At 39.3% G+C, this 1,081,086-nt stretch overlaps 4 protein-coding genes across 15 annotated transcripts; 2 read left to right on the forward strand and 2 right to left on the reverse strand.

Moving 5' to 3' along the window:
* Positions 1-135,911: 135,911 nt before the first annotated feature.
* MAGI2 (membrane associated guanylate kinase, WW and PDZ domain containing 2) lies at positions 135,912-897,827 on the forward strand. Of its 6 annotated transcripts, XM_080391914.1 has the most exons (24): positions 135,912-136,881; positions 367,385-367,501; positions 585,262-585,381; positions 634,598-634,813; positions 644,740-644,953; positions 657,686-657,765; positions 732,633-732,690; positions 740,155-740,276; positions 740,904-741,029; positions 741,732-741,914; positions 770,926-771,561; positions 798,110-798,141; positions 803,023-803,212; positions 813,835-813,876; positions 819,375-819,466; positions 825,227-825,419; positions 826,426-826,512; positions 828,535-828,783; positions 840,828-841,013; positions 844,928-845,102; positions 848,077-848,317; positions 849,928-850,071; positions 868,721-868,859; positions 889,581-897,827. In XM_080391914.1, the coding sequence occupies exons 1-24, from the start codon at positions 136,581-136,583 to the stop codon at positions 890,381-890,383; spliced, it is 4,746 nt and encodes a 1,581-aa protein (XP_080248040.1). In that variant the 5' UTR covers positions 135,912-136,580; the 3' UTR covers positions 890,384-897,827. The 6 variants fall into 6 exon arrangements, with proteins under 6 accessions (XP_080248040.1, XP_080248041.1, XP_080248036.1 ...); XM_080391915.1 differs by lacking the exons at positions 740,904-741,029; positions 826,426-826,512; XM_080391910.1 differs by lacking the exons at positions 740,904-741,029; positions 813,835-813,876 and having other exon boundaries at positions 844,913-845,102.
* Positions 897,828-919,117: 21,290 nt separating this feature from the next.
* On the reverse strand, positions 919,118-992,857 carry PHTF2 (putative homeodomain transcription factor 2). Of its 5 annotated transcripts, none has more exons than XM_080391946.1 (18): positions 992,320-992,857; positions 976,862-976,938; positions 964,183-964,239; positions 960,315-960,384; positions 957,438-957,596; positions 952,098-952,263; positions 951,255-951,419; positions 945,911-946,112; positions 943,674-943,832; positions 940,356-940,574; positions 938,172-938,300; positions 936,690-936,962; positions 935,562-935,693; positions 932,995-933,081; positions 931,884-932,039; positions 926,952-927,047; positions 923,065-923,190; positions 919,118-921,933 (listed from the first exon to the last, which is right to left on the reverse strand). In XM_080391946.1, the coding sequence occupies exons 2-18, from the start codon at positions 976,904-976,906 to the stop codon at positions 921,913-921,915; spliced, it is 2,262 nt and encodes a 753-aa protein (XP_080248072.1). In that variant the 5' UTR covers positions 976,907-976,938; positions 992,320-992,857; the 3' UTR covers positions 919,118-921,912. The 5 variants fall into 5 exon arrangements, with proteins under 5 accessions (XP_080248072.1, XP_080248073.1, XP_080248074.1 ...); XM_080391947.1 differs by having other exon boundaries at positions 992,315-992,857; XM_080391948.1 differs by lacking the exon at positions 992,320-992,857 and adding an exon at positions 984,437-992,237.
* A 108-nt stretch (positions 992,858-992,965) lies between these two features.
* TMEM60 (transmembrane protein 60) lies at positions 992,966-997,691 on the forward strand. 2 transcript variants are annotated; one of them, XM_080392016.1, is made up of 2 exons: positions 992,966-993,118; positions 997,027-997,691. In XM_080392016.1, exon 2 carries the CDS (start codon positions 997,069-997,071, stop codon positions 997,471-997,473), a length of 405 nt encoding a protein of 134 aa, XP_080248142.1. In that variant the 5' UTR covers positions 992,966-993,118; positions 997,027-997,068; the 3' UTR covers positions 997,474-997,691. The 2 variants fall into 2 exon arrangements, with proteins under 2 accessions (XP_080248142.1, XP_080248143.1); XM_080392017.1 differs by lacking the exon at positions 992,966-993,118 and adding an exon at positions 993,215-995,972.
* Positions 997,692-1,002,295: 4,604 nt separating this feature from the next.
* On the reverse strand, positions 1,002,296-1,057,685 carry RSBN1L (round spermatid basic protein 1 like). 2 transcript variants are annotated; one of them, XM_080391920.1, is made up of 9 exons: positions 1,056,906-1,057,685; positions 1,042,817-1,042,930; positions 1,028,745-1,029,005; positions 1,028,362-1,028,426; positions 1,016,663-1,016,800; positions 1,016,330-1,016,472; positions 1,012,932-1,013,099; positions 1,007,885-1,007,993; positions 1,002,296-1,007,794 (listed from the first exon to the last, which is right to left on the reverse strand). In XM_080391920.1, exons 1-9 carry the CDS (start codon positions 1,057,534-1,057,536, stop codon positions 1,007,138-1,007,140), a joined length of 2,286 nt encoding a protein of 761 aa, XP_080248046.1. In that variant the 5' UTR covers positions 1,057,537-1,057,685; the 3' UTR covers positions 1,002,296-1,007,137. The 2 variants fall into 2 exon arrangements, with proteins under 2 accessions (XP_080248046.1, XP_080248045.1); XM_080391919.1 differs by having other exon boundaries at positions 1,028,362-1,029,005; positions 1,056,906-1,057,684.
* Positions 1,057,686-1,081,086: the final 23,401 nt, after the last annotated feature.

Here is a 1,081,086-nt window from a genome sequence, read left to right on the forward strand (position 1 = left end):
CTTTTTTTAATAGAGGAAGGAAGTGTAGGAAATTAGAAGGGTAGGAAATGTAGGAAGCAACAGTGTATTTATTTGAGCTCCTGAATTGCTGAGCTTACCGGTAAGAGAGTACATTGAGCTGAACTTTTGCTATGTTTTGGTATTCATTTTTCTGTGGTTTTAGCAATATCTTGGTTTTTTATATAAGTATGTGAATTAAATAAAATCCAATGAAATCTTTATGTTCATATTATTTTCAACTATCTGGTTTATGCAAGTTTTGCCAGCTAACATACAGCATGAAGCACATGAGTAAAGGATAGTAACATTTTTCTTTCCATCCATTTTATAACGTACAAATGTATATTTTTATTTCTTGAGATATATTTGCAGTCATGCTGCGATTAACACACAGTCCTGAGGAGGCAGAAGAGTATTCATATATATTTAGCAGGCCCCATTTAAGTTAATATAAAATCACTGTTCCTTGAGATTACATTGGAAAGAAGTTTTACTGCAAATGTAAAGGAATGAAGGCACTACTGTGATGGGCAGAAAGCAGCATAGATAGTTATTTCTAGGTAAGCAGATAGCTTTCCAATATATAATCTCATTAAAATATAAAAACAAGTCCATTGAGGCTCCTGAGAAGTAACATTGTGATTCCAATCAAAATGCACAGAAAAATCACCACATCACTTTGCCAGTGAAGCTCCTTTCCAAGCAGAATGGTGTGGCACTACCATGCCAAATGGTATTACTGGTGGGGTTTGGCCTTCCTGGACTTCACCCGTACAGATACAGGTTTCTGCTACAGATACCATATCTCTATGTGCAGTTAAATTACATCTTCCATTTTTAATTATATGCAATACCATTCTGGACTATTTAAAAGATGCTTTGTGCTGTGTATGCTTTTCAGCTTCACTGTGCCTGCATGTTTTATTGGAACATTAACTCAGCTTACTTGAGAATTACTGGGTGGCAAATGGACTAGCGAGGGAATTTAGATGTGGTGGGGGTTTAAATTATTTTTCAAATAATGACCCATGTTGCAACTTATTATTATTTTGTATAATTACTCCTGTTTGAAGGCCATTAGTCATACTTTGCTAGAGATTAACCACATGGATTTGAAGCACTTATAAAAATAAACCTGTGGTTTCAGAAAGGGAGCACACACCTTCAGTTATGCATGTGCTGCATGGTAGAAATTATTTTCATACATTCTCTGCTCTGGTTTTATTTCTGGATATTGATTTGAATAGATTTTTCCTTAAAGCTGAGGTCTCAGTTGTAATGAGTCATATTTGTCATTTGTTCTTGTGCCACAATGGTCTTCTGTTAATATTCCAGCTATATCCAGGACTTAAGTTGCTGCAGCTGTTCACTGGTCACAACTTTTCTGATTTCACAGTAGCTCTCATCATTTGGAATGTGTTTTCTTGAGGAACACTCCAGTCTTAAAAAAAAAAAATCTTAGTTAAAACTCATGACTTAGGGGTTTTGCCAGGTTCAGATCTTCGGGGATACTAAGCCACATACCTGTTGCTAATGCAGTAGCACATGAACTCCGTAATGTTCAAATTACTGTCTACAGATGTATAAGCGACAAGTATTTGGTCCAAAAGACTGATTCATTGCATCTACCTTAAATACTCAGGATCCCTACCCAAACATGAGGAGCTACTTCTCAGAAGGAAATTCCCAGAAGCTTTCAGATGGCACACATCTCTCTGGCTATATAAAGCTTGTCTTTCCTAACAGGGCAGTTCAGCTTCCCACACATCCATCAGGGAGCTGCCTAGAACCAGTGCAAAAGGGAGCCCAGGAAGGCAACGGTCTGAATCGTACCCAGACGCAGCCCTGCACAGGGCAACCCAAAGTTCAGGCTTATAATGCCAGACCATTAATTTAAATTGGTTTTCTCCAAATGTGAGAGACAGAGGTAGCAATGCTTACCCATAAAGGGCGATCTGGTCTTCGGCGCGTTTTCAGCTGATGAGGGCTGAAAGCAAGCATGCTGGTGCTTACAGATCAGTAACAAGTAACAGTTCTCCCTTATTCCCATGAAATTAATTGCATACAGATTTTCTAATCTCACTTTAGTTGATCTGAAAAACTAGTCTGATTATGGATCTAAGTTATTTAAACACTTTGGAAATCATTGCCATATGTCTACATGTATGTACAAGCGCTGATTTTGAACACATTTTCTTTCTTCCTAAAAGCACCTAAATGCTTTTTCTTTCCCATTCTCTGAGCAGACTGGGAGCTGTTTGCCACAAAATCCCATACTTTATTACATGAGACTGCAGCTAATTCAGGGACCATCTGTGTGTACTTATAACTTAAATCACTCCTTTCAGTGCGCATTATATTGCACTTGTCAAAGTTCAATTTCATCTCCAGTGGTGTTGCCTGTTTACCTAGTTTTGCTCTTTCCCAATAGAGCTCATTGCATTCCTCCTGAGTTTGCACATAAATAATCTTGAGACAGCTGCATATTTTACAAGTTTTCTGCATTTTGGTGAACGACACAGAAAGGACAGTTTCTGTGCAGCTGCAATGCAGAGGATGGAGCTGCCGCCTGTGCTCCCACATGGACTTCTCTCAGGGCTGCACACTGCTGCCCCATGAAGCGTACAACAGCCAGGTGGGATTTCCATCCTAAAGACAGGGGGAGAAGGGCCCCCCTGAGGCCGACGGATCCTAGTTCTGGTCAGTGAGGAGGAGCAGGTGTCTGGTAGAACAGCGAGTGGCATTTTGAATAGTCCACTGAAGATTCATGTGACATAGCGAGCATCTTCTGATGGATGACTTCTTTCAGCTGGAGTGTGACTATAGCACGGAGAGAGGGAATTAGCTCTAAGTCGATCAATGCTAAATGTAGTCCAAACCAGAACTGGAGACAACTTAGGCAGACAGCACATGCTGTGGTTGCTGTCAGCTGCTAAACTGCAGGGATGTCCATGCCTTCTCATGCTGAATCCTGGTCTCCTCTGAGAAGAGGTGCTGTAGGATTCACCAGCACCACAGGAGCCTGCAACTAGAGAAAGGAGGAAACAAAATGTAATAAAAAGTGGAGGCAAAATGGTTTCATGTCGGATGTGAAAGCTAAAAAAAGGAGCAAAAGGGAAAACAGCAAATCAGCAGGCACCCTGAGACGTGGATGGATGTAAGCAGTGGATGAACGTGGTCACAAGGATAGGAAACCATGAGGGGGGAGTGCAGAAAAGGGTGGGTAAGTCCCTGCCTTTTAGGCAGAACCATCAGCGTGCCAGTTTCCATCTGACTTTCCTCTCCCACTGAGTTGTGCCGAACAGATGGTGATCTGAGGTGAAGGAAAGCAAAATACCTGTAAACATCTGTCCAGGGACATTTTGCCCTTGGAGAGAAGGAACAGTCAGGAGAAAACCTTTGGGAGAAGGAAGGAAATATCGACAAGGGTTTGCCTGGAGTGTCACTTCTCTCTCTCATCTGTTTAGACTGCACATATGTTTCAGCAGAATCTGTGCCTCTCTATGCACAATGCTTAGCGTATTTCAGGACCTGCAGTCGAAGAAAAGAAGGGAAACACAGTAAGATAAGGAAAACAGAAAGCATATTTTGTTCATGTATCCAAGAAACTCAAGACAATCGTACTGAATGATGATTTATTTGTATTTAAGGGGTTTGGGGGTTTGTTTTTCCAATATGTTTGCTGGGCATCTTCAGCTGTCTTGAAACTTGAAAAGGAATTTAACAAACACAGATTTTTAGGTTTATTTTTTTTAAAAAAAGTGTATTATAGGCATGTAAATGTGTGATGAATGCCACACCAGCGCTCTATTTCATTTAAAACTCATTAATTCTCTGTTGTGCTGATTTTCTTTCCCGGTTACTGGGAAGAACCATACGGAGGCAAGCCATGTAAGGCAGAAGGAATGTGCAGGGAACAAATACTCTGAGAAAGGACAGAAAAAAAAGACAAACAGAAAATTAGACACAGAAAAGAGAGAAAAAGGGGGTAAAATGTAAAGGAAAGGAAAGGAAGACCAAGCCCAACAAGCCCTATTTACCTACATACAGGGAAGCGTATGAGTAATCATTTTTTTCTGAGAAACAGTAATTTTACAAAATAAATTGCACAATATTTTTGTGCATAAAATATATCTTGCTATTGCACTATTCTGCCAGAGGGCTATATAAGCCTGCTAACACTTTCTCTTCTGTGCAAATATTTTCTTAAATATTATTTTACCTTATCTCAGTAATGAGTGCAAAAATTTAGCAAAATGTGAGGTGTATTACTTAATGCATCTTCTTCCAGCATGTAAAAACTGTATTTGTATAATTTATTGGGTACTGCTGAGGCTGTGAACCAGTGTTTTGTCATTAAAAGAAAACTAGAAATGTCTGTAGCAGTTGCTGATATGTGGTAAAATACATTTGTTGACATAAATACTGTTTCTAAGAACCCAGAGTCAGCATGTAAATCTGCTGTTTTCTGGTATTTCTGATTGCCAAACATGGCACTCCTGCCAGATAGAGCCTTTATTTCTGCAACCACAGGGATCTGTAGGACTCCTAAAGCTTCCCAGGCTCCCTAAAAATTTTAAAGCATCATAAGATCTTCCCAGATAAGTATATGCTTATTAAAGGCATGATAATCTGCATGAAATCAGAGGTTATTGCAGTGCTTTCACTAGGGTGGTGCAATCCTCGCTAGAGGGACTTTTAACTCAGATTTCATGCATTTTTCAGCAGTAGGAAACAATGAGGGAAATTTATTTATCAGCTGTAAGTTGTAAGAGGCGCTTAGAATACTCGGAGTTGTCTGACACCACCTGATTACAAGGTAAATGCTAATAACCTACAATGCACTCCAAATGCCACAGCGTTACTCTGCTTGTTCATGTGAGGTGATGATAGCAAATGGGGGAGGTTTTCAGGTGAAAGGGTTGTCCAGTTCATCTCCTTTTAGTGCACAGCTATAATTTTAAAGCCCATGTGTTGTGGTTTTATCTCATTAGATAAATTAGTAATAAATCAATCAATCAATCACTGACTTAGGTTGTAACCTTCAGAAAGTTCTGTTGCCTTTACTTTTCTTCTCATTTTTTATCTGCCTTATCAATCTCATCTGATCTCTAAGGCAGGGATTATGTCTATGACATATTTTGTTCTCAGCTGTCATTCAATGTAAAAGATTTTGATCCCATGAAAGTCTGCTTACTACTGTAATGTAAAGAAATGTTAATAATGAGTTCAGAATAGTAGTATCTCTATCACTGTCATTGGAGACTATTCTATAGGCTGATACTTCTCAAGGGAGTTTTCCTTTTTCGTGTTTTCTCACACCCCTTCTCTGCACAGCTCTGTTTTCAGCTGTTTTGCGGAGCACTGTTGTGAACACTCCTTTACCTCAAAAGTCCACTTATCAAAGATTTATAAATTAGATTAATGTTTCATCACCTCTTAAGTTAAATACACAGATTTTCCTTTCTAAATCCTTCTTTAAATCCCCCTTCCAGCCCCTTGATTTCCTTTTGTGGTTCACCTTTGGCCGTCCAGTGTTTCATGCCACGGTACCCTTTTTCCTACAGACAGCACAAACAAAATACCACCAAGGTAATTGATAGCCCTAAAATATTGCTTCACAAAGAACTGAAATAGCAAAGCATTCTTATTTATCCTGAACATACCCTGCTATAGGAGAGTAACATGGTTCCCCAGTGACAGACTATAAGCCATGCGTCTACCAGTTTTAATACCTTCCTCAGAACAGCTTCCACGTTTAAAGATTAAAATAAATGTTTGATATTTAAAGCAGAAGGATTCCTTTTGCCCTTCAGATGCTTAGCCAGTTGTGAGGCACAACAGGAGCTCCTTTGCTAGCACTGACATCCGGCTCTCGTGCTGCTGGTGCCACAACCGATTACACTTTACAGAAATATGAGAACTGCTAGCAGCAGGTCCAGGAAGGCTCAGCCTTCCCCCACCTTTTCAAGACTTTGATTTGATTCAAAATGTGATTTACAGCTCCTAGGTGTTTTTTCCCATGTGGATATGCATTTGAAACACCATGGCAAGCAGAAACTCTTTTCTTTTCTTTTCTTTTTCTTTTTTTTTTTTTTTTTTTTTTTTGGGGGGGGGAGGGGGGGGGAGGGTATGAATACAGCACTTTTTTTTTTAATAAAATGCCCCAGAACACTGTATTCAGTGATGGACATTTTTTTTTTTTTACACAAAGCTATTTTCTCAAGGTCAAATCTTGTTCCAAATTAAATCCAGAGGAGATTCACAACTGTTTGCAGTGGCATCAGGATATTGCATTTAAGGCCAGGTTCTCTCCTTAGAGCTTAGCTTTTGTGTATACAACAAAACAAGTGGTTCACCACAAGCATTGCGTATGTGACCATTTGCAAATTTTCTTATGGCTCCTAGTATTATTTGTAACTCCAAGTTAGAGCTGAAAGAACAGGAACAGTCTCTAGCAGAATCCATCTACCTAAAATAATTAACGAACAACAATCACAACCCATCTAAAAAGCATAACAAGAGGAAAAGCAGCTTCATTTTCCTGTAGAGTCATTTGAGCAATTTTTAGTCAGTTTTGCTTCCAGTCTGTTTTCCTTTCAATCCTTCCTTCTCACTCCACCTCCTCCATTCTCTCTCTCCCCCTCCTCCTCCCATTTCTCCCACCTTAATCCTTACATAAGAAGATAAGTAGCCTACTGCCCTTAAGGAGATACAAGGGTATCTTTTGTTTTCCAAAGCACATTTCTGCTGAATAATATGGTACGTTCTGATCTAGGTCAGTAATAGCTTTTCATAGATGTTCTCTATGAGATGTTTAAAGACTCCAGCTCTGAACAGTTTCACCTGGACAGCTTCTATGCCCATGATAACACTGGTGACTGGGAAGGTTATAAAAGCAGACTAGCCACTGTCAGTGGTCTTGACCTAAACATAAGCGTCTGAGGATGAGATACCCTGGGGTATCTGAGACACTCACACAGCGGTGGCAGACATTACAGAGGAACCCAGCACCCTTCTGCCTGTATTTGGACAACAGAATCAAGCCTTAGGTACCACTGTCCATGGAAGATGAACTGCTGTATGAGTTCTGTTCCCAGAACTGAGTCGGTCTCTAATACTTATTTACATAAGGAATCTTAGATGCCGTAGCTGTCATATAGACACCTACATATAAATGCTTAGATTTAAATGTCTTGGTTTAGAGCTGAATTTCATTTATACGGTTTTGATTGGCACAAGTGACACTATGATCATTGTCATATAACACTATTCCCTAAGGGTTTCTTATTACTTGGTAACAATTTTGATGCCAAAGCAACATAGGCTTTTAAGAATATTAAAAAACCCAACAACCAAAACTCACAACAAAACAACCAAAACCCGACAGCCTGCTGTTTAACAACCACTTCTAAAGGAAAGGAGTGTCTATGGTTAGTTTATAGATACACAACCAAAATCATACCATACCAGGTAAGGTATGGCGATGTGCTAATATCTTCAGTCTGACATGCTGATATCTATGAAGAGGATGATCTTTATTTAGAACAGCAGTGAAGCCTCTCTGTTGTGGTACAGCATGAACTGTAATTCAGAAGACTTCTTAGTATTAAGAGAGATAACCTGGTGCTAGAATAAAGTCATTACTATTAATCTTGTGCTCAATATGTGGAGGCTGCAACATATATGAGATTATTGCCTTACTGAGTATGAGAATGAGCATAGTCTTTTAAAAAATAAACTTTCATTGTTGCAGTTCAGAAAAAACTGACTGGCTTTAATGAACTCTAATCCAAAGATTTTGGTTCCATACACCAATTAGAGCACAGCAGAGCTTGTTTGGAAGCATTGTGCTTTATCAATACAACAGTGCTAGATGAAAATCAATACTATAACTGATGTTGTTTTTCAAGAGGAGAGGGACATGTTTATCTGTTACATACTGGAGATCAGCAAGCTACAGACCTTAATAACAACAAGACCAGAAGTCCTTGACACGCACCAAAAGCAACTCATGATTCAATCTCATGCTGCTATAGAAGATCCAAAGGACTGCAGATTCCAGAAGAGTCTTGAGACAGAAAAACCTTCCACGGTGTCTTACATTATGGCCGTTTCTGACTGTTCATGACAGTCAGCTCTGATGCTCTGTGTTCTTGATCCTACACAGTCCTGAGAAATGGGAAATAATGTTTAATCTAAGGCAGCCAGAAGCATTTAGAATTTCCTCTGCTTTTGATTTACCTGCACAGTGTGTTGGAAGAAAGTCCAGGCTATAAAATGTTGGCCATGTTGATGCATGAGCAATGTCTTCTTCAGGGAAGTAGAAACCTGGCATTTATATGCAACAGGAAGAAAAACTCTTCCGATGATTTCAGCCACAGCTTCTAATGTTTTACAAAAACAGTTACTTTTCTTCAACCCACTAAATCCCTCGAGACTGGAGTTATAAAATGTATGCAGTCTAGAGCAGAGCAAGACAACTTAAAGGTTCAGAATCTGGGATTTGTAGAATAGCAATGGATTTCTACCTTCCCTTATGTCAGCCATTTTCAGCATCATTTATAATTTTACTTAAACAGCTTAGGACCACATCAGTAAGTAAAAGTAATATGCTCATGATTTGGAGCACAATCAGGGACAGTACATTTAGGAAGAAAATACTTCCAAGAGTATGTGATCTTGATTGTGTTTTCAGTATCTGAAGAGGAACGTTTCAAGAAGGCACCAAAAGGAAATGTATAATGAGCGATGTCCTGAAAATTTCATGAAATGTGTTTTCTGATGGAGAAATCCAGTTTATTTGTGCCTCCGTCTGATCTGACACCACATGTCTAAAACCATTTTAATGCAATCAGTGAAGCTTTCAACTGTGCAAAGCTAACACAATCTTAAAACTGAACCCATTTGCATAAATCATCTTTAAAATCAGCTTTAATTTATTGTATCTATCTCTACAGTGCTTTTTGAGTCTTAATTTCATCAATAAATTAGCACCAATCATAAGTCTATCTTGATTAAAAACAGAAACACATTTAGACACCAAAACTATGTGAGATGACACCAGGTACAGATCCTATTAATGGAAGCCAGTGCTGCTGAACCCTTAGCTAAGACAACAATTAAAGCATTTTAGGCTTTCATACAATGGAATTTGTTACCAGCGCTCCTTCAGTTTTATCAGGTAATTTACAGGGGAAAAAAAGGTAATTGAGAAACAGAGTACAGAGAATTAGATCATGAATACAGAGCAGTGAAGAGTTTTGAAACCAGTTTCTGTAAAAACTCCTAATCACAGCATCACTTTTGATCTCAACAGGCTTTCAAGTGCACTGAGGTTTCAAACAATAGTCTCACCACCCAAGGAAAAGTGAAGGTAGGGTAGCCCAGTTGCTCATTTATTTATCATGGCTACGGGGGCCATACAGCAAGCCTAGGATGCAGCATCTCTATGAAGTCTACATTCAATAAAATCGTATATTCTGTTCCATTTCCTTGATGTGGGTCAGGCCTCAGCCAATGTCTATGCAAGAAGTGGGCAGGAATGAAAGAGCTGGCTCAAACTCAGCTGCGTATATTGGAGAAGCAGAGAAAACAGTGGTGCAACTCCAGCCTCTTTGACTTAAAGCTTGTGGCCCTTCTTAGGCAAAGGAGGATGCATACCAAGGATAGCTTTGGACGCTGTCCCTAGGCACATGCTGTTCGTTCATCTGGGTAGAGTCCATTTGGCTATTTTGACACAGGTAACGGGCAAGTGCTCATTTTAGATGTGACCTTGCTATCTTTATCTCAGCCAAGGACACCTTCAAATCAGACTACCAAAACACAAGGCTCCACCACAATACCATGATGCTGTAAAATCTGCATTGAGGCTTACAAAGAGAGTCCAGCCCATGCTAGCTGCCTCATGGTCTTCCAGCTGTTTTCAAGGGAAGCAGCTGAGTGCCAAGCATTTCCTGACAGCACAGAACACACCTGTCTGAAGATCACTTCATTTCCTTTGGATGTACTTACAGGGGTGATATTAGCTGCCTGACTGATCAAACTGATCGCCTTTTCTTTTAAGGGAAAGGACATCATCAGAAGGGCATTTTCCATGAAGCGCAGAACCACCGTTGCAGAGCTGCTATGAGATCTTCTCATGCATACAGAAGTTATTGATCTGACAGCTCTGGGGAAAGCTTACAGTTTGGGTCATAAGGAGAGGCAAAGCAGAGTTTCTCCTGTTGCTTGGCTGGGTGACTGAAGCCTTTACTTATACTTGAGGGTTTTTTGTTTGAGTCTGTGTAAATATCATGCAACTACATGTCTATTAAATTAAAGTCCATAGAGGGTTTGTATTGATATTTTTATTGTAATTTAAGTTTTAAAAACCTGCAAGTCTATGTAATTTTCTTAACTACAGTTAGGTGTGAAATCCAAAGTTCCAATAACAGATCTTTTTTTTTACTTTCTGTAATGAAGTGGGAGTACTGGGGTGAGAATCAGAGGAACAATGCAGATAGCAGTGCTGAAGGTATGGGGGGGGGTTCTTTTACAAAAATCAGAGATTAATTAAAAGCTTCAAAGATGGAATTCTTGATTAATCTTAGATTTCAGCACATATGTAATAAACAGGAATATGAAAACCTATTTCTACAAGGCCAAAGATGCACATTATAGTGGATGCCCTTGTTGATAGAAAAGCACATCAGGTTGTTTATTAAATGTAGTCTCACCCTTCATGCCTCCTCAACCATGAACCTAATTATCACAGATTTCAGGAAAAAGTATGGATTTATTTGTCCTGATGCGTATCAGATTCAGAAAGTTATCATTGATTCTACGAGGGATTCCTGTGCTCTAAACTTTTAGCATCCCAAATATTTTCAGTGGAGGGAAAAGGGATGTTACATGTTGATTAAATATGAGTATCTAGTCTTTCACCATAACATTGATCAGATTGTGGTTTCTATAGCTCATATTTTCCTGTCTCTGTGTTTCGCATTTTCCTCTGTTGTGACAGGTGAGCTTTGAATTTCAAATGGGAGCTGATAATGTGCTAGTCACATCATCCCATTTGGTTAGTTATTTCATAAAACTATTTTGATGACTAATCACTTTTACTGTGTCAAAATGAATCCTACTCAGTTTGAAAGGTACCATGCAGGCATAGTAGTAAAGGATTAAAATTAGATGTGGATAACAACTTTAAAATTTATAAAATATAGAAAGAAATATCGGTGTTCTACACAGTTTGTAAACCACACATATGCCTATGCATAACAATAAGGCAACATAAGCCTGGCTCCTGAAGTCCAGTTGTTAATAACATACATTGTATTATTCTTTTCGTAAAGCAATACAGTTCTGTCTTAGAGTCGATTAGGTTTTATAGCCTTACTCTTCTAATTGGAAGTCTGTTCCAGAATTTTGTTTCTCTCATGGTTAAAAATCTCCTCATATCCAGCCTAATTGCATTCATAGCTAGTTTATATGCGTTTATTCTTGTGTCAGCACTGTCCTTTACCATAAATAGTTTTTCCCTTCCTGATGCTTACCCATCAAGGATCTTTATAGAGCAGTCATATCCTCTCTGAGACTTCATCTGACAGACTAAACAAGCAAAGCTTTTTTAGTGACATTTTATAAAAAGGCTCTCCATTCTACTGATCATCCCAGTAGCTGTTATGTTTCTGATCTGGATTTTGATTCAACTTTTTTAAAAAAATAACCAGAAAAATCTGTAATATTTTAGATGGTTTTTCTCCAGCATCTTGAACAACCGCTAGTTCTTCTATGATCTGTTACATCTCACCATTGCATTTAACTTCTTTTTTATTGCTACTTATCATGTTTTATGTATTGATTGGCACACACCAGTCTCTACTGTTCCCAAGACTCCCTCCACCTAGTAGTTTGTATGTGTACACCTGTGTATTTCCTAAAATCACTAGTACTTTTGCTGTAATTAATCACAAAAATAAATGCAAAGTATCAGTAACTCTGCAGAGTGTCCCTTTCTGCACCTGATTTATAGATAATTCAACTCTGTGCTAATCTGAACGATAAGAGCCGAAAGCAACATTATTTCATGGTTTTGTTCCAGAGATTCCATGTTCAAAGTTCCTGAACTTCCCCAAGAAGACTTCACAGTCTATTAGCAATAATTAAGCCCACATCCAAGCTTCTGAAACAAGTCTTAAAGACCTTATCATTATGGGTACTGCAGTTAAAGATAGGACTACTGACCCTGTAGATGAACTCTAGCAAACTCAGGTAGGTCACATACCATGGGAGCACGGAGTTCAAACTGCAAAATTCACCTGGTATCTTGGGTAAAGCAGGCAGACATTGCTGAGTGACATAACGAGGCAACAACATTCCTCTCTGTCCTGGAGAGAATAAATTTTAAAAAATGTCATGTAAAGGGGAAGCAACGTAGAAATACTCTTAGGCATCACATTTCCATTAAAATTTCATGGTGTGCATCTGGCCACCATAGATACATGTAAAAATTCCAGTATCAAAGTTTATGCAGATGGACTGAGTATAAAGGATAGGTCAGAAAGATAAAATAATTTACAGTTTGTTTACATATTTTTGCTCACATTTTAGAAGAATACTTCAACTGGACAAAGAATTTTGCCAGGAAATGTTCTGGCTGAAAAACTGGGATAGACCTGAAACACCTTTGCAGCCTAAACTGTAATGTGCCCTTGATTTAAGAAAATCTGACTCAGTGCAAAACAAAATCATGAGCCACTGAAATTCTTACAATTAAAAGTGATTGCTTTTGCAGTGAATCTCTTCACCACTGTGTAAGCAGGCAGTTACTTCAAGAGCTTTGTCAATTTGAATGAGTTTGCAAGCAGCTGTCACATATCTTTAGCCATTTTTTCCTTGTCACATACAAAAAGCTCTGTCACCAGCACTGGAATGACTGTCATTAGCAGTTATGCAGACCACATGGATTTCTTGTAATGTTTTTAAGTGAAATTTCTGCCATATTTCTTGAACTTATGCAGGATGGCAGCCTGGCTTTGTGGGATAGTCTGCCAATACTCAGGACAGGTACAGCACGGATGCATTTTCCTACACAGCCTTGCAAAGCAGCGCAGCTGTGCTTTATTGTTGTGTGAGAACCTCTGGGAGGAGGGATGGGCGAGGGGTGTACTTCTGTACACCCTCTGTGTGACCATGGTCAAAACCAGTCTGTCAAGCAGAGATGAAGGGGTGGTGATACTTCAGCTCCGGGGTGGATACACTTTAATGAATGATGCTGGGATGTTTGCAGGGGGCTCATACAGGGAAAGCTTTGCTCGTGCCTAGATGCAAATCAGCTCTGATACAGAAGGCATTTAGCCATGGTGAAAGAGGAAGGTATCTTGGGATACTGACACGCTAATATAGCTCTTTGGCTTCAAGAATGGAGACTGCTTGACAACTCAGACAACTCAGAACACAAGCAATGAAGTTTATAACTGTCCAAACCTCTCCATCAGGTAGAAAGCCACACACCTAAGAAAACATGTTCAGAGGTATTTCTGCCCTCACTTGCTTTATAGGTCTGATTAATAACATTTGGGGGGGTTGAATTTTTCTGATGTATTTAAAAAAGTAAAACTGGCTTCCAGTTTAGATAGTTATACCAAAACAAAAGTATAGCCTTTTATCCTTAGATGAAACGCTACTGCTAAAAACACCTTATGGTAGTGTAAGAATGTCTACGCTAACTCTTTCACTGGAATAGTGATGTTTTAAATATTATACCTTCTACTCTGTTGTCATAATGGTAAGGCTTTATACACAGGTACCGCAGACCACTCGCTTTCACACTGATTTCCCATGGAAGCGTTCTGATGGGCAAAAGAAGTGAACATCTAGAAAGTAAATCGGAACCATTCTCCTACAGAGTAATGAACTTCCATCAGACAGAAGTAACTTTCAGTGATAGCTGTTCTCTAATACTGGTATTTTCAAACACATACTAAGACACTCAACTCCCATTGGTTGTAGAGAGGAACTGGGCAGGAAAATCAGTCTAACCCTCTGTCACCTCACGACCTCTCTTGTTTCTCTGTGTTGTAAAAAAGGATTCCCTGAAGGGGATATTCTCCTCCACTTTCCTTTCTAAAACACCACTTTCCTAAAGTAGCAAGTTAGGGGTAGAACAACTGAAGAAGTAAATAGATATCAGCATATCTAGTGGATGTGTACAATGGACTGACGGCGTCAGTGGACAAGGGATGAGCTATGGTTGTCTTCTGCCTGGCCTTCTCTAAAGACTTTGATATGGCTCTCCCACAACATTCTTGCTACTAAATTGGAGAGATATGAGTTTCACAGGTGGACTGTCAGATGGATAAGGAATTAGCTGGATGGTCGTGTCCAAAGAGTCACTGGCTCAATGTCCAAGTGGAAACCAATAATGAGTGGTGTCACTCAAGAGTCTGCAGTGGGACCAAATCTGTTTACTATCTTCATCAATGACACTGTGGGATCAGGTGCACCCTCAGATGTTTGCAGATGACACCCAGCTGAGTGATTTGCTTCAGGGAAAGAATGCCACCTAGAGGGACTTTGGCAGGCTTGAGGAGTGGCTCCATACGAACCGCATGAAGTTCAACAAGGCCAAGTGCAAGGTCCTGCATTGTGGGTCAGGGCAATCTTCAATATCAACACACACTGGGTGATGAACAGATTGAGAGCCACCCTGTAGAGAAGGACTTGGGAATACTGGTGTATGAAAAACTGGATACAAGCCAGCAATGTGCACTCACAGCCCAGAAAGCCAACCATATCCTGGGCTGTGTAAAAAGAAGTGTGGCCAGCAGGTCAAGTGAGGTGGTTCTGCCCCTCTGCTCTACTCTGGTGAGACCCCACCTGCTGTATTGCAGCCAGCTCTGGGGTCCTCAGAACAGGAGAGACATGGACCTGTTGGAATGGGTTCAGAAGAGGACCACAAATATAATCAGAGGGCTGGAACACCTCTCAGAGAGCTGGGGTTGTTCAGCCTAGGGAACACCCATGTTGAAGGGAAGGCTCTGGGGACACTTTATTGCAGTCTTTCAATGTATAAAGGGGGCTTATAAGAAAGATGGAGAGAGACTTTCACCAAGGCCTGTAGTGACAGGACAAGGGGGAGTCGTTTTAAACTGAAAAAGTTGGATTTAGATTGGATGTAAGGAAAACATATTTTACACTGAAGGTGGTGAGATATTAGAACAGGTTTCCCAGAGCAGCTGTGGATGCCCAGTCCCTAGAAGTGTTCAAGGCCAGGTTGGACAGGGCTTGGAGCAACCTGGTCCAGTAAAAGATATCCCTGCCCATGGCAGGGGGATTGGATTAGATGGTTTTTAAAGGTCCTTTCCAACCCAAACCGTTCCATAATTCCATGATTTCAAAGCTTGTTCTGTTCTGCTTCTGGAAACATAAATGATGTATTTTTTGAGTACCATAATATGTGTACAGATGATGCAATTTCAGCAGGATAGACTACAATTCAAAATCAGATTGATCTTTGGCAAATTGTTTTTCTTGGCACTGTCACAAAGTTCAGCCTTGAAGCAAGGTAAAGCTCTAGGAATCAGTTTATTTAGGGCAAATATTTCTTTTGTGCTGTAATTAAAAACTAGTAATTAGGCTTATGATATATCATTATTTGTGCCTTGAATCTTGATCACAGCAACACACTATTCACTGATGTTTTGATCTTTTCTTTCCCTATTGTAAGCAATACTAACTCCAATAGGCAGGGGATAAAATCTCCCTATCCTACAAATCAAAAACTCTGTGAGAGACCCCACATAGCTTATCAGAGGAAGTAAAAACAGGAAGAAAACTGGGATTCTACTCCTGGGTCTCTGTCCAAGCTGACCACGCTGCCCCACAACAAAGAGCAGAAGAGACACGCTGAAGCACCTGGTGCCCATTCGTTCGTGTGGCAGAAGCAAACCTGTGGCACAGGTCTTTAGTCCAGAAGTACCTATTTCTTTTGCACAAAGGAGTAAGAAAGAAGCTACGCTAATACACTAGTGATGTGTGAGGTACCATCCTTACAGCTGTGGAGTAGCAGGTGCCAGCTGCTGATGGAGTTAAGCCACCTGGTTAAATCCTGCCTGTTGCTGTTATTAGTCTGTTACGGTAGGACAGTCACTTCACCACTTGGTCTCACTTTGTCTTTAGGTTATTAAGTCCCATGCTGTAAAAATTCTTACCTTATAATGTGCTATCACTCAAGTACAGGAGGTGTATTTGAACTGTATATTTCACTGAACTTTTTTTTTAACAAATTGAAATTAACTTAGCCTCACCCTACCTCTTTTTTCAGATGCTTGGCTGAGGTGGCTGAACAGGTTAAGCATGTGGATTCCTTTGATGTTCAAATAGGACCTAACACCTATTTGCTGGTAAGATCTGTGAAAATCTCAGTCTTAATCATGGCTGTTAATCTATTACATTTTTTGGGTTATATATCAGATAGTTTACATGACTATATTGTTATCAAGGAGTAATGATCCTCCAAAAGTTTGAGCTGAAGGTCATGCCAAAATCCATCATTTTTTCTGTGTGCTTTCCCCAGTGAACTCCCACCATGCCAGCTTCTACAGAGGCAAAGAGAGCTTGGTCTCTGGCGTGCAAGTTACAATCCTGAGCTGAGTCCACAATGTGCCTACATGCTCAGTTAAGCTTGCATCTGAGCCCATCCCAAGCATCATCCTGACTATGCATTCCAGGGTTGGAATCACTCTCAAGTCCTGTGCTCCTAATGATGCACTATGGACAGATAAGACACAGGCAGGTTCATCCATGAGAAAGCACCTGAAACTGCTTATAGGTAAGCATATTATAGATCTTTTTTTCATAAGCTACAGAGATCATAAAATATTTTCTCTGAGAAATCCAGCTAAAATAGAGAGAACATAATTACGGCTTTGCAAGAGCTGATTCTGTAACACTTTTTGCTCTTGCCAGTCTCTTAAGTGGAATTGAAATCCATGCCACCCATATCAAACCAAGAAATGACCAAAATAGAACCAGGGGAAGTGCCCCTCTCATTAAAGTATCAGGTCACAGAGTGCAATTCAAGTCATGGTCTGTCTCCTTCCAGGGCTTAGAGGGGTGGATAGTTGAAGGGATCTGAAACTGAACATCCTTTTGCTCAGACTCACAAGATCTCTCTACCTCATTGCTGACCTAATCATAAATTCATGACTGCTGTAAAGAACTCAGGCTGTTAGCTGTATTGACCCAAGCATGACACCCAGCAATTCAGGAGGGAGCAATCTAAACATCTCATTTCAATTTCTTTCATGAAGCCAAGAGCCCATATCACTTTCAAGTTCATTTCAGCTTTCTTGTCTGCTTCAGCAGAAAACAACCCCCCCATGTACACTTTTGGTACACTAAAATTATATGAAATCTGTCTATGCTGAATTTCACAGAGTTTCTAAGGGCAACATCATATCGTTTGCCATACAGAGAAATGCATCATGCTAAGGAAAAAGAGTGAAATTTATAGACGTAAACATGTAATGCCTGAGTTATTGTATCCTTTAAATAGGAATAGCCATTAGAAAGGGCAAAGAACTGCACAGAGCTTCTCAGAGGCTAGCTCGTTTTAAATTGCAGGGATTTAGCAGGTACCCTTTCTTCCTGTCTGCTTGTGTGACATTATGGCGAGTGAAACAAGATAAAAAGCTTAAGATACACAAAATCAGGCTAAAACAAAAGGAATGGAAGGACAGGGGTTGGAACAGGAGTTTCTAAATATATATATATGACTTGGAATTTCCTTTCTTTTATTTGGAAAATCCCATAGATGTTCTTTCACTTGGGAATTCTGTTAGTAAATCAATCTTACTGGAAACATATTGTTTCCAAGAACTAAATGTACATTTCTTTTATGATTGAAGCACCAAAAATTCAACTAAGAAGGTCTTTCACTGGATATAGTAAAGTCATCTTGTACCTATGAAAAATATTACCTTTAAGCCACAGTTTGTTGACTCGCAGACACTCTAAAAGTTAATGTGAATTCGGGTTGAACATTGGTTAGTTAAATGACATTAAACCCATGTGAGATGTTTAACTCACTTTCAAACTGAAACAAGTGAAAACAAATGGTGCCCACCTGAATTCTGAACAAGGATGCCCAATCAAGTATTCAATACCATTCATCTCCTTTAAGCTTGTATTTTTAATTTGGATTAATGGACCTGAGAGTCCTCACACAAAAAAATCCTGAGTTCAGATTTTCCAAAGTGGGAAGCTGTGGTAAGTGGACAGAAGTGTTTGTAAAATGTGATATTAACAACCTCTTGACTATTTCTCATATGCATATATTGAACATGCAGCTAGAGTATCAGATGAGGCTCGTTTTAGCAGACAATAATAAGTAACAGTAGCTGAACTTATCCAGAGCTTTGTCTGCTGAAGAATCGTACAATCAAGTCAATAAATTTTGATGCACATGTTAGGAGAGTCACCTTCAAGTAAGGAACAGGGAAAACTCAGGAAGATCCTGGTAACAGAGGACAAATAGATTTTGGGGGTATGATTGCTTTTCAATCAGCTATATAGGAGAAACAGCAATGCATTCATTTCCCACTGGTTTTGCTCCAACTGCAGTGATGTTCTTGCTAGAAAAAGCTTCTTATTAAAGGTCGTGTAAGAAATTGAGAAACTTCCTTTGTGTTCCCATGCAGTTTAGGATTTCCACAGCAAACGAGCAGCAGATACTGCCCCAAAATCGTTGCCACATTTTCTGTCAGTGACAGAGTCCACACATGGGCACTTAGGCCCCTGCCTACTCTCGAAGCTCCCCCCACCCTGCCCACAGCCCAGGATCCCATTCCAGCCCCTGGGGCCACCAGTGCCTGCCCCAGAGAGGCTGTAGGATGCTGTCCCCAGCCCTGCCACAGCCCTGGGTTATGCTGAGTCAGGGCAACCCATAGCTAACGTCCATCCCCATGCCCAGATGCCCGATGCCCAGGACTGGGGCTGCCCTGGTGCCCCCCAGCCTGCTCTGCTCCTGCCTGGGAGCTTCTGCCCCTCAGCCCCAGCACAACAGCATGCAGAGAGGATGGGTGGGATCCTGGCATCCGTGAGCAACAAGCCAGCAGCCAGAGAGGAGTAAATCACCGTCTTTCAGGAGATTCAACAACTTGCCGAGCAAAAGGGTAACAGGGGTTCTCCCAGATTGCTAATAGGACAGAACAGTTAGAAGTTCTCCTTTATTTGGAGAACAGCACAAAATGTTAAATCTCGCACTGACCTACAGTACTTTCTATTACAATTACTGTGTCTCTACCTGGAGAGTTATGTTCTCCATACAATATGTTCAGCTTATCAAAGTGATGCATGCACAGAAGCCTACATACTCATGCTGACTTCCAGGAATATATGTGTGTGTATATATATATATATATAGAGAGAGAGAGAGAGAGAGAGAGAAATGGATTCTTGAAAGTATATAAATATATATACATTTAGATAGGACAAAAATCTCCATGAGATATTTGCATATGAAGTCAGATTGTCTTTTAAGCATACAGTACAAGCTTGGTAATTGCTCACACAAATGCTGCCTAGAATGTGGCAGGAGTTTTAGCAAAGACGTGGATGTCCAGAAAATTCAGATCTATGCATGTACAGTATATTTGTACTGTGCACAGGGAAATATTTCCTTCTGGAGATTTAAAGTAATAGGTTGGAAAGGTATCAATCAATCTTTAGGCAAGGAAGCTGAATGTGAAAAGTCATTCTTACTTCACGCCATTCTCTCTCTCTCTCTCTCTCTCTGAGAAAAAGAATACTTAAAATAATGAGATAAAAAATAGTATCAGATTATAAATAACATTTTTCTGATGGGAACTTTCAAAAAATATTTTAGGTAAAATTCTTGATGTTTTCAGATCCATAAATGCTCCTAGGAAAAAACATTGGCCATATGTGTATTTGTTTGCAGTCAATGACTGCAATATTTCTAAGTCTCAAAGAATCGAACATCATGATTTGACTCATAACAGGGATTTTAATCACTGCTCCGCAGCCAGCTCTGGAGCAAAGTGCTACCACAGTGTTTCACAGATCTCTCTGTGCTCCCTAGCAGAACAAAGGCAAGCGTACCCTTGATGACTTTTCATATGCCAGGGATCTGTACTTTTTTCTTTCTTTGGCTGCCCTACATATCTTGCTTTGCCAAACAAAGCCTGAACTGAAAAGAACTCACCATCAAGTTGACAGAGCGTCACATTTCTGACTTGACTTTGCATGGTCACGTTAAATTCATCTCTCTCACCAAAAGGATTGGGACCATTGTTTTATAGGAAAATGTGTCTAACTGATCAATAAGCTAGTCTCATCAGGCCATGAAAAGTACTCGCTCTCAGTGAATGCCAAAATTCTCTGTCTAATTCAATAGGCTAGCAAATGAGGACACATTAAATTGCTTTCCTACATGTATATGTCTATTGACAAGAGATTTCAAGCTAATCTCCTTTATACCACAGAACTATTTTAATGGGTGAATGCTTCAGCCTTTGGCTCTGCTGGGTAGCAGAGGTAATCGTGCTCTCTTTTCCATAATTTTTCTCTCCTGCCTGCACGTGTACACAGAATATTTTCTCTGTAAGTTTAATGGAACAACTTTAAAATTTTTAAGGAAATACATTTATTAATAATAAACACAAAGCTCTGTAAAGCTGGTGCTCAGGTCTAGAATTCTGCATTTCTTCGAGCACTGTCACATACTTTCTGTGATGCCAAGACATAGTTTCAATAGTTTGCACATCCACCAGTCCTAATCTAAGGTATGATTACTTGGTACAAGACCTTGTTAGAGATTCGCCAGGTTTTATCTACGTGACAGAGGGTTAGAGGCATTATTCTGACAGCTATCTGATCCAGGCTGTCAACATTTTCAACAGCTGTATGTATATCACATCAGGCGTTCAGAAGCAAATAGGGACCTGAAGTTAATCCTTCTCCCAGACATCACAGTCTCTCAGATGTCAGCGTAGAGCTGGGTCATACAGTGGTTCACTACCCTCCCAGACCAAACAGATTGTATATGCAGCAAATTATCCAAGACACACGTGATTTCACTGGCACAGAAACATGTTCCAGTAAGTCCTATCCACCATGCCAGTTCATAGACACCACCTTCATTACAAATTTGGCCAACATTTCATGAGGTTGATGTATAAGGTAAATCAGGCAGGACTATCTGTGAAGGATATACCTATAATATTATCAGCTACAATCGTGGCACAGATTTTACAAACATAATATAAAATCTGATTTTTCAAATTCAGGGATGTGTAACTAAATTAAAAAACAAACAAACAAACAAACAAAAACCAAACAAATAAACAAATAAAAAAACCCCACAAAACCAACACCAAACCAAAAACAAAACCCACATCTCATCGAATATATCATAGGGTAGAGTTAACATTAGGTCTACGTTCATCAACCACATTATCATGTAATTCATGATGATATTCTACCAGAAAATAGAGCAATATTTTTTTGCCACCCAAAAATAATACTTGCTGCAGTATCAAGCCAGGCTCAGATGAAATATTTTCAGTGCCTTTAACTGTTTGGTTTCTGTTTACTTTCTCATGTTAAGAATAATAATGTACTTTTACAATCAGAAGTATTACTAACTTTATGTTAAAAGGCTTGATAAGGTGGATATGCTGTTTTTTTTAAAAAAGGAATACCTCATGGCTTTTGAAAGACAGCCCTGCAATTTTTCAAGTAATGTAATTCAGGCAATGTCTCTCTGTGGTACCATGGCTGTGTACAGGTTCCTATCCACATCATGTGTGCTGATAAGATAGTCAAATACTACAGGTCTGTGATTTGTAAATATCTGTATCAAGAGCACTGCTATATTCCCTGATCGTTCATGCAGTAGAGTGCAGCAAAATGGAACAAAAAAGCTCTTTGGAGCCCTGACTTCAATGCCCAGAGTTTAATAAATTAGCTGAATTTGTGGGAAGGTTAAAAGAAGCAAGCTGATTTGATTCAAGTTATAATTACTTTGCTTGTATAATTTCTGGCATCCTCAAACTTGTTTATGCCCTAGAAAGGCATGTACTCCTTCCAGCTTCATGCAAATTATTACTGTATGCATGACCTTGTCAGGCAGCCGCACTGAGCATTTCATTGTCTTTGGAAAAGCTCTGTTTTAATTCATCCAAATAATTGTCACAAAAGTAGTGCAGTGAAAAAATAAAATAAAATCCCTGGGTCTGACGCTGCATTACCATTATTTTTTAGTGATTTGCAGGACATACAAAGTGGATGTAAGATAGTCTTAAATTAAAATAGTAGTGATTTCCACTCAAATAATTGATAAAACAAAAGCTCAAGGCACCAGGGCCATACACTTTTGTAATTTAATGGTAAGACTGTGTTCTGCATCTCTAAAGGGACATCTGAACTGCCACCAAAGACATGGCTGGAGTTCTTTTTACCATGTTGTGCTGATACGGAATTTGCCACCATCTTCCCACTTCTGAACACTTGCCTGAAATGTGCAGAATCATGCATATCAAGAAAAGCTTTATATCCTCTCTCTTCATTTGACAGTTGTCTTTTCCATTGTGATAGGAAGTGATACCCAAGGATTCCCAAATTCTCTCCAATATTTAGCACAAACGTAATGATGCATTCACTTTAGAATGTTAGGTAAACTTTAAGGGCAAAAAAAGTTTTTCTTAACAAGCCAGAAGTTTCTTCTCTTCATTACAAAATGGAAACTTAAAAGAAATCATTGCTCCTTGGAGAGCAATTCAGTTAACTGAACATTAGTACCTGACAATGAGGAGGCTGGTATGTGTTTTTCTTTTTCTTTTTTTTTTTTTTTTTAAGAAAAGAATCCATAAATGATATTTAATCTAACACATGAGATACAGGTCAAATCCTTTCTTTCTCTGTACACATAAACACCCATAATTTGCAGAATCTTTGTACTGCACACGCCTGAGCTGTGTTTCACTTCGTACGTTCAGGTGAATAATGTAGCTACAGAATAGGGCTCAGGGTGCCTGCCAGGTCCTGGACTCTGGGTCATTACTGACCAGCTTAGCTCTACACGGCTGGAGATATACCACCATTAACACCAAAGGTGATTAAAAGTAATGCCTGTAGGTCTACCTGACTGGCTGTGACACCTTCGGACTGCAGAGCGATGTCCTATTAGAACATGAAGCCACCATGAGAAGAGATTACAGCTACACAACCCCTTCACCAGTGCACCCAGTACTTCAAGGTGTGCAAAAACATTCTTGGGGCCCTGTTCACCCTGGACAGCTCTTAGCACTGAAGAACCCCCCTCTTTGCCCTCCAGAACCATGGGTTTCATACTACTTAAAAAGTAGCACAGAAGAGGCAACTTTCCTCCCTGAAATAACAGTCCTGTCTTCAGAATTCTAGGTTTACCAGAGTAAATTATGTGGGGTAGAAAAAATACTGTAATCAATGTTCATTTTAAGTTCATTTAATTTTAATTTTTTATTTCTGGGTTTCAAAATTGGATGAATAATCTTCTTTATGAACATTTATATTGCACTGTAAATCTGATAGCGTGTATCTTTACAGAAGTGCTAAATGTACGATATTTAATTTGATTCTGCTGGTTTAGGACAAAATTTATATTCTTGCATACAGCTTGTCTAGCCTAGGTTTTGATATATATTTCAGTCATTTACTCTGTCTGGTTTTAGGAAAAAAAATAAAAAGAGTGTGATTTTCCATTGGTCCTAAATCATTAGTGTTAAGCAGCAAAATTTTCTTTGAAAATAAAGTAAATTCTGAAGTTACATTTCTTCCCTTACAGTTTTAAGCCCTGGTAGGAAAGATAAGTGAGATGTGAGGAAGAACCTGTTAATTAAGTATTCCTCAAAGTACTGATTGACTTTTTAAGATCCCAGCATACTTACTGATTGAAAAGTCTCCCAAAGCCAGACACTTCAAGAAAGCAAAAACTCAAATGGTATCTTTTAAATCCTACAGCCACATATCCCCAGTGTTTTCATGTGCTCAAATCTGTTTTTCTTGTAAACCAACAAGGTCATCCTTTGTTTGGTTAAGTAAACATAAATAAAATTAACAATTGTGTCATACCTATCCATACTCACATGAGAGATTTTGTGGCTTTTAAAACCATAAAATTAAGTCTCAAACAATGTTGTTGCTGGCTAGAATTTCAACACAGAAATGTTTTGCATTACCATGTGCCTGAGCCTTTTCTCTCATTTAATACCCTCAGTTTGAGTGAGCCTGTTTCAAGGGCTGCACGCTGGCAGCTTTACATGAGAAACACCAGGAAGGCTCATTGTCCTGCCATGAAAAAACAAAGCAAAACATAGGCTTTATCCCCGCCCCCAAAGAGTTGTCCTATCTGAAAAATGTTAAAATATGAAATTATAACTCCCCGTCTAAATAACAATATGCTATAAAAGGACCCGAGGGTTTTACTGGAAACACAATAAAATACAAGTTAGCAATCAGATCTACTTACAAAAGGACATCTCACACTTTGTAATAATTGATCAGGAATACATATTGTTGTGTTTTGCACTGATGAGTGCAGTTTGGATTCTGCGTCTAGCTCACCACCTACATTTTAAGAAAAATATTAATCATTTGGAGAAAGACTAGAAGAAGGCAACAAAGAAAATATTTATAGAATATAAAAAATATTGTATGCAGATAAAATGATAGTGAAAACATTCTGCATAAAAGGGTTGATTTAGGGTCCAAGAAAGTTTGCTTCACAGTTTGTGGTCCTCAGATGTGCAAGGGTTTGTGTACACGTTCTCACAGGTCAAAAGGCAGCTTAGAAAAATATAACCTGCCAAAATCAGTGTTCAAGGTAGAGTTCAAGCATTCAAGGGTCAGTACATTCACTGGAAAAATCTTCAGGAGCTGTAAACTGAAAAAGGCTGAAAAGCACCTGGAAAGGAAAGACTGAAAGGAGAGATGGTAACAGCTTTACAGTACACAGCAGAGGTTAGAAACTGAGAGGTGATCCATCATCTGTTCTCTTTGGCCACTGGGAAGATGCCAAGAACAAATCAGCTTAACTTGCAACAAATGGTCTTTTTGACCACGTGACCAACAAATGGTCATCCAGGTGGAATATTAAGAAAAAACTTTCAAGCCACAAGAATAGCAAAGCAGGTTCCTCAGCAACTCCAGATATGCACTAAAATCAGCTGCAATGCATGGAGGCAGTACCTTTGTAGCATATCCCATATGTATCAGAAGTACTGAGGTATTTGTACATCACAGGACCCAGACTGCAATTGGGAGGCTCAACATAGTTTGCTCCCTTCCCTAAGAATGGGGAAGACAACTGATCCCATGGAAAAATCATCATGTACTTCTGTAGACAGAATTTTAATTCTGAAGTGAAATCATGAGTTTTCCAGTTGCATTCTGCCTCCAAGTCAGCTTCAAGTTGAAATGGTCGCAGACTGTCCTTCACAACGGAAAGATGATAATATTATATCTGGCTTATCTTCTTTTAGCTTCTTTCATCATTTTCTGCTTCTTTCTTCCTTTTCCTCACTCAGTTAAAATACAGCTTGTTATAGGAACAATGGGAATCACAAGAACAGAATCAGCAAGGCACCACTATAGGAGGATAACGATATGTTCTCCAGCACCTACCAGAAAATAAAAAAAGTAATCATAGTGCCATTTTGGAGGACACCCAGCAGAGCATTAAGGCTTGTGTACTGTCTCACTGCTGACTAAGCAGCACAGAAAACACCTGGTACTGAAGCTCACTCACAGGCTCAAAAGAAACCTCACTCTCATTAATAAGGACACAGAAAAAAATAATATCTGAAAAGATAGTAAAAATGTTTGTGGGGAGAGAATCAAGAATCATGTTTGTGAGCATGATGTATTCTTGTGAACTAAGCCACAAAGTGAAATGAAAATGGAAGTGCAGATCTCAGCAGTCCTGTGGCTCTGTTAAATCTCCAGGAATGCCAAATCTAATCTAATTCTTTTTGAAGAGACAAACCTCTTTCAGAAGACAGGTTTCACCTCCCAGGTCTTCAATAAACCTGTTCTCCAAGAAACTCCTGCCTCCCAGTGAATCCCTGAGTTTCCATTTTCCACCTGAATTAAATCCCTTTCTCAACACTCATTATTTGCCAAACCATAACATAATCGTGTTATCAACTCATCATCCAGGGAAAATCAGTCAGAAAAACACAGGCTGAGCAGATTTCCAGACTGAAAGAATTAAAGAATTTATGTTTTTCCACATTAATTTGTGCCTTTGAGAGCTTGGGTTAAAACTACTAAGTCATCTCTTGCCAATGCAGATTGTACTTTTAAAGTAAAAACAAGCTGAAAAGTTCATTTACAGTGATTGTAAGACCAGGTATTTAATTTTTAAAATTTCTTTCTGCAAAGGAAATGTCAGAGTTTTGAAACCCTTGGGAAATGTAGAACAGGGAATGAGTAACGTGGCTGGAAATGTTACGGAATCAGAGGAAAGGCTGCAGGACAATTGCTTCTTTCTGTGGTTTGACTTCTTCAGCATAGTTTTGGTGGTGAACACCGGGATAGGTGTGACTCCCAGCTGCATAAGGTTGGATCATGCCTTCATTATGTCACCTATTTGCTGCTCTGCTGTGTATATTTCTTATACTAGTGCAGTTATGTTCTTCCTGACTGCTTGGCACTGCTCTAAAGAGCAATTTGTGCTACAGTTTTCAGGCCAGATTCCTTGGTCATCTAATTGTGCCATGGTTTTGAAGGAAACTTGGTAGATTCCAGAATTTCTCATAGCACCTATGCTGGAGGGGAAATCCTAGGGCTGTTGCCATGCACGTTACCACATTAGATGTTCTGGATTTCCTAGCATGAGGTCCTACACCTGTGTGAAGACCTGAGTTCCACCATTGTGCATCCCACAGCCGCACGTTCTCACACCGAGCTCAGTGCTGCTGCAGCCCATCAGACCCCAGCAAAGACCCATGAGAGTGCAAGTGCAGGATGACCACAGAGATCCTGGAGAGCACAGGAACAGGGTGATACCAGGGACACTCAGGATATAAACAGAAATGATAGGCAGGTGGTTGGCCTCTGGTCCCTAAAGAAATGTTTCCTGAGGGGTTTGGATGGAACCATTTTTAGAGCAGAGCAAAGAGAATGCAGAACATATTTCCAAGAGGAAATACATCCCATACTGGGTGAAGAAACAAAGGTGGTAACGGGATGATATAAACCACTCATGCCTCCTGCCAGATGATATCAGGGTAAGCACAGAAACAGATGAAGTGCTGCAGCCCTGCCTTGCTTGAATAAAGGTGCTGCACCTGATCAGTGCTGCTGCAAACCTGCAGTGGTTCCTCTGTCACGTCCAGCAGAGCAGGAGCTCTGCTGTTTGATTTGCCACATTCTGTCAGGGCAGCTCAGTGAAGTGTTATCTCAGGCTACATCACTGGGTTAAGGAAATCGGTATTTTGAAGAGCAATGACTGTGTGTGTCTGTTTTCCCGTCCAGCCTTCCCACATGACAAGATTGATATCAAATTGATACCAAAGCACAGAGGAAGGGTGAAGGTGCAACAGTGTATTGGACAAATGTCCCCAAAGCCAGCAGAGCATTTAGCCTTCTCACTTACTAACCTACTAGTCTGACATAAAAGTGACGGGTAGAAAGAACCGAGGACTAGGAAAAGACTACAGACACAGGCTCTTCCATAGACAGGGTCCACCTCACCTTCTTAGTTATGAAGGTGGAATTAGAGAGGTTGCCTGGCACAGAGCAGCACCCGCGCATCCCTTGTCTCTGCTTTCCGGCAGCCAGATGCCACACGCTGCCACCCCCACAAAGCACACCTGCATGGCCTTTTTGGCACTGCTGGCCAGCCAGCACAGCCCACACAGCACCTGACCAGCGCCTTTGGGCATCCCTGCTGCTCTGAATGCATTCAGCATCAGAGGAACCCCGAGCGATTCTGAAGTGCAGTGGGTTTGGCTAGGATACAGTTAATTTTCTTCATAGTAGCTTGTACGGTTCTATGTTCTGAATTTGTAATGAAAACAGTGTTGATAAACACAGGGATGTTTTAGTTACCGCTGAGTAAGCGCTTACACAGCATCAGGGCCTTTTCTGCTCTCACCCCACCAGCGAGGAGGCTGGGGGGGCACAGTAGCTGGGGAGGAGGCACGGCCAGGACAACTGACCACAACTGACTAGAGCAATGTCCCGTACCATAAAAGCTGGGGAAAGAAGGAGAAAGTGGGGAGGCATTCAGAGTTACGGCATTTATTTTCCCAACTAGCCATTACACGTGATGAAGCCCTGCTCTCCTGGAAATGGCCAAACACTTGCCTGCCCATGGGAAGGGGTGAATGAATTCTTTATTTTACCTGGCTTGCACATGCAGTTTTTGCTTTGCCTATTAACTGTCTATTTCAACCCACGAGTTTTGTCACTTCTGCCCTTTGATTCTTTCCCTCATCCCACTGTGGGCGAGTGAGCAAGTGGCTTGTCTGTGGCTGAGATGCCTGCTGGAGTGAAACTGTGACAAGGGATTAATTCTGCAATAATCCTATATTTAATCCCATTGTTTAGCCTGAATCTGTAAAGCATTGTAACACTGAAAGGGAACACAGTGTTTCTTATGGGTCATATCCTTTAACACTTACTGGATTTCTGGACACATTTGCACCTCCTAGCTTAGTAAGTGCTTGTGAAGTGGACTCAAAGGTCAGAACCCTTCAAATTCTGTGATATTTGTGCAGTTCCACAGATCAAGAGAATATCAACCAGCTTTCAGCCAAAAACTTCCATTTCATTTGGATGAAAAGATGCAGAGTTTTACTTAGTGGATGTCAGAACAGAACTCAGAACATTTGGTTATTCAGTTTCTGCCTAGGCGTGCTTTTCTGAAACTCCATAAGGATTATAGAGTATAAGAGATAAAGGGCCTGTTAAAACATCACAGTTCTTGTAAGTTCTTATCTTGTCAATTTGTCAATTTTTCAGCTAGAAGGGATGATACAAGCATGAAAAAGCATTCTAGCAGAGTACAGCGACCATCAGTGCCCTTAAAAGAGATGTGAGCCTTGTAGTCATTCAGTATTGTTTTCTTTGAAGGATGGATAAGAAAGAGCTGGAGGTTGCAATGTGCAATGAAGATTAAAAGCACTTTTCCTGTGGAGAGGAGCACATCTGACATCCATTTAAAGCTAATGATAGCAGTCTATTAAAGGCAGGTGAAACAAAGGGACAAGGGAAAATGTGTCTAAATAAAAAATAATGGTCATGAAGCCTAAAGGACTTAAAAATAAACACACATCAGGTCACTAACTGGTAAATAATAAAATCTTAAGTGCCATTTATCACAGAACTGAACGGATATACATAAAAAGAACTATGTTCTTCACCTCAAATGGTAAATCAAAAGTATGCTTCTAAGCAGGAACAGCCCAACAGAGGGTAACAGAGAAATTCTCTTGATTCACTCTTGATATTACAGAGATAAGGGCATCACCTCTCAAGACAGTGAAGGCTAAGCCTGAAGTCCCTTCTTAGGGCCTTTTTGATTTAATTAAAAATAAAAGTAATTGAAAGGAAGATAGGGGGTTTGGAAAGTAACTTGTGCTTTAGGCAGGGGGCGGTGACGACTCCATCCAGCTGAACTGGTATGTCTTAAATGATCTCTAGAATTATAAAAGCCTATAAAACTCCAACAGTGTTCCCAACCAATCCAGTCACCACAAAGTATAACTCGTTTCATGAGTTTTTTAATTTTCCCTCATTCAGGCTGTGCTAAGAAGATAAGAAGATACAAATACAGATTTCTGCCAGACCGCAATTCACAGAACAGATTCTCAGCTTTTATACATGGTTGCATCTTGTTAAACTCCGCAGAGACATGCAGATTCAGAGAAGCTGAGTATCTTGTCCATCACGCAACTAATGCTGCTGTATTTGTGGAAAGGAACAGTTTATTTTAGGACTAGAGAAGGAAATTATTTTATGCAAGATCGCATTAGCCTTGCAGAGTTTGGTTTGCAACAAAATTTGCGCACATGAAGTGGATTTGGTTCACCTACTTGAAACTCGTAAATAAGATCTTCCTCAACAGATACGACCAAATTTGCTCAGCAAGTCATAGGAGAACTTTTCTGGCTCAAATATCTTCCAGAGTCTTTAAAGCTGCTGGCACAGAAACCACTTATATGTGTTGGATAGACACTTCATACCAGGAAAATGTAGAACCTCAAGCTCTTTCTTTTCAGGCTAAAGGAAAACGATTATTTGCTTGATCTTTGATTTAAATGTAGGTAGTTTTGATGCCGCCCTGCAGACAGCAGTGGTATGCACACACAGCCACATGTACAAGCATGTGTGCACGCGCATGCATGCATTCGTGCATGCCAGCAACCCATTACAGTGCTTTTGAATAACAGTTTGTGTGTGAACCTCCTAAAATCCAACATGTCTACTTTGGATGTAACCCACTTGGAAAATTCAAATGAAAAGCAGAAAATGAATGTTTGAGCTGGTATTCTAACAGGCTTGGATTACTGAAACACACACTGCCAGTAAAACTGCTCAAGATCTCTCGTGAGAACTTAATATACAATTTCAGTATCTTTACTTGTCTGGTAATGTCTCTGGAAAGGTAGTCATACTCATCATCTTAATTAAAAGATGTCCAAAATTAGACTGACAGGACCATCAGCCTAAGTCTGTCTTCTGTCAGACGCACTGCAATATGTTCTGAAGCTATCCTATATCCCACATACTACCTTGCTAGTTGCTATGCGGCTGGTATGGAAGAATGTTTATCTTTGCATTAGGGAGCACCAGAGAAGAAATTTTATACATAGTAAATGCTACTTAGAGAGGTATATTTTTCAACCCTCCGTGTTTAAAAAAAAAAAAGATTTCTAAACAGGTAATATATGTAAACCACTTAATGGAACTAGTCACAGTAATTCTTGTTTTGGTGTCGATTCCATTACTTTGATCAGTGCCCCTTCAAGGTGGAAAATAGCTTGTGGAGAACAGTTTAAAATGCTTTATCCAGAAAAACAAATACTTAAGAGACTTTGTGACTTTTGCTCCACAAAAATCACAGCTGTATTTGACTGAAAGGCTGAAATGAATTCAGAAATAAGAATGAAGAAGAAAAGGTTAATGCCCTTTTTTAAAATTTTCATTCTGTAAATCAGAACAAAATCCACTGAAGCTGAAAATAATTCACGGCTAAAAAAAATGATGCAAATAAGATTTGACTCAGGACTCCCTCTGTGTTACCTGTTTGTTTGACTTCAGACTGTGATGATTTAGTGTTGCTCCTATCGCCATTGCATTCAAGCATTTCATGTTAAATAGCACATAGGACAAATCGTTATGTTGGTTCTTAGGTTCTTCTTGCTTCTTTATCTACCCAGGACAGACCAGTGCAATCCTAGCCAATGTTGCTGTTATCAGTATCTCTTCTGAAAAAAAGACTTTACTGAAGGCTTTTAAACTTGTCTGCAGCACACACTGATCTCTAGAAATTTATTGCACAGGTGGCCCTGAGCAGAAAATATTCTATTTCCCATGGCAGTCTAGATATACCAAAGTGGAATACACATGTCTTGGTGACTCATGGATGTGTGCATCAATGTAATAAGTCTCCAGTTCACCAGGTTCCCAAAAGCACAGGGTCCCCATCCTCCCTCCTTCCCTTTCCTCAGGGGAAGGTGAAAAATATCATGGGGGAAAGCTGGGAACAGAGCAGAGGATTTGGCAGAAGGAGTAAGCTTTTTTTGCATGCTCCCAAAAAATCAACCACTACTATCCCACCTCCTTCCCCCACTGAAGGAGGCGTAGACTTCAAAGATGCCTGTGGAAAAGCATGGGAAGAGAAAGGGGAGCACAGGAAAAGACTTTGAAAATCAGTGTATCTTGGGTCATGCTGCTCAGGGACTAAACCCAGGACCCTAGACCTCCTGAATCATAGATCAAATGTATTTCCTACTTGCAGACCACTGAACTGTGTCACAGCCTCTGTTTTGTTGAGAGTGGTATGGTATTCCTTACAAAAATAAATTGCTGTAGCCCAGGACAAATTAATTCTGTGTCTAGCTAAAATACTGTTCACAGAAATAGGTGAGGAGTAGAAAAAATATTAATACTCTGTAAAATAATAGCAAATGTTTATTCTGATGTTCCTAATGCACCCATCCATGCTCTAGAAGGATGACTCGTGTCCTTTCAGCCAGTTCTTCTGGGTGTACAGGGGACCTAAGTCACTCAGGCTTCAAAACCATTTTGGTACTTTTGCAAAGGTTTCCCATTATAAACCGAGTCAGATTTTTTCCTGAACTTTATGAGGTCCTCTGAAATGGATGAACATTGAAATGCCTTTGATATTATCATTGCCTCTCAGAGTAATAATTATAATTAGTTCTTTTCTAATATCCTCTTTTGGCTTTAGTACAGCTAAGGCTATAAAAGAGACTTGAAATTTATCCCAGGCACTATTGGGAACTCTTTTGTATTTTAAGTCAATACCTAAATATAATCAGCTTTCTTAATGTGAATGAAAAGTCTCTATGAAGTCAAAGGACTTTTATGATGTTCTACAAAGATATTAGACTCTTATTCCTGTGAAATAACCTTGACTAGATGCCTAGGCACTCTGGTGAGGTAAAATGTTTCCTCTTTTTCTTTTTTACTTGCCCCATTTCATCCCTTTGTCCCTCTCTTACTCCTTTCCATCTACACAGAATCTTCCTTTAAAGGTGACCTGAGCCTCTTCCCCATTCCTGCCTCCCCAAAAACTTACTCCTTTTACTCCTTTACAGTTCTAAATACTTAATATGCATCATTTACCGTATTTCCTTCTGCAGTCAGAAACCCTTTTCAAAGACATCTGCCTATGGACACCTAATAAAAAAGCTCATATCAAATTGTCTGACGCTTCCAAAAAAAGCAAGTATTCCATCTCCCCCACTCCTTGGTGAGGACTGTCTTCTTCTATTTTTGAACTGTTGCTTTCTTTCAGCTTTTAGGATTTGGCCTTTTGTTGGTCATCCAGGTGCCTACAGGTGTCCCAGAGGGTCCAGTCATTGTCTGCTGCTCTTTCCCTTCTACATACTGTCACTGAGCAACATAGTTCAGAACATCTTTATTCTGAGGAGTCTCTATTTTTCTTCTGTGTGGAGCTTTCACCTCTGATACAGATGTAAACCTCATCTTGTGTTTCTGCCATATTCTATCATATCACAGGACCATATGAAAACTTAGATGGGAGGACATCAGGAGGACTCTAGCTCAACCTTCTTCTCAAAGCAGGGTCATCTCAGAAGTCAGATCAGGCTGCCCAGGGCTTTAACCAGATACATCTTAAAAACCTTCAAGGAAGGAGACTGTGCAACCTCTCTGGGAAGCCTGATCTAGCACTGGACTGTTCTTGTGAATCTCAGTCTCAATGTCCTGAAGACTACTCAGACAGAGTCCTGCTTTTCTTTACTATTGACTTACTATGAAAATTGTCTATTTTCTTTCTTGTCAAGTTACATCACCTGGTATTGGTGTTGCGCAGACACTCAGAGACAGAATTCTTCGTGTAGAAATTAATTTGTTCAGATTGCGGCACAGGTTCATGCACAGGGCACAGGGGATTGCGGCTCTCTGGTGGCAAGAGGAGTCTCTGTTGCAAGGGCGCTCACAGCAACATCTTCAGCTGGGTAGAGTGAGACTCCCTGGTATGCTGCCCTGCTCATTTCACATAATCTAGCGGGCCTGTGGTTGTATGCGACCACTTCAGCACATGTGTAATAAGTCGTTATCGACTGTCTCAACTATATGCAAAACATCTCTGAAATACCTTACCAAACAGCTTCCCTATGTGACCATTTCTGCATCTGTAGGAACATTTTCTGTTGTCTATTTACACATTTTTTCCACATACAATTTCACTGATCCTGCAGCAAGAATCTCTGTGACACTCCACGACACCAATCAATAGATTTAAGGAAATAAATTGGACTGGACAGAGCAGGAGCAGCCCAGTGGAATCTCCAGGGATATCTGAAATTCCCACCTGGAAAGCTCTTGCAACGATAAATAAAATACTTAATTTTCAAGGTGGCTGGAGTTTCAGACAATCACCTAGTATTTTTAATTCTGTGTTGGAAAGTGATGATGACAGTGAGCCCAATTCCTAACTTTCATGAGATAAGGGAGTAATAAAGTCCTGGGAGTCTTTTGCTGTCACTGGTACGTATCTCAGTCATTTCAATAAAGCATGTACTTGTCCAGGCACTAAGTGGAAGTCTCCAGCTGGGATTCAAATTAGCAAATTTGTTTACTATATTTCCATCATGTTGACACAAGCATAGAAATAGATTTTTTTTTGGTATTTTTTGGTTACTGTATTTAATTATACATAAGGAAGAAGGACAGCTTGTACATATTTGTTGTTAATGCAATTTTGCTTCTTGTTCCAGGTGTATTTGTTCTATTTCATTCAACTCTGACAAGCCAGGGTTGGTGCCTGATGTTGTTGTTGTTATTAGGGAAAAAAACCCCAACAACAAACTAAAAAACTCTTTCCCTTTTGTGTCTTATTTTGTATCAATATCTTATTCTTGGAATAAAAGACTGAACAAAAATGTTCTGACTACCTCATTAATGCAGATTCAGGGCCAACACATGTCTAAGTCCTACTTTCAGTTAGCCTGGTATGACACAGCAAGGCTATCCATTTCATCAAGTTCAGAATACATGTAAAACTCAGAATTTATAAATTTGAGATTGTGAAGAGAGGGAGGATGTGTGGCCCAAATAATCTATTAGAAAACTTTTACATAAGTAAGTTCTCTGAAGCTTGGATATCTGAGATGAAATTACAATGAGGGAAAGAAATTACAACGAACATAATTTTCTTTACATGTTTACATGTTACTTTAACCTTTTCCTTGAAAACCACTGAAAAGTCTTGGCATGGTACTTGCTTGAAAGCTGCATAGGAAAAAGTTCATAGAACTAAATTTCCAAGTCATTCAATCACTATTTGGTCAAACAGTTCAGAAAAACTGTTCATAATGCTATACATTAATTTTTTTCTATTTTGTATGTGTGTGTGATTTTTACTGAAGACAGTCCTTACACATTGGAAAACTGAAGTATTCATAAATACATTTGACCTGCCCAACTGGAAACTTCACTTTGACTTCAATCTGAAGACCATAGTCAAGTCTGAGAACAAATACACAAATGCACACAGAAACTCAGATGCTCCAACCCACACAATATTTGCATTAATTCTATTTTTACAACACAAAGCAACTTGAAAATGCCTGTTGTTAGCTTTGCTGTATGCTTTGAGTAAGGAAAATGTCCACCAGCAGAAAGCTTACAGAAGAACCCCAGTAAAATCATAATGGCAAGTGGATATGTTCTATATAAGGACATATATGTGTGCTATAAGGTAAGAACAAAAGTCCACCCAGCCTGGTATCCTGTGGCTGATGGCAGCCAAAACAAAAGCCCTGGGCATATGGGAGAGGCATAAGCACATAATGATTTTCCCAAAATATTTTTCCACCTTCCCACTATTGGAAATTCAGAGATATCTTGGAAGAAATGTGATGTTTTTATATTTAAGAGAACTGAGGCAGATAGATCACCAGTTGTACCAGCAGTACTCCATTCCCTGATAGAAAAAAAAAAAAGGGACAAGCAGGTAAAAATCAGCTGATGAGCAATGCTGAGGGGGAAAAATCATATTTGTTTTTTTCCTTTCCTGGCAATTCATGAGATACTATCAGCACAAACCTTGCCTGTGTAGCCCTGTTGATTCTAACAGTAGGTAGGAAAACAGCAGATTTGGAGTTCGGGAATTAATATCTTGGCCATATGGCTTTTGGATGTATTTCATGCTTTTGTGTCAACATTCACACGTGTTTGGCAGGGGATGCATGAAGATGTTTGAGGCAGCAAACATTCACAGCCCTTTTCCAACAGAACACAGCTTGCCAGTGGCAAGTTACTCTGGTTTAAAAACCTGACTTGGACTAGAATAGGTATGCACATTACTTTCAAAATATCTTTAAATTTTCTGGAATGCAAAAAATTGCGTCGATCATTTCAATATTTCCTGAGGTAGAGGCTCTGCTGATACCCCCCTGGGGTGTGATCCTAACTGTCTTGCATCCATAACAGTGTTTCCATTACCTGAAGAGAACTTGAGATTTTCTTCCTCCTTCCTTTTCCTTTTCTTTAACCAGTACAGCTAACAAAATCTGATCTGTTTATCCAATTTAATTAAATAAGTGTGATCTTTTTGTGTGAAAATTATTGTTTGGGATTAATTTAATCTAGTTTAAATATTCTGAATCAATTTATACCAAAAAGAAATAAAATCAGTATTGGACTGGAATACTTGCTCACATACAGATTTCAGGGTTCCCCATTTAATTCTACAGCTTAGATTAAGCTAGTGTAATTTTGGACCTTGGATTGTGTATAATGACATTCCACAGAACATCAGATTTTTGAGTCAGTGTTTTCTGGGGTTGCATTGACTTCATCATCTATTTATTCTTAAAAATTCAGCACTGAGCAGACGCATTTGTAAAAAAAAAAAAAAAAGAGCTAGAAAACTATTTTCATGATTAGCAACAGCAGAAACCATGCATGGAGTCTACAAATGTTCAGATTCAGAAGCTGGTGAAATTGGTGAGAAAATGCTTATTGACATTAAAATTCTGGATCCCATCCAGCAGACCAAATCTTCAGAATTGATAACAAGTTTCATGGTGACTAACAATTTCCAACTTTAAGTTTTTCTCATATTTGAAAGATTAAAAAGAACAGTTCTTTTAGGCTATTTTACAGAGCTAAACATCAAAAGGGTCTATAATAGCCAAATTTAAGCTATTAAAAGGGAAATTTTTGAGGCAATTAATGGGTTATTTTACAAGCCAGTGTCTTGTAATCCTCCATTTGGGACAGTTTTATGATGCTTTAGTAAAGAAGCTTCTTTACACACAGAATGTCAAAGGAAGCTTCTTCTCTTAAAAACATTGTGTGTTTCAGCTCAGTGAAATTCTTGCTAGATGGAAAATACTGGCACAATCTTTACAATCATTTCCCCCCCCCCCCCCCCCCCCCCATTGGGAAATTCCTAGTCTTTAATTAAAGATATGTGTCAGTGTTGTCCACCCATACACTGCTTTATAAGGGACTCTTAGAAACTTTATTGAGATATAACACAGAGCTGGTGACTGCAAAAGATACTTGTACCTAAATGTCAGGGGCACTCAGGCCTTTTACATGTACAGAACTGCATAAAGTGTCTTTGAGAGCAAATGAGATGTGTGCCTTTTGCCACTGGCTTTAAAAGGAGCAGGGCTGGGTCCTGAGGAAGTGAGAGGGAGATGGCAGCAGGCTCCTATTCCTCCTGCATTAAGTGATGGAAACCAAGAAAAGAACTGTGTGGGCAGCCTGGTCCATACCAGCAAGGCCAGTGCCAGGGGAACGATGCACCTCATTGCTCTCTACAGCTTCCTGAGGAGGGGAAGTGGAGAGGGAGGTGCTGATCTGTTCTCCCTGGGATCCAGCGACGGGATGCATAGGAATGGTCCAAAGCTGCCGGGGGGGTGGGGGGTGGGGGTGTTAAACTTGACATTGGGAAGTATTTCTTTACAGAGAGAGTGGTCAAACACAGGAACAGGTTTCCTAGAGAAGTGGACGATGCCCCAAGCCTGTCAGCATTTAATATTTAGACAATGCTCTTAGCAAAATGCTTTAACTTTTGGTCGGCCTGAAGTGGTCAGGGAGTTAACTGGATGATCACTATAGGTCTCTCCCAACTGAAATAGTTATTCTATTCTATTCTGTTCTGTTCTGTTCCGTTCTGTTTTGTTTTGTTCTGTTCTGTTCTATTCTAGTTCTGTTCTGTTCTGTTATTCTATTCTATTCTATTCTATTCTATTCTATTCTATTCTATTCTATTCTATTCTATTCTATTCTATTCTATTCCATTCTATTCCATTCTACTTTATTACCATTTCCATTCCTATTCCTATTCCTATCCTATTCCTATTCCTATTCCTATTCCTGTTCCTGTTCCTATTCCTATCCTACCCTATCCTGTCCTATCTCCTCACAGGCATTCTTCTCTTGCAATTCTTTTTTTCTCTTCCTCACAGCATGGGGAGTGATCCAGAAGATACTAGGGAGAAAGTAAGGGAGGATATTCTTTGTCACCAAACTGTTTACCTATCACCAAAATATCAAAATCTGTTCCTTGGTGTGTAATAGATTCCTATTTATACAGTGAATCCTTAACATTTGATGAAAGAGATTATATTGTTAGAAACAAGATAAATCCTCACCCTTAAAATCCAGGAAAAAGGGTAAAAAGTGTCATCTTGGATTCAGTCAGGAATTCAGCAAATTCACTTTAAAAAATAAAGTAAGATTTCTTTCTGGAATATCACTTATTATGTGAGCTCTTCCAGGAATAGGGATAACTGTAGTTCAGCAGGTAAAAATAAATTATTCTCTCATTCTGTGATTAGTTTTCAACCAGATAAGTCACTTGACTTCCCTGGTAGTCATGTTCTGAAGCCTCTTTACAAAGTTTTCCTAGCTCTCACCTTGTGTGCATTAGACCCAGGTCCAAGTTGAACAGCCGAATTGAGAGAATATTGCATGTATTCAGATACCTCATATTCTTGTTCCAAAAATTACTGTCTCACCAGGCAAGCCTAGGTGCTCATTAATGTGAAGCCTGATTCTCAGCTGTCAGCTTGATACCACTGAGTCCATGGAGTTACTCCAGAGCAAAACTGGTGTAACAGAATGAAGAGAAAATCTGTTCTCATAGTCCACATACTGTCTCTTTTAATAAAAAAATACACATTTCTTCTGTATTCCTGTAAGAAGTTTATATTTGCTAGGAACGAGATGGGTTTAAAATATGACTGCATTATTATTCTTTCTCCTGCTTGTTTTTTTCCTAACCAAAGTTAAGCTGAAATTGAATAGTGAACTGTTATGTTTCAGTTGCAGAAGTGTGCTCTACCTTTCATGTTTGATGCTTGCTGGGAAGGGGTCCCAGGATCACGATCCTCTCCCAGCATTAGTGGAGGGAGTCCAGAGCCGTTTTTGCAAACTGTGACAGTGGCATCCTTTTCTGGGCATTCAGACCATTTTATGTCAGCGCCTGTAATAGTCCTGCTCCCACTAGGCAGTGGTCAAGTGGTGTATAACTGGGTTTAAACAGAATGCAATTTTGTTGCTGGCACAGACAAGGTCTGGAAGCAGGATGCATTTCTTCCCAAGGGGATCTCGGAAATCTCCTTACGTCTCGTTCCACACTAGAGTCAGTTTGGTTGCATTTGTGTGCAGATACGAAAGCAGTCTCGGAGAAAGAAGTAGTCTGTGGTCTCAGTGCTTGCCTTTGCTCAGTTCTCTGGAGTATCTGCTGGCAAGAAATGGTAAAACATGGAGATCCCTTGGTTTTATTTATTGTCAATGTTTATGTTAACTCAGTTGTTCTAGCAGATTGCAATATCTGTGAAACCCCACCACAGAGATGTTCCTGGAATAATTATCTCCTGCTGCAGCCTAATCAGAGTAGAGAATGTGACTGGGTCAACACTTTGGAGTTTGTTGAGATCATGCAATGATAAATAATGTATGTGTCTAATGTGTTGCCACAAGATGTAAAAGAAAATTAATTCCAGAGGCAGTTTTTATTATTCTCAAGTCTGTAACCTGTTGTCTTCGCTTAGAGTCAAATGCCAAATTACAGCTCAAATCCTGTTCTGCAAATGAAATCCTTTAGTCATGCTAATTTTAATTTTAAATTTAATTGTTTGCATTTTACAACTCTTACTATTAGCCTGGAAGCCAGTTCTACTGCTTAATTTTTAAGACACACAAAAAGCTGTTCTATTCCAGTACTGCAGATGCAAATGATGATGCCACAGCTTATCTCAAGTGCTTGTCAGGAAGGCCAAGAGTAATGAACTGAAGAGGAAACTGGAGTTATTGGGAAGGCCTGTAGGAAGCAGAGGTCTGGGGGCAGGAAGGATCTAGAGACATTTGGTCGAGAGAGTATGCTAGGCTACAAAGCCATGGAAAACTAGGTTTCATCAGTTCTACTGGAACAGTTTGTTTCTACAGGAAAATATATCCATGTAAATAAGCAATAAAGCCCAACTATTGCTCAGGATCAACAGGCCATCAGTGGAGACTTATGCTGCTTTGAACTGGAAGCATGCACAGTTACTGTCCCTGAGACCTGGGGACAGTAACCTCCTGCCAGCGTTAACGCTATCTAGCTCAAGTGCTCCTCTTACACCTCCACATTTGGATCTGGTCCTGAGCTCCTAATGCTTCAAAATGACTTCAGGGCACTTCACTGGCCAAAAACAGTAAAAGATTCACTTTCCCCTTAAAGAAATTACTTTGGAGTGAAATATGACTTTTTTTCACAGCATGAATCAATTCTAAACAATGTTCTATTAGAGGAAATGAAACATACTAGGTGGAGCTGCAATGGGAATCTTAAATTGGCAAAATTAATCAAACTCCAGATTTGACATGTCAGTAGAGTTAATATAAGTAGACTTTCTGAAAGTGCCCACTAGTGAATATTGTGCAAGACTGTTGCTTTCCAAATGGGAGGAAAAAACCCAAGCCTTTTAGGTACTATTTGCTACATGCTATATCCTCTTGTACCCAAAGAGGTTACAGCAGTGCATTCTATAACAAGAAACCGGTCATGTACAGACGGCATAGGTTAATCTTTTGCTCTAAAAATTCACTAGCTCCAGGCAGACCTCTGTCTGGAGCAACTGCAAAAGTGGGTTTAGATGACCTTGACGCATATACCAGCAAGTACAGAGATAATCATCTGAGAATATATATCTAAATCTAAAGTACTAAAGCTAAGTGCTAGAGCTCTGTGTTCAGCTGAAATTTTGTGAACATATTTGCAAACCAGCTTGGCTAATATCTAATTTTAACAGCAGAAGTTCTGCTCATTAGTTCAGTATTCAGCAACTCGGCTTTCAGTCACCCTTTTCCCATTGACACAGATACAAGATGCATAGACCAGCTTACGAGAAGGCAAGTTATCTGGAGAGGGAAAAATAACTGGTATCACAGCACACAGCACAACTATTGATCTGGCAGATGATCATCTTGAATCTCTAACAGGACATTTCTAATAACCTAAAAAGCAACAGCTGAAAATACTTATCGGAGAGATGGAAAGAGAGGGAGAGAAGACAAGGACAATATTCACTGAATCATTCAAAACCTGAAATGAATGAAAAACTAAGACTGCACACAAAGTTAAATGGGAGAGATAATAGGAACCTTTTATTGAGGTGAATGTAAGAGGTTTTTCTATATTTACTGTACAGTATTTTTTTGAGATAAATCCCAACTTTCTAACTGACATTAGGTTGTTCTGGGATTCAGTAGTTTCTAAACTGATAAAATGAGCAGTACAAAGCACTTCTTTAAAAAACCCAGTCTCTTGGTTTGGGACATTCCTATCACAGAAGCAGCAAAGGAGATTGTACCATTTATTCATGCATGCCATTCTGTAAGTACAGCATCCTTATTTTCACTCGGGGCCAACTGTGGTTGTAAAAACACATGCAAGATCTTGAGTTCCTGGACTGGAGAATTCACTCAAAGCTGGGCAGGATGGAGATGTCTAAATCAAAACCTCTGGTTGTAGGAAATCTTCCATGTTGACCACCCACTATGGAGGCACTTAACACGTAAGTGTCCATCTTACTCTGAAGGTTCCCAGGCACCTGAATTTCTGGTTTTATGCATGTCCATGGTCAAATCAGTGCCAGAATCCAGGTGCCAACCTCACACCCAGCTGGGAGCAGGACTGGAGGCTCAATGGAGCATTACCCAAGTTCCCCATGGGACTCTACACTTTGTATCTCTAAAATTGTACCTCCAGATGCTTCCTTTTAAAACAGACCTGGAAGAGGCATTTGCCTTTAGAGCTCTGTTTTGGAAATGGAGTACCAGGGTCTGCACTCAGGGCTGGGAGTGTTCCCCACTCTTCCTGATGATGCTGTTCATCAAGCAATTCAAAACATTTGGCTATAGTTGGAGGCACAAGGAACATAACTGTAACACAGCAATTAGTACAGTCCCATGGGATAACAGAAATTACAGAATTGATATAATTACCTAGCAGGCTTTCCCTAGGTCCAAATGGATTTAGAGGATCCCATGTTTCCAGCCACAGGTCTTCCTTATTCTTCATAAATGGCCTAACATTGCTTGAAGAAACATCACCAGGGGCCAGCGTGCTCAGGTGCCAGATATTTCATCAAGGACTACCATGTATCTGGAAATCCACACATGTCCACAGCTCATATGTAGTGTTGTGAGCAAAATGTGTTTTGTGGAAATCATCTGGGTCACTAATCCTCTGGTACAAGTCACAATGTCCAACGGGTCTGACATTGTGCAGGGACTCTGCATCCACTGCATAGTAGCCCCAAAGGGTTATTGTTTAATACGTTTATGTATTTGCTCAGATGTGTGTCTTCATTTTGACAGTGTGAATACTTCCCTGTGTCTCCAACTTTGCATATGGAAAAGTCTCACAAAGCAAGAACTATTTTTGGTGCTTTGGGTAAAATAATATGCATATCTCAAGAGAACTGAGATGCTGGTTGCTGTAATCACAAAATAATAAAAAAATTAATATAGCCTAATATTCAAACTTATTTGAGGGTGATAAACAGGCATACATTTCTCTCACAGATTGTTTTACCTATATTTGCACTGTATGCATTTCCTGAAGAGTGTAAGATCTTAAAAAGACAATGTAGACTACAAGCAGAAAAAAAAGTAGAAGAAACCTGTGTGTTGCTGTGTTCCACAATGTAATTCTATACCTGTGAATTCCTTAAAAAATAAATTGCAACAAAACCTCCTGCTTTTCACACTGTAGCTTGCATATGCAGTAAACTGTATACGAGTCATAAAATAGTTCTTGATTCAATGGCCTAATGTTTTGGTATTTGGAAGGGGACATTTTCTGGGAGCAATGTTGCAGTACATTGCTACGCTAAAATATGAACCACTTTTATGAGGTTATACTACAGTTCATTTGGATCTTTTTGTAAAACCTCTCCTGGCAAATGCTTCCTATCATATTGATTTTTGAAGAATACTTGAGATTCTCATGCTCTCATCATGGATTATTAACATACAGTAATTCAAAAAATACATCTATTTTTGGACATTTTTTCCTATCAATATTAATTAACTCTTGATTATGCTAGAATGACTGAGACAGAAGACAGTCTTATTTTGCCTTTTGCTGGGAATCTTGCTCACAAACATTGTGCTACATATGTGTGTTTTCATGAAGAGAAAAAGAAGTCAAAATTGTTCTGTATTTCTAGGCTCAAAACACCAGAAGAAAACCAAAGGTGTGTAATTCATATTTTCAGAAGCAGAGGTGGGAAAGGATGGCAGAAAAATCATCTATGTACGTAAATATTGTCAATCATTCTTATGTGCATCTAAAAAGAGTACAAAGAGGCAAGGTGAAAGGAAGACTGGGAAAAAGGAGATTTTACTGACCACTTGTGAACAGGGAGCTCATTCCTTTCCGTGCCCTTAAATACTCTTCTTTGCAAGACACTGTAACACTCGGTCCTCATTACAAATCCATTGTCAGCAGCAGCCTAAAGATATGATATAGCCAGCCCCCTCACGTTTCACAGTTTGGAACGTACTAGATGCATACAACTCTTAACAGCCAACACAGGAAAATGGTAAATTTCTTAAAGAATTCACTTGTGAACAGTATATTCACTGATCACAACTGCTACACTCACAATGAAGGAAAGACTCTTCTAAAGAATAATCTGGAAATGAAGGTTTAGAGAGAAAATGTAAAAAGAGCCACTGGAGATGATCTAATGCAGTACCTTGTGGTGCTCATGAATGAGTCTTTGTTTGATATGTTTTTAAAAACCTGTAAAGAGATTTTGCAGCCTTCTTCTATGACTTTAAATAGATCACTTTCACAATGATTACAAAGTGTTTCCTAATATTTAATGTAAAATCTTCCATGCCAAAAGTTAATTCACTTTCCTACTTACTATAGGCACCTACAAAAATAGCTTATTCTCTTCTATTATAACCTCTGACAAACCACAATACTATTATTATGATTTCTCCTTTATATCTCTTTCTTAGACCAAACAGAACTAATCCCTTTATGAGTTTGGTTTTGATAGTTCTAATGTTACTTTAATTACTACTCTGGATAATAATGAGTTTCCTTATCAAATGCTATCATTAGCAATGGTGAGACTTATTTTTGTCTCACTTAAATTCCCTTTAATAATACTTGGAAGATAAAACTTTATTTGATGTCTAAATGTTGAAAGCAGAGTGTTCCAGATGGCCAGAACAAAACTGTTCAACTACCAAAAAACAAATATTTCTAATTTCTATTACAGTTTTAGTAGGATTGCTGGTTATTGTCATGGATTTGTAAGTAGTGTCTTGGCATCTCCATCTATGGTCTTAACATCTGAAAATGTTTTGGTTTACAGATACCTGCAGCTCTGGTGACGTGTTGGCATGCCGTGCTTAGAAAAAGATTTTGTTTCTCTTATGGCATGGAAAGTAAAGCATTCATCCATCGGTATTGCCCTCAAAAATAACATGGATTTCTTATAATTTTTGTAACTCTGCTGCAAACTAAATATTTAATAAAGGTCCTTAGAATTAGACATATCCAACATCAAAAAGCTGTTGATTCTACTGCCAAGGTCAAGCCCTTCCAGGAGACACACAGCCTAAACTACCTCATCCTTCATTAAAACATGGCATTACCGCAAAAAACCCTGGAAAAGACTCTTGCATACTACATCCTGCAAGGTAATAATAATAAAAAAGATAAAACCCCAACTCAAAACAAAATAAAACAGAAGATTTGCCTATAACTGCTTATTTTGTCTTAACAAGCATGTCAACCTACCCTCTACAGTGGCGACCAGACTTGATCATAGGACCAGATCACCTTGTTATCCATTGCTTACAATGGCACCCTACATACTGCCGTCATGAATTTGTGCTAATGGACACTTGTGTGCTGCTGTTGCTTCTGGTCTCATTAATGTCTTAAAAGCAATATAATGGATTTAAATTCAGAGTGGGTTAAAAAAAATCTGCCGGTGGGTCACCATTTAAAATTGTCTACTAACATTTAAATGTCTACTGAGCTTTAAAAATAAAGACAAATTTGACAGAGAAAAGAAGCAGATCAAACCGCAAAGTTTCTATGGACAGTGTCACTCATGAGTTGAGAGTTTTGCCATCAGCTGATTTGTAGATCACCAGTCCCTTGGATTTTTCACAGGGAATGAAAAGTTCTCATATCACTCTGAGGACAGTGGCTCTTTGGACTGTATGTTCAAACATACAGTGCCTGATCCTAAAAGTAATATGATTAATTGGAAAATTAAGGGTAAGAGGATGAAAATATTTGCATTCTTAGATTGAATTAGCTCTGTCCAGAATAACCTGCCGGGAGAAATGATCTCCTGATAAGGGAAGGGACAGTTTATTGATTCAGTCTTATTGTCATGCCTTGTATTGAAGGAGCTTTCAATGAAACACTTTCTAATACTTAGAGAGGCCCAGGGAGAGTTCATGTGTAATTGTTTACTGCTACTATTCATGGGATTCTCACCTTTAAAAAAAAAATAAAAATAATGAGAGATTCAGGTCCAAAGTGGAGCAGAAACACTATGATGTTGCCAGTGGATTAAATTGTCACAGTCAGTTCAGCATTGGAGAGATTCTCAGAGGTGGACATAAACCAAACACAAAGCACTCTCCAGAGGTGGCAGCCAGAGTTAGGGGAAGAGAAAAGATATTGTGTCTAGTATATTAAGCAATGGTGGGACTTGTGTTCATGTATGGAAATGGTGAAACCTACCAACCACCCACCCCAGACAAATAAAGCCAATTCCATGGCCCAGAGAGAAGTTAGCTTCATCTTGCCAATACAGCATAGTTAGCAATAAAATTGCATATATGTGAAAAATAACATTATTCTAGTTAATAATTTTAAGTTATTTTAAAATAGTATACAAATTTAAAATGGAAGAGAAAAGTATTTTATATTAATTCATACGTATCAGTCACCACTAGAAGAAACCTTATGATCATGCAAAAAAGATACTTACAAATGCTTCCATTTTGCCACTTAAAAGTAGATCTGTGAACATCTTATGGATTTTTGTATTTAATAGATATCATAGAAGTGTCTTCCATTAGGTTATAAAGAAAAAAGGACTTCTTCCTTCAGGGTTTATACCGCCATTTGCTGTATATTCCCTACTTTGAATGAGCATTTTCTATCACATTAATCAGACAACGTAGTTCAGTCTTTTCAATCTCTCTAATGGCACTCAGAATCCCAACAAACTTAAAAGACAAAACAATATACAGCCTCCAGGGAAAATATGTTTACTCTATATGCCTTGTATATATGCTTTTATATGCCAGCTTCTTTACTATGACTTAGCCTGAAGAAATTTTGCCCCTCGTCTCATACAGCAGGAGGTGGAAGGATGATCTTTTAAAAGGCTGTGAGATGTGTATTAGGGCCAAATTGCCTTTAAACATTTTTCCAGGAGTCCCAAAGGATTGTACTGATTGTACTGATCAAATCAATTGGTTGACAGATCCATGTAAAGGGCCTTTCAAGCACAAGTTACTGGGCTTCTGGTAAGAATTACTATGAGAAATTTTGTGCATTGTGTGTAACAGAAGAAATCAGACTACATGATCATTATGGTGTAATCTGTACATGAAATATAAGAATCTGTGAGTGTACCCCAAAGGTATGCTTCAGAGAAATTAAAATAAATATGTGGGCTAAAGCAAGGCAAAAATTCATAAAGCAAATATGTATTAGGTTTGGATTTCCTTCTGGAAAATACTACTTCCTTCTTTCTCCAGAAACAATTATTTGTGGTTCGCTTAAAATAAGTAACTCCCCTATCCTTTGTTGGTTAAACTTCAGGCTTTTCACTACTTGCTGGAAAGAAAGTGGAAAAACTGAAAATACATGACCAAGCAAAAGTCAAAAGGTCCCTTGAAATTAATTGCCAGTGTGATGACAATAAAAAAAGAAAAATAAATTACAGTGTCATGAAAGATAAATGGGACAAGAAGCACTGACATGGATTTTCACTTCAGCTTGAAAACTAACAACAAAATTATTCAAAAATTGACTTGAGAGAAATTTGAACAAAATAATGGGGAAATGTACTAAATAGTGGAATTCAGTAGACAAATCTGGTAAATTTGAAACCATGAAGTGTTCAGGTATCAGCCTATGAATACTTTTGAGGTGGCAAAGACTGAATTAATGATGGCACAGAGAGGAACCATTAAATCTAAAGGTCATAATTCGGGGTCGTAAGAGAGATGTTGTAGAATCTACTCTAAATTTGTGTGCAGAAATATTTCCTAGTAGGCATCATGTAAAAATACAATACAGACTTACTACAAATTAATTCAGAGCTGGTCATATGGCCAACCTGGAATGAACTGTGCAAATCCAGCTGGAGTGATGCAGAAGAAGAGTCAGTTAATACCAAATCTTTACATCACCTGAATTAACTGAAAAGATGTTGCACTGTAAAAACAAAGGGACAAATTGGAAAAAGAAGTGCATTGGGCTTAAGGATCCAAATTACTTCCATGGACTGCAATTATATACTGAAGCATAGCTATAAAACTTACTGCATTTGGTTGGATGGATGCAAACAGAAATTTCCTGTAATATACAAAAGGCCTTGATTCAGCATGGTGCTTTAGAAACAAATGATCCCCAAAAGGTTGGGCAAAACCTGGAATACAGACCCTCAAAAGGGGTGCAAAGGTCTAGCAATATAAGTACAATGCCTAAACTTGACTTCAGCATTAATAGGTCTTTTGAGACAGTGACAGTTTTGCTACCGTGTTGTGCTTTAAAATCACACTAAACTTCCCTGTGAGAAAATTGCTACACAAATGAGCCTATAGCTGAAAGGCAATCACTTCAAAAATGTCAGGCAAAGCAAAAGGAGGGAGACTGGAAATGAATGTACAGCTGATCAAGGTATTAAAAAAAAATAATAGTAAAAGAAATCATATTTTCTATTTGTCACTACATTTTCTAGAAATCATCAGTGGTGTTAGGTAGCATCAAAAAATGCAAGAAACAATCTTCACAGGGTGCAGATGACAGCAAGTAATTTTTGCAAATATAGATTTGCACGCATAATAATCAACTTATATTAACTAGTCTGTAAGGCAATGGATGGCCTATATGCTTTGCTTTATCTGCTGTGTGCTCTCATCTTTAAGGTGGTGTTTACTCTTTTTCAGGGGTTCTCCCAAGTATGACTCTTTGTTTTACTTGAATCAACGGATCCTGTGATGCTGTGAAAAAAGACTCTTAGCTAACTCTGTAGTGGAAAACAGAGTAAAGTGTAAGCAATTGTAGTTCCATGAAAAAAAAAGGTTTTGATGTCAAAGTTAAATGAAAAAAAAAAAAAAAAAAGAATAAATAAAACCAAAAAACTAGTCAGAAAGAATGAATTCAGATCATTCAGCCTGGAATGGCTCAAAGTCAGAAGTGCTAAGACTATCCAAGGCAGTAATTCTGTAGGAAAGGATTCACATCTAACAGAGCCTACAAAAATAGAAAAACATGTTATTGAAACAAATGATTGACAGAGTAGTTTTCAATGGTTCACTCTGAAAATGAAAGGGTTTGTTGCATGGGGTTCTAAAAAAGTCTATTGTGGATTGATACTAATTGATATTTTCAAGAATGGCTTGAATGATGGCAGTAAGCATATTTCTTACATTCATTAATGACACCATCCTGGATGGAACAGCAAGTACGTTCACCCAGAATTCAGACAGTCTTGATAATTCAAGAGATTACTTGAAGAAGACAGCATAAGGATGTCCTACAAAACAGGAACAAGAGCAAGGTACTGAATACAGGGCAGGAGTAATCAGCTACAAAAATACAGAAAGAGGACAACTGATCAGGGAGTAGTTCTGCAGGGGTATATGGCTTAAAGAGGATTACAACCAACCTGGATCAATCAAGCATCATTCAAAAAAAGCCAAATACCATTTAGGACATGCAAGCAGGAACAGAGTTTCCAAAGTACCTGAAGCAACATCCTAGAAACCTCAGCTGATGGGTGTTCTTGGGCTCAAGCATAGTAAGAATCAGTTAGACAAAGTCTAGAGAAGAATAATGAGGCAAATTTGTAGTCACGCACACAAGTTCACCCTGGGGTAAAATGAGACTGGCTGGCCAGAGGAAGAGACAGCTGAGTGGCACTTCAATAATTGCTAAAAATTGTGAAAGGTTGTTGCAAAGAGGAAGGAAACAATCTATTCTTCTTGATACAGGCGAAAAAATGCAAGGAGTAATCAGCTTAAATTCAAACAAGAATCGTTACAATTAAACAGCAGAAAATATTTTGATAGAAATGATAGTGAAATACTGGATTTGAGGAAGCAGGATCACCTCTGTAACTGGAGATCTTTAAGAACAGGTTAGACAAACCTGTCACAGTGGTGGTTTGGGACAGGAAGATGAACTAAATGACCTCTCGGGGTCCGTTTCAGTGCTGTGGTTCTATATTTAAGGTGTTAGAAATAAAGTGATACTGCGATAAAGTGAGATTTGTCTAAGGGAATGTTCAGTGAAATCTTGAAAAGGATTGTGGGAAATACGAACTAGCAGAAAAAACAGAATTGGTTTTATCCATATAAACATAAAGAGACAGAGGAAATAAGAAATAGGGTGTAGTGCAAGAGAAAGAAATTGATTTTTAAAATAATACTGAACTAGAACAGATCCATCAAATAAATGCTGAAATTTATCAAAAATCTAAGTAAGAGCAGGATGGCAAATTTTTCATCTGAGGTGGAAGTAAAAAAGTTTAGCATTTAAGGAGGACTGTGCAACCTTCACTGGACAATAAATAAATACAATCAGGGCAAAATTAATGATAAAGTGTAAGTATTTTTTAGGAAATATAAATGCCAGAAGTTCACCTTTATGAATACTGAAAATAGAAACCATATGACACAGGAAAAAAGAGACATCAATAGCTAGAAAATCACTTTTTCTGACCTTAATATTATGCAAGAATTTAAAACAAACTTTGGGGGAAAAAAATAATTGAAAACATGCAGATAAACCAAACATCAGATAAAATATAATGTGCATTAACCAAATAACAGGTTGTCCCAGGCTTGCCCGATATCTCAGTAAGAAACTATTTTTATAGGTAAATTTAAGTATAGTAGGGTTTTTTCTATCTGGTCTTCAAATATGGTGCTTTATGGAAAACAGTTGGTAAAGCCTGAGTGTGTGGGAATTAGCAAATGAATTCTGATGGGAAAAGGAAATGTCTTATGGAAAATGACAGTGGTCACGCTTGAGGGGGAAATACCAATCTGCTTAGAGGTTACCATTCTTTACCATTGATCTTTCAAAATGTTTTTCGACAACCGAACACTAAGGATGGTGGCATGCTGCTGAACTGGGACATGGCCAGCACAGAGAAGGACTGGAATATCATACGGGAAGAGCAAGACAGACATGGTGCATGAATAGTAGAAACAGGATGAAATTCAAGAGTACAACATACAGCACAATGCATTTAGGGACAATAAGCATAAATGTTTGCTGTCAATTAGTAAAGAATGAGATAGAGAACATCAGCCTTGTAGATGACAAAAACAGATTCTCCCACCCCTCTTTCCCCTTCCCCACCCCCACCCCACCCCACCCCCCCATCCTCTGTCAGACTGATTCTGTCCTCTTAGTTCGTAAGTCCTACTCAGAACTGACACTTGGTTTTCCTTTTTTTAGGAAGTCTAGCAAAAAGCCTCACACTGGCACATCACTGGCCAAGCAGCTGGAGGAACTCAACTCAGAGGCTGCAGAAGGCCCTAGGACACAGAATACTGGCTCCTGTTGAATTTGAGATACCAGCTATGGCACAGAATTACATACCAGTGCCTTGGGTATGCAGCTCTCATGCCTTTCTCATGCCCTAAGGTTTCTAACATGTATCTCTTCTGATTACTACACACATAGTTTGCAAAAGCTCAAGCCTAAGCACCCTAGTTTGGTTACTGGTAACCTGTTCCTCCTAACTCCTCCTGGCACTTGGTACGTTAATTTTATCACTGCCTGTACAGCTTCCTTGTGGATGTTGACATAATCATTTGCACTGCCTCACCTGTCTGTCTTTACATCTTAACATCTGATGTGGGTATTCAGTTGTGTCTAATACAATGAAGAGAAGGATCTGGCTAGTCCAACCAATTTTGGGAACACTCTGCTTTGTGACCACAAGAGTGGTCCCAGTCCTGGGACATAAATGCTGTCTCTTGGGGTAAAATAATAAAACCCTTGTGCCATTGTAAGGTACAAAAGACATTAAGTGAAATCCTGTATCTAGTTCTCATCGCCCATATTCAAGAAAGACCAGGTGCAGAGACAGGCTATTAAGCTTATTTGTTTTTATGGTGCTAGTGTGTCTGCATTAGCATTTAGTTCAGATCAGGAGTGCACTTTAGCTAATCTCATCACTCTCATTTACTGTTCTTGGGTTTGCTTCACAGAGGCTCTCAGAGCACACAAGAACATTTTCAAAGTGAGCAATACCCATCTAGTGGGTGTTCAGTCCATGGGATCAAAGCAAAGGTCACTTCACTTGAGACATGAAGCAAAGCCAGAGGAACAAACAGGTGCACACACTGGTACTCTGACAGGAGCGTTATGGAGCGGACGTACCCCCCTGCGTACATGCTGTTTTGCCTCTGAAGGGCCGTGTTGGTGCTGGCAACGGTGAGAAGTTGCCTTGCAGCTTGGGCTCAGTGGCACAGAGATGGAGGGGGGCATCTCCCTGGGGCATGACCTGCAGGCAGGGGAGTGTTAGGGTCGCAGGCAGGCGACTGGGACGCAGGCTAGGTGCTGGCCTGAGGTTAAGTGAACTGAACAGGGTGTGAGAAACTGGTGGGCAAGACATAAGAAAAACACTGGGTTTTAACAAATCAGGATGTGAGAAGATGACAAAAGTAACAGCACTTTGAGGAATATCTGAAATTTTTAAAGGGATAAGGAGGAGGTATGTGAGAAACGGACAGACTTCACAGATAATTGGTGGGGGAATAAGGGGGACCTGTAGGAAGCAGAGACTCGCAAGACCACCACTGCTCAAGAAACAGAGTAATACTATGTAAGGTTGTGACCTCATTACCTGGGTAACTATCAAAATACTCCATATGGGTACAGATGCAGCAAAAGTGGGAGCAACAGGGAAGAAGAAACTAGGGGCAGTTTTATGTTGGAAGGCATAAGGGTGCTAAATGGGAAGAATAGTGAGGCAAAAAGGGACAAGAATAGATAGAAAATGCTGACAGAACATAAAAATTTAGATTTTTTTTCTTCTAAAGAAACAGAAGGAGATTTGTTGACTTCTTTCTGACAGAAGAGGCAAAATTTTGAATTTGCAAAAAATTGATGCTGTCCTTTCATGACCCTGGGTGAAATCTATCTGTGTAGTTCTGGTGCAACGTTCTGACATAAACATTAGAAAAGGGAAAGGCTGACCCATTGAGAATAAGTGGCAGAAGGAACCTTAGAAATGAGAGTAAATAAAAGAAAATTGCTTTCACTTCCCAAAGGATCCCAACAGCCCCGAAGCTATGCAAATCAGTGTCTTCCTAACCTCAAGTAATCTAAAGCAGTCCTGCACCTGCCCTTGCTTAAATTGTAAAACCAATACAACCTTGCAAGAAAGCACTGCATGCTGTAATAAGCAAGAACATTCAACTGCAGCCTAGTAGCTGAAGTAATTAAAGACTTATGTATTCAAAAAAGAGCTGTGTGCCAACTTAATCAGATTTGGGAGAAAAGTATGATCTGGATGAGCCTCACCTTTATACACATTACAGACAACTTGTCTCTCAGATTTAGGAACAGCTAATATATTTTCGCTAAGCCTGACAAGAGCTCAGCAGTACTGGTGATTTACAGTGGCTAATCAGAAAGAGGAAAAGTGTTACTGATACATCTCCTTGCTCTTTTGAAGTACCTATTAAGGACAGAGCTCATATCAGGGCAGGTTCCTAATCCAAGTGGATCCATTTCTCACCAGATTCACTCAACCTTAACCGTCCAAATGGACACCAAGGTAAGAAATTAAATTGTATTCTGATACTCTTATATCAATAATATTGATTACCGCATTTTCCATCATAGGAGGACCTGAAATTCTCAAATGATCTGCAGTAACATTTACATTTTAAATGCATAAATTGTGGCCACTGAACAATTTCCAGTTATTCTGGAGCCATCTGTTCAAGAGAAAACCAAGCTCAACAGTCTAGCAGAGGAAACACTTAGGGGAAAAGAAAAAAAAAAAATCTTTTGTTTCTTATTTTAGCATTTAATCATTTCCAGATTAAGGCGTTCACAAATGATGGTGGTGGGGACAGAGTATAGTAGAGTAGGGCAGGGTAGGGTAGAACAGAATAGAGCAGAGTGGAACAGAACAGAAAGAGCACATGCCCTTGTCAAAATATTCAGGTTGCACAAATGAAGCCAATTAGGAATTCAACTGAAAAGATCTCTTTTCCCAGGCAGGGGGAATTCTTTCTACACATACAGCTTTATGTTTTCAACAGCTAGAGAAAATGAATATACGTTTCTAAAGAAAGTAATAGCAATGATTATAGCTAAGTATGAAAGGTCTCTTGTTTTGTGAATCATCCATATTTTTAAGTGCTCACAATTATATGTTGAAAAATCCCATTTTCTGAAATTGTGCCCTAATTTGCTCTCAACCTGAAGAGAAGTGTTTTTAGACCCTCAAGCAAAATTGGTTGAGCTTACTATAAACATTTTGAATATGTAGGCACAGCTTGCTGATGTAATTCAGTAGAATGGTCTCCACAGTAAGAAAAAAAACTTGAACGTAAAGTTTAAGTCTTGGCTTTTCTGTAGCTTTTACTGAGATATATGAAAAAAGGGTAGCAACAACTTGAAAAGTTACTGATTTTTAAACATGCGATTCCATACAGGCTTTCTAGACTGCTGAAAAGAATATATGGATGATAGACTAATTATGTCCTTGTGTATCAAAAAGTAGGTATATACACGTCAGGGGTTTGCCATAGGTTGTGAAGCCATCAACATTAGTAGTAACTCCCGGTTACCAAATATGAAGCATACCAATATTTGGAGCAATTCGTACATACTATTTGTTTAAAACTGATTGTGATATTTGAAGCACCACTGATACAGCTGCAATGCACAAAAAGAGAGTCATGAGCCAGTACTGTTAAAAGATATGAAAAGAATCTAGGATGAATTTCTGTATCTACTGAAGTCAATGGTAAAACTTGTATTCACTTTAGTGGCGCAAACCCATGCACTTATTTTTGCCTGCAGTTCTCTCCTCAATCTGCCTCACCGGAGTCATGAAGGTTTGGAAGACAATTATGATTCACTGATATTCTGCAAAAAGGAGGAAGTGTTACACCTTCTGCAGTACACCCTAGGCAAATTTGCTTCTAAGGAGGTGAGTACAAGAGGCAGAATTACTTGATCTTCCATTGCTCACCCAAAACATGGGAACTGTGAATGTGAGTACTCAGTCGGATATTGAGAATAGTCATACAACTGATGTTATGCAGCAAGAACACTGAATAATGATGTTGCAGATACCTTTATATAAAAACCTCTGCATTAACAAGGATGAGAATAAATGTAGCCTCACTTACAGCCAGTGCTCTGTTCTTTAGCAGCAGAGGGGATGACAGACCACTTCACATGACATAGCATAGGAATGAGCTGTGCAAGTGTACCAATGTTTGCCTGTAACCTGTACAACTTGTAAATATCTTGTGACATTTTTCATAAGTAGATCTTATATCTTGCATAGTAAGCCCCCTACTTAACATAATTTTCAGATTAATATTGTCATTGACACAAACAGGATCTCCAAGATGTTCTAGAGTGTGCACAAAGCAGTTACAAACTCAAACAGAAAAGTCATGCTGAAGTAGAATATTTGCAACAAATCCATGAAATCAAAAAACAAGGAGGTCTTTCTCATGTGGTAGGCATACCACAGAGGAAGGGTCCTGCTCAAGAGTTAGGAAAATGGAATTGCCTAGAAAAGTTGGGTAATGATAGGAAAAACGGTGAAGACAGCGGAGAAATAGACCTAAGAAGTAAGCTTGCCTTTGAAATCAAGAGTTATTACATTTTAGTAGCTGCTGGACACTTTCACTCCTTTTGAATTTGGTAGGGGTTTAGGATGGTTTGCTTTACTGATAGCTAGATCTTTGAGTAATTTGCACCAGATTCCTGAATTGCATGTGAAGTCACTGGCAATGACTAATGAGGTGGATGATATAGCCTCTATTTCTAGTACAGCATGAGAGGAGCAAGAAGTGCTTTAAATATGCTTGGGTCAGCAAGGTGAATCTCGACGAGATGAGGGCTGTGATGGATGCGCTAAGATGAAGGTTTCAGCAGAGGAGGTATCAGGAAACAGCACTCATGGATAATGCCATGGTGTTCATAGTAGGATGATCAGCAGACTCAGGCAGGCAATAGGCTTCAGCATATAGCTGACAACACTAGAATAAAATTTGCAGCAATCCTCCCCCATCAGAGACATACATCTGGCTCAACTAAGAACGTCGGAGTGCAGCTGCCTTCTCGGTGGCTGTTAGTGCTGCTCAGTTGCCCAGAGACTCCAGACTAATACAAGGGCCTCCAGCCACACATTTGTCACCAAAGTTGTTCCACGAGTCTAAATGCCCAAACAGTCTCAACCAGAGTCCCTAAACACAGGTAGTATCATTTATCAGGGAGAACGGAACCTCACCAGTTGCTCATGCAGGAAATTTGAGGGTCTCTCCTCAGTCTCTGTGCAGCATAACAAATATAGGTGACGAGTCCCTGGTAGCCGTACAGGGAGAACCGCTCTTGAGCTTTTGTGTCTCAGTGTACATGTTAATTTGATAATTTAAATGGTCAAATTACTGGCTCTTTTAAATACTGAGGACCTCATTTTATTACCACTGTGGTTATTTTTTTTCATAGGTAGATCAGTGGATTTCAACCCTGTTTTCATTTAACTGCAGGAAGAATTGGACTACGGTAGGCAGAAAGCAGGATAAAATCTCACTGCAGTGCTGCTTTCCCCTGCAGAATTACAGTCTCAGAGTAAAAGACGTATCCCTGGCAGGGAAAAAGCAGTCCACAATGAACATAGATTCATGAATTTGAAGGCCAAAAAAAGATTATTATTATCATTTATGCCTTCCTGCATAGTTCAGGTTACAGAATTTCCCACAAGTAATTCCAGTGTCAAATCCAATAATTTACAGCTGAACTAGAGTACATACCCTGAGAATGATGGGAGTTTTCCATAATGATGATGCAGTGTAGCCCAGTGTGCTCCATAATGCTGTACAGCAGCTCCCTTGCTAGAAAAGCATTGAGAAAATGCAAATAACCTCAGACTTTTAAAAACTTTGGGTTTTTTTTTCTTTTTAAAATCTTTGGAGTTTGTGTTTCAGCATTCTTCCACATCTTATTTTGAATATAGTTAGACTGAACTTGTTTTTCAAAAGCAATTACATTGTTACACTATTCACTGAGCTCTGCTACAGGAGATATTATTTGACTATTTGTGCAAGTATCACCTCTGACAAATAGGAGACCTAACGCGTAGCCGGCCACAAATGCGCTTCTGAAGTGAGGCTCTATTTGTAATGAACAGTCTATGTGACTGATCCCTTCTTTAGCTTCTGCTCTGTCTCACCCTTTTGTCAGATACAGTTACTCTGGACTCGTGATTGCTGCGCATCTAGGTACAGGAATATTTGAACACACAAGGGAAATCAGAGGCAGTTTTCTGTGGGTGTTCAGTATTTCTTCCTTTAGCTGTGTCAGGGTTAGTGTGGCATCTGAGAAACTATTAGCTTGGTGCAAGGAGCTTGCAACAATTCAGCTAACACTCTTATTAACAGATTGGCTCAAATGGAGGCTGCAAAAGACACTTCATCTTCATGTTATTCAAGGCAATGAGTCTTAGTCCTCAGCTGATGCAAAATTGGTTTAATTTACTAAAGTCAAGGAAGCTGCGAGAAAATCCATTGTAACCAGAGAGGGATAAAGTCATCTTCAAAAACTCCTGCAATGCAATGCTACCTGGAAGCTTCTGTGGCAAGAGAATTTCTCATGTGAGCTGCAAGCTGCTTCCATACCATCAGTGCACCCATCAACATGCAGCCACCATGCAAAGCGTGCAGAGGAAGGGAACCCATGGACTCGGTAGTGTCTCTTCTGCCCTAGAATATCCTCACAGCAATTAGAAGTCCAGTCCTAGCTCAGTGCATAACTATTGTTATATTTCTTTTGGAAATTACTAACTTTTATCAGCCTTGATAGCTCCTCCCATGGAAAAGGTCAGTGTCTCCCCAGGGAGATGCTGCTCACAGCCTGTGAGAGATTGCCTGGGAGTCATACCCTTTGTCAGCTGACCTTTAAATACAATAATGTCAGTTTCTTAACAAGAAAGTTTCATTTGTTAAAGTCCTTGGTGTTAGTCTGACATGACTTGCCATTTAAAACAGTTATCCAATTTTTTCCTACCCTGTGATCCCGTGATAATGCTATAGTGTTAATCTTTGAGGTCACGTACTAGGCAGATTCCCTTTCTAGCCCATATTTGCAAGCTTAATATAAGTACTTTCCTCTGTCGTTAAACTACTTCCAAGGAAGCTCAGACATAAGTTCAAAGAAATATCATACAATTTCCAAAAGCTTTTAAACCGGGAGCTAGGAATGCTGCCTCTGGTTCTCTCTGTCCCTGACTGGTAATTTTGGGAAACTTAGGGAAAGGTTTTGATTGATTTCATGGGTCTCATTAAATCAGAGCTGTGTTCTCCAAAATGAATACTATACTGACCCTCTCTGTACTAAAGGGGCAAATAGCGGGCATTCAATTAAAAACAACAAGAGTGCAAAACTGTTTTCCAGCTGAGAGTTTAGCTAGAGTACCGTTGGGTGAATGTGAATCATCAACATTGCAACATAAATTCAGACATGGTTCCCTGAACTCCTAGGCTTCTGCTGGTGCTGCCAGTATTCAGAATTACAGGCATCATATTAGGCTTTTTGATGAGAACATATATTAGTGGAAGAAAGTAAAGAATTTTCTGTAGGACTGCTTGGGGACATCATTTTACTTGTCACACTCTTACACAAACAGGTCAGGCTCTTATGGATCCTCTCCTAGGAGTTACTCAAGTGGTTTACAGACTACAGGTAGCAGGCTAAATGTAAATCTTCCCTAGAAACTAGCTGAGTGCCTGCTGCACAGCCCTTCTTCCCAGGTTACCTATATAGACAATCTATCAAAATGCACGCTGCCTTTCTGCCTACCTAACAGGTTTGCTTCCAAAGAAAACTGAGGAAAATGTTTACGCTGGTAACCACCACATGGGGACTAAAGCTATGGGACATGATGGGCACACCGGCCTTCAGCATGGCCACATCCATGAAGACAAGAAGAAACAATGAGGCCATGAGGCTGACTGCCTACTGTCACTTGAAACTCAGCTTTATACAGACACTATGTGTTGGGTTGTAAGATCCCAGCCCCTCAGTCCTGCAAATAAGAACAAGGGGAGAAGAAAAGAGCGACGTACCATCAGAGTCTGAGAGCTCTTTAGAGTCAGAACACTGAGCAGAAGAAATACAACTGAATATCCCTTACCTCACACTGCAAAAGCCAAATTTAGGAATTAAAAAAAAAAGGGGGGGAGAAGGGGAGAGAAAAAGAAAAAAAAATTCCAAGCCACAGCCCAAACTAACCTGTCCAACCCAAGGGAACATGTTCTTCCAAACTCTGATAATCACCTTGATCATGAATGTGTGATTGCTTGACACTCACAGCACATCTAAGGACATGGATTCCCCAAAACTTGCTAAAGCACTGACAGAGCTGTGCTGATGATCTGCCTCCAGCTGTGCCTCACAAGCAATGCTTCAGGCGAAGACGCACACACACAAACCTCAGAATGTTTTCCTACCTCTGCTTGATAGATCTTCCCCTCAATGTAATTCTGAAGTTCACATTATTCCTTTTAGTCACTGCAGACAGCTCGTGTTAAGGTAATTATCTGTGATGACCCTGAAGTCCTTCTTGGAGTCTAATGTACCTATCATGCTCATTACCATAATATCTTAATCTCCATAGCATCAAGGCATCTGAGTCAGTCATGTCAATCTGCAGAGCACAGCCTGGAGAACAGCAGAAAAAAAAAAAAAAAGCAGATGAAGATTCAAGAGCAAAAGCATGGGATTTTTAATTTTAGAAGATATTTAGGAGATCAAAAGGGGAATGTAAATTTTTAGTAATAAAACAAAGTATTAGTGACAAGGTTTCATTGGAAATACTAGCACAAAAATCACCTCATAAAACACAGCACAAAGCTGCACTGCAGGAACTGACAGAAAATCTTTTTTACTAAGAACAAACAGAATAGAAGCAAACTCCAGTAGAAGACTAATGTCACTGTCATATACACTGCCTAAACCAGGAGTAATTTCACTGAAAACCACGCAGTTACATGTGTGTAAGAGTGCTATAACAGCAGAATAAAACTCAAAGTAAGAGAAATTCAGCTCTATTAGTATTGCTGCGTTGCAGTGGACAGTCATGTAAAAATAATGCACATTACCCAGCCTGATTTCCATCAAATTATATATTCACTATACTCTTACAGATCTTTCCTTGGCTATTTGTTTCTTGCTGGTTAGTCATTAACTGACCTCCTCTAACAAATGACACATGCTTCCTAACATCTGTAGCTTTGCACTAATAGAGGAAATATCAATCACACATTTTCTCTGTTGAATTACGCATCTCCTATTTGTGACTATTGTGGGAAGAGCCATGCTGGAACAACAGTGCCTCAGGGTGGGATTTATTTCACCTCACTTTATGTGTCTACATCTAAGGCAGACAAAAGCAACTTTTCTTGCAGCTAATTACAGGCATTTCTGTATTAGGGCATAAATGGCATCTACTTTAAGCATAGGTCAGTTATGATCTAAACGTGCCTATTTATCTTTATTGGCTACAAAGGGAGGCAGGAGTGACTAGATCAAATATAGCCTTCTACAATAGGCAGCTATGCAGAGTCAGCTGAGCATCACCCCCACAGTTTATAATTTTGACAAATCACACACACGTTTTAAACCCAATTTGTTCAGTGAAGCATTCTTCTAACAGAGCTTTTGGCAACTACCATGCGTTCTGGAAAACAGGTCTTTCTGTACAAACCTTCCCTGCCAACAGGCATGCAGGGACGTCTGTGCCACTGTGTCGGACCCTCTCTCACGTAGACAAGCACTTTGCCGCTTCCCAAAGGACAGCAGTACAAAATTGTATAGCTGCCTCCTAATTCCGTATTAGTCCTCTGTGGCCTGGCCGACAGTAAAGCACTTTAATGAAGAGATGAAAACTAAAATTTTTCATCAGTACTGTTTGGAAATCAGACAGTTCCTGCTACAGATGTCAGGTTATTCCAGAAAGCCCGCGTGCTCTGTGGGATGTGTTGTCATATATTGCCTAATACTCATGCAGTTAAGTGGTGTCCTCATTCGCCTTGTGCTCTTTTCTTCCAGTTGCCACTGCAGTTACTCAACCATACGTGATGAGCTAAAGGCAGAGCAGCGCAGACGCCGAGTTGCATACCTGCCTAAAGACAAGCTAGTACAAGGTAGTTCTGGTCTGCAAGCCATTAATCAGTGTAGGGCATGAAGGGCAGTGGCTAGGACCCCTTCTCTCTTTCATTTTCATTCCCATCATTAACAGTAATATGCTGACACCTCAACAGATATGCTTTGCTTACAAAAAAAATGAAAATAAATTTATATCAAGAAACAACTCTAGGCAGAAAACTCCAGGTAGTTACTCCAGGTAGAACAGGTCACCTAGAGAGATTGTGGAGTCTCCCCCCTCGGAGATATTCAAAAGCTGTCTAGACAAGGTCCTGGGCAGCTGGCTCTAGGTGGCCCTGCTGGAGCAGGGGTTTGGACAAGATGACTCCCAGAGGCCCCTTCCAACCTCAGCCATTCTGTGAGTCTGTGAAAAGTTCCACACACCAGCTGTCAGAAAGGCTGCTCACAGGAGACGGGGTTGATGCATTTGTACCTGCGCCTGCAACAGCAACGTGGGGAACAATCTTTAAATCTGCAGTGAAGAAGGGTATCGCTGCTGCTGCTGCTGCTATTAGAGATTCTTGTTCATGTACCCAGGTAAAACCAGAGCTGTAGATTTAATCTCTGTCATATGAAGTAATTGGAATGTCACATGTCCATTTCTATTTGTGGCTCCCTTCAGTAGCTGCTTCACAGCAAGGCACCAATTTCCACCGTACAGATTCAGATGCAAGAGAGCTATCCATGTTACTGCATAATGGCAGCATTCATTTTTATTAAGATGATTTTTACATAGCAGATGTTGGAGTTACTCTTAATTCAGTCTGCTCATAAACAGTTGTAGGAAACCACAGAGTTGTTTGCAAATTACCCAGTCTAGAAAAAAATCATGTGCAATAAAAAAATCATATGATGTCAGCACAGAGCAGGGCAGTATTTTCAAGGTGCTGAAACTGCACAAAAAACAGATAACTTTTTCTTTTTTTTTTTTTTTTCAAATATTATACATTTAACCTAAATTGACTCTTCACATGAAACATTTAAAAAATGTATACCTCACAATGTTTTGGATATTTGTCCATATTTCAGCTTGGCTTAGACTTCAAAATCAAGATCTGCCAAATTAAAAAATAAGATCTGAATGCCAAGGAAGGCACCTTGATGAACATTGTTTTTACAATTTCAATTATTTTGCAAATAGGAGCACCGAGACTCACTTGTGATTTAGTCCTCATCTTACGACTTTAGCCTACAGTCCTACAACTCTGCAGTTGGACCATTTAGACCACCTTACACTGATCATGTCTTGTACCTTCTAGAAGTGCTGTAGTTTCAGTATTGAACACCATCTTGTACCCTTGGTAGTATATTTTAATATTCCCATTCACTGTCTTAGGAAGGACAATCTGCAAATGCAGAGTTTTCAAGATACTCTTATCTTCCTTTGGTATTTTGTCAATTGTTACAAGTTGAGAAACACTGAAGGAATTTATGTTTAATGATACTCCCAGAGAATGACATACAGAACAGCCTCATTCTATTTTTTGCATACAGACTGACTAGAATATTTTTTAAAATCTTTCTTTTGGGGGGAATACATATGGAAAGTTCTTATGAGACACTGAATTTTCTTGGAATTTTAAGAATTTATCTGAGATGAGAAGTTGCCCTTCTAAAATATTTTGGGTTTTTTTCCAGAAATTGATTTTAAGGACATCTTTTAAAATTCAGATGATGTAAGATGTGATTTTTTTTCCCCATCCCCAAAAGGGCCTAAATATCATTTTAACCATTAAAGAAAAGCGTATCAAGCCAAATAAATTTTCACAGTTGATACTTTATAAACATAAACCTCATATATTTACTACAGCAGTTACTGTTACAATATTTGTTCATGCTTTGTAGCTTTTGTATTAAGGAAATTCAGTAGCAAGTGGGGTGAATTAGATCATGTGGACATACAGAACAGATTTGGAAGTCACCTTTGCATTCATAGAGAGAAGAAATGAAGGGGAAGCTAAGCCAAAAGGGAAACAGTTTCCCAGTTTACCCTATGACATGTCAAATGATGAGCACCTTCCCTGTGGGAAAGTGGCACACAGCAATGGTTATCTGCAATGTGATAGCTTCAGTGTGAGAATTCAAGCCCATGAGACTTGGAAGGTTGAATTAGAGGAGCTGGGAGAGACAGGAAAATTCATCAACAGCACTTTCAGGGACGCATTGGAGCCATCTAATCTTCACACATGCATAAGTCCTACTTAAAAGGCATACTGAGAGGTGGAGCTGTTCATTAAGGAGAAGTTCAGAAACACCAGAGAAGCTGGAAAAAGTGATAGAACATCTCAGTGGCAGGTTTTCTCCATTAGATAACATCAATCTAGCATCCAGCACTAAGGATACACCTCTGAAATCAAGAATCCAAACTGGAAGGAGGGGAAAGTTTGGAAGGAGTAAAAGATGTAATCATCAGGAAAAAAGATAGATGTGTTTGCTACCTCGTAGATGATTATATAATGGCTGTCTTTTTGCTCATCACAAGTGCGGTAGACATCATAATGAACCTGAATCACCTACAACCCCAACAGGACAAGGCAAAGGGGAGGAAAATGCTTGGTGAGATGATGACAGAAAGAGGAAATTACTCCAGGTCCATTGTGAAGTTAGGCAGTCTGAACAGGAGAGATGAACCATAAGGGAACAAACCAGCTGGCATTTAAAATCAAGAAGGTTGTGAGGGAACTTTTAAAATATAATGGTAGGGGAGTTCCATTGTTTGGGATGATACTTAAAGAAGAAACCTGCTGGGTCCCAAGTATAAAGGAGAGCTCAGGGAAGAAGGGTCCATTAAAGAAGGCAGATGAATGCTTGGCATGAGCATTCACTTTAGAAGAACTGGGGCATTCATGCATGAAAGTCTTTTCTTGGGGCAAGGAGAAAAGGGGCAAGGATGTCCACAGAGAATCTGCTTGAAACCAAAATAACAGTGGAAAATACTGTGGTATGACCACAAATAAAAGATGTATTAGTGGAACTGTGGATAAATACTGTCTGATTAAAAAGTCAATGTTGCTTCTTTGAGGGGAAGTCCTACTTTACAAGTGTCTTAGAGGGTTCTGAAGGGGTCAACAATTATGTGAATAGTAATTATTTGACTGATTTAATCTATCCTGATTTCCAAAGAGTTTTTAAAGGAAAATGAGAAGCAATGGGTTAAGAGAGAAGGTCCCGGCATGTATAAAATATTCAATAAAATACAGAAAACTGAGAATAAGAGTAAATAAATAGTTCTTACAGATCAGGGGTGTCAGTAGTGGATACTGTAAGGACCTGTTCTTATGCTGATTAATATATTTGTAAATGACCTAGAAAAAAAGAGTAATCAGTGATAAGGTTTGCTGATGAGACAAAGTTATTAAAGGTAGTAAGATGAGAGCCAGCTGTGAAGTGTTGCAGCAGAACTAACAAGACTGACTGGGCAGTAAAATGCCAGATGAAATATAAAGTGATACCCACATGGAAACCAAGTTATAGCTTCAGACAAAAGACAAATTCTGAGCTGGCTTTTATTTCTTAGGAGTGAGAACTTGGGGTTTGACAGACAGTTTTACAAAGATACCAGCTATGTACTCAGCAGGGGTTAAAAAAAAAAATTAAAAACCAATTAAGTGCATGTTAGGAACATGTTGGACAAGCATCAGCAAACAAGAAAAGCACTTCTTTACTGCTGTATCAATTCACAATTCACCATGCTGTGCCCTTCGGTTTGAAAGATATATGATATGAGTGATATGATAGAAATCATGTTGACATTGGAGAAGAAGGAGAGGGAGGGACTGCTCAACAATAATTCAATCAATAAAAAATATTCAGTCTTCATCAATGCTCAACATCAATAACAGAACTAGAGGTCATAAAATGAAGTTAGAGGCATTTTAAAAACAAGAGGAGGTGGTTCTTTACAAAATGGACAGTGGAGCTGTATTACTACTTGCCAAAGGCTGTTCTGCATGCAGAATGTTTAGATGTCCAAGGGGAGACTGGATGAAATTCTGGAAGAGACATCCCATGCAGGGTTAGCAAACAGAACAACTTTAACAGGCTCAGTCTGTCCACTGAGAGGAAAGCGTTAGGAAGAACCTTGTCCTTATACAGCTGATTCTTTCCTTACTTTTCCCCAGAGGTTTCTTTACGGCCACTGTTGGAATCAATGCTTTAGAAGGACCATTTGTCCAGGACAGAAGTGATAGGACCTATGTTTTTTATGAGCTTATGGTTTGCCAAAGACAGTGCCTACTTTGTTATCAATGAGATCCCAACACCATCCATGACAGAATAAAGCTGTTTGGTCCAATTGCAAGTATTTATCTAGAACATTCCATAAACTGTATAAGAAATATATACAGTTCCACAAAAACCTGCTTCCATGTTAACAGTCTGCACTTCTAGATTGCAAAACATTACACAACTATCTGCAACGCCTGGAGACAAGGTCGTTCCATTTGTCAGTGAGTAAATAAATTATTATTCCAAGTACAAAAAAAAAAAAAGAAGTCAAGTTAAGGTGGAAAGATAAGATGGTTCTGTGCAAAGAATATAGTGGGATTCTAGAATCCAAAAGGAACACACTTGGACCTGTGTTGTAGCAAGGGGGCAACCAGTAAGAAGATGTTTTTAAAGTTGTGTAACTGAAATTAAGCACCTCAGAATTCAGCAGGCATTGAAGACACCCTTCAGTACAATAGTACTTCACATGTGCCACAGAGGTTTAAACGATACGAGGGACTGGACACTTTAGCCAAATAGATTTTGGAATCAATCCTGGGCCAGCTGGAAGTCTTATCAACAGGATATGAGATACATTTTGGTTAATTTCAGATATTTACGCTGTGTCTATACCGAGTTAGTTGTCTGGACTTCTTTTGCAGTCAACAGAAAAATATTTTCACCATGCTACACGGATGATCGTTGTAGACATGTACAAGACGGGTTGTAATCAAAGTGCCTGGTTGCTTCCAGTGACCATAGAAGGAGTCTAGAGAGTTATTTGAGATACAGAAAGCTACACTGTAGTCATCTCAAATTTAGGTGAGATATCTCCTACCACAGGTGACCACATGTTGAACAGAAGAACTATTTCCTCATGTGAACATACCTATAATTTTGCAATACTCTCACATACTTGATTGATTCCACAGATGAAGCCCACTGTCTTTCATCCTTCTAACCCCCTTCTAACCCTTCTAAGCCATCTCCTTTCATTCTTCTAACCCCCTATGTACATGTTCCCTTTCTACTACTTCCCATTGCTGTTCCTTTTGTTCCCTTTGTGTATTTCTATTTATTTTCCTAACTACAGCTCTATCCCCCATGACTGCCCACCCGTCCACGAATAAGTAGCTGTCTCACCCGCTCCTTTACAACTGGTCTCCTCCCTTGCTTTCCATGCCTAGATAAGGTGCTACTCCTGCATCTTCATGTCCCATCAGTCACCTTAGATCTTCTTTAGAGCAAGGTCTCACATTCCCTTTCCAATGGCTTCTGTGGGACAAGGCAGGCTATACAGCATAAAATGAGCATCACAGGTTTTCTTTGATTGTCTGGCATTCTGGCAAAATTCCTAAAATATTGTCAGCTAGTTATGTAAATCCAGTGAAAAAGCTGCTTTTCAAGGAACATAGTAGCTTTGGAATAGAATAACTTTGAAATTGTATCATAAAAGCATAAATACCAGTGATTATTTACACAGGTACATATACACACAGTACATACCCGTGTTTGTATATTAGATCACTACAGATAAAGAGTCATTCTATAGGATACATATTCTCAAATGTAAATGAAATATTTTTTCCTTTAAAAGAAAACATAATTTACATTCTGACTCTTGAATGGCCCTTTAACATCATTTACATTCAGTTGAGCACTGCAAGTTGTCCATCACAGTTTAAACAAAATCACAGCATGAAGAGCTAGGATTACTTGGTTAAAAAACCAAAGCCATAGTCTACTGAAGTTGCTAAGCTAATTTTTGACAACAGTTGTTTTTCATGAAGATGCACAAGAGTATTTTTCAACTTAGTTTGATTAATTTAGTTTAATACTGAGCTGAAGTAAATCTGTCAGATCCAGAGTACACTGAAAAAGGAGGAATACTTGTTTTCCAGTTTCAGTTTGTAAGTAATGATGAGGTGTGAAATGATGAGACTTACCCATTTGAAAAACTTGAAGAACATGGTAGCCCAAAATAATCAATTGAATAATGATGGCCAACACTTTCTTTATTTAATATGTTAATCAATTCTGCATTAAAGCTTCGTTTGAGGAGCCTTTTTTCACAATTTTTATAGTTTTATTTCCCCAATAAACAGTATAAAAATACTGGTTTGATTCATTTTTACATGAGTGTCGATTAAACTGAATTTCCATTCAAATGTAACCTTAAACAAAAATTAAAATGATAAATTATCCACTAAATAAACAATTCTTTATTCATTGATTTCCAGTTTAATAAAACTGTAAGTACCAAGAAACACAATGAATGCATGTAGTTTTATAACAGCTTAGACAAATATGTAGCAGACAAGCATCTTTCACTGAGCAAATAGCTTCATTAAATTTATCAAATTATATCAGTTAATTAGACTTTATTTTGCAGAATAGCTTAGGAAAAAGTATAAATATTTAAATCAATGTGTGTTGATCTAAATGATACTTAAAATCATCACAATTTAAATCATGCATCTAGGTGCATATATTGTGTATATGCTCTGTTTTTATATGCAGGAAATGACATCTCATTTGGAAAAGCTTGAAATCTACTGCAGTTCCATTGTTAGCTGTTGAAGATTTACATTTAAAGTCTGATATTATTCTGTCATCTGCGTTTTGGAGATGTCTCTTCTAAATTAATGGAAATTACAAGCATTGCCAGCTTAATCCGCTGGTGAAAGATCTTTGTTAAGAAATCTGAGTACAAACAGTATTTCCACAGTTGTCATAGATGTGGCTATGGCATCTAGATAGGAGACACACACAGCAGTGAGTACATCTGCATTTTTGAACATTTGCAAGTGCCGGTGTGATTTGCAAATAATGTGAAAAGAGAGGTTTCATAGTATGGCTACAGGATGTAAAATGGTGGAAAATGATGAACTACTGAACTACAATGCTCAGCTGGAGAAACTTAACGCTTCACATGACTGTGCAGTGCTTCCAAACTCTTCATGATTGTCACCTAGGATAAATCAAGATCTACGATGCTGAATTTTAACACATGGGAGAAAGCCAAGGCTAATTTCTAAAAGGCATTTACATGAAGAAATAGCACACTTGAAAATTCAGAAAATAAAGCAGAAAAGCTCACAATATAAAGCCTATTAAAAATGGAGTTGGCAATGATTTATTGAAAGAATTGTATTTAGAAAAACTCTGTAGATCTAATTTACCTTAGCCTCAGTAATCAGTACTTGTGGAGCTGGCTACAATAGTGAAATGCAAATTTGTACAGAGTAAGCAGCCAGTTTATGCTGCATCAGAGGATGCTGGAGTGAGGGAGACTAATGTAGCAATCAAAAATACTGCACTACCTGCCAAGGAAATCCAAAGAAGATATGCCACTAACAAAGCAACAAACACAAGCCAAATAATTTCCCCCTGCCTGTTCGTATTTGTCACAGGGAAAATATTTTTTTCTGAAATACTTAAATTCAAACGCAAATACCCACATCATACTTGGCAGGTAGCATAACTGTAGAACAGACTAATTTGAGGATATGAAAAAGAATGGTCACATCTAAGGTTAGCTTTTCAGAGGGCACGATTTGTTATAACCTTTTGAGAGCCACAAGAGAGCATAGCAGTTGCTTTTAAAGCTAGATCATGAAGAATATGTACGGCAAATTATATACAAAATTGCACATTACATTGGAATAACACATAAAATTAGAAGAATGTAGATGATTCAAAGAAGAGTAAAACTTCCATGGTTTCTCTGCTCTGGCTCTTATAAAAAAATAATTAATTTTTAACAGACATAACGAAAATATTTTTTCAAGGAAATCAGAATACAAGTCAGACTAAGAAAAACACTACAGAATATTTAGCTGACATAGATGTATTCAGTTCACCCTTGGACAATGAAGGAAATAGACAAAAAAAGCTCTGATTACTATCTTTAAGAACTCGTGACAGAGTTACAACATCTTGAGGGCTGGAAAACGACTACCAAATTCTCTGCCTCCAAACTAATGGAGAGAAAAGAGGACTCAGTGAAATACAAATCTAATCAGCCTAGTTTCAGATCTTGAAATATACTGGAAAACTTATTAAAGGTTCAATTTGTGGGTGTCCAAAAGATAATTAGATGATAAACAACAATCAACGTGATTTTGTCAAGAAAATTAATATGAAACCACTCTAGTTTCATTAAATAGTTTATTAGATAAGATGAAAAGAAAAATATGTGATATAGCTTGATTTTAATAAGGTTTCTGAAGTTATCCAGCCTGATGTTCCTTAATGTAACGAAATAAGAAGTAATAGTTCCAAGATGAGTGAATAATAGGTTAAACATTGGATTTCAGATTGGCTTTTACCTACAGTCAGCTCTAAAAATATTATGCATAGTCCCAAACAAGTCTGATTTGGGTTTCATTCTACTCAGAAATGCGTATTTTAAAAGGAGGCTGGGCATGTAATATGCTGTTTAACTGGCTTAGAGATTTCAAACATTCTGCTGAAATCCCAGCAGATGAGATACACTGTATTTTTCCTTTCTAGAAAATCAGGCACCTCTCAGATGATGTATGGCAAATTAGTTTGGACTGATCTGACTTCATAAACCAATATTGCATTTAATCCCATTTTCCATTTCTCCCCATGTCTTAATTATTCTTCTCTTCCAAATTTGTTCAAAAGCTTTTCATTATACTATGGTCAAACTGGCAGATCTCTAGTTTTCAAGATTACATTTTTCCTTCTCTCGGATATCATTACTGTAATTCTGTTCTCACTGCTGTACTGTCCCCAGTTTGACAGAGTCAATAAAATTTCTTCTGCTGACTTTGAAACTTTATGTACTAGTTCTTTCCAGTATTAAGCAATGCCCATTACTCTTTCCCTCCAGACTGAGCACAGGAACTTTGCTTCTACCTAAAATGGACAGGCACATTCATCACTCATTTTCTAAAAACTACAGGGGAGATGACGGATGCTGGTGCCAACCTTCCCTTCCAGACCATGCTTCTCCTACCAGCCTGTTCTCTAACTCCTCCAGACATTGAGCTCAGCCCACGCTGAGCGATAACCAGGTTTCCTTTTATTCAACCAGTTTGTCAAGAACCACGTCAATGGCTTCTTGCAGGCTGAACAACCGCTGACATGCAGCTCCCCAGAAAGATGAAGTACAGCTGGAAGCTGTGCCTCTAGCTCCACCTGCAACTGAGCATCTATGAGTATGCTCAGATTGTTAACACTTTGACTGCTTTGATTAATCTGGCCTCTCATTACTATCCAGTTGAGTCCAGTTTCCCATATCTGAGAAACAATTCCCATATGAGAAACAATCCTTCGCTGATCTTATAGGTTGCCATAAGTTACTACAGTAACAGTCACAGTTAGCTAAAGCCAAACCTACACCTGGTATTCCTCTCTCTTCTACAGAAATTTTATCTTAGTGGATCCTGTCCTGGAGACCTACTGCAGACCCTTAGTTTTGCTGTCCCCAAAACAATGTGAACCAGAGAAATTCTGTTTCACCTGTGTTATCATTTATCCTTCCAGTTTGTTTTATGATTAATATGCAAAACAACCTATCATGTGTATCTTTATTCCTACCTTTCCCAAACAGTTCTTTCCCTGTTTCTTAGTCAAACTTCTTTTCTGGTATATTTCTGACACCCCTGTATTATCTCATTTCACTTCATTCACCAGTACTGTTCTGTTTTGTTGCATTGCATTAGTGTGTGTCAGGGTCTTTTCTCTGTACGTGTCCAGTCTGGTAGCTAGACAAACAACTTTTCACTGTTTATATTCCTCACAGAACTCAAGAACAGTGCTTTTGTTTTTGTTTTCTGTTATTTACTTTCCCTTCTTGTAGTACTTTTTTTCTTCACTTCTTCAGCTCTGTCTGATCCCGGTCTCTCCTTGATTCATGAAAATTCTTCACTTCTATTTTTTTCTTTCTTCATCTGTTCCATGTTTCTGGGTTTCATTTGTACCCATCCTCCTTCTTGGGTTAGTCTCCACTCCAAGATGTACCCACTTAGCACCTATTCTAGGTGATGTTCATCTGATCAGCACTCATGGACAACACAGCCTGTGTGTTTTTTCATGCGTTTGTCCTTCTTCTTTCCTCTCTCTGAATCATCTTCATTCATAAGATTACATTACTGCACTCGTATCTCTTTTAACATTTCCAAAGTATTTTTCCTTCCTTCATTTAAAATACAACTTATGGAAGATTTCCTGCCAAAATGTGGTTCATACATAATATTGAGAGTATTGTCTCTTCTAAAACTTCTGTTAACATCTTGGAAGAAGTTTTTCTTCAAGAAAAATCATGCTGATTGTGCAATACGTTGTCCTCTGCTGCTTGAGCCCTGCAATCCTAGAATTAACTTTTTCTATCATTCCCAGCATCTTGTTTAAACATGCACAAATTTTATTCCACTGAATACAGAAAGTTGAAATTTTCAGCTACTGATGTGCCTGATTTACTATTATTTGCATCTCCATGCATATTAGATCATGGGTTGTACTTCTAATTCTAATGCCTAACTATAATACAGCATACCACTAGTAATTTTTGCATGTAATTCTACAGCACTGGTAGCATATATTTGTCATTGCTGTCAGAACTATACAGATTTTTAATCCCCTTGCATATTTTTAACAGAAATTTATTGAAAAGTTGAAATAATATTGCTTTGTAAATATAGGTATAATAGTTATGTTATTGTTTGTTTTCAAAGCAGCAGTCTCAGAAAGTAATAGATCCTGTTTTCAAAGATGATCTGTGCTTTTAGGGCTGGGGACCAAAATCCCATTTGACTTATACCAAAGACCCAGTAATTTTCTGTGAAGCTTTAACAGCCAGAGTCTTGCCCCCACAATAGATGTAGGTGCTGAACATGGATTTAGATAGGATTTAAGAGCACAGCTTCAAATCCCTGGTTTTAAGAATTCTGCACTTAAATGCTGCCTGACTCTGCAATGGTCAAAGCTCCATAACGCATTAAGGTTTTAATTTTTAAGTTTTCAAGCATATTATGCTCTGCCACTGCTCATTCTCAGGATGACATTTTTCTTGACTAATTTGACTTCTTCACTGCCTAATTGTCATGGTTTACCCCCCGCCGGCAGCCCAGCCCCAGGCAGCTGCTCACTCACTGCCCCACAGTGGGATGGAGAGAGGGTTGGAAGAGTAAAAGTGAGAAAACTCGTGGGCTGAGATAAAGACAATTTAATAGGTAAAGCAAAAGCCACGCTCACAAGCAAAGCAAAGCAAGGAATTCATTCACCACTGCCCATGGGCAGGCAGGTTCAGCCATCCCCAGGGAAGCCGGGCTCCGTCACTGGTAATGGTTACTTAGGAAGACAAATGCCACAATGTCAAATGCCTTCCCCTTCCTTCTTCTTCCCCCAGTTTACATATTGAGCATGACGTGCTATGGTATGGAACATCCCTTTGGCTGGTTCGGGCAGCTGTCCTGGCTGTGTCCCCTCCCAGTGTCCCGTGCCCCCCCAGCCCTCTCGCTGGCCGGGCCCCAGAAACTGAAAAGTCCTTGGCTTGGTACAGACACCACCCAGCAACAACCAAACCATCCGTGTGCCACCAACGGTGTCCTCACACCACATCCAAAGCACCAGCTGCACCAGCTGCTAAGGAGGAAATTAACTCCATCCCAGCCGGTACCAGGACATGAATATGTGCCAGTACACCAGGTGGAGCACAAGACTGGTAATACCTACTGGTCTCTCTTTGCGATCTCTATACTAAAAAGGAGAAGATGACTTTCTCCAACAACATACAGATAAAAAGGCCAGATTATCACAGCACACTGCATCTCAATTGATGGGTGCACACCCTTGGAATCTCTATTACAGATGGCCATTTCCTAATCCAGAGCCCGTTACATCCCCTCTGTAGAAGAATCCTATGTTGGACTTTCTTTTGGCAGAGAGAAATAATTTAACTTCAAGTTAAAAAACTGCAGAAACAGGGCATGGTTCTGTTGTATTTTGCACAAACCACTGAAATCTGACCAAGTTACCTGGGCTAACATAAGCATTAAAAAATTACTCTGGTAGGCGAAATAAAATTTTACCAAAATTTAAATCTCTATGTACCTCACCAGGCTGCTTACACTGAGCCAGGATACCCTGTTCTGTTGAAACTAGGATGTTGCACAGCTAGGAATAAATGTAGAGAAGGCTTTCTTTATGAATGATAGCTAGGGCTTTCACCTGGAAAGGTGGAAACCTATGAATCCACTCCACAGACCTTCTCTAATTTTTAATCCAGTGAATGTGTGATGTCAAGCATGAACAGTCCAAGCAGTAGATCCTAGGTCAGGTCTGAAATAACTCATATTGGGAAATCCAGAACGATTGCACTAGATAATATATAATACAGCACCATGAGCCAAAATGAAGCAAAAAACCCTATCTTCAAAATGGAAAATGCAAGCCTTCTATAGCCTCTTCAGACGTATCTGCCTGTCCTTTTATTTCAAACCCAAGGCCAAGCTCATTAGCAGTGGAAGGCACCAGAATGAAGCAGCTAGTACCTGATCCCAGTCATATGCCATGGCTGGATAGTCATATGCCATGGCATTAAAAACTGACTTGTCCCCAAAGCAGAAGGGCATACCAAAGCAATCTGTCCGGATTTCAACACAGCAGTTTTAGGCCCAGAAAATAGAAATGCTAATGGATTTCAGATAATTACAAAATATGTTACTCCTACTCTGCATTTGAGTGTTGAGGTCTATTTATTCCACATTGGCCTGGAAGAGTGGAAGGGAATATAGCAGGTAGTAACTCCTGTTGCTACCCTACGGGAGACATTTGAGAAGATAAAGATTTATATTCATCTCTTGTTTTTCAAATAGTCAAGAGAAGTGTAGAAATGAAGTCTAGAGATAGTCATGCTTACTGTTGCCTGGAATGTCTTAGGCAACCTGCAGTCTGCAGTGCATAAAGGGATCAAAGGGAAGGTGTATAATCTCTCTGTGTGAGTCTATGAAGTGGCACATATAGAACTCCTGTCCAACTGCCTTGATTTCTTTCTCCCTTCTCTCCTCCTTTCTCTAATTTCTCTCCCCTTTTTTCTCTTCTTCCAGATACCACACTTTGAAACAAAGTTTTAAAGATAATAGCACTTGTATAGGGTGGGCTGGCTCTTCAGGAATTCTCCAGTTTGGACGTGGTTCACGGGGTGCTGTTGCGCTCTCAGAGAAGGCAAAGAACATGTTGCAGGGGCAGAAAATATTGCATCTTTCTGGCCCTACAGCAAGTTAGACAGGAGCAATCATTGTTAACTGACTATCTGATCACCTTTAAGGGTGCACCGAGTGAAAAGACTAATGTGATTCTCTGATATAAAAGGAGAAAATACTGGGTTTGTGTAGAGGCATTATATCAGTTGTATAGCAGCCGTACTGCTGTTACTAGAATATTATGTCTATTCCTGCCATATAGGATTGAAGAACTAAAGAATGGAGGGGGTTCAAGATGATTGAAAGATTGGGAAATATTGCCTGCAATGAAATCTTCAAAGGCCTGAATCCATTTAGCTTAAAAGAAATGGTGATTTGATTATGGGCTGTAAATTCTAATTTGGGTAACAATCTGATTGTAGCTGGCTCATCAACGTTGTAGATAAAGATAAAAGAAGAATCAGTGGCTGCAAATTGAAGCAAGGAAAGTTCAGGTACAGAAATAAAAGAAGGTGAAAATTTTAAGAAAAGGGATAATTAGCCACTGAGATAACCTAACAAGATTATTGTCAGGTATATTGTTAGGTTGTTGGGGTTTGTTTGCTTCTTTTAATTTCTTTTATAAAAGGAATAATTAATTCAAGAAAATTTATTCAGGTAAGCGTTATGGCATGTATTATTCAAGAGTTTAGAATGGATGATGGTGATGATGATAATAATAATACGGAGCTAACATCTATTCTGAGTGGAAGCCCAAGCTCATTTAATCCACCAGTATTTTGCCAGTGGCTTTATTTCATTGTTGCTTTTGATTTTATTAAAAATCCTTTCACCACACCAAATTTACTGGTAAAATAAGCATACACTATCCCTAGCAGAAGCAAAATATGTTATTTCTGAAATAATTAAAAGTAAAGGAAGAAGCATTTGCTGAATATGATTGAAATCCTACCATTGGTTAGTCCATTTTCAGAACAGTGTAGCACAACTGTGCCAGGGCAACCGGCCCAAGCTCCTGAAAGGGATGCAGTCAAAGACAGCACTTTAAAAATAAAAGGCTTGTTGGGGTTTCTTTAAGCCCAGTTTCCATGCACCTGTCTACAGTACACCACCACAAATAGTTAAATTGGCACAACACAAAACACAGCTGATTGTGCCAGGACAGCATGATAAATAGTCAAATCTGGCTTTGACTGAGGCGAATGGGAACTTTCAAAGCCAGCTTCACCACCGAAGCGTGTATCTCATGTAACTAGCTCATAAAGCGGGATACCAGACAGAAGAGGGCCATACTGGTATATTGACCCTTCATTGCCAAGGTTGTTAAGACAGTAGGGGTTTTTTAACACAGTATATTTGAAATGTGCTCCTTGTATTTGTTAATGAAAGAGAGCTGGAGTGCTTTTACCACAGAGCAGCTTTGATGCAAACCACAGTCCCACATTACATTTGCTAATAGCAATACTTCACATTTCCAGTCTCTAAAGGAAATAATACACAGTCTTAATGGCACTCTTCTTTTTGAAGTTCAGCCTCTCCCATGAGCTGTACATTACACCCAGCAGTCATCACGGAGGGAGAACGGGACTGTGTTTTTCTTAGTGTTTAGGGCTCAGTGAGCTGCTGACTCAGAATCACCTTGCTCGGAGATGTGCCTTCCTCACACATTAGTCCTTTGCCTAGACCGCTAGAGCCATTTAAAGAATATTTGATTCTCTACATGGCAGCATGAGTTTTGAGTAATATTCCCACAGCACTTACACTGTGGTTCAAAATAGCATCTATATACAATTACTCTTACAAGATGATTTATTTTTAGCATACAGCCCAGAGCATTTTTTAATGCCCACATTTCATATTGCATTTGTCTTTGATTTGTGCTGTGGAGAAACCCTAGTTAATGCAAAGTTCATCCAACAATATTTTTTTAGCATTTTTGAACTGACATGCTATTTTGAGACAAGATTAGTTATTCCCTCATCTAGCTACTGTATTTTCATCTGCTGCTAACAGGCCTCGAGCCAGCTTTAATATGTCATGTCCTGACAAAAAGAGGAGAGAAACAGTGGAAAGGAGACAGAGCTGTGTATTTATATCTGCACAACACATACAGGGTAAAGGAACTCAGCTAAAAATGCCCATAAGCTGCCAGTTAGATAGTGTGGTAGCCAAAAAAACATCCTTGATAGCTTCTTGTTAAGCTTTAGGTGGAGTGCCACAGCAGTTTAAGAACCTGTCAGAACAAGCAGTCTCACCATTGCCCCTGACCCTGGTGAATTATTCCAACTGCTTCGTCTGTGATCACCCAAACTTTTGTAACCAGGCTGGAAAAAAGGTTAAGGACTCGATTCAATTGAGTCCCTCACCTTGGTGGCATCAGCTGGATTAGGTCCCTGCTGTTGTTGGCTGGGCAACTGCCAGTGCTGTCACAAGAGAAAGTGGGAACATGCATCTCAAAAAGAGCTTTGAGTGAAGCCACTCGAGCTGCCTGGCCAGTGAATTCATACCTTTTCCATGTGTATTAAATGTTTTGCTACTAGAAATTAGGACATATTCAGTCTGTATGAGTTGATTCAGGATCACTAACACCTGCATTATTACAGAGCATCTAGTAGGTTTTATAACAGATGGATATAAAAGCAAGGTGGTTTTTATAGTCTTAGATTTAAAACCAAACTGCCATGGAAATTTTCTCTTACACAGAGCTGGCTCCATCAGCCCCTAACCCAGCAGCTTCTCCATTCACTCCCTCCTCACGACAGTGGCCCCGTAGCCCTGCAAGACCGTATTGCCATCACCAAATTAGAGGCCACAAGGACTGAGGCTTGCCAGGTCTGCTCTGCCTGAACTTTTCTTGATCTGCCTGCAGATCTAAGGTGTCTATGGCTAATTCATTCTACTTTTGTTTATCTTTGTGTGGTACAACCACGGCTTTATACAGAGAGCTGTAATGAGCAGTTATTCTGTGTAGAATGAGATATTTGCAACTCTAACACAATGACGTCATGTAAAGAAATACAAGCCTGCTACAACAGCAGAGACCTTGAGAAGCAGAGAGGCGGGATACGGCACAGAGGAGTGTAAATCTGGGCTGATAAGAGATGGGGCACAGGCGGCACTGGCGTGCCCACAGCTATTAACGCTCACCAGCAGGCAAAGCAATGCAGACCTGAACAAAGCTGGTTTTAACAGTAACAAAAAGAAAACAGTAGTATCTAACATAAAGAGCACTGTGGACAGTGGGATGTAACACGGAGCGCAGAACAACGAACAAAGAGAAAGGTGCCAATGTGTGATAGTAAATGTATAAAAATGGGTAGAGTAAAGAGGAAGAAACCAGGAACACCAACACTGGATTGTTCCCAGTGAAGGAGTCCAGAGGCTGATGGCTTATGGCCTCATCCTCTCCAGCAGTACAAAGCCTCTGACTATCAGTTCAGAGGAGAAATGCAAGGGTGAGCATTCCCCAAGAAAAGCACAGAAAATTAAGAACTGTGTGTTGACATTTGAATTATATTATTACTATTCTTGAGACTTTTCCTGTATAGACGTAGTCTAATTGCATTATTACTCACTTTTTAACGTAATAAATAGATCCAGAGTAATAATGATACTTGAATTAGACTGTTAAGATTTCCATTACACTAAAAATAAATTTGTGGCTTTACAAATATGTAGTCTTCTTCCTCTTTGCCCATAAACAAAATTTTGTGTACCACCTCCTCCTCAGTTGCACTTGTTTACCAGTTTGTGAACAGCAACTACTCTGTGAACTATTGGTGATGAACTAGAGCCATGGTCAAAATAACTCTGAAAGAAAACCAGCAATCACCTAACCAGAACCACTTGTTTGTTCCTGGTTATCAGGTCCTGGTCTGGTCTACCACATGCTCCACAAAATTAAAGCTGCCATAACGAATGGTGGTACAAGAACAGGGCAAGCAGAGATGGGCACTGCTTAAACCAACTGCTGCCAATGGAACTGCAGCCAAAGACGATGCTCTGGCTTCCAAAAAGAGCTAAGAAGATTTAGCAGTCCCAGCTGCTCCAGCAAAAGGATGAAGTCAAGATGTATGCAATTTAGTTATGTTATTTGTGAAATAATGTCATTGTATCTCTTTTAAATGAGAGACTAACCGTAACATAAACCAAAATAATTCAGTTAGTTTTTGCATATGTTAAACAACCACAAGTGACAAAGATCAGTCCTGGAGGCACAAATATTGGAGACATCTATAAACCCACATAATCAGCTTTCAAATCAGCATGCATATATTAAGCAATTAAACAGCTAACAATGACTAATTCAAGATTTCTATCCAGCTTTATTTTCTATCACAGACAGCTCTCAGTTTGATATTACCTATGCAACACCACAGGGGCCATGGAAAGTTGTGGTCTCTCAGAATGAGGGGAGATCACTGTCCCATGAAAGAAATCATGTTGCATAGCTGAAACAGGGACGTGATTTAGAGATGTAAGGGTTATTAAAGGTTTTACATATCTGGGAAGGGGAAGACGCTTAAATTGCTTTGATATGGAATAACCTCTTGTTATACGAGCAGCATTTTCAACAGGTAAAACATCATCAGTAAAAACTGTGGTTTCTAATGAACTTCAGATTTCCATCTTTTTATAAAATAAAGACTAACAAAATTAGAAAATTTTGCTTTATTTTCTGTTGAGCCAGAGTTTTTCAATTGTTTAGAGAAATCACTTTTGTAATTTTTTAAGATTAAAAAAAATTGTGAAATTGTGTATCCTCTATTTTATTATATTTCTACAATAAATATTCATGACATTTTTAAATACCTTCTCTCTGGTAAACATCCCAGAATTAGCTTTTTCAGGAGAGAAAGAACAGAGCTTTATGAACTGTATGAGCTCTCTGAACAGCTTGATTAAGTCTATTGTGACTGAAATGAGTAAATCATTATTTTACAAATTGATGTTTATTGGTTCTGAAATATCCATAAATTTGCCTCAATTAAAAATAAATAAATTTCTTTGTCAAGTTCATATAATTCCTTCCAGACTAATTTGCACCATTTTCTCTTTGGATTTCAGGACTTTGGCTTTTGTATCTGTTGTTCAAATCCTCCTTGACTAGTAGAAAATATTTCTTATGCTTCATTATGTTATTGATTGCAAAGTATTCTTGACTCCAGCTCAACTTGGTAATTAAAAAAAATCTCAGTTTAAACATGTGAAGTGTCTCGTTGAACACAATTCTTCAGTGTTGATCAGTACTTAAAAACCTGAGTGAATCTGGCCTTAGAGAATGTTTCTTCTCTCACAGCACCTCACACAATACTTCTCCCTCAAGTAAATTATGTCCTCGTCACTCATTAATCTGCTTCTGGTCCCCTTTGAAGAGGTGAGTGTTACCTTGTGATTTGGAACTAGATCTTAGTCCTTGGACTTCAAAACCTGCTCATTTGAAAAAGTAATTAATGCCTATGTCATGAAACAGGATATTTATTATCAGGTTTAAGATGTTTCATTAGGGGTACAGCTTGTTCCAAGGAAAAATAAAATAAAACAGTCACTGTAGCACTGAGCACAGTAATGTCCTAATGTTTATGTTCTTTGGCTCCTTACCCTCTGAGAAATTCAAAGTGGTGCCAACAATAAGAATTATGTCAGCACAGAGCCAGCAAAACATAATAGGACCCACAGGAGATAGGGGTATCTCATAAATCCCATCTGTCCCTAGTGTACCTTACGCGTTCCTTACTTGGATAGCTAACTCAGCTCCTACCTGCGCTACTCTCTACTTAGAGTAACAGACACGTGCCAGCAGTCCCCTTTAGTACAGAGTCGATGAAACACCCAAATCAAAAATCCCTACACTTGAGAGAGCATGTGCTGTCCTAGTTCTGATGCATATCCAAGAAATTAAGAACTGTCCGGTGCTGCACACACTGCACTGGGCCACGAGAGCTGAGCTGGTACAGCCATTCCTCCTTCTTTTAAAGCACGAAGGGCAGAAGTGGCTTCCCATGTTTTGCCCTTCTGAACAGGGCCGTGCCACTCTTCCCCCCACCACAGCCACATGTTCCTTCTGCAACCCTGTGCCTGGGAAAACATTCATTTGTGTGCACTGAGCCCTGCAACTAGGAGATAACCCAGGAAAAATAAAGATTCTATTTCGCATATGTGGGTTTATGACTGGATAAGAGCCAGGACCAGTTCCATTCACACCATGAGAGGACTCACGTCTGCAAGCCCTGTCTCTTATGAGAACAACCAGAATTCAAGACTGCAATTAGTCTGAGGCGAGGAACAAATTCTGCTCTACCTGTTGAAACAGTAACAGATTATGTCCTTTCATTTGTGAGATTTACCAACTCTAATTTGACTTTCAGAGACAAGGAAAGGGCAGGTTTCTCCCAGGATCAAATCTATCACATCAGTGAATTCCATTCAGCAGGAGCACATTAGTAAAGGATTGATGGGAGACCCACACATCAGCTCAAGTGTCTCCTCTTCAGTACCCTTCTCTGCTGCTCTCTTGCTTCTTCAACCCCACCTTCACTTTGTAGGGTAATCCTTTCAGGGTCTCAGACTGCAATAAAGTCTTAAACCTCCATGTGTATCATCTAGCTATGCATCTGCCCCAGAAGTAAATTTTGTCTTTTCTTCTGGAAGGAATGGACATTAGTGGTTGGACTCAAAACCAATTACTTTTCTGAATGTATCTATTTATCTATCTGAAGCTGCAGCCTATAGATCCCCTTATTCCTTTCCTTAAATGTTGACCCATCCTATCTTCAGAAGATGTGACATTTGGTAGCATCCTTGCCATGTAACATGGCACGTAACCATTTCTTCATTTTAGATGATCATTTTAGCATTCTTAAAGCCAGTAAACACAATCAGAAACAGAAACTTTACAAATTCAAAATTCCCCTCAAGCAGAACTTTGCCATTTGGGGAAAAAATGTTGTAGTATATTTAAGGTTTCATAACTGTACAGCTGATATATTGATTAAAATGTGACTTTTAAGTACACAATTATCGATTTGGCATCCTTGGATAATAAAAAAAGTAGAACAAGTCCTACCCTGGGACATTGTATTTAAATTTTGTACAGAGTCAGATGGCATATAGGTCTGGAAGTAGCACATATTAAAATGATTAATGAGATATTTACACATTACATGTGTACCACTTGGATAAGAATATTGATTTCCTTTTTGCACTGAACACTAATAAACTGCAATGATTCTAACAAAGTTTCTAAACATTTTCAATGATCACACATGAACACTGTTAACTGTGGTTTCTCTTTCAGTGAAAGGATAGTCTTACTTCTAAAAGCTTTAAGGCAAGATTATGAGCCACAAGTAGCTATCTATGAATTAGCATTTGAAGATCTACCTCCTTTAATCTGCTCAACATAATTAATATATTTCCAATGCTACTGAAAATAGTTTCAGAAACTTTAAACCCAGGCTCTGATAATGATCATTTTATATCACCACTAAAATATGGTTTTAGCATGGTACATTCTTCACAAGCCAAAACCTTCATTCAAGTACTTGCATCAGTTCTCTAATTGCTATGGATGGCCACTAATACTTAAGACTGTCATTAAAACCAATAGTTTTAATGATACAGCTTATAGGCTATAAATTAAGCTCTTCCTCAAGTGTTTAATAAAACTGAATCCTAAAAAAGGAGCTGGATCTGTATTTCCTGAATTCCTTTAATATTATGAGAACATAATTTGAAACAATTATGATATCAAATACTATTTTGCACTTCAGTAATTCCTTGTATACAAACACTGCAGTGCACTGCATAAAAAAAAATTTACACTTAAAAATAACCCATTATTGCCCATTATTACTTATCATTATTGGAGAAAATATAGGTTATAAGATCAAATGTGTCTGTCTGAAATTAGATGCATGAAGTATAATTTTCAAATGCTATTTCTAACTCCACGTAAGGGTGAGGTTTGTTTCTCCAGGTTGCTGAACAACCCTAGATTAAGTTATACCCTTTTCAATGTCTCTGAAAAATCAAGGTGAAAAGTGTGAACATTTTCACTAAAGTGACATCCTGAAAATCAGGAAATGTAATGGCATTGATAGTACAAACCAGATCTTCCCAACTCCATTTCTGCCATCAGCTGTCATGAACTTTGGTAAGTACTGCATTCATTTTTTTCATGTTATTTTTTTCAGAATATATTTTCATGCTGTTTAGGGCTTCCCATCCAAGAATATTTCTGATATGGAATCAGATTTTTTTTTATCAATTTATCAATTTATTTCCTTGGTAACTACCCTTTTAGCATAGAAAAGATAACTGATATTAACATTAAATCACTCACCCTTCAGCACTGCATTTAAAAGCCATAAAAACCCCATATTGGTAACTTCATGTTCTGATCATTAACATCAATTAGTGTTCTACAGACTACAGAAAATAAGGATCTTAATACAGCCTCATGCAGAAGATTCATAAAAAGCCTCTCTCAACATATTATTCATAGGTGAAGTGTCTATTTTTATGATGATCCCTGGAATATGATGCAATCACAGACAAAGAATGGACCATTGACTACAACAGTAACACTTCCTATATCATGATGCTCTTCACAAATTTGCCACCAAGGGTAAATAGACTGGGACAGATTTCATTTACAACAGCAGCAGATGTGCTGTGCTTTGACTTTTGAGCTGTACACAAGCAATGGAATAAGAGCTACATTTTGCTGGTTTTGAGCAGCTTCTAGGTTGTGTGGATGAATTGGTGCTATTTTTTTCACCTGACGTTTCTTCTTTGCACAGTGCAGAACGAAATCCAAAGCCCACGGGAGACATTTTTTTCTATAATTTCCCATTATCAGTAGTGAATATTAACAAATCTTGTCTGGCTTATTCAAAAGAAAGTGGGGAGCTACATAACCATGGAAACACAACTTCTAAGTCCCTCAAGCACATGACTGCTCCAAGCCATGACAGGTGAAGCCCTGGCAGCAGGAGGGCCTGATCCAATGGATCTGCTGATGATCTAGGCATTAAATCTTGTTTGAACTTATATTCAGTGGAGAGTTCATCATGGAATTTGGCTTTGCCATGGAAAACCCAAACACCTAAAAGGTCAAAGCAGTTTTTCCATTACCTTGAATGAGTTTTATGTGGGTTTACTGCCGCTGTTAATTTGTGTGCCATGCTAGCTTCCCAGGACCTATCTGACCACCGACCTGTTCTGTTTTAGGTATTTTCACAAACACACAGTGAGAGGCAGTTCCAGTCCTGAGGAGCTTACATGGCTTACAAATAAAATAGACAAAGTACGTGGGCAGAAAAAAGGTCTTTGTTTGACCAAGTCTTTAAACACATACTATCAATCACATCATCAGGAAATCAAGTCAATGCCTAACTGATCCTAAGGATACACAGAAAATCTGCAATGGAGTCAAAAGTTGAATCTACATTTCCCATGTACCACTGTTGCCTCAGCAACAAAACCTTACAATCTTCCTAAAAGAGATGTGCATCTCCTGTTCTGCTGATCAGGTGCTTTTCAGAAGAACAGATTTCACTACAAATTTTAAAGCTGCCACTATCACACTCTTCTCACTCCTCCACAAAGGAAGACTACAACCAAAGATCTTCACAAATGCCTCAGAAACAGTTGTTATCTTCTCATGCCAGGTACTCAGGGTGGTAACACAGAAGGTGTTGAAACACTGTGTTATTTCAACACTTCCTCTGTTGTTAAACCTGCCATTTTGCTCCTTGGGAAGTTCAGCTTTCAACAGGCATTATTATTCCTGACAGACCACCCTGTGAAAGGCTGTTTCCAGAATGCAGGCACTTTCCATACCTAAAACTAGAGAGAGAATCTTGTTTAGAAATATATTCAAAGTTTTTAGCTTCTGTTGAAGCCATTCCAAATGTAGTCAACATAGCAAAACTAACCTGGCGTTCGAAGAGCTGCCTAGTCCTAGCACATTCCAGACTTTGGGAGGGACTGTGCCATATAGCCCTGATGCTGGGGACACTGATGGGAGCTGCCCAGTACATGCTTACTGCTTGGGAATGGGAAGGCAGGACATCCAGAGGCAAGCTCAGACCACTGCACCACCATTCAATGACACTATCAGAAACCCTGCTCATTTTTTTTTCTTCTGAACATACCTCTAGCATTGTTTCCAAGCACAGATTGCACAGTATGCATAGTATCTATTAAATAACCTTCAAAGACATGTGCAAAGTTGGGGGGGAAAAAGAACTGCACGTGATGGTACATTATCATGTTGTTTACAGCTCTTTAAAAAGGCTTTAGTAGTAGAGTGGTGACTGCTATATGCAAACCGGAGCAGAATATTAACACTGTTGTGTTAAACAGAAATACCCCAGCAGTATCCAGCCACTCCTGCACAAGTGCTCTTCTCAGCAAGCTTCAGCAGAGGAGGTGATTTTGAGGACTGGGAGATGCCATTTCCCGAGTCCTATCTGCTTTCTGTGCTATCAGGGGAGAAACACAGAGATCCAATTTGGTGGCTACATGACTGTCTCATCATCAGGGTCCCATAAGGGGATGTCCTCTTTGCTTCCTGGGATGTACACATACGTATGAGCTTGCTGGTCACATCTCTTCCAAGCAGAATCCTGTTTGCTCACAGAGAAGTTCCTAAGATAAGCATTATCTTACCAAAATGATAAACACTTGGCTCTGGGGGAAGCCCGTGATGCCCAAAATATCTGCCTCAGATTTCTGTGCCCTAACTAGAGCTGCTGAAAACCGGCAGAGGGGAAGTAATTTGGCCTAAAGTGGAGTGCCCTAGCAGAGTACAAGAAATCAGTAAGAAATACCAAAAAGTTGTTCATCCACTTGTTAACCAGACTACTCAGCCTTTATCTAAGGACAAGAACCTAATTGATCAGGACTGCTGCTCTGAGTCCTTTGCACTTTAGTCCAGTAATTAAAGCAGTGACCCCAAAAAAGTGAAAATCCGGTATCCACAGCACTGAATGTTATTCCTGGAGCACAGGTAGTCTCTTGCATCAGCTCCATTTATCCCCCTCCTGTTAAAGCCAAACCACTGCCAGTCAAGAAAGCAGGACCTAAATGACTAGAAGGAGACTAGGCAACTGGGTAGCTGCTTTTTCTGTACAGGAATTCTGTTTATACAACAAAATCTGAACTCAGCCCCATAAGTATAATGGAAGTCTTGTATCATAAATGACAACTCTGTGGCAGATCTAATGCTGCATGAGTTGTTCAGCTCACAAGTAACTGTGAGCTTCCCGACTGCTGCAGACAGGCTTGCTCTGGTGTCAGCACTAGCAGAGCACACCGTTCCCATGTCAGCCAGCTGAAGAAATGCCCTGGACACACCATGCTGCCAGTTGGAGTGCAAGAATGCTTTCCTCTCCTAAAATTAAAATGTAAACAGATATAGTCATAGCGTTGTTAGGAATCTTGTCCAAAATGAGCAGATGTAATTACATCCACCTGCAAGAATACCGTGCCAGCCAGGTACGGAAAGTTTCTGCTCACCACCGTTACTAAGCATGTGAGTGTAATGAGAGGGAGAAGAGCAGAAGCATTGTGATCCCAGGTGTTACGCATCAGGCACTAGACACACGGCCTCAGATGCGCAAGGGCAATTTCATTAAGTGCCACCACGTCTGGTAAATGTAACACGTTCAGTGCTTTTTTTTAAACTCCATCACCTGACTGATGCCATTTTAGCCATCGCTTGTTGCTCTACCTCACCTTAAAATGTCTGCTGGATCCTCACACACTACATTTATTGAACTATTTAGAGGTCGATAAAGGAAACTTGTCCTCCCTATCCTTCAAAGCAGTCACCTTTCTTTTTCTTTACCATGCTGGAAAAGCCTTTTACATCTGTTGACTATTAACGATAAGCCAGGTAAGCACCCATTCTTTGATTAAATTAATCCCAGCAAACAGTCACAGAAAGCTGTCAGAGTTATTATAAGAATACTGTATTTTTGCACAACAGAAATGAAACATGAGATACCCTGTAATGTAAGTTCAAGGGTCCATGAAGCATGGGCACAGAACCCAAGCTCTTGGCATACAACTTTTAATTACTAAATTATTGCAAAAAAATAATAAGGCAGGGGGAGTGGGGGGGTGGTCATTACTAGTTGCAGTACTGCCCATTTTAACGTTGGCGCATTGTCTGGGAATTTTCCAGAGATGGGTGCCTATCTGGCTACAAAGTGCCCTCAGGCAGGGTATGGGAGCTCACCTCACTCCTACTACTCCATGCAACTGAACAACTACACTTAGGCATTCCGGGAACATCTTGGCTAAACAGAAGAGCATGTTATGATTATGAGCACCTACAGGGGCAATATTCTTGGAGAATAGATGGACTAGGTTGCTGTTGACTCTTTCAGGGATTTTACATCTCCTTAATCTAAATTTAGCCATTATTTAGGTATGGTAAATTTCATTAAATCTAAGGTTTAAAGGAGAAAAAACATTATAAAGATTATTTCCTTTATACTCAAAGTCCTGTTGACTGGATAGGAAAAATAGATACCAACGAATTTATCTTTGAAAAAAAGAACTGCAGGAAAACCTGTCCCTCAGTCATGCTCCTTTAGCCCCACAGCCATAGTAAGTACATTTTCACTTGTGAACTCTTACTACCAGTGTATTTTGGCATGATCCCTGAAATACCCTATTTTATTTGTTAGACCTTGCATTTACATCACTTCAACACTAACAACATCATTAGGGTCACAGTGCTGATAGAGCTCAACTTGGCCAGTATCATTATATGTTTGGCATCAACACAGTGTGAACTCAGAAATGCCATATATCTCAAAAGTATTTTTGCATGCATGCATACACATATGTCCATCATACTAATTAACTAAGCTAGACATCTCAGAAGACTAATTGATTTCTATTTATAAAAGCAACATTTATGTGTCTTAACACATGTATTAGCTTATCTATATATAACAAAATCTTTGTTTCTTCTTGAACCCGCCTGTTGCCACCTGTTTAGCTGTTTTTATCTTCATACTCTGCTAACTCATGAAGCTGGTGCAAAAGCCATAAAAGGACTAATGTTTTTCTACTGTGTAGAAGTTACTAATATGTAGTAATGTGTCAGGTATCTGACCATCACACAGGCTCCAGAAAGATCATTCCTTCTCCATTTTTGTTCCCTGTCCATCACAGGACTACATAAGAAAGGGGTTGAAAGAAAGAGTGCCAAACAGCAGGAAACATGCGTGTGCCCAGATGCAAACAGAGGCAGTCATTGCCATCCTCTGTTTCTGTACAGGGCAAATGATGTTCCTGTTACTCCCAATGGGAGTGTGGGTTTCTGTTTTTCATTAGAGATGAGTCTGTCAGTGCCACACAGAGCAGCCCTCCAGAAGAACCAAGCAGACCTCACTGGGGTCTTGCTGGTCACAGCGATGTACCCAAGCCTCCACCAGTCTCACAGTGGGCATGGCTATGTTTACAGCATGTTAAAAGCAGCCTAACTGAGAGACATCTCCAAGAAGCAGAAGTTTAAATGAACTTCCATTGATTAGCAGAAATTGGAAAGTATATAATACATCCCTTTTATTCAAGTAATTAGTTACAAAGGTGTCTCCATCATTCCCACAGAGAGTCTCAGTGTCAAAGAGGAGGAAGAAAATGCAATAATGGTTATGAAGGAGAAAATGAAATGCTGGGTGTGAAGAATTATCTCTGTATTACAATCCAGTGCTCCTCCACTTCTGAAGGTAGCTGGGCAGGTGACTTGCTATAGCCATCTCATAGAAATTCAGCACAGCTGAAGTGCACTTCATGAGCCAGGAGATCATAGTTCCTGGTTACAAGCATAGGAATAGCGAGAGCTGTCAGCTCAGATCCCACTTCTTTCTCTGTAGCTAGATCATGCCACACCAGGAGACACTGTGGTATCTACAGATGTGGATCAATGCCCTTAGTTTGCCCGGTATGTGATGAATATGCAAAGATTAAAACCAAACCAAAACCCTCTCAGAATGTGCATATGCTTAACAGATTTCCAAGCAGATAGGCAAATGAAGTACTTGTCCTCCCTTGAAATACTGGTTATGTACTCATTTAATTACCATGTAATAATTTTTAATTGGAATTAGAAATTTGGTTTTGTTCCTAATTCACTGAAATAATTTCTGCTACTACTGATCTAAACAAATATAAGAAAGAAAAGAACCAACCCCAAACATGTACTGCGATTGGTGTCTACTTTTTATCACTTTTTATACCAAAACACAACCAGTGGTTCCATATAAAAAAAATGTTATGACTATGACATAATTTTTTTCATCACTGCATCAGGTTTTTACTATGACATTCATCATAACATTTAGTAACAAATACTCAATTATCAGCCCTCAAAGGCTTTTACGGTATCTCCTGCCAATAACAATTAAGTTGATAGTGACTTCTGAATAAGTGAATATCCAGATCTATTGACCCAGGAGTTAAATATTAACTGAGGAGATGACAAGGTCAATATACTCCTAGACCAACAATAAATCCTGATGTTCTTCACAAGATCACAAGGATGCACCTAATACCACTTGTACGGAAATCTGTTGCTCAGATCCCCATTCTCTCGGCTAGGCAAATAAAGGATGTTCATGACAGAGGGAAATATTTGTTATAGGTGAGAATAAAGATGGAAAGGTACAGTCAGCCAGCCCAGAGCCCATTTTCCATTATGTTCTTTAAAGTAAACTGTCTGTTCTAAAACGTGCCAGGAAAGGTTTCAGTCTGTAACAAGGACAACATGGAAAGAAAAGCTGAGTGCTTGCCTCAGCTGCAGAGGTTACTCTTCCAGATTCACATGCTCTGACTATGACTTTTCATCCCAGTTTTGGTAAAGCCACAGAGACAATCCAATTTCTGTCTTATACCAGTGAGCTGGGTAACCCATCTCGGCCTTATTTGGGGATCATCTGAAATGTTGGAAATTTCCTGTTATGAGCTTTTATAAGAATATATGAACATATGTGAGAATAGCTGAAAATGGAATTAGATAAAAGAAATCTTTTAAGCAAAGATTTTCCATTTCTTTTTAATTCACAAAAAAAGAATAGTAACAGTTTCAAAGAATTCACTAACCAATAAAAATTCAATTTTCATACCTAATCCATTATTGCATTTGCTTTGCAGTTAGTCAGAAAATGTTAAAGCTGACCTAAGTGAGATACTAGCATTTATATGTCAAGCATCTGAATTATCTGCATGTGTAGTCTCTGTAGGGGTTTATTATTCCCCAGCTGTGGCATTTTTGGACTTAGTAGGATTTATTGTGTGGTGAGCCAACATTCAAATCAGCAATGAGAGATACAGTTTAGCACCTGAGTGGCTCGCAGTCACTTAGCATATCAGAAGGCAGGGCAGGAACCACATCAACATGATTTCCAGTCTAATAGATGGAATATTTACACACCAAACTGTTTAAGGTAAAGGTTAAAAATAATCTCTGAAATTATAAGGTGTCCAGTAAAAGACTTCAGTATACATTGAGTTTAACTCACTCAAGGTCAGAATTAGAAGGCAAAACAAAATTTCATTTTAAGTCAGAACAGCACTAAAGCAGCTGCTTGTTTAGTTACTGTTATGAGATCAAAGTGAACAACACAATTCCACTGCGAGAAGCAGTCATTAACATGTCCTTATTTGATGGATTAAACATGTTAAATGGATAATTCAGCAAAAACTGATTGTAACATGTTAAGCATCAGGCTCTAAGAGAGTGGCCAAATGATCCTACACATAACTTATGCTCGAGGAGCAAACAATCTGCAGAAAATCCTGACCTGATTAACTTTAGTGCATGGACTGAAAGCTCTGCATTTTGTACAGGCACAAGGATGAATAATGTAAGGACGGAAGGATAAATAGGGCAAGTGAGAACATTAGGGTGGGAAATCCCATTCTAAGAATTGGAAATATACATTCAAAAAGCTCTGTGTACATACTTTATCTAAGAATTTTATGAGCTGTTATGTAGGCCTAATATGACACAATGCCAATTCTTCTAATTTTTCACATACATACAGCTTGAACAACACGTGGTAGTATTCAACCTTGCATTAAGAAAGTAAGTGTGTGTGTATGTGTGTGTGTTTTCATTAATCCATTACTTCTCTGTACAATTTATTTGGAATAAGGGCTATGGAAAAAAATCCAATTAACAGACTTCTGACTAAGGGGAGTTCACAACTTATACATCAAAGTGCATGAACCAACATCAGTTAAAGGAATTTTCAAATATATTTTTGTACTGCTGCATTTTCTCCTGTGTATGTACAATACTAAGAATCCATCTCACCATTTATTTTTGGCACTAACCATGGGGAAAAAAAGTGAGGATTTTTTTTTTTATTTGCTCACTCTAGCTTCTGATATTTAAATGCAAATCACCTACGGTTAGCAGGATTGTTATTCTTATCTCCCTGAACCTTGTCTTTCTTGTCTCTCTCATTTGTTCTGCTTTAATATATGTGAACTGTCTTTTTTAATTCCTACAAGGAAGTTCCCACAGGTCTGTTCTAAGAGGCAGCACAGTGGTAAATGTTCTCTTCTTTCAGCTGGGAGAGCCACTCATTTACATTTCAATTCTCATGCTGCTGGAAACTGTGAAAAATAATCAGAAGATTTGTTTATATATCACTGTTTCTCTAAAGTTCAAACCATTATAAGACGAAAATCCTATCCAGTATTCATAGCCAAAAAAAGTCAAACAGAAAATACAGACAAATTAGGTATTCAGGTGACTGAATGTCAAACAATGCTTTACTAAAGGAAGGGGATAAAAGCAATTTTGTTGTTAAATTTTTCAGATAATTTAGAAAACGAACAGCAGGCAAAGGTCTTTTATTCCTTATTCACAGCCCTCTTTTTTTTTTTTTTTTTTTCTGCTAAACCCCAAAATTGTAAGACTGTGACTGCATGGAGAGATAGTGCACTGAAAATTGGTTGGTTCACTTTTTGACTTAGAAGTGTATGCCATAACTGAATTCCAATTTCCACTCAAGAAGATTTTATTGAAAACTGACATTTCTGAACATTTTCAAGACGGAAAATAAACTAGCAATAACACGCACAAGAGAATGAGCCTGATGGTCAATTCTTATGAGTATGCCCAGATTGCTTTATAAAAAGTTTAAGAAAACTGTAGAGAAAACTAAGAGTGTGATTCCTCTTATTACAGACAACACAAATTTAAGGATTAAATACTGGTCTTTAATTATTTGTTGCTGATTTTGTTCCTTTAATTGAATTTAGTCTTTGGGGAAAATGATAAATCTGCAGATTTTTTCTACACCCATAAAAATGAAAAATGCCATAAAGCAGCTTTTAATGCACAGCCCCATGAATGCCTTTCTGCTGTGACCTAAGAGAACTACCCCAACAGACATTCCTGCTCAGGTTTTGGGCAGTGTGATGTGGCTTTCCGCAGGGTAGCCCCACTAGAGCAGGACTGTTGGTCCAAGTGACTTCCAGAGGTCTCCTCCAACTGTGAAGGAGGCTAAATGTGTTGGTAACTTTCTGAAAAGGGTACCTGTCCACTGTGAACTTCTCTGATCCTATTAAGCTTTGTTCTTACGGATCACAAAGCTGTCAAGAGAGAGTAACAAATTTCACTCCCTCATTATGTGTCAGCTTCAGACCTCAGTACGGGGATGTCATTTAAGCACATGAGTAGCTTCAATATATAAGCAATGCCATTGAATCAAGCTTACAAGGTTTTTACTTATTTCTTTAATAGGTATATCTATATGCTTAAAATGATGTATCTGCATTTGTGTTTTTCCCCAGGCCTCATCCTTATCCTGAGTTTCCTTCAAGACGACCCCCAACCACAGCAGAAGCTGCTGCAGTTCCACATAGGCACTGGCCACTCAGGTGTCAGTCAAGAACCAGGGCTGAGTGCCCCTCACTTCTTCCAATTATATTTTTAGGCTGTTTCCTTTCTTTTGATTTTTATCATTGCTTAAACTGCAAAACTAAGCAGGTATTCCCTTCATTGTAATGCTGCAATTCCCCTCCACAGAGCTTTGTTCTCCACTGCTACTCCAGTCTTACAGCAGGTAAAGCCCCGCAACTAAGCAGAGTGGTGACCTCTGGATGCTGAACCCTTTTTTTTTTTTTTTTAATCAGCACCTTGTATGGGGTTAGTCTTTGTAAAGCTAACGTTTCTGCCTCTAGCCAGGATAAATCCTCAAATGCCATTTAAAATCCTTCCATCAGCTTCTTTCTCTTATAGTTTCAGGGATAAACATTTCAGCCTCATTCTTCCAACGAATAAGGTATTTTGTTTAAATGTGAAAAAGGAAATCTGAGAGTGTATTACCACTTCATCTTTGTGTAGGGATTAATAATTCATAACTAACTAAGATTAACTAGAGAGTTATATATAAGGGATATGTCACCTTCTCCCCCACAGGAGTACCCCATCCTCACTGAGCATCTCCCTGTGGCACAGGGCCCCTTCTGCACACAGCCTGGCGTGATTCAGCCTGGGAAAAATAGTCCAGGAACAGACTGTGATTCTTAGACCTTAATTGTGCCTCCTATGTCAGTAGTAAGACCTGGAAGTTCCTTTTTAGTCTGGAAGTGTTGATATAAGCCTGGTCCTCTGGGGCCAGGTTTTTCCTCAACTTTTTTGCTGTTTTAAATCTAGAATATCTTCACTGACTCCTGTAACATTACATCTGACTTGCAAATGAAATAACTCAGAAAAAATAGTCCTTTCAGTCACACTGGAAGAATTGACAGTTAATTCCTTTTTCACAGAATGAAGTTATATTTTAGACCTTAGTTTTGCTCTCAGATAAACAAGTATGCTTTGAAAAAATAAATACTAAACAACCTAAAATCTAATATTTTCCAGTCATTGACCAATTGCTAATTTATTCTTTACATAATGTGCCGGCGAGCAGAGAAATGAGTATTTCACCATTTCTCTAAGGAAAAATGGCTTAGGAAGCACACTGGAGCATTCTTTAGCTAGGAAAGAAGTTCTCAGCTGGGCTTGGATAAAACCAGAATCTGACAATCAAAAGACAATGCTTCTTAAAACTACTACAATAATTTTTTTCCACAGAAAAATACTTAAAAGGAAGTTATAACCTTCCCTTTCCTAAATTGCCCCAAATCCAACTGCACAAAAAATTATTTATACAGTGAAGTAGGCAAAATCCAGAAACTTAACATCTCCATGATAGGTTTTGTTTTAGTACCAATCTGTTTTCCCAGGTATTTGTCAGACATCAGAGCAATTGGCAACGTTACAAAACACGTAAATGGACAGGCTGGAGTCCTTATCGGCTATTTTCAGGTTCTAGATGACCTTTTCTCAGTGCCAATGATGTCGACTTTAATCCTATTAGATATTTCTGTTGTGCTGCAGTGGTAATAGGTCACTGCTGAACTGTATGGACAGCTTGTGTGGGAGAAAGGTTTCCCGTCTGTTTTCATTATATTTATTATAGATAGATGGGCAGTGACTTTGTACAGATCAGATTTAAGTTGCAGATGAGGCTTCAAAGTTTAGACCTGAGTTATATAGGTTTGGCTTTGATGATGGTCAAATTCTGCAGGCCTATGTTGTAAGATCTCTGCTGTCCTAAATTGGTTAAATTTTGTTCTCATCATGTTCTTCCGACATCTAAAGTAGAACCAGAAGAATCAGGATTTGGGTTTGGACTTGTCCTAAGCGTGACTTCCTAGCAGCAGATGGAAATTTGAATATATACATTTCATGCTTCTGGGAATTAAAACATCACTTTTTGTTTTTCAACATCTTTAAAGCCTAAACATTTGTTGTCCATTTCCAGTTTCTTCCTGGGCCACATGAATGTATTTTTTGGAGCCATTATCATTCAAGCACTTCACATTTACTTGTTTTCTTCACTGATCTAAAATATGGATTAGATTTCCATTCATATGTTAATATTGTGCCAGTTTCTTTGAAGATCAGCTCTAATCTTTCATCCATTTCTGTCCTTATGTGAGCTTTCTACGAGAAAATAAATGCCTGGCTAGTCAAGTACATATTAAAATACAACGCTAATAAAAGCAAACTATTGAACTGAAATATGTAACTTTCCAATGTTGTCTTCTTTTCATTTCTTTTCTCTGCAGCACCCTTCCCTGGTCACACACCATCAGTTTAGCTGGTATTCTCTACTGTTAGGTTCACTGACTGTCTGTTACAAAAGAGCTATTTTTAAGGACACAAATGTACAAGTCAATTTGGTCAAAAAGCAAGGAAGATTAGTGCCTGCCTTCTGAAAACTGGGTTAAGACCATAACTTCATTTAGATAGAAAAAACCCACAGTATATTGCTCTAAAGACAAATGTTTTTACAGCATTTTAATGCATGACAAGTTTAAAGTTACTAACATATCATGTCCTTTTTTATGGAAACAATGCTTTTTGAGATCTCCAAAAAGGAGGATGACTTAAATTAATATTTTGTGACTTCTGTTATTTCTATGAATGCATGAAAAGATAAAGTGTAGCGCTAGTCTAAAGAAATACTACTAGAGAGTTTATTGGGATCAAACCTCTTTATTGGAATCAATACTAGCAAAGTTACCAGTATTTTTACCTATATATTGGAGTGATGCAGAGTATTGCTGTAGCAGCAGAGCACGTATTTTATGGCCACTGTATTTTACAGAAACCTGCCAACAGTTTAAAGAAGAGAGGACATAACAGCAGCTCATTTCTAAAAGCAAACTCTGTTGAGGAAGCAATGCCTACATAGGAAATACAGGATTTAATGAAAACAAGAAAGACTGATCAAAGTCCTGTTTTGTTATGCTTTAAGCTTTAACTAGAAGCCCAGACGCCCAGAGACACTTTTACTACATCTTAACTAATTCCTGTCAAGAATATTCACAAATCAGCTACTTCAAAATGAAGGATTCGTTGTTTCAATGCCTCTCTCACTTTACTTTGTGCTAACTGCTTCACAGAATCTTGGCTATTATTTCATGATATTCCGAAAATGTTACACTGTAACCTTGACACGGTCAGGTGAAAGGAAAATCAGAACTTTATGTCACAAATCTATAATTTTTAAAGTTCCATATAAAAGCAAAATAATCCATTGTGACAAATCTGGGTTTGCTTGCCTTTGATATTTTTCATTTTTTCTTTTAGTCTTCTTCCAAAAGGAAATAGAAATCAGAAAGAAATGAAGAATGATAGTATGTTGAAGTAGTAATCTTATTAAGTTTTGTCAGTCAGAGCTCATTTTTTCTTAACTTTCCGTAATGCCATTCATCTGAATTAATCAACTCACATACAGAATGTGGTTCGTGTTTTTAAAAGGGCTTTTTTCCCCCATGAGATACAGCTGAGAAACTGGCAATTGAAAACAGATACAGAATGTCTTAGTGGGATAAAGTCAGCTGCCTCAACAAGCAAGTCAGATTGACACAACAATTAGGTAAGACTCTCAAAGCAGTTGGTATATCAGATACTTCCCTTATCAACCAAATTGCAACATTTGATTTACATAATTAAATGTAATTCTTCTTGCCACCTGCATAACTTGAGAAACAACTGACAATGATTCTTAAAAAGCTTTAGAAATACATTACCCTGAAGTGACGGCTCTCCAGACTAACACAGGTCAAGATCCCCTAAGCTGAGGTAAAATACTGAAGGATCTTCTAGGTAAGCAGAAATTGGCAGGTGATTCTGTTTGGCTTTATATGCATTCCTTCCACTATTTGTTGTATAAAACACCACAGGGATCATCCAGATTCTATACAAGCTTTTGTCAGTAGTTTTCTATATATTTTTTGTAACTATAGAAAACACTTATTTTTTTGCCTGCTACAATACACATCTCTGCTGAGAAATTTAGCTGCAGAACCTAATTGCTATATTATGTTCTCCATCACTCCTATGATACTCCAGGGAAGAAAGAATGAGTAACTTATATCGCAAAAGGAATCTTTTCACCCCTTTGGGCAGCTATGTCTTGAAATGGTTTTAAATGGAACTTCAAGCATTATTACTTTAGCAGTCATATTTTTTCTAACCACATCTGGTACTCACTCATCACTTGCCAGTCCATCCAAGAACAGTTTAGTTTCACTTTAAAACAATGTAAAATGAAAGAGTTAAGAGTGGTATCATTAGGTCATCTCAGAGTTAATGATTCACAATGATACCGAGCTAAGTGGAAACATTTTATTTCTGTCAGATCCATGAGACCTGGGTTTGATCTCCTACCAAAATACATCTGAATTAATTGGGGTGAACTCCGCGAGTCCATTGACTCCAATTGTGTTAGCAACTCAGGAACCTGGTGTTGTGTTTCTCAAGACAGTTCCAAACTGAGTTTCATTTTCTGTGAACTACCATCATGCCACAGTTCTCCCTGGACTGGCTTTTCATGCAAATGATAGACTCACTCTGGTTCTCAAGCCTTACAGGTAGTTAGAACAAAACAAAAAATATTTCCAGTTCAGCACTTGTGAGACCATTAACACAGTGACTCAAAAAGAGAATGGGATAAATGCTAACTAATGAGCAGAGAAGAACTCTTTGTTTCACGGTACTGTAATTCTTTTGTGCTTGTTTGGTTCAAATATTTGCCACAGGAAAATCACTTCCTAAATACAGAATATGCATTCTGTCCTTGAATTCATGACATCTTAATTCTATTTGTTGGACTCCACAGACTCCCTGAGCACACCCACTCCCCAGCATATTGTCCAGCACTCTTCAGCAAGCCTTTCAAAAAACCTACAGATCACCTCAGGCTGCAAAGAGACACTGATATGTATTTCCACTAGTTCTGATCATTTTGCTACCTCATCATTCCAGATGATTTGCGTTGCCCATTTGACTCTTCAGCTCAATTCATCTCACCTATTTTTATACACCTAATGTAAGTGAAAGCACTTGTTGTCAGTTCCTGTAAAAGCAATGGAGAAAGACAAGCAATTCCCATAAGCTATTCACAGCTTGGGTAGGCTGAGTGCTCCTCAGAGGTGTCCATCCTTCTCCTCTGGATGAAGAAGGATGCTACAACCACCGTACGTCTCATGGAGGCTCCCGAGTGAGGTGTGTGAAGTTAGCTGCAACTGCTCCAGACATGCAGTCTCACACCCTTAGCTGACTTCAGTTTGTATGAGGACAATAAAATAGGGCCCTGGTCTTTGAGAGGGGTTTGGTATTATTCTAACACTATTTGTGCTTGCTCCTTTTGGCGTATTTTTCTGCATGCCATTTTGCCATTACCTCCAGCATGTGGATTGTAAGACAAGTGAAACCAATGTGCAACATTATATAATGAAATCAGTGACTAGTCCCAGGAAAGCAGATGTGATTCTTATCTTTTTTTTTTTTTTTTTTTCCTTCACAAGCCTTTTACTTCGGTTTTCATATCCGCACTTTCACAAAGTTTTAAGATCTGTTTTCTAATGGCTTCTTAGTGGAGCAAGGATTATAGTCTAATAGATTGAGCTCTTTCCCATTCAACCTGCAAAGCAATTAAAATGGCCATATTAAAATTTCTAATATGAACTCTCTGTGAGGTGAGGAATAGCTTGAAATAAGGAAGCTATGCACTATGCATTGTCAGCAAAAATTTTTTTCTCTCAGCCCTCCCAGAATTGACAAGGAGTTAGTATGTTAGTGTATGCTGATGTATGTAACAAGTATGTTAATGGTAGCCAACCAACCTGTATGTCCAGAATTGTGCTAGTACCCGAGTCTGGGAAGCAAGGATGAGAGTATAGGAGGAAATTCCCACACCACAGAGCAGTGCTCGTGCAGTTTTGAAGCCTGAAGGAAACGAAAAAATTGTTCCATATCCCCCAGAACCACCAGCTCCTCCATCCCCCAGACGAGCTGAGGTGGAGAATGTAGGGCATGAATTCATACCAGAAATGGATGTTATTGTAATCAGATCAAATAGAGACCAATCTCCTGGAACTGATATTTAACCCACGCATTCAAACCCTGGAAGTCCATCACAAGAGTAGCAGCACTGACTTCAGGTGAGACCCAATTCCTTTTTAATCCACACATTTTAAATTTTCTGGACAGTCTTTCTCTCCCCCTTCCCATTCCTGTAGTGGTTTGAGTGTACTTAGCTAAATATATCTGTTCTTTCTGTCATTATCATTTGGAAAGATTCATTTTAATTATCTTTCACTTGACATCATTGTACCCCTGATCAAAAATCCCACCTACATACATTCTGTGAAGCCTCGCAATGCCTTCAGACACCAATCCTGTTTACACACACTGCATCTTTTCTCTCGTACTTAATCAAGTGCTGTCACCCAACAGGTTTTTGTATCCCATCTGGCATGAACATAACACATTAACTACTTAACCTGAGTCTGTTGATAACAGCTATTTTTCAGAATTATTTAGAACATGATTTAACATTGTGCTTTATACTAATATTGAGTGGTAAGACACTCCTGGCAATACCTCATGGGGTAATACAACCTCTGGGGCTGGGACTGAGGAGTGAAACAAGAGGCCAAAGGACTGAATATTCTGAGTGCTCCTGGTGCATTAGAAACACTGAGGTGAGCATGTCATACTGTGAGCCAGGAATGAAAGGCAAATAATAAGATGGAAAGGCTCTGCATTAATAATGCTAGGGGTATAACCTCCCTGACAACAAAGCAAACAGATTCTTGCTTAACATTACATTTCCATAATAATAATTATTGTTACTATTAGCAAGTTAATTAGCTCTCCACTGTACATAGTAGGTTGCGGTCAGAATATGATTTTGAAATTATATCTGTGGAGGTTTCTCACAGTGGGAACTGCTTACCCAGTTTTGAATCCATAACATTCTGATGCTATAAGGTACTCTTGTGCCCTGCTGATGTTTGTCATTTCCACAGGCCATCTTCAGGTAGTGTCCACAGACAATAAGCTATGCTTTTACAATACCATAAGGGAAGAACTGCACATAGGGGTGGGTTTAGGTAGGTAATTGAGCCCCTTAAGATGCTGAGAAGTACCTACTCATTGTGATTTAGAGAAGCATCTAAGCACAGCAGTCTTATCTAGACAGTAGTCTTTGCCAGCCAAACCCAGCAGTGTTCCCAACGTTTCTTTGACACATGAGTGAAACTAGTTGTGTCCACACTGCTTGCAAGGGCAAAGTGTTAATTTAAACATGCCCCGCTGCATTTCTGGAGGGTTCTTTCTCACTGAGCCTGAAAGTCTCACTCAGAGGAAGGCTGGGTGATGGGCAGATTCTGCCTTGAATGTGAGTGTCTGCTCAGTTTTGTCCTAGCCAGACAGCACACCTGCCACCTGGGGCACCTGACATCCCGTGATTTTACTCTGGCCCAAAGAGAGAAATTACACAAATGGGCATTGTAGGTAAATGTGGAATTACAACTGAAATGTTTGGGACTCTGGAAGTGTGCCAGGAAGACCATTTTTCACTATGCAAAAATCTGTGGTAAGTACCTATAAAGTTTCCACAGTTCGTGTTAAAAAGAATGAGGAAAGTGATTTCAGATGTAGTTTCAAAAATTAAAGACAGAGTTCCCATTGTTAACTTCTCTCTCATACATGTGAACATAGACATGGACATTAATCTAAGCATTTTATGCTCCCATCCTAAATTTGTCTCACTTGATTTGCCAAATAGCACAAATTCAGTGTGTGCCTATGAGGAAATAATTTTCTCCCTTGTGCCTTAACTTCCCTTTTCTATCAGTGGAAGCTGCTAATCTAATAATTTAAAAATTCTCATGCAGTAAAATGTTTTCAGGCTTAGTATATTAAGACAAATAAATTGTGCAAAGATGTTTGAAAAAGAACAATGCATAAATACTGAAAGATTCATCATGAAGAACAATTACAGCAAACACATTTTGAGTATTAAGTCTAAAATGTTTATAAGTATATAAATCTTCAGAGAAAATCCTTTGAGCAAAGCTGTTCCTTTCACAAGAAAGTGCTATGCAAGAAAAATAAGATTAAATATTGTTTATGTATACACCACTACATAATAATGTAGCTGCATTGGCTAAAAGCACTAATAACATCACATTAATTACTTTAAAGAGCTAAATTATCTTCCACTACAAGCACCAAAGGTCTCTTAGCTGTAGCTGAGCTAAGACGATTCCTCATCCATATAAAACCTGTTCTTTTATGATACACTCTTTGCACAATATATATCACATTCATATGTGCGTTAAATAAAAACTAAGAGGAGCAGACATTGTAACTATTTCTAAACAGCTGAGGTGTATAAATATCAAGGAGGGAGATGTGTCACAAAGTAATAAGAAGATACACAGAGAGCAGTTCAAGCTGAATATGAGAAAAAAAAAGTCATAATAATGATAAGGTCTATTGGACTGTGGAACAGTCTTTAAAGGGAAATAATAGAAACCACATTTCTAGGAATAGGTATAAACACACTGGGGAAAATATGAATTAAAGCATTGCAAGAAACAATCCTGATGTGACTTGAGATGAAGCAGATTATTGTAATTTTTTTCTGTTCATTTTAATATCTTGTGATTCATGGTGGGCAAAGACAAAAAGAAAACACACCTCACAAGCATTCAAAACTTGCAGTGACAGAATCAGTTAGAGTAACATTTGGAAGACAGTTTTGCAGACCTATCAGTCACTCTGTGAAAACATTTATTAGTCAGAATATATATTGATTAGAACAGATTATTTGTATTTAAGTTTTCAAGTCTCTATTCCTTCCCTCATTTCCTCTGTCTGAGCTTCATTTAAGAAAAAACACAGTAAACAAAACAATGGAGTCTCTGATATTTATCTCTATAGATCTTGTCAGGGCATGATCACTGTGGAAATCATACTGTCAATGAAGTCCAATTTGCCTTACACTTCAGTATTTATTGCCATGGATACGTTCATCCTAATAAACACTAACATACAGAATTGATAGAATAATGTGTTTTGTGATATTATGACTTGTGGAAAAAAATACTGAAATTGTAGTCTTCCTCTAAATTGAGGCCCTTGAGGTGAAGGAATACAGCAGTATTTTCCATTGGCAGAAGAGGACATTCAACCCTAGGACAATGAAAAATCCATGGGTGTCCAGACTGAGGCCAGCAGCCATAAATTTAGTGTCTAGGAATGTTAAGGTCACAGATGCTAGAAGGATTTTAGTTCAAAGAGTTTCTTCTAGTTTCTTTCCCAAATCTGTATTCTAGTTATAAGACAAACTGATTCAGAGAGGTACCTCTGAGGATTCCTTCACTTTTTAAGTCTGCAGCCACTTCAACAGTCAAGGACTTAAAAGAACAAGGGATTGACCTTGAGAAACTTGCAAGCTTTTGTTCTAGAAAGAAGATGGCAAAGCACAACACAGCATAGTGTATCTTCAGGACAGCATCCATGCCAGAGATCTTGTGACACCCGGAAGACCATAGTATCTCCTGACAGTTTCCCATCAAAGCCTATGGCTCCAGCATAGAATCATATGAAGTATTTCAGCTAAGCTGGCTACTGTCCAGAATAGGAACTGCACATATGATTGTGCGTATCATTTTGTCTTATTGTTGAATAACTATATACGCACTTATCCTCTCCAGGAATACAAAATCGGACCCATATCTGAAGTTGTGGCAAATAAGATGTCATGGCTCTCAGTGATGAGGTTCCTTTGATACAAAAGGGATAACCACTCAAACATGAGGTTTGAGAGCTCTTAACCTGTCTTCTATAAAACTAAAATACATGGCAGAGGCAAGCCAGTCTTTTCTGCCTTCTGCAGCTGAACTCTTGATCATGCCTGTAGCATAATGTTATCTACTTTTATTTATACTCTGCTGCCATAGCAATTTAGTTCCACATTCTGATTCCCTTGAAAATGGTAAAGATAAACAGAATAGAGACTTCTCAAATAAAAATTCTCAGCTCACTTCTCTACTTAATACAATACATTGCCCTTTAGTATGTAATACATATTTTCACCTCTGATTCCTGGTTCTCAGTTGTATGATATCATGTACTCGTGCACACCCTCCATCACAACTTCAAGCACATAAGAACCAACAGTTTGTTATTTCTGGCTGCTCTATTTCTCATATTCACTAGCAAGAGAGGAACAATATGTGAGCCATAGAGGGCTTGTTCTTGTAGGTATGTCACATGCCCCTTTTTCTCTGAACAAGTACATTGTATTGCAAGTTCCCAGGCAGCATCCCTAATGACTTTTCAGGGTAGGTGGTAGCACACACGTAGTCTGCCTCTGAGTTTGGGACACACAGATTGACAGCCATGCATGCTGATCAACCAACTTGCGGGCATATTTGCCTTTCCCATAGGAGAAGGTAGTAATTCACTCCTCCTCTACTTGGCTGCAAATTTTAATGGCAAGTTGGTTCACTATGGGGTTAGATGGAAACAGACAGATGGGAGAAGAAGGAGAAGAAAATCCACTATCACTGTCGCAGTTGTTACCAATTGTATGTGGAGAATACAACTTCAGTCTCTTAGTAAATTGAAAATGGCTCATAATGGTATCTAAAGATTTCTGAAACTATAAAATGACAAATTATTTCACTTTCTATAGTCAGCTATGTTTTCTAAATATCATATGCTATAGACACCCAAGGTAATAAAGAGAAAGGTTTGTTCATTTGCTGGTACTTCCAATTATCATGTAGGATTTAGAGTCATTATAACTTGCTCATACGTGGAGGATAAAAAAATCATCCAAAATCCGGTAAGATCTTTTTTTCAGGGGAATTCTGGAAAGCACCTGAAAACCAGAATAACAAGCCATGTAAACCCACTGCTTTGGCTAAAGCTTTAGAGAATTCAAATAATATTATAATTTGCAGACATCGAGCTTTATGACAGCATGTAGCTAAAACCCTAAGCCAGAGCTACCTTTAGAGAAAAGTAAAAGCACCTAGGAAAAATGGATAATCCTGATGAATTATCTTTCTCTCTTGAGTTTGAAGAGAACTGACTCAAGCCATTAGAAATATTGTCTTTAAGATTCCCAAATAGTATGTTTAGTCATCTAAAGTTAGGTATCCAGCCTAAGCTGATCATCTAGATTCATTTTGTATGTAGAGAAAAGTCATCATTCATGTCATCCTCCATTGTCTGAAAGGTACAAATTAGTCCTTCAAGGCACCTATCGCTTTCCACAGGTAGTTTAGAACCAACAGCTAATTGTTAAGTTTCTGAAGTTGACTAGATGGCTCCTAACCAGGTTGAGAGGGTTGCTATGCACAACAAAAGATTTGCAGCCAACTAGAATGAGGCATAAAAATCAGGTGAACCACAGGCACTTTTTGTTATTGAGAGGTCACCATGTGCTATTAGGAGGGAAAAGGAACCAAGGTGTAGAGCCAGTGAAGGGCTTGGCCACCTCAGCCCAGCAAAGGCAAAAATGCAGGTATTGAATGCAAAACAATGTAAATTTGAAAGCAACAGAAGAGCTGAATGCAGTCCAGGAGACACCTACATTTCCGGCTTGCCTCATTATTCTACATTATTCAATGTTTCTCTAGACACTGGTTTACTTTGGGCTTATTTTGAACTACCACTAGTGTGCTGAGCACCTCAGCACGTGGCTTCCAGCGTATCACACTGTGACTGAAAGATAGGAGCTTCTTTGTTTTATTCCCTGGGAAATTTGAACACAAAAATCTTCTCAGGCCACACCAACACACAACAGCAGGTTGTCCTCTTCAAAAGAAAAAGAAAAATGCCACAAACTTCCAATACCTTTTCACCTTTCTCCACATCCCCATTTATTTATTAGTCTAACAGACAAACCGCTCACCTATGAAAGCAGCAAATAAAAGTTCATTTTCTCCTCCTAATTGAGAAAAGTCTTGAGTGGCAAAACATGTGTTTTGCTAGTCATCTGTGCAGACACAGATTTTTATCAAGCTATTTTAAACCATCTATAAGTAAGTATATATATTTTTTTAAAGTAGCGTTAAATTAATTCCATCTTCATAATCATAATTGCATCCATACGGTCCTAGTGCACCATATTTTCTCACTGGGTGTGTAACTTGGGTGTGTAACTTGTCCTTTGGTTCTATAACAGAACTTTGAAGGGTCTGATTTCTACTTGCACTTGGATTTACCATGAAGGTTTCTAAAAAGTAAATTCAGAATACTTGTGAAATGTTGCTGAATCTCAACACGTGTTATACACACTGTATAAGATGACACTGATGCAAAATACAGGACAATGCAGAATCTTACGTCCTCAGACCTCAGTGTTCATTTCTTAGTCTGTGCATTAACATTTCTCCCATAGGTTTTAAGTTTTCAGAAACCAGTAGTATTTTAGATCTGCAGGAGGCTGTGAATAATAATGTGCATTAATAAGGTAGCAGAAGACACAAGTTGCTGCCAATTGCAGATCCAAGATTGTTGTTAATGACTATATTACTTGCTAAAAAAAAATAAACAAATTCCTATTTGGAGAGATCCACGATATGCCAGTTGCCTAGCTGCTGAAGAATACTAACATTTCAGCAAAGAAATGCTCAACTGTGTTCTCATTTTCAATGGATGAATTTCACAAGTAATGTTTTTTTGCAAAGGATGTAAAAAACATTTGAAAGTATGACACATTTTCAAAGGAAGTCTAAGGATTTTATTCCCTTCATTGTCCACACTATTATGGTCCTTAGCATCAAATGCAACATTAAAATGGCCAAGTAATGAAGCAAACCTTCAGATATAAAATACAAATTGTATTTACTAAACTAAATTTCACCTTTTAGTACTGCAATTGAAAGCGCCCACATTTCTCTAACCAAAAGTTTACTTTCATAATCTTATGTGCCTGGTTAGAATTAGAATTCATCTCGTATCCTTGAGATGGATCCACATACTTCCAACTGATGCCAACAGGCTGAGTCCTTCCCACTGACTTCAGCTGAGCTTTTCCCATGAGGCTGGATTGTAAAGGATTAGGCTGCTTCCATGAAGATTCTTATTTCGGTATATGAGCCAAGTTCAGCGCTGAAGGAGTTTATATTTGGAACATGGGAAATGTAAGTAGACTGTTGCATTAATAGTTTTATAGATAGTTCTGCAACATACAGCAATGCATTTCATGTTTAGCTTTCTAGGTAAATAAAAAGCTATAGAATTCTGGGATCCACCTAACAAAACTCGACTTACAATTTTGTTTAGGAAATGTCTTATTACTACTTATACAATATACAGCTTCCTGAGCTGCATTGAAGACCAAGCGCAGGCTCCAACTGTAGACACATAAATACAATTCAGTGTTGTCTGAGTTGTTCACAGAAGCCAAAAAAGGGCATCCAAATGAGAATTAGGTTCCTCTTCCCAACAAAAAATAAGAAGCAACAAGTTGTGGGCTATTCCAATAAACAATTTCTTAAGGGACTGGCGGAGTGAGGTACCCAGTCAAGAAGTGTCTGGCTGCTATATGACTCATCAAGAAAGTTGAGGTAACAGTTTCTCACAGGCTGAGTCTTTTCTGACCAGGGATGCCAACTGCCATAGCTATTACAGTGAAATAAGCTGCTCTGTGACAACTATTGTAGAGTAGCTTCTCTATGTGAACATACATTTCCAGACCTTCCTCTTTCGGAATAATGTTTGCAATGCTAAATTGCTTCAAAACAAATTAAACCATGGATGATATTCCAGAATACTTTCACTTGTCAGTTCACTCTGTAGTGACAAGGCTGGAGAAGACAACGGAAGAGCCCTGAAGTACCACACTATGTCCTGGGCCTGTATACAGGACCTTTTTCTGACGATTATTTTCCTTCTGGCTAATTATGGTGGGTTGACCCTGGCTACACATCAGGTGCCCCACCACAGCCGCTCTGTCGCTCCCCTCCTCAGCTGGGCAGGGGAGAGGAAACACAACGAAAGGCCCGTGGGGGGGTAAGGGCAGGGAGATCGCTCAGCAGTTACCACACGGGAGGGCGGGCCCCACTCGGGGAAAGTGTTTTATTACCAATAGAATGAGTAGGATAAAGAAAAAAAACCCCAAATCTTACAACACCTCCCGCCAGCCCTCCCTTCTCCCCGGGCCGAAGCCTCCCCCCTGCGGGGGCGGTGCAGGGCCGGGGCCGGGGCCGCGGCCGGTCCCTCCCCCGCCGCCTCTGCCGCCCCGGCCCCCTCCGGGGGAGGCTCCTCACACGCCGCCCGGCTCCAGCCCGGGTCCTCCCGCGGGAGACGCTGCTCCAGGCCCTTCTCCAGCGGGAGCCCTTCCCGCGGGGGGGCTGCAGCTCTGCCCGGGCCGCTCCTGCGCGGGGCCCTCCCGCGGGGCGCAGCCCCTCGGGCACAGGCTGCTCCAGCCCGGGCCCCCCGCCCCCGGGGGCACCGGCCCTGCCCGCAGCCCGGCCCCGGCCGGGGCTCCGCTCCCCGCTGCCGGGAGCTGCTCCGGCGCGGCGCGGCGCGGGCTGCCCTCCCCCGGGGGTACGGCCCCCTCCGGGCACCCCCTGCCCCGGCCCGGGGTCCCCCCCTCTGCGATCTGTCCCCCCGGGGGCGCCGCCGCCGTGGCTGAGGGCTCGGCCTTGCCCAGCGGCGGGGCCGCCTTGGAGCCGGCTGGCACGGGCTGGCGGGCGGGGGGGGCTGCGGGCACCTGCGCACAGCGGCCGCCCCGCCGCCGCCGCACACGCCCGGCGCCCCAACGCCGTACAGTGAGACAGGTTCTAGGACAAGGACCTGCCCAGGCTCGGACACCACGGCCAAAGCTAACAGCTCATCCACACACAGGCACCAGATCTGCAGCGATAAAAGTTGGCAGAGCTGGGAGCAGGCCCATGCTATTGGGTAACGTGCCATATTTCTGCATGCAACAAAAATTAGGAATGCCCGTTTTAAGCATTAGTATTGTAAAATACAGATGGCAAAGCCTAGGTTGGGTGTAAGACATCTTCAGCCGTTGTTCATTTTCTCCATCTGATCACCAGTACTTGAAAAACACGCAGTACACCGTCATTATTTACTTGTATTTTACCACACCTGCCAGTCGCAGTACACCGTCATTATTTACTTGTATTTTACCACACCTGCCAGTTTATAAAGTGCTAATGCGATTTCTACTTATACAGTAAGCAACATGATCTAGCATTTGTTTAGACCATATAGTTAAATTTTACTTTGAACGTGGATGATTTTACTTTGCATAATTGAAAACAATGAGGGACAAAACAAGTAGTGTGTAAAAACGGTGAGCACCATGCAAATTAGAGAATTCTAGAAATGCCAGTGCAGCGTGTGTGCATAATAAAGGGAGCTGTTCCTCAAGCTGTTCCCATTGCTTTTGTCAGAACAGCAGTGTCTGTAATGCATGCAGAAAGTTGTTCTTGCGCTTGATGTTGCTAACACCCATGCGTTTGTCAAAACATCACAACATTTGGCATTTTTCCTAAATCCTCAGGAAATGTTGAGGGGGTTTTCTTTTTTTTTTTTTTTTTTAATGGAAATTTCCTAATCCTTACAATGTTACTAGAAAGTTTGGAAATGTATGGGCCCAGAAAAGAGACTCTGAAATCCCCCAAACTATCATTATTTTTAATACCCAGCTTTTTGACGTGTAGCCTATTTGTAGATTTGTGGTACTGGCTTTTCTTGTAAACTGTAGAAATTTATTATATATACAGTTATGTTTTCATATTTGGCTACCTATGGTATTGCACAATTTTCATCCTACTTAAGGACAAAAAAGCCTGATTTTTTTTTAAAAAAAAAAACAACAGAGTAATTCTGGGTAAAAATTAAGTTTCCAGTTTGCAGACTTATTTTTCCAAAAATGTTTTGTTTTGAATCAAATGAGGCAGCAAATCAGTGCAAATTTTACGTCAAACCAGCAGATCCCTGGACATGGCAGCTGGTCAGAGAAACCAATTCCCTCATTAACTTTGCTGTGAAGAGAAAGAACAGCAGTTTTGCTGCTGAGAGGTTGGTGGGGGCTCTCCTCCTCCCTGGCACAAAGGAAGACCTTCCATTGGATTCCCCTGGGGACAGCCTCCATGGTCCCCTAGACACCTCCTAGGAATTTTTTTTTTATAATTTGACAAAGCACTCAATATCATGTAACATACAGGTTTTGACAATGGCTGGACCAGATTAGACACAAACTTCTGGGAAACTGACTTTTAAAATTCTTTCTTATTAATGATATTGTTGTATTCATCTTCATGGCAGTAATGGTAAAAGTCAATGTATTTCTAGTACGGTGACAGCCTGTAACTGCAAAGTGATCCTCTGGACAGAAACAAAGTAAAGTATGCATTAACAGTTGGACATGATGATCTCAAAGGTCTTTTCCAACCTAAATGATTCTAGGATTCTCTGTTCTGGAATCTGATAATATAGCAAAGTTTTGGGGATGTCATCTATACACAGGTATGAAAGTAGAGGTCTCTCTTGTCAATATTCTTTCTCAGCACAGCAAATGAATATTAGTGTCAGATGAGCAGATTGAAAATGTGAGCTTTGCAAAACCAGCACTGGTTTAATCTTCAGCACCAATATTGGACTGTCCATAAAGAGAGGACAACGTCTTTAATCGGCAAGATGAGTCACAAGAGAGAGATATCGAAGTCATTTCTTCCAGGGATCAGCTTATGTATTTCTTTCCTTATCTGACATTTCACACTGCCCTTCCTCTAAAATATTCTCCTTTTGAGGAGTTGCTGTGGGTACAGTTTCCCAGAGCTAATTAGCACATTGCTGGGTGTCCCTGCTGCTATACTGGGATACTGCCCTTAGTAGACTTCCCTGGAAACCTGCAGAGGGAAGGATGGAAGTGGGTCCAGCTGAGAGGTCTGCCTCAGGCTAGGAGAGCTGGATTTGCTCTGTTGGGTGGTAACACCTGTATGTGACTGGCAGTTAGCAACTGGCATTGGAAAGTATATAATGGGCATGCAGAGCCAGGTGGAGCTGAATACCTCCTGTTTGGAAAGGGAAATAAAGCATGTGGAAGCTGGAACATAGACGCAGTAATAAAAACTTGTCTGTGCTAATTGTTCCATAAATAGTGCCATGATTAACAAAATAATAGTTTTAGATTTTTTACAAAATGCAGCTTCAAGCAATACAGCTTGAAGGGAGGGATCCTACTCTGCTCCCAGTCCTTGGGCAGTCACTGAGCCTGACTAGCAGGATGGGAAGGATAATGGCTGAGAAAACCCTGGCAGTGCATAAAGCAAGCAAACCAAGGAGGCTTTTCAATGCCTCTCATATTTATTTATCTGTTCTGACTGTTGCTTATAGCATAGCACAGAATAAGCGACCCTGAAATTAAGGTTATACTTCTTAACGTGGGTCATTTTTCATGGTGGGCTCTGCAATGAACTAGCATGCGGCTCATGGAAGACATGTACATTAAAATGAATGAATAAATGCGATGTGCTTGGATGAACAGGGAGAACCAGTGGTCCATTGGTGCCGTAAGTATGGAGGAATGCCATCTTCAAGAAACAAGGCAAACTCTGTAGTAAGGCACTAGATTGGGAAATAGTAGATGTGGTTTCCTTTCCTGTCTCTGCCTTACTCCTGCCTGAATTTGAATAAGTCTCTTAAGTCTTTCTCTGCCTCAGTCTGCAATGAAGTAGTAATATTTTTCTGCCTCACTGTGGGACACTGTTATCCAGATATTGTGCTGATGGGTACAATTGAACAACCTACCATATATTAAAAAGAAAATATGTTCAGATGGATGGTGACTTTATCACTGAAAAATGTCAAGCGAATGAGGTACACTCATTTTTTTATAGGTTCTTTGTATGTGGTTTGGTATAATAAGAAATAAACCACCACTGTGGGGACCTGAGTCATCTTTGCCCTTATTCTAATTTTTTGCCAGTGTTTTTCCTTGAATGCAATATAGATAAATCAGTATAAAAATGGAGTAATACCATGGTGAATCAGAGCTTTTGTTTTTCTCCCTGGAAGTTGCACTAACCCTGCAGTCCAAAGCAATTATTACCATGTAATTTATTTTCACTTTATTATGTTTCTCTGAAATCAGAATTGGAGTTTGCTGGTTATGCAACAGCCCCCCATATTCATTTCCCTACACAGTGAAACTTCAGCTGGGAATACATACAAATTAAGGATTCAAATCTTTCTAAGAAGTTTTGCAAAACTTCCTTTATAGCTAGCTTCTATCAAATCCCATTTGGTTTTATAAGCTGCTGAAAACCCTAATCAGAAAAGTCTGTGTTTATGGGGTCAAAACAGAGTATCATGCATATCTTACCTTACTTCCCTGCAAGCATCCCTGAATAACATCAGAATGGCATGCCTTTCCTAATTCAAACGTTTGGCAAAACAGTGTTATAATAAATGATGTAACAAGGGAGATCCTAATAAGGAACATGTGTATGGATTGCTGAAGGCAAGCTCAAAATATGTCAGAGTCTAAGAATTTACCACAAGGAAAAATTACTGACAAAAATATGTAAAAAATGTTTATGTTCAATGTTGCTTGAAGTGCAACATGAACAAAATGTGTAACAATACCACACAAGTAGACCTCAGCCCTTTTTTCATATTTCCAAAGTTATCAAAGGGTTGGCACAGGGAAGTGAAAATGCTCTCCCTGACTAGCAGCTGCTTAGAAATGCATTTATTGTCTGTAGGCACAGGTCTTTCCATGGCGCTTCAAACTCAGTGCAGCTGAGCCTCATTTCGCACAAATAAGCACATTCAGCCTTAGTCCACTTGTGCAGGATAGAGAAGAAACTATCATCTCTCCCTTTTTGATTGGAAAATTCAGGTACAGAGAGGTCAAGTCAAAATTGCTCCTCTAATGTGAATGTAATAAAACTTGTGCAATTTAATTTACCTGTTACTTCATCAAAAAGTGCTGTGTGTCTGAATCTTCTATCTCTTTCAGCTAAAGAAAACAGCATATGGCCTCCTTGGACACCATGTCCATGATTTCTCAAGTTGGACACCTCCAAAATGAGTACATGAACTTGAAGGGCATTCAGAGCATCAGGAATTTGCCTAAGGACCCTCCTACACTGACCATCCTAATTACCCTGTGTTTCAACACAATACTTTTTTTTTCCCTTTCTTACAGGATTTTTTCTTCTTCCATCTGTACCAATCCAAAATGAGTAAGAAAACCAAAGAAAAACACGCTGCTGACACACGCAGTGTCCTTGAAAGCTGTACCAGGCCCTCACCAGCAGGTAGGGAAGGCAGACACCAGGACTGTAAGCAGGGATATAAAGAAAAGCGCTGCCTAAATGTCATGCCTTTAGGCTCCAGAAGGAACAAGCAATGAAAGAAAAATAACAAGGAGATGATTGGACATATTCTGGAGAATGGATAAGAAAGTTGGACAGCACCCTGTCAGCCTCCTGCTAACGAAAGACTGGCTTCTACAGGAACTGATGCCCTATGCCTGGAGTCCAAGAGGCAAAGGTGCTGAGAGCCTTCAAGGTCTTATACTTTCTTAAGGGCTTGGTCAGGTCTAGAATTATGTAGTATTGAGTGGGGATGTCTCTGCCGTACCAGATACCTGATGACGAGAGCTCAGGGACTACTTGACAGTGTATGTCACTGATACTCAAACTGAAATATTTGCTCCATGCTTGGCTAGTAACTGGATTTTTATTTTTTGACATTGCTCGGAGCTTTTCAAAGAGTGTTTTAAAAGCTGTAAAGAAACTGTTTAAAGGTTTGAGTTGATAATTGTTTCTCTATGCATGAGGCTATGTAGTTTGAAGGAGAGCTGAGGAAGGCTTTTTAATAACAAACTCTCTTACTCAGAAGTATGTAAAATATTTTTGTGTTCTACAAAAATAATGCTGATTCTGTTCAAATAAACTCACTGCTGAGATGCTGCAGTGAGCTTCAGTATTTTTAGACCATTTGGGCCCCAGGCAATCCGAAGTAAATATATTTATTTTAGCTTATCCCTGGTGCAAAGAGAGAAAACCTGAACATCAGGGTAAAGGTCATACTCCCATGGGCAACATCTGCTCTCTTGAATTTTGAGGAATAGTTCTGACTGGATGTGCAATAAAGCTCAACAGCTCTGCACTAGATCTAAATCTTCTCACACCCCTCCAAGTCTCCCAGTCCCCAAATGTTGGAACCTTTGAATTTCACCTCATGCACCAGACAGGAGTGGGTCAGCTATAAGTGCTGGACAAACTTCAAACTGTGAGTCAGTCTTAGAGTGTCCAAGCTTAAGTTAAAATCTCCAACAAGCTTTCATTGCCTCTTGTCATCCTTGTCATCACTCTTTAAATCAAGAAGCCAAAAACTCTACAGATGAAGCTATCTATTTTCATCTTATTTTTGCGCAATCTGGACTTATTTTATTATATATTTTATATATATATATATATATTATATAATCTGGACTTATAATATTATATATTAAAGAAAAGTTGATGTTTTTCATTTAGTTAAAACACTGCAGACAGAACAAATAGGATCTTTATGCAACATTTTGCCACACAGATATATGCATTTAAAAGCTTATACAGTTTGTCTTAACTTGTTTTCCTTTTATTGTGCTAGAAAGTGAGGAATGGCGTTTATTGATTGTTTTACTCATGATTTCGTGCTTTGGCAGGAATCAGAATCCATTTCAAAATGCCAGACATCTCAGTTATGCAAAATTATTATTTATGCAAAATTATTTCATATGTTCTGAACAAAGAAGAAAAAATCATGTATCAAAAGCATTTATTATTGAAAAGTGACTCAAACGTAAAAAGTAGTTATTGTTTCATCCCTCAAGATTTTAGATCTAAGCAGATCACAATCTCTCAGATGTCTGGGGTATTCAAAAGTAACACTACTGCAGGTCCATCTCTGTTTTTCTCAGTGTTCACACTGCTTGTATTAATGGAGTGCCTCTCTTGTGTACCTGAAGTTGTAATTTATAAATAACAGTTCATAACGAACTGTTCCTGCATTCTTCTGCTTACAAGAACTGAAATATGTAGAAAACATAAGTTCTTCAGGAATATTATGCACTGGGCTTGTATCTAGTGAGACTATTTCCAAATCTAACTTAATGAAACAGTTAGGTTTAAACCCCAGTAAATTTAACTTTATTTATAGGAAAGCAGCTGTACTAGTTCAAGGCATTTTGTTTTTCCAAGTAAGCTTTTGCATAATGGTCTGTCTTTCTTGTTCAAATTATGAAGAGGAAAAAAAAAATAATTGGCAATGTATGAAAGGAAGAAAGCAGACATAAGAAACACATTCCTAACATGGATCCACAGTGACACAATGAAGACCGTAGTCTGAGAGCTACCAAAGTCTGGACATATTTGGAAGAAAAAGAGGAAGTCATTTGGAAAGCTCTCTCCGAAAATCAGATATTTCCAGATGAGCTGTGTATCTCCTTGAAATGTCATGCATCAGACCAACTCCTTACTGCAGATCCAGGCTCTGGTGCTTAGAGGGTGCAGCCTCTCCTGAGCTATAGTCTTTTACCATTATAACTGAGCTACATCATCTTTTGTTATCTGAACAAGCTGAAGTCATGCCTTTACTTCTACAAACCAGTGAAATTACAGAGACACCTGAACATTGCTTTGCGCCAGTGTGCATAAGAAGTTCCATTTTGCATTAAATTAGATAGTAAATGATGGTAAGCCATTATTTATAATGCTACACAGAAAGGCTCTATAGGAAGAGCATGTCTGTTTCGTGACTGCTGATCATTTGATTTCTGAAGCTGTGTGATGCATGAACACTAGGCAATTATTAGGTTATTTAAGATGTAGGCAGATTTAGACCCACTATGGATATATCTTCCATATATTTCACATTATTTATACAGATGACAAAGGGTCACATCCTGAGGATGTTGGCAATTTATGAGATCTCAGGATCTGGCCTAAAGAATCATACGCAGCTTTTGTATTTATCCGAGGTTCCCTGCCAGTTGGCCATGGACTCCCAGACCATCCAAAGCAAAGGACCATGCCCAGTTCCAACTCTCCATATCACTGAGCATTTTCTTTGCCTCGCAGGTGCCAGTGGTTCACACATCACAGCTCGGCAAGCACTGTACTAAATTACACTTCAGTTCCTGAAATTATATGGCAGCTTAACTAACACTGGAAGAGATGACATGGGTCACTGAGTCCTGCATAATCTCAGGAAAGTGTCTTGTCACTAAGGCCAGAAGGGTGCATAAGGGTGTCCCCTCTATCTTTTGTACCACTATGCACTAAACACTCCACTGTATTTGACTTAAGACCTTTCACTTTAAGGAACAAAAAAAAACCTAAAAAAAAATTGCCATGTGCAATGACAGGAGATATTGACACTCTCACCTATGGAGTGGGCCCCTGCAATGTCCAGAAAACTGCTGGCACTAAATGTCATATGACCTATATTTACGCTACCCTAAAGAGAAAGAGTTCTTCCTCTTTTCTGCAAAGTAAAAACAAAGGACAGGCATTTAAATAATAACAGGCTTACACAGCTTAAAAACAATGAATGGTCAGTACCACAAGAGATTTTACTGGTCCCTCCAAGTACTGTTAACATCTTAGCAGTAAACCTGAACTACAATTAAGAGGCTGAAATAAAATAGAAAAGATAGGCTCAAGGCAGAAAGACTTACAGACCTTAGAAATGGATTTCTAAATCTCTAAACACAATTTTTCTGAATTACAGTGATAACCTTTTATGGGAAGCTGTCTTGTGCCACTTTCATATTTTATCGTCGCAGCACCAACGCAAGTGGACTTTGGATATATATGGTCATGGATTCATGCCTGATGTGTGTGTTTGACCCAGCCTTTGCAAGAGAAACTCAGTATCACCCAAGTGCCTGGATGTTTTTTTCCCCACCAAGGAAAAGCTTGCCCACTTTGCAAAGCCCAAAACCAGCAGTGGTACTAGGGCATGCCGCTACGATATTAAAACGGTGATGAGATTAACTTAATCAGTAACCTAATTTACGACTGATAACTTCCATACTGCCTCTCACAGAACATCACCATGATGCATGCCTGACACTGACACCATGAGCCACCCACCAAGCCAGCATCTGATATTTATGCTGTATGAATAAGCATGGAGAAGTAGAGCAGGACAGTCTGCATCCCTGGGCGGTGGCTGGGACTGAGAGAGCCTGACCAGGGTCCTGCATTCACAGGAGTCCACCTGAATGCGATTTTCTACTAAGGTCCATGCACAGCAACTCTTTTCCTCCTCCCGTCGTTGCCTCATAGGAGCTGGATATATCGCAATATGTAAATTGTGTGCCTGCTACCTGGCCCACGACATGAATCTCCCATGTCGGTTTAATCAGAAAAGCAGATGGTCTGAATGTGCCTCTGCGTATTTTCCCAGGCAAATGCCTGTTAAAAGAGTACCCCCCAGCTAGGAAGATGAGCTCATTCAGACCCAAAACCTCCATGTGAACAACAACAGAGTAACACCAGGCACATTTGTTTCATTAAGAAGTGGTTTTATGCTGAGAGTTTCAAAGCTGTCCAGTGCAAATATCAAGCTTGTCAGGTCTCTCCGCAGATATATCCACAAAGAAGAACTGAATATGACAGTACTCTAGGGACAATATAATAAATAAGTAAATAAAAATGAATTAATAAATAAATTAAATAAACAAAAAACCTCCCTGAAACAACAATAAAACTAAACACCCTCCCTTCCCCAAGCTGCATCAGGCATAGGTTGCCACCTGCCATATTTTCTTCTTTGCTCATATTACCACAACCCCAACTTTTCCCATGTAGCAATGGATTTGTCAGTATGTCTATGGTATAATATAGCTGAAAATGTGAAATTATATATATTTCACATGCTTCAGTAGATGTTTAAATATTTTGTTCTTATTTTCCCCTTTGATCTATTTAGGATATAACCAGTCTCTTTTTTAGTGTTATGTATATTTTAGGTCTTCAGACAAAATATTATAAGCTACAGGTCAAGAACATATTTTCCATAATATTGGTCTGGTTTTAAGGCACTGTGACTTTAAGGTAAATTAGCAAATATATTTAGGTAAATTAGCAAATATATTTACTACCATAAAATTAAAGTAGCACAGAGAAGAATTGGCCCATGGGTTGATTCAATTCAGGAGAACAAGAATCAACACAAACCAAAGTCTGTACTTAACGGATTAGGTAACTGCACAAATAAGACTCAAAGATAATTTGCCCCATGGTGACAGCCACAGTGAAATAGAGAACCCACCTCACATGTGCACATTTCAGCTCTTTTCACAGCCACAGCAAGAGGAACAAGAGTGTTTCCAGGAGCTAAATGCATGCAGCCCCACCTTGCTGTTGCCAGCTCTGGAGAAGTGATCACAAGTCCTCCCAACCAGGGAGATCACGAGATGATGAGCATGATCTGCAAGAAGCCTACAGAGCTACTAGTCACTCCTGCTCTGACTATTACAGAGCTGTGTGGGATAGCTTTCTATCCAGTCTCCAAATGACCAAATAATATAGAAAATCCATTTTAGGGAAGTACTTACCTCTTGCCTAAATTTTCACACAGTTTCACTCATTAGAAATATAAAAGGTGTAATCATAATATAACCAGCCAGCTCTCCGGGCATCATCCATGATTTCTGTGGGGGCCACAAATGCCTGATGTGAGGCTCAAACCCATTTGATACCAGTCTCATTTCAGCATCAAAAGTAATGAAGATGGAAAACCCCAAGAGAAACCACTGCATTTTTCTGAGGAAGGCACATAGCATTGAACCAAAGAACAAATTCCAATGCCCTCTCCTGCTTCTGTTCCAAGCCAGCACATAAGAGGGTGAAGAATCATGAACATCTTTTAATTCTGAAACACATAGCATTATGTGTTTTAAAGCAGATGGGAAAGAAACCCAAACCCAAATGCAATTCTGATCCTGAATTAAAAGTATTCTGAAGCTTTTGGAGGAAAATCAACTCTTAATTCCATATTCCTAATGAATACAGAAAAGCTGATTCTTCACAGCTGGCAGGTCAGTGTGAACAACATAACAGGAATGTGTAGCTGTTCTAGCTCTGGAGTTAGAACCAGGGTGTCCTGGTTTCAGCTGGGATAGAGTTAATTTTCTTCTTAGTAGGGTCCTGTGTTTTGGCTGTGATGTAAGAACAATGCTGATAAGATACTGATGTTTTTAGTTCATGCTGGGTGATGTTTATACCCAGTTGTACAGGAATGAAGGCAGTGGGTTGATTGGCATTGATAATATGCAGCTGTGGCCTTGCCTCAGAGGCAGTGGGTTGATTGACATGGATGATGTGCAGGTGTAGCTCGTTCTTGCTAAGTGGTTAAATAGCCCTGAGGAGTGTGGCTCTGATGGGGGAGTAGCAGTGTGATGTGACTTATGGGGGATGGAGATACAGCACAGACAGTAGAATCTGATCAATGGTAAAGCCTTGTTGCAGTCTACTAGTTTGATTGTGCTGCAACACCCAGTCAAGCACTTCTCGATTCCTTGGGTCCTCCCAGCCAGAGGGCTGGCGGAGCATGGGCAGTTGGGAGGGGACACAGCCAGGACAGGTGACCCAAAGTAGCCAAAGAGATATTCTATACCATATGAATCATGTTGAGTATATAAACTGGGGGAAGAAGAAGAAGGAATGGGGGTGTAGAGGAATTACTGAGGAAAGAAGGCAGGTTAATTAACATTGATAATACTCAGCTGTGGGCTGGCTTCAGGGGCGGTGGGTTGGCTGAGGCGGATAAGGTGCAGCCGTGGCTGGTTCCTGCTAAGTGGTTAAATAGCTCTAAGGGGTATGGAAGAGGAGCATGGGATGAAGAGTGCACTGGGAGAAGCAGAGGGAGGAGAGAGAGTGCCCTGGCTGTAGGAGAGGCCCTGGGAGAAGAAGGGGGCCTGGGTGAGGAGAGGCTGGCTGGAAGAGGAGCCGGGACATGGAAGGAATCCAGACACAGCAGAGGCAAGAAGCAGGGTGGGCTGGCCTGAAGAGGCTGGAGAAACAGCACGGACAGTAGATGAACTGTGGAAACCTTGTGTGGGATGGGTGGCTGTGCTGGGGCAAGGTGCGGGAGCTACTTATTGAAGTTAACCTGGTATGGGGTGGTAAAAGCCTTGTTGCAGGGGGCTAGTTTGGAGAGTGCTGTGACAGGGGGGGACATTTGACATTATAGCACTTGTTTTCCTAAGTAACTGTTACCAGTGACGGAGCCCTGCTTCCCTGGGGATGGTCGAACACCTGCCTGCCCATGGGAAGTGGTGAATGAATTCCTTGCTTTGCCTATTAAATTGATCTTATCTCAACCCTTGAGTTTTACATTCCTTTCTGATTCTACTCCCCACCCCTCTGGGTGAGGGGGAATGAGCAAGAGGCTGTGTGGTGTTTGGTTGCTGGGCAGGGTTAAACCATGACATGGGGCTATCAGAACTGAATGATGGACAGTAAGAGGTGTTTTCCAATACCTGCTCACATTATGCATGTTGGTGCCTTTCCTTGCCATGTGCTGGGAGAGCAGCAGATCCCAATGCTCCCCCATGATCATCGTCAGCTTCAGGGAGTGCAGGTAGGACTGACAGCTCCATGCTGGCTTACAAACGGCCTTTATGAGAGGGGAATCGGGTCCAGATGTTATGGAACAGCTGCATTAGAAGAGGGTTAGCTGTTTCCATAGAAATGGAAAGGAAATGTAGATTGAATTCCTTTAATTCTGAGCTAGGAACAAAGCGGGAGAAACAGTACTGTTTGTAAACGGGTTGTGTCGAACAGAAACGTCTGGTAGAAGTGCAGGCTTGCAGCGCTTACAACGCTTGCGTGAGCTGGGGTTTGTAAAGCTGCTCCGGGCAAAGGGAAGGACCGGGCATCGCCGCTCGGGCCCGCGGTCACGGTGCTCGCCCAGCCCCCGCCCGCAGCGCGCCGGCCGCACGCCCTGCGCCTGCCAGCAGAGGGCGCTCCAGAGCCGGCAGGGCTGGGCCCTGAGCGGCCGGCAGTGCGGGGGGGCAGGGCCGGGGGGCTGCGGGGCTGGGCGCTGCGCGGCTGGCAGGACGGGGGCGCGGGGCAGGGCGCTGCGCGGCTGGTCGTGCCGCCGGGCAGGGGGCTGGGGGCCGCGGCGCCCCCTCGGCGGGTCCCTGTCGCTCCCCGTGCTGCCAGCGGGGCGGGGGTCCTGCCCCCCTTCCCGCGCTGGGCGCCTCGCAGCGGCACCGTCCCGGGCTGCGCTCCGCGGGGCTCGGCGTGCCCGGGGAGCCACGAGCCGGTGCGCGAACCCCAGCGAGCCGCCCCAGCAGGAACGGGAAGGAAAATCAAGGCACGAGTGAAGGGAATAAGCAGCGAGTTGTCAGCGCTGGGGAGCCCGGGCCAGCCGTTCCCCTCAGGAAGGCCGGAGGCGGGGCGCTGTGGCGGGGAGATGCTCGGGCGCGCAGCGGGGAGCCGCGGCTGCCTTCCTGCGCCGTACGTAACGGCAATCAGCGAGCAGACGCTTCCCTTGCGCGCTGAATCCCGACTTGGGGTTTTTCATTAGCTAGGGAGAGGGCTGGCGACTCCCACAGCAGCACGAATTTCCCGACTGCTTTCGGAAAGGCCGCTCGCTGCACGCCCCCGGGCGATGCCGTGCGTTGGTGCCGCATCCACGCGCACACGCACGGGCGACATTTTCTGAGCGCCCTTCGCAGCGCTGACGGCGGGCGCTCCTCCGCTTGCCCTTATCGCCAAGCATGAACTTCGACTTTGCTGCCATCAGTACTTTTTAAAGGCTTCCCCACCGTAAACCCCCACCCCACCCCCACCGCCCCCCAATAAAATGAAAAAAGGATAAACGCAGAGAGTAAAACCTAGCTAAAATAACTGGTTTTGACACTTCCTGGGGAATTTTATGAAGTATTTTGCACTAGGCTTTCTTCTTAATTTCCAGTATAACCTCTTGTCCACCATGGTTTCATATAGTCTTTTAATTATCTTTGTTCATAATGGCAGGTTCTGGACCCTTATTCCCTGTTATTCCCAGCATTTTCTCCTCCATGTCAGCTCACTATGCTTGCAACTGAGTAGCAGATGTTTGTGTTCTTGGTCAGGAATTTACTGTATGCCTTTGTTCTTTATGAGGAATGGCTGCTTTGGCTAGGCTGAAGCAATTGATGGCAATAACAAAAACATGGGGAAAATTCTGACATATTCCAAATACTAATTTCACTATTCTAAGAGCAAAAACCTGTTCTTCCACTGCATTTCTTGGCTGATTAGGATGCTCCAGGTTGGTGTTCAATCCTTCAAAATGGTACTGTAGTCTCCTTTCAGCTCAGTCAGTCACTATAACAACGGCCTAAATCATCATTAGACTTGGAGACATTGGTTCAGTAAATTAGTAACTTTTGCTTAAATATTTCTGTATTGAGGTAAATAGAGATACAGAGCTAAAGATCTCCAAATACTATGTGGATGTGTTCCTTGCAGAGAGCTCTAGGAAGTCATGAAACAGCTGAACATTTTACACTCACAGTTTCAGCACTGTGTTTTGCAAAGCAGTAAGTTGGTTACTATGTCATAAATACCTTATGATTCCTACTGACTTTCACAGATAAAAAAACAGGGAAGTAAATCCTCTTTCTGAACCATGAACAGAAAAATATGTGGCTACATCAATGCTTTAAAAAAGAATTACTTGAAAAGCCTAAAGCATTTTTAAACTAAACGATTAATTCTTAAAAATTCTCGTACATGTAGATACAGACGTAAAAAGCAGAAAAAGTACAGAAAACCCTAATCTCCCTGATTATGTTTCCTTTAAGCAGCTGCTCATTAAAATGATTTCACGCATGTCCTCCTATCAAGAGTGAAAATTAGACTGTGTTCTAAAAAAAAAAAAATAAATATGGAGTTTTCTGTCTAGTTGCAAAACAAGGTTGAAAAATGTACATAATTTCCCCTCCCCACTCATAGCCACCCACACCAGTTTTGTTCCGTGAGGATTTCTTTTTTTCCATTCCTACGCCTTTAGCCCTCCTCCAGGTCTTCCTTCAAACAGTGCCCTGATCTGTCTGCCTGTGTACGCGCTATGCGAAACTAGCTCGAAAGGACTTGCAGCTACTGCTAAACGTGATTAGATCTCAACTGCTAGCCTAACTATGAACAACTTTAGGCAGGGTATACTCCTTCCTTCTTGCGGTCCCCTACCCAGCACCATGTCTAACCCTTGCTGAAAGTTCTATACTAGGTTTTCCATCACCTTTTTCCTACAAGGAGCTTTAATAGCAAAGCAAAGCATAATCACCTTTCCATCCCCAGAAGTAAGAGCTGATAGAAACTGCTCCCTCTTACCTAGCAGCTAGTAGAGTGTTAGTGTGATGAACAAGAAAAAAGTCTTTTTTTCTGTTCACGGAGCTTTGAACCTGCCACAAGGTTTCCACATTAATGCTTTTAAACACCAGGTTATTGGAACTTCTCAGTCCTTCAAACTGTTCCACTGTGCATGACATACAGAAATAGCTGCTTGACGAAACCAAAGACAGAGGTTATGTGTGATATGATATATAATTTACAAACATACAGGCGATCAGTACCTGCTGGGAAGTACATAAATTTCAGCCCTTGCTCCAAGTACTGTTTAATACAGACAATACAAAACTTAATGCGTGCTGTCTACCCAGAGCTAGGACTCTAACTGGGGGGGGCAAAATGTCATGCCTCCTCTCCCTTGAATGCTAATAGTTATTTACTCTTTGTGAAAGCAAAAAGCTGCATCATGAGAAATTGAGAAAGGCATATACCATGTCATCAGGCTGTCAAAGGGAGTTGATCCCACTTACTGAATGAAGACTAACCATTAGGTGTTGGAAAAATGAAATGCAGAAGATGGCTTGTGCAGATAAACGTCCTTTCTTACAATTTTAACAGTATATGGGCATAAGAATGTCAAAACAATTTTAATGTTCATGCCGAAGACATTAGCTAATCTATTTCTTGGGCACCTAATTCTTCTTATATACCACACAGACATCCAATTAATAATGTATAATTTATACATATCTGGACATATAGCTCCAAGAGTCCCCTGACTGCTTGTAGTTGACTTCTGCAACACTATAATGCTGCAAGACTCAAGTCCTTCTGGAGTCCTGCATCTGAAATAAGTGTAATGTATCTTTGAAAGATGCTACCCAGGTCTAGTACCCATCAGTCAATTATTCTCTTCTGCAGGATTTTTTAGAAATCAAGGTGGTTATTTATAATCCTGACTGGGGACTTTGGACCCCACCTGTTTAGTCCTTCTTGGAAAGTATCACCACAGCCATGTTATCTGCTATCTGCAGGATCTGGATTCATTACAATATTTTACGAAGTATATGGAATTAAATATTTTTTTCCCAAGTAAGTTTTCATAATTCCATGAAAACCAGGTTTCCAAATGTACTTTAAATGAACAATAGTTGATTTCAGTAGCTGCTCTACAGAAATACAGCATTTGGAATCTTGCCCACAGTACAGCAGAGTTTTATGGGTATTAAGAAAAGTAGAATTTATATTTATAAAGAGTTATGTATATGCTTCTTGCAGTTACTAATGCTAATTTCTCTGAACATAACCTGTTACAGACATCAATTTTAAGGTTCTGATTTCCCACACAAACAAGGAGACAAATATATACCCATACTTGACCCGCATATATCCATCTATGCAGGAATATAGCACAATAACAAAGGAATAATATCTAGGAAGTTTAATTTTCAAAGCATTTTACAACTTCTAACGAAACCTGGCTGAGCCCTGACTCACTGTTGCTCTTTGCATATCGCTCCTGGGAGCTCTTGCATTGCTGTAGTTGTTCCCCGAGCAGACACCCTTTTCCCTTTTCCCACTGCAGGTCTCCATCCAGCTCCTGCAGACCGGAGAGTTTCTGCTTCCCCACGGTGGTCCTGAGACAGCCTTGGCTGAGCTGTGTGATTGAGGGTGCTGGTAGGACCACCCAGTTTGAGACCTACTGAGCAGGGGAAGACCTCACCTCTCTGATGCAACACCACATGTTCAGAAGGGACTTAAAACCCTATAGCCAAGTGATTCCACCCACCTTTTTTCTGTTGACAGCTGTTATTTCTCTGAGCCTTGCCAAAGGTGCTTGAAAGGAATCTGGATAGGGTGGACTTTGCTGAGTAGGTGCAGGTTTTTAGTTGGTTATCAAAGAAAGCTTCAGACACCAAAACTGAATTTAATACCTATTCATTTAAGCAGGAAGAAAGGACACCAGCACTTTACAGACACGGTCCTGAATCTTACATCCAACACTTTAGAGAAGAGAGGAGGCACACAGTAAGGAAAACAAGTCCACTTCCTAATAATATTATCACGTATCAATAGGCATCTCTTTCAGTCACCTAGTTATCATGTTGCATTAAAAAACATTGCACCGTATGTCACAGTACAGATTTGATCATGTTTCCATGTTAACAGATTTTGGAAATAATCATAGATGATTGAAGTATTATACTAACTTGTATTTGGACACAGTAGTAATTTTTTTTTTCTAAATAATAAGTACATTGTTATTTTCTTTGTGTATATAGGTAACTAAAGTGCCCCGCCTTGAGAAACAGGATAATTTCTAATTTACTATCAAAATCTTTTTAGTATGACAGGTATATTAATATTCTAAGTAAGAAAAAAGTCAAACATGACTGTCATTCAAAGCCAATTTTAAAGTAATTCCCTGCTCAAATCAAGGCTTGGCTAGGTTTACGTTAATTTCTTCAAACAAGGGATATCTAAAGATGCAGGTATCTTCAGGCTGATGGATCTGATTAAATACCCCATGTACAGAGAAGAAACAGAAGATATTAGGACAAGGAGAAAAACAGGGAAAATTACACTTTCCATGACCTTTCTGTTAGGTTTCTAACTAAATACTGTCTAACAGAGAGAGCAGTTTAGCTTCTGTTTACTACTCCGCAAGTTATTTTTCTGTCCTGTTATATAAACATCCTGGCTGAGTGCAAACATGTATTAAAAGGATAATAAACAAACGTAATAGAGGATGGTATTTTGCAAAGGGCAGTGCATGGGGACAGCATTCTGTTTAGCTGATTCTTTCCCAAGTGTGTGGCCTGTAGGTTCAGAAGTATTTCATTTGTTTAAGTTTAAACACTTTGGCATTGGACATTCATTACTGTGCTAATAAAATGGAATAATGGATTCATAAGGCACTGTACTAGTTGAAAATTCATATGTACTTGTAAAATTTGTGAGGTAAGGTGAGCCCAAGAATAATGCTAGGAAAAGTAAGTAACAATTATTTTAGAGTTCATCTGCAGAAAATGAAGGAAAGCCTAAGAAAGGTTTGTGTACTCTGTAGATAAAGTATCTTTTAATTCATTTTGTACACTTGAAACATAATTTCAAATTCTCTCCCCTTTGGCTTCTTAAAGGCCATATCAACATCATTTTCTATATCAATGTAAGTATTTAGGGCACCAATCTTCGAAACACCTGCAGGAATTCTGTACTTCTTTAATGAGTTACCCCCCTAAGTAAAGAAACCGCTTGTTTAGAGTTCAGTGCATATCTAAAGATGCATGCATTCCGAGTCTAAAACCATTTGTATTGTTTTACATTGCCATAAATGACACTTTTACAACAGGCTGAAGTAACTGTTAAATCTTTGGGGAAAAAACATCCAAAACCCAAATGAGAAACAATGAAACATACTTGGAAAAAATGCAGGTTATTTTCAAGAGTATTGACTACACCTTTTTTTTTTTTTTTTTTTTTACCTGAAGAATAGCTCATTGATTAATTGAGAAGTTTAAGTTAACTGTTAATAGTTGCAAGACTCTTATTTTAACTAAAAAGGCTCAATTAAATTAAATTTGCCAACACCAAGATATAGTGATGATAAATGGCTAAATTTTTTTACTAATTTATTCTGGTGTATTAGATACACCAATGCCTTTTTTAAATTTTTATTTGGTAACCTAAAAAGGACACTTAAGGAGGTTTATTCCTATTACAAGAGAAGTGAGCTGCATGGTCAGGGATGGAGGCACAATACAGTCCTATAGTTTGTTAAATTTTGATGGTCAGAAGGCAAGACTGCAGAGTACAGTATTTGCCCTTTAGTCTTAAAGGCACAGATAATTTTAGTGCACTCTTTATGTTAAGTCATCTAGAAGCATAGAATAGAAAAGAATCCAAGTCCCCAAAAGAGTTTACAAATCTGGATTATAGCCAGACACAACTGAGTGAAGTAAGCAGATGGAGGAATAAGGGCTAGGATAAGGAGCAAGTTTTTCCTGGTAAGTAGTAGTCACAGCGTAACACCTGCCTACTGCCGTCCTCTGATCACTGCAGAAAGCCAAGTGCTGGTAGTAGCAAATACTGTCAAGTGCCATGGTTTTGCAAGAAGGAGTGAGCTCATAAAGAGTAAGCACTCATAACACTTAAAATTGCTGCTTGAATCATAAATTCTAGAACCTTAAAGAAAAAAATCTGCCATTCAGAATAAAAAATAAAAATGTAAGCAGTTACATTTTTTGTCAGACGAAAGTAAAAAATTCATTGCCTTCTACATCTCCAGCAATTATCCAACAAAATCACCCACTTTTCAAGTGACAAACTAATCTCATAACTAACTACTCAAAGACAACACATAAATGTCAAACTAAAGGTAAACGGAGGGAGGTATGCAAATATAGTATAAAACTGAAGTTCAGAATAAATCATTAAAATTAGAAATTCAAGTTTAATCTTAAACTCTTTTCCCCACTATGATTAAAGTGAATCTGTTAATATTAACACAGACTTTGTTTTGATAATTAATTATAACATACATGCTATATAAATCAATTCAATGGAGTTAAATACCATCATGTTTAGACCAAGAAGGAGGAGTGTAAATGACTTGACTTGCTCTTTATGGCTAGAATAGACTTGCTGATTCCAAATCACAACATTTATATATTTTTCTTGAATGTATAAAACCCAAATCAAACTTGAAAGGGTCTAACTTTGACCTATTTCTTATCACTTTGGTTGCTGCTGTCTAAGAAACATGGTGACTTCTTATTCTTTTGCAATGACTGAAAATGTGTTCTTCGGGAAGTCTTTCTGCAATAGAAACACCATGAAAAATCTAGTCTAATTCTTTGTTTGCTTTGGATTTTTTTATTAAAAACTAACTGGCTAACTTCAGAAGATATTAGTTTAAAAATTAAAGTATTTCAAATTTTGCAGTAGTACAATCCAAAACCAGTAACTTTCCATATTTTTTAATACACAAAAAGGATTTTAAAAAAATATCTGACTAACTTTACTTATTTTTAAGACAATGTTACGACTGATGGACCTTAGTAGCAGCCAAGGTACAACAGTGTTCAGGTCTGCTTTAGAAAGATCAGTGGATACATAAAACCTGCAGGTCAAAACCTGTGTGTTTTCTGAAATAAGAGCATCCTGAGGTTACTAAATACCAAAAATCAAGGAGCAATATCAGGAAGACACTGAAGTACTTGAGAAAACAGTATTGTTTATTGAGTAGGTCACACTTTTTCTCATACCAGTAGTGCAGGAAAACAGCTGCCAGCTGCCAGTACAGCACCCATTTTTCAAGTGCAAGCAGCAACGGCAGTAGATTTTTTTTTCCATTGACATGTAAAAATGCATACATGACATTTAAGTCAGACATTAAATGGAGCAGTATGTGGGTCCCACTGAAAATCTGGTTTCACCTACTGAGACCTGCTGTAAAGAAGTAAAAAATTAATTCATTAATCTGTGTAGGATGATGCAACATTTTAGTCTATTTCCAGTACTCCTTTCTGAAGTGTATCCCACAAGACAGAAAATCCTGTCACATGAATTACCATGCCTCTTGTCACTGGGAAAGATCAGTTGCGATCTGAGACCAGCTGAGACCAGTTGCACCCATTTATTACTCTAGGAATGCCAATATATGAACCCAGTTAATATATTTATTAACTCATTCAGGGCTCCTAGGTCTGAAAATTAAGAGGGAATTAATCTGGGTTTGGAAGAAGTGTCTTAATAGTGCCAATTAATTTTTAAATTGAATTGCATATTAACAGCTTAACCTTCAGGTCAAGTGGTGCTCAGAGGTCAATTTAATACCCAAGTCAATGGGACAGTTGGTATAAAGAAGTACTACTCAATCTAATAACCACAGAACTCGTCTCCATCCATAACAATATTGGTTTTGTACAACTTTATGGCTAAGATGATGTGGTTCAATGAACTGTTATGCCATAAGAGACTTGGGTCTGGTTGACTCTGCCCCTAACATTATCACACAGAATCACTGAATTGCTGAGGTTGGTTGGACAAAACCTCCGGAGATCATCTAGTCCATGCTCAGAGCAGGGTCAAGTAGAGCAGGTGGCTCAGGGCTGAGTCCTGTCAGGTTTTAAGTACTTGCAAAGATGGAGACTTCACTGCCTCTCTGCACAACCTGTTGTGTTCATACACCCTCAACACCTGTTGTATGCCTAGAAAGTAATCCTGGAGCTGTGATCCTGCCTGCTTTTACCCATATTACTTATGAAATCTGGATTATAACCTGTTCAGAGCATAAATCATCTCTTAAGATATAATTGCATAGCACAAAGCCCATGGTGATAGTAGGAGTCCTTTGATAAATGCAAGTAACAGTATCTGCCTAGACCATTCAATTTGAAGGCTAAAGTGAAAACAAGACACATCCTAAATCAATCTACATCACAATGACTTAGGGAAGTAATTTGATTCTTTTTAAACTTCTTTCTAATGACAGTAGTTATTTCCCTATTCCTCTCGACCCTATTAAAAAAACTAATTTTAAAATCTCAGCATACGTGTTAGTCTTTTTATTTACCTGATGATATGTTCATGCTTATTCCGCTACCTCATTATTAATTTTGGGGTGAAAAACGGTCGAGGGAAGGACATTGTGTTGCAGCAGCAGAACTGTGGATTGGAGGCACCAATTCATACATCATTAGTTGAAAAGGACAAAAGAACAAGTGTTACTGTCTTCTGATACAGCAACCCAGACCTTGGCTATGACAAGAAAGAACAAGACTGGCAAATAAAGAATCCTTATGAGAACAAAATACCATCATGGTATGAAGGTTATAAAAGCTCCAACATTACTTAGGTAGAAAGCAAGCAACATGCTTGTCCTCGATTGAAGTATCTCAGCTTAATTAAGTAATCTGCAGAAAAATTCCAAAATAATCTAATTGTTCATGCAGTGTTTCTTTTTTATGTGTGCTTCTAACTACACAGTTAGTAAGAACCTTTTTCTCTTTGAATAGTGATAAAAAATTCAACACCTATGCCAGTCTAATAAACACAGTATTTCTTTCATTTCCATCTATCATAAAACAAGGCAAAAGTATCTTTTCCTCCCAGCACAAGCAAATACATTTCCAAAGACAAAATCAGAATGCTTGACTTTTCAAACTTGTAAGATCTATTTTCATATTGTATGTGTTCAACACAAATCTCTCAGTTGAATGTAGTAAGAACTAAATTGCGCCTATCTTGCTTCATGAGGCTGGGGCACACTTTTTTCTTCAAATTCAGTGTGAGTGCCTATCTTGAGAATTTTCCCCAGAATAAGCTGGGGTTCTGTGATTGAGCTTCAAATGTTCCTGGAGACTGGACTTGACCTATAATTTACAGGAGCAAAAAACTTTATTTGAAATCTTGATTCTGTCTTCAAATCATTAGCTTTAGGTCATTGTATCAGCTGAAGCTTCTCTTTTCTGAAAAAGTCATCCGAGAACAGACCTTCAGCATTGGTGACCTGGCAATACAGTGCAGTCCTATTCTGTGAGCTTGATGGAGGCACCTGTGCAGAAATGTTCTTACCGAGCCTCATGTACAACCATCAGCATGACTGAGCATGAAGCCATATTCTGACAATAATGCCAAAATTGCACAATAACATAATTCATCATCCTTGAATGCACTTTTGTTTACCATCCTAATTCCAAAGCAAAGCTCGTTACCTGCTTTTAAGCATGCGTGCAGCAATTCCATAAACAAAATTTAATAAAACGTCAGTGATGAGGTTTTATAAAGATGCTATGCATATGCATGGTGGCACAAACACCTTTATGTCACATCATCTGGAGCACACACACTGGGTGTAGAGCAGAAGAGGTTACTAGCCTCTAAGTTTATCCTAGTATACAAGTTTTTGGTGTATTTATGTATCACTCTGGAATGAAGCCCTGGTAATTCAAAAACACTTGCCACTAACCTCAGCGTGGTGATATTTTTACTTAAACATTCATCCGTCACTAGGTAATCTTCGAATACAACCAGCTTTTGGAAGCATTCTGGATGTTTTTGGAGTTGTGAAAAGCATCCACAGCAGGGAGTCCAGACTAGCTGGATCCTGGTCCTCAGCACCCTCTGACCAGGCCCTGTCCCTCCAGCTGTCATGGGGCAGGACAAGTCAGCAACTCTGCAGAATTTAAAAACTTGGTAGAGCAATGGAAATAAGACATCAGCCTCACCCAACTAAGTTCTTTAAAGCTTCAGGCTTACTAAGGTAAGAAAGCTGAGAATTTGGCCAGTTCAGTGCCTTGGCACCGCTCGCACTGAAGCGCTAAACTGAGGTATAAGTCTTTCGTACAATTTTTGCTCATGCTTGGCCTCTAGGCAGTGACAAGTACTGCGTGAGCTTGTGCAGGTTTTATTTTAGAGCCATTTTCTCTAATCTCGTCACTGCACCATGCTTTAATATTTATGGAAATGTATCTACAAAACATGTAACCTTTTATAAATTTCCATGATGATGTCTGTGTGAAAATATGCTACCTCTAACTTCAGGGGTATTTGTTAATTTTCATGGCAAAAAAGTCTTTCCAATCACATTAAGGGCAAGAATTTTGACATGGAAAGGTAGTTCCTCTCAAAGAGATGAGAGAGGTGTGCAAATAAGGTTCTGAATGGACATGCTGTCACAATTGTATGTGGAACATGAACAATACATCCCTAGAATAATATGATTTCATTTTATCTTTTATAAGTTCATAAAATATTAATCTTCTTTCCCTGCTATGCTTTGAGATCAATCTCAGTGGCACTGTTAGTTCATATGACACATAAAATGAAACTGATTATAGACATGAAAGAGGAAAGTCTTATTTCAGTCTAATCCAAGGGAAATTAAAATGCAACAAGGAAAAAAGAATTGAGAGAATGCATCTTTTGTAGTTTGTTAATCTAAGGTATCATCATATAAGAGCAGTACCTAAATTTTTATAGATATCTTGATGGTGAGATAAATCACTGAATACTAAATATAATGGGAAATGAAGATACTAGATATTTAAATCCAATGAAAGATACTACAGTGCAGTGATATCCCAGTGCTATCCAGTGAGGCTTACCGGATAATTTCAGGTAGTGAGTGCACACACCAGTGCCAATGCAGTGGAGAAGTCATCGTTGCAAACCCAGGCAGCTATCTGGCTGCTTCATTTAATGTTTTTCAGAATCCCAGCCACCACGGCCCCGTGTGCTGCGAGGACCTCAGCAGCACTGTGCAAGCCTCACACTTCTCTTTCCATTTGCAGTAACAGATATTTGTAGGTTTGCTATCTTTCTAGTGTCAGGCCAAATTTAAAGGATTATTTTCCAATAGGGTATTCTGTGCAGTTTTGTTTCTGTCTTATTCCGTCTCCTAGTATGGGTATTTACTGGGGCACAATTTAAACTTCCATTTCCGTGGAAAGAGGCCATAATTTGTTTATTTTAATGGCTCTTACCAAATTTATTTTGACAGCCCGTCTCCCAGAACTTTGTCCCTGGGGAAGTTTTTGACCTCTAGCAAGTTTCCTATATCTCACCTTAATCAATTTGTGAGCAGCCAGCAAGAGCAGCACAGGAAGTATATAATACCGAGCTTTGATAAGATAAGAGAGAAAGGAAACTGGAAAAGATTACATTTAAATCAAACACCAATACAGAGATGATCAGGAGAAAACAAAATGTGTCCTGCAATCTTACAAACTCATTGTAAAAGATAGTATTTAGATTAATTCCTCTCTAATTTTTCCTTCACTCCCAAAGACTGTGTTTGTTTTTCTGTATAGGCACGAAGACTATTTTCTTCACATACAGAAGTGATCAGATTTGCCCTCTGCAAGAGCTATTGCCACAACAGAAATCCTCTAATGGGTAGAGAAGGCTCAGTATTTCCCATTACTTTCCATTCTAACTAGACAGACATTTTTCAAAGTTTTGAAGTCTACAATTAAGTAAAAGATTATTTTGAAGCACTGATGGCCAAAACGATGGAAGGTTTTGGTCTAAGACTTTAAAAAAAAAAAAAAAAAAGAAAAACCACACAAAAATTCTTCTTTGGCTTTGTAGTACAATAAAACATGTATTTTTTTTATTAAAACTTTCAGAATGTGGAGGACTTTGGAAAAGACATTTTAGATAAATAGCCTGAGGTTTAAGCCTTTCTGAAGCAAAAGTTCTCAAAATCTGAAGCCAGGAAATTGGAAAAGATTATATTAGTAATAACACTAGGTTCATACTAGTAAAACTAGACTCATAGAAGTCATGAGTGGCAGCAGTGAATGTTCTAACAAACTTTTAGTGACCTTTTGGTGAAATATGCAACTGCAAAGGCTAGGAATTTGCAATTTTTATCCAAAGAAAGAAAGGACTTAGAATCTTCTCAGAATCCCAAGGAAAGCATTTAAAACTCCAAGTAGAAGGCAGTGGAATCAGCTAAGACAATCTGGAGCACCACTGGTGAGAAGATTAGCTATTACAACCTTCTCAGGCAACTGAGGGCATAGGCAAAATATTTGTGAATTTGGATTTAAACATCTGAATTGTGCCCAAGTCCTAGATGAGCATATGTCCTGTGGTGCAGCGAGGCTGTAGTGTTGAGAAGCCTCATGCAGGAGTTAAGACTTTCGGGTAGCTGACCTGCTAAATAGAAAACTATGAGAGAAAATGGAAATTATGCCCATACTAAAATGGAAAAAATAAAGAGATGGCATTGTCATGTAGTTAGCATCTAGTCACATAGGATGCATGTGCCAAAGAAGGAGGAAATTTAGTCTTCTGAGTTCAAGTCCAATGTTACAAACACAATTACAAGGTAAAGAACTCAATTCCTGCATAAATAATTGCAGGTAATGGGTGTATTTTTCCCCTTTGACGCAAGTGATACATCAGTTTCTATTTGACAAATTCACTTATCCAAAAAAGTGCCATACTGAAAACACAAATGGAATTCAGTTACTTTTTTACTGAATCTGTAGTGTTACAGTAGGAAGAATTACTTTCCAGCAACAAAATACATTTATTTACTGAAGTCTCAGACTTCATCTTACTCATGTGCTCAACTTTACTCCCAAAAGCACAGTGACTCACTGGTTCTTCTGTTTACAGGCTCAGATTTAAAGGAATAAGAAAAGACATTTGTGTTGTATTTGTTAAACGTGTTTCATTATGTGCTGTTGTTACTTCTACGCACAGGAAATCCCTTGTGTTAGATACCCTTACATTCACACTGAGGATCAGTTCATGCCCTCCTGGAATGAAACCCAACAGAAGGGACTAACAGAAAGATCTTGGCAAGTCACAAAGTCCTTTTCAGGCTCTTCAGGGGTCAGGCAGAAACTGCAGACTCGCCACCCCCACCCCCACCCCCCAGCCACATGCTGGGACACTTGCTCTGTCAGAGACAAGGATAACCTTATTTTACAGCTATCCCTCTATTACTGTATAAACAAAACAAAGTTATCTGAAAGAGCGTAGCTGCTGCAAAAGGACCTTAGATGAGGTTTAATTTCCTCAAGATATATTTTCAAATAGAACACCAAAGCAAACTATGCATTTCCATTAGTGGCATTACTGCTCTAGAACCCAAGAAGATAAACCAGTGACAATACAATGGCAAGACTTTATCCATACACAGCCAACCCAAAACTCTAAAAACTTATGCCCCCTGTAAGAGAACGTTGCAGAGAAAAACTGTATCCCTCAGCCACCCTTTTATTACAACGTCCTTTACTCTATCCTGATCTTAACAGGTATGACCTGCCGTTCTGCTCACCAACTTTTGTTCATCTCTAAACCTGAAAATTGCCATACTTTCCTAGTACAAATATCAACTAACATGCAGCTCTGTTCTGGGAAAACTGCTAAGGCTCCTTCCATCTGCCCCCCACCTCTCTGCCAAATTGCGGATGCCTGCGCTGGGGTCTGGCTCACACTGCTGCCCACCTTCAGAAAGCAAAGTTAACACCACTTCCACCAGCCCCACATGGTATTATTTTAGATGAATACAACTATCTAAAACAGTTAGAAATTAAGAGTTCATTCAGCTTGATTTGTTCACAACACATGTTAAATCAGAAATGCTTTGACTGCAGGCCCTTTAAAATGGGAGTCTGCACCACCACTTATTTAGCAAGGCATCTATGTATTACCTAGTGATAATGTCGTATGACTTGAAATGGTAATGAGCACTTCAAAAATGCGAATCAATAAATTATCAGAGACTCCTAAGAAATACGTAAATAACACCCACAGGATTCCATTCTCCCATCTCCTAGAAATATTTCAAATATTTCCTGACATGTTTCTTAAAAGCTGTGTTTTTGGCAGATGCCCTAGTGCTGTACAGATATCATCGTGAACATGGGAGTTATTTAGAAATTTACTTTTAATTATCAGAGGAATCAACAACTGCAATACTATACTAGAAGCATGACTATAAACTCTAAATTAAGAAATGATGACCACCCTACTAGAATGGGCTGTAGTAGAACAGAGAGCTCAGCAAAGAGGCAACCGTGGAAACGTTTGGGAAACTGAAGGGTAACAAGATGTTGTGCCTTGTAATTCCTGGGTTTAGTTATTCGCTTCCTACCCCACTTCTGAACTAAAAAGCAAAACTCTCTTGCTGTCTTTCCAAGTGTCTTAGCCCATTTCTGCCCAGACCAGAGACCCTGCTGCTAGTGGCAGCAGGACACTACTGCTGATGGTCTATGGAAAAGGAGACTGTTACTGTAATTCTTGCCCCACCAGTGAAAACTTCTTAGTACCTTCCAAAGTAGGTTTCCAATTCCTCTCCCATCTTCAGGCATCTGTGCTTGTGGATCTCTTATTTCCAGTTTTGTGGGGTATTGGTTTAGTGGTTTTTTTATTGTTCAATCCCACCTTTGAGAAGCTCCTCACAAAGCTTTGCAGCACTGGCCAGGCCCACGTAGAGTAGCAGGTGAAATGACTTGCAGGATACAGACTTTAGTAAATTTCTCATTGCTTTCTCCCCCCCTGCATGTGTCTATTGCACCTCTGAGCCCACGAAGATGTTAAACAAGTAATTCTGGGAGGACATGAACTGAAGAACTTTGGTTTCCCACAGACTTATACTGAGGCTGATAATGAGCTGTAATTGAAACTTTTCTCATTACCAAGACATTTATATGGTCTCTCAACCATGTGAATCACCGTTTAATAAGAGGCAAGTTCATGTTACAGCCTTTGGGACATTTACAGGATCTCTCAGCCCTACCCAGCTGCCTATTTTCATGAAATAACTTAATTATATTTGAGATAGATTTGGGTGAAACTGCCCAACAGCTTCAAAAGTTATTGGAGAAGTAAAGGAGACACAGCCAAGCATGATCACATAAAGGCCTGTTTCCATAGGAACCTAGAGGGAAAACAGCAATACAATTTGTGAAAAATTTCATTGCAGAGTCACTTTTATTGAAATTTTAAAAATATCTGAGCAGCTTTAAATCACGTGCTGTAACACACAGGAAATCTCTCCCGCCTTCCCCCATCCAGCACCCTGTCTGCAGACCCTGGCCTTCGCACAGCCCACTCCCCCATATCCCTCAGGCACAAAAGCGATGCCTCTTGAAGTCCGGAGGTTGCTCTGCCTGCATTTTGTCAAGCTCCCCTTCAGACGGAAACTATTTTTTTAGGCAAGGCAGGCTTCTGAGGAAGGCATGCCAACTGCTACACTCCGCTGCTCACACACGTTAGGCACACGACAGGAGGAATCACAGGGCTGGCCCCCAGGAGGGGCAGGTCACAGTGTCACCCGCTGAGCCAGGGACCCCACAGCCCAGCCCACGCGGGGCACCGGGGCCTGCAGGCATTGCGCTTTGGCCATGACAGTCATCTGGGGTTTAAGGCCAAGGAGCAGCCAGCAACCGAGTGAGCATCGAGCAGGTGATGATAAGTAGGTTTTCTAGAAAAACCTGCCAGCCCTGCCCTGTTACACCCCCTCAGGTGCAGCGCCCGCCTGAGCCATCTGCCCGAGGTGGCTGCAGCAACCAGCACGGAGAGCTGCGCCCCTGCCCCGCGCAATGAACTGCAGCGGGCGACCTCCGAACGGGGCACCGCGCTGCCAGCGCCCATCACGCGGAGATCCTCCCTCGCAATCAGCGGCTGTCGCTTGTTCTCCTGGCCGCAACTCGAAGCTCGCCAGCCGCTGGGGCCTTCCCTGCCGTGGGCAGAACTACTGGGCCACCGCATCCCCCCTCCTCTTCACCTCGGCCGGCCTGCGGAGCTCCAGCAGCAGGACACCGAGGGCTGCAGCCGGCGTGCGCCCGGGGGCTGCGGTGGGGCAGGGGGCTCAGCGGCCCGGAGCAGGGGGAGGCCGGCCGCCGAGCGCCTGAGGCAGCCGGGGAGCCGGCGCCGGACGGCCGGGGCTGCCCGCGCCATCTTGCTCCCAGGCGCCCCCTCTCGGCCGGGGCCGGGCCGGGGGTCGCGGGTGTCCTCGGCTGCCCGCCGGGCGCCTCCACCGCCCCCTCCGCCCCGGCCCGGGCCGCTCTCCGCCTTCTGCCGGCCGTGCCAGGCAGCCTCTCTCTCGGCCTTCACTACCGGGTCAGGCGAGGCGGGAGCGGCGAGGCAGCGCCCGCCTCGCTCCGGCACCGACAGCGACAGCCCTCCTCCTCCTCGCCATCCTCCTCCTCCTCCTCCTCCCCCTCCTCCCCCCGCCGCGGCCGTCCCTCCCTCCCTCCCTCCCGCCCGCCCTCCCCGCTGCCAGTTTCTCTACAACTAGTACATCCAGGCACAGGCAGGGTCCCGGCCGCTGCGGCTGCCATGGATATCAGCTAAAGCCGGCCGGAGAGGGCAGAGAGAGGCGCTCCCCGACCCAGCTGCCGAGCCCCGCGGGGCCGCCGCGCCCTCCCTCCCGCCGGCCGGCAGCAGCCGCCGCCGCTCCCCGCCCGCCCCCAGCCTGCCCCGGAGGAGCCCGGCTGCCCCGGGGAGGAGGGGGGAAGAGAGGGAGGGAGGGAAGAAGCACGGCGTACTGGGAGGGAGTCGGGCAGAGCATCCCCACGGCAATGTCCAAGGGCTTGAAGAAGAAAAGCCACTGGACGAGCCGAGTCCACGAGATTGTGATCGTGAGGAACCCGGAGGGGCAGCTGGGCTTCGAGCTGAAGGGGGGCGCCGAGAACGGGCAGTTCCCCTACCTGGGGGAGGTGAAGCCCGGCAAGGTGGCCTATGAGGGCGGCAGCAAGTTAGTGCCGGAGGAGCTCCTGCTGGAGGTGAACGAGACCCCCGTGGCCGGGCTTACCATCAGGGATGTGCTGGCCGTGATCAAGCACTGCAAGGACCCCATCCGGCTCAAGTGCGTCAAGCAAGGTAAGGCGGGGACGGGCGCCCCCCCCCCCCCCCCCCGGGGGGCTGGGGCCTGTGTTGGGGGAGTGGGGGGCAGCAACTTTGTTGCTGCAGTTTGACTTTCCCCCCCTCCCCGCCGGAGCCGCCCCCTGCCCGCCGGCGGGGGGAGGATGCGAGCGGCGCTGCGCGGTACCCGCAGCCGGGCGAATTAAATGTGCGTCAGTGACAGCGCTTCGCCATGCGGCGGGAGGGGCGGGGGGGGCCGCGCCGCCGGGCAGCACCCCCGGCATCCCCGGCACCCCCCGGCCGCCTCCCGCCGCGCCGGCCCCGGCCGCCTCTCCGGCGGCTGCTGCTGTCGCTGCCGGGGGACCGGGGGGGCGGCCGGGCACGGCTGCGGAGCGGGGCTTGCCCTTGGTTGTGCTTCGCTCCGGGCGCCGCGGCTTGGGGACGGGGGCTTGCCGCTGCGCGCCCGGCCCCCGCGGGCGGTGAGGGCGGCTGTAGCAGCGCGTAAGTGTCATTAGCGGAAAAGTCATTCATTTGATCCCTGCTGACAACGATCGCTAATCCTAGGGAAACGGGGAGCTGAGGAGAAGCGGGAGGGAGAGGCAGGAAGAAACTTTTGGGAGAGGACGGGCTACTTTTGCCTCTCCTCTGTTCCTCGTGTGTTTTTCCAGCACCGTAATAGGTACAGTGCGTTTCCAGGAAAGCCAGCGGAGACGCCACGGATGCCGTTTACATGTCTGTGTCCTCTGTAAACTGCTGAGCTGGGCTGCCTGCAGCAGAAAGGCTTTCTGCTACCCTCCTCCCCCCCCTCCTCCCCCTCCCCCTCCCCCCAGCCTTTCTGAAGCGAGGAGCGGTGGGCTGCGCCGGGGAGCCGGGCCCCGGGTGCCCCTCGGGCACGGAGGTGCCGGGCGCCCAGGGCTGAAGCACGGCTCCCCGCCGGGCAGCATCGGCCCCGGGAAACCTGGGCATTTCTGCCCGGGGAGGGTGTTAGGTGCCGTGCATCAGCGGTGCTTCTGCTCTGGAACTACAGCCGGCAGCTCAGAGGGCACGGAGGAGAGTTCCTCTGGCATTTGGTATAATTGTGTAATTGACCTGCCTGATTGTAACTGGCGGCTTACTGTTTCAAGTGTCATTCGTGCTGCTTCTGGATGCTCGAAGGGTATTGCCAGTTGTTAGTTTATCCTGACACGCGAGAATCAGTAGACAGAGTTTGACTTTCACACAGGCCTTCAGAATGTACTTTACGATGCTGTCAGTTATCTACATGAGGTCAAACCTCGAAATGCTGATATGATCGGGGATTTTTCTATTTGTCCTTTTGGGTAAGTTGTGCAATATGTTGTAGATTGAATCTGGATAGCCAGGCAATGCAGGGAGACACAATACTTTGTGATAAGTGAAGATTAGAAAGGAGTATAATGGATTCTGTCTTGCAGTATAGTGTCATCTCTGGGCGGCCAAACTCCAGGAAACCTGCTCTGTAGTTTCTTTTTTTATTCATAATTCTAGTGTGAGTGGTCTTACTGTGACAGGATTCAAAAAGAAGCAGCAGTGGAAGCGTCAAGAAGATAAGGGTTTGTTAAGTTATTTAAATTTTTATTTATTTTTTCCCCCCAGAAATCCTATAGATGCTTTACAGTAATGCCAGTTTCAGGTTATGTTCATTTACTATGTGAGACAGTCTCTGTCCCACCTCGGCAATGTTTTTCTAATGTATCTCTTTAAGTCAAAGCAATCACCGGTGATTCATTAATGTGTGCGCCCTTAATAAAGATATCTGTCATATGTGAATTAGGGACATTAGTCAGGCTTTTAGTCTGTGGATTACTGCAGGTTTCTTGAATGAGACAGAGAGGATGAATTCTAAATTCTGCCTAGTTTATATCTCTCTGAGGTGTTTCACTTCAGTATGTTAACACACTACACTTTTGATGCTCAAAAGATCCTCAAAGCACTGGTCAGATGACTGCTTTTTTGGAAGGGACAGTTCTGCATAGATTCTTGGACTCAGAGAGCCTTTCTGGCTGGAATGATCTTTCTTGTGCTGTGGCATCCTTTACTTCTCCAAAGGGAGAGGCCACCTACATCCAATTTCCCTTTTTTACAAAAAAGTCAATGGTTTGTGTATTTTATCACCTGACTAATCCTTCAGTGTAATTCAGTCTAATCTCTGCACCCCTTGGTTACAAAGCACAGACAGCAGGCATCTACGTTACAGTAACAGATTACTATTCCCTAACAGTACTTTGCAGCAGTGTGTAGGAGAGAAAAAGCTGGGCAATAAAATCTTTCTATGTTTTTGTAACTTTTGTTCTCTTTTTAATTGTAAAACACCTTTAGTGGGCTGGAACAAGGTTAATGACTCCATTATCATTGTTTCCGCATAATTTATCAATGATAACTCTGTAAATTAGAATAGCATGACCTTGAATGCACCATGTGACTGTAGTTGCTTCTTCAGTGCTGCCTAGGAATGAAGTCAGAGAGATTTGTGGAGGTAGGACACGACTATTTATAATTTGATGCTGAAGAGACTCTGAGTATTTCTCTTGTTTGAAAGTTTTGATAACTCAGCAGTGAAAATTCACTTGTAGATTAAATCAGGGAATGGCTGATTCAGTTTACAGGAATTAGCTTAGCTTTTTTGAAGTACAGAAAATAAAGGTGCTTTCATGATTTTCCGTTACATTGTGCTTGATTAAACACCCTCCTCTTTGCAATAATGAAATACTTCGTCTTTTATCATTTTGCAAGGTAAAATATTTATTTTAAAAAAAGTCCAATGGAATATTGCTGTTTTATGTGAGCTGAACGTCTTAAGCTAAAAATACTAACTTTGAAAAAAAATAATCATACAATGTGGGAGTTGCTGTATATTATCAGGAGGAGTAATCATGAGAATCTAATTAGCAGTTCCATGATATGATCTGACGTAGAACTGTCCTAAGTATGACACCCAATAAATGAGGATTTCATGCAGGAAATTATTGCCTGGTTTTGCATGGGGAGAAAAGATTGTAAGAAGCTATTATTATTACTACTACTACTATTATTATGTTGATCTGAATTGTAAGAGTTCACAGAGAATGGAGACTGTTTCCTGTTTGGTTTTTTTTTTTGTTAGGGTTTTTTTTGGGTTTTTTTGGTTGTTTGTTGTTTTTTTTTTTTGTGAGTCACTTAACTGTGCTACTGTTGGCAGAATCCGAGAGATTCTCTTGAAACACATAGGATGAAATCTTGGCCCAGATGAAGTCAATGGCAAAGCTGGCCTTGACATCAAATGAAGAAGGCAGGATTTCCTCTGTAAAGTCCTATGCTTTTTTGAATATATACCCTTTCCATGGGAGAACTTTGTAAAGCAAGGTACTTGGGCATATTTGTATAATGTTATGCATTGTGACCTTCACTCTGGTGAAGAAAGAAGCCTGACTGTTTCTGAGAGAAATACTTGTAAATTTCACATGTGATTGTTTTTACATGCAGAACAGTTTAGATTAAGTACTATCATCTTCCCACAGATGCACAGATGCGTAGTTGTAAAAAGTAGCGATGTGTTAAGGAAAGGCATCCTAATTTGGATAAGCAGTCACACGGGGAAGAGTCATGTGAGGAGCAATGTTGTCTGCAGTTCCACTCTCTGTTCATCACTGCTGTCTCAGATCCACACTATCTTTCTGCAGTAATTCCCATCAGTAGGTGATGATGTGCAGGGCCATGATGTGCACAGACTCCAGTACAGCTTTGCTTTTAGTTTGAAGGGTTGCAGGAACATCCCACTCAGTCATACTGCATGAACCAGGATCTTTATTCTTTTCATAGAGTTATAAACTTCCACAGATGCCCTCTGCAGAATCCCAATGAACAGTATGAAAACATGGATTTCAGAACTCGGGAGCGCTGCAGCGGATTTTGTCCTGCTGCCTGACACACTCCTTCCTCCAGGAAAATGATTTGGACATACTAAGTAACCAGGTCATCTGATTAACTGAGCAATTTAATTTACTTTTGGAAGTATTTAGTGGTATGACCATATGAAATATGAATAACATTGATACTTTATATTGACACTTTCTAATGTCACTGATTGGACTTTAAGTCATCTGACTTTGAACTTCAACCCACGATGCTTTAGTTCCTTATGCAAAAAGGCAATTAGTACATGTAAGGAGAGACTTAAAACCAGATTTACTTTCTGAGTCTAATCATTTAGTGGACAGTAAGCATACGCTATAATGTTTTGCCGACTATAGATGGACTTGGGCATATCTGCAAGTGCTTTCCCAGTCAGGAGAAGATTTGGACCCTTGTTAGGATGGATACAAGAGTCACCAAGTATGGGCAGACTGCAGGCCTGCATCCTCTACATCCTATTCCTGGTAGTGGAGACAGTGGTTTCCCAGCCAAGAGTAAAAGGGCAGGACAGGCCTGTCCTGGCACCCAGTGATTTGTGGCTCAGGGTTTTAGTAGCCTTCTAGTGGGTTTGTTGTTGGTTTTTTTTTTTTCCTTAATGAGTTCATCCATGAAATTTGCAATTAAAACCTAGCTTGCCGTTAACTTTTTTTCTTTAAAAATCTGTGACAAGCCTTTCAACAGAGAAGTACAGGAATGTGTTGGTTTTCCACAGTTTTTCCCTGCACATGTAAATACCATGTCAGCTAGTTAAAATGTTACCATTTTCATATGGACTTTTTCATACACATATTCTTATGTATAGTTATATTTTAAGAAATTTCTTTGGTTATTTAAGTTCATCAATAATTCTCTTCTACGTTCAGTAAAATACACTGTGCACAGATGTCTTTTTGTGGTTTTTCTTCCTGGGTATCATTATATACTATCTTCCAAGATGTGGATGTTGGATAAAATTTTCTTCACCAATATAAAGAACAATATTTTACAGTAGGAAGCTGCATGATTTTCCTGAACAAAAAAAATGTTACAAGGGCCTTGCAAAAACCAAACCCAAAGAATTATGAAAACCTGCATGGTTGCACTTGTGGTTGCACTTGTGGTATGTAATGAAAAGATGGTCTTTGACAATCAATTGTACTTCAGACCTACTCCTTTTTCCTAACTTGTGCTCCTTAGAATCTTACCAACTCTAGAAATTAAATTCAGAGTTCTCTTTTTTGCCATTACTTTATGTCATTCATATGCTTGTCCATCTTAATTTAAAGACCATTGAAGCTGACTTCTGACTCATGTAGCTGGTGATTTATTCTTCAGCTCTTCCAGAGAGATTGTGATGTTTCACGTCAGGAACTCTGTGTGTTCACTGGCAGTAGAATTATATTCATCAGTCTTATTCCTTCTCTGGGAATTACAAATGTGCCATTAAAGGACGAGGCCATGACTTTGTTAGTGCATCATTTCCTTGAAGAAATGAAATAATTGAGTGCTCTGCTTAGTTCTGTTGAATTGCATATGGTAAAGTTCATCTCACACTAACACTTGCCCATCTGTTGATACTGTTGACATCAAAGGAAGGTACTGGTATGAGGTCTGCGTCTGACTTACTGTATGCATCTTGTAACCTCACCTGCATTAATTCAGCATTTCATGAAATACATGGATTCTGAGCTTTTGCTTTCAGTGTTCATGATCTTCTCCTTGCTCCTTATAGATGAGAAGCTCCTTTTATGACATGAAAGAATTGATAAATTATTCATCTACATTTTTTTTGTGTACAAGAAGTGGTGTATGCATGGAAAATGTGCTCCTTCAGAAGGGATTTATGTGAGGAGGTGGTCATAACTGTGATTTAGAAAGGGTGATGGAGAGGAAAGTGCTGCAGTAGTTGTAGAAGCAGATGTTTCTTGTTCTTCTCCTCATAGTGGTATAAACAAAAAAAGGGAAACTTTGTGCTGGAGAGCATCAAGCCAAGGGTCAAAGGACATAGTGCTATTGCTTGAGTATGTTAATGTTCTGGAAGTATTTTTTTTTTCTTCCATACATACAATACATCTTTATGAATACATGAGTATACATAGACATCTATTTTTTTTGAGTTATGTGTAGGACTTTTTACATTGAGAGTGTGTAAGACTGTGTAATATTGCTATGCAATAATATATAGTGATATGTATGGGCTACAGTACTAACCTAGAATATTTTTCATACGAGTTTTGATGCATATGTATATGTATCTGATAGTTACAATGAACCTTTTCACTCTGGTGGCCAAGCAATGTGCAGTATGGCACAGTATTCTGCAGCGGGAAGTAAAATGATGGTAAACTTTAGAATGTTTGCCTGCCCAAGCAGGCGTAGTCTGTAGCACAGAGTTTGAAGGTATTGATTTCTTTTGTTGCTGAATGTCATTGCAATGCTGGCTTTAACTGAATTTTCTAAAATCAGGGGGGCTGTGATCCCGACAGCCTCTCTTCAGCACACCTAATTTGTTACAAACCAGCTTTCTTTCAGCCTTATGGAAATCTATCCAGTAAAAAGGAGTAATAGTTTTGCTGGCCATTTCTATAGCTTTCTGACTGTAGGCTGAAGCTACCATAATGGAAAATACGATGGCAGATCAAAGGAAGAGAAAAGAAAGGGAGTGAAAGTCTTTACTAAAAATGAATATTATTTAGTGTTCCTAAACTGGACAGAAATCCTTATTGGTAATTGATAATCTCTAAAACAGTTCTTACGATTTGAATGTTCTTTTAACATTAGCCTAAAATGTCTTATTTATTAAAACCTATCCATAATTTGGAAACTTCACTAGAATCTCAGTTGACAAAAGGCTGTTTGTGTGTATCTGCCCTGTATTTACCCTTTTTACAGTGTGTAAATGAACCACAAACGCATTATTTCTGAACTCTTGGTCAGCGCGTGCAGAGTGCTAGGATCCAGAGAGTTTAATCAAAAGGTATGTTGCTGTCAACACAGCACTTCCAGGTGTCTTCTCATTCATATATTGTTATGATTAGCGATATATGAATAATGCTGTTTCACTCTGCTTATCAGCTTCAGACGTTTCTCCTGCACGTCTTTGATTATTTCCACAATGCAGGAAGTCCAGAAAAAGGAAAGTAAGACAAGGAACAAAACAGAGATAGTAAAATGTGGGAAAGAAAGCCCCAGGAAAAAAAATCAGACACTAATAAACAAAATCATTAATAAACTAAAATATTACCAGTTTTAGTAATCACATGTTGTGTCATACTCAAGAGAGACTGTACAGCTCTGGGGAGATTCTCCAGTGGAGCCAAAAGTCAGCACGGGGAATATGCATTTCTTAGGTCTGTCTTAGTTCCTCAAAATATGTAGAAATCATAGAATCATTTAGGTTGGAAAAGACCTTTAAGATCATCAGGTCCAACCGTTAACCCAGGACTGCCAAGCCTACCACTAAACCATGTCCTGAAGTGCCACATCTACATGTCTTTTAAACACCTCCAGGGATGGTGACAACCACCTTCCTGGGCAGCCTGTTCCAATGGTTGACAGCCCTTTCAGGGAAGAAGTTTTTCTTGATATCCAATCTTAACCTCCCCTGGTGCAACTTGAGGCCATTGCCTCTTGTCCAGTTTCTTGTTACCTGGGAGAAGAGACCGACCCCCACCTGCCTACAGCCTCCTGTCAGGGAGCTGCAGAGAGCAGTAAGGTCCCCCCTGAGCCCCCTCCTCTCCAGGCTGAACAGCCCCAGGTCCCCCAGCTGCTCCTCACCAGACTTGTGCCCCAGACCCTTCACCAGCTGCGTTGCCCCTCTCTGGACACGCTCCAGCCCCTCAACGTCCCTCCTGAAGTGAGGGGCCCAAAGCTGAACCCCGTGTCCGAGGTGCGGCCTCACCAGTGCCCAGTGCAGGGGGACGGTCACTGCCCTGGCCCTGCTGGCCACACTGTTTCAGATACCAGCCAGGACGCTGCTGGCCTTCTGCCCCCCCGGGCACACGGCTGGCTCCTGCCCAGGGCTGTCACCCAGCCCCCCCAGGCCCTTTCCCCAGGCAGTTCCCAGCCCCCTGCCCCAGCCCGTCACACTGCATGGGGCTGGTGTGACCCAGGGGCAGGACCCGGCACTGAGCCCTGTTGAACCTCCTACAAGTGGCCTCGGCCCATCGGCCCGGCCTGCCCAGCCCCCTCTGCAGAGCCCCCTGCCCTCCCGCAGGTCAGCACTGCCCCCAGCTCGGTGTCACCTGCAAACCGACCGAGGGTGCACTCGGTCCCCTCGTCCAGACCGTTGATGAAGACATTAAACAGGGCTGGCCCCAGCACGGAGCCCTGAACAGCACCTGTGACCGGCCGCCAGCAGGATGTAACCCCGTTCCCCACCGCCCTGGGCTCGGCCATCCAGCCGGCTTCTGACCCAGCGCAGAGTGCACCCGCCTGAGCCATGAGCAGCCAGATTCTCCAGGAGAATGCTGGGCTGCAGCTGGCTCTCTGCAATACCCACAGTTGTCTTACTGCCATGAAGAAACCAGAATTTCTTCTTTAGCTGAAATCACAAGTTCTTAATGTATCTGTTTCTGTCCCAAGTTCTCATCAAAGTAGGGCGAAATAATGGTGCCCCCTGAGAAGTGGGGGAGAAACACATATTTGTGTTGGCTGACACCTGTTTGTGTAGGATGACTTCCGTATGTGTGTGACAGTCCTAGAGAAGCGGAGATTTACCAGGTAGTGTTTAGTTACCATCACCCCAGAACTGCATTCAGGGTCCCTTGCTGCTGAGGAGGCACCTTGTCCTCCCTGGCTCCCTTTCTGCACCCTCGTTCTCTGGTACCAAAACAGCTGTGGTGTCACTGACCCTAGGAAGTAGTGTTGGCCTACAAACGCCATGTAACTTCTGTGCCTTTCCTTTCCGACCTCTGATCTTGAGAAACAAGGGTTACAGTTCAGGTGTTCAAGACCATGTGAAAATGGAATTAAAAACCGAGCACGCATGTGTTTTATGGTTTGCAGACAAAACAGGATGGCTATGTCCACTACCAGGAAAAATCCATAGGTGAAATAATGCCTTTTTACATTTCTGTATCACATTTTTTTCTGACTCTCCTGACTCATCCTTGGTTCAGATCAGTGTACTTCAAGGAGTTCCCCCTGTACCTTTTCTTCCTTACAGACCATGGAGCCCTACCTGCTGCCAGTGTCCTTTCTCACCCGATCTGCAGCTTTTCTGCTATTTGAGCATCTTTGTTCAGGGCTTCCCATGACCATGAAATTCACCTTGACCCTTTCAAGTAGTGCATCTTTCAGGTCTGACATTAGTACCAACTAGTTTATTCTGCCACTGAGGTATTTCTACCCTCTATGCTTGAATTTACTTCAGAAAGTGTGCAGAAACTTGTTTTGGCCCAGAATTTTGGCATTCCATGATTCCAGATCATTTCTGTTCTGATGGGAGCAAGCCTGGTATAACAGTCTCCCATTGTCCCTGGTCTGGGAGATATGTGACACAGCCTTGACAACATATGGTAGACTCTATAGCCAGTGATGGCAGTCATTTCATTGAATATCCAGAATTATTGAATTGTTCACAGAGTCCCCAGATTATTACACTGGGGGCCAGGATTTTACTTTGGAAGTCTGTTAGGTCAGGCTCAGAGGAAAAAATTGAGATCACTCACGCTGCAGAGTTATAGAGTGTTTGTTTTTTTAAAAAAACTCAGATTAGATGAAATACTCCGTCCTCAGTATGCAGAAAAGAAGGAAAAAAATCAAAGTATTTTTTACAGTTTTAGTAGTGCTGATAGATTCGCTATAAATAGCAGAACCAACTGGAAAATAATAGTAGGAACATAATGAGAAAAATTTTCTACAATGTATACTAGGAAGTAAATTGTCTAGCTGTGTTAATGTAACATTGTTATTCCAGAGTGGAAATCCTTCCTGGAAACAGGTAACAGTTGCCTTTTATTACTTATCTATTTAATCTTAGTATCTTCAAATCTCACATTGCCTTTGCCTTTATCGGAATGAAATGTGGCATATGATTTGTTAAATTGCACATTTTATGGTGTTTTTTTTTAATAAAAATATTCTTCCAGCTTTGTTTTCTTCATGGCAATCATTAATTAATCTGCATGTTTCTGCTAAAATATATTTATTTCATAAAACTACACCTAACTTGTGCTACAGAAGCTGAAAGGAAACAAAATTAGGGCATCAGTGTCATTCCAGGACATCCATTTCACATGTAAGTTCTTACAACACACACATTTTTTGTTTGCTTGGTTTTAAACTCAGATTGAAAACTGAGGGATGGTACTATTTTTACAGTGTATGAGTTACACTGCTTAGTTTCTAATGTGTTGCATTCACAGTGGCTTGTTCTTTGACTGGTATGAAATGAAATGGCTGGTTTAGTTTCTGTTGTTTACTTGCTAAGTCCTTCTTTGTGCTAAACCTGCATTAATAAATGTCACGTAAGCCTTTCTTACGCTTCCAGAATGGTATGTTAGTATAAACAAGGATTGATCCCATTATATTTTAATTCTCTGCCCTTACATTTTTATAAGAACAGCATTTTATATTTAAAATAGTTGTAGAAGGCTGTTGCAAACATAAGGTGCTCCCAGCACTGAAGTGCTGTCCGGGGGGAGTGGGAAAGGCAGCTCAGCTCTTGTAGCAGATTGAGGCAGGAGGTGAACACTTCAATTTAAACTATAGTGCACTTTGGTTAGGTAAAGTGTAATTATCCCCTCAAACTACCTGCACAGCCACTATGCCATTCTTCGGTAAAACTCTCCTTGCAGCTCAGATCCGCTGAGATGCCTGCTCTGCACTTGACAGTACTGGGTGGTGAGCTCATTATATTGACAGTGATTGTTTTTGCTGGTATGTCTGATTTCTCTTTCCATGTGGGTTTCTTAGGTCTGCCTGTTGTCTGATGCATAAAGTCTGAAACCTTTTGGTGAGAGAAACTGCCTTTTTGTTATAGCAACTAGCATGACAATTGCAAGTTGGGAGTCTTTGTTTTCTATGGCAACGTAAGGAAGTATTCACATTAAGTTCAGAGTTAGCCATAATGACTTTCTTGGTAATAGTTATTGAAAGTATTGTGTATCATAGCATAGGATCTGTAACTCAAATTGACAATATTTCAGTCTTGGTGATAGAGCTGTAAAGTGGATACTTGAGCAAGATGATTTAAGAGAAACTACCAAGTTACGACGAACGTGGAGCTTCTGGTGTTGGTAGCCCTGGTCTGTTCTCTCGGGGTCTTTCCATTACAGCTGCTGTCAGAGAAGCCTGTTCAGAAATCCTTAGCTATTCCGTCTACAGAGAATAAATTTCCCAAGTAATTTAGTTTTTCTTTTCATCTGCTCCATTTACTTGTGGAAGAACATTTTCCCCCTATAAACTTCTAGAAGAATTACTGGAATTTCTGATAAGCCAGTAAAAAGAGTTTTTTTCAACAGTCACTCTATTTGGTAATTTTCCAGTAAAAATAGCATAAAAGATTTCAGGAAAAGGATGCATCACAGGACTGGAGGTTTTGTTGGGAAAATAAAGTAAAATCAAGATGTTGGGTTTTCTTAATTAAAATTAAAAGTCACTGAGATATTAATTAAAAGGTCTGGATTCATATTTATGCTGTTTTGATGTCATGCCTGTGGTACTTATGTACTGAAATACTCTTCAGAACAGATGAACCCATAAAATTTAAAAATGTCTCCCTTAAATATGTGTGAAATATTGTAGGGTTTTGTGTACAGCTAATCTGACTTGCAGAAGTATAACAGCTGCTTTGCCTTGATAAGGATTAATGCCAGTGTATGTGTTTTAAGGGTAGTAAAATTAATGTTTCTGAATGTAAAAGTTGGGGAAACTGAAGATTTTTTTTTGCATACCTGAGAAAGTACCTCTTAGGAAATTTAGCAGGTCCAGTTGGGATCCAATAGTGTTCTTTCAGGTCAATGTTAAGTAGATTTCCAGTAAGCAGTAAGAAACTTTCTCACCGATTGCTGCAGGAATTGGTTGCAGTCAGCTGCAGAATTCCTCCCTCCGTATCTGCAGGATGCTGCTGGGAAAGAGATTTGCAGCTGAGACATTAAAACAGAAGTCTTCACAGGTATCCCTCTAGACATTAATATTACTGTTGTTATTAAACTATCTGAATAGCTTCCAGATTGTAAAAATCCTTTACAAAAACAGCTTATTCAGACTTCTCCAACAGGGTATTACCTTTGGTGTCCTCACTAACCTTTGTGAATTTCAGTATGGGGAGGGAAACTGAGGCTGTGCAAAAACTTCCTCACATCTCTGGTGTCTTGATCTAGGCTATGAGATCCTGTTCTTAAAAACTCTTGGGAAATTGCAGTTTCACAGTTGCAGTGAAATTTTCACTGTGCAATGTATTTTCATCGTGTGTGCTGTCTTTTTATGTTGTTGGGTTTTTTTTGTTGTGTGTGGTTTTTTTTTTAAGTTATTTGAAGCCTTTCTAGCTTTTTAAGGGGATCTGTCAAAATATGGATGGTTTACCAATAGAACTGGCACTGTATTTCTCTAATGTGATTGCTTAGTTTCTACTTTTTATTCTTTAAAAAATTAAGCTCTTAAAACATGTATGTTATTATTAGTCTATCATGACAACTAAAATCAGATCCCATGGAGACAGGTACTACAAGCTGGCAGTGAGAAACAGTCACTGCCCCAGAGGGTTTATAAAGGCTAATTAGAGACAGTGGATGGGTAGGAAGAGACAGAACCGCACAGTGGTGAAATGACTTGCCAAAAAATCTCAGATCAGTCAATAACAGGTGAAGAACCCTGCAATGTAATTTAAAAGTCTGTGCAAGCAGTACTGCGTCCAAGTACAGGCACACAAACTGCAAAAAAAACCCCTCTCCTGTTCAGTGAGGGTTTCTATTGATTGCTTGAGTAAAATATTTTTATAGGTATTTATTTTAAATCACATGACAAATCCCGTGTAAAGCAGAAGCTTTGTCAATAACAAAGAAGCACAAGCATGCCAAGGTCTGTACAGAGGAGAGAGAGTGATGGAGTGTTGTCTCCTAACATAAAATGCGTTTCAGAGATATATTGGAAGCGGTAAAGTGTAGGAAACCAAAGTAACATGCATTTATATATCTTAATGTGATATTTATGTTTGTTTGCAGTGCTAATTGAACATGTAGGTACGTCAACCACACTGTATGAGACATTAAAATTCTTCTGGCCTGTTAAAGCTACTGCCTGATGAGTGGCAAATCATAAATAATTTTTTGGGGGGGTTTCTGGGGTGTTTATTCCACCCCCCCCCCTCCCCCCTTTTCTTTGTGTTTTAAAAAACTTCCTCATTTGTTTTGGAAATATGAGAAGTCCTAAAAAATGTTACCGCAGGCCAAGTTTGGTTTGCCAAGTGACACATACAAAATAGTAATGAAAAAAACAGTAGGAGCATCTCACAGTGCTGAGGGAGTTAGCTCGGCTTCTCCGGGTGGTGGCTTCTTTCAGAGTCCTGATGGTGCCGGGTTTTTACCCAGACTGAGTGGGGCTGTTGGCAGAATCCTAGATTTAGCCCAACTTGCAAAAAGTCAGGGCTAGGGTTCAGAGTTGTCAGGTGACATCTCTCCAAATTCGTGAGGAATCGCGGAGAAGTGAGGCTGCCCTGATGTTACGAGGATATCTGGCACTCCTAGGCAGGGCTCTGTGGAGGCTGTTTGAATCGCAGTGACACCAAGGGTTACACTTTCTGGTTCTGTGCTTTTGTCCCTCCGCGGAGAGCTGTTGGTCCCTTTCTGTGCTTCTGCATCCTTCTCTTTGGCATCGATTTCTCATTTCTCACTGGAAACTCTTCCCTCCCGCTCCCCTTGGAGAGGCTGGCAGAAAGGAAAGGGTGGGGTGACTCCCTAGCACTTACCCAGTGTGAGGAATCTCTGCCTGAGCTGCTGGAGTACGTTTCACTGTGAGGACCCCCTAGAAGGTCTTCGTGCCCTCCTCTTCCAGTGCCTAGGGCTTGTGCAGAGTTGAAGAGATGACCAGTGAGGGGTCAGAGTTGGATTTTGCCTTGTACAAGCAATAAGTCTTAGATGTTGCCAAATCCACCCTCCTTTTTCAGGAGAAAGGTGCTGTGTAACATGAAGGATGACATCCAGCTGAGGTTCTGCAACCCTATTTTTACTCCCTTTTAAAGTACCACAGAATATCTAAGTCCTTTAAATAAAACTGGCACAAGCCAGTGCAGCACATTATGGACACCTGAGCTGGTGAAAAAGGAAGTCATGTGTTTGCCGCACAGCACCCTTCATTGTGTAGTTAGCCTGATAGGACTTTGGTCCTGAAGTTGACCATAAGCACACGGTTGCGCTGCATTTGCATTATTAATTTTTCGAGGTGTTTTACAGGTGAAGTCATTTATAGGGCTAAGGACGAAGGAAACCTTGAAAAGCTGACCTCTCTGGTCAGGAAAAGGGCAGCTGGTTTGCAGTGCCTGGTGATACTGTGCAACAATTTGCTGCAGATGTGTGTGATATTCAGTGCAGCCAGTATCACCAGGGAGTAGGTGAGATGAGCTGGATTTTGGCTGGGGTACCAAAGTTAACAGTCCATACTCCTGCAAAGAAAAGGTCCAAGCTGTACTTGATGGAATAGCGCTGAGATCATTCTTCTTCCAGGACCATGACCAGCTCTTCAGTGTCCTGAATTCAGCCAATGATGGGGTGTTCAGGCATGCCGAGCGTCCTCATATCAGGAGAGGAAAATACCTCTGTTTGAAGGGTGCTGGGGTCACCCTGCACTGGAGAACACTTGAGTTTTTTCTTCTGCATGTGTGTGTCTCCCACTGTCATCAGAAGGACGGCATAGCTGAACCTGCACAGAGTGCTGGACCCAGCCACATCCCAAAACAGATGAGTGAGTAATGGATAGTTATCTGGGTGTTAGGGGACCTGAGCTTTCCCTCTGTGAATGTCATATGGGGCACCACAAAGGTGTCCTTGAAGGTGCCTTGCAAGCAGGTAACCTGAATGGGCTCCTCATCAGGCTTGGAGGCCGTCCCATGGAGCAGGTCTGTAATCTCCAGTGACCCTCAGTGTGGGACCTATGCTTGGGTAGGAATTCCTCAACTAATATTTGAAAAATTTCCTTCTTTATCCAGTTTTATTTTTTAAAAGCAGAAAATGAAACCAAATACCAACCTTAAGGGTTTTTGGTTTTTTTTTTTTTTAAGCAGAATCCTTGTTTTCTGACCAGTCTTTCTCAGCTCGGTTGTATCTGTCTTAACTCGAGAGCAAGTGCTCCCTGCCAAATTGCTTGGACACAGGCTATGCAAAGGAGTGCCATCTACTCCATCACCAACTAGTTGCAGCTTTTAAGTTCTTGTTTGGAAGCCTTCCTAGCAGGAGCCAACTACATCACATCATGTTTATCTTCTAAGATCAGATGGATCACAGAACTAGTGCAGCATTGCACAGAGTCAAAAGTTTATGCACATGTTTATTCATGTTTTGCTCGAAAACAGTGTTGTGTGTTAGTGCTGAGAGGCAAGTTCTGATCAAATCCAGGGACAGCCTAGCCTCTGTATCTCTATAGCATTTCTTAATATTTTTTTTTTTTGTCCCCTTAGGCTGGCAGTCACAGATACTGCTGTCTCCTGAAAACAGCCTGCAGTTAGGCAGGGTGGACCTGCAATGTGTGTTTTACACAGGAGTTGTTCAGAGGGGCAGCAGAAAAGAGAGAGAAAAAAAACCCAACTGAGTTGATTCACCCAGATCTGCAAGTCAGGAGTCCCTCTTTACATTTTAGATTCCGGGTTTTGTTTTTTTTTCATATTTTTCCTGTTGTGAAGAGTATATCTGTTAAATTTGCAATAATTCTTTTCTAAATCAAATGGCTACATCTTATTATAAAGAATAGGTGACCTTACAAGTATCAGACTTTTTTCTCACCCTTTTTTCCCCCCTTGCGGCTCTAACCTGTGCACTGCAAGGGCTGTTTCACTGTTTGGAACATTTTGAATTTTATGTAAAACATATCTTCAAAAGGAAAAAGGACCTGTAGCAGAGAGGCTCCATCTTTAGGACCTGAAGGTGTTTCACACATCTGGGGCTTTGTATAAGCAGCAAAGAAAACCCCTACGTTTTGAAAATGAAATAATAAATTTGATTAACAATTATTAATATAATTTGAATAACAATATTATATGTCAGATAACTTGAGAATTTGGCTTTGAGGGGCTAGAAACTGCAGATTTCTCAGAGAGCATAAATTGCAGGTGTTCTGTAGCTTTCAGGGTGACACACATTTTTGTACGTCTGAGCCAACTGGAGCTGCCAGTGCTGAGCAGCCCAGCAGCTGGCCCAGCTGGAAGCGGCTGTCATCCCCAGAAATGCTTCACGAGCCTGCTGGAGCCTGCTCCTAGTTCCCCTCGGAGCAGCCTGCTTCCAGTGCCATCCTAACATAACACAGTATCTTCTGACTGTTCCTTCGGCTTATTTTCCTTTGAAAAAAAGTTTGTCTGTGAACTATCAGCTGGGTGTCATGTTTGCTTGCAAAACACCTGCAACAACACATAATTTTTGCTTCGCTTATGTCAAACAAGACAGCCAAGAATTACATGCCCATGCTGACTTACGCTGTACAGGTTGGAATTACATTGGAAATGCATGAATTTCACGTCTTGCTGAGCTTTGCTTTATTTTCATGTGCCAATATCAACTACTTGGGGCAATTTTCTATCAGTATTATCAAGTTCACAGTACAGCGTGGAATATTTTGTGTTTCTCTTGTAGGAGAATTGCCATTCTCTTGTAGGAGGATTGCCAATCAACTGTTTGTAGATCTTGCATTTCCATGTTTTAGAGCTATGTTTTAAAGGTTTATAATTGAGTTTTGCTTACTAAAGCTGTCTGCAAGCAATGCCTGTAATTTGTTTTTGTCTTAGAACTGTTTAGGAAACAAGGAAATTTTGAATTGTCTTGGGTTTTTCAGAAAGGTTTGCAAACTATTTCTGTAATTGCTTATTATAAATGCAAAGAATAATCTGGCCGGCAAAGAAAAGTAAGGAAAGAGGGGAAAAAAAGAGGTAGAGGTGGAAGACAGTGCTAAATAATTCCATCCAGTTGCTTAACAGGCTACAGAGATTTGTTGGCCTGCAGTGCTGGTGCTACTGCCTGAGAATTTCCATCTTTTCAGATTACATACCCCAGCACAGGACTCTTCAGGGTGGGTTTTTTTTTGTTTTTTTAAAAAAAGGACAGTATCTAATGTAAGAGCTGTGAATTCTCAGTGGGAACCGGAGATGCCCTGCCTTCGGAGCCCTGGCTCCAATGCACGGGAAGAGCTGGTGCTACAGCCCAGCCCAAGAAATGGGAGAGACCTGGAGCTGCTGCCCTAGCGTTGGGTACAGGAGGGGAGAAGGGAGGGAGGCGGCTCTCCCCAGGGAGACAATTCCAGCCCCTTGTGCTCATGCAAACCTTGGGAGATGGAGGGGAGTTGTGCTCTTAGCCCTGGGACAGCTGCCTCCCCACCATTCTTGCTGCCCATCTCCAGAGAGGAGCTTTGCTTCCCTCCCCTCTCCCCTTTCCTCAACATCCCTTTCAGCAGGGTTGGCACCTAGAGGGGGAGAATCTGCCACAGGCTTCATGCTGCATTGCCAAGAAGTGCTGCCCTGCCCTGGCTGTGCCGCCTGCACCCACCCGGCGTCGGAGCCTGGCTCCAAGGCTTTGGCTTTGCTTGGAGCCAGCCACCTTGCTGACCCCGAGGGCTCGCCCACCACCGGGCTCCTCGCTGTGCCTGCCTCTGCCAGGCAGCGTGTCCCAGGGACTTGGGTGGCACGGCAGAAGCCAGTGCTCTTGGCAGGCTCCTCCATGGCACCTTGGGAGCAAAAGTTGACACCCAGGTATTAATGGAAGAGGCTCATCTTAACAGCTCATTAAAGCTGTGTGTTGTCCTTCATCATGCTATATAATTCAGCCTGGTCTAAAAAAAAATTTATGTGCCTCCTGAGTTTTGTGACCCTGTGTCACAGCACTCTCCAAACTAGCCCCCTGCAACAAGGCTTTTACCACCCCATACCAGGTTAACTTCAATAAGTAGCTCCCGCACCTTGCCCCAGCACAGCCACCCATCCCACACAAGGTTTCCACAGTTCATCTACTGTCCGTGCTGTTTCTCCAGCCTCTTCAGGCCAGCCCACCCTGCTTCTTGCCTCTGCTGTGTCTGGATTCCTTCCATGTCCCGGCTCCTCTTCCAGCCAGCCTCTCCTCACCCAGGCCCCCTTCTTCTCCCAGGGCCTCTCCTACAGCCAGGGCACTCTCTCTCCTCCCTCTGCTTCTCCCAGTGCACTCTTCATCCCATGCTCCTCTTCCATACCCCTTAGAGCTATTTAACCACTTAGCAGGAACCAGCCACGGCTGCACCTTATCCGCCTCAGCCAACCCACCGCCCCTGAAGCCAGCCCACAGCTGTGTATTATCAATGTTAATTAACCTGCCTTCTTTCCTCAGTAATTCCTTTACAATTCCTCTACAAATCTGTGTAACAAAAACTTTTAGAGAAACTCTGTTTAATGCATAAGTTGTTAAGTTAAAGTAACATTAAGAATTTTACTTAAACCAACAGAATCAAGAATTTCCAAATAAAACCCAAAATTTGTCTTTTCATCCAAATTTTGTTAAGCATGTTATCCATGTAAAATCTCCACTTTTTCTGATTGTTTTCAGATGTAGGACATGCTTTCTTCACTTTATTAGTGGAAGAGGTTCAGTTTTTCTGTACTAAGTCAAAATGGACCCGGAGCAACCCGCCAGTGCTGTGTTTTTGGGTCCTTACTGGCACGTTGGAGTATGTTCAGCATCGACCAGATAAACACTTCTGCATCACCATTTTTGGTCCTGTGATTTGAAAGGAATTGTGTGCGTAATCTCACTGTGTTTCAAAGATGTTGGAGCTCTTGGCTCTTTTCACACTTCTGGCCGGTGTTTTAAATAATGTTTATTCTATAGCTCAACTGCCAGAACACTCAATATATGAAGTATTGTGTTGTTGCTATCCATGGTGTTTAATGACTGTAGCTCCTGAAGAGCTCAGTGTTGATAAAGATACTGTCTCCAGGAGTAAAGATGTAAACACAACCCTCCAAAAAAAAACCAAAACAAAAAAAGCCACCCACAAGCAAGAAAACCTATGAGAAAAAAAGAACAAACAGAAGGTGAAAATAAAAACGTACAGCATTCAGACGAGGGTTGGGAGACTCCATAATTTAAACCCATGATTAATCCATTGCAGGTGATGTGATGCTTTAAAAACCTGATGGCAGTATTTAAATTGCAGCAGGGGATGTCTCTGCTGCAGCTCATCAGCCATGTGAAGGGTGAAGCAGGTGGAGGGACCCAGGGTGCCTCTGCTGAGGGAGGGCAGTGCCCGTGCGGCTGGGGGCTTCGGTGGTGGCGGTGGCGGCTGGGCGAGTGGGGGAAGGCTTGGAGGTAGGCTGCATAACCACTCCCTCTTGTACTAGGACTTTTTGAAAGCTCACTTTTGTAGTTATTTATATGCAGCTGCATATGTCAAGGGGTCTGTGTGTTATGACAGAAGAACAGCGCTTTATGATGTATCTCATTCAATACAGCGCTAAGATAATGTCGGTATTGCGGTGGTTACCTGTCTTAAAGTGACAAATCTATGGGTAGTTTCAGTGTTTTCAATGAGGTTTTTGAAATGTGTGGTGAGGTAGAGTTCAAGGTATTCAAATAGATTAGGCGATGGGCAAGCAGTCAGGCTATCTGGGCTCGCTCTGGTTCTCTAGAAACCTTAACTAAATTGCTCAGTCTCTCTGACTTAGTTCCCAAATGATAATAAAATCATATAGAGTATTAAACTAATAATAGGTTTGTTGCTCAGAAAGATGTTCTGAGGGTAACTCAATTAATAACTGTGGTGCATTTGCCTGCAATAATAGTAAGGGTAGCATATTTAATATGACTTAGAGACGTGTAATTGCGAATTATGCAATATTGACCTGATCCTTGAAAACTGTACTCTGAAAGCTGAACCAGATCTTATGTAAATATGAGATAAATGATAATGTTTTTTTCAGTTTCAGGGTGTATCTGTCTTTGTTCATTTTCTGTACATATAATGCACTGGCTCAAGATATTTCCTGTATCAGTTTTGAGACAACACTCTGATCAAGTCAGTGATCTTTTTTTACTGTGTCTTTTATTATTATTATTGTTATTATTTTATTTAGCTGCACGGCAACTATGGGCTTTTCCCTTAGCTGAGAAGTGTCATTTTTGCTGTTATTACTTTTCCAGAGGGTTAGTTTTTCTGTGCTAGCAGGGAGAGGTGTGGAGGATGCTCACTGAATGCATTACCCTTCTCCTTTCACCAGGGTAACATGTGTGCTGAAGGTTTTATTTAAACATTTATTTGATACCTATGGCCAAATGTTTGGACTCTGGGGCAGTTCCAGACAATTTAATTCGTTACTTCCCAACAGAACTGTAGTATTAGAAGTTAATGTTGTTTGTGATTATTATCTTTGCACTAGTTTTTTCTCCTGAGGGTATGCAAACACTTTGGAAGTTATCTGACCAAAAATACATTTCTGTGTTGCTTTGTTACACTTCTTCTACATTTTTATCATTCTGTGATTTGTCTGTTTTATTCCTTTATATAAGTAATCTACTTTCTGCATTGTATTTCTTGGCTTTTTTGAGCTTTTACACTTCATTTACATCTGAATTCATACTTGTGGACATTCTTCTGTTTGTTGTAGAGGCAGCACTGAAAGTGAAGAGAGTTATAGAAATCATCATCTCAGAGTCAGTGCTAAAAGTAACTAGATTTAACTTTTGATCCATGTTTGCTGGATTTTAATTGCCCCGATCCTACAGGCTGGTTGCAATATTTCAGTAAAATTCAGGAGCACTGAGTGTATAAAGGCAAGGAAAAGACAAGACCCTACTTCACAACCAGGTTTTAAACTTGATTCCAAATGAAGGTAGTTTTGAAAAGAAAAAAACTCTAAGTTACTCCTTTGATTTTTGTGTTTTATGTTAAAGAGATTGAATTTGCATTTTTCTGATGATACTGATTCTTTTATGCATTTTCAAACTGTTAGCATTTGTTAAGTAGCTTGTTAAGTATTCTGGATTCCAGAGCTGAAGTGGTTTATTGTTCTCAGATGTCAGGTGAGACAGGATATCATCTTTTCTTTTGCCTCAAAGTGATTTTACAAAACTATGGTTAGTTTATTTGGATAGTCTTGAAAGAACAATTCTTTTAAAGGAAACTAGTCCATCTCCCTGAACAAATACAAGATGTAAAAAGGCTGACATAGATTATTTCTATTTGGAGATTTTTACTTACAGTTTGGGGATAAAATCTCTTGTCAGCTAAGACACTGTAAACCCTGATTAAATCTGCTGTGGAATTGCTCTGGATTCATGAATGAAACTTATAACACATATATTATTAGTGTATATATATATATACACTATATATACACAATATATATGATAGTATGTATATTACATATATAATATATAAACAAATTTTCTTTGTTCGTATCTATTATAATTATCTATTATAATACAATAACACTATTGACGTGCGGAATTAGACTCTATAACTCGAAAGTTATAAAGTAGGTATGTTTATTGCGCGCAGATGCACGGGGGATCGCTCCTCCACAAGCGTGCATACCCGAAGTGACGAACCATCCCACATTTATACAATGAAACAAATGAATATTCAGTTAGCGCCTATACATATTTGTTACCTAAACCCCGCTTCGTATGTTAATTAGCTTATCAGTCCGTTTCCCGGAATGTGGTGGTCTTGCAGGTTTGTAGGTGATTCATGTTCTTGTGACCATCTAATCTTCTTCAGCAAGGAAAGGTGATTCATGTCCTTGTGACCATCCAATCTTCTCCAGCAAGGAGACTTAGCACTCCCTCCCTCTAGATAGCATTTGAATGTCTCTCATCTTCTCTCATTCTCTTTTAAATAGCCCCTTTTGTTAGAGAAAGAAGGGCAGGCGTCTCCCCTTTGTTAGAGGAAGAGGGGCAGGCGTCTCCTCAAAAACTGTAGTTGTCTCCTCAGAGCTGTGTGCCTATGTGACCAGACACCGCACCCATGACTAGTCACCATACCCACATTTCTGAGTAGACATATACAATCACAGTCGGTGTTAAGCGTCCCCATTTCACACTATTTCTCCATATCACTATGTTCTTTATAATTTAAGGTACTAGAGGCTCTCATTACTTCTTTTACAGGAGCAATATCTGAGTTGAGTGAAGACAGGTGTTTTCTAGATTTTTTTCCGAGATTTTTATTTATCCCCATAAGTTAGGTTGAACTCCCTACATTGAGTAAAAAGAACCAAAATGTTTGGCTTTGATGGACAGCAAACTATCATCCACCAGAATATTAATTTTCAGGCACTCCATCTTTCTGCTTTGTATTTCTGGGTTTTTATTTATCATAATGTTCAGTATGAGGAGTTCTGGGAGAAAGATTTGATTCTTCTGGAGCATGGAAAGCTGAACTCTGGCTTGGAGTGATCTTTGATTCCATCTTTCTACACAACTACAAATTTCTTAACCTATTAAATATTCATGTCATTCACATATAAACCAAGAGCCAGTATTGTAAGTTTTCATTATCCTTAGTTTTGTGTAATCTGCTGCCCACAAAGCAATTGAGATGAACGACGCTGTGAAGTCCAGTTGCACTTCCTCAGCTCAAGCTCTTATCCAACACATAAATTATAGAAAAGTATTTATTTTTTTTAACACTATACGGTAAATTACTGTGGCAAACCTGTGTTCAAAAGGGATCTGTACAGCACCACAGCTGACTTAAGAACTGGAAATAAAGTTAGGTGGCTGCATCACAGTGGCTGAAAAAGCAGTTTGTAGGTGAAGCATTTGCTTTTAAGGTTGATATAATGATCACATTATCTGGGAACAAAGCAGTAATGTGCCATTTTTTTGCATTCTGAGCAAAATTCAAACTCTTCTCAGAATTTGGGTTTTAGGAATCCCCCATCCACTGCCATGCAAGTAAATAAGCAGATTTTGCCAAGCAACTGTATGTGTCTTGAGAGCATTTTTATAATTTAATTACAAATTTCTCAGATGAGAGATTTCCAGTGTTCTAATATAAACCCTGAAGTTCAGCAGCAATAAGAAGCTCTACTACAGGTTAATTCGTAGGGTAGTTAAAATTAGTATCAGGTTTACCTAGAATGAAATACAAAATTTTTCTATATATAATAAATGAAAGAGTAAAGTATGTGAAAAGTAAGACTTTAACGTAATCAAATTTATCAAAGGCCACTCAAAACTTAAAATCTTTTTGGACAATCCTACCTAAGATTCACCTGAGAAATTGGGAGTATTTTGGATTCTTTAAAAAATTGGTTTAATCATTTGTTTTTATTAAATGTTGAGCAGTTCTAGCTTTTATTGATGCTAGGTTTATGGGTGCTTGATGTTTTTGGATAGTAAGCTCTGTTGTCAAACATCTAAATCCATTTGTTAAAGGGAGTGCTGAAGCTGAGGTGAAATGGAGCTGGTTTCATAGCTTCTCTGAATCGTCATTAATCTCACCAGGAAACACGGACATCTAATGTTTTTTTTAAAACCATATTACATTTTTGGGCAGCTCACACCTTAGAACATTGGAAAATCATAGGTTTTGACGTAGAATATTCACTACTGGGGTACTACAGTGTGTAGACCTAGAGAAAGGCATGCCCAGACGGGGATTTCAAAAGGACAGGAGGGGACAGGGAATCGCTGGAATACAGTAGTCCTTTTGAAACTTCTATGGAGAGACGAAGGTTTCAGTGCTTGGTTAGCACAGTGTTGGTTTCCTCAAATGCTTTTATGAACTGGGGGACCCTGGGAGAGCTGTGGGACTGTCAAGCAGTGGTGATTGCTAGGGACTGAGGCCAAAGCTTGTCACGTATTGACAATAAATGCAACTTGAGCTCAGTCAACATCACAACTGTCTCTTGTTCTCCAGGGTTCCAGTATGCGATCTAAAAATGGTAGGGTTATTAGCAATTCTGATTTTCACCATAGTGCCTGATTTACTTCACCAATTTATTAATTTACAAGAGTCATTTGACCTTTTTACCAGTTCATTGCATTTGGTGCTGTGTAATTCTACTCAGTAATATATGGGTCTTCATTTCTGCAGAGTACCTGATTCAGGGGGAGGAAACATTTGATCTTATTTCTTCGTTGTATACACATACAAAACAAGAATCAGTGTTTACAGAAGGGGAAAAGGAAGTGGCCATACATCTTAAGGACACTAACAGATTGCTTTTTATCTTTGTCGAAGAGACAACTGGATAATGTGAGGAGGAAGTGAGAATGTGTGGCTTTTTTTTTTTAAATATGAGTGTCGTACATTCACCATAAATAATTGAGTGACCATGGTGTATTCAAGTCTTTTTGCTCTTGGTAAAGCACAACGATTTTTCTGTGGGGAAATGCACTTGAGAAGTGTTGGACAGTACCTGTCATGCTGCACTTATGGAGCAGCAGAGCATATTTCTTCTACCATGAACAGAGAACCTCACCTCTGGCTGAGAAGGTCACCTGGTGGCTTTTGCAGTGTGAATGCTGCTTTGTGGGCATTTGGAATGAAACAGAAAAATAATTTTCACATAGGTTACTACCTATAATATATATATATATAAAATAGCTATATGTATTACTATGGGTAGGTATGTCAGATGTGCAGAGTGCCCAGGGTGGCAGGTCTGAGGAGACCTGGGCTGCAGGTGCTGAGTATGCATGGAGAGAATGGTGTCGCTGAGGTGTATCTGGTGTGCCCTAGAGTGACTCTTAGTAGCTTTTGGAACACGTTATGGTCAGGTTGTTCTGTCTATCTCCTGCAGCCATTAATGTAAAATTTCTGCATGTCCCAGTAACCATAAGAATTAAAAAACTTTGTGGTTCCCTTGTACAAGAGCAGATTACTGGTAAATATGGTGGAGTTGGGAGGTATCGATGGCAGTTATCTAATTTTACTGCCATTTCCAGTATCTTGTACTCGCTGCTACTCTAGGATATATTTGACCACCTGATATGCAAAGATAAGTTGTTTTTTTAAAATACATTAAAAGACCTAGATTATATTTCTGGAATGACCAGGAATAGTCTGTGAAAATGAAATATGTAAAAGTTGCTATCACAACCCAAATAGTAGTTTTGTGTTTCAGTGTCTGCATCCTTTTCTAGGAGGGGAAAAAAAAGAGATGAATTTAAATTAGATAAATCTGTTTTTAATAAATATTTGGGGGAGGAAGACCAAAATTTAGATCCTTCAGTAGCATAATAAGATGACCCAATGGATTGGTGTCTCCGTGTTGTTCAATACTGTTTTATTTTATTGGCGTGATTCAGGCTCTAAGATTCTTTCTTTTGTTTGGTCATAGATGACTCCTCATGAGCTTTAGATGCATTAGTAGTGGAGGAGAAAAGTAAAATTACCCTGTTAACTGCAATAAACAAACAGCCAGATTTTAATGCATAAGAATAAAATAGGGAACTATTGCCAAAGGCCTGTCAGAGTCCAAATTATTATCTACATTTATAACTCCTTGGTTTAATTTTGCAAGAAATTCAAACTTCATCTGCAGAGTTGTTACCCAGAAGAGTTCTCTTTAACTTTAACAATCTTAAAATTACTTGAGTTTAAAAAATCTAAATCCATTTTAAAGGGCATTTTTTAGAAAGTGTAGTTCCAGTGAGTTGCAATTAAGAGAACACAGAAGCAGAGACTGAATTTATGTCTTGGTTTTGATGTTTTTTTGGTTTTTTTTTTAAAAAAAACAACAGTGGTGGTAAAAGAATAAATTAATCTCCCCTTCTGTATACTCCTGTCTGACCACTGAGGATAAAGTGTACCTCATTTACATGTGGTATTGATTCACATGTTGTGAAAATGTTTTGCACAGAGGAAAAGCAGATTTGGGCTCTTATTTGTGATGTGCTCAGAACCATGTGACTTAATCACTTTGGGTAGCAACTGGAACAGATAATCCTCTTGGAGCTTAAGGAAGTACTCCAAAATCAGGGTATGATCTTGCAATCCTTGATTACTTGACCAAGGACCATCAGCCCTATTTTTCAAGATTGGCGCTGAAAGGTGTAAAAGCAGCTAGTGGGATTTTCAGGTGGTTTAGGCACTTTGGAAAACTTCACTTGCCAGCTGCATCTTTATGTACTCACAGACTTTTCCAGACATACCCCAGTGTGTGTTAATATGGGATTACGAATGGGAAGCCTTTATTTTATTCTAACCTAAATATGTAAGAATGTGGATCAAGCAGTTCTAATTCCTAAATGGATTAAAGAAAAGTGGAGTGGAGCTCCTTTTTGAAAAGCAGAGGGGATCTCTTCTTCAGTGGTTTGACTGGGTGTCCTTTCTTCAGCTTGTTTGCTGAGGATGTATGGATGCAGAAGAGAGGAAAAAGTTGTTACCCAGCTGGCTTCCAGCTTTTTGATGAGTTGGTTGGAACAGCACTACCCCCTAATGATGACTGATGAGGGGTTTACTTACACTGGAAAACTTTTGTTACCTTTGCAGAAATGAGGAAATGGGTGGAAGTACATTCTTAAGCTTGGGAACAAGTTGTGTAGAATAATTCTTAGCTGAGATCAAAAGCACAGGCTATTGAAGAGAGTGGAGTTTCATGGCTATTGAGCCTCTGTAAGGAAGAAAGTTTTATGGTGGCAGGTAGTTGGGGATTTTTTTCTAGCATCTACAGGTAAACTGCATTTTAGTTTTGTTTTCTTATCATTTGTGGTAGGAGTATCTGGAACTGTTTGGAGATACCTCCTAATCTAATTATTGCAGAATCCAAATACCTGAACACAAATAAGAAAAGCTACACGGGACTTTTCTTTGCTTAGACTGCTTAACAGCTTATGTTTGAAAAATGATTTCAGCATCTCAGGTCTAGAATGGAATACCAATAACCAGTTCAGACTGAAGAATGATGCTTTCACTGTCTTAGTGAATAGCAGCAGCCTGAAAAATCAAAGCATACTGCCCAAACTGGGTGAACAATTTTTTAAGTTGCCTTCATACATATTTATATGAGTGAATGAATTATTAGACTGTCTTGCTTCTCTTTACACTTCATAGTTGAAATTTATGCCTATATGATCAGGTATCCATTACACTCTGACATTTCACTGCTCAGCCACTTTCCCAGAGGATAATTTATTTATTCTTTTTATCTGCTTGTTTATAAAACTAGTATAGAAAGGAGTTTTACATAAGGGAAAATGAGGGTTTGGCTGCAGGGAGGAAATACGGAGCATAAGAGAATAGCTAGAAACCCTGCAGGCTAAGAGGATGCTCTGTTTCATGGTGTTGTTACATCCTTCAGTGGTACATCAATACTATATTATGTCGGAAGCAACCCCTGCAGTTTCCCAGCCACACTGTCTTGTGAAGTCTCTGAGTCAGCAGATAATGGAGACAGATTTGGGATTTGAGAGAGTCCTTAAAAGAGACTTTATTCTTTTTTATTTTTTTAAATTGACATAAAAAAATCAACAAAGGTTCCTCAAAACACTTTCTTGGTCTTTCTATATTTAATTCCTTTTGTTCTTATTCAAGTGTGATTTTCATAACACTTTGTTTCAGTCTGCTCTGTTTAGCTTTGTATATCATTCTCATCACTATTGTTTCTGAGTGGATTTGAATCGTATATAAGATGCCATGACAAACATCTGTCACATGTTGCTCTTTCATCTTCTCCCCAGGGAAGAATCATGCCTGCAGCGCTGTATTTTTGTAAGACTTTTGTGTTTGGTTTTGGTTTTTGGTTTGGGTTTCTTTTAAGCTATATACATGTTGCTGTACGTTTATGTTAGAGCAGGGTGGCTCAAAAGAGAATCCTTTGTACTTGGAAGAGAAGGAGTTGAAGGTTTTCAGTTACTACCTGAATGTCTCCCCCATAAATACGGGAAAGAGCGGCAATACTCAGCCACTTGCTCTCTACTTTTGAAACCTGCTGATACTTTTGTGGGGTTTTCTGAGGCGTGCTAAGGGGTTATTGTGTAAAGCTAAAACAAAGGACTTGGGTTTACCTTCGGTTCAGCATACGGTAACGTCAGCAGTCGTTCTGGTTTGTGTTGGTGATCCACTTCCAGCTTCTGCAAGACTTCATCTCTTGGACCAAACCTTTCCCCTCGCCAGTGGCAGGCAGGTGCAGTCTGCAGATACAGTCAGACATCCTGAGCATCGTATCGAAGTATGAGCCTTCACTGTGGTCGTGGTGTGTTTTACGGGAATGTCTAGTCAAGGACAGGGAGATAATCATGACCTTCTGCATACTGTGTGGAATGGGGTATGGCATTATGTCAGGCAGCAGATTGAGACAAATATTCTCACAGTCAGAGCTGCCTGGATGTCTCTGTTACAGTGATCAGTTTGATGGGAACCTAAGGCTGCAAAGTAACATTAATTGGCAGAGGTGTCATTGCAGCCTATGCTCTTAAGGCAGCTGGCTGCAAAACCTGCTTGTTCAGTTCTAGCCAACTGCTCTTGATTGCCGTGGAAGTCACAAAAATATTTGCTTGAGTCTGGGATGAAGAAACTACAAGAGTGGGCGATTCTTCCTTCCCACACACCCACCCCCTCAAAAAAAAAGTAGTACAGAAAATGTATGGTCCACCTTTAACAGAAACAGCTTTTATTTTTCTGACAAATTATATAACTTTAGAGCTACATTTAAATGACTTCCTCGTTTTCTTTGCCTTTTTTTTTCCAGAACTGTATAGTAGGTACTATAACAATACTCATTTTTGTGTGAAGGTTCCTTCTGCTCGGTAACGTGTTATGTGATGGTGCAATACCACTCCCAGAGCCGCAGAGGCATTGATTCTGCACGTGGGGGTTTATCAGTGTGAAGTTCAGCTGAGTCTGGCCTTTCTTGGGTTACATCTTGTAGCATGTCTCACGTTGGGATTCATAGCTTTTTAGCTTAGGCAGGTCTATTACAGTCACACCATTGACTCCACTTCATACTTACCATGTAATTTTAATAGATGGGTTTTTTCCCGTGAAGGTTGTGAGTTTGGGGGGCTTTGTGTGGTGGTGTTTTTTTTTTTTTTTTTTTTTTTTTTTTAGCTCAAGCTTATCTTTTAGAAATATGTACCATCTTGATTTGAAGGGATGAGAAATTCATGATAAGTGAAGTGTTCCACAGTTAATTATTCAAACTGTTAAAAAACCTTCCTTATGTCTAGTGTATATTTCTAGCTTCAGCTTCCAGTTGTTGAACTTTGTTAGGCATTTGAAGGAAAATTAAGGAAAAGAACTGTCTAGTACCAAAAATACCCTCGTACTTACATCTGGAGAGGACGACTAAATTGCTTCTTAACCTCCTATGTGCAAACTACACACCTGAACTTTATTCAGGAATATCCATTTTCCAGATCTCAAGTTGTTTATGTATCTCTTTTTGAACTCTTTTCTAATTTTTCAACATCTGCTTAGAATACAGACACCACAGTTGAGCCCAGTATTCCACTAATGATCTTATGAAGCCAGAATGTGATGCTAATGACAATTCTGAGCACTGTTTGAATATTCACCTTGTTATCCATTCAGTGATGATCTTCACACTGGATCACTGTTTCTTATCCACCATTTAATATAACTATACAGCTTCTTATTCTAAGACACAAAGAACGATAGGATTTATGCCCAATTAGGCAATAAATCTGCCTGAATGGAGCTGTGAATTGTGAAACCACACCTTGTCCCCTTACTTGCATGCTCCAGAATGTGTATGTTTATCATGCATAGTTACGTTTACAGTTGGAAGTATGGCATGTAAAAGTAACCATTCTGACCATTGCAGTGGGAAAAAAAGTGGAAGTCAAATATCTAACATTTCTTAGCAGACAAAAAAAAAAATAATCCCTTACTAGCAGGCATCTGTCCCCATCCAAAAACTTAGAAAACAGAATTACATCATTATGAAGTGATGCCCTTTATTAGTAACCCAGTCATTAGTGGTGACTTAAGCCGCTCTTAGGCATAGGCATTTTTGTGAGTTATGGTACGAAAAGAAGACAAAATTATGTTAGGAGGGAAAGTAATTGATGAGTCAGTGAGCTTAGGCTTCTAATTACAGTTTCCCTGTCCAGGTTTTGAGAGGGTAGTGAAGCAGTTAGTTTGCCATATTCCACTCGAATGCCATGACTTGTAGAGAGATATTGGAGGAAAAAAAAAAAAAAAAAAAAAAAGTCCATCTTCTTCCCAAGAGGACAGGGTTGGTCTGGCCATAACCACTCATCCAAGCGAAGGCAATACAGCTGTCAGACCGCTTTGGAAATCCATACTGTCATTCTTGGACTAGGCTGGTGATGTCTTGGACTTCAGCCTCAGCAGGTGAAGCTTGATCTTAGCTGGATAGTGTAGGATGCTTTGAGCTGCCCTGTTCCCTAAGATACATCAATAGCTCGTGTCCGATCACTTAGGGCAGCTTTGCACAATGTACAAGGACATGGCAGGTTATTTAGCTAACCTGAGAGACAGTATGTGAGATCTGACCTGATAGCTTGGCATAGATACACCTTCTGGCTGGCCAGCTCGGTGGTCAGCCATGCAGAGAGGAGGTCCAGATTACCTTCCCATGGCCAAGCACATCAAGATCAAATAATATAGGAGGCACGAGGGAGGATAGGACTTCAGTGGGTCTGCCACTCATGGGGAGTAAGAATGGGCAGGCAAGAGGCATTAAGGTAGGACTGAAGAGAAGAAGAAGAGAAAATGTGGTTAAACAAGAGTAGTACTCTGAAGAATACAGGAGGGAGACTGGGTGGTGTGGAGAGAGATGTTAAGGATAGCAGGGATTTGCAGAGGGTATCCCAGAGAGAGAGGTGGGAAGGGGGTTGATCAGATAAAGGGTGTAGTGGCAGGAGATGGGAGCGGGAACGTCAGTGTTGCTAAACTGGAATAGCTGATGACCTGCTCCTTCATTTGATATGCACACCACTCCCCTCTGGCTTCATTTTCATGGCTGACATACCGAAAGGGTGTGATTTGCTGGGGAAAGATATTTAATCTATAAAAAGCAATTTAAGAAGCAGACTATCAAGAAGGTGCTCAGGGCAAGAAGAATGATATGGCAGATAGGAATACAGTGGCTTAGAATCATAGATGAGAGAAATTCAGCAGCATTATTTCCATTTGTAAAGTTTTTACTACAGTGCATGTCAGTGTAACAAGTAGTGTTTTTATATCTTATCACTGTAGTACTCTGCACATTTATTCTACTGAGCAAAGAGTAAACATAAACTATGAATAACTAGGGCTTCGGGTAGTGTGGGTTTCCCCCCCCCACCCCCCTTTTTGATAAGATGCAAAGTTGCCTCAGCATAGCCCTGCTGGAAAGTGGCTGATGGTTCTTATTTCCCTATTTCTCCTTCTGCAAGGAGTGTGGCAGCATTCTGTTTTGTTGTCTGGGGTCTGCCAGTCCTTGAGAATGGTGTTCACAGCCTTAAATTTACCATCTGCACTGTGAAGGGACACTTACAAACCTGAGAGAAGGATCCACAACACCCTGTGTGGTGCAGGGTGGGAGGTGCCTCTGTTACCCTCAGTGTGTCCTCCTGCATACCCTCTCCTGGAGGGATGATGCAAGGGGACCATCACGAGGCAGGAGTCACTTCTTTGCGTAGCTGTTTGGGATACAGGTGGTACACTCTGTTTTTTAAAAGCTACCTCAAGAAGGGTGGCATTTACATATATATGTATGTGTTTGTGTATGCATATATAGGCTGCATTATTTATATCTAATAGCCTAATGACTAGATCCCTTGCCCGGGAAGAGGGAGGCTGAAGTTGCAAGTGCTGTTCTCCCTTGAGATCTAAAACCTCATTTGCTACCTTCTAGGCAGATGCCCTCACCCCAGATGCCAGGCTCACTTATAGGGGGAGAAAACGCTCTCCACAGGACTTCTGAAATTGTATGACTGTGAAGAACTGAATATAGGCTGGTCTGCTTTCTCATTGTGTACTTTTTTTTAATTTTGCCTTTAAAGAGTGAAGTCTTTGGAGTTAAAATTGTCTCCTACAGTTGTTTATCATGTACAATGGAGGCATCATCCCAGTTGAGCCCTTTTAATTCTGAATCATTCTTTTCAGGCAGTTAAATAATTTGTTCGGTGTATGAACTTATCAAAAGCCTAAAAAATGTTTAAGACCATCCAACCCACTGTTCTATATATAAATTAACATAAGAAGAGTATTTTACTGAATTGTGCGTGGTAGGTGGTTGCTCTTTTGAGATCTGGGGATGGGTCAGAATTTGCTGAACCTAATTTGTCATGGCTTATGCAGACAGAATTAACATAATATCTGTGGGAAACCTAAACCTGCGGTTCCTGTCTCTATTTTATTAATATGTTTTAGCATATCACCAGTGAAGTATCTTGCTGTAGTATGTTTAAGATGAAGCCTTTTTTAGTGTTAGCAAGGATTGCAAAATGTAATTCTGATGAGTGAATATTTTTTGCCTTACGCCACTGCAGTTAAAACATGCAACAGCCCTTTTTCAATTGCAGTGAAAACATTCAACAACCCTTTTTCTTTTGAGAAATGTCAGAATTAGTCAGCTCCGTTCCTCTTCTTCTGTGACTATCATGTGAACTGAGGTCGCTCCACTTTTCGCTGTGGTGACTTGCTCTCTGATTTGAAGGTCAGATGAAGAGTTATGCAGAACCATGGTCACCGGTGGCCAATTGTATTAGTGATCTTTCAAATTCCTCTGCTCTTACATGGAGAGTTGTTACTGAAAGAAGCTATGATGAACCTCAGTCTTTTGACGTCTGATGTGGTCTGATAGGAACACTAGGGAAGTGGCCAGAGTGGTGAATTAGTCTTGATCTGAGCTTTTATTATCTGAATTACCGAGAACTGTTATCTCCTGAATTTGGTAAATAATCAGCCTGGGGCCAGCACATGAGTCCTATTAGCATTCCTTACCTGGATTAAGATTTACAGTAAGTGTGCTGAGCATGCTGTACATTTGCCATGGTTGGGTTTTTATGTAAACAAAGCTCTGGAAGTGGCACAAAAGCCACTCTCCATAGGGGTGGGGAAATCACTGCTGTATTTCAGCACGCAGTCTCACAGTTTACCAGGCATGCCATGCTTATATAAATAGTAAAGTTATAGCAAGTAATTAAGTTCTTACTCCAAAGTTGCAATGACTGTTTAAGCACCAAATTACTCCCATGTGGCACAAAGAATTATGGATATGAGCACTTCTGATTTTTCTTAATTTTCAGCAGCTGCGAGTTCTTTTGTAAGTCTGCCCTGTACTGCTTAGTGCACAGGCTTGCATTAGGTCAGATTTTGGAATATAGTGTCTTTCACTGCAGGAAAGAAGTAGCTTAGAAGGAACTTACAATTTCAGGAAAAATAAAGCTTGCAGGGCAAAAGTAATGTTTTATAGTGTGTACTGCAAACTGAAAGAAGCATGTGAATAAATGACTGGATGCTGAGATTCAGGTCCAGTTTCATGCCCACATCTTTTTTGTGGGTAATGTAGCTTTTTTTTTAAAAAAAACCCAAACTTGGGCTTAAACACTGTACAGAGTGAGTTGACACCATACTGATTATAGTCTGTCTGCTTAGATGGTAAGCTCCTTAAGATACAGGCTTTTTTTCACACAGCAGCTATCATTACGGCGCCTTGATCTCGGGGAGTTTTTGTGCAAGCAGTGTGGTCCAGTGCATAGTGATGTCTGAGTAGTGGGACTGCTTAGTAAAACTCTTTCCTTCCATGACACCATAAAATACTTTTTGCTGGAATTCTTCTATACATAGAACTGTGAAGTTTTTAAAAATGAGCTCAGATTCTGCCCTGTGCGAGTGTGGAGTGTCCCCATTTATTTCATTTTCAACTGGCATGCACCTGGTTGCTTTAGCCCTGGTTGCTTTAGGCTTTTTTTCCTGTGATTGAATCTTCATTTCATAACATATATTCATTTTGGAAAGTTAATATAACTGTTTAATTACAGTTTGTAATTCAGTAGTTTATTCTTGACTATATATCAGAAGTTACAGAGATGATAACAGTGGTAGGATGCTAAAAGGGATGGCTAATTATCTACGCTATTTCTAAAATGCAGTTTTCTAAATGGCTAATTTATTAGCAGCACTTCAAAGCATTCCTCTTGAAAGAAAAAATAAATCTTCTCATGAAGGCTGTCTCCAGCTGAAAATGCCTATCAAATTTAAATTTGTTATGTCAGTGAATCAAAAGAACATACTCCTAGTCTGAACACCCAGCATTTTAGGAAAGTCACAGGAGTGAAGGGTGCATATAATATTTGAGAACTGGCCCTTAATTAGCAGCTTTTATATCCAAAGCTTCATTTTTGGGTAGACTGCATTTCTGTGAAAGTTCACTGATGTTTGGTTTTCAACACATGGCAACTTATTCGTGTACAATCCTTATCTTAGTCTAATATATTGAAAATAATTGAAAAGTAAGGAGGACTGTATTCTTTTAAGTCTGTTGATGTTGTTTTAGATACAAAAATAGTGAGGCAGATGAAGTTAATCTGTTTCTACTTAGGCACCCTCTGTGGTTTCTCTTTCAATCGATGCCTCACATTTTTTAATCCATGTTCAAACAGTCACAGCTGCACAGTTCACCTACACAGAGTAAAAAGTTGTATTAACGTTCTGCTCTATAGCAGGTATCTCTCACCTCTGGGTCACTGGCAAGTGATATCTAGTTTTGGGGCAACGTGGGAAATTTGGTCCAGATAAAAAATTATTCTCACTTTTCTTATCTGTAGGGATCTTTCCTGGTCCCATCAAAATGAAGAGGAGTCACTCACCTAACTTCAGGCACAGGCTGTTCCTAGCTTTTAGTTGATAGTTGATTTTTTTGTTTGTTTGTTTGTTTTGGAGAGTAGCAAACAAACTTTAGAAACAGTAATCACAAAAAATAACCAACCCAAAACCCACACCACTCACATTTTTAAATTCTTCTGAACGTTAGTTATGTTTTTCTATCTGCCAGGTTAAAAAATTGAAATACATTGGTAGACTTAATGGATAAATTTGATATGTCAAGAAATAATTCAGATTACCTAAAAATTAATGGGCAGCATTGTACTGGTGCCTCTGAGGGGAAGGAGGCACTAATGGTGAAAAAATTGGCAGACACTTTTTCTATAAAAGGAAAAAAACTACCTTTTGTAGTAGTAGAATTGTAGTTTGTGATTATACAAGAGGCAGGATTTTTTAGGGGAGAGATTGTCAGAAAACTGCTATACCAACACAAAAATAGAAAGTTTGTTAGCCATGCTTTGGGCACACAGATTCTTCCTCAGGTCTGGTTTCTTTTTGCATTTTTTAATCTTTTTGAGCATTGCAAGTAAAATAGTGGAGTCTGACTGTATATATTGAACTTTTCAGTTTCTTCTTTCTGTCATCGTGTGCAACAAGAACCTCATGCTCACTAAAAGGAAAGGAAGCCAGTGCGTGAAGAAAAATGCCCACCCCTTTCTGTCTGAGATTCACATCCCAGAGGGTCCTGATAGTTCTTGGCTTCTCAGAGCTGTGTAAGGCTTGGCAGCTTTCAGTCTCATATAGTGAAACTAACTCATCGCAGTATGAAGTCACCCAAAAAGGCATTGTGCTTGCATTTCAAGAAACAGGGGTTTATATGGTGTAAAATATGAGGAAAATACTTAGCAGTTCAAGGTAATGAAAGAGCAGCCCATTAGTTACTGTGTAAGCTGACAGTGTGGATGGCACCTGGACAGAATTCCCACTGCTCTCTCTGCACCTGCATTGCAGTGGTACCTAGACATACATTTTTAAATTGCTTTCCTCTAAAAGTCCCCTTTGGTTACTACTGAAAGCAGGATTCCAAGTGATACAGGCAATTGATATAACTTGATATGATAGGTGTTTTATTCATAGGTAAATATAAGTAGTGGAAATATATGACAAAATGAATGACACAATGAAGCAAACAAAAACATTTCCCCAAAATACACTAACTTAACGTAGCATGTGACCAGTCAAATCTAGACAAGAAAGAATCCAGCTGTACAAAACAGAAGTGTCCCTTGTGATGAGAGATGAACAATGCGTATTGGGTGTGCTACTGATTCTGAGAACAACCATTCTATTTTTGGATTGTTGTGAGCAGCTATGGCACAATACCTCTTAGGGAAGGCTACTACAGTACTACCCATTCTTTCAGCTATACTTAATATTCTACCAGCATTTGCATGATAAATCTATTTCTAAAGGCTACAACGAGGCAGTAAATGTTCATACAGCAACAAAGACAGCTGCGATAAGCCATTAAAAATAAAATTTAGAAGTAGAAGCAGAAGTTCACAAAGATTCTGGCACTTGTGTACCAGAATTCAAAAGGTGTGCAAGCACTGCAGGGATGGGGCATGGCGTGGGTTTGTACAGAACGTAGAGCAATGGCTGTGTCTACCCTGTTCTGCAAGAAAGCTGCAGAGTTGTCTGTAAGACCCCAAACCTCTGATTATCCATACTCTGTGAGCCATTAGAAGCCTCAGCTGGAGTGCCACAAGTGGTCCCTAAGGACCAAGGAGGAGGTTTGCTTTTTTTGTCTTGGAAGAGCTTGATTTCTATGAGGCAGAAAGGCTGATGCCATCACACTCCCTTCCATGTTTTTACATTCTCTTGTTGGTCTTCTCCAAGAGCTCGCTTGGCACAGGTGACCCAGTGCCAACTGGTCCCAGAGGACACCTGTGTCTGTTCTTCACATGGGAAGAATGCACCTGTCACAACAGCTTTGCCAAAGCCTCACTTGTGTAATGAACCCATCGCCTGGGAGTATTCCAGCAGATCGGTCACCAGTGCTACATTAGGGCAGAAAAGCCGGAGGAGGTTACAGAATGGTGAAGTACAGCTGCCCTTGCTCGTGGATGATACCTGCTTCTGCACTGAGTGTAAGGTTTTATAGAGCTCACTAGTTTTGCCATTCGGTTCATGCTTTCTCCAGAAGCATTGTCAGATCTTTCTTGGCGTGATCCTCACCCTGAAACAGGCACCACTTATGCCTGAGACACTCCAACTGTAGCGTTTGCATTGGGACAGCCAGTCCTCCTCTTCCTCCTTCTGCCAGCAGGCCCCAGCTCACAGGCAGGACTCAACTGTTCATCTTCAGGCCATCACCACCTGACAGTTGGCTATGAGCCCTCTGACTGAATCATATACATCTGCCAGCTGATGTGGAGGAGGGCTTGTTCCAGGCACCCAGCCCAGATCCTGCAGAAGAAAGTTCTTCCTTCCTTCTACTGGACAAAAGCAGGATTTGGACATTGGTGAGTCGTCTCGTGTTTGGGAGAGGGAGGATAAGTTGATAAGTACCTTTAGGTAATTTTAAAGGGAGCAGCTCAGGGGCTGTAGGCACATCAAGCAAGGCAGGGACAAGGACAAGCTGGGCTCAGAGAACTGCGTCTTCTTCATGATCTGGACCTAGCACCGTACAAATTTTTCTTCTCAGAGGAAGAGCAGGTTGTTCAGGGTGTCTAGAAGAAAAATGTACCTGCTCAGCTACTGCCTGTGCAAGAGTCTGACTCATCTCTGGTCAGAACAGTCAGGAGTGACAGCTTTCTTCAGAGCCATCAGGCAAAGTGGCTCAGTGTGATGGCTTTTCCTGCATCCCACTCCCTCTCCAGCAGAAGTCCAGGCTGCAGAGGGCACACCAACCATGTAACGCACCAGATCTCCCAGCTCCAGTAAACCTGTAAGATTGCCACCAGGCCATAACAAAGTTTGCCAGGAGGGTTGATAAGCAGGAAGCATAGCTGCAGCAGGACCATGCAGAGTGGAGGATTGCTGCAGCTGGGAGCCCTTGAGGTAGAAGAACCTGGTGGGGCATGAGGAGTTCCTGGCACTGCTCACTCCAGATATGAGAGCTTGACTCTCAGTTTCCTGGGAAACTCAATAACCACCTATCATGTGCAAACAGCCAGGCATCCCACACCATTTCCAAGCAGAGAAAGTGTTTATGGTGCCCAGTCTGCTGGCTCACTGGTGAGCTTTCGTATTCTCAAGTCTAGGAAGTCAACTCAAATAGCTGTGTGGATGGGTGATACAGCTCTGGAGGGGACACCTACAAACTCATTGATGCCGGTAGTGGAATGTTCATAGCCATGGGACTGAAGGTCACAGTATTTGCTTTTTTAAGTGTTTTTGTTGTCATCGTCATTGCCTTTTGGCAACATGGCATTTGGAGGAGATACCCTGTCACAGACTGGTATTTCTACTTAAAGTTGCAGACATTCTAAACTACCGAGGAAGCAGACAGACTCATAGACCATTATTATAGGGCAGAGAAGACTAGAAATCTTCATATTTTGAGTGCATTTCAACAGACATATGCTGGTGCTATAGGTATATGTTTTTGTCAGATTACCCTTAAGAACATGGAATGCTTTTGTTCTCTTTGTCATCAGCCAGAGGGATAAAGCCCAAAGAGAGCCCCTTGGTGCACATAATTTGTCTGAACTTAAGGCCCTAGTGAACAAAGGTAGCCTGTATGAAAATGTATGTGTGGGGCAGTTCTTGTGGACTCTGAGTGTACTGGCTTCAGCAAGAGCAGCTGTCCCATTCTGAAATGTCTTCTCTTTTTTGCTTATCAGTGTCCCATTGTGGTAGGTAATCCACAGAGTTAACTAGTGGTTGGCTTTCAGGTCTGCTCCTTGCCAGCAGCTCTTCTATATAAGGTTGATACAGTTGCCTTGCACTTGTCAAACAGGAAAACAAATGTGATAAAGTGGGGGGTTTTGCACTGTACAGTATGTGAGTGTTCTCTGTATTCCGTGTCTTTTGGGAAGACTCTTAGCTTTATGACTTTAAATGCCACTTGTCCCAGGGTTGGTGGACAGTTTTGGGATGAACTCTTAGTTTCTTAAGAGACAAATGAGGAATTTGGCATTTGCTGAGGGGACCTGATGCCTCAGTAAAGCTGCTGTTACTGAGGAAAGAAGTGAATGCTGGCAAACGTGTGACTGGTATTTTCTGGGCAAATCTGTGGACTTGGCAGGCAGCTGGGACATTTGCTGCTGCTCCTTATGTTGATTGCTGAGCAATTCTGTAGTTTCCCACAACCCCTGGGATAGATCAAGCTTCCCTAAGTTGTGGCTACAGAGTTCAAACAAGAATTTTCCTACTTTAAAAAAAAATGCTTTGGATGCACAGACATAGGCAACTGTCATTGGTTAACATTTAACAAAGCTCGTGTCCATTTTCATGGCAGTTAGAGGAAGAACAGTCTGTTGTCTCCAGGTCTTCTTGAGACAGTGATAGTCTGTATCTGGCTGTACCAGAAAAAGAAATGTGAAGAAAACAGGGCAAGAACTGTTCAAAAGACCAAAACAAGAGTTTGAAAGGATTGGAAAAAACAGGTGAGCCTGAAGCTGCAAAATAAAGCTGGTGCACCATGCTAGCATAGGGGGGTCTTGGTGGTGGACAGGAGTCTTTGCAGATCACCCTTGCTTGCAGGTGCTGCGCTACCAGGACTATGTCCAGTACCTCACCCTGAGACAGCCCCAGCAGGATTTTTAAGGGCTTCCCATTGTCTTGCAAATACTTGCCTCAAGACCAGCTCTCAGGCAATGCCATTCAGCGGAAGCTGATGAATGGTTGGAACTCCTGGGCACTGTGGTCACTGGAAAGGATCATACGTTCTGCTGGTGGCATTGGAGAATAGGTAGCTTTGCCAGTGATGAAAACGAGTACTTCCACTCTCACCTGGTGGCAGTTTCTGTTCTGTGATGGGAACAAGGAACCACTGTGTCCCAGAAAGTACCTGCTGGAACTCTGAACATGTGTGAGAAGTACATGGTTTTACCAGTGGAGTTTGTACATCATCATGGAGATTTCTGAAGGCTGTGTGATGGGTTTATATCTCTTATCATCATAATGAGCATATATTTCCTCCAGTAGCTTTGAAGGGGGAAATATATCACATTTGGACCCTTGCTCATTACTGCTTCTCTTGGCTTTGCACATCTTCAATAGGGAGTCACAATCAGTACAGCAATGGCCTGTACAAAAGCCTGACAGGTCTGCTGACAATGTAAGAGTTCGGAACCCCTTAAAATAAACCCAGTGCCTGTCACTGCAACACTGATGATTGCACTCTTCTGTTTGCCCGGCCCTTCGTGGAGCCTTTAGCTCCCTCCTGCTTTTACTGAACCTTGCAAGTACTACCAGCAAGACAAGAACCTGTCATAGCATGGTAGTGCAGCAAGCGTGGAGGCAGGAGGGCACGGACAAACCAAGCCTTTCGTGGTGGATAACGTGGTTACCTGTGAAACGGGCAGGTGCCAAGAGAGCTGGGTGGAGCACGCTGCACTGTGCACTATCTGCGGTTCCTGGAAGTCTCCCCTCTTTGGTGTCATACTGAGAAGCAGAATGCGAGGTCAGTGATGTAGACACAAGTGGGCCGGTGTAACCCGCAGCAATCCCTGAAAGTCCCTGAGAGGTTGTACCTGCCAGTGCAGGTCCAGGCAGTTCACCCTGGTGTTTGATTGGACTCTTTAGTTAAACTCAGGTTTAGTAAGGGTGTTGGAAATTTTAGAGAATTGGGTAGATCGTAGGTTTCGTTACCTTTTCTGTGGCAAATTACTTAAGACAAAGTGACAGTTTACAGTCATGAGTTTTGTAAGTTTTGGGAATAATCACGAGCCCAAAGAGCTTCAGCCAGGATGGTGTGGGGGATGTCCGCTTAATGTTCTCAAGGTGTTCAATTAGTCCCTGCTCTTCCAGTTTCTGGTTGAATGCCTTAAACGTTACTTTACGTTCAATATTTCATACTTGCCTATGCATTAAAGATGGGTAGTGGCCAAGTCTTTTCTTCCTTGGGAAGAAAGGGACTCTGTCCTTTCAACTGGACTGAACATGCTACTTTTGGGGCATAGCAGGTAACCTTGGAGCAAGCTAACAAATTACACCCCCAGGGGGATGCAAGCACGTGTGTCTGAATCACCACCAGCACAGGCAGCTGTTCTCCTGAGGCAGCATGGTGGCGACTTCAGATGTGTGCAGTCTAGAGACCTCTAGGTGCTGTTTTGGTTTCCTGGCGTAAAGTAAGATGCCTGTGAGATCTCAGGAGGCTGTGCAATGAAGTAGGGTTTCTGTGTCTTGTTTTCTTGGATTTATTAAATCGCCTATCTGTAGAGTGGGTAGTAGGACTCCTGTACTTGACAAAGGGAGTTTTGAGGGCAAACTGTAACTGTTGAGTGTTTAAGTAAAGCCTTCCTTATTGATTTTTTTCTTAAATGTAAGAGTGTCCCAATACTTGCTGGGTTTTATAGATGATTATAAAAATGTTGTTACAGAAAACATTGGTAGCAGGCCAACTTTGGGAAACTTGTGTAGTGTGGCTGTAATATCAGACCAATTGTTGGTTTCTTTTTTTCAGAAGAGAAGGAAAAAATTCTAGCCAAATTTGTCCAAGATAATTACTATGAAAATACCAACTAATCTTGGGCCTAAACATAGTGATAGTGATATTTTACAGAGCTAGTGACTGGTTTTTAATGACTTTTTTTACAGCTCATTTTTCTAATTGAAATCTAGACTCAGAAGGGGAAAAACAAGGACAAAACCCAGTCCTGGACACTGGTACATGCAAACCGAATAATAACTTGCAGGTTACAATTCCTACAGTCTCATTGTACTCAGTAATACAGTGGTCTGGATCTACTGTTTTTCCCTGGGTTTGTAGGTACCTTTTAGAAAGTACCTAAATATGGTTCAGAAAATTTACCTCAACAGTTCTGATAATTTGCTAGGCAGATATTCTGTGTCTGGAAATTTACGTACAAGGTAGTTCAGCTGCAGCCATGAGGAATTAGGGAGCAAGGGGTTTATACCTCTAGTCTGTGAGAAGTTTATGAACTATAATAGAATCTTAATCAGACTCTGTAAATCAGATTGCTTAAAAGTGAGAAAGATTTTCCCTTCTTTTAGATGCCCCAACTAAACCCACCTCGGACAGCCTCAAGGCACAGCATGAAATAGGAGCTGCCTCAGGTGCTGGGTTACTTTTAAAACACATCCATAAAGAGTGCTATAGAAGATCCTTCATTTGTGCTAAAAAGGAAAAGCTGTACAAAAGGGAGGCTCTGCAGGAGATCTTACCTAGGGTACACTCAGAGACAAAACTTCCATCTCAGTTCTCTATGACCCTGATGCTGTCAGGTGCTGAGTACCTTCAAATGCCTTTGCTGTCAGTGGGAAAAGACTTACACCTCTCAAGGTCAGGCCTTTGGTCTTCAGTATTTGTACATTCATGCCGTCACTATATACGCAGTGGGATGGGTGCTTATGTTGGTGCCAAAAGACTGGCAAGGTGTCCTGGAAATACTTGTGATAGAGGCTGACAGAGCTTTTGCTTTGCTTACAGGGTAGGAAAAGCTTTAGAGCTTCTCTGGTATTTCCTTTTGAGAGGTCATACTCATAATTATGGCTTTCTGTTTCTTTCCGTGCTTAACATTTTCTAGCTTGCAGCTGAGTCACTCACTCTCTTGGAGACTGGAAACTCCTCCTCCCATCTCTTCTTCTCCCAAAGAAGAGAATTCATAGTACCGGTGCCCAGAAAGGGGGCTAGAGGGGCTGCTCATGGTATTGAGTCAAGGTTCCTTGCACTGATCTGCTCAAGGTTTCTAAAGTATTTTCCTCTTCAAAAGGCTGATCAGTTAGTATGGCAGTTCCTATTACTAATTCAGTAACTTTAAACAAATACTAGGCAAGTACTGAGATTTTTTCTCAAGGGAGAGTGTGCTGAAAAAGATAAATGGTGTCTTCTTTTTTTTCCCCTGCAGTTTGTTCTTTGCTGAGTATACCTGTGCATTTATATAATCACAGAGCCAGCACTAAATGTATTTTTGTTGAATTTTGAGATGTTTTCTTTTTTTAACCCATTACAAATTCTGTTACTGGAAACAAGAAGTACATCTGCACTGTAACTGGCACGATCATAGTTTTATTGGTTAAGTGTGGACATCTATATACAGTGTTTTCATGTGCCTTGAACTTAAACAAGACTGTTACATGCATTAGTGCATGTATTTCATGGCCTTTCAGAGTTAAATGAAGACAGCCTTTCAGGAAGCCTTTAATGCCTTTCCATATGGAGGCAGTGCCTTGTTGTGCACATGATGTGTGATTGCTTTTCAGTTACCAAATCTCTTACGTTCTGGTATATGTTCCTTTATTCTTTTATATATAAAGGGGCAGAATTAAGCTTATTATATAAAGGGCACAGCTCTTTAACTCATAGCTGTGTAAAACTCCCTGCACAAAGGTCTTTTTCTTTTTTTCCTTTTTTTTTTTCTCTGAGCAGTAGAACTTGATGTATTTATAATGCTGGAACTTTTCTTGTTCAGTGGGAGAAGTTGTAAATGTAATTATTTTGTAACAGGAGAACAGATTGCTATATGAAATTGGAAAGATTTGCTGGAAGGCTTATTTCTGTCCTTAGAATAATAATACAGAACTATAGATTGGTACAGTATAAGAATTGCAGAATATGAAACAGTATAATACTGTCAGAAATACTTTTTTGTGTGTGTGTGCTGGGTGTGATCAGCTAGACCTTTTCTGGTCTAGAAATTAAATTAGAATTAATAAACACAAATGGAGTTGTCTGAACTGCAAGGTTAAATTGAAAAACTCATCTTAGGTTCACTAAATCTTAATTTGATTGAGGTCATCCTTTCCCTCTGTCAGGGGATTTGATTTCCTCAACCTTAAAAGAACTGGCTGGGGTTGAGATGCTGGGACCCAAAATAAAATCCAGTGCACTAAAATCCTTAGAGGCTAAAAACCCACCAACCCAGACAGCAATCCAGCAAATTTACTTTCCAGGACTGCACAGCCCGGTAAGCATCTCCTTTCCTAGCCTGAAAGCTTTCTGGATTCCTGTTATGCGGAGATAAGCACTCACCTCCTGCCCAGACTATATTTGCAATTGGATTTAAGGAGGGAATCATTTATACCACAGCTGGGTCCCTAGAGCAGCCCCAGACAGTCAAGTATTTAAATGACTGTTTCAGGCTGAATGCCTGTGCATCTCTCCATGCTCCCTAAACAGCACTCAAAACACTCAGCTCCTGTGACATGTGAGGGTGAGGACCTTATCAAGGCTGATGCCATGATAGATTGGCATTTCTTCTAGTATGTCCCTAAATATAGCTCTTGGTGGAGTGATACTAGCCACCAAGGGACTCCCTCGCCCTCCGCGCTGCTGTTCATGGAGGCGGTTTCACCAGATGTGAAATGAGGACAGACAGCATTGCCGGAGTTGGGATCGACATTCAGGTACAGGTGTTGATCCTTTGGGTTTGAATTATCCTGTTGGTGGAGGGGGCAATGTGGAGCAGAGCCATTTTTGCCTTTCTGCTGTTATTCAGCAGTATCCTTTAGCATCCGTGCAAAATCAGAGCATGAACAAACCAGTGGGGTCAATACTGTATTCCCTGTAGCTCTCAGCCCGTGATGCACCACACCCTTTGCCCACAGGGTTCATCGTGTGATGAAGCTTCCAAAAGAGCTCTGTGCCAAGCGTCTTTTCCTATTTGTTGTTGGCAGTATTGTTCTTGATGATTAATCCCTGCGTACAGCATACCACAATCCCCTCATAATTCAGCTGAATTTTGTTTTCCTAGTACTTCATCTCCTGTAGTATTGAGTATTCAATTGTTGGCATGACTGTAAGCATTGAACCAGTTCCTGGAAATAGGCTACGGTGCCTCTGCAATTCAGCACTAGGAGTTGTGCTTCATCTGTAGTGCCCATATTAATTAAAAATATCCCATCTGTAAATTAGCAACATAAAGCCTTTTAATTTATATTTAACGTAAGAGTGTTTTCATATATGTATCTCCTACAAGAGATGGAGAAGAAGATCTTGCTTTCATCAATCTGCTTCCAAATGTTCTTAATAAAACTCAGTGACTCCAGCTTTGAGTCTGGTGGCACATACATGCATTGTTAACAAAACCAGCCAGGGATCCAGACTCTTTATTTTTACTGTAGTATAAAATTAGAAAGGTTTGATCTAGCTGAGCAATGTTCTCAATGTGCTGAGCACCCTTAGCTTCGAGGAACTTTAATGGAATCGAAAGCACTGAATTAACTGGGTTGACCTGGCATGAATTAATCAAGACAACCCATAAACCATTTAGCAGAGTAAAAGTGAGCAGTGTTTCAGTGGTCAGATATCACTGTATAAGATAGTGCTCTAAATCTCAATGGGAAAGTTATGTATCTGGGGTAGTACACGATGGTTTCTTGCTTGATGGATGAGTAACCTGTAGGATGATGGGAAGTGGTGACAAGGGCTTTAATTTGAGTCACTTTTAGAAAACTTATATTTTTTTTATGAACAACATGCATTATTTAGTTTAATTGCTGTTTCATTCCTTTTTATGGATACTAATTATGGTAGTTTGAAAAGTGTGTTGGGAAGAAGTATATATCCTGTTCATCATTGTCATGCGCACTCTAGCAAAGGAAGATGGGGACAAATAGACCTTTTTAGGTCAGAAGCTACTGTGAGAATTCTGGAGCTGTTGAAAGGAGACGATTTCTTTCTGAGAAAACAATGATCTGTACTCACCGAGTCAATGAGCACTGACTCATGATTATGTAGCAAATAGCTGCTGCACTTTAAGGTACGATCAGCCCTGTAATAGAAATGGCAGATGAATTACATATGCCCACACTTTCAGTCACACCAGTAAAAAACTGCCATTGTAGCTCAAACCCATTATTGTGAATGTGCTGCAGGTACTTGGAGAGAGAAATTGTGTTATAGTGGGGTTGAATCAGTCGAGATGGGGTAGGAGGAGGGCTAGGGTATCTTCTGCAATAGATCTCAGGCTTTGGAACTCCATCCCAGAAGAGGTCACAAAGCCCATCTGAATTCAGGAACAGGATACACATTTTTAACATAACTATACTCCTCTATGTGTTTGACAGTACATATACATGTACAGCCCAAAACAATAGGATTTTTTTTTCCTCTTGTGGAAGTCATATTGCTTTATAATAGTGTTCATCGTTTATGTACCGGCTTCATCACTGGAGATGCAGGTTAGCATTTGGGTGAGTCAAGCTTTTCACTTAGATGTAAACACAGGCATCTATAGCGGCCTGTGCCAGCTCTGTGTGTCAGAGCATCTCAGACTCCTGCCTGCCAGGTGGGTAACAGAGCATGTGGCCAGATGGGCTTGAAGCACAAGGTTGGTAATGGTTCCTTCCAAGACATTCAGGAGTTAACAGGCAGGAGCCACCCTTTGTGACTGCTTGTTTGCAGCTGTATAGGCATAGGCAGGGGCTTTAAGAAGGAACGCCTATTTTTTGGATTGGTTCCGTGGATTTTCCATCAGTTCCTAAGGAGTTAGAACCGTTTCTGCAACAGGCAAAGCAATTTCTCTCTTCAAAAGCACTGCTGAGCCACATAGCAGAGTAATCTCTGACATAAGTTTGTTGAGCTGTTTTTTTATGGGCAAATAGATTATAAGTTCTTATTAAAAGTAGAATCATGTAAAAATGGACATTACATTGGAGATCATATGTCCAAAATTCTGCATGCTCAACAGTGATAAATTATACCATCTAACCTATCTGAACCTTAGTGAAGCTATATTTTAAGAGGATGCCTACCACTAGTAAGTGCTATAAGGCATGTAGAAACTGGAGTGTAAAACTCAAGGAAAAAAGGAATATATTTTTAAAGAAAAATGAGAGGATATAGGGTGGCTTATGTATTTAGTCCATGCTTTCCCCCATGAGACAAGTATTTATGTGAGTGGACAGGAAAATTATCTGATTATGTCTAATTCCATAATTAATTTGAAATGTATAAATCATAAAATATGTCAATAGGAGATGCATTGCACCTATTGCTTCTCATGTTGGCAGAACTGGAAAGGAGACTGTATTTCACATACTGAGGAATGCCATTTCTGAGATATTGAGTCTCCTGACTTTTCACACACTAGAAAAGAGAGCAGCAACTACTGGTAGTGTTTCCTCACATACTTTGTGGTTTTGTTGTTAAAAAGCCTATGGCAGAAATCATGCTAGTTATGAAAAAGTGGTGACATGGACTTAACTCTTTGCATCAGAACCAGTTGTTCCTGACATTTCTTGTCATCTGCACCAGATGTGCCTTCACCAGGTATTAAAAACTAGCCTAATCCTGCAGCTGAGTCTCCTGGGAGTTTATATGCCTTTGGGACTTCTGCAGTGGCAAAGGAAAACTTAAAAACTTGGAAAACAACAACAAGCAACCAGCCTTGACAGAGCAAGTGGTTTCTCTTCCTCCAAGACTAGGGGAAACTTTTCAGTTTGCTTTATTATCAGGATTGAAAGCAAAGTCCTTGCAATAGCAGCTCGCAGTTCAGGCTGTTGCTCTGAAGGCTGCGCTTTGTCTTCATCAAAATTCTCTCAGTGAACATGAAACTCCAAAAGTCTGTCCTGCCCTCCAGACTCTGCAGGTTGGGGCTCCTTACCTTTTACACCTTTCCCCAGAACTCCTCAGACCAGCAGGGACTCTTTACACCTTTTCCAGCATCTGGTCTGTGTGATGATCATGAATCTGGCTTCTTGCTTCTGAAGCTTTGTCTACCAAGACAAAATTTCGCTGTCACCACTATGCCATTGGCAGTTCACAATGTGCCTTATAATACAACCCTGTTATTACAAACCCAGTAGCTACAGAAATTTTCTAGAAACAGTTTAGTGACTTTTCTTATGGCCAGGGACTGCCGTTCTCTCCTCCACTGTCACCGCAGCAGTTGCTGCAGTAGCCATGGTGTCACCGCAGCAGCAGCGCTGAACAAAGGTACCACACAGACAAAAAGATGCTGTGGATCTTCCCAGTGCAGTCATCTGTCATTGATGGCTTATCTCCAAAGCAGCACGTGCGGTGCCTGAACAGCATCTTATCCCATTCCCACCACCCTTTGCAGACCTCAGCTGTGGTGTTACGTGTCTAGTCTCAGCTCCGATGCTTCATTCATCAGCCTTTCTTCCTAGGCTCAACAGAGAGATACAGAGACAGTGGAATAGTACCAAAAGAGGCAGGGTTTAGTTGCGGTTTTCTTTCCTCTTGGGAAATTCATCTGAAAAATTCAAAAGGAGACAGCAGAACCCACAGTGAACACGCACAGGCAAAGAACCCTCCACATCCTAGCTGTTTTTATGAAGTTCAGCTGTTGCCAGTGAACATCTACCCCACTTGTGAGATCTGAAAATGGATCACAGATCTGAGATGAGAGAAGATAGATGAGAAAAAACCTCAGTATTAGCTATTGGATGCAAATAAAGGAAGCTGTCTCAGAACTCTGCTTTTTCTCGTTTTCACCTTTATTTTTTCAGGCATATTACTTACCTAAGGGGATAATGGGTGAAGACAACCAGCCTGGGTCAGGATATGAAGGCACTCAGAGTGATGTTCTCCTTTGGACCTGGGCCTCGGCAGAGCCTTTCTGTAAATGCTAGAAGAAACCGAAGAAATAAATAAAACAGTTAAGATAGAAAACACGGTTAAATTCCTCAAGAAAATGAGATTGTAAGAGTTTAACAGTGACAATGATAGAAAGTAGGACAAAAAGAAAGGAATTAACTTTTTCGATTTTTCCCTACATTTACAATTCATTAAGCTCTGACAAAAGCCCTCCAGGTAACAGGGCACTCGCTTCCTCACCAGTAGCCTGCAGGAATTGTTCCCTGTGTTGTTCAAACAGTTCAACAATAACAGCACTTGAGTCAGATGCCAGTTGGTACAGAGCTCCTCCTGTTTCGGGATTAGGAACTGAAGGTCTGGAATTGGTTTTGCAGCCTTCACACATCAGGTTTTCTTTCAAGTATTTTTCTTGGCTTGTCTTTTTAATTTTAGTCTTATTTTATAAGGCTGAGAGGCACTTTTTTCAGCTTTTAAAATATTTTTTTTAACAGAAAGCTACTAAGCAATATCTAACCACGTTTCAGCCTTGAGTTCAGCCTATGAAGTGTACATAGGCAAGTATTAATTGGCACACATCCCTATGGAAGTTTTCTTGCTTTATGTAAATAAAGCACATCAGTTTTATACAATTAGTCTAAAACCTATTAATGTCAGATTAATAGCATTCTTTTCATACGAGCTTAGGCATGTATTTTTCTCTTTTCCCCCTGTAGCATAGTTGCTCTCCTATCTTAATTTTCCTGTTAGTTATTGCTTGAGTCTTATCCACAGTTTGTAAGAACAGAATGGTTCAGCAGGTCAGTTGTACACCAGATCTGGACTCAGGCTGGTATCATAAATACCATCATCTTTGCTTTTGTAACCTCAGTACACTCCCGGATCCCAAGATCCTTGTCCTTCTGTATTGAGAATGTCCATCGTTGTAAGAATGATGACTGCATTAGTGTAATACATTTCAACTCAAAGTACTTCACAAGCCACAGAGCTTTAGAAGTGTAGAAATGTAAGGCTCACAAGGATAAAGAAAAATCAGTGGTTGTATTACAGCACCGTGCACAGCAGTGGGGAGAATACACATGTACAGAAATTTTTTACAATCCAAAAAAACATATGGATAGGAGGTATGCTTTGTGGTCCCTTTGCCATTTAATATCCTGCTTCTAATTTGCTCCCATGTAAAAAAAAACAAATTCCAAAAATGCCTCTTCCAGATTTGCCCTCATTTACAGCAAAATTTATCCCCTCATTGACTCCTTGTTTTATTTATCTTTAACAGTGGTTTTCTTCAATCCAGAATTTACTATTCTCGTTTTGAAGTTGCATGAGGTTTTCAGTTGCTAAACTGCTGGTACGGGTTTACATTAATGGAAATCTGGTCCTGTGTACTTAAAGTATATAAAATCCTTGTAATATTTTTTTTTGACGCTTTGATCTCTCAAAGCCCCATGAGAAGTCTTGCCTGTAGTTCTGATGCTTTCCTACTGTGACACTGAAAAACCACAAGAGTGTACTGAACTTCAGGAGTTTTCACCTTTTATACTTTGCTAATCATGTTTGATGTACTTAAGAAATGAAGTGGTAGACTCCTGCCTTGATTTTGTGGGATTTGTGCAGAGAAATACAAATATACTCTTAAATTTTGCTGGGAATGACTATCTGGAACACGTAGAAAATAGAGCACCTGGCAGAATATAAATGCAAACAACCATAGGTGACCTAAGTCTTTTTCATTTTTGATGCTTACCTTACATTATGGGATTTAACCTGACCTGACATAGTATCTTGTTATGTACATGATATGACATATACAATTAAAATTGGTTCCATTTTGCATTTTGAACAACCGATAATAGTTTCTTTGGAAAATGAAATTTGAAAACAAAGTAGCACAGCCTGTTCGTGAAAAAGGTAGAAATTTTTTATGATTAAAAACCTTTAAATTATGTTTGTTTTCATCTTTTATTTTATGAAACTCAAGAATGAAAACAATTTGCAGTCCTAAATAGGATTTTTAAAGGCTGTTTCAATATGTACATTATTTTCTAATTTGATAATAGGTGTTTTGATTTGTAATCTCAAAGACCTTCGTTGACTTGAAGGAATTTTGGATTGAACACCTTATGAAATTGTTGCCATTAGAAATTTTACACATAATTTAAATCTGTATGAAAAAACACAGGATCATCAGAATGTAGCAATGGAATGTGGCCAACTAGATTGTGCCTGTCTCATCTTGTATTCTAAATCTCAACCTTTTCAGCTCCGTGACCTCTATTCAAAGTAAGGAATTTTCACACTTCTATTTTTTGGTGTTAAAATTGGAACAAAAAAGGGAGAAATAATAACACTGATAAATCTGTTTAATTTATAGTTTGTCTATGTTTTGAAAAGCTAATGCATAATATTCATCCTTGAAGGGTAAAAGCTTTTTGGAATAAACTTTTTCATTCCTTAAGTTGGATTTTAATATCTAGCACCTTGCAGTCTCTCTTAATTACCTTTGTGAATCCATAAGGACTCCAGAAAACCTCTGAAGTTCATGCATTGCAACTGTCCAGTATTTGTAAAAATAATGTACCACATAGATGGAAGAATGAAATGTTCAGATGGCTGAGTTACATCTTTGCAACAGTCTGCATAAAGGGATGCAGAAACAACCTGAGACCTAGGCCGATATCCAAAAAGAAGTCAATAAATTGCTCCCCAGAAGTGCATCTGAATAAGGATAACTCAATGGAAAGCAGAACTTTCTGGTTTATGAGCACATTGTGAAGAAATTGTCCTTTTTATCAAAACTCAAAAAAATGTAACCCAAGAGTTTAACCAGTGACTGGGAGAAATTGTGAAACGCCAGATTTTACACAAATCCAGCCTAAGACTTGCTAAGATTGTCTGGATGCTGAAAGCTGAACATGGACTTCAGCTTTGGTGTGGTCCTCCCAGAGCGATTACCACCTTGCGTGACTGAGTAGCATAACGTATGGCCAATAAACTGACGAAGAATAATGACTTTAATAATAATGTCAATAATGACAAAGAATAAGGTGAATAATTAGTTGGGACAATGCAAGGTCAGCTGATAGCACCAGAAAGCATACTGTCGAGAATTCAAATAAAATAATGAAGTCCTGGTACAACGTAGCCCCAGTTGTCTTTGTGTGATTAAGTATCAGTGGAGAGACGAGAAGGGTGAGAAACAGTGGAAATGGTGATGGAGCAAGGGAGAGGAAGGAGAGATTTTGTCAGTAGGTTTTCTTCAAATTGTTCCTAAGAGGCTGTATTGCTCTTGCCTCTGCAGATGGGAAAATTATTCAAGATCCAGAGGTGTTTCACCATGGATCATGCACCACAGCTGCCTGTGCCACATGGTCAGTGTTGGGCTTCAGTTTATTTCCATATTCATGCCATTTAAAATACAGGAGCTGTGACTCCAAGGCTGCAAAAAGATTTGCACATATAACAGTTTGCACATTTTTTATGGGTTTTTTAGAAAGTTTTAGACCAGTAGAAGAATTATCTTCCAAGTCCATGTTTCCATCTTTCACTTTTCTGTGACCTTGATGTGGTCTCTCTTGGTGGTGTGAGAAAGGAGCACAGGACTGCAGAGACAATTGCATTTTCTCTGTGCAGTGACACTATACATGGAGAATCCTTCAAATACAGGTGGAAATTATTCCTTCTCCCTTCCAAGCATGCTTACATGAGCTGTATAGATTGTAAAATATGCAGATCATTGATAAAGCACATTTCCAGCACTAGATTTGAACTTTTATTCACCAGTGGATAATCAGAAGAGAGAAATATTTCCTTACCTCACTGCAGTACAAGACAAAGGCAGCTAACATTACACAAAATGAGGGCAAAGACAAGAAACTTTGCCATTTTATGTGGCTGCTCAAATCACTAAAAGGCAAAAACTCTCCAAAATAAATGTATTTTTTCTAGTTTAAGGTCAATAAATATGACCAAAAGAGCCACTTTTCAAGTGATATATCTCTAGAGCTTAGCATAAAACCTCAAAAAAGGCAATTTATACTGTTGGCTTCAACCGTAATTTTCTTTCTTTATGTGCAAATCAGTCTAAGAAGTTTAATACATAATTCATGTACGTGAGTATATTTTTTTATTTTGATGGCATGGAACGATATTGTCTAAATAGGAAAGGATGTGAAAGCACAGCTACTCGGTAGGATCATAAGATAGGATTCATTATCTTTAATGCATTCTGCATGTTGTCAGTGGATGATTTAATATAATGCAGCTCCAGCGCCAGTGTTCTTTATGCCACACAAGCGTTAAAAAGCTATAGGACAGGGATGGCTTATTTAGATCTCTACTTACTATCTAACCTCTGAAAGTGAAGGGAGAAAAAGCCCACAAACTTTAAGGTTTTTTTATGTTAAAAGAAGATATTTAAGGCCATTAATTTGAAGTGGAGAAACCTGACATTGGTCATGGGATGTTGAGATGACATATAAAGGGAACAACTTCGTAATTTAGATTCCTACTGTTATTATTTTGCCAGCAATATTTTCAGCCTACTTCATTTAAATTCCTGTATTCCTTATTCACAGTAGTCTAATACGTGTGTCAGAAATACAAGCAAGTCAAAGGCAGATAATCTAGATAGAAAAAGGTAGTGTTATATATCCTAAAAAAACCCACCTTTTAAAAAACCAGCAGTCCAAGGAAGTGTTCAGTGGATGTCACACCAACACCAGACAATCAGTGATTCAGTCTTTATCCATTCCTAGGGCTGCAATCCCTGCAGTCATCCTACAGACCCTGAGAGCTCAGACCTCCCAGCCCATGCTGGGTGATTGATGTGGTGGAGAGGGTCTGAATGAACATTGTACAAAACACCTTGTGTTTGATGCACAGGAAATGGTTTTCAAAGTGTTCCCAATTTCTCATTACTTGGAGTGATATACTGATAGTCTTATCCACATAAGTCGTTGCAGAAAAACGTGTACTGATGGTTCAAGTCAATTGGCACAGGACAAGAAAGTCTTTGGATACCAGGTGAGAAAAAGGAGGATTGCAGGGGGATGCTGTTTACTGAAGCCTAGAGGAGGTACAATTTCTTTGAAGACTCTTGTAGAAGAATTATACAAGCGGGCAAATATCAGGTCAGCCACATTTTATGATAATACTTGGCACGATTACATAAATGTAAATGCTTCCCTAAAATTGTTGCTAACTTTTTGTTTGATTGGTTGTCCTGTATGAAACATCTTGTATGAGGTATATGCGTTGTAATTTCACGGATTATAAGAAGAAAGGCGGTTCATTTATAGGGCTATGATTTTTGTAACGGTCTTATAGTTTTGAGGTATTTTGTGCAGAATTTGGCTAAGTGGTGTTATTTGAGGTTTTTTTATTGAAGAAGTTGTTGGACCATGAAAGATGCGGTGTCCTGAAACAGGTCTATTTCTTGCTCAGTGCCAATTCATTGTATCCAGAAGCTGATGTCTGAGCTGAAAATACAGAAGTCAACATTATTTAAGGCTGTTTTGATCTCCGTGACATTGTTGGCTGTAACTTCTTATCCCAGTAGTATTGTCATTGAGGGTACAGGAATGACCTGCTGGAGAAATTCCAAATAGATGTGTGCTTGTGATTCATTATTCATTAAAGGAGACAATCTATACGGTGTTTTCAGGGTAGTCTAGTGTGATGTGCTGCTTTATTCCTCATCCCTTGTTCTCTTTTCTGCTGACTGGAAACAAAGACTTGAGTTTCCTGGGATAGAAGAGCAGCTTGCCTAAAACAAAAGGCAAGAATAGGTCTTAAGAAAAGGAGAAGCCCTGTTTTACAGTGAGAAATTAAGTGTTACGTAGAATGAGCTTGTGACAGAACACAAGCTGAGAGCCATGTCCTCAGCATGCAGATGCTGACTGCTACTCGCTCCACCTCAGCACCAAGGCGGTAGCCAGAGGTCGTCCTGGAATGGCATTTCTCATTGTCCTTGGATGAAGGGCAGAGTGCAGGAGGTGATGCTGGTTTCCCCAGGGGAAGAAATCCAGGTGACTCTGAGTTGGCAAAGACAGAGGACATGCCTTTTGGACAAATCTTCTGATAAAATAAGCTGGCTTATTTATGATGATGATGATTGTGATGTGAAAAGAATGAGTAGCAAAAAAATATTAATGAATTATTAAAGGAAGTTGAAATGATAAAGTGAAAGAGCTGAAGATGTATTTTGTGCAGTTACTGATGTTGTTCTGATGTCTCTGTTTTGTACTTGAATATCCCTACAACAGACATTTTAGAAACTCGCTAAAGAAGGCCATTCCATCTCTCATACTAAGCATCTCTCAGACAAATAACTGTAATGAGTGATGGAAGTCAGCACTCTGTGTACTGTCCAAAATTTAAGAAAGCAGGATATTCAGTTTAATTGTGATTAATCGTGTACCCCAGTTGAGATTGATAAATGCATAATTTTCACAGAAATATTACAGGTTTGTGCCCTACAAGTAGTGAATGATGCTGCTGAATGCTGAATTTTGAATAATACATATCTTTTCTGAAGTGTAGGGCATCTGCAACTTTTAGCAAAGGCTTTTATTTCTCCCTTGCAAAGACTGTAGTTCAGCAAGTTACTTATGCATGTGCATAGTTTTATGTGTGTGTGTATAATTATGTGATACTTTTATTGATTTCAGCTTAAACTTTTAAGCTTTAAAGCTTTAATTTGTTTAATTACATCACTGAATTAAGGCCAGAGTTGTTAAAAAAAATAATCTTGAATTGAGTTCTTGGGGATGCTATAATGTTCAATTAAAATTTGTAAATCACTTACTATGGCATCAGTCACTACCCATTGTTAGTTTGTACTTTATTTACTGGCAAGCAGAGGATAAAAGCATTTGTACCGGAAGTGGAACATGCTTTGTTTTGCCATGATTCCACTATGTACCAGCCAAGGAGGAAATGAAGATTTGGGGCATTTTTCTCTCCAGCATTCTCCACCGTCACTAGGACACAAGGCTGTCTTACAACCACAATGTTGAGAGGGAGGTATAGGCTATAAAATGAGGGAGAAAGCATTCCCAGACTGATGGGAGAGTAAAACAAAGTTGTAGAAGTGGGACATGACACGATTTTCTTAGTTGGATTTTATTTTCTTCGGCAAAAAAGCTCCCTTAACATTGTTTTATCTGTACTTGTAAATAAACTGTGTATGGGAGAGAAGTAACTCTCAGGTCTATAACTAGTCAGAGCTTATTTAAGTCACAGTAGTTACAAAAGAGCTTTGGCACATAGAGGTTTAGTTAGACAGAAATGTCTCTTCGACAGAAAGCAAAAAAACCCCAACAAACCAAACCGCAGAACTTGAAAGATATTGTGCCCTTTGAGGGTCAGTATTTAAAATGAATTTCAGTATTGGTAATGTGACTGCACTTGGTTCCGCACCAGATTCCTGGTTCAGTGAACAAAACTTAAAGAGTCTGTGTCACTTTGAAGATAAAATAGTCTCTCCCAGGACATACTGTCAAAACTCTGATGCGATGAAGTGCTGAAGCTTTGACTGGTTCTTTAGTTGTGCTTTGACTTCAGAGTCCTTTGGGTTATTCTTTATTAATCTAAAGAAATCACACCTTCTGGCTATTTCACACTGTTTGAATTGCTAAACAAACCTGGCTGCTAGATTTCTAATTCCAAAGGAGTCCTCTAGATCATATGAATGACCTCAGGCAGTACTGCTAATACCTGAAAACGTTCTCCAGATTTAGTTACTAGAGGTGTAGCCAGCATTACACAGGCTTATTGTGGGAATTTCTTTGGATGCAGAAAGGTCACAATAGCAGTGCTTGACTTTTGGGGCTTGATTCTCAGTTCTGGGCTTAATCTTCAGTTCTCCACGCTCTTGATCCTCTACTAGCAAGGTACTGACACTAATGACTGTTTCAAATTAGCTATAGTTGCTAGGTAGGTTTCTTGGTATTGAGGTATCATTCCATAGTCACTGCATGGAGACTATGAAGGTTCCACCTTCCCACATGAGATCCTTACTTGATCTCAGTTGCTATCCCAAAATACCAAGCAAATAATAATAATAGTAATAGCTAATGATTTATGGGGTCTGGAGAATCATCGTGGGATTATTAGGGAGTTTTGTATTTACATCTCTGTGTCAACTAAAAGCTGCCAGAGCCAAGCATGAAGACTCTTTCTACTGTAATTGGTCGGGCTTTTTCATTTGTGTTATTTCACTGATGTGCTTATTGAATGTTGAAGTTACTTAATGCTTTCGGAAGCAATGTATTTTCTCTAGATCTACTGATCCCAGAAGGCAGAGGTTTCAATTTCCTTCTTTTTACGCTACTCAGTGCAGAGTGAAAGCAGACTGGGGAAGAACTGAAGAGACTGACAGTACATATTCTCTTGAGATTAATTGTTGTCTCAGGTTGGAGACATTTGGCTCAGATTCCCTTATTTTAAAGTCCTTTTACTGTTGGGTTTTGGTTTTTTGGGTTTGTTTTTTGGTTGGTTTTTTTGGTGGTTTTTTTTTTTTTTTTTTGTATTTAAATTATACTGAGTAATTCCACTCTGATAATAGCTTCTCTGAAAATAGATGTTATTTCTTCCCACTTTATTAGCAGTGATTCCTGATGTAAAACATCGTGGAGGATGAGAGATTTGCCGCACAGTAGGTTATTCATTAGCTGTTCCAGTAGAGGAGCTTGGCATCAAACTGTTCCAATCTACTGATTATTTTATGTTTTAGGTAAAAGTAGTTTAATACTCTCGATAAATCCCTAGTTGATCTGAACATTTTTTATCCATCTGAAAAGGATTTCTTAGGAGCATCTTCTTTAAAGGTGATATTTGCAAGATCTGGAAAGAGCCTTCCATTCTCTCCATCCCTGCTCTGTAGCTTTGTTTCCCTAAAGCCACTGTCCCCACCTTGTATCCTCCTGGTCCTTGATTTCACTCTGGTGGACTCTCATCCACTGGTTTGTCCTTTTGCTTTCTCACATCTGAAAAATCTCATAGCTCAAACTTTTCTTGTTTCACTAAGCGCTTCTTACTCAGTTCTCCTGCTGGTCCTAAAGGCTCCAGTCCTCCTGATGAAGGCTGCTAAGAAGGAGTTTAGGTCAGTCAGCAGGATGCAAAGAAATGGTACAGCTTTTCAAGCTCTTAGAAATCTGGAGCAAATCACTGAAGTCTAACTGCAAACCAAAATGTAGTCACAGTGTAGAGCCTCACCTGTCCTACAGAAGTAAATCCTAAATTAGTATGGATATTTCTGGCAACGCAAACCTTGATGCGTTGGGGCCACCATGACACACAGTATTTCAGATGGGTTTAATAGTCTGCACTGAATTGCACGGTCCCACAGCTGTTACTGGTACCTAAGCTGACGTAAAGTTTATAGGTGTACCGTCTTCATAGGCAAGGTAGTAGAATACATATATCATGAGGATGGCAACAGTTTTCTGTAAGGACCATCAGAAAATTCTGGGGAAATGCTGTTTAAGGGAAAGCTCTGTTTTCTGTGACAAAAAGTCAATATTTTTCATTGAAAAATCTAATGAAAATGAAACCTTGTATTCTGGGAAAAGATCTTCAGGGCAAAAAATTTCTAATATACTTCCTGAGTTTTATTAAAATATTTATTGGCTTCTCTTGCTTCTATTTCTACTCATTTCTTTCCCTTCTCTCCTCTTGCCTACTGTGTCACTTATGACCCTCACTATTCCCTTATCATATTTTTTCCTTTGGTTTATTTGTTAGCTCCTGTGACTGTACCAGATGCTTCTTAGCTGTTTTTATCACTCTGCTTTTACATGTTATCTCCTGCCACAAAACAAAATCCCCTATTAATGAAAGATTTACACCATCTCCTATTTTCTTAGTTGTTTCTTAATAATCACTTTTTGCTTAAGATCTTCAGACTTGCACCTTTGGCAATAAACACTATTCATTCCTTCATTTATTAGATGCTTGCTGTCCCACGGGGTAATCCTGCTCTTTACCTTTGCTTTGCATTGTAAATTCCTTTTGTATTGGTTCTCCAATAGTTCACGGTTCATCTGTTGTGCTCTGTTGCTCTGACTCTGTGCCTGGCTTGCTGTTAATGATATTTGAGCTGATTTGTTTAAAGGTATGGCAGTGAACAACTGGATGACCTTCAGGCATGCTTTGAAATTGTGGAATAAACTTTCTGGTTGGTAACAGTTTTCACTGGAATCATCAGAAAATTATATCATTTGTTGTGTAAGGGAGGAATATGTTTGTGTTGTTGAACTATGAGTTTTGGACATGAATCTTGGTCAAGAAGAAGTTAATTCCAGTGTAATGTCACATTTGTGACCATTCCCCTGCTAAATCAAAGGCTGTTGGTATTGTTCTCAAGAGGAAATACTGCTTATGTAGAGTCACTTTTTTATGAGTGTGAAAGGCCACAAATATTTCCAGAATGCTAAATGACATTTAACACTAGTTATTGTGTTGCATCATACACTGCGCTGTTATTTTTTGTCTTCTTACATTCCTCGCTTTTTCTTTCTTCAGATCAATAGAAAATAAAATTAATAAATTTTAAAGCTTGGATGTTTGTCTTGTCAGAGTTGAACCAGAGCCTAGACAGGAGAGAACATCCCCTGACTGAATGATATTCTGTAACTAAGGTGTTGGGAGTAATTTTTTAAAATTGTGCTAAAACAAACATACAACGCCCCTCTACATTTCTTTTATGGTTAAAATATTTCATGAAGCATAAAGCATACACTGCAGTGGCAAAAAAAGAGTGATCTCTGAGGAAGACATGGCTGTGGCTTATTTCATTTGTTCGGTGGCACTTTGGTACCTTCCAGGCATGGTTTTGAGAGCTCCGCTTCTTTTCCACTATGAAAGGTTTACTCTAAGTCCACAAAGATGTCTTATATATTACAATCACATATTTTCATTTACTAATAGCAGAATTTTCTGCATTCTATTACCGCTCCTGATTTTTCAGAAGTTAGTATGCAATGAAACAAATATTTCACCAGATCTTAGAAATGGTTATGATAAATCCTAAAATAATATATTGGGCCTAATGCAATTATTTCGATGGAATTACACCACAAGCAGAGAACGTACCCTGTCATTACTCCTGCCAGTTTGTATATCACAGAAATGACCAGTAAGGGAAATGATGCCATCTAACTTAAACCAGTGGTACCCTTATTAATGCAGACTTGTTCTATGGAACTTACCAGTGTGATCAATGACTCCAAATTTTGGGGCTTACAGAGTGTTGTCAACCCTCTTAACTTCTCCATCTGTACTCTCAGCATTAGGAAATACAATTGCACGGCTCAGCTGCAATCCTCTTGTCACAGAACTGGGGGCTGTTGGTGGTTGGGAGAGCACAGTTTAGAAATCAGAGGCCCAAACAGAATCTCTTAGGAGCCTGCTGCCATCGTTGTGCTAATCAAAGCATTCTTCACCTCAGGCAACAGTTTGGGTCCCCACATCCTGCATCGATTTATGGAAAACCACCTGTGGAACAGAACTTTAATCATTAACATAGAACATATTTACCAACCCTCCAGTGCAACATATGATTTCTTATAGACAAATAAGTTATTTTGTAGCAAGTTGGTGCATTACCAAAGTTGGCAAAATACAGTTCCGATACTAACTGCTTGTCTGGTAACAACATTAAGGGCATTTTTTTTCCCACTCACATCTTAGAAGTGAAACTTGAAAATTGGAGTCATTAAATAAAACAACATCATTTCTCTAGTGTTAGAAGCACGGTGAATGACCCATATGCCTAGCGGTGAAGGCCTAATGTTATTAGAGATGCTGGAGGGTATCCACAGTGGTTTCTCAGGGCTGACGGACATCATCCAAGATCTTCAGGAGTCTTTTTAGGCTGAAAGCTGGAGGTAGGAAGACTATCCAGGAAGATGGCATGAAATATCTGTGTTTATCTTGTGGTGGGGTTCTGTCTGGAGGTTAAAACAGGTGACTCTACGTGTTGCATGAACTGTATGCATTGCCTCCCATTATAGCAATTGGAGGTCTGGTCAGTAAGGCTTGATTCAGATGCCTACATCTAAGTGCAGAACGCAGCTGGAAATTACATAGAATATAGTGTATGGCTTCCAGTTGCTACCCAGAAGCATGCAAGCACCCCATACAGTCACATCTGCCAGGCAGGATGTCTTTAAAAGCATTTAGAGCTGACGCTTAAGCAAGCAAGTCCCATCCAGTGAAGCCTACAGACTACTCAGCTCTCTAGGAAGAGTCCGTCTAGCTCTCCATTGACTATTCTGATTAGATCACTTGACTATGACAGCACTGTAACCACATAGAACTTGATTCATTTGACCACACATAGGTAGCTAGAGCCATTGAGTTTGCCTTAGGATATCTGAGACATCCAGGATACCTGCGTGGGCTCACGGATATGGCCCATGCCTTCCAGAGTGGTAGCTGAAGGCCAGGTGGACTTATTTTTGAACATGTAAGTGACACCAGACACCTACGTGTAAACTATGGCCTTAGTTCACATGTAGATGTCTCAGTTTAGATGTGTTCTGTGAGCTGAATTCAGCCCCTACTGTGCATCTCACTGAAACAGAGAACTGTTTTTTAAATACCATGTATTTTATGTTGCATTTTTCTTTAAAAGGTAATTAAATAACTGACTAATGTTAGTTGTGCTGCTAGAAATATTTTCTGTAATAGTAACTATGACTAAGAATATTTATGCCTGCTCTTCTTCATCCAGGACAAGTGCCTTCCCTTCAGTGAATGAAAGGGCACCTCTGTCACAGGTGAGAAAGTCAGCACAAACTGCTTTGGTTGCAAACAAACGTCAGAGAAGCTGAATGCCCCAGCTCCACAGCATAACTACAACTTATTTTTCCTCATATGGTATACAAAACTTTATCAAACATTTCCTCTGAACATTATGCTGAAGATTTTTTTTTTTTCTCCAGAATTGTGCAGACAATCCTCTTATAGTTTGGTAACAAATACCAAGTTTTTAATGTGACCTTTTGAATTTTTGTGGTTTTAATAGTATTTGAGATCACAAGGATATTATAAACCTTAACCACTTCACTGAGAAGGTTTTGATGTTCTGTCAAGTGTCTGCATGAAGCTGTAGACACAAATAAGAGAATGGAGTCCCTGTCTGGTGTGTGTAAACTCTCTCATGGTGCTGCTTAATAACCGCTGGTGTGGTTCTTCAGAGGACAATACATTTCAGAGACACTTTGATTTTGTATTTGTGCATCTGAGCTACCATTGGAAACTGAAGTCCAAAAGGATTTTTTTTCCCCTGACCTTGTCTCTAAAATCTAAAAAATTAAGGAATGGTTTGTAAATCTATTCTTATAGACCTGCCTGTCCACAAAGTTGTCTTTGGCTCATTCTTCATCATTACTAGCTGTCACTTAGATTATACTTCTCTTTTTTCAGTGCTGAAATGAATGGGGGTAACAATCTCCCTCACAAAGGCATTGGGAGTATCAATTAGTTCATGCAGCTCTGGAGCAGCTCTTGCAGCTCTTAATGGTACCTTTATAAATAGTAAACATGATTGTTCTCAGTGACTTATTTAAGGATATACAATGATATTTCATCCAGATCATTTTCTTAACTATAAGAACTTCATACATTGGGAGCCATTTAGATGCCTTAGTTAAAATCCTGCCTTCGGCTGAGTCAGTTGGAGTTCTCTAAACAACATTGATGCCTGGATCTCATAAATTCCCCTGCAAGTCAGGTGCAAAGCTAATGTCTGTCTGTACCAATGTATGGAGAGCACTGCAGTGAGACTGCAGTGGTGTTGATAACTCTGAGCTGGGTAATGGAATGGTATTGGGTAATAAGAAAGTATCTGAAAAATACTGCAGAGACTTTAGGAGCACGGGCAGGTATAGGTGAGGAAATCCTCCTCTTGTTAACGTCTAGTGGAGACTCTGGTGGAGACGTACCCAGCGTGAATAAAGATTTGAATTCATTTTGGCAGACGCAGTGTGCCGTGTGATGGTGTTCTTTTGACTCACAGGCAGCTGAAATAGAAATAAGTGACAGTTTTAATTGCTCAACACTGCAAGTGATAATTTAAATATTGAGGTCTGTTGTAATAGTTTTTAAAGATGTGCTACTCTCTGACTGCTACTCTCTGCTTTGGTTTTTAGCTGTGTGCAGTGTAGTAGATTAATTCTCTCTCAAGGATAAAAAAAAGATCGTCAGACTTCTGAGACTTTTAAATGTTGGCAACTCTCTAATAACTGTGATTGTGATGTTCATTTATGTAACACCACAACTCAGATCTGAGGTTTTAATCATTTTAATTGAAGGTAGTATTTCAACCTTAACACAAATAAGGATATAATTGGGAAGTACAGTGTTTTCTTTGACATAACGTTACTACTGAGTTTGCCTTCCTATATGCCATTTACTATGCAGAAAAAAAATTTGCTATTGATGGAGTTTTGTTTGTCTTTTTTAAACCCAAGGAAGTTGTAGGTTGGCTGTGTAAGGTGTTCCCTGTGAGTGTGCTGGGTGGCAACATGAGCACTTTCTGTGTCTGCAAGGGCAAACTGTGTTTAGGTAAGTGATGCTACTTACAGAGAGGCTGCAGTTTCCACTAACATTGTTTTCATTTGGTAAGAAACTGGGACTTTATAGTGCCTTTTCATAGCTCTTCTGCTTTCTTAACCTGTTTCCTCTGTCAGCTTTCACACAGGTTACTACTTCTTTCCAGTTAGCAATCATTTTAGTTATTGTGCTGTTTGAGAAAATAAGCTGGTTCTGTGTGACCATCATAAATAGCCTGCTCTAGGAATGAGGTCTTTCAGGTTGGTGGCCTAGTAGTCCTTTGTGGTTTTTCCTAGTGCACGCTGCTTTTTGCTTCTGCCCAACACATCTTTCATTTGGTGGAATGGACACCTACTGATCCATCCCTGCCATTCTTACACATACTCCTGCCTCTCCTGGATCAGGCCTGCTGGTTGGTTCAGCTTATGTTACTTGTTCCTGATCCTTAGAGCCTATCTGATGGCACAGCCTGGTTGCTTGCCTATCCTATTCAGTTATTTTCCATTCCTGCTCCAGGAGCATTCAACACCTGGAACGCTTTTTATGACCATGTCCCATCGAAGTTCAGACTGTTCACTTTGCCGTTCACTCTATACTTACTTGGTGGTTGGATGTGGATGCATACCTCTTGCTGTTAACGGTTTCCTGCTTTGCTTGTCATTCTCCGACTGCTGATGTGTCATCTCATCTCTGTGTGGGGCAACAGTCCATCATAAGAGGCGGTCCCGGTGCTCTAGCTCAGCCACCTTGCTGGTTACAGAAGGAAAAGTGCGGACAGGGTCAGATTTTGCTTGAAAAGGCATAGAAAACTTCCCTAGGAGATTTAAGAGAAGACACATTGTCCAAATGGATGGATGCTTTGCATCTTAGGAAATATGCTTGAGAGAAGTTGAGAATGTTATACTAACAGTGATAAGAGGTTCGGAGCTAATGTGGGCCATTTAATCATGTTGTATGACCTGCTGTACATCACAAACCAATTGCATATTTTCTGGATTTTCCTGTCTTAATCCTCGTTTAAAAAGTAGATTTCCAAATGTTATATGATTTCATATATCTTTCTACTGCAATCTCCAGCTAGACTGATTTCCAGAAGTAGGAACTAGAAAGGATATTAAAAATAAGGTCTTTTTCATAGTTCATCTCTGTACACATCTGTGTTTTCTGGAGAAATGAGGTAAATCTTGTCAGTGTTGCCTACACAAGCTTTCAAAAAAGATGCTTGGTGTTGAGCACTGAGCTGAAGAAGAATCTATCCAACTGTTTCATAGCCTGCTGTAGCTGTCTTTCTGTAAACAGATATAAATCATAACTGGAGGACTTTTAAGGTAAACAAAAGTAAACAGCCCAACTCTTGGATGCTCATAATATTTTGAATTTTCTGCCTTGATAGTGGTACTGGGTGTCTGCTAGCATTTGCAACCTAAATTCAAACAAACTTGCTGTTGTTTATAACTGCATCGTTTGGTATCCTGAAATTTGGAGAGGTCTTTTTTACAGAATTTTCTACTCTGTGCTACATCAATTCCCAAACCATATAAAATTTTCTGTTATGTCATATCTGATTTAATTTTATTTTCAAGCTTAAAATTTTAATACTTTTATTTTCCTGCCCTGTCAAAACATTTTTATCATGAAATCTCATGATATCCTCAGTACTTGGTGACTACAGCATATTGCAAATATATTTGCTATATGCCTATTGCTTATTTATGAAACATATGCCCAGTGTTTGTCCAATACTCTGGCACACTTCACAGGAGGTAACATGTGGCACCTGTTCTTAGTTAAGGAAAACATTGCTGATTCAATCAGAGACCTATTAAGGATCCCTTTGCTTCACACCCAAAACTCCACTGCCTGAGGGAAGAAAAGAAATAAACAGAGCAACTTTTACTGAAAGCACTGTTTCCTTGACTAAGGTCTGCCTAGCTGCTGTGTTGTCCCCATTCAAATACTTCTCGGTATTTCCCGGCACGCTGCCGTGCATCCACAGAGCTAAGCAGCTGCTAGCATCTATTAGCTGCTTATGAAGCTTGTCGTAACTTTCTCCTCCTGTACTCTTTCCACAAGGTTTTGTGGTTTCCATTAATTATTTCCTATTACATAGTTAATACGGTTGTAAAATCATGGTTTTTAATGTTTTTTCCTATATGAGTCTACAGTATTTCATATGTATAGGTGGTGCATCCATAATTGAAGTAAATAACTTTTAATAAATTTCCAGCTTGCTGCAATAGTGTTTAATCAGTTCCATTGGAGAGCTGCTGATTTCATTCATGGCAAATACTTACCTATCCATCCCCTCAGGCTACGCAGGAGATAGACTATTTTTCTCTGCCTTGAGATGACACACAGGTTGTTGTCTGCCTGAAGAATTCCCATGGACTTGTGCAATTGGGACTTGCTGTCTCTCTAGTTTTATTTAGGATCCTCTGCTGGTTTTATGGCCTCACTATCACTTCTGTACCAGTAGATAAAACAATCTGCCCTTTGTTTTTCAGTTCGCATTTTTTAAATGTGTATGATACTCCTAAGATTCTTCAAAGAAATGAAAACTGTTCTTAATATCGGTGTTTTCACTACTAAATTTGTAGAGAAATGGAGCTTTATTTAGAAAGAAGAATGTTTGCATGCAAAAAAATATTTACCAGTTAATTGTGGAACCAGCATGGTATTATGTCTGAGGAGCATAGAGCACAATGAAAGTTAATGTAAGAAATGTTTAGGCTAAGCTGAAACTTGTGTTGCTTTCTCTACTGCATTAACCATCATTGTTGAGAATGAGGTTAGGGATTTTTAGAGGGCCTTTTGTTTTTTATTGTGCATTCTTTCTTAACATTTGGGGTGAAATATTTTTTAGCTTAAGGTTTCTTTCTTGCCTAAATCCTTTCCTACCAATATTTTCCTTACGACAAAGTTAAATAGGCTGCTGTCAGTCTGATCCCACAGTACCCCTTACCCCCATCTGAATTTTCCATATAGAACAATTTAAAGATAAGGCTTTAAATATTAAATCCACAATAGTATTTTTCATTATTGCCTCTAAGTGTTGTTGAGTTAAAGGCAAAGAGCAAAGCTGAAGAAGCAGCTGAGAAAAAAACTGTTCCAAAAGTCAAAGAATATAATGTACAAATCTGAAGGACAGAGAGTGTGCATTAACCAGGTCTGCCAGGAAGAGATCCTAAGACTAAAATGAGTAGCCAATTAGGGCAGTTTGTTCTCACATAAAGACTAAATGCCATATTATACCATTGATCTGCACCTTAAACACTCATTGATTTTTACAAGGTGTTTAATCTGTAAAAGGGTGGTAAAAGATAAAGCTTTTAATGAAAATTCATTTGAAGAGGATAAATGAAGGTATAACTGTACTATTTTGAACCGCTGAAGAGGATCTGCCTTTTGGGAACAAATATGTGACAGTGGCACGTGCTGTGTCCATAGCTGGGCTGCCTGGTACAAGGACACAAACTGGCTACAGCAGGTCTAGGGAAGGGCCACTGAAACACAGGTGGGCTGGGAGGATCTCTTCTGTGAGGAGAGGCTGAGGGAGCTGGGGCTGTGCCACCTGGAGAGGAGAATGGCCAGGTGGACCTCAGCAATGCATGAAGGGGGGGTGTGGAGAAGACAGAGCCAGGCTCTTCCCAGTGGAGCCCAGTGACAGGACAAGAAGCAGTAGGCACCTGCTGAAACAGGAAAGTCCATTTAAACATCAGAAAAAACCCCTCTGATGGTCAGGTAGACAAATAGCAGGACAGGTTGCCCAGGGAGGCTGTGGAGTACCCATCCCTGGAGATACACAAAACCCACCGGGGTACTCACCTCTGAGCAGGGGCTTGAGGAGATGGTCTCCAGAGGTGTGTGCCAACCTTATCCGTGCTCTGATTGTGTTATTCTGTCACATTGGACAGTATTCTTATTGCCATAATATGCTTTCTAGGAGCTCAGATTTCTTCAGTTTCTGCAAGGCAAGAATGATTTTATAGATCTTTCAGATTTGCATGTACTGCTAGGAGAATCACCTTTTTCATGGTCAGATCTATAGATTTTGTGCAAAGAAGAATGTCCATGTTTTTCCATAGGCTAAGTGGTTCTGGAGCATCATAAAATATTTGTAAAGAAGAAAATACTTTTCAAAGGGCAGAAAACACCCAAGAGTTCAATTTGGAAAAGAGAGGTGCTCATAAAAGGCTGTGTAACCTTAGTTCAGGTTAAACATCTGCAGAATGATAACCTGCATTATTCTGTCTGAGTATTTATTCAAAATTTTGTGCAAATATATCCAAAACCTTTTAAAAAAGTGGGGGGTTTTGTAATTAATTTTTTAATATTTATTTTACAATTGAGTAAACTGAGCCATAGGGGGTATAAGGAAAGAGTGCAGCAAAGTAGTGGCATACACAGAAATAGAATCCTATCTAGATGGTCTAATTTCTAGACTCTGACATAAGGTTCCATTGCATTAATTGTAATATATATTGTGTTATATAATGTTTCATAATAAGGAAATGTACTAAGGATGATTATATTAAATCCATCAGAAGTTAAAATTAATAACTTGCAGATCAAGTGACATTGTAGAGGCGAACAGGTTTGCTCTTGTTCTGTAAAACAACAGGTTTTGAAGGGATCTAAGACGGTGAAATCACATCTACGATTAAAATTCAATGACAACCAAGATCCTGGCTCTCACTACTGCTTTCGAAAAGTGTGCTTTCTACATCTAACAACACCTGTAAACTAATGGAAGAGTAGCTGGAAAACAGTGTGAAGAAAATGTTTGCATACATATGAAGTTGGCCACAGCTTTTCTAAGAAACCATGAAGCTAAAATAGCATAGGAAATGGAAGCAAGGAATTCTTTTATGTTTAAAATATGAGTCTACATGAGAAGAGATTAATGAGAATAGTTGTGAAAATGAACTCATTTAAATATGAGCTATTTCCTTTTTTGGACCCAGTAAGTTATGGTTTCATGAATATTTGTCAGAGTTAATGTTGTGAAGCTGAGCTGTTGCTTTTTCTTGGCAAATAAAACTTGTTGTCTTCCTTCATATTACATATTCTCTTTTAAAAAATGAAGAGAATGCCATGATTAATACATATACTTCTAAACTCTCAAAAGCTTGGTTCAGCTATGGAACAAGAACATTTTGCTTCTTGTGAAAAAGTAATGAACTGTATAAATATAGGAATCAAAGCTTAAAGCTGGCTGAAAATGATGAACGGCTCTTCTCTTTGGGAACTTAATCTTTGTTCAGTTTCTTGACTTCTAGATAAGAAGGGCCATCAGGCTTTTCCATGCTTGCTCATGCAGTATCACATCCATTATGGTGCATATGGTCTTAGGGGAAGAACAATGCCTTGTCCGGTTATGAGGTGATGCACTTGGAAATAATACAGCTGCTACTACAGATTTAAACCAAAGAAACAAACAAAAAAGCCCTCATGGTTTCCCACATTGAAACAACAAAGTGAAACTTTTGTTGAAGACAGTTTGCATATGTATAAAAAATTATGATGATAAGTTTCTAATATCTGTTTGCACAAAAAGCCTCAGATACATGCTTAATCTTGACTTTTTAAGAAGACAGTATAATCATGCATTATTTAAACTTGCAAGCCTATTTTTTCTGAGAGGTGTTTTCTTCTTGGCAGGATATTATTTTAAATTAACGTTCTGCTTTTGGGCAGACTAATAGCAGATTTCCAGGAAAGGATAATTTGCCTTTCCATAAAGAGTTTTCAAACCCAGAAGAAAGTCTATAGTCATCTTTAGATTGTTCTCAACTTTCTCTGTCATTTGTTAAGTAGAACACAAGGCACTGAAAATACAATTCATAAAAAAATTGTACAAAACTGAAGACTTGAGAGATGGATCAATGTCTTTCCACAAGTTGCTCGTAACTTGTAAGCACTTTGGCCTTATTTGATTTGTACATTATAGAGAATTTGGACCAGAAATTAGATCGCAATGGTGTAATTTATTATGCACTATTAATTTATTTGATTAAAGGATTTATTAAAATGTGGATGAATTAACCAGACTTTTAATGCAGTAATGAAGTTCCAAGTAAAACAGTACGAAACTTAGTGAGTACACACTAGTATTCTAGTTCAAATCGGTAGGTATTTGGATATACGATAAACATTATCTCTGAATACTTGAGTGACACCCATGCTGTAGTTTGGTGAAATCACACAGGTTGTAGGAATTGTAACATCTTAAAATTATATCTAGAAAGGCAAGAAATTGTTAATATATGTTAGCCCTGTATTTTCAGCAGAGCATAGCTCTGTTTGATTTTGTTGATACATTAGCTCTTACAAACACAGGAAAGAAAATGTTCTCGACAACTACCTATACCAAAAAGTGCCCGTGGCTGTTTCAGCATAACTTCCGTGGGGTCAGTGGAGTTCCTCTGCCTGTGGTAAGTGAAGGTGGCACTGTTCTAAAGCACAGCTGCTTCCCTGGGCATACTGCTGAATGGTCAAAGTTATAAATGTATGTGCTGACACCCTTCAGCATTCAAACACAAAGAACTGCATTATTTTCAGAGTGTTAGGACTTCAAAATGATGTTTTCTAGGTAGACTTAGGCCAGTTTCATAGGACATATACCTCAATATGGCGTAAAATCTCAATGTATCTTTGTAATGTGGGACTTTAAACACTGACAAAAAAACCCACCTAGTGTTGTTTAACTCAAAGGAAATTTTTCTGTTGGCTTTAATGTATCCATTTTTTTGCTGTACATTGGTTTCACCTTGAAAACTTACTTTTATTGTTGTTTATTACTGTTTTTTTTTTTTTCTGAGGCAGGAATGTACTGGCCTGTGGAGATGCTTTTGAAAGTTACAATTAGTGCTTCTCCCATTTCTGATCTTATTAAGGAGAAATTCTTCTTTATGTCTTGAAATTCTATCTTGAGTACTCAAAAATTTGCCTACATGCATTATCCTAGCACCATGCCAGATGTAGTGTAGTCTGTGGCACGGAACATCCAGAAGAGTAGGATGGCAGAACACAGGGTGATGTACAGGAAGGATATCCAAAATATCCAAGTGTTGCTGGAAATCCTTTAGACAAATAAACTCAGGGCCCAGGTTGTATGCAGGTACATAAATCTAGATTCTTACTCTGTATCTGAATCTCCACCTCATGCCTTTATTCATTTAGCATAAAGGAACTACGCAAAATAACATAATAGCGTCTTCTAACCATATACCCTGCTTGAAATGTATGTGTGTGTATATATATATTTAACTGTAAACAAATGAATAATCCCACGTGGTGCATTGATATATGCACATAATCTTTTGAGAGATCCTCTCAAAATATCTTTTGAGATCTCTCTCATCCTTGGAGATATTGAAAAGCCATCTGGACATAGTCCTGGGCAATCTGCTGTAGGTGACCCTGCTTGAGCCACTGCTTGAGCCTCCAGAGGTCCCTTTCAACCACAACCCTTCTGTGATAGTGTGAGGTCTGTTTACAAGCAAATTGTGAGCTAATAGGGAATATGCCAGTAGATGGTGCTCATGATGGTGTAACTTTGTTCTCACATCGGTAACAGTGTTTTGGTTCTGAATGTTACCAGGCTTCCAGCATATATGTGTCTTCTTTAACAGTTCCATAATTAAAGTTCAGCACATATATAATTATTTGCAAAACATGAGCCTAAATGACATCTTAAGGTTGTAGATGAAACTGATCCTTCACTAAATCCCTCAGGTGCCTTTGTGTTAGCATGAGTCCTCCAAAACCAAATTATTTCTGCCCTGTTTGAATTCCCCTCTACAGAATGACATTGTTCTTTGGCTCTGGAACTATCCAAAATCAAAGAATTTTAAGCATGTCAGGGAATTCTGAACATGAATTGCTGCCCTCAGCGTTTTATCACTGCTAAATTAGGATAATAACATTTTCTGTTTTCTCAGGCTGCAGGAACTGACCTCAGTACTGTATTGCACTTTGTTGAACAGATGTTGTAATGAGATGATAAAAAATCTAATTTGTTCCATAGAGGAAAGGAATAGAAAAGTATTTTATTTACATGAAGGGCATAACCACATTAAAACAATTTGATGAAAACATTATATGTTTCTGAAAGTTGTTACTGAACAGAGTTAGAGCTAAGGCTTATAAGAGACACATCCACAAGGTAGCGTGTCGGTGGCTGCTATGGACGTAATGTCCCACTAAAAATGCTGCAGTGAGAACTGGCTGCTTAAGCTCCAGGAAACAGAATGGGGAAAACTGGAAGCTCAAAAAGGCAACTGGAGAACCTGAGGCTGAGTGAGAAGTCACCACAAATTAGCTGTCAGAGACTGTACAAGAAGAGTATCTGCACTCCTACCCCATGGCAAGAGCTAATCTCTGTCACTTGATCCGGCAGTGGTATGCCTCCAGCCATGGAGAGAGCAGAGTCTGGAGTTCAGCTTCTTCCAGATATTTATTTATGTGAAACAACTGAGGGTTAAAATACAGAAACTATCCTGAGACCTGGCACCATGGACCAAGACTACTCCTTTCTAGGTGATTTCCCTCTTCCTCCATTCCTTACCTTCCTGTCTCCCCACAGCACCTGGCTCCTGCCAATGCAATGCCTCTGTTTCCACATCCACAAGGATGTTTCTCCACCTAGGCTGCCCTGCAGCCTGCCAGTTCACACCCTGTCTTGGCAAACGTGACTTCCATTCGCCTCAGGCTAAGGAGGCAGTACAGTCCAAAGTCATCTTTTTTTTCCCAGGAGAGGGTTCTCTTGCGTAGACCAGAGGCTACCAGGGTTTTTTTCTCAGCTGGGGAAATAATTTCCGTGCCCATTTCCAGACTTGTGACCCCTGACAGAGATTGTGATGCTCTGTGATTTGGGAGATTTCTTACATTGCCTGAATCCAGCACTGAAGAGTGTTCTTGCAGAGGTCTTACAGGGAACTTCAGCATCCCTGTTCAGCTCAGAATCCGGTGCGGTGTGAGGGGAAGAGCATCTGCCAGGTCAACCAGGTGGCTCTGGGCACAGGCAGGGCGCAGCCCAGCAGGGACTTGCAGAGGGAGCGGCAGCTAGGGATGGAGCAAACCAGTATGGATCGCAGCTCTTGTCTTTACCCCTTTCTGGATCTGACCCATACTTGAAATCCTGTCATTATTTAGTAGCTTCTGTGAGTAATTCATACTACTAAATAAGAGGTAAATGGTGTTTTACAAATTTTACACCAAAAAACATACACCGCCCTTATGTTAGAGCAGCATATGGCAACAGCTGAATTACTGGATTCACATACCATTTACATTTTAGACATACTATTTTGTCGGTCCTTAAATACAAAAATATCATTATAAATATTTTAGATGTTTTTTACTTCTAAGTTCTTTTCTCACAGCTGGTGGTCTGCTTTGCCAATCTGGTTTACAGGAACATCATCAGTTGGAAATTAATCCATTTTAAAACCAGAGTTGGAAGGACAATACAACACCTGCTAATAATCCCCTTGCTAGTTTTCCTATTTCTGAGATGTTTTCCCCCCTTTTCTCTCTCGCTGTGCCAGGGTTGGATCATTCACTTGTGGAAGGCAGCGTTGCCATCGCCCTGGTGGGGTGCAGGCTGCAGTGGGCTGTGGGGAGCTGCAGGGCTATAACCATGTCTCACGGTGGGCTGCATGGAACTACCATGGGGCCTGCCCCCATACATCTGCATTACATACCAGCACTGCAGAGACCGCTCTCAGTAGGTGCTGCATTATCTTCAAATCAGCTGGTTCCATCTCTCCAGGGCAGAGCAAAAGTCGGGGTGGGCTGTTTCGAGGTGCTCCTGCCCTTGGAGAGCCCGGTGAGCAGCTGAAGGAACTGCCTGCAGAGAGAAACTGCTGTGCCCAAAGGACCAAAGTATGCACAAAGCCTTAAATTAAAAGGAGAGGAGGAATAGAAATACTCATGAATAAACTGTTAGGGTTTTTTTGTGTGCTTATAAAATTCATTTTGTAGCACCTGGACTCCTGAGTATGTCATCTTCCACGAGGTACCTAGAAAACTTGTGAAAGCACCGCTAGCCAATGGAAAGCTGCTACATTCACCTTACACAGAGCTCCTTGTCAGTCTGAGTCGCCCACCCACCTGGTCCATTCTGCCAGCGAGGTCAGACTGAACAGGTGCTTTGCTTACTAAGGGAAAAGACTTACAGGTGCCTTGTACCAAGCAATTGCTGTTCCCATAGGGGCACATGGCACAGCACGCCCTCCCCTGCAGACCTTCAGGGCCCTTGGACCGTCTTTCCCTGCTCTGCTCCCTTCTCAGCTGGTCTGTCCTAGGATGCCTGAAGTAAATGAGGCCAGCAGTAATGACAAACTATCCAGGCAACTGGGCAGAATCGGATAAAATCAGCAGATTTCTTTATCATTAGTATAATGATTTTCCACTCTTACCTATCAGAATACCTCTTCTTCATCCTTCCCTCTCTCTTCACACACGTGTACACTTAACCTTTTGGTAGCCAGACCTCCCTCCTGTTTAGCATTTTGGAGGCAGGACAGTGGCTGAAACCGCCTGACACAGCTCCAGGATCGACAAGCGCTGCCACAGTGCATCAGCTCAGCCATTCATCTCAGTCAACATTTTGCAACAACCCCTTCCAAATGCTTAACGAAAACATGTTACGTTCCCTCAGTATGCAAGTTATACAACTACAAGCCTTAGAGAAGAAATTTCTTTTTAACCCAGGCATCATAGTATCTAACCTGTCCTTTAGACTTTTTTTTCCCCCTAGACCAGAAGGGGATTTTTTGTTTGTCACATGCATACCTTTTCCTGTTTCATTAATACAGAGGTCTTGATAAAATGATTTCCATTTTTTTTTTCTTGATTGTCTCAGGCAGGAAACGTTTTCTGTCTTCTCTGACAATTAATCAGTAAAACCCTGTTCCTGTGATGCATTAAAAAGAAAACCACCTTCACCACTAAAGTAATGACTAATTTATGCAATGTTTGAATGATTTTCGTCAGTTAGCAGATGCAATGATTTGCTTTTCCTGTATAATGGTTTCATCTTGAGTATCTCACTTGCCAAAAGAGCCTGACAAATCTGATGTCAATACTATCTTTTATTATAGTAAATCACTTCATATTTTTTACATTTTGATACTTGCTTACCTTAAGAGATAATTCAAAATAATTGGAATTTATTTTCATCTGGAAGCTTTGTTCTTTTAAATGAGTCATTGCTGAACCTGTTCATTCCCTAATGCAATTCAGAATCCAGTCTGCGATTTTAAATAACCAGCTGCTTCCCAAGGAGCAGAAATGCTTGTTGTAGGGAGCAGTTCAGCCTGCCCACCATCACTGTGTTTTTTCCCCTGTGCATTCAACAGAGGTACTTCTGAAGATCTACAGGATCCAGCCTGCCTCATTTAAATACTTATTACTCTCCTTTGACTGCATGGGGTTTTTCAGCACCTTGAGAGACTTATTCAATCAGATTAAGTGCCAACCACCTTCGCTGAAAATAGAGGGAAACAACAGCACACGTTAGAGAAATGCATTTGGCACCCAGTCTGCCCAGCCCTTTTCAGCAGCGGCTAGCAGAGTGCCAGAAACCATCTTGTGCATTTTAACAAGGATGCTTTTCAAACCATGGGGACCTATGGGCTTGCAAGGAACCCATGAAAAGTAACAAGGAAAAGACAACTAATTGTCAGTAATCTTAAAATCACAGTGCAGAGCGCCGCACTTCTGTGCGAATTAAGGTCATAGTCATCGCACCCTGGAACTTCAGCGTGTTTTACGTTACGTTATTGTTGTATGAAAACCTCAAGCTAGTCCAAGAAGCAAAGCATGGATCTGTCTCCCCCTTCTCACGGGGCTAAAGCCAGGCTCCCTCCCGGGTGCTTTCCCCGAGGGCTGCATCGCTCACCTCGGGCTGCCTGGGGCAGCTGCCCGGCTTCACCGCTCCCTCAGGGTGGACCGGGAGCAGCTACTCGGGGAATATGTGGCAGCATAAAATGCTGTACCAGTTTGCAGATACAGGAACGCCGGTATCATCAAATCATCACACACTTGGGTGATTAAATTTAAGCATACAAGGAATTTTCAGACTAACTGGGGAATTACCTAATGAATTCAGGTGTTTCTGGAAAGCAGTGGATCACTATCTAGAAATTCAAGTACACTTTATAGGCTCATCTCCTTGCTCAGATGAAAACCCCTGCTTGGTTTTCCCAAATAGATTTTTACAAATAGCAGTGTAAGTTTAAATCTGGCCTTCTGAACTTGGCATAAAGGAAGGCCAAAAGATAGCTGAAAGCAAATTTGGGGTAAGATATTGATAGCGTTTGCAGCCTACCTACCTTCTTTAACACTTTAATTGGGTCGTAAAGCACCTGGCTGATGGCTGGCCTTTCTATTACCATGCTTGCAGGGCGGGAGGCAGTCAATATGCACAAAGGTGTAAATAGGCAAGTAACTACTCCGCCCTGTGTTAGAGGCTAAATAGCTCATTCCTTTATCTGCTTTATTGCTGGGTAGTCTTTCTGATCCTGCATCTCTCCTGCCCTGTGTTGAAGCTGGAGAAGGTAAAGTGCTTTTTAAATTTTTTAGGTAAAGAGGGTCTGTCCTGGGGCATGTGGGGGTGGGTGTCTCTGTGAAGGAGCAGAGGCTGTGGAGTGCATTTTTGTGGGGCTGATAGTGGTGGAGTTAATTTGTGAGTAGTGGAGCTCCAGGAGGAACTTAAGGCTGTAGTGTGTGGAACCAATTAACTTGTATTTTTGGGTGGAGGGAGAAAGGCGATGCAAAACTTGTGCCAGGAGGCACAGTGTTTTGGAAAGATATGTAACTTCATGCAAACTGAAAAAAAAATATTTTTTGTTTTAGTCTACTGGCAGATGAGGTTGCTGGCACTTACGACAGTGCAATTACATTTACGTTGCTTGTGGGGTAGAATCAAATGCTCAAGTAGCTACCCAGCTATATTTGATGAAATGCATGTAAAAGTTGCCAAGAGTGTCTGAGCATTGCTCTGTTTAGGGGAGTATTAATTGGAATGGGTAAGGTCATAAAAGTTGTCCTTGCTGAGTTAAAAATATTATAAATATTGAAACAAAAAAGTCAGAAACATGTTGAAGCTTAGTCAAAAAAGGAATATTCTCTTCTAAGTTACTGTTGTCTTTCATGAAGAGAAAGTGTTGTTCTTTTTTCCATGGTAGTAGAGGGGCTTGTTGTTTTGGAGACATGCAGTCTACACCAAGAAGAAATTAAGCCTTGAATAGTTTGTAAGTCAGTTATTCCTAGTTGAACTATGAATAAATCCAAGTTTAATTGTTTTAAGGGCATAATTGCAAGTAAATTCATCTTCTGTTTTTAACAAAATGTACAAAGTCAATACTGAGGCGTAAGTGTTGTGGTCATTGCCTCTCTTCTCTCTGAGGGGCAGAAAATTTCTCCTCTAATAATAAAATAATGAGAGGGTTTGATCTGTAGATGTGCATATTAATATTACAGACTCAGCTAGAGTCGGTACCTCAAATTCTTCACTCAGTATCTCATTTTGGAAACTATGTTTGTAGAGACTAGTTACAGAAGTAAGTAAAGGTCTGACTGTAGTCAAAGGGTCATGACTTTGATTTATAGGTTACATGGCGTTTAATTAGATCCCATTCAGGAATGGTATACTTATGAAAAGCTCTGTTCTGAGGGTTTTTCTGCTTATGTTTCTTTTATACCTACCTGCTGCAAGCTGCTTTTTAATTATTCACCTAAGATCATAATACATATACTGTTGGCTTAGTTTGGACTCTTCTTTACCAGGTAACTCCACAGGAGTGGTTCTGATCACTCATGATTCTCTTGATGCATCACAGCCAGGGAAATGCCTGCCATTCTCTGTTGAGTTGCAGTAGCAGTCCTAGAGCATAAGGGAAGCAGACAGGTCTCTGCCAATCTTCAAATAAGTAAATTTGGTTCTTAATTATATAGAGCGTGTACATCTTGGAGGTGCTTAGTGTCAGAAGAATATTCAAAGAGTACTTTGTCTGATCTGGTCTGTGGTGGGGAAGCAGCAGATTGGTATCTCACTTGGAAGCGCTGCTATCAACTTGGAGACAAATGTGATTATGCATCTGTAATATTCAAACCCTGCGCATCACTCAGTTTCCAAGGAGAGGATTAGATAGTTGTCATTAGTTTAAGTTTGGTTGTTTTTTTTTCCCCTGTGTTCAGCCTGTACTGCAAGAACTGGAATTTAATTAAAAGCATTTGAAAGAACTAAGCATTATATCTTCTTATACTTTTTTTTTTGAGGTTGCTGTTTCTTTTTTTAATAAACTGAGTGTAGTGTAAAGACTTGATTGGTGAAAAGGCTTCTAAATCATTCCTTTTGTGTGTTGAAGGATGGGCTAGAAAACTCTACAGCTAGTTAAAGCTCGAGTCACATTCAAGCCACTTGAGCAGTTGAAATGTATTCTGTGTTATATAATGCCGACCATGAAAAGCCCATGAATTCTTAAATATGTACTTTGATACTGCCTGATAGATTGATTTACTCCACAGACTCCTTCACATTCAAACACCCATCTCTCTATACTGGAACTCTGAATGGAAAGGAAATTGTCCTGCTAAAGTCAATGCCAGGAGAATCAGGCTTCTGAAATGAATCTATATTTTACTAATTCCCTTTTTGTTGAGACTTAAGTGTTGGTGTCTCTTGATTTTATTTTTTCTCCCCCCTTTTTTCTTTCTTTGAGACATTGTATTTTTAATTACCTGCAACTTCGCTTACAGATGCAGAAGATAGTTCTGCTACTGCGGTACATATGGTGGAATCCATCTTGTTTCATAGGTTTTTCTTGTAATGTGTACTGACAAATTTGTTGTGCTTAAGGAGCACAGAAATTTTTCCTTTAATCACTGTCCTTAAATGTTCTTATCAATCTTTGTTCAGTTCAAATAAAAATTCTTCAGAGCAGGAAATTACCTTGTAAGAAAGTCTTGTACTTTGTGTCCTGATCTTCCTAAGGACAGTATCATGCCACAAATAAAGAAAAAAGATTCTTAATTGCATTGCTTTTCCTGCAAAACCTGTTCAGTAAAGTACCTGTTCACTCTTAAATCTGTTGTTGTGTGACATCTCATAAAGAATGGAGTATGTTCTTGGGTACATCTTATAAATTATTGCTGTCCTCGTTGAATATATAATACTCCTTGGCTGAGAAACTTAGATTATGAAATACTGTTTATTTTCTTCCCACAATACATCAGCACTTGAAGAGCAGCATAAACTTCGACATTGCTAAATACCATGTGGCAGTTTAATCCAGTGCTTTTGCTTACTTCAGTACAGTTTACATAGAATACAGCATGATTAAAGAAAAATTTCTAATGTTTGAAATTTTGTTCTACTGCAGTTGGAGATTTTGGTGTTTCTCAAGCCACAGTTGCATCTCTTGCTGCTGCTGTGCTGCTTCTACATTCTCCATCTTCTGATACGCAATGTTTGAAATAGAGTTCAGAATCAGTAATACAAACTACTGAAACAGATACTTAAAAATGGTGAAGATGACCAAAGTACATTATAAGCAGAATACTTTTGACTTATTTTGAGCCTTTATTGATGGATATTTTTGAATATAAAGCAATACGTACATTCAGTAACTTGAGAATATAAATAAGATAAAATTCAACTGCGCTTGGAGAAGCCTACTGAAAAGCTGAAACTAATGATCAGTTGTTAATGAATAAGCATGCATATGAAAAGATAGAAGTTGTTAAATATTAATAAAGCAATAGTATTTCTGACTGACTGCATCATACCCGTATAAACATAATTTGTGTTAAATAGAGGCCTTCTCAAAGCCTGAAGGTAAACTGTTCACAAAAGTTTGGAGTGCTTGCATTGGCTGCAATGCTTCTTTCATAGTCCTTTTATCTTGCAGAAACAAATTGGTGTAACTTGCGTACACAGAAGATGATTGTCCAATGCAGGTTCTTCTGATTGTTTTGACATCTTTGGTGGAGCTCCAAGAACATTTGTCCAGTAGTATAATCTTGAAATTCTAGAGGAATGTTTGTTTGGTTTTTTTTGTTTCAGCACTAGTCAAAGTGAAGAATGTGGCTAGGGGCTGAAATTAAATTGTGTGGCAGGATTCCTCAGTGTTGTTAAGAAGTGTTCTCGCCAACACCAGGCTGCTGCTGTAGTGGCAGTGTCGCAGGTCTGGCTCTGAGACTTTAAGCTGTGGATTATATCTATGTAAAGCGCACACACAGTCATCTGCAAGTAGTTATTTTACCTTCCAATTGCAATGATGTAAATCTGTAAGTTCTACTTGCCCAGTGTTTATCCACTGGAATTGGCAGCTGGATTTCTGCATGTGTGTCCTGGTGCTGCTACCAGTATCCTGGAATCAATGTCCTTGTCGCCAGAAAGGTAGTTATTGATTATTTTAGTTATTTGGTCACCTTATGGTAAGTAGCACATGCTTAACGTGCACAAAGCACTTACAGGAAGCTACGTTTTTGGTAGGTGGCAGGAATGTTCTGGGATTGAGCTGTTGCATACTGTGCATCCCATAATACGGGATCTGAGGAGACTTCCTTTGAAAGCTGCTATGTTGGTACTCCATCAGCCAACAGAACAGTGAAAGAAAGAGGCAAAGATTAATGATTTCCTAGCCTTCTTCCATGAACCCCTCTCCTTTCTGTGCTGTCACTGTGGTTCTTGAGTCAAACTTAAGTCTCTTTCTAAGCCAAAACTATCGGCTCCTGGGAGTTGCTGCTGTGTGTAATGTGGAGTAGCATATGCAGCTGACAAACAGAAATTGAATGTTTGATCACGGAGCATTCAGCTGGTTTATTTCTATTGTGAATATTTTATAATCCAGAAAGTACTGATTTAAAATTTTCAAGGATTTCAAGGATCTTCCTTACATCTCAGTGTTTGAGTGTGTAAAATAGCCCAGCTGTTGACTCTGAAATACTGATTTTAAATGAAGCTGGTCTGTTTGAGAAACATACTTCCTTCAGAGGCATGAGTATTGTTCATTCGAGGAACTGAGTTTGTCTCGTGAACTCTTTCATTGCGTGTTTTAGCAATAACTGCAGAAGCTTCTTGTGTACCTGAGAGCTACGGCAACCAGGTCATACTGGCTATTTCTAATTTATTTTTACTTTTGTATAGAACATGCTGGTAAAGTGTTACAATTTTTAATTAAAATATCTACAACCCCCCACTGTAATTAATCTTGTTGGTTGGTTTGGGGTTTGTTTGTATTCACTGAATACATGTATCATTATAATTGTGGAAAGGTAAATAATGTTCTATTGCTGCTAAGGAATGCCATCTTATTATTCTGTTTTAAGTTGTGCCAGATGACAAACAACACTGCCGTGTAGTGCTCATAACACTACAGCAAATGAGACTTTTAAGGATAAATAAAAGGCTTCTGTGGAATATGTCAAACTGAATTTACTCCAGTCCTTTAGGAATAACAAACTTGTCCATGATCCTTTAAATGAAGAACTGGAAAAGAGAAATGCAAACAAATAGGAATGGAATTTATGCTGTGGAAGTAATAGGGTTAGTCTGCTCACAAATCAGTTTGAATACATTCTTCATTTTTCCCCCCCCCATAACAGAAAGTTTATAGAAATGTTAAGAAAATAGACTGCATGTATGGCTACCAGAAACAAAAAAAAAAAGATCCTTGTGGATCTCTGTACTGAAGCAGTGATCTTATAACTGGAAAAGATTGACTGAATCTTCCACGCAAACATTGCTATATATATCTAATAAATAATTCAACTTTAAGTCTTCTAAATATATTTATCTCTTTTGGTACCATTAGACTGGAACACATGTTGTTTATAAAGTACCATGTATATTTCAGCCCTAAGACTTTCAATAGTAATTGGGTCAATAAAATTGCCATTTAAAATCACTTCGTTATGGATGTGACAGATCAACCCTCTGAAGAAACCAAACTTATCAGACTTCAAAGAAAGTCTCTGAAATTGATCAGTAATAGACCCTAATAGGCAGCATTGAAACTATGCACAGATTGTATTATCAAATAAATCTCTGTACTGTAACTTTACTCAAAATAATCTAGACATTGGTACTTATACTTTCTATACATTGTCTTCAATCTTAAATTGTTATTTTTCTTGGTTGGACTTGCTCTCATGTGTGGAGTTGCCCTATCCCATGTGAAATGGTTTATCTGTTCTCCACAGCTGTTCTTCAATAATATAAATTGTGCTTAGCTCTCTGTGATACACTTATGCATTATTGTCTATAAGAAAAAAGTCTTTTTTTGCATGTGTTACTGAAAAGCTTCTTTCTCCTGAAAAGCCTGTTGTGAAGCCAATTGGTTCACTTGCATCTCCCAGAACTTTTCTAAAGAAATATTGCATGTTGTGTGGCTAAGCATTGCCTTCCTCGGCGCTGTCATTGCTGCTCTCAGGGTGTTAACTCGGTGCTGTACCCCATGCAGGTCTTTCTCCTTAATATTTCTCTTGCAAAGCTGTCCTTTCAAGTGTTCTTCCAATTTGAATTCAGTCTTCACCATTATGGAAAGTATTTACTTTTCCAGACAGGCTGAGAAAAGAAAAACAGCATTTTTTTTTCTTCTCTGTAAGCTGGCCACAGGCTTTCTCCTGAGGTCATGAGGGTCACAAGCATGTTGTATGTTCACAGTGCTCAGCTAGGTGATTTCTACAGTAAAAATCTGCGGCTGTGTTCCCTTGTCAGCGCTTTCATGCTGTCGGCTGTGATACTGCTACTAGTATTAGTATGCAGTATCCATTGAGAGGCAGTTTGATTGTTGTTGGATATGCTTCTTGTTTTCTGAGCTCATCTCGTTTTGCTTGCCTTTTTTTCTTCCCACTGAAATATGCATGTACAATCATGGTTTTCTTCTTGAGGAATTGCTGTTCCTTTTAAGGGTCTTAATATTTGCGTCTGGGAAAGGATTCCCATCTAACTTCTGCTTTGTCACCTTTGGCAATTGGCAGAGAGCATTATCTGTTCTTGCTTTTTGTTGTCTCTTTCTCTGTATTTGTATATCTTAATTTGCTTTCCAAGTTGCATTTGTGTATGTTGAAGATCTGCTTTTATTTGAGAGGCTTCAAGAATGTTCACCAAACTTCAATTATTTGATTTACCTGGGGGGGGGGGGGGGGGGGGAGAGGGCGGAGGGCTGTGGATATTGTAACATCGCTTTTGATTCTTCTTTGAAAATGCTATGGTCCTGCAACTTTAGCTTGGATGTAAATATTTCACAGGTTATGGTGACAAGGAGTACATAAATTCATGTGCATAAACTAACATAATGTATTTTTGCCCCATGCTTTGTGTATGAATATAAGGACTTGTGGGATTTTTCATTAATGTCTGTTTGTCACTTTCTATTCACTGGATTCTTTCCCCACTCTGTTTATAAATTTGGTTTTATTCTTAATGTAGAAAATCAAAATATTCTAGGATAGTAACAAATTTGTCTTTCACTTCATCCTGGAAACAATACTGAGTTGGCTGTAGAAATACTTCAAACACTACAATGAGGTTACTTTTATACCAGCTTTTACTTAATGTTTTTGTCATAATCAATCCTGATTAAGATGGGTAACTTCTATCTGAATGTGAGAATATTCTAGACTGAAAGGGGTTGGAGGGATACCTTTTCAGGGTGAGGGAGATGTATCAGTGGTGCTGTGAGGCTGGGTGGTTCTGCAATAAAAGTAGTTCCCTGAGCGGGGTGAAGACCAGCGCTTGAGGCATGGAGAACAAATTGGGAGCAGAGCTAAGAGCTCAGGCCAGGAGTGCAGAGCTTTAGAGTCACTGTGATAAGAGAGCCTATGGATCACGAAGGTGTGGTGGCTTGCACTGTTGTAAAGCTTCATTTGGAAGTGTGGGGTGCCCCAGTCCTCCTCCCATTCCATGTACTTGCTGTGTACGTACTTTAGTGAACGTGCTTTGAAACCATCACACTTGGCTGACTCAAACTGCAGTAACGTGACAGCCTGTACACTCCCGCAGCTGCTTTACATATGTGGGTTGATTAAGTGGACACAAAGAAATTTTTGCTTTTGTTCATTAACATGGTTTTTAAATGAGGTCCGAGCATGTTATTAAGAAGTGTACATGCTGCAGCAGCTTAATTCCAGTTGCTTTATTTTGTTGTCACAATTGGGTAATATTCACGTGATTTTTATGATTTGAAATGTTGTATACTTTGGGTAATTGGAGGGAAAGAGAGGAATAGAGAGGCTGAAATGAAGTTCTTTGCAACTGAAACTTTCAGATAAATTACTGCTCTGTCAGACTGACAGGCAGGCAACCTTAGAAAGAAGCCCACCTCTCTGTGTATCTGGGGGAAGCTTTCTCTATGCCTTTTAAAAATAAAATTATTTTTAGAGGCTTGAGACTTCAGAATATATTGAGTGTACCCCTGCCTTGCTGCCTGACTCAGGTGTGCCCAAAGATTTGCTAAAGTCTGCTTTAAAGTCCCTTACCCTTGCTTGCAGTATTTGCAGGGAGACTGTTGTCATAATTGTCAGTCCTAGCCTCTGTCAAGTCAAAACACAGTGCCGGCAATCTGCTTTGCAACCTGTCAGCTCTCCGAGGTTGTCTCTGCTCCTGCTGCTTGAACAGATTTTTTTGAGCCACTGTTTTTGGGTGGGTTTTTTAATTATTATTTATTTTTATTTGGGAGTAGTGTTCCCCCTGATTTCTGCTTTTGCCTTCTTGCTTTTTTTTTTTTTTAGTTACCCAATGGAAATGCACAAAATTGAAATCTGTGGGTCTGATTTCATGTTATTCGAGTTCTGGGAAGCCTGAGAGGATTTGTAGTCAGCCTCCATTTCACAAAGGATTGAGATGCGTATGTTTTTCATCTTACAAGTATCATGGTACTTTTGTTATGAAGAGAATACTCGTGATCAAAAACGTGAGTCTTTGGGAGACTGGAGGAGAAGATCTGTTTCACTGAGACGAACACTTCAGTGCACTTGGAAAGGATTCTTCTCAAAGCTGCCTTTGGACCAAGTCCTAAACTGACATGGTAGTAGAGCTGGGGCTGTCACTGAGCCTTCAAAAAGCTTAAAATGCTATTGTTACGATGGAATTAAATAGGAAAAGATGGAAGCATGTTAATTGAAATTATTTACCTCTTTTTAGATGAGTTTTGTTTGCTTTGTTCTCTAAAAATTTTCATGATATTGCAGAGACTTGATGTTCAGGTTTATGTCCCTTAGCATTAGTCATGGTGCAGGACTTCTCAGAGGCTTGTGGCAGGCTGTACACCTGTGACACTTGTTAATTCCAAAAAATTAGTGCTAGACAAACTCTGATTTTTTTTTTTTTTATTTTTATTCCTCAGTTAACCTAAAAGGTACTGAAAGCTACATGTAACCTAACGTGTTTTCTCCTCTTGAAAATGACACAATGCTTGCGTGGTAAGCCCTGGCCATTGGTGTGAACCACTGGTGCTGTGAAGCAGAGTACGTGATGGGCACAGCACCAGGTGGTAGAGGGAAGGGTGGGAGCTCCTTGGCTGAGTGTTAATTTGCTTTGAGTTCTAATTAAAGTTGGAAAACTTCTGTGCAGTGTCCCTAGGAGGCTTTCATTGTATGAAATATCTGTGTAGATGGATCACTATTAAAATCTGTGAACTAATGAAAAGAAAGAGGAGCACTTTTTTTAGTCCTGGGTCAGTGAAGATTTCTGGATTTGACTGGCTCTGCACTCAGAATTTCAGTGTAACCTTGAAGCCCTGTGCTCACAAGGCATTTGCTATCCAAGGTGCTGGGAAGTACTGGGATACCTATGACCTTGATATCTTCACAACTAGTGTCCTGAACTTCACCCTCTGACACAAATTTTGCAAGACTGTTCCTTGTTTGTTGGGATCTGATTCAACAAAGAATAGTCAATAGTTATCTTCAATGACAACAGGCCTTTTTCTGAAGAATGTAATAAAAGTTTATTATAACTTGTTTTGCAGAAATGTTGTGGAGCAGTGCTAACTAGGTATCAGGTTTAGTTTCTAAATATTTTTACTACAAGAATTATTTAGTGCCTGGCTGGTTATTATATAACCTCAGTTTGCAATACCTGTTAATCTACAGCAATACACATTTGACTATATTTAAGCAGGAGATACCTTCTTGTTTTGCTGTCGTCTCTTTAACAGTAGAATGTTGTATTTAAAAGCCAGTCCAGATACATGTAAAGATCTAGTCTAGATAGTAGCTGAAATGGTTTCTCTTTAAAACTGCTATAATACTAAACTGTCAGATTTCATATAAGGATGCAACCAACAGCTGATGAAACCCTACAGATACAGCCATTCCAGAGCAAGAAAACAGCTACATGAATGATGTGTAAAGATACCTATATAGGAATGTGACAATTACATTTCTGTAACTACAAAGATCTGAATCTTCACGCTTCTTCCATTGCTATTCACAGGAGAGGTGCCTCAACTTCCCATTAGGAATGGTCATGAATCCCGAGTAACGAACATGTTATCTGACAGCCCTTGTTCAATATAGGCTCTTGGAGATCTCCACCAAATTGGTTTTGACTGAAGGGTACGTGGAGAGTATGGCTTTGTTTTATAACACAGCTGATCTTCTTATCTCTCACTTTCACGTAGTGATTCAAGGATCAGAACACTTTGGTACTCGTATTTCAGGTGGAGGCAATTCAAATACCTACTTGATTGTAAAGTAGACAGTGGGTTAAGAAGGTGGAGGGACACTTCTACTGTGTTTTGTTCAATGGGATTAACTTGTCAGACTTGTGGAAAAATCAAAGTGAAACAGAAAAAGAGCAATTAAGAGAGCAGATACGTTAGTCACACGTGACTGGAGAGTCTTAGAGTCCAGTTCTGTTTCCTACTTTTGATTTTTAGTTACTGGTGCATCAAACAGCCCTTAAGGAGACTGCAGACCCAACCTTCCCATTTTCATCCAAGTATCCTATGGCCATGGACTCATGCCTAAGCTTGCTGCTTTCTTCTTGGTTCAGCGGTTCAAAGCATGTCGGCTCTGAAGGAGCACTTGCAACTGAGGGAGTTCCTGGACTAGGCTTCTGTATACCACAAGACTTGGGGAATGCCTGTAAAAGAGGGATTTGGGTCCCTTGAAGTGAGTAAGTTACTACATTTGAAGTTAGCTGTAGTATTTGTCCACATAATGCTCTGAGAAGCTGCTGGATAAAAGTTTGCTGGGGCAACTGGCTGTAACTTAAAATGAAATTATGACTCCTGGACTTCCAAGAAGGGAGATTGAGTGTCTGGTTTTAGAGCAGGTGCTGATGTATTAACCTGAGTATAGAAGAAAATACCTGAGGCTTTCTGAAGAGTAATACAAAAGGTACACCTCTATCCTCTCCCTGTTAATACAAACTGAATTAGGTGCCTCCCAGATCAACCTGTTTTCTTTGGGCTTTTTTGTGTGGGTTTTTTATCCCCCTCCTCAGCCCCTGAACATGCTAAGGTAAGAAGTTAATGCAGACCTAATAGATTAACCCTTCAGAAGTGCCGTATTATCTCCACTGATGAGTAGGTGAACTCAGAGAGACCACCTTCAATTTACATACCTGAATTTTGCTTTCTAAACTTGAAAAAGATAGATCTCATCCTTTTGTTGCTAAAAGGAACCCATTTTGGTTAAATGTCTCACGGTAAACAAATGGTCTCATTTTACTTGTACAAGTCACAGTATTTTTAACATTTTCAAGGTCTTGTGTGAACCCTGCATTATGCTAGTTTGAATAAAATTAATCGAACTATTAACTTCTGCTTTTCAGGACGTGGCTGGCCAGAACAATCAATGGCTGTCTAATAGTATTGTTGAATACCATCATTCTGAATGTGCTTTAGGCCATATAATTTTTTTGTTGATACTTTTCCTACTTTTTGACTTTTTTTTATAGCTTCTGGGTCAGGTAATAATAATTGTACATCTTACTCCTAGTTTAACTAGAGAATAAGGAATTGGCCAGTGTTTCTGGTGGATGACCTTGTGTTATATAGCTAATAGTAACAAGTGGTTTTCTTGGAAGGGTTTGATCGACAGAATTCTCCTGGATTTATGATGGTATTGTCTTTGCATCCTTATGAAGTAATGCTTGCTTTTCTTGTAGGCTTGACTGGCGTTTGATTTATCAGGTGATGTTTATTGCTTTGCCCTATTGAGATTATCACTGTAATGCTCTGAGACTTCTAGGACACCACTGTAAGATAAAAATCTGTTTGTTCTTGGCAATCAGTATAATGAAGTTTTATGTGGTTTTGCTTTTTTACATTGTGATGTACTTCATGGGTCGGTTACCATTCTTAGAAACAGTTGCAGAAAGGAGCAGATTCGGCTTTGTGGCATTGGGGTAGACTAACTGTAGATAAAAGAAGGGAGGATGTGTGGGGCAAATCATAGAATCGTTTAGGTTGGAAAAGACCTTTAAGATCATAAAGTCCAACCATTAACCCAGGACTGCCAAGTCCACCACTAAGCCATGTCCCTAAGCAACCGCATCTACATGGTTCTTAAAAACCTCCAGGGGTGGTGACTCAAGTGCTTCCTTGGGTTCAAGCCTGTTCCAATGCTTGACAACCCTTTTCAGTGAATAAATTTTTCCTAATATCCAATCTAAATCTCCTGTGGTGCAACTTGAGGCCATTGCCTCTTGTCCAATTTCTTCTTATCTGGGAGAAGAGACCGACCGCCACCTGCCTACAGCCTCCTGTCAGGGAGCTGCAGAGAGCAGTAAGGTCCCCCCTGAGCCCCCTCCTCTCCAGGCTGAACAGCCCCAGGTCCCCCAGCTGCTCCTCACCAGACCTGTGCCCCAGACCCTTCACCAGCTGCGTTGCCCCTCTCTGGACACGCTCCAGCCCCTCAACGTCCCTCCTGAAGTGAGGGGCCCAAAGCTGAACCCCGTGTCCGAGGTGCGGCCTCACCAGTGCCCAGTGCAGGGGGACGGTCACTGCCCTGGCCCTGCTGGCCACACTGTTTCAGATACCAGCCAGGACGCTGCTGGCCTTCTGCCCCCCCGGGCACACGGCTGGCTCCTGCCCAGGGCTGTCACCCAGCCCCCCAGGCCCTTCCCCCCAGGCAGTTCCCAGCCACAATGCATGAGGATGTAGAAGTCTAGTGTAGCATTTCCAGCTTCTTTGGGGTTAAACATAGCTGCTCCTGCAGTCTCCTCCAATAAATTTCCCAAAATGTCATTGCAGAGGATGATAATAAAAGCTCTGATAAGAGGCATGCAAAGAGGTCCTTCAATAAAAGAAAGAATTTGCTCGGAGGAACTGCTTTGAGAGGCCCAGCAGCCATCTCTGGTGTCCAAGGCAGGGTAGATGTGCACTCAAGGTAAGCTCCAAGAGAAAGCAGTTCTTGGTGGAGGTCTTACTGTGCCTTCTAAACTCTCAGAGACTACAAAATAGCGAAGGAAGAACCTTGTTGATAAATGCTCGGTAGTAGCAACTTTGTTCATCTCACGATCTTCTGTTCCACCTCTTGTTTCCATCATCAGAACAGAATGTTTAGTTATAAATTTATCATGTTATTTTATGACTTGGCTTTCACTGTTGGCTCTGGGAATGACAAATCAATACACAGAATTACAAACTTGGACTGCCTTTCACCCCAAGTGAGCTGTGCCCAGCCTCTGCAAAATCTCACACACTCTATCCTGTGGCTCAGAGGGGTTGCTTGAGCACCAGTTGCCCAAAAGCAACTCTAAAGAGTAGGTTTATGTTGAAGCTATAACCTTTGTTCCTTTGGCTAAGTGACTAGGAAAATACATTTCCCTCTTCAGTGACCTAGTCACTTGTTTGTGCCTGTCAGCTGACCAAAAGGCACTTTGCTCCTAATTGATTTCAATCTCAGCGCTAACTGGTGATGTTTTTTAGTAATTATTTTAAATTCTTGCCATGTTTTAGGTCAGGCAAAGGATTTACTTCAAATAACTTGTGTAAAAGTGCTCTGAGAGAAATCTAGCCTACCAAAAAAAACCTCTTAAAGGGAGCAAAGATCATTTTGTAGACAGATGAAGATTAAGGTTTGCCTGTTTTGTTATCTAACAACATAGTTCTGTAGCTAGATATAATCAAATATGTCAAAACAGTTAATGCCAGAAAATATACCTGCCATCACAGTAATCTTGTAGCTCTGGACCAAAAAAAAAATAAAAAAAATGCTGAGAGTTCACTTCAAATGAAATTAACTGGCACAGTGGCACTTCATTTTAATTTTTCTAGTCTGGTATCAGGACTTTATAGAATAAAGCCTGATTTCTCATAAATGCCGGTCATAAACAGGTTAATATATTAAACAATTCATGCGGAGCTCTTTTGTGGGAGTTAGAGGAGTAGAGGAATTAATATTTATTGGTACAATGTACTAGGAATGCAGCCAGATATCCTCTGTGCGCAGCCTGCATCAGTAGTGGTGAATATAAGATTAGCAGCACATGGAGCGAAAGACTGGCGAAGACGGGACTCTTAATCCGTAAACGGAGAAGTTGGCTTTGTGCATTAAAATTGTTCAACGCTGTACAGAAGGCAGCACTAGAGAGGGCGATTGCCCTGGGTTTACCCCTACTTAACTACTGCTCCCTACCTAGCTGCTGCTGTTAACAGTTATAAACCTTGGTGTAAATGCCTCCAGTTTTCACTGAAATTGATCATAATAAATCTTTTGCCATCAAAGCTCAAACAGTGGTTTACTAACAATTATGCTCACTGGTCTCTCTCCTAAGTTTGGCATATCTTTAACTTAATGTTACTCTGCAGAGACCTGAGCGTGTCCAAATTAATTCTATAAACCTTGCTTGTCCTTTTTCCAGAAACATTTTTCAGATCTGCTGCTTTTACCTGGGAAGTATTAAAGATCAGATAAATATATTCCATAAGCTTGAAAAACTTTTTTTTTTTTTTTTTTTTTTTAAGAAAAAAAGACAATTCAACCCGGAGGGGCCTTTGGAAGTACAATAATGACCAAGATGGAATTTATGCTCTCAATAGCTAGGAAAAAATTGAAGACAAATGGCTGTGGTCTTGGCTAGTAGCTGTAGAAACTGCATATATGAAAAATGGAGTGATGTGGATTTTTGGCTGTCCCACCTTACAGGAAAGAGGAGCTTCAGTGAGGGGTGATGCTTAGGAAGGATGCCTGCTGCTTGCAAAGTTATAGGCTTGCTTTGCATCTGTACAAGCATTTTGCTCAGTAAAGATTTCTTTAACAGGAAGGTATAAATCATTTGGATTGTCCAATTAGAAACAATAAAACCAACAAGATAGTCTTATTTATACAGTGGGCCTGTTTGATCTTTAACATGGTTGGTGTGTCTGCATTATTGTCCAAATGGCACCTTGTTCCATTATCGTACTTGAGCTTGTTCTTTTGATCCAGGGATTGTGCTACACAACACCACTCGTGCTAAAGAGATGGACCTCACATAAGGAGTTGTCCTTTATGGTAGACATTTCTTTTATTAATGGGGCCACTACGCAGCAAAGACTTGGATCTGTCACTTACACATCAGCAAGTCTTGATGCTTTAAAGAATTCCATTCCTCTTCTAGAGCCTGTTTCTTCTCCAAACGATGAATTTCAGTAGGATTCATTAATAAGTAGCAGTAGCTTTTAGAAGGACAACTTTCAGAAATATTCATGTGGTAGTTGTATATGGGGTTACCCAGCCAAGGAGGGTGCACAGCCTTTGTGACCACTGTTATCCAAAGGAGATTGTGCTCTCGCTGTAGCGTTTGTGGCTGCTTTTAAGCATGAAATGCTGAAGTCATACCTCATTGCGGCTGTATTGCCTGTCTCATCAAATGTCTATGACTACTCTTTCACTTCTTTAGTTTTGTTTTACATACTGTATATTTTGGCAAAGTTATTTGATACTACAGTATTCGTGCCACACTGTGGCTGTGCTGTGTCTTAAATTTCCTTTGGTCCTCTGAACTAACATACCTGTGTCATGGATCATGTGGGGAAACTTTAAAACACCTTCTTTTAGTGTCTAGCAAGGCATTCCAAAACATCCAACTATTGTAATCTATCCTGAAGGCCTTGTTATGATGTTATTGCTTTCCCTCTTGAACTTCATTTGCTCTACAGCTTTTATTCAGTCTCCAAATTTTAGTATTCACTATATGGGGGTAAATAAGTACCTTCAAGTTATATATATTTTTGGCCCACCAGAGCACCCTCACAAGATAGTATGGAGCAACCACCTTTGTTTTGTTTCATGTGTTATGAGTATTTTTTAATTAAAGCCCCAGTTCTATGAAACAGATGTGTACTGGGAGAACTTCAGGTGTGATGTAGAAGTTGTTAGTCCTCACAATGGTGGGGAAAACACTTGATAATGTGACAATAATGTACACTAACGGGTGAAATAGAGGAGATAAAATCCTAGGCCTCTCTTAAATCCAGCTGTGTAAATTTTAGGCTACCGGATGATGTGATGGACCTGGTGAGGTTCCTGTTTGGCATTAAGATGTATTGTAACTTTGCTTCTTCAGAGGTAAAAGAAATTGCAAAGCCTTTTACAGTACCTTGAATAGAGAGTTTCATGTTTATGGCGAAGGGTTGTAAAGGTGTCTTACTCTGGGTTTGGAGCTTATTTTTATATTAATACTTGCAACTCTTATGTTGTCAGTTTACAGTTTGGGTGGAACTGGCAAACTTTCAGTGAATATCTTTGCAGTATCAGAATTCTTTCTGGAGGGACATGAAGTTTACAGCATGGATATGCTTCTTTACTATGTCTGCAAAAATCCACCCACATTTGGCAAAGTTAAACATTTGAAAAAATTGCATTTCACACAGTCTTGGTCAAGTCTTACTAGATGTTCTAGCAGCTACATTTCCAAAAGATTACGTATGTACTGGATGTTTGCCTCCTTCAGAATAGGACTTTCCTTGAAATTGCTGCTGAGTTGGACAGGTCAGACCAGTACAACCAGACGAACGGAGATCAAGGGATTTGCCTGTCCTGTTTTGTAGTGAGCATCCTGTTAAGATCAGTTAGTACATCAATGTGAATTAAATATTGAGGATTAAGCTTCAGAAGAGAGGAATTGGGCAGGTGGGTGAGAGCTGTTGTTTAAGTGGTAAGTTGTGTTTGTCTGCATGGATAACCAAGAGTGGGAGCAGGGCTGAGATTAGATGAGGATCGTAGAAGGAAGTTCTGGGTGAGCAAAGGATGGGGGCTGAACTAGTGATCTTGAAGGAAGGCCATGATGAAGTGAAATCCAGTGAGGAGCTGGATTGCATGAGGAGACTATACTGCAGCTGGAGAAAAACATGAGAGGGTAGAGAGACTGGGTGGGATGGCCTTGATGTGGTAAAGGAGAGAGACAGCCTGGGTGTTCTGGATGCAGTCTCCTATGTGACTTCAGCCTGAGTTCTATGAGGAGATAAAGTATGTCAAGGGTGCTTGAGTACAAACCACGTGACACAGGATATAGATGCAAGACAAACTTTTTTTCCTGTAAAATGAATGCCTTCAGTGCATTAAAATTGCTAATGTAGATGCATCCAGTGTCCCTCAGCAATATTTGCATGTGCTGAGGCAGAGCTTCTCAGTCATTTGGTTATGTTGGATACCCCTGAAAGCCAAGATTCTTGTGATAGCTGCTATTAGTTTTGGGCTAGACCACCTTCCCATTTGTTTTGCACCGTGGAAAATACTTGCATTGATTAAACCAAGATCTATTAAAATGCTTTCCTGAAATTGTTTTTCTATAACTTCTAACTGAACTTACCAGCTGCAATTAGAGAGGAGCTAGCAGGTTGTCGTTGGTGTCAGTGGAGAAACTTGGAGCTTTTTGCAACCCAATTTATGAGTTTCCAAGGTCTGAAAAAGAAGAGAGGAGTTGTGTGTCTACTCTGTTCTCTTAGGAGGTCCAGCATTATGCATACTGTAAGTGGATGCTATGCATCTGCCTGCCTTATTTTGCCTGCAGTCCAAGGTATGGGAACCTCCAGTATCTCCAGACTTATTTGGAACGCTGCTGCAGTTGCTCAGTGCTTTCTTGGCCTAGTAGCCTCCATAAGACAAGAACTACTTTCACATAAATTTAGCATTCCTTCCATAGTCACCTAGCGAGGACAAATTGTAATCTCCCTCCCCTCTGCCTTTTTTTTTTTTTTTTTGTCTGTCTGAAAGTACATGGGTTATTCCTGTGATTTCCCTTCCCCCCCCTCCATGTCATTACTACCCTACATCTTCATACTCTACATCTGTTCCTGTATGCAAACATTTTGGCTTGCTGTGATTTAGAAACACCTTCATAGACGTTAATAAGTTTATGACATTTTTCTTTTTAATATAAACTAGACAGGACATGAATTGGCCTTTTATTTGTTCTCTTCTTGCAAATATCCTTTGCGTAAAGGAAAAGGTAGTTCTCCGGCAAAAGTGAAAATCAGATGGTGTGTCAGTGGAACCTGAACCTGCTGAAATTAACTTCCGTGCCCTGACCCACTGGGTCAGAGCTGATTGACACAGCTTGTCGTGGTTGTTTGAAGTGAAAACATAGGGAAGCCAAGTGAGCATTTAACATACAGCTCCTTTGTGACTCATCTGTTAGCTTAGGAAATAAAGCTTTTTGTGACTTTAGGAAGTATGCTTTTCCCTTCGTGCATCAACATCATTGTACTTTGGCCCAGTTGAGTAGGTCACCAGTCATTAGGTAGCTTCTCTAGCTCAAGGCAGAAGTTATCTTCCTTTCCCTGCTGTTCTGTTCAGGTTCACCTGTACCTTGCGTAGAAGTTCAGGTCTGAAGCAAGAAACGTCTGTCTTTTGACTTACATTCCTTATGAATGTCAGCTGAACAATACCGTTCTGGAAGGCAGAATAGCAGAAGTACAGCAATGCCTGATTTCCGCGCTAAGCAATGGCTCCTAGGCTTCAACAGAAATTTTCTAAAGAAAAATAAGATGCCATTACAGCACTGTAGCAAAAACTATGATAGTGAATTATGGTTGGTTTGGGTTTTGTTTGGGGTTTGTGGTCATCCCGTGTCCTCCTCCCCCCCCCCCCCCCCCCCCCCCCCCCCTTCTAATAGCATTCTTTTATTTGCTTCAAAGCAAAGGGGGGAGAAAGAGCCATAACTTGCTTAACTTGCGTACAGGTTTTGACCGGGATAAGTAAATAAAGTAAACATTCAAAACTATACAGCTTTCTATAGGCTTAGGTTTTTTCTGATTAGAATGTGTTCTTTATTTTTCTTAAGAAAAGCGGTTTCTTATAACTGTACAGCTGTAACCTTTCAAGATGAACAGAGTGTAAAAACCGGTTAATGCCCAGCAGAAAGGAGACTCAGGGTAGAATTACTAGGCTTCTCCCTGGGCACATGATGAAAGTTTGACCTTGTGTTTAAAAAGAGTAGCTTAGATCCACTCCAGATTGCATTGAATTGAGTGGAGAGAGTCACTGTACTTCTAATGGAAAAACTCGAGGCCTTTATTATAGCTTTAATATGGTACTGTCTCAAGAGGTTGCATTCTACTGCATTTTATGTTTAAATATGACTGCCTTGCTGCAAATGAGCCGGCTAGTGTGACTTCAGCAGTAGCAATTTCTCGAACAGATTACCATTACGAGTAATGGCATGGAGGGAGAAAAGTTTATTGCCCGCTTGAATTTTTTTGTGGGTGAGGAGCTAGAAACACAAAAGTTCAAAGAGGAGATGCATTCCTTAGTTTTAATGCACACAACTATGTTCCAGAAAAAGTGAGAGTTAAGGGGGAAAATATATGTGGGTATGGAAAGTGTGTTATCAAATAGCTGTTTCACTTGCAGTTGAAATGGTGCTACAAAAGGTCCCAAGAAGGTAGTTATGAAACCTTGGTATCGGGCATTTTCTGGAGGAAGTGGAGCAGAACTTTCCTCCTAGTAGGAGAAAGTACTGTCATTTTACTGTCCTAGTACTGTCTCTTCGCTTTTTCCATGAATGATGCACCTAAATGCTACAGTGCAGCGCAGGGACAGTAGCTCCAAAGCTGGAGGCAAAGTAGTGGTGGCAATGCTGGGCTGTGACAGAACTAATTTATGCTGGTGGACCCATCTGAGCTCTGGACGTGGCTTGCTTTGCAGGACACCTAACAACAGTAAATAAGTTGCCTACAAACTGTTGGGAAGGTTAGCTTTTTGTTCTGCCCCTGCCAGCCCACCCCCAGGAAAGACACATGGACCTTGCTAGACTCAGCCAGCCCAGCTTTCCTCCTGACGTGTTAGAGTAAATTGGGAATTTGAGATAATTGGAATAAAAATTCGTGACTTCAGATGTGGATTCCCACATGCCCCAGCATAAATGTATGCAGGCTCTCACCGGAGTGGCTTTTATAATTCAAGCCTAGAGGTGGCTTGTTTGGAGACGGATTTTATGTATCTGGATGATGCTGTATTGCCAATTTGAGGTAATGCCTTTCTGATGCTTACGTGTTTTCTTTGGTTACTTGAAGATTAGTGTTTTTCTGGATTATTTTTCTTTTAAGGACTGTATTTTGCATTTCTATACTGAAGTAAATCGGCAAACACATTAAAAAGTTATCTAAATCATTCCTAGACGGTATTTTGACAATTTTATTGCCATGTATGTAGCAGTGGAAATACAGCATTGATTAGAAAATCAGGAGAGATTGGTTCTTATTTCTTAAAACAGATCTAAAATCTACTTCAAATTTTACTTTTTGTGCCACTTCATTCATATTTTAGAATATGCAGGCATAGTATTTTGAAGTGCTAAAATGATAGAAAATTTGCATTTCTCTTCTGATTTCAGTGCTGAGGTGGCTCTGAAGTGAGGTAGAATACAAGTCTCTTAAAATTGTTCAAGTGTCATCTTCTAAATACCAAAGAAAACAGATAATTTCACAAAGACAGTATTTTAAAATAATGTTCCCATAAGTGTACTTTAAAACTTGCTTTTCAAATGAAAATATAGTAGAGCATTATTGTTTAGAGTGTGCAATTAACTAGCCATGAAGCAAAGTACTTCTAAAACTTTAGTTTTGCCACAGAGGTTTAACTCTCCTCCTAAATGTTTGAAGGAGACTATTGGAATATTGATTCTAAAAAGCTTTGGAATAAGAGTTAACGTGTCAGAACTGGTTTTGGTTGCTTGGGATCAGAAAAACTTTGTCTATTAGAGGAAACAATTGCAGATGCCCTAGGAGACTGGCCATGTGTTGGCCGTCCTGTGCACCCAGAAAGGGGTGTTGTGAGGACTTCACATCTTGGGGGCCTGCTCACGTGTGCTTTTGGTAAACACTTGTGTGCTCTTTTGTTGTCAAATATAAATGTTTATATAAACTCAAAGATGACCTTTAGCATTAAAGGGTTTAAATGTTGACATTGATATACTTTAATCTAGACCAACAAGCTAATGAGCTAGTAATTAAAAGAAAAATAAAACTACACCAAAAAACTATAAAAATCTACTCATTCTATCGCCCAATGCTCATATACTTTCTTAGGGCAAACAAAATGTGTTCTCTATTGGGAACCTGTGATAGTATCACCATACACCCAGGTTTCTTGAATGCCTTTGTGTATCATGACTTTTCAAAGGAGTTGACCTATCTTCCTTTATGCAAAGAAAATTTTTGAAAGGAGGATAGAATGTAAATAAGGATGTGGAAGAGGGCTGTGTTCTAGTGTAGTGCTTTCTTATTATGAGGTTTCAGAAATGCTTGTGACCTAGCTGTTTTATATTGTGACCATTCCCAGCTCTATAGCTACTCATCTGCCTTTATGAAGGTCTAACACTGTGGGAGCTTAATCAGTTCTGTCCAGATCTCAGTTGGTGCCACACCAGGACCTTGTCTGATATCCCACAAAGTACTTGAAGGTTGGGCATAGAAGGATAAGAGATGCAGACTGCAAAATGGCTAGTTTAGCATCAGTCCAAACCAGTAAAGGATCTGCCAGGGCTTTAGTCGTGAGAGGAGACAGCTGCTGCCTTTTTTCTGTTTGAGCATTTACTGGTGCCTCCATTGGCAGGGTGAAAGGGAGCATTTCTTGGCCCTGTCACCAAATGTTTTGTGTCCCTAATTTTCCTAGCAGTTTGCATGAGCTTAAATACTTACATATATGCATTTACAAATTAGTCACTTGAGTGTTGTTCAACTCCAAATTTTACTTCAGAGATGTGTAATTTCTGATTTCATTTGCTCACTCTTAACGATATGCATTAGCGAATACCACCCTTATTGCTTATGCAGAACACGTGTTTCTTTACAAAACAACGCCAGTAAACCTGCTCATCACCAGCTATCCTAATGCTTCATTTCCGAGCAGTTTATTCTTCCAAGCCAAAATGTATGTTACTTTAGCTTCCAGATAATCATAGACCAGAGTCTAGACTGACTTTCTGACTTTGTTTCCCTTGCAAGGGTTTGTATCTAACGGTTCCAGAACAGAGAACGAATGTTCACATGCAGTGATTTTGCTGCAGTATAGAGTATAAAAGGAGCTAAAATAATTTAGCATTGATGTTTCCATTAAATACAAAATATGAAAACTCTCTGTAGGAAGCAACATTAAATTAGTACAGTTATGTATCATTCTAATCACAGCAAACAGCATTATTAGTAGTATTTCTACTAACTGCTATGGGCATGAAGTAATTTAAAAAAAAATAAAAAAATAGTGGGAACATGCACACTTTTTCCTGAAACAAGTTAGCGAATGGGGAGTCAGTAAGAGCAGAAGCCTTCTAAGAAAAAGACTTTTCTTAGGTGGTTTTTTTTTTTCCCTTCAGTTATCTGAAGACCTGTTTTCTTCCAGGCCCTGATGGTCTAGGAGGAACACTGGGATTTTGGGGTGGGTTTTTTTGATTGTGTCGTGGTTTGGTTTTGTGTGTGGTGTTTTTTTTAAATACAGTAACTAAGCCAATATTTGCTATAATACCCCTGCCACTTCTGTGACAAAACAAGGCACACAGGAGACCTAGGGGAAAAGCCTTTTCTTTCATCATGTTATTAGCTTCATCTGTCCAGGTCAGCACTTCTTGTGCTTATATATGCCAGATATTCCAGATTATTTGTATGGCCACAGAGCAGTGCTGCGTGGCTTTGTTAACGCTTTGGTCAGTCACTTTTAGTGTCTCCTTTTGATTGTCTTTTCTGATGCTCTTTTGTGTCATGCCAAGTGGTTGCTACTTTCTTTCAATTAAAAATAACCCTTTTCCACTGATGAAATATTTCACTTGCTACCCTGTTCCATGTATGTAGCATTAAAGATTTGTTTCTATTTCTAATATTTTTTTTCCTTTGGGAGTGGGTTTCAAAGCAACATATTAAAAGTTTTTTCTTTGTTTCATATTGTTCCATTTAAAGTAGCCTGAATTAAAAAGAAGAGGCACAACAGAATCAATTAGCTGGAATATTTAAAGTTGAGAATATGTACTTTGTAAACGTATAAATATCTTGTGAGATGGTATCCAAAATCTTATATAAACTGAGCAATTAGAATTTTTGCTTGGGAAGAAATTTACTTAAATTCTTTTTCCATTAGAAACATGACCAGAGAGAGCTTTAAGTATAAAACTATTTAAATCACGTTATTCCTTACGAAAATTATTTTCTTACCTAGTTTCTCAAAATTAGTGATCATTCTTTTGCAGCTTATTTTAAATTTGGGTGATGGTTTCCATTTACTGAAGAAATAATAAATTGTTTAAGTGAAAAATACAAGTTGATGAACAAGCGCTCTTTATTGCAGGTTAAAGGTCTAGTATGTACTATAGAATCTAGTACAGCTCATGGCTGTAAAGGCACCCGTGTTACATCTTGTGGACATTCCTGTAGCCCCTTCCCATTATTGCATTATTACTGAAGTGTAGGTATTTTTTCCAAATTAAGCAGCCTTTGGCCTTTAGGCTGCTATGCAAGAGTAATCAATAGCATCTTCCTAAGTCGCATTGAACCTAGAGAATACAGAATAGCCTTCAGTCTTTCCAGAACTGAAGCAAATAATAACTGTACAAATAGATGGGTATATAGAAAGTTCATGAATGATAGTTTTGTAGCTTATCCTACCTACAGTCATCTACTCGTGTGCTGACAGTGGGGAAAAAAAGAAATGCTGATTAGGCTAAGGAGAAAATCTGAGGGTTTTAGATACATGTAGGTTACATTAATTGTATTTTCTACCTATCCTTCCGTCAAAGGAGAAATTGTGACTTTTGCTTAATGATGTGCTCAGACACCTTGCTGAAATGGAATTTTTGTTCTGTACCTATTTTTTTCTCGAAACAATGTGATGGAGTCAGTATTGGTAGAATATCCAGCATAGATTTTCAAAGAATCTAATAATATTAATCTTCAGCAAATTCAGATGTTTTAAAATTTTAGGTTTGATTTTGACCTCTCTTAGGTTTCAAAATATGCATACGTTTATGCTATGTACACTACCAGGTAGATGCTTTATTCCATTCCTTTTTAAACAGATTAAATTGAGGAAAAGGACTTAGTGATGCATAGCTCAATCACTCGACTCTTTCTTGATTATTCTGAACTGTGATTCTTAAATGCATAAAAAACTTCCCATCATTGGGCCAGATGGGGGTAACTTTATCACTTAACAGAATCCAATTTGACTTGAGCATATCTTTCTCCTACTTATTTTAATGTATTTCATTTCATGTCTGCAAATGTTTTCATTTTTACCCTACTCTGTGGGTCAGTTACAAAATTCACATGCTATAAACCTGCCTCTCCCCACCTCTACCAGAACGAGCAATCATATTTTATTCCTTATTCTCCCAAGTGGGTTGCTTCTGCCAGACTTGTGTTTGTTTTGTTCGCCTGCCAAACTCCAGCAAATGTCTTGTTTTAAGGATGACGGGCCAGTCTGTGCATGGATTCAGATGGTTCGGAGGTTTTTTCTTTTCTTTTTGAGCTGCCTTTATTTCTTACTTGCAGGGTTTTTTAGTCTGTGAAACATGGCAGCTAAAATGCTCTTCAGCTAAAGAGTGAATTTTGTTCTCTTCTTCCAGAATGGTAAATGTTAAAATTCACTTTAAAGCAATCAGGAATTCAGAGTACTACATGGTGAGGTCTTTCACTCATTTACAGAAGAACTATCAGCTGTCCAGGAATTTGTGGTTTAAACACAGTATTTACAGCTAGTACACTCTGACAGCTGTTCATTGTATTTATGTGACCTCTTAAGGGCAGAACTTAGGCTCGCTCCTGTTCTGCCACAATCGGTGCAATCCTCAAACCTTCCATGGAAGTTCGATTTCAGTAGTTCACTGATAACATTTTTATGAAACTCCTCTGGGAAGTGGATTTTTTTCACCCCTGTGGGTAATGGCTATGTAAATTTGTCTAGAGAATAAACATGCAAGGCTAAAATGATTATTACTTTTTCTTTTCTTCCCCTGAACTATCTATCAATTCTATTCCATTCCACAAAATGATAATGATGTGGCTGTTATCTGAGTATTAGAGTGTGAGTTGGATATTTTTCATCATGTTGAGACCTCGGCCAAAATAAACAGTTGTGAAAACTAGTTGGAAATATTTTTTGGTTTGCTTTTTTAGTTAGTTTTTTTTTTTTTTAAGATTTCAAACCCTTATGTTCCATGGTGCGGGCTATTAGCTGCCCGTATAGGAGGAACGGAGGGATGCTGCTGATCTTATTCTAGTTGTCAACAAATAGGTTGCACTTTCTTTTAAAAATCTGCTGTTGCACTTTGTAAGATTCTGTGGTAAATGCAAATGGTTGTGGGGATTGAAGATGGGGTGGGATAGAGGATAACCTCTTAAGCATAGTGTGGATAACAAGAAGTGATCATGGAGAGCTCCCATGTTTAGATGTGATGCAGGTTTGAGGTGATGTAGAGATGAAGGGAAGCGGAAGATGAGAAGCAGTTATAAAATAGTGCCTATTTTCAGCTTTGTGAGAGACCTTAATTTTGGAAGGGGTTCCACTGCAAGAGGGTGAGTAGAGAGGAAGGCCGGAGAAAGTGGAGTACATAAGGAAAAAGACAATTCCAGGTATAGAAGGATGCAAAAAAAATAGGCAGAAATAGTAATTGAGAGGGAATGATGCAGAAGAAATGATTAATGTGAGTTTTTCTCCTGAAGTCCTTAAAAAAAAAAAAAAAAAAAAGACATGACCAGAGAAAAAGTGTTAGATATGACTGACGGTAGCTTATGTGAAACAGTTCAGTTTATAGGCCTTTAAATTTGTTGTCCTGTACGTGTGCTGGTATTGAGCTCAGTGAAGAGAGTGTTGTTCATCTGATGGCAGAATGGATGGAAGTGTCATAGTCCCAGGAAGGTCATACCCTTACCAGACCCTGGAGGATGGATCCATGTGGGGCTGGACCAGTTACAAGTTTTGAGAGATGGTGAAGGTTGTGTGGCAGCCCCTCTCCTGAGGTGCCACTGTTATTTGTGCTATTTTAGGGAAAGGCTTTGGGTGGATTCTGAAGAATAATGGAAACTTCAGAATGTGCACTGGTGTCAGTAGTAGTTTCCTCATGGGCTGGTGAGGCCAGCCCATAGGTGAGAGGGAACTCGATGCACAGAATATATTTGGGGCTTCTGCTCTGCTGGTAGAGGTGTCTGGGAAGGACTATGAAAAGTGTCATGTCCAGCGTTGAGCCCATTTAATAACTAATATACTCTATTTTTCCAAAACTGAGACAGAGTGAGTCCCTTCTCCTACCACTCCCTTTATCTTAGATTTTTACCTACTTTCTCCATAGTAAATTCAAGGAGAAAACCGTTGCTCTTAATCCCAGGCAATAAACACATGCAGACAAATGGAAAAAATGAGTAACCTCCACCAGTTTTCCTGGTCCTGTCCTGTGAAGTCTGGCATCAAATCTAGTTATCAAGAATGGCATAGGAGGGAGAAAAGACACAGAAAATAATTTCCTTATTATGCAATTTTACAGCCTTGTAGTGAAGTAAAAAGAGATTTGTCATTTATGAATTACCCATGGAATTAGTGCTTTCATGTTGCCTTTATTTTGGAAGCATTTATCCAGATTGAGTCTGCTGTCATGCTGTTACTCAAGTAAAATCATCCGGAAGAGAAAAACTTTGTGGATGACCTTATAAGGTGGGTTTGTGAACCTTTTGATCCCAAAGGAACTGGTACTTTTCCACCTTGAACTTTGTGCAGTCATTTTACAGCCATGGAAAGAGATTGGATCGTTGTGGTATCATTTTTCTTCAAATATGTATAAATCATCTGTAGGATAGTAGGTAGGGGAATACTTGATCTGCTCCTCTTGTACAGGGAGTAATGATAATTTAAGCTTAGCAGTATTAGAAATGGCTATTTAGCGTGTACTAAGTACACAAAATCACTTGCGTTTGAGAAGACCTTTAAGATCATAGAGTCCAACCATGGATTTGAAGTTGATGATTTGAAGTTTGCATGTGTTGCACTTCAATGAATGGATTAAGAGCCCACTGCTCTTTGCTGTGTTGTGTGTTCGTTTTTTTGGGGTGGGGCAGGGTTCCCCTTGGTTCTTTTTTTGTTTATTATAAAAGAAGGAACAACATAATGATATAAAAGGGATGTGCAGCAAATGTAAACAAAGGAGGGTTGTTAACCTTGAGGAAGGTCAGTGAGATTTTTAGTTTGTTCTCAGCAAACCCTAGATAGCTTGAATTAGAATATTTTCATCAAGTACCCAATTTTAGTATTTTGATAAATATTTTTAAATAAGACTCCTGATAGATCTTTTTGGCTCCCCACTGTTTTTTTAATAGCATTTATTAATCATTGTCTTTGAGGTGTCCTTTCCAGAGACTTAAATTTTGGGCTGTGAGTCAGTTTTGTGTTTAGCAGTGTATGGAGGGTGCTTTGTGGAAATGTTACTTTATGGTGAGTATTCCTTGAGTATTTGCACCAGGGACAAAGCCAAAAAACTACAAATCTCAAGCTTTTCTGACACAAGACATTCAGAGGCCAGAATTTTAACACCATTTGAAGTTAAGAATGTAATAGAGAAAGTGATGATGCCTTCTGTTACCACTAGTAGACCATTCAAGTTGAAGAAACAAAATGCAAGAGATGGAGAAGGAGAGGGATGGGAATCAGACCTCTGCGTACTGTAACTTGACTAGGAGATTCTGTAAAGTCAGTGAGGAGAGGAAAAAGTCACCAAGTTCTGAGATGCAAAATATGTTTTCACTGCTATTTTCTTCATGGTGTAGGTAACTGGAGACTCGGAGATGATTTTACCATCCTCTGTTCCCAAAGAATGGATTAGAAAAGGAGTACAACAGATAGAGCCCTGATCCTTCAGGGCTTTTCTGGGCTTTGCTCTGTGCTGATAGCTCATGGCAATGTTTGCCCAATTCCAATGAGTTGTTTGAAGAGACTTTAAACTAGGTGTAACATTAGACCAAGAGATCAAATAAGCATCTTTCCCCTTCCTAAGGTACACTGGAGTGTGATGAAACTGTGGATTTGGAGCACTGTTATAATAGCAGACAATGAGTGAAGTTAGCTCTAAAGACACCCCTTAAACAGGACTAGGATTTAAGTGAACTACTGCAGAAACAAATAAGTAATCTGTGATTTTGTTTGGCTGCATGGTGCATGACAGAGATGCTACAAATGGTGTTGTTTATGATGAGGGTGATAATCGAGGCTATTTTTAAGTGCATCTGCTGAGCCTGCTACACAAAATGTATAACTGAATAGTACTCCTTAATTTGTACGTACCCTATAGGAAGCTGTAACAATATTGCAGATTTTTAATCTAGAAGAAAAATTAGCAATGAGGAAAGGGTAAAGTGTACCTTGCAACCTCTTTAGCTATTTTCACTTTTACCAAGATGAGCTTTCCCAGGATAAAGATACCAAGACTTGTCCAAAGAATAAATTTTGAGCTCACCAGCAAGTAAATCATTACCTGAGGAGAACGTGTTTGTGTGTGTTAAGAAAAAGCCAACTTGCTTCCAGACTTGTAAAGAGAGGATGCCAGATTCATGCAGTTGGGCTTCAGGACAGGGAAAGAACAATCGGAGGTCACTGAATTACATGTCTGAGGCAGACTTCTGCAGGTGTGCACGGCGTTTGGGTCTCTATGCCAACCCTCCCATTCTCACAGCAGGAGACTGCTGCAGAACTTGGGCTGTAGCTGTCAACGTACATTGTCCTGCTGAAGTGCCTGGAATAGGGCCTTTTCTAGGACATGTGATGTCATATAGAAAAAGCCTTATTTTGGTGCACATTTGTGTCAACACACATATATGCCGTACAGATACAATTCTAGTATATTTAGTTTAAGGATGTCCCATTTGACAAGACAAATGCAGGAAACATTACGGCATTAAATGCACAGCAGGAGAGAACAGAGAAAAACAAAACCAAACCCGCTTCTGTAGTAACAAATACTTTCTGGAGTGTTCCTGAAGGTGATGGATTGATTTTTAAACTCTGTAATTCTTGACAGTGCAATTTTCTTTCATCTGTCTTGCTTTTTCCTTTTTCCAAAAGGAAAAGCAAATTATTTTTTTTTACTTGCTTACTGACTAATACCTCATGGTACAGGACATTAGAATCACTGCTACTTCTATCCATTGATGGTGGGTGTAAGCTGACTACCCCAATAACAATGGGAAAATGTCAAATTTGTAAGAAACTGTCACTTCAGTGAGCCCTTATCTGTAAAGGCTGGATTTATTGCTAGGCCTATTTCTGTACTATTCTATAACTGGGTTGGAATAGTTGTCACTGAAGCTTTAATAGACGCACACATCAGACAAGCAGAAGGAAGAGAAGAGCGGCAAAAGCTTTTTAATACTTCATTGAAATTTTATTTCTTTGCTTTTAATAAAACATAGTTAGGGAAATATATATTTATAGGACTTCTGGTATATTTCTGGATCCTGTAACACTTTTCCTATAAAAGGAAAAGTCCCCCACACTTGCATAGCTCTAAACCAAAATGTTGTTGTTCAGACACTTTTTTTTTTTTTTTTTCCTTCCTCTGTTTTGGGGAACATCTTACTGAATGAAGAACAAATAGCATCGAACTCCTACAGTCTATCGCTCCGTACTGCAGTCTCTTCTGTGCCACACTGGATCAAGCCAATAGTTTTGGCTTTTCCAAAATCCACTTTGCACTTGCGTGGAGCTGTTGATCCTTCCCTGGCATTTGTGTTGGCTTTGCAGGGCTGTTTCCCCTGATCCTTGCTGTCTGAGCACATCGGGGCATGCGTATCCAAGTACCTGGCTGCCGATTTGTTAGGTCTGTCAGAATTGTACTGCTTTGCCCTTGTCTTATCCTCTCTCTTGGCTGGAGTGAGTATAGGAGTACGATGTGTTGACAGAGGTCTCTATCTGACATTTCCAGGTGTCCCGGTCAGGCAGAGAGCTGCTGCTCTTTTGCTTCCCACGCTTGTCTGCTTGCTGATTGCTAGTGCCGGCCCTAATCCGCTGGATGTGTGCTCAGCTGTTCCCACTGAAACACACGTACAGAATATTATGGGCAAGATGTGAAGCACTGAACATCTTTGATGTCGTTGTTCCATCTCTGTAGCTCCTGGACTCCGCCGAGGCAGCGAGCTTGGCCCCACGTAGCAGAGCCCTCTGGAGCAGGGCTGCACCCGTGGCTGGGGCACTGACGTTCAGCAGGCTGGTTCTTCCCCTCAGCCCTGTGTCTGGTTCACCAAAAGCTGCAATGGTGCTGCTGAGCTCTTCTTTTTGCATGAGTTAAGGTCTACTAATATATAACCCCAAGCTGTTTCAAAGAAGTCTGCATATATACATAGAATTAATTTCTTTTAAAAATACTTCTTCGTGGAAAATTTGAAAGTGCTCTGTTCCAAATGAGAGATTGCTTTATAGTTGCCATGTCTAACAAGAAATGATGAAGAATAAACCAGTTCTATGGGGGTAACTGTGAAGTTGTAATATTAGTTAACAGTTTACATTTTGCTTGCTGAGAAAAGCATAAATAAGCACATTTGGGGGCGGCGTGTTTCCTACTTCATGCTAATGCTTTTTAAAGTTAGTAAAATAGTTCATTATCTGACTGCCCAGTACTTCAAAGAAAGCAAGCACTGAATCCTGTGAACTTTTGATTGACTCGTGTATTTGCTTATAATAAGTTTTAAAAGGCCCAGACTGCTTTCCAAAATGAAAATCTGCATGTGAGCTTTGTAATGAAATGAAGGTGTCGGTCTGACAGTGTTATTGTCTCTGCAGTTGCAATCCTGACCTTCCTCAAGTAGGTTTGGTTGGGAGACATTAAATATAAAACAAGGCAGGCTGGAGGAGCACAACTGCTTTCAGGAAGAATGTGTGTGCTTTTTTTTTTTTTTGTTATTGAAGCGCTTCATAATGGAATATTCGTGTTTCATTTTATTAGAATTGTAATTAGGCCACATGCTTCTGGAAGGGGAGACTGCCAGGCATGACTGAGCTGTTGGATCTTCCTCAGTGTTGGTCCATCTTTGTTTTACAGATTTAATTGATTCCAGATTCGCTTTGCACACTGAATACAAACGTATTGTTAAAATCTTGGAGTCCAAATCAGACATGGCTCCCACAGATGTGATGGGAAATCATTCCTGAGTAAAAGTTGTAGGACTGAACCAGCTGAATCTGTCATGCTTCAGGGAAGCAAAAGCAGTATTATCTGCTTTCATGCCAGAATACTTAGGAAAACATCAATCTCTGTTAAGCAGCATCAGCTCTTCAAGTTTTGGCTCTAGTTTTGCTTCCTTTGTAGTTGCACAAAAATCCTATGGGTGGGGGTGGAGTAAAGCTCTGTGAAAACTGAGTTTGAGCTTTTTCAGGTTCTTCTCCATATTCCCCAAATCCTTCACATATACATGCCTTATTTTTGTTTTATCATTTTCTTTTGGGTTGTCATCCCAAGGAAGCCAGGCTGGAGCCAGGGAAGTATATTTAGCATGCCAAGCATTTTATGTGGCTCGTGGGAAGACGCAGTAGTGGACTGTCATGAGCACGGATCCCAACTGCACCCAGCATGGGTGGCAGCATGCTCTGAACCTGTTACACAGTGGGAGGCTCAACCTGCCTGCCATGTCAGCCAGGTTAGTCAGAACATGTAATGTTCATAACTGAGAGATCCCATGTGTTGATCTGGAAATTAGAAAGTGACTTATGCAAAGCAGAAGGTTTGTAAGCTGGCTTATTCCTTTCTACAAGCCTGCAGAACCACAATGAATGAATGAATGAGTGGCGGCTGGATGCAATGGAAATTGCTGAGAATGATGAAATGAACATCTTCACTGATGTCAAATACAGCTACAGCCTCTCACTGCAAAGATTTCCCTGAAATTTGGCAAAAATATGACAGCATATTGAAGATATTTCAGGGTTGCATTACTTGTGTTTTTGTCATCACAGTACTAGAGCCTAATTAAAATTCTTATGTAAAACCTATTAAGTTTTCATAACTACTTGTTATAATAAGCTTGTCACCTGGAAGTTTCTTTTAAATATAATACCCAGTAAAGACCTGAAACAGATTCCTCAGTTGGAGTAGCTTTGACTTAAGGTATGCTTTTATCTTGTGAGCAAAGGTGGTGTAGTAAATAAGAATATTTTAGAGCTGTAGTAATTGATGGGATGCGCAGTGGGTGGTGTTTTTGATTTCTGTTAAGTTTTAGTAATTTCACTGAAGAATTAATTGTGTCAGAACTAACGCTGCATGTAACGTGTGTTACAAGAGGATGAGAAGAACCGCTGCTGTTGCCATCATAGCTTCAGCCAGTTTCTCTAGATTGTTTGTGTAAGGCAGAAAAAGCTTCAGCCGGACTGTATGAATTCAGTTGTGGGTGAGAGCTGGGAAGAATTAGCTGGGGTCAGGTAGTTACAGTAAAACCTTTGCTGAAAGGGCCAGGTCTAGAAGGACAATTCTTAGAAGATCTCAGGTCTTGAAGAGGAGGAAACTGGAAGCAGAAGTGCCTTCTCCAGCTCCAGGGTAACTTGCTACTACACATCTCTTATGCCATATTCAGTTTGCAAGAAAAGTAGAAGAGTACACTTCACGAGCTTACTTCCATGTGTCATATTAAACTGAAACAAGAAACCATGTCCCTTGAGGTAAAAGGGAAATTAAAGGATTAACTGGTGAGGAGACTAATCCCTCTCTCCCCCCATTAAAGAAAAGATTTTTGGCTGTGGAATGGTAATCTGACTGCATCTAAGCAGTTTTGGTGATTGGCTCCAATATACACCTGGCTTGGACAGATGAATGTAAACATTTCTGTGAAATTTGATTTTTTTTTTTTTTTTTAAGAAGTCTCCAAATTCCTCTGAAATCTGGCACAGCTGTGGCTCTTTCTCCTTTTTTAGAGGAGAGGAAGGGGAATAAAGATTGTAAAGTTATCACAACTGTGTAGTTTGGGAAATAGGGTGTAAATGTTTTGCTTAAAAAAACCCAAACCAACCAAACCAAAACTGCTTAAAATCAGAGAAGGGGGGGCAGGGAGGAATGTTGGGAAGGGTCCAAATCCACAAGCCCTGCAGACATTCCACATCAGTAAATGTCTTTTGTTCTTGGGTGATGTTTTTGACAATGCTCTAAATTATATATTGGGAGTAGAAATGGCAGATTTTTCTACATAGCTGCAGATGACAGCTGTATGATAAAAAGGAAATGTGTTAATGAAGTGATACTGTTTACTCCTGCAGAGGGAGGGAGATGAAGGCCTAGGGTAGTGCCAGGTGACCAAAGATTAAATAGTTTAAATGTGTAAATAATTGAAGAATTTCATTCCTTAGCCTTACAGTTTTGCTGTAGACAGAGGAAGAAGATACTGATAAGCTCTCAAGCATACCTCATGGAGGTTGTGATCCACCGGGACTCTTGTGTGTATTCCTAACTTCTGTAAACACAAGCAGTATTTACTTAATGGGGCTTTTCAGAGGCTTAAACTTCCTAATGCACTGTAATGTCAAATGCAGATGCTCTATTTCTATTCAAATTGGTGATAAGGTAAAGAGCACTAGGGAGAAACCAGCAATGTGTGTACCCCCACAAAAAAAGTCAGTGCAAGGACTAATACTTAGTAAATAGCAGCATCTCTGTTAGGAGTGAAACTCTAAACCATGTAGTTGTATGAGCGCGTGTGCACATGTATGTTTTTGGCAAAGAAATAGACAATGCTGTTCTCTGATGAATATTAGATCATTCAAGCTACAAAGCTCTGGTCTGTTAGGTAAAATTAACTGTAAAATGAGATCTCTTGCTAGCTTTTTGCCATTAAAGACAACTGTTATGTCAATGTCAAAGATCAAATCAATCATATTTTATTCTAATTGCTATAATACAAGCCAAAATTAAGTAGATATCTTCTAAAAATAGTATTTATGACTTAAAAAGTTAACTGAAAAAATATTGTAGAAAAACTAATTAGAAGTTTATTGGGGGTTTGAGGTCTTCTTTTCTGGGGGGGGGGGGGGGCAAAAAAAAAAAATTGGTGACATTTGAATTCTTCAGTGAGAGCATACCAGAAGTTTCTGCTAAAATAACTAGAAATGGGAAAGAGTTTACACTAGCGTTGCAGTACTTAATAAAAACTTAAAGATGTCTCTGTTGCCTAGAGTAAGGAGAGCATTGTCTGGGAACTTGAGAGTTCATCTAGCGCCCCTCCTATCTGGAGGCAGGATCAACTATACCTAGGTACTTCCAGATAAACATCTGTTAGGCTCTTTCTTAAAAGATTTTGCAGTAGTGGAAAAGCCACAGTCTTTGTAGCCAGGCAGTCCTTTCTGGTGCCCCTCTTATACCAAAACCGGGTGTTTTTTCCAGCTCTCTAACCTGAGACTGCATTACTGCAGTTCAAGGTCATTTTGTACAAGAGGATAAGAGATTTTTTTATTATTATTTGTAGCAGCAGCTTCATTTAAAGTTACTTCTGTTGGTTAAATGCTGTTCATTCTTCACTTAATGTTTAACCCAGGATTATACTGAAATCTAGAAAGTGTAGTTTAGGGGATATATCAACACTTAGGGTGAGATAGATTTGAAGTACTTTAATTAAAGCTCTTAATTATAGCTGCTTATAGCAGATACTTGTGATGTCACTGATTGTCATGCCAGAATCGGAAGAATAGAAAATGTCTAGAATATTAAGAGCTTTTAACCATGTAAAGGTTGTGATTGTGCCGTTCTATAACATGGTATTGCTGTACTATTCCAAGTACACATTATACACTTGTTCTGTTTCATGTATGGTAACATTAAAACAAAATACAGATTGCAATGTTCTGTATTAATTTGGGTGATATTTTTATAGAAAGTGTGAGATGTGGGAAATCTTTTTGGTGTACATATAGAATTATAAGGAACCTGTTAAGATATTGAAGGGGATTTGATTTAAAGATTGCAGCAAACATTAAAATCAATTTGTAATGACTTGCAAGTATTAGACCTTTCCAGCTTTCACTGATCTTGATTTCTTTTTGTAATGTTGGAGTTCTAAAAGCAGGAAAATTTCATGTTCCCTTTTTTAAATTGAGAGGAAATTTCAGCTTGGTGTTAGATGTACTCTGAATTACACTGAATGCATCAAATTTGCATTTGTGCTTGGCTTCTTGATTGGTTTTGTTTTCTTTTTGTTTCTGTCTGGGAATAAAAGCAGAATGATCCTAAAAATGTGTATTATTGAAATAAGGGACTACAGATAAGGTATAAGATGGAAGCAGAAAGATCTCAGACAATACTGTTTTGCAGAGTATCCCAGGAGGGGTTTTAACAATAGAGACTTGATTAGCTTGAAAGTCCGTTTATATTAAAAACAAACCCAAAACAAAACAACAACAAAAAACCACACTAGCCTGTTCCAAATGGGAAATGTAAAAATGCCAACACACTTGTGATCTACCAAATGCAGGGCTAGGAGTAGCCGTGATCTGAACAGAAAAGAGGGGGTGAGGGGGCAGGGGGTTGCCCGTGCCACCCTCCAGTGGGCAGTGCAGGATGTGCTCAGCCTGTTCCGACAGCCCGGCTGGGGCAGATTGCTGTCACCCAAAGCCATCCATCCCTCTTGCCCAGTCAACACCTATAACACCAGTAACGTATAGACTATACAGTAATACCTCTGGTTTTGTGGTTGTGGTTTTTTTTTTTTTTTTTGAGTCACTACTAATCTCTCAATGTTTAAAAAAGTCTTTTCCCAAATGTAAGATGGATTTCTATTAACTTATTTCTAACAGCAGTACAGACACGTGTGACTTCAGTGGGTTCTCCTGACTTTAAGGTCAGCATGTCAGAGTGGAATGAAATCCAAATTCAGAGATACTCATCAGTAAGATCCAATAACTTGTTACATGGTGTCCCTGCACTGCCCTTATTCTTAATGTTCTAAAATAAAACATCAATTATTTTTCTATGGCTTCCTTTGCCCAGAAGGCATAGGCCAGTAACAAGCATAAAAAATCTGTAACTTCTGTTCTATGCCAACTTTGAAACCCTCACGAGCTTCAGAGCTGTGGCATTCAGCTTCCTTTTATCTATTTCCTTATCATAGTTATTTTTGTGGTATCTCAGTGGCTATGACTGTTTGCAAACATCCTTTTTCTCTTCTCTGGGGGGGTGGCAGGTTTTTTACATGAAGACCTGGACCTGGATCATTCTTGCAGGAGCAGGAACTTGGGGATCGTTAGTTCGGGGTGGGAGTGAGGATGAACATTAACTTTGTATGCGTGTCTGGTGGTGTGGATTGTAGGGAAAGGAACCCCATTGGTCCAAGCGCTGTAAGTGCCTGTGGTATGCATCCTTGAGATGCAGGAAGCAGATTGATCGCTAACTCAATGGGTGAGCAATCTATACGGAGTGTAGGTCATGAGAGACAGTCTTCCCTTTTAGATTAGTGATGCTTTTACCCAATGCACTGGAATATTTTATCATAGCGATTCTGAAGAATCGCGTCCTTTCAACCTTTCCTGTTTATGGCCATTACCTTGGGGTCACTTGCAATTTATGTTGGAATGTATATATGTATGTAGTAACCCAAGTTACAATTTTGTTTCAGTAAAATTAAAGTATTTGCAAAATTAATAATATATTTTTTAATAGTATGAAATAAAAGGTGGAATTAATCTGACCAAATGTAGTAAACTAAAATGCATCCTAAAAGTGTCTGCATATCCCCACAGAATATGAAGGGAACATGTAGTGATCAGCTAAATACATGTATCTGCAATGGAGACTTTAAGGTTGGTTTGTTTTTGAGTGTCTTTTGGGGGGTAGTAGTGGTGGGGGTTGAATTTGAGAAACAAGAGAATGTGTCGTACACTGGCAATCAGAACTTAATTCTTGGTGCAATTGTATTCTTGTGCAGAAGTGTGTGCATGTGTGTATTTTTGTGTGTGCTCATATATATATGTACACATACTAAAAATCTGCTGCAACTGTGGTTGTATAATTAAGCTTATATGCAAATAGCACAAAAAGTATGAACCTATAGATAAGTATAAGGGTAAAATAAAGCATTGGCCTAAATGCCAGCAGAGCTACTACTGTAGACAAATAGTTTCTGTGTTTTAAATACATCCTGAGCTAAGATGGTTGTGAATCATTTTAAATTATGTGGTGAAAATATTTTTTTTCTCTGGAAACAAGAATATTGCTAGCAGGAATCCAAGTTGCAAGTATTGAATTAATGCAATTTCAGTGAAGTAATTAAAGTTAAAGCAGAAGATTACTATTTTGGTGCTTTATCGAGCTATAGTTCTAGGAAATATTATCCCAAACGCATGAATAACTAGCAGATACTTAAATGAAGCACATGCCGATAAATTAAGAGACTTCCACAAGCGGAATTTTGTAATGGTGATATATTATAGAGAGCCATAGAATGTAGTCAGGAAGATATAACCATGGACGTGAAAGCAACAACAAACCCCCTTGGTATTATAATGAATATAGAAATTACTGGTGCCATCTACTGTTGGCAAAATAAAGGTGACAGAAAGCTGCAAGCAGGGTGGTGGAAACGAGCATTAGAAAAGAGAAGTCAAATAATTCCGTTCCTTAATATCAAACTGAAGAAAAATATGATGGGAAGATTGGATTACTTTATCGTGTTTGAGTTCTTACCAATAACAAAAATTGGAAACAGCTGAGAGAGTGTTTGGAAGCAGTTTAGGCTGTTTTAAATCCCTCAAACCCTGTGATTGTTCAGAGAAGGAAGCCAGGGCCGGATATGTGTAATTCAGCTATTTTGGGACTGGAGTTTGTCTTTAACTTTATCCTGTTTTTCTTTAGCTTTTAAATCTAATGGGATCAGTTCTTCAGCTTGTACAAACAGGTGTTGTTCAATTAATGTTAGTGTTGAAATCCCATACTAAAGCATGACTGTGAGGAATGCTTTTTTTTTTTTTTTTTTTTTTTTACTTGGCAGGAACAAATTTCCCTCTTTGGCTTCTAAGAAAGCAGGTAAATGTTGGAGTAGTTTGAACAGCAGCAGCAAAAATAACACAGAGATCAAAAGGATGGCTGCAATAGAAATAATCCAAGTTTTTAAGGAAAAAACCAACTACTATAAAGAATAAAATCTCTTAGCATAAGAAAACATTTTAGGAATTTAAGAAATTCAACTGCTTGTGGTGTTCAAGTGAGCTTGAAGCAGTGATGGAGGCAAGCACAGAATGTTTTTGTCTGCCTGTGTGCTGAGAACTTGGAGGGCTCTCCAGCTGGAGATCTAATCTCATTCATTATGGTCTGGGTTGGGTGTTTTTTTTCTACTTTTAAGGCTACGCCCTGGTTTTGTTGAAATGATTGTTGAAATCTTGATTACTTCAGCTGTGGTAGAGTTTCACCCACCCGTTACTTTCAAATAGGAAGCTTGCTTCCAGGTCCATCTCCTGGGCAGAACCATGCTCCGGAGCATAAAGCTGTGGTTCCCTTCCAGTATACTTGTGTAACCTTTTAGATTACTTTAAATTAAATCCTAGTCACATTAATAAAGTTCAAGGTCAGGGAGGTGACCGTTCTGTCAGCAGCCAGGTTGAAATGTAAATTCAAAGTTCCAATCCTGTTTCTTCGTGCTGCTGGAAGCTTGTCTGTAAAACTCAACAGGACATTAAACATCACTAATGAAAAAAAATGTACCATATAGAAACACACAGGTGATGCATCAGGTTTATTTTAGGAGGACCTTAAATACTTTGCTTGACTTGGGGAGCCAGGGGCAAGCAAAAAACAAAACTTGGGCTCCCATAGTTCATACATTACTGAAATTCAGGACGGCTCCCCAGTAAAGCACAATCCCAAATGTGGGCTGTTTCCCAGGCTTCCTTGGTGATCCTGGGGGAGAATGAAGCAGCTGTGGTTGCGGATCTGGAAAGCTGTGACCAGAGCTAAGGAAACACTTGGTATGTTGTGTTAGCTGGCTCCCAGGCCTGAGGGAGGGTTTGAAATCCCTGCCAGTCTCCAAAGTGGATTTCAGGAGATCACTGCGGGCTGCAGAGCTCCAGATCCACTCCTTGAGGCAGACATGATGAACATGGTTAGAAATGGTATGGATGAGTGGATGATGGTATGGATGAGGTACTGGTATCCTTCACTGTTTGCAGCTGTTTTAGGATCAAAACTTCCCGCATAAAGGGATTCAAACCAGTGTTTCAGACTGCAGAGCCATCTGTTACCTTGTCCAGGCGAGAAGCATCACTCTCCTATCTCCAGCTGTCTGTTGAAGCTGGCTGCTATGCAGTATGCAGCTCAGGGTGTGAGGTCATGGCATTTGGGTGGGGAAGGGGGCACGTGTCCTGAAGTATCCCAGGACTTCATTATGCATGTCATATTATACAGCCAGGTCATTACCAACGCGGCCTCTGCTTTGGAGCAGTGAGTAAAGCCCCTTCGGTGCTGCTGGCCATCAGGCTGCACCCGGTGGTCTTGTGTTGTTTCATGGGGGTGTGAATCCGGGGTTCCTGGCTGCAGGGTGACCTGGTGTCAAGGTGGTGGTGGTGACCCATTGAGCTGTGCTTGCCTACCAGCAGAAGCCAGGGTATATGTAGATGTTGGTACACTTGCAACAAAACCTTTGTGATAGTCTGCTTACTTTTAATATATGCAGGAAGGAATTAATCTTCTCCTCCTGCCTGACATGCCAAACAAGTGAGTTTGCCCACTTGCTGTTTGCTCTGACACCAGTAGATGCATCAGTGAACAGGGTAGGGGGATTTAGGCAGAAGGGTTCCTGCATACAGGGAGAGAAGGAAACTGGGGAACAGGACGGTTACAGCCCAGGAAGTGCAATATTGTTGGAGAACTTTTTTGAAATAGAGAACAATGAGATTCAGGCTTCCTGTGATTCACTGTGGATGACATCTATAACTCTGCTTCATTTGATGCAGAAACTAGAAGATACTGACTGAATCGAGCAAGAAGGTAGGAAGTGAAGGGACTGTCCTGTGTGTTAAGAAGTTCAGTGCTGCTCTGAAGGGCTGGATCAGGGGTCCTCAAACTACAGCCCCCCAGGGTCCTCAATCCGGCCCCTGGTATTTACAGACCCCCCGCTGCTGGGGTTTGGGGGGGGGGAACCAAGCAGCTGCAGATGGCTGCCTGCCACTGCATCCGTGCGCCGGCCCTCTGGTTAAAAAGTTTGAGGACACCTGCTGGATTATAGCAATGACTGTGTCACAGAACTCCTATATTGTATTAACTTATTTAAATCTGAATTTTCACAGAAAGGAGGAGCTGGAATCTGTTATAGGCCTGCTGAGCGTTCAAAACTGACAGAAGTTGAGTGCTTTGGATACGTAAAGCCCAAGTAACATGAAGAGTTCTAGGAAAATATCTATTTTCCTTACTTAACTGGTCACCAAATCACTAAATATATGCTATTTTAAGTTCTTCCTGTCTTGCATTTCTTCATATGAAAAGTGCAGATAATATAATTCCCATCCTATAAGGAGTCTGTGAAAATGAACTAGTACTTATGACCGTTAGATACTGTATGAAGAACACTAGAAGAATTCCACTAGCAAATTAATCATTCTGTTTGCAGGGTATGTTTGAATGGAACATGCTAAACTAAAGCATATGGTCACAGTGAACACTGAGGAGCCAAACTTTAAGTATCTGTTCATAATAAGTGTTCAGAATAAGTGTTGCCATCCATGTCTTACATTAAAATGGGAAAAGGTCTTGCAGAAGACCTGTTTGTATATGGTCTATATGTATATACATGTATATAGTTAATATTCTTAACTATATAATTCTTAACTATATATATAGTTAAGAATGACAGCCTAGCACGTACACATGGAAAGCTATTATTTCATTATGACATTATATAAGTTTTTGAGTGTGTATTAAGATATAGCTGAAGTTGCTACTGTGCTTTTTTAATGTATTCTGCCCTCTTCCTTTTACAGCCCCATACCCATTTAGTCTGTATACGTTCTATGTTGCAGCTCTGCTCCAGTGTTCTGTTAAACTGATGATTCAAGAGTGAATCAGTACGTATCAATGTATATAGACTGTGAAATTGTGCTTTAAAATTACTCAAGACAAACCTAAAAAAAAATTAAATTATATATAATCTTATTCTAGATATGTTTTTCTTACCCATGTAACTGATGATCAGAGATAGTTGAGTCTGTGCCAGAAGTACAAATCACTGCATAGACAGTTCTCAACTGTGAATTTGGTCAGCCCATCCAAGGTCTACGCTGCTTAAAATACTGAAATATTTTGAAATATTGAAAAATACATTTTTACCTGCATGTAAAATCTGAATAGGAGTTGTGTTATCTTCCTGCTGCTTTTCAAGGTTTTTCATAGACTGATTGATTCCCGCTTAGGACTTGGTAATGCAGATGAAACTACTGGATTTATCTTTGTTGTGTATGCTTTAGTGTACATGGCGACAAAAGCTTTTCTGTGCTGGACACTTATGGGGTTTGTTTGAACGTTGTTAGCATTAGCTGTTGTTTGTTGCATTAGATTAATGCAGCAGCACTGTTGTGAAGCTGTGGTGGTGCAAAGGCACAGCACTGATCTGTGTGGTGCAGGGATGCGCTTCTGCTTTGGTTGCTTTTTTGGTGGGTGTTTTTTGGGTTTGGGTTTTTTGGTTGTTTTTTCGTTGTTGGAAGGTTTTTTTTGTGCATGTGGGGTGGTGGTGATTTTTTTGTGTGTGTTAATACTTCACTGTTAATCTACTGTGTGCTGCAGGAGTACTTGTCTGTCCTTGGGGAGATGAGAGGAATTTTAGGATGGGTATTGTACAGACAACTGAACGCTAGTGATTTGTGCCAGTATCTTTCCTTCAAGGTGAATGGCTCCCAGCCTTGATTGAACTGAAAAGTGATTTCTGACATGACTCAATGATTTGATAACATCTCTAAAGCTGGATGGGTCAGGAGGAGGAGAAGCCTCTGTGAAGGTTAAAACTGTGGCATGAATCCAGGTTAAAGTCTTCAGTGAAGTACTGTTAAATAAGTAGTATAGCTGAAGGTGCAACTCGCTAGCTGTTAAGCTAATAGTACTGCTTTGCCTCTGAGCAAAGTTCAGGTTTACCCTTTTATTTTTTTAAACATTTTGAATTGCTTAGTGGTTTAGGATTTAACCACTCCTTGCTGGTAATGAAAAGCCTCCTACCGTGCCATATTACCAGACTTGCCTTTCAGTACGTTTCAGTGCAAACTTCTGCTCTTGATTTTTGTAACACAGTGTAAGCCAGATGGGTAGAACTGGAAACACACAGTCTTTTTTTGATGATGTTGACAGTACTTTGCCAACAGGTACGCTAACCAAGTATATTGCAGTAATGTATGAGTTTGCATCAGTCTGTGCATCTAAATTATAGCTTTATTAGATTGGAACACTGGTAGAAATCTATTCTGGATCCAGCTCATCTAAATAACAATACTGTAAATTTTACCTCCCTTCTCCCCCTGTGCTATGACAGTTTCTTAGCAGTCTTGGTGACTGCGTCTGGCTACACCTTTTGAATAGCAGGCATTTGTCTGAAGTGTGAGAAATTCCTGGAAACTGTCAATTTTAAGTTATTATAGTAGATATGCATATTTAAAACTTCGGAATTGAGTTAGCAGCTGAAGCAGATGCATGTGTTTTTTCAATGTAGCTTTCTCAAATTATTTCTATTCTGGTCTAACTTGAGTGGAATAATTTTAAATCAAAATGTCTAGGTTTGGTGTTTAATTTTAATATATCCAGTATATATTTTTAAGGCTCTGCATTTGAGTTTCAGATCCCACCAGAGGATAAAACTTGATAACATTTCTGGACTTTTGATTTGGGGAGTCTTTTGTTCTAGAATGCTTTCTTGCTTTCTGTTACGCTTTTTTTTCTTTCTCAATCGATCGAAATCATTTGTGCTCATGGGGCAGGGGAAGAAAAAGATTAATCTAAACTTTAAAATTTTTTTTGTTGGTTTTAGTTCAGAGCAAAGTGATTTTAGACTATATTGTACAGACCCATGGTGAATGAGCTGTTTGTTGCAGTGACCGCTTTCCTGTGACCTGGCTTTTAGTGTGTTTTCTAGCAGTGAGGTGACATTGCCATGAGAAGGTTTGCCAGGTTTGGCAGTAATTAGCATCTCTGGGAGACGCTTAGCAGAAAGTTCAAGTTCAAACTGTTCCTTTCAACTTTTTTCCTTTCCTAGGGAGGTGATCCTTGCAAAGAGGGGTTGAGGCGTTCCTGGGGTTAAATGGAGGAGGATAGATTTTTGTGCTTTCCTAGGTAATTAAAGGCCTTTAGTCTCCAAAGTCCTTATCCTGTAGCTTTCATGAGCATTGATTTTTTTTTTTTATTTATTTTTTTTTTTTTTCCCCTCTTCCCAACTGCAAAAAAATCCGGGGGGGTGGGGTGGAGAAGAGAGAAAGTAGAACAGACTCCAATATGCTTCATTCATGAGAACTTGAGTTAAATCCCCAACTTATCAAGATAAAATGTGCTCAGTGGGCCTGGTGTTTTTGAAGTGCTTTTTTCCTCAGATGACCAGCCTTCTACTGGGTGGCTTTTAGCAATGCCCAGTCAGCAGGGTCCCTGCCACAAAACAGCAATGACCTTGCCATTGCAGCGATATTCCCTGAGCACTATTTGAGGACTCCTGTTCAGATCTTTCACTCTCTCTCATTGTGTCCATGTCAGTGATTCTTATTTTTTTTTTTTTTTTTTAACCTATCCCCCGGCCCTGTTTTGGACACATCATTTTGGAACACTAAATGCAAAGAGTGAAATGCAGCGTGTTAATCTTTTCTTAGACTCCTGATTTCCTCACTCTTCACCACCAGAGTAATAGCGGAGCTGTTCCCACCGTAACTGCTTGCATGGTGTGTAAAAGGAGGTGGTGATATTCAGCGTAATTGTTTTAGTCTGGAAAACGTTTTATTCAAATATGATTAAAACACCTTTAGGATTTAAATAACTCAGTAAGACTTGTCATTCTATGATATCAACTACCATCTTCATTTAAAACCTTTCTTTTACGAGTAGCTGTTTCTGAAGGCATCTTGATAAAGATTCTGGGCAGTTTGTGTTTCACTGGTGAGCTCTCATGAATGTTGTTTTTAGTACATGTTGCAAGATTTATTTTTTTTAAATGTATTGATGAAAAATAATCAGTTTCTGGATTCCACTCTCCCCCGCCCCCCTTCCCTAGTAGAATGCTATACTAAAACAGTAAAATACAGGTAGCATGGGGATTGCTTATTGGTGAAGTGACCAGAGGAAAGGTCAAATAATCAGTCGGTGTCTTATCTACAAGATTCAACTGTTAAATTTGGCAGATGGTTTGGAGTATTCTCGCTTGTTGGCAAATAGAAGTGTTTGGAGGCAGGTCAGGCCATTGCCCATGCTCTTTTTGGCTGGTAGGAAGCTGTTGCCATTTCTTTTTTGCCCATGGGGGAACTGAAGAAGAGAAGAATCAGATAGTCTCTGGTTTAGATGTGGGCTTGTGGTTCTGGGCTCCTGTGTTCAAACATGATGTTCTTCACGTGTAGATTACTTATGTCCTTTCAAAATGTAGTATATGGAAAAACTGCAGCATTTGCTGTCAGGGGGGTTCCCTGTGGCCAGGGGTCTGGGGGCTGTGGGTAGGGGTCAGAATCAGGCCAGTGAGGGAGTCTGGGGTCAGACCCAGCCCAGGGTGCATGGGCAAGGCTGTGGGGAGAGGGGTGGGCCAGCCAGCACAGGGGTGCCTGGCTTGGTGCGGCCCGTGTCTGGCATGGCTGGAGATGATGATGTGCAGCCTCACTGGGGCAGGCACTGATGGCCCGGGGGCTGGAATGGGGTCCAGTGCCACGGGCATGGTGGGGCAGCCCTTGGGGCAAGCAGGGATATTGGGGCCTTTAAGGCCCCTGGGGGCACTCAAGTGCTAGGTTTGCAAACAGACATCTTGCATTTCTGTTAGCACTGGCAGAAATTAACATAACGGGCAGTTTTACCGCTGGAAAAAACAGAGCCATTAGCTGTGCATTGCAAAAGCTTAAGAGGAGTTTTAGGAACTGAGGCCAACTCTGTGCAACATCATTTTATCTGTTATGGAAATTATTGACAGTAAATGTGCCCATTGGCTTACAAATAAGCAGTCTTGTAACTGTCTCTCTTCTCTGAAACAATTATAGACTCTGATAATGTTGTACAGTAACGTTTCAGAGAAAAGCAGGCTTTAGAAGACATCTAAGTGAGCCATCCTGTGTAGATATATGGCTGTAGTCCCTTTGGTGGCTCTGGCAACAACTGTGCTCTAGATGGACTAGGGATTTTCTTTTTTTTTTTTTCTTTTTTTTTTTTTTTTCGTTCCTCGAATAACAGAGCATGCAGCTGGATTCCAGCTGTGCTGAGTTTGGATAGAAGTGGTGTATGTGCTCTTGCTGTCTCGGAGCTGAGTGCTAAGTCTATTCACTTCAGTTTGTATTGCAAGTTGAAGAATGTGTTATGGTCTTTTCCCAGGTATGAATGTTTATTTCAAAAGGCTTAATTGCAACTTCGTGATCATTTCTGCTAGTTCCTTAAACTGTGTATTTGTCTTAATAGCATCATTTTAGTCTGTACACATGACTAATTTCTAAACATAGAAACAGTGACTAAAGCAATGGGGGAGAGTAAAAAAACCTTAATCTAGCCATTTTAAATTAGTACCTGTTCCTATTATGAGCTCCGTAGTCTCCTAAAACTGAAGACAGGGAATTATTGGAGGTGTTCTGTCGCACTTTATTGAACTCTGTGATTAATCTCAGACTCAAAGAGCTTGTATTATGAAAAGCCCTGGTTGTTCTCTTCCATAATATTACTGTGCGTAAGTAGAATGGTGTCTCGTCCAGCCTTTATCACACAGAAAGGACATCAGAGACACTCTATGCTTCTTCCTGAGCAACAGGAAAACAAAGTATCTGAAGAGTTGACTGGCCTCAGTGGCTTCCAAGGCAGAAAGTGGCTGGGGGAGTTTGATCAGAGAGGGCGTGCTCTGAAGAGCAGAGGCATCCTTGCTTTTACTGGCAGTCTGCTTTTTGTATCTCAGGTAGTCTAACAAAAAGTCCGTAAAACACATCATTATGTAAAATGAGTAGTGAAAATCTATTAGACTACATAACTTACTGTTTTTTTAATCTAAGTTCTAATATAATAATGTCAACAGCTGGTTTAAAAAGATATCAAAACTGACCTTTCCAGTTTGAAGTGTATTTCAAATATATTTCATCACTGGTTTGGTTTGCAAAGAGAATACCTTTGTTGTTGTTGTTGTTGAAATTCTTCTCATCACTGGAGAGATCTGCATCTTCATTCAGTGCTCTCCAGATTATTCTGGGTGTCACTCTACGATGTGTCCCCTTTGATCTATTTATTCCTTTATCCCATCTCACTCCACTGTATTGTGGCCCTAAACTGTGTGTGTAATAGTAAAGTTTGGCTCTTGATTTATTCCTCGTTACCTCCTTGCTGGCACACTGAACCGATTGGCATGATCTCCTTTTGAATCCCACTGGGAATGGAGTTAAAGAACTGCATTGTTTGGCTAAAATATTCTAATTACAGAAAGGCTGTCAGTTAGAGATCTGGCCCTGTGCAGCCCTCTTGCACTGGTAGCTCTGAACAGGGGGGCTGTCCTGCTGATTACAAGTTCCTTCAGTCTCGTGTGTGTTCAGACATCATTCAGTTAATTTTTCTGTTCTTAAAGGAAACCGTATCAGATTATAAAACCTCATGAAGAGGTCAGATGGTGGGATGAGGGGAAGGTAGCATTAATCTGCTTGCTCCGACTAGTCTGCTTCTTTTTCCAAGGGCTTTTTGCCCCTGCAGCATCTCTGTCAGCCCTCGGGATGGGTTTTCTTCTGCTGTACTGAGACCACTATCTGCTTTGTTGCCCAAGAGTAGAGCCATGTAGAAGCTGTGTAACATGGCCATTATGGGAGCTATGGGCAGTGCTTTTTCCAGAGGAGTGTGTACCATGAGCAGGTTGATAAACTCTTACACCTCCAGTCTTTGGTGCTGATATTAGGATGAGGGTTTCCAGCATGGCAGTGAATGGATCTTAATTTGTGCACACAACTCTTCTGTTTTTTTCATCGCTCTAGTTTTATCAGCCTTCGTTGTTGTAACACATGGCAGCTCTTGGGAAAGAGGTAAGTTATTTGTTCCAAGCTTGGGTAATGTAAAATTTGTTATTCTGATTTTCTTTTTATGAGTTGGTAGATAAAATTGCATCGATCTTACCTATTTTTGTTTTGGCTCTGGAAATGTGATACGTGCAAGATCTCTTTAAAAATTTAACATGTTGATATAATTATGCTAGGTAGTAATATGCTGTTCATGTCTTTTGCCTTACAAAGATGAGGAATACTGAGGAACGTAATGACAAAGCATTTGTGGTGCTCCAGAAAGCCTGATAGAAGTCTTCTGTAAATTGACTCCTATTTACTAAGAGATTTACTTATGACAGGATGCCGTGGGTATTAATTTGCAAGGGTTAAAAGGGTTATGACCTGTGGGTCAGGAATTCCCTCAGCTGCAAACTATTTTGAAACAGAGTATGCTAGACAGGTATAGTGTTACACTATTTTCACACTGTTTCTGTATCCAGTTTTGCTGCCTGTTGGAAACAGGATCTCGGGCTAGACAGACCTTTGTGAGAATGACTGTCCTGAGCCAGAGCACTTTAAGTTACCTCTTCTCTGAATATCATAAATATGTATGCAATAGGCAAAATAATATTCCCAATTCTGAATATGTTAGTTTTCAATAGAATTCTCACTTCACTGCAAGATTATTTTTTCTTATGATACCTGAATTTGTTAAAGGTGAATAGTATAGTGCTTGTGGAAGCTTAGAGGGTGTTCAAGTAATACAGAAGCAGGGGACCTTTTGGCCTCAGAGCCATTGGAGAGATAATTACTGTAATTGAATGCAGTGGTTTCTTTCAGCGCAGCTTGATGCATATAGTGTATATTTTGCGTAATATATAAAACTTGTAATCTTAAGTAACATGTGCTGTTCTTTGGACAAAAGTTTACGGTCTGTTTAAAAGTTATGATTTGACATCATGGTTGGAGTGATACAGTGTGAGCAGTGACAGCAAAGAAGGAAGATGGATCAGGACCATCAATCACTACCATTATGAAAGTGTTGACGAAGGCTTTCCCCGTGCTTTTTAAATGCACACTGGATCAGCTCCAAAACCTTCTCACTTAACAACTTTTGACTAATAATTTAGAACAGTCACCCAAGTCTAGCTCTTGCTTTCTACAGAGTCTTTCTCACTTGATGCTGGCAACAGTGGTTTTGAATGGAAGAGAAAGCCAGAAGGAAAAACAGAGATACCTGCCTACTCCAGTCATTCTTACTTGTGTTGCTGAGTAGCTTTTCATGCCACACAGAGTTGCTTTGGTCAGGAGAGGAAGTACACAGTGATGTAGCTGTTGGTCCAAGTGTGAAAGGTTCCCTGCTTCCTTTCCCTATACCGATTACTGCCAGTGGGGCAGTGAAGAGACACCCATGTCCTGACGGCTGTCTTGGGAGTCATTCATCTTGTTGAAATACTCAACTTCTTGAGCATGCAGCCACAGTTCAGGGTGGCCTTCCTGCTCCATGCCAGGCTTCTCAGGAGATCTGTCCTAACATCTCAGTTCCTCAGAGGCAATGCTGATCAGAGGGTTTGGGTCTTGATTTTGAACGATTTCCTGACCTTCAGGTGTATCATAGGTTGTTCAGAGGAAAATGAAAGGAGTCCTGTTTGTTGGAAAGCTGACACACCTGTAGACTCCTAGAAATGAGTGGAGTTTTGCTCATTTTTCCACAAGAGAACCATAGGGACATATTCCCCAAAGTATATAAAGAGGGCGTGTGCTCTGAAAGATTATACCTTGGCACGGGTTTTCCTTACTTTTGCATACCTGTAGGGAGGGCTAATCTTTTTCAGTTCCCATTCTGCCCTCCCAATGAATGATGGAGACTGAAGGAGAAAGAACAAGGCGTAGATCTAAGCTGATTATCAGAGAGGTATGTACTCAGGGATGTGTGGTTTGGTTTTTTGGTTTGGTGTTTTTTTTACTGCCTCATGGAGAAAAGCCACCTGTCTGAATTGGGAGATTAAATAGCAGCATTTATGAGGTAGTTATTCTTCTGGGTGGAATTTCAAGACTATGAATATATACTTAAGAGGACTATGAGTATAGCTGCCCCAGAAAAGCTATAGCCACTTATGTTTTTCAGGTTGCTTGGGAAGCTGGAACTGAAGGAAAAAGGCTTTCTTGCCACTCATGAAAAACTAAGTTAGTATCTGGCTGTTTCCACAAAGTACCAGTGCCACTGTGAGTTTCTGTGCCTTTATACCTGTATCAGTAGCACAGCTGCTGCAGATTAGTTTTTTTATTTCTGCTCTTCTCGTCCTGTGACTAAAAGGAGAAGACCTGATACAGGAATAGTGTAGTCTTGCTTACAACATATTTACTAGCCTAACCTCCTCTCTGCTGTATCTCCCAAACACACACAGTCTTCCCTATATTTTGTGAGGCTTTGGAACTTATCAGTCCTAGTATCTGTACTCATGATGTAGATGACTATCTGAAAAGGGTTTCTTCCTTGTTTTTAACTTGGAGGTGTTTGTCCTTTTGCATCTTAACCCTTCCCAGACTGCAAATCAAAGATAAACTTCAGCTTCCATATCTGTACACTTGAAAAAAAAACCCCAACAAAACCTCAACAAACCTCAAAACAAAATGTTTGGCATCAGCCTAATACCAATGAAGATAAAAGTCTGAAATGTCATGTAACATTGTCTCCTTGCTTTCACAAGTGAGCACCACTCAACTTATTTCTACTAGTTCTAAATAAAAACCAAAACCACTTTACTAAAGGTGAGATGCAGCTGTGTCAGTGTGTTGTGGATAGTCTCCCACATCCCCTCTTCCATTGCAGAGGTTTATTTTTGAATGTGATATATAGGCACTGAAATTAGATGCTCTGGCAAATCTCAGCTTAGTGCTGGAGCAGAACATTTCGCAGAAAGCATGAGGTTAACCAGAATCAGTCACGTTTGTGAGCCCTCGCTCTGCCCCTTTTGTCAGAATCCACACAAGGGAATGTGTGTTGAGTGGCAAGTCTGAGGCAGTCCCCAAAGCAATCTAAGAGGGAGTATCGCTTTGCAAGCAGTATCTGGAATAACTCCAGACTTTAGAGCAAGTTGTATGGCTCCCAACCCACCCTTCCTGGAGATGATCCTTGCAGCTAGTCAGGAACTTTCAGTCTGGGAACAGGCAGCTGACGACAGCTTCAGCCAAAAGGAGGGAATCAAGCACTGTTCAGAGGCGGAAACTTGTGGAACTATACAATAATCTTCCTACAAATATGCCAGTGGAGTAGAAGCCATGCAACGTGGACATTGGATAATAAGGACGTAGGATCTTTGAGTGTGCTGCTGTTAAATGCTCACTCACTGTCCATATGTCCTGCAGTACGCATGTGATGTTATTAGTTTGGGCAAAGAAAAGCCAACGCCCTAATGTAAATGATTTTCATTTGATCAGAAAAAATATTTCTGAATAGGCAAAAGTCTCATCAAGTTATAGAAGTATTAAAATCAGTGTTTAAAAACCCAGAAGATGGAAACATGTTCTGCTGATCATTGTTCCCTCCAGAGCCAGAAAAATAACAATATGTTCTTTTATGCAATATCATTATTTGTGATAAAAACCGGACCTAGTGTGGTAAGGGCTATCCTAGGAAGCCTGGATGGAATATGCAGCCTGTTTTAGTAGAAGCTGATCTTGGAAGGATGTTAATTGAAGATAGTCATTAAAGATCTGTCTGTGTCAGAAACAAAACTACAGCTCTTAGGGAAACCGTCTGGGAATCATAATTTCATTTACAAATATGCTTCAGTGAACTGGTATTCATGTTAATCCTCTCCAGTAATTCCTTCTTACTGCATTGTATTACCCTACTGGCAGAAGTCAAGATCCTAAATTTCATCTGTTTTCAGAGATTCACCTATTTAGCTGAAAAATGATCCTTAACCATGTGTTACTGGAGTAGTGAAATGAAATAATTTGGGAACTGGGTATCTAATGGAGAAGGTGTAATGTCCCCTGAACCTCAAAAGGCCATTGTCATCTGTCATGAGTAACTGTTTTGTTCCTGCTATGACAGCTAGTGTGCCTGGCAGGCTTTGCATGAAGAAGTTGGAAGATATGTAATAGCCCATTGCAGCTGAAAAAAAAGTCTGCATCTTTCTTGGACTAGGTAGTAGTACCAAGGAGAAAACTCACACCAAGGCTTACAGGTCCAATAGCGTAGAGAAAAGCCTGTCCCCAGAATATCCTCGTGCATTGTAAGTCAACTTGATAACTTGATGTCCTCTTTCTTTTTTTTTTTTTTTTTTTTTTTTTTAATGTACTGGTACCAGTTATAAAACACCTTGTGGTCTCTTCAAGTGTCGGAACTCATCTGAACAGGTGATAAATGGTGTCTCACAGATTGGAAAGGTTGCTGCTATATATCTTCGCATAGCTCTCCAGAGCCAGGAAAAATACGTGAAGAACGCAGCAGCAGTAATACCCATGCCTTTTTGCTGAAAAGGCTCTGGCTTGCAGTGCTGATTAGGATGAGAGTAGGATTTCCAGCATCCTTCTTTCTTCATTAGGGAGTTTTAAGTTATCAAATTCAACTCTCAGTTCATAGCAACTCAAAATAGATAACTGCATGAAACTATCGTCACTTTAATGAACTTTATAGTGAAGCTAACAAACCCCTCTTATTTTGCCGTTGGAGTCAAAGCAGTAATGTGAATATATTGTGTCTAGTATCTTAGTACTTGGATGTCTTGGTTGTATTGCTGCATTAAATGCATATTTTTTTTTGACACATTATCAACACGGTCACTTTAAATAGATGTATGTTTAGCCTACTAAGGGAAGAGAATCTGCTGAAGAGGTTAGTGTATCCCATTGGAAACCTTTCTGGCAGTGTTACCTATATGGATTTATAGTTGATGCATACTTTTTTTGGTCCTGAAGTAAAGCATTGATTATTATGATTACTTGTAGTGTTGGAAGCCTTCTTGGATGAGACCCAGAATGATACTTGCACTTTGGAAAAGTCCTCCTAATAGCTGTAACCACAAATTTCCTCACTGAATGTGATAAATATTTATTTTTCCTTTCAAGCATAAACATTAAGATCATCAGTACACTTAAAGGAAAGTGGGGAAATCATATGTTCTATAACGAGATCTGTTTGTTAAAATACCACGGTGACTGTAAACATTAATATGTGCATTTGCCGTATTATTTATAACGGTCACTTGGTGACAAGTTTGAGCAGGTGTCTTTTTTTTTTTTTTTTCCAAAGGCCAGAGGTAAATAATCCTTAATTCTGAGCTGTCCATATTTAAAGAGTAACTGTATTTAACATACTGAAGTTGATGATGCCATGAAAATCCTCTTTTGATAACTTTTCTTGTATCATTATGATAAAGAATAACCAAACTCTAGTTATTTAAAATTATCTTTTTCTTTTCTTGATAGATTAAAAAAAAAAAAGCTTGCTTGGTCAACAGAGTATTTCCCAGTTTATAAATGTAATTTTCTATCAGAAGTTGTCATTGTATTAAACTGGAGACCAGTTATGCCTGTGATCTGTGATGAGATGCTAAGGAGAAAAACACCAAGTAGGCATAACTCCTCTAATTTAGGAAAGCAGAGTGGAGTTATGGCTGTACAAGTTGTATCAGTGGATTAACTTCTAGGGATGTTTGATATTAGCAGGAGAATGTGACAATTATTGTTGTGATGGAAAGCTGCCATCCATTTAAATGGATCTGCAAACATTACTAAAGGACATAAAACCAGTAAAAGTGTATGTAGTTTACAGCTGTGGTAGGGTAGGAGTCTTACTCTGTTATTTTGTAAAGTTACAACTGCTGACAGACTTCCAAGCAGAAAGTATGTAATGCTGTGGATTTGCCAAAGTGATTTGCATGAGAAAAAAGTATGCTTTCCCTGCAGGGCATGAGAGGTTTTCTGAAAATTTGGCATTTTTTGTGCTAAAATGTTAATGAGCAATAGTAGCTCATTTCCATTCATCTCCCCTGGCGAAATGAGACTTTTGCAGTCATGCTGCTGTCTCTGAACACAGGTAGCGGGATGCAGGCGAGGTGATAACTTCAAAAGTGGTTGTCCAACTTAAGCCAGGTTTGACAGAAAGATGAGTTTCCTGTGACTGATTTTGCAGGACAGACAGTTTTAGTTTGGACGCAATGATATTAGACATGGAGAATTCACTTGGGAAAGAAATGGTGTAAATGCCCCATGCTGGATTGGTGCATATACTAACACTTTTCCTGTTCTAATCTTTGCAAAGAAAAGGTTAGCAAATACAGGTCAAACCAATCTCATCAACTTCTCCTGTCTTGTTTCTGTGTCTGGTCTGGTTCTAGGAAGATTCACATGTGCATAGGGAGCCAGCAATAGAGCTGCGAGCAGTGTGGTGTTCTGTGTGGCTTCTTTTGGAGCATAACTCTTTCAAATATTACTTTTGAAGTTTGTAAATATTAATCCTATTGTCTGTAGATTTTTTTAAAGAGAAAAATATGAAAGCTTATTTTTAAACTCTTATTTGACTTCTCAATGCACGTGAGAAAGCACCTTTTACTTTCATGTTATCTTTAAAAGTTCTTAAAAAGGTATGTCTGCAGCATCTTGGGAGTCTTGTTCCAGCCTGCCAGTAGGTTCATTCCACAGTATACCCTGGTCCCCACAGACGGCACTGCCCCATCCTCCATGCCTCTCAGTTCCTTTCGACAGGGAAGAAATTCACAGGCAAATTCCACCACAGGAACATTCCTGGATTTCACAGCTCCGACATAGCCTGTGAATGCTGTCCCTTGAGTTCACCTTCTTCATCATAAGAAAAAAGATGATCCCTCTACCGGTATTTGTCTCAATTCAGATGTCTTCTGTAGTGGCTTACGAATGTATGAAACCATTTCTTCTTCTTGCAGCTACTACCATATTCATATCTGTACCTCCCTTAATTTGTGTTGGATGCAGAAATGTCTCTTAATAGAATGAGCACTGCTTTTTTCAGTGTCACTGCAGTCTCATCCATCAAGAACTTTATCCATCATCTAGCGTATTAACCTTGAGTGATTTCAATAGTTCAGCAGAACGCACGCAAAAAAAGAGCCTTTACCAGTTCTGTCTCTAGTCTTTAAACACAGACGCAGCTCAGATATATAGGCAAATAAGCGTAGAGCTAGCCAGTCATATATTGCTACCTAGAGTAGTTTTATTGGATTTCAATATTGATTTTTGTTTCATTAGACCAAGTTTGAGGATGGGCAACAAAAATATTTGTTCTTCTGGGACTGCTGCTGACCTCAAGCTGGAACGTATTTTCAGAATCCATCACAATACTCATGCTAATGACATTAAAGGTACTAAACAAGGTAACTTTTGTAGCATATATTTCATTGACAACATATGAGGCTAGTTAAGTCCATGCAGGAAGCAGTACAGTCTCTACCAGCTTCACTTTCACTTTCAGTGCATTTCTGAGGTTAAAATCAATGCTACTTCCAGCTCCAGATTCCACTTGGCTGCTTCAGATTTACAAGGAATTTAGAAGAAAAGGTCATGACACCTGCTGGATGTAAGATGAATCAGTGACTCTTCATTGCATAAAAGACAGAAAGGCATTACTTGGGGCACAGATTTGGAGGAAAGAATCAAAATTTTATAAAGATCTGTGAGAGAGGCAGTGGTGATGGTGTCTGCCTTATGATCCCAGAAGTATGTTGCCTTATGGCAAAAGTCATTGTAGTCTAGTTTTGAAACTAATCATTCAAAAAAATCTATTCCTTTGAAAGACATGTTGTATTTTTAGATTTTCCTGAACACTGCTTTTTGAAGAACTTGTTTTTTTAAAAAAATAAGCAAATAATTTACAGGCCTTTTAGAGCCTTAGGAGCTCTATTTAAAGGCTTTAGTTCCTATTTTTACCCAGTTTTGATGTAATTATATCTGCAAAAATGTTATACTGAGTTCCTAGCTTCGCTGAACATGAGCAAGATTTCTTCTTCCACTGTTCTGGTTACAACAAACAAACCGATGTAATTCAGGTGTGGCCTGCAAATCCATCAAGAATGGTGTAATATGTGATTATCACACAATACTGTAGCATACAGAAAGTAGTGAATGAACAATTCCCTTCTCACACATGTAAGCGTACCACCACTTGTGTCACAGCTCAAGACCGCTTAGTTCCTGGGGTTACAGCAGGAAAATGTTTTGCTATTTCTGCCATAGTGTAATTGCTGCTGCTTGTTAGGTACAATGGGCAAGGACAACAGTAAAAACTCAGGTCTGGTATAAGTGCTTGGATCTTGTACAAAGATGCTTTTAAGTAATCTGTAATAGTTGTTGTCTGGTTTTATTCCAGACATTTTAAACGCTTACAGTGTTTTCTTTGCAACATACCCATTCTGTATCTTCTACCTTTGGCTTTGCTGGAGAAGATGGGTTTTATGCCAAATGTTTTTCATTTCTTATTTGCAGCTAGTGTTAAGAAAGTAGAACCTGGTATTTGCCATTTAGATAAAGGCACTGAACTGTATAAATAATTGAATTAAAACTAGAGGGTTATCTAGGCATCAAATTTGTTTAGTAATTTGTCTTTGCAGTGCCACTGTGTTTGTATTTCTTTTCTGCATGACAGCTGGTTAATCTGTTTCGACAGCTACTTAATTTTAAGAGCAAAGATGCAGGGCTGAGCATCTATTAGTATTTCTTGTGAGGCACTTGCCTGAGGCTAGTTTCTTACTTAAATGAAGAGCACTCTAAAGCACAGCAGCTAAGGAAATGTACCTGGCTGTGTTTGAAGTACACCTGTCCCTGTTTCTCATTGGAGAATGGCATAGAGATGAGACTGAAATCAGTGTTATATGGGATTCTTGTTTTCCTCAGTTCTCTTTTGAAGAGAAACAAACTAGTCTTTGTTCTTTTCTCCTCTTATTATACTTTTTCTATTAGGATGCTATTATTTTAGCTACCTGCATATGTATTAGAAATGTCAAATACGCATAATGTGCTATAATTTTAAAAGTTGTAACATTTATGCTATTCTGGCTGATAGAAGATGGGCTGTTGAGTTTTTCTGGTTGAGCATTTGAAAGAAAGAGGAACCAGCAGCTTCTCCTTTCATTGCGTTTATCCTAAGCAGGGAAATTAGATATAAATTATTTTAAATTAAAGTAGGGATCAAGTATGCAGATGTTGAAGGACAGCCCTGTGGCACACTCGGTCCAACTCTTGGTTGCCTGTTGCATCCAGCCAGGGCCAACCAAGCTTCTCAGCATCTCTCTGTAACAGATACAACTAAGGCTCTTAAAATAGGAGGAGTGGCTCCATGTGCCAGGGAGAGAGTAAATGATTTTGTGTTCTGTTGATGTTCTAACCTCCTGCTGTTGCAAGCACTTTTTTATTTTATTTTTAATTTTTTAACTATTTTTAATGCTCAAAAGGTGCCAGAAATGTGTTGATACTATTCTGGAGGAGAAAAAACCTCCAAAAAATTGGACTGTTTTTTGCTTGTCATCTGTATTACATTCTCAGGTACCCACAATGATTGCGAGACAACAAAACATCTGGTGGATTAAGAGATAATGTTGAACAGCTGAGTAGGTGAGAAAAATGTGCAATACCTCTGGATTCTATGTTTATGAATGATTAATGACAAAATTTTTAGAGAAAAAAAACCTGTGTTTTGAAGAAGCATGAGTTTTTCTATGAGTACTTCCCAAGTTTATATAAAAATAAAAAATGTGTGTGGTGGAAAGATGGAATGGGTGAAGGGAAACTTCTGTTCATAACTTATCTGCTAGAAGTAAAAAGATAACCATTTTTAAAAAAAATATCCTTGGTAGCTGACCTCTAAGCCTATTTTTACTCTATTTTTATTCATTTTTATTCTCTTTGACAGGTGACAGTTAAAAAGCCATCTTATTTCCTACTGAAATGTTTTATTCCCGTTCAATTTGCTTTCTTGGAGCCTTAAAATGAGAAAGCTATTCTGCTCATGTCCTTGTGGCATTTAAACAAAATTGAATAAAATGTGTATACTAGCTGAACAGAAGCTACAAGAAAGGACAGCCATAAGGAGAAGTGTGTGTGTGTGTAAAATTGTTTGAGCTATGATATCGCTTTGCGTTACACAACCAAATGTCAACATTGTCTCTAAAGAAAAATGCTAAAGGGAGCCATGCAGACTGGAGAATAACTGAAAAATGAAAGGGTAGATGGAGGGCGGGGGGGAAACACAGCAGAGAATCTAAAAGATGGGTTCTGGTAGGGCATGTAAGACGATGATGATGAAAACAGAGCAGTATGTGCAGGAGAGGACAAGAAAAGAGAAAGTAATAGAGATTAAGGGAACAACAGAAAAACTGGAATAAAAAAGCAATAGAAAGGAGAAGGAAAAAAACAACACATAAGGTGTGAAAGAAGAGGAAATTGAGCTTTAAGAGGCTAAATGGGAAATTAAAGCAATAAGAAAATAAAACCCCGAGTTGCAGTAAACTAGTTTCTTTGGTGGTTAATGCTGAAGAAATGCTGAACACTGTATGTAGGTTTTCTCAAATATAGTGTTAATCTGGTGGCACTAATATCACCTAACCTCATAAAAATTGTTGCTTTTGGGGAAGGCACCACGAAAGTAACTTCCTGGACAACCCTAGCTATTTTGAGTTTTAATAAATGAAAGACTAAAAGAAATTAATAGAAATGCTCTGTTAAGTAGTTGCTGGTAAAAATTCCTCTTAAAATGCTGTTTCTAGGATTATGTCCTCTGTAGTTTTTTAATATCTCAGAACTGGTAGAGTTCCCACAACTTCCCTCAAGCAATTATTTCACAGTTTAAGAAAGTTTTGAAGTTAACTTCTGAGCTCAGCTTCAGTCTTTGTCTTTTACTCAGCTAATTGCACATCTGTGGGCTAATGGAAACAGTTTTATAAGGGACAAAAGCCAATACTGAAAGAGTTGCTTTACAAGTCCCTTCATGAGCTGTTATTTAGCTGAATTTTGTGCATGTATTTAAACCAATCAGTTCAGCTATTTATTTCACTTCCCATGTCATCTTGTGGCTCTCCTGTGGTTCTTTTGACCTCTCCGCAGTTTTTCCTCCTTTCTTCCACACTACACAAAATTGAGAGCCTTGTTTTTATGTGGATGCCGCAGTGTATTACTGCAATAGAAAGAATTACTGTTATATCTTTATCTGTGTTGTCTCTAACTTGTGATATTTAATGCAAAGGTCAGAATTAAGCATGGCTAATCAATGTGTGATCTGATCTGGGGATTTTTTGTTTGTGGGGTTTTGGTTGTGAGTCTTTTGTTTTGTTTTCTAGTCTCTGGCACAATGGAAGTATTGCTTTTGGGGAAGGCACCATGAAAGTAACTTCATGGACAACCCCAGCAATTTCAAGTTTTAAGAAATAAAAGACTAAAAGAAATTAATATAAATGCTCTATTAAGTAACTGCTGGTAAAAATTCCTTTTAATTTTTTAACCCCCACTCCCCCAGATACACGCTTGCATGCTCCTTTATGGCAGCACTGCCGAGATGGAAGACAGTCTGCAGATTTATCCACATACATCTGCAACACTTCCAGCCAGATGGATGGGCTGGCAGGCTTTCGTAGCAAGCCCTGCACTGTTCCAGTGCTTCCACTAGCTTGGACGTGAGCAGTGGTGGCGTTGCAGCCTGCCAGTGGATGTTTTAAACATTCCCACGTGGAATATGCTCAGGCAGCGGTGTCAGCAAGCCCTGGAGCTGGTTGCGCACAGGGCCCTGGCAGACTGCAGAGGGGAGGACATGTGGGTCCCAGAGCACTGATCCCCTGGGATCCAGCAGCTCCTCAGCCCCCTGCTTCCAGGCTAGAGCATAGAGGTAGGGAAGGCCCAAAGAGGCAGGAACGAAGCAGAAGGCAAGGGCGGATCAAACATCAAAGTAAATTAGTATTTTCAATTTTTATTTTTTGTGACTTGCATCTCATACAGTTAAAGGTCTGAGATTTCCTCCATGTCCCAAGCTAGATGCAGTTTGCCATGCTGAACTGTTACTGTTTAATCACAGGCATGTCCGCCATGTGTATCCAAGTAAGATGCTGCAGTCTTCATCTGTGGAAAAGAAGTTGGCAGGTAGTTGAAATCAATTCACCATAAATAAATGGGGATTGTTGGACAGCAATCCTCAGTTGTGGACAGCTATTGAATATTCTACTGAGAACAGTGCAATGACTTAAACCTTAGCTACTGCAGGCATTCAATTTTATTCAGTAGGATTTTTGTACCTTGTCAAGAGTCCTGCACTGGACAGTGTTGCATGGCTTCCCATGGTGATTTTTGGTTTTGGTTTGTATGACCATGCCAGTCTCCCCTAATTCCAGTTCTTCAGTATTCCAGCTGCAGAAATGCTGCTTGTTCTTTTCCATGCAAATCCTGCTCCAGTCTTGTTGTGGTCTAAAAAGAGACTGAATTACCACATCTGTTGAACAAGGATCACCAGTAGGTCATTCCTACCCGAGTAACCTGGCTTTGGCTGTACTAAGCCCAGACCTAAGATCCGTCCCTGTCCTCTGCAGTGGCTGCCACAGGTGTTTAAGAAGGCCTCTGAGGACAGGATAGTCACGTTGTGATACTTCTCCAGGATGCTTTGATGGCTTACAGCACATTGCAACTCACAGATTTCATAAATTATTGGAGATGAGTTGGTATTCAATAGCTGTCAATAGATTTTTTTTTTTTTTTTTTTCTTCCATGAACTTTTGCAGTCATTTTGTGAACTGAGGTAAGCGTTAGAAGTCATTTGGGAGGGAATAACATAGCTTAACAGCAAGATGTGTGGAGAAGTAGCTTCTGTTCAAACCTGCCATATGATACCATCTTCTAATGCCCCTTAATCCTTGTATAGGAAGGCAGTGAACAAGCATTAACTTCATTCATTGTTCCAGATTTGTTAGATTTCTTTCCTGTCACATTCCAGTTTCATCTTTTCTAGGTTCAGGAGTCCCAGTGTGTACAGTCTGTGTCCTGTTCTGTAGTATCTGCTGTTCTGCATCATTTCTGCATACATGTTCTGCATACAAACCTAATGGGTTTGGTATTAAGTTTCCCCCGTACTACTTAACAGTTGATGTGTATGTGTTTTCTTTGAAACTCTAACCTTGAGATCTCATTCCTCAGTGGTGATAACTATTTCAGAGCCAGCCACAGCGTACGTTATTATTTTTTCTCACATGTGTCACTTCACTTTCATTTATATTTGATTTTGCCTGTCTTACTACTTAATGTCTTGATTCTACAACATATCAAGTTGGCCTTTGTCTTTACTCTGTGTAATAGTTTATATTCTCCACTGCCATAATTACTGTAATTTCATTCTCTCATCCGGATAGAACTTGCCCCTGTGGCTTGGTTTGGTTTATTGGTTGTGTGTGGTTTCTTCCCTTTTTTTTTTTTTTTTTTTTGCTGGTCTAGCTGTAAATATGCAAGAGAAAATAAAATTAACGTCTCAGTCTTGAACAGACATCCTGAAGCATCATGCAAATTTGACTCAAGCCTGTGGCTAAACATTGACAGCTCTGAGATACCACTTTTACCTTCTCTTATCACTGACAGGCTATTCTACCTGCCCACCAAAGAAATTATCTGCCTAAACAAGACACAAAGACGAGAGGAGATACTGCAAAGGCAATTAGCAGGAGAGGTATTAATATCAGAAAGCAGAGAAGATGCAGATGCTGCAAGCTTACTGGCAGAGATAGAGGGGAATGGGGAAATGGCAGCCAGGGTGACAGCAGATCGGTCAGCCATGGTTTTTCCTCCACCTTTCGCTGAGCCAACAGTGACATCAGTTTTTATGATATGGCTTTGCTGAGGTATTGTTTTAGGAAGTCAGAGGCTGCAGATGCAGAGGCTTTTTCTTCTATGATAGCAATAGTTACATTACAAGGAATAGCAAGTATTTCTAACAAGCTACTTCATCTGAACTGATAGTTTATAGATTGTCTGTAAACTTGTTGCCTAGTCCCTGGTACTTTTAGAGTAAACTGTTACAGGTGTAGTAAATAGCTTAAATTTGATCCTTTAAACCCCCTTGAAAGATACAACTAATGCATCATTTAACAACATTTTATGTCACGGTGTTTACTCAACTTTTTTCCCCACTTTCAGGCACTAGGTACAGGTCATCAAACAACTGTGGCAATGCACTTCTTAAATATTCTGTCATTTAAGATGCATCCCCCTAGTATTAAATTAGTGCTCACATCCTACAGGTTTTGTTTTCTTTATTAATGAAATAGTCAAACATGCTTTTCAAGGCAACATTACAAGGAGCTCTGCTGGTTACAGCTTGCTCACCAAATGGGTGTTGTGAAATGGGAGGAATGATTTCAAAAAGAAACAATCAGTTTCACTGGAATCGGAAACTTTCATAGACTTGTTTCCCATTCACAAAAAGCAACTGAATACTTCTAGCCCAGACATTTTTTTTATGTAGGTTACTTTTCTAAAGGATGAGCAGGAAGATTATTTCTACTGCAGTAAAATAACCATTTAAAGCATTTTTTTTTTTTACTTTTACAGTTATTGTACTGTTTAATCATTGAACACGTCATTGTTTACTTTCAGGGTCAGAAGAAGTCCTGTTTTTTCCAAAAATAACCATTCATCTGCAACCTGCTTTAATAACTTATTGTAGAGCCTGTGTTTATCTATAGAATTTTGGATAACTTGGGTTATATTTGGCAAAAAAAATGATTTATACATTGGTAAAGACCCCATCACTATATCCTAAAGGAAGCCAAACTCTGTGCTAACTTGGAATATGCAAAGTGTAGTGTATTGACTTAGTTGACAATTTAAGAAGGATCTGTCATCACGTATAGCAGCTGTATCATTGAAAGTTTCGTTATCATGGGAAAACAATGTAGATAATATTACATCTTCACTCAAGGTCTATTTTTTTGTAAGCTTAAATGTTTTGTGGTTAGGGAGTTTTTTGTTTCTTTGTTTTATTTTTCCCTAAGGTACTCCAAAGCAATTTAACCTGAAAAAGAATGCTTCGTAAGTTTTAAATAATAAAAAAAAATTTCCAGGGTTTCATTTTGGTGAAGACAGCCCATACTTGTGTGTCACAAAGCCTTAGGGTCTAGCAGGTCAGGATCCTTTGTTGCTCAAACTATTCTGGTAATCCTTTCTGTAAAATCCAGGTGGTTCTGTTTAACATTTTTGCTTTCTTCTGTTAGAATCTGAGCATCCCTAATCCCTCAGACTCTGCCAGTTACTTTTTTACCATTAGCAATAATCCTAGGAACACATAATGACAAGATTGGTTACACAAGTTTAATAACCTAAGAAAACTTCAGCAAAGCTTTTAAAATAAAATCCATTAATTAATCATATGTGCCTGAATAGATGTTAAGAATATTTGAGTTCCTTGACTAGGGCAGTAGTTTAGCCACAGTGGAGTATTTAATAACATTTGCCAGATTTTCTATACTCTTCAGTGTTTAGTCATTCTTCAAAATGAATTGTATCTTATTCAGTGATGCCTTTAAAATTAGTAAGTTCAGTGGTACTACTTATATCTTCAGCTTTTAAGGGTCAAAATACTGCCTTGGTTGCAGCTATGCCTTCTAAAACCAGGAGAGAACAAATATTCAGTTTACTTAACAAAGACTCCTAACATGCCTTTGCTAGGAGATGCTGGCAGCGGCCAAGTGTATTACCAGAATGTGCTGTTAAGACTTTGCACCAGGTGTCAGGAACTGGCTGCGGGGAGCTAAGTGCTACCTGTAGGATTTGGTACTTTAACTGCCCAACAGTGCTGTTTTGTGTGTCAACCATAAAATGTGTGTTGTCTTTCTGAAGCCTGACTAAGCAGCTTTGGATATTACAAAGGCTTCGCTGCGTGTTTTAATTTGCATAGATTAGTCTTTCTCCTTTTTATTGTGTAGACTAATCAGAGAATTTCTTAGCCCAGACATGCTTATAACCTTGTATGGTCATGTTTGGCTACATAGATAAAATATCCTCTCATTTGCTTGATTATTGCATGAAAACAGTACTCTTGGAAAGCTAAACCACTAATTGAATGATCCTTCCCTACTTCTCTACTTCCCCTATTTCTTCTGAGAACCCAGCTATCCAAATCCTCACCTCTTTCTGCTTCTTCACTTTGAAACCTTTTGAATGGTACAGGGCTGCTTGGCTCGGTTCCTAGGCCTAAAACCAAGAGCAAATACTGAGTGGGCGTTTGGCAGGGATGGGGTTTGCTGTGGCTGGAGATGACAGTGGCTGGCAGTTGCCCCTTCCCCATGTTGTGCCTGGGGAACCAGGGCAATCCAGGCAAGGAGAAGCAGATGAAGCCACTGAGGGAACAGGGAAATGGAAAGAGAGCAGTAGTTCACTGTGGAGAAAGTCTTGGGAAGACTGAGGATGTTTTTTTAGGTGTCTGAAGGCTCACCGTAGAGTGGCTTTTGTGCCTGGCTGGTCTCTGCAGCTTCTTCCCAGGCTACGTGCTGGCAGGCAGGAGGGACACCCTGACACTGAACTGCTTCTCCATGCTCAAAACATTCACTGCCCTAAGCAGAAAAATAACTGATTCCACATAAAATTGAGTAAAACAATAGGTTCATGTCTTTTCTTATTTCAGGAACCAATGTTATGTCAAAGTGTTACCAAATCTGCAGAAATGTAGCTGTTGTAGTTGGTAAAGTGAATGAATGCCTGATAAAGTCTCAAAGAAACTGCTGGCCTCTCAATTTCTCTAACGGATGGATAAAAGAACGTAGAGCACAAATTGGGGCCTGAATACTCATTCTGCGTTTTCACTGAAATCTGTATTAGCAGATTTAGGCTTCGATATTTCATATTGGGTGTTTGATACCTCTGTAATGAAAATGGAAAACATTGACTTAGGTTCTGATGATAAGTGAAGCTTAGAAATTGGTTATCAGTCAAAAGAAAGGCAAACTTAAGGGTGAGCCACATAAACCAAACCAGCGTCTTAGTTTCGAAAGATTTTCATAAAGCATAATGGATAAACTTCCAACAGTGACTACTGATACAGTTTTGATAGATGAGGAAATGCCATTTGAAAATGTGTGATGTTTTTCATCTTGTTTGGGAAATGCAATTATTTTTTTCCTAAATTGATTTTTGTGGAAATGGAAATCATCTGTGAGTTTAACTGAGCTCAATAAATAATTAAGATGAAATTCTTTGGAAAAATGTCAACTTTTAAAATGAGGAAATTTATATATCTACGTGAATAGACAAGAATTTTTCAACACGGTGATAAAAAGGATTTAATCTAAATGCATCTTAGGTGCAGTACTTCACTTGCAACTTTCTTTATTCTGTTATTTCCCCAGAAAATGTAAAAGACACCCGTCTCCCTAATGAGCAGTGTACTTAGAGCAACTGCCTGAGCAACTAGAAAGAGCAACAGTGACTCAATTAAGTATGCTGGGGACACACGTCTGTCACAGCCTCAGCTTATTAGATCTAACCCCATTACAAATCAGCATTGGCTGCGTGTGCCCAGTGCCACTGTAAACAATTCACTTAGCTTCTTACACAGTTGTCTAAACATTGGTCCGAGTAGAGAAAACAGAGTGAACTGTCTTCATAGATGGATGAAAGTGCACTCTGATTTATTCTATTGATTCTGCCAAGCCAGCTGTTTGAATTAAAACAAGGACCGTGAACTACAGGCCAAGTGGCCATTGGAGAGCAAGGGAGAATGGCTGATAACTTCAGAGAGAGACAGGTAAATTGTCCTTGTACTTACTCTGTCACAGAACCAACAGATGGTCAACATGAAGTGTTTTCCTACTCATGTATGTTCTTGGCTTTTGCATGGGGTTGCTACATTTTTTTTTTTTGGTTCCCTCTGTCAACCTGTTACCACTTCATTTGATACATTCATGCCCCCTAAATTAAATTATAGGGTCATGGTACCCTGATTTTTTTAAAAACCATCTATTTGGCATAACTGCAGTGCACTGTGGAAGGGTTAATTGCAGAACTAAGTATTTTTTTTTTTTTTTTTTTGGGGGGGGGGGGGGGGCAGGTTCTGCTTTTCCCTGTCTTGTCTTTTAATACGGGGTTAGAGAGCTGATTTGGAACAAAATGCACATCTTACTAGCCTAACATCTTTTACTTTGTACACTTATTACCTGTTGCAGTGGCTTTTCAATTCTAAGTAGGGCATCTCTGCAATGCCGAAGTACAAATGCTCCCATACATATTCTAGATGGGTGGGAAAGTGTATTGCTGTACCATACCAGAGCACCACTTAATAGCACTGTTAAAAATGGTTTCCTGAAAATGTTTCCTGATAGCTAAAAAGATCCATTCTTTACCCTTAGTTTCACCTACAATCACATTTTTTTGTTAGGACTTGTATGGTATAGTGTCTGACACTATTATTAATACTTAATCAAAAGATGGTGTTATGAGAAGCCAAATGTATAATTTTGTATTCATGGCTTTTAAGAAAACTAGCCTATTATTCTGATCTTACTTTCTTTGCCTCGTATTGCACAAATCATCTGAGCTTGTCTGGAAAACTAAGTTTGTGTTACTACTTGGTCAGAATAGTAAGTTCTAATTTGGGCTTGGTATGCATGAACTGTAGTTTTCATTAATTCTTGTTAATGCATTTTTCAGGAGGTACAGTTGTGGTTTGTGTCTAGATTTGGCTTGTTTTGTGTTTCCTTAGGGAACTGTGAAGAACTCTAGAAAAATCCTATCACGTCCCAACTATTATATTATTACTATATTTAAATGATGGAAATGAGAACAGCAGTTCAAGAGTGGGTAAATTGCCCACCCTGTGCTGACAATCTGCTGTATTCCAATTCAGACCCATATTACGAAGATAGTTTTTTGGAAATTTAGTCTCTTGACTGTCAGTTTCTGCTAAGAAATAAGTTTGAGCACATGTACAGTTTTGCCATTGACCAATCTCTGTGTATCATCATAAAGTTGAGTCTTTACCAAGTGAGCTTACCCAGGCTTGGAAAGCTTTTTCCACATGCTGATTCCTGCAAATAATTCCATTTAAATCACATGTATAACTTGCGCAGTGCATCTCTGAGTTTTCTGTTTCACCTTTATTGCTTTAAGTTATAAGCTGTATACTGTGACGAGTAAATCAGAATATCTAAGGCAACACCTCTTAGGGTTGTCTTATTGTTGCTTATATTTCTGTTGTTTTGCATACATCTGGCTTGCTTACTACTTACTCAGCATAAAATAATGTTTGTATGCCTAGAAGAAAACTGAGGACTGTGGGAGGTATTGAACAGTTGTTGAGTAGTGAATGGCTTTTCAGAAGTTACTGGTTTTAAATTGGAGAACTTTGACGTTTCATTAGACTCCACTCCTTTAAGTGTGGAGTACACACACTAGCAAATCACACTAGCAAAAATGTGATAGTCAAGGCTGCGATGACACAGCTATGCTAGTCTTAGAAAATACATTGTTAAGCATTCTGTATGATACCTTTCCTTACATTCATATTGAAAATTAATTTACAGCTGTCAAAATAAATGATACAATCATCCAAATAAATGAGTTATGTCAAAGGTACTTCAGTGAACTGCATTCCCACATGTTTTCATTTCAGTCCCTCTGTTTCTGCAACGTGTAAGAGAGATGGTTGCTACCTTCCGCGTGGCTAGAAGCAACATCTGATGAGTCTTGTTTCCTCAGTAGTGCCTTGAATACTTGCAGATCTTTTACTTCCCTCCTGCTTTTGGCTAACTGTATGCAGAAGATGTTGTGACTGAAGTCTTGCCGATGGTCTTTGGGTTTTGTCCCTTTAGTGAGTGGAATTTTGCAAGTCTGTATTGTGCGAGTATTCTTTTTTCTGGTTTTGTCATAAAATTTAATCATGGCTCTTTAATAATTAAGAGCAGGATGTCAGACTAGATTTCCATTTAAAAGGTGTGCCCAGTAATCGTGCTGATCTCAGATGATAAAAAAGATTAATTACTGTACTCATCCTGGCTACTGTTGGAGATTCTGCTAGAAAGAACAGCAAAAATAAGTGGAGAGCAATTAATTGCTCTGTATATGTTCCACTTCTAGCTGTCTTGCTCCTTTTAATACTTTGGAGTGTTATTATCTTTTTCTGAAGCTTTTATGAACTCCTGTATTTAAGCACTTCTGAAAAAAATACAGAACAAATATAATCTATGGCAGTCAAATCCATTACAGATTGTGTGAGACTACTAAGCCACATAGGAAAGAAAATAAAATGGCTATCAGTCTTTTTTTTTTTTTTTTTTTTTTTTTTTTTTTTTTTCTTTCTCCACAGCAGATGTGGTATTTTATATGTGGTGGCGGTTGCGTACAGTTTTACCTGGGAATTTAAATCCGTAAGCAAACATTTAATATTGAGAACATGTGCAGTGATTTACCTACCACTTTGTGGAGAGTAAAATGAGTGCAAAACATGCCCAGGATTTTGTACAAGACTAATTTTATTTGATTAGATTTACCTCCTTTACATTAAACCCAAAACCAACCGTGCCACACGCAGATTCTTCACAGTGCCCATAGGCTACAAATGATCAGTGCATTTGAAAATAACGTTTCATTCTTTCAAGTGCACCTTTGAGAAACAAGGGTATTTGGTTTTAGTAGCAACCACTTTAAAATGGCGTAGGAAATGGAAGAAGCACCAACCAGTGGTGCAGGTTGTGGTTCAAGGCTGCATCAGCCTGTGCAGAAGCACCGATCTGAATTGTTGCTGCTGCCCCAGTGGTGGTGGTGGGGCCACAGGGTTTGGTGTGGACAGGGTGATGGTTAATTGAGTGCGTACGCTCCTCAGCAGTACAGTCGCTCCTTCATTGCATGGCGAGACCCTGCCTCTCTGCTGGCAATGACAGTGGGAAGACACTGATGTCTCTTAGATAGATAGTGAGAGAGATCTTAGTGACCTGACCAAAATTCTCAGCATTTGTGGTTGGTAGTTCTTAGCACTGCCTTCTCTCGTCCTTGGGCTGGTACTCGTGCTTCTTGCATTTCTCAGTATTAACGTGACACCCTTTTAACTTGGTTTCTTAAATAATGCAGTGGAGCCCTTTGGTCTTCATCCAGGTATTTTTATTCATGAAGATAGATTACTATTGTGTATTAATTGTTGTAGTATGGCAGATAAGCCCTAACTAAAATTATCACCCCATTATACTAGGCAGTGATTCAGCACAAACCCAAAATGTTGTTCTGCCAAATAGTTTTATAGTTTTATTTTTCTGTTTTATAGAAGGGAGTTAAAGGCAGGGCATGAAGATATATCTTTTCCAATGTCACACAGTAAGACTGTGACAGAATTTGGAACTTAAGACCTTATTAATCTTAGTCCACTGCCTTAACGGCAACAGCATTTTCTTTCCTTGCAGTAGTTAGTATTATTGACTTAGTATAGCTCGGCTTTCTCCCTCAGTTGGTAAGAAACGCTATTAAACTATGGTATAATAATGCCATAAATTTAAAACAATTAACAGTATATTCACCAGGGCAAAGACTTTGTGGTTTTAATATTAGAGGATATAAAGACTGTTAACTCTTGTTTTAGATCAAAAATATGCGTGCACGTTATCTACAAATATTGTATTTGCTTGTGTTTTGCTTTTCCCCTAAGGGAATGAACCAATTATTTATCTCAAACAGAGCATGACATACTGAAGTAAATGTTAAGAAAAAAAACTAGATGAAGTTAAAATCAGTAGTTATGGTAAAAACAAAACAAAAACCCTCTGAATTCAAGAAAGTTGAAGTTAAGACTGTGACATGTTAAGAAAAAAATTACAATAGAAATTTTCTGTCTTATAAATTATGCTGCTCTGCAAGCAAGGATCATGTAGATCTTTCTACTTGATTAGGATTCATTCACCTTTCAGATTATGGGATTCCCTAAAATCCAAATGTGGATATACCCTTACGTAGGTGTCTGAAAAACAACACTGTGGAGGTGCAGGGGGAGAGGAAGAAATCTAAGCAAAATCAATATTGATTTTTATTACTTGTTATTTACTTGTAGGGGAGTAGGAAGAGGAGACAAATGCTGTTTCTTAGGCCTTGTATTTACTGTGCTCTGTGAGCATCTGTTTTGCAGAGACCCAAGCCATATAAACGTGACATATATGTGTCTCGGCAATTCAAACCCTGCACTTGCCTCTGTAAGGTGGTGGTGGGTTCTCCGCTCCAGCGGTGCTGTGTGGCCCAGCTCGTGACCTGGGCTCATGTTGCAGGGCTTTGCTACTAGAAGAGGGATCCTCCTAGTCAGGGCTGGAAGAGGGTTATAATCCTTCTCAGCAGGTTGTGGGCTTGGAAGTGCTGAGTTGCGAAAAGTTCATGCTGCGTAAATGGGTTTAGAGTCTAGTTTTTGTAGCTTTGGTGTGAAGACTCTTGCCAGTGGCCCACTGGTATGACAGCTGGAGTCCAGTTCCCCCTAAATCTCCCTCATCCACCTCTCATCTCTTCACTACCACACATTTATTCCAGAATTTGTAACATATTTGATGTTTCCAAGTATTATTTTGTGTCATACTTGATGTCTTGAAGTCTTTGTGCTTCTATAGAGGTGTTTGTAGCAAACTAATAACAATTATTCCGTAGCTGTTAAGTCAAAAAAAGTAGTCCTGTGTGCTGTGGACTACATTATAAGAAATGACCTCTGTTTAATAAATCTTGGATTTTAGCTGGTATTAATGGATGTTAATAAGGAAGCTATATCTTCTAAATTGCAAAGTTAACTAAGCAGTTAATTGCTTAGCTGCAAATACCAGCTAAATATTAGCAACCCCACAGAACAGTGGGGAGAAGGCGTGAACTTGACAAACTTGTAATTGTGTCTGTGAGTAGTGTCTGAAGAGTCACGAATAGTTTGTGTCGGAAGGGTCCTTTAAGGGTCATCTAGTCCAGCCTGCTGCAATGAGCTGAGACATCTTCAACCAGGTCAGGTTGCTGCGAGCCCTGTCCAACCTTATCCTGAATGTTTGTAAGAGTTTGGAGTCTGTGCAGTTCATCATATCCCAAACTTTACTACCTTTATCAAGTTTTCATATCAAAAAGGTCTGGTATTTAGATTAAAAACTAGGACTCCATTTAAGGGTGAGCCATAAAAGTATTTAAACAAAGCTGTCAGAGTTGTGATTTGAGACAAAAATACCACATCTCCAGGAAAATCTGTTTCGGAACATTTTTTATGTGCCTGCTAAACTTTGCCTGGGTTCTATTTCCATGTTGTTTTTTTCCTACTGCCACAGGAAGGGCTGTTAGGTACAGGGATCTCCAGTATGAACACCCTTCTGAGGAAACTGAGTAAATGAAGAGCTCACTGCTTGCTTTTGGAAAAGAAGTGTTTGCAGACAAGTGCTATCAGGCTAGAAGAACTGGAGGGGTGAACGGCCATGGCTGGAAAGGGCTTGGGGTGTGGGAAAGGAATACAAGTCACCACCACAATGTCCCTGTGGCTCTGAATGTGTCAGAGGGACTTCTCAACAGAGGATATTCATGTTCATCTGGGAGCACTTTGTGAATCAAGAGCAACTTACATAGTCAGAGGTAATATATGTGCTTTTTGGCCCACAACTTTACCAACAGTCTAGGAACAGATATTACCTCTCCCTGAAAACTTGGCTCTTGTCTCAAATGTAGTATCTTGAGACCACCTTGACGACAAGTGTGATGTATTTCACTATATCTGCACGTTTATGGGTAGAAATACCTTCTAGCTCTTTGATTCTCTGTAAACATTCTCAAAAAACCACCCTGGTTTCATCTTTCTGCCTTTAGTGTTTTCAGCCTGTTTTCAGTTCCATTTTTTCTCCATCTCTGCTTGTCCCTGTGCTGACAGCTGGATCCCTGTGCCATAGAGGTATACCTGCCCTTGCAGGGAGCAACCACAAAGGTGCCCTGAGACCACCTTGTTGTAGCAAACCAAGGCACCAGGAATACCTCTCTTGGAACAGAAGCTTGGGAAAGGAAAATCTGAAGCTTTAAGAAAGAAATTGCTCAGTTCCTACTTCTTGATACAAGTTTTTGACATCTTTTGAGTGGGTCGTAGCCAGAAGCCTTTGATTTTAAAACAGAGGATAAGAAAAACCTTTTACTTAATCTCATTGACTGGAGTGGGCATGCATCAAAAGTGCGTTATGTACCAAGGATTTTAGAGCTTCCTGTTTATGCCTGCCTTTTAACCTGGGAAAAAGAATTAAATGCGAGGAGGGCACTCCTAACTGTCTGTGTAAATGAAGACAGAATGCAAAGTACAGTTTTCACTTGTATTTAGAGGTGAAATTAAGCATTAATCAAAACTGCCTTTGGGGGAGATATGAAGAGAGTTAATATATTGTAGGTAATGCAAATAAAACAAAATATGCATTCCAGAAGAGGTTTTCCAGAGCAGTGGTATAGAGTCCTCTGTATCAAGCTCTGATGACTTCTTGGGGGAACTCTTCCTGAATAGTCTGAAATTGCCCACTAATTCTGTGGTCTAAACTGAAGAGGAAAGGCAGTCGGTGATGGCAGAGGCTTTTCTGGAAGGAAGGTCTAACAGTATCCTAAGCAAAAAAGATTCTCGGGCAGAACATGAAGATCTTTGAGAGCCATACTGCTCTGATTTGTAGAGGAGTCTTTTCTTGCCTACAGTTTAACAAAGAGATGATTAAACAGGTAAGGTACGGTAGAGTTTTACAGAAGAATAAATGGCTAGAGAGGAAAATGACTGCCTCATAAAAATTCCTAGAGTCACAGTTTAAAATTTTCAGGTATTTATTAAAAGAAAACAAAGTACTGCATGAAATACTTAATGTAGAACTTGAATATTGAAGTTCTGTAGAACTGTAGAACTTGCTACCATGGGATGTTCTACATGTTGAGTAGAAATAAGCTGCAATGTGATTTGTTACTTTTTAGTGAACCTGTCCAAAAAGAGACCTATTGCCATCTCTCAAATGCAATTTCCAGTTTACAAAGTCTCGAAGCAGTGAGTTGCCACACTCTGAAAGGTACATCATGGCAGTATGGCTTTATACTCACCCTGTTCGTAATTGCCACTGTCAGATAAAAGATGCTTCCCCAGTAAAGATGTGTTAGTCTACATCTTCTGACTGCCTTTGTTGCATGTATGTATTTTTGAAATTAATCCTAAAAACCTAAATCTCTAAAGTAACCCTCTCCACAAAGATCCAGATGTATAAGAAGTAATTTTAAGGATGCCTTTGGTGGTGTTACAGACTCTTGGTTCTGTGATCTTTTCAGCTTAGGTTCTGTGCTGGTTGCAGTTAAGGTGACCAAAATACTTGGGCAGTACCAGCAAATGTAATACACCTTTGATTTTGTAGGATAAAAGGCAGCGAAAATAAGCAGCACATCAGAAGAGGTGAAAGTAGCCAATTAGTGGCATATCTGTTCTCATTTCATTTTGGGTTATTCATGAGACAAAGTTGAATCTTTCTTCAGGAAAGACATTAAAAATGTTCCTTTGAAAACTCTTATTTCTTTGGGAATTCCACAATGCAAAAACCAAGCAGCGAGGGGCACACTGTCGTGCAGATGCTGTTGCCTTTCCAGCAGCAGTCTCTTCCACCAGGTCAGACTAGTTGTTCCAGTAGACCATGGCTGATAAGACCCAATCTGTCTTTTGCCACATCCAGGCAACCCCTTGACCTGTATCTTCACCAGCATCAAACGGAGCATCCTGTTCTACATTTTCAGACCACAGCACCTTGTGCTTTGATAGCGTGTTTTCTTAAAGTTCCAACTGGTTCTTCCTTAGACTGAAACCAAGAGTACTCTCAGGTTAGTTTGTGATGCAGACCCTTAGCTCTCTGGGATCCTGCTGATGAGCTTTTGAATTAACTCGGCCTGTCAGGGGTCCTGGTGGCTAAGCAGGGATGGATGATTGAGGGACAAATAAGGGATAACTGAAAGAAAGTGGCTGACCTACGTGCAAGAAATCAGAAGCCTTTGTAACTACAGCTTGCAGTGTGTGATCATAGAGCGAGGCAGAAACGGGGCTGAAAGTTATCTGAATGTATTTGGATGTAAAAATTTATCACAGGAGAAGCGAACTTTTATAGGCTGAGAAAGTTTATAATGAAGCTGTTCTTACTGGGTCTTCCTAAGGTTCCTTTCTTGTTTGAGCCTTTTTTTTAAATGCTTTGTTTGTGCTGTATATATTTTCATTCTCTTTTTTTTTTTTTTTTTTTTTTTTTTTTGTTTGGTGTGTGTAACTCCAGTTCAGATTCCCTTGGCAGAAATTTTAGTGTAATTAAGGTTCCTAAATTAGACCATTGAAAAACAGAGTAAGGCAGGTGTTTAGGTTTTTGTGGGGTGGCCTTTTTTTTTTTTTTTTTTTTTTTTTTTTTTTTGGTATGGGCTTGGGTTTTTTGAAAGCATGAGATCCTGGCAGTTTGGAAAACTAAGTAAGTTATTTGGCCGGTTTTGCTATTTTTCATATTGAAAACCCTAGCTTTTTGTTTATTTTGGAAAACACTGGCTTTCATTGAACCTGTTGAAATGGAAGAAGACCTATATTGATTGTAGGAGACTTCTTCCATGAAACATCCAAAATAAACATTTAAAGTAGTTTTGAAGCAGGTCACAGCTTGTCTAGGAAATACATCTTTTTGGCAAAATTAAACCAGAGTTTCTTTCCTGTTATTCATCAGTGAATATGAGAACGTATTACAGAAACACCATTATTTGTGGAGATAGATATACATAAACACTTCACATGATTATTTGACAGTGACATCTAGTAAAAAAGAGAAAATCATTTTATTGAAGGCCTGTGAGGTAAGGAGCATATGCGATCATGTTTATGATATGCTTTAACTGTGAAACATTAAGGTTTAGATTCAAATTTTGATGCAGGCTTTAAGGACAGTTACAGAAAACTGATTGCAAACCAAGCTGTCTAACTTCCCAACAGCTTTTATCAAGTTGTAAAATTTTCCTCTCCCTGATAGTTTCACAAAGAATACTGATACCAAACTTCCATTATTATTTTTGTCCTCAGTGTTGAGTCACTTTCTTTGACTATGTTAGAGTGGAGAAAATGCAGACAATGAGAAGTAGAGTTTACATGATATAATTTGTAACCAAAGAATGACTTGGAATGTTCTGTTGCATTTTTCTATTATGAAGTAAGATGCTTGCAGTTCATAGCAATATTTTTTTAAAATATTAATAAAAACAAAAATAGTTCCAGGTATAAAACCAATGTGATAGAAAACTTGTTGGTTTGTTGATAACCCTTACGAAGAAACATCTTTTGGAAATACTCTTATAAGCAGTTAGAACATATATAGCCAGTTATTTTGAACAAAGCCAGTTGATGCTGTGTTTATGCCTGGATGAGCTGTTTGGATAGATTCCACATGGAAAAATGTTGTAGTGAAGCACTGTAACATTCATAAAAGTGTAATTTTTTATTTATTTATTTTTTTTTTTTTTTAGAAAACAGACATGGGGCTGAGCTCCTACGAATCCAACTTATGCTCTATTTCTGCTTTTCAGATGTTTGAGTCAGTAGATATACCTTCATGATTGCAAAATCATCTGGAAAGCTGAACTGAAATACCTTGGTCAAAATCCAGTACATATTGCTGCATCTTTTATATAAAAGACCGATACAGATCCTTTTAATAATCATGTGCTCAGCTTCAGCAGTCTAACTGCCTTAAACAGTTGCTTTTCTCCCAGAAAAACTTCCATACTTTCATTTATAAACAGTTTAGACATGTAATAAAGTTTTTGACAGGAGACCATACCTCTTAAATAAGAAGCCAGTACCTCAATAATATTTTCATATTTAATAAAACAATTACATAAACTAAATGCTCTGGGGAAAAATAGAATTTTAAATGTTGCTTCCCTATTGATAGGCTGACAAAACTTAACAGAAGACAGGGAAAGATTTTTCTGGGGAAAAATAAACCAATGAAACAGCAAAACCCAAAAAACCCCTTTATTCTGCTGGTTACCATGGGACATTATAATCTTTTTTAAAAAAATTACTTTCCACCCCTGAAAATGAAGTTATTCTCCACATAAGAAAGAAATGAAGTGTAATAAACTTTAAATGCTAGAGCTAGAGAATAGGTGTGTAGTTCAAATTCAGTGTTATAACTGAATGTAATTATTTTTAGCACCTATTTCAATTAATAAAGCCTAGATTAAATGGCTATAGTACTTACAACTGTGAGCATGGAGAACCAGGAGTCCTACAAATAAGCCAGGGATGTTTGTTCCTGAAAAATTTTGGATATTTTTATGTACAGCTCAACTGTTTTATGTACAATTTTTAAAATGAAAAGTTTAGTTCTATAACACCCAAACTTGCAATCTTTGCTTAGATTTCACTAGTAGTTTTAGCTATCGCCAAAGTTAGTGCAAGTTTTCATCTGGATACGGGCTGTAGGTTTCAGTTCATACTTATTAATGTATTCTAAAATGACTGTCATTATAGCTTCGTTATGGAAAGACTGTACGTGCCTCTGATTCCAGCCTGAAGATAGGGTAAATTAGGCATGAGGTCAGTGAAGTTGCAGGTATGTAAAATATGGGAGCACGAAGCTTGTCCTACCATCTTTGAGCTGGGGATAACCTAGAAATGATCCTTCTCATGACTCAGCTGTGGTGGTACATTTTATGCAAAAATGAAAGGAAAGCATTCATGATCAAGGCCTAATGTCACTTTGATCTTGATTCATAGTCCGCTGTCAGGTCTACAGCTTAGCTTAGGCCACCAGCTGCACAGCTGTTCTATTAGTGAATTAAATCCTTGGAGAAGAAGAATGCACACACAGCATCACGATAATTTTTCCAGCTATGTCTTTGCACTCTGGAAGTTGGAGATAAATGTTTAAATTTCAAAGCCCCCTAAAGCATGTAGGCTGAAAATGAATGGATGAAATTCTGTTGATTCCCTGGGCCAATTTAGAAACATCAGCCAGGGTTTCTGTGGGAGCTGGTGCTCATTCAGCAGAGCAGTGGGTGTAATGCATGTAAGTACATCTGCTGAAACCTGAAAGATTTCAGCATTCTAAAGTTACGTGTAAGCTGATATACAGAGGAAAGACTAACAACATTCATTGTTTTTAAAGGGGAAAAAAAGTTAAAAGTGCAGTACCTCTTTGATCATGCTTTTAAAATAAACATGCTTATCATAGATACACACACAAATAAACATTAATGTCCTGCCTTATTTCCAGAACATTAATAGGTACAAGGAATGTGTATTTAATAAATTACGAAGCGGTAAGCTTTTCTTCTGCAGTTGCTTCATTGTGCAGTCTTATCCCTCATCAAGTTAAAATATGCTCCAACTTGTACAGTCAAATACCTGACTACTTCTGTACTAAGATGATCAACACTTGTTCTGTGACAGCAGGTGGCAAATTAGTCTTTAACAATCTTGCCTGCTGAAAAAGTAATTAGTTCTATGCCTTCTTTAAAGGTTTTGTTTTAAGCAGTTACTTTTTATGCTGCCTTTGTTACTTTCCAAACTTAATACTACTTTAGTTAACTGTAATCCATGATTGCCAGACTGCAGGCAGCCACTTGTTTGGACAACTGCAATGTGGTGTTTCTCAAGTAGATATCCATTAAAAGGGATTTGTCTATCCAAATTTTGTTCTTCATAAGACAAAAATAGACATTAGAGTTGAGCTAAAGGAGAATGCTTGTTGTTCATAACAATCTCAGTTTATTTTAAAACTATATTTTTCTTCAGAGGTATTTAAAAATTAAAAAAAAATCCTTAAATATGTGTCAGAGTTCAGGTGCATATCCAAGATCTTATCCATAAGAAACAGTCACACCTGATGGAAATTGAGATGAAGAATAAAGGTGTGTTGAATTTTAATTTTTTAAAAATAATCTAATTTATGATACTGGTATGATCAAGATTAAAATATTATTATTAAAATATAGATAAATACATACCTTTACCAAAGTAGTAAAAAACCAAGTATCTCTGGTCTGAAAACATAACTTCCTAAAGAAAAGGAGATGGAAGTCTGGGTTGTCTGAGTTACTAACTATTCCAGTCCAAGCCCTCTTGCTGTGAATGTCTCAGATATGCAACTACTTATTTAACCCTTATATGGCCAGTATCCAAGGGGTATCACAATACAAAAGCTTTGCAAATTAGAGTTAGCAAACCTTGAAGCTGCGCTATGTGTATTGTAAAGTGAAAAAATACTGATGGTTTTCAAAATAGGAAAATAATTTTCATTATATAAAATGCTTATTTTTTGGCAGAAAAAATTGTGCCAAATATCCGTTAAGATTTTTTTTTTTAATGACTGTGGATAAGTGTGGTTGACATGGTTGCTGTTAAAAAGATCTTTCTGTTATGTACTGCTGACCTCTGTTGGCTTATTTCCACTATATGCACTGCTGTTCTTGCCCCCGCCCCGGGAATTACAAGCCTATCTTTGTTTTAACTCGGGGAGTTTTGTATCAGGGTGACAAACTTGAGCATATATGTTACTTGTCACACACAAGTACACCCATTAAATTACTTTCCAGTCTAATATAAGTCAATGGAAAAGCAATTGTGTTAAAATAGTGATTTGGTAGGGGCTTCTCATGTCTATGAATTTACAAATATGCTTAAATGGCTTTACTGCAGTGCAGCCCTAGGTATACTACACTATAAAAATGAAAATAAATGCTGCAGTTGCAGTTTTCCTTTGCATCTGTTGGTCAAAACCTACTTTTGTTTTCAAAAGGATAATTTGGCAAATCATCAGACTGTAACATAGCCTAATTGGTTTTGAAGCTGCAACATAAAATTTAAATTGGAGAAGATATTTAACTGTACAAAATACTCTATTGATTCTCTCATAGAAGTCAATGCCATAATGTTATTTTTTTGAGCATTTGCTCTGATCAGTTTTGAAGTCTATACCCAATACCTGACACCTATTTTTCTGATGTTTGTACACAGATGGATAGCTTAATTTACATTTGTAGTAACACTGGCTTTGAAGAATTCCTAGCCTAAAGCCACCTGCACTGGCAAATGCAAGTATTAAGGGGTTCTAGCTGATACTGACCCTCCAAACAACAATTTTATTAAGGCTACTCTGCTGATGCCTTTTGGTCTTTGAGAAGTGGAGACTGTAATGGAGATTTATGTTCCAAGTTTGCTTTATTAGAGAGAGGTTCTGTAGTTAGCTCTAGAACTATTAACACAGCCCTAGGGAGTGCATGCAGTAGGTACGTGATGCTCAGCGTGCACTTTTTAGATGAAGTCTTGGTTTGGAGTTATTTTTAAAAGGAATAGTTGCTTTAAAAATTAATTTTTGAAAGCATCTGTAGGATTTTGCTTGTTAGAGTACTGCACTGAAATTTCAGATCTTAATGACCTCACTAGCTTGAGAAGACAGTTCAAGGAAATAAATGTCTAAGAAGTAGGTTTTACATCATGGCAGTGTGAACCTTCTGTAATCACTTGTGCCAGTGGGAGCAGATGTAAGAAGTGGGCTTCAATGGCTATGTTAAGCTCAAAATTCAGAGAATCAGGTCCAAAATAGTCTAAAATTTTCTTCTTTAATTCTCTCCAGGGAAACATAGAAAATAACATTGAGAGGACAAGTAATAAGGCTTAGGAAGTGCTTAGAGAATGCTGTATTCCTCTGTGTGAATTACATGACACGTACAAAAAGGAGATAATTTTTCCTATTCTTATAGCTGCCAGCGAAAGACCAGGAAGTTTCTAAACCATTGGGATTCCTTCAGATCTAAAACTACCCCGTTGTCATGTAGTCCTAAAACAAGCAGGGCTATTTTTTTGAAAAATATACAGGAAACTGCTGTTCTGGCTGTTCCCTACTGAAACTTCTGTTTGGAAGGAACGTTTCAAAGGTCAGTTCCTTTAAAGCCAGCACTTCTTAGACGCCAAGTCTGTTTCTAGAGAAATGTTTCATAGTTCTTGTCTCTCCAAGCAATCGTAACCTTGCTAGTATTTACTAAGTAAAAAAAAATACCCCGTTGCATCAAGCTGGATTTAATTCTATCAAAATTCTTTACAGACTGTGCTTATTAATGCTCTTGCTATAATACTGAAGGCTTTTTGAACCAAGTACTCTTAGCCAGCCAAACCCAAATGATTGGGCTATTTACAGTTAAACCTGAGCTTTAGGCTTTGGGCGCATACCGAGGATAAGGATGTAGCAGGTATCAGCAAGGCTTGCTGAAGGTGAGCTGTGCAGAGCCAAGGGTCAGGCAAACAAAACATCCCTGCAGCCAGTGGAGTCCAGCAGGAAGAGGAGGGACAGCGTCAAACACGGCAGAGAACTGTGCTGAAAGAGACCCAGACACGAGATCCAGATTTGCATGAGCATTGGGAGTAGAAACCGAGCAGTGCTGACTCGGTGCTGAGCTGGCTGCCTCCGCTCTGGAAAAGCTCCCCTGGTGAAGGGTGGTACCTAAGTCTCCAGCCATCACTGTGAGCACTGTGTAGCCTGGAAGTAAGTCTGGAGTAAGAATGACCCCAGATCAATGGAGATGGTGGTGTAACAGCCTCCCCGAGCACAGCCCGCTGTAGCTGTGTTAGAGTGAGTGGAGAAGTGCCACCCGAGAGGCAAGTCCGGCCGCCTTTTTTTAATGGGCTGCATCCTTGGTAACTGGCATTTGGTGACTGAAATTTCCCCGTTCTTCAGATGGTCTGTTAAACTTTGCATTGATGGCTAGTAATCTCCCTTCACAAAATCTTTTCACGGATGCTTATCATTGTGATAAGGAGTTTCAGTGTGTCCTGTTTAATCTTACCTCATAATGTATTCAGTGGCTGTGCTAGGCATGTGCTAAGGATTTGAACACCATCTTTCCTGAGTTTTTTTTTTTTTTTTTCAGAGGGAGCTTTATATTATTACAGTTATTATTTTCTAAAAGATGTATTTAAAAAAATGGTGGGAGAATTGAGTATTTACCCCTCGAAACATTATAAAATTAAAGCAAGAAAAAACACTTCCATTTCCTTTTCTTGTTTGAGTAATCAGCCTTGAAAAGCTTAAAATTAATAGAAAATGAGTCTGAAAGACTGTATTTTCAACTCGGACTGGTTTATCTGATTCCCAAACAAATTTTACAAATTAGATTTCTCTGTGTGCCTCTGTGAGTATACAGTTTCAGAATGAGGATACGAGCACTCTTGTGTTGGCTTCAAAATAAAATCAAACTCAGTACTGAAAAGCATCCGATAGTCTAGTACAGCTCACCCTGCAGTTAGGGAGAAATAATTTTTTAAAAAGCTGTACCTATTTCTTAGTGGTTTTTTTTATGGAAAGGCAGTGAGGATGAGGCACCAGAGAACAGTATGGTGCTGTTAGGGTACAGTTTTAGAAAGCTCTAATTGTAGTTTTCCTTCAAGTTTAACTTTCTTGTTTGGTGATATTCCAGAAGTTTAGAAGAGCTATTGTGCCTTGAGTCTGTGTTAAGTCTTTGGCAGGAGTGTTTGATATTTTAATCTTGCAGGCAGCAGTGAGTAAATTGTTTATTAGCACTATGGCTACCCTGCCTCCATGGTATCAATTATATTTCTTAATAAAAATGCCTTTTATAAGGTATCTTTTCTACGTTTAATGTGTAAATTTATCCTCTTGAAATATTCATAATAGAGGGATTGTTTAAGTACTCTATTTGAGATGGGTTTGTAAAAAGGACGGAGCCCTGTGGTATGTGCAGTGAGTAATTAGCCCACTGGTGAGAGGGGCAGAAAGCTCTTTGTGTTTTCCTGTACAACTGCCAGGAGCAACGTGGTTCAGAGGAAAGGCAGCCTGAAGAAAAGTCCGCCGAATCCTGCAGGATTCGGTCTCATGCATTGGATTAAGTTTTAAGAGTCTGTTTCATATCAATAGACTTGTGTGAGGTTAAGAATTGAGAAATTCTGTCCCTCAGAAACCAAAGAAAAATCCAAGTGTCAAGTAGTAAGTCAGCCCTGCCCCAAGATCAGTACCATCCCTCAGCAAAGCACTAAACCATTTTAACACCTGTGTGGCAGGAGATATGTTACTCCATGTTTTCTTTTTCAGATGGACTTGTAGTCAAAGAGGCTTCCTGCCAGCATTGCTCATTGCACTGAGGGCACGCAGGCCCTATGAAAAATTCCAGCGCTCTGTGCGTTTGCACTTTGTGGCTATAGGCACCACTTTCCTAGTGTTACTGCAGAAGGCTACAAGAGCCCGAGTTTTTCTTGAAAAAGCACTATTGTTCTAGAAATAGATTTAATAGCCATTTGTTCTCACCACCTTCAGAGTGCACGTGCACTCTGACAATTCAGACAATTCCTCCTTCCTCCTCCTTCATCTGGTCATGGGTTATTAAGTGATGACTGGGGAGCAGTGGGTGACACATACAGAAAGCAGTTAATTATCATTAAAAGCGCTTTTGTCAGAAGAATACCCAGCTGACTGGGTAAGAGCATGTCCAAATTCAGTTTGTTCTATTTGTCAGTGCCACCACACTGAATTTGTGCAAGTGAAATAGTTGATTGATAACACTTAGCCCAGTGGCCTGCTCTGTATTAGAAAAGCATAGTTTCCTATGACTGAAACTTTACTATATTAGCAATACTTGGAGCCTTAAAGAAGAGATGTTACAGCCACAGACAGTTTAAATGTCATGTGAATTAGAACCCCTGAGGGTGTTTGCTTATGTCCATTGACCACAGCATTTTTTTTTTCGTTGGGTCCCTATTGGATGACAGCAGAGGTGGGAGCAAGGCTGAGATGCTCATCCTGTCTTATTCTATACTGAAAACAAACAGCTAACTGCCTTAACACTGTATTGTTTACTCGTGTATTTCTACCATTGTTAATACCCTTATGAAGGAAGGAATTCACATTTTCCATCCTAAACCATTGACTTTAGGTAAATAAATAAATTGTAATTTTTAAGATTGTGATTTACACAGTACATAACATAATCCAAAAGAGTCACAATTTTGAATGTTGGTGATAAGACTTGGCAATGACTTGTAAAAGCCAGAAATCAAGAATAATTTCTTGTGTGAATTAAATACAAAATCTACAACTAAACAAAAAGCAGCTGGAAAATAGCATGTTTGGGTGTCATCTTCCCTGGCTAGGAGGAGAATACTGAATGTGATAGTGAATTGTCTACTTAAGGTCTTTTCTTGGTCATGTTTTTCTCTTCCATACTCCCTTCTGTTAAAAAAACTTCCTGCTTGAAAAGCATGTTCTTTTACAGACCTGGTAAAAAACAAAATCAAAACCCAAACAAACAAAACCCCCAAACCAAAACAAAACCCCACAAACAAAAAAACCTACCAAACGAAAAAACAAACAAACAAACAAAAAAAACCAACAAAAACCATGACTGCAGGAGGCTGTGTTTTGACAGAAGCAGGTAACAATAAGCCATGCTGCTGATTCCTGTAAGGGTGGTGAACATCTTGAATTAATTTTTCTTTAGAAATCTTTCCTTGTTTTAACACAAATGAAGGTACTAGCTACTACTGCTTAAGTAGCTGTAGGTAATAACGGCAGACAGTTCTGTTAGCTGCCGCTTTTACTCTGTTATAAGAAATTCTCAGTTTTTTATTGTGTCACATTTTCATTCTTCTTATTGTTAAATCTGACCAGAACTTCTGTAGGAGATATTCTATACTGTAAAATTGTTTTGAGATAGTGAAGTGTTTTGTATGAGTATGTTTGATATTTAAAGGGGAAACAGAGCATCCTTGCTTGTTGAGGTTGAAATATTTTTATTGGAAGAAAAAATAAATCAAATGGGCTTTGAGTGAGCTTGAGTAAGGTGGTGTTGTGGCAAAAATAATTGTGGTAGGCTATCTTATAATAACAATGCATCTGTGTTATAAAACATAGACAGTCTTTTCAGCCTTATTGAAAAGTGCAGCTTCAGAAAGACCTTTTCTGTATTTTCAAATAAAATTTTCACTCCTATGACAATGTTTGAATGTTGTAGTAATGGAAAATTACTTTCCTGTTTCCTCATATTCTCTCAGGGATTCTAGGTCCTCTACTGAGTCAGTGTGTGATCAAGTGTATACCCTAATTTTTCCAAAACAGGAATGAAATTTTAGGATTTTATTGGGATAGTTGCTGCCCAGTAACAATTAATACATCTCATAAAAATGGGAAATTCACTCTGTTGCAACACAATAGAGAGCTTTTTATGTATAGGTGCTTATTCTCCTTAATTTGCCCCTTAAAGATAAAAGGGCTTTGTGTGTCTTAGTGCTGTGCTTTATTTTTGTTACAACTGCAGTAGAATCGTTAAAAAAAAAAAACAAAACCAAAAAACCAACAAAAACCTTGAGAAGATCAATAGTATTGTGAGTTCTTGATCACTTCTCCCATTAAGGTCCCTTGTTATAATACTGGGCTGCAGTGTTCAAGTTTCAGGTGCCACCCTGCCTAGCTTCAGGTTAACAAAAGGAGCACCGCTGCAAATACTCATAAAAAAGTTAAAACTCCTCTTTCAGCTAAAGAAGAAAATAAGCTATGAATTAATCACGGAATCTACAAGTAACAACAGTACCTCACTTGTCAGTACAGCAAAGCAGTGATTTTATTCCTGTTGGGGGTTGTCCTTGCCCCCAGCTCCATCAGCGGGTGTCCAGGTGCGCCTTGTTGTTCTGTACGCTGTGTAGCATCTCTAGAAGTATTCTGCTGTTGCTGTCTCCCACTAGCAGTGGGAGGCAGAATTATAGATCCTGAGGTAACACGGTCAAGGCTGGTTATGCCTGAGTTGGGAAGAGAAATCGGATCATGTGCTGTCCCTCATATAATACTGGTTCTCACCATGTAGAGGATTTAGCCTAGCAAACAGTCTGACAGAAACTTTCCATAGGCCTTCTGGGTCCGCTTGGTGGTCGGTTCTACATGGCAATAAATCTCTCTGGTGCAGTCAAATACTCACCAATACTATGACAGTACTTGCAATGGAAACGGCAGGTGTACTTAGAAGTATGGGAAATGTTTTCTTCTGTCCAGGAACTGTCTGAGACTTAGGAAACAGGAAGGAAAAAATGTATTAAGTTGCCATTTGATCCCTTCAATAGTTATTTACATCCAGTTTGAGTTGTAGAAGAGTGGCTGTTTCCTTGGCAGTTTTCACAAAGACTAGAACAGTTGCAATGAAAGGCTGTCTATAAAGTGCTTATTCCTACAGGGTTTCAGACTTCTATGTTAAGTTTTAAGATAAGAATAGTTTTGCATATTTGCTTCAACAGTCCTTTCATCTGTAACAATAATAATACTTAGCACTTTGCAGCTTCAAAGTGCCTTACAAATGATAATTCCACAACACCCCCATGATACAGTAAGTATTTTATTTGCCCAAGGCAATGAAGGGAGTCACTGTCAGCACTAGGATTAAAGTAAAAAGGAGAAGGGTATGTATGGAGAAGAATATTTTCAGGAAAGCTTTACAACTGTCCTTTATTTCACACCAGCTCCTCTTTTTTTCCTTTGCCTTTTCCAAAACTACTGAAATGCTGAGCACTAGAACAGAACCAAGAGATCTCAAGTTTGGATTTGTTCATGGACTTCCCACCTTCTGCAGCTCAATGCCCACACAGATTTGATGTTCTTCTGACTTCAGTGTCACTCTTAAACAGACTTAGGTAAATGTGGCTTTTGGGGAGGGGAGGGTGAAATACAGTGCTTGAGAGTAATTGTTTTCAGTATGTTAAATAATATTGCATGCCCTTGAGTAAGTCGGGGTGTAAAACTTCGGAAATGCGGTTGAACTGGCAGTGTCCCGAATTTTCAGTTTCTGCTTGCATCTACAGAGGGCAGCAAAGAGCTTCAGTTTAAAACCTCTGCAGCAGGTAACCTGAGACGATCTGCTTTGTCTTTAATAACAGTTTTAAAATAACATTTCAGAGCGTTCCTCAGTTTTCTGACTCCAAGTGTAATGACGTGTTTTTTAGGGGTAGCTTTCAGTTATGAGACAGGATGGTCAGAATTAACAGCTTGACCACGGGCAAACGATGTTAGCAAATCAAGATGAAGTCTCATAATTGCAACCTCAGCTCAGTTTATCAGCCTCAGTGCCTCCAGGTAATTTGGGATATTAGAAACAGCATTTTTATTAAACCTCTGGAAACCTATTAAATGTCAAATCCATTGCCCTGAAAGAGCAGGCTGGATGTGCACCCCAGACAGACTTTGCGGACGTTAAACTGAAATTCACTCCTTTCATTAGTCTTCAAAAGGGAATCCCGCTCCCTCGTGTGCAGGTATTGCGGGAGGCTGATACACTGCCGACAGAGGTGAGGAGTCTGGCAAAGTGAAGGAAGGGATGTGGTCTGTAGGATTTTGGAGGGCAAATCTATGAATGTGCTGACATTAAAGAAAGAGGAGAAAGCAGATTGGTACCAGTCCACTGTCCAGTGGATTCAGCAGAGCTGACTCCTTTAGAGCAGAGACGTACAAACAACGGGACATTACGCAGCGGTCCAGACTCTTACAACATCTGAACTCTTTCCCTCATACTTTTCATTATTCCCAGCTGCCTGGCTTAAGTCAAATGCGATGTTAGTGGGACTTTTTCCACCAATTTCCACTAAGACTAGCATTTGAGATTAGCAGAAGCACCCTTACTGGATTTCCTGTGTGCTCATCTACAGCACTGCTGCAGTGTATCAGCCACCTCTGATTGCCAGCTTGTACGTTGTGTGATGTGTACCTGTGCCTGTCAGACTCAGTGAACTGCAAGTTTGTACCAGTTGTATTTTTCTCATGTTCTGGGGCCTAAAAAGGGCTTTATTTTTACTGTAGTGTGCAACTTGTACTTTTGATTCTTTAGCATAGATGGAACAGGCTAAGTGCTGTCTCTAACCTCATGCATTGACGAGAATTGATTTCTATAACATCTCTCTTGAAAGCAGGAATTTGTATCCTATTCTTAGTAGAAATTCACTGAGAGGGGGATCAGCTGGATGTTATCTGTATATGTGAATATTTGATGGGGGACTAAAGAAGGCAGAGTCAGACTCTACTCAGTGACAGGGAAAGAGGCAATAGACATGAACTAAAATGTAGGAAAATCCATTCATACATAAGAAAGAAATAACTTTATTTGTTATTGTTTAAACTGTTGGAGTGGATGAACGCTTGACACAAGTAGCTGGGACAGCTTGTGGAATCACCATTCTTGGAGATACTCAAAAGCTGGACCAGAGCAAGGTGCCCTAGGTGACCCTGCTTTGAGCAGGGGGTTGGAAGGGTGGATATCTGGAGGTCCCTGCCAACACCAGCCATTCTGTGATTCCCCACTCAGGTCTTCTTATCATAGTCTGTTTGAAAAAACCCAACAGTTATGCAAATCCAGTAAAAGCTGTATGAAATGTTTATTTAAATATAAAAATTGACACTTGTTTTAAATTAGATTTTTCCCTAATAGTCTCAACAAATTAATAAAGTATTAAAAAAACCCCATAGTACAGTATCTGTTTAAAAGATGATCTCCTTCTCCTGCTGTCTGATTTGCCTAAAGAAGATTTTTTTTCTAATGTCTGTAATACTGTAAAAATTCTCTTTAAATATTTCATTTGATAATCTTCCTTCCGTTATAAGGATTTTTGACTTCAAATGTCATTTGAAAGTCCTGAGCACAAATAAAACATGAATCATGGTAGAAATCTGTCAAAGATATAAAGGAAATAGGCATGCTTTTTCGTACTCCGTTTGTTTTATAAATGTTGTGACATTTCAACTAAGAAATAAAATACAGCTTTTACCAAACAGTGGAAAAGTAATGACTGAATTTTTGGTAGTCTTAACTGGACGTTCCTGAAAGTCAACATGTGAAGTTCTTACATTGCTTTTGCAGTCTTAGTGCTGTTGTGTGAGAGTTTCCATAGTCATGAAACAATACCAAAAGTAATAACTAAAAACCAACCAAACAAAACAATCCTGTTGAACATTCAAAGAGTGTCTGGCAGAGGGGAACAAAACCAAATCAGAAACAGTTACACCATGCTGTTCGGCTTGTGTCAGAGGAAATTTTCAAGTGAGCTCTTTAGTAATCTCATTTCTTAATAATTATTCTTAGATGGTAGGTCTATCACTTGCTAATAATCTCTAGTAAACATTACTTTCTTACTCTTGGTAGCAGCCTTTGAGTAATTGGAGACTTCACAATCTGTCTCTTCATTAGTTATTTTACTTGTAGACTAAACTATCCTGATTGATTGTTGGTTTGGGGTTCACTCCCTGCCCCCTTCTGTTTATTGCTGCCATGTGGACTCTGTCCAGTGGTTAACATCTGCCTTGATGTATGGACATAGTCGTACTTTCTGCCAGCCAGCAGAGACTGCTACAACAATTTGGAGTTGCAGTTTTGAAACGGATGCAGATTTTTCAAAACAGGGCTTTCCTAAAGGCTGCTCCTTATCTGAGTCGTCTTAACTGTGAAGCTTTTCAAGTCTTTAAGCTGGAAATCAGAGCTTGGCCCTCGAGATGCACGAGATGCACACGTGTGTTTGGTAGGGAGGAAAAGCCACTCTTCTCAGTACCTAAGGAGTTAACATACTGTGTGGGATACTGACTAATGCTGAACTACAGCACAGTTGTGACAGTTTACCTGGGTTGAATGGACTGAAAGGAAAGATGCCTGATGCTCTCTTCCTAGTAGCATGTTTGCCCTTTCTACAACAGCCTGAGATGGTTTTCGACCAGTGGATGGTGGTACCATTGGAATCCATGGGTCCTTTTCTACTATTGAGCTGTTTGTTTCTTATCCTTAAGAAAATATATAAGGAACTCTGATCCTTCTTACAGTTCATTTTTCCGCTTAGTCCCCTGTCCCCTCTGATCCACTTGAGTAGCAGCATTTATTTTAAGTGTATTTCCAAGTTGTCAAGATTTAATCGTGTTCTTAAGAGTACTGGTGGTTCCTTCTAGCTTGGTACCTTCTGAAAATTTACTTTGTTCTGCTACTCAGGTCCTTGCTGCTTTTGATGACTGCTGGTTTTAAGTAAGGAAGAGGAGAAATGCTGAATGAAGAATATACACCTATCCATAATTTTGTGTGGGGAATGTGATAGTGATAGAAACCCTCTGTTTGTGTAGTCCTTACTTCTTCATCCACGCTTCTGTCTTAAATACATGATTAGTATCACTGTGAGCCTTTTATTTACATTAAAATCTTTTACTGGAAGTGGAAGTTTCTAATTTGCAAGATGGGTAGGTCTGCCATGAGATGATATGAAAGTGTTTACGTGTGTTGTCTTCATCTGTAGAGCCACAGAAGTGCCTACATTGTTGTTGCTTGCTAGGAGAAGAGAAGGCAGGAGAGAATTGCCAGTGAGTGACCCCCTGGGGCGCCTGCAATGGTGTGTCAGTGTTCTGCAGGGGAAAGGTGTAGGAGAGGGAGCAAATCTGCTGCCTCCCTGGGCAGCCAGGTTAGCCTGCTCTCGTTAGCTCTGGTCCTGAGATAGAAGAACAAAGAAATTAGATAGTAAAGAGAGGAAAGTAGGTGAAGGATAATCAACCTTAAAAGGAAACGTTTAAACACCAACCCTGGGAGAAAAATTCAAGCTCTGCGGAGTTATGTTGTTAATCTGAAAACAGAAAACAAGTCAAGAAATGAGTCTGTTAGGTTTGCTGATATCAGTGGTTTTGTTTATTTTGAAAATGATGTTTAAATTTTAGCTATTCACAGTTCCCTATGTTTGTTTTAGTCTGAAAATAGCTCAGTTTTAATGAATTGGAACACCTGAAATATGCCTAAAGGAAATCATTGTGAGGTAAAATATTAACAATACCAAACCAAACCTTCCTGTGTGCTTGTTCTTATGATGCAGAGTAAAACTGAAGATGAAGGGTCCCAGAAGAAAGAAACTCAGAGGTCTTAGATAACTTTGTATGCTCTGTGTTTTGAATGAGTGTTATTTTTCATCTGACCTCCAGAGTTCCTCAAAAAAAAATTGCTTTGACCCTTGTGATGATCAAGAGGGAAAGAGTATGACCAAGAAACAGTGAAAGAACCACAGGGGAAGAGAGACATTAATGAAATAAGCATTTCTTCAATCTCAGATTAAACCTTTTTTATTTTTTACACCGCCTTATTTAATGCTGCGAAAAGTACCATTAAATCTCCCTCTAGGCTTTAGGAGTCCTACTTTGTAGGTGATGGATCTCAGGCATTGGTAGGTAGTCAAGGACTGGTGAAAATGAACGTTGTAGGAAAGTTCAGAGGAGAGAATATGCCCTGAGAACAAAAGAAAAAGCCAGTCTTTGTCTGAGTTTACTACCTACAGATTTGGAGCTGGCTGTCTTTTCTTGGCCTTCAAATACATCCCTAGTACCACTGTTTGCCAGCACTGTACTCTGGATGATTCTGCAGACAGCTGTTTCCTGCAATGTCTTAATTATGTTTTTTTTCCTCCTTGATAGGATTCCACAGAAGTCACAAGCATGCATTTTAAAATGTAATATTAAAAGTAAAGACGACGGTCACCAAAGCATTCTCAGTGACTAATGTTCTGTAAATACTGTTGTGGTACTGCTGGAGTTATTTTTAATTATTAGACCAGCCTGGGGGAGTGCTGTCAGAGCAGTGATAGCCTGTCCATTGCTCATTTGAGCATAAAAAAGGGCTTGACTTGGAGTGAGTTGCAGTGCAGATAAAGTATTGTCTGAGTTTATTCTGCCTTTCTTGTTCTCAAGGAGCAGAAATGTAATCTAGAGCTGCAATGGAATTTAATACTATGGTAGATCCCTGTGGAGTAGTAACTCGACTGTACATTTCTCAAATTAACCTCAGTCTTCCATTTTATTGTTTTGATATGATTTCCTAACTGGTCAAAACCATAATACTGCTTTTTCAGAGGTTGCTTTCATTGGTTTAGTCTCTTCTTTACTTCATATTTTACTTCTATCAGAGGGGTTTTTCTTCTGAGAAGTGTCTTATTATATTAAAACCAGCATTGGTCTAAATAAAATCTTGGGATTTTTTTACCTGTATGGACTTGTTCACATTTTATTGTTTTAGGTTTTCAAGGGGATTTACACATATGGAAATACTGTTAAAACAGAACTGCAATAAGCTGAGTGGGAATAAATAACTTAAAAAAATACAAAAAAGTCTTATTGTATTGTCTTGCATACAATATGTTGTCTTTTCTTACTCTCTACAATAGTTGTGTTTTATAAACCCACTGTTCAGTCTGACTCAGTGTTGCTGCTTTTCAGAAGTAGATGTGCGCTAAGATGCTGGTTATTTTATTTCAGAGTTGAGACAGATTTCTGCAATTATAAAAGGAGTTTATTTGTTTGAAGGAAATGACACACAGGAGTAGCTTACATTGAGATAGATGGATATTTGGGGAGAGGAGTTAACCTGAATAATTCTGCAAACTAAAAGATCAGTAAATAGCCAGGATGTAACATCTGAGGTAGGACTCCATTGCCTGAATGTGGACACCTGATGGCACTTTAGAAGTTCCGAGCTATATGAGGCAGCTGCAAAGAGTACATTGATGTGGCACAGGTGCTAATGGAGACCTGTGCTGTTCTGGATGGGTAGCTTGGTGGCCAGGTGTCCAAGAACCACCTAAAAGAGCCCCAGATGTCATCTTTTTGGAAGGCACGATAGGCCTCTGCACCCTAAGTTAGCCCAACAGTCTCGCAGAGAGAGGTGGATCTCAGATGTTTTGCTGTCTTTATTCCATCTCATTACGCCTGCATCATACTACCCCTTTTTGGGTGAGTTTTGTTTGCCTGTTTGGTGGGGTTTTGTTTGGTGTGTGGTGGTTTTGTTTTTGGGTGTGGGTTGGTTTTTTTTTTTTTTTTTTTTTTTCTGCAAAAGTACTGACCCTCTGGAAGCTATTTAGAAGGGAATAGTTGTGGAACATGTGAAATTTCGGCTAGTTTTATGTATGTTTATCTATCAGTTATAAAAGTTTTAGGAACCTAGATATGGACTCTTAAATCCCCACCTTGACTCTTGTACCCACAGCCTTCCTGCAGAGGTGGTGGTGCCGCTTTATGCAGGTGTGTTCAGCACATCAAACGTAGTGGTGCGCAGCAGCAGCTGGTGGTGCCGCGATACCGGGAGAGCCAAACTCATCTTGAGCTCATTGAATGCGGAGGATTACTGTGGCATAAGCTGTATTTAGTGTTTAAAGGAGCTATGCTGTGTTTCATTCCAATCTCTGTCAGATGAAATCTTCTCAAACAGGCTTAAGTACATACATTTCAACAGTTTTGGTTGAACAATAACCCCCCCCAAAATAATCCAGAACTCTTATTCAGGGTCTAGATGAGGAATGAATGTCATGAAAACTGCACTGCATGATGTCAATTTTCTGTCTTTTATACTAGAAAGAAGTCATGGAAATGCTCGTGTCTAGTTTGGTGCCAACAGATAGTGTGTAGTATCTGGGTGGCAGAACTGTTTTGTGTGGATGGGAAAAGATTGCAAACACAGAGGAGACAGATATGCAGAATTATTTTAACTGTACTTCTTGAACCAATTTGGAAAGTCCTGGGGATTCTGGATGGGAATGTAACAAATATTGGCACTTACTCCTTGCAGGGTGCCAGGATATTCTCACAGTGCGAAGGAGATCCCTATGCAGCTGTTGAAATATTAGAAGTTAAAATATTCATTTGTTAATTTGTAGGAAATTCAAATAAGGTTGAAAACATCACGTACAACTTATTTTTCATTATTTTTAGGCAGAACTATGCAACTCATCATTGCAGCTGTTTCAGTGCGTGTCAGCTCTAATCCCCTTGAGTGAAGGCAGTTCTCATTTTATAGAGGAATAGAGTGGCAGAAAGGATAAAAAATATTGTTCAGAGGATTGGGTGAGAAGAATCTGTTATTTGAGGCTCTGTATATGTATAATAAGAGTATGTTCATAAAATGACAATGATCAAGGTACCTTCTCCCTCATCTGAGAACGCCTCACCTGAGAAACTGTTCTGCATGTACTCTTGTCACCTGGAAGTAAGTAGTAAGACACACTAGCTAATCTGTTTTCATGGCTAAAGGAAGATACAGTATGTTAGATTAAACTTTAGTGAAACCTCCCGTTCATGGTTGGCTATAAACACGTGTGGTGGCTTGAGCTGACAGACAATAGCTTGGTTAATCTTGAAGCCTGTGGGAGAGCCTGAAGTGCAATCCCTGGTTCACTGCCAAGTCTTTATCCACCAAAGATTTCTCGTCATCTTCACAATCTGAAAAATGACTTAAAGCTTCAGTAAAGATTTCGGTTTTCAGTGTTAGCAATGGAAATGCCTGGATGTGTTTTTGATGAACTCTAGAACTCAAAAGGTCTTGCAGTAAACACAGAGAAATGTAATGGAAATTAAAATATATTCTCTAATAAAACTAATAGTGTGGTCTTAAAGTCAGTTTTTATTATCCCTTAAACTTCCTTCCCTTTATATCTCATATAGAAGATGATTAAATCTATTTGCATGAGCTATCTGATGCTGCTCAAGTATTGAGAATTGGGAATTACACAAGTAAATATTTTCTCATCTGTGAGAGAGATGAAATTAGGCTATATATTCTGGAGTTTGTTCCTGTGATGCAGTTGCATTTTCTGTGAAGATATTGTCACAGTCTTTCTGCCCAGAAAGTTGTAGAGGATTGTCATAGCTTTTGAGAACCTTATTTTTTTTCAGAGACCTTTTTTGCATAACAGATTAAAATTATAAAGACAGTTCCATGCAAAAAGGGTGCGTGTGCCCTAATGCTGACAGTTAGCTTTTTCCTCACACACACACTTAGACTTACTTCATTCAGTACTTTAGTCAAGCACCTTTTAAGAAGCCTAGTATTTTGTGATTTCTGTTTGGTTGAGAAAGTAGTATAAGCATTTGCAGTAGCTAGCATTTTTTTGTTGTTGTTTTTTACATTGCAGTTGTAATACTAGAAAGTTGGCATCTATCCACAGGATTTTATCTACAGCTATCTACAAGTTTCCTTCTATTCATAAAAGTGTTGGGAAAAATGCAAAGAGAATATTCACAGAAATTTGCTGAAATGAAGGTAGAGCATGTTATTTGACCTCAGCCATGCCTTTATTGTGAGGTTACCACATAAATGTTCCCGTGCAGAAGTTAAACATGAAATGTGCCTTCACTCAAGTTCCAGTCTTTAGAATTATTAATTCTCCAGGAAAATTACCTAGCCTGGACTCTCGTTACTAATTCTATTACCTAATCTAATGCAGAAGATGTGAACCTTGCTAGTTAACCTGCACTGCGTTACATGCCAGGAGCAGCCCATGATTCATCAGGTTTGAAGCATGTTCCCAACATGGAACTTAAGCAGGGACTTCCACACTTACTCTTGTTTGCATGTAAACTGTAAGGGACATAGAAATCATAGACAAAATCTGTATTTGGCATCACTTGTATAGGTGCATCAAGATGCATTATAAGAATATTGTCTTTTCTAGCTCCTGCTGAAGATTTTGCTGCTTATTGAGTGTTCAGCAAAATTCTTAAAGAGTTTGCAGACATGTTAGTGGAGCTGATTGTGGACATGGTTAATCTGTTATCTTTAAATACTAAGTAAATCAGCTGATACATTCTGTAATTTTTTTAAAAAGATCTTTGCTATTCTTCACGACATAGTCAGATATCAGTGCTTCTGGCTGTGGAAAAGGACTGCAGAAAACAGAGCAAAATTCTTGCCTGCTTACCTTGAAATTAATTCCAAATTAATTATATGCACAAATTAAGTGCCCAAAGTCTCAGTTTCTCCCTTTCTTTCTCTTTCAACATTATTTTTATCATTATATTGCACCTCCCTTAGCTCTTTAATCCCCTGAAATGTTTCACAGTCCTCATTTTCACATTTCAGCTCTACATTTTTTTCTGTGCTCAAGTCAGCTTTGCGTTCTTCATTATCGTTCCTGCTTTCATGCAAGTTTTTATCTCTCCACATCCCCTTATCTATTCCCTCTTAAATCTCCTTATCCTAGACCCAGAATATACACTAACCTTGCTCATGCTCCAGTCTTCCCCTTGCTTTGATGATGCATATGTCTTTCAGTTGCCCAGCCCTACGTATATGTCAGATTGCTTTTTCTCTGCTACAGCTGTTTCTGCCTGGCTTTGGTGTAGTATGATCAGAACAGTTTGAGCTAGTTAATACCTACTATCAATGTGGAAATCCATTTTTTGTCACTTCCTTCTCATTGATCAAATATGCTGTAAATCATTGCAGGAAGCTGAAGACTAAAGCTTGCAGTAAGAAACCTGCATTAGTCCTGTTTCGAACCTGGATCCATAAAACCTATGAAAAATTCCCATTACCTTTATGGTAGGAGTTGCATCATGTATGTGGTTATTGATGCCTTCGTTAACTAGCTGTAGACTGTGGAAGTTCCTAAAGACACTAAAAGAACATAGGTCTTCTGAGCTTAATCCATTAAGTTGCCTGAAAATCTGACTTTCAGTACTAGGAGTAGTATTCTTTTTTTATGTACAGCACACTAGTTACAGGTTTATGTGGAGCGGCCCCATCAAGAGCTTCAACTAAGGATCTTCCAGCCTGCTCCCACAGCTTGGAAATGTGACTTTGCCTGGTGCTGAAGTAGTTGTTGCCTCTTACACTCCATGAGTTCATAGACATAAGTGACTATTTAACACGCTTGTATGTGCCCTAGGCTTTTTGCTGATTTCTTGCTTTGCTGTACTATGTTGAGTCTGGTCTTCTCCAGTTTTGAAGGAGAGTTATTTTTGGGGAGTTGTGCTAAAACTGTACCTTACTTGAAAGAAGGATGGTGGTGTTGAACTGAGATAGTCAGTTGGTACAGAGAGTGCTCTGCCATAGTTGAGGAAGGGTATGCTGAGTTTATCAAATTTGAGCTTACGTTGAAATAAATTGACATAGGAAAGCAGCAGGGTCTTTCAGGTGAGACTGGATCCTGTCCCATGTTCTGGCAGTCAGGAGCAGATAGAAGTGGAGCATGTAGCTGAAACGTGCTGAGCCATTGCCTTTTCCTCCTCACACTTCTGTGATCAGCCTTCTCAACAGAGAAGTGACACTGGCTGAGTACAGTGACAAGGAAAGGGAGTCTGACTTCTTCTGATGCTTGTGAGAATGTTTTTTCTAGCTTCTTAATAGGAGTCTCTGTTCTCTTGGAGATGAACAGTTTAATGCACATGAGCAAGCTTTGCACTTCTGGTTAATATAATACTGTTTAGGTGCTGGGTAGCATGCCCATTGAATTCAGAGGCTTTACTGGTATAGATACACAAATATCCCGTGTCCTGGGGTGCCTTTGTAAATGAATTCTACTTCTTTTTTTTTAATCCTCAGCTGCTGATACGTGTTATTCAGCATCTGTTGCCTTTTATCACTGTGAATTTAAGTAATAGGCAGAGTGATTCCCTTCAGTTTTAGTGAAGTTATGGAAGGAGCAGGACTGAAATACTGTACAAATACTGTAAAAAAAAGAAACAAAAAAAAACCAAAAAAAAAACCAAAAAAACCCAAAAAAAAACCCCCAAAAAACCAAAAAACCCACCAAAACCCAACAACAACAAAACACAAAACCAAACCACAAAACCAAAACAAACCCCCAAAAAAACCATCAAAAAACCACCACCAACCAACCAAACTACACTACTGCTGTGGGTAACTATGAATGAAATATGTTGACTTTGTGTTTCTTCATCTGACTTGGTTTGATTTGAGGGGTGATTATTCTGAAGAATGTTATTATAAATCCTAATATTTATGGAATTGTAAATGATAAAAATAAGTAATTTGATTTATAAACTACTCATGATTTTTCACAGAGGATCAGGACTGCATTGAATTTAATCAGCTTTAGGAAAAAAAAAGGTGAATTTTCTAGAGAAAAGACCAAACACGATGTGAGGGTGTCACATGTCAAGTGGATGGTTTAGACCTCCTTCATTCTTGTGAAAAGCTGAAGAGCTTTCTTTTGGATCACCAAGATTCAGTGGGTGATTAGTGAAAGCTTTACCTAAGAGCTTCTGGAAAGTTACTAGCAGGAATACAATCAGGTTTTGGTAAGCCGAAGAGTGCTGCAGGACTTCCTTTTGATTTTTTTAGACAGAAACTTTTTTTTTTTAACATTCAAGAAAACTGAAATTTTACATTAAGACTTAAGAGGTCCCAAAAGGATCAACTAGTTAACCTGACTTGTACTAAATAATTATTTCATTAGTATAAAAAGGCTTATGACTTGTAGTATACATGAGGAAGAAAAAGTACACAGGGAAGAGAAGTGCAAAGCCTATGCTTGTCTTGTGCAAGGCTATTTGGAATATGCCATTAAAATGAACTTCCAAGGTCTTCAGAGAAAATGTAAATGGGGAGGAGGTACAGGATACAGCCTTTGTATTCTAGAGGCCTTATTCTGTAAAAGTTAAAGGGGTAGTCAAGGATGGTAAGACTAATGGGGTAGTTAAGGGAATTCTTTTTTATTTTATAGCCGCCTTCACTTGGAAGGAGCCTAGGGAGGTTGTTAATGCTGGAACTGTTCCTTACAGAAGTAGAGAATCTGCCTCAAGTCAAGGTGGCAGGCAGTAGGCAAGGTTATAGAAGAGTAAGATAAGAGAATAAGATTAGAGAGAACATGTTTGCATTGGTTAAAAGCAGTCAGGAAACAGGATAAGAATGATGATTTTTATATTAGAGGGTATTAATTGATAGAGTTTTAAAAGAATTTGTGTTTTTCAACCTGGTCATGAATCATCTGGAAGATGGTGGTAAAACTTGCTGATGATAGTAATTTAGTCTATATAGCAAAGACACAAAGGCCAACTTGAAGAACCACACCGAGTAACTGGGGCTCCAGTGGCAGATGACAGGATGTTCAGTATAGAAAAACGAAAAATTATGCAAATAATGAGAAACATTCCCCACTTGGTTCAGTAGTGAGCACTAGGATGGCATTGCTCTGGTTTCTATGCCTTGTAAAACATCTGGGATGCTTCGTTCTTCTTCTTTTTTTTTTTCTTTTTTAAAAAATAATTTGGGAGCTGAAGTTACTAGCTGGTGGTTTTCCCTAAAAATAGTTTTAGTATGAGTATAGTAGGTGCATCTCCTTTCAACTGTTTGGTTTTTTTTTTTTAAGTTACATTACTAAGGATATAGAATAGCCATCATTTTATTCTTGGATACTAGAACTACAGAAAAAGATGAATGGGGCACATATTATATGGACAGCTTTCCTTTTGTTCCTTTGGGTAACCATATAGTTAAGTGAATATGTTCCTGGAGATTGAGTCTATGAAGCAATAAATGGCTTTTATAGTTGATTAAATGCTGAAGTGTAGCTGGAGCTACAAAAGCCATCTCAAGAAGTAAGTATGTTATTACCATTATGGAAAGATAAAAGGGGAACATAATGGGAATAAGAATCTTTAAAATTTTGAGGTAGGGGGAAGAACAGAAAGGATAATATTTTCATTAAAAGTATTTGCAGGGTAGATGGGAACCAATACTGTTAGTTTATAACATTTTCAAACAAATCCATAATATGTCACTGAACACTTTTAACATAAAGTAAAACTTTCAAGCTATGGATGTGGTGACGCTTAAATTCTGAGCCGGCTTGGATCTGACTTGGCTTGCTCATTTCTCAAAAGAAGCCTTGACAAGGAAGACCAGTGGGTTTTGCAGCAAGAGTGCTTTTGTACAATTTTTCTAAACCAATGCTAGTTCCAAATTACATCGGGCTTGGAAGCTAGCCTGTTAATTTTTTCTTCATAAGCTCTGGCCTCTTAAGACATCTCCCTCCCTCTGGCAAATCTCTTTTATCTCTACAGGAGGTTTGGGAGGCAAGGAACTGTGGAAGGAACAGGACTCAGGACTTCCTGACTCTGCTTCTAGTTAAGCAGACTGAAGTCCTGCAGCAACTGAATGTATCCATTCCTGGCTCAAACCCACTGTGGAAGTGAGGTTGCAGCTCCTTTTCCCACGGAATGGATACCAGACTCGATCAGGCCAGGACTGAAGTGAACAGAGGCTTCTGGTGTTGATGCTGTGACTAGGACCCTGGTGATCAAGCTGTGCAATCTTGGGCTTCTGGGGAAAAAAATAATGATGGATCATGTCAAAAAATTAATGTAATGAAGCAGTGTGCTTTACCTTAAATATCTGAAATGATTCATTTTCTTGCTCTCTGGCCCAGTGAAAGATACAAGAATACTTGTATGACACAAAACAATACATAATTGTGTTGAAAATTAGCAGAACTGCTCAAAGCATATGAAACAAATCTTCACAGATAATGACCTGAAAATCATATCCTCGCTTTTTGAACCAGCTTTCCAGGGCTGGGCAGGCAAATGTATCGGCACCTAAGTGCATGAGCCAAATGATGAGCACGCTTTCTTTGTCCCAGACCATTTCAGTCACTGGCATTACTTTTATCCAGAAAAGGACCTGGGTGAACACTGGAGTACTATGAGTTTGAGACTGCAGGCATGGGCGGGTAGCACCTGGAAGACCGATTTTACATCAAATTTAGCCAACTATGTCATGATCTCAGACCTTGTAATCAGAGCCAAACCTCCAGCAACTACTGTCCAGTGTAGTATCCTTGAATTCAAGACCTAAAGATGAGTCAACAAACACAATGTGCTGAGCAGAGCTGCTGCTTCATGGCTTCTGCACTACTTGAGATGCTTGGTGATCTCCAGGGCTACAGCTCCTGAAACATACATTTAATTTAACAGATGTGTCTCTTCTCCACATATTTCAAGATTCATGAAAAATGGTTCAGTCATGAGGACCCAATCTGTTCCCATTAAGTCTACAAAACTTTTCTCAGTGACTTAAATGGAAGCAGACCCGAGTCCAATACAAAAACATCCTGTCACTGGAAAAGCAAACTGAAAAAGCTTAATTTAACCAGGCTTGCCTTGAGAATTGTACTGTTTAGACCGAAGCAAATGTTTCTTGTTGCTACCAAAGCTTTAGCTTTAACTAGTTATTGGACTTGAAATATATTTATTATAAGAAAACATTGGAAAGCAGCTATTTTTATCTTGCATATAGATCTGTAATGCATCATGTGATGATAGGGACACAGTCGTTCATGACAGCTATTTTTCTGTAATGTGATCGCAATGAACAAAACCTCCCAGGGACTGAATGCCAATCTTTATTCTGAACTACTTTGTTGTGCATCTCTCTTTTTTCAGCCATTTGTCTAAATCCTTGCCTTGTTTCTTTAAGAAAAAAATAATGTCTCTGAGGGGAAAAGTCTTTATACCACATTACTTTTTTATACATAAGAAAATACATGTAATTTTATTTTACTTTTGTTAAAGGCACGAGAGAAAAAACTTTACCTGCACTCTTCTCACGTAAGAGTATTCTTTCGGTTAGCCTTTGACCAGCTTACAGTTCTTAACTGAAAACTTTTAACTTCATGAGGTAATTATAGCAGCATATTCACCCAGGTGGGAGGGATCTCAGGAGGCCATCTGCTCAAAGCAGAAGCAACACTGAATTGTTGAACACAGCACAGGGCTTTGTCCAAATGGGCCTTGGAAACCTCTAAGGATGGAGATCCCACAGCTTCTGGGGAAACCTGTTCCAGTGCTTAATTATCCTCACAGTGATTCTATTATTTTTTCTTATACCCAGTAGGATACCTCTGATTCAAGTTATGCACATCGTCTCTCTTTTTTTCTGCGCTTCAGTAGAAAGCCTGGGTCTTACTCTTAGTAATCCTTTTGTTAGGTATTGGCAGACTGCGGTAGCTACCCCTGAAGCCTTCTCTCTGAGCTAAAAAATCCTGGTCCCTCAGACTGCCTTCATAGGCATCTGCTTATGGAGTTATATATGTTCTGCTACACCTATAGTGTCTTGAGCTGCAAAGCACACAATCAATGACATATTTTGCAGTGTTTTTCCTGAGGTAAGATCATTTCTAATATTCATTACAAATTTGCATGTTTTTTCAAAGTGGTAACTAAGCAAACTGCTTATAGCTGTTACAGATTAGTCATAGACAATGTCTGTCTGAAATTATTTGAATGCATAATTGCATTTTCAGTCAATACAGTACACTATGATTGTGTGTTTACATCAAAAACCTGATGCATAACTTTATACTGCATGTGCTTTAATCCTTAAACATCACTTCATACCTCAGTCTAGGCAAGTGTTAGGTTACTACAGGCTGCTTTCATGTAGACATATTAATGGAGGGCAGATACAAATGCATACTTTATGGAGCAAGACAAGAGCTGAACATCTGCCTTTCGATACACACACCAGGGATCTTTTCCTGCTTCAGTTGAATATTCTGCCAATTCTGTGGCCATCTTCAGAGGCAGAAAATCTGCTGATGACCTGCAAAGATAGTCCACAAAAGACATTGTGCTTTTATTAATTCATAAATACATACTTCACCCAAATAAGGCACAAAAGATCTTTCATTACTACATTAGTAACATAAATCTCAAGAGAAAGTCCTGCAGATTTTAGTGTTCAAATAAACTGAGTGTGGTAGCAAGTCAGTGCTTCAACATGCATGAGTAAAGACTGCTCAGAGATTTCTCAGCAGACCTTGTTCCTCTAGCATCTCTCTAAGCTGATGGGAGCTGATGAAGCAGTCAAGCTCATGCTGTGGGACCCGTATCTGAGACTAAATCATATCCCTTCTTTCTCATTTGCCAATATGTGGATGGGTATTCATAGCTGGTGTATGACTGTGGTACCTGTCCACAAGACTTCCTTGTTCAGTTAAAGAAAGCGTAAACACAGCCATTTCTTTCTTTCCTGCTTCTGCAACTAGTAATCAAAGCAAGGTGATGTTTTTAGTTTTCAGCAAATTGCATAGACATCCATTGCTGAAATTTCAGCAAGTTACATTAAACGTTCCTGTCCTAACCCATATGGCACACGTTACTACGGTTTGCTGGATTTCAAATTACAGTCTTTACCTTTTTTTTTTTTAGATAACTATATAAAGAAAAAAAAAAAGAGCAAATACCCAAGCAAAACAAATGATCGTGCTTATTTTCTACCAAGGTTGACATCTGACTCCTGGAAAATAGGATATTTTTTTTGTTTTGTGTTTCACCCACAGAGGTGACTGTTAGGTGGGTGAGGTTGCTGTAGGTGAAAGAGAAGCTACGTAAGGTAAATGGGATTTCATAAACCACTGCATTTGAAAGAATAGAATCTTTCAGATTCCTGGGAACTGGAGGAGCTCAATAGGCATATGAACAAGATATTCCTAGTTTCACAAAGTATATATAGACATCCTACTATATGTAGGACATGTGATTGAAATGATACAAGCCCTGTACAGTTCTAACATGCAGGTTATATGTTTCTGGTGAAATACATGAATTTTGCATTTCTGTAAGGAAGGGAAATGCCTGTGAGGTGTGTATTTGTAGCATTTAATGATGTAACTGGTAACAGAGTACCATGCAACTGCTTGCTCACTCCCCTGCCCTGAAGGGGGATGGAGAGGGAGAATGGGGAAGAGTCGAAGGATGACCTTTGGTAATGCAGTTTATACGGCAAATAATTTTCTGATGAGGCATGCATGAATCTTTTTCTCCTTTATTTTACCCATTGGTCATATCGTTGGTCACTGTCATTAGGTGGTGTCTTGTAAACACAGATGTGTTTAGTGGTAGGTTAGTGGCAGCGAGAAATGAGCAATGTCTTACCTGCTCTTACCAGTATAATTATTACTAAATTTTTACGGCCCCCAAAAGTGTGCTAGGCACTTGGAGGAACTCTTAGAGCACTTTAATGCTTCTTGTAATACTGCAACAACCAAGGATTTTTTTTTTTTTTTTTTACACATATAGTTACCTTTACGTAGATAACTTCACAAGATGTACTGCAAGAAATCACCTAACAGCTCCCTGTGTCACCACTGTGTGTGATGTGTAGGGCCCTGCTGATATTTGACCTGCTTTCTTGTTGCTTCCATGTCAAGGAGGCTGTGATTTTTGGCTTGTGTTGTCACGGGGCTTTGTGATAGTGGGTTTGCATTAATTACAATGTAATCTTCTATTCTGCTCGCTCTTAGTCATGCTTGTATGTATGAAACTTAGGGATGTACCTAGCTGATGTCCACAGATGTTCTTAGGAATCTGTGCTTGCTTGCTCGAGATGCACCTTGAGGGAAAGTTTGTTTTAAAGGAAAATGATGGTGCCTACTTCTTTTTGCACAGTTAGCTCTGGCTCTTTTATAGCCGAATCGCTGTATGTGCACTCAACGTTTGGAGCTATTGCCAGGTTACTGCAAGGACTTGCAACCTGAAAAAGCTCTGTTGTGTCATGCCTTGGCACCTCTGGTTCCTGTGCGTGGCAGCTCAATGTTGTAGGCACGGTCTAGGTTAGCACTTGTGCTTAGCACATCTGTGTGCCTATCTGGTGGCATAACCACGCGTTATTGCCTACAACACAGCTCAGGATTCAATGGTCCTGTATGATGTGATTTCATGCACTTGGCTTTACCACCCAGATGAATGTTTCGGTGAAATTTTTATTTTATATATAATAATTATATGTTTATGTATCTTATATATTTAATTTTGGTTTGTACGGCGTTGGGGCGCCGGCGGCGGGGCGGCCGCTGTGCGCAGGTGCCCGCAGCCCCCCCCGCCCGCCAGCCCGTGCCAGCCGGCTCCAAGGCGGCCCCGCCGCTGGGCAAGGCCGAACCCTCAGCCACGGCGGCGGCGCCCCCGGGGGGGACAGATCGCAGCGGGGGGGACCCCGGGCCGGGGCAGGGGGTGCCCGGAGGGGGCCGTGCCCCCGGGGGCGGGCAGCCCGCGCCGCGCCGGAGCAGCTCCCGGCAGCGGGGAGCGGAGCCCCGGCCGGGGCCGGGCTGCGGGCAGGGCCGGTGCCCCCGGGGGCGGGGGGCCCGGGCTGGAGCAGCCTGTGCCCGAGGGGCTGCGCCCCGCGGGAGGGCCCCGCGCAGGAGCGGCCCGGGCAGAGCTGCAGCCCCCCCGCGGGAAGGGCTCCCGCTGGAGAAGGGCCTGGAGCAGCGTCTCCCGCGGGAGGGCGCGGGCTGGAGCCGGGCGGCGTGTGAGGAGCCTCCCCCGGAGGGGGCCGGGGCGGCAGAGGCGGCGGGGGAGGGACCGGCCGCGGCCCCGGCCCCGGCCCCCAGAGCGATCTCCCTGCCCGGACCCCCGCGGGCCTGGCTGGGGGGCACGGACACCGCCGGGGCCAACCCACCACATCTCTGTATGACTTTCTCCTTGGAACAATCTCTTGAACGTTTTTTCCACATAATCTGTGATAAAGCTTCATCATCATGTTGTTAAATGCGGATGCTTTTACATATAATATTAAATCATGAAAGTTTTAGTCTGTAGCCGTCAAGAATGTAGAAAACAAATGGACTGTGACCCCCTCTTGCTATTCTTACGCAAACCTAAATCACATTATCTTAATTAAATTTTAACTTTTTCTTTCATTTGCATTGACTGTGGATGAACTGGAATGAAGAGCAAATGCTGCTAGGTTTAATAAGAATAGAAGTTATATTGAACATCCAAGTGGAGTGCTGGAAGCACAGTTTGTTAATCAGATTGGGAGTATTGTATTTGACATTGTAAATGGGTGCGGTAGCAAAAGGCCATTAACTTTAAGTGCTGTTTGGAATAGAAGTGTACTATTTCTATTTGTATGAGTTTTTGGAAGCATATATATACTATGAGCAAACAAATTTAAACTGCAAAGAATGTGCTTCTGTATTTAAAGGGTAGATGGAATTCATAAGCTATTGAAACCAGCCTATTAATTTAAGACAGTTACATTATCTAAAAAAAAAAAAAAAAAAAAAAAAAAGACGGAGAAAATAGGAACTCGGTGAAGTGTAATTGATTCCATTTATGTGCTGAAATAAAATCACAGTGGTAGAGATTTGTTCAAACAGCAGCTCAGGACAGATTGAAAGTTGTTCTAGAAAGAAGTGTGTGGGGTTTACTGCAGGTGTTTAATGGTAGAAGTGCCATATTAATATTTTTCATATGAAGTAGAGAAAGACGGTGGTTTGTGAATGCATGCATCCTCTTGGCACTCAACAGTATTTCCCTGGAGTGGGGATTACAGCAGTTTGTTTAAAAGATACTGTTTTGCGAGTATGAAGAGTTTGAGTATCTTTTTATAATAATGAAGGTATCTTATAGTACACATTCCAGAGAGCTCTGCAGGTTGAAACACAGATGTGCATACCTGCAGGTATTTGTTGCAGCCACCTGCCGACTTGCAGGTGAAATAGAAAACGCTTACTAGTGCTTTGTCACAGCATGCACCTGCATCAGAGAAGAAAAGGGAAATTTCTTTTAAGGTTATCTGCCCATCTTAAGGTTTGCTCAATTATTATTTTAATATCTAGGTTTTCCTCAGGTCTGTCAGACTGGTGTAAAATATCAGGGGGTGGTTTTAATACCTAGATGTCCTACGTGTTATCACATGCTCTTCCATCGTCCGGCTTATTGGAGATTGTGTTTGAACCACATACACACACACATAAGCTCTTTCAGTGTAGGCTCCTTCTTGTGAGCTCAGCTCAGAGAGTTAAGTGCAGTGATTGGTGTCAGAAAATGACCCAGGCAGGCATGACTGAATTAACGTAGTAAATTCAAAAACTTCTTTGGCCAGTAGTTAATAGATCTGTCCGTAAAACTCTTCCTATGGAAATGGGGAGAGCTTTGACACTGGCATTAAGGAGCTGTGTAGCTGTGGCAAATGCCTAAGAGCTGTTAGCTCCAGGGCTGCAGTGATCCAGCTGAACGCCGAGCCCCATGCCAGTGGCACCAAGCATCACCACTGCCTTTGCAGTCGGGCAAGGTATCGTTTCCCAGAATTAATAATGGCTATAGGAATGTTCTGTCTCTGGAGGGCAGAGATATTTCCGTAATGAAACATCATTAGCCTTCAGACAAAATGCCTAGTTTTTTGTGGCCATTTTGTATCTGTCAGAAATAGACAAAAAACCCCTGTTGAAATCCATTAAATTTAAACCTTGAATTCAAAAGGTCCTGAGATTAATTTGGTTATTGAAGCTTGCAGAATATCCTCATTCAGGGATTTTTATGCCCTATTCGAATTGCTGTGGCTTAGGAATTGTTTGCACTTTCAAGTGTAAAGATTGCCCTGAGTGATTTGAAGCTTCAGAAATAAATTACTACATATTTATTGCTATAAAGATAATCTTCCAAACATGAATTGATGTTCTGATTTCCTGAGGGTTCATCACTTCTACTGTAGAAAACCTTCCCAATGAACAAGAGAGGGAAACTGCCAATACTTTGATAGGATTTGTTATGGCTACCTGGGAACCTGAAGGACGAAGATGATGTGATCTGTGAGCATACGTACTCAAATATTCATGGGGGAAAAAAAATCACATGCATATTTTGTGGCTAGGAAGTGCTTCAGAGCATTCTGAGCAAAAATAGTTTTTAATTTTAAAACTATGCCTGACATCTTTTTCACTAAAGCAGTTCCTCTACACCTTCAGTAGATCTAATAGTTGGAGTTCCTCAACTGAGATACTAACTGCGCTCTGACATTTTTTCAAGTTAATTTCACAAAATAAATTAAAAAATGGATTGCTGAACTGAGGAAGATTTTTTTACTATGAATCTACCACTCCACCCACTTAAAATTTTCTTTTGCCCCTGCTCCCTTGAAGATTCCTTGTAAATAGGGATGGCACAAATTGTGGAAGATAAGATAATCCTTTCTCATAAAAATAATTCCTGCCTTTCTGTTGTCCAAGTCTCCAGGAGAGAAGATGGGATTAAGCAACTGTTATATGTAATACATATTTTATATTTTTTCTTTAAACAACAATGGCAATGAAGAGTTAAAAGTATTAGGAATTTTAGAGACCATGAGTGCTTAGTGGAAAGATCTGGAGATTGAATGCAAGTAAAAAATGTCTGCAAAATGAATCCCTAAAGGAACAGGATTAGGATGCACTGGTCGAGATTGACAGTTTGTTTCACCTTACCTTTTGTAGAGGTCTTATGGGGCTTGTGAGGGCAGAGGTAGAGATAATGGATATGTTTGGAGGAAAATTTTGGGAAAAGTGAATCAAATCATTAAGTAGCAAAAATTTTTTTTTGGAAAAAAAAAAGGCAGCAGATCTATCTTACAATTTCTTTTTGCTTTTTAAGGAGAAAAAAATATAGCAGGATTAGACTAGATTACAATCCCTTAATGTTTTTTATTAGATGAATAAATTATCTTTGAGAAAATGGACGCATTGTTGATGTGCTAGGCAAAGATTTATGCACATCAAGATTGTTACTGATGGACTAATCTTCAGAATAAAGGTGCCACTGTTTAGAATAGTACGCAACACATTTTTGTTAACGCTTTCATGACTGAAATCACTGCCTTTGGAAACAGAAAAAAACCCCACCATGTTTCCTGTGAATACAAATGTACAGCATGTTCTTTCCCTTTGTAGGAGCTCACCTTTGCCTTATGTTGCAGGTCTTTTCTATGGCTATGCTGAACTCAGTCACAGTTGATGTGGCTATCACATTTGTTACATATGGAACAAACCCAAAGCTATATTTAAAAATGAGGGGTTCGCTTTTTTCAAGACAGTCTAAACGCTTTGAGAGAAATACAAGATACATGTCTTTCAAACCTGTAATTACATGTTATTGTCTATTCAGTGTCTCTGTTAATTCTGAAAAATAATAATTTCATTCTGTTAAGGATGTGATCCACTGCTACTGAAGTAAATGGTGAGAGTCTGTTAGATTTTAATGGGCTTGGGGTTCCATTGGCAGTGAGAAAGGATATGCAGGAATTTATGGCCTTGTTGCCTCTTGGCTATTTCCATTTAAACTTTGGAATCAGAAAAGATGAATCACATAAAACCCATTTGTAATCAGAAGTTGTATTTCGCTGCAGTTATTCAGCACAACAGAAGTACATACCACAATTTCATCTCTCCCATTAAGACAAGCTGTTCAGTACTGAATAATTTACAGAAGTGAATAATCCACCAGCTTCTTTTCTTTTGTGAGTTCTGTAATCCACTCGAATCCATTTTAAAGATGTGATAGCGCTGATATGTGCACTCCATGGAACTCCTTGGGATCAGTCATCTTTCCTACTGCTAGACAGTATCTAATTATCTAATAAAATCAGGAATTTAACATAAACTATTCATACTTTTTGTTAGATCAGATAGCATCATTGGGTCTAAATGACATATTTTGAGGTTTCTTTGCAGTGTCTTTGTATGTTTTGTGCACATATTTTGTACTGTGCAAAATCTTGTCAGAAAAGCAACTGAGTCACTGCCAAGTTGGGACTGAAGTGAAAGAATTAGAAACATCAGGTGATTTGATTGTACTGAGATTACTTCTTTTCAGTACTTTTACCACTTTATAAAAAATATCTGATACTGCCTAGCTGTGAGGATCAAAGAAAGGAGAAGCTAGTATGAAATGTAATCCACGGGACATCCTAATACTCCCTACCTTAAGAGTAAATTATTGATTTTATGGGGCATATTTGGATTGTATCTACAATAATGGCATCCAGGGCTAAAGCTGTAGAAACCTCCTTTGCTGTTAATCAAGTTCTTTGGCAAAGCCGTGTCCCTAATAGCATTGAACCGTCTTCTTCTCAGTAGAATAGAAACAATTCCAATTGATTAATGGATTACAAGTTGAAGAAATCCTACATGACATTTAGAGGGTGAAGCTCAAAGACTATTTCTATTCTACATAATAACATAAAGTAAAGTCTGTTCTCTGGCCCCTGGAGCAGGTGGCATGGTCTCGCTCACATCCCTAGTGCTATAACCTTCCAGTCAGACAGTGGTGGTAGCTGTACTTCTGGAAACTTGATTATCCTATCCCTTACACTTTGTCCACTGAAAAAATCTCTTCACTTTAGAGATGTTTTTCATAAATTACATCCTTATTTTGAGGCTTCAAAGATTTTCAAGTTGGTCATCTACACCTTCTAAGTATTATGTTTGCGGGCAGCTTTAAGAGCGGTTTATACAATTCCCTGTGAGAATTTTCAGTTAAATTTCCATTCTGGTTTACTTTGTAATCCACTTTGTTCCCAAGATGTTAGCCTGCTATTTAAGGATCAGAGCTGTGCATGTTTTTCTAAATGTCAGCATGAGCTGCATCTACTATTTTTTTTTATGGATACCCTTCATCTCTGAGTATGTTCTACTGTGTGAAGACCCCAAATAGTTAAACCAAATAAGCTTGGTGCAGGAACTGTTGTTGGGCGTGGTCTGGTTTTCTGGTTATAAATGAATGGCATAAGAAGGCAACAGTGGGAACAAACATACAAGGAGTTGTAGCGGTCAGTGAGGTCTTCAAGGTGAGAATGACATGCTGGAATTTGGTATTGTGCTAGAGAAGGTGATAGGGTTTATGACTTTGGCTCCATTCCAGCAAGGTACTTAAAGCCAAAGCACAGACCCATTATGTATATCTATTTATAGAGGTAGATAATTCCCTTTTTAATAAATGCATGCAACTCATTATCATTAATAGAATTTATGAGTTGGCAGTAAGCATAAAAAGTATCCATTAGTTTTAACAACAATTTCTTTTTTTGTTTGTAATAAAATCTGACCTTTGCCCACTAGAAAAAAATGTTAGGCTTATTCACAGGATATTTCTGAGAGATAGTTTTGGCACACAGAAAAGAATGGGATTTCTGTCACATTCATGATTCGAGCTGCAGCTTTTGATATCTAGCTTATATAAAAAACCTCAGAATTTTAAGTTAAACAATAATTGATTAACAAGAAAACTTAAAGCAGCAGCTGCAAGTATGTCTATTGTGCAAGAATGGAAACCCAGTGATATTCTCCCTCCCACAGCGTATTTTAAGAAAGTATTCTCAAAAACTTTAAGTCACTGTTACGTCATTTGTTACATGATCCTGCAAGTATTGGTGAAAGTTCAGAAGATTGTCTAGAGGCTCAAATAAGCATATAAGATACTTATTCAACAAGCTCTGTTGAGTAAAGGGGAGTAATGGGACTATTTGACATGGAGAGAAGTTTAGACAATACCTAATTTTTAATTACCTTAGAAATTGAGTAAGAAGCTGTGAAATATTAGTTGACTTTACTTTGGGTTCAGGTGCATATGGGTCTGGTTTGGCCTAGTATTGCCTATTGCAGAACTGCTTTTTGTTGCTGAACCTTAATATTTTCAGACTTGAACCATTTGGGAGCTCTGAGTCTGTGGGGAAAGTGTAGTCAGGGTTAGGTGTGCAGCAGTGAAGGCAGGAGCAGATGCGGCAGAAGATCCAATGGAAAATGGAAGAACTTCTGCAAGACAGGATGAAAGGAAAGGTTCAGCAGAGGTGGAAAAGAAAAGCAGGAGCCAAAACAGAGTAACTGCTGAAGTGAAACTGGAGTAAGGCTGGAAGACTCACCAACTTGGAGTAAGGGATGCAGGGGGCAAGGAAAAGCCAGGGATGGTACGGCAAAATTCTGCACCACTGATAGGGCAGGCTCGCTGCCAGCCCTGAAGGCTGTATCTGTTATTTCCCAGCACTGCTTTGTAATGAAAAATGTGCATCATCAGAACCAGCTCGGTGCTGCTTGGGGGTTTACACGAAACAGAGTATTTTTTCCCTATGTAAAAGAAAAAAAAAATTGCACGCTCTGGCTGCTGTGGTGTGAGGCAGGAGTGGGAACACCTCCATCTGTTTCCACCATCCTCTCCCACACACTCAGGCCATGTTGATGGCAGTAATAGCAAAGCCATCGCCTCAGGACCATGCCGTTGAGGAGAGCTGGCAGCATGGACACCTCTTACTAGGACAGTCTGCCACTGTGGAGATCTGCTTGTTTTGTCTCTGCCCTAAGTTGGCTCAGCGTTCCTCTCTGAGTAGAAAGTCCACATAGAAGGAATGTCCTCTTACTGCCAGCCACGGCTTTCTGCATGAGGAAACTATCTTAGTCTGAGTCATGTCCCAGAATAGCACCGTTAGAAATTTTCTTTTCATTTTTTTTTTGATACAGAAAATTGCTTACAGTTTGCTGCCTCCTCATTTCTTCCTCAGTACCCCTCCAAACCCTTGTTTTCTCCACAAAATTCTTGTCTCCGTCAGAGCATGGAATAAGTGGTGATCACTGAATCAGTAACTACTCAATATTTCTTTTTAACATCAGCCATATGGTAAGTCTGTGATCATTGCCTAACTCGGTCAGGGGCTTAGAGATGTAAAGCTTCTTATGCCTTTGTTAGGCCAGCTGTTCCTATTGGGATGCTGAAGATCAAGCATCCTTACTGCTGAATTTATCTAAAAAAACTTACTGTATAAATCTCAAAAGGGGAGGATTTTTTTAAAAAAATCTGACTCCAGTATGTGCTGGGAATTCTTACCTACTATCCAAGACCAGTCAGAAAGTGACATTCCTTCTTGCTGGTTTTGTCCAGTTTTTAGTCACAATATCAACCATCCATTTCTTTTACTCTTTAACCAATTTCAGCAATATGACAGAAGGGAAAACAAAAATATTTCATTTCGAGTTTTATTTTAAGTAAAGTTTCCAGAGCAGCTGGTACTAATGTGAGAAACATTTTCCGTCGTGCTAGTTTAAAATAAACTTTCCAGCACTATCACAAAAGCAGTAGCATTATGATTGAAACAATTGTATATGACACTGCAATTACATGACACATTTCTGGTAGCTTCTCACTTTGCTGCAGATTATAATCAGATGTGCTTTAAAAGCATCTTATCAAATTACACTGTCCTTAAAGCTGTTCAGGACATGGATAAACTTCCTGGTGGTGTAGTTGCTGAGAGTGGGGAGGAAAAGGGGTATTACTGAGAAAAATAAGAAAAAAAGCATATGTGTTTGCAATATATATAACAGCTTCACACTGAGAATAGCACTGGCTGCTGAATTGACTATGTGTGTGTGCAGTGGTCCTAACCAGAGCCCACTGGCTCTTGCCTTTGGCTTGCCCCAAAGCTGTCCCATGAGCCCAGGCACTGGTATTGCTGATCCCATTCTCCCAGGTGTGTCTTCTGCAATTGTTTGTTGAAACAATTGGACAGGCAGAAATTTGGCTCATCTTTCGAAGCCTTACACTTGAAAGGGGTAGAGAACTTGGCTGAGAGGATCTGAAATCATGTCCTGGGGGTTGGACTACGTCTTTAAAGGCCCCTTCCAACCTAAATCAGTGTGTGATTAAATGGGTGAAACACTTCCACATCTGCAAAAGAGTGGTTGCTTCTGCCTCTCCTCCCCAGCTTAGGAACTGTGGTAGACACAGGAGAATTTGTCAATCAAAAAGTCCTGTTGAATGCAAAACCACAATTGGGAGTTCTGAAATGGATCCTTCCGGATCAGCGTTGCAGAACCATTACGGCTACAGAGCCTGCACAGAGGAAAAAAGTGTTTTGTGCCTCCATGAACAGGAGAAAGAGGAGTTGCAATTCAATAAATGCAGCCACGGTATCTGAATGAAAGCAGCTACTCCTTATTCTGTCTTTCCACAAGGTCTTGCAACATATGCTTCGATAACTGCTGCCAGTTGTTGAATTTGGGAACGCTAATCTCACTGTCAACTTGTTCAGGGTACCAGCGAGTTGCTATTATAGTGTGTCAATGATTGTAGTTACTGCCCTTTCCGTTTCTGCTTGTAGGTTAAGAGGTATTTTCCTGTGCTTTGTAATTACCAGTCAAACACCAAAGAATTAACATTGTCCATCTGACAGATTCTGTGATAATGTTTCATTGCTCCCACTGAAGCAATAACCATTCGTTGACCTACTAGATCTTGCAGAAGCCTTGTTTTATAGTTCCTTTCAAACACACTGAAGAAAAGAATCTGAGGAGAGATACTATGGACTGATATAAGTAAAGCTAAGATATTGTAGCTTACACACAGACATTTTCAGAGCTTTAATTTCAGACAGCAAATGGCACAGTCATCGAGGCAATCAATTTAGAATGACAGAAAGCATTTAGATAAATACAAAACCATCTATTGCATAAATACAGGTGTGGGGGGGAAGATTATGTTTGCTAATGGAAGGAAACTTAAAAGCCTGCCTAAAGAAGAAAACTTAAATGAGTAATGGAGAGGTTCTCACCAAGTATCTGTTTATAATATGCAGTCATTTAATTTTAGCACCGCGAGGAATGAAAAGTATATGCCAGGCATTTTCAGCATTGAGGACTTCAGGCCAGATCCAGTCTGCTGATTGTCAGCAAATGGTGAAAACACTGCCAATTAGCTAAAATTGTTCTCTATCCTCTCAAACAAAAACAGTGATAATATGTCCTTTAATTGCCTGGCAGCATTAGGGTGAGAGAGGGCAGTCCTACTGATTGGAAAAGGCGTATGCAAGTAAGAAACCCCTGTGTTTGGTTTGGAGGGGCTCATGAGTGGAGCTCCAGCCATGGCTTGGTAGGCTCTGAGGGGAGCAGCCTGAGCCTGGGGTCTGGAAAATGGAGGGGAAAACTTAATTTTCTGGCTTACTGGTATCGCTGGACGATGCAGCTAAGTTATCCTGTCTGCTGAAGGAATAAGGAAAAGGAAGCAGTGGATCCCAGGTAAAGATGAATGATTTTTCATTACATGTTTAACATTTCAGGTAGGTATATGCCATCTGCATCTTGGTTCTGAGAAACAAAGGAGACTGAGACATTAAGAAAACCAGATCCAGTATCAAAGTGTTGCCAAGAATTGTTTAGGAACCATAGATGCAGAAGTACAGGGTTTTTTTTTTGTTTGTTTAGGAAAATTGCTTCATAGGCATTGAAGTAAAATCTGATCTTGATTATATCGCTATAAACCACTAACTTCAGTAGTAAGCATAGCTGAGAGCAGAAATTGATCTATAAAACTTAGCCGTAAAACAGAAAATATAGAGTTATTAGGAGTTTGTTAATGTGGAAAGGGTATGAACAGACCGTGTGAGAGCCAAACCCCTTATCTGGAGATTAAAATGTGGTTCTACTCATCACAAAGTTGAGATCCTACAGTTGAGATCCTTACAAGACATTAGACTGTACAAGTACAAAGATAAACCAAAGACTTGAAAACCCTGGTCACCTTTTGCTTTAAATTGCGGTAAATGGGAAGCAATTTTTCACAATCTTGTTCTCTGAAGTTTTCAGTTTGTTGAGTTCAACAATAAAAAATGACATCAGCAGCATAAAGTTTAAAGTAGTGAATTGATTTTTAAGGTCGGACAGCCAAAGGCGAAGTCCTTAATAACATAGAAATGTTAAGCCATGGTTTCTGAGTCTGAATGCTACCATAGATCAATTCCACTTGTAGTGCAATGTGTATAGGACAAATGCAGATCTTGGTAAATGTCTTGCTTTAAATTCCTCTACCACAAAATACATTAAAATCATTCATAGGCACTTAGAGCAGCAGCATCTGAGTGAAAGGTCTGAATGTAATGAATTTTCTGCATCTGTATAGGTCATAGTGAAAATTCCTTATGACTAAAAGTGAAAACAGTTGCTAATAGACATTCAACAGTGAACTATCACAGAATGGTTGGGGTTGGAAGGGGCCTCTGGAGATCATCTAGTCCAACCCCTGCTAAAGCAGGTTCTCCCAGAGCAGGTTGCACAGAGTTGCTTCCAGGCAGGTTTTGAATGTCTCCAGAGAAGAAGACCCACAGCCTCTCTGAGCGGCCTGTGCCAGTGCTCTGTCACCCTCACAGTAAAGATGCTTTTCCTCACATTCACATGGAACTCCCTGTGCTGCAGTTTGTGCCCGTTGCCCCTTGTCCTGTCGCTGGGCATCACCGAAAAGAGCCTGGCCCCGTCCTCTTGGCACTCGCCATTAAGGCATTTGTATGCATGGATAGGATCCCCTCTCGGTCTGCTCTTCTCCAGGCTAAACAGGTCCAGCTCCCTCAGCCTTTCCTCATCAAGGAGATGCTCCAGGCCCTTTGTCCTCTTCACAGCCCTGCGCTGGCCCCTCCCCAGTAGCTCCCTGTCTCTCTGTAACTGGGATGCCCAGCACCAGACACAGCACTCCAGGTGCAGCCTCACCAGGGCAGAGCAGAGGGGCAGGATCACCTCCCTCGCCCTGCTGGCCACGCTCCTCCTGATGCCCCCCAGGACCTGTTGGCCACCAGGGCACACCGCTGGCCCATGGGCAACTTGTTGCCCACCAGAACTCTCAGGTCCTTCTCCACAGAGCTGCCTCCCAGCAGGTCAGCCTCTAGCCCTGTGGCACAGGGTTATTCCTCCCCAGGTGCAGGACCCTGCACCTGCCTTTGCGTAACTTCATTAGGTCCCTTTCCGCCCAACTGTCTTCTGGTTTACTTTGTATTCTGATACAATGAAAGTCTGGCTGAATGGCAGCGCAGCCTTTGGTGCATCAGCTGCTCCTCCCAGTTTGGTATCACCAGCAAACTCGCTGAGGGTGCCTCTGTCCCTTCATCCAGGTCACTGATGAGCAAGTTGAACAGGACTGGACCCAGCACTGACCCCCGGGGAACATCATGAGCTACAGGCCCGCAGCCAGACTCTGCGCGTTGACCTCAGCCCCCTGAGCTCTGCCGTTCAGCCAGTTCTCAACCCATCTCAGTGCCCACTCGTCCAACCCGCACTGCCTGAGCTCCCCTCCGAGGGTCTTGTGGGAGACAGTGTCAAAAGCCTTGCTGAGGCTGAGGGAGGCAGCATCCACCACTCTCCTGTCATCTACCCAGCCAGTCATTCCATCATAAAAGACTATTAGATTGTTGAAGCATGAATTCCTTTTGGTGAATCCACGTTGACTGTCCAAATATGTGATGCTGTCCGAAGTCAGGGCATGGCTTGTAAATATCAGTACTGCTGTCCCATGGTCACATCTTTGGACAGATTCTTCTTTCAAATTTAAGGTTCTGTGTTGCTCATTTCACCGTTTTTCTGTCCTCCTTGCAGTTTTGGCAAGGTTCTCAGCTTTTCAGAGCTAAATCTTTTTTCTGATGCAGGCATCCTACACTACATAGCATAAAACTGTACACTTGCTACAGTTGTTGGTACTGCAGTAGTAGAGAATAATAATGCAGGTTGCATCTGCCTATTCAGTGCATTTGGAGCTTAATATAAAAACCAAAATACTTTCTTATTTGGAAATTGGAAAGACAGTACTCACTCTTAATTCAATTTGAGTTCATAACAAAGCCTGAAATCACTGCTGATATTAAGAACGGTGTGGCATATGTTTGTTTGCATTTTTCCTCTGTGATTCCATTGATAATTTCAGGCTGCTAGGCAACGTTTATTAAATAGCTCTTAATATTCCTGGGCGCCAATTTGTGTGTGTGTGTGATTAGAATAGCAATCCTTTCGCACATTTGTGGACGTTCATATAGAATGAAAGATTTCAAGGGAATAGATGTGCACCTCAAACAGGAGGTGGTTTGTAGAATGCATTGTACAATGTGCATCTCTTTGATTTAACCTCAGGATGTGTTCTTCCTGCTGTTGCCAATGAAATTGGGGAGAGTTGGTGATGCTGATGATGCACTTATTCCGCGTTTGTACTGGATGGTGACATTTTGAGCTTCCCTCTTTCAAAACCTAGAAGCTCCTGTCTCTGCCATCAGCCTTTATTGTATATCAACACATGATGGCTGCCAATTGCAAGGTGTAATGATTTACAAGGTTATTGTGATTTAATGTTTCTTCGATACTGAAGAGTAAAACAGCACAGGAGGTGGTCTCATCTGTGTTGATATTCTGGTGGCAAAAGTAGAATTTTTTTTTCCTACGTCTGGTATTTTTTGCAATTTCAATGGGGGAGTTGGGTCAGTGTTTCAGCAATTGTCATTCATGTAATTACAAATTCTCATAAAACTGCCTGAGCTTTTTATAGGGATGGTGGAAGTGAATGTGCTTCTCTGTGCCTCCCAGGCTGTCTTATCCCAGACTTGCTTTTAACATTACAGTTTTATTTCACTGTGTAGGCAAACCTACAAGGCCCTTCTTGAGATAGTAAGGTGTGAGAAGTCTAGTATGATAATTTGTAATAAGCTAAAGAAATGTTAAGCAGTTGGAGAAAAAATTAATGTAAAAATTACAACTAGTTCTATTAGAGGATAGTGAAATTAAGGACTTTTAAAATTCACGCATTACTTCCCTGTTGAGCATGTGTGATGCAGGTAAATAGTTCCAAAGCAAAATGTTGCCATATACCATACTATCCTTTTGTCTCTATTTTTAATTTGCACAATCTAAACACAGCCGCTGCACAGGAACAGAGATAGTTCCGTATGACAGTTATTCAGTTGGAAGAAACATTAATTTTTAAGTACCAGATTGTTCAATTTGTATTCTGTTACGGATTATTTAGTGGTTTTCATGTACTGTAGCTCAAAGTGTTTTACAAGCAATGAACTATAGTAGAGATGTGCCGTGAATACAGAATTCACCAGAGCTACAGATACAACTGCATTAGAGTTATTTTTTCTGTCTGAATGCTGTCACTTGCACCTATACAAATGATGGATAGGGATGAGTCCTGTGCAAAATAGATGTTTGCTTTTATGGACTAACCAGAAAATGTGAATCCAAGAGTGGTATTTGCAAACATGAAAGCCTTCTTTGAGATGAAGTTTTTTTGCCACCCCGTGAAAACACAATAGAATATGTGTGAAAAACGCAGGCAGGAAAAATAGTAAATATGAAGCAGTATTCTACTTTTGTTTGTTTGTTTGTTTTTTGTTTCACCATCAGCTAGAATTCTGCAGATTAAGCAGGCACGATATTTTCCCATGCATTTCAAAAGTGCATGGTGGGAGACAGTTCTTGCAGAAGACCTTGCAGTCTGGACAGGTGAGACAAGAAAAAGTTGGTGGTGGCAACTCAGACATGAGGATTGATGTTTGAAAGCAAGTGAGTTACAGTTGTATAACAAATAAATGCTGAGCAGCTGTAGAACAATGCATGTATTTTTAGACTGCTCAGTCATGAGGTTATATTCATTTGCTTCATCACCCTTCACTGGAAAGGCAGGGAGAGTCCTTGCAAATGATGACAGTCCTTGGCTGCTCAGAGATGATTTTATTCCCTACTGTGACTTGACCTTGTTTGATCATTTGCCTACATCCTCAATCACGTAGAGATTGGAGTGGTTTGCGCCACCTTTGATGTTGAATCTTGATGTTTTTAGTCCTCTTTCCAGTATCTTAAATCCTCTTATCTTCTATGGAAGTCCCCTGTCTTTTACTGTATTTAATGAGGCTTATAAGAAGATCAGAATGAAATTTGAAAAGATCAGAGAATATTACATCTATTGTGCTGGTTTTCAAAGGTGTTGGCTTTAAGTCTCATCCTTCTGTAGCACAACAGTGTGAAAGTAGCAATCAATAACTCTGGGAATAAAAAAAGAAAGGTGTCTTGAAAATGAAGAATTACAATACAGTGAGTATCTTCTGTCACTTGGTATAATGTTACAGCATTTCTTAATGGATCCCTTGGGCAAAGTATCTTCACCACTTACTGCTCTTACTGGTTATCACAGAAAGGAAATGATCTGAAAATTGTTTCAAATAAGAGGAATACCACTACACTGAAGCAACTGCAGTAGCTTTTTTTTCCCTGTCTCTTCCAGTTCTTCCTCTTACCCCTATTCAGATGAGTTAGGAGGTTCACCAGAATCAAGTTTTAACGATTTCCAGCACTGTTTTTTCTTATTCTAGAATAGAGCAGAAACCCTATTTTGCTCTGTATCTCGTGATGATGTATACGGTATTGTACAAAAAGCACAATTTGATAAATGTAATAATTGGCCTGATACGACGTCAGCAGCAGCAAAAAACAACATTGCCTTTTGGAGAAGATGGATTATGGTCTAGGTAGCCCACTTCCCGAGTATCAATTCTTCACGTTCTGCTACATGTAACAGTCCAGTGCCTTATCCTTTGGACTGGAATGCTCAGATTTACTTTTTGAAGACAGTTTTATTTTGTTTTGTCATATTTTTACATCTATGCAGAAAGGTTGTGGGGTACATCTCCAAGCACTGGGTAAAGTTTGATTTTTCTGTGACTATTAGAGTGTTATTCACAGTCTGTCTACCCATGACTGTTGAGTTTGAAGCCTGACATAAACAAACATTGAAGTGTTTTTTTCAATTAATCTTTATATTCTAAGTAATGGATAATCTAGTTAGGTGTGCTCCGAAACTTTGGAGTACATGCTCCAAGCAGATCAAACAGATCAGACCCATTTTTTTCAAAATCTTTCCCGTGTTATTCTCTGCCACCAAGGGAGGTCAGCTCTGGTGTCCTATGTAATCTTCATGGAAAGTCATTAAATACAAATATGATTTTCTCTGTGCTTATGTCCTTTTTGCTGTGTGGGTTTGGTAGCCTCTGTTCTTTGTTATCAATTGGTTGGTTCTTGCTACAAGCACAGCAGTACATTATTATTAAAGAAAAAAAAATCAGTGGACTGTTAACATGAGGTCCTGTTTCAGTGTAACAGGGCTTTTTTTTATACTGGAAGATTGGCCATGGGTTAAAATAACAAGACCTGTGTTCTGTCTTCTCTCACTCTCTAACAGCTTATCCACTGCCCCTGAGCAAGTCACTCACTTAAACTCTAATTTCCTTCTCTGAAAGTTATGGATAATAATGAATACTTTGGTATCTCATAGGGTGCTGGAAAACAGTACTTCTAAAGGATAATCCACAAAGAGAAGGTAGTGTAACAAAAGAAAGATCTATTGTTAGTCATATTTTAAAAATAGCATCAAGATGGTATGTGTTTCAGGGAAATGCACCTGAGTAGCTAATAATGAACAACATCTATTATATGCCATTGGGAAAGGAGAAGGAAAATGTCAGATGTGCTATGCTTTGTCACAGTTCTTGATTGCACCCCTTGTGTGCTCCAGCTCTCAGATCACTTTGGTGTCCCTCGCTGGACCTGTTCCAATATATGGATGTCAGTCTCATGCTGGGGAGCCAAGCCAGCATGTACTGCAGGGCTCCAGCTGTAGCCTCACCAGTGCCAAAGTGGGGTGGGAATTGCTTCCCATGGGAAAGTCACATGTAGTGCAGAAAGAGCTACTGTCTCCCCCATTTAAGCCCTTCTACAGCTTTGCACATGATTTGCCTATTTAAAAGATCCTACTGAAGAGGTCTCAAAAACTTCTAGGATTGGAGCCATACTAATTTAACAGTCTTTTGCCCTAAGGATCCTGCAATGTGAGGAGGAATCCTTAGTATTTTCTGTGTAGAAGACCCAGGACTGAATTCTTCACTGTTAATTGTTATGGAGTAGTCTCTCTGTGGAACAATTTTATCCATGTTCTTGCCATTGGTGTTCAGTGCGCCTGATATATTAGTTGCCACAGAAGCAAAAATGTCTGATTCTTCTCTTGCATAACCTTTACTGTCAAGATTAAAAGCTTGCTAGCAGAGACAAGACTGCTGCCTGGCATGGCAGGAGGGACAAGTGCTATCCAGCTCCACCTAGCACTTGTATGGGAAAAAGGCTTTGAGAGAAGTTACCTGTAAAACAAATGAAATTGCTTGGCACTGATAAATACTGACAATTATGTGCAGTGATAATAAATGGGAAAATGTGGAAGTTCATTTACTGAAATGCGAAAGTATTTTCACCAAAAGAGTGATTAAGTCCCTGTTTGTCATTACTGTAATACATCTCAGCTCATGGTACAAAACAGCAGGGCAATATTCCAGTATTTGATGTGCCGCGTGCAGCATAATGAAATAAAGTCTATTCCTTTACAACTTGTCAAATAGATGTCTAAAACATGAAACTATTCTAACAGGTTATGTTTTCTTTCCAGTTGTCCAGCATGACTGATTTTTAAAACTGCACATTTATATAAATAAGGCTTTAGTCACCTTAAAATAATAACTATACAGCTAAAATTCTTATTTCTCTGGTTGTGGTGTGGTTTGGTGACAAACAGTTTTCATGAGAGGGGCAGCAATCAGTTCTTAAAGTACATAAGCAATCTCTTATACCTGACTAACATTTAAAGCTGTCTTCTGGAATCTGGTTCTTGCCTTGCTCTTAGCCATTTGAACTTTCTTGTTGTCAGTAAAATTTATAAAAAATGACAAGGGGATTCTGGTTTATATGCAAGTGAAATCTGAGCTCTTCTAAGACAGTGGTCACAAGCAAAATCTAAACATTTCTGAATTTTTATTATTATTTATTATTAATTTTAGAAGGCAGCAATGTCTGACTGTTAAGTGCACTTGGTGTTCTTCTCATCCAGTAAATTCCAAATAAGCATTCCTGCAGTACTGCGAAAACTACCCTCAAGTAACTGGTGTCTAGTATGGGAGATAGGCTTCCTAAGTGTCATACCTCGGTGAATTTTGGACAGTGTATTTTGAATAGGTCAGTTGTAGCTACTGTTTGGCATTGCCCTATAAGCAAACATGTCCAGTGCTTCTGTGGTCTTAAGCTATGGAGACTGCTAAAATATTCCAGTAGGAAAAAACATAAGTGAGTCATGGCTTCAGCACTGAACCACAGCAAGATGTTTTCCCTTAGTCAATCGAATACTGAAGTCTGAATAAACTATTGCTTGATTTGTGTTTATTTGCATTGATCTATAATGCATTAGCTGTATTTCTGTATCATTTAAATTTTATGCATGTTTTGAAAATGACTTAGAATAGTAGGGGTTTTTCTATGTTTTCATTGCATTTATTTCCTTAGGTAAATAGCAGCCAAGGTATCCGTCCAGGAAGCAAGTATTCTGCAAATGCCTAAATGAGTATTGCATTAAGGTTTTAGGTCAAATTCTAGACTTTATTAAAGAATTACTTTTAAATTGCGTGTGACATATCCTTTAATTCTCAATAGTTTAGGAGGTGGCATCCAGTATGAAATACATTGAGAGACCTCAGGTGCTAGATTTATAACAAAACTGATTTTCTGATTCCATGGCATGCTTTATAAAAGCTATACGAAAAGGCAGATGTCAGGTTTTCCTATTCTTTAAAGACTGTCTTTCGGTATTTGGAATTTCTTTTATATAAATGATCATCTGTGCAAATAATTTTTATTAGGTAGACTGTAGCTTTCACTGAGATGACTCAAGGTACTGTTTAAATGGGTAAAAATAAAAGCGGTTTCTTAGGCATTCTGTATTGTATGTATAAATTTTCAATATGTATAAACAGCACTACTATGCTTAAGCCAAAATGTAATTTAAGACTAAAATAATATCTTTACATACATTCATCACATATTATACCATGAATTATATTTTTATATAAATATAATTAAAAATAGAAAATGTAAGGTAATTCTCGGATGCGTTCAGCTGATGTTAAAGTCGCTGTTGCGTTCAGCATGCCAGGATTTCACAATCAGCCTGGCTGAGCCTCAGAAATATGTTCCTTTCTGGCAATGTTATCTGAGGATGCGGTTAGCCCGGTGTCACTTCGAGTGCTCCCTGAATGCTGCTAACAGGCGCTGGCAGTGTACTTGCAAGATGTGGTGCCTTCTGCCTTCACACCTAGGCAAGTACCACCAGCGTTTTGTGTAGTCTGCTGAAGCATGCTGTGAAAGAAAACCCTTCAAATAACAGATCTTTCAAAATCCTTTCACCTGTGTAATATTGTTTGTCCTTCAAAACATACCTGCTGCATGGTCTTAGGGCTTCTTGGAGTCTAACCTTACTCATCTGTGTAAAGGGCTCCAAAGATGTGAAAGCTGATGGATGTTTGACAAGTAGGTTGATATCTTTACTATAGGAGATATGCCAGCAGCAGGAAGCATGTAAGGATGCCTTAATGAAATTTGGAAAATCTAACAGTGTTTTATTGGAAGGAAAAATAGCAGAGATCTTGCTCGATTATAATTTGCGTTTGTCACCAGTCACTTAACAAATGGCCAACCAGAATAAAACCAAGAAACCACCCTTCAAACAGATAAAGGAATTTCTCTTTTAATTTGTTTTGTATTAATAAATATACTTTTAAGATTTTGTATTCGTGATGAAGAAATAAAAATCCATGAGCGAAATATTGCCACTTACAGCTCCTTTTGTTCAAAACCATGTTTAATTTTCTTGTTGGTCATGGTACTCACTAGGACTCTTACATTCCTTACAACTGTTATGCATAATTTTCATTTTCTGTCTAAAAGAGTTTGTTTCTTGTTCCACAGCAAAATTAGGCAGTCACTTCTGAAAAACATAAGCAATACAATCAAGTAGAAAAAACCTTAAATCTTTCAAACAGCTGTGTTGGTCCCCATGGAAAGTTGTGCAACACAGACACCTGTGAAATAGTAAGGCAGGGAGAGAGAGATAATACAAAAAGAAGAATTTGTTAAAGCAGAGTTGCTGCAGGATAATGAAAAAGAAAGATTTAAGATTATTTTGAGAGAAAAATAATTTAAATCTTAATCCCAATGTAGAGATGTAAAGAGGAAGCCAAACTTTGTTGAGGTATCACTCTGCCTCGTTAATTAAATATATAAAATCTTAAAAGACTTGATATTCTTGCTGTTGCGAGCACTGTATCTAATTTCAAATACAGTAGTTTAGCAGGACCCCCTCCCACCCAGATCAGGTAGGTCAGGGTGTGCGGTCTCTTGTTCAGGCGTGGGTGCAGCGTGGTGTATGGGAAATTGTTGGATCTGAACAATAAACACAACAGTTTTGCTGTTGACCTCTTTGAATTTGAAAATAGATGTATACTTGTGCTGCTGCCGCTGTTCGTTGTAACGCTGCTTGGACCGTGCAGCAGGAGCCTTTGGTCAAGAGCAGCAAGGGCTGGTTAGGCTGTTACACAGCTGGAAAGCTTTTCAGCTTGAATAGGTGGCAGGCTTTAACAAAGGTCAGCAAGGGTATCTGCGGGTCTATAGATCCCGTTTGTTTACAGATGTTACCTGATAACCCTTGTTGTCAGCTCCAGCTCAAGACGATGTGCAGGTTGTTACTGACCAAATTGCCGAAGCACTGAGAAAGAGCAAAACACAATTACCCTGACAAAGCAGATCCAGTCCAGCAAACCTCAGGCTAAAGCCAGTTACTCTTAGGGACAAAAATTACACCATATAGTACCCAGTAGTTTGTTGAACAGTGACTTCTTTATAGATTTTGCAGTGTTCTTTAATCTCAGATATGTCAGCTTTGCTTTTTCACAGTTGTGTTTCCGAGTACATACATAAACCCCAGTTTAAATGCATGTGGACAATATAAAATATCAAAATAATGGAGCTGAACTGAGCTAAAGGAACAGCCAAAGTCCTCTGTTAAAAAGCCACGTTGTGAATTTGTCTTTATTTCTGTGGTCACAGCTATAATAATAAAGCAGTTCAGGTCCTCCAAACTGCATTATTAAAAGTTTTTATGGCTGTGCTCAGACAATTTGTACTGAATATGATGAAAAAATTTATTGAGCAAGACAGAACACTGTAACTATGATAAGCAATATTCCATATCCTCACTAATTAAGAAATGCAGCAAGAAAATATTTCACTTACTTTTCTGTAGTAACAAGAGTAAGATAATTTTTCTAATGAAAAAAAACCTTAAGGAAATGACAGTGAAACAATCCACTTCCTTTACACCTCAGAAATACTTTTTTATTAAAAAAAATAACTGTTGCTTTAGAAGTAAAACAAATTGTTAAACAAATAGATACTTTGCCACAATCGCAGTATCAGAAATATATTTGGAATATGTAATTTGATAACAAAACAATTATCATGCTTCTTTGCAAAGGCAAAAAGAGTATGTAATGATAAATGTGTAGAAAAGGTCTACTTAGAAAAGCAACAGAAGAATACAAACTAAAAATAACATTTTCTTGTTTTCTTTCTCTTTTGTTTTTAATTGAAGTATGAGTTGCAGCATCTTTTGCTAGGTCTACTTTTGAAATACTTCTGCATTTAATATAATTTGTATGGTTTTATATCATCTACCCCAAATCCACCCCAAAATGGCGTCGTTCATAGGCAAGTAAAGACCTCTGCATCACCTACAACTGACAGCAAACCAAACAAAATCAGAACAAATAAAAGAATGGATAACAGTCTAAGAAAATTGACTCAGTGCTGATCACCTCCTCTCAAAAAGAGTGCAACTAAACAAGAGGGATTTCATAGAAAAGTAATGTAGATGATCAGAGACCTTGAGGAGGAAATTCTTATATTTAAAAAGCATGAAAAACTCTTGAGGTATTTTTTTTTACTTTTTTTTTTTTACAATGGGAATTAATTATGAAAATGTATGTTGGAATTGATGACCTAATAATGTAAAAAAATATGTATTGGTCTTCAGAATATTGAATCATAATTAATTTCAACATTTTTTAAAGGCTGTGAAGGTACACATCTCAGGGTTTATATTAATCTCAACTGTTAGAAATAGATATTGATCAAACATAGATTACAACACATATGTATGATAGGGGATTCTTGCATCTTTTTCTGAAGCACCTGTTACTGTAGGAGCAAGATATAGAGCCAACTAGAATTTCATGCAGAAACAACCTTGAATTTCCTTCTGGTATTGATAGCTCACATCAGTCAGTGGCTCACTGCTGTGTCCAAACCAAAACTTATCAGTCTGTGAGCAGTTTTCAGCATCTACAGGTTTGCGTCCCCTGTTCTTAAGAAGAGATCTGTTCAGTTGGATAATTTTAGTTTCAGGCTTCCTAATTCATCTCCAAGGAATTAATCTTGCTGTTCTGGAGCCTTACATTCCAAAGGATCTCATTAGAAATGAGCTGAAATTTTTCGTTTAGTAGCTCAACATGAAATGTAGCAATGGCCATGAGTATTTCGAAGACTTTATTACTCTTGATGTTAAGTTCCTCAGCAGTGGTATCCGTGGGTGTTCTGTTTTTAAGTTGCATTGTAAAATGCCTCATGTGCTTTGTATTACACTAGGAAATAATACTAGTGTATTGTTGTCCTCTAGGAAAGAAAAAAAATGAAATTGTCAGCTTTTTGCATTTTGAAGTTGCCATTTTACCTTTGCTCACATGTTGGGAACTACATTGGCGAAGGAGGGAGACAGTTAAGGTCCACTTATTGTCTGCTTGACAGGCCTGGGCAGAAAACTGACTTTTGAGGCTTCCCTACCCTTGGAGGCTCACAGCTCCTTTGATTGCACCCGCTGACGGGTGTTTTGGAAGAGCATTAGCTCCCCACTACGGCAGTGGAAACAGAGAGGGACAATTCCAGATGAAAATTCAGACCTCATTGACTTTCCTGATGAAATTCTTATTTCTTTTGTTGACTGTAGAGGCAGTTTATGGTAATTATGGTGTGATTAGGTTCACCTAATTTTAGATATCTGCAGGCATTTGTAGAGCGTGGTTTGTGTGGCATATACTAAGCAGCTGCCTTAGGATGGCAATGGCTTATGTTTAAAAATGCTCATTTCTCCCCATTTACTGTAAGGTAAGTCTGTATAACTACCTCATAAGTAAATGTCTCCGTTTTCTGTGTAGGAGAATAATTAGGCCATCAACAACGCTGTGATGAGGGATTTATTCTGAATTCCTTTCGTAAGGGCTGCTCGCCTTGGCCTAAACGATTAAGATCCACTAGCTAAAAAGAAATAACATTAATGAATGTTAACATAAAAAAGGAGAAGAATGTGGTTGTCATAGTTAATTAGCTGTACCAGTGAGAAGCACAAGTTCTGGTTTCAGGAAATGCTGAATGAATAGGTACAGCAAGGGTGGAACCCAGAACTACCATCACATATAAATGCCCTAAAACTAAGCCTTGTGTGGAATCTGTCTTTTATCCAGCAAATAGTTATGCAAAATGGAAACCAGGAATGATTTAAAGTTGCCTGCAGCTCCCCCCCAAGAATACCATACGGGCTTGCGCTTGGCATACCATGTTAGTTGGGCTGAACCCAAGTGTGTTTGAATCACCTTCTGCAGAAGAGGGAGTTGAACGCAGGCCTCCTAACACATTTCTGAGCACATTTCTTAAAAAATGAAGGGCTGAGAAGTACCACTGGAACAGCAGTCATAGTTTCCTTCAGCCATGTTTTGAAGGACAGAATTCATTTCTGCATGGCTCCTGAAAGACGGGGCTCCTATGTAACTGCAAAGGTTGGGCCAGGTGCCTCCGTGCCTGGGCAAGGTTCCTGTACATTGCAGAGCACGGCTGGAGTTTGAGATTGGGGTTTCCTATTCCTTACCTTATGTAATTTCACGCGCAGCATATCTGTTGCAAATTCCTCTTTCTTTTGTAGCATCTGACTCTTCTCAGCATTGTCCATACCATCAGCCTCACTTGGTACTGTAGATTCTAAGTGGTAGAAGAGAGAAATCTGTGTGTTCCTTCATTCCTTTAGTCCTGAACTCTTCCAGCCTTTTCCTATATGACCAGACCTCTTGAACCACAGAGCACATACCTTCTGTCAGCTCAGGGAAGTGTTTCAATCTCAGTTGAGAGTCTGAAGGTTATTAAAATAAATGGAAATAGAATATACAGATGTGCAAATTATTTTTTCAAGAAGCAAAAGACAGTTTAGCATCTGCTCCTTCCTTATATTCTTTTCATTGCTTGCTTTGCTACCTGTGTGTGATCCGATTCATCTCTCAGGGATATAGTCTACCCTCAAAGTAAATGAGAAAGGACAGTATATTTTGTACAATAGTGCTGATGCTGTATCTTGGAAAAAAAAAAAAAAACCAAAAATAAACCCAGGCACTTCCAAGGCACCTTGACCAAAGAATAGCATCATTTTACTGAATTCAGTCTAGAATATGCTTGGCAATAAGATCTTACAATTACATAGAACTTTTTATTTTTGTGCTCTGTGAAGAAACAACGAGTTCGTGTGCCACCTGAGAACAAGCAGCTGAGCAACAGTGATTGATGCTACACAGGAGAACAGGATGAGAGTAGGAATCGCCTGACCAAAACCAGAATGTTGCCAGACACTGGAAACAGTGCCTTGCTTATTACTTCTTGCTGATTTACAACCTCTTATTTAATCTGAATGAATGGATTAATGAAGTAGCTCATCAGATTTAAATGCTGTCACTGTTCTTTTTTTATTAGCCAGTTTGCCATGTAAATGTACTTTCATAAGCAGACATTACCATTGAATTTTTTATTGCTAATATTTATCATAATAAAAATGTGCATGTTATTGTCACACAAGTGTTAAATTAGATACTTTCATTTAAGGGTGGAATGAACCAAACAATAGTAAGGGAACCCAGGTAGGATCAAGGGTAGCACTGAAGATGAAGTTAGAGCTTTCAGTTTCTTCAGTAATTGAATAATGTAAGCTCTGAGCTGTGTATTTTTTTTAAATTAACAAGTTTCGTTTTGGTTAAACATGCAGCATTATCCTGCTAATTTTTATGTATTTTCAAAAGTAATTGCAACCTATCATAGTTCAGCATGTGAAGTATGCAATTACCAGTTAGGATGCAACTTTGCAATTCAGACAGACATAAAGTCAGGTAATCTCATAATATCTATGCTGCCTTTATTGTACTTTTCTTCAAAGCGTTGAGATTAGCTACACCCAGTTCAATGGACTAAGTGGACCCTAAAAGCAACCCCATCTTTTATTTTTGTTAAATATGAGCTGCAATAATATATACACCATAAGAAGAAAAATAGCATTTTTTAGAGTGCCTTGGTGGAGCTTCTATATAGTTGCTATGTAGCCTCCACACCAAAAAAAAAAAAAAAAAAAAAAAAAGGCAGGCTCTGCCTAGAAGCATTTGTAGTTTGTGATTATCTCTTTTTTTCTCAGAAATCGTTGTAGTTATGTAGTCATTTGTAACATCTCAATGTATCAACTTTTTTATTTCTTGTTAAATTGGTCATAAGATGTGCTTTGTCCCAAGAAAGCATCTTTACTGGTTTCCTGTTAAATAACCAAAGGCCAAACCAGACCCACAGGTCTCAGCAGTAGGTAGGTCTGAATGGCGTGTGTGGGAAAGCTGCATGCTCCCCACTGTGTGCGCTGGTGGCTCTGCAAGGGCTGTTCTGCCTTCAGCATGAGGCTTCCCAACTTTGCCACGCAACATCAGCACACAGCACGTGCGGGGCTTTATCTTCCTGAAGCTCAAGCATCTTGCTTTGTGTGATAAGAGCACGGAAAAATAGGTCTTCATTAGTTGGCACTAATTTCAGGCTGCACAGATCCTTGTAAGCATAGTTTACAACAAACCATCATGTTTTGCTAGTGACTGTTATGAAGCTGTACAGAAAAAAAGGCAATTTTTCTTACTGCTCTGGGACCTATTAGTGCAAACATTTTAGTATTCATAACACAAACCATATAAGTTACTGAGCCATACTGAGAGACACCACTGGCTGTCCAGTGGGTTTGAACTATGTTAAGCTTTATTGCCTTCTGGAAAAGTACTTTCTAAGACTCCCACTTCTGCACTGAAGAAAAATGACTCTTTTTCACACTAAACATACTCTATTCCAATTGCAATTTAGAAAATATGAAGCTGATTAAATTTAACTCTAAATAACATATATATATATATAGTTAAGACCTGAACGTTTGCTGTGTGCAAATATTTTTTCTGTCTAAAGAACAATGAAAAAATGTTGACCTGTGACTCCGGTGAGGGGACATGTGTCAACAGCATGCCATGAGAATATCCAGTTGTCAAACCAAATTTGTCATTTTTGTTAGCAGACTTGTTAAAGTGGTAATAATTATTTCACAATGGACATCAGAGAATTAGGTCAAAACTTTATTTAGAAAACAGGGAAAATATAAGCTGCTATACTATATTATTATAACATTAGTTCCCATAATACTGTTTTGGTCTTTACCTGAACTTCTTTCTTGGCAAGAGACACTGCTGTTTTCTAAATTAATCTATGAGTAAAGAAGAAATTACCAGATTCTTAGGCAAGCATGTAGTTGTATAATGTGGAAAGTATAAATATTCCTGTTGAGAATTATGAGAGTTTGTTCATGTACATAAATACACAAACATGTTTCTCAGTTTTGGTGGACCCACTTACTAGCAGATGTGTATGTAGTGGTGTTCAGACATTTCAAAGTGAGTATATCCTTTTTCTCAGGGAAGTATGCCTCTATAAAATATCTCTTGGAACTTCAAAATACATCAAAATTCAGATACAGCAAAATCTTGCATGAATGTTCTTATGATTCCTGAAACCAAGCCAATACATTTGAAAAAAACCCAAGCCATAACACAACAAAACCAAAACCCAACAATAGAGAATTTTTTAAATAGGTGGAACACAGTTTTGCACTGGGAGCAACTGCAATTGGTGGCATATGGAATGTTACTTCACCATTTGATTGTGGTTGTTCCTAGTATAGATCCAGATGCAAATCCTGTTTGTTTCTAGGAAGACAGCAAAGAGCTGTTCCTGTGGGTCAAACCTCTTCCTCTGCAATTTCTTCCTCTCTGTCACAGGTTTTGTGCCTGTGCAGGGTGCACAGGGCAGGCAGTGCCCTAGAGTGAGAGGCATGGCCCCTGGCAGATGCTGGGGAAGAAGGAGAAATGAGTTGGTCTTTGCAACATCCAAATTGACTCCAGTTTATTAGCTCTAGTAAAGAGCTCTTTAATAGAGAATTGGCTCTTACACCTACCTCAGAAGTCTTTTGACTCAGATATGCAGATAAAACTGAAACCATCTCTTGAGAAAAGCTAAAGGACTGCCTTCCAGAACTGTGAGTAAACTGCTCAGCCAGTATTAGCTGTTTAGCTTTTCTGAGCAGCTGCGTAGATCTTCGGTAATTATGTACAAGAGGCTGTGGCTTCAGTGTGTTGTAAGGTGGAAGCTCAGTTCATTTGTTCAGTACATTTATCCTCAGTAGCTATTCCACAGCTGAGGTACTAAGCTATCCCTTCTCTTTGTGTCTCTGATTAATATATAATTATGGTTTCTTAATAGCATTTTAATAGCACCTGGTTTTGAATTCTACATGCTCCCTCTAGGTACACTCTTATTCATGCACAAGGTGAACAAATATTTTTATTCTAACATTTTGCAAATAGGTAATTTTGCTTTTTAGTTACAAAAGTTATTTAAATTGTTGAAAAAATGCCTAGATCGGACTTCTCTCTGTGTTTCAGCGTTGTCATTAAAAATACCCAATTCAGAAGAAAAAACGTGGCAAATTCCTACTTTTAGATGGCGACTCATCTGGTGATTAGAAATCATGATTAGAAATCTCAGCTTTAAAGTTACCTGCTTCTGCACAACTTACCGCTACCAAGAAAATTTACAGAAAGTTTCTTAAATCTTATAAAATTGCTACAGTCAATGCTGACTTGGTTTCTTGTGATAGTGTCTGGGAAAAAAGTCCTCCTCTTAAGGTCTTCATGCTGTGTTTCCTGGTCATGTTACCTGTTTGGAAGTAGCTCACGGTACCCGTCTTTTTCTGTTTGAAAGGTACAGACTCTTAGGCATTACCCATATTTGCCATGTCTTCTTGCTTACGTATACAGCATTTGTGCAGTTTGGTTGAAATATTTTTGATCGAGTGGACAAAGTGGCTATCCTGGAAGCAGACAGCCCGTTGTGCGAATTCCATGGCTCTTGGTGCAAGAACTCAAACAAGACCTCTCCAGCTCTGCGCAAACTGTTGAAAATAAAATAGCGTGAGCAGAATTTCCTCTGGGAGGAGTGAGGAATCCTATGAAGTGGACCTTCCTTCCACAAAAAAAATGATTGGTAGAAATTTAAACAAGTAGCAGAACTAGGAACTTGCTGCTTCTTAATGGTAGGGTGATGGTGAGGAATGTCTGTAGCTTTGTGTTGGGAGGCCATTAGTTGTGAAAATGAAACACTGGAGTAAAATTAGCCTGTTGGTAATGTGTTGGGGACAGGAGGAAGGGGTGTCGTTCATAAACAGGTGGTTGAAGTAGAAGGACTTACAGACGTAACATGAGAAGTTACCAAAAAAATCTCAGTAGACTCTTCCTCTTGCAAAATGAAGTTTGATTAGACTTGTTTAGAATCAGATTCATTAAAGGATTTCAGTACTTGCAGGTTAAGAACAGTAGTTGTCACATTTTAAGCCCATAATCCCAAGAGGAGAATCTAAAGACAGAGTTGAGCAACCAAATTGTCTCCGTGAAGTAGAAGGAGGGAGAACTACTTCAAGCAGACATAATTTTAATGTTCAAAATGTGAAAGAAGGAGTATATTCAGTACACCTAAGGAAGGGATTTTTATTCTCATCTAATTTCTATATCCAGATGCAGTTTGTTTAGGTCTCCGCTCCTTCTGCTCAGCCCTAGCCACAGAGGTTGTGAACCAAGTGTTTGTGCCTGAGGAATTTTCAAACCATGAAGCAAATGCTGCTTTGCTGTGGGATTCTCATTTGTTTTTTTTTTTTTTTTGTATGTAAAGTACAACACAGTGAGTTATGTTAAATCTTTTTCTTTTTGTTGGGCTCAAAGCACATAATATGCAGTTACAAAGCAAAAAAGGACCTCTAAACAGTTTATCATAGTTCTTCAATAGCGTCAGATAGATATGGTCTCCTTCTGGTACCACCAATTAGAAAAAAGGGACACCAGGAGAAAGGTCAAATGATGTTAACATGAATTGGTCAGATGTGGAATTGATATGTTTTAACTTCATCCACAAGAGCTTGTGTTTTGTGCATTAATGCTTCCTCTCACATATTTCTGTCTGATTTGGAAATTCTTGGCATGTAGTTACTCCTTTTGGGGCAATTTGAGGGAGGTGTTCCTTTTATCAGTATTTTGTGTTGTGCTTGTGCTTTAGAAATCAAGATTTTTTTATGAGGCATTCAGTTTAAGATGTTTCCCATGGTAAGTACGTGCAAAAAGTAAGGATTGTAATGTTTTTAAAGTACTGGACAGGTCATGCTGTGTGGCCATAAATGGTTCAAATCGAAGGATAAGGCTGTTGCGGGTGTTTGACTATTCAGAAAGTAGAAAATAACAAATCAGCCAAGGGTTTTAGTAAGTCGTCTTACTAAAAGTTATTTTCTCTGTGCTGATCTGTACAGTTATCTTAATAGGTCTTCCTGGTGCAACGGACCATGAACTGAAGTTTATAATATTAACTTGTACTGTGTCATCTAAATCACCATACTCCTGCCAGAAGCACACTACAAAAATAGTTTTGCAGTAAAAGACAAAGAATGATGGTGAAGTCATATGTGGGTCACTACAGAAGCATTTCAAAAAAGCGTTACCGACTGATGGTTGCAGTGCAGAACACCTTGATTTAAAAGTCAGTCTTTCTGCCAGAAACTTCTGTAGAAAAATAACAGAGTTTAAGGTTTTCAGAAGAGGTTAGAAGTTAAGGAACTGGAAAGATGACTTTGTAGAACTCATACATATTTTATTTGTTTTAATACCTCTCTTTCCACCCCTCCAAAAGAGCTTCTAATGGATTCTCAAGTCACCCTTGGGTCCCTACTCTAGAGGCGATTTTTAACATTGCTTTTTGATAGGGTAAAGTGCATCCATATGTCTGCCTTATTGAATGTTCATAACGCTCTCTGGAAAATAGCACTTCTGTTGACACCAATACTGTTTTGATTTCAGTTTCTTCAATTAAACCTCTTGGATGAGTAATCCATACAGATTTAGGACCAAATTCAGGTATCAGTCACACTGTTGTGTAGTGTGGTGTAAGCAGGTTTAACATTTCTGTAGATGCCTGAAAAGAATGAATGAAAAGTTCCCAGTTTCTATGTCACTTCATCCCTGTTGTGTCCTGTCAGGTAAGGAATCAAGGTGGTATTCTCAGTAAAACACAAGAATAACTTTCAACACTTCCCATATGGTATTCTAATAAGAAATTGAAAATGAAGCTTGATGGACACTTTGGAAAATTTTTGATGGATAGTTTGGCAAGGAAACTGACTGTCCCACAATGCAGTTTAATTAGGAATGATGCTGAAGTGCTGGGGGTGGGAAGAGGTGCGTTTGAAGGGTTGGGGAGGCTGTTGGTAGTGGGGAGAACAAAAATTTCATTGTGGGCGGTTTTATGAGACGCTTTGATTTCTGAATGCTAGCGTCACATTTTCCTGCGTTAGCCTAGGATAAAATCTTTTCTCTTTCTCGTTGCTAATCCCACTTTGCTTTTATTCTGTTGAAAGGCGTGTCTGAAAGCCAGGCCTTGTAACTCACCCTGCATAGCTGCAGTTAGCTTAGCCCAGGCAGTGGAAGTAATCTGTCACTGTCACAGCACTGTGTAGTGCCTGAGCAGATCAGCCTTGCTGGGAAGCAGGATTTGCAACGTGGGCGCAACTTCGTGCTGCTGCAGCTGCATTGAGCACTGGTCTCCTTGTGCACTGCTGAGGTGCTGCGTGGGGTATCTCCTCTCTGTTTAAGCATGTAAAAGTTGGGCATATAAATCTCAGACCCTCCACTGGCATTGGAAAGACACAGTCTGTCCAAAACAGTCATCCTCTATTTCAATATTGGGGAGATGGTACCCATCTCGCTGTGTTAACTACAGAGGGAGAGCAAATGACTAGGTCAGACTGGATGGCTGACTTTTAGATAGCTTAAAGATGAATCATATTTGTTCTGTGTTACTATTTCATTTATCCCCAGTAAGCAAGGAATGGAAGATGAGTGGGGCTGTGAGAGTCATGAATCCTTCAGCTTCAGTGGTTTGAGTTGTTTTCAGTTTTAATTTTCCTTTTCCAATATCTGTAGCATTAATTCCCTGATGATTCAAAACTACATCAGGGAGGCCTTTAAGAAATTAAAAGCTGAAAGAGGCTGAAAGCAAGTAGTATACAACAGGGAAAACAGGATGAGGAACAAGGACCTCTGCAAGAATTGCAAATAGCCCGGGTGATGCCCTGTGGTCCCAGAGAGCAGCCAGGCATCAGCCATCAGGCCTCTGTGGCCTGTTTGGAGTTTATAACTTCAGAATATTAGACATGGGTATCTTCTTTTGCATCAAAAAAATATGTGCCTTCAGTTTTGTGACTAACTGTTCTAAAGGGATTTTGAGGGGCATCTGAAATATATACCCTCACAGATAACAAGCCACGTAGAGTTCTGGGGTGGTTTTTTTGCTGTAAATACAGAAGTGAAAGATGAGAAATTCAGAAGTGGGGACAAACCCAAATGGATAACAAGTAGAATAAAAACAATTCAGTTTAGTCATGTAATACCTTTTCTCTGTAACTGTCATTCCCCTGTTTTATAAATGCGGTATTTTTATTCAGGATTACTCAGTGTAAGAGCTACAATGCTGTTTTACGTTGGGAGAAAAGAGTATGGGGAGAAGCAAACCAATTGAGGAGAATAAGTGCTAGCAGCCTAATACCTCTACTTCTGTACAGTTGAATCTATGAGATTGTAGAGTGCTTGCTTTGAAGAAAACTAAAGATAGTATTTCTGTAGGTATGGTAAAAATCCTATTGGGAGGAATTCTCAGGACTTTTCTGAGACTCGTCAAAGTATTTCTGTTAACAATGCAACAATTTTCTTTTTGTTAAAGTGTAGCATGCTACAGCTGAAACCTACCGATGTGAAAACACCATTGAGATATCTGTCTGAAAGATGGTCATGTGCAAATCACATGTTATTAAGCAGAGCAGCAGATTATCTGTGAAACTTGATCTTGCTCATTTTCTGTAGGTATGTGTAGAATTAGAATTTCCAAACACAGTAAATTTAGCGGTTGCCTTGTCCAGAATGCAACTTCGTAAACATGCTGGTTTTACAAATTGGTTTTAGATAGTGGCTTCAAATGCAGAGGCTGGTGAATGATCTTCTCAGAGAGCACCTCAGCAGGAACTTATTAGACAGCCCAGGAGGTGCATACTTAAACTGATTCCATTCCATGGACGGGAGGACAGCATCATTCTAATTGACCTTCAGCACATAAATGCAAGTAGTTTTTTGACCCACCTAATATACAACAGAAAGAGAACAAGATTTTTTTTCGAAAGAGTAAATACTTTGCTGGATACTTCAGCTTTCTGATGCATCTAACATTTTTAAGGTAGCCGTAATATCAAATAAATAGCTATATTGGTCTTTTTATAGGCTTTTATCACTTGTTAGTTGTTCATTCTTGCAGAGAAAGGTCATCCGTACTACTCTGAGGTAAGGAGACGTCCACTGATTTTTCAGCATGTCTCTTCTACCTCTAATGCATTCACCAGCGGTGGACATGGTGCCTGTAACAAATCTGGCTCCTTTCCAGGAATTCCTGTTTAAACAGTTGTTTTCAAAGCCTGTCACCAGCTACAGCACTGCAGTGTGTGCAATCCTATTTTTAAGAATCTGGTTACACATTTCACTGATGCTCTATATCTTGTAATGAAAATATGGTGTAAAGGAATGTTTTGGGTCAAGAAAAACGTCTTCCAAAATATTTTTTTAAGGAATGTATTAAATTGTAATCAATGGAAGATTGTTACTGAAAAATAATACCATTTACATCCAAACTTAGATTGCTTTTAAAATAAAACCTGTAAAAACTTTAAGTAATTAAAGCAAGCAAGCCATATTTACTGCTTTCCTTCTTAAGACTTTTAAATAAAACAGGCGGAAGTTAAATTTGGTGCTTCCTTTCTTAATTATACCAGCATTGGAAACAAACAAAGAAAAAATCCTGGTTGTGAAACAGGCTTAAATGTAAAAAAGCCTCTCTCTCTGATACCATTTTCCTAAGGGAATGATAGGTCATATTTATTGGAGAAAGAACCAACCAAAGTGCCTTTCTTTAAAACACAGAAAATTATTTGCAGCAAATAGCATTTGGTGTCTTAACTGGTTTGGAACGTAAAAATGAGCATACCCGTCAGAAAGGATCCTACCTGTTTATGGAGGCCAAGGCAAAATCAATTAATTTTAAAAGCAGTGAGACTTCTGGATGCTGAAGGAAAGCATCTTAATGCCTTGAGTGATGAAAACTTTTAATTGCAGTGCTTACAAACAAGATAAAAAACATAGTTATAGCAAAAATCTGCTGAGGCTGGAGTATCATTAATTTTATGTGACCTGTTATGCCATAGGAGCAATTCAGAAAAACAGCACTTCAGTTGACCAAGACAGCAGTCTTTCAGGTGCGGGAAGGCACTGGAGGACCCATTGCTCCTAGAAAAGCTTGGTTATGGAAAAGGTCTTGGTTACAGAAAAGGTGGGAGTGCTGGACCATACCCATCATTATAGGCATGTGCCGTAATTTAGAGTATGGTCTAAGAAAAGCAAATAAAAAAATTTTCTTACTGTAGGCTGAGAGAAATTTATTAAAACCTAAGAATTATGGTATTGGGTAATCAATGATCTGGTGCTTGGGATGCTGACTGCTATACCTTCCTTTTTTGAGGACATAGATCTTGAGAAAAAGCAGATATGAAGATGAAATCGTACATTATTTAGAAGAATCACATGTTAAGTAGAATGTTTAATGTAATCTTGTTAAGCAAAGTGGTGTCCTGTCTTCTGTGGTGTGCCAAAATGAGCTTGTACATTTCAAGATTTAGCTTGTGTTTGTTAGAATAATTGTCTCATTTTCTCCTATTCATCAGCAACACATATACTCCTCTGTAAGTGTAGCAGCTATTGAACTAATCTACAGAATGGTGTGGGGGGAACCATCCTAGCTGCAGTAACGTTTGCCCTAGCAAAAAAGGACATCCCTAGAGTGTAAGAAGGATGTTAACGTTAGACAATTAAGCCTTCAGAAGCAGTGAAATGCTAGTTAAGGTTGAATGAATAGTTAACTCTGTCCCTTGTGCGCATATATATTCTGATATTCCTTAATGATGTGATTGCTTACAGTTTATCACTTAATATTGTATAAAGTCATATATTTTTCTTCTGTGGCCTCAGATCTGTCTCTAATGTAACATATGGCTAATAATAGCAGAACTATTAAAAATGAAAAGGAGCTGATTTTCTATTGGCCTTCCCACTATGTGTACAATTTAAGTGAGTAAGATTTAAAATATTTTTAAATTTGTGTGAATATCTGCTAGAAAAGAAACCAAGGGGTGGGGGATCTCAGTGATTAGCGCATCCCAAAACACCAATTTTCTCATCAAATGGTGGTTTCTTATTATTTTTTAGCTTTAAAAGATTTAAATAAATACTTTCTCAAGAATAATGAGAAATGTGATTCCATCATAGTATCTTTGCGCTGTAAAATACAGAGTTTGTTTTGCATCATAAGCAACTTGAAAATTATGGAATTATGTGAGTAAATGGAAACTAGAGTTTTTAGATATAATCGTGCAGAAATGTGCAAGTCTAGTTTTCGTAGAGGAAATAACATTTAAGACTTTATTCTTACTTCTTGCAACCATTCTTGTTTTAACTTACTCCACCTTTTCTCCCTCCTTTTTATCTTGTCATGCTGAAGTTTCCTAGGCTCAGATCAGAAAAAAATAGTATAGAGATCCACCTCCTATTTTAGTGCCTGACTTTGAAATCCCAGTGAATATCTTTGTCTTTTCAAATAATGCCTTAGGGCATGTTTCTTACTGGTCACCTGTGCTATAGAACAGCATGATTGACGGTGTTAGTAAAATATTTCCAACCTTGTATTTTAACTTTCCAACATTTTACCTTCCCTAAATAGTTGCTTTGCACCTTCTCTTTTTCCGAGTCCTGTAACTGCCAGTTGGAAGAGCATTACCGTAAAGAGCTTTCTGATACTGAAATACACTTAAATATACAGCATTCTAAGGCAGTGTGGAAAAACAGGTGGCTTGTTAGAAGAGCTAAGTTCATTTCAGTTGGCCCCTATAAAGAGGCATTAAACTCCCTGCAGTTTCAGTGGTGACACAGTCATGGGTGCTCTGCAGCTCTTGGTGGGTCAGTGTGTGTGTGCAGCTCTGCTCTTTTCTTCAGGTGTGATGTAGACAAATTAGAAATCAGCTGCTGGGAAAAACATCAAAGGGATGTAAAATGAAAGAAATTCAGTCCCTTGGTTTGTTCAGCTCAACAATAACAGGGAGAAAAAAGAAAAAAGAAAAAAATGAAACAAAGGAAAAGAAAGTGGTTTTATTTAAAACTTTTTTTTTTTTTTCATGAAGCAGCTCCAGGTATTTAATTGTTGCAGGGAAGGAGAGGTACTCTAGCCAAGGACTGGAAATAGAAATCAGAGATGTTTAAAATAAAATTAAGGCATGTGTTTTTAAGAGTAAGGTCAACAAAACTACTAATGAAAGTGGGGAGGATCTCCATCTTCTCTTATGTTCAAGCCTGCAAACCTTTCTGGAAAGTACTATAACAGCATAAATTAATAGGCTTAATACAGGGGTCACTGGCTGAAATAGCACTTCCTGCAGCATGTGGAAGGTCAGACTAACGTTTTTTTTCTGACCTTGAACATCAAGCATTAATATGTGTAATCTTGAAATATCACCACATGCCTTTGCCCATCTTTGGAGCAGTTTTTGATCCTTCCAAATCTGCAACCATCAAATGATTGATCTAACGTCTCTGTGACACTTTTGATTTCTCCACATGTGATGCAGAAATTACAGAAAATTTGATTTGCCTTAAAACATATTTTTTTTTAAAGAAAAAGTAATACTGAGCTCGTCTTGTGCTTCGTTCTATATTTACAGACATACAAATTACTCTGTGACATTTTTTACCCCACTTTTTGTTTCAGTAGCCTTTGGCAGCCTGGCTACTTTGAATCTGAAACTCTGAATAAATCATTTACAATACCCAGTATTTCTCAGTAAGATTTTCTTATATGTAGTATAGTAGTTGGCTGCCATCCCAAAATAGAACCTTCTTCACCTTGCGGTATTCTATTTTGGGCACAAATTAATACATGGCTTGTTGTTGTTATTGCTACTACTAACAACAACAACGACAGACAGTAGCAATAGTATTGAGTATCTCTTCAGGTACTTGTTAGGGCAACAGATAAGCTTTATGTGTTGCCTGTAGAATAGAAGGAAACACAAGAGGCATAGCATAAGTTTGTATAGCATGAAAAGAAAGAGTTTGTAGCAGGAGAAATCTACTTGCAATGAGAAATTATTTTTATATTATTACCAGAACAATTCTAATTTAGTAACGGATAGTCATTTATTTCCAGCAAAAATTTATCAAATTTATATAATGATCATAATCTAAATTACTCTGAACTGTTACTGAAAAAGGTTATAATATAATCAAAACCTGCTTTGGTCACTGCTTTTGTTCAAACACTCAGTGGAATGTGAGTGTTCTACATCTCCACAGGTGCCAGATGAAGAGATGAAATCTAAAGTCATTGCATTGTTCTTCAAAGCTCAGTGTACTTGCAATAAGCAAGAAAGCAAGTGTGGCTGCATATGCATTTGCATTTCCGTTTGGATCAGGAATGTTCTTTGGAACTAAATATCCTGCCGGTCCCTACTTTGTTGTGTTTCATCCTGCAGATCAGTCTCACAGGATACTGACTGGGTTCGTTTTGGTTGAAGATAAACCAGGAAGTGACGAGCTATGAGTGGTCACTAAGTCCAAGAGATTAGACTAGAACAAGTACTAAGTAACCCCCATAAAGCACATAAAGTCTGGACATTAGGTCGTCAACCAAGTTGCTCTACCAGTCTGCTGCCACTGAACTGCACTATTCGGGAATCATAGAATCACTTAGGTTGGAAAAGACCTTTCAGATCATTAAGTACAACCGTTAACCCAGGACTGCCGAGTCCACCACTAAACTCTGTCCCTTAAGCGCTGGAACTACACTTTTTTTTAAACACTTCAAGGGATATAGATACATCCTCTCTTTGGCCATTCACAAAAGCATGCAGTATTGATTATTTTTAGGAGATGCTACAGTGCTGGTAGTGTCCTCGGTTGTTAACTTTCCTCTTGGTTTTCCTTGATGTACAGCATTGCCTTTATTGTTGAAATATCTCCAACCAAAAAAGCTGATAACTCCATACACTGACAATTCCCTTTCTGAATTAGGGCATCTGCTAGCTCTTCCTTGACAACTGGTGAATTAGTACATCTTTTATCTGTTCCTTCAGAACAAAAACCAGATCCTTTTTTCCTGGTGTCTTTGGTCTTTTGCTGATTGGAAGGATGTCTGCAGACTGCAGTACAGGAGAGAGTGCTCTACTCAGTTTTGTTTGAGCTGTCTCTCCTCCATTTGTTTAATCAAAACACCAAAAATCAGAAGCCTTTGTGGAATACCTGTGAATTTACCTCATGAGTAAGAGCATAGCTTCAACTGAAGTCTGTCTTGAAACAGCCAGCCAGTCTTTCTAATGATTTGCTCCAAGCTTCAACCAACATTACACATTTAAATACTTCTTGATATGTTTTGACTTTTTTCTTTTTTGCTGGGGAAAACATGATTTTTGCTTCCCTCACCTTCTCAGTTAAAATAAGAGTTCCTCAGCTCGAAGTATTCCCTCTCAGGAGTTCACTATTTTGATGCAAAAAGCTAGTACTGTATCAGAGTTAAACTGGCATGCTAACACTATTGCAACTTGCTGTAGGTATTTCTGCAAAAAAAAATTGGTCGTCAACAGAGGCTCTAAATGATATTTCATTTATAATGTTCTTGAATTGCAAGGTAAGGCATTTTTTTTCACGTCGATGATACAATCTGAATATCCTTAAGCCTGTTGGCTTGTACTATACTGATACAGACACGTATAGAACTTTCCTTTTTTATAAGGCATTTCTTGAGCTCTGACATCTATTGCATGAAACAGGTATAAGGATGTAGATGCATTGGATTCATGCAGATATATACAGACCTTTCTAATACTTCCACATGCTTGCTTGTTTGGGACATCAAGAGCGTTGGCCCTTCAGAGGTGACTCAGTATGACTGGCATGGCTGGTGCTCGTGCCAGCACTCACCACCTTATGGCAGGCTTGTCCTGTCATGCTAGAAAGCCAACAGGTACGGTGAGCATCAAAACCAGGGAGGACATGTGGGGAAGGCAAAATGAGAGTGTAATGGGAAGAAAAAGGGAAGAAGAGACTAGAAGGAAACAAGAGTTCAAGGTAAAGGGAAAAGTTAAAGAGCAAAAGGAAGAAAAAGAAAGCCATTCTAGGCAGGGTCTTGTTACACATTTCATTCCCTTAAGCAGTGAGCTGCATTTTTGTGAACTGAAGTCTCAAATATTTAAATTACTCTAGCTAGCGCACTGAGCTAATTAATAGTAGTGTCGATACAAATTTTTGTGCAGGATTCTTCATGTATTAATATGTCCAATGCGTTTCAGGCCAAGCATAACAAACTCCTTATCAGAACTGCTAATATATGGAAGGTCAACAGGTAGGATATTCAGTGATCCCCAAGCCACATCATTTTTTCAGATACCCTTGCAGTTTTTGAGAACTTTAAATAGACTAAGTCTGATGCAGTCTTTCAGTTCTTTTGTCCTATAAACTAACATGATTTTGGGGGATCATTTGGCAGTTCAAGAAGCCTTCAGAAAGCAACCTCAACATTGAAATCAAATGCTTACCACATTTTGGTCTGAAGGAACTCCTGGAACAAAAGCATTCCTTCCTAATGTACGGGGAATGATACAGTTTATTTATTGCATGAAATATGCATAGAGAAGTAGTTTTTTTCTTCCTGTGTTATCATCCTTTGTCTGTCTTCCTAAAGCAACCAAGAGGCTTGCGGATTCCCTAAATATAACCTTCTGGGTGCATCTCTGTTTTCTCTGCTTTGACATCTTATACCCCAAAATCTGAATGCGGACCCATTCTGGCATAAGCATTATTTGAGCTTATTAGTACACGGTGAGTAAACAACTCAGCTTGCACACTAGTAGTGTTCTGCATATGAGACCCAGTCCATCAGTATATGTCCTAGAAGGCCTCACAGTAGTGTTTTAAAACAGGTATAGGTAAAATAATTAAAGCCAGCTGCTGAAGTTCGTGTTTCTTTTCAGTCGTGTATAGAATAGAATCCATGAGATGAATAGAAGTTTTTTCTTTACCATAGCTGCATAAGGATCCAAGAATCTGGCCCTTTATTGTTTTAATTTCCTTTTTTTATTTCAGTCTTATAGAAAGATAAATTTTTATTAGCTTTCTGATTTAAAACATAAATCTCTCCATTATCTTTGCATGCTAGATTAATATCAAGCTGGGGGGGGGTGGGGGGGTGAAGGAGGGGCAGGGAGCTGCTGGCATTTCTTATACGGTGTAAAGCTTACTTGTATATTGGGTCTGTAGCACTAGAAGAAGGAAATGGCATTGGGAAAGTACGAATCTAGTATTTTGTGAGATGTGTATCAAAGTATCAACAGAGAAAGGCAGGTGAAATTACAGACACATCCTCCTTGACAATATTTGTATCTGAGGCACTTTTAATGGCTTTTTGCCATATGCCCACTGATACTGACCTCAACATGCACAGATAAAGCTGGAAATGTGTAGCTATTAATCCACACCTCAGTGGCTTGCCAAATTCTTTGTTGTCCCATGGTTTTAGCCCACTAGTTTTCTCTTTTAATTAAGTAACAACTGTGAAAATGTAATAAATTCTGTATGAAACAACTAAGCATACTTCTGAGCTCCAGACTATATTGATTTCAGTCCAGTAGATCATAGCCATGGGGGCAATGTGCCTGGAGGGTAACAAAGTGAACCTAGAACTCTGTCATCTCATTTTTGTCCCCTGTTGTGACACCTTCCTGCTTCTGGGAATACAGAGTGAGCAATTGTAGTGCAGCTGTAATCCTGCGTTTTGTTCTGTGGATCAGCAAACTAGGGTATTACAGAAGTGCAGCAGCAGTCTCTTCCCCAGAGGTTGAGGGCATCACATCTCTGCAGGCGAAGTGCATGATCTTGCTGGAGTACCCACCATCTGCCTGCCCAGAGCTCCTGGGAACAAGAGCATTTTATTTCTTTGTTGAAACAAATTATGTAAGCACACATATTTTGTACAGTGTAATTTTTGCACAACACACAGTGTCTCTTTTGGTCATTTACATTTTCCAGCAGTGCTAATTAAATCAACACAAGGGGACTCAGCTAACCAGCTGAGACTGTCCCAGAATATAACAGCTTCTTCGTGCTCTGAGCAGCTGGTTCGGTGCTCCATGACCAAGTGCTGCCTTTCATGCTCAAGTACTGTACTACACAAAAGGTACCTTTGATTGCCTAAAAACATTGTTTTATTGGCTGGACGTAGCAGCGCAGGGGAATTTGAAAGTGCTTATTGAGTGATATTATAAAGAATTTCTTTCTTTTATTTAAAAAATCAAACCTGTTTCTGAGAGCAAGCTTATTTGATACTACCTGTCTTTGTGTGCTGGGGATGTGTTACGGGTGACTGATACAGAGATGTGAGTACATACAGTCTGTGTCCCTGCCTAGAAGTGAAAAACCATATTGTTGCTGCATAGAAAACACTGTCAGCAGTAAGTACGTGGAAGTAATTTTCTTGGTCACCTACAGATCTCTGTTGTATTTGGTATTTAGTTGCTTGTTTGCTTGAATTTTATCCTGCTGATTTCTCATTGAAAAAAGTAGGAAGGTTTTCATATATGGAAAAAAGAGGGACTGTAGGAACTGTACCCTCAGTGAGAGTGGTCCAGAGGCAGAATTGGAGAGGATGGCTGCCCTGCCACATTGCAGCAGCTGGAGCATCCAGGCTCTGATGGGCACTTTGGTTCTTGTTCTTCCTTTGCCTTAGCAAAATGCTTACCAGAGACAGACTACTAAGTGTAATGGCCCAGAGCTTTGACCCACAGCAGTAGTTCTGATCTGAAATGTCCTGATACCTGTAGCTGAGTGATTTTATAACAAACATTGCTGGATTTAATTGGTAGATTTGCATAAGTAGGGGCAAAACATCAGAGTTGTTCTGGAGATGTTCTGTAGCCAAACCCAATGTGTGGTTCCGCACAGGGCTATTGAGGCCTCAACAACTTCATCTTCATTTTTCATATTGAAAAATATGACTGAATCTTTTACCAAAATTTAGACTGCTTTGATTGTATTTTTACTGTACATCTTCAAAGCTTGCCTAGAGTGATGGATGGTGCCAGAAAATACTCTGAATGGGTTTTATATGAAGGTAACAGTTATTATCTGTCATTCTGTTGCACTGCGACAGGTTTGTCACGATATAAGGTGTTTCACTGACAAATTAATGCTGCTTTCAACCTGACATCAAAACCAAGCAACCCCCTTGCCTTATTAATACCTTCACTTTTCTTTCCCAAACTAAAATTTATTCTTTATACGTCTTTTACTTCTTAATGTTAATTACAAATTATTAATTATTCTTGTAAGATTATTAATTGCTCTATAAGACTGCACAAACTAAGGATGATGAAGTTTTGGATGTCTTTAAAAAAGAAAATAGGATTACTTATGCGTTGTTATGGAGTCATTTTAAACAGTAAATCCTTTCTTATAGAGATTTTTCTAGGTATAGTTAGCTTTTTTAAGAAAATAGTTTTATAGTGAATTTGTGTATTATTTCTGACTTTTATATACATTTTAACAGATTTTTTTTTTTCTAGCAGTCACCTATATAATATTTAGCCATCTTGGATGCCTTAGAGAGAATGCACCCCCTGCCCCAGGCTGGAAAGAAAACTTTTTAACTAAAGGCTCTAATTTCCAAGCCAGATCAAAATGAAAACCTAGATAATATATAGCCTTAGAAATATGCCTGCTATACTTTCAATGGGATTAACAGTGCAGTCTTCTTGTAAAGCTCTAATTATGTCCACTGCTAGTCTACTTACTTTCTGATTGATGTAAGTCTAATAATGACCTGTTCAATTAGTACTGTAACTGCCATTCCAGAAATTTCCAAATACTCCACTGACTTAATCTGCTCTTCTGTCTTGACTGAAATGCAGGTTTCTTAGCATGTAGCATGTATCAACACTTCAACACTATCCTACAAGAACTGAATAGTGCATCCACTGGTCCTGTGAGCCCCACATGCGGAGGCGTTTGCCCACACTTGGCTTAGAAAAAGCATCACTTGCTCAGTTTCTAGCATGACTTTCATTTAGGTTCATGTGCTGAGAATTTTTCTGTTCTGTTAGTGGCTGGGCACAACCCTGGTTAACTTGGGTGACATGTGTAAGGTGGTATCACTGTGGACTTCAGGCTGAAAGTAATATCATGCAGGGATGAAACAGAGAAGACCATGCCACTTATTTATGCTGAGTACTGTGTTGTGTATCAAGCCAGAGAACATCTTTTTGACCTCAGGCTTATTTGCATGTTTTGTGTTGTCTTAATTTTCCATTACCGAAAATAGCTGTTAAGTACCTCCCGATTTAATTTTTTCTCAGCATTTTCCTTTTGCTTTGACTTCATATGAATGCCATGACACTTGAATCAGGAAAATAGTTTTTGGGTGAAGGTTATACGTTTGATAATGTATATGCAATTCAGTCTCAGAGATTAGTAATAACTTTGTGAACTCTGCTTTCAAAGTTCAGTTTATATATTGCTAGTCGAGTTTGCTGAGAAGTTTCGTGAGTATAAAGTCTGCAAAATGGTGTTCTGCTATTTATGCAGCAAGCTATTAGGAAAGCCAGAAAGTAATGTATTATGGTAGTGATTTTTCACGGTACATTATGGGTTCAGACTGAGATGCTGCAAAGACTAAAAAACTGGGCTCCCATGATTCAGATACCAACCTAAATCATATTTTGTAACTATTATTAGAACTTACACAATGGTAGCTTCTGTCAGCTTGCTTCCCTCATAAATTGTGTGTTACTGGGATTTTTTTACCCGGATTAATCTTTCTCTTTTTACAAAATGTCAGCACACAATTCACAGCCTATTAATATGGCAATATTTTTTCCAGAAGTAAGGAAAGTAAGTCTCTGTCTCAAGCAATTAAAATTGTGCAGCTATGATTTCAGTAAAATACCTTTGAAATAATTCAAGTCTGGTAAAACTGTGCTACTATTTCAATCTAGTCTTTCATATTTTATTCAAATACATGTCAAACTCAAAGTTCTATCACAGTTGTCTTCCACAAAGAAGATAAAATTAAGAGTATTAGAGAAAAATATCATTTCCGTCCCTAGAAGATGAACAATTGTATTGCTGTATTCATAGAAAAAGAGTATGAAACAGAACAGTAACTTTTCCATTAAAGGTGAGGAGCAATTGCTGTCTACTTTTAGGAGGAGTTTGTTTTGCCCATTGCAAAGCAATGACAGGAGAGTGTTTGTTCACAGTAAGACAATTTTGAACATAGTCTTGTAAGTTCTACTTTTGGTTGAATAATAAAACCTGCAACAGATTCTTCCTGAAGACCAACAATCTTTCTGTGTAGCTCTTGACACAGAGTTTCAGGAGCAGGCAGCTCAGAGGCGAGCACAGAGAGGGCTCTAGAGGCTCTGGATGTGGAAAGCAGGGGCGGCTTTGGGTACAGGTGAGATGTGTGTGGTTGGTTCCTGACGTATACTGTCTGAACGTGCCCTTCTTGTAGGTGTTCTGAGCGTTAAAGTTGCTGTTCCACCAGATGACCCCAAGAGAGGTTGCAGGGTTTCAGTGTTAGGTGACTCACCCTTGCAGCACAGAGAATTAAACTGACACAGTGATTGATGCTTAATTTGTACCCAGGCAGAATGAATGAGCCCCACATTATCACCGTTATTATGTATCAGAGATTAATGTTGCATTTGAGCTTTTTCAGAGAAGTTGATTTGTAATCGTGTTTTTTTCTAATGAGCATGTCGGTAGGCAGCACACAGAATAGAAGCGTGGGGTATTCTTTTCCAAGTATATACACACAAAAATATTTACTGTAGTTCAGTTAAAAAATAGAACCTTACATCTTTATGCCTTTTTCCCCCCTTAAGTCAACTTGGCTATTGGACATTTGTGGGTGATGCGGATTTTCCTAGAATTCAAAACAGCTTCCTGGCAATTTATGCAGCCTAAATAACAATATAAATGTTTTTCTGAAGCCAAATCCAGCCTTATTAGTTCTGTTCAAATGTTTTCAGTATGCTACAGTTGTTCTCTTACTAACCTTATTCTATGGGTTTTCGTCTTTGTGCCATCAATTTTCAAAGAGGTTTTGCCTTTAGAAGAATACCAATAAGCTGCTTTATTTCCATTTCCAACCGTTCTTGCTGAAGTCAGTTGGGACCTTTCTGTCATGACAAACATGGGCCTTAACAAGTTTCAAGCTCTGTTGTGGTACCCTTTGACCAAATCAAAGGAGATTTCTGTGAGTGGGAACATGTGAGTGCCAGGTAGTATTTGAAGTAAGCCTTCTGTAAATACATTCACATTTCAAGAGCAGAAGTCTGTCCTTGCAGACTTGCTGGGCTACATGGGACTGCGCAGGCTGAGTGTCATTTTTTACATTCTCACTTTGGAAGTAAATGTATAATCCCTTACAATTTAGTGTTTGTCAAAAACATCTGTAAAGGTAAGACTTGTAGGAGCAGTCACAGCCTTTTGAATATCTCAGTAGCAATCATTAATGTTTGTGTGTAAATTATCAATCAAATCAGTATTATACCAGAGGCACCTACAAACAACTGTTTCATAATTAGCTTTAGTAAATTTCAAAACCAGAGTAAAAGGCAGTTCATTATCAGACAGGCTTTGTAGAGAAGCAGGCAGTATTCAAACATAATTTTTTATTTCATTTATGCACTCACTAACTAGAACACCAAATAAAAAATAAGTATTCTCAAAGCAAAGAGCCCCAAACTTTCCTCTTTTTACCAATCACAGTATTTCCCAGAAACTCCAGCCAAGAGCTGTGCTGGGTGAGAACAAAACCACGTACCTCTAAATAACAAAGCTACGCAATGCTTTTACTAGTTAAATGGCAGTTTTTTGAGGTTGACTTGGGAGTGCCTATCTCAAAGTCAATGTTGCATGCTGCCAGCAGGCTCTGGAAGATGCTGCAACTGGCGTCACAATGGAAGGCTGTTTTTCCAGCCACAAGGACTGGAGATCTACTATTGCCATAAGAACTGAAGTTCAGTAGTCTGAGATACGGTACAGAGCGCAGATGAGTTTGGCTCAGCTGCTGATATAGTCTCCCTGTATCATTACAAACCACATTTTTGCTTCTGGCATGGTGCACACTTGGGTCTCGTATTTCAAACAGAGGTTTAAGGTTAGCCCCAATCCAAGAAAATAAATCCAGGGCATGATATGCTTTCACAGTATTCCAAAGATCAGTCTACGCCTGGTGTTGCTGGTCTCATCGCTGCTTCAGGGTGTCCTGTTGATCTGATCCTTACTCGGACTGCCACGGTAGAAGGTACTGCAGGGACAAGTGTAACCCAACGGTGAACTGAACCCAGGTTGTCCTTAGGCAGTGAGGTTTCCTCCCTTCCCAGCAAAAGAGAAAATGGAAACTTTTTCCACTGTGAAGATCAAAGAGTATGCAAACTTCAGCCTGTCTCCACGTCTGAGGAGAGCTGGTGAAATACATTGCCTGTAGAGATTAGGGAATTACATATTTGTACAGAGACATACATCCAAATATGAATTCTCATCATGGAGAAAATTATTCATTGTTTGGCTAGATTTTGCTGGGCTTTTTAAATACAATCTATAGTCTGTATATAGTACCATCCCTATGGAATTTATCCTGTAAGCACTACACTCCTGTATTTGAAAACTTTGAATTTAAAATGGTAGGAGGGAGAAATCAAAGGGTATATCTAAGGATCAAAGTGTAAATGTGCGATAAATATAATACACATGTATATGATACATGATATAAAAGATCAATAAGCAAAGAGGCTAGTAATATAATCCATGAACAAAGAAAAAAAATAGGCTATAAAAGAGAAGGCCATTTCCCCGTCAGTATACTGTATCTTAAATTGTTTTTCGTCATATAAGGCACGTATAAGAACTCAAAGATGTACATTTTTCCAAAGCCTTTGCTCTTGCAATTTGTTTAGATCTTCAGTAAAAGATCATGAAATAGAATTTATTGGAGTAGTCCCAAGTAAGAAAGAAATTAATTTTCTTCTTGAGGAGTCTTAATTTTCTTGCATAATTCCCTCTTGGTTTTCCATCACACTTCATCTTGCCACACGTTCCACAATGATGATAGCTCAAACCTGATGGTTTGAGACTTTGCGGATAAGTCTGATGGCAGACTTGGCTGAAGGTAGTGGTGGAAGGAAGGCAGAAGTTCAAAAAGACCCACACACTTTAATTTAGGGATAGGAAGGCTTTAAAAATAAAATGTGTAGTCGTCAGCTAATGACTGGAATGTAATACATGTTCCTTATAATTTACTAAAACTTTTTAGTACTGCTTTCAGGTTGCTGTTACAGTGCGTTCATATTTTACATGGAAACCTGAAGGAAATTCCAGGGTTGAATATGCCCAATGTACGATGGTTAGTGAAATGCTAACACTCACCTTTATACTCCTCTGAGAACTGGATAGGTTTGTTGAGAATAATTTCCCTTAAATAATAGGCTTAGCTGCAGGCTGTATTTTAATAACAAAGGCTTAGAAAATCCAACTGAGATTTTTGATACTGGAATTTTCATATTCTTACTTAAAAGTGATTTTTCTGGTTACTTTTGCCAGTTGAAGAAATTATTAAAGCAGACCATCTCCTACTGGTTCAGAAATGTTAAATGTATGACATCTTTATTGATCCAGTACTAAGATAAGACATACTTAATTTATTTTAAAAGTATTGTTTGTGCTACAAACACTTTTGCAATTCATATGAGTAATGATAATCATCAATTCATCATTAATGAATGCTTTCTTAAGGTTTTTTTTTGAAGTTAATGCAATAAAATATCACTGGACCTATGGAAGAAAAAAAGTCTGATGTTCTTCTCCTGAGAGAACCATGTGGAGAAACTTTGAGAGAAGAGAAGATGTGGCAGTTAATATTTTTTTATGTTTAAAATCTTTTCAGTTACTTTTAGGAAGCTCACAGTGAGAAATTTGTATTGGCCAGTGTGTTGTGGAGCCCTGGCTGGCACAGGCTCTCTCACAGCTGGCTAGTGCCAGACCCTCGCTGCTGCTCAAGCCTGCATTGCTGATTTTTGTGCACACACCAGCCTAGAGCTGTGTGGGTCTGGAGAGCAAGGCTGGAGGAGGGGAATTACAGGTCACCTCGGGTTAGGTTGTATATACCGGAATGAAAATTCATCGAATTTTTTATGGATAAGCGGCCATGGTGTCACTGAATTGATGGGGATGACTGAAAGGGGTTGTATATGATAATTACAGATATTCTGAATTCTTAGGGAGCCATTAAAAAAAATAGTCGGAAATGATCAATTAAACCATGTACGCAGCTTTTTATTTACGATGGCTATGATCTTCTTGCTATATCCTGGACAGAGTCACCCAAAAAATTTTTCTTACGTCCAGTTTCATGGGAAAAAGCCTCTCTTATATTATCACTAGAGAAAAGAACTAATAGAGCAGATATTCCTAGTATCTGGTTTAAATAATTCAGGTGGTCAGTTAGATCATCTGTGAATGATGAAAGATAAGTTAGTCTAGCATGCACTGAACTATGTATCTTCTACTGGTGCAGAAGAAACCTGAGATACTGTCATATGCCCACGGAGGCATACCACGGTATTAAGGCAAAGTTTCAGGTAGCACCTCAGTAAATATTTGGGGTGAGACTCTCCAGTACAATAGTCCTACTGAAGCTGGTGAAAACCTGGTCCACCAAGGCATTTGAGTTTGCCAAATACATGTCTTATTGTTACAGTCAGGAGTGGGAGCTTGGTGAAAACAAGGGGAGACAGGCTGATGCAAGCAGGGCAACAGAAGAAGGGAGGCAGCTTGTACTAAAAGTTTATAAGCTTGTCTTTTCATAGGGTACAGGTCCTGAGATATTTCCTTTATTTTCCTCAGACACAGGTTGTGTACAGATGCAAATCTAGATGTGAGTCTTACTTATAGATATTTCTAATCAGGAATATTTATAGAACCCAGGGAAACAGGAATCTTTTAAATTTTAATCCCAGCAAATAAAATATCTAAGGCAAATTATTCTTGGCTGAGATGCAATTGATTATACTGTTGAAAAACAAATAATTTACCACATCAGGTTTTGGAAAGTCAATTTGCTGAAAGGTTATGATACAAGATGAGAAAATAGTAATTGGTGAATACTCAGAAATGTTTGTTGAGAAGTTATAACCGCAAAAATTGTGTTAAGGGTAGGAAATAAATTATTTAGAGCTAACATGGTAAGAACAAGAGGGACATTTGTGTTTACAAGTAGCCTTTCACTGAAAAATGAAATACAAGAGTGGGCTCCAGGTGCAGCATCAGCGAGTTACTGAATAGAAAGTTACAGAAAAGCAGTTACAACGTTTAGGACTAGAGAAAATTATAAACCTTTATCCCTGTCATTTTCTCGGAAATGGCAATTATCTTCTTCAGTTTTGAATCTTTTAACGAGCTACACACTATTCAATACCATTTTGTATGTGTGTTCTTTCTTTTCTGACTGGACTTTGCTACTTCATTTTATAAAGGGAAGGAAACTTGATAGAAATACATTAAAACACTGTAAAAAGATATACTTTGCTCATTAAATTCTTAAGTATAACATGCAAACAGAGCATTTTTTAGTTCATCCAAGTGTATCTAATTTTATAACCTCTGGAATCAAATTCAGTCACGGTTATGAGTTTGCCATCATGATTGGTAGCTGTACCTAAACCAGGCATACATTATGCAAGAGATTATTACTGGAAGTATTTAACTCACATCCTATATTTCCAAGCTATCAAAGCAATGGGATTCATTGGAGTGAAATGAAACTGAAACGGAGTATAGGCTTCAAGCCAGGGGGAAGAAAAAAAAAAAAGAAAAAAGCCCTGCATGGCTACAAGCCAGGGCATACTCTGTGGTGCAGTTGTCAGCCTCCTCCCATGGCAGCGGCCAACAAACGTTTTAAATTATGGTCTCTGGGTCTGGGTTTCTAAAGCTTGTGCTGTATAATACCTCGGACACGCAACAGCTCTTCCTTTTCATGCCGTGCACAGCGAGCAGGATGTGGCCTTCGTGAGCTGGTTCTCCCTGAGCTCCCCTTCGTGAGCCGCTGCGTGGCTGTGGTGGGGTTGGTGGTACCAAGCGACAGGTGCTGGCAGCCCCTCAGCATCGTTTTGAGCTCCTCACTGTGTGCTGGCTGGGAATAATAGAAAACTAAGGGCTTAGGTTCATGTCAGGGATTTTCCAGCATGTAAATGGTTTTCAGTGTACTGCAAAAAAGCAAAATAAAGGAAAGTTGAATTTTATAGAAACCAAGTCAGTCACATGTCTACTGGATTGGATTTGAACCACTAAATAGTGGAGTATTGTTACTGCCTGTAAAAACAGTTTATTTCTGCCTCTTTTTCTATGAACTTATTGACAGTGTCACTAAGTTTCTTTTTTCCCTCCAGAGTAAATCAAATGATAACATTTTCTGCCTGTTATTTCTGCCTTTTGGAAGACGTAGTCCTGTTGTTATTACTCATGTTAGTCTATAATACAAGATCTAATTCAGTGCTGCTAAATCAAGGCTGGTTTACATACTTGCGACTCACTATAGATTCTTGCAGAAAGTCTTATGGCCCCATACTAGCAGTCAAGATGTTGTTATGCTTGTAATTTAAAAGGATCTGGCTGCTGAAAAGCTCAGGTACTACAGATACCTGGAAAACACATTTGGAGTGAAGTATGCTTTTGACAAGCATCAGGTAAAACAACAGAGCTTTTTAGGGATGAAAAGCAGAAGAATGACAATTGGAAGGATGAATTAAAAAGATTCTATTTGCTTTTCAGGATTCTCAAACTACTTTATTTTTTACACTTGCCAGGATGTAAAATTCATTGCTTTACCAGATTCTAAAAAAAAAGGCTGCTTGTGCCCTAAGATTTGAAAAACGTTGGGTCAGAAAACAGAATGACTCAAAGAAGAATATTTGGTAATAGTACATGTGCTGTCTGTAGTTCATCTGACTGCTCTTTAAACTAGCTTTGCTAATGTTGCAGTATATACTCAGATATTAAGAAAAAAATAATGTTTCCCTTTTGCTTGGAAGCTGGTAAGTTTTTTTCCTCTGCACTGTGTACAGGTTTTATTTCTGTTGCAAACTTTTGCTTTTGAATCTGTATGTAACAAATAGAAGGCTATAGGTATCTCTTCTTGTAAATATATATATTTTATGCTCTAGTTTGGAATATGCAATTTGCAAAAAATATCAGGTTACTCTTTTTATTAAGTGCTTAGGAGGTTTTAGTGCATTCATTAACACATGGTGAAGTAAATGGCTGTGCTCGAAGCAAAAAGCTGTAAATAAAAAATGCACTTTGAGGGGTCAGAAATCTGTGTAGGTTCCTAAACTTACTTATGTCGTAAGTTGAATGATTCAGGTTTTTGTCAGCGGGCAGGCTACAGCTGTTGTTCTCGAGCTGGCATTTTCTGAGGCTGCCAGAAAGCATCTGCATCACTGGGCATGTCCTGTATATCAGAGTGAGGAGAGCAAGAGCTGCAGGACCTTTACTCTCTGCAGCCAGTCAGAAAGGACAGCTGATCCTGATCAGGAGCAGAGCATCTCTCTGCAGCCTCCTCTAGCCCTCTAGCCCTCACCTCCTCTGAAATCTCATAAGAAATTGGCAGGAGTGAGGACGTTCTGGTCTGCAAACAGAGCCCATTGCTAGAAACAATGTTAGTGGTACCAAAGTAGTAGACTAAGTGGCTCAGCTGGGATCCTGGAAGACTGGAGATCTGCATGGAAGTTCTCAGCCTCTGGGAACTGGGTACACAGGTATTTCTTTGTGTCTGTTATGAGTTGGGTTTTTTTTTTTTTCTTCTTTTGATTATGAGAGTCTGCTGTGGTTTTGCCTTTAGCTAAACATGAGAATAATTATTTATGAGCTTCTTAAAAACCTGGAACAAAAGGTTTTGAAGTTATTGACAGAAAGCAGCAATAATAAGATTATGGACTTGTAATTGGCAGATTGATAGGAATAGCTGTAAGGAGAAATGTTTTAATTTACAGCTATTTATGCTCTGCGGTGATTTTCAAATAATTAGGTAGGGATGTTATTTGTGCCTTTTTACAGGAAAATCTTTATGCAGTCTGTCAATAAGGCTTCTTGCAAAGGTTTCAATAGCAAAAGCCGTTTGAAAAAATGTTTTAAGTTCGAATGTGTGAAGCAACAAGTTAGGGATCTATCTGCCTGCAATTTTTCTTGCTGAGAATATATGCCCAAACTCAGTGTAGTAATGATTTTCTATATTTTTTCCTTATGTCAGAATTTCAGAGAATGAAGAAATGGAGTTATTTATAGACTTTTTTCCGTAATTATAAAAATGATCCATACTCAAGGTTAAAAGAAATGTAAAAGTTTAAAGAAATGGAGAGGAACTATATCAGGACATTTTTATTAATCATGTTGGATTAGATTGATATTTAATAGTGGAACCTGGGACAATGGGCAGTGGCTAAACAATATTTTAAGATGTTTCATCCTAAACTTGTAATGAAAGTGGCAAATAGAGGATTTTAAACTGTTTTCCCCCCATTTTTGCAGTGTTATGCTAAGGTGTTATATTAATAATGACTCTTTTCAGTAGTAGAAATAAGATGTGTACCCTTGCTTGCTATAGTACCTTTTTCAGATATGAGTACTATTAGAAATAAATAACACAAAAGATTATGTCGTATTTTATGATTTTATGATCATTAAGTACAGCTACATTTCATTCTGGTTACACTTGGACTGAAAACACCGAATGTTTCAAAGACATTTTGAACCAAGATTTTTTGTTTTAATAAGCATGTGGGAAATCGGTACAAGGTCATGGGGAACATAATATGTAATAATGTGTTATTTGGATATATGTGTAGGTATAATAACGACATGTTCCAGTTTTGTACAGAAAAAAATTGATCCTACTGACTATAATCCTGTATGTATTTTCTGAACTGTACAGATTTGGCCACTTAGTTGTCATTAACTGTTTTTAACCTTGACAGTTACCAATATTAAATAACATTATACCTACTGCATGCCTTAACCAGAAAGCTCTTTGTGCTTCTGTCATCCATTGTGACAGAAACATGAAGGAAAATGAGCCACTGAGACTTTACAAGTGATTCATTGCTTCCGTCAAAGCAATATATTTTAAAATCATGCTTTCATTTGTCTTTTCCTTGACAGGAGGCATTGTTGATAAGGACCTTCGTCACTACCTCAATTTACGGTTCCAGAAGGGTTCGGTAGACCATGAGCTCCAGCAGATCATAAGAGACAATCTCTACCTCCGCACAGTGCCATGTGAGTAGGGTGGGGATGAACAAACCTATTTTCTTAGTGGCAACAGATTATTTGAATTAATGCTGCTGAGGTCATTTGTAATGTGTGAAGAGGTGGACTCTAGATGAAGCAGTCCTCCTGTAAATAGGTCTGTGGCTTGGTTCATGTGTTCTGCGTTGTTGCTGAGAAAACAAACTGTGTAATGCTGAATTAATTTCTGAAAATGCATGGTGTTTCTGAAGTTGCAGTCTTACAAGCTGTGGCTCTAGAGTAATAATATTTTTAATTCTGCAGTTTCAGAAAGCACACATTTGAAGGAAAAGAAACCCTGAGGTTTATGGGCTGGTTAAATTGATATCAGACAGAGAGTTTGATCTGCCTTGTGTTTAACAGTTTTATACCTTACATAATAATACTTTGGGGTTTAGAATACAGTAGGGCAACAGAGGAAACATGTAAACTAGGAAATTTTGTTGTTTAGGTCCAGCAGGCATGGCAATCAAAGTTCATATTATCTTGCACACATGTTCTTTTGTTGTTACATAAGTCAATGGTGTCTGTTTCTGAAATGTTCTGAAACTTCTAAAATAATTTTTATAGCTATTGACATTAGCCACCTATTTCTGCAGTAGACGTGGAATTAAGCAGAGTAACGTAAGCCTTGTCTGACTGTCAGGGCTGTGTCTTTCACGGCAGATCTACTTGGTTGACAGACAATATATAATTTAAAGTGGGTAAGTTCCATTATTCTTCCCTTATGAAATAATCACTTGGTAGACAAAAAGTGGACCTTCTAGATTAGGCAAAAAAAGAGTGCACCTTTGAACTTGCAGGCTTGACACTGGAATGATGGGCAGAGGAAGGTACACTGGGTAAATGATTGTGCTACTTACATGATAATGAGTGAAAGCTGTGGTGTTGTGAGTGCTGGTGTACATTTTTTCTTTCATTACTTTAAAGAATGAAGCTTTGAACAGCTCCACCAAAAAAAGATGCTCAGGCATTTCCTTTTTCCTTTGGAAGGTGAAGATAAATAAAGTCTTTAATTTCATAAGTTACATTAATCCCTTGATTAGAAAGGAAGGTGGAGAAAAACATTTTAAAAATATTACCTGTATGCAGAAATCAAAACCATTACGTTTATGTGAGATTTATGATGGATTAGGTTTGTCTGAAAGTGCTGAGAAACAATCACAGCTGAAGTGCAAATGCAAGTGCAAATATGCTTTTGAGATTAAATCCCACTTCTTAGGATGTCTGAGAGAGTCATTAGCATAGGAGTATACTTACTATAGCCCCAGCATACACTTGTTAATGACAGAGATCTAGACCGAAAAGAAGGAAAACCCAACAGTGTTACGACTGCTGCACACATGTAACAGATACTGTTTATTGGCAGTATGGGCATGATGCATATTTTTCAGGTTTGTTTTGTTTTTAATCAAGGCAATAATAAACTGTTTTCATTTGTCAAGTAAAACACAGGACTTAAAGAAGCAAATTTATTGTTCAAAAAGTAGCACCGCAACCATGAAGATCCCAATTTGGAACATATAAACACTGCTTTAACTTATCCATCTTCTGTGTCACTTTACATGGCTAGATTCTTAGGTTGTTATCATATTACATATTGAGCATCTTTAAGTGAGAACCAGATTTTAAAAAATAGCGTAGTGCATATGACAGCAGCTGAATTGCTGGGTAAGCAGGCATATTCTTGGATAAAGTAGAAGGCTCTTCAATAATGGTGGTAGAAAAAAAAGAAAAAAATATAGTGCCTATGTGGTATATTTTCCTTGAAATTTTCTTGAAAATCCTATGAAAGTAGCTCTTCTGAAATGTGGGAATTAATTTATTTAAAATAAAGAAACTAAGAAATGCAGAGAGGGTGATATGTGGTTAGCTAAAGAAGCTTCCATAACCATGTGAATGAAAAGGACACTGTTGCATATATTGCCACCCAGATATCCCCTCAATCGTAACGGCAGTTAATATTTTCTAATGAAATTTTATTCTATCTCCATCATTCATGTTTAGGAGGGAAAATGTTCTCAATATTTTCTTTTTTTCATATAACTTAACTAGTTTTTGAATCGTGAACTTTTCAAGGGTGCTGGTATTCAGTTTCCTACTTTGTATGGTCCTTTTTTTTTAATTTAAGTTCTGTCTGTACGCTAAGAGTAATTGTTGCAATGGTTAGCCATCAAAACACTATACTTTACAACAGGTAGAGAGATTTCTTTAGTATGCAGCAGTAATATTTAACTGACTATAGCCCTTGCCCACAAACTCATATAATGAGTACAGACTAACCATGTGCTTATTACAAATCTTGCAACAGATGCCAAAAGAGCAAAAGCAGCACTCTATTTGCTCAAATTCTTGTGCAGAAAAATATATCGAGAAAGCCAACTGCAGGCAACGTATTTTATTTCCAGTGACAAGGTTGTAACACAATGTCGTGGTTTAACCCCCGCCGGCAACCCAGCCCCAGGCAGCCGCTCGCTCACTGCCCCACAGTGGGATGGGGAGAGGGTTGGAAGAGTAAAAATGGGAAAACTCGTGGGCTGAGATAAAGACAGTTTAATAGGTAAAGCAAAAGCTGCACACAGACAAAGCAAAGCAAGGAATTCATTCACCCCTGCCCATGGGCAGGTGGGTGTTGAGCCACCTCCAGGGGAGCAGGGCTTCATCACATGTAACAGTTACTCAGGAAGACAAACGCCATAATGCTGAATGCGCCCCCCTCCTCCTCCTTTCCCCAGTTAATACACTGAGCATGATGTGCTATGGTATGGAACATCCCTTTGGCTGGTTCGGGCAGCTGTCCTGGCTGTGTCCCCTTCCAGTGTCCCGTGCCCCCCCAGCCCTCTCGCTGGCCGGGCCCCAGAAACTGAAAAGTCCTTGGCTTGGTACAGACACCACCCAGCAACAACCAAACCATCCGTGTGCCACCAACGGTGTCCTCACACCACATCCAAAGCACCAGCTGCACCAGCTGCTAAGGAGGAAATTAACTCCATCCCAGCCAAAACCAGGACACATAAAGAGGAAAAGAATCTGAAAACTTGGTGGCAAACTTTTCTCTTTAAAAATGCACCTACAATTTTTCCTCAGTTATAGAAGTATAATTGCAAGTGAAACTAAGAGAACCTTTATAAAAAAGTCTTTGACCTTGAGTTTTACTGTTCTTTGCGTGTTGTTCAGGCTGACAGCACTGGCCCTAGCAGCACAGTGGGCATAGCTACTGGTTTCTCAGCCTTCTCGGTTAGACTAAGACATCTTTCACTTACATTAAATGAGTGAGTATCCTCTGTGAAACTAGGAAGCAGAGAACTAAATTCACACCTGTTTCAAATCAGGATAAGCCAAATGTAGTTAGGACAGGGAAACCAGTGCTTTACTGGATAAGAATTTGGATTGTACTTGATACCAGTGTACGTCCCTGTGTGCAACAAAGAATGGATGAGCCAAAAACACATGAAATGAGGATAATGGATCAATTCTGCCCTTGGAAATTGTGGCCAGTGTGGATGGGATGAATCAGTTGGGTTTTTGATCCTTACATTTCTCTATTTTTACTAATGCAGTGCCACTTTCTACCAAATTAGAAATGACCATGTAACCCTAAAAGTCAAATGCTACCTTCCATAAGCGGTTGCAGTTCTTGGTGCCATATGAAATTGATTTTCCTTGTGTTGTCAATAGAAATTACACGCATATATCCCAGGGCTGAATGTGCGATTGTATTTGGAGCAGTCGGGATGCAACCGTTAACTAGCTCTGTCCCTAGAGCTGTGTGCCAGCAGTAATGAAACTGATACATAAACAAGAAAATGAAGAAAAAGTTCAGTTAATTTGAAACTGAGTTAGAAAAGCAATAAAGCTTCCAGCAGACAAGGTCAAGAAAATGGAAGTTTTTTGAAGATACAGTATATAATATAATATAGATAGAAATAATATAAAAGAAAATGTGCACTTAAGAAGGAAGGCTGGACAGTGGTTTTCTGTCAGGGCACAGCTCTTGCTTTAAAGCAAGCAGGAGGACTGGACTTCAAGTGTTGGGAAACAAAAAAGTAACACAGATGAGAAATATGCTGAGCATCTCAGGGGAAAATGAAAAATTACAAAAGAGGGAAAGAAAGGTGCAGAGTTTTCCAGGTTCAGAAGACCTGACTGAAGTTTGTCTCATGCATTTTCTTCCCTGTTTTCTGTTGTGTGGGTTTTTAGCATAGTTTGCGCACCTTAAAACTTATTCCTGAAGTTATCTAGGAGCACTGACCATTGAAGTTCTCCAACAGTACAGAAATATAGCCATAAGAAGTGGCAGTTGTTAAACACAGGTAAGCAGTATCTGACACCCTCTGCCCAAGTCCAGGGATCTGGAGAAGGGCCAAGAAACGTATGTAAGACTCTGAATGCCAGAGGCAGACAGCAACTTAGTCATGCTGCACCTTCTACTTGGTAATGCTCTTGGCGAACTGCAGTTGCCATGTGGACAACCAGCTTTCCATTCTTCACTGACGTGAGGAGGGATAGCAATAACTTTGTGTCATTGCAGGAATAAAGCTTTAGGGGAGTACATGACAGGAAAGCAGTTTTGGTAGTGACAGTCATGGTCAGACCTGTCTCCTTTGATACGTCCTTCCAAGCAATTGCAAATTACATTTCTTTAAGAGCTGGCAAAATAGTGGAGCTGTGGTTGAAAATAGAGTCTGCATGCTTCCTTTGAGACCAGGAATATGAAATGATAGTGGAAGACATTGACTTCTTACAGTGCTGTTTAATCACAATGACAAGCTGATTCAGAAAAGTAAAACATCATCTATTAATCTGAAGAGATCCTCTGGGATATAACCTCAGATTGACAGTAGCTGAGGCGAATGACTCTATTCCACTACACCGATTTACTCCAGTGGAGGATGTAGCCCTGAAATGCATCCTCCACAGTGATAATGTGAAAGAATTAAAAAAAAAGGGGGTAGAAAAGTTATGGGGATGAGGAAGTTTCTTTCTTAGCCTTTGTGTTCAGATAAAAATAACGGTGAAAGAATGGAGAGAACTGGGTGTGTGGCTGAGGCTTACTGCAGTGGATAATGTAGTATTACTATTAACACAGAAGTCTTGGAGGAGGGATGGTTTATTGAAGACATTTGTCAGCAATGCAGGAAAAAAAGGTTCTGTTTGTGACTCAGCCTGTGCTATACGTGAGTGACCACAGGCAAGAAATGCAGTCATTCTGTGCTGCAGTTCCCCACATACCAAATAGTGATAATAATTACTTCTTTTACTTAGTTTGTCTATTGACGTTATGATTCCTCTGTGTTAGGTGAATATAGTTAATGCACTGAACTGGAAATATGAAACTTTTGAACACTTAATATCCTTCCTTTCTGCTGTGACTTCTTATTTTTATTCATCTTCCATGAATAATTAGACTCTGGGGTCATTCAGAGTGGCTTTAAGAGCCTCATTTTCAAATATGATTTTGTTCTATTTTAGTATAATCAGATCTATGTATAAACAAATTTAACCTACATGCTGCACTATTGTCTGTGTGCTGTTGAAGTGTTCTATGTTACAGCATGCTTCTTTTTATTGTCTGGTTCTCTTGCCAGAAGAGAAAGTATATGCAGTGGTTATTATTTTTTTTCTGGGCTTTTGTTTGTCATGTATGGCAAAGCTAGTTCCATACCATAGTGAGATAATGAAGTTGATAAAATGTGTTTCTACTTGAAGTATAAAGTGTGGCAGGGTGGCGAGGCACTTAGAGAATTCACTCCACACTTTCAGTCCTGGAGAAATTTCCATCTACAAAAGGAGCAAGGTCTTTCCCTCTGGCAGAGAAATGTATTATATTAGGGAACCACAGTCATTCATGGTCATCTTCATGGGTACTAATCAGAAGTAAGAAACTTCTGGATGCGTGTATTGTGGTTTGATGAAGCTTTCCTCCCTGGGTTTAGAGCTAGTAGGTGTATCATAGCTTGTGTTAGTTCTAATACCTTTCATATTGGTCACTATAACAAGAGAGTGACAATGATGAGTAAATACTGAAGGATATCACAGTTACATACCCAGATTTTCATCTCAGGTTTCTGAGTTTCAAGCTGAGGAAAGACTTGCAGAAGTGGGCAATAACTGTGTATTGGTGAGGGTGCACCCAACTCTCTGTGTGTGTAGTTCTGCCACTCTGAATAAGGATGCAAGATATATTTGACTGATCTATAAGTGGACAAATATGAGGCCTTTCAAGTTTTGTTTGTAAAATACTTCCTTCCTCCTCTAAAAAGTATATAGCCAAGAGCATTCAAAGGGAAATGTGTGAAACAGACTTGCCAGTGGTTTCATATATTTTTCTTATAAGTTTCTTCAGTGTCAAAAGTTTCTTTAAAGGGTGGAAATTCAGCGCACAGTGTTGTTCTTAAAATAAAGCAAATCAGGAAGTCCAGATACTGTCAGTTAAAAGATCTGCCAGTTTGACATCATATGGTACTAATGTTAGGATAAAACAACCTGTGCTTAGCACACCATACTGTCAAGAAATGTCTACATCACTGGAAATAACAGTACCTAACTTTAATGACTACTTTATTCTTTCAGACAGTCTTAGTTATTGCTTAGACTTGTCTTTGACGGCTCAGAATAGAACAATGCAGAGCTCTGGGGAAATGTTCTTGTTGTGTATCTAACGGAGCACACCTTCAAGATGTATTTAAAATGGAAACATTGGCATGCATATTCAGCCTTTTTTGTACCTCAAGCAAAATTAAACAAAATCAGGTAATTACATGAGATGAGGGCCCTGCTGTGCTATATGCAGCACATCCACGTGTACCAGAAGATGATGATGAGGTCACTGCTTCAAATAACTGACAGCCTAAATAAGAGGCAAAGAACAGTTGACAAATAAACCCACTGCACAGGCAGTGCCTGGGTTGACTTGCATGAGGTGTAGTGATTCACCCGGTGCCCACAGACCTTGGTTTCTTCTTCACTACATTTAGGATTCCTAATTACCTCCTAGAAGTGTACACCGTACACTGACCTGTTTCTCTGCAGACACGGGGAATGTCTGGTTAAAAGAGATTGGCTTATGTGTCTTTGTATTGACTTTTCTGTTGTGGTTTTATGGGGCTTTTTATCTGTTTCAGAGCAAGGTGGTAAAGGTTACAGTTGGTACTGTGCTGTCCCTCAGTCAGGGGCAAAAAGTATTGCTGAGGGTCAGAGCGTGTGTGGGCTGCGGGCACTGCACTGCCATCGGTGGGAAGCAGCGGATGAAAAGAAAACCAAAGAAAAAAACAGGTTTGGGGTATTTATTTATTTATCAACGTGAATTATGATATTTAATTAAGATCTAGGATAAACGGATGCCTGAACTATAAATAGCAATGCTCCTAGAAAATACAGTACTGTTAGTCCTGAGAGAGAAAACATTTAATTTCTGTCACCTTTTCTCAGAAATTTCTCAGCTCTACATACTGAGGACATCAACTCTCAGCTATTCTGTGACTAATATATCTGGTTTAAATACTTTAAAATAAAAGGTATCCAAAGAAAATAAATACCGTTCAAGGCAAAGGGGAGATGGAATGTGTCTGATGTGGTGTAATTGCAGTATGAAGTGAGAAGACATAACAAAACAAAGAGCAGGAGTTGTGTGCCACTTAAGATATTACAGCTTGAGTGTCCCATAAAAGGTTGTATGAAGGCATTAGGATATCTTCATTGGCTATACAGTTAGAACAGCTTGTGTTTCTCTGAGATTCTTGCACCCAAATCACATCTGTAAGAAACTGAGACTGCTAATTCTGTCCCCAACTCCCATTCTTCCCACTCTTTCATTCCCTCCTTTCTGCTCCCTTAAACACTGTGCTTTTCTCTCCCATTTTCAAAATCAAATCATCCAAAATCAGTAAATCAGTAATTTTTTTTAATATATATATATATATACACTGCAGCACCAATGTAAGTTATTCTATAACAGGTAATCTGATGCGCTGCCAGAGGGAACATTGATACAATACCACTAAAGTCACCAGAAGTTTTGAAGTTTTTACGGGGGGGGGGGGGGGGGGGCGGTGGCTGGGAGATAAGGCAGGAAAAAGTTACGGCATTGCAAATTTGACCTTTTTAAAGCAGTTTTTCTACAAAAGTATATCACATGTCTCAAGTTAACTGGCATGTGATATAAAAAATAATGGCTGGTAAGAAGCTTCGGTTGCTAATCATATCTATCTGTAATTATTTATGTGTGATATAACACATGCATAATGCCAGATGAGAAGTTCGGTTGTGATATTAGTGATAATTGCCCCCAAGAATCGATCCATTTTCTTTAAACTTTGAGGAGGCTTTCTAGTATTGCAAAATGAGTTCTCTAATTCACATAACTAAAGGATAGTGGCAGTTGTAAATGAATTTTGATGATAGCACTATTCTTATTGATTACTTGAGAACTAGCAGGAAACTGGAGGGTCAGTAGCATAAATCTGATAAAGTACCTTGTCTCTGCAGAACAAGAACAGCAAATAATAGAGGAGGCCACAATTACCTTATTTTACAGGTACAAGTCATAGCTCTGGACTCGCATAAAGCAGCTATAAGTCTGGGTAGGGACTAGATCACCCTATGACAGTAGGCTTTTCCAGCCTCAAGGTCTTAAATGACCTTAGATTGACCTTTTTCCTGAAATAACAAAATTGTCTTTGAAATTATGATACTTACAGATATGATTAACAGAAGGTCCAGCATTATTGAATGTAAGTATTCCTATGATTTCCAAACCATTTTTTATTTACTACATGATCTTTCTGAACTGTCTTCTTGATATTAAAAGATTTTAAAATATATCCTGTAGATAAATTTAGCTTCTATCTGCAGTCAAATAGGTCAAAAAATTAATTTTTTTTTTTTTTCTTGAGGGAAGCTGAGGTACTTTACATAAAGGCAGAAGCTCATGCCAGATTGTACAAGTTTTGTGATAAAGCATGGATAATGCAATTCACCTGGGAACATTAGAACTGCTTAGACTGAAGTTGCCTCAAAAAGCTTCTTCATTTTGGAACTTTTCATGCCTTTGGATGACCTTTGCATTTATTGCCTTTCTTAGTATCATGTAAAGCTTTTTTTTTTTTTTTCCCTTGATCCTCATTGTCTTCTCTCGGTCTCATTCTGTAGAAGACAAACTGTCAGACAAACAGGTAATCTTTACTTGGTGACTTTCATCTGAAGAACAATGGGACAGTGAACATGGAGCACCAACAGCTGATCCTAGAAATTCAGAACAATAGCAACAAAACTAAAAGAACAGGACTAGAAGAACAGAAGTTAAGTAAAACAGTCAATATTCAGAACTGGGTCACCAAATTAAGCTACTAAATCCATATTTGCATCATTGAATAAAAAGGTCCAGCATGAATTTTGGCAGGGTGTTCTTTTGTTTTTCTCTTCTGGGGCTTTCATCTACAATCACACAAAAGAAAATCAGCGATAGTGAGGATGGGCTTCCTGGTGAATAGATCATCCGGTGCATAATGAGCAATGCATGTGGATTGTTAAGCAGTTGGCCAAGTTTGGGTTCACCAAATGACCAGCTTGCTCACATCTGTGTCTCTGAAGTGTGCCTGCCATTCAGTAGCCTCCTTACACCGACTGGAGCCCAGGTCTTTGCTGATTTGTTTGGACTCCATGCTGTATGCCACAATTACACAACTGAGGCTACTGTAAAGGTTTTTTCAGGCTTTGAGATTTTTGTCATGTCCCTACCTTTAGAGAACAAGGTACCCCTTGTTCATATCTTCTGTGTCTTATGAAAAAAGAATTTCAAAACTTCTGTGCATGTTAGACCAAGGTCAAAGGACTAGTGCCTCTGGTGGCACCGTGGTTTTAGATTCAAAAGTAGCCTGGCTATAATACATAATTTTGAGGAAAAAAGTAAAATAGAGAATGAAGATTAAAGATGTGCTTTTTAACATCTGATAGTGAATAAAACTTTGGTTTCACCACTTAGGGGTGAGATTAAATTATAATTTACTGGTGGAAAACTGTTTTGAGGACAACTCTTTTCTGCAAGTCCTTTCCTTTTTATTTCCCTTCATCTTGTGGGTACTGCTGCCCTGTTTATGTCCCATGACAGTTTGTCACAACTTTATAATACTCCTGTATCTCGAGGTTTTGATTCTACCCAATGAACTTTTCTTTTCCCAATTTATTACTGTTATTAAAACATCAACCTCTTGACTAGCTATCAATCTAATATGGATTATTCCAATCATTCTGTCAAATTTATTTCAATTATTCTGAATAGGCAAATGTTATTACTGTGGAGACAGCAGAAATATATTTTGGTTTAAAAAAATAGTTATAATAATGCAGAAGTTCCAGATTGTATTTCAAATGAAAGCAGTGATCTGGATTTAAATGCAGAACACTGTTGTAATTTCAGTTTTAAAATTCTTGGGTTTGAATTTTAAAAGGTTGGCATGGACCACATATAAAAGGGCCTGGGAGACAACAACATGCTTCCCAGTTAAGAGATTAGTATCAGATTTCGTAGTAATAAATTATATGTGCCATTATTTTATCAATGTATTTCCTTTGTATCTCTGTTGAAAATAATCAGTAATACATGCGACGTGTTGCTAAGATACTTTCGCATTGTTCACAAGACGGGTGGATCGTTTTCTAAGTAGGCAAGAATGAAATTCGCTGCAGGCTGCTGATGGTGCAGGCACTACGTGCGTTCTAGTGGTCTTTAGCTAATGACAGAACGCACACCACCACTCATTTCAAGTCATTTGTATTTTCTGATCACCATTTTTGGTTTTGACAGACTAATAAGCTTTCTTTTTCAACTCATCTTGATACGATGTGAGTTCTTCAACTTGTATTGGTACCGACTTGACTGGATGCTTGACCTGTCATTCTGTTTGGCATTTGTTAATCTTAAAGAAAAATAGAAATGTTGGGGTTCCCCCAGGCTCCCACAAGCTTTAAATTGAAAATACACTAGCCTTTCTTGCAAAAATAGAATTTTTTAATTTTTTTTATTCTCTGATGAATTTGTGGAGCACTTTGTGGAAAGTTTGATCACAGGTGTGTCAGGAGTCATGCAGTAAAGCTCTGTCCTGCTATAATTCCCTCATTTCACAGAAAAATTCAATTGGCAAATACATGGTGCACTCCTTCTTGAAAAGCTCTTAGAATCCGGAGAATAGCCAGTCATCCTGTGACCTAGAATTTTTGGAACGTGTAAACTATGGTAGCATTCAAAATGGTGATTTGGCAAGATTTCCTTTCAGAAGCTGTTTTTACATAAGATTTCCTGGTAGAAGTAGCAGCAGCAGCATCTGTTAAAAAAAAGAAAAAAAGAATCTTGTTAGTTTGGAGATGTTCTGCATTGTCTTACACTAACAAGTTGAGTGATTCTGAGCCTCTGCAGGTTCTGTTTGCTTGTGGCGTTATCAGCACTACCTACATTTGCTGACGGGGCTTGCGTTGCTGGTGTAGCAGCTCTTTTCCCTCCACATGCATGAAGAGCTGGGCTACTACCTTTTCATTCTACTTATGCAAAACCTCCCTGTAGCTGTTCTGTTCTGTGCAGTCTCATATAATAAAAAGGCTTTCCCTTTTTTGCCCTGCCGGAGGGAGCAATTGGGAAAAAGAGGATATTGGGAACGCATCTCTGTACAGTGCTATTACACAGTTGTTGACATTTTCAGTTAATAGTTGCAATATACACAAGTTAGCACAACTTGGTGCAAAGCCCCTCAGTCATTGTGCTGCTTCTCCTGGTTGCTCTGTGCTTTGCTCAACTGCACTCATGAGGCCCAGCTAACTGCATACTCTTTCTATTCTTCATGTCTGAATAGAAACTATGTGCGAAAGATGGCAAAATCATTCCATGTGCATGAGTGCAGGTAATCTAAAGCATCATGGGCAGACTGAGGCTCTTCCAGTTGTTTTACAGCTTTTTGCAAGGAATTAATCTTGCACTAATAGAAATACTTGGTTATACCATATCTGTGGAGTGCACATTTTATCATTCATCATTAAGCCCATGTACCTATATATTGCCAACATCAGTACCTGGCCATTCTTATTTTCTTATGAATACCTCTGATATAAGAAGCGTAAAGCAGAAGATAATACTCTGCATGTTAATTCCATCTTGTACTGTTATCTAATCAGAATAACATAGAATAATATGGGTTGCAATTGCATTTTTCAGATGAAAATTAAAAAAAAAAATTGAAGTAGAGGCAACAAAGAGAATCTTCAATTAAAGAAGATGATGCTAATACAGTACTAAAATTTGGGAGGTGCTAGGGTATATTAAAAATAGGTTAAAAGCATTCAGATTCTTCAATTGTGTCTGAATTGGCCTATCACATGCACTTAGTGGCCAACACTACCAGAATCCTGCTGTGAAGAAGCTGGTATTGTTGCAGCTAAAACAACATCTTGGTAGTATATACAGCTTACAGTTCAATGTTTCCATGTGTCTGAACAGAATGAAATAAGGATGTATTTGATTGTACGTCAAAAACTGCCATAGTTGCCTGAAGCCATCATTCTTATTCATACTCCAGTTACTTTATATTTCCATAGAAATGTAACGGACCTCTGGGTTAGAACCACAGACAGATACAGGTAGGTTTAGGTAGGCTTGTGGGTCTTGTCTGTATCTGTGGTCATCAAAATCCATGTGCTTTTGTCATCTAGTCTTACAGAGAAATGAAATTCTTAGTTGCTTAAGTTTTCATCAGTACAAGTACTTAAGCACATATAACACTGATCTGCAGAGTCACGTGAATGTCCTAGCTCATGTCAGGATTGATTCTATTAAGGCAAACATTCAGGTCCCCCAAGGAGCATGTTTTCTAAATGTTCATGTAAAATAAAGCAGGAACCGTACAAAGCACAGAAGTAGTAATTAATTTTGTTTGAAAAAAATGCTGGTGGAGGGAAGAGAGAAACACCCTATCTTGTTGACTCAATATTACTAAAACCCTGGCTGACTCCCTGCTCAGCAAGCTGGTGGTTTGGTGTCTGACTCCAAGACTTCAGCAACTAGGCAGGGAAAAGATGCTTATGACTGGAGGTTGAAGGTGTTACATAGGTGAGAGAAGGTGGTTTGCACTAAAGCTAATGCCCAGGTGATAGAACTTTTGTAAGTCTAGTCCATACAATTACCAAGGCTCTTTCCCAAATACACCTCAAGGTTTATGTCCTGTAGATAATCTAGTACAGCTACCTTCTCAAGGATAGGATAAAAATCAGGCTGGTTTCATATCTCTCTGTTTCTCTTCTTTCCTTCTAAGTCCTGTAAGGAGATGGTGAAACGTACAGCTGAGTCATTTTACTATTCAGGGTTTAATTCAAGGAATATGTCAAATAACGTAGAGTTCCCTATTGATTACCAAAAGCTATGGGGCAGGGGTTTTTTTCCCTTGTTCATCATATAGAAAGGGGATAGCTATATGTTTGCTAATCTGTATCTTTGTGTCCTTCAAAAATAAATTCAATTTCCTATAGTGCTTCAAAACTTGCCATGAGATCCTCGCTCACTTTTATCTATAATGCAAATGCATCTGTACCTTCATCAGGGTTTGTGCACCAACTCACTACTATTTAAATACACAGTTAAAATTGTACTGACTCAGAAACATGGCAATTTGAGCCAGAAACAATTTAACTGGTCTGGATTTTAAAGCTGTTGGAGAATAGCTGTCATTCTGGTTTTGTACTTTATGTTCTGGAAAAGAGAGATGAATTTTGGAGAAAGTCCTTCCTTTCATCATCTTCACAAGAAGAGTGTTTAATTACTCCTGTTCTTTCCTGTCATTATCTTCAATTTGCATCTCCTAACTCTGATATGTCTGGTCGGCTTTTGTAGAGACTTTTAATTTTCAGACTCTTCTGAGTAAGGTGCAAGATTATTTATGGCCTGGATCAGAGCTGTTCATTCTGAACCGCAGAAAAGAAGTGGAAGAAAGGCCAGGATATCTGAGGGATTCAGTGGTGCCCATGCTTCCACTAGCTTCTGTTTTTTCCCCAAAATATTTGAAGTCCATGAGGCACTGTGTTGCTAAGAGCTTTTTTGCCTAGTAAGTTGAGGAAGATATACAAGCCCTACACTTTAAAGAATTTATTTCTGTTAAGTAGTTCCTATTTTATTAAAATTCTTTTAGAAGTTCTGAAAAAGCCATATAGTCTAAAAGAAAAGAGAAGGCTTCTGCAAGATGCAATTATACTGTCTCTCTTTGTCCCTCTTTTATTAAACGTAGAAGACTTTGGCAACAATAATAAACATAAGAAAATGTTAGTTATTGTGTAATCCTCCATTAGCATCATAAAAGAGAATTCTGAATAAAGATTAAAGTTGTTTTTTTTTTAAAAAACCCTGTTACAGATTGAAGTTCTCCCTTCTACAAAAGAAGGAACCTTTAAAGGAGATAAGCATAAAGGAAAATAGAAAAGAAAAAGTAGAAGGGTTTGTTATAAAAACAAAATGCTTCTTGTACCTGGTATTTTTTGTCCATCAGACAGTGGAATGGCCTGAAATGCAGATACATCGTGGAGGAAACTCAAGTGCAGCTTTGTCCTTTAACTCAGTACAGACCTTGGAAGTGATGTTGTCATTTTTCAGTAAGGGTTTCATGCGGTGAGCAGCTTGCCTGTATACCGATGTTTCCATAATACTGTGGCAATGATATATTTATTTTGGTAACCTTAGGTCAAGTGAACCTAATGATGACTTCAAAATTTAGATATTCTAACTGAAATTCTAGAAATAAGGTTGTAATGTTTTGTACTGAAGGAGCAACCCTTATAGAGTTGCCTTCAAGGTCATGGGGAAAGCATAGTAAAAAGACATTAAACACTTATGTGCTATGTATATCACTTTCATTTTCAAAAAGCAAAACTCCCCTTATAAATTCCATACAGCTCATTAGTCACTACAACTTCCTAATGGTAAATTTCACTGAGTTTGGAAACGTGGAGGGGCTGCTGAGGGTGTGTTTAAATACATTACGGCCAGAGGCCAGATCATGCTTTTGTAGAAGGGCAGAAGTTTTTCTGACTTGGGCAGGTGCTTTCTGAGGCTCACAGCATTGCTGTTATCATTGAAGACGCGTTATAGCATGGTCTACAATGTAAAGTACAGTAACTGGTTTTTTGCTCTGCTTTGGAAGTGTCTGTGCTCACAAACAGTTACCAAAGACTTAGATGAAAGCTGACTTTTAAGAGGATAATTATGGTTTTGGAGAGACAGCAAACCCTGAGCAAAAAAATGTACCTCTTACACTCCCACGGAGTGATGTCCCAGGTCTCAGGGTACGTGGCTGTCATGGTCCAACCCTGACCAGCATCCAAGCCCCAGGCAGCCGCTCGCTCACTGCCCCACAGTGGGATGGGGAGAGAATCAGAAGTGTAAACGTGAAAAAACTCGTGGGCTGAGATAAAGACAGTGTAATAGGTAAAGCAAAAGCTGCACACAGACAAAGCAAAGCAAGGAATTCATTCACCCCTGCCCATGGGCAGGTGGGTGTTGAGCCACCTCCAGGGGAGCAGGGCTTCATCACATGTAACAGTTACTCAGGAAGACAAACGCCATAATGCTGAATGCGCCCCCCTCCTCCTCCTTTCCCCAGTTAATACACTGAGCATGATGTGCTATGGTATGGAACATCCCTTTGGCTGGTTCGGGCAGCTGTCCTGGCTGTGTCCCCTCCCAGTGTCCCGTGCCCCCACAGCCCTCTCGCTGGCCGGGCCCCAGAAACTGAAAAGTCCTTGGCTTGGTACAGACACCACCCAGCAACAACCAAACCATCCGTGTGCCACCAACGGTGTCCTCACACCACATCCAAAGCACCAGCTGCACCAGCTGCTAAGGAGGAAATTAACTCCATCCCAGCTGAAACCAGGGCAGTGACACAGAATTAGACCATGTGGCAGTTTTCTGTGAAGCTGTTTGGGTGGTGGACGGAATGCATGGGTGACTTCAGAAGATAAATTTATAAAGGATTCTGTGACACATTTAAATTTTTCTACAGTTTTCTGAATTTTTTAGAAACTCAGTCTGAAACCACACCATTGTTTTAGACTGAAAATCACGTTAAATACAGTTAAAAAAATAAGGCAGAACACTGTGTTTCATTTCTTGAAGCCTTTTCTGAAGTGATTACTCTTTATTTCCCCATTTCTGCTGTGACTGATCTTAAGAGGAGCAAGAACACTACCACCTTCGCCTGGCTTAGGCACTGGAAAAAAGCCCGTAAGTCATTTGAGGTATGACTTTAACCTACTAGATAAGAGCGTAAGCAAAGTTAGATATTACTGTGTCTCTGTACAGTTTCAAAGTTGGAGTGCAATTTTTACTGCTCAAGTGAACTATCATCACAAACTTTCATTGAGTTGAAGTGAGAATTAATTTAGTTGTCTATGTCCCTGGTAGAATTTTGTTAAATTACTGCAGGCATTAACTTTCTGCATCTTGTAAAATAATGCACTGCATCCCCAGACAATACAGCGATGTTTATAGGAGCTGAATTTTCTTTCATTATGTGATTCCATATAGCACCTATAAAGATGTGATCTGCACCCCACTAACCATCCTTCCAAGTTAAAGCTTAAACAGATTGATATCATCAGGTCCATTAAATTCAAAGTACAAAGCACGCTGCTGGCCAGAAGGATTAGTAACGGTGTAGGTTACATGGAAAGAAGAAAACCATGAGTCATTACAGAAACTAGACTCTCAGCCTGTTTATTCCAGAAGTCACGCACAGGAGGCTCTGCAGTGCTCTGCTACTGCATTCTTCCGGTCCACTTCTGGTGCAGGATCATGGCACAAGGTTGAAAATGTGTTTTATTCCTGTGAGGTGCTCCATCAGAGGTGTTAAGTAATCCCTGATAGAAACTGCTTCTAATTTAGTGGCATAACAACACAGAAGGAGGTGAAAATGGGGATTTGCTGGAGAGAGAGGAAGGTTTGAAATGGGTTGATCTGTGGTTTTGTTCATACCACGTATGCAGGTCGTTGTGCAGAGCTGCTCTGTTCCCCCCAGGCTGTGTGCTGTCTCCGTGCAGACAGTATTGCACAGAAGTGCAGTGTGTAGCAGGTAGAGGAACGTGTCCCTGTACAGGACTCTTTACAGCGCTTCAGTCTCCCGTCATACACCTGTTCTCCTTTTGTACCCCAAAGACGGACCACAGAAAACGTGGGAGCATTTAAAGAACAATTTCCTTGGCCAGTTATGGGGTGGCAACAACACACAGTTCCAGCCTATTCAAGGTGATGGCTGTGTTTGGTGCTAGGAACACCACATTGAGATGAATGGAAAATAGTGACCCTGCAGATGGATGGGGATTTCTTTCCCTTCACCTCCACTTATAAAAACATATGACATAATTAAATGTTCCATTAGATTTGTCTCCACTGCTCTGTGAATCTCTCACTGAAGTGTACTTCCAAGCTTATTTTCCAATGACACGTGCTGCCAAGTTTGAGATGAGAAAACTGATTATGAATGATACAGCCCAATTTTCACTTCTGGGAGCTGAAGAATATCACATCATCTTGGCAAATATTATTCTGCAGCTATTACATCAAAGCAACTATAGAACTTATAAAATGTATCCCTTAGCACACATCTAGGGTTTTTTTTTAGTTTTTTTTTTGTTGTTGTTGTTGGTTTTTTTTGTTTTTTTTTTTTTTTGTTTTCTTGTTCTGTGTAGGATTATTTAACAGATTGGGAGGCAGAGTTTGGGTTATGCTGCCATTGTCCTTGGTTAGATTCATGATTCTGGCCAGCTGCTTTGTTATATCTGGCCTATGTACTACTCTTTCTGTGCTACTAAAAAGCTTGAGCAGAGGAAAAACCAGCCACAGTCCTATAGCATGGGAGAGACTAGCACTAAGGAGAATTTAACCTCACCTTGCCATCGCTCTCCATCTCCACAAGTGAGTTCTGCGATAGCACAGAGAAGAGATGAGTATAGATAATCAGAGTCCAGTGTAACTACATGGGTTCACTCGCTAAGCCATCGATACATCAGCGCATCAATAAATGAGCAGAACTTGTCTGTTCAGTCTCTGCAGGTGGCGTGAGCACCACTATCACTGTTAAGAATTTGGGCTTGTTTGCCATCCACAGAGGCAAGGATTTGATTCTGTATTTCTCTATCCATGAGTACAGCAGTGCTGCAATAAAGCTGTTGATTTGATATAATGCTGCTATTGTGTATTGTTCATACAGAACACTTGAATGGGTCAGGAATCTGCAAGATCTCTCAGATAAGGAAGGCCATGAAAATAAAAATTGCTATTAGAGTTGTTTGGTGATTTGAGGAAACAGCCTGTTTTACATAAATGCAATGAAAAGGAGTTGGCAACCAAATAAACCACTTCTTAATTTACTTTTCTGTTTCATTTTTTTCTTCTTTATTGTATTATTCAAATGAAAATCTAATGCATGACAACTAAAGCATGCGTCCCAATTCTATTTCATTCTAAAAAGGCTGAATTCTCTATTTATCCACTGGTGTTTGAATCTATGTAAATGTTTTATTAATGATGATTATATGTTGTTTGCCTGTTCATACTGCCTGCAGTATTCATATATGTAGAAAGAATGCAATGCCTACATGGACTGTAGATGTGAAGGGATCCATACGTCCTTGGTGAGCCTCACACAGCATCCTATGAGGTCAAGGTCTAAAGTACTCACAAGGACTTTGGTGGAACAGGGGACTTGGAGCGTGTCAAAAGCTGTACCTTACTGATTTAATAGCTGAATTAGTTGTGCAGCTTGAATTCTTCTCATCCTCTTTTAGAACTTATTCTGTACTATGAATTTTAAGTTTGTATTCTCTAAGAGTTTCCATTAGTGTGAACGTATAGCAGCAAACAATTCCCCGCCGATGTCAATCAGTATAACTTCGTTACTGTTGGGGAGTTTGGGAGTTTAACACTGTCTCAGGCTTTAACCTTGTTATGATAGCTGGGAAACATCAAGTTCAATTTCCAAATCGTTACTGAATGCTAACAGCTCTTTTGATTTTACTGATATAGATTGGCACAAATAGCTGTGATCACTGCTGAGCTGAATATGTTCCTGAAATATTAAAATAATTAAATTGGTAGTTTTGCAGCATTTTTCTACAGAGACTTGTAAATTGCTTTGTTCTCCAGAATTACAAAAGAAATTGGGTAAAAGTATAATTATAGAACTGTAAAAGGTTGCAAATGTGAAAAACATGGGCTTTATTGTTTTCTTTAAATAATGCTGTTATTGTCAATTCAATAGTTAAAAAAAATCCACAAAGAAAAAAGCTCACCCTCAAGTTCAAATTAAGAAAACAGGGTGGGGCCTTTTGGTTGGGTTTTTTGTTTGGTTGTTTTTTTTTTAAAGAATTCACTTTTAAAGGGTAATTTTGCAGCACAGTGAAGTCTGATTGCCATAATTGCTGCCTGGGAAGGGATACCTTTGATAAGGTAGTTTCTGTTACTTCCCCTCATTTTCTTCCTTAATCTTGACCTCTGAAAATAATTGTCCTGTTTCTCTCAGACACTGTTATAAGCAATAGCATGCCTGAATGGATGTGTAATTGAGGTTCTACCTACTCTTCCTTTTACAAAATTGGTGCAGGCTTCGCTGCTAAACCCAGGTGCACTGATCTCAGTTAAAGGCATTACGAAAAACTGCAATTCTCTGTGGCCACATTTTCATAGATACTATTTTGATTGGGGCTATTTTAGCACACGTGTGCCTCTGTGAACAGAGGCAGAGTGGTAAGGCCATGGGCTAGGGCTGTTCATATAGGCAAAACGTTGTTCCTTGAAAGAAAGAACAGGAGATGTTGGAGGGGGACAGTATATTTTTACGACAAGAGAAAGGTTCCTGTTTTATCTTGACCATTCTGCTGAATAAATTGGTAATAAACCAGAGGTTTTGAGGGGAAAATGTAAGTCACAGGATTCAATTACTTCAGTGATGATTTTTGGACTAAGACTGACTTTTGCAAAGAAGAAATCAGAGCTGTTTCAGGGATTTTCACCACAGGACAAGCACTGTCTAAAGAAACAGGTGAGAGTGATCCAGGACAAGAGTTTAGTAAAGAAGATGTAATCAGGGACAGAGGCGGGAGGGGAAAAGAATGAAAGAAATAGAAAGTTGGCAGTGATGAATGAAGATGGAGAGGTGATGGAGAAGAGATGCAACCGTTGAGGTCTGACCTGCTTCTGGAAAGTCAGAAGCCATGTAAATGTGGAAAGGTTGAATTATACCTTTTAGATGAAAAAGGACATGAGAGAGAGAAAATATGTTGTAGCGTGGCTGTTGGAGTCAGCAGGATGAATGTGACTGGTTGAGAAGCACAGAAAGGAGAACCGAGAGGAGCAGTCCAGGAGGGTGGCTAATGGAGTTGGTTTATGGCTTGGCTGTAGGTGGCAGCAATAAACAAATAGGCCGAAGTGATAACATTGAACAGTCTGAAGGAGTAGGGCAGCTACAGGAGAAAGGCTTCAAAACAGAAAGAGAGGAGAAGGTGACAGACATCCGCAGCTTGGACCAATTCAGGATAGGCGTTGTAGGAAACTTAGGAGCCTTGTTGAGAGGTGGCAGCTGCCCAAACGGTGCTGGACGTGCAGGTGTGTTGATAAGACATGAGCATCCTCAGGAAGTACTGGCTGATTGTGAGCTACTGGGATGGTCTGGGGGGACGCAGCACTAGCGTAGGCATCAGCCAGGGGTAGTACAGCCCTCAGCTGGTGTGTGGTATGGTGCCTCGAACTAACATTGCTCTCCAGATTCCCACCCAGACTGCTGGCAGGTTGAGCTTGTGTTCGCTCATGCTCATTTGCGTTGATGTTCTGCAGGAGAACGATGAATCATAAGAGAGCAAGAGGAGGCTGCGGGGTCGTGTGACCGGGGTTCAGAGGCGGCAGGAGGGCAGATGGAGGAGGTGGGCGTGAGGTTCTCTAAGGTAAATGGGGAAAAAAAAGGTATAAATTTCACAAGACTGAATGAAATGACAAGCCTGAGGGGAAAACCCTGTGCACAGGATCATTAAAGATTGTGATATAATAGAAGTCCAAAAGGAGATTAATGAAGACAACTGCTATACTATGATATTTTCTAATTTTTCAGTGCTATAGTTTACAAGTGTAATAATGTTCTTGTGCTATAAGTTACAGAGTAGAGATAGTCATTCTTTTTTTTTTTTTTTTTTCTTTCTTAGAGGAAACAACAGCATTTTGGGAGAGGAGGGAAAGAAATTTTAGATTTTTATCTTTGTTCCTGCTTATAGTACTGGCAACGCTAAACAGTGCTCTGGAAAGAAAATATTTTAAAACTCATTTTAATGTAAAGTAACTACAGCTCTCAGTAAATGTAAATGTTGAAACAATTTCTTAGTAGAAGACCCAATATCACTTGAAATATTAAAAGAAAGATTTTAGTTGGCCTTATCAGGGAGACTTTCTACACATAGATTTATACTCTTTTTATATGTCTAATTAATTTTATGCAATCATTCTGGCATTGTTGGAGGAAAGAGCAATATAAAAATATGTGTTGGCAATTGCAGCTAACAGTCTGGAGTGATACAGAAAACAAAGATAGATTCTGAAAAATTAGAAGCTTGCTTAGAGCATGTCTAGCCCAGTGTTCATAAAACAGAGATTATGTCGTTTGTTTACAGTAGTTGTGTAAAGCTTTTGTGAGCCATGAAATAATAAAATCTGAGAGAACTAGTTCATGATCTTTGTGCCAAGCAGGCATTCATATACCAGCTGGGGAAGCCAGAGCATCTTGAGAAAAGTACAATGAAGCTATGGTAAAGGAAAAGAACAATAATTAATATTTTTTTATTGTCGGTTAATGTGGATTATGCTCTTTTAATCTCAAACATTTCTCCAGGATTTCTGGTAAAATCAGGAGCACTTGAAATGCATTGTGGGTTCTGGGGAAGCTCAGAAATACATTGCAATTTTACGCAGGTTGAGTTGAGAAATGTTTTTGTCTAAATGGTAGTGTGAGCTGAGCTTTCAAGGAGTTTTCTCCACACAGTGGTGCTACGAGGTGTTCCTTATCAAGAAATGTCCATGGACTGTCTCACCATCAGAGGTGCTCAGACATGTCCTGGTCCCATACACCTCTTGTGAGGAATCAGGAATGACTCCAAGGTCTGCAGGAGGGAATGGAGTGGGAAATAAGATGTTCCTTATGAGAGATGAGATGGTTTTGACCAAACTTTTGCAGTCAAGGTGAAACTTACACACTATTGCTACAGAGAAAAAGTCTGTATTTAGTTTATTTTATCTTTGGAGAGTTAAAGCTTTCTAGAGTAGCTGAATATTTACAAAAAATATCAGTGTTGAATCTTATTACTCAGCATTCACCTTTGACTTTGTTCTGTGTGTCTGTATTTTTCTTGCTGCAATATATTAGCATCTGAGCAAAATAAAAGTGTGTACCTGTGAATAGTTTCTTGGTTAATTATTGAGAATTTCTTTTCAATGAGGAATTTTTGATCTGTCACATGTCAGAAGGCCCAATAGAAGAATGTTTTTTAAAAGGTATTTTTATGTGCATTTTAGTCATAGAATAGCCCTACTGTACCAAGGGTATGCACATTAATGGCTAGTGAAAAGATTTAACCATATTTAATTTAAACATGTTTGAATAAGTGATCATGAATCTGATGGTTTCTGTTACGGGCAAGATGCAGACATCAGTTTACTTGCAAGAATGATAGTTAAAACAGGAGCAGACTGAGATATGTTGCTCTCAAATACCCAATATGAAATACAAACCTGACAAGGCTTCACAGGATTTTATGCTGGATCTGGCTGTATGTGCTGTAAGAAATTAACAGCAACTTCTGGTTAGAGGTGAAAGTTATTTAGGGTGAAAAAAAGTTTTACTTCATTTTAGGAGGTCTCTTGCTTCCTTTGTGACCTTAATAAGGTCACCAAACTTTTGCTGCAAATTCATTTTATTCATATACAAAGCAAGACAAATAATACCCTTTGTAGGTTTCTTATAAACACAGATTAATGAAGATTCATAACATGGTTTTGTATCACCAAATGTAATGTAAAGTGGAACATGCCATCAAATTAAATGTATTTAGTTAGTAATGTCAAAATCAAGCTAAAAAATAACTCAGACCAGGAAAAAAATTCCCCAGGTATATTTCAGATAATGACATGCTGCTACACACAGTCCTTTTAGGCTTTGTTTCCACCCTTTCTGTTTAATAATTCCTCATCATGTGTTTTAGTATAAGTCACAATAGGTATGCATTGGAATCATTGAGCAGGGTGTTTTTGTTAAATCATAAATTTCTAAGACTGCTTAGTATTGTGGAAGGACTGGATTTTTATTTTTTTCTTTTTCATCCAAGAACATGTTTTTTATTTTCATGGTTATGGTTATTAAACAAGTGATTTCATACCTTTCAAGAGGGAGAACGTTTACTGAGAAAAATGCTAAAACATTCTTCAGGTGAGTAATCTCTTTAACTTCATGGTACCCTTAAGTTGTGAAGGCTTAGACTTAGTCATAGAGGAAAAGGTATTTTAGGCCTGTACTAGTGCATCGATTTTGATTATTTTTCATCTAAGTATGATGCAAAAAAGAGAAAAGAGAAATAAATCAAAAATTTTAGACTTGCTCTCCAAATATCAGACTTTAAAGATGGATCTAAGTGCAGGAATGATCTATAGCTCAATATTTGTTTAAGCTAATAGAATTTCTAGTTAAATGGGAACTCTGCACTACCTTTGACTGAGGTAAAGTCCAGTTCTTAGCTCTTACTCAATTCTGAGTTAAAGATTTGCAATTAAATTTGCTGATTGTGAGTTCATTATAGGTCTTTAGCACATTTCTGCTACAGTTAAGAGTATCTCTGATTTTTGTTCACTAAATTTCATATTCATAATTCTAAATATTTAAATAGAGGATGATAAAGCTGTTAGAAGTGCTATGACCTGTTTTGTTCATCACCCTGAGAACTGTTTCATTAAGTATACCGTTATTGCCACTTGCACATTGAAACACAGCTTCTGTGGACAAGAATCAGTCCTGTTTCTTTTTTGTAATCCATGTTAAAAAATAATGCTTATTCTATAGATAAAAACATCTCCAGTTGGACTATTGCACAGAAAGCGTTATAGCTAACACAGTGACTTAGATTATGAAGGCCCTCAATTACACATTTATACCATAGACATTTTTATAGGAGAAAGTAACAACTAAGAAAAATATGATGTATCATTTCAATGATGTACCACATACGTGTGAATTAAGCTCCAAACTTCCATTGATGGATGATGCATCATAACTTTCCACTGAGTAAACACTCTGTGTTTTGATCAATGAGGTAAGAAAAATGTCATTCACTAACACAAAGAAAGTCTGTCTTTCACTTTTTCCAATTTATTTTATCCTATGGTAGTAAAAGACTAGAGTGTATGACTCAGCTGAACATCAATAAAGCAAAACCAGGTTGAAGGGTACTTTGACAAATAAGCATGAAAACAAGTACATGTATGTTCACATATTAAAGTGTATACTCTAATTATTTATACATTTTCTTCAAAGATGTTCTTTCTGGAAATTAAGGAGCTGTACTGTGAGTTCATTCGGGAAATTTCATGGCCAGGGGGTTGGTTGGAGCTTCTGTAAGATGAGTATGTAAAACCATCCAAATTTTTCTTCAGGCAAAAGCAAATCAGAGAAAGATTTAATCTTTAACTACCCTAAAACATTTATAGAAGTGAAGAGTATACAAGGAACAGAGAAGACATTTATCAGCCAAGAAGGTAAGCTCTGTTCTAGAGGTTGGAAAGTAAGGTTGAGAAAAATAAAGATTAATTAGACCTTCCAGAGAACTAAACAAAACAGTAAATTCTTTGACCACATAAACAGAAATTGAATAAGGAAAGACAGGGGTTTCATTAGCAGGGGGAGGCAAGCATTTGATATAGTCCAGACAAAAAAAAAATGTTCGATAAGTATCATTCAGAAACTAGATGTGGAGGAAGAATGACTAATGAGGAAGGGTGTAAATTTATGGGGTTTGGGTGGTTTGGAGATTTTTTTCTTTTTTCTTTCTCTCTCTTTTTTTTTTTTTTTTTTTTGGTAAGCAATTTATTTCGTCTGAGAGAGAAGCAAACCCAAGTACTTGACTTGGGATGTAGGGGAGCAGATTGCCTACATGTCAGAGTAACTGAAGAGTTTAAATATGAAATTAAAAGTTTGACATCTGGGATGTTTAGCACATTTATAGCATCACAAGTAATGCGACGAGTAGCAAATATAGCTCATTTTAGGAGAAAAACACCTTTTAGGAAACTATGTATTTATTTATTCAAATCTATACAAAGTAAAACTTTAAAATAATTTCGAAGTGTTGACAAAGTAGTCATAGAGATGAATGGAAAATGAGATAAAATACACAACTTTCTTAAAGGGTTAAAATGTCAAGACTAATCTGACTGTTCTTTGATGGAATTATTGATTTTTATCAGCTGAGGAAGTGCACTATGGAATTAATCTGCTTGCAATTTGTTGTCATGTTGGTATGGAGAGATGAGGAGTAAAGCTTCTATACAAGAGACTGGTGAAACCTCATCTGAAATTCTTTTTAATATTTTGTGTGCTTGTGCTCAAAAAAGATGTAAATTGGCAGAAGTGCTCAGAAGACATATGAAGCTGTTCAGCAAAGTACCTGTCTTACTGAAATAGCTTAATTGCTTTAGTAAAGTAAAGATCACTATGTAAGAGGGGTTTTGTTCACCTTCTATATGCAGGTTCAGGAATGAATACAAAAGTGAAAAAAAAAAAAGACAGAAGAGGTTAAAGAAATAGGTAAAAGCTGAATATAAATCTATTAAGGCTGTATATTAATGGCACTTTTCAATGTCTGATGGGTTTTGGTTTAAAGGGAGCAAAAATAAACTAATTTTAAATTTATGAGAGGCTACTTTATATTTTCCCTGTAACTGTAGACTGAACTTGATGACAGGAGGAATTTCTTTCTAGCTCTGTGTTCCTATACCACATGTGGTACAGCCATTTATCTTCAATTATGTGTGTGTGCGCCATAGCCCCATTGACAGGACTGGGATTCTTCTTGATAGGAGTTTTAGTCCAGATCAGCAAAAGACTTCAGTGTATGTTTTAAGTCCCAGTGAAGTCATGAGTTATTGAATTTAATTACTAAAACATACATTTTTGTGTCAGAAATACTTAAAGAAAGGAAATATGTCATTCTTTTGTTTAAACCTGGATATAGATCATTCCATTGATATTTTAACCCTGTAAAGATAGGACTTTACCTATACAGCCTCTGAGGGACAGTGGAAGGTATCTCAGCCCTTCAAAAAAAGCTTTTCCTCGGATCTGATTCACAGTTTTGTGATTGTCATCTGTTTGTACCAGACAACACAACAGTGCTTATGTTAATCCATTATCTGAAGCCATTATTAACATATCAGAAGCGTAAGCTGCTCTCTAACTTGGCTGTTTATATGCTGAGATGGTATGTATAGAGAATTACGGTCAATTATTTGAAATGTAGTCACTACTGTAATTTTGTGTGTATGTGCCATACGTGAGAAACAGAGGAAGCAATAGACAGATGTACATGCGTTTGTGTTTTGGCAGCTTCTATTAAAACCAGGTACCTCTTCAGATTGGGATAATTGGTGGGATACTGGTGTAGTGAGAAGGAAAAGGATAAATGTGACTTTGTTTTCACTGAAGCTAGACGAAAGCTAGGGAAAAAAGTGATAATGTCTTGCAGGTAAGGCAACAACATAAAAAATGTTATAATGGCAGCTAATTTCGTTCATTCCACTTAACACATTTCAGAACATGGTGACTTCTTTTTTCTATCTATTAGATTTTTATTTGTTTATTTAATCATAGCATAAAGGATCTAATGTACAAAATGCCATGCAACCAGTTAAAGACAGTTGTTATTAAAGTATCTTAAATAAAAATGTTATAAATCTAGTGAGTGGAGTGTAAGGCAGATTGAGGGAGTATTCATAAGCAAAAACACCTTTTATTTCCCCCATCAGCTGTGTCTAGTGAAGAAGGGCCTTTAAAGATGAAGATTAAAATGTGTCAATCCAAAATTGAAGGGTAGTTTGTATAGTACAGTTTCGTACAAAGAAGAAAAAAAAAAAAAAGACTGGTATGTTAAACTTTCCCTGATACCAGAGGAATATTTTTATCCTATTCCCTTCCCATTCCCTCGTGTGTGTGTGTGTAAATCAATTAAAACTTAACTGTACAAATTAAAAATTGTACAAGTTAATTGTTAATTAAATAACTTTTCATTAGAAATGAGCTTGAGAAAGCAGGTAAAACACAACACTTCTACTCTTTAATGTTATCTCATCAGTACAGAAGTGCAGATGGTCACCCACACAATGCACCAAGTCTCCTGGAGGAAAAAAGCATTTTTGTAAAATAGAAGTAGCTTCAAATACAGATTCCGTTAAAACAAATCATGTACAGTAGAAGGAATATGGCTGCAGTCATCAAAGAAATTGCATAAATATGCTCAGACCTCCAAAAGGTTGTTTGCACAGACTGTCATTGCCAAAACCAAAGAAAAATAGCTCTTTCTGGATCATTAAATTGATATAAGTGCCATGATAGGTAATAGCACAAAGCTTTTGTTATTTTGAATAGCAACCTTTTTACCCAGAACTCAAGAAAAATAAAGAATATTTCATTGGCAATAGTAATTTAGGTATTTACTTCTAGAGTTCCAGATACAAAAGTCTCAACATAGAATTTATAGTAGTGATTCTCTTTAGGAGTTACTGATAGGGTGACTAGCCCAGGTGATAGCCTTATTTTAAGGCTCTTTAGCTCATTGAGCAGCAGTCATCCATGGAGTGTATATAATCCAACATAATTACTTTTGTTGACTACAGGGAATGGTTGCTAGTAAAACTTGTTCATTTCCATCTGTATCACTCTGGTTTTGTTATTGAAAATTAGAAACCTTGCTTATTATATCTATAAAAAAATTATTTATCAGTTACGGTTTTGACTGTATTTATATACACTTCTGCCATCAAACACACTAATTTGTCATTAGTACTTTTGGGAAGACCTTACATTGACATAAAGTGGTTGTTAACTGCACACACACCCACAACCCCCCGTCAAGTGCAAAAAAGCAGCCCCACCAAGAAAGGGGCTTGACTGCAGAATCTTTTCACAGGAAATTTGACATTCTCTCTTATGGCAGGGTGGCAGCATTGCTTGTGAGTTTCAATTGTGGACATTAAACCCTTCTGCTAAATTTCTGTATCTTTGAATGGTAAGTTTTTAAAATATAATTATTCCATTGCATCATGGTTTTTTACTAGGAAAATCAGTCTAGAAAATCAGCAATGCCATATCTATTTATGCATTTATCCTCATTTTAACTTTCTTATTGACTGGCTTCTTATGTGTTTGTCTGACTTGAGAATTGCTCAGTGATTACAGAACATTCTCAATAATAAAAATAATGTCTTGATTTATGAAAGTCTTTCAAAGGGAAACATTCAAAAATACTTAAAAAGCTCTTCAGGGAGCCTTTTAATGGGCTTTAAACTGTGTGTCTTTCATATAGATTCAGAAATCTACTTAATGAGTTAGGAGGAATTTCCAGTCTAGTTGGCTCTGTTACCACCCATCAATGGTAGTGACAGTTGCTATCATTGCAGATCTACATTTTTTCACAGAAAGAGAAGTGTAGTTTCCCTTCTCAGTTTTCAAGCTGGAACCTACATACTGTTATCTTTTTTTTTTTGCCTTATGCTCTTCTCCCTCTCCCTCAGAGGCCTCCCCTCACTCCTGGAGGAGCCCAAAGTCATCCCTTCATCACTTTGAGGAGCATCCAGTCTAAGCCATGGTGTAATCATCTCGGTGCAGGCAGAGCTAAAAGCTGTTGTATTTTCCACCTAGTACAAGCATGCCACATTGATCTGATGGCTACACCTCACCTGAGGAGCTAGTCTTTTTAGGTGATAAAAATTTTGTTCCAGACCCCCCAACTAAAATGATGCAGACATCTAATAAGCAGATTTCCTTACAAGAATCTCTCTTCTATGTATATGTTCATATATGTGAAGTTTATTTATTACCAGCTTTGAACTTGGCATGAAAAAATGCCATTTTCACAGCCTGTCGTCTTAGTGCCAATAGCTTTAAATATCAGCAACTTCTAGGTATGTTTTTATATTTTACTTACTACTGCCATAATCCTTTCCCCAAAACATCATTTTGGTATTCCAAATCGATCAGTGAACACTTCTTCCTTCAGTACCAAAATATTTCTTTGGTCACATCCCATTAAGGAGTTATGGGAACACTAATGTTGCCTTGGCCTCAACTGAGGCGACAAGGCAGCACCACTGTACAGTGATGGTTTGGTTTGGTTTGGTTTCTGAGCATATTCCAAACAATGCATCTGATCTGTTCTGACATCTGCCTTGGGAAAAAGTGCTCATTTCTTTTCAACAACTATACACATAGGCTAAGTAAGCGTCTTAGACACGGATGTCTAGGTACAATGAAGTTCAAGGGGATGAATTCCCCATTGTGTCACTAGTCTGTTAATTTCCCCCTTGTATTCACGATGCTCATTTCGCTTTTGCTTAGTAATTTTTTCATCTTTTCCTTCAGCAGGTATTTTAAATTCTTTGGCTGTCAAAAAGCTCTTTGACAAAGGTAGTTTTTTTCAATAGCCAAAATCTTTTATACACCAGATTATCAAGAAAACTTAATTCACTTTGAAGTATAGATGAAGGAAACTGCGTTACAATTGATTCTTCTTCAGGACTTTTTTCTCTAAGGTGAGCTTGGACATGGAAAAGAAACCCTGCAGCAATGGGTTCCCAGCAATGCCTCACTTGTAGTGGTTTTTGCATCCGATATTTATAGAAAATCATTTGTATATATTATGTAAGTGATCTTCAACCGGTTCTAAGTTAATTCCAAAGGAGGATAATGTAAAACCTTTGGAAAATGCACAGAACTTATTTTAAAAAATGAACAAGTACTGAACTGCATTCAGTACTGCCAAAAGCAGCCAGAGAGCAGATGGAGCTGTTTTGTGGCTGACTCCTCAGCAGGTGAACTACTCACCAACACCCCCCTGCCCCCCAAAAACCTGGAAAATGCTATCATCAGTAGTGCTGTTTTCATTGACTCTTGTTCCATGGGAAGTGAAATTCTTTCTGCAGTAGGAATTAATGGAGTTTATTTGCTGTGATGCACATCTGTTCAAACTCTGTGGATCGTACTTATCCCCTTAACTTATTTTACGTTTCTTCATAGCTCCCAAAATGTGGTAAAGTTACAAAGCTATGAAACACAGTGTAAACTTGCCCTGTAAGTCTGCCTTTTCTGAGGTGTGCTCTTTGCAGGCATCCGTTTTGGATCTCAGAAAACACCCTATAGCTAAACAGACATTGCCAAAATCTATGTGTCATATGAGAGTAAAAAACAGTTTTCATCTATTTACCAGGAGGTAGAAAAGAACAGGGGAAAAAGCTGAGGTAAATGAAATATTGTATTGTATGCTAATGAGAGCTTGAGATTGCAAATATTTTTGTTACGACTAAGACATTTTTTCTTTTCCTAGTGAAGAGGTCAGGGTTCTATCAAACTAATTCTGGCCAACTGAATCTTTTTTGTGTCCATACAGGACTTGTGACTGAACACTGAGACCTCTCAGTGCTTCAGAAATACCACTGTATACAGCTGATGATAAAAATAACACTGGTGAAAAATGTAATGGATATAATCTTAATTTAGTTCATGTGCATTCTCTGACTTACTGCTGCCATTTTCTTTAAGTCAAATGAAAGGAGAACACCTGATATAATTTAAAGAAATCTAAAGTCATGTACAGCTGCTTTTTATTAAGTGTTTGCCAGACTGAATAATGACATGCTTTCTTTGGCATGTCATAATAATGCTGTGGTAGAATGTATACATTATGATTACATGAGTGAGTTACCAAGGAAACAAAATGGGTATTGTACCAGTGTCCTCTAGGACATGTATAATTAAGGGGCTGTCAGGTTTTCTGAAAAATATCTCCAGTGTCTGGGGATTTAACAACATCCTTGTAAAATTCTGACATACAGACTGAAATGTAAGAGATGAGAGAGCAGGTACTGCATCAACTGTTACACACTTGTCTTCATCTATGAAGGTGTTCGTCAGCAACCTATACATACAGGTTTTATATTTGTCAGTTCCATTTTTTGATGTCTTATCAGTTGCTCACTGGAAGCAAATACCTCAAAAATAAAGTCTTCATGTAAGATTCAAGCCTTCTGTGACACTCAAATCAGTAGCTGTTGAAGGTATGAGGCAACTTCCAGCTGGATAAAATTGTAGAATTGGCTATTTTAGAGGTTATAGTTTTCTGCATTAAGACCTTCATTCATCTCACTTAAGCTTAGGTGAAAACTCAGTCTGCTTTCATGGGTACCTAACTTGAATCTCAGTCATATGGGTACCTAGTCAAGCCATAAGACAAAGGTATCTCATACAGATAAACTTATGTTGTGCATATCTTTGAAGACCCTCAGAGAATCATACCCATTTGATTACCTGCCCCTAAATTAGTCGGGAAGAGCTTTAAAGCTGTCTGCCTCTTTCTATTCACTACATAGCTCAATATGGTACTTGAGAAACCTGGTTCACTAAGTGCTTACAATTTAGACAAAGTTGAGAGGCAGATGAGATCCCATACATGCCTGTCACAAGGAAAACTTTGTCAGTTCACATAGTTCAAACCAAGTCAGGATCAAAGCAGTTTATTTTTTAGCAGCATGCAATTTTCTGTCGGTCAGCAAACTGTGCAGGATCAAGCAGTGGCCACCCCCACAAGGTCCCAGGTGCTGCCCCACAGTCACTTCTCTAGTGGGGTGCTTGTTTGCCCCAGCACGACTTGGGGAGGCAGTTCATGATGCTGTGGGGCAACCGCTGGCAGTGATGGACCCAATTTTGGCTGCTGCTGTCCCCGCTCCCAGGTCTCTCCCCAGTGTTACAAGTTTCCATGTTTCTTTTAGACTTCTTTACAGCTGATGCCTTCTTTGTTTTGAAAGTCTCCTTATAAGTCCCCATTACTGTTTAATCCAGCTAATGATCATCTTCTCTTAATTTTTGGAAGACATCTGCTCAGATGTTCTTAACAGCCCTGGTTACCCAGGCCATTTTGTCAAGGGTTGGCCGTGAAAGGCCCCCACAGATGCCTATTTGTTCCCCTATGTTTACAGGGGACAGGTGCTGTGTAGGGAATGGGACAGATTCTAAGTGGTCTGAATAAATTTGGAAACTGACCTTTGGTGGACAAGAAAACCTTTGGCATTTCAATATTTGGGTTCTAATTTTGAAGAGAACCAGAGTTAATTTCTATGTGGTTTCCCAATCCTTTGCATATCATGTACTTCGTTCATCTTTTTGATTTTGGATGCAAGCCAGAAACATACATACGATTTGCAAATTTTTTGTAGGAAGTCTTAAAAATCGTGTGTCGCAGCAGCTGCTGCTATTTTTAAACATGCAGTTTTAAAGTATTGATGTCTTAGTTTTATGGACTCTTGTAGTCTGATTTTTTCTTTCTTTTTTTTTTTTTTTGTGTGTGTGTGTGTCTCATACAACAAGAGCTCTATACTGACAGTATAGTTAAAATAATGAGTTAACACTTCCCTCAAATCAAGATGCTGAAGCTTGACAGCTTCATAATATTTCTGATAATTTTAAAAGAGCATGTACTGTAACTCAGAATTAGTTTGGTGTGAGCCACAAATAAAATACTGATGAAATACTCTCATAATAAAAAATAATGAATGTAATTTTTCCCTGATTGTCAAACATGGTGATACCCCGTTAATCTGTCTCACTGGGTAGAGTCGGTAGTAAAAAAAGGTTTGGGTAGTATGCAAAACTTCTCTTGGACTAAGGAGTAAGTTATCTGATATCTCATCCATTTATCCAATGCGCACGTGCAAAAGAAGACTTCAGGGAACAGAAAAACAAAGTACAGCTTTATCTCACGGTGCTTATTTGTTTAGACAACAACTAACTCTCCTTACTTTTCCTAATATTTTCAATGATTTAAAATGGCATCCTGGTATAAACTGGATCATGTAATTATTAAATGAACAAAGCACCCAAAGTCTAGGTCACTGAGTTATAGATCACTTTCTGAGGTGTGTGGAACACCCCCTCCTCTTGCATGAGTGCGAGGCAGGATGCCCACAGAGTTTGCGGCAAGTAAGTTTATGTGATTTCTTCAAAAACTTTAGTTAAAGAAGAATTTTTGTGGAGACACAAGGCAAATGTATGTATCATTTGTCCCTTGAAATACTGAAAACAAATACAGTGGTCCAGTTGCTTCTGTTGCCGCATATGAAAATTGTTCATACTTTTCACAGGTGAGAGGTTCCATGCCTTTGGGACTTTTAGTCAACTTGCATTTGAATACAGTATTGTTTTCTAGAAAAGAAACCATTCGGTTTTGAGGGCATTTAGGCAACTGGGTCAGCTAGGAACTTTGTACTACTGGCTAACTGGCCGTGATGCGGATTACACATCTGAAATCAAAGGCTATAGAGCAGAATCAAGGTCACTTCTAGCATGCAGCAGAGACCAGCACAAAAAGGGATGATTGTTATTGCCACAAACTATACCATAAAGACGCAGGCACTTGAATATTTTCCTTACAGCATGCTCCACATTTGCATGAAAATAATATGGCATAGCACAAAAATTGTATCGTAAAATGGTTCTGAAACCTCCTCCAAGCTGTTGTCATGGCAAAGGAATCTATTGAGAATGCTTTTAATTCAACAATGTTTCAGCAGGTCTTAAAAAATGTGAGTTAGAGCCAGCTAAAAACTGTTCACGAGTGAATTACAACCTGGTGTCATATTGTTTCTGTCTTGTCTCTGTGTATTTTAGGTTTTGTTTTTCATCATAACCTCCGTACTAGGAGTATGGAAGGGTGTGATCTTTCTGCTTTGTGCATTTGTCAGAGATAATTGCTTGACAAGTTGCAGTGTAATAACGGTGAGGAAGGAATCACTCCATTGTTATGCCCATTCTTCATATAGCTTGTGGAAAATGTCACCACACTGGGATGCCCATTCTTTAGATCTCTGAACCTGAAAGATGTAAAATTACCCCTGTTTGGAATCTTCTATAGCAGAACTAAAGCCATCTCAAATTACTTCTGCTTATGATTTCAATTTAGGAGTAATTTCAAAATAATCTCTTTGGAAAAAACTTAACAACAATCACTTTCCTCGGTCATTTTCACCATTTCCAAGGAAGAAAATAAAAAGATGATTGGTCATTCATCTGTTCAGTGTGGTGGCTGGCATCTGTGTGCCACTGAATAGAGTTAGAGAACAGATTTATTATACGAGCATTTCAGAATCAGTAATAACACTAATTCATTTTCTCTTTTCCTGGAGAGAAACCTGAGTAGCCTATCTTTGTGTCTGTGGCAAAAAATAGTTCAAGATCCAACTGCTGGAAACAGAAATTTGAAATATTCAGATTGGAAATAAAATGCTACCTCCTAACAATGAGGGCAGTTTGCCACTGAAGATTTGTTCTTGGAACAACTGATCAGAGAAAATGAGAAATTAATCTTTCTTTTCAGTCAGTAATTGCAGAATCACAGAATGGTGGAGGTTAGAAGTGACCTGCAGAGGTTGCTCGGTCCAAAGCCCCTGCTTAGTCAGGGCCCCACCTAGAACCAATTGCCCAGGACCACATCTGGATGATTATTTTTTTTTTAATATCTTGAAGGATGGAGACTCCACAGCCTCTCTGGGCAGCCTGTACCAGTGCTCGGTCACGCCCACAGTAAGTGTTTCCTGATGTGCAGATGGCACCTCCTGTGTTTCAGCCTGTGCCCGTTGCCTCTGGTCCCGTCACCAGGCGCCACTGGAAAGAGCCTGGCTCTGTCCTCTCCGCACCCTCCCTGCAGGTATTTGCATACATTGGTCAGATCCCCCTGAGCCTTCTCCTCTCCAGGCTGAACAGTCCCGGCTCCCTCAGCCTCCTCTCACAGGAGAGACATCCCAGCCCCTTCATCTTCATGGCCCTTCAGTGGACTCTTCCCAATGTGTCCACATCTCTCTTGTACTGGTGAGCACAGCACTGGACACGGTTCTCCAGATAAGGCCTCACCAGGGCTAAGTAGCGGGGAAGGCTCACCTCCCTCGACCTGCTGGCAGTACTTTGCCTAGCGCAGCGCAGGACACCGTTCACCTTTTTCGCAACAAGAGCACATTGCACATGTTCAACTTGGTGTGCATCAGGACCTCCATGTCCTTTTCTGCCAAGCTGCCTTCTGGCTGGGCGTCCCCCGGCATGTATTGGTGTGTGGGGTTGTTCCTCTGTGCTTCTCCTTGTCAAGCTAGCCATCCACATAAGCTGGAAAGAATTTTAATTTCTTCAGTTATAAAATTATGTTTAATTTTGTAATTGGAAACAGTAGTTCTTTTTTCTTTAAATTGAATTATTTGCTGGGGCTGCATTGTATAGGTTTGTCTATATGATGAGATTAACTGTTCTGGCCTAATACTGTGCCAAAAAAATGTGAGATACCTAACACACATCAGCAAGAGTGGCTTGGGTTTCAGAAATACAACTGCATTTTAGTACTTTTCTACTTTATTTTTCATTCATGTTCAAAAAACAGATGAAGGCATTGCCAGCTAACCAAATCTGTAAATTTAGTTCATCATTTCATGTCATGAAGTTCAGAACAGAACAATAATGGCCAGATATTTAAGTATTGCCATGGTTTAAGTAGTGGTAAGGTATTAATTGTTTTATTGCTATAAACAAAGTGCTTATAGCAAAAAAAAAATAGTATCAAAAATTTAAAGAAGGTTGCAATTTTTCATTATTTGAATTAGTTCTCACAAAATAAATAAGTACTATTATAGTTGACTCAGTTTTCTATTTTTAATTGCAACTTTAAAATGTTACCATCAGTCAGAAATGAGAGATGTGCTACCTGGTTAATGTCTTTTCAGGACACTGGAAGAGTGAAAGGCAGTAAGCAGCAGCTTTCATTCTAAAAGCAAAAGTTGATGATAGCCACCTAGTTTAGAAGTAGTAGGTGTCTTCTGAGTTTTAATATGTAAGAACATGTAATCCACCCCAAGCAGAAGGATGTCAGATTTCCCTGTTTTTATAAAACCAGAAATGGTTAGAAACATTCTAGATGCTAATTGCAGGTGACCCCATTACTGACCTCGAAAGTAATTGCAAGAAAAGTAGTATTTACTTTCTGCTTTGAGCCTTCGCTGAAATGGAAGAGCTCCTGGTGGAGGAAATTGGCAATTACTTGAAGGAGGAGCTGGATTTTGAGAACAAATGTGGCTTTTCCAGGTCAGAGAAAGATGTCTACTAGACACGTAAGAAGGATAATCTTGTCACCAGGGAAGTGAAAAATAAATATGAACTGAATGGGCAGCAGGACAGTTTGAATGCATGCTCAGTAAAAGCAATGAGAGGGTAGGTAAAAGCTGAAGAAAAGGCAGCTAGCATGCAAAGTTAAGGTAATCTACTTGAGAGAGAAAGCTATGTAGAAGTGTGATTTTGCCATTATCTGAGATAACTGCATGTCAAACTGTTCTCGCAGTCCTCGCGATACAATGGTACATCATTTTTCCTGGCTTTCCATTAGTGTGTCACCAAGGCTTGAAACAAAGGATGTGAGCTAAAATGGGTGCACTGGAAATGAGCACACGATGGAAAGGAGCGTTCCTGCACTGGGTGTAGTGAGCAGCCTGCGGGTCTGACATATCCTTTGACTACAGAGTGAACAGCAGGAATGGATTAAATTTTCAAAGAGCAGTACTAAGCTAAGAGGCTCTTTGTTGTAAATAAATAAAACTTAGTGCGGATGCCTATGTAGCTGTGCCTATGTGTGTAAAAATCCCAAATCAGCAGGGTAAGTGCTACCTAGTACCCCAGTTGCAAGCTAATCAGGGGGAGGGTATCGAGGGTGCCATGGTGCAGGGCAACAGAAAGGTGATGGAGCTGAATCATGAACGGTTTCAGTTCTCTGTGTCAGAGCAGTCCCAAGGTAAAAAAGCAATTCTGTCATGCCTTAAGTGACTTAGAACACCTGATTGCCAGAGTACACCGGCAAAAAAAGTTAGTATTGACTTAGCCCTAATGAAATTGCAGGCCTTGGCCTATTAAATAACAACAATTGAGTGTCAGGAATAGTATCCATAAAATAATTAACTTCTCTTTATGATGAATCACAAGGAAAACTTCCTTCCTGTCACCTCATTTTTAAAAACAGGGATGCCAAAGAAATGGTGGAAGAATTGAAAAATATGCTAGAAATGAGAACTCAGCTTAGAGTTTAGTTAATCGTAGTGATAGAGATGTCACAAGTGAGCATCCTAAACAGTCAGGAAGGCAAAACCAAATACACCCATGTGGAAGGGAAGACATTGTTTTGGGTGGTGGCTTTTTTTACTTTTTCTTAATTTGAGGGAACTTAAATAAGCTCTAAACATCGCTATACTGTCATTTATAATTTTGAATTGCTGCCCTTAGAAAAATGTTGAACAACATGGTTGACAATTTTGAGATGTTAAAATGTCATCTGACATGTTGACATCATGTTTTATTCTTGCATTTCTGTGAAGTTATAGCCTACTTGAACAAAATGTATGGTGAAGCCTTTTATTTGTAATTCCCAGTGTTTTCAGTAGTGGGGCATGGAATTTTACCATCTTTTCAAGGCTTCCTGATCCTTTTTGTCTTCCTCAGCTCACAAGTATTACCAAGCTGTATGCTGATTACTAAAGGGAATCTTCTCCTTCATCAAAAATAGCATGAAGCTTTATTTCAAGGAAATGAAGTCCCAGAAGCGGTGATATTATCAGGGGAGAAGAAAATCAGGAGCAGTGGATATGGGCAGTCTGTGGTGTTCTAGGTAGGGATTCTTTCCAAAAATACAGGGACCCACTTTTTGGTGTGCCCTCAGCCCTACCATGAAGGGAGGTTGCAGCCTTTGTGTCCTCTCCAGGTGCACTCCTGCAATATTAGATACTTTTTCCCCACAGAAAAACATGGTACCCCTCAGGGAACACTTTTTCTTTTTTTTGTTGTACCTATGACATTTCTAGAGACCTTTTAACAGCTTGAATTCTGCTTTCAGCTGTCTCTGAGAAAGCCCTATTCAGAGGTGCAATTACCTGTGTGGCAACTGGCTCTTCTCAGTAATTCTAAAATAGCCTGCATAACAAAACCTAAAAGTGCATACAATCATCATTTATTCCAACATTATTTTTATTAAAATTGTATTTAAAGCCACTATTTTCTAGAAATTTCTGGAGTAGAGTATGGAATTATACAATGTAACACTTCTTATATTTTTCCTTTTTAAATGTCTCTTGAGTTAAAGGTTTCAGTTGCAGGAGTGCTCCCTTTTTACCTGGGTCAGACTTAACTAGAGAGATGTGAGATGAACAGTTGCTCCATAGTTAAAGTGAATAGCAGTGCCTTGCCCTTTTCTGGCTGAAACATGACAGAATACTGGTGCCAGCAGACAGTTTGCACGTCTCCGGCTTTTTGTACCCAAATATTAAAGTAAGTTATGCAGGCTGGTGCCTACCATTTTTAGGAAAACACGAGATCCAATACTACCGTAACCACTGTGCATAAAGTAATGCAGAGAAAAACAAGTGGTAAAGAGAAGAATAAAACTTATGAGCAATTGGGAAAAAAAACGAAACCAAACAGATTTATACCAACAATGCCTTCATTAAAGCCAATGGAATAAATATGAAGCTTTTTTGAATGAAAAATTAATGGATATTCTTAATTCCTGAACTGAAGCCTTCAATAATGTTGCTTTTATTTGTTTTTAAACTGAATGTGTTTTTAATAGGCTCCACTAGAAGATTAAATGAACTGTTCCATTAAAAATGTTCTCTTATTAAATGTTTATTTTGGGGTTAGACTGCAGTCTGTTAAAAAGAGCAACCCTTCCAAAACTGTCAGAGTAGATCATGTAGGAATTTGAAAGATGTAGAATATTTACTTAAGAGGAAATGGCCTAAGGAATTATTGCTAATTTTAATTAAGTTTTTTGCATACCCAATTGGCCTGCTGTATCTGGACATCCTTAGAACTATTTGTTTCCTGTAGAACACATTAATTCATGACTACCACAGTACCTTCTGATAATTCATTCACAAAGAGTGCTTGTCATTTATCTTTATTAATGCAGAAGAGTAAAGAACAATGTTATTTATAGTATGATTTAAAAATATTTGCTGAAAAAATAATGTGGGATAGTGTCTTCAGAGTACTTATTGCATTCATCATTCCTTTTGCTTTTCATTGTGTGTACTGAATGAAGTATTCTAAAAATTTCTTAGTGGTGTCTAATTGTTTTCTTGTACAAGCTAATACATTGGCCATTTGAGATGCCAGCTGAGATTGTTGAATCACAGAAATTTTACTTCAAAGTGACCTGCATCACCCAAGCTGCACTCAAAGCCAATTTGCTACCTGACCCATGAAGTTTATGCAGAACGTGAACTTGCTTTACATACCACCTAATAACCACTAATGGTCTTCTCAGGGTAGCTATAGGCTTTCTGATCTTCTCCATCTCTTCTCTTGCATCTAGAACAACTTTCTATACTGGCCATTTTTAGAAAATTGCTAAGACCTAAGGAAGGGTTCAGTATTCCTGTAAAAAAGTGAAAAAAAACCCAATTCTAACAAAACAACAACAAAAGGAACCAAACCAAAACCCAAAACGGAAAGAAGCCAAAACCAAACAAACCAAACCCCCTCTTCTACAGCTATATTTCAGTCAAAGTAATAATACCATAGAAACAGATCAAGCTGGGCTTTTTTTGGGTGTTGGGTTTTTTATTTTTCTTGGGTTTTGGTTTTGGTTTTTTTTTTCTGTACATGTGCCTAGTCTGTACAGTAAAAATCCCTAATCCAAAGAGCTTCAAAACCACAGGAGCAAGGAGATTGTGAAAAGGGTCTGGGTAATTACCTGAGGCACTGGTTTTGGATTTTCCTATTATCTTTGCTCAATGGCTATTACTAGACTGCTTATTTTACAAGAAACTTTTAAAAGAGCTTCCCATTCCATCTTATATGGCAGGTACCCAGTTTATCTCGACAGATTGCTAATTACCTCCGGTGAATTGAAGGGAAGTGACTTCATGAAACTACCACCATTTTCTGACCAGGGAACTGCTGTAATTGTACATAGATGAGGCGTTTAGGGATAAAATTTTTAAAAAAGCCTTAAAATACAACAGCTACAAATGACTTCTCCTGCTGGAGAGGAGCCCTTCCTGGAAGCCAGGAACTTTCAAGGTATCTTATAGTTCCTCAGTGTGATGACAAGGAGCTTATTGCCATGGCAATTGCCACTTCTTCTTCCCAAGTGAGATGCTGGTTTGTCATACTCCGGTACAGGCAGGCAGTGAAGGTCACTTTAGAAAATAAACTGGGGCTTCTTGCATAGTTCTTTGGGTATACTGCCTTTGATATAATGTCTGTACTCAGGGCTTTTACCTTCCTTCTTTGCCACCTTAGGTGAGAAAACTGTTTCTTTGAAAGAAATGGGTTTATCTGTGTGTCCAGAGCTTGCACTGGATTATTTTTATTTGGAAAGTATTTGATTGATAAGAAATAGCAGCACACAGTGGGAGGCCTTTACATCAGAAGAAAACCAATCAGCACAAGATTTTTTTGAGGTAGAGAGCATGATTCCATGGATGTGTTTGTTGCGCTCTAAGTTAGCTTTCACAGTGTCGGTGACAGTATTGCTTTTTGCGTTTTTGTGTTTATAGGAATCTGCCTGAAAGACTTTGAAAAGGCCAATCTCCACTTGACTGAATAACTCGACCTGCAAATGCCAGTCTTCCACAGGAGGTTTTACTTTGCGTAAAACAGCTGTGGATTTTGGCACACACAGCCGTGAGTCTACTGCAAATGAGTCAGAATAACCACAGATGTCAGCTTCATTGAAGCTGATGCACCAGCATTCCACCTCAGGAAAATGAAAATCCTGTAGTAATAACAGCTCATTAAAAATTCCCTTCCACGGAAGGCTGTTGGTGTTGAGTCTCACAGCCATTCTGAACCCTACCGCAGGGTTGTCGTGGGCACGCACTTGTCACCAAACAACTCAGCACCACGAGCAGGAGTTTGGCTCTCAATGCTCAGAAAGTGCCTTTGTGGGTAGAACAGCCTTTTCAGCATCCTCTCTGCTTTCAAGAAAACTAGTCACAGCAGAGTATCTCTACAGGCGGGTCTTTTCATTTGGAGCAACAGCAGTTTCAGTAATGAACATTTTTTATCCTGATGCAAAGCTAGGTGACATTGATAGAGACCCGATAACACTGAAATACAAGCTTGGCCTTTAAAGCAGAAGTAAATGCAGAACCAATACAAAGAGAGGGTGGATCTGTGCGTACGAACTTTGTTTCCACCTGTCCCATGGATAACAGATTGGTTAAAAATATGCTAATGTGCATAGTGCTTGCACACTGTAACAGAGGGTGTATGTCTTTAATCAGTCCTTAACCACTTTAGATATGTTTTACAGTTTCAAAGAGTTGAAGTACTTGGAAGCAGGTAGTTTAAAGGACCAACTTCCTCTCATCCAGCTCTTTCTCCACTGCTATCCTACCTAACGCATGCTGTGCATCCAAGCATAATTTCAATTAGCGTGATATGCAAAAATAATTAAAAATTAATAGGGAAATATTGTCCACAGATCTTGGTTTTTTCTTAGAGCACTTGTTACATATTCTCCTTAAGGATGAATCCCAATCCATTTTTCTATGGTAATAAGAAATCATGGAATGAGTTGTGAGATCAGTCCAAACAAGGCGTGCAAGAGCTGGGGAGTAACATTTTGTCCCAGCAGAGTGAATGTCATGAGAAGGGGGCTTTGGATAATACCTTTTGTCTGCTCTTTCTCTCTGGTTACACGCAGACACACAGACACATGCACACTCTCACACTCATTCAGCATCCCGCCACCACTACCAAGAAGATGAAGGAGTTTATTCCCTTTTAAAAACAAAAATAAGTTTATGAGTGGCACTCAGATTTTGTCTGGACGAGTGGGCTGGTGTCAATTGCGGCATTCCTAAATGCAGATAGGAACCTAGTCATGTCAAAATGCCACAATAGGGTAGGGCCCAGGCAAGCACTTATCCCTCCCCCAGCTTGTTTGGGGGTTTTGAGGAGGTTCGGGTTTTTTGTTATTTTTACTTCTATTTTTTTGTGGAAAGGAGACCTAAGAGCTTAACCTAGAAAGGAACTGGTGATCTCCAGTCTGGAGACACCAAGACACCAGGGCTGACGGTGGTGTGCATCTAGCTTTCTACCTGTGTGTAGGCAATCTGCCTGCTTCCCAATCTGCGCTTTCCTTCATGGGATGTGTTAGATGGCAAGTCTTCTTCCAGTTTACCCTTGCTTCTGTGAGGGCTTCTTTCATCTTCTTGAGCTTAGTAATGTGGGATTAAAAGTATCTGAGAAAAAATAAGGTCAGCTGAAAATGGCATTTTATGACTGTACTTCTAGGTTGTATGAAACCTTAAATCAAGCATCTGACTTGGCAAGAGAGCTCAGTACCACTAAAATTAACATGTGAAAAAAGTATTTGTGTTTCCTAAGCAGTGAAAGGAGCAGTTGTAGTTTCTTTCCTTTTAGATCTAGGTAAAAAATGTCAGTATTTATCAAAGAGGTGCAACATGGAAAAGAAAAAGAAAAAAAGTAGAAAGGAAAAGGAAACCACTACAGAGCATGTGAATACATCCGGGGAGACTATCTCTATCAGTCTTAAGCAGGAGAGAGGTTCTACCATCCACAATATGCAGGGTATGAGCATAAGTCATGGAAAAAGTTCTTTTAAAAAAAACAGTAGAGAGAAAATGCAGAGGTAAATTTTACTATCCAACCAGAAATTGAATGTAACGTAATATTTCATTCTTTTTTCTTTCTTGAGAGCAACCAGTTCAAGTTCTTCATTCCAAACAATGGAATAAAACCAGCTTTTATCCAAAGATAATTACTCATTATCATAATCTTCACAAGAACCTCCTCAGATGGACGTGAGTGTACCTGGGGATCTTTAATCAGGCTGAATGGGTATTTTCTTCTTGCTAATGAAAGCTAGGAAGTTTGGTGTGAAACAAATTAGCAAAACCTGATTCTATGAAATTATGACACAGCACTTCATTAGCATATCTCTGTCTAATTGAAACCAAGTAGATGATGCATCATAATGCCTCTCTAGAAATGCATATTGAAAATAATACTTTTCTGAGAACTGTGAAGTATTATTTTTAATTTAGGAGGTGGAAAGTCATGCTGTTACCGCAGAAAGCCATATATCTCCACCTGTTTTGAATGGATCTCAAAAATATTCACGTTTCATACAACGCTAAGAATTCCATTAAATTATTTTTACTTATTGTGGTTATACTCAATGTAGATATGCCAGGAGAGAGAGGGATTTCAAAACAGATCCCTTCTCCCACAGCCATTGGCATCAAAGGCAATGCACGTACAGGATGCCAAATATTTTGGGGCTGTCTTCACTGCAGGTCAGGAGCAACTGCAATGAAGGTGGGTGTTTGGTGCAGCCATTCAGTTTCAAATTTCTTCCACTTTTCCACGACTTAAATGTTTAAACTAACATATCTGAACCCACATATATGAAAACTCAGCTTACACGTGCCTCTTCTTTTTCTCTGCTCCTTTTTTTGCCATTATCACATAAAGCAAACATTAGCTTTAGGCAATAGTTTCATTTGAGAAACCTAAGCTTCAAGATGAATTAGGCATAAGACATTTTTGTTTTAATGTTAAAAAGATCGTTTCCTTAGAGGGCTGTGTGAATTTAAATCCACCTGGAAGGATAGGCATATCTGAACAAAATTAATTCAGCAGATATGATTAACATTGAGTTGTTTAATTCATATCATGCTGTACTACCGTTAAGGTCAACCAAAACCAGACTTCTTGTCTTTTTTTAGTACTACTGTAAAAGCTTTTCTGCCCTTCATTCTGCATGCTTTCGTGTATGGTCTTCCTACCACTATCCTTAATGGTACAATGCATGTAGCCCCTTTTTGTTTTTACCACTGTCCTGTTATTGGAGGCCCAGGTCAGCAGTTTCACAGCACAGAGAGTTGTTTGATGCTGTCATCTGGCTGCCTGTCTTCCCACTGTTTCTGCTTGTCTAGCTAAACCCTTGCATTTTTTACATTCACAGTTGACAAGGAGCAGGAATCCAAGGGTGCAGAATTCTATTGTGTGAGAAGGTACGCTGACCTCCTAATGGCAAAAATATTCTGTTATCTTTAAACCTGCTTCAGGAACTATCTGAAATACAAGTGAGTTTAAGAGGGGCAGGCAAGTTATTCTACACATTTTTTCATTTTTTTTTAATTACCAGAAAATCTCAATTACTTCAGTTTTTGAGGCGAAAACAAGAAGTTTAACTAACACGTAGGCCATTCCATTCTTCTAGGTTATGCATTTTCTTTACGGATCATCTGGTTCATTTGGTGTCATCTTGTATGCAGAATGAGTGCTTTGTAGATGGATTTGCTAAACTGGGCCCTGGCCTGGCTCCTATCCTTCCAACCTCTTATTTTCTTTTTGCTTTACTCTTTCTTACCTCTATCCCATGATAGGTTCCAAACACTCCATCTAGCTATCTCTATGTTCTGTCACCTCAGCTCATGAAGGACCACACGCTCATAACACAGGCCAGTCAGCCTAATTTTAATGCGTGTGGTGACAGTGAATAGTCTGTTTGTCTTTGCAGCTATTTAAAAAGAGATAATACATGAAACTGCCTGCTTACTTTTAAGTATGATTTAACCTTCGGCAAGTTTACTGAACTGACACCATCAAAATACATCAGTCCTTAAAAAAACAGTTAAGACCCTGATGTACCAGAAGCAGTTGAATGACAATTTAGTTTAAATCTGTGAGTTGTCCTATTAACATCAGTGAAACCACATACAGGTACCTGGAGAATATTCTTAAATGGTTTTCAAGGATAAAATTTTAAGAGAATTATCTTGTAAAAAAATGTCTGGTCACGTGTAAGGTATACAGCCACCACGCTATCAACAAGGATTGAATTTAAGATCTTAAAAATGCAAAGCCCTACATAGTATCTTCATTAATTATTCTTAGGATAGGGACATTCACCCGTGACATGACAGGAGAGAATGACTCAGTTGCAGGTGTCAGCATAGTGTCTTACATTGGCACTGTTTGAACATATGACAGTGGATTTGGGAATCTGTTGCAGCATGTAATTTAACTTTATAAAATCCAGTTAATACTTTATCTTTGCTAAAACTTTAAACGTGAGGTGTTTTCTTTTAAAAGCAAATTCATTCTGGGGCAAAATCTGAATATGTGCAACTCTAGTAATCTATCCTTTCTTCATTAAGACTGTAGGAAGCACACAGCCTCATTAATGCTGCGCAACTCTTTCCTAGCTGATCTGTAATTTGTATGCAGTTCCTTCTCACCTCTGCTCCTCCACACAGATACTTGACATTCAAACTGTGTGAATGTCCTCGTACAGAGGATTTGGACATGAAAGTACATAAAGCTCTAAAATTAAGCAATGATATTCAAGCTCCCAAAGACAAGGCAGTAGATCTCAACTGGTATACGAGATAGAAGTTGAGCCTGGGTTAGACTTCATTGTGGATTTCAATGCTGTATGATAAGTTAGCAACAGAATAAAATTAGAAAGAACCTTACGACTGCTTGGCATTTTACAGTTTTCCAATAGTTAATATTCTAAGCAGGATATTTCCTTTGTCACAGTTTAGTAAGTGGATTTTTCCTGCTGGTGTGGCAGTGGTTCCCATATGCCTTTGAATATTGTAAGCATGTTCGTGTATTTCTGTGCTGTGAACATTCAGGTACCAGGTGAAATTCCAACAATTTTAGTAACTCATCCACCATCTTCAGGCGTAGTCAGCTGTGACTGAGTAAGTGATGAAACCTGCAAAGCTTGTGAGTGGCACCTGGCTTACTCTTTATTTTGAGTTCCAGAAAAACAATTGGCACAAAATATGTTCTGGAAGTGTCAAATTGCTACTAAAGATGAAAGAGATGAGTGGTAGCAGAGGACCTGAAACTTTAAACAGTAGCTGTGAAGTACCACGGCCAAGAAATTGCTGCTTTTATTAGAATGCAGTAGAAGTCTGGATTAGGCCTAGTTAAAATTGCAGAGTTCTTTAAGGAAGTCAGATTTTTGGATCCTCCTTCACCCCAATGAGTTCTTGTGCAATGACTAAAACCAATATAACTTTCTAAATTGTTGACTAAGCAAGTATCTGCATATTCAACCTGTATATCATTGACATTGGAGATACTATTTCCATTTCAAATCCTCACACCTTCCTGAGGCATTCAGTTTATGGAATTTTCCTAAGCTTCCGTTGTGGAATAAATACATTCCCCGGTCAGTACTTCTTACATTGAACACCGCATTATTGGTGAACCGAACAATATATTCCTTCTAAGAAAAATGACCGGGAAAATCTGCTGCTGTCTATCTGTGGGTTGTTCTTCTGGTTCAGTATGTCATCAAGGGAAGGTTTTAATGTTTCAGTGTAAGAAGTTCAAGTCAGTAAACACAGTGAGTAAAAGTACAGTAAAACTTTGGAAATTCTCAAGAAACAGCTTCAGTAACTCAGCCAGTAGAGGGAACTCTAATACAGTACATGGCAGGTGACCTGGGGCTGCAGAATAGAGTAACATCGCAAAGACAAGACAAAGTGTAAAACGTATTCATGTCATATATCGTGTGTAAAGCAAAGTATCTACCTCATATGTCCCATGTATTATTTAGTGATTTTATACCTGCTGGCTTATTTCCTTTCCTTTTGTTTTCCTTGCATCCTGTGGTAACAGTTTACATACATTTGCCAAATTTAAGGAAGGGATTGCCAATGACGGTAAAACAGTTTTAATAGTTCATAAGTATTACAGATCGTATTCCATTTAGTTGACATTTGGCCAGAATAAAAAGTTAGAATTTTGTGATTTTTTTAATTATTATTATTTTGTAAGATGTCACAATTATGTGACATAATGGAAGATAGTAGTCTCTCTTAGAATGACTGGCACATGTCCTTTGGAGGCGAGAGGAACAGTTTACAACTGTAAGACATAGTAGTCATCAAAACCCCCAGCATTATATGAAGATGCCTTTTATGGAAGGTCCCCAAAACGAACTCACTTTTTTCTTTTTTTTTTTCTTTTTTTCCTTTTCTTTTTTCCTTTTCCTTTTTTTTTCTATTTCTTCTTTTTCCTTTTTTCCTTTTTCCTTTTTCCTTCTTCCTTTTTGACCTTTAGTCACCTGAACATACTTTCAGTTAGTGTATCACCGTTTCATTGTTTTTAAGGCTTGATGCCTTCACTCAGTCACCATTCTGTCATTTACTGCCTTTTTTTTTTTTTTTTTTTTTTTCCTTTAGGGATAAAATGTCACCATGCGGTTTGATCACTAAATAGGTTTCTTAGAGAAAAAAATTCTTGTTTCTTCTGAACTGTCAAAAGTCAGCAAGTGCATGAAATAGATGTAACATTTCTCTGTTGCAACCTGAACTTCAGATCCTTCCCAGGCCTGTCTTCATCAAATAGCCTTACTTCTCCTCCTACACTACATTGAGTCGATTTGGTTTTTCTACCCATTGAGGTATTCTGTGGGCTTCTATAAAAGATAAAGAAACATTTAAAAAATGCAAAACTCACTGACATCACTGAAGATATTTTTTTTTTCTTTTCAAAATATGCACACATAGGTTGAGGCATTCAGTATCAGGATCTCACATGAGAATTGGTTGAGTAAAATGGTTTTAAGGAGTATTTATTCTCACAGAAAGGACAAATATCCCTGCACATATGATGTGTTAATATTTCCAGTAGCAGCATTTCAGACCCCTTGCACAGCTGTGAAACAGCACAAGTCAAACCCAGCATCCACTGTGGACGTGGCAAGTGCCTCAGCCATGCCCGCTGAAGCACAATACAGTTCCCTCTGCTCTGCTTCTATGCATTTCTGGAATTAAAGTTGCAGAAGGATTGGCATAGTAGCTAGCTAATCCTCCTTTTTCGTGAAGTGCGATGCAGTACTGTTTGTTGTTTTTTTCAGATGAAACTCAGCTTAGCTTTCCATTCTAATTAGGTAGTAACTTTTTTGGAAAGGAAGTCATTATGGGTCGTCTAGAAATTGTTGTTAATAAAGGAAGTTTCAGGGAACTGGGTTTATTTTGGTTGCATCCTTATGTAAAGTCTGATCTTTAATGCCATTAAAGTCAATGCAAAGCTGTTCTTCAGCATCTGCAGAACCAAGAGGCAAAAAGGTGCAGGTATTCATGTCATTTTTAAATTATTTAAAATTTTTAAAATTTAAATTATTTAAATTTAATTTTAAATTAAAATTAAAATATTTAAAAATACTTTGTAATTGCAGTGGAGTAGAACTTCTGAAGAACATTTGAACCAAATAAGGTATAGAAATGTCGTCTTTCTCTGTACTCAAATAATGTACCGAGTTCGGATGAAGCAGATCCTGCTTCACTAGGAATTAGTCTAAAATGCTAGTTCTATGATGTAGCACAAAACCTAGGAGAAAATGAAGTCATGCATTCCAGAGGTCAATTCAGGATGTCCTGAGAACGCTGTAGCTAAACCTGCCAAAAATAAGGAGGAATGAACTTCATGTTTACCCTTTACTTCATGGGCACTCAGAATATGCATTGATTTCCAGATACAGAAGTGAGATCCGCAGTATTACTGTGGTAGTAATAACCATGTTGTTAACCATTCCTGTTAAGTGCCCTGCTATTCTGAATTGTAACCAGAAAAGGATATCCCAGGGGCACCAGACTGCATGCCTGTTGATAAGTTCCCTGTGCTTAGTGTTTTGTATTAGCTTCCTGTGGAGCATCCTTCTATTAGATACATCCTGCAATAAATGTATTAAATGCCTTAAATCCTCTTTTAAATGTGTCTACAATCAAGAGGGAAAAATAGATGCCTCAGCGAGGTTGGACTTGTTGGTGAGAGTGCTGCAGTGGTGTCAGTCTCAAAAACATCACTTAGGCTCCCTGAATGATTACATTAATGCCAGATATTTCATTTTATGTGTTAGGCATAAAGTGGACAGTCAGCATATGACCCTTCTTCAGCAGACTTGTGCTGTGATAATGTTACTCTCAGGCTGGGTTTTCTATTCGCTGGCCATTCAGGATGGCAAAGCAGGATAACTTGCTTTATTTAGAAAAAACAATTTCAGAAATAGGAAACTGTATATGCATATTTATCCACCTAAATAATTTGAAAGCACCAGGCTTGACAGATATCTCTAGCTGCTGAAGTACAAATGCTAAATGATAATAGTTGTAGAGCCTTGACATACCACGTCTTGTGTGTATGTACTTTTGTTGTTTGTTTCAGGATAATTTTTGCTGATTTTTTTTCGCTTGTTGCTTTCTGATCTATGTCTAGAGGCAATTAATGAGCACCAAACGTTCCCATAGCATCTTTTTGATCAAATAAGCAGGTTCGTTCTGCAAGAAAAGTACTTCATCTAGTATTGAATTCAGTGTCTCCTCCAAAGTGTCAATTCTAATTGGTATTGACAGAGATAAGAACGCAGTATGTAGTGAGCAGGATGACGGGGGGGGGGGAAAGATGGGAAAATGTGTAAGGACTTATTTTCATGAATTGTTCATAAATGGATTGTTCTTTGTAGGAGGAGTGCTGTAATGATACAAGATTGCTTGTGTGGCACTTGCATTTTCTAGAGAACATTTCCCTTTTGTTGCCTTCTACCAATTGCGTAGGAAGCCTTTACTACTTCAGTGGTAAACCCTTTTCTGTAGATGCAGTGCATGGTCAATCTGTGCAGATAGATTGCCAGTTTACGTTCTAGTATTCCTGCTACTGCTATGATCTGAAATTATTTCCCATTTACCATGTTAGAAATTGATTTGGATTGTTACTGTGTTACTCTAAGTGATGGAATGGATAATAATTTCCTAAAGTAAATGCAGGGCACATCATACAATATTAAAGGAAATGTGTAGAGGGCCACATGTACACGAGGAAGGTAATCTGATCTCTGTTAAATTATTTAAAGCACATTTCCATTTAAATAGGAACTAATGATAAGCAACCAGGTGAAGCTCTGTACATTGATTTATGGATTTGTATTAAAGATTTCACATGGTTGCTTACAGTTCAGCAAGCTTGCAGAGTCTCTCTTGTATATGGAGCATTTTATATTCTGCATGTTGAAATGAGCGTTAGTATTTATGTTTCCAATGAAAATGTGTGCAATAGGACAGATGTAAAAGGACAAACACTGAAATAATAGATTTTTTTTTTTTTTGGTTATGACTTCTGTGATATACGGTGCTAGCATTGGATCTCAGGAATGATAGATTTCCTTAATGAATTTTGTCAGTACGTCAATATTGCTATATTTGAAGAAAACATGGAGATGTTTTTAAAACTATTACTATCTTGAGTTGCTTGAAATGTTACTAATTAATAGATTATACTATACCCTATACGCAGTTGATGCCAATGATACAGACGGTGGCATGGCTGAATCTGTTTTACTGGAAAATATGCAACAGGCTTTTTTAAAGCTACTGCTCTTAGCAAGTGATTTGATTTGTCACTGAAGCTGAGACTAAATCCAATGTATTAAACAACATTATAGTTTTATATTAAATACATGATTACTAACTCGAAGGGGTTTTGTCTTCTACATTTATATTTGTAACATAATATTTATTGAATGTTCTGCATCAGAAGGTAACTGACATGCTGAACAAATAGGAGGTCTGCAATTCTTGTCTTTCTGAAGTGCAAAATAAGATAAAACCCAAGCGCTTGTCTGGCATGGCATGTAAACCTTGGTGACTGTGGTACAGAAATGTGACTGAGGTTATTTCCTGATTAAGTAACAGTTTGGCCTGTCATTTGCTGACCTCACATAGAGAGTTTAGACTGGATGTTCCAAGCAGTAGCTCAGAAGCAGCTCTTGGCATTTGGCATCCATTCCCAGCCATGCTTAATCTTCACTTCCTCCTGTGAATACTGCCCTCTGCAATCTGAGCCAGTAAGATGCACTCAAACCGCAAGATAATTTTGTAGTGCTTATTATGCCTTAAGCAATGTACCTGCTCAAGTACAAAATCCAGAATGCATATCTGTTTCCTACAAACCCTTAAATAAATAAAATTGATAGAGCCACCATAGCCCCATGGATCAGTGGGTCTAAGGCTCTTGCAAGTACCACTGACGGGGAATGCATGATGTTCTAGAAGCTTCAGTTAAGTGTATTTCTTTAACCATTAGTGTAATATTTCTTTTTTCCCATGTGAAATAGGATTGCTCTTTTGAATAGCAGACAAGAAAGAATTCAGTAATCCTTAACCTCTAACTGATTTAACCAAGCAGAATGAAGAGGTGTATGAATTTCCTATATATAAAATAGGAAGAAGAAAATCAGCATTTGATGAATGAATTGTGAAGGTCACAAAAGCATTTGGAAAAATAGCTATTATTCCATTCACTTTATCTGTTTGCCAGTCTGCATGTTCCCCAAATGTTTGCTTGGTGAAAAATGACAAATAGTGAATTTTCTAAATAATGTATGTGCAAACCATATTGGGGACACTCATGCCTTGGCAGAAAGCAAAAATATGAATATAAAGGATTTAAAATTCTCATTTCTGACCATAGCTTTTTATTATGTTCAGCCTTAGCATAATGACATAATACAAGTAATTTATTTCATTCAATTTTAAGGCCATTCAGCACCTTTACAAGATCATATACAGGTACTGCTGTATACAAAAGCTCTCCCAGGTGCTTATATGGTCCCATTATCACGTTATCTGGGTACTTCACTATTTTTATTGTATAAATTTACAGCACCTTTGCAAGAAAGAAAATGTAATTTGGTCCATTATTCAATTAGGAACTTAGGCACACCATTAGGAAATGGTTAAGGAAATAATAGTGGGTCTAGCATGTTTCAGAGTTTTTTGGATTTTTTTTTCAGTTTTCTGTATGTTTTGAAGTGACTTTTAAGTTTTGCTTTCAAATTCAGATAGAATAGAAGCTCTTTTATATCTGGTATGTCTGGTCTAGCCAGATCTGTAACAGAGAATGAGATACCTCTCACCTACCTTGTTACATTTATAATGCAAGTTTTACATTTGAACTAGTTGCTAGACTCCTGTTGTAGCCCTCAGAGAAATGGGTGTTGAGGGCATGAGTCTTCTCGGCCTGTTAATCACACAGGGAGTCTGGATAACTAGCTGAGATGTCTATGGAGAAGATGATTAATTAAGCCAGATCTCTCTCAAAGCAATTAGATAACTTGGCCAAGACCAAACCAGAGCAAAACGGGAAGTTGAAGTGGTGTCTTCCCATTCCTGGGTCTGCATCCTAAACACTGAAGTGCCCTGTCCATCCATGACATCAATTACATTCTTAACTAATGATCTTAATACCTGTCACAGTACAGATCTACATTATAGAGTGAAATTCATCTCATTGAACTTCCAGCACCTGTGATGTGGCCATGAACACAAGCACTAGTCACTTTAGGCTCTGCTTATTAAAAATCTATTGTAGAGATAATTATTCCATTGACTGTTAGTGGAGATTGGAGGATTATCTCAAAAGCGAACGTTGACATGGTCTCATTGACAAATAGTGCAAGCTTTTGTAACCATGAGGAATTCATTTAAGACAGCTCAGGTGAAGACAACTGAGAAACCAGATATTTGGAAAAAGTGCCCACTATCTGACATTTCCAAGATACAGAAAAAGAAAAAAAGAACAGGAAACTCTTGCTATGATTTTTTTTTTCCCCAGTATTTTATTGGTGATGCTGCTGTTTGTGACTTGGTCACATTCTTTATTCCTGAGAACAGTAGCTGCTATGAGGAAGCATTTGTGTCCACTCTGCAAAGATGATGAGGGGACTGGAGCACCTCCCTGCTGAGGAAAGGGCGAGGGAGCTGGGACTGTTTCACCTGGAGAAGGGAAGGCCTGGAGTGGATCATAGCAATGTCTACAAAGACCTTAAAGGCAAATGCCCAGAGGATGGGGCCAGGCTCTTTTCAGGGGTGCTCAGTGACACAACAAGGGGCAACAGGCACAAACTGCAGCATGGGAAGTTCCATCTCAGTATGGGGAGAAACTTTTTTTACCCTGAGTTTGATGGAGCACTGGCACAGGCCGCTCAGAGAGGCTGTGGGGTCTCCTTCTCTGGAGATACTCAAAACCTGCCTGGACGTGACTGTGCAGCCTGCTCTGGGAGAACCTGCTTTAGCAGGGGTTGGACTAGGTGATCTCCAGAGGTCCCTTCCAACCACAACCACCCTGTGATTCATTATGGATGTTATACACAATATGCATTCTAACTGCGTTCTCTTTACTATAAATTTCTTAGATGTCACAAGCTCAAGTCTTTCTCTGTAATTCAGGCATTGTGTTGGAGCAGTTGACAACTGGACCTGTATTCCTGATGTAATTTTGAAAGAAGTAGAGCTTTGTATACTATTGAGAAGATTATCCTAATTTATCCAATAAGAGTAGAATCTGTAGCACACAGAGTGTTTTCTGCTTTCTGGAGTTAGAAGGTTTGGGGTTTTTGTTTGGGGGTTTTTTTGGTTGTTTTTTTTTTGTGTGTGTGTGTGTCGTGTTGTTTGAAGTTAAAAGCTATGTAACCATGATAGGCAGGTAGATTTATTTTTTTCATGCTTCTGTCTAGTTAGGGAATCTGCTGAAGGTGATGCCAACTTTCTTTTTGTAGTTCTATAAATGATATGTGAAGTCTTGAGACAGGAGATTTTATCGTATTCCATAAGGGCCCTTAAGTCAACTAAGGTGATGAATCGTGATCGAGAATATCTCTGAGAAGCCTCTGGTTTGCCAAGATTTGCAGTATAGTCAAGGCTAGTCTTGTACAGGGACTTGAAGAACATGTGAATCGATTTAGAGATTTTGATTAGAGTATCCTTTTCATTCATTTGAGCCCTAAAAAGAGCAGAATTCCTTTCCTGCATCCCATTTCCATCCCTGCGTCTCAGTACAGATTCTGAGGCTTAGAATTGTTGAGATATGACCTGCTGTTTTTTATTTCAGACTGTCCTCCCTGCTCTGTAAAGAGCGTCACAAAGACAGCTCATAAGTTTAGGAATTTTTTAAAATGCATAAAAGGGGACAAGGCAGAAAATAGAGATAAGTGGAGTGATTTTCTGCACCTGGGGTTTGTGTTGAGTACTTATTAATCACTAGTACTCTCTCTTTGCCCTTTGAAGTCAATTAAACCAGTCAGCTGAATAATAGTGTAAACTTTCAGAAAAACAGATCCTAACAGGACAGACATTATAATGAATTCAGGTAATTTATAGTACCAGTGAGTAGGAATGAATGAGTATGGATTGCAAGCAATACACTAAACTAAAATACAAGCAAAACTAAAGGGAGAATGATACTAAAACCAGCAGAAGAGTTAAGACGGAAAAGTATGTGATCAGGAATGATGATCCATTAGAACATTTTGAGAAAAAGCTTAGGTCTCATTATCAAAACAGCTATTTTATGAAAATCAAAGGAAAAATATGGAATTTGAAAACTGCACTGTAGTATTCCATATTCAAAGACCCTACATCTTTTCTTTGTGCTGTTTCACATCACTTGCTGATGAAGACACAGAGTACCTGTGTTTCTAATGAATGTTACTGTCGGATTATGGTATAGTTGTGCAAATAATTTATGTCTGTGTTATGAAACAAGATACACACATGTTGAATGCATATAAGGGCAGGGCAGAATCTAGAGCTTTGGGCTCGGGTAGAAGCAGCTAAATAAGGAGTTGATAGTGTAAATATATGGCCATTAAAAAAAAAAAAAAGTTTTACTAATTTCTAAATACCATAGTTATCAGGGACTTGAATTAAGGACTTGAGTCAGTCCTGTAGTCTTAGAAATCACTACGTGAAACAAGTGTTGAGGATTCAAAGGAGTTAAAGTGTTCAGAGTTTGCTGTGCTGCAATACTAGTGAAGATGCAGCAAACAGAAATTAATATTTCATGTGTATAGTATGGGCAGAGAAAGGAAAAAGAAAAGGAAAAGTAAACCGTGATATAAAAATGACTTCCTTCTATTTAGGTCAGCTTCTATATGATATGGTAACCTGATTGTTTTGACACTTGGGTTTTTTGTGCTGAATGTTGGCATTATTGAATAATTTTATTACTTGGCCAAAGAAATAATGTGAAAGGGCCCAGTTCTGATTAAAGTGCAATGATATTAAAACTTTTGTTGGAGCCAAAAGCTGTAATACGGTGATGGGGTAATAAGAGTGTAATTATGAAATATAAAATTTGTAGCTTACATCCCAATAAACATAGGAGTAGGAAGATCAGTTTATGATTCAAATGAAAGTTAAGAGAATGAGACTTGATCTGGGCAAGTCCTGGTGTCGCATCCCCTCCACGGAGGGCATGGTGTGGGATCCTTACGCTTTTCCTAAGAAGACAAACCGGCCTCACACTAGTGGAAACAGGAACAGCTCCAGGTTTTTTGTTGTTTCTATGGAAACGAACTCCCACTTTGTTTACAAGGCAGAGGAAATGCCTTATAATGCATGAATTAAGGGGACAAAGCATTGTAAAGAACAGGTGAGCCTCAAAACATCCTGGGAGTCAAGACCTGCAAGCTCAGCCACTGCAAAACCAGGGCTTACCAAAAGCTCATCTGAGCACTTTGCTAGTTAAATGGAGGAGAAAACTAAAACATCAGTTGCTGCTTTAGGGAGGATAGATCGCTGCTATTATGCCAACGAGTGTTTCAGAGGTTCCTAAATTGTCTTCTGTCTCACACTCAAAACTGCCACATTTGAACACTGAAAAATATTGTTTCACTTCCAGCTAAATGCACTTTAATGGCTTCTAGACAGCCATAAAGCTGTGCAGCAGGCATAATTCTTCAAACAGGATATAACATCTAGTGTTTCTTGATTATCCAACTCAATCTGATTCTCTACAGATTTCCAGTGCCTCACACTTTTGTATAAGATATATTTCTAATAGAATGCATTCATTTACCAGCTTGGATATCTTTATGTTATACTGTGAGGATTTATCAGTCCCCATCAGTCTGTATTTCATCAACCTACCCTTTAAGTTTTCCTAACAAGAAATTATTTTATTTCATGATCCCTCTTAAGTTAGAGGTCATATTTGGTTTTCTCCAACACTTTTTCAACCCAGCAACTTCAGGAGGTTGGGCTGCAGGTCAGTGATTTGGTCTAAAATGTTAGGCCCAGGTAAAAGGCATTGTGATGAAAATTACAGGGTGTATAAACATTCTGTAGTAAGTATTTTCTTTATTTGAATGATTAGAAAAAGACTCAGCAAACCTGTGCATCCACCAGTCACAGAATCTTCATATACCTGATATCCCATGTATACATAATTTTACCTCCAGTGGTCCTCAAAAATCTGTACTGATAAATTAGGATATCATAGAATATCTCAAGCTGGAAGGGACCCGTAAGGATCATGGCAATTCTAGGTATTTGGTATTTTACTTTACTCGTTACATCTCTGTAGTAAATTAGTATTTTGGAATTATATTAGGATAAATACTTTAAAGTAGTATCTTCTTCAAAGTCATTGCACAGAAATATTTGCATGTATGTGCTTCTACTTACTAATATTGGAGCTATTAATTCTGAGACTACTGTGCTACCTGCTGCCCTGCAAGCTTCAGTCACTGGAACTTTCTGGTGGCTTGGCTTTCATTCATGTTGCTTATTCCTGCATCTTAAGTGAATTGATAAACCTCAGTGATTTTAGAGGCTTTCATGAGTGTGGTTGGATGGGTTTATTTTCTGCAGTAACTTGGAAGAACATGGGGTTTGTAATGTCTCGTGAGGCTCATGCATATAACAGCAAATATGAAAGGCAGGAGATGGACAAGTATCCAAAAGAATGAGGTTAGGATTAACACTGAGGGGTTTTGTTTGATTCATTCGATCAAAGACGTTTGTAAGAATCTCTCATGAGAGTTCTTTCTCAAAGTTACCCAGTAATCCCAAAGGTAATGACATTTTTGTTAGGTTCCAATACAGTTATATTGCTCTCCATTCTAGATCTCTGATATTTTGATAGTTAAATAGAAGAAACCTATAATCTTAGCCATCATCCTAGGGTCATGCAATTTTGAGAAAACAAGATTGGATAAAAAATAGGTAGTACTTCTACACATTTTTGTTTCTCTCAGCTTTCCACTTCAATTGACAGGTCTTCCTGATGTGTGGTGAATACTCATTCAAAAACAAAATGAGGATTAATTTACTGTGGTGACAGAGAAATGTATTAATGCTGGCTGTTACAAAAGGCAAAAAGTTTTACAATAAAAGATGAAAAAGGAGAAAAAAACCTGGACAACGTATACTGTTGTCTGATTGCTCTGAAATTTCATCATGTTATTTGGTACTGCATGTTATTCACTGGCAATTAAATCTTACTAGTTTGCTTTTCTCATTATTGTTTTTTGAACAGCATTTAGTGCTAGGAAAGCTGTTGAATGTTGCAAGGTGGAAAAATATATTGGCTACATTTTACTCTCATATATAGCTAGAAAATCATTAGTGTGAAGGGGATCTTACAGATGGAAGTAAAAACAGAGTTTATGCCTTCAGTTACTTTGTTAAATTACACAGCTACCCTTGGAGTTTTCCTTTCTGATGATGCTGTCTTCATTTCGAACTGCTGTTTTGACATTTGTAAAGTTTTAGCAAATGCTTCAGGAAAAGGTCAGTTTACAGTGACATTTTCCCTTTTCAAAAACCTGTGGAGAGGACACTGAATACAGGTTTACATGATAAGCCATTGTGGATTTAAAACCAAGGCTTTTCTTACTGTGTTTTAGAACACTTGTTTTTCACAGTCATCTTCTGTTTTGAAACCATTTACTAGAAAGTTCTTTTCATATAACTCAGTTCTGAATATCTTCTTTGTGCAATGTTAACGGCAAAAATATTTCGTGGCTTGGGAGTTTTTGATACAAGAACAGAATATTTAGAAAACGGAGGGCTAGGGTATTATGATTACTGACATAGATCCAAATACACTGAAATAGCTCCTGTGAAAGCCTCCCCGCGTACCTGTGTTGTCGTGCAGTATTTGCTCCTGATCAGCTGTGCTTGGGGCCGTATGTGCAAACATTATTTTTTTCCCCATCCTACTACTGGGTCATTTCCATCTGTCACTCCGTTGTGTTACGGTTTGAGACACGCCAAATTAATTAGAAATTGTCCAGTAACATGCATTAATACTTGCTAACACAGTCAGAGCTTCTGTCAGTGATGCCATAGAGTAATTTACTTTTGGGGGATAAAGGGCCATTTATGCGCAAAAATAAGTAACCAACCTTTTTTTCGTGTTTTCAAACTGAGAAAATGCCATTGCTTTTTTTCTGACATATTTTATGACAAAAATTATGGTTCTTCAAATAAGTTTTCTGAATACTAAAGAAGAAATACTGCTCTTTTGTGAAAGTATAGATTTATAGAATGATAAAATATATTGGGATATGGTTTTTTTTCTGGATATCAGTATATTCTCTGTCCCTCAGAATTCTGTGCCTTCAGCTCTCCAGGAATTATACTGCTGCCCTAGTGAACACAAAATCTGTTTCTATCAAAGCAAGGCCTATTAACTTTCAATAATAAGCACTTAGAGGAAAATTTTTCAGTTTTTCTATTGACAAGGTGGTTCTTAGGAAATAAATGCCATAGAAAAATGTCCATAAATAAATTTTTTTTTTTGACTGTGGAATTTGTAATGCCACAGGTGCTATATGTTTAATGACTGAAGGAACTGGCCTTTAGTCATTACATACTATACACTTCTTGCACAGCAATGTGACAGAATATGTAAACTGACCTTTTATTCGAATGAATTAGAATGGAAATTCTACTGAATTTTCAGGACTGTGTGTATATAACTCATTAGAGCTGTCAAATTACCTGTGCCCACTGACCTGATAGGATAATACAATAGCAATACTTTATGTGGCCAGATGATAGAAGTCCCATGAGCAAAACGTCTCTGTTCAACTTAGACAAAAATACTAGTCAGGACATCTCAATGACATACATTTAATCAAACATTATATAGCCACTCTACCATCAGAAAGCAGAGAGATCTGATTAGGCATACTTGGTGAATTTGACAGACGAGGAGGATGAAAGTGCCCGCAGCAACATTCTTCGTTTCTTGAGAGCCAGCATCCATTCATGTGGATGTTTGGGTTTTCTCAGCTTTCTGGTTTTTGACTTTCATAGTTTAAGAGGGGATTTGTTTTCAGCATCTACGTAGCATGTCCTTATTGGTACACTCATAGGAAATACATTTGGTTCCAATATTTTACAAATTGTTTACCTCTGTTTTGGCTGACCTACTCTATCAGAAGAGTGTCACCAACTAAATTCTATGTTCATGTGTAGATAACGCGAGGCATTTAGTTATTAAACTGATGTGTTATAACTAGGCCAGTGAGAATATACGTACCATATAGTCTTCTGAACTGCTGCTGCAATATTATTTTTGATGGCTTCATTTAGAAAGTGGTGATATTCATGGCAGAACATTTCACCATATCCTAAGCAGAAATAGCATAGATATTCCATTAATTGAGGCTTTTCTTAAAAGGAAGTATGTATTTGCAAGTTGTTTATAACTTGGTGCCTTTTAGTTTTCAGTTGCAAAGTCTGGGATTGAAAATTGCAAGAAAACAGAAATGCAACAGGTACGCAGTATAGCATTATTTCCAATCATGAATTTTGCATTTCTTCTTCTAAGAAAAAAGAAAAAATCAACCAACTCTCAAGAATGTAAAAGAGCTTTCTTTGAAATACTGGTGACATTTACAAAAAGCATGATTTATAAGATTTGTACTATTTTGACCTAACTTGAGTTAATATTGTTTCTCTTGGTAACCTCTTCAACTGCTAGAATTTATTACCTTTCATGCTTTTGTGTTTGAGCCAAATGAACAGACTGCATGAATTATTTCTTTTCCATACTAACTAAATAATTCCATTAGATATTTGAGAGGGTTTTGTTTTTTTTTTTTTCCCATTTCAGCAGTGAAACTCTCTAATTTTTACATCTTAAGTTCTATCAATGAAAATCTCTCTTCTATCTCCCTTTTTTTCTGTCCTTCTTTTTATCCTGCCTTGTTTCTTCGTGAAAATTCAGTAGTGGTGAGAAACCTGCCAGCAGAGCAATCACCCATCTGACCTAGTTCACTCAATCTGAGCAGCAGTCCGTCCTGTTTGTACTTGACTGGTGATTATTTGGGGAATATAAAGCCCCTATCTTTTATTGACAGGGCTAATTGAAATTTTTTAGCCTAAATTTCCAGTGCCAGAGGGTTTTAGGATAGACCCAACACTCCTAAACGTATATGTAAGCAATGAGATACTAAATACTGAGAATGCAGTTGAGTTTTGATCTAATTTTGCTGTGATGGTTCTTAAACTACATCCTTATACTAGGTTTGTGTACTGCTGAGGTTAGGGCATGAGTGGTCCTTTTGAAATCATTGAAATTAACTATATGCATAAATTTAAAGATGAACTTTTTCTTTCTCAGTCTATGCCTTTCATATGAAAAGGAAAATCAATTTAAGTGAGGTTTGTAAGCTACTGAAACAAAACAGATTTAACTGTGCATTTTTATGCCGCTGCATTTTTAAAGCCTATGATAGTTCTCAGCTGGAGTTACTTGGAAAGCATCATTTAGAGTGTTCAATAGTCTATGAGAAAAGAAGTTTTGTGACAGAAGTAGAAGTTATATTCCGTTCAGTAAAACCTGCATATTTATGAAGTATTCGGAAAATAACAGTAAGACTGATTCTAATTCTAGAAAACCTGCCATAAACCCAAAAGAATCTGAACATATATAGTATAGCAAAAGAGAAAAGAAGAGATGACTTGATCATGCAAGTAAGTACTTAAGGAAGAAGTACTTAGGGAAACAGTGGTTTCTGAGAGCAGAAGCTTTTTTACTTTAAAAGCCAAAGACAGAACAAAAGCTGTAGCTGGGGTCCAGATGTAGGCAGATCCAAAGGAAAACAAAGGAGAGTAGATAGCTCTGTAGCTCACTCTGAGGAAGGGCAGCAGTAGATTGTTCAGTTGCTTGTTAAGACTGTAGAAGTCTTTTATTGTGTTGAATCGATTTCTGATGAATGTAACAGTAATTAAAATAGCTAGCTTAAGTGTAGACACCTGTGTTCAGGTTTAAAAATCTCAAAGCAAATGGTTCCCTTCATGTTTTTCTAAGGAAAGTTCTCTAAGTCAAGGAGACATACGATTGATACAGGATTTACTGTATGAAATCCTGTATGGGCCATGCTATTGAAAAGGTCAGATTAATCTGTCATACCGTCGGGTGAAAGGCATGTATTTCCTTACAGCCTGGAGCTTTTATTAATCAGTAGCCGTGCCTACGTCAGTAGTAGGAATAATAAAAGATTTTCTTGACACTTTGTCCAGTGTATCAGCTGAGCTTTCAGGTTGTTCTGTGTATGTCTGGGTGTTTTTGCTAACAACCATACATTTTTTGCACTTAAGTTAAAGAAATGGAAGTCATGGTTTACCCTGTAGATAAGTACTGAGCCTTGCACTTGATTCAGATGGCTCCAAGTGAGCGTGGAGGCAGGTGTGCTTGTGTCCGCAGGAGTGAGAATGTACTGGGCAACTTTCAGGACTACCTGGAGCTCCTGAGTACCGATGCATCAAGTGAGAATGTGTAAAAGCCATATGCTGCTCTGGTGTCCCGTTCACATTGTGAATTCACATGTGAATGATGGGGGCCAAGTCAACATTAAGAGCCTGTAAGCCCATCAGGAGTGTTCAAGATTGCTTCCATGTTAGGGGCTAGCATCTAGGATACTTCTAAATTAAGACAAATGAAGAGTTATTAAGAGACTTTGGTGTGAAATACATACCTTATAATTCATATGTACTGTTTTAACTAGAAAAACATTTTAAGAAGGATAAAAAAGTAATAAAATAAAAAATAATAAAGAAACCATTGTATTTATATATTTTTGCACTATAAAAACGTTGAAGTTCTATGTGAAAAATGCAATGCATTGGTTCGTTTCAATATACCAAGTAATCACAGATTTACATACCTAAATATTCCATTCCATAGTACTTTAGAAATAATGCTGCATATTCTTTCACTTTAATGCAGTCCTATGCCATTTTCACGATCTCTGGATTAAACACAATATTCTTTTATTCTAGCTGATGTGAAGCAAATCTCAAAATTTTTGAATTTTCAGTTTCAATTGTTATTCCTCTTTGGTCATCCCAGTGTCCACTTACATTCTTTGCTGTGTTGAAAAATTAAGATTTCTTCCCTTTCAGTCACTAAAATAAAATGTATTGTATTCTGTAAAAATTACGGATTATTCTGAAAGGTCAAATTAGGGAAAAATATGTATTAAATATGTTTTCTGCAAGGCTTTAAAATATGTCAGAGGGTGAATGAATGCTAAATTTTAGTTGATTAAGAAGTTCACCTCTCTTCTTTTTAAAGTTCTGAATCATCTGTCTCTGACATTTGTAATCACTTCCAATGAAGCACCAAAGGTTGGTAGTCTGTTGGAACAGTGGTGGATTTTTTCTGCTAACTGCTTGCTTGATCAGCTTTTGATTTATTACTATGTAAAGTGCTTTGAAATACCTTTGGTAGGAAAGGAAAGTCAAAAAAAAAAAAAAAATATATTCTGTTCTGTGCAGTTCTCTGTGCACATTTCCTAGGATGGAAAATTTGTTGAAAAGATTATAGAGGAGGTCAGACAGACTAGCTGATCACAGTGGTTCCCTTGGGCCACACAAAAGTCTATGACTAAATAACTAGTAGCAGTTTCTGTGAAGAAGTGAAAAGATAAGGTCTATTTTAGTACTGGGGAAGTATTGCATGTTTTTTTTATTTCTAATAAAGTTAGAGAAATTGCAGCTGTTATTTCACTTATACATATAATATGTATTAATTTCTTTGAATTTTGTTTATCGTGTTCTTGGAGAGTGAGTGAATCATTTCATCAGTTTTGTGTTACTTCAGTATGTTCATTCTCATTTATAAAGAAAATAGAACTATTGTAATGCTCTCTAATCATTTACATAACATGTTTTTACAACAGGAAGAAAAACATCCTCAAGCAATAACCTCTGTTGACTACTGTGAAATTGCTAGTATTTATTTAGTGTATGAAGTCTGAAAAATATAGTCAAAATTCTTATCACAAGACATTACAGAGATTATCAAAGGATGATGTAAATTTAACTGGATTAAGAATTTTGAACTGGGAGGCCTATTACTTAGCTGAAGAAGTGTTCAACCCTCCTCTCTGAGTAGATGTGCATGCTCAAGGGCCAAGGCCAGCAGTTTAACTTTACAAGAAGGGAGATGGATATATATATATATTTTAAATGCTACTTCACAGTGTTGGTTTTATTGGTCCATTTTGTTATCAAGAAGCTTCTAGGAGTGTTGGTTTAAAATAGATACCGTGATTAAAACCGAAGTTGTCAACACTTCCCCCCATTACAGCAGTACTAGGTCTGTGTACGTTTTAAAAAGGTTAAAGTACATAACTTTTTCAGCTGTCTAAAATACGCAGAAACCCTGCGGTTTCTTTGGCATTCTTTGTGTTTTATACAACAGAAAACATGTGAAGCTCAACGGAAAGCTAAGAGCTTTTAATGGTATTGGCAGTACTACCGCTGCCCTTCTGAAGAAAGGTAAAAGAAATCTAAGACCCTGTAAATCATTTTACTGCAGTACAAAAAAGTAGTGGTGACTCAAGGCAGAACTGTAATTTATTGAAATGTCTTTAGGTTTGCTTTGCCCCACCAGTCCTTCAGCACAGGTTCTTGCAAGCCCAGGACAGGCAAATCTTCCCTTTCAGGGATCTCAGTCCAACCTGACTCTCTTGACTGAGTTTCTTCCTAATGAACTCACTGGAGCTAGAAGACCAAGGCAACGAGCGATCACCTTTGATGCTTGCAACAGCTCCCTCCACTACAGTTTTGTGCACATCAGTGAAGATGGGGAACTTTTCCCCGTAGTTGAGCAGAACTATTAGGCCAGGAAGAATAACTAAACAGATTAAACGCAGTAACTTTTATGACTCATATGACGGAACCATGCAGTGACACTCACAATGGAATATGATGGCAGTGTTAGATCTTTTAACCCACAGCACACCCAGGAATCATTTCATGTGCTCTCGCAGTATGACATAAGGCAGTTTACTAGAGCGTAGAAATACTATAAAGCCATTTGGAACAGGGATAAAGGCTACCCTAATCATGTAAAATTCTAAACAGAATTTTGCTGTAGATTAGAACCTTATGCAGAAAAGACCACCACTTCATGATAGTCAGAAATAAAAATTAAAATAGAAGAGGAAAATCCATGTCATTACAGTAAATATTTAAGAATTTTACGTATCAACCAAACTGGTGTTGCTTACTATCATTTTCATGCGTGTCAGGGTATTCAGTCTGTGTTTCCTGTTTGAGACAGCTTGTAACGCGATGGAAATGAAAGAAAAAGAGATAACAGAAATGTTCCATCAGCTCAGTTAGTAAACCTATCTTTTACTGACGGAATTTTATCTCAAAAAAGTGACATCTGTCCCTTTAATTCTGGGGAGATATGAATTAAAGAATCCTCTTTCTGAGTTTTTCTGTATATGAAAAACTACATTGCCGACAAAAAGAGTTCTTTGTGCATGTAGCTGCACAGCTTGCAAAAGGTAAGTTTGTGGTCGCTAACTCCAAAACTGCAAATGTCTGCAGAGCGGATCAGACCTATCTGAAATGATATCTGAAATATGAAAAGCATATCTGAAAATACTTTTAACTGATTTTAAATGACCATACATGGGATTTCATATAGTATTAGGGAGGGGTTAGAAGACACATTTGTATATACTGCAATTTTGAAAAGTCTTGTTCTAAATATAATGTTGTTTGGATACTGACAGGACCTGGCAAACAGTAGTAAAAGCTCAGCTACAATGTATGATTCTTCCCATAGTCCTGGTCGTTCCTCAGGGTGGCTTTGAAGACTCATAAACCCATCCTCCCTTAGCCAAACATAACAAGTTAACTTGTTTTAAAAACAACTATCTTTCATGCTTTTTACCTTTCTTGTGCTGCACCCAGATTATCTTGCAGGCTGGTTTTTACACTAATAAAACCCAGTGGAAGGCATGATTGGGGACCATTAACCTTTAGAACACGAAAAGCTTAAACTCAAAGAATATTTCTGAGCTGCCTCATAGTGCTTTGAAGCCACTGCCTCCATCCTTCATCTAAATTGCCTGAATTCATTTTCAGGGCTGATAAACTGTCAAGTGAATTATGAGACATAGGCCTTGGGTTAATTTATAGAAATGCTCCTTCGCCAGCGCTGTGTAAATCCACCTTTCTTTGTGGAGTATACTTGCTTCAACTTCCAGAACTATCTTATTTTGCCCCATTAGAAGCCCTACATTTCAAATTATTCTTCTTTCTTCATTTGTAGAAAACTAACTTACTAAACAGATTATAATGAGGGACATTTTTCTATCAAGTGTTCAAACTCCTTCAGATACAGTAGCAGCAATACAATACGTAAAAAGATGGTCAAGTCAGCTTATTAATATTTTTTTTAATAAGATGAGAAAGTCTGTCTCACAATACTGCCAGCACTTTACCTGTCAAAGATGAGTTCAAAGGAATAATTCATCTTTTATCTCCCCATATTCAATGGCTAGACAGACTGCAATCTATTCTTATCTGGCTAGCTGAAACCGGAGGGAATAACAAGAAAATTCTGTACTAGCCGGTTACCTTTCACTTTTACGTTCTGGCTCACTATTTCCATGTATGTTTGGTGTATGTAATATGGAACTGGAAATAGCTTGGCTGTCCCTTTCTAATTAGTTATTTTGCATATTTTATAAACAAGGGAGACAAGTATCTCAAGCTGAAATTTTTAGATTGTATTCCCATGAAAATTGCGAACAAAAAACCAATTAATCACTGCCATGTTATGTTTGCCTTTTGGTAGCTCTCAGATTGACATTAATGTTCATTTATATATATTTTATGATTGGACATTCAAATGTATGATGATAACTAAAGTATAGGTTGTCTTACTAAGAGAAAACATGTGAACATATTTCTTTGAAAAAATAGGTGTAAGTAAACTTTTACACTTTTTTTTTTCTTTTGGTTTGCATATATCACTGTAGTCTCAGCACTTCAACTTGGGTAAAATCTACTTACACTTCAATCTTTATAGTATATGCATGATTAGTTCTCAAATCCTGTATCAACAAGGTCCTTTTCATGGTAATGGTTGTAAAGACCTCGCATGTATAGCAATTATAGCATAATGTGCCCCTGGAGAATGCTTAGATTTCTTAATACTGTGTAAGCATCTGAAAATCTGGAAGTCTTTCAGGATGAACAGTTTCCCAGGCAGTCACAAACTGCAAAAGGGACTGATAGTATTTCTTGCTCAGAGAAGGGGTGCTATACCTATCACCGCATAACTAATAGTTGCCAGCTCCATTATGGCCACTTCATTACCCAGAAATCTCCGTTATCTGTGCACCATCACAATTGGTTTCAGGAATGAAATAAGGCTCAGTAAATATGCATCCTGTTTACTTCTGCATGTCTTACTGAAAAAGCACCGCATAGCTATGACGTACTGCAAACATTTAATATTTGAAAGCAAAATACAAAATGTGTAGAATGGTAATGTAAACCCAACAGATACAGCTGCAGCGGTCTTTAAACTTTGTTATATATTTGGCACAAAGAACTGTGAAGTTCTGTGAGGAGAATTAATTTTTTTTTTGAAGCAAGTTACTTTTTCACTCTGAGTTTTTTCTGACCTGAATAATTAGAATGGTAATGTGTTTGTACTTCAGAAGTGTATACTGAAACTTAATTCACTCGGCACCATAGACAATTAGTATTGAAATGGTAAGCATTATTTACTGAGGTCCTGATCTTTACAAAGAGAACCATGTGAGGAAAACTTGGAAAGAAAAAACACTGCATGCAGAGGAGGGATGTGGAAGGAGATGGAGGAGGTGAAAGAGATTGTGGTTGCTCGGCACCACTTACGCCCCTACCATGGACATGTCTGTAGTCTTAGGAAGTTCCCACTCCTTGCGTTTTCTGCACAGGGCTAGCTGGCAATCCGGCATTTCTTCACTTTTCTTCCTAATAATCATCTGAACACCATTCCGCCCAAATGCAGATGCCTTCAGACATTATAGGGCCTTGATAGCCCCACGGTAGGGATGTTCTCCACAGTCACAAGACAGAGCACTAATTCACAAAATTATCCAAGGAAGATACACATGCATGTAGCAGACCCATCCAGTGCAAACCATTGTTGCTTTGCATAGTCATGGTCACATCCTCAGTGAAAGGACTGCTTCTTCTTTAGGTCTTACGTTGCTCTCGCCGTATTGTCCAAACTTAGTAAACAAAACTTAGTAAGATTGACCAAATATAAGAGAACTAGGGCTGATGAACCATGCTTATTGTAGCAATGCATTTATTTTGTATTAGTTACCTATGGAAGGTGTATTGGAGTTATAAAGACTAAATTGATTGTGTTTTCTAATTAAGGAGAAAATTAGGAAAGAGGCTGAATATGTATTCCAGAATTGCAGTGTACAGTATTTAAAATGCATGACAAGCTACAGTCTTGCTTCCTAATTACTTAGTCCCTGTCACTTCTCATTAACATGTAAATCATGTTATAAACGTAGTAAAGGTGGAGTAAAATATGTCCTGAGGGGAGGGGGCACACTGGAAAATTGCTTTGGGCAGTGTGGTGATGAGGGTGTTTCATTTGCAGCTCATCTGTATTCCACTCCCATGGGAAGCTGCATATATGAGATTTAAAGCAATCATATTTTCTTTGTCATAGGCTAGAGTGGTTGTTGCACTTTAAACAAATCGATCTGCAGGTTTTGAATTATCTACCAGAAAATTAGCATACAAAACCTGTCTATCAAAAAGATTGAGAATTCATTTATGGGGTAATTATATTCTTCTTTAAAAAGAAAGAAAAAATTGTTTATGATCTTAAGTGATGATCCTGGAAACAAGAACATTGTTAATAAGACGGTTTGATTCAGTCCACTAGCAAAAGCCCCTGGGCACCTTAAGATATAAAAATGGATTATACAAAAATAAGACAAAATTCAGAACATGCAGAATTAATTATGTTAATTACTGAAGTTATTTGAAAACTGGAGATATGACTTCCATAAACTGACTGACTTTTTAGTATATAATCTTCAATATTTGTAAGCATAATTGTTTCACAACTAATTCATGCAATAAAATTAACATTTTTTACTTACTTCAAGGACTCACATGCTGAAAAGGCATCAAGGCCTATAATTTAGTGAGAAAATCAGTTTACAGGTATGACTTTGCTCTTAATTTACTTACCTGCCACTGACTGACTGACTGATGAATAGGGTAGAACTCGAAGGTTTCCTTATAAAACACTACACTCAAAGCTGAGTAAAAAATCATACTTTTAAAAAATTAATTGTGGTGCTCTTTTCTCTGTTGACAATTACTTTATCTGGACCAGAAAATGGAATTTGAAAATGTCACCCTCTTCTTGTAGTCAGTGTTTCATGAATAAAAATATTTGGATTAAATATTATATAGGAATGACTCGCTTATATGTATTTAGCATTTAGTGTAGTTAGTTATCTGATTTAGTTTAAATTTCACTCATCTGGTGAAATATAGAAAAAATGGTAATAAAGAAAAGGAAGACAGGTGAGCCTTCAGTTGTTTCATTATAAGTTAGCCTGCAGCACATAATTATATGTTTTATGTATATATCATATTATACAGTACTTTATAGCACTTTCCATATGAGTATGGTGGCGTATGTAAAAAAGAGATATTGGAAGTGATTAGTAGACAGCTGGGACTTTTGGCATGAAGGATGTCTATTTCACACGTCTAGAGGTTACTGAAGCATTTAATATTTGAGGAAAGGATGAGTTTTCTATCCCATCTTGAGGAAGTGGAAACAATTTTCTTTATTCTGGGGAGAAGGATTGTCTCATTCCCCAGCTTCTGAGGATTTTGACGGCAGCTGGTTTTCCTAGGTCGTGCCCCATTATCTGCCATTACATCCACTTAGAAGGAATCAATTGTATCGTTCCACTACAGTGATGTACGTGCTACAGTTAGTAATAGCGGAAGTAAAAGTATCAGTTTTGAACTAAGTTTTCACTGAGATGGTTGGGATGGTTTGCTTGCCCCTGAGTCCTTCTGTTTCACAAAGCTGGTGCTTTTAGGAAGACATTGTGTTCACATATTTAGTTTACCTTCACAGAGAAAAGATCTGGAGATACATAATTAAATTAAAGTTGAAATTTAAATTCATTAAAGTTGAAATTTTAGAACTTGCTTTGCAGCATGGTTTTTAATTAGATGGCAATTACTGCTCCCGTAGCTCACTGTGTGGTTTACTGGACATAAGGGGCTCTCAAATAAAAAACACAGTGAACGTTAAGTGAACCTTAAACTTCATGAGTAAAGAAAAGATTGAAGAGATTTGAGCAGATGAGAATGATGAGAGATTTGACGACTGAAGATAGAAAAGGGATGGTCCTCAGTATTGTTGTATGCAGGGGTATGCACTAAAATAAATTTAGTTGTTGTCACTTTCTTGGTAGAAGCCAGTGTTAAAAAATGCCATTGATTATTACAAGAATGACTGAAGTTGAATGTAAGAAAGGTAATTTATCTTTAGCTAAAAGTGCTTGCCTCCGCATACCAGGAGGTGAGTTAAAGTAGGGTTATTCATTGCACTGTGATGTTATTCCCTAGAAAGAGGGAATTTAGCCCATACCTGAAGCGGGATTCTGGATGAAGGGTCAGAGTCTGTAAGTTAGCAACAACCTGATGACAGTATGGGTTTAAATACACTGGTAAACTTGTGTGCTTGAGTCACATAGGAGGAAATGTCTTTGCTCACAGTGATGGGAAGAGGGAGGGGATGGGAAGTGACAAGTTCAGGTTTCTCAGTGGTTATATAAGGCAGCATCAAGGGTGACAGGCATCTCAGCTGCATTCTCAGCCCAGGCAGGTCAGCAAACCTCCCACGGGGCTGACAGGGAAGGTGGCCGTTGCTCTGCCCATCTGCAAGGGCAGCTGAGTGGCCAACACTGGAAAAGCTGCAAGTCAGCTGCTTTCTGAGCCTCCTGGGGGGATAGAAAAGATGCTTTTTAGCAAGGGCTGGTTAGCGGAGAAAGGGTCTCAGAGGAGCTTTAGGCTTGCCCTCTGCATGGCCATCCGTGAATCACTCAGCGGCACTTCAGCCAGCAGGCAGTTCCCAAATCCCTCAAGCTGCAAGGCTGTGTTGATCACCCATTTCCTTACCCCAACAGGTATTTACCTGCCATCATAACAGCACTTCTCCCTGCCGCCTTCGTAGGTCACAGAAGAGCCTGACTCTAGGAACAGGCACTTCCCGCCTTCCCTTTGGCCCATTGCCACCCCAGTTGCCTGAGAGCACTTTAGCTTCCCAGAGTGTTATTCCCTGACCACCAGCCTTGCAGAGCTAATCTCAAGCATTTGCTTAGTTGCGTATTCTTTGCAAGTGTACAGACTCACTCACAGGTTTTGCACAGAGCGTTGTGCATGCACAGGGCCAGCAGGAATCTGGGGCCTGTTGGGAAGTACCAGGAGGGAACTGAAAAGGTGAAAACTTCCTTTGAAATAGAAAAGAAAATCTGGAGGGGTTAGCACAGAGGTACCAGATCCTAAAAAGCATCATGAGCTGAACAGGAAAATGTAGAGGGGAAAAAAAAGATTAGCACCAAACGCAACCTTTGGGGAACTGCAGTAAATAAAGGGTGGGAAGAGACATGATTGCGGGGTGTGGGTGGGCGTTACAGTGAATAGATACTTGGTGTTGTTCTACAAACACTAATTATTTCTGCCTCTGTACTTCTGTTGTCTGGGGCGGGTTCAGAGGGTTAATTTAAAAAATAATGAAAAGAAAAAGTTGTGTAAGGAATGTCAATAAAAACTGTTAGTTTCAGTTAATGAGAACAAGAAAGGATGAGTGAAGGAAATCAGAAAATAGGTAGTTAAGAATGGTTTCCTGGTAACCAAAAAATTATGTTATGTAGAGAGCAGAAAATGAAAATTGAAGTAGAAGGTGGGGAGAAGCTACGCACCTGTTAAATTTTTGCATTTGAATTCTGACCTGTTATTAAAATTTTCTGAGCCAGACAGAAAATTGAAGGCAGCCTGGGAACAGTGCTCAATGACAGTGACATTTCCTGACAGAGCAATTCTTTGCATATCAGTTGTACTAATTGTATTCAAACTGACAGCGACAGTTTAACCCATTCACCAGAGGAATTGTCTTGCTGCAAGACCAGTGATCTATGTTTTCATTTAGTTGTCAGTCTAGCCTTGTGCTGTACATTTTGAAGGTACAGTTGCCCTTAAATGATTAATACAAATACGATAAACATCATCTCCCCTTGAAATGTTGCACAACAGAATCTTACAAAAGCAGCTTTTTTTTCTCCTGCAGAAAAACTTAGAAAACTAAGGGGGTTTGCCCTTTTCAAAGCCAGGTTGAATGAAATCACTTCTTGCCTAAAGCAGTTTTCTTTATTCGACCATAAATGAAAATTATTTTGAGCATCAGAAAGTTTTTTTGCCTCCACAAATACCCAGAGTGCATTGTACAGTTTGAACAAGTGAAATCCAACTGCCTGTGCCATTTTCTTCCAGTCTGAGTGGGTTTACATTTTTTACATGAGAGGCAGGAGACCCTATCTGGCTGGAAAACAGGAACATCAGATGAAAATCAGTTAAATACATCCATTCATTGTAGAAATTATTCTGCCCATAAAAACTTAATCGTGGGTGGAAATGGAGAGAGATGAAAATCCCGTATGACTGGCCAAGCTCATATGGTTGGAAGCTGCTTTAGATGTGTATTTGGTTGTCCTTTGGAAATTGTCAAGCCGTATAAATGCTTCCTGGGCCTGTTTCTTTGCTTTTGCTGCACTGCTAGCTGCTGCAGAAAATATCACCAGAATAAATCCTCTGAAATTACACCCTGCCATTGGGTTGTACCAAAGATGATGTGTGCCTGAATAGACTTTTGATACACAGCTTAAGTAGTCACTAAGTACGGTTATGGTGTGGAAATCTCCCAGGCACAGGATAGTTAGTCTATTAATATAAGGTAAGAGTTAATTATGAAAAAGGAGAGAAGAGGCGAGCTGGGAAGGGCATTGTAGGTAACCTCCAGGACCTGAAAAGCTGTGGCTTTTAATGTATGACTGGCTTCTGCCCGGTGCTGTTGTCTTAGGTAGTGAATAGGTTATATACTGTGTAAAGAAATATGGGAATGACCCACTGTTAGAAAAGACTGGGCAAAGAGAACAAGCAGAAAGTCTGAAGACAATTCCAGAAAAAAATGTGATTAAATGTAAAAGAAAGAAGAAAAAATTAAGGAGAAATTACAGAAAGAATGAAGAGATAGATGGAGAAAAATAATGAAGAGAGTTTGGGGTTTGCAGAAATCAATATAGAAATGTTAGCTTAAAAAACTATCGAATAAATTGTTTGACATAGCACAGGAAAGTACGGTACCTGACATCTGTCAATGTATTTGGGTTTTATGACCACTTTTGTGGAGCCGTGCTATGAAGACAATATTCACCTGGTAGCCCAGAGTCAATTACTGTGCCATGGATTTTTCTTTAGACAGAGTTTGATCTCTCTTCCCATAGGCCCTGGAGAAATAAAGGCTGTAGAGCACTCTTAAAGCTTTTAGTGGAGAGACTTCAAAATTTTCCTTGCTGAGAGATGAGGAAAAACTTACAGTAGGTGAATAACTGGTATGTTGGGGAATTAATATTTAATTGAAAGTAATGGACTTTGATCCAATGAAAAGTTCTTTTAATAGACCTTGTGTGCAGGTTCAGCATTAACTTAATGTATTTAACGCAGGTAAGGAATCTGCACATTATTGTGTACGGTGCAATGAGGTATTGCATTAATGTTTAACTGTCTAAAAATCCTTACATATATAAAACCACATACAGTATTAAATACACGTATTCCCATTGGCATAAGGATGCCAATTCTTAAATGAAAGACAGATCATTTGAACAGGTTGAATTTTATGTAACTTTAGTCCTCTTAAAGTAAGTTGTCTAATTTCATGCTAGTCACACAGGCTGCCTTTCCAGTAAATGGAATAAATAGGCATAGCTGAAAGATAAATAATCTGGCCTACTTTAGAAGCTATTTTAGGATGAAACGTATTATCTTCTGGAGGTGCTTGTTTCTCTTTGACAACAATGAAGAGAACCTACAGTGACTGGCTCAGAGTAAGAGATTTAACTTTTGAACCCCTGAATTATGGCAAATCAGTTTCATCCTTTGTTACATGAAGAAGGGTCAAAGTGGCAAAACACTGTTCTGCCAACAAGTAGTGTTTTCATTTTTTTCAGAAGACATGTTGTTGCCTGATAGTAATTCAGACGTGGAGTAATTCAAGAGTCATCTTCTTTGTTCTGCCTTTGTTTTCTCGCTGTTCTCTACACCTCTTGATGGTCTACGTTTCAAAGGCTAATTAGCAGAAGTTTATGAAGATTCTTAATATGAGGTATTATTTTTGAAGTACAGGAATATTTTGTGGAGGCTTTATATATCCATATTTTATATACTCCACTGAATAGCATAGTAAAGTTAAAAATATCTTTTTTATATCTTCCAGTATGAATTTTGTAACAAATAAAAACTCTTCAGATGTTTTTGAAAAATTCATAAAAATAGAAGAAAAAAAATAAAACGTAGAATGGCACATAGGAATGCAGCTTATTTGGATAAATGACTACAGATTACATATTCTTTGCTTTCACCAGATGACTGGTTTTGAGTATGTTAGCTGCAGTTCCCAAAAGCTTTCGTATCCATTTCCAAGTTGTGTACTTCGCACAGTACCACGCTATAGGTGGTGGTGTGCTCATCTTCTGGACATTCTCCTGGTGTTATGTGGGAGAGTTCTTGTACATGGATCAAAATACGGTATTTCCATAAAATATACACAATTATCTATTTTCCTTCAAATGTTTGGACCTTGCTATTGTGAAATGCTTATTATCATCAGCCCAGTTGCTTTAAGTAAATATTTGTGGTTCCGGCTGAGCAGATCTCTTCCCATGTGGCAAATGGCCTTGTTACAGACTGCCAGTAAGATGCAGCGCGCGTCATATACAGTTGTGGTTCTGTAGAAATTAAAGACCTGCTTTTGTCATTTGCATCTCATCAGTTGGTCTTATGATATTAATCTCATTTTGTACTATTTTGAAATCACAGATTCCTGCTAAGTAGACTATTTGCTTTTTTATTCTTCAGGTTTTTATTTTACTTTTTACTAGAAGGGCGTTAAAAATAGCCACTCTTAGCAGAGCTACTGTAGTGTATCGTCGTGATGTTAAAGCTGTCAAGGACAAGAAATAGCATGATAACATTTGACTGAGTACAAGTGACTGCGCTGTAGTTTTGAGATTGTGGTTCGCAAGCCGAGTGTCAGTAGGGGTAACTCGCTAGCTACATGGCTCTCCGTAAAACGCTGGGCGGTGGATTGGCAGCCGCATCATGTTTAGCTATAGCCTCACAAGCCGTGTTTCTTGCAGAACATCGCTTCTCAAAAGGTTTGCTTCTAGGTAAGCCATCATGTTTATTTGGGGTCCCCAGACTCCAAGTCTCTTCCTTATCAAAACACCACCACCAAAGTAAGACTCTTACCTTTTCCAAAGCAGGTTAAACTTTCCCGAAGCAGGCTAGGTTGTGAGGTAAGCCATCTTCTTGGGGAAACGTTCATATTTTCAAGTATCCTGGGACCTGCTGGCCTCTTGCACCAGACCCGGTGTAAGAAGAGCACCGGATTTAGATGAGCTGTGTTGAGAACCAGACTGATGGGTAAAACTGCTGTGCCGTATACACAGGAATCTCCAAAGGTAACGGGAATCGTGAGTGGCTGGTGTGGAGGCAGGGAGTTCCAGTGTGTGTGTACTGGCACAAGCTAAACAACAAGTTGGTGCAGTGAAAGCAGTAAGTATCAAAGATCAAGAGGCTGATTTCAAAGGGTGATATATGTCTGTGAATTTGTCCAAGCCAGGTCAGATTCCCCATTTCCATTTTAGGTGAGGGTAGGAGATGAGGAATGGCTGCTTCTCTGTCCTAACAGTAAAAAAAACAAAAAGACAAAAAAACAAAAAAAAACCAAAAAACAACCCCAAACAAACAACAACCAAACCCTAAGAAGAATTCACAGTTACTTATCAGAGAACAGTACAATAGTATATGGACGGGTTTACTCTGAAGGCAGTCATAGCTGGTGTAGAACACCTGATATTACAGCTGTTTTTGAACTAATGTTTTTAACATTTTTGGTTTAAACATGATTTCAGATGTTTTCTTTTGAAGTTGAACCTGACCTGTATTTAAAATAGATATGTAAATGGCACATCTCACAGAAGAGATGTGTTAATAAAGAACACATGAGCAACCTGTTTTCTGCAGTCATTAAGAGCACCGTTTAAGAGTGTATCTTCTCAGCCTCTCATTGAACTTTGTGTGTCAGTCATCTGGGGAAAAGTTAATAGTGTCAAAAAAGCGGCAGTCAGAAAGTTTCTTGAGAAGTTTTGATGGCTGAAAAGTGGATTTTTTTCTGCAAGTCACCATCAATTATATATAACACGTATTCTAGCTTCTATATTCCATGGTGAAAGCAACTGTGATTTCTTTCTTTCTAAGCAGTGAGTTTATATCAGGTATTTCCATGTATTTTAATGATGAGAAACGAAAATGTGATATTTTTGTTCATCAAGTGAAAGGATTTTGCTTGAATCACTACAAGCTTCCTCCAGACTTGACTGGAGTTTGGGCAGTCTTAGCAACTTATTTGAGCGAGGAAAGGAGTGTCAATAGAAAAATTTGAAATTCAGGGTAGAGTATTCTTATGTATATTGCGTGATACAGATGTTTAACTATTACCAGAGCAATTGGAAGATGAAGAAGCTATCTCAATTGCATTTCAGTCATAGAAGATGGAGAAGAGGGTTGAAGATCCTTTTTAGAAATACATCGGTGTGTTTGAGAAGAAGATGCCACTAAGGCCATGAAAACTTTACCCATTTAGATCTGTTCAAATCAAATAACAATTTGAGACAGCCGATTAACTTTTGGAGGTTTTTTAAATGTTCTTAATAAATAAATCATTTTTTTAAAAACCAAGATACAAAAAGGATAATAATATTTTCCCCTATAATGTCAAACTATTGTTTATTAGTCTTAAGGACATCTAGGAAAAAAATATCCTGTGATTTCTAACTTATTTTGTGTATTGAGATTATAATTTTGTTCCTGAATAGACACCATTGAAGATTTTAAGTCATGCCCATGCTTTTTAAACAAATCAAATGTGGCTCTGAAAGTCAGACATTACAATAAGAAAACTGAGTCTTGGAACACTAACAGCTACACCACGGAAGCCTAGATCTTGGCATGATATTACATGTGGTAGGTGTCATGTGTCTAAAATCTTAGCTGATGATATGAGTGAAGGATTGAACACACCAAACATGAAAAGATGTGCCTCTGTGAGCCACCCTTTGTATTGGTCTACTAAGGGTGTGAGACTATGGGAGGCAGAACACTTCCTGGCATTTTTTTCTCCATCACGCTGAACAATAGCTTTGAATGTGGATGTTAAAGGAATATTGCTTGCTTGCACAGGAATAATTGTCATTCGTTGTCAGGAAGCCTCTAGTAATCTTTAAAGCCAGATTGTCCGTTCAGTTGGGTTGGTGTTGGATTTGTGATTGACTACAGTAAAGGCATTGTCATTGCATGGCTACAAAAGAGGTACCTTTCATATCAGCGTAAGAGGGAAAAATGCCTTTGCAGTGTTTTGATTAACATACTTGGTATTGCAGCTAGGAAAATAATGAAATGAGTTTATCATATCTGATTTTGTACTGAGAAATTATTTTTGGACAATTTGACATATTTATAGGACTCAATATAAAAGGTAGGATACCGTTACCAATAGTGCAAGGCAGTAGAGAGGTTAAGATGTTGGCAATATACTGTTTTAATCAGTACCTCTGAATATGAGTTCAAAGATAATGCAAATTACACTGTAGGGAGACCAAATGGCCAAATATAAGCTTTGGGTAATGTCTTTTATTGCTGGAATATCAATGAAAATATATTGTCAATATTTACAGTATTTCATAGAAGGACAAGTTGTGTACACTACGTACATAACAAGCAATAATATGTTAACAGTGTGTGTATATATATAGAGAGAGTATAAATCAAAAGTAATCAAAACTCCAGCAAACTGTGTTTTGACAATTGAGGTATGTTGCAGGGTTTTTTGTATTGGTTTGTTTTGGTTTGTTTTGAATAGAAGCACTGGAAAAATCTACTGCAAACTATTAGCTCTGCTGGAAAAAGAGGGAGAAAAAATATTTCCAAGATGCTTTAAGGTATAATATATCCAAGTAAAATTAAATATTAATGGTCTAGATGTCTACTGGTATCACACAGTCACACAAACATGCATCAAAGGGTTTCCTAAGTTACAAAAGAGCTATCCTTGTGATTGTGGAAATTGAGATTACATCTGGAAGAAAAGGCGTTCTGAATTGATTCGAAAAAAGCTTAAATTCTCTGAGAATGCGCTAACAGGAGAGCCCTATGCAAGTAACTGTATAATCAGCAAGGATGTAAAATAGATTCTGTATTTAAAATAATTCACAAAATTACAGTGTGAGCTAATTAAAGACGACCAGAGGGAGTTTTATTGCTTGGGGTGTTAAAAATTAGAGTGGATAAGACACTAGGGGGCCTGTTCAAAAACCTTTGAAAACTTTTGAAGTCATCAGAAGCCTATCCCTTGGATTTCAGCAGTTTTTGAGTCAGACATAGTTGTGCTATAAGAATTATGCTCCATTGTTAGGATATGCAAGTACTTGGCCTGAAAGTGTTTTCCATTTTCTGACATACACATTTCTAAGTGAACAAGAGTATGAAAACTTACATTTTTTTATCTCCCAGAATGACAATAGTTGCAATATGAAGATAAATGAAAATAGATTTCCCACTTATATGATATAAGGTTATATATTTCCATATTTCTTAGTATTAATAAAGGATATAAACTCTGTTCTTTGCTAAAATTCAAGGTCTCTTGCTAGCCAAGATACACAGAAAGCAGTACATTTTCCGAGCAGAAAATTACTGCTGAAGAAAATTTAGGAACTGAATTGGGAGTCAATAAGAAATGTAATTTATCATCATCATTACTAATTAATTAGGTTGTGAAGAAGTGTAGATTCAAATATGGAACCAAACAGGAAGGAACCATCTATTTCCCATAACTTTTTCATTAGGTAATTCCGACATTTTAGAATAAATTTTTTAAAACACTTTAAAATGGATGAGTACATTCCATTAGACCTGCGTATTCATAACTCAGTTTTTCTTTCAATAAAGACTAGAAAAGTTCATGTAAGTGCAACTTCTACTCCTGTAAGTCTTTTAAAACTATAATATATATAAGATTAACTGTATTCAAAAGTCATAATTTTCCTTGAAGGATTAGACTCCATGGGGCTGTTTGTGCCGATATTTCCATATATTTATATTTGCATATGCAGATGTATGCCTGTGCTCCCTAAAAAGCCAGCTGAGTGAAATTACTTTTCCATTCATTAATGTGACACCAGAACTTGATGAAGGTGTTAGCTGTGGGTTTGGGAGATGTCACTGAAATCAGTATCGTTTCTGATGCTGAGCTATGCCATACTGAGTAACAAAAACTGGAGGAGAGAAAAACCACTGACCAAACACCAGCATCTCTACCTGTGTTAGTGGCCGAGGGGATCTGTCTGCAGGAGCTTGCTCTGTGGAGCCATGGCCATGTGAAATAATAGCAAAATGAATATTGCTGGTAACTGCTCACTCAAAATCTCTTCTGAAGTAGATCTGCCACTGGCCTCCTAACTATTCCACTTCTGTCTAAACTGTAATTCATTTATCTTTCTATATAACCAAATTTCATATCACCTAGTGATCTAAGAAATTAAAGTAGCATATACATTTTTAAGGTAATTATAAAGATGGCAGCTTGGGATGACTTGTATATAACGTAAAGATCCGATCTAAATTTGTAGCTTTTTAATATAAATATATAGTCATAACTATCCACTCTGTATACTTGCAGCTTCATCACACTAGTTTTTGCTTAGCTGAAAATTCTATTGGTCGAGCACCATTCATCTGTATCTTCTTTAATTAAATCAGCTGTTCACAGAAAAATCCCCAGTATGCCTGGGTAACATCACTTGGTGTAGAAGGAGAGACAACTTTTTAAAGTAACTTTCAAAGTAACTTTCAGATTAAGGTGGCACTCTAAAAATGTACATGTGAGAAGAAAACAAAGGCCCTTAAAATAGTCCAAGATCTGTTGTATACAATCAAAATCTTTTCCCCCCAGAGTTATAAGGAAAAAGACTTTTTAGTTACTGAAGCTTGAGTACACATTTAAAAATACCAAGAAAATTGCACTTAAAAAAAAGCCCAAGTTGATCCATTGAAATTTACAATTTCTATTCATCCCTGAAGTGATGAATTTGTGTCTCTAATACTTGAATAATTATTCAGTGTCTTCTACTGAAGCAAAACCAGGTAAACAAAGAAGTGGAGCAGAGAAGCCAAAACAATGATGTTTTAAAAATATTTGTACACAAGATTAAATTGTAACGGTAGAGTTTTTACTGTTTGCGTTTTCTTATATCCCTGTTTCTCAGTGGGGAGTAAACTTTATCTTTTTTTCAATGATTAATGACGTTCTACCCAGTGGTTTGATCTGTTTAATTAGCGTGTTCCACAAACAAGGTATGCAAAGAGAAAATACTCCCCAAAACCTCTCTCTTCAGTCTCTCTTATAATTTAATTATTCTGTAATGTATTCCTTGGCATAAGAGGATGTTACAAATTAACAAGAAATGATGTAAATTGATGCAACATCACTTCAGTACTATGAAGTACAAACTTGAAGCTAGAAAAAAACCCAAATTTCTGGCTTTCTATCATGACTAAATACAGAATTAAAAATACTTGCAGGTGTATCATTTGAAATGAACTGAAATGTGGAGCAATATAAATTTGTTGTTAGTGGGTCCCATATTAAAATATCTGTTTATGTTTGTAGTATGAAGAATGACATTAAAACGCCAGTGCTGTTCATACTTTTTGGAAAGAAATCTCTATGGCAAGTCTTTTGGAATGATAATAACATGCAAAAGTGGTAGTGAACCCACCATAACTCTGTAAGGGAGGCCAGCCACTCAGTCCTGACAAAACTGGTTGAAAGTCATTCTGATCTTTTGGCTATAAACCATCCCTAGTCAATAGAGTTTGACATCAACTTTTGTCAGTGACTTGGTTTATGTAACGAAACCATTACAGACTGGACAGAAATGGCACGCTTTACTCAGGAAAAGCTTAGGAAAAAAGGTACTATAAGCATTGCATAATTGCTCTGCAGATAAATTACGCGAAGGATGGGCTTCATATAGTATGTAACTCTTGCAAAACCCTCAAGACCAAGGGTCCATGGAATGGCAGCATTCAGGCAGAGTTTAGACAACTGCATAACTGAGTACTGATATCAAAGAGGATATGGGAAATATCATCCTCTCTTTGATGGTAATAGAAAAGATGCCATGATGAACAAGTTTGGTTTGATAAAAGATTCTTATGTCAGAACAAAGTAGTAACCAACAATTTTTGCTAGAGTGCAAAGCATCACTGCAGTGTTTTCTATAATGGGAAAAATACACCACATCACAGAATACTATTGTATGTTTTGCCTGAATACCGTTTAATTCATTTTTCTTTTGCTATCTATTCATAAGAAGGCTAGAATGAATCTTCAAATAATGTGATATACTTATTGTTTATTATTTCTGAGGTTTCCTTCCAGTATGTTTCAGTTCCCTAAAAACTACTGTTCTATTGAAAATACAAAACACCAAACTGCTATGGGAACAAAAATAGCAAAAATTCGTAGCCATTCTTAGTATCAGAAGTTTTTACTTTTACCCAATTGTTTTATCATCTCTACAGATAAGGCGTAAATAATATTTTTTTAGTATGTATAGAATGTTTTCTTCTGCAGAAATCAAAATACTGTGAAAAGCTGTAAATCAGGATGTCTTTGTGCAGATGTGAACCTGATAATGTAATAAGTCACATAAAGTTGCTGATATCCCATTGAAAGGTAGCGGAAGACTTAGGAATAGACCAGGCGTTTTGCTCATAATTTAAAACCCCTTGCCCCCTAAAAGTGATTTTAAATTTATTACATGTAGGATTTCCTGTGCATACGGGAAAAAAAATGTTCAATGCAATGTATGACTTTCCAGAGGTCTCATGCTTTTTCTTTATTAGAAGTGAAGATTTTTACCACATCATTGAAAGGCTTAGATGTTCTAAGGTCAAGGATAAAATAGTTTGCATGTGCCTCTGCTAGAAGTTTAAAAGAATCTAAACATTAGACAAGGCTTTCTATGCTTCATGGACTGACAAATTTTAGGTTTTATTTTTGATAATGCAGGTAGTGGCAGAAGAAGTGTTAATAACTGGACATTTGAAGAGTGATATTTTTTTTCAAAGTTCCAGTAAGATTTAAAGATCTGTTTTGCTGTTTACTATCCAAGCCTAGAGAATTCCTAACCTGAAAAGCTAATTTCAAATAAGACATACAATAAAATGAAAGTAGTGACTTAGAATATGACATCCAAACAAATAAATGTAGAGCTGAGTTGTGTATCAGATTTCCTCCAGTACCCTCATCTATGAACATGGAAACTTGCTAATGCAAGCTGAATGATTAGGTTGTGTAACTCCCCAAGTTATTTCAAAATTTATTTTCTGTGAGGAAATGCTATTTATGTATGAAACAAGTAAGATGGTAAGTTTCCACCTTTGTTCGTAAGAATTTTATTGACAATATCAAACTTATATTTAATTATGTTACTCTTTATCCATTCTAAAATCTAAAAAACCTGCAAAGATAAGCATGTTTTTATTGCACCAAAAGTTATAAATCAATTTTCTCAATCAAGTTAAACATAGATTCCAATTTAACTCTGCAGAAATGTCTGTGAGATGTAGGGGAGGAAGAAATGGAAAATAGTGAGACATGCAATACATCTCCATCATCTAACATTGCTTGATGATGCTACTAGCAGTTTTAGGAATTCTTTTCATATGAGATTTACTCATAGGTTAATAAAAATTTCTGATTATATTAACCATTTATTTCTGTAATATTCATTTACAGTGGTCTGTTGCCATTCACACTTCAATGTATAATTGCTTCAATGAAGGAATTTCTGTATTAACGGAGAGATAACTGAGTATTTTGTGAGACTGCAGAAATTATTAGTTCCAGCTGACTATAATAATAAACAGTTTTAATAAATAGAGTGAGTGAAATTTAGAAAATTAACTCCACTAAACAAGGCTGTCTTGGAGCACATGTAATTGGTCGGAGGCTTCTAACATTCTCCCTCAGCCATGTAGTGTTATGTGCACAAAGATATTCCTCTAGCATTAAACATTATCTCTGAAAATTAGTAGCTGATAAATTAGGTGCTGATGGGGAACCAACAGAGTGCAGTCAACTGTGAGTGTGAAGACAGCACTATTTGCATTCCTTATTATTCATAAAGAATTACAGGACGCCCACACATCTGACATGATTAGAACGCATGAACAGTAGATTGAAAATCATACTGTATTAAATATACAAAATGAAGTGGAAATGAAAATACATTTTGGCCATTATAAGAAAGTAATGTTTGTTCAGTATTTCCTAACTGCTCTCTGAATTTCTGTGCCAGCTGTCTTTTCAAGAAAAAGAAAGCTTTACCCTTCTCCTAGAAGTTCTCTGCCTTTAGATTTCAATAGACCTTACTGCTTAGGAATTACAGCAGAAACTCTTTTGAAAACCCTAAGTCACACTGGAGCTGGCAACTCAAAAGTGATATATTTTTCTGGTTTGTTTCTCCTTTTTTTTCTGTGGTAAATTTAAGTAGTCATAATGTGAATTTCTGATATTGAAAGGTTTTTGAAGTTAATGTATCGGTCTTAAAGGGTGGTAGAATGTACTTGCATCCTTACATTCTGCTGAGAAAATGTAAACATACCTGTCTGGAAATAAATACAGACAGTAATGTATGCTCAGTGTTGCAAAAGTATGACAAAAGATGAGAAATGTAATGTGCTTGGAAAGATACGTGCCTGCAAGTTGGTGTAAAACTCACAGGAGTCACAGGCAGACTGTTCACAACATCAGTGAATTTTGCATCAGCCCCATGCTCCTGAAATCACAATATATATCCAGAAGTGTGTTACTGCTTTCATGTAACCTGCAGTTTTCATGAGCCTTCAGTTTCTCCTTTCTGTGAGGACTTCCAAGCCAAAAGACATTTTCTGACAGAAATCCGATTCAAACTAATATATGTTACTATTTTTTTAATCAGAAAGTACAAGCATACAAACAGGTGCTTAAATTCTACTAGGCACTGACCCTGATACTTACATCAGTATAGTCTAAATGAGAAAACCACTAAAATCACACTGATTTGGGTATCTTTGCATGAGTAGACACAGTAAATAATCTGTTTGCTCCAGCCATGATCCTGACCACTCTTCAGCTGTGGTCCACTTGGCAGGCAGCAATGGTAGGGTGCTGAGCCTGAGGTTATACACCTGTCTCAAAACCACACAGCTTCTGGATCAGGAGGTTATAGAAGCAGTGATTTTGTTTGATTTGAGAATTCTTTTGTTTGATTTGGCAATGTCTGGCATACTCTTTGAGCAGTATTTTTTCAAAACTCTCCAGGAAAGGTGAACAGCAGCAGAGTAAAGGGGTTTACAAATTAAATCACAGTAGTTAAGGGTTAGGCATACTTAGCTCCTGAGAACCTTCATTATATAATTAGCATAATAGCAGAAGAAATTTGAAGATGGCAAATGCAAAAGAAGGAATATTAAAATATATACTTGAATTATCCGTATACCTCACTGGACCTAAAGATACTGGAATTGTTCCTGTTGACGAACAAGGTTCCATTTCAGGGAATTTTTGAATAATGTTTAAGTGCAGAGGAGCGTTCAAGTAGACAGTGATGTTAAAGAGATAAAGAATGTAGTAGAAATTAATAGGAGAATATTCAATATCATCTTATAAGTTGAAATTTAATGTTCTAAATTTTAATCACCTCATTTAGGAAAAAATGAAATAATTTGGAGACCAAAATAAATAGGAGCAGAATAGACTTTGAAAGGCATGAAGTGAGCTTGAGAGGTCTGAAGCTAACTTGTATACAAGACAAGTAAGATGTAATAGTAAGATGTAATACTTATTTACATAAGTAAGAAATACTGGTAATGTAATCATTGCCCCAATTGTATATTTTATCTTTATACCAAACAAAAGGAATAGTCACTAAAATTGAAAATAGTGACTAATATTGAGTGACAGCATGCTTAATTATTTTTGATTGCCCTTTCCTTTGCATAATATTCAATTTGTGAATAAATTGAGACTCAGTGTTTGAAAGTATTTAAAAAAACACACCAAGATATACATGTGACTACGAAGAATACCCATAGTCATATCAGCTAAAGCATGTCATTTTTAGAAAGGATACAAACCCATAGATTTCTGAGTTTAGGGCAAACTTTAATGGCATTTTTTTGCCTATGGGCTGCTTGCTTCATAGTTGTCAACCAAAGAGTTACTTTCACCTTCATTTGAAGTGTGGGGTGGTGGCCTCTGTCAAAGATAGGATAGTGGATTAGATGGATAATTGGTCTGATTCCTTATGACAGCTTAAATAATATTGTATAAAATTAAAGTAAAGGGGAAGAAAATCAAGCTCATACATTTTGCTGAAGATGAAAGTAATTGTATAGTGGGGTGAGTCTTTTTTTTTTGGCGGGAGGCTAATTCTTGCAAGCATTTCTGCTACACCTAAATGATCCTGAAGCGAGGATTTCTGGAAATTGTGCCAAAATGCTCTTCATTGTAGAAACAGTTGTGCTAATTTGCATACTGGAAAAGGTCTAAAGCTGTCTGAGTGTGGCCTTTTGCCTGTACTAATACACTCGGCTATGCTGCAAGTCTTGTTCACCCAGGCAAAATGCACCAGTAGGTATGGTGATCTTCATTTTGATATCTGAGCCAGTTTATAATTGCCCAGTTAAATATATGTGTGTGATACCATATTCTGCTGTATGTACTTATCCTTGTGGAACAAACATCCCGTAGTGAGTGTGTCAGCCACTAAGACTGGTTAGAGACATTTGAATATAAAAAATAGATGTAGCTACCGTTCAACATCTACATGATTACCAGATCTGTATAATGAAGTAATCAGTTCATTAGAGAAATGGCAGGAGCAGCCCTTTTAATTCTGAAGGGTGCTTGAGAGAAAGAAGAGTCCTTTCCTTCCTTCTTGGCTTGCTTTTGGCTTTCAAGGGGAATATGCATGAACAGCCCTGGGTTATATTTAACGAATGCAACAATAAACTTTTCTTCTGTGCAATCTCTACTGCCTAACAAGTACATCAGGACACAGAGAACATTCTGTTTTTCATCCATGTTCTGTTGCTTTTTTGTGTCTGGTTTTTGCACTGTTTTGGACAGCTGTGATCACTGGAAGGACAAAATGCTGATCGCAAGATGAAGGGAAGCTCAGAGACCAAAAAAGAGACAATGTTTCTGGGAGGAAAAAGGCTATATGGATAAAAAAGGAAAATGCCAAGATTCATTTATTGTCAGAGCAATGTATCTCTCATCTTTTCTGTAGTGGCTAATATTGTGTGGATCTAGCATCAGGGAGCTATGCACTCCTGTAGAATTAGCTTTCGGTAGGAGGTGATTACCTACTTTAGACCACTTATCAAATTCCCAGTATAATTCTGTTAGTAAAACCCTGTTGTGGGAAAAAACAGAGAAACAATTTTTTATTTTTTATTTTTTTTGGATAGACTGCTTGTCAAGTGGCAAAAGGAGAGGAGTGAAAGTTTAGCAATATGAGGTCAAATGGTCTTGCCCACCCTGGATTTACAGCAGTAGCATTTAGAGCAGCACTTAGTTCCTACTCTCTAATGCCAGACACGTAGAGAGACCTTGAGCAAGTCGTAAATTTCTTGTGTGCATTTCTATAGATTGCTGTAGAACGGCCCTTCCAACCCTATGCTTCTTGGGGCCACGGGGGCACCTGGAGCATCCTGAAACCTCATCTAGACCATAGAAGTCTTCCAGGCTGTCAGATAGGGACCACTGAATCAGTATTTTGTTGATCAGGTAGCCAGTAACAGTCCTTATTGGGCAACCAGTGAAATCAGAAATACATTAGATGAATTCTCTCATACAGAATGAATAGCCTAAGTCTGAGAATGTAATGTCTGCTATTTTTTGTTATCCTAGCACTTTGCTTAGTTCTTTGTGATATCTTTATCTAGATAGTGTACCTACAAAGCATAAAATAGTAATGAGTCCTCTAAGCAAGAAGATGTAGAGCTTAGAAAGAGCACGGAGTGCTGCTTTGCCTGGCTTAAGATGTAGCTTCTCTGGAATAATTTTCCTGTACCCAAAGTACAGCCAGTTCCAAGGAGAAATACATGTACTGATATATACAGAATAGACCAGTACCTCTCTACAGACAGGTATTTTGGAGAGGAAAGGACAGTGCTTTAGCCAGATGTCAAGATGACTTTTTTTTAGACTTATCGTGGGCTTGCTTAATGCACTCATTTGTCAATGCCTTTATTTTTCATATTATCTGACATCAGAGGCCTAGTGACAGAAAGCAAACCTCCCACTGGCTTGCCCATATTCTTCCACTAGTGCCTGGATTTTTCTGGGAAGCTCTGACAAGAATTGCAATGGTATGTGAGGCTGCTCAGCTCGTGCAGTTGAAAGTGGCATATTCAAATGTCAAGCACTGAGTGAACAACTGATTTCCACAGTTCAATAATTAAGTCCTTTCTCATGCATTTATAGTTCAGCACTCCAGCCTTTTCTCATTTTGTGGTCCCAGGTGTGAGAAGCAGCTGGTTGGCTGATCTCACATGGGTGGCCAGCTGTGCCTGGCACATATTCATGGAAGAGAAGATTGCAATGCAAAGATGCACTACTTAAGGGAATGTACTGTGTCCACAGGTTAGTGTCACAGCCTGCCCCATGCAGCAGCCAGATGAGCCTCTACTTTTTGTACGAATGAATATGACGTGTAGTAGTTCCACAGACTCCTCTGCTTGTCCTAGTGCAGAGGTGGTGCAAACATCAGATAAGACCCGTTGGAGAGCTCGAGATTACATTTCACGCATGGACTGAATTGCATACCTATTTTACAGATAATTCTGTACACCCATTTTGTCTAAGTCATGCAAGTTGAGATCCATATGTAAACGTTAAAAAAGTTTGCATTCGCAAACAGAAATTGTTTGACGTGTGACAGAATGCTGCTCTAGAATGCACTGAGATAAGAAAGTCTTAATGTGACAAGATTTAGATTAATCCTAAACAAATGAACTGTATTTAATCTTGCAAATGTTAATGTGGTGGTAGTGGGAGAAAGCGCATTTGTGTCAATGTGGTTATTTTTTTTGTTTGAAGGTTACAACATATTTCTTGCCATTTTAGGAAAAGGTACAATTATGGTAAATGCCAGATTCTGTATTTTTCGTTATTCTGGGTTACAAATGCCAATATTAAGATTGATTCACACTGCATGAATGATGCTTTACACTACAGACCAAAACATGAAGTAAAGAGTTTCATGTGGCAGACAGGAATGAGTAATCCTGGACAAGTGCAGGCTTACCAGTAATACGGCCTTCAGGCTATGCAGTTTTGTGTTCTCTCTTTATTAGGCATTTTCTAAAAGAAAAAATCATTCTCAATGATTAAATGCCTCAGTCACACAACACCTGCACGGACTGGATAAGGAGGCTGGAGAGTATACCTGCTTCCAATGTATCTCTCCATAATCTGAGTTTTTAGGCTTAACTAATGTATGCGTGCAAAGCATTTGAACATAGTTCTTCAATTACCTGCAACAAAAATGGCCTAAAATGTTATTTTTTGTTTTGTTTGTGGTCTTGCTTCACGAGATTACAAGAGTTTTAGCAGTGTTTTACTTTTAGAAGGCTCAAGAGAGGCAATTTGAATGTGGAAGAAAAGTTATAGTAGAGGATAATGGAGTAAAGGTTGTGTTGTATTAGATGGACAAAGAAACCCAAGCTGCTAAAGGAGAAAATGGGAAAAAATTAATTTGGAAGTAGTAAACAAGTAATGGACACTGACAGATCTTGGGCTTACAAAGTACTGAGCAGATAAACGTGGAGAAGATAAATGATTCTGAAGGAGACCAAATGCATCCAATGAGACACAGTTAAAGAAACAAAGCAGATGATGACAGGGTTGAGAGAGTGGTAAATGGAAGAGTTGATCCATGACTGAAACTCAGACCTGGAGGTAGTGCTAAGGAGTCAAAGGGGATGTCGTTGCAGCTGCACCAGTTACCCAGGATGAAAAAAAGAGGCTTGAGTAGAGGAAGAGCTCAGTCATCATTATTTTTCTCTTTATTTTTTTCCGTCTGTGTAAGCTTTGAACTATTACATGTATTCTATGTATATTAGTATTTTTTTTTAGTGTCTGAAATTTGGCCATGTCCATAATGTAATAGATTTTTATCTATTAGGATAAAAATCTAATAGGAATTGTTTGATTCATAACTCTTTTACTTTCTTCGATTATTCACATGTATGAGTTTAGATTTATATATCTAGATATATATTTAAGGAGATTGAAGCCAATAGGATAAGTCAGTAAACTGCCAGCAGTTTTCTCTGCTTATATTAAACATGAACATACTGAATGCTAAAGCCATCATTATCAAACAATCAAAGCTGAGGCACCATTGTGGAGCTGTAAGCTGAGGAGCTAATCTTTTCAAGGGCTTAAAGAAATTAGATGAATAAATCTCATCCTGGAAGAAAGTACCTTTTTTATGTGGATGGATGCGATTTATTCACTGTAGGCAGCCTTCTTCCCATAAGATGAATATAGAGGCAAGATTGATTTGGCTTCTGATCGTAAAGAAAATGTCCCTATCTGAAACATGGAGGAAATCATATTAACAAGGTTTGTCCACATGTAATCTGGCCACAAGAAAAGACAAACTGACTTGAAAGCATCTGTCTCCTGGGACTCTACTTCAGAGACTGTTTTTGGAGATGGCTATAAAGGTGAATTGGCATCTTTCGCAGAGTTTCAGTAGTTCTTACTTACTCTAGTTTTTTCCATTATTTCTCTTTTTCAGTGTTCCTAGATGATAGAGGGAGTATATTATTTAAACAATTTCATTTCCAGTGGGCAATTAGCATACCAGTATAATTGGCCCTATGGTTTTCTTCCAGACAGAGACAGAATGGAGCACTTTACTTAATATTACCTGGTGAGCTCCATAGTTAGTATCCTAAAAATGAGCCTGATGGAAATGTCTTGCTAAAACCCACCACTCTGAGACAGCTTCTGCACCCACTTTTCTATGCCACAGCTGTGACAGACCTCCACAAAGTCCCATCACACATTGACGCGAGCTTTAGCTGCTTTTAATTTTATAAGTAGGAAAAAGAAAGAGATTCAACAAAGCAAGTTACTAAAGGCAAAATTTTAAAATACACAACAGTTTATTCTGCAATGAAAGCCACTGCCTGACAAATAAAATTACAGCAGCAATAAAAGAGAAGTGTCCCAGTCTACAAAGCTAATGATATCTTTGGTAATTAAGATACAAAACTAATGTAAGCGCTGCAGTTTCTAATGTATAGCAGAGCTGGTGGAGTACTTTTGTCTGTTCCATTTTCTTTCTGAGTGAACAGATAATAGGACCACGGTTTAAGTTGAGAATAAACTGTATTACAACATTAAGTCCTTAATTATTTGACCATTTGGAGTACAATTAAAGATCTTTAAAAAGTGGTTGGTAGTTTAGTTAGCATTCCCGACTTTTAAATGAAAAACTGAATGATATTTTAAATCTAATTTAGTTAAACAGCCAAAACAAATCTTGCTGTGAGCACTTACCAAAGTTAATCTCCACTTGTGCTTTTTATAAATTGGGAAAACCAGCTGGTTTCAGTCTCAATCTTTTAAACCTGTGTTTCTTTCACTTGTAGTGATCAGACATCTTGTTCAGTAAGTATTATCTTGAACTACAGGAAATTTCATTCAAAAGTGTGCTTGGTGTCATATTATTTAAAGGAAGTGTAAAAACCTACCTAGAGCTTTGAGAGAACAGAAGATAAGGCAGTAATCTTGTATTTAGTTTGTTCTTTCTGCAAATAGTTGTGCAGACTTTTCAGCTGGAGATTTGAATGATCAGTAGTTGTTTTCATTAATTAGCTCTTGTATTTAAACAGTGAGGCCATCTCTTTTTCACCCAGTTTCTATTTATTCTGCATACTCCACCTGGAGTCATAAAAGAAAGAGAAACAAAATGTTCTGAAATGTGTTCATGGGCATGTATTTGTGATTTCATATACTTTTGGCCTAATAGCCCATTCTGATGTTACCTGATTATAGGAGAGGTATCCACCAGCATCTATCTTTAATTTGATTTTATGCTGATCCCATTTCCTACGGGGTTATATTTCAAACTGCACGCAGCAAAGCTGTCTGGCAGTAAAGTCCATGGAGTCGAGTAGGGATTTGCTACCAGATAATTTGATCCTTCACTTTCTGCACTTTTTTGAACTCTTGTTATCCTACTTTGCTATCATTTACACCCCACAAGCCAGCATGAAAGTCATCAGTTATAGCATGAACGTTAGTAAAAAATAAAACTTGTCTGATGATTAAGGGATACACTGGAGCTATATAAACACATACTGTATTTTATTTTTAAAGAGCATTGCACTGAATAACTCCTGAAAGTTGGGTGGGCGTATTTTTCATGTGTATAATATTGACCAGTTTCCTAGCTGATGGTTGAATTTATTTGAATACAGAAGCAGGGCAATACGATAGTAATGTATTTCATTTAGACCAAATTGACCATATCTGTAATATAACTCTACCCAAGATAATAGAAATATGGCAGCAAAGAACTTGACCCTACTACATACAAAATTCAACATTTAAATAGCTTCTGAATTTGACTACAGAGACCTTAGCCAATTTAGTCCCATATGAAAGCTAGAATAAATATGTAAAATTATAATATAGATGCCAATACAGAATGAAAGGGGAAAAAATCGAAATCAGAATGTATAAGCAAAATAAATTCCTTCAAAAATTTTTAAAATACTTGTTTCAGGCTGAAAACATTGGTTAGAATTGCTTTTTTTACCCATGCACAAATGTAAGTCGGAATAGAATAGTCCTGTCACTGAATTTTGAGTGGACGGGTGTGAATAATGGCTGTTTTTTTCCAAAATTGTCAAAGCAAACCATAGTAGAAAGAGCAGAAGATATTCTCAGTATAAACGGCTATGACAGCCACAAACAGGCACTATAATGTCGTACCCACAGCTATAGTCAACAGCTACTACAATCTGTCCTCCACAAACACCTCTCTTTATTTTCAATTATTTCACGGCTTGAGACATCATCAGGCAAGTTTCTTTCCTTCTCTGCAGGAGCTGACAGCCTGTTTTGCCAGTGATGTGTAGTGAGGCTCAGGGTCACTGTGAAATTGAGAGCGAGATGGGTAAAGAGAGGAAAAAGCAAGAAGGTAGTCAGGAGGATGGAAGGGAAAATGGAAAATGGAGCAAAATCTCATGCATGTCAGACAGGATTTTGCTGGTGCCCTGGTGCAAATCAGAAATCCTTGTGGCTGTGCTTGTCTAGATACCGTAGTGATCAGGGCTCACTTGCAAAGGGCAGAATTTCTAGACCACAATAGAGACTCACTGGCCTTTGCCAAAGGATTAGCCCAGGAATCCTTAAGGTTTTTTTTTGTTTTGTTTTGGTTTTTTTTTTTGTTTTTTTTAAAAAAAAAAGACTAAACAGGGGGAGTGGAGGGAAGAGAGACTGGAATTTATTTTATTCATCCTTAAGCCTCATTTCTGATATCCTTCTTTCAGTGCACAGATTTCTGATATTGTTTATTCTGTTTTGTTGGTGAAGATCCTAACAGTCCTTTGATTTCATCATCTGTCCTTCATGCCTGCATTCATCCGGAGGTTTGTTGCCTTCTTGTGCCCTTTCTATCAGAATTCCATCCTGCCCATTAGGTAACACTTTATGAGCTTGCTACAGCTGAGACTGCAATTAAGGTAGATCTATAGGCCCCGGTTACAACAATAACCTCCAGACACAGTGGATACTGAGGAGCTTTCCCATACAGCTTGGTGGCTGTCCATCACTTCTACATCAGTTACTCACACAATTCTACTTCAGGGATTTTTCTGGCTAGGTATTTTCTGTTATGTCTATTTGAAAAAGACACAGAATGATACCCCATGAATCACCAGTGGCTGGTTTTAGTGCTCGACCTGCGAAAGGCTGAGAAAAGCTTTGTTGGTTTAAGACCTGCTGGTGGAAGGTTTGCCACCGCTTTAAATGAGCGGAGGAGTAGGCTACATGGTTATGATGCTGTGTACCTCAGTGATCGCTTTAGTACCTAAAAATGCCCTATTCAGGGAGGCTGACCGAGGATACTTCTCATGTACTCAGTTACCCATACACTGCTATGAAGCCTTCCTTAGAGGTCCTCCCGCAGGAATGCTTCTGACAGGGGATTTTGACACCCCTTTTGTCAGCCGTTTCTCAATTCACTTGAACTTGACGTCACCTTTCTTCAGTTTATATGGGCAAGCAGTAATTCTGCAGATATAAGAGAGTAAAGAAATTTGTCATTTAAACTGTCTTTATACTTGGAAGAGTCTTTTTTGACTTTGTGTGTAAAAAGACTGAAAAATACCCAATAGGATAATTTATTATTTTTTTTAACCTGTGTGTTTACATTTCTTTGCCTTCTGGTGAATTTCTTCTTTTACTGTTGGTTAACTTGACATAACTGCTAGAGGCGGGGTAAGTAATGCCATTATTTGTAGGAGTCCAGAGCAGACCACTTCTGCAGCTGTGGTCTTATTTTTGCTCTTGCATTTCCATTTGTATCCCCTGACATTTGCCTGGAGCTCTACTCTTTTCTGTTATAACCTTTACCTCCAGAGTGCAAAGGAAAGTGAAAAGACCTGTTTTAGATGTATTTACTGCATCCTCTTTGTTTTAGTTGTGATGATCGGTTAGAGCTTTAGGTTGAATACCTCAAAGTCTCTGCAAGCATAGCAGAGCTTTTTCTGTATAACATCAGTTGCATGGGAGGTAAGGATCACAGGTGCCCACTGCCTGTGTGTGTCTGTGTAAGAGAGTGTTTTAGAGTGTGTTTTCTCTAGAAACTTTTGAACTTGGGATATTTTAAATGAGTGTGACAGAAGTAGAGGACTCTAATTAATTAAATAATTAGATTTCCACAGATTTATAAATTTTTCAGTTGGACATCAAGGTCAATCAGTCAGAAGACACTTCTATAAGAAATCATGTTTTATTAGTTCCAGTGATGTCAGAACTTACTGTTGACTTTCATGAATCATTCAATTACTTTGGTGCTAGAGGATAAACACACACAACAGTTTTAGATGGCTGTGCAGTCCATGACTTTTGAACTGTACAGATTTTCAAATGTCTTTAAAAGGGTATTTGAGCACCCAGTAAAATGTGAATACCTAACAGGGTTTCATGTCTGAAAACCTTGAGTGTTTGTCAAGAAGCGAGTGTTTTAGGTTAGGTCACTTAGAGGATCACCATTGAAGGTGTGAGCAAAATAGTTTTCAAATGTATTTGTGGAAAAGTGACTTCACAAAGTTCGATGGTAAGGTTCTCAATTACTTATTGCATGAATAGAACACGAAAAGAAAAATCAAATTAAAATTGAGTCAGAATTGAGCTTCAATATTTTACACAGAGATCAAAGACTTAAAGGGTAAGGGAGACCCTCCCCTTGAGTCATGAGGTTCAGAATAGACCCCCTTGCTTTCTAAAGTTAGTTATTATGTTAAGTGGCTAAGCATTTTCAAGTGACTTATGTGTATGCGTATCTTTGCAAGCACATGTATAATTTAGAAGTAGAGTGAGAGAACATTGTTGTGCTTCTGTAATTATACGTATCAGAGACACCTTTTCATTCTCAGTGATGTGCTCATTTTGAGGACACACTGAAGCCCTAAGTACCAAATTCTTCTCTGATTCCCTGCAAATAAGTATATCAACAAATAAATAATAAACAAATAAATAAAGCTTCAGATTTCTTAGTCAGCTAACTGGAGACATCTTTCTTTCCTGAGGTGCATTAAAAATACTTCAGAAATAAGGTGAAACAATCAACTAAGCATATAAACCTGAGATAGTTACCTCGGCTTTCCTAACAGTCGACAGAAAGAGAGAGGTGCTGCCAGAGTCTAATTCAACTACCCTAAGGTATGTATTAAAGGTGACTGAAATACATTGCCCTATGGATGTTCCTGTCTCTTTTTGTAAGACAGTACAGGTGATTAGCTTAGATTTGACATCTAGCATTTCCATCACTAAAATTAGACAAAATAAATCCTTCATCTGGTCTGCAAATTGACATAAACATTTCTGTTGGATTCCATGTGAAGTGAAGTGTTCCTCAATGTAAAACAGGCAAGATCTACCCCTTAACATTCCTTTAAATTGTCTCTTCTTTTTTATATGAAGTTCATCAATATAGTTTTTTCCTCATATTTAAAACTCAAAAAATTAGGGCCGGTATTCAAAAATGACTACTTAAGAGTACATTCAGAATCCTTATCTTTTCAGAGCCTAAACCAACCTCAAATCTTCCTTAATCTGATTTAGAGCCCAGAGATTGATCCTGATCTTGCAAGCATTTTCCCGTCTGATTTCCCATCATTTGCAGTGAAAGTTTCATTAATTGAGAACTATTTGCCTTGACCAGTCTAATATGACATTCATCACATCTCAGAGTCTCTGAAGTATCTATCTTTCTTGTTGATGGATAAACAGTGCCAGTTCTGTGTGAAAGTTGAGCTGAAAAACCTTTACCATGTACTGCTTAAAGAATGCTAAAGATAGAAATTTATCTATGTCCTCTTAAATTTATTCTGAAATTCTGCTATTCGGTCCTGTATCTAGTTAATCAGTTATATTGTTTCTGAGTTTGTGTTGTTCCCTAAATCCACAACAAAGCAATGTGCCCTCTGCTGGGGAGCATGCAGGTCATTGTCTTCATTCCTAAAGTACTGTCGGGCTTGAGAATGTGGAAGAAAATTAACTTAAAAAAAAAAAAAAAAAAAAAGTATTAACTTTACTTTTAAAATCTCTCAGTACAAAAGATCCCAGTAGCAATAAGCCTGCAAGCAGCGTACATACTGCTTCTAAATAAAGCTTTTCTTCCAGGCTCCTTTTTCTCACCTTATGCACACAGGCACACAAGGGATTCACTCTTGGCTGTTTCTGCCACTTTGTGTCTAAAAACAGACAATAGTCTGTCATCTTCATTGTAGGCTTCTGATGTCCTCTAACACCGATGACAATTCAGGCAGAGAGCTTCCAAGCTTGGCAAAGGCTACAGTCTCCTTTCTTTCTTCCTATTAATTCCCCAGAAGTCTGTTAGAAGCATGAGAAAGAATGAATGTGGCTCATCTAGAAATGTGAGCAGTATTCAAAGCCACCACCATGCTGCGTGGCAGCAAATCTGGCAATACTTTAAGGGACAGAGCTATAACCATCACAGATGTCCCCTTTTCTCCCCTCTACCATTAATCTTTGTAAGGGAATTTCCAAGGGCTAGCACAACCAGTTTCCTTCCAAGACGGATATTTCTGGATGACAGCACAGGGAGGGCCATCTTCAGATTCTGAGAGACAAGGCTTCTGCTAAACAGCTGGTGGGTTTGCTTTGGTCTTAGAGGTCACTGCAGTATCTTGCAAGCCATCAAAAATAGATATGGATCCCATATGTCACTGGAAATCTACTTTTCTGGAAAAAGATATAGATAAAAAGTTGTTTGCCCAGAATTTTATTTCTTTTTACTATAATGTGTAACAACAGAAATAAATGCATTCTGTTCGTGAAGAATAAATCTATTAGGAAACTGTTTTTATAACTACTTCTAATTCATCTTGGCTGAACGTAGTAAGAAAAAAGATGTTCATTTTGGAAGGTTGTTTTGGATTTTCTAAAAAATATTCCAAAACCTACAGAGATGTTGCTGATGTGAGAAAGGCAGCTGCATCCTGTTTCCTTCTTGTGCAGCAACTAGACCATGAGCCAGTGAAGCCTTGGTCAGTCCAGCAAAGGATTGCACACACGTGGGGCAAAGCATGGATGCAGTCACTGCCCACTGGAGTCAGTGGAAATCCTGAACACGTTTGCTCTGAAATCCATGGAGAATCACAGATGTTGGTGCCCAAAGCAGCACACCAGATAGAGGGAGATGTGCTGTGGTGCACTGCTCCCTGTGGAGCTGCATCTCTCCCGCTGATGCATACCATTGCTGCCTATCAATCCCCAAAAATTTACCTTCTAATAGCTTACATCACATTTTAAAATGTGCTTAAAGAGGACTAACAATGGTATCTAGAAATATAGCATGCAGGTGTTTCAAGACCAGTTTAAAATGTTGTAAACACCAGTACATATTCAGTCCACTAACTCTGCATTCAGAAATGCCATTTCATTCCTTTGTATGTTGCAGTGTTTTGAGAAATCAGCTGCAAATAAACATTACTTTGGAAAAGATGGAGAACATTATCACATTCATTTAAATAAAAACAAGTGAGCACAACTGACAAGGTTGGTTTTTTTTTCCTTCACTGCTTGATGTGGTGTAATAAATCATCCTTGATGTTTCCCTCATTTTATTATCAGTATCTGTGAACAAGCTAGAAGTAAGTTGATTCTTTATGAGCTACGACATTCATCTGAAAAACAAGACTAAAAATTCAATCTCCAGAGGAAAAAATTAAAATCATTAGGGAAATATGTCTAATTAAATGATTATATTGGATGAAGGAAAACCATGATTTGGCAATGAGGCATTTTGCTTTGTAGTTAGAATTAACTTGGTAATTATAATGAGTTATGAATTTTGCAATTTATATTTTGTAGAAATATGTAACTGTCCAAGAGAGTGGATTTCAAAACAACGGTGTTTTCAACATCAGAAAAAATTGTACTAAACTCTAAATTGCTAAATGGAATTAAATTATAAATACACACCAAACATAACTGTAGCTCTGCAAGTAAGCTTAATATGCATTGAAAGCATTGTATTTACCGGTGAAAACAATGGCATGTGACCTAGCAGGAATATAGAGACACTGTCCAAACATGCAGAAGCAGGGTTAGAAATGGCAAAGCCCACCTGGAGTTGAATCTGGTGGCAGACATGAAGGGCAACAAGAAGGCTCCTACAGGTACATCATTAGCAAAAACAAAACTAGGGAAAATGTGTTCCTGCTGCTGGATGGTGCAGAGTACCTGTGATGAAAGATGGGAAAAAGTATGAGGTACTTGGTGCCTTTTTTGCCTTGGTCTTTGCTGGTAAGATCGGCCTTCAGCAATTCCAGGTTCCTGAAAGTCGGAAAGTCTGCAGAAAGTAAGATTTATCCTCAGTGAAGAAAGATCAGGTAAGGGAACGTTTAAACAGGTGGGATGAGGCAGGACATACAGAAGTCCACGGGACCTGGTGGGATGCACCCACAAGTGCTGAGGGAGCTGGCCAGCCACTGCAAGGCCACTCCTGGTTATATTTGAAAGGAGATGTTCCTGAGGACTGGAAGAAATCAAATGTTACTCCTATCTGTTAAAAGGGTGAGAAGGTGGCTCCAGGGAAATGCAGACTTGTCAGCCTCACCTCAGTCCTTGGGAAGGTGATGGAGCGAATAATCTTGGAAGCCATTACTGAATGTATTAAGGACAAGAAGGTGATTTGGAATAGTCAGGGTGGATTTATGAAGCAGAAATCATGCCTAATCATGCCTTTGTACAATGAAATAACTAGCTTGGTGGACAAGAGGAGGGCAGGAGATTATGTTTATCCTGACTTTAGCAAGGTTTTCAACATTGTCTCCCATAATATCTTCACGGACTAACTGATGAAGTATGGGCTAGATAAATGGACTGTGAGATGGACTGAAAACTGGTTGAACTGCTGGCTCAAAGGGTTGTAATAAGCTGCTCAAAGTCCAGCCTTTGAGTTAAATCTGTAATGTGTAATAATGAAGCAGCAAAAGCATCTTACTTAGCAGGATGCTGTGAAATTTATACCACACTTGTATATGGGTAAATTAGACTATGTTGTAAGTTTAAGGTAGTCATATCTTAAGGAGTGTCTATACCTTTGTGCTGGCATGGGGATTGTGTGACTTGTAAGCAAGTTTAGGAAGTGGATCTGCCCCAGAATTATTCCTGTAAAAGTACTTTTGGTCAGCTTTGGGCCAGATCAGCATCTTGAACCAGCATAATTAATGGAGGAAGCGAGAGAGGGTGAAGCCATGGAAAATGTGCTCTGCATTGACTTAAACTGCTGTACCTCTCAGTGTGAGACTGTAGGTATAAATCAAAGCACCAGATTTTAGGAACAAACCTGGTATGCGGGCACAACTATTCCACTGCAAATCATAAGATATTTTTTTTCCTGCTGCAAATATATCCTCAATTACCTTTCATTTATTTATAGACTGATTACCTTTCACTGTATAAATCACTTGACACCGTACAATAATGTCGAAAGGAATAGCAGTTTAGGCAGAGTCATACTTCTCACATGGAAATGGGACTGCTTTGAAATGTTCCCATTAGATTGACTTTATGCATATATGTTGTAAATTTTACTGAGATGAGAAACAGTCTCTTTGAAGTAACTAGATCTATATTGTGTTACACATGAGGTTAGAAATATTTCGTTATTGATTGTGTAATTAATTAGAATGGTAGCTAGAAGGAAAACATTAATGTTCAGGTGAGGCTGGTTTCTTTTCCTTTTGTTGGATAAAGTGCTAAGTATATTAAGGAAAATTGCTTTGGAATGAATCAGCTGACTTAAAAGGGTTAACTGCAATTCTGGTACAGCAAATCTATTTATTTCCTTATCTGTCTTGTACCAGAGAAAAGTAAGTCACATGGAAAATATTTTGAAACTGTAGCTAAGCTGTTAATTAGAACACTTCTCAGAAACAATGGATTTTGTGAACAAAATGAAACAAATCTTTGATGGAGGAGAGCAATTCAGAGCAGCTACTTTTGCTTGCAGTTTTGATAATTTAGAAGTTTCAGCTTTTCAAATATATATTTTTTACAATTTGTAATGTGTGTTAAAAATATATATTTTTTTAAGTATAGGAATAAAACTGTAACAGCACAAAATTCCCACCCCTCCCCACCCCCCACCCCCCCACCCCCTAAATGTGTACCCAACTAAAACAAGGCAGCGTTAAGGCAGTGTTAGTAATAGGCTTGGCTATTGGTGACATTTTGTGAGGAATAAGATGTTTCCTGAAAAATGCAGTTTAGGTGTCAAACTCCATGAGAACTTTGCTTTAACCTCATAGATGAATTATAAAGAGGGAAGGGAAATACCTACTTCACCTTTTTGAAATTTAAGGTTTTTGAAATTAAATACAACTAAATATTTCACCATCCCTGGAAGTGTTTAGAAAATGCATAGATGCGGCACTTAGGGACACGATCTAGTGATGTACTTGTCAGTGATGGCTTAACAGTTGGACTTGAATATCTCAAGGGTTTTTTACAACCTAAATAATTCTAAGATTCTGTGATTCTACGATTGCAGCTTTTCTGCTCCAAAGTATGACATTTAGAAACTTTTGTGTAAAAGTGAGATTTTTAGGTAGTTAAATACACTGGAGAATAAATATTTTGTTTTGGAGGGGACCTCAGGCGTGATGGGAATGTTACGGGGATGAAAAGGAACATAGAACTGGATTAAGCATCAACAAAAGTAAGAATTATTCACGCTAATGCAGAAACAGCTTCCAGCATTTACCTGCCTTTGCCATTGTCATGTAGCCTGTTCCATTTGAAAGCTAAGGCTGCAGTGCAGGCATTTCTACATGAAATATTCCTCCCAGTTTTAAGTAGCAAGATCGTGTTGTTAAGCATTCATTTGTATTCTGGAATTGGTCTTTCTTTTGAGTTATGTAGCTGGAATTATTTCAGTAACATATAGGTCCCTTCAAAAATTGGAAGCCTAACATGAATAAAGTCATCATATTTTAATGTATTATTATTACTGTAATGATTTTTCTTTGAAGAATGTCGATGTCTGTAAACATTGTCCATTTATTTTTCTAGCAAATGTTGCTTAAAAGGGCAATTTCTACAGTTGTTAACAAAGATTTTAAAGCAAAAATTGGATCTTATTTCCTTATTCTCTGCTAATACTCTTAAAATGAAATCATGTAAGATAATTCACAGTCATTGACACCAGTGTAGATTGGTAATATGCAGAGAGTGTGAACTTTATAGAATTGGCATGGAAACTGAGGTGCCTTTCTGCTTACATCAGGTGGTCATCTCCTACCAGATAGGAGCCAGTCTGGGGGAACTATGTGAAGAACCATGCAAATCCATTGGGTTTTAATTATTTTGTGGTGGTATGCACTAATAGACACATTTGCAAAACCCCCCAAAAACCCCAAAACATTGAATGTGTAATTTTGTTTTACAAAACAGTAAGTCTGTATTTTTAAACCAAATTGAGCATCCAAAGTTCCAGCTAAGGTCAGTGGAAAGCACCACAGCTCAACACTTCAAAAACCAGCTAAAGAGACCTTAGTCATGTGGTAGGTGAGAACCTTATTAGTAGATCTCATGATTAAAAACAAACAAACCAACCAAAAATAAACATCAAACCAAAACACCTGCCTTCTTGCCCCAATGAACCATAAATCCAAGGTGACATATACATACTCAGAGTTAAGTATAAGCAGACAGGTTTTAAAGCATGTTATAAGAAAATATTGAAAATTATATGTAAAATCCTACAAAGAATTCATGAAAAAAAAATTACACAAAAGAGAAATAAGTTTGTTCCGTGAAATATAATAAAGAAGACCTTGAAGAACCAATAGTTTAGTTATCTCACTAATATTTACATTTCTGTATTTGAGTATACAATTATTTTAAACCTCTTACATTAACTAGAAACAAAAGGAAAAGAATTTTCAATGTTTTTATAATACAGAACAGGGATTTACTGCAAATGTAAACATAGATAAGGCAGGTGGTCCTGATGGGTTTATCTAGTAACACCCACTACTCGTTGCTGGCTGGCTACTTGCTGTGAAAACTAGGGGCTGCCAAAAGAAAAGAAAAAGAAGTTTTCTTTTGTGAACAAGGAATGTTCTACAAATAGTGAGACTAAATTCATGCCGTATTGTCTGTGTACCACATGTACACATCTAACACCTCTCACCTCTCTTTTGATGCAGACTCTGAAAATAACAAACCTTTTATACACAGGGTGAGGAAGAAAGCAAATACTGAATCTTTAGGCTGAATAAAATAGCCAAAGAAAATGATGCAGAAAGAGGCAAGCATTGGGCATGAATGTTAATTTTATTATATATGTGACTTTGGTAGAGATTAGCTAGAGAAATAAACTGCCTCTGGAGGTGCTTGAAGAATAAGAAGATCAATCATTTCTCCTTATTCAGAAATGATTTTGTATTACATGGTCTTGAAGCACCTAACCTTCCAGTGAATTGATTCTGTTAAAGAAAAAGGCCATGTCCCTGGTATACACATCTGTTCGCACACCACTACTGATGGCATCACAAGTTCATCAACTAAAATGGATGCTGCTTTTTAATTTGTGTATCCAACAATGCACTCAAAAAATTATGACTATAAGCTGTGACACTCTGAAGGGAATTTGCCTTAAATTGAGTTGATCTCAAAGTCTGTAAAACCACTTTACATGGGGGAACCAGCTCGGGAACCAGCATTATGCTGCTTCCGAACTGGTGTATTTTAACTATCAAGTGAGAATCAGATTTTTTTTTTGTTTCTGCTTCTACTGTCCTGCCAGCACAATCACAAAAGGTGAAGAACTTCTTCAAATTTACATGACCCTCAAAAGTGAGGTTTTGGTGCTTTCAGCTGATGACTAGAATGCAATGCGGTTTGGGGTTTTTTCCTTAATTTTAGCATCTTCTCAAACATAAGCTGCTATATTCAGTTTTACATCATAATTTCCTACTGTTAGTAATGGATACTGAACATGCCTGATTTAAAATGGAATCTCATGTACTTAAATACTTAAATAGGTAATTGTTCATTCAGTCTTTGTTGGGGTGGGTGGGTAACAGAGCACCCCAAATGTTGGCTTCCTGTGGCATTTTCCTTCCCAGTTGTGGAGGTACTTCTGAAAATCCTATTCCCAATGTTGATGGCATTGGCTTTCTCTCTTCATGGACACTGCAAGTCCTCTAGCGATACATTTGGAAATGGGACACGCTATATTGCTTTCACAATCTTCCTTCCTATCAGATTAACTGTTAAATGAAGGAATTTATGGTAACTTTAGCAACTTATTCAGTCACTGATTTCTCATCAGTCAGTAATATCATACTGATACCACACCTGGACTGTTGGTTCAACGTACCTCCCCAACTATGATCAGTTGGTCTTTCTTACCAGTACTTTGTTAATATACTCTGCATCACCTATTCAACTCTGGGTTTACAGAAGTCAATACAGTCATTTCTGCTTCTGCTTTAGTCTCGTGCCTTGGAATGAAAATGAAATGCAGCACTCCTGTCCTTTCTGACCTTTCCTCAGGTTTGGCACATTCACTTTTGCTGAAGTAATTTTCGATGAATGAGCAAACTTTTTTTCAAATAGCTAGTTTCTTCCTTCCAATCTAAATGTTTTGTTTTGCTCTTCAGGAAACTATATGTGTTTGCATCAAATTTTACAAGGTAGTTTGTCAGCACTTAAAATAAGAAATATAGTACAACAAATTGTCCATACTGGAGTAATGCAGTTACAGTATAATTAATGCAGTTTTCAGGGCTCTCCTGCCTTCGTTAGCACGTAAGAATATTTTCCATTCATAATTCTCTCCATGACAACTCATAAAATGAACAGTTTGTGCTCATTTTGTGCTAGTACTCATTTTGTTTCTCAGTCATCCAAGACCATCTGCACATTCCTTTTACTCTAAAGATACATATTTCCATTTCAAATCAACTTGCAGTTTGCTGAATATAGTAACCCAAATACTGTGCTTGAAGGCCTCTTTAGATAAACTCAAATGATTTAATTTCTTCTTCTAAAATTCCTGTGGACTAGGTACTTCTAACAGTATGCATATCTCTTGAGTATGTATAGACTTATCTAAATTTGTCTATAATTTAGGAAGCCCACAATGATTTTCAGTTTTCCACCTTAAGCTGAATATGGTTTATGGCCAGATAGTGTGTTTCAATTTGCAGGATGTTATTTATTCTAAATAATCTTTCCCCAAAATCCAGCAGAAGTCAGAAAAAATGAACTTGGAGCTGACTTTCTAAAAGACTAACACTTGGCAAGTTGTTATTATGACAAAACCAATTTTGAAAATTGCCTTTTTTTCTTAGAAAAAAACTATCTCCTCCCAAGTCTGCCACACGTCCTTTCATCTGATAGCAAAAAATTACAATAGAGAACACAGCTTTTGCTCTGTTCCCCCAACACATTTTTCTGTAGTTCTTTTCTCTCCTTTCAAGACTACAGTACTTCTGTGCTATCTGTCTCTAAGAAAGCTTACAGGATGAAGCCTTTTTAGATAGCTTTCATAAAAATAGGAATTGTCTGCTACTTAAACACTATACATTTTGCTGATTTATTTTTAATTTTGTCCAGCACTCTCTCATCCAACCTCTGTCTATATTATGTCTGATGATTTTTTTGTTTGTTTGGTTATTTCAATTAAAAAAGTAACTGCAATGATTTGGGGCAGAGGGGGCAGGGGAAGGCATGTAAAATAGTGTAAAATGTAGTCAAGCATTTCAGTCATAAACATAAGGGGGAAAAATCAAGTAGGATTTATATATTGTGCTGCTCTGTAACAGATTACAACTTAACTAATAAGCATTTCACTGTTCAGGGACTGAGCACATTCTTTCACAAAGAACCAGCAACTCAGCACGCTCCACCAGCCAGGCTCACTGCTGATCATTAAAAAACCCCTGGAAGGAGCCTGTAGCCGGGAAATGTTAGTCCTGTACATATTCTTCCAAAAGCAGAGATCTGTAAGACATCTGCCTTCTTTTTTGTACTTGGATGTAGTGTAACCTGCAGAGACGGACATGGTTTAGATTTGAGAAAAACTAATGGTCTCTCTCTCTTAGTATCTTAGTAACTCCAGCATCCAATGATGGGAATGATGGACACTCTTCCACTGTAGCAGTGTGGTCAGGTGTGGAAAGAAACTTCCTTATTTGCCTAATTGCAGCAGCATCTCAGCTTTCAACTTTCGCAATAGCTGTAGCTACCTAAATCAACTTCAAGTCTGGTATAAAAATGTTTTTGCTCTTACATTTTAGCACCCACAAAAGCTTGCAAAAATGAAATTTTATTTCATTTTATGGAAAGTAGTCCAACAAATGAATTGACATATATACAAGTTACCTGCGGATCTATAAATTTCCCTCTGTAGCATCTTTCAGAAGCTAAACACCAGTGTCTTGACCTGTTAAATTCAAACTGGGAAATGAGGAAATATAAAATTAACTGTAGCTCTGCCCTTGCTTATCAGTGGCCTGCCATATATATTTTGCATTCTGTTTTTGCAGATAATATAAAAGAATCATGGAAAAAGCACTTCAGCTACTCCACAGAAACACTATATTTACTCCCCCACCGGCCCCGCCTTTACTCACTGTATCTTCTTACCACTCTACTCTGTCATGCACGGCTTTTGGAGATAGGCTGTCACAGATATTCCCAGTGGCTTTTGCAGAAGTAGAATTGGAGTGAGTTAGACTGAGCTGTCACGTACTGTAATTCTTTATTTTATGCTTTTCAGAAGGTTTAATTTTTCTGAAATGATGCTCTGTAAAAGTTATTAGTGATAGTCTTAAATGTGCGTTGACAATGGTTTTTTGACAGAGAATGTGATCTCTTAATGTAGGAGGATATAAATTTATATCTGATTTCTGCCATGCAGTGATATTGTCTGTAAGATTGAAAACCTAAATGAAACACAGGATCCTCCCACAACAACAACAAAGGAACAAAGAAAAAAAATCTCCCCCAAATGCACCATACCCACAAAATTACCCAAACTAATACAAACCACAAAAAAAGGAAGAGACTAAAACTGAATTGGGACTGTTGGGTGAGTCAAAGGCACCACATATACAAATACCTCGCTATGTGAAGGCAGCAAGAATGACACTTTAGAAAGTTCCTGAGGATACATCTTCCTCTTCACCATGACTGTCTCCAGAGGAGAATATATGTAACAGTGTTTTGAAATATATAGAGGGTTTCACATTAAGTGGTAAAATAATTTGCTGAACTATTTTGTCCTGATGATAATGCAAATGTCATAATTAAAGCAATCATTTGGCATAGAAACAAAGAGCCAATCATGGTTTGTGTCTGTGCCACACAGTGGTAAGCAAAGTCATCTGTACCAGTATAAACAATGGACTTTTAGATTTTGGGGCATAACCTCGATTATATTCCAGACAAATACTAGAAAAATGTCCTAAGGCTACAGATTATTATGTTTGGGATGATGAGTGTTAGATTCTCGGCACAATTACAAATTTGTCCCATTTTATCTCAGTTTTGCTTTTTCTAATTATGTGTAATTTACTATACAATGATGGAAAAAAATGCCTTCTTCATTACACCTGCAATACTGCAGATTTCATGTCTTTTATTATTCAAAGAACTGTTGATACAGATGTTATGCTCATAAAAATTCACATGCATATAATGTTTCCTACAATTATCCCATGTACTTTATGAGCATAATTAAGCCCTGCAGCACAGTTAAATGGCATTCCAGTTTCGTGAACAGGTAAACTGAGGCATTGCAGTCATGACTTGTTTAAAATTACACCAATGTAATGACATTAGCAATAGAAACCAGGGTCTCTGACTACCAATTGTTTGGTCTGAATTGTGAGAACATATGGCCTCCATTAACCCAGCCTGACTTCAGCTACAGCCACACTTCTTTACAACTTTGTATTACAAATGTTTCACTTGCATTAAGCTATAATGGTTGTTGACATTTATATTTCATCAACTACTTCGGTTCCAAGTGCCTTTTTCAGCTTTCCAAAGCCACATCATAAAACTCTTTATATATACATTCATATTTTTCCCTTATGTTTTTCTATTGAGCTTCTACCCTGTTCTACAAAACCTTGTCCTATGACCCTGCAGTGCACTAAGCACACTTTAAAATTCTCTTCCCTTTCCTGATGATTTGTTTCATTAGTGACATTCTTCAAATCAAATGTACCTAATCCATGGTTCAGTCTACTAACAGGAAATCGGTTCAGTGCACAGGGATTTATATAACAAAAGAAGTGCTCACTTAGGGAGTACTTTTAATACTTGGTTCATTGAAAAAAACGCTGACATTCAGATTTTTCTGACTTTAATGCTTTGGTGTTTCAGTTTGGATTTAGCTGTAAATGAAAGCCTTCAAAAGCCATATAATCCATCGATCTCATATTTGCTGAAGCACAAGTTTCATGGTACATGAACGTTTTTTATTTCTTTGATTTTTTTTTCTACTGTAATTATGTCAGCTATGTTACTTCCAGGCATACTTAATTCTGTTTGTTCTGCTGTGCAATTCTTAACCAAGGTCCAAACATCTATTTTATTTTATGTTTGTTTAATTTTAGGATAGAGACTGTAATCTCAGCATCTGAATTTATTTCTTGTTGGGGGAATGTTCCTCTTTTGTATGCTGCTGGTACTTCAGCTGTTGGGGTGTTGAGGCTTAAGTGTTCTGCTTTGAGATGTGGGTATCTAAAGATACAGTCATTTTACCTGATAGATTGTGTGTGTGTGTGTGTGTGTGTGTGTGCAGGTTTTTAACTATTTTCTGACATGAGAATTTCCTGTATTTCTGACGGGAGTAATTTTTTATTTCTCTTAACTTTCCAGAGGCGTTATTGATATAAGAAACTATACCAAGGGGCAGTTAATTAGGTTATCTCATCACCTTTCAAATAACTTTAACTAACTGAACGACTTGGTGTTCTAAGGAAAGACCAAAGTCTACTGTACCACAACCAGTGTGAGCTTCGTTGACTTTCAGAGTTGTTAATCCATTGGTAATAACCAGAAAGAGAGAAAGTTGGACTTTAAGGTCAGGAAATGAAAACAAAAAAGAGCAATTATGCCAAATGAACTGTGGTGGAAATTGTGACGAAGCCTAAGGAATGATTTTTTCCTTTTTTATTTTTTTTTCTCCCTCCGGGAATAACGATTCCACAGCGTTACTGGTTATAATATGTAGGTCCTAAAGTAGCAAGGCCTTTTTACTGCATCATATCATGCTGCTTTTATTTTTTCATTTTTAAATCTACTAAAATAGCATCTGCCCCTGAAATGCTTGTGCAGCTCAGCTATGGTTAAATTATTCATATCAATATATTTTACAATAGAAGTATGCATTTTGATCAGATTTGAAAGAAAATACGGTTCTGAAGAAGGGAAGTGAAAAGAACCCATCCAGAATATGAACAAGAACTATATAACGTGGTTTTATACTCTTAGTAGGCAGCTGAAGAGCTTGTTTCTTATGAATTATCTCATGGGTTTTCCATTGCAGTTTGGTAGGATATAGGGATTCTTTGAAACCTGTAGCCACAGAATCATGAGGCAGGCACAAATCTTCTCCACACAGATCCACAGTTTTCAAAGAGGAGTCATTGCCTGCTTTCAGTCACTACTGCTTGAAGTGATGGTCTAGCTCATCACTCATCTCTAACGATTCTCTTCCTTCCCTATGGGGTACTTATCTCATGAAATGAGCCACATAGATGACAGTTTTAGCCATGCCCTAAATAAGAAAGAAGTTCCTCCCAATATATCCTGCTTGACCTTCTGAAAGAGAGGACAGAAGCAATCCAGCCATTCATTACCTAATTTTCAATTCAGAATACACTTTATCTGACTGTAGACTGGTTTGAAAGAAATGAGTTCTTCGCATTTCAGTCATCTTTTTTCCCTGTTGTGATGAAATGCCAATACTATTCAATAGGCTACTCTACTGGCAATAAGATCATTGTATTGATTAAGCAACTCTTACTTACCTAAGACTATCTGTAAAAATAAGAGTGTTTTGCTATGACAAGAAAAAGTTGACTAGTAGCAGGGAAAGAATGCCAAAAGCTCCATGTAACATCTGCAGTACATCCTAGTACAGAGGAGTAACTGTTGTTCTTTATTCACAGTGAAAAATACACTTAATATTCTGTGTATGAAAACTGCTGTCTGTACCGTCACTGGAGTCAGATGAAACTTATTTGCAAGGCAAAAATCCACAACTCCCTTTATGAATCCATTAGGGAACATGAGATGAGCAGTCAATATCTATAATATAGCCAAAGTTTCACCTCTCATTTAAGGCTAGTCATAGATAACTTACTTTTGTCCTGCTCTTTTGTTACAATGAAAAGTCCTTCTGTATCATATTTTAATAGAGTAGCAAGGCAGAAAGATTTGCAAAGTAATGTTCTGTTTGTATTTGTGCTTGCTAGGCTATGAAGAGTTTTAGCAACAATACTCAAATGTTGGTGCTCAAAAAATATTTAATGAAATTTGATATCAGAAAGTAAGCTTGCATCCAATACTGGAAGGGCTGAACGAATATGGACTGAATTTTGGTATATGTAACCTTTGTTCGCAAGAATTTTTCTTGTCAGTGGAGAACAGGTGCAGTGAGGTAAACTGTGATATTAGAAATCTTGACATGTATGTCAAAAATGGATTTCTCTTCATGTGCAAAGGTATTCCACAGAGTAAAGAAAAATAAAGTAGAAGAAAGAGCAAGATTAGGAGCTTAGTGTTGAGTCTGACAACTGGATAAAGGCCTGACTCTGCAAAATTAGGAACTGTACCTATCTGCTTTCTGAGGAGACTGAGCTGTGTGCTTGGGATGCCAATTCATAATTGGCATATAATTGTAAATAATAAAATTTCCACCTAAAGTATCATTAAAGATTGAGGTTTTAGTATTATTACTGGGTTTTACATACAGGAACTGCAACACTTCATCTGTGTTTTAACTGTTTCTAATGTTCTCATTGCAAAGAATGTAAGACCTAGGAAATCTTAATTGTCTGTAGTTCTACATTAGGTCTTCTTATTGGTACCATTCACTACCCATTACCAGTCATAACTTTCAGCTCAGATTAACAGAAAAACAGATAAGTTGTTACTATTTATTTTAATATAAAAACAAACAAAAAAAACCACAAAAGCAAAAAAAAACCCCACTAGTGGATATTATTTACAGAAGGCCTTTGTATCTTGAGTTGTAGTTAAACATGAACACATCTTAATTCACAGATTTCCTTTAAAATCTTTACTTGTCAAGTTTCTTTTGCCAAATGTGGGGTTGCTGAATTCTAGAATCCTATTGAAAAATAAAACTTCTGGTGAGTTCTGGAAAAGTTGCGATCTCTATCATAGTCAAGTCATCAAAGATGCTTATAGAGAAAACATTTTTATTTGTGCTAGGAAAAAACAAAGGCCATTAGAGATAAAATATTATTAATTAGTAGCTTACTGCATCAGATTTGGTTTCCACATGTCGTTCACTTTCAGTGCCTATAAAGTGAATGCATTATTTGGTCTGCTTTTGGATTTGAAGGCATGGGATCTTAGTAATAATAATTAATGGCACAGTGAAGAGCTACTGGCCTTGTAATGGGATGGCTTGCCTTCCTCTTTCACTGCATATGGAAGTAAGTTGTATGATTTTGTGCCACTGTGAGATGTCCTCAAGAAAGAGCTGCTTCTTCAGACCAATATGCTTTGTAGACCCTGGCATTCACCTCAGGCCCATGAAGTTTGTCTTCAGGGACTGACTGAGGCAGATGGACTGTACTTCATCCACAGTTGTCAGGATATATAGTGACCTATGTGTTAGCCCAAATTGAATTCTGACTAATCCAGATTATGGCTATAATTTGTTGATGGTGTTTGAATGTGGCTGCATTTGTATGTGACTTTGACTTCCTCCTTGTCTAAAGGATACATGTCCTTTTTTTTTTTTTTTTTTTTTTTTTAAGATATGTGGGCTTTACCCTTCAGACCTTCCACTTTATAATGCCTGATTTTCCTACTGGGTATTGAGAAGTGCTATGAATGGAAGTGGATTTCTGGTAGAAGTTTCCTCAGAGCCAATATAAGCAGTTCTTCACAGCATTTCAGTATAAGCAGTTCTTCAGAACATTTCCACAGTCTGACCATTTTCATTTGAGGGTATTTTTGTGTCTGAATCTTCTGAAGCACACTGAATAGGTGTTTTGTTTGTTGTCCAGAAAGAGAGGCTACTTCTGATTCTCATTCTGATGGGGAGACGATGGCTGAGGATGCACTCTGAATTCCATTGAGCAGAGTAAACATACAAAACCCGCAATATTAAGAGTGATGTGGATTTTCAGAACTCTCCCAGATTTTAAAAAGTAAGAATGCCTCCGTGTTTGCAAATCCACAAAACTGGTCTGTTATGAATCTTGTGGTTGAGCTCCAGAATGAGCTCTTTATTCAGCCTTTCCTTATTTCCCCTGCCCCTCTGTATCTTCACAAAACTTGTAAAAGTTTGGTAGCTTAAAGATGTCAGTTTCACTGTAAAAATAATTTGAAATTCACCGATGTGCTCAAGCTTAGTAGGGGAGCCTGAAGGACAGACAGACAAATGTATGTATGTGAACATCTCATGCCCACATCCTCCTCTCCTACCTTCTTGCTTCCCTTTCTGCAATCACAGAAACCTAATTTTCCTTAAGAAACCAGCACAAAAAAAAATTTCACTGTTACACCAATGAATCTGTACTGACTTTTGGGAATCATTCTTGATTTAGATCTGAGAGTTAATTAAACTCTGAGCCTTAATGAGATCATTTAGGTACAGACCCTGCAAGGATGTATCATGTGGCTTTGTACAGGTGAGCAGTTCCAGTCAACTGACTGGTATTATTCACCCTTGTAAGTTTTTGCAGAATCAGGTTTTTAGTTATAATTTCAAACTTCAACCGGTCTTTCAAGCTTTGAAGAGAATCTGGATAATTCAAATGTGTTTAATATGTGAAGGAAGATTAGTAACTGCAACTGTACTGTTATGGCTGTAGTGAATTGATTTATATGGGTACAATCACAATCATTTCTGATTCAGAGCTATTATAAAGTAAGTCTTGTACCAGTGTAAAAGAATGCAGTATATGTGACCACATATATATTTAAAGAACAAAACTGTAATGCTTGATACAGTACTTCTGTTGTATGTCCTGTGATGAGATTGACAGCATTAAATATAAACAGCCTTTAAAAAAAAAAAAACAAAAAAAAACCAAAACAAACCCAAGAAATGGTGAGTTTAAAGAGCGACCGTGAGGATGTATTGTTTCAGGCAAATAGGAAAGTTGCTGCAACAGTAAATGTCGCTATAAAAGAAAAAGGCAATTTGAGGACGAGGAAAGGAAAGATGGAGCAGTCATAGCAGACATGCAGAAGAGGGCCCGGTATTTTATGGGGAATGAAAGCGCGATGCGGTGGTTTGCGCAGCGCGAGGGCCGCGTGCGGCGGGGCGGCGGGCACGGCGGCCGCTCTCCGAGGTGCTGAACAGGGACGCGCCGCCAGCTGCACCGGGGGGTGGCAGGGAGGAGCCGTTTGGGGAGGAAACCGGGAGTGAACGAGAATAAAATTACCGCTGCTGAAGAAATGTCAACAGTAGCTTACATTGTTTATAGGAAGTAAGAACATAGACTACTTTTATTTATTTATTTATTGGAGTTGGGATTGCGTTCTTGTGCTGTTTCGCGATGGTTCTTATAGGGAATATGTATGTCTGTGTTTTTGCGTGCTCATGCACAATATTTAGAAAACAGTTTGATGTGTTCTGCTGACACAGGCTTCCCATTGTTGCATTCCTTGTGCATTAGATCTAGTCAGTGATATGCTTCCATTCTGCTTTTCATACTGAGTTAATTCCCTCTTCCAGTGGGCAAGCACACTGCAGAGTGTTTCATTTACTTGTCATGGTGAGATCAGGAAATCTATTGTTAATTATTATGGTTTCAATTCCCAACTCAGCTGCCTATGTCAGATGTGCCATTGTGTGTGTGTTTGACTATTAATGACTAGATCGAATATTATTATGTACACTATGAATATAAGGGCTTTTTTTTTTAGGTAAATTCTTCTAGAAATAAAACATCTTTCTTTCTAAAAAGATGAAAAGATCTAAAAAGATCTTTCTTTTCTAAAAAAAGAAAAATGGTACCAGGAAAGTCTGAAGGTCTCTTATACAACTATCCAATAATTTATTTAACTACAAAACTGTAATTGTCAGTTTTATGTGTGCCTATAGGAAATAACTTATCTAATTCTTCAGACTGTTTTAAAATGCACATAACATGCAAGGACATGTATTTTAAAACAGCATATGAATACAAAGATGGATACAATTAATAATAATAATAGCAGAAGATGTTTTACTTCAGCATTTTTACTATGTGTGGTAATATTTTCTAGTTAATAAAATTCTGCTATTATTAGTAAACAGTCACATAAAACTGAAGTAAAATAATTAAAATAGTATCTGATCCACACAGCATCTATCGTATCCCATAATAATAAATACATATAATATTTTAATATATTTTGAGTAATTGCATTATGGGGGTTTTGTTAGTAGGAGCTATTGAGTCAAACAAAGGAAAAATCCAGAACTTCAGTTTAAACTCCTAGCCTGTAGAGGTCCCAATGAGTTCCCCACATTAAGATTTTTAGAGTGATAGAATAATAGTATGGAAAATTATTATCTCCTTTTGCCATATAACCTGGGGGGGAAAAGAAGAAGAAGAAAAAAAAGCATAATGATTTCCAGTTGTTTGGTCTCTTCAGATTTGAAATGTAAAATCAGCCACTCATCAGTGAAATGTTTGTTGGCTTCAGTGGAAAATTATAGTCTTTGGTTTACAATAGTGAATGTGCTACCATTCTGTAACTAGCAAACTGTGGAGCTGCACTACTTGTGCAAATAGTACAGGGCAGGTGTCCTCAAACTTTTTAACCAGGGGGCCGGCACGCGGATGAAGTGGCAGGCAGTCATCTGCAGCTGCTTGGTTTCCCCCCCCCCCAACCCCTGGCAGGGGGGTGGGTGGGTTCTGTAAATACCGGGGGCCGGACTGAGGACCCTGGGGGGCCGTATCCGGCCTGCGGGCCATAGTTTGAGGACCCCTAGCATAGGGCTTCCATTTTCTTTTGCAAACATACTATAGCATCCCCATATAAACATAATCCATTTTAAACGAAGTACATTAATAAAGTATATACAAATAGAACACCAAAATGGATAAATAGCATTTTGCATAATAATGATGAATGGAAATATTATAAATTAATATACTTTCTGCTTAACAAGTTGATTTTTTATTTAGTATTAGTATTATATTAATCCAAAATTTGTAATTAGAATTTTGAGAACTGTTTTAAATGGGTTTTGTATCATACATAGGCACTAGTGAGTGCTGAGCAAACATATAGATGAATAAAAATGTAATAACTTGGAAGCACAGTGCAGTAATAAGAAGTATGTAAGAAGGCTCAATCAAGAGTCATTCCTGCTAGTGGTCAGATCAGTATTGCACACAGGATTAAAGAATGTTTGCCATCATGTAATTCAGCTATTTATAAATCAGAGTGAAATAATGTTGGAGTAAAGCCACAGTCAGTCGTTATTAATGTTGATACAACCACAGTGATTTTTCAAATTTACACCTTAGTTGTCCTTTACAGGTCACAAAATTATTTTTCTCCATGAAAAAGTTTTACAAATCAAAACTCATTATGCTTGACTATTTAACAGAAGAAAGAACAACATCATTTATGTAAAAGGAGAACTGGCAAAGTCTTTGGCCAGTTTTAAATGAATTTAATTTTGCAACATACTAAGTGCTTTTAACAAAAGCATTTGGTGTCTGTGGATTCAGATCTTAAACTGGATGAAAGAGGACTAGGAAGCAGTCAGACTAGGTTAAGGGACTGTTATTATTTAACATACTTAAACAGGTGAAATCTATGGAGATTTTTTCAAACTTTTCTCATACGAGCAAACAAAAATGCATGTATTTTTTAGCCCTTGGACAAAGGATCACTTTGCCTAATTCATAAAATGGTATCTTTTCCCAGTTCTAGGGAGGGAGTCAGCACACGGGCAAAGTCAGAGATGCAGAAGGACATTCCAGAACTGGCTTTAAATAAAGTAGGTCACATGCTGTAAACTCAGAGCAGGTAGAGCTTTATTTTTTGCAGGCAGTGCCAGAGGAGTTGTGTGATAATGCTGCTGTTTAATAAAGAGTATGGATGGCATCTTTGTACAATACTTATTCTCTGGGAAGAAGGGGAAGAGGTCCTGTAATAAGAGAAGTGTGCAGAGTGAGTCAATCAAGCGCCACTGGAAGAAGTGGTCCACACTGTGAATAAACCAGTAATTGACATCTTGTGGCTACCCCCATTGTAATCCAATTAAACTTTATTGAGTTCCAACGGGGAAAGCAGTAGGGGTGCAGATCCTCGCTGCCATACTACTATAGGCCATCCTACTTACAGGCACTGGAAACCAATTAAAAACTTACTTATCCCGGATAGCATGCTTAATGAACACACTGTCTGGAGAGGACTATAATTATCTTCTCCTTCTCATCATGGGCCTGTACAGGCATTAGTACAGTCTCAGGGAGAAGCAGCTGAACTGTCCCAAGAAAGTTAAATTGATATCCTCCAGAAAATAACGAGACATTTTTATGGGGTTTATTTCCATCACTACCGACCTGTTTCTGCCAAAGTTGTTAAGATTACTGTGCTTAACAGTGAGATGAAGACATTCAGTCTTCTCTGAAACACACACCTCAAAACTGGCTGGCAAATGAGCTGGCAAGATTTTTTCTTAAAGTTTGGCTGAAAGTTACACATTCCATTCCCCAAATGCTCTACAAATTGAATTGAATTGAACCCTCTACAAACTTTGCACGAGGGAATGACTTTGCCATTTCATGGATGGAAGGCCACGCCTGTGTAGAGGTTAACAGCATCGCTGAAGACCATTTAGATACTAAAGTCAGTTATTTGTATAACTTTTTAAGATGGTATTGTGTTACTCTGAGGGACAGGTACATTTACCGTGCTGGGGCGCCAGGCGTGTGCGGCGGCGGCGGGGCGGCCGCTGTGCGCAGGTGCCCGCAGCCCCCCCCGCCCGCCAGCCCGTGCCAGCCGGCTCCAAGGCGGCCCCGCCGCTGGGCAAGGCCGAGCCCTCAGCCACGGCGGCGGCGCCCCCGGGGGGACAGATCGCAGCGGGGGGGACCCCGGGCCGGGGCAGGGGGTGCCCGGAGGGGGCCGTGCCCCCGGGGGCGGGCAGCCCGCGCCGCGCCGCGCCGGAGCAGCTCCCGGCAGCGGGGAGCGGAGCCCCGGCCGGGGCCGGGCTGCGGGCAGGGCCGGTGCCCCCGGGGGCGGGGGGCCCGGGCTGGAGCAGCCTGTGCCCGAGGGGCTGCGCCCCGCGGGAGGGCCCCGCGCAGGAGCGGCCCGGGCAGAGCTGCAGCCCCCCCGCGGGAAGGGCTCCCGCTGGAGAAGGGCCTGGAGCAGCGTCTCCCGCGGGAGGGCCCGGGCTGGAGCCGGGCGGCGTGTGAGGAGCCTCCCCCGGAGGGGGCCGGGGCGGCAGAGGCGGCGGGGGAGGGACCGGCCGCGGCCCCGGCCCCGGCCCCCAGAGCGATCTCCCTGCCCGGACCCCCGCGGGCCTGGCTGGGGGGCACGGACACCGCCGGGGTTAAACCACCGCAGTACCATTTTCCTTTCTTGAGTTTGATAGGGGTCACCCAGAGCAATCATCACCATGCACATGTGTACACACGTGTATATATGGCAAAGTGAAGAATGAAATCTTTCTTTCTTCAGTCCAGGTCAGCAAAATGTTTATCCTAGCTCTAGATTCTAGCCAGGATATGGGTATTGAGAGGTATGGGTAAAGAGGTATGAGATACTTCAATGGCTACACATAGTCCAAAACCTCATTTTTGTAGTGTTGAGAGGTTTCCTGTAGCCCAGTCTTCTAAAGCAGCAACCGAGGGGCTGCTGCTGTCATCAGTGCTGAATAGTATCTCTCCATTCAACTCCCCTTTTGCCCAAACAGTTTCTTCAGTAGTGTGCAAGAGCTGATGTCACTCCTGCATCGCTCCCATAAAGAAAAAACAGCATGGACATTCTACCAGGCTAAATAGTGAATTTTCTTCTCACTCTCAAAAGGAATTTTGTTTCTTCTGTTTTCATTGTTCATCAGGTTTTTGTGGAAGGGAATTATTCCGTAATTTCTTCCTCTGATTTCCTGTAATTTGACAAGAAAATGCCAGGAGCTCCACAGGATGTTTGTATTAACCTTGCTCATCATCCCTCAGTTCTTTATGTTTGTTTTAAAGTCAAAGATAATGACTAATACATTCCACAGAGTGGCCTCCACTAAATGCTTTCGCTAGCACGGGTCACAGCCCCCACATGTCAAATGGCTTATTTATAATGTCACTGGAGTAGGACTGCATCTCTACCTCAGCCTCCATTCTTTCCCTTTCCTCTTGGTCATCTTTCTCCTATGAGCACAAAGGACTGTAGGTGCATTCAAAAACCAAACCAAACTTAGCCCAAAATTGTTGTTAACCTTACTGATTAGAACTTACGGTGTTTCTGAAGGTGCAAGATACTTAATATCCTGTCAGTGCTACTGCTGTAGTGGATTCTTCATTGTATAAATTACATGCGTAACTTGTGTGCACTTGGATATTTTCACTCGTCAGCAATAGTGATGTAAGTGATCTGAAGTTAATAGTGTTTTATCTCCTTTAGCATTACTTTTGAAAGACAGACTTGCAAATTCTGTGTCTAAAAGAGTAATGGAAAAGGAAAGCATTCGTGCCTGTTTGCCGCACAAATTCAAAAAGACTTCACAAATACAGTTACATGACATATCCTTTTCTTACTAATTGGACATAGTTTCATTTTTAAGCATATACCTTTTTAACTTGCATATAAATAAACTGTAAAAAATATGCAACCTAGTTCTATAGCTTCATTTAGGAATAAATCCAGCCATAAGGCTGATCTGTATTATAAGTAAAAGAGGAATTTTTATTGTTATTTTATGTTGATATATGCATGGTTTTACTGTTTTGAAATTAACATTGCAAATATCGAGACTGTTTCTATAACAAAGTCGACCATTAATTTATTTTCGTCATGCCTCAGTAATTTGATTATGTATGTGTTATTGTTCAAATTAAAGTTCTAATTTTTAAAAGAGTATAACTTTAAAATAGTGACTCAGCTGGGAAACTTTCAAATTCTTCTCAAAGGATTACAGGTGGTAAACTTCATGATTAAAAAATGCTCGATTTACTTCTTGAGTAAAATACCGGTTTGTGCAGATTTTGATAAGTATTACTGCACACAGTTTCCAAAACAAAATTGTTATCTGCATGGTTGAGACAGGTTTTCATCCATATTTATTATATGGGTTTGGTTAATTATGTATACATGACTGTATGTCTGTGTAACTATATGTACGTATACATACAGCCTTTAGATGGAAGGTAATAATCCAGTTTCTTCCAGTGGATGAGGCCTGTACTTATTACTGCATCAACACGTAAATTCGGTGTTTCTTGTTCCTGTGAATTTGTGTGGCAGCCCAGATGTTATAAAAGGCTTTATGGAAAGTCTAAAATCATTGCTTTATTCTTAGAAATTAAATGACACTAGATGGGTGACCACAGCATTTCATTGTTGAAAATCTGTAGTGTACTTTGCTTTGCTAAACTGAACATTTTTGGTGGCTGTAATAAGTATGCATAAGATATGGTTCTCTTGCTCATCAAGAAACTCATTACTGTCAGTGGAAGTTCTGTGCACAGAGTGACACAACTGCATGTTAGTAGTTGACTTTAGGTGGAAATTTTGTTGAGCAGCCCCATGATTTACACGTATTGTAACTGCAGGCTGGCAGGATAATGGTGTCTATTTGCCTTTTCAGCAATAATAGGTTAAGCCTGTTTCTTTTCTAAAAACAAGTTTTATGTTGACTTATAGCAATAAAAGACTGTTGCTGATATCAAAGTTAGAAAACAGTAATATGTATACAATTCTGTGTTATGAGTTCTGAAGCAATCAGGGTAAGAAATATAATGTGACTGTTCCTGCTAGCCTCTTCAGATGATTTTCTCAACTGACTGTCATTTGACCAATTCTAGCCAATATATGTCATTACCTTTCTTTCACTGTAGTTGCTTCAGGAAGGTGAAGGGAAAAAATATTAATGGAGTAACTACATGTGAATATACAGTCTGAAAAAAACTGCGGGATTCCACGCACATCCAGAAACTTAGATGATCGTGGTGGAATTGTATGGTTTTTCTGGCCTCTGTTGGTTCCTGTGGCCTTCATTGTTGGGATTAGCATAAAGGTGTTCAAGCGTGCAAGGCACTAAATATTTTTCTACAAGGATATGCTTACCTTGGTGTGACAAGAGTCCCAATTCTGCAATTTTTTCAACATGCAATTAAATGAAATCTAGCACAAGCAAAACTGCAGTAAATTTATTTATTTATTTTTATCCCTATGAAGACTGGTTTGAAAGAAATTCCTATATTATAGTTATGGGAATTTCACCAGCCTCTTGGAGCCAGTATTGGCTTCTCCCGAGAGCTCATGAACTATGGCAGAAACTTTAGCTACGATAGAAATGATGTGAAGCACTCCTCCTACAGCATCACTAGTAAGGATGTGTCAGAGTTAAAAGCCTTAAGTCTCTGAAAGTCAGAGCAAGATAAAGAGTGTTGGTAGTATGAATCTTGTGGAGATCACTTTGTAATATGGTGCAGATCATCCATGGTATCTCATATAGCTCTTTTTCTTTGGTATCCTAAACCAAATTCAGGTTAAACCTTGGTGTGTTTATCCAAAAGAATTACCTAACATCCTAACAGTGATAATATGGAAAGCAAAAAGCGGAAGTCTGTGTCGGTGTGTGGTGCCAGAGGGACTGAAACATGGTCTCTGGAGAGATCTGCAGTTAATATGAGATGGATAAATGGTTATTTGTGGTATTGTTGGAAACATCAGGAAGCATTAGAAGTGCCTGTGCTGGACAATGGATGGATGAGTGGGATTTCTGTCTTTCACTTGAGACTTTACGAATATGATCATAGGAGGGTGGGCTTGGATTTGTTCTGGAATACGTGATATATACATCTACATATTTGAAGTTTCTCAGAAATATTGAACATGGATGGCTACTTTACCCTTTATGCCTAGTTTTGCAAATGTTTCCTGTTTGCTAACATTTTGTCATGAATGCAAAGGAGATGTGTCAGATGAAATTCTGGTCTTATTAAACTTGATAGAAAAATTTTAATGATAACTGGGGTTAAAAAAATCAGTATTTTGTCAAGACTTTCAGTCCTTGTTCCTTAGAAGATTTGCTTGCAACATGTTGTTTGCAAGTCAATCTAAGTTTTGCAACATTATTTGGGTATTTCTGAAAACTTGGCAATAACTAGGACCCTCACAGGATCTGGGGCTACAGTTTCATTCTTTCAGTCTTTCAGAGTCTAAGCTCCAAAGCCCTGCACAGTATGGTAGCTTTAATCAGGGTAATCCCAGGGAATGGGGACATCGGATAAGCTACAATTCAGAAAGTCAGGTTTGCACATAATGGCCCTTATGTCAAAAATATTTTGAATTACAATGTAATAATGTGAATAAAAAACTAAGAATTGTTTTTGGTTGGGTATGGTCCATTTGCTGTTGAGATAATAAATGTGCCTTCAGCAGAAATACTTAAAGATCTTTGTAAAAAAAAAAAGTACGTTTGTAAAGGGACTTACGGAGCCATCTCTGGAAATATGAAAAATAATTATATTTAGGCATAAGCCCCGACTTTTAAATATATTTATAAGTGTCAGGGTATACAAGCTATGTGTGATTATAGCCACTGAAAAGTTTAATTACGCATCCTTCCACTGTGCCTGCTCCTGCGGATGGCCAGAGGAGCGCCGGGAAGCAGAACGCCTGCCGGTCTCCTCCGAGCTGTATTTCCCCCCTGCTTTGTAATGTAAATGGCTAGTTTGAAACCCACCACGCATCCCTGCGCTCCATCCCCGAGCATCCTTTCTGTTTGTAACGGGAAGATCACCTGACCGCCACCTAAAGCTGCCCCTTTTCCTGAAGGCGCTGGGAGGGCGCTGGGAGGGCTGGGGGCGGTGGCTGCCGGGCGGGGGGGGGCGGCGGCGGAGCCAGCGCTGGGGCGGCCGCCGGGGGTGGGAGCGGGGGCGCCGGCGGTGCTGCTGCTCCAGCCCGGGGAGGAGGGAAAACAAAAGAGCTCAGCTGCAGTTTTGTGTTGCTGTGTCTGGCTTAAGCAGAAGATTCTAGACATTCGTGCCGAAAAATCAAAGCACAGCTGAGGCTACATCTACCGGGAAGGTATTTTCTGCCCCCAGAATGGGCTGGATCAGTACAGGTGGTTTGCAGATCACGCGAAGACAGACGGGCTGAGAGCCATGGAAAGGTGGGATGAGACTCTGCCTCTCCTTCTTGCCCCCTACCCCCCCACCCCCCCACCCCCCTTTCGCTTTTTCTCTCTCTTGGTTTGTAAAGCAGTATAGCTGGGACCTGAGATGGGGTCAGTTAAAGAGATTAGATGGGATTTAATCCCACAAAGCAAAATCAAATTTGGAGGCACTACTGTGTTCAGCCAGATGTTGGATCCAAACTTGGGCTGTCGGACTGGCTTTGCGCGGTTCTTGTTTTGCTTTTGATGTTGTCTTTGTTTAGAATAGTTCCTGTACGAAACACCATGCTTTAAGGCGAGCTGCATGCTTCTTTCACAAATTGTCAGATGACTGTTCCAATGCTGTTAGGATTTTGCCAGGGAAACTGCAAATGAAGGCTTTGGTTATGATGTTTATGGAAATAAAAGGAGCTGTTGACTTTGAATTTCTTGTGATGCGGGCACGGTTAGAAGTTGAGCTGTGGTTGTTGTTGTACGTGGTAACAATGGGCAGTTCAAGTACAGCAAGTTTGAATGGTGTTTCTTCTGCAATTCCAAATGTATTTTGCTCTTACGATCTTTGGCTTTTCACTGAAGGCAAGGAATGTGGTGGGGGTTTGGTTTTTTTGAGGAAAAAGCCAACAGAATATTTTTAAAGATTGAAAGACAGAAGCAAATTAACGTTTTTACTTGAATGGTTGTTGTTAACACCGGCATGCCTAAACATCTGAAACAAATCCCAGCAATTTTTCATTTCTCTTGCTGGGCAGATGCATTTCTTTTGTTCCTAGAAATTTTCCCTGCCTTTTTAGAACAAAAGGCATTTGCTTGTTTTGCTTTTTTTTTTTTTTTTTAATGACAGCAGGAGAGTTATATACAAATTAGCAATTTTGTACCGGTTAATGCTCTGCTTCATTCTGAAGTAAACTGCCTCAAGGTATATGGAGGAAGGGGGGTGGGCAGACAGGGGGGAGGCTTGACCAGTGTCCAAGAAGTACAGAATTCAGATGGATTTAAATCATATAGAGAAGGCTACATTTATCTGTAGCTGGATTTCAGCTCTGTGTCATGTAAAATCTGCAGACCGTAGCAGGGAGATTCTTAGCAAGCAATAAATCAGATTTGTAATGGGCCTTTAAAATTTGTCTGTGAGGGGTGACTGCCTGGGTCCCCTTTGGCCAAATTAAGATGCAATCTGACAGTACAGTAGCATCTGTGTGCTGACATTTTCTCCTGAACCTAGTGAAAAATGGCTCCACATCTCTTCTTCAGTCCCCAAAAGACGGTTTCTGAATAGCCATGCATTTTTCCCCTGTATTGTTGTTTGTTCTAATCACCATTCTCTCTGATAATGTCTGACTGGCTTGTTTTGCTTTCCTTGCTTTGACTGTTTGACTAGCTGAGGGGCTGTAGTGGGCAGTGATTGTTTCACCTGAAATCAGAACCTCATGCCAATACTACTGCTTACCAAAAAAAAAATAAAAAAAAAAATTACAACTGAGTTATATGAATATTACTAATAAGGCGGCTTCTGCCTGTACTGATAGAATTAGGTAAGTGGGTTGAAAAACATGTGTCTTCATAGAAAATGTGCCGCCCATGATGCAGGTGAGAAAGAAAAGCCAGCCAGTAGTGAATGCAACTGACAGGTAAAACTGAAAATCCTAAAAAAAAAAGGCACCAGAATAAATTCCTTAAAGGCCAGAAGTATGCCTGTCGGTACAGGTGTGTGTTTGTCCAAGGGAGTTGTTCACGTTCAAATCCTACAGGATGGAGTCAGGGCGGGGAGGGGGGAGGAAGGTGCTCCTTTAGTGGTCCCCCAGGTGTGCTTGGGGGACAGAGCCAGTGTGGCATGGCCATTCGGCGTGACACCACCGCTCTGCCTGCGCCCTCCTGGGCTGGGGGCAGCCCCCGGGCAGGGGTCTGCGGATCCCCGCGGTGGGGCGGAGGGGAAGGGCTGCCAGGTTCGCTCCGGTGGAAACTGCTTCTGGAAATGTTCCCTGGGATAAGGTGGCTGCTCCACAGTGCAGAAGTAGGACAAGTAGGAGGCAGAAGGGTGGCTGTGGGAAGTTGTGAGTAGTATGGATCCTCTCCAGAAAATGCGGCCGGTGTTATTTTTGTGACTGCTTAATCGTGCCTGCGGAGGCTTTTGGAAAATCACTGTATTTACTGGACTCCTGTACTTTCTCTCCAATTTCAGGTAATAGTTTCTCTGTATTACAAATATGATTTCAACAGGAAAAGAATAACCTTAAAAGCTTCCCTCACAAAAAGCAAATGGTATAAATATTATGGCATTTACCCATTGCAGGAGGCATTACATTTCAATCAGACCTTAGAAAGCATGTTGTGTGCAGCACTTATAAACCCCCCAAATGTTACTTGCCAGACTTGTTACAGTCTTTTTAGATTAATTTTCATAGACTTGAATGCTTGGAGTTACGGTATGAAATTCCGCTGCCACTGGAGAGGCGCGAAGATGGAACTTTACCACCGCATGCAGATCCCATTACTGCTTTTGTACAGGTAGATAATCTGACAGAAGTAAACAGTTTGCTTCATGGAAAATGACACAATTGCACCGAGGGAATGTGAAAAAGGAAACTAACATCTTGCAAACCATCAGACGAGCAGAAATGCCAATGAGAGATGTTCAAAATAAATACAGTTAAAATGCTTTGAGTGACAGAAGGATTCCAGGTGCCTAATTCGCATTGACCGTAGCTATAAAATGAGGGAGTGCAGCTGCAGTTTTAGAAGCTAAACGATATCAGGATGATTTCCAGATGTATATGAACATAATCAGAAAGAATGGGAGTCTAATACTGAGCAGGAACAAATTAGATTTCAGAAGTTAAGTGGACACGTTTAGAGAAGCTGGATTGAAGATTCACCACAGGCAGAAAAGTTTCTAGAAGAAAAGAAATGAGCAAACTTAGCCCAAATGAAAAACACACACCCCAACTAGTAGCATTGTCTTATCGATTAAGTGATTATTAAGTGCAATGTTTTCCAAAGTGGGCTTTAACAGTGAAATTCTGGTTTAAGAAAGGAAGCAAGACTTTTGACACTTACTCTTACTATGAAATGAAAACTGCCCAGAGGCTTTGCTTGCAAATATGCATTTTCTTCAGGGCATAGCACTGACACATTGGACCTCTGTAAAGGGGGGGGGGGGGGGGGGGGGGCAGGGGGGGGCAAGAAAGATAGACATAAAATGGTGCTGCTTAAAAAATTTCTTACCATCACTTCCTACAAGCTGCATAAATATATCCTATCGTTAAACATAAAGGTCAGGATTGTCTTCTTGTGATGTAAATAAAAAACAAGAATTAAATGGTGTAATGTATACTAACGTTAAAAGACTCAGACCCAGAGTACTGAAGTCTGAGAAAATTATATTTACATTGAAGCAATCCAAGTAGCGATTGTCAGTGTTCCAGCTGACAGACTCAGCAAACAGCCCACCTATTTCCCATTTCAGCAGCAAATGCCTATGCAGAAACCATCACGCTCTCACTGCAAAATAAGCTTAAGAACTTTGAAACCCATGTAGATTCCTGGTTGCCCTAATGCAACCAGTTTAAATCAAGTTTGTTGTAAATGATACCACCATAACAGAGCTGATTGTAGCCCACAGAGTCAAGAAAAGAACATGGTCAGCAGAATTTACTTCTTTTGAAAAATTAGAATATCCCAGCTATTCCTCTGTCATTGCTTCCACATGTATATAGCGCGATCCAGACCCATGTGTCTTTGTTTCTAGCACCAGATAAAAATTTCAGAGACAGATCTTTCTCTTGTCACTGTTGCAACAGTTTTCTGACTATATTACACTGTAGGATAAAGAAGCAGCTCATTCCTGGTGTGACTTTGGTGTTTATATAGAGAGCATACCATGTATTAGTGACTGTCCATTATTTTGTCAGAAATGTAGCATCAACACTAGGGTCAGCTGAAAGCTGTACTGATTGGGTTTGCTTTTTCCGTGAGCGTGGAAGGTTAGGTTGACTTTTCAGCTGAAGAAAGAAAACCACTCTCATCTGGAAAGTTGCAAGATATGTCTAACCTGACCTTACTGTCTTTTCCCTGTGTACCTTTCTAATTTCTTTGGTTTTCTCCTTTCACATTTTTTTCCTGACCCTCCACAAACTTCTTTCTTTGTGTAAATCTTCTTTGATTGGACCTTGCCAAGCATCTATGTCTTTCCCCTCCTGCCCCAGCTCCATGTTCTGGCACGGTGAGAAATACTTTCTGCCAGGTGGCCTTTCTTTGGTCCAGGTGAAGTCAGATTTTGATGCTAGGGAAGTAGGTTGTACAGAGGTGCATATCCAGATGCCAATGGACTGAGATACTCTCCATCTTTTCAGTCTCCCTGTTACATAAAATAAATTATTTTTTTATCCCTACATTAGTCAAATCTACCATAAAGAACTTAGCCAATATTCCCATGGTTAAAACTGCTGAAGGAAGCGGTGACAGCTGATAGCTTTCTTGGGACACTTCGATCATCTGAATCTGTGTCCTGAATACCTGTAGCATCATAGAAGTGATCCTGAAGGAGGGTGGGATTTAGGGTTCAGCTCTGCCTCTGATGAAATCGGTGCAAAATTTCACTCTAGAGGTGAGACGAGAACCTTTAGTGGAGGAAAGAAAGCTGATCTTGTAGAGGGGCTCAGGTTAAATGCATTTTACCACCTTCCTGGCAAAGAAAACAGCAAATAGGATTGACAGTGGGTGATCAGTGAACCTCTAAACCCTCTAACTGTTACGCCTTATAAAAATGTGAACCAAAAAAGTGCCGGGGAAAAATTCTTTAATCTGAAGGTTTTAGGAGTTGTCTTTACAGCCATGACAATCCCCATTGACAGAAATGCTCATAACCCAGAGGTGATGGAATACAAATGGGCATGGATGTGGGAAGCATTGCAATAGAGACCACATCACAATAAAAGCTCTCTTTCTGAGTTATCCTTTCCTTTCCCGTCAAATAAATAAATTGCAGTGATGTACAGTGTGAAAAATTATTGCAGCTAGAGTGCTTTTCTGATGACAGAGATGACATAAGTTATAAAAGCCTGTCCCAGGTAATAGAAAGTAAAGATTGCTGCAAGTTAGTAAAGATTTAAGAACTCGGGGTCTGGACTGATTCAAGCATACTCATTGGATATGGCTTGCTTCATTCCTGACTTGGTCATCTGCTGAGAAACCTTCACTGATGGGAACACAGAGCCATGGTACTCCTGTGTTGCATGTGCTCTCCATCCGACTTTGCTCCCAGGGTCCTGGCTTAAATCTTCAGGAAGGCTCATGAGGTTGGCTGAAGTTGTTGAAGTGATTGTACCCATCTCTGTGAACCGTGATGACAGAAGCCATGATGAGTCCGGAAGGTGAAGTGATCATAGTGAAATGTTGGTTGGCAGACCTTCTGCAGGGACAGGACCTTCAGGGCAGAGTTCCCTTTTGTCTAATGATTTTTCACCTTCAGACTCACCTTCTTGACAGAAGCTCCAAAAAATAACGTGGCATCACCCTGTAATGTTACGCAGTCAGGTACAATCCAGCATTTTGTAGTTCAACAATGCTGTAATCTAGCACATAACCTAAAGAGGAGTGAGGAACAGTGCCTTTCTCGCTACTTAAGGGTCCCCATCCACATGGTTGGGATCAAGTGCATCTAAAAGCAAAGCTTAAATGTGAAGCCAGCTTTCTGGAGTACTCTGCAAATCTAGAATATCTGAGGAGGTTTGTGGAAGGCTGAATTAGAGCCTGGTCAGTTCATAGCTGTTCATTGTCTGTGACTGGGGCAATTGGAAGCATGTGTGCCTCTCTCTTCACAGCTCTGCAGCTCCTGAATGATGGAAGTCGTCTTGTTTCTTGTTCAGAAGATGCAATAGAAAGAGGTTCTGGGAAGCAGAAGTAAGAAATTTGTGGAAGTGTGGGTGTCTTTGTGTCATTTGCTTTTTAAAGTTCTGCACCCCAGAACTCAGAAATCTTTATAGGATGGGTGGTAGCTGTCCCTTAGATAGCAGTAAGAGGACTGTGCTGCACAAAAGGAAGGGGTAACTCAAAACTTCCCTACCTTTTGCATTGCTGGATTTTAAAACCTGACATAACTAAGGGGATAGTTTGTTCCCATCACCTCCCACTCTCTCATTGCAGCTGTCAAATACTGTTGTCAAACCAGCTGCAGTGACGTAACCATCCTAAAACACCTGCCTGTATGCTTATTGGAAAGTCCTTCTGAAAAAGGAGTGTGCTGATAGGGAGCTCTTTATTGTGGGTTGTTTTTTTTTTTTTTTCTTCTGCAGATTCAGCAGGTGCTATATATTATCCTTTACAACCTTCAGCCATTGGGAGCTAGGACACTGTAATTATGTTCCCTGTCCGTGGAAGTTACTGCCTATTACTGTGTGAAATACTGTGTGCTCTGCTTGGGATTCAAAACTAAACTGAGAAAGCATGTTTGCTGCTGCTTTCGTGCCAACGACATAATGGTGCTGTTTTATGGTAGTAAATGCTCTCTTCCCCTTATATGGTGGAACCTGTATAAAAATACCTTGTTGCTGATATGTAAAGAAGTCAAATTCCCAGTGCAGACAGTTCGCTTCCACAACTACTATTTTACTTTTGTGTAGTTCCTTTTACTAAAAAGTCGTAGGGGTTCAGGTGTTCATAAGTGTGAAAATAAACTGTGAGGCTGAGACATAGAAAGTACACGACCATTTTTATACAGACAAAACTTTATGCCATCTCTGTAGAGATAGTCAGGATCTTACAGCCCTTCCTAACAAGTTGCCTTAATTGCCCATTGCTTTTGAATTTTTATGTGGGTTGCTCTTTAAGTACCTGCACCCAGTTCCCACCATGACTCAGTAGCACAGGAGAAAACAAAAGTTGGAGGGTTTAGGTCCTGCAGCTCCTACTTTTGCGGCCTTATTCATGTGAGCATTGCCTTCATGAGGTTTCACCACTTTCTGAATAAAAAAATGTAGCCTGGTTTTATCTCACTCTGTTCCCTCCTGAAATTATTCAGAGGAAGTGAGATACGGTGGGTACCTCGTGCACTTTTCCATTAGGATAAAAATGTATGCTGTCCATTGTGTTTAGAAGAATGTTCCAAAGAAAACTCTCTACGGCATAGTTGTGATAACAAGCAGGAAAGAAATAAGTAATAGGAGAGACAGCACAAGAAAATTTAGCTGCTTTGGTATAATCTCAGTTCAGCATTACAGTACTTGATACCAGTGTGCTTCCTTTACCAAGAGTCTTGGGGACAGCCACAGCGGTCCACAGCATAAGACGCTGTGCTGCCTGTAGCCACCTTAAAACCAGAACGGTTTTGTCACTACGTACCTCCAGGAGATAACGTGCAGACCGTCCTTGGCAGGGGCACAGTGCACAGTGATCAGCTCTTGAACATGATTTCTTGTCCTGTTTGTTTCTTCTTTCCACTTTCATTTGAATAGGAAGGTCTCACGTGCCCCCACGCTGTCTCATGGGACTGACCATGGCTTTTCGGAGTACCGAGGGTCTCAGTTTGTCTCTCAGTTTGTTCTCAGTTTCTCCCTGCTCACATCAAGGGAATGAGGCTGTGAGTGATTATTGCTAAAAATGCTGGTGCACCAGACCCACCAATTCAGGTGTGGTAGCTCTTGAAGGTAGAGGACACATTCTTACCTTCCTACCACACATTAATTTTTATTGTACTCTGTATTTGATAATCACTTCTGTGTTTAAAGTTTTGTACGTTTGAATTACCTACTGTGAAAAGAATATATGCTCAGGCAGCCTAGACTCCACATGAACAGCAAATACAAGAATTATTGCTAAGATATCTTAAATGTTTGATATGAAATTTGCTTCCTCAGCTGGGGTAACAGCAGGCTATTTGGCCCAACATCCTGCTTTTCATACTGGCCAGTAGCGGACACTGGGAAAAGTAGAAGCACCAGGGCAGTATAGGGTAATACTTTGCTTTTATACCTCTCAATTTCCAGTATAAGTTGCCAAGATGCTGTGATGTTTTCAGATTGATATGACATTCAACTTTTAAAGCATGAATTGATGTCATGTGGCCACACAATGCAGAAGAAATGTCATTTCCAGCGTTGGACCTATGGGTACATGCTCACTGGTGTGCATGCAACCAGACCTCTGCACCTCGGTACAGGGTGACCCAGTCATGGAGGAAAATTGGTTTGTTGTGCCTTCACTTGAGCTTACTGCCGCCTTGGTGATGAGCCCCATATCTTCAAGCACATCAGACCTTCCTGTCATCATTAGAAATACTTTAAAACTTCAAAAGTCAAAAGCTTTGAGTTTTGGCTACCTCAGCATATAAATCTGAAAATGTGTTTCATTTGTGATAAACACATTTTTGTGCATATGAGTCATGCCCGACAAAGGTGAAGTACTGTAATCCAAACAAAAAGAATCAGAAGAAACCTTTTTTGGGGAAGTTACTGAAAAAATCTATTAAAGTGTTTGACACAGAATGTGCCTTTTCTGCTGGGATCATAGTAGTCCTCCTGCAAATCACCTTTTCTCTGTTGCAGGAACATTTATCCTTCCTTTTTGCAGGCACACCTTTCAAATGCCAGTTCATCTTGACAGTGTGCATATGATTTTGGTTTGATGATTTGCTTATCCTTGTTAGGGTTCTCCCACCCTCCTCAAAAGGCATGAGGGGAGATTGGATCAAAATAGACAGACAGTGATGAACAAATGCTTTTTTGTTTTTGAGTGCAGTACAGTTGTCTCTAAGACACAGCTTCTGTTTTTCCTTAGAATTACTGACCCTCTCTGAAAATTACTGTCCTTGAGTTTTGGCTTGAACCCTTCACACTGAAAGAGAGGATTGGCCGTTGTCTCCAAAGGGTTGTGACCAGCTATCGCTGCACCAGAGAGGTCAATAGGAGAGAGCACATTTAACAAGCTGTGAGTGAGCAACATGGAAGACACAGCATGGAGAGGAGCTGAGAGCAGAGAGCTTGGAGTAAAGCTTCAAGAAGGAAAAGAAATCCAAGAATTTATAGAAGAACAGGGAGGGCAACAAAAACAAAATTAAGAGAACTGAGAAAGAAAAATTGAAATGAGTGAAAGCAGAAACAAGAATCCTCATGCGAATCCTCAATCTGTCATGGTGAAGAATAGGAGCCCCACAGCTTTTCCTTCACTTCTCCATGGAAATAAAACAATTATCATTAAACTATTCTATTTTATTCTTCAGAGAAATGATTTAAAAGCAGTTCCCCATTGTGGGAAGACTTGACATCAGGAACAGTTAGTGTCTCTCACAAGCCCTTCATTATGGTTACTGTTTAACTCAGGTGGCAGAAAGCTGACATCCAGATGCCACGATGCTACCTTAACAAAAACGGATGTTTTTTCTTTATGGGAGCTGGGGGGTAGGGAGAAAAATGTCTTTAAAAGAAAAAGTAGTTGTGAGCTGTATTGTGTACTTTGGTCTGCACCAAGAGAGTTAAACCAGTGTTAAAGTTTCCTACCCCAGGTGGGAGAGGTTTTCAGGGCGGTGGGTCCTTCCTTTCTGCCCCAGGTGCTGCTCCTTGCTCTTGGTGCTCATGCTGTTCCCCTCTCAGATGTCCATGTCCCACAAGCATGATTTCCCCTCTCCAGAGGAGACCCTGGGGCCGGCGTGTTGTACCAGACTCCTCTCCCTCAGGGCTGTTTTGGGCAGGATCAGTGTCAGAGCACTTGCTGTGGCAAAAGATCTTCTGCAGGTTCTCAGCGTCCTGGTGAGCCACGAGCTGTCAAGGTGGGAGAGGGTGGGAGGATGGAGATGGAGAAGCTCAATCTTTGTAGCCTCTACCCAGCATCCCTGCTCATGAGAAAAGGCAGAAAGAAAACAGTGTGAGAGAAATGGTCCATAATCCCTGCTGCTTCATGGCATATTATTATATGAGAGTAAGAGATAACAGTGTGCTTTTTGATAGAAAGTCACCTTCTAGCACTTTGTCATTCAGGTTCTTTGAAACTCAGCCTGAACGAAACCTGCCTGAATAAAGCTCTAAAATGTGTGCTTAATCTTAAAGTCCCTGAAGAAGAAGTGTCTTCACTCCTGAAACACGTTGAAGCTTTATTACCAGCTATATTCTGATCTCAGGCATGGTGGTGTAAATCTGTTATTACCCAAAATCAGTGGTATTATCCTGGTGGTGGAAGAGAGCAGGTTCACCCCTTCCTCCCAAGCCAGAGGGATGAATTCGTTCTATTTTGTTGGCACTGTAAACTTCCCCTGACATAGTGCTGGCACTTACTTTCATTTGGGTGATTAGAATTAAGCATCACCTTCCTTTTGCAATTATACTAAATTAAGTTAAATCATTATGTTTTCAGCCTCCTGTTACACTGCAGAAAACTTACTTTAGATAAAACTCACCCTTTTATTTTACTTTAACATTCTGTGTTGAGGAGTGTCTCCCAACACATGGAAATGCATATTAAAAACACGCAGAGCTAGTTATCTCTGTAATGTGGCTACCAATTTTTCTCAGTTTTCACAGAGATGCAGTAACGTTCAGGGCGGCACAAGTTTTTTTGGCATTTCGGGGTAATGACTGAATTGCAGGGTTTATCAGAGGAGAGGTATAGATGGTGGTTAATGAGGAGTCAGTGTTGGAGTTTATATCAAAGTGAACTTTTAAGGTGGCAGCAAGTAAGACTTTAGGGCAAGACGAGTGAAAAGGAGCCCGTGTGTCAGCAGACTGTTAGTACAGCTCTCAGTAACATTGAGGTGGCGACCTGACCACATCTCACAGATGCAGGTGGCCTTGCAAGAGGCAAAGACTAAATATGCATGAGAGGTGAATAATTTTATTTGCTTAGACACTATCCTTCTGCATCCCAGGTGGTGGTGTCAAACTGAGAGGATATTCCAGGAAATAATTACAAGAGTTCATTTCTAGGACCATTAGTCCTAATCCTCTCATCATTCTTGTTTTTTTTACAGTAATATAATGCTATTTATAATGACAGTTGCTCCCTGTTTTCTAGTCCTTCCCTGATAATTCATTTTCCCCCTCATCAAGATGACTATTAACTTATTATTTATTATCTATAATGCAATAGGTCCTACGGATCTTGATCAGTATCATTTTTACATGTTCATAAAGAGAAATTCACTGTCTACCTTAAAGGGGTTATGAACATGCAGTTCTACATTTGACATGTTCTCTACCTGTACAAATGGTTTCTACTCTTCCAGGAATTCAGGATTCTTAACATAAAAGCAGATTGTTCAAGGGTGATTTTAAAGAAGTATAAGCCATGCAGTACTAAAGCATTTAAAAGAACATACCCATCCATAATGGAGACAGGCACTGAGGTTGATATACAAGGTTATAGTTTTCTGATTTATTTTTTTTTTTTTTTTTTAAATAGTAAGCAATCAAACCTGAAGATTTTCTGCATACTAGAGACAAAATGTTAGAATATTTGGTAATTTCCCATTAATGAGATGCAAAATAGTGACCACCCATTGAAATGACCAGAGTCCTAACACTGTATCACAGATTATGTCTCTTCTTTTTAATTAAAATAGCTGTACCAGTTTTTCAGAAGTGTAGAACTGGGAGAGACCTCTGGGCCATTGAGTTCAGTCTCCCTACAATCACGAGCAACTGTATCATATAATCTCTTGCATAAACCTATCAGTTTTGCTACACTAAATCCGTAGAGCGCCAACTATGTTCTCATCTGTTATAAATGTTTTTCATTGATTTCAGTGCTGTGCTTTATTCACCAATTAACTAGGCATATCACCTTCACTGATGTGAATACAGACACTTTGCAGAATAATCTCTCTCCCAGCAGCCAGATTTGCTGCTTTGTACTCTTCCACCTGTCTAGCTGCATCGTGATCATATTTTCTCTCTACTGATTCTTTTCCTTTTCATTTGTTGTTTTAAAGTCATAGTCATAATATATTAAGTAAATGGGTAATTTTTAGATGGGTCAGTCAATACGAGGGAGAATAATTTATAATTTATGTTTAAAAAATAAATCAATTTAGGAATTATGTTCACAGTAGAGGTTGGTTTAGCTTTAATTGCCCAAGCACACACCCAGTTTGTGTCAAAAAAATCTAATTTGGTAATGCAAACAAACATCGTCTTGGTGCTCGAATCAAGCATGTACCACAGAAGAAGTAGTACATTCTTAAGCTGTTAAAAGTGCTTGACGGTGAGACTGCCATTATGTCGGATATTCTTCTGAACTCTTGGTTGTATCTGTGGTGCCGATGGATCAGTAAAACAACCCTTATGTATAAACATGATTGTAGTACTTACTGCAGTCTCAGTTCTGCATGTATGACGTTTCATTAGGTGTAGCTCCTTTAACTGTGATGTTCACTGTGTTCTTCATTAAGTCTCACATGATTTTAACTTAAAAGGAGTTATGTCACAACCCTTTGATCACATTATATTTATTCATATTTTTTTTGCTTCCACATTTCAAAATTATCTTAAATTAATCTTCCTGTAACCTTGGTTGATCCAGACTTTTATTAAAGGATTTTCTTATAATATTAATGCAGGCCATTCCTTCTACACTGTTTTGTTGTAGGGATCTCAAGAAGTTCGTAGCTGACAACTAAAATGAATGTTTCATGAGACTATTAGAATAGTCTCTTGAGTATTGGAAAACAGCAATGAAGAAAGAATTTTGGTTTACAGAGCACCCAACTCTCCGTATTAAAAATCATCCTTTGATCTCTTCCTGGAGCTGACAAGATAGGAAGCAAATTGGTAATTTTCAGGGTTTATTTCTTAAGAAAAAAGGAGAGAGATAATTGCAAAAACATGTTTTACATCAGTGTGGGACTTGCCCAGTTAAAGATCCAGACAGGCAGAAAAACAAAAGCTACATTTCTAACAGCAGTGTAGGTACTGTGCTAACACAATCCTGTGGCAAAATAAATAGTATCCCCTGTTCTTGGGATTGCAGGTTGTGTCAGAAATTGTATAATGTAAACAAACTATGCCATATAGGTGAGATAGCTCTTGTTTCTTGAATGATTGCTTTATCTAGTCCTTTAAAATGGTGTTACTTTGGCCATCAAGAGCTGCTGTCCCATCTCTAGACCCTTCTGTCAAGGGGAATTCAAACCACTTGTTGGGTTACAGGCAGCATCGCCTGCAGAGAAATTAAAGACTGAACTCGGTAGTGAAGTGGTAACTTCTAGCTATATTCACAAGTGTCTCTCAACTCTGAGATGTCACTTGAGAAAAAGCCACATTCCCAAATGCTTTGTTTGAGATGCTGCTTTTGAAGTGAGGAGGGGAGGGTGACAGAAGGGAGAGTGGGCTAAAATCAGATACAAAAGAAGCAAGAAATGGACGCCACATATGGACAACTGGCTGCTCTAGCCTTTGATGAAAGGGGTGACTGATTTAGAACTTCTATATATAAAAGCTGCTGCCAAGCTTTTATGGCCACAGCAATGAAGACAATCAAAGTGAAAATCCATTTATTCCACATTTGGTTGGAGAAGGTATTTAGCTTCCCAAAACACTCACTTTTTTTTTTCCTGCAAGAACTGTTGTATGACTTGTGAGGAGGTGACTGGGGGATATAAGAAGTACCACATTGACCAGTGAATTCTTAATGAGAAATACATTTTCACATAAGAAGTTTGGAACAGGGTGTATCTTGATAAGCTCTGCAAAAGCTTTCATTTTGGTAAACACTCAGAAGAAATTACTGGGAGATTTCTGTACCTGACATTAGAAATATAAATTTTAAAATAAGTATAAATACTATTCATACATGTAACATGAAGTAGGAGGTGTACCATGCTTCTTATTCCATGTAGCTTCCTGTCCCGCAGACCAGAATTTTGACATCTCAGAGTCTTATGCCTCTGCCCTGATCATGTAAAAGAAGTTGTGCCCAGCCCTGGGCAGGAGTCGTTCTCCCAATAGCACATTGCACCCTCCAGGGTTCGGCTGAACTGTCTTATACTGGCAAAGGTGGGCGTTAAGGGGGCTCTGGATGGGTTCGTGTCACAACATTGACATCCCAGGAATTAATGACTTACTAATTTTAATTCAGAACAAGTCACAGTAAAGAAATGTGATGAAATGACAAGAAACCAAAAGAGAACTGTACAAGGATTGTACACTACATCTATGAGTGTTCATTCAACTTTAACAGAAATGAAAGAAGTTGCAAATCACTCCAAGAAAGGCGTTAGGACCTGTGACACAGCTTGTGGTAAATGTGGAAATAATGAAGAAAAATGTTGTGCATTTGTTTAGAAAATGACAAAGAGATTGACATAGTAGGAAGCTGTGTAATTGCTAAAGGAAGGATATTATTATTTTTTCCCATTAACCTGATGATGGTGTTAGTACAGAAACCAAATCTGAAAAGAAAATGTTATTGTAGAAACAAAATCTGCAAAGGTCAATAAGCAACTGAAGGAACAAGTATAAACTACTCCTGCTGTTGACAGGCATTTCTAAACAAGCTGAAATCACAAAAATCCCTACAAATAAACTCAGTAATTTAGAAATTACAAGGGGGGCGTCCAGTGGCTGGTGCTTTACACTATGCTAATGTTGAGTAATTGCCAAGCCCTTAATGGGGCAGTATATTTGGGTTGCTCAACTGTAAGACTGTATCAAGTGAAACACGGCTCAATCCAGAAAGAGGATGGGAAGCAATGGGAGTCACTGGGATGTCTCAGCTCATTCTTATTGTTTTACATAGTGATTCTGCACTCATTAAGATCCATATAGTTAATGAAAAAAGGCATACTTGGGAGTTTGAGAAAGACATTTCAACTGTAATCTACATTAATGTAAAACTTTGTGTTTACATTGCAAAAGTGCTGACACAAGCTGAGTGCCACTCATAAAGCAAGTTTATTTTTCAAATATATCAAGTACAGAATGCGCAAATGAAGAAGCATATCTCAGACAGAAAAAGATTTCAAAATACATGTTATTAGCCTAAAAAGGATGCTGGTTTTCATATATATTTTTTTTCTTAAAGACTTACCCGTAGCCTGTGACAGAAGTTGTATAACTCTAGAGATACATCTTTTTCAGATTCGTTGGGAAACTTCCAGTATTCCTTCTCGAACCTTTCATATAACCTTAGCTAGAGGTTTTACTTAAGGCTAAAGCCTCTCATGAAGTATTAAGGCTGTCCCAGCTTTTCCCATTTCGTTTCTTCAACCATGCAGTTGAAGAAATGAAAGTACTAATCCTTCTCAGCATGGCTTTTAGTTCCAGGCAGAACAGGAGTTCATGGAGCAGTTGGACTATCAGATTGCGTCATGCCTGGAAGCCGCATCCCATGTTGCCATGGCAATGAGATACAACAGTTTCTCCACCTCGACTGAACAGCAGCTCCCAAAAGGTGATACACACAGGTTGAGCAGCACGTCTGATTTTTGACTATTTATAACTGTTTGGTAGAGATGAGTCTGTGTGTGTCCGTCCTATGTAGTTATATCAGTAAAAACCCGACTTATGTATTTACATAGGCTGTGTATAACAAAACTCATCAGCTTTCCATACAAATAGGTTACGTTATTATACTTAACTCAGATATGCCAATACAGATGCAGAGGTTAATGTTTGCGGCAAAGCTATTTTTTTGAAGGAAGTCCTTTGTATTGTCTCCCTCAGAGATGTGACTTGGCTGTGCTCTGTTGGGCTGTGCAAGCTGTGCCTTGACTTTTTAGAGGCAAAGACAGCACTAAGATTGGACTGGGGTTGAGACGCGTTTTGTTTGGATCTCTTCTTGATACTGGTCTAGTCAATAATCACACTTAAGTTTGTGATGCTTTTGATCTTTTGCCTATGAAACAGACATTGATGATGATGCTAGTCCTTCTGTGCAACATGCTAAAAATGACAGATGAAATATGCAGATATGCATTTTCCCACAGTAACCAGATTTTTATTAGCACTAATAAGAATTATAGTTTTTCATAGGTAAGATTTGTTGGCTGTCTTACATAAAGAGTGATTAGCTCATTTTTAAGTGCTTGTTGCTGAATATTCTAGTCAAATCTTATTTTTGTCTGCAGTTTTCATGAAAATGCTGCCACTTCTGTCAGGTGCATAACAAGTTCCATAAATATCCACCTTTGGGTGTGCAAGGGTAGGGAGAAGAGAGCTTATTTCTAACAAGATTCACATATGTTGGCTTTTTCTGCATTCGAAGTTATTGGGAAAGATGTGTAAGATGGAAGAAAAGGATTACACTTCTCATATATGCTCAACTTACAAGACTTGCTCTCCATTCATTTTCACTCGAGGTCTCTTTGACTCCTACTAACTTGATGATAGAAATCATCACTCTATAGGGAAGAAAAAACTTCAGCGATGTAATTCTAAAACTGATGAAAGGTTTGTTTAAACAATGGGAGAATAATCAGCTCGCCTTAAAATCATCTCTCTGGTGGAGATGAGTACAGTGTTATCTCAGTTTGGGATAATGAATGGTGCTGATGTATCTAGTACTTTATATAAGCACAGATACCATGTATTTAAAAAGCAGCACATCAAAGTGATGTAATGCATTAATTGGATAAAAGAAAAAACAAGCAAGTCTCTAAATGAAGGAAACTTAATAAAGCTGGGAGATCTTTTGCAAATAGAGAAGAAGTCTCTTTGTATTTTACAGGATTTTTCTGAAAGGGATTTTTTTCTTTGATTTAGGCATGATTAAGTGTTCAGGGGTAAAAAAATCCAATTATGCCTAAACTCAATGTGTTGAAAATACCCAGAAGAGAACTTAAATCTAATTGATGTATCTAAATTCATATTCAAAGCAAGGAATTACCTAACATATGTCTGTAAAGCATTGTACCAAGGTGTTAATTTCCTTGCAGCATCTTTCTTCTTTCAAGATACTGCCCTCAAAAAATTAAATCAAAATAACAAAATCCAGTATCTCAACTGTACTGATTGCTTTTCAAAGTGTCTGAAGAGTTCAAACTGTGTGCTGGATTAGTGGATCAGAATTCTCTAACAATCTTTCCTTGGCTCCAATTAACTTGTTCCATGACACTGGAGAAAGTTACTGGACATTTTTGTCTATCAGTAATACTGTGGATAGTGATGGTTCATTTAGGGTTATTTTTCTAAAATTCGTTTATTCTTACAGACAGAAATGTGAAGTACTAGTGTTCCTAACTTTCCAGTCTCTTTAAACCCAAAATCTCTAACTTAATGTTACTTTTGATGTTGCATATGAATGTTCTGTTTTCTCTGTAACTATTAGGGTGCTGTTAATGCAGCTGCATCTTATCAAGGGCAAAGGTATAATTTTGTTTCAGTGGCCTAGGAGTACAGACACCAACAGTAAGAAGCCATAAGATAGTAGTGGGATTGTGATTTCTCAGTCTAAGGAAAGAACATACTTTGGGCCTCTTGTATGAGAAGTGAGTTATTTTCCTTTTTCCTTATGAGCTGGAAGATGAACTTCTTGCAAGCTGAGGAAGATATAGGGCTACACCAGATAAGCTGGTTGTATTTTATTAGCAGTACTCATTTGCTTTCTTCATGCTGTGAAAGCTGACACAAAAAGGTTGTAAAAAGAGGCGATAATACAATGAGAGATAGTTACAAAGAAAATTGGGGGAAATGTAACCATTTTATTTTCCTCTAAAATATAATTTAGTTTTTCCAAACAGCAATAAAGCACAGGTCTTTAGGATGGTAAGTGGAGAGGTATGTATATGTCCCAGCCGGACTTTTAACTGACCTGTGTATTTACCAACTGGAGTGACATTGTAACGATATTGATACCCGTTGAAAAAGTTCAGCAAAGATAAATTATACATCATGTGCTAAAATAGGTGGAAAATGTTATTTCCTGCTACTTTTTTAATTTGTTTGTATGGTCAAATTTTAAGCAAGGCTGAATTATCTGCCCTGTAGATTAACTGTGTGACAGCGAAAGAGATACTGGGGTAGTTCTTTATAGAGACAAATCGCGATTTACATTAGCTACAGCGCGGCATGAATCCAGTGAACCTCTTCCCAAGGCCAGTGCAGAGCTGGACTACTTTTGGAACAGCACTGGCTAATAGCTGGGCTAATAGCTAGGTGGGTCCCCCCCCCGGCCCAGTGCAGTGCCTCTGTCCCACCTTGGCACGACCAGGAGTTTGGTGATTTCTGGGCAGTGATGCCCCTGTGGCTGGGTGCAGCATCAGAGCAGGATCCTGTGGGGCTTATGGCTTTGCACTGAAACGGGCATATAGTGATGCCCAGTTCCCAGTGAGGTCAGGCTCAGTGCTGCGCTGGGAGATGGCTGGTGCATTTATGTGTCTGAGCTGGTAAATGAAAGCAGTTGTGAAAAGCCACTGTGGATGGTTTTGCAACCCCTTCCCAGCCTCAGGTATAACATATGTCCACCAAACACAAATGTCGTATTACTCCTTAGCCTCAGCTGATGCTACCAGTACGCTGTATATTTACAGTGGTCTTGTAGATATGGGTAGCAAAGGCAGCATACAAAGAATATAGCAAAGGCTCTGGGCACCTTTCGTTTGATGTTTTCAATTGTGGATGAAGCCTTCCCTGCTAAAAGAATTTTTTTGTGAGATCTGTTCTGCTCTCAGTTTAGCACCAAAAAGCTGAAAATATGCTATTTTTTGACTTGGTGTTGGTATCAGCTTTTACACAAGCTGTAAAGTGGATAAGCTTAAGAATAATTTGGACAGTTATATCTAGTATGCTTAATTAGAATTGGGTTAAGTGAGGACAAATCCAGACTGTTAGACTTCAGAGTGACTGTTCCACTTAACCACAGCTCACTAGTTGATGAACCTGATTTCTGTCAATTTAACTGCTTCTCTTGATTTTGGGATCATATTGCTAGGATGTCAGATATGAAAGAGGTACGCTAGCGCTTACTCTGCTTACCTTTGGGTTTGTCAATGCATTTAAAAGTGGATAAAAGAGGATAAATGTGTACAGACAACACATAGCATCTCCCTGTTTAGCTCATTGCTTCACGTTCTGATGAATGTGATGAGCAGTATCTCAGATAAGGGTCAAATAAACATAAGCAGAACTAAATATGACATAATTAAATATATTTTGGGGGATTAACTTTATTTGCACCACTGTTAACTTCTAGCATTTGGCTTTTCTTCTTGAATGGTGCAGGTGAATTTTTCATCTGTTAGAGGATCTTTTATCAGCTTTGCCAGTGACATGCCAGTGACATTCTCAAAGGAAATGCATTTTGGTCTGTGGCTTACTCAACATTTCAGGGAATAAAAGGGAAATGTTGAAATTGTGAAATGTATTATGCAGAGTGACTGTTAATTCCCTTTCTGATATATTTGGAAATTAGTCAATGGAAATACTATGCAGGTGATAGAATTTTTTGAAGTATGGTGCAGTGATTAAAAGTAATTAATTAATGAAATGTTTAAAGATATCTATGAACCCTGATTCAATAGAAGCATATTTAAATATTATTCTCAAAGGAGATACATATTTTCTTAGTACCTGATGACTTTACTGACTGATATATTAAAATTACCTCAGTTGATTCAGTTACGGAGCAGGTTATGTCATCTTTATGTCTAGCAGTGTAAACCATATGAAAATGTGTTTCATGTACTTTAAGGGAACAACACCCCATGAATTAGAGCATTCTGAAGGTCTTTTTTGCCAAAGTAACAGTACAAGGGTAAACTGATGAACTGTTGACTTCATTTCACTTTCCCTGTAACCTCTGGTAGCTATTGCATTGTCTTAGCAGGCAAATGAGATCATTGTGTACTTTGGAAAACAGGTCACAACTGAGAAAATGTAATTCTGTCCCACTGGAAATCAGTGGTAAAACTCCAGCTGATTTCTGTAGCGTTGGGGCTTACATACTCCTACACATGCAAAACAGGTTCTGCTGGACTGTCAGTTAATTTTAGCAATACCCAGAAGCACTGGTGCTTTGCACATACCTAACATCTGTTGTCCAGAGAATCACATTGGCTTTTCCTGATTTAAGCTTTGCCTTTGTGAGGTACCTAAGTGTTAGCATTCAGCTGCGTGCATGGGAATAGACTGAGGTGTAGAAGTATCCAGAAACACCAAGCAGGCAGGTCAGGGATATGGCTGCACTACAGTCCCACATTTCTGTCCTCACCAGTAAAGATAAACTGGATTTCTTTTAGTTTCTGTGCAGCTCAAGAACTGCAACAGAAACCAGGAAAAATGCTGTCTGTTCCCACTGATTTTCAAGCCTGCTGCTAATTGAGACATAACACATACTCTGTAATGCTGGTGTATGTGACAACTCACACCCATTTACTGTCTATTAGTGTTATTCTTCTAGCTTTGGAAACTAAATCAGGCATTGCATTTTACAGCTTGGGAAGAGATCCTATGAGGAACAAAGCACTAGGATGCAGTCAGAAGTGTCTAGTCACTAATAACCGCCACCATCTCAGTTCTCAAAAATGCTTGGATTGGTGTTCGACAGGAGCCTATTTGTTAAGAGAAGGAAAAGGTCCGTTTTAAAAAGAGAATGTCATGGTAAGACACTTATTAAAATAACAATTACAGCCTATAGAAACAGCAGTTCTGGAGGAGCCCTGGAAATGCTTGTTTGTGTTCTACCCGTCCTGTGCAAAAGCCCTGTGTAGATAATGATGTCTTGAGTTTATTAAGGGGACTCTTGCAAGCCTGACAGAGCAGAAATCTGAACTTTCCTAAAAGCAAACAAACCGACCCTACGTTTTTTTCCTCTTTAAAAATATTACAATGATATCCAATATTTCAAAGACATTTTAAAATTGTAGCAAGCAGGAGATCCCTCAAAGCATTGTTCATGAGCCAGAGCATCCCTTCGTTTCTAGGGTTGCTTCTTCAAGTTAGGTAGTAATTTAGAGTACATCCGCACTGCAGAGATAAATCAGTGTGTCACTACAGTTTCACCACTAACCAAACATGCACAAAAATTATAGTTTGAGTATGCTGGCACACGAAGCCTGCCCTTGCTGGCTCATGGGCAGAGCAAGGCTGCTGGAGTGGGATGAACCCCTGCTGATCACCATGCTCTACTACATAGGCTGCAGCAGGGACACACGGGTGCTCGGCCTTCCCTCCTTGATGCTCCCCAAAACTCCCAGGCTGACTTTGAGGTCTCTAGTTCAGGTATGGAAATTTCCTTCAGCTTTCATAAATAGTGAATAATTTTTGGCCCAGCTCTCTTCTTGTAACGTGTATATACTACTTCTAGAAAACTTTTCCGTCCTGCAGCTGGCTGCCTGCAAGGCAGCTCCAATCCACGGTGCTGGTCTGGTCTTCGTCATTAGGGTAGTTCTTTCCTCTCTGTAAAGTCTGCTAAGTCAGATAGTCCCGTGCTCAGGGATCCACATGAGGCCCTGCCACATTTGGCTGTTATGTCAAATTGATATTTAAGCCTGACAACATATTTGAGGACCTGTGGTGTAGGATTAGGAAAATTCAGGCCCCAAACCCAAACCTTCCCCAGGAATTTTCTCTCCAAAGCCTAGCTGGGAAAAAACCAATTTCTGTATTAACCATCAACTTTGGAAAAGAGAAAGTCCACAATTCCTAATGCAGCATTTCTCCTAGAATATACATTCTTTGTAGGATGCTGAATCATTGCCTGAAGCTCCTGTGCCTGACTCAGAGAAGCTGGATCCGGAGTAGACAGTAACGCCACAACCCACCTGTAAAAAGCTGCTTAGGGAGGAAAAAAAACCTGTAAAGATTAGGAAAAAAAGGTAGTGAAAAGGGAAAAGGCATGTTCCTTAAAGGCAGGACAGTATGAGGGCATAGAAAGGTCAACCCTGCCTGTTTGGGGCCAGTCTCTTAATTTAATGCACTGAGGGATGCTTCGTGCTGGAGGGGAGGCTTTTCATGCAGTTGACATTCAGCCAAGGGAAAAAGGATTACCATCTCCTTTCCGGCAATGTGGAAAGGAGGCCACCATCCCACTCATCTGCAGGCATGTGGAAACAGTGGGGGAAATTAAACTCACAAATACCTCACACTGTTTCATGTGTGCAAGTCAGAGATGACGATACCCAAAGCAAACACAACCTACAACACATTGGCTGCAGTGGCTCCGACAGACTGCAGCGAATCTCATATCAGCACTAAATGGTAGTATTTTTATAGGAATTCAAACATTGAAAAGAGACAAATGGGTCTGTAGCCCTTGTAACAGCTTTCAGCAATATTTTTTAAAACTCTTTGGGAGCTCACCTTCTGCAGGCTGGCCAGACACAGCTGCAAAAGCACACTGGGCCATGTGTGGCTCGAATCTAGCCTACCTATCTAGCAACACCAAGCAAGCTCCACACAGCCTGCCCTTGCTGCTTACTGGTACAGTTTGTCCACAGGATCCATCCAGCGGGCTTCACACCATTTTCAGCCTCTGATCCAGTCTTCATACTCTGCTTTGTGGCCTCACACACAGAGTGCTTCCACAGCTGATGTGGATATCTTGTGGCTGCACAAAGAACTTCACTCTCAAGATTGTCTATTGATCAGTGTTTGTGAGCCCTGTAATTCCCACTATTGCTCTCCTGTGAATCATTCTGAGCTACTCTGAGAAATGTGCTGCTTTTTCTGCTCTCCCCATAAGTCACCACCTCCTTCTCATCATCTGGCAGATGATTGAAACTGATATGAGATTTTCAAAGCATTGAAATAATATTTAGCACTCTAATTATGTTTTTGTAGGTGCTAGTAATAATAATGTAATATTGATTCATCAGATCTCAGACTGGAAAACTCAGCAAGTCGGCAAGATTGGAAAATGCGAAATGATTTTTAAAGGCACCCTTTTCTCTCAACCTGTAATGAAATACTGACTTAAGAGTTGTGATTCTGGCGTAGTAGTGAATATTTCCACACACTGTTCCCTAAGTGAAAACTTTAAATAGCAAGATATAGATTTTTATATCACAGAATTATGCCAGAGCATTGTTCCAGTGGGGAGGGGGGGAGTAAAAACAATTCATACTGTTAGAAAAAAAGGAGAGCTGAAAGAAGTCCTGGCCCTTCTGGCCTTGTGAGGTGCCTGTGGGATGGTGAAGTAAACTCAGGGGTGAGCATGCAGTGCTGGAGAACAGAAGACTGAGGTCTGAATCGCTACCTTGTTGGCTCTATTTCTTTCTTTGGAATCCTTGCTAGTGTTTAAATTAATTTATTTTCCTGTGGCTGCTCCTGTGGAATGCATTAGCTATTCATAGGCATTGAGATCTATCGGGGAGGAAGGGCGCTGGGCTAGAGGAAATTTACATTAACCAGAGTGGCTGAGGGTTTGTGTATGCTCTGCAGCTGAGAATATGACTGTTTAGTGAGGGATACATTCCTGAGGCTGCAAAACCTCAGAAATTCTTTGGTATTATTTGCACCGTGCTCACATCCATTCCCTCTCTGCTGGAGATACGGAGGCAGTCCTTCCACTGAACATCAGCTGACAGCACAACGGCTGCTTTGGAGGTACCATGATTAGCTTAGCTTTACGTTTCAGACCTTTCCCCCAAAGGTCCCGGAAAGAAAGGCCATTGCATCCTTGTTGTAACACCTGCCAGCTGCATGAGTATGACGAAGAGATGCTAAATGTCCGGAGGTCTGTGTGAAGCAGCACACGAGGCACTGGGCGCTCACTTAGACGAGCGCTCCTCACCGGAGGCGTGTCTGTAATTGCCAGTGCCGGTCTCGTGGCTGAGCAGGTCTGGCTGCCTGCAGAGTTAGTGTTCCCTGGGCTTGCATAGTTCTCTTCCTTAATGCTCTCTAATGGATAAATGCCAACACAATGTAGTAGATAAATATGTGCTACCAGTACTATTGACACTGAATATCAGGCATTCATACTTAGGGCTTACGTTCCACATTTGCTTGCTTACTCAACAATTGAAACTTTTCTTTCAATAGGTAATAGAAAAGGTAAGAGATGCAGAGTGCTCTTTTTGGAGGACTAGCAGCAGTAATAACAAGTCAGCCTAGTTACTAACTGTTCAAAGCTGTCAGAAGCTAATAATTTCCTGGTTTTGATGGCAAATAGGGAAGGCAATCTATTACCTCTTCTAGTCTCTCGTTCTTGAGAGAAGCAATCCTTTCAGCAGAGAATTTGAGTAATGAAACTCATATAGACTTCAAAAAGATCAGATGCAGATGCTGATGTCATCATAGAGGTGACATGCTGAAGCTGGGCTGGGCATTGTGTCTAGTTAATAGAAAATCACACAGCCATCTGATGAGCCATAAAGAGTCGCCTCAATTGCCTTTTCCTAGAAGAGGGGCCGCAGCACATCAAATCCAAAAGCTGTTCAGTGGTTCATCAGGGATCTAACAAGCAGTTTGCAGAAAAAGCGTGAGCTTGCAGAGCTGATTTTAGGCAGATTTATGGTTTATTTGGTTTTTTTTCAAGTTCCAGTTATGACAGGAAACCATTGCTCAACTTTTTTAATGACAGCAAGTATATGCACATAAGCAGTTTTCCTCCCTCACTGCCCTGTGCTTTTGTTACTGCAGGCAGACATCTAAGTGGAGTACACAAAAATCCTACTCTCTTGTTCTGTGAAGTACTCACAAAGGCAAGATGCTTATACCTTTCACCTTACCACTATCATAAGAAAACAGAGCAGGCAAATATGGCTGGGAAGTGTGTGATGTGTACATAAACCCTGGTCTAAAACAACAGCTCAGTCAGATCTTTCAAGAGCAATGACTTCAGCGAGGTGTCTCTGGTAACAGCGTTAATCTCTGCACACAACTTCTAGCCTGTAGATCAGAACAGGTTTGGATGAATGAATAAATAAGTGTTTATCTGTTTTATACACAGATTTTCTTGTACATACCTTGTACACAAGAACAAGTTTGAATCAAATAATTATAGCCCAAATTCTGCAGGCCAATAGACTAACGTGAAATAGCATCGTTTCCGAAATCCTACATCTTGTTGGTAAAAATGTCAGTATTTGGCTTCTCTCATTAGACAAAATGTGGCAAATGTCAGCCTTGATGTGAAGCAGCACCAACGAAAGTTTGGAGGCCTTCAACTTTGGAGTTTTATTTTGGGTTCGTATTGAACTAAGAAACTTGCTGAAATTGTGGACTGAGTTTAAAGGGGGGAAGGACACAGATGGTTCCTGTAAAGTTGGTTGTTCTCCAGAAGTTTTGTTTCTATGCTAACTGTACAAACCTAGCTAGGATTTTATAAATAGGTATCATATGAAATGCAACATGGCCTGTGAAATTTAAGCAGCTCTTGGCCTAACCTCCAAAAGACTGATTTGGTTTAGCTAAACTCTGCCAAGTCAAGAGTTGATTTGAAGGCAATTACCAAGCCATATGTTTTCATCTTAACACAAACAAACCTTTTTTTATAACACAGCTCCCGCACACTCCTCACATGCTCCTTCCCAGTAACACAGCCAAGTTTCCCACCGGTGGTTGTTCCCCCTGTGGCTGTGCCCACCTCTGCCCACCGACCTGGGCGCGCTGGCCGGCTCTGCCGCTCTCCTTGCAAACAGGCGTTGGGGCTCGGCAAGCGTGGCAGCCCCCACACACGTGCAGCTCCCTGGGCGCAACGCCGTGTGGGCCGTTGCCTGTATCACAGGGAAGGGGAAGCAGGGAGGTGTGATCATTACAGGCAGCCACCGCTGCGTGTTCCCACACGTCGTGAGGTCCCAGGGCATAGTTCACGTGCAAAGTGTTAAAAAGTTATGGTAATGGTTAAGGGGGAAGGCAAAGTGACCCATGGTCTGGAATAACCCAATAGCTGAAAATAAACTTAGAGTCTGCCATGCACTGAGCTTTAGGGACCACATATCGCTAGCATCAGCTAATATGAGAAATGCCATGATAGTTTTGTTAATACTTTGTCTGCAGGGAATTCAGTAAACTGGTGACAAGTCTCAAGAAACAGGCAGAGAGTGCGTCTTCAAGTCTCAGGAAACAGGCAGAGAGAGTGCGTCTCATGCAAAGAATTTTTTTTTTTTTAACCTGTAAACTATTGTGACCAGCTACCTGTAACCCAGGAATCTCAGATGGCGAATTACTTTTCAGAAGTGCTTGTGACAACTGTTTTCTCCCCAGTGTAAAAAAAAAAACAAAAAAACATGCTGAAAAGGGTGGCATATGTCATTTGTGCCTTTGGGGATTCATTACAACTCTGCTAACGCTTCCTGCCACAGATTCCTTCAGTGGTAAGCCAGTTGCTGAGAGAGGCAGTAGTAGGAACTCATGGAGCTTACAGGCATTTGCAAACCTGTAGAAATTAGAGAAAGAAAGAAAGAGAGAAAGAAAGAAAGAAAAAGCATGGAGTCCTTCCCTAGGGAGAAGTGCAGTATTATTCCTCTCCACTGCTTTGTACATCTGAGATTTTATTGTTCATTCTTTTGCAAAGAGACACATATACTTTCCCATGAGGCCAGAAAGAATCCACAAAGCCCCTGAATACATATACCTTTCAAAAAAGTCCATAATACCATGCTACCACAAGACTTAAGCAGAAACACTATGATTTCTGAAGTCTCATGCAAAATTCAAAATTATATTTAGCATAGAAGATTGCTCCACTGCAACGTACTTCTGGAAATCAACCTACTGATGCTAAGGATGCAGAACTTAGGCTAGGCTCAGTCTTCAGCATTGCCCAGATTTTCTGCCTGACCAGTAATAAGTTTTGATCTTCAGCTTTTTAGTTTTAAAATTGTGATGATGATACTGTTGAATCTTCTGCAAGTGCTCTGCAACCATGTTACAGGAATGGGCACAAATTGGGAGCATTTCCTATCTGTTCCTGTCCTATCCTATCCAGTTCTACCCATTCTAATGTCAGGGCTGTCCTTCCTTTTCAGATGACTGTATCTCAACGTACAGTTTGCTATCAGTAAGCATGACATGGTCTTTAGCACTGCGGAAGGTATAAATACTTTAAAGTTCTCATCTAAATCCCTTGGAAAGCCCGTGCCATGACTGCCAAAATTGGATTTGCAGTGATGGAGTCATTCGGCTGTTCCAGCTCAGAGCCTGGGATCTAAGTTCAGACTACCTGCCCATGCTCTGTGTAAGTGCACTTCTGGTTACAAAGTGAGAGGAGGTGAAGACAGGCATAGTAGTAGCCATATCACTTCCATGAAGTGCCTCTAAATCCCTGCAAAATATATTATAGAAAATATAAGAATACATACTGGTGCATGTTAACATGTAAATAACTTACAATGCCGGCTAAATAATTTACTATCTTAATATCTAAATTACAGTCTACATATTGTTCTGTGTAGCTATGATGTATTTTTAAATTTCTTCTCTTCTTTGAGAACTTTAAGCCAACCCTCTGCAGTATCCCTTGTCCTACTGATTTTAAAACCAGATACTTCCCAGTATATGTGTTAGTTTTCAAAGACTAAATGATTTCTGTTTGAAAAGTTCTAGCAATTAATCTTAGATTAGGAAACACATTATTTGGTCTATATACTCTAGGTAGATGATCAGAGATAGCTGCGTCGATATCCGAAGCTAGGAAGGACCATTCTGATCAAGTAGTCCAACTTTATGCATATCTTTAAGCACAGAATTTCACCTGATAATCCTTAAAGCAGAGGGAATTATTTTTCCTCACTGTATTAGGAAACATTATTAGGCCTAAGAACCTCTGGTAGAATTTGTGCATATCTTTATGAAATACTTTGCATCTCAATTTAAAGACGATTTAAAGATGAGGCTTGCTTCCCCAGTGCCAGCCCATCACACCGCTCCAGGCGAGCAGGCAGCAGCAGCGCAGTGCACACTGTAGGATAATTAGCAGAAAATGCGATGGTGCTTTCTCTTATGCACCACATCTTACATGGAGGAGCCTCTTCTGGAAGCTCAAAAGCAGGCAGAAATATGCCCTCTTTTCTTTGTCTCTCTTGCCTGTTTCCTTTCTCTAAAGTGTGATTGATATGAAAATGCATTTTTTCTTTGTTTGTTGCCCTCAAAATGCCTGTTGTATCACAGCCCTCCTGCCACTCCATGCACTTCACTAAAATGCCTCTGTCATTCCTCCTGCACAGCTTCCCACAGCCCCTGTAAACCCACCACAACAGGGGAAATAGAGTCAGGTAAGGACAGGCTCCTCTGACCCTCTCTGGCCTTGCTGCTGTGCGGGGGACCAGACACAGAAACGTGTTTCTGCGCTGCTGATGCCGAGTTAGGGCACATCTGGAGTGCCAGCGGGAGCGGGCGGCCCCTGGGGCCGGGGCTGGGGGCACCTCGCCTGCAGAGGTTTGCTTAGTGGCAGATGATGAGCTAACCGAGCCTCGCTGATGCTAAATTAGGCTTTGGGGCATGTAAAGAAAAGAAGTAAGGCGACACACTGTCATGCTTTGGGGAGGAAAGTCATCATTAAATAGTTCCAGATTAGCACAAGAAATCGGTGAAGTAAAAGTGTGGCTTTAAAATGCCGCTTTGTACGCTGCGTGCGGGAAGCTGTGTCCTGCTCTCCCATCCATTTTATAGTACAGTAATCCCGTTGGCTTCACTGTAGTTTTTCCTGATTTACACTCATCCGAGACAAACACGAAGCCCAGTGCCTTTCCAAGTCATCCATCTTTGTTTGTGGAGAACTACTTGTGAGCGAAACGGCTCAGCCATGCGTAAGGGGGAGTCATAATCTGACTGTAAAATCTGCAGTGGCACGTTGTATTATTAGCTCCCGAGTAGTCTCTTTTATAGCACAAATGAACTGAAACATAACTTTTCCTTTTTTTCTTCCTTGCTTTGGAGAAACTGTTTTTGAATGCAGACCGAACTATGTCAATAATGTAGGAAACTAGTTTTTCTATTTTGCTCGTATTTTCACTGTGTGTGAAAACTTGTGCTGCCCTGGTATATTTTCTGCAGTGAATTTGAGCTGCGCCTATTAAAATTGGAAAATACATTCCAGAGACGTGAAACTCCACAGACCTTGATTTTATTCCCTTCCCAAGGTCCTGAGGTAGGTTATAGCCTTCACTGCCCACAAGAACTATGTATGTTGTGAGCTCTTTAAGGCAGGATCTGGTTTTAGTGAATCACATTTTGTCCCTTGGTGTGTTTCTTTTGCTCCCATTTGCAAACATGGGAGGGATGTAAAATTATACATCCCATGTATGTGCCATTCTAAATTGATGCTGGTTTAGGATGCACTCAAGGATAATGTTTTTCCTGCTGTACACAGTGAGTGTGCAAAGCTACACACACACACAAAAAAAAAAAAAAAAAAAAAAGATTAGGTTTCTTCTTTATTATGCTAGTGTACTTAAGGTTGTGATTATGTAATGAGCTGAAAAAGTTATGCATCATTTTATTTTAATTCAAATGAGTTTTCATACATTCACCCTCAGAAAATAGAAAAATGTAGAAATACTCCAGTGGCCTATAAAAAGCTTTAGATTTTCTTTTTCTTTACATGGAAATTTCTGGTTACAAGGGATGATCTGCATATTGTACATTGTAATCACACAGCCATTTCTAATTCCTGGAAGCAGGAATTTCTCCAGTTGCTCCATTCTTGCTACACAGAGCAAACTGGTAACAGTGTTGACCATATGTTTTTGCTTGCTCTCTCCTGGAGCTCTGAGCTGCGTGATGTACCCTTTCCAACTTTTACTCCCTGGTGTCAACACCAGTGTCAGGAGTTCCCACCTTGCACGTTGAATGTCTGTGGTTTCCTCTGAGTAGTAGTAATCTTCCACTTTCTTCCCCCTCAAGTTGTCCTATTCCTTACTCTGTAGTCATTCAGGGTTCATAAGTGATAGCGCTCCAAGGCAACAACTTCTTTATTTTTCTTAGCCATGCCTTGATACAAATCTTGTATGTTATAATCATCATATACATGATGAGATATAGATAGTTGTACAGAAGGTTCATGAGAGACTAATTTTGTACTTCACACAGGTATTTTATCATTATACATTCATTTTGCATTTCACTCTCTGAAGGTAATTGCATGCCATTGCATGCAGCAGTTTCCTTGGAAAGCTCTTCTAGTAGTAGTGGTATCCACCTTTTGACCAATCGATCTCTGTTATGGATTTAAAGATTGTAACACTACAACATCAGCTCTGTTTTCACAGGGTTATTCCTTTCATCAGGAACCTTTGGGAGTATCTGTAACTTTTGGATTTTGCTTTGTAATTCTTTTTGGTTAGAAAATATAAGTCAAGCTATATCCCGGAGAAACTGAGCAGTGTTAAGGCTCAGATTGATAAACAAAGTAGGTAACACTGCTATGGGATACAGCAGTGAGGGACAGCTCGCTTTCCATGGTTCTGCATTATTGCAGATGTTAACTTACACTCTCTTTTGTCTCTTTTTCTTCCCTAGAGATTTCCTTATTTAAAAAAAAAATCTTAAGTAAAACATAGTGAAACTTTCTGACTATTCAATAACAGAGATTTCAAATTAAGCATCAGTCAGTACTCCTTCCTGAATGAACCCTTGATATTTGTATTTAGTAAATTTCTTTAGATTCTGGAGTTGGGAAATGCTCAGAATTTTAGAAAAATGTAGAAACAGACTAAGGTGCCTTCCTTTAAGTGCTTGCTTTTGAAAAATGTGGCCACCAAGTACAAATATTGGTTACAGGTATGGTACAGAAAACATACCACTATCACTCTATTTCCTATACCAGCTTTAGATCAAGCCCTACATTTTTTTTTGTCTGCAGCCTGACAGTAAGTTGTAATGGTAAGACTAATTATAATAATAAATGCAATAGTGGCTTTTCAGCACAGGATGGATTTTTCAGTAACTTATTGAGGTCACTAATTCCTTGCATGCAGGCTATGAATAGAAGTGATTTTCCAACACTAATCTAGAAGAAAAACAGTCTGTAATCTGTTATCAGTTCATATATCTATGTCTCTCAGTTCTTGCAAAGTGACTGATAGTCAATTTAAAAAAAGTTTTAAGAAGTGATGTACTGCATACAGAACAAAAGGTGTAGTTTATACTTCATAATAGGACTTTCTGTACACTGAAAGTGGTACTAATGATTCCTATTATAATTTCTAGCTACAGAAATTGCAAAGGTATGTGTTTTATTTTAAACATATTATGCACACAAGGAGACTCTAATCAGAGTGCATTAGCCTTTTAAAAATCAAAATTAGTGGTACTACAGAGTTCTGAAATATCTGATTCTCCTGAAGTCTTCTCTGATGGTACAGCATCAGTCTGCAGTTTATTAATATTTTGGTGCAGCTGGAGCTGACCATGTCTGTTGGAACTAGGTGTTACCACCAGGCATGCTCGAAGAAGAAGTATGTATGCATGTGTGACGGTCAGTTTGAGAAATATTTGGTTGCCCGAAGGGACCAGAAGCAGTATGACATGAGTATATTGCATGTAGGAATGAGTGCCTGTCCCTCGTGGCCAGTGGAGACTATTCCTGGAAAGCAGAACTTCAAGATTTAGGAGAAGCAGCTGGCAGGGTGCCAACTTGACTCTTGTGTCTTGCCATAGAGCGGCCAGATTTTCTGTGCTCTGTAATCTTAATGAGGAATCGGAGGATGCCTGAGAGGAGAAGGATTTCATGTGCTTTGGTAGCGATGACTGACTGAGCAGGGCATTCCAGACTGAAGGGCTTTATGGCTAAGAAAAAGGTGTTTCTTCTAAATCTAGGAAAGTGTCTCCATCCATATTTGGTTTGTCAGATTTCACTGGAAGCTAGCTTAGAACAGAAAAAGATGAGATAAGGGAAAAAAAAATTAGCAAGCATATCTGTAATCTTTCTGCACAGGATTCTCTGGAGCCTTACAAAGGTAAGATTTTATCTGTGGGAAAGGAGGTTCTCCCTCCTCTGCTCACTGGTGACCATTGTTCTTAGCTCACTACTGTCTATGGCTAAAGGCAGGAATAAAGAGCGTTACAGTAATATTACTACTTTCTATACTAGTAAGGATTATATAGTGATTATGGAGGGAAATGTGGGCTTTTAACATCTAGGTAACAGTCAGTGTATCTAAACTATCTTTTGAAGGGCAGAAGGGCATCTTAAGACCACAGTTAAGACAGGTTATGCTGTCCATACAGATGGCCAGCTAGGCCCTTGGTGCAGGTACACACTGTCTTTAGAAGAAAATGTGTTTGGGCATCACCAGCAGGAAAAGTGGCATCAGGACAACGTTTAGGTGGCTGAGTGTGCTGCCTGAGCACAGCACCATGTGCAGGTGTAGCAGTAAATGACATTGCAATCCTCTTGTCCTCCTCTTCATACGAGTTCTTGAAAGCTCAAGTGTTGAAGTCACAAGGTATATTCACTGAATGCCATTTTAAATGCTATTTTAAAAAGGCAGCTTGCAATTATTTTAATATAAAGAAGCCTACTGCGATTTATTTTTAAGAAGAAGTAAATCTAAAATTCAATTTTAACCTTTGCGATGCACATGTTATTGGACTGCCTGTGTTCTGAACACAGTCATACTTTGTTTTTAGTAAGACACTAAAAATAGCCATGGCTGTAATGTGTGTCATGAGTCATAAATCAATAAGAATGTTCTGTAGGACAGTCTATTGATCTAGTGCAATTAAAATAAAACATCTATTCTGGACTTCTTGAGCATGTGAAAAGGGTAGTAGCACTTTGTCAATGGGTTGTGTGTTGGATGTAGGGTTTGCTCAGGGCTAATCAAGTTGTATTAAAGAAGGATATTCTTTATTGTGCCTGCCTATCTTAAGAAACAAGCAGATCTGATTAAGAGGGAGAAGCTTGGCACTAAAGATAAGTGTTTACTCAAATGTGTTTTTTAAAGAGGATAACTAACAATGAATTCTTCATTTAAAGTGCAGACAACATTTTTTTAAGGTGCAGGGCATCAGTGATAAAAGTATGATCTGAGTAGTGCTTACAGACTCAATGTACAATGGAAATGTGACAACATAGATGAGTTCGCAAATGTCTTAATCTGACTTCTTGTTTTGAAAAAAGTGAGAGGAGCCACTGACACCATGTGGAAAACTTGGAAAGTGCCTTGCTAAAAAATAGTTTCCTTTCCAACTTGACAGCTTGTTATACCTTTCTGACTGATCCACTGTGAAGAGGGTGAAAAGTGAATGGTGCTCCTTGAGATTGCAGTCTCTTAAAAGTGGAAATGCTGTTCCTTGTGCTTAAGTCCATGTGTACCACAAAAGACCGTGAAGTAGACATGACTGAGCAGGATTAAAAGAACTCTTATCAACAAAGTCATACTGTCATTAGCAAGTCTGAATTGTTTGATACCACGGACTTGAGAGTCATGGGAGGCCCTTAACAGCACAATAGGTAGCACTTTGAGAAAAAAGGTGGGCAAAGAGCTGTTGAGTGTATCTGCATGTGTTGTGTGTCTGATCTTAACAGCTGATGTGTCTCCTTGTGGGCTGGGTCCCCAGCTGTAGGGTCAAAACTCTGTACAAATACTGACAAAATATGTTCCTTACCTTTTGGGGAACCGGGAAAAAAACTACCAGTATTATCTTTCTTTCTCAGGATCTCCTTTTCTGTCTAATGATAATGTTTCTGAGAATAAATCTTCCTCCTCACCTTTTTTCATAGCAGTATTTAAACCATCACATTATGTAGAACAGGATTTAGTATTACCTTCAGAAAGAGAGTATTATCAGATGGCAGATGAACTACAGGCAAGCTACCGGAGGGAAGGACACTCCGAAATTAAACCTGTTTTCACTCAATATTCCTAGAGATAAAATGTCCCCAATAATGTGAGAAGCAGAGGTACACAGAGAAAATGACTCGGAGACATTGTTTTCTCAAAATAGAATGGTTTTGAAAGCACAGGAACACTTAACAGCTTTCTAATGGTAGAGTGTCTCAAGAAAAAATGCTCACCATAGCTGTCATAAATAAAACTTTTGTTACTTCTCGTTCTGAAGGATATGTTGAAGAGATTGATGATGCATCCTTCCTTTTTGTAGGAAAAACATTTGAGTGGATTTTGAAAGATTTGTTAAGACATTCAGTTCAGCTGCAAAAGGATAAGCTGTATTAAAAGTTGTTTGTCTTCATTCAACTTTTTCTTCAGCAGTGTTTCTGTTTTGCTCCACTGTAGGTGATGTGTGCTTTAAAACTAGATTCTCTTTGATTTTCTCTGAAATTATTTAAATTGTATGCTTTCATTATTGAACTAATTCATAATTAAGTGCGACCCATTAGGGTCTTCTAAGGTGCTGTCATTAGCAAGTCTGAATTGTTTGATACCTTTTATGTAATTTCTGCTTATTACATTCCTACGGTGTCCTGTGTTTTATTTAGAATAATTATTATGAAGTTCCTTGAAGAAAGTGTGTAATTAGTGAAATATGTTATGAAGCACTGAACATACCCACAGGTCTGCTGACCCATTCTCATAATTTCCAGTTTATTTTTCGATAACTTTGGTTCTTGAAGGGGAATCTATTTGTTACAACACAGCATTATTTAAATGAAAATACTGGTTAATCAAGGAACCTGATAACTTTTATGAAGACAAACTGAGAGATAATTTGTCATTTAGGTCAACACTTCACAAGCAGGCCAGTAGAAGCTAATGACGAAAAGTGGTTATACACTTATAATATGCAATCACACATTTAATAATGCCACACAGATGTTCAGTATCTTATGTGAGACAAGTGAACAATCTCTGTGTAATCTTAAGGTCTAATCAATCCCAATTGATTTTGGTTGCTTATTTCTATGCAATGTATCTACTGATTATTTAATGAGTTCTATCAGTCTGTTAGTGCTCAGGTGCCTATAGCATCAAGTCATCTGTATTAGTCTCATTAAGCCTGTGACTGAGGGAGTTATGTGATAAAATAGCACCTTCATTTTTAAAGTGTATTTTTGTGTAACAGCGACGCAAGTTTGGGTGGACTAATGTTACAACATTGTGACATTCACGCTGTTTTCATTGATCCTGTTTTGTTCCCATTTGGGCTCCATTCCGCCAAGTGACAGGTGTTTGGAAGGACACCTACACCTAATCAGATCCCTATTTAAAGACCTGAGAAGTCCTCACAGATTCAGAAGCCTGTCCATTTGTGGGCAGCTGTGGAACCAGGGCCTTGTTGAACAAACCAAGGACTTAAATGAACAAGGTCATTCCACCAAGCACATCTTTTATAAAATATTGTATTCACTTTAGCAAACTGAGAGTTTTAATACTGTATACATTATACATTTGTGGCACTCAAGAGTTGAAGACACAGCTGAGGAGATCATCTTTGTTTTGCTGCACACAATTCTTATTTATAGTTGTTTTGGTATATTATCTACTCCACATTCCCTATTTTTAGTAAGCTGTTTTTTCTAGAAAAAAACGTTGACCTGACCATCAAAATATGATCAACTTTGCATTTTCCCAGCAATTTTTAACATACATATTGTATTTATAGCTCTGTTAAAATACAAATTCAAGGTAAATTAGAAAACAATACTGCAGCAGTTGTTGAGTCCTTGTGACATTAGAAGCTTTTCCTCCATAACCTGTAAGATACGGAAATTTTAATGACCTATGTAAGCACTTTAGTAACATTAAAGGACTCAGTTTTGCTGGTTATTGTCTGCCCAGGTTTGAAAAGATGTACTTGGAGACCTACTGCTTATGCCTCCTTATTACTGTTAGGGTAAGGGGCTCCTCAGGGGTTATTTAGGGAACTTGGACTTTTATTATAGAGAGCACCTAAATTGTGAGCCGGCAACCAAATCTTCTGACTACACAAAGAATTCCATGTGGTATTATGAAAAAAATGCAGGCTGGATTACGCCTTAACTCCTATACCAAAACTTAACATTTAAGATATTCTGACTTACATATTGGAGAAAGTAATATAGCCTCAACTATTTAAAATAACAGAACTTTTTCCTTTCCCTGCTTCAGTTGAAACAGTTTGTTTTCATGCATCAAGTGACTTCAAAAAGCCTCATGTAAAAGGTATGAAAGAGGTTCCATGTACCACCAATATTATTTCCATGTAAAAATATCTGACTAAATGGTAGGCAGGTAGGGTTTGGGGCTCACGGACACTTTTTGTATCAGTTGCATGGATTAGAATAAAGGAAGATTCATGTAAGTTCATGCAAAAGACAGGGCTCTTCAAACCAACAGTGACATAAGCTTTCTCTGTGCACTTTTACCAGTTGCCCTTCAGCTTTCCAGCAGAAACCCTTTCCCACATCCCCACTGCATACTCCAGGCTCCACTTATTTTTCAGGTGTCTATGCAGGAAGACTTTGGCATTTTCTTTCTTGTTAGCTGCCTGTGTTGGACTGAAAAGTTCAACTCCTTTACTTTTAGCCCACAACTGCTTTCTCTTCAGCAGTTCTAATCATGACCTGTAGGAGCACCTCCCTCTCCATTTCTCTTTGGATCCGGCACACCAATTTTCCAGCCTCCTTCCAGCCATGGTGTGCTCTAAGACATACATGAAAAGAGCAGGTATCTGATATTATTGGAACAAAGTGTACCAGTATACTGAGGAAGCCAAGGTAACCTGCTCGCCTTTCTGCATCTGTGTTGATGTGCACAGTTAAGAATTACATCCTCATCCAGATTTTAGGTACACCCTGGCTTTGAGTGGTTCTGGGTTGTAATACATTGTTCTGTATGCCAGCCCTGATAGACCACTTCCAAAGTTGAACATCTAGTTTCTGTAGCCCAGATAAGCTCTTGGAAGATTTGCATTAAATGTGAAGAACAGTAAGGAGATAATTCTTTGCCATGCTGTTATTGGACGTTGGTATCAAGTTTCTATTTTTCATACTGAATCGAAAAAAAAGACATTTACAAATGAAAATAGGAAAATTGCCATTGAAAACTTATGATGAAAAGGTTTCCACACATCTGCTTTTGCTAGTAACTGACTCCAATAATTAGCAGCAAACTTAAAGATCTGTATTTGTGCCTTCAGGTATCCATGTTTAACCAAGTATTAATCACTTAAAATTGAAGTGATTATTCATATTGACTTTTGGCAATATTCTCCTTAATATAGTTACTAAATAAGTAGAATCTGAAATGGGTATAGGAGCTCTTAAGACTTCTTCATTCTAATGAACTTTGTTTTATTATTTGGAAACCACTAGTACCAACATTTTCAGACATTGCAAAAACTGAGTTTGAGCAGTGATAAACACACCTGAAATCAGGGCCCAGCTTAATATTCCCACATGCAGGTTGAGGTATCTAAAAAAGTAGGTTTACGTTTAAATACGGCCAAATCTGTTACAAGCTGATAAAGCTTGCAACTCCCGTGTTTCGCCAATCATGCAGAATTAGTAACAATTTTTAAAAATGATGGCTTAAGGTAATTATTGAAAAATACTTTCTCTTTACGGGATTCTTTTAAGGCTGGCCATGGTATATGCAGTGAGACCCGACGCTGCTGGTACTGCTGTCAGTAGCTCCGTGGAGATCAGCGGGATGGCGCAAGTGCAATGTTGAAGCTTGTCCAAGAGGGGTTTCAAGGAAGGGTTGTTTGCTCCCTCCTGTCAGACTTGTGCATTCCCAGGTCATCCAGCAGCTGGTGTTTGATCCAGAGCAGGTACACAACTGCATTTCTGCTGATCTAGCAAGAGCAAGCACTACTGAGTTCATGCTGGTTTTAAGACACGTTAGACTTGCAGAAAGATACCTGGCCAGCCAGTGCCATCTTGGGGAAGAAAAGCCCTCCATTAGGATTTAAGCCACCCAAAAAAATTTGGACACATTTGAAATGACAATGTTTGTTAATCCAGGATCAGTGTTTTGTGTCTTATGGTTACGACATTTTTGATCTGGTACGAGGAACCCTAAAGCTGCGTTTACTTTATCACTGAACCTCATCTGGGAGTTGAGAACCATACACATGGGAGTTTTCTATTTGAAAGCCCAGACAAAGACACTGATACCTGCTTTTTTTCCCACTTCTTTTAATGCCATCGACTTCTATTTCTGATAGCTGATGTAAACACATTTACACACTAAGTAATGAATTTTATAGAAGCAGTGTTTATCTTATATTAAACTAAACTCCTATTTATCCAATAGTCTAGAATTATTGCAAGTCATTCCAGTCCATTGGATAAGTATATAATTACATATTTAAGAGATGGAGATAAACATATAGTAGAGGTATTGGTGAAGATCTTTAGCTGCTGTAAATTGTTACAGATTCATTTGGAGTACATTTATAGTAGCTTAAGTTTTAATCAATATTATGCATGTATTTATGGTCTAGACTGTTCTACTATTTACATTAAATGAACAATAATGCTATTAAGGTATATAATAAAGAGGAAATTATCTTTGATTTTATTATGTGAAGAGCAATTCTGTCTGTGCTTAACACTATTTTAGTAAGAATATATATGAATTCAATGATTCTTTTCCTTAAATTTTTGCTCAGAACTGGAGTTCAGATGCAACCTAAAGGAGAGCTTGCGTAGGCCGTATGAAAAGCAATTTTTATCTCTGATTTTGCTGTGATTTTGACAATTTTGAGTTTATACACTTAGAAATTAGCCTTGTTTCCTCCCTGTGCATATTTATTGTACAAAAATAATGGCATTCAACTGATCATTCATTCTCAACAGAGTTAGGAGGACATAGTGAGTCAAGTTACTCATTCTTGAATACGATACTCATTACACATGAAATCCAACCAAGTTAAAATAGACATTTCTGACTGTAGGTGAGACATGCCCATGAGCCATAGTCTTGCAAATTCTTGTTCTCCTGGATTCCTTTTCTGGGATCTTGAGGCAGCTTGTGTTACCTACCATGACATGCAGTTGCTAGAATCTGAAATGAGATGAGTTAATGGCATTGCATTATCTCCTGATGACAAATCCATTAGCATATGTCACCGCTCTCACTTATAATTCAAGTCTCTGCTTGTTTAGTGCTCATTGCAAGGGAAAATCTACAAGGTTTTATATTTCTATTTCTTTACAAACGTTTTGTACAGCTTTATAAGGCTGAGCAATGCATTCAAATGAAGGACTAATTTGTGTGTTTCTAATGGCTATACATAGACTTGTTATCTTAAATTATTTAAAATCTTCTTTGTCAACTGGAACGACCTGCAGTATATAATTCATATTTGTTATATTAATTATGAATTGCATGAGATTTTTTTTACTCTACTAAAATGAAAACCATTCTATACTTCTTTTGAATAATTTGCTTTGCAGCAAGCGTATGTACTATACAGAGGCAAGCTTTTGTTGTGTCTTACTCCATGTGGAAGATTTAGGATTGCAGAAAGCAGCCTTCATGGTCCCCGGTTTTACTGACCGTGGGGGCAAGGCAGAGCAGCAGTGCAGAGCGGGAGAACAGGATTGCATTCCCTAGGATGGGATGAGTTAGATTAAGTTGGTTCTTCAGGGTGGTGTCACTTACGGAAGTTGCTGTTCAAACACAGGGCAGCACTGAGCACAATGGTTGGCAGACATCTTAACCTGTCTAGCTGCTGGATTTTAATTCTGTGCTTTACCTCCTGAAGTCAATGCAATAGACATGAAAGATTTGTACTGAGAATTAGGAAAGAGAGATCTGTCTGACTTTGGTGAGGCAAGGGGCCAGCAGTGAGGGAGGGCAGGAAATGTGTTCGATGCATAATAGTTGGAAAAAAGCAAAGGGAAGATAAAGTGGGAGAAATGAAGACAGAAATGGATGAATAATCGTCCTGGGTGGAAGCAATAATGAAACACTGATCTTTTGAAGTGAAGATCAGGAATTTGTAAGAAGCCATAGGTGGGGAAAAAGTTACTACGGTCAGAGTCAGTTAAAGAAGGGGACATAACTGTAATGACTTAAAGGCAGGGTATAATTGCCTTGTCAGAATGTCGGTCAGTGAAAATAACTATATAAAACTGCATTTAATTTATAAAATAAACAAGTTGAATAGCAGACTTAACAAAGAATATTTTCAAATTGACTACATCAGTGGACAAGGGAAGAGCTATGGATGTCGTCTACCTGGACTTCTGTGAGGTCTTTGACCTGGTCTCCCACAACATCCTTCTCTGTAAATTGGAGAGATACAGCTTGCATGCATGGACTGTTCGGTGGATAAGGAGCTGGTTGGATGGTTGCATCCAGAGAGAAGTTGTCAATGACTCAATGTCCAGATGGAGATTGGTGACAAGTGGTGTCCCTCAGGGGTCCGTATTGGGACTAGTACTGTTTAATGTCTTCATCAGTAACATAGACAGTGGGATTGAGTTAACCCTTCCAAGTTTGCAAACCATATCCTGGGCTGCATCACAAGCAGCGCGGCCAGCGGGTCGAGGGAGGTGACTGTGCCCCTCTGCTCTGCTCTGGTGAGAGCCCCCCTGCAGTGCTGCGTCCAGCTCTGGGGCCCCGGGCACAGGAAAGACATGGACCTGTTGGAGCGGGTCCAGAGGAGGCCTCAAAAACGATCAGAGGGATGGAACAGGTCTGCTGTGAGGACAGGCTGAGAGAGTTGGGGCTGTTCAGCCTGGAGAAGAAAGGAGTCCAGGCAGACCTTATAGCAGCCTTTTGGTACTTAATGAGGGGATTATAAGAAAGATTAGGACAAACATTTTAGCAGGGCCTGTTGTGATAGGACAAGGAGTAACGGTGATAATCTAAAAGATGGTAGATTCAGACTACATATGAGGAAGACATTTTTTACAGTAAGAGTGGTGAAACACTGGAACAGGTTGCCCAGAGAGGTGGTGGGTGCCCCATCCCTGGAAACATTCAAGGTCAGGCTGGACGGGGCTCTGAGCAACCTGATCTGCTTGAAAATGCCCCTGCTCATTGCAGGGGAGGTTGGACCAGATGACCTTTAAAGGTCCTTTCCAACCCAAACTATTCTATGATACTATGAAAATCAAGGGTCTCTTTATAACAAGCTATTTATTTTTTAACTTCATCTCCTTCGGAGTCTACAAATGAAATAGTATATCCTATATTCACCCTACCTGGCTTTAAGCACTAGACTGATGCATGAAGTTAGATCAAATACCAAAGTTAGGTAATTAATTGATATTTAGTAAAGCAATCATCTTCCAGGAAGTGCCTAAACTCCTTAAAAGTATCTGAGAAATAAAAGTCTTACCAGGAAGAATTCCCACTCCTAGCAAATATGCTTAATTTTTATTGTCTTCATAGGTATTCATACTATATAAACTTGTCTTTTCATTATATGAATTGTTATGGAGTGTTTCCTACTTTGTAAGATTTGTTGCTAAAGCTATAGCCCCATCTATGTTAAATGACTACCAGCATAGAAGATATCCAGCTAATTTAGCCATTATCAGCTGCCAAATTCCAATTTACACAACTTCAAAATTTAGCACACGCAATTCAATTTCTTGCCTTCCCCAGTAAAGGCCTTCAGGCAGAGAATACAGCAGTGGTGACATTTCATTCATTATTATTCACCCATTGTTGCTTGTGTTATTCTTTTATGCTTTTCTTTTTCCCTCTAGTTATCTTTATCTCATTTTAAAATAGGAACTGATGAAGACTCGGTTTTAGGGAATCATGGCATGTTTTTTTTCAGGGCTGACCATGCAGTGTTTCAGTTGATTGGCAGTGGTTAATGACCTGCCTTTTCTGACTTGGGTTAAAGCAAGCTGCCCGGCTCAGGGCTAGGGCAAACACAGCATCATCACTGGAAAATAAGAAAAATGCAGGGTGGCCTTAGACTGAAGAGTCGCTTTCTGTGTCTCCACTCTGATATCCTCCAACATTTAAATCTCTCATTGTTTTATTTTGACCTTTGGACCATAGGTTTGGGGTTTTTTAACATGTTCTTTGTAGGTTGTTTTCATTAAATTTATGATGATGATTTTCTTCTTACAAGCTTGGGATATTAGCTGCTTAGGAAATAACTTTTTAATATTCTACAGATAGAAAATGAGTAGTTAGGCTTCCCTGGATGTACTTAACAAAGGAAGAAAACCCTCACTGCCACCGTTTTATGTACACAGTGGTCAAAGCAGAAAGGTGCATGATTTCCCTGCTGCCTCCATATTTCCAGGCTGGGGCCTCATATAGAGGACCTAAGTAACATTTAACTGCCTTAAATTTTGAAAGTTTTCTGAAGAAATCTGGTATTCTGCTAATTCCATGTAAAACAGGTTTAGGTGCCCTTGGCCTTGCATGGAGCTGAGCAAACTCTTCATTCACTGACTCTGGGAGCTGAGAGCGCTCAGCATTTATTAGATGAAATCCTTTCTAATTATAAATGGGAAATGAGTCAGGCTGTTCCAGTCATGATAAATGAACCTGATTAAACATTTTGTGTCAAATATAGCACAGTGGAAATAAAAGTTAAGAGTAAGTGGATTGAAGGGCTGCATAATTACCAGGAATGGTGCTCGTTCACTTCAGGGAGGTAGCGCTGTGCAGCCACGTCAGTGCTGTGAGGTTAGGGGGAGAATTACAAAAATGGGACCAGTACTGTTCTCCACTGGAAGTCAGCCTGGCAGCAAGAGCATTTAGCTTTCTGTCCTCCAAGATACAGTCTGAGCTTTGTGTGGGTTTGCTGTACATGCCAAAAAATTTTAAACTGGATGACTCCAGGTGACCTGCCCAGACCTCGACTGGAGGGTTCATGGATCTTCTGCTAGAATTGCCGATGAGGTGCTAACATGGGCTTCTGATCAAAAGTCAGCTGAGGCAGATAACTTAAAAAAAGGAAATTAGCAATAATAGAAAGAATTTGGACCTGTTCTCTATTATGCCATATTTACACTATATTATAATTTATTCTGAATCTTAAATGTCTGATTTTGCTATTTTAGATGGTTATGAAAGCTTTTATCTTTTTTTTTAAGATCTGATTAATTTCTACTTACATTTCTGTCTGTGAATGGCTGTTTTATAGCATTTCTCTTGATTAAGAAAGCCACATTGTTTGCTTTTAAGCTTTCCAGGGAGTTCTGATATATACTGGCAAATGAGGGAAAAGGAAAAGAAAGCAAGCATGAGTGTGTTTTACTGTATTGTAGAGATTTAATAAACGGAAGATTTTTCTGTTGCATAGACTAAAATTTATAGAGCTGTTAGAAAATGTTTGCTGCAGAGAACTGGAATTTTGATTCCTTGCTGGGATTGTTTGCTGTAAGGTTTTTTTGCCATAGCTAAATTGTGAGTTTCAATATGCAACATATTTTTAGTATGGCCACCAGGGGAAAACTGCAAAGCTGGCAATTAGCATCTCCCATGTTTCAGATGAAATATCAATAGCGCAAAAATCTGCAATCCCACAAGGATCCATCCATGAGCTTGATTCTGCATACACCATTAAGGTACTGAGTCTATGCAAGGGCTGCAGAATTAAGCATTTGTGTCGGGATTAGGCATAGGACAATGCAGTAAGCATGTGAGAGCCTTTGACGTTTAGCCAGTCTCTAAATTTTCTTGACCTGGCTGCTTGAAAAACCACTGTAAATTGAGTTGCATAATGAAGGACAAAATGTAGTACATGTTGTGCTCTGTGATGGCATGCTTTTCAGTGGGGCTTGTTTTGGAGAGCAGGTCATGCTGCAGGGCAGCCTCTGCTGGCAGTGCAGTCCTCTAGCTTTGCCTGCCTCTGTGGCCTCACATCCCTGCACAGCTCATCAGCAGGCTGGTGGGATCTCGTAACACGAGGGGGGCTGTACAACTGCACGGCAAGCCTGGGAGATGCCAAATGGTAAGACATGCCGTAAATACTGCCTATGTTTTGACAGAGCTGGAATATGAGTACAGGAATAATGGTTTTTCTTCAGTGATCACTTCTCACCTTCCAACAAGAGCTTCATGGCACACCTGAATGCATTGAGCCATACATATTATCTGTGGCCATTAAAACACTCAGTCTTACTTCTAAGGTAGCCACAGTGCTTGTCTCTGATCTGTCACAGTCACTCCATGAGGTGGCAGACCTCTGTTCCAAAGCACAGCTGCATTTCTCAGAATACATACAAACTTCTTATCAAAATTTTATCATGAAAACTAGGATATGGCAAGTCTCACTCTGGTTGTAATTTTTAAAAAAGTCTTATTTTGTAGTTATTTTGTTTTGCATGTGGAGTTCTTGGTGTGTCCAGTAGAAACATCTCTCTTGTGGTTTATTAAAATCTCACAAATTCAGTAAGTTGAGAACAAATAGGACTGGAAACACCAGGCGTAGTTTGTACTGCAGAACTAATTCAGTCTTAATTTTCATGAGAAGCAATGTAATACTTTTTAAAATACTCCATTTCCATCTCCTGATGACGTTTTAAGGACACATATTTTTAATGATGCCCATTCCACTAAAGAATTTCAGTCTGTCTACTCTACAGATTTATCATATAGCATAGAAAAATATAGTCTTAGAAGAATATAATATGTACCAGATCAATTAAACAAAAAAAACACCCTTGTGTGTTTCTCTTTACAGAACAAACTCAAGGATGATGCTTTAAGAGAAATCAAATAATCCAGTTCCATATCTCTTTGGACACGCATGCATATTTTTATTTCAGAAAATTTAAACAATATTCAATAAAGCAAATTTTATATTCTGCTTTCTTCAGAGCTCTATGATTTTAACAGTGACCTTTTTTTTTAAGTTCTATTCATAAAACTTCTTGGATGAGCAGAATGTCTCCATGCTGTGATGTAGACTTTTACACAAGAGGTATTGCCATCACACCTTATTTAACTGCTGAATGCATTATTAAAAACTAATTATTTCTTCTTCTTCATTAGTTTTTGAAGATTTTTTTAATTTGATTTAATGTGGATAAAGTCACCCAGAGGTTGAAAACGTAAAGATTACATTTCTTTGTAAATGTAACTCAATCAAGATCTTTTCAGTTCCCTTTATTATCTTATCATTGTTTGTCTTGAACAATGACAGTGATCTTCTACTGATTGTAGTCCACCATAATTCAAGATCCTGATCACCTTTGACATATGTTTCTCCCATGAAAGCAGCTAGGCAATTGTGAGCTTTTCTTCCCCTGCCCTTCTTTGGCTTTGTCTCAGGTTACTTGTCTCCCTGGATTTAGCTCCTAAATTCTGCAGAAAGTGAGAATTTGTTAATAATAGGTGTGCAAGGCATAATCTTCAGAATTGCCTGGACCATGATGGTAAACTATGGTGCCATCAGGAAAAAAAAACAAACAAAAAAACAGCAACAACCCCCCACCACCAACAACAACAAAAAAAACCCCAAAACAAAACAAAAGAGTACATAATGTTATTAATGTCAAGTAACCGTTATTCAAAGACAAGTCAACTTCTGTGTTCATTGACAGGAGTATATTTAAAAAGTCATGCTTTCAGGTCCCAACATAAAAAGGATATGGATCTGTTGGAACAAGTGCAGAGGAGAGCTGTGGAGATGATCAGAGGGCTGGAGCACCTTTCCTACGAATCGCGCTGGGATAGTTGGGGTTGTTCAGCCTGGAGAAGAGAAGGCTCCAGGGAAGCCTTATAGCAGCCTTCAGTACTTAATGAGGGCTTGTAAGTAAGATGAGGACAAACATTTTAACAGGGCCTGTTGCAACAGGACAAGGAGTAACAGTGTTAAGCTAAAAGATGGTAGATTCAGACTAGGTATAAGGAAGGCATTTTTTACTATGAGGGTGGTGAGACACTGGTACAGGTTGTCCAGAGAGGTGGTGGGTGCCCCATCCCTGGAAACATTCAAGATCAGGTTGGACGGGGCTCTGAGCAACCTGATCTGCTTGAAAATGCCCCTGCTTATTGCAGGGGAGGTTGGACCAGATGACCTTTAAAGGTCCTTTCCAACCCAAACTATTCTATGATTCCATGACTAACAGGCCATAAAGGAGTAGACTGAGTGATTTAGGGAAGATAGGTCTTAGAAGTGGCAGAGAATGGACCTAAATTCTAAAGGGAATTAGATACATAGTATAAAATATTATTCTGTAAACACTTACAGCATAGGTTATCCCAAACTAATGAGTATGTCTTTAAAGCAAGGAAATAATATAGCTTTGCTCTCATTGAGAGTTTTTTTCCAGGTAATTGTGTTAGAAGGCATCATACTCCTTGAATTCTTGGCTAATCTAAGGACTGAGCAGGAATTGCTGCAGACACTTATTTAGTCAGACGATTAGAAAGATCAGAAGGATTTTTGTAATTATTCAGAGAATGAGGATCTGAAATGAACTTCCAATATAAGGGTCAAGAACTTGCTAGCTTCCATTTGAAGGCTTAATCCATTGATGTTTAGGGTTATTTGACATGGTGAACTCCAGCAGGAGGCAACTGGATTTGAGGAACTAAGCAATTCCTCCTAGTCTTCTTTCTTTTCTGGTAGTCTGCCTGAAGATCCTTTTCTGCTGAACAAACTCTGGAGTCCTTGCATCAGGGAAGATCCAGAAAAACAATGCTTGTTAGGATCCTTTTCCCTGTGGCTGCCTAAGAAAGCCTCCCTAGATGTAGTCACACTGGCAACATAAAGCCTCAGGCTAAAGGCACATTTCAGTATAAAAATCCTGCGTCCCACCTGCAGTTACATTTCTGTCACCAAACCATCAAGAAGCCCCGTTAGTGACTGTGGTTTACCTCTCTCTCAAACATGTACCATGACTGGGTTTGGGCACCTCAAAATCTTTCCTACTTCTCGCCTTTGTGGTAGTAAGATTTTTAGTGTTCTGCAGTGGCAAAGACATTTTTCTGTAGAATTCCATGCACTGCCGTTTGTCCTAGTAAGAAAGGATTTTGGGACGGACAAGTAAACTCTCAGAACAGCCAAGCAGAGCGGCAGGGCTGTCTGCTCTGTCGTAGCTGCTACTACAATAGCTCATGTCAGAACTCAGGCGGTTTTGCAGAGCAGCACATTTTTTTGGTGGACATACCTGGGAAGCCCACATGACTTTCCTGCCCACAGGATGGAAGAAAAACTGACACTGGCTCTTTTGAGTTCCCAAGCCACTACATCATTTCAGAGTTGTACCTGTGCTTTGACTATATTGAGGCCATCTTGCAAACATATGCCCTGAAAACTGGAGAAACCACTAGTAATTACACAGCTTCCTTAGTGAAAAAATGGTGAAAAGCAACTGAAGCTCCAATCAGCTGTGATTGTCAACACCTCCCTCAGTGCTGGCAATCTACTAGCAATGCTAAAACAGTCTATAATCTGGCCTTGGCTCAAGAAAATATCACTCTAAACTAGCAGTCTTGCCAACAGCTATCCTATTGCTAATCTTTTTCTACTTAAGTAAGGTAATTGCCTTACTTTTACCCCAAAAACCCGAGAACCTTTTGAAAATATTTTAGTTAGACTGATTCATGTTCTTATATGTACTAAGGACAAATATACATGCTCTTAGGTCTATCAGTAGGATTCAACTGAATTCATCGAGGGATGTTGTTAATATGTTTATAGGATCTGGCAAACGAAACTAAATTGAGTGCATACTGTTCTGTCTTCTCAGATTGATTCTGCAAAAGTTGGGATGAGTGGCTGTTTCCTCTTACAGACATTCTGCTTTTGGTGTCCCTTAACATGGATCTATTTGTCTGAAGTTTTCATGGTCCTGTTTTAGTAGTTTCCCCCCTGAAATATAAACCCAGCCATTATTACTAGAAAAAGATCTTTCTTCTTAAGCAGTGTTCACCTGAGACTTCGGAACCATGTTTATTTACCATTTCATATGTAAATATCTGTATGAATGTGTGCGTGTGTGTTGGTATCATGTGTGTGTGTGAATAATATGGTTTTCTTCTATGTCTCTGTCAGATGATAGACTTCTGATTGTTTTATTCTTTTGTCCTTAGTTGTCATCTTCCTCCACCCTTGTATCCAGCTCCTAACTAATCTTTGCTTCCTCCTCAAAACATAAAATCCAGTTCTGTCACCAGAATTAAAATGTCTCATTACTAAATACTTCAGTTTTGTCTTCACTGGTTGAAATACAATTATTTCTGCATGGGCTATTCAAAATCTGTAACTTTCCTTCCCTCCTGGAATCTCTCCGTGGGCAAAGTGTGGGGAAGGATGGCTTCATTACCTCTTTCTTCCCTGCCATGCACTATCCTGCTGTTCTAATTTAAGTGTGAAGGCACCATAAAGATCTGTAAACATTCTTGATCATAGACAATTTAGGAACAATGAGATTTAAGCACATCCAAACGTACCTAAAATTCTATGGGGAATGTCAGCAAAGTCAGGAAACTTGCTGTCCACTGAAAAATGCTGAGGAAGTGAGGAAACTGAGCTCTGACAGGTTGTTTTGTTGTGGGTTGTTTGATTTTTTCAATTTAGCAGACATAAATTAAGATGTCACCATCTTCACTTTCTGCCCACAACTTTGTTAAAGGTTATTGTCCCAAGAGCAGTGGCTGCAAGAGCAATATTCCCGTGCTGATTCCTCAGCCGCTGCTATTCACAGTCCTGTGCTTTGTCCTAAAGCACCTGAAGGTTTATGTTAATACCACCCTATGAATGGCAGTGCCTGAGAAACTAGTATATGTTTTACTTCGGACATGCCTATTTTGGGACTGCTAACTGCCTTGAGAGCACAAAGTAGACTGCAAGTGTTGGTGTCACCTTCACCCATGTCTGCTGTATCCAAGACAGTCACCAACTGCACTCTTTAAAATGGAAAAAATGAGTTAATGGGAAATGAGGAAGCCTTTGGTTTGTCTTGAATATTTTTAACTAGTTTTATTAGTCCTAGCAGGAACTAATGTATTGTTCTACATAAAGGATCTTTCTGTATATGTGGCCATGCTGTCTCCATATCATCAAGAAGACGACATTACATCTCCATGATGCACAGCATAAATATCTCCGAGACTGTTTCTGCTTTCTTAATTATTGTGAACACGAAGAGATTTTATACATAGACTAAGTGGTTTAGATGCTGGAATTTTTCTTTTGTTCATGTTTAAATGGTACCAATTCATTTTACCAGCCTGGTGTGTCACTGGCAGTGTTCCCCTTCATTACCGCCTGGTAAAGTTGAGTCACGTGCTGAAGATCTGGTGCTTTATTGTTGTATGTGTGTGAACAGCCTTAAATGAATACGAGTACTAAAAGATTTCATGTAGCTCCTGTTTCCAGAGAAACCAGTTTCCTGTTGTCTGGGCATGTTCAAAGAGGGTAGGTCAATTGTAAACTAAGCATAAACCTTGCTGTGGCTTAGCACTGAGAAAACAAACAACAGGAAAAGAAAAAGTTATGATGGAAAAGCTGATTGTGATAACAAAGAATTAAAGCAAATTCTTTTAACACTTGGTTTGGTGAATGGGTGAGAGGGTGTCTCTAGGGATAAAAGCAGAAGCTGATGGGAATGTTCTCACTTTTCTGAGTTTCTCTGATTAATTCTCTTTTGTTATTCTTTTCTCCTCTGCACAGCTATTTGAATTGGACCAAAGGAAGTGGGAGTGGGGGGTGGGGGGCAGATATGTCTTGGGAGCTTTAATATTTAGGTATTGCTCCTTTTCCTGTCATTTCAGTATGGGAGACAAAGCATTTTTAAAACCTTTTCTGGCATATGTCTTTTTTCCGGGGATTTATATTTACATTTTTGAGTATTATCTTGCTTTATCCACCTATGAACATACCATAACCACATAAAAGCATAGTGTTTAGATCCCTAGTTCCTGCCATTCTCCCCCCAAATAAGCTGGACATTTCATCATATAATGGTCCCATGATAAAGGACAATAGTGACTAAGGTCACATTTGAGTTGCATGTTGAAGGAGGGGGACTGGATTTGCTCGACCTTTTCCCATCACTCCCAATGTCTCAACTCATCATAATGCTTCAATGTACCTGATATGCAGCAAAGAGTTTCTGGGCTAAAGGGCACAATGTAAGCAAGGGAAAGCAAATGTTAAGGGAATGAATGATCTCTAAAGCCTCCCTTTTTCTTCAGTTGGTTCAATACAGCAGTCTATACTGGGCTGTTGGCTAATTGGGACTGCCATTAAGAGCTATCCTTCATTTCGAGGCACAGCATTCAGAAAATATTAGCTCCTTACGGGGAATTAGAATGGATCAGTACCTGTCTGTGCTGCCAGGGAGATAAGAAGTAAACAAGTTGATCCATTGAGCAACAGAGTATAAAAAGTCTGATTTGCTTTGGATGTTTGTCCTGCATTCCCACTCTGTCTACCCCAGACATAGTCACCTTTTTCCTCCTTATTCCACATTTACTCTTTCAGTGCCATTAGTTCTTTCAGCCCCCTGGATGTGACTCCCAGATGGGAGTCGCTCAGATCCATGCATGAAGAATGCCTGGTGCTGGGGCTGTCTGGGGGCAGCTGTGCGCCAGTGAACGGAGCTGATGGACCAGCAAGCAGGCCAAAGGAATTGCAGATGTTGAGCTCTCACTTTAGCCCTTACCTGTTTGGTCTCGCTGCACAGCTGCCAGTGTACAAGCATTAGTTTTGACATCTAATTATCTCAATTCAACATTGTTAAAATTAGAAACAGCTTTAAAAGCTGTTTGTTGCATGCGGAGGGGATAGCGGGCAGGTGGCACAAGCCTCACTTCCTTAGGAAACCAGGCTAAACACCTTGCGTCCCCAGGCAGCAGCCCTACAGCAGAGAAACACGGAAACAGAGTGTTTGCCTGTGGGGGTTTCTGCCTTTGGAAGGGAAAAGCACATATTTTGACTGGTGAGTCAGCATTGCCAGCTAAAATAGTGACTCAAGAAAGACTTGATGGGAATGGTAGCAGAAGAGATCTCTTTCCTTTCCCAGGGATGGGAAACCAATATGAGGCTTTCACTTTGTAGTATTTCCATAGTTATTTGGCCTAAGAGGTGGAATCTTTTTATGTCTGTCTGTAATCACAGGGTAATACTGAGTGGAAAATCCATAAGCAGTCATTACAGAATCACAGAGTGGTTGGGTTTGGAAGGCATCTCTGAAGGTCAGCTGGACCAACTGCCCTGCTCAAACAAGGTCGCACAGGTTGCCCAGGACCATGTCCAGATGGCTTTGAATATCTCTAAGGATGGAGACTCCTCACCTCTCTGGGCAAACCTGTGCCAGTGCTCAAACATTGTCTGCATGGAGAATTGCAGCATCTGGTTGTCATCCCACCCCAAACCAGAAGTGGTTTATTCTTATTCTAATTCTAATTCTTATTCTATCTGATCATATTCTGATCTTAGTTAACTGTAAATCTGTTGAGGTCAAGAAAGTGACACTTCATCACTTCATTTATACTGGTGTTAGTAAGATCAAAATCTGCCCTGAGGCTCTCATTCTTACCTAGTTGTCATGCAGGGAGTGACGTATTCTTTAAGTAGCCAAAATGTTGAATTGTGGGGTTTTTATTTGGTTGTGGTTTAGGTGTTTGGGATTTTGAGGGGAAAAGAGTGGATGGGTGGGGGAGTGTAGAGGAAGTTATAATATACCAATAACCTACCTGGGGGATATTTCTGGTTTGTATTTTTTTTTTTTTTCAATAGAAAATATTTCTTTTCCTGATATAAAGAAATAATGTTAGCAGAAGGTTTCAAATGCAGGACTACTGTATTACTGACCTCTTTTTCCTCTGCTGAGGATGAATCACTAAAGAAAAGACTGAAATTAATTTACCTAAATGAGAATTTATAAATTGTTTTCAAGTCACGGTTTATAATTCTTAATTTTGTTGGGATAACACACAAACAACAAAAAACAGATTAAACAAAGTTGCTGTAATAATTGAGTGGAAACTTTTTTCAGGGAAAAATAAAATAACTCCACTTGGGGAAGCATACTGTTTGCTGATCTGTTTTGATTGCTTAGATAAATGGCTTAGCAATTACGAAACTGTTGAACTAGTAATCAATTACTTACCAGTACAGGCTTTCCTCGTAAGAATAATCTCATGTCCTTGGTGACATTTACAAAGTCTAAAGGAGTACACGCAGGACAAGAGTAACATTCTGTACAAATATGAAGATTATCATATGCCAGGTAATACCAATTGTTTATTTTATTTGGTGTAAGTAGTATCTCAGACCTTGTTTCAGGTTTTTAGTAAATTCTCAGAAAAATTTTACAAGGTCTTTAACCTGTATCTAGCTACTTTATCAACACTAATTTGCACTTTCAATAATCTAATTATCTTAAATTGCAGCATTTTGGTAGATACATGAAATTTTATCTCACTTATACAAGCTTTCATACTGTACTCTGCTCAGTTCTGCTACCTACTACTCTGTTACTTCGGTTACTGTTTTGTGTATTGTTTCCCCCTTAGTTTAGCATTCAGCTCTTTACCAAGAGGATTTGCTTTTTATCAATATTCCAGAAGATTGCTCAAAGGCAAGCTGTATTCAGTAAGTAGGCACCTTCTGAAGAAATGTTTGAGCACTTCCATGTTGCATATCTAGATGAAAATAAATTTACTTTTTATTTGTAAGGTATATTGCATTTTAAATCTTTGGTGTTTTTAATAATAGCGGTATACTTTTCAAAGATATTTAAATAGATCATGCTAAGGATTTGTTACCAGCTTTGTAACTCTAAAGCAGCGATCCTAATGCAGTACTTTTCAGCTGTTTTTGGATTTGTTTCTTAAATGTTATGCAGTAAGGCCTTCTGAAGTCTGTTTAAGGTAGGTATTATCCCTGTTTTATAATCTTTAGATCCTTGCCAGGTCCACACAGTTAATTAGTCCTGTGCCTGGTAACAAATAACATACTATTTGCGAGTCACATTCCAGAGCTGAATGATGTGAACCTATAGAACACTGTGTTTGCACCGTCTGAAACAATGCAAGACATTATGACTGTGTTTGCTGTATGACAGTCCCCCAAAATAAACCTTAGCTGCCTCAGGAAATGTTCCTGAAAACCTGCCATTGCTCGGACTTCCTTACCATCCTTGAAATTTAGATTCTGTACTTTGCTTATTATTTTCATTATTTTAATATTTTATTTATATTCTACTACAATTTATCTTTAATAATCTTCATTAATAATAATAATAGTAGTAGTAATAATAATAATAGTAATAATAATAATAATAAACAAAAGCCACTGCATGTTGAACTGGGGAACTGTACCCAAGCCTCTCTGGAAAAGCAGAAGTACTAAATACAGTAATGGGCACTGGTACAAGTCTGCCCTGGGCCCTTTTTTGAAGGTGGGAAAAATGGGAACAGGAAGCTTCATCTCTGATGATCTTCCTAATGCGGTTGAGGACTGGAGTGAAAGCCTGTATGGGAGTATTACCTCTTCCGAGAAAATTTAGAAGTAATGGACTAAATGTTCAGGCACATTATTGTCCAGGACCCTCCCCTTCCTTGCAGGTTCCCCTTCATTTATCTACACTGTGGATCAGTAAAGCCGTAGGATTTGCCAGGGTAGGTTTTGGAACATTCTCCGTGGCTCTGGGCTGGTGGGCAGGACGACAGGTCCTTGGGGGTTACAGCACTGAGGGCGCTAGGCTCCCAGTCAGGTTGCCCTAGGAGAAAGCCTGAAATGGCACCTCCCCCTGGGTAGCTTTTGTGAAGCATTTTTCCAAAAAGCACCCTGATCCGTGGCACCAAGGTGCTGCAGCGGACCACTGCCTTCCTTCAGGAGGTGCTCCCTGATGCTCTGCAGGTGGAGCTGGAGGGCACAGCTGGCAGTGCCCCTTCCCTGGGCTGCCGCTGGCACCGCACTGGGGGGCAGACATCGCACCCCAGTGCCCTTGCAGACAGCCACCATCACGGGGGTGATGCTGAGGGCCTGTCAGGAGAGCAGAGATGAAATATAACGTTTCATGGCTATTCTGGGGGAGACTAGCTGCTGCTGCTAGAGCATGTAAGCAGCCCAGCTGGCAGGGAGGTACAAACACAAGCACCTTTCCCTCCTCCATGAACTCCTTTCTTAGCTATTCACCTGCCAAAGGTTAAATATAGTTTTAAGATTCTGTACAGTTGTAATGTTCAGCAGCACTACAAGAATAATCTCGCCTTTGTTTTTTGCTGTACTCTATAATAAGTCCTATCCAATGCAGGCAAGTTCTTCTTTGTTAAGAAACAACTTCTGAAATATCTGTGAAGGGCATCTGCAGAGAGTCAGGATAGCTTTTTGTTGAAACCAAGGACATCTTGGGGTCACGTTGGCTAGGTGGCACCCTTTCCGGCTGATATACTGTGGGATGCATCATGGGTCAGTGCGACTGCTGAAAATTTAAGGCAAAGGCTTTCTGAGGATAACACAAGCAGCTGATTTGTATGGCTATCTATTTTTTTCAAAAATACGTTAATTGAAAGTGAAGTGGTTGAGTAAGACTGATTCAAAACAGTGATTTAGTACACCCGGTTATAACAGTCCACATGTTAATGTATTTTGTAGAAGAATCTAGTGAAATTACACTACACTATCAATAAAAATAAGATCAAAGTCTAAGTGTCACATGCTTACTCCTTCAGTTCAAATAAAGTTATCAGCAAGGAGAAGTTACCCTTATCAAACAGCAGCCTTCACTGACTTCAATGGCAGTTCAATAAGAAATCAGGTTTTTTGAGAAAAGTCAGGTTTCATGTGAAGCCCATGGTACTTTGTAGTCAAATCTGCACCATTTATTTAATATTTATTTCTTTACAATATTCTTTGAAAAATACATCTCTTTCAGAAATAGTTTCTTCCTATGTCAGTATTGTGTAGAGATGCCAACGCATATCAGAGTATTATAATATTGAGAGTAATTTCCCTGAAAGGTACATATATTTGAGGAGAAAATTCCTACCTTGTTTTAGGAGACAAAGTGATCACAGTCAGGTAGACAAAAACTAAGAAAAAAACAAAGTTAGCTCCATCCTAAGTAGAGGATAATAGACATATGACATAAACACCACGTATTGTGCCGTGTATTTATCTATATTATTGATGAAAAATATCTGTTGCGGAGATGAGCTGTAATTCCTGTTTACCAAGATTCTTCTTTGTGCCTAGGGAGTAACTTTTAAGTTGGACATCTTTCAGCGCCAGCTACTAACTATGCCTTAATTTAAGGAACACCTCATTCTGCAAGAAATCAATACTTTTGATACAAAAGGGCACAAATGGATGATAAAAGCGTGACTGTTAAATAAGAAATGGATCTGTGAATCTAACAAATACACACTTTAGTTTTATCATGCTGTTTTCTTTGGTACCTGATTTGTCTCTATATAAATGATGTAACAATGTAATTGCACTACAAGAAAACAACTTTAGCATGCTGGGGTAAGAAAAACAGCAATGGAAACCACTTTTCCTCCCCCCCCCCCCCCCCCCCCCCCCCCCCCCCCCAGTCTGTTAAATCCCTCAAGTTCCTGGGGAAGAAGGTTGAAAGCATTATAAGCATATGAAAATAAATGGAGGGATCGGAATTTGTTGCTTTATACCACAAAATAAGTTTGAAAAAAAACCCCAACATGTAATTTTCAGGGCTGATTTTAATGTAATATGTAAGAAATGGCATTAGTGGATAAAAGTAATACCAGGAGATGAGGAAATAGAAATTGCTGACACTGAATGAGATCAGTAGACATAAAAGAACAAGGGTTGTGGATGATACGTCAGAGAAACGATAAAAACTAGGATATGAGAATATGATTCTGTTAAAAACTGTTACTGGAAGTATGACAAGAGGCCCTGTTTGGATTATATTATGACTTTTCTGTAGGCTTTTCTGGTCAGACTGGAACACAGAGCAGAAACTCTGCCATATAACAGGGGGTATAAAAACTGTGTAAATTTGTTCACAATGGAATTTTGTAAACATCCAGCTGTGGCCTAGCCTTACTAATTGCAATAAGTTCCAGTTAAACTCCTTTTTCACCAGATAGTCAACAGACCAAGAAGAGGTGATCATCTTTGAACTTATTTTCAGCAAAATATTATACAAGTTGTTATAGAAAACAAAGTGAATGTTCATGAGTAAATTAGAGGAATAAACAAAAATAGATCTGTAGTTAAACACTTAATTTTGAAAAGGGAAGACTGAAAGATTAAGAAAACTAATTAGTGAAGTCAACTGGAATGAAGAGCTAGAGGATTTTAATATAGACAAGAACTGGAATGTAAAGGAAGCTGACCTAGAGTGCATGCAAAATCTATGAACAAATTTTGAAAAGAAGAGTAGTTAGGGATATTGTAGATAAATGAGAAATGCATCATGGGTTTACTAAGGCTGAGCATGCTAAGGTTGTCTCTCTATAAGATAACTGATTTTCTGTAAAAAAAAAAAAGATAAATAAATAGCTTTCTACAAACAAAGCTAAATTTAATCTGTCAGGATTTCACTAAAGCATTTAATACGGTGTCACATACAAAATTGTTAGGTAAACCTCAGAAAATGAGGATTAATAAAAGAATTATAGGGCAGTGGACCATAAAGGGATCTAGCTAACAATAGCAGGCTTTGCTAAAAGGGCACTATTGGTCTGAAAGGGATTTTATTAATAGAATTAACAAGAATCGTTATTAGGACAAATTGTATCTAATGATTTCTTTAATGGTGTTAATGTAAAATGCAGAAGAAAGATGAATTTTCAGTACAAAGGATGAATAGAATATCATAAAAGAGTACAAATAAAATGAAACCTAGGATTATCCAACAAAAATATCACATAGCTTTGCAGAGAATATTTCTGCTACAATTTGGAAACTCATCAACATAAAATGTTGATGGAGATAAACCAGCATGGACTAATTAAACTGGTGTGACTATGCCTGCAATTTTACGCACGGTGCTAGTAATTAATATTTAAGATGACAAATTGGAATTGTGTTAGGAACAGAGAAAGATGCCATTCTACCAGTTGTATTGAGGGACTGTTTTATGACAGGAAAGAGCAAGAGCTTGATACAAGTTAAAATGGGTATTGATAAATGACCGCTATGTTCCAAGGTGTAAACGCTAAGGTGGTAAAAAAGATACTTTACCAGAAGAGCAATTTTGGCACAAGAGTAAATGGGAATAAATTGGCCATGAACAGATGTTGGCTGGAAATTGTAAGATGTGCCTTATTACTCAAAGGTGCTAGACTAGTCTTTCAGATGCAAGCATAAGGGTAAAACCTTAGTTTTAGGTGAAGCTGGTAGCATTATGAGAGGGAAAATAGGACCTGTCTCTACAGGAAGAGTGGACTGAATTCAGTAACTCTTCCAGTCACCTCTCTTGCATTATATTGCACCATAAATGCAAATAAACATCATGTGTCTTGATTGTATGCCTTGCCAGGGTTTTTATCCCAGATTTCTATGAACTTCACAAAGCAGAAGCATTACGTTATTTCTACCAATATTTATGCATAGTAGCTATATAACGCTTAAGTATTCAGTGTTGTATTAAGGCTGGCATTCTGACATCCCTTTAAGTGAGCATATATTGTTTCTTGTTTCCCGAAGACAAACACATTTGCTTGTTCAAGGGTATATTACAAGCCACTGGCAAAGTTTAAAATAGAGGCTCATCAGACCTCGATCTTTGTTTATAAACCCTAAACTACTTTTTGTGTTTTTTTTTTTTCAAGAACAGCATGCGAATAGTTAAGAAAAAGGTTGGCGTGAACTCTCTTTTCCTAATTAGAGATTCTTGAGAATAAGATTATTTCACCTCTAGTCCTTTTGTTCATTCTTAGCAGCATTACCCAAGCATTGTTCATTGTTATGCTGAGAAGGTAAGACCAAAGGGTTTATGGATAGGTAAGCAGGTAATGCTAATTCCAAATAGTAATAAAATTATAGGTATGTAAACCCAAGATGATCTCATTAAAGTAATAAACTGAGAAGGATATTGAAGACCAGATGGAAATCCAAATAGGAAAATCTATAATAGGACATAAGGATGCAAATTACCCAGAGCAGAATTTTTCCACATTTGAATGTAGTTCCTTATGTCATAAAAAGATATATACATAAAATACAATCTGTTGAAGTATTTGTATTGAAATCACAGTTTCTAAATAGATACACTTTTGATGCTTCCAAATTAATGAATATGTATGGAATTGTTACCTTTTGTGCAAAGATTCAGTGGAAAATGTCAAACTTTGTATGATGCGTGGAATCAAAATTTCACATTTAACACGTCTGTGGCTTTTCAGAGTGCTTGTACCTGTGTACGTGTATGCATGTGAAAGTATATTCACTGAACCGTCCATCTATAGAATATTAAAAGAACTTGTGGGTAATTACAGATCAATACAAGACTTATTGTTTAGTCAGTATTCATTATTCTTCCTCTGTCAGTCTCTATCAAGCGTTGGTAGTAGGAACTGTGCCAGAAGGATGTGAATTCGATCTGGGCAGAAACTGGGCAATGAAGTGCAGAAAGAGCCATCACATTGGCTTTAGAGGTCCATCTGTTGACCTTGTACAGATAGTATTGCAGTATTAGAAAAACTGGCTACTTTGAAAATTCCTTTGTCACTCACAGGTCTTGCTTAATTATTATGTTAGGATCATTATTAGAATGTTTCAGCATTGCCAAAAATTCCTGCACCTCCCTCCCCATAAACGGGTTGTTGCATTTTGTGCGTAAGATTTCATGCTTGTGCCCTGCAACCTTGTTCATAGTCCCCCTCCAACAGTCCATTTAGGCTTGGTGGGATTTTTTTTTGTTGTCTTTTCTGTGGAAAACACACTTGAATTGGAAACAGTGGAGACTGATAAAGCCTACTAGAGAACAGAGTAAGTGGATCAGTATGTCTGCTGTAGGAGCAAGTCTTGCCTCTGAATCAGTTTCTGTCATATATAGACCATATGTAACAGTAAGGCACAACCAGGTGGTTGTTTGAACTTAACCCTTTGTATCAAAAGAAACAATAAAAGGGTGTATGCATCTTCACTCTCAAAGGCAGAGAATCAGATGAAGAGGAAATAAACGCTGTAAAGTGTTACTCACACACTGGGTAGTGTGCATCCTGTCATTCTTTGGAGTGCTCCAAGGGAGAAAGCAGACTTTGTTTCTATTGTGGTTTTTTTTCAAGAAAAGGTATTGACTTCTAACAGTGCAGAGACAGTGTTTAGCACTCATTTTCAATTATTAGTATTAACTGAAAACCTGAGCCTTTTACAATGGCCTGAGTTCTTGCAGTGGCTTGCAATGCAAATGCAAGGCAATTGCAACACAAATGACTTTGTTTTCTAAGCTCATTGGCTAGCCCTGGCCTGGAGATCACCCTTAATAACACTTCTGCAGCAAAAAAAAAGAATCTATTATGTAGGATAGAAATGTCAGGTGTAAATCTTTTTATGCTTCCTTCCCTTCTGCTACTTCTTTCCCTCAGTTACCAGTTTTAAAGAAGACTCCTGTGGGGATTTGGCACAAGGCAAAATAGAGCAGCTGGCAGTCCCTAAACAGCAGAACAATCCCTGTATTCCTATGAAATTAATTGATTTTAAGTTATTCTTTTAAACTACATTGCTTTACACTAAGGTCAGTTTGGTTTTCAGTCAGTCTATAAATCATGATAGCAAATAGATGTTTTGTGAACCAGCTTGCTCTGGTCATGTAATCTGATCTTGTTCTAGTAATAGCAGGTGAAGGTGGAGAGCTGCTTTGCAGTGAAAAATAATGAGACATCACACAGAGTATTTAAAAAAAAAAAGGCTTGGGAACGTATTTCGTAATTGTTTGGGGGCTGGAGAGAGAAATGAAGGTTGCAGTGCATATTTGGGATTACTATTCTGGGTGGCAAATGTTCAAAAGCACCTTTAAGCCTCAGTTCAAATTTTAGGTATGAAGTTACCAACCACCTCCATCACAAAGCCCATAGTAGACAGACAGTGTGTATTTTGGACTAAGCACAGCTAACCTTACGGTAGGATTACTTTTAGAAAGCAGTCAGCATGTGACATGGACAGCATTCAATAGTGAGCTGCCAGGTGCTGACTTCACCCTGGTTTCGCTCCAGCAGGAACTCCAGTGGAGTTAGCAGAAGTCAATGGGGCTACTTGAAATTTACACCAGAGGATATTAATTTGGAAGCTGGCCCATGCCTGGGTAGCATCTTCTGAAGCAATGTTTCTGTTCTAGCTGCTTTTGGAAGTTGGTGTTCTTCTGGTTATGGGGGTTAGAAGGCTATCCTAACGTATTTCAATAAAAGGTTGTTATCCAGTAAAAATGGAATATTAAGTACTAACACTTTGTCTGGTTTTGAGTTTTGCGTCCTGAATTCTTCTGTTAATCCACAAGTGATTCTGGATCATTTCCAGGTTCTAAACATAGAAAGGGCTAATTTCAAAATGGGGAATGATGTATGATCAGCAGCAAAAGAATTAAAAGTGATGTAGAATCTGGTTCTTCTGAAAAGATGGGCTGGAGAAAACCACTAATCTATACAAGCTGATCATTATGAAAATGCTGCAGCATTAATTTCACGAACTCCAGTGAAAAATGGATTTTACTCTGTTCTTTCACATGAATCTTTCCAGGATTAAACCCATGCTCAAATACATATTTCCTCCAAACTTAAAGTCAATGAATATGCCAAATAACACTTCCCCAGAATCCTAGCTCCTGTGAGTCAGGGAAATATGAATGAATCCTATTGATCATTACTATTCATAATTACAGATTATGAGTCAAGATCGCTAATTCTCCTTACATAACAAAAATGAAGATTTTGAAGTTTCAAAGTCCAAAAGGCAAGCAGAAAGACTGTGGATTTATTTTAAAATCTCATTTTTAAAAAACATTTTCATGGTTTGTGAACTCTTAACTGGTTTGTTAGTTGGGATTGGTGGAGCCTGAGGAGAGATAAAATAGCATCTTATGGCATCAGGTCCCCAGGTAAGCAAAGTTCCTTGTTTCTGTGTGCAAACGCCTCACCTTACAGACTGATCTGGTTATTGATGCTCCTGGGAGAGAGTACTGTGCCTGAGAGTAGGTCACAAGAGTTAAGTCACTCTGCAGAACTCATAAATGCATTTTAAATCCTTATAAAGTGGGAAGTTTTGCCTTTATACCTTTGTGAGTCTTTCAGTGTAGAATACATGGGAGTATGGATTCATATTTGCCATCAAGGATGTAAGTGACTATTTTAGACCACACATGATTTATTTGCAGTTAAACTTCCCTGAGAGCGACTGGTGAGCAGTTCAGAACAGAAGATTAGCCTTACGGTGGGGTTTTAAACGCTGCTGTTAATCAGTTTCTTTACTCTTTATTTCTTTCTATTTTTTACCTTCAGAATTCATTTATAGCACACGTAGACAAAACTATTATGTTCTCTCTTTGAAAAATAAAGCAACCTGGGATAATTGAAATAATTGTTCAGGTTGCTTTCAATAGCTCTTGAGAGAGGAGACATTCGTCTGAATGTTGTATTAGGATTCCTACTTTCTACTTTACTTGCTTTCTTAGTTGCATAGTGCTCTTTAATCGGTGGTTATATGGAAAGAAACTTCTAAGCAAGGTTAAGAAATGAAAATATGTGTCTAATTTCAGTCTTATTTATGCAGTCTCCCAATTTATGTGGCTATTCTGACATCTGAAATGACCAACTCAGTTGAAGTCTATAGAGTAGATCTCTTTTTCTTTCCACACCTCCTAGTGGGATTATCTTCCATGTCCCCTGCACAGAGCTTTCTCTGACACCTGCCAGGACTGACGTTCAAACTTGGTGTGTGACTGGATGTAACAGAGGTTTAAGGTCCTAGTTTCCCAAAGGTTAAATGAAATCAGCTTTTTTGGAAATGCATGTACACATTTTCTGGGGGGTGGGGAGGGCATTTCCTGCAGCAATTCAGAAAAGCTCTCTCTTCTTTTAATACAACTTTTGATATTCCTTCCCCATATAAACTCTTATTTTACTGTCTAAGGTCAGACTGAAGATGGGCATAAGAGCAACAGTTCTTAGAGTGTATTCGTTCAGTTTGTCTTTCTTAAATTATACCACATCTGGATCAGTAATTCTGCCCCTTTCTCCCTTCTCCAAATCACAATGAAGTTTAATAATTTTGCAGGTTTTAGACTACTTAGAATCGTTGACCTTTAAGCAGAAAATTATTCTCAGGGCTAGCTTGAAAGGAGATTGTACTTTGGTGCGATAATAGAGAACTGGGATATTAAAGTTAGTTTAAAGCATATTCGTGGGAATGAAATGCATTAATATTAGAATTTAATCATGATGCAGGAGTATGACTGAGAATTCTAGAGGAAGAAATAGATGTCGCTCATCAGTACTGAGAATAACGATGGCTTAAGCTAAGCTATTTTCTTGGCATTGCAACAGACTGGGAACATACACGTGTTCAGCTATTGCATGTCATCCAAGCCCTGGCAGTTTTCAGCTGAAAGCTGTTGATTTCTTAAGATGAGCTAACTCCATTGCTTGAAATCATCAAAGCGTAACCTGTTTGATAAATTGCACACAAGTATATGTTTGTAACCTTGTTACTCAAGGAGAAAAGCTTGTGTTTTGGAAATAAGTTACAGTAGTGAGCATGTAACATCAACTCAGTTTTAAAACTAAGGAGCTCAACCAGTTGCTGTAACTTGTAATGGATCTATCTTTTGCTTTGCCTCAACATGCTCAGAAATAACAAAAGTGCTTAACAATGCCAGAAAATAGGAAAAAATCTGAAAGCATAGAAAAGTGGTGAGAATGTTGTTGTTTGTTTTTTAAAAAAAATCTGAAATATTTGGCCTATCTGATACTTAAGTCATTTCAGACAGGCATCAGCATGGCTTGTCATCCGTACTTGTTGGATCCACCGTTGGATCTTTTCATGTGATCAAGTCCATTTGCTACAAATGTTCATAGACCCACCCTTCATTGATTCGCAAACTAGAAGTGGTGATTTTAATTATCTGTTGCAACTGAGTGCCTTACACAAACCCCAGACTTTCACAAACAGACACAGTTCTTGCTTGAACCTTACAGCTTCTGTATTACACCCTGCTTTCATTTTAAAAGCTTCCTAAGTGGGAAAACCTCCAACACAGAACTTGCGCTCTCTGCCCTGCTTTCTTGACTCTTCACCCTTGAAGTACATTTATACAGATGCTGCACATTTACTGATTTTGGCCAATTTCAGTTATAATAAATATACCAAGCAAATTTGTCACCAAAATGCCATTAGTGAAGCAATGTTGAAAAGAGCTGTTCCTATTGAAAACGTAGAAATTAGTTAGGTGAGGCTGGCTGACTCTTTTCCTGCAATACCAGACTAAATTTTCATTCAAGTATGCTAAAATCAATGTAAAGGGGATAAATCTTTGAATGAAGCTCTCGGTTATTAGTTGAAGTCCTGAAGCAAGACCTCATAAGCCTGCAGGGTGTGAGGGATATGTAACCTGATTTTCTGCACAGGCTGGACTGGTCCTGCCTAGGCAGTTGCCATTTCTTAGGACTTGATTGAGCTTTCAGGCTTTTCTTTTGAGCTTTTTTCCCACACTGGAACTGCATATTTGCCTGGCTTGTGGTCCCTGAGGCTGCTCAGTGACCACAGAAGAGACTGCTGGAGTGATGCTGTTTCAGATGGCAGTAACACCCACATCTGCAGGTTGAGCAAAAATTCAGCTACTTCCCTTCTTCAGCCCTGCTCCCCTCCAGCCTCACCCAGAGGAAACTAATGAAAGAACCAAAAGCCCACAAAATAAAGTGGAACAAGACACTGTAAGAAGGGAATAGGTCCAGTAGAGATTCTTCTGTAATTTTCCTTTTGCAAACAGTTTCACTGTTTTCAGTCTATGATTCTTGTGGTGTGAAGATTTTAGTGTCTGCTTCCTGTGTTTTTCAGCCTGGCTAAGTCAGGGTAGCATAGTGCTACAGCTAAGATAGATATCTAAGCTAAACCAATTAGTCTCAGTAATACTTGATGATGATTTGTGCTTTGGCTTGTTGGTTATGAAATTATTCATCCCTGCAGTGCACATAGGAGCTGTGCAACTTTAAATCAACTTGTATTCAAAACTTCTTTCAAATGGGACTTTATAAAACATAAAAATGTTTTTTCAAGTAACTGGTTAGAAACAAATATAACAAAAAAGAAAAGTTATTTTTTAAGCATACTAAAAAAACGATGTAACTAAAAGGAGGAGAATGCTCTCCTTGGAAAAGCTGTTAGCGTAATCACAGAAACATGGAAAACCACACAGTAATTAGCTTTTTTAAATCTGCAATACTTCATCAAATTTACTCATAGACAATTCCGCATATAAAAGAAAACAAACACATTCTTTAGTATTGCTTCTGAAGCTGCTTTGGACCTTGCAAGTCTTACTTTGGCAGTTCTTACATACATTAGCAAGCACGGAGAATAAATGTGCAGAGAACTTTGGAAAAAAGGTTGGAATGGATTTTTCTTTTTCCCTTCCTACCTTCCTTGCTTTCCTCCTCTTTCCCCTTTTTCTTCTTTTTCTTCCATCCCTTCTTCTTCTCTCCTTTCCTTCATTCTCTTTCTCTGTTTTTTGTTTGTTTGTTTTTAACTGTGCTGTGGCTTAGTAATTAATAGAAACATTAATTTTGCTTTGAAACCATAGCCATTTATGAAATCACATGGAAAGCTTCTAGCCTAAAAAGAAGAAAAAATCCAAAAGTATTAACTGAAATGTATTAACTGAAATATTGGAATGATTCTATTTCAAGATCATGCTTACATTTGAAAATAACATATAGCAGATTTTAATCAGGGTGGTTTTTTTTAAACCCGTTATAGCCTATGACATATTTCACTTTGATTATCAGAAAGTACTTGATCCACACAATGTAAAAACAGATTTTTTACATATATTTTTCCAATTCATCCATAAATAGTCAATTCTTTGTGTGGCTGTAATCAGAATCTGGCTGTCTGTACTTCCTTTCTCTGCTTCCCATCTTTCCTTCCTCCCAGAGAAATATGCTACAAGGTTTTTATATGCCAATTTATTGTTAAACTTTTTTGTTGCTGGCTTTGTTATGTTTCCAATTACAAAAAAAAAAAAAAACAAAACACAAAACAACTAACCCCAAAAAACCTAACCCCATATTTTTAATCCAAAATCTGAAGGTCACTAGTTAGCTCATTGTTGTTCCATAACAGGAGAGACAATGTTAACTTCTGTAGCGTCTAAACTGAATATAAATGCTTCATTAATCTTAGACATATCAAAGCAAGTATCCGATGATGGATGACAATATAGAAAAATAGCCCTGGAGAGGAAGACACAGAAAGATTAGACAATGTTTATTATCATAAAGCAATTGTTATGTGTACTATAGACTAAGTGATATAAGGGCACAATGCAAAATTGTACATAAAGAACAATGTGAAAAAGTAAAGAAGTTCTACTGAGCAAAACATTTTATGTAAAAAATGAGATTTATTTCATAAACCCTTCCAAAGACATGCCAAAAGTTTTCACAGTGCTCAGCACCTTGTTAATTTTTAAAGAAAGAGGTGGTAGTTAATATATTCAGACAACAGAAAGCTTCCTTCCAGGACATGGTGTTTCCACTTTCTTGTCATGTATTTTATTGCTCTCTTCTCAGAGGTTCTTCGATAATGAACTGAAAATGCTTTAGGAAGCCTGAGCAGGTCTCGAAGTCCAGCTGGACTCAAAGCAGTGGCCTGAAATAAAATTTGAAGAAACATCAAACATACAGAAAGCAGCACCCCGTCTGGTGGTAGCAACCTGCAGCGGGTTCTGTGTTCATTTTAATGAATTAAACAAATCAATGGATCATGACTTTACATAACTGTGTAAAAGTTGGAGATGAAAACTTATTCCTTAAAATTGAAAGCTAATTATTTGCTATCTATTACAGCAAGTCACAGAAGTTTTCATATGCAGACCTAAGGGTTTTGATATTTTCATTCATTCCAGTTGGACTAAAACATCAAAAGTTTATGGGTTTTTAGGTTTTATTTGGGAATATTTCAATAGTAAATATACAGTATTAAATAAATAAAATAATATTATAATGCATAAGTCAAAATGAATAAGGACGAAAGAGTAACATCCTAATGCCTTATTTCCACACATTTGTTACAACTTTTTAAATTGACGTGTTCTGACAATGTACTTTGATTTTAATGAAGCTGTCTTTCCAGTTGAAGAATCTTCTACTGTAGTAATTAAGATTCTCTTAGTTTTCCAGTTAAAGTATCTAGAGAATGGCTTATTCTTTCAAAGTGTTTCTTTTCAACACACAAAAAAAATCATCAGTTCTTTCAAAAAGGTTTTTCTGTCAAATATAACTTGGGATAAGTAACTCTGATGTAGTCAGCAACACGTCTTAATGTCTCTTATAAAAAAAAAAAAAAAAAACAGCAACAAAAACCCACAAAAAAAACCAAAACCACAAAACAACACAAGAAACTGTTCTTACCTTATCGACATCCTTCCATAAATATTATGGGAGCAGGTGAGAAAGGTGAGACTGGTGACATTTTGGTTTGTGGTTGTATTTTTTAAAGAAAACTTCAATCTTCAGCTTAAATCCTTTTTATACTTTATTCAATCATCTGACTGTAAAGCAAGTTGCCAGTCACGTGCTGGTTGATATAGCTGTGAAAATTTGTGAACTGCAAAATCCTGACTTAAAATTTGTCCATGTTCCTTGTCTAATAATATTTTTTAGATGGCAGAGAAATAGAAATACTGAAAACAGATGAAATTCTCTACCACTGTTTAAACTGAAGAAACCAAATCTTGTTACTTCACTGGTTTATCTCATTTCGTATTCTTTGTTCCCTGAATGAAAATTCAAGAGGTAATACTAACATATTCTTTTCACTTTCTGGTATTCTTGAAAAAAACTCACAAAGGAGATTAGAATATTATTTTCTGCAATATTAAGAGCCAGTGCTGTGTCCCAGTGCTAGCTTCGTCCTTTGTGGGAAATTTGATGTATATCATTGGAAGTTTTGTTTGAAGGACCATCATTTGGCTTTTAAAAGACTAACCAGTTTATCGGAGAGCATACTAGAAAGATGCGTGAGCTATCTTACAAATTAAGAGATTCTTGTATTCATGTTATATTTTTGCTTCCACAAAAGAAATATGCTGTGTGAGAAGAGACCACAGGGTGAAATACTCAGATTCTGTTTTATTAACAAAGCTATCAAAATGAAAGTTGCCTATGTGAAATTGAGGGAAAAAAAAAAGTAAAAGAAAAAAAGAAAGAGATACTCTGGCGTCCTATAGAAACAATAGCCTTTGCCTATTACATCATCACATTGTAATTAGATTTGTTACGGCTGTGTGCTCATGGTTTGAGTAAGAGGAATATGTGATGTGATTTTAATTGGCTTACGTGTCACGCTGAGTTCACTAATGCATTAGAGCCTGCCTTGTCCTCCTGCTGTAAGAAATGTTTCCTCTCAAAAAAATCAGCCAGTTCAGGGCATTCAGAAATATTCCACTACAACAAATGGCAATATTTTCTAAATTAGCTTGGAGACTTGACCCACCAACAAAGAAACTGTTACCTCCTGCCTTTCCCCTCCTGCTCATCGTATTTGAGAAATCTCTGTTGAAGTCTGTCCTTTCAGTCTGGTGCAAAACCTGCTCATCAAGAAGCACAAATTCTCCTCTTTTTATTTCTGCCACAGGCTTCGGACTATTTCTAGCTACTCAGATAATGAATAACACTGGGCAGCTCATTTCATCTGTGTCTTTATATAGCAGCTCTGTGAATAGGAGTAGTTCTTAACCCATCTCGGAGATTTGTGAATGAGGTATGCGGTATGAGCATATCTTGTGCTGAATGTTATGGATACTCAGCAGTAATCATATATAGTTATGTAATAATATATTTGTCCTTATTATAGGTCCTCCTGTATGTACTTTACATATAGTCAGGGAATCTGCATCTACAGTTGAATGGTCTTGAGTCTCTTTCTCTTTGCCATCTACTCACAGAAACAATTTTGAGGTCTATTTTAACATTACTATGAATAACGATCAAGTCTAAATGGGATTTAGAGATAAATAGATAAAAAAGAGGGGAAATTAATTAGAGTCTGATCCTAAGACATGTTCATACCAAGTGCAAGATCTTACAGAAACTGAAACTAGCTGGTAAATTGTACAATTGTCTTTGAGGAATCTGTTACTGTTAATACCAGGGGCTCTCTCCATGTCTGTAAAGACTTCTTACAAGCTTCTCCTGTTTATATTATGTTACCTGTGCAATTTTCTCTACAAGTGGGTAGTGAAGAGTAAATCGTAGCAGTACAATTGTACACTCATGTGTTTAATCTCTTGAATTCTTAGTGGCAAACAAGTTTTTGGCAAACACACCTTACTCTTTAGAGAGAGAATTGATGCCAGTTCTCCATTGCAGCTCAAGTAATACAGTATATGGATTTTGTTGTCTTGTTATCTCAGGAGTGGGGGGATGACCCTGTATTTCAATCATGCAACAATAATTAACAAAACCCAGATAAATAAATAACATTCAGAATTTTGTCTGAATCTCTGAGTAATCTAGACTGAGCCATGGTCTGACATCCCATCTGGTCAGATGAGATAATTTGAGTTGTCTTTGTGCATCCTGAGTTCAAATTCCCCTTTTGTCTGAAATCAGTAGACTTGCATGGATAGTAAAGTCCTGTCTGCTCACTTAGGACACCCAGTATGTTGCAAACTTTAAAAACCAAACAAAAGTTAAGTCTTTGGTTTTGCCAGGTTACTTTATGATTGTACAAAATATCTCTTTATTTCTTCTTGCTTATTTTAGGAAGGGTTGAATTTTGGTGTTGATGAGCTCTAGACATAGCTCTGACTGTGCTGTTTGTTGCAGAATTTGTAAAAATACATACACATGTGGAGCAGATAACTTTTGAAAATACTATCCTAGTAGATGATTTAAGGAAGACCATGACATAACATGGAGAGGTATTTATTCTGTAGGCTGTTCAAAATAATGTAACCTGTTCAATATAATATAATACTTTGTGTAGAACTGTTTTCAGCACTACTTTGACTAATAGTATTTGATGGGGTTTTTTTTTACATATACTTGAAATAAAAGTCTTTGGTGCTTGATGGTTTGTAACATGGTCTGGTATGCAGGTGGTATAGTATGATGTTGTTTGCTTCCAAAAATACAAAATTTAGTAATAGAAATGTCCTACTGTTTGCTTTAGAAAGAGCCAAATACGTAGAAAATGTCAACTGCTGTTACATGCTTTTGGACAAAAGGTAGATCATGTCTTAAATCAAAGAGAAATGTGTGCACAAACTGCACATTTGTGTTGCTGAGCTCTCTGATGTCAAGGACGTGTTAGAAGTTGTGCATTAAAAATAAGTTACCTATGATGCAATCAGCAATGGCAAATTTTATTTTAAATTAATCTCCTGAGTATTGGGAACTATGTCTTTATCCTGAACTGCTGAAGTCACGGGAACTTTGTCATTGACTTCAGTCTGTATGGGATAAAGGAGAAATAAAAGGGTGAAGAATTAAAGAATAAATTAAAAAACAGTTAGATAAAGAGAATAAATTTGAAAAGTAGGCACTAACAAAGATGGTTATAGATCTAGCCGTGTTCATCAGAAGAAAATACAGAGAAGAAGCACCAAAATTATCTACCAACGTATAAAAGAGACCATAAAGAGAAGAGTGACCATTAGTTTTCTTAATAAACACACAACTAGGAGTAATGGGCTTAGTCTTCATATGATCTTAAGTTTAAACAGTAGAAATAATATTTACAGAATACAATTGCACAATGGAATATTCTGCCAATGGAAACTGCAAAATTGCTGATAGAGAAGGTATTTAGAGCTAGGACTTGTAATACATATGTAAAAGAAGCTTCATCGTGACCAGATATAGCCAGCTTTGAAAATCACAAGTATAGCAACAAAAATCTAGATACAGGTAACAGATGTAAAAAAGTCCCATAAACTCTATCAGGGGCTAAGCCAACATTCCCAGAGTCTGGAGTCCTCATTCACAGTGCGGTCTCACCAAGCTGTTGAGTGATCTTCTTTTGCACAAGAGATGTTTCTTCCTGCCTGCATTCCAGCTGTTACACCTAGATGCTATAAGGTGTCTTAAGTGTGTAGGATAAAGAGAAGAAATATAGAACAGGGAAGAAAGGTGTGTCTGTGTGTGGGGGGCGGTGTTTACACCTACATTAATTTTCTTAACTGTTGTGGTCTTAAGTTTTCCTGCATGGAAACAAACATGTATGTCCCAGCATTTGGGGCACAACTCCGTGTGCTGAGGTCCAAAAGGGCGTTTGTTTCATGCTGGAAGGAAGTCCTCCTGCCTGCTTTTTGTTTTGTATGCTCCCTGGTCTGCACCTCAGGGAGCTGATCCACAGTGAACAATACCAAATATACATTCCTGATTAAGACAATGGAGAACGTGAAAGTACCCGATTAAGAAAGTTACAGTGATACCAACATTGGCTGTCACCCCGTAGCTCAAACTAAAGTACTTACTCTTTCAGAAACCTTTTCAATGATAGTAAAACCCTTTGAGACCACATAACCACAGAATCTAGGCTGGGTCACCACAGTGGCTAGGGCAGGAGTTGTGCATGGAAGATGGAGGAGAAGTCAGACTTTCCCTGGAGGCTTTCTACTTTCTGCCGTTCTTCAACACTCAGCTTGCACCTTGTATGTGGCCAGATCTGTGCTACTGGTACATCCCCCTTCTGCAGTGGTGTATACGTGAGGTTTTCTGAACGGAAGAACCCTGGACTTCCTTGAAAGTAAAACCTAAAGATGTGCATGCACCTGTTTGGGAAGAAGAAGTGGTTTTGAAGCTTCTTATTGACTTGTATGTCTATAAATGCAGTCTGTAATTAATATAACATAATCTTGTCAGGTGTTCGCAACCATACATCTCCATCTGTGAAAATCAGGCCTGCCCTGAATCTCAGTGAGAGGCACATGCTTTTGAAAGCACTGAGCAGAACCCACAGGAGGAAGGACTTGCTGCAGTTGTTTGAAATATGAAATGTAATTTATATTTAAGGGAAACAGGATTCATGGACTAAATAGTTTTTGCTGTTTTGAACCCAATGGATTTACATTAGGAGTTGATTTGGCCCTTTATGTGTTATCATTTAGGAGCTGTCAAAGCTCTTGGATTCTTCTTGCAAAGCAATAGGTTCCCATAAAATGAGTTATCTCTTCCATGCCAGACTGTGCATTTGATTTCCTGCCTCTGCAGGAAATAAAAACCTGAAGTCTGGTATATAGGATAAGGCCAACATATGGAGGCACGAGTCAGCACTTTAGTACATCTAGAAAAATGTCTGACTCTTGGTTTCTGGTGGGGAATGGCATTATCATTGTTTTCTTCTTTTCAGCAGATAGATTAAATAGATCTGTAAATTTCTCCCAGTCAATAATAAATAAATGGAAATAGCATCAGAAGGCAGGAAAACAGATAAACATCTGAACTTCTGCCAGTCTCTGAAATGGCACTAAGACTGCCAATGTAACTGATGCTTACCAAGAAATCTGAACCAGTGTGGGTGCTGTTTGTACCTCTTAGAGGCTCTGTCAAGGGAGATGAGGCAATGATGGAAATGATGCAGTTGAATATGTGCCTGCTCAGTTAATTTTGTTGATGTAAAATGTTCTAAGTATTTCTCTTAGCAGTATCATATTGGTGTTTACTGTGTGGTTACTCTACAGTAATTTGTCAATGTTTTGTAATTATTCATCCCCTGAAGACTGTTTATGAACTGTTATGTTTCTGTGTACAGGTAGAATTACAGGACGGGTGTTTTAAAATGAGAGTATACTTTTTATAAAAAGAACTGTGCTTACATAGGTAAACTAAAACACAGTTGTTGATAATTTTTCTGTTTCTCTAGATGCTTTATGTTTTAAAATAATAAAGCCATAAGAATTAAATAATAAAGAAGAGGAGGGAAGGGGAATTGGGAAGAAATGGGTAAGTAGTAGCAAAGAGCTGTGGTTTTGAATGAGTCAGAGTTGCTGAAACAGACAACATAATCTGCAGGGACTTAATTTTCCATCAGTATTTACAGAGGAATTTTGTATTTTGCCATTTCTTTAGTGAGGTTTGCAAAAGTATATTGAGCAGGTAACACAAATATTTAGAAGCAAGGGAATCGTAATAGTCTATGGACATATGCAGACTTCTGAAGATCTTAGAGGTTATTTTATGCAAACAAACAGGATGAAAGTATCAGTCAGGGTTTTGCTAAAGTTGCACCTTTGGAGCAGTTTCCTAGCTAGAAGTCAGTCAGTGATCTGAGTGATAACAGAAAATGAGAACCCTGTAAATACATGCAGCCAGTCTTGCTATTATTTTTACTATATCATGCTCATCTGCCATGTATAGCTTGAAATGTTTCTGATTTTGGACTCAGCACATTTTCAGCAGAAGATGAAAATGTCAGCGTTTTAAATTTCTCATTTCTGTGGGCTTGAGAATCTACAAGCATGTAGATACATGATCCCTTCAGAAGAAAGGGGTCATGGGTAGAGGGTGGTGTAGCACTGCTTTAAAAATTACAGCAGTGATAGTAAATGTCTGCAAAATGGCTCTACAGGAGAGAAAACCTCTTCCTCCTTACACTGGCTCAAGACCTCCATCCTCAGGAGTGTGAGTTATTCATGCCTATAAATCGGCGTATTTATAGCTCCTCTAGCTGGCCATAGACATAGAATCTGAAATTAGTCCTCCTTCTCTTTCTGAGTAGGTGGAATTATTTTCAGAGCATCAAAGTCTTTTAAAGTCTCAGGAGAAATATTTCTACATGGCCAAGGCAGAGTCCTTAAGTGGAATTGCCTTAAGGGGGATTTACGTATGTTCCAGTTGATTCCATATTTTAAATCCAACCCGATAAAAGCAGACAATCGTGTACACAGTGGAAGAATTCATGAAAGGACAGCATGATGTGTGTTCCAAACCAAATCAAGAATAAGGAAAGGGAATTACGTGTTGCAGGCATATTTTTGTAACATACATTATTATATATGTGTGTGTGCATATCTATAATGCAGACAAATCTGTCATGTAAAAATCAGCAATAATATGTAATATGCAAAAATAGCTATTTCACCAGACCTTGGGATGTTCAGCCAGATGATAATGAATGAAAAAATCTGTATGCATCTTTGCAAAGGGTGATAAAAGCGACAATGTTCTTCCAGACTTTCACTTTAAATTATCCATAATGAATTAATGTGCTGCTATGGAGTTAGCAGACAGTGCTGAGCTATCTTGGGATGAAATTAATAGTGTAAGTGTTGAGGTTTACTAAAAATGACCTGCAGTTTTCTTCTGGTTGTTTTGCAAAAGTCTTTCCAACAAGAACAGTTGCACCCTTTCTACCTCGTAGCACTTTATTTAGGGAATTGTTAACCTGTTTTGTGGATGTTGCATTTGTCTTCAGTATACGTCTTTTTCTCTGCTCTCAAACCTCATGGTTAGCTAGATTCTAAGCTCATTTTCTCTCCCAACAGATATTCTTGGTGAAAATAATCTGAACAAAAGTGTGTCAGCCCCAGACTATTTGCACAGTTAAGACAGTAGGTTGTACTTCCTTGATTGATCTGTCACATGTAAAATGCATTTCTTAAATGGTGGGTGCAGGTGGGACAACACAGTGTATATAATCATGTTAAAAATATTTCTGGGGTTGAAATGGTATTTTCAGTGATCTTCCTCATAAGGAAACATCAGCTACTGCATTCACTACCTCTCACCCATTATTTCCATAACACTGCAGGATAACATGAAGATATCAAGAATACGTGCTTTTCTGTTATTAATTTTTAGCTTGAATAATTTTTCCATCCATTCTAGCGTTTTCATTCTGTGGAAATAAGTACATACTTAGTAATTTTGCCACTGTTAGTGACATAGTATATTGATGAACAAAACTTGAACAGAATAGAATAGAACAGAACAGAACAGACTTTCAGATGATTTTTTCAGATGTGAGGGTGGCTATGGCCTAAAACTTAAGTGAAAGCATAACTGTGAGCTTCATGCATTGAGGGTGTGGGGCAAGATCTGAGGAAAACTTGAAGTTTTTCTATATTTGCCCTCTATTTACATATTAAGTCCCTGAATCAGTAACTGTTGCTGACTAGTAGCATTTGTTTTCAAAATAAAACTTTAAAATACAAAAATCAGAATTGCTGAGAATTTTGTTTCAGACTTTTTGTCCTGTTCCTCAAACACAGCTGAAATCTGCAGTGGTGGCTCTAGGTGGCACATTCTAGCTGTTTTACTAATGCAAATGTCCTAAGAGGATGTCACCTACAGGTCAGTGGTTCAGGCTGATGAGTGAATGAGACACAGTGAGCGTAGGTTGGATATACATGGGTGACCTCATTCCATTATCTGTTAGATGGCCACAGAACATCACATTTGGAAGGGCACACCAAGAAGTTAGTGAGAAGAGATGGCGTGCTCTTCATCTGTTAAGAGTCAGTTGGTCCTTTCAGTGGCGCATGTGAGCAGAAGTCACAAGACATTTTTCTTCTGCCACCTTAGCTTTGTTGTTCTCTTACATGTAGAAGAGCGTTGTGTTTGAAGTTTTCAGAACAGGCTTATCCACAGAGTTGCAAGAAGGGAGTTCTGTAAGAAAAGAGAGTGGTTTCATAACAGTTGTGGTATGTCCATCCCTGCCCTGCCTTGCATTTATTTCAGGCCAGATTTGGTATGTCAAACTGCACTGCAGGATGGATTTCTACAAATACTTTTATGAACACTTAACTGAAGGCATTTGTGCTATCCCAGTATTTTTACTGGGTATTTTACCACTATAGTGGTAAAGTATTGTAAAAATATAAAAAAATATTAATAAATTGACAAAGTGAAATTTCAGTCTTCATTTTGCGCTTAATGTTCTTAAAATAAATTAGATTAACAAGCTGGTTTTCATTTTTGCCTCTTTTGGTACCTTGCTAACCAGTCTAAAGTCTGGAATATTTCTGATGACACAACATAAAATGCTGAAATAGTACATTTTATTACATGAGGTTGAAATGATTTCCCTTCATACTGTGAGCCAAATGCAGAAGGTCATATTGCAGCTGGTGTAGAAAATTCATACAATGAATAGTGGTTTTGTTTCTGAAGGAATGGATGTGGGAAAAAAAATTCTTGATAGGAAAAAGCCCAGTAGATCAAAGAAGAACACCATGGTGGTAATCACTTGTACCTCTAACACAGTACAGGAAATGTTTGCACTTCAGACATAAGGTGATGCTTTCTTCTTCCCCTTTCAAGACTAAAAAAGCTTCCTATACTTTAACTTCCTCTGAGCTTTAGAGTTTAAATGTTTTGGGCAACAAAATAACTTCATTCTTACATTAAATACAGTTACATTAATTGTATTGTCCATATTTTATATGAACTATTGTCTGCACTGGGACTTCTGTTGTCAACTTTAAGCCGTTTTCTGCTTTCTGTCATATTTATGCTATGTATTTTTATGCTGTGTACTTTGCATTGTTTCTTTTCTCTGATGACTGGTTTTAACAGCAAAAGTTAAAAATAGGGCCTATATGAAACAACTAAAAATCTTAATCTAAGCTTTGGTGAAACACCAGCCTATCTTATGATTAATTACATTTTTTCTTACTGTTTATGTTTGTGTGACAAAACAATGTGAGGTAAAATAATTCTGGAGCACCTTGGGGAATGCAGCTGAAAAGTGTAGTAAATGAAATGGGAAGAAGGATGAAATTACAAGCAGATGCTCCTTTTTCTAAGTAGGACCTAATTTCCAAGCTGGAGAGAAATAGTACTCTTGCTAGTAGCCAATCTGTAGAAATCACTCAATAAATAAATATGACATGATGGTAAGTTTTACAGGATCAGCCACATTATATTTATTTTACTTTGATACAAAATGTCAGCAAAAATATTACCTCTTCCAAAAATAAAATTTCCATGTATAAGCATTTCATAAAAAAGCAAAGTAAAAAAAAAATAAAAATGCAAAAGTGCACTTGACAAGTATCTCTTTGTATATTGGATACATTTTTACACCAAAACTGCTACTTTTTAGAAATGTGTTACAACCAACATCATAATGGGTAGCTCACTAAAAATATTTTTAACAGAAATGTAGACTTCTCCATAATGATATTTTACAAATCTTCTTAAGTTCAGCGTCAAAATATCTTGTTAAATAAGCTGCAGAATCAAGAAGTCCAGGGAGAATGAAAAGTTATTTTCCAACCCGTTAATTAAAGAAAAGTAAGAAACTGTGGTGCTGGTGGGAAAATGTATGTTTCCTTCACAGCTGTACCATCATGGTTTTACAACATGCAGCTTAAAGAAAATGGAGGAATTATGTGTCCTCTAGGGCCTTTTCATGCTAATGTGTTGTGGAGCCATATGAGGTAAATGCCAATTCAGTCACTAGTTTTCTTTGACAGCATAAAATAATTTTCTATATAAAAAATATATATATATATATATAAAGAGAGAGACTAGTGTTCCAGTAAACCTGTTTGTGTTAGTTCTGTATTCCCTGATCAACAATACTGAATCATTATGTCACAGCACAAGGGATATGTCTTTACAGGTTGAGATTTTAGATTCATCTGTGTCTTGTTCCTATTTATGAGTGTCACATGACATGACCATGCCTCAGAAAACATACACCTATACAATTGTGTACAACCTGTTCTGGTGTTAATATCTCTTCTGTTAATACCAATCAACAAGGATGAGTTCCTGCAGGGCTGCTGCAGGGCTTTAGAAAAGTGGAGTGGTAAAGATCTTGGGTTTCTTTGTTCAATAAACATTACTATAGTTACTTTTATGTAACAAATTTCACTTTTTATTACAGCACTATGTTCTGTCAGCAGAAAGCAAATAGGCTAGGCATTTTTTTCATAAATAGATCAGTCTTTATAAATTTAATTTCCTATTTTTCATTCCTAGTGATTGGCTCCCTGTAACCAAATTATAATATATTCCTTGGCCCCATTTTTACATCAGATAACATTTTAACTGTCACGCTGTTTGCTAGCCAGCTGGGGGCAAGAAAGTGTAGGTGTAAATGAGCATTCAGGATGGGCTTAAGTGTACATGGTGTAGTTAGTGAGAAGTCTGCGACATGTTTTGGAAGTTGCTTGAGACACTCTAGTATCTAACTGGAAGGGAATAGGAATGGTCACTCCTAAATGCAAGTTTTAATTCTAGATTCAAAAGCAGAAAACAAATGTCAAGCAAACCCTGGTGCTGCTGATGCATTTAAACTTCACTTGCAGAAAGGTAGCACCCTGCTGGGAATTTGTAATTGACTAGCTGCAGCCACTTGTTGCATTGATAAACTTCATTATCATAGGTTCATCAAATAATTAGTCTGGAAAGAACCTCTGGAGGTCATTTGGTCCAACACTTCACTCACAGCAGGAACAACATCAAAGTTACATCCACCTTGGATGGTAGATTGTGTTGCTCAAGCTTTGTCAAGCTGAGTTTGAGCACCTACAAGGTTATGCAGTCCATGTCATTTTTTTAACCCCCTCTCTAACATCTTTATTGATAGTGTCAGCTATTTTTTCCCCTGTATATTTGGCATGATTAGGGGAGATTTTAGGCAGAGGAAGTCAGTTCCCCTGTCATTCTTGGATGTCTCTGGCAATACCACTGTATTGGCAGATCCAGTTTACAGTTGGAAGCGGTAGATATTTTTATTAGATGAAGAAAAAGACTGACCAGAGAGTGACAGTTAGGAGTCTGCTTGAATAAAATATTTGAGAACGGTCACCAATTCTGGAGCAGCACTGAGAAGGTTTTAATCTCTGGGGCTTCAAAACCCTAACTGTAAGTATGCAAGATAAGTGTCGTATATCTTCTGTAGACTATAATTTTTCCATGGGTGGATGGAGGTAAGCTATTCGTATGACTGGAAGCTGCTGCTTCTGTGTCAGTCTCACCATTTACCTGCCTTTGCTGAGAGGCAATTTGAGGAAGAGTAGGGGTAGACTACACAAAAATGAGTGTGCCAATACTTCTGTAGCTAAATACGTCACTAACTACATGTGGAATTCATAGTCAGAAGTTCTACAGCCAGAGGGGATTGTTATGTTCACCTTGTCTGACCTCCTGTGTTACGTAAAGAGTAGATTCCTTCAACCATTTTTAACAATTAAGACCAATTCCTATGAAAATAACCTTAAAGATACAGAGACTCTACTACGTGATAATAATTCAAATAGCTAATTAGCCTCTGTATTAAACATGTGCACCTTTTTTTTGTCAGAGTGCGTGAATGTGCAGTTTCTAGCTGCTAGATGATAGATCATGATACTAGACATTTTATGAGGCACATAATTATTCATTAAAGTGAATGTTTGCTTTAAAAATATTTTATAATAGGAGACATTAGTCACTTTTCCATAATGTAAAATTTGAAATAATTAAATCTTTCCATTGTGAGATCTTAGAACGTTCATGCCCTGCACCTGCAGCTGATTTCCCTTATACTTATCTTTACTCATCTGTCTCCTATCTTCCTGTTAATCTCTTTAGACACTACTTGCTGTAGCAGAGTCAATATATTATGAGTTCGTTTACTTTACATGTGTTTAAATGTGTTCTTATAATAGCACAACATCTTTAGGGACTCTGAGATCATCTGGATAAAGAATGAGCATATGATTCTTGTATTTTTCCTTCTGTTTTCTGATGGGTAGTGCATTCCTTTGTAGTGTATAACTATGCATCGGGTTTTCCTGTGCCTGTGTTGTCATTTCCATTATGAAAAGAGTTAGTGAATATGAGTAAGGTGGAGATATGTTTCAGCCTTTGTAACGTTTTGACTTTCAACTTTTTTTAAGAAAGATCAACAGTAAGAGAACATTTATGGCACCGTTCAGTTTTTCTCTGTTAGAAGGACAGTTATAATTACTGTTAAGATGTCTAACGGTATAAACTCAGGTGAAACTGTCATCAAAAATTAACACATCTACATAGTCAGTGACATCCAAGGTCAGTGGACCAGAGAATGAAGATACATCCACATTACTATAAAACAAGGCCTTCAGGGGTGGTGCTGTGTGGGGTGATGGTGGACAATTCGGTGTTCTCTTGTACATTTGTTCTCTATTCTTGTTTCTTCATACTGAGGACACTTTTGAAAGAGTTTAGGACCCATTATGCTTTACCTTAGGTTATTATTATTTTTTTTACTTTTTTCTCTCAGAAGAAGCGTGGTTTATTTCATTCAGCAAAATGTATTTCTTGTTGAGATGACTACCATACAAAACCAATTCCTTTTGCAATACTAATTGCTCTATCTTCCTAACATTTTCTCTGTGAAGTCTGCTGCTTCTGCCAAACACTTGATTTGTCTACATTTTAGGTAAAGGGCACATTTATGGATCTCATACTGTTCACAGATTTTTTTAAAAACAGAAAGACATCCCCCCTCCCCCCCCCAAAAAAAAAAACCACAAACCACCAACAAAAAAAAAACCCACCAAAAACAAAACCCAAAACTCTATACAAGAGTCCATGAAGGTTTAACAAGTGATATAGTGGTTCTTTGTGATATTAGTGAACTAATTCATCTGCAATGAATTCCTTGACTTTATTAGATTATAAGATAGATAAAGTACCACTAAGATAGTGTTATTTATTGTACAATTTTAGTCTGAAATGAATATTAAAGTACAAGGAAATTGTACTGCATGATTTATGAGCTTGATTTCAATTACTTGAAAATTTTTAAAGCCACAGTTTAACTTCTTGGCTGGTATAGATCAAGAAAAATGCTTTTATTTATGCTACTTGCAGATATGATTACGTAGTTTCAGTTTCTTCATAGCTGTATCCTTTCCTTCAGCTATTTCAGAAGAAAAGCCACACAGACACCCTTCAGAAAGTCAGAACTATAGAAGTGGTTCCCATAGAAGAATTGCAACAGCTAAGCCCATTTAACTTGGTCATTTTTTACTTGTCGTTGATCAAAAATCCAACAGGCCTTTACCTTCTTAAATAGTGACAGTTTGGGACTCCTTTGAAAAGATGAGATGGGTGTGTATTTATTTTAAAATTTGGATGAATCACAGAAGATTGTGAAAGTGAAACAGAATTTAGGTTGTTAATAGATCATTTCAGATACAATTATAACATACTCCCTCTAGTGATGAGCAGGTAATTTCCAAAATCTTCATAAAATTATAAAATGACTCACTGAATTTGTTGTTGACAGGTAAAACTTGGAAGCAATCTTTTACATTCTGGTGGTACATGGTGCACAATACACATTTTGAGTAATATTTCAAGAAGTTGAAATGTTTTCTAGATGTACTTGAATGCAAGATTTCTGGACATATATCACAATCATTAGTTCCATTCTCTGTGAAGATTCTCTGAATCACAGAAAATACCAGTGGTGGATTAATCTTCTCTATAAGATAAAAATAAATTCACAAAAAGAGCAACTGTGAGTTAAACAATAAATAGACTAATTATCGCTTTTAATTCTTACATCCTTAAATCTTCCTAAAGTGTCATTAAAATTCCATGTTCCTTATACGAATGATGCACTAGCAATACATTTGCAAAAATTAGATTCTGTTGATATATAAGAGGTGGGTTTATGTAGTAATTATAGTATTACTTCATTTATAATTATTATCTTTATTAGATGTAATTCAACCAACCAGTATAATTTACATACACACATGCCTCTACTACTTTGATAAAAATATGCTTCTGCCTTTGACAGCTTCATGCCTTAAGCAACCCCAGTGTATTGAAAGCTCTGCTTCTTCATACTTTCTTCATGTGACGTTCAGTCAACACAAAGCTTTGTTTTACATTCTACTTTAAGGAAGCCGTTTGCTATAGCTAAAGCAACAAAGGCCTTGTTTCTAGTAATTTCTCTTCCTCAAAGTCAACTGATCCAGCAACTAGTTCTTGCCTATGTTTTCAAAACCTAAAAAGAAGTGTTATTAAATTTAATGTTTCTTTATTCAAGGAGCTTTTTGTACTGGAATTCAAATAAACAAAACCAAGCTAACTTCTTAAAAAAAAGAAACACAGGTAATAAATCAGTGAACTTAATGTTAAACTATGCAGATTAGGCATTGAAGTCACAGACTGATGTCTAGTTGCTTAATCATTGAAGATACGCTATTTTTGTCAAACAATTGACAAAGATGATCCACCAGTGGTACACCTGTGTTTTCCATGGGTCGATAGTTTTATCTGGAGGATTTCTAAAGTTCCAGGCCTGTCTGTGGTAAACAAGTACTACAGAGTTGGAGGGAGTTAAAGCTGAAATTTAATCTGGTAACCTGGCAGAGAAGGCACAGGATTTGAGTGTTATTCCATGTGAGCTGGTTCAGCGGCTGTATAAAAGAAGGCCTACTGCATGGAAGCCTTGATGCTTGTTGGTAACTGAGGCGAGAAGTCACTTCTCAAGGTGTAGATGACTCCTAGCTTCTGCTGAGTGTGGTGGCCCAAGAGCTGATGCTTGTAGTGTTGATGTCTCGCTGTTCCAGTACAGACTGTAGCAATGCCTCATGCTTCCAGAGCTCATTGTTGTTCTACCCTGGAGACATAATTGTAGCGGCAGTATTAGCTGAGGTTTGGCAAGTCTGCATAGAGCAGTATATCCTGACTTGTACTGAGTAAGCGCAGCAGTATTCATGTTTAAACAGCTTAGTGACAAATGTGTGCCACAAAAGGAAGGAGCCTGAGCTAAAATAAACTGCCTGTCTTCGTGTTCTCCATCACGCCACCAGCAGTGGCAGCAAGTCAACTCTGCAGTGTAAGTGTAAGGGCATCACCTTTTCCTAGAAAGGATCACAATGCTGGAAAGTTATCCCAAAGGAGAAAACTCTCTTCTAAAAATTCTTCAAGATAAAAACATTTCTTTATTTTTATCTTTTGTTCTGCTGGATTTTCATCGTTATTTTTTGTGAGTGCAAATGTTTCTACTACATTCATGCTGTATGTCTGGACATTATTAATCTTTGGGCTTAAGTGATTTGAGATGTGTTTAATTTCCCAATTTTGATTTTTCACTGATATCAGCCGAAACTAAACCTTTTATTTCTAAGTAATGGGTAAGCATTCCTTGAGTTTTGGTGGAGATGTATCTTCAAGGCATACTGTCTTACTTTCACGAACGCTGAAATAAGGTTTCTGCTTCAGTTTCACTGGAGAGAGGAAATGCTGAGTTGTTATGTAAATGACACGCGCCTATATGACTTACTCTTCATGACAGAGAGCTCATGATTTGGTAGATACAGTGTTGATGCTTATGATGTAGCTCTCATTTATTAATGTTTGGGCCAAATCATGCTCTCATTTCAGTGAATTGCAGTTTTGCTACTGACTGCAGGAGTAGAAAGGAGAGACCTATTATTATTTCACTTGTTGACTTTAGGGAAGTCAGTTCCAAATTATCAGATTACCAATTGCGAAATATTGTCGCTAATGCCTTATGTCTTATAGAGGCAAAACCACAGTTTGGTGGATAAGAATAAAGCAACAGAGAAGAGGCAGTAGGGAACAGCTTCTGAAATCACCTCTCAATTTTCTATAACAACCTTTTTAGTGCAGTTTGAAATGCAGTTAGTCTGATTATTAATTTATTTAAGCTGAAATTTTAATCTTTCTGCTAGAACACTGGGAACACTTACATGGTCAGATTCAGCTGATGTCCTCTTGGTCTTTAACACTTCTCAGGTGCACTTTGCTGACTTAGCAGCCACCCGATAACATTGACCATGTACCAACATAGAGCTCTTGAAGTATCACCGAGAAAGAGTCCTATGTTCTACCCAAGGCCAAACGGGCAGTGTGCATCCCTTCTTGCGGGTAAACTTTGAAAGAGATGTTTGCTGAGGACGTGTTGATTTATTGTGTCAATTCTTATCCTGGTTAGAGTATACTTTCAGATTTTAGAAGCTAAATTATGTTCTTGTGGCTTATTGTTGGCTACCTGTCTTTATACGCCTTGATTCATATTCACGTTCTGTTTAGAGACAAAACTTCTAGTGAGCTGTTTGAGCTCCTGACAACAAGGTCTACTTGTTGGATTGGGCACTGGCTGGAAATTTGCCAGGCCTGTTGGCGGTATGGTTTTCAGAGGAGAACAGGGGAGGCTTTCTCACTTCTTGTAGCTCCAGAGATCATTTGAAACAAGCATGACTGACTGAAGTTGCTGTTCCTAAGCCAGTGGACTCGCTGCTGCATTGGTGCACTTGACTCCAACTCATCAACAGCTAAACTGCCCAGAAGTATGAACTGTCCCCTCCTAGTAGCAGGGCCTGTATTTCAGATAAGTGCTTTCCAGAAAAGTGACGTTTGGATAATTTGAGAGTTTTCTTGGTGGGCTTATTAGTCATCTGTTGGGAGAGGACACCACAGCCCTGGAGGGCCTGGGCTGGATTTATCTAGTGAAAGTTCCTTAGCTGGGTACTAGTGGAAAAACACTTCAGCGTGGGTTCCCCTCACCTGACTTTAAGCACATTTTGGAGGCTAATAAGAGGAGGCTACTGATCCTAGATGTCTTCTGAAGCCAGTGGAGAAGCTAGAAGTGTCAGTCTAACTAAAATCACGCTCTGCTGAACGCATAGGAAGCCTCAGAGGTTTGGCTGGATAGTACAGGCCCGCACGGGATTGTATCGGCGCACTCGTGAAGCCACTGGTGGGAGTTAGCCGTTCCTTTTAGGAGTTTAAAATTAGGATGGAGCAGCATAACAGTATTGTTTCAGTAAAGAAAAATCACAAAAACCTGGAAAAATGGAACTTCTGTTTCTTTCCTTTATTTCTTGGGGGTTTTCCTCTTCTTTTTTGGACAAAAAAAAAAAAAAAAGAGAAAAAGAGAGAGACCTTGTACAAGGCAGCTGGGAGAATGGTTAGAGAAACTCAAGGGCAAGTAACAAAGGAAAGTTTTCCTAATGTTACTGTCAGTCCATTGACGAAAGTACACATAATGAGATAAGCAGACAAGTTTAATTGAAAGCTATGGAATCAGTTTACAAGGCTGTAGGAATAAACACTTCTCCCAGATTCTCTGCTAGCCTTTTTGTGCTTCTAAATGTGGATTTTCACTCTGACTTGTGGGATCTATAGTACTTCTGAAACATTACCACTGAAAATTAAACCATTTTTTTGCTTTAGGCAATTCACGGAAGAAAATCAGTGTGTTTGGTTTTCAAATGATGCTTCATCTGAATCAGTTGTGTAAAGTAGGGTCATACATACATGTGTATGTTGAATTAATAGGGGTTTTCCCAAACTGTAGATATCAATATCCCCTGAAATTCCATGACACTGTGTTAGACAATAATGCCACAATTACATCATATAACCGGAATTTAAATTCTCTCATGAGTGGGCATAAGAACATATGGTTTTGTTAGCCAAGGCACTGGGGACTACCTTTAACAGTTGTCAGAAACTTTGTTTAACCAAAGGTGAATTTAAACACCTACGGCTAGTTATTATAATTGTTTGTTATTCCCTTATCGTGAGAAACTGAGCATCTGCCAACTGTCTTTAGAGATCACAAGAAAAGGGATGAGACTAAAAGGATAATACCTCCAAAACAGTGATTTAGTCTCCTAGGGCTACTAGATATAGTGGGAATAAGAACATATGGTAAAAATACAAAGATTATGCTGTATTTATTTATGAAGTTATTTTATTTTTGAGAGCAACTGTTCTGCTAGAGAGACTGACCACTTCTTCCTAGGCTGGCATGAAGATTTCTAGAACTATAGTGTCTGAACATGAGCCATACTTCATGACAAGCACATATTTAAGTTAACAGAATGAGCTATTTATCAGGCAATGTGTGCATGCCATGTACACCACTTTCAGTAAATTGACAAGTTACAAATTCATCTCAGATCTTACTGCTATTGCATGCAGTGCCACGTCTACATATTGGGATGAAAGGACCACTGTATTAATGGTGTCTGTTGCCAGAAAAAAGCCCATCACTGTAGGATTAGGATCAGAGAGATGATTCAAGTCAAATACTGTACGGAGCTGTATGGAGCTCATGGAATGAACTTTGAAAAAGCAGAAATACTAAGATGCTTAAAAGGAAAGAAAGAGCATAATTATACAATGAGGACTATTCACAATCTCTGGTAGCTGGCGAGCTGGAATCATTGACCCACCCTCTTCAGGGAATTCATTCTTCTGATACTAATTATTAGATCTACAAAATCTTAACTAGCAATTAATTACATCCATAAAAATAAAAGTAGTATAATTAGATGTATCTCAATTTGATATAGGTACTTTTAATTTGCTCTGTTATCATCAGTAGCAACAGATGCCAGTTCTTGCTATCCATTTGGAGCTAAAATAAGTGGAATTAACTCATCTCTAGTGACTACTGAATTAAGTGTTGAAAGGTTGATTATTACAACTCATCATATCAGAAAAGGAAGCCTCACTGTATGTGAAAAGCAGCAATTTTAATTAGCCAACCAGAATAACACTTGCTATTCACCAACAACTTTTCCTTCAGCCTTGCTGAATACATGAAGAGCATCAAGGTCATACGTGGGACTGAAATCTTTTGGGTTGTTCCAAGCCTTTCTTTATTCAGACATAACTTTAGATGTTCTTCTGGAGTAAGGAAATTGTCCATTAGTTGGAGTGTGTAGTGCCCATGAAATGACCTTCACCAGTGCTGTAGTTACACCTCGGAAATAATTCCTGTAGGAGATAAGAATAGCAGTGGGCTTCCCCATATTCAGAATTACATGACATTTATTTCCTCACCTTCACTGTATTTGACTCCTTTGAAGTTAAATCTAAGCTTTCTTTTTTTCTATCTTCAAAAGAAGAATGAACAAAGCTTTTAAAATTTCTTTTAAAAACTTGAAGATAGTGACAATATCTAAATCTGCAGCATGCACTTTTAAGTTCGTGAGTATTCAATAAAATAATGACTCCTGTATAAATAATTTATTCAACTTGTTACTGAGGAATGATTTTTTTCATTATTATCAATACGAGTTAAGCTGCAAATAGGGTTTTTTTTTCTAAAAACAGATGGAAATAAATCTGTTTCAAATAGTTGTGTTTTTATGGGGTGTCATGTTTTTACAGAAAATAATTTAATATAAAAACTAAGGTGATTTCAAAATAATACATTTCTGAATAACAAAATAGAACTGTTCCATGATGCATTATTTTTTTCTGAAAGAAGAATACATTTTGTCTCCCACTGTTTTAAACTGTACTTTTTGGAACAGAAAAATCAAACACTGTGTTTCCTTGGAATTTACTGCATAAATTCATAGTTCAATAAAAACTTTATTCCCTGTGAGAAACAGTGGATGAAGAATAATAGAATTTTTTTTTTCCCCCAGGAAGTCCATATCATTATTGTGTATATACTGCTTTTGTTGGTTTTAGTGAAAAGTAAGAGGAGGAAAGAGAGAACAGGAGACTTTCTCTCACTCTAGAAGCAGTTAAGAAAACATGTGTTTGCTATGCCAGTGTGCCAGAGAGGTACAGCAATCGACGGCCTGGAACCTTCACATGAGAAATGCACTTCCACATGGACAGAGCAGCGCTGCCGTGGGAAGCAGTTTCACAGCATGACTTCTCCTTTTGCTCAAAGCTTTCCTGCAGCATGTGGTGGCATCCCACAAGAAATCCTGTCTAGCACTGATGAAATCCCTACTGTGGGAATACAGTTCCCTGTGTCTCAGTTCAACATTTGCTCTGCTGCCCGGATAGCAGTTGGCCACCAGGGATTTCAGCTGTGAATCTGCTGGAGGTGTCGCACACAGTACTGCACAGACACTCGTGTGTTTCTTTCAACTCTGCTCATTAAAATGAGTGTAACAGTATCTGCTGTTACATACCAGCATTTTTTGTCACCAGACTAAGGTCTGGTCCAGCTGTCCAGTGAATGGTGTGGAGTTTGGGCAGTATATAACTTGTGGGGTGAAAGTCAAGGAATAAAACCCTCAAATTATGGACTGGAAGACAAAGAAAACCAAGTAACTTGTAAATCTCTTCTACCAATTAGACGCCATCCATTGTAGTTTTCCAAAGTACTTTTTGATTCAGAAGTGATGTGCTCTGGATTGGCGCTTGCTCCCATGCCTTGTCAGATAGCTGTTGTTCAGTGGTACAGCAGAATATCACTGTGGATACTATGGAGAGATACTGCCCTGTTTTAACTACAGATTATTATTTTTTAATTCACACATGTTAACTAGGTTTCCTATTTTAAGCGTAAACTCCTCTCATTTTTCTGTATGTCATCTGCCCAAATCAGTAACTAACCCTTAAAATCCCGTTATTGTTTCATACTGTTGATTCATTAACAGCTGAAGTGAGTTTGGTTAGGAATACATCTCTGGATGGTTTCTATGGCAGCCTATTCCACAGTCCCACTTTTAATGCCTTTCAAAGTAAGACTGTAGATTTAGAAAATCCATTTATAAACATTTTCAGAGATTTAGTAGCAACAGCTAACAACTTCACAAATCCTTTTAAAATGTACTATTAAACAGACATTATATGGGGTGACTGGCTTCTTAAGTTTGAGTAAAATATATAGAGAATATTAGTATTATTTCAGTTTAAAAGTTGTTATCGCAGGCATTTCAGAGTCATTCAAGATACACCGGGGTCTGTGTATGAATTAAGCAGGTTCTTCAGTTCTCTGTAGTAGTATGTACAAGGCGCCTAATAAAAGTCATCCACAATGGTTTATCCATAATGTTAGTAAAATCAACTGGTATAAAAGCAGGTTCTGTTTTTGATAGCAGAAGTGTTTTCCCTTATTCCAGATGTGATGTGTTTCCAGGATTTCTGAAGGTATATTTGAATGATGTACATTATAAATAGGGGTTTGGGACATCACAGCTGAACAAACTATCCCAGATCTCACTTAATATTTCCATTGATACTCCAATCAGTTGGACCATCAGTAGGAATGATAGAATTGGTAACACTGGGGAGAAATGCAGCTGTAACACCGGACTGTTTGGCAGACCTACACACGCCAACAAACTACTATGCAAGTAGTTCTTTAGCTCTCTATCCTCTTGAAGAGCTGCAGAAAATCAGACGTTTCCCAGAAGAGGCTTTTTCTTTCAAGGACCTTAAGAAACTATGTTCCAGTTAAGCTTTTCTAGTAGTAGAAAACATTTTGCCTGTAATTAGGTGTATTTTATTAGTAAGATCAAAAGTCTAGATCTCATTAGCAGAAGACTTTTATAAATCTGAAAGAATGTGTGGAAACATAAATGCTCATTCATACATGAGTATCTCATCAAAATGCCCTAATGTATGTGCTAATTCTTCAGAAAGTTCTCTTCTGCCAATATATTCACTTTTGGGTAAAAACCTGTTGTTTCTAGTTAGAATAAAGGTTTAGGGGAGTGTAAACAACTTCGTGCAATGGGAATCAAAGTCTAAGCTTCCAAAAGAGGTAAAGATTTGTTATCATATTTTATTTTATATCTTTACCTGAAAGAGTGGAAATCCATGGAAGAGCAACACTGGTTGTCTACAGCATGTATAGAAAATAATCTTGGACCTTATTAGTTACTTATTAGCTTTACAAGTTCCTAATTAACCCCCCCAAACCCCCTACTTCCTACCACTACAACCTACCATCCATTTATCACCAGATTTTCAAATTTCCATTCTCAAATGTTTCTTTAGAGCAGTTCACTGCTTACTTTCCTAAATGTTTGGAAAGCTGGTATAGTGTTTTAGTTTTATAATAAGCATGAAAGATATTGGGATATACTGCAGGGGTGTTTGCTAGGACATTAACATGTTTTATGAAGAAAATCTCAGTGTCTTTCAGAGCTTCATGGCTGGTTCTAATTCTTAATTGGAAAAAAACCCCACACAAACAAACAAACAAACTTACTTTTGAGACAATAATGTGGAATCCAGAATGATTCATAACTTCATAACTGGTTTTCCTTCTCTTCATCTTCTTAGTTTTTGAGCACTGGAAATCAGATTCCTTCAGTACTTGGCTAACCACTGCACTATCTACGCTTCCAAATGCCAGAATATTCATAATTTCCCAATTTTGTATTTTCCAGGAATTATGTAGAATATATTTTAAGTGTTCATGATATCTGTATTAGCAACAGCTTTTCTGATTGTTTTTACAAGTATATTCTGCAATATTCCATGCCCAACTTGACACAAAGTATTCACACTTCTGTATTACTAGCTTTTATCTCTGAAGTCTGTTGTTAAAAGATACTCTTGGCAAAGGTAATGAAAAAAAGACATTTTATTTGCTCAGATGCCATGTTGGCAATGAAACTTGCATAGCTGGGCTTAATGCTGGGTCAGAGTTGTTCTTAAAAGAAAGTACTCTGCAGACTTTATTCACCAACAGCAGGAAAGTGATCCAATTCATGCTGGGATTACCAGGCAGTGAGTCACTTACCTCTGTGGGGGGAACACCCAGTGTATCAGTGCCTGTCACAGCATAAAAGTGCGATGGAAAAATCCTTGCATGGTATACCGGGTAGCTCTGGATATGTCACAGTTTATTTTAAATAAATGTCTTCAAGTATCTGTCTCAGCCTAAAGCTCTTGTGCTGCATTTCTTCTCTGGGTGTCTTGCTGGTTCCAGTGGTCCTCTCATAATTAACCGAATAAATAAACAAATAACCTTCCTACCAGCAGTCCTCAGCTAGAATTACTGTCATTCCCATCTCCTGATTTTACTTTGCTGTTCAGCTTCAATGTGACTTAATTTTTAAAATGCATAAATTATCTTTGGGCTGTTTTTATGCACATTGTACAGTGTCTGTCACATTGCACAAAAGCAAGAGAACAAATAGAATATACCCAGGCTGTGTGTAATCAGAAGCTACTGAATGCATATTGAATCTAAAAAAAAAGTATTTGAAATGATATAGGCATCTGGAGTGTAATAATGCTGCTAAGTACCAGACAGGAGCTTGTCTAGCTTATCTAGTTCGTATGTCTCAAGTTCTGAAAAAGTGAAAATCTAAAGAACCACAGGCTGAATGCATATTCTTTCCATAAAGGACATGCTTATCTGTTACTATGTGCATTGTAGATCTCAAGTCGGGGAAGTCACTGCCTCTGTTTTACACTATAAAATATAAAATGTATTATCATGAGTATCGTGGTATTATACAACGTGGGAACTGCCACCTAGTACACAGTCCCTTAAGACTGCTTTTCACAATCTTACATTTTACTTCTTCGGGAAAAATAAAAATGTAACAAACAGTGTCATTAATCCCAAAGTATATTAGAAACTGTTAAAAATACGAGTCAGGCTTTTTGGTTTTTGTTGTTTTTTTTTTTTAAGGGTTTCTTTTGATATGACCCAAATTTCAGTGGACACTGGATTGAGCCATGTAGTTAATCCATTATTTCTGCTAATACCAGTGGATACTGATGATGCACAGGGACTGGAAAACTTCCTTTTAATCCACATGAATTAAACACCCAGAAATGAAACTATCAATTCTGTGATGAAGTATGGGTTAATGCTTTTCCCTTTCTATTAAAATTTGGTCAGAAAATCCTGGAGATCTTAAAAGCACACTATTTCTTCCAAATAGTGTCTGGTTTTTCTCTCTGTGTACGGGTAACATTGCAAATAATGCTGCAGTCTCAAAACTCAGCAACTGCTAAATCCCTGGCTTTGCCTCACTGTAGATCATTTAGCACCTTTGCTAGTGGTGTTTGAGTTGATTAACCTGGAGGTCTTTTTCAGGGTCACATTTGCCAACAACCTGCTTATTAATGCAGTTTGAAGCTATTACCCCTGAGAAATATTTTCAGGAATCTAGAATTCATTCTTCCGCTTCTGCAGTTATTTTTATAGGGATGCATCAGAGAAATTGTTGGTATTGCATACTTAGAAAGAAAAATCTTTTCCTCTTCATGACCCTTGGCAAGAAGGGGCTTGTGCACTTGCAGTTTATGTTGTTGTTTATGGGAAGTATCATAAACACTAGAAGCTTCCTGCTTTGTAGTACATCTAAAATCACTTTACTTGAAAATTATGATTATTCTCTTCAGCTGGGAATTCAGTAGATCAAGACAAATTTTGGTGTTTTCCTGTTTAATGCAGTTAGTAATTTGACAAGACAGGTATAATTTCCCATACATTTCAGTTCCTCACAGTAATAGTATCCCAGAGTAATTTGGCAAAAAACCAAAAGAGCTAATTAAACATTGCTGAATTTTTCTAAGGCAAAGCGTATACAAGGTCGTACCAAGGGCTCAGCTGAAGTTTATTAAAGATTAGCAGTCTGTTTCTGCAGGAGGGATCCCTTCAGCTACTGTAATGTATGACAGCCTGGCGTACTGCTTTCCACAACAAGCTGTTGTACAGAGCAGAATTACAGAACAAATTTTCAGTAGAATGCCTAATGAAAGGACTTTACATATTAAAGATTTTTTTTCTCATTATGTTTGTTATATTTGGTACAAATAAGCAGACTAAGACCCTACTTACTTCCATACCTTTAGAAAATAAATCTAGGAGTAGACTGTTACGCAAAAAGGGCTTGGCTATTACTGTGCCTTTCATTTACACTAAATCCTTGTGGCAAAGACACACCTTTGCTTTTGTATATACCTCGTGCAATAGGAACCAATCTGTGAATCCAAATGCAAATCAGGTAAATAACTGTGAAGGTGTTTGGATAGTGGTGTGCCATGTTTGCCCTTAACTTGCAATTAAAAAATGTATAATATAAATATTTATAATACACCTATAAGCTTGGAGCATTGAAACCTGTGTGCAAAATCTGTAAGGTATTGGACTGTGGAGAGACTAAGGCCTTTACTTCTACTCTCCTGATTATCACATAGACTCTACAGGAACACTACTCATGCAATATTGTTCTTGTAATCAGCTGCCAAAGACTGTAAAATACAGATTATTTACTGTGCAAAGATGAAGTGTTCTTGGAAATGTGTCTATCGTACTAAGCACAGAACATCCTTTCTGAGTCTTTCCTGTCAGAGTTTTTGGATTTTTAACTAACATTCTTATTCCTACGCTGGCACGTAAATAAATTTCCCTCTATTCCTACCATGCGTAAATACATGGAGTTAGCAATAAAAGGAATACTGAGAAAGCACCTTTCCTGCTTTTGAAAGTAGCAGAGCTGGACAGAGACTGTGAAGACTCAGTGCTTCTAAGAAGTAGAAATATTTTCAAAGTCAAACTAAGCACCTTGTTCCCAAGTGAGCACTAACAATATTTTAATTATGTACTTGAATGCTAAGATTTAAAGGGAGATGTATCAATTCCTAGTTTTCTCCTACCTGTACAAACTGGTGTGGAGCTTTCCAACCCTGGAGTTCTTCCAGAGTTAATAGTTCTATAGTTTTTTAGTAATAGTGGGAATCTGAACTGAACACTACATAAACTGACCATTTTTTTCAATCTGCACTAGCAGTCATCATAAAGCTTCTATGTTAAATGTTATTTGTTGTTCCCCAAGCTCATATAAACAGTATTTCAAAAATAGGTTTTTGCTATTAAATTAACACACTCCTGGTCGTATTCATTGTAAAGATTTCTTAGGTGTCTAAATTTATACCCTCAGGTGCCTTATACTCAGTTAAAAGAAAAATGGTGTTTTAAGGCTATTTATGTAAACAGCACCTAGTTCCTCTCCAGAAATGTAGCACCATCATATAACATAACATTGAGTATGGAAAGCCTGCAATGAGGTATGGTGAACCACCAGGTTTCCCCTGTACAAGAGAAGAAAAAAGCTGCAAAGGCAAAGGCTCTTCTTTTTAAAGATCTGCCGTATAGCTTAAATATCTCTAAACTGTAGCAACTATCGATCTTGAAGTTATAAATCCAGACAAAGTAGTTGCTCAGTGAATGACCTTAATACTGCTTTTGAGAGCAAATTGATGAACAATGCAAACGGTGCTCAGGAAATCAAAGGTAACTATCAGCCCAGGTTTTGTAGACCAAGCTTCTGTAATTTCTAAGGTACCTAACATTATGTGACAGCACTCGCTTTTATGGACTGGTCATGTTTACTTGCAAGCTACTCCTTTTGTGTCTTCTGTTCCACAGTAACAATAGATTGCGTTTCTTATAAATATGCATAGTGCAGATATCCCTTGCTGGTTTTGATCCTGCAAGATCTAAAAGTATCATGTTCTTTCATTATGGAATTCAAAGATTATTTTTTCACATGTTACCATGGTAACAAAATGGTAACTGGGTTCCTATTTTCATTTTACATTAATAAAAAGCTAAATATTATAAGCAGTAGCAAGTGTGTCCTATTAAGCCTTGATGCTGTATAACAAAAGGTGTTGTGTTTCTGTAAAAATATGAGGCTTGGAATTAATCCTTTAAGTCTTGAATCACCATAGCTTTTAGACCTGCTTATCTGTCTATATGAATATAGTTAAAGACAAAATATCTTACGAACAGTAACTCTACGTTAATTTAAATGCAAGGAAAAAGAAAAAATTGCCTTTGGTCTACAAGATTCCTATATATAGACCTCAATGTTCAGACCCTTGATGGGTGTTTAAGATTCTCCACTAACTGCCTCCTAGTCTGCAAATCTGCACATTGCAAACCCTATGGTGCTTACAGAAAGGTATAAAGGATGGCAGGAGTATTAATAGCAGCAACTCCGTTTCTCCAGGGTGAAGGAGTAAAAGAAGCAATAACTATTGATTATTCCATTAGCCAGGGAATTGCTTTAACCATTTGCAAGATCTCAGGTCCTCCGGGCTGAGGGATTGAGAACAGATGCAGGAGGGAAATGGGACTCAGTAAGATTTTATCAAGAGTAATGAAGTTCTGGTGGGGGTGGAAACTGCTGTACCTGGGGTAAAAGTCACCCTGAACACATGCAACTAGTGATCATGATTTGCTCTTTTCTCCTTTTTGTGAAGGAAGTGGAAGTGAGTAGTTGACATCTTATAGGAAACCCTCCGTATATAATACAATGCAGAGCTCTTGGAGTGATTATAAGAAAAGAAGGTGGAATGTTCTGTGTTACCATCTCAGTGACAGTTCCATCTCCTGGCGTTGTAGGACAGAGATAGCAATTACAAGCAGAAATGGGAAAAAAAATTCTACAAAATCTGCTTCTCCTTAGAAATGTTCATTTGTATAATTTGCCCATTTCAGTTCAACTTTTGGGACAAAGGATTCCTCATCTCCATGCTGGAATATCTTAGTGGAGCCATGGGTTGCAAGAGAAATGGAGAAAGGAAAACATACTGTAGAATTACCAGTAGCTGTTTAGTCACCTAGGAAAATCAGTGGGAAAACGACATTCAGGCAGACTAAAATAAGAAGCTGCTGTGTACAGTAGCACACTGGCAATTTTAAAGTGGAGTTCTGGATATTTTGGTTTTGCCACAAAAATCCATTAGTTTCATCTTGAAGCAAAATAGGAACTATTTGAAATCTCAGAGTGTTACAGAACAAGATAGTGATGACATCTGCAGCTCTGAATACAGGGCTCTCGTGGCTGCCTTACATGTGGGGTAAGTGATGGGCAATTCAACTGGAGAACAGACAAGCTAGAGTTAAGCTGTGTGTTAAGGATACAGGATTAGTCTCTAATTGGACCGTGCATGTAATTGGAAATAGGGGAAGCAGATTAGACAGAATATTCAATTCATAGTGCAGGGCATATGCAAACATTATCATATATGTACTATATCCTAAAGAATGTGACTAGGTCACATAAGGGCAGAAAGATCAGGTCTTTAGCTTTCACTTTAAAATAGGAATTCAGAATCCAAAATTTAGTCCATTGCACTTTTCTAAGCAATTTGGCTAAAGGCTGTGACCAAAGTAGGAAAACACAGGGATAACTGAATGTTGGACCTCCAACAAAGTGTTGGACCTCCTGTGAGATGTTGTAGTCATCCCTGATTGTTACGACTGGTGAATGTACGCATGTATTAATATTTAATATCATAAAATAATTGAAAATTTAGATTGGGAGGGGGCTCATTGGGGGATTGTCTGGTCCAACTTTCCTCTCAAAGCAGGGTTTACTGCCACATTTTATGTAACTTGTATTTTTGTTTGAATGATAAACTTCTGGTAATCCTAATTTGGCTACATAAAAAACCACTGACTCAACAGTAAACTAGAGGTACTAATCTAATATGCTAGCTTCTTCCCTGTGCCATGTGTAGGAATTACATAGCCTTGATTTGCCCAGGTGTTTTATGAGGAAGATACAGTTCCTATCAATAGACTTTGGGAGTGAAAAATTTCTCAGGAGAGAGCATGCAGATCAAACATCTGATGCCTGTGCTGTTAGCAGAGCTCACAGGAGCTCCAGGGCTTGCCAGAATCCCTATGCTTCTGCACAGTTCTCGCAAAGGGCTGGAGTTCTTTGACAATGCTGCTGCATCCTCAGGAGTCAGATATTCCATGGGGAGTAAATTCAACATCCAAGTGTTATGCCATTCTTGAAACATGGTAGTAATAATCCAAAGAAACCCATTTCTGGAAATATTAAATTCCCAGAAATAAACAGCCAAATAAGATGAGTTTTTTGTTTTAAATGTTGAGATGAAAAGTGAATTGGAATCAGACAAACGAGGAAAAATCTCTTACAGATTTATCAAAACTTATTCCGGATGTTAGCTACTTAAATATTAGCTTCTCAGGCTCATTCAGTCTATGCCATAGACATTCAGGCAGCCTGTGTGGAGAGATAGGTGTCTGTAACAAGCAGGCTGGATAACCTAAGACACCATTATGTCTCTTATCTCCACTGACAGCAAGGAGTTTGGACAACCCTGAAGGTCATCCAGTGCTTTGGCAAAGCTGAGCACTGGCCAGCATGGGCTGTTTCAAACACTGAGACTGAGGAGGACCTAAAACTCTTCCATTTCCAAATGGACTTTTGAGACTGACTTACTGGTTTCAGTCGAATAGGGATAGCCTGACTACAGTAAACTGGACCATTAAGAAATTAGGTCAAATTCAGATGCTTCCCTGCTAACATCTCAACTTCTGCTGGCTAAGCCGAGTCAGTTCTCAGCATGTATGAAATACTGTCTGTCGGTGTTTATGGAGTTCTGCCATCCAGAGATGACAGTAGAGGCAATAACTAAATATAAGCACTTTTGCAGTTTGACAGCATGGTTAGCGGGTGATTTGAATCACTCAGTCCCTTAAGCCTAACCATTTATCAAGTCCACTTATAGCCGTGAAACAAGCAATGTGAATATAACCCTTACAGATTTACTTACAGATTTATTCTTTTATACGCTAAATAAATGTTTAAAAGATCATGAAGCAGACTAATTGTAGAACAAGACTTTGTCTAAAGCCATAGAAAACACACACTGAAGATTTGTGTTACTTCTGAATATCATGTGCCTGGTGTCACTGAGGGTCTTTCTAGTAACAGAAAAAGAATATCAGCAGTATGATACATTTTCATTAGTGAGAATAAATAATATGGATCCAAAGAACATCTGGCATGATCTTAAACATGTATCTTGTATACCTCCGTCAGCTTCAAATGTAGCCACATGGTTTTGAAAGACCCGCTCATTAGGAGGATGTACTATAGAATATGTTGTATAAATGGTTTACTTTGTAAAGTCTCCAAAAGTTTCAAAAAGATCCTTCTACATTTAGGTCATGTGCTTGATGGTGTGTTTTTTCTCTTATTAATAGGCACCACAAGGCCACATAAGGAGGGGGAAGTCCCTGGTGTGGACTATATTTTCATCACTGTTGAAGATTTTATGGAATTGGAGAAAAGTGGTGCTCTCTTAGAAAGTGGAACATATGAAGGTAAGCATGCTTTTACTCCTAATGGCTCTCATGTTTCCATTATGCCTCTTTCTAATTTGTTGGAATTGCAGTGGGACATCCCAATACAAATGTGTCATTGCTACTGTTACCAGAGATTTGTGAAGAGCCACATGGCAATTATGAATATTTTTTTTTTTGTATGTAAAAGCAAAATGCAGATGGGTTCATTGTAATTTTAGTATATTATGCTGGTTAAGAGAAACAGGATAAAACGCTACGCTTACAGGAAAGAAACAGTTCTTTATGCCAAATATTTGAGGACTGCTTTTCTAACACAGGACAAACAAACTATAAAAGAGAAATGAGCTGTAAGGCTGACACTTCTCCTTTGCATGTGTGATCCTGCAACTACCAATCTATATCAGAGGTTGAAACCTCACTGTTTAAGTAAAACAGGAAGAATTTGCTGTATCATGTCTTATGGGCTTTGTGAAGTTATTGAAAAGAACTCATTAATTTTGTAGTATGACAGAGGGATAGGAACTATCCTAATGACTGTATTAGAAAATGTCTGTATATGGGGCAAAGAGCCAGAAGCTTAATGCAGAACAGTGCTTTCCAGGAGAACTGATGATTCATCTGATTTTAAACCTTTTCCAAAACACAGCCATCCTGAAAGTGAAACTACTATAAATGGAAGGGCAGTTATGTAGCAGAGCATTTTAATAAAACCATAATAATGGTATACTATAAACCAGATGCTACTCAGAGACACATTAGTAGTTAAGACAACTGAGTAATGGATAGGTCTTTTTACTGTGATCTTCAAAATGACAGGGAACCCTTTACATGAAAAATATGACCCATACATATGAGAATACCTGGGTGAGAAGAAAAATTTACAGGAGCAGCCCCATATTTTTACCTTGTAGCAAAAGAAGCAATGAAGACCTCTTTGTCCTGACTTTGTCCCTGTCAGGGAAAGCATCTGAAGATAAATAAGAAGCTATTCACCCCAAAGAAAATCATTAGCTGTGTTATAAATAGCAGGAAAGAAGGTAATCCTTTCTCACCTAATCAGCACAAAGCACCCATTGGAAAGTAAATAAATTTTCATTAAGAGTTATACCAATACAGAACTTGTAACAAATATTTCCATTAAAGAAGGTCAAATAAAGGAAAATGTGTCGTCTTTTCCTTTTCTACTTTTTTCCCCACTGTCAGACACCTAATGGTAGAGGTTACCTAAACATTACTACACCACCACAATTTTACATTTATCACAGATTCGTTAAATAACAAGCCTTTCTTGAAGTACCTTTTTGTTACCTTAGGTGTTTGAAACTAACATTAAAGGAGCTTAAGCATAGCACGAGTCTGTCATTGCTTGACCATATAATTTCATTAGTTTGTAGCAAGTTTGTAGAGGTTGAACTGCTAGGTTAAATTAATTCACAGTGCTCTTCTGTCCCTTGAGGGATACTGAGAGGTGTCTTGTAACACCAACTACCAGAGCTGAGTGGACAGCAAGGTGAAATATTGGTTGGAGGAGTCTGCGTAACTTCTTAAACTGGCTGAGGACCTAGCTGAAGAGAGGTCCAAAGTCGTGACTAGGCGATGTCTATTATGTCTTTCGCTGATCGCATATGACAAGTTCACTTAAACCAAGAAATCAGAAACTAAACGCAAAACAAAATAGCCTCAACTGACCAATTTCTGTATAAATCCTCACTTTGATTCCCAGGTTTCCCCATCACCAGATGTGCATTCCAACCCATAATAGGTAGTATATAATCTGCCTGTGTATTATGGCAAATACTAGGTAAAGCATTAGAAAATATACCTAGTTTACACACACTTTTTCTCCTGTTCCCGTAAAAAGACTTTTGGACACGATCTTACAAAGTTACACGCCACCCCCCCACCCCCCACCCCCCCCCCAGTTTCCTGATTAATTCCTCATGACTGTGGTACCTTCCTCAGGGAAGGATTTTGCTAATTATTCCAGCACAAGTTTTCCTAAGCACATTAAGTCTGCAGTAATTAAGTTTACTGGTGACAATTATACCAACCAGAGAAAAGAAATTTTCAATTCCCTCCACTAAGAGAAGTTGATTTTTGAATTCTTTCATAGATCAAGCACCTTACGTGAGCATGCATGTTCTGGGAGATTAATTTTCTCTCCTTATCAACACTCGTTTTCAGGCCTCTGAAACAAATCAGCCTTCTTTTAATGAATCTCAATGTTAATAGATTGGTTTGCAGATTCCTTTATTTTTTTTCTTTTTTTGTCTTGAAAAAATAGTTCTGTATTTAGTTAAGTTTCTGTAGCTGAGCTGAGTTGGTCTGTGCTGACAGCCACTATCTGCCAGTTTGTCTCTGTGAGAAAAATGTTTTGAAGAAGGGATTTCTCATTTAGTTGAGATAAAAAGACAGACTGTGTATGCGTGTTGTTTTTCACCACTTCTTGGCTAGAAAGTTTTATTCAGACAATTTACTTTCTACTGTATCAATTCCAAAGAGAATCAGAAACATCTAGGTAAACCACAGGAGGAGGAGGCCAAGTGGAGACTTACCTGACACTGAGTCTTTGTGTTGTTCATTAAATTACTCAGTATTGTTGGAAGGGGAGAGATTTTCTCACAGTGATGAGAAAACCAGTGTAAACAATCAGAAACTTTTTGTTCTGGTGCAAGCAAATAACTGATGTGATTCCAACCTGGACAGGATATAATCTAAAAGGGAAACCAGTATATATATTCTTAGAAAAGTAGAGTTCTATAGTTCTTTTATTTTAAATCACACATTGTTTCCTGAGTTTTAAAATAGATTTGTAAGTTATAAAAGCTTGAGAATTAAAAATAGGATCTGTGACCTTCTTACTGCTTAGGTTTTGAATACTCCTGCCTTTTTCTACCACTTTTACGACAACTGTGAATAACTGTAGTATTCCCAAGTGCTTTAGAAAAGCAACAGTATGATCATGGTACAAACTCAACAAATCTTTTTTTACCATTTTTGCAAATATGAAAATATTTGGTTTCAGTAAGACCAAATCTGTTAGTATTTTGACCTTTTCCATTTCTGCCTTTTTGAGCAACTGCTGGAAAGACCAAGCCGTGTTTATAGATGTGAATTATTTTGAACATACATAATGATACATAAGCAGTTGCTGCACTTGTTGCACCTTGCCTATGGTAAAGGTCAATGGCAATCTAGGTGGCACTATTCAATGCAGAATGAGAGAAAGAAGAATACAGGGCTCAATTCCACTCTCACTCAGATTAACAGTAAATCACGTTAACTTCAGTGCAATTGTCAGCGAGTTCTGAATTTCTAATAGAATTTCAGTGAATTCCACCAACTCATTGCTATTTGAGGCAAGGAGTATTTGCCTGAAGCACACCAAACTCATTTATTTGGAGTTCTTTGTATAATAGTGCAGCCAAATACTAAAGGTTTCATTTTGTTTCTTTTTAGCAGAATCCCAATTTACTGTACTGAATAAAGAAATTCTGATTTGGCCCAGAATGATAACTTCTTTGGCAATAACACTTGTTTCCAACACAGATATTGGGGTAAGGTAAAATAAACCCATACTTCTGCACCAGAGGAGGACGTGTTCCTGTGCAGAGTGAAAGCCACCTGCCACTGTTCTGCAGATTCATGTAGCACAGGAGGACGTGCCCCAGCAAAATAATACACATCGCTTTTCCAGTTTCTGGAATGAAGTTCATAGGTGGTCCTTGAATTGGCACAGTATGCGCAAATCTATAAAATGCAGAATAACCAAGCTGTGATGAACAGACAAACTGTGTATATGCGTGTGCTGTCTTTTATAACTTCTCCAATAGGAGGGTTGGCTCGGTATACTGTCATCTCTCCGATATGTCAAAACTTGTATGGAGACTTCATGGATCACTGAATTCAAAGGCTGTTCCCATCCCTTTATTAGATCAGCAAAATTTCTTAGCCAGTGCAGCATATCAGTAGACCGAAAGTGTATTTGAAAAGTGTATTGTTTAAGAATGCCAATGCTTATAAGCAGAAATGTAACAGCTTCGATATGATTTCCAAAACCCAGATATGTTAGGGCACACAATTGAAGGTTATGGTAAGATAGACATCGTTATCAAGTATTAATGTAAGAGTAATGCATGCTATGGGCAGAATTGCCCTTTAAAAAGTAACATATGCAGTAGCGGTACCAGAAATAACAGGAATTGTTCAGTGTATAAATGCTGTAAGAAAAAGAGGCATGTTTGTTGATGATCTGCAAGGACATAGATGTATTTCAAATACACAAAAGCAAGAAGGATTTTAGCAGTGTTGAAATCTATGAGAAATGCAGACATAAAAAAAGCTTGTTCACAACTGTTAAAGATGTGGCAAAATTATGAAAATAAATTAATTCAGCCGGTATATCTATGAATAATGTAGTAAGAAAAACTCTCTTTTTTCTGTCAAAATTTGTTTACCTCTGAAGAGCAGCATAACAGTTGTTTTGTAGAATACATCTTATTTTCTATTGATAAAAGAACAGTCCTTAATCTATCCCGTGAAAAAACAATCAGTTTCGTTATTGTGCTATTAATTTTGTTCCAAATCCACTTTTTACAGTATGTTTGATTATTGGGAATTACCTTTCAAATTTATTCACTGGTAAAAATTCAAAGCTCACTGAAGCTATTTAACCACTTATGTGATCATGGACTTCCCTTAGCCCCGCTGAACTCCATGGTAAAATTCCAGCTGGCTTAAATACAGACAGAATTTCACCCCTATATTTTTTTACTGATGGAGTATTATTTGGCAGAAGGCTGAATATTAGCTGGAATTCCCTTAATATTCCAGAACTCTTTCATTATTCTTTTCTTTAAAAAAAAAAATAAAAATTAAAAAAAAGGCTGAATACATCCCATTGGCAGAACCTTAGTGTTATTACTTGTTTATTTGAGGACACGAAATTTACAGTTGTTTTAGGAACAGTTTTAAGGGGTCAGCTTACGTGTGTTCAGTTGACTCACCACTATGATGAGCTCCCATGGGAAAGTGGATGTGGGCTGGAGCTGAGGACTTGCCTGTGACTCTTACCACACACTGGCATGTAAGTAACACCAGGAGGGGATCCAATTCCATTCATCTGGAGAGAGTCCTCATACCCAAGAAGACGTTAAGTTTTATATAGGCTTTCATTCCATCTCTTAAGCTAAATTTAGCCTAAAACCTTCTAAACGATCTCAACCCTTCTGTTCAGCAAATGCGTTTTCAATTAACATTTCATTTTACTATCTGTAAATTTAAAATATGAGTTAAGGACTGCTCCATGTAGGCAATGGAGTTTTTAATTACTGGATTGTGGTGATAATGGTTTTATAAAGAGGTGGTGTTTGATTCCTGTAGTTTTGATTCCATTCTTCCATGTAAAAACTGTAAGGAATTGAAAATTCCACCCACTTGCTGTATGCAGCATTCCCTTATGAGCAGGACATCCTGAGCACTCTACAGCAGAGGGATACAAAGGAAATGAATCAAAATAAAGATAATAAAATACTACCCTCCTAAGACAGTAGTTAATAACATATTCTGGGTTAAAATGGCTAACAAAGGAATCATGATGGTGGGTACATACAGATAAAAATAAAAGTAGTCCTTCAAAAGCCATGTCTTTTAACAGTGGAAAGTGTTTTCAAGGGCATAGACAAATGAAATGAGATACTTTATAGTAAAGATCACATTCCTGTTGAAAGTGCCTCTTGAAGTGGTAGATCCCATACCAATATGATGTCCACTTCTCCACTATTCAGAGAGCATGTAAAAGTGGATATACTGACACTTAGGTCAAAAAACAGGAGAAGAAACCTTAAATACAGGCAGTGACTTGATGGTCTTTTTGAATTCTTGTACTTGTTCTATATTGGTAAGTTTTGTTTGTTTTGTAATAAGGGCTTTGTTGTGTTCCCTCCCTTACCCTTGGGGCAGAGGAGGATGTTGAGTCTCATCATTAAATATGAAATGCAAAAAATGTAAATGCTCAGAAGCTCAAAAATGTAGTGCCAGTGGATATATCAACATACATAAGGAATCCTGTCTACATTTGTTAGTGCATTTTAAGGCATGAAATACCACATTTACTTCTTTTTTATAGGTGGTTTTTTTTGTCATTTTCTTAGGGAAGTAATAAGGAATGAATCAGAACCTAATAAATATTATTTCATTTTTGTATGAAAAACAGCTGCTTTTTAAAATTATACTATTTCAATATAAAAAGTGACTTTCATAACTTCTACAGTGCCTTTTTAAGCTTCCTGAAATGTAGGATTAGTGTTACATTTAGCCTTCCTCTGTGTTCTGAATTGGAGGCTGCATACATGCTCATTATTTAAAAAATTGGTATTCCTGGTGTGTGGTTGCTTCTATCTTACGAATCAGGCTTCTGTGTTAGCTAGCATCCAGAGACAGGGACATGGGTAACATCAAAACACAAACTGCTGTGGTCCTGTCCTTCCTACAGCTTGGGCGTTTCTCCCTTTTCTGCAACAAGGCTTATGGTCGGAGTCTTCCCTGCCCCATGTGGGTTCTGCAGCAGGTCACCACTCTCCACAGCAGACTGGGAACACTCAACCAAGCTGGTGGTTGGGGAAAGCTTACAGATACCTGAGGCTGCAGGCCATGTCGATAGGCGAATACTATTGAAGATATGGTCAGTTTTGGTCTACTGCAAGGATGCAAGCAATAAGAAAATATGACATCCAGATGTTCATCATAGTGTAGCATGAAAAAGTGGGACCTGGGCCATGTGTGTCAGTACAGGTCAAACCCATGCTCACAGGCTTCCAGGAAATAGAAGCTTATGTGACTCAAGTTTTATGCATGAAATCAGAAGGGTGAGACCATTCTGCCTTTAAACAGACAGCACCCTGATGCAAATATGTGATGGCTTTTCCATCCTGTGCTCTTCCAGTGAAATCGAAGAGATCACTGGCTTCCCCTTGGCTTCTCACAGAGTTCAGCTGAAAGAAAACCAACAGCCACTGCAACTGTCTCTGTCTCCAGGAACCTCTTTCTGCTCCATCCCCTGCCCAGTGGATGGTTGTACCAAGGGTGGCCATGGATAGACTAGACCTGTACGTGGGTTCAGTAGGCTGTGAGTGGGATGCACTTGACTGAGCTGTGATGCAGTTAGCTGCTAGACTGAGCTCCCAGACTGTCCTGTCAGACAGCTCTGCTGCCTAAGTAGAGGGTGCTGGGTGGCCAGAGCAGTGCTTCTGGCTACCCCAGTGGGCTGGCTAGTGCACTCCCTGTCAATATGCAGTGCTTCTTTCAACCAGTTGTGTCAGACATAAGGTCAGAGACTAGCTACTGTCACATATGGCTTGGTGGAAACCGTAACTGTGCTGTGTACCTCAGCAGAAGTGTGCATGGACATTGGATTCATCTGATTTGTGTTCTGTTGAGATTCTGTGGCTACCACAAGCAGCAACTTACTGTCAGCTCAAAGTTGCTTTAAATTCCATCAACTGGTAATTTTCCATTGGAAATCAGATGGATCTATGTTCCCCAGGCACACAACGCTTTTCTTTGCTCATACCCAGAATGTAGAGCAGGTCCAGGTGCCACAGACCACACATTTTATGGGTCTGCATGCTCCAGAAACCCTTTCTGCTCAAACAGGCTCACTGAAACAACTGCCAGATTACTTTCTTTTGTATCAAAACTAGATCACCGCCAAGAGGATCTTAGCTGCAGAAAAACCAAGAAATAGCCTTTGCCTTCATGCTTTTTTCTTAGCTGGGTTGCTTGTGTGTCAGCTTAGCCCAGACCTACATAAACCTGCCCTATTCTTTACAATTCTGTGCAGTCACTACCAGAAAGGTATTAACAAACTGAAGTGTCCAGACAAAAGTAATGCAAATTACCAGGAGAGCCGTAGGGAATAAATTTAGAGAACTCCTCAGATAGGGCTTTGTTGAGTAATGATTGAGTAGCTCGGAGAATTTTAAATGTGTGAACCCAGTGGATGAATAAAGATAATTCAAAGTTTGGCAAATAAGTAACCAGGGCTAATGCGATGAATCTGGAAAAGATGAACATTTGGATTTAATATTGAGAACAAATTTCCTCATACTGATATGATTTAAGTGTTAGAATCACCTCCAGAGGTGGAGATCCAAGTTTTATCTCTTAGAAAGTTTAAAAGTTGTTATTAATAGAAATACTCTTGCACTAGTAGAGGGATTAATTAAAGGCTGTAGTATAGTACTGTCTGCTTCAGTATAGTATTTATTAATGCTGTCTATGTGACACATTAGGTTTTGACTGTGGGCTTTTTTTATAAAACAGATCACAACCGGTTAATGTGCACATTTTGGATACATTTTCTAACTGAACTTCTACTGCAGTATGTGTTGCGCTGTTTTAGTTTAAATGCAGACTGTATTAGACATACACTGTCAAACTCTGTACAGCCCGAGCTATCAGGCTATCACACTGATAAGGCACGTTTATCTGTAGCTATTACAAAAGTTGTTAAAGAATTTAACATCTTAAATTGCAAATCACAATAATGTGTCATTGCTCTGGAGAAACGCTTAGCTACATTGCTCAGTTAGAGATCTCCACTTTTTAATGCATTGCTGGAAAAACACAGTTTTTTTATATCCAGTTTACATGCAGTTATCATTATTATGTCTTTATGAAGCTCCTCTGGATTTTATATCTCTTGGATACTACACATGCATATTTGTGATATTCCTTATTATTTGGCTTCAGATGAGAACTGAACCTTCCTTCTGGCAGCAAAGAGTATTCTGCTAAATACCATAAACTGCAGTGCAAAAAGTGTTTGGGAGGTTCTTCTTAAGACACATGCAGAAAATCCCCATTGCTACAAGTCCTTTCACTTTGCCCACTTAAGAAATTTCTAAAAATATTGAAGTTTTATTTTCTAAAGACAACGTATACTGAAGCTTCCATAATACCTTCCTGTTAATAGTTTCCTATGAATCAAAGGATTTTTCATTTATGAGTATGTTCCTTAGGTCCTCCTTGCCTTTTTTGAAGATAGTTTTAACAAAACTGCCTTCTCTAGTCTTTGCTCCCTAATCACCACAGCTTTTCAAATGTGATACAGAATGGTCCCAAAATAACATCAAGCCAGCTTCCCAGCATTCAGGTCCATCCTATCCAGTTCTATGGACTTTCACATGTCCAGCTGATCTAATTAGTAGTACCTCACTTGATCCTTCTGTACCATGTAGGTAGTACCTGTCTGCCTGTCTTTACTACTAAGCAAAGACCTGAAAGGCCTGGGAGTGAGCAGCCGACTTTGCCAGTAAAGGCTGAGGGAGTGAGGACATCAAGTCCTTCACCAACTTATCCTTCTCCATGCTGTCTGTCAATTGGCAAACTACTCCATTGGGCAGCAGGCCCAGTGTCTTCCTTTTGTTGCTGCTGTGGAATCCCTTCCTGTTTCCCTTGATGTCCTTCAGCAATTTCAACTCTAGCTTTTCTTTGGCCTTCCTAATTCTGCCCTGTGTATGCAGGAAACACATCTCTGTTTCTCCTTGGTTGCCTGTCCATACTTCTGCCTTCCTGACAGACCTATAGCGAGGAGTTCCCTGGGAGCAAAACTGAGCCTTTGAGTCTTCCCTTGTTTGCACAATGTTCCATAAAACCAGAACAAGGCTTCTCTATACTAGCAAGGAGTGGGTTGTTGTTTCTGTATTCCAGTTCTTGCAGCAGAAATTGTTTTGCAGCCAGACGTTAAAAAATTCCTTTTTATGGCCTTGGGATGAGTTGAGGTTTTTTTTGAAATCTCACTTGGGTTACTCTGCTTCAATAGCAAAGTATTCTAGGACTTCGCAGTGCTTCATGCAACCCAGGTCATGGCTGCTGTGGTGGGCTCCAGACACGTGACTAAGTGTGCATCCTGCTGCCTGCTGGCATGAAACAAGGGAACGGGCTGCTTCTTGTCAAGGTGACCTTCAGGATAATGAAAGACATTGAGAGAAGTAGGTTGTGCCAAGTATGGAATAATGCAGTGTAAGTGTGGGAAGAGGGCCTGGATTCATATGGTTAATTGAAAAGATGGAATCAGCTAGTGATACAGCTTGTTCTGCAATAGAGTTACATTACTTCCCCAGTGAGCTAATTAAAACAAGATAAAAGACCAACAAAATCCAAGCACTAAGAGAAGTGTTTGTGTTTCAAAGCAAAGCAGTTTCTGATTAAAAACAAAACAAAGCAAAAAACCCTAAAGATATTAAAAACAAACAAACAAAACCTTTCAAGTGTAGGGAAATCCGTATATTGGGTTTACACCGTTTTCAAAAATAATTACTCTATGTTTTACCTTGTATAAATGAAAGAATAAATAGATCTACAGGGTTTTTTGGCCAATGGAATGTTCCCCTTGTATTTCCAGTAAAAGCAGTGGAGAAACAATCAGAAATCAAGGTCAAATATGCTGCTACAGAGTGGAATATTGTAGCCCGGTTGATGACCTACAGTTATTTTATGTCACGCGTACAGGAAAAAAATAGCCGATGACATAGAATAAGCTTTAGAAGATCCTACTGATGCAGAAAAAAACTACTCCAGCATAAGGAAAATGCAATATATTCAGTGCACTGGCACTGAAAGTGGTGCAGGAGAGGTGCCACAGCATCTGCAAACTGGGTGACTTTTCAGGATTTAAATTTATCTTTCCCAGATTCGTTTAAGTGTAAGTCTAAGGTGCCTCAGTCATCACCAGGAAGAGATAGGATGCGACTGAGCCATGACCACAGCTTGTTGATATCTGACCTAGTTTAGAGCATCCTCAAGGCTGCTGAAGATCAGAGGAATGCAAAGACAAAAATCTTGCTTTGATCTTAGTTCACCCCCAAATTATGTTACATTCTCTGTCACTGAATTCAGGACTCCAGGAGAAAAATCTACAATAAAAATAAAAATCTTTAAGTCCTTCTGAGTTGCACAGCGATGTGCCTGATAAGAATAATGAACCTTAAGATTGGTGATTGAGAATCAAATACCCTTTCTGTCCATGGATAGACACATTTACAGGGTCCTCCACAGACATTAAGGTTGCTTGTAGGGGAATGGTACATGTTTTTTGTCTGTTCTGTGCACGTGAATGATCTCCCCTAATAATCACAGAGGTTACAGAAGCTTGAAATGTAAGAACCAAACTGATTTTATTTCTTGTTCCTCTTTGTATTTACGTGGTGTCAGAGAGCCCCAGGCATAGACCAGGAAACACTGGCTAGGTGCTGCAGCAGCAGAGTAAAAAAGAGAACCCTTTCCCTTGGGAATTTACAATTGCAGCATGAGATGAAGGACAATAGATGAAAGCAGGCAGTAGGGAAAGCAGCTAAATGTCAAGCAACGGGTCTCCACAGACCAGTGATTTGATTGCTGTCACAACTGTACATAGGAACACTTAGAGAGAGAGATTTAAGATGTGTGAAACGGGGAAAGAGAAGTATTGAAGAGCCAATGGGCACAAACAGAAACATGGGTTCCATCTGAATATCAGAAAACACGTCTTTACTGTGAGAGTGACCAAGCAGCGGCAACAGGTTGCCCAGAGAGATTGTAGAGTCTCCATCTTTGGATATATTCAAAAGCTGTGTGGACATGGTCCTGGGCAACGTGCTCCAGGTGACCCTCCTTGAGCAGGGAGGTTGGATGAGATGACCTCTGGAGGTCCCTTCCAATTTCAGGTGTTCTTTCATTCTTTGAAATCATAAAGTTGGTGACATCAGTGTGGATATAATGTCAGGAGCAAGGGGGAAATACAAAGAGATTTTGTAAGAGGTGGTGGTAACAAGAACGGTGAAAGCAAATACTGAGTTGAGTGAGGAGTTATGCAGCTGAGAAGGTGGAGCTAGCATAGAAAATAAGTGAAGAAGAGAGAAGAGGTGGGTGCTGTGATGAATAGAAGGGTGTCAAAATTAGCCAAAAGTGGCAGAATGAATGTTCAAAGGGTAGGCAAATACAGTGATGACTGAATGGCTCTTGTGACTGGGAGTGCAGTGTCCTCTTACTCTAAGGAGGTGGAATGTCCCATCTCTGGGAATGGTGTAGCTCACAGCTGCCTTCTTGCCATCTTACAAGAAACAGATTAGTTTAACCATTTAACATAGAAGCTGAACGGTTTCACAGCTTAAAGCTTCACTGGGAGAGGTAATTCCCACCTAAAAAACTTTAAAGCACAGCTTCTGATATGGAACAATGTTATTGTCAGCATTTTTAACACATCCCGTTGAAAAGAATTATAGTCAGTCTGGTTCATAATAACTCCGAAAGAATTATTCTAAAGCAACCTAGTTTACCTTTTCTATATTACAGTAGGCTGCACAGTCTGCATGCTATCACGAAATATCCCATTAACAGTTTTCTATGACAAGGTTTTGAAAGACTTTTATACAGAGGCAAGGGGGAAGGTGCGAGTATTTCCTCCTCCCTTGGCCACTATGTGCAAGTCCTGTTAGACCCCGCTGCAGAGGACGCGGGCTGTGGAGAAGACCCTGCACGAGCACTGTTGTGAGGAGCTCTTCACTAGCTACGGGTAGACAAAGAACGTGCCAAGGGGAGCAGTATCCTCCTTCACCAAGCTGACACTTAGGATATGTCAGTCAGAAGTTTTCTGTACGAGTTACACCTAGTCAAAGCCCATGGCTGTTGTAACTTCATAATTGAGAGTCTGTTTAGAAAAATTCTGCCTGATCTCCCTGTGGAGATTTCGGTTGCAAGTAGTTGTGTTTGTTGGTAATCCCTAGCACACCTTCCACTGTCAATTTTTTCCCAGCTGTATTTGGATGCTGGTCTGCCGAGCATCAAAACTCTGCAGCTAAAAGAAACAGAAACAAAATCTCCTGTAGGCTGCTGGAATAGTTATTATTTTTGGAAAACCTTTACTTCTCTGTCTGAGACAGGATAAAAATCCTGAGATCAATGAAAATTCAAATGAAAACTCTGATTCAGCTACAAAAAATACGAAAGGAGGCAGATGTATGAAGATGTGCATGATTATATGCTTAGCTGGAAAGAGAAAGGAAGCAAATTGAAGTGATAGAACCGAATACTCCCTGTAACACTATTTAACAAATTTCTCTCATAACCTCACCTGGCAGCGCCTTTGCAGTATCAACCCCCAGCCTTTGCTGCCTCATTGCAGCCCCCACATCGAAGAGTTACAGTCAGTGTCAGGGTGGGTTCTTCTAGCTAATGGAAGAACCTAGTGATGAAGAGACTATGCTTGTCTGGTTAGGGTAAAGATACTGTTTTGCCATCCATAGGTGGGATGAGGCTGTTGCCTTTTCCTTACTGAGACTATACTGAAGGGTAAGGCAGGAACCTCTAACAGGAACACAGCCAACAGGAGGTGCTTTGTGTCACGAGAAGGCTAAGCTGATTACAGCTTGGTAACCCTCTTGCCTCCACTCTTTAGTGCAAACCCAGAGAAGCAAGGAGAAATATTTTTTTTTAGGGGCTGTGAGGTGAAAGGTTGGCGTTATCTTTTACATTGAGACTTAGATTGAACCAGATGGAACAGATCCTGCATCTGTGACCTACCGGGCTTTAAGCAGCCTCTACCTAAATTCTGTATGGTTTTTTTGTTTTTATCAATTATGAGTAGTTTAATGTGTCCTAAACTATTTTTGACTCTTGGTACTAGTGATTTTGTCAGTGAAAGTCACACAGGGGAAAAAAGTAAGTCACTCCAGGCATAAGATTAAAGGATGATGTCTTAGGAAAACCACCCTGGTTTCTGAACGTTTCATCAGCTCCTCATCTTCTGTATAGAGTGTTTGGAGTGTTTACCTTAATGGCACATGGCTTGTACAAAGTCTAATTTTTATCTAGTGTCTTCCAGTGGTGACAGCTAGTATGATTCAACAGACCTTTTTCTTGAAGTGTGGTAGTCTGATTAGGTAAGCCAGATTCAGGGAGAAACCTACATTACAGAGACAGTAAAATTTTTGAGACTGTTTTTTCCCCTTAGAAATGCATTGTTCTTACAGAATGCTGTTAATGTATATAAAAACTGGGGTGGGATTTTGTTTTGTTGGTTTAATTATGGGTTGCAGTTTCCACTGTTTTCAGCACTGCCATAACTTTTCAGCTTGTCAGTATAATCTTTATGTGTAAGAAAGGGTTGGGCAAAGTGTAGTGATATATTTTTATAGTGGTCTTCATGCAGCTGAACTGCAATTTACGGAATAATTACTTTTCTTTGCTGCATTGTCTGATTCTTTCCACTCCTCATTCTGAGAGTGCTCAGTAACACATTGGATTGTGAGATAGCATTTACTTTCATAAGTGCCCTTCCACGTAAGTCATTAAAGCAAAAGAAGGTAAAACAAACCAGCTGCTTTCAATGCTTTCTTTGGTTTTTTTGATTAAGCAATGAAAAAATTCTTCACAGCACCACTGCTTCATCAACTGCAAGAGTTTGCATGATACGTGTTTTGAAGACATACAGCAGTCAGACAAAAATAAATATTGAATACATATCTTTCTCACTGAACTTTTTCTTTCTGTACATTTTCATTGTGTGAAGGAATTAGGAATTCACCAGGAAAACCAGCATGTGATTGAGAGGTTATTCACACTATGTAACATTAAGTGTTTAGCTTAATGCTCTTAATCACCTCCTAGAGGCATTCGACTCTCTCTGTTCTCTATATTCTGTATTGCGAATTTCAGTTCTTAACTTTGGGTGCACTAAATTACAGGGCATGTGCTAAAGGAGTTAAGTACATGAGTTGAACACTTACACAGCTACAGACTTTTTTAAGGTCCCAGAAGAGGCCCTTAGCAGAACAGGGACTGTGCTCCAGGGCTGATGATCAGAGGACAGGGAAATGCATCAGTGTTTTAGTCTACTGGACACAGATACAGAGACATGGTACCATTTTCAGCAGCAGCCCTGACGAGCACACATTTAGAGGAAGTCAGCTCTAAAATTCCCTGACAGGTAAGGGTCAGGTTTCAGGTTTACTCGTATCAGTAAACCTGATATTATCCAGTGCCAACCACTTTGACATTATAGTAGCTATCTGCTATCTGACAGACAGGTTGTCACAGTCTTTCTCCTGTCCTTGTCTGGTACAGACTATTAAACAGTCATTCTCAAGATCACAGGCTCGCAGAGTTATTTCAGTTGGAAAGGGCCTCTTCACATCATCTGGTGAATAGCTTTGTGAATGAGGACAGGGTAGTAAATGTTTTCTACCTGGGCTCTAGTAAGAGTTTTGACACTGTGTCCAACACCACCCTCATAGACAAGCTGACAAGGTATGGATTAGGTAAGTGGACAGTATGGTGGATTGAAAACTGGCTGAACAGCCAGGTCCGGAGGGCTGTGATCAGCAGTACAAAGCCAAATCAGAGGTGAGCCACTAGTGGTGTATCCCAGGGCCAATACTGCTCCTCAAACATCTTCATTAATGATCTAGACAACCCTCAGCAAGTTCACAGATGATACAAAACCGGGAGTGACTGATACACCAGAGGGTTGCGCTACCGTTCTGAAGAATTAGGCTGAGAGGAAACTCATGAAGTTCAGAAGAAGGAAATGCAAAGCCTTGCACCGGGGAAGGATAACCCAATTCACCGGAACATTGTCCCCAGGCAGAGCTCCAGGCATTCCAGCTGTACTCTCTCAAAAATGTCAACATGCTGCCCTCGCCTTCCCAGCCTGTGTTTCCAAAAGAGCCTGTATCTAACCATTGCAGAAATCAAGTTGTGTGAATTGTCCCATCATGTCTACATTAGCTCAACGACTGCAACTGCACATAGACATCTAATTCCTCCTATTGGTTCCCCATGCTGTGTCCATTAGTGTCAAAGTATTTCAGAGAGGCACCCAGGCAGGCATGCTTATCCACCAGAACAGTTTCAAAAGCCTTCCCCATAAAACTGTTCCACAGGAAGTTCCTTCTTTATACTCCTATGCCTGAAGTGATTCCACTTCAGCATTGTTTTGTTGATTGCCATGTCCCTTCTGTTCCTATCTCCCCTGGCTCTTAGCTTGCCTATCCCATCCGCCACTTGCTGTCTTGTTTGTTGAGGAACATCTACCTACACATTGCATGCTTCTGGTTGCATGCTTTGGCCCCAAGAGCCTCCTCCCTCATTCTACATCATTAGGTTCTTAGTAAGAAATGGATTCTGGACTTCTGCTGTTGTAAAGTTATCAAGATCTATCTCCCAATCATAAAATACCTTCTCCTTATCCCCTACAGAAGTACTGCTCTAGAATATCACTCCTACATAGAAAATTGTCTCTAATTTCTGGCCTTTGTTCCTTATCAGCCTACGTAATTCAGTTTTATGTCAGTACTGGATTTCTTTTACATGACTTTGCTTTGGTAGCATATCAGGTGCCTAAACTTAATTGTCTTTTGTATTTGTCAGATACCTTTGGGTATGAATGTTATCCAGCATACTTCCAATGTGGGACTGGCATGTATTACACATAACCTGTAAGATTTGTACTTTTCTGAAACAGTTTCTAGAGGCTACACAAGATCACCTACAATGTCTGAAGTGGCATTAAAAGTGATGTTTAAGTACCAGTTCATTTTTCATTTCTTTTATATAACACCTTACAAATGTAAAGTAAAACTCTCATACTGAAGAGAGATCAAGTCACCAAGTTTCTTCTTCAAAGTGTGTTCTAAAGCCTCGCATAGTTTTGAGGTCAGAATAATGGGTCTGTGCGTTCTTGGCTATTTTCCCCTCTCTCCTTAATCTTGATTATTTTATTTACTCTTCTTCAAATATGTAATTTGATAAATGCATTAAATATTCTCACTGTTAGTCCGAGAGGTCATGTACTGTTTTTTTTTTGCAATGGAGGTCATCTGTTATCCCTATTTTGAGAACACTGAACTCTTCTTTGCCATTCTACTTTTTTGCCCCCCCCATTCTGCAACATATAATTACAGATACATTAATTCCTTTTGAGTCATGGAAAAAACTGTGAAGAACAATAAAGAGAATAGTGAATTTCAATAGCAGAAGTGGATTAAGAATCAATTATCAACTCGGTCCCTCTGTTCTTTTCCTGTAAACTCCCCCAAAACTTCATGCTAAATCTTCTCCATCCTCTGTTGAGACCATGACGGCTGGAATTGAAGGAAAATAAAATGAGGTATTTAGTCCTCTGAAATACAAGCTGAAATACCCAGGGGAGCAAATTTAGGACGTCTTGCTGCTTAGACATGAATGGTTTCTACCAACACTATCTTCCTTTCTGCTGCTGCCATTTTTGCTTTGGCATTGCTCAAGGAGTGTCTGCAAAGGCAGATATTTCAAGCAGTAGGAGTCCAGAAATAAATGCTCTAACCATAGTCATTCCAGGTATAACTAAATCTTGTTTATGTATTTGATTACCCCTGGCTGGCTCACCTTCTGGCAGGGAAAATTCATCATTTCAGTAGGGAGAGAGGGGGAATGCTTTGAAAATCCTAAATAATAACACAAACCAGAGAATAGTTCAGTTAATCACTAGTTTTACCTATCAGATGTCTGAATACTTATGGTAATTTACATATTTTTTGTTTGCAATCAGTTGCTTGAGGAAACAAATACATGAGTGTTTCACAGAATGCTATTTTTTCTTGTTTTCCTTAATACAAACAGACTAAAATTCCTAAAATTAAATCAAATGATAGAAAGGAGAGCTGGTTAAGACTTGTCAGGTCATTGAGGTTGTCTGCCTGCCATCGAAGCTATGTTGCCTGCGGTATATGCAGGTGCTTTGTTTCAGTCTAATTTTAAATGACTCATGCAGTGAAGCTCCTTGTACCACCTCCCTTGGGAGACAGCTCTGTAATCTAACATCCTAACAGTGAGAAAATGCTTCCTGATACTTGGCTGGAGATACCCTTTTGCACAGTGTCAATCCGCTGTTTCTATTTGTATCCACTGAGGCCATCTTCAATGATTTTTCTTCTTAATCTAGGTTTAAGCTTCCTAAAAGAGGCAATGAATATATTCCTCCCTGACTTCTCCCACCCTGCATTCTGACTTGTATTTTGTTCAGTCTATTGCTAAACTATTCCTAAATACTTTCTAAGTATTCCTAGAATTAGTGCATGTATTCTGATGTTATTCTTTCCTAGTATGCTTGGAGTTTTGGGGGTTGGGGTTTGGAGTTTTTTTGTGCTTGTTTTTGGCACTGAGATGCTTCCAATTTTGGACCCGAGGTGTAAATTATCAACATGTCACTTCACTGCAGCTCTTCCAGTCAGTGCTCGCTGTCTTTTCTCCACCAGCTTCACTGCTTTAACACTATCCTCGCTAGCATGTGGCCAGGTTTGCCGTATGTCACCTGAGACTTCACCGCAAAGCATCACAGGAAGGGAGCAGAGGAACCCAGCTGAAAAAATAAATGGAAGGACTGAAAAAAATAAAAATATTTACAGATTAAATTAGAGGGAGAAAGGTGGTACTAAAATTAAATATCCTTTGGGAGTGATGGGAAATTGCAGGGTGTTTAGTCTGGAAGAAGACAAAACTTGGAGGTACAGCAAATTTATGGATGACTGGAAATTTAGTAGATAATATAAGATAGACAAAAGTGAATCTGGACTGTTCTTATTGCAGCAGCAAATAACTTGGATTTCCCCCCCAGAAAACAAATGCACAGAAAGCTAGCACATCTTTGTGCTTTATTTTTTTTCCATTAGAATTAATTTAGAAAAGCCTTGTGTTCTGTGACACAGGGAGAGATGGAATTAATGCTGCTTGGGTTCCCCTGTCCTCCTTACCCAGACCTGCTGCTCAGAGGAGTGGGGCCTTGAAGCCACACCACCTGTCCTCCCCTCCAAAAAGGCTGGAGAAAGGACACCCTGCCCGTAGCGCCAGGCTGGAAGCTTCATACTCAGCTCCAGGCCCTTCTTGTACCTCCAGTGGGGCTTGGATACCAGCTATCATTACTTATTAATAACTTTGCTTTATGCCAGCAATTCTCCCTTGATATATTGTATTTGCAAGTCAGATCAAGTACAGCGTATGTCCTTTCTCTCTCTTGGCTGGAATTAGTTCATTTGTCCTTTGCTGATGCTGTCTTTTTCCTGCACACCTTCATTGACTTGTCGCACCTTCTTTGACACATTCTTGTTCTTGTTTGCATTGCAGCAAATAGAAATCATTCCTGGAGGACCTTTTCTACCTGTTTATTGTGTTAGTTCCTCAGGTGTGATGCTTGATGGTACAAAGTTATCTTTGCAACTTTTAAGCTTCCCCAGCCTTATAACAGCTAGATGGTTTCAATGGTGCATTATGAAGAACCTTAAGGACTAAGTATGTTAGATACCCAAAGAACTTATTTCCCCAAAATTAATGTTTTTGTTTTCATGGAAACCATATCTTAATAAATGCAATCAATAGCTCATCGTCACCTTCACCAAATATTCCAGTTTTCACCAGTTTATTGATTATTTCATACTTTTGAATAAGACACATTTTCTCTTGCTTTTGTTATTATTTGTACTTTCTAGACTGCAATTTCCTGTTGTAGTTCTTGTGTGGTACACTTTGCACTACCTTTTCCTCTTGAAAACTTCTGAGTTTTTTGAATATCTGTGTTTAAGATACATTTTTATATAATGGATACATTCCTGAACGGTCCCACATGAACAATGAGAAAATTCGTATCTTTTACCTATAATTGGAGAACAGGGATTGCAATTGCAATGAACTAAGCTAGCAATAAGTTCAGTAAAACACACACCAATGAGGCTGAGATAATATTGCTTCTGAAGCACGGCAATAAAACAAGATTTCAGACACATGTGTGAAAAGGAACTGTATCTGAGCACTTTGTCTCCAGCTACCCAAGGCAATTCATTTCAGTTCCAGGCAAATTAAACTTGCCCTAGTACAAAAATATGGTTCCTTTTTTCACCCAAACAGCACAATTCATTAAATAGCTAAAATGACAACAGCAGAATGAAAGGCAAATAAGGGAGTAAAGAAAGGAAAGATAAAGAAGGGAAGTGTATATATAACCTGGAAGGTTCAAACAAAGTCTAGAGAGGGCTTTCAATATTAGAAAAAGTTTCATATAGGAGAAACAAGGTGAAAAATAATGTATGTGAAGGACACAAACCTATTCTGAGATACGTGCAATACTTCTGAAACTGTCAGGATCTTGATTAGAACTCTGATTGAATATGTTGTAATATTTTGCTAACAATAATAATTGTGCTATAAGTTAATTGTAATTAATTCATACAGTAAAAACATTAAGGCTTGAATTGTATTAATTGTTCATTGAATTAAAGACTCCTCACACTAAAATGTATTTGCTGATATATTCAAATCAGCAAAATGTTCTTGAGAAGATGTACCTTATGTTAGCAAGAGAGATTTTATAAGGACAGAACTCCCACTGGTTCCTTGAATAAGATAAGCTATCCCAACAAAAGGCATTCTTTGCTAGTCCAAATATGTCCAGTCTGCGGCTTTTTGCCAATGCAGTCATGTTAGTTGAGGGGGCTGTGAGGGATATTTTTTCACACTCCAAGTTACTGTGACAAAAATTCTGATTAGTCCTCAGTCATTTCACAATTAAGGAAAAACCTGAGAAATCTAGGTGATCTTACTCTGCCTGTTGTGAGGAGGGTATAGGAGCATCTGCTGTGTTTGGGATAATTAAGAAGAATAGTTCTTGAATATTTTATAATCTAGAGTACAACATCTAAAGCTAGAAAAATATGTGTATCACCTTTCATAGTCACTGTTTCTTAATCCAATAAACTTGTTAAAGTTCTAGCTAATTAATTACTTACACCATATTTAAATAACCAAAGGCTTTTTTAGAAAAACAATGCATTTTATAAGTCTGCAAAGAAAATTAACTTGTGTTACTGAACACAACTGGACAACTGAGTGGGCAAGCAGGATTTGGTTCTCAGGAGTTTCACAGGAATGTCATTCAGGAGATTCATATCCATAGTTTAATGTTTGAGCCATAAGTTGCAATTTCATTGCCAGTATAATAAGGCTTCCCAAGCATACTGGAGCAGCTAGTCATTAATGGAAAGTGTCTTTCTCTAGTCATCTTATTGCTGGGACAAAGTTGTCACACATCATTTAGCCAATGCATTCTATTAAAAAAAAAAAAAAGTTAAAAGAATCATGAGATAATTCAAATTTATTCTATATGTGTTTAAAATATTAATTCCAAATTCAAAACTTAGCATTTTCACAGTGCCCTACACTTAAGATGCCACATTCCAACAAGGAATGGATTGAGTGTTTAGAAATCAGATCATGGAGTATCTATTTGGTGAATGCGTGATGACACTGTAAGTGTAAAATTTGTATCATATAAGATAACTTCTTATAGTTTTGAGAAATAAACCTGAATGCAGTCTGCATGAAATAATGTGAAAAATATATGACTAGAAGCATCTTATTGCCAGTAGGAAATGGCTATCATAAGGCTAAGAAAGTAGTTAAATGTGGAAAAAATCTTTCCACAACTGCTTAGCAGAAAGTCTTTACTGTCTACAGCAAACACTTAATGGGGCTCTTAAATTTTCCTCATACATTTTCATATTGTCGGAGTTTTTTATGATTACAGGAGCCTGTCAAAACTCAGGATCCTGTACTGGGAGTCACATCTCTGGTGTTAAGCAGTTTTGTTAACAGTTATCTCAGTGTTGACTAAATCAATGATACAATTTCTGAAGATTTATCCTGACTTTTGAATCCAGTTACTTTAGGTTAAAAATGACCAGCACTAAAGATGATTGAAAATAATGTGGCAAAAAGAAGTGCCAAGGTGAGTTAAAAGATTTTCTGTGGAACGCTGTTTAAAGTTTGCGTTCAAGTTAAGGTTTACAATATTATTTGGGAAACAAATGCGGAGAAAGGAGTAAGCTGAAAGCAGTGTGGATAAAGTAGATTGGGAATTTTGCCTGATGACTCATAGTGTTTATGTATTTATTCAGTTTAATTTTTAATTGAGTCCGGACAGTCCAGCATAATGAAAAGATTAAATTGTCTATATATCTATGATAAAAATGTGATTACAAAGCACACTCTCAAATATTTGAAATGTGTAAATGTCAACAAGGAAGAGAGGTTACTTAGGATATTAGTAGAAAAGCCAGATTGAATTTAAAAAGGAAGGACATCTAGCTCTTAGGGTTAATTTCTGACAGCAAAACCCTTTGGAGTGTAGAATGATTTTGAAAAGCAGCAGCAGAAAATTTCTCATTTAGGAAATCAAAAGTAAACTAAAGCACAGATTGAGAAAATAATTTTGAGAAATTTTTATCCTAGGTGTCTCTGGAACACAGCTTTAAGAACAAAATAAATCTTTTCCATTGTAATTTTGATTAAAAATGCTGATTTTATGTTTATTTTACAAGACTCATCTTAGCGTCATATGGTGAATTAAGTATTTACATTTTACACAAATTTTGAGCAGCTTTTGATTAGTGTTATGAATGAAAATTTTTGTCTTGAGCTAAAGTGAAAAAACACAGTGGAAACTAACATTCGTCTACAAATAACACATATCTGATTTTCATAGGCACTAACCTGCCCCTATGTCTCTTGTTTGTATGTTACCTGCAATTTGTTCTCTTAATTAAATATTTCAGTAGTACTTGATGTTTTGTTTAGGTTTTCTTTCTGTATCCAGTGTAGAGCTTTTGAAGGTTATTGCATGTATAGACAAGAACATCAAAGGGCTCTGATTACTTACCTAGTGGACATCCAAGATCACCCACACTATTTCAACCGCTGCCAACACAGCATGTGTCTGGGGAGACTGTAGCTTCTCATTATCATTGCTGGGCATGTAACAAAACTGTCGCCCCAACAAAATTTTGTGATGCTGACACAAAGAGTGGGAGTCAGTTCAGTGCTAAGACACTTGTGTCTAGGAGTTTGATGTCTCGCTGCTGTCAGTTAATGAGATCCAGTTAATTAGCCAAGGGGAGCCTGGAGAGGGATTCAGCTGATCAGCCACTAGATGTCAACTTTAGGCTGAACCAAATCATTTCCTCATCTCCACAGAGAGTTGTCAGGACAGGGGCTTTCAGTTCCTTCAACAAAGGTTCTTAGTATAATTTGGAAAAACATAGACAGTCTTTGCCCTAGTAGGCAGTACAGCAATATAGAAGCAGGTCTGTAAAGAGAAACACCCAGGTGCTCTGGTCCCAGTGCCTACATCCTGTGGGTCATAATCCATTCTCGTCCTGCAGGCTGAAGACACTTTAGTGGCCAAAGGACATCTTCAATGTTAGTTTCATCAGAAAGGGCTACAATTTGTGTGCTCTGGGATGGCTTCACATGCACAGCAATGCATGGTGAATGGAGCAATGGGGGTAGCATCATATGTGCGCTTCTGACCCAAACCCAAACGCTCATGTGTGCAGACCTTGTGTATCCCACTGATCTTTCAGCGCTGTTCCAGGAGGGCACATCTCCGGTAGGTGCTGTTACAAATCTTCCAGTCCTCTGTGAAGGTCCCAGGTATCTTTCTGAGTCCAAAGCTGCAGAGGGCACTTGCACTTATCTGGGTTGTAATACTGATCTCCACTGTGTATCCTGGGAGTTTATACACTAAAGGTAGACACTGAAGTTCAGATGTTATTGGTTGCCCAAGCCCACCCAATGAAATAGGTTGAAGCTACAAAATTCAGTGTCAACCTCTGCCATTGTTAACAATGCACTTTCTGTTGCAGCAACTGAATCCTTCCCCAACCCACCCCCACCCCCATTTCTGACATTCCCAATTGTTTCTGTTCACTTCATGCTCTAGTTTCACATACCTCATTTTTCATTTATATTCATGTCTGAGTAATGTAATATTTATACATTTGGTCTTGGCATCCAGTGAATGCTAATGATAGTTAGATGTTCTCTGAGTCCCAGAACCAGCAAAGAATTTTGTTAATTACACATTGCTTATCACATAAAATCTCAGACAAGTATTTGGCTGTGTGTCAAATGCCTCTAGCTTGCACTTGTAGAATTAAACTATGGAAGATTTGGGAGTGCTCTGTTTTCTGCTTTATTGTAGACCAATGTTTCAAGTTTCTATAGTTTGTAACCTCGCGATCTTTTTGTCTTTTTATCCAGCACCTAGTAGCCAGACTTTGGAGTGAACTTTGGTAGTTAGTCGTGACTGCAGGCTGAGAAGGTTTCCTTTACACAAATTATAGTATTACTTTGTTCTTTACATAGATGTTCTCAGAAACAATTATGAAAAACAGGTTGGTGTAGAAGTAGCTGTGAAGACAACATCTACCATTAGCATCCCCTGTATGTTATGTGTTCCCACAGTAATATCAGTCCTGATCACCTATACTTACATCAAAGATGCATATATCGGTACAGCATGAGCTGTCTTATAAAAGCTGACACTAATTTTTGCCTGTAAATGCTGAAAAGATGGTGTGAAGGCTAAATGACAAAAACAGACTGATAACAGCTCCATCCAAACAATTACAATTTGTTTTTCTCATTTTGTTTCCCTTATATTTTGTGCAACATTCATAGCCATGGGGAAAATCCATCTGCTGACAGAATGACTATTGGTAGGAGAGCTGAAGTGTTAAGAGAAATGCAAAATAGTCGAAACTGATGCCTGGGTAACAGGTCTGAGGAGAATTCAGCTGAAGGCCAACCAACCAAAAACTGGTCTGAGCCTTCTTCAGAGCATCAGATCCAAATGGCCACTCCATTCTACAGTCCACTAATTAATTAACTGCTGGTTTTTTCCCCATCTCTTGATGGTATTGAAGGTATGACCCGTGCTTCTCTTAATCTCCTATATATTACAGCTATCAGATCAAACTGCCGGTAAAAACGAAGTGTAAGAATATTTTGCACACAGCCTGACACAGTAAAGTATCTCCCTAAATGACTCACTGATAATGATATGAATAATTCCAAATGCTGGTGAATCTGAGTCATCTGATCCACTAGTTTATAAATAGCACAGATACCTTTGCTTGCTTTCATGCTGTCTCTAGCCATTATAGTTCATTAAGATCAGATGCATGTTGCTTTTCTCTGCTATTTGGATTATTGAAGCCATTAAGAAGACACAGGAGCGAGAAGGAAAATCATGAGCTTTTGTGTCAATATTGTTGCTAGGGAAACCACTTTCTTTTTATTTCAGTGCATGGGACACTGGGGTCACTTTGAGTCTGACTTGCAGAAGGACAGCTTTGGAGGAAGGTATCAGGGCTGAAAAACAGAATTAATGAAATCATAAACTTCCCTTGTAAATAGATAAAGAATTGTACAAGGTGCTTCAAAAGCAGCCTGAAAGGCCTGTGATTTTTATTTATTTATTTATTTTTATTCTGACTAGAATTTTGAAGGGAATGTTAAAGATGACAGATATGAGAGACTTGTAGGTCTCTCCAGACATGTCTTAGATAATCTCCCATGCCTTTTTCTGTACATGCATCGCTGTGGTGCATCACCATTTAAGCAGAATGGAGATCTGGCTGGAATGACAAGGAATATTTCACTCTCTCTAGAACTGTCCTCTTCTGCTCAGAAATATCTGTACAACCTCACTGGTACCCTTGCATGCTTGGAAGGGTTTTCTGACTTAATCTTATCAGTCTTCAACCATTCTGTCCTTTAAAGCCCTTTATACACCACATTTCTTAAGAAAACCTTTATATGTATTTTTTGAAGGGCAATAATAATGAGTTTAGAAATCAAAACCAGAACAAATGCAAATCCAAATCTAAAGCTATATGGCACATGAGAGATTTCACCACTGGATTGCCTTATGTCATTTAAAGCTCATTTGCCATTCTTGTTCTGATCAGATCTCCTTGAGAATTAAACCGTACATAAAAGGAAGTTGAAGCATCAGTAAATTAATTTTAAAAGTAATATTTTTTCCTCATTCTTCAAGGGGAGGAAATAGTGACAGCAGAGAACCACTGCAGCAAAGCAACCTGAATGGTTTTATCACTTCCAGTGTAATACTTCCAAGTTGCAACATCTCCCTACCTCTCACTATGAGGAAACAGAGTATTCGGCCAGTGGCTGGATAAATAATGTGTAAAGTGCTCTTTTCAAATTAGGATATTGGTTAGATTCTGATTTCTTCTTTCTCAGCACAATTTATCTTAAGTATATAATTTTCTTTCTTTTGGGGGAATTGATTGCAAAAAAGGATGACTTAAGATTGATTTTATACTATAGTTATATTTAAAATAGACTGAGGAAAGCACTATAAGTGCAGTGGAAGAAAAGAACTTTGTGCTGCTAGGGGCTGAACTAGGTAATACTTTGGGTTTTTTCTCTCTCTTATTTGTGATGTTCTAGTCATTAAAGCATCTGGAAGATGCACGGTACTAAATAAATAATAAGTTTTGAGCAATCCTTTGGAACACTAAAAAGCATAAAATATTTTAAAGTGTGTGAATTGCAGTTATTCCTAAATAAAACCAAATAGGTTCCTAACATCAAAGTTTGCTGTCTTTACATTGGTTTTCTCTTCTTACATTTCTTCTTTCTGTTGTCCGCTAAAGATAAACATGAGAAGTGGAAGCCAGTTTTTCATGAACAAGTATCAGATTCAGGTTACAGTCTGAAACAAATGTACATGCTAAGGCTTTTTCAGTCATTATGTGAAAACTATAGTTTTTCAGCTACATTTATTAATGTGTTATTGCCACAGCGTGTTCTCAGGATAATCTATGACGGTGCCTTCATTAGTAAGTCACATTAAACAGATACCAAGTGTACCTCAGCGTAGCTTGCAGCAGGTCAAGAGGATTAGAAGTGATACCAATCTTTCTTCCAGTACAGCACTTGCTATAGCTATAACCAAATGTCCAAGTATGTTATGGCCTGGATGGATGTACAACTAGGTGAGTCAAAACTGGATATATATGCTGGGCATAATTTACTATATAATTTATAAATCTATAAATTTTTGTTTAAATAACTATTTGTTTAAGTAAATCATGGATGATAAACAGCTAGTTATTTTGGTACCTGACTAGGAGCCAAGATATCTAGGGAGTTTCTGTAATGTAGAATGTTCATGAAAGCCTTGATAATAGTATACCTTTTGCTTGAGCACTTGAAAATAGGTTATTAAAGTGAGTGTAAAGAATTACATTTACATCAGTTAAAAGTCAGATTAATTGAAATTTGACTTTGTGCTTGCATGGTCAAAGTTACAGTGTTCCAGTGGCTGTGATGCATTCAGTATATTGTATATCATTTATTCTTCAGTCACAATACTGTAGAGGTAGCTAATATCATTTCATGTATCATTTTTGCTCCAGTAGTTTGTCATGCAGTTGCTGTCAATAACAGTGTGGAATCCATGCTTTTATATATCTATACATTTCATTGTTTTCTAAGGCTTTGACACAGGTCTTCTTGTTATTTGAACTTTTGTACACCCAGCCTTCTGAAGGTTTATTGGTGATAATGACTTGTTAGGAAGCAAAATATTTCAAAAAGATATTTCTCTGTCTGTGTTAGCTTGTCACTGTTAAGCTTAAGTGATTTTATTGTCACAACTCCTTCTGTGCAATGCAGTCCCACAGACATCTTTCTTATGCATCAGTAGGTATAAAACAGTACATAAAAATTGTGGTTTTCTGATAGGCAAAGGCCATAACTTTCAGTGCTTTCAATGTGATTTTAACATGTGTTTAGCTGAATCATACACTACACAGTCTTAGAAACTGAAATCCAAACATCTGTGAACAGATGTTTTATGGAGTGGAGGGGTGGGTGCTAAATGACAGATGACTGATTCAGAGACACCTGCATTAGATATTAGATGATCTTAAGTAAAAGTTAATGAGCTGTAAACGTGAAGGGTTTTTATGAAGGAACGGTTAGTCTGGGGCAAATTTATACAGGTCCTGACTTTTTTTTTCTCTTAATTATTGACATTTAAAAGGTCTAAGAGCATAGCAAGCCACATTAACTGAGTGTGAGCTCCCATTCTGGTGTTAGGGCAAAGAATGTGACTGTGGAATGAAGGACAAGGCCAGCAGGACCTGGGAGGTTACCTCACCCTTGTGGATGAAGCTGCTTGAAGCTCTCCTGCCTGTCTCTGTCCAAGCAGGAAGATGACAAGCTGGAGAAGAGTTCATGAGAAATATTAAAAGACTGGAAAACATGATTTGTGTGGGATACTCAGATGTGAATCTGTTTGGCTTAGCAAAACAAAGCTGAAGGGGTGACTTTGTCACGCTTTGCAAGCACTTCTGCAGTGTCTGTAGAAACAGATACCAGGTAATAGTTCTTAAGTCTCACAGCCAAAGTATAATGCGATCGCCTGGCTGTAACTTGAACCTGTTCAGATCAGACATAAAGCACATGTTTCTATCAATGCAGGCAATTAATGAGATACCCAGGGTTACCGTGTATTAAATTTTTAAAACCAAGATTGGATTATTTTCAAAAAAAAGCAGCCAACAATTCAAATGGCAATTAATTGAGGGGAGTTTACCAAAGGATGTGTCCACAAAGGTACCATGCTATTTTACAGTCTGAGAACCTGGATATGATCCTCTCTTACCAATTAATAAGATTCCTATAGAGAAGAAGAGAGGTGACTTCTTTGGAATCACACTAGCTCCTGCAGAACCCTGCTACAAGGAATATTTCGTAGTGTTGGTACACGCACACACAGCAGTGACAAATGCCAACAGCCTGGATGAGGTCAGAGCTGGAGTCACCCCGTGGCAGGAGTCCTTTTTCTCTCCCAGAGCAGGTCAGAAGTTGCAACTAGCCTGGTGCAGTGCTGTTGTATAGCATCACAAGGGAATCTATTTCTGGCATCCTCTGCATTCACAGCAGATGGGGCCATCTAATAGTTTTGGCATTCCCAGTGTACTGCCGTCGGTGTAACTCTATGGGGCAGGCAGTTTTGTGCATGAAGAGCTACGCTGAGTATGGTTAGGGGCTAGTATGGTTAATGGGCATTGCCAGAAGGCACTCTGTGAGGTGCAGGCATGTCCCACCACACCACACCCAGTTTTTTGGGGGCACTGCTGTGTGCCAGGAGCCTGCACAGGTGCGTTTACACCTGGGTCTGATGCAGGCGCTCTGCTTGGGTATCGCACAGCACATGGGCCACATGCATGTGAGATTTTGGCTGCTTAGCAACTGCATAATAGGGCTGTCCCAGAAGGACATGCCGTCTGTTTAGTCTATAAGTGTAAACTGTCCATTTAAATTCTGCACAGTAGATCCTAAAGAACACTGGAGCACTCTCGGCTTTTATAATGCCAGAGGTGTTTGGCATTGCCAGTGCAGGACTTTCCCAACGTAGCAGCGGTGCCAGAGGTGTCCGACAGACTGTAGCTGCCCAATGCATTGACCTCTTCATCCAGCGAAAAGCTCCCTCTGGTTTTCCTCCTGCACTCCCTGCCCCATTCCACTCTGTAGAGAGCATCATTGGCCAGGAAATTGCTTCATTTTCAGTTTGCTTAAATAAGTACCGATGTTTTTAAAAATAAAGATTTGCAGTGTGTGTAGGAAACAACTGTAAGTTCCAAAGCACGCGTAGGCAAAATGGTTCTTTAAAAATATGGTTCTTATTCCTAAATGTCTTCTTTTAGAATACTTTTGCTAAGAAGCTGTAATCCAAGTTAGAAAGGCAAAATATCAGGATGCAAGTATGTGAAATCTTAGGGATAGTTTTGCTAAAACAATTCACATTTGACTATTTTTCTAGTCCTTCAAAAAGAAAGTGTTCAGTTCAACAATTCTTACTTAAATTAAAATGTAATCAGTTGAGTGACAAATACCTTCTAGCTTTCCTCACAGAAGATAGTCCTGGATGTTAACTTTTCAGTTTCATCTGATGAAATGTTATGTCTGGGGAGGTAAGGAAAAGGAGAATAACATGTGGCTATTAGTGGGTTTAGCCTGCTGTTTCACCTGGTGACTGACATCTACATTGACAGTAGATAATTTACGTTGAGCTCAAAAGCTTCGTGAAGAAAGTTCTTACGCAAACAAAGTAAATGCAAGGAAACATATTTTTTAAAGGAACTAGATATCTTCATTTTTCCTAAAAAATACAGTCAAGTCATTAATCAGCATGGCAATTTATAAAAAGGGCCACTTGGGTAAGAAAAATATCCATATTCATGGCAATCCATGAATAAAATCTCTGAATGGATTTTGTCCAAGGGTCTCTAACCACTTTCACCAGCTAATTCTGTTTTAAAGGGTTTTCTCCCATAAGTAGTCTTGCTGTTTAGTGAACAGACAGACTGACATACAAGCGGTCAAGTTACCTGTCCCAGACCTCATTCTTAATTACAGGAGGTACTGGCAAAATCAAGCAGTCCTGGTTTTTTGCTTTCTCATCTACCCAATACAACTTCACATACACTTACTACCACTCAGGTTTCTGGATTTCCAGTTACTATTTTCTCCGATACACCCAGAATACAACATTCTTGGTTTTACAGTCATCTGAAGGACATTTAGTTCTGCATTTAGAAAACCTTTTTGACTGTTAACCTGAAAATCCAGGCTTTTAAGAAACTAAAGGAGATTTAGAGATAGTAAACAAAAGAGCTGGATGTTAGGGTAGTGCTAGAGCCAAAAAATAACTAATGGGTTAAAAGGCATTTGTGTCCTTTATTGTGCTGTGTTTGAGTTGAATTAATTACAGCAGTATGACAGCTGGATTTCACTCCTGTGTTTGGGCATTGACAGACATCCTCCCCAGCACCAGCTGCCCGGGTGGACAACCGGCCACCTTGGCTGCTCACTGTCACTTTCTCCCACCCCTCTCTTTCCCAATTTCCATTTATCTGCCAGCAGAGCAGTTTGTACTTGACAGCCTTCTGGTCTGCTTCAGATAAAACCAGCTAAGAGCACTCATCTGAACTATCAGTAAAGATGATGATCCCCTGACGGGGCAATGATGAGGAATGGGGGTCAGGTACAATTTCCACTAACCTTGGATTTATTCCAAACTTGCAACACTGCTGGAGTCCAAAAGCTATTTTGAGAACTTTACATAAAAATAGGTCTTGCTCAGCAAGGTTAGTGAATATAGTGACAGCGACATCTGTAAAAGCAGTAAATTTAGTTCTTGAGGAAAGAAAATGTGCATAGAAATTCAGTATTTCCAAAGAAAACACAAAACTTCGTAGCAGGGAGGCACTGATGAAGTAAATGCTAACACAGCACTTTAACCAATGGCACACAGCAGCAACTTTTAGGATCATTCTGAATGACACTTTTAATATGGGACATCCAGCTTAAAAATCAGAACTGACAGTAGCTCTGTAAGTTTTTCCATGCAGCCTGCTCAGTAATCATCTGATCTTGCCTTCCGTCTGAGGATCTCATTCTTGTGCATTCTCCATGGCTATGCCACCTTTGATCTTCTGATGCCGTGAAACATTAATAGCAGGGCTTACACCATTGCCGGGGTTAAACCATGGGAACCGTCATCTTATTTCATAGAAGTAACTACTTATTTCTTTGATTTGCTGTACATTTTCCTTAGAATATAGGTAGTGCCCTAGTGGTGGCAATGTCTGCATCACTTACAGTGCATCATTACACTGATGCTTGTAGTAGTTTCAACCTGGCAAATCTGTAGTTCTGTAGACTTTGCTGTTTAGACATCCTGAGTCAAGTTCAGCTGTAATAACTGGCCACAATACCATCAAAGCTCTTTAGAACTGAGCAGAATTTGGCACACTTCATATTAAATGATTAATTTTGCAATCTTGGCCTGCCATAATTGTATTTAGTACAAACAAGTCAGATCAAGTGTTAACTGGCTGTAGGCATGAGCAAGGAATATACTGGTTTTAGAAATAAGGATCTCAGCTTTATTGTCATTTATAGGGTCAAAGACGTTGATTTCAGCAATGCTGTTCTGGATCTATGTCAGAGAGTTCCTTGCTGTGTTTCATCTTAGGAAGGGGTTGTCAGTATTGCCCAAACAAATAGTTCTTTAAGGGCCTCTGCATACTCCCAGTGGCAGCTCATGGTGACCAAGTTAGGGACAAACTAAGAAGTGCTTTCCAAACTCTCGTTTTCTTGCAATCTTATTGAAGATTGTTGAAGATCATGTTGTTGAAATATTGCCTGAGCATGACGTTACTACCATATGTGTGTGTGTAAACATAGATAGATATAGATATATATACATGTACACATCTGGCTGCATAAGTTGCCATCCTTTCTGATGCTAAGAGGAGACGTAGGTTGCTCCATAGAGTATTCTTACCTTGTATTACTTTCTGTAGAGGACTGTGCATCATGCTTTTGGACACATAATTTGCCCGCAAGCTCACAGACCGCCACGAGAGTCCAGAAGGAATTTGTACCTGTGAACTAGCTGGACTGACTCTCATGTTTAGTCCCAGTCATGTTTAGTCCTTCTCATCCTTTGCTTTTTCAGGGACAGGACTGTGACCCGTGGGTCTCAGAACCTGCAGCAGCATGGTACTTCAGAGCCTTTGAGAGTTATCACCCTTTGCACCCTGCTGCTCTGGCATGGGGAGTAAGTGTGTAACTGCCCCCTCGTCATTGCCCTCTGTAATGAAATGTAGGGTCATCTTTGCCTTTTACCCCAGAATCACAGGTGTGAAGTAAAAGCAGTAGCTTTATAGGCAACTACTGGTATGCCTTGGCGGGTACATCCTTTCTTGTCCCACCACGGCTTGTCTGACGCCTTGGTCTTACCGATGACTCAGGACCATCCTTTGGCACTGATACCTGCAACTGCATATGCCCAGTGCATACAGATGCCCAGCAGCTAAGACAGAATTAAGAACTATTGCTAGGAACTGAATTGGTAAGAATCCAACCTCCTCTGTAATATTGTATCCCAACTTTTAAGAGGGAAAAGTGGCAGTAGCCTTTTGAAAGTTCATGAGGCTTTTCCATCCTAGGCAAGAATGATGAGGAAAAAGGTTTCCTGCCTTTCCAGTGCAGCTGTGTGTTCCTTGCTCTTTTGCCTCAGCCCACGCATTTTTTGCTACTTCTGTCCTTGCTCTGATTTCTCCAGGTTCAGATCAGAACCCCTTTGCTTTGAAGCTCAGGTCAGGCAAGGCATTGGGCATTACTGTTGCTAAGAGCAGCCTGTCCTCTCCCAGTTGCATGCTTGTGTGTTGACAGGGTCAGAGCGTGATTGAAGGGTGAGAGATGCACAAAAACAGAGAAGGCTTGAAATTAAATAGTCTTTGAAGCTTTTTCTTAACTAGTCTCACTCTGGCACAGACCCCTGCCTTAGGGGGATGATCCAGTGGAATAGCAATGACCGAAAGCTACTGCTATGCCCATTCAAGCATGCAGGGAGGAGAATTTATCTCAAAAATGACCATATGAGAATATCTGGGCTGCAAATAAATGTTTGTAAAAGATGTACATTAACATTAAAAGAATGAGGATTTTTTTGTTTGGGTTTTTTTTTTTTTTTTGTTTGTTTGGGTTTTTTTTTTTTTTCTAAATAAAGCTGGGGTTTTTTTTCTGAAACACTGAATGCTACACAGAAACAAAAAATGGAAAAATCCTGGTGGGTGAGACCTTTATCTCTTCTCTCATTTATTTCTAGTGCCAATGGAGTAGCTGTCCTAATTAAAAAGAACTTGCCCTTTCAAACAGAGGAGCTAGATTCCAAATGGCCTTGTAGAAAAGAAATTGCTGAATGAAGTCATTACTCTAATTAACATTTATGCTCCTAATGTTAACAATGTACTTTTAAAAGGAACCAGTAGCATAGATATTCCTCCTTAAATCATCCAATGGTCTGGTGTGGGTACTGATTTTGGTAGCCCTTTGGTTATCAATTTAGACAGATCTACTAGGGGCAATTGCATTGTAAATCAGATATCTCAAGAAAGTCATTAATGAGCTAATGAACGATAGATGTTTGCAGTGATGAACAGTACAACTGATAATGCTCATTTAGCCAAGTGGTTTACTTAAGTGTTCTGTGTTGCATATGGAAAGAAGTGACCATTCACCAGTAACTAGGTAAAAATGTATTAGCCCTTACTCAGCCTGCTGCTCCGTGGTTTTATCTTCCAGTTTCCAGCGTTAGCCCAGCTCTAGGTCCCTAAGCTGTTTCTGTGATTTGTAATTCACAGAACTGTAGTTTGGAGCCCTGCATCTCTGTTTGACTTTGTTTGTGTATCTCCTGTCTCCCTTAGCATAAATCATAATGACAGCTTAATTGGTTTATATTTCTGAAGCAATTTGAAATGTGAAGTGTTGCATAAGTGTTCAAGGTTGTTATTAATTTCTGACTTTTCCCCACCATTTTCTTTCATGAATGAAAATTAAATACAAATGATTTGCCATTTACAAGAGTAAATATGGTGAATCCTGTCATAAGTAATCACTCAAGGATTACCAGAAAAGCCCCTTTGTTTCACAGAATTGCACTTTTAAAATGCTTGAACTTTGCATTCCCTTTATAACACAGTAAATCCATTAACTTCACTGGAAGTGTCTGATTTATGCTGATGAGAACAGAGAATCAGATCTTTGATATCTGTGGCTGTGAGAGGGTAGTTTCATGTTGGAATAAAGGTCCTGGAAAATACAGGTCTTCTGTAAAAGTTTTACTAGAATTAAAACATCGTGTCACTTGATAAGACTTAGAATTTGAGATTATGACTGCTTTATTTCACAGGAGGAACATAATATTGTACCAGTGTTTAAAGCACAGTATTATTGGAGACTGGAAGATTCCTGCATTCAGAGATGCCTGTTTTACTTAAAGAATTTACATATGCTGAACTGATATTTTATTTTGTTTTCTTTCCCCTTAGAACAGTGTTGACTGGGGACTAAACCTCTAGCTTTTCCTTAGGACATGGCCAGCATTTAGTATTACCAGGGAATTTTTTATCAGGTGCAGTGCTCAAAGAATAGTCACATGGAGACAGATGTTTGTGCATTTAATTCCATCTCTTGCTTCCACTGGCTTGCAGGGCAGAGTCAAGAGGTACCCATGACAAAGTAGAAAAGTCCTTTACCCCAGAACAGGATTTTAGGATCAGAAATTAAGCAGGAAGGCAAAACAAGGACAGCCAACAAAAAGTAGCCTGGAGCAACACAGTGTGTCAATGAGAAAGAGAGAGATAAGACACTTGGACAGTTGTGCATGTTGGCTTCAATCTGTAATGACTGTGCAGACCACACATCAAAAACATTTGGCTGTCCTTGACAGAGGAAAAAAAAAAAGCCCAGATTTTTCAGCTATTACTGTTCTTCTTTTTTTTTTTTTTTTTTTAGTTGAAATTATTTAAACAGTCAACCTGGTGAATAACAGTTCATTTACTCTACCTCTGTTTCTGGTTATTTGCCTAACTGCCTTCAGGCAATTATTAGGCGTCATCTTAGGGAGTCAAGGTGAAAGCTCTCTTCATCTTCTAACAACCATTTCAGCTGTTGATCAGCTAAACATACAAGTTTCACCGGTGTAAATTCCATTTGTGTTGTATCCTTCTAGCGTAAATTAAGGGCCAAATTTGGGCCATCAGCTCCAATAACACCTAATTCAGTCAGCACTGACAGCTGCTGCATTTCTCCAGTTCCGTGCATGCAAAGACTTCCATGGCCTTGGGACCAAAGTGTCTTTTTGTGCCTAAAATCTGTGATAGTCGAGAAATGATCCCACACATTTCCACAGCAGTCCTATCCATGCTCAGAGAATGTGTAATATGAATTGGATGCATGGCAAAATGACCAGCCTGTCACGGTGGTGAGGACACTTTCTTGATAGCCTCGTGGCCACTTTCCTGGTAGCCTCGTGCCGAAGAAAAGAGGTGGTGGAAGGTCAGGATTTATTTAAAGTCCCACCTTGCACTCCCAGAAAGTGCCCTAGCTACTGGACGGTGACCCTCCAGTCCTCCTTTTGGAAGAGTGACACTGTGAAGCCTATAATTTGTGGGGCATGAAGAAGAGCAAGCCAGAAATGGCCTATTATATAGTTTAGGAGCAAGAAGACTCATCAAGTGTGGCCACGTTTATTTGTTAGAGACTCTAGGACTGTCTCCTTCCCTACTCTGTTCCACTGTCATGTGATAAATGCACCCCAGGAAATATCAATTACATCATTCCCCAATATCTATTAGTTTGTTTCTAATCTGTTTCTTTCTGAATGACTAAAAAATAATTAGTTTTTAAATCTTTTTTCCTCCTGGCTGAAAGTTGTATTACAATATAGGTAGGTTGTGGGGGTTTTAAGACAGATTTTAGGACTGGAGATTGTCTCACCATGCGTCTTTATGTAGTAAATGAGCTCTGAAAGACCTAAATTGCCTTGTTATAGCAAAGAACTCATTGGTAGTAGAGTTGTGGATTAAAACTCTCATGAGCAAAAGCTTTATATCTCTGTCGTATCAGGACCAAGGGGGTAGACAGCAAATTGAGTAAAAAAATACCATGTTAGAAAGAGATATCTTATCGGCTTTAAGGGAAAATGGGAACACAGGGTCTCCCTTAAATGTTCAGTTATTGCTTAGTACTTAGGATTTATAATAACAATTTACCTTAAAAAAAAAAAAAAAAAAACTGATGATTTACATTAATGTGGCAAAAGAATAATCTTTTGTTGATAAAAACAGAATTTATATAGTTTTTTTCTCTGGGGTTTTTTGGAAGTTTTTTTTATTTACTTTATCTGGAATTACTGGGAATCTCTGAGAAGTATTTTTATTTATTCTGACAACTCCTTAAGTGAAGAACCAATAGGGAACATCTGATTTATTCATGTTGCGCAAGATGACTATCCAGGACAATTTGTAGATGCCTTTTTAGGCACATAAGGCAAGGATTCCCCACACACCTCTCCAACTGGCAAGATGACTTTCTCTGGTAGCAACTTGAATAAATGAATGCAAAACCTGATTGACTACAGGGATCTCTTCTCAGAAAACAAGTTTCAATAAAATGTCAGATGAAATTAGCAGTCCAGAGTGCCTTCTTCAGGTTGTCAGGGAAGTTGGAGATGACAGGCTTCCAACTATAACCCAGAGAAAATGCCACTGTGAAATTGTATAAGGTGTCTATAAATGCAGCTTTTAAAATAAGCCTAAATTTCTATGAAAAAAAGACAACACAGTACTGATCAGATCAGGAGTGGGGCATTAATCCAGCACCTTGTCTCAGGCAAAAGACAGATCAGACAATTCTCAGGACTTTAAGACCTCTTTACTCAAATACACATTTTTGAGTAAACTTCACCTGGTCCTGTTCCCCTCCTATACATAGCATTTTCAGATAGATCTGTAGCAACTATGGATAATTTTAACATGCAGGTAATTTCTGGTGAGTAACTACGTTCCAGAAATTCGTTCCAATTTTTGATTCAAAACTTGATCTGAAAAACTTCCGAAATTTCTAGAGTTTAATTAATTTTGAGTGCAGGTGCTTCTCTCACTGACCTTCAATTTCTCATGTTTAATTTTATGTAAGTTTTGTATTTATTTACTTTTATCAGATCCCTTCCTTTTCACCATCTTATTACATAAATACATTTGATTTGTACAACTGAAATACATTTTAATTTTATTATAGGACGTTTATAATTTTCTTTGCTTTTCTCAAAACATCTTTTATTTCTTTTTTTTTTTTTTCTTTAGAGAAGTCTGGGCCAACACTATGTACAATAAATTTTTTAAACACATTATTGAACATATGCGTTATACATAATTCGATTCCTTCCATAAGCTGCCTTCCAGTTTATGGATCTATCTTTGCTTATTATTTAGCAGAAGGAAGCTGTGACTGTACAGTGAGATGTCTACAGTAATGCCGGTATCTCTCTAGAAAGGATCGTCATTTTACAACCCTGTGACTCCTTGATTTGCATTTATCAATAATAAATTCCATTTAATGCGATGCCTTCCCATACACTATTTATTTATTTAGTTATTTAGTTATTTAGTTATTATTTTTAGTCCTTCTGAAGCTTCAGAAACATTCAGTTCTGTGGCCCAGGCTAAACTAGATAAAATATTGTCTAGAAATGCTCTTAGTCTTTTCTCATATTTCCTTTCCAAATCATTTGTAAGGATGTAAAACCATGTAGGCATACTGTCAAAAGGGAGGGACTCTGTCGCAAGCTGTTCTCTAATATGGCGAAGGACTTTTACTTCTACAAGAACCTTAGCATAATGTATAAATTATACAAAATCAGAGTTCAAGGGAAGTGGGCAATCTCTAGTTTGTTAAGCCTAAATATGTAAATAATTCCAGAAAGCAGTAGCGTGATTCAGTGCGTTGGAACCTTGGTTATTAAAGGTCTGAATCACGTCATCTATTCTTAGCCATCTAAAAGGTGTCTGGACCTTCTTGTAAGGTCAGCAACCAAAACCATGTACACTTCCAGAGGTCAGTTCATCCCACCTGAGATCACTACCCAGGTCAGGTGGGTAGAGAGAGCTGGTTACTTTAAAATACCACCTAATTTCTATGCAGCAAAAGTGAAATGATTTAGAAACCTAGTCTCATATAATTTAGGGATGAGACACAATGACAAGCGACTACTCAAAGGCTCAATCCAAACAACAGCCAGTTCTCAACAGAAGAGATGTATGTGCTATGGAAAGAAGCCTCTCTCTCTGCTTAGCTGTTCAGGAATTGAACCATGACTTTTTTATTGGAAAACAGAGGTTTCAGATTGTAGTATTGTTCTTTAGAAGATTAAGTCAGATGACATAATTGCTTTAAAAAGTGCAAAATACTATAAAATAGTTACTAATATATTTATAAAGCTATATTATTGCACAGACTTGTTCCAAGATCCTGCATTCATACTTCTGTGATTCTTGCTTGCAAAGTCGAAATACCCTTTTGTATTATTAATTCCTGTCTCTTTGTCCATGATTTTCCTTAAATAAGTAAGAGTAGCCTTTAAAGAGCTCTATCTGCATTTTTTCACTTCTGGTATGCTGTGCTCAGTGTAAGATCAAAACATGGAAGTTAAAGGTCACTTCATATTAGTTGGTTGTGAGGAGACCTGTGATGATGCGCAGTGCATGCAGCGCACTGCTGCATCTGATAAGCAGTCATCTCTTTTCTAGGCCATTATCTAAAATTGATTTGTTCTGCTTCTTGGAGAGGAATACCAACTTGAAGAATATTTGGGAGAAATAAGGTCAGGACATTAATCTTTGAGGAATCTTAAACCAAGGAAGTTCCTTCTCCATAGCCAGCTCCACCCAGACTTAACACAGGATGGTTTATAGTTACATTGTGTAAAAAGTATTTACAGCTTCAACCAAGGGGATTCCAGGTCTGACAGGAGAACCATGTCGTGGTTTAACCCCAGCTGATAATTAAGTTCCACGCAGCCACTCACTCACTCCCCCCTCACCCAGAGGGATGGGGAGGAGAATCAGAAAGGAATGTAAAACTCTAGAGTTGAGATAAGAACAATTTAATAATTGAAACAAAGTAAAAAAGTAATAATAATAACAACAACAATAATAACAGTTATAATGAAAAGGAGGGAGAGGAGGAGAGGAATGAAATCCAAAGGGAACGGAGGAAAGAAAACAAGTGATGCACAATATGGTTGATCACCACCCGCTGAGCATCACCCAGCCAGACCCCAAGCAGCGATGGGCCAGCCCCAGGGAACCCCCCCAGTTAATACACTGAGCATGACGTGCTATGGCATGGAACATCCCTTTGGCTGGTTCGGGCAGCTGTCCTGGCTGTGTCCCCTCCCAGTGTCCCGTGCCCCCCCAGCCCTCTCGCTGGCCGGGCCCCGGAAACTGAAAAGTCCTTGGCTTGGTACAGACACCACCCAGCAACAACCAAACCATCCGTGTGCCACCAACGGTGTCCTCACACCACATCCAAAGCACCAGCTGCACCAGCTACTGAGGAGAGAATTAACTCCATCCCAGCTGAAACCAGGACAAACCATTATTTCTGAACTATACAAGATTTTAGTGCCCCAGAGAGTTGTATTTGTTCACATGTTTTGGTCTTGGTAGGAATTAAAGGGATGATGAAAACAGTTCAGGCAGTATCTGATTCTTTAAAGGTGGAATTGTTCTTTCTACTTACTTCTTGTTTGTACTCTTACACAGAATTTTTGGGGATTAGTCTTGCATATATGCCTAAATTTGTAGATAGGCTACTGCAAATAGCTAAAAGATTAATTAACAAAATCTAAGGAGTGCAGAATATTTATAGGATAAAACCACTCTGGTATATAAAAAAAGAAAGAAGGAAAAAAAGAGGATACTTTAAAGAAAAATCAGGTATCTAAAATGGAACTATGGAAACAGAAATAAAGAAAACTTAGGAGTCTGAACTCTGAAATACATTAAACCATGAACAGATGTTTCTGAGGAAAATACATTTTTTAAAATGAGAATTAACTTTGTATGCCTTAATTTTGAGGGTTTCAAAATCTCTGAAAATCAGATATTTTTTTTAGGCCATCCCCTATGCAGATCTGATATGCTCTGTCAGAACCTTAAAGTTACAAAAATTGATTTGCTGCTACTGTTTCTTTTGAAAAATACCAGGTAAGAAATTGAAATAAACTCATATATCCTTACTTTTACAGTCTTTCCCAATCTGTCTGGAAAAGACGGATTCTTACTAGGGCAGTTGGGGTCTAATAATAAGAGAAGAGCAGCTCTGTCGTGCTGGAAGGTTTAACAGCCTGTCTGTCTCCATTCCTCTATTTGTGAGTTTAGAAACTTCCTCTGCTGTTGCATTCACTGGGGGCCAGAACACTCTTGGGCAAAAATCCACAGCTATAATTAGTGTTTTAATTTTAAGGTAGATGAATAGAAAATCCTGAAGCCAGTTATTAAAATGTCATTAGTTGACACAGAAGTTAGTGTATCTGCTTAATGTCTGTTAGCAGAAGCTGCAGAGACCAGCCCAAATGAGAATTCTGCCTGGGGAAAGTTGCAGCAGCACAAGGCATCATAAATCTCCCTGCCTCTGGGAAACAGCTGGACAGCTCTCGCCAGAAAATGTTCAAAGTGTTTGTTGGGAATGCGTGAGCAATAACTCTGGCCCCTCTGTTCTAGCAGAGCGTGAGATCTCTGGAAAATATTTCTTTTGAGTGGCTTTAGCCATAGCTAAAGCCCAATAGAGTTTGAAAACAGCAAGGGTGAAAATCAGACTGTAACACGTAGCCCTGAGGATCTCTGTATCCCAAAAGTATGGAATTGGTTCTGTATATTATGTGTAACTCATTCTGACAGCACTCCCAAAGTAAATATATTTGTATTTTTAATTCAGACTTTAATGTAGCAACAAGGCTCAGAGAACTAAGCAATCTGGAATCAAAGGCTTAGAAAAAGAAGAGCAAAGACTTCTCTAGAATCTTCAGTCTCTGGCTGAAAGCAGAGAAACTAAAAGTAGCAGCAAAGATCTCAAAGTATAACTTTGCTTGTGAATATTTCAGAGAACGCAACAGAAGTTAATCACTGTTGTTAAGAAGTAAAATCACAAATCTATATCTAATAGCTTTTTTTCCCCTAAATCCTAAGATCTGAACTACAGCCTTTCTCAGCCTCTTCGCCATCTTAATGACACAAGATCATGAGTAAAACTAATACCAACGAAAATCTAAAATCTAAAGGCTTTAGAAAGCTTAATTTTTTAATTCCACTTATTTTGGCACCACACTAAGAGTTCTGCAACTTTGATCCATCAAGCAGCATTGTGAAACCATCATGAAAATGTATGAACCCAAACCCAAAACCTACTCACGCAACCTTACAGCAATAATTAGAAAAGCCCTAATTATAGTATAGTCACCCGTCAAAATAAATTACTCAGGGTGAGTGGGTGAATAGAAGTTTTCTAGGCTTCCTTAAGGAGGTGGTAATTGTCTTGAACTTTGTTAAAATACATAACTAATTCTACTTTAACAGTGTCTATGGACTGTTTTCCTCTTTGGGAATTTTAAAAGATGGTTGCGAGAATTTTGAGAGGGGGCTTTTTCAATTTTAAAATATTTTATATTTATGTATTTGTACTGCAGAACACATTTTATGACATACAAAAGAATGTTCTAAAATACATGTTCAGGTGACCAGAAATGTTACAGTAAAACAATTTTGTATGAACATGCCAATTGACTGGACATACTTCCACGGACAAAGTGATGTTTGTGGATCTGACAGCACAGTGAAGTGAGAGCACCCATGGTTGGCTCCTGAAGGTCTACACAGCGATTAGGAGCTCCATGGAGCCTGCATTTAGGAATCCTTCCTATCTTCAACATCCATTGCACACGACACCAAATCCTTGAAAGGTGTCTGTGACCCATTCACCTGGGCTTTGTTGGCCATGAAAATTTAATGCAAAGTTTGAGAGACTGCCAACCATGTATGATCTTACCCTCCTGGTTATACTACCAGTGTGTTGGGCCTGATCTAAGCAATACCAAAACCACAGGCTTTCTTTCCTGCTGTCTTCTGGAGGTTGCCAGAAACCTGCACGTAAACTTATATCCAAAGAATACTCAATGTGTGGACTCCAGAATGCAGCAGACTTGAGCTTGATGTCACAGGGCTTGCAGACTGTGGCTACTGCGGATGGAGATACTGGTTTTAGATCTTCTTTCATTGTTGCTTCCAAAATCTGGGGGTTTGTGTTATTTATTTTTTTTTATTACTATCATTTAGGTGATATTCTGACACCTTCGTTATAGAATAGAACCATAGAATAGTTTGGGTTGGAAAGGACCTTTAAAAGTCATCTGGTCCAACCTCCCCTGCAGTAAGCAGGGCCATCTTCAGCTAGATCAGGTTGCTCAGAGCCCCGTCCAACCTGACCTTGAATGTTTCCAGGGATGGGACATCTAGCATGGTATACGGGCAACCTGTTCCAGTGTTTCACCACCCTCATTGTAAAACATGTCTTCCTTATATCTAGTCTGAATCTACCCTCTTTTAGTTTAAAGCCATTACCCCTTGTCCTATCACAACAGGCCCCACTGAAAAGTTTGCCCCCATCTTTCTTATAAGCCCCCTTTAGGTACTGAAGGCTGCTACAAGGTCTCCCCGGAGCCTTCTCTTCTCCAGGCTGAAGAGCCCCAACTCTCTCAGCCTGTCCTCACAGCAGACCTGTTCCATCCCTCTGATCGTTTTTGAGGCCCCCTCTGGACCCGCTCCAACACGTCCGTGTCTTTCCTGTGCCCGGGGCCCCAGAGCTGGACGCAGCACTGCAGGGGGGCTCTCACCAGAGCAGAGCAGAGGGGCACAGTCACCTCCCTCGACCCGCTGGCCGCGCTGCTTGTGATGCAGCCCAGGCTATGACTGGCTTTCTGGGCTGTGAGCGCACACTGCCAGCTCGTGTCCGGCTTTTCATCCACCGGTGCCCCCAGGTCCTTCTCCCTGGGGCTGCTCTCAAGCCCTTCATCCCCCAGCCTGTGTTGATACCAGGGGTTGCCCTGGCCCTGGTGCAGGACCTTGCACGTGGCCTTGTTGAACCCCATGAGGTTCACGCGGGCCTACTTCATGAGCTTGTCCAGGTCCCTCTGGATAGCATCGTGTCCCTCTGGAGTGTCAGCTGCACCACTCAGCTCGGTGTCATCTGCAAACTGGCTGAGGGTGCGCTCGATCCCATTGACTGTCATTGATGAGGGTATTAAACAGCACCGGTCCCAGTATGGACCCCTGAGGGACACCACTTGTCCCTGATTGTCGTCTGGACATTGATTATAAGCAGACATAGATTATAAACAGAGGCTTCTTGATATATACGATAGGCTTCTAGTCAGGCCGATTGCAGCTATCATCTTTGCATCAAATAATAAAATATTCAAATTTATTTACATTATTATTTTAATTTAAAAATAAGCTAATTTCTGCCTACCTAAAACTGCATACCATTGCAATCCATTTTTCCCCATATGTATTTGAGAGCTGTTAAAATATCAAATGTAACTCTCATATCCAGACAGCAATTAATTTCAGAGTACTTTGCCATTAATTTATTATCACTAGTGAGTGACCGCAAAAGCAATATGTAGAAATTTAACATTCAGCGTCACACCTGCAGTTATTGTTCTAATAACTTGAAAAATAAGGTTTGCCTTTCATTTCCTAGAGTTGTGGCTGACTCACACAATTTTGACTGATACTTCAGCAATTCCAAGCTGTATAAACAGTACAGACAGATCAATCTAAATGAGGGTGCTGAATAAGCAGAAGCAGGGGTGTATTTGTAGCTGGGTATTGTTTCATCCCACTCTAAAAATAAGCGTGAAAAGGAATGTGTATCTTATTCTGGGCTCAGAATCTGAGTCACACCATAGTTGGAAGCATTCATATTAAAAGCTTTTGGCTCTGACACACCTTGTTTTCTGTCTGATTGTTCATTCTTACTATAATTTCCTAATTCCTCACCACCACACTTTATTTTTCACAATACTTACATTTTCACGCTCGACTTTTACATTTCTTAGATGAGAACGGTGGAGCTTCAGGAGCCAGGGACCCTCCCAGAGATAGCCCGTTCCTCCACAATCTGAGGACTCAGGCTGGCTGGTGCCAGGAGCTAAGGGAATAGGTCCTCCTCCACAGCCAGGGATGCAGCCTGGAAAAAAGCCCTTCCTCTCTCTTGACTGTGTTGGAAGGATGGAAAGTGGAGATGGCTGCTCTGTGCTTCTGTGCTGCGTGTCGGGTTCTTTCCTCACAGAAGGGGAGAGGGGCTGGGGGGGGTGGTGGTGAAGGTGCTCGGCAAAGCCAGGCAAAGGAAAGCGCGTGTAGGTCAGTCCCTTCAATGTAGCACAAAGTGGGACACGTTGTGGGAGACACATTTAAAACTGTGTCCAGTGAGTGGGATCACTGGGTGTTGAGCACATCGGTGTAGTGACTGTCAATAGATTTGAGTCTTGTTACCATTTCATCATGATGATTCTAATGCTTCTTTACTACCACCCAAACATTTTCTCTTATTTTCTTCTGTAAGGGCTTACCTTTTCTTAGGAAGCAAGTTAGGATCTATTGCTTCATCATCAAACACTTTATCGATAAAATAAGTCTTACTACTTCCTGACATAGGTGAGCCCAGGTTAAGAAAAAAAACAGCTGCTTTGTCCTCCTCATTTTCTCCTCTTTCTGCTGCTTCTGACTTTCTGACTCCCTGATCTGGTCTCTGTCGTCAGGGTGAACATCCCCAGTAATTTTATCTGACCTTCTCTCCCTGCAGAATCAGGCAGACCTTTTTGTGCAGCTTAGGGGTAGCAAGGAACGCTCGGTAATTGTTAACTGTGCCGTGGCTTCCAAGCCATTTCGGCAGCAAAGTCAAAGAGGTTAGGTTAGACCATCTTCGGTGTTCAGCTGCGCTTGGAAACAGGCTGGGAGCACTGTGGCAATCAGGCACAGCAGCAAGATGGATTAAGCAGCGGTGGTTTTTCTGCAATTAAATACTTATTCTGCACTGCCTGTCTGCATGAAGGCTTTTAGTCAGGTCCAGTGCAAAGAGCTTAGCTTAAGCTCTGCTGGCTTAAACTGACCTCTTGACTTTGTGCTGGGGCGGCGGAAGAGTATGCACACTTTTTGAAGTACAGCGAGGAGGCACCCGAGCAAGAGAGCAGCTGCACTGAGTCAGACCAAGGGAAACTGTAGCCCTGTACTCTGTCTCTACTACTGCCCCTTGGCAGATATTAAGGCAAAAGATATAAGAGCGGGGAAGGCATGCAGAGATACATTCTGTGCTCCACTATTCTGTATTTTATGGAACTCTTGAGTCAGAATTTGTACCTTTACATTTAGTGGCTTTCCTGTTGGTTTTTTTGTTTTTTTTTTTCCTTCTATGACTTTGTATAATTGCTTTTTGACTGTATTTATGATACTGGCAGCATCTGCTGGTGAATGCCACTATTCTTTTATGCTGTGTGAAAAGAACCCACTTCTTTTGCTTGTTTTAAACCTGCTAATTTCATTGGCCATCCTCTTGTTCTCATGTAGTGAGAAGCCAAGCATCCATTCATTTGTTTTCTAGGCACTTTCCCAGGGTTCTCCTGATTTTATACATATCTGCCATATCCCCCTTCAGTTGTCCCATTTCCAAGCTGAAAACTCCAAATCAATTTAAGCAGTTCCAAGCTTTAATTGCCCTTCTTTAGTTCCCCAATGTAATTTTTGAGAGGCAAGTACCAGAACAGCAGGCAGTATACAAAAGGGAGGGTACTATGTGGTTTTGTGTAGTGCTATAAAGGTGTTTTCTGTTTTGTGCTCTGTTCCTTTTTTAATGCTCCTAACTGCTGGGGGTTTTGACTGCAAGTGAGCATGGGATTTATATTTTCTTTTAGTAATCTTTCTTTGTTTTATTTATTCCTTTTTTTAAATTGCACACAATTGAAATTATTTATTTGGTGTGCTTTTTGTACCTATGGAAAGTTGAATGTCTGTGCCTAATGATTAGTGTTTCGGCAGCAACATCTAGAACCAGCCCTGTCCTTTGCTCATGCCGGATGAAAAAAAGCTGGTTTTATCAGAGATTTTCCAAACACGATTGCAACAAAAGTTGTGGTGTTTAAAACATTTAGTCTCTGCATTATACCCAGATACAACAATTGCTGAGGTTTTATGAGACAGTCTCTCTATTTAGAGTCTCTCCATTAGCTCTAATGCTCTAAGGCTTAGGCAAGGAATTTCAAGACACTGAGAAATAGTTTTTGATAGAAGATACAGTTTACACTGGTTCTGCTTTTTCTTTAATTGAGCATTGCACCCTCTTTGACATGGCTGGGTATTGCATCCTATATATTTTTTCCTTTGGACCACCGTTATAATGCAGTCATTATATCAATATCTGTGGAACAGTTTCTTGGTTTTATTTGCACTGCTTATACATATATTTGGATTTTGGATAGATAGGTAGGTAGGTAGCAACTAATAATGCAAAACTATCAAGTCAATGGTTACTAGATCATAAGGCACATAACTTGTTATGTTAGAGGACAGAAGTTGGAAATTGTACTGCATGTTCAGTTTGAAACTGAAAGAGTTCAATCTTCTTTGTCTCCTAATCTTGAATGGGCATTTCTGTTTCTTGTATTTTTATACATGTTATATTCATAGAAATTTTTTGTTAGGACTTTTCTCTCTGTTTCCCAATAATACATACATCAGTTAAAGTGAAAAATTGTTTAATATCCAAAAATGGAATGAGCATGTCTTTCCTTTAAAACATCTTATCTACCATTCAGGATATTACTGCTAATTACTACTGCACTCACTTTTGTATGACAGTGGCAAAACTAAGAACAAAGGAAAAAAAGCCAAGGTACTACACTTTTAGTTTCACAGTTTGTATCACACTGGTCCTATGACCCGGGGATTTGTGTGCTGGTATTTATGAAATCAGTGGAAATTAGTGCATACCTAACAAGTTTTTTGAAGCTAAAGGTGTCTGTGGCACTGATTAACTTTCAGAGTGGTAAAATTGCTTAAGTCAGAGAGGAATTTTCTAGATTGGGGAATTTTTTTTTCAAAATATGTAGTGTTTCAGACGTGCAATCTCACCAATAAAGGTAATGTGCTCCTAAGGAAATACAAAAGTAGACTTCCAGCTGAGCACTGCCTTCAAGGCTGTTGGTTTTCCAGTACTCTCAAAATATCCTTCATTGCCAGAGCGTAGAACTTTGACTGTGACAAATCTGATTTTGACAAATTTTGGAGGTACAGTTTTGCGAGTGGATTAATACAGATTTCCCTTACTCCCTTAGACCCCAAATCCTGCAATGAGAATCCTGCTATCAGTATGAGGGCCATTTAACACAGGAAATTTTTCTAGTGTGTTACAATTACAAAAGCATCTGTTATTAATATAATTTTGCTAAACCACTGTGAAAAATTCATAGAGTATTCAGTAGTTGCAAGGCTGCTCAATTACTTAGCTGTATTGAGGTGGTTGTGTGTCTGAACGTTGTAATTCATTGGAAACACCCAAGAATAGTAGTAGTAATAATTTTTACTCTGCCTGCAAAATGCATCTTATGATGGTTTACTGTGCATATGTAACATATTTATTTATTTCACACTCATATGTGGTTAAAATAATTTTTGCCAGTTCGTACTGTTACATAATCTCACTGAAGCCCTAAATTGTGGGATAAGAATTAAAAAATGGTCATACAGTCTAAAATATCTTCAACATATTCTTACGTAGGTGCTTTTTTCTTTGGAAAACTGTCTCAGAGCTGGACATTATTTTTAGTTTCCCATACTAACTGCTGAAGATCTACTTGTGCAGCATTTTGGTCACCGCCCTTCAATGCAATTTGCACATGAAAAAAAAGGCATGCATAAAGAGCATTTTTTTATCTTTATGTCTCATACTACTCTTTGTGTTTGCTTCTAGAAAGGGCTTGCTATTTTTTAATGTTCTTTCATTGTAATTGTTTTAATATTTTATTTTTAACCATATATTTGAAGACAAATTTGAGGCATCAGTAATAAGCCAATTTTCAGTCCAGCTGTGCAAGAAATTCAAACATACAGATATTGATAGATAAGATGAGACCATAGTCCATCTAATCTAATAATCCTTCTGACAGCAGTAGATGATTCAGAGGAAGCTGCCAGAAATTTCATGAGACAAATAGAGGGTAATCTGTCAGCCACCTTAAGTCTTCTCAGAACACCTTAGTACTTTGAGATAATTTTAAGCCCTAAAGCATAAGGTTTCAACTTTCTTTGAAAATACATTAGCATTAAATATTACAAATCTGGGGCTCACGAATAGCAAAATTTTGACAAATATGAAAAATTATATAGTGCAAGCATTAGTGAAAACTGCAGATCTCTGAATCACTGGTTGATAATTTACTTTCTTAGCATGTGAGAGTTTGGAGGGGTGGAAATGACATAACATGGTGAAGAGCCAGCACTTTTACAGTCCTTTTGATCCTTCAGATCTTTTGTCTTTTGGCATAAATGTTGCAAAACTGATTTATCCTAAGTAACAGTTTGAAATAAGAAAACAGCTCTGGTATGCTGCCTATTTTGCAGGTATTTAGATGACAGGAATGTTACATTTCAGGAAGTGTTCATGTGGTATATACTTGTGAACATCATTTGATCACTTGTGCTATCACCAAGAAAATTAGTTACCATTTCATGAAAGGTGAATATTTAACTTCACAGGAAACATTGAGAACTAATCTTAATATTAGCTGATGAACCAGATCCTACCTCACATAATCCCAACAAAAGAAGCAGCAGCAGCATATGTATTTCTGCAGATTTATGTGTTATTTCTTTTCTTTTCTTCCCAGACAACTATTACGGCACTCCGAAGCCTCCAGCAGAACCGGCTCCATTGCTGTTAAATGTAACAGATCAGATCCTCCCAGGTGCCACTCCCGGGGCTGAAGGCAAACGTAAAAGGAATAAGTCTGTGAGCAATATGGAGAAGACGGGTATCGAGCCACCAGAGGAAGAAGAGGAAGAAAGACCTGTGGTGAATGGAAATGATGTGACAGTAACACCAGGTCTGTCATTCCTTCTTACTTTGCCATGCCTTTCTGTTATTCACAGAGTCCTCCCTTACCTCCTTCTGCAGGGAGAATGTGCATGTTCAGGTAAGGATGTTCTGGCAAGACTGACAGCCAGGAATCCTGAATCATTTCTCTGAAGGAAATTTTTCTTCTCTGAAGAAAAGGATTTCTCTGAAGCCTAAACCAAATCACTTTAACCTCCATTTTGGGGAGTCATCTCTCCTCAGCTACTGTAAAGACACCTGTCTCTGAACTAGTCCCTCTGAACCCTCTCCATGGACCAAAAAGAAAAATACCTGCTCTCTGAATACAGTTAATGTGACCTGGTTTAGATTTCTAGGTTAGGAAATCAGTCACAAGTGCCTCTGTCTGTCCACTGAATATAGAGGGAGTCTGGAGAACTGTAATTTGGTCAAATGAATCTAGTCTCTCTATTTCAGGTCTCCTTGTTCTCAAATAGTGATACTCACAAGACTGCTCACTACATTATGAACTGAAGTTTTGTAAATTGTTATGAAATCTTAGCAATATTGTGCAAGAGTAAAGTTCTTGTATAAAAGAATTTGTGGCAGTGCCAACGAAACTTAGCTGGCAAAGCTATCAGCAAGAACCCTTTTCAGCGATGTTCCAGAGCCTGCATAAAGTTGATAAAAGTTTCAGACATCTAGTCCTGAAAGGCAGCTCTTATTTTACCCCTTGGATCATAGTTCTCCAGAAAAAAAGGGGCTTAAGATACTGACTGGTATCCTGAGTGGAAACACTCCAGCCTTTTCCCAAGCAGGTAATCAGATTCCCCTTCAACCTTGCAGTAAGCCATCATTTTACAGTACTTAATCATTTTTATTCTGAAATACCATTAAAGAAATGATTTGTCATTGTTGTTGAGGTAGGAAATTAAAGGATTCAGACTTCTATACCTCCGTGACAAATAACCCTGTGAATCCTTTTTGGTGAACCTAGAAATTCAGAAACAAATTATTGAAGTAGAAGCCTATAGTGACAATCGTATGCATGAGAAGCTAAAATGGAATATTGCAAGTTCTCTAAATGTATATGTTAATGTGAAACAAAATATCCATTACCTAATCATCTAAGCACTGTAGAAGGACTTTCATACTGCAGATTCTATATATAATATTTTTTTCCTCCTACTGCATTAGAAAATATATCGAATTGAGTATCTTCCCATCAGGGATGTATTTGCCACATGTGTTTATGTCGTTGCTACGTAACATTAATGTAAGGGCAAATCCCTGGGCAGAATCTATCCCCGCGTACAAGGGGGATGGCAGGGGGTGGTGGGGTGAGAGTGGATCTCGTTTTCCCCTCTTGGCATTACTCCCTGGCCATTGTCATCACATGCTGTACGAGCCTTGCTCATCTGTTCCGCACAACACTGCATATTTCAGCAGTGCTCTGATGCTTAGTGCCTCTCCTACACAGCTAAGCAGAGAAGGATGAATCCCAGAAATCCTTACATAAAACATCAGCACTGGCTCCGTTGCCAGGATACTTCCACAGTGAAAGAGGCAAAGGCAGGATTTGGTCTTTGATGTGTATTGTAGAAATCATTAAAAAGATCATTCTTTGCAGTTATTCGAAATCTGTCGCATAACGGACCATTGCTGAGGAGCAATTTCCAGAGCAATATGTTTCAGCTCGAACTGGATCAATGTTTACCAGCTTTTCTCCTCACGTCGTACACGTATAATTTGCTTCTCCCAGGCAAATTCTATGTGAACGATGACTAGGCAGCACCCAAGAAACAAGCACTGGCATGTGCTGTGTTACAAAACGAACTACATGAGCATCAGTGTAAAAGAGCCCCCCGCCTCCCCCCTGCTCGCCCCTCACAAAGTAATTCCTGTAGGTGTGGCCAGCAGAACAAGCAGTGCCTGTGTTGGCTCTCATGGTTTCATAAGCAGGGTTTTGTTGTTCAGTTACACTGATTGAGGACTTTGGGGATTGTAGCAAAGCAGCTCTGTACATACATGCTGTGTTGCCTTTGTTGGGCAGCGTAGCTCCCACGGAGCCTGTTACTGCAGTCATTTTCTCTGTGAGCTGACAGAGTCTTTGGCTACCTCTAAAATGTGTGTACATTTGTGGTTTGTGTCTTTGAACAGTCAGGAAAACCAGAAATGTTGAATTGTAGGGGTTTTAAACTCTTGGTAGAGGGAGAAATCTAATTTTTATAAAGAAGCAACATAGGCAGAAGATTTGTTATTTCCAGTTCTTCTAGAAAGTGCATTCTTATTTTAAATGCTTCACTTCTAACGGGAGTATTTTATTAAACATAGGACTCCTGGGACATCTAAAACATTGATACATTTTTATAGATGCTCAGCAACTTAATGGCTTATTAACTGCCAAAGGTATCAGTCTGGCAACTCAGAGGACTGCTATAACACCTAGGACTGCTAGGTCGAAATAGTAACAGATCTAAGATGGATCTGAAGAAAATAAACGCATCTTTATCAGACCAATAAGTGACATTTATAGTTGCAGAGATCTTTGTACTTTTGGTCTGATTTTTCAGATTACTTTTCAGTGTCTGTTAAGATAAACCATACATCTGTTGAGCTTTGTTAGTAGGAATGAGTTTTTCATTAATTCACTTCCACATACCTGGCTTCACATGCCATCAGATTTCCCTCAGACAGTTGTATATTGGCAGGCTGGAGATCTTCAACCATGATCCGTAACCATCTTCTTGTTAATTTGTGCTGTCCAGTGTGTTTATTCTTTCTGACTTTTGTCACCTGCTCTCAGCCCAGAACCCAACAGGAATCCTTCTCAATTCTTCAGGATGAGGCTTTTGGCCATTTTAGAATAGAGCACTCTCAGTGCCTCATCCTGGATCAAGTTCTCTCAGGCGAAAGAGTATTAATTGGGATATGGGATTTATCTCATCCAACTTTAGTAAATTATATGCCTAAATGCTTTACTTTTTGTTTGAGCTACTTGTCTCTGTTCTTTTTACAGTAAGGAGAAAGAAGCAATTCCAAAGAGTAAGAAAATACAGCTGGTTTAGATACCCATTTTAGGGGATCACCTTTACAATCTGGAATGCTTAAATCAGCCTATAGATATACAGGAGCCTAGACGGCTAAATTTAAATGAAGAATCCTACTATTTGCCAAGCAGTGTATGAGAGAGACAATCTATAGATTAGCTGTTAATATGGCACAGTCTAGAATTAGCATTGGGTTTCTCACACCTAGTGCAATTGCTTACATTACTGGACTTCTGGATGCTCTGGGTTGTGTCTCTGTTGGGTGAGACATCTTGCTTCTGAGAAGCCTTTCCTGATCGACACTGCATTGAAATGAACGATTTCTGCAAAACTGATGCTTTGGCAAAAGAGTTAAAAGTGTTTTGGTCGAATTACAACCTGCTTGTCAGGCATTCAGTTCTCACTGCTGTTGCTGTTTGTGTCTGCAGAGAAATAAGACAGTCTCCTTCACCACCAGGATCATGATTTGACACTGTGTTGGCCATGTCACATTTGCTTCACACTTTTGACTGATTGTTTATCATCCAAACTCCAGAAGAACTACTCTAATATTGACAGAATTCTTATGTATGTGCGTCATTCTGACATTACTTGAACAACAGTAAGTTGCACCCAGAGATGAAAGTTCTGGCAGGCTCCAAGTATTTGAGGGATAAGATAGGACATAAAGTTTCAGAATTATCATTCCATGCCTTAGGTTGATAATGAAGCAAAAGGCTAGGGTCCCAATGCCATCAATCACCATGCAAGGTGCAGCAGACCCAGGAAACAGGTTGAGTTCATTCTTCTATTATTACACAGCAGAAACTGACAGATGCATGAAAAGAACACACACGGCATCCAAGAGCCATGAGATTTTAAAAAATACATAAGTTGGTCTACATTGATATTTCTGTTGTAGGTGTGTTCTTTAAAGTCAATTTATCATAGCTAGGTCACAGACCTACAGAATGCCCTATGCTCACCCAGTCTCCATGTCTGCTGTTTTGCTTCCTCCCCATCAGCTCCTAGTGCCTGTGTCAGTAGTCAGGGAGAACAGTGCCTTCATGCAAAGAACCAAAACACAGAGATGGCTACAGCTCTGTGGGAAAGGGAGCAGCTCCAAGGATGCAGTGATAATTTTGTAAGAAAATAGGTGCACATTGCTCAGCAAACAGGAGTTAAACTACTCTTATATCCAACAGTTACTTCAAGTCAATGGATTGGTTCCTGTGCAGAATTTAACAAATTAGTCAGTGAGATACAATAATGATATAAAGAGTTGCAGTATTTTCTTTAAGAGCTGCTAAAACCACTCCGTAAATTACTATTCAATAATATTTCCTTTAATTTGTTCTCTGCTGGTATCGCTTAGGTCATCTGAGTTGTTTCTTTTGGAAGAATAAGTTTTTAAAAATTACTGCATGAATAATCCGCAGCATTAAAATAAAGGAATAAAATGGTGATGTTCTCTTAGGTGTTTAGATGGCAGATTTCAAGTTCGACTGTAAATAATAGAAACAATTTAACGTGCAGGCAGCAGAATTGATGAAGGCTCAAATTCTGAGTCTATCACAACATAATTACCAGTTGCTTTTTAAAAAATGTTCACCATCTTGTTTAAGAGGAGCTGTATAGAGAATATGTCATATCAGCCAGTAATATTTTATCTGTTGTTATTTGGAGTTGAAATTCTACAGAGATGAACTTACATTACTTAATGATAAGTTGGTATTTTTAACATACACATTATCTTGTTCTCAAAGTTCTTTGTATTCCACATACGTAATAACTTGCTGGTGCTTTACTGGTGTTTATTCTGTCACTTCCCAGGACACTCACTTTTGAGATACTGCGCTAAACTGCTTTTGAAAACTGGACCACGTAATCTGTTTTGTAGCAAGACAGCAGCTCTAGTAGGCTATTTCACTTGATGTAAAGTCAATTGATTGGTTTTTTAGTGACAAAAATACTTTTGGACTCATATTATGGTACAATTTTAGGATCTTTTTTTATGTCTTATACTGTCTGAAGAGAAATATTTGTGCTCGCAGTGTGTTATGGTAGTATTTTAAACTTTTTTTGTACACTTGAGACACTGCTAGCTTTTAACAAGAACTCCTGGTTTTTATTAAATCCAACATTATCTATGAATATATATTAGCGGAAAGAAAGCCAGTAAGGTGAATATCTACCTTACGTGGCATATGTGAATGACAGATAAATATAACAAAAGATAAGATGACATCGTAAGTATTCCAGATAAGTGTGACTAGGATGTCCATTGTGTAAAACAATGTTATTAAATGGCATTAGGCAATTCTACCTTAATTGGCTGGGTTTTAGTCATCATGACGCCTTCTCCATTATCAAAGTAAGCTATTAAAAGATAACAGTCCAGGAATTAATAATTCATGAGATTGGCTTTAAAATAATTATAATTTTAAGTTGTTAAATAAGCATCGTGTTTCTTTTTTCCCAGCTAAATTTTGATAGCAATCTCTGTCTTAGACAAGCTCAGAATATTTCTTCTAATCCTCAAGGCTTAATTTTTGCATTTTTCCTGCCATCACAATGGCTGGTATTTGTTGATAATGTTGTTGAAAATAAAGAATCTGACCTTTTCAGGCCTGTTGAAAATAAGATCTTGAGGAAGAACGCCTGTTGCAGATATCGTGGTAAAATCCCAAGATACAGCAATGTGGCCACATCTGTGCTCTATCAGACCAACTGGTTGATCATTAGCCATTGTGTGCAATGTACCTGTGCTCCAAATTTAATTATTCTGCTGTGGTCATATGTACCACGTGGCTTTATGTCTTGTTTTCAGTCTATAGTCTGTATGGCATCCTTCCTGTAGTAGAAATGTGGTCAAGACTGCAGGTAGCCTCAGGAATAGAGCTCATAGGTGTGTCAATGATGCTTGACACAGATGAGAACTTACTTTTGTTTTGCAGAGATAAGAAAAAAAAAAACAAAGAGTTTATCAGAAATTACGTTGCCCTATTCTCAGGGGAAGTGGAGAACATATATTCTCTCTGCTTTGCAGGAAACTTACATAATTTAAAATGATTTCCCCATCCATCAGTTTTTTTCTCCTCAAGACTAGACACACCTGTTTTTCAGTCTTGCCATACTTCCAATCTTTTCCTGTTCCTTTTTTTTTCTTTTTTTTTTTTTTTCTTCTTCCTCTTGTTTTCTGTCCTCTGGACTCTTTCCCATTTTCCTTGACGTGAAATTTTTGAAACTGGGCACAATACTCCTAATTAAACCTTACTGTAGCTGAAGGTGGAAGGACCTGTATTGCACATGCTTACTTTTCCTGCCGATTATGATGCTTGTTTCTCTTTGCCATAGTATCATTACTGACTGAAGATAGTGGCTAGACATCCATCACACATCCCCATACCTCCATTGTATTGTCAGTAGAAATTCTGCCGAGGCATTTGCCACCCCCACCCCCCCCACCCCCCTCCATGTATTTTTACAGCTGATTGTGGCATTTTGTGCCAGACAAGTGCCACATATTTTGGAAAGGCAAGGCAGGGGAGAGGGATTTATGACTGGTAGACAGGAGGCATCCTGCTGCTCTGCTGTGGGATACAACCAAGCGAAACTTGTGTCTGAGTCTCTTGCTAATTAGTTTCTTCCCACAGACAGATTCATACTTCCAAATAGCATAAAATTAGTATAATACAATGTTGCTAAAGTATGAATTGAGATGTAGCATATGGCTGTAGACCTATAGACCATCACCCTGCTCAAGACCAATCTTTTTCTTTTTTTTTACATGTGTCAGTGTCAAAAGTCTTTTTATAAGATCATGAAAGCTATGTCTACCATTTCTCCCTAAGGAGCAGCACCTGTTACTCTGTCATGAAAAGAAATAAGATTACTTTGGCACAATTTCTTCCTGAAAAATCTTGACAATTATTTATCACCTTTGAAGAGCTTACATGTAGGTGGTTTGATTGCTGATCCCAACGTACTTTGAGGAATTAAAACCAGAAAGATGGGCAGTTACAGTTTCATGGGTCTTCCTCCTTTTTTACAAGAAGACATATTGGCCTAATTAAGCAAATTATTTCATCAGGAATTTAGGTGGTCAGAAATTAGGAATATAAAGCTGTGTAAAAGCCTAAATCGTAGATACTTTGCTGAAACCAGGACTTTGTCTCCTTTCTAAATTTCTTTTCTTCATGAAGTCTCAGAGGTGTAGCCATTACTAGCCATGAGACTGCTTTAGTGGTTCCCTCCACAGCCTAGGTTTCATTCCATCAGCCTCTGCCAACTAAGAATGGCAGCTTCATCTAAGTTTTACCTGACCTGTTCTCTGCCCACTCTAGTCCATGTTCTTGAGCCCTATTGCTGACATTGATTACGTTAGTCATTTAATCACAGGTAATCTTTTTGCAGTAGTGACTGAGGGAAAAATAGTGCTGGGGGTTTTGTGTGTCATACAGTATTAGCTTTCCTTCCTTCCCACATACTAGAATGACTCTGCTTTTGGTCTTCTTAACGCACTTACAGAAAGTTTTCTTGTCACCTCTAATATCCCTGACTGTATCCCATTTTCTAGACTGACTGTTGTGCTTTGCTATTAGATGCCTATGTTGCTTTTTCTGTGTTCAACCTTAACAATTTAATCTAGTTTTCACCTTTTGTACAATTCTATCTCAAGTAGCAGACTGTTGAAAAATCATGGCTTAGTCAAAATGATCTCTGATTATATATACTTACTATTTTTGTTTTTCATTAGAATAATTCATGCTTGTATCCTTAGTATTTTTTATTTAATCTTTACCAGTTCTCCTGAACTCCTTTTCCATTACTATGGCTTGCCATAGCATCAAATGTTTTAATTCTGTGAGTCTACTAAAACCTGGGTATTTTAAGACCATTGTTAATTTTTTGTTGCTCTTCTTTTTTACTGTCCCGAGCACTACAAATCAGATTGTTTCACCCAAGCTGTCTGCCACTCCTACATGTTTCACAGAAGTATCTGCACAGTTCCATGCTCTGGATGTACTGTTAGTTCATGAAAGAAATTGTCATCTTCTTGAACTTCATTGTAAACTACATTGTTGACTTGTTTTAAAAACATATTTTACTCTTTCTTTTTTATATAATTATCCACAGGTTTCAATATAGTCCATATAATATTACTCTGAGCAAGCATATATACATTTTTGATGAATCAAAACCATACATACTTCCTTCATTCCTTACATATGTTTATGAACAAGCTATAGTAGTCTCAGTCTAGTCTCTGTTACACCAAATATGTATCGTTTTGATTAAATACTGGTGTACAAGTTAACAGTTTGTTCTCAGTTCTTCTCTGATATTCATTGTCTGTGTCCCTATGATTTATGTCTGTTGGGGAGCTTATGTCATTAGCCTTCACATAACTTAATGTAAAGCTATGCTTACTAGGTCTCAGATTCATCTTGCCCCATTTTAACTGTCTAGAAACAGAGCAACTAGCCTAAGCAGGACTGAATTTGGTTTACCTAACTTAATACGTAGGGTCATTTCAGCCATCTGACTAGGATCCCATCATAGTTGAGATTCAGTCAATACATTAAAATCATGCATTTATTTTAGTTGCAGTTCATCTGGACAAAAGTAGAGGTCTGTCTACTTTTTCAATGAGATCGGTCTTCGTTTAAGTGCAACAGAAAAAAGAATCCAAGGATGACAGCTTCTTCAACTGGGGCAACAGGTTCCTGCCACATTTTTTCAAGAAATAATTCCTAGACAGACCATATGATAAAGCACAGCTTACATACCTAGTAGACCAGTCAAACAAATTTATTCACCTCCAAGGATGAAGGAATCTCTTTCTTTAATAGGACAAGTTCTCTTAACCGTCCTGTGTTTGACTACTTTGACTACGATTAATAGTCAAGAAAAGATTATGTTTCCTCCACTATCAATAGTTCTGTGCAAGGAAGCCCTGCTATGTCACAGTCATTCATGCAGGTGAACATGTGGACTCTTAAGCCTGGACATAAGTGTTCAACAACGTGGGTAAGGCACACTTAGAATCCTAATGTTGCACAGCTGATCCCCATTTAGCTGATTTTTTTAAGGTATCATTGTGATTCTGTGTTATGTTTGTGTTCAGTGGATGTTTTACCAAGTATCGCTAAGTTCTACCACACTTGCTTAGCTAAAAGACTGGACGGTGGGAACTGATGGTGGTAGAGATACTGTTGGACACCACATTTTCTAATATCTGACTTTGTGGAAAGTAAAATGAATAAAAATGAAAGATCAAGTACTGAAAAGGACATGGGAAAGGAGGGATCCTTCCTGAATATGTTCTTGGCCACAGTGAGACACAACCACATTGGGTATAGGAAGCATTTGGCATTGGCTGTGGGAAACTAAGCCTCCCACAGATTTTAATCAGTAACGAAATAACAACCAATTCTTATAGAGTTAATACATTGCTATGAGTTGATGGATGTCACATTGATTTCTTTGATGTATGGATATAGGTAAAGCAATCCGTGTATATACTTTTTTAATTGAAAAAGATCTGTTGTCTGCAGTAAAACAGCAGGGTAGTTACTTTATAGCATATAGTTTGAAAAGTTAAGGCAGAAGAAAGTAGTGCTGCTGGATGTGAAGCTGCCTTCTGCTTGGTGCATAGTGCTGGCCTGGAAGGATTCCTGGGACACAATGAGCCAGAACTCTTTGGCTCTTTTTTAGTTTCTTGTTTCAGTTTGGTTTTATTGCTTTATTTTATTGTGTTCCAGATAAAATGCTTCATCAGAGGGGCCCTTGTGTAAACCAAACAGAGTTTTCCTTTTTATGTCAAGACTTGCAGTTCATAGAGTATCCCTTGGAGACTTGCACCTGGTAAATTCTCCAACATTAACTTGGATATCCAAAGCCTGTATTTTTTCTTCTCTTCCAGAATCAAGTGAACATGAAGAGAAGAGTACAGGTGTCTCAGGCGAGGTGTCTTCCACCCAGCCTTGTTCTGCACCAGGATATACACAGCCTGAAGAAGCAAAGGAGGATATGGATGTAACAAAGCAGACTAAACCTGAAGACAATGATGACTTGGGCCCACTGCCTGATAACTGGGAAATGGCTTATACAGAAAAGGGGGAAGTCTACTTCATTGAGTGAGTCTTATTTCTTCTCTTTCTAATAGCTGTATCATATTTAACTGGGCGGGGAAACGGTTTGTGTGGTGGAGGGGAGCATTGCACTCCTCATTATAACAGCAGGAATGTTGTGGCTGTCAAGACTCCCCAGAGCTGGTGGCAATCCCTGCATCACTGACTTACAAGGAAGCATGCTCTTTTTCAAGATAGGTAACTGCACTGCTTAACACTTCAATGAAAGCAATTAAAGCTGTTGTTTCTTCTGCTGAAAGCATGATTTTTCTGCTGTTCTGGTGCTTTCAGGAAAGTAGTACAGTCGCTGGGTTCTTCCTTTTGTGGACAGAGGTGGAGAGGGTTGGACTTTTTGCCAGTTTAAGGGAAGAAAGATAGGAAGGCTAAAAACCAGCTAGTAAACAGTAGGTGGAGGCTATGCTATATTTAGAAATAATAAAACAAATGAGTGGACAATAAGGAGAATTTATTATGTGTAGAAATTTTTTCCTCTTGGTAGACTGTACATATGCGTTGCTAATTAGCCCACTCATTGACCAAATGGATATAAAAGTTCTTTCATCTCTGCATGCTCTCATTAATACACATTACCGGAATAAGAGCACAGCAAATGAGTGAGTTCATATAACATCATGTTCCACAAAAAAAACCAGAAACCTCCATGAGCAGAACATTCCTGCAGAGGCAGCAGTGGCATTTATGTTTTCTTGAAGGAACTGCCTCAAACAATTTGGAGTGTTAGCCATTATTTGAATTATTAGTAGGTAAAAATAACATCTGAAGGTGTCACTCCTACTTTAAGTCCCTTATTTTATGCAATATTTATTACTATCACATGAAATGTAAACAAATTATAAGAATAAAGTTTGTGCGCGTGATTTGTCATGAACACTGGTATGACCAACCATAGCTTTTGGTACATACAATGCTGAAAAGAGCAGTAAGTATGAAAACAAAAGTGTCTTTGCTGAAAAGAGCAAAAATATGCTCATTGTAGAAAAAGAGTAATTATAGTAACTTAGCCCAAGCAAGCAGAGAAAAACTACAATAACTTCCAGGCTAGATCAAGCCTTTGTTTCCCTTTTACCTCACTCCCAAATATAATTTTTCTGCACATATTTAATGCTCTGACAGAGAGCAGACTGAATTATGTGGCACTTTTATATCACTTCTAACAAAAACCTGTGATATGTTTGGGGGGTGAGGGACAGGATGATGGGTAGGTCGCTAACACATGAAACTGTGACATGGGTAAATACTGCAACAGGCAATTTAATAGAAAATAAATGTCTATTTTGTAATAAATACAGTGAATGCAAATAGCCCTGCCGCTCTGCAGAGCAACCATTCCACTCCACAAATCCCTTTGATGTTACAGCTTACTTCCTTTCCTGGAAATGCTCTGGTTTACACTGCAGTTCTGACAATGCTCATCATTCACTTCCACTAAATGAATGTTATGTAAAGCAGAGAAATCAATCAGAGGTGCAGACTGGATAGACAGACTGTTGTAAGGGCTCCTTGCCTTTGGGATTATATTCTTGAATAATGTAATTGCAAAAAAGTGCAATTACACATCTGTAAAAATACCAGATTATTTACTAGAATCCTAGGAAAGGAACAACTCTTTGATCGTTTGAGTTTTCACATTGCAGAGTCTTCACAGGGTTAAGTAGGAATGTAATGCTGTGGGGATGCTGTTAAATTGCCTCTTTGTTTACAAGTCACTTTGGTTAATGGCATGAAGAGACTCCATTTGCTTTCACAAAAAAACGGAAAGATAAAAAGACAACAAAAACCTATTTGTCTAACAACATCTCCCCGAACAGTAGTAAAGATTGTACTAGATTATTAAATAATAGATGAAAACCAAACATTTTTAAAATGTACATCACAATGGGTGGGAAAAAAGTCATACTAGGCAACATCTTTTATTGCTTTATTTGAGGCTCATATGAATTGTGCCTTTAAACCCTAAGGACTCCAAGCAGCAAGTGATCTCAAGTTCCAGGTTGTCACAGGTATACCCAAAGGTCTTAGATTTCATCATCGCATTTTAATTTGTTCACCTCAAACTAACCTCTAAAATTTGTATCTGAGCTCAGTTATCAAAACTGCCATCAGAAGTAACGTGGCGGCTTTACAGTGAGAGAGGGAGTGACTTCGTAAGAAGAAAGATAACTGTCTGTAGACAGTATTATTTATTTGCTCATCATTAATGGCCCAGTGAGCATTTTGTAAAGCACAGTGGAAGGAATTTCCTCTGCCTCAAGGACTAAAATGAAAAAAAATAAATATACTAGATTCACTAGATGATTCAGGCGTTGGTTGTATTTTAGAGCATGGCTTGGTCTGCTTCTTCCTTTCTTTCCCTTTTTTACATAGGTGCATGACCTTATATTTACCTATATTAGCATTCATAGACAGAACAGGAAGAGCATCCCTTCTTACTGCATAATGCTTACCACTGTTTTCCAGGAAAAGCTACTTAAGTCCATTTCTTGGGCTGTCTCCAGTCTCCCTTACATATGACTCCGAATTTTCAAATACAGGCACACACCACACAGACAGGAGTCCATCTCATACATTTGCTTTCATTGAGAACATATGCTAATGAGAACATGCAATAATTAAAACAGCATATATAAATTGAAATACCACCAAAAAACCTCCAGTTCTGCTCCTTCTTTCCTACTTTAAATACAGCTGACAAGTGTGACCTATTTCAGCGTGCTTAAATAAATTGTAGGCATCACTGATTTTTAGTTTTTCCCTTTCACAGGGCTAAGGAAAGGCTGCAATTCCCCATAGCCTTCAGACCTCACCTTGCCAACTGCTTTCAAACCCCATACATTGGCTGTGTTGGATCCCAAGCAATCGATGTTTGCTGTGTTGGTCCAGTAGAGCGTTGAAGGGAATACAAAAGGACCAAGATTCTCAGTGCATCTGCTATCGTGTGCAGTCAGCCTTAAATGTGGCCCTCACCCAACTCTCCAACTCCATCACATACACAATTACATTACAGAGTGTTCTGTAGAGTCGGTTACACATTGTGATACTTATTTATAAAAGTCAGAATTGATTTTGCCTCTCTCTCCCGCCCTCTCTCCACCTGTAGGCAGCAGAGCTCTCTGGAAGGGGTGCGGGAGATTAAGACATTAAACCAGGAAGATCTGCAGTTCATTAAGCTGAGCTACAACTAAGCCTTAACGAGTAGTCTCAAGGATATTATCTAGCCCATAACTAAAGCTATTTATATGTTCAAAAGCATATATGGTTTTCTTTGCTTATACTATATTAATAATTGTTTTGTTAGTGGAGAAGAGTCTAGAATAAACTGAAACCTCTGTAACACATCTTTAAATTATCATCTTCTTTGACTTGTGGTGATCATTTTTAGGAGAATTTGGCCACATGGGGTTTAACGAACCACTTTCCAGTACATCTCACAAACATTCAGTCTCTTTGTACTTCAACACCTGCTTCTCCAAGCAGCATAGTCAGCTTTGCTTTTTTGGACCTGTTGTAATAACTTTTCTAGTTGTTAAAGCTGCTTTTTTTATGAGGACCATAAAAGACTACAAAACAGCTATAAAATAGGCCTCTGCAAAGGACTCTTCACAGTAAAAAAACAGCCACTAAGTTTTCAAATACAGCTGGTACTATTTCACGTGTTACCTGAAAAGAAGTGCAGCTACAAATTAGAAAAGTAAAATTCTGACCTAGTTTGTTTCTAGAGAATATTGCTACAGCCTTCGATAGGATCAGTGTTTCTCCTTAGTAGTTTTTAATGTAGGAAAGTCTTTTGTTTGCAGGGATAATGTGTTTACCCTAACATCTTGCTTACCTGAAGAATCATGATATATTTAGCTGTTCTTGGTTGCTACATCAGTTCACCATGAGAAAACAGGATACATGAGTTAAGCCTGGCTACACCATTACATTTGATAACTTTATCTTTTGTACTAGAAGATACTAAAAGTACTGAGGTGGAAGTACACCCTCCTACCCACTCAAGATCGCTTCCGTATTCTGCAGGAATTACCTGATCTCTTATAAGCCAGCTTGGCACTTCTGCATGTTACGTCATTAGTGTATCACTGTATAATACTGAAATTCACCACATTTTGGCTGTATGGTTATTTCATAGAATCATAGAATGGTTTGGGTTGGAAGGGACCTTAAAGACCATGCAGTTCCAACCCCCATGCCATGGGCAGGGACACCTGCCACTAGACCAGGTTGCTCAAAGTCCCATCCAGCCTGGCCTGGAACACTGCCAGGGATGGAGCATCCACAGTTTCTCTGGGCAACCTGTGCCAGTGCCTCAGCAGCCCCACAGTGAAGAGTTTCTTCCTTATATCTAGTCTGATTCTACCCTCTCTTAGATTAAAGCCATTCCCCCTTGTCCTGTCACTACAGGCCCTTGTAAAAAGTCCCTCTCCAGCTCTGCTGTTGGCCCCTTTAGGTACTGGAAGGCTGCTATAAGGTCTCCCTGGAGCCTTCTCTCCTCCAGGCTGAAAAACCCCAACTCTCTCACAGGGGAGGTGCTCCAGGCCTCTGATCATCTTTGTGACCCTCCTCTGGACTCACTCCAATATGTCCATGCTCTTCTTATTTTGGGGAGCCCAGAGCTGAACACAGGTGGGCTCTCACAAGGGTGGAGCAGAAGGGCAGAACCACCTCCCTCGACCTGCTGGCCATGCTTCTTGTGATGCAGCTCAGGGTACAGTTGGCTTTCTGGACTGCGAGCACACATTGCCAGCTCATGTTGAGGTTCTTGTCAGTGAACACTCCCAAGTCCTTCTCCTCAGAGCTAATCTCAGTCCATTCTCTGCCCAGCCTGTATTTGCGCTTGGGATTGCCCCTACCCAGGTGCTGGACCTTGCACTTGGCCTTATGGGATTTCATGAGGTTCAGGTAGGCCTACTTCTCAAGCCTGTCAAGGTCCTTCTGGATAGCATCCCTTCCCTCCAGCATGGGAGCTGCACCACACAGCTTGGTGTCATCAGCAGCCTTGCTCAGGGTGTGTAGAGAAATAAAGGCAGGTTAATTAATATTGATAACATACAGCTGTGGGCTGGCTTCAGGGGTGGTGTGTTGGCCAAGGTAGATAAGGTGCAGCTGTGGCTGGTTCTGTTAAGTGGTTGAGAGCCAATGAAGAGAGAGCAGCCGAGGAAGAGAGAGCATGCCCTGGATGAGGAGAGACAAGGAGAAGGCAGCAGAGGGACTAGTATGAAGAGTATGTTGGTATGTGATGGTAAAAGACCTTGTTGCAGCTGGCTAGTTTGGAGAGTGCTGTGATAAGGGTGCACTCAATTCCACTGCCCATGTTGCCAACAAAGACATTAAAGAAAAGTTGTCTGCTACTTTAATTAAATAGTAATTAAGATGAAGGAATTTTTTTCATATGCTGTTTTAATATTCACTTCTGATGTGATTCTTCATCTTTGGGAAACAAGCCATTTTGTGTCAGTATGACTTTATTGTGTGGACAGTTCTAAATCATCAGGTCTCTTATATGATCATAGATTTCTGTAATTCTTTTTCCTTGGTTACGTGTTGTACTGACTTCATTAGTTTTGGTCAGCATAACACTGATCAGATCTCTAATGCTCTTTGGACTTCAACATGACATACAGCGGGACAGGCAACAGAAAAGATCTCTCTTGGTTTCTTTCTCCTAAGACAGCTTCCTTGCCTCATGACAAAATAATTAGGAATGGGGAGATGGCAGAAATCGAAAGAATTTGGGGAATGCTGAATTTCTTTCATCTCTTGTCTTTTGGTGTTATAAAGACATTCTCAGTCTGTACTAGTGGTGTATTGTCCCTTGCTCTCACTTGCTGGTTTTATCTATGCTGACATCCAGGTCAAACTGCCAGCTCAAATCCTGTTGTCTTTCCTCACCTTCTTATTTCTTGTCTTTCCCCCAAAGGTCTCTGCTGCTCTGCTCTGCAGGCTTGCTCTTCCAAAACCTTTCCTCTGATATTTGCAATGGGTTTGTAATTTTTCTCCTTCAGCTCACCTGGTTTGCCATATAGCATTAGGTATCCAGTATAAACCAGTTGCCAAGACTCCTTCTGTGGTCAATGGAGAGAGATAATTACCTCCAGAGGCTGATTCTTCCTGTCCAAAGATAAGGGCGGAAATAATTTGCCTAAATGTAGGTGCTTCTACCAGTAAAGGTGCCCTCAGATATCCAAAGGTGCGTCTGCAGTAGCATATAATTTGTGTCAGAAGAACACTTTTGAGGCAAATTTTCTGGTTGCCTCCATGCACCACACTGTGATTTGGTTCACATTTCAGAGTGCATGAACTGGATTCCTTTCAGATGAAACTAAAAAGAAAGTTTATCTCTAGGAAGCTGATCTCTAGGAGTGCACTTAATTCTCTCCACCCCTGAACCCCTGAGCTCAGTCCACAAGACTGAGTTAAAACCAGTCTGAATTCCTTCTGATCCAATCCATGTCCATATCTAAATCAGCAATATCAGTGGACTGCAGAGTGAAGCACTTGGTGCTGATGACCCAGCATCCACAGCCACTAGGTCTTTTCAGAGGCCGTAGGCTGCCTGCCTGTGAATAGCTTGTAGTGCATTAAGTGGGCTCTTGCTGTGTACCATCAGGTTTAAATTTAAGTGAAAACAGCTTACAAGCTGGGAGAATGCTCAGTGTGTAAAAGAAGGTAACCGAGAGATTCACTTGAAAAGTGACCTCCTGATCTGAGCCAAAGCACTACTGTAGACACATACTAATAGCCCAACACATCTCTGTGAACATGGCACAGAACCTGTGAAAACCAGCGCCCTTCTGGAGTGGGAGCCATAGGCCTTTGGGAGATGCTGTAGAGCCTAGTGTGTCACTAAGAGCATATGGTTAGGTCCCCAGACCAACTGGAAGATAGGAAAGATCAATTTTTCTGTATAGGTGCCTCTCCCTTCAATAGAGAGGAATCTTACACAATTAGCTGTGTAATTTCTAGGTGGCTGAAGTCATATGAGATGAAGCCCATTCTTGTCAGAAATTAACTGCCTAAGTCAAAGAGAATGACTTAAACGGCAGAAATTACCATAGGAGACTTTAGGCGTTTATGTATTTTTTTTTAAAATCTTACATAAGCATCTTACGCTCCTGCCTCCTGCAAGGCACCACCACTGCGTTGCTTATCTGCTGCCCAAGGCCATCTGCAGTTCATAGGATGGGCACCCCCGAGCCTGTCGTCTGTTAAGGACCACGTACATACTCTGAGCACATCTAACAGACTGACAGCACGAAATGCAGTGCAAGCTAGCTGTCACAGCTGCTGCCATTCAAACCATGGCTGGAGAGCGACTCCCTTTTGTGTCTGTCCTACGTGTGTGCGAGAAGTTTGGGCAGCACCCCACAAAGGATGAATTGCAAAACCGCTGGTTTAATGCTCTGTTTTCCCGTCACTGTCCCCCTACACGCAAATTACTTGAAAAGCATTATTCTGCTAGCTGAAAAGCTCTGCAGATCTACACGTCTCAGGCACACAAAAAGAAGGGAGGAGTAAGCATTTGCAAGTCTACAGTGCACTTTGGTTTTCTCTGTCTCGTATACTCCCTTTTGCTCAAGCTGTTATATTGAGGACCATCTTGAATCTAATGGATTCACAATAAAAACCCAAACAGGCCCATATGTGCTGTCCCCAAATACACTGAAGCAGCACATTGGTAAATACCCATTCTGAAATGCCTTTCACAGTAATGTACAAATTTCCTGCTTTGCGAGAGTCACAGTTTAGAATAGGTTTGCAGTGTTTTCAAAAGGCATTAAGGCTATAACTGTCAGTAACTACTTTCTATATTCTCTTAAAAAATGTTTCAAGAGGGCTTTGTCAGTACAAGAAACTTTACCTGTCCAAGTGCTTTAAACTGACAGATTGCTAACACAAATCCATTCAACTCAAATCTTAATTAAAATAATACACTAAAAAATAATTATAATAAAAAGATAGTACCTTGTTAAATAAGAAAAGCCACGTTCCTAACACTTTTTACTTCTAAAAGTGTGGAGGAGTATCCGGTGAGATTCCTGCAGTGTCTCTGATGCTGGTATCTAGCTCTAGTGGTGGTAACAGGGAACTGGGGCATAAACAGTCTCTGAAGTCCTAAAAGCAGACCTACAAAGAAAATCTGTAGAAGAGCAGGAGGTTGAGTCAGGGCTTCTGGGAAGTATTCTGAGCTTTCTTTCACTCTGTTTAAACCAGCTGAAGAATATTTTTTCCACGTATGTTTAAAATTGTCAATAACTGATAGCAGAGGACTCTGAGTATAATAAACTATTTCTGCCGGGTCAAAATACTTGGCAAAAAGGGAGTATTTAAGTTAGTTCAGCAGTAATTATTATATTGACTTTTGGCTACAATATTAAGCTCCGCTGCTTAACTGAGTGACTTTTTTAAAATTGTTTTTAAAATTTGCAATACACTTCAGGCCTATAAGCAGTTTAGATTTTATATAGCAGAGGTAACAAATTTGGTGAATTTTAAAATGTTGTGCTATTCCTACACTCTACCTGCTTGAAGCAAAACCAAAGGGAACCTTTGTTGACTGATTTCAAAGTTTCTAAAATTAAGAAGTTGCTCTTGATTTTAAGACAGTTTCTAAGACATGCATAGTTGATTTGCCACGACTTGTCTCTTAGCTCAATCATCCTAGCTAGTAATAAAGATCGTTGAAATTGTGTAAGGATGGACTTTCTAAACCTGCACTTTAATGATGAGGTACAGTTATTGCTGAGTAATGAAGAAGCAGTGGCCAGTGGAAAATGCTGGTGGAGCCACAGCTGTATTTCTCACAGGATGCTTTTGTTGCATCACTTCACTCTCATTCAGTCAGTGACAACTGCTCCAACTCCCTGTTTGTGCATTTATTCCACAACTGCCACAGCTATTCATCTGCAATTCATTCATAACTAATCTGTAAGTCCCCAGCCCCTTTTCCTTCTGGTCTGTCTATAAGACTTCGCAAACGGATGCATGTGATTAGTGTACTTGTAAGCAGACAGGTTATACACAGTACATTTTACAAGGTTTTTAGTCCTCAAAAAGCATTAACGTGCACAGCTCATGCAGCAGATATGTGTTGATGTTACTTTTGCCATTGGTGTTAATTTGGCCATTTTACTGTTCCTTCTGTCTTCTTTCCTATAATTAAAGCTTTCCTATCAAGGCTTCTTTCAAATTATATTAAAAACTGTTTAGGAGAGAAATACTGTTTCCCTTTAGCTTTTACAGATTCTAGTCCATTGGAGAGCTTACGGGGGAATAGGCAGAGCCCTGGGACACAGGGGATGTGGCATCTTTCCCGAGATGTCCCTGCAGCCTGCCCTGGGACATTCAGCATGCCATCATCACTGGGCTTTGGTTCTTCCTCTCGTTCCCAAAGTGTCCTACCTGTGTGTGGAATAAGCTGCTTCTCTATTGTTTCTGTGGTTGGCTGACTCCAGTTCTAGTCCTTGCTGGAAGACAAGTTACTCTGAACAGCGCCGATACTGCTAGCATTGCATCCACTATGGCAGAAGTAGCATCATTCCAAAACCCACAACTTGAAAGCTGGCCTGAGGGAGTCTAGATGAATACCCTGCCAAATAAACCTCCTGTGCAGGACAGCAGTAGACGTGCATAAAACAGACTATGCTGTAATCCATGGCTACTTGTTTCCCCTCTTTTATTGAGGGCAGCACAAACGTAGTCATGTCTGTCCTCCTTGCAGGAGTGTGTGTGTGCTGTGTACCTGGTTGCTAAGATGGTCCAAGCAGCCAGCACTATGTACCGCTGAAGAGGACGTTGATGGTACTGCAGTGGTGTTTGTTAGAAGGCAGCTGGGGTTGATGATGCCTTCTTTCAAGTAGGATCTGTCTGCAGAGCAGGAAAAGATTTTTTTACCCACTGGAGCACCTGTCTAGAAGCATTTAAAGTCCCATTGCAAGAGGTAACGTGCGTGTTTAGTACAGAAGATAAGGTGGGGAGGCAAGGCAAGGGAGAAGGCATGGAGATGGGTAAGGAGGAGAGGGATGATTTTCAAAAGGTACTTTGATCCTTCAGTCATTTGTTATAAAGTCCTTGTAGATGAGTCTTGCTTTTACTAAGTAGATGAACGGATTTGAGAGACAGTAGCTGGAAGAGGAGATTGAATGTTGTAAGAGCTGATCTAGATGAGATACCATCTTAATTCCCTGAAATTTTGCTGCAGACTGAAGGATTACTCTTCTTTTGGAGGAGCTGTTTATTTTTTAATTTGTTTGTGGTTTTGTTTAGAATGGCCACAGTGCACAAAACTGGAAGATATCAGTCCTTCTGGGTTTATGGAAGCCACATTTATGCTGAAGGGAAGCATAACAGTTTGGTTGTTGTTATGTTTCAACAAAAGCCTTGGAGGCTGTAATTCAACTAATTTACATTTTTAAAACACTAATACTGAATTGGGCTTATTTTCAGCTTGGCACCTGTCTTTACAGATGCCTGAAAACTTGTTTCTCGGGTCTATTCCAGAAATGCCATAGGGATGTTTTTAGAGCTGGTGAATTGGTCTGTCCTGTTGCGTGGAGTCCAGTACCAACCACCACTGGTTAGTTTGGTGGCTGTGGGCAGTCACTGGACTCTGTGACTCCATTTTCCCACCTTGAAATCGGGGGTGTTGATTTTTATTTCCTTTGTAAAGTGCTTTGAGATCTGCTTTATACCACAGCAAACATTACTAATAGTAGTCATAGATATTACTCTTTTAAAGCCATAGGAAACTATCTGTGAATCTGACTTAGTCCCCTACAACCAGTGGAGGTCCCTAAAATCATTCGGAATTAGTAGCTGGGAGAGGGTGGCAGTCGTTCAGACATGCCCACACTCCAGAGATGCGACTGCAAGCTTACAGAGGTATGTCCAAGCTCACGCTGAGCTCTGGCACTGCTAAGGGGGCACCCGTGGTGGCGTGGAACTCAGCATGTGCTGTTGGCTGCACCCAAGTAGCTGGGCAGGTGCTGGGGTGACGAGCCCACCCTGGGCTGGGTGCTGCTGCAGTGGCATTGCTGCCAGTATCTCCCCTAGTTAATTTAAAGCTACCTCAACGATGTCTGCACAAGCTGCAGTTAGGCTGTGACTGCAGTATAAAAATACATCCTACAGGAGACCACAGGCAGGCAGAGCTTCAGAGAAGCATCTTAGTTACATTTGCAATCTAGCAGGGGCTGCTGGCATGATTTCAAATTTACCGTACCTTTGGCTTATCATTCTTCATACTCTGCAAATACAGCTCTGCTCTAAAAGTAAGGGAAGGTTTTGTTTATCCTCGTCACCTGTCGTGAATGGTGTTGTAGACTAGGGCATGCTTAAAATAGGAATTTAAATGCCTCAATTTTCATTTCAGTTGCCAGTTTATGCTTACATAACTCTCATCTACCTTTTCTCCCATCCAAAACGTGGAGGAAGTTTTAGCATGGTGACAATAATGCTGAGAAGTAGGTAGCATCCTTCCAGTTTTAGAGAGAGAGAGAAATCGAGGCAGAGAAAAAGTTCTCTGCCATGGACTCAACAGGGAGTCAAGGTGGGAGAGGGCACTGGCTCTGTGCATTTATTTTTCCCCTGGGGAAACAGTGGTGTTTGGACCACATGGACTGTATCAGTTATTCAGTAACTCATCAACTACTAATTGCATGCTAATCCATTTTTTTTTGCCAGGTCCCCTATTTTGTACACCTTATACTATGTTTATGGAAGAAGTCTTAAGTACACTTTAAAATGACACAGCAAATTAATAATAAACTAAAAAATTCAGTACTGTATGGAACAAGCATCCTCCTAGGATGTATCAGATAAATAAAACATGGGTTAGGAGTGTCTCTGAATGATGGTATTGTAGGAAAGGCATCTCAAAAAAATAGAGGACTAATGATCACATCCTTTTCTGGTTTATAGTCTTCCTTTCTTAATATATGTTAAATATTTGGCTCCAAATTCAAATGCTTATGGGAAAGGTATAAGTAGAAAAGATCTGGTTTTAAGTCTCATTAGCTGTGCTAAGTATCCATTCATCTGGCATAATATTCTCCCAGAAAACAGTTTGTGCCAGTTCAACGCTATTTGATGGCTGATTCCTCAAAGATTTATTCAGAGTATAGATAGGAGCCACATGATTCATTCAGCTTGTGCATATCTATTTTATCTCGATGGAAGGATTATATATGGAGAGATAAAGGTTTGTTAAACAAAGTGTCATTAATCACTCTGTCCGGAAATGTAGACTTTGCAGGAGCATGCTGTAATTTGCATCACTTTTGCTATGCCTTGCCAGTACTGCTGGTGAGAAATAACAAACCTGTATTTATGAAAAGGACAGGTTTAAGATGAAAATAATTCTATCTGAAAACTGTGAGAATGGTACAGAATCCTGTCGCCTGCACTCATTCAACGGGAGAACACTGTATTTGTAATAAATTCCTTTTGCTCTGGATGAGTTCTGCATTTTCAATGAGGTTAACTTGGCAACATTCTAGTTGATTTTAATAAAAATAGCTGCTTTGAGGACAGGGAGCTGAGGTTGCCAAATTTACAGCTGCCTTGCACAATTACTCTTACACCTCCTTCAGGGCTACTTAGAACCAGTAAGCAAATTAAGTGTATCGATTGCAATTTTGTTGGACTAACCCTTTTTTCTTAAGGAATAAACTTGATTCCTTTCAGTATGTGTCTGCTCAGAGTGATCTCTTTTCTTTTCAGCCATAACACAAAGACAACATCATGGCTGGATCCACGACTTGCGAAAAAGGCTAAACCTCCAGAAGAGTGCAAAGAAAATGGTAGGTTATTAAGTTTTCGTTGCTGCTCAGAGGGGATTTGCCTTTGTGTGTGTGTGTGTGTCTCAGTTCTTACAAAAATCAGGCATTTGGGGGAACGATGAAAGGTGTTTAATTGCTGCTTTGGTTAGAAGCCATAAGTGATACCAGTTCTCAGTGTGCCATGTGTTTCTGCTTTTTATTCCCCTTTCTGATGCTATCCAAAGCTGAGGATCACAAGTGTGTTTTCTGCCTGTTGTGTGTGTGACTCCGGGACTGACCCTCTCCCTCATCTCCTACAGAGAACTTTGGTCGGCAGAACAGAATCCCTTTTCAGATTCTGAGCTTTTAATCTACAGGCGATTCAATGCATAAGGGAAACTAGCAGCACCGTGGGAATATGAATATTGTTTGATTTGTTTTTAAAGGTACAGTGCTATGCTATTTAGTAGCCAATTTAAACAAAATAGTGCCTGATAAAACAGGGTGTGGGAGGGAGGAAAGAGATCAGTGTCTGTGAGAGTTCAAGGCTGGATTCGGGGGGTACTGCATTGTTAATGGCTTGAAATTTAAAAGCTTAAATACTGTTGAGGATGCTTAAAGGAGCTGTAGTTGTTGTGCAGGAGAGACGACTATGTTGACAGATTCGGAGATATGAAATAATACAGATCATATCAAAGTATCTTATACGCATTCAATATAACGTCTGTTTTTTTCTCTGGTAAAGTTTCAGGAATCAAAATGATTTAATATAGCCAAAGTAAAAAGGCATTGTAATAGATCTTTTCCTGAGGAGGGTTTTTTCCAGTGTTTTATAGTTCAGTGTCAGTTCAATTAGCCAGTTAAGTAATGATTTCTAAAGACTGCTACTCATTTTATTATTGTGAGATACAGAGGATTAAATGCATGCATGCTATGTGCATTAATTCAAAGCATTTGTAAATACTTAAAATATATTAATAGTTTTTCATGTACTGTATCTGATTTATTTCAAATTTTCCAAAATACATTCATCTGGTTAATGTACAAACTATTAACCGAAAGAAAACTCAGTGCCGTTTGGGGCTGATAAAGAGGTCACTGAGGAGTTGCTGGCTCTATGAAATGCAGGGTCAATGGTTTGGTAGAGAATTTTCCTGGGTTTTTTGTAAATGGCTACATTTTGAAAGACTGCTGTATTCCAAATATCCCTTCCTTATTTCGGCAGTAATTCTGACGTTCTCTTCTGACATCAGAAATTACATGTCTGAATGACTTTGTGATGCTTATTCTAGCACTGACAACACTAGCTCCCGGAGTAAATTCTACAGTGAATACAACAGAAGTGTGTTGCTGAAACAAAACAAGGGCACAGGAGTTTTGCATTCTAAATATCTCACATTACTTCTACGAAGCTATGTCTTTGCCTGTTCCTTAAGGAATACTAGTGGAAAAAGCAGAAGAAAAATACACCGATATCTGTGGAGTAACATATCACAGAGTTACTTGGAATAAATATGTGTTGCTTTTTTTTTCTTTTTTCTTTTTCTGTTAGCTGTTGTATACAGAAATCACAGCAAGCACCGAAATATTAAAAAAAAAAATACCAAAGTATCTGAAAAAAATTTGGATTGGTGGATTCAAGAAACAGCATTATTTTGTAGTTATTTGAGTGCTGGATTATTGAATTACTATAGTATGCTGAGTCATGTTCTTCTTTTAAGCGTTGCTCAGCTCATTAATGCAAAGTACTTGAAGCATAAAAGACTTTAGGGAGAGATTTTCTATTCTTACAGAGATTGTTCTTGCAACATCCTCTCTTTTCCTAAGGATCTTCGGTTGCTCAAAAGTGTGGTTTGGGTTTTTTTTAATCCAATACTTGCAGAAGAAAATGTTCTTAAAAATCAGTAATATGCCTTCAAATGATTGTACCTTGTCATTGAGGTCCAACACCAGGGAGTTTGTTACAGCACATGGGGATCTGGAATTTGGTTTTTTTTAGATTTAATGTCAGATCGAGGATTAATTTCGCATGTGTTTCAGCTATGGCTTGGTAGATGGTTTTTAATGCCAAATATTTTTTTTCTGTTGCACTTTATGATTTATTCTGGTACATTTTACTTGGAGATGCAAAATTTTAGAAAGACATCAGTGTTTAGATAGGAAATGATACTTACCTTGCTTCTTTATCGCTATCAGCATAACTTGTATTTTTCATTGACATTCATTTTGTCACATCTGAAACTTGCATTGATTCTCTGAGATACATTATGATGTCTTTATCACCTATCAGATTCTGCTATCAGGTTTTCATTCTGAAGAACCCAACTTTTGTGTTCTCCTTTCAGTGCAAATCCTGCCAAATCAGTCTTCTTCATTCTGCCACCAGCATGCAGTTTCCACACCAGACAATGTCCAAGCAGCGTACAATATTTGAGTCCTGATGTTCTGGGCTAGTGATGTTGAGGGCCCCCTCCACTCCAGGCACTTCCTCTCTTCCACTTTCAGCTCTTCAATACTCCTTTGCCAAATAAGATTTTGTCATTTTCTCTGGCTTCTGTATCTGCAGATCCCAGTGCTTGCTCATTTCTCTTTGCAAAATCCAAACCAACCTTCCAGCACATCCCTCCTCTTGAAAACTTTTCACATGCCTTTGCCAAAGGATTGAAAAGCTCTACCAAGTCAAGCTTTCGTTGCCTCCGTGCTGTTGACTCTTTCTGTTTTCCTTTAATGACACCCACTGCTCTGAACCCCTTTGCGGGTCAGGAGGTTTTAAGAGCTGATATTTATTTCTGCTCTGTCATGGAACTTCTGTGCGAGTTTCAGCAAATTACTTTGACTTTTCCTCTGTCAGATCTACTTAGATGGCAGGTCTTTGAAGCAAGAATTGCCTTTTACTCTCTGTTTGTATAGTGCATATCTGAGTTTCATAATAGCAGTAAGTAAAATAGATGGCAATTTTTCAGTAAGAGCTAGATTTTTTTATGGATTTCCAGAAAATCTTGACTTTGTTAAAAATAATTGTATTTTCTTTCCTGAAAATATGAATTAAATATTTGGGGTTTCTGAATTAGAATACATCTTTTAAATTATTCCTTTTCTTTTTCTTTTTTTTTTCCCCCACATCAAAATTGGTTAACCAATCTTTATCTGTAGAGTACAACAGAAGTTATACTTCTGCCCCCTTTGTTTCTCTGAGCTAGATTCCCTGGTTCCTACGTTCTCTGTAAAGTCATATTACATAGCAGACTCACAGGATTTGCATGATTGCAGGTACATTGTGTGAATGGTCTATGAACAGAGTCTGTTCTTCGGGAGAGAATACGGAAAAGAATGACAAGTCCCATCAGGCAGTACAAAATGTAGTTTAATATTGAAAGGCAGTTCAGCCTTAATGACATGAAATAGCTCAGGCTTTAGAAAGTTCATTTTTGGTTACGAAACGTAGTAATTAAATTTTTCAAATTTTTTAATTCACTTTAGGGAACTTTCCATTCTGGAGAAAAATGAGCATTTACTTCTTTATCCAATTTGGAGATTAAACAGCTGTTGAAATTTCCTGGGATTAGATATGTCAAAATTCACTTATTTCATTAATACAAATTTCACTTATTTCATTACTAACCCATCCCAATCAGTAGTCTCCATCACTCTTAACCCTCCATTTCTTTTTATGTCAACCTCCTTTCTCCTATCTCTTAGTTTCCAAATACAAGTAGGCTTAAGGCTATAAATAAAGCTTTGATTTCACCTAGCATTCATCTCGTCATCTGTCTTTCCATCTCCTCTACACCCACCAACTTGACTGCAAAATGTAGATGTTTATTTCGGGTGAGCTGAGTTGCCTTTAAACCTCATTGACTGTGAATGTCAGCTCAAGTTTGACAGTTAGAGGGCACAGATATCTGGTTCAAATGTAAACACCTGTATGTAGACAGAATACTACATTTAAGTGTCTTCATCTTGAACTGAGCCCCACTGTCCTGTCACTTCTTGTTGGGTTATCCTTTCTGCCATTCCTGTAGTCACAGGCGATACCTTTTGGTGAGCTCGCTGCCACGCACAGCTTCAGTGCTCTTCTTCATGCCATTGACACACACATCTACCCTTGTCCTCTTCGTCTTTCTCTCCTGACTGACCCCTTGTTTCACGCTACATATGATGCCTCCCATTGGCCATCTCCCATCCCGAGTCCTCCAAGCAAATTCCCTTTTGCTAATAGCAGTACTTTCCACCTCCAGAGATCCTTGCCCTGCCATTTCATGGCATATGGGACTTCTGCCTTTTACTTTTTCACCCAGACAGCAGAGCTCCCTCTCAGGGCTTTGCTTGGCACGTGCCATGTGTCATAGCACATGCAGTGTGCGCATGCAGTCACAAAGTCAGGAACTGAGCTCCCTTCTTTCAGAACTCCATCATCATCTTCATCAATCATCTCTAAACATTTCAGAATCTCTGAACGTCTGGAAAAAAAAAAAAAAAGCTGTAGTTTTATTGCTATAACTGAATTTTTGAACGTGTATATTTATATATTTGATTCTTGCCAGAAAAAAACAAACAAACAAAAAAACAAAAAAGCAAAACAGAAGATAAATGTTAAATTCAGAATCATAAGGGCAATCACTGATTAGGCTAGCTGTAATCTCAAGGGTGTAACTATCCCAGCAAACCAATAACTTTCACGGGAGTAAATAGGCCCACTTTTCCTTACTGGTTTTCTGAAACTTCATGTAGAGTATTTGTAGCTGGATACATCTCTTGTGAGACACAGCAGCACCTTTGTTCACTGTGTTTTCAGTTTGGAAACCTCTTTAAGTGGTGCTGAGATTTAAGAAAAAAATATTCTCAAACCATTTTGCTTTACATTTTATGAGTGCTTTAATGCTGAAAAATGCTTCTTTCTCAAAACCTCACCATTTAAAATACAGTCCCTCTTCATGTTCCTAGTCTAAGCTACCGCCTCACCATTTTTACATGCTCCTATACTAACTCTAGAAAGGACTGGAGCCCGGCAATTAGTCTGAAGTCTGGACTATTTTGCTTGTTTCCAGTAGATATTCCCCCTCCCTAAACCATCTAACTGGTAGAAGTTAGACTTCCAACGGCAGAGGAATGTTTATATGGGTGCCTCTACTTTCGTATTTCCACAAATGTAAACAGGAATCCAAGCCAACCTTTTGCTCAGATTTTACCAGACTTTGTTAAAATTAGTAACTTTTCATAATACCTTTCATTTGTCTGACTGTTGGCATGAAAGAAATAAAATGTAGGACTGTCTTTCTCATCTTGCTAACATATAATACATTTTGAGTTTCTTATTAAGAGTTCAAACCACATAATGAACCATTGCATATAACCACTTTAACTTCAGCTTCCAGCAAATAAATCCTACACAAAGAAAGATTCTGTAGATTTATGAGGTAATATTATTATTATTAAGCATGAAATTCAACCCACTCTACTGCGTAAAAACAAGATCTAAAATTAATTGTTCTTTTTTGTATTTCCTAAATGATACTTTTCTTCTTCCTTTGAGAAGATTGTTTATGCGGAATAAAAATAAATAATGAAAAGAAAGAATAAATAATTGGCATTGTCATTAATTTCCATAATCCCTGTTTCATGATGAGCATCTTAAAAATCTGTTTGTGTTTGAAGTGGTTTTGGTTTATTTATATTTTTATTATTATTATTTAAAATTTTTATTTCTAAAATTTTTTTCTTTCACTTCTAAAGATGCAACTGAACATATAAATTGATAAAAATATGGTCTCAAAACTGGACCACTTGATTTCTTGTTTTAATTCATACTGAATACCTATCAATATTATTTTTTCCTCAAAAGAATAGATGTGACTCAGACTGCTTTATGACATGAGCAGTTTTTTCAGTACTTTTAGCCACACTTTTATTTACAGAGATTTTTTGAGCATTTCTGTCATGATCAAACTGTGGAATGCCTTTCTGTATACACCTTCCTTTCAGCAAATGCGAGCTGCTCTATAGTTAAACATATGCATAACTCTATCCAACGTTGCAACTTAAGGTAAATCACAAACAGAATAAGGAAAAAAATTTCATTATTTACCTGATTCTTCACTATGCTGCAGTAAGACATGTTAACCCTTCATATTTCTGTTCTGTAGAGGCATTTGGGCATAGGCATGCTGGTTTGATGGGTAAAGCATTACTTCCCAATTCCTTTACAGGCATTTTCCTGGAAAACAAGCAGTGAACTAGTATCTTATATGGATACCGTTTATGAGTGTCAATGCCCACTAGTGGCAACTGGTAGCATATAAAATAGGTTTACATTTGATTCAAGTAGTAGTAGCCTAGAGTTTGAAACCAAATCTTTCAGCAGTCTAGGGTACAAAGGAGTGTGCGGCTTTCTGGCTGATTGGGTTAATTTTTGTCAGAGATTTACATGTGAAACTTGGATGGAGTAGTGCCGTACAGGGATAGAGGAGGACATGGAATGATGAGGAAGAGCCCTACGCTGTTGAGTGGACAAAGCACTTACAGGACATCTTGCAACTCAACATCTAACCCCTGTTTCTGCTGAATGAACGGATCCCAACATGAACTGGGAAAGAAGGCTGGCTTTTGGGTTGTGTCTAGTGCTGTGTGACCCCGAGCACTGTGTCTCTCAACATGGTATTCTGTTCATCGCTTCATACAAATTTTTCTCTCAGTGGCACGGAAATTTTTTTTTCTTCCCTTTTCAAGTTGTCTGCAAACCAGATCGGCTTGTGCAGGTCAGACAAGTACCTGCTGAGCTCAGGGTATAACATTATCTGATGCAGGGGCAATGTGTTTATCTTTGAGATACCTGTGTCTCAGCTAAATTTAGTTGAAAAGTAACAACAAGTTCAAATTTTAACAGAGGGAAAGGATGAAGAGATGGGCAGTATGAACCCATAAAATTTATTTCCCTGGGAAACCAAAGCAGAGCAGTAAGAGATACCATCTTCAGAAAAGTAGGCTTTTTCTTGATCAAAACATGTACTCCTAGAGTTATACAAGTCATGATTGATATCTAATGCTAAGTGGTAGTTACACTGTGTGTTAAAAGGTACCATTTGTTCCACTATAGTCAAGGGTCTACTAGCATTACTATTTTAAACCTTGTTTCCAGGGAACTATATTTGCTGTTGGAAATACATTGAGGAGAATTTCTTTTTTAGATTTTGTATCAGCATAGCTTAATTCTTTCTTAATTCTTTTCTTCAAATGCTGGAATGTTGTTGGTTATTAAATAGGTCACCATATAAAATAATGCTTCTGTATAGGGACCTGACTATATACAAAGAGACCTTTGCTTATTTTATTAGCCTTTCATATGGGCATTTTTTCAGGAAAGCTGTCTTGGAGAATTTTAGCTTAATGTTAATTTATGACATATGACTAAGTCATAGTTAAATAAAGGCCACAGAAGTGTCTGTCTGTAATACAGATTTCAATCCATGGTCCATAGCAGCAATGCAAGACGTAAAAATTTCACTAGCCTATGTTATCTTCCATTATTCCTGTTGGCCTCAGTTAATAATAAACAGCTGCCAACCACATTGAAAAAACTTTGTCTATCCACCTGTCCATCTCACATGAAATTTCAGAAATACTTAAAGTGGGTTTTATTCTTCTTCACTGAAGCCATTTGGAGGCTGGACTGTAAATGCTAGTTAATATTTTCCATGAAAAATACAGAACCATTATGTGTCGATATGGATGTGCTAAGTGATTTCAAATGGGAGAGGAAGCATCAGGCACAATCACGATGGATAGGGATAGCCAAGGAGGTGCTCTCTCTGTGAAGGGAAAAGCAAAGAATTCCCTATTGTAGCTGATGCGGGCACCTACCAGGTACTTGCTGCAGCATCTGATATGTGGTGATCCAGTGCCTGAAAGGGAATCCAGATCCCGTGTTGGGAATTTGTTTGTGGCTGGGGAATTCAGTACAAATCGACAAGGCAGAAAGCTGTGCAGTGAAGAGGGAGATAGCTGAGAACTGAAAAGAGGGAAGGTTAATCAGCATGCTTGCATCTTGAATCTTGATGCTCTCCAGATCTTAGCAAAATATCCAAGGCTCTGAAGTAGCACATCCATCTAAGAGCCAGACTCTGGCCTCCTCTGCATCTTCTCTTGAGGACATGGCTTACACTGTTTCTGAAATAGCATGTGGGGACCTATTTCTTTTATTTTAAAACACAACAACTTTCTCTGTTACAGCCTGGAAAAGATACTATCCTGCAAGTGAGAAAAACATGTTGAGTAAGCTCCTCTGCCAGGTGGGGTGCAGAATATAATGTAGATTAATCAGTCCAGAGAGAAAATATGAGCGCAATGTAGAGCGTGGTATTGTCCCTAGACATTTTAAACCATCTCCTCTGGGATGGTTTGAGCTGCTGTGCCAAGGACTGTTGGTTTGTTTTTTTCCCAAGGGCAAGTAAGCAATGCTTACAGAGTTCAGCTGAGAGCGCCAGGCACACATGAGTAATTTTGCTGCAAACTTTTGATACTGCTCTGCAAACGCTTTTCAATTCAGACATCAAAACCCTTCCTGTTCCAGGCCTGAGTCATTTCTGAGTAGGGACTGCCCATCACACACTCCTGCCTGGTGGCTTTGTGATACGAACAAATGACTAGGAATTAGGAAACGGATTGACGGACTACCAAATTCATTTCCAGTTTTGACCTAAATCCAGGTGTTTCTAGATGATAAGAATACTGCACCTTTAAACCTCAGAGTTTTTACTTAGAACTTTCTCTTGCACGTTATTAACCCCACTTGTAAATAGCATTTAATGCCATCAGTTTTGTAATGGAGCTGGCATTGCTTGTAATAATATTGATCACAATGAATTGTTTCTGTCATTTTAAGTACATATTGAACATGCTTTTTTCAGCTTGCATTTCCAATTTTGGGTTAATTAAACAATAACAAAATCTCTTGAACCGTCATGACCCTTGGAAGGGCATTTTGTGCTGGCAACACCAGCTGGGCATTAATTCACAAAAAAAAATCTTCAATGCCAAAGTCACAATAATGATCATAAAAATAAGAAAGGGCGTACCTCGAGTAGTGTTTCTTCCTGGGAGTTCAGAAGACCCTTCTCTGGATAACCTTGACACAGTTTATAAGAGTAATTCTTCTTCATCCTTGGATAAGATTTAGGACAAAATAGCTGTCCACATGTACATACCTTGGCTGTCTGTGCCTTGGGGCCAGCCCTGGGCAACCTGCCTGTATCTCCCTGGGGGAACTCAGGGGTGCAGGGAGGCTTCCTTGGAGCACACTTACCAGCCTGACAGATAATTCCTTTAAGCTGTAATGGACTATTAGTATTACTTTGCTTTCAGAACCATTACGGTTTCTCACAGTCTCAGACATACAAATCCCTGTAGAGTACTAACCTTAATCTTAAATAGAGTTGGTAATTGCAAGGGCAAGAATGAATGAGAAAGTACAGAAAAAAATGTCTGTTTTCCTCGATTGTTCAGCTAGCACTTGGCTGTCCTGCGCTCACTGCTCTCGCTGCTCACCCAGATTGGGTTTAAATGGGGAGATGTCGGGGACCCGGGGGCATCCTGGGGCTGCGTGCTGACACCGCACAGGCTGCGAGGATCCCTGTCCCTACAGGTGTTGTCAGCCCCATAGTAACTCTTCTAGCAACCTGCTGGTTTTAAAGGTTGCTAAATGCAGGCTGAAGAAGCTACTAACTTGTCCCATGGTCCCTGATGAGAAAGATCACAGGCTTTCATTCTAATTAGTTCATGATGTTATGAAAAAAAACCACTTCAAGTTTCAGTGTGTTATGAAAGGGGGTCATGTAAACACACCTTTCATTTGGCTGTGAAACTTACTTGCTTGTAAAATGCTCTGAGATTCTCAGAAGAAAAAGATCAGAGAGATACAGAGTATTATTTTTTATATCTGGCCCTTTACAGTTTAAGTCTTTATTGTAACATGTATCATAAATGCCCACTGTAAGGAATGCAGCATGTTCATCAGCAATGTAAGAGAAAACAAATGATACATTTTAAAATGGCAATAAAGTTCAACTGTTATTTTCAAATTATAATCTGATTTTAGAATAAAATAAATATATTCAGCAGTGATGTACCCCAAAACAGAGCCAGTAAACTGGAGCTAACATGATAGCACAGTTTAAACTACACTGCAACTAAAAGATGGTCCAAAGCTACATGACCACCACAAAATGGGTATGGTAGCTTGATTTTCTGCTGGTGCTGCTGGAGTTCTTCACATCCAGTTTCTGATAGCATCCCTTTTTCATTTTGCTGCCAAGTTAACTGGCTAAGCTTAAGTAGTTTTCAGCTGGAATGTGTAATGAAATTTGGAAAGGGAGGGAGAGAAATTTTTTTAAACTCATCAGAAGAAACAGGGCCGCAGTTTTAACAATTCACATCTTTAATGAGCTGTAAATTGGATTCCACTCACCACTGAAGCGAGCAAAATTCTCACTGACTGCATGAGGTTGATTTTTGCCATTAAAATGCAAGCATTGTGTGGTATGAGCCTAGAGGTGGCCTGAAATGTTCCTACAAGGACCATTGAAAGGAATGCTCCAATGTGGGAAATTCTGAAAGAAAAATCTTTCCATGGAGAAAAGAATTCACACTGTATTTAGGAAAGTTCATAGTCAAGGCCTTGATGCTAATAAAGAACAAAAGGTTGAAACTCCTCCTGAAATATTATTTAATCGTAAGAAGAAATCAGAGTACATGATTTTTAATCCTATTCTCTCTATAGTCTAAATCCTTCAATCCTGAACTTCTAAATGGCAATGAAGCATGATAGATTTAACAAAGAGGGGCTTGTGGGATTATATTCATTACAGTATGTCCAGCTACCTTCGTTTTTATTATTCCTCCTCCCTCGGCTTTTTTATGAAAGCTCTTGTTTTTAACAGAGATAATTAATGAAAAGGAATGGCAATCTTCTCCTTTTTAAAAATTAATCTTCATAATGGCCTCATTTTAAATTTCATCCAGAAGGTCAGCAATTTCATTGAATTTAGAAGTTAAAAACAATTTGGTGTTCTTTGATGGAAGGTTTGCCTTGTTGTGCAGACCTGTTGGGTATTTCCTGGCAATCAGTTCAAAGCACATTGCTACCGGATAAGGAATATAACGACTTGCTGAAATCTCTAGTAACACTCATTATTTTTCAGATACTTTTAAAGGCAGATTATTTTTTTTAACATTCTTCGATTGGTCTTTGCTTATAATGCAACAAATTTATAGATAAGTGAAGGTGAATCCAAACTTTTCTGCACCTTTAGCAGCTGAGCTTCACAAATACAGTTACCTCAGGGTTGCTCCTTAATATTACCTGAATTCCTTATACTTATGGCTTCCTGACTTCCTTTTTTTGTAATATGCTTTAAAAAAGGTTTCAGTAATTTTCTTTTTGTGAGACCTGGGCTTTGGTTCTAGCCTAAACTCCTCAAAGTGGGTGTTGGAGTCCCTGGTAAATAGAGCTGGAAAATCCTGTCTGAGCACAGATGTCCTGTATTTAAGATTTGACAGATAACACACCACTTTAAAAAGCCACTGTCTTTCATGACTAATACTCTTGAGGACCTAGTGGAAGATAAGTGCTGTCTGTAGGAGAGGGAAAAAAAAATATGTGGTAACATTTCAGGCTTTTTGAGAAGTGTATTTGCGTGAGTGGGAGGAATGCACAGGCATTTAGTATGTGGTGGCTATTGCAGAACAGTTGGGAAGAGCTGCATTCTCAGAATTCATAGTAGAAGGCTTTGGAATACAATAAGTGGCTATGAAAGGTGGGAAGTATAAAAAGCAGAGATGTGGAGAACGTGTTGCAGGCTATGTGAGAACAGATTTGGATTTGTGATGCCTTAAAACAATGGAATTATTTCGGCATAGAAAGATAATGGGGGAAAAAGCTCTCTGAATGTGAGAAAGCCCCGCACCTGGTAAAGATAGGAACAAAGGACTTGGTGAGGCAAACAGGCAGGATTCTGGAATCCAGATGGGAAACGTTAGAATTTCTTTCTTTGACATGTCAAATCTTTATATCGAATTAAATTCTGCAGAATATAGTCTAACTTTCATCAAAATAGTAATTTCTGATTGCACATGCTGGTGAAGTGTTGGATCTTTGTTGTCTATGCAACTGTATAAAAGAAATGCAGAGGGATTCCAGATAAATGTAGTCCCCTGCCATAAACACACACAGAGGAGCCTTACTTACATATCTACATCCATGTGTATTTCTGTAGCTGTGCAGGCCAGGTTCTGGTAACTCCTGAGGCCAAGAGGCTGCCCAGTGAGCAGTAACGTCCAGGTCTTCCATTGGATCCTCTTCCTTCTGGTGCATGAAGGAGGGGGGGGAAATATCTTACTGTCAAAACTATTAACAATAGTGTAAACTAGCAATTTTGTCTGAGAAATTATTTAGTCTAGATAACATCTCACTGTTGATAACCTAACCTTTCCCGTACTGGCGCTGCAGTGATAACACTGTTTGCACTGCTTGACTGGAGATAACTGGCAAGCCACAGCTTCTTTTGTCTGCATAGTTAAATGTACTGGACATTGGACTTTGCTTCGGTGCATTTTTGCTCAAATGGACTTTGAAAATGTGAGAATTGTTTTAGTTTTAGAAATTTTGATTTCATCTTTCAGATTTGACACTACCACAAAAGACATGAGTTGCTCTGTCCAGAAATTTCACTATTTTGGGGGGAAGGAAGCAAAGGAGCAAAGGGGTAAGGGAGGGTTGGATTTATGTTTTTTTTAAATGAACAGATATCTTTTTCCTCTTTCAATCCCAGCTGGATTTCTCTTATCTATTTTCTCTTTAGTCCATGATTTACCTTTGGACAAGAAAAATTTTTGCTTATTGAATTTATGATTATAGTTTACCTTCTTTATAATAGAACACTTGCCTGTGGTAGCAAGGTTTTCCCTTGCAGAAAAACACAAGTCTGCACTTTTTTACTCCTTTAAGAAAATTTCAGTGATCCCAATTTTCCTGTTACAAAAATAGAAACATTCTATCCGTATCTGAATGTCCTGTTCCTTCCATCCAAAAAAGGATCCAGAACAATTGTATATCACTTTCATAATTAAACACTTTTAGAGATACAACAGCAACCCCTGATAGATATATCATGGTCATGTGCAGCTGCTGAATCTGAAAGCATCTGCCACTGCTCTCACAAGATGGAGCTCATGCTTTTCATATGCCTTTTGCTTGACCACCAATTTATCTTCAATTTATGTCAGGTTTTTAGAAATTTTCAGCATTACAAACTGGGTGAATATAGTTGACTTTAGCTATTTTGGGACTGGTATATTTTGTATACTCAGACATTCCTCTTTCAAGATTCCCAGGTTTCTTCCATTGGACTGGAAGAATCATTTCACTTCTTTCTGCTTCAGGTGTGGAAGTGGGAAAGCTCTGCTATCACTGGTGGGTTTGGGGGCAGGCATGTTTGTAGGCTTTTCAGTCTCACCAGTCTTTCAGTAGGTTTCAAGGTTATTCGGCTATTGCAAGTTGTAGCCACCATTAGTATGCATTAAAAATGCCATTTTTTTCTGGTGGTTCACTTAGTTCAGAGTCAGATGTTCCATGTTCTTTACTATGCCTCAGTTCTCTGTGGGCACTTTCTCTGCCATGATATTTCTGACTGGGCATTCTGTCCCCACCACTATTTGACTTATTTTGTCTCTTCACAACTCAAAGAGTATTTGCAAGCTGTACATTAATATACAAGGTTGTACAGTGTTGCTCTGATGAATATTGAAAAATGGTATGGAAAGACCATAAATTGTATGGCTTCCCAACTGATTAGGCATGATATATATTACCTGTTCATTTCAAAGGGGACTTTCAAATTGGTTTGAACTTTCTGTGTTTTATTCCCTTCATGTCTTTCTTTTCCAGATTCTTGAAGGATTTTATCACCTTTAGTTTCTTCTCTCCATCCTTCTGTTCTCATGCTTTGATATCTGGTCTCATAGTGCCATATTTGACATCCACTGAGTACTTCAGATTAGTCATTAAATGTGGGGGTTAATTTTTGAGACGTTAAATTGTGGTTTGGGACTTTCGTTGGCCTAGTAATATGATCATGATGAGTAGAACAATAATGCCTACTTGCTGCTTGCTGCACTGCTGGAATTCGTACATCATTTCTTTTTGTTTAAAAAAAATCGTGATTGTAGCTGTAATATACCTATTAACAAGTAATTTTTTATAAATAAACTGAACACGTGATATTAGGTAGAAAAATGTAGTCTTGGTTACCTGTTTCAGTAAATGGTATTGCATTAACATTTCATTATGCCCAACTTGAATTCTCTGCTGTTTTGCTGACTGAAATGGAATCTTAACACATGGTTAAAGGGAGTAGAATTTGGTCTAGCAGAAAGTAAAAACAAATAACCTTTTTTCCCCTAATCTTAATCCTGCAAGAAATAAAATTGTTACTTTAAGGAATGTTTGCATTAGTAAAGAACTGATTCTATCTGCACTATCACTAGGTTGGCAAAAGCAAAATTAGAATGAATTGTTATGGATAAACGAAGGTAATAAACATGCTTTCATCTCCTAAGCACCAGTATGATTATAAGTGACACTAGTACAAAAGATGACATTGGCAAATCCTGTAGTTGCTGATTTTTTTTAGGATGTTGAAAGAACCATACAGTTTTACTATTTTATTTTTTTAAAATCCCAAGTAAACTCTCAATTAGTGAAAGGTGTCAGGGGACTGCTTCAAACCGCGCTGAATAGCTTCTGTTGAAATCCACTGAAGAGCGTTGGCTTAGGAAAGATACGTCATCTGTAAGGAGGAGGTTTTGCCTTTCTCTCAGCGTAGGCTCCCGTTATTGATTCACGTGAAGGGTTCACTATTCAGATGAGGAGTGTGCATTTTGAGATTTTGTTTTTGCAACACCAAATATTTTAATTACATCTTCATGAATATTCTTTCCAGAGAGAACAATGTGTATTCTGGTGGCAGAGCAATCTACATTTAAAATTTGTGTGCAAGCAGTGTTTATTCTGGATTGTGTGTGCCTTTGTGATGAGTTTTCCTTCTTTCATTTCTAATGGGTTCTGAATGACTGTGGCAGTGGTCACTGACAATTAATGGCTGATGGGCAAATTGCATGTGTGCTGGCTTTCTTCCCATGGTTACCAGGACACTTGAAAAACCAAAACCAACGCCCGCACATACATTTCTCTGTCAGCCATCATCTCTGAGTTAATCTGCTCATGTTTCCTTCATTTGTTCTTGAGACTCACAAAACTCTAAGAACTTTTTCTCACCTTGGAATGTTTTTTTAGTAATGACCAGATTAATAAAAAGCTCAGCTAGAATATTTAGGGTGTTCAGAATATTTTTTGTTGCTTAGCTCTTAATCTGCGAAAAAGACATAATGGCAGATTCTTATTCCTTTCCTGGGACAGCAAATGTGCCCCATTATTGCCGTAGTAATTAAGTTAGGCATTGTTATTACAAATACAGAAGGCTTTGAAAAATCAATCAGAAAACTTTGTACATATTTGTCTAGGGGGAAAGGTGGAGCTGATACTTACGTAATGTACTGCTTTGCAAACAAATACCTGTGTTCCCCAGAACACGACTTGCATTAAAAAGTTAATTGTGCTTTATGTTCCTGTTGCGTGCCCAATGTGATACAGAGATAATGAATTTGCACGTATTTCAGAGTGCATTCACAGTTATTAGTGTGGTCAATTTAATGCTTATACTTCAGGCAATAGCGAAGGCATGCTCATCTCATGTCCTGTTGACCTGATCTAGCTGTTTCTACCATTCTAATCACCGTAACTTCTGAGCCGCTGGTTCTCTGTTTTGCTATTCTGCTCTCCTTATGTATGCAGCAGATCTCCCACTGATGTTACTGCAGGGAGCTATGTAAGAAAAGCAGAATATCGAAATTCATTACTATCATGTGCAACTGAGAGGAGATGTTTGAACTGGGAATACTGCCCTTCAGCTTCTGCTGTTGTACATTGCCTTTCCTATGCGTCAGTGCCCATCAGCTGAAATTTTACTGAATTTGGGGTTGAAATAGAGCCACCATGGATTTGATCCTTCTGAGGAGGACTGAGTCCCAGCTCTTATTTTTTAAACGTTATGTGTACCCAAACGCTAGTTCAGCTTTGCATATATTCATGCACACGGAATTTTGCAACACCAAGCAAAGCAAGATAAGCTTTAAACTGGTTGAAAGAATTGTGGTTGTCTACTTGGGGCTTCTCCTTCTATGTAATGCATTCCTATCACTGTAAATCTTTGAGTTTAATGCCAGAGATATATTTTCTTCACAAACTTTAAACATTGCCTTTGGAAATCGCTCATCAAAGGAGTTGAACCAAAAGGATAACTGTGATCAGGTGTTCCTAGGCTGCATAGCTCATACAAGGTGGGTTTTTGTCATGTTGTGATGAGAGTCTCTGACAAGAGATGGGAAATTCCTTGCTGCTGTTAAAATTAAAATCATGTATGGCTAAGAATCAATTGGAATGAATATGGAATGCTTGCCTCAGCTTGGATTTTACAGAATGCTGCTTGCGTGATGGGCTTTATCCTAGTTTGAAGTTGTATTTTTTCTTTGTAAAGTGCTTTGCTATAAATAATCTTTTCCTGGAAGATAAAGAAAGATGACTTGCTTGAACCTTCAGCACCAGAATAATGCACTAGGGTTGTATAAAAGCAAGGCTATACATTCAGTTCTTTCAGGCATATTCAGTGCTCATAGTTTTTATGAACTTCAGTGAGAACTGGGAAAGTATAGTCCTACAACATGTTTTATTACATAGGTGGACGACAAGCTGCAGTATCTTTTTGGTCTAAACTTAGGCGTGATATTGACCAGAAAAGCTAGAGATATCCATAGTCTGAAAGCTGCTTTTATTCCTGGACAAATGAAACATGGTTTTCTTTCTATTTTAGCAACTACCCACGTTGTTTTGAAAAATAATACATTATTAAGTGATTCAGATTTGTTTGCTTACATTAGAATGGTAGAATTAGAATTCTGGGCATTTTATTGTGATTCCATAGCTGAAAGAAAGGTGGATCTTCTGCTGAATAAAGGTAAATGCCTAATTTACTCATAGTGAGGAAAACATAGTAAGAACATAAGGTCTGCTTTACTGGCTCAGAATAGCTTTCTGCCTATCCTGTGTCCTATCTTTAAGTACCACTTGGAGCAAAATGTTGGGAAAAGACTACAAGAAACAAAGTAGGCATAATCTTCTCCCTCTCACGTGTTCCTGTGTCCTGTCTCTCAGTATCTTAAAGAATCTCTGAGCTGGAGGCTGCCTGTGGATCACTGTGCTGAATTGTGCCTTATGAATGTGTCTAATTCCCTTATAGGGCCGTTTAAACTTTTCTCTCTCCTGGCCTCCTGGGGCAATGATATCCACAGGTCAGTTATGAGTTCTTGGGGCAGGGAGGTTGGGGAGAGAAAAACAACACAACACAAAACAAAACAAAACACCCCTTTTATTTCTTGGGTACCTGCTTGCTGATATTTTCACTAGGTAATCATGGGGATGTGTGTTTTGAAAAGTGCTACATAATAATTCTCTTTGCACTTTATCCATATCATTACTAATTTCATATACCATTATCACACCCCTTTACGTGATATCTGTCCAGCAGGAGAATCCTAGTTTCCTAAATCTCCCATTTGCAAACAAGGTCTTCCAAACTCTGTTGACAGTGGCTGTTCCCCTCTATACCCCTGCTCATTCTGCTACATGCTTTTCATGTCGAATGACCAGAACTAGATGCAGTACTTGGGATGTGATTGCACTACTGATGGCATAATAGGGTTTTCTGTTTTAGCCTCAATTCCTTTCCTAAGATTGCTAACATTCTGTTCGCTTTTTGAATACCCCTGGGATTAAGCTGGTGTCTTAAAGATCTTTTTCCTGAGTGGTAATAACTACGTTCGAGCCCATCATTACTAATGTATGTGTATGCATAGTTGGGGTTGTTTTTCCCTTTGTGTATTTCTTTGCATTTACGGAGATTAAGATTCATCTGTCATTTTATCACTCAGTATTATGAGATTGTTCTTCACGTCCTCACAGGCAGCTTTAATTTGATTATCCAGAATAAGCTTTCAGAGTCTTTAATCAATATCTCAGAATCAGGAAGGTGACTTCAGAATCACAAGATCCTGAGAAGGAATGTGTGGCAATTTTATTTACCTTTGTTTTGTTTGATCCTTTAAGATGACTATTTGCATACTTTTATCCACCAGTGAAATGGACTAAAACCATGCTAAAAAAAGCCAGAAAGAGAGTAAATACAGTCTTCTTGTTTCTGAAACAGAGGCTTTAGGAATGCATGGTAACAGCAGCTCAATTTAATTAGCTGAATTTAATTACTCCACAGAAATGAAACCAGCTGGCCCAATTTAGCAATGGAAAAGTGGGATGTTGAAATCCAGAGCTGGACACCATGGGTTCTTTGTAGTTGTAGGCACCTCCAAAGGGTGTTTCATCTCACCCTTACCTTTTATGCTAAATCAAATAGATTTTCCTTCTGACACCCCTGTCCTCCTAGGCAGCTGTAAAGGGAGTCAATGGGGATTGACCCTGAGGTGCCTTTGAAGTGAGATGCTTCCCACTTCAGTCTTGGCAAGCTGCAGGGAAAGCCTTCCCATTAAGGTCCTGAAGTATCTAACTAGGGTGGAGGATTACCAGAGAAACTGGTTTAGAGTGGGGTCTCCCACAAAATTGTCCTGACACAGTAGCAACAGCCATGACCTTCCTTTTCTTACAGGGGACACGACAAGCCTTTTACACTTGTCTTTATCTCCACTCCCCTGCAACCTCCTGTTGATGCTGTGCTACTGAGGAGCTCTGTAGGAGGTGGCCAACAGGCAGATTTGTTAGGGAAAAAGCTTCTGGCTTCACTTTGTTACTTTGAGAATATTTTCTAGAATCTGTTGGGTGTTTTGTTCCTCAGGGCAATACAGTTATGCTGGGATAGAGCTCTGGATTCAGTACTGTGTTTGACGATTGTAAGCACTGCCGGTCAAGGGGAAATTTTGTGAGACAGATATATAGATATATAAATTTTCTCATTCTTAAAACAATTTTTCCAGATATTATCTGCTCATGTAAGAACTTGGAAGAACTTTTGATGAAAACATACAAATCTGGGGTTAAATTTAAGCTAACTTCATCCTCTGCTAAGTTTTGAAATGTGAAGCACGAATACTGTTATAATTTTGAAAATGTTAAACAGTTCTTCAAGATTTAAAAATTTTAAGAATTACAGGAAATAAAACTTGTAGCTCTGTAAATTTTTCCTACTGTGTTATATCTCCCGAGTAAACCTAGACAGCACTCAGAAAAGGTTAAAAAAAAAAATTTGTATTAAAGGAGCTTTTTGAGAAATAATGCTAATATTTAATTGCAACTTGGTGACCCAGTACATGGTTTCTTTTGGCTTATTAGGAGTATGTAATACTCACAAATTCTGATTTGTTTGTGATATAAAAGCATCACACTTTAGCAAAACTCTCCTATAGCTTAGTAAACTGCAGGACACTGCATCTGGGAGTTTCTGAATAATTTATTTGAAGTAATGAGTATCATCATGTGATGCTGTATCAAAGCAACTGCTCGAGTGAAAGCCAGCTGGGTACAGCCATTCTATATCAAATAGTTGCTTGAGTTGTCTCTCTGGAAAAATTACAGAACATAATGAGCAAAATTATAGTACCCGGGGAGCAGCCTCCATGGATACCTATTAGCAAGAAGTAATTTGATTAGTGTGAAATCTGTGAAAGTTCATTATTTACAAAGTTTGCTAGCCTTATAAGAGAAATGCATGTCTACATACACACATCTATTTATACAACACGGACATACAAATATATACAGTATGAAATGAGTACTAGGTGTACTTATTTTTCTATATCAGCTTTATGAAACATTTATAGAGTCTTTATTTGCTCGGAATCTAAATCAAACTCATTTAACTGACCAACAGAAGCTTTTGGGTTGAGTTTCCCAGAAGGCTTTATTACAGTCTCAGTAAAAGTAGATGCTTCAAAAACAAGGTCCAGGAGAGGCTGAGGAAACACATTTGCTAAGGGAAAATGTACAGCTCTGTTAAGTATTAGATTGATGCTTTTATGAGGCATGTATATTTAAAGTGCCATTTGTGCCCACTCTGCACAATGCTGACTAGGACTACAGAGCCATGATGTGCAGAACTGAGAAAGAGGGACAGACCTGCGGAATTTTCAGCAGAGTCAATGGATGCCACAGCTGGTCGGCATCTCTCAGGATCAAGTCCTACTCTAAACATTATAACTCCTTTTACTAGCCTGTCTCCTAGTAAAATCTAACATCTGAATGGTTTAACAATGAAGTCATTTACAACACCTTTTGGATCCGCAGTTTAAGCCCACAAAAGCAATTTGATGATACATCTGTGTCAATGTCTTTTGTAGCTATGGCTAATTGTTTTTTTCTTACAGACATGAGAGAGATACTGCTTCATAAAGTTGTCATTGGCCTGGAAAAAAAAGAGGCCATTGATTAGAGGCATGAATAGAATGGCTTGTAAGCTAAATTACCAGTTGGGGATTCCCGAACGGCCAAGGGCACAGCCTGTCTGATCTTACTAAAACTCTGCATTGCAGTGGGGAACTCCCTAAAGGATGCATTATCTTGTGATGTTGACCTTAAATCAAGTCTTCTGGTTTGAAGGAAATAAAACAGAAGGTTTTTATTTTCACTAACCAGATCTGAAGTGTGCTAATTCAAATACAATGCAAAAGCAACAAAAAATTCTATAGCAGTTCAGAGCAACAGACATATTTCTTTGACATATTTAGGTACATTTCTGTAGTGCAGTAAAGCAAGAAAAGTATTCTACTAAAGTACATGAAATGTGAATATTCCAGCGTTATTCTATTACATGAGAATTTGAAAGTAGAGGGCTGCATCACAATTCTCTAATATTATATACTAACATAAAGTAATGACGTTCTTAAATTTTAAAAATAACCAGAAAACTATAGTGTACATTCAGCCAATGCTTTTGTTTCTTTTCATGCAAAGACATTTTATAAAAATATGCTTTTCAAACTGTTAGTACCCTTTGACAGACACTGAGAAGGACAAAGTAGAATCTTTAGTTATACAAATTCAAAGACCTACTGTTACCCTATTTAAATTCACTCTGCTAAGAATGTAATATGAACATGAAATGTGTATTGGAATGTTCTTATCATCTATTGAGTTTAGCTAGGTAATACCTTTATAAAGGAATAAATATTAGTAAATTCCCTGACCTTAAATGTGAAATGGTCCATTGCACATATATGTACAGAGGTGTGCATCATCAGTATGTCAGCTTGTTTACAAGTTAATGGAGAAAGCTAAAATAATATACAGTATTTCATAAAAGCAATCTACAATATTTACAGGCTGAATGAAGCATTTTATTCTTTTTTGTCTTTTTCCTTTGTATGTTGTGTAGGTTAACTAAGCCAAAATGAAAGGACAAAACCGATCTCTTTTTACAAAATGTAATCTGACCTACAGATTTTGGACCATTACAGGAGCACAGATATTTGTAGCAAAGGCAACAGTATAGTAATTTCATAGGCTGTCATTTTTAATTATACTTAAATTGCTAAGTCTGTGATGAGAAAACAGCATTCATTTAGCATTGTGACTCTTGGCCATTTAACCCTTTAAGAGAACATACATCTGCTAGCCATGAGTCGCGCATTCTGGTACCAAAACCTTCACTGAAATCCTCAAGTTCATTTCTCAAGTTACTGGTTAGCACAGAGGGCCAAGGCTCAATAAAGCCTTTTGAGAATATACTTTGACAGGAGCTTCAAACTTACTGTCCTGAGAAACACAAAGCACTCTTTGTACTTCCCTTTTGTGGAAAACGAGATTGGCAAATTGTTCTGCAACACCTCTTTTAGTAAATGCTATTTATTCTACAGAGAACTGCTGCAGTGGCTGCTGCTTAAGGAGCCTTTGCCTGTTTTGTTTTCCTCCTGGATCCCACATGTATTGGCTGGTACTACCCTTTTTGCCCTTAAACTGGATTCTGAGGACAAGAAGTACTCTCTGATTTCCACTCCCTCACCTGGCAAGCCAAAGCAAAACAAAGAATTTAGTCTCTTCTGGTACTGGAATTGTTAGTGTTAAATACTTCATCACCTCTGGGCTGAAAATTGAGGTTTTTATTATCAATTGGAATGCCATTCTGGAGTTCCACTACAGTTAGCGCTGCACTACTTTCATTATAAAATCAATTTCCTGGAGATGCCTATCGCCATTGGGTTAATATATACCAGACTGAAAGCTGGCATAGAGGTGCTGGTGCTCTTCCAAGGCAGAAGTACTGACTGCTGAAGAGAAGGTGTAGTTAAAATAGGAAAGAGCAATAGATGTTCCATGTTTCAGACTGGCTGGTGTTCTCAATGTCTAAAGGACATAGCTCACCTATTTTATTTTTTTTTTTTTTTACTTAAAAGTAGGTCCCCATTCCCACTTGAGCTGTATGAGGGACAGCTCCCATTTCATTCTGGCTGTCTTTCGACAAGTACCTCCTGATTAATCCCAGCCATCCTTTTTCTCTCTCCTCTTAATTCTTTTTCAGTGGGTCTTTTCACCAGGATTAGTCTAAACTGCAGCTTCTGTAACCTTCACTACACCAGTATTGAGGAGATGGAGGAGCAAAGCTCCTGCTGGGATGGTAGATGTGGGCTGCCTGGCTTGAGAAGGACCCAGGTTTCCCTGGAGTCATCTATCATTTTAGACACTCACTGCAGTGCAGGAGGGAGATGCTGTGCCCAGCTCTGAGCAGCCAGGTTTGTGTTCTGCCAGCACAGCCATGCAGAGCTCGGCAGGCTCAGCTGCCCTGTTCTAAAAACCAGGTCACCTGTATCCTGTAGGTTTCAGGCTAGGAAATCCCCATAGTAACTGAGAACATAAAACTTATTCAACATGGAGAAGTTTGCAGCTGCCCTTGCTTATGCTCTGGCAATGTCACTGCAATCATAAGGTTGCAGGAACCACGAGGGCACTGCATCATGCTATTAATGCATCTGGGTTTGGGCTATTCTAATAGGATTTTGCAGCTTTAACAGTTTTATGCGCCTACAGACACTCTTAGTCATGGTTTTACTAGGATATTTTTTCTCTTTAAGTCTTACTAGATATATCTTCAGAAATGGGGTTTAAACCTGTCTTTTTTGAGGTAATTTAACATGCATAAAAAGCCTAACTTTCCTTCTTCTTGACTAGAGGGTGGCTTAAACTGTTAAACTGTTTATCAGACTCATAACCTTCCTTTACCTCATTTTTATTCATCATATTTCCTTTTCCATCTCTCTTCCCCTCCCCATCCTTTAAGTGATCTTAGCAAATGCTCAAGACATCAGACTGATAGCTCAGCAGATACAGGCTCTCTATCAGACTTTAAAGATGTTGGTAATTCAGGAGTAAGCAGTGTCAGTCCTAGATCACAGATTATCTGTCACGGACTTTACCCAGGCCCCTATTTAGAGAAGGAAAATCTATACAGTCTGTTCTTTATCTTCCTCAATGGTGGCGGCTGAAGTATTTGTAGATTGACCACTGATGATGAATTAGTATGTAACAGGTATATGCTAATCTGCATAATGTCATTGTGTCAGAGGCTCCCTGTCTGCTGGCATTTGGACTGTTAACCACTTATAATCATGCTTACTTAGTATTTGTACAGCATACTACCCCTAATAAACCCACTATAAGTGTATCACTAAAAATGCAAAACTAAAGGCATCCAATGCTGAGCTAACTAGAAAAATTCTAGACAGAATGAGAAGGGAAAGAAACTGCACATTATTTTTTTTTGCATGATTTATTAAATTCTGCCCTAATCCCCTCTTTTTCTAGCAGCTTAACCTTTACATATTTTTATTTGGCTGTGTATCAGAAACCCTGCCTATTTTCTCCTGCATTTTCCTTTCTAATAACTTCTGCCTATTTGCTTTCTTGATTTTTCTTTTATTTATTAAATTCCCCTTTTCTGTCAGTGTGGCTTTTACTTAGGTGTTTGCCCATTGTCACTCTTTCTTTGGAGTTTATCTGACCTCTAAGCCCCTAATTCTGTAGCCTGCCCTTGGTTTTTGCAGGCAGGTGCCTCTGCCCAGGCACAGACCTTGTACCCAGTGAGCTACAAGGTATTGGGGATGTCATTAGGCTGACTTTTGTACTTTCGTCTGGATGTTAACTCATCCAGACAAAAGAACTGTTCTGTTCTCTCAGTGATTACTTTTTCCCCTAGATCTTGTTGTTTTTCTTACGCAGTTCCTCAGATACAGGATGTCATTACCAGGCAGCTATAAAGACCTTCTCTAAAGGAGGAGGCTGCATGCTTACGGTGTTGGGCATGTAGAGCTGACTTCCACTCAATGGACCAAAGGAAAACCTGAAGGGTGATTTTATCTCTGCTGGCTTCCGATTCCGTCATTTCCAGAAAATTGTTTTGGTTTAAATTATCTAAAACTAACAAAAACGTTACCATTGTTTATCAAGATAACTGCTCTAATTTCAGTATTGTCACTCTCCAAGAAAAGAAAACCTACAGTCTATTTTTGCTCTTGTTCTGTCAAGAGATATGTTAGTGCACTAGTACATGAATATAATCCTTCCCAGCTCCTTTTATTTGTTTAAAATGCCTGTTCAAAATCATAATTATAAAAAAGGCATAGATCAGTTTAGAAGTTTTAAATACCAATTCAGGAATCTGAATACTGTTCAGGCACTGAAGGCCAAAATAAAATCTATCCACTGCAGAGCAGGTATTATTATATAAAATTAATAATATAAATTTAAATGTATAGCTTGGCAATTGGCGAAAGAGTCACTTGTTTGGCTGTTATGTAATGACATGTCCAAAGCTCTTAAGCTGTTCATGTAGACATTTTCTGTTACTGTGTTGGTAATGAATACCATAATCTTTGTGAAAGTTTGCTGTGTAGTCCAAGAGAAAAAAAAAGTTGCTTTTTCATTTGTTGTTACAGTATGATACTTTTGTTTGTAAACTTTGTATTTTGCATCAATTTCATCTGTAAGCACCATCACCTCTTACCAGGCAGGTTTATTTTGCTATTTAGCTGTAACCTCTAGCTAGTCCTAGCCATCTAGTCCTAACTTAAGCTCATTTGTATCAGCAGTTTAAAGTCTCTTACATGAACATCCTCGCAACCCAAGGAACAGCCTTAGCCCACATAATTTTCTGCAGTTGCAATTGTCACATAAGTCTTGTGGCTAGTGTCAGACATAGACTTTGGATTGGCTTAGCAGTAGAAAGCAGCTCCAGAATCTCTGTGGCACTACAGATAGCACTATTTAGCAATTTCCATTTTGTAATTGTCACTTAGGCTTGGGTCACTTCTTAAATGATCAGCTTTTAGTAACCTCCTCTCTGCTGAGAGGAGAAAGCTATCTGCAAGTTTTATTGAAGATAAAGACAGGTTAGTTTTATATTTTGGCACTGGAATTTGACTTTGAGTGCTTGCACAGCCATTTTTCTGTCTCTACCACATTATTCTACTTAACTGGATGAATGGTAGAGATAAACAGCTTTCTGAGTTGTTACTCACCTATTCCTGACAGCATAATCAGTCCTATTCCCTGGTAAGGATGATGATAGTTAAGTTGGTAAACCTTGCACCTCAACGGGGGAAGCTATCACCCAGCAGAATCTTGTCTGGAGCTGGTGCACAGGCAAAGATCTGACTATGCCTTGAGTTTCTGCTTAGCTCACCAGGAGTACCCAGTGCTTTATTCCCTACAGAGTATCTAAAAATACAGCTCAGACCCTGAGTTGGGCGGAGTTTCACCTTCCCGAGAGAAAGGACTTAATCAGGTAATCGAAAAAGGTATCCTGGCATAAGTGAAGGATTTTATTAAGTGGACAAGGCAGTGGATGTTTTGTCTGCTCTGACTTAGACCTGCAGTATAGACCTGTCCTTAAAACTTGTGACAGGGAAGTACAGAAGGTTTTGAAGACCAAGTCTTTTGTACCAGCTTCTTCATCACAATGAACACTCATTCAGTAACTTAGTGTTCATCCGAATGCGTATTACAATGCATAGTCAATCATTTCTCATTTAATAATTTAACATGTCATTTTTTCCAATTTGCCACTTGCAGCTGGCACTTTTGCAATACATTTTATTTTTCAGGCATCTTTTAGTGAATTACCGGATAGAGCAGCTGTGACAGCTATCCATTAATTATATCTCTGTATTAAAGTCTAATGAAAATATGACTTCCAAGGGAAAACCTCCAATAGTGCCTAAGAAGTGGTAGTTAAACTACCGCTATCCAGTAGTTGAATTGGTGGTTGATTAAATATTTGTATAGGTATTCACATAGCTGTGTTAACCTCAGATATTATTTATGAACAGTTTGCCTTTGGGATTAGAATGAAGAAAAGCAATCGAGTTTTTATATCTCAATAGTAATTAGTATTGCCTTGATGCACATTTATACTGTGCCAATCACAGGCAATCCTGATGACAGAAATCATCAACATGTGTGCCATGGCCTTTCACTTAATTTAGTCTAAGTCAGGCAGGACTTGCACATTTCAAATACAGGAAAGTAAAAGCCATGCTGCATTATTCTACCCACTCCCATTTATACAAAGTGGAGGGAAAATAATCAGTGAGAGTCTAGAGGTCTTTTAAGATAGTAAAAAATAAGCTATGTGCAAGATTGTTACAGATTTGCTAATAAGTTAGAAATAATTGACTTTATTTGATTTTATAAAATCATTTTTAATAGAAATATAGAGGGATAAGAAATATATTTTAATGAAACTTGTAGTTGTACAGTAAAAACTGCTTTGAAATCCTTTGTACAGTCTTGTACCAAGGCCGGAAGAATGGGCTAGAATTACTGTTTAAAACTTAGGTAACAAATTTGGGATTTTACAGATTTCTTTGTATTTGACTAGTCTTCTGTATGTAGAAAAGTGTATTGAAATGTCAGAATATAGAATTAATGGGAACTGGGGAGAGTCGACTGGAACAACTTGTAGTTACCTGCCAAGAAACCATGAACTTTAGTAAAAGGTAATTCTGGCAGGGGGAGATCGCAACCACTGACTCATATACCACCTACCCAAATCATACCCCAGACCCATTTCTAGACTTTTCTAACCTTTACTGTGCAGAATCAGATATGGGAGGAGAGTATGTTAGTGATTTTTGGGAAATACTATGATTATGCATGAATATTTAGTGAATATGTATGAATAAGTTCTATAGATGGTATATGATTCTGAAGCTTGGTGTGCGTTGATCGTGAGAGGACTCACTGACGCACCTGGCCGTTAATAGAGAAGTGTCTGCTTATCTGCATCACATTGGTGTTGATAAGTTCTTCATGCCGAGATTTCGGTAACAAGATGAAACCAGCTATTTTGTTTAACCTAGAACCAGACATTGAAATTGGAATGCAATACATAAATGCATTCATAATTACGTATCGCAGCTCTCCATAGTCCCGTGACTCTGCTTTTCCAAATCCCCGACAGAAGCAGACTGGTGTAAAGGTCAGATATGAGCAATCCGGGGACACGTTATGAACCTAAAGGCCAGGCTCTCCCCATCACTGGCGGCTGGAGAGGCCCCGCAAGCTGCAGCTGCAAGAGAGGGGCATCCATGAGAGGAAGGCAGTTACGCAGACACCCACACAAGAGGTGGCTGGGTCGCGGGGGGAATTCCCAGGAAGATACATAAAAGCCTGATTCAGTAGGTTTCTGTTACAAGCTCATTCAAGAATAGATGGACTGAAGCTTATGCTGGGGAGGAAGACCTGTTTCATTGATTAATAGAACTTTCTTATCATCTGTTTTATATGATTTTGGCCTTTTTCTAATTGAAATGGAAACTTTTCAATTTTCTCATTGAAAATAGAGGCAAGTGCTGTCTGCAGAAACCATACACGTACCATTTCTGTCAACTTTGTGATTCTTCTGTCTTTTTCTTTCTGTTACTGGTATGCCATAGCGCTGACAGCTTTTATTCTTTGAACAAAGGCTAGCAAGGAAGTTTCTGCTGAAATGTGGTTATTCCTTTCACTGACACAGATGGGGACTGTTCCCTCTTAGTTCTGATTCTGTAACTGTGCTCTAGGAACTGTTGCCCTTCACCTTGTTGGATTTTTTCAGACACCAAATATTTTCTAGGGTCTAGCAGCATTCCAGAGAAAAAGCTGCTCTGCTCCTGCTGAAATCATCATCAGAAGTCCTGTGTACTTCAGCTGGAGTTTATTCAGGTGTAGATTTTTGCTTACCACAAATGCAGAATATTCCTTTACCTTCTATCCATTTTTTTCCCCCATGAGCCACAAAAATGAGCTTCACTAAGCTGCATTTAGAACCCATTTCTCCTTAATGCTAGACTTTTGCTATTCCTCCTAGTGGGAAAAGGTGGAATTAGTATCATAGATTTATTGCCAGCAAATTTAATACTTCTCAAGAAAGAACATGTCTATTAGTCCATTCCTTGGAAGCTTACAGCATGCCCCAAATGGTCTAAAAGACTCAGCATATACCTCACCCATTGTATGGCACCCACAGCATCTCTAGTAAAGCAATTTTAAGTCAGCAGCAGACAGAGCAGCTATGAACCTCGCTCTTCACCCTAGCCGGACCGGATGGATGTGCATAAGCCCATCTCTCTGCTCTCTTCGATGAACTTGTATTTGTTGTTGATTGACATGTTGCATTTACATGGGAAACAGCATCCAGAGAGTTTCTGGCAATCTAAATGCATCCTGCCTGCTTTCTAGATGTGGACTGCAAAGGAAGTTCTAAGATCAGTAATATGGTAGGTTTGTCTCCCTGGTCTTACAGCAGTAAACACCAAGGAATCCCGATGGTAAATACAGCTGAAATAACTGATACTGATTAAATCTAAACTAACATATATTTTCTAGTACGCTTGAACACGTAACTTCACCTTAATGTCAAGGAAAATTGGATGGAGGAAAATGGGATGAAGAGATAGCTCAACAAACATAGAGTGGCCTGTCCAAAGGAAGGAAGGGAATCCAGAGAGGCAGAGCGCAGTAGTGGGAGCTGTGGCCTTGGTCTGGGAAACAGCCACATTGTCCTGGTTTCAGCTGGGATGGAGTTAATTATCTTCTTAGGAGCTAGTGCGGTGCTGTGTTTTGGCTTTGATGTGAGACTGTTCAGTTCCTCAGGCCTGGCTAGCAAAATGGCTGGAGGGGCACAAGGAACTGAGAGGGGACACAGCCAGGACAGCTGACCCGAACTAGCCAAAGAGGTATCCCATACCATGGGATGTCATGCCTGGTATATACCCTGGGGGGCTGGCCGGGGCGGGCAGATCATTGCTCAGGACTGCTGGGCATCAGTCGGCGGGTGGTGGGCAGCTGCGTTGTGCACCACGTGTTCCTTTCTTCCTTTCCCTCTGGATGTTATTCTTTCCCTTCCCCTTTTCATTACAACTGTTATTGTCATCAGTGGTTTTATTCTATTTATCTATTATCTACCTATCTAAACGTAATATAAATATATCTATTTATTCTAAATAGTCATTTTTATTCTATTTCAATTATTCTTATCTCAACCCTTGAGTTTTACATTCCTTTCTAACTCTCCGCCCCATCCCTCGGGGTGAGGGGGGAGTGAGCGAGCGGCTGCGTGGAACTTAATTACCAGCTGGGGTTAAACCATGACACACAGCTATAAACAAGGAGGCATGAAACTTTCCCTTAAAGACCTGTTGACAAGGAACCTTCCGCTGCTGCTGTTGTTATGATGACTTGTAAAATGCTGGATGTTTAGTGGCAGATGAATGCTAGGAATTTTAATGACAAAAAATAGGCTTATAACTCAGCTGAGGTACCTCTCACCCCAAATCTCCAAACAACTGGGAAAAGAAATCATGGCCATATATTTTAACTCGCTCCTCTTTAAGCAATGCCCCAATATACCCAAATGCTCACTTTGTGTATGGAATATGTCATGAGGCTGTTTAATATGCATATGCAATCTACTCCACAAAAAAACATACCTGTTAAAGTTACTACACCTATTTGCCCCTAACCCTGCTGCTAGCACCCTACAGGGAGTTAGCCTCCATCAGCTGCTGCTGAACAGTACGAACAAACCAAAGCTGGCTTTTCAAGGGAGATGTGTACCTTCTTCCTCTGATTCTTGAGAGTTATTCAAAGACACTTGATCCAGCAAGGTCGTGTCAATATACACCAACTTGTTCTAAATGACCTCTTGACTGATAAATACTTCATAATGCATAGTCACCGACACTTGGAATGGCTCTAGGTTGCTTCCACTAGCTTTTGCCACTGTATGAAACACAAATTTGATTGAAACAATCTCCTTTCCCATAGGAACACAGGCATTAGAAGAATATGGTTTATGTCTCATTCACCCCTATAAAACTATAACTAATAATGGTCAAGGCATTCACTGTAATGATTGCATGTGGTAAATACAGTTTCTTGCTACTAGATCTAGGACAAAATTACACTCATGCATTATGTATTCATATTCCTTCCACTTGACTTCCCAGAACTTTTAAGTAATCCTTAGGCTTCTTTGAAGACTTCTAATATTTAGAATCATAGCTTCTTATATTCCTCCTTTAGATTTCATCTTCATCAAGGAAGCCTTGATAAAGTACCCCTTCATTGTTTCCTCTGAATTCTTTCACTTGGGCGAAACAAAATGCAGTTCTTCATAAAAGACTATATCGAAAAATTACAAAAAGTGTTTCTAAATGCTAGTACAGTCAATACTTTTAAAATAAGGAAAGTAGCATTATTCTTCAAATTAGTTTTCTATGGTTTACTGCTTTTTCTGTTTCTTCTATCTAAAGTATTAATCCATTCCTCTGTGTAGCTGCTGTTAGACATAAACTATGGATAGCATTTCCACATTCAGTTTTGTTAACATTAAAAGACATGTTGTCCATGCTGTCTGAGGTGATATATGTACTTCTCCTCTGCAGTCTCAGAACCCCAAATCTAATCAAGTTGCTAGAGTCCTAGGGGAAGGGCCAGGATCCAGTAGTGTTAAGAAAGATGATGGATAGGAATTGTATAGACGACAGTTCATTAGTTAAAAAGCCGCCTTGTTTTGTTGTTTTTTTTGTATTAACCATTAATACTTTCTAAAGGAAAATTTAGAACAAAAACATTGAAGGACTTACTTCAGTTCAAAAAAATTTAAGTAGACTTTCCAGTATGATTCTTGCAGTGTTCATTTTGGTTTTTGACATTTGAAATCTGCACAGTGTGCAAAGTAGAAGAAGTCACTTTATAATTTTTCTGTAGATCAGTTCAAGAATGTAGTGATTCAGACTTTAAAGGACTACAAGCATTGATGGCTGAACAATGAATGCTCAGGATTTTTAGCAGCTTAACATATTCATCTTTACTTCTACAGAATTGGTTTGATGTAGAAGAAAAAAGATATCTCTATATAATGACAAGAAATTACTAGTAATTCAACAACTAATTTGATTGGGGCTTTTTTAATCCACTGAGATTTTGTTTTGGTTTGTTTTAAATTCAACAATGCAAAGAACTTCAACGCAGTAAAAGGAAAAAAATGCTTTAAAAATCATACAGACACAGATGCAGAACATTTATGTTTATGTGTACCAAGCAAAAGATAAACCTGTATGTCCATTTGTGAAGAAGTTTTAGTTTGGATAAGAGAGCAGAGTGCAGAAGTTTTAGTTTGGATAAGAAAGCAGAAAAAACATTTTCTGAGTTTTTTTCAGGATGTTATAAAAGTTTAAAAATCGTTATTTTAGGTTTGCAAAACCAAGGCTATACACTGATCAGCTTAGTTTTTGTTCCTGATTTTATCATTAAAAATGCTGATTTTATTCAAAATGCATTATTTACCTTTTGCTGGGGGATTGGAAAGTATTGATTCTAACATTTTTATGTTCAATTGGAAGTGGCATAATAAATTCTTTCATGGTGAGCTGATCTAATTCTGTATGGAAATTCAGTTTGTCAGATATTATTATAGTTCTACTGTCCTGAGCGGTACAGAGAGAGCAGATAGATAGCCTGTAGCTCTTGCTGGTTTGGAAATTTCAGTGAACATTGAGTAAGAAGATACTGATCATACCAGGTGTTTAAACCACATTGTGCATTCCACTCCAAGCACCATACATGCAATACTAGATAATGTAGCCCTGAACTACATGTTTTCTTAAATTCTGCTTTGTGGACCTAGCTCCCCATGCCTAGGCATATGGGACATTCAATAACCAATGCTTCTAGGTTAGTTATCCATCACCACAAAACAAAATACATTTGGCATTTGTGTCTAGCATTAATAACAGCTCTGTTGTATGCAGACATCAAAACCAGAAAGTGTTGCATCTGTACTTTTGCTTTGGATAGGCCTGAATTAATAGATTTTAAAGCACACACATATTTAAGAAAACTGTGTATTTGTTAGAAACACTGGAGGTATAATCTTTCTTGAGAAATAAATAAGTGGAAATGGAAAACAAATCCTATGTAGTTCTTCACTGTTATTGTTAACAATAGGTGGTATGCCATGCTGTCAATAGTAGAGGAAAAAACCCAACATTTAAGCAAGTGCATTACAAGCAACTTGCTTTTCTGCTTTAGTGAATTTGCTGTATCGTGTCCTGCTGTCTTTATTAATACACTCCACAAAGGATAATGGTAATATGTTGTCTGAACTTGTTATTTAGGTGATTAAAACCACAGATGAGAGAGCAAAAAAAATTACAATTTACACTGAGTCATATATGCCGAAGTTGCTGCATTATTAGTTAATCCAGTGACTAAGTACAGCAACAAGACCCATCTTTTCATAGAAAAATCTTAAATCTAGGTGGACATCTATGACCATAGAAGCATAATCTAACTCTCACCTTTGAGGACATATTACTGATTTAGTTTTTCAAACAGTGAAAATTAAACAAAAAAAAAATGCACTGTGGAATTTTTAGTCAAATTTGAGGTAAAAAATAAAAGTATATTATGAAATGCACACACCTTGAATCAAGGTGGTGTATAGCTGTTTGTCTGTGCAACCTTAGGAATCTGTTACATGCCAGGCTGGGGTCTCCACTCTTGCTGTATAGGTAAAGTCAGTAGGGGATTGCTAATCTCGGTGCAGAAAGTGGTCCTGATGATTTGTTAGAGGGAACATGTTTTTTCAGGCACTCCTGACCCAACTGCACAGCTTAATAATAGGGATACTTTCTGCTGAAATTGCCAGAGACATGAGACTGGCCCTTAGGAGTCCCATAGCATTTATGGTAAAGAAAAAGGCACACCAGTGTACTCCAGTCCCATCAGTTCCAGCACACAGGCTGAAGTGCTAAGCGTGAAAGAGCTCCATCTCTTATAATGTCTTCAGTACTCCAGTTCCTCACTGAAAATCAGGATTTCTTCAGGACTCTCCGCAAAGAGAGTGGGATACCTGATGTAGGGATGCCACTAGCTTCTTGTCTGTTCTTGGTCCTCCAGACTCCAAGAAGTTAATGTGAAGCACTTGAGGAAAGCAGTGCTCTACCATAAGGATCCACATTTGCCTTTCTGGACCCCTTCCCATCCTCCCCTATACGCCTTTCTCACCACAGGCTGAAATATTGTTGGCTCAACTATATGCCAATGAGAAAGCTACTTGTGTGTCAGGGGACAACTGAATTCACTCAGCCAACTAGATAAGGTTTTTAGTAATGTTGTTTAGTGTTTTAACAGTCTCTGCAACTTAGCCACAGCAGGAGACTCTGTCAATGCACAGTAAACAAGAGCTGATTGATTCTGTAATCTCATGAGGGACGCCTGCCTTCACATTTGACTAAAGCTCTCATTTCTTTTGCTCTAGTAAATTTACAAGCTATAGAACAAACAGCACTCTAGTACTCCATAGGTTTTAAAAAAGAAAATCCATTTCCATCTTCCAAAAGACAGAATCACAGGTGTAGAAGGTCAGCACAAGTTCCCAGGTACTCTGTAACAGTGTGCTTTTGAAAAGAAAAAAAAGCTTTTTTTTTTCTTTCTTCTTTTTTTTGAAACAGCTGATGCAATTCTAGCATCTGCTCACCTGTGGTATGAACTGCATCTTCCTTACCAGATGAACTTCCCTTTTGTACAGCTGTACCTGTATGAGCAATGAGAAATAACTTTTGTAAACCCAAAAACCAGGAGGAAAACAGTCTGTAGGTGTTAGAGAGTAATGTAAAATTTGTGCTTTTACAAGAGAGCCAAGATTTCCGTAAATTATTCTCAGTGTGTTTAGACCTTTCTCATATGCCCCTTGAGGCCAGTAAAACCGTCTATGGCATGTGCCAGGGTTTAGAAATGGAGATTATTTAAGGGCTGAAGCTTTGAGACATTCACTATTTTACCTTCCACTCTTTTTTCAGCAAGATTACATGCTTTGTACTTTTTATGTTTTACATGCCTTGTAATTATCAGATGTTTGGGGGCTTCTTACAGTGCTGTATTTTCCTATAATCTACAACTCTGTGCGTGGGTCCATTATTTATGGTGAGTTTAAAGAAAATTAGAAGCCTTCAAAAAAATGGCTAAGAATCTATTTTCAAAAGTTTTAATTTTAGAAAAATGTATCAGTTTCAGTTTCATATTGAGGGAACACGTTGTTTATTCCTAGGGATCTGGGAGCAGTCCCAGGATCAGGGCATCAGAGCTGAGGAGGCAGAAGCTCCCAGGCAGGCAAGAGGCAGGCAGCTGGCGGTGTGCTGCAGCCCCACGCACTCCTTGGGAAGCTCTGCTGTGGTGGGAAGCCAGTTTTCATAAGTCTGTTTTCTTTAAATTCAATGGACTCTACCCCTTGGCAAAACTAAATGTGTCCCTAAGCCTCATTCTGTTCTCCAGGCAGCACCCTGGTCCCTGTGCTGTCTTTTTGCAGGGAAATCCCATTGTGGGTTCTGCACACCAGCGATCCCAGTATTAGTTTTAAGTTCCTTGTAATATTTATTGAGAAGATGTGTCTCTCAAAGCTCTTACTAAACTTATGCAGCTCTTAAATTTAAAACTGTGTCCGAGATAGATAAATGCATTAAAATAATAATGGGGTTTTCAACATTAAACACCCAAGGGTGAGGAAACACCAGAACAGGATGCATTACCAACTGTAGTCCGGTCCCTTTTGTGTGAATTGAGATATGTGTTAATTGCATGTTTTTATTAGAAAGAAATTCTGGTCTCACTTAGCGTGGCAGACACCCAGCATATAAAATTTTAGGTTAAATGGCTAAAGATTTACAAAATCTTTAAGTAATTAAAGATTATTTTAATATGGGAGGCATTCACCATCTTAAGCCATCAATAGCTGTGCTTTTCTTTGTGCTATCATCTGTTCATCCCACCTCTTTACCCTTGGTCTTCCTTCAAGTTTCGGTCTTGCTAGCTTAACCTGATCACTGAAGTTGAGATTTGCCATGTTAAACGACACTAAAATATAATGATTATTTTACATCCTTACATGTGTATGTCATGGTTTAACCCCCACCGGCAACCCAGCCCCAGGCAGCCGCTCGCTCACTGCCCCACAGTGGGATGGGGAGAGGGTCAGAAGAGTAAAAGTGAGAAAACTCGTGGGCTGAGATAAAGACAGTGTAATAGGTAAAGCAAAAGCCACGCTCACAAGCAAAGCAAAGCAAGGAATTCATTCACCACTGCCCATGGGCAGGCAGGTTCAGCCATCCCCAGGGAAGCCGGGCTCTGTCGCATGTAACTTGGGAAGCCGAACGCCATAATGTCAAATGTTCCCCCCTTCCTTCTTCTTCTACCAGCTTCTATATACTGAGCATAACGTGCTATGGCATGGAACATCCCTTTGGCTGGTTCGGGCAGCTGTCCTGGCTGTGTCCCCTCCCAGTGTCCCGTGCCCCCCCAGCCCTCTCGCTGGCCGGGCCCCAGAAACTGAAAAGTCCTTGGCTTGGTACAGACACCACCCAGCAACAACCAAACCATCCGTGTGCCACCAACGGTGTCCTCACACCACATCCAAAGCACCAGCTGCACCAGCTGCTAAGGAGGAAATTAACTCCATCCCAGCCGAAACCAGGACAGTGTATTTTAATATGTCCAAGTTCTTTGAAAGAAAATGACGTTTCTAACAGTTTTACCATTTTCTCTAAAGTGCTAGCAAGTTTCACTTATTTTAATGACAAGGAAAAATGCTCAGTGTGAAGAGCAGTGGCTAAATATTGCAAGGTATTTTGAAAGAAAGATCATCAACTTTGAGTTAATTGACAGCTCAGTTATGGTCAAAGGAAAGTATTTTTTCTTTAGCATTTAACAAGACTGCAGTTGTGTTGAAAGATAATAGTAATTTTTTTAAATTTCTAGGCAGCCTGTCAGCGACTAACTAAAATTGTGTTCTAGCAATTGAGGTGCTGTTTCTCAGGTACTGTTGTGTGTCCCATCTCTTTCTGGTGCCATTCGGAGGCATGATGTTTTCCAAAAGATTTTACTATGGTTTGTCATAGAACTGAGGAAGCTTTATTAGTATTTTCTCGTTGTGTGCCAATTGCTTCCATTGTCAGTCTTTCATAGGAAGAAATGGTGATACAAGGAAGCAGGTGAAATATCCTAGGTGAGAATGTATTTTGCAAGTGAGTAAAACAAAAACCTAATCTATAAATATGCAATTATAAAATGCAATCAGTTCTGCTTGGGTTTAGGGGATTTTTTCCTTGCAAGTTATTCCTTCCTAGTTATGCAACCTTTTATCTATTGAGGTTAGATAGCCCACAAAAAAAAACTTAGGAAACTTCCAAAATGACAGAGGAACTTATTTGATTATTTTTTTTTTTTTTTTTTTTTTTGGTGGTGCTATACATATGCAGAAAGAGTTAGAAAAAGGTTTATCATCAAAGCGTCAGATCCCTTGGGAATATCCCACACTATCTCACTGCCCCTATCCCTTGGGGAGCCTTTGTTCCATTTCCATGCTCTCCAAGCTCACCAATTAGATTCTTTCTGGTTACAGAACCTATCACCTGTGTCCATGAATCCAGTATAACTGGAAGCAATCTATCAGGTATTTTTATTCCAGATTTGGAAACCTATATTTATTAGCTATGTATTAGCTATGGTCCATAGTTCATCCCATGGAGCTGTTAGATTTTAAGGGAAAGTTACATTATTGCTCTAAAAAATTGTAGATTTGCCTTAGTTTATAACAAAAGCAAGGGATTGGTTTGTTTTGAAAGTAATGCTAGTGAATGTGTGGTTCTAATTACCCCTGAAAAGGGAAAATTCTTCCACAGTCTGTAACCCTTTATAGCAATAAAGTTTGATCTCATCTCTGTCCTTCAGGCATCCTCGCATCACTCCTCTAACACATTAGTAGCCTTCCACACCCAGATCTCAGTGAAACATCAATAACTGTCTGCCATCTAGAAACCCAGTACCCTGCAGGAGGCTTGTGTCATTTCTGAGAGCGTGTCTGAGTGAGGAAGGAAAGCAGAATCGTGTCTGATTGCTTGCCAAGAATACAGAGGAAAGCAATACTGCCAGCAAGAGCAGGGTGCTCGGTGGAGTGAGGCTGGAGGGCATGGAGGGGAGGGACAGGCTGAATACCTTGCCCTGAACTCAAGGGCAAGCTGAAGACAAGATCAAAACTAGTTCTTTTGCCATGGTTTGTTTTTTTTTTTAATTATTTAAGTTCGTAATATTTTTTAAGAGAAAGATGTCAACTGATGGGAAATGCTGAGCCACAGAGCGAATTCAACTGCTGCCTTAAAATATATCTCCCAAATTCTCTGATCTGATGTCTTCCTCGCTGACTAGCTGGAAAGGAAATTAGGGGAAAATCAGCATGCTTGGAAGGTAGGCATGTCATCAGAAGAGTGAAAGTGAAAAATAAGTTGATGTGAGAAATGCAATTTGACATGTACAGTATTGGAGTTCAACCAATATAAGGCTGCAGAAATGCTGAAACTTCATTATGGACATCTAAATAGTATTTGTTGTTCTTGATGTTAATAACATCTACCTTGGCACTGGATGTTCATGATATCTATCTGTCTAGCTTAATCAGATCTGTCCCTCTCATCAGGTCTCCACTGAGACAGCCTTTGATAGAAACCCACTAAAGTTATTCCATAACATGAAAGTCTGTGTCTCAGTGATATACATTTTTAATTGGTCAGAGCTGTTGTTTATGCTGTACCAGACAGTTCCTTTACAATCTTCTGTTTATCTTTTAACAGACTATCAGGAAGCAATTATCAGTTTTGTTTCATTTTGTTAGATTGGCTGCAATATAGGTTCATTAAGGATTCAAATTAATTTGAAGTGTTGGTGTGTACCATCCAGTTTTCAACTGGTAAAAGCACGTACTAATGTAACATCCAGAAAAGGAGTACCTGTTTGCTAAGAGTACCAAGTAGCTTCATTCTTAGGTGATAACTTACTTCTTTTCTCTTTATAAATAAATGTAAAATAACTCACATACTTAAGCATTGTGGTATGTCATTAATTCTATGCAGAGGTTGTAACTGCTGTTCGAATCTGTAATATAGATGAGGCTTTGCACTTGGTCTGTATGAACGCAGGAGACAGATACCATAATAGCTTGCAATAATTGACCTGGTGGAGCCATTTTGGAATCATTTGAGAGTAATATACTTGATCCTGCAACCTTTCCTCCCACAGCAGTCTGATTTCAGTCTTAAGAGCTGTAACACAGACCATTAGCATGACATTGTCTCTGATTCATGGGGATATGAAGAATGAATGCATTATGTACGGAAAGAAACATCATGATCTCTCGGCTATGGTAGGATGCTGTAATCAAGAGGGATCAAAACACATTGTCCAAATCTTGTAGCTGAGATGAGTGTTCAACATGGGCGCATGGAGGAGGGGGTGATGGTAGAGGTGGTGGTGGATGTCAGCAGGTTTCCCTGTTGCAGGCTGGGAAATTTAAAGGTCTTGCCATTGAGTTGGGCTGTCTGATCAGGAACATTTTTGGGAAGGGGAAAGTTCCTCACTGACTGACAAGTATCGTCTTTTCCTCCCCTTTGCTCCCTTGTGAGGCACAGTTTAAGGTAAGGCCCCTGGTCTCAAGAGTAGCAGGAGTAGCAGAAGCAAAGCAATGGGAACAACCATGGGATGGATTTGGTGGGGTCCTAAAGAATACAGTGTATTTGGTGACAGAAAAAACTGCTTGGGCAGGAAAAAGGGAAGATGTGAAGTCCACCTCAGTCAGAGCAGGGCTCTCCTGGCTGTGCTCGCAGCTCTCCACTGTGATGAAGGGACGTCAAGTGTTCATGCTTGTGCATGCACAGGCACTTGCTGAGGTTAAAGGTGAGAAAACAGACATGAACTTCCATATGAGTTGCACGTTATAGACAAAAATAGTGCTTATGAATGAAAGGATGTGCTTTATCTAACTGCTACTGAATTTGCACAGTGTAAAACCGTGCTGCCTTTCCTGCTGGGCATACCCCACACCTGGCCTTACTGTGTATGCAGCGTGCATTGCCTGTGGCTGCACACACTTGTGGCCTGCTCCCTGACTTGAAGAGCTCCCAAGGAAGAAGTCAGTCAGGGTAGACCACCTTCTGGCCTTGGGATACCTCACACCCTTTCCATTCATTGGAGAGGCATAGCAGCATCCCTCTTAATAATTGTTTGGGCTTTTTCCCATCAGGGCAACAGTTCCCAGGAAGGGCAATAATCAGGGCCAGCAGCTGGAGGCTGTATGGAGCCAAAGATACACAGACTGAGAATTTCTGAGATAGTCCATAAGTCACGATGGGTAAATCAAGCTGGGCATGAAGAGTGACGTTGCCATTGAAGTTCCAGAAATCACAGGTTGTCAGCCGCAGTGTCAGGCCAGCCCCACTGCAGACCCCATGCCCGGGTGGCTGGTATGGCTTTTTCTCAGGTTTGGTAGGTGAAATAAAACTCACTGCCTGCGGATACCAGGATGCCAAAGGCTGTCTTGGGTTGGACTTAGTGGCATCACGGTTCTGCTCTTCATCCACAAAATAACCTAAACTGACTCCAGCAAAGTAATGGGAAAGGTGGGATGAGTGGGCAGAGATGCTTTGGATCTCTCAGCCTCTCTCTGATTTAGCGATGCTTCCCTAATGTTGGAGGGGGGACTGGAAGGAATTAGCCCCCTCAGATAATAGCTGAAGCTTGAAAGTATTTTCTTTTTCTGGTAAGAGGCAAAAAAAATCCCTGCTCCAGCAAAAAAGGTATTAGTGTCTCAGGCATGTGGGGGCACGGCAGGGCAGGTACTTCCGTAAGGACTCTTGTGCTTTTAAGTGGCTGCAATTATTTTTGAACAACTAAGTAGAGTGCTCATTAAGCATTTCCCTTAAATGAAAACGATGACCTACAAGGTCATGTTAATTAAGAAGCACAGTAAGTCAGTGTGAAGAGGTTCTGTTAGCACAAACAGTGGGCCCAATCCTGCATAACACTGTGCTCACAATTAGATCGGGTATGTGTTCATCCTTGTAATATTAAGAATTTGTAGGACAGGATCATTGCACAAATAAAAATTGCTGCAGGTCTGTTCAATCTGACGGTAGCCACAGGCTCATTATGTGACCAGGAGCTGTATCTGCTTTTAGATAATACTGACCAGAGCGCTGACTTACTGTGATCAGGAGCAGTGCCAGTTTACCCTGTTGAGAAGAAAAGTTGGCATATTCCAAGACTTTTACTCGCTTTCCAGCTTTCCAGAGTTTTTCATTTGGACTGGTATGTTGCAAGATCATATGCAGTGATGAAATTTTACAGTTGAATCGTCACATTTCAGCCACAAGTTCCATTAGCTGCAGGAGGCTCTATCTGTCAGGCACCCTGCGACTCCAATTAGTACAGCACAGCCCGGGATGGAGCATGAATTTCTCCCCTGGTAACCAGTTTAGATGTGCTGAGTCTCACATGTTCTTGCAATATGTTTACTAGCTCTCACCTCCCATTGCCCCACAGCTTCTTTCTCAGACTTTCTCAGCACAGCCTCATGATGTCCATGTAGGATCTGGCTGCTGGATCTGGGATAGACAAGATCCCAGCACAGAGAAAGACTGTGGAGATACACTGCAGCCAGGGGTTCACAGTCATACACAGTCCAGTGCTGCAATGAATCCTCCTTGGCAACATCTTGATGACCAGCTACAACTGCATCACATTCCCTTTACATGACATGCCTCTCATATGCACAGTATTTGTGTACCCACATGCCCTGCTGTAGAATCATAGAATCGTTTAGGTTGGAACAGACCTTTAAGATCATCAAGTCCAACCGTTAACCCAGGACTGCCAAGCCTACCACTAAACCATGTCCTTAAGTGCTACATCTACATGTCTTTTAAACACCTCCAGGGATGGTGACACAACTGCTTCCCTGGGCAGCCTGTTCCAGGGCTTGGCCACCCTTTCCATGAAGAAATGTTTCCTTACATCCGATCTAAACCTCCCCTGGCACAGCCTGAGGCCGTTTCCTCTTGTCCTGTCGATTACCTGGGAGAAGAGACCGACCCCCACCTGCCTAAAGCCTCCTGTCAGGGAGCTGCAGAGAGCAGTAAGGTCCCCCCTGAGCCCCCTCCTCTCCAGGCTGAACAGCCCCAGGTCCCTCAGCTGCTCCTCATGTCAGGAGCCTGGGCAATTCACAGGATTTGACACTTGTAATCCCAAGCATTTGGACTTTGGGAAGATGAAGCATACATGCTCTTACCAGGATGGCAAAAGCTTTAAAGTAATAGCCCTCTCAGGGGGTATATAGGATCATTATAGCTGACAGACCTCTATGAAAATGGAGGAAAATTCTTTGAAATAAGAATTTGGACCTAAAACTGCAGAAAATAAGCTTTTAAATTTAGGTCTTACTTTTTAAAAGGGTTCAAAGGGTCATTTTGTAAATGTCTGTAGACAACTGTACACCTCATTAAAAAATACCAGAGCTTGAAGCAGTCTTGCTCATCTTTGTTTAGAAAACACCACAGTTATTATTATTATTAATAATAATAATAAAACAACTTTGTTAATAGTGGAGGATTTATAATGGGTTTAATCAGTTTGTATGCTAAAGTCTTTACTTTTAACATTCAAATAAGAAGAGACAGTTACTATTTAAAATCTACACATCAAAAATGAAAAAAGCAGAAATTAAAAAGAAATCTGGAACTTGAGTTCGCACTTTTCCTCATGACATACTCAGATTTTAAGGTGGAGTTTTGTGACTCTTGTTACAGTATTATACCTCTTACCATGGCTTCTAAGTCACATACATGGGTAGCTGCTTTTTTCTGTTCAGTATTCAAGGGCATATCTCTGCTGATGTATACTGTGACAGCTCTGCTGAAGCCAGTGGAGCTTGGACAATATGCACCAGCTAAGATCTGCCCCTTAGTATTCACCCCCATCTGCTGTGTGACTCGGTCACACCAAAACTGCCGAGCACCTGCTTGCCTGATGTTTTTTTAATGAGATGAACTCTTCATGTTGGGTTAGTGTCTCTGCCAGGTTCCAGTTTAATCACATATAATTTTTAGTGTGAAGTTTCACCTTGGGCTTTGAACTTGTGGGCACAGAACAAAAAGTCCTGTTTCTAGAGGAACCTGCATAGTAATAATAATAATAATAGCTAGAATACAAGGCAAGTATTTTAATTCATAGGTTATGACATTCAGCTTTTATGAACAGGAAGGAGGAATTATCCTCGCTAGACAGGAAATAATGAGGTTGACCCATATTCCATAATAGTATATGAAAATTAACTAAAGATTTGTGTAGCTAAGATAATGAGCACTTACATTTAAATTTATAGCCTGGCCTGATTGTGTAAAAGTTTGTGGGAGAAGGTGTGTGTGTGTGTACACTAATAGATTCGTGGCTGTCTCTGTAGTTTCCAGTCAAATCCTATAAAGCAGTTCAGTATGTAATACGTCAAACTCAGGGGGCTTGCTTGTAAAATGTTTGGCTAAAAGTATCCTAAGATGCATGAGACCTGCTTTCCCAACAATGTGATGTTCTTTTTGAACTTTTAGGTGAGAGTCAATATGTGATATATGTTTTGCAGTAAACCAAAATATGCTTATTTAAGTAATAAAATTTATGTCAGTAAGGAAAAAAAACCCAACACCAAACCAAACAAAAAAAAAAAAAAAAAAAAAAAAAAACCCCAACTATGACATCCTGGAACCACTAATGTAAGCTTCTGGTGAGCTGTTTCAAAAATCATGAACACCCACTTACAGTGGGGTTTCTTAAATTTTCAGTTGTCCTTAGGAGAAGTGGTTTTATTCTTTAAAAATGTGGGTTTGGAAAAGCGTTGTAAAGGAGAAAATAAATGGACACACACAAATTTGTTTTCTTGATGTAAATGGTCTGTGAATTTGTTAGTTGTCATAACTGTAAAGTAGCTTTGGAAGCATTTGACTGGTACTAATAATATTATTTTTGTAGGTTTGTTCTACCATTTGTCCAGGAATCTGAGTGGTTTATATATTCTCTTAGTGATTAACAAAATAGAATAGATTTTCAGTCTGGGATAATATTGTAAGGGAAAGTTCCCCTAGAGGTACATTAGAACATTTTAGTGAAAAATAATGTTAATAAAGAAAGATTTTAGAACAGGAAGTGAAAAGAATATTGCTAATCAGGAGAAACTTGGGGTGACGGTTTGTTTTCCCTTTACCAAGGCAGGAATTTCACTGAATAACCCACATCCAATTGTCATAACATCCACAATCCACATTGTCATAAGAATACAAGTAGCCAAGCTACACTGGTTGAAATACGATATATAAATTTTGTTTGAAGAAAAAGATTCTGGAATATAATTTCTGTAACTCACGAAGGACAGTCATCACAGAGCAACTTCAACATGATTATTTTGAATATGCAACAAATACTCAGAACACTTCAAACTGCATGTCCTGGTTTGTATGTAATTTATTCTAAAAATGAAGAGATGTTTTCCATTGCCCTGTTGCTGTTAAAAACAATCATTTGGGACAGCCTGACAAAAGCATATCAAAGAAAACTCACGCCCACAATACAGTCTTTTTTTTTTTTTTCTCTGCATCTTGCATCCCTGCATGCTGCCTTTCCTGTGTTTCACATTTTGCTGTGACTGGTAGAGTGTTACTAGTGAATATTCTTTTTGCAGCCTGGAGAAGGGAGAGTCCATCAGTGAAAGACTGACATAGACAATCCACAACATGCTGCCAAATCAGAGTTAAAACACACACACATATGCAGTTTTCTTACTGGTGATTTCTTACAACAGAAACTACGGCGTTTTTATAGAAATTTTAGGGGGTGGGGGGTGTTACGTTAGTGGTCTTGCTTTACCGAATGTTATACTGTGAGCGTAGGCACTCTTCTTGCTGATCAACACTAGCAATGTCAGATGCTTCAGCGAAAAGCACAGGAAACCCAGGAGTGGCAATTAAAGATTAATTTGAATTAAAGGAAGCTTCCTCTTAACCTTCATTAGCTTGTGATACAACCTCAATCTGAAGGACGTTTTTCCTTCAGTTATTTTCACAAATATTCATTATACTTATAAATTGCTAAATCTGTTTTCAGTGCTGTTAAGTCTCAGTGACACTCTGTGGTGGTGAGTTCCCCAGGTCTTATAAAAAGAATTTATTTCTGTCACTTTTAAATGTACTGCCTTTAAATTTCCTATTTAAATGGGCAGAAGGAAGGTAACCACATTAAATTAATTTTCTGTATTTCCATTTGTAAAACAGCCCCTATTTAAAACAGTTCCAATCTTTTCAACCTTCCTTTGTATAGAATGAATTTGCCTCTACCTTTTTATGTAATACTAATCACATTCCCCAGTGTGATGCTGAGGATCAGTGACCCTGTCTACATGTGGCCTGCATCACAGGTAGCTCTGGACCACAAGCAGTCCCCCAGGCTATCTCTACACCCATTGCGTTGTGCAGGCAGAAGTGTTTGCCTGTGTAATCTCCTTCAGCACACAGAAGTTGGAAGAGACAGCTATGAAAGCTTTTTCTCTCCTTTACCTGCCAGCTGGGTTTTGCAGCAGATCTAGCCCTCGCTGACGGGCTTGGGTTTTTCAGAGGCAGGACTCCAAGAGTGGATCCCAGTCCAGCTTCTCAGGATATTCCTAGAAATATTTCCAAAGCTCACAGGAGGAGATAGGAGGAAATGGTGCTGATGGGAGAAATGTTGGAAGCGGGCATCTGCAGCAGTGATGCTTCCTCCAGCGTAACTGCACTTGTGATAGCTGATGAGCAGTAGCTTAATGTGCCACATAGCAGCCGACTGGCAGTGAGTGGTTCCCAGGAGAGCTTATTCCCAGATGAATTCAGTAGCGGATGACATGGTGCTGGGCTCCCATACAGTTTCACATATGTGCAGAAGAAGGGCAGGAGTAATGGAATGAAAGGAGGAAGACTTTGCTGTATGCATCCCGGTGACAGGTGATGCCAGCATCTTCCTAGGATAGATAAAATGCAATCTAGCCTACTCAAATTAGCTAGTTTTACTTCACAGGCCAATGGCATGGCTGGAGGCTGCTGAGCAGTCACAAACCTTCTGGACTGTCCTTAAGTCTTGTTCTAAGCATTATAACATCAGCAATACTCAAAACCACAACACGCATCTAGAGCTCCCACTTAGAGCAGTAACACCTGAGCTGCATCAGAGCAGTCATCTAGAGCATTCCTGAAGGCAAAATGATGGATAGCTGGTGAATTCAATCTTAAACCTTGCCTTATGCATGCTCTTACACTACATTGTCAGTACAACTGGTGTGGTTTCAGAATATTTTATCTTGCATAATCCTAGTAGTTTTTGTTACAGAAAAATCCTATGAGGCTTTCACTGAAATTCTGACCAACTTCCAAAGCAAGTAAATATGCCAATGACTACAAGTTCTGTTGCACTAGGGGGGGTAGCTTATTTCCATGTGCCTAGATAAGATGGCAGGAAAAAGCATTTAATTGTCCAAAGCATTTGGTGTAGTATTTTATTTCTAGAGATTTTTCCTAAACTTTGCAAAGACATAAGCTAAAACTATTGCTATAAAGTTCTAAACCCAAATTAACCACTCATATTATTGCAGCTGCTCAAGGGAAACTGTCTCATTAGTGCTAGTGAAATTGCTGTAACAGCTGTGTACCTTTACACCTGTTCAGCTGAGAAGTAAATGTCCAATATCAAGAAGACGATTTTATTACTTAACTGTACTGTGAAATCACTATTTCAGCCTATACATATTTCTTCACTATCAAAAAAAGAAGCTGGGATGGTACAAAGCATTAAAATAATTAATGACTGGGGATACTTATATTGTAATGTGATATTGTTGGTTGCTTGATACTACTTACTTGCTAAGCATGTTGCAGAATGAGATTCATTAACAGTATTTCTATTCAGAGGTCAGATCACATTATGTGGATCTCCAGTAATAGAATCAGTAGAACTTTATATGGAATCTCTAAAGAGTTATAATCCACTATCTGCTTTTTACTTTTATCTACCTGCTTCAACTACTCTGTAGTGGTGTGGAGTTTTAAATGGGTTAAAACCTGTTTAAAACTCAGTTGCTGATTTTAATCTACACATCCAAGAGGTCTGGTTGTCCAGTTCCCTTTTCCGTCACTGTGCACATAAATATGCAGCTATTTCTTGCCTCTTCCAGCTTTCACAACTGTATTCTGGTGCCTTCAGAGGTGTGTGCTCTGTCTTCTAAGCACCTTAAAGATTTGTGTCCTTCCTCAGGGTAACATTATTTCCATGTCGCTGTATATATTAATTAATTTATTTTAGTAATGTTATGCCACCAAGTAATCAAAAATTGAAACCACAATGTTAACCTCACTCCCATTTGAGCTTTTAGGAAAAACAGGATTTCTAGAAGTAGGTTGGCTTTTCTGTGAGCATATCCATGTGAAATGTATATTGAGAGAAATTTCAGGTATGAAGAAATTGCCATGTGATAATTATCTTCCTGAAACATTATACACATGGAGACAGGACACAACTTTGGCCTAGATAATACAATTAAACACATCAGCGCACGCACACCAAAAACTATACTGTCAAAATAATGCCATTAAGATGGAATAAACATACTCCTGAAAATCTGAACACGTTAAAATTTGGGTTCCTTGTGCAATTTCAGTTTAGGTCTTTTATTTATATAGATGTGATACTATCTTTGTTACATGGTGTAAGTATTCTTCATTTAGACTTTAATTTCACTGAGTACAAAGGACAAGCCTTTGTGTACTCTGGTATGAGTCACATCTCTGTAGAAGATCAGACTTGTGGCTGTGGGATGCTTTTGGTTCTTTTGCGAAGTGCTTAATGCAAGGAATTGCAGGAAGAAAAGCAAAGCGGGGCAGTTTAATCCTTGATTTATCTTGCTCTAGTTAAGCTCCGAAGACCCACATTCCAACACTGCAATTTGTTGGCGTTCATTGTTTGGGTGGTGAGGTCAAGGCTCTGGAACCCATCTTAAATTTTCAGGTTTTATAGTAAGATTTTAATATAACTTTCTGTATGTTTTATTGAAAGCTAAGAAAGGAAAAAAATGGAAATATTTCTATCCACAAGGTTCATCTGCAGATTTGCAAGGAGTAGCTTCAATAACAGACTTTTTTCAAGTGAGCAGATAGCACAATGGAACACTTGTGGCTGTAAATTGTAGGCTACTTTATAGGGGCTTCTGTTAGCAGGGGGCAGGATAGTCTACAGTACACATACGCTCCCAGCAGTCAAGGAATGGTAAAATTCTAGTATCTTGGATTCTGTTATCTTGGAAGGAACAAGTACTTACAGAGTCTGATTTTGTCACTTGTCCCTCTGTTACCCCGCGCCTGAGGGACAGTGCACATGTATCACAGTTAGGCTGTGCTGTGGTAATAAGACTCACGTTGCTACCTCATCAGATGCCAGATATATATGCGCTCAGCAAGGACAGAGTCTGCAGGAATTTTACCTGGCCAGGACAATGGCCGTGTGCAAAGTGCAGGTTCTGAAAAGTTTAGTGATTTTTTTTTTGAGGCTACAAAAGACCCTACTTGACACAAAGACATTCTCTTCATAGGTTTAAGTTCTGTCCTAAACAGATACTTTCTTACAGCATTTCAAAGTCAAGATATATTGATTTTTCTATCATTGTCCCAAGTATTTTTCTCTGACCTCATTATAGGAAATGGCTGGACCATTTTGATTTCAGTTTTCTATCAGAAGTTCCAAGCAAGTAGAAGGAAGGTTATTATGGGAGTTTTCTGGTAGCCTGGTGACAGGCAGTAAGTGTGACCAGTGCTGCCTATAATATAAGGGTACTGCCCCCAAACCACTACAAAGCAGCTCCATGGGCAACCTGTCTTCCAGGCTGATGTCCTACCCAGGAATATTCTCGTTTGCCTGCAGCACTGCCAGGAGAACCACCCAGGTCATGACCGACATTTTAATCATCACAATTGCCACAGCATCATGGGCTAGTTGCTTTAAAGTACAGTTGTGATCTGTTTGAGGGTGAATATGGCCCTGATAGGATGGACATATCTCTTTGTACAACAGGTTTCCTGAAAAGTTTGTCTTTTCCGTTGCTTGATCAGAGAGTGATGCCACAGGAGTTGGTTAGAGCTGGAGAGATCTGCCTGACCCAGCTGCAAGCAGAAGGAACCATCCCTGCTTTCATTCATGTTATGCTTACTCTGCCTCCGCTCCAGAGTATCAGTGGTTGAAACTCCTATTTTATTACTGATAATTTTCTGCATTGCAGTTTCTTTTTCCTATGCTGATCTTTTTTTTTTTTTTTTTTTTGTTATCAAGACCAATTATTTCTCCTTTCCCTCTAGATCCTAAATTGAAGCAACTCACACTTCAAGCCTTAGATACACTTGAGGAAATCCTTTTGACTTTAGTTTAAAGAGACAAACCAGGTAGATTTCTGTCTTCTAAGAAATGTTATTATGGAGATGTTAGCATCAGATACCATGGCAGGATTTTATTTCTTTTGTTGACTTATGCTGTGTTCTTGTATCAAAGAAGTTTAAAGCTACTGAGTTAAAACTCTTTAAATAAGGTTGTTTTCCAGCATAGCTTTGCATAAAAAACTGACTGCAAAAAAACAAAGTGCCTAGCTGAGGTTTTTTAAGATTTTAAAGATGGTAGTGCTGCGTTGTAACTTTAAATGTAATATATTCTACAGTAAGATAGTACACTCAGTCACAGCCTTACTGAGATTTCTTTTTTTTAATTTTAGTTTGGTTTTCCATTTGTTTTAGAGCAGTTCTCTGCTAGCTTGGTATTTCTGCAAGTAACAGGAGAAAATTATGTAAGTGTATAAGAGGTAATACTGTGAAAAGACCCATTGCATTATGAAATCAGGCCTCATATGTCTAAAGGTTCAAGACTGAGACCTGCAAAGCAATGCATGCATTTAGATCCACAAAATCAGATGCATATATATTTGGATGCCTTCTCTGCTCAGACTCGTCTGGCTGCTCTTCAGTCAGCTGTGCTCCTGGAGGTGTGTAACTGCATTAACAGGGGCAGTAAGCACAGCGTAACACCCCATAACTTTGGTTTGAAAATAGTTATAGGTTTTTTTCCATATTTTGCATGCTACACTAACAATTCAAGTGCCAGTACAGTTTCAGAAGCCCTTGAAGAGGTGAATTTATTGTAATACTGTTTTCATAGTTTTCATTTCACCTGCCATTCTCCAAACTCTCCACTGTTTTTTGACTAGGGCTTCATTATGTCTATCTGATACTGAAAAGAAGTGAAATACTATATTTATACTATACTTTCAAAGCATCCACCAGGGACTGCTAATTTTAAGCATTCTGTGATACTATGTGCAGACAATGCCTGTGCACCAGGAATAAAACATTTTGATAGTTAAGGATTCCAGATTAACTAAAAATTTTGCCACAAAGGCATTGCAGTCTCTTGCATCATTCAGTGTTTTCAGATATTGATGTGCAAGATTTTATTAAACACGCTGGATACCCTTGTTCAATTTTACAATTTTTATAGCTAGCACGCATGCAATGGTTTTATTTCCACCAAGCACTCTAGTACAGCTGCAGTAAATATGTAATAGTATCAATAAAAGATTTATAAGCAAGTCAGTATTTCACAGTAAATGATAAAAAGTGAATCATATTATGTTTTACAGGGATTTTTATAATGTAACATAATTGCCATAATGGGCTGGGGAAAGGATGAAGAAAGAAAGTCAAAGAAATGTGACCAAGTGTAAAGCTTGGTTGAAACATTTCTACAGTAATCATTTTATCTACCATTTTCTGTTTCAAAAATACAGATCAGAATTTGTCTTTCTGAAGTGTCTGTCTATAAACATTGAAAGTTTTCACCTTTTTTAATGACAGAATCAGCACAATATATGTCTTACTGTTTGAAAGGTCTGTTATAAATAGTATCATTGTGGTCACTTCTGGTTTCATCATATGCTTTTAATTTTCATACGGACAAAAGAGTAATGATTTTAAACAACAGTAGTCAGGGCTGAGAAAATATTAGTGTATCATCATTGGTTATCTAATGATACTGGAGAAAATAATTGAACACCTTATTTAGAAGTTACACTTTTCTGCTTGTACAATGGCTATAAGCAGTTTATAATTTTTCATGAAATTAAATATGCAAAAAAAAACTTTTTAAAATATTGTGGTTAAGCACTTAGAAACTCATTCTTTCTGCGAGAATGTTTGTTTTGACATTCTGTTTCAGAGGTCAGTTTTGAAATTTTGACATCAAATAAATATTTACCCATCTTCCAGAATTTTACACATAAATTTTCTACTCTCTGATTGGAAAGAATAGCTTTCAGGAACAGTGCAGCAAATTGCTAAATTGTCATAATTACCTTTCACTATACATTCGAATTCAACCTTATCATTCACATAGAAGTTCCTGACTGCTAAATCCTACACTGGGAAAAGCAAAGAAAAAGCTGATGTGAACATAGAAATGGCACATATTTACATATCCACCTGTTATGTAGCCTGAATGTTCTATTGTAAGATACTAAATATAAACCAAATATGGTTTATGTTTAGTCCATCATGTCGTATCATGTCCGTCACAATCATCAGAGTCTTTGTGTGAGCAGAGGTTTACTCAGTTGCAGGTTTAAACGCCAGGCCCTTGTACATAGTTGATTTCTAAATCTCTCCTGTGCTTAATCTCTGCCATTTTGTACAGTCAACCAGTAGAAATATACAGTAAGTGTAATTTTTTAGCCTAGTACGGAGAATGTTCCCCTTATAGAAAAATATTAAACTCCAGGTTCTACTCTGTTAAAGAAATACTAATACGAAATGGAAGAGCAAAACCAAATGAAAATCTATGGGTTTTGACTGTGCACACTGGTAAGGCTATACGTCTGGAAGGTGGGAAATTTGCTTCAAATCTTCTCTGAACATAAAAGCCATATATTGATGGGGAGTACTTGCACTCTGCATTTAAATCAAACAAATATTATCCCTTGTAAATCTCATCAAGAAAAAATGTGAGCAGCCAAATCTATCCTGAATCTTATTCTCTATTTCTGAATAGTTATCAAGTGACCAATTTATGATCTTTAAGCAAATTTAATTTTCATCCAAGTTCATTCAGAACAAATATTGTTAAGCTTAAATCCTATCTTTTTCATGTTTTGGTCCCTGGTTATGGATTTTGTGTTTTTATAGCATCATTCCAACTTTCAGTGACAAAATAAATTCCCTGGTAAGTTCTCAATTTACAATACTGTTGTCCACATTATTAATTGTAATTAGCGTTATCTGATCCATAATCCATGTTTGGCTGAAACTCAAGGTTTACAAGAGCTAATCCCAGAGCATAATGCTAAGTCAAAAACCTGGGAAATGGGATGAATGGAAAAAACTGGAGTCACAACTACTGCATCTGAAACGCTGCCGAGAATCTTTTGCAAAATTATATTTTACAAAGCTGTCTTCTGAGGCTGAGGGTGGCTCTGTAAATCATGCTGAGACACAGTGTAGTCTTGTGGTTCACAGAGTCAGGAGTCCTGGACTCCATCCCATGCATTACCAGTGATTTAGTGTGTGAGTGATTTAGTATGTGACTATGAGAAATTGCATCTTTTTGCACTTCAGGATCCCAATCTGCAAAAATAAGCATAATAATATTTTATTACTTTATTCGAGATTTTAAAACATTGATGTGTTCTGAAGAAAAGGCATTATAAAGCTCCTGCTTTTCCCATTAAATAAAATGGGGAAAATTTCCATTTTTTTGGTTGAGCATGGCTGCCCCCCTATATGAGCAAAGCATGTTATTAAAAGGAATATTTAAAGAGAATTTTAATAGGAGCAAGGGATATGAATGCTATTTGTGCCTTTGAAAGTATTCCTATTTTCGCATTCCAAGAGTTGGTCAGATAATCATTGCTTCTGTAGGTAAAGCATCTATGCTTTTTGAAAACTAAGTAGCCAATACATACAATTTTGCCAGCTCTGAATGTCATGTGCTCATCTCTGATGAATTTCAGTGCAAGCAAATCTCCTTTCCATTGACTTTACTGTGAGTTGGCCAAGATCCAAGGGATTCAGTACAAGCTGTAGCTACCAATCTCAAAGCAACTTTAATGATGCCACCAGTAATAACATCTCCACATTCAAAAGCAGGTGCAGTTATTCTTTCAGATTTAATCAGTTAATCTGTTGGTTTTAACATCATGAATCAAAAGCACAGTTTAGGCTACCATATCTAAATACTCCTTAACATAATGTTACTGTGTTTTGTAGATGTTTTGGAGTAATCTATAAACACATCTCAGTAACAATGTGGAAGAGGAGAACTGAGCACAGTAACCAGTTTTGGCACCTCATATGGAAAATATTCTGCAAACCTGTTGGAGAAATTAGTTATTCAACTACACATTTGAAAAACAAGTATTGCTTTGAGCAAGTAATTTAAAGAACAAACATAAAATACCTCAGTAGTGAGGCTGGTGCTGTAGAAAAGTACGATTTACCTGAAGTCAGCACATAATACCTTGAATATAAGGATCCTTGCAATTCAATAAAAGCTGAGTTGTAACTAGAGGCAAATTCAGCCTTAATTGAATAGAAACAAATCTGCATGTCCTAGAAATCTCAGAAAAGCAAAAATGTTCAGCAGTATGGCTCAGAAGCTAAAATGCCACCCATTCCATTTTTTATCATTTTTTCCATCTGCTTCCATCCCAACCTGCTGATAAGAATATAGAATTGTTTTCTGGTTTGCTGTTTGTCATAGCTGAAACTCTTTTCATTATGTTTCTCAGATAAAAACTTCTACAACATCCTTCCTGTGTTTCTTTATTGTGTTTGCTTACAAGTTTTCCAGAATAAATAATTTTCAATTACTCTGGGTTTTTAGCAATCAGAATATTTTGTCACTACTTGCCCATTTTTACTATAGCTTTATGATTATCGATTTTTACTGTCACAGAGAATAAAAGAAAGCCTTTTTTTGTAGTTACCAAACTAACAAGTGTTAGCTGATCTCTTCCCAGAAGAACTTGCCATCTAAGATGTCTTGACAACTCCAATGCAGTCAACAGCATAAAATCGGTTTTCAAAACATGTTTAGGGGATGCCTGGATAGCTCTTAAAGGTCTTACTCTGCATCAGAAGTAGCAGGATAAATTTTAGTTTGCATGTGCAGCTTTGTGCTGCCAAGTCTATGGCCAGACTGTTTCTGGGACCTAAGTTATCTCATTCACACCAGTAGTGTAAATGTGTCTGCAAATCTTAGGGCTTACACACTACAGACTGCGGGCGATATTTAGTCCTATTTGTTCAATGGAAATTCTGCAAATTCACCTCAGTTCATATGAGAAAAAACAGAGGGCTTGGGTGGACCTGAGAAGAGAAGTTAGATGAGAGGATTTAAATTGGCCATTTTGCTTGTCTTAATTTTACACTTTTAAACTTAATTTGTTTTTTACATTCTGCTCTTCTCTTAAACATCTAAACAGCTGTGTTTAATGAGCTGGAACTGAAACAGGTCAATAAAATGTTACCTGCATGATTAGAGAGAACCTAACAGTATTTGAGTGTCATTAAGAATCCTATAGTTTATATTTGAATGAGATAGCATGTACAATTAAGGATTAAGGAAATATTTTTGTGAAACAGGAAAGCAAATTTCTTTTTAATATGCAACAAATTTCAGTAAGAAGTATGTAGATTAAAAAGATCTAGACAATAAAAGCAGGCAGTCAACAACGCAGAAGTGTTTTCAGAAGGTATGGGCCTCCTGAGGAGGCTGTGTGTTTGAAACACATCTTGGAACCAGGATCAAAGGCTGAAGCTGAAATGGACAAAAGGAGGCTAAATTTATTTCAACTTTTTGTATGTGTGTGTATTTTACTTTTTTTGTACACTTCCATTGTCTTTCTTGTGTCTGTTTCTGTAAAATTCGTTAAGCATATTATTTTCATACTTTTGATGAATCATAATCCAAGTATCTAGACTGCTTAAGGATACTGCCAGTATCTTCTGCCCTAACAGAATCACAGAACGGTTGATGTTGAAGGGACCTCTGAACTCCACCATTTCATGGTCACCGCAGCCAAGGCTGCCTTTGACCTTCACATCTCAACATGTCCTTGCTTGTTGGTGTGACATCCAGCAGACCACCTCTCCTCTTTGGCTCCACTATCACTTGGGTGAGAAAGCTGCTGATGCACTCCAGGAACCTCTGCTGTATTGTCCCTCCAGCAGACATCGGAGTGGTTGGATTGCCCTGTGAGGAGCAGACCCTGCAAATGTGAGGCTGCTCTTATCTTTCTGTAGAGAATCTCATCTACTTGTTTTTCCTGTTCAGGCAGCCTATAGCAGACACTGACTACAATGTCACCCTTACCTGTTTTCTCTTTAATCCTCACCCGTAAGCTCTCAGTTGGCTCCCGCATCCATTCCCAGGTAGAGGTCTGTGTATCCAAGCTATGCTCTCACATCAAGGGCAACTCTACCTCCTTGTATTCCCAGCCCGTCCTTCCTAAGGAGCCTGTAAATAGCCCTCCTTTCCTGACTAGAAAACTGGTTGTTGTCAGTCCAATCAGGTTTTGCATACTGTACACTAGATCAGTTCACAGACCTTCAGGGTGCTCTAACGTCATTACTTTGATGGAAATTGGAATGCTATACAACTAACTAATATATTATTTGTCTTATGTCTGCTTCAAAAAAGTATTGACAATTGCATCTCAATTGCATCTCTGAGAAGCCCACCTACACCATCATCAAGAACCAGTGGTCCTGAGAAAAACCTCCTTTTGACAAATTTTGTGGAAATCACAGCACCTTTTAAGGTTTCTGATAATTTCCCATGCTAATTCACACACTAATTTGGGTGAATCAATCCAAATTATAGCATGTAAATAATTTTTACTAAAAAAAGAGGGAGCACATTTGTGGGAAGATGTATGAGAATGGAACTGGGAATCTGGAAAAAGTATCTCTTAACAGTGACTGGTTGGAAACTGCAGAGAGAAATGAGGGGGGGTGGGGATCAATAAAAGAAGGAAAGTATCCCACCTGTAGAAAAACTGGAATTCCTGGAGACAAGTTGTCCACATACCTACATTCTATAACCATTCACGTTACCAATTACTCTTAGAATCATAGGATCATAGAATTTTGGTTTGGAAGGGACCTTTAAAGATCATCTAGTCCAACCTTCCTGCCGTGGGCACGGACATCTTTCACCAGACCACGTTGCTCAAAGCCCTCCTTCCTCCAATTCCATTGGAGTTTGTAATGTAATTATTAGTATATAGGTAATTAATCTTCCTTCTTCTGAAGATAAAAGGGAAACTGAAGGATCCAGTGGATCTGTATGCCTTGGAAGCAGAACCTTGAATGCAGGGACTTTTAAGCCTTTTTGTATTTCTAGCTGATTTTTAACATTCCATCCTTCTGTGAAGTGTTCAGTATTCAGCTAAGATTCACCTAGTAAAAGATACTCTTATTCCAGAATAGTAGCCATGCATAGAAAGAACTATAGAAAAGCAAAGCACAGCGTACCTTAGTCTCAGATTTCTTTCAAGGAGAAATCTGATGGTAAAAAGAAATGGGGCAGAAATGAGAAAATCTAGACTTCTAGTAAAACACTAAATTAGACAAATTCCATGTTTCCTATTGACATAAAAAAAAAAAAAAGACATTTTGACAGACCAGCGTATATAACGCTACAGTATGAGTCTCTGAGGACCACTAATGTGTGGGCTAGGATTTTTTGATATATCAGATATAAGAAGCTTACATATTCTTGAGCTATTCAAACTATAGCTTCTGGAAGACTTAATTGTAAGAAAAATAAATTCAGAGCTACTAGTCAAAGGTAACATCAAGATCTCTAACAGTAAAAGGAACTAATGACTTAATCTGTAATAATAGGAAGAGTGAAAAAAAAAGATAAAAATTGAATGAAAAAGGGGAAAAATAATATTTTTTTATTTTTTTATTTTGTATTTTGTATTTTTTGTATTACCTCACCCATCTTTTAATTCTTTAGGAGATATATTTTCAGGAAACATTTATCTTTGCAGCCTTTTTATATGATAGTGATGGGGTGTTAATGCACTATAATTTGCTTCTGTACTGGAACATATGGCAACACTGTCTGGTTTTGTTATTTTGATCATTTTCATCTTGCATCAGCTGCATACAAATGGAGTTACAAGGTATTTTCTTTGGCAAACGTGAAAAATAATCTGTTGATGTTGTCACTCTACTGTATGGTTTGGAATGGACAACAGAAAAGAGACTGTCCTAATTGAAAATGACACTGTTGTTTTCAAAGTCTGCTTATGCACATTTGATTCATTTCTATTGTTCATTTTATTAGCTTCTATCTCTTTGAAAGGGAACTTGAAATGCTGGAAGTAGAACCTTCAGCAGAGATTCCTATTTTCTGGCCTCTAGAAAACTCAAAGGTTGTCATAAATATCCATTAAGATATTAAAAAAAAAAAAAAAAAGTGATACCAAGGCAAAATTTGATCTAGGGAAAATATTAAGGGCCTCTGTGTGCTGTTCATAATAGATCAAGGATTTATTCTGGGGAAGAAGAGAGGAGGTTATACATGTTATTGTGTTCTCTTTTCTTCCAAACATTTTCTTCTACTTGATAAGATTTGCATTAGACACAAGTCTAAATCAAAGACTGCAAACATACACTATTAGATAGATGAAAAATTGAATTTTGTATTCATATTTGGCATCTCAAGACCATTCATATTGCAGTAATTGAATGAATTTCCCTTTCTTTAATCCAATATTTTATTCTGACAAGATCGAGTGCTGATGTCCTTGGTTTTGGGTTTTATTATATTTTTTCCTTTTATTGTCACAGTGTTTAATTGTCCTTAATAACAGAAATGCTTATCAATTTATCAAAAGTTAAAAACACAAGTGGGTAAGCCTACCTCTGAGGTAATAGCAATATTTTCTCTTAAGGATTCATCTCCTCCTGACTGTTAGGTTAGCTAAAATAAGACAGAAAAATCCTTCTGTCAAAAGAGTTCTTGTTTTCTAAGACATATGATCATGTCATATGAGAAGATAATGGTCAATCACCATGGGTTAAACTATGCTGCTTCCCCTGAAGTAGCAAAACTGGGCAGGTTCTTTGAGAGAGAAGCAAACTGTGCTGCATGGCAGAGGCTGCCCTGCTGCCTGTGCGGAGCTGAATCCCACCAGGGCTGGGCAGCCCAGGGGCACAAAGACCCCTAGGGCCAGAAAGCTATTGCAAGCGGGAGATGCAAATGCCTGTGTCCCTGAGCGAAAGTCATTCTAGTGTGGTGACTTCGACATGATGCACGTCTGTATTTCCTCAGTCCTTCTGCCCTGCTAAATAGTCCTTCTCTTTCATTCCTGCAGAATTACCCAGATCACCTCAGGTTTGCATAGTGTCGTGAAAGGCTTTGGCTTAGTGCTGTAACCTTGACGCAGGAAACCTAAGCGTCCGTACTGAAGTCGAACACTCTGCATCACAGTTTGAGCCCTTTATTGCGAGCTTCTCCTCCTGAGGGACAAGTGTGATTACACAGAATAGCACAGTCATGAATAGAGCAAAATTTCCAGTCTTCTAAAGATTTTTAAATTTTTTTTTTTCTGTTACAATAAAATAAATAAACCTCTGTAAACGTTGAAAGGAAGATCCTGAAAGGAGATGGCAAAACTTTTGTAAGAATAATACAAGAGAATAGAGCAGAAAATAAGCAGGCCTGAATACAAGCTCCCATCCTTCAAGGATAGTTGGAGCTGTGAAACGGTGTTAATTGTTGTCTGGTTGCAGTGAATTACTTTTGCTACACCAAAGGGTGCTGTTGCCTGTCATTTTTAGGTCAAAACAGCCCCCAAACTCCAGATTTTTGTTGTGTGAACAGACAGGATTGAGGATCAAGGATTACTGGGACTTTAATACTAATACAGGATTCTTCATTATTTCCTTGGCTGTTTCATTGTTTTTCTGCTCACTGTTGTAACGGAGTATGGACAAGGATGCTGGTGATAGATTGTTACGAATAGACAGTGTCTCGGTTCACTTTACTAAATTATTTCTGGACTTTGGTAACACCTGAACAGCAGATGTTTGACCTGCAAATCGAACACTGGGCAGAGTTTAGCTCTGAGATACCATCTGACACAAATTGCTTTTAACAGGCCTGTTCTGAAGGACCATGAGAAGGGCCTTGATGTTTGTAGATTGCCCGATGCTCAGGAGGTCCCTGGTTTTTTTGAGGCACGCAGAGACTGTCATAATGAGTGCAGGGTATTGGAAATCTGAGCAAATCATGTGTATTAGGTTTGCATTGCAAGGTTTTGATAGCAGAGGGCTGAGGAGGCAGCTTCTGTGAGGTTCTAGAAGCTCCTCATGTCCAACAGAGCCCATGCCAGCCGGCTCCAAGGTGGTCCCGCCACTGGGCAAGGCCAAGACCATCAGTGATGGCAGTAGTGCCTCAGGACTGACATGTTTAAGAAACCTGCTGCACAACAGCAGGAGAAAAGAGCAGCGCGGCTGTGCGGTAGCAGCGGCCCTGCAGCCCCCCGGGCTGGGCAGGAGGAGGTCGGGGGCGACTCCAGGCGTCGGGGCAGAGGGTCCCCGGCAGCCCCCGGTGCAGCCCCGGCGGGGCGGGCAGTGCCCTCAGCCGGGGGGGGCCGCGGGGGAGCAGATCCCCCCCCCCTGCAGCCTGGGAGAGACCCCGGGCCGGGGCAGGGGGTGCCCGGAGGGGGCCGTGCCCCCGGGGGCGGGCAGCCCGCGCCGCGCCGCGCCGGAGCAGCTCCCGGCAGCGGGGAGCGGAGCCCCGGCCGGGGCCGGGCTGCGGGCAGGGCCGGTGCCCCCGGGGGCGGGGGGCCCGGGCTGGAGCAGCCTGTGCCCGAGGGGCTGCGCCCCGCGGGAGGGCCCCGCGCAGGAGCGGCCCGGGCAGAGCTGCAGCCCCCCCGCGGGAAGGGCTCCCGCTGGAGAAGGGCCTGGAGCAGCGTCTCCCGCGGGAGGGCCCGGGCTGGAGCCGGGCGGCGTGTGAGGAGCCTCCCCCGGAGGGGGCCGGGGCGGCAGAGGCGGCGGGGGAGGGACCGGCCGCGGCCCCGGCCCCCAGAGCGATCTCCCTGCCCGGACCCCCGCGGGCCTGGCTGGGGGGGGCTCCCCTGCCCGGCTGAGGAGGACAGGGACAGCAGCTTTGGTGGGCACTGGGTGTCCAGCCAGGGCCAACCCCCCACATAATGATTAAGAACTTTAGACTTTAGAAAAATGTAAAATTGACAGACGTGATACAGCCCATACTTACCCTGTTTGCAGTTGTGGTCCTAAAACAACTGGGTGGTATTAATTATCCTTTATTAAAGGAAGACAAGGAAACTAATATTCTCAGGAGAACCTTAGACTGACATAAAAACAAATTTTAATTTTATAAAATCCTTGTCGTGTTAAGCCCTCACTAGTGAGTTAAAAACTGGAAAGCTGGAGAGGGACTTTTTACAAGGGCATGTAGTGATAGGGCAAGAGGGAATGGCTTTAAGCTGAAAGAGGGTAGATTCATCCTGGATATAAGGATGAAATTCTTTACTATGAGGGTGGTGAGACACTGGCACAGGTTGCCCAGAGCAGCTGTGAATGCCCCATCCCTGGCAGTGTTCAAGGGCAGGTTGGACAGGGCTTGGAACAACCTGGTCTGCTGAAAGGTGTCCCTGCCCATGGCGGGGTGGTGGAACTCATGGCATTTAAGGTCCCTTCCAACCCAAACCATCCTGTGATTCTATGATTCTGTATTCGTATCATAGAATTCTTAGTGTTTTAAAGGAGCAACCAGCTCATGATCTTTGAACCATATTATACAATCCCCATTCTCTTTTAGACTCAGTGCAGATATCCAGATTCTGCTTCTGCAAACTCAGAAATTCTGAACACAAATATTCTCCCTTCTTTAGACTGTATGGTACAAACTGCATGTCCATTTGTTCCTATTTAACTTTCAGGAGATACCATTGTCTTCCATTACTTTTAAGAAACCAAAAGCTATCCTGTTTGTTACTGATCAGGGTGGTTTGGGTTTTTGTGTTGTTTTTTTTTTAAAAAAAAAAAGAAGGGGGGGGGGGAAGGAATCTAAAAATGAAATTTCAAAAAAAAGGGAAAAATGTAGGAAATAGAACTGGCAAAAGAGATGAGATTGACAAATAAAGGAGGTATTAGTATATGGAAGGAAACGAAACGAGCAATTCAGGGCCAGTCCAAGCAATACTTGCCCAGCCATTGTGCCAATCGTAGCAATGTATCTTCCTCCCCTCACTGTAACGCTCATGCTTTCTCTCAGTTGTTTCCACCTGTCTCTTGTACTCTCCTTGTCCCTTTGTCCTTTCTCATCATCTAGTCCTTTTTAAATGGTAGAAGGAAAAAAAGAGATAAAAGAAAAGAGACAGTTGCAAAGCAACACCATCTTCACTCCTTCCACTTAAATTCCTTTACTGCTGAATAACACGGATTTTCCTTCAGCACCAGCTGCATTGTGTAATTAGGACTGCAACTGCAAAGTGGAAAACTAATAAATTTTTATCATTTCACTGTACTAAAAGGCTGGCAAAGGCGGCCTCTGCCACAGGTGTTGCAAGTGCTGAGACCCAACTGTTTTACAAACATGGCAGTTGCACAACTGACTTCGTCAGTGGAGCAGAGAAAAATACGCACCTAAAATGCATGTAACATTCAATTCTCTCATTTGTAAGCCTTTTTATAAAAGACTGGAGGCTTATTTTTTCCCATGACACAGAAATATTCTTTCTCTGTGAGAACAGACCAGTGAACCAGATGTGAACCAAGCCTGTGAAATGCAGGCACCTAATTACATATCAAGGAAGAAAATAGGGAGTAGTTTAAATCTACAAATCCTGAATGTAGCTCAGCACAAAAGATAAACTTAGGTATTGAGCACACATATTCTGTAGGCATATAACATCTTCCTCAAAATAATTAAAGATCACCAAGAAAAAACATAACTAGCTATTACTGCACACCACGAATGTATCATAAATCACAAACTTAATTTGGCTGCATCTGAAAGTTATGGATGGTAATTCCAACATCACATTTTACAGCACTATGTAGCAAACATTACAGTTACAATGTCAGGAGTGCCTATCAAGAGAGATGTAAAATCAAGTCCCTTCCAGCTCTGCTTGACTTTAAGATAATATAGTTTCTACACCTGTCCAGTAAAGAAGTCCAAATAAATTTCTCATCCTCCGAGTTCTGCCTGCAGATGGCCACTACAGTTTATAAAGTTTTATGAAGACTGCAAATGAATGAAAAGAAATATAACCAGCCACAAAAAGTTGTTCTGTACTGTGCTTATTTGTTCTTCCCTGTTTATATTACAACTATGCATAGTTACAGACAATGACAACAAAACCAGACTTAAAAAAACATTTCAGCCTAATTTCTCACTTTCCTCTGCTTGCAGTTTCTGCAGTTTACTTGTCTGATATCCTCAGACTCCTTTCTACTGATTTAGGGACAGCTTTGTCTGAATAGTAGTTTTTATAATTTCTTTTAGGCTGGAGTACATGTATTTTTTGAAGTAACTGAGGCTCCAGTCAGTGAAGTCGTGCTGCTGCTCTTCTTACTGAACCTTCTGAATAAGGTGTGCTGATGTTGAGGTGACCCAGCCTAAGTGCTCAGTCTGAATTGTTCTCTTGGGCCAGGGGGAGAAATCCTCAAAAAACTTCTGTCAAGTATCACTAGGTCAGTCTGTAAAAGGCATGCCTTTCTATGCCTATATCTGATTACTTCTAAGCTGGTTTAGGGAGGAATTAGAAAGGTATAAAATAGACTCAGGCAAAGCTGGGCTGAAATGAGCTACTGCAGTGAGAGATCTGTTCAGTCTTTGTGTTTGGTGTTCCTGTAGGGTCTGTTCTGTAGTAACTTTGTGGTAGACTATGCATCTTTTGAGATACATTGTAGGGGAAGCAGTTTGAAGGGTCTCTTTTATTTTAAGAACTTGTAGTGACCTTGATTGATATTTAAGGAGCTGAAGACACTGGAGAATAGTAAAGAGCAGAAATTAACAGAAAAAGAGGAGTTGAAATTGAAGATTTGTGTATTATGCCGCTGGATTGGTACAGCTTTAGTTTGGAGACCTACCTTCAACCAATGAGAAGTAATTAATTTAATTTAAATAATTAATGTAATACCTGTGCAAGGGCATACACTGAGGAAAAAGTTACTTTCTGTTGGAATAATTCAAGCAGATCAGTTGCTGGTTCCAAGATTATATTTAGTAGTATCATGAAAGTCAGATTCCTCATTTGTCTGGGTTGATGCTTATGATAAAGGCAGCCATATGACTGAGTAACTTGCAAGGTCCCTGGCTTACACGAACAGGCTATTGCTAAAATGAATGAAAAAAAGTGAGCAGACACTCTCTTCTCCTATTAACTGTTGTAGGTATGCTTTTTCTGAGGTAGCCACAGCAGTCTTTTAGTTATCCTTATAAACTTATTCTCCTCAGAAGTTCTGGGAATGGAAATATTCGGGTTTATGTACAGCAGCAGTTGCTCCTGCCCAGCAGTATTCAGGGGGCTGCATCACCAGTGGGGCTGTAAGGAAGGAATCTCAAGGAGGAGGCAGGGGGAGGAACAAATTATTTTGATAAAAACCCACTAGGTTAGAGGGGAAGTAGGAACAGACTGCAGCTTGTCTTTGAAGGATATCTGGGTCTTCTTGGAAGAAAGGGCTCTTTTCTTTGGGAAAAGAACCTGAAGGGCTTTGGGAGATGCTTAATAATAAACAAGACACACAAAGAACCACAGCCAGCTCTTTGGTTTTTTCCATCTCCCTGTCCCATCTCCATCTCCATCCTATTCCTCTAACACAGCACCCTCTTAGTCCCCTCTCTAGTGTTTGAGTTGCTACTCTATTCACCCTTATGAAGGTTTTACACTAAGAAGGAAGAGAGGAGGGAAAAGGGGACTGGAAAATATGTGTATTGTCACTTTCCATGACATGGCAGTGCATAAAAATAAAACCTAGTGATTATGAACATGAAAGTACTACTTTGCCTTCCTTCTTTTCTTCCTTCTTGTAACATGTTAGCACATGTCAACATTAATGAACATTAAAACATGAAGAAAACATGGGTAGATCTTAATTGTCTTATTATCCCACAGAGTTAAAACTCTTGAAGGAAAATTGACTTAGAAACCTGATTATTTTGTCATTGTCACAAATCCATGTAATAATTGGACACTACATTTACAAAGTGCCCTTATGAATGCAAAGTGTGTCTGGTAGATTAACAAAGGACCACACACCTGTTTCTCATGCAAAGCTCCTTTCTGATGCTGTCACAGAACTATAGTGAAAGTTTTGGCAGATGGCATTACAATTCAAATAAAGAAAAATAAGCTTTGGAATTCATACATATTTCCTTGTCATTCAAATGCCAAGGGATTTTTTAACATAATGTTTAAAGTACAGAGTGACTCAGTTTGAGTGTCCTCATAAATATAACTAATGCATAATGACGAAGAAGTTACAACAAGAAGTTTCAGAAAGCAGTTGCATACAACTAAAGCAGCTTTTTACCTATTGTGCAACAAGCCAAAAAGTAATAAAAGATGGGACTTGTAAAGTTCTCACTCTTGAAAGGCAATTAAGCCACTGAGGAGACAAAACCAGATTCTAATCATATTTCACCAGTATAAATCAAGAATTGCTGCCTCAGCACCTGCAGTGTTAATGTGAATTTTCCACAGTGCAATGTAATCTCCTTCATCAATTCTATTGATTTATCTATTTCATCAAATAGTATTTAAACAGCTAATGTATCTGCATTACATATATCCATCCACTGTTCAGAACAACGAAAACATATTATTAAAAAGCATGGTAGTCATGGAAACAGATCATGTAGGAAGTACCTTGAGGAGGATTCTTCTATCTGATTGCATACTTCATTGGCCACTTGGAAATAAAATATAGAAATGTCAGATGTCTTGTACTTGATCAGAGCACTAGTTTATCTAATCTGCTCTCAGATGTCTATCCCATGCCAGTATCTGATGCTTCTGAGGCCATTGCAGCCTATCACAAATAAGTAAAGTACCTATGCAATTGTACAGTCTGGGCAGGATAGCTTTTTATTTGTGGACCACCCACAGACAATCAGTTCATTGCAAGCATACAAAGTAGTTCTTGGCTGGATTTTTTTTCATTATCACTATAGATGCTACATTTTCCAATCTCTTTTCATAATATGTCTATCCATTTGCCTCACTGGCCTGTCACATAAAATCAAGTAATTGCCATTTGGTGTAATAACAAGGCAGAAAAACAGAAAACTTATGCTGTGCGCGTTATTTTGAAACGTTGACTTGAGACAAATGAAGTCATGGAACAAATGTTTTCTAATGTTGATTGAAATTTTAATTAAAGCTTAGTGTTGTTATTTTAAAAATCAGTCAGAAACAAAGTAAAATAACCGGTCTGACCAGGAAAGATGAGGAAAAGGGGCTGTCCTCTGTGCAGAGGAACAGCTTGGATGTATGGAGCTCTCCAGACAGCTGGCTGGTGGATAAACTGTGGATCAGGATCAGAGGAGAGGTCAGTAATGGAGACCATGGTGGGTTGTTGCAGACCCCCTCATCAGGGCAAGGAAGCCTTCTTTAAACAACTCAAGGAAGTCTCTAATCACAGATTCTGGCTTTTATGGGAGACTTTAACATCCCTGACTTCTGCTAAATGGGCAACAAGGTAGAAGACAAGCAGTCAACAAGATATCTGGCAGTTTTCAGGAATAACTTCATGATACAGGTACCAGATGAGCCAATGAGGGGTGATGCACAGCTGGACCTGCTATGAACTAGCAGCAACAACTAGTAGGAGATGTGATAGTCAATGTCAGCTTTAGGTATAACGACCATGGAACAGTGAAGTTCAGGATGCTGTGGCAGAGGAGCTCAGGATGCTGGCAGCTGTCAGGCCCTAACAATGTGCCTGATGAAATTAGAAAGTGAGTCCTCTGAGAACACATTTCTGGACACTGAAAGGAGAGGGTGGTGACTGGGTGTGGTGGGTTGACCCTGAGCAGATACCAGGTGCACACTTAAGCTGCTCTATCATTCTCCTCCCCACCAGGATGAGGTGGAGAAAATAAGATGGAAAAAAGCCTCTGAGTCAAAATAAAGGCAGTTTAATAAAGAAAAAGCAAAGTTTACATGTGGAAGCAAAGGAATACAAAAGCCATTATTCTGTACTTCCCATCAGTAGGCAATGTCTGGCCATTTCCCAGGAAGGACTTAAGTATATGTAGTGGTTGTTCCGAAAGACGAACATCATAAATAATATCATTCCCCTTTGTCCTCCTTTCTCTTATCTTTTGTATCTGAGCAAATGTCATATGGTATGGAATACCCCGGTGGTCACTCTGGGCCATCTGTCCTGGCTGTGTCCCCTCCCAAGATCTTTCCCACCCCCGTCCTGCTGCTGAGGGGGGGAAGGCTGGAGAGGCAGCCTTGGTGCTGTGCGAGCCCTGCTCAGCAGCAGCCAGAACCCTGGTGTGTTAGCACCGCTGTTCCAGCTACCAGTACAGAGCACAGCGCTGCGGGGGCTGCTGTGGAAAAAGTTAACTACATCTCACCCAGACCTGGTACACTGGGAACAGCCAATGTGGATTTACCAAGTGCAAATCATGCCTGACCAACTTGATTGCTATGCTAAAATGACTGGGTTTGTGCATGAAGCAAAAGTAGTGGATGTCATTTACCTTGACTTTTGCGAGATTTTTTTGTCTCATACAGTATTTGTGTATCACATTTAGGGCATTAAAAATAAGGATGGATAGAGAACTGTACAGGTAAATAACTGGTTGGGTGGTGAGGCTCAGAAGGTAGTGGTTAATGACCATACTGTGCCTGAATGCCTATGCAAGAGGAGTACTGCAGCAGTTTATAGATGAGTCTGTCCTGTTTGACATCTTTACGTACAGTCTGAAGGAGGTAACAAAGCCAACTTCGCAGGTGACCCCAGGGGACCAGTCAAGATGGTCAAGGGGAGGGCTGCCACTGAGGGACTGAGCCAGGCTGCAGGAACAGGCCAGCAGAAACCTTGCAAAATTCAACAAGGACAAATGCAAAGTCCTGCACCTGGGCAGGAAGAGAATTTTGCAACCGTACAGGTTGGGAACTGACTCGTTAGAGCGCGTCTGCAATACCTCATCCAGTTTGATACACGGGATTGAATTCAGCAGACAGCCACCAAGATCCTCTTTATTAAAGTCTGGCACTGAAAATAACATTAAAGTATGTCATTTAGGTTTCTTACAGGAAAATAAGCTTTTTTCCCCTTTGTTATACCAGAGGTTAAGAGGTGAATAGCTAGCTTATGTTGAAGCTTATATATGAATTTGAGGTACTAGTAACAGAATACCTAGCTGCCCCCCATAAGGTCTAGCCTGCACTATTATTAACTAAATACTTCTATGGGTCTTTTTAGGTCAGTAGCCAAACTGAAGGGTTTAGGTTATATAATAACAGCAAATTCAATAACTACATAAATTCTCAGGGTAGGTTGTTAAACATTTAACAGCAAAAGAAATAATATAAATAAATGAAGAGACTGAAAAGCAAATAGAAGAAGAAAAGCCTGACTGCATGAGATCAGGCAGTTATTAGATAGAAAACACTGGTTTGTAACGAGGCTGAATTGATACAGTCAGTAATGAGGTACAAGCACTGAAAGATTTGAACATCCAAAAGATCAAAAAGAATGCTTCTTTTCAGTCTGTTTTCTTCAAAGTCTAAAGAATATAGCATAAAAAAGCTGTGTTAATAAAATCAGTTTCAAAGGCAGAATCTTCCCCATTAGAGTTGTACGTGGAGTGCAGCAGATCTGCTGAACTTCCAGAATACAAATTGATAATGCAGCACGCGGTTGATGTACTTGGGGCTCCTTTTCTGCTGGTAAAACGGGTGTGCTAGTGACAGTCCCTTTTGTGTGCATGGCTGATCTCTGAACCAGCAGTGCCATCGCAGCTCCTCGGCATGCATGTGAGTAACGGCCGGGGTTGAGCTGAGTTCTCTGCACCGAGATTTGTCCTGAAGTGACTTTACTCCTAGCAGCGCCCGCATTAGCTAGTTTAAAGCTGGGAGCTGTGAGGATAGGAGTTTCAGTGACTCTGTTGAGATGTACCCGTTGTTGTATTAAAACTGAGATAACATGTAATTAACACAGCATTCAGAAATTATCCCAAACTATTCTTGGAAGTTAAGGCGCAGAGCTGTTTAATAATTCCATGGAAGCCTGGATACATTCATATCCAGTCTCCTGGGCAAGAACTTACAGCTAAAAAAGATTTTTCACTGTTTCTTAGCAGCCTCTATTTCCCCAGCAAAACGCTAGTCACTTCGCTGGGAACTGTGAGATCAACAAGGAGCTGATTTAAGCTTCTCTCTCCACAAACATTCTGTAATACAAACCAAGTACCCAGCACAAATAACACAGGAGTAAGGACAGAGAACAAGACAAAGGGATAACATGGTCTGATGAAAAAATCTAAAGTTTTAATAATAAATATTTTTCAGTGACTTTCTGCTTTCCTTCGATCTATTATTTCTAAATGTGGAAAACAGAATTTTTTAGTTTGTTTGGAATCTTTTAACAGAAACCCTAAGGTTTCTCTCTGAAAGGTCCATGGAGAGTAGTCTGACCATCTTAAGCTATTGTCCACTAAACTTAAGAATTGAATTCTTTATTTCAAGGCTTTATTAAGGAAACCATCTCAGGTACTGTCTACAATAACCTAACTAAATTATTAACACATAAGGTCTTTTTTTCCCCTAATTTCTTTTCAATTGCATTTCTTTTGTTTTTATTTGAATAGCTGACAAGCCCCTTATGAACTTGGTTTTGCTAGTTTAAACTCACTACTTCAGTTGGTACTTTTTCACTGTATTAATGCAATTCTTGATTAGACATTACACAGTTCTGCATGTCAGAGGGATCAACTCTACTTCATGTTAAGAATATCCCTACTGTTGGCAATATTTCACTTGGTAACAGTGCTGGGAGAAAATATTATTGAATTGATAGTAATACATAGTAATCTGCATTCTGCACAATTAAGGATGTAGCATGTCACAATAAGCTGCACAGAAGGAAGAAGATGCATTTATCAGATGTGAATGTTACTTAGACATTTGTTTCCATTGTGCAAGAAGAAATTATGCATAATGTCATTTTATTCATGGGAATAAATTGCACATGAATGGTGTGTCATTATAGAAAGAATATAAACAGTCATGTCTTTGTGAATTTTGCTGGTATGAGAATGGCAGTTGGAGAACATGAGTGTAACTGAAATTGAGCTTAGGTGACTTGGCTTGAGTTGGTATGTTCCGTAAGTTTTCCAGGTCTTCCATGACAGGAAGAGTGAATTTGTTTTTGCTGTGGAGGTGGAGTTGTCCATCCTGCCTTTGTTGTTATTTCACTGAGTTCAACTTCCATGTTTTTTATCTAATTTATTTTCTCCCACAGCTTTTGATTTGTATGCTTGCATAGAGAAGTCCATGTTAGTACTTGCATTTTCCAGCTCAGGCAGTGACGTTTTAAACATGGCTCAATGGAAGAACCTGTTGAGGTAGTATGAAGGATTTTACCATAGCATATACATGTTGATTTTTTGTTGTTGTTTTTTGGAACTCCCAGATGGTGTGCAGATAGGTGACCTAGCAGAATTCACACAGATATGGAGATAGTAGGTTAAATACTGATTTTCGGTTAGCAATATTATCCTCTCTTTCCTTATGGCACGCTGTAACAGAAGGATTCAGGAGCAGCAGCACAGCTACTATATCTCTTTCATGTATCATCAGCTGGGCAGTGTGGATGTGCACTAACGAAACCATTCAAACTGGACATCTCTAGCCCCCTGCTCCTGCGGGAGCAGCATAGCATGCCTTGAGCAGCATCCGCTCCCCGGTAATCTGTGTGCTGTGCCTTAGGGTATTGCAGGCAAGTTTTTTTTGTAAACTATGCAATGAAGAACACTGCTTTAGACTTACAGATAAATGTTTGCAAAGACCGTATCTCTGAAAGAAACTGGAGGAGTGTGCAGCTGCATTGGACTGTGGAGCTGCATGGTATTTTGTAACTTTTAACCCAGCTCTTTTGATACCTACCCTCTGTAGTAAGTAACTGACTTGAAAAGGTAAAACTGGATTTGAAACAGGGAGTAAGAAAAGGGGAGAGAGAAAGCAAGAGATAAAACACAGGTTGTTGAGTGGAAAGATACAATAGTTTTTGGAAAAAGTCTCATATATAGGTTAGAAAAGGCTTCCTGACCTGTGGCTGGGTGTTAACAAGACAGGTGAACCAAACTCACAGTGACTTCCACAGCTTCCACATCCTTATTGACAACACCTTCAGCAGGCACTGTATTTTCTTTTTCTCTCTTATACTATATTCTTTTGTACTATACAAATATTTTGATTGCAGCCAATTAAAAAAATGTGCCCTCGTCTGTCTTTCCAGTCTGTCAGTAGGGTAATGACACAATGCTAGTTGTCCTGAAACCTTTGGAGGTTTTTATGACTCTCTTTAACACATTTAGTACTTCATAAACTTCAGAAAAAGTAATCTTCAGTATTGGTAATATGCTTTTTCATCTTGGAACATTGAGATCCAAAACATACTCTTTTCCTCCATCCCCAGAGAAGGTTAAGTGGCACCATCAAAAATCATTGTGAAACACAACAGCTTTCAGAAGGCAGAAGAAGAGCATCTGGATGATTAGCATAAGCAGGCTGTGATGGGGAAGCACTACCATTGATTGTTGAAGTGACCTGCTTGAATTCATATTAGTCTGTCTTTTTTTCATTCTTTCTTTCCTTCTTTATTTCTTTGAAAATATAAAGGCTTTTGTTACCATTGGTCATTTAATTTTTAGAAATGCAGCTCCTTCTGCATCTGAAATCTTACCCAGATTCATGCTGAGCAAAGTGTCTTAGTATCAGCTGTTCCTTTTTGATCTTTTTTTTATTTTGCATGACTGCTGCAGTGTTACCTAGATGCTGCTTCTGTGGTAAGGAATAAAGCATGACGTGAAAACCGGAGCGTATAAACATACTATGCAGATCTTTCAGCACCTTTCCGTCCACTCATGCTATCAGCATTGCCAACTGCTGCACAAACTATTGCTGATTTTTAAATGGTGATTTTACAAATGTTCCTGAACAGGCCCTCCACTGGATGAAAGGAGATCTGTGGGAATGCAGTGTAAGATTTTGGAGACTGAAAATAAATTGTAGATTTATGGGGGTTTTCCTTCTATAGAAAGAAAGATTTCTTTCTATAGGGAAAGCCTCCTGGAGTCAACAGAATGAAAGGCATGAATGATAGCAGTGTTGAGCTCATGAAAATGAAGACTTCATATAGCATAGTAACCATGAAACAATTGGTTGCAGAAATTAGACATGAACTAGCATGCTAGTGCTACCAAATGAATATCAGAGAACGCTATAATTTATAGCCCCTTCCCATTTCAAATCAAGGTGTCCAACAGTAATCTTCACAAGTGTTTTATAACAATTCTCTTTTATAAATGTTTACAGTTCACTCTCATCCCTAATGATCATCCCTGGGTACAATGAAATGAAAAAGAGAAGCTGTAATGCCCTCACCCCTAATTTGGTAAATGCTTAGCTTCCTGTTTTATGAAGCACTAAAGTATTTCTGTCCTGTAATCTTTCATTTCAATAGTGCAAAATGGAATAGATATTTAGTGTAATGAAAAATAATCACAGTGCTCCTGAAAGCAAATGTAGCACAAGATTCTTCTAACAGAAGCTCTGTAGTAAACTACGCTCCACTAACCTTATCTGCCGTACTTGGTGGGCGAGGGGCTTGACTTTGTGCTCTGGCAATTCCATTTTACTGGTCAACACAGAATTTTAATTAAACATAGCTTACATGCTGCATCTCAAATGGGAAAATGAAATTAGAGCATTGCCTTACATAGAGTTTATATCTATTATGGTACAGGAAGGTAATTTTTTATTTCCTTTCTTCTGAACACATGACTGTTTTATGGTGTTAGATAATCAGAGGTTCAATCCATGCATTTAAAAATGAGTTCTCCGTAATATGTGAAATTAGCTAAGTGTTTACAGACTTTTACACTACAAAGTGGGATTTGCCATTTACCTTCTCAATAGTTTGCCAGTTCATAAATACAGTTATATATGATTACTTTAGGAAAAATAGGCCAATAGGGTAATAGTAAATCCTCAGATTATTTCAGATTTTCATAAATACATGAAATAAAAAATGTCCTCTGCACCTATATATTTTAAAGTGTATATATTTGTAGAAAAATACCAACTTCTAACTTTGGGCAAAAGCTCTACTTTCTTTTTTTTAATTTCATAGTTGTAAAAAACTCCATCTACTAATACACTTTGGGAAAGGGATCTACGCATATATCTCTCTGTGTGGCGTATGCATGCATGTGTGTTTGTGAGTATTTTTATGTACAGATTGGACCAGTACTTGCCTCACTTTTCTCTAAGGAAATGTAATTTTAGATGGCCAGATACGAAAGCAACAGTAAGTTAATTAGGGGAAGAAAACCTTGTAAGGTTACATGAAAATAAGTTGTATCTATAGTATTTAAATTGGTACTTTGTATTCATTCTGTGTCATAGGGTTAAGTAAAAACATAATTTTCTGATAGCAAATGACTGCCTTTATCTTGCATGCATTGGGAATGAAACTTACTGTAGGGGCAGTACAGAATTTGCGTATCAGTTGCTTTCTTTTTGAATATTTATGGATTACATTACGTAGTCTTGTCTCAGGATATACAGGACTTTATGGGAACCGTTGCAGGGTCAGTTACCCACAGATTTTACCCAAGTTCTGAGCAGGTCTGAAAAGAGCAACACCAGAGCTTTGTAATGCTTGGTGACTTGACAATGAGCCAGTGACAACTGCCATTGCACAAAGCAGGCCAGTAGCCTCCTGGGCTGCAGCTGGCAAGTATTGCCAGCAGATCAAGGGAGATGATCCATCTCCTCTACTCGGCACTGGTGAGACACAGCTGGAGTTCCGGATCCAGTTTTGGGCTACCAAGTACAAGAGAGACATGTGCATACAGGAGAGAGTTCAGCAAAGGGCCACTACGATGATTAAGGGACTGGAGCATCTCTCCTATAAGGAAAGGCTGAGAGAGCTGGGACTCTTTGGCCTGGAGAAGAGAATCCTCAAAGGAGATTTTATCAGTCTAAATACATACATGAAGGGAGGTGCAAGGAAGATGGAAACAGGCTCTTTGCAGTGGTGTCCAGTGACAGGACAAGAGGTAAAGGGTACAAACTGAAATACGGGAAATTCTGAAAAAAAAACCCTTCTTCACTTGTAAGTGATCAAACACTTGAAGAAGTTGCCCAGAGAGGTTGTGGAGTTGTGATTGTGGAGTCTCCATCCTTGGAGACATTAAAGAGCTGGCTGGAGATGGTCCTGAGCAGCCTGGTCTAGGTGACCCAGCTTTGAGCAGAGGGGTTGGGTGAGATAATCTCCAAAAGTTCCTTCTAACCTCAACCATTCTGTGATTCTGTGACCTGCTTAAATACCTTATGCTGCATTTATTGCTACGAAGTGACAATAACAAAATAGCCCTGACAAAAGCAGTTTGGAGTCTGGACCTGTGAAGATTTCAATGCTAACAATATTTTAAGAATAAGAGGAAGAATTGAGTATCAACATTAAGGAAGTCCTTGAGCTTTTTGTTACAAAAAAAGTAACGGGGAGCTCCTCATCTGCCAGTCTCTGGCAGAGGGTTATATCTTCCATTGCAGTATCGGAATAGGCTGAGCAGGAACATTCTTCGAGGTCAGTGTTACATGAAGACCACAGCAGTCTTAAGGCAGAGATAAAACAATTTCTTAAGATTGTTTTTTAAGTCTTTAATCTCCCTATTTCCAGTCAGGCTTTACTTTCCTATTTGCCTTTTAGAGCACATCAATAACTGTCTATTCACATTGTCACTGAAAGAAAAAAAAAAAAAAAAAAAAGGCTCAAATCATCCAGGAGTATCCAGGAGTACTTCTTTATGGCCAGTTTAATGACTGTGTTCAGTATGCACTACATCAGTTCTGCTCTGTCTAGTTTGGTACTCATTGTCTCCCAAAAGTTACTTGAAAAGTGCAACTGAGTTTAAAAAGGACAAAAAATCTGAGATACGGAATTCCAGAATCAAATTTCCTTACAGCATCTCAATACCACTCTCCATATATTGTGCCATAGTCTAACGGCACAGAAATCAATATCTGTGTGTGATGGGAATGCCCATCCTTTTGTGAGTCTCCTCCATCAAAGTCATCACATCTGGCACTAAGGTTTTTACTCTCTTTGTGTCGACTGAGATACTTGTCACATCTGTCTGGTGCCTTTTAAATACAAGATGAAGTTCTGTTGGCAGTATAAAAATTTTTTAAGCATTCAGTGTGAGTGATAATAAAATATGTATGGATGTATATGAATATATATATGACAGTTTGGTTGTACATGAAAGATTGATTTCTGAGTGCATTAAATTAATCCAGTTAAAATTTTAATTGTTAATAGCAGAATGTTTTAGGGATCTCTATTTCTGCAAAATATCATTAGTTTTATGGCCAGAAGATGCTGTAATATCTTATTTTGGTTTGTACTGCCATGTACTACTTTGTACTTTGATGTCCCTGATGTCTAACTAAGCTTTGGAACAGGATGCCTTTGGAGGCTGTGGAATTGCCATCATAGTAAGATGAATAGTACAAACTTCTCAGGAGCATTTAGGTATACTTACTGTACTTACATGGCAGAAAGCAAACTCTTTTTGTTCCGTCTAGAACAACTTTTCCAGCATTCCTAGCAAAGAAAGAAGCTCAAAAAGCAAATTACTTTTTTTTGTGTGTGTGTACCTATTTGGGAAAACAGAATGCTCTCACTTCCTCCAGTGGTGATGTCATACAAGATGTGCTGCAGTTGTTGGCTGGTACAGCTGTTGGAACAATAGAGTAGTTCAATGAAAATGTGTTTTTCTAGAAACTGAGATCTGTGTTTGCATGCAGTTTTCACATTAATACTACTTGTGGCTTCCATGGGGTGTGTTCAAGATTTGGCATTTGCTTTGATCACTGTATCTGATTTCACTATCAAGTTAATGTCCCTCAACACCAGCAAAGAGCCACAATTTTGTTATTAGAAGTCTTAGTGTTCTGTACTGTATTTACTGAGAGAGACAACTCTTTGTTTTTCAGAGCTTCCATATGGCTGGGAGAAAATTGATGATCCCATTTATGGCACTTATTATGTTGAGTAAGTTCCCAAGTTCAATATTAAGTTGCTGTTAATATGTCATAACCTAATATTAATATCCTCTGCAGTGCTTAGCCTGGCAAGGCATGGGTACAATTACTTGACATGTTAAACTGAGGGTATACAAGGAATTCTCAGTCATCAATACAGCTAATGTGTCCAAATACATTCAATGGGTCTCAGACCAGTGACTCAGGCATTCAGTCATTCTCTTCCTTCAGGATCTGATTTCAAGGTATCATTCCAGCTGATACTTGTACAAAGATCATATTCATTAAATAAATGTTGTAATTTTTATGTAAGCTTTGGATATCCACAAGGTAGAGATCTTGATAATCAATGAATAGGGAAAAACATAATCATTTTAGCTCTGTTAAGATCCTTTTCTGAGTAGTCCTTCCTGCTGCAAATCAGATGTTTATACTGTTTGTACCAGAAGGGAGGTTATTTATACGATGCATATAAAATTTCAGCAACGTGGTGTTTTATTTTGTACTTAAAAGTGCAGCTGAAAATAAAAGAATATAAATTTCTATTTTCGTAGCACAATCCTTGCTTTCATTTTTTCAGATTTTATTTTAGTCATGAAACAAGAAAAAACTTCTTGTTCCTCTGTGCAAAGGGCAACAGAAAGCTTTCGTTTGAAGTAATAGGTAGAACCTGTTCTGGCCAGTTCCTGCATAAAATAAGTAAATCACAGAGAATGTTACCTGGTTTTTAGCTCAATACAGTGAATGAGACTTAGGCAAAGTGAATCTAAATTCAACATTGTGATACCTCTTTGGAGTGGTCAGTTCTGATTGTGGCTTTCTCCACAAAGTATATAGCAGAGGAGGCAGAAAGCCTCTCCCCATCACTGTGCAGACAGTGCTTGAAAATTTCAGAAAGATCTACCTACTAGTTTCTTTTATTAAATAAGAGAGATCTTTAGAGAAGGTGGCTCCTTACCTAAAATCTCTGCTTGAAATCCTGGCACTTAAGCAGTACATTTATTCTAGTTGTTTCATGCAAACCAGAAAAATTTTTGTTTGTGTGTCACATTATTCCCTTGGTGCCTCAAATCCATACCAGCACGTTGACTGCAGGGTCACTCTAGGCAGATGCTGAGGCTGCCGCTTTTCCAGACCTCAGGATGTGCTGTGGCTAATGTGCACAGGGTAGAGCTGGACAGGGGGATCAAAAAACAACCTCATTTCTGGAGGGTTAGAAGATGGAAGATGCCCCTTTCTTTACTGCTTATAACAGCAGAAGCAGCTTGTGGATGCCCGTGCACCTTCTCTAGCCCTCCTACAAAGCAAACAAACAAATGAAAACAGTGTTTGGCCATAGCCCTGCTGACTCCTTCTGTCGCATTCTCCAAATGCAGGAGCACCAGCTCTGCTTCCTTGTCCCCGGCTTGCTCCCTGACCTCAGCTGAAAGAGCCGACAGCCCCATCTGCTTTGCCTCTCAGCCCAAATCAGCTTAGTCAGTCCAGATTCCAGCAAAAAGATAAGTTTTTGAAGTCTCTATGTAATGACATTAAATTGCCCTCTCTCTTTATGCCTGAGTTCTTTTATGATGTCCCCAAGTAGCGAGGGGCTGGAGTCCTTGTATCTCTCTTTACTTAACCCTCCCTGAGTATGTGTACACAAGCAAATATGCCCCAGTGGTTTTTAAGAGTATTTTGGCGAGTAACAGGTGTCGTGCAATTTCTGTGCATTAATCTCTTACTGAGACCCTGCTTGGTTGCTAGCGCAGCCCAAGGCGTTCTGGCACCAGTGAGGCTCACACTTCACTGCGGAGGCAGAAACAGGACGAGTATTTATCTCCATTTCATGTCCAACGCAGGTAAACAGACGCAAGGCACCAGGCCCAGATGTTATTATGCAATTACATACTTTAAGGCTGTTAGTGCCAAATTTATTAATCCTACCACAGATAAGATTTGTGGAAAGATATATCAAACCTACTGCAGGCTCAGAGGTTTTTAGAAGTGGAATGGATGTAAACAGGATGGCATTAAAACTGCAGCCGTGCTAAGTTCATGAGGAGTTTTATGTTCAGTAAAATGTAGCTGTACTTTAATTTGCTGTCTGAGCTCAATAAGTTTGAAACAAAAATTGTGTTCCATTTTTCATGCTAAAATGTGGCAGGCATGCCTCCTTTATTACCAGTATTCAAGAGATGAGTTCAATTTTAACTAGTTAAAATCAGATTACAATAAACTCTCTTAATTATGTCATAAATGTGAGTAAATCATGAAAAGTTAGGTTATGAACTTTCATGCGTTCCAGTCCAGTCCAACTTTACATGCAGACCTTTAAAACTGCCAATGAAAGAAGGGCTGTTGCTCTGCTCAGTGAAATATTTGTACCCCGTGGGAAGTTTGTAAGGGTGAGCAAACTGTAGTTTACCTTACAAGGTATTACAGCCATGTAATCTGAGACCAGAGGCAAAGCTAAAAAAAAAAACCAAAGAAAAACCTCAAAGGCCTTACTGGCAAAGTTACTAAAGACTATTCACATATTTGCAAATTCTGATAAAAAATAAGGTCTGCAGTAAAACTTCCTCTCTTATTCATGCATGAATGTAGGTGTGAGTCATTATTAAAATTTTCATTTGTGTTGTTATGCAGGTCTAGGCTTTATATGTAAGGTGTAGACATTTGACATAAATGAGAAGTGTTTGCTATAAGTGGGTTAAGTGTTATGCAATTTTCTCTTAATTTATAAACTAAGAACCAGCAGCACTTAGCTGTGCAGGGCTATGGAAAGAATGTAGTTGTTAGAGTGCACTGGGTCTTGCAGCATTCTAATTGCCAAAAGATTATTTCCCCTTTTAAGAATGATTAACTACAACACAGAGCTCTAATTTCCAGACATGGTCTCCTTAATAGAACAGCTAAATTAGCCATACAGGTATGTATTCTGGAAGAAATATACCTCCTTGACTTACAATTTCTGACAACACTGTTACTACTCGAATAGAAAAACTTATTTCAGGTCTTTTTGTCATTATAAAGATTTAGTAACTGAAAAATGTGAATGTAAACAGGAGTTAGGCACTAACAAGTTATGCATCAGAATGTCTGTCTTATAGGCATCCTGATCCTCAGAGTTACTTTGTTGGGTTATAGGCAACAATTTCAAAAGTTAGGGTCACAAACTATCAGAAAACCCTATATGTTAAAGTAGCTAAGAAAAGGAGATAGGGTAAACTCCTTCTGCTGATGCACATACTTAGACGTGCTACCCTTTTGGCAGGGCTCGGTATCTTGGCCATCAACTAAAATTTGCATACTAGGTTTTACTACCCATAAACCTGTGAAGAATGAGTTTTGGTTGTCTTAAGCACATCTAACATGAAACTCCATCACAGAAACACCTTAGCCTGGCTCCTGTTCACTGATGAGATGGCAGAATGGTGCCTCTGTTTCATAGGCTGGCTGGTGGTGACAGTACCTGCTCATAACACAAGAGTCAGTATTTCAACTTCACAGCTAAATGCAGCCCCAAATCAAATCCTACCACTGAGGGGTTGTCCCCAGGTAGCATACAGTGAGCTCATGGGACAGCAACAAGCACCAACTACCCTTTCTTCTCTGCAGAGGGAAATTCAGGTTCATAGGACTATAAAGCAAACAAAAGGCAGTGTGATTTTTCTGTACAGCCACAATGACACTAGGAGAAATTATTTGGATTTTCCTCTTTGGACTAGGTTTTTGTATTTAATATGTATTGTATAAAATAAAGGAAGAAAAGTGAAGATAGAAATGCTCACTGAATTAGATACTATGTCCAATGAGCAATACATTTTTGGATCACATCCAAAATCTATTTTAACCGCCAAAGCACTTATTTGTAACCATCTCTAAAACTCGCATTTGGCTTGTCTTATTAAGACTTAGGTCAGTAATATCTATTTTGTATGCAGCTGAAGTAGCTAGATGAAAGGCTAGAATGTCCTTTCAAGGGAACTACTTAGCTTAATAACTTCTTTCTCAGGTAAACTCACCAGTAGCAATTTTTCTGATTTAGCCGTGAAGCTGTATAGCACTTAAAACTGCATGAAAGGGAGGTGTTTCATGTCTCATCAGTCTAGGAATATAAATCCGGTGTTACTGACTGATAAAAATGACTGATTATCAGTATAATTCTCTTTTCTTTGACTCCACTTGAACACAGTATTTAATGCAGTTTGAATTTGTTGGAATTCTCACATTGTGCTTTTGAGACTGCACACTACCTTAAAACATTCAGAATATGGGAATAAATTTGAGCTAAGAATTATTAAGGTTGCAGCAACAACTTGAGGTGCTTCAAGTATCTCTGCTAGTCTTTCTGTCTGATCTGCTAGGAGAAAAAGGTAATTTTCAAGATAACCATTACTGAAGGCATTTCTGTGTAAATGGACTAAACCACAACTTCAACTGCCTAGAAACTGTGGAGAGACAGTGGATAACTGATTCTAGATGTAATGTCAATAACCCAGGAACTGATGTTCCTTAAGCCATGGACACATCCTATATTAGCTAAAATCCCATCTTTTTTTATATCACAGAACCACGTATAAGTTTTAACTTAGGTCTGCAAGAGGTCTGCTGCAGCACTGAGATGTGCCCTGCAATTACAGCATGACACTGAGTGTAGTTCAAGGTCCTAAATGTGTGATCCTGGAATCCGTTACATCTGTGTAATATGGCACAAAAGCTATGGGAAACCCATGCCCTTCTGGAAGGGCAGCTGGAGACCAGGGCACGATACTTCAGAGCCTCTAAAATAAGACACGATTCCTATTTTGAAGCAACTAACCCAACCCACTGTGTAGCAACCCTGTTTTTAACATTATCAAATACTAACATAAAACAAGTTAGATATTTTACAGCATATCTTGCTTTTGAAAGCTGTTTCATAATTTCACACTTCTGCTTGTAAGAAGCCTACAGATATCAAGTCTGAAATCCTGGTGTCTTTAATACATTCTAGCATTTATTTTCAAATGTATTCAAAGAATGCAATTAAATATCAGAATTAATTCTGCTTGAATAAAAAGCTGACACTCCTTTGGTCTTCTCTCATAGAAGACTCTTTCTTTCACCCATCTTCCTGTAAAACCTTTTCTATGGATTCATTTTATTTGGTCATGTGTGATCAGAACTTTATGTAGTATTTCACATGATGTTTCATCTGCCTTGTGTAATGGCAAAAGTAGTATTTCCTTTACACTATTGAAATACATGACATGACAGCTGGTAGCATGAAAATTACCTTTTTCCTGCTTATGTTAGTAGTTCATAATGACCCTATTAATGCGTGTAAGTCTTGTCTTTCTCCATTTTTAACTGGTGAAGTTTGTCTCCCTTCCGTCATGGACCTGTTGGAATGAGTCCAGAGGAGGACCATAAATATGATCAGAGGGCTGAAGCACCTCTCCTATGGAGACAGGCTGAGAGAGTTGGGGTTGTTCAGCCTGGAGAAGGTTCTGGGGTGACCTCAGAGGAACCTTTCAGTACCTGAAGAGGGCTTATAAGGTGAGGACAGGCTTTTTAGGGCCTGTAGTGATAGGAGAAGGGGTAATGGTTTTAAACTGAAAAAAACATAGATTTAGATTAGATACAAGGAAGACATTCTTTACTGTGAGGGTGGTGAGGCACTGGCAACAGGTTGCCCAGAGAAGCTTTCGATGCCCCATCCCTGGAAGCGTTCAAGGACAGGTTGGATGGGGTTTTGAGCAACCTGGTCTAGTGGCAGGGGAGTTGGAACTAGATGAGCTTTAAGGTCCCTTCCAACCCAAACCACTCTGTGATTCTATGATTCCATCATAGGTTTCCAGGTTTGCAATATACTAAGGTGCTGAAGACTCTGACAACTACAGCATGGTCTAACTAGAAAGCAAAAGTCTAGGAAAGGAAAGCCTACAATCTTAAACAGCCTGTCTTAAGGAAAGAAACAAAAGGGACTTTCTTTGTCTGCAACATAGATTAAAATTTACAAGAAAACTATTAATCAAAATTTTGGAGTACAAGAGCAAGTTAGCAGCCACTTGAATGAGTTATAGCCATATTAACAAAGTAGCAGCTCCAGGATCTATCACATTTACTTCATTTCATTAAATCAAATACTCTTTCACATGACTGGAAATCTTTTAATTTCATTAGCTCTGGCCGCTAAATCCTGGTTTTCCTGGTATATTGCACTCCTATAGGACTTGCTGCCTTTCCTCTACCTCACTTCTTAATGGCAATTCCACTTACTTACTTTGAAGCAGTGGTAGAATCTGAATCCCAAGGGACCTGAAAAGTGCTTAATGTGGCATAAAAGGTCATTTAAATATAAACTGAAGGTGTTCAACCCTTTTTAGGATCTCATAGTTTCAGAAGTTCCCAGGTCACCTGTTCATGGACTTAAAGCCTAAGATTGGGATTGGATTTTCAGAACTCAATACATAGTAGCTCAGTGAGAACAAATAACGAGTGACATGTCTGAAAACCTGCTCTTCTGTACATACGTATTTATTTCCCCAGAACAATGCTTGCAGCACAAGCCTTTTTTCTCCCTTGTGATCCTACCATGATCCTAGCTTGTGGAGTTGTTTAATACAGCCTACTAAATTGTTTTGCCTTCTTCAGGAAATAATGTGAAACATCTCACAGGACAGGATTGTAGGATTACTCATTGATTGATAAAATGTATGCTTTAAATTAAAGAATTAAATTCAAGGATATGATAAGAGTGTGTAGTTAAGATTGTTGTTCTAAACACAATACAGAAAATTAGTGGTGTCATGATGGAGATGTGCTTACTGACCTGTTGTGGGAAATGTAAAACATCATGGAAAAAAGTGTACATTAACTTTTCTTATATTTCATATATTTATCTACGCAGTTCTGATCTACCATCAGACTTAGTTTCTGCAACATCCAATTTTTCTGTATAGCTGAGCAGATACATACCATAGAATTAAAAAGAAATCATCTTCAGTTTATTTCCTGTGTTACATTTATTTCTAAGCTGTGATCATAAAAGCACTCTGTATTCTAGGGTTTACCTTTTCTGTAAGTGATGAAGTAATTTCACTTACAACTAATCGATAATAATACACAAAACTGGTTCAGATCCTTTGAATCATGCACAGAACAATGCTTGTGCAAAAAACATGAAAAATTGTAATTATAGATGCTTCAGCAGTACTGCTGTTTAATATGTAGTCCCGTAGATCAAAACCATTTGTCTGTAGCAGAGTTCAGCATATTGAAATGACAGAACACTTTTCAGTGCTGTTCATTATGCAGTGCGCTGGATCATGCATTTCCCAGCCCCAACAGAATTGGGTGGTGTGTAAGGGACACGCTCAGGCTCATTGGGGATTCATAACGGTTTCACTCTCTAACCACACACACCTAAGTCACATACAGCATCCTACTGTGAAAATGATCATTTTCCCCAACTGAACCCAGTTTTTAATCAAAACCAAATTTTTTCCAGCCACATAAATAGAAGAACACAATTTGAAAACCCTGTCCTAGAAGCAAAAAGGAAGCTACAGCAGCATAACATGCCCAACGCAGAACTTGGAACAAAGCCTATGCAGGCCCAAGGTTTCCGAGGTACAGTACCGTGTCACCTATCTTAGTTAAGATGAAAGATCCTGCTCTCCTGTTGATGTGACAATGATTTTGTCGTAGTCTGATTAAAGAGTAGTGTTGCCAATGCTCACAGTGTTATCACCTGTCTCCTAGCATTTTTCTCCCCTAAATATGTGAGTTCCCAGAGTTGCGGGACTCGTGAGCCACCTAAAATACTTTAACCTTCAGAGGCACAGAGAAGAGACAGAAAAGTTGACCCTAGTCTTTCCTAAAAGCTGAGAAACAGTAAGCGCAATAAGAGCCCCAAAGTAATTTTCTAAATAAAATCATAAATTCTATTTTTGGGAATGTACAACTCTCTTTTGAGCACCCGAGGTTGGCAACACTGAAATAATTAATTGTACTTTCTCTAAATTACCGTTAACGGATGTTTGGTATGTTTCTAAGCTAGCTCATCTAGCAAGCATCAATTAAGTTAAAAGCCTCAAGCACTGTGTTATAGGAGTTCACAAGAATGCAGCCTCTTGGTAACGTAAAAATTAATGCGCTTAAAATGAGCTGTATAAGCAGCAAACAGTATTGGTAGAGACAAACTTTAACATAAGGTTATACCCAGAGAATGAGGCTTGTTCTCCTTTGTAACAGTAGAAAGCTCCTCATCAACCTTACCTAGACCTAAATTTGCCCACCTGCACCCTGCTCCCAAGAGGTCCCGCAGCGCGAATGACCTGTCCCAGTGCCAGTGCGACCTCGCCGGGACGCGCAGGCTGCACGGTATGTCCTGCGCTGCCGGCCAGCCCAGCCCCGCCGCTGCGGGCGTAGCAAGAGCAGTCGGAGTCACAACCTTCGCACCTTCCTCCCACCCTTCCTCACCAAGCACAGCATGGACGAGAGGCATGGGGAGCCCCCGCCACGCACACTGCACACCCAGGCACGCGGAGAGGGGACACGGCGCTTGCACAGCGGTTGTGTGTGTCACTTGTTGGATGCCAAAACCCCACGTGTTTGGAGAGAAAAACTCACCTAATATTTAGACTGCTTGTTAACAAATGGAATAAGATATTCCAGGGATATTTTCCTTATTGCAATTGCGAGGGAAATTACGGAGAATGTATTACTTGGTAATCAAAGCTGGATTTAAAGGTTAGGAAAGAAGTTTTAAAATTACCTCACAGATCATTTTACGGTTGTAATTATTTTAGATACACGAGATCCACTTCTAAATGTATTTCTAATATGAAAGAATATTTATAACTGTGTACTTACGGCTGATCTGCCATAGATAAGAAATACATTTTAAGCTTTGTATTAATACAAGGACTCACAAATATTTTTTTCCTGGAATGCCTGCACTCTTTATTTCCTTGGTTTTCATATGCTGTCACCTGCTGTCAGCCAGTAACCTTATCTGCTGTCCCCCCTGTGTTGTGACTAGATCAGAACTTTTGTCTTTCTTGTTTGTGTTGACTGATGTAGAAAAACCACTCTTCACCCGTGATGCATCACAGCTGAAGGGGACTTTCCTCAGCACAACTCTTAAGAAAAGCAACATGGGTTTTGGATTTACCATCATTGGTGGGGATGAGCCGGATGAATTTCTTCAGGTGAAGAGTGTAATTCCTGATGGGCCTGCAGCACAAGATGGGAAAATGGAAACAGGTAATTAAGATGATTCCTCTGTCTTTTTATCTGAGGTGTAGAGTGAGACATAGATTTCTGAGTCTCACTCTTTCTGTGAATGTGTACATTGTTCCATACAACTTTCTGTGTTAATGTGTAAACAGCTGCTCTGTAAGAAAATATAAGCTTCTGAGATAAAACTTGCTTCTAATTTTCCTTACTAATAATGCCAAGTAGCTAATTTTTCCCATTTCACAATATTTTAAGAAAGAAAAGATCTCTGCATTCTTTCCATAAAGATGGGATCTGGTGTTCCTTGGTTTACAGGCAGTTTACTCAAGGGCAGTCTGTGCCTGGAAAGACAAGAGACAGGCAGAGAGCGCACAGATTACTAAATGCAAATTTATTTCTTTAGAAAGGATGTTTTTGCAGAATAATCAAAGCCAAATCTGATCCAACATTGTTCTCATTGGAACCATCAAAGCAAAAGTTTTCAGTGTGGCATATGGACCATAGGCATCTGTGAAACCTAACTAAATCAAACTTCCTCTGAAGAGATTTAAAGCTGCTCTCATGATCTGGACTGTCACTGGAAATATTTTCATATCCACAGACTGATAAAGATTGCAAACCACTGTCTTAAGGGTTTGCAGGGTCATGTCAGGTCTATGTATGGATGAAATATTTTTGGAGAAAGATGAACTCAGTTTCCAAGCCAGCTGTCATCTCCTGTAGGAGAAGACAAGCAGAGGACAATCAAACCATTTAAGTTGGCAGCAATCTCCAGTCACTAACCTCCTGCTCAATGCAGGGCTAAATTTGTGGCTGGATCAGTTTTCTCAGAGCTTCATCCATGGGGCTACAGAAGATTTTGTAGGATGGAGAACCCACAGCTTCTGTCAGCTCCTGTCCCAATACTTAACTACTGTCACTGTGAAAATTTTTGTTCTTTAGATCAAGTTGGGATTTCCATCGGTGCAACTGGTAACCAGTGACTGTAGTCCTGTTGGTGCAGCCCCATCGCTGTGTACTGTCCTTCCCCCGCAGTCCTTGTTCCTCAGAGAATAGTCAGGCTGCACATGCGTACTGGGACATGTGCATGATATTTCTTCCATTTCTTACCAAGACTTTATAAAAGAAATACTAGTTTGGGATTTATGTTGCCTCTGCAGAACACTGAGTTCACGGTGGCCAGAGTCATTGTGAGGATAAAGAGAATTTCCTAGCCTGTGACAGATCTCTGCAGATGGACCACAGCAGCAGAGCAGGATCCTTTTAGTGTGTTACAGTACAGGGGGCAGACACATAAACACACAGAGGCACAAATAATGTGGATGGAACAGTCCCAGGTGATTCTTCTGGAAATTCCCTTTCATCCTTCTTTTATTGTAATAAAGGAATGATCTGGACTATCATCTGTTGGGATAAATCACCCTGATCTTTAGTTTATTCTGTAGGACTCTCCAGGACTTTGCAAGAAGGAAGTATGAAGGTTATTTAAAAAAAAACTCCGTTTGCCTCAAGCCTTACATTACAGGTGGCATGATGTTTCTGATGCCAAATAGATAAAAGGTGATTTATATAAAGAAGCAAAATGTAAGAAATAAATAGAATATAGATTGTTGGCATTGGTTTTATAAAAAAATTAGTCTAACAGCTTTTTAATTCTCAATTCTTGTTGCCATTTTAACTTAATGCAGTTTGGTTCCCAAAGGCAAAATTAAATTAGCTGATTAAGCGAACGAAGGATACAACAGGCTGCCTGAAGTTCAGGATATTCTAGTAACATGAACTTCATTTTCCCCAGTATTTTCATATTACCTAGTACACGGCGTGAGAGATTTTCATTGTTTGTCATGGTTTAGCATTCTCAGATCCAGGACTCAAAATGGTTACTTGCTTATCCATCTGAAGCATGGGCTGGGTGCTAGTGAACTTGTTCATTTGGAATTCTTTTCTCTAGAAAAGAGTGTCCTGCAACTTAATAAAATTTGGATGTTGAAATTGAATGCTATTGATGGTGATTATTTTAGTCATGGATTTTGATGAGAATATATAGGAAAAAGGTGCTTTAAAATGCATAGAAATAACATTGATTTTTTTTCTGAGGTAATTAATTCAACTATATTAAGAATGCAAGACAGAAATGTACATTCAAATATATAATCACTCTATAATTATGTGAGCCTGATATATACAAAATTACATCTCAGAATAAATTCTGGCCTCAAATGTCTTCATTTTCGAGAAGAGCGACAGAGTTCTGATGTAAAGTAATTGGAGGATCTCAGGCTAATGATTGTGGCGTCTAACATGGTTTCTATGAATATTTGAAGTGATTCTCTAAATATGATAATGGTAAACTGAAAAAAAGATATTTAAGGTCAGAGTATTTATCAAAGCGCTGTTCCACAAAGTGCTTGTATTTCCTGATATCCAATCCTTTTTACACTTCCTGAAGTAGAATTTTGTCTCCCTATTCAGCCATTTTACAGTCTTATCAGCTGGAGATATGAAAACCTCCCAGGTTCCATCAATAAGATTTTGTTCATAAAACTTTTAAACTTATGTTTTAAAACTGTTTGGAATTAGATATGTACCTTTGTTTGTTAGGTAGGCATTACTGGATGATGAGTAGAGATTTGAAAATAATTTTATTTGTTCTTTTGACATGAACTGCATGTCATGTCATGTTACTGTACAATTTATGTGCACTCTAGCTATGATCACAGTTATAGAAGGCTTTGATAAATTATCAGAATATCATATTGTGGCAGTAGGGCATCACAGTAGAAACCTTGAGGACAATGGTGCTATAACTGAGGTAACTTGGGTGTAAGGAATAACCACAGGTGCTGGTGCTCCCAGCTGTAATACATCTCTGGAGCCTTTCCCTTGCAAGGCCGATACTTGGTTTTGGCCAAGTGGTAAACAAAGTCCTAGTGTTTCAGACGTGCATCAGATACGGGGAAAAAAGGAAGAAAAGGCTCCATCTATTTAATCTTAGCTGATCTTGGCCACAGGCTGAAAACGCCAATACTGTACTTTATCCTAATTGTTAAAGAAACAAGCTCATAGAAAACTAATATTGTAATTTTGGTTTACTTCTCCACCTAAAATCTCATGTAGGGGTCAGATACAAATGGTATTCCAAGAGAAGAGTGAATCTGTGTAAGATGTTGTTGTCACCCTTTGACACGATAACACTACAGTGATTTTACAAGCCAGTTTCAGAATGAAACAATTTTGGATTTCATCCCCTGGAACATGAAAGCAGCTTCCTGACAATGACTTGGCATTGCTGTGATACTATGAAGCAATTGAAGCAGTGAGGCAAACTGAGTGCACTGAGATGCAACAAGAGATATCTGAGGTCCTGGTGATCTAACACCACCGCTCAGTGCCCAGTGCTGGGCACTAAGAGATAGCTGTAATTGTCCCAGACCCACAACAAACCTCACAAGCAGACTCAGAGGACCCACATCTCAGTGAATGAGTCAAAAACAGCCAAAGTTACATTCCTGATCCCATTTGCCAGATGTTTCAGAATTCCTAAGGGTTATTATGCCCTCACGTAAATCTAGCGTCTGTGAGCTAATGGCTGTTAATAATACTGCAAATGCCTTTCTAGGACATGTTTTAGCATTTGGAGCTCAATCAAGCTGCTGGATATGAACATTACACTCCACAGCAGTCTCTGCTTACCTCAGGACAGCCTAGGAGCTGATACCACATTCTTTCCTGAGAGGTTACATTGCTCTGTCTTGTCTGAAGCCTCACTCTGCCAACGGAAAACTGTCTCCGTTTAAGAGGCCCCTGTATCCCATTAAAATGCTGAGTGAACATCACTGGTAAAAGACTACATCTACATGAAAAGATTTTTATACAGCAAGTGATTCTGAATGACTGCTGTTCTAAGGCAAACAAAGATTTAAGCCTGCGGCTGAGTCAGATAAAAGCTCAAGCTGCAAAGACAAAAATTTCCCTACAATTTTCAAGGTTATTCAGTGGACTAGATAAACTGAAACATTCCCACGTAATCAAGCTCGAGAAAGATTCTCACCTGCGCATTTTGGCAAGTTGCAGTTCCTTTGGTGAAATTTTCCAGGAAACAGCTCAAAGACACAGTGCATAAGTGGTTAATTGCATCTATTGATGACCCTTCTGACTGATGAATAGCTAGAAACATTGCAGGTTGAATTTTCCCGAAACGTATGTACATCTGTGATGAATTGTCATATCTCAACAGTGTGAATCAAGAAATGGGAAATATGTTCTTTCATTTCATCAGCCAAGCATACATTTGGCCAGCTCCAAGGTGCCAGATCACCTGTAAACAATGCAGAGTTGGCCTTTTTTAGATGCTGTTCTCTCAGGAACAGAAGCTTCACTTTAATAGTTAATCTATTTTAGAGATAAAAAATTATAAATGTAAGGTAAGGTTCAGCTAACAGGTATAGGTGTCTACAAGGCAGATGTCTACACCTACCATATGACTAGACATCTACCACTTTTAGATAACTGTTTTAGGATGAATCCTAAATACTAGAGATTTAGAGTCTAGAGATCAGTCCCACATCTACCACTCAGAATTTCTACTGCCTCTGAGAGATCTCCAAAAGGTCCAAGCCAGCTGTTAGAAATCCTGGAAGTACCGACATGTGGCGTTGCTGCTATTTGTGGGCATAGCATCAATGCCCATAACAATCTTCTATACCTGATGAGTTTTTCAAGAAGCTGAGGTTACTCTAAATGTAAGCAAATCGGAGGGACTGCGCACTTGTTGATCTACAAAGTTATAAATTTTGTTATTCACTTGAATAAGAGCAAAACTAAAGCCATTATCAGGTGGTTTGCCCTACAGTGACATGAAGCTTGGGGAATAATTATCTAGCCACTATTCATGCATATTTTTGCACATGAAGGCTAATATCTCACAGCAACTTTAAAAAGTAGAGGACTTAAGGCAGAAGGAATTGGGGACATATGCAAAAGGATGCGTTTTTACAAGTTCAAACAGATCCTTAGTTCTGTTCCCTGTTTGTCCGTTGTCAGTTCAGATCTCACCTAATGTCAGATCAGATGAGATGCAAGCTGTCCAGTTTCAGCAACACCAGAAAAGGTGAACTATATATGCACAAAGGATGCCTTCAATTCAGAGAAGTAAATACATTAAAAAATTAAAAAATGTTTTGGCAGTCATCTGGGAATGTCAGGATCTATCTGACAATATTCGCCTTTACAATATTCCCTCCCCCTGGTAGCCAACTGTTTACCACAGTTGTCATCTCAAGAGGCTCACTGACCAGGAGCTCAGTGAAGAGCTTGTCACACACATGTGCAGGACTTCATTTCCACAACGCCAGCAGCTGGCTGAAATGTAGTTAGCTCACCTGCTTGACACCGCCTCATCCCGTGGCACCAGGAAGACTGGCCTCCCACAATTAAGGCATGGCATTAGGAACATGAGACATTGTACTACTCGCTGGACTGCTGAAGAAGGAGTATCTTTTCATTATCCTTATGCACCTCCAGGCTAAAACACTCTTCTCGTATCTACAAAGACCTCATCAAGTGTCAGTCTTGTAGCTGCAAGCTTGTGGCAGGTCTGTGAGAGCAGAGCAGCTTACATAAAACCAGCCTGTGTTATCAGCTTCCCTTTGCACCTTGGCTTTGTTTGGAAGCTAGGATGTTTCATCTGAACCAGCAGTGGCCTTTGTCTCCCTGTTTCAGTCTAGCTAAGGCTAGCTAAGTATCTCTGTCTTCAGATGTTGCTATTAATCCCATGGAGTTAAGAGAAGGAAAATCCTCCAGCAGAGGCAGCTGACGTAACGGTGCAAAATGCAGCAGAAACAGTGTATTTGTATCGTGTACAACCGAAATCATTGTGTTCTCTGTTCGGCCACAACACCTAGAGTTCCTTTCACCAGTGATAGTGGTTACATTTTCGTGAGCCAAACCAGGAGTAACTGTTCAGTAAAACCTCATCCTGGTTTTCTAAAGCCAGTCTTCCCACATTTCACAATTTGGCTTTTCAAGGAGAAGAGACAGAGAGCACTGAGACTGGAACTGCAATGTTAATGCTGTGGTCTTTACACTCTGCATAAGGATGGAGCTAACAGATGCCCTGCTAGTTCATAGCTGAGACAAATGGACATCCAGGGGCTGCACGTCACTTTTTTCATTTGTGCAGTACACAGCACCCTACTCTATTCAATCCACTTTTTATTTCTCACTATAAAAGCTTGCATATGTCATATAACTAATGCCAAAACTCTTCAAGAGATGCATGGATAAAATTAACCTTGACTTTTGAGAATCTTCCCAAGGTAGACTGATGCAGTCCTGTGCTCGTCCTCACAATTTTATCCTGAATCTCTATGTAACTGCAATTCTTTAAAGTGCAGCTCTTTATTTTTTTTAAAGGTGACTAAATTTGAGTCTTAGTTTAAATTTGACAAGTAAAAGTTTCTATTGCCTTAGTTGCAGAGGAAAGCTCTGAAGTACAACCAATATTATATTTAAAACGTTTCAAACAGAAAGCAAAGAAAAAAAATGCCAGTTTCACTATTTATTTGATATCATGTATTGAGGCTCACTTTAGCTGGGGGAAGGGATGTGACTTGTGGTTTTGAGTGCGTGATGGTGACAGTAAAAATAATATTTGCATTTTAAGAGTATTAATAGCAATGAAGAACTTGTAGCAGAAAGATATTCTCTTTCAATCCCCCTTTCTTTCATATTTTAAAGTAGATAATTCATTGAACTCTGCATGTAAATAGACTGGAAGATAGTACTTAGGTTGCTAGAAATTTTTAGTACTCATGCTATTTTTTTCTAACATTAGTTTTCCATTATATTTTGTGTTTTTCTTGCTTCATATAAAATGAACTCGCTACAGTAGTCACAGTGACATCTATAAATTTCTTATGTCAACCAAAGACATGAGAAGAGTGTCCGCTTCTGCCACAAAGTTACTGAATTCTAATCTCCGTGAGGTTCCTGCTCTAGTGTTTTCCTCATATTTTTATTCTTTTGGTACTTGCTGGATTATTAGATCCTCATTGAATGATAACCAGCACAGATATGAGCCTACACTGAAAAAAACGTCTCTATATTTTGTATACCACATGCTGTTACTGTCTGCATCTGAGGTCTTTGTGTGCATCTTGTCAGATTTCTTTGGTTGGCTGGTGTGATGTTCAATAGCCTTATGTTCTCCCTGAGGTGCAGAAAATCCATATGTCACTATCTGTTCTGCCTGATACGGCATTAGAGCTTGAGTCCATGTTGCCTATCCATGAAGCTACTGAGCATTCATCAAGAACTGCATACAAATCTTTCCTATTAAAACCATTCCACTTTGCATAAACATTCCTGGAGGTATGAAGCGAGTTATTGATTCTTTTTAGCCCTGTCATTGGGCTATTCCCTTGAAGTCTCCAATTAAAATTATTTCTACAAACAGCAAGAGCAATTACAGCAGAGCATCTAACTTGGATTTAAAAATGCTCTGAAAATATATGTTCTTTAAATCACAGGAATAATTAGAAAAAATTTCGTAGGAACTTCCTGTCTTCACCTCACATGCTGTCTCACTCCATGAGATGATTCTGGTTACTCATCCAAACAGGACTCAGTGGTCTCTGACTCCATATCCTGGTTTTTAGCCCTAAAGTTTGCCATCATTTAGAAATTTTAGGAACCTTCTGTCTGAAGCTTTAGGCTTAGTACCTTAATTCAAGGCAGTTCAAAACATCACTTTAAGGAACACAGATCCCCAAGTGTGGTGTCTGTAGGGAGGAAGAGGTTGCCTCCCGCAGGCAGCTGAGACTGCCAGCATTTGGGGTGCAATTCAGTTGCATAAACTTAGGTGTCTGGTGCCATTAAAAATGCCAGAGATCCCACATAGCCTCCCCCTGCCCTTCCAGGCAGCAGTCTCTTGTATGTCCTCTGTGATACCTTATGAACATCTCAAATGCCCGAGGCTCTTCAAAATTACATTAGAGGCCTTAAAGAACATTCCTCCTTCTGTGCCTTAAGAGGAGTGTGTAAATAGACTTCTTCATTGTTCTATATCATCTATTGCAGGAAGCAGTGATTGATTCATTACTGTAAAAATAAATCTTTTCTGATAGTGTTAAGGATTATTTTTTCCCTAGCCTAATTCAGAGCTCACACTTGTGGTTTTGTGAACACTTACAAGAAATGGCAAAAACCTTTTTAAACTTAATAAGCTTAATTTTCTCTTATTTAACCATTCAAACAACACTATAGGAAGCCTGATGATTAAGTTCAGCCATATACTGGTGATTATAAATTCATTTTTGTCTCCAGTGCTTATAGTATTTTGATTCAGATGTTATTGGTGCCCATAAAGTATATTCCAATATTAGGACTGAATAATATGTGTAACTTGTTTTCTTTCCGATAGTGACTGTTCTTCAAAAGACTTTTTTCTAAGTCCAAATAATACACAGAAATGCAGCAGGAATCTGGAAAGAACAGCAATCTTTCATTTTGCTTTGATAAATCCATATTTACACACAGGAGACAACTCATGGTATGCATGGTTTATGGCACTTATTTAATTTTGAAAGAAATTCACATTTGTTGACACTATATTTTGATCTATGTTTCTCAGTCCTAAGAATGATAATATGTGGTTCCTACTTGAAACAGTAAAATACTGAACATGTAAGTAGGTGAAGTGCTGGGTTATGTAAGTGTGCCACATAGTCTTCAGCAAGCGAGAGTATATAAGCAGGTCTGCTTATATTTAGTAAGTTGATTCTAAAGGTTAAGCCATTAAAACAACTCTTCCAGCACCAGCTATAGAAAGTTGAACATGTTTGATTGGAGATGGCTGAGGACTGAGCGTGTCCAACCATGCCAGATTCCACATGTACAGCACTTACTGTCTTTTTATCCGACTGTTTCACCTTTGACAAGATTTTCGCTGCAGTTATGTTTTTATTTAACCCAGAAACCAAAGGTGAAGAAATCGGAAAGAGAGGGCGTAATGCAGATGCAATCTATGATAATATAAATCCTGTCACATATGGACAAATGCAACACAAACCATATACACAAGACATACACGCTCTGTAGAACCTAAGCCACCGGTCTAGCTCTCTGTAGCAAGAGTAAATGGGAGATCTGGTGCTCAGATGTGCCGTGTCTTTAGCAGAGAATAAGATCATAGAGAAATCAAGAAACACAGAAAAGTAAAATATGAGTAAAGGTGAAAAAGCAGAGAGAGTAATTGGAACATGAACTATTCAGGTATGTGCAGCCTCACATTGCTATTAATCCAAGGCCTGACTCCATGAAAGCCAAGGCATAGACACGGATACTATAACTAAAACATAGTCATACATATTGCACTATGCAAAATACAAAGGCAGAAGAAATGTTACACGATTTTTTTCTCTCTACTATCACATACTAATACATTTATCCCATTTTATTTTTCATATTGTCATACACAAAACAAGTGTGTATGACAAGTCTTGGAAGCCCATAAATTCGTTCTTTAACCTGAACCCTGTCACACAAAATCTGCACATTCTGCTATTAGGATATTTAAAATAGGCCAGGAGATGATAAATATATTGTCGTAATCTTCACATTTATTAGGACAACTTTTGTAAGTTTTGCAAATCGCCAGTTGAGTAAGCAGTGTGCTATGAACTCAGTGGCTGCCAAAAATGCTGCAGTTGCAGAAATAACTTTTTTCCTATCAAATGTAATTAACATCTGTCTCGCATGATTTGGCTATTTGTATGAACAGTCAAAAATATACATTGGAAATAATAGTCATCATCTTCTCATGTACTGTTTCATTCCATAAAGAATGACATCTTGTTTCTTAACAAGAAGAATGATCTGGGAGGGGGGGGAGCTTCTTTCTATATAAAGCAATGACAGGGGAAGTGAGAACTTCATATTGCACTAATGAAATTAATAATCTAAAACTGCACTTTTTAATATCATTAGCCATGCCACCTTTGATTTTCTTCTAATTTTGTTGTTTTGGCATATAGGTCTTTTTTATACCATTTGATTATCAAAACAAAAAGTAAACATTTAGCTGAATTTCAAATATTTTTTCATTTTCTATTCAAAATCATATAGATTAAGAAATGCATAATCACCTCTGCCTCCACATTTGTGCTACCAAATGCAATCTCTATCTGTATTAAAATCTGATAGCTCAGAAATTCAACTGTTCATTTGCCTTTAGCTGTTCTTTAAGAACAAATTTTAAAGCTAAAATTTAAAGCGAATTTTAAACCCTTTGAAAATTTAAGAATAAATTAAGTCATGGCTTTTAAGATACAGTTTCAGTTGTATATTTAGAATGGGAATACTTTCTTGACAGTTAGCAAATATTTTACTGGAACAAATTATTTAACATCTCTGTACCTGAAATTCCTCATCCAAAACCAGAAACAGTCATTTTAGAACTTTGTGAAGTCCAATAATTATTGTCGTTAGCAACTCCTATCATAACAATTGCAAATGTTAGTTAAGAGAAGCTTAATGGAGCTCAGCTTAAGATATTTAGGTCGAATACTGTATATGTCCAATTGTGCAATATACTTTTAAACAGAAATCTGTGCTCAATCCCATGTACATAATTTTTTTTTGTCAGGGCTCTGAGTTTCTCATTTGATGTATGGCATAAAGTGAAAAAATCCAGAATTATATTATAGGTGAAGAAACATTTCCAGGCATATAAATCATATTCCAGGAGCTTTGTGAACTTTTAACTAATGGGGGTTACAGAGACATTTCAGGCAATTTTCTTATCAGTTCACTTCTAAAGCATCTTTCACTGCCTGTTGCCAGAATCTGGATGTTAGCACAGATCACCTCTCATATGACCCTGTTTAGCTGTTCACATAGCCTTTGTAAGAAGAGCAAGGTTTATCCCAGCACTGATGCAGCAGCCTCTTCGTAATTGATGATTCTGACATTTTAAAAAATTGCTTGTTTGTTTAAAAACCTATAATGAAAATTTCTCAGTAACATAAGGAGCGCTTTGCAAACCAGTAGGCAGGCATGAAGTTAACTCTGATGCGATGTGAGAAGCCCCTGGAAAATTTCATCCAGCCTTCTCTCTCTCTGCTCCACAAAAGTCTTCTCCCCTCCAGCAGTCACCCAAGTGCCATACTGGTTCTGAGGCAGCGAACAGAGGTGGAGCTCGAGATGCAATGCTGCTACCCTGTGCGCCGTGCATGCTGCAGCAGCTGCCTGGGCAGCACCCACTTGCTTCTGCTCATCTCCTTGTTCGGTAGGTGCCACAGGGGAGCAGTGCCGTGTACAGGACCTGCAGAAATTCTTGGTGACTGAAGCTCAGGAGTTTTGCCAGGTCTCAGCTATCCATCTCAGGGGGTGACCAGATCGGGGGTGGTGGGAGAGGAGGGTCCCATCACCAGAGGGTGGATGCAGGACTGGGAGAAAACTGACTGGACTGGGATTTGCTGTAGCTGAAGATGAGACAATTTGGTTTTCTACTGCAGGGAGGGAAGGAGAAAATGCAGTAACACTATGCTCAGAGATGGCTGGAGAGTGGGTGTTTATGTGCGTTGTGTGTGTGTAGAAGGAGGCAGGAGAGGGGAGGGCAAGGTACTAAAGAAGAGAAGAAAAGGAGCTCTGCGAGAAAGGTCTGAGAGCAGTGATGTGAATATAGATCTTTTAAACACTGGCACTTTAACTCCTTTTGATGTATTGCTTTCTTCTTCAGCTCCTAATGAAAGTAAATTAAATTTCTTTATATTCAACTAATTTCTTCTGCATTAAAATCAGCATCATTGTACGCAGTATTTACTGAAACTTTCTTTGCCATACTGAACATCACCTGTGGTACTGCTGAGGAAAAGTCAGATAATATTGGACACTTCTTTCCTTGAGAGGTGTGTTCCTTGAAAATTTATTTATAAGCTAATAGTGAGTCATGAAACATGCTGGGTTATGCTGCTGCTCTGTTATGCATGATCTTTTCTATTCCACCTGTACGTACACAAAATAACACGTCTCAATAAGCAAGGGTTATCAGCGGCTGATGGTTACTGGCCTGAAATCACCCCTTTGAATCCTGTGAACCCATCAGCTCTGCAGAAGCTGGCAGGGCTGAGCTGGGGGTGCCTGTAACACTGTGAAGGACTGAAAGAGCACAGGAAAAAATGGTGGTTTTGTGCTGGGGTGATTCAGAGAAAGCAGGCAGCAGAAAGAGGTGGGAAACTGGAAAAAGAGGAAATTGAGGTAGTAATAGGAACCTGACAATGCTTTCAAGTCTTGTGATGGAGAGATACAGGTTATAGTTTTATAGAAACATCATTGCAATTGTATGGGAATGGAAGACGTACTAGATGTGCAGGGCAGCATTAATCATACCACTGTCTCTATCATGTTGCTAGAATTATTGCCCTGATATTGGCCAGAGCCTCAGCCAGGGCTCTCAGGACCCATCTTGTTCACTGGAACCTGGCTGACTTTTCTTTCAGAACAACCTCTAGAAAATTCCATGCGCCACAAGGCAGCCTGGTGGGCTCAGGCAGGTTGTCCTCAGGCAACTGGCGAGGAAAGCATCCAGCCACAGCACAGACGCTGCCTCCCGTCAGACCTCATCACTGGCACCACAAATCAACCACGTATTTAACCTTGTTTAATTAGTAGGTGGGTTTGGGCATAGATTCCTCTAAAAATCCATGTGAAATTCATGCAATGCTGCTGTGCTACACATGGTACCAAAGGTTTTACTACATTTCTGCATGTATACTTTTTATATCGTTTTAGGAGGTTGCTTTATTTGGGGGGGGGGGGGGGGGCGTCGTTCTAACATAGAGAGGTGAAGTTAAAAATACTATCATTCTACCTCTGGTTGTTTTCCAGACAGGTTAGAAGAGCAGCATCATTACTGAGGAGTTCAAAAAAGCTTTCTGGGTTTTTGGTAGATTGTTTATGGCAATCTGTTTAGTTTGTCTTATTCCAAGTATTTTCTGTATATCAGACAGAGTGTATTTTTTAGGCCAAACTTGATTGCATCAAAAGGAAATGCAGTTCACTATTATATAAGAGTGTTTCTAGTGCAGTTCCTACTTATTGAAAAAACAGTTCTGAACTGTTTTGGGAAATAGGGCTAATCATAAGAATTGCACTTGAGCGATTGTGCACGCCAGAAATGCTACTCCATGCAAGGTGCCGAGCTGATGGATTTTTATTTTAGACTGTACAGTGTTGTAAATACTGTTCTTCGATAGTCTGGTCCATTCTGAACGCAGGATTGTGATATTTTAAACATTTCATTTGCTACAAGAATAATGAATTCTGCTTTGCCTAAGCATAATATATGTAATTTAAAGTCAACTGGAAGTAATATTTTTCAAAAAATGTGGGCATTTTTTTTTTTAATAAAAAAAGTTTAAAATTGAAAAGAATATGAGCTTAGGAAAATTCAGTGAAAAACTGTGCCATAATGTTTCTATTTTTTAGAGGGTTTTTTATTTAACTATTTGAGCAAAATTGCCACAGACTGGTAATTTCTGCTTGGACAACCCCAACCTAGAAAAAAATTCTCAGAAAACACATTCTTTGTATAACCTCTTTTTTACCAGGTGTGTCTTATCTTTCCATTTACCAAAGCTCCTAGTGATAAGAATTTTCTTAAAACTTGTAAAGCAACATGCGTGTTTGTAGTGTATGTAGAGGCATAGACATAGTGGTGCAGCGTTACTGGTGCTCCAGCAGTGACACCGGTAGCAGCAGCGCTCCCCAAGGTGACAGCACCCCAGGTCTTTTTACAACAATTTCCAAAGCCCAGGGTTTGACCCAAGTCATCCAGTTCTGTGTCACACTTACAAATATATAATACTTTTTCTAAGCACAATCTTTAGAGATAATCCATTATAAAACAAAGATATGCATATTATATGTAGTGCAGGTATCCGGATGTATCTAAAACTGTTAAATAGGTGGTAATATAACATTGTTTATAAAATGAATAGCAGATATTGAATGTGTATGATGAAGTGGTTTGCTATGTGTATGTCTGTGGGTAGGTGTGCTGAAGGTGTATCTCTGTGTAAAAATACATATGTGTGGGTGTCACTATATATACATTTATATATATATATATAACCCATAAAATTTAGTCCATTTCAGAAAACAAATGCAGTTCTTTCTAGGAACTAGGGGAGGTAGATGAAATATTATATTATTTCATCATATCAAATATTCTTACAGGTATATCACTGAGGGGCTCCATGCCATGGAGCAGTCACTTTTACGGTGATCAGCCTGATCCCAGGGATACGGATTTTGACTTTCCCACATAGAAAAATATCCACATATAGATGTTAACTTCACTTTGCATGTGTGTGTTAGAATTAGGAGCTAATTTTCTTCCACTATGAATTTTGTATTGAACATGCTCTTGGGTTGACGGGAAAAGCCAGGCTGTCCCTGATTTAGGTCTTCTGCCAGTTAAGTGCAGGAGTGACAGTGGTGATAGAAATCAACATCAGGTCCCCTCTCTCTCTCTCATACACACACATAGCTGGAATGCAGCTGAGGGGAAGAGCCAGACCAAGTACAGGAAAAACGAGGGACTGGAACAAGGGCCCTAAAGCAAAGGATAAAATATAAAGTGTAATCTCAGTAAAGACTGTATCAAAATCTGTTTGCACAATGCAAACACATTGAATGCACATAGGAGACCTTTAATCTGTCATATCCTGAATTTGAAAGTTTTCTCTCGGGGTATATAATAGATAACATAAAAGAGACTTGAAACAATCCCTCTTTGAGTCCAGACTGGAAGGGGAAAGTCAGCGTATTTAGACAGTGCCTGATAGCCTTCCCGTGGCTGAGAGCAGCCCTGTCCAGTGGGCAAGCAGTGATGCATAATAACCTTGTACAGTATAATTGCATCTGTTTCAACAGCCTTCAGCAAGATTTTTACTCTTTCCTTGCAATGGCAGCAAGTTCTTCTAAATCTTAGAAATTACATGGGCTACCGTGACTTTTTTGTCACCTCTGTTTGCACCTTGCAATCGCAGTTTTTAGGGATAGGCTATACATCAAACCAATTCCTTCAGAGTAATTTAAATTTCTCATGTACTGTAGCCTTACTATTATATTGCTATCACTGATGGAATTAGATGTTCTTTTAAATCCCGATTTAGCTGGAAAAGACAGAAATCACATTAAGCTCATGTAATTTTTATTCCTTTTTCTTTCACCTCTTTATATTTCAGTCAACTTGATGCAACAGTATTAATTTGCCATTAGATGAAGGCACACCTCGTATTTTTCTGTTTGAATTAGGCAGCGCATCTGGTTTTTAATTTGGGAGAGTGAGGGATTTGAGGCAATTGCAGAATGCTCACGTAACTAATTTCTTTTAATGGCAACAGCTTTTAATCTCTTTCACGTCTTGTTGGTATCAGAGCACATCTGGGTCTTACTTAGGTATTCAAAATCTTTGTTATGCCTCGAGAGCATCCTTCCCAAATGGATTCTGTTTGTGCAAGTGAAGAAGAATATATTGTCAGTCATCTTAAACAGTCTTGCTTTTGCACATTCCCTTTAATGACATGAAAATAACTATACAGACAAGTACTCGTTCTACTTCTTTTCATGGTTGGGGAGAGGGGGAGAATTCTTCAGTAGAAGAAATGTAGAGAGTGGGTAAGAACCAGCTTGGGAAGATATTCAGTTATAATCCAAAGTGGAACCTGACTGGACTCCAGAGGAGGTTTACTATGTGCAAACATTTCTTCCCAGTGGGTGCAGAAGACTAAACCTCATCTTTGACATTACTCATTTTAATGATGGTATCATTTTTTTGCATGCCAGGACAGAGACACTAATAGGTTTGGGGAACATGTTTTTTGTAAGATTATCTACTCACATGCAAGGACTGTGCAAATACAGAAATTCCTTTCAGCTTTCTTGTCCAGCATGTGGAACAGTAGGCACCGATACCGGAGGGATTTATCCTACATTTTCTCCACACCATTATGTTTCTCCTTCCATTGCTGCTAGTACTTGCTTTTTTCTCTTTTTACACATCACTTAAATGACATTATCAGTTCCACTATTCCGAGCCCTCTTGCACTAGGCTGGCTTTGAGGGATTTCTGGTGCTATGGAGCTCTTTCTGATAGCAACAGCCTAAAGCTGGACATAGAGGCAGATGGTCTCAGCTCCATCAGCGTAAAAGCTGTCCTGTGCCTTCAAGCCCAAGTGAACACAGCTGGAAGAAAATGTGCCACCTCTGGTTATCAGCAACACTGCATCAGACAATCATCTGTGCTTGCTGTTACATAAACTCAGGATTGCCTCAGAATCCAAAACACACTCTCCAGTGTTCAGACTACAGGGACCACTGATTCACTTTCTAAATCACTACTGTCTTTGAAGCTAGCTGAAGCTATATGGATAAGTGTGAAAATATGCATACCTCTGTTTTCCAAAAGTACCTGTTAGATGAGTTCTGCTAGAGGTGCTTCATGATATTCAGCTTCTAATCCACAGGTCGTTGCAATAAATCCTGGAAGTCTGAGAAAGAAAATGGATGTCATCAGTGCAAATACCAAAGTCACTCTCCTCTCTTTTTATGGTCTTCATCGGATAAAAAATAAGTACATTGAGAAACAGTCATATTAGTTATCCCTAGCATATTAAATCGTTCATAGAAAAGGTGTTACTAATTGTGCTATAGTGACATTAACAGCACGGTATCAGACTTTTGCATTGCGTAAACCTCCTTCACTGTCCCCAGTCAATCGGAATACTCCTTGCCATGGGAATGCTAGTAGTGCTGTTCCTTCACTGGGATAGTAGTATACATATTTTTGGAGTCATAGTGAAAAGACTGGATAGTTTCATTCTCAATGAAAATATAAGGGTAGAACTTTTCAGAAATGGATTCTTTACAGTGTTTAACTATAATTCTGCTTATCGATTAGCCCTGAAGATCCAGTCTGGACAATGTTTCAGTAGTAGTTTACAGTATTCCAGGTTCACTAGACATTAAATATATCGATTGATTGGTTTATCTTTATGTATGTAAAATCTGTCAATTTTGGGATTCCTTACTGAGAAAAGCTGCCAGTTTGAAAATTCTGTGATTCATTCTCTAAATATTAGCTGGGAACATAATATATACATTTCATTAGTGTAAAATTAGGGGAAAATATTATAAATATAATTTGTAATTGTAACATTTAGTACATTGTTTTCCGTTACTGTAAAAGCTTGTCCTACTTTACAAATTATGGTCCTGTGAACAGGTGCACATTCTCCCTGCTATATCTGTTGTAAAATCCATGAAATCAAAACACACCAAGTCAAACAAACACCAAACTCATTCACCCAGCCATGCTGAACTTTGCTGGTAGGACAATATTATTTGTAGTGATGTCTCTCTTTTTAGTGTCAGCAGCCCCAGATTTGGTTTGAGTGATTCATAAAGACAATTTTTGGTTTCTTTTAATGAACTTGTATCTTCTTGATTATAGTAAGTGCAGAAAGAATTAAAATAGACAAGGAGCCTTGCTTTCATTTTTCTACCTAAAGTTGTTCGTTTTTTTTAGTTTAACCTTAGGTACAATTCTTCTGATTGTAATCCCCGTTGGAATGAATGGCTGTCATTTCACTGTATTTCTAAAAAACACTCATATATACAGTTGACACCTTACTGTGGTTTTTGTCTGGAAATTGCTTTCTGGCGGGGCATTTATGTGAGCATTGTGTGCACACAAGCCTGAAAAATTAATAATTTCGTACTTGAACTGTCATAAGAAGCAAAAAGAACAAAAGCAGTTCCAATACAAATTGCCATCCGTTTTTAAAGCATTAATTTTTGTAGCAGGATTCACCAATATACTCTAGGGTTTTTGTGCCTGCCTGAAGCAAGACAGGACTCTCAGGCACGCAGCCAGTTAGGATATTTTTAAAGACAGGGAAGAACAAAGCACCCAATGCACAGCAGTTTCCTTTCCGCTTTCTCTAGCACTCTGCTGCTGGCATTCACATCCCAGATTCCTCCTGCTCCTTCCATTCCTGTATCCCACAGCACGCATGCTCATCCGTTGCTCGTGCTTAGTTATCTCCTCTCTCTGATGGCAGCATCCCTGCGTATTTTCACCCTTCTTTGTGCACTTCTCGTGCAGCAGATGGTTCTCAGAAGGCAGCCTGTGAAATGACTGTCCCATTGCCCACCATTTTCACAGGCTTACCGAATCAGGGTAAGTTGTGCATCAAATATGCTTGAGAGTAATTTTCCATGGATTGCCTTCTGTCACTGGCTACTATGCCCAACCGGATGGGAGACTACAACTTACTCTCAATTTTTGATGGACAGGGAAGCGATACGCTCTCAGGAGAGATAGTACCACCTGCTTTGTCAGGAGCGGGATAGAAATATTGTATGGAAGAAAATGACAACAAATGGTAGCCTTCTGAGGAAAAATCAGATACAGTGATCATTTGGGGAGGGGCTTTTTAACTACAGGCCACCCATGGGATGATTCACAGTGAGAACATTAGGAGATGGCAAGCAAACTGCTTCTTCGGTCTGAACAAATAGTCTGATACAGTATCACAGTCATTCATAATAACCCATTTTAATTTACTTTTGTGCATTAGCTAATTAACAAATTAATGAATTTAAACATCCAGAAAATTAATTATTTTCTAAAGGGAAGATATGATGCGTTCTCATACACAACAAAGGATTAATGCCCCTTTATATATGAAATTTGAAGTTTGACTGCTGAGCAGTAATTGGTGTATCCATAATGCAGCTTAGTTTGTGGCAAGTGTCAGGATCCAAGCATTAAGCTGGACCCCTACATTGCACTGGAAAATGGTAGAGTATTTACCCTGCAGTGGTGTTATTATGGTTCAAATATTTACTGCAGTGGAGATGAAGTCATAACGAAATTGTGACTCCTCAGTGCTATAAACTGTACTGCAGAGTACTGCAAATTCTCCTCTCTCAGAAAGCTTACAGACCAGAACAGAAAATAGAGAAGGTGAATGAGACATACGGGGAGGCAGAATAGCGAGTGGGAGATTGGATATTCCTCATAAAAGGAGAATGTGGTTCTTAGCCATGCAGCTATAAGGGTGAAAAGTGACCTTTTCCTGACCATTATAAGGCTAGAGTTTTCTCTGTGTTACAAAACAGCCTCAAAAATGGGGCTTTGTGGGACTTTTGTTAATGGTTTTGCCTCCTTCATCTCACAAAAAAAATACTATGCAAGCTGAATTTTGTAGTTTGGACTCAGTGTAGTATTGAGGAAAAGGCTGGAAAAGAAAGCCTAAATTAATCAGTGGTGAAGGTGTTAAAATTTTTTGCAAAGAATAAAAATATATTGTCCTTGAAAATAAGTGCTTGGCAATGAAAGAGGCTCTAGAGATATTAAGATAACATTTGCTTGGAAAGGAAGGTCAGTTTGATAATACATTACCCTCTATTAACCTGGAAAAATACAGCAAAACCTGAGAGAACCAAAAGGAACTCCACTTTTCTCTTTGCCATACAATTTTAAAGCAAGTAATGTATTTATACAGGCCTGAAAAGCTGTTGAGTAGATCTTTTAGTATAGAAATTATGTGAGAAGCTCTGTGAAGTAGAGGTAGCTTTTGTGTTGAGGATTTTACTATCAAAAAAGATAAAATAGAGATAATACGTAAGACAAGCATGTATCAACCTAAAGGTTGGGTGGCCTTCATAAAACTCTTAAGTAGAGAATTACTCATACACTAGCCATTCATTTGTTTGTGATATTTGTTAATAAACTGGTAATCAAAGATGACTCCCTTTTAAATGCACTGAGGTATTTATACACGGTAGACTATTAGTAAAAATCCACTTATTTAACTGGAAGTCATGTCACTGTTTTGATACGTTTAAATTCTACTTGATAAAAATCTAATGCTTCCCGTCTTTAATTTTGCATAAAAGCATTAACCTGTAGTAAACCAGACTTCTTTCAAAGTATCTGTTTCTATCTCTGGTGCTGACAAGGTGCTGACCTTGTAAATCCAGTTGACTGCTTTGAAGATACAGCAGGCTTTGAAGATTTTTGTATATGTACAAATATGAACGCACACATAGATATTCTGAATTTCTGGTTTGGCAAGACAGTAGAAGCTCTAAGAACTAGGATGAAGCAGTGAATGAGCACAAAGTTTGTTACAACTGGCAGGATTAAGGACTCAAAATATTTAGCCAAAATCAGATTCTTCAGCATAAAGTTTGAGAGTGAATTTATAATGCTAACAGTGGCATCTGGGGTGACAGTAATTGTAAACATCTCCTATGGGAAGCATTTGGATGCATGTTATTGTAATAGATTGAACTTGCTAAACAATACATCATAGTAACACCTTCAGATTTGGTGCCTGGTGTTTGGCTCCCCATCCATGGTTTAGCTCTGAAATAAGCACACTGATGTTCAGAGGTGCTGAGGGCTGGCAGCTCCATTGAGCTTGGTCAGCAGAACGTGGACCTGAGCAATGAATGCACAAAAATTCCACAAATCAAAGCTTTTAATCTCTAACTTTACATGTAAGTTAATTTAAAAACCTTAAATTCTTTAAAACCTGACCAATAATGAAATCAGATTTGCACGGATCTCAGAGAGTCAGCTGCTAAAGTTAGGCACCTGGATGAGCACTCTTTGTGAGTGGAGCAAGAAAAACAATGATGGAAATCATGGTCTTAGTAAATAGACAACAGGGTTATAAACCCGCCCCAGTTCTGGCAGTTATGTCCACTTGAGTCATAAGGAAAGTCCTCAGAAACCATAATATCTCTAAAATCAAAATCAACTTTCAAGTTATACCTGTATACATTTTAAATGGAGACTAATTCTACTCATCTGTCCTTGCACATATTTTTTGTGTCCAACAACTCCTGTTATTTTTGCTAAGTACTACTTTAGTATGTGACTAGTCATTGCTCATACTCATGTTGCTAGCATTACTCAAAGAAAGAAAAAAACTTTAACCATTTCACAGTGTTCACGAGTAAAACATGACTGCCTATTACTAAAAATTCCCAGTTCCATATATATTTCAACATATAAAGAAATTTGTCCTTGTGCTGCAGCCTCTTTGTAAATGCGCCTTCTAGTTCCTCGCCTCATTCATCTTCCTCTTTCATTTCCGGCAGTTTATGTCAAGAATTAGCAGTGGCAATGGTGTGCAGTCAACAATGCTGCTGCAAATGTCCTCCACCGGGGACAGGTGGCACGTTGCCAGGATTCCCAGGCGGGGACAGGGGCTGCTTGGTATTTACATCATGCTTTGCCATACCCTTATGCCTTTAGGCTGCTGGGAGGCTGGCTGGGCTACTTTCCCCCTCCTGGGAGCCATTGCCTAGATAAATGTGATGCTCTGCGTACAGAAATGAAATGTTATGCGTACAAAAGCAAATGTGTTGTAAATTTTGACCTCCTTTTTCTGAAGGAAAAAAAAAAAAAAAAAAAGATTTCATTTCTACATGAGCCTCTGCACACAGTGACACCTTTCAAAGTGATCCCAAATAGCTATGCAAACATGACATACATTTTTTATCTTGCTCTTCAGATCTACTGATGTTTTGTCACGCGGTTCATTCACACCAGGCATTTCAGGATGTGCAAGTAGTTCCTGCAAGCAAAACCTAGAGAGAACAGGCTTAAATAATTTGTAAATAGAAGGCTGCCTTGAATATTGGACCTTTTCTTTTATGCGGTCTTGCCTTCAAATGACTTATCATCTTTTAAATAATGACGTTTTTGTAAAGTGGCATTTATAACATCCATGCTATGCTTTCAGATGCTTGAAGAAGTGAAAAACTGTCTGGCTGGGAAAGAATTTGCCTGTTCTTTAGCTCTTTATGAGCAGCATTCATTTAAGTAATCTTTTGCTATTGCTTTACTTACATTTTTAATCTGCAATGTTTCATGTTTACTGGATCAGCAAATAATCAAGGTCTTTAGATTTTTTTGAAATGTATTTTATTCCTCTCCCAAAAAGAAGTTAAATGCCTCTATTTAAATAGCTTTTACCACTATATGCAAAATACAAATAAAATGTAAATAGTTTCTTACACTAATCCACATCTGCCTGGGTGTAATTACACGATACATGCTGGTTAAGCACAAAATTTTGAATAGACAGTTTTTTAATTAGGCATGTGCATTGGGTCACAGTAGAATTAAAATGGGTTCTAAAAAACTGATTGTATAAAAATGGCACCTGCTTACTCGACAGATTTGAATCTTGGGTAAAGTTGCAGACAAATCTTTGTGTCACATGCTTCTGTTGGACCTGGTAGAGGAAGCCAAGTTGGAATTCAAGTCACCCTGCTCAGTCCTTCCAGTGATGGGGACAGATTTACCCCTACTTAACCACTTCTAGAATGATGCTTTGTAGAATTACAAATGTGCCAAGCAGCTGATTTACATCTGTTGCTCAGGTTTCATTAAGAGGAATATTTAGGCCTATCTAATGCAAGTTTGAATGCCTGAATGCCTAGAAATACATTGGGATTTCACTTTTTGTCAAATGTAGTAAATAATAATTTCTGTTACCCTGATTCTTTCCCCTGAACCTCAGTTCCCAGAGTCCAGTGAGTGAAAGGAGGATCTGTGGGTCATGGTTACCTGTCAGTTTTGCAGTTTGTCAGCACATGGGTAAAACCTTCTGTACCAGGTGAAGAGTGGGAGCCAGTTCTTCCATGCCTGTATGAACAGAGGTATTTTAATGGGCTGTTCAGTCTTTTCACATACCAGCAAGTGGTCCCCAAATTATTTCTGAGTGCAGAGGCAGTTCAGCATTATGTCTCCCAGAAGCTTTTTTCATTTCTCTGTGGTTGCCACAGTACTATCTATCACATAAAGTTGTCATAAAGCTAATAATGAAGTGGTCAATTTTAAATTTAGCTCTTCAAGTCAGTAGTTGTGGTTACTATATACATGTACTTCTCCCCAGGTTACATTCTTGATACGTTTTAGAAGTTAATTTAATGTTACTTTTTAAAAGAAATAAGTTAGAATTTTCTTGGCAGGTGTTTTAAGCATTTCAGTATTAATATGCAATATTCATCTTATACTGCATTCTCCTTTAAGAAGTAGTTATAATTAAGTAATTTTTATTTTTAAAATAAGGGTAATTATGTAATTACTGTTAACAAAAAGTACAGCAGAATTTTTCAAAAAAGATAAATTGGGCTACCATGAACTGCAGGATCATAGGTTTTATTTTTGTCTATAAAAGTTATGTTGTGCAGATGTTAGCAGCTAGAGCCAAATTGGTTTTATAAGGTTCTGTGGCAGTTCAGACTACAAGTAAACAGAGCATTTTTGTTTATGCAGAACATTTTAAAATCTTTTACATCCAAAGAAATGCCTCTATTAATTTATAACAAAAAGATATTTATTCACACACTGGAATAATACCTGTGGCAAATGGAAGGAAGTTGAGATTCAAAGTTTCAGAATATAATTTGGCTGCTACTGTTTAACTCAATGATCCCTCATGCACTGGTTCTCTGTACTGCTACTAGAAACTGTATGTGCGTATGTAAAACTGGCTTATTTCTAACAAATCTTCACCTCTTTCATGACCATCAATCTCATGCCATTTTTATTAAAATTACCCCCATGTTTCATATCTCAGTACTGGAAACACGCTAATGCCTCTGAATTTATTATTAATAGGCTACAGTACCAGCAATCTTGCAGCACTTTGCAGGAAGAGAAAACAAGGTCACTGCTGAGAAGTGACAGAAAGAGCTGGTAACGACAGTAGATAATGTGGGTGGGCAGGTGAAGGGAAAGCTTCAACAATAAAGTAATCATGTACTGCTAGTTCTGAAGCTCATGCAAAGTGTGCATGTGCAGAATTTAGAGTATATGGTTGAGAAATGCAAGTGGGATTAAATAATGCTGGAGAAGTTAGTAGAGTTTACCTGGGCTATAAATGCAGAAGAAGGAAAAAAAAAAAAGAAAGACAAATGCAGCCTGAGTCATGCAGAGGTGGTGTTTGCCAAACCATGGGCTGCTTTTAGCTCCATTGCTGTTGGCTTGTGCTGGCTGCAGGGGGGTAATAAAGCTGTCTCTGACCCCCACCACATCCCAGTGTTCTGTCATATTTTAAGCACACGGACACACATACTAACAATTTGATCCAAAACCCCTCAGAAAAAATTGAGACATTTCTACTAAACTTCGAATGTGATTGTAAATTAACAACTAAGATATGATTTACATTTTTTCCTCTGCGTTCGGAGTCCATAGTTTAAAGAATGCTAAATAATAAGAACAACAATCCAGTAGGCAATTCAGTTCACTGAGGTACCATAAAAAATTCCACCCAGGAAGCCAAGTGCACAGGGAACAATAATAAGAAATAAGCAAAGTGTTTGTATAGAAATGATGGGAGAATGGGTAAGAAAATGGAGGAACTTTACTTACCTAGTACAAGATGTGTACACAGACATTCTAGAGGTAATAAAAACATAGCAGAAACAATAACTGGAGTCCCTGAATAATACAGGTTCTTTAGAAGGGAGGGAAATGGAGCTGGTAGCATTGCATGAAACATCAGGATAATTTGTGATGAAATGAGTTATGTCAATAAAACAGATTCTGTTTGGATTGAGCACTTCAAGCGTGAAAAAAGTTATTTTTGCAAAATTAATGCTTGCAGAAAATCCCCAGGGTGTCAGATTTAACTCTGCAACATTATTGTAAAGAGGAATGTAAGTAAGAATCTGTCATTAGAGGATGTTGAAGCTCACAAATTTCTTCACTAGTCACTAAACCAACAAAAGATAATGATTATTTATATCTGGTTTTTGCTTTGAAATATGTAGATAACAAAATGTAACCTTTAACCAAGTATTCACACATTGAGTCCATTAACATTACATGACAGAATAAATAATGGTCAGCAAACTTTAATAAGCAAAGCAAACTAGTTAAAGAAGTGAAATATTCTGGGGCTTCATGGGTATTTCTATGAAGAAGTCATCAGATTTCATCAAGTGTAACATACGGTGTTGTACCTGGACAACAGGGGACTAGGTTCAGCCATCCAGGAAGTCCCCTCCAGACCTGTGTCCCTAAATTTGTCAGTGAAGTGCAAAAGCCTTAAGTAAAGCAGCAGTAATTGTAAGACAGTTTGACAAATTTGGTTGCTCTCAGTTTTCTCTAACATTCTTTGACTCTGCTGAATTTGGACGTTGGCTGCTGGACAGCAGAATCTGTTCTTATGACGGTGTAGATGTTTGAGATGTGGGACAGGATAATTTATTGTCTGCTGTGCTGGGCATCTCTCAACAGTCTTATTCAGATGGTGGCTCCGTCATCTAGCCTTCTCCATCCCTGAACAATCTCAAGTAAGATACAGTTGGTAGGGTGTGTGTAGGGTTTGTACAAGCTGTTTAGGAAGGCAAAACTGGGGAGAACACCTTCTTTTCTCCAGGCTGAACATCTCTGTACCTTAGCATCCCACTGTCCTGAAGTACAGAGATGTTCATCCTGGGGAAGAGAAGGCTTGGGGGGATCTTACCGATGTGTGTTTATACCTGAAGGGAAGATGCAAAGACGAAGGAGCCAGGCTCTTTCCAGTAGTGCCCAGTGACAGGACCAAGTCAGCAGGCCCCAACTGAAACACGGGAGGTGCCATCTGAACATCACAGAGTATTTTCTTACTGTGAGGGTTACTGAGCACTGGAACAAGTTGCTCAGAGAGGTTGTGGAGTCTCCATCCTTGGAAATACTCAAAAGCCACCTGGACGTGATCCTGAGCAACATGCTCTCAGTGACCCTCCTTGAGCAGGGGTTTGGACAAGATGACCTCTAGAGGTCCCTGTCAACCTCAGTCATTCTGTAAGCAAGCTCCAGTCATTTTAGTAGGTTTAATTCTAAAAACCAAACAAAGTTTGATGCTTAATATAAATGTTCTGCATAACTTCAGAGATACCCACTCACAGTGAAGCTGTGATTTCTGGAGGCAGACTATGGCTTGCTCAGAAAATCAGGCAGTAATTATAAAGGGGATCGCTATTATGCTTGTCCATATGCACTCATTATTATTAGCAGCAGCAGGAGAGAACAGGCAGAAATATGCTACAGGAACGTTTCAGGGAGTTTTCCTAAAGTAGAGTGGGTTTGAAGTTTGCGTTAGAATGGCACTGGCTCTGTAATGCTCTTAACTCACCTCCCTTTTCCCACCAAATGCCGGGTACTTCTCTCTGTGTCAGCAGTGAGGGACTCTCAGCCTGGAAAATGAGTTGGATTGGGAGAGAGATTTATTTAAAGGATTTCTGAAATTTAACCCTTTCATTCCTCGTTCATGTCTCATGACCTGAAACTCTTTTTTCCCAGTTTAACACCACTGTAGCTGTTTCTTTGAGTTGAACTTAGTAACTCATACTCTTTCCCCCATCCCTCTTAACCTTCATCCATATGTTCTCCAGATGACAGTACAGCATTATGGGCCCCAAACGGTTCATCTTTGAGTGAGTTACAACTTCAGAGTGTGCCTAGATATGCTATTCATGTTATACCTCAGAAATCACAAAGACCTTTGAAAATGTTGATTCAGGAAGATGCTGGAGAATTTTCTGCTGTCTTGTGGGGGATAACACAGGGCTCTTATTTGAAGGGGTTCTTACCCAAGGTCTTATGATGTTCAGTTTTGCCTGTTTAGGGACTCAGGAAAGGGGCTACTTGGCTTATGTATTTCCTGACTGCACTCCTTGTGCACAAACTATTTAATCAACTAGTTTATCTGATTTTCTGATTTATGAAAACATATTTTTGTAAGTTTTATATCATAGCTAATCCTGTACAAATGCATAAGGTGAGGGAGTGAAAGCAGGCAGTGATTTACTTGCCCAACACAATAAATGCATTATTCTTTTTGCACCCTGCTTAAGTAGTGCAAGAGAGAATGAACAGATTGGTCTCCTCCCACCACATATCTGCATTGCCAGCAGTCAGGGAAATAAATACTGTATGGATTTAAAAGTTGCAAGGGAACTATTAAGGCATAAGCTGTTGAAATAGGAGTATGCATTGAAGAGGACTCAGCTCAACAGCACCAGTCCTGTTATGAGCAATGTCAGCCTAACTGCTGATGTGGAAGCCAGGGATGAGAAATCAGGTAAGAGCTTTCTATACCAGGGCATGAGCAAATCACAATGAATTGCAGCCATCACCACAATAATTTAGTATAGTACGTTCTTTCTGTCTTTTAAATCTTGACTTTGGAAAATTATTTTACTCTCATCTGCTTGAGATAGAGCACTGGAGTTCTTTCAGCACTGCCTGTGAAGTGACCTTACTGCTTTTGCTTATGGTTTTAAATCTATTTATGATGCACATTTAAGACAGTATTTGTAGCTCCTAAGGTTTCTGTGAATAATATTCACAAATATTTAAACAAAGTCTCTTAACGTTTTTTCCTCAGACACTCTCTGAAGAAATCTTTCTCTGAATCACAATGTACATGTGCAATTAATTACTGTCAGGCTTTTAGACAAGCTAATCATGTAGGAATTGACCATTTCGTTTTCACATAGGAATAGCCTTTGCGTTTTGTTGTTGCATAGAAACAGCCCCTCCACTGGCATGATGTTTGCTTGATTAGATCTTTTGACTGAAGTACTTGAAAGACATAATTTTATAGATACACTTGAAGCAATTCCACACAAACCACCTGATCCTCCCTAAATCATTCTCATTTTATTGCTGAATTTTCAAGTGCCGTTAAAAAACGTTATGTGATGATAGGTCAGTTATTGAACTGTGTACCTTGCAGACACTTCAGTGTTGTCTGTGTAAATTATTTCTTGTTCCTAATTAATGGTAGGATAATAAGATGATCTTCACTTAGACAAATACTTTAACTTGTGCAGTTCTCTTAACAAAACATCCTTCTCGTTTGTTAGAATTGTTTTATTAAAATGGAAACTGATGGTGGTTCATCAAACTGTTCTGAATATCGCTTGTACTGATTACTCATTTTTATTTTAATATGCACCTTAACAGTGCCATAAAAAAATCATTAATTTAAATATGTAGATCCATTCTAACAACAAGAAGGAACTGGAACTTATTTCTGAACTTTTCAGTAACAGTAGCTGGTTGGTGCATGAATGATATGGAGACCCACAAATACCCTGTTGACAAAGTATTCTGCTTTCATATATACTCTGACTGGTAGCTCTGTAGTTTACATGAGACAAGATTGGGAGGTAAACATGGTATCTTTATTTTTATTTGACCAGCTGGTTTAGCCGGAAATATTAAACTGATTTTCAGACATTTGCCTAGATTTTTCAAATAAAAATCTGTTATAACTACTTACAAAATTTGTCCTGTCTTTGTCCTTGAACCATCATAGCCATGACAAAATGCCACTAAACATCTCTACAATATGAAAGATGCAGTTTAATTCATGCCTAGAATAGGAAATTACTGTAGTAGTTCTGGATGTCTGATGGCAAGTAATGACATTTAATAGGAAACTGTCAGTATCATGATCAATGCAGAAAGTATTTCCTCATGCACAAGCATGCAGTCTTGCATCCCTATCCATTGATTCTTAAGTCCATGAGTGCGGACTATTTCCTTTTTTTTTTACTTTTACTCTTCACAAAACAATGGTGTTTCTTGACAACCAACCCTCCAAATAAACTTCCACTGTATCTTCTAAAAAATAATCTGTGGACTGCACTGAAAGCAGTTGAAAAAATAGGGATGAAATGTTAAGAAAAGTTGTATGTCTGGGTCCAACTTCATTTTCCAGCTGTGAGCTTCCACAGAAAAGAAATAGTACTGTTACTGTCTATTTGTATTACATTTGATGGCAGAGAAAATTTACTTTTTTTTCTTTACTATGTAAGTCAGTATGTTGATCTAATTTTATTTTGTAGTAGACTTGTGTCTCATTAAAAAAAAAAAAATTGCACTGCATGTATAGTAACTGAAGTTGCCTCATAGTCTCACTACTTTTTCTTCTCTTTCCAGGTGATGTCATTGTCTATATTAATGAAGTTTGTGTCCTTGGACATACGCACGCAGATGTAGTCAAACTCTTCCAGTCTGTTCCTATTGGTCAGAGTGTCAACTTGGTGCTATGTCGTGGATACCCTTTGCCCTTTGATCCTGAAGATCCTGCCAACAGCATGGTGCCACCCCTTGCAGTAATGGAGAGGCCTCCGGTAGTGGTAAATGGAAGACATAACTATGAAACTTATTTGGAATACATTTCTAGGACTTCTCAGTCTGTTCCAGACGTAACAGATCGACCACCACACTCCTTGCACTCCATTCCAGCAGATAGTCAGCTTGATAGCACATTCCCACCACCTGCCCATGATGATAATGTATCAATGGCTTCTTCTGGGGCCACCCAAGCTGAACTCATGACCTTAACCATTGTGAAAGGGGCCCAGGGCTTTGGCTTCACTATAGCAGACAGTCCTACAGGACAGAGGGTGAAGCAAATTCTAGACATTCAGGGATGTCCTGGTTTGTGTGAAGGTGACCTCATTGTTGAGATCAACCAGCAGAATGTACAGAACCTGAGCCATGCAGAAGTAGTGGATATACTTAAAGAATGTCCTGTTGGAAGTGAAACTTCTTTGATTATCCATAGAGGAGGTAAGTTTGGAAAGTCTGTACAATTACCAAAATGTGTGTAAAAGGTTCTAAACCATAAGACATACATATACTCACTACATCCTTGTGTGCTAGGTTGGAAATTAGTTTCCATGTTGCGGGAGGTAACACTAATTGGTTCTGGAAAATGTGTCTGCAGTTAAGTATCCTAGGCAAAATTTAACAGTTTGTTGTACATTCCTTTTTGTGTTCTGAGTGTCAATGGTCCCACCTCTCTGTAAGGGTCAAACTAGAGCAGTTCCAGACCTTTCACCCTGTAATAATTTGTATGGTGTCTGCAGCAAACTCTTATAGTCCCAAAGCAGTGCTGCGAGTTTGAGATATAATTGTGTATCCTTGAGTATCTACTCATTAAGGTAGATGAAAATCAGAGCAATCGATTAGCCCTTTACAAGGTTACTGGTTTTGCTAAGCCATTTTGCCTCCTTTTCCTTCATTGTAAAAGTATTGTACAACAGTTGTTTTGTTTCTTTCTTGACAAAAAAGTTCCATAGTATATTTTTCTCTGTTTTAAAAAAAGCCAGCTTCTAGCAACTTAGTTTTTCTGACCAGCCTGACGCAGTAAGCTTGCATGTCCACCACTGGAAGGGGAGACTCAAGACATCTGTAAGGAAGTGATACCAACCTAAGTCTTAATACCTTGACAGTGATAAGTAATTTCATAGCTTTTAGTATTTGAGCAAACAAATATTCATTGATGGTTTGAAATGAGCATCCATCACAATTTATTATTACCTGAAGTGAATTACAATTTAATGTCTTTAATTAAAGATGTTTGTTCCTCTAAAGAGATTCATATGTCACTGAATGTACGTTACTCTGTGCTTCAAAAGAAAAAAAAAAAGGTTCTATACAAAAATACTAATTACTTTCCTTCTAAAGAGTAGAGGTTGGGAAGTGAAGCTTTAGTGTTTGCATATGCCAAATGTATGTCATTGGAAAACCTGCAGATCCTTAGAACAAGCAATATATCATTTTCTGAAATTGTGGAAATAATAAACATAAGGTGATTTAAATATCTGTAGATTCACAGTCAATAAAGTATTTTCATGTCTATATTTGACAGAATAATTTATAAGAGATAGATCTGACATTTCTTTGGAAGGAAACCAAATTAAGAGTGATATGTAAACACCAACTGGTGTCACTCTAGGATATGAACTTGGAGAAAGTTAATTGTTGCAGAGATGCTGTATTAATTGTTATTAAATATGGTTTTATTTAACATCCATTAAGAATCTGGAACAGTGGAGTAAGCAAAAAATTTTTTCTGAAAATGCTGGCAAATTAGGGAGAATTGCATAGGAAAAAAAAAAAGAATATAAAGGCGATTAGAAGGGTTAATGTAACCCCAAAAGATGGGATTTTATTTTGAAAAACACAAGCTAATCCCCCTCTAGAGGAAAACAATTCGGAACACCAATCTTCAGAGAGAAGTGGAGTGTGAAATTCAGTATGCTGAACAAGCCTGAGTAATAATAGACAGCAAAATTGATATTTCAGCAATCAGTGCAGGACAGTAGCAAAAAAACCCCTGAAGCAGCAACATACTCAAGCCCATGAGGATAATTCCTGTCTCTCAAGAGAATTCCTTCTTATAGCATCGATTCATGATCAAAACAAGTTGGTCAACATGATAGTTTAACAAGTTCTGGCACATTAACTGAGCTATAGTTATTTTCTACACATCACTGTGGCAGATAGGAGATACTGTGCTGATCTCAACGCTCAGTGGGAGCAGTATAAATTTACAGTCTTGTCTTTTGTCAGGTCGAACACTGAGCTACCGATAGTTGTCCTGGCTCAGCTGACAGAATACTATGTCCAAATGCAGTAACGTGTTCTTGAGTCTTAACCCTCTGTTCTGGGGCAGGGGGTGGTTGGTTGCTTTAGAGAACACAAGAGAAAGAGAGCATGTTTCGTTCATGGTAAAACAATGGCTAAGACTAAAACAATGGTTTGGAAGTACTACAGAGCGATTAAACTTAATGGGATGATACAGAGCAAATGGAAGTTTACTGTCAGAAATTTCTGTACATGAGATGTAAGGAGTATACCCTAATGCTAGGCTATTAGACTTTGAAACTGAAGAAAAGGCTTATTTGAGTGATTCAAAAGAAGTGAAAAAATAGAGTGTATGAGAGATGGCTAAATCATAGCTTAACAGAAATAGGAGAGCTGTGTTAAGGTGGCAGCCTGGGGTTTTTTTTCATGATTTCACAGGAAAAGGAATCCATGTGACCAAATATCCATCTATAATGCACGTAGATCTGTGCTAGTCGACATGTCTCCTTTTATAGTCCCTGGGCAGAAATAGGCCTTTCTAGGGTGCAATTCATGTCATTCCAATGTAGATGTTTCAAATAAGTCAGGTGTACCCTAAAAGTATATATTCTGCTTGACTGACTATAAAGGGAGTCAAGGTTGACTGGTTCAGATGTACGTGTCTGTCCCACATGTTATGAATAAAAAGCAGATTATAAGATTTAGTTGTGTGAGATAATCTGAATACAAACCAAAATCCTAGTACTCAAAGAAACCTGCTATGATTCTAAAATATTTAGTCTGTGGCACTGGTGAAGCAAGGCATACTCTTGCGTAACTCATGGATCCAATTCTTATTTTATTATCTCTAATGTGTAATGACACTTGAATAATACTATCCTTTTCCATCATTACCCTATGCATCCTGTCTTTAAAACCTCATTTTTAAGATTAAGACCAAAGTACTATTCCTGCCTGTAGAAGAGGAAGGCTTTGTTTTGCATAAGGTTCTGTGTTGCCTTGTGATGTATTCTGCCTCTGCTATGAATATGGCCTGACTGTATAGTTCACTGTGGCAAATCCATTTTTGTAAGTGATTTAATTTCTCTTTCTCATCCAGCAATCTTATCTACATTGCAGCCAAGAAACAGATCGAGATTGGCTGAGATACATTCTCACTTCCTTATACAGGACAAAATGCTCTCGTATGCATATAGTATGCATGCTGCAGCATTTAAGAAGCCATTGTCCCTCAAGCTTAGGAGGTGAACAGCCAGAGTATGTGCAAGGAAACATGCAAGGAAAGGTCTGCATGTTTCAAAAAGATGGAGCTGGTAGCAGTACTCAAATGTAAAAAGGCCACTAAAGAATACTGTCTGAACCAACACCAGAGACTTGTCATGGGGTACCATCCAACTGGAGGAAGTCCCACTGCATTTGTAGCATGCTCATTTTAAAATTTCTAAAGCAGAAGTAGTAATTTAGCTGATTGCTAAAAAAGTTTTTAAATGGACATAATATCATTGCACATCTAAGAAAATACTATGCAGCACTTTTCTGGGTGACAACTATGATAGTCTATGGCTAGAGATCTTACAATCTTCTTTCTGTTTTTTAGTCAGGTTCTTTGGTAAACACAGATGTGCTGCTTAGTTTGATTTCTTTGCACTGGTTTTTGCTCACCAGCCATATAGTTTCCATTGATTACTGTAATATGTCAGAAGTGTTCATAGTGAAAAAAAAAGTAAAATGAAAAAAAAAGATAGTGGAAAAGTGTTGCTAAAAAAAAAAAAAAAAAGGAAAAGGGAATAGAAAAAAAGAAAGGACAAAAAAGGTATGAGGGTGTTTGTTGTTTGTTACCCAAACAGATTTACCCCTTTCCAGCCTTCATACTTCATCCTCAGCTTCTGCAGCAGCCTGCACTGAGTCTAGGCTGCTGAGATAACGTGTAAGAACTCTCAAAAATCAGCCTTTCTGAAGGTGGGTAGAGCAGAAATTCTGCATTAGCCCAGAACTACTGAAAAACAGCACTAAGTGGTTGAAGCAGTATGCACCAAATTTATGTAGAGCAAAATATTCACCCATTAGGACATCAAAAATTGGGTTTGGCATGTTCTACTAAATGAGCTATCCAAGTATGTGATACATGCCATCTCTTTTGGAAAGTATCTTTGAAATATATGAACCTATAGTCGGCAGCCCGGCCCCAGAAGTGTTCCTGTCAAAAAGAGAACTGACACATTCAAATGCAGATCCATCAAGACTGTGTCTGAAATATTGTTGTTAAGGAAATCTGAAGACAACCCAGGACTGATTCATGAAGCTATGGCAACTCCCAAACAAGTGCTGTGAGTGAAACATTAAAAGTAAACTGAAAAAGTGGGAACCTGACAGAGTTCCTACATCAGATGGCTATTTTATAATGGTGGAATCCAAACAGGCTCAGAGAAGCCGAGACTGTTGGTATGGAACGGAGCCAGAGTACTGACTCACTGTCCATACTGGCTGGTGAATGGTTAGCCCATTCCTGGCATGGGACTAGAATAAGCCAGCAGCCAGTTTCACCCTGACACAATGTGGGAGATAGCACGGGGCACACACAATGCACAGTCGGGGTGAGGGGGCAGAATTTAACTACGTAGATGTAAACCGTGACAATAAAAGGAAGGCCAAGTATCTTAGATTTTGTATAAACCCTAGTAGAAGTTTATAACTCCTTAAGACATTTAACAGATACCAGCACATCGCATGAAGCACCAGCAATTTCCAAAACAGCCAGAAATTTCACTAAAAACATCTCTGCATCATCTAGTGAATAAGCCTACCCCCTCAAAATTGGTGGACTTCAATAGAAGGAATACCACACCCTCAGTGCCCTTTCCAGGGACTGACCTCAGATTTACCAGTCTACCAGAGAGATGATTGGTTTAGTTTGGTTTGGTTTGGTTTGGTTGGTTTGGTTTGGTTTGGTTTGGTTTGGTTTGGTGGGTTTTTTGTTGGTCCAGGCTTGCTGTAGGGTGTCTTTCAATTCCTCTAGTCAGGAAGGCTCATGCTCCCTTTTCTCCGAGTTGTCCTCTCTCTTGGGAAAGCCGCACAAGATAAAGCTGTGGGCAGCACCATCACCCTGCTAACACGAGTCTGGCCCAGGCAGCTCTGATCTCCTGCTTCCACAATCTCAGCCCACCACCGAGGTCTCTACAGCTTTGACTCTGCTTCTGCTGTTCTTCAAAATACAAAAAAAAGTACCTGGTGCAAACTGGAGACCCTGTATCTCGTGTCTTGCTCATCCCCAATTCAGGACTTCCTAGTCAACAGTACTGAGGGTTTGAAGTAATGAAGTTGTTAGGAGGATGGTGTGGATTTTTGATTTCAGGCTTAGGGAAGTTTGCTGTCATCCTACTGTCTCTACTCTTTTACATCCCTGAGTCAGTGGTGGGGATTTTCCTTCCAGGAGCTTCATAAGGGACCCCAGTCTTGCTTTAATTGCTTCTTATGGGTACTCTGAATTAATAGCAGTCTGTTCATGATTAATTTGCTCGTGAAGATATGCTTTTTGTTGTCTCTGACAAGAGATGTTGGGAGATACAAGGTCTGATAGCTCTCCTGCTTCTGCCATACTTTCTCCTCTCCAGACAGCTACTCCAGCTGTACATTTGCTCCTGATCCCTTTTCTCCTATTTCTTGGGAGTATTCTAATGTTGAGAGGAACTTGCATCCATTTGGAAACATCTGCATTTTTAGCCCTGCTGTACTCTTAAATGGCACGTATATATCTATCATTTGTGAGTTTAAGGGACACTTGATCCTACAAAGGGAAGGTGCACGCGAACCTAGTTGTGAACCACTGGCCCTTTTGAAGCGAATCATGTGAACCATTGATACCTAGGAGTCAATGACATTAACTTCTTCTGTCCAACATGCTGCTAAAATACCCTCTTTTAGTTTTCTCTTTACAATTTACCACACCATTTTGCCTTGTCATCTCTCTAAAGTGCTCTGTTGTTCCTGGGCCTGTCTGCTTTAAAACTGATGGAAAACAAAGGTTCGTAGCTGACCTTTTTCCTTTCCATGTCAAAATTATGAGCTTTTATATGACATCATAAATGCAACAGTTTCCTCAGCATGAGTTATCTGTAAATATATTCTTCTCAAGCTGGCTTTTGGGTTGTTTTCATTTTTTGCTCATTTTTGTTCCTGTTCTTAGCTAGTAATGCCAGAAATATTTAATGATCAAAAATATTGTGAGTCATGCTGCATCGTCCACCGCATTGACTTTGCTGTTAGATGTCATCTTGCCCTTTCCCCCACCCCCAGCCTTGGTCGCTTCTCCCTTCCTGCCTTCCCTACATAGAAATCAATATTTTGTGCAAGATATTTTCATAACAGCCTTGTGAGAGGGGCAGTTGTCTTAATTGCAGAAATAAAGCCTCTGAAAGGTATTTTAGAAAATACTGTTACCATGCAAGAAATATTGCTGTTATATTAGCATAACTCCTGGAAGCGCTGCATTCCAGATTCATTTTTACAAAGCATGTCTCACCTTACAGAGTATCGTATTTTTAGCCGTGAGATATGTACTCTCCTAGTAACCTTCAAATTATTTACATCCTTTTTGTCCTACCCATTGAGACTGTTTTATACTTTGGATTGACTTGAAATCATTTTTTAAGTATCTTGTTGTAATCGTCTGGTATCAGATCTATTTTAATAAATACTTTACATGTTATAGCAGGTAAACTAAAAAATATCTTACATATAAAGACTTGTTTATTAAGGGATTCAATCTAAATCTTGTTAGTAAGAGCAATGGTAACCTCTCAGTAGCAGAGGGAATGACAAATTTGAACAGAGGGAGTCATGGCAGGAGACCAGTTATCCTGAAATTCACGCTAATGAGACTTTCATATCTTTTCTTGTATAACTGATTAGCAGCGAAACAGTGTGCAATTGCTTCCATATTTCTGAATAAAAGAAAAAGAAACCATAGACCTCCTTAATGAATATGGATTCCTGAAAAAATAGACATCAATAATAGTTAGTAGCTATTACACTGTATTAATGGAAGTAGTATTAATTGCATTGTGTTTCAAAGTGGTAGTGTTATGGTTTTGCTGCTTCTTTCTTATTAATGTTTGTGCACTGTGTGGTACATTTGTGTATAATTTTGCAAAGCATTAGATAAATCTTTTTTACATATATTGCATAGAAGTTTTTTAATGACTGTTAGCAAGCATTTTGTTTCAAAAGTCCTTTTATTATTGGTGAAACTGTTTTCTAATGTAGGCTTATATGGTCTGTATTAAATTTGAACAGTGCTTCTCTCAAAAATGATGGGGACGCTTCTCCTAGGGACACGTGTGCCTAACTTGTTGATATTAAAAGAAGTTAGTTTGCACACTGGAGAAATAGGCCCCTTTAGAATACCTTTTAGCAAAAAGAAATACAAGTGTGTAGTCATAGATTCTTACCATTGCATGTCATAAAGAGGTAACTACCATTGCTCCAATGGCTATTTTACCATTAATTACTTATGCCCAAAATGAGACTACTTACAGTAAGCAGTCAGACGTTATTGTTACTAGGTCTACCCAGAGACTTGCCATGCACCTAGGCTTGGTGCAGGGCTGCAGGAACTCTGCCTTCAGGACAGGCAACTCTCTGCTGAGGAGTGCAGGGCACATTTGTGCCTGGTGGCTGCAGCCCACATCACTGCTAGAGCCCAGGAGCTCTCTTGGCAGCACTGCAGGCTGATTCCAGTCTTACTGGTATTAATGAGTGGATTAACACTAATTGAAGAAAAATTTGTTTGAGAAACCAGATTTTTTGGCTTGCTTGGTTGGAATCTGGCCAGGCCAGAGAAGTTTCTCCTCTGTTCTTGCAAGCAGTATTATCAGAAAACCAGCCAGGTTATCTTGGACTGTGTATGTCAGTGAAAAATGGCATCTTTTAAAGCCAGATACCTCCCAAGCATGGCACATGGGAGAACCTACTGCAATACTAGGGCATTAAGAAATTTGTTTTTTTTCTTAATTGCCCCTAGTCTAGGCTCTGAGTGAATCTAGCCTTCCCCAGAGGAGATCTGGGAAATCAGCCTAAGGAAAGAGAACTACAGAGCTGGACTCTGAAAAAGTACCGTACAACCTGTGCTTGTGTACCAAGGCCTGTCTAAAGTTTAGTCTAAATGTGTTGAACAATGTCTCTGTTGGTTCAGTATAATGTAATGTCCTATTAAACATCTGTTGGGTTTCCAAATCTGTTGTCAAAGTACATTGTGTAGACGTTGTGATGTGGTGATTTGTAATAATAGTGCAATATTTGTAGCAATAAAGTAAGCTAATATACTATGAAACCAGTGAGTACATTATCTATTGCGCTACAGACATGAGGCACAGCACTGGGGAGACGGGAAGGCGTGATTTCCAGGCACTTCCTAAAACACTTACAAGAGCCACAAAACTCTCTTGGCTCTTATGGTTTGCCTGTCCAGTAAAAATGCAGAAACCAAATCAGTCTTCTAGATGAGGTATTTATCCCTGTGCAATTATTTAAGCAATTTCCTTTTACATTCTTGAAAAGGGAGGGAAGGCTTTAACAATGGCTACGCTTGCCCTCTATGTGTAATGCTCTTTTTTATTATTATTATTTTATAAACCAGGAGCATACATTTATTAAATACAACACTGCCCTTCTCAGGGAGCCTTTGGGTAACTCATAATTCAAACACAATCAAAACCCAACACCGGGATACATGCACTTTTGCTGTGTCACCTTCAGATTACAGTATAAAAAAGGACATGGAAGCCAAAGCTGTCAGGCACAAGCTCTGAAAATTGACTCCCAAGTGTGTCAAAACAGATTTCTAAAAGAAATAAATTGCTTTCCAAAGCCAGATTTGTCATAACTTGGAAGAGTATTTCAGTGTATAAGAAACATACTGTGCAGTTTTCCTGTTTGGTAAATGAGAAAAATCTTGACTTTTATTTATTTTGTACCTTTATTACCAGGAGCTAAAACAAGGCAAGCTTTCTGTGCACACATTCCTAGGGTCACCTTATTTTTAGTATCTATTTCAGTTAGGTGCAAATGATATTTAATGGACTTTTTAGAATATTTTTCTCTAATGTAAGCATTTTTATTGCATTTCTTGTGTTTTAGATAGAGAACTTCTAAAGATCCTATGATAATTAGAAAAAGACTCTATATGCCTGAATAAAAACACAGACTCAGAACCTTTGAATAAGAAAATACTTTAGAGATCTTTAAATTCATTTTATCAGTTATTTTCCATTTTGACAATGAGTTGGGTTTTTTTCTCTAGCAGAAAGTTTGCTAGTATTTTAAAAGGATAAATGATGATGACGATGATGATAGCACTATTAATAATGCAGATTTTCTTAAAGAATAAAAAAAATCATTAAGTGATACTTCAGGGATTAGTTAGCATCGTAGAAAAGGTTTGCTGATTATGGAAAATATTGCAGTATTCGCTGCATATATTTCATTTCAAAGTCAACACCTTTTTCTTACTATCCATGTGAAATAATTTCTGTATTTTAAACTATTGGATCTCAATAAATGTGATTATTTTAGGCATCTGGGGCAGTTTAAACACTATCATAGCTCTGAAGTAGCACAGAAGATGCTTTAATCTGTTCCTTAAAGAAAAAAAGTAATGGCCAGTAGAGAAACTTGTTCCTTTTTGTTGTATAAAAGTGATCCTAGTGGGATAGTGTATCAGAAGACTCAGCTGCTCTTTTGCATAGCTCTTAAACCTCACGCTATTTCACGTGTAACGTTCTCAGGAATAAGTATCAGGGATTACTAAAAGAAGATGGAAAGACTCTGGTGGAGTAGTTCAACTGTGTAACCAAAATGAAGGATGATTACATCAATGGGAGGTCCTAGAGCATTCCAGAGGGAAGTCTGGGGAAAAGTCCACAGAGCTTTCATCTGTGGACAGTGAGAGCCCACAAATGTGGCAGAGCCAAAGACAGTCATCTCCATCCAATTTCTGCCCATTTTCACCAGCTTTTTCCATGCTTTACCCAGGTCCTTCCTCAGTCTGTATGTTTATTGTTTGTCATTCCAGCTCCATTTTCCTTCATGTAAGCAATTCAGAGAAGCTGTCGTTCTTGAATGTCAGCCCAGTAATTGAACTTAGCCTTGGTTTGAGCAGGAGGTTGGACTAAATGAGTCCCTTCCAATCCAAACACTTAATTATTCTATGCTTCTCCATCTTTCTCATGTTTGGGGCCCCGAGGTTCCAAAAGAGAGTGTCTGTGACTAAATGTAGTAAATCACCATCAGGATAATTTTAAACTTCTTCCACAGTACTTCTCAGAGAGAGAAAGGGAGTTGTTTAATCTTGTCTCCTTATTACACCATATTAAATATATATTTATATTAAACTTATATATATTTCTTTATATATGAGAGTTCTTTAGAAATTGGTGCAAACAGAAAGAATGAAGACGTGCTGTTTGATTTCAGCTTGCCAGATGTGTTCATTGAGATTATATACACAGCAAATTATTTTCACGCTATAATTGAAAAATAATGCAGTGTTTATTTGTTTGTTATGTAGCATTCCTGAGAGATGTCAGTGGCTTGTTGGGTTGGCTGTAAAAGAACACCTAGATAGTATGATCCAACTAATAATGTTCACTACAAGGACATCAACTACAATGATTATTTCTGCCAAGGTTAATCTTAATTAAGCAAGAGGTTATCTTGCAACTTACTCACTGTATACCAGACTTTGAACTTTATCAAGTTCTTTCTCGTAATAGAAGCACATTAGGATGCATTGTACTAAAAGACAAACCAGCTATATAGAGTTTTGGTCAAAATGGCCCTTTTTAAACAGGCATCTCAGGATAATTAATTGTGAATGTAAATTTTTAGAGGTCCCTAAAGGCAAAGAAGCTGGAATTGTTTTACATGCTACATAACTTCAGCCTGTCTTCCCAGGTTTGCCTTGCAACACATACAGCCACGTTCAGCTCAGCTTTTGCTGCCAGGCAATCTGTGTAGATAGCTTCAGGGCATCCTCCCTCACTGAGCTGGGCAGCGAGCAGGGCTCCCTGCACGGTGAGGAGAACAGGCACTTACTTCTGTGGTGCCATTCAGTTACTGTAAACATCTAAAGTAGCTGAAATGAATATTCTAAAAAAGCCTATTCTTCCCTGTTGATTATTAATGTTTTTAAAAACTCTCCTACCGAAGTTTCATATTTAAATTTCTACTCACATTTGGTCAGATGAATCCCAATTTAACTGTAAAAAAGTTAGATTTCTAGTCTACACTAGTCAAAAGAGTTACCCCTGCAGTCAGTGGCAGAAAATAGGCAGCTTTTTTAGATGATGACTTAAGTAATTTTGTTCAGTCATTGCTTAAGCAGCTTGTTCTCTGAGTTTACCCATCATGCGCCACTGATGACAGAGAAGTCTGGCCGAGGACCATAGTTTAGTTAACCAGCCAGCAAGACAAGGCTGAGTGAGATGAGTCCAGCCCACACACCAGAGGCAAGCATAGAAGAACTGAAGGTATTAAAAACCCCAACTGTACTATCACAAAAGTTGGAATCTGTCTCATGCATTATAGCTAAATCTGGGATCCCATTTATGCTACCATAGAATGAAATACGGGTTTCTTTATAAAAGGAAAGTGATAAATGTGGGCTTGCAGAAAATAGATTGTTTCAGATTAAATATATATTAATATCTCTATTAATATTACAAGTTTGGTTATAAAATGTAGTTGGTTTTATATAATGGACTTTTGTAAGGCCTTACATGCAACATCCTCAATCCCGATTTAAAAATGGAAACAAGTAAAATTAGTATGGCTTATTTGAATTGAAGAATTGGTTAACTGATTGATCTTTTAACATAATTATAAGTAGGAAATCAGTGAGGGAATTTATATTTAATGAGCTTCCTCTAGGATAAATTCTTGGCTTTTGACTGTATTTCACTTTTTATGAAGATCCTGTAGAAAACATAAAAGCAATACTGATAAAGTTTGCAGATAGCAGAGAGATTGGTCCACGTCATTGGACAGGTGACACATTACTGATAAAGAGCAGTGTGAAATACTTAATAAATTAAGCATCAGCAAATAGGAAGCATTTTTACACAGTTGATGTGAAAGTGTTTCCTGAAACACAGAGCAAAGAATGCAGCCCACACTTGCCAAAGTGCTTTTGAATCATTATGGATAATCAGCTAAGCATAGCATCACAATGAAAAAGGCAAAATCAGCACAATTTCTTAAAATAAAACTTACGGTTTATATGATTTTCTTAGTAAGATGCCATTGATATTTTATTGCATTTATTAGGAATTTTAACAAAATCAATGAGATCATGTTCTAGATTGTTTTCCCTCTGCTTCTTAAATTCATATTTTCCCATCTTTTTTTGCTTTTTACACATGCACTTCAAAGTTACGACATGACACTTCCATATACTATGCAAAGGCCAAGCCTCTTGCAGGAGTCTTAACTCAAGTTTCTCTTACTGTTAGTAATGACCTGAAATGGAGGATTTCTCTAGGATTTTCCATACAGTTATTCATTAGCAAAAGTAATGACTGATTCAATTGTCCATGTGCAAGGTAGATAGAAAGATGTTTCTTTCATACCCAGCTCCTATAAATTATCTCATTTCTTGTACAAGCAATTAAGCATATTGTTTCAGAATTTATTTCCTGTGAGGAACTTGCAAGCACTTGTTCATTAAAAGCTTGTAGAAATGGGAAAAAATAGGACCTGGCTTGGGGAGAGTGGTCTAAAACAGAGCTGAAAGGATAGAAACCAGGTACTGAAGAATTAGAGATTCAGAAAATATGTTTTAGTCCATGTAAACAGTTCTCTAAGGAATCATGTTGTGGGATGATCCTTGTTTTCAGCAGAGGAAGCACAGTCCCTGATATACAACGGTCTGGGTACCAGAGTCTACCAGCTATAAAAGTGCTTGAAAGACATTTATGGGTAATATGAGAATTGATTTACTTAAAACAGCTACAGCCATCCTCAGTGTCAAATAGATAATAGCAGTCTGACGGAGAGCATCTGTTTGGTTTCTTCCAAGTGTGTGTGCTACCATCCTTCCTCGGAGAAGCACCTGGGGGTCAGGCAGGTCCTCCTGCAGTGGAGACAGATCACCCCTCCCTGAGGTCCTCCTCATGGAGAGACATTTCCAATGGCTGTGGGATCAAGGCAGAGAGCTGAAGATCTGCAGCCTAATCCAGGAACCTCCTGAGACGAGCAAGGAGCAGACACATGAGCCTCAGAGGGAATGGGATGAAAATTGGGGGCTGGCAGGGAGTAACTCAGTAAGCCATTGTTTTCACTGGAATCAAGCACCTGTAACATAGGGACAGTGAGCAGGGCAGGCTGTTCAGAAACCCCTTTTGCTTCTATATTCTCCAGGTAATCATTTTACATTTTCACTATATGAAAACTTATGTATTGTACTTATAATAAAGCCTGGTGGTTTGGGGTTTGGTGAGGTTTTTTAGATATATCTATACACACACATATATATGAGAAAGCCTTTGGAGCTGTCTATAAGAAAGAATCTAGGTAGATGTAGCTTAAAACTTTGGCTAACCTAGAATAACACCTCAGGTGGGAAGAAAGCACCAAATCAAAACCAGCTACATTGCCACAAAACAAAAAGTAATTTCTTCACCAGCATCCCAGGCTGACATATTCTGCACGTTGCAGATCAAAGGCTTGAGTGCTGGAACTGAAGACTGATGATGCTTCTCCTCCTGAGCTGTAACTCCGACATAGTATCTATGGCTATTAAATGTGAGTTAGTAATGAAGAAACAAATTAACACAGAAATCCTATGGATTTCAGAGATTTTTACGAAAGGGGAAAGTCCTATTACACCAGCTTTACAATCTGGGGTGATAAAACACAAAGATAATGTGCATCATTGTAATTATGAAATCAGAAAAAGAGCCCCAAATGGAAATATACTGCTACTACTTTCCCTTTTGCTATTTAAAACTACAAACATTATAATTGGAAATACACACAGATGCCAAAGAATAATAGAAATAAAAAATAAATAATAGTGGTTTAGCATGCAATATAATAAGTAAGAAAACATCCATTTTCTGTATTGGAAATAACATTGCAAATTAAAGCAAACAAATTAAGGAAAGAAAAATTAATGCCTGTGAAATTTTCCAGGTGGAGGATCAAACCTAGCAATTAGAGAGTGAGTATTAATTCTGAAGTATTCAAAAGCTTTTTTTTTTTACCCTCCCCTAATTTGTCTGATAGTTAAAGAACTGCAGCGTAACAAGGTACATGTTTATGTCATTAAATCAAGATGCATCTATTGCAGAGTGCTGATGTAGTAGTTGCCATTGAGTTGCATTTCTAACTCATTCATACTAGGAAAGGGATGGATAAAAATTTATGACTTGTGTTTGTGCATGGAAGTATCCATTTTTATTCATTAATATGGGATAGCTACTTGCACACTGTTTTTCTCAGTTCTCATTGCCAGTAAATAATCTTTACCAGTTTAAGGAGAACTGTAGATGTTCATCACGTCTTCCATTTAAGGTCTTTCTATAGCAGAACACAACTTTCAGAACATTCTTCATGGAAACACTGTGTTCAGTGGAGGATCTGAATATATTTTTGTTTGATTTCGGTTCTATACTTGTTAATACATTTCAAATTGCAGCAATACTTTCTGATTATATATAACAGTATATAATTTTGTTGAAACTAGAATGGTATTGTAATTGGTCTTCTCTCATCTATGAAATATTAAGTTTAAAAAAGCTCCCACCAGGACTGAGTCCTAGATATTTAATTTTTTTTTACCAAAGAGAACAGCCACTGAGAAATATAGCAACTTAGTTTAGGACTATCAGTTGCCTGATAGATCAATAACTTTACGGTATGAAAAGCAAAGGCCTGCTTAGAACAGGATAAATTACTTCAGGCTCCATGATGTCAAGAATATCTAATATTTAGTGCTCACTAAATATTAGATGGTCCTGCTAAATATTAGATAGTCAGGAGGTATTTTTTTCTATAACTTAACTAGAAATTTCACCTGCCATCTGACTTACTTATTTTTTACCAATATACAATTGAATAAATGTTCAATACATTTTGGAAATGCAGCTTTATGCACAAGAATGGCTTTAGTGAATCACCATTCACCGATGAACACTCCCTTTGTCAGAAGAGCACTAACAAGCTCTAATTTGAATCAACCTTTTCCTTCCCCTTCCCCTGAAGTAGACAGTCTGTTGTTGATCCCTGTGACATGAATCATACATTTAAAATTAGCTCATAAGGGTTAAAAACAATTAAAAAAAACACAAACAAAAAAACCCAAACAAACAAACAAAAAAAAAAGCCAGGGGCATATTCCACTACAAACTATTTCCTGTCCTAGCTGGTCAGGATTATACACCAGCAAAACTGTATGGTGACTTGGTAAAGAGCACGCAGATCTACATTTAGTGCCTTTTGAACTACCTATTCTTCAGGAAAGCCCAAGGAAAAAGCATATATCACATCCAATTTGATGACCATCAATGATTAATTGTACTGTTCCTGTTCATCCGGCTTCCTTCAGCCAGCTATCGTCTTCAAATCCGTAGGTTTTGTTCTGTGATCATACGGGCATACTGAGGTGTGTGGGTATACTGAGGAAGAAGAAGACATTTTACAGGTCCAAGTGTGCTGTCTTATGCAGTAAATTCTGATTAAAAAAAGAGGGTTATACATGCTAGGTACCCTAACAAGTCTTTCTAAAAATGCTAATTTTTTAGCTTAGGCCAGCTGTGAGGTCCACGAGGTGCTTCACGGTTGTCAGCACCATAATCTTCTCTGTTTAACTTGTCATGTTTATCTACTGTTCCAATTTTCTCAGTATTGAGGGGTTATTTCCATTATGTTAGACATGTCTAAATCTCAACAGTCTGAAATAAATTTATGTTCCTCTGAGAGACAGAGCACAGTCACAGGGGGAAAAAATTACCTATCCACAGTTTTTCTTGCTTTTCCTTGTAACACATTCATTTAATACTTTTCACTTCCCAACTATCTTGTCAGGATCCTTTATCAGCATCATTTTTTAGTGCTCTGTTCATTAACTTTGAAAGTACTGCACAGGACTACGTGTGACCAGCACACAGTCTAAACATCATAAAATTCACATCAATACTGTTCCTCTCTCATTAGACTTAAGGATAGAGGTCTTCTTTATGTTAATTGCTCATCTCCAAACCTTCAGGAATTCAGGGAAATGTGACTTTTTTCAACCCTTTTTGCAAGCCAGGTCATCTTGATGGATTTGTCATGCATTGTACTCTTTAGTGTTCTGTACCGCAATAGTATCAGGCCCATCAATCATTATTTCTTGCTCATTTTTTTTTCTTTCAGGCTCCTGTGGTCTTACACTAAATCAAAACTTCATGTCATTTTAACCATTATGATTTAGATCTCTGCAAAGCTTTTACTAATTCAGCTTTGTTCTTCTTGATAATTAAGTTGAATATTGATAATTACCTCGTGATTGGGTGAACATCAAAGCAAGGAAGTTTATCTCTACTAGGTACATGTCAGTGTAGACAGTATCAGATCTTCAGCAGCTCGAAGTGAATTACCTGGAGGTTCAACCAGAGAACCAAGAGTTTATAAATTCACTGTCTTCACAGTGTTGTTACTCCTTGGACACTGGCCTTCCACTAACTTATCCCTTGCCAGATATTCCACTTTCCTACACTAAATGGTGTAGTTTCACAGCTAAGGCTCAACCATGTAAAACCTGAATCTTGTGATAAGTTTTTTTTCTCCTTAGTTAGTCTTTTCTTGCAGTCTCCCACTGTTGGTCAGTCTTTCTGTTCTACCTGAATCCCTATAACAAAAAATAAACTGGTCTGTCAAGCTGGTGCTGGAGCAGGAAGGGGGCAGGAAATTGAAGGAGTGAGACCCTGAGCTCACTAACAGGCATCCAGGACCACCTGAGATGCACTGGGATATCAAGAAATCTTCACTGGAATGGCAGAGTCAGTGAGAAACTCAGGTTTGTCCAGGATGACAGCTGAAGCTCTGAGGTCTCCCATAGATTCTGTGTCATCCAGGCAATCTGTGCTGCCAATCCAGCACAGATTCCAACTAACATAAGGTGTGGCACCCTTGGTATTATACCTATGGTTCTGCATTTGTGTTAAGTTCCTAATTCACAGACTATGACATCAAAATTTGATTGTCTGAATAGCAGTTTCTAAATTTGGTGCAGGTGTCTGTATGTCCATTATAATCGATGGGGGCTTCAGTAATCTGCGTAAATGTAGGCATCCTGTACTGATTGAGATGCCCTTGGGTATCCCACCTCACCTCCCACTTACAGGTCCTTTGCCACAGCTGGCAACACCATGAGGATACATATTCCAGCCCAAAAGACACTAGGTGGTGATGCAACTGGGCTGATATCTGGAAAAGATTCAGTACAAACAACAGAGCCTAGACAGTGTTTCAGGGCACTGTGAGGTTGCCATCTCTGTTTGGTTAAGCTGAAATCTTTCCAGACTCAGTTTCGGCTGTTCTGCCTCTGGCACCACGGCTTGTGATGTGCTGGTTTTCTGTCTCCCACGTTAGTGTAGCATTGCATTGCCAGGTCTCCCACTCAGAAATAGTCATAGACACAAAGGGCATTTCCCTACATTTCCCTATTTTTATTCTTTTATTAGAGATTTTTCTGGTCACTGTTGCAGAGAAAGGATTAGCTGTTTTTCAAATCAGGATCAGGACACAGAGAGGGAAATCCTGGGGACAAGGAGAAGTCTGTGAGAGTTTGGGGACAGGCCTCTAGAGAAGGGGGCAGCAAAGAGAAAACATGGATGCAATCAATGAATTTGGAAAAGGAGGAACTAGCAGGATAGATGTCAACAGTAAATATCTGGTAACTCCTTTTCATCAATGACTTAGTATGAAGCTTACATATAAGCAAAGGTTTGAATTTATTTTTGAATATTTACACACACACACTCACTTGCTGAAGACTTTCTGTGAATGCATTTTCATGAAAAGGACTTTAGGACACTGTGTACAAACAACTTATGCTCCATCTACATTTTAACAGAAAATATTGGGAACATGCCTTGATATTCATCAAAGTGACACGCCATAATGTAAACTGAGATTCCTCTAATGTGCTTAGAAAGTGTAAAAGCTTAAATGGAAGCAGAATCTGAAAACGTGAAAGAGCAGAGACACTGGCATAGTTAGAGTTTCTGGCTGTCAGAGAGCTCCAAAAATACAATGCAGTATTCCTGAAAAGTTAATTTTGAAGCTTAAATTAGCTTTCAGTAAAGCCAGGCTGAGTTGTCAGACATGTTCTTAGCAAGCACACAGTCTTTATGGGCATGGCAACACTCACAGGCCCTTCCAGAAGCAAGTCACGAGCTGTCAGGGCTATGAAGACTCACTTTATATTCTAAATTATGTTGCTGATTCAGTGTGTGTGACACATACCAGTCTTTTCACCTTGCTGTGTCTGCTCTGCTCAGGGGGAGTTAGGTGCAACAGTATGTTTACCCAAGATGGTGTCTTACATGCGTTACTAGCTCTTGCAGTATTAAAGTAGTATAGTAGAGAGCGTAATCTGTCGCCTGGACACATGAACCAGCAGCTCTGATTTTAGCAGCACTGGATAACACGCATGAGCAAAACTGGAGGTTCTTCAGGGAAAATTTCCTTCTGCCAGACAAAAGGTTCTTCTTTTTTTTCTTTTTTTTTTTTTTTTTGTCTGTACAGAAGAATAACTTTGACCTTTTCAAGGTGTTGGTAGTCTACAACCTGTGAGCAAACTTCTGAGATCCCTTTCTCCACTCACCATGTGTTAGTACTTGGGCATGCAGATTTCTGCTAATTGGGTTAGTATTTACTTAAAATACATATGTTATAGACTCAGTGAAGAAAATAACAGTTCATTCAGTACTATTTGCAGTTGCAAATCATAAACCAGGATTTGGACCTAAGAAATTTGAACTTTTAATAAAAGGCAAGAGACAAGGGTCTTCCTCCGTTTCATAAGATATCTTTTTCCTCTTTAGGTCAAGTTTTCCTGGTAAAATCTATTCTGAATTGTACTGTACCAGCGTTTTCTCTATTCTGAGACATGGCTGTCCTTCAGTTAGTATGGTTTGCTATCAACAAGGAAATATATCTGTAGTAATGTAACACTGTTCTGGTAATAGGTGCCAGAAAACTTCCTATAAAAGTGTCACGCAATGAGACATTCCATAGGTGTTTAGTATCAAACTTTGCCAGTGGAAAATAACCTTTTTCTTTTTTTTTTTTTACTACAAAGCTACTTCTTCCAAAAATGTATTTCTCATTTCCAGAAGCTGTTGTGTAGATTTTTATTGTTTTTCCCAACTCTAATACCTTTAAGCATCCAAAACTGTCCATGAGAGTGTTGCATTTGCCTGTGCACTATTTTAGCCATGATCCAGAAATTCTCTGCCTCACATCCAGATTATTCAGGAGGAGATGGCATTTAGTTTGTTGGTTTTTTCTAGTTTCATAAATTATTTTAAACCTCTGACTGATAAGCAATTCACAGAGCTGTAGCAGCCAAGCAAAATAAATATCTGTATATCCATTAGAATGTAAATTAACTTATTACTATGCCAGCTTCTGACCTTTTCTGATAGCTGTATTCTTGCTAACAAAGACTCTGCTATTCGTGAAAGTGAAAACTTAATGGTAGCTTGAGATTCCCTGGTGTATTTTGGAGGAAATTCTCATAGACACAGGTAGCCAGTGAGGGTCCCAGCTTGAGCAGCAAGTACTTCTATCATGCATGGCTTTGAATAGCTATCGTTTTTCTAATTATTTGTGAAGATCTGAATATCAAGAAATTGTTACTTAAGAAGGCTAGGTCAGTGAAACTTCATGAACTGCACAAAAAGTGCTCCTGTGTATAAAAAGCTGAATATTTATTTAGTACCTGATCTCACAGTCAATTACGGTTCTTCATCACTTCTATAGACTTCGGTGAGATAAGATCAGGTTTAATTTCCCAAGGTACTCCTCTACTTCCACATCATTTCTGATAAACCTCTGCAGCTTGCACTTTCTGCTACTCATCAAGAAATCTGAAAGTTTGAAGGGAAGAAATACAGATTTGGACTCACGATGCCCCCAAGTCACCTGGAGAAAAGATGAGCCACGGAAGGTGCTACCACAATGGGATCTAAAGATCCAGCTGGCCTTCCTGTGAACTGTGCCTGCTCTTTGCCTTGCACCTTCACAGAGTGACGGTCTGTGGGCAGGAATGTGCTTGTTCCTTGGAGTCATTTTTCACAGGTGTGGTAGGCCAAAGAAAGTGAGAAATAGTGCTGATTCGGACTGGAGTACTGCTGCTGTAGCAGCCTCACTTGGGCTGAGATCAGGAGCAATGGAGTAGTGGAGCACAAAACAAAATGCCACCACAAGTAACTGCTGGGGATTGGTTTGTGCTGTTGCAAGTCTCTTCCAGGCAAAACTGTTTAATATAGCCCTAAAGAAGACAGAACCATTTCATAGGGCTTTTATCTGAACCTGCGTTTGATATAACTGGTGACTGTAACCAGCCTTCATCTCAGTGCAGCACCGTGCTACACCAGTTACTGGCCATGCTGCGAGGGAAAAGACACTGGGTCTAACCATATGTAATGGTGTGGGCCTGGCCAAACATGATGGGTCATTCATCTTGCTCTGATGTGGGATGCAGTGATTTTTGACCCATTGTGTCAGGTGCTATCCCAACCAAAGACCAAATGGATCCTCTACAGCATAGCACCATCACTCTGAGGGAAAGCTGACAACAGGACTAGCTAACTATGCTTGAAGAGCTAGAGCTCCCAGTCTTCTCACACCTACTCTTTGTTTCAAGGTAATTCAACTTTTTGTTGTTGCTAGAGTAAGAGCTCAATACTTAAAGCTGTTTGAAAAAGATGGACCTTTGAAAAAATACTACTACATGGTAATGATTGGTTTTATTAGAAACAGAACTAATTGTCAGTCCCTGTACATCATCTGATATTGTAAATATGACATGACCAATTCAAATTTTTATCACTTGCTTGTTTTTGTAAGTATTATTTCCATCTATTTTAATTCATTGTTTCCTTTTAGTTTTTTTTTAGTATAGTGTATAAATGAATTGAATGTACTTGTTCTCATTGATGCAGTTTGTTTTCCTGAAAAAGGGAAAATATCTGAAGAATAATTGAGTAATTGTTATATATTTGTTCTATCTATTCCAAAAAATACCTGTTATATCTCCCACCATTTCTGGGAGAGATTTCTCCCACCAAATTACTGGAATTTTAGCTGGAGGATGTTTTGCATCTTAATGAGTGAGCCCAGTTGTGGCCTGTGTTCTGTGCACCTGATCCAACCACACCTAGCGTAGCTCAGCAAAAGGTAAACATACAGAAGCAGAATCCAGGTGTAACACGAATGGTAAGAAGCAGTTCCCTGCATCCTGCTGATGGTGTGCAACATGAGACTGAACTCTCAGAGAAGTTCTCCATTGTCACATCCATTTGAAGTTAAGGGGTATTTGATGCCTCTGGAACTGAGGCCCTGGTGTAGGCAACTACTAGACATCTGAGGGCTTCCAGTAAGAGAAAGAAAAGTACGGGGTGGGGGGGTGGGGAATCTAGTTACAGTAAACATATACAGTGACTTTCCAGAAAGGAAAACTTTTGCTGATGTGAAATGTTGTCACATGGACATTGATAAGATACCCATGGAGTCATTTCATACTCTGGGAGTGCTCATCAGCCATCTGTTCATTGACTTACAAGCGTCTACGTGAGAAAGTTCTGCACAGTGCTTGGGACAGCTTTGCTCAGGAAGCCATATGCAACAAGGCTTTTACAGCACCAAAAAAAAACCCCAAAAAACCCAAACCAACAAGAAGCCCAGCAAAAGCAAAACTCTTGCTGTATCATCAATGTGACAAGTGACGTGGAGGGAAGTTGACTTGCCCTGAACATTGTTTTGGATTCAAAGGCTTTATCTTTGATCCTGTTGAGTTCCTCCCTGCAGCAGTACTACACATCGTCACTGCAGAAATCAGACTGTTCCCGGGTTTCAGTTTAATTATACATACACATCTGGCACAGAGGTGAACATCATTACAGTTCCTGTGGTTTAGCAATACCTACTTTAGTTACTTGTGATTTTAGCAGGTCTTAAGAACTTTTCCAGGATCAATACAAAATAGGGAGAATAATAGAGATGGAAATGCAGCAAGAAGCATCTACATGGCAACAGACTAATAACCAAAGGCTGGTTTTGTATTAATGACTTTACAGAGTATGCCAAATTCAGCATTTTTATGGAAAAAACAAACAAACAAACAAACAAACAAACAAAAAAACCAAAAAAAACCCAAATCAGGACTCTATCTTGCAAATGCTCTAAGTTCCGTCTGATAAGCTGCTTTTAGAAAACTAAACTTTCCAACAATAAATACTGGCTGAAGTGTAAGGCATGTGAAATCTGTAAGCATATTTTATGATGAAAGCGTACTTAAACTTGTGTATAAGAAGGAATAGTTGCAATGTGTGATATGATTTGTCTTTTGTTATAGGATATCTTCATCGAAAAGTGGAAGTACAGTAAACTGAAGCTGGAATTTGCCTTGATCTGAAAAAAGAAAAAAAAGTTTCCCACAAATATATTTGAATCCAAAATCTGTTTTCTGTTACTGGTGTGTTTTAGTAAAGTTACAACATAGAAACCATCACAACACTGATTTCCAGGGAAGCTCATTTTGGAAGGTGGTAAATATAATTTAAAAAGCAATGTCAAAAATAATCTTTCTAACACTGATTTATGAGAAAATGTAATTCTGATTTTTCAAAAGCATATAGTTGTTACTGTACCTCAGCTTATTTATTTAAAATAAATGAATTACAATTTCAATAAAGGTGTTGGCCATCCGCTGCTGTACTTTTTTACAGTTAAATGGCCAACTTTGAAAAACAGATCATTACATTCTCAAAACTAGCTTTGGAGAAGCATATGAGGTTATGTTTTTAATCCTGTTATGCTTACATGTTACATTACATTACACTAGGTGGTGACCGTAGCATTTTCCTGCTAATGCCTGTGTGCGTGGTGGTGGTTGCTCTTTGAGACAAGCCAGTAACCCCGCTCTCCTTTCTGAAATTAATTCAGACCTGTACTGCTGCCTTTGCAAGGAGTGTTAATAAAGACTTATTTAAAACTAACAGAAAGATACGGGAGTCTTCAGAAAGTGAGCCACAGCTTATCTGGTGAAGCTATTACAAGAAGGGATGGCTATCAGGCCCATGGGTGAGCAGAAAGCCACTCATGGGAAGAAGAGGCTGCATGAAGTATGTTTAGGTGGTTCTGAGTTGGCTTGTATTATTTCAGATTTTAAAAATGTATGTGAATATGGGGTTTGAGGGGTGTTTACATGTATGCACTGTTCTCAGCTACTCAGGTTTGTATAGAAGACATCACAAGTTGAACAGTAGGGGGTTGGGAGTTTGGGGAGGGAGAACTGGAAATCTGGAAGTGGGATAAGGAGGTTGTAAGAGTTTATCTGGTATGTGTGCCTAGTTAGATGTGAGTTGATTAGAAGGTTGAGCGATGCCAGTACTGCATTAATACTCAAGCGAAGCTGAAAGCTGCACTATTTGGAGAACAAATTTCACCCTTGCGACTAAATCGTACTGAACTGCCAGTCTGCCGGCAGCTGCTACCCAGGTGGGGGTCCCACTGTCTCTGGTGGGGAATACTCACAGCATGTAATGAACCAGTGCCAGCAAGTCAAAGAAAATTTTCAAAGGAAAATGTGGCATTGTGAAGTGAGGTCAAACTAATTGACAGGCCATTGCTTCTCGTTGCCAGCTGTAGACATGGATGCAGGAGGCCAATACTGTGGAGTGTGCACTAAATACACATTATTAAGATATATTCTTCAGGTGAGCTTCTGAGCCTCAGATTTATACGGGTATAGGATTTGGTCCTGTACTTATGCAGAACAATATTTAAAGGTGGAAGTTAGAAGGGAGCATGCAGAATACACAGGAAAGTGCATTTGGCTTCTGTGTTTTTTCATGTGAAGTTTTTTTACACTTACAATATGCTATAAACACATACTCCTGTATTCTTGAATTTACAGCAATTGTTTTGTGTATTTAAATACCAGTGATAATTCTGGATGTTTGGTTCACGACAACTATCCATAATCAGTCTCATGTTGAATAACTGATAACACCGTACATTCTCTAAAGGTCAGTTTTGTTTAGATTGGGAAAAAGGATGTTTAGTTCAGCTGAGAATACATATGTTATGTAAGGCAACAAAAATGCCATAAAATACATGAAAGGTATAAGATAGGATTTGTTTTATGGAACTACATCTTTGTAGTCTAACACCTAGACTTCGATATGTGAGAGACCATCTCATCTTACAAAAGGTCTTGGTCTAATAGCTGAATTTAAATCTGAAGAATGGATTTTAATATTAGTTCCAATGTTTGTCACCTATAGAGATTTTTGCTTCTAACATGCTTTTGTACACGTATGGATATCCCAATAGTTTTAAAAAATCTTGCTTTGGATCTTTTACTTCCATGGCATCCTATATCCATTAGTTTTCTAAACATAATTTCATGCTGTGTGAATAAATATTGCCTTTTATTTGTTTTAAGTGTAGCTGTTGTCATTTGTATGTCGCAGTCTGTGCACATAGCCCCCAAGCTAAGTATAAGTCCATGTTCTCCTTGTTTGGGCAAGTAATTGAATTTTTTTAATTCACATATGTTTTTTTAAAACCTCACTTGTTGTATATGTCATTATTGATTTTATATATACTTATATTTTTAATTGATGATAAAATTTTCTGATAACTCCAACAAAACATATTTTTAGGTGGAGACAGCAAATAAATAAGAAAAAATTACCAATCAGTTTGACCTGTAGTAATTTTTGCTGACAGTAAGTTATGGGGAGGGAGTGTTACCTCTACCAATATTTTGTGAACACTAAATCAGGGTAGTAAGTTGATTTGAGATACCTTTCAGCAAACCTCCTTGCAAGTTTCAAATCCTACCTTCAGCTCTGAGGGGAAAAATACTTTTTAACTTTCATTCTTGTTAGCTATACAGAACAATAGCAGGTAATAAAAAGGTAGCCATCTGCCATCTAAGTTATTAAATGTGTTTATATTATGGAATTTTTAATACTGAATGCGATGTACAAGCCAGACAGGATGCCTGTAATCTCAGCTTGAATTTGCAGATGGAAAGAAAACTCCTTGTTAATGTAGTTGTTTTTATCCAGAGACTGTGGAGTCAGTAAACATAAACCTTTCGAGGATTACTTTTCCCCATGTACTTTTTGTTTAAAAGCACTATCAGCTTATATAGCAGCATTACAAAACAGCCAGTGTTTCTCTGGAAATGGTTCAAGAGCTTTTTCACTTCAAGTTTTTTTCAGTCTAAATGAATTAGATACCATGGCAGAAAAAAATAACCTCATTATCATAGAATTCTAGGAACCTTAAATGCTATGTACAAATATAATTCCTGCTGTGACTTGTCTGTAGAAAGGTACTTTCCCTAGTGTTCTCGTGGTTTTAATTTTTTTCTAGACTCACCTTAGAAAAATAAATAATAAAGTCAGTACTACTCTTACAGCTTAATTCCTTTTTCAAATGAAAGAACAGCCTTCCTATTAAATGTCTCAATTTAAGCCCATTTCTGTTTCTGATAAAACAAATTAACTCTTTGTTATTAGCTTTTAATCTTACTGAGGAAGGTCCACAGACTTTTTTTTTTACCTGCTATTAAACTGAGAATGAGTTTTTTAATGAAAGCTATGCTGAAAGCAGGTATTTTAACAAATGTTTCTCTATGTCCTTTGAAATGCTTCTTGTTATTTAATATTTTGTAAGGTTTTTAACCTTGTGCTGCGTAAGATATGAACAGTGTTTACAATGGGTGTTTCAAATTATCTCCTTTTATGAACAGGACTATCTGGAGGTTTAAAAATTTGTAAGCTACATTACTTGAAATTCATGCGTCAGTAAACCAAGGTATCTGTCAGTCAATGAACAAGGAAAAGGAAATAACTAGTTGCATAGAATAGGTAGTCATGTCTACCACTTGCTAACTGTGTCAAAAAAAAAAAAAGACAGTCTCAAAACAAGCAACCCTCCCAAGACCTGACTACCTTCTCTAAACTGATGAAACAGTTATTTTTCTCCAGGCTTTTCTTCTAAAAAAGTCTCTTGTATTATTAGGTTTTGTTGATGGGATGTTCTGAATTGCTTCTTCTTAAAGGTGCGACTGTATTTGACATATCAATACCAGGTCATTTGGTGTCTTTCCCAATGTCCACAAGGACATTTGGAAGTCCTTTTGCTCAGTTCTTTTAATTTCAACCTAATCCCATGCTGTTTGTAAAGTATGGCAATGATCTCAATAGCTCCACTTGCATATATATATATATATATATATATATATGCATATATATATATATGCATATATATATCTTTGCATATATTTTTTTCTTAGAAATTATCCCCTGTGGTTTGTGTTTTCACCCCTTCTGTGTAGAGAAGTTTCATATATATCAGTATTACCTGCAGACCTGAATGAAAACGGGAGCGTAGACACCACTTAGCCTCCACTCTTTACGCATCAGAAAAACCTTCTAATGTTATTTTTTGTTTATTTCAGGTTTCTTTTCTCCATGGAAAACTCCAAAGCCTGTAAGTTCCCTTTCAAATTTATATACATTGAGTTAATGAGTATCGCTGAAAGCAAGTTTCTGTAGATTTGCATCTAACCCTCCTGTTCCTACCTCATGAGACACCTCTCAGCAGTGCCCCAGCCAGGTGAGACCACATCAGGGGTGGCCTCAATGATAAGCTCTGCAGATCTGTTGACTTGGAGTCTGCCAGCAGCACTCCGGAGAAGCGAACATCTCAATGTTAAGACGGGTGTCAAGAACAAGAAATGCAGTAGCTCAAAACTGAGGGGTCTGGAGGAGAAGACAGCAGAAGATCCCCACAAAGAGATCAGCCTAGTTGGCCTTCTAGCTGGCAATCTCTTTGAAATAAATAGATAACATGCACTTTTTCTGGTTTACAAATGGCTTGAGCTTCACATCCTTAAAGCGATTGTTATTCTTCCTTGCGTTAGTAGATCTAGCAGAGCTGGAAATAGTCACACATCAAGTGAGAATTTGGACTAAATAACTTACTGAGGTGTCTTCTAACCAACATTTCTGTGTTTCTATGATTTTGATATTAAATATCAAGGTATGAAGACCTTTCCTGCTGCAAGACTGTAAGCAATGACTGTATTTATTCTGTTGATACCACACTACATAATTTTTTGAAGTTGTGACAGAATTGACAGTATATAAAGAAATTATAGGCTACTGGTTTTGGTGGTCTGGTTTGTTTTGGGTTTGTTTGTTAGGTTGTTGTTTTTTTTTTAATTTGGCTTTTTTACTTAGATTGTAAAGACCTTAAAGTAGTGCTTATGGCTCATCAAAGGTGAGTAGAGGAAAAAAAAGCCCTGACTCTGCCTGAAGGATTCTAAGAGCAAAAGAAATAAAATTAGCGATATTTTTTAAAGGACTTGTAGCTTTTTTTTTTTTTTTTTGGGGGGGGGGGCGGGGGGGCTGTATCTTGAATCTGGACAGCTTCACATCCTCTCATATTGGATCTTGGCATGTTTAATGCATACCAATATAATTTTTGTAGCCTGTCAAGTACAAATAGCAATTAATTAATTAGCTGATGCAACTCCATCAGACTGCTTCAGCTTGTGGGTGTTTTTGATGTAAAAGGCTAGAGGACGGATGCAATTCATTGGATGAAGTATTGCATAAGTTTATGGTTTATTCATCTAAGTAGCAGGACATTTGTGAAAATAAATCTGTCTATTAAGGGCTAGCTTGTTATCCCCAGTTTAAGGTTTCTGTCTGACTGGGGCAATCTGCTTTTAATCTCAGGTAAAAAGGGATGAAATAGAAAACTTGGAACTTACTTGTTAAAGATCCACATTCAAAGACCTCCCATTGCCAGCGCTCACCCTCTGAACTTACATACCAAATATATAAATACCACCATATTATTGATGATTGCCTGCACAGTTTTGTTATATCAACAGCATAGCAGTTTGTGTTCAAGTAGCACTTGCCAATAATTAGAACATAGAGAAACAACCTGAGTGATGCAGTTTTCCATGCAATGGTCTTGAGGAAACCAGGGCTCACAGAGGAGTGTAACACCACTGTGGGCAGGTACTGTACAGGCGAACCTGTCACAGCTACTCTGTGTTAGGGTAGTCCCAGCAAGAGAATTTACAAATGATCAACCAGGTTAAGGTACATTCTGTCACCACTTTAACTAGAGTAATAATCAGACGTAAATTTCTAGTGCTCAAGACGTGAAGATAAGATTGAAGCCAAGTGGCCCTGAAGCGCCGAGTGTCTGCAGGCAGTCTGAAGCAATAAGAAAGCCTTCCCAACACCACAGCACAGCTCTGTAGGTTTTTAACAGGAAAGAAAAACTGTTGATGGCCTAAACTCATGTTTCTTTTCTGTTTGGGTGACTACTGCTGCCCCCTCACCCCTCTGGCCGCACAGGGGAGAAGCACCCACCACCCTTTAAAGGAAAAAGGGAACCGCTGGCCATTGCTGGAAGGGAAGAGACCAGCTCCTCTCCCTGAGGCAGAGGCTCAGGGATGGCATGCACTGCATCTCAGTGTGCTCAACATCCCAGGGTAACCTGGGCTGACAGATATTTCTGATTTTTATGTATATAGTGCAGACATTATATATATTGTACATAATACAATTTGATTAGTGCAAAATGAACTTTAGCAATGTCACCAAACCATTATCCCAACTTAGATTTGATGCACTGCACTCATACTATGCTCACTCATTTCCAAAAGTGCCTTAATCTGTGAGCTAGCATTATGGTAACTCACAAGCAAACCACTATGTGACTATTTAACTAATTGATATGAATTTGGGAGACATAATTCCCCTTGTCTTTATCTGTTTATGTAGCTATTTATGTTCGCCGTATTGCCCACAATAAGAATGTTTTGCTCAGGTTTTAACTTCACACTTGAAGATTTAGGGCTAACCAGCAAGCAAGAAGTAGACATATGGCACCCAGTAAGGGTTTTGCCAATTGATCTCCAGTTTCTTGTCCTTTCTCAATGGAGAAATTTGCTCATTAAAGATAATTATATTTTCCTTTCTCTTTTTAAAGCCTTCTATAAATATTTTAATTTTATTCAGTTTTGCATTTTGAAAGAGGTAAGTGTTCTGTTTCTCTGGCACTGTCCAAGAGATCAGGAAACTTTCACTTCTAGATGGACAGGGCTCCCCATGTATTTCTGCTTCATAGTGATAAGACAGATTGCTTGTTTTCACTGACTCGTATTCTTTTTTAGATTCCTCACTGAAAGTAAAACCTAAGCATAATTCTCCATTACTTTCCTTGATCTTAAGGAGTTTGTATTGAGCCTAGTTCTCCTTTCCTATTTAGACACAGGGGTCGTAGTCAGATTTGTTTCTGGAAACCTTTGAATTTACACTCCCATGATACAGTGATACACTTCATATATATCTGAAGTTATTCCTTTAGAGCTAAAAGAGCTATCAGATGAATTATTGTGACTTTCATGTGACTTGCCACGTAGGCTAATTTGCCCAAAACAGAGGATAAATTTATCTTGGTATAAAGGGTACCTGAAGCTACCCTACATAGTTTCCAGTACCTAAGCTATTTTGAGAACAACCCAGGTATCTCCTCCATATGTCACTGTATTGCAGATCTACCTACCTATAGTGCCTTCTTATGTCACATCCTCTTTGCCATCTTTTTTATCTGACCCAAAATATATGTCTCTTTTTTGAACATTGGTGAATGTCCAATACAGCATTTCACATCCTCATCATCGGCATTTCACAGCATTAATACTTTCCTTTCTCGACTTAAATATGATACCCGATGCATACTAGTGCATGAGAGCAAACCTGTGCCTGACCTAGATCTTTCTTTTCTTCATTGATTCTAATGAACCAGCCCTACTTGCTGCTGAAACTCTGACAGAAGCGCAGCTTGAATTATAACCACTTATACAAAGAATGAGGTCCTCAACAACTTAAAATGGTCAATATCCATATTCTGTTTATTTGGAAGTATGAAGCTAAGGATGTCAGATCACCTGGGATGTGCAGAGTGAGAGTTACTTAGCGTGTTCACCAGGAGGACTCTAAAATACCTGTAGTCCACATACTGAGTGTGGAAAAAGCCTGATGTTGTTAATTATCAGAACAGAGCGCAAAGCCTGCCTGCTGAGCCAAACACCTTCTGAAACCAAGGAAGTAAAGGCAAATTATAATCACAGAATTTGTAGAGCAAGCCTGAAATCATCTTTGATAAGGCACTGCTGGTACACCACTGGAAGTCAGTGGCATTTAATTACAATGCAGTTTGTTTCCAAGAGTCATTTTTTGTGTAATTAACTGATTGTTGGGTTATGTGTGAGAACGCACTGTTCTGGAGCCTTTACCACCCTTTGCTTCAGGGGTCACAGGAAAAGCCAAAGATTTGTTTCCTGGGATAAACATTTGGGTTTTGTTTAACTTCGCTTCTTCAAGTAGATCTGCTAATGCAACTTAATTAGTAGCCAACTCCTTCAAAAAATAAAATGCCGATTTCCAAGTCTTCTTTTGCACGGTCTATCATATTATCAACTTTCTGGCTTGATGTGAGAGCAAAGGCAGCCTTGGAGAAAACGTGGATTGAGCTGGCTTTCATGCATAGTAAATACACTGCTCTGTGCTTCTTCCCTGTAAGTGATCTGGAAGAGCTGAAAAGCTTATCCTGTGCTTGGGAGTTTGGTTGGATGATGCCAATGTATTTTTTTATGTAAGAAAGAAACAGTAAGGAATGAAAAAGAGTCTGTCAGACTAATGCCCACTTTTCTTTCACCATTTTCTGTATTTTATCATTGAACATTTGACTATCACCAGATACTCAAATACCTGCTGTAATAATTTTCCCTTTGTTTTCTGAGGGTTTTTTTCTTCAATTGAAGCTGTAAATTCTGCTTACAGTTCTATTAATCTGCTTCTCCCTGGGAAACTAGCTATTTTCATGCATTCTCAAAAGATACAGCATTAAGATCACTGAATTGCTACCCAGTCTGGCCGCTTCTTTGTTAAGTGCTACGTTTGATTATGTATTTTGATGAATCTGATAATTGTATCTTCATGGACCCACAGATTCCACCTTTAGCAGAATAACTTCCAATAGCTCAGCACATTCTGTGCAAGGCACTCAGCATGCTTCAGAGGTAACACTGGTCCCTAATCCATGTGGGATCGTATTAGGTGAGAAAGATCACATCTTCCCATAAGCAACAAATTAACAAGTAAATTCAAGCAAGTCATTTTATAAACAGCACAACACACACCTTTCATCTCAAAAGGCAGCAAAAGGGGTTGCTAAATTTGCAAAACAGATCTTCAGCTGAAATCACTTTCTTTGGTCTCATTGTGAAAGTCACAGTTTTTGGAAATTGTCATCTTTATTCTCTGTATGTTTTTATTCCAGATGATGGAACGATGGGAGAATCAAGGCAGCCCTCAAACAAGCCTGTCTGCTCCAGCTATGCCACAGAATATTCCCTATCCACCCACTCTCCACAGGAGTTCATTTCCTGATTCAACAGAGGCCTTTGATCCACGAAAACCTGACCCATACGAGCTGTATGAGAAATCAAGAGCTATTTATGAAAGTAGGCGTAAGTGAAAGTCCTGTTCACCCTGATGACCAGTTAATATTTTAAGCTTTTACCTATGAATGTGTCATTGCTGACATATTTTTCCATAATTATCTTCTGTAATTTAAAGAAAGTAACTGTAATCCCAGTTAATAGAGGGCATTATAAATTATTCAAAAATCCTACACTTAAATGTTCTCCTAGGTTTTCCATAGATTCTGAAATTTGACTTTCATGGATTTTTTCCTATTTTTGTTCTCCTCATTTTGACCATTAAATCCTTAGTGTAGAACAGTATATGTGCCACTGCATTTTCCTGTGCTATTTTGCTTCATAGTTAACTAATAGGAGGATGTGAATTTCTCAAGAAAAAATAATTTCACTTACTTTCACTTTAAAGTGAAATTTATTAAGGAAATTTAAAATTTATTTGTTTTTACAAAAATGACAAGTTTTCACATTGTCCTTGGTAGTTAGAAAGAAATCTGTCGCATTAAGTGCTGTTTGAAGAGCTGTACAAGACAGTACTGAGACATCTGGATTCCCATCTTGATTTTGTTTCTTGTGTTTTGGGGGGATATACTACATGTTTTTCACAAGGGTATAAGGGTCAAACTTATTTACTCCTTATCATAAAGAACATTTTAGCCAAAAATGTTATTGTAAATTGTCCAGAGCTCTTGCATTTGCTAAGATCAAATATTCAAAACAGTTTATTTTTTTACTGAAAGCTTTTTCATAGCAGTTATTATTTGCACATGCCGCCTTTCAATTCATTACTTTAGACTATAGATCAAGTTTCTTCATAAATTACACATAAAATATTGCACTGCTTCAGATCCAGACTAGCCCGTTAAGATTAGTTGGGCCCAGAGACATAGAGATAAACCTAAACTATCACAATCCATGATCGGGAATGTATAAATTTCACCAGCATGCAAAGGGATAGTCTAAAGGAAACACATTATTGTCCCAAACACTGTCTGGGTTGGTGCTGCTCTTACGTGCTTTGGCCCTTACAATTTAGTTACAGCATCAGCATCTCCTGGGTGGCTTTGCTATTTTCAGTCCCCAGCAGCACGGATATGCTGGAGGAACACCAGGGTTTGTTTTACATCTGCTCTTAAGTTAACTGAAATCTTGTCTCTAAACTGCATCTCAGATTCCTCAATTCTTTGCCACTGTGACCAGTGCCACTGTCTTCTGCCACCCTGGTCCATTTAGTGGAACACCTTTCAGTAGAGATTGTCACCATAAAACTCACTTTCAATAGTTCCAGATGTTTTTGGGAGGTTTTTGTTGGTTTTGTTGTTTCTTGGTTGTTTTTTTTTTTTTAATTATTATTTATTTAATAGGTGCCTGAAATTCAGATCCCAAGTTTAAATCTAAGTACATAAATAAATTGCTGGCATTTTTAACAGTACCAAGTATTTTATTCATCCTAAATACAGACTTAAGAACATAGTTTAGACCCCCTATAAAAAGTATTGGATCTTTAATTATAAACTCTTGGGCCTAGGAACTAAGCTTTCCAATGTATTTACAAACACCATGTAGCCCATGCTGGCTGGTATTTTAATATAATAAATATTATTTACTAATGTAGCATCTTACTCCGTTCCAGTTGTTATTCTTGATTGGACAGGGTACTCAAGACAATGTGCAAACAGAGTCTATAATTTTTGAAATTTTAGAACTCTTGAAATATGGATCAGGATACAGTGTGGAGTAGGGCAAAAAGGTTTGAGAAAAGTAGGACTAGTTTTGAGCAAAGCTTGGAAATAATTTTCGGACAACTTCCCTCTATCTCTTTCTCTTTCCCTTGTGCTATAAGAGCTAGAGTGAGAAATAAATAGAAAGTTTTGCCAGAGCTGAAATGTTGTTCCCCAAAGTGCTGGGATTTGAGACTATAAAGGGAAATTAAAGGAAACAATTCCATTGTTAACAAAGAGTTTATCTAGTTCAGCACCTCTACTGAAAACACTCTTGACTTCATGTACTGCTTTAAGGAAAGGGAAACTCTTTGCAAATAATTGCTTCCCATATGAGTAGTTTCTATAGGTGAAGTACTTTAGAAAAAATCTGCACTTTCCATTCAGCTGTCAGAACCATCCTCTGTGCCTAAAGCCATCAAGCCAAGAGGGGGGTAAGTGCAGGCTTCCTGCATTGAAACAAATATCTTTGTAAGGCAATTAAGAAAAAGTTACATATGTCATATGCATATATGGGATACACATTTATATGGCATCTTCTTTCATCTTGATCCCCAGTATGAAGAGTTCTATATTTACAGAATTGCTCTAAATAATAATGAAAGCAAATAGGCTCAATACATGTTTGCCCTTCATAAAACTGTGGGAATATAAATCTGTTGTCAACTACCAAGATTGGCTTGCACCCCAAAAGATGATAGATTAACACCAAAAGAGATATTACTCCATTCAATAAAAGAACAAAGTGATTCATTGTTATTCATGGATGCCTTCTAGGAGTTTTCTGCATACTTTCTTGACCAACACAGACTCCAGTCTTTTACTGATATAATCTACTGTGTTCAAGAGCATATGCTACACCAGGGGAAGAGCTGATAATTAGTAGGTTAGAGTTACGCTAAAGCCTGTGTTTAAATGGTTTCACTGTATTTGAGTTCTGTCCAAAAGGCAACTGGAAATTTTATACAAGCCTTTTTCAGCCAGCTACCTGGACAAAATAAGAATTAAAAATCATGAAGCTGCTTGTACCAAAACAAGAAAGTGAGGTATGAAAAGCAAGACTGCAGTAACCACCCATCCCAGTTTTCCAGCAGTGTCCTGATCTTCCAGCTAATCCTGAAAGCTTTAATTTCTCCTCCTCTGATGCTGGTATCCTTTGAATATATCCTCTGAGCCTTGATTCCACAGTTCCCAAACCGTCTTTCTTCTGCATTCATGCATATTCCTTGGTCATAAATAACTTCCTCCAAACATATCTGTTCTCCCTGACATTTTTGTTTCATGAATGCCATAAGCACACATTTTAGCAAATTCAATTTGTCAACTCTTTGATTGCTTTTATTCTCTACTTCATGCTAGTTTCCTGAAGGGAGAAGGAACAGGCAGGAAATCCATTACTGGGTCAGGAAATTGTCATCTGAGTATATAGAAACGAGAGTTTCAAGGTACACAGTTTCCTACCATATGGCTGTGTCACGCTGGTTATCTTTGGTAAAGACATACCCTTAAAGTGCACAGGAAAAGTTCAGCTACTTTGGGTTTCGTTAAGTTCTTCCTATCTCAAAGCAAGTTTGTCTTATCTCCTGGGAAGACCACAAAAGAAGGAGACTCGTCTTCTAAAAATAGTGCAAAGCAGCGAACAATCATGACCTGGAAAACTCAGAAAAGAAAGAGATAGTGCTAGATTTCTGTTTCTTTCTCAGTGAGACTCTGTTACTAAACAGTTCATTTTTGTGCCGCTATAGCTCTGAATTTCTACAGATCCTTTTATCAGAGGATCTTACCACAGTCAGCACTCACCAGGACCTCATCAAAGCCTCCTGCTTCCCTACCAGGAAGCTGAGCAAGTTATGCATCACAGCGTAGTTCTGTGAGGAGCACAAGTGACATGACTCGAAGCAAAGCAAAAACTACACCCAAGGAGCCTGATTCACAAGCTTCTGCTCCAGCTGCTAGGTATGCTCATCCCTACTTAATGATAGCAAGAAAGGGGCTTCAGGAAGGAAGTCTCCATGAAAAAGCATGATTTTCATTATACAGGAATGTTTTCCCACCTTAGGAACATGAAGGACCTGCATGAGCTGTGTGATAGGGGGATCTCAGTTTTTAACGATCACGTACAAATTACAAAGGACAGCTGCTTCCACACTGGGAACAATTTCATAGAGGCAGTTATACCAATACGGCTTGGAGGCAAATCAAATGATGCATGAGTACGAAAGCAGAGTACAACTCGATTTTGTAAGGCATAGCTCCTTGGAAAGTCACCTGTCATGAGTTAGCTGTTACCTGTCAGCTCTTACCTGTTAGCTGCCGCTGCCTCTGCTGTCACCTATCAACTGAGCTCAACAGCTCAGAGTAGCCAAAAAGGAGCAGCAAGTGTTTCCAAAGACTGATGGAGATCACCACATCATCCAAAAAGCTGCCTAAAAGCAAAAGAAGGGAGACTGTTTTCTTCTTTCTTTTTCTTTCCTTTCTGAAGCTACATCTCTCTGCCTATTTTTCTCCTCCCCTACACACACACACACCCCCACACACCCACACACCCGCACACCCACACACACCCACCTCCTATTTCTTCTCCCTAGTGAAGAGAACCTGCCTAGCTTTCTGCTGTTAGCAGAACTCAGAAATGGAGAAGAGCTGCTCAAATAACTGGATACTTTTCCATTTTTCCATCCAACTATTAATTTCAGCCATGTCCTTTAACTCCTTTCTCCTTATGAAAAATCTTGGAGTGTAAGTGACAGCATGACTCTGCTGATAACCTTGGAAGTTATGTACAGAAGCTAGGAAATGGAACATCAGATCAAGAATTTCCTATTAATGAAGAAAATTATAATACTTGATATGCACCAGTCATTACAGCTGTAACCAGAGCTCCGCAGTTGTCAGTGGGAGAACTCATTCTCCTGAATTTAACATTTTTGCCTTTATGAATTCTCTAACATTTTATATTGAACTCTGTTTATTGTAAATAGTTTATCACAAACTTTATCCAGAGGCCTACGTAAGGCAGACATTAGTCAAGCAGAACACAAAAAGCTGTTGGGAATCAAAATGCTATAATATTTCTCTAGTTATAAAACGTATAATAGAAGTTTGGTTTTATATTGCTCTAAAGAAAGCAGTAAAATAAAACATTTTTTTTTTTACAGCAATTAGGGTTACATTTGTCCTTCACTTAGTGTGGTAGTCCAAGGCTGGTGATGTGACACAGAAATGCCAGTAGGAAGAATGAGATAAGCTCGTGATAAGCTCTCATTAAAACTGAAAACTGAACAATTACAGTTCCACCTTTTATTGGAAGGACAAAGGTTCCTTCCTTCAAAATGTCCTATGTTATTTTCTCCTTGACCACAGTATCATGATTTTCCCAAGTTCCTTTCAAATCCATCAGCTGTCTTTTGCACTGTAATTTTTTTTTTGGCTGCCAGAGAATTACACAAATTGGAAAAGAACCAAAAAGTAAAGTCCACCAACAGCTGTGAAATATGTAAATAGCAAATGTATTAGCATAATGCATTATTAGCCTTCATAAAATAAGGATGTTTCCTTATGCAGACTTATGAATGCCTTTCTCTAAGGGTCACAGACAAGCATTTAAATACATATGCAGAGGCTACATTTCCTCTGGAATGTCACCACAGGAATTCAGCACAGATATGTGTTAAGTATCAGCAACAGGAAAGATTTGTCGGACAGCATTATACGAACTCATAATGTGTAACTTTGAAACTGTCGTTCTTGCAGAAAAACACTAAGGCCATCCGGATTTCCTAAATTCAATACTCATGGAACATTAAAAAAAAATATTAGGTGTACAGAATTGAATTATTATCACCTGCGGGGGTCTACGGCACAGTCTACAGCTAAGCAGAATTTTCTTGTCAGTGCTTGTTGGCTGAAGACCTACATAGTTGCAGTCTTAAAAACTGAAGGATTTTTTTCATATAATTGTTATTGCAATTTTTTCAGGCAGCATTTTCCTGACAAAAATTTACCCTGTAACAATTTTTCCCATTTTTGCTCATCTCTAGTCTAAGAAAATTCACATTTTTGTTATGGTAGTTTAAAAAGATAGATACATATGTGAGCATATGCATATATAAGCAGCACTATGATAGCATGAAATACGTAGTATTCTGAAGTATTATATAAATATAAAGGGGGGGTGGTAGGGGCAAAGGGTTTGGTACTATAAATACAGAAAATTATGTTCTAGTTTCAAGTCTTCCTTGAACTCAGTTTGGCATATCTTTCAGTATTTCTGTTGACCAGTTACTGCCCCTTATATCAGTAAGACTGCCTTCAATTAGTAAATAAAAGAGTATTGGGAAATTACTAATTATGTATTATCATCGAACTATTCTTTGAGCTAGAGTATGAGCAACTAAGTTATAGGACGGTAATTTCTCGAAGTAATTTCCAAAGATTGCAGGTTGTTGCTTTCCTTGCGTCTACTGCTACCCCAAGCAACAGCATAGAGAAGGTTTAAGAACTTATATTACTAAATGAATGTAACCCTTTTTTTTAATAAGAGACAATACATAACAAAAGAAGAGGAAATTTAGCAGTCCAAAGTCAAATAATTTTGTATTGTTCATTGCTGCAGAAAGAGTTACTCACCATGACAAAATGGATTTGTTGGTTATAAGAACTGACAGTGAAACCAAAAGCATTTTCAAATGGAATTATGAGAATATCGTCATCACAGTACTATGGATGTAAAGTGATTTTGATTGCTGGATTGCAAAGTAGGTCCCAAATGACCTATGCTAATATAAAGTGTCAGTTTTACAACTGATGGTGATATTAAAGATGCAGTGTTCCTTCCCCTTGAATGATTTACACTTTACTAAAAGGTATACAAATAGATTTTCATCTGCAAAGTGGTAGAGGTACTTAAGAAGTCAAAGTAATAATTTAAGAAAACTGACTTGTAAGCATTGGGAAATTGGTCACAAGTGCATGAGACTGATGGCAACTGCATTGCCTATGTGCTGTTTCAAACTCCTGCTTGCCCAGCTTTGGAAGGGACATTGCAGCATGATCTTTGCCCATTTGAAAAAATCCAATCTACCTAAAGCACGGCTAGGATTGAGATGCTGAAATATGTTTCCCAGTTTTGTTCCATGTATTTAGCATTCCACAAAGTACGATCTAGAAAATGATGTGGTATGGACAATAAATATTATCTTTCCTATCTTTCATTAGCATAGTTGTTCCTCTAGAAAATACCAGTGGCTCCACCGGTGCAAATGAGAATAATGTTGTGTCATGTTGTAGGTGAACTGTGCTCCTAGGGCTGTATCTTGACAGCAAGGAAGTCTGGTGCTTTCAGCATTGGTTTCAGTTAAGTCAGGATTGTGTCCCAGATCTTTATTTATCTGTTTTCGCAAGTATTTTGCAGCTTTCAGTTTCAAAACACTCAAATCAATGTCATTTATTTTAGATTAAACATGAAGCTGGATGTGCAAGCTTCTTACTATTCTATCTTCTAACAGCAAAATTAACTTTGGCTTTCTGTTCATCTGATATTGAAGGAATTTTGATGTATGGCAAGACTCTTCAAAAGGCACAGCCGCATTCTCATTCTGCAGAGCCCATGGAGTAATCCCCGTTGTGGAGATTTATTTCCATTACAGTTACATACAAGTAGTAGTTCAGAAGAAGGATTCGTAGTTTTACCTTCCCGATTCTTGTTTCTAGGACAGGCTAACAGAACTAAAAAAATTAATGCAGCAAATTTGCCAAGTATTTGATTATTCATTCAAGTTCTACTTTGTAATTATTTCATTCCTATTTTGTGTAGAAGACTACAACTGCTCATGGCAATGCAGCTGCAGAAGTTCAACCAAAAAGACTTCATGTGGAGAACAGAAACCTTATGTCAACTTTTCAAAACTTTCTGCACTTTGAATGCCTGTTCATGGTGGCAGTGTTGCGTAGTCTGGTCTCTTTGTCCTGGTCTCTCCAAACATGCCTTCTGCTGCCTCATTTCCTAAGAGGTGGACGCAGGACGTTTTATGTAAAAAAAAGTTTAGAAAATGTCAAAATTAATTTAATAGTAAGCAAATGGAAAGTTTTAAATTGCCTTGTGCAATTTGAATACAGGTTAGTAAAAATGAATCAACAATTTGATAAAACAAATCTTGCTAGAGTCTCTCGGTTGTTTCTTTTTCATTAATTATCAGTTCGATCAGTTTGTTCTTAGCAGATACAAGGCACCAGGATGTGCACGAATGACATGCATTCTGGCTTGGCTGAGGACCAGTCCCAGCATTCCTTCATCTTCACTTGGAAGCTGGTGTTCCGTAGGGTCTTTGAGCCCAGAACTACGTGAGCTTTGAAAAAAACTACTGATATCATTGCATTTGACGTAGGGAGACATTGCTAATAAAGTCCGTTCTTATACATTAAATGTTCTTCACAGATCTTTCCTCTTTTGAAGTTTTCTACTAGTTGCTAACAGTTTGCCTGTCACATGAGCACCCATATTTAGAAGTTATATTCTATTTTCCAATGTGCCAGTGACATAATTAAAAATACCCTGTACTGCACACAGACCCAGAATGCTGACAGTGTTCTTCCTAAAATGAATATTGCTTGTTCTAGTTATCAAAAATGCAAGTCTGCACTTGGGTTTATCTTCCTGGTGATCATCCGTTTAAGAACTTTAAGGTGTGACTCAAGACCTTCAGCACAGCACAGTTCCAAGTTTCATGCATGTGAATTCCTAAACTACAAAGAAAACAAATGCTAGATGCGGAATGGTTGATTACAAGATGATAATTAACACCATGAGACTCTATGTGAAGTTCTGTGAGGCAAAGAAAAGAAACCCATTCAGGAACAAAAGTCTGATCAGACTTAATGAGATTAGCTTTGAAGGAAACTACTTCGTTGACAGACACTTTTGCTTGACCCCAAGCAATAGTTTACAAAAAAGATACTGCTAACTGACTTAAAATATATGGCTATCTTAACATTGCAAGTTGCTCCCTAATTTGTCACAGATTGAGCATGGTTGTGTTTCTTTCATTTTGCTGCTTGAGGCCAGTTCTGGGGAATATCAGGGTGACTGCAAACAGAAATGGAAACACAGAATGAACCAATCTTACAGCAGCTCCAAAGAGTAATTCTGGCTGGATGACCAAGAGAAAAGCCTTGTGTCCTTTTAAACCTAAAATCTTATTGAGACCATGAAGATGAAATTGCTTTCTGTACATTAAAATCATTCTGTCTCTTTTAAGAATTCCATTAAAATCTTGAAAGGATGGGAGCAAAAAAATAATTTCTCCAAGTTTGCAGTGCAGCAGCATCAGTTTCAAAGGTTTTGTTTTTCAGGAGTTGTGCCGGCAGAATAATTTACATTTAGATAGCACCTCTTATCTTGAAGGATCCCAAATCACCGTACAAAATCTGAAGTTGTATTACCTCCTTTAACCACCAAAGATGTGCAGCCACCTGTAAATAAAACGCCATAGCCCACATGACACAACGCTTAGCACAGCCGGTGAGCACAAATAGAAGAACACCAAATCCAAAGGGCTGGTCCCATCCAGTGGAATCTCTAGAATGTATTTTAGGTAAGCAGGGTAGCAGTCACCTGAATTTGAGCAGGTCATGACTGTTCCATAAATACTCTTACAAAAAAAAAATAATTCATAAGTCACTCAGTGGCCTCCATCTCCATTTTTGGGAAAACATCTTTGCCCTAGAGTATTAGTTCAGTATTGACTCAAGTGAACTGCTAATTACTCAGCTGCTACCATTACAGTCCATGCTGCCTCTAGGAAGCAGTCCACCAGAAGGCAGGTAGCTTTAGTCCAAACTCTTCCAAAGTGGTAAGGAGCTGCTCATAGAGGAAATAGTCTTCTCACTTCTCTCACCACATCCACGTATTTTCAGATGGGTTAGCCAAAATTACTGGCCTCCAGTGCATTCTCTGCCTTCTTTCTGCCTGAAACTACCTACTTACAGTATTAAATCCACTTCTGTCTTCCTTCTGGCTCAGGAAGATAATACATATTCATATGTTGCATCACTGCCCTACAGATGCTGTTGTGACAGACCTTACCCCATTTATACCACGACATATGCTTGGTACGATATTCTAATTTAGAGTCTCATGAATGTGTTGTTGCTTTATTTACCTTTTTGTGTTGGTAGGCCATTAGAAATCACCTCTGGTTTAGGATGTTTTGCAATTCACTCTGGATGCTGCAGAGATAATAAAACATAAATTCTCAGTCAGAACATTTCAAAATCAGTAAAGGAAGTGTGACAGTGAATTCAGCTATGGGCTTGTTCCAGTTCCCTCTAATGCTGGCAAAGTAGCTGTATATGAAAAAAAATCAAGTTATTTGCTGCATTTCACCTAGTGAAATGCAAATAATTTGAAACTACCTGCATGAAAAGTACATTAAATCAGTTTGCCTTCAATTGCTTTCATGTACAACCAGTTGCTGTTATTGGCAATATACATCCATCTAGCAAAAACTTGCTCTTCTTATGATAAAAGACATTTTACAATTGGGTTGAATTAAAGCAGTGGTCAAGTCATCTAAACACAGCCATTAAACTTTCCTTTTTATTGCTGTATTGAATAAGCACAAATACTGTCACTAACTTTCACAATTTTAAACAATTTTATCTTCATCATAACCTATGTGATGTTAAAGGAACATTATCATCTTACCATCTGTTTCACTTGGCATAGAAATGGACAGGGAGGTCTACGTCTAGCAGGAATATGTACATGTATTACCTAAGAGGTCAGGAAGCAGGGGAGGATCAAAAAACAAACTGCAGTAAAAAGTAGAAATTGCACTTGAGTAATTCAAAACACATCAGAGAAGTTGATGCTGCATCTTTGAGTAACTTGAGAAATGTATTTCATCTTTAATTCCCCATTTTCCTATTCAGAACAAGTGCTGCCCAGGACTGGTTTTCGAGCGGATTCCTCTGGCAAGTATTCTTCAGCATTCATTATTCTGTAAACTAGTTGTCATTCATTTTATGTTTTAGTTATTCTTCTTTTGTTAATCATTTCTCTAGATAATGGCCAGTCACGACTGCCCAGTCACCATATTTTTTTTTTTTGTATGAGCTTTTGTGGGGCTGTAGACTGCTAACTCTAAAACTTTTTATAGTAGATTTGCATTTTGAGCTAGGACAAGTATTTCTTTTTCCTCAGCTAGTCTTTGTGTATGTTTTACAATGTTTTATGTGTACTTTCATACATCAGTGCTCACTCTTTAACTTTAGAATGTATCCCTGTAGCTCACGGCCAAATTTAAGCTTAAGCAATATTTTGCATAGAACTGAAATCAATTCTGTCTTCATCTGCAAAAGACTAGAACTGATATATTATGTAGACGCATCCATTCCTTGCTCCCATACATACGTTTTGTTCCATAGAAATCTAAAAGCAAAAACTTTTGAAAAATAGAAGCTTTTCTGGGTGTTTGAAACAACATTGGTCTTGTAAAGTGGCAATGGACTTGTTTAAAACTCAGCAATATTCGGTTTCCCAATGTGATCATGTTAAGTGAACAGTTAAAACAGGCATCCCATACAAAAAAAGGCTGCTTTGACAATCCTATTAAATTATTTTCTAATCCTACACAGGTTGGACAGACATCGTAAATTAAATATGATATTGGACTAGTTTTGCATACCCCAGTAGGGTTTATACATTGAATAATTCTGTTAGCACACCAATTCTTTTTTTTTTTTTTTTTGCTTTGCTGATTTTTATACTGCAGTCTTTATTTATCAGCTTTTCCTCTCTATAAATATCAAGAAGAAATATGTATGTGTTTTAAAAAGCTACTCATGTTGGAGATCAGCAGACCCATGACTGTTTTCAAGTTTTTCACCTATTTCAAGAGCATCTGAAACTCAGATAAAAAGTTATTGTAGATTTGTGTCAATCACCATTCATAATTCATAGTAATGATTTATATGGAACAAAAATCTTCACAATCTTCAGCAAAGGAATCCAAATTATATTTTATATTTAGCAGGAAAGTTGAATACACCCAGAAAGACTGTAAAATTATTACAACAAAGCTCTTTGTCCTTGTTTTAATTGCAATATGGAAGAGATTTAATTAAAAAAAAATCCATCTCAACATTTACAGCATCATCCCAAACACCAGGTTTATCACTATAAAAATTACATAGCACTTATGCAACCTGACTCATACAGAAGGTGAATTAATCATTTTCAAGGATATATTTTCTCTACATAGTCTTAAGAAACAATTGCATGTACGCCTATCAACGTGTAAATTACCTAGCAATTCAAATGAATACAGTACAGAAATGTAGCTGAGAGCTGATAATCACATCTTCACCTATGATATCTCACTATTGTTCAGTAACGATTTATTTCAGTACCTTTACATTTAAAGCAAATTCCTGGTCATCCAGGAACCAGAAAACAGAATTTCCCAATGCTCTTTACTGTCCTTGCTGTGCAGCAATGATCAGATCACAGCTTGTCCAATACCACTCTCAAATTCATGGGGGAGCAAGCTGGTTTTATAACCTAGCATGAATATTATTTTTTTCCTTTCCTAGGCCAAATGATCAGTTAAGTTTTCCTTTACACAAAAAGAAGAAACAAAATGGTATAACTCAAAAAAAAAAAAAAAAAAAAAAAGACAATGAAGTTACTAGCAAGAAAATCTAAAGTTCTTTTTCTAATATAAATTCACAGAAAGGCCAGGGACCACAGGAAACATAGTCATTCTTGCACAGGATACCCATTTTACACAATCAGAAATATTGGCTTTAAGCTGGAACTCTAAGTGAAATTGGTAGGAGATGGGACATTCAGGTGTATCAGCATTCAGGATAAGCAAACTATAAAAGACTACGCTAATTCAGTCTTGGCTTAACTCCCGTGTCTGCAGACCAATTCATTTCTTCTTACATGGCTTAAACCAAAAGGTAGTAATCTAGCTTACCAAAGGAGAAAAAAAGGCACATTTTCCATAATGAAGTTATATTAACCAACAGTTTGCAATACATTGCAAGGCACAGGAGTGTCATTTTTCTGTAAATATAAGTAATTTTCTTTGTCTGATCAACTCAAAATCTGCTCTAGCAAGAAAAGGCAAAATTTAGTTTATCTAACAATCCTTCATAAGGAAAAAAGAGTACCAGAATCCTAGAGAAGCAAGCACTGAAGAAATACCAGATGAAATGTAATCACTTATATGGGTAAGAATACTTGATCAATGTACATTCAGGGATATTGAAACTGCTGCCACAAAATAGTAGGAGCTTTCAGTAAATCTAACGAGCTTGAGCTCCTGCAGTAAAAAAACCAAAACCACATAGTTGTGAACAACTTACCAGTCTTTCAGAAACAGGAAAAAAAGGATCGCAGCAGCAGCAAAACTTTACAACGTATTTTTAGTTTAAGACTAACTGCCAATATGGAGGTAAACTGAGACCTAATGTGAAGTTTGCCAACAGCTGATTGTGTCAGGTTCACCTGGTAGCTGATTTTTTACACCAAACAAGTGATGCATGCTTAATTCTATATAGACTTCAACTAGACATTGTACAAAATGACAATTACAATTGAAGCACTTTCGCGTTAGCCTGCAGAATACAGTACTTAGCGCACAATGCAAAAAGGAATGGCTAGAAAGCAGAGAAGCAATTCTACTAAAAGAACAGCTTCTGGAATGGAAGGGTAATATCAGTGGAGAGCCTTGCATAAGCCTTCTGTGTTATTTTCATAAATGACCTCAGCACAATAACTAAGGGTGGAAGCCAGGTCCACATTCAGACGTGTAACTTCGGCTGTCTGTGGTGCAGTTGTCCCCAGAGCAATGGGGAGCTGGTCAGTGCAGCCAACGGAGGTGTATCATACCAAGCACGAAAGCTGAAACAACCAGCAACAGCAGCGGAAGAAAAGCATACTGCTCAGTTACTGGAGATAGTATGATATTACTGTGAAAAAGTAAAATCACAGGGTGCATTCAATCAGTGAAAGTTCTGAACGAGGCAGGTGACCTAGTGACAAAGGCCACAAAAAAGCTCAGGTACCAGTGCCTTCTTTGCCTGTCTTTACTGGCAAGGTCTGTGTGCCGTTTGCTTGCAGAGTCTTCTGATAACAGGGAGCTGGACTGAATGACCCGGGGATCCTTCCCAGTCCCGTGTTTTGTTTGCTTGGTGGGACAGGAAAGAACATTATTTTTGAAAAGCAGTTTTCAGTGGGCCTGGTAACAGTTGGCAGAGAATGGGCTCTGTGGGCTTCCAGCTATTTAGGAAAGAAGGATCTTCTGAGCAAGTGTGATGGCATCATCAGTTAATCCAAAGGCTTCCAAACTGTGTTAGAATTCATAGAAAAGTATGCCCATATACAGTATTTTTAGCCTAAACCTTTTCATGGTCAACCTGTCTTGCCTATTCCATTCTAAATGGGTAGTAAAACAGCCTCTTAAAAATAAAATAGTACCTCTTATTTTGGAGTCTGATGCCGAAATCAGTTTGGATGAGCTTTGTCGATGCATGTGTTAGAGGGACGTTTTCATCTCAGTGTGCCAGAGCATGTGTTCTTCACAACCTGACATTCTTACACTTCCTTAATGTATTCCCAACTGTGCATATTCATTCATGTGTGCACAAATAAAGGTGGTGCCTGGTTCAGGACAGAATGCTGGAAACAGTGCCTTTGAGGGCTAGACCTGGGCTGTAAATGATGGTCCTACTGTGTCTGTCTACAAAGCCCTCTCCCTAGTACTAAGCCCCATCCTCGTTACACTTAGGCACGGCAGATCAGGTAAAGATAAGGTATTGCTTTCATCTTCAAATTCCTTTGCCTCCCGCAGCTTTGAAACAACCTTTGCCTTAAGTTAACACACTGTACCTGTGCAAACTTCATTTGTTCTTTTATTCACTGTTGAGGCACTTATCAAATGTCTTGAAAAAAGTCAGGATAATGAGCTGTTAGGATCTGTTTGGGTTTGACTTCTAAATATACGAGAAGCAAGCTGGTAGGGAAAGGTAATACTTTTATTTTACTCATTTAAGTATTTGTGATTCAGACTCACTCATACCAACATACCTTGCTGGAATAATGTACCGTGCTGCTGTCTAGAGAGGGGGTTTATTGCACAGGCGTAGTATAGAGCCACTGCATCCTGTGTCTCTGCCCTCGCAAAACCTGACTGAAACTGAATCAGCTTTAATCCCGGACTAAAGCTGGGATCTGCCCCACTCAGCAGTTTGTGAGGTGTCCACTGTTGGCTCTGGGGAGGGAATCTCTAAGTGACAGTCACTGAAGTACTGTGTTTCAGCCATCTTTAGTCCCTCCCCTCCTGAGGAAACGAGGCATAACTGGAGACACTGTGAACAGTTTGCCAAAAGAAACCTACTCATCCCTTTTTGTCTGATGGGGTTGGCAACAAGCTGACATGGGCCAAAAGCTGTCACAGTTTATAGACCAGAGTGCGATCTGTACAAAAGATCATTCCTGTGAATCACTGCCCTGCTATAGGTGATGAGCCTAAAGCAGCTCTGAACATCAGACAAAGCGATAGTTAAAACAGGCAACTTCTTAGTCCTCTAACTGCTTGTGGTTTCATTTTATACTATTTGAAATTTTATTCAAAATTTCTTTTTTGTATTTTGATGGCATCGAGACCCAAAGCAATGGACATTTTCAAATGAAGCTAAAAATACCTTCATAAGAAACTGACTTTTAAAAAACACTATGTTCCTCAGCTGATATATTCCAGGGCAGAATATATGTTTAGAGGCAAGTTACGCAGGCATATGGAAGCACAATCTTAATGATTCACAAAGCTGTTGAGACTTTAATTGAGTAGCATTAAGGAGTTCAAGTTAATGATGTTAGCTTTCAATTTAAACCCTAAGACTCAGAGGCTTATAATGATAGCTTTCGTCAAAACTATTGAGAGTATTACCTGAAAGTGGAGTAATTAAAAGCTACATTACATAAAAAAGACATACTGCTTTCTATCTGTATGTGGGACTAAAATGGCCTGTAATGATTATTCATCTTTTGTAAGTTGGACTGATAATTTTTCTATGTGTCTCTATCTCCCATTTCAGTTCATTCTCTTTAGGTTTTAATGAACTGCAAGGAAACAAATTAAATACCAGAGGTGGATGAACATCAGTATATTAAGCAGTCAGTTGTAGGAAGAAGACGCCTTTATAACCTCTATTTTGGACTGACTTTTCCAGTACTCTTCTCCTGTGAATGTGTTCTAGCTTGGTTTAGTGTGTTCTGCTGAACATAACCATCCTCCAAGAGATACCTACATTTTCAAGTCTCCTTGTCTGTGTACAACACATTTTGTCCCATTTGTTTTCACCAGCTCTAACCAGGATGCCATTAGGTGGGAGGGAAGACGGTGAAAATTCTTGAGACAAACACAAAATGCTTTGCTCAGCAGGATTTCTCTTTAAACCAGGTCCCGATTACAAGGAGCTGGATGTTCACCTTCGGAGAATGGAGTCTGGGTTTGGCTTCAGGATCCTGGGAGGAGATGAGCCTGGGCAGCCTGTGAGTTATTTCTTCCTGACTTTCCTTTTTATAACTCTAAAATGTGTGTAAAAGTCAGATAAATATTGCTACCTAGCTGGACCCAAATGAACACCATATTAAGCCTGTAAGTAAAATGTCTTTTTTATTCATCCATAGAAAAAGACAGAACTCCCAGGTTATCTGCAACTAAAAGTTGTTGCAGTACATTAAGTGAGAATCAGAAGGAATTAAGTTAGAAACAGCGCATCACTCAGCCCTTTACTGCAGAGTGTGACCTAGCATCTCTTAATCTTGACTTTTCAAAACCGAGTTATAGCAGATTTTAAAAACCAGATTATGTAAGGCTGTATAACTGTGTTCAATGTAGGTAGACCATATCTATATCTATATCTATATATATGCATAAGGTTAAAAGATACCATTGGCAATGCAGTGTATTACCAGAAACACAGAAGGCCCCACCAGGGAACTGTAGTCCGTGTTCCAGGTTAGAAGACAACATTGTGTGATGCATCAGGCACAAAGAAGGTAGCTTTATACCATTAGGATGGAGGCATTCCTGTAATCAAGTAACAGGTAACAAAACCAGTGTAGATACATTGCAGGTGAAATAAAATATAAAATAAAATACATACACAATTTTTAAAGGAAATGTACACATTTTATAAAAAATAGTAATTGTAAATTAGTGATCTATATAAATACTATAACTTTTGAGACAACAGTCAGAACTAGTACACCTTCAGAATAACTCTAATGATGTAACTATGATTTATCAGTGAGGACTAATCCCAAGTCAATAATGATAACATTTTATAATCACAACCTTATGCATAATCTGAGTTTAAGTCCTGAGATAATGTATATCTAGTTGATAGATTTGTACATTCCATACTCAGATTTATACAGAACAGTGTAGTTGTCATTCAAGCATTAACATTAACCAATGCATGGCTCTGAGAAACAGAGTCCTCTATTTTAAAACCGTCAACATCTGTTGAAGTACTGATAAATATTAATAGTTTACTGATGCCTCCTGCAAAAACAAACAAATGCACTGTATTCTAAAAACGGTGCTTGAAGTGCTGATTGAAATGCAGAGACCCTGTTTCAGGGTGTTCTGGAATGGATTTTCAAAGCTAAATAAGATATAGCTGCACAGAAGGAGTCCAAAACAACACTGTTTCATCATCTACAGTTTCAGTGTGCCTGAAACCCCTCTGGCACCTAACTGTCTTCCATGGAGCATGCCCCAGCACATGTGAAAAGAGGCCACTGAACCATCATCTGCACATTTTCCAACTAAGCATTTTTCCTGTCCTTTCTGGATCACCCAGCCAGCATAGGTTCTCAAAGCTCACCTACTGGGTGAAGCCAAAAAGGAAATCTGTTAGGAGCTAGAGGAAATGTCCCATTTTATCATTTTAACCTGCAAAGAATTGGCACTAGTGGAAGATTTGGAAACATCCCTCTACCTGCTTCAGATAGTAGTGTCTAGTGGCATTTGTCACCTCCCAGGAAAGTGTCCCTGGCTACAAGGCTGCTCAGTATTCTGGGAAAGTCTGTCTTGGTGTCTCCTTTAGTGCTTTTTTCATTACAAATGGATAATTAAGTAGACACAGATTGAGTGTCTGATTGGCACTGTGGTTTGGAGGTTTGCAACATTCTCATGGGGCAAAGTACAACTCAAGTGCCTCATCTAAAAGATTATTATTTATAAAAAATGGAATTATTTCAACCTAAAGGACTGTGAGAAAACTGGTTTAGAATATCTGATATTCTGATGGTTAAGAATATATGCTGGAGTTGTGGGACACCTGAATTTATGTCTCTGCTTAACAATCCGGTAGAGTGGGAATTTGGAAATGCATCTTTTGCCTCCCAGCTACATGCATTATGCACTGAACTGTTATCAAAAAAGCAGCTTTTTCTAGTTTCTTTTTAGCAAAGGACTGACCTGGCTTTGCTGTCCAAAGTCAAAGAGTCATCGCTGGATACCAAGTGCAGAGATAAGCACCTTGCTATTTTTGGAGACCAGGACCAAAAATGCTACCTCCTCTGAACCACCTTCTAAGGCACTTCACTGTCCTGCTGAACAATTGTTCTCAGCCTGCACTCAGCCTCAAGGTTGCTATATCTATTTCAGGACTTGCAACTACAAAAGCATTTTTCCCCCAGACATCTCAATCTAACAGGTTTTATGTCACCCCACAAACGGCATCTCAAAGTCCTCAGGAATTAATAAGATCCTAGCTTGAGGCTGAGGAGCCTACAAGGCAAAAAGGTACCTCCTTAGAGCAGGTGTTGCTGAACTTCTCAAGTCTCAGTCCCTCTTTGTTGCCCATCTACTTGATTTAATTGGTCAAATTCATCAGCGATAAAGATGACAGATGTACTCCACTTTTTTAGTTTCCATCTGTTTTGTATTCAAAATGCAAGATTTCTTAATTCTGTTTTCTCTCCACTGCTTCCCTGCTCCCCCATGGACAGCCCACCTGCAGCTTCCCATTCCTTTCACCTCCAGAAAAGGAGAGGCAGTCTCTGCCTGTCCTCCAAACCCCTGCATTCCCTATCAAGCAAGAACTGAGGTGCTTTGAAATGTTTGTTTCAGCTCTCCTGCTGTGCAGTCAGGTAATGCACAACAAAAGGAAGCTTTCTTTGCCTTTTGTCTTTGTGGTTTCATTTCTAAAAAGGAGTATGGATTCTTCAGCATAAGGCGATGAGTTTTGCAAAGAAGTGGAATCCAACCAAAGATTTTTTGGAAGGGTAATACCATAGGGGGACTGCAGCTTAGTTCTTTTCCAGTTATATCAGCTACCTGGCACCTTAGATGGGGAAAGTGCTGCTGGACTACTCCACTTTCCATATTTGTAAGCATAAGGATGCTTTCCAAAGGAAAGACTTAAATTTATTGAGAAATCTCAAATACCAAGACTATGGGTTGTGCCAGTTCCAATCATCTCTCAAATCTCATGAGATCATACCACCACAGGTATTTATCACATCTCCCAGTAACTTGAGGAGTTAAAGAGAATCTGATGCTACTACAGTGAATTATAATATCACTGAAAGGTTGCAAATATATGTAAATTGGAACTTTACTGAAGTTGCAAATCGCTGTCCCAAAGCAGAGAAGTATTTTGGATACATTTTTGCAGCTCAAACTCAAAATCACAGGAACATATGCATAATTACACTAAGAGTTTCACCTTTTCAACATAGATTGACTGGGATTCTCCTCAAAAATGCCTGCAAGATGTATGTCTATATTCCTTTTATGACTGGTGCCAAAACCCAGACATTTCTAAGACATAACAGATGTCCATAGAGCAAAATGTCAGGATAATGCAGACCACACCTTAGGAACTCCTATTTTTAGCAGAGATTAGAGTTCAGATGATTGCCCTGGGTTTAGACATCACAGGCACTTAAAATTAGGTGAGATGAGTCACACCTTTTATGTGTATTATTTAAATTTTACTATGTGCCTGTGAAGCCACTGAGAACAGTTCCAGAGAAACTGAAACACAAGGTCAAACAATTACCAAGAAACACAAAGAAACTCAGTATTAGAACAAATTAACATGTATGAGCTAGTAGACTCAGGCTTCAACTTCAGATTGTCCTCTGTCACAGTATTCCTAATCCAAACATTTCTCATGTTTAATCTCAAACAGTAGGTGAAACCTTCCCTTTTCTCTACAACACAGTCTATATTGCCTCCATGTCACCATTTCCTCACACATTCAAAGCAATCTCATGCCAGTATGAAACTCCATTACAGAGGTAATATAATTCTGGTAAATATTTTTCCAAATTGTGTTTTGCTTGTAGAATTTATAACTATGATGGAAACTACTCAGCCATAAAATGAGAACAGATACAGGATGAGAAACAAGTTCAGACAGAGAAAATTAAAAAGAAGGAAAATTAAGTTATTCTTGCTATCAAATATACCAAATAAGAGATATGGTGGCCATTAACTTGACAAAGACACCTACCTGAAGTGTTTGAAGTAGGACTCTGCTGCTTCTTTTAGGAGTCAGTTCCACCACTGAGATGAAAAATGCAATCACACTCTGCTGTGGACATGTGAAGTAGCAGCAATAATTACTTAATTAGTCCAAACTGGAAAGAGTTTTTTCACTTGCGGTAGATACTGATGACCTGCCAGGCTGTGATCTGCATTTGTGTTTCTCCAAAGGTTAAGGATGCACAAATTGTTCAATTCTTTGGCAGCCAGTTATCAAGAAACTTCAAATGCTCAATAAAACCAAAGGAGGAGGGCATCCCTACGACCTTCCAAGCTGCAGAGGGCTGTCACTCACCTCTTCTAGGAAAAAATTCTTCCTCATGAGATGCCCAAATGTAAAAGTTTTGAGAATACTTTGTGCAATTCTAGCTAAATGTAGCTTTGGACAGCTTTTTTCCTGCTCAGTAAAGAAGCATAAATACATATTTCATAGTTGGATTTTGCACAAAGTATTTTCCAAAGCTTTGAGATATATTCTTTCACTATTTGATGAACAGAATGGAGAACCTGAAAGCCTCTCTGGCAACTCAGCCTGACACTGCTTAACAGGATCCCAGGAACACCAGGAAGCAGGAAAACACTGCATCGTGTTCTCTCTTTGCGAAGTTTTGAAAGCAATCGTGAGCCAAAGGGAGGCTAGAAACTGTGCAAAATTCTCCAGGCTTCACATGGGGTTTCAATTAAACACGCTGCTGGGATACTTGCAGCTCTGCAGCTAAGACCACAAAAAACCACCAGACCACCTGCATGACTACTACATCTAGCCTTTGCAGTTCCTCATGAAAAGAAATACTTGATAGCTTTTATCTTTTATTATTTAAAGCAGATTGTCACATGGCGTGTCATATCCATCATTCTGTGCTCACTCTCACTCTGAACAAGAGAAAGGAAAATTTGGAACTTGCTTTGTGAATGCTTTAATATTCTTTCAAAGAAAGCAGGTTTTGTTTGAATCAATCTCAACTCTTCTACCAGTTATTCCACAGGGAAAATATATATGTCTTCTTCCAATAAATTATGTGAATTTATGTGCATAGAAAGTGGAGAAAGTCATTAAAAGGTTTTGAACAGATTTTTTTACCAGCTTATGTCCCATACAAATCACATTTAAATGTTGATTTGGGAAAACAACATCTGCCCAGAGTAAGCTGACATTTTCCCTCTTTTTCCATATTGTTAATCAACCCCACTACCTGAGCAATTATTAATTATGAGTAACAGCATTTAATATAGTATTTCTTTTCCCCTAAAGAGCCCCCAAGTAAACTCTGTGTAGTTCAGTCACTTCCACTACTGACCTCAAGTGTATTAGTCCAGGTGCTTAAATCACACAGCAGTGAAGAACCTTTGATAAGAAATATGCAGACTGACTAATTTTAAGTCAAAAGGACCCTTAGGTGGAATTAATCTGTTTTGATCTCCTGCATAGCATAGTCTATATAAATTCAACACTCTTTATAGACCTATTGTCTTGATTTGAAGGTATCAGGTAGATCATGCTTAGGTCAGGATTCTCAGGTGTATCACTCTACACAGGTGGGAAACGCCTTCTTACAAAAGGCAAGGAAGCATCTTCCACCATGCCTACAGAGGAGGAGCACAGCTTTCAGACACACACAGATCTCTTCACCTGCACTGAATCACTAGCTTAATTTCCAATGAAAGGGAAAATCATGGCAATATCCACGGCACTAAATTGGAAGCTTAGTGTATATATGACAGGATTTTGTTTCTTTGCTGCCTAGATTCTCATCGGAGCAGTAATTGCCATGGGCTCAGCAGACCGAGATGGGCGTCTCCATCCTGGTGATGAGCTGGTGTATGTAGATGGGATTCCAGTGGCCGGCAAAACCCACCGATATGTGATTGATCTTATGCATAATGCTGCCCGAAACGGGCAAGTGAATCTTACTGTGAGGAGAAAGGTGCTACCCACAGGTGAGTGAAGGCTGGGAAAGGTGAAAGGAAAATCAGATCTCGGTGCTGGCAGCACAAAGAGGTGCTCTTTTTAAAAAAATAGAGAAAATTAAAATCAAAGTGAATGTTTGTGTTGTTCTGAAGCAAGAATAATTGTATGTGTGTGCCTTGTTTCTGTGGCAAAAACACTATAGATGACTGTTGTTTCCTTTGGAAGTGGAAACAATACTGCCAGTGCCGGTGTGGTGTTCATGAGTGCTCTGGATTTGTTCCATGCTGTCTTGGTCTGTGCTTGTTCTCCTCTTGTTCTCTTTTGGGACAAAGCATTCACCTAAGTTAAAGCTGTTAAAGCTCAGTGTGTCAATAAGCAATCAGAGAAAGGCTGAAAAGATTGTTAACTGTTTAGGGCAGGACCTCATTTCACTCTCGTATGTGTTCAAAGCCCATTTCTGGTCTCACTGATGTCACCTGGAGTTTCCCCCTCCAAGAGCAGCACAAGCTAGCTGAAAACCTTTCGTATGGCACAGGTGGCTCCTAGGAGCAGGGCCGGGTCCTCCCTTCAAGCAGCTACATTCAGAAAATAAACCTAAAAAAATATGAAGAATTTGAAGTAAATTAAACCTTTAAACTAGCTCGGTCTCAATTATCAAAAATCACTGGAACCCGGTAAAACGTGTGGCAGCATCTACTGAAGCTTTACTGGGAGAATTTGCTGCCGTTCCGTTGCAACCTCGGCTTACTCGAGGCAAGAAGTTTATTTAAGAACTTCTAAAATGTTTGTGGCGAGTACACTTCACTGAGGCACCAGAAATGAGCAAAAAAGCCCCACGTTCCCAGCCTGTCCTGTCTCCTGCCTCCCCGTGCCCTAGATCCGCTGTCGTTGCCTGCACCGTTCCCCTTCGCTCCCCTGCCAAAAAGCCGCCCTCCCACTCACCTTCGTCTTCGCAGTCCCCCTCCCACTGCGGCGCCGCAGCTCCCTGCCAGCCGCACTCTCGCGGGACTGACTTTCTTCTGTTACTGACTCCAGAGTCCTCCAGCCAGAAAGGTCCCCCTCCGTCCGGCACGACGCCCCCTCGCAGCTCCCCCAGCGCTAGGAAAATGGCCAATAACCAAGGTAATCCGCCGAGTGCTTGCGGTTAGCACCTTTCCCGGGTCAGGTGGCTGTACAGACTGCAGGCAAAATTAGCAAGAGGGTTAGCACAGAGTGGATGCCAGCCTTCACTGCTGCTTGTTGAATATTAAATAAAAGGGTCTATTAGAGAGTCTGGTCTCCTGGCACAGAAGATGAGGCAAGCTGGTAAAACACCTGGAGTTATTCTTGGGCCTTGAGAGTGCCGCACCGGAGAGTATAGTGTGTAACTCGTTAATGTTTAAGCATTTCAGGAGCTGAACAGGATTTTAATTTGGCATGTTACGACATAAGCTTAAAAAGATTTTAAAATCTGGTGTTGGGCACGACTGAAAAATGTTGTACTAACACATCAGGCCAATCGATTTCATATGAATTTCTCGCTAGCGCGAATGTATACAACAGGGGGATCTGGGGCGTTCCTTAACTGCCTGACAGCCGTTATACCTGTCTTAGCCCTTGCCTGGAATCACCTTTCTGCACAGATGTTTACCCAGATCTGGAACAGAAAATCACTGTTCACATGCTCTGGAAAACAATTTGATTAGGAAAATGTGGTATTCAGAACAATGAGGATTAAAATGCCATTTTTTCACAGGCAGAAGCAAAATGGAATTTTCCTGATAAATACCTATTTCACAGCTGACAATCGAATAGCCATTTAAACTTTCCCTCCTTTATCTTTCTTTTCCTACACTTAATAGCATCCAGTTGCTTTCTTTTGTGGCCAAGCCAGCTCTTGGTCATTCTGCAGGGTAAGATAATTTCCTTTCTGTTGCAGCCACACTGACATAAACACTATTCAGCTTTCTGAAACATGACAGCCAGAAAATGAGATCTCTCTTGTCACTGACTATGGCATTTAGTTGCAGATTTGGTTCAATAACTCTTGGAGATTTTCAATTCTAATGCAGGAATATAATAATTGTTTTTCTTCCTCTTTATTCTCTCTAATCACTTTATTTCATAGTTGCAGAAGGACTGCTAAAGGACACACCTGACTGAGAAAACAACAGCTTGTCCTTGGATGATGTTTATTTTATTAATATATACACACTGAAGGTCTAATTTGCAAGCTCTCTTCCTAGGATGTATGTGTGTATGCATAAACTCTTCACGTTCAGTAGAATGACTCTGCCACTCTCATTGCTCTGAACAGAAAACATACTACTGACATTCATCAGAAAGTTCTGTATTAAAACTATCAATAAATGCTGATTTGTGTAAATAACTTAGATCTGTGAAGAATATAATTTTTTTTTTTTTCCATCTGGAAGAATAACTTTACTGTTTTCAGTTGCCAAAATGCTTCTCCTAAAAAAAGTGTGTGATCCCACAGGATTTAACTTACTCCCTGTTCTTGTTATTCCAAAGCGATACTGAAGTGTGGATGGACTCCATTCTCACTTCTGCCCTTTCAAACTCACCATACAAGAGCATCTTCAAAACCTTTAAACGACCACTGCTTTTGTCACGACACCCACAGAAGAACTATTTGTGATTATTATTTTTCATTGTATCACTGCTCTGTCCCATGAACAGCTTTTGAGTGTGCTAATCAACTTGTAAGAAGAACATTATGCAGCTAATCCTAATTGCTGTATGTTAGCTGCCTGCTTGAATTCTTTTAATCCAGACACAAATAATTTCATATTGGATTAGACGGTCACATTTTCCTCTTGATGACAGATCAACCAGCAGACAAGGGAATAGCGCTTGCTAATGTTTTTGCAATCCAGATAGTCACTGTTTCTTACTTTCCTTTCCTCTAAGCTAAGATAGCTTAGCAGTGAGTGTTCTTGCTCGCTTTATCTGATTGCCCTTGAATGTTTTGCATAATTGTGTAGATTCCTGTCTCTCTGCATCTATTACAGCTCCTAGTTGAATACTTGCAGTAGTCTGGGCTATGGACAGTCAACTGTATTCATGTTGCATTAGCAAATGTACTGTAAGTCACAGAGCCACTGGGCGAGGCAGACTGTAATACCAGTGTGATTTATGTTGTAGGAGAACCATGCCCAGAGAATGGCAGAAGCCCAGGCTCGGTGTCTACGCACCACAGTTCTCCAAGAAGTGACTATGCTACTTATGCTAACAGTAATCACGCTGCATCTAGTAGCAATGCTACACCCCCCGAGGGCTTCACTTCTCACAGCCTGCAAACCAATGACGTGGTGATCCACCGCAAGGAGAACGAAGGCTTTGGCTTTGTTATCATCAGCTCACTGAACAGGCCCGAATCTGGGTCCACCATAAGTAAGTAAAACACATTTTTTTGTTTATATTTTTCCAAGTTTGCCCCAAATTTTTTAAAATGATTAATTAATTAAACCATGACATCTTCTAATAAAATTTCATCTGCTGCAGAGATTAAAATTGAAGAGACTCTCAAGGTTGCTTCCAGGGGCACCATTTGTATGTCTGTTGTGTCTTGGACAAAACCAAAGGTTATTCTGGCCTCTGAGGCTCTGTGCTTCATGCTCATTTGGCTGTCAGAGTACAACAGGATTCACCTATAAAGTAGATTTTCTCTGTTCCTGTGTCCCGAAGAGACACTCTTCAGGTAACCAATAGGGTTACATGAATAAATGATTCCCACACACACAACTGAATTATACTTTAATCAAGATGGAGTTCAGGAAGTTGAAATAAAAACTTGGATCACAGCAAACCCCATGACAGCAGCTGTCCAGGTAGGGCACTGCAGAGCAACTGGAAAATGGGAAAACTGATTAAATGCAGGTGCAGAGAGGTTGATCTTTTTTAACTGGCTGGAGTATAGATAGTATAAAAGTTGCAACTGAGTACAGGGAGGTGCCGTATATAGTGGCAGGATCTGCCCTTAATTATAGCTCACTTTCTGTCCAGAAAACTAATGTTTCCTGGGGTTCAACTTTATTGCTTTAATATAGACATCTGGTGCCATTTGAGATGTCCTGTCTGGGGAGAGGTCAGGCAGATGTGACATGGGACCCACAGGAGACTCGGACCCTTTGGTAGTGGCAGCTGCAGGCACAGGGGCACCCTTGGGTGTTTCAAATGGCATTTAACCAGCTGAGAGCTGAGCCCATTGGAAGGAGGAAGCATAAAAGGCTTTATGTTGTGAGACATTCACATCTTCCACCAAGCCCATCTGCAACTGTGAATGCTAACCACTGCTGAAAAACCAAGATAAGCAAGAACGTTCGTCATTTTGCAAGTTGCAACCTAATGCAGTCCTTTCCCTGCATTCAAAACATGTTTAAATGGAACTGTTCTTTTACTTAAAACTGGTTCCTGAGGAAATAAAACCACAATTTCAACCTTTAGGGCCAAACTTCACACTTCTAAATTCGTAACAGAAAAGCAACCAAGAGAGTACTGTCAAAGCCATAGATCACAATACCAAATCAACTCCAGAAACTTTTTGCAGTATTTCATGATCATGCAGTTATTAAGAGTTGCTTTTCATATCACCTCAGCTGAATTGTAAAATTCGGTTATTGCCAGATTTAAAATTGTAACAAACTCATGGATAATTAGTCTCTTGGAACTCTGAGTTTTCACTTTATTGAATATAATAGCCAACTGGAAGTTCTTTGCAAAAGATCAGACAGGGAAAAAAATAATGCATAGAGGACATCAGGATACATACATATTAATTGGTTAAGTCAGTCATGAATTTTTCAAGAAAATTATTTCACAGATAGGGTTTGTGCTTGAGGGAGTCAGAGAAGGAAAGAGGAGAGGAAGAGAAAGACAAAATGCCCAAGCAACCAAATGTTCTGCAACTGGAGTATTCTGATGGAGACAACAGACCCAGGTTAAAGTTTCTGCTCTGTCTCCCCCGCCCCCCCCCCCCCCCCCCAGCATGTTCTTGTGGGACTTCTCTTTCTCCCCAAGCAACTACACAGGTAGCCACTGTTAAACCTCAGCTGAACATCTCCAATAGTAAAGGAAAATGACAGTCTACTGTGGAAGTGACAAGCGAATTTATTCAAATAACAACTGCAATGAATTTCAGTGATCCCAAAGAGCACCCAAATCCTAAGTTTAGAAGAACAGCAATGAACCAAAAAAAATGACACTTGCTTTAAACAGTGGCAGAACGGAGAAGAAAATACCCTTTGTATGTGAATTCTGTTTCAAAACTGTAGTAGAAAAAATAAGCTGAAAGTCACATGATCTGTCATCAGTAATAAAAACAGTCTAAAAATCCTTGACTATTTGTAGATTAAGGAAGGTTCATTTTCTTTACTTAATATTTATTTGAGTGAAGTAATTTGGTCAGCATTAACAGGAGCATAGCATGTAGATTGAGGGGAAATTATTATCTCGCTTTACTCAGCACTCATTAGGACCTGAAAACAGCATCCAAGTTTGGGGCCCTTTGGTAGAAGACAGACCAGAAAAACTTTAGCAGCAGCCACTGAGACCTCCTCAGGTCCCTTCCATCTTGAAAAAACCTGAAATCTTTTGATTAAAATCCACAGTCGGGGTAGAAAGCATATTAACAGTAGGAAAGCATCAACTGGATGTAGGACGTGTAGTGTCCAAAATATAGCTTACATCGGTATCGAAATACAGATCTGCAAGGCACCATGTCAAGCACCTTGGTAGTCACTCATAGCAGCAGTATGTTAATTGGGTGAAATGTACTATAGTTCCAGTGTTTCTGGTTTTGGAGACTGTGCGCTTGGTGCCAGCTCATATATCCCTATGTGGCACAGCATGATGCCGCGCAGACCTGTGCTAAACATACGTAGTTAAATGTTGATGTTGTAATTGTAAAGCAATTCTGAAAGAATCAAAATGGGCAAAATAGGACAGAAAAGGAAATATCTTGTAGTGCCAGACACTACTAGGAATAGCATAGCCTAAGAAGTCAGCTCGCTGGGAGTATCCTCAGGGCAAAGCAAAGAAGAGTTCCTTTGATTTAAGAACGTTTATTTTGATAATTCTATTCCCTTCTCTACTTTCTTGTAAAAGCGAAAGGTTTGAAGTCTTAGAAGTGTAAGTATCATCATCGCTTTTATTCAAGAAGGCAATTAATTGAGCGCTGAAAGTATTTCCCTTGTTCTTGAAATCACACTTATAAACAGTGGTTTATAATCCAACAAATTACAACTGCTCTTGCTGAGTACAGGAGCAGGAACCTTGTGTCACTGGGTACTTGTGCTTCACACACTGTTAAAATCGAGGCAATCATTCCAACAGTTGCTGCTAGCCTCAGAGCCACAGGTTCATGGGTTTGCTGCTTTGCAGTTGGTCTAAAGCTCAAGGGGGTGCACAAAAGCACACCCTCTCTTTGCCAGGAGAGTTCAGACTTGCTCTGGCTGGGAAGCTGTAGGGCCACCCCATGCAGTCAGAGTAGCAGTGCTCTAGCTGAGTCTCGTATCCCATGCCCAAACTCTGAGGGGGGATGTGCTGCGCTGCTCCTACGTAGCCTATTACAAGTGCTTCATGCTCCCTCTGACCGGGAAAAGAGCCACGAAAGACTCAGGAACTCCCAAAATTAAGGAGGCTTAAGGTCTTGGTCAACTTTTCTGTAGACATGCTTTTGCAAGGAATTTGTTGTTACTGTTGATTTACAGACCTGCCTTTGCCTTGCAGAAAATTTCAAAATACTGTGTATTTTTTTACCCTTGATACAGGCACAGAGTGAGGGCAGACTACAGACGTGATTAGGGGGCAGACTATTTTTTTCACATTTTCTGAAATACAGGCAGCACTGTAGTAGCTGTCATTTTAATAAATTTCTGTTAAGTAGTTTGGAGCCAGCCTTTAGATCTGGATGCAATTTTTACTTGCTGGTACTTGCTTAAACATCCAATTCTTGTGACACTTTTCTTTTCCTCTGCTCTATAATGGTAGAAATTTTGTCTCCCCTTTGTCAAAGCATTGCTTGGAATGTTCTCTAACGCAGCACAGGGGATTATCTTGCACCAAACTACCGTTCTGATGTGGGGCAGATCTGGAATGGAAAATGAATGACAAGGATTGAATGAAGAGATTTCACAGGGCAAAGCAGGGGCAAAGACAAGGTCAGCCATGCTTCAAAATTGTTCCAGTAAAAAAAGATAAAGTGAATAAATAAAAAACTGTTGGAAGTCGTACATCCAGGAGCAAGTCATTTTGGCTGGCGCAGAGTGCAGAGGAACTTGGAGTGCGAAGAGATTAAGAACACCTGGCCAGGCTCCTGACCTGTTCCTAATGAAAGGATTAACTTCCACTGCCCCTAGAGCATATTATCATACTTTCCCCCAGACCCTGTCCCAACATTAAAGGGTGCTTTGGCTCTCATCCCTTCTCCAGACAGGCCACCTAAATTTGATCTTACTCCATGCTTTCTTTTTCTATGCAGGCCACACATAGTTTATCAAAATTTTGTCCTCTCCAGTGGGATTTCTTTAGAGGACTCAGTGTCGTGTTCCCAGCTGAATGCTTGGAAGCTACCTCTTGTTTTCCACTTTTAGCTTGGGGTGGATCTGGACTGATTTAACCTCACAGCTCTGTGGACATCTTCTCAGGCAACTGCCTTTGCCCACCAAATTACAAACACTTTTTAGACGCCCTGGTTCAGTTGCAGAGTCAAGTAATGAAAATGAGCAAACTACAGCCCATTTCTGAACTCCTGTCCTGAGGAATACCTTCATGCTTCCCCCAGTAAAAATACTTGCAGCATGTGTAGTTCTGCAAGGAAGGGCTCCTCCTGGGACTGTCCCCTCCGAGTCCCCAGCATCCTGCAGCAGCATGCGAGGCTATGGAAGTACAGCTGTGCCCGGGGTGGCATTCCCTCACAACAGTACTGTGCACATTGCAGCCAAAATACTGAAACTGAATTAATTAACCTACTCTTCACATTACATTTAGGATAATACTCAATAGTGTGTGTTCTCTGCGGTAAAAACCCCATTCTTGTGGAGCTTTTTAGGGTATCAAGATAAGTTCACTATCTGCATCCCATGGAAAAGCACTTGGAGGCAGCTGGAAATTTCCAAAAGGAGATTGCTGGGTGCGTTTGTCCCAGATGTTTATGGACTATACTTGTTCCTGCCTACTTTATATCTTCCTGCTGCTTTTACTTCATGTGTTTGGGACGTAGCTTCGTCTAGAAGAACTTGTGATCCCCTGTAAATCTCTTAACACCCTAACTTCTGTAGAAAGAAACCATGTGTTGCAAACAGATCTCATTAACTGGCAACTTCCAGTGAAATTGGAAAAGTGGCAATATTTCCATCAATTTTACTGTAGCAGGTACTGTCAATTAGCACAGTTATGAAGTGTAAACAAACTGAAAATACAAGCATAATCAACAAACGTTTTTTTTAAAAAATTAAAGGCAGGTGATTGTACGTACTTGTTATGATCTTCCTCCTGTTTATCTAAGGAGGAGTTGTAGATTTAATTTGCCCCTGCACTGCATATACTAATGACTACTGGATATTCGAAACGTGATAAAAGGGAGTCTAATGAAAGAAGTTTCTCTCATTCCTCAAAATGTGCAGTCTTAAATAAAACCCAGAAATCCTTGATAAGCCTCTGCTGACTGCAGAAAACAGCTTTCTGAAATAAGTCCCATTCAGACGCAGAGTTTCTTTGAACGCCTTGCAGTTTAGAGATAAAAAACAGCTTATTGATCAATGATAACTGTATGATCTGAGACAGTTATTTGTGCTGCGATTTCACCCGTGCTTCTTCCTGGGTAAGATGGTGCCTGGGGACACAATTTTCTGTGACCAATCTGCAAATTCTAAAGAAAACAGAGCTTAGGAAATGAGTATGTCTGTCTGCCCCACCTTGGAGATCTTGGGAACAGAGCAGTGAAAAGCCACCTGTAGCCTGAGTCCCCTGTGGAAGGTACTTGCAACTTGTGGGCAAAGAGTCTGGTTTCTCATTTCTACTTAGCTTTGATATTCAGGTTTGAGCTATTCTTACGCCTGTTCAGCTACAAAAACACACTTTCTAACCTTGTTTAAATGACAGGGTAATTTGGAGCTCAAAGAAATTGTTACATGATTTAGTTTTTCAAATCAATATATGCAAACTAATAATTGTGAACTAACTTTAACAAGTGGAAGGGATTTTTAATATCACTGAAAACACATAGCTGCAGATTGCAGGCATGAAATACTCAATTGGCTGCTTGATATTTCTTGGAAAATAGAGCATGGAGCATCTTAACCACATCACTCCCCTCTCTAGATGACTTCTACCCTCCAGACGTTCCTGAATACGTCATTTAACCTAGTGGTGCTGCTCTTGAGCTTTCAAAAGATAGATTCTGTGAGTTTTCTTAGCACAAACCTGGGAAGAGAATCAAGGTTTTGCTAATGATTCCACGAGGCCCATTTTGCTTTCATGAGAATCCCGAATTAAAGTGCCTAAATTCCATTATTCTTTTCTTAGATCTTCAGATTTCTAAGGTGTGTGCCCTCCTTCCCACCTAGCTTCTTATGCCTGTGTTATTCGTGTAAGTATGCTCTGTATCAGCACACAGTGGGATGTTTCAATTCATAGGGTCATCAGCCTTATAAACAAAAGGGATTATCGTCATCTGCAAGTGTGCAGCATGCCACAGATTTCCATTCTCTAAATGAGTGTCACATAAAATTGCCCATCAATTTCAGGAAAATATTTTATCTTGATTCTAATATTAGCCCTGATAGACAGTCCACCACACTCAAGCTTCCCAAATTTTGGATTATTCAGTAGCAATGAAATTACGGATGTTTACATCTAATATATTCTCCCAATTAAAATCTGATATGCTGGAGCCTTCTGGTTGAATGAAAGCACTTGTACATTTTGAGAATTGAGGATATGATAAATATTCATGTGATCAGCTGTATAACTGAAAAGGACAGCTGGATCAGGAAGGTTCATTTGCTTGTTTTACTACCAATATCCGTTAACATTAGAAAAGATTGCAAGAATTTGTCTGCCAGAGGGTTTAATAGGTAAAGTAGAGGTTCCGTTTTTTTCCCTAAACTGATCATTTTTGACATTTAGCTACTATAAAGGGGAAAAAACAGGAAAGTTGCTTTCTACAACATACAGCCTCAACACTTAATGTCTAAAAGTACTGAATAGATGTAAAAAAAAATCTTGATGTCAAACAGAAAAACATTATTTGTTGGTAACATCTTCTTAGAATCAGCTATTTCTAGCATATAGGTCTCCCAAGTGAGGAGAAATCATTTTTATTTCCAAAAAGCAAGAGGCTGATAGATCTATACAGTATTAAAAGCAGTATCTGTATTCAGTAACTGCTCTGGCTTTGTGTACAGCTGACCCAAGCATATGAACCCTCAGATGTGTTACACAGGATTTAGTCTCTCTTTTCTATGACATGAAGGTATGGGAAGGGTGTTAATTTGGATCATGGAGGGCAAAAGTGGATGATTTTATCAAGAAAAAATAATAATACAGAGAAAAATGTGAACTTGATGTTATCGGCAAGTTTCTGAAAGCAGACCTTATCCACTTTCTAAATGCAAAGATTTCATTTGAATCATTTTTTTCTAATTTAATTTAATTTAAGTTCTCTTTGGATAATGAGCTTACAGCTGATCATTGCACAATTAACTACCTTCTGGGAAAGCATCAGCTGCTAGGTGCCAGTGCTAGGTCAGTTTGTGTTCCTGACACAAATGCTGTAAATATCTGAGAGATTTAGAGGGACAGGTTGATGGCTTCAAGTATCTTAGAAGCTATGGTGCTCTCAGGATTCAAGTCTTCCTGAAGTCAGGATTTTTTTAAAAACCACACTGCAGAAAATTTAGATCCCCTCATAAGATCTGTTATTAGGAAATGCTTCTGCAGCATTGCTGTTCTCTGCTAGATTGGAAAGATTTATTTTTTCTTAAAGCAGCTATTCATATATATCACTCTTGAGTACCATCTTTTAGATAACTTGATAGTATTAGAGGGAAAAATCCTATATAGCTATTTGGAGGGACTGTATGGTTTAGTTTTAGGTAGTCTTGCAAGGAGCAGGGAGCTAGACGTGATCCTTATGGGTCCCTTCCAACTTGAGATATTCTATTATTCTATGACTCTATGTTTTATACATATAGAAACTGTATTTTACTGATTTCTCATATTTATAACAGTTAAAAAAATCTTTATAAATCCCTCTTTACCATAATATTTTTCCCTTACAGTCTCATCCATTGTGTAGTCTGAGGGAACTGAGAAATGAATTGTCCTGCAAAGGGGCAGTCTGGTTTCTGTGCTCACTCTTAGCATTAATAATAGGATTCTTGAAAAAAAAAAAACAACCAAAAAAACCAAAAATCCAAGTCTTTGTGTATAGCTTGCTAATATTTAATGCTGCTCAGGTAACTCAGTGTTTTCAAATAAATGGATCAAATTCTCTGCAGTCTAATGCAGGCACGTGCTGCCACTGTTCAAAACGTACATATGTTTGGAGAACAGCTTGTACTGAATTCTTAAAAGAGGTGTGAACAGATTAGTGAAAATTTTTAAGGGTGAGTGGAATCGTTTACCATCAATCAAGTGATGTGGGACTTCCTTTAAAAGTTTACATTATTAAATTACCTGCTCAGATAAAAATAAAGCACTGAGGATGCAATTTAAGAAAAAAATGTGATGTGTTAATAAAGCCCTAATTAAATGCCAGACATAGGAGGTTTCTTCCCAAGAAGAGACCTGTGAAGCTGGGAGAGATCAGAGCCACACAGCTCCACGCTGTCCCTGGCCATGACTGGTGGCACCTACAGCAGACAGGGACCTTCCCCAGGCATCGCCTCAGCTTTCACTACCACAGCTTTCTGATTTAATCAACAGTGGATCCATCCCTGTGAATTTGTCTAATCCCTTTTTTAATCCTTTCATTCTTCTGGCCCTCCAGAACGTTGCCCCACCTTCTCTTTTCCAGGCTGCAAAGAGCAAGTTGATGTGCTGCTCCTTGGAGCAGAGGCTGATTTCTGCTTCTGACTGCCGTGCCGTCTTTCACTGAATCTTTGCTTGTTCAGCGCTATGATTTTTGAGATGAGAATGCTGAAGCTATCAGCAATACTCAGACTTTAGGTTCACATAGTAACTAGCAACGGTTTGTTTCATTTGCTGTTCTTATTCTAACTCTTAAAATTCTATTTACTGTTTTACTGAGTTAATATTTTTCAAGATCTCTTGAGCGGTAATAATTAATTTAGGGCTTATCTCTGCTTAAGCTTAGGCAGGGTTATTTTTTCCCCATGCGCATCATCTTGCATTTCTTTTCATGGTGTCTTGTCTGCCACTTCACTCAGCCCACTCAGTACTGACAGTTTTGCAGCTCTGCCACGCCAGTTTTAGATGTGACCGTTCTGAATGATGAAAATTCTCCATTACAGAAATTCACAGTTCGTTCCTACCCTTGTTCCTTAGCTTTTACCTAATGAATCCCCTATGAGAGTAGCTCCTTCTTATCCCTTCACAGTAAGTTTTTCACCTCCAAAGGCTCTTATAAATCGTAAGTTTTCTAACATGTTCATATTTTTGTGAACAACCCGCACATCAAATAACCCGCATCCCTTAGAAGCACTCATGCTTGTAAATAAATCCTTAAATATATCCTCCCCTCCCAAGGCAGCAGCAGGGACCACAGTGGCCAGGATATTGTGGCTTAGGAGGAGACTCAGGCAGAGCTCCACTGGGAAAAGCAAGCAGAGACCATAAACTCTTTGGGATATTACTGCTGAACAGCTCTGAGTTCCATTACCAACTCACTGGACTTGCCCGTAAAATCCTGATACAGCATACCAGTGGTCTCCTTTGCAGTCAGGTTCCTTCTGCAAAAGCTTTCCACACCCCACTCTGCAGCAAGACCATATGACAACACATTGCACCAATAGAGCCTCAGAAGAGGAGCACTAATTCCATGAAAACCAAAGTGCGGTAGAAAAGGTAGGTACCTTGACAGACACAACGTTTGCTCTGAAGGTCACCTAGTGTTGATCCTTTCTAGCTTGGCAGCATGAAGGGAGTGCAGTGATACCAAAACATTTAGACTAGATACCTTTGTCAGGAAAGTAAAGGCCATTAGGCTTAAATGGAAGGAAAAATTAAATACAGAGTTCCTCCTCTTTCTCCCTCCCTTCCCTTTTCTCAGGGTTTGGAGCAGAATCAGACTCTCTCCCACCTCCAGCTTTGATGTTAGTAGATATCTCAAACATGCAGACATCTGCTGTATTCACTTGTCAGGTGCAAGAAGTCTAACAAAAATTGTTCTGGCAAATTAATAGGATTTCCCGCCCATCCACCCACCCCCCTCACTACTGAAAGGATGCCTCTACTTAATTGTTTAGGCTAGTAAAAACATCTTCTTTAGAGTTAGAAATGGCAAGCATGAGAATTTTAACTATGGCATCTCGGCCATCATGCTTCCCCTTCTTTCTTCCTACTAAATTTCTTGCTTTTTCACATAAAACAGTATCATTTTCAGATCTCCATTGATGTGTAGTACAGACATGGTAATTTCAGACAGATCTTTTATTACATCTACCAGAAACAGGCAAGTTTTAGTCTTAGCGTAAATGAATCTTGGTGGTGCTTTAAGAATTGATTCAATGCGAAGGGCGCTATGTGAATGTAAACTGTTTCAGTGTTGAGCTATTCTTTTACTTTACTTATTGAAATGCATGCACAGCAATTATATATCTGCATTGAGGGCAAAATAAATGCAGGTTTTGTGCAAAGTGTGGCTATTCATATTTAGTGTATTTTAAAAGATAGGAAGGTTTAGGCATTGTGACATAAATTAGGTGCTTTTTTCCTAAGCAGCAAGACATCTTTGAAGTACTCTCCTTCTGTCTGTATTACTAAAGCCACAATTTAATTCATATTCTTGTCTGAACTATGGCGGTAAAGAAACATGCAGTTTGATTATGGCTTTTTCTTCAGAGTACTTACTTATATTTTTAGTTCTAAAAAAAATAATTTTTAACACTGTAAACAACACTTGCGTCCATACTAGAAACAGAAGTCACTTTGAGGTATGTGTATTGTGACTTTGCTTGAGATGTGCAATCTGTGTTTGCCACCATCACCTTCAGTGAATGTTTATCAGAGGGCTGAGAATTTTGTTCTGCAGTGATGTATTCCGAGCACATCTCCTAGCAGAGCTTTGTTTTATTTCAGCATTGATAGCCTAGTTTTTTGCCAAAAAAAGTTTGATTAATCTTTTCTTTCACCTCTTCTGAGTTCTTTTTAGATATTAGAATTTTAAGGATATGTTATTTTTCAAAAAAAAAAAAAAAAAACACACAACTGTTGTTAAACACTAGTTGCAGGTAGATAGTGAGGCTGAGCTGCTTTGTGCTAAGTAAGACTGAAGTGTGGGATTGGCAAGGGATACTCTACCATTAGGATATTAATAGAATATATAGTAAAATTTAATTATGATAAGCATATTTATGAGTAGTAGGAAGAAAAATAACATGCTTTTTGGGGGACCCTAGATACAGAGAAAAGAAGAGTTAGCTATGGTATATGCATTTAGTTAAAAACCAGAGGAGAACAGGGAAGAAACACTGGGAGAAAGATCGAGTAATATTGAGAAAATTCAATGGAAGATGAGTGAAAAGACAGAGTAAGAGAATGGATGAGGTGGAGAACCACGGACAAGAGCAAAAGGGGAAGCAAAGTTGATCTGTAATGTGTAAAGAAGGGAGTGTGTGTCTATTTGATGTAATAAATGCGTCTATGCACTCAAAATTAACTGTAAATTCATGCTGGTATGTATCTAATTAGAAAGCTGAGCATCTCAATAAATCTTCAGTATGATTTCTACTTATCAATTAACATATCTGAATGGAGTAGGAGAACAATTTAGTGAACCCTGGGCATTTTCAGTAACAACACCTATTTGTATATAAAATAAATGGTGTTTCTAGTGCCTCTATTGCAACATACAAATAAAGAATTTTTGTAAACCAGGAGGTGGGAGACAATTTATGACTACTACTTCATGTGCAAATTTATCCCCTTCACTCTTTTGATGCCTTATTGTTCTCCTGATCTCTTTATTATCTAGTTACGTGCCAGGTTTGCAAACTAGCTGAAGTATAAACTGATTTTGGACTTCATATGTATATGCCACGTATATATGCACATCTGGATTCTGAATTTTTTAGTGAAATCTGTACTATGTTAATGCAAATGACATTGTATAAGAATTTATATTCTTCTATATTTATACACAAACTTGTTTTTAATTCATGTAGAACTTTCTTCAAAATGAAAACATTTTCTTTTGCTTGAACATCACAACTTGTTTCAGCATATGTTAACTGTGACTATTGTTCCTTGTCTAGCCGTACCCCATAAAATAGGGCGGATAATTGATGGAAGTCCTGCGGATCGCTGTGCAAAACTTAAAGTTGGAGACCGGATCTTAGCTGTGAATGGCCAGTCTATTATTAACATGCCTCATGCAGATATTGTGAAGCTAATTAAAGATGCGGGTCTCAGTGTAACTCTTCGCATCATTCCTCAGGAGGGTAAGTCAATGGCCCTTAAAAACAGGAAGAAAATTTTAAGTAGCCTCCAATTAGCTTGAATTATGTCATTGCTTGAAAGAACATCTTTTGTTTCGCTTTCTCAGCTGTAATGTACAGCACACCAAAATTACAGCCTTAGAACCAGCTCAAATAACGTCTGAATTCTTGAAAAGGTTTCTAGTTATGAAAAGGGTATTTAAAGCAAACCCGGAGAAAGCTGAGTACTGGAGTCAGTGTTAATGTCTTTTGTAAGAACTGCCTTCTACATGGAAAAGCACCTGACAAGAGAGCCAGGTTGAGTTTGTTCCCTTATATCCTGCTATAAACCAACCAAAAGTTTTGCAAAGAGAGACTGCAAAGGCTGTCACCAGGCACGTTGAGCTACCAGCTACCTGTGACAAAAAGTGATGTGAAAGAATAGTTCAAATTTGGTAATTTCCTCCATGTGTATCACCGTAAATGCACAAGGCAGGAAAGAACTGAACCCTAAATTATCTCATTTGTAGGGTGAGGATAAGGGGACAGACTCGTTATTCTGATCATTACTCCACAGACAATCAGTGAATATCCTTTGATGTTGGTTTCATGGGTTTCAGGGTTGATTTCAGGACTTATTTTTAGGTTAGCGATGTGCCGTGCTGGTGTATGAATTGTGCCATATTAATGAGGCTGTGGCTTTATATCTCAGCAACAAATACTGATAGAGCTAGGAATGTCACACAGCAAGTAATGTAATTACTTAATGATCCATGCTCCAGTTAGATGACCTTCACCTGCTGCTGCTGCATCTAGCAACAGGACAAGGAAGCAACAGGACAAGGAAATAGCCTGACACTGGCCAGGGACTGCCACTGGGGAACTTAACTACTCCGCTAAATGAATTCAGTGAAGGCAAAAACACAAGCATACACAAGTTCAGGATTCACACTAAAGAGCTGGCTGCTGTATAATCTCTGGAGGCCCATTTTGCAAGCATCTACAAAGTGTGATGCTGCATGCAGTCCGTGCAGCTTGTTTCGGTCTCCTTGGAACCTGGATTAACTCATTAGCAAGTTGCTAGTAGTTCAATGTTAGAGAGGAATACATTAAGTTACAAGGAAAGCAGAGGTGCAGTTGAGATGCAGTGCTACAAGATGTTCTTGGGTGTTAGTGGTGGGAAATGATTTGTGCCCAAGGCATGGCTTCCCTGCATGACTATGTGACACTGGACACCTCATTTGCCTTCTGATATTAGGTTCCCAGCTTATAAAATTAGAGGAAAAAATCTAATACCTCTGTAATGTACTTTCAGGTGAAAAATACCATATAAATGCAAAGCAGTTTTAGAAGAGCTTAGGATTTGACTATTTCATCCATAGTTATGAAAGTAATGTAGAAATGAGGGACAACATTCCCAGTCTTCATCTCTGAAACTTTGCAATACAAAAGAGACTCACAGATGCAAAATGGGCAATTAAAGCCTTAAGTATAGTAATTACACAGACAAGTATTGCTTATGTCTACATGAGGAATGGTTTGAGTGCAAATATACAAGGTTTTTTGACAATTAAGCCTAATTTGAAAAGATTTTTAATAAAGTAACCAAATTTTTTTTAAATTATTATGAGCATAAATTAAATAAGTAGAGAGCCATTAGAAATGTGCAGTCATAGGGGACAAACTCACATGTTAAAAAATAAAATAATTCAAAATCCAAACTAGATTCAAATATTAAACTAGGCAAGATCTGGATCACACAAAGCTATTGCTGTTAGGGATGCTCAGCCATATGCCTGTCCATTCTGGATGCTTTGCACTACGCCACACTGGCCTCATTCATTCTGTTGCAAGCAGGAATAAAAAAATATAATGTGTACCTTTGCTGTTGATAATGTGTGAGCAATTACTTCTGCAGTGCTCTGTCTTCTTGTGGGTGGGTCTTTCTCATTTATGCTTCTTAACAGGTAAATGATGAGCAACATAACTGCCAGTGTGTCGGGAGAAATATATTCAATATGAGCCCAGTGCCAAATGTGTCTTCCCCCAAGTGCAGTGGGAAGCCTGAAGGAAGATTGGCATCCTTTATTTGTAACAAGGCCACATTTCCTACCCCAGCTTCTCTGTCTTTTTTAATTTTATGCTGTTTGGAAAGAAGGATTCTGGTTTTCTGCAGTGTTTCAATATGAAACCCTCGTCATTTGGCACAATACAGTGAAATAAAACATCGGTTTAGCTGGTTAGTCAGAATTTATTGAGATTGGCTTTACTGTTCACAGTTGCTGAAGATTTAAAAAAGATAGGAAACTCTTGCTGAACTCCAAGAGAGCAGAGCTAACACAAGCACACCAGTGTTTTATCTTTTGCGACAACAGTCTGTCATCCCATAACAGTGGTGAAAACAATAAAAATTATATTAATTTTTTTTAATATTTTTTTTCAAAATTAAAAGTATTTCAAGTATCTAGAAGTTATGCTAAGACACATGGAGGACAGGGAGGTGATTTGAGACAGCCAGTATGGCTTCATCAAGAGGAAGTCCTGCCAGACCAACCTAGTGGCCTTCTATGGCCAGTGGACAAGGGAAGACCTATGGATGTCACCTATCTGGACTACTGTAAGGCCTTTGACACAGTCCGCCACAACATTCTTCCCTGTAAATTGGAGAGATACAAATTTAATGGGTGGACTGTTCAGTGGATGAGGAATTGGTTGATCCAGCGGATAGTGGACAGCAGCTCAGTGTACAGATGAAGATCAGTGACAAGTGGTGTCCCGCAGGGGTCCATACTGGGACCCGTGCTGTTTGATACTCTAGAGGAATTACAGAGGAATGAAGGCAGGTTAATTAACATTGATAATATACAGCTGTGGGCTGGCTTCAGGGGCGGTGGGTTGGCTGACGTGGATAAGGTGCAGCTGTGGCTGGTTCCTGCTAAGTGGTTAAATAGCTCTAAGGGGTATGGAAGAGGAGCATGGGATGAAGAGTGCACTGGGAGAAGCAGAGGGAGGCGAGAGAGTGCCCTGGATGTAGAAGAGACAAGAAGCAGAGTAGACTGGCTTGAAGAGGCTGAAGAAACAGCACAGACAGTAGATGAACTTTTCAAACCTTGTGGGGGATTGGTGGCCGTGCTGAGGCAAGGCATGGGAACTATTTATTGAAGTTAACCTGGTATGGGGTGGTAAAAGCCTTGCTGCAGCTGGCTAGCTTTGAGAGTGCTGCAACATAATACCGTCATCAATGACAGTCAGTGGGATTGCGTGCATTGGAGAAGAGAAGGCTCCAGGGAGACCTTGTTGCAGCCTTTCAGTACTTAAAGGGGGCTTGTAAGAAAGATGGGGACAAACTTTTCAGGGGGGCCTGTTGTGATAGGGCAAGGGGTAATGGTTTTAAACTAAAAGAGGGTAGATTCAGACTAGATATAAGGAAGACATGTTTTACAATGAGAGTGGTGAAACACTGGAACAAGTTGCCCAGAGAGGTGGTAGATGCCCCATCCCTGGAAACATTTGAGGTCAGGCTGGACGGGGCTCTGAGCAACCTGATCTAGCTGAAAGTGTCCCTGCTCACTGCAAGGGGTTGACTAGATGACCTTTAAAGGTCCCTTCCAGCCCAAACTATTCTATGATTAGTATTTCTAGGCTTTAAAAGAAAACATTAAACATGGAAGCAATTTGCCTTGTTCAATTGGGTTTTAAATAATGGAGGTGTCAACCGGAGTTATAGAAGTGACCAAGATTGCAGATACCACAGACTATCAAAAGGTGCACATTAGGTTCATATGTCTTAAAATCTAATTATAACCCAAGAGAGTAAAAGCGACAAAGCATAAATATTCAGAGGTAGTATGTGACCAGAAATTATTATTGTCTACCTTTGCCCTTTATTAAATGCCGTGCTGTGACAGGTCTTTAATCTCCAGCTTCCCCTTACACAGAGCTGAACAGCCCAGCCTCAGCCCCCAGCTCGGAGAAGCAGAGCCCCATGGCCCAGCAGCACAGCCCCCTGGCCCAGCAGAGCCCCCTGGCACAGCAGAGCCCCGTCGCCCAGCACAGCCCCGTCACCCAGCCACCACCTCCGCAGCCCCTCCAGCTGCAGGGGCATGAAAACAGGTAAGAGCAGCTCCTCCAGCTTCTGCCTCCTGTAAGGACCACAGGACACCCTTGTGCTGGGTCTTTATGCTGTTTCTGGCAGCTGTGAGCCATCACTTGTGGGGCTTTGAGAGGCCACAGTCCCATGATTACGCTTGCAGGGCATGAGTTGTGTGTGCCAGGGTGATCTGCAAGTCTTGTTCAGGTATGAAACACATTGTTATGACAAGAGTCTAGCCAACCTTTCTCAAACATCCATCGGGATGCTTGCCAAGGAACTAAATACGGCAGTATTCCTTGCTAAGTTTCATTGCGAACATACTACTTTCATATATCACTACAACTTACAAAATACAGGTATATCAGTACCTGATTGTGAGATAGCCTTTGTTTTCATTATCTTACTTTTTTTTTTTTTTTTTTTTGGTCTATTAGAGTTCTGAGGTCAGGAAGATATTTTTATAAAAGGTTTTGTCTATAGTCTGTCATTTTCTCATTTCCCAGACAATTTCTCATATGCAATTTATGCATATGCATTGATAAATTTATCAGTAATGGAAATTAAATGGTAGGGGGATAGAAATCTGACCAGCTGGTATTAAAAGCTGTATATATAAAAAGCATGCTCAGGCTGTGGGATGATACAACTTTCTGCGATCTCCAATCCACACTATTTAGTATTTGCATTAATTTTGGGCATGTTAAATGAGGCTGATTATGCTGACTGTCTTTATGCTAACCTTGAATAACCAACATACTTAATCAAGAACATTTTCCCCAAATAATAGATGCTCCTTACAGGATTGTAACTTTTTGCTTCTGGAGATAAACGTGAGTTCAGTTGTGATGCAGACACTATGCCCTCTAATTCTCCTTGCTTAACAGATGTAGCACTTCTACTTGCCCGAAATCATTTTCTCTCAATTAGTCACACTTGGCAAATTTTTTTGCCTTGTATTTCATCGAGTAAATTTTCCAAAAGTCGTCATCTCCTAGAAGACATATGTTTCTGACAAAATCCAATGCAAAGCTTTGACAAAAATCTCTCTGTGCAGCTGTAAGTCAGTATTAAATGTCTATTGAATTGGGAACTTTCAGAGAGGACCAGTAAACTACTAATTAAAGTTCCAAAAAGAAATTCTGGAATAGTTGTACTGAAAAGCATAAGCTATAATTGGTCATGTCACCACTTACATATTTAGCAAAAATTATAGTGCCTCCACGTGTAAATAAAAGCATCTTCTGAGATACTGCTGTGGTGGTGTATTGGGAACCTGCCTAAGGATGACTTTTATGCCAGAAAAAGGTCCGTTACTGCTAGTTCATATAGTATCATTATTCAATAGATTTTGTGTCAGATTACAGCTTGTTTATATAGCCATGTACATTGTTTCTGAATCAAAATGCTATTAGATATCTAAAACCCTTAGGCATACTAGCTAGTATTTTTACTTCAAATATGAATAAGGCTCAGTATCACGGTAAGCCTGTTTGTTCTCCATCTTCTTTTTATAGCATCATGATACTGAGTAAAGAAAGAGGATTGCATGTATACATGCAGGTCATTATAGATGTCATGTAGAGGTTTTAAAAGAACATGTGGCAGCAGGCTGTTTTCTCAGAAGAGTCAAAGGGAAATAGTTCTGATATTTTTGTGTCTGGTTAGACATTCAGCTAATTAAAGCTAGTGTGTAGGAAGATTTGCCATAGTGTTACTGTAACTGCACTAATAAAGTAATGAATTTTTGAAACCTGTCTGAAATGTTTTGAAATGTTTAGATTATCTTTTCATAAAATAAATTAGCATGATCAAAAACAATGCTCTAATTTTTTTCAGAATGTAATTTTTTTAATACTAAGTACATTTCAAAACCCCTTTCACGGTCTGTATGTGTCCGTGTACCTGCATATGTACATGTACATGGTCACTCGATTGACTAAAAACTTTCAGACAATTATTAAAGTGGAGTTTGAAATGTGTATTTCCTGTATAGGAAAAAAACATTTCCTTTGGCACCTAGGCAAGAATGTAAAAATGTCCACTAAGTGAAAACTTTTGTTAAATCTAACTCAAACCACTATTATAGAATCACCTTGCTAAAAAGCTTCAGGACTTCCTTCGTGCCCATTCAGCAGGTTCCACAGCTGAGGTACAGAGGTTTGCAGTAAGAAATAGTCCTTACTTCACCCTGAAGTGTGAAATGACATTACACACTGATTAGTGGTAAGGAAGCTACTCATTCCCATCTGAGTGAATTAGCTAACTAGTCACTGTGTCACAGAAAGTCACTTTTTCTTTGAAATATTAGGCCTTATCTTCCTATAACCAGTTACCAATTAAAGCAATTATTTTTCTTGTTATCAGTTCTTGTGCTCATTTTGGCTGAGATGGAGTTATTTTTTTGGATTTGTTTTATTAACAGATGTGATATTTTAATGAAAGGTTTTCTTTGATAACTAGTACAAAGAATGTATCCTTTTTTAACCTTAAGTAGTTCACAAGAATAGTTTGTCAATGAAACGGAGGGGCTTTAAATGTCTGCACTGATGTTTTATTTACTCTCTAGCAATCTCAATTATTTACTCTCTAGCAATCTCAATTCTGGAAAAAAAGCACTTTATAAACTCAGTGCATTATTTCATAGCGAGTATTGTGGCTGTTCTCACATGCACATTTGTATTCCAAGTAGGCAAGATAAGTGGGAATCAAGATGCTTTTCCTGTTCCTTTGAGCCTAATCCTGATCTCACTGATACGACCTGGAAAATTGCACCGTATGACCTGCGGGAAAATGGCTTACGTTCATGGTTTCAAAAGCACTCACTGTTTTTGGATGCCTCAACTATTTACCCTTGAAAGTTTTTGCTTCTCTGTGAAAATTTGGTTTATGCGATTTTGTAGTCAGGCACTTTGCTTTAACTCCTCGATACGGTGTGTAATACATATTCTTTATGTTCTGCCACTTTCTGAAACGACATCATTTTGCCTTTCTCAGTTATAGGTCAGAAGTAAAAGCCAGGCAGGATGTGAAACCTGATATCCGGCAACCTCCATTTACAGACTACAGGCAGTCCTCAACAGACTACCGACAGCCTCCGCTGGACTACCGGCATCCTCCGGTGATGGACTACCAGCAGCCACCTCCTCTGGACTACAGGCAGCCACCCTTGATGGATTACAGGCAGCATTCACCCGACACTAGGCAGTACCCTCTGTCAGAGTACCGGCAGCCCCAGGTACAAACTGAAATACTTAGACCATAAAAAGAAAGTGTTAGGATCCATAGGGAGAGATCATGTATATCAGTAAAAAATACTACATTATAGAAGAAAAAGGCACCTTTCTTGTTTTTTACTCTGAGTTACTATCTCTCTCAATAGAGAGATAGAGTTAAATAGAGTTAAAATAAAAGTTCTAAAATAAGCTGTCTTTGCATCACCAGAGGAATTTTTTTGTTCCTAGGAACACATTACAGTCATCAAACAGTTGTATGTGCTTAAGTCAGACTGCATTTCTACAGCATAGCTGAAAACAAAGATTTTAGCTCACCTGAATAAATAGATAAATAACTGTGAATCCTTACCGATAAAATCACATTTCTGTTGGTAATAGCCTGGATGAAGAGAAACTAGCTTGTGCAACAAGTTTCTTTGACATCAGGCATGATCTTACAAATTCAAAGAAATAAACAACACATGAAGAGTTACGTTAAGTTGGACAAGACTCAGCTGATGACAAATATTTACTGACAGCTCTGAAGGTTTGAAGAATTAGCCCAAAGTTCAGACTTTCAAAAATCTTCCTTTCTCCTTACATAAAGGCAGAAAAAAACATAGGTCAAAAATATATTAAATAAGAGACTGTAAAATTCTGAACACTATATGATGGAACCATATATAGATGGTCTCTATGTCCATATTTTTGAAGCCAGACACACAAACCATATCAATGAAAATATCCAAATTCTTAAGTGGGATCCAAACAACCCTGAAAATTTTATGCATTTTAGCATCTAACTAGCAAATCCATATCCCCATGTGCATACCCTATAAGATGCTTTTTAGCATCTGGAGAGATGCTTAGACTGCCTGTTTCTCACCATCTCCAGTTTAATTCTCTAACCACTGGTCTACACAGCCCAGGCTTGCTCTTGTTTTTCTCCTGGTCGCATGGCTCTTGCACTCTTGGCTGCCAACGGACCAGAAGTAATAGAGCAAGTTTCCACCCAGACCCCTCTATGGGGTGGCAGTTAGGGTCCACCAAGGGAAAATGGTAAAGACAAATCTAAGTCTCTGCAGGACACAGAAAGGGTGAAACAAATCTCCTACTTCTTCCCTCCTCCTCAAGGCACATGTTTTAACCAGAGTGAAAAGAGTCGCTGTACTTTGTGAGTCCATGCAGTCCAGCATGCTGATCACATTAAGTTCTGCTGGGAATTTAGGAAGTGTCTCTCTTACTAATTTTTAATCGTGATGATGTTTATACAGGAACTGCCTGTCACCTCACTTGCCAAATCAGCACTTCTGCGTAGACATAAGCACTTATACTCGGGTGCCGTGAAAGTATTGAGGGTGAATATGGAAACCATCTAGAGAGCTTTTGGTGTCAGGCAGCTGCTGGAAGTTGCCCTTTCAGGGTGGTTTTGGACTTAGGCATTTACATTTTGCTAAAGTCACTTTTCAGAAACTGCCAAAGTCTGTCAGTGCAGAAGTGCACTTTGAAGGTCCCATTACTTATATCAATTGGATAGATGAACGTTTGAAGAGATGAATTTTAAAGTTTTTTGGAATCTATACCATGACATTCATATGGTTAATTGTCTTTCATTTTGTATTTGTCTATACAGGACTTTGATTATTTCACCGTTGATTTGGAGAAAGGAGCCAAAGGTTTTGGGTTTAGTATTCGAGGAGGAAGGGAGTACAAAATGGATTTGTATGTGCTGAGGTTAGCAGAAGATGGACCAGCAATAAGAAATGGAAGGATGAGGGTAAGTAAAATGCATTGCAACAATTTTTTTAAACATTCGCATATATGTTTGGTGATGGAGTCAAAGGGAAAGTAGTGTTTTCATCTCTAATCAGGTTTTAAGGAACCAATGCCACATACCTCTTTATATATACTTGTTCTGTAGGAGTTCAAGTAGTCGAAACGCGTAGCAGTAGATCTGTGTAGTTTTGTTGCAGAATAAATATATTACTTCTTATTGATAACAGCTTTTACTGTATTATACATTTTTTCTCCTTATTCTTTCACTCATATCTAAGCAACTTAAAAATCTCTGACAAAAATTTTGATGTTTCTTTGATAATAACATCAGCATAATTAACAGTTACGTCTCTAATCACAAAAGCAAAGGGATAGCTATATGACATTTATTGGACTGCTATGAAACCTAAGACTTGGTCTGTGTTATTTTACTAATTAAATCAAATTACCTTCATGTTGTTTCCTAATTTTATTTATTCAGCCTTGTTTGTAGGGATCAGTTGTCACTATTTGTCTGCATAGGTCTTAGTGCATTTGAGTCCTGTATTGGTAGAAGTCATAATAACACTATGTTCAAATACTAAATCTAAAAGCATTCACTTTAGAAATTCCATGATTAAAAAAATGTGTTGTGTAGAAAAAAAACCTAATAAAAAATAGGTGGGTTTAATATCTCCAGTTGTGCTAAAAAGGAGGTAAAAACTCATCAAGGGTTGTGATAGCTTGCAGAATACGGAGTACACAAAAGGAAGGAGAGAACATAGGTGAGACTACCAAGAGTCAACATAAAAAATTGTTTATGTATCTAATCAGTGCAGCCTTGTTGAACCAATATTTAGTTATAAAGATGGGTAACAGAAAATGTGTTCTGTACAGGAGTAATGGCAGATCTTGCAAATGTCATGGTTGTTACTCAGGTTCCATTTCAAGATCTTAAGAGTCTCATCAAGTTTGACTTAATACAGAAAAGCATTGCCACCCATCTAAATATACAGTCAGGGACTGCTTCAGGTCACTCGTAACTTGCTCGCTTTGTAGAGCTGTAGCATTCCATTAGTCCTCAGGCATACCATGGAGCGCAAGCCCCTGGCACTGGGAGCTGGAATAAGGGAGCCACGGCATAAACAGTCCCTGGGACCAGGTAGCCAGGTTGGCAAGCAGACAGGCAACTGGTAACTGAGAAATACTCCCAGAGTATTTGTTGTTTGAAATAGAGATTAATTCATGCTGCAGCTAGAATTTTAACTGAAGAATGTCTTCTCCAGTTAATGGTTTCATTCCTTCCTCTATTACTACACTATCACAGTCAGCAAGATGTACATTAGCAACCGTAATGTGATTAAAGCTGGAGAAAAAGTTGTGCTTTCAGTAAGCTCTGGAATCTTGTATTTGGAAACACATGGCTAAAAATACAGAACAGAAGAACAATGCCTTTGGAGAGGGTTCTTTTCCAATAATAACCTGTATTAGGCAGAAAACTAACCTATTAAACCACAAAATAAAGTTGCACTATCCACTCTGTAAATAGTCTAAATATAAAAAGTGTGCAATTTTTTTTTTACAAATTTTACAATGAAAGATGTTAATATTTCCAAAAGAACTTATTTTAAAACTTTTTTGTTGATGTAGCCACAATACATAGCCAAGTGTTATTCTGACCAGATAGTTGTAACTAGGTTTTTTCTCCCCTTTAAAAGTGTTGTTCTTTGGAAGCAGTTTTACCCTCCAGCCTTGTCACTGAGTCTTGTATTGTATTCTGTTTAACAGCCATTTTAATCTGTCAGTCACAGATGGGTTTGGAACTTGCAAGTCTGCTATCTCCAGTGACCTGTAACTGATGGACAGCAGAAGCCCAAGAAAGAGCTTCTTCAAAAGAAAAATAGAAAAACAAAATAAAAAATAATAATTGCTGAAAGGAATAGAGTATATAGGAAGACTAGCGAAGGAAGCAGAGCTCTGTACACCTATCTCCTGTCCTAAATTTAGATCTGCTGCTAATAATACAGGTTTATTCCTATTTATTGGCTGGCACTACCAGTCTGCTTGCTGCAGTTCTGTATCTCTGTTTCACAGATGCATCTCTATAGCAAAATATGCAAAAATCTGTTCAAGGCTTCTCACTTCACATGGTCTTTAAAGATCAGATTATCTGATCCTAGGCTTTCAGCACTGGGGATTGTAAACCACGGTAGGATCTTAACAGGAGCACCTGCAGCTAATAGTTCTTCTCACGATCTGCTTACCTCTGTTATTGTTTTGCTTCCTGTTTCTTCATTCTTGAACAGCCTTCTTTAACTGGAGCCTTACAGGAAAACATGAAACAGGTAACACAATGTGCAGATCATGCTTATAGAAAGAAATAATGCACATAACTCCACCATTAATCCCACTCACCAAGCCAAGAAGAGAAAAATTTAAAGCAGTTAAGATTTTAAAAGTAGATCATATAATGAAACATGTTACCTGTAAGGCATTTAGATGTAATAAGTAAACGTATTCCACAAATAACGTTTTGCTGTCAGTGCAGTTGTAGCCAGCAAAAGCCCTGCTAAATGCAAATTCACATTGATATAAATCTCCCTACTTTACAGAAATAGTAATAAAAAAAGATAGAAAGTACTTTAAAGTAATAGAGCTACATCTATGCTAGTGAGTTTATAAATTTGTGTAATTGAAGCAATGCAATCTCTAACTGAAAACAGCTCCAGGCAAGTAGAAGTCTGCATGTTGTACTCTGTTAGTGGGCACTGCAGAACCATAGTGATAGGTTGAGCCCAGCAGCTATATTCCACTTGGATACACGTTAAAATATCTGAAAGTCTATCAGCACACATTCAAAAGATTCTGAGATCTAAATACATGCAAAAGTGTTATGCATTACAGATGCAGAGTATACATTTAAAGAAGTAAAAGACAAGATTATAGGAAATCAGATGTAAATAAGGAACCGGTATGGAATTGTCTCTTGTAAAAGAAAGCAGAGTAGATCCATTACTGAGGAAGGTAAGTGTGAAAGGAATACAATATACCGACAGCAGGAGCAAAGAGAAAGTTAGAAAAAGGCAATGGTGAAACAACATGAAGAAAGTGACACCAAAATTGGGGCATCCATATGAAACTTTCAGTTTGAGTTTCAGCCTTTTATGAACTCCAGTGAAGCTTGGGAGCAGATGAGCGAACAGATTCATAGACAAATACTGGAAGTACTGGCTCTGCCAGAACATCTGAACTTGAAAAGATTGATGGAAGGGAGAATAAGTTTTCACGAAGTTTGTTGCCACGCCACCATTTCCAATCAGAAGTCCTGATCTTCCTTCCCACTGGGAGTGGCATGCTAGGCACTTTGTGTTTTTATTGGAAACAAATCCACTGAGGAACACTCCATTTCAGGATTGAGAGATCTAAGATAGTCTTTAATTGCCCTTCATGACTGCTGGAGCTTTTTACTTTGATTTTCTGTGGAATTGTTCTGGCAACCAGAAAGGTGGGAGAGAAGTGAGCTGATGTCATACAGAGTTCATCAGTCTCACCAGCATATTGCTTTTCTACTCAAGGATCCCTTTCTGCCAGCCTATATAGACACTGCGTTATGTCTTCAGGTTCAACAACTTCTTCCCTTAAAGCTTTCACAGGCTTATTACTCTGTTCTTAGTTGTGGCACTTTTACATGCATTGAGAATTTTCTTTGGGCTCATAGACTATGCAGAAAGCCAAAGCATACATCCTAGTTTAACTTGGATTCTTGTCACTAGACATGGGAAGGAGATGTCCATCAAAGGACCCAGAAGTCTACAGGAAGAAGTGTTTCTTCACATGTGTCCACTGCCTGCATGGCTGATAAATTGTTCTCAACCAGCGTTGGGTAGCCACAGCCTTAAGTGTGTAACTTCATACAAAACCATATGTCAGGTCATATACCACAAATAACTTCAGCAGAATTTTACTGTTAATTCATGGATAAGACATAACGGACATGCCTCACAGAAGACTCCTCTAGGGGGGAACCTCATCGCTACACTGGAAGTAAATATAGATCCCTCCTAATTTGGACATTTGAGCAGAGAGCAAGCTGCAACAGTTAATTCTGAAAAGCCTACCACCACAGAGGTTTACAGAACTTGAAACGTTTGACTCAAACTAAATGAATTTTCACAAAGAGCAAGACATCTTACAAACTGCGAGTAACAAAAGTTTCATTAGGTCTAAGGAAAAGACTACAAGGGAGAACAAGACTAAAAGGCAGACAGACTCACTGAGAGCTCTGAGTTCTAGAAATTTATCTCCACCCTTCTTTCTTCCTCAGGATGAGGGAGTACCAGAAATACAAGACTCTGTCCACACCATGGCAAAAAAGGGCTGAATAGGACCATGTCTGTGCTGTGTAAGACTAGGAGGTGTTAGAAGAACCACAAGAAAAGTTTGGAGAATTATTCATGCCTTTGATAACTTATCCCAACCTGGCCAGAGGTCTGAGCACATCAGGACTCCATTTCTCAAGCAATCTTAATATCGGGGGGGGGGGGGAATGAGACTAGTTGGGGATGGCAATGTTGAAAAATACAGCTACAAGGCCTAGTCTCAGAGTAGGGCAAGGATACGGTGCACACACTATCCATGATGGTAGTACCAAGTTAAATCAGTCACCGGAGATGAGGGACTTAACACAGTCAATGTGGAGCACAGTCCTCACAGCCTTTGAAGATTCAAACCCTACTGGCAAAAATTTTATAGATCTATTTATATAAGGCTGATGATAACTCATGTTTTATTCTTGTCTCAAGTTGAGGACAATGATCAGCAGAGCTCTGCCTGCAGATCTCTATCCCTTCCCGTCTTAAAGATGGGGAACTACTGACTGCTCTTAGAATTGTTAAGGATGCTCGTAGGGTTTGCAAGACGTGTGAGATGTGATCAACAGATTTCTTATGGCCTTGAATGATATCTCCTGTAGCCAGCATGTTTGTTGAAACCATCATCAAACAAAGAGCCTGTGGCTGCAGGCTGCAAAGATACAGAGTATCTTGTGCAAATGGGTTTAGTGAATGTGAAATTCATGAAGAATGAGGGTGAAATGTGCATTTTTATACACAATGTGCATCTGTGTCATTTTGTCACTTTGTGAGTTCCATCCTTTTTTCATATCTTCCATGAAGGTCATACTTCTCATCCCTGACATTTCTAGTTTTATTATCTTGTCAATGTGTTTTTCTCAGTCCATGTACACCAGTTAGTCCTCCCTCTAGCTCCCTCGTATCTCCTAATACTGCATGCTTTTTCTCATTTGTTTGTATATTTTTTCTTACATATTTGCAGAACAGGCATCTGAAATACAGGCACTGGAGAATTTTATATCTTTCATGCTTTGCAGTCCTCCTTTGACTCTTCAGTCCTTTTCCCTGTTGCTTTTCCTGCAGTCTGTGCCCCTGTTTCACACCTGGAGATAAAAACAGGTACACAGGACAGGAAGCTCCTACAGGGTCAGTTATGAGCTTCTGTGTTGTTGCATAGGAATCTGTGCGGCCTTGCTTTATCTGTTTTAGCTTGTGGGGTGAGCAGCAGAGTGATGAGATCTACAGCAGTAACCAACCTATGCTGTGGACAGGTTCACGGCATTCTGCAAACTCACACAATTTGCGTATTTTGTCCTTTCCCATGATAACAGTTTGCACCGACTTTATTTGTGGTTATTCAGGAAACTTCATCCACCTACAGCAGTAACTATTTCTAGCTAAAAAAGAGAGAATTCAGTATTTAAGAGCCAAGGGTCAAAAAAGGCAGGCAGACAAAAGGAATCTGTCTCTGGAAGGAAACAGAACTGAAGTTTCAAATCATGGAAGGCATAAGCATACTCTTGAAACTGCTGTCCAAAACCCATGTATGAGCACTCAACAGCATTCAAAAATGACATTTCCCTCTTTCTAACTGTCCTAAACACAAGGTCAGGCAACTTCTTCTGGTTTTTTCCTTCTGACAATATGTGTGCATTCATGTTTGCAGTAAGAGGGACAGCACCTGTGAAACTCATACCCTGATACTAAATCCCACTCTTGAGCCATAGGAGACATAATTCTAAGTCCCCTTTGAAAGCATAGAGGCTAGGTTTCTGAACAGTCATATAATAGCTGGCTTACTAACTGTGTCTCCCAGAAGAAATTAATTAGGATCAAGACTAACTCTTCAGGATTCTCAAAGGAACAGGCAGTGTGTAGACAGCTACCTATTTGGGCTCTGTAGATGCTGTAAAACAGTGGAGTTTAACAAGGGAATATAAACCGATCTCCCCGGAGAAGGATGCTCCCAAATATCTCAAGTCAGGCACCAAGAAATCACTTGAGCTATTCTGGCTTCAATGGGTAGATAGGCAGAGCTGAAGAGTAGGCAAAGTTTACAGCAGCTTTAGTTAATTATGTCCCTACAGCATTTGGAAAGGCTTTTATACCACGCAAAGCAGAAGTCTTTGGCTTTTGTGTTCATCGTGGGTTTTTTCCATTTCTGCTTTCTTGATTGCTTGTTGTTGCACACATTTAGCTTGGTGTTCATCTAGTCACTTTATCACTATATCTGTTTTTAGCAGACCTTGATTTCTAGGTTTTTAAAAGATCAAAGTCATACGTCTCCACCAATTGAGGAATCATTCCCTGTCTGAGGTCTGAACATAATATAGCTTCCACAAGCACTTCTTTTAAGTCCATATCACCACGTGTAATCAGGATTCTTTTTTAAATGTATCTTTAGTAGCTGTTGTCTTGCATCTCAGAGAAGACAAAATCCACACAGAAATGGCTGGACTGCCACATATACTCTTTGTGAGATTCCCATTCTATGGCCAAATTTTGGACCAGAAGTCACATGCAGCTCCTGTAGCTTCGCACACAGATACATTCTCCAAATTTTTGTGATTCTGCTCTCCACACATTACTACTATATTCAATCCCTCCAGAACAGAGTCTTTGCAGGGTTATCTCAGCTTTTTGTAGACCTATTGCCAAAGGAAAGGTGTAAATATGAAAAAGCACTGATCATCAACAGGACTGATGATTTACTGTTAGAGACCATCCAATAAAAGCTCAAAAGGAAGAATGTATGATTACTTACTCTACAGTAAATTGAAATGTTTAAGAGCATGTTGCCACGCAGCCCCCACAATTTGCACTGCCTCCTCGGTGGTGTAGAGATTTCTTGTTAATGAGGAACGGAGCATGTTTGGGGTGCTCCATTGTTGATTAGCCCAATGTTAAAGAGTTCTTTCCTACAGTCTTCAGTGGAATACACCTGAGGTTCTAATCAGTAAGTACAGTAAAAAAAGTAGTTCATCTCCGCTTGATGGTGATTAGAGCAAAAAGTATTAAAAATAAGAGGCAAGCAGCTGTCACACAGTAGAGGTAGTAGATGACAGACACAGACATTTCCAATAAGAAAGCTGCAGCAAGGCAATGAGAAGGCGGCAAGAATGGCTTGATCAGTCATGACCTTCTTACAAACATTTAGGGCAATCACTGCATCCAAAAATAAATCAAGGATTGACCAGCATAATACTTATTTTTTTGCCACAGCAAACATTGGACTCCTATTTTGGATCAGAAAGAAAGCTGAAGACTTTGAGATATACTACTGAATGATTTATGCAAATCTCCAGGTCTTAAAAGGCAGTGAAACCTATGTTGAGAATATAGGAGAAAAGTGGATATTGCTGTTGGAAACCCTCTTGCAAGTTTACTCTAGTCACAGCAAACATAAAGGTGCAAGGAGCAGTGGTAGGTCCTAAGAGCCAAAAAGGTCTTCTCCAGATGGGAGCAGCAGGGAGTCAGCCGCTGAGCACTTGACAGGAGTGAGGGCTTGAGAAGGCTGTCAGAAACCCCACTGAACACTTGTCAATATTTAGATAGAAAATATTGATGTTACACCCATACATAAGGGACAGAAGTATACTTCAGGAGCATACAGTGCTCCACCAGCCTCTGTTTGACTCAGGTCTTGTGCGCACACCTAAAAGACAAATGCCTACAGAGTGATTCATGTCCGTTGAGCAGCCAATCTTTTCTACATAAGTAGCACTTACTCTTAAAACCTGCGGCATGCCTGGCTTACTTTATGCAGTAATATAAATCTTACCTTCATAGTAGCATTCAGTGAATGTCGACACTGCCATTACAGTGGGGCACAAACCCGAAGATATTCTTAGTGCCATCCATTTATTCTGTGATTTGTGATCCATCTGAACAGTAGGGGAAGATGTTATCTATGCTTTCCCACCCAATTGCACGTCCCAGTGGGCTAATCCCATTCACACGCCAATTCCCTACTACATACATCACTGTCCAACCTAACTTGTAGTGAGACTAGGTGTGATTGATCTGAACTCTGGGAATTCTGCTGAGATACTCGAGCGTATGAGCTGTATGCCAGCCTGTGGCAAGAGGAGCTCAATGCCAGGTTAGTGTAATTGGCAGAACTCAAGGAAGAATATATTCACATGCAGACATAAAGCTGATCAACATTCTTGTGTCTGCACAACAAAGAATTGCAAACCGAGGTCCTCAGGGATCCTGAATGTATTTTGACAGTATGAAAGCTTAATAAATCAAGAGTGAATTAACTGTAGGTGAACTATTATTCAGCATTTCTCCAAACAGGTCCGTGTGTTTCTTAGAATTTGTTTGCAGAAAGGTAAGGGGAAAAAAATATTCCCCTCACACATGTAATTAGCATCATTCTTGCAAAAATGTACTGAATCTGACACATTCAAAGCATCTTTGTAACTCTGTGCCTAATAGCAAAATTATTCAAGACAGCTGTGAAAAAGAACGAGTTAATAATCTTGCTAAAAACGCCTTAGTATGAAATTTTAAGACTAAAATACTTAGTTGGCAGGCAGACACCGTATTTAAATCTGTATTTTATGGAAGATTTATAGCAGTTTTCAGGTCTAAAAAAGTAATTAGCCCTAACTTAAAAAATGAAGAATCAAGAGTGTTAGAATTATTATTTTTTTAAAACACACCAAATGATGCTGCTTGGATAATTGAAACAATTTGTCCTGCAATAGAAACGACAGAGGCAGGCTCTGTTCTGTGTTTTCCCAAACTGCAACAAGTAGAAACTGGGAGAGATCACCTGTGAAGGTAAAAGAATACAGATATTAAACCCATTCCTATGGCCCACTCAGCTCAGTATCCTCACTCCAACAAGGACAAATAGAGGATGCTTAGGAAAGGAATATAGGACAAGTACGAAATGATTCTTCACTGGATATAACAACATCCAAGCCCCTGGCAATCAGCAGTTTACAGATTTTTTTTTTTTTTTTTGATGCTAGAATTTTCGTAGTTTGTATCTAGGACTGTTTTTTAACCATTTATTTGAATATGCTTATGCTTTTGACACCCTTGATATATTATGTCAATGGATTCCAAAGCTAAATGCTTGTATTGTTTGAAAAAAGCTTCATTTTTTGTTTGTAGCTACAACATAATAATCTTATGATTTCTTCCTCGTTCTCCATGTTGTTCCTTATTCTATTGACCTATATCGTGTCCACCTTGTTCCCACTGACGCTTACCAGTCTATTTCATCTTGCTTCATAAGGGAGCTTTCCTTTACCCCGCCCAGCCTCACTGACCTCCTCTGAACCATTTCTCAGTCTACCACGTTCATTTGGAGGTGGAAGCACCCAAGCGATCTGCAATGTTCAAGATATTGGTGCTCTTAAATGCCATAATGATGGTTTCTCAGTTCACATTCTGTTTGGGTTTTGGACTGGGCGGCCATTGTCAGCAAACTAACCACAAGGGCTATGAGATCTGTCTCTTCAAGGTAATGGTTAATTTAGAGTGATTGTGCATTTAATTTGCCACATGTACCGTACCTAGCACTTAGCACCACTGAATTTCACCTGCTGCTTTAACACATGGTATTGTGCTGTCTTTTTTACAGCTTTTAACTCTAAGTTTAGCTTTGACAATCTATTTGACAATCTATTGTGTTGCCTGCAAATCTTATCACCCCAATCTTCAACCTCTTCACCATGCCATTTACAAATATGCTGAACAGAATAGTCACTACGGTAAGGTCTTTCGATTGTGAAAATTGAGCACTTATTTAAAGCATGTTTTCCCTAGATTTTAATCTCTTACCTAGAAGACCCTATTCTTTCTCATCCCACAGCAGAGCCTTTACTGAAGACTTTACTGTTAAAAGCTCTCTGAAAACATCAGTATACTGACCAGCTCGCATTTGTCTATATAGTCATCAGGAGCTCCAGTGACCTGCAGTAAATTTGTGAGGAATGGCTTCCCTTTACAATAGCCACGCTGACCCTTCCCTGCTATATCGTCACTATCTATGTGCCAGCTAACACTCACCATCCTTTTTGCTTCCTTCCATCTGCTCAGCTGTACATGAGGCTCACTTGCTTACTTTCCAGCCCCATTCTTAAAGACTGGTGTCACACTTGCCGCTTCCCATTCTGCTGCTGTTCAGCAATTTACTGATTGAGGCAGTAGATTACATCCTGTAGCTACTAGTTCAGCAGCTTCATATCTGAATTCCTTTAGAGCTGAGGATGAAAGCTGTCTACTTCTGGTGGTTTCTTACTATCCATTTCATCAGTTTGTTATAAAATCTTTGCCACTGACCTTGCAGCTGGAGTCATCTCCTGAGACGCGCCCTGTGGTGAGCAGACCCTCTGCAGGAGTTTTGCTGCCCTTCTCTTTAGTGAGCACTGATGCAAAGAATTAATCTATTTTCTGTGGTCTTTTCTACCTTGCTCCCAAACTATCTTTTGAGATCTTCGTTCTCTGACAGGCTCCACACCTCTGGTATCTTTGAAAGTATATTCTTAGGTCTTATATTTTAGCACTTTTCCTCCTCAAAATCTTTTTGTCATTTTACCTTTAATTTGTCAGAGTTCATGTTCTTTTCTGTTTTGTTGTTTGGATGCAGCTTTGAATGAAGCCGTCTGCATGCCCAGGCTTCTATGTAGGGTCTATAAAATCAGCTTGTGAAATCTGGAATTTGCTTTGGTTTTGCCTAATGAGAACTGCCTGAGTCCACCAAGAAGATACTAGAAAATTTTCTTCTTCCTTTTTAGCAGCCTTTACTGGTTTTCATTCATGATTGTAGGGATGAAGGACATGCTATTAATATTACATGATGCTGCACTGAGTCATCATATCTCTATTTTAAAAAAGTAATGGTGCATCAATTAACTGCAATAAGATAATGAATTTTCCGTTATCTTTGACACTTTTAATTCATATATACATAGAATATTTTGCAGCAGTGGAAAAAAAAAAAAAAAGTCTACTGTAGTACCAGAAGTCGGCTTTGCTGTCTTGTTAGCCACCCACCGCTGCAAACTCCGTTTCTTTCTCCTTCACCCCCCATTCTCTACAGACACACGGTCATACACATTTTCTACTTACCAAGCTCTCTTTCTGTAATAGCACTTATAATGTTTCTCCCTCCTTCAGGAAAAGGTGAAAAAAAATTTAAAAAAAAGGTAGAGCACCTGCTGAGGAGTGGTGTGAAAGGCATTTTTTGCTCTGCATCACCTCAGCCCATGTCCTGTGGGTCCCCTCTTCCCTGCAGCCCACCCTCCCCTCTCGGGCAGGGGGTGAGAGCAGCTCTCTGTGGGAGCAAAGGGCCCAGGGTGGCCAGGGGTAAGAAGCCACAGCTGCTTAAACAGCTGGTTTAGACTAAAAATATGCCCTGGCTTTGCTCAGGATATGCATTACACCTGGGATTCCCAGACAGTACAGATTCTCTGCTGTGAGGAAATTTGCACAGCAGATATCCAGCCTGTGCCTGACTCCAGGCAAAGATATTAGGACTTGACAGTACTTGGAAATTCACCAAAATAGATATTCTGGAGTTGCTATTCAGTCTCCAAGTACAGACAATCTCTAAGCCTTTTGGACTCATTAGCAATAAAAACAGCCACAAATAATATGCAAGAAATGTTTCAGTTATAAAAATAGGATGCCCATATAAAAGGAATTAAGCGTAATTAGTCTTTTTCCTGAGGTTTAATTATAAAATGCATTTCTAAACTGACAGACAGCAATGCCCTCTGCACAAATGATTTGAGGCTGCTTTTATCATTACATTTCCTCATTTAACATAGAATTAAAATGTGCATACACAATTACTTTCATTTTGTGTAACCGGGAACTAGACACCTGCTTAGACACCGTTCCTCACGTGCTGTCAGAGGCAAATGTACACAGGACTATCATCAGTAATTTAAAAGTACATTTGAGAAAGGAAAAGCCTCTTTACTACATTAAAGCTATATGTATTTCCTTCTGATCTAGCCTTTTTCTGAAATTCTGTTTATATGTATGTTGGGTTTTTGTAATGAGACAGGTAATAATTACTATAAAATATAGCCAGAACAAAGGCTCTGCAGATAAACTCACATTTATTAGAGGCACTTTATTCTAATGTTTCGGAGAAGCTTTACAATTTTATTTCTAATTAACCTATCAATAGTGATGTCACTTAAACATTCTTTAGGAATATTATCTTCTCATTATTGCCAGAAAACATGCTGCCCAATTTTATAGCTCAGTTGTTCTTATGCATGAATGGAGCATCTGAATTAACTTGAACTGAAGCAGATCTTTTTCAGAGACATTTGCCATACACACAAACTACTTTTTATAATTACACTTAAATCACTAATATGTAAATTTAAAAACATTGAAGGGGGGAAGCATTCAGTGTTTACTTTGTGCTTGCACATTGTAAGGATAAAATAGGGGAGCATTCTGTTTACCACATGCCACTAGGTCAGAAGGAGAAGCAGTGGGTGTGGGTAGGCGTTTGTCCCAAACAGCATGGAAATTCAGCCAGGGCCACGTTCTGCAGAAAGAAAGAAACACAATGCAAAATCAATGTGTGTAAAATTGCCGGATTCATAGCTGTGAAGAGCACGTTTCTTCAGAAACAAATACAGCTCAGGCAGCAGCCGTGCAAGCTTCCCAGGCTGGCTTGCCAACACGCTTCATCCTTGCCAACACCTTAAGCCAGTGGGAACGTCTGGAGGGTGTGGAGGTCTATCCCTCCAGCTTTGTAGTCTTTGCTGAAGACTGCCAGGAAGGTTACAAATCAGAGGTGATGCCAGTCTCGGGGGTGTCCCACAATGCAGGGCCTGCCTGTTGGGAGTGGGAAGGGGTCCATCCATTTGTTCCACATGCCTGGCCACCAAAACAGCTGCCAGGCTTGCAAAGGGCTGCGTTCATTGCAGCGTCGTGCACGGATCCTGCGGAATGACACCTTGAAATTAAAGTTGATTCCAAAAAGCCGAAGGCAATCTTTGGCTTTGTGAGATTAAAATATTGGATTTCAAGGGCTGTGCTCTCCAACGCTTTCCCTGCTGTTTGTGGATTTAAAACTTGGTGATTAGGATGCATGCATCCTCTCAGGCTGTCATGCGAAAACTGTACCTGAATGGCATGGGAGCTGAAGGTGTTATTTTAGGGATGGGTAGCTCTCCAGATCTGGGGAACTTTTTTCTGTCAATTTCTTGAAAAAAATGAAATCCGTAAAATGTAACATAGCAGAGGACCTAAATGCCATGCAAAACAATGATGTTGCTATATTGAAGTTTATCTGTTACAAAACTCTGGTATTTCATCTGAAAAGCTGTATATCTCCATAGAAGGCAGCTTTGCCGAAATGCCTCAAAAATAATGGTCTGATATTCAAATGTCTCACTGTCCATGACAGGAGCTAATGCCACAGGGTCATACCCAATAAAAGATATGGGGACTCAAAGCTTGATGCTGCAACACCTGTTAGGTGCCTGGTGTCCTGCTAGATGCAGAGGGAAGATTAAATGTGTAAGGATGATATCCAAGCAGTCTGCAAGTATAAAAGGTAACAAGAAAAGGTAACAAATATATTAAAATAAATATGAAGAACAGGAAAAAAGAGGTCCGTTGCTTGCTGAGAATGTGGAGAAGGCTGAAATATTCAATGCTTTCTTTGTATCAGTCTTCACTGAGATGTTCAGAAGGACCATAAACTTCCATCAACTTCAACAAAGACAAATTAGTATAAATCAGAACAAGGAAAAAAATGCTTAAAGTGTACTTGGATTCAGGTCTGCTGAACATGCTGATGTTCATGTATGCTCAATGAATATGAGAAAGTAATTTCTAGACTATTAGTAATTATGTCCAAGAATTCAAGGACAAGAAGGTTAGCAGCAGACTAGAGAAAGGAAAACATATTCCCTCTTTTTGAAGTCAAATAATAGAGAAAAGTTCCTTAAACTTTCGTTCCCAGAAATAATCTGTGACAGGTTATCAATAAATTGAAAAAGTCCTCCAACATGTAAATTTAGGAAAGCAAACCTTGTCATACCCATCTAATTTTCATTTCTTATTTTGGGCTTACATTTTTATATTTTTGTGGGAAAAGGGGAAGTAGAATGTATAAGGCATCTTCTTTTCACCTCTCAATACTACCTTGTATGAAATTTGCAGAAAAAGAGGAAACAGACTCTACGTGGAATCACTGTAATGTGGTTACTGAAAATAATCCCTCTTAAAGGCTGCTCTCAATGATTTTCTGAACAGTAATTACAAGTGTGGTTTTGAGAGGTCTAGGATGAAAACAGCTCAATTCAATGATTTCATTAATAATTGGAGACCTATTGATAAATAATAAAATAAAATTTGCTGATGCCAAGACGTCTCTATTCTTAAAGGATTTAAAAGGACTTTGAGGAACTGACTTAGATTTCAAAATGAAAATTTCATACTAAAGCAGTCAATCTGATAAAATTCACTGAGGTGCACTAGGCTCGGTTTAGGACAGAGAAATCACAATATGTACAATGTAGAATGAGGGATAACAGTCTAGACAATACTGCTGGGGATAATCTTGGAATCCAAGCTATTCGTGTGTTAAAAAAAAGTCGAAGGTCTCATTCTGGAAAGATTATTAATAAGTGTTTCTCCCACATGGGAAGAATGTTATCATTTTGATCCGTTCTGCCTACCCCGCACCTTTTAGTAATATCTCCAGTTTAGAGACTGTGGACAGACTTGGAAGGACCCAGAACACAAGTATAGAGAAATGTCATGTGTGGTATAAAACTGCAGGAATCAACTTTTGATCCTGAAAAGAGAGTAATGATGATTTCATATAACAAGCACTGGCTTCTTTTCAGACCTGTTTCTGTGCTTACCATGACCTTTGGCCTCACCTTGGTGTATCTTCAATATGTGGGTATATTTAAGCTGCTCTTATACAATCACTGGATTTAAAAGAGACAGAAATAGCCTCACAATACCTAAAAATCTGTTTCACAATAGCAAACATGGGAGAGGAAGCACATTTGAGTTCCTGGACAGAGACAGTGCGTACAGCGTGGTTTTCTCCCATATCAGATGTAACAGAATCTACATTGGCAAGGGGAAAGAAGGGGAGGTTATAAATGTTTAACTGCAGACAAAATAAGAATAGGAATTTTTACCTTATTAGGCACACGGGGAACCACTCCTCAGACAAAGTTTTCTCTTTTGTATGAATACCCGAGATACGAGTGTAAAGTCTAACGAAGCTTTTCTCAGGATAAAAGTGTTAGCAATATTTCTTTTCCTTGTTGTTTTTCTTATCTAATCAGAGCTGGTCTTGGGCTGCAAAGGCAGTATAATTCAGTTATACATCAGTCAGCCACAAGACACACATGCATGGAATACAATTAACCCACTGCTCCTGCAACTATTTGTTTTACCTCTGGTCTCACACTCTCTGATGTAAATTTCAGAACACCTAATTTTTGCAGGCTTGTTTCTTTCCCTTCCTTTGGTCGCATAACAAAGATGCTGGCCTTTTTTAAGCTGTTCCAGTTTATTTGCACATAGGATTTTATAATAAAAGGAACTATCAAATCACCTACGTGCTTCCTTTAGAGGAAAAAAAATTTAATCCACTGAAATACAGAAAAGGTTACATTAATACGAGAGAATTCCTGCATGTTGACCAATGAGAACAGAAGAAAGGCAAACAGCAAGGGGAAAATGTGACATTAACTTAACCTTTTTACATATTAAACTGTATTAAAATCTCTTCCTGTCTTTCTGCTCTGGAGTGCAAAGGATTTTATTTGAAGGACTGTACATGCTCTGCACAGCTTTCATCAGTACTCATTTTAAAGGCTATTTATCAAGGAGTGTTAAAAACACCTCCTTCATTTGATCTAATCTGGCACTTCTCTCAAAACATGCTAACAAGATCATTTTAAATACCTTCTGCAAAACATGTTCTATCCAGGCAACATAACACAAGAAAGAACTGTCATTAAGCCTTTGGAAACTCTGAGTTTGCTTTTATAGCATTTCTACCAGGGTTTAATTGTTTCATGACATTTAGAAACACGTTTTCCCAAACTGGTTGAATTTTGTCTGTTTGACTGACTAAGTATCCTTGTGGGGATGCTACAAATCCATCTTCTGTCTGTGTTACGGAAGTGGTAAGAGAGATTTTCCATTTTTGTTCCGAGTGTGTGCAGCCACTACATACTACCAAAAGTCAGAGTGATGCAAACAGCCTTGCATGGCCAAACCTGGGGGCATCTCTCCACAGCCCAGAGAGCACCTGCGCTGTGTGTCACTGTGGCCTACAGGTCATCAGAAATGTCTAAAAATGTGTACTGCATGGTACGACCAAATGCATTCTTCCTAACAGAGAAAATCCACTAAGGGAGAAATTTACTTCAAAAATAAGGCCTTTTTGCACAAAATAATCCTGTTCTTTTGCCCCCCCTGCTCAGTCTGCCGCATTTACAAAGTGCTATAGCAAGACTGAGAGGTTTTACTCGGATCAATGGCTTTTAAGTTAAGTACTGGCATAGATTGCATACAGGATCCTGGGAGAATTCTTAAAATACACTGCAGCTCCTATTGCCAGAATATGAATTCTTATTGACGAGCACTGCCATAGCCCTTTTAGTAGCATTCTGTCTCTGAACAAAAGTAGGGACTAGATAACTTCTTGACGTCCCTTCCAGTTTTCTTTGATGCTAGGAGTCTTGTTGACATTTCATATTATGCACATTTATTTGTTAAATACTATATTTCAGACTCAGGAAGGAAGGAAAGCCTCTGAAGGATTACACTTTTAGTTGACAGAAATACAATAGCAGCAAAGAAAACATACAAAACAGAAAACATTTCAATGTCCAAGGCCAGCTAAGAGCTGGTTTTGTCAAGACAGGCTTGTGTGAGGAAAAGGATTTGCCCGTCATCATGGAATCTGTACAGTCCCCTTAAAAGCCTCTCTAGGATGTATAGGCATTGTTATTTTAGTGCAGTGGATACGCACAGTGAAGAAACCGTTGATGCAGACCGAGGCAGTTGTGATCCTTTTGTGCAGATGTGCTCCTCTAGCGCTGATAAACGAGTTTGCTGGAGCCACTGCACTGAGACCCTCGTGCACCCCTCCTGGCTGCCCATCACCTGGCCCCACACTTCTACCAGCACCAGGAGATCAACCCTCCTGCTGGGCTCCACCTGGGACACCCCTCCGACGGGGCTGGGAGGCTACTGCAACGCACCTGCAAGACATGAGCTCCAGAGGCTGTGGTGCCACTGGTGTGAGGCTCACATGTCACCTCACCCTGGTGCTCATTCAGCCCGCTCCCAAAAGAAGTGAGCGGCTGCGGTATCGCAGCACCAACCAAGCTGTACAGCTGCTGCTTCCTACACGTGCCGTATGCCATGCCGAGCGGGCACAGCAGAAAGCAGCCGCTCCCCTGGTCATGGAGAAGGTTTCCAGCATCAAAAGCCAGCTCTCCCCATGGAGAGAAGAGCAAAACCAAAGCATCCCAGTGGGAGGCAAAGCTGGGAGGGAGGTTGGGGTGAGTGGGAGACACAGATATCAGTGCCCCACTTTACCGCTGTAGAAATAGAGGCAGAAAAAAATCATAATGAAGCTAACTCTGACTGGAAAGCCAGCCAGGAGGCGAGTGGCAGCAATCTGTAACCAGAGCCGTGAGGTCGGCTGCTCTAACTAGGCAGCGCAGCCAGGGGCTCTGCTTACTCTGACCAAAAAACCTTCTGTGGATAAATAGTGCAAAGCATGCTCTTGTAAGAACTCCAGCAAACACACATGGCCCGTGCCATAGCACTGACCTTTCTTGGCTTAATATATTGTTTCATAACAACTCTTAATTTGGTGTGAAACTTTACTACCAAGGTTTAGATATGCAGATGTTGGGTCTTTGTATTTGTGCTTCAAACCTCTCTTTTCTCTATGAAAATAGCAAGTTAAAAGCAGCAAAGGTCTTCTGGCACCTACACAAGACCACAAGTTAAGGTGTAGCACAATGTTTCCAGTGATTCCAACATATCAAGCAATTAAGAAATCAACTTCTTACGTGTAGAAGATGTGAGGCAAGTTCCAAATGCATTACACCGATTTCAGCAGAAGATGAGCAACATTTGATACACCACATGCAGAATCCACTTTGGAGGTTATTTAATCTGCCAGTAATATCCCTGAGACAGACAGGAACAAATTTACCTTGATGTGTCTGTCTGTCATTCAAGTAACCTGTGATCCATTGAATATGTCTCTTTCTGAAACGCTCATTTTACTGCAATTCTGTCTGACTCAATATTCTTCTTACCTGACAGGTAGGAGATCAAATAATTGAAATCAATGGAGAAAGCACAAGGGACATGACACATGCCAGAGCAATAGAGCTAATCAAGTCTGGTGGCAGGAGAGTGCGACTGTTGTTGAAACGTGGAACAGGCCAGGTCCCAGAATATGGTGGGTTTTCATCTTTACGTTTTTCTATGTGCATGAGCCTATATAAATTAATTATATTGCTTTTGAGTTAAGTAGCAATTGCAGATATTTATATATTGTAATGTCCTGGGGCATGTCAAGTATGGGCTTAAGTGCTTACCTGAGTAGAGGTGGACTTATTCACGTTTGTTTCCTTGGCTTGAGACGATATATGTGTGTACATCACTGTCATCTGCTGCCCTCCCAACACAGGCAATGGCTTATAAGATGTGCACTGGAGGAAGCACTTTGAACCCTTTAGGGGACATCTCTGAGTGTGCTGGGAGTTGCTGATTTGTCCATAAACTGTCCTTTTCTTCCTCGATTGGTACTTCTCTGCACATTTTCAATCACAGCAGATGATCTTGTTGCCATGCAATGCAATGGCCCAGGTTTAAACTCAAAGCATTAACAACAATGTACTTCTTTCTTTGACAACCTCACCCTTTATATTATCTCTGACAATACACACGGATGATCAAGTAGAAGCCACTCTGAATAAAAAAGGAGACTTTGCTCATTGCCGTGAGAAAGCAGGATCCATTCTTCTCATGTTTTGTTTCAGAAGGACTTCTGAGACTGTTTTAAGTATTTCAAAAAGTGTGAGTCATTTAGACAATATAGAAACCTTATTTCACTACTGAAATGACAAGAAGTAAAAATAAATTATCCAAAGGTAATTTCAAAGACAAAAAGCTCTTTTTGAAAATTGAAACCAGGGCTTACTCTAAAGTATGATGTGACAATGTCATATATTTACATAAGTTCTATGATGTGCACAGCTGGGCCTGAAATCTCACAGGAAAGGGGGTCTTTTTAATGAAAATATCTTGACTTCTTTATGCTAGGAGGTCCAAAACTCTATTAAACTTTTGTAATGATACTTTTGAAGTTCCAGCAACATTTCCCATTAGAATCAGAAATTGCTGTAGCTTATGAAAATTCGAAGTAAGACTTAGACTTAACTGTAGGTTCAGGTCAATCTTTGTTAGCAACATAAATTCATTACCTCTCTTTGAGACATTAAAGTTCAGCTCTAGTGAAAGTCAGAACTTCGCCAGCTGTCAATATGCATGGTAATTGCACCATTTTCTTCCCTAAACTGGAGCCAGTTCTGTGGCTGAGGCAATACTCGGGATAGCGTATGCTGCTTTTCTTTCCAGCTTTCAAGAGCTTCTGAATAAGGGCAGCAAGGATGGGCCATAGTCCACTCATCTGGTGATAAAGTTAGTGAGTTGTCTTTTGGTGAGTAGGAACAAAGCCAAAATGGCTTTCAGGGATTATGATGAATTGGTACTAAGACATTTAATATCAATTTGAACCAGTGTATCATCCTTTCAGAGAGACCTCCAATAGAGATTCAGATCAGCTCCAAAATTGTTTTGTAGGAGGAAATGAATCAATTTTAAGGAAAGAACAAACAAACAACCAGGACTGGTATAGCGGTAGTAATACCTCTCAAACAGCAGAATTGTATACCAGCAGTTCTCTGGTTCTTCAGGAAACAGTTTAATCTCAGGAGGGTCACGGGAGGCTGCTATAAGCAAAGAATCGATTGCAGTTCAGACCCATTCCAAATCTGACTTTCTTAAGATCCTAGTTCTGGGTGGCATTTAAACCTAGGTTTACAGGAGATCCAGAATGGATTTCTATATTTATGTAATCCTATAAATCTGAACCTCATTCCAGAATCATAAGAAAATGTAAATAGCTGCAAAAACATGTTCAGTGTAAATAGCATTTTTTGGGGGTGGGGGGAAGTCTCCTCAAAGGTGTAAATGTGCACGGGCATCCCCTTCCCAAGAAGAACATAGGTAAAAAATACACATAAACCACCAAAAAGACAGACATAGTCTATAGTGCTAACAGAAAGAAACAAGACAACTTCACAGGACACTTTAAAGCCATGCTCACCATTTGGAGAGGCATTTGAAATGCTTACATTAGATCTGTAAAAATGCAGATTACTGCAAAATAGAAGTTGCTACAAAGAAGTGCTGGTTAATCAGATCATTCTTCTAGCTGCATCACCACTTTACCGCTCTGTACAGGAGGAGAACTAAGTAGCTGTGCTTGAAAAAGCTGTGTTATCCTACTGCACTGAAAAAGCAGAAAAACTGTTCGGGAGTTACTTTGGAATGTACACACAACCTGTAGAAAGCATCACAGCAAAGGATATCATCCACATTTCTGCAATTCTTAATATGTGCATTATGCAGGCAGAAAAATGTTAGTGCTGAATCCAGTCTGTGGGCAGAATGGAAGCAAAATAAGAAGATGCCTGTTGAAATTAGCTGAGATATTAAAGTCCTTCATAGGTCATTTCCCAAAGCAATAAGAAATACTCTAAGAACAAATATAAGGTGCACATAAAAAGCAACAGCAGCCTGCTTAGGAAGTTAAAAACAGAAATTAACAGAAATTATTAAAACCAGAGGGCAAGTCTTGAGAAGGCCACATCTCAAGGGTAAGTCATTGTGCACAAAGAACGTCGGTCAGAGTATTAACAGAAAAGCCAGAAAGAATATCCATTGCAAATAATGGAAAACTGAACACAGAGAAGATTGTGACAGTAAGCTTGAGGACAAAGAGATCCTGAGGACAGCAGATAAACTAGTCAATATTTAGTAGTTCCTTCTTCTTCCCACCGGAATTGCACAGTTGCGATGTAACAAGAGTAATTGGAGCTTTTTTTACTGAAATAATCAGCCTTTTTTTCTCTCTCTTTTTTTTTTTTTTTTCTTTTTGCAAGTACCTGTCAGAAATATTTCTTATTCTCACCAGGGTTCAGCTCTGGAGACCATCAATGGGAAATAAGACTTAGTCGAGTGTAAAAATGCAAGGCTGGAGGACTGAGCTGGTATCTGGATTGCAATGGTGGTGTGCAGCAGAAGCCTAGGGAGAAATATAAAAACAGAGCAAGTGTACCAGGGTCCTCTCCTGGATATTCTCTCTCATTCTCTGTCAAGAAAAATAGTCAGGGACTTCCCAAGTGAGTTGTAGTAACGCTGTGTTAAAAGACCTTTCCAACAGCAGTGGCATTCAGACTCATAGTGTTAAAAAGAAGGAAGCTTACCTAGAACAACTCAACCAACCAGCCAAAATCTGTCACACAGCATCTTTCAGTCTTCAACTTTTTTATTTCCCTTGTGCAATATAATCAGTGCTTTTTAAATTCCAGAGCCATGTTTCTGTTAGTACAAAATACGGTGGTGTACATTTAAGTGCAAGAACTATCAGTGTTTGAATGGTGATGTGATTGACACCAGTAAAAGCAGTGTTAAGGAAAAACCATCAATGGTAAGAAAGTGATCTGCAAAAGAAAAGAATGGGTATTGAAAAGAAGAAAGCGCTCAATGAAGAAGCAAAGAACAAGCTCCTTAGGAGGATGTAAATCTCATGAATGAGTTATGTCAGTTTATGCTCCCTGGAAATCTGTCCCTGCAAGCACATCTAAGAAAATTCTGGCTGGGCTGAAGCACTATTCAAACCGAGGGGAAAAAATGAAGTGTGTTGCAAATGCATCATTTACCTAAACTCCAGCTGCTGATTTTGCTTGAAAACAAATGCCAAAGATCCCAGAGCACATCATAGGGAGAAATCCCCTTGTAGCATGTATGGTAGCATCAGAATTCGTGGGAAGGCACATGGATATGATTAATGCTCCAAAACGATAGCTGATTTCCCGGCAGGGTGCAGCAAAAGAAGCTTAGAAAACAGAAGTTTTATCACTCAGCATCTCAGAACGTGTTTGCTGAGGATAAGACTAGCCAGAGGAGCTGTGCTTCCACTGAAGGTGAATTATCACAGCGCATCCAAACCCAAAGAACATCAGTGTGATGTTTCATAGGAAACAGTCTGCCAACCACATTCTCCAAAGAACCAAGTCAGAGTAAGAAATCATATTACTGCGCAAAAAAGACTAGAAGTACTGCTGGGAATCCTGCTCCTGAAATGCACTTAATGCATGGGGAGCCTGGCTGGGGGGACTGTGTGGTTCCGTACATGCCACAGGACACAAAACTCACGTCATCGCTGTAGCACTGAGCACTCCTCAGACCGGCATTAAATACAATTTGAATAAGATGACAGACCAAGATTTTTCTTGCAGTGGCTGCGTCTGCCTAAAAGGTTATTGACTTCAGCAGGAGCTACTGGGTGCGCAGCACTTCAGAAGATCTGTCGCTCACACTGTGGGAACCTCATTACAGATGCTTATGTATTTCAGGCTTAGCCATAGCTGTATAAACACCACCAGAAAGACATGTACATTGCACAGCCGAACGTTGGAATGAAGCAGCATCCCTATAGGCAAAACACAGGGAAACTGTTCACAAAATTGCAAAATAGTAACATTAAAGATGAAGTAAACCTAACAAATCACAGCCTCTCCATCTAGCAAGGAGTTTTGCATGAGGCAAGTAAATTCTAATGATGGATCAGCCCCAGGAAGCTACAGTTTTCTCTGAGAACAACCACAGTTTTCTGCAATTATTTGTGGAAGAAGGTCCCTAGGAAAGCCTGGGATGTTTTGTTTGCAGTCCCAGTAGTCCTGTCACCTTGCTTCTGGCGTACTACTCTTAGCCTTTCCCAACAGGAGCTTCTGCTACTCAAAGCTACATTAAAATATGTATGTTCCTAGAAGGACCTGAGAGCACTGGGTCTTACAACCAAATAATTGCAAACAAGGCATAAAGGTGGAGGAGGCCGAGGCACAGTTAACACTTGTGGATGGTCTCCATCCCACCAGCAAGGCACAGCCTCCTGCCCCAGATGCTTTCCATCTGGCACTGCAAAGGGAGTGGAAACACTGGATTTCACCTGTGAGGAACATCTAGAAGAAAGCTAACATGTTTCCCTTCCTGCTTTCACAGCAGGACTTCAGAATCATCGTTTTTATCAAGTTCGGTAATTTTTCATAGAATCATTCAGGTTGGAAAATTCATAGGAAATTATGTATTTCAGGCTTGGAATTATGTATATTCAGGTTGGAAAAGATCCCTGAGATCATCAAGTCCAACTGTTAACCCAGCACTGCCAACTCCACCACTAAACCATGTCCCTAAGCACCACATCTACGTGTTTTTTAAAAACCTCCAGGGGTGGTGATTCCACCACCTTCATGGGCAGCCTGTTCCAGTGCTTTCACTTAGCTTTAAGTTGCTAAAGAGCTCCTGTAGAATGTTGTAAGTTTTAGATACTACAGCCCATGCATACTGAGATTATGGAAAACTTTTCCATTGCCCTGTCTTGGAAACCTGGGTCTGGCCCTGAGCATGCTAGGTCACGGTGTGGTGCTAACACACGCAGAGCCATGAGAACCAGAATCAGTGAGGTCTGATGAATAAGGAAGCTGTGTTACAGGGCTGGTTGGTGCTTTATGGATTTACACAATGGTGGATCTTTCCTTCCCTTCCCCATCTTGCTTGACTTCATTAAAAGACATGTCCTGGGGTTGCATTTTGCATTTCTGGAATTTCTGTTTCTTCACATGATGCTAAATTACATACAAAACTCACCCTGTGGGTTCATGACATTCAGGTGGTGTTACAGAACGAGACTTTAGATTCAGTTTTTGATATTTAAGGGAGGAAGAGTTCTTTATGCAAAAGATAAGCTTTAAGTATGCACAAAATCATTGCTGGTTAACAAATAAAAGCTGCAAGTTATTTAGCAGTAAGGTATTTTTGAACAGCGTGGAAGAAACTCTCTGCTCATGTTTCAGCACTACCTTACCAGCAAAACCAGAAAATGTCAGAGTTGATACCAATACAAGGATTTTTCATACAAATAAATCAGAACAGTTCTGAAATGCGTTAAACCTTTTGCTTTTGATTTGTTATGACTCCTTCAGAAAGCACCTCAAGATGTACTCCACATCCATAGTCCAGGTGAATCTATGTTCTGAATATATATGCCCAGTAGTTTCAGTCATCCACTAATATTTAGACTTACAGCATGCTTACTTGTCTTAGCTTTACAGAAATACTTCTTTCCTGTTTACATATAAGCTTTTTACTCAGTTGTTCTAAACTTACTAAGAATTCTCTGCTCTAACAATAGTAAAATATTTGTATGTCACTGGTTCTGTTAATTCTAATGATTGGTCCTAGGCTGTTCCTCCCCTTCCTTTAGGAATGGTACCTTCCAGTCTCTCCATGTGCATGAAAAGTGACAAGCATGGGTCCCCATATTTCTACTTATTGGGCCACCCTAAAGACACGGTTTGTAAACTCTGCATGTTTATCTTTCTAATACGCTTTCATTTCTTACAACTGTTAATAGTCTTTTCCAACTTCTTTTCTTACATGCTAGCTCACTTAATAGTTTCTGCAGTATTCAGCTTTTCTCTCATAACTGATGGTCTGAGATATCTGTCAAAGCAGCTATGCATTTTACAAATCTCTTTTAATATCTCAGATAACTGGTTCTTCATGTTACACTGCTGCTAGTGCAAGAAACGCAGCCATAGGTCTGCTGTATATCTGCTTTTCCTCATGACAAAAGTTTATCCCCTTAATATGACTTTTCAGTTTGAAAACCTTAAAATTTTGAGAATCAAAGCTGTATTTTCCCACCTTCTTACGGCACTTGGCTTGCAAAAATATTAGTAATGTGAAGGTGGAAGTTAGGTGCTGATCTTAAAGAGTATTTACATGCAGCCTCTTGAAGAAATAACTAATGTAAAATTGAAGACTTTTTGGAACATGCTGTAAGGCAATAATCGTTTTTTAAACCCAGCGGTTACCCTGAATTTACACATAGCACTTTGCACTTGATTTCAAGCTATTTTCTACATAAATCAGATCCAACTGCACAGATTGTTCAGATACATCAAATTTGTAATACAGATTCATGGCTCAGAAATGATACCTGGAAAGCAAAGGAAAAGAAAAGCTTATTTTTCCTATTTTTTTATTGATTGCTGTCATCACAGAAAATGAAGAAGCGTTCAGATGCATTCAGCCTGTCTGCTGTTGACTTTGCACAATGTAGTGTATTTGCTAAAATTATAAGGCCAGTCTCATGCTATTGAAGTACACAAATTGGAAATAGGGAGTTTATACCCAAAGGTATCCTCCTAGCCTTTGAGCTTTGAGCAGCTCCTCCAGTGCGACGCCCACAGAATTCCTGCCTCCAGCACCCAGGCACTAAGCTATGCTTAACTTATCAGTCTTCTGCGTGCAAATCTGGGTAGTTTAATCGATTGCTTGCATGTGTTTCCAGTTACAGCTCATTTCCAATTTGTGTCTATAAATAAGAACTTTTTGAACACAGGCCTGTCCCTATACATTGCAAGTGCAGAGCTGGACCCATCTAGAGGCTAAAAACAGTACTGTGCTAAAACCAGTACCTGTGCGGTTCAAGCATTTATGTCACCATTGGAGACCTCCTAGCAACAAAGAAGTTCCTGCATTGTCTAGAAATCTGAATTCATCATTCCTTGCATTCTCACCTTTCTTCTGCTTTGTTCTTCACTTATAGTAGTCCAGAGAGATCATGAGGTTAAAAATCCAGGCTGACATTAGGGCCATTTTGAAGTCCCAGTTGTCAAGCATAGGAAGTTCAGTGAACTGCAGTTCCACTACAAGTGTTAGTATATTTATAACCACAGCTTTCTATGCATCATCTTCATTTCCCCTCCTATAGCATAATAGACAAAGGAAATAAGCCTTTTTTCCTGAAATAAGTAGAAAAATAAATTCTCTATAAATACAGCAAAAGTTAGTTTTGCACAGTCACTCAGCTGTGAATGGTTCTGATTATTTACTTGGCAGGAAGTGTTAGGACAGATTTTTTTTTTCCCAGTGAAATATATCCAGAAAATCAAAAGCAATTTAGTTTGGGTCAACACCAAAACTGAAATACCTGATTGATAAAAAAATAGCATCACATCAAATGAAAATATATGTGTTATAAAATGTTTCCATTTCAGGTGGTTTTAATGAAAGAGTTTTGAGGGGAAGGATTTTCCTAAAAAGCCAGTTTTGCAATGGGGCTTTTCCCCACCGAAATTGTGGCTGTGCTACCATTCATTAGAGCACTAACCAAGGATATAAGTCAAATTTCCTGATGTAGAACAGGTATATTGACCATTCTAGCATGCCTTAGGAGAGACCCCTACCAGAGCGTTGTAGTGCAGTCTGTTATGAGTCTGCATTTCTCCCACAGGAATTGTTCCATTTTGTATAAATAATCACTTACAGAAGATGATCAGCAGGCTTACTTGAAGATAGACAGAGGTGCAGATGCTAGAAGGTGGTTTAGAAAGTACATCCAGATCAAGAGATACGTGCCTCTGCTTCCTTGCACCGTGGGTTTCGTAGCCCTTACTAGTGACCACTGCACTTATATTTGTAATAATAGATGAAAAATTGGGAGCTTTTACTGTGGTTTTATTGATTGAATACAGTTAAATCCTTCAGAAACTTTTTTCGTAACTCTGTTACTATGTCTGAAGTTCTTATGTGTGTCTAATAAATGTCTAAAGCACCTTGGCCTGTACATTTAAGCTAGATACTCCTACCTGTTCAGACTACTGATCAGATAATCCAATTCATCCTATTTTTAATGCTTATTTTATAACTCTCTAGAGCTGAGGTTGGGTGTTATTTGAAACTTGAACCACCCCATGTATCATTCATCTGCTGTGAGTGCAAAAATCAATAGTCATTTTGGAAAAGTGCCCTTTCTTTTTGTGACCACCTTGGTGGAATAGCAAACATTCATTCATATTCCTGCTGCATATCTAACACCACTTTCTTATTTCTAGCAATACCGACTTAATTTCAGGAACCTGTGGTGTGTAAAAAAAAAAAAAAAAAAAAAAAAAAAAGACAAAAAACCTGATAAAATGAATCAATATAGTGGTTAATAAAATTGGTCTAAAACCATCGGGCAATTTGAATATGGGCTCCCAAAGGTTCTAGCTGTTTTATTGCTATGGGTAAAAACTATTCAAGGACAAAATTGAATATTAAAATTTGTTTTACAAACATGTCTTTAGTATTTAATAAATATGTAGCAGCTGGCAGGAAAGTAGAACATCCTTCTGTTAAATAACAGTCTAAGTGTATGTATATGTGGGTATGTATAGCTATTTCTGTCTTACAGCAAATTTCTATTTTAAAAGATATGTAGACCTTTTACATAGGTATCCTTTGATATAGCAATAGAAAACACAGTTTTGAAAGAAAGAGGGACACAGGAGAAGACTTTTTCAGGTTTGTGGCAATGTTTTTGAGCTTCCAGGGAAGTGAGACCTTTTCCTTACTTCTTAAATGCAAAAATACTCAGTCCTTTCCATAGTCCTAAACATTGCCTTGGCAATTACACTCCCAGTGGCCTTGGCCAGTCCAGCTGAATTCCCTAACCCACACTTTCCCCATCTGTATAACAGGGATAGTAATATTTACTCACCTATCTCATGGGAGTGTTATGGGGATTAATTACTTAATGCTTGAAAAGCACTTTAAAGATTAAAATTCCTAGTCGACTACTCAATGTTATTATTAAAGCAGAACCTTACTAATCCGCACGCATTCTAATCCACACCAAAATTGGCAGTGTCCTCCCACATCTGAGCAAACATTTAGTAATAAGGCTGTTGAGCAAGTTCTCTTATTACTAAGGCTTAATTATCATAATATAATATTCTCGAGTAGATTTACTAATATGGTGTAAAGTGTAGATAATTACAGCTAAACTACAGTGAATAAGACAGATGAACAAACATTATCCCTGGTTTTGTTCACGTAAACCAGCAAGCAGACTTACCAGCCCAAGGAGGGAAAGTTCCACCCACAAAACTTTTTCTAACTTTTTTTTGTGGCTTCCTGTATTTCCATCCCCTTGACAATATTAGAAGACAAGCACCCAAAAGACAGGGCCTGAAAGAATGCAGCCATCCCTCTGTCTCCGCAGCATCAGTTTTACATTTCTTCCTACAATCCGGATAAATAGGAAATCTGGGAGTTCAGTAACCATAGGATTAAGCGCAGTCTCCTGCTGTTGCAGTGTACCGGCCCATAAAATCCCTCTCCTGCCGCTCATTTTGCAGTCCCTTTCATTTGCAAATTTGCAATAGTCCCCCAGTTGATGGCAAGACTGCATCGCTCCAACTTGTTCTTAAACAGCGTTAGCTTCCCTACACATCTGTGATGGTGGTATCCGTGCAGTATAGACCTACAGATCAAAGGGAACAGTATGAAGGCACAAACCATTATTCCTGTAGCCTGTCCCAGTAATTCTCACCATGAAGGCTGTGCAATAACCGCTTCAATGGCTAGGCTCTAAGGGATCTAAAACCAGTTCCACGTAGAATCGTAGAATAATTTAGGTTGGAAAAAGATCTTTAAGATCATCCGGTCCAACCATTAACCTATCACTGCCAAGTCCATCACTGAACCATGTCCCTAAACACCACATCTACACATCTTTTAAATAGCTCCAGGGACAGTGACTCCACCACTTCCCTTGGCAGCCTGTTCCAGTGCTTGACAATCTCTTCAGCACAGTCGGTTTTCTGCAATGGCGTGCATTTCTCCATAGGAGAGCAGAGCCACTCTTTTATATTTCTAAGTAAATTGTGATTTGAGGTCACGCTTCATACCCTTTAGAAGGACGTGGAAACTATTGTGTGTCCTCCTCTGGCGTGACATGGACAAGAATATTTTATCTGCACACCTACAAGCAAAGGCTCCATCTCCAAGAATATCAGCTGAACTTCGGATATCATGGTTTTGAACTTATGTATGTGATCTTTTAATTGATCTGTGATTATTCAGGTGTAAAAATTCTGGCTTTTTAGCTTGCTTAGAAGAATCCATAAACAGCCATCAGCTCTTTTAGGGACAAAAGCACAGCCATGAAAGTACAAAAAAATGATACAAAAGTACAACAAGAAGCAATCAAGTTGTATCAGAAAAGTCTTCCAGCAGCCTGAGCTATGATACCCAAGACTAAATTAAACTAACAGGGCCTTTTATGACCCTCATCGTTGGCATCAGAAATTCGATAAGTCTAAATGATCACATAGAGAATGACATAAAAAAGCTGTTATTCTAACCGTTAGAGAGGAGAAGGCAAGCGTTGTCCGTAGAGGGACTTGCAGTTGATCCCACCTCTGCTCTTCTCGCTCTGCCATCCCTTGGTGCAATTCCCAGCTGCTGCTTTGTGACCCGACCACAGGGAGAGGTTAGCAGAGCTCACGGCCCCTGTCAGATTTCTTACAGCTTGTTACTTCTCGCTTGGAAAAAAAAAATCCCTCAGAAAATGAAATGCATTTTTTTCACTTTGACAATATGATGTAACTGTCACTCTCCAGGCAACACTTAACAAACACGACCTTAGAGCATGTTGTATTTTGTTGAGCTACAGCAACACATATGCAACCCCGAATTTTAAACATCTGGGTTTTCTAACAACATGTAGTTTGTGTTTACTCATTAGGAGCTGAATATTACAATGTGACATTCATTCATTCGTGCACTTCCATCTCATTATACAGATTTTAGAGAAAATTGTCTCAGCATCCAAAAGATACTGGGTACCACAACATCCCCCACAGTAAGCGTGGTCCCAGGGTCAGCGCTGCACCTTCAGTGCCCAGCAACCTCCAGTCTGAAAAGAGTTTGCTAAAGAGAGACTAAACTAATTCTACAGCTTCTACCCTAAGCAGGATGGGATTACTTATTCATGAGCTTTGTAAATAAGGATGCATTCCAACCAAGTTATGTGTTTTGCTTAAGATCCTGCTGAGATCTTAAGTGAGAACCGCCAACACTTGGCGCCTGCCAGAAACAACTTTCTAGGGGAATTTCATATGCAGCCAAAATGCTCTGAATTCCTCACTTATTAAATAAATTTTATATATTATCTACATACCTTTAATAATGACAGCTATTTATTGACCAGACAGGATGTGATGCTGACTATTAATGCCCATTTTAGCTGTGACAATTAATAATTTTAATATTTAAGTTTAATTAAGTGTGTAATATCCAACTCTTAAATTATTCAGTCTCTGCAGAATGTTTTTCATTAATACCACACATTCTATTAACATATTTATGAACACCTTTTATGACTTAATGTGGTTTAATTCTATTAATAAAAACTAATTTTAAAGTCATTATCTTTTTTCATTATACAGTAAGTTGCAGTGTAGATTTTCCAGCTCCAGCATGGCTCTGGAAGAGAACTGAGGTTTCCGCAGCTTCTACTTTACTGCCTGACCACACAGGAAAAATAAAACCTTCTTTGCTGAAGGTCCTTTTGCCTAAGTAGCTCTGATCTGATAGATAATGCGAGATGCTCAACACTTCAAAAAGGGTACCAAACTGCCTGGAGGACCTGGTGAAAGCTCATGCGTGGTTAGAGCAATGTCACTCAAGACCAGTGCTTAGGGTGTCCGTAGACTTAGCACTGAGGCAGCAGTGAGGAGCTCGCTGTGGAGGATAAAAGCACTGTACATTTCAGATGTTTACATTATTAGTAAGTAATCCTGTAACATTTATGCAGATACATTAACTTGATTCAAGGAAAAATCAAATTTACCACGTTCACTTAGATTAGTGATCATGATCATTGGTTTAAATATTATGGATAAGACTGTTTACTAGATGCATATCTATTGAATAAGCTAAAATGAGTGATAAGTTTGTACTCATAATCATCTGACCTTAAGATAGCCAGAGGACTATTACAGTAAATTAGTAAACTGATTTACTAAATCAATTTACCTTTTCCAGGTCTGAAATATAACCTGTTTTAAGTGGGGATTTTGGTTATTTTTCCCCTCTCCCGTTCTGGACTTTATGTAGTTTTTTGCTGCATAGAAAAATTACCCTTTTTTATTCTTGCTCTTTTAAGGGCAGTGTTAAAATTTTGGCAGTCCTGTTGTAAGGTGTGACTGACGCTGGAGAGTGCCAAATGATGCAGAGCTTAGGCATTATTACAAAATCCTAGTGAATAGCTTATGCCAGTGATTCATATTTAAGGGGTGAACAATGGCAGGGTAACCAGGAGAGGACTAAAGCAGCACCCCAAGAACATCCAAGTCCTGGAGACAATCCAGTTCACCTGCTCTCCAGGTCAGAAACTCGGACTGCTTCTGCATTCATTAGTTATCTCCCGTATTAACCTGAAAGGTCTCAGGCTACTTGCAGTGACCTGTGCTTGCTAAAATGGGCCTGCTGTGGGACGGTGAGTGTAGATCTCTGTGTCCACCCGTTCAGCTTTGATACCCAGCCTCCAAAAGGGCTTCTGGAAGGAGGTCCCCAACACTGGTCGTGCACACATTCAACAGAAGAGCAGACATGTATTTCCAGAGGTCTTCTGAGACACCTCTCTCTGACTCTGTAAGGCTATTAAATTATTATCTCAAGTGATTAGGACAGTAAAATAGTGGTGAAGCAGTGCCATAATTAAACAGCTAACTGAGGGGAAGGGATTTACTGAGGATGCACTGGGTATAGCATAGGATCAGAAACAATGCAGAATAAGAATAGGAACTCTTCAAGTCAGGTCAGTCACTTCCCATGTCTCTTTGTTAACCATTTTTAAAGAATACATTACATCAAAAATTGAAAAGTGCTTTCATCCATAGTACTTTCTACAGATTAAAGCCAACACAAATCAATGTGTGTGAATCTCTTGTTTCAAGAAAGCATTCAGCATTTTTCTAAAGGTTTTTTTAATTTTTTCCCTTGCAATATACAGTTTTGCCCTCTCTGCCCCAAGTTTAAATTTTCCCTTTCTGTCCCCTTAACTCCAAAACCAAGCAATATCATCTCCTGCGCTTCTGCAGATTTGGTCTTCCAAGCGTAACTAACAATCTGCTCTTTCTGAAGTGCATTTCAATAATTCTCAAATTAGATCTCTGGACATGAAAGCACTTTTTCTAACAAACCTCCATACAGAATAGAGAAATGGTGATGAAAGTGAACATTACCTGACATAAGATCATTCAAAGTCTCATCAGATGGCCCTTGCAAGGACTCTATGACCATCTCTGCTGTAAAAGTATTTCAGGAGTCTTCCATAATATCTAGGTTAAGTATGCAATGGAAGATGGATATAATGAACCCAAAGGAACTACATTGTAGCTCATCAGTAATGATTAGTAACATGAAAAGAGTACTCTGAGAGCATCAGAGTATCGATGGCACTGGGAACTGAATAAAATAGGAAGTAGAGCTGTGCTTCCTGGTCATTGGAATAGGTCAATGACTGAATTTTCTGGATGAAAATTAAATGTTTGAAGTTTACAGAGAAGTTCCTCACTTACCCTCCTTTACAGTCACATCTCTTCAGTTCTTGCAGATACATGCAGAAGGCCTGCCACCAATAGCTCCCAGTAGTGCTCCCCTTTTCCAATATTAGACCAGTGACAAAAATAGAAATGCACAATGACTTTGGTGACAGAGAGACTAGGCTTGCCATTGTTTCACACTCCAAACGTCAGTCTTTCTTAACTAATCATTCTACTTTCCTGAAAATGCGAAGTACCAAATTCAGAAGTAAAAGATGCAGGGACTCTCAGATGCGTGTTTGTTTTCCTGTAATGTTTCATGACTTTGCTAACTCACTCTGGTTACCCTGACCAACCATCCTCAACCTTTGCGAAAACAAATGTGCAAAGCCAAAAAAACAAATTATACTAGAAAGCAGGAAAATTCCACTCTTAAGCAAAGTTACATTTACAGGCTACTCTAAACAGTCAGAGTCACCGTGACAATACCAAGTACAAACAGGCAAGCAGTATAATGAATGTGGGTAAATTAAGATAGCAAGAAATTAGATTAGGTTTTCATTGCATTGGAAAAAAGACTTCACAGTACCAAACAGATCACTTAACTGCATGAGTAAGAAAGGAAAAGTAGTTCAGATGCCAAAATGTATGAGTATAGCCTGGATTTATTTTTGTAAATGTATATGGCATGTATATCATTTTTGTACACAGGGTCAACATTTTTCACCTATAGCACACTGCTATCATAGCTTAAAAAAAAAATCATAAGGCCAGTGCTAACAATGAAAAGGCTATCCCACCTGCATGTGGCCGTGGTGACTGAGCAAAGAAAGGGCCATGTCACAGCAGAAGGAGCCTAAATCCATTGACGTTTATTTCCAGAGCTGTTGGTGTCTAGGGATCTGAACGTGGATAAATGCAGTGGAAGGGGAGCCAATCAAAGTGCAATTTTGTGCCAAGAAAGTGTAATTTGTGAGAAAGTATTTGCATGGCAGTGTTGAATACTTAACAAGAAGTGCAAGTTTATAGCCAGAAGTAGAAGGAGCCTGTAAGGTGGAGGCAGAGCCCCTCGCCACTCACTTTCCAGGAGAGGCTGGGGAAAAGGGTAACAATAGCATGTCACGTTTGCATGAGGCTGACAGTTGGACAGAAGGTACCCAAGAGCTTTTCTGACCATCAAAACCTCAGAGAATCATTTATTTCAGGAGACAAAGGGTGCTGCATGCCTGGGTTGTGGAGGCTCCAGGATGAAAGATTAAAGATTCTTTAAATATTCTGAAATATCCCTCCTTAGAGAGCATTAAAGACAAGCTGCAGGAGACCAATGCAGTCAGGAACATCACAGACATGTCAAGCTATAATGAGAAAGAGCCAAATGCATTCCTGGTGTAACACTGCCAACATTAGTGAATACTCACCAGGGGACAATTTGTCCCATTTTTGTTATTAGCAGCATCTGTAAGAACTGTTTGCCACCTTCTGGCAATACGTAATTTCAGGAAAAAGTAGGGGGGGGAAATAAAGCACCATATTTTTTATTTAATCAAAAACTCTTTGATTCCCTAGGATAACAGTTCTCGGAAGATATGAAAACAGCTGCTTAGACATTTCAGGAAATGTTTAATTCAGACTACTGAAAGTGCTCAAAGCTTTAATATAATGTTCATTTTTCACATAATTTGTAAATTAAAAAGGCATTGAGATTTTATTGTGCTTAAGTAATAAAATGTGAAGCCTTTTTTACTCTTCACATTACTACTAAATATAAACTAAATTAATATTAGTACTTTATGGTTAATTTTATCTGATGAAAAATCCCACGTTATTATTTAAAATGTTTGGATGCGAAAGGAGAACCTAGTCACAAATCCAAGGTCTAACCTCTCATGACCCGAGATCTTGGCAGAGCAGATAAGCACAGCGAGACTAGACTTGACAGACCCTTACAAGGGCAACCTGTAAAGAAAACACGAGCATTGCAGGAAATTAAATGTATCAGTAGGCTGAGCTCTTTCCCCTGACTTAGTACCTAGGCAGTGCTCAGAAAGACAGGCAGATCCTTCTTCTCCGTTAGCCGTAAAGCCAGGTTTCATTTGCTGGTGGTTCAGGTGTCAGCCATCAGCAAGCACTGGATCCAGGTGGAAGACTAGGCTTTGTAAGAGCAAGTAGACACATGAGAGTAGTACCCTCATTTCCACTCCATTGAACGTGTGTAAGCTGACGTAGCAAAGCCAACAATTCACGTAAATGGCAGTTCTACCTCAAACAAAAAAACATTTAGACAGAGAACTTCTGCTCCTGATGTTTTCCCCTTGTCACTCGTCCTCCAAAATGGCTGTGTTCATCTCCTACTTGTCCTCCTACACACTCAAGTGTCTGTGGTGTCTCTTACTCAGCAATTTGCTCCTTGCCTGGGAGTTATGCAAAACAGGTTGTAGGTGAGTCACTCTTACACATTCCATGGAGAAGTGCCGCCAACCTGCATGACAGTAGCTTGTGGAAACTAAAAGCCACCCAGAAAACACCTACTAAATTACACAAAGCAAATGCCACCACAGTGATAGATTATAGTGCTGCTCCCAGCTCATTTATCTTGTCTAAATTAGTAGGTCAAGGAAAATATTCTCCCTTCAAAGAAGGGAGGAAGGCATCTAGTAGCCTTCAGTGAGATGTATACCTTTGGAAAACAATTTCTCCCACTGTAAGGATATCCATAGTGATGAAGTCAGAAAGAAATTTAAAACTACATCACTAAATGTCTCCAGCAGTTTCAACTGAATGCAGTGTCCTTCACTTCTGCTTGTAAATTGTTTGGGCATTAGTAGTTCACACTCTATTAAACAAATGCTGTCTTCAGTTCATCCCAGAGGTGGGGGGAGAAAAAAGTAAAATCATTGCTCTGCCTGGTTTAGTACGTTTGCAAAGTGTTTTGAGATGCTTTGAAATAACAGACAGTAAAAACAGGTTATGTTCACAATTAACACATAGGTTTTATGTAAAGCTTAGAAATGACAGAAAAAAATGTATTTGAAAGTATTAATAACTCTCTTCAAAATGCAGCTACAAGCTCAGAATAAGCAAAAAGAGAAATCATTAGTTTAGTTGCTCTACAGAATAAAATTTTGCATTTTCCTCCTGTTTATATTTGTTATGGAAAAGCAATCATTTTACTGCTGGTTGATCAAGTCCAAATGAACACTTATAGCTTGAACACAGCTCTTTAAAAGGTTTTTCTTTTGAGCAACAAATTACATACATTACTGCACTTTGCTCTACTCCAGTAATTTTGGTATTTTTCCCATAATGTTCAAACATTAGAAGAAAGTCAGTTCCAATGCCCTCAGATCAGTATTCTCCTCACTAGCCGGTGACATACTGCAGCAAGGGCTTGTTGACATTAACATCTACCAAGGCTGAGGATGACTCATTTCATCTGAAGGCAAAAGTGGTTTAGGTTGGGTTTTGGCTATCTCAAATTGATGGTACTTAAACTTTATAGAAAGTAATTTTGTCAAGTTCTTACTTGCAAGTACTATATGGCCACGGAATATCAATGACACGGTTTCATTGCAGGGCAGCTTCTTCCCCCAGCCACTGGAAACAGCCTATATAGGTGCCTCCCCCGCCGGGCAGCCAGGCACTGCGTATCAAGCAAACTGCACCCCAGCTGGGCTTCTCCCAAGCCAACCTTCCCTTTAAGCTATGGCTACAAGTCCTCTGGCTTAGTTGGCCAAGTTGTCTTTTCCTGAGGGTTTTCTGGGGGAGAGGCAGAAATCTGGTAATGCATATAATATTGCGCGTCCTAGTTTATAGATATCTATATATAATCACATGTAACAAATACATTGGTTCACTTTTGATGAAGTAGATTCTAACGCACTACGATTTCTCATGGCAACGTTTGGTGATTTTTCCCTCCCCGCCAAGAAAGAAAATAGAAAAAGAAAAAAAAATCATCTAGGGGGACAGTCCATTAACAAATCAGTTCTCTCTAGGGAATCAAACAGCAGGCCACTCACCGTCAGGTGTCCTCCCCTGAGTGTCTCACAAATAACCGGTACAATATCGCCCTTAGTGCCTCAGAGGAGCCGCAAGAGGTGTTTGTCACCCTGGTGTTGAATGGTGGCCACCTGGCTTGTCCTCCTGCAGGAGAAACAGCTGATGTGGGCATAGTGGCACATTTTGCACAGAGGCAATCTTGTTAGCGGAAAGCATCTTGCTGCTCCAGGCCATTTGATGTTTCCACTGGTGTCCAGCTGATACTTCCCAAGCTATTTCTGTAACTTCAGGTGCCCTCAGAGCTCTGGTAGTGGCCTGCTGCTCTTCACTGCCACTCAGTGAAACACAATCATCTCATGAACAACTGGGGAAGACGACCGTAATTAAGGCAAATAGTTGATCAGGCTAACACTCAGCACCACCCCTGTCCTGGGGAGGTGTAACAACGCTGCAGAAAGCACAAACTTAATTCTCTAAGGCCCGAGGTGGCTTGTTTAGTGTGAGCTCAGGCACCTTGCTGGTGCACACAAGCAGCTCCATGCTGCCCAGCAGAGTCCCAGGACAGTTTCAGAGAAACAGAGAAAGCGACTTGGACCCCATGCAACGTCCCTGATTCAAGTGTTAACCAAAATAGGATCCCCTGGATTTCAGATCTCAAAAGAGCCTCCCCCATCAGCCCGTGGCCCTGTACTGGGGGGGCGGCACTGAAGAGCAGAAGTAAGGAACAAGCCCATCGAAGCAGATGCTTTTTGGAGGCAAGTTCTTAAAAGCTGATCACTCTACATGCATGAGGCTTTCTTTTATTTTTTCTTCCTCAAGTGCCAAGCAGGGAGCAGATGGTACATTACTCAGCCTTAACTGGAGGGTAAGAAAGTGTGATTTAAAAAAAAAAAAATAAATTCAGTTGAGACCCTCAGCCCATTTAGATCCTCAGCTCAAAGTTTATTTGTCTTACACAGAACTTGTACTTTCTACCCCTCTCAAATGCTAATCCTCTCCACACATATGCTCATTATGCAAAAGCATATGACAAACACCATCTGGGAAAATAAATAGCTCCTCAACCAAGCACGCTGCTCCCTCCCTTTACGTCACCCACCTCACTATTGTCTCCCCTATTTTTATCTGCAAGACGGCAATCACTCAATCAAGCTATTAACTTAAAAGTGCCGTCTCAGTGAACCAAGCTGCAGATCCCGGGCTGGGCAGTAAAAGCCATTCCATTTTTCGAGATGATGTACATCTTCATGATAATTTGAAAGCAGCCAGAGCACTAAGAAAAATAAATGTATCTTTTAAAAGACAGTTGCTATCGCTGAGATACTAGTCCTGACCTGCAGAAGTCCATGCTTGTTTTTCAGCTAGGAGGTTACATTTTCTCCCCCATGAAATATGCAGCTCTTACCATGAGTTCCACCTCGTTTCCATGGATTCCTGAGATAGTCCTTCATCTCTGACAGATTATTGCTCATACCGTTCAGAGCCAGGCAGTGGTGCTAAATAGGGAATGACATTAGCCAAGTTCAGTGATTTCTCTAACCTCAATGCAGACGGGTAAAAATAGGAGTCATGCTGTCATTAGTCATGATGGATTCATTGTCTGCCGGAACGTTAATCAAAAAAAATGAGGACCGTGTATGCAAGAGAAAGGCATCTCAGAATATTCTGGTTTGTACCAATGGATTAGGAAAATCATCATGATTCAGCAAAAGAGATGTCTGTTTAGCTAAATTAAACAGGATCTACACCATCCAACCGTATTGTGTTGAGGCCAAGTAACCAGGAGAAAAATTCAAAATGCACAGCCAAGCTCCTCAGCAGCTGATGCTATGATATAAAGGCAGAGCTTTCTAAGTATCCTGTAAGAATTGTGGGGCCATAAACACTGCAATATTATATCTGTTTAGAAAAATATGAGACAAAATTCAATGATGAACTTATCTGAGCTACAGATTCTTGTCAATTATTATATGCTTGTAGGGACATGTTTAATAGATGGCAGAAAGTCCTTCTCATTTGTCCTCAGAGACAGTGCTGATATTGCCTAGCCCAGAAATACATTATACGGCTACAAAAGAGGCAATTTGATTTCATGAGCACGTGCCCTTATTATTTTAAGAATAATTTAATGCAAGCAGAGGAAAGCAGAATCTGTATGAAAAAATACCGGGGTTTCTAGCGTTTGTGGTTACCAGTCCTGCGGTTCTTGCTTCCTCTGAACTCGGGGGTTTTTTTGTTTGTTTGGGTTTCTTTTGGCAGGGAGGTGGTTGGTTGGTTTTGTTTTCTTCCCCTTTGACTCCACTGGGAGTTTCACCCACCTAAGACGGAGGAGTTGAAGCCTGATACATGGTTTGGGTATTGGCGTTGCTCGGAATACAGACGCCTGGTGTGATGCGCGCCCTGTGCTGCTGAATACACCCCTAACTCCCTTCTCTTTGTTGTTACAACAGACGAACCAAACTCCTGGAGTGCTCCCTCTGCCACCTCCCCAGGTCTGTCGGAAGTAGCTCTTTCCCTCGACGACATAATCTCACCATTATCTTCATCACACATAGCCCCACCCTCTGACCCTTCTCACCAGATAAGCCCAGAGCCAACATGGGATATCAAGAGGGAACACGATGTAAGGAAACCAAAGGAGCTTTCAGTGAATGGTCACAAAAAGAAAAGGTTAGGAGAACAAAGAGAAAGGTCGGCAAGTCCTAAAAAGGTAGACAGGTCAAAGCATGAAGAAGCTTCTTGGAAAGGATATTCAGAAGGCAAAAATAAGACCACTGACGGTGGCAGGCCCACCTCAGAAAGCAAAGTGGTGGGACACAGCGTTCCCACGATCGAGGCTGGTGCAAGAGAGCATGTGTGTGCTGGAACCAGTGATGAACAGTTTGGGAGGCTGAGGAAGCCAGAAAGCAAGAGAGGAGGATCTCTTAGCAAAAGAGAAGATCACAAATCTGCAAATACCAGTAAGAAGAAGCCAGCTGCAGCACCCGACCACGTCAAGCTCGATACAGGTGCTACCAAGACATACAGTAGCAACCGCTGCAGCTCACCTGGAAGTGATATGGACCACAGCCAGAGGGACCCTGACGGGAAACCCAGCGAGTTCCCCAGGAAGGGACATCTCCACTCCATTAGCACTCGCAGCACCAACACCACAGTTCGAAAGGCAACGGTCTCCCCGGGGCCGTGGAAAATCCCTGGCTCGGATAAGCTACCTAGCGTACTGAAGTCTGGTACTTCTGCCATGAGCAGATAAGCAAGGGACTGTTGCCCTCTAACCGTCTCAAACTGACGCAGAACATTCTTCTTAGTTTTTGTCTCACATTGGTTTGTTTTAATTTATTTTAACTATCACACATATACACAAAGCATTGAGGAATGAAAACATTCGTGTGTAATTCCATGACAATGTGCACAGTATCTAATAAGTTCAAAAGCATATAGTCAACACGGAGATTTAAAATTGACCCTAAAGTCCCAGATCCATTTTAGGGACTTTGGCAGCTATGGAAGAAACCAAAATAATATGAAGGACAGTACATCAGAGAAGGATAGTGCAGTGTAGCTTTAGCATTTTTTTCCCACTGCATGAAGGACCTGGATTTCATTCAAACTTTCTATCAAGAAACTGGAACAAGTTAGAGCAATCACAAACTGGAACATCGCCTTAAATAAAACTGCACGGAGCAAGCTGAAACCGAGAAAGCATCGTTTCATGGAGCTAAAAATGTTGTAAATAAATTGTTCTCGACATATCTAGACAGGGGTTAAAGGGTTTCTTTGAAGCATCGTTTGGAACTGTACACCCATGACACATCTCCACTGTTAATGCTTTGGGATAGTCCACGTGGTCCCCTGTAGCATAGTTCACTGGGCGACACGGGAGGAGTGGGGAATCCAGTGGATTAGTTTCTGCGATACCACTTCTACTGCCATTTTTGTGAACAAACCATGTTTCTGTATATTGGAAAGGAGTTAGGGTGGAGTTGTATTTGCAAATTATTCTCAAAAGCGATTTATTACAGGTTCCCCAAATCCTGCGAGGTAGCACACAAACCAATTGGTCAGGCTCAAACCCCAGATGTCTGCAAGGCCCTTGCAATGAAAGGAAGAGTGCTACAGAGAAAAAGCTGCAGTTTCCTTAAGGAAAGGCCTTTCCTTCCTGCAGAAGATGATAGCTTCACTTATCAACAGTGCTATGTTTCACGCCCATCTGCATTTAGTTAGGACACTCTCACCTTTCATCCCTTCAGTCTGGCAGAGCAGGTGCCTTCCAGGCACGTGTTAACAATAATTAGACTGGTTTCTGAAATACACTTGTCGGTGTTCTCATTCAGTAAATTCGATATCTTTCCATTTTTTAAATGGTTAAATGGTTTCCATTCTATCATTTCTTCCCTACCTCCATTTTTTTTTTTTTTGTCTTTTTAGTTTTATCTTTCTTGCTTGTCTGTTTTGAATTTCAAGCCTTAAGTGCCAGGTAAACATTCCAGTCTGCCTTCACAGGAAATAACTCCAAGTTCAGTCAATCAGTCATTTTCTTGTTTCAAAAAGATGTGTGTGTGTCTGTGTAAGTGTGCATATGCTTATTTGTCTGTCAAAATCAAAACAAAATCCTGGGCAATAATACATTGGTAATTAAAAAAAAATCATAAAGCTAAGTACTGTCAAAAATTTGTACTTAAAAAATTATTATTCTCTAACAATCTTAGTTCCTCACATGCTCTGCTGAAAAATTAGATTGAGATTGGCTTTCTTCCAAGAAATTAGCACATTACTGTATGTCTTAAACATTGCACTGGACTGAGAAATTTATAGGCATGTTTCTTCCTGTCCAATTATTTGAAAAGCCTCAAGTCAAGGATTTTGCAGCTTTCAAACAATTTTTTTTAGAAAGAAAACCCCATTTATAATTTCTAAAAAAGCACAAGTCCATGTAGCTGTTTATAAAACTTATTTAATGGGAAAAAAACAATCTTTATCCCCTGAACTAGAATCCAATATAATTTGCCATTAATTTATTTGAATCTGATTTTGGACAATGCTTCTGTAGTGTAGATGCATGTCCCAGTATCTTATTTTTACGTATAAAGAAAGCAAACAATGAAATCTGAAAAACAGTTGAGATTATGCTTGCATAAACTCTAATTTGCACAGATCACAGCTACTCCTTGTGCAGTAATTGCTTTATGCAGCTATAATCGATAACCTGTGAAGACAGCACATCATCTAAACCCCATTCCAAATAATATTTCTGTGTAGTGTTAGCTGTGAATTTACCCTGTACAGCTCTATCTCTATAAATATAATTCCATGTATTAATAGTCACAGAAAGGCTGTAAGTGAGCAACTATTTTTATGAAACGCACCACTATGGATAAATTAACTTTTACAGAAATCTTGTTTACTGTATGATATTCTAAACCACTGTCAAATAAAATATATATCCAAAAATCTTTTTTTTTTTTCCAATTGTACATAGTCTGTGTTAATTTTGAATCATAGGCTTCAGTTTTACACTGAGAATTAATCACTGACATGCATAAAAGTAGAATATATAATTATATTCTTATATATAATTAACTCCTGTGTTATAAAAAAGGGAGTGCTCCGTTTTTCCCTCTTACTCCAAAGAGGGGTTCAGTTTATGATTATACATGTAGGTGACCAATATAGGCAAGTTAAGGTGTATGAGGCTACACAGATTCAGGGAAATCTCTCCCTTGGCAGAGAAGCATGAACTTCCAATCCCAGGAGACACGGGATCAGGATGGCCAATGTCCCGGCACCGAGGGAGAACTTCTGAGCACACACAACGTACACAGAAGGAACTGGGCAGCCCAACTTGCCCTAGAAAGGTTTGTTTACAAGCTTAGTGAAGGGGCCATAATTTGATTTCCAGTTCACTTTACAGAAACAATGTCTCAGAAAACATCAAAAGGGTGTAAAAATAATGGTAACCTGTCAGTCTTTTCTGGGGCCTGATCCATCCCATGTTGAACAAAGCAAAAAAATGCTCCTTACCTTCGGTTAGGCAAAATACATCACCAGTTTACAGACTGTAGGCACTGTAAGATGTGCTGCCTGGAAAACTACCTATATTTTTCACACAAATATGTTGATTTTTTTAGTAACTATTTCCTTTTCCCTTAAAATATCATTTTCTTCAAAGTACAATAATTTGCCTTTATACACCCTGAGTCAGTTTCTGCAAAGCCTTGTTTTTCAGAAGATTAACCTTCCACATAAAAAATTACAACCAGCTGAACTAATAACATCATTTTTCATTACAATAAACACACAACAAATTTGAAGTGTCTTTAATAGTCAAAAAATATTGGCTGCTTTTTAAATAGCCAACATTTTCATGCTTGGAAATCTGAGTATGGGCCTGATTCAGACCCAGAGGTATCCCAGGGAAGCATGCCGAAGCCATATAGCCTTACCCAATCTAACTTTTTCTGTTAATAACATGTCCTTTCTCTTTTCAACATAGCAGTACAGTATTTGCAATGCATTGCCATTGTTATGACCACTTGTTATCTACTTTTTCATACCTATGCGTTAACACAGGAATCTGGATGTTTATTTTGATGCAGATTCTCTGCTCCAAGCTCCAGTGCATCAGTGTAAATAAACTTGCCTGCATGTGACCAGCAATGCACGTTTCGGGAGGAGTCATGGTAAAACCTTGCAGGCAGATGTTGGTGCAGCCCTTTTCTTAATCAGGGGCAAATGCTGGCTCTGAAGCTCACTCTCTCTTTCTCCAGGTATTTCTCTGCTCAGTAGCTTTAGGAAGTCCACACAAACTGCAGAGCCTGGAAGAGCAGATCTTCAAGTAAGTTTAATAAAAAAGCCGGAAAATTTATCAGCTCCCACAAGGTCTCACCAAAGATGACATCCTTTCTCCCAGAAAGCTGCTGGACAGCAGCACTCTTCGTTTAGGTACAACAGAGCACAGGCTGCACTAGTTTTACTACACTACCCCGCCATAAACAAGAGGGACGTTTGCAGCCCGTATATCTACCTATTCCGTGGCTTAAGACTGCCAGTGTGGATAGCTGTTTGCTAGGAATTGATGCAGAAGTTCAAGCACAACCCCACTTCTTTCCCGATACGTTTTTTCTCCCGTCTGAATGTGCAGCCAACCACCAAGAATGGCCAAGAATTTCTCATCTCCATCAAAGTTCAGCTTCAGCCTGATTTGCACTGTCTCTGCTGAATATGAGCATCTCATATTTAGCCTCCTCTACAGCCCAAGTGCCCTCAGCACCACCAGAGCTATCCTGAATCTCTTCTTCTCCTTCACAGCTCCCTACTGCTCTTGTTCTTAGTCCTATCACTAAGTGCTGCTGTCTTGCAGTGGATTGAATCTTCCATTCTCCGTTTTCCATTTCTATCCCTCAGAATTTTCTCTCTTTTTTGCTCTTTCCTGCTGGCCTCCTCTCACCGGGTGACATCATTTGCTACTCTCCATCTCTACCTTACATGTCTCAGCAGCTCCACGTTAGACACCTCTGATGACAGTCATTATGACCAGTTACTCAGACTGGACAAGCCATTAACATTCTCCTGGGTGTCATATAAATGTACAGACATACCCAACACCTTGTGTTGAAGTCCAGCCCAAATCCTCTGCCTTGGCCTTCAGAAGCTGGCAGTGGTTACTGATTAGACATACTAACCCTACATGCAGCCAGTAACTCCCTTTGCAAGTACTAATACTGTTTTTTCTTCAAGGCTAGTATAGCTAAACGTCTGTACTGATAATGATTCAAGCATTCAGGCCAGGTTTTGTGGCTGCAAGATGCTATGATCTTTACTGGAAGCCTCCAAATTCATTTTACAAAGGCAAGGGCAGGCAAAGCTGAAGGCACATTTCTGTCTTACATGCTACGCTCTTTTAGTATACCGCTGCTGGAGCACAAACCTGGGGCCAGAACTGCAGAGGCGTAAGCAGAAGAGCACACCTCAGCTAATGAGGATGTCACCCCCCATGTTTCTTCTTGCTTGAAGGGACGTTTTGCTGTGAAGGGGAAGAGTTTCTTGGTACACTGCCATGGAGCTCAAAGTTAGAGAAGGCTTTGGACTTGTCCAGAAATGACTGATCTCGTTAGGGATTTACTTCAGAGTTCACTTCTGTAAGTCTCCAAAAGAGTCCTTTCCCTCTTTTGTCCCCTCAACACCTAGGATATTCTCTGTAATTGTTGCTAAAAAGGCTGCACAGGCAAGGCAGGCTGCCTACTCTCATGACTAATAGAGGACTTGAAGAAAATCTCCATGGCTGTGTCACGCAGAGCTCCCACCTCCATGTTTATTAGACTAGAGGGCTCCCCAAGGCTCTTTCTCCATCTATCACATCAGAGCCAAACACCACCTTTACCTTCCCAGCTGTCATCAAAACAGTGAGCCTTTTTAATTAGCCATTTCTCCCAAAGGAAAATCTAGTGCACCATCTGGAGAGAAAGAGCCGTGCTTCAGGAAGGGCCAGGACTCAAAGATCACCAGTGCCCCAAGCCCCTCGCTGGACAGCCCACAGGTCCCCTGCTCAGCACCCAAAACCGGCCTCTCCCCTGGGGCAACAGCCCCTCCCTACCACAATACGTATCCGTAGGCTCTGCATAGAACATCACTATCCCGGAGCCAGCACAGGCACGCTCGGTCCAGCCTTCAGGGTCCTCAGAATATTTTCCCAGTATTTATAACAGCAATGACATAATTGTACACCTATCTTCATAGCTGGCACCTAAGCTTAGAGCAATTTTTTTAAAAATATATTGTCAAGACACAGTAACATAAGCCATATCTCTGAATTATAGCCAATCTAAAAATAACGTTCAGTCCTTTCCTGCTTTTATTGCCTCTATGGCAGTAAGTCACTCTTGCCAGTTCAATTAATTGATAAGGAGAGTTTTGCTTACAAGGTACAAATATATCTCTTTTAAACTGCTGGGGGAACACCAGTGCACGAATACCCACTCCCACTCGCACACACAGGGGCATGGAGCACCCAGGAGATTCCCAACTGTCCATGCCTGAGATGGGTGGCTGTCCCTCTCAGAAAAAAACAACAAGCATGCAAACTGATCCAGAAACCTATCATTCTTCCACAGATGAACTGCTGTAAGTGTTTTCAAGTTAGAAGATATTTAAACTGAAAAAATTGGCTGGACAGGGTGCAGGGAAAAAGAGGAGGAGTGACTGGGCTTTCCGTGATGTGACCGCTTGCTGACCTGCTCTATTTTCAGCTTCTTCAAGCTTAAAAATGAAAAAAGGTGACCTATCAAGCATGACAAATGCTGCAACAAAGCACTGCAAATTTGAGGGATAGCAAGAAAGAATATTTAGTGATTACATGTCTGAAAAAAAAAAAAATAATTTGTTTAGGTAAAAGGCCTGGTCAAACACAAGGAGAGGGATGGTGCCAGAGAGGAGGAATGCACACTGTCCTCTGCCATGCAAGGGCAACTCTGGGGTGCTGATGGGCTCTTCCAACACAGCCTAATCTAATCCCCCAGTTTCTCCAAAGGTTGCAGCCGTGTTGGGCAGCCTCAGCAGCATGCTGGCATTGCAGTAACAGGCCCACAGCAGCAGCTACTTCCCTGTAAGGTAAGAAGGCTGGGAATCCAACCCCTATGATGCCTCTCTACCTTTGTGCCCCAGGGCTGCTGTGTACCATCAAGCAACAGCCTTGTGGCCCACCCAAAGATGCTGTAGGTATGGAAAGCAGTGGGAGGAGTAACTAAAACATGAAAGCCAAATCCAGACTTACAGTGAGAGCCCTGCTGTGGCTCTAAGTTGGAAGAAAGGCTCTGAGCAACTGCAGAGCCACAGCTACAGCAGGAGACCCAGCTGGAGTGAGACCAGGGCACTGGCATGCTCCTGTCCTTCCCCACCCAGTAAGTTGGGATGTTGCTGTCACTGAAGGCACCTGAATTTTTACACTGCTTTTCTAACGCTGCACAAAAAATGTAGGTTTTGCTTCCTGGATTGCCCTTTGCTCAAAAGTAGTGAAAAGCAACAGGCAACCAAACCAGCCCAAAACACCCCCTCCTGCCATCACCAGGCATCAGGGCTGCCCATGGCTCTGAAGTTTCTATTCATATATATGTATGACATTAATGAATTTTAGTGTTTGTACTTCCCCAAGGTGATTTAAAACTACGCCAAGAGCTTTAACTGAAGTACTTAAAGAATTGCAGTCCATAAACTAGAGAATTGTTCACCCTGTCTCTAAACCAGCAAGCACAAGGAGCTACATTTAGGTACCTATTTAATTCAGGAAGAAAATCAGACCTTTCCCTGCACAGTCCACAAAGCTCACCATGTGCAAAACACCTATTCTAATTAGCACTTCACTCACTCCAGAAGGTTTTAAAAAACAAGCCCAGCAGGCAATACAGAGCACTGTCATGTGTCAGTACAGAATATCTCAGAGTACCTCTCAAACCTTGAACATCACAAACAATACTGATTGACTACGCTTTTGTATCACCCCAGGGAAGATGAATGCAAGCATGTGCCTCCTCCCGAATGACTCCTGTCTCCAGTGTCCCTGGCACTGCACAGCTTTTCAGGGTGGCTGTGGCTAGAGACATGCCCTGAGTGCCACTGTGCCGTGGCAGCTGCAGCAGGTCACACAGCTCTTTGGAGGCACCTTCCCATCCAACTGCCACACCAGCACTGCAGCATCCCCCCCCACCCCCACCCCCTGCATGGCACCTCGCTGAGAGGGGAGTCACAGTCCTGGGCCATGGGGCTGCACGGACAGCTCTGCACCCCTGGGCATACGGCACTAAGTCCTACATTGCGACACCTGCCAACAACTAGCACCCAGCAGCACAAGCCCCCAAACCAGCCCTGTGTCAAGGAGCAAAAGCTCTTTCCCTAACTGCAACAGTTTATCCTGAGATAATGTCCTGAGACTCTGTTTTGGGGCGTACAGCCTCCTTAACCTGGCTGCTTAGTCATTTGCCATATCGAATTATAGCAAGACGCTCTTCCTGAGAAAGGGCAGCGTCAGCGATGCTTCTGCCCTGACTTCACATCCAAATACAAGACAGGCTTCACATTTAACAAAGCTGAAAAAGCCCAGCCTCAGGATCCTCTGGAGGATCAACAGCCTCACTCTTTGTAGGAAGACTCCTCAAGCAGCCTCTGCCCAGCTCCCAGCTCTTCTCTCTCATCCTGTTCTCTTCATGTTGAACGTTTTTCATGCTGGCATACAAATGCAAATGCAGCCTGAACTGATCCCCTCCATACCTTAGGTCCCCTGAGGTTAACAAATAGGTCTCTACTTCACAGTTTTATAGGTCCATTATGTTCTTTGATTAGCAGCTCCTTCCCAGACTAAATGGCTTTGAAATAAATTCAGGTTTGATAGCTAATGTTTTTAAGGCCGATTGTTGAAGTGTTTTGCAAGTTACGTAGAAATTGTTCATATTTCATCCCTACTTATAAGCACTAGCATCCCTAAGCTTCATTACCTACAGCAAAATGCCAGCAAGCACTCCAGCAATGGGACTGGAGGTGACAAGAGGCCAAGTGCATTGGGTGTGGATGCCACCAGAGCTCTCTGATCCTTGTCAGACCTTCCCACTTAGGTGTCCATGCTCTGCTCTGCAGGATCTGTCACTCCCCATGGCTTATGCTGCTGCTGAAGTCCAGCTGGAGTAAAAGATGGACCGACCTAGTGACAAATCCCCCCTGATTTCCCCATTCATTTGAAGCATTTTCCTCACACCAGGAGGACACAGTAAATAACATGCACAGCAGCATACAGCTCTGCCACCATCAACCTAAGAGCAGGCTTGCCTGGGGCAAACCACCCTGGAAAATCAGATGCTGATTTTCACCATCCAGGTCTGGATTGCCTCCTGGTGGCCTGTCCAACATAGAAAAGTGGTTGGGGACCTCTGATCCAGGACTGGCCACGTAAACATCGCAAGCTCAGATGGAATAAATGGGCCCCACAAGTCAAAGCAGGGTGGTATAAGCTGTCGCTATACAACAGCAGCAATTACTTTCACATCAAGCTACCGAGTGCAGGAACCTTGGCCAGCATAGCCTGGGGGACAGTAAGGTACTTTTACATCTTTTATAAAAAAGATTGTATTAAAGTAATAGATAAAAAGGCCAAGAGGCAGTTGCAGCATGTGAAATATGAAGTATGAATTGACCCACTCATTTTAATGGCATCTCTTACTCCCTGTCATAGTTTAACCCCAGCCAGTATGTAAGTACCATGCAGCTGCTCGCTCACTCCTCCACCTGCCTCACCGGGACAGGGAGGAGAATCTCAAAAAAGGTAAAACTTGTGGGCTGAGGTAAGAGCAGTTCAATAATTGAATAAAATATAATTATAACAACAACAAAAGCTGTAATAAAAAGGAGGAATACAGGAATAAAATCCGAATGAAAGAAAAAATCAAACAAGTGATGCACAATACAACTGCTCACCACACGCTGACCGATGCCCAGCCAGTCCCCAAGCAGTGACCCCCAGGTCCTGATCAGCTCCCACCAGTTAATACACTGAGCATGACGTGCTATGGCACGGAACATCCCTTTGGCTGGTTCGGGCAGCTGTCCTGGCTGTGTCCCCTCCCAGTGTCCCGTGCCCCCCCAGCCCTCTCGCTGGCCGGGCCCCAGAAACTGAAAAGTCCTTGGCTTGGTACAGACACCACCCAGCAACAACCAAACCATCCGTGTGCCACCAACGGTGTCCTCACACCACATCCAAAGCACCAGCTGCACCAGCTGCTAAGGAGGAAATTAACTCCATCCCAGCCAGTAGCAGGACAGTCCGTTTTTTTGCAGCTAGAGACAGTTTCTGTATGTCAAAGAGCCACCCATGGCCAGCCTCTGTAGGATACAGAAACGGTGGGAGCTGCTCTATGGGGAAGAGGGGAAAAGTCAGGCAAAACAGACTGCTGCTGGCGTTGCTCTGGGGCTGTGAACACAGCACACGTGCACATTCACACACGTGGGTCCAAAGCGGAGAGAAGCAGGCAGCTCTGTTGCTCGTGCCGACTCTTCCTTGCAGCCTCACAACTGGGGAAGGACAACTCGGACATGTGACCTTCATGGCACTCCAGCCCACAGCAGGTTTGCTACTGGGTTGCTTGGGACCATGCCACTGGCATACAGGGTATACCAGCCATACTGGCATGGCCCTGCTAAAGGTCTTCTACTCTATATGCAGTATTTATAGGCAAGAGAAAATAGACTCTGTAACCCAGCGCTGATCTTCTGAACTTCAGCAGTAAGCATTAGTAGAAAATGCAAACATCGTACTTTCTACTATGGTCCAACAGTAGAAAAGTGATTCACCAGCATAATAAAAAACATACTACTTTGGGAGGAAACAATTTTGTCCTTTAAATCATAAATAACATACATAGTCATAGAATTCTTCTAATTAGCTAGTATTGCACCATTTAAAAAAATATTGTAAATTATCTTGTAAGTATGTAGCCTTAGGGGAACTACCAGATATTTTATGCTGTCTAACGGAATCAGGGCATGAAAACATGGAGTAAAAGTGACACAGAAGAAACTACCAAGTCATAAGAACTCACATCACAGCAACACAGTTACATAGACTGACCTATAGCTTAAGTAACCAAATGGATATCATCCATAAACAGTAAAGAAAATTACAACTACATAAACTTGTAAAGATGGTATGAAAAAATCAAGGTGGTTTTTTTTTTGTTTTGTGTTGTTGTTGGATTTTTTTGGTTTTGTTTTTTTTTTTTTAAAAAAAAGAGTCAAACTCCAACTCTTTGGCAGAGAGGAAATATCCTCCCCCAGGCTGGTGTCTCCCTGATGCTGGTCAGCCTAACATCACCTGGGGTCAGCTTTACAAGAATAAGGCTTTTCAGCCAAGAAAATCTCTAATTTCTTCTCTGTGTGTTCATTATACAATGTCTTTTTAATCAGTTTACCACTCTGAAACAGACTTTTTTGACTCTTCCTATTTCTTCCAGCATGACAACCATTGCATAGTGGGTCACAGTCAAGAACTAAAGCCTTAATAAATATTGGGAATCACTAATGTAGCTCCTAATTGCTCCTATATAGCAAGGAGCTCTGAAAGCATAAATGTAGGATGGCAGCAGAGGAATTCCTCAAAAGATGCACTACAGGAGCAGGATGACACTGGGCTCCCAAGGTCATGAACACAACGCACAAATTACCAATTAGTGGGCCAAAAAAGAATGTGACCTCAAAAGCTGGGAGGAACACATGATCAGCATTGTTGCATATCTGCAGCAGTTCCTCCATCACCTCCAGCAGACAAAGAGCTCTGCTGATAGATTTCCCATCTGCCACATTCTGCCACTGCAGCTCAGCAGTCATCTGTACAAGGATATCTTTTACTATGTCACCAGGTAAAGGAAATCAGGATTTTAAGAGCAATGTATGTGTGTGCGCATTTGCTTTCTGCTCCAGCTTTCCGCCATGACTCAGTGATGCTGCAGTGCTCAGATGCATAACTAGTCATTATGGATTAAAAGCTTGCCTAACTCATTGTAAACATTTATACAATATAAAGCAAGTGAGACACAGAGTACTCCGTAGCCCAATGGTTAGGAAGGTGAATGTTAGTGTTTCAAGTTCAGTCCCTGCTCCAGAGACTGATGGAATACAAATGTAGCGCAGGATTCATCTCATCCAAGTTTAGATATCTACATTACTCTTACTCATGCTAGGCTTTTCACAAAGGAGACCAATAGGCACCTTTACAAAGAGATTTGTCTGACATTTTTAGGATGAAATTAATTGTCCTGCAGAAGCACCTAAATCTTTCCACAGAAAGAACATGTAGGGTTACTACTTCTGAGCCATGTCTGAAGTCAGGATAGATATATCCCTGCTAAGATGTTCCCGCGTGCCTTCAATTTCAGACGCGTTCTGAGTGTATCGACAGGATCAGGCTACACAAAGGAGATAAGCAGGGAAACCCTGAGGGTTCAGCCTGAGCTATACTACCTGTGTGCAACGTCTCCACGCGGGTGTCCACAGCTATGAAGTGACTCAGCCCCATGGGCGGTTAGTGGAGGTAGCTGAGCTGCAGCTCTACTGATCCGGGGCAATCTCAGTTATTGCCACCGGTACTAAGGCAGGAAGGTGACCAGGCTTTTCTGACAATCAGGAGCTTCCTACCCAGATAGTCTTGCTGAAGCTGAGACTCCCAGTGCCTGTTATTGCACTCCTCGCACTGCCTGTGCAGCCGCTGCCTGCTGCTGCCCCAGAACACACATGCAGTGCTCAGAAAGTAACACAAAAATGAGTAACTGCAGATGTCACAGGTTTATAAGAACAAATACTTCACAGTGCATCTAACTAGCAAGTAATTACTAATGTGTTTGCAAAGGTGTCATGTTGGTAACTTAAAGTGTCTCTTCCAAAAGTTCACATTTGCATCGCATACCCCATGTCCTTTTCCCAACAGGATGACACTGCTTTGCACCGTGATGTGCATTCAAGTGTCTAGAGACAGCAGTTCAGGGTTCGGTGTACAGCTGTTAGATGTAAATATGTGTGTTTCCAACAGACCACACACACCATTTCCTCCGAGTGCAATTCCCGTGCGGGTCATCACAGGTCCTTTCTCTCAGGTGCTTCTGCCTAGAACCTGTCGATGGGTCTGTTGCTGACACATAGCCCACTGTCCCAACTCTAACTACCCCCGACATGTTTACCTTTCCTTTTTGCAAATGTCTTGAATTATTACATCTGTTGGTCTGCATTCCCTCCCCCCACCCCCACCCCCCCCAAAAAAAAAAAAGTCCCTATTAATTTTTTTCCTGTTTTAAAAGAATACCAGACATTCCAAAAATATAAGCCCAGGCCTCTCAAATAAATAGGACCAGGTCCTTGCAGGACATGGAGGAAATCAGTACCAGAGTACTCCCTTTTTCCTTTTGGGACACAGAAGCAGAAATTATTTCTACCTCATTGCTCATGTGGTATGATTGGTGAGGAACAGAAAATGAACCAAAACTTTCCTGCCCAAACAGAAGATGACAAAGAGGGTCTTTGCATGCATGCACACTCACAAAACCACATCCCAACAGTTGCACCAGCAGCTCTGCTCAGTCGAGAGTTTTACCAGTAAAGTCTGTGTAGGTATATTCGGGCCTGAAGCTCTCTTGTACTGGGATCATTTTGGTTTTCCATCATGAAACCTGAATTTTGCATTCGACTATTTTTCTTAGGTTAATCATGTACTTGTATTTATGCATATCACACGGTTATTCCATTCTCAAGGAAATAAAAGGTGACCCATATGAAAACAATGAAGTGAGAGTGCTTAGTGAGCACTGTCTGTACCATGCCTGAATCCCAAGATACTCCTCAGTTTTCTGAAGGATGACTGAGGGATGGTTAACAAAGTAATTAAAACTTCCCTCTCTCCTGCACCATACAGTGGCGCTGCTGGAAGAGTGGGATATTACAGTCAGTATATGCTGAGCACTGTAGCTGAACTATGTTTGTCTATTCTAGAATTAACCCAGCCAGGACTATTGAAATTGTACGAAAAAGGAGATGGTAGCACTACCAAGCAATGACTGTAGCTACAATATATTTGCACCATTCATGGCTCAGTTTGAAACTGTTGCTACTAAGCAGGTGACACGAAGGGTGGTGTACGAGTTGGGGCACACCAGAGGTAACTTTTTATTTCTTACCTAGGTGGTATCTTAATCAGTTGTGTTTGTAGCCTAGGGATTTTGAGAACAGGAATTCAAAAGGACCTTTTTTTTCTAATCCCTTTTACGAACTAGAATTTTTATTTCCTTCTAATATTTCCTCCGAGGAAGCAAAACCCCTTTGAATTAAACTAACGTTAGTTGTCTATTAGTGGATAGCACAAAGAAAGACAGAAGTTAAGGACTAACAATATTCTGAAACTAGCATGACCTTAAATTACAGCGGGTTAATAAATCACTTCAAATATAAATCCCTGTCTGCTCTCACCTTGAGTTCTGAATACCTTTAATCAAGTAGCATAATAGAAATTTTGACGATCAAAGGCTGTAACTGCTGGTGGAGTGAGACTACAAATTGGAGGGACTGCTGGGACTGAAAGTTTGGGCTGTTCAACAAAAAATGCTTTGGAAATTCAGTCTCTCAGGAACCTGTCAAAGCTAACAAAGTGATGGAAAAGGTTTTAATATTTAACAAAATACATTGTAAAGCTTGTGCAGCCCAGCACAGGTGATGCAGGTGGGAACTCAGAGACACCAAAGAGACAGAAAGGGAAGGAAGAGAATCTGGGGCGAGTCACAAGATCGACATTCATGAGCACCATCCTGTGGGATGAGCGGTGGCACTCTGTGTCCCTGCAGGGCTCTGCCGTAATGTTATTCCCCTAGAACAAGAACTATTGACACCACCAGAGTTCAGAGACCTACATCCTGCGATACAAGTACATGCGGTGTATCGTAAAGCCAGGAGTCACAAACCTTAGAGAACCGATGATGAACATGGGGTTTCCGTGCTCGTAAGGAACCTCAGGGCAGCTGCAGCACCCTGACGACGCCATCCAGCAGCAGCTTTGTGGAAGCTGAAGCAAAGGTTCATTGTTCCTTCTGGGGTTGTCTTTAGGATGAACACAAAAAAGGCTTGTATGCATCTGATTTTATATTTTATATTTATATAAATATATTTATATTTTTATTCAATTACTGTACTGAGTTGGTGCAGCAGGTTTGGGTATGGGGGCCAGGTGTGGCCGTTGTGCACAGGTGCCTGCAGCCCCCCCTGCCCGCCAGCCCGTGCCAGCCGGCTCCAAAAATAAGATGAAAAAAAACTGGTGGGTAAGATGAGGCCAGTTTAACGAAGCAATAGCAAAAGTTGCACGTGTGGGAGCAAGGGAAAACAGAAGATTTTTCTACTTCCCTACCTCCCATCAACAGGTTGTATTCGGCCACTTCCCAGGAAGCAGGGCTTCAGTACACGTAGCGGTTGCTCTGGAAGACAAACATCATAAATAACGAGTGCCCCCCCCCCCCCGCCTCCTTTCACTTAGCTTTCATATCTAAGCAGACGTTATATGGTATGGAATATCCCGGTGGTCACTCTGGGCCATCTGTCCTGGCTGTGTCCCCTCCCAAGATCTTTCCCACCCCCGTCCTGCTGCTGAGGGGGGGAAGGCTGGAGAGGCAGCCTTGGTGCTGTGCGAGCCCTGCTCAGCAGCAGCCAGAACCCTGGTGTGTTAGCACCGCTGTTCCAGCTACCAGTACAGAGCACAGCGCTGCGGGGGCTGCTGTGGGGCTCAGCCAGACCCGATACACAACACCAGCCTGTCATGGTTTTCTCCCTGTTTATCAATATTACTGCTTACAGCCACAAAACCACCTTCACCTTAGAGATATAATTTGTGAGTATGCCTGTCCCTCCATGCTTAGGAAGCTTCTAAAGGGGCAAAAATTGTATCCTTACAAGAATAATAAGTTTTATGAAACTTTTAATCATATAAATCAGAGCAAACTCCCCATGAAATAAAAATGAAAGCTTGGCTCCACTGAAATCAAACATAAACCTCTGATTTCAGAGTAGACAGAATTTCATATAACACCTGGAAGATAAATTGTCTGTTATGCCCAGTTTATTCTAGCACAGGGGGAAGCACCCCCAGCAGAGTACTGGGCTACTCGAGCACTTCAAGCCTTTTACAAGGAACATAAAAGCCAGAGAGCTGGTGCTGAGTCCCCTGGTTCAGTTCTCTCCAAAATGACAAGTAATTCTTACATATCACGGAAGATTTCGGCATGTTCTGGAATGCAAATGTCTAGATTTGCTCCATCCAAAGCGAAACAAGCACTGCAGGAGTGCTGGGTGCTTCAGGACTGCTCTGGCCTGAAGGTGGAACCCGGACACCTCCAGGCAGAGCCACCGAGGTGCTGGGCCATGCATTGCCACATTATCCCCAAAGCTAAACTGGTCTGGGAATATGTGTAACCACAGTCACACAGCACTATGCCTCAGCTAAGCAGAGCGATGCACAGCACCCATCCCTGATTATCAGTGTAACAAATGCAAGCTGGATCACCTGCAGTCCAAATAACCCATTCCCAGAGAATCAAATGCAGGCTTGCCAAGCTGCCTTTCCCTGCTGCTTTGCGCCCCAGCATAGGTAACATGAGAGACACTTCGGCCATGGTTTTGTTTATCTACCATCTTCTATTTGAAAAATTTCTATTTAGCATTGTCTGTAAAAGAGGGCATACTAAATGCATATATGTGCGTGTATATTTGTATGCAGTCACAGAGGTTTGAACCGATTTCTTACGGCCATCTGCACTGATAAATTATATCCATTGTTGGTTCTTCAGGTTCCTTCTGTTTTTCAGCAGGGGACCTGGGAAGTCAACTGAAGGGGAAGGACTGCTGCGCTTTAAATACTGTGCACCCCTCTTCAAGAAATGCAAGTCTCAGGAGGAGGCAGAGCCTGGCTTGCAGGGGATGAGTAATTGCCTTCTGGAAGCGAGCTGCAGCACTCAGAGTATCTGTGCCTTCAAAACGTAGTTTTCAGTCCCCATCTGCAGGCAGGATGGAGCAGAGCAGTTCAGCACCCCAGCTGGGCTGAGGGACACTGGGCTGAGCTAGGGCAAAGCCCTGGCACTACAGTACAGGATGAAGACCATCCCTGCGTGCAAATTACGGCAGTGATCTGCAGAGAAAAATCTTATCTACTATTCATCACTTAATCACAATTGAAACAGCCAACGCTTTAGGGGTCTGGCATCCTTACGTGGCTATAAATGAGAAAATAGTTATTCTGTAGTTCTGCCAGAGTCAGGCTGGGGCATAAGTATAGGTTTGCAATATGCATAGACACCTATTCTGGTAAAATGGCAGAAAATAGTAATTCTAAAATTAAGGAGGAAAAAGCTATACACAGATGGGTATCACATTTGTGTTCACGGGACAGAGCAGGCACGAGGGTGGCAGTGCGTAATACTTCAGGGCAGCATCAGGGACACAGAGAAGGGCAGTGCAAAGCCCTGCAGAAACTGGGGGACTGCAGCAAGTGCTCTGGTGACCCAAAGCACCCCTCAAACCACAGCAGCTTCCCAAGTCTCATGCCAGACTGGAATTTCACAACAGCTGAAAGAAGAAAGCAAACTACCTGCACAGAAGGCTACTTATGTTAACTGCATGAGCAAAACCAGATGAATTCTAGATTCCCAGCTCAAGGAGAGGGCTACGCACATGAAGAATTTGGGGAGAGGGGTGCACACAGATGAGCTGCATGCTCCGTAGCACCTGTGCAGTGGCTTACTGCTCCCTCGAACATGGATAACCACCAAGCCCCTGCCTACACCAAAAACTGTCTGCTTGATAAATTGGCACCCAAACCCTAAGGCAGTAATACCTTAAAGGCAAATTTTCGTTGCTGCCTACTTTGGGAAGCAGTGACTGAGAGCAAGGCTTTTAGCTTCAGCCCAAGGCTAAAGGAAAGTACAACTCAATTCAGGTAAGAGAATATTCCCTTTAGCTGAGAAAACACAAGGAACCTGGAGGTTTTGATGAAGGTCTACCTTCCAGCCTCTCCTCATGTTTGGAGGGCTCACCGTTACCTAAGCACTCTTCCTCGCATGGTGATGGACAGCTTGCTAATGTATGCAATATTATTCAAACTTGTCAAAAGCCATTTAAAATCCCATCAACATCAGCAAACTAGAATGGGGAATATTAGCCCCTAGTTAAGAACTGCACTTTCATTAATTTCTAATGAAAATTACTCTGTAATAAGTTTGTCTTCATTTTTTGTTGTGTCACAGTCCTTTAATTAATACATTTTTACAGCCAAAGTAATGAGTTTTCTCTATCATATCTGTCTGATAATATATCTTCTAAGAAAAAATGAGATTAATCATTTTAAAACATTGGCTTTATGATTTTTTTTTCATTTCATTTATATCTGCATCGATAAATAAACCCCCCAAAAAATAAAAAAAACCCAAACAACAGTTTCCTTTACCCTCCCAGAATGGGAGTAATTTAGTATGACAAAAATGGATGGGAGCATCAGAAGTGCTTGCTCCAAATATGCTCAGTGACTAATACCATGAATATGAAAAGCTATCTTAACCTATTCTAAGTTGCAGATGGATCTTGGCAGAAACGAAGCCAAAGGAAATGAATGTAATCGCTGCAAAATATGTAAAAATGACAGAGAGAGGAAAGTCTAGACAATGTGAGATGATTGCCGTGCTCTCCAGCTTGGAATGCAAAGCTCGTCTTCTGATTGTTCTGGGGTGTAATCTTGCCGAACACACATAGCTCTTCGAACCCATATGGGCAAGTAATTTGCCATATGTTTTAGTACATGGCACAAGTACCCGGAGATGTACTACTGCTAACGCTGCAAATAGAAAAAAGCAAGAAATGCTGCCCATATCTCTCTAATACACTAACGAGAGGGTGGAGCATTCCAGGGTTGTTTTTAAAACAAATACCAGCTGTCTACTTGGTACCTTCTCTATGCTTGTAGCCACGTGAGCTCTCCCTGACTGCTAGAGCCCTGGGAGCGGGGAAAGCGATCCAGGGGTCTGGGTGGGTGGCAAGTTGACTACGAGTCAGCAGCGTGCCCTGGCAGCCAAAAGGGCCAGCTGTGTCCCGGGCGGCATCAAGCACAGCACAGCCGGCTGGCCAAGGCGGGTGACTGTCCCACTCTATGCCGCACTGGTGTGGCCCCGCCTCGAGTACCGGGTGCAGTTTTGGGCACCCAGTGTCAGTATAAGGACATCAAACTATTAGAGCATGTCCAGAGGAGGGGACCAGGTGAAAGGTCTCGAGGGCCAGACTCAGGAGGGGCAACTGAGGTCACTTGGTCTGTTCAGCTCGGAGAAGAGAAGGCTGAGGGGTGCCCTCATGGCGGTCTGCACCTTCCTCAAGGCGGGCAGGGGAGGAGGAGGTGCTGATGTCCTCTCCCTGGTGACCAGTGGTAGGACACAGGGAAACGGAATGAAGCTGCGTCAGTGGAAGTTCAGCTTGGACAACAGGAAAAGGTTCTTCACTGAGAGGGTGGTTGGTCACTGGAACAGGCTCCCCAGGAAAGCGGTCATGGCACCAAGCAAGTCAGAGTTCAAGGAGCATCTGGACAATGCTCTAAGTCATATTGTTTAGTTTTAGATCGTGCTGCAAGGAGCAGGGAGTCAGATTTGATGACCCACATGGGTCCCTTCCAACTTGAGGTATTCTCTGGTTCTACGATTTCCTATCACCCAGGCCCAGGAGTGCACGGCAGCCACCTCAGCCTTGCATGGAGAAAAGACTGAGGAAGAGACATCCCCCTCTCCTCCTACCACCTGTGAAACACAGGAAGAAATCCTGGGCACCAGGACTCAAAGGAAACCACCTGTGCTCCATTCAGCTTGACATCTTTTCTCTCCTATGCCTCCCTACACCACGCAGAAACTACATGCATGTAAAAACCATCAGTTTTCCATGTACTCGGCCTTGAACTAAAAAGGCAATGCCATCTTTCTCTAGGGAAAACATGTTCTCCTCAAGATCCTAGCTGGTCATGCCTGGTCTTGTTGCAAGTCTTTCCTCTCCCTCTGTGCACCTAGCACACACTGCTCTCCTTCCCCATGTCTCAGCAATCTGATTGCTCCTCCCAACCAGGTCACAATTCCTCTCTCTTTGCTCCCAAGTCCATTTACACATAAACAAGATACCATCACATCCATCACAAAGCCAGCATCTCCTGCAAATCTTAAAAGAAAATTATCAGCTGATGATGGTTAATTCAAAGGAGAGTGTGGATTCTCAAAATTTCTAAATATATTGGAAAAAATCCACATATTAATGAGTGGCGCATCTAAATAGCCTGTACAATCTTGTATATTTACCACTGTCTGATACAACACTCACCTGAACAGCTGTCAAACATTAGGTCATCCTGGTGTAAATCAGGCTGTGGACACTTGCACACAGGGTATCTCTGATCTTTTCAGTTTGATCATATTGAAGCTCTTTTAAACTATTTGCAAAATCATAGCCACTAAAGTTTAGAGACACAGTAGTTGCCTGTAGTCAAAGATTCAGTAACTTACTGCTGCTTAAATCTAACTGACATCTTAAGTGAAAAAGGCAGGACTCCAATGTACATTCAAGCAAAAATTTTCTATAAATGCTTCAGCCTGATTGTAATTCCAAGATTTTTTCCTCTGCCACGTCAACAGAAAACAGTGGTATCACAGGCATGTTCACCAGATAATCTTGCTGCTGGTATTAAATAAAGTATATTAGTACAGCACAGAACAATCCTAAACAATGAGAAGAAATGGTGCTCCCGGATGACAACTCTGTAGACTCTGAATAACCTCGGAATGCCCTGCACACAGCCAGTAGCAGTCCCAGTCAGAGCAGCGTCTTGTCTGGGCTTATGCTCACAACTACATCCCAAAGGCTCTGGAAATATTTTCTCAAATAATAATTGCATTTGATAAGGAGCATCACAGGGAATTAACAGTCCTGTAGTCTTACTTGTTTTTTATCACAGAATCACAGAATGGTTGGGGTTGGAAGGGGCCTCTGGAGATCATCTAGTCCAACCCCTGCTAAAGCAGCTCCTCCCAGAGCAGGTTGCACAGTGTCTCATCCAGGTGGGTTTTGAATGTCTCCAGAGAAGAAGACCCACAGCCTCTCTGAGCGGCCTGTGCCAGTGCTCTGTCACCCTCACAGTAAAGAAGTTCTCCCTCATATTCAGGTGGAACTCCCTGTGCTGCAGTTTGTGCCCGTTGCCCCTTGTCCTGTCGCTGGACATCACCGAAAAGAGCCTGGCCCCGTCCTCTTGGCACTCGCCATTAAGGCATTTGTATGCATGGATAGGATCCCCTCTCGGTCTGCTCCTCTCCAGGCTAAACATGCCCAGCTCCCTCAGCCTTTCCTCATCAGGGAGATGCTCCAGCTCCCTACTCACCTCCGTAGCCCTGCGCTGGCCCCTCCCCAGTAGCTCCCTGTCTCTCTGTAACTGGGGAGCCCAGCACCGGACACAGCACTCCAGGTGCAGCCTCACCAGGGCAGAGCAGAGGGGCAGGATCACCTCCCTCGCCCTGCTGGCCACGCTCCTCCTGATGCCCCCCAGGACCTGTTGGCCACCAGGGCACACCGCTGGCCCATGGGCAACTTGTTGCCCACCAGAACTCTCAGGTCCTTCTCCACAGAGCTGCCTCCCAGCAGGTCAGCCTCTAGCCCTGTGGCACAGGGTTATTCCTCCCCAGGTGCAGGACCCTGCACCTGCCTTTGCGTAACTTCATTAGGTCCCTTTCCGCCCAACTGTCTTCTGGTTTACTTTGTATTCTGATACAATGAAAGTCTGCATTTTTAGAACATAGATCTGTGTATGCAAGGAAATCTTCTGTGGCTGAAAGAGGCAATTGGTACCCATTGCCCCTTGTCTTCTCCATGTGGCTCCTGGTGAAGAGAGAATATCCATCGCCTTCGTAGCTGCCATTTAAGTACTGGAATACTGTGATGAGGTCCTCTGGAGCCTTCTCTTCTCCAGGGAGAGGAGACCTAACTCCTTTAGTCTTTCCTCATAGGGCAGGTTCAGATAGTGGTTTGATCATCTTTCTGGCCCTCCTTTGGATCCTCTCCAGTCTGTCCACATCTAAGGTCAGTAGAAATTTTTAAATGTTCAGTACCACAACTACAATCCAAGCTATCTAATCTACATCATTTGCTTGTACTGCAATGATAGCTATTAGTTTTGTAGAGCAGGGCTGGTATCTTGATGAGTAAAAGTCACAGCTGTTGTTAGAAGGAGTTGGTCCAAAAGATCAGATCTGGAGAAAAAAGCATTGTGGTTCTCAGTATATTCCCCACCTGTGAGCTCCTGGTGTTACATCTGTGTTATCAGTAGTAACTTTAACAAGGCATCGACCTTATCTTCAGTAAAACCATAGATTTTTGAATTTTTTTTTTTTTTTTTACAGCTGGATCTTGGGGTTTTTTAATGTTATTTTCAAGCATTAATAATCTGTTTTGCCTTTTATTTCAAGAAAGGTTACTGGCCCAGTGACTAGAATTTGAAAGAAATAAAATATAAAGGTAGTGGCAAAACCTGCTATGCTGGTCCCAGTAGTGCATCCTTTGGCTGTGCATTATTAAGCTAACACAAAGAACATTTTGAGGAATACCATTACACTGCCGCACAGAGAAAAATGTTTCTGATTAGCATGTACAGTAGCTGTACTCGATATGCTTGGAAAATTAGTTGTTCTTCAGAGAGTTCCAGCAACAAGTGAAACATCTGTTGCTTCCTCCAAGTTATAACAATCATTTCACAATTGTTCTTTTGTGTAATTTGAATTTCTAATTTTTTATCCAGAAAGCCAGGATTTGTGGTGCAATTGAAATGCACAATATGCCCATGTGCAGGAAAAGAAGAATAGGAAATACTGGCGGCCTTTAACTGCAGCGTTATGTCACCTCAAGGCCAAAATTGTTGGCCATCTACATTATTTGCATTCACTGTATTAATTCCACTCTATACACAATGGGATTTAATCCCATTTCAACAGCTTCAATGGCTCCTATTTATTCCAAGGTTGACGGCAGTAATCGCTATTGTTTGTAGCTACACAATAGCTTTCTTCAGCCAAAAAGCCAGCTTCAAGTTTCCACCCCCTTACCGCAGCGCATTGCTCATGCCGCTGTATCGGTACCAACGCTCATGGTATAACCGCCACTGAAATAAATCACGTTACAAGAAAACCACAACTGGGTTGCAGCAGCAAACAGCATGGCAGCAAAAACATGCGGCTGCACTCAGGGAAGGCAGGGATTGCTTAAGCCAGCTTCACCAGCAGAGAAAACAAGTCATAGCACAAACTAGCAAGAGCCATGAACCGCCAGACCCCTCAACAGCACAGAAGTCGAAAGACAACCAGAGACCTCGCCCCACGGTAGCAATCACATTTGTAAGACTAGGGATAGGTTCACCTCATTATATTCAGTGCCAGATATCTGCTATCAAGAGCTATTACTCTAAAAGACGATGAGCAAAGGAGAGGCGAGAAATGCAGGTTAAAACTGTACTTTGCTCTTCCCGCTGTGTGTGTGCCTGCACAGCAACAGCACCAAGTGCCAGGGCCACAGCCTGGTGCAGAAACAGGGCCCCAGTGCCAGCCTCCGGTGGCCATTGCAGTTATTTCTGCCACCCACATAGGCCAGAACTTCCCAAATACACTTAGAAGCAGTCCAGCTTCACATCATGGGTTTACAAAAGACTGGAACCAGAACACCTTGCTGGAGGACAGGGGTGAAATGTCAGCGGTTCCCCCTCTGCAAGCTGGAGATTTTTTTGTACTATTTTTATCTGCCCTGCAAACATCATTTGGCCAGCCAGTGGAGGCCTGCTAGGAGTATCTTTGACTTAGCTGAAAAACTACAGCCCGAAGATAACACAGGAGACATACGGAAAGCCTTGTCTCTGCCACCTCTGCTCCTCTGAGCACAGGGTACCCTTGATTCCAGCTGCTCGGAGGATGCACATCACAGTGTCTGCTCTGCACAGAGGAGCTTTGCCAAGCAGGGAGGGCTCTCTGTTTCTGGATAGGTTTCAGAGCTCGATGGCATCCCAGCTATAAATCTGGCAGCAGCATTGCCATAAAGGGTTTTCAGTGTAGCAGGCCAAGAATGAAAGCAGCGTCACCCCTACAGCTCCCTGCAAACTGGAGCAGTGTTTCCCCATGAGTGGGTCAAGCTTAGAGCTCATCTTACCCAACCTTCACATTACACATTTTAGTAATAAAGAAACAGATCTCTTTGGGTCACCTGTGTGCTATCCCGGTGCTGGCTGTGTCTGTTTGGTGCTGTTCCTATGCCCACGCTGTGCTGTCTCCAGGCTGTGGAGCAGGGGCTGGGCAGAGGTGGGCAGCTCACCACCCCCAGCACCACAGCTCTGACCGCTGGTGTAGGATTTTGGAATTCACGTTTGGTCATCTTTTTATATAAAACAAACCAATAAAATAATAAAAAAAAAAAAAAGTGGCAGCTGAACTAATTACACAGCTGCAAACACTGAAGGCCTCACTGCAGAACAAACAGCCAAGTACAATGAATCTGCCTTAATTTAGTTGGCTAAAAGTTTCCCATCTGATTCAGAATTATCCACACTATTTCCCTTTTACACTCAAGAGAAATATGCCAAAGGATCACTAAAATTAGTGTCAACGATCAGCTGAATGAACCCTCTTCTGAAGGTAAATGTGTGTTTCTAGTGACTGCAAAGGAAGCCCTGGGTCAATTCAGCATCTAACTTACAGACAGATGAAGCTCGGACCAACGGACCCTATGCAAAGCATATGACCATGGCCACAGGTGTGGTGAGCAGGGCACGCAGAGCTGTTGGAGAACAACCTCACCAGGGTCAAACCCTAATCCCTAAGCTGGTTTAGTTGTCTTTGACCCCAATCAACGGTACTGTAGAGATGGGTTAATGAAATATTAGAGCACTCCTTAATATGCTAAAGGAAAGCTACTGTTTCCCCAAAATTCACTGTTTTAATGCCATCTACCACTTAGGTTCCATGTGTTTAATGACATTTTTTAATTAGCCAAGTAATTCACTTCCCATTCATTCACATGCATGAGACAGAGCAAAAGCAAAAGATTTCATTTACAACCACATGTCTAGAAGCTGGGGCTTGGATCGTGATATGGTCAGGAGGCAGCCACCTAATCCCTGATAAATTTAATTACCAGTAAGACCATACTCAGGGGGCAGGAGCTGTTTGTAAGTAAGGGCTAGAAGCAAAAAGTCAGGTGGGTGAGTGTTCAAGAACACGAGCATGCCTAAACATGAAGTACTGTAATTTTTAAACATAAAGACTAAAGTAATAAATTAAATGAGTAACAAATGCAATAATTTTGGAAGCCTGTCCCTAATCGGCATGTGCTTTCTTTTGCTCAAATGCATTAGTCAAGCATAGGACAAAACAAAAGTAAAAAGAATACATCTTTCTGCAGCATGACCTCATCTCTTACTCCAGATAATAAACTTAGACAAACTTGTACTGGAAAAATTGAATCTCCCCAGCAATCACTGCTGTTTATTTTATCAGTGGTGCTTGTGTCTGTACTGAAGGTTGTAGCTTCCTCGCTCAAGAGCTAGAAACGAAAAGAAAATGTCGATTTCTCTCTCCGGAGAATCCCATTACTGATAGCAGACGTGGCATTGCTTACAGCCCAGAGAATTGACTTTTTAACATGAAACCCAATCTGCGGCAATTTCAGATTTCTGAAATTTTGTTTAAAGATGGCAAGTATCAGCTCAAACATAAAATGCTTAAAAAGTGAAAAAGAGCAGGGAAGAAAAAGGTAACAATATATTTTTTTTAAATTAATTTTGTATTATTTCATAGTAATGCTTTGGGAGAGTTGTTTTTAACATGTTGGTGTAACATATTTACTCTTCAACATTTAATCTAAACTAACCCTATACATATATTTTGCCCTTCAATAATTACACCATTCCGTAAGGACGTGTACCAAAGTTAACAGTGGGAAGTTCTCAAGATGATATGATGAGCTCATACTGGCAACCTGACAGTTAATGCAGCCAGCATCAGCCACATGCTTGTCTTTGCCCTTTCCCATTTAATCCTGTTGCCATGCTGCAAGTTTTCACCTGGTGAAACCAAGATGGGACTTAGATTCTCACCCAAGCTTTTACATTAATATATAACAATTAAAATCCATGGTCTTACATACCTGCTTGGATAAAATTCCGTTGCATCTTTGGTACGATAGCACTAAAGCAAGACCTGCCAGACCTTAGGGCCAGACCTTAAGCAAGACCTTAGGGGCCAGAAAGCCCTGTCTGCCTTAAACCTGATGGAGTATCAGCTGAAGTGCAGAACAGCCGGCCACGCGTCCAGGCTGCTGTGGAGGTAGCAGTGTGCTCCCCCACCGGCCCCAGGCAGAGCTCTCTGCAGGGCGCTGGCCTCAGGCTGGAGAAGCAGATTCAACTACTGATACAGCCAGAAGATGGGTGAGAAGTTTTCCTTCACCGGAACATCCCCTGTACCAAGGAATAGACTACAGCATCCTCAAGATTACTGTAGTTGCCCATACCTATTGAAGTCCGTGGGGTACAGTATTTGTGAGGATCAAAATGACCAAGAGGACAAACACTCGGTGGCAGTAGCTGACCAGCTTTGAGACTGGTTGCAGGCCATGGGGATCTTCTACCACTACAACAGATCTTCCCACACGATTTATCCTCCCCAAGATTACTTGGGTAAGCCACAGGATCTACAGCCACAGGTTGACAAGCGTCTTCAGCCTGCAAGATAACCATCTTGAATCCACAGTAAGACTAAGTGACAAGGATCAGACCGACAGCTGCAGCCTCCTCGGTGATTTCTGTAGTTTTGTGTTACTGCCACTGAACTGTCCATTGCCACTCACTGCAAGTTTTGCCTCAATCCTAATCAAGAGAACTAGCAACAAACTACGAGGAAGATCCTGGAGTCCCTAACAGAGAAGGCCCTTCTCAAAGCTGCCTGTACATCTAGAGAACATGCACCACATGCCAAATTCAAGGTTAGCAGTGACTGGCTGCTTGAGGCAATAAGGAGGAAATCTCTCCCTGCCAAGCCCCAGGCAATGCTGGGCTCACAGCTTATGTTTCATAATGCAGATATCCAACTCTGACAGCAGACTTGTCACCAGAAGTGGGGCAGGGTGCACTAGGTCCAGATAACGGAGAAATCACACTCCCTTCCTTTCCTGTTATCCTCATCGCAAACTGCCCCATTGCAGCCTTGGACATTTCCCCCTTCCCAGGAAAATTGTTTGGTTGCTGTCACCGGTGGGGTCTACCTGCTCAACTAGCAAGGCAATACGAGCAGATACGGTGAGCGGAGCTGACAGGTATTACCACAAACACCTCTATCAACCAAGTCATGAATATGGGTGGTACAGAAATCTTCCAGATGTTTTGCAGCACTCTTTTTGACTCCTGGGCCAGACATTCCCCAAGGCCCAGCAGAATTGCCAAAATCACCCCCTGGCTGAGCATACCTCATACAGGAACTTCAGAGGACATCTCCAGGCTCCATCCACCACAGACGACTAGAGGGTGGTGATTTTCAGGAAGAGTGTCAGCAAAGCAGGATCCAAACACCCCAGCAAGGCCTGATTAGTTTTTTTTAAGACTGACGAGGTAAGAAGACAGCATTTGACAAGAAAGGCAAAGACCAAGTGAAGACTGTTTTAGGTTCTTTGTGTATTGCTGTTTTGGTTTTTGTTGTTTAAAAAAAAGAAACACCCAAAACCAACAACACACACACACACACACACACCCCCCAAACAAAATACAAAAAAAACAAAAACCCCACCCAAACAAACACACCAAACAAAATACAAAAAAACCAAAAAAACCACCCAAACAACATGGGCACCTTCCAAAGACTATTTCCTCTGCTATCTTGCAAGTAATGGCATTGGAAGAAGACTGCCTTCCCCATAGAGTTTGTCAGTTGCTATTTATGACTAAAAGATTTGCTTCCCATCTCCTGTACCAATACAGATATATTTTGTGCAGTCATGCAATAAAAAAAAAGAGAGATTGCTCTGTGGACCAAGAAAAAAGTATCACGTATTCCTTTTCCTTCAGTTCTCTCTCATGTTGCAGCAAATTCACTGCTTGAGAAACTGGTAACAAAAGTCAACTTAGGGAGGCAGCAGCGGGTATACCAGCACTACCAACAGCCGCCTTCCTCCTTTCCCCTCCAACAGGTAAGCTGGATGCCTTTGGGCTTGAAGTATCCAGTAGACAGCAGCATCAGCCCACCGCCACCATCTTTAGAAAGAGAGAAAAAATGTCTCTCTACTATATACTGCTGGATGCCAAAGATCGATCTCTGAAATCTGAACCAGTAATAAGCACTACCTAGAATGAAATGTGCTCGCAATCCAGAGAAGCTTTTGGAAGTTACTAAATTTTATATCCACCCAAAGGGTTTTAAATATCCTATCCACAGAAGATAACATGAAAAGAGCTGTAAGTTATTTTTTTTTCAATACACGTAATCTACACATTGGATGGCTCACTGGAGCCTACCAGAGATAGCAGGTTTACAAATAGGTTTGCAATCATATATCAAGCAAGCAGCACACCGACAAAACCTCTTAAAATTCACTTCTTCGGTTTCCTGAAAGGTCTTGCACCCCTTCAGATTCCAAACGTGGCACTCGGGAGGATACATGTAAATTTAGCTCCATGCTATGAGCTGTAGAAATACAACTCTCTGTAGGAGGTACCAGGATTTCCCAATCATAACCACCGGTGTAAGACAGAGGCCACATTCAGCACATGCTGAATTCATGCCTGATCACCCACAGCCGCTTCAGTTCCAGGTACGCTTTTCTGTTGGACGGGATGGGTTTGAGACTATCAGGACTGGAAAAAATGGCCCATGATCCGAAGCAAGCCAGCAAGCAGCAACACATCGATCAGATCCCATCATCTTCAGCTCCATAACTATTTCGGCAGGTACTCAGACACAGATGGGGTATGGACTGCGGAAACTTGCACTGTGCATAACATTTTCTGGCAACGTCTAAGAATTCTGGCACACTAAGGTATCACCTAGAGATGGATGGCTCTCAGGAGCTATTAATTTCTTAATACATGTAGTGTCTTCCATGACCATCAAAACAAATTTTAAACTGTAAATAGCCTACATTTAGAGTAAGTTTAGGAAGTGAGCAAATGAACGCAAGTGTGGAGTGTAACCTACTGCCAAGTCAGTCCTGGGGATAACACTGGCCAAACCTGTTTATAAAGTCCAAAGAATACGCTGTGGGAAAGCCAAAATGAAGCTAATAAAAATGGGTGTTTGAAAGCCATTAATGGAACAGTTTTCTGTTAGAAACTATTTCACTAATCAGTAAACAAATAGCTAATACATGTTATCACACATTAATTCTGTCCAAATATTCCGTAACATGTTATTGAAGCATTTAACTTTAATTTCAATATGTACTTTTAGTTTGCTTGTATTTTCATTTTTACACGGAAATATTTCTTGTGACATAACAAAACAGAAACAGCCAAAATGATGATTGAAATTAACCCCTTAAATCCTGGTAAAATAGAACTAAATTCTGTTTCAATATTTTTCCAATAGAAACAGTTATTTAGAAGCCACATGTTCAGTAGTCGATAAGATTAAACTACTTCGCATAACTAAATGTGTCTGAAAGTTTGTGTTCTTGCAATGAAGTGCAATTTTGACAACCATCATTTGCATTCCATGTGCAGGATTTGTCTCCCAAATATGCTTTAATTTCATCTAAATCAAATATATGGATTTAAATCAAAACAGGCAGACTCAGAAATATGCTGGATATTACTAAAAGACATATCTGACCATTGTTTTTTCTTCTTTTTTACCATCAACCATAGAAAGCTTTATTCCAAGCCTGATCACACTTTCAGTTACAAAACAGGTGGCAAAAAATTACAGTTAACACACAAGATCTGCCATATTTCTACTTGCCTCTATTCTCATACTGGATTTTCCACCCTGAGGTTTGGAAAATAAACCTCTTCCATTTTTAACATAATGAATATACCTAATAGTAGGAAATACTGGGGTTTATTATTTTTAATTTCATTTTGTGAATCTTTTACTCTCCCCAAGCTGCCACTTGTTAGTGCAACAATCCAGCACAGTGCTAGTTGCTGAGGTATACGTGGTTAAACTAATTTCACCTCTGACCAAAACCGCAATGTTTTCCCTCCCCCCTCTTTTTTTTTTTCTTTTCCTTTTTCTTTTTTTTTTTTTTTTTTTTTCAGGTAACAAAAGCCATATATTCAGCATTTTACATTTCTAAAAGTAATTCCATTCTAGAGCAAAGAATGGTTCTGTAATAGTGACAAGCTGTAAAAAGCAATAGCTTTATCATTTATCACCCATAGAACTCCTGCTGTACTTTTTTTTTCTTAAAATACATTTTGTGCAAAATTAAGTTCTGTGTATGTCTATGCCATAATTTGGAAAAAACTGTATATAAAATGTACTTGATTTTTAAAAACAATCCCAACATCAAACAACAGAGAAAGAAGAAACAGATCAGATGCAGCTGAAGTTTTCATATGAGAAACTAAATACAGTATGTTCTTAAAGCTCCAGTAATACATTCTTTCAAAAACCAGAATGCACTTTGGTCATTATTAAACATTAGTACAGAGGCAAATAAAATACAAAATGCTTGTTTGTGTTGCTTTATATATAAAAATATTTTTATACCACATAAGTTTAAGGTACATTACTTCAAATCTTTCAAGATTCTGAAGATTAGCAAGCATAGTGCAATGTCCAGACTCTTGTCATCTACTTACTTGTCATTTTTCAATATGAAGACACTATTTTGGAACCACAAAATGTAAGAATACTTGCACCTGGCGATATTAATCCTCCCACATAATTTGTAGATGGGAAGTTTGTTCCAGGTAACTTAAGTCTACATGGGTGAACATCAGTTTTTGTCACGCTGAAGAACCATGAGCCAATATGACTGGTCCGTGTGGGAGGCAGGGGACAGAAGGCAGAGGGAGAGCTGGGAAACCCCAGCCAGGAAAGCGCTGGGGAATGACACCTGCTGGGGAGGAACAGGAGGAGAGCAGGTTTTCTGAAGACACAAATCTGCTGACTACCAGGCTTCATGAGCTCTGCTGCTCACCAGAGGAACTTTTCTGTGTTAAGCTGTTCTTAAACTTCAATGTGGTATGAATGGCATATACTATAGTGTACAAGAGGAGAGCATCTATCTATCTTATGCTCAGTCATTCATAGCACTCCTTTCACCAGTAAATCTTCGGCTTCTTTAAATACTCAGCTTCAACATACAATATATACTGCTCCATAGTTCACCATAATATATTCCAATTAATATACATTTATATGTATATATATAAAGTTTCTCATTAAAAGTAACAATAAAAAGTGCACATATTGAGCATGCACAGTCAGAGCTGCGCAGAACAGCCCAGTATTTCAAATAAATACAATATTTAATTTTATCAAAATATCATACAACATGGTAACCATTTACAATTATTGCTCTAATAAAAGTGTTATCAAAGAGCACTTGTTGACTTGTTATATAATACCTTGATTAATATCCCAGGATATTTAAACTGCAGCCTATACGAGTTTAGATCCTGGAATTACTCAAAATATTAAAAGTTCCCATTTGCATCTAATATTAATATAAAATATTTATGCTACCTGTCATACTGTATTGTCAGTACTTTATTTTTTGTATATGTCTCACTTTTCTACTGCAACCAAACATCTATTGATGTTACGTTGTCCTCATAAATGATTGGTGCAAATGAAATATTCTAAGCAATTTTACCACATTATCAACAATCAAATGACTTCCTTATAGTGTTACCGTAACTAAAAATGTTCAGCACTGGCTTCAACTTTAACAACAGAAGTTCTCAGACACACAATTTTTGACCCTTCTCAAAGCTGACTCTTTCCAAAGCTAAACAAGTAAGTTTGAAAAGAAAATATAAATGTCAACTAAAATGAACATAAACAGTGAGAAGTTGAAATAAATACAAAGATTGCACAAGACAGTCAGATGTAAACACTTCAATTTTCCAAATGACATCCTTGAAGAGGTTGTAGCATCTGAAATACAGATTTCAGTGGCTGCTTTGAGGCAGTTTTGTCAATCAATGAGCTTTTCTATAACACTGTGTTATCTCGTCTTCTTTATGTATTGTCAAGATTTGATCTTCCAGAGCTGGAAAAGTTCAAGCAGTAAATCAGTATTATTTCTCAACTCAGTCTTCCGTTTACCAGAACTGCAATACCACCACTTTCTTTTTTCCTACTGCATTTGCTGCATATTCTATAATACGCAAAATAAATCTTACATTTGTTTAACAGGGAAAAAAACGGACAGATGTAAGCAAACTCAGTGGCGAATTAAGGGCTCTGTGCTACAAGCTTGTCAAAACGAATGTGCCTCTTAACCTGAATCTTGAAATAGTTTCCAGAGTTTGCAGTTCAGAGCGGGGCAGAGAGTAGGGCCTAACAAGGTAGCCCTTCAGCCACGATGACACAACACTGTGTAATATTGGTCACAGTAATACTCTATCTACCATAATACTTCACTGCAGCGCAAGACAAGGATAGCTTGCATCTTTTTGCATTCCTTAAGGAGCTACAAAGTCAACAGTGAGGAATTCAAGGCAGAAATCAGATCTGGGATACAAAGAAAAGTCAAATAAGATATAGTACTTATGTGTATGAATGTGTCTGTATGTTTAAGAAATCCTGGTAATTATGTGTCCTACATAAAGTTAGAAAGCCACAAAAATGAAAAAAAAAAACAAACCCACAACCAAAACAAACAAACAAAAAACCAAAAGAGTTAAAAGAGCTGCCCCCCAGCCATGGGCAGGGACACCTTCCACTAGACCAGGCTGCTCCAAGCCCCATCCAGCCTGGCCTGAAACACTGCCAGTGATGGGGCAGCCACAGCTGCTCTGGGCAGCCTGTGCCAGCGCCTCACCACCCTCACAGTAAAGAATTTCTTCCTTAGATCTAATCTAACTCTACCCTCTTGCAGTTTAAAGCCACTCCCCTTTGCCCTATCACTACAGGCCCTTGTAAGAAGTCCCTCTGCAGCTTTCTTTTAGGCCCCCCTTAGGTACTGGAAAGCTGCTATAAGGTCTTCCTGGATTCTTCTCTTGGCGCATATGAACAAATACATCACTATTCTGATACAGCTTAAATGCCATAACCATTTTCAAAGAATAAATCTTCTAGTTAATACAGTTGAGAATACATTAGTCTGCAACGTATGATCCATCTATCATAATATTCTGAACCCCATGGTGAAAAAAAAGGATGCTTATCAAGTAGTTACCTTTAGGTTAAATCCAAGCAAGTCACTGATGACACCAGAAACAGCTGACAAGATAACAACTTGGGTGATATTATAAAGCAGTGGATTCATTGTAAGCCCATACAACCTGAAGGGACTGTCCAGTTCCTAGTAATGCAAAACAATGACATTAAAAGCAAAAATTACACAAAGAGGTTTTTGTTCATATATGTATTGAGTGATATTCGATAGCTTAAGAAGTCTTCAAGTCACAATTGAGTAAAACATCCTCCTATTCTTCTGCACAGGAAAAACAATGAGCAAGAAAATACCCATCACATTAACTGACTACTGATGTCTAAAACCCTTCAAAAAATTGGAGGCTACCCAGCTAAAGCATCTACCAATTTGCTCATGAAGCCAGGAAAATAGAGAACTAGTTTTCCTAAGGTGCCATCATTTTAGAATTCCTTATAATTTTCCAGAAATCACCTTCAGTATGAAAACAGCTGACAGACAGCAGAACCACAAAAAAAAGCAAATAAAAAAAAGATTTTCCACAGTGACAGAAGGCTACCTCACTAATATAGAAAATTAACAAAAATGTCTTTCCTAATGCATTTCCATCTCCATTAATTTTGAGAATAATTACTGACGAACATAGCCAGAAAAGGAAGATGAAGGGAAAAAGTACTAATAATCATTTAACTGCTAATAATTTACTTTTTTTTTAATTGGAAAGATCAAATAAATTAGCCAAAATTAATCTGCAACAGAACTTGAACAAAACGGCTATTTCACCAATTTTCAGTTACTGGTGTGTGAATGAAGTCACCCACACATTTCTGGCCTACAAATATGTCAAATAAAGGAATAAAAAAAGTTTTAAAATATGAGTGGATTATATAAAGCATAACAACTATCACTGCTTTGGTCATTTATATTTTCTAGCTCTAAATTAATCTTCATCCCTCCCCTGCACTACATCCTGTGCCTTGCACAACGCCTTAGAAACCCTTTTTTAATAAATAAGAATGTCAGAGCTCTGACTCTTCCTTCAAGAGAGGTTACATAAGAATGAACAACCTTTTCATTTAGATGTAACATGGTATAAAACTGCTGCAAATACAAAAGCTATAAAAGGCATGATTCTGAGAACAGCAGAGAAATCCATTAAGGAAAAAGTTTTTAGATTTTGGATTCATCTTACCAATTTTGGGAGTAAGAAAACAGTAAGACTATTCAACATAATACAGTCTTCAGTAAAAGCTTAAGGATCAAAACCATCCAAAACCAAATTAAAAAAAAAAAACCAAACAAAACCAACTCCATTTAGCTAATGGGCATGAAATACGTAATTGCATTGATCACTAGCTACCAAAAACTCATTGAAAGCTCATACTAGATGGCTTGGAAATCCATCTCACTTTTGGGCACATTCTCACAGTAACTAAGTGGTGGCCTGGGTCTGGGATTTGTGCCACAAAAGTCAAGTCCCCTTTGGAAAGGTCATGTCAGTTGACACATTTCTGAAAAGAGTAAAACACGAACAGTTTTTTTGCAAACACTGAGAAAAGCATGAAAAAGACTGAAGTGAGTCAGATCAAGGGTTGATCAGCATCCTGCCACCAAAAGCAGCTGCTTCTCACCCTACCTACATTCTCACAGCACACAAACATTTCAACACATGAGACACCCTGAATCTGTCTAGTCTACTTGTTCAGTCTCTCCTTGAATCCAGATAACCTTTCTGCATCCAGTGTCCTTTGACCAACAGCTGCACAAGTCTGCTACCTGACACACAGAGAACACTTCCTTTTGTTTGTTCCAAAACCAGGTTGTAAAAGCTTTGCCGTTCCTTATTCTTATACCAAAAGAAACAGTTAATAACTGACTTAGCCAGGCTCTCCACATCATTATAGCATAACTTTCAACCTAAGCTGTTGCTTTGTCTGCTTTGAACTCCTCCTGACTCTGTCAGCCCTCTCATGAAAGTGCTGCATATTTTTTGAGATGAGACCACACACACTAGCAGAAATACCCCATCATCTCAGCCTCTAACTGACTAGTTTAAACAGAGTTTAAACTTCATTTTAAGAACTGCCCCTTCTTGCACAGGAATCAATGGGGTAAGTGGCTAGAATTCTACATACGGTAGAATAAGGCAGCAAGGTCTTAAAGCACCACCATACGCAAAGCCCTCCAATTGCTTCTCTTAAGAGGCTTGAATTTTCCAGACTGCAGCGGAAAGGTATGGAGGCATTGAAAGATATGGTTCAGGTTTACTGCACGATAATCCAGCCATTCCCTCTACTTACAGGGATCTCTGCACATGGAATCGGTATTAGTCGTGCTATACTCGAACATGGTGGGAGGGGTGTGTGAACTGAAGGAAGTTTATCTGAGGGGGAGGAAAACACTTCTGTATTTGCCAGTCATTCCTGGGGAACTGTTCTACGGGACCACTCTATCTTGGACTAAAGGAGGAAGTTGATTCCCTGAAGGAGAAATCACAATACTGTTGTTACCTCACTTCTGAGTCCAAGAATAACAAATCAGTAGCACCTCTTTAAGAACTTTACCATGACAGCAGAATGTATAACAAGATCCAAATGCTGAAAGCTGAAGCTTTCACAACAGCCAAAGTGGTTAAGCACTGAAACACCATGCCGAGAGAGATGAGGAGGCAAGTCATGAGTTTGTTTTTTGTAGTATCAGAACTGGCTTCCTCTTTGAAAGCCTACTTTAGTCAACTGTAGGTTATATACTGTTAATTTTAGTGTATAAACACATTAAGAATACTAAATCTAACTGATCTTATTTGTTCATAAAAGCCAAACCTAAAATAAAAGAAGTTTTTCAAGCGTTACGTTTATTACTCTCATTTGGCATTCAAGTAACCCTTAAGTAAGTTTTGGATTAAGGAAATGTTTAGTCTGAAGGAGAATGAGACATTTCTGGGCCAAGAATGAAGCTCCCAGACAAATGAAAGAACAGAACAACTTGCTTCCCAAATTATGTCAGATCTGTGAGTCTGAAAGAACAGACAAACTCAGCAGAGGCAATTTAGGATCAAAAATGTCTTCCTGAGAACCTCAACCACTGCTTTGTTAACAACAAGAAGTTGTTCTATAAAAGCCCTAAGCAGGTCCATGCTCTAGCTCCAGATGAGTGAAAGAAAGATGATTTTTCTTCTGCAGAATTCTAGAAACGGAAAGTAATAAAAAAATTCATGTTCTCTCACCATGAAGAAGTATCTTCTACTCACCAAATATAGTTCCCTGACAAACAGGATAATATTGCATAAGCAAAAAACTTCTCTACTAAAATTCCATGCAAAAAATAATTGCCAAATAGTTCAAGGGCACAGCTGACATATTTGAATTACATTAAATGAAATCTGTACCTTTAGTTCACTTATAAATGGACCTATGTAACAGTTTCTCTCTGTCTTCCAAAAAGATTAATCTATCACAGTAAGTAAAGACGACATCAAGGATAATCTAGTTTTAATTTGAAATGGTAACCACTGACAGTTTTTAAGAGGAATTACTTTTGTGGAAGAGTACAAATCCCCCAGCAGCTTATTACTAGAACCAGATATTTACACTCCAAAAGACCCAACAACATTGCATCATTTATTTCTCAAGCATTCATCATCCTGTCCATCCTGAAGTACCTTCTCTCAGGCTGCTCATATAGTTTAAAGAATAAAATTTATTGTATATAGTAATAATTTGTAATCCACAATGATAGCAACATAACAAGACTGTAGCGTGTGAACAAGTAGCATTGCTGTGAAAGAGTTACAGAGCAGATTTAAACCAAAACATACTGCGCTGCCTGCAAAAGTAACACAAGCGACCCATTAAGCAATCTATTCTGCTTCTTAGTTACATATAATATTGTAATAGTGCTTTAATTCTTACCTTCAATAACTTAGTAGCAAGTTTTAAAACATTGTTCACTAGTGTCAGCTCCTCCTTCTTGTTAGGCTTTTTCTCCATTTTCAAGTACAAGTTTATCTGATTTAAATAAAATAAGAGTATCACCACTTACTCAGAATTTAAAGGAATTTGGAAATATTTAACAATAAAATGAAACGATTAGTCAGCAGTCATATAACAGAACAGTGATGACGTTTCTGCAAGGAAGCAAATTTTTTGCTTCCTTTTTAATATTTAAGAGCAAATACTGGTCCAGTGCCATAGGAAAATACAATGTTTTATGATACAACAAAATCTATTTGACACTACTACAGCAACAACTTTAAAAGCTCAATGCAGTCCACAAATTAGGCAAGAAAACCAACCCCATATGTAAGGTTTGCATAATTTCTTTTTCCTCCTTCAATAATTACCCGAGATTTGTCAATTCATTTCCAGGTCTTTCTACTAGCATGTAGACTTTATAAGGCTTAACAACCCCAAAAGATACTGAATAGACTGAAATGCTAAACCAAAATTCTGCTAAAGTATAATTTCTTTTAAAAGATTTTAGTGTAATTGAGTACTTCATGAGCACTTTGAGTGCAGAAAAATCAATCTTTCTAATGCCTTGAAATATCTGAAAAATTAATTAAACTCTTCATTGCTGGAGAAGAACAGTATACTGATCATTGAACACTTCTGTGTTCCAGATGTTTTTAGGTCATTGTTTCTGAGAAAGTTTAGTTAAGAGTACACATTAACTCTCTTTTGCCCTTCCAGCAATTTTGAAACATCAGCTTTCATTCTCAAATAACCTATCTTTGATATCTTAGACCAGGTGAAGGCTAGTTTTTCTTTTGTAATGCATAACAAAAGCAAATCAAAGGAAAAATATCTTGAAAAGCCGTGAACTTACTATTTTAGGATGATGACCTTCATCAACAAAAAAAATTAACAATTCAGCAATACGCTGAAGCATCCTTCAGATGACAGAAACTCTTACCAAGCTACAGAAGTGAAGTTGCAGAAAGGAAGTGATGCTATATGATGCCATGATATATTTAACCACCTTGTTTAAGATGGTTATTGAAATAAGGGCCATGGACATCTGAACAAAGTAACTCCCTAAAATGGTCACTGTTTCTTATACAAGTTAAAACCAAAAAAATTAGCCTCATATATTCCAAGGCATATCAAGCTCCTGAACTACCAAACTCATTTTAAATTATGCTTTTAGAGGCAAAGAGATTCCAGTTTTTAATATAAAATTACTGATTTCAACAATTCAAGTGTTTATAAACAGAAATAAACTAAGAAAAAAAAGGCTCTTGTGTTGGATTTGCATTGCAAGGTTTTGGTAGCAGGGGGGCTGCAGGGGCAGCTTCTCTGAGTAGTTGCTAGAAGTTCCCCCATATCTGACAGAGCCCGTGCCAGCCGGCCCCAAGGCGGCCCACCACGGGGCAAGGCCGAGCCCGGATAAATATATCTGTGATAATATATTTAAGAAGGGGGGAAAAAATCTGCACGATCACAGCAGAAGAGAGAAGTGAGAGTATGTGAGAGCAACAGCTCCGCAGACACCCCCCCGGGCTGGGCAGCAGGAGGCTGGGGGGGCTCCAGGCCCTGGGGCAGAGGCTCCCCGGCAGCCCCCGGCGGGGCGGGCTGTGCCCCCAGCCCGGGGAGGCTGTGACCCGCGGGAAGCCCATGCTGGAGCAGGTTGGCTGGCAGAACCTGTGGCCCTGTGGGGGACCCACGCCGGAGCAGTCCATTCCTGAAGGCCTGCACCCTGCGGGAAGGTCCCACGCTGGAGCAGTTTGCGAAGCACTGCAACCTGTGGGAAAGACTCATGCAGAAGAAGTTCACGGAGGACTGTCTCCCATGGGAGGGCCCCAGGCTGGAGCAGGGGAAGGGTGTGAGGAGGAAGGAGCAACAGGAACGGTATGTGATGAACTGACCGTAACCCCCATTCCCTGTCCCCCTGCGCTGCTCAAGGGGAGGCAGTGGAGAAACTGGGAGTGATGTTGAACCCAGAAAGAAGGGAGACGTGGGGGGAGGTGTTGGTAAGTTTTGATTTTTATTTCTCATTATTCTACTCTGATTTGAATGGTAATAAACTGATTTCCCCAAGTTTAGTCCATTTTGCTGTGACGGTGATCTCTCCCTGCCCTTACCCCGCCATGGGCCTTTTGTTGTGTTTCTTCTCCCCTGCCCAGCTGAGGAGGGGAGTGACAGAGCGGCTGGGAGGGCACTGGGCATCCAGCCAGGGTCAAACCACCACAGCTCTATTTAGAAAGTCTGAAAAAACGCTAGGCAATAAACCCTAGGAGGGTTCAAATCTCTTAACAGCTACTATGTTGTCATTAATTTATGAAAAAAACCCAACATTCAATAACAAATTTTGAATCAGGAGGGAAGTTTGAATGTATATATATGCACAGCCATCTACCATACCCATTCTGAGAGTTTAAAACTGGCAAGACCACTTTGATCAGACCATACGTCATATTTTACTCAACAAGGAACCACTGAGGCACTTCATTTACAAGACAAATTAGAAACACTTTCAGAAGGACTTGAAAAAGTAGAGACAAACAGCATGCAGTCAAAAAATCCCTTGATACAAAATGATTGATCTTTTAGTTTCCCATCATGACTCCTAATCATGAAATTCATAGGTTGAACACAGAAACGGATGGAACTTCGCTACAGGAACTAGACTTTGCAATTTCATCTTTTCTGGGAAGCATTTAAATTGAATGTGGGACTGAGGTTTGTTTGTCCTTTTGGGTTTTTTCTTGTAGTTGTTCGTTTGTTTGGGCCCGTGACACCTCTGGCCAACAAGGAAGAGATGCAACATGTAGATGCGCTTGTCATTGAGGGGTCAACCTGACCATGGATACTATTGCACAGATTACCCATGAATGTGAAACGTACTACAATCAAGAAAGCCAAGCAGTTAAAGCCTCTCTGGTATGGAGAACAATGGCTGAAATTTAAATATGGGGAGGCCTGGCAAATTTGATTACATTACATCCCTTGCCATGCACTAGCCTTCACAATAAGCCAAGGCTGGGCTTACGTCTGTCCTCAGGCAGGGAAATTCACAGATTAATATAAAGCACACAGATGTGGCTGCAACTTGGCTAACAAAAAGTAGATTTTGCAATTTCATCTTATCCCTGAAGCATTTATATTGAATCTGGGGGTTGAGGCTTGTTTGTCCTTTCTGGGTTTTTGTTGTAGTTTTTTGTTTTGTTTTAAAGCTTCATTCTCTTCTCAGTAAGCCTAATAACATTAGTATGTGATTTTCAAGGACACCAGTTCATATGTGCTTCCTTTAGATCAAGTGAGTGTCAGTCAGTTGTTCGGGTTTGACCTCTCATGAAAGGCCAAAATGTTAAGACTTTCATGAGTGTCTAAGAACACTGTAAATATGCTGTGGTATCCAGCTAGTATGTGAAACCAGTCCAAAATGAGTTCTACTCAGGGTGACGTGTATCGTTTTTATTTTCTGAGAAACAACAGTGAATTCTATTCCAGTTTTCACTTCATAAAGCTCTCAGGCATTTTTAAGGGAAATTACTTGTAACAGGATAAGGCAGATTCAATACAAAGCTAGGTGTCTGATGACATAGTACTTTCCGCATTTCTTTTTGTATTTTGTTGTTTGTTTGGTTGTTTTTTTTTTTTTTTTTAAGTTATGGGGACACAGAGGGTGTGCTTCTTTCAATGGGTATGCTGGCTTAAAATATTTAAACACTGACTCTCATGAAGACCGTAGTATAGAAACCTACGAAAGCAAAACAAAGGCTTGACATTCTCTCTCTCGCATGCGCGCCTTGCTCTCCGTAATCTTTTTCTAATACTTATCACAAACATTTCCCTTCATTTTCATTCCAGAAACAGAGGACATACACTTCACTGGGACATTAGGCTATTCGTACTCTGAGGATCAACCAAACAATGCAAAGCTCTCCAGGCTCGGGAACTCTTGAGAGGTATCACACTGGTGCAAAACACAGCATTCAGGGCAAGGTAAATAGGCAGTCTGTCTTCTCAGTGTCGAGCTGCGTCATCTTTAGTAAAGACAGAATGAATTCTCACTGAGCAATATAGGTAAGCAGTCATTTATACCATCTGTCATTAAGTTTCACATCCTGACTTTGGGAGACAGTTTGGAAGATTTTGTTCTCCAACTTGAACACATTTCCTGTAGGAAACATGTAAAGGTTTCTTGAACGGCCTATTTACCTTGCCCTGAATGCTGTATCTTGCACCATTGTGAAACCTCTCTGAGCAGGAAAAGATGGCTTCTTGCCTAATGCTAACTGAACATGCTTAGCTTGGAAAACTATCATCAGTGCCAGGCAGAGCAGAGAAGGAGGTTTGCAGTACAAACACCAACCAGAACATTCCTGAGAAGAAAAGTAGGTAGACCCAAAGCCAAGCTTGACAGATGGCTGAAAGAAGAAGTCTCCAAGGAGTCTACAGGAGACTATATGTAATTCATGCAACCTAGCAGTCAAAATTATTAGACTGGAAACAGTGACCCACTTTGTAGGGAGTAAGTTTGTTTTCAAATCTTTTACTCTCCCATCCCACACTTTGAGAGTTCAGGTGTCTTTTTTCCTATTTAAAAGCTACTTTCTATGTTTGTGTTCTGTTAGATTTTAAATTATATCAACTGACATATACTGATATCTCCAAGTCCACTCACTCAATTGGGATATGGCCATCTCAATCTTCCATACAACTTTTAAACAGTGTCATACACTTCTCACAGAAACCGAACCTCATGTTGTAAAGTGTTGTTCCACTACGCCCTAATTAACTCCCTAATCCAAACTATTTTAATACATCTCAAATGCATGCCTGAGACCTACCAAATGAATTACTTTAGATAGAAAAATATAGGTCTATAGAAATTCTCACCTGCTCAGTAAGTAATATTGAGGTATTGCTGTACTTTTTACTGGTTTCAGATCCAAGAGTAACAAATCTTAAGAGAAAAAGAGTTAGTGAAATGCACCAAATTATGAGTTCCCAATTGTAGTGACACTCAAGGAAGATCTCATGCATGTGAAGCAGCTGAAAACAAAAGAGAAAAAAAAATTAATCAAACTAATGATTACATTATGACATAAGAAAATAACCTATCTCCCCAACTCAAAGAAAAAAAACCCAGTTATCAGTACAGGGATTGGTTTTAGGCATTAAATATTTTTGAATCATAATTGAAAATCAACACTGTGTCAAATATATGAAGTCTGAAAGGCTCAGAATTTAGACACTTTTTTTTCATCTCTTTAAAGCAATAGAAAAAACTATCTACTCTAAGCCAATTTTAAACCCATGTTCAAACTTGCAAAGACACTATACAGGATAAAAACCCAAAACATACCCTCAAATGTACTGAATTATATAGAAAATTTAATCCAAGCAGAGTTACTGATGCATTACATTCTGATTAAAGTATTTATAGTTAGCTACCAGGGAAACACATTAGTGTTAACTAGGGAAGAAAGTAGAAAGAAAATACAACCAGAAGCCATTCAGAAGCTTTCCTGTATTCTGAAACAGAAGCTCAAGGAAAAATCTTAAGTGGTAAAAATCCTTAAACATAGATTTGCTTACAAAAAGATATTCCACTAGAGGGCAAGCTAATATAGCCAGCAATCTTGTTTCTCACAAAAATCATCAACCAAGGTCAACAGTTTTCAAACGTGTGTTTTGATGCAAAGTTAGAACCCCCCACCATGTTCCAAAATACATGATGAAAAATGAAAGAGGACATAGATTTTAAAAAAAATCTTATCATGTTAGGAATTATGCTATCAATAATTTTCTCTCTTAAGAGAATAATATTCTGAAGTAGATAAAATGAACAATACAAAATGCAGCTTAATCTTCTGAAAAGCTGTATCAGCTGTTACTGATTTTTCACCATGGTCTTTTAACTCAATAGGAATCACCATGCAAAAGGCACTCAAAACTATTTTAAAGCTATTTAAGTCATGGCTGTATCTATACAAGATTTCCTTACCTGTGCACAACAGATAAACACAACTGAGATAGTCAGTAGGAAAGCAGATGAAACTATTACATCAACTGAGCGTTGAGGACCTCGACGCTGAAAATAAAGGGTATGGATATATGTGAGTGAAAACCTACCCAATCAACGGTGATATTTAGCATATCCAGTTAGAATCACACCTTGAACCTATGTTTCATCACGGCTCACAATTCGGTAATTTAAGTTCCGAACACAATATTAGATCCTAATAAAATCACTACATTTTAATACCCCTAAAGGCGTGCAAGATTAATTCAGATGCAAGGATTTAAAGGTAATTATGAGAAAGAAAATATTCACCACATGTTCAGTCAGCTCCTTCATTATATGACACAACTTTCAGCAGCATTCTCTGACATAAAGCAGATATGGCACTGGGCTTTAACCCCAAGTATTGAACCAGTACTAACAAAAGTGTTTTGGACACCAGATTGCAACAGGATATCAAAATATGATTTCACATGGTTGGTCTTTTCCATTATTTGCCTCTTTTTGACACATAAAAATTGTAGCTGTAAATCACTGTCCCATTGTGGTAGGTGCAATAATATAATTCTCTCACCCAGGAGGAGGAGGAGGAAAACACGCTTGTCTTGAAAGGTACAACCACACTGTTTTCAGACATTTTTTTCTTGCTTACTGGTACAATGAAATATTTCTACCCACTGAGCTTTCTCCCCTCTTTATTTTTAAAGAACTATATGTCCTGTGCTGCACTGAAGCATGTACAAGTTGTAACAGACATTCATTGCTCAACTTTGTTCTCTAAACATAGTACTAACTATACAAATGCGACAAGCATGGTGGGAGGTGTACATAGGCAAGATACAACCTTAAAATTTGGAGAACGAGACAGGAAGTTTAAATGTTGGGGCGGGGGGGAGAAGTACAAATTACTACTGCAGGTACACACGCACTGCTTCTATATTGAGTCAGAGAGTTTTGCCTCTGCTAGACTTGAGATGTGTATATACCCCAGCCCACATCTTCCCAGGTGGACATATATACAGACAGGTAACATGCAAGTGTATTCTGGACAGATGCTATGGCAGTATATGCCAGCAGCACCGCTGCAAGAAGGCAGCCCTGCTGCTTAGCTGCTTGTCTCCATTCCTTTCCTTGTGCTTGCACAGGCATTACAGATGTGCCCAGTGAACCAAGTAAAGCAACAGATAGAGGTGAAAATTAGTGTTCTTGACTGGTATTTTTCAGTTGGGTTAGCTCTCTACGCCCCTGCCTCTGACCACTGATTGCTTTTTTTCTTAGTCACATAACTATACAAGTGTTTCTGGTGGCATAAGAAAGAGTGGAATATATAAGATGTGGTTGTGACAAAAGAAGGCAACACTCTCTCTGCAACAATGCTACCATATGCAGTCTTTAAAGCATCAAAACTACATTCTATTGTCCAAGTGATGTTATCCTCCTTTTCTCCCAGCCAGCAACACATTACAGACTACAAGGAAAAAGGAGTCTCTCAAATGTAAAATGTAAAGGGTACCTCTTTTTCACAGCCGCCCCAACAGATACTTCCATAACACAAGGGGTGTTGTCAATTAATTGCCTCAATTCCTCTTAAAATGATGCACTTTCAAATTTAGTATTGTGCTTTACATTAAAAATTTTGCCTGTTTATAGTTCCTGCTTTCCACGTTCTCCAGTTTCTACACCGTAACTGCTTTACGTTTTCATAATCCTTTACCTACTTCTAAAAATTATTGATAGCAAATTTCATCTAACCTTTCTTAACTGCTGTTGGAAAGCATAGATGGAAATAAGGGGATTACCACCACTAGCAAGAGATTCTTAGTTGCTGTTGACCAAAAAAATGCTGCTATAGAAACCAAATAGGGAAAATAATTCAACTTCATCTGAGTTGAATTACCTAATGTAGGGAGAAAAACGGACTAAAACTTGGGGTGGGGGGTGGGGACAAACAAAAAACACCAAACCCTGAGTTAGAGAACATGTATCCCTTTACAAAGAATCATCAAAATGCTCTGGCTTGGAGAGATCATTAGAGAGATATAAAGAGATTACTCAAATGTGAGCTGAACATACAATAGAGGGATCAGAATGTCTTACAGATAATACTTGGGCATAATTTCTGGCTTCAACTGGCACATAAACACAGCACAAACACGCATATAAACTGTCTTGCTTTATAGATACCTTCTGTGTTAATGACACTAAGTGCTGGGTATTTTACAATAAGGTATCATCTGTGTTATACTAAAAGTCACTATTTTTACCCAACATATTCACCTGAGAGACTTTTCTGCTAGCATTAGTAACATAAGACTCCAACTCTGAAACACACTCATACTTTACTCCAAGGTAAAAACTAGGCATTTACTTTCTTACAATCCGGCTGCCTGCAGACACTGCTGGCTCAGAGTCACTAAAATGAAGCATATACGGCATGTGCACCAACAGCAGTAAGTGCACAGGAGGAAAAATTGAGACTAGGATACCAACCTTCCATCAAGAGCCTATAAGTTATTTTAAAGTGTTAGCAAAAATATACATTATTTTACCTTTAGATAGGACCTGAGAGAAAGCCACATTTTTATATTTTGTACTTTCTTCAAGCGGAAGTGAGGAACCTCGGATTTTCTTGCCCTTCTGGCAGATGTTAGGTGACCAAAAAGTTTGGCAAAAAGTAGCCTCTGTAGAGAAAAAAAAAATGCTTTAACTGTTAATTGATTTTCAAGGACACTAAAAAGACAATCGAGAAAAGGCTTCACTTAAAACTGAAATATGTTAATACAGTGCAGAAATACGAGTAGCATGTTACTGAAAAGAGGAGATACACTAAAAAGTTTTAAAAGTCTTCATAGTCAAATGATAAACAAAATTTAGCTACACTTTGAGTTCCTTTCTTTAAATTTCAGACAACAGATCAACTATGCTTTTAAAATTTGGGAGAAAATCAAACCTGCCAATCATTTGCATTAGAGAGTGCCTGTATCACAGAAGGTCATTCCAACAGAAATGATTATTAGAAGCAGGTTAATACTATTCTACTGTACTAAATCGCCTAGTTTGGCTATAATTTGAGAAAAGAAAGTTTAAAAATTTTTGGTTTGTAGACTAGTAAGTATCTATACTCTGCTGACAGTAAGGGATATTGATATTCTTTTAAAAGTTTAAATTGCAATAACAAACAATAAATTAACAAGTATCTTACTTCAATAGCAGCTCTGGCTGACTCCAGCCATGGGACCGATCTGCTAGCAAAGCAGGCAGGGCCCTTGGCTAGGCTCTGGACTGAACTGTTTTGAATTAAATTGAAGGTTTTGAATGAAACAGACTGATAGAACAAATTAGACATTTATAGAGTTCTTTTATTGAAACACCTTCTTCTCGGACGTGACTAAGAGCCAGGTTAATGCACTGAGCCAGAAATCTGAAAGAAAATATTGAAGTTTTCCCTCAGAAATGCTCTCCAAGAAAAGAGGTTATCTACAGAGACTGTACAGACTTCAGTCCATTGCAACTGAGTCATCTCCTAAACTGTAAGCTCTTTGAAGTACTTGTCATCATTGATCTATGAATCGTAGTCCGCTGAAGAAAACAAGTTTAAAATAGCCACAAAGTCAAAAAAACACAAACAGTAAACCTTGTTTTGCTTTGGGTGAAACCTCTTGGCTTGCTGTTCATACCTGTTTATACGTCCTCTCAGCTACACACAGCAGAAAAAAGAAAATCCACACTAGAGAGACACGGACCACAAAACTTATAACCACCATTGAGAGAACCAGAATATCTCCATTTGATCCAAATGCAGTCATACAAAGTTCAGTGGCAGAATGTGTAGCTAGTTGTTCCAAGTCTTTAGCTTGGGAAAGTCGAAAGACAAATGGCATTAAACCCAAGATTAAAGATATGATGTTTCCAAAAATCTGATAACCAATTCCTGGTATATAGCTGTTCACCTAAAAACAAAATAAAACCAGGGATATTTTAAATTTTGGAATTAATTTTGAATTAAGTCAATAAATTATTAATGTTCCTGTCTTACCATCACAAAGAACACTTTATAACCTGCTAAGTTATATGAAAACTTGAACTAAGCATCTTCACAATTTACTATTAAGGAAAACGAACTCCTCAACGAGAACTTAATGCACAGGAACTAAATATGACAAATCACATTTAAAAACCCAACAATATAACACTGCAGTTAAAAGACTCCAGTGCATGTTCTTGTATTAAAAATTCATTCAACACTGAATTAACAAAGTGTACCAATCAGACTGTGTTGCTTACATCCTGTATGTTGCGCCTATTTGTGTTTTGCTTTTTGGTTATATGTTTTTTAAAGGAATCAAAGCATTCACAGTTCAGACAGGACTGGAGTTCTACTGTCCTGGATATGGCTTTGTCAAGTTTACTTCTGCTGTGGATTGCACCCAAAACTGTATCACCTCATGAGTCAGGTACAGAGACCTGAACCAAGTTTGTGAATACACTGCTTTTTAACAAGTTGGAGACAGTAAGTATCAACTTGTCAGAATTAGTGATAGTTTTCTTCAACTATGCTAGGATTTTATGTTCAACTCTACAAAATGCCTATGTTGTCGGTATTGAAAAAAAGTATTACATCAATTAAATGCTTTTCCAACCATTTCCTGAAGAGGAGTACTAGGAAAAAGAAGGGAGGACTAGTGAGACATCCCACTCATCGTCTTAGATATTTTTTTCCTAAATAGGAAAGCTTTCTTTTCCAGTCTTAATATTAGGATTCAAATGCTCAGATCTGTATATTCCTAACCTAACACACTGGTTGTTCATCAAAATCAAGGAGATAAGTAAGAATATTCACAGCATACATCACTTTGGAACAATAAAACAGAGGTTGGCTATGTTAGCAAGTACCTAACAATGCAAACACATTTTATTGCCGCAACACTTAAGATTTGGTAGCTCTTTTATCTATTAGTAACAAGTAAATCAGAGTGATGTAAGCCATGGACCAACAATGTCAGTAACATGCTTTAAAAAAAAAAAACACCAAAAAACAAACAGAAAAAGCAGTCCCAAACCCCAAACTAACATACAAATCCCTACATATAATAAGCTTATTTTTGGTAGTTCTTAGACTCCTAAATAAAATATTTGCATAAAGTAAAAAGAATACTCACTCTGTTCATTATCATACCACTGATTTCGAGCACAGACATATCTGCTTTCTTGCAGTCATTACCCTCCCATACAATTGCACTTATTTTTTCTAGTCCTGGATTCAAACTGTGGATCCAAGGCAAATGACTCTGGGGAAGGCAAGGAATACATTCCATTGGAGATAAAAATCTATTGCCATTTCAGCAATATGCTGACAAAAACCCACACTTGACTAACACAAATATTGTTATACAGCATTTACTTCTACTATATGTTAACCACATTCCTCAAAATCATCCAATTCTTTTCCAAGGAACAGCTCTGAGTACAGAGATCTCTCCTTCCCCATACTTCATTTTCTAAGAAGTGTCGACATTGTGGTTGAGGATTAATTGGCTTCTTTTTTGCTCAAACATATCAAAGAAGAGTGATACACAAAAACAAAAAAGTACTTACAAGCCATCTTTAATTTTATTATATGTTTAATGGAGTATTTTACTTTTCTATTATTATTCTTTCCATAACATTCTGAAAAGTCCTCTTCTCACCGTAAGCCTAAGACCAACTTTTTTTTTTTATTTGATTTTAATGATATTTGTGTACTTCACAATCCTTGTGATGGATAAAGCCCCCGCTATGCTAACTGTATCTGGCAAGACTCAGTGAGCGGTAGGAGTCTCAATAGATGCTGCTCCAAAAGCCAAGCAATCCCAGCCTAATCTACTGAATGCACTTATGGCTGAGGCACCTTTACTCTAAACAGAGCACCAAGTGAGAACTGAAGGATCTGGAAAAATGCTGAGACAGGTTCTGCTGCGGCCAATTCTTGACTTCCTTCATCCCTGTCTCACTCCTCCTCGATTCAGGTGATTAAAATTGCTCTCAACTCTGCCTGGTCACCTAGCACTACATGCATCAAACCACAGGGGGTAGGGCACAATATTATTTTTAAAATCTAATTTATCACTGATTAAAACTAAAGCTTTTTATTTTATTATTTACCTTATCAGTATTTTTCTGAATTCTATGTGTTTTGCTAAGTATTCAATTTTTTCTTCTCCCCCCCCCTCCCCACTGGATGAAAAACATCGATTTATATTATTAAAACAACACAAATATCAGTTGCAGGACTTTTTTAGTCATAGATTTCCAAGGTCTCCCTCTAGAGAGAGTGTCAACACCAGGAGCTGAAACTCAGAAATTCACAATCTATAACCTATCTATAACAGAAAAAACACTCAACTACAGAAAAACAAAGTCAGTGCATATACTGCAATTCAACTCCCTATTGAAAGGCTTCCATTTCTGTGTTTACATGCAATGTAAGCAAGAAGAAATAAAAATAAAAAAGCAAAGACCATGTGAAATCCAAATTGCTATCACTTTTGGGTTTGTTGTTGTGTTTGGTTTTTTATTTTTGGGAGGAGGGGGTGTTTTTTAAAATCAACAAATACATAATTTTCAATTCTGGTTATGAATGAAAAACCTAATTTTGAAATTCTTTTCCTCAGCTAGTATTAACACCATCTCTTCAATGGCATTCCTCATACTGATGGTGCACTACCAACACATATGATGTGTGTACCCAGAATAATGTTTCACATTCTCAATCTGTGTACTTAAATGGTTCAAATTAACAATGCAATTAACATGCAATATAAAGATAAGACTTGTACTACAAATATAACTGGCACTGTGACATCTGAATGGATTTTATCAAAGTATTAACAATGAATGGATTCTGTCCAATGTCAACCTAAGGCAGCCTGCAACTGAAGTGCTGCACAACAAACACTAAAATTTTCATAAATTACTGCCTGTATGTTGCTACGGAATAGCATTAAGTAGTGAAATAAAATTATTAGTTTTAAGGTAAAAACAAAAATATTATATCTAAATAAAATTTAGACATATATAATACACATGTAACAATTCATATCCATATATATAACATTAGATACCATGTATGTTATCTTTCTGCTATTCTGTAAGCTATTTCAGTATATTGTCATATCCTTTTCATTTGACAAATGACTGAGTAGCAGAAATCAAATTTTACTTGTTTTAATTCTATCAAATCACTTTGGCTTTCTTACTTTCATTTAATATACGGTTCTTTCTCCCAGACCTTCTTATGTATGATAAAGCTGATAATACTGAATTTGTGTGTAGTGTAAAAAAAATCAAAAATGGTGGATACCAACCTGATGAAATGGGTCATCTCTGTATTCTTTCTTCACACATGGATTCACTTGAGGGCTTTCTACATCTGTCTCGCTGGTACAGGAAGAGTGGCACTCCGCACGGTGTAAGAGGTCCTCCCACAGCACATCTTCAGTTTCTGATTCTGGTCTCGCACTCTCAGAATCTTGTCTGGAGCTTGAACATCGAGAACTGCAGCTAGTACCTGATTTAGGTGTGTCCTGAAATTAAAATATGCACTGGAATTAATGCAGCTTTTTTAATTCTACATTGTTTCTTGACAGAACAGATATAAACTTCAAATTAGTGAATCCCTGTTTATCTGCTTTTTATGTTCCAATCCATTATATTTCTCATCTGAAAGAACTACATGTTTATCAAGGAATGTCTAAAAGGCCATAGGTTTTTAGACAAAACAAGTTCAAAGTTACACTTTAAAAGTACAAACAAGTTAATAGGCCATGGCCATGGTCTCTGGTTAGTCAGGGAGAGGGTCACAAAGAACTTTAATGGCAATTATCAAGCCACAGACTCCAACTGTGTCTCAAACTTCTGATTTTATAAGCTACAAGTTAAGCATCTTTCGAAACACTTTACAGCTTCAATACTTCAGTGAAAATATGAAAGACAAGCAAGGCTATACACTAGACTAAGATTGTAATACAGAAATGTGTCGGAGTGAAAAAAAGCATCGTTCACAAAGTATTTTAATTCAACATTTTAATTTTCTCTCTCTATCTGTTTGAACCGAAGTACTTTAGCTACTTATTAACTTCCCCATGTAGTCAGGAATTCTTCCTCTAGAAAGGGCAAGGCCCTGGAGGAAGGGACACATATTTCTAGTCATTCAATACCTGAAGCACACAAATAGCCTTTCAAGCATGCAGTGTGGACACAAATTAACTAGTTTTGAAAAAAAAGTTTGATGTGTTCCAGGACATTTCTAAATGTAAGAGCCTGTAATAAAAGAGGAACTGAATCTCAAAGTCCCCTACAAATCACATCCCCCCACTGTTACTACTAACATACCTTCTCAAAGACAAAGAGAGCGCCCACCTGTTTGAAGAGTTAGGCAGCAGGCATTGAGAAGAAAAATAACAAAGAGCATACATAGCTAATGCTAAGTGTATGTGTAATCTACACAGTCATTCATGAAATTTTCATTATTTCCAAAAAACTTTGAGAAACAACCATGCCTTATTATGTTCAATTTTTACTTTTACCTTAGAAAGATAGATAGAAAGATAGATAGATATTAAGTTTGGGACATTCAAATCTCCCCATGCATACATATGAAACAATCTAACATCTTCAGAACAAGAATGCAGAGCTTTAAACTACTTTCTACAGTAAGCAGAATCCAAATCCTGCAAGATAGGTAGGTAGTCTTAAAAGCAGTACCATCCTACTCATCACCATCCTCTGGCAATTTTCCCTCTTCACACAAAATTTCTTTCTTTCTACTAGTTTCTCTTGAGAATATACACAATTTTTTTACACTTAAAAAAAACAAAAATAAAAATCAAGCAATGTTTCAGGAGACCTACTAATTTAATATGATTTGTAATGCATTATTATCTGAAGACATACTCTTTGTTCTTCCTGAAAATTATGCCTAATGTATTTCATGTAAGCAATTTTGTAAAGAAATATTTAGAAAAAAATTGGTCTGAACACCTTCCCTTTCTTTTACAAAGTAAGGGATAATATCAATGCAGAAAGAGTCTGAACTATTTTCTTTTTCTTAAAAAAAATAAATAGTATTTATAGAAGGTAGTCACTACTGGGTACCATTGAGTCCTGAAGTTAATAAAGTAAGAATGTTCAAAAAGCTTGCTCAAACAACAATTAAGTTGACAAGGAAACATGAAGATAAAAGAAAACGTACGACAGAAGTTGAGAGTATATCCACTGACTTCACTATTATTTTTGTTTTAAATACAAAGAAAGCTTTCACAGATTTGAAAACTATTGTTTCATTTCCTTTGTAATCATGTGGGGGAGGCGAGTTGGTAACAACAAAGAAAGGCTTCCTCTTTCATGGCATCAGTCAGATAAGCAAACGGGGAGCAAGTGTAAAATATTACTGCCAAAGCTACACACAGAGCAAATTTAGTCTCTTCAGTTTCTGAAGCTATCTAAACACAGTCTTCCCTAGCTCTGAAGCATTCTATGCAAGAGAAAATGTATTTAAGCTGAAAAAAAATTGACTGTAATGTCTTTCTGCTTCCTCTTGTCAAGCACTACCAGCTGCACAAGTCAAAAGACATCTTCTGTAATATGAAGCAGAGGGTTCCAAGTATTGACCTGTTCACTTCTCCTAAACTAAACATGCATAAGGCATTAAACACTCAAATCAGTTAGCCTTCTGGATCTTTTTAACCAAAGCCTGTGAGAAATAAAGGAATAGAAGATTATCTAACAATGTTCTTATGCAAAAGCATCAACTTCAAGTCTTTGCAATTGTTAATCAGAGAAAGCAATATCAGAACCCTTCTAAGGAGTTGCTTCTTATATCAAGTAGAAAGTTTACTCACAAGGCTCTGATTATTAAACTCATCTGTAAGTGGACTTTTGTCAGAACTGAAATTACACTCTTTTCTCAGTGCTTGTGAAAAAACGGCAATACAGCCGTTAACACATATATATATAGAACTTTTTTAAGTTGCATATCATTAGCAAAAGAGCAGCACAATTTCTTTACAATGATAAATAAATTAATGAAAACACAGTAACATATCCCTTTCTCTTTCAATATCTGAGGGATGATTAAGGACTCTGGTAACATGAAATCTATAAATTCCCATCTTCTAAGCTATGATATCATCAAGTCTCTTGATTTCAGTATTTTTAGGCATTAACAAATCTGTTGAGATTTCATGAAAATATTTTAAATGATTGTTTCAATAAACATAAGAGAATGAAAACTCAGAGGTAGCATCAATTAGACTTCTCCACAAGAAGGCTAGGGAATCCAAAATATTAACTAAATGGAGAGAAACACCAGAGGAGATAACTGGTGTCAAAAGGCAGCCACAGAGTTGGCCATAACCTGATGCAACATCTACGGAAAATATTTTAGGCTCCTTACAAAAAACTGAGAAGTATGACGAAGCTCAAACCAGCTAAATAAGAAACTCTTAATTTCAAAACGCTGTCATTAAGAAAACAAACACTGTCCCCACTAGCATGACTTCCAATTAACAGATTCCTAAAATCCACTATAAGAGAAAAAGGGTTTAAGGAAAAATTTATCTATTCAATAAGAAACCAAGATGTTTTAACAATTTACAGAAAAGCAGCAATGGAAAAGAACATACCTCCAGAGGACAGTGCTTCTTATAATGGTGAGATTTCCTGTTTCGAAGTGTACAATCACTGGAAGTGCGTTCTACATTGCGACGTAAAGAATATCCAGTTTCAGGCCCTTCCTCACTAGAAACTTCATCTGATAAATTTGTCACAGTCCTGTGAGTATCCTAGTGCAAGAAATACAGTATTAGTAAGACATACACTCATGCTTACGAGGCCTTGTTCTCAACTCAATTTTCTTGCTGCAACATTATCATCTATGCTCATTTAAGTCAGATATTAACGCATTTCCAATTGTCAAAATCAAGTGGTACAGCACAGATCATAAAATAGATATTGTAATATCAAAATAGACATTTCTCACATGATGAAGGGCTAATTCATACTACACTAAAGAACAGTTCTGACATTCTTACTTTAAATGTAATTTTGTTTAAATCTAACCTACCAAGAAAGTCTTAGAGGCAATATATCCAGAATACTTGGGAAAAAAATAACTCAAAACCCAACGAACCAAAACCAAAGCCACCACCAAAACTGAGACAGCAGGCACTATAGCATTGAATTATCAACATATACAGTACAATTGCTTTGTCCTCCAACAATAAAGTGCTACAGATGGCATGTAGAATACTGAGATCATTAATATATTCTGCTTTCCGTTTCCCTGATTTTAAACTAAAGTTAAAGTAGCCCTTACAGTAACAGAAAGAAAAAAGTGCAGCAAAGGATCATTCAGCTGTCAAAAACTTTTTTTGTAGATTCTCATTTGTTATGAGATCACCAGACAGGATGCTGTAATGTTTCCTTTGGAGTCTTTCTGTCATCAATGAAATGCTAGAAGGACAAAAATAGCAAAGCTGTTTTCCATTAATACAACAAAACCTTTTGCCCCTCTGTAACTCAGACATCATTCTCCCTTCCACAATTGAACTCTCTTTTCTGAGGTGCTTCAAGGTCAGGTCATTTCACTTTTGCAACAGTTGAGTTGCATAGAGAAAGAGGGACAGGCAGAATAGTTTGGGGTGTCTTATTTACTGACTTTTGCAGTGGCACTGAAATGTATTGATCGCCTTTGGGGGAAGAGATGAGCCTATTCTAGCCTCTGCCAATTTCTCTTTAATGTGGGTGTGTACTCACCGAGCAAGCTAAACACAGACAACCTCATCCATTCTATCAAAAACATTTAAAACTCTTTAAAATTACTTTTTCTTAAAAATGCTTGATTTGTTGCTTTCATCAAGAATGCAAAATGCTTGGAATTGCTAAAGATAGCTGAACCACTGCTGAGAAAGCACCTCCTGCAGAGCAACAGAGATTTTGCCTTGAGATGAACCCTCATCACCTTCATTCTGACTTAATCACATGGATCTTTAAGGGGTTGTTAAATAATTTAGCTAAAATCCACAAAGGATATCTTTCCTTTATAAAAATGTATACTTGCAGACTTCCAGTAAATAACCCTTCCCTTTGATACTATCATGGAAAATCCCTTTCTATGATTACTGATGGCAAATACTAGCGAGACAGAATCAAGTATAAGAGCTGTAATAGCAGTCAATATATGTTCAAAAGCCAATGATAAAAGAGCCAGCAAAAACATTTTGGAAAAGCTATTCCATAGAACAGTAAGATGAAAACAGAATACCCAGGAGATAATCAGACGCAGCCAAATTAAAAGTTCTGCTTTCTTTCATGAACACTTCCTATGCTTCCACCTCATCCTTATTCCTCACTATAGAATCCTGCCTACTTTGCTGAGAGGGAAATCGTGCTTCTACATCTTCTCCAGAGACCAATCAAAAAAAAAGGGAAAGGAAAATGATTCACAGGGAAGTGCTCAGAGTGACCTCAAAATTACACTGTCAGTAATCCAAAATTTGTTCCATTTCAGCATAGAGACAGCCTGTGCCCAAAGTATCACTGAGAGGGGAAAAGGTACAGCGTGTTTAGCTGTCTGGAAAACCCCACAGATACAAGATAGCACACAAATTTGTGCATTGAAATACAAAATGGCAAAGAATGTTTAGATGTCAGTAAGGATCCTCCTACAAGAAAAAGGAAAGGCTAGGAATATGAGGACGAAATTAAAAGACTTGACATAATTTTTGGCCCCAGGACCCCAAGCCAAAGCTTCATTTAAAAAACATTTTTAGGTAGGCAAGAATGCTTGAAAAGCAGCATAAAATTATACCTCACATATCAAATTAACAACCCTGCTCTGAAAGCAAGGAAGCACACTTACTTTGTGATGACTGTAATTGCTGAAGGCATCTCTCACTGCTGCAGTGCTCCACCCTGACTCTTCTGGCTTAATCACTTCACACCGACGTTCCTGGGCCTGCACACATTCTTCACTGCTTTTACCTGTCTTTTTCCCATCAAGGGACACGTAGCCATTATCAGTCTCAGTGGATTTATCTATTGAGTTTTTTGCTTTCTTAGATCTGTATTTGAAACAAATATATGGACTAAATTGATGAGCCTCTCAAATTCTTCCCCCCAGTCTAAATCCTGCTTATCCCTCTCTCAATCCATGTTTTAGTTTTATTACTAAGATGACCACAAACTATGAGTATTTTCATTTGATACAGTATTTGTAACTATTCCATCTTCTAAATAACACCCATTATCCTTTCCTAAAATTGTTACAAAAGAAACTGACCGTGTCTGGAAGAAAGTTACATCGTTAGCTACTGAAAGAAAAGGAAACCTATGTTTTAAAACTAAAACTTTACAGCTACTTTGGCAATAGAAGAAACACAAGCCTCAAATTTAAATGAGAAACTTCTGTATTCTACCATAACAAAAAAAGAGGTATGCCAGAAGATTCTTTAAGTGTTATTAATTCAAAGGAAGTATGCCACCTCCTGAAGCTGCAAACATGCTGTTTAGTATGCTGTACACTGATATTTTTTTGCTGTCATTTTAAAATACACTCTGCTTATTGACCACTCTGCTAAATAGAACGTGATTTACTTTATTATCCAATAGCACCCCTAGCAATATATTTTGAATTACCTTACAAATACACTAATTAAGCCTGTCATCAAATCACAAAATAAGTTTACGAACGAAGCTTCAGTATTATTACTAATTATCACTAAGACTTAATATTGATGAACAGTCTTCCGTAACAGTCTCTAGATGTCAAGGCCCTTATCCAGTCAATAGATGTAGCAGCAAGAATATCTAATGCCAGAAAAAGGCTCTTTCAAAGCAAACATTTGGAAGATTACACTTCCAAATTAGAAAGTGCAATTGATGAAGGAATGAAAAGAAATGGCAGCTTGCTACTTTATCCATAGAGACTACTTCAAGCCTACACTTAAGTTTTCTGTATTCTCAAAGTAAATAACATGGGGGGGGGGGGGGGGGGGAGGGGGGGATCAGAAAAGCAATGAATATCTTGTGTTTATTATATTTTGTTTATTAAGATTCCCAGAACACTGGCGGTGGGGGGGCAGGGTGGGTAAGTGTTATGAATCAAGTTTCCAGGTTTGTTTTTTTATTTTTAATAAAAGTAGAACACTGGACATATTTCATAAAACTATCAAGAATCTGTTCAACTGGTCTTGTGCTCCTAATGGGGGAATATGCACTGCCTTTCTCTTTAAGGAGTAAGGTATTCTGTGAGAGCTTGGATTACACAGCAGAGGATTAAATTCCTCTTTAATATGTACATTGAACAAATCAGGAGAATTGGAATAGTCGCCTCACATTCCTCCCAAGATAAGGTATCCCACATATATAGTGGAGACCTGAACACAAAAAATGGCTAGGTTGTGCTGCATGAAATGGAAAAATCCAAAAAGGAACAATTCATCTGTTGAAATGCAGACAAAATAATGAAGAGAAGAGACAATGTTACTAAAATATTTCATCCTCCTTTTCCATCTTTATTTTCACTCCACCTTCTCTCAGTCCTTCCTGGAAAAAAGCTAACAGCATTTAAAAAAACAAAACAAAACAAAACCCACAAAGTAACTGCTGCTCTAATTGTCTTGTAAGAAGCTACAGAACTCAACTACTATTCCCTGACCTATTCCCAAAATTCTTAGCTGACTTTATTTCTATATGAGCACAAAACTGGCAGAAACATTTTATGCAATTATGTATTTGCATGAATTATTTTTTATTATAAGCTTACAAAGGTAAAGTGATAGCAAGATGCTTTAGCACTTGTTTTGCAGTGAAGCAGTTAGTAAGCCCCCTGTTTGTAGATTACCAACATGCTAGATCACAGAGGTTTTTTAGTTTTCTAGGACCATTAAGAAGATCATTAAAACATTACTGAGGCTTTGGACAAAAATGTCAAACTATCAACACTAAAATTGTTAGACCTTCATTTCTGTGCCATTTCATAATGTTGTTATTTAACTAAGTTAATGAAGATAAGACAACTGAAGAAAGAGAAAGCTTATTTTGCCATTTCACTACTGCAATAAAGCAAGTACCAAACTTTCAGTGGCAACTCATTGTAAAATAGTTTCAGTAAGTTCAGTTGTGAGCACTAATGAACTAGTACTACTATTATCTGCAATAAGCAGGAACCACAGAGGCCAATTTTTAATGCTTTAATATACTGTTGGCACTTTTAAAAAAATCTTTTTTTAACAATGAAAAAGAGAACGCAGTTCTCATCACATATATACATACACACACACACATCTAGTCAGAGAGACTTACTCTGCAAGTTACTAAGCTTTATGAGCGAAGCAACAGGACAACTCTTCCAAGTTTGATTTGAGAAGCTTTTACACATTTCACATGAAACTTGCAAGCTACTAGGAAGAAATAGCCTCAAACACTTGAGTAGGAACAGGTAAGAGAAGAAAAGAACATATGTATGTATGTACGTATAATTTGTTCAGATAGGACTTCACTACTCAAGCAATATTGAAGTGTAAAAACTGCAAAACAAACACTAGTATGATTACCAATTAAGGCTCATTTTGGAAAACAGGTAACTTAACTGAGGTCTTTCATTTGTTTTTAATGTAGAAATCAGTTATTTTTTGTAAGAATCCCAAAATTTAAATGTAAGCCTCAAGCCAGAAAAGCATAAGTTTGGGCTTAAATTTAGGCTTTCGTGCACTACACCATGATAAAAGAAAAAAGAAGAAGAATAAACATGAACAACATTTCCCTAGATGACAGAGATGTATAGTTTCCTAGAATCACTATATATATATATACACACACACACACACATAATTAATCCACTTTTAAAGTTTCATGCTTTAGAATTAGAACTATTTAAGAGCAAGACAGGACAACACCATGAATAAATCCAAGGTCTTAAAAAGCTCAAACAAATGCAAAAGATAAGTCAGGAATAACGTTCAATCTTATCCATGCATTAGCCAAGGAAAATACTAAGGAAGATTTAAATCAAGTTTCTGCAAGACTATATTTTCACTGTCAAGTATTCTATTCTCACGTATTTTCATTGGGGTTGGTCAAAACAATCTTCCCCCTCTTCATACTGCAAAACTTTTAAAGAAGTTACAATTGTGAGATTTCCATTATTGGAGTAAGGACACACACACAGAGCAAAGTCCAAAATTAGTACTAAATTCTGTATAAATTACCTATTGGGATATTGCCCTCCTTTCCAGTGAAATTAATAATTAGTATTTTTAAAATTGTCTCTGTGCTGGATTAAAGTTTAGAATTATATTTTATTAGTCAGACTGAGTTCTTCCATTCAAAAGGATATTTATCGAAAACACAGTTCCAGATTACCAATGACCCCAGCGTAGGCAAATGGTCTAGGTACACAGGGTCCTGCCCGGAAGCAAAGAACATAATTTCTGAGGTTAATTTTGAAACCATGAATTTAAGACCTGTATTTAAGACTCCAGAAAATGGTATCTCAAAGCTTAATATATGCGGGAAAACTGCTGTAAATAAATACTAACAAGACATTCTAATGTACTTATCTAAAGACCTTCAAAATATGTTTTAAAAGACAGGTCGGATGTCACCATACAGCTTCCTTGCACTGAGTTTTCATAAGATTTTCTCCAGCAACATCACTAAGTAAAGTAGTCAGTGCTCCTGCTTACTCATTTCAAGCCCCACTCTGCCATCCCACTGTGCTGACAAAACTGTTTGCATTACCATGAAAAAAATTACATGAAGAAACTGATCTGCATGATCTCCTGGGAATAAAAAGGTTATTTTTCAGCTGGACAAGTTCCTGATATTGTTTGTACAGCTCCAGACATACAAACAACTGTGCCTCTGCAATTGAGGACGTAACAAAATGACTAAGGGCTACTTACAGCATTCTCAGTCACTCTGTGCTCTTTATCCTTTGATGATACTGTATATACTAAGTAGTAATCATAAGGCTTAACATCTATATATATATACACTATCTCATTAAATGGTTTAAACAAGTCCTTAGAGCAAGTCCCACACAGCCCTTCTCAACAGAAAACACCCTAAGCCCAATACAAGGGAAGGGAAGGAAAAAAAAATGATCTTCCAACACTACTTATTGCAGATCAGTACCCTCAATGAATGGAAAACATTCAAAAATTTACAAGATTACATACCAAACATACCAGAAAGTAATGCATACAGACGCAAAGAACAGCAGTGGTATCTACTGCTATGTCTTACAGTTTGTCAAAGGTAGCTTAATCTATGCAGAAAAAGTCAAATGAGCTCTCCTCTTGCAATATCTTTAAACATTTTTAAAACTGATTCAGGATTTCAACTAGATATTCCCAGAATGTAAATAAGATAAGCTTTACCAGTGGTTAAGCTTTACCAGTGGTTAAGAGCACATACCACAAGTATGACAGACATGTTAGTGTTACCCATATTTAAGATGCAGCATGCACAACAAAGCATCAATGTAATAACTTGCAGTATCCCTTTCCTTAATTTCATACTATTTTATAAGCATATTTTCTCTTGTTAATAGATGCTGATATATAGAACTCACAATGCTGTGTGTATAGCATATTTTGAACACAGACTGCTACAGACTGTTATTTTAAAACACTTTTAAATTGCCCAGAGTACTGCATTAGCAGAGCGAACATTTGCGAAACAGCTCTAGAATATAACAGGGTTAGGCGTTTCTTCCAATCATTAGAAAATATATCTTTGATGCTTATTTTTAAACTAAATGCTATGCCTATTTGAATCCTGAAGGCTTTTTCTTCAGAAAAAGTGTGTGATTTCATGACAGTGATAAGAGTTCAATAAGCATTCTCTCAGAGTAATAAGCAGAAAATGTAATAAAGTAAAATTAAAGAGTCAAATTTTCTCACTGCATTAAAATTGAGAAACTGAGTTGGTTAGTTCCTGATAGCCCACACAGTACTCCTACATCAAAACATAGTTTAGCTAAAATTTAATTAAATATTTAAATAATTTAAAAAATTATTGCGTCAGCATTTGCAAGAGTCAAGAAACAACACATTAGTACATGTTCAAATACTGAAATGAGTTTACTATTAAGAACAAAAACTAGATCAACAAAAGTTTAATCATTACATCAACGTTTACTTATTTAGAAAAGGGATAGTGCATCTCAAACACATATGTAGCCTTGAATAAATACAAACCCTGATAAAAAGAAAGCAGCATGCCAGATATCTCTGAAGACAGCGCCAATACTGCAAGAGGTGCTTGTACCGTAGCTCTGCACTGTTCCCTCCTGTGTGTTATCTGTGGTACTAGAGCCATCTCCTTCCCTATGTACTTCCAAATGTGCTGCTTTCCTTAATTTCCTTCATCAGAAGAGATTAAAATTGGAAGGTAGCTTTATAAGTGCAATCTACTTGTTCTACAATGTGTTCAGCAATTAAAGCATGCAAAAACAAGCAAGATTTCAAAATATTTTATTAAAGCTTTATCATGTCAATTTAATAAACTCAAATTGATAAAACTAAGCATAACACTTATTCATTATCATAACACTTAAACCCAAAATACATTTCATCTCATCATCAGAGGCTTAGACCCGCAAAATTAACTATTGCAGGTTCTCCCATTTTAACGGGACAATTCACTGTGGCAAACCATACTCAGTGAAGCGCTGGAAGAATTAAGTTCTACGCTTCCAGTAGCGCCTCCCCTTAACGCATGGTACTGACAGAGATAGTTTTAGAACTCTGCGATACTGACTAAATTTGCAGTAATATACATACTGTCACTCCACCACTATTCAGATACAAACTGTTTTGAGACAAAATGTCAGATGCGTTGCATCAAAATTCAAACAAAACAATGCATAAATTAGTCAACGCATAAAATTAAGCACCCGTTTTGAAGTTTCAGATAAAAACAGAGCACCAAATTTCTCATCTCTTACAAAGCAGAGACTGTAAACCCCTACATCTTTTCATGTGTGTTCTTCAGAATAGTTTAACAATCCTAAATGATAAAAACTTTAACATAGACTATACCTTCTTCTTTTACCCCCTGTGCTGGGAGGTGGCTTAGGAGTTCGTGTTGAAACAATCTGACAATGCACAGTTCCAAGTAGCAACATTAGCCATATTGGCCCAATTACTTCAGTCAGAGGTATATTATGTGGGCTTTGGGCTGTATAGAATAACACTACAGCAGCAACTGGAAAAGAAGGGAAATGAAGTTGAGTTCAATGTTTCAAATGTCTGAAATGGCCAATTTGTTACACGGCTTTTGTTAAAAAAACAACAGTCAGATGTAGTCCTTTACCTGCATTTTAAACCAACCCATGTAATTCAAAGGAAGGCATTACATAACTGTAACAAAATAGGCAGTAATAAAGATTTAAACAGTTGCCTACTGTCTTTATATCCATATCTTCTTTTACACTTGTGATCTTATAGCTGTTGCTCAAAAAAAGGTGGCAGAATGAAGTAAGGGGAGGTGGAGGAAGGCACTTGGAAAGCTACATCTGTCATGAAACAACTTTCAATTAAAGTGAAACTTCAGTAGCAGGAAAAAAAAAAGTCATCCTTAAAGCAGCCCAAATAAATTTAATTCTGTATCACCTATAATGAAACAGTACAATCCAACAAGTTAGGTGAGCATAGCCAGACTAGACGCAGGTTGTCCAGCCAGACTGAAGTCTCTCCATCCTTGGAGGTATTCAAACCCTGACTGGATGCAGCCCTGAGCAACCTGTTCTAGCTGACCCTGCTTTGAGCAGGGGTTCAGACCAGACAATCTCCAGAGGTCCCTGCCAACCTCAACTAGCCTCTGATTCTGTGAAACCATAGTTCTATTTCTCTCTGCAAGGACCAACAGACTTGAGACTAGAAACTCTATATTCTCTAGAAGAATGTATTTTAAACTCCGTGTTCCAGTCAAAGGGCAAAATTGCCCATATGGCTAGACAGACATGCATTAAGTGCAATCTTGTAGACATTTAATACATATTTGTAAGTGTGTTTTTTTCTAGCATTGAGAAAAGATCAAAGACAAAACATGTAAATTACATGGTAGTCCAGCTGAAGTGACCAGGACTCCAACTAGCACTTGTGGCTGGAAAAGGGGCAGCTTCCAATTCCATAGTTAACTGTTCATTTTTTCACCCTATAACCACCTTTTCCTATATAGCCAACATCCAGGGAGCTCTTCTTGCTCCTGTTCCCAGAGCCCGACCACTTCTACAACTCAGAAATGTCTTTATAGGCTTCAGGACAATCTAAACACATTCAACAGGCATGGGAGCAGACAGAAGAGGCAATCCGTCTCCTCTGCTTACTGTATGTTCTTGTTGCTCTGCCTCTATGGTTAGAATTGCTGTGATATCTAACTCAGCTGAGAGAACATATCAAGAAAAAAAACCCACCAAAACAAACTCCAAGAAACAATTCAGAAACAGAACAGGGGAAGTCGTTTCTGTGCCTAACATTTGCACATCCCATGAGAACTTGGTTTCATTCTTGTGCCACAAATAAGTGAAACTCCCATAACTTAGACCTACTCCTGGCACAAGAAATACGTGGTACAAGTTCAAGAGCTTTCACCAGTTCTCTGCTGAAATTAATTGAAAAAAACACAGCCACATGCAAATCTATGTGCCACATCCAAACAGCAAAAATGAAGCCAGGCCTAACACAGCAGATGCCTGGATGTGACATTTTCCTCTGAAAAGAGGTTAGATGCGTTTTTCATGTAATCATCCTTAGCAAGGTAACCAGTATTAGAAACACAATGAATGCACAAAACAATGGCATTCTTTTTGGATGTGGTAATCTATTTCTAATTTCCCATCAGTCTTTTTCCTAAATTAAAGCACAGAAGCCTTACATAAAACACATAGGGTATCTTTTATTACTATACGTGGACTAATTTTTTGCCGTATGAGGTCTCTCAGAAGGACAATTTGCATTAGAAATTCAACTTCTTAAAAAATAAACCAAAAAAAGTACAGATAGTAAAAGGTACAGGTAAAAATACCTCTTTCTAAATGAGCTTATCTGAGTTTCTCACACATACAAATAGCTTCATAAGGTATAAAGTGTAAATAGGTAGCCACTTTTGACTCCTATCATACAATTTGTATAAACATACACTTCTGAGAACACAGAGCTCCACAGATCCAGTGAAATGATTTGCACAAGTAGGCCTCCACAAAATAATTTCAAACATCACCACAAGATTTCTTCTGCTACTTCAAAAACATTTAGCAAAGCAGCGTGATCTAGAAGAAATCATCTTCTTCCAGAAGATACAAATCTGTAGATTGCAGATTCCCACCATGAAGTTTCACACAGATTTAAGAAAATGTTACCAATCTCCTGATCTTTTCAGTAGGATGGAAGGGAAATCCAAGAACTTTTTGCAAAGTTTGTTAACATGCAACGTGTTCAGATAATCCTAGAGATGCTCCTACCAACAGCTAGGTCTTGGAAAATAATTTCTCACACTGCTTTTAATTACTTCTTTACTTATTTGTAGTATTTGGACTTGTATTTTTCTAAATTACAATGGTTTATTTTGTGAAACAGACACAAATAAAATTATATCACAGAGCAAAAAGCTGTATCAAAGAAAGCAACTGTACATTTCGAAGACCAGCAATCATTTATTTTTATAGCATTTAAAGCTTTGAAATACTTGTATTACCAAGTTTAAAAACACATACACATATATGTATCTCACCGCAATAAACAATAATTATATCACTATTAAAGTTTCTTGTCTTATACTTTAGAAATACACAATAGAGATACACACTATAATATCACACATAAATTTCCTATTAGAGAATAGAAACATTTTTAAAAGTAAAAATGGGGCAATGCTATAAACTAGATGGATAAGGAGACAGAAGAAAAAGGGTTTAGTTCTACCTTAATTCATTGGTCTGTTCCTTGACCTTGAACAAAAACATTTCTCTGTAGTTCTCTTATCACACATTTTGGTAATCATATATACTAAAGGAAACCAATGCAAATAAAATCTGGAATTTAAATCTACAGCCAAGGGAAGAACTCTTTTCTGCAGACTTACGTAAATGCTAGTAAGTATTCTGCTAAAGCTAATCAATTTCAAAGCAATAATTCCAAGTAATGCAGTTCATGAAACTATAAAAAATACTTTCATAATTAAATAAAATCATTTAACTAAACATATATAAACAAAATAAAGTCAGAACATTATACAACTGTGTCAGTAAGAATCTGTCATGATGACAGAAAGTCCCAGCTACAATACAAAATTCAGATTCAGTGCAGAAATATCACCACAGGAATCAAAGTATTTTGTTAAGTTTTCATAATAGATCCTTGATGTCTTGGTGTTGCCTTACCATTTTTCTATGAAATTAATAGCTGAACACACCTTCTGAGTAAAATATAAACAAAACTTCTGTAGAAGTGCTAAAGGAAAAGGTCTAAAGGGGGTTATTATAAACAGTTTCCAATAAAAAATGTTGTCAATTTAATTTCATATACATGTATGTTGTCTTTCAATTTATTTCAAAAAACGTCAAAAACTCTGCAGTTAATTCAGCACAATTTAAATGACAAGTGTTTGGATTGTAGCATAATATGGAATATTATTAATTCTTTTCCATTATTCACAACCTCAGAAATATCAGAAATATTTTGTCACATTACATACTATATAGATTAGGGAAATTATGCATTCCAACCATAACTTTAGTAAATCACAGATCACAAGAAACCTGAGGGGGGGAAAAGTTAATTACAAGACAGCTCTCTAATGAATGTCCTAAAAAACCTACTTGCACTCAGAACCCGCATTGTCTTACTATTTTGCTGCTTTTAAAGTCTTAAGAAGGCTGCACAATTGAAGTGTGGGTATGTTTTTTAAATAAAGAATGGGAACATCAAAAATTATTATAATGGTGTGTCGCAGAATAAGCCACTTATGAACATGGTAACAAATGTACTGTAACTTGTCTATTTTATGACCTATATTACTACAAATGAAACTAAAATTATTAACACTATGGAATCACCTACCATAGTTTATACAAATGCTAACATATGCAACAATACTTCTTAAGCACGTATCTCAGAAATGTGGTTAAGGACAAGTTTTTGACAGGACACCACGTGAATATTTGTCAACATTTCCAGTTTTAGGGCACTGGTACCGTGAAATTCATTTTATAGCTGCTAACACCACCACACAAGAGGCACTGTTGTCTTTTCTTTTTAAACTCAATTTCTTGCTTTAAATACAATTTCCAAAGGATACAGTGATCAGCAACAAAGGACAGATGGCAAAATTTAAAAAGTAATATTCTTTTTAAATTGGATTTCAGTGGAAAACCTGATCAGTCATTTAGATTCTCAGGGTACTTAAACTGCTCTCAGCTTTCATTAACTTTCTGTTCCATTCTGTTGTACACGCTTTTGAATACAGTTATTTTTTGATGACTTCCAAACTGTCAGATACTGACACAGTATATTACATTCTTCCCTTTCTAATTTTCCTCTAATATATTAGATATTAAGAAGAAATTTAATAATATATTACATTAATTGAGAGAAGCACAAAATATTACATAATGTAATAATATATTACATTAAGAGAAGCACAAAGTCAGATTACTAGAACTCAAGACTGAGCATCCTGAAAGCTGTGAATTGCCTTCTGTTTGTTAACAGTTGCCCAAAAGTCCTTCTATAAACTAGAAAATATAAAATTAAGATCCATAGCCTCCCCGCTGCAACAGAAAAAATAGTAGAGGCACACAGGACAGTAGCCCTCCCGTTTGCCAGTCATTCAGGAGCATGGCTGAGGTCTGACTAAAGCATAAGCTAGAAGTTCACTGCCTCTCATGTGACAACATAACACATGGAAGGACAACTGGAAACTGGTCAAACAGATCATCCTACCAAGCTGCACACACCTTTGCCGGTTTGGCTTTGCTTGCTTCTTGATCAGAGCTCTTGATCTGCACAAGTACCAGAAAGACCAAAAGCCCAAGACAAAACATAATGCCTAAGCCAAAAGCATCTTTGATATTGCTCAGTCCTGAACTAAATTAGAAAGTCCTGAAAACATAAATTATATACAGACATGAGAAACTAACACATGTGCTAAATGCTGAAGAAAGCCTGGGAGGAAATCCTTAATTTTTCACTATGTCTCCTTTATTAAGTAAAAAGAAACGTTAACCAAAAGACACATCCTTGGGACAGTGTCATTCCAATAGTTTCTGAAAATATTGGAGTGAACCTTAAAAGCATAAAGTGAACCAAGTAACATAAGGCAGCTTCCATATGGTTAAAATAAGGCATTCATTTGAAGCTGTTCTTGTAATCCAACTCTACCTTGAAGAAGGTAAAGAACAAGCAGCCAGAAAAAGATGACCTTTGATGTCACTTGTAGCCACCACCTGTAGAAGAACGGAAAGAAAACAACTCTCACGATTCCTTTGCGGGTCAGAGATGTCCAAGGACTTTCAGGTTTTGCTTTAGCAAAAGCAGATCCTTTAAAAAAAAATATAAATAACTAAATAAATAAATAAAGTCCAATACATTTCATTGCAATGGTTAATAATTTCAGGTGTTTAAGAGCAGAGTAGTTAATATAGTTATTTAAAGGAGCAATTATTAAGCAATTATTTGAATCACTTTCACCATTTCACTATCTCCTCAATCCAAAATTTGTGTAAGTTGTTGGTGCCATTGACAAATGGCAAATAACTAGATTTTGGAATGTGTGAATAACAAAACATTGGCATTTTTCACTATGTCAAAATTATTTTTAAATGTCATTACAACCTATTCTGTTTCACTGAGGTATCTGAACCTTGACAGAAAGCCATATGAAAACTCCACATGTCTGGGCAAGCACGGCAGAGCCCTTTCCCAATACAGCAAGAGTGTCTAAAACATCAACATCTATAAATTGCTCCAGTCATGTCATTCAGGAAAATGGAATAAGGTCGAGAAGTATAGAGGAGCATCTGGCAACTGAGAACCAGCTCCAGGAGCAGGGAAGCCACCCAAAGAATAATTTATCTTTGTCTCTCCTCCTACACAATTTTTCATCTCATTCATTCAAATATCCTTTCTCTCTCATACCTCTCCATTTCCTTTTCCTTCCTGCAAATTCCCACTTCTCTGGCAGCTAGAAAATTGTGTAACATTTACTTAACGGGGGTGTGACTTAAATTATTCCAAGTTTAGTGCTTGGAAAGGGCAACCACTGCATGCTGCTACACCATCTCCATCCTGTTTACAAGCAGAACTGGCATTAGCAAGCTCTGTGCCAGCACAGGTAAAACAGTCTGTATTGGAACTACTTTAATGCCAACTTAGACGTCCATGCAGAGCAGTCATTTAAATGCTACTTATATATAACACTATATTGAAGTGGTCTACCGCTGCTCCCTAATTCCTACAATCATTTAGTTTTCAGTTCTGTTTCTTTAAAGTTCAAATGTTATTTGATTTTGTTTCATTCTCTCACATTCTCATTTCTAGAAAGTTGGATTGTTAGGCGATGTGATAAAAATTTATCTGCACGCTTGCAGAGATCAAAGACACAGTAGCAGGAGGGGAAGCCCCAAAAATGCCCTGCTAGGGTTCTTCTAGACCAGGGGTCCTCAAACTATGGCCCGCAGGCTGGATCCGGCCCCCCAGGGTCCTCAATCCAGCCCCTGGTATTTACAGATCCCCCCGCCAGGGGCTGGGGCGGGGGGTGGTGGTGGTGGAACCAAGCAGCCACAGATGGCTGCCTGCCACTGCATCCGCGTGCTGGCCCCTGGTTAAAAAGTTTGAGGACCCCTGTTCTAGCCCCTTCACTGGAGCTATCAGCCCATTGAAGGCCCATCTCCACAAGCCCAGAGCAGGACAGAGGCACAAGGGCAGGTGGGAATCCAAATCATGGAAGGAACAAGCTGACCAGGCCCTTCCCAGGGTTGTCCATGCACTGCCATCAGGTCCCTTGTCCAGGTGTGAAACCATCACCATAAGCCATGGGAAGCTGCTCTTCAGATCACCCCTCACACAAAAGGTGATCGCTGCTCAGGAATGGGGGGCTCATTATTGGATGCAGGGGAAAAGAAGCTCAGATCGCACAGGACTTACCAGGGGATATTTAGAGAAGAAAACAAGGGTGGGAGAAAGGAGGGGTTTAGGTGATTTGGGGAGGAACTAGTGTGGGGAAATTGAGAGGGAAGGGCGGAAAAGGGACTGATCCTGCGTAAATAGCTGCTGCTCAGTATGCTGCTTGTCTGGCCATGCCACGCTCCTGATCAGTGCAGTCTGTACTATCTTATTAAATTCCTCTAACACTCTCATGGGCAAGGGGCAGCCTGCTCTGTGTGCACGCATGCGTATCAGGGGCTGAGTGCCAGCAGCAGGAGTCAGATGTTGGAGCATGAGTCAAGGGGCTATGTGGCAGTGGTGGTGCCAGCAGCCTGAGCAGGTGTGCAAAGTGAGCACGTGAGCGCTAACGAAGATCAGACCAGACTAACTGGTGAAGGGGTGAAGCGATCTGGGTACAAGGGGGTGAGCGGGTCTCTAACCAGCTCTGGGTGTGAAGGTGCCTGCGTATGTATCTGTGAGGGTGAGAGCACAGCAGGGCGCTTCGGTTAATTCAAGACTGAATTCAAAGAGCACTACCTGGAACGGATTCAGAAGACTGTGCTGGCTGCTGGGCTCATGGAAAAAAAGAGCTAAATAATATTTTCCCTAGCCTTCATGAGGCATGAGGGAAAGATAAAAATAAATTAAGACTAAATAGAAACTTTTTGTAAAGTGTCATATCATCTGACCTTCTGTTACTGTTCTGTTATTTAAAACAGGCAAGAAATATTCCAAGGCCTATATCATTTTTGCTCTCCAGAAATTTCAACACAACCTTCCCTCTAGATGTCAGAAGATTTGGAAGAAGTCTGAATGCATGGCAATAGGAGACTTCCAAACTAGTAACTCCAAAACTCTGATCCACAATAATCCATGTGTTTCTTTTTTAAAAAAGCTAAATCTATAGAACAAAATTTAAATCAAGCCTTCAGTTTAATCTACAGGTTATCTTTTAACAGTATTTCCTGACCACCTTCTTTAGAGAAAAGTTACGTAGGGTTGGGTTTATGTTTGTTTGGGTTTTTTAACTTACTAATACATTCTTGTAACCAGACACAGGATGGCAATTATTTTTATACTGAGAAATCCAGCTTTTTCTAGCTCAGGACTTACCTCTTACAAGATCAACATCTATGAGGTCTGGTTTCACATGTCCTGTTTTCTTTGGTTTGTTTCTCAAACCCTGCAATAGGCAAATACTATCAAAATACAGTCATGCAGATAACAGACATTACAAAAGAAAAAATATTGATGTGGTCAGTAACTGCATTTAACCTCTACTGCTACTGAAAATACATACTGAAAATACTACTTCAGACAAATATGTCAACTTCATAGAGTTAACGTACTATAAAGTAAACATTCCAAGGAACAAGGCATAATAAATGCCTTTTACACATTCTACTATCTAAACAAAACCCAGCCAATTACTGACCCATTAGGTAATTTTTCCAAACATAGTTAAGGACTAGAGCACTCATCTCCCATGACTTGGGATTGCGCACACAACATATGCACACACTTGCAAGAATTAGTAATATATTTATATTAGGCTTTCAGAACTTTGGGAACAAATTACTTTCCTGAAACTCTTTTCTCCTTAGATGTGTAATTAAAATTCACAAAATGCTTACATTGTAACTCCTTATTTCCAAACCTAGCTAGCAAATCATGTTGTAAGGCAAGAGCCACTAATCAGAAGTTCCACTGTCAAAATCCAAATTCTAGAAAAGTACTGAATTTTTCTTAATAGTGAATATAGATTAGCCTACTAAAAGGAGGGGGGGAACCCCACACAACAGGGAAAGAAACAAGCTTATTTTGTTTTTTAAAAAAGTGTCTTCCTTCAGTGAAGACCCAAGCTATCTTGCAACAGTTTCAAGTTTGTTTTTAATGCTAAAGTGTGATGCTGTACTCTCAAGCCTCAGAGACAGCAGTGAGTTTATTCTGATCCCTTTAGATTAGGCTCTTGGTCACATCAGCCAATGATGATTCCACAGAATTTCACACAGAGTTCCACAGATTCATAAAGAGTAAACCACAGTATTTCAAAAAATATTTCAGGTACAAATGGAATTATGATAAAAATTATTTAACTGGCTTCATTCAAAAAGCGGTTGAACTCACGGTGAACTGTAGATTTCCACCACTGTCACAGTTCATGCACATGTAAAAAAATATGTATTACTTAAATGGAAGCATTAAATTCAGCATAAAAATTAAATTATTACCAATGAAAGATCAGTGAAATCTGGTAATGTTCATTTTTACAAGAACTATATCAAACAAATTGTTCAAATACGTAGAGTGCAGCTCAAAATATCCCTCACATGTAAATTCAACTGGATTTATTTTTCACGCTGAAATAAAAATTTAAAAAAGCAATCAAACTGTTCACAATGGACTAGGTATATAGTCATCACCTAACGTGTCTATTAGAAAAATGAGTTTGATTGAAACAAAATACATAAAACTGAAACATAGATAGGACAAAATGTGCTCCGAGAACAACAAATACAGAAAACCAGTTGTATCGTAGACTTAAGCACTGTGAAGAGCTTAATGTGCAAGATTTGTACAGAACAGCAGTCTTAAAACTGCAGTAATTGCATGTGGAATGAGAAAACAAGCCCATAATTAGAATTGGAAATTATTATAATTCTAGAACCGGCTACAGATTCTTGTGAAATCTTGCATAAGTGAGCCACTCTACTTCATAAAAAGATCTAAAGCTTAAAAATAAAATGCTGAATGATACAATAATTTTCAAATGTATTATTGCTAATGGGCCACAAGATTTTTCTTGAAAGTCTGAATAAAGATGTATGTGCCCCTTAGAAGCAATAATCCACTGGAAACACATGCACAATCCTAGGAAAAAATTACCATTGTGGCTAAAATAATATTTTCATTTTAAAGAAAGAATTCTGAAAAAAAAAAAAAAGTCAACAGTATAACTTGATGCATCTTGCATAGGAAAAGAAGTGGTGACATATTCTTTAAAAATTCCATTGGTTAAATCTCAAACACTTTCAGCATCCACAGACTACAATGATTCTTGCCACATGCAGTGAAAGAATTCAATGTACTAAGATGCAGTTTCTCCACTCCCTTAATGCATCACAAATATCTGTACTGTATGTGGAAAAGAGCAATGTTTCAAACTAAGGTTAATTTAAAAAATTATTCATAGTGTTTTATACTGTTCAAGCCCATCCAGTTAGTTCATCTAATTTCTATTCATCACCAAACATTTCAGCTAACTAATAGCAAAAATAAAAACTAAATAAAAATGCTTAAAAATAGTTGCTATTATTGTAAAAATTATTTTGCACAAACTTTAAAATTAATCTCAATAGATTCTATTATAGTTCTAAATAAATTATAAATTTATAGTATCAGAAAGATTCTTTACTAAAAAACAGTAACTTTTTCGATGTTTAGTAAAGTTCAGTACTGTAGTGGCTTTAAGGTTAAAGCACTGATGTGCAATACTAGATCTTAGCAGTCTGTTTCAGTGTTACACTGAACTCAGTCAACACATATAGACACCACTGTTAATTTGTTAGTTACTGGACTCCTAAGCCAAACGAGATGCATTTCAAATAAGCACAAGGCATTATTGGCAATAAATTATTTCAATCATCTCCCGCTATACAGTATTTACGAGAACTTCTGCCATAACAGCACCTGGTTTTCATGGATAACACACTAGGGTCTAAGACTGACGTTAGTTGTAGATTGTCAAGAACACTTCCGAAAGCGCTCTCCGCACCCTTCAGCCACACAGCCCCGCAAGACACCATCTTCCCGCAACAGATGTGGGCTGGCACTAACAGCACCCGTCCGGCTCCCGCCAGTGCCGTGCTCGGAAGGGTGCTCCCTTGAAGGCCCACCAGGCATCTCCCAGTAACCCCAGCTGGCTGGCACAACCGCACCACCCACGGCTCGGCGGAGTGGGACAGGCAGCCACCCACGGCTGGGGGGGCCTGCTGCGCGGTCAGCCAGATGGGGATTCGCAGGAGCGCAAAGATTCAGGCATCAGGTTCAGAAGCGCTTCCATAAAAACTGTCAGCTCTGACTTAAAAGTGTAAATTTTTGTACAGCAATAGGGCAACACTGTAGTGCAGGTCCGTAACAGTCTCCACGCAATGAAAACATGCCCCACCATCACATTTTGTTTAGCTATTTAAGCACTGGGGAGGAAAAAAAAAAAAAAAACAAACCAAAAAACACACCCACAAGGAAACTGAAGCAAGGTACATTCTGCTAATGTTAAGAATTAGCAATGTCTTTAAACTCATGCAGCACTAGCATACTCCTTGTGTGCAGTATTTGAAGAAAAAAAGGTTAATTGCAAGAAAATGTTTAATTTAATTAACATAATGGAGTATGACATAATGTACAATCCATAAAGCTATTAGATATAGGATTATTTTTTTTTCTCCAAAACAATTTAGCAATGTGGCAGACATTGATGGCACCGTTAGTTAAACCAAAATGCAAAGAACACTGTTAAACTGCTTGTTCAGAGAAACAAAGCCTGAAGTACTTACCAGTCTAACAAACTGTACAAAACAATGACAGCATCATAAAGGAGGAAAAGTAAACTGCAGGTATAAGGTAACTAACTGAAAGTAAAGAGAGCTCAGATAACTGACGTGAGAATTCATCACAAAGAAAAGTGAAAGACACAGGTAGGAGAACAACTAAACCCTGGCTTAAGATAACTGAAAAGAAAAAACATGTACTAAGATACATAAAGATACAGCACACTAAATGCTGCAGAGTTATTAATTATGTAAAATAAATAGAGAATTGTATGCCGGTTACATCTGGTTACGCTCCAGAAGTCTAGTTTTACTTTAGCAGTATTAAATACCACCACACACACTGTATATTACATCAGCATACACAACCACAGACAGTACTGCTAACAAGTGCCAAAAAACCCCCGCATGTTGAAATGCTGTATTATTACCTTTATTTCTCTTTGCTCTACTGATTTTTCCCATATTTGTTGATCATATGCCCCAATCTAAAAAGAATACAAAAAGAAAATCTGCATTAGGTTTTAAAAGACATTGATCAAACAAAATCAGTGAATCTTCAACAAGACAAGCAGGAAGACAGCAGGTTATTTCCTTGGGTAGAGTTCTATACAAAGAAATCTTTTATCTTCTCCATTCCATCTTGATCGGACTGGGTCTAGCTAATCTTTAAGCGAGTTGTGATAGAGGGGAGAGGTGAGCAAGCAGATAGCCTCAGCCTCATCGCACGACTTGTGCAAGTCACAGAACTGGGAAGACCACGCTCCCTCCCATCTCAGGTCAGGATTCCAGTCTCTGTACGGACAGAGCACAGACCTACAGCAGCGACACTGACACAGTCTTCAAGTTAACTTTAGAGAAAATACCACGTACATCTAGTTGGACCCATACCTTCAATTAATGTATTATTTTTTTAAACCATCTCCCTCTGTGTTACCTGTTCCATTCCACCAACTTTTACAGTTACATTGTCTTTAGCTTTCTCTCTTCAGAATGCACAGCAACAACATACACGGTCAGGCTGGTAATCAGCTAGGTTACAGGCCAGGGAAAATGCAAAGATTATTGGGAAATGGCACTTTCCCTACTGAAGCACTGACGAAAAAATGTTCCTAGTAGACCTATTCCCAAATCGTTCACTCTCATTAAGCTGCTAGTCTACTTATTCATGAAACTCTTCTAAAGATCTTAGTTTTGTCTAAATGTGAGCAAGTTTTTAGTTAAAAAATTGGAATAAAATGGGATTGTTTTCTCCCCGGCTCTAACCTCACCACCACACTGTAGAAAACTTTGTTTATTTATAAGAGCAGAACCACGGAAAGACTAAAGGTTGATCCTGCAAGCACTTATTAAAATCCTAGCACTAAGACTATTTTTTATGATTTATGTAATTTTAAATAACCATCAATATGGGTAGCTATAGTTAATTTAAGAAATTATTGTGTACTTGTTTATATAAGAAAGCCATTTTATGACTGTCAGATATTTTGAAGAAGGGCAAACAAACTTCAGTAAACTCCATGTAAGATAGTGACAACAACAAGTCAATATAAGAGACCATATATCAAGGTTTTGTACGAAGTTATCAAAGATCATCAGATTGCTTTGAATTCTGCACAAATAGTATTTCTATACAATATTCGGCAATGATCCCTTTTACTATGTCAATTTTAAACTTTTCCATGCTATCAGTTCTACCTAGACATGTACACACACTGCTAGATATCTGGAGTTTGATTCATACCACAAACTGAGCAGTTAAGTGCAAGATCACTTTTAGGTCACAAGGGAGACACAGACGCACTTCCCAAGATTCAGAGTCCCTTTACCGGCTGTGATATAAGGTGCTTAGACCAGACACCAGACAGAGTCAAGAGAAACCCCCATCATTTCAGTGAATCCGCTAAATTCTATCTCACTGCAGGGAGTGTGACTTCCCATTCCAGTTCGCAAACTGCAACAGACTTAACAGGTCCAAGCATGAAACCGGAAAACATTGTTCTGATTTGTCCTTTACTGTTTCAGTCTTAAGTGTTAAATTAGAAGACATTATAAAAGAAAAAGAAGAAGGAAAAAAAAGGTCTTTCTTGGTTAAAAAGGATCTTTTAACCAAGGAGCCAACATAAATGCAAAAAGATATCCAGGGAAGCACATCCATGAACAGAAAATCTACAGGCATTTTCTGTGCCTCTTAACTTGACCCATCAAGGCAGGGGGGAATTCTAATTTATAGCAGTAAAGTCCAAAGCATATCTAACACTGAACGTGAGAACAGTGAATTCAAATTTAAATAATATTTCCCATTCACAACAGCTAAGCACCCAAATAATTTCTATAGTTTGCTACCTTAAACCCCTGAAAAAATAAAATAAAATAATCTATTGGCTTTTTGGTAATAACAACAAATACTTTGCACCTCTCACTTGGTAAAAACAAAACAAAACAAAACACTAGACTATGGAAAATAATTAGGAAGCCAGGCACTGTACTGGGCAGAATTAAGCACTTGCTATAATTAAAGTAATTAAACCAAGGGAAGTTCAAGAGCTAACTCTACCTGGATAACAGCCAGCAATTAAGAAGTCAGTATGTTGAATAACTACTCCACCCAGACATTTATATCTAATTGTTCTGGGTTTTTCTCTAAATATGTTTAAATGAAATTTCAGGCCTTCCTGGTTTTCATGAAATTTGCTAAGCGCCCCAAGCGATCTTTTTGTGCTGCATAATATTGTGTCCTCCCCTCCTCACTTCCAAAAAAGATTTCTTTCTACAAAGACAGAAAACGGGATGCAAGCCTGTCTCCCTCTCAAACACACAAGAAACAAGTGTGGAAGGAAGCCTTTGTGCCAATAAAGCTGCAAAGCAAACTTTGTATTTCTAATTCCATTCATAGCCAGAACTGGTGTAGAGTTGAAAGAGACTTTAAAAGAGCGTCCTTCTTTTAGACAAATAACGGACTGTTTGTTAAAGGAATTCTGGGAAACACAGATCTTAAAAGACATGGGAGGCAAGGAAGTTGACCGATTCAAAATTTGACTTAGTTACATTTTCCTACAAACACTTCCTCTCCCTCAAGGCTTGGTAGCAGCTTCTGTCTCAACAAAAAGACAAGTACAGAATTTGCCATTCACATTTTTCTTTTAACATTGCCCCATAAAGCAATTCTTCCAGCAGGAGGTAAATGAGAGACCCAAAACAACTTTAAGGGAGATGGTCTTTTACAACTGTTTTATTAGACTATTGGATCTGGCCAGTCACCTCTGATCAACTTTAATTATTAAAATCTGAGCACAAGGCTATTAAGTACAGGCATACTACTGCAAACTGAAAAGAATTAAAGGGATAATTACAGGCAGCAAGTATCATTACAATCCCTCATAATTTTTAATTATTTTTTTTCTAAACTACCTAATTTCATCTCTTTGTGTTTTAAGAAAGTTTTAGAAGCACTTTAGGGAGCAGGCACATGTGCTTAGCACATCAATTTAGATCTGATACTCAATTTCCCTTCACTCAATTTCCATAAGCTTCCCTCTCCATTTCTCTTGCAAATGTGAAGGAAACACATGAAAACAAAGGCATCGTTATAAAGTAGCATATTGGCATGCTTCATTTCTCACATTAAACAAAAATAGGTGGAACTAGCCTTACTGAAATAAGGCAAGTAAAAACCATAGGCATTGGGTTTTTTTCTTCTCTACCTTATGTCAGGAAAACGTATTTACAGTTTGTGAAACGTATCTTGCAGAATATATTAAAAGGTATTTTTCATTGACAACAAGCTAAATTGTAACATATAACTATTACCAGAAATGCTAGACACCTGTATGAATTAAATTCAAGAATGTAATTACTGAATGAATTCAAGAACGTAAGTTAATACTAGCAAACCTTCCCAGTTTTAAATTATTGAGAGCACCAGTCAATTCCATCTTCAAAGATTTACAAGTATTTGCATCTAAATTATGTTTCATGTTAAATCTAAATATTAAGTTGTCAAATGTTTGCATGTAGGCTCTAGCCTTTGGCTATTCATACAATTCTTTAAAACTGTACATACCTGCAGGATACTGAAAAAAGCCTAGCATCTAGCAATGCCAAAGAAATTGCTCTAAGGGCAAATAAAATGAAGGAATAACCTTCTAGAGATAAGATCATTCATGCTTCCAATCCGAAGAATTTAAATATACACAAAACTTGATCAAAGCAAGCTTTCCCTCAATATGCAACTGTCCCCAGCGCCCCTTTGCAGGTGTTCTAGCTTCCTGTGCCTGCAACTGTCAGGCCAACATGAAGGCCCCAGTCAAGTCAAGTACCTATATATTTCTGAGCCCCCCAACTCCACCTGGAATGTTATCCAATATAGCTGTAAATTCTGCAGTATTCCTCAAAGACAATTTAAAGTCCATGATACAAGTGTCCAAAGATAGTCCAATTTTTAAGCACACAACAATAAGCAATGCTTTTAAAATCTCTTTGAGACTTAGCGCTAAGACTGGTTAATAGCTTGTCACTGATCCTTTCAATCCATCAGTCCAGTCTACAACTGGCAATAGTTGTTTTTTTAGCAAACTATACAACACAATGCCCCAATTTTAATCCCATTTATCACAGAAATTTATTCTGATTTAATTTAGAAAAGTAATCACACAAGATCTGAAATTTGTATTCTACAGCACGTATTTATTCATTAAGATTTGGCAGAAAATAACAAAAAACATCTCCCTTGATCTTTCTTAAATTATTTGTTAATTCAAGTTAGAAAACAAGTCAATCTTAACATTTTTAAATGTAATTTTCATCACCAAGCACCAACAGCAACCCAACCCTGTTGCAGGCAACTTGTCAGTAATATGTTAGATATAAAAATTTGCAGTATAACCTACCTGCAGTGGAACTAGATAAACTAGCAGCATGTTATTGTATACGTTTAGTTTAAATCATGCATCCCAGGCTTCCTCAATGCCAAGATTCTATCCAGTCTATCCAAACAAGTTACCTCTAAAATGTTCAGTTCTCAAAGACATCATGCCTCAATAAACACCAAGTAAAGAAGGTGAAAGGAGTTCTGCTCATTTATGTATTTGCAGAAGAATTAACAACTATTCTTCAAGCAGCTAGTATTTTTTTTCCTTGAAATTACCTAAAATAATTGCACTTACTCCTTCACAATCAGATACCTCAGAAAGCATTTGATCACATCTCTCTATATATAAAATTTGTTTGGCACCTGTCCAACTTGGTTTTATAACATTAACAGCAATTAGTCTAAGTAAAAAGTTAAGCTATTGGAAACACAGTTATTTTTACTTCAAATAAAGCCCAGTACGAAGGGTTTCTGCCCTGCACAATATTTCTTCCCAGTGTCTTCTCATAACAAGCCATATGTGCATCAAGATTGAATTTGAGCTTTGTGAATGACACTGATATTCACTTTAAGCTAATGTAGTGATGGTATCAACCTGTAGCCCAATACAAGGCCTTCTGATTCTAATGGAATCGATCAATATTTCAGGAGGCATTCATAATTTATGACTAAGCAGACTAGCAAAGACTATAATCCTAAGAATACATAGTATTTCCTGTTGGATCTTAAAACTTTAATGTTTATCAATAATGAAACCTGCATTCTAGGCTTTGCTTTTTAAATCGTCTACACACTTTTACAAGCAACGTCACATTAGTATTACAAATCCAAATAATACAAGATACAGAGTTTGGTAAATGAAAAACAAATTTGCTTCCTTGGACTGCCTATCAAGGAAATTAAGAGTGTAACACCTTATTAAAATATTCAGTGGTAGAATATCAGCTAATATGCTTTATTAACTTCTACAGTCCAACATTCCTCAAAAAACTGTATGATTTTATGTATCAATTTTAATATTACATATAAGTAATTTCTACACATGTAATATTATTAATTTAAAGTATCTTTCAAAATTCTTCGTATTTAGTTAATGTTTAAGTATACAGTTTCAGGTATTAGACAAATCATTTCTCATTTTCTCAAAACTCAGAACAAGATTATGAAGAATTTTAAATCCAGTTTTATTTATCACGTGAACTGATCCCTATTGCAGCAAAGGCAATAATCTAGTAGATCAGCAGTGTAATTATCGCTGTTGGAGGCTGATTTTTTTTTCAGGATGTTTTTCATTTTCAAGGGTGATGGGGTTTTTTTCAGTTTTGTTTATGGTGGATATGTGGACCAGACAAGTTAAGCTAAGAAAAACTTAGCTAATAAACCATAGACAGAAATCACTAAATAATAGTTGTACACTGTCTGCTAACAGTGAAGAGTTCAGTAACTTACTCAAATGGAGGAGGACAATTAAGGGATAAAAGCTGCATAACCTACGGTGCGGAGCTCTGGATTTGTAACTGCTGAATTGTTACCTCTGATTACGAAAACATTCTGGGATTCCCCTCCCTTCTGTTCAGCACCAAAGGGAGAGCTGAAACTATTTAGAGTAAAATGAAGCAATTCAAAACTTCAAGAGTTATTTATTGTTAGCTGTTTGAATGACCAACTAATGACCTGCTTAAATTCTGACAATAAATGCAACAGCATTGGACTTGCTGCCATTTCACTGAAGAGTAATTTTATCAAAGCTTACTTCAAAGATACCGTCCCCTTCAGAGGACAATAGTACATAATTAATCAACTATGTATTAAGTTTTCTTGTGTCATTCTTTACAGATTAATTCTTGGTAACAGTAGTCAGGCCTACATATTACCCTGAATAATGGTTTATGAATTTTAGCATCTACTAAAAACAAAAAATATTTTTTCATTGCACAATTAAATATAAAAGGAAAATTACATACATAAGAACAGTTAGAAACAGTTTGCAGGTTAAAGTAAATGAAAGTACAGGAATACCCAACACCTACTCTAAGACATTTCCTAGTAACATGAACTGGACACTATGCATAACGTCAGGCACCATTTCTTTGGCTTCAGTGGACTACAGAGCAAAACCTAACAAGAAGCACAAACTGCATGAGATTCCACCTCTGTCATTAATCACAATTAAGCAAAATCCCTTATGATAACGTTCACTCATCTTAAAATTTCAAACTAAAGTCATCACAGAATTGCACAGGTTGGAACCTCTGGAGGTCATCTAACCCAACATCCCGTGCAAAGGATGTCCAGTTACAGCAGATTGCTCAAGAACTTATCCAGTAGAGTTCCAAATGTATCCAAAGATCGGACATTTCACAGCCTCTCTGGGGTCCTATCTCAGTGCTTGCCAGACCTCACGTTAAACATGTTTATCCTTATATCTCATCAGAATTTCCCACATTTCAACTTGTGTTTACTGCCTCTCATGCAATCCTTGTGCACCTCTGAGACAAGCCTGGCTCCATCCTCTCCACAGCCTCCAAAGCAGTAATTGTGATAGCAATAAGCTCTCTCAAGACTGAGCAAACTGTGATCTCCAAGAGTCATTTTCTATCACATGCTTCAGCCCCGCAACCATCTTGGTGGCCCTCCATTTGGCTTCCCAAGGAATGCCAATGCCTTTCTTATACCAGACAGCTCAAAGATGGACACAGCACCCGAGATGCTGTCTTGCATGTGCTGAACAGAAGGGAACAGTCCCTTCCCTTGATCCACTGGCTACACTATTGCTAACACAGCCCAGTTACCCACCAAGTGTTAAGGATTTAAGACCTCTGCAGATTATTTTTTTTAATATTATGTACTTGCACAAAACAAAGCAGCCTCAAAATGTAACTAGGAAAAGAAAACCACTCTGACAGCCCCATTATTTAGTGTAATTCCCTGAAGACCATTGAAAATCCAGCATTGAAAATTACCAGCGCTGCAACTAAGATTTTAAAACAGCACTGCCTTTGCACCCCTGATCTTTTCCACTTCCCATGGCACACTTCCCTTGCATCAGTGCATTCGTCTGGGTGACTGATTATCCAATCCCTTAGGAAGAGAAAAAAAAAATGGTAGGGTAAAGTTTCAAAAGGCATAATGAAACAAAGAATCAGAGAATCCCTCTCAAGACGGAGGGATTTCAGCTCTTCTCTCCCTACCCCACCAGCTCCTTATAGATTCACAGTCTTAGTTTCAACCAGATAGTCCCTTAACCAAATTCACCAGATAAGTATATGAAAGTCTGTGGGAAGGCAAAGCAGGCATGGGAGACAACAGGCAAGTAAAACGCAAGCCTGCTTTGTTCAGCCACAGCACCAATTTTTCAGAGATCTTACGTACAAGATTCAGAAACTTGAGTTTTGTCTCACCAAAACAAGGTGCTGAAGGCAATCCCCACTATTTGGTCAGATGACAACTTGAGTACCAAATCCCAGCACTATATGGAAGGAAACTCTTCAAAATATACAGGGTTTTTTTCTTCAGTGCTTTCAGAAAGAGCCAGATCCAACACTTGTCAAGTTCTGGCACTTGAAGGTGGACCCTTTTTAAACTGATGCAGTTTCAGCATCTAAAGGTTTAGGTAATATAGCCATACAGCCCGACCATTTGGCAAAAACTGGCTTCGGTGCCAGGGTCACCAAAGCTTCACATGAATTCAATGCCAAGAAGGAAATCAGGTGGTTTCAGGGTATTACATGATTTTTGTTTTATTTCCTCCTTTATTAACTTGGCAAGTATAATCTTAGACTAATGAGCTGTAAAACACTGAATATTACAGATCTTAAAGCAATGCAATTAGAACTCTAATGTTGCCCTTTAAAGCCATGAGAGAGAAAACATCTCATTTGTTTTACTGTGCCCTTTAACAGCCATACCGGAGGGACACCCAAAACAGCAGAATGCTGCACTGGCAAAATTAACCGATATGCAATTAGGTGCAAGACTTGGGTTCAATTCATTAAGTTCCATCCTGCCTTCCCCTAGAATCATTCCCAAGAGAAGGAACAACATAATCCTCTTCTGCAATATTACCAACAAATTTATATAAAGTTTCCCATTTTAGCAGCTTCTGTGAGGACTGAAAAATCACAAAGTTGTTATGGTAAATTTACATGTAGTCTCCAAACTAGAAACCAAAAACTGCACATCTACTATTATCCGTAAAACTTGAAAGTATTTTAAGAAATTAATGTGAAAAGCTTAAGTTACAAGCAATTCAAGCACTATTTTAGATTATCAACAATTTCATTATTTTTCACATCAGTTACTGTTACTGAAGCAATGCTTCAAGTATGTGTAAAATATCAGTATCACAAAGGTATGTCGTCAGATACCAAAATTTTTTAAAATAATTATGGAGGTGTCAGATTTCTTCAGAGGAAACATTATGATTGGTTTCTCCATAAAGTTCATCAATTCCAAAACTGAAGCAAGTTCAACATTCTCATAAATGCACATACTCCTAAGGATATTAACTAACAAAGTGCATCTATGTGACTATTAGCTCAGTAGCTGTCTCTGACCAAAGTAATGAGCCACTCCAGACAGCAATGCAGACACCCTCACCACACCCTTCCATTGCAAGAACCAGTGCAGCTGAAAGTGTTGAAAACAAGCTGGACAAACCCCATCTGACACACAAATACCACAGCACTGCACTCCCCAGCGCATCCAGAAACCCAGCAGAGGTTTAATTTATTTTGCTTTCTACACAGCCAACCTGTATCTAGCCAGGTTTATCTGTTCAGATTTCATGCCTTGCAAAAGTATTTGTACCAGCTGGGAAACACAAACTATCCCTGGAAGCAGTAAAGCTGATGTCTAGGCAATCTTATACCTCAAGCTGGTATAATACACTACCTGATATCTTACAATCCAACTTAAAATAACTAAGAATATTGTGTTTTACATGACAGTAATCAAGATGCACTAAAAGCAGATTAAATCTAATGCAACAACAAAAAACAAGTTTACGTAATAAAAAGTCTGACCTTTTAAACTATTAAGTGCATTACTAAATCATCCTCATGTGAGGAGCTCAATTTCAGACAATAGTATGAGTCATTTGAGTAAACTTGTGTTTGGAAAACTTGCCTAAGTAGGGTTGGAAGAGCTCCATCGTTTAACTCTTTCCACTAAAGAAATATAAAAATGCCTTACTTTTGAGAAACCTAACAGATCTTTGAAACTCAGTAGAGACAAAATAAACACATAAAAAATACATTAAATTTGAAAACAAAGAAACACAAGGACTAAGTTATCTGTTCAGTATTTCTTACAAAGCCTCCACCTACTTAAAATATATTTTTCGTCTTTATGTATGACTAGAAATATCAGGAGTTCTTCATGTTCTTTCTTAGGGCATTCATGCTCCAATTCATTAGTCTGAAAATACTGCCCCAAAATAACACTTTATTTTCCTCTTTCTATCATATAGGCAAGTCTTACTGATTTGATCAATACTGACTGCGACACTGGCTCTCTTGCCCCAGAAACAATGTTTTACTGCCAGAATGTGCTGTTTTGATCCCTCCCCACTTTCAATTTACTATTGTGAGGAATCAGCAGATCCAAAAAGCAAGGTAAGTGGGACAACTTTGACAGCTCTGAAATAAAGATTTAAAACTGAAACCAACTACCAGTTCAGAGTACTTTGCCATCATAAACAAGTCCATAGTATTGGTCCAGAAAGGACCAAAAAAATGTCTGATACCCACTAACCACTATGATAGCTCTTCCTGTCCCCCAAATTGAAATCTTTGGTGCAAAGGACAAATTCATGGGGAAAAAAATACTGTGCCATGTAAGAGATTTAAATAAATAAATAAATAAGCAACAAACTCAAGGACATGGATGAAAAAGCCTAGATGCTCCCAGGAAAGGATCACACACTGCAGTCATACAAAGATAAAAACCCCTTTACGTTATCAGCCTGATCCAGAAGAACGTTCAAATAAATGGAACTTAAGAAACAGCCACCTAATTATCATGAACATTTGCAGGAGATGCAACATTTCTGCAGTGCAGCCATTTGTCCCAGAATAAGACTCCGCTTCCTCATACAGAAAGAAGCAAAACCTGCTCATTTGGCAGACCCCAGTCCACAGGTCGACTTGAATTAAATTTAGTTCACACCATGGAAAATACTGGTCTATGCAAGATCTGGTTTACCCTTCCTGAAGACAGTGCAGTCTTTCATGAAGTAACAGGGATCACCTCATCACAACACCTTGCCATTAAGGCAGCATGCAATCTCTGGCTGAGCAGACCTCTGTAAAAGCCTGCAGAGAGACTCCTAGCAGAAATAATATTGTTGCTATGAATAAAATGAATGGAAACATGTGAAATCACTGGAAAAAACAGAACAAGGGTTAAAAGAATGACCTGTACTGATTATGAGCAATCCTGTTAGGACCAGTGTCCTGAGAGAAGTACAACCGTGGAATGGGTTGTTTATACCAAAACCAGAAGGCCTGCCCTCTGTAAGATCACAGCACAGTGACTCATCAGCAGAAGCTCCTGCCTCTGTAACATCTGGATGATGGAAAGTTGGAGCATATCACATATGACATTCATTTTCCTGTATGACTGACAGGAAAGCAGACATGTAGTTTTAAAAAACAAACAAAAAAAATCAACCCAGAAACAAGCATGAACTTCACTTAAGACGCTTAGGATTTATGGAGACTTCAGACTCTTGCATCAAAGGACCATTTATATATAAATCTGAATACCTTAAAAGGTCTGTCCAAAGACTAGTTCATCATCCTCAATGAGAAAGCCTCAGGGATGTGGTGAGGATCTGATAGCCAGCATCTCTTGCATTACACAAAAGAGGTCCTGGCCAGCACAAATATGCACACAACTCGGTGCCTGCAAGTATTATCAGTACAACATGTGAGAGAATGAAATTATAACAGAATGAGTGGAAGCAGGTAAAATCAGCATCACTTTCCCCTTCCATAAGATCCTACGCTGAATTTTCTTCTACAAGTCATTCTCCAAATCTTTAAAAAATGGGATTGGACCTTCAATCAAGACACAGTTCAAAACCACAGCATAATTCCACTGATACTTCTGCAAAAATACTTTTTGTAAAGCTTGGATAGGAGAAAGCAGAGTACAGAGTACAAAAAAAAAATCTCATTAAATTCTGAATTATTTTCAATCTTCTAATATGTAATTGAATGTTTCGTATAAATTAAGTCAGCAAAATTCATTTTCTGCTTTTCCAACTGTACCTTTAATTCACAGTTGTAAAGGCCTCAGCAAAGCATACCAGTATTGTCTTATTTCTAGAAATTAATTGTTACTTAGCTAGAAGTTAACCAGAATTTCTGTTTTGAAGACCTTTGCCATCATTCTCCTGAGGACAAGATGTACCCTCTTAAAAAGACTGCCATAGGCTCAAGGAAAACAGTAAGTTAGCGAAATTTACTGAATCTTGGAAATCCAAGGGGAAGGGGGGGGGGGGAATCATGACACCTTATTTATATCTTAGTAAAGAAGAACACCCATCTCAAAATTTAGCAAATATTTCAGCTTTTTAAAAGCAATTTAACTGAATAAGCCAACTGGCATACTAACATCAAGAAGTTATGATTTGAAAAGGTGTAAATAATAGATTAGAAAGAGCCATCGGCACTTCTATGGGCAAACATGCATCAACAGATACGGTATCAGGTAATATAATAACTATGTATCTCCAAATTAGACCTTTTTCCTCTCCCGTTCCTCCCGCGGTCCTGTGCTGCCGCCCCCCCCCCCCATTTTTTTATTTGTATTAACTTCTAAAAAGCCCTAGCCTATTTCTTTTGGATACCAATTACACAGTTCCTTGTTACTGACAGAAAAGATGTTTCAGCTCTTACTTTCTACTTAAATACAAGGATTCTTTGACGTGCTATAGAAACAACATTCTCCTATAGGTTAATTAACGTTCTACTAAGAACGGAAAATTTCTTTCTTTTTTTCCCCACAGCACAAGTAGCCAAGGAAGCAAGGAGTTCAACACAGAACATAGACAAAAAACTATTTTATTAGATACAGTCACTAAATATTTATTTACTTTTGGAAAAAAAGTTTCAAGCTACTCACTCTCATACAATGCTAACCAATAATGCAGTAGTATTTATCATACTTCACACACAATGCACAATAAGCCAACTTTTTTTTTAAGCCACCATAAAAACACATAGAAAACTTACCTTCTTCTGGTACCAAACTATAGCATCAGTTACTTTGGACGCCATTTATTCCACTGAATTCACAGAGTCATTTTAGGCTGTTAACAGAAAAAGACAGAACTTTACTTCCACTTTCCCTATGAAGGACAAAACAGGGAATGTATAAACACTCCCATTACCTGCAAAGCATTGAACAGCTGTATTTACTTTACAGCTTGTCTCATTATTTTTTTAGTACAAGTTTGGTTTTTCTCCTCTAAATAAAAAAATAAAAACCCAAACAACCTACAAATCTGCTGCTACAGGAAATCAGAAGCCTCAGTTTTGTCCAGTCTTCCCAGTAAAATACAGGTGCCACAGAGATGATCTGTTACTGTCTCATGAGAACCGCATGAGAGGGGTTTTTTTTCTTGCCTTTTTTTTCTGACAATTAAGCAACCTACAGTTATTACCACAGTGCAGTATTCTGAAGTCCTGGAATAACTGTGTTATAAAATGCAAGAAAATGTCATACAGACTATGAGATATATTTCAAGAGGAAAAAAAAAAATCAGTGCTAGAACTCTAATACTCATAAAGTTAATACACTCACGAAAACAATGAACTAAAACTAAGACAAAAGGAGGAAAACCAAGGAAAAGTGGTATTTTCATTTTAACAGTAAAAAATAGCAGCAGTGCTAGTTAATCTTTGAAGTCAGTATCATTAGTTTCAATGTGGAAGAAAAAAAATATTTAAAGAAAAACCTTTCAGCCTACATAAAACATTCCCACGATGAAAATGAATTTTAAAAGTATTCTTTTGTGTAATCATTCAGAAAGAGTTAGTTCAGGAAAAAAAACGTAAGAATAAAAAAAAAAACATAAAAACGCCTTCAGATTTAGAAATATTGTCTTTATACAAAATTGCATATATTCTCTCATGCTGGACATTCTGTAAAATCAAAGGAAAGTTTAGGTGAGAATTACAGAACCCTTTCCAGATATTTCATTATAATATGCAAGTTTTTCCAGATATAAATGTATTATCATTTAAAAACCTCAAATATTTCATAAATAAATTACTTCAGCTATTAACTGTTTAATAACATTTAAATTAGTTTAGTACCTACATTTCAAACAGTTAATTAAGGCAGGACACAGCCAGTGGAAGAAAAGAAAGAATTAAAAAAACCTGTTAAAATCTTTGCCAAAAAATCTGAATACTTTCGTGTTTAATAATCTTTTGTGTCATTGATTCCCTTTAAAAATATATGTATGTAAATAAATATGCCACCCTTAAGTCCAATTAAAAAAAAATAAAAAGTCAATGGTGCACATTTAACATCAGTTGGTAAAAGCAACATTTCTGCAGTGCAGCCATTTGTCCCAGAATAAGACTCCGCTTCTTCAGCTCTACCTACGAGTCAGCATCCTTCCTGGGTTTTTGCAAAAAGTTTAAGAATGTTATTTTTATATAACTGCACCAAATATTCAGCATGCAAGGAAATTCCTATTTTGTTCTCTAAAGCTATAAATTCCTAACAAATTATGCAAAAGGCTTTCAAAAAGTGAGTACAAGTGACTTCAAAATATTAAACAAGTTTTCCAGACTTACTATCTGAACAATTCCAGAATCAAGCATAATTGATAAAGTCAATACAAGAAGACTTCTTAAACAAAACTTTGTAAACACAGTTTCACAGAATCAGATGGCTAAGGTTGGCAGGGACCTCTGGAGGTTGCCTGGTCCAACCGCCTGCTCAACCAGGGCCACCTAGACCAGGCTGCCCAGGACCATGTCCACACAGCTTTTGAGTGTCTCCAAGGATGGAGACTCCACAGCCCCTCTGGGCAGCCTGTACCAGTGCTCGGTCACACCCACAGTAAGTGTTTCCTGATGTGCAGATGGCACCTCCTGTGTTTCAGCGTGTGCCCGTTGCCTCTGGTCCCGTCACCAGGCGCCACTGGAAAGAGCCTGGCTCTGTCCTCTCCGCACCCTCCCTGCAGGTATTTGCATACATTGGTCAGATCCCCCTGAGCCTTCTCCTCTCCAGGCTGAACAGTCCCGGCTCCCTCAGCCTCCTCTCACAGGAGAGACATCCCAGCCCCTTCATCTTCATGGCCCTTCAGTGGACTCTCTCCAGTATGTCCATGTCTCTCTTGTAGTGCGGAGCCCAGCACTGGACCCAGCACCCCAGGTATGGCCTCACCAGTGGTGAGGAGGAGTAGTGGTAGTTTAGCCCCCAAACACCAAGCCATGCATCAAGCACACTTCCAAGACTGACTGATCTCAGAAAAAAAACATGATTAAGGGGTATATTTCTGATAAAATTATCACATCATAACATTATCAGTATCAACAACAATACTGCACCCTATATTTCTTCATGAAAGGAAACAAGAATTATTAATCTGCAGGCAGGTTTTATAGTGAAAGATAAAAGCTGATCTTTGTCTTCAGAACAAAGAGAAAAGACATTTGTTTACAGCATTTGCACAGATAAGAATAGCAAAGAAAAATACAACATCCAACAGATGGGATGGAAACTGAAACAACAATAAATTAAAATAAGTGTCTTTATGAAATGCCTAAGCATTAGAATAACTCGTGACACTTTTACACTGTTAATCACCAAATATTTCAGATTTTTTTTAAAAAAGCAGATATTAGATTACATGATCATAACAGCTGTTGTTGCAAAAATCACAAATACTCCCTCTACAAAAGCCTTATCAACACTGCCATCTTCCAAGACATTTCTCGGAAAGAAAAGATGACCTTCCAGAAGACTCAGTTCTGCACTGACACCTGTTTATTCAGTCTTCCCTGACTCGTGTAAGGATGTACTCATATTTTATGCATTGCATTATTTTAAAGACTCTGTATTTAATGTCTGGATACGCATCACACACACAAATATGTATGTAGCAATACAGACTGATTTAGCAAATAGATTGCTTCTATACCAGCTCCTGAGGATTTCTAAGAAATGTAATACCATTCATTTTCATGTTTCAGAAAGCTTTTTCAAAAAATAAGAAAATTAAATACCCAAAAGGAAATACTATTTAAGATTTCTAAGTGTCACTCCAATATCATTTATACAACTTCACATAAAACAGAGACTACTACACAATAGAAAAAAATGTCTTTGAAAGAGCTTAGACAATCACTAACAAATTTCAGAAATATTAGGACACTGACTTTTGGTACAACTGAGCAAACGAACACTGCAATTTTTCCACTGTTGATAATACCGTTGTGTAAGTCACACCAAATCAGCTTTAAAGCTAGCAGCCACGACTGTGTCAACATCTGTAATTGTTTCTGACCTATTTGTTCCTGATAATAGTAGCAGTTTTCCTAAGAGCAACTATCAATTACTAAGAATTCACTGGCACAACAAATATAAAAATATTTCTATCATATAAAGCATGGAGCCCAACAAAGACTTTGATATAACTTGGCATATTACACAGACTGGTTACCCTTCTTTCTCACCCATACAAAGCTAAAAATAGCATTCGCTTTCTCATTTGAAAACCTGTTTAAGTAAATTTAAAATAATTTGCTACATGGACAACAGACTCAAAGCGACATAAAACCCTTAGCTATACACAGCCTTCACGCATAATATGACCTACATCACACAGTCACAGCAAAAGCAGGCCCAGTGCTCGCAGCGGGGCTGATGTAGGAAGGATGCCGTACAGGTTTGGATCACACCTGCACCCCTCAACATCCTCTCCTTTGTGAACTCATCTTGCAGGATCTTTAACTCCTTATTTCTCTTAAGCCGACATCCACTCCCACATACAACGTACCTTGCTCCCTACCACCATAATGACAGGATAAGAAAAAGGTTGGAGAAACTCATCATTAGTAGTAAAGAACTAACTGTTGAACGTGCACAGAAACCTTTGCCTCAACAGCTACAATAACTTGATCCCTCTCTCCCCAAGGTCAATGATTTTTCAGAAAACCAGCACTAGCTTACGAATCCAAGACTTTCAACTGTGTCAAATACAGCTAAAATTGGACAAGCCATTTTAAAGGCAGCAGACTTTTTTTTTTGCAGTAGTTCTCAGATTCACTCAGAAACCCTTTGCCTCAAGGAACAATTACACTGTAAGTATAATGATGTAGGTTTATTATTAATTAATTTAATGTCTAACAGTAAGCCTGTTATTTAGACTACCCAGAGTTTTCATATTTTTAAGAAACTCTCTACATTAAGTCCTCCACAGAGTCTACTTTGGTGGTGTTTAAAGTATATTTGCATGCACGTTTGCATACATGAATACAAGGACGATGCTTACAAAAGTAATTACGACAAAATCATAGGATGGATGTCTCAAAAGACTTTACAGTTTGGTGCACCAAGTAAAAATACCTCTACAAGGAAATAGCAACGTGCTTTCTTCAAAAGAGACACAACAATTTCTAAGACAGCACTAAAATGGAAGGTGAAAAGGTTTAATTATTTTGGGACAGTTTTTTGCTTGCAGGGGCTGGGATTTGTCGGTGCTTTGGGTTTCTGGGGTGGTTTTTCTTGAGACAACGTAATGAATTTGATACACTTGGCCTGAAGCTACCTTACCTGGATGAGAAATGGATGGTAACAATTCAAGGCACCTAAGCTGCAGCCCTGGCTCTGACTCTGTATCTGCCCACAGCTCACTGAATACCTAGCCAGGAGACTAAGTATTGCAACAATTTCAGAACTCTGCATATTCATTATAAGTTAACATGTTATTCAGCTGACAATTTATATTGATATTGATCCTGAAGTCAGACTGTACAAGTTGGGCTCTAAGGGCAAACGGGTAAAGTGAACAAATCAAAACAGCTGATACACATCCACAAGCATAAGCGAGCACTGCCTATTCTGCCTGTTTCTCCTCCCATCCTGCCCAGAGCTAGCAATTTGTTTCACGTTCTGTGTCGAACACCTGCATCTGGGACAGCCACCAGCTTTTCACTCCTGCGCAGAATAACCACAGCAAGATTAACTTAATCTTAACTAGTGGAGATTTAAAAGCAACACAAAAAAATACTTCCAACTTCAGAGATCAGACAGAACATCCAAATATAAAAGCTTGATCACAACATCTCTGACATTCAACAGAGCCATTCACTACATCTTCACCAAACTCACAGTTAATACTATGAATAACAAGCAACATTTTTTGATCAAAACTTCATTAATTCCTTAAAACTGAAAATAGATGACTACCCAGTTTCAGTGATCCCTATTCCAAAGTGGTGTTTCTTAGCTTCTTTTTCCCATTTCAGAGCATAATCATATTCCTTTTTAAGTAAGTACATGCTACACCTTGCAATCAAATGAGCAGTTTTTCAAAAGCCACAGAAATCTATATTTAGATGGCTTCAGGTAGTTAAATGCTTATTTAAGCAATGTAGTGCTTATTGCATAAGATAGGATTAGATACTACAGTACAGACTTAAATAAATTCAGACTAAATATATTTTAAAATATTTTACTCATTTCCACAGAGTTTTGGCGATCCAAGACAAACACATACATTTCCAAATGACATTCTACAGAAAATGAAATATATTCTGAACTCTGTCAGAAGTTCAGAATAAAACTGTGCTCCTCATAGTGACAAAGGCCAAAAATATTTACAATTTTTGGAAGAATATACAAGTGTAAGCAGTGTCAACTAGCAAAAGGGCATAATCAAAAATACAACACAAGCGACGAAACATAGGCAGATAGTTGCTTTCCTTGCCTGTAAACACTGTGAATCACTAAGAATTTCAAGGAACCTGTTTCCTTTATAACAATCCCAACCTGAATGGTCAGGATACCATCCAGATGTTGAGTCAAGACTTGAACGTCCTTGCCAACTTCATCACTCCATGATCATAATGAGTTGAGATGTTTGCTAGACACCATTAGGAGTAAAATTGCAGAGTTGTGGTGTTTGTCTCAAACGTGTTTTTAAAAACACCATTGATTTTTATTACCTTCAGAAGAAGCAGCAAATTAAAGGCAGTTTTTAAAAAGTTACTGCGTAAAGTCATGAGAATCCTAGAACTTGGTTTCAACTGCTTTCCACAACAGAACTGTTTTACCATTACATTAGATCATCCATACTACAGTTGCACAATTTCACTAAGATTTCCTGATAGGAAGAGTAAGAAAAGAGTAAAGCCTATGGCCTAAACTAATAATTTTCTAGCAACAACTGTAATCACACAAACTCACTTAAAAGTAAAACATTGTATCTGCTGACGCATAGCTAGAAAGTAACTTTAATGAGGAAAAAAACCCTCACTTTCTAGGATCAAAATAGAAGTTAACATTATCATCAAATCATTGATATTGTTTGATACTTCATGTTCATTTTAAATGAGCCAAATAAACAACTTAGTCATATTAAGCATCTGCTATTGACTAGAAAGCTGCTTCTGCCATGACAAAACAAACCAACACAGCTATCAATGTAATGCAGATACACCGCTAAAACTTAAGACGAGTCACCCTTCCTATGCTCAGATCCATGAGAATTCTTCCACTGCCACCAAGAACAGGATTAAACCCGTGAAGCAATGTTTCAAAAGACACATTCTTTTCATGTGCGTTACAAATAAACCATTAAACGTACATTTCATTTTTTAGAAGAACATCAAATACTATATAATGCACACAGTGTTCTGTTTAAGTACTTTATCTATGCATCGCTGTTCTCAAAACAGCATTTCAGAATTGCAAATTGTATACAAGCAAATGAGAAAGTTGTCACTCCCAGGTTCACACCTTTAAGTGGAAATTTTATCACGTTCCTTTCAGCTAGCCTTAAGAAAATCTGAAGCAGCCAAAGGGAAAGGGGGAAAAAAATAAATTTTTAAGAAAAACATAACCAGACACTTGCAAACCTAAGGATCATATCCAGCAACCAGCAGAAGTACTCTTGCTGCCATGCCAGCCAAGGCCCCCCCAAGTTGTTGCCTTACAATCCAAGGTCATGACAGTTTGTAAATAAAAAGGAATTAACATATTTTCTTTCCCAAAGGAACAGCATGATAATTTGTAAATAAAATGGAATTAACATACTTGCTTTCCCCAAAGAACACCAACAACTGCTAAAATTGGATACCAGCATTCCTGAGACACTGCTCATGAAAGAGAATGAATTTTCAAACTTTGTTCTTCATCTCAAAAAAAAAAAAAAAAAAAAAACCAAACGCACAAAAACACCCCAAAAACCATCACCCTCAAACAACTGGTGGAAAAAAACATTGAACATCCCTAGATAAACATTTGGGGAGTTTTGTTGTTTGTTTGAGGAGTTCATCAGGCAGACAACTGCAACAATAAAATACAAACCAGACCCTATGCTGGCTGCTGTGTATCAAGCCCTGTTCTTTACAAACACAGATGTACCAAACATGATATATCCTGACACATACAGACATTTGGCAGCACGTCCATACCTGCCTCTGCCTCCAGTAAGCTGTCAGTTACTGAATAACAAACATACTTTCTCAGGCCTCTGTATTCTGCCCACAAACCATGGTATCTGATCCTATTTCTGCCGCTGTGTATTTATTCTTCCTTATAAGCTTATGCCCTTTATCACTCACCATCCCAAGCAGGAAGCTCTCACAGTTGCAGCTGCAGCATAGAGCATGCAGCAAGAATCAGTTTTCAAGTTCTGATGGGTTGCAGGCTTGACTTTACCGCCTCAACTTCCACAGTAAAAACACCAATATCTGAAGGACAAACTAGCAAGGAACTACCACAGAAAATAACTGTCTCCCAAGGAATACTTGCTTTGCCAGTGAATTACACAACTGTCTGAAATAGTAGCAAAATATCGAGCACCAAGATTTCTGAGGTTTATTTCAAGTTCTGGGAAAAGAACATTGCGTGCAGTTGTTGCAACTGCTCTTAGCCATTTCTGGAATCTATGCCCTCAGCCTTAAGGTCTGTGCAAATTTCCTAATTTTGTTACATAACTGGTTTCTGTTCATGGCTCCATTTGAAGTGACATGACACGATTTCACAGATACCTTACTTGCAAAAATAAGGGGGGCAGGTGGAAGGACTCTACTGAGAAGTTCAGGATTCTACACCTCTCGTAATTTACTTCTGAGCCTGCTGCAGTATTTATTAATTAGCAAAAAGCTCCTAATATTTACACATATTCTACTGTTTAATGAAGTGTAAAAAATCTAAGCCCTTAAAGGGGACTATAATCCTCTTCTATAAGAGATGTTGGTTTCAAAATTCCCGTCAATCCAAATGTAATTGCTGTTAGCATGCTAGATCTACAAGCCAAGACACCTCCGAAAATGCTGCACTTTAAAAAAAAAAAAAAAAAATATTAGAGGAAACACAATATATGGTTGCTCTCAAGTTCTGCTCTTTTTAATTCCTGGGGTTTTGTACTGAATACTACACACATTAATACCTCGTTAAACATATATACAACCTTCTAATGAGAAACCTCTGAAATATGGCATGTATACATCCGTTCTTAGAACCATAACAACTTTATTAAGGAACAGAATTTCTATAAATACTATGTTTTTCATTTATATATACACATTCTTCTTAACAAACCCTTAAAAAAATAAAAAAAACCAATGCCAAACATAGTGGCCACTTTGAAATAGAATGCTATGCTCCTTTTCTCCTCCTCGTGATTCTAAACACAACAGTAATTTCCTGCAACAATAAATCTTGCTCACTGAAAATACTGACTTGGTGTTTAGGAAGACGTGTTTATCTGCCACCAGGCAATGTACAGCAGAGTTGTGGCTTCTCGATGAGTACAGTCAGGAAGCTGAAAACCACTCCTAAATGACCAAGTTTGCATCATGTTCTACAAATAGTTATCCAGCAAGTTTTAGAAGCAGCTGAGGCATGAAGTAGCTGAGCTGTCAGGAAAAGGCTGCAGTCTCTTTTTAAACAGCCACTGTTCTGGGAACACAGTAGCAAATGCTGAGCTTATATTTTTTAAAAAGTCTCTCTTGCTTGGACTGAATCAAGCAAGGAATTGCAGCCTTACATGGGTATCTGGCAAGATCCCCAAAACAATCATTAAAAAAAGAATGCCATTACACCTGAAAGACTATCTGATAGTGTCTAATCAGTTTCTACAAAGGAAGATCACGTCTTAGTCTATCAATACTTCTGAACATATCAAACTGATAAACAAAAGCAAGCGATAAGACACAGACTTTCAAAAAGCCTTTGGAAACACGTCAAAGACTTCTAAATAGACTGCTGTTTGTGAAAAGCAAACCTTGCCACAGATCAAAAACCAGCCAGAATATTGAAAAAGAAATTTGAGGCCAACATCTTTCATTGCAACAGGCTCATCAGGTAATAGGGGTTAATAGCAGCATCCCATCTGAATAAAATAGCTTTTTATTGCCTGCTCAGGTGCCTCGAAGCTCCTTGGACCGCACACCACTGGCCTGCTAGCTCTTCCACCCAGTGTCAGTGCAAGGCAAAGTGCCCACAAAACCCTGTTCTGCGTACAGAAGCATCCTAGTCCCAAAACTAAACTCGAAACAACTCTTCCTAATTTGCACTCTTTATGTTCCACTAGGTTTCACATACCTGACCACCCTGTAGTGACAGAGGTAGACACTCAGGATCTCATTCAGCATACACAAGCCTTAGTGGCTAGCTCTTTCTGGAGGTTTGACGTTAAAGCTACTCAGGATGAGAGCACTTGGGACTACAACTTCCAACTTCCTAAGCGCACTAACATTAGACCTCTACGAGAAAGATGAACACAGACGCTCATCATGCCACTGCTTCATCAGGTGCTGACAGCTAACACTAGCTTACAAACAGAGATGCCCCACATTCCTCCTGGTTCCCAGCGCTCTTAAGGGGGAGCTTCCAGCAGAAATCACTCACTAGACACACAAGGTCCACACAGAGCCGATGGACAAGACCAGGGTGGCCTAGTAAGGCTTTGCAACTGTTTTAACTACTCTAAACCAGTATTACTACAGACCACCCTCCTCCTCAGTCACCAGCTTCCATCGCTCTTTTTACCAGAATTGGAGCCTATCGCACAGGAGACAGCTTCACCTGACTGACTACCATTACTAAGTAAATGGGCAGTTTCACCTGAATTAGCTCCACAGATCTATGGGCCACAGTACTAATGCCACCACCTGTAGTGAGGCAGCTCTGACAGAAGCCAACCTGAACACCGCATCTCCATCAGCAAGCTTTCTGAAATACCATTAACACTGTTGTCCCCCTGCCTCCTCCCTCTATTTAGACCAGTATCTTAAGAGTTTTTATGAAGTACTGCCTAAATTAAGTCCTTAAACGGTGTGAACTGAGCCCTGCCCTATTATTCCAAACTTCAAGCTTCTGTAAATAGGTCCAGCAGTGCACACTATATTCATCTTTCATATACCACAGAAGAAAAGAAAACCTGAAGTAGGAACATTTCCAGGTAACAACTAATCCTACATTAGCAAAGTTTAAGAACATGGATCAACTTTAACTGTGAATTGAATCACTTTTAACAGTAACTAGGCAATATAAACAGAATTTAGTACCAATAATCTCAATGATACTGGGGGCCTGGTGAACTATGTGCACCCCACGAAGCTTTAAAAACAGGAAAGTTGACAGGTCAGTGAGCTCTTCCATTCAATATACTACAGTCAGAAGAGCACAGAGCCTGTTGAGACAGGCACAAATGAACACAAAAATAATGAATTATAAATTAAATGCAGCTTTAATAAATATACAGAAAATACAGTCAAGAAAACAACAGCTTCCGAAAATACAGCAAACCTTATTCATTAACTGCGCTTAGAGGATAGCAAAGCCAAGCTTTTAACAGAGAAATATTATATTACAACACATAATTAGACTGTTAAACTCAGTACCACAGGATGCCACTGAAGCCAAGATTTTACTCAGATTCAAAAAGAAAGCAGCTATTTAAACACACAATAAGAAGAAAAAAAAATTATAAACACTCGGCTGAGGGAATCTTAAGCTTCATAACGCAGAATGCAAGAAAATGTCCAAAGAGACTTTCGGGCTGTATTTGGCCCTACCCAAATACCCTACCCAACCCCACCCCACAACGTCCAGTAGCTAATACCAAGGAAAGAATATGAGCAACACGGCAAGCACAGAACAAACTGTCCCTTAAGACAGCCGAACACGAAGAGCATTTAGCTGCCAGGCTGGCATCTGCCAACCACCTAACCCCCAAAAGCATCTGGCGCTGGCCAACTTCCAAATTACAAGGCTTGCGTGACTTCATATTTGATGCTATATTGCTTTAATTTCTTCTCCCACTTTGCAATTGTATTTTATTTTTTAAGAACAAGAACCACAAATGTATTTGCAAATAGGAGTTCAATCCAATGCTTGGACTCATTCCAGGAAGCCATCTAGTCTCTCTGGAGCACATCTACCAAGACCACCTCAAATGAACAAAGAATTAAACACTGAACACTACATGTCTCACTTAAAGATTATTCCCAGCAGAAATGAATTTGGAAAAAATCCCCTTTACACATGTAAATTAAGAAACAAGAGAACAGCTCTGTGAACTATAATATCCTCCCCTCAAATAAAAAAAAAAAAAACAAACCACCACAAACACAAGCTATATTTCTGCATTTCTTAACAATATAATGGGTATCTCTACATATTGTATATGTGTTTGCTCTGACTTTGAAGCTGGCCTTGCTTTGAGACGGGGTTGGACCAGACAGATGACTTTCAGCAACCCCCTTCAACCTGAATTATTCTATGATTACATGCAAAGCATACCCAAACATTACACAGTAAGACATTACAGCCCTAATTACTATTAACTCTTTTTTCCCCTATAGGCAATTTATTAAGCTCTTGGTATTCTCCCTACAAATTTGAATATAATTTCTTCAAGTACTTAACAGTTTCCTCTGTACCCAGCAAGAGGGACCTTTATAAATAACAGCGCAGTAAACTCAAAGGAGAAAACATGGTATCTAAAGCTTTCAAAATCTTTTATTTTTCACACCACTACATATCTTAGAGTAAGTAGTGGTCAACGGTCCTTGAACAGTCAGAGGCAGTACCTCTGACACAGGTATCCTAAAGGAGTTTTGTTTTGTTTCCTTAGTAAACCAAAAAAAAAAAACACATTACAGAATGAACAGGCCTACCTTGTTCCGTGGGCAGAAGCAATTAAGTCTGTCTGCTTTTACCAGTGTCCCATGGCTTCCTATTGTCCTCTTCCACCTCACCCAGCATTTTTTTCCTGCCCCCCACCCATGTTACCAACTGCCCCAACTATTTGGCTGGGCCAGTAGCAGTACCGCACCACAATGGCTCAAGAGCTTAGCACAGACACTGGCCAGCCCTTGCTCTCTTTTTGAAGAAAGGACTCATAAATTATAACTGCTTTTCTTCAGGTGGGAATATTAACTTCGGTCACTACCTGTCACAAGTTTTATAAAAATCTGCCAATGTGTAGGTACTTAATGTCTTTCAGTTGCCGTTATATTCGGTTTCGTGATCTGACCGACTAAATTTACTCAAATGGGAGAACACAAAGAAAGTAACTGTACAAGCTTTGTGCCCTTGGTAAGCCTAGGAAGAAAATTCACATAAACTGCTCAGCGATCAATCTGTAGAGCATGCTGTTTATTATGAAAAGAACTTCCTCAGAGAAAAAAAAAAACACAAAACAAAAAACAACCAAAAAACCAAACCCCTGTGACTGTCATCACTCTCACTCACAGGGGTCCTCAGAAAAGGAAAAAAAAATGATGGTTTTATTTCTTTAATAAAATTTCTACTATAAACAAGTAGAAGTTGTATTATTTAGAAAAAGCCTGGGAAGACGGTATATGTGACTTTGGGGAGAACTGGGAAAGAAGTAAATGTCCACTGCTTTCCAGTGACCCCTGCCAGCTGTGAAAGGAACAGCATTGTTCAACTCCAAGAGCTGCTCCACCCTTGGTGCCTGGTTAACTGCCTCAAACAAAGTTGACTGGAAGCCTTTTTAATGCACCTATGCTTCCCTTCTAATAAAGCATCAACACTGTTTCCTATTTCAAGGCCTATAGGATTTTGAGTTCTCCCAGAATTCACACCAATATTCAGGAGCTATGGTGAATACAGCGGGGACCAACTTTACGAGACAAGCTGAGCTAACTCTGCTTTGGGAGAAATCCAGTACTACCAGAATACTTGAAATACTCCATGGAGTTCCCAGCAATTACTGACAATTCATTTGTATGTCACATTCCACATAATACTTGAGGAAAAAATTCTACTACAAGCATTGAATTAAACTAACTAGGTTTCCAAATTATTTTCCAGATGACTCAGGCTCGTAATTTATCCTTTCTAATATTTATACCCAGAATAAAAACATACATTGGCAGCAAAACATAGCAACAGAAAACTCAACCGCACAAACATTCCACTTCAAACAAGGATCAGGATCTTAAACACACCAGTTCCAAGTACTGCTCTCAACCTTCACCTTCAGAAATAAAAATTGCTTGCAAATATTGTAAAGTAGGGCCCTGAGATGGGGGGGTGAAGTCAAAACTGGCAGAAGTCTGATGTGCATACATACCTCAGTTCATAAACACCTTATTGGAACAAAATAAGACTTCTGAGAAGAGGATTATCCTTTCCAGGGAGTCACAAATAAAGAGACATGTCAAAGATGATCACCAAAACCTTCAGAGTTACAGAAACAGCCAAATACATACAGCTATTTATAACTCAGAGAGATATTCACACAACACTTTTAGCCTCTAACCCCAGGAAAACAAAAACATCTCATGCCAAGTGCTAATGTATATAGCAGAAATATATCCTTCTGCCACTTAGGGACCACTCTAAGTGCAGCTAAAGATACGAGGATTCACTTACTAGGATTAACAGGTTATTTCAAGTGATGCGCTTCTCCCTGATAAAACAGATACCGCCATCTGTTTAACAGCATCAACAGGAAGATATAAGCGGGCAAATTACTGATGACACACTGTATTTAGTCTCATTCCTATTAGAGCACTCGTGTGTCAGAATTGTAAAACCAGCTGTATTTTCTGTAGGAATGTTTCATCACAAAGAATTTCAGAACATTAATTAAAGTACTTTCAACAAGTCAGGTTTTCCAATTAATTACTTTTTTCAGTTAATTATATGACTGATGGATAAGACACTGGCAAATTTGAAGCAAAACGCAAGACTCATCAGGATTACTTACCAAGCGACCAATAACATGTAAAAGTAATGAAAAACTGAATACCAAAAGCATAGAGTTTGAGAACGTGGACTAAACCTACCACTGAATCTGATATGCCTGAGTCACACACACTCAGGAAGCACGTACGAAAAACAAAAGTAAAAGAAGCAAACACCTGGACAGTTCTGCTACTGCATAATCATCTTCTCCCAAAGCCCTCCCCTCGGTTTCTCATAGAAAAGACAGCAGATAAAACAGCAGAGAAACGAATACGACAGAAGAAATTTTAACTTAGAGGAAGTAGCCTAACATTTAGATTCCCGAAGTGAAAACCAAGGACAACACAGAAGTGGTAGACAGGTTGTCATTGGGTTAGGGTGGAAAAGGGAAAAAAATGGGATAAGGAATAAGAAAAAACGAACCAAAAGAAGGTGGTGGCATGTGAAATACAAGAAAACAGGAGAGGAGGTCGGGATGAAGGTGAAGATGCCGAAATTTAGGACCTCCAAAGGAAAGGAGAAAAAAGGTCCTATCACCTGGCACGGGTATTAAAGCAGCTCAAGATGCATTACAGGAACTTCCCAAGGAAAAGGTGCGTTTTAGCTGGAGTCAGACCCAGCGAGCAGGAACAAACCGCACGGAAACGGCCGGCAGCTCAAGCCTGGGAGGCGTAACTGAGCGCCTACCACCCCATAAACTTGGCCATCGGAGGCCAACGCGCCCGGTTCCCGGCGGCTCCCCGGCACGGCGCGGCCCCTCCAGCGGCTGGCGCGGCCCGCACCTGATGCGGTGACACGGCGTGGCGGGAAGGGCCCGCCCCGCGGCCGCCCTCGGACCCCCGGCGGGAAGGGCCGGGGGGCGCCGCGCCGCCTCCCGCCTGAGGGGAACCTCGGCGCGGCAGAGGCCGCGGGCCTCCCGCCCTTTCCCCGGGCAGGCTCCCCCGCGGGGGGCGGCGGGCCGCCGGCGGACCCGCTCCGGGGCCAGGGCAGCCGCGGCAGGCGGCCCCGCCGCGCCCCCTCGGTGATGCGCGCACCGCCGCCCCTCGCCCCGTCACCCCTCACCCAGCGGGCACCGCCGCCTCGCCCCGGCCGCGGCTCCGCAGCCGCCCCGGCCACCCGCCCCCCCGGCCCCGCCGGGCCGGTCGGCCCCTTCCCCAGCGGCGCGGACAACTCGGCGCCCCGCTTCTCCCCTCCCGCCGGGGCGGCGATGCCCCCGCACCAACCCACCCCCACCCCCCGCCCCTCCAGCGCTGACCGAGGGGGATCCCGACCTTACCGGTCGCCCGGTGCCGCGGCGAGGCGGCGGAGCGGGCCAGCGCGCGCCGCAGACAACGGCAGCGAAGCGAGCGCGAGACGACGGAGAGGCGGCGGGCGCGCGCGAGGCAACAGCTGGGGGGGGGGGCGGGGGGGAGGGAGGAGGGGGAGGATGAGGAGGCGCGCGCCCGAGCGGCAGCAGCGCCAGAGCAGCAGCAACAGCGCGCCACCCGAGAGGGCGCGCGCCGCCGAGCCGGGGGCGGAGCTGCGAGCGGGCCGGTGGCCAACGGCGTCCGTTCCGCCCCGAGGGTGGGGAACCAGGCGTGACTGGCGGCGGCCCTGCCCAATGAGAGAGCGAGGGAGGTGGGGCTGGCTTAACGGGCAGATCCCGGGCAGGGGCGGGGCCGGTGTAACAGGCAGCCGCCTGCACGAATTGGCGGCGAAAAGAACGGGGAGGGCGGGGCTCGAGCCTGACTGCCGCCGGCCGCGAGGGGGCTGGCTTACCTTGATGAACGCCTTCACGACCGAGTAGCTGAGGGGGGGAGGCGGGGACGAATTTGAGCGACGTTGCCTCTACCCAGTGGCAGCAGGGCGCGGTAGGACGCGCGTCCGCGCCGCCCAATAGCCAGGCGCGGGGCCGTGGGGCGGGAGGCGGTAGGTTTCCTACGGCAGAGGGAGCGGGCAGAGCCCGGCCTCCCCCTCACCTGCGCGCTGGCCCCGCGTAGCAGGGCGGGAGGGGGATGCGCCGAGACCCTGCGCGGGGACGCGGCGGCGGGTCCGTGCGAGGAGGGCGGTGGCGCAGGGCGGCCCGGGCCCGTGCGGTAGGCGGCGGCGGGGGGGTGGGGAAGGGAAGGGAAGGGATAGGGGGCTTCTACCTCAGGCTGCCGCACCGCGCCCGGCCTTGCTCTGCGAGTAGGCCTCCGCCACGGTGGGGGAAGGGGGGCTTCCCGGGGGGAGCCGGTCGGCTCGGCCACGGGAGAAACCGAGCGAGGCGGCGAGGCCGGTGGGAGCGGGGCTGTGGCGGAGGCCGGTCTGCGGCGGAGGCCGGGCTGCCCGCGGTCGGCCTCTGGTGGCTGGGCAAGGGCGAGAGGCCTGGGCGGCCTGTGGGGCACCGGCTGGGCCCTGCTCTGTTCGGCAGCCGCTCCAGCCGTGGCCCCGCGGGGCTGGGCCCGGGCTCCCGGAGACGCTGTCGCCGCCCGGGGCAGTAGGCACTGGGCCATCCCCGGGCTGCCTGGCGGAGGATCGCGGCCGGGGCCGGCCCGGGCCGTGCTGGAAACCGCCCCGCTGTTGCAGAGGACGGGAGGGGGCTGTTAGATCGCTGTGGCGGCTTTGCTTAGCCCGGCTCTCTCGGCTGGATTGCCGGTTTCCTCGGCCAGTTCTTCTGAAGAGTCTCCCAATACGTATTTTTTCAGCCAGATTCAGCACTCGGGAGTCCGTTTCGCTGAAAAGCGGTAAAACAACCGCTCAAGTGAAGGGGACGTTGTAGTTTGACTTTATTTACACTTTAAAATCTACGTAGGCAACCTGAACTGAGAATGCATCAATTGCAAGGAAAACTTGTGAATACCTAACCTGTATTCGAATCGCACTAGTTTAAATGTAGTTTTAAAATGGGGCTGCTGGAATATTTCTTTCTAGGTGATAAATTACTCATACCTCCTGAACTAGCTTTAAAATGTTATTTAATCAAGAGAGAGTTTAATTTGGTTTCTGTATAATAGAGTTTTCTGAACTCTGTTAGGCAATGTTCAAGGTCTAAATTTAAATGTATAGATCTGTGTTATCATTAATATTGAGCTGAATGTTATGTGTAAGTTTCCCTCCTCTTTATTTTTTTCTTCCTAAAAAGGACGTAATTAGCTATCATATTCTAATTATGTAGTTCATCCCATCAAGGTCAGTAATGCTACTTAGCATTTCTCATTACTGAAAATTTTCGCTTCCTACTAATTGTGTGAGTTCTATAAGGATTTGAGTGCTTTTTTTTTAATTTTTACACTGCATTTGATGTTCCTTCAAGTGTTTTCATGGAAGAGCTAGTTCAAGATTCGTGCCATATATGCATCCTTTTTCCAGTGTTAACCATCACGTTGTGATAGCTGGGCTCTAACTGAGAATCTGCCCATAATCACCTTTCTTTTCTAGTGAGACATTGTCAAGTGCTCTGTGTAATCAAATCCTTCATCATTGTCAGCTGTAGCCCCAGCTGCCAGTCTTTAAAATTGTTAGCTTCCTTTATGTGGACTATAAAATCTCAAAAGTACACTTAGGTTTTCTTGAGTTTTCATGAAGAAAAGCCTCTAAAATTGAATGGAGCCTTCCAGTCCTGCCCAATCTTGCAGTTACAGCTCTTAATCAGGTCAGAGAAAGGCAGCATAAGGTCCCCTGCTGAGTTTTCTGCCTGTGCTCTTTAAAATTGCTACAAAGTGGTTCTGAACACTTAGGAAAACTGAAAGCAACCTTCAAATTGAGCAGCCCCATCTAATACGTCTTTGGTAGCTTTCTATGTCTTCCAGAGACAGTTGATAGCACCTTCTTTGAGTATCTGATAACCTGATACTTCTAAGTGTTGAATTCCTTTTTTTCCTTTGAGGCCCAAGTTCCCAGACTGTTTCTTTGGTTTCCACTTTCTCCAGTTTGCCAATACGCGATTCTCCTTCTTGTAGTATCTGTAGCACTGATTTCTAGAACTACTTTTCAAAAACTTTCTCATGAAAGGAATGTTGAAACGTTGTTTCAGATAACTACTCTTCACTTTAGCTGCAGACTTGTACTTGAGAATATTGGGAATGTTTTCAAAATCCTGGAAATCCTTGAGGCAGGTGATAGTAATTTTTCTGTAATCCTCTGCACATACCAGCTGGTTTAGGTACGTTTATAACAAAGAAAGAGCAATGCTATCTAAACCTCCTCCATATTTTTTTTTCTACTTGGTAATTAACTCTTATATTGAGCATCACTGCTAAGCTTCACCCCTTCCGTAAGGAGGCGGCCTGGGTTCCACCCTTCTGGTTTCACCAACAGGCTTTCACCAGACCCTTTGATGATCGGAGCCAAACTGAGACAACAAAAAGCAAACTACAGAAAACCTATTTTAAACTTTTTTTCGGCTAGTTCAGCTCAAGGAATTGGCCTGCTCTGGGTCATGCAGGTGTCAGCCCTGTCACAAGGGAGGGGATGTGCTGACAGTAACTCAAGTTTAGATTACTTTAGGCTAAACTGCATCTCTTCCTTAAGAGAAATCCCACTGCTATCCACAAAATCAAATCCAGTGAAACTTCAAACCCAGACTGAACAAAAAAGTAGGTCTGTTGAGCTGTGTATCAGAAGATAAGAATTACATTGTAGGGTAATTTTAGTTGTGTACAAAATTATTATCCCTTGGCTCCAATGTAGCAGGTCATCTCCTAACCAGTTAAGCCAACAGCTTTTACTTCCCTGTCTGGTTCTGATGTTTATCTGATCACACAGTTGATTCAACTTGCTAAACCTGGCAAAAAAACACTAACTCAGTTAAAAAGAAAAAGGTGCTAATAGTGTTCTGCTTGTTCAGTGAGTTTAACAGGCTTAATCGGGTGATCTTGTGAGCATGAGTAGAAGAAGCAGCAGCTTTGTGGCCGGGACACAGAGGGGAGAGGGGAAGCAAGTCTTGTCCTTCTCTTGTGGTGGCTGATGGTGAGAATTAGATGCTTCAGAACATATCATCTCACTTTCAGTAATTTAAATATTTTTGTAATCTGGAACAAATCAAAACTCAGTTTATTATTTCAAGTTAAAGAATATAAGTGCTCTAAAGGGAAATACCAAACTTATAAAAATCTCAATTAAGAAATCTATTCTAGCACTGTTCTGCTGGTATATATTAATTATCTAGCTTTGTGGCATGAAATCTTCAGGAAGATCAAAGTTCTTCTCACCCCTGCCTTTTATACTTCCAGTGACCTTTTATACTTCCAGTGAAAATCTTCTGGCAGATGCAGTAGTAAAAGCCTTTCTGTTAGGAATATAAAAACTTTTATGGCTGTAGTGGCAGATGCACGTATCCTTGTTTTTCCTTTGTCATGACTACAGAGAAATTTAAATACACTACCAAGCCAATAAACCTAAATAGCATTCCTGTCAGCTAGCGCCTGCATACTTTAGATACCTGCCAGAAAGCAAACATCATCTGTAGTGTTCAGTAGTTTTAAGACTGCTGCTTGACAGAGAGCAGTAGTAGTGCCTATGGTCTGGTCACTTGAGCTGCAGCTCTGTAGAGTACAGGATCTTTCAGATGGTTTGATACTTGTGCTTGTTGGTTGGTTCACACTTCACTATGTTTGGGCTTTTTTGTTATAGAGAGAGAATTGTTAGGTTTATTTTCAAGTGTTCAACTATGAGTGCCTCAGTACTGGAGGAAAATTGATCTAAACATATTCTTGGCATAAAAAAATCCCTAAATGAGTTTGACAGCCAGTTTAGGATTAAAGCACAACTTGTTTCACAGAAAAAATTTAGATGAAGGCAGTTTACACAGCTGACTTCAGGCACTTAAATAGTGGTGGACAGGACTAAACTAGAGTGCTTTGGGAATGGCAGTAATAAAAGGAATACTGGGAAGCATTATGTAGGTGAGGTTAGAAGGGGTGGGAAAACAAGAACAAGACATTAGTCTCCTGTAAGGAATATGCCTAATAATTGTGTAGTGACATCTTTTGATGCTTTTCCTCCCCCCTTTTTGTTTTGTTAGGTTGTTGCTGACAGTGAAAGACTTCTTCTCAAAGCTGTTTAAATGAGAATGTCCCTGGCACAAAGAGTACTACTGACATGGCTTTTTACGTTACTCTTCCTGATCATGCTGGTGCTAAAGTTGGATGAGAAAGCACCATGGAACTGGTTCCTCATTTTTATTCCTGTCTGGATATTTGATACTATTCTTCTAGTTATGCTAATTGTAAAAATGGCTGGACGCTGTAAATCTGGCTTTGACCCTCGTAATGGCTCCCAAAACATCAAGAAAAAAACCTGGTATCTCATTGCAATGCTACTTAAATTAGCCTTCTGCCTTGCCCTCTGTGCTAAACTGCAACGATTTACTACGATGAAACTAGCCTATGTATTTATCCCTTTGTGGGCCTTGCTTATTGGGGGTATGGTTGAACTTGGATATAATATCTTCTACGTACGAAGAGACTAAGCCATACTACATGGTTTTCAACACAGATTTGTGGCAAAATGGTAATAATCCAGGAATTTGCTACCAACTTGATCTCTAATTTAGAAGGCCAAATAAGAAAGCAGTCAAGATGGAGACTTATCTAAACCAGGCTGAAGACTGAAGTAGATTTGTTCTATTTTTTTTATTTCAAAATTGTCACATATGTTCTTGTAAATAAAAGTACTTGTTCAATGTAAGCTGTTCTAATATGATTATGTTACATGGAACAAGATACAGGCTCTTCACAGGCAGGTAGATGCTCTTCTGAAAGGAGCCACAGATGTTCTACCCCAGAGTATTTGGCATATGGGGCAATCCTTGGAAAGAACATGTAAGTTTTCTACTATTTAAGCTGTCACTGAAGAAATAACCAGTTAATGGTCATTTCGGTAAGGTGCTAAATGTGCTTTAAGAATCAGCAACAACTGATGCTGCAAAATAAAAGGAAAAAAAGTGACTGTTTTGACAGTGAGACAGTGAGAATCCACTGTTTTTAAGCTGCTGAAACAGATATTAACCAGTGTGTTTACCTAGGGGGAAAAAGTTACTACCCGAATGGTGCCAGCAGTCTAGGATCCAGAAAAGAGGGGGACAACGGTGGTGACCTTTCCAAGTACAGAAGCTACAGGATGAGCTCTGTAATGCATTTGTACCTGCAGGAAGCAGTATAACAAAGATGATGGTTTTAAATGCTCCAGTATATTAGATCTCTGGAGGTGAAGCTGTGGCTTTATGAAGTACTGGCAAACTCAAATGCAAGTAAATGAACTTTTTCAAGTGAAAAATTCAATGAATGGGACTTCTGGAAAGAGAAAGAGCTGGAACCATGAGCATCTTTTCTGGACTGAAAATGCTCTTCCAGGAGCTACAGTAATTCAAATGTAAAAGCTGTCTAAGACATAACCAACATGCTGGAGATACTGATCCATTTACAGTTCCTAGGTACAAAAGAATGGCTAGTGACTGACAAGAGCCCAGGGGAAAAAAAGTCTAAGGTAACAGGAGGTGACTACATCAAAGCATCTCACAAATAAAATTTTAATTATGTACATTTAGCTGTACTTGTCTGAAAAAAAAGTCTTCCTGAAGTGTTTGGATTTATGCTTGCTGTTCAGTCACAGACATGGGCATAAATACAATCAGAGACTGCTGAAAAGGCTTTATCTAAGAAAACCTGCTCCAGTCTAAGGCAAGGGCTCTCTATTCGGAACATCAGGTAACAATATTTACAAAGAGTTTGTCATGCTTGTGGTTGACTTCTGCCTTGCTGAAGAAGAAAGCAAGGAATGACAAAAAAAATATCTGATCTATACCTGTTAAAAAATGCAGAATATTTATAACCCCTTTATTACAATAAAATTTACACATCAACTTGATAAGCAATTCCACATACTAAGCCCCAGTTTATAAACATCCTATAAATTAAATACATTATAAATACATCACATAATTTATGGGGAGCTGAAACTACCATTTAGAGATCCTTTTTCCCTTCAGTGCCTATATGGAACAGATCTTTCTGGGAGGTTTATCTATACCATACGCTTGGTTCTGAAAAATCCTTAATGGAAGGACCTTGCTCTGTTTGACAGAATTTTTTGCCTCACTCCTACAAGGTTCCTGTGAAGAACAGGCTTCTGTCAGAGTCTTTGTGCTTTTTCAAGTTAAAATGGTGCTTGTGCTTGGGGTCAGCTGTGGGGAAGGGGCAAAGAATGTTCATCTCAGTGCACACTCTTGGGCCTGCTGAATATAAAAAATGCAAGAGTAAGCATGCACAGTTACATGCTGTATGTAAGTACACATATACGTATATATGTATGGCACAGAATATGCTTAATTTGTACATCCAATTTAGGTGTCTCAAGCAGTTCTTCAGTTCTGCCACATGGAAACTAGGGTCACTCAGCTTCCTAGGGGATGCAGTGTTCCAGCTGTGTGCCACAGCAAGCAAGCTAGACCTTGTGGAATTCTTACTGGATGCTTTAAAAAAATTTATGAAGGAAAAAGTTTCTGAAGACCTACCGCCAATGAAGGTAAACTTCCATGAACCACTTAAACTGATGCAAATACATAATGTGCATTTAAGCACTGTGGAAAAGACAGATATATATACACACATATATATTTTACACACACACCCCTCTGATATGTTACAGCACCACATGTAAAGCTGGGTGCCTATAGTCTTTGCCCATGCAATGCTTATCACAGAATAAAAAGCATAAAAGCCTTGTTCAGCCGATACCAAAACCTTCCCCCATACTGCTCCGAAGAGCACAGCAGTCTTCCTCAGTCAAGATGATGATGTTAACAGATCATTATAACTTAACAAATGATGGAAAAAGAACTAGCCTCATTAGGACTTGCTGTATTATTAGCAAGATGGGCCACATATGGTGACTCTGCCCCCTTAATAAACCCCTTCCATTCCGCAGATGTAACAATTATCTGAAAGTTTGGCATCTCCCATTAACTAGAATCAAACACAGTTGTTCCAAATCTCCTTTAATTGCTGCCTCCAATTCAATAGAAAAAGATCAACAATTTCAGCATTCTGGCACTTTTTTTTCAAGGGCTTACAAACCTTGGAATATAGAACTGTGATTTTTAAAGCTGAAGCAGACATTTCTTTCTGGTGTCCTACAGAAGTCACACACAAGTTGACTGTCTTTACCACAAGATATTTCTAGGACACAGCCATTTGTCAGTTCCCAGCCTTGTTTGCAAGTTCCTAGTCCTTAACAGAGATACTTTGAAAAGAAGAATATCCCTTTTGACTTCATAGTTTGTATCAGATTTAACTGACCTAACTGCACTGACACCTTTGTATACGCAATCTTACTTCTTTTGTGGTATCAGAACTTCATTCAAAAGGATTTACGATACAAATTACGCTGTAGCCCACTGACCTCCAGAAGCTGCTGCAGGAACTACCTCTACTTGCAATGAGCCTGTTCTCTGTTCTCAGCAGCGCTGCTCACAGCTTTGAAATGGAATGAGTTGTCCTCACACTTTTTCTTAAGTTTAGACTGATCAACTGATGTTCACTCCGTAGAACAAAAAGAAGTGAAAAGCAGCTATGATGAAGTTGGCAGGGAAAAAAGGGAAGCTGATGCCGAGAAGGAAATGACGCTGCAAGCACCCAGTGCACGGGAGAGCCCCTCACCTCCATTATCTGCCCAAGCTGATGGGGGATGTGGAGCAGAGAACTTTGCCTTCACCAGCTTTGGTTTAAAATGCAAATCAAAAGCTTGCTGTTCTGAAACGAAACTGGAAATATTTATCATATATTGATGAGCTATATATAGTTAATATATACTGCATATGGAGATACATAATCTACATCATTATTTCTCTTCAAATCATTTATACAAGCTTGAACACTTAAGCATGCATTGTAGATGAGTACCTACTTCTGTCTGATTAAGGAAAACACTTCAACACGCAAGTGTGAAAGGTCATGAAACTAAAATTTTCAATTACCTATTGATACTGCCTTCTTGGTATGTCACCACTTCAGACTAGCATCCAGTTTTCTGTTCTTTTTATATTTGAACAATACCATAATGCGACATACACATCCCCACCTTCAGCAAAGTAACCCAAGTGTTCTAAGCACATGTACACGCACCCAAAATGCGCTGCTAGGCATAGTCCTGTGCTACCTTATTTTTTAATAGTCACCTAAGTTAAACAATGATTTAAGAAATGAAAGCAGTATTTTTCTCACATATATGCATAGTAGTACAAAAACCCCAATAATCTTAAAAGTAACCTCACAGAATTTTTCACATTTGCCCAGTATAAAAGTTAGGTAACACAAAGTATTGATGAAATTTATGAGAAACTCAGAATTCTAACATCAGGTGTTATTTCTTTTTTGGAAACAAAACTATGGTTTGGGAACAGCTAATTGCCTTTCAGTAACAAAGCTGCTGAATAACTGCATGCTCAGAAATAACTTCTTTGAATTTATTAGCACAGAAATTATTTAATTAAGATTGAGGTAAAAATAACTATGCTGGGTTGGAGAAAAGAGTGTTTGTACCTTTTTCATTGTACCTTTATTATTTTAAGGTCTGGAGAGAGGTAGTCTCCTGTATGAGCCTTCAGGACCTGAAGAAGCCTTAGCATCAACTTGCTGCTGAGCAGCTTCAGGCTTTGTGGACTACAGCAATTTAAGGAATCGCTGCAGTTGGACCACTAGATACCATTCAATATTAATTCAGCATTTTTTACTTGTACTGAAGCTGGATGAAGAGTAAAAAAACCCCTGCAACTCTGTATCGCTGTTTCCTTCAGTCTGCCTTTTCTAACAAAACCAACGTCACAAGCAGGCAAATGTAAGAAAATTCTTCATACAGCACAGGAGTGTAAGAGCAAGAAACAGGGAAGAGAACCCAAGCTTAGTTTATCTGTGTTAGTTTTTATCTCTGTGTCCCCTCTGAAGTTTATTAAAAAAAATCACTGCTCAAAGGTGTTTTTTAGTCTAAAAATTTCATTTCTGAGATTAACAAAAGCTCTCAACTGCATCAGTTAGACAAGTACCCAAGATCCAGACACAGATATAATTCTTAAGGTTCTTATTCTTCTTGAGACACTTAGGGAGTAGCTTTCTTGCTAACTGCCCTATTTCATCCCAATACAACCAGCTTTTAAAAAACTGCCTTAAGAAGCACAGTCCTTAAAAACACAGGCCTAAGCTCTACCAAACACTGCAATTTCGTTCAGCTGGACTGGAAATTAATTGGCAGAAGAAAATCTAAAAAAAGCTACTGAAAAATCAAACTTGATAAAAATAGAAGTTTAAACTGCTGTTTTAATCAATGTTTGTATCAGATTACCATAACTGTACACCAAATATTAAAGGACTACTTAGGACTAATGCCCTCATCAGTAGGCTCATCTATCAGCATGACCAGAACATAAGATCAAAGTTTAGCTGGCACTCAAGTACAGCACGGCTCCAAAGCAGAGGAAATATTAGCATCATAGCACAGAGAAAAACAGTGGTTAGAATATCATACACTAAATTTTCGAAGTCAGTATCCCTGATGATCGTAAAAGGAATAGCAACCTAGATATTGTGAAGTTAATCACTGCTTCTGAACAGAACACCAAATAATTTGCACTTCTACGAAAAATGAAATGAGTGACAGATGGGAATCAGTTTCCCAAATCTTCCCATGGATGCTGTGGATTCAGTGGGACCTGCACAAAATATCAGTATCGCCTATTACACAGTTTTTAAAGTGCATTTCATCTGTTTGAGAAAGTAATAAAAAAAAATCAGTTGAACACAGTGACTCACAATCAAAGAAAACATCCAACAGCATCATTCACAGCAAAGCATACATCAGTGAAAATCTGTCCTTGCCATTATCCAACTTCTATACATTCACAGTAAGGTAACAGGCGCTAGTCTGCCTAAAGACAAGGTTTCTCTGCATATATGACCACTAGGAAAAAATAATAAAATTACACTCAAGAAGCCTCCAAATTTGTTTTACCTCTTGAGCACAACTAGTACAGTTTTCATCTTAGTAGGGTCACGTGGCAGTTGACTATCTCACAACAGTTTACTTTGCCAATGAGCATAGAAGAGACATGGATTTATTTCAATCAATTCAGCATCCTTATTCACATGCAGATATTGGAAAACAGTCATTTTGACCGATGAATACCAGTCCTGTGTTTCTTGGAAGACTTATTCAATTTTCCAAATCTGTAATGTTCAGATCCATTTCACAGCATTCTGCTATTTTGTTTCCATTTCCTACATCATTCGCAATGCCAACTTATTTACTGTGCACATGTATAACTGCTTAAAAATCAATTTTATTTATCACCAAGGAATTCTTTCACAGATGAATACTTAAATCATCACCCTCTGAAATAATCTTTATTTCTAATACTAGATAGAATTAATATTTCAGTTAAAGTAGTATTGAAATATTCACTATAGTAACAAGGAAGGGAAAATCTGCATGCCGGCAGTACCTGTAATGAAATGCTGTTTCAGACTCAATTTGCAGGCATTTCAAGGGCTGGGGGATGACACAACACCGAGTAACACTTGTATGTAACACATGAAGTCAGTTGCCAGTGAAATGCAAAAGATCCAGTAATTTAAAAAGGAAAAAAAAAAGTAGCTACCAGCTTGAAAGCTATTGGTAGTAACAGTAAATGCAATTTCTTTGCTACCCACAAATATGGTACCAGTATCTAGGAAAACGTGTCTACATTTCTGCACAGCATGTCATTAACTGGAACACCACTGCAAACGCACAGATGTCAATACCACTGCAGAACAGGCAACAGGCCTTACGCAGACTTTTCCAATCTGCAAAAGAACAAGGGCCAAGAGAGACAACTAAAACACTGGAGATTTCAGCCAAAATAACAGAAATACTTATATATAAAAAATGAAAGGAGGGGGGGGGAAGGAAGCAATAAGCAAAGACTGGTTTCAGTACATCAGAAGGCATGAAAGATTTATTGCTAAAGCAGAAGTCTGAATATGAAGTTGTATGCGGCAGGAATATAACTTATCGCATAGGACCACTTGGAACCAAAGCTAGACCGTTATCAGACTACAGAACAATTTGGGAGCTGAAATTCTCAGAAAAGGTACTCCCCTCTTAAAAAGCAACAGCATCAAAATGAGTACACCATAGGGAGAAGACAAAAGCATCTTGTAGTTGCAAAAAGCAAAATAAGATACATGCACTAACACAGCCAGTCAACCTAGACTGTTTACACCTTTGAATACGAGAGTTCTGATAGTCATTGGTAATCCCAGTACTGTTCATATTATCTGCAAGGAATTCTGTCTAAAAATGAGAATCTAGTCTGTGTCAAAAATCAGAACTAAAGGGTGCATAAAAAATGCAAAAACTGCCACTTTTTTTAACCTAAAAAAAAAGGGGGGGATGGTGGTTAAGGTGTAGGCAGTTTAAAAGCAAAATTTCAGAACCAAAACATACCTGAACAGAAACCTGAGGCTGTAGCAGCCTAGACCACTGAGCAGGTCTTCAAAAGTAAATAAAGTTTTACTCTTACATGTAAAGTTGTGTTTGCTAAACCATTTTCAATGACTCATTTTTTCACTTTGGACAGGGCCTATGGTGCAGAAAGTTGTTTGCTATTAAGGAGGATCTAAACTTTAGTAAAATCTGATAGATGTTAAAAAAAAAATCCTTGAACCATAATGAACGATCACCATATGGATCACCAGCACACAAATAAGATTGTTTGTTTGTTTGAGGGGGGGATGTGTGTATGTGTGTTTATTTTTAAGAAAACTAGATACATTGGGGTTTGGTTTTTTAAAAGCAGTATCTGGCAAGGCTGGCTTGGATAAAGCTGCAGCCTTCTGCTAATGCACTTGAAAAGCCACACGCTTGGTGCAAACAACCTGCAGCTCTTCTCTGCTCCTATTCTCCCAACAGCTGGCACAGAGAATGGGAACGGAAGGCTATGTGATTGTGCATGGATGTTCATAAAGCAGAAGAGATTATGGGTGGAAGTTTCCAGATAATCCAGAAAACAAAGGGAGCCGAGACCACACTTCTATCAGGAAGGCTCAAATTCTTACATGAACGAACTAATTTTTCAAATCAGAATCTGCTAGAGTAATAATTTACCATGTCATACATGAATCATTTGCTCATGGCATGGAAGGGAAAGCAAGATCCCTGAGGCTGCAAACCTGGTAGTAATCTCTTAGCCAGCATTAAAAAAAATAGCAGTAAGACTTGAGGACATATTAGCCACATTCAAGAGATTTGTGTTTCTATTGCTTCTCTAATATGTAATTATGGCTATGTAGGAGTAATGTTTAGCAGTTAAAATATTGATTTAATTAGTAACTCCTTGACAGACCCATTTTAAACAGATCACGGCATCCATCTGTTAAATGGCTAACTTTAGTGCCAGGCATAAGTACACAGGAACAGTCTGAATTTTAACAACCTATAAGCCAAAAAAAAATATGTTTGCAACAAAAGGGCCTCAGGTAGCTGAATTAGACATCACTTGGAAATCACATTGTTCTATTGCTACAAAGGAAGCCAAAGTGATCACTTAAGTGCATCAAACATTATAAGCTGGGTATGTAAGGATGTACAACTTTCAGCAAGTTGCAGGGAAAAATAGAAAAAACAGAGATACAGAGGGCTATGGAAATAACAACAGGCCTAGGATCTTAAGTTTTAAAGACTTGGTTGAAGGACTGGCTGTAGGGCAGTTTACTGCTATTTGTAGCTACCTGAAAAAGAAATACCATTCAGAGGTGTTTGAACTATACAGTAATGTTACACAAATAATTAAATAAGTTACATGACAGAATTTTTGCCATTATCATATCAGATGCTAGCTAGCCTTGAAATCCTCTTCCCTCAGAACACAGCTTAAGGGAATTCAAGCATTCCATATGTTGGGAGAGGGGAGAACAGTTAACCTGGACACCACTTTTTTCTTAATGAAACAATTCTTGTGTTCAAACTGGGACTCATGTGGAATCTTCCTACCAGACACATCGGCAAGTATCTTTTTATTGCCCAGCACTACCACCCTAGGGTGCTATCAAGATCCAGATGCGTCTCTGTGAATTACAGGTCACTGCTGAAGTTGAGGCCTTTATAATTTGTAAGTAACTATTGAAATATTCTTTGCTTTAATTTTAGTCAGGTAAGTGATTTAAGGTGAGGCGGGAGGTTGGCTGCTTGTTTTGTTGTTTGGTTTTTTTTTTTTTTTTCCATGTGAAATGATAGTGGCTTGAGCTGAGGGAAGAGGCAAACAGAAAGGAGTTTGCTCTTTGCACCCCCTCATCTAGAGAGATGCACACAGTTACTGGTAGCACTCCTGGAGCCCACTGGGTGTCCAGGGCCCTCTGCAACAGGGGAAGAAAGTCTGTATGTCTGTCCCACATTAACATCTGACAGCAGGCGTTTGGGGAGTGCCTTTAATGAGCAGCTATAAGGAATCCTGCGAAAGGAGGACCGATTTTGCATTCTGACTTTACAAAGTCGATTTACAAAGAATGCCTCAGCTCTATCTCAGTTTGCTACAGCTCCTCACCCCACAATGGCGTAAGGGCACCCTATGCATTAGTGCAGGTAGAAACATAACCGTTTAGAGAGGCAGTTTAACTGAATTACTTTTTGCAGACCCAAAAATAAAACCGATCTGTTATTATGAACCTTTATTAAGCGGCTCACATTTCAGTATAAATCACACTAAAAAGATTTTTAAAAAAGATATTTACACTACAGTGCTGACACATTTAAAATGAAAAAATTGGTATAAATAAGCTCTATGGAAAAGCCTGGAATTGTCAAAAAGAATTCTGGCTCATCTTACAAAAAATATATGTTAAATGTCAGCTCTACTCTAAAACCTACAACTCAAAATTATTTAAAGACTTCTTTATGTTAAACCTGCAGTGTTTACAGTGCATCTGGCCCTAAGTGCTTTGATACTTCACAGTTATGGACAGGCACTGAGGAATGTTACAAAGCTACATAACTATTTTCTGTAACAGATGCGAAGGCAAGTCGCAAACTTGCCTCACAGAATTTATGAATCTTTACATTATTACATCATTAAGTTTAAAAAGGAATTTAAAACCATATATACAAATTTAGCACAAAAAATCATCCTCTCTTTGTCCATGCAGTTTTGGATATGATGCACTATGTTGTCTTGCATCATCTGGATGTACGTGACCTCCAGAGCATAACTTGCCTTGTAAGTCCTTGCTGCCAGGTTCACATTTAGAATCCATTTCCAACTTAAATGCCGTCAATTCAACGTGATCCAATCTAGTCTGAACATTCTGGCCCCCGACGTCCTTAGGCGCCACTGTCTTTTCAGCAAGATCAACATTCATGGGTTCCTCTTTTATTCTGTGAGATGCGATAGGTTCGTGTTTTATCGGCATAAATTCCTGCTGCAGATACTTCGTCTGCAGAGCGTCTGAAAATTTGGTGTCTTCGGAGGTATTTTTGCTCATCGTACAAATTCTGCTGTCAGTCTGAAGTCCAACAACCGAAGACTTGGTGTCTGCAGAAGTCTCTGCTTCAACAGTACTTGCATTTTGAGAAAGTTCTTCCTCTGAATGATATAGCTTGAGCCGGATGTGCCAAGCCAAACTGCACACAGCTGAAACTGTTTTGAACTGGTGTACAACATTCCTTGGGATAAAATAAATGTCATTATCAAATAATTGAATTCTGGCATACCGAATGCCTTCCCTTCGCAGTTGATTAAGTTTTGCATCATCAACCCACTGGACACACTGGAGGAAAAAGGGAAGCAAAACAAAAAGAGTGAGAAGTCTGAATTAGGGCTCAGAGAACACCTGATCAACAGTTCATAGCACGCTTACCTGTGAGAGTGGAGGTTCATGCAAATCTAACTGCATTCGTTGAACTACCTCTAAGAAGTCTTCAGCATGAAAACAAATTACATCTTTGGTTATACGAGGCTGCTCAGACCTACAGAACAGTAAGAATTGCCCAGTCAGAGGCTGAAACTAACATGCAACAGACAATAAAGAAAATCTGCAAGTAAAGATAAAGCAAATGACAAAAAAAAAGCCAACAAAACAATCCTAGCACTACCTCCCTTTTGAAAAAAGGCTGACTGAAATGACTAATTCTCAAATACAACCTCACTAACCTGTTTAACAATTTCTCTGCAAGTGGCAGTAAAAGCAGTAATAAAAGGTCACTATTTTAATTTTTAGTTTTATTTGACCTCTGCCTGCGTTGATACTGAAAGACAGATGCCCCAGATACATCGGGCTTCCTCTGTCAACATGATCGGCCCATCAAGTACTTCAAAGTATACAGCAATCTGATTAGTATTATAGCAAATATCGCTTAGTATCTTTGCCTCAAACACTTTGTTCAGTTAGTAGTAAAGCTGAATCTACATTAAGCTGCCACAATGCTAGTAAGCAGAAAATACCGGCATCTTCCACAAAACATTCCTTATTTGTGCTCACTAGAGACCTACAGAAAAGCAAGATCTGAATTGATTTGCCTCCATATTCAAACTGTGAGGAGAATTCACCTCTTGTCCCCCAACATCTCCCATAAGGAAATGCACACCATTTATATGATTCCTCTAGAGACATCTAGAATTAGCTAACAAAAGGTAAAACCAGCTACAGTCCTTTATTACTTTCTGATCTAAAAGCCAAACACAGTTCTTCGATGGAAACATAAAATTAAGCTCCGTGTGTTTGGTTTTGATAATGTTTGGTTTTTCAAAGATGTGAAGATGTTATATGAAGGTTTAATTTATATAGGATCAAGCTCACTTTGAAGTGGTTTTGCAAGGCAAATCTATCAGTCAGGAAGAGCTGGTTAATGACTTTCTTCCTTCATCCTCTGCACTTTTCCCAGGGCTGACAGGAGTGCCGCACCATCACCCACAGCTGGCTGCTGTGCAGTAACAGCACCACAGGCTGCATGTCCAAGTGCTGCTGAAAGGAATTAGGAACAAGCGGGTGTCCTCCTGCCTGCCTCCCACCCGCCCGGCCCAGCTGGCTCCTGGACCACCCCTGCATCAAACCAGCCTGCAAGTTCAGATCTACTGGGGCCCAAGGGAGAAGCCGATACAGCAAAACACTTTGGTACATGCCAGAATTTATGTAATGGATGTTCACGTGCTCTTAAAAGCAAGATCAGTTTTTTATATATAGTGTTATTAACAAAGCAGGCAATGATGTACTGTTTATTGGGCTTTTTAAACTGAGGAGACATGTTTAGTTTATTTAGGTCACGACCTCAATAAAGCAAAAAATAACCAGTCTGAGGCTATTTCCAGAGAGAGGAAAAAAAAAAAAAAAGTGTCCCAGCTCAACCACTGAAAGTATGCTGGGGGGAATCTGCAGACCATATGTTTTTCTCTCAATTTTACAAAGATTAAAGTGTCTCCCTATGTTTTGATCTATATACTCTTGAAGAGTATTTGAACACTGAAAGCAAAAAGCTTACAGAAACGTCTCATCAGTAGCATAAAAAAAGATTAGCTGCATTAATATTTTTATAATGCAGGTATGTTGTTTTATTTTTTAAAAAATACGTATCTGCATCTGGAGTTAACAATGTTTAAATTAAGAATCAAAATATAAGGAATATTTACATCCTAAAACTAATTCAATCCAAAGCAGTTTTCACAGCAGTGTCTCCTCTACGTTTTACAATTATGCAGGACAAAGTATAATTAATGATTTCTGGATCGTTCCTTTTCTCAGTCCCTATATGTGTGCAACAGTATGCGTTACCAGCTCTGTGCTGCTATCAAAAAACATGGCATTGTTTGCAAACACACCAGAGAAAAAATATTGGCAGATAATTTTTCATTCTGCATTCGCAGATTTGATATTTAGCACAACTTTGAGACTGTATTTTGTAAAACCTGAAGTTTACAGACACACACCACAGCAAAATAGTAACAGAATAGTTTGGTTAGATGTCCAAAAGGCCATTAAATGCAAACAGAACTATAAGATTATTCCAGAAAAATCTGTAAGTCCCTACTAAAGCACTGCTACAATTATTTTTGACAAAAAAAATTTTCTCCAACTTCATTCTTCAGAAGGCCTGCACTTTTCTTGCTCTAACTTTTCATAACAGATTCAAGACTACAGGTTTTACCATAAGTGTTTCTGACCTAACGTATAAAGTCTGGCAACACAACTAACTCCTGTGATCATACAGAGAAGCATTAACAACTTCACACTCTGGAATACAGACTCGAAAGGTGCTTGCTGAGGCACAGGACAGAGGGGTTTAATTTTGCCAGCAACAATGCCATAAAGTATCTTTTGCTGTCCCTGTAAAAACCCACCCAAATTTCCCACATAAAATTCTTCTGTTTCCATAATTCAAAATTTCACTGGCATTTCCTAAGTTCTAAAGTACACCTGGTAACACCTACAAAAATGGTACTAATTAATCAGCATAATCACAACACTAGCATTTATCAGACTTCAATGCAGTGCAGTCTTTTAAAACATTTGCTATCAACAGCCAGAGCTCTTCTACCATTTGTGACTATTCACAGAAATAAAAGAAGATCATAAACCTGTAATTTTAAAAAACATCTCAAATCAGGGGGCTGTCATATTTGGAATGCAAAAATTAGGGTTTTTGTTCCTCCAAATAACTATGTTTTGTTTCCAAGTCTGTCCTCTATCCCAAAAAATTGTGTTTTGCCCTTCAGCAATTCTGTTCCTGTGATTTCTGAAAGACAACAGTTATCCTATTTAACATTAGCATCCTATGCTTAACTACTAAATAAATACCATTTTCTTTAAACATACAGCAACTTGATTACAAAACTTGTTTTTTTGCACATCCAATTCATTTCTATACTAAGTAAACAGAAGCAACTCGGTTCAGCAAGTCTAGGAATTTATTTCTTATCTCCTTACAGAAAACATGGTTTTTATATATGATCTCATCATTAAAGCATATGCATTTTTACTGCCATAGTGCTGTAGTCATCCCTGGAATATCTCCAGCTTCCAGTTTTGTTTGACTAAAGATTTTTAAAACATCACCCAGTTTTTTCAAAACTTCCATGCATGTTGTTTCCTTTAAAATACACCTACCCACAGCTTACATTAGCTTCACTGTAAAGCAATGAAATTATTACAGTGTAACATTAATTAATAATGCTTCATTATCATAATCTCTCTTCATGTAAGTACAGTGAAATAACTTTTGAAAATCAAACTTGAAATACTATTTGTATTGGGTTGTGTTATATATTTTCCCTCTTCCACATATGTCAGTCCAACATTTTTTATTCTGCATTAAAAGCTACATTTTCAGTCCTTACACTGAAGTGAAATGCTGACAGTTACTCTCCCCCACACCCCTCCCCCAACTGGGCAGTTTTGCCTAGCTTTGCCTATTTTCAGATCATACTTTAATCTACACAATTTTTATTTTTACTGATTTCATTCATTTTTTTCAAGTTTAATAGGAGTTTTAACTGAAGTTGGAGAGACACGCTTTTCCAGAAGTCCCAATGTACGAGAAAAGATGAGGGTTTAGATCTGATAAGGAAACTTGTTTTTAGAACATAAATGAACAGGTAATGACTTCCAAGGGAGAAGAATCTTGTTATGAACGTACAGGATGAGAATGGGAATTTCCCACAGACATTTAAATTGCTATTAATTTAAATTCTTACTAATTTCCAGTGGCACAGAGGTTTGGGGAGTGGAATTTTGTTTGGTCTGTTTGTTGTTTGGTTTTGGTGGGGTTTTTTATTTTATTTTGGTAGGTTGTTTGTGGTTTGTTTTTGTTGTTTTGTTTGTTGGTTGGGGGTTTTTTTGGTTTGTTTTTTTTTTACTTCCTTTGATAAAGCACATGCTCTCTCTCTCTCCCTCCCGCCACCGCCCCAGTATCTCGGCTCTTGCCCTGCCACCACTGCTCAGTCTTAATTCACTCCAGCTTCTCATAATCAGAAAAAAGAGGAAGTTTAAGGCTCCAGATTTCATCAACCTGAAGAGGAAGTAAACTGCAAAACCTCAGAGCCCAAAATGCACACACAAAAATATGTGAACAATCAAGTTCTTCCCCACCGGTAATTACTCAGTTTTCTATCTCAATGAACTCCTGCACTGTAACACAAATTTGCATAATTTCATCCAAAGGGAATTCACCCTTCTAATTTCTAGACAAAGAGCAAAAAGTGGGTTTACTGTATACATATGTAAAACTAACCTCCAAAACTAAGGTCATTCCCCCAAACCAAGGTCAAAACATCCTGAACAACACTTCCTAGATTTGGACCAGGAAGCCCATATAATTAGGGGCTTTTTTTTATTTGGCTACAATGCAAAGAGCTTCAAATGAGACACATTAATTTCCTAACTCTCATATGAGAATTCCAAACACAGACACCAAAAAACATCACACAACCTCCAACAGGATTCTTCCTAGGTGATCCACCATAAGTATATCCGGGTTATAACAGCCATGACTTTGAAGCAGAAGCATAAAAACTCTGATCATCTCCAGATAACACAAAGAAGTGCCAAAAGGTCTTCATGAGCACCTCTGAGTCAGAAACTCAGGTCAGTTCATTTGCAATGTTTAAAGCAAAACAAGTGTGAAGTATTTTTACATCTAACTCACTCTGTTACAGCAACTCAGTTACAGCTATTACACTCATTCCAAAACACCTTACTAGTTTCAGCCACAAAACAAACCTGTATGCAGTCTAGCAGAGGGCAAACACATCTAGTCCACAGAGATAGAGAGGAAAAAAAAAAAAATCCAGTATCTATTATATCTTCATTAAACCTCCAATACTAGATTAACCTATTCTGTGCTCCTTCGGCTAATTATAAATGAAATGCAGGCAAATTTTTTTTCAAACATCTAGGTAAGTCAATCAACACATACCACTCTCCACAGCGCACAGCCTTCAATACTCCCACAGCAGCTGTAGTCTGTCGTTCAAAGCCCTGTCCGATGTGATCTGCATGGGCTCGTGTCCGATCTTCAAATAGCATTTCACGGGGTTCACTGGTGCGAGGTAGGTACTGCAAGTTTTTTATTTCATTGGTAGTTCTGTATACAAAAAACAGTATTAGTGACACAGAATTTTTTCTTTATTACCTAATTTCCACACCATAGCCAATAGGTTTTTCTCTGTTCAGCGAGAACATGTAGTGAAATGAGATGAGCAGTAACACTTAGTATAAATTAAAAATTTAATGAACTATGCAAAAAATCAGAACACCTATGCAACAAAAAAAACCAAACACACCAACAAAACCCCAGCAACACCAACAAGAGCACAGCATCAGGGCCCTGAATGCACTAGAAGGCCCTAACGACTGAGCAGCCTCACCTACAGTCTCCACCCACAAATGCAGGCACAGAGACCAGGAGACTCATTTTATCTCAGGCCTGAGCCACGCTGCAGAATCACTGGTCTTGACCTCAGCCAGAGGTGTGCTGGGCCACAGACTTCCTTCCCAGTTTGACCTCTAGACAGCTTTGTCACGATGGATCTGCCGGGCAATCACTGGACCTGATCCTCACTGTCAGATCAGCTTCCTGGCCTGACCTCAGACATGCCCATCACCACACGTGGGAGTCGGGCTGAACCTGGCCCCCCAGCCCCAGGCCTGTCCCACCTGCCCCCGCCCCACCCCAGGCACTGTGAAACTGGGGCCTACCGTGATCAGCCCCTGGCTGGGAACTGCCAACATTTCCCACTTCCCAACTATTAGATACACATTTCTACTGTCCCTAAAGTCCTTCTTCATCGTTTGTGTTTCTATCAAGCTGCTGGGAAATGCATTTCGTTCTGTCACAGAATGGGGCATGAGAAGCACAAAAAGATTATTTCTTCAGGGTTTAATGGAAGTGAAGGAAACACTGCAGAGCAGGAACAGAGCCACAAGACTATTTTCTTGGCCGCCTGGAGCCAACATTGTCTGCCACACTTTTCCAAGAGCTGTTTATAATCATAACAGCCAAGATTGGAAGGTACATGTCCAGCTGCCCCCACTCAGCTCAAGTGGGTTACTCAGGACTGTGCCCAGTCCAGTTTTGAGCAACTCCAAAGATGGAGACTCCACAAGCTCTCTAGGCAACCTGTCATAGTGTTCAACCTTCCAGACAGTAAACTCTCTTCTTCCTCATTTTAAATGGAATTTCTTGTAATTCAGTTTGTGCCCATCACCTCTGGTCACACCACTGAGCACTGCTGAAAGAAGTCCTTCCTACAAACTCCCATCAGGTGCTTATAAACATGGATACGATCCCACCAAGCCTTCTTTTCTCAAGGGTAAACCCCAGATCTCCCATGCCCACCTTTAACACCACCAGACTTGCTCCAATATGCCCGTGTCTGTCTTGGACCGGTGAGCCCAGAACTTGATGTGATATTCTGGATGTCTCAGCAGCGGTGAGCAGGGGGGGAAGAATCATCTCCCTCAACCTGCTGGCAGTGCTCTTCCTAACCCTGTCCAGGAGGCTGCTGGCCTGCTTTACCAGGAAGGCACGCTGGTGGGCTTACGGTCAACCTGTCATCCACCAGGACCCCCAAGGCCACCTCTGTCAGGCTGCTGCCCAGCCAGCTGGGCCCCAGCCTGTGCTGGCACACAGGGCTGTTCCTCTTTGCGCGCCCCTGTGATGACTTCATGCGTCCACAGAGTTGACCCATTCCTACAGCCTCTCAAGGTCACTCTCGCTGGCAGCACAATCCTGTGGTGCATCAACAGCTCCTTCTGGTTTTGCAACACCTGCAAAGTTGCTGAGGGTGTGCTCTGTCCCATGATGCTGGTCGTTAATGAAGATGATGAACAGCATTGGCACAAGGTATCAATATCTGAGTTACTGCAGTAGCATCTGTCCTCCAGCTGGACTTTGTGCTGCTGATCACAACCGTTTCAGCAGAGCAGTTAACCCAAGTCTTGAACCACTTCACTGTCCACCAGTCCAGTTTGTCCTTCATTCATTTGCCTGTTAGGATTTACAGGGGATAGGTGTCCAGTGTGGAAAGCCTTGCTAAATTCAAGATAAACCACACACCTGGCACTCATCCTCTAAACTAGCCATTTTGTTGTAGAATGTTATCAGGTGGATAAGGTATGATTTCCCCTTTGTAAATAAATAACAGTTCCTCCAAATGATCATCTTGTCCCTCATGCTTGAAATGGCGTCCTCCCGAAGATGAAGGTGAGACCGACTGACCTGCAGTTCCCCAGATCCTGCTTCATATCCTTCTAAACAACTGGAGTGACATTTGCTTTCTTGAGGTCCTCACAAACCTTTGTCCATTGCCATGACCTTTCAAAGATGATCAGGAGCAGCCTTGCAATGATACTGGCCAAGTCCCACAGCACTTGTGGATACATCTCATCAGGTCCCATGGGGATTTTGTCTAAATTGTACATCTCATATGTTCCTTAACCTGATTCTCCTCCACTGAAGACGAGTAGTCCTTGCCCCATATATTCCTACGTCTCCAAGGCCTGGCATTCCTGAAGGTATATCCCATGAGTAAAGGGCAAAGAAATCACTGAGTATCTTGCCTTTTCTTTGCCTTGTGCCTTCAGACCCTCTGCCCCATTCAGCAGACATTTTACATTTTCCCTAATCTTTCTTTTGCTGTCTATATGCCTGTAAAAGTCCTTGCTGCCCTTCACATCCCTTGCCAAATTCAGCACCAGATGGTCTTTGGCTTTAACCGTATTGCCTTCGTGGCTGGGGAGCGTCTCTATACTTCTTCTGAAGCATTTGACTGCTTCCACTGCTTGTATGCTCCTATTTTACATTTAAAGTTTGAACAAGAGAACTTTGAAGACATAATATTCAAGCTCTGCAGAGAACATCCCTACTCCTAAGCTGGTACTTACACCCCGTACCACTGCAATGCTTAATGATGTCATTTAATGTTGGAGGTGTTAATTTTCAGATGAGAGAGAAGCCCTTGTCCCTTAAGATCTTTAAACATCCACTCACATTTAAGAAGCAGGGTATTAATTCCAGTCTCATGGCATGCATCAGTAGTTGTTTGCCTGTTCGTATTTCCCCGCAGTTTTCACCTTAAAATCCTACTACAGCTCCAAAGAGGACCAGCACCTTACTTGGCTAGATAGTAAACACATTTTCAAAAAATCCACATCCGTACAAAAGAAAGTAACTTAAAAGCATATGTTGAGATGAAGATTTACAGGAATTTATATTTAGATACAGTATCAACCTGTAAAAATGTTTGGGACAAAATTAGTTTTTAGAGAAAGAATACTAACCAGACATTTATTAAGCAAAATAATTCAACATACCTCTTCCTTTTGAAAGGTGACTTTGGCATGTCAGCCACAGGGATCATCTGTTCTCCTGGACGTACCCACATAATGGGACCATCATCACTGTCTTTACGACTCTCTAATTTTAAACTAGAAAGTGTTCCCCATGGCAGTGTACACTAATGGGAAATACAAGCCACAATTTTGAAGTGAGTTACTTTAAAAAGATTTTAAAAGCAGCCTCTATCTGTCACAATGGAAACATTTATTAGACCACTCAATTATCTAAGCAAGATCACATACTCTCAGTTTTATTAGAACAGCAGTATATTGTCCCCCTTCTCCCAACCCATTCCCTTCTGTCCTTACTTTTAAGAAGGGTGATTCTTCCAACATATCAAGGAATTCAGGGAAGTAATCCCCCACTTCCTCATCAACTGCTCCAACCAGGCTGATCTGTCTCATTGGGCCAGCTCTATACGTACCATGAGAGTATGTTCTTTTTACCTACAAGTAGAATATGACAACAAAAGTTATACCGAGTCCACTACTGTTCAAAGTCTACGTTCAGTAAACACTCTTAATCTCCATGTTTGTGTTTTCTGACTGATATTAGTCCTACAGTCTTCTGTGTACTTCCAATTATTATGAAGTCAATTAATATGAGTTCATCACCGAAGACAGAACCTCTTAAACTTGTATTTTACTTAAAGTCTGAAGGTAAGATTGAGTAACTATAGCCTTTCAAAAAAGTAACATTTGGAAGTAGAAACTGTGAAAAGGTATTAACATATGGTCTGCTCAATAACTAGTAAATAAGGATTCTTACCTGGATTACTCAACTGAATTGATTACTGGCTGAATTTTTACCTTTTTCCTGTAACAGTTACGCAGAGCCCTGAGTTACAAGTAATTAGCATCTGAACTTTTACTCTGTTAATCATCTTCTCCACTATGACCTCTGTGTGAGCACGTTAACTGGAGCTAATTTATTACAGTGGAAACAAGGCTCATTACAAGTTAGTACAGGAAAAGAACTACACTTATTCCTTCATTTTTGCTGTGCTGTGCTAACACACCTCACACTCCCTTAGAACTTTAACAGCTATAAAATTCACCTCATGAAAACTCTTTTCTTTTTAACTTAAACAGAAACACATCTCGTTGTCAGGTTTTTTGTTTGTTGTGGGTTTTTTTTTTTTTTCAATAATCTGATCTTGTTGTGTTACATCAACAAAATACTTAGGCATGAGATTTATGAGGATCACTTCCCTTTAAGCTTCCAATCTCCTATTTAATAGGCTGAAAGACACAGTGGTATTAGATGAAGCATGACCAGATCAGAACAGAGGGAAGAGAAAATAGTTTATTGCACAACTCAAGTAAGGCTCTTGCACTGCATCTCTAAGACATTCTGCATCCAAAGCAAGAAAAAAGGTAGAAGAAGAACAGTTAACGAAGTACTGTTTAGCTATGGTCCTCACCCAAACAAACCATTAAAATTCCTAGTAATTATGGCAGGACAGAGGAGAATAAGCATCCTTTCCTCTGAAAACAGGACTAAATCGTACAACATGGAACAATACTGTGCCCTGCTGAGAAGCTAGACTGAGGTAACCTGACACATTCCAGATACACAGAACTAAATACTCTTCTTCAGATCATCTCAGTTGTCACACACACCCAGGGAAGTGAGGACTGGCTAAAAGTAGGATTTCACAAAATGTCTGAGCTAGTGTAATGGCAAGTCAGCACAGACATACTGAAAAGAGCAGTACTGCTAGACAGCAGGACTCCTCTATTCCCCAAACCCTTAGTCATACATTCTTGTAGCAGTTTTGCATGGACATCTGGTGATTTTATGATGAAACATCAGAAAACATTCACTTCTGCCAAATCTGCACTAGCTCAGTCCTCAGCTCTATCTGCACTGGCACAAAGCATCAGGAGGTCACACAACTAAAGCACTGGGACAAGGAAGGGACACTCACTTGTGTGACTTATATTACATCACTGGCTTACTGGATAGACCAATTCCAAAGTACCCTAAAACCCACTTTCTAAAGCTACAGATAGTCATAAATCTGTTCACTGTTTACTGATAAACTTAAGATGCAAAAGGATGCTTCTTCTACTGGCATAAGTATTCCACCACTCCAGGCCAGGATGTTAAGCTGCTGTTTTCATCCACGCTCCTGATTAGAGGGAACCATTTTTCTATCTTTTCTGTTGCTTTCTTCTGCTACCACTACCATTCTCCCAAGTACCAAGTGACAGGACAAGAGGAAACTGCCTCATATTATGCCAGAGGAGGTTTAGATCAGGTCTTAGGAAGTTTCTTCACTGACAGGGTTTCTTAAGCATTATTAGAACAGGCTGCCCAGGGAAGCAGTTGAGTCACCAACCCTGAAGGTATTTAAAAGACATGTAGATGTGGCACTTAGGGACATTGTTTGTGTGGTGGTGGTGGACTTCAGCGTTAGGTTAACAGTTGGACTCTTACAATCTTAAAGATCTTTTCCAACCTAAATGATTCTAGGATTCACACAGCATATGATAAATTAGCTGTGGAACTACTCCAACTGAGAACTCTACAACTTCACCCAAAATTACAAACTGAAGTTAGGAGAGGTTCCACAGCTTTCAGCTGATCAACTCACCCATCTGGCCTATGTACTAGGTGTTGGCAGTGAAGCATGAAATCAGCAGAGTGTTTTAAGTGCAACATAATCCTTGCTTAAGGTAAATCAATTAAGAAATTTCTTACATAGGCCCAAAAACACCATGTCAGTGAAAGTTAAAACTGAAAGATCAGCGCAACTTTTTTTAAGCATTATTGGTCCATCCCAATTTGCTCCTAGCTCTTCTGACCAGTTATGTTCCCCTCATTCAACAGGCAGAGCAGATTCCTTTTCAAGATCCAGCTTTGGAGAGGTGAAATGCCAAAAATAATGCTAAGATAATGTCAGAGCTACAGGACGAATGGTTTCTTCTGGGACCATATTCAGATTTGTATCATTGCAAAGAGAATAAAATGTTTGAGTGTTTCAAGAACTCTGTGGCGGGTTAACCCCAGGCAGCAGCAAAGTACCATACAGCCCCTTGCTCACTCAACACTCCCAACGGTGAGAGAAAACAGGGAAAGCAAGGGAATGCATGGGTCCAGATAAAGACAGATTACTAAGCGAACAAGAGAGGAAAGCGAATAAAAGAGGAAAAAACACAAAGTGGTGTTCTTCATCACCCGCTACCGCCCACAAGCAGATAGACGTCCAGCCAGTCTCCCAGCAACAGCCACTTTCCAAACCAAACGCACCCCCTGGCCCTCTCCGTTTATTGCTTAGCACATTACATGGCATCAAATATTCCTGCAGCCCATTTGTGTCAGCTGTACCAGGCATGTCCTGTCCCAGCTTCTTGTCCACCCCAGCTTACTCACCAGGGGGTCCAGAATGGGGAAAAAGAGAAAGCCTTGATGCTGTGCAAGTGCTGCTCTGCAATAGCTCAAACACCAATGTATTATGAACAGTTTTAGTCACGAATCCAAAACACAGCCCCTTAATAGGCTACTATGAAGAAAACTAATTTTAATCCATGCAGACCTAGTACAAACAGACAATAAATCCATGCTGGTGATGAAAAAAGGGAAGGTCTGCTCCCTCTCTTTCCCTTCTTTCCTGCTAGCACTGTCTTCAAAAGGTAGACTGGGAGCCATCTTAGGGAATGGATCTGACTTCAACCCACAATTACTTGAATTTAAGAACATTATGTAAATAAGAATTAAATAAAGACATAGCTGATAAAGACTAATGCCTGGCCAGAGAGAACAAGAGAGAATCTGGAAGAGGAGGCAGCTGTTGGCAATGAAAAGTAACTCCTATCTTCCATGGAATATAGCACCCTAAACTCTAGACTCAGATCAGGAGTTGCTGTTTAGATGACACTATCTTAAAGAATTAGAAAAACATATAAAAAGGTAAGGTCATTTGTGGAGGGAAGAACTAGCTAGCAAACAAAATTAATTTTCACTCACTCGAAAAATTAGACTGCTACTAAGTAATAATGTGAAAACACTGAACACCTTCCCCTGTTTGACCATGACAGAAGTAAAATTAATCCTCTTAAAGACAACAACAAATTAAGTCTAATCTATGGCATATCAGATAACAGCAACACTTTACTTTTACTGTCAGCATCCTTTGGCTGCTTTGTTCATAGGAAGGGAAGTTTCCTCTGTATTTTTCTAAACTCACAAAACCAATACTGATGTACCAAAACCAGTACTTGTTCATTGAATTCTATATATTATGTGCTGACCACAAAAATCAAGTATTATACAACTTTTATAAATAATCTTCCTCAATGTCGTTTTACATTACTGTATGCCTATGTTTTTAGAATGTTATAAATGTGCTCAAATAAACAGCATGCAGTTCTTCTAGCATGCAGACATTGTGAACAGAATCAATACACATATGCAAAAAAAACATGAATGAAATCCAGTATAATACAATGGACAAGTAAAATAGAAACATATAACCAAATAAACACAACATAGCCTAACTTCTTTCTTCTTGCATAGCTTAAATTTGAAGTATGTCACCTAAAAGCACACAAAAGGAGACTGTCATTCTCTTGCATCAAGGTAATGGGAAATTATGACAGTAGAACCACCACTGAATTTAGAATTAGTAAAACTTGAGAATTACCTGCTTGTACAACTAGTATTGCATCAACAGATTTTTTTAGTGTAACTGAACTTGCTCAGTTTTAAGTAAGGAGTGCTAAAAAGCAAATATTTTGCAATAAGCATCTTTGTGCCTAAAAGAATCTGAAGACTAAATCTGAATATATACACATAAAATACTGACAACAATATATTTTAGCATTATCATTCTACAAATAGGAAACATTTTAGACACTGTATGTTAAAGACGTTTCCGTTTTCTGTTTGGAAGAGAAACAAACTGGAAAGAAGTGTCCAGAGAAAGCAAGCATTTCAGTAGACTGATTTTTTTTTTTAACAAAAAAAAAACCACACACACACAAAAAACCCAAATAAAACCCAAAACCCACACATGAACTAGGGCAAGTTACAACTGAATTCCTATTTTTAATACAGTAGGGTGGTGGGTTTTTTTCAGTTGAAGTTCTAACATTTTCTTGTGAGAATTTTAAAATTTAAATTTCTTTCAGTTTTTTAGCTTTAAAACCAGGAGGTCTGGAAAAGCAGCCTTCATAGAACAAACTAACAAAAAAAAACCCCAAAAATATCCAAACCCACTGAAAGGAAAATAAAAATCAAGAAACCCACAAAGAAAGCCCCGAAGACCAACAAAAGAAACAAAACCATTAAATCACCATAATCACCATAAAAATATGCTGGGAGATCAGAGGAAATAGCGGGTTTCATTTCACTATGCAAGTGCACAAGCAATGTTTCATAGAACCAAAAAAATCCAGCTTCTCATTCACTGTTATTTCTCTAAATCCGGTATCTCAAATGCTATAGTCATGAAGCAGCAATGTAGCATTATTTTCTTATCTGGAACATTTTGAAAGAAGTGCCAAATGGTTTTCTGTTCCTTGCCAACTCTTTTCAAATCCTAAAATGTTTACATATATTTTCAGTTCCAAATGGGAACTGATAGTGAAGCATCAAAATTTCACTTAAATATTCATCAAAATGGCTCTGAGTTTAAAAATACTTGCAAATGTACTTGCTACTATTTACTTTTAAACCACATATAATTCATACTACTTTCCCCCTCCTCTTTTTTTTTTCTAATGTCAGGGTTTTCATATCAAAGTAAGATGCCTTTAAAGTTACAGCATTAATCACAAGGTGACAAGGTGATTCATTGTCATTTAAGCTTCAATTTCAATAAATATACAATTACCCAATTGGAAGTTTCTGGAAATACAACCCTAGTGTTTTTACTGCAGTATAGTTCCACCAGTACCCTTTTACGACTGTAGTTTATCACTTCACATTTCAGCTTGCAGATGAAATGCTCGAGTAATGCAGTGGATGGACAGACATTTTTAAAAGCATGATAACCTATTATTCTGAATTCTGATGACACACAAACAGTGAAGCAGTCTATAAGGAATTTAAATTAAAAAAATAGCATCAATTAGATACCTTCACAGAAAATAATCTTGTGAAAGTGGAGTAGCTATCATGCTCTTTTCACTCAGCAAGACAGGGTTCAGTCTCAGATCCTGTCCAAGCTGCCAGTACAAACCTCTAGGAGGTTTTTTAGGTTTGTTTTTTGTTAATACAAACTATACAACCAAAAAAATAACATAGAACTATCACTTCATATTTAGTGGCTGAAACTGTCAAAAAGCAATCTAGAAAGATAACTGTTCTCCAAGTGGAAAACAAATGAGCATGTGTTGTAGATTTCTAACGGCATTCCATGTGAATTGATTCCTTGTTCAATGGTATCCAGTAACTGAAAACTTTCTTTGCTTGGAAGACAAAAAGCTGCTGTTATCTATCAATAAAGTCTTTTACACATAGTCTTATGAATTATCTGATAAAGAGTTTTACCCCCAAACTTCAAGAGGTGAGGAAAAACCACTCATTTCAAAGACACAACACAAACATGCACTATCACTACTATTGCATTTCTTCCTCCAAAACACTTATTCTTTATGCTATCTGAATATGCAGTGTTCACCCCAGTTAATGTAGGCAACATGGAATAAATTACTTCCAACGAGGAAACAAATGGCAGAAATTGTTTCTCTGAAGATACAAATTAACTGCTGTTACTGAATGGGGTGGATTGTGTAGTCCCGTACCCATCCTTGAGTTACCTCTAGCATAGTAAATAAAATTTTCTAACTCGGTAATACCACTCACTCAGGAGCAGGTTTTTAAGTTTTCTGCTGGAGTCACAAAACAAACTGGGTCACCAGTTAGAGAAGCACAACAGCTTGGCACAAGAACACGCAACTGGGTAAGAAAGCAGCAAGGACATTCTCTTTTAGCAGCAACAGGTGCTAGACTGGCTCTGACAATTTGTCTAACTGCACAATGAGCAGTGCAAAATACAAGTGACTTTTCCTAAACTGAAGAGGCTTAATGACAAGTATCCTCACATAGTACGAAGGTAGTAAGCAAGCTTTAATAAATCAATGACAACTCAAAAACACGGAACAGATTCTTCAAAGCTGAAAGAGGATAAGCATACCATCTTTAAGAAGCAGGTATCAAGAGAAGCAAGACACAGACACCATTTAGCCTAGTTTCAAGTTCCAGAAAAAAAGTTTGCTAGATACTCCCATCCTAACCCCCTAGAAATTAAGACTGTAAAAGCTAGTAAGTATGGAAATGTCAAAAAAGTACCCCAATCAAGTCAAACTAACCTTTCTTTCTATGACAGGATAGGCTTCTTCAAAAGACCAGTACACACCTTGTCATTTGACATTTGCATTATGTCTTCAGAACTGCTACAGAAACATGGTCTAACATAACAGCAAACCCCTGGCAGTTTTAATTTGTCTGCGTTCACGTAACTATGAGAGGGCCAACGGTGGGGCACACAGCAAGGATCTTACCTTTGAACACAACATATGCTTATGAAACCTGCAGGTAACACAAAGCTGCAAGCCCACTACAGGAATGGATCAAAACTAACAAGACCTTAGATAAAACGGAGAAGGGTTCTGAATACATAAGATATAATTCAATTTGAATAAAAGCAAAGAACTACACCCAGCAATATATAATGAACTGCATAAAGACAAAAAAGGGAGTGATTCAACTTAGCAGGATCTGCTGCTACAGCAGATCATCAACCACTCTGAAAAAGGCAGGAATAGATAACAGAGCAATAATTTGCAAGAGACTTGAAGCAATCTTCTTATACTCTTTGACAATATATCAGGCAGACACTGTCCATTTTCAGTAGCATATTTTAAGAAAAATAAGGCTGAATGAAGAGAGCATAAGGGGAGAGCAGTAAGACTGATAAGGATATAACACAATGGTAGACTGAAATAACTCAAATGACTCAAACTGGTGGGGGGGGGAGCAGCTGTTAAGCAATCTTCAAATAAAGAGAACAGGACAGAAAGGCATAAACTGTTTGCCTTATCCACTAAAGATCAGAATAAACAGACTTGCAGGAGGATTAAGATAAGAGGACAAAGGAAAAAAAAAAAAAAGATTTTTCAACAGATTTCTTTGGCAAGTGTGAAACCACCTAGAGATCTCCAGCAAACAAGTCAGACAAGCACTTGTCAGATACAGCTTTAAAATAGTCAAATCTTGTCTCGAAGCACAGAAATTTTGGGGTCTGTTGGGCATTTTTGTTCACATATACTAAAAAGTTGCCTCTGGAACAAGACTGAAGTACAGTGAATCCAATCCACTCCACACTTACAGTTAAATATAAGATGTGTGCTTTGGGGTTTCAGCGAGGCAATAAAAATTTACAGTTGGCCAGCATGAGGGCACAGTAATGGATTCAAAATATTAGAAGCATTTGCTTCAACACCAAACAGCTTAACTTAACTGAACTGATGTAAGCTGCAAGCAGGTGGTAAAAGCTGATTATGTTCTTTGAAATCCTTGTAAGAAACTGGCAAGTAAGATTCATAGCTATCAGGTAACTGAGGCAGCTATTACCATCTACAAAATGATGGAGCCCAGAGGTGTCCCTAGAGCAAACAGTTCTCCATCACCTGAAAGAGTGACTACTGGCTACAAGGATACTCAGACTAATTCCATTTTGCCTTATTATTGAAACAGTCTGACCAAGCCTTACAGTAGGCAGTTCACAGAAACAGAACTGTTCCATTAACCTAAAGAATTTAAAGAATTAAGGACTACTTAAACATAGGCCCAAACTAGGTGATGCAAAACTCCACTCCCCCTGCCCCAAACTTAAAAGCTAATTCTGATGAGACAGAACCAGGTCCAACACAAACTCCTCTCTCCTGTGCCAGCTGTTAACTATTCTCACAAGCTTCTGCCCACTTTTGATCTCCTAACAAGTGAAACTGTATTACTTCTGTCTGGCACAGGTACATCGGGAAGGAAGTTCAAAGGAGCTCATTTTCAACTCCACAATTGTGAAAACTAAGTAAATTACTTGAGAGATACAGACTTTCCAGGCAGACTTAGGAGGACCCCAACAGGTTTAATCTTGCCAATAGAATTCACTGTGGAATTTTCTTCTTATCCCAGAACTCACTGATTTGAAAATATGCGTTACTTAAAACAAAAAAAAAAAAAAAAAAAAAAACCAAAAAAAAAAACTCATCTGCCACAAGACGGGGTGAAAGATTGAGTAATACTGAAAGTATCACCTTGAAAAATACAAAGCCTGATAAAACATAATACTTTCTATTTCAGGGTTAGCTCATCTATCCTTTTTATTTTTTAATACTTTTTAAATGCTTATGTTTGTCAGACATGACATGTGCTACAATCAGTTCTCAAAAACAACCAAAGAACATCATGTACTGAAGGGAGCCTCATTTCAGTGTTTTAGTTAAAATTAGCGAAGCAATATCCAGGTTTCTTAAGGCTAAAGAAGGTTGAGATAGATACTCAAAGCAGACTCGATAAAACTGAGCTCCTATTTAGACATTAGAAAATTACTCACATCTCAACTGAGACTATATAACAACTGCTAGACATTGCTCAGGCAGCTCGAGACAACACTGAGCACAGCAGCACAGCTTTTGCCATGTACGAACAGAAAACTACATTTAAAATGTCACTGAAACGCACTGCAACAGCGCATTAGAATCCCTTTTAAAAGGTTCACAAAGAACCTCACAGAGACAGAATACTGTCCATCTGCACAAAATGTAACAGTTATGCAATCATTTAGTACCTTTCATAACAGAAGGTAGAGGCAGAAAACAGAGGTAACTCATACTACTGACACAAATTTACACACACAGCAAAAAATACAGCTGAAAAGTTAAAACCACAAAATTCCCAACTCCGATTCGAAATGGTCCTGTCATATCCCTGGAGGATGTGCATTCTGACACAGCATCAGTATGACTATTAGACTCCCATACTCCTTCCTAGACATCTTTGATACTGTCTCCATTCTGACTGGAGACTACTAAGCTAACAAAGCCTTTCAACTGTAGCAGATCACCTAAACCAAAAACATAATGAAATAAGGAAAAACAGAATTAACAGCTAGGCAACCAAGATACTGACTTAAATATTTCAGGCAACGGTGATGCTGCACAGATCTTACGCCAGAGTAAGTCTGGCGTACATCTGCATACATTATTTATACACATTACACTTTACGTTAGCAAAAGTACAAGCAGCCAAGCATTTTCTGTCAAGCAACCAAACTGACAAGTGATAAAATGCTATGAAAACTAACTGGAAAACTGAAAGAAAACAAAGGAAAAGAAGATACAAGAACTAAGCATCCAGCCAAGTAAAACACAGGTTGTAAAACAGACTATGAAGGTGACCAGCTGAATGCCGTAACACTACAGTTTGGCTCTTTATCTACTACATTCTCCCACCATTCCTCCATCACTTACAGAAAAATGGGAAATTATGATCTCAACCCAAATGACCACAGGACTGATTTAACTACCGATAATAGCAATCCCATTGCAATACCAAGTTAATCCATCCTTTCTGTAAAATAATTCCACCATAATCGACAAAAATAAAATTGGGGGTTTCTAAACTGTTCTTTTAGGGCAGATACTAGCACACAGCTATACTTGCATTAATATTGCCCAAGACAACAGATTGGACAACATACAAGAACAGATACAGCTGTTTATATATAAATTACCTAAGACAGGGTGGCTCTGGGTACCTGCCCATAATAAGTTCTGTGGTATTTAATATTAATGTAATGACTCATACTGAAAAAAATAAGAAAAAAGTGAGTATGTTTCACAGAATATTCATATTCCATGGCAATGGATGGATTTTTAACCACCACTGCAGATGCTCTCTTGCAGCAACATTTCAGTTCTGCATATCCTTGCGGATAGCACACACTTCAAAATTGTCAATAATGCAATAGCGTTCCATTCAAATGTTTACATAGCTGAAGGAAAAGAAACACGTTTTTCATTAAAAAGATGACAACTTACACTTGAACTCTTCATAATCACCTTAAAAGACTAGAAGTTTAAAGGTGCTTCATACAACCTCTAAATTTACAACTAGGGAGTTACAGAGACAATTGTGAGAAAAGTTGATATAATAAAAAAAAAAACCAAAACAGGATTGAGTTCCTTCGTAAATGGTTTCAGAATATCTGTATGGGCTTTACACAACAACCTCGTCGCCAATGTGGCAATCTACTTTTTTTGCCCCTGAATTTAAAAGGCTTGAAATAGAACTAATTTATATGAAATAGTAATGTTATCTTCCACAGCAAGTTAATAAATAGCAGAAATTATGTTTAATTAGCAGCTGTTGTTAAAAGAGTATACAGTCATTTCTCCAGTAAATAGAAAATAAACCCAATAAAAATAATAAAAAGATTCAAAAGCTGCCTGCCATTTTGCCACATAACAGCTGTCAGGAGAATACAACTAACTGGGGGAAATGCGGAGGGGTAAGGATCAAATTAGGAGCTACATTAAAGGAGAACTTAATGGTGGTCAAGGATGAATTTAGAACCCTCAAGGTACAAATACAACTCATTAACTGCGCCCCACAGAGATTTTATGGATAACATAGTTCTAATGTATTAAGACATTTCAGTTTTCTGAAGAAGTTGATACAGATAAACTAGAGTTCAAACACCCAGATAGCCATAGCTAAATCATTTTAACCATCCAAAACTCAGTTAAGCTTCAGCTGCAAGAAACAAATGCAGCGAAACCTACACACACACGCATGCAGACACTTCCCCTCCCCCATAAAACGCAGTTTTTTTATCTCAGTTAATAGGGTCCCTATCTTTTTATATTACAGAACTTATTACTTCAAGAATTTCCTTGTTTCTAGTGTTCTGCAACATCCATACAGCACAGCTAATAGTAACCGTATTCTGAAAAAAACCCACAGTTGTTTGAAAGTAAAATGTATAACCTCTTACCTGAGCATGAAAATTTGACATAGTCGTTGTCTCTATATCTTTCTTTCCCAAAATCTCCATTTTCACTGGTGAATTGGGAAAATTAAATGAAAAGTAGTCTAAAAAGTCAGGTAAATAAGTAGCTGCCCCATGAACAATACCCATTACATAGTAAGCTGCACAGTTTTCATTTTCACTAAAAACCAGACCCACAAACTCTTCTGCAAATCTCTCCATCTCCACAGGAGACAAGTGGGAGAGTTCATTACTGTAGGCATGGATAACTGATGCACCTCCATTAGGCTGGTGCTCAATATGAATCAGCTGTTTGAACTCCAATGTGTCCAACCTTTTGAGTTTATTTTGAACCCGTGGCTCCTTTAACGAGACAAATGGAAACTCACTGTTCTCTGGTATCTTGGACTCACAGTCCTTCTTGGGATCCATATTTTTCCCACTGAAATCCTTAAGATGATCATCTATGATGCCTTTGGTTTCCTGATCCTCAATATCGGAAACCAATCCTGAGCAGATAGTCTGAATGGATTTGCTGTACATTTTTGGACGCTTCCTCTTCTCATTCTCTTTATGTTTCTTTTTCTTTTTCTTCTTAACTTTTTTAATCTGTAGCTCTTCTGCACTGGTTTTTGGTTTCTCCTTCCCACCTGTTGAGAGGAAAAAAAAAAAGATCTAACTATCTTTATATACAAACTACATACTTAAATTTAGATCAGGATTCAAAGTTACCAATACCCTCACTGTGGCACACAGACCAGAGACCAGTATCAAGGGTCACAATATTCATCTTACTGAAAATGAGTAGTAAGAGACACCTGCCACGTTCACATTATGCCAGAGAAATAAGCTGGGGGGGGGTAAAAAAAAGTTTCCCAAGGCTGCTTTCATGATGAGTCACAATCCTTAATCACACCCTTTAACTGATTATCAGCAATCACTGTGCCAGAAAGTTGAGACACATTATGTGACAGCTGTCAAACGTGGCCAAACAAGGGGTTTACAGTCAACAAATACCAGCCATCATCAGCAAGCTGTTCACAAGATGCCACTGCCAAAACTGACCTTGTCAGATGGCTTTACATGGTCATTCTCCCAGAACTAAATAAACTTTAAGATGTATGTGGAAACATCTGAAAACTGACCCCATACTACTTAAAAAACACCACAAAAACCAAACAACTTAAACAAAACAAAGCCACACAAAAAACAACCCATCACCAAAAACCAAAACCTCACAAAAGAGAAATCAGCTTCAAGTTTACATAATACACAAGCTGAACAGAAAACAAACTGTAATAGCCTAAAGGCAAAAAGTACTCATTTGGGGGTAACATGTTCAAGCAATTCCCAAGGCAAACATTCTCCCTTGGTTTTGGGGTTTTGTTTTGTTTTGCAAGTAATAAATGCAGTAGCCAGAAAAACTGCTGTCACTACGCTGCCCTGAAGTCTAGCAGTTGAGATAATTTCACAATTTGATAAATCAAATTACTGGTCACGTTACAGCGCAAAATTATATTCACAACAAGGAATTCAAGATCAGCAAGTTCAGATGCTGTTTAGAATTTAAGTTTTGCAATGAAACACAATTACAAATTCACAAAAGTTAGCCAGTCTCTACTACTATGCTGTAGTAGACCAATTTCAGGTTGCAATCTTCAGCCCAAGTAATTCACAAGAGTCCTAAAAAAATACCAACAAACAAACCACTCACAACTGTTGGTGCATAGAATCACATATTCTTACTGATAATTAAGAGGTTCACATATGGAAGGTGCAGATACTAGAAAGGAGAGCAAGCAACGAAGACATTTGTGTCTGAGCCTCTTGAGGTTCACGACAGCAACTACATACCTCTGGGATTTCTAAAGTTGAGGCAGGCGAGCTAGTTATCTCTCTAGCTTCTACCTTCCCATCTTGCAGGGGGAAGAGGTGGTTTGTGTGCCCTGGGGTCACTCAATTCTTATTTAGCCCAAACAAGGAAGTGGGCTCCAAGATTTCTTAACCTTATCCACACAGTTAAGAGCTACAAAGACTCCCTTCACTTTAAAGTAGATGTGTCTTGGCATACTCTATGAGCACAACTTCACTTTTAGCTGACCAAGTTCAACTGCCAAAAGGCAGAGTATCCTCATGAGAATCCATCCTTTCATTAGGCTCAATTTAACGTAAAACCAGCATGGACCTCTGCAATTGGACTGCTTCATCTGGTATATGCAATATTCACTACTTGGTTAACCTCTTCCTTCTGCCCCAAGAGTCTCTAAATCTAGTGGGCACGGGCAGGCCAGAAAAAGCAGCAACACGTGCTAAACCAGCCACCTCAACCTTAGAGAAGTCCTGAAAACAGTTCATTGCACTCAAGTGCCCTGGCACCCTCAATGTCGTCACCTGATAAAAAACAAAGAAAATCACCTACTGCTTACTTTCTGGGGTATTCTAACGATGTCATTATGGCACCAGTTCCAAAAACAAAGAAATGGTTTACAATGGTAGGGAGTTCAGCATTACAGGCTTATAAATCCCAACCCAAACATCAAAATACAGAGACATTTCTTTCCACCTCTTGACTGCAGAAACATACAACTAGAGAGCATCCAAGAGTCTAAAGGCATTTCAAACTCCTAAAAATGCTTTACCTTTAAAAATTGTTTCACTCTACACATGAAAATTTGTTGCTACATTGATAGATACCATAAAGAAGTCAAATATCTCAAATATTCTATCAGTGTGAATATAGAAAATACAGAATTATAGCACTGAATGCTGCAGCAGGGTGAGGCAGAGGGAAGCAGAGGGGCTAACTGTCAGCCCATTGGACTTGTTCTCAAATGGAGTTCAGATTTTTGTAGGGACTGGTCACTCAGATCTGGGACTTCTTGCATGGCTGGGAAAGGCTGCAGATTTATGTTCACTGGAGTACAATTAGCAGTAATGTAACTGGCAATAAATACAACAGCTTCTAAGCAAGAAGCTATTTGCTATGGCAAGAGCCAAATTGTTCTCTCATAGTTTACCACGTCTATAATCACTGAAGAAAACCTTAAGGAGACTGAAGATGAGCATCTATATGCCCTTGCTGAACATCCAGCTATTAAATTACATTCCATTATTACCAGTTGAAAAGTACTTAAATACAATATGGGTATGAATCTGTATCTGTGCAAAACTACCTCAAAAACTGCAACTTTGTTTCCACATTACAAGAAGGAAGAGTATCTGATTTCCCCTTTCAATCTGTCCCATTCCCTGCCTTTGATTGTATCTTCCAAGAAGTTTTACTAACATTCAATTTCATTCAACAACTCCAGTAATATGTGGTGGCTGATTTTTTTAATCCATCATTTAATGTATTTCACAGATGCAGCTACGCCAATAAAAAAAAAGCAAAACAAAACCACCCACAAACAACAAAAAAACCACAACAAAACCCTTTTAAGGTTACAAAACTACTAAACTACAAAACAGGCTTCCTAGAGAGGTGGTCGATACCCCAAACCTGTGATTTAAGAGCCATTTCAACAATGCCCTTAACATGCTTTAACTTTTGGTCAGCCTTGAAGTGATCAAGCAGTTGGACTAGATGTGGTAGGTACTTTTCAGCTGAAAGTTATTTATTCTAATTAGCAATAAGCAGCACTCAAAAGAGCAAAGCCAAGGTCTCAAAAGCAGCAGCACTTCTATGACAGAAACAACACCACAACCCACCCAACATCAAATTAAAATCAGACAGATTTTAAATCTGTGTCTAACTATGTGAAGTTCACATAAAACATATGATTACAACTGGTTTTGAGTACAAACCTTTTATAAATGTTTATTATATATTTTAGGAGGAATTACACTAAGACATTTTTGAAGTGAAAAACATTTATAATTTTGTGTTTGTTTTCATATCACCTCCATGAAATCTCCAAAAGGGAAAAAAGCTCTTAACCACAAGATAAAAAAATTATTTTTCCAGTGTCCACCCCAGTCCTCCTTCAAGCTTGAGAAGAAATTTTCTTTTTCAGCTTTAAGTAAAAACATTTTAATACTATAGACTCTTCTTACTTTTGACCACAGAATACAAGGGTTATGCTATTTACACATATATCAAGTATTGAAGTTGATCAGTACACACTTTCCCAAATCCTAAGAACTTGCAAAAACAGTGCAACAATTTGGAACCAAATAAATATCTGCTAGCAGCCTCTCATCTCTTAGCACAGTTCTGTTCTTTTCCACAGAAGTTTTGGATCTCTGCATGTCAACAAGGATAGAACCGAGGCCATTTTTAATCTGAAGCACCTGGAAACCAGAGAGCAATCACTGAAAACAAAAGGCTGTGTAACAAAAAAAAAAAAAAAAAAACACACACAACCCAAAACCTACACCACACACCAGAAGATCTAAGATGGGAAGTAGCAGAAACCCCCGAACTACTACTTGCAACTGGGAAGAGAGAAAAATCAGTGGGGACTGTATATCCTTAGGAGACAAAGTAATCTCTTCTTCCAAGGGTCTGAGTTACTGATGCCGCTGGAGAGAAAAAAAGCCTTAAACCATGGAAGTCAGGAAAAAAGGTATTTCAAATGGGATTCTTTTAAAAAATTACTAGAATTAAAGACTTAAATATATATATATACACCAACAAGAGTCAGACAGTTCCCTAAAAGCACTTGAAGCAAAAATTGAAAAATGACTTCAAAAACCAATTAGTAGTTTTGAGACTTTTTCACATTTACACAAGCTTACACTACTGCCTACACAGGACAAGTTCTGTCAAGAACTCCATTTTACACTGGCAGTAAATGATGTACATAGGAAAAATTATTTTTTAGATACTGCAGGCACTGTACATTGCAGAGGAAATTAGATTGCAATATTAAATTGAATACTGGAAGACTGGAAAAATGTTAAAACTCATAATTATTTCTTCAGCCTTCAAACATGGCTATATGATACAGCTGAGCAATCTAAGAGCTCAGTGCCACAGATGGGAAAAGTCCAACTTCCCACTCTGCCAGTGCTCCTGGCACACAGTCCTGTACCATTCCTGGTACTGACTGATGCTCATCTGATTGCATAGTAAACTGACTTAATGGCTCAGCAGACAACTATTCACCGTGCTGCTAGATTAGTGACCCGAATTGGTTCCCTGTATTGTCAGACAGGAACTAGAGAATGGAGAGCACCGACAGCAGGCAATGAGGAACAGCAGAACCCACCCCCCATCAGTGGCAGCAAACCGTTATCTACTTAGCAGCATTCCCCACTACACCTTCATCTGCCCACCCCAAGCATTGAAGGCTGAATTTTTTATGGGTAAAATAAAAATACACACACCCCCCACACTAACTTAGCATGTATATGAGGTAGGACCAAGTTCCTATCAAACCTTAACAGAAACCTTCCTAACCCAAAAGTTTGAACTTTCACATTTAAGGTTAAAGTTACACAATTTACCTTTTTAAAGATAGCATTCCAGTACATTTAACTGTAATACGGATCAGACTGCAATTTCTTCCCTCTTTCCTTATTACAGTGAGCATGTGGGTGGTGCTGTACAGTGCTTGTTCCCAATACTGCTTTGATATCAACATATGCCCAAACATAGAATATTTGTGTTCAATTATTTTTGCATACAGCAAAGTTTTCCTGAGAAATACAAACACAAAATGGAAAACTGATTTCCAGTAGTATTTACCAGCAAAGCTTTAATAGAATTTCACAGAATGCCTGCACATCTCTACCTAAGGGTTCTGCTCTGCTGAATTTCAAAGATCCACTCTTAAGTAGGTGTTTCAAGCTGCTCAGAAATTGTAAAGACTTCAATAGCAAAAGGAATTAATTTGCGGAAATACTGGGATTGCTATCAGCAATGCCCAATAAAGTACTTTCATCTTATTCCTCCTTTTGCATTAGCTGTAGAGAGGAGCAGAAATACACTCATTCAGTCACCACTCTGCTGCATATATCAAAATACTTTAAAGCAAAATATGCTGCTTCTTCAGAAACCAATAAAGCTGCTTTGACACTTGGCTGACAGACACCAAAAAAAAAAAAACAGCTGCCTTCAATGTCACCTTCAATGTCTCCCTAGGACAGTAATCAAGTTACCTCCCAGCAGACATACAGAATTTGTTGAGAACGTAAGCAAGCGATCCAGAAGGCTAAATAAAAATCCAAACACTGTAAAGACTGATATACTCGAATTAGCTTTGTTTTAAGCAAGGTTTGGCAGCAGAGCGCAGCACTTCATGCAAGATAACTTGCTCCACCTCTTACGTTGTTACTATTCAGGCACACACACACAACCCAAAACTTTCAAAACAGGTGTTTCAGAGTCATCACCAGCAATCATAAAGGTGCACACATACACACACATAGAACTGCTAGAATCTAAACTTCAGCCAAGACAGTAGCCATATTGCAATGCACGACATCCTGTGTCTCAAATGCATTTAGACAAGCACAGCTACTGGAAACACCTATAAACAAGACGAAAACCTTATTTCGCTGCATGATTCAGAAACACAGAACAGCAGTAAGAATTTTCACTTGTATTAGAAAAGTCTTTTATTTAGGGTGAGTGAGAGAACTGCTTTGGGACTCCAAGAATGAGGAGTAACAGGGGTGGGTAGAAAAACTCTCAGCACCCATAGACATCTACAGGAACTTTCCCCTTGATCCAATGTTAAAAAGCAGACTGAGCTAACACTTCACTGAGTGTAAAAGCCCAAAGAACAGCAAAATAAAATTTTGCTTATTCTTTTATTTGGCTAGCAATATCTGCACAAAGATGAAGTTAAAAATACAGTGCAAGATTTATAAGTAAAATGTAAGAATAGAAACCTGTGTTCATTCTGTTCGTGCATGCACACACTCAGCAATAACAGAACTACCTCAAAACAATTTTTAACCACCTTTTAGGCAAGTCAGGCCTTACATACCACAAACAGTTCTGCTGCTGCACACATCTACATGATAGGTAGATGTTTCAAGGTTGACACAGTAAATTTATTTCTTGTGGTGCCACAATATCCCTGTCACTCACAGGGCAAGACTCATTGTTAAGGACTGAGACTCAGAACTGTTCTAATTTTACGCAAATAAGCCAATGTTCCATTGTTACTAGATAGTATGTACTTGTAATTTAAATTGGTGCTAGACAGCCCAAACCCTGGAAAGATTCCTTCCAAGTGTGCGTTTTTATAAGAAGAAAACTCAGAAATTACCTGAAGTTGATTTTATGTTGTGTTTTGTCCATGAGATCATTTGATCTGAACTTTTACTTAAGCAGGGGCCACAAAGCTTTTACTTCAGTTGTTTCAACTACAGCAGTGTTTCTCAACTTCAAGGTCACAGTCCCAAAATGGTTAGGAACTTTAGAAGTTTAAAAAAAATACTAAAACACAAACCACCACACCCCAACATTAGCAACAACACTAAATTGTTCTGTTCCCACAGTTTTCTAGCTAACAGCTAGTAGCAGGAAGGGAGAAGGGATATACATTTTTTTTTTTTTTTAAACACAGCCAGTAACCAGTCAGTTTTTACTTCCTCACTTTAGGAGGGCTCTGTCACCCAAGTTTAACAGAGCTGGGCAGCAGCTGGGGGGGGGGGGGGGGGGCGGTGTGTAGGAGCACAAAGGAAAGAACACCAATGCAGAGGAGCCCTAAGCAGGACCGCATTTCCTACATTTTTCAACTGAGCACAGCATCTTACTCATTCTATGGCACACAAAAAGTCACAGAAGTATCAACTAACTGCAGCTACACTACTTGTGCTGCAGTGAGAGATCAGCCTGGCTATTCTTGTCACCAGCTACAAGACATTATTTAAATCTTTAGCTTGGTCCTGTACCAACTATCTCCTACTGTAGTACTACAAGAAGTTCTACCTAGTATTCTCCAGTAAGGGGATAGGTAAAAAGTAACTTCCAACTAATGATCTTCACCTTCCTCCCATAGGCTCACAAGGTGAGACACGCGACTCAAGCATTTTCTAGTGTTCTCACTGCAATTCAGACTAAAGCTACTGACATATTAGAAATTTATGACAACCCAGCTTTGCTACAGCTCTCCAGGCTAAGTCTTTAAATAGCCAACACAGAAATCCCAGTTCAAACCGCAAGTGTCCCCCCGGATCTTCCAATGAGTTTAAAGTTCATAACCACAAACAACTACAAAATAGCTTAGAATACGAGCAGTCAAGACACCATCCACCAACCAGTAAATAAAATATGCATAGACAGCGCAAGTGTTCTTGGAGGCACTGCCACTTACAGTAGCAAAAAAGAAAAAAACACCAAAAAAAAAGCCACCCAGCACAAGAAAAACCACAAGAAGCCCTTTAGATCCTAAAAAGCCCTCAAGCTGGTAGCAGCCAGATAGTTAACGGACAGAATTTTCCATTTTGATTTTAACATATCATCATGTATTATGAAATTTTTTCAGTGATTTTCAAAAGGGTTAGAACAACCTTTAACAATAGAGTTAAAACATGCACATAGAATTCTGCAGTCACTCTGCAAATAAGGAGAATGAGCAAGATCAACTGCTGACAGGTTGAAAAGATAAAATACCATGTACTGAAAACAAACATAACTTCAAGGTGTCTCACTACACAGCCCAGGAAACAAACCAAACAGCAGGAGTACCACTGAGAACTGACAGCTATCTTGTTCTATTTTATAGGCTTGAAAGCTTGACTATAAAACATCGAAGAGTCAAGCCTGAAATACATCAAACAATCCTATTTTATGTTGTCTCTGCCCTCCTGGAAGTTGAATAGTCACAATGACCTGGAGAATTCATGATTTTCAGAAAGTGGCACCTATAGACATACGAACACAGGATGTCCTAGAAGCTGCTACAAGGATACACATCGACTCCTACCATGTTTAGCTCATTAACGTAACTGCCTCTTACCCAGAGCCACACAGGAAAATCCTAATATGCTTTGCCCCATACTCTTTCCAACAACTGCACTTATGAAAGCTTCAATGGGATGTCGTAAGATAAGCAGAAATTTATAAAGTGATTAATTAAAAAATCTAAAGTTTAAAATATTTTCAGTTAATTCTATACTTTCATAGTGTTTGTTGTAAACTTTGCAGTCTCTAGAGTCCAGTCACCAGAGTTACCACATTAAATACATATACGTAAAATTACAGATTAACTCTTTAAAATACTTTTACAAAGTACACAAAAAAACAGCAACCTATTATTCCTTCCACACTGCTAAATCTCTACTCTCCAAATAAGTTAAGATTCAAATTAAAAACCGTAACAGAAATCCCACCCAGACTGAAAACAAGGATAGAAACTTGGTGGAGGGGGAAGGTGTAACAGCATATTTCTGTTCAAAATAAGTCTGCGTATAAGAATGAAAATCTATAAGGTGAATCACTCAGGGCAAAATTTTTTGTGCAATTCCACATATGTGGATCTTAAAATAGTCTATGGGGTGAAAAATGCTAACTTAATCATCTCAATTCAATGAAGCCTTCAACTTCAAGCAGCAAAGGCAGTAAACTCATTCCTTGACCAGCATTTTTCATCCTGCTATGGAAGAACTTTAAAGACGATTGAGTAACCCACATTAGAAGCAGATTTTTTTTTTAAATGACTGACAGTATTTTATCTGTGGCATCAAAGTTAGAACTGAAACCCACTTTACGTATACAACAAAGCACAGGACAAAAAAAAATATTTATTGTGTACCCAGCCTAGCTACCTATACTAAGCAAGAAGCTGGAGTTAGAAACACTGTTCTCAAACAAAGAGTTCCTAAAAATGTGACAGCACTGCAATTCTCTCTGGAGTCTTTAATTCTTTGTCTTTGACGTAAGGTAATTAAACTACAATTATTTCCACAGTCTTCACCATAAAGAGAAGTACCAAATAATACATGTGCATACGCTACACAGAGCCTATCATAATTCATACTCACAGCCTTCAGATCAGTATTACAGATTCTTAAAAAAAACCACACACAAAACAGTCACACATATGGAAACCTTTTAACCTGCATAGATTTTGTAGGCAGCGGTAGAAAAAGACTTGACTTTTGTTCTTCATTGCAGTACCAGAAGTCCTTGCTACAAGCTCCAGATCCCCACCTCCAGCAACGCACACTTCAAAGCTATTAGAGCACAGCTCTCCATCCAGCTACCACCTGCTCCATCCCAACACAGCTGGCACTGACAGTGTCTCACCCTGCCCAGACAACAGCAGAGGCTGCTCAAGTCCAACACTGCTGGTTCATTTTAGCTTTCAAAGATTTATGGAGCCAACTGAAAGGACTAGCTGAACTGAAGGAGTAATGGAGGCTGCAGTAGCTTCAGGGGTAGAAATGAATCAGTTGTGTAAAGGGATGGGAAGGAACCAAGAGCAAACAGCTCCAGAAAACGTGGAAAAGCGATCCACCAGCTACACAAAAGGTAAAGAAATTTAATACATTCTTTCTGAACAAATGTTGGAGGCCCACTGGAATTTAGAACAGCTCTGCTCTTAGTGATCTCATAGCACATATTCCGCCTGTGTTTTACTCATGTATTTTATTAGTAAAAATTGATAACTTGCTGCTGAAAGACTGTGAAGCAAAGTCAGTATTACAGGCAAATCAGTGTTGTGGGTTGTCCCCCCTGCACCCTTACACCAGTCTTTCCCATCCTATCAATGTCTCATCAACTAAAACACACTGCATACAAATCCCTCAGTGTTTTCTCTAAAGGCACACAAAGACAAAATAGAGCAGATAGAAAAAAGCATGCAGCATGACTCAGAGGTAGGTCTCGTCTTAAAATATGCCAGGTTTTATAGTTACTTCTGTGCAAAACACGCCTATAAAAAAATTTAAAAGGTTCCTAAGAATGTACAATTAAATGTAATTTCTCCCAGAAGGATAAAAAAATCTTTAGAAAACAATTCATACTTACAGACATTCATACCAGCACAATAAAGACGTTGGTTCTCCCTTCTTCCCTGCATTTTGGCATTCCATAAACCAAGGCATTCAATCTTGCAGAAACACACACTAGGCATTTCTCCTACTGCATTTTTAGAAATCACTGTGCTCTGATATAATAATGAGAAAAATACCATTTTTTCTTTTTAAAGGGGAAACCAAATGGGACTGTATACAGATAAGCCTATTAATCCTTTTTCTTTCTGCAGGACCTCTAGCAACCCTCAGCCATGTCCTGCTGTGAATTTTTGTAATGAAACTTTCAATTTTTTGAAGAGGTAATGTTTTCATTATGCAGATTTTGAAAAGTAAATTTACAAAATCAGGAACTAAGTGATTTAACAATAAGCACGTTCCAAGCAGCCTTTTTCCAAAAACTGAGCTCTTCCTTCCACATAAACTAAGAGAAAAAGGAGCAATTATGTAGCCTTATTCTACAGAGAACACAGCTCCAAGTAGAAAAGGACGACGAAAACTCTTTTTATTCTACATGTGTAAAAAAGCCATCAGAGCCAAATATTTCCTTTAACAGCCTCAGGAACAGCAAAAATACCCATTTTTTAGGGGTTGCCCTTCTCCAGCATGAGCAGGTTTTAGCACTGCTTTCAACAGAACCACAATTCAAGTTTGGGCTGATGAACAGCTTACATCCCTAGGCTTCCCAGTGCAAGTCAAATCTTCCACGCTCATTTCAAGGCACCAAAATCAGCTCTATCCACCAACTCTTCCTCAAAAAAGATCAGCCCCTCAGTACTGACCTAATCTTCTATAAACAGCCACCTTTTATCTTGGACAGCTAGTTTAACTGCCTGAAGTAGGCTATTACCTCCACCTCCTCAATGAAAGTCACTACCAGGAAAAAAAAAACCACCAAAAAAAAAAAAAAAGACAAAGCCCAAAACACTAACGATTTACAACATAGGAAGAAAAGCATTCAGCAGATGGTCAGAGTAACATTTCACAAGATACAGATCTAATGCCTACAAAGAAACAAGCTGTATATAGAGACCAGCAGTATAGTCTCTTAACGCGCACAAAAAAACAACCACAAAACCTAAAACCCAAAGAAGAGGAAAGTAGATTAGTTTGAAACCTTTGTTCCTAAGCCCACACAGGGAATTCTGAGCTCAGAATAAAAGGGCTTCGAGTTGAACTGTTATTCCCCAGGAAGAAGATAACATTAGATGAAGAAATAATAACGTTTGAGAAGGTCAGAGGCACTGACCACTAATACATGCAAGAAGTCTCATCTTAAAGCACTTTTGCCTTTGTTCCCTTGCCCTCAGCTTCCAGGATGTAAAACTAGATCAGCAGAAGGAATCAGGAAGTGTTACACAAACTTCACAGCACATACAAGCACATCAGTCAGATTTTGGAGGCCCACAGAAGACATCCAGAGCTGCTGTTCTGAATGGATACAAACCCAGTGGAGAGGATCCATCTGCTCTAAACAACTGCTCTCCTGACCACTCCCTTCTTTCCCTGAAATAGCAGTGAATTTTGCAGGATACAGGCAAATCAAATATAGCCTCTACAAAACACTTCCCACCAACACCATAAAGAACACCGAAAACATGATACTTGGCTGATAACATCACATCTATGAAATAAGGCACCTAAAGCTGTAACACTGTTATGTGAGAAGAACCTATTCTGCTACTCAACTAGCTCAGAACACCAGAAGAGCTCTAACAGAGCCCCTCTACATAGGCTTTTTTTATATTAATTGAAAATAAAGCACCATTTGAGGCCAAATATCCCCATTAGGTATCATATATTAGATCTGTGTAACAAGACTTGCTGTCTTTGCAGCTTCCACCTTATCAGCTGAATGACAATAGAAAGAGGACACAGTGTAAAAAACCCCAAAAGGCTGGCAGGCACAGGCAAACAAAACCTGAAGAGCTCACCGTTGAGGCAGTTGTGTGTTGCCCAGTATCACAACCACCAACTTCCTTTCATGCTCAGCAAAGAAAAGCCACATCTGTTCTTTTCACAGGAAGTCACCAGCTTACACATTCCTCATGGTCTAAGCCAATTGTTCACCACAGGTTTTAAGCTGTTGTAGTTGTTAATACAGTTACTCAGAGCTCTGCTTAAAGTATAATACATGACGCTGTAATTACAGGGTTCCATGCCTCTGACCTATAAGTATTTTGAATACAATGGTTTGTTTTGGGGGTTTCAGGTTTTTGTTTGTAAATTAAATCCTACAGCAGACAAGATAACAGAAAAACATATAAGGAATTTGTTCCTAACTTCAAAAGCATTGAGTCTGAAAATAACATTTAAAAAATAAATAGTTGGTCTACTTAAGTAAGTGACATCCTCACAGAAAAAGCCATGCAGCATGACCTGCTCAAGTGAAGAGTGAGGTGGTTCAAGACTTGGGTTAACTGCTCTGCTGAAACGGTTGTGATCAGCAGCACAAAGTCCAGCTGGAGGACAGATGCTACTGCAGTAACTCAGATATTGATACCTTGTGCCAATGCTGTTCATCATCTTCATTAACGACCAGCATCATGGGACAGAGCACACCCTCAGCAACTTTGCAGGTGTTACAAAACCAGAAGGAGCTGTTGATGCACCACAGGGTTGTGCTGCCAGCGAGAGTGACCTTGAGAGGCTGTAGGAATGGGTCAACTCTGTGGACGCATGAAGTCATCAAAGGGGTGCGCAAAGAGGAACAGCCCTGTGTGCCAGCACAGGCTGGGGCTCAGCTGGCTGGGCAGCAGCCTGACAGAGGTGGCCTTGGGGGGCCTGGTGGATGACAGGTTGACCGTAAGCCCACCAGCGTGCCTTCCTGGTAAAGCAGGCCAGCAGCCTCCTGGGCAGGATTAGGAAGAGCACTGCCAGCAGGTTGAGGGAGATGATTCTTCCCCCCCTGCTCACCGCTGCTGAGACATCCAGAATATCACATCAAGTTCTGGGCTTGCCAGTCAGGCTCCCTTCCAACCTAAACTACTGTGCAATTCCAAGATTCAGTGGATGTACAAGCAAGTGTGACAGCACAATCTTAATTACATCCCATTACAGCAAATGAAGTTGAAGAAGTCAGCCAGAATTAAGGCTGCCTGTTGCAGTTTTTCACTATTTGACAAAGTTCCTGAATTATTCTCCTTAGTTACTCAGTTTTGTGCATTTAATGTCAGATATAAGATGTGACATGGATTCATTTTTCTTCTTCACAATACATAAAGTTATAACCTTCTTCAGTAACTGCAGGGAAGATACAGGTATCACCAGTATTATTACTCAAAGTATTAGTCTTTACTACTACTGTATAAGCAACATTATGGTAACAGCTGTATTTTTTACCTCCACTACCAAACACAGTCGACAAAAATTAACATTTATAGCTAAATTTTAATTTACAACCCTCATACCAACTAACTGGGGGAAATGGCATTTAAATTAAAAACACAGTATTAAAACTCAGTATCCAAACTAACAACAAAAATTTTCAAACACAAAAATGAAATATTACTACACAGTTTGAACATACCTTTTTGCAATAATTTGACTTCTCCATTTTCTTTCTTGATTTCATTCATTATTTTGTGCTTCTTCTTCTCTTTTTGCTTCTTTTCCCTTTCTTTAATTTTATCTTTGATTTGAGCTGAAAAGCAAATATTTTACAATTAAGTAGGAACGGAAAACTAATTGTTGCATGCACATTTCATATTACTCTTATGTAAGCTCTATTAAGAGGATAAAAGGAGGAGTTACAAGGAAATCCCAGTACTTACAATATGAAAAGCTAATATTTACCTGTTGCATAATCCAACATAAGCTTATTTGACAGAGACAAGTTTTGTTTCTATTATGTTAGAACTGTATGCAACAACTCAACATGTTAACTGTATACACTTAATTTTTCCTTAATCCTACTACCGTCTGCTCTTATTTTGCATCTGCAGTCTGCTTTTATTTCTTGAAATTCAAGTTACATGTATTAGATAAGAAATGGGGGGGGGGGGGGGGGAGCACAGTTTGTATTCTCCTGGGTGCACAGATACACCAGAAACCTCATGTAACAACTGCCTTCACATAGGCTAAATTTAAAGGGTTTTGCAAGTAACTTGGAAGGATGACAATCTGTCAGCTGCAAAATCTTTTACATGAAGCTCACAGGCTACACTAACACATTAAAAGCAATTAATCGCGTACTTACTAGAAACACATGAAACGCTGTATTTGCACAGCGGATCTAATGCACTGGTGCTTCCCTTGCTTACCTACAATCAGCAACAGCTTACCTGAGCAGTCTCATTTTTCATTTACTTTCTTGTCAAGTCACTCCAGGTTTTTAGATCATTGTCATACAAAAGCAGCACCTTTAGGCATGCTTTCTACATGAAAAACACTAGACCCAAAGGAATTCATAATTTCATGGAGTAATCTTTTCATACCAAGTTTAGACTTACTTTTGAGACCAAGCATTTAGACAAGTCAGATTTTACTAGGCTTAGATGCACTGCAGCCACCACTTCATAGGACTAGTTTCTTGGTCTGAGGCCAAGTACCACCTGCCCCAAGAGTTTACTGGGCTTTTTAACCTCCACAAGGAAAGAGAAAATCTGATTTCAAGCTTCTACATAATGTTAAGCTTCAGAACGCTTTCTCAATAATACAGCTGAGAGACAATCCTGATGTTTTATTTATGGTACTTGCATTATAAACCTCCCATGGAAGCAAAGAGAAATCCAATTACTTTTCCTCAAGCATTCACATAAAATAGAAGCAGCGGGCACCTTCACTATTAACAAATCAGAAATATTCCTCAGAACCAAACCAAAGAAAGCCTTCAATTCTGGTTTGATTATGGGACGCTCTATACTGTCCTCTATTTATGAAGCATGCTAATAGACAAAAAAGTGAAAAGGGTTGACAGTAATCCACATAAATGAATTCTATAACAATGAGTCCACAGCATTCATATCTTTACTTTTAGGAGTCTTCCGGTAAGGCTACAGAACTTGAACCCTAGCAGTTGTCAGGATGAAGAAAGTATTTTGGGAAAAGTCTAAGAAAGAAAATAAAACCTAAAAAAAGATAGCAATTGAGGTATGTCTGTTGTCTATCTGCAGATCAAGATAAGCAGTGGGGAGAGGACAGAAACTATGCTGGCACAAAAAATTATAAGGAATCAGGTAGCTGTGCTTAAAATTGTCTGGATGTCTTAGTTCTAAGTGACTGAATCTCATCCAAGAACAGCTTTCTAACAGTTTAGTAAGAAGGTATGACAAAGCAGATTCATCTTTATAGCAGACCATGGAATCCAGACAAGTTTTCCCAAGCAACAGAAACCTGTACTTCTAAGAATAGGTTAAGCAGACATTTATCTTCTTCTCCGATTTCTCCCCCAAAAGAAACCCCCAAATTCTAAGTCCCCTGCAATTTAAGAGTATGAAGTAGGAAATAAATTATACAACAGGAGTTTAAGTAACAGACGCTCGGTAGGCAAGTAGGCAGTAACAACAGGCTTGATTTGTAACCTGCATTGAATGTTCAACTCAGCCAGGATTATAATTATCACGGGAAGACCTAGATTTCATCTCAACATTTGCATACTGTAAAGAGGCATACTTGACTTCTGCTATCACTTACAAATCAAAGAAAAACTAAAGAGCATATACAAATGCTAAGCCCTGTTGAAAGAGGATGAGAGAAAACACTGAAAGAATCCCTTATTGCAGGCTCATGAATAGCATCACAGGCCAATCAATCTCCCAGTTTTGTCAGAAGCAACACATAAGTAAGGACAGAGAACAAGCCGAAACCTTTTAAAGAGCCTCTAGCTTATTTTCACATCTAGAAAGCAATTAACAGAGTCAATGGTGTAACGTTCCAGACAAAAGTAACAATGGAAGTGTCCAGTGACCTCCTCCAGCAACAGCCACAAGCAAATCATATCCCCGAAGGGACTGCAAGTACAATGTAAGCGCAGTTGAGGAAGGTTTTAAATAAATTAAACTTAACTATCTTCCTTTTAGAAATCACAGTACTGTAACAAAACCAGCGTACTGCCTGAGGCAAGTAAAGAACAGTTGAGAATCACAGTTTAAATGCACAAATCCTCAGGCTTCCTCCCTCAAAGCCCACAGAATACATAAGGAGAACTCTTACCATCTATTACTTAACAAAAGCATAATTAAATATTGACATGAAGACAAGCATAATAAAAAATAAAATTAAGTTGAAATGAGAGTCATTCCACAGATTAACATCTGATCTTAATTCTCAGTTCAGATGTCTTCAGTTTGAGTGAAAATAAGTATCTTCTAGTCTGGATTGGCAGAACCCAAACAATTCTCAAACAACATTTGGGAAATTACTCTCCTCAGTGATAGATATTCCACAGCTTTCAATGGGATGCAAAGATAAAATCAACCAAATTATTTTAAGAGTTAGTCTACCACTAAATCTATTGCAACTTAGCTCTGCAAAGTCAGTAAATTTAGATGCACCCAGTAGTCAGTAGTCAATAAACATGATTAAAATACGCATATGGCACAGATACCTAACAAGGGTGGGCAAGTGCAATTCTCCAACTACAGTCTCCATGCTAACCGCTGCTACCATATAATGCTGCACAATAAAGCTCATACAGATAAATACAGACTAGGGCTCTTCAGGACCTTCCATAATGTCACAGATCAGTATTCCTCTGAGTATCTTCTCTAACATAAGGTATCAATCCCCTCCAGCCATACATAACAACAGTCCAAATCCCACTTTCTCAACCAACAAATGTGAAAATTCTTCATGAAAATACTGCTTTAAAATGAATGCAGCCAACATTAAGCAATTTACAATCTATGTGTCGTAGAATAAACAACCAGCAAGTGAGGTTGGCAAGAAAAAAAACAAGATAAAACTTGTTCTGTTGAACAAGTTAAGAAAACTTGGAACACTTATACTGCTTTTTTGAGGTTTACTAGTAGCAGCTACCACTGATCCAAAACCTTAGGTATATGCTTCATTTGTAGGACAACAGCATTTCAAAGCAGTAAAAAGTAGAGATGTTTATACTAATCTTGCCATGTCCACAGAATAGTCTGCAATTAGATTGCACCAGTACTACTCCTAACAAATTAAGAGAAAAAAAAAGTGTGAACTGCTGAGACAACAGGATGAAATGAGTCCCCAGGGAAATAACATAACCTAAATGGCCACTGTCAGGACAAGAGACCTTTAAGTACCAACAGCTATTACCTCCTTATGTCACAGCACTGCAACCGCCACTCAAATAGTTTCAATTTTCAAAATTATAAAAAACTGAAGCTTCAGAAATGCAATTAACAAACTTAAGTTTCATATGCTAATAAGATGATAATCTGAGTTCAAAGTAAGGTGAAGGGGCAATTTGACTCAAACAGGGAAGGCAACTTTTTTAATAAAAGGTCTTCTTCTAAAAAGCCAACATGTATCAATGTACTAGCGACTAAAGCCAAAGTCTGACATTCCTAGTCCACAATCATATTACTTTTTTGGTAAACAAAGGCAAAAGTAAGTTAAAGGAACAACTTCTCAAACAGTTGTGGTCCAACTTTTTCCCCAGGGGTGAGGGTATTTTGTTTTGGACTGCGTGTGTTTGGAGTTTTGGTGGATTTTTAGGGAAGAGAAAAAAAAAAAAGAAAAAAAAAAAAAAAGAGTCCTAGTCTAAATGAATGGTTAATTTAAAAAAAGATTAATAGGCCCAACAAACCTTCTGCAGGAAATCACAAAAACATTTATAATAACCCTTTTAAAATTTATCGTAATTATACCATATTTTTCTGTGAAGCCATCCAAATATATTTAATTCCAATAACTACTTTTCCATTTCAGTAGATATTTAAAAATAGCAGTCAAACTACAAACTTCAGTTTTATTGAAGCTGATCTATTGTCTCTCTCCCTTTTAACAAAGTTGTTCTGGTAAGGGATAATGACAAGATTGTCTTTTAGTTACTACTATTACTAATGTCTAACATTTCATCTGGTTGGGGGGAGAGGGGATTAATTTTTATTTATTATTGGATCAAAACAGATACAAAATTCCTGTTATGCCTACTCTACTTTGAAAAGGGAGAAACCACCAAATCTTAAAAGTTCATACCGCAGTTCTTCCATTCTTCCACTGGGAGAAAAAGTCAATCATGACACGAATCACTTCTCAAGTGACAGAAAAGAATACCCAGTAAGATGCCAAAAAAAAAAAAAAAAAAAAAAAAAAAAAAAAACCCAAAAAACGGCAACAGAACAAGCTTCTCTGGGAAAATACAAGTTCCTCTACTATAAACTTAATTTAACACTTTCTGGTTTATCAGCACATCACTCATACCAAAATCCTTAGTCTTAAAATCATCTAAAACCTAAAGTAATGCACTAATTCTCGAACTGTTCAGAACACAGCTGGATGACTGATGCCTCTGTTTCTACTCCCTATATTGCGCTGAGACAGCCAATAACAATTTCTCCTTAACCCAATGTTTCCTACTGTTGTAATAGCTTCCTTGTGACATACAACACCAAAGAAGTCACTGTTCCTCAAAACATTATGTTACTGTTCATTTGATGAGTTTTAGGGACTAGCTCTAAAGAGCAAATTATGTATTTAGGTCTCTCCACATTAATCCGTATTTCCCACTGTTTTCTTAACAACTACTGATATGGAGAAATAGTGTGAAATGGGGACGCTTAACACCGACTGTGATTGTATATGTCTACTCAGAAATGTGGGTATGGTGACTAGTCATGGGTGCGGTGTCTGGTCACATAGGCACACAGCTCTGAGGAGACAACTACAGTTTTTGAGGAGACGCCTGCCCCTCTTCCTCTAACAAAGGGGAGACGCCTGCCCTTCTTTCTCTAACAAAAGGGGCTATTTAAAAGAGAATGAGAGAAGATGAGAGACATTCAAATGCTATCTAGAGGGAGGGAGTGCTAAGTCTCCTTGCTGGAGAAGATTGGATGGTCACAAGGACATGAATCACCTTTCCTTGCTGAAAAAGATTAGATGGTCACAAGAACATGAATCACCTACAAACCTGCAAGACCACCACATTCCAGGAAACGGACTGATAAGCTAATTAACATACGAAGCGGGGTTTAGGTAACAAATATGTATAGGCGCTAATTGAATATTCATTTGTTTCATTGTATAAATGTGGGATGGTTCGTCACTTCGGGTATGCACGCTTGTGGAGGAGCGATCCCCCGTGCATCTGCGCGCAATAAACATACCTACTTTATAACTTTCGAGTTATAGAGTCTAATTCCGCACGTCACTACATTGGGAACAACTATGACTAAAACACAGTAATTATTACATACACATTTCTCATACATACAAACATTACTATAGCATAGTAACCTTTAGAGTCTTCTCACATAATTGTTCATTGTACTAGGTGACCTTCCTGCTCACACAAACTTCCTATTCCTTTATGTACCTCTAAATACACTAGAAACCAAAATTTTGAAGTAATTTGTATCCCAGAGAAAAGATGGAAGAATTCTGCATCTTTTAATGAAGTTTTTCCCATATTAAAATGTACTTTTGCTCTATATGCTTCTGACAGAGAAACACACTGCTCAGGAAATAACCAGTCACAGACTAAACTGAGTTTGTAAATGCTACCTACTAGGATTAAAAAAAAAAAAATTAAGAAATTCCAAGCACAGTAGGCATCAGCTATAGAAGGTCCAGGAGAGCCAGGCCCACTCCTTAGCTTTCAAGTTCTACTGCCTGAGCAAAAGAAGTCTCTATCATTTTTTACTCTTGTGGTGGGTTGGCCCTGGCTGGGCACTGGGTGCTCAAAGCCACTCTGTCACTCCCCTCCTCAGCTGGGCAAGGGAAAGAAAATATGATGAAAAGCTCATGGGTCACGATAAGTACAGGGAGAGATCACTCACCAGTTACCATCACAGGCAAAACAGACTTGACTGGGGAAAAAACATTAGCTTAATTTATTACCAATCAAATCAGAGTAGGGTAATGAGAAATAAAAATTAAATCTTAAAACACCTTCCCCCACCCCTCCCCTCTTCCCAGGCGTAAGTTTATTCCCAATTTTCTCCACCTCCTCCCCCTGAGCAGTGCAGGAGGCCTGGGAATGGGGGCCGAGGTCTCTCTGCCGCCCCGGCCCCCTCCGGGGGAGGCTCCTCACACGCCGCCCGGCTCCAGCCCGCGCCCTCCCGCGGGAGACGCTGCTCCAGGCCCTTCTCCAGCGGGAGCCCTTCCCGCGGGGGGGCTGCAGCTCTGCCCGGGCCGCTCCTGCGCGGGGCCCTCCCGCGGGGCGCAGCCCCTCGGGCACAGGCTGCTCCAGCCCGGGCCCCCCGCCCCCGGGGGCACCGGCCCTGCCCGCAGCCCGGCCCCGGCCGGGGCTCCGCTCCCCGCTGCCGGGAGCTGCTCCGGCGCGGCGCGGCGCGGGCTGCCCGCCCCCGGGGGCACGGCCCCCTCCGGGCACCCCCTGCCCCGGCCCGGGGTCCCCCCCGCTGCGATCTGTCCCGCCGGGGGCGCCGCCGCCGTGGCTGAGGGCTCGGCCTTGCCCAGCGGCGGGGCCGCCTTGGAGCCGGCTGGCACGGGCTGGCGGGCGGGGGGGGCTGCGGGCACCTGCGCACAGCGGCCGCCCCGGCCCCACCACCACAACCTTGCCACGCAAACCCACTACAATTCTACTAAATACCACGTGTATGCTATTTAAAATACAGACTTCTGTAGGAGTAAGTATCCCTGTTTGGAAACAATACAACCCGCAAGACATGAAAAGGTTTCTAGATGTCTCATTCAAGTTCACAACATGAGCGTCACCACAAAGTCCACATTCTTTGGTTTTAATGTCACAGAACAGTTCACCCATGAATGAAATGCAGCAACAGCAGTATATTTAACAAGTGCTATATACAGACAGGAATAATCCAATTATGAAGAAGTGTTCAACCTCACCTTCTTAAATGGCATCTGAAGAATGTTTTCACTTTACAGTAAATCCACATGACTAACTGAATTAATTCAGAGTCATATGCGTACTTCCTCCTCAAATCCAAAAGCTTCTGCTTTTTCTGGATATTGAGTTAATTACATAAATAAAAGAAATTTAATACATACTGTATGTATAAGGCAAATAGCCATTTACAGCTAAAAGCCATAGAAAAAGGTTTTTTTATTTCCTAACTAGGTAGGTACCTTCTCATAATGACTACAGTGATTTCCTAAGGAACACATAAAGAAACACAAGTTTACAGACCACACCATTCAGATTTCAGAAATCTAAGATGATCTTCACCTCTACTGCAAGCTTTTTACAGACACAAAAGTAAACTGAGTGCACAGAGTACAAGTGAATTGTGAAATGCCCTGTAGTGGATTATGTGCAACGTGGTCACTGTCACACTGTGAAATTCACACCTTGAAACCAATGCAGGAGGTCAAGCAAGTCTGTTTCAGAAGTGAAAGAGGAGAGGTTTACAACCTTGTCAGATGCCAAAAGCTGCAGCTGCTTTGCATCAGTTTTCCAGATGGTAACGCACATTAGTAGTCAGCCACAGATTATGCTCAAAGTATTCTGCCTCTCTCTCCTCCCTTTGATTTAAAGGCTGTCACTGCACATCAGGCAAAATATTTACAAACTACTGCTATGGGACAACACCAACAGTATTGTAACTGAAGGGAAGGGGGAGGAGGAGGGGAGAACAAGAATATCAGTCACCCTCCCTTCCACTCTTCTCCCTTTGTACAAATACCCATAAAAATAAAACCTCAAGAAGCCCTGTTTATCTGGTTACACAGATACACAAAGCATGTCTAACACCAGTATGTTACCAGTTTTCACACTGGCACTTCTATTAAGTCATACAAGGTATGCTGGAGAGCAGGCTTTGTGACTTAATGAACATGCAAAAAACCCATATAGTATTTCCGATAGAAACACACACACCCCCACATACACCCCAAAAAAAGTTTCATGATAGCTTTTTCATTCCAATAACGAGGAATATTTGGCTGACATAAAGTTTAAAATCCAAGACATGATTAAAAGAAATCCCCTTGGCAGGCGAGAACATTTCCCAAACCCCTCCAGTGAACAGGAGGGAAGACAGACCCCTTTCAGAATCAAAACACTTAGAAGAAATTCAAATCTAACCTTTACAATTCCTCTAAGCATTGCACTTCTAAAGGAGACCTTCTATGTGCAGAACTGAATGAGCCAAGTTTAAGCTCGAGCACTGGGGAGTTGCATCAGAAATCGGTAGAGGAGAACGTGACAGCTGCAAACAAGACCTCTGCAAGAGGTTTCAGATCTGGTGTTTCAGCCTACTGATCTTGTTTCAATTAAGAAAATTTATTTATTACTCTGTAATCAGAGTAAGTTTCTGCTGTGTAAATTTCACACAGCTGGATTCTAGGGTACAGGAGGGGCTTGCTTTGTTCTCCAGCTTAGAAAGTGAAAGATTTTGTTCTGCCTAGCAAAGCTTCATGGTTATTTCATGGAAACAAAAAGGGGAGAGGGTCCCTCAGGAGAAAGATCCACTGCTCCAAATTCATCTCAACATCTGATGCTTACACTAACAGCTCTCCAAACTAAACTGCATATAAATCTTGAATATCCGAAGACATTTGGTAACTCCTTCTTCCTCTTGTGTACCAGACTTGAAAAACAAAGCACTTTCTAGACATTGTTGATTACAGTTGGGTATCTAAATAGGAATTCAGAAGACCGTGATCAAGAGCCTCACAAGCATGAAAATGACTGCTGAATGTAAGGAGTTTGGCTGGGGGAGAGGCGGAAGTGAGTCAAGCCACACAGAAAAAAAAAAGCAAAGGAAATAGAAATAAACAGAAGAAAAAAATGTTTAGCAGGAAGAAAAAAAAAAAAAAAAAAAAAAAAAAAAAGACAACCTAACTAGCAAGAAACATGGTCCCAGCCATGAAGAAGTGGGAAAGAAGATTATCCAAAACTTTCTCTAACTTACTTTGGTAAGTCAGACTACTAAATGAGCATCCCAGATAACAAATCAGACTTAAGCAGCCTGAAAAGTGCAGTTTCTTGGAAGCTTAAAACCCAGAAGTGTCATGCAACCCAAAGCAACAAAGTTATCAGAAGAACCACTGGCAAATGCCCACCTGAAATTTGATCTAATCTGTCCAAGACAGCAGGAGAAAGGGCAGAAAAAACACAAACAAACAAACCCAAAACTAGAAGTAAAAACAAGAGCTACAGTACCGTGTTCAGCTTTCTTGCTCATGAGGGAAACCCCCATCTCCAAGTTAAAAATACCAGTTTTGTAATTGTTTGCACACTCTGGTAATCTTACCAGCAAATGGATCGTTGAAGGAAAAAAAAATGGAGGGAACGGGAAATGCACACAGAAATGCTAAGAAAAACAGAAAAGATTGTTCATCTATCTGGATCACACCTTACAGTAACTCTATGGACCAAACCAAAAAATGCTGATGAATCTCATGAAGTGGGGAGAGGCTGAGCTGAGCTTTGCACTGTTAAAACAATTTCAACTACGAACGGCTAAAGCAGAGTACCAGTTAAATGACTAACTGAATCAGTATAGTCATAAACTGGAACAGCAATCTCAGACTCACACCATGGTTTAAAACAAAAATAGTTACAGAGCTTCTAATCCCACTACCAGAATGATGTTGACAAGTGAAATTTAAGATTTTCAACAGCGTAAGCCTCGTATCTGCAGGATAAATCACGCATGTGACAAAATGTTCTTCTAGGTTCTCTGCATGCTAGATCATTATCTCAGAAGTGTTCACTTTACTCCATTGATTTAATTGAAACACAAACTGTAAGGCCTGGTTATGACTCTGCAAGTTAATGGTCTTTCCAATGAATCAGAAAACCAGAGAAATCTATAAATGAAGACTTATCCAAGGAAGAAAATAGGAAGATTTTGTTGAGCTACAAACACATCATCCATCTTGGCTATAAGCAAACTTAACATCTTCCTATGACTTCGGAAAGAAAGGTGCTTCAAAACTAGGCTCTCTTATCTAGTAATCACTATTGCAAACAAAGGACAAACAGAAGCTCCTATAATCAGCTTTTCTGACTGGTTGAAAAAAAATCTTCTCACGGTTTCCTCCTCAGTGTCAATATCCCTTAGCATCATCACAGCAATTAAACTAGAACTAGGTAAATGCTACTGGTACCATACCAACTCCTATGATGACAGTTTTCCAAGTCCAGTTCTCCAATTACTCTATCACTGCATGCCCCGTTTCCTTGTATCATCTTGTGTACATCACAGTCCCAGCAATCCCATGAGACAAATTTTGCCTTTCTTCCCCCTAATCCCCCTAGCTTCAATCCTCATTTTCTCTAGTACTATGGTCTGTGCTGGCCCTCCCTCTCCCACACCAGCATACTACTTTTTATCCTAGTGTCACAACTGCTATTTGTAGCAGAGCATGCACACAGCCCACTGATTAGAAAGATGACTCCTCCCAATTCATGGACACTGGCACCCTTACCAGTACAAAGTTCAACTGGGAATTCCACTCCATCCCATGCACTCACATGCAATGCATCTCCACTGGATGGAGTTTATCCACCCTGAAAGCGGTCAAGGAAATCACACCCAACTGCTTGTCTTTAGAGACTTTTGCCTCTTTTAGAGGCTTCTGCACCTCTATTCATCTGCACAATTTCCTTTCTGGCAGGTGCAACACTGATTGCGTATCAGTTCTGAATGCTATGAGAGAAAAACAGTCAATATTGTCAATTCCATGCAGCTGCTCATTTTCCACAGCACAAAAGCAAAAAGGTTATCTAACTGCAGACTCCAGGAAAAGGAGACTGCACTTGCCTGCATTGGGTTGATTTTTAGAAAGTACTACCAGCTGCACATATGACTGCTTCTGTGAACTCAACTCAGTACACCTGAAGAAGCTTATTTTATTCCTACTTTCCCCCTATATATTCTGTGTGTACAAACATCTCAGTTTTTTTTATTATACAAAATTCTCAAAATTCAGCCTGATGTCTTATCTGTAGGCTGCCTGCATTTTTCACTTGCCTTTTATCCTACCCTTCCTCTAACCTTCCTTGCCTTTTCTACAGTACCTACATGTGTCTTCTGCCACAAAACAAGATCAGAATCTGCTCCCTCTTGTGCAGCTTTTGCATGCTATTTCCTCCCTCTTTCATATCAATATGTGAAATTCACTCATTCCTCACTGCTGCAATGAGAGTTCCTACGGTATCTTCTTCTAGTCTATGCCATAGTCCCAGCAATCCCAATGCACAAGTTCCTCCTATTCCACCCCTCCCCTTAATGTATCATTCTTAGTTTTCCTCCATACTTAGGACTCTGCATGCTTTCCCCCGCCCCCCCCCCCCCAAGTCATTCTCCCTGCATCATTACTGTATTTCTCCTTTCCTCTCTGAAAAGTAAATTATTCCCAAGATTAACAGCACAAACCTGCCCTTTGATCTACAGGCAAATACAGAACCACTTTAAAAAGCTGGCTGCTCTCAGCAGGACTCTATGCATCCTTTACTTTCTTACAGCCTTCTCTGTAAAAATACAGTTTAATGAATATAAAGTTTCTCATCAATAAAGGAAACTACGCCACAAAATTTTAGCTACAGAAACCACTTCCTCTAAACAGAAACGTGGAGACCCAGCTGCCAAACAGGTATCATTTGCCCTGGAAAACGTTGTTGCCTGTACTCAGGATTTCAAGAACTAAATGAAAGCTAAGAAAAATCTGTTCTGAGCAAACAGCAACTAAAAAGACAAGTACTTGTGCCCGTCAGTATACAAGTTCAAAGAAAATATCTTTTCAAGATACAAGGTGCAGAATTTTTAAAGATGAATCACTGCTTCCAGGAGAGTTCAATTAATTATATCCAGCTGGCACCATTTCTATTACCAATGTGCAAAAAACATTTCACCCTGTTATTGTAATATTGCTCTCAAAGATTCATTAACATGATTACATAACAGTGGTAGGACAGTATGACAATCTGAATGAATACGGTTACGATTTGCATGGCTTTGCTAGAAAGAAAAGGGTGAGTTTCTTAGCAGATATACGTGGAGACATGGCAGCTTCACCAACATTAAACATGCACCAAGTATCATTTCTGCAGACTTTTCTTAAGTCATTTTTTGGACAGGAACAAAAAAAAAAATTAAATACTTAAAAGGACTGAAATGACAAACTTAAAGCCCACTTGTACACCAGCAATTGAGATCCCAAGAACAAAATGGTACATGCAACATGCTGACCGAAAAGAACAAGTAATTAAAAAAAAATACTCACACGTAAATGAATCCAAGACTAAGATACTAGTGGAAATTAGTGGAAAATGCAGTAAGGCAGAAAGACAACGTGATCAATAGACAAAAAGGCTAATTAATATTAATGTGTGTTCTTTACAAGCTTGGCTCATCCTCCAAGTACAGGTGCAGACCGCAATCAAAGTAACCTAAGCCTATTAACAGCTGTAATTTATCTTTCCTTTGAAAGAAAGGAAACTTGCTTGAACTAGGTGATGGGGTGAATGTTTCCAGTTCTTCATATTTCAGTGTAAACACAAAAGCATCAACATCTGGTTTAAGGTCACTGGAGACTGGGAAAGCATATGCTGGAAACAAAAGCATATATTCTTGTATTGTATTGATATATTATCTTTTACTTACTAAGCATCTACTGTTGATCACAGTCAGCAAGAATCTACTTTAATATCCTGTCTTGCCCGGTATGGCCATTTTTGTCCAGCCCCATTAAATAACTAACCCAACCCTCCTCCCCTTCTCCTGAAGGCCTCCAGCATTTCTTGGAACATTTTAGCCCAGTAATCTTCAGGAAAGACAGCAAACCTGAAGCAGCTACTAAATGAGGTTTTGTAAATCTAAGTATCTAAATTTTAACAGCACGCTCCCTAATACTTGATGACTTAGCCTGTAAAAATTAACAGCCTAATAAACAAGATTACTCAGGATTTAATTTTAAAACTGGAAGGTTTTTTGTAACGTGGCCTTCTCTGTTCCCCCACTCCTAACAACCGAAATTCGATTTTCTCGGCAGATCTCTAGTAAATTACCAGGCACCCTGATTTCCCTAATAGGTAAGAAAATCTAAGGCCTCTGGCAGCTTCTAGCTGACGCCATCGCGAATTCCACACCCCCTTTTTTGACAGGACTGACGGCAGACTAAGCCGCCACTGCCTTCTTCACAAACTTACACAACGCCAGCGGTCCCCTACCAGGGGCTACCCCCGGCCATCCCGGGCTGTCCCCGACCCTGCAGCGGGCAGGGCGGCGGGGCAGCCAGGTAAGGCCCCGTGAGGCTGCGCTGCCCCGGGGCCAGCGCGCTGAGGCGGGGCGGGGGCAGGCAGCCATTCCAACGGCCCGAGCCCCGCATCACAACCATTTCCTGCTCCCCCACGGCAGCTGCCGCAGCTGCCCGCACCTTCAGGCACAGCACCCGAGCCCAGCCGGCCCGGCCGCGGCTCGCTGCCCCTGCCAAACCCCCTCCGGCCTTCGCCCCCTCTCCCAGCCCTTCCTTCCCGCCCCTCAGGCTGCGGGCGCCGAGCGATCGCCCGCGGGCCGCGCACAGCGCCCGCCCCTCACCTTTCGGCAGCAGCAGCTTCACCTCGCCGTTCTCCTCCCGGCCTGCCGCACTCAAGGCCCCGCCGCCATCTCCCACCGCTGCGACCACGGGCAGGGCTCCGTGCTTCCTCCTCTCCTTGTCCCGCTTTTCCTTGGGCCTCTTCGCCTTGGCGCTCCCGCCGCTAGCGCCGGCCGCCCCGCCGCTGCAGCCTCCCGCCTCGCCGGCCAGGGCCAGGCGGTGCCGGTGGTGGCGGTGCTGGTGCTGCTGGTAGGAAGAGGAGGGGGAGGCGGACGACGGCAGCAAAACGGCGGGCGACAGCAGCTTCCGGGGCAGCGGAGAAGGGAAAGCGAAGCCCCCCGCGCTGCCGGAGGGGCCAGAAGGGAGCGCGGGGAAACCCCACGCCGCGGGGCTGCTGTAGCTCGGCACGACCGCTGGCAGCGGCAGCGACTGCTTGCCGCTCCCGCCGTTGCCGCCGCCCCCTTCACCGTTGACGCGCTTAGTACCCTTCAGGCTCCTCTCATCAGCTCCCTTCATCTTCTTGGCGGCTGGCTGGGACCCACGGGACACCTTCGCGTCTGGGGCTGGTCTGGTGCCGAACGGCTCCTGCTCAGACGACGCCGCACCGCGAATCGGGCTCGACGGCTCCGCCATTTTGAGCTCCTGCTTCTATTTACTCACGGCTCGTCTCAACCGACAGAACCGGGAGGGGCGGAGGGCGCCCCCGCCTCGCCCAATGGGCAGGCGAGGCGCCGGAGAGACAGCGTGAGCGACCAATCGCGTGGCGAAGAGGGGGCGGGTTCTCAGGGGATTGGGGGCGGTGGGCTCTCCTGAGTGCGCAGTCGGAGAGCGGAGGCGAGGCGGGGGTGCGGGCTGCTGTCAGGGCGGGCGCAGCTGCCCGGGGACTGGGACGGGGACGGGGTGCTCAGCTGGTGCGGCTCCCGTGCCCTGCCCCTGGCGCTGGGCCTGCTCCGCCAGGCGGGGGCAGGGTAGGCAGCCGCCCCGAGCGATGGCGGGCGGGGCAGGGCCGCAGCCGGCGGGGGAGGCCCCGGGCCTGAGGGGCCGCGTCCCCGGGAGCCGCTTCTGGCGGGTGCGGGTGGTCGTGATGCGGCGCCTTACGGCGGGTCCTGGAGGCGCTGGCGAGCCGGGAGCTGGTTTTCGTTAATTCTTCAGGTTTGGGGCTTCCCCGCTGGCGCCTGGCGCTGCTCGCTGTGGGGATGGCTGCGGGGATCCCTGTGGCCCCGCGAGCTGTTGGCTGAGAAGGGCTTTTGTTTGGAAATACGGAAGGTTTGGAAGAGGGCCTTTCCCAGGAGCTTGCATTGGCAGTAGCCCGTGAGGTGATGCAGCCGGTCTCCTAAGCAGAGGCTGCCGCAGCAGTGGGGATAAGCCGCCTGTCCGGGAGCCGAGAACACTGCTTCAGTTCCACGCCTTGTGTACAAGGCTGAGGTCGCGGCAGCGTTTCTGGTTGAACCCGAGTTTTCCGCCCTCTCCCAAATCACCTGAATCAGCCAGCTTAAGGCCTGGAAGCTCTTGAGGGCCTGATGGATGGCAAATGCTGCAAAGTTTTGCTGCCGTGGGACATGGAGCCCCACCAGCATAGTGGGATGTCAGTTGCATCAGCAACATCACTGGCACCCGGCCACTGTGCTTCAGATAAAGGAATTGCATGCTACTTCCTGCAAAGCAAAAGGCAGCGTGGCCTATAATGTGGAGTTTATTGCCACAAATGCCTGCCTTCACCCCCAGCACCCCAGCCATGCCTTTGGCATTTACAGCTGCCATAGCCGCTGTTCAGGTGCAGACAGAAATTCTCCCGAGACCTACTGAGAGTGGGAAGGAGTCACAGAAATACAGAAGGCAAGCACCCATGTTTCCTAGAGTGCTTGCGTTGCAGCTCCCCTGCTCCACTCAGTCATACCTGCAAGTCTCCGTTGTTGCAGTGGGAAGAGCGGAGTAGCTATCACATTAAACTTTTATCTGGCATACTTCTGCCAAATCAAATTGCTCTGTGAATTTTTTTGTATGATGCATCATCAAACAACGTTTTGATAGATTTTTTTTGCTTCACAAGCTATTTTCATTTGAGCTGCAAACAGATTGACCTCTATTTAATAAGCTTGCTCCTAGCACTCTGGCTGTCTCCTCCTTTGTTTCATCTTTTGCAAGTTGTAAAGCGGGCTGTATTTGATTCAGTGTTCATCTCAACAGCAGTGAAGAATAAATTTTCTTTACCCAGCTGTGGTGGTGTGCTCTCCCCCACCACCACTCTAAGCCATAACCCCCAGCAGGGGATTGTGATGGCTGCATCCAGCTTGCTCTGGACTTTGGGGGACAGATGGCAACATGGTAGCCAAGGGCTGTCTGGAACAGTGACACAGAGGTCTTGCTGGTGTGCAGATACAACAAGAAGTATAAATAGGGGACAGCCCAGGGCATACTGAGCTCTCCTGCATGGCAGCGGGCTGTGTGCCTGGATCTCCCCTTGACTAGGGGTGCCTCTCAAGGTTACTCCTCAAGGTTAAGAGATTCCATGCCGCAACAGATCCTCGATAAGTGATTAATAGCATTCTAAGCTTTGAAATCACCTAAGTGATTGATTGTGCACATAGAATCTTTTAGACATAAACCATTGACCAAGTCTGGGACTAGGATTGGATCCAGCTGCACTTAGGCTCCTCTCTGGGAAGTAGTCTAGAAAGTAAGGGGGTCCTTTCAGAACCTGAACAGAAGGGTCTCCCTGACAGTTTGTCTGACCTTATCTATGCAGTATATAAGCAAGTGTACCTTGCCATCAAATCTTGTTAAACCACTGTCACATTTGCCATTGAACTTTGTTAAATCACTGTTTTATACCAGTGAAGTATGTTGTTTCTTCTCTCTTGTGAGTGAAGTGTGTGACTCCATCTGTGACACCAGCCAACTCTGCTTGAAGAGTTCTTCCTCAGATGATTCAGGTTTCACTACTGTGAGAGTGTGTCCTCAAACTGTATTCTGGGCATGATGAGAAAAATGGCATCTGCTTCAAACCACAGGAAGAACATTTCACAGCACATTGTTTGAGCACTAGTCAGCTAACATCCGATCCCAGACTGAAATCCAGGTGCAAATCTACCCGTATGTGTATGTCAGCTGGTGTAACCAGAATAGGCCTATGAGTACAGAAGTATCTTCAGCTCCCTCAGAAATTTGTTACTTGTATCAGTAGGTGAGAAAAACCTATGCATTTTAACACCTCTAGAATGAGAAATTTTAGGCACCTCATGGCACTGTCTCAACATCGCAGGCATTACAGCCCAGTTCATTTTACTTCAATGCTGGTATTGATATCAAATCAATAGTATATTAAGTTCATTCAGTGAACTTATACTTCAGATAGGCCACAACTATATTTTCATACTCTCACTGTTGGGGGCTTTGAAAAACAGAACAGCAGTGATTCCCAAGGGCTTTGATCTTTAACTAGAGTAAATGCTAGAGCGTGCTTTCAGTCCAAGAAACTTGACCACAACCTCTGAAATGCCAGAGTTGCCTAGGAGTACAACATCCCTTTTCTTCGTGTGGCAGGTTTAGCAAGGTTTATTAGGCTAATTAGGCTAGATAGCTATATAAATAGCTGAATATCTTCAAATGTGCACTTACACTAATATAGTTAATAATTACGACAGAACTTTGTATTTCTGTACTTCTTATTGGACATGCTGTATGTCTAAAATATATGCAGTGAATCATAATGCAACATATTAATGTGAAAATAGATACGAAGATAAAATCGGTGGGAGATGGAGTCATTGCCCGAAACTAGATATAAGAACTGACATGTAAACTAATAAATGTGCAGCAAACTTTTAACAGACAGCTGATAATAAGCTACTAAACTTCAGTCAAGCTGTTGTTTCCTTTGCTTTTTGTAGCGTATTGTGCTTGTAAGCAGTAAACCAAGTTTTTATTAGTGAATTCTTTAGAAAATTCAACTGGAGCAAGGTGACAGAGTACCTGTTAGGTGTAATTGTTGCTTGTTGGAAAGCAATGTGATTAATGTTTGGAGGTCTTCTGCTGCTATCTCATACCCATTTATCACCAAGGAAAATGATAGGGTGCTTGAAATTCATAAACCATCTCTGTGTTTCAAATCCCACAATCCCAATCCTGCTGCCACACGGTGGGCAGCCTGGCGGGCATGCTGGAGGAGTAGGTGTTGTCCCTGTCACTTTTTTGTCACAGATCACGTGGATGCGTTAAAAGTGCTGTGCCGTACCTATGGTGAGCATGCACTCCAAAATATTTAAACCAAATTTTAGTGCGTCTTCCTTTCCGCTTCTTTTTACTTTAATTAAATCTCTGAATGCTGGTGCAAACACCACTGACACTTGTGAGTGAGATACAGACTAAATGAGAAACACCAAAAATGCTTCAGAATAAAAACGGTCTTTGGAAAAAAGGGGGTAAATACAAGTCATATACTTTGTATAAAATACAGGTAGAATAACAAATTTGTTCTGATATTAATTGGAAACAGCAGAAAACATATGCTTACAATAAAATGATGCAATCTCAACAAACACTATCACAAAGATTGCCCCCAAACCCGAACTATGATAGAGAAACACAGTCAGTAGCATCCCATGTCACAACTCCAGTCCCCTGCAGTGACTGCACAGAGATTTATGAAGTCAGAGAGCCTTTGAGGGGATCGGTCCTTGGTGGGGTACTGCAGCATGGTACAGAATCCATAAACACAGAGACCAGAGAAGCTTATATTTTAGTAGGAGACTTTAAACTGGTTATAGAAATTATATCAATTTAGTAGTTTTAGTAGAAGACTTTAAACTGGTTATGGAAATTATATCAATGTGCTTTTCTCTAAAATTTTATGTGCACTTAGAGAAATCTGTGAAGATTTTCTAGACCATGAAAACCCAAAAGAGACAAAACCTAACAGTAAAAATGCCAGGCACATATCGGTCTGGTATCCAACATGCATTAAGGATAAGCTTACTAGAGTTTTGGCCTGCTTATTACAAACGTGTTATCATTTTAATTAGAATAATTATTAAATGCTGATATAACTGGTTATTAATCAAAAGATTTGTTTAAATACCTATTTTGTTTTGGTAGCTAAGGAAGCTAAACTAGTTAGTGTATATGCTCTTCTAAACTTTGTAAAATTTCAGACATCCACCATAAAATAGAAAGCTGCATATAAGCGCTATACATGGATTGAGTTACATTGTTTTGGCTTTATGCTCTTAGCTGCCTACCAAAGTGATGCTCCAAAACCTTACTCAGGTCTCCAAATAGAAATACAATTTTCAGAAATGCTATTTAATCTCTTTATAGTTTCAACAGTTTGCTTTCCATGCACTCACTTCCTTGGTTTGGCATCTGTTCAGTTCCCAATTCAAGCATGAAAATAATTGTGCCAAGAGTAAATTGAAAACATTTGATGACACTTAGACATCTTTATGCTGTTTTTTGTCTTCAGAATCAGCTAAATGTGATGTTTAATGCTATTCATTTTTTCTTACAATTCATTAAAAGTACGTTTATTCACCTTTGGAAACGGAGGTGAAAAGTAGCCTCCTTATGTGCATGGTATGCACTTACAAAAGTAGTTTCATCATATGAAAATGTGATTTTAGAAAAGCCTCATTTTCCATAGTTTTCAGAACAACCAGTGGCATATCCAAATATAACAACTGAACTAAATGAGACAGTTGGGACTAACTTGGTTTGTAATTGGGAGCTGGTGACAGCATGACAAGCCTTGCTGCAGGTGGTAAGGATTTCCATCCTCTGTTGCTCTTTGCAAAGGGCACCCTCCCCACACCCAAGCAATGTGAATGTGCAGCCCAGCATCTTTGATTAAACAGGTGACAAATCCAGGTTTATGCTAAAATGCCTTTTTTTTTTCACAGCAGCAGCTGATGTCTCTTTTCTAACTGCTCAGGGGTAGCGTGTTAGACATTTGGAAGAGGGGCAGAGGAGACAGCTGGGGACAGTAATGTTTTTTATTACTCTGTTCATCTGCCAACACCTTGTAGAATCCATAAAAAACACAAAAGGGAGTTTAGACTTCAGAGAAGACCTACAAAAATTGTTTCTTATTTCATGTTTTTTTTCAAATAGCCACATATTACTGTTGTAACAGCTCTTCAGTCTTTATAAACTTTTTTTTTCACTTGTGTCTAACATGTGAAATGCCTTACCTCCTAGATTTCTTTTTTTAAGTGTAATAATAACCACAGCAATGGAGCAAACCTGGAAGGTACTGATATACACATTTTCAAATTATATCTTCTTGCAGTCAAAAATGTAATTTGCTTTGCTGTTGTCTTCATAGCATGCAAAACATTTAGACTATTTGAAAGGTACTTAGGATTTTTCAGTTCAAAAGTAACATAATTAATGACTAAAATTTGTGAATGGAAGCCAGAGGATGCAAGTCAAGCAAAGCTTTATTTCATTGCAGGGGCAGGGGGAGGAGTGGATAAAAGCCTTGCTCATTTTCTTATTTCAGTAAATATTCATGCCTCTGGAGTTTTTACAGGCTAACACCCTCGTCACTACCATTTGAGATACCCAGTTTCTGTTCAAGTCTGCACAGATCTGTACAAAGAATTACACAAGTAGTCTTCACCCCCCACCCCCACCCCCCTTTCCCTTAGAATCCACTACCATTATAGCTACCTACACGGAACTTCCTCCAGGGTCTGACCACACTAAGGTTTATTGACCATACCCCATCTGCATCTTTAAAAACATGATCCAGAGCCTACACCTTCTTGCAGTGTATATACCACAGCTGCTAGAGCAAGGCTGGGACTGGCCCTGGACGAGCACAGGAGGCGGCAGGAGAAGGGCCCTCTCTGTAGGCAGTGCTCTGCGGGGCTGCACCTGGAAATCACCATCTTTTCTTCTGGCTGGGGCTCCAGCTGCGGACCACCCCCAATGTCATGGAGAGAAGGACCTGCAAGCCATCTCCTTTGCTTAAGCAGGCACAGGAATCAGTATCTATTAGCTATGGCAAGGGGTTGCAGTGGCCACGCTTCCAGGAACAAATAACCTGAACTCTATCAGCCCATCCTTTCTTTCATATCAGCTTGGAAATTCTGCAGGAGTCTCATAACAAGAGAATCTGGGGGCTTCACAACTGGTTGTGAGTGTCGTTTGGTTCTGACTAAGGACTTTCTTGGTTTAAGTTTTAACAAAACCTTTCTTACAGCAATGCTGAATAATTCAGTAATCCTAGTTTTACCAGATGTCCTCATAGCACCACGTCCTTCAATCGAATTAGTTGTTGTTTTACTGACACAGTGAAAATACCAAGATATTTTTTAAAATCAAGGTGTATTCACAAGATCTTTTTTAAAAAGTTAAACATCACATTTTAGTCAGCCTCTTCCCAATCAGCCTACAGTCAGTTACAGTCCCTGTTACCGAACAGCTGCACGTGCCTGCACAACCAACCACCCCTTCCTTAGGATTCTTTAAACTGTGGATGTAGATTTTCAAGTCTTCACATGTAAAGGGTAAAATTAATAGACAGTATAGGACACATATCCTCACCTAACCAGTCTCTCTTGTCATATACCCTGAACAGCTCTTTGTTCCTAAAGTGCAGTCCCTTCACGAACACTGGGGTGACAAAGTTACAGGTTCATAAAATTAGTTGATTGGATGCTATAGGATATTAATTTTCCTGCCCCTTCTTACTATTTCTGACTGCTCCTCTGTTACAGCTCAGCTGAATTTAAAATTTGGCGAGGAAAGCAATGAGGGGAATAGCTACTCTGAGGAAAATTCATGCTTTAACTGAGCTGATTTATAAGTATGTATGTGTTAGAATGTACTAGAGAACCAAGAAGAAAAATGATCTAAGTTGCAGGCAAGCAGATACTCCTATCAGAGATAACCAGCTGGGTTCAGGCTGTGACTTGGAGGTGAAGGAATATCGTTTTACTGGGCCTGTGTTTTCAAGGGCCACTGTAACTGCAATGAAGATGTAAAAAATTCATAGCAGACACTGCCTTTTTTGTATGTAAACCAAGTCCTTTGTTCAGCTGTAACACAGACACCACAGAACAACCTTAACCAAACCCTACCTGTTTGTGTCGTCAGAAGCAGTCAGCACGGATTCACCAAGAGGAAGTCATGCTTGACAAACTTGATAAACTGGAGAGAGTCCAACAAAGGGCCGCAGAGACGATGAAGGGACTGGAGCATCTGAGCATCTCTCCTGTGAGGGGAGGCTGAGAGAGCTGGAACTGTCTAGCCTGGAGAGGAGAAGGCTTGGGGGGATCTGATCAACATCTATATATTTATATCTGTATGTATAAATATATAAAAATACCTAAAGGGAGGGTGCAAAGGAAGTGGAGCCAGGCTTTTTCCAGTGGTGCCCAGTGACAAGACCAGAGGCAACGGGCAGACACTGAAACACAGGAGGTTCCCTCTGAACACCCTCACACTGTGAGAGTGACCAAGCACTGGCACAGATTACCCAAGGAATCTGTGGACTCTCCATCTTTGGAGACACTCAAAAGCTGTGTGGACATGGTCCTGGGCAGCCTGGTCTAGGTGGCCCTGGTTGAGCAGGGGGTTGGACCAGCTGACCTCCAGAGGTCCCTGCCAACCTCAGCCATCTGTGAAACTCTGTAACATATACATAGGTAGAGCCTGATGAGCAAAAGGATAATGATTTCTTTGGAAGATGAGAGGTACAGTAATGTGAATTTTTCCAAAATGCATTGTCCATTCTGAGGAAGTACTTTGATTATACCTCATATGAAATTCAGAAGCAGAGTCTTTGCAGCAGCTGAGGTCATGGGGTTACACGTAACCTCAAGCACTTTCATGCGCTGTGGCACAAACAGAAAGGTAAGAGTTGATCCAACTGCTGTCTGGTTATGTACAACACCCAATAAACCTGTTTAAATGATACTGTGATTAAGGCAAACTGCACCTTCATCTTGTTTTGCCTCTGATGGTGTTAAGGAAAAGCAAGTTACATCTGAGAGCCTGTACCATGAAGCTTAGGAACATCTTTTCTTTTCATATGTTCAGTATACCCCGAAGCAAATAAAGCACAATCCAGCAGCTGTCAGCAAGTAAAAGGAAACTGAAGTTTTATACTCAAGATGTCTAGACCATAAGAAACTTTCTCTTATTTGCTTGCAAAGATTTTACAGAGAAGCCCAGAATTCTGGCATACAGCTGCCTTCTCTATCATCCATGTCACGAACTCTGTTTAGCTTCCCCTCTCTCATAAAACCTTCAAACCCTTTTCTAGGGCTGAATAGATCAGGCTTTTCCACTGCAGAATGTTAATGCTTTATCTCAGGCTTTTCTTTTGCTGTTGTTGCTTCTCTTGGGAATAAAGCTATGGGCAAATTTATCTAAATAAATGAAGGCACTTTGTGTCTTTTTTTTTTTTTTTTCTTTTCAGCCATTGTAGTATTTTTTTTCCTATATGCAGAAGCACTACCCAGTAGGTTAAGCATCAGATGTGTGCTAAACTATGCTATATAGACATGTTGAATATTTTGTCTTACGGAGACTGTAGCACAAACTTGCTCATGTAGATCTTTGGAAATGACAAAAGTAGCGTGTTACATAGTGTAAACGCAAAAAAAACCACCAACACACTCACTTAAAATGTCAAATTTATACAGTGATTTCTGGGCGTTCCTGGGCTAAATTCTAGAATATGCCTTGCTTTCCACTGCAGATTTTAGAAAAGTTAGAGACACGTGAAGAAAGTACTATTTCAGGCGGTGACAACGGATGATTAATTTTCAGATTATGTGGACAACTCCGAGTGAACCAGGTGAACAAACAGGAAAGGGCAGCTGCCGTCTAGGACAGGTAGCACTGAGGGAGATGACTGCGATGAGGCAAGCTTCACGAGTGTAACCTGAAGTCCACAGAGCAAGTTATCAGAGTATTAACATCCTGAGAGCTCTGTCTTCGTCCAAGTTAAATTCAACATTCTTTCAACCCATGCAATCCAGGGGAGGAATCCTTTGGGGAGTGTCTGTAATCCCTAATCCATGATGCTACGGCTTTGGAAACAACCAAAGCTAAAACTCTAAATACAGGTTCAGAAAACAGATGGCAGTTATCAGTACTGTTGAGGTCATATTTAGAACTGTGCATAATGTTTGTTGGAGAACCAAACAAGACTGTTTCAAATCTGTGGGATCAGAAGGAATAAAACCCAGTGACGTTAACAGGGCTGATGCAGCAAGGGACAGACACCAGCGGCAAACTCCCTGCACTGTCCTCTAGAGCTGGAACGTGGTGTCCACGCACAGGTAGGTATGTGACACCAACAAGCCCAGCATTTCCATCGCTTTTCAGTTTCAGAGAGTCTCTAACCTTCGTCCCCCGTTCCCAGTACAAACAGAAATGCAATAAGAGCCCGAGCTGGACCAAGGGAAGGTGCTGATTTGGAGCCAGATACTCTCCAGCTCAGAAGACTCCTCCAGGGCTGGAGTTCATGAGGGTAACTTCCCAAGAGAAAAGACAGTAACTAATAACACAAGAATCGTGTCTAAAGAGGCATCACAACCAAACCTCTGTTCTTTAATATCCTTTCAGGAAAAAAAATAAACGTGTATTAGTGGCAGAATTGCTGCTTATGAAACCTTTACAACAACCTATATCTCCAAAGCAACAACCAATACCACAGAATGGTGCCTTGCAGAAGGGAAAAACTTGAAAATAACCATTTCAAATGAGTCAACTCTAATGACAATACAAAGGAAAGAAAAAAATTATGGTCTGGGGGCCCCAGCATAAAACAGACATGGACCTGCTTGAGCAGGTCCAGAGGAGGGCCACGAGGATGAACAAAGGGCTGGAGCACCTCACACATGAGGACAGCCTGAGAGAGTTGGGGCTGTTCAACCTGGAGAAGAGAAGGCTCCGGGGAGACCTTATAGCAGCCTTCAGTACCTAAAGGGGCCAACAGGAAAGCTGGGGAGGGGCTCTTTATCAGGGAGTGCAGTGACAGGACAAGGGGTAATCGTTTAAAACTGAAAGGGGGTAGATTTTGGTTTAGATATAAAGAAATTCTTACTGTGAGGGTGGTGAGGCACTGGCACAGGTTGCCCAGAGAAGCTGTGGATGCCCCAGCTCTGGAAGCGTTCAAGAAGAGGTTGGATGTGGCTTGGAGCAGCCTGGTCCAGTGGGGGGTGTACCTGCCCATGGCAGGGGGGGGTTTGAACTAGATGAGCTTTAAGGTCCCTTCCAACCCAAACCATTCCATGATTCTATGAAAGGAAAGTCATAGATTCTCCCAAACTAAACTCTAGAAGAACACTTATTCCTTAACAAGCAGCTCCTGTGAGTTATGTGTTCCCCTTATTGTTGCCAGAGTTCAAATCAATGGCAGAAGAGGAGGACTGAATCACAGAGCATGGACTTTCTTCTCAACCACAGGGACACAGAGGACCTGTGTGCGGTCACCGGGTCATTCTGCCTTTAGAAGGGCTATAGAAGTAAAACTAGTACACACAGCTGGCCAGACATTCTCATGTGTCTAGAAGGGAATAAAGGCAACTCCCTGAAACAACTGGTTTAAACGCTACTTTCCTCCATTTCTGCCACTTTCGGCAACGGAAGAGGTGAGGTATTTCCACACAAGTTGGTGTAGTTTCTTTTAAAAACTGAAATCCCAATGGGTTTCCTGATTGTTTTATTCCCCTATCCCTAGATGCTTACAATAGAAGCTGTTTTAGCGACAGTTTTTTGGAATACATTTAGTGCTAGGAAATTGAGGTCTTGTGTCTTAGACACTGGCACTTAGTTGTAGAGTAGCAGTTTATGTTCATAAGCGCACGCGTGTGTGTATATATATATAAATAAATGGCTACTTATAAGTACCAGCTAATCTTTCACTGCTCACCTCAGCTTCTGACCGATATAAAAAAACATCTACATAGAAAAATCCACAATAAAGAGCTTTCTGTTTATTTGCAAATTTTATTCTGCATTAGAGGCGGCCACTGATCTGAAGAGCTGCTTCGGTGGTTCTGGTAAACAGTTAATTCAAGACAAACTGCCACAAGTAAAAATACATTTGCCATAACATCCTTAGATTATCTCAGATGTATCAACGTGACTGGAAGATAATTGTACCTGAAGTTTCTAGACCATGGGATTAGGAAAGCATCTCACAGAGACTGCAGGCGAGGTTTAAGTGGAAGATACTGTACTTACTTCTCATTAGAACCATTTTCTTTAAACAAGTCACCCCAAAATGTTTAAATATATGTATTGGACGGCAGTTAGGAGTTTTGGGATCCATTCAGAATGGAATGAATAGTGTTAATGTAAACCTAACACATCACTATCACCCTCGGATCACTGTCTCAAACATGGGAGATATCCTGGCTCCTCCCAGCCCGTTTACGTAAAATTGCAGTTGTACCATATGTTGTTACTTGTATGGGCTTGCCCTGGCTTAGATGCAGGAATGCTAAGCATATGTGATGGATAGCTCCGAATTCCAGTAAACATGTAGAGAGGATTTGTCATCTCACCACGGGCTGGCCCAGAGGCTGCTTCGAGTGAGCTCCCTTGTGCAGGTCGCTTCTGACGCTTGGAGACAATGGGGAGGGAGGAGGAGGAGGAGGGGAGGGAGAGAGGGGAAGGGATGGAAAAATACCTCACTCATAACATGGATCTTAGTCACTGAAAGAAGAGACATTGAAAAGTGCTTGCTTGATACATCTACACTGTACTATTGAGATAAAAATTGACTCCAGCCAGCCTTCTAAGCCATTTAACTGAAGCGTGCAGCCAGTTCACAAGAAGCCACAGACCCTGGTGTCCTCTCTGGATCTCACCATTACGCATGTTTCGGACTCTAGCAAAGCGGGGGTTTGTTTCATTATTTCAAATATAAATTTAGATAGGCATATAACGTGGTCTGTAAAAGTCCCTATACATGTTATGAGCTATGAGGATATCCCTGGAGCACATCACATGCTCCAGAAGCGGTGAGAAGAGGAGCCTCGAGTTGCCAAAACACAAAGCATTCAATTGAGCGACAAATGCCGGTCCCTTCCAAAACACTTCCCATGTGGTCCTGAGGCTGCATACAGGCCCGAGAGAAGAGCTGTCTCTCTAGGAGCCAGCCCCCTCCCACGGGCAGGACTGAGCTGGATCGTGTGGACCAGTCCGCAAGATCTGTGAGAAAGACCGTTTTGGCTTATGTAGCCATTCCGACTTTGCTGCCTAGAGAAGGCTGGCAGGTGCCCGAGGTCCAGAAGAGGCCTGACTTCTTTCATTTTTTTAATGGTAGAGTAGAAACCCCTTGTCTTATGAACCAAGGAGTCCCAGAGTCCCCTCCCTGCTGTGGAATAGCTGCCGGAGCAGGAGTTCAGTTTTTCTAAACAGAAAAGATGAAGGACATGATGGAGACACAAATGCAGGACAACTTTGACTGCCACACTGTATCCAAACTGTAAAGAACCAATTTATCCACAGAGATATTTTTGTAGGGTTGAAATTTCAAAACTTATTTCCAAAAAGGGTGGATTTAAAAAAAAATGAAAATATCCACTTGAGCTTCTTTCCAGCATCACCAAACTGGTATTGATCTGCTGTCTGAGGACACTGAAGAGGAAAGAGCTGCTCAGCAACACTTTTTGGAACTGTTAGGTGCCTCGCTAGCTGTAAAGTACAGTAAAAGTTGATTTACATTATCAAAATAAATTCTTGCATTGCTTCCTTCTTATCAGTGGATTACGTATCAACAGACATTTAGATAAATACATATTCATTAAATGGCAAGGTATACAGTGCCGCTGTTCAGGTGTCACTTTGAGGTCTCAAAATCTACACACGACAACAAATCGCTTTCTCAATTTGTCATTCTTCGTTTCTCCACCTCTCCCACCCACCACAGGCCATTTCAAGGATCTGTTTACCCTTATTAGGTCCCGCCCCCATTTTTTCTCCCACCCTGGGGAGTAATCTTCCCCAAGGCTGTATCAGGCAAACCCAAAAAGGCTGGTACACAACTATGCTTTTTCTAGAAACTCACACACCACCAATTTGTTTAAAGAAGCGTCTTCCTTGTACTGCATTCCTATTACCCAGCCACACCTCTTCTGCCCTTCTGAGGATCTTGCAGAACTGCGAACCTGCTCAGCAAGTTCCCTTCAGCCTTTTATTACCCACAGGCAAGGAGAGTTTCTTCCTTGTACCTGCTCCAGTTCACGTCTTTCCACCGCTCTCCTCCTGAGCTGTGTGCTCCTCGTTCGCCCCAGCTCTGCCACACTCACTTAACACATACCAAAGCAGAGGCCACGATATTTTATGAACATGTTGTGGGTCAGGTTCTCTATCCAGGCAACTTGCTCGAGTTTTGGAGGGCTCACAGATCACTCCCCACAGATCTCGTGACCTGTGTTATGAGTAATTTTTTAATTAACTTTTATACAAACCAACATACAAATGCTTTTTCAAAAAAGCCTGATGGTACCGACTGTTCACATCTGTAGGAAACATAATCTTAGATTCCTTACTGGAGTACAGGGTGATCACAGAATGGTTGGGGTTGGAAGGGACCTCTGGAGACCACCTAGTCCAACCCCACTGCTAAAGCAAATTCTCCTAGATCAGGTTGCACAATGGATATTTTAGCTTTGATGGCTATTTTAATTTTGTCTAATGAAATGCAGATCAGAAACTACATTACTATTTTTAACAGAATTGCCAGCCTTTTGCTGGTGGGTTTGGCTGTGTTCAGAAACTGGAGTAAAATGTGGAATTAGACTGTACCAGACCCAACCTTCCTTCACTTACAGCAAAATAATTGTGTTCAGTGCACGTAAGAGTGAAATGCTAAAAAGAGAAGTGCACTGGGCAGTGCTGGTCAAATGTGTAAGTGATACTACAAAGTTAAATATTCAGCATAAACTATATACCATGAATGATGGGACTGTTTTGGAGATGCAGCAAAAACAAAGCAGCTAAATCAACTGACGCCAGAAAACTCGCAACTTTCCTCATGGGATTTGTGTCTTCCTCCTGCCAACTTCTCCAGGCTCACTTGAACAACGAATAAACCGCTTAAAGAGAAAACAGCAAGAGGGCAAATAAAAATTTGAACAAATGTAGCAAAAGATTTGAAAATACTCAGTTTCATGAACCTGGGTGGGGTTTTTTGTCCTTTAAACATTAGGCCAGAGATGTTGCAGGTGGAGTACATGTTGCAATGGAACCACACACCAGACATCTTCTGGTGAGAAGCAAGCAGAGCCAGCAAGCAGAGCCAGCAAGCAGAAGAGCTCAGCACAGCCTTTGATATTCCACGTTTGGACATCAGGATACAGGCCAGCTCTTCATTTGACTTGACAGTCAGGCTCTCCATGGGATTCCGGCCTTACCTGCCCCAAAAATCCATTTCCTGACACGCCTGTGATCTTTTACACTCAGGACTGTAACTCTGTGGATGAAAGTGGGGATTGTAGAGGTGAAAGACAACTTCCACCTCACTAGCTGCAACCGGTGGGGCTCAGCCGCGCTGCCAAAGACGGAGCTCACCACTCTCCTTCCGAGAGCCCCACAACTGCAAACATTTACACGCATGCTTAACCCTGCAGATGAATGGCCTCATTGAGCTCACTACGGCTGTTTACACGCATAAGTTACCCACGTAACTGTTTGCAGGATTTAAGCCAAAATGCAAAACTAATTTCTTGCCTTGGCTTCGCCACAGTAAGCAATTCATGCAGACATGCTGGATTTTCAGATGCAAGAGTTGAGCGTTTAAAGAAATCAACTGTTACAGCAACAACAACTTAATAGATCAAAACAGAAGGTGTTTTCAGCTACGTCTCCTCAAGGAAAGACCATTTTACCTCAGCAGTTCAGACTGAGATTTGAGCACACAGGCAGACAAGATTTTAGTTACTCACCGTATTAAGACCGCGAATACTAAGCCTTTGCCACGTACAGTCTTAGAGGTGATGAAGTTCAGCATTTGGTGCAGATCTGGAGGGTGCTTGGGGATACTGTTTTCTGCGCTGCAATACCACGGTATTTCCTAGCTCTAGTTGGTGGCCCGACCCCCAAGAAACCCGTGTTTTGGTGCAGTGCGTGCATTGAAATGACCAGAAGTCACACCAGAGCACGCCGGGCTGTTTCTGGGCGTTACTAAGACTGTTGCTAACCACTTCGCAGACTTTCCAACTGTCTTAACAGGCTTAAAATATGCTGAGGGTTCCAAGAGGCCGGTCGGCGCATTGCACTGCCTTGCCTCAGCTACGGCATCTCCTTAGTTTAACGCGCTCTTCGCATTTAGCCCTCCTTTTTAGCCCCCACAGCATAACCTCCCGTGGAAGCTGTTCCAGCACCTCAGACGTGAAAGGCATTTCAAGATCACGTGAAGGGCCCTGCTTGGGTGCAGGGCTGCCTGAAGTAACCGCAGCCGGTTTATAATGCTGATGTTACTTCTCCCTCAAGCACCGAGAAAACTCAAAGTGGTAGTTGCGTGTGGTTGTATATGCAAGTGTATTTGCTCAGTTACAAGAAGCTGGTATTGCCCAAAGTCCTCAACTCCCCTTTTCAAGGTGATTTTCATTTCTAGTCCTTCTCTAGTCCAGCCCCCTCTCACTCTGTTTTCTCTCTCTGGCTGCAATGGGCTGGGTTAGGCCGCAGGCAAGAGCTTTACGGTCAGGAGGTCCCAGTGCTGTGGGCAAGTCCCAGTTGAGAAGGCAGGCTGCTGGGACCGCACAGTGCCTAGAACTGTACCGACCTGCTGGCTACCAGCAGCCAGCCTGCACCCCGAGCACTGTGCAACGGCTGCATTCGTTTCACCCAACTGTATCTAAGCTTTCACTACCAACTCACACCTGTGGCAGCGGCAGCAAAACCCCCAAAAGGAGAGTCTGAGCATGGCCTCGTCAGCGCTGCTCTTCAGGCTTGGAGGTGAAGAGGTACTCAGAGAGCAAGAAAAGCCTCCGAATCGAAACCGCATCGCCTAGAACCTGCAGCTGAGCGAGGCTACTCCTGCAGCTTGGCACTGAGGAGGTGGCAGGAGCAGTCTGTTCGAGGGCTTGTGTAAGTGAGCGTACGGTTTACACAGTTTACAGTTAACACGGCTGCAGTTGTATCAGAAGCACTAATGATTTCGCGGTACAGACAGACATACTGATCTCACAGTCATTGTCAAGCGCAGCTTTTAAGACTTTCAAACTGAATTAGCGGAACGCTGATGATGTTGAACACAAACTGGAGAAAAGCTATGCCATTATTTCCAGCCTGTGCCTACGGAGAACCCTGCAATGTAGGGAACTTACTTCTATACAGCTTATTAGAAAGTTTCAGCTTATGCTTTATCAATTTAGATTTTAAAGTGGTTCGCACTTAGATCACCACAAAGAGCCCTCAGACAGTAAATCTTCCTGTCTTTGAGCCTGTATACATCAACGTCACATCACATTTACCCACTCTGATTTACATTACCCTTCATTTCAGTCCAAGCCACCCAGGTTAACGTTCCCCAGCTCTGTGTGTGTCCAGAGCCAACAGCTGCCACAAGGAGAACTGCACATTGTTTGCACGTTGTTTATGACAAACCTTTGAGAAAGAGCGAGCCAGAGCTTCCGCAGACATGTCTTAATGGTAACACCCCAGATAAAGCGCAGAGGCCAAAACCAGTTGCGTTTCATAGTTCAGCTGGGGCAGGGCGAAGCAGCTTTGAGCTAGAGGGTTTTTCGTTGTCGAGGCTTGAGAGACTTCCACTGCAGGTGTATACCTCTGGTCATACTCAAGGAAAGGGAAGTAAACTGTTTCTGGAAGTGTCTTAAACCTTCACGTGCGCAGCTTTAAGGGATAACAGGGAAAACGCAGAAGCGAGCTTTACACAAACAATAATGACAGGGGAGGGGTCCCCCTGTCGAAGCTGGAATACCTCCAATTCCTCAAATTCTAGCTCCTCAAATTCTCAACTTCTGTCCTCCCTTAGCTGTAGGGAACCTTGTAACAAACTGCACCATTTTCTCCCACTGACCTACCCCTTTCAGGTAGTTTTTACATCACATGCATGCACATTTTTGTTTTTTCTCCTCAATTTTTTCTGCTTGCCCTCAGTTCCATCCTATCCTTCATCTCCATCTTGCCATTGTCTTCTGCTTTTCCCCTTAACACCACTTTCCCTCACAGTGCACTCTTTAGTGGCTGTGTGGGTGTGTGCCTGTAGGCGAATGTAATGCCTGAGCTTTTTGCCTCCCCAAACATTTAGTATTTGTTTTCATTTTCACCTCCATGCTCACTTCCCGCATTCATCTCCTGAAACTTCTTTCTGGGCTATGTTCAGTCGAGCTTTTCTCTCAAACCAGCTTCCAAAGGCTTTTTGATTTCAGACACATCAAACGCAGTATCCTTTTCTTCTAACACTGTCCTGAAAATTCTTCTTGTGGCCCATGATTTTTTTTTGAGTTCTTTCCCATCTTTTTAACCCTTGCAGTGCACTTCAGAAGAGTCCTCCCCCAAGCCTTCCAGCAGCATGGGCACTCAGAGCAGTCCCTAACAAACCCTAACATCACATGGGTGTGCTTACAACCCGTACTTGTCTCCTCCTGCACAAAGGTGTCACACAATTTCTTTTATCTTTTTATAGACACCTAGCCATCAGCTGAAGCTCCATTTGGCTTAGTCAGACCTTTTCTCCTCTGTTTTCCTTCTTCTACCCACTCTTCCCACCATTGTGCTTGCTGCCACCATTCCCACCATCCCTGATGTCTGTTTCCTTCCACCTGGACTTCTCTCCCAGTGCTCTGATTTCGGCTAGACAGATCTCGCAGGTCTTTCCCGTTGAACATATAAGACCTTATTTTCCTAGAGTTCCTGTCCATCTCGCATCTCATTTCACCTTCACAAATAAGAATTTCTTGCTTATACCCACGAGAAAACAGCGGCCCTCCAAACTTTTGCAAATTGCATCATTTACCCTCGTCTTACCTCTTGTTCTGTTGTTTTCCATCATGCTTAACAGAACTACTCGTTCTCAGCTTCAGTGACCTCCACACCCTTACTTCTACCCTTCGTGCTGTTCTAAGAGACCAACTTTTGCGTGACTCACCTGCCATGCCATGGCCCTCTCCAGATTTTCAGGCCAACCTCCTCATTTCTTCCATGCTGCCTCAAGTCTGCAAGTTTCCTTCAATCCTCCCAAAGCCATTTCACCGTTGGTATTCCTCCTCTGAGAATCTCCCTTCACTGAAATACACCATCTTGTTTAGATTGCACGTGTCATTTCTCTTCCCTACCCCAGTGCTATTACAGGTTCCTTTGCACTCCTGCCCACGACGGGCTGGCAGGGGGGCGACGGGACAGACGCCCACATCCTTTTTGCTTTGTACAGCCTCTAGCACAATGGGTCCTGGCTAGAAGCCCGAGAGGCTTTAGTGCAGTCCCATAACCCAAGGTGTAATCAACACTGCCTGCGATCACCTTGTATGCTTTCTAGGTCCTACATGAGAAGGGCAAGTATAAAAACTACGTATGCAACTGAAGGACAAATATTTTTAGAGAGAAAACATACCAAGGAGTGATTAGCACAAAAGCTACCTTAGCCTGCAGATATTAATAACTGACTTGTACAGGGATTTAGGCACATTTAAAGCAAGCATGGCTACCAACGCAGCAGTCAAAAAGCTGTTTTCCATGAAGTGATGGGCCCAGAAGCCCTTTGCTGGCCAAGGCAAGGTGACCTCCCCGGGAGGGAGTCATGCTCACGGTTCAGAAGTGCCAAGTTTGGCCTGAGGGTGTATTTCTTACCCATACCCCAAGTAATTAATCTTGTCATCACTAAAGAAAATTTACTTAAATACAGTCATTTCCACTTCTGCAAGAGTGCTAGTTTTTAAACATCCAACACTTATCCACCCTACTCCCCTGCTCGCACTTGACCTTCCTGCCTACTACTGCATTACTGATTTACTCCCAAGAGCGGAGTAAATGCTCTTTACTACAGCTAAATAAGAAAAAGTGTTTTGCCAGACATACTTGATGCCATACGGGAGAGCAGACTATCACCTAACTGAAGTTAAATCAGCTCACATTTACATCCCAGCCAAAAGAGACGTGTGTTCAAACCAAAACCAGTTGCTTTGGGGAAATAAGCAGCTTTCCATCAGCTGCCTTCCTACCTAGGGTTCATATGTAATTTCTTGGCCCACAAGCTGCTGCAAGGCTAAAGAAATACATTTTTAGGTAACTTGATATCTTGAAAAAACATTAAGATAAGTAAAACAAAGATCATTTCAGGTACTTAAACTCTGAATGTAAACTTTGTTTAGGAGTAGGCTCTCTGCTCTCACCAGTTTAGGGCTGTATGATTGAGAAATAATGGTTGGGAAAAAAAGAATAAAATAAACACTAAATTAAGATACAGCGTATCAATTTTCCATTTAACTTGTATCGTAGTATTTCTCTGTTGACTTGATGGTATATTACGCACAAACTACACTTGATTCTCTCCACGACCTAAATGTCAGACCTCCAGACGTTTGAGTCACGCTCCCATACTAATTATAACCTGTCAACGTAGCCTGTGAGGCCAGTGGAAAGATGCATCCCATGTGGGATTGTTTGTTTAAAGCAAAATCTGCAAAGTAAGGTCTGAGTAGAAGAAAGCATTTGCACTTTTGAATTTGGTTCATTCTCACCCACCGTATCAGGTATGACATCTGCCTAAATAAGAGTTACTGGCCCGGCCATAAAGACAAGGTGGCTAAAAGGAAGCAAGCGAACAAATGCAGGTGCAAGACTTCGTCAAAGTAAAATTTTGCACAGCAAAATACCGAACATATAAAATCAAGACAACTATTAGAAAGAAGATGCTTTCATGGTAACTGGAAATGCTGAGTCAAGAGAGAAGGTGGGAGGAAGACAACTGGGAGCAGCACCAGGACAGGGGCAGCTCCAGGTGGAGTCGCATGCGCTGACAGGCAGCAACGGCAGCAGCTGAATCCCTGCCTGCCCGCAGTGCCAGCCTCCCGGACAAGACGACAGGGCTACTCCGCTTCATAAGCTCCTGCTAACAGGGTCAGCACCTCAGGTTAGGATTCCATCGGGCACCGTACACTTCAGAGGTACGATTGTTACTAGTTCAGCCCCTTGACCTGCAAATATCCCTGTTACAGGAGAGAAAGAAGAGCCTGTCAACACAAACACCTAGTTACTCAGCTAGTCAGACAAATTCAGTTGGACTACAACAAAAACCAGCTATAGCTGAGCATTTATCGTTGCCGAAAAGACACTGGTTTGCCTCTGTGTAATATCTACCATGGAAATATTCTGTGTTCAAACACTGTGGAAATGTTCTTGAGCTCATCAATTTCAAGTAACTTGCTATATTCTTATTCTAAAGCTAGTTTGTATTCGTAACTACTTACTGTGACTTACTCAAACTATTATTTTTTTTTAAGGTTAAAACTGATCTACAGTACCTCTTCTGTTCCCTCCTGAACATACCTCATACACAGCGGTCCTGGCCACTCAGAAGCATCATCCAACTACTCTGATTAGATCTCAGAGATACTCTTCTTCCTTCCTCCACCCTTACTACTGCTCCTGCTGCCTTTGCAACAAGTAAGCCCTTTCACTCCAGCGCTCTGAAAGCCAGCAAGTCAGTTACTAAACTCAAATTACATTTTCAAAGTTCCTTACTCTTTTATTCCCCTGCTGCAAGAACAAATCAGCACAGACAAAAATAACAAAAAGGCCTTTACATCTGAGTCCTTACACCTTAGAATATCGCTACCAGTGTTTGCAAGCTTTTCTTAACCTAGCCAAACTGCCAAATCGAACTGGGAGAAACACAGTCCTGTTTGCAGTGCGCTCTGTGTGGTCCAAGGCTTATCACCTGCTTAACACTGACAATCTACCCCCTCCTTCCAGCCGGGAAGTCTAATGCTAAACTCTCATTTTCCCTGTGATCTAGCAGTGGAGAGAATATTTTCAGACTGCAAATAATGATAATAATAATGAAAAAGTAATTTTATATTGTTTTTTCCCCGCATACCACTCAGGATCTTCACTTCTTAGCAGGTTATTTTCTTGCTTCAATAATAGTAACTGTTTTGGCTGATGGTCCTCAGAACATCTTAACTGTCTTACATTAAGCAGATAATGTTAATCAGGAGTTACGAGTGGTTATATGAATAAGTTATGAGTGGTTACAGCTGGATTCTGGGTGGTCTGCCTGGCACTGGGCCAAAGAGTCTCAGAAGTGTCCAGGCTACGTGGAGCTTCCCTCATCTCCACTCCGCCTCACAACCATCCCCCTTACAACCATCTTCCTAATCCTCAGGTACACCAAAGAGCAGATGCTCCAAGATACAGTCATTGCCCAGCTCTTCCTTTGTTGTGGCTTTAACTGCTGTACAACTGCCCTTCCACATCCCCCAAACAATACAAGAGCCACCACTTGTCACCAACAGTGCAGTATTATCCAGTATGCGAAAAGCACAACAAAATAGATGAGATACATCATTGTGCTAAGTGACCTTGAAATAAATCAGTAGCGGTAACATTACTCCGTTAGAAACATGTAATTTGAACTTATATATTAAAACGTAAGTCACCACTTCATACCAAGTGCTATGTGGCACAGTGGAAATTACAACCTGAAACACACAGTTTAATCCTCAAATGCAAAGTGTTCAATTGCCAGGAGACTCTTTAAAGACAGTACGATCTACAACTAAAAGCAACTGCTCCAGCAGCACAGGGTTATCACACTGCCCAGTCACTGTGTCGCACTTGCTCTGCATTCATTCTTTTAGAAATCTGTCTCCAAAAGAAAACCAACCCAAGATTTCAGTATACAAACCCCCAGAGGCAATTCTTCGAAATTTTCATTGTTCTGCACAATTCCCAAGTTAGAAACTTCCTTAAGGAAAATCACGTGTAAATGCAGCACGGTTTCCCAACAGATAAATAAGAAATAAAAATGCTGAAGCAATGCTCTAATTACTAAAAGGCAGAAGGCTACCTACCAGACCAATACAAACCCTAAAATGCGCCGTATAATAGAGGTGAGCAATGACGCCCTGAGAGATCAGCTTTCTTCTGAGACTTGAGTATTTACGTTTCTAAAACACGGAGAACTCACTCTTGATGCAATAATCTACTGCATACATTTTTTCAATATTAACACATTTAGGAAATTTAATAAATGGAATATTAGAAAAACACTGAAAGAACAAACAAGCCAATGAAGTGCTTATTAATAAGAATAGCAAGGTTGAGTAGCGTTACTGGTTCTTTGCTATTGCGATCAAGTCAGTTGTATGCCTGGTGAAAGCTGCATTTTAGAGACTGAAGTTGAAGACTGCTTTTGAAAAAAATAATGTGGAACACTGGAGTTCAAGGAAAAGAAAGATTATTTCATGATTGATTTCAATATGTGTATAAAATTACTTGGTCTAGATCTGCATTCAGTGCTAATTTTCAAACTAACGTAATATTCTAAACCCCTTTAAACTGAATTTAAAATAAACCACCGCAAAGAAAGGTCTTGTTTGTTGAAGAAGCTGTTAAGACTGGATAACATTTCAAAGTTCTGATGTGAAACTATCCCGCATACAGCACCCAACCCCGCACTGCCCTGTATCCCCCCCCCTCAAGAATGGATACAGAAAGTAATGACATTGGGTAGGTTTCACCTTGCACTTAAAACTGTCGGTTTACCTGAAGTAAAACAGGTGAAAATCTAAACCTCAGATGAATGTAAGCAGGCATCGGTGAGCTGTAAAACAAGTCTGTCAAAAGATAGTGACATCCATACAGGAAAAGCGCAGTTTCATATTGCTAAAGCAAAGAAAGGCTGAGAACTTTCTGTGATTAACTTAGTCTGGAATATGATCCAAATTCATGCAAATCTAAGGGGAAAAAAAATGAACCTGGCCATACTTTAATTAAACATTACCAGATATATACTCTGTATATAGTGCACAGAGTTTGTGTCAGCCTTTCCTCTAAGTGAAATTCAGGCGTGGAAAGTGGAAAATCACAATCTGCACAGCTCCGTATTTCCTTGGTAGAGAAATATGGAAACGATCCTTAAAAAGTACATCCAAATCGTATTTGGAAATTTTCTTATTTAAACAGTTGTTTCAAAAAGTTACAGTGATTTGGACCGTCCAGTGGTGATGACGGCCCATCGTGCATTCCAGATCC

This window comes from Falco punctatus (assembly GCF_963210335.1).
Source record: "Falco punctatus genome assembly, chromosome: 6".
Lineage (NCBI taxonomy): Eukaryota > Metazoa > Chordata > Aves > Falconiformes > Falconidae > Falco > Falco punctatus.

Coding starts and splice junctions, on each gene's coding strand:
- MAGI2 (XM_080391914.1), top strand. CDS start 136,581: ATGTCCAAGGGCTTGAAGAAGAAAAGCCACTGGACGAGCCGAGTCCAC. Junction 367,502..585,261: donor CTACCTCCGCACAGTGCCAT/GTGAGTAGGGTG, acceptor TCTTATTAATAG/GCACCACAAGGCCACATAAG. Junction 850,072..868,720: donor TAAGAAATGGAAGGATGAGG/GTAAGTAAAATG, acceptor CTTACCTGACAG/GTAGGAGATCAAATAATTGA.
- PHTF2 (XM_080391946.1), bottom strand. CDS start 976,906: ATGGCGTCCAAAGTAACTGATGCTATAGTTTGGTACCAGAAGAAG. Junction 952,264..957,437: donor TGTTCTTTACCTTCTTCAAG/GTAGAGTTGGAT, acceptor CTTCTTTTCCAG/TTGCTGCTGTAGTGTTATTC. Junction 923,191..926,951: donor TTGCTACTAAGTTATTGAAG/GTAAGAATTAAA, acceptor TTGCATTACTAG/GAACTGGACAGTCCCTTCAG.
- TMEM60 (XM_080392016.1), top strand. CDS start 997,069: ATGAGAATGTCCCTGGCACAAAGAGTACTACTGACATGGCTTTTTACG.
- RSBN1L (XM_080391919.1), bottom strand. CDS start 1,057,536: ATGGCGGAGCCGTCGAGCCCGATTCGCGGTGCGGCGTCGTCTGAGCAG. Junction 1,042,931..1,056,905: donor GAAGCTGCTGCTGCCGAAAG/GTGAGGGGCGGG, acceptor TTTGCTTTTCAG/CTCAAATCAAAGATAAAATT. Junction 1,029,006..1,042,816: donor AGTCAAATTATTGCAAAAAG/GTATGTTCAAAC, acceptor TCCTCTCAACAG/GTGGGAAGGAGAAACCAAAA.